The sequence below is a fragment of the Amblyomma maculatum genome, chromosome 1 (genome assembly GCF_055883805.1).
Source record: "Amblyomma maculatum isolate TAMU_Amacu chromosome 1, ASM5588380v1, whole genome shotgun sequence".
Lineage (NCBI taxonomy): Eukaryota > Metazoa > Arthropoda > Arachnida > Ixodida > Ixodidae > Amblyomma > Amblyomma maculatum.
Genome location: NC_139344.1, coordinates 267146941 through 267996940, shown reverse-complemented (window position 1 = coordinate 267996940; position 850000 = coordinate 267146941). Strand labels below are relative to the sequence as shown.

General features: G+C 46.8%; 13 protein-coding genes, 1 long non-coding RNA gene and 2 pseudogenes across 46 annotated transcripts; 10 read left to right on the top strand and 6 right to left on the bottom strand.

Moving 5' to 3' along the window:
- Window positions 1-3031: 3031 nt before the first annotated feature.
- On the top strand, window positions 3032-88146 carry LOC146206494 (fibroblast growth factor receptor 4-like). 6 transcript variants are annotated; one of them, XM_084591213.1, is made up of 20 exons: window positions 3034-3283; window positions 13235-13342; window positions 16744-16793; window positions 63405-63524; window positions 67553-67825; window positions 70668-70781; window positions 71254-71405; window positions 72210-72333; window positions 73639-73835; window positions 74089-74224; window positions 76089-76306; window positions 76646-76785; window positions 77603-77718; window positions 78143-78253; window positions 78858-79048; window positions 79403-79525; window positions 79623-79693; window positions 81513-81650; window positions 83301-83406; window positions 86253-88146. In XM_084591213.1, exons 4-20 carry the CDS (start codon window positions 63455-63457, stop codon window positions 86349-86351), a joined length of 2379 nt encoding a protein of 792 aa, XP_084447339.1. In that variant the 5' UTR covers window positions 3034-3283; window positions 13235-13342; window positions 16744-16793; window positions 63405-63454; the 3' UTR covers window positions 86352-88146. The 6 variants fall into 6 exon arrangements, with proteins under 6 accessions (XP_084447342.1, XP_084447340.1, XP_084447339.1 ...); XM_084591212.1 differs by having other exon boundaries at window positions 13235-13369; XM_084591216.1 differs by lacking the exon at window positions 13235-13342 and having other exon boundaries at window positions 3032-3283; window positions 70671-70781.
- A 20204-nt stretch (window positions 88147-108350) lies between these two features.
- On the bottom strand, window positions 108351-114803 carry mRpS18C (mitochondrial ribosomal protein S18C). Its single transcript, XM_084591210.1, has 5 exons — window positions 114577-114803; window positions 114010-114086; window positions 113862-113945; window positions 108583-108709; window positions 108351-108506 (listed from the first exon to the last, which is right to left on the bottom strand). Exons 1-5 carry the CDS (start codon window positions 114632-114634, stop codon window positions 108415-108417), a joined length of 438 nt encoding a protein of 145 aa, XP_084447336.1. The 5' UTR covers window positions 114635-114803; the 3' UTR covers window positions 108351-108414.
- Window positions 114804-133316: 18513 nt separating this feature from the next.
- Window positions 133317-137184, top strand: LOC146206492 (uncharacterized; annotated as a pseudogene).
- A 527-nt stretch (window positions 137185-137711) lies between these two features.
- Window positions 137712-139003, top strand: LOC146206491 (uncharacterized; annotated as a pseudogene). Its single transcript, XR_014704446.1, has 2 exons — window positions 137712-137864; window positions 138015-139003. The product of XR_014704446.1 is annotated as an uncharacterized LOC146206491 (transcript).
- An 8142-nt stretch (window positions 139004-147145) lies between these two features.
- Window positions 147146-180582, bottom strand: LOC146206489 (ELMO domain-containing protein 3-like). The gene is made up of 11 exons (XM_084609482.1): window positions 180549-180582; window positions 178387-178502; window positions 156257-156308; window positions 156120-156188; window positions 155956-156044; window positions 155754-155877; window positions 155535-155657; window positions 155339-155469; window positions 148819-148895; window positions 147979-148106; window positions 147146-147591 (listed from the first exon to the last, which is right to left on the bottom strand). The coding sequence occupies exons 1-11, from the start codon at window positions 180580-180582 to the stop codon at window positions 147464-147466; spliced, it is 1071 nt and encodes a 356-aa protein (XP_084465608.1). The 3' UTR covers window positions 147146-147463.
- On the top strand, window positions 157147-161887 carry LOC146206490 (ADP-ribosylation factor-like protein 3). The gene is made up of 4 exons (XM_084587564.1): window positions 157147-157152; window positions 157861-158004; window positions 158309-158425; window positions 161627-161887. The coding sequence occupies exons 1-4, from the start codon at window positions 157147-157149 to the stop codon at window positions 161885-161887; spliced, it is 528 nt and encodes a 175-aa protein (XP_084443690.1).
- A 2300-nt stretch (window positions 180583-182882) lies between the features above and the next one.
- On the bottom strand, window positions 182883-202536 carry LOC146206488 (isocitrate dehydrogenase [NAD] subunit beta, mitochondrial-like). The gene is made up of 9 exons (XM_084591208.1): window positions 202408-202536; window positions 201902-201958; window positions 187538-187680; window positions 187337-187477; window positions 187108-187240; window positions 186787-187023; window positions 186091-186237; window positions 183807-183962; window positions 182883-183671 (listed from the first exon to the last, which is right to left on the bottom strand). The coding sequence occupies exons 1-9, from the start codon at window positions 202456-202458 to the stop codon at window positions 183594-183596; spliced, it is 1143 nt and encodes a 380-aa protein (XP_084447334.1). The 5' UTR covers window positions 202459-202536; the 3' UTR covers window positions 182883-183593.
- Window positions 202537-202772: 236 nt separating this feature from the next.
- Window positions 202773-215348, top strand: LOC146206487 (protein TEX261). The gene is made up of 6 exons (XM_084591207.1): window positions 202773-202931; window positions 203200-203279; window positions 203356-203509; window positions 205504-205571; window positions 205640-205754; window positions 215076-215348. The coding sequence occupies exons 1-6, from the start codon at window positions 202862-202864 to the stop codon at window positions 215192-215194; spliced, it is 606 nt and encodes a 201-aa protein (XP_084447333.1). The 5' UTR covers window positions 202773-202861; the 3' UTR covers window positions 215195-215348.
- Window positions 215349-215424: 76 nt separating this feature from the next.
- On the bottom strand, window positions 215425-219771 carry LOC146206486 (uncharacterized). The gene is made up of 3 exons (XR_014704445.1): window positions 219697-219771; window positions 217252-217359; window positions 215425-215554 (listed from the first exon to the last, which is right to left on the bottom strand). It is a non-coding gene; the product is annotated as an uncharacterized LOC146206486 (long non-coding RNA).
- Window positions 219772-234885: 15114 nt separating this feature from the next.
- On the top strand, window positions 234886-299374 carry LOC146206485 (serine/threonine-protein kinase haspin homolog). Its single transcript, XM_084591203.1, has 9 exons — window positions 234886-235091; window positions 240089-240150; window positions 240210-240304; window positions 271069-271131; window positions 271229-271311; window positions 283146-283222; window positions 283405-283636; window positions 286770-286869; window positions 299151-299374. The coding sequence occupies exons 1-9, from the start codon at window positions 234890-234892 to the stop codon at window positions 299368-299370; spliced, it is 1134 nt and encodes a 377-aa protein (XP_084447329.1). The 5' UTR covers window positions 234886-234889; the 3' UTR covers window positions 299371-299374.
- A 59-nt stretch (window positions 299375-299433) lies between these two features.
- Window positions 299434-551586, bottom strand: LOC146206484 (uncharacterized). Of its 9 annotated transcripts, none has more exons than XM_084591193.1 (24): window positions 551279-551586; window positions 465645-465785; window positions 398953-399069; window positions 391474-391680; window positions 388355-388439; window positions 380158-380240; window positions 375845-375998; window positions 342531-343512; window positions 341972-342140; window positions 341607-341681; window positions 341318-341445; window positions 341105-341231; window positions 340777-341012; window positions 338696-340449; window positions 335526-335706; window positions 333468-333844; window positions 333172-333410; window positions 330719-331312; window positions 329016-329409; window positions 325115-325234; window positions 324858-324997; window positions 321673-321849; window positions 307893-308027; window positions 299434-300450 (listed from the first exon to the last, which is right to left on the bottom strand). In XM_084591193.1, exons 1-24 carry the CDS (start codon window positions 551432-551434, stop codon window positions 300367-300369), a joined length of 6855 nt encoding a protein of 2284 aa, XP_084447319.1. In that variant the 5' UTR covers window positions 551435-551586; the 3' UTR covers window positions 299434-300366. The 9 variants fall into 9 exon arrangements, with proteins under 9 accessions (XP_084447319.1, XP_084447320.1, XP_084447321.1 ...); XM_084591194.1 differs by having other exon boundaries at window positions 341318-341442; XM_084591195.1 differs by having other exon boundaries at window positions 342540-343512.
- A 128-nt stretch (window positions 551587-551714) lies between these two features.
- On the top strand, window positions 551715-591208 carry LOC146206483 (receptor expression-enhancing protein 1-like). 3 transcript variants are annotated; one of them, XM_084591206.1, is made up of 9 exons: window positions 551715-551933; window positions 553785-553857; window positions 553921-554000; window positions 556980-557100; window positions 557281-557394; window positions 585865-585949; window positions 586858-586969; window positions 588980-589085; window positions 591038-591208. In XM_084591206.1, exons 1-9 carry the CDS (start codon window positions 551902-551904, stop codon window positions 591110-591112), a joined length of 798 nt encoding a protein of 265 aa, XP_084447332.1. In that variant the 5' UTR covers window positions 551715-551901; the 3' UTR covers window positions 591113-591208. The 3 variants fall into 3 exon arrangements, with proteins under 3 accessions (XP_084447332.1, XP_084447330.1, XP_084447331.1); XM_084591204.1 differs by lacking the exon at window positions 551715-551933 and adding an exon at window positions 552497-552640; XM_084591205.1 differs by lacking the exon at window positions 551715-551933 and adding an exon at window positions 553386-553620.
- Window positions 591209-608724: 17516 nt separating this feature from the next.
- On the bottom strand, window positions 608725-610707 carry LOC146206482 (protein O-mannose kinase-like). Of its 2 annotated transcripts, none has more exons than XM_084591191.1 (3): window positions 610384-610707; window positions 609897-610120; window positions 608725-609586 (listed from the first exon to the last, which is right to left on the bottom strand). In XM_084591191.1, the coding sequence occupies exons 1-3, from the start codon at window positions 610654-610656 to the stop codon at window positions 609109-609111; spliced, it is 975 nt and encodes a 324-aa protein (XP_084447317.1). In that variant the 5' UTR covers window positions 610657-610707; the 3' UTR covers window positions 608725-609108. The 2 variants fall into 2 exon arrangements, with proteins under 2 accessions (XP_084447317.1, XP_084447318.1); XM_084591192.1 differs by having other exon boundaries at window positions 610298-610422.
- A 240-nt stretch (window positions 610708-610947) lies between these two features.
- On the top strand, window positions 610948-666974 carry FANCI (Fanconi anemia complementation group I). Its single transcript, XM_084591190.1, has 31 exons — window positions 610948-611208; window positions 611284-611359; window positions 611445-611572; window positions 612279-612364; window positions 612932-613099; window positions 615123-615246; window positions 615329-615405; window positions 615490-615610; window positions 617155-617244; window positions 617402-617538; window positions 619739-619983; window positions 622248-622449; window positions 623170-623284; window positions 626945-627067; window positions 628497-628565; window positions 634269-634370; window positions 640390-640554; window positions 640646-640764; window positions 640828-641037; window positions 641121-641285; window positions 643446-643588; window positions 647398-647465; window positions 647824-647992; window positions 649873-650000; window positions 653974-654151; window positions 656812-656987; window positions 661120-661236; window positions 662338-662397; window positions 662496-662591; window positions 662657-662764; window positions 662971-666974. The coding sequence occupies exons 1-31, from the start codon at window positions 611146-611148 to the stop codon at window positions 663076-663078; spliced, it is 3936 nt and encodes a 1311-aa protein (XP_084447316.1). The 5' UTR covers window positions 610948-611145; the 3' UTR covers window positions 663079-666974.
- Window positions 666975-672986: 6012 nt separating this feature from the next.
- Window positions 672987-745930, top strand: LOC146206480 (uncharacterized). Of its 14 annotated transcripts, none has more exons than XM_084591179.1 (8): window positions 672998-673299; window positions 718324-718730; window positions 718825-718912; window positions 720461-720635; window positions 729205-729340; window positions 737665-737768; window positions 738181-738311; window positions 743665-745930. In XM_084591179.1, the coding sequence occupies exons 1-8, from the start codon at window positions 673068-673070 to the stop codon at window positions 743742-743744; spliced, it is 1353 nt and encodes a 450-aa protein (XP_084447305.1). In that variant the 5' UTR covers window positions 672998-673067; the 3' UTR covers window positions 743745-745930. The 14 variants fall into 14 exon arrangements, with proteins under 14 accessions (XP_084447310.1, XP_084447309.1, XP_084447305.1 ...); XM_084591181.1 differs by having other exon boundaries at window positions 673000-673299; window positions 718825-718903; XM_084591176.1 differs by having other exon boundaries at window positions 673001-673299; window positions 718807-718912.
- A 1025-nt stretch (window positions 745931-746955) lies between these two features.
- Window positions 746956-812656, top strand: Vps51 (vacuolar protein sorting 51). Of its 3 annotated transcripts, none has more exons than XM_084591174.1 (19): window positions 746956-747071; window positions 754336-754481; window positions 754579-754722; window positions 754817-754972; window positions 755040-755113; window positions 755172-755304; window positions 755364-755452; window positions 755526-755649; window positions 761796-761911; window positions 763447-763546; window positions 767660-767977; window positions 769239-769358; window positions 776378-776485; window positions 776739-776831; window positions 791463-791510; window positions 795618-795965; window positions 808331-808443; window positions 810850-810928; window positions 811013-812656. In XM_084591174.1, the coding sequence occupies exons 2-19, from the start codon at window positions 754350-754352 to the stop codon at window positions 811040-811042; spliced, it is 2325 nt and encodes a 774-aa protein (XP_084447300.1). In that variant the 5' UTR covers window positions 746956-747071; window positions 754336-754349; the 3' UTR covers window positions 811043-812656. The 3 variants fall into 3 exon arrangements, with proteins under 3 accessions (XP_084447300.1, XP_084447298.1, XP_084447299.1); XM_084591172.1 differs by lacking the exon at window positions 746956-747071 and adding an exon at window positions 753950-754015; XM_084591173.1 differs by lacking the exon at window positions 746956-747071 and adding an exon at window positions 754022-754235.
- Window positions 812657-850000: the final 37344 nt, after the last annotated feature.

Sequence of the window (850000 nt, the reverse complement as noted above, 5' to 3'; positions counted from 1 at the left end):
TATTAACGTTTCCAGGCTGAAGTTAGCGGAAGGAGAAAGACGCAAGGTGCTTTTTGGAGAGACTCCTTGTAGTAAAGAAGATCGCCACTTTCTAAACCAAGGGTTTTCAATCGGCTTGTAGTTGGACACTGCATTATAACGATAGTTAAACAAATTTGAATTTCATGCGCACCAATGTTGTTTGAAAGAATCGTAGCTGCTGACTACAATTTTAGGGGATGGTTTTTTTTGTTTTTTTTTTTATTTACCTGCTGGGTGGGGAGGGGAGGGGGGGGGGGGGGGGGGGAGGGGGTGCCTCCTCCAATCGAGAAACTTTACTTTGAAAAAAAAAATAATAATGATTCAAGCGATACAACGCTTCCTGTGTGCGCAACTGCGAGCCTTTCTCTATTGACTTCGTCCATTTGTTCTTCGTTCTTCAAGGTATTGCCAAGTTAGGGTGGCTAACCAGACATCCGAACTTCATTGCTTTCTTCTTGGCGTTCTTGAGTGTCACGCATAACGATGACGACACAGTACCGTATGCGCTTGCACGTTTTGTAAGTTTTGACATTCATAATCCATTCTAAAACCGTGAGCCGCCGCTTGACAAAACAGAGGCGCAGAATTAGTGTTTCTCGGGTGATCAGAAATCGCCAATGCTGTTTTCAGTGCGATGCAGTTTGTTACTGCTTATTAATCACAACACTGCATGGTGGTCACTTCGCATATGTAATTATTTGGCGTGGTCGATAGAGAAGCTAGACATTGAAAATTTTTGTTTTGAAAATGGAGGATGCTCTCTCTCTCTCTGCAATCAACAACGACTTGGCGTCTCCAAAAAAATCTCAACTACGAATTTCGGAGGATCAAACTGCACTTTTAATTTGAACCCACATAGGTTCCAGTTATAAATATAGCTTAGTAAAAATTTTCATTTATGCTCCATTGACAACAGGAACTTACGAGAGCCAGATTAAAGTGCACTGCGGTCGTCATGTCATTCTGGCGTGTTGGTCACGCATGACGTGGCAAGTGAATGCTGTCATGCTTCATATCAGCCATTGGCATTCTGTTTCAATAAGGCATACATTTTCCGTGATGATTGCTGCAAGCACTCGACGTGAGTCACTGTTCTTCCTTTAAAATGACGCTACCTATCTCTCTGAAGCGTGCCTAACTACCTGAGGTTGATGCAGCCGCCATAACCGATGATACTATTTCCAAAAATTTGCGTGATCCCTTTTAGTGCGAGAGCACAACTCCCCGAGGTGTAAATCCGAACGAAGGTTAGCGAGCTTTTTTAAGGCGAAAACCTTTCTAGGCTAAAGGAACAAAATCCCGTGCGCGAGAGTTACGCGGGATCTGTGCGTTGATGTGTCACTTGTCAATCATCCTGATCATGTCATCAGAAAAATAAAAATCCTGTCTCCACCGGGAATCGAACCTCCATCCCTCGGATCCGCAGCCGAGCGCTTTATCGCCCGGGATCGTGGAACGTACATCATAATTCTCCTTGTATACCGTGGGGATGACAGTAGCGTTGACAACGACGAGAGTAACAATGTTAATAACGGTGTATTTAGTTGATAACGATAATGAGAGCAAACATGAACCACGGTGAGCACCAGCAACGCTCCGGTTTTCGTATTTCTGCAGCGTAGATTGCACAGTGGTCTCGGAAATTTTCTTTTTTATCCTTGAAGATACCTTGTCAGCCTGGCATACCAGCTGTCAAACGAAACAGAAACCCGTCAGAGTGGAGCGGATTCGAACCCAGGTATTTTTAGTCGGAAGCGAGTAATCGTCGATGCCGATCACCCCGCGTGTTCTACTGCAATTCTCTCTCGCGCTGTGTATATGCCTTCTTCTTCAACTCCCATCCGCGCGCAATGGATCGAAATAACACTGCTATCGCATTGCCCTTTAAAGTCGATGGTTGACTATCGGGCTTGACCCCCCATCAAATTGTGCGGCTAACCCTCAAATATGACTGCGAATTTCGAAAACTGAAATTAAATAAAAATTTGTTGGGGTTTAACACTGGTTAACCCTAGTTGAAATTGCGAAAGCAACGGCGGAAGCTTCTTTTGCCTGCTACATTATTCCCCTATCACGCCCTATCAGTGTAAGGTGCTACATTATTGGGGACACTTAAGCTCACCCTTTAAGATTATGACGCGAGAGCGTAAGTTACCAGTCTTCTTCTCTTTCTGCTCCTCCTCCTCCTCGGCTGTTCAAGGTCAAGGGTGGCCTCCGCCAGAACCACGAGACGGCTCGAAACCTGGCGCAGTATTGAATAAAAATTGAGTTGACCCACGTCCAAAACCGACTTGGCCCAAACCAGAAATTTTTGTCGGCCCACCCCCAAAATTTGGTCCGGAAAGTCCTTAAATGTGGAGGGACAGACAGCCGAGATTTAGACGGTTTCAAACGATTCAAAGTTCGTCACTGGAGTCAAGTCGTCTTTCATTTCGCGACGCTTGATCTGGACGTGGGGCTTAGAATTGAAGTGGGTTTATATTCAGTACTGCACTTTTCTTCCCGCATGCACATTCATCTGATTACGATGATGCGATAATGATGGGTGTTTAATTTCGCCTTAACGCAACATTTCTCTCAAGCGACACCGCTTTGACGAGCCACCAACAGCTTCACTGATATGACCTCCTCGGTTCGCCCTTTCGCTATGGGGTGACAAGCTTCAGACTTCCCAGACAGCAGCGCTCACTGCTGCCTTCGTTCGCATTCCCGAAAGGGCAAGAAGACGGATTCGATGTGCGTGAAGGCGGTGGATTCCTGCGAGTCACAATGTTTTCCCAGCCTACAGCACACGGCCGAACGCGCGGAGCGCTCGGAACTCCGCGGCGCGCGAACAAGAAGACCCGCGCAAGCTGCGAGCGGCGCCAGAAGATGCTGCCGGCGCTGGACTAGCTGGGTTGCCGCAGCCGGGACGGGACGCTCGAGAGGAGGAGGCTCGCATCTTCCCCCTGACGTCACCGTCTCCCTCTCTCTCGAGGGAGCCCTCCTCCTCTCCGGCGGCTCCCGCGAATGCGGCGACGCGCGCGCGCGCACCGCGTCGGCGAGCAACTCGCTGCCGTCTAGTTACGATCCTGTGCTCCGCGCGCACGGCCGCAACCCATCTGACAACGGCAAGGGCGCGCTTGCTTGCTTCGGCGCCTCCGCCGCATCCCGGAGCACGGACTCACTTGCGTTGTGTACGGGCGCGTGTGCGCGTTGCCTGTCTTTCGGCGCTTCAGCCTGGATTACGGCCCGTGACGCCAACTTCTACTTCTCAGCGTCGGTAAGTTTGGATTTTTTCGGGTCTTCTCGCAGAGAACTAGTTGCATGTCGCCAGCTGGAGTTTATCGATACGATCGAAGTACGCTCTTTCAGAGCCTGCTTCGTTCTGCAATCACGTCAGTGGCCTTTTTTTTAACCAAAGTTCACAAAATACCAGCCTTTGTTGCTGTTCAATTAGGTGGAACTATTTTTACAGTTACTGCGCTTTGCGTATTGTTATTACTGCTCATAATTATTAGTCAGTTAAGTTATCTGTGACTCATCCGGTAGACTTAAATGTAAGCCGTCCTGGGTGAACTAAGAGAAGTGCTTGTCGTTCTCAATTGATAGCGTCCTATCACATTCGTTTGCGACGTATTCCTATCAGTTTTCATCACAGACAAGGTTGGCTAGTGTGGGTCAGCGCAAAGAGAACACATCCCACACTTGTGACTTCCTAAAGCACCGACTTTTGATTTATGGACTACAAAGAGATGCGCTTACAATGATAACTATATTTTATGCTCTCCCTCAATGTCTTTCATCTGCATAGCGCATCAGTGTCTGTCTTAGAGTTGCGGCCGCTGACCTCATTGGCATGCCTTCGAAACCGTCAGCGTTGGGAGAAGTGAGTTGTCAGCATCGGGAGATTCGCTTGAACGCCAGATACCAAGCCCAGTTTTTCACTATTGAGTAACCTGCAATGAGGAAACGGCTGTGAGTATGTGCAGGGTGTATTCACGTGGAAAGTATATATACTCGCGTACCTAACAAATTATGAAGAAAGCGCAATTGTTACAACGTTGTCTGCCTTCATGCTGAGTCTCCCGTGCGGAGTGAGGAAACAGAAAGCTATAGTCTTCCATACAAATTTCCAAGGATACAGTAATCATTTGCGTGACTGCATATCGGGTCACTTCTGCTCGTTATAGCGATGATTGTTTTTACAGAAGTCACATTCAGCGACAATACGCCTGAAACACTACAAAACATACATGTTTTTTTTAGCAGCATCGTGAACACCGTAACACCTGCCTTCGTCAATGTAGTATCATTTAAAAAAAGGGGAGACCAAATTTTAATATCTAACATCTGTTCCTTGTGGCTTTCCGCCAATACACCAACCTCGTTCCTTCACATTGTCTATATAAGCGCAAGCAGCGCCACACGGACATACGCGCTAACACGGGTCGTCACATTTTATAAGGCATAAATCTTCGTAGCTCGCTATACAAACGGGACAGACGTGAGCTTCATGTGCGTGCAGAACAATGAACAAGTCATGAATGTGCTAAACTAATGAAAGAGCGGACGGAGCTCAAGCCCAACCACAAAAGCGCAAATTTGTCATAATAGTTGCCGTTTGTGAGTTGTAACTTAAGCAGGCGGCCGAGGAGCGTTTCTTCCATAGATTTACCTAGCTGGTCGCCCGTCGAGCAGTGAGACAACATTAATCAAAAGTAAACAATCCATGGCTTTACGTACTTACTCCAAAGCTGCGACATTGTTCCGAGTACGTTGCTTGAGCCACCATACCTTGTCAGAGAATAAAAACCAGCCAAGGGACGAGGACGAAGAAAGACGATGTACACACGGAAGTGTACATCGTCTTTCTTCGTCCTCGTCCCTTGGCTGGTTTTTATTCTCTGACTATGTACCACCTGACCCAGATTTCAACCCTCCTTCACCATACCTTGGTGCAGAAAAAAGCCCGGATGCGCGCTGTACCAGTACAAAGGACAGTGAGGAGGTACATGCTACAGCAAGACGGGCAGGTGTGTCAGCTTTTCAATGTGAACCCTGCGACAGGTTTAAACAAGCTGACTTGTCGACACAACGAAATCACATAGCCCGACCACGTTGTAGAAAGTGGCCAAAGAATAAATAGGTTCTTGTGGGTTAAGCGCAGTGTGCTTTAGGCACGCGGTCTATGGGTTTAACCATAATAATAAAATTTAAAAGACGCCATTTTCTTTTCGGTTCTAAGGGTAGCCTTTCAGGAAAGATTATGAGCGTTAACAGGATGCACAATTACATTCACAGAAGCAATTTCAGACAAGGTGCCTGCGTTGTGTACAAGTCAGAAATTCTCTGATAAGACATACGAACAGCGACCATGCGTGCCAGTATAGGTGTTCGGAAGTGCGGAAAGCTCAGGCCCTCGGATACAAAATGAACTGAGGCAATATCTATCTTCCGGTTTATATAAAATTGAGCTCCACGCTCCAAAGCAAAATATGACGAGCGAGGCAATATATATATATATATATATATATATATATATATATATATATATATATATATATATATATATATATAAATCGCAAACATACGTCTGCAGTGATGAAAATATTTACCATTTCTTAGAAGTGACCAGAATGCTTTCATTGAAACACTCATCTTTCATTGTCAGCTGTAATCTTTCACGCGACGAGCATTCGTTTACTGGCAGGAAGGTCACTAAACGAATGCACAACTCCACAGGGAATGTACCGGGCTTCTAGCAAAGCTCAAGCTAGCAATAATGAGGATCCGTCCTTGGCGCTCGCTGACCGTCATTGATCGGGGGTTGTACCGGCAAGCGCCGAGCTGGCCCGCAGTGCATACTAGCTCGCGTGGTATCAATTAAAGCAGATGGCGCCAAATCTCCACCATCTTCAGTTACGAGTTGCTTTATTCGTTCCGGAGAGAGCCTCTTTTCGCGATTAGAGTTAATGTGCATTTCCACCCGAGCTCTTTCTTTGCACCTCGCTCGGCCGCACTAGTCTGGTATAGGCTCGGCTATTCGGTCACTTCGCTACGTATGTAGGGCACTCAGTTGCTTGATGTAAGATGTTCGATGAACTTATCTGGAGGTTGTACTTCAACAGCGTGGTATGCAGAATATCTATATTCATAAATTGGTGTGCATCAAGGTAAATAATGTCAGTTCCTGTGAGAGCAATTCTGGCATTTGAGTCTACCATGGGAGTCGCTAAGCGATGAAGAAATACTAATTAGTTCAGATGTACAAAATTCTTACTATGACGGAGGGCAACGAAGCTTCGACAAACCGCTCACAAACCTCTCTCCCTTGTACCTATATGTTCACCCAGATGCACTTGTGTATCTTCCATTTGCGCAACTGGCTTCTGAAAGTTCCTGTGGATAGTCACCTCGATGTTGTACACCCCCGTCAAAAGCCTTCAGGCTACAGCATTCACTTGTAGGGGAGTGCGCGGAGACGCGCGAAAACACTTTTCGGAACCATGCTCGGCGGTTTAGCATGAGAGGCTGGCACAGTTTGGCACATCTAGCTTGGCCCTTGGGGAAAAGAAAGAGGCGACATCTGCCTCACTTCTCGGTGGACACTGACATTTATAATTAACGCATGCAAACGGAGGTATGTGAATATGATGTCGGTTAAAATCCATATCACAAACTAGCCTCCGACTTGACTAGCAGATCGATGCTAAATCGGCAGCGAATTATGGTATCACACCACCCAGTTCGCAGCACAAAGAACGGCTGTGTCACAGTTTTGATGCGAAATCACGTTATATATATATATATATATATATATATATATATATATATATATATATATATATATATATATATATATATATATATACTACTGGTAGAATTCTAAATTGCTTTAGAGGAAAAGAAAGGCGCAATATCTGCCATACTTCTTGGTGGACACCTGAACTGCGCACTAAGGGAAGGGAGGGAGGTGGGAGTGAAAGCGAAAATAGAGAAAGAGGTGCCATAGTGGAGGGCTACGCAGTAATTTTGACCACTTGGGGATCTTTAACGTGCACTGACATTGCGCAGCACGCGGGCGCCTTTGCGTTTCGTCCGTGTGCTGTGCGATCTCAGAGCACGTTAAAGATCTCCAGGGGGCCGACATTATTCCGCAGCCCTCCACTTCCAGTTCACACTTTCTGTGCATACTGCATGCTTTCGCCAGTCGCGAGGAAAGTTTTTGCCTTAACTCAATAAGCTTCTCTACCGCTACAACAAATCATTTAAAGGCCGCTTGGTTTATTGGTGCCATGATTGCTCTATTGTGCGGCATTTGGCCACAGGACCAGGGATGTACGTTGTTGCCGTTGTTATTCGTGTATGTTGGTTAGTAATTAGTGCTTCCTCATCTAGGTGTTTAGTATCGGCAGCTGGTTGCTTGTCTATGCTTCCATTAAGTCTTTTTTTTTTTTTTTTTTGCCCTATCAAGAAAGTGTTAGCCCAACTCGACTAGCGCAGCGAATTTTCTCGAGAACATCACTTGTCATTTGTAGCTTGCTTAGGCACATGGTCAGTTCAGTAGGGATAATGCACTGCATACTGAAAGTGGAATAAAGGCTTAATGTGTGCGTTTGCTGCGGCGAGTCGGTCTTGCATTTTTGATTATGCCACTCCCGCCGCATGGCGCGCATATGATACGTGACCTTTCGCACTTTCATCAAGAAAGGCCGTTGACCTCCGACGCCCTGTAACTGCAGAGAAGGGCACTATGGAAGACTGGAGTCTTCGGGATACCGCACTCTTTGGAAAAGAGTCGTTTCCTGGCGGCGCGGCAAGGAGGAAATTATCTCCTCTGACGACAGGCGTGCGTCAAAGATCCTGTTGATCATGATGCGGACTGCTCTAGTTTCCTCCCCACCACTGTCTGCACAAACAGCGCGTACGCGCGCAATCAACGGCGCCCGTTAACGTAGCCCTTCCGTGGTTGCGCTAATGTTTCATTATTCTTGCTGTCTCGGTGGTGATCGCGAACGCCCTAATCGGCCGAGAAACGTTGCGGTGTTTCCAAAGGCGACATTCTTCTCAGCCTGTCAGCAGCAGATATCATCGTGTTGCCCGTGTGTCCCGGCCTATTTGCAACGACTGGCTGGGCGCAGCAGCCACCTGAAGTGCGTAAAAGGAGCGCAAGCGACGAAGAACGCGCTGCGGGAAAGTTGGGTGTTGCGGCGCAGCCAATCACCACGCATCGTGCGATGAAGGTTTCCAATTCGTTACACCTGTTAGCTGAACTCCCTGGCGGCGTAGTTGCTCTTTTTTTTTTGCGTCCCATAACTGCTAACATTCGTCGAATGAGTACACTACACGTAAAACAAAACGAAGTACGAATATTGAAATCACTGTAGAGGATACGCGGTACATTGTAGCGAAGGTTTATCCGTCTGGGGATTCTCCGCATATGCCGCGATTAGGGTGCAAAAGATTTTTGCATTCCGCCTCCGTCGAAGTGCGGTCTCCGCGGATCGCATTCAACCTGGCCCCGGCTTATTCCCAGAATGCCATTGAGCGCATAGACCGTATATCGCTCATTCATGGCTAAATCGGCGCAGACACCTCATTACCCTGTTGAGACAGCTTCACTCCGAAGCATTTACGTTATGGATATGAAGTACAAAATTAGGCGACGATACAAAAGCTCAGTTGGTAGTTTGCAATGTGTTTTGATACTTGCATCTATGCCCCGATCGGGTGCCAGAAAACAACGGTAGACAGTGAGAGAGATAGAGAAAAGAGAGACAGCATAATGAAAAGGCAAGTTGGTAAACCAGGAAATTGCCCGCTTGACTGCATCGTACTCGTGGGAGACGGGGGATGAAGGGATATAGGATAGTATGAAAGCTCAGATCAGTTTCAGACTCTAGGCTCATTATGGGCGTCCTTTGATGCTCGGGATACAACACTTACCATCTGATCTGCTGACCGTCCGGGTTAGCTAAGTTGCCCTGGAAAGGCGGTGGTCCCGGTTTCGATCTCCATACCATGACTAATTTTCTGAAAAATCCAACCGCATGGCTGCGCTTGGTAGGACGTTAATGAGTAATTACTCCCTTGTTCCCAATCTACTTAGGGGCTTCCACTGAAAAAATTCGATCAAAGGCGTAAATACATTTCACACTTTAAAGGTGGGCCGACGTTAAACTAAAAAAATTCTGTGTAAAAAAGAAAGAACAAACAAGGTATATGTATTGACTGGCTTTTTAAATGAACGGTGGCTATGCGACAGACAGGTCAAATGATTAAAAGAAAAGCTGAAAGGATGTGTCGTAAAAGGGCAGAAGCACTAGCATGCAGTGATTTTAGGGAATAAATAACGCATAACCACTCTACTGAATCAAAGGCCCGCACCTGTAATACTTCGAAAAAAAAAAATGCACAAAAAATTCTGTGCGAAGAACTAGGGCATACTTAGTCGCAGTCAGACTAAAGACATCAGGCTTGAACTGGCGTTAAAAAGCAGTGCTGACAGCTTTCCCGACAGGAGGCATTTCTAGGAATTGAATGTTTTATTTACCTCTCCCTTGACTCAGCCACTGCTTTGTGCTGCCGTTAAAAAGAGCGGTGGCTGTAGCGGTAGGACAGTGGTGAATTGCCCTTTAGGTTTATTTTTTCCTTAGACGGCGTGCAAGCAAGGTGCGTCGTTTCGCTTTTATCCATCGACTGACAGCGCGAGAACACTAGAGACTATGCAAAAACAACCAGCGTCGCGACTGCATCATCGCCGCACCCTTTCCCATACTAAGACAACTCCACTTGTCGAAACGTTCGCTCGACCTGCGAACTGAGCCCCCCCTCCCTATACCCTTGTTCAGTGCTCTTTCATACCGAGTAGCCATCTTCTTCTTCCCGTTCTTTCTGATAAACGTTTTCAAAAAGCTTTTCGTCGAGGAAAAGGTCTCACAGAGACAAGGTCATGATTTCGATAATTTACGTGGTCCGACCGCGCTGGTGATGCCTCTATAGAATGGAAAGGCAAGCACAGTGTGTCCAGACTCTTTGGAGGAGTGACGGCAGCGTATACGTGACCAAACTGCGCCGCTGTAATCTGTTCTCTGCACGCGTTTCTGCATGGCAAGTAGAAATGAGCCCTACCTAGCTCGGCGCGGTGATAGGAGTAATAGCCTGGTAAATGGGGCTTCGCCGATATGCCATCCTTTGCACGTCGGTGATGCAGGTAAACAAGTCTACGGCGGACTTCCCACGTTCGACGGCCAAACAAACGCCGAAAGAAAAAAAAAACCTTCAAGAAACCAAGAAAATATGGAATCATGATGCGAAATTGATAAGTTCCAAGCACAGGGACCAGGTGCGTGGAGTGAAATTGGTACAACAAGAGTACGCCGACAGGGTATTACGAAAGAAACTAACGTATACTTGTGCCTTGGTAGATAGAAAAGACAATGAATGTTCTCCTTATTGCCTCTCGAGGGTTATAAGCAATGGAGCGGGCTATGCTGAAGGCTAGCTCATAGAGTATAGCGAAAGTGTCCAGAGCAGTGGTGTTGTATAGTCTTGACCACAAACTGTTCATTGTGTCTGTACCAAGAGCGCCTTTAAGTCAAGCTTCCGTAATGGGAAGAAAACGGTTTAAAGAATGGAGACGTTTTTGAAACCGGCAGCCTTTGCCTACGAAGTAATATGCGCAGATGTACTCGTAACAGGGGTCTCTCACACAGGTTTCAGAGCCGCGGCCGTATAGATTAATTAAGAAGTCCTCAGTCTGACATCATCCTGGTATAAAACAGCACGATTTACCATCACTGCGCGAAAATTCGCGCCCCAAATTTTCGCCAAGCGTCAAGTTCGTTTCAGGTTACCATGCATTTTTTCCGCGTTATCTACTTCGCACGCCTGTTATCATCAATGGGTTCATCGTCGGTCTGAAGAGGCTGTTTCATTAGGTTGCTTCGCAAAGTGCAAAAGGGAAAAAGTCAAACCCGGATGTGCTCGTGCATGTTTCAAGGCGATTACGAGGTTTCTTCAGCGAAGTCGAAAGACGCTTTTACGACGCACTAGCATGGTACATTTACAAAAGACGAAATAGAAAAAAAAAAAAAAAAAAAGTCTGGCTCGAGAACAGGTTTTATTTTATTTTTTTCTTTTTTATTTCTCTGGCATCCCTCTGGTTTGCAACTGACGGTCGAGAAACGAGAGCATTGCACGTGATGCCCGACGTGGACGAGTAATGAATGATAATGTATGGGGTCAGTTCACGGCAACTCGGTGACAAATCGCTGGTATCCGTGTTTCTGTCGTGATGTTTATTGTCTCTTCACAGCAGTCGGATCGTTGCCTTTTCCTTTCTCCTTTCTGACACCCCTCAAATGCAAACATGAGACCTACGCACATGGCGGTTAATCGCGATTACATGCGGCGCCGGGGTGCTGATGAGCATATTGTGGCACCATGCTCGAATAACGCACGTGTGGTGGCTGCGCCTCTCGTCACCCATGAAAATTACAAATTGCATGCTCCCCTGGTACTGGCTTAGTTCACCGCTACGATTATCTAGTTCATCTTCTTTTTGGCCTTTTGAAACATGGTACATACCCACATTGGCCAAGGTGTAAGGACATATACATGGACATTTCCACGTTCTAGAATCCTTTCTTTCTCTTCTTCTCGCCCACAATGCCGGACTTGCATCAGACATCTCAATTCTTATTGTTTCGTTCAACTGAAACCTAAGGGGGAGGGAGGGAGGGAGGGGAGTAAAAACAAAATACAAACAGCAAGGAGCAGTTTCAACATAACTACTATTCCTCTCAGTTCTTTTAGCCTGCCGCTGTTTATTGACGGTCTCGTAGCGCTCGCTCTGGGGGAGTGGTTTTCATATATAATAAAAATATGTGCTGCATGAAAAAACAAAAAACAAAAAAAAAAACTTGAGCTTCTTGGCGTTTAACGCCTTGTTACGAATATGATCAATTATTGCTTCACGCGTAGAAAAGCGCGACCAGCTTAGAGCACTGCACAGGCCTAAGGTCGAGGCTCAAATTGCAAGCCCGGGTCCTCTCTCGTACTGCGCCCAAGCCCGGCAAGCTTTACGGCGGGTGTTGCCAAGACACTTCTCGGGCTCGGTCCGCAGCAGTTTTAGAGGTAAATTGCTCACTGTGAAGCAGCAACAGCAGCGATGCTCGGGAATAGGGTCTCGTAACCCCCCCCCCCCCCCCCCCAAAAAAAAAAAAAAAAAAAATCTTGTGCAGAAAAAAAAATTATAATAAAACTCGTATAAGGACATGGGACTTTTTTTGCCAATGCTGGGGTGAGTGGACTCCTGCTACACAATTCGAGAAGTGGACGGAAAAGGCGCTCAAATCGCAATAACCCCGAAAAAAAGAAAGGATATTGTTCGGTAAACACAAAAGAGAGCATAAGGCAGATTCGGCTGCTTGGATTTTTGAACAGAATTATCCCTTTGATTAACTCTGATGCACTAATAAGCCAAATTAAAAACGTTACAAGCACGCGTAATTAATTACATTGCCTTAGCTCTATATTTTTAATCAGTCATTTTCTACAGTCCGCAACGTCTAAGTACTAAATTGTCCTGGCAGCCGTACCGAAGAGTTCTTTTTTTAACTAGTAAGATTTCGAAAATTGAATTCGCAGCTGCGCTGGCCCAGCCTGGCAGTTTTTCAATGGAGGAGACGAAAATCAAGAGCGTCGGTTTATTGTTGTCTATTATGTACCCTGTGTATTAAAGGACCGAAACGGCCTAAAACACCTTCAGCAATGCTTAAAAAGGGGCTAGTTGGTTGTGCATGGAGGAATAGGAATGTGCAAAAAAAAAAAAATACACCACCCCCCCCCTCTCCCTTTTTGGCGCACTCTTATTTAAGTAAACCATATGTTCTTTCTCAATAGGGCCCTAGAGATGACATAGTTAATATTTCTCTCATTTGAAGTCAACGAAATTACTTTCTGGAAAAGTTTGCCACAGGTTTAGCTCTATCCCCAGATGTTATGCACAACATGGCCACAACAACAACAACGGCATTCTTTGCAATTTCTATTGCTCGAGAAAAATGCATCTACACGAAATACCAGAAAGTAAGTAAATTGTTGAGTATTTTTTTCTTCTTAGCCCGCACAGTGATCCTATCTGATTTGTGCCGCTGCTAGAAAGCCCAAAGTGCTCTCAGCCCGGTAATACTGACTCATAAGCCGGGTACTGACATTCTATGTACAGGTCCGAGCCCGCAACTTCAAGCCGGGGCCCGATCCAAGCCCGGCAACAAAGCGTTTTCCGACTCGGCCCGCGGGCCGAGCCCGCGTAGAGCTCCAGACAGACTATCGAGTAAGTTTACGCGCATTCCAGCTTCAGGTAATTACTGTTTAAATTTAATATGTGGAGCAAATAAAAAAAAAAAGTTTACGTTCTCCTTTGACGGTCAGTACAGTTTGTCTAAGCAGCGTCCATACTCTGAAGGGACAAACAGCGGTTTGTCGAAGGGTGAGACCATTTAGTGTGCATTAAAAAAACAAAACAAGAAAAAGAAAACAGAAAGCAGTCTAGGAGCGGGCGGGCTGGCGGAGAAGAGAATGAACGGACATTACAACACAAGGCCCTCAAAATGAGGCGAGGAAAAAATCATTTACAGTCTCCAAAGATAAACATGCGCAAACACACGCATGTATCTGAGCACAGCGATAACCGGCGGGTCAGTGTCACAGGGAGCAGCCGGGGGTGGAATGCTCGAGTGCTCTGCGCCCGTAAGCCTCCTGTCACAGTACGGCGTGGCCAGTCTTGACAGCGGTGGCGTCCTTCTCACGTGTGCGTAACCTACGCCAGCAGCAAATGGAATCTCTCGGCAAGTCGAAAGCGCACTAGCGGGTCCCAGAAACTGTGCGCGCCCTGTGGCCAAGTGTTCTCCGCACGCATGCGGAAAATTGTGCAAACCCAGCGGCCACCCCCGCGCGCCCCGTGTCGCCGTAAAGCGCAACCATGGTCGGCGGCGCCGCTTTCTCCGAAGGCACGCCAAAAGGTGCAGCCGCCAAGGTGCCAGAGGAGTCGTCGACTGTGCCTGGCCGCCATCGTTCGGCGAACTCTAATTTTAGAGGAAGTCAGCCCGCTCCCCGAAAAACAGCCGCTCAGCGAAAGTGCAGCCGACGCGCACTTGTCTGAGCCGCCGTCGCTCTCTCCTGCTTGCGTGCGCCTGCGAGCGTGTAGTTTACACATGGCTACCGCGGCTCGGACTCCACTCAAAGCATCCAGACAGGCTTCGTTCAAACCACGGCCTCTGCTAAATGTGTACCAAAGACACCCAGAAATTTGGTGGTGGGTCTGGAGATGGGAGCCGAGGCCGGCCGAAAGCGAGCATGCGCCTCTCTTGCGTACCAGCGAATTTATAGTTCTGCGCATGACGGACCCGCGGGAGCTGCGTTTGAAAGGCAGAAAGAACAAAAGTGACAGGTACTTACAGAGAGAGCCTGCTTGAAAAGTTTGCAGTGCCGGAACGGAATGTGTAAATGCTCTCACAGTCTGAGGTTTCTGTGACCGCTTTTAAACCACATAATTTACGCGAATCCCAAGTGCTCCCTTACGGCATTCATTCTCTCGTTTGAAAAACAAGCTCTTTTGCACAAGGCGTGTGCTGCCGCAGGGGCTTACGTGGGAGTTGCGAGATGAAAAGCCGACGTTGCTCTCTCTTGTCTCTGTTCTCTTTGCGCTGAGAGTTTTACGCATATGAGGTTTGTCATAACTGCTCATATCTATGCGCTTTTCGACGCATTTGTAGTCTACTCGCGGTGCTAGTCCTGCTTTAGTTTCAGTGTTGTGAATAATAAAAAAAAAAAAAAGATGTGCGCGAAAAAACACCTTTGGCGTCTAAAGACTTCTAAGTTATCAAATGTTCCGCCACGCAGTCTGTGCTTATCTCGAAGGCAGCGGTCACGAAAAAACGCCTTGTGGCGTGCCGCCCGGCAACAGGGTGAACATATACCAGGCCGACACGGAAAGGTCCCGGTTCGTGCGTGGGCCGCTGACTCTGATCGAACGGAGCGCTCCCAAAAGAGCAGAAACTCGGAAAGGAGGAATGCGACAGCCCACACTCTTTCCGCGAAGTGCCGCTGCAGGTAGTATCCGATATAGATCCGCGGCGCTCATCCAATACCGCCACCCACGTGTGCGTACTATACCGACAGTCCAGCTGCGCTTCCCTTGTTGCTATTCGCGTGGCCGCGGTGGATGCTTTGTATTCGGAGGCGATTCTTTTCGAAGCAGTCGGGCGGGAGGATGGGCTGACACTGTCAATAAGAAGAGAGTTTGAGTAGTTCCACTCCTCTCGCGCTTGCACGATGTTCATTTCGTTGTGCGAGGGCCACTGCTCTAGGCGCGAGAAATTTGCTTGCAAATCCTGTTTCCGGGCAAGAAATGTTCTCCAACACTACTCTGCTAGCGTAATTGAGCCGTTGGTAGCCCGCACTGAAAAGCGCTAGCTAAAGGCCCTTCTCTGCTATGGCGATAGCGATCTAGTTATGACTAAATGAGTTTGTCAGCGGCGGAGGTGTCAACCGCGTCTGTGCTAAGGGAAATCAGTACATTCAGATTTGTTTGGTAGGTTTATCTTGTTGCGTCAGAGTTTGAGATCCCGAAGGGGGGAGGTGGCAAAGGAATGTCCGGTCCCGCTTCTCCCCACCTCACACACACACAGAGAACGATATCCTTCTTCAAGTGATCATGCTGTAGCAAGCATCGGCTGTTTGTCTCTTTCGGAATCCCTGCTGCCCTTTGTCGCCCTCTACGTGGGCGCAATTCGGAAAAGTCTGAAACTCTGCGTCGCCATTTTCTTTTAACTGCCCGTAAGAGCGGAACTTTTTGTGCAGGTGACTGTTCGACTTTGATATTTTCGCAGTTTCAATTTTCTCATCGAGGAAGTAAAAGCAATGCGAATAGAACTGTTCCTTTTCGATTAATGGATGGGCACATCAATGAACCGAGGTACCGTGCACCGTATAAGGAGGCTCAGGTTTCTTGTCTGGCGCATACTAACGCAAAGCACGTCGTGTCACGTCACGTATCTGGCAGTTTCAAAATGATCGTGCTGGATATTCACCTTTACAGCAAAACACCCAAAAATACTAGGTGCTTTCAGTCATTTGCGAAAGTGGTGCAAGAACGAAGTGGAAAAGAAAAACACCAAACCGATAGAGTCGTGAGCACCACGCTGCTTGTAACCGGCGAGGCCTAGGCGCCGATCAATCACGCGCTAGATAGAACCGCGCGCGCGCTCACGGGGAAGAGATAAGGGAGGGCCAGTCCAACCGACGTCACCGCGTCGTATCCGGTGCAACCGCGAAGAGGGATGAATTGGCAGCGCACGTGAAGGCATGCAGGGGACCTGGAGAGACATAATGCACGGAACATGTTATGTTGGCCCCGTATAATACATCTCACGAGATGTTGCTTCACTTCATGCATCGGTCTACTTCTACTCTCGCTAAAACCGCGCACTGTTGTGCGAGCCAGAGTTCGCGCCACTGGATCGGGGCTGGAGTTTGCAAAGCTGTCCGCGTCAAAACGAATTGCAATTAGCCCGATGTCTTTGCCACTGAAACATTCGGCATCGCTGCTGGAAACTTCACTTGCCTTGGTCACGTTTGTGAAGTTTTGAACTCTAACAGTGTTTCGTTTATAGTATAAGAAAGAGCAGGGCCACCTGGAAATGAACCCCTAACGTCCGTTTTCACCTTGTGCAGGTGTCCATGCCCCTATGACTACCATACGGTGCTCTCGACAGACATAAGGTGTAAGTATTTCCTGCGTTTTCAAATACTAGTTAATAGACCAATGAGGCGTTTTTCTGTTCGGCGTCAAACCTTCGGATCCATCTCGGGAACGGCGGCCGCCTTTTAATAGAGGCGAAATGTAGAAGCGCACGGGGTCGTGCAGTACAGTGTTTCATTTAGTCACTGATGACATGGGCTCATGACAAACTACTCGTAGTGGTCGAAACTACTCGCATCTTCCACCCCAGAATGCCTGATATGTATACTTTTTTTTTTCCAAGTAAACTTAATTAATAAAGTTTACAGCCTTTGTATCTGAAGAAGGAAGCGCTTAACGAACGTCGCTTCTTAAAGACGAGCAACTGGAGCGCGAAATGTTAGTGGTCTCCCCCTCGCTACACAGGCCCAGAAGCTCATTCGCGCACAGACCTCGCGCCCACGCATTTCGTGCCAGCGGCAGTTAAGGCTCGGTTGTCTGCGGAGTGTACACGAGCAGAAAAAGACCCGCAGAGCCGCACGCACGAGACGGCGGCGAGGCAACTGTTTGCTCAAATTCGCCGGCTCCTCGCTCCATTCTCGGCCGCGCGGGGCGTTGAGAGACGCAGAGCACGTGTGCCGCGATCGCTGAACCGCCGTTGTGCTTCGCAGTCGATGTCTCCCGCCACAATGGCTTGTCGTCGGGCCGTCATTCCGTCAGCGAAAAGTTTAATTACTCCGTCGCGGCCGGTGATTGAAGCGGGGTCAGAGCACAAGGCTCGCTGCAGCGCCACGTATTGGGCGTCGCCTTTGTTTCAGTCTGCCTCCCGCGGAGCCCCTGTACGGATGATCAATTTGTAATGCGTCTGGCCGACCGAGATGGAACGTTCTGCCAGGGCGGACGACGGGGCCGCGGTGTAACGCGGGATACTCTATTCTTCTCTTGCATATATAGGCAAACACTTGTTAGTCGACTACCGATATCAGGCTGGTTTCTACCTGTCCGTTTATCTTTAAGGAACTGCTTTTTCTAAACTGCCGTTTGCCTTTTTCCATCCGAACACATACGGGCAGTTTTCACGTGTAGGGAGGGGAGGTGACGTCTTAGCTGTATTGTCACATAAACGTTTATAAATTGCACGGCCTCACATGTAGTTTAAGACTAATATTAAATTTGCAGGAAAATAGTATACGTTATTTTGTCCTATAGCTGAGGCGAGGTAATGAGACTCGCCTTAGTGGAGAAAGGCTTTGGTTAATTTCAACTGACAAGGTTTTTTTTTCTTTTTTTTTTAAACGTGCACTGACACAGCACACCACGTGGGTGCATAGATTTTCAATTTCCCCTGCGTAGAAACGCGGCCGCCACGGCAGGTTTGCAACCTCTGCAGTAGCGAAACGCCATAGCCGCGGTTGGTCGCAAAAGAGGTCGCTTTCCCTCTGCATGTGCGCGCTACAAAGAGATCGCCAAACAGTCGGCAGCAGCCTAGAAAAGAGTCAGCAACGCAGCATCAAGATGGCAGCAACTACTGACCGGAGCTAAAATGGCTTACGCTGTCTTGAGCCATCAAGAGGAAAAGGCAGTACAAAAGTTATGCATGTCCGTCTATGCTACTGGGCGTATACGTATGTGCTCTTGTGCGTTTCCGATCAGTGACGTTTAGCTTCGCACAATTAGAGTTTCTATTTCGAAATTTGGACAAAGTTAACTTACGTAGGAAGCCTGGCGAAGAAAAAAAAAATTACAGTCGAATCAGCTAATTTGGCCAAATGCGAAGTATATGCGAAAGCATGTTAGGTTTTATTTCGGTTCGAGGCTAGGGTTACAAAGTCGGACATCAGAGAAAAATCGGCTAAATTGGTAACTGGGGACGCCATTGATAGGCTGCTATTATTTCGGGACCTCTTAACGCACCTTAAGAGGACAATGCGATGGCCGTGTGCTCTGGATCCATTGCACATGGATGGAATTTGATGACGACGACGACATGCAACGCAAAGCGCGACAGAGTGGCAGTCAAACACGCGGGGTGATCGCTTACAGATCTACTGTTAAATCATTTTAGAAGAAAGTTTTCGTACCGTGGACGACAAACTGCCCTTTGTGTAGAAACTAGAAACAGATGAACGTGCCTTCATTGATTGTTGGGAGGCCATCTTTCATTGGAATACCGTACAGAGTACCTTCAAAAAAGAACTGATCCTGGAAATTTAAATATGACTATGTGCTCTCCTGCGGCTCTGATGCATAGCGATCCGGTTTTGGTTTATGGTGTTTATGAAGTCCCAAAGCAATGCAGACTAAGAGAGACGCCGTAGTGAAGGGCTCCGAAAATTTCGACCACCTGGGGTTCTCTAACTTGCACTGACATCTGATAGTACACGGTCGCCTTGCTTTTCACCTTCATGAAAAAGCGGCCACCGTGGCCGGGATTCGATCCCGCATCCTCGGGCACAGAAGTCGAACGGCCTAACCACTGAACCACATCGACGATCATAGTGATCTGTATTATTGGGGTATTGCCTAAGCAGGCAATAAAGAATAACAAAAAAAAAAAAAAAAAGCGGCGATAGCTGTGAGGTTCATACTCGCTCCCACGAGAAATTCTTGGGTTCAAATCCCCGCCGAAAGGCTTTTTTTTTTTTTTTTTTTTCTGGGAAGGTGAAAGGTAGGGGCATCCCCAGATACCTCGCAGTTTTCCAATTTAACCCTTGCAGTAGCACTTTCGCACTGAAAGTAACCAGCAAATATAATGTATCTAACCGAAATTTAAATTTAAAAGCTATTTTATGGACTACACCCGAACGACTTTATCCGGATCATCGCGATCTTGCGTGACGCGTTTTGATAAAGTACCAAGGCCACTCTTCAGCACCTCTTTGGGCAAAGAAATAAAGCCTACGTCAACGAACACGAGCCGCTCCTATGAGCTAAAGACCTGTGGGTAGGTTTTGTTTTTCAATGGACCGGCTACCACGTGTTGGCTCATCACAATAGCCAAATACACTACAGCCACTTACAAAGAGGTCGGCCAGTCGCAATGATATTCGCGTTCGAACAAATAGGTGGCGGATGTCCCTAACGCTTTTCGGAACCCGCGTTGCTTCTCACTGCTGGAACGTGCTGGCACAGACGGAACGGTCATAAGCGACACGCTGCAGGGGGCAATTTTATTCAGGTGAAGTACCGGTTGACTTGTCCTTGTGTCACACGTCGCTCGAGAGGAGACGCTCCTCTGGTACTCTCGGCGAGCATTTAAGTGCGCTTTAAGCTCCCCCTCCCCAAGGAAGAAGCACCACGGCGCCGGCGGGACGAGGCGCGGTCCCACGGTCCGCTATGACAGATTTGACAGCGTCATTCCCGCACTGAGAGACAGAAAAAAAAAATCAAGAAATAAATCAAACACCCAGGCGTCGTCCCTCTCGAGCTTTTCGCGGTATACACCGAATCGCACTCAGCGTCCGAGCGTTAAAAGTCCCGGGGCTGGGAGCCGGGCAGCATGCCAAGAAAACACCCGCCGAGCGCGGCCCTACCCTCCCTTGCGCTCCGCGACGAGTCACGCGCGCGCCTCGCGGTCCCAGCGCCACCCCTTCACTCCAGTGGTCCACCGCTCCCGAGTCTGACAAGAGAATTGGCAATGGGCGAAACTGGAGGAACAGGTGAACGCCGAAGGCGGCAAGGCGCGCGCCTGCCTGACCAATGCACCGACGACGTCGCAAGTCGGCTTTGCCCTGGTCAGTTGTGCGCACACGCAGCCACGAACGCATACCGGCGGCCGACCGGACAATCGACCACGCCGCGTGGCAGGACCGACTTGTTTCGTCACTTAGCGTCACCGCGGCACTCGTGCGCGCCGGGCGGAGAGCGAAATCGAGAAAGAGAAGCCGCGGAGAACAGGTGCGCGACGCGCAAAATTAGATAGGCGGCCGTGAAGAGCCGCGGTCCGAGCGATCGAAGTCCCATGACAGTGGGCCGCCATTGAAAGGCACACCGCCGAGCGCGCGGCACGCCAAGGGCAACGGGTTATTGGCGTGAGCAACGCCTTCGCGATCGCGGTTCCGTGGCAACACCTTTTCGTGCAGCGGGCGGCGCTCGACGATCTCGGTCCTGTCTGGGAACCTTCCTTTCTTTTCGAGGAATGGCTCGCCGCCGTTTCATCGTTGCTGCCCGAGACGACGTGGCGCCGCGCAGAATCCATCGCCTAATCGCGTCACCTGTCAGCAAGCGCAACACCTCCTTTGCTTCGTAACCCTTCATTCTCTCCTTTCTTTTGAGTTCCCGGGTTTGTTGGCGTCTTTTTCTTTTCTCCCACCTTTCATGCTCACTTGGTTCTCCCGTACGCATGTCCGGCATGTCTGTAGATTCGTGGGAAGAGCTGCATTACAAAATTATTATCGTCTGGCAGCCCGTGATCTTACTTCATTCCCTGCGCATTGCGAACGTCAAAAATGCACGCACGCTAGTGGAGGCCTGCAAGAGGACAGTCAAGGCTGCGCTCTTGCTGCGTTTTTTATTGGACGGCGTACCTCTGTTCGCTCTGCACTCCCCCTCGCACATCAGGCCCAACGGCGTGTCTGCCCGCCACTGCTCAAGAGCGTACCTTAGGGTGCCCCGGATGCTCCGGCAGTGGTGGTGGTAACGGGCGGAAGTACACCCAGAGTTTCCGCCGCCATTCCCACAGAGTTTACGCCCCGGGCGGGGGCCTTCGTCATCTTGCACGTGCGCTGCCCGCTGCATGTTTATTATTACGAGCGTCCCCAGACGACCGTGGCTTTCGAGAAACATGTAAGCAGCGCCGAAATCGTGTAAACAAACTCCGCATGTTGCGGCACCACGTCTGGGACGGTGGTCTGCTGAGCCTACCCCCCTCTTTATTTTAAGTCAGGGCTGCGAAGTCGACTGCGTTGCCAGCAAAGTTTAAAGCTTGGGCCGTGCGCGATTTTACCTTTTTTTTTTTCTTTTCTTCTTCTTTCAAGCAGCTATTGAAAAAAAAAAAAAATATGCTGGAAGGAAGATTAAACTGCAAGTGCACCGCGAAAGAATTCTAGGTTATTCGCTCTGAGTAAACCATAGTTGTTTTCTTTTCGCTTTTACGCTATTGGCCAGCTCCGTTGCAAGGCACGCATCCAGGCTGTGATGCCACCGAACATGGAAGAGTAGAAGCTGTAACCAGTCGACACTAAAGTATGGGTGACACGTTTAGTTTTTTTTCCGTTCCAGCTAGCCTGCACTTCTTTGCTGACAGTCGAGCGATAATCACATTCTTCTGAAGAAGAAGTGGCTACGCACTGGATAACTCTTTAAATTTCGGTCGCTGTGAACCTCTCCGAAGACTCTAAATTGATCAGATCATCTCGAGCAGAACATTTGAGGCCAAGAAAGCAAAAAGCGGTCAGTTATAGGACCCCGTAACTGTGGAGCATGAGACAAAGTTGCTGCCTCCACAGCGGCAACCACTTAATTCGCTTCTTCAAGGAAAGAAATTTGCCCTCCCTCGCTCTCCTAAGCTTCAAATGCGGCAGTGCGTCACATTTTCACGGAAGACAGAACAAGCGCACTGCAATTCTCGCAGTGTGTTAAACAACCCAGACATGACCTAATCGAGTTATGATGCGCTAGTGCCCAACGCGCCGTTTCTATGAGGCTGCTGTGCGCCTGGGCCGCAAGAGAACAGACGTTGTCCAGGGCACAGTCCTCGGCAAAGGCTTCAACCGGAACAGACTCCAGGTTGCGATTTTCGCTGAGGACACCACGCGGAAGTGAGCTTGCACTGACATTAGCACCGCCGTCTGCTTTTCGGGCTGGTTGAGCAATCACTACAGTATTGTGAAGGCCGCCATTTTAGCGTCACAAAACCGGAGCAAGCTGTCGCAAAGTGAAGCGCGGAAGGCGCAATATGAGCTATTTAGCAACTCCATTTTCAATATTTAGGGCGCGCTATCATTAAGGACATTTATTTCGAAACGGGGGCTGTTGTGAGGTGAATATCTTGCTCCTCTATGATTCGGTGATGGGAACAGCGGTTTCTTAACGTTTTGTTTTCTCTTTTTTGCTTCATGTTGCTGGGAGTAACTGTTTCATCAAATGGAGTTTAAGAAGCAACGTCAGACTTCTTGCTGGTCGCGCAGGCCGATGTTCAACACGGAGAAGGTGGGGGCGTCGTGAGGGGTCACCTCGAGCAGAGGCCTCCGCGTTACGCGAGGGCGAATTAAAATTGTGACGACGACGCCCAGAGCCCTTCGGCGGGCCGTGCGCCCGTACACTTCCGCAAGCAAGGGTCGGCGCCGCGAGGCAACCCCGTTCGCCTTTGGGACGCGGCCAATTGGGCACGGAAGCCGAGCACGCCCGGTCCACGCCTGCGCTTCGACACAGGCGAAAGGAGGGGCGAAGTGCGCGGTGGCAAAGGACGCAGAATAAGTCTGTAGCCACCTCAGGTCATTTCTTTATTTTCCACCATCGTATTTGAACATAGGACATGACTAAGAAACGAAATATATGAGCAACGCAATATCTGCACTATCTCCTTCTAGATAGCAGGGTGCATGATTTCACGGTCTGATTTCGAGTTACTCCGGCAAGTTCTCAAATGTTTTCATGGACAATGCAGCCGCGTGATTCGGACTACCCTTCTACAGCTTGCTAGAGTGCTCGAAGGATAATGCCATAGCTGGTCCATTTTTCCTAGTCTATTTAATTTGTAGCTAATTTCTATTGCGCAGAAGGACTTGCTTGCGTTTTTTCAATTAATTTCTTCTTTATTAGCACTGATTCGAACACGACAGGAAAAATGAACGTGTATTGTGCTAAACCACTTAATCTCGCAGTATTCCAGACAGTTGCGCCGAGACCCGCAACAGGAGCAGAGGATGACACGTTGAGTTCCATCCGCGGCTCGGTCGCGCGCAGCTTGTGATTGCGCAAACCGTGAATCAGCGCGGGCGGCGCCAGCTTCCGTGGAATTGTTTTCGGTCTTGTTCTTCGCTCTCCTTTTAAACCTGTACGCTTCACTTTTCTGCGTCTCCGAAGCGGTCCGCGCAAGGCTCGCACCGATCGGCGAAACGGGAGTAAACGCCTCGATATGAAAAAAAAAAAAAAAAAAAAAAAAAAAAAAAAAAAAAAAAAAAACGTCCTGCGCGAGTACATGCTGCGCGACTTGGGCTGCTCTGTTCGCAGAACGACAGCGGCACTTGTGAAATTAGGCGTAGACCGCCTAATGCACGCGTCCCGACGCCAGCGAGATATGCGCGCGTACGGTCTCCAAGGGAAGCCGACTCGGGTGTCGTAATTGCTCTTGGGCGCATCTGCCGGCTGATCCGCGCCAGCGAGAGCGGAGAGCAAAAAAAAAAAAGAAAAACAACCAGAGCCTCCAAAATAATGGGCACGAGAGAGGCAATAGTCATAACAAGGGAACGGCGCTCTAATAAGGAGACATCCTCCGCGCGCGGAGCGTCAGAGCGTGTGTTCCCGGCGCAGTCGGTTAGCGAATGAAAGGGGCGACGAATGTGCTTCTTTTCAATGATCCGCGGCGCCCGTGTTTACTGATTCTGTAGCGCACGCACGCGCCGCAAGGGCCCTCGCTGCTCATTCAGAAAGTCAGCATTCATTAGGATTTCGTTTCGCGACAAGCCGAACAGACAAATTACCCCAGTTTTCGCGGCGTTGAAACCTTCAGGCGGATAAATTGTAACGCCAGGACGGCAAATATCGCGGCCACAGATGAGATTTAGTAATGGCTGGAGTCTGTAAAAGTTAAGTGTTCGCCCTGAAATTTGTAAGCTCCCCTTGCAAACTACTGACATTGGATATAAAGAAGGTGGGGTCTAAACGCCGCCGAAAAACCATTTCCTCATAAGGCACTTGAGGATTTTTCGCTGCATGTCGTACACCGGGTAACCTCGTGCGACGTATACTTTCGATCTCGTATTTTTCTCACGCTTTAAAACGTCTTAAAACGCGTTGGTGCTGACATCAGCCGCAGAGGACGCGTCCTTTTGCTTCTTATAAGAAGCTGAATTTGGACTCCAGTATCTCATTTTCTGCCTATGAATCTAGTACTAGGAGTAGACTCCTGCAGCTGTGTGTGCCTCATTCGGAGTTCCACACGAGTGGTAAGTCATCCGAGATTAAGCGTGTCCCGCCAGTGTACATCCCTCTGTTCCTGTTACTCTTTCGGCAGAGGACTGGTCGGGGCTGCTCCGAGCCGGGCAGCCACGATAGTGAATGACAATGGCCACGTGGTGCGTGCACAGCCGGCGAAGGCAGGAAGCACGGCGCATTTTGCGCTCCGCGTCGCCATAGATCACGTTTCGCTCGCGCTAGCAAACATTTCGAAGGCTGGCTTAGCGCCCAGTTTTTCCCGTCCGCTTCTTCGGCCGCAGGCAGCAGCAAAAGGGGTTAAGCACCGCATTTAACGCATCACCCGAAAGGCACTCGGTGTTACAGGGCGAGCGGTCCAGGCTTTCGTCATTGATTCCGCGTAGGCGCGCGGCCCTGAAAAACATTGACCCACTGGAAACCTCAGAGCGAGGGACCAATTGGAGCGCGGCCGGGCCACGCGCCGACGGAGAAACAAAGAAAGGGTGAAAGGTAACAGAAGAGCGAGAAAAAAGACTATAGCAGATAAACGCGCTTGGTATGCTACGCCACCGTGGTACGTAGTACGTGTCCCGGCGGTGGAGGCGAGTCAGTCGATTCACGAGCGGAAAGGTCACGCACTTCACTGGAAGCGCTCTTTCACAACCAAGGTTATAGATATAAATACCTCGCTTCTCCGCACCGCTGCTGAATTATTTCGTCCCTGAGGGCAGTAGTAGGTAAAGCTTTTGGGCTTCCGTACAAGGCATGTAAAAGTGACGAAAGATCACAGCCTCGAACGCCAGACCTCCCATATCGCGGCTAAAAAATAAATAATGTATTTGGCGCGCATCGAAATGCAATCTACGGGAGGCGCTGACAGTGCCACGAGCGCTGCTGTCTGGGAATGAAGTCGCGACCTTGACGTGACGCAAACATTCTGTGCTTTGGCGTGCGCACTGCACTAGTCATGGTGACTTCCGGCATTTCACATTCCTTTCAAAATAATCTAGAATGTAATCTGCTACATCGGCCGTAGGGAAACAGGGTTGTGAACCGATATTCGTAAGTGCCACATTTTCACCACTTTATAGTGAAACTTTACTCTTATACAAGCCCAAGGAACTCAATTTGTCCTTATACGCAGCTTTGAAAAGAAAGAACTAAGGTAAGGGTAAAAATTCCTTACAATGTAGTGTTTGAGCATAAAGGTTTTTATTTTTTTTTTCAACCCAACCTTTTTCAATCTTTCCTTTAGTTTAGAAATTGCCCCAACAAGCTTCCAGGAACGGACAACAAGTAGAAAGATGCCCACAGGCGCTATTTCATCAGTGACCGCTTTCAACTTTTCAGCCCCCGCAAAAGTCTAGCCAGATATGTGCTGGATCATTTCAGTCAGTGCTAGCGCTCACACACTCAGCGATTTCCTAACGCATGAAACCAGACGTGGACCCTTATTTCTTCACCTGGCTGTATTATTTTTTTCTTTTTTTAGGCTCCCGTTCTAAAGCTTCGAGTCTCCGTGACTAACTCTGAAAAAAAAAAAAAAAAAAATGTCCTCGCTTCTTTAATTAAAATGATTTTCTTCATTTTTTTTTTTTTTTTACGTAACTCAAGACACTGAATATTTTCGCCATTCTAGTGGCCTCATTTTTACTCTGTAGCTGATTGGAAGTCTCTGTCACAGCACTTGCACTCCGTGAAGACGTATATACGGATTGAGTTCATGTATGCGGTGTTCTGATTTTTCGAAAGTCAGCAGCCGCCTGGAGCTGGGTTCGAGCTACAGAGTCCCTGAGGCCACGTGCCTCATTTATTCGCTCCTGTAATTCTGAGGTCACAGTGCCCATTTTTCGGGTTCATGTATATGCGTCGGGTCGAGTAAAGTAGTTTTTGGAGCGGGTCGAGTTAACTCGCTTGCATGTAGACGCTGTAGACGCTGTCGAGTCAGAGTCGAGTTAGGAGGAATTCTGGGATCAAAAAGCTTCCGGCGCGGCTAAGAGCGTCAGCGAAGTTGAATGCTTTCTAGCGCTCATCAGCAATAAAAAATAATAATCCCGCCTTCGTGGGTACTGCACGTTGATCTATATATGAAGGCTTATAAATAAAACGAAACAAGAATGTCTTAAAATGAGGCTCCTGGGGATAATATCGATCTAAAAGCGGCGCGTTCGCTCCGTATTGATTTTCGAAAGCAAGAAAAAAAAAAAGAAAAAGCATGCGATGAGCCTTTATTGCTCTTTATTTATTCAATGAATGGTAGTGGACATGAATACCGACATGAATGGACATGAATGGACATGAATACCGTGTATGGATGCAACCAGCATAGCCTACCAGCATTTATTTGGCACTTGCATGTTACTTGTAAGACTGTAGCAAGGAACAGTGAGGTACGCAACCGAATTAAGCGATCGCTTCAGTGCAAGGAGCAGGTTTCGAGCAGTGAATAATAACACTCGCAGAATACTGGAGCGGAAGACGTGTGCCCCTATGGCGACCGAGAAATCTCACAGGGGCGAAGGCGGCGTGAGTCCGGACAGATTGTTGTCATAGAACCCCCCTCGAAATGGCGGGCACCAGTCCCTGCTTATTGCCAAAAGCAAACACAACGCGAAGGTGCGCCGAAACGTGCTGGCCTGCACAAAATACGCAGCGTGTAACGCCTGCTTACTTTACGTGGTGGGCGTCAAAGTTGCTTTCACTTCTGGCGTGAAAGGCCACGTTCATATGACTGTGCAAAGCACGCGAGGAATGCGACTCCGTTACTTTCTTCATATCCTGTTTATTCACCCATATTTTCTGTTTTTCCTCTTTCATAACACGTTTATTTTGCCTATTTCTTGCACATACGGAGCACGCAGGTACTCGCCCCAAAGAATGCTTCATCTTAGGAGCTCACTGTGCTCACATTTCGTCCGCCCTACAGCAAGTGCACCCTTTCTATATAGAAAAGCCTCGTGGCTGTCGCTATGGAATGAACACTGGACGCACTCTGAAGAAGATTTTATGTCGCAGGGCTTGAGCATGAGACTTTCTTGGCGGATTCATGGATTTCATGGATGGTTTGGTTTGACTTGGTTTATGGGGTTTAACGTCCCAAAGCGACTCAGGCTATGGGAGACGTTGTTGAAGGCTCCGGAAATTTCGACCACATGGGGTTCTTTAACGTGCACTGACATCGCACGGTACTCGGGCGCCTTGCTTTTCGCCTCCATCGAAAAGCGGCCGCAGAGACTGGGATTCAATACCGCATCCTCGGGCACAGTAGTCGAGTGCCTTAACCATTGCGCCACCCCGGCGGGAAGGATTTCGTGAATGGTCACCACTGCAGGAAATGATGCCTGGACAAAGGCCCCCTAAAAACTCGCGTCATGAATCCTCCCTGTGGATCCTGTAAGCTCAATGTGAAATGTTAATTAGGATCCATAGATAGAAGGAATATTTCACGCGCAATGTCAGATTCTGGGTGTCCCTGTGAGCTCTCTCATTTCATGGCCTCATCCTGGGTCCTCGGAGCGCGCTTGTTTCTTTCCCAGCATCGCACGTGAACATTAACGCCACCTGCTGCGGGTGACTACTGCATGCGGGAGGTGTGCTTGCAGGCAGGATGCGTGTTCCCGCTATAAGTCTACTAAGCAGCGCAGCAGAGATAGGGGTAGGTCACTTTTACTGGGCGCGGCGCTTGGCTGCTTGGCCCCAGCGCTGTTCAGCGGAGACACAGAGGAGGCGATAACGGCGCTATTAGTGCGACGTTTCCAGCCCAGTGGGCAAGCAAAGAATGGCCGCCTCCAACAATAACTGTGGTTTGCGTATGTAAGTGTTGCGGCCTGAAACTTGGGCCTGTGCTCTGACGGTCTCGATTCAAGATAATGTTCGAACAGTGATCAGCAAAAACGCCTCAGCCGGGCTTTATTTTTATCTTCGACCCAGAACAATGGCGGAACATAACAATGTGCGTCGTTCGTGAAGCAGCCGCTGGAAAAAAAAAAAAAAAAAAAAGGAACGGATAGCAGGAGGCTGCACATGACAGTTCCTTGTTTGCCTTTCCCAGTGACCATTCAACCCATGCTTGCTTGTGTAATGAAAAAAAAAAAAAAGAGTGGCTACACATATTATGAAAATATATTTTTGTTACAACAAGTGGGTTACACAAAGTAATAACTGAGACGAACGTATTGTCCGATTCAGTCTCAAGGATCGTCTGCCTGCCTCTTGCTTTTGGCGCCACATTTAAAATTAAAATGGGTGGGGATCCGTTAATGCAGTCTGCACTTATAAGTAGCCACTGCGAAAAAAAAAAAAGGGGGGGGGGGGGGGGATTGGATCCGCTTCGTGCCCAAGAGCGTAATACGCGGTAAGAGAAAATCTCGCTCAATTAGTTGCGCAACAGAAGGGTGCGTAGCCGCTGGTGATAATTTATCATCTTAAATTGCAGCTTATGGCCAATTAAATCTGAGTATCTGTAGGCTCCACAAGTTTGACAACGTTCGCATTCTCATCCCTTTCATAATTCCGTCGCTTTTGTTGGCGCGCGGGTCGGGAAAAGCGTTGATTTTAAGCGCTCCCACGGCTTATGGACAGCAATAAGAGGTGCAAGGAGGGGGGATTTGCTAGCCAGCAATCAAAAATAAATATGCATTAAGACGACAAAGGTGTCAAAGCGAATAAACGAAACGCAAAGAAATTCATAGGTGCTAAGCAACGCTGAAGGAACGAGGAAGGAATCAGTAGTGCCTCCGTGTGGTTATTTACAAGCAAGCCACGTTGAAAGAAGATGGACTGCGCTGGTCGAAGGCCACACTTGCTACCCCGCGCGTAATTGCTGGCCCGGTGAAGGTTTACAGTGAGCTCCGACCCATCAATTAGGCAGCGACAGCGCCAAACACAGTCATTAACCACTGCTGCGCTCGTCATCCACCGCATCCCAAAGCGTGCCGAGCCCTCGAGAGCGCTCCTGCACTGCGGCTCCAAGCTGAAGCCATGTTTGATTTGAGATTACGCGCGAGGCTCCCCGTTTGCTTTTTTCGTTGCTGTTTTTTTCGCCCCCTCCGTTGCATCTTTTCCACTCGTACGCGCTGGCGTGCCTCTCTTACGCGCTACTCTACTACGCCACTCTTGTGTGACGAATCGAGGGTCGTGGGGAGTAAGCAGCGCGAAAGGCAGGCAAACGCCGTACTAGCGTGCGCCGCCTCACCTCATGCGGTGCCTCTCTGACAGGGTCATTGTGCAACAGCACAGTACGAAACAGGCTGACAGGCCTCGATATCTTCAGTGTGCTGTTCCATATCTCGGCATGGTTCCGTGAATGTAGTGCTGCGCATTTCACTTATATGGCAGGCACCTCGAACTGCAAGCTGGAGGGAGAAAGGCGGTAATATTTGCATGGAACTCGTACAAGCTCTGGCATTGTTATACTTGCCGGGCTTGATGTTAGCTTCAGTGGGGTATCTATCGAGCCAGCTTTCTTGAACAGCACATTTAGTACTTGTGAGGACACTATCGAATATATAGTAAGGTAATGTTATGAATATTTGATGCAGATGGACTAACCAACCGATGCATAACAAAATTTTGCTTTTAAAGTTTGTGCGGCGCTCCCTCTGAAAAAAAAAAAAAAAAAGAAAAATGCACAGAAATCCAATCGGGCGTTTTTTTCTTCTTTTTGGCAAACAATAGCAGAAAAATACAATCCTTCTGCGGGTAAATCTGCTGATTGTTATGTTGTGACCTTACGATATGCGAAAGAATAACGTTCGCATTCAAATTCCAGTTAACAAACAAACAAACGAACAAACAAAAAAGGCTTGTGCAGAATTTATATATCCATTGGGGTTACGTCCAAGTACGTGAAGCTCCCAAGAAACGAAGCTTCTGTCGAAATAGTTCTGTTGTAGTTACATTGTAATGTGAACCAAGCTGCCGTGAATGGGTTACCGCGAGGAAGAGCGCGATGGAGTCTTGGCCTCCCCTGACAGTGGTACGATAATGATGGCTGAGGTAGTGCAGTCGCAGCGGTGCGCAAAATTTCGGTTAGATAATTTTGAACGCAATCGATGACCAGGAAGTCTGATCGCAGAAATGAGACCCGCGGTCGTCGGAAAGATAGCTTAATTGACCGAAAGGTCAGGACAATAGGAGATTACAGGAAGGCAGGCTGGACACTCGAAAGGCAATGACTATTATTTTCCGATTCTCCAAGGACCTTGTTTTCCTAAGCGCCTAGCACGAGAATAAACTTACGCACTGGCCTTTTGCAGCAGAATAAGCATACTTTTCAATCAGTGGAAGCTACGGGCTCATAATATTGCATTTATTTTGTCCCACGCCACGTGTTTGTTTCGCGACCGAAATTTCAGGAGGTTAAACGCGCAGCTCCGCGAATTTCTTTCTGCGCACCGCACGGATAATAACCTGTCGACTATAAGGTTCTTCCGGCCTCCGGATGGAACAGGGTGTTCTCCTTCGATAAATGAGGAAGGAGGGATACGTTGTGTAGCGCTCGGGCCGTGCCGTGGCGTGACGCGGAAGAAGGCGCGTGTGTCAGAGCATCGGCATCCCATGACACAAAGTAACTCCGAAAGTCCGGCTAAGCGGCGCACCTGCACCGACAGAGGCACGAGCGTGTGCGATAGGAGACGCGCGTGAGCGGACCGCAAATGGCATCATCAAGCCCCACTACACAGGGTATTATTCACCCTCGGGGTCAAGGAGCATCGGGGAGAGGACGGATAGGGCATGCTGTGGTAATCGAGATTGCCGCCAAACTCGGGGGGCCTCAAGCAACAACCGCATCGCCTCCTAAAAGGGCTCCCGGTCATTGGGCGCAGCCATGAGTTCGACGTTAAAACTACGAAAACAGTACTTTTTCTCTCCACGCTGCACATATCCTGATCTCACAGCTAAGTGTTTATCGGAACGGGGGCCCGCGCGATGCGGTTCCAAGTTGGACGGCACGAGACATGCGTTACCGGGAAAGACGCGACAACTTCATACCGTTTAACCTCGTTTCGCGGTGCAATGCCCCCCTCCGCCGCGATCAAAGGTGCGCGCATGCCTGGCGCAGGTTGAAAGGGATCGACGTATAAGCAAGTGCGAGGCTCATGAATTGAACGGAAGCCGAAGTGGAGCGCTTCAGGGATTCGGCACATCTAAACCTGTTAACGCAATCCTTGTAATCCGACCAAGATCCAACCACAGAGCTTTAATTCTTCTCGTCTGGTTCCTCGGGCAATTAATTTCAGGACTTTGAAAAATAATCAGTGAGGGTGAAAGGGGAAAAATGAGTATAGTACGTACATGATCCATCGCATTTGTCTAGAGAGCGGTGCTATGCGGAAGAAGTAAAGTAAAATTATAAGGTAGTTACTCACTTAAACTCACAACACTTGCGCTTTAGTTCAGTCGCTTTAGTTCACAGCACAAGCACATCGCCATTGACAAAGCCGGTGCGCTAAGATTTCCCTTTATTTGCTACGAAGCACACCGAGCGCTCTATAGACAAGTGTGATAGACTCTGCACGAAGAAAGGTTCTGACTTCCTGTTTCCGTACGCTGATGAGAGCGCCAGACTGCCAATTGAAACGCATTACCAGAGATAAATAGCCACAGTGACACACAAGATAAGCGGCTATGTTGTTTTCCAGAGAAAGTAAGACCAAGGGTATGACGACCTTCGAGCATATGCTGAAACGCATTCATGCAGGTAGCTGGATCCGGTAGGTGGAAGATTGCCTGCCGCGGTGGCTGAGCGGCTTCGGGTGCTCGACTTCGACTTCTTAGCCAGAATACATGGTTCGATTCCTGCCGGCGGCTCCGTTTCAATGCAGGCGGAGCGCGAGACGCGTGCTGTCAGTGCACGTTAAAGAGCCATAGGTGATCGAAATTATCCGAACTCTGGGTCGTCAAACTCCATAATCTAGTCGACGGGTGATATCGTGGCGGTTAGGTTTGTACTGATGACAGGGTGTCGAAAAGGCGGCCCGTGTGTCGAAGGGTCGTCTCAGCGAGACGCTGTTTTTCCCGTTCCCTCCGAGTGTCAATTTCGGCTTCGATTGGGGCGGCGCCGTGCATCAGCGTTGCCGAGCATACACGGCCTACTTGTCGCTGTTGGCCTCGATGTCATCGGCAAGGACGATCCAATCGCCACGGGGTCGCTGCCTCGGAGAGTCACGTGGTGCAGCTTGCAGAGCGATCAGCGAATCCGTTTACCGCACACGACCGCTATCTCCACGCCCGCTGGCCGGCCATCAGTACCTCGCAAGCGCACGTGTCGCCGCGCCACACGCTGTCTATAGGGTGATGAATGGGATAAAACATATCAAGCGAAAACACATGGTCGCGCAATTGCGACTTCTCAGATCACACCTAAGCTGAAGTCAATGACGGTAGAGATGGAACAATAAAAAAAAAAAATAATATATATATATATATATATATATATATATATATATATATATATATATATATATATAGCAGTAGTAGCAATAATAATAATAATAATAATAATAATAATAATAATAATAATAATAATAATAATAATAATAATAATAATATGTTATTATTATTATTCTACCTACCGTTCTTTTTTTTTTCTTTATTTCCTGGTGTGCTCAAACATTCTCTCACTGTGTATATAAGTGATGATACTCATTGTTTGCTTAATTTCCGTGATACTTTTCGTCTCAGTTTCATTTCATGTATTATTTATTTCTTTTTTTGTGTGTTCTCTGTGTGTGTGTAAACATGTTTGTGCTTTTTCATTTTTTTTTTTGTGCTGCAGCACAAAGACCACATGGTTGTTCCTGCGCACATTAAATAAAGATTGATTGATTGATTGATTGATTATTATTATTATTATTATTATTACATGGTTGTTCCTGCGCACATTAAATAAATATTGATTGATTGATTATTATAATTTATTTCTCAAAGCAGCGCATACATGAAAATTCCCGGGTATGCCAAAGCCAACATTGCCTTGTTGTTCAAAACCCGGCAACAGGCGGTGAATATCTGTGTTTTCTGATAAAAGTGCTTCAGATATGTGTATAAAAAAATCGAAGAAGAAAACAAGTTAGCTAGATGATACAAAGCAATAAATATAAACAAAAAGAAAAAGTTGGCGTTAAAGAAAGAGATCACTCAGCCAATCTGGCTGGTAATGCTAGGCGATTTTGAAATTGAGTGTTTTAGTCTTTTAGTTTTAGGCTACCAATCGATTTGGACGTCATAGTCTGGACGATTTAGAACAGTCGGGATATATGTCGCCCGAGTTCGTTTAGCAAAATGCGTAGAGTGGCGCAGTACAATATATCGCGAAGGTTTTCTTAAAGTACGACATGGGACACATCATTCCTTAAATCACTGTTTCAAAAGTAGCAAGAGATGAAAGTCTACACAAAAAGAAAACGAAAAGGGAGCATCTCAAGGAAGTCAACCAAGAATACGTCATCTGGAACCGCTGCGCAATTGTACGCTTTTTGAAGATGCACGTACGCAATTGTACGTGTTTTTGAAGACGCACAGAGCAGTTTCCAAAAAGGGTTATGGGTAACGTAAAATCTATAGGCGAGCGCAAAAGTGACCATTTTGCAGATGGAAAAGAAGCAAAAGTTGTGATATTAAACAATGGCATGATACACTACCAGGCTTATTACACACATACGTGATATGAGTGCGCGATGCCCTACTCATCGTCAAAATGCACTCCCAAGTATTTCAGTCAGTCTACATATTGCACAGGGCTACCGCAACAAGGATAACACTTATCAGTATGTAAAGTTAGTCTGTTTATGTGGCGATCGAAAGCAAGTACATGAGCTCTGCCTAGAGGCGTTTACACGAATCCGGTACCTAGGAAACCACGCACTGGCTGTGATGCTTTCTTGCGAGGTACGAATTGTTGCCCTGCATTTGATATGTTCGGTGACCAGTACAGTATCATCAGCATACTGATAAATCGTGGTGGTGGCAATTGGTCAGAAAGGTAATTAACAAACAGATTGTAAAGGAGGGAGGACAAAACGGAGCTTTCCTTGCGGCAGTCAATTCTACACTGTACAGCTTGGAGTAACCCGATAGACAATTGTCCGGCAGGTCGTAAACGGACCACGAGAACCCAGCAGGTAGAGTTTCTCAAATAGAATGGTGAAATTCGCCGAGTCGAATGCTTCAACGACGTCTACGGTGAAAAAGTAAACAGACTATCGTCAAAGCCAGTACGGAGAAGGTCAGAAAATTGTTCAAGAAGAGGCGCTGTGCCTCGACCATGCGCAAAGCCAAATTGGTGTGGCAATACGATCGAAAGCTTCTGTTGAAGAAAATATGACAAGCAATCAGCGAGTGTTTCTCGAGGATTTGGCGAATGGTTGGAAAAATAGCATTCATAGTTCTCGAGCTTCTATCTCTTCGTCTGCTCTTGAAAATAGCAATAACAGTCTTTAAGCAGGTAAAAAAAAAAAAAAAAATTTCCCCAGTTTATGAAAGCATCCAATTACAAAAATGATGCTGGAGAACGCGTCCAAGTTTTGTTTAAGCATTACTATCAAAATACCGCGGGTGCCACGAGGTTTGTTTCGCCTGAAGCCAATAATCATGCCGTAGATTATCGTTTGAGTTACTTTTGGGAGAAATGCTGAGGCTGCGACCGAAGCGTTGGGTGTCACGCATGCAGAATGCTGCGAATGAATTGGCCACATGAACAGGATCATCATTAAATGGCCTTCAAAAGTGAATAGGATTGGGCGTGTTGGTTAGACATCGTAACTTGTTAGCGCTGGTCCAGTCTCGCCGTCGTCCCCGTTTTTTTCCCCCCTGACTACGCTTTTTGAGTTACGTCATCATGAAAGACGTCAGCGAACACTATAAGTTTATTCTTCTTCTGCATGCTCTAACAGTGGACCATGTTCCGACGCGGTTATTGGAAACATTTTTGAACTGCGCAAAGTTGCGACGCTTCGAAGAACGCAGGAACGCATTCACTCTGTTTCTTGCCATTTTAAATTTGGAATATAGCGATTAATCTTCTAGTCAACGTTTATAGCGTTTCCAGAGTAGATCGTTACACAAGATATCCTTTAGCATGTCTGTATGTAATCATTAAAGTCACGCCTTATTTTCTTCAGCAAAAGTTTTCTGGTGACCGTGTGAGAAACTGAAAAATTTGACAAAAAAAAAAAAAGAAATCATAATACTGAGATTGCTTTCAGGAACTCCCAGTTAATTTCTCTCATAAGTTTGTCAAGTTCCTGATTGTTGACTACTGACATCTTCACAGGCTCATAGCCCCTATAGCAGTGCAGATGACATCACAGAGTTATTTGACAAGCATCGGCTGGCTTTTTTGTTATCACTTATGGTAAGATAGCACTATTTATTTCAAGCGTGTACATTGATATGGTGAACGCATAATGCTAGCATCACTTTTAAGAACTTATTCGTGAAATGAAGGATATAGTACACGCTTTCCATTATTAATTTAAACAGCGCGAACACGAAGACAAAGGACAAGATAAAAGAAAGCCACAGTACAAGCGCTGACTCACAACTATGCCTAAGCCCTTTACTCCAAGGCCCAGAAAAAACAAACATGAGGAAAAGGAAACAATCACGTGAAACAATCCCTGGGTTCACCTGCTGCACAAAAAAGTCACTTAAAAAAGACACCTCTTTACTTGAAAGAGCAAGAGAAGTCTTGCTGACACACTTATTGTCCGTTGAAATAAAATATGATTCCACTATCTCTCTCGTCATCTTCTCTTTGTGGCGATACAAAATCCTAACACTGTCAAACTTAGGAGTGCACTTCTTCTTCTCCTTCTTGATTATTTCACATGAATGGCAATGTGATACCAGAAACGTTTTGTCCTTTCCACTTTCCAAGTTGTTCCGGTGTTCCTGTAGTCTCTTGTCCTTTGTCTTCGTGTTCGCGCTGTTTAAATTAATAATGAATAAGTACCAACTCGCCCAACAAAGTATTTTGATAGTACACGCTAGCTGATAGGACTATGCAACCGTTAATCTGAGATAATTGACTTAGTGGATGATAGAGAACTTGAAATCTCCAGCAAGACTTAGCCACTCCTCTGAGTTCAAAGTTTTCAAGACCTTGGACACAGTGTAGGAGTCAAAAATGTACACGGCTATTCCGTCGACATGCTTGTTTTATCGTCTGCAGAATACTGGCTGATATCCGTTCGGGCCAAAATATCCTAATCTGCCTTTCGGACTGTTAATATCTTAAGACGTTTACATCGAAAAGGTCCGTCAGAGTTTCGAAAATAAAGTCATCCCAATGCTTTCGTATGCTACAGACATTGAATACACAAAAGGTATCGCCAACCGTTGCTTGAAATCTTGTGTTTAGGAGCTACCTACGACATCAGCCATCATCTAGTAACCTGAAGCCAACTCTTTTTTTTTTTTTTTTTTTTTTTTTTGGGGGGGGGGGGGGGGGGTCAAACACTTGTTTATTTTATTTTTATTTATTGGATACCTGCATCGCCCGCAGGGCGATTTTCCCCCTTTTTGACCATGAAGTATATAGCATGATTACTTTGCACTTGTACTGCCCAAAAAAGTGCCCCGTTTGTATGAATTGGGTTGCCGTTGAAAATCAACCTACGTTCACTCGGGCGAGAAACCGTGAGCAGCTTCCCACAGCCCTCGAACCACTTCAGAAGTGGTTCGAGGGCTGCTTATATATAACAGGCTTAACTGTTTAATGGAGTAATTAATATATACACCTGCTCAAAGCGCTCATTATGCTGCTTCAAAGCGACTTGTGCCGATCACTTCACTGTATAGTTGTGATACGGTTCCAAATATAATATATACAGTTCCGACGTGTACACTCCGCTCTACCGTTAACGTGCCGCCCGCAGCACTTCGTTAATGCAATCATGTTTACGTACACCGTTGTTACGATTACGCGAGAGAAACGAAAAGGGGACGATATTATTCGCGCACATTTTCGTACTATTTGACCGCACTGATGTCCTTCCAACGGCGCGTAATACACTCCGCTGGCTCAAGGTTGGATGGAGGCAAAATGAATTCGAGGGCGTGTCTTCCAAGCACAGAGCTCTCCAAGCCGAAGCATGGACCAGCGCCGATATGCGCCCGCTAGCGCGTCCTTCGGTCCAACTTGGGACGTTCGCGCTTCCTGCTGTCACCGGAATCGGCTGGCAACGCCAATGAGCATCCGGGTGACCATGTTAAGGAAAGCGGGGTCACTCCAAGGAGGAGGAGGGGGCTTCCTGGCTGGTCCTCCCAATGCCCCCCGTGCTGGGCTCGCGCGTACTAACCGGAGGCAGGCCGCTCGTGCATAGCTTCGCAGGGACGTAGTACAAGCGACCGCTCTTGTGCACAGCCGGGCGAACGGAAGCGCCGAGCGCGCCACAGGGCGCCCCATTGAGGCCGACTCATTTGGAAGCCACATGTCGCCGCCACAGACGGTGCGTGTGCTGGCGCCGCGCGCCCGGTGAAATGTTGCTGCGCTCTCCGCATTGACATTCACCTCGCTGTTCGCGCATAGCCGCCGGACGGAGCATGTTCTCTGCGCTTTGCGCACAGTGCTTCGCAAGTCCCGGAGTCGCCTTGAAACTGCAAGATACTGTAAAGTAGGTGAACAGTGGGGAAACGGGACAAGAGAGAGGTGATAGTCCGTCGCTTATCTCGTCCCCCGTAAGGCTGAGGCGGCGGTTGTTGCTAACAGTCAGTGGTGTCTCTAAATAAGTAGGAGATCAAACCATCAAACTCCCAGGCTCAGCTCCTGCGGCTGCTTCAGTTCATGACGGAAGGGACACTACTGCGAGTGCGCACTGGAACAGCAATCGATACGCGAAACACGGGAAGGCGAGATAGTGTCACGTTCCCTCTATGTGGTGACGTGACTGTAAGCGGCACTTTTGTCCGAAGAATTAGATGGCATAAGCAAAAAACAAAAAGAAAAAAAAAACCAAGGCACTGAAACACGAGAGATGCTAGAGTACGCGAATACTGAACAATCTAGATTGACGAATCGAATACCCTCCATTATTCGAACGAGTCAAAGGATGCACGTTCAAAATTATTCGAAGCGATTCGAATATGTGTTCAACTTTTTCGTGTAACTGACATGAGATTCGTATAAGGCTCGTCGCGTTTTTTTTTCTTTTTTTTTTCAACGACTGTTTCAAAACACAGGGTTTTTCTTATCGTCGCGCTAATTTGAAGTTACTGGGTGAGCAAATTTCCCTTCCATAAGCTCGTATATGACCTGCATGCTTGATGACAGGAGGCTGCATCGGGTGCGCGTGACCCTATCGAAGCCACCGATTCCTACATTATGAATTAAGATTAGTGTTAACTCCAAAAGCCCTTCGCCGTTGCACCGCCGCTAGCGCTTCGATGTATCGCGCGAATGCTCATTTAGTATGAATATCGGCTCGGTAACAAGTAGCGAATATAAGTACAATTGTTCGATTCGTATTAGTACAAATACTCTATTCGTATTGCATTCGATATCGACCTCCACTATTGGTATGCGATTCGGTTTGTCGAAAGTACCATAAGCCTCGTAAAAAGCGGCATGCGTTTTAGGAAGGCCATGCCCAAAGGCGAAGGAGATAAAAGATGGGGAAGCTCCTTCTCTTCGGTTCACCAGAGGGGCGTTGTTTGAGCTGGGCTGAAGCTGGTGCAGGGTCAGCCAGCGTAGGGAGACCGGTGCGGGGCGTCCAACCAGACGCCACCCAAGAAAGCCATAAAGCCTGCGAGGTGACCTTGGGGGGACCGTTTCCATCAGCGACAACCTGCGGTTCCCGCCAAAGTCGCCAGAGGGAAGACGTATGGCTTCGGCAGCTGCGCACAATTGGACACTTGCTCCGCCTCGGCCAGACTCCGGCAGGGGGCAGTGCGGGCGCTGAGCTCGCGCTCGAGTTTCGTGAGGGGGCCGCAGCATAGCGTGCCCCCAGGCTGTCAGCGGGGTCCAGCCGGGGCGCGGACAGTGCGGAAACTAGGGATGGCGGCCTGCGAGTCATCTTGTTTCCAGGCGCCGCTCAGCTGCGCTTGGGGGGGGCTGAGCGTCGCCAGACCGCCCTTACCCCCACTTCCCTACCCCCTCCCTGCTTGGCATCTCGAGAGCGGAGGCGACTGCTTGTGATTCTTCCCCATTCTTTTTTTTTTTTTTTTTTAGGCAGTCAAGTTTGAACTAGGAGCTTGACTTTCAATTCAGTGCATGACTTCTTTGTTCGCGTCCTCCATATGCGGTGTTTTTTTTTGCTTTCGAACGGTGGTTAGAAATTTTCGACAAGATGCTTCAGAAGTGAAACTTGAAAAGCGCTCACATGATGGCATGGATCTGTGGAGTTCTGTTGATGCTATGACAACAGAAGCCGTATAATGTGGCACGTGCGGTGTTAGATGCCTTGCTGTTTTCCTTCACTGCTCTTAACGGCGCTGGAAAGTGCACTCCATCTCAGTAGTTATTTGCAGCGTCGGCAAACCTATGGAGCGTGCAGCGGCGGCGTTCTGTTGCTGTAGAATACAGTACTAATATTTGTCGTTATAGAATCGTCTGATATGTGCAAGTGGCATTTATTTTGGCGATGTTTGGCGTTATGTGAGCAAAAGAAACGAATTTTATTGATTTACCACATTAGTTTTGCACTATATACTTTCGCCGAAGAGCGCTAAATATTAAACATTTTTATACTTTGATTCGTATATCCCCGTAAGCAACGGTACAAAAATGCACCACTTAATATATATTTCGGCATAGTTTTCAGGCATCATTAGAACATAAGTTGTATCAAGTTTAGAATGACCTACGGTAAATATTCGGACCACAGCGGATGATGGACTTGTGCCCCTGCAGTTTTTGTTCTCCGCCGCTGACTCTTGCTTAGTGTTGGTCGACGCTCTTGATGGAAAACCGCTACTGTTATCCTAATTTTGGTCTGTTTCCTTATTGCCCGTAGTTTTATTCATTTTTTGCAATGGCCACGTTTGCAGAGACGCGTCTACTTGCAGCTTTTGCAGCAACACCGCGAGCAGATAACAAACAGACATGATAGGTGAGCTCTGTATCTTCCAGAGCGCAGCAAAGAAGTGTTGAAATGCCGCGTACAGTTTGCGGGTTTCGATTTCTGGTTAATTTTTTACCGATTCTATATGGCGGGTGCCAATTGTTTCGCCACACGCTGGCTAGAGTAAACAGGACATGAGTGGACAGCCTCAACTGAAGAGGACAAATTCCCCCCCCCCCCCCCCCCCCCCCCCGCCGCCCCTTCCCCCGAAAAAGGAAAACAAGAAAACTGGGAGGTTCAAAAAGAAAGCTTTGAGATTTCGCAGCGTAGCGTGCAACTGGGGAGGGGGGGGGGGGGGGGCTCGCCGACACGCATCCTCACTCGTCGGCCCCTGCAGCGTGTCTCCCCGGGCGTGCAGAGTAAACGGACTTCGGCAGGTGGCCAACACGCGGCCAAGTCAAACAAGCTAGCGACCGACGGGGCCGTAGGTGAGGAGGATGGGTGTCCTCTTTGAAGCGGGCTGCTGGTAGCGCTTCTCCGCCACAGGGCTGAGAATTATTTTCGAAGTTTTTGTTGAGCTCTACAATTACCCTGTCCACTCTCCTCTAGCTGGCGGTAGATAAGCAAAAGGGTGAACTTCATCGAGGTGACGGCCTCTTAACAGTGCAAAAATTATCCATGGGAGAACTGCCCTTGTTTTCTTGAAAAGTAAGTTTAATAAACGCGCTGTGAAATTAAGACATCTCCCTGCCCATAAATGCACTTCGAGTGGCCGGATCAGGAAAGAAGGCGGCGAATTTTCGCTGCGCGCATCGTTTTGCGACTCGGTACGTCATGATTTTAAGTGTTAGCGCAAGGGCAGAAAACCCGGCGTCGGTGTCGAATGCGTCGTTCGTGAATAAATTGACTGAGGAACCTCAAAATACAATCAGAACAATTCAGGGAAAAGTCCAAATAGAACCGAAAATGGCAGGGCAGGTTTCTTAAAAACGACAAACAAGCACGTCGGAAAATAAATTATCAGTGGGGCCAGTACGTGTACAGGCCCTCTGGAAGCGAGACGAACACTGAGGCCACGAATTCTCGTTTTCTCGGACATGTTAGAAGGGGACCTGCTGAATGCGTTGTGGTAATTGGCTTAGTGCCGCGCCTTGAAAACATATATTATATTAACTGTAATGAAGAGTACGGTAATAATTTTAAGTTAGCAAGTGCGTACAGAGCGGCGTTGCCATTGAAAGCAAATATGGTTGCGAATACAAACATATAAAGAAGGGTTTGGTTCGGTTTATGAGGTTTGACGTCCCAAAGCGACTCGGGCTATGAGAGACGCCGTAGTGGAGGACTCCGGAAATTTATACCACCTGGGGTTCTTTAACGTGCACCGACATCGCACAGCACAAGGGCTTTTCGCTTCCATCGAGAAGCGGCCGCCGCGGCTGAGGTTCGATCCCACATCTTTGGGCACAATTAGCCGAGCGCCCTAACCACTGCACCAGTACGGCGGGTTAAATATAAAGAAAGGAACATACAGCAAACCGCTGTCTCGGTTAATCGCATCATAAGCAGGTGGGAGCGAACGACAAGACGGAAAGGCGACGACGAGGAACGCTATCGTGTTCCACTCGCAAAATGTTTTGACCAGAGCAAATGTTCTAATCCGCCACCTGCATTGAACCACAGTGAAAGCCTGCGTGTTTCAAGGCATGGCAGGGTATTTTTGCTATCCTAGGCGCATCTGGTTTTAATCGCGTGTCATATTCTTGATCGACAGCAACCACGGAATGCCTTTAAGGACGATGATTAGGTAAAATCCTTTAAAGGCCAGAAAGGTCTTGTAACTTTCACTAACAGCATCGATAGCAGGCGCTGCTTACAATAGTAAAACAGAGTTCAGTCCATCAGAATCTTGGGTGTAGCACGCTTCCCCGTGTGGCGGAAAGCTGTCTACGCCCGCACGGTCGAAAACAAACTAACCAACACTAACAAAAAGCAAAAGAGCGTAGCACGCCCGCCCTCCCCTCCCCCCTCGCCTCCCTCCTTCTCCCCCTAACTATCCCCTCCCAACCCTCTCCAATCTTCCAAGGAGTGAGGAGGGGGGCGTCGTCAGGAGGGGTTGTCAGCAGTGGGAGAAGGACAAAGGGATTCTGAAAGTGCGGGGACTCGAAGGCGGCGGAGATAACGCAACCTTGTCTTGTTTCGTGCACACCCCAGAATCTTCGCCTTACACATTTTGTATTGAGCTCTATTAAAAATGCTGCCTAAATACTTTAGTTCATTCTTATTGAAATGACCTCAAATCTTATTATGACTGTAGGTATAGTTACATATATCTTGTTGCGAAATGCTAGAGTTTTGTGTGAAGATTGTCTTTAGTCTTGTCTGTCAGCAACGGCTGAATGTGTACCAACAGCGAAGACAACTTTTGTAGATAGACTTTTGTTTTGTGACTAAGGGAAACTGCGCCCGTTTCAAAAGATTCTTGGTAGCTATGGAAACTATTCGTCTCTGCGAATAGCTTTTGAGGCTAATAAAAAACATGTTTGATGCATATCGGTGGATCTTGTTACATATATAGCCCAATGTTCTCACAGATCCTTAAAACCCTTCAATACCCTTCAATGTCGAAACACTGTTTCGAGAGTCATCACACTCCTTTAATTTCGATGACCTCCATACATTCTTTGAAAAATTTGGATCGCATTGGTTAGCCTCTAAAAAGCGAGGCCGCATGATAAATAGGTGCTCCCCTCAGGGGGAACAATGGAAGCTATAGGGAGAGGACGGACACTGTCGGGCAGTTTGTTGTTGTTGTTGTTTGGACTATGAATTTATTGACGTGGAGGGGATACAAGGACACAGGTTATGTCGGCCTAAAACTCGTGGCGACACTCGAGAACGGTACACCCTTTAGTGCACCCTCCCTCCCTCTCTCCCCCTCTCTTTTTTTCTCTCTATGACAGGCCACAAATCGGCAGTTCCTGGTCCCCTTCTCCCGCATTTCGTGGTTTTTCTGTACGTGCTTTCTAGTTTCCCTTGCCATGATGTCCATGCATGCCGGTTGTGAATAAATAGGCCCTGAAGTGGAAACTCTCCACAGCTTTAAGAGAGTTCGTCCCGTGTTCGTCCTTCTTTCTGTGTCCTGTCGTTTTGCGCTAAATAATATACTCGTGATATCTCCAAAGAAAGAAAAAGAAAGAAAGAAACTGCGTCAGGAAAGAAAGAACTCAAAATGCAATCAAATATTGCAGACAGACAGAAATGGAAGCTACTGTACTCTGTAATGTGCAGTATTATCTTCCTACTGATTCCCTATGCTCTAGGGCAGTGCTGCGTAGAATGCCAGACGTCTCGTGCGGCGGGAGCATGAGCGGGGAATGTGCTTATACATTGGGGGCACTTTCATAGTCATGAGCAAGGTAAGGACTATAAACATGAAAGGCATTTAGCCTTAATCTTAAAAAGAAAGACATGAAAGCAGAAAACGACCACCACGCGTCGGCGTTGACTTGAGGCTCCGCTCCACGCACGTCATCTCCGGCGGTCGACCACGGTGCTCTGGGAGGACATGCCGTCCTCGCCCTGACTGGCGCCTCTTCGCGCGGCGCCGCATTGTGTCTGGCCCCAATCATTAGGTGCGCCGCTGCCAGGATCCGGAAGCGGCGGGTGGCGGTGCTTGGCGAGGAAGGCCCGCCCGCGATTAGGAAGACGTTTGGGCCGAAACAATAGGCCCGATGCGCCCATGTCAGAAGCGGCTACACAGGTCCATGAATGGAAACGCTTCAGACGGCAGCACACAAACAAAATTCGAGAAAAAGATGAGCGCTGCGCGTCCAGAAGATGATGAGCGTGAAAGGTCGGCGGAACGTGCCTGTGGACGGCACGATGTCTAAGCTTCGTTTTACTCCGATGCTGTAATAAAAGTTGATTTTCAGCAGCCGCTATAAGTTGCTCATACTCCGTGTGATGCCGTTTAACACTTGCTTCGAACAAAATGCAGATTAAACGCTGTCGTTGCGTTCTCATTTCGTTTATTATTATTTTTCTTTCTTTTTTTTTCACAATTCTGCACTCTCCGTCTGTAACTGGCTTCCGTATAACTGTTGTTGTTCGATCAGTGTCTGCACAGCTAAAATCAAACAGGCCCTTCCGCCAGCTCTTTCAAGCTTGCTGCCGTTATACACGGCATTACCGTGGACACTCGGTGCTGGTATTGTCGAAGACAGTGTAAGCGGAAAATGCTAAGCGCTGTCGTCCCGCTCTTCAGTCGCTGCACAGAACTAGCCAGACAGTGAGCACCGGCTGCCAGAATCAATTTTATTTTCAGCCTTATGTCCGTGGCTGTTAGGCACTGCTGCTGTCTAGGTCACGGCTCCCGAGCATGCCCCTTTCTGACTCAATCTTGGAGCTCCCGATATCGTGGACTGTTTCCTCCTCCAACGCATAGGAAGACGGCTCGGTGTTAAGCTTGAGCGAGCAGCTTGGCGAATAAAAAAAAGTAAAGAAAACAATCAAATAAAGTAAGGTATACGCGAGAAACCTGAGTGCGAGGTGCCAATGAGGGGCAAATTGTTTCTGCGTATTTCTCCCGTGCTCTTTTATTAGCGTAATCCGTAAAGCAGGTGTTCTTACACCGAACGCACGCGGCCGCTCAAGTGTGTATTGTGCACGTGTGGAGCGGCAGCTTGGAGACGTTTGGAAAAGTATGCTTCTTCTAACAGTACATGCTCTTATGTAGGAATTCCCGCTGCTGGTGAAGGCATTTCACCCTCTGTAGCCGACTAGACAGCAGCGAGTATTACGGAGTCCTTACGAAGAATTGGTGTTCTTTTTTCTCACGCGGCAGGTACCTGTGCGCCGAACGCGCCCCTGAGAGCATTTTCTACGCCGGTAAAAATGCGAACGCGTTAAAGAAAGAGAAAGCAACGAAGCGTTTCTGAGAAATCGGTGAAGCCATGTCCGTCTCCCTTGCCGGAGTTCCAAATGCGTTTCTGATACCCATCGGCTCTCGTTCGCACACATGGTGCGCTCGCATACCGCGGAGTCCCCGCAGCCACCGGGTCCGCGTTCATCAGCCAGCGGCGACTGCCGCTCCGCCATCAGCTCGCGACAGCATGCTGAGGGTGCCGCCGACGTGGCCGCGGCGCCCGTGAATCAGCGGAATACGGCGCGCCGGTGGCTCGCGCCTCGCTCAGAGCTCGTCGTGAAATCGGATCCTTTCCTTTCGGCGCGGCCCGAGTTCTCGGAAAACGGGCGCTAGACGCGGTTCCTTGGCGGATGAGAGAGCCTCGACGCGGAACGGTCCCGGCACGAACTCCGCCGCCTGGGGTCGGCAGTCGGCGTGCTGCGAGCAGCCGCACTGCTGCGCGCGGCGTAGCGAATACTCGAGCGGGCGAGAAGGAAGTTGGACGGGAGATAACGGCATGGCAGCCGCCTGACACGCCTCCCCACCGTTTGTAACGCGGGTCGCTTTTAACGAACGAAAGCGCCGTACGCAGTGAGCCCGACTACACGGTAGAAGAGCACAATATGCTGGCTGGCGTTGCAACCGATAAACGTTTCCACCACCACCACCGCGGTTGTTGACGTTCCTCTGAACATATGAGATTGTAGGGGTGCGAAACGTCTGAATTGTAAACGCCTGTGGACGTTCAATAGACGACAATGACGCTTTAGATGTACGAACTTTAGGTATACTTTGGATTTACGATATGCGATAGTCGAAAAAAATAGAATACAAGTACATTCTTACAAACGAGGTTTTTAACCCGGGCATGCACTCCCAACTCCCTCGATTTTCTCTGAGCAAAGTGGGATAAGTCGAAGCATAACAGCCGTCGAATGTGTTACATGTGCGAGGGAGAGGTGAGGTTCACCTCCTGTTGGGAAGGCGGGATGACGCGCGGCTACGTTCTCACGTTGATGTCGGTCGCACGTCATTCGGAGAGAGTCCGAGACTCCAACAGTGCAGGTTTACGCCGGGAAGCCTCATCAGGACTACGTGGAACTGCGAGCAGCGTCTCCTCTTTCTCGCGCCGTGATGGATGAAAGAGGCGCAGACCGAGCTCTCCCGCGGTGCTCGTCTTCAGCCTCCCACCGACACTCGCGGTCGCGCTAGATGACCAAGAGTACAGACATCTGATGAGGCTACGAGTTTGCGAACCGGCGTGCGCCCGTTGCAGCCAGATTCCGACGCGAAGTTGGCGTTGCTTCACTCGTGATACGCGTGAACAGAAAGAACCAGTGGCTGGATAACGAGGGCTACGGCATGATCCGTCAGTGCGTTGCTGCAGCGGTGACGAGTGCCATTCCTCGCGGACTTAACGTGTCGATGGTGCACACGCGATCTGGACAGACAGTTCATGCGCACACGATTGTGAAAAAATAAAGAGGTTGCTTCTAAATTGTTTAACTCCATATTTCATTGCATTTTGTTTTTACCGTGTGGAAGCTGTGAGGGCAGCGTCCACATGCTGTGTGATGGTGAGGACGGTGGCCGCAGTTGGGAGGACTTGTAAGGGCTTGCAGAACATCGCCATAAGCCCGCTGCGGAAAGGTGGGCGAGAGAAAATCCGCGCAACTCAGCGGTGTTGAAATATTCCCCAGCGTGCCGTGTGCACGCTTTTGCAAGCATCATCGCCTACCCATGCATCCCATTTCCGCTACGACCAAGCGACGCTATACTATCCAAACGCAGTCTTCGGTCTGCCTGCAACCGGTACCATGCCAGTTACTCGAGACAGTATACACTGTTTCCGCTTTCGCAAGTTAAACGCGAGCCCGCCACGAAACTCATGGGCACATGGTCCTACGGTGCAATGAGACGAAGCGGCTCGCGTTGCAAATGTGATTTCGGTTTGCATACCTCTTTACTTCACATGTCAGCAAGGGAAAGGAAGAAGAAGCAACTTCAAGATGCAAGATGCAACACAAATGGTTCGTCCTCTTGCCAGCATAATGTTGCCTTAATCGCTTTGTGCTGGCCTCGGTTATTTATGAGATATAATGTGCCGTGAATGGATGGAGTTTATTTATTTATTTTATCTTTACATACTGCAGCTCCATCCGAAGCTATAGCAGGAGTTGGAGGGGAACATGATATAAATAAAATAATTATACAATACAGTCAGTAGAGCAGTAACAAGGCAGAATTTAAACAGAGCAACAACACTAATAACGACTAGAGGTTACTTAACTGTGTGAAATAGTCAGTGTGCGATGGCGTCAGTAAAATTTTGTGAAGGAAGGGAGCGAAGTGAGCCAGGAAGCTTATTCCAAGCTGCAATGGTGCGAGGGAAGAAGCTTTTCTTAAATGGATTATGTCGAGCAAAGTAGGGGACAATATTAAGCTCACGGTAGTATCTGGAAGTAGTAGGCCAGGCTGGAATAATACAACTGTTAGATGAAAGTCGATAATGAGCATGAATGATACAATACAAGAATTTAAGCGATTCCAAATGCCGGCGACGTGATAGTGTAGTAGGTTGTAACGAAAGGAGGGCAGAAGTGAACCCGGTGCGAAGAGCTGTGTTGAATCATTTTAAGTCAGGCGTGCGAAATGAACGCAAAAAAGTGGCCGCCCTCACTTTTCATGCAAGCGGCGGAGTATAGTTGCGGAACACAAGAGCATCTGGTCGCTTAGTTGTTTTCCACGCACAAGCGTAAGCCATAAAATAACATAAATTGTTTATATATTTTTTTTATTACAAAATGAGTCAAAAGAAGTGCAATTGACACCCATATATAAAACAATATATAATCATAACAGAAATTGCTTGAATAATCGTTGGGGAAGTTGCAACTTTTGTGTGTGGCATCCGTTCCTAAACAAAATTTGAATCTTTTCCTCCAACCGGATCATACTTTTGACAGAAGGGAATAAATACGGAAAAAAAGAACAACACGCATCAGAATTAATGCCAGCCAGGGTATGGATAAACAGTGAGCGGCACGAAAAAATAAACCTCCGTTGAAAAACGTAGTGTGGAGATATGACTGCTGCTTTCTGAACGCGTCGAAGTTATCACAGAATTATTATATGCTACATTTTCCCAGCAGTACAAATTACGTTTAAATAATGAAAAAGAAAAGAGAAGAGAAAAGAATTAAGCATTGACTATCTTAGGTGAATGCGCTACATTTGTTGCAAGATGTTCAAATTTCCTAGGGAATAAGGACTACCCTGCTCCTCGCCTCGACACCGAATGCAGTCGCCGTGTTACAGTGATCGATGGAAGCTGGAAAGAAAAACAGTTCGAAAAGGCTACCGCCAGGTGTGAATTTATGGGCATCTCTAGAAAAAGGGGAGCTGCAAGGACAAGTCCTATTTGCAAAATACATTTTCTGAACTTTTTGACGAAAAAAAAAAAAGATAAAAAAAGGCAAACCACTGCAGTTTTTCGATGGAAATTCTCGTTCGAAGTGGCGACGGGGAGAGGGGGGGAGGGGGCTTCAATCTGCTTTCGGCTGCGCGCCTACCTTTAGCCCATTTTGCGGCACACTGGTTGAGTCCGAAGCATTGTGTCACGCATTCACGCCGCGTCGAAACAAGGCAGCTGCACAAAGCCTTTTCTTCTTGCAGCCATTTTTCAAAGCAGTGCAGATTGCAGCGGCTAGCGATGCAGATCTATCTGGACCATATTGTGTCCTAGCACCCCTGCCCCCCGTTCCATTTTTGTTTTTCCGTTTTCGTTCTCGCCGGCCTGCCGAACAGGGAGCGCGGGCACAGCGCTATCGGTGAAAATGCGTGCCCGAAAGAATGGTGATGCAAGGTCGTCACTGCTTTCCAGACAACAAAAGCTGGGAGGTCCGGCACGCCGTCTGATAGGCGTGTACAAATCGCGCACGCGCCCTCGGAACTAAACAGTCCTCTGGACGGCTGAAAACACGCCGCGGAACAGACGCGGCCTCTCCCTGTTCTTCTGGGCCGCGCACGAGGGCAGATGAGGTGTATCATGGGGCGAAGAAGACGCACGCTGACTTTGCGTTGGGAATGAACTGACAAGACTGTCAACCAACTCAACCCTTGCACATGAAAGCAAGTCAAACATCTCCATTCCAAATGGGCTGGCAGCTCAGCGGCCTCATCATGCTTTTGTTGATTAAAAAAATACGTGGAAACACGACATTAACAAAAACTCATTAACGCCGGTGGGCCATGGTAACACGACAAATGTAGTTAAATTAGAGGCGTTACAGGCGCAATCGTGAACATGAAAAATAGGCGTAAATTTTGTCTGAACTTTGCAAGAAACACATGTGAAGCTATTTACTCTAAAAAATATAGGAACCGTCCCGAACACCGGTTGCGCTGCTTAGAGGAGGTCGGCAGGGATCCCTTGCGGCTCAGCGGCGTTCAAAGCGCTCGAGATGAGCTGGCGCTGTTTGGCCAGTACGCAGGAGGCACTCCCTCGCATATACTGTGGTTGCATTGTCAGCGTTGTGTTGTGCACATGTCCACATAATGCGATGGAATGCGAAATTACCTCATTCGTGATGAAAGCACCTCGTGGAGCACAGCATCGACACGACGTCTTTGTGATGCGCAGAATCCACAGATGAATGAAGACGTACAAATGGCTCATTTCCCGTGAAAAGAAAGTCAACGGTAAGGCTGTAAATCCAACATTCTGGGGTCGCCAATTTTCTTGTGATTTTTACAAGAGAATTAACAGGATAAGTATTCGGTGCGCGCGTTAATAATGAAAAAAAGAAAAAAAAAGAAACAAAGAAACAAACAAACTAGAAAACAAAATGGATTTGTGAACTGGTAATAGGCGCAAGCAATAAATAAATAATAAAGAAAAACCTTTCGTTTTATGAACAATAGGTGCAATTCTACAAGAAAAAAAAAAAACTGCACTTTAGAAGGTTCAAGACCGGGAGGAAGGAGCTCTCACAGATTTCTCTCTTGAAGGCTTTAGGAGGTCGGAACCGAACTCTGGGCCGGCTGGCCATGTTGGGGCTCGGTTTCGACTCCACTGTATGCAAGTAGCAAACCGAAATACGGGGCCAGTGCCCAAGGATTTCGTGACCCATGGAAACCGCTTCGCCTCACACTGCGAGCAGCGGACGATCCCGCCTGGCGGGCCTTTCCACGAGACACGGCGGCGCTATTTTTGGGAGGCCTACAGTGCGGCGCTCACGAGACCGCCCTATGGTCTACGGAGCCGGATAAGAGACCCATCTCTACAGCGGGTGCACTCGCCATCTGGACCTCTGGGCTACACCTCTCCCCTGCACCCCCCCCCCCCCCCCCTCCCCACCTTTCTACGCGACCTCGTTTGGGGCGCTGAGTTCAGCCAAGCTCCACAAACCCAGGCTGCAAAACATTTTTCGTCTGGCAACAATGATTGCCAGTGTCAGTCAAATGACATTTCACTTTGTTTCTTCCAAGAAACGCTCAATCGCTATTAGAATCCCCTCAACTCTCTGATAATTCTTCCGAGTGTAAGAAGGCCCAGATTATATTCTTCCCTCCAAGGTACCGGTCTTTCAACTCACTACTGAAGGCATTTGAATTTGACACTTCACTGGTGAAACTATATCGCTGATCTCTACTAGTGCTTGTGTGTACTGCGGGGGCAGAATTTTCGTGTACTGGAGAGGCGTTAATCGTGGCTGAGACAAGCCACAGCGTTGCGCTGCGGAGGGCCGTCGTAAAGCTACATGTGTATTCATGTCATATAATGAGAATACCTTTCGTTTTTGGAATTGTGCTGAAAAAGCATTTTTAATTCACCCATTTGAATTGGTTTTGATTCTAATAACGCCCTTTGCCGCTGCCTTCAAAACTCTGCGCCAAGAAAATGGGAATTTCGCGCAACAGCAGTCTCCGCAAAGCCACAGCACATAAGTCACCAACTGCCACCAGGACGAGGGTCTCCACGCTTGTAAAGAAGACCCCACTGAAAGAATAAAGGAATAATAGGTGACAGAGGCTTTAACCATCCCATAGTTTGAATTTGCAGTAGAAATAACGTCAAGCCATTATCTGTCACAGATTAAAACTACCTGCAGAAAAAAAAAAAAAAAAAAAGTCCCGGCTTAACTCCTGTTGCCCGTAAACAGTGCATAAGGCACAACGTGCATGTTGAATCCCGCGACACCAACTGTGCCCGTTTCGTGCCGATCAGCGACCAATTGGCTACGATCGGTCTCACGCCGTCCGTGAGACCATGACCCTAATGTGGTGGCGACGGTAGATTCTTCACTGGCGAGTGGTCCGCCCAGCGCCTACGCGGACTGCTCGCAAAAGCTGCATTTTGAGCCGACCAAACTCGGCAGACTGAAATGGAAAGTTTAGTTTTCACAGTGCTGCTATTGTTTCCAGTTTTTTGTTTATTTGTTTATTTCTCAGAAGCCCCATTAAGGGCTGTTACACGAGGGGTGAGCGTGAAGTATGGCGCTAAGGGAAATGCTATTTTCGATGGTGCTTTTGAACTGGTAATGGTATACCAACAATTCAATGTGGACAGAAAGGTCGCATCGGTAAAGGCCTATGCGTAGAAAGAAAAAAAAAAAAAAAGAACTGAGACATTGTGGTATATAGACGCTCTGAGAGCTGACTGCTTTTTGCCGGTTGGGGCGGGATGATTGAGGGGCTGGCTGGACAGATGAAGACGTTGACTGATGGCATATATATATATATATATATATATATATATATATATATATGCCATCATGCATGTTCTAGCATGATGGAATGGGAGCAGTTAGGGATAAGGGTAGATGGAGAATACCTCAGTAATCTGCGATTTGTGTGATGACATTGCCTTGCTAAGCAACTCGGGGGATGAACTGCAAATAATGATTGATGACCTAGACAGAAAAAGTAGAAAGGTAGGCTTGAAAATCAATATGCAGAAGACTAAGGTAATGTTCAACAGCCTCGGGAAGGAACAGCAGTTTACATTAGGTAGCGAAATACTGGAAGTAGTAGGCGAGTATGTCTACTTAGGACAGGTAGTAACCGCAGATCCGGACCATGAAAAGGAAACAACAAGAAGAATAAGATTGGGATGGAGCGCATTTGGCAAGCACTCGCAGATTATGACTAACAGCTTACCGGTATCGCTCAAGAGGAAAGTATACAACAGTTGCATCTTGCCTGTACTCACCTATGGGGCTGAAACGTGGAGGCTAACCAAGAGAGTTCTACTTAAGTTGAGGACAACCCAGAGGGCTATGGAACGAAAAATGGTAGGGGTAACATTAAGAGATAGAAAGCGTGCAGAGTGGGTCAGAGAAATAACTCAAGTTACCGACATTCTAGGGGAAATTAAAAAGAAGAAATGGACATGGGCAGGACATGTAGTGCGAAGAGAGGATAACCGATGGTCGCTGAGGGTAACAAACTGGATTCCAAGGGAAGGAAAGCGTAGCAGGGGGCGGCAGAAAGTTAGGTGGGCGGATGAGATTAAGAAGTTCGCAGGGGTCAAGTGGATGCAGCCAGCACAGAACCGGCTTAAGTGGAGAAATATGGGAGATGCCTTCGCCCTGCAGTGGGTATATAATCAGGCTGATGATGATGATGATGATGATGTTCTAGCATGTTCTTCCTTTGTCACATTGATATATATATATATATATATATATATATATATATATCAATGTGACAAAGGAAGATATATATATATATATATATATATATATATATATATATATATATATATATATATATATCAATGTGACAAAGGAAGAACATGCTAGTTTACGACGAAAAGGTAACGTGAAGAGATCAAAAAAGCAAAAAAAAAAGTATCTAGCACGGTGACACTACAGCAATAAGAGTATCTAGAAGGGATAAATGTAAGTGCGCGATTGTGATGGGCTCGAGCAAACTGATTAGGTAGCTTGATGAGGATCAAAAGCAGAATGTGCATACTCTAGCCTGGGTCTGAGAAATGCTACATAGATAAGTTTGACAGTGCGGGACGCTGAGGAAAGGTTATAGCATAAGTATCCGAGGGCAGGATTAGCTTAGTTAGCGCTTATGTTGACATGATTGCATTTGTTCAGTTAGGATTAGAGGGCAAAGGCGGTACATAGAAGTTCGGCAGTTACGATGGTGATGGGAAGAGGTTAATAAACTTTTATTAACATTAGTTCCATAAGCTGTATATCATCGCACTCACGTATTCGAGAAGGCAGTTCTGTAGAGCGGCGGTGTACACTACGCTATCATCTGCAAAAACTGTAAAAGAGCCTAGCTATACAGGCCAGTTGGTGGGACATCGTAAAAATAAAACCGCAGAAAGAACAGGAAGGAGGCAACACAGGGCGGTTGCCTCCGTCCTGTGTTGTCTCCTTGCTTCCGCCTTGTCGTTTCTGCGGTTTTATTTTTTCGACATCCACAAAAAGACGGATGGTAGGTGCAAATTTGAAGGGCAACTCCGGAGATTTTTCGAAATTCGAATATTTTGGTAAAATTTTTACGGTAGATTGCCCTCTCCGTCCAGACTCATTCTACAAAATTTGGGCGCCATGCCATAATTCATTCGCGCGCAACACCATTTTAAAATGTGCAGTTTTCGTGGCTTCAGTTGAGATGATTTCTTCGGGAAACACTGCGTTTGTGACGTCACAAACAGTACTCCCGCGTTACTGGCCACTTCCCGCGCGATCATGAAATTTCGATTCTTGTGTTTGGCTATCTCAGACATTTTATGCACTCCGTCATAATTTTCATACTTTATTTTCACCATCCAAATCGCGTACGACTGTTTTTCCAATACTGTACGTGACGACACCGTTTCGTCGACTGCACGTCGTTTCTGGCCATGAAAGCAGTTTCGGTAACGGTTTGCTGTTTTTCCTTTTTTTAAATTTGTCTACTTGGAATTTCGAAAAACGTTTTTTTGTGTTGGAGTCAGGGCACACCGAGGAATGTGAAGCAATCAAAAACGGTAATTAATATGGGTTATGAAGAGAAGGAGTCCTGATACGGTGCCTTGAGGAACACCAAACAGGACGTGGGAAAGGGCAGATAAGCAGGCCTTTCCAACGGCGAACTGGAGACGATTGGTTAGGAGCTCACTGATCCAGTTGAATACGCATGAGTATAAATTAAGGCGCGTCAGCTTGAGTAGTAGGCGACAATTAGGAGCTTCCTCGAAAGCTTTCTCGGTATCTAGAAAGCAAGTCAGTGGGAGTGTTTAGCTCAGGAGTTGAGTGAATGTCGTGAAGATGAAAAAGAGCTATAATTTCACAGCAATCACTTTACCGGATGGAATCCTGGTCAGCATAAAACGCTGACGGATGACAGGAAGTTAGAAGCCTAAAAATAAATAAAATTCTCGATGATTTTGGACCGAACATGTATGATAGACTTGGGACGAAAGTTATTGGGGCATGATCGGTTATCCTTGTTGGAGAGGAACCATCTTCCTTACCCTCTAATCTGCAGGAACGGAACCGGTGGTTAGCGAATGCTGAAATATTAATGACATAATAATGCTGCTGATATGTTTACTGTTTTTCAGCACTTTAGCATTCATACCGTCAATTCTTGTCGAAGACAAGTGCATCAACGAGCAACACGATGCAAGTCGGACTTGGAGTAGCGTAGGTTGTACGCAATACTTATTTGCAAACAACGAAGCAACTAGGTATTGTCAGTGGTGTGTGGGGGAGGGGTCATTGAGCATTTGGATGAGCGTACTTATGACCACGCAGCTGAGAAAAAAAGGCAGTTGCTTGAGCGATGTCTCGTCGGCGAACGTTGTGCGGCTCCTCTTTCGTGGTATTGTTGGCAACGTAATTTAAAATTTCTGCATTTTACAAACTGCGTGACACCATTATTGTCAACATGGCTCTCAAACTGTAGGATGGTTCGTTTTCTACCGCCAGAAAATGGCGAGAATCTTGCGCTGATGCACAGAAGGATCCTTACAGGGTGCAAAAGGGCAGCGCCCGGGACACATGTCAACAGCAGCGGCACGGTACGAGCACAGTTTTAGGCAGTAATTAATGCTGCGACCGACCTGAATGCTGACGAATACCGTGACCGATCTAAGCCTTCTCTTACCATCAACTGCGGCAATCGTTGGTCGCAGAAAAACGGAACCTACGTTCTCGAGGCTGGCGTATCGCTTCCACCAGCAGACACACCCACCCGTCAGATGAAACTTTAAAGCAAGCCCAGCGACTGCAACGGATCACACTGGTATCAGCAGCGGCACGGGACGAGCACTGTTTTAAGCAGTAAATTCTCTGGCATTGCAGGTTAGTTACAGATTTGTTTAATATCTATCCCCATTTTTGTTATTGCTACTGCTGCTGCCGTCAAAGTGCCTTCATGCCTCTAGAGGAGTGTGCGTCTTGTGGAATGTAAATGGAATAGCTTAATGCAAAAATAGATTGCAGTGACAGTGGATCTACGTACCATACGGGGAAGAGTGCAGGGATTTCTGATGTCACAATTAAGACAAATGTGGAGCAGTACCGCAATGCGTGGTTCTGTATAGCTTGCAGACGTGCAAAGGGCCGTGCTCCACTGCCTGATAATAATGGCAATGAACCAGATGCACAGGATATTCGAGCCATGCTTAAATGCATCAACGAAAAAACAGGAATACCTTCTACACCTCAAAGAAACAGTTGAAAGCCTTGAGGTCCAGTTCATGAATGAAGGGTACGGCGAGCTATTAACGCGAATAGAAAAGAATGAAAGTGAAGTAAAAGAACTAAAGCACAGAATAGAGAAAGTCAGGCCCAGGACAGTGGAATATGTTGCAACTGAAAAACGAAGAAGGCAATCTGGAATGGCGGAGCAGAAAGCTTAGCCTTGAATTTCACGGCATTAAACTGGTACAAAACGAAACCTTGCTCCATGAAATCAGTAAGCTCACAGCGCTGAACAACTTGCCGCAGCTTCTGGAAACTGATGTGGTGGCAACCCATCGCTGGTCATCAAAGGTAGATAAGACATAGGAATATTCTGCCGGTTTTGAGAACCAGGCAGTCAGAGATAAGTGGTGGCAAAACTGGAAAAACTTTCCAGAGAAAGCGACAGGATTTGTGTGTCTGAGAACTTGACTAGAAAGACACGTACCTTGTTGGTCGAGACAAAGCTTTGGGCCAAGGCTAACAGCTCCAAGTACGTATGGCACAGCAATAACACAGTTCTATTGCGGAAAACTGACGGAGCGAATGCGGTGGCCATTTCCGACTCCAGTGACCGCGATAAACTCAAGTAAGGCTTCAGTTGACTAGAAAGAACGAAATGGCAAGAGTACTAAATATGTCCTATGAGTTACCGCACACTTTTATACCAGTCAGTTAGGGTCAACATTTATCTGGGCTTTCAAGTGTTTTCACATGAACGCACGTTCTTTTGCTAACAAGGAAACTGGCTTGCGACTCTTCTTAGAACAAACAAACCAATCATTTGGTGTCATTATGCTGACGGAGACATGGTGTACTAATGACGTGAATATTTTCCTGCTTCCCTCTTACAATACCTTCTATGTGAATCGACCAACCGGTCGAGGCGCTGTGGTGTGCATCGATCCTAACTAGAAAACCACTTGTGCGAAGTAGTGAGTGAGTTTTCGACATTAACTCCGGACTATAACATAATGGCAGTAAAACATAACACCGTGCTTTCTTTTTGCTATCGCCCGCTTCATGGCTCTGTCACGCATTGTCTGGCATATTTAGAGTATTCCTTTTCATTTGTCATTGATAATAAGTTACACTTAATATTTGGTTCTGATAGATGAAAAGTGCTTCTCTAAAACTTAGGTTGGATATGCTATTAAAAAGTAATGCGTGCTGGAATATTAACCTTCCTACAAGAGTGACCGAGAATTCGTCATCTCTAATTGATTGATTCATAGCAAATATAATTCAGATTTGATTAAAGGCGCAGTCTTCGTGTCAAATCTAAGCGACCAACTGCCAATAGTTCTTCTTTATTCAGTCAGTAACACAACACAGTCTTTGTACCTTTCGTACTAAAGTACTTAAAACTTCCTGGGATACTGTATTTCAAATTAGAGACCATAATGATGCTTATGAAGCTTTCTGCACTTTATTCAGAAGTATATATGAGGCTGGCTTTCCGTTGAAATGCGATAAAAGAAAAAAAAAAAACGCAAGCCGTGGATTTCTGCTCAGCTATCTGCTTGAATACGAATGGTGAATTTATAAAGACCAAGGATCAACAACTTCTCCAGGATTTAAAAAAAAAAAAAAAAAGAAATCGTTCGGACAAAAATATAAAAAAGGCGAGGCGCGAATACTTTTTAAATACTTTAATTCTCCAATTTTATGTTCCGATGTAACATGGAACAACTTGATTCTCAATTAAATTACGATATTCCGTCACAAAAAAATGCATTGCTTGGAACTAAATGGCACTGAATTAAACAACAAAGTACTTGCGGGTACCTTTAACAAACATTTTGTTAATGTTGGTGGCAACAGCACACCAAATAATAATCCAGATTGCATTTATTGCAATCCTAGCTCTATATTTCTTTATCCGATGCATAAAGGAGAAATAACTAGCACATTTCTCACCCTAAAGAACAGTAATGCCAAGGATATTGATGATATTCAAATAAAACCTGTAAAATATGTTGCAGATCTTATATATCCATGTCTTACGCACGTTTTTAACCTATGTTTAAATCAAGGTACTTTTCCTCGTTGGATGCAGATAGCGCGCGTCATTGCACTTTTTAAGAAAAGTGATAAGAACGACTTGAGAAATTATCGACCGTTATCAATACTTCCTGTCCTTTCCAAGGTTTTTGAGAAAGAAATCTTGAAACGGTTAACTCAATTTGAGCAAAAACATAATCTGCCATCTGATAGTCAGTACGGTTTCTGCAATGGCCTGGGCACTCAGGCCGCCTTGCTAGCACGCACGCACGCACGCACGCACGCACACGCACACGCACACGCACACGCACACGCACACACACACACACACACACACACACACACACACACACACACACACACACACACACACACACACACACACACACACACACACACACACACACACACACACACCATTCTCCAGCATTTTGATGATGGCAAAATTGTGGTAGGCATCTTTATTGACCTGTCAAAGGCATTTGATTGCATTACCCACTGTCTTCCAACTCAAAAACTTGAATGCTGTGGCATTCGCGGTAACGCCTCGTCTCTTATACGTTCATATCTTGATAATCGCCGACGAATAGTTGTAAATGATCATAATTCTGATCCACTACCAATCTCCTCAGGCGTTCCGCAGGGAAGCTTCTCAGGACCTTTTCTATTTAATATTTACACGAACGATATCATTAATATCAATGCAGCTGCTAAATTTATCATTTTGCTGACGACACAAGCATATTACTTGGGGGTAAAACTGTTGACAACCTTGTCGATGTAGCAAATTTAATTTTAGCAAGCTTAGACGAATGGACGCGTAGAAATAGTCTTCGATTTGATGAGCATAAAACGAAAGTTGTGATATTTAGAGCTAAAAACAAATCCATATGAACCAGCAGATCTAGCTCATTAAATGGTACACCCATTGAAAACACTTCCACAGTTAAGACACTAGGCGTTATTTTCCAAGAAAATGTGTCATGTGATACCTACGTGGATAACCTCGCAATTAAGCTTTCACAAGTAATTGAGTTTATACATAGAAATCGTCGCCTACTTTCACCAGGAATTGTAATATTAATTTATGAGTGTTTGTTATCCTCCAGACTGAACTACTGCCATTTAATCTGGACTACCACAACACACGGGAACTTACAAAGGCTTCACAAGCTGCAGGAGAGGTTTTTCCAAAAACTTTTATTCTCACACACAGCACCTTGTTGACAAATACAATGTTATCCCGGTTACCAAACTGTTCGACTGTATCTATGCAAAGCATTTCAAAATCGAGAAAAAAAAAATAAGTTATTTTATTAGAACGTTTAGCCAATTTACAGGAAAATACTACCACTCGCCAAACACTTAACACTAGCCCTTGGGGTGTGAGGACTTTCAGAACAACATACGGCTTACAGACACTTCAGAACAACTTGCCCAGGTTGCACCAAGAATATTTACAGCTTAAATATACCCCGTTCAAAGAACTTCGAGAGTATAATAAAAAAAATGCAAGGTAGTGATCTTTCCTTTTCTGCCCTTCAAGTTCACCCACCTCGCTATTTCTAATAGTGTGCCTTGTTAATGAAAATTCTCCGTCTTTCTTACCTTCCTTCTTTCAAATCAAAAGTATTTCCATTATTACCTCACCATTATTGCATGTAGTTTTTATTTTTGCTGGACAAGGAATCTGATTCTTTCTTTTAATTCTTTCTTTTTGCCGAGAATCGCCGAGTATTTCTTCCTGTATGAGACTATTTTTGCCTTCTTGAATCAAGTGTTTTGTACACATTAACTTTCAGAGGCTGTTTACTTTCAATGAGTGCATTTCCGATTGTGAACATGTATCGTACTTTTTCCCCCATAAACAATGCCGTTGTGACGTTTTTCAGTGTGCGGGGACCTGAGGCTCGTCAAGCTGTATTTTATGACAGCTTTTTCTACAGGCCTCCAGTGTCTTGCATTCTTTATGGGACACAAATAAAGGCAAATAAGGGCATTATAAACTGCTCATAACGCGTTTGCGAGTAACCAAGTCGGAAGCAAGCCTATTAAGCCAGCTGCCCGTCTTGAACACGCCAGGAGTTTTTCTTGCTACATTTTTGAGTCAGATCAGTGTTGTCTGCACTGCAGTGTCTGTGAAGATGTCCTGAGTACCGCAGGTGGTCATGTAGCCTCTAATACCTGTCGTCTGGGTGCGCCTGGCTTTTCGCTTCCACGGTTTGTTAGAACCTGGCAGCGCCATCAAGAAGGCGCCGAGCAGCCTGGCTGGTCTCCTCGCGCTCTGCTAAGCGTCCTCTCCATTTCGTCCGCGCATAGACAGGACAGTGAGTGGCGAAGGGAGTCGACGGCGGCGGTGCGGGCGGCGTCCGAAGACAATTGCGGCTCACGTTAGGGCCCGAGAAGCGATTCCGTGCAGCAGTCTGAAGCACATATGGGCGGGATGCAGGTCAGCATGTGCACTCACAGGAACTGCTTGGGAACCTGGCGAGCACCACAAACACGCTCGTTTCTATGAAGTTCATCGAACGCAGGGAATGAAGCTATACCGCAGCTAGGCTCGCACGGAAGGGTCTCTCCTCTACGCAAACGCTCGAAGACCGCTGCATGAGTACTGATGTCATCACAGACAGAAGCGTCCTGGAAATATCTCGTTTGATTAAGCGGGCCATCGTGGGTCCCGTGTACCCATTTCGACAGTGCCTTCGGCGGGCTGGAGGCTTCTGACGCTTTTGGATGCACGGCTCGCGGGCTGGACGGGACCGTTCTTACTGGGCTGCATGAAACTACAGGGCTAGTGCTGCCTCGGCGTCGTCGCCATGGTCGGCCTTCGTCACTCCGTCGGCGGGGCGGCGGCGGTCGGTTGCGAAGACGGTGCCTCAGCGCTTCAAAGCACGCCACCTCTCCGCAGTATCGCGCCGTCGATGGATGCTCGCGAGCGGGCGCTGACAGCTCTCCGGGTGCCATTATGCAGCTCCAGGAGCGATGGGCAGGCGCCCAGAGCGCGGGAGATAACGTGCCACCTAGAGAGGCGCCCTGCGATCCCTATCGGCGCCCGTGTTTGTTTCCCCGCGCTTCCCGGACCATCGCGCGGTGGACGCTCGCCAGCCTCACGTAGCGCCATCGTTTTGCCGTGAGAGCAATTTATCGCGTCACCTAGGCCAGCAATCCGGTTGGAGCGTCAAGTGTGAGGGCCGCGGCACTGCGAACCTTCGTCGTGGAGAAAAACATCAGATGCTATCGGATGCCGCCGAACACGCTCGAATCGGAATTTTTCTTTTGTCATGTTCGGTCGAGTGACATGCGGCCCTTGCACTCGTTGGTCACAGTGATGAGTCCCTGCTAAACTTAAAGGCTGTGCTCGCTCACTGTCCAGTCCACGTCATTTCTCGCTAAATAATTAAAGCACGTGACAAAAACGAGGATGAGCGAAAACGTAGTACGCGCGTTCTCGTTAACGCGTTCGCGCTCTTTTCTTGCGTCAAAATGTCGTGTGCGACGATGTCTAACTATGGGGTGGCGGTTGCTTTCCAAGCTTAAACTGCCCAGGACGCATTGATTTTCGTTCATATATAGCAAATTCAAATGACCGAAAATATGCCACGTCGCAGAGTACATGGTCATGCACTCTTTTTCTGTCGCATCACGCGTGAAAACTGTGACATATGTAGTCATTCAGTGTGAAGACTCCTCGACCCAGTTGTGTGTAAGATCACTTTCCATTGAGCTGAAAATGGCTTCGTTTTCTTCTAATAACCGTAAAAAATTTTGGCAACTGCCTCAAATTTTGGGTATATCGTCTTCCAGTCCTGTGCGTATTGTTTAGAGCAACTGCTCCACTCTGACAGAGGAGAGATGTCGCATTCCCGAAAAATGGAGACGCGCCCTTCATGTGCGGCCTCTCCCCGCCAACATGTCCAGAGAGGACCATAATGGTCGGCGCCTGGCGCGGGCGGAAGGAAGCCTTGGACCGCCATTATGGAAGCAAACCAGGAGTTTTCTACGTGGACGTCTCCGGCCCGAACCCTAGGGGTTGGTACACAGCCGCGGTCATCCACAAGAGCAAAACAGTAGACGGCCTTACGTTCAAGGCCCAGTCACCAACCCGCGCAGAAGAGGTCATCGGCCTCTCAGCCTCTGACTCCTCCTCCAAATGCATAATAACCGACTCGCGAGGGGCTTGTCGGAACGTCCAACAAGGGTGGACTGCTCCCCTAGCTTACCGCATCTACCAAAATTCTAGTGGAGATTCGGATCCCGCGCACCGATCTCTCGTTTGGGCTCCAGGTCACCAAGGTCTCTAAGGGAATGAGGCAGCCGACGACGCCGCCCGCGCGCTCTCTTTCCGGGAATTTCCCACGGGACCCGACGCGGACCAGGATTGTATTTTCAGCCCAGCTTACAAATTTAAAGAAATATGTGAATATTACAGATCCACGCACCAAACTCCTCCCACCCCGTGCAAAGGGCTGGGGAAGGCTAACGAGCGGGTGCTCCTGCGCCGGCTCACCAATACAATGTTGTGCCCGGCTACTCTAAAACATTTTGACCCACAATTTGACGGGCTGTGCTCGCACTGTGGGGAGGTGTCTGACACCTACCACATGGTGTGGGCCTGCCAGAAAAACCCATCTTTGCCCCCTATCCCCAACCCCACCCGAGAGAACTGGGAGGCGACCCTGTCCGGCTGCTGCACCCTAGAGGCCCAAAAGGTCTTAACGCAGCGCGCCCGGGCTGCGGCAAACGCCAATGGAGTGCCTGTCTAGGCATCCCACCTAGTGTATATACCTCTCTGTACATATAATAACTGTTTTCACCGCCACCCGCTCAGGTCTGGTGTCAGCAATGTATTTAAGTTAAAAGTGTCCTCTGTGTGTTTCCGTCCTCTACAAAGCGTGGTACAATGTTCTCAGAATGAGTTTAGTCATTTGCTGATGTCTTTTCTCATTTTTTGCTCTTCGCAGAAACCGAGGAGATGATCAGCTAAACGAGGAGGAGCCTGTTCCAACGGACCATGTGTCACTTCTGCCTAGAAGTCCTAACTTTCTTCAGCCTGTTCTGTTTCTGTCTCACTGCGTCAGAAGGTACGTCGCCATTTCAGCAACCTGTGTGACCTGCTTTTTCTTAAGAGCAGGACCCTAAACCTCTGAACCTCTGAACAGCTTCCGCTTGCCGAAACTCGCCAGTGGGTCAAAAGCCGTATATAATGCAATCGGCTATGTATAGTCATTAACACGAAGGAAAAAAAAAAGCAATCATTCATCTGCCATTATTAGCTAAGCAGTTCTGCTAGCAATGCGATGGTGGATCAAGCGGCTGTGATTTGCATCCCGTGTGCACCGTTCGTAGTGATAGAGACGTCAAAGAGGCGCAGCTGCGAGGTCGCGCTTAGCCACGCGATATTGGCTGCCTTATATTGGCTGCCTTACACGTGGAGGGCTCCATTATACAGAGTCATACACGGGCTAGCGAAAAGCAGTCTCGATCAGCTAAACATTCTTTATTTCATGTTGCAAGTCTGAGACTTGTTCGATGCAAATTTTGACAATAGTTGTGTGCATTCGCCTGGTCAGGTATCGAAGTCCAGTTTAATTAAATGTAAAAACTCGTCGTTCCTTACACTGATACTTGACAACACGTGAGTGCAAACGTGGCCGAACACTTGGAGGAAGTTTCACGTTCCCAAAGATGCTTGCCTAAGAGTTGGTATTCTGCCCTCTGCTTACTATTTTCTGGCTTTGACGCCTCGCCCTTGCTCCATTTGCTTACTGAAGAAGCCGTCTGGGAAAAATAACTTGGTTTCCTTTCAAATGGTACGCTTCAGTAATACATATTTCGAGAGAGCGAAAACACAGCTTTTTCTTCGAAGTTTTCCTTTGACGATGATAGAAAAGTGAATAAGAAAGCAAGCCTCAGACTGAACTCTTATCTCTATTGCGCGGAAATTTAATTTCCCCGGGGCATTTCAAAGTTCCCGCAGAATGCTATTTGACTTGGCCCTCGACAGGTGTCATCGTCCCGACGTTTGCCTTTTGCTCCTGTCGATCCCTTTTCGCAATTTCATCGCTTCAGCAGCAGCGCAGCGCTAAGAGGTTATGCTTGACAGCCGAGAAGGAATCGGCTTTTTCTCATCTCGCGGGCAAGTGGGACGCCATCGAAGCGCACCTTGCTGGCAGTTGGTTGCAACCATTGGTAGCTTCGATTCCGCGGTCTCCTCGAAGCCCTGATCATCCTCGCCGTAGATAACCGCGAGAGCTGAAATTAATTATATAACGCCCGGGCCAAAATAGGCGGCGGAAGCAAGACGAGAGGCTGACGAAGCTGCGTCGTCCGCGCAAGGCGGCGCGCCGAGGCGAGACGCCTAAAGGGCGCGCCGGGTAATCCCGGAAAAGGGCTTTGTGCCGCCGCGGGCCAAATTTAACCCGCCTCTCGACTCGAGCCGAGCGCGCGCCGTCAAATGGTCGCGCCTCCACGCACTGACAACAGACCCCATTCGGTCCGCGTGCCCGCGTAAATCCCGAAACGGTGTGCATAAAGGGGACCGGCGCTTTTATGCGCTCTTCTTTCGCTATTGACGAGCGGCGAATTACAGCCGCCGGGCCAGGGCACCCGCGCCGCGAACCTGATTCATAGTCGGCGAGACACGCGCCCCGAGCAAGAGGCGGCAGAAGCAGCTTCGCGGTGTCGCACGCAGGCGCGTGCTAAACGGCGACCTCGGTGCCGTAACTCTTCCGGCGCTGTCACGGCACGCACGCTGCCTAACTTGGGCTTCTGCAGATGCCCGACGACGAAGAGGGCACCTATATGACGATGACCAATATGCGCAAAGACACGAGCGCAAGGACATGTAGGCGCATGTGCGTGAAGCCCGACTCAGCATACGTTCGAACGTTGAACCACAATTTAGAGCGAGCTTTCGATGGCCTCCCCATTCGGCGCACCAATAGCTGAACCAACTGAGCCGAGGCCGTTCTCAATTCTTCTTGAGAGAGCCTCGTAGGACGTGCATCTTTAATGAGCAAGGAAGTGTCGAGCGGTATGCGCGATAAACCTTTTGATGCGCTGTGACTTACTCCGGCATAGGGATAAGACTCGCGACCATAGATTTTTACCAGGGGCACTTAGCTCCGGATGCCTCTTCGCCTGACTTTATTACACCTCTTTTTAAAAAAAAATCGTTTCTCACACTGTTCTAGTTGCGAAAATAGCGTAAGAAATGTCGAGGTTGTCGCAGAAGTGTACCACGTCATGACAGAAAACGACGTCGCCAGCGTTTAGTGATCCCATTGGTCAGTGATCTTTGCGGTGACGATTGCATTTCGAAGCGGGAGGTGATATACTTAACAGTATAGTACTGCAAGGAATTGCTATAGGACTGCCGATCGTAGTGAAAGAAAGCAGTTTTCCTCCCACAATTGAGGAGGCTGAAAGGCCAGTATTTTCTCAAAGCTTCTACTTTCTCACCAATGAGAATAGTCATTTGCCACATATGCCCTTGCTGGTCGTGTGTGCGTCACATTATATAGTTATGTTCTGGTTGGTCACTTTGCGTGATCTGAATATAATGATGAGCAGTGTTTTTGGATGGGCGAAATTTCAAAGCCGCACATAAAAACAAAAACAAAAAAATTCGCTTGCCAGCTCGAAAAGCTGTACACCCCAACTTTTGACCTGGCATGCACACTCAAGAGTGTGATGTATCACACGCAGCATATCAGGCCCCTCTGAAGGCACCCGAACGACATGGGAGGTTGAATCCTCTTGCCTTGCGCCGACCTGTTCTTATGAGGCAACGTCTATCATCGTTCCAGTGTGTATCAATCGAACACAAGGCATATTTTTTATCTGCGACGTAGCGCACGCACAATTTTTCTTATTCGTTTCTTATCAAAGACTTTCTTGCCGAATATGTGCATTTCCCGCGAATCGTGGAAAGGATAACAGCTTCGGGGGTCGCGCGAACGACGCCATTTCAGGAACTGGTTGATCTTACCAACTCGCCTCTCTTTCCTTCCCGCTGCGCACACCTATCATTACTCTCTCCGTCAAGGCGGTGCCCATTTTTGTCCTCGGCGCCACCGCGAATTCTGCGCTCCACCCGAAAACCTTGCCGGCAGGTCGCAGCAGCGGGTCCCTGGACCGCAGGATGCAACTCGGAATACATGCATTCGGAATACATGCGCTCGGGCGCGCGCACTTCCTGCCTTGAAGCGACACGCCCCGTGTTTGGCCCCGCATTGGCGTAAGGCGAGCAGATTTACATTACGCAACCCGGGGATGGACTCGACGAATTACAACCGCGGCCGAGAACTATACGCGCGCGTGCGCTGCTGATGTGTGGATTCAGCGGGCTGGAACAAACGGTGATGGGCGAGGCATTGGGGGCTTGGGCTGTCCCAGCGAAGAAGAGAGGGGATCGTCGCAACAGTTAAAGAAAAGGCCAATTCCGCTGTTAGGGCTACGCTGGAAGTGGCAGCCGCTTGACGAAAAACCGCGATCCACGAGTCAGAAGTTAGCTAAATGTCGATACCTAAGTAAAGCGTTTTCAGCTAATCTCTGTGGGACAACGCCATGGCGAAGCCGAAGTATACGTTTCAGTGTAATTAAAATATTCAGAGAACTTACCTGGGTTAAAGAGGAATCGTCTTTCCGCCGCAGTTCCTCAGGCCGCTTGACTACTGAACCTAAGGACCGCTTTTCGACGGAGCTGAACCCCAAGGCGCCCGTGTACTATGTGATGTCAGTGCACGTTAAAGAACCCTAGATGGCCGAAATTTCTGTAGCGTTCCGCAACGGCGTCTCTCATAGCTTGCGTCGCTTTGAGACGCTAAGCCTACAAACGAACCAAATCAAATAGTAATCATGACAGCTTGGGGTCGCGTACAATATTCACTTAGCGCGCCAGACCACCGTCCTCTCAAATGCAAATGCAAATTGGAATCCACATATTGCTCGACCTTCTCACTTCCTTTCAAAAGAAGAAACCGTAGATCTAGTGACAGGGGCAGGATTAACTTTCACTAGTGCCAGAGAGGCGCCTGAAGTGAGATAATGTGTAACCTAACTAGCGGTACCTGTTGAACCGAGTTTGCCTGACTGGTTGCATCTACAGGCCCTCCGGTCTTCAAAAAGGACAATGAGAAGACATTGTACGAGGTGATGCCCGGCGATACGGTGCGGCTGCGCTGCGCTGTCTCCGGCCAGCCGCGGCCCACTCTGGCCTGGTACCACGACGAGAGCGAAGTGACGCCTGCTCGCGACAACGTCCGCCAGGGTCGACACACGCTCATCATTCAGGACACGCAGCCGCGCGATGCCGGACGCTACTTCTGCAAGGCCTCTAACGACTTCGGCGTGGCCTGGAAGAACTTTACCGTACTAGTCGGTAAGCGTGCAGTGCTGCGAGATGCACCATTTTTGCACTATACGCCCTTTGGTTTTATGATTGCGCTGTGACATCGCGGCTTTTCGCCGCTGCCACTCAGTAGTTTCCTTGTTATCGTGTAGTACGAAGTTCTGGAATACTGCGTGTGCTGTCGCTTAACATGACACAACGCTAGCACGCTATTATGAATTTATAGACGATTATGTTACTCGGTTATAAATCGAAACAGTTGGACATATAGTGCGATTTTCAGCGGTGCCCGTGGAGCAATCCTACTGGACACCACTCGCAGCCTTCTAATTGTCCAAGCTATTCGGCGAGCTACGGATCAATTTAGGCGCCGCGGCGTTTTCCGCGCACACTGAAATTTGAGAAAAGACGCGTTTTTGCGTATCGACTCGGTGGCCGATCGAAAAGTCTCGGTCTCATCCAAATAACGGCTGGCAGTCAGCGTTAAACCTTCTATAAACCAAACCAATTCCACGGACAGGCATATCCCAAGCTTCTTTCCGCGCCCCGCAGGCATTACTCGCGGCGGCGATATCTGGCCATCTATGTGGCGCAATAACGACTGTTGCGACGCCGCGTCAGTTCAAAACGTGGCCTCGGAGCCCCAAGTCAACGAGCGGGAGCACTTCGCGTCTTACTCTGTGGGAAGCAGCGCGCGGCACATGACGCACGCGTGACTCCGAGATCTGACGATGTTTGCCAGAGCACGTGTCTCGTCTTTTCCACACAGGCAAGGAAGCTTCTCCCCAAGACAGCGTTTCTGCAAGATAGCTTTTCCGCACTATTATGCGAACATGCGCAGAAGCACCCTTGTCGGGGCGCGCTTTCTTGTGTTAGCAGAAGCATTGTCATATATAGTTTTTCTTTTTTTTTTTCTTGATCAGCCGGATGCCCGGTGAGCGCCGTTGCTCAAGGTTGCCGTGGTCGCTGCGGAAGTTGTGCTCAATTGAAGTATGCGGGAAACGGTTCGTTTTAAGCAAAATACTATAGGTTTAAGCTAACGAGGGTGCTTGCCGGCAAGAATTATATAACGCTTAGCACTGACAAGTCATTGACCTCATAAACAGCGGCATTCCCTTTCTCTAGGAGAAAAAAAAAATGTGGCCAAGGTGAAAGAGAACCACGTGGAATGAGCAGCAATTATTTCAACCCGCCGTACATGCTTAGCGGCAAAAACTTGCGCTGAAATATGTGCTTGGATGTCTTCCAGCAATAGGATTACAGTTAGGTCATGGCTAAAGACTCAGCCCACGCTGCGGCTGATGCTTGCAACCCTGGCTATTCAAATTAGCGCCGACATATGTATGCAAAACATTGCCAGACGGGCGATTATCAGAATAAACAAGTCGGATCTCAGCAGGACTCGAATTGAATGCGAAATTATTTGCAGTCTATCAGCGATGCCGTTTTGTGAATTAAACAAAGAGCATGAGGGCAAGTCCGCTGCTTCCAAAGGTTATGGTGATCGCGTACAGCCATTTCTGGAGCCGTTCTGGCTTATGCTCTCTCTCTCCACTGGGCGCGTGCCTCTGCCGCCAGAACTGCGTCAGCGATGACGCGTTTGCGCTGTCGGGATGCACTTGTGCACTGCCTTTGCATCATGGCGGCTCCTCCATCGGCGTCGCTATTTTGGGGACCGACTGGTGCTGTACGTGCTCCAGCGGCCGTCGCCGGTTTAAAAACTGAATGTTGCGGCGAGCTCGAACAGAGCCCAGTTTATTTCCAGAGGTGCAGGCTTTTTCTCGACAGTGGCACAAAGGTGACGTCCCGACTTTTCTAGCCAAAGCTGCACTAGGCTAGTCAGCGGCGCATTTCGGGAAAACATCGCTAGTCACTACTTCGCCTGCGCCGTAACCATGACAACTTCGAGCCATAAAAGAAGGGAAGATAGAAGAGGGAGGAGAAGAAGAAGCCCGGTCAAATGAAGCAAGAAGACTCGGAAGACGCCAAAAAGACGCACCAATTTGCCGATCACACCATACGGTTTGCAGCCACTGCATCGATGACGAGAACGTTCGAGTCAGAGTTTGTGAACAATCCGCATTGCAGCTTTTGCTACGCATAACCAGGCTTAACCAAGTTGAGCGGCCACCAAATTTTCTTCACTAAAGGAACAGAAAATAGAGAATAAGCATCATTATTGCCTCTCACTTGCTTCCTCCACTTTGAGAAGGTACAAAACGATGGCCACAGGAAATCGATCGTAGTATGAGCTCCCCAGTTTGATGTACGTTGTCTTTCTTTTTTTTTATTTGCCCAGGGTGCATGGTTATTTCATTTCTGTTCACTGATCCCATGCACACATACCTAATTTCGAAGTTTCCGGATGCTTACGTGTGTCAATGCATGCGTTTCACGGAGATCACGACCGGTGCACGAGAGCAGACTGTGCAACTCCTTCAAAGGTGAAGCTGCTGCTTCAGTAGCCTATTTCAATTGCTGCAGCATCGGCCTGGCATTGCGAAAGCCCATTTCGGCCGCCTACGGTATGTTTGCACGTGCGCCGGAACACTCGCAGCTCACGACACTCCAGCGCAACTCGTGTGCGCTTTTTCTTTTGGCTCGGAAAGCTCGAAGTGGAAGGCGGTAAGCACTGAATGGCCAAATCAGAAGTGTCCTTCAATGAAGGGTATACGGGTGCTAGAAACGGTACATATACACGTTAGAAGGGCGCTCGCTTGTATCATTTGGTGAATACTCCGCAAAAATGGAGAGAATAGCGCTATAAAAAAATGACATGCCCTTCTCCTTTGTCTCTCGCCATGTCTTTGCTTGCCGCACTGGGCAGCGAAGCCGAAAGATCGAAATGACCTGTTTTACATTTTTTTTTTAGAAGCTGTTTCTGGAGACCAAGCGAGGGGCCCAGACAACATCCTGCACACCAGAAACGCCAGTGCGGTCACCGTGCCCTCCATCGACGAAACAGAGGAGCTCACGGAAAAGCTAGGTAAACGAGCCCTCCTTTTCTTCTCTGCGGTGCGTTGTAGATGAGGCATATGGGCGAGGCAGAACTTGTGGAAACTCAGCATTGCAGAGTATTAAATGTAGAAAACAAATGTTGTCATACAACGTTTTTAGAGTCTCAACGTGGATGGCGCGCATTTGCCACCATTGTGATATACGGCAGATGTATTTGAAGCTTTTTCCAAGTGGAGGTATGGTTATTCTAACGTCAAGCTATACAAGATCCAGTGTTGCTGGAACTCATCTTACGGTCGGTAAGAAAAGTTTGTCTAAGCAAATGTTGGCATAAAATCAGCTAAGTGTTAGTGTTCAAATCGATGCCCATATATTAATGCAAATTACTTTGCAAATTAAAGAATACAAATCAATGAAACTGGACTCGTCTGAAGAGGATGTTTTCCGAGAAGGGGATAAAATTGCAACCACGGGCGATGTGCCACTTGCCGGTGTTGCAGAGCCGCCCACACTGGCGAAGGTGAATCCCCACTTGGTGGTGCAGCCGGCTGGAAGCGCCCTGGTGCTGCCATGCATTGTCAAAAGCAATCCTCCGGCGAATATCACGTGGCTCAAGAACGATCAGCCGCCGACGCGACTGCTCGGAAAAAAGGTATGTGGCCTGTAGCAAGTAGTTGTTGCCTCCAGGCCAGCCGGAGGCTAGACTTTCAGGAAGCACAGTACTAAGAAACTAAATATTCGCGCAACTAAACTAAACTAAAACGAAACACAGGGCGATGAGCTCATATTGCTGTTGTGTAAGATGGCTGTTGTTCCGATTTCTGTGCGGTGCATTTTTGTTTTGTCTGTGTGTGTAATCAAAGACGATTTTTGATTTACTAATAATTTTCAACATGTTCTGTACTACTGATTTCGCTGTTGAAATTCGTTTTGTATTTTCCACTCCTGTTACAACCCCTTATGGTGGCTGACAGTATTAATGAATTAAATGAAAGGAATGAAGACAAATGAAAGAAGTAAGCCGCCAGAGTGGTCAGCCGCTTTTAGCATGGAGGACCGCGTTCAACGGTCATGGCTAAGGAAAAGAGAAAAATGGCAACATAAGTGAGCAGTATCTGCAGTGCAGGCATGCGACAGGCTGTTTCTATTTTTACTTTCCTTGGCTGCTATATATTTTGCCGAGATCACACTTAAGCCACTGAAACAGAATAAAGATGGAAATAAATGCAGCGTATGAAGCACAAAGCTAAAAAAATATTTCATACAGCGAGAACTCAGAGCCTAAAATGTCATCATTGGCTGTTTAAAGGCGAATTAATGAAATAAACGCATTGCTTCGTCATTGAAGCGCAATGAAGCGCCAGTACGAGAGTCCTTACAGCCTTGTTGAGCTCTGTCTAGCTTCTTTTTGCTTCGGCGTGGGAATGAGAATCTAATTGAATCGAACTCTACCCAGATTACCTACAGGAAACACAAGTTATCGATGAATGACGTCATGGTGTCGGATGCTGGCAACTACACCTGCATAGCCGTCAATTCTCTCGGCAACGTCAGCTACACTTATACAGTTGAAATAAAAGGTTAGTAAATAACTCTCCCCTCTTTTTCAGCACGCGTAAAAAAGAGAACCTTAGTTGTTGTTTTTTCTTTCCTTGAAGTGCATTCTCCTTCAGCCCAAGTACGTATCTCAGAATACCTTTTAACATTAATTGGGCAACGTTATTTCAACTATAAGCGTCACCAGTTGCGGAAAGGCACACAGTTTCTTGTGTAGCTGCTGGCCTGACACATTGACCTGCACTTTGGAAAGTGACAGGCGTTGCGTCCTTGTGCCAGTAGGAAGAGGCTTTGTCTCTGTATTTTGTCCTTGCTGTACGAAAGAATACCTCCAAGAAATGCAGATTATGCCGCTGTAGGGTGTCCAGTAACCTAGAAAGCCTGGAATCGTCGGGTAAATTTTGCGTGCTCTGAAAAATCGGAAGGTTGTCAGGGATAACGTAAAAGGAAAGTGTGGCCAAGTCGGGGAACGGGATGGACTGAAACGAACGCATGGGTCTTCCATGAATTAAATGGTACCGTAAGTGCGTAGTACATGGTGCATTCACACTGGCATAACATATTTTCGCTTATAACGCGCATAAGGCATGGAATACACTCTATTTTAGCTATTTTGTTCATGTTGTGCACTTCCTGCACAACATGAACAAGACACCCCTTAGTAGCTTGGGCTAGTGCAGATTTACAAGCGTAGCTGAGTTAAAAAGTGTGTGCGTGTGCGTGCGTGCGTGCGCGCGCGCGCGCGCGCGCGCGTGTGTGTGTGTGTGTGTGTGTGTGTGTGTGTGTGTGTGTGTGTGTGTGTGTGTGTGTGTGTGTGTGTGTGTGTGTGTGTGTGTGTGTGTGTGTGTGTGTGTGTGTGTGTGTGTGTGTGTGTGTGTGTGTGTGTGTGTGTGTGTGTGTGTAGCGCGCAGGGTGGGGGGGTGAATAGGTGGGTATGTGAACAAACAAGTAAAATCGCGCACTCTTTCCGCGTTTCATTCGAGGCACCAAGCCGCCTTAGCGTGGTCTCAAAATTGTTCTGGAAAGCTTGCCTCCCGGGTCGCGTCAATATAGTTTTCACTGCAGCGTTTCAAGTTTCAGTAATTAGTTTTCGTCTTCGTTTTTTTTTTTTTTTTTTTTTGTGCCTTTAACAGATCTTGTACATTGTCCACTATTATCTGCCACTTCATTTTCCCGCGTATTCAGTGATCAGGGAGCATTGCCTGAAATAGTCAGGGAAAACGAGGAAAAGTCGGGAAGTTTTGGAAGAGTGGTTTGCTAGAGACGCGCCGCTTATGTTTCACTGCGTGTGCAGACATTGGGCTTAGTGCAATTCTCGGCACTCGCAGAACGAATCCCTCTCCGGCCAATCTTCTATGAAAACTCCTTCGAGAACCAGACCAAGTATGTCGGACAGCAGGCGCGCTTCGAATGCCGCTTCATAAGTGACCTGCAACCGCACGTCAGTTGGCTGCGGCACTACTCCGTCAATGGCTCGTGGTTCCAAGATGAAGACGAGACAACGCCTTATGTCAGCGTCGTTCAGGTGAGCTGGATGGGCATTTTGCACTATTTGACTGGGGAGCGTATGAGGGCATGACATGACTATTTATCTTTTTTTTGCGCGCTCTCCCTTTGGAAAAAAAAAAAAAAAAGGAATCGGTGAGTACAGTAGACATAAATGCGAGCGCCTTAGGCGACTTGTGTGTGCGTGTGGGCATGGCAGTTTGAAAGCATGTGCTCTGCTTGTTTCTCTTCTGTTTCTTTTCCTCTCAAGATGTGATTTCTTGCTTTCACAGAGTGCGAATGAGAGCATAGATCCCCGAATCCTCGTGATCGAAAACGTCACCTTGGACGACGAAGGCTGGTACACTTGTCTGGTTGGCAATAGCGTTGGCATCAGCAACAAGAGCGTCTATTTGAGTGTTGAGCCATGTGAGTACCAAAAGCCTCTGTGCTCCATTTATCGCATGTTCGCTGTAGGCCCCGGTAGCATGCACTTATGGGGCCCAAGTCTGATGAGTGAGTGAATAAACTACAACACCTAATGTCCCTAAAGGGTGTGAGGTGTATCTTGTGTAATTGATACAAACTGACGAAAATGTCAGTCTGTAGCCCATGCATATCGATGGCCTCTTCAGTCTTTAGTTTAAGGTGTTGCGGTGGGCAGATCATTCGATTACCCTTGTAGAAGTTTAATATCGTACAGTTTTCGGGATCGATGTGCCTTAGGTTCTCTACCGCGGATGTGTTGGGGCCCCGATAGTTTGCGTATCCTTTATCCGCATGTATGTAGATTACCTGTAGTCCCATCGTGTCCCGTACTCAAGTTATCGTTTGGGTGAATTCTTTAGTCTTCTTCTTTGAGTTTGGTGACGATACAGTGTGCGTTCGTGCCAATATTTTCTCTTCGTAAGCGCATGCATGCTGTTTAAGAATCTATTATTGCCAGCGGCTTCCTTGATTTCCTTCCCTCTTGGCTGAAAGGATCAGTTCCAGCGCCTGCTCAGAGCCACATGGACAGAACAGACTGATTCTTTGCTTTTTTACGGCATTAGGTTTTATATTCAAAATGTGGGTAATGGTTTATAAAAAAAAGTAAAAACAAATCAAACGAAGAAAAGTAACACTACCGGCCACGGTCAATGCTATATAATGCCTCAAGCCACCAAGCTGCGGCCGGTGCATATAAAAGGGACAGGGAGAGGATAACGAGGTGGAGTACAAAGGGGAGCGATAGGAAAAAACAGGGGAACTTTGTGCACCATTTTAAAAAAACACAAACGGTAAACAAGTTCGTGTCGCTTGCGCAGACGTGACCAAGCACTGTACAAAAAAGCTATTAGCGGCCACTGCAATTATTTACACAGTATAATGAAAAAAAAAAAAAAATAGGTTGTATGTGCAACGTCTCGTGCGCGTAGCGTCCTGTCGCAGACTGATCACGCGCGCGACACACTGCACCAGCTGCCGGGGTAGGGCGCCGGCCAGCAAACGTCGGAGGTCGCACACGCGGAGTCATCATGTCAAGCGCACCCTACCTGGCGAAGAGCAAGCGGGACACCTAGACCGTCTGCTCCATGAACGAACAGAAGCTCACTATTGCTGCGTGACTGGTGCGCGCACTGCCGCGTGCCTACAGGAGCGTCTCGAGACTGCTTGGGATGATTCCCAGTGCCCTGTAGGCTTTGCGACGCGGCTCTGCGAATTCAGAATATCCGAGCTTTCTATTCGACATTTTCAGCATTACGCGGGACATGCCAAGTGTTACAAAGCTTCGAGATGCTGGGTGAGCTCTTTGCCGAGCTCAAAAGATTAGCGAGACTAAATGGCTGTCGCGTCTCCGGGTGTATGCGGGAGGAGGTGAGCTCGACTGGCTTTTTGAAGAGCGTTGGGAATGTGTGAAATGCAACATTCACCTGCTCAACCGCTCATAAATTTGACGTTATCTTGACCGTTAATTCCTGGTGCAAGATGAAGGTGGTGTGTGCATAATGGACGAAACGCAAACACCAGGAGTAATTGCTAATGCACCTTTAACGTGATGACAAGTGAGTAGCGCGTTCCCACATTCTCGGCGAAGCCTTTCCCTGCTCGCAGCTCATGCAGAGCGTACATAGACATTTGGACTAAATGTGCACTGAAAAGCTGATTTCAGTGGTTCCACTTGGTCATTTTTGGCAGCGCAAAACAAACAAAAAAAAAACCCTTTAGGTGAAAATTTCCTCCTTGGAGCAGGCAATAGGAGTAAACCTTTGCGATGACCAATGCTCACGGGGATGCCCATCGCTTAACGCAGTGCCACAGCCGGAGAAGTCCAGCTTCACGCACACGCTGCTCAAGCACCCATGGATGCTGGCGCTCGCCACCATGCTGGGCGTGAGCGCCGTGGTGGGCGTCGTCATGATACTCGTCTGCCGCTCCGCCATGCTGTCGCTGCAGCAGAAGAAGCTCGACTTGGCCCAGAAGCAGCACATGGTCGTCCGCAAGAAGGTCATCCTCGAACGCCAGGTTTCGGTGAGTTGGGTCCCAGGAACCTCGGCTGAACGAGCGCGGCGACAGCTCTATCCGACAGATTTCATGCGTTGTTTAGCTCTCGACGGCCTCGTGGTAGATTATAGCCTTCTTAATGCCTCAGAGTGTCAAGGTCGCAGAAACCCATTTCGTGTAACGAATACATATAAGGACCGCATTGTTAAATATATGCTGTATATCTCACTACATAGAAAGGGACGGCTACTCTGTGCGTTCACGTGGAACCTCTAGCGATGTAGGTCATGACGTTCTCGCTTCTAATCGCAACAGGCAGAACTCTAAGAAAAAAACAAATTCTCACCTTTGCTCCTACCTTGGCAGGATTCTGGACACTACGAAGACTCATCCGTTGCCCCGCTTGTCAAGATCGACCACCAGAGGGGTTTCCTGCCATCGGAGCTGAACACCGTATGCGAATACGAATTACCTCTGGACCCTAACTGGGAGTTTCCTAGGGAAAGGTACGTGGCAACCACTCTCCGATGCGAACATGCGCAGAAACATACAACGCTTATACTCTACGAGTGTGGAAATCTCACCCTACAAACATTGGCCTGAAGCGGGATTCTGCTGCTGTATCGCTTGCAGAGCTGCTTTGGAATCTTGATGTTCTCACACGGTGTTGTAGCTCTGCCCGATCTCTTGCGCTTCACCGCAGGCTTTTAAAATGCCTCATGATTGGCGTCCGTGCATAAAATTGTAATTGCTAGAAACATTATATTTACCTCGAAAGGATTTACTGCGACTGCAAAAAGAGGACACACGAGAAATACAGAAAACAGATTTTCCAGGAATACTTAGGCCGGGTATTTCCAAGCACAGAGAAAAAAAAAAAATATCACATATACACACGTTAAATTTTGGTTTTGACTCCCTTGTGCCGCCTACTTTTAGTTTTCACAAAGCGGTCGTGTGACGCTCCAAAAGAAAGGCACGTGGAAAACTCCTCCCTGCATGTCAGCTTCAGACCTGTTTAACGGGCTCCCTCATCGTCCGGTGCTCTGTTTAATTTGTGGTAAATAACATTTGTCGATAAGCCTGACTTGGCGATGCGTGCACACACGTTCATTGATTGCAGCGTGTGAGGCCGCGGTAGCCGATTGGAGACGAAATGCTGATGCGCAATGCGAAGGAACCCCAGTTGTTTGCAGAGTCCACCTTCAATACGGCCATTTCTCTTCATTATACATTCACTGTCCCTCACGGAGCGGCATGAGCGTCCACGCCGGATTTCTAATAATCAGTCATACTAAGTTACTTTTGGCTCTAACCCTTCAGGTTGCTGCTGGGAAAGCCTCTGGGAGAAGGAGCTTTCGGTCAAGTGGTCAAGGCGGAGGCCTATGGCCTCGGCGACAAAGAAGGACCCACAATTGTGGCCGTCAAAATGCTCAAAGGTGGGAACAATTTGTTATGAACCGAAGTCGGAGTGCGAGTTCAAGTATAGTGCACAACTGACAAAAAAAAAAAAGTGCTTTTTAACTCTTGACTGTATAATTTTTAGCCGCATGCAAAACACATGACGCTTCAAATTACAACTTCTGTTCTAGAGCGCATCGCACAGGTAAGTACTCCACGACACGCGGCGACAAAAGCGCTAACATATACTTCTGTCTGTCTGACGCCCCATGACCCCGTGTCAGCTGTGCGCAGTGCTTTTCGCCAACAATGTCGAACCGACTGGCGCAAATTGAACTGCTTTACAACTTCCCGTTTTTGTGAATAATGCAGACCGTGTAAATGAGTACGCCCAGCTAAGTAAGGGCTTGCTCTTCACCTGTTATTGCATCTCTCAAACCAAGCTTTCTGTTTCTTGTGCAGATGGACATACTGACAGCGAAATGGCTAACCTCGTTTCCGAGATGGAGGTGATGAAGACCATCGGAAAGCACATAAACATCATCAACCTGCTTGGATGCTGCACGCAAGACGGCAAGTATATGCTATACCACCAGATCTTTAAATTAAAGCTTCCTGCTGGGCGAGTTGGTAGTTCATCTTGATGTACGGTTTTCAAGCGCGGACAAAAACAAGGACAAGAGAGGCGCGCGCGCGCGCGCGTGTGTGTGTGTGTGTGTGTGTGTGTGTGTGTGTGTGTGTGTGTGTGTGTGTGTGTGTGTGTGTGTGTGTGTGTGTGTGTGTGTGTGTGTGTGTGTGTGTGTGTGTGTGTGTGTGTGTGTGTGTGTGTGTGTGTGTGTGTGTGTGTGTGTGTGTGTGTGTGTGTGTGTGTGTGTGTGTGTGTTGCCTCTCTTGTCCTTGTTTTTGTTTTCACCTAAAAACCGTACATCAAGACACCAGATCGCTGCTTCGGGCTCGTCCCTAGAACCGCTAATCGAGTGAGGGGTGGAATATTTTGCAACCATGATGATGAGCCAACCTTGTTCTGAGCGCTCTAACATCGCGCACTCGTACAACCACTAAAGATATTACGCTCAAATGGAGGTCGTGCCTGCATTTTGCATGTTACGTGCTTGGTCGTAGGTGCTACTTGAACTTGGCAGTCATTGTGGCCCGCCTGGCATCGTTTTTTCTGCAGGCCCACTTCACGTGATCGTCGAATACGCCGCCCATGGAAATCTCCGTGACTTCCTTCGCACCCACCGTCCGAGCTCTGGTTACGAGCAAGCCATTGGGGCTGACTTGAAACCAAAGACGTTGACACACAAGGACCTTGTCTCGTTCGCGTACCAGGTCGCTCGTGGGATGGAATACCTCGCCTCCAAAAAGGCAAGCCACACTGGTCGAGACACACTTCTTGACATGTAGTTGTAACCTCCCGCCCCCCCCTCCCCCTCGCACGCCCCCCCCCCCCCCCCCCCACACACACACACTCATTATTTCTGTTGGAGTCAAATGTGCCATTGTTTCACCACGGTTGGCTGCTATCATGAAATCATGTTGCCTAACTGAGTAACGGTGTCATTGATAAAAAGAGCAGATGGAGCATACCTTGTGGTATTATTTAGCTTTGATTATCAAGATTTTACGCCTACTCCACTCACCATTCACGTAAATCAACCATTGTGCATGTTGGTCTTGATTTTAACCGTCTCAATTCCTATTCTTTTCCTTCTCCTATAGTGCATTCACCGTGACCTGGCAGCAAGGAATGTGCTCGTCGTGGAGAACAATGTAATGAAAATCGCCGACTTCGGTCTGGCACGTGACCTGCACAACATTGACTACTACAAGAAAAAATCGGATGTAAGTGCCATTTTCCATGTGCTTTTGCGAGCGACTTGGAAAGCGCACCGGTCCTGGCGTCACTGATGTACCTTGTATGCCTTCTTGTTTCGCTTAGGGACGTCTGCCCGTCAAATGGATGGCTCCGGAAGCCCTTTTTGACAGGGTCTACACCACACAAAGTGATGTGTAAGTACATGTAACCTCAATTTTCACGATCGCGCGAATGTGGTGCAACTCTGTGAACAACAAACGCCTCGAAAGCGTCATCCTGGCTTATATAATGTAATATAATTTGCCTTATATAATGTTCAGATGGCGTTCTAGCACTAAGTTCCAGCACAACACATAAATAAACTCAGCAGATGCGTGATCGCAAAGTGATCCCGCCAGCCGTGCCGATAGAGCTTGCCTTGCAACTGTGAATCTATTTTTACGTAGTCATGTTTCTCCATTTTACGTACAAAAGCCAGCGGGTTACAGCACAAGAACTGCAACACAGGTGAATGTGGCTGTTCTAAAGGTACTGAAAGGTGGCAATGCATACTTTCAGTTTAGTTTAGTTTGTGGGTTTAACGTCTCAAAACGACTCAGGATATGAGAGACGCCGTAGTGGAGGGCTCCGGAAAGTTCGACCACCTGGGGTTCTTTAACGGGCACTGACATCGCACAGCACACGGACGCCTTGCTTTTAGCCTTCATCGAAACGCGGCCGCCGCGGCCGGGTTTCGATCCCGCATTCTTGGGCATAGCAGTCGAGCGCCCTAACTGGCCACTCTAGAGCTGTGCACGGACTCTGGGCTGGCCCTGAAGCCTGTACACGGCCCGGCCCGCGGGCCGGGCTCGAGCCGCAGCCCACTTCCTCGGGCTCGGACCCGATCCGGGCCAAGGTATATTTGTCTCGGGCGGGCCGGGCCGGCCACATACAACTTTTGCGAAAGCGCGAATACGCCCATAGTGCGATAAGCAGAATGCACAGCATTTTCCCGCGTCCTCCCTACGCGAAAACTTCACAATTCTTTTCCGTTGTCGACCCGCCTTTCCTCCCCGCCTCCTCTCCGAGAACTTATCTTTGGTAGCAGTAAATGACCGAGCAGAGGGGTCCAGAAGCGCCGTAAATGCCCCAATTCAATGCATAAATTATTTTTCCATAATAAGTTAATTCTATGTATGTGCTGTCTCTCTATATATTCAGCAAATTTTTCATTTCAAACGTTAGAACTCAACGTTTCAAGATTTAGGATAAAATTATCATCCTGAAATATTTCCATCTGTATCATAGGTTCAACTGTAAATATAACATAACGCGCCGGGCCGGGTCGGCCTCAGGCCCTTTCACAGTCGGACCGGGCCGGGTTCGAGTCTGCAGCATCGGGCCCGGGCCGAGCTCAAAATTTCGGCTCGTGTACACCTCTACACTGTACCACCGCGGCGGGGCCAATGCATACTTTCATTCAGGGGGTTTACATGAGACCGACAAAGTCGGGTCGGGGAGGCCTGTCGGGCTGAAAACCGGCTGTCGGGCTCATGTATACGCTAGGGGGTCGAGCTAGAAGACCGTCGGGTCGGGTCCCGCCAGCCCGACTGCAGGGGGTGGCCCGACCCTACCCGCTGGGCGAGGAGCATGTATACGCTGCCGCGTCGGGCCGGCTCCTCCTCTCTTGCCTCCTTGCTGGTCGGGGACGGGACCGTGAGCTGTTCGTCTGAGCATTCCTTCTCTTCCTCCTCTCCCGTCTACTCCTGGTTCACTTGCTCGACGCACGGCGTAGCAGCGATCTCTGCCCGACAGAAACGAGCTCATGTAAACCCGCACGGGTCGGGCTGGCTCAGCCCGACAACCGTCTCCCCACTATCCGACCCGCTTGCGTCGGGCTCATGTATACGGGGCTATTGTGAGAGGTTGAACACAAGGACGTTGATAATGGAGTCCGTCAAAATACTTTGGTATCAAATGTTTTTACGTGTCGGTCCAAACGCACTTTCTCTGCTTGCTCTTATGCATCTGCAGGTGGTCCTACGGCATCCTTCTGTGGGAGATCATGACGCTGGGCGGCACGCCTTATCCGTCTGTGCCCATTGAGAAGCTTTTCCAGTTGCTCCGAGACGGACACAGAATGGAGAAACCTCAGGGCTGCTCGCTTGAAGTGTAAGTGCCATTGGGATTGCATTGAAAGGGCACGGATGCAATGGTAAACGACCTTGCCTGCGAAGCGGTCGCAGCAGTATGATATAACACACTTTCCCCCAGTGACGGTACACGATGCAGCTTCTGCGTAGGTTGCTGAAGAGGTGACGTAATGAGCGAGCAGGGAATCAACACGACGACTGCAGGGGGAATTTTTCGTGCACACATATTGTGAAGCGTTGCAATATATTGTGCCTACAGGATTTCGCGCATTGTCCAGAACGTAGAACAACTCGGGAATAAAGGTGGCGGTTCCATCTAGGAATATTGATTCACTTTAATTTTTTACAAAATTGCCGAGCTTATTTATAATGGCGTTGTAATAAGCCACAAATAACCACTTTTGAAGATAAGTTATCTGGTCACGCGAATATGTCGTTCAAGCATATATTTATGAATGTTGTCAAGGGTGGTGTGACATAAATTACGGACAACGTCGTTGACAAAAGGGCAGGCTGACGTGGCGCTGTATATCGGGACGACCTGCGTCCGTAAAGAACTGAATTACTCGGAAGACAAGAATCACCGTTGCTCTCGGCGGTGCCAGTGCTGTACACGTTACAGAAAACAAGTAACTGACTACAGCTACTTAATTTCAAATGTAACTGATATTCAATGGTCAATACCTCTTACGTCATTTTATATCGATTTAAACAGTACAGGTATACGAGGACGAGAATGAGCTGCTGCGACTTGCTTGATCTGTACTACACTGTACGTGTATTTCACCAGCTTGCTTCTCTTCGGCATTTCTTTTTTTTTTTTCATGTTTCTTTCTGAACCAATCAGTAACGCCACTGCAGAGTGTCTCCATGCAGTACGCGGCGGAGCGAAGTGCGTTGCTTAAACGTTTACGAGGACCCTGTGCACCGGATCGAAGTTGCGCAAAGCGCAGCGCTTGCTGTTGTCCGCGCTATGAAGAAACATAACCGCAAGATGACTGAACGTGACATTCGGTTGTGCCACCGCAGTCAAATGCACGGAATACGGACTATGCCAAACGTACGCCGCTCCGGCTTGCGTGAACGGAAACCTCGCTCGAGCTCAGCCGTTGCCGCATTAACGCAAAGGAACCAGGTGCAACACCAATGTTTTGAACCGAGTTCAGGTTCTCCAAGTTATATCGCAGATTATAACTTGTTTCTGGAAAAACAAAATGTACAGGTTGCTACTATAATCGATCCTTAAAAAAAAAAAAAAATGGATTACCGACAACAGGGGTTCCATGAAGTGCAATCGAAATGTAACACTTTTTTTGCACGAACGTGAGAGCAAGCGTTATGTGATGCAATCCTAGGCGGCAACAATCAAATGTTATACGAGCCTGCCTCGAATTCGAGCTTGGACTAAATTGCGCATAAGTTTGGTTAGACTGCAGCGCCTTTCTATGCCTACAGCTCTGTGTCAGTTCTGCATCATGCGCACGGACAGATGCAGTAAAAATGTTCTCGAAACAAAGAGGAGCCCTTCAGAATTTAAATTCTCTCTCAGTCGCCCCACAACAGATTCAAAATAAATAGCGTTCGTCGGGCTTGCTCGCAAATTAACGAGGACCTCCACGGAGCGCTCCCTTCGCGGTGGTCGTTATAGGCTGACACTTTTGTTTTGCAGATATGTGAAAATGAGGGAGTGCTGGAACCAGTCGCCATACCAGCGACCTACCTTCACAGAACTCGTGGAAGACCTCGACCGGATCTTGACTTTCGCCACGGACCAGGTAAGCGACCGTTTGTGACTTAGGCCCAGAGCGGACAAGCCACAGGTCATTTCACTTGCCGTCGTTTCTTTTCAAATAGTCACGAAAGGCACGAAAGCATCAGTGTCAAAATCGGCCAAATTTCTGCAGCCGGTCATAGAGGAAAAAAAAATTAAAAGGGATGCCCAATTACGTGTTGGCAATGCCACTGCATTACAACCTCTTGAAGGCTTTTCATAGAGCTTGGTGTCATTATTTCATGGTTGTGTTTGGGGATCCCTACATGTCTGTCCCCACACAACCACTCTTCTGGTCATCAATACTTCGTCTCACAAGATATTTGCAGCACTGCGAAAGGGGAGACACCCCGGTCCAAACAGGATCGCGCGCACTACAATAGGCAATTGTGCTCCTACGCGCCTCTCGCCCCCCAAATTGGCCGGGGTGACAGTAAGAGCATCATTCTCTATTATAGTGCACAGGGGCGAGAGGCACTTAGGAGCACAATTGCAAGGGCTCCTCTGCCTTTCGCAGTGCTGCAGATATCTTGTGATATCTGCAGCGCGCACGGCGGTCCCAGTAGACGTGCATTCCATTTGTCCTGCATGCCAATTGGCACCATGCAGATAGTGCTGATGTCTATGAGTTGCCCAATTTCTTTTATTTATTTTTTTTTACGACTTGAGAAAGGCTGCTAACGCAGGTGAAGGTAGTGTGTCCTCTTGAGAAAAAATGCTTCGCGGAAAATCTGGACGCTGCAAATCCGAGTATGATTGCTAGCTCACTGCTCGTTGGACGGTAGCGATCCAAACTAAGCATAGCTTCGCTTCGTAAAGCTTATTTGGGGACGTGCAAAATATTTAATCAGGCCAGTGAAAGTGTGTGCAAACCAGCAACCCAGCGACTGCATCATAGCAATTGCTTTGTGACCATATAATGCCGCGAATCGAAAGGACGAACGACGAATGCGACCCACGCACAGCAGATCCGCCACGTCTCCGCGGCGCGGCCAGGAGCACGGGCCACTACAAAAATCTCCTTCCCGCAGCGAGGGGCGCTCGCATCGCGCTGGGAGTTACTCATGTACGGTGCCCATACGAGGTGTCCCAAACTTGAGCCAAGGGCAAACAAAAATATTGGAGGCAGGCGAGCGAAACCAGGTGCATAATGCTGGAAAGTTGAAGCAACCTTGCGCATCGCAAGCCATCTTTGTTGTTGAATTAGGCAGCAATTAAGGTTTCCTACCTAAATTATTAAATATTGACTTTAGACAATAAATTGGACTGTACCTTCAGAAATCTCCAATCTATTATTTTGACAAGGAACGCTTCAGGATAACTGGTTGAATATTTGCTTACAGTAAAGGAAAGGCGCTATGTCTGTCGCACTTGTTCCGTGGACACCTGAACCGCGTCGTATGGCACAGAGGAAAGTGGGAGTAAAAGCGAAAAGAGAGCAAGAGGTGCCGTAGTGGAGGGCTACGGAGCAATTTCGACCACCTGGGGATCTTTAACGTGCTCTTACATCACACAGCACACGAATGGCTTCATGCGTATCTTTTTTTTCTCAGCTCAAGGAATGACCGCGAAATAATATTTAAAAAAAACACGTGACTAAAACATTCGCGTTGCTAGAGCATACTGCTCTTAGCCGTGGCTTGAACGAATGAAATCAGCCGCGGCAGTGACTCGATGTTTTCGCGGCAGTGCCACTTTATAAGCCGCTGCAAAACGCGGCGGAGTTGACATTATCATCATCATCATCATCATCATCATCATCATCATCATCATCATCATCATCATCATCATTCGGACTATACCCACTGCAGGGCAAAGGCCTCTCCAATTTTCCTCTCATTAACCCTGTTCTGTGGTAGCTGCATCTGCTCGGCCTCTGCCACGGCCGCTCGATTTAAACTTGCACTGTGACAGTGTCAGGCGCCAACTGGCGAAGAAATCCCGACATATCGGCCTACTTCTGCAGCAGGGCCGTCGAGACAAGGCCGCAGCTGATACCGGCCGCCGCTCAAACTACGGCTGAGATCATGGCACGCGAATGCGCTATTGGAATACGCCTCTGAAAAGGGGTAGTAGTTTTTTTTATTATTATTATTTGATGAACTCTTTGGAGCCGGGAAAAAGACGCACGTGAGGGTTAATTAATTATCGCAGATAACAGGTCAAGGGTTTCTGGAGATAATTTTCAGCTTTGCAATTATCTGAAGTCAATATTCAGTAATTTAGGCAAATAGAATTGGTTTGGTTTTGTGATGTTTAACGTCCCAAAGCGACTCAGGCTATGAGAGACGCCGTATTGGAGGACTCCAGAAATTTCGACCACCTGGGGTTCTCTAACATGCACTGACATCGCACAGCACACGGGCACCTTGCTTTTCGCCTCCATCGAAAAGCGGCCGCCGCGGCCGGGATTCGATCCCGCAGCCTAGGGCATGGCAGTCGAGCGGCCTAACCACTGCACCACCGCGTTGTGCGCATGCGTGTGTGTGTGTGTGTGTGTATGTGTATCAGGTGTCCCATCGCTTTAAATTCCGTCAAATAAGCCATCAAACATACAGGGTAACCATGTAAAAGTTTCGGAGCGCCACGAGCAAGAGCTAATATAGGACTGTCATGGATGAATTTCCGTGAAGATTTCTGTGGATTAAATGACACAGAAATGGCCGAATCGCTCCAGAGAGGTAGCCACCGCACCGCTCTAAAGCGACTGGGTAATACACGCAAACATGCTAGAAATGTAATATCCCTGTTAAACCGCTGTGCATGTTTTCTGAAAATATCGTTCCAAAAATTTCAGTATGCTTCGCGGAATAAACGGCGGAATTGTGGATCCTTGCGATCTCTTTGCAGGAGTACCTGGACCTGTCGATTCCTGTGCTCGACACGCCGCCCAGCTCTTCCGAGAGCGAGTCGTCGCTCTCGTTCGCCGCGCCTCACGTGGTCGTGTGAAGACCGCTTCCGCGACTGCTGCCCCCTCGTCGACGAAGAGCCGCCCGTCCCACGAAGCAGCGCCTCTCCTGTTGTAAAAAGCTGTGTATAGCTGGATGTATAATGTAAAATGGATGTTATTTATTGTGTAAGTATGGCTCATTTCAGGGATGTGAACTCATGTACACTGTGGGCGACACGAAGCGAGCGAATTCACGCTAGGTCGTGTTTAGGCGGCACCGTATGCAGGACATGCGAACTGATCTTTCGTAGCTTCGATCGAGCTTATTGACGGCACAGAGCAGCTGTTTTGCGTAGCGACTGCAGTGAATGCGCAAGAGGCGAGCTCCTAAGGCGCGCAAATATTAAAGAATGTATGCTATGCTCTGCACAGCGCACGGGCTCCCGCTTTCCTGCGGGGCTCCACCAGTCACTGAAACGCAGTTATACATATTTAAGCACTGGTGCAGCGTCCCAGATGTCTTCCCCTCCTTATCAAACGCAGGCACAATGCTTCGAAAATGTATCGGAGCAGAGATGAGCCGTAATAATGAGCGGAATCACTGCCCGCTCCTGTCTTCGCAGTCGTCTAGATTCAGGCCCATCATGATGAGAGATGCAACTTTCGGAGACAGCGTTTTCTGTGTCGCGCGAATTCCAGCTGAAGTCAGTCTGGCAGCCTCCGGCGCACCCGCTTTCCCCGTGACACACGACTGCACGACGACCGGCCATAGGTTGCGCGAACACAGGGGAAGGCAGAAGGCTGGCATTCCTTGCTTTACTGTGGCTCCGATTTTCCTTGAGAGTCAGAAAAAGCTTTTGACAGCTTCCCAGTGGTCTTGACCAGAAGCGAGTGCACCTCGCGGAGTGAGGAAGGATACATGCAGCATAATGTGGCACGCCTCAGGTTTGAGTATGGATGGTTGCGGCGCTGTGATCGTTTTCTTCCTTGTATTTTTAGCGTGAGAATGAGAATCTGAAAGGCAAAGTACTGTCAAAGTGATTTTGGTCTGCAGGTGACTGGATGCTAAATAAAGTGCTAACATTTCGGGAGTGCCTACTGTAGGAGCTTAGGCGCTCATTTAATACGCGGTAAAAAAAAAATAAAAAAAAAGACCTTAAGCCCCTAAACTGACTAATTCCTGACAGCTTACTCATGCGGCCAGAGATGTGTCATGCAGTTAAGTACTGAATCACTAAATTCATGCTGTGATAAAGACAAGATGATTAGCTAACATCTACCTGGACAGCACTTCCTGTTATCAGACAAGATAACGTAAGCAAAGTTGGTTTCTAAGTCTATAAGAGAGCTAACTGCTGAGGTAGTTGGTTTTTCAGAGATAATAACGGGGTATTTAGCGCATCCTCCTTCCTTGTGTGTGTCTGTGTTGCCCTAAATACCCAGTTATTATCTCCGAGTCTATGGCGTAGTTTTTCTGCGCAGGTCGAGCCGCAATATTTTGCCGGTCTTCTTGCCTCCTGCAATGTTCTCAACAATGCTTCGGCCTGTATAAGTGCAATGCATAAATACATATTTACCCCTGTTGCAGTTTCTGCGGACCCAGCATACACTGGGTAAACATGCTCCTCGTCAGTCTGTGCGTGTCGTAAATTGTGCAAACGCTGTGACTCCGTATGAACACGCAAGCAGTTAATAGCCGAGACACTATCAGATTTTCCCAAGCTTACATCTGCTGAGAGAGAGAGAGAGTACAAACAATGTTGTCATGCTCATTATGTGTTAGCATTTATGTAAATAGTATTTCTTTGCTGTCCACACTTGTTTTGTTTTCTGTAAAATAAAATCTCCGTCACAAATTCACTTGTCGAATTAAGATTCTTCCCATCGAAGCCAAAAGGGCAGCGCGTGGAAGCTGCAGCCATGTATTTTAAGCGGTAACCGCATGAGGCGACATTCCATGGCGATGTGTCGCACGACGACGCCGCCTTCAACGACAGGAAACTTCCATAGAAGTCCCTAAATTTAAGACGCTTACGTCAATTTATTTCATAGTGGCCGGAGGAAAGACTATTGAAGCATTTTAAAGAAAACTACGTTGTCGTACGCGATTCGAACCACCATCGCCGAAACCCACCGCTGCTTCGTAGCATACGAGAACAGGGAGTCATTCCTTGATAAACATCAGTTTCTTTCAGTCGCCAGGTACACTGAAGTAGTTGAACTAGCCGGAGCTTCCTACCCCTGACGCCTTCGCCTGTTGTTTCCACTGGGTACGTTCGATTTTCAGTCCCGCGGATTGTCCCGGATTACTTGCTGAGAGGTGTCCGGCTTTCGATTTTCCTCGTACAGCCCAGAAGCTCCGCCCACCAGTACAGCTCCCAGGCGGCCATTAGCACAGTCCATTAGCATAGTCAGAAATTACCATTTTGCGTTAAAGACCACATGATATGCTACAACGCATTCATTAGGTCCCTTTCTAACATGCCTGAACCGATGAACCTTCGTGGCATATGGGAGTGGTTCGACCCTGAATACTCACCTAATTACCAATAAATTACCGTGTTGGAATGTTTCGATATTCATAATTACTGCAACCTCCTCACCAGTGTTACTTCATTTGGACTCTCCCCTGTTTCCCCCCCCCCTCTCCCCTCCCCTTTCACTCTCCCCTCACCATTTTCAAGTTCCTCAGATTACTTCCAACCACCGAACGACTGACGCAGGACGATGACGTAAGCAAATGCAGGTAGCTTCATAAAAGTAAGGGGCCCCCAGGTAGTGGGGAAACTCGTTCTTTTTTATTTTATTTTATTTATTTATTTATTTTATTACTATTATTATTATTATTTTTTTTTTTTTGCTCGATAGGATCTTGCCAACTGAGCAGGTTAAACAAACTTACATTAGGAGTTCCAATACCGTCAGTTCCATATAGTAAGCAACTTAGAATAAACGCCTCATCTCGAAGATGAGGCAACCGGCTGCAGGCTTTACTGCACTCACCTAGCTCCTCCCCTTCCCCCCCTCGACTACGCTGCTGGAATATACCATCCAACTTACGAACATTAAATTTAAAAAGAACAAAATGCAATCAGTGTGATTCAAGCTACAACAATGCTTTAGCATTATACATGATGTCCCCGCTAACTTTGGCGAAGGATTAAATAATGAAACATTTGAGGTAGGCCAGCGAAACTACTTGTATACAGCTGCCAGTCATCTGGCGCACCGCAGGCCTTTTTTTATTTAGCAATTAACTAATTAGTAATTAAGATAATTTTTCTAATTTAAGTATTGCCTTCAGACAGTAAGTGTGATTTGCAAAGTTGGAGAGCACCTTCTGAAACCCTCATTCCATTTACTTCCGATAAAGAAAACCACACGTGTGTCGTTTTTCCAAGCTCTGAAGAAAGCCCGCGAAATAAAAAAAAAAAAAAAAAAATACCACGTGACTGGCGCATTCGTGCGCTACGGTCTTGGCTCCACGACCCCGTTGCAGCAGCAGGCCGATATGTCTGCGGTGGTTTTTTCGCCCGCTTCATGCAGCCGGCGCATGTGACGGTGCAAGTCGCAGCGAGCTCAGCGCGGTGGCTGCACCCATCGCCAACATCTCAGCCTGCCGCTGGGACTGGGCTGTCAAGTCCCCAAGGTATGAGTCACGGCCGCAGCTATTTTCGTTCGCTCAGACCACGTTTGAGAGCACCACAATCGTGACGCACGAATGTGTTACGTGTTATTGTTTGTATTTCGCGGGCTTTAAGAGTGGAAAAACGACACTAGTGAGGCTTTCTTTATCAGAAATAAATGGAATGAGTATTTCAAAAGGTGCTCTTCAACTTTGCAAATCAATTTATTGTCTACAGGCAATATTTAGTAAGTTAGAAAAATTACCTCAATTAATAATTAGTTAATTGCAAAATAAAAAAAAAAGCCCGTGGTGCGTATGATGACTGGCAGCTGTATACCGCGGTTTCGCTGGTCTAACTCAAATGTTTTAATTTTTAACCCTTGGCTAAAGTTTGCACACCCGGTATAACAACACCACGCAGAACATAAACGCTAACGCTCAGACAAGATAGCAAGGAACTTGTCAGAGTGGCACCCTTCTCGGAAAGCGGCAAAAGGAGAGCAATGAAAATATTTTAGAAGTGGAATTTCACAGTGGTAGTGGCGTGGAAAAAGGAAGATTTTCCTCGCTATTTAGCATATTGCCCCCTTACATTTCTTGTACGTTGGCCCCCCTTTCGCTTTCTCGCTCGACACCATTGAATGGAGGTGTTGACGGCAAACAATAAAAAACCCTTTCCCAATTCGTAGGTAAACTGAGATCGCCTCATTAAAAGGGGGGCATAGGAGGCGGGGAATTCGTTTTTACGCAGGACAGGGTCTAAACTGTCTAAACTTCCCAGGTGGCATCGAAACATTACAGCATATATTACAATTGCGTTTCAGTCGAACGTTTTTTTTTTTATGTTTTTAACTTCCTTTTTTTCTAACGTATTATCAATGGGTTTAATGAACATTCAAACAATATAACTATAACATATATGCAACATAAATATAACATTCTTAAGAATGACAAATCAGCCCTGCACGAGCATGCAGGCCCATCACTCGTGATGATACAAAACTTGAACGCTTAGCACAACTCCTTCACCCACCTCTGAACAAAAAGCAGTGTCAGACTTATATCCCTCACTGAAGGGTGCTGTCATGAGTAATAATGACGAATGGATAATAAGCAAAGCTTCCTAACAAAATAATAGGGATATGTTGGTACTCTATGGCAGGCATCATCTCAAATATTTAGTTGCAAAGAAATGTTATTTAAAAAAAATGTTTGATAAAAGAAAAAAATTCAGAAGTGCTGGGACTCCGCGCTTGAAATATATTTGCTATGCTGTTTTATAGTTAGATTCAAACATTATTTTAACTTGTAGAAGATAATATTCAATCAACTTTTATTTATTACATACAAATAATGTTTCAAATACAACATAAAACATTATATTAACATTAAGAAGTCAACAATAGTATAACATCTGTCTTGAATGTTCTACTAATGTTTTATGTCACACTAACGTTAGGAAACAATCAGGCAACTTACATAGCTCTTTTATAAAATTAAAGATCGGTGCTGCTTGGGTTACATTAGGCGAGGCTCATCTCGTTCTGGTTTTCTCGCAGCATACGCGTCGCTCGAAGCCCCCTCCTCCTGCTCTCGGAGGCCCTGGGCCTTCGCTCTCTCCTCTTTATTCCACGCAGCAGGTATTAATACTGACCGCCCGCCACAGCAGAGCATGCGCTCTGAATATGTTCGAGCGCACGCTGACCGCCTGCAATTCACGACATTCAGTGTTTGTATTGAGCTGCAAAATTCGATATTTTTACAACACGTATCATGGCGGGCACCCATGGCGGAAAAAAGTTTAACACTAGGCTTTTCTATCGAGGTTTGGTAGAGGCCATGGTAAACGTTGCGCAGGCTAGCTCTTGTGTCGGGCGAGTCCATGGGTGGCCAGGAGCCTATGTGCCTAGTGGCTGTTCATTTGTTGAATGTTGCGGCATACGTGCGAAGCTCAGCCGCGTCCAGAAGCCAACGTTACGCGATATTGGCAAGGAGTTATTTGCACCTAACGGCCGTTCGTGGTGCAGACTTGCGCGGATCGCTTTTAGAGAGGAAGCTCTACTACCCGTGCTGCGACTTCGGAATTCATTGAGTGTCTGCGAATGACATTGAGCTCGTCACGAGGCCCCATCTGGTCTTCTTCTCCTTAAGCTCTTGAGTGGAGATAAGGATATTTTATTCATGAAGCATCACCTAGTCTTCTTAAGCCTCTGAGTGGAGAGAAACATCAGGGGGCGCGCGCAGTCGCAGGAATCATCGTCATCCTAGAGTAAGGCGTCCAAGGACGTCTCTTAGAGAAAGCCTAGCAGGGCACGGAACGCCCTTGAGGACTTGTGGTTCGGAGGGCAGTCCCAGTTGCTGGTAGGCTGTCTGAAGGCGAAGTCACTGGGCAGTGAATGTAGAGCACTGCAGGGCGCGCGCTCTAGAGAGCGTGCTCTCCCTCGAGTCCGGCCATGCCTCGACGTGGGAACAGTGGCCGCATTCCGCAGAGGGCGCCAGGCCATTTCTGTGGAGGCTGGCTCCGGCCCAGGAGCATGCCCCCTCGAATGCGGAGGAGGGATCTCTCCCGCCAGGTGAAGTCCCTGGATGGCAACAGTCGTGGGAGGTGCTCACTGTGCCCCTGTGGTCAGGATGGTCCTGCACCGTGGCGGATGCTTCCGTTCTTTGCAACCAGATTTAAGCAAGGTTAAATCTCCGCCATTTTTTTAATGTTCCGTCGGCCCATGTTCGCCCGGAACTGTCACCGGGCAATCTTCAGAGCAGATAAGATATTGCACTGAGCGACCATGTATGTTATGCAGTTATTAATTCGGCGTTTAGCAGACGCGTGTTCATGGGGTATATTCGATTATCAGTCCCGGACTGTCCGGGACTACTTGCTGACAGCTGTCCGGCGTTCGTTTTTCCTCGGGCAGCCCAGAAGCCCCGCCCACAAGCAAAGCTACTGAGTCAGCGGCCATATTGAGTTAGACTCCGAGCGCCTTCTGGGTACTTTTAGACGATATCACGCGTTAAATAATGAAACAAGCTCCAGCTTTGGATCTTCGCTTTCATGTCTTCTGACAGCTGGAAGCGTCCAGAGCCCCGAACACTGATTTTTGTTCGTGCTGTCAAGTTCTTCACAGCTGTTTCGCTATCTTTTCAACGCGCATGTCTGAAAGCGTCGCAAGCGAACCGCTGTGTACTAAAGCAGCTAATGCTTATTGTAAATGTCTTTTCAAACGCTTTTGTTAGCTTTCGAATGCAGCGAGCTGGGTCCTTGGAAGAACTTCGCTAGTAGCAACGGCAAACCAACCCTGCACAGAGTTCTGCAAAACGCTTCGCATTCAGGCATGTCACACTCCGTTTGAAAAAATCTCCGATTGACTGGCGCCTCTGTTATCTATTTTTAGTATTACACACACGCCAAAAGATAAACGCGCGTGCGGCGTTACTGCGAAAGAACCGAGTCCGGTGACATGATCGTCCGCCCGCTGAAAGCAAGCGTTGGAAGAAGCTTGCAAGGTCATGTGACCATCACGCTACTTCCTGTCAGAGCGGAAGCCGAGACCTGTCAGCAAGTAGTCCGAGACTGGAAAATCGAATGTACCCATGGATATATATATATATATATATATATATATATATATATATATATATATATATATATATATATATATATATATATATATATATATATATATATATATATATATATATAGACGGATGCAATAACCGTCAGAACTGATGGCAAGACATGGGCTACTGGCTACACGACCGTAGGCCGCCACGTTTCGACTGAATGTGGCTTTTGCTAACCACATGGACAAACAGAATCACATTTCTCAGCAATCCTAGTCAAGGTCAATGTACAACTGGTCGCGCAACTTGGAAGAAAACGCGTGCAGCTGCCTGCTGCCAGCGGCATCAACTCGATGATGAGGGCTCCTGCGAACTGTGAGGCAAATTACTAACGCACAGAAAATAAGATCAGCCAGAACTCCAAAGAACTAGAAAGTAAACATAATATTCTCACTCAGGAATGAATGCAGTTTTTGTTTCTTGCGTAAGAAAAAACGTGTCACGTATTTAATAATATTTTAACTTGTTTCTAACGGCCTCTCTCGGCCACTTATTATCCGCTGCGTAGTTGCCCAAAGCTCAGACCACGACCTACTGTAGTAGGCTTTTTTCATCCGCGGGATGGGTGCGTCATCGGCCCCGGTTCAACGTTCATCGTTGCGCGCTGCGTACAGAGTGGGTTATCTGTAACAAACAGTCAGTATTTTATTATGCTGGTTGTGGTAGAGCTTTACAGCAAGGCGAAGACTGTGTGTGCTCGATGAGAAACTGATTGCCGCTGCATGTGCGCATTTCCGGACGATGGGACAATGCTGCGTCACAGCTCGGCGGTTCGGCTCGGCCTCCCAGGCATGTCGCAAAAGAGGTGGCTTAATTGTTTTACGGATACACGTCTGCATGAGCGGCGTATCGCTGCATGTTTTAATTGAACGGTGAAGGTGAGATTTCATTGCCCCCAAGATGCGTGTCGCATTGCTCAAAGCCTTCCGTTCCGCTCCCTTTGCTGCGTGTTTTGCTTACTGCGTCGTATTACCGCACCAACGTTCGCTGAACGTGCTTTAGCTGTTATTACAGTGATGTTCCTATTGTCAATGGCATCTTTCTCATGAACATGTTAAATGCTTAAGTTGTAAATTTGTAACCTCACATTGACTCCTCTCAGTGGCAAATGAAGCGCGAGTAAAATATGGGAATCATGAACAGGGCGAGATTTATTGGAGAAAAGCTATATCGTAGATATTTTGACTTCTCAGCCGCATTAACTTCTAAATACTAGTAATCCCAATTTGAATTGCTTACCTAAGCTCTTACAGGTTGGCGTTCTAGCGCTAGCGTTAGTTATTCCGTTCGTTTGTTTTTGTTGTTCTTTGACACTGATATGTACTTTGTTTGTTAGCAAGATTTTTTACCCTTTTATAATCTCACCGCGTCTCGTTAGGAGACCTACGCTGAGGTCATTTTGTTATCACGAGGATTTCATGAAGACCGTGACGAATGAGCGGTGGTCGCTTTCCTACACTTAAAGATTTCATTGTCGTGAATCGTCCATGTAAGTAATCGTGAATTAATAAAGCCTGGCTTTCTATGCAGCACAGCTTCACTCATTTATGCCCTTAGTGAAATGCCTCAAGCCATGTGATTCTATCCATGTGCTTGCCGAAGCCCCAGAATGCGTTTACATGACGCGCGACGAAAGACTAGGCTAACGACGACGGAGGCAGAACGATGCTATGATAAGGTGGTTAAAGATGCCGTAACATTTCAGTTAACGTAAAACTTGACTGTAGAAATCCATGTCAAGTTGGCTGAACAGTTACGGTGTCCATTTTTCTGCCTTATCTGAGCATCGTTCTGCCTCCGTCGTTGTTGGCCTTGTTTTTCGTTCATAAGTAAAAAGACCATCAAATTCCCCGCCAAAAGTACGTTACTGTGACGTCACAAGCAACGTCACGTGTTTGTTGTGCCTCACAGTTCGCAGGGGGCACTGGGAAACTAAAGCCTCGCTCAGAGTCGACACGCAGGCTTCTATGGGAGTTACGCTACCATTTGTTCTTCTACCATGTCCTAGTTGTAATACTAAATTTGTTACACAGAATGGCTAATCAGGCCGCAATGCAATAATTAATTTATTTATTTTCCATACCTCAAATGCCCCTGTGAAGGGGTTTTACATGAGGGGTGGGCCTTAGGTGGTGCAGATGAGTTTTTCAATGAAGTGCTTGAAGTGGATGTGATTGCAATGACTAACAGCGGTAGCAGGAAGGTCATTCCAGTCCTTTGGTGTCTGTACAAAAAACGAGGAAAGATGGGCTGATGATCGGGCTGAATGTGGGTACGCCATCTTGTCATGGCTGAGGCGAGAGGAGTGGCGGTGTGCTGGTAGAATGGCAGAGTTTCGAGGGGATTCATAATAGAATTTATGGAAGAGGGAGAGGCGGGCGACTTTGCGACGGTGAATAAGGTTGGGGAGGTTAGCTTTTCCTTTGAGTTTGGTAGCGCTGGACATGTATGAGTAATCGAAAAAAAAATAAAACGCTCCGCACGGTTCTGAACAGATTCCAGCAAGTTAATGTGATTAGCTTGGTAGGGGTCCCAGATAGCGCATGCGTATTCAAGCTTAGGTCGAACGAAGGTGCAGCATGTTAATAATTTTACAGAGGGAGGGGCTAATCGAATGTTGCGGCGTAAGTAGCCGAGGACACGGTTAGCTTCATTTGTTAGCATAGTTATATGATATCGGTCCATGAAAGATCGGCGGATAAGTTAATTCCTAAGTATCCGTAGGTAGTTACGGAGTTGAGGTAGGAACTAAGAAGAGTGTATTTCCGGGTAGTAGGGGTCTGTCTTCGATGGAAGGTAAGAAGAGCTGATTTCTTAATGTTTAAGGACATAAGCCATTTGTCACACCAGGTTTTAAAGTCGTCGAGATCAGATTGAAGTGCATTAGCATCGTTTATGTTGTTAGGGCGATAGACCACGTAGTCATCTGCAAATAAACGGATATTTGAGGAAATATGATTAGGAAGGTCATTTATATAGATTAAGAACAGAACTGGACCTACAGAACAGTGCTGGTACTCCGGAAACAACGGGGGATGAAGCTGAGGAGCCATTATTAGTGAACAAGAACTGTTGATGGTTAGTTAAAAAGTCTCGTATCCAATTGAAAACTAGATCGTTAAGGGACAGAGATGATAATAAATCTAAATTGAGCAGTTTGACGCCCAGAAGGAACATGTGTTGCAAGGGACATCGCAGTGGAGAGCTCCAGGTTATCCAGATCAGCTGGGATTCTCTGCTATGCGTTAACAACACACAGGCGCCTTTTGCGCTCCGTCTGGATTTTACCCGCGTCCACTGGCCCAGCTTGTCAGGCCTCCTACCATGAACCAACTATGGTTCATGATTCGATGCAAGCTAGAAAGAGCTGTACTAGCGAGACGTGGACGTGTGCCTGCTGTTTCGATCTTTCTGTGCCTGCACATCTGCACTATGCCGGCGCAGCATGGCGACTTCACGAGCCCCCATCACGTGGAGTCATCTCTCTGTTTTCAAAGGAAGCATGAAGAGCAGCGAACAATCATCTGTTCGGACCGTCGGGCAGAGTGTCAGCATCTACCGTAACATCTCGAGTCATCGCCGGCGCCCATCCGCCCGCCCTCTGAAATTCATCGAAAAAGTAGGCTGGCCCATGTCTCGGGGACCAAACCAAAACAAATGCGAAAAAGCTAAAAAATATGTACTTTTTGTTTGCGCCTAGCAAGACAGACATGACAAGAGTATGCCTCGGCAAATCACGAGTTCTCACCCATGCCTCACTCTCAAAATATTGGTCAACCTGCGGACTCGCACTCAGACTCGCACACGCTTGGGCTAAACGATCTCATGAACTAAAACTCAGTTATACTCACAATTCACTCTGACTCATCCAGAGTCAACCACTCATTGCAACTCACTTCGATTAACAACTCACCTGGACTCACTCTCATTTTGACCCACGATGGACTCACTCCAACTCGACAGTCATTTAGACTGCACTCACCGAGCTCAGCAATTTATTTTGCTCAAGTGGCCTGAACTAAGATAAATATATTTAGGTAGGAGGCTTCGCTTTTTATGCATTTCTTTTGGTTGATCGTTTTTCATGTGGGTGAAGTGCTACATGTGATTTTTACTTTATCAAACACAATCCTGGCTTAATAATAAAGGCTGCAAGCAGACATGAACAACAAAAATTCTGAAGACGATTACAATACTCGCTAATGCGAAATTTGAGCACAGCTATTCAATTGTTTTTGCGATATACTGATGCAAAAGATTTGAGACATGCATGTATGTTTGTATGCTATCTCGATCGTTTTTCGTCTGCATGACCGTTCTTTGGCCTTGTGGTCACGATAATTCTGGATGATGCCCGAAAAAAGCTTTTCTGTCTCATCTTTTTCTTTTTTTTTTTTTTAGCCGCGACGTTCAGCATGCCATCAGTTGTGAAGCCCGTGCTTCGCATTTTCTAGGGGTGGGCGATGACTCGGTGATTATAACAAACGATATTTTGCCTAAAGAGGAGGGGGGGGGGGGGGGGGGGAGCGATGGCTTGGGATGTTACGGCAAATGCATTATTGCACCGTGTGCTACACGAAGAACGCCAACGGCTGCAAGGCGCCAGCGGCTGGTACCCACAGCTCTGAAGGTCTAGCCCCGTATAGAGACTCACCTGGTAGCTCGGACCTATCTGCCATTAACTGCCGCCTATGCACTTGAATACCCAGGGTCCGCTGCTCTCAACACCCCGGATTTGCGATACGTCATTATTAGGCCGTTCGCGCCCCACCACGCCACTGCTGCTTCAACCTTGCGGCGGCCACCAGTCAAGCGTGCACATGCGCCACGTGGCAGCCGCTATGATCCGTCACAGCCACACCGTTGCTTCGATTTGCTCTAGGCCCACCACAGTAGCCCTGGCTTCGGGAGAAGTTTCAGTGTAAGGCCCTCCGCAAGTTGCATTATATATCTTGTGCTAAGCGAGCTTGTGCCAAAGTCCCAGCATAGGCACGCTCAAGTAAGAGGCTACAGTCGGATCTATTGCCGCAAGAAACTCAGGCATAGACAAAGGACTGGCAATACCAACGGTGTCGTCTACTGTTGGCAGTCCGTCTATGTGTGCTGGAATCTCTACAACGTTAGAAATGGTAGTTTAAGGAGGCAACACACCATACTTTGGAAAAAAATTTCCGCGCCGCTTCTCTGGCAAAATCGTCCGGAGACAAGTTAGCTGCGAAGCATGCGGTAGTCGCTGCGTCGGGGCGACGGCGACATTGTTCCATTGCCTGGAAAGTTCCCCAGAGAGGTGCATTGAATGAATTGGTAGTAAACTGCTCACACCAAGTATGCCACTGCCGTCGTGCTAGATCCCGTTCATACTTGCGAGCCTTAGCTGTATTATGGTTCACCCTTGTATGTGCCTGAGCTGATGTAGGGTCTCATGAAGCTGCCAGCTCGGCTTGTCGACGAGCAGCCCACAAGTAGAGCAGACCGATGTCAGGAACCGGTTGATCGACATCTTGTCCATGTACTGGTTGTAGCGCATGTCTAACGGGCATTTTATGCGGTCAACAAGCAGTGGGGACGACTCCACAGGTAAATCTTGCAGAATAGTGCGGAAACCATCCCAGTTGACCACCGTGCATTTGAGGTGTAACCGGCGGGCTCATGATGGATGAACACCGATGATGATTGTGTGATGATCACTACCCCAGCAATCAAGTTCAATGCGCCACGAGGGAGCATATGTGGCATTGCGGCTGTTGAAAACAGCCCGCGTTGCTGAGCCGGGATTGTTCAGGAGAGTAAATAGCGCATCCGCGAAGGTGTCCCGTCCCGCACCCGTCTGCCACGAGGGCTTGAAGTAGGATGCCCCTGATCTTGGTGTGGAGCATTGAAATTGCCTCTGACTGAGAATCGGCCAACTGGGTTATTTCTTAGGCACAATTAACACTCAGAAAAGATTAATACGTGAGAGACAGCCGCCTGGCCTGACATAAAAAGACACTACCACAACAGTTGCCTTTGGCAATTTAACAACAACAACTGCAACAACCTCCCGGTATGAATTGCACCAGTTTTCTAGAGAGAGGCACACGTGAGGGAAACGTGTCTCAACATGCACCGCCGCCTTTCCTGGAGGGGAAGCAGTGTACACACGACGGTCAATCATCGATGGGGACCCGTAACCACAAAAGCCTGGAATTGTTGGCAAGGCGTTGATCTCCTGAAGTAACAGGGCCCACACTTTAAGCTTGTGCAATGAAGGCGGGTTTTTAGCTCCCCCACTTCAGTGGAGATGCCTCTGCAGTTCCATTGGAGCACACCAGAAAAGCTTGTAGAAGCCATCCTTCGTTAGGAGCAAGCGTTGTAAAAGAACAGATGTCAGGCTGGACAACTAGTGTCACTAGTGTTCCTGTAACGGAGCAAAGATGCTGTAGAATTATCTGGAATTGCAGAAGACACTCTGGGAGTAGCACTGAGTGAAGCAGCTGAGCGGGGCATTCAGCCTTTCCAGGTGGTGATTCAGGTGGTGATTCAGCCTTTCCATTTGCGGTGCTAGATCCCTCAGCAAGCATTCGGTGTGCAAGTAGTTCGCGATGCTGTCGAAGCTCTGCAACCTCTGGAGGCGCGCAATCTGGTTGTCCACTCCTGGTTGTCCCCCTCCATGGAGACCCCGTCAAAACCTCCGCGCAACGCGGCTGCGTCGTCTGCTCCCCGCCGCATCGAAAAGCATGCTGTCGTCTGCTCCGCACTGCTTTCCAGCACGTGTTTGCGCGCGCGCGCTCGGTTGTTTCTCTCCTCCTCCGGCCGCGTTCTGGCCGCCGTCACGCTCCAACAAAGAAAGAAAAAAAAAAAAAACGAATGAAAAAGTGACTGCGCGCTTTTTCGCAAAACGTATGTGGAAACGGTAACGGAATGGTAGTCGGCTTTTTTTTTTTGTTTGTTTTAGGTATCTCGTACCGCTCGTATCTCGCACCTCTGTTTGTAACTGGCGGTGCCGCAGCAGCCATCGCGGAACCAAGTCGGCCTCAAGAAAGATATACGTCATTAATGCCATCACTTGGCGCTTATCAAGGAAAAACACATACGTCAATGGTTCTATCTATTCTCATACGCGATCCTGCTTCGGGAGCTCAAAACTGCGCATTCGCTAGAGGAGATAACTGAACTAGGAATTGCACAGCGTAGCTGTGGAATTAAGAATACAAAGGTTTCCGTGGAGAGATGTCCCCGCCTGCATGGAAAGTCGTCAGGCATTTCCTCGCTCTTCGTCTCGTGGAGAGAGGAAACTGCCGCAAAAATGGCATGCCTCGGCTTCTCGTCAGTGACCTAAATCGTTAAGAAACTCCTCATCGTTAAAGGTAGATAGGTCATTGATTTCGGATATCAGTGCCGCAGCAGCGAACTTCCCCTGACCGCTGTCAGCAGGAACCAAAGGGTAAGGCGGCATGCTTTGTGTTTTTGTAGGGAACGCGTCCTAAACGCGCCGAAAGCAGGCACCACGGCGCCGGTAGCATCGCCTAAAACGTGTCCCCGAAGAGTTGAATAGGCCCCTTTCAAGTGAGCAGTCACAAATAGAAAGGAAGGTCCCCAACCAGCGCCCGGAGCACTCGTCACTGTGTACACGTGTATCAGTCTCAATAAGATGGCTGGACCCTTCATTCTGTGAACATGGACAAAGACATCAAGAGGCCTCAAGTCCTTCAAAATACCTCTCGCTTGCCTCTGCCTTCGAGCAGCGAATATGCGTTCATGTTTTGTTTTTTTTGAATGTCTGATCCTGCCAACAAGCGCTCTTTGAAAACAATGTCCGCGACGATCAAATAATCATAATTTCTCGCTTACGAAGGCACCGATAAAAACATGCCTCCAGCAAACCTCTATGTCAGCCGGGGCAAAGAAAAAAGCAAAAATAAGAAACCCCACTGGCAAAGAGCGCCGGCTTTGAGCGTTTGAGCGCGCAGACGCGCGACCATCCCCCCTCGTCCTCACTCTCCTTCTCCCGCTCCGCGTGCACGTGCGGCTGCCTGTAGCACGCGCTCCCGAGCGAGCGGGCTGCGCAGACAGACAGCCGCGCGCAGCGCGGGCGCGGATGCGCGTAGGCATGGCCTCCGAGATCACCTCCGCGCGTGCGCGAGGGTGATCTCGGAGGCCATGACATAGGTTTTGTAGTTCCTCTCCGCTCCGCTGGAAACCGAGCGCTGGCGTCGCGGAGCAAACTCCAGCTTTGGTTCCCTATAACTCACGCCGCAGGGCGGCCTGGTCCTCATTGATGTCAACGTTGTAGACAACGCGACGGTGACATCAATGAGGACCAGACAACGCAACGTTGTAAATCTGATCCCTTAACCAAGTACACCTGTACTGGCACCAATACCTGACTGATATTGTAATCTGATCCCTTAACCAAGTACACCTGTACTGGCACCAATATCTGACTGATATTGTAATACACCGTAGCGTTCACAGACGTTCTACAGCAGCCAAAGTCGGGAGCCACACAGCAAGGGTGTTGGATTTCTTTCTGGCCGTACAGCCGCGAATTCTGAGACATGCATCCAGATTCGCCTGTTCAATCTTGTTTGGTATATCTGCGAGGCTCTTGGCTGCCAGAGATTTGATTGTCACTTTGTAGCTCGCTGAGTTTGAGGTATACAGAGAGAACAGCGTGGTCGACCGCTAAGTAGGAACGCTTGTCTTGAGACCTGCCGCTGGCAGAGCAGGAACCCGGTGCAGCGTCTGCCGAAGGACGCTTTTGAGAATCACGAACGCCCGACGACACGGATAGCGGAGCCGATGACGGGTCCATGGGAGTGCCCGGCTCTTCGTGCAGTGCGGCTGGAGGTCGATCCAGGATTATAGGCTGAGCAGCCATAGCTGCGTTCCGCCCAGAGGGCAAATCGCTGTCTGGCGTACATGTGTGGAAGGCGGGACAAGCTCTGTAGGTGGTGAAGCGGTAGCACGAATCTGCACGTCTGACCCATGCTTAGGAACTGCAGGTAGTGCCGTTAGGCCTGCGGCGTCGACGAATCTAGCTCCGCCAGCGTGTCACCGAGGGCGCTAGGCCTATCCTCGGTGCACAGTTCAGCCGCAGGAATGACTGTGTGGCATTTGGTGTATGCCACGCAACCAGGTGGCGACTGGGCGTCTGGAACCTCCTCGGATGGCGTGAGTGCAGACCTGTTGCTTAAGCGAGCAGATCTACGCGGCTGGCGAGATTTTTTTTAAGATGATGATGATGACCTCAGACAAAAATGACACATACCCACGGCGGGGGATTGGCCAGGGTGCATTTTAGATAGTAAATATATATGGTCAAGTACTGGAGTATTCAGATAAATATGGATGTTTAATTATAATTTAGAAAAAATAAAAAGGAAAATAAAAAGTAATAAAGTCTTACCTAGCATAGGAATCTGGCTGTTGAAATTAAGTAATCATGAATAGAATTGCACACTGGTTTTAAGGCATATGCCTTGACGCTTGCCCCGAAGGAGAGAACTGGAATGGTTAGTGGAAGGCCTAATCTCGAAAGGGGAGTCGCTAAGTAAATTTTGCGGAAATGCGAACCGCCGGCAGAAGAGGAAAATATGATTTATGGATTCAATTTCTTTGCAAGACTCACAGAGGTTAGTAGCGGATAGCCCTGAACGACATAAATACAGATTTAGTTTCGGTAATCTGCAGAGCAAGAGAGTCATAGACACTTCACATTGCCTTGAACTACACATGCGTCCATGAAGGCCACCTGAGGCGTTGGTAATCCGATGCAGAAAGGAGCGGCTCGTGACTGAGGTAATGGAGACGTTGAAATTTTAAAATTGTGCTAAAGTAAACGGTATTAAGTATGCACGGAACAAGAGGTCCACCAAGGGCGGACTTTGCTAAAACATCTGCCCTTTCATGAGATGTAATACCACAGTGGCCAGGGACCCAGTGAAAACGCAAACAAGAGTGATGAGAAGCCACCTTATCAAGGACACTTCGTCTTCTCCGAAAATATATTTCGAATATATTCCGAAAGAAAATATATTCTTTCCCGGTGACTGTGAGACTTCGTCCACAGAACGCAAGGCCGCAATATGTTCTTGAAAAGAGTAATTAACGCAGTTACAGCCACCGCAATCACCTCATTCTATTGTGTTTCTCTCCTCCCGTTCCCTCGCAAAGGTTTTTCACGACTCCGCAAGCCAAATTTCCCTTCCTCCTCCGCGTTTGGCGGGAGGAGGGGCGTGGTACTCTGCATGCGCGAGAAAAAAAGAAAAAGAAAAAAAAACCGGGCAAGGGAGAGTGAGTCCGGCTGTGGTGAGGGAAAAGCGCGCAGCAAGCGGCAGACACATATTCGTGAGACTTTCGAGGTGTGCGGATGTGTCCCTGCTCGCCTCCCGCGATATCGTCGCGCCAGCTTCGCTGCCGCCGAGCACCTTCGCCTTCGCCCGCTACCGTCCGTAGCGGCAGGCGTACGTCCTCGCTCGTCGCGCGCTCCCCAGCGCCGGCGAGTTCCTTCTACTAGGAGGTCTTCCCAGCAGTCGGCCGCGTCAGCGGCCACCCGCTACCTCTCCTAGAGGCCTAGCTCGGCGGCCGCAGCGCCCTACTCCTCGAAAAAGGATTTCCTCGGGGCCGCCGTCGTTTGCTGCGCCGGCGGCGCCCCCCCCCCCCCCCCCTACTTCATGGACAGCAGCCTGCAGAACCGCCAGTGGCTTCCTGCAGCTCCTTGGATCTGGGACGCACCCTGGCTAACTCTCGCTGCACCCTCGTGGCGCGAGAACCCTGCTTCCCCCATCGCCACGGACCACGTGTTGCTGTGGATCCGGCGACCTACCCGCCGCGCTGCTGCTGCTGCAGCAGTTCCCGGCGGCCCCCCCCCCCCCCCCCCCCCAGTTGCCGCCCGACTTCGTCGTCGTGGTGACTCCCTGCTGACATCTTTGTGATGCCGCAGTCCTCGCTGCGCTCGCGCTTCCAGCCAAGCCAGCATGCTTGCCACGTGCAAGCCACCCGCCGTCCTCGCAGCACCACTTGTGTGCACCGAGGCGGCTCCACCTCGCCGCCATGGTCCACGTGTTCTCGTGAATCCTGGCACCCCCTCCTGCTGCTACCTGGATACTCCGGGACAGCTCCCCGTGGGCTCCCTGCTCGCGGGCCTCGGCGCGCTGTCTACTGACGGTCACCTCAGCGCCACCCGCCGCGCTGCTGCCTTGGCAGCAGTCTATCGCGGTCCCGTCCTGCTGCGGCGGTTGCCCCAATCGCCGTGGCGTCCTGCTGTCACCAGCAGTCCTTCCTGTGCCTCGCAGAGGCGCAGTACCAGGCTTCGTCTGGAACAACCAGAAGCGCTGCTGCACCGGAGGCTGCGCACCGGACCACCGACCTGCCGATGCTCACCGGGCTATTTGCTTGGTGCGGGCCACGACGACAAGGCGATCTCCCCCCCCCCCCCCCCCACACACACACACATCCCACTTCCCCATCCCCCGTACACCAAGAGTGCCGCCGCGACATTAGGCCGGCATAACCCGTGTCCGGTTCCCCCCCCCCCCCACCCCCCGTGAATATCCCAAAGTTCCCAACCAACCAACCATATTCGTGTACGCTCTTCCTTCCTTCACCCGTTAGTCAGCGAGACGGACCAATGGATGTCGTTTCCATTCTGACATCCGCCTAGCGGCCCGACGGGCCAGCGTAGAGAACGAGGAAGCTGGTTTCCCGTACGAGAGGATGACAGAGCTTTGATTTGTATTTTTGATACTTCGCGGCGCGCGTATCGTTGTAGCATTTTGCACAGACTATCTCGGGTACCTGATCGAAGCATTGGGCTCCTTTACCCTGGACAGTGGCCCTTTAAGCCTTGGAGGGGCAAAATCACTGCTTGAAATAAAAATAAAGGAATCGAACGCTCATGGATGTTGCTGCAGCCGTTTATGACCAAGGACTATACCGATAAACTCGGCAACGATGACGAGTTTACTCCGAAGCGAGCCATGATGGCAATTTGGTTTCAGCATACGGAAGGGTCACGAGCGCTAAACTCCTAAAATAGCGTAACTCGAATTTACTTTAACGTTCGATTTGAAACTGCGTTTCGCGAGTGCGCGCATATTATCCCATTTGCTCATATGGCTACTTTAAACTGACATCACATTCTGCAGCCCCAGAACGTAACCTCTGCATGCACCCACTATAGCTTTGGTAGTCAATAGCCTTCGCAATCGCCATGGAAGCAATGGGAGTTTTTCTCTGAGCTCTCTGCCATCGCTAGAGGCGCGACGACCCCACAGCCCTTCTTTGATAACTCAAGAGGCAGTGCCCTACTTTTTGAAGCTAGATCAGGGTGCCTTAGAACACGCAGCTACAAAAAGAAATTTAACCATGAAGATGACACATGTGCAGTATGTGGTAAATCCATAGAAACAACCATGTAATAGTACTCGAATGTGATGGTATCCATCCGGAAGTCTATACAGGCGCAGTCACTCTTCCTGAGGCCCTGGTGTTTCGAAATACCAGTGGTCGGGTGAATGAACCTGCAGTGGAAGCTAGCAAAAACGATTGGAAGACTGATGGCTTAAAAGCAGAAAAGTGACATGTTAGTAATGTAGAAACAAAAATTGAATAAATGGAATGATGGTATAGTTAGCTGATCTAAAAAAAAAATAATTAAAATAGGTATAGGAAAAGAATTAGTTATGGTTTAGTTGTGGTTGACCCTAGTTGAATTGCGAGAGACGGTGGAAGCTACTTTTGCATACTACATTATTCCCCTATCACGCCCTATCAGTGTAAGGTGCTACATTATCAGGGACACTTAAGCTCATCCTTCAAGGGTATGATGCGAGAGCGTAAGCTACCAGCCCACATATAAAGTAACGATTCAACGAAGCCGTATGGACGTGCCTGCGTGTCGTAGGGGTAAAGAGAATGCAAACAGTTCTGGCAGGATGATTCTGATATCACCCTCCCATATGAAAGGAGCTGTCTGAGTTGGCAGCTCCTGCTCGTGGCATAGGGGCAACGTGATTTCAAATGTCATGGCAGGCTGATTTGTTTTTTTTTTTATAAGGAGACCGTGGCTACGTTTCTTCACGGGGTAGCTGTGGCTACCCGAGGTCTCGCTTTGGCTGTCGTAGTATTGTTTTGCAATAAAAATGAGCATGATAGCAACTGCTACCGCCCCGTTTCAAAGGAGACGCTCCTATTATTGCGAAAGACGCATCTGATGTTCCCAAGAAAACACCTACAGATGATTTTTTTTGTTTTCCAGCACCTTTAACAGTACTGCATGTTCACATGCAACGCTTGCCCAGAAGTGCGGCACTTCATAGAGGACGTAGAAACTGGCATCCAAGATTTGTTCAAGCTGTTCGCATGGTATGACACCGCCATACTCTAGAGTGGAGAGTTTTAAGTACAGCGGCTGACGTCTTCACGAGGAAACTTGCAAAATCAGCAACAACTTTGAAAACCAACCGTTGAAAATTAACAGAAAGAATTTCAAGTAAGCCGCACTTGTCTATTGCAGTTCGATCAAGTTTGTGCTATGGCAATAAAGTTCAAAGTAACGCAAATAGTAAATAACTGCCCTGCAATTATTCAGTTACTTTTCTAGAGCAGTAACTGTCCACTGAAATCAGTTACATTGCAGACGGAGTAATTGTAAATGCAGTCGGTCACTTATTTTCTGAAACGTGTAAAAGACTGATAATAGTGTTCAATGCTTGGTCATGGTACTTGCTTCCCTCTTCTAAAATTTTGTTACTCTATCTGTTTGAGCAGAGGGGCCAGATAGTATTCGACGGCGCTGCCAACTATCGTTGTGTGCAGTATGTATGTGCGGAGAGCAGCGGGGGAAGATAGCCCGACGTCACGCCAGCCAAATGTCCGAACTTGGGTGTTATCCGACGCATTTTCAGCGTCTCAAACGTGCGGCAGTGCTGAATCACGTCAGCTACTGAGTCAAGGCTACATTTTCTGATAAGGAAATATTCTTCGGCATACCCACAGATGCCAACTTTGTCATCTTCCGTCATGCGAGGAGAGACAAGCTTGCATAGCTTCAAGACTTCCGCGATATACTTCGTGCATGTTTCACCAGGAAGCTGAGCTCTTTGAGGGTGCTGGTTCAGCTCACTTCTTCTTCGCGTCAGTCTCCAAAGCACTTTTTGATCTCTTCTACAAAGCGGTCCAAGGTGGTGAAAGTGCCCTCGTGGTTGCCGTAGCAAGTTAGGGCCATGTCATTAAGCACAAAGACCACATTGGCTAGCCGGCTGGAAGAGTAACGGCTCACCCGCTGAACTATTCATCCACGTCTTCGCTGGATGAGCCCGTGAACAAACTGTCCGGGCCCGGTGATGCTGTCGGGCATAATCTTCAGAGCATCGCCTTCAAGAGACATAGTCATAGAAGGAGGCAGGCCAGCAAGACGGCGACTTCGGCGTGGTTCAAGCTGGGGATCCATCTTCGGGGTTTCTGGCGTACGTCCACCGCGCACCTCCACCAAGATGTTACGAGCGAGGTTTTATTGGCCAGAGGACGAACATCAGAAACCAGCTGAGACCGCTTGCGAGTCCCAGCACGAGCCGCTTCTTTGTCATCCTCATCCTCCCCTTCCTCTTTCTGGGCGTCACAATACATATCTGTGAACATTTTGTTCAGATATGCATTAATACTAAAAAAAGCATACCAGTTTTTCTGCATCCCCAAATTAATATTCGACAAAAACTAGGCATGGAAGACATTCCTTCAAAGTTTCAAAACTGAACAATCTACTTTTGATTACAGCGACACTGAAGGCAGCTACAGTTAGTGTAGCTATTCAAGGCAAAAAATTAAATCGTTTCTTGCAGGTTCTATTTATTAAAAGTTCAGAATTCTCAGTTGTTACAATGCAAATCACATCAGTGTGGGTTTGGTCGAGTTGGCTTGAATGGATTGAACAGTTTTGGATCCTTCAAGAACCTGGGCATTTTCAAATAGTGTGGCATCATACCTGCAGCAATAAAATGTCACATAGCATTTATTACCAATGCCACTTTGATGCACAAGAAAGAAAACAGAACACTAACCGCATTTTTTCGCTTTCATGATTTCTCGCAGGACTTTCTTTTGTTGACTTTCACACAGTCCTGTGATGTGTTTTTCATAGAGTTTTCCAGTATAAGGTGACACAAATTGGCTGAGGAGTTTCACATTCTGGAAGAATAACAAGGTGGTCTCAATGTTGTCAATAAGCATGCTGCCCAAAAACTTTGGAGCCAATAAAAATGGCTATTTAGTAGAAGTGAGCATATAGCAAATATCTTTTATTGAATACTGAATATTTTCAAACAAGTACAGTTGCTGATGAAGCAAAAGAGAGATACGTTTGCACAAAACATAGCTATGAAAACAGATATATGCCAAACAAATGTTTTCACCTACCATTAGCCTAATTTATTACACATGTAAGGCCTATCAAGCATTAAATAAGAGTTGGAGGTGTTTAGCTTGGGTTAGTTTATAAAGTTTAACATTCCAAAGTGACTAAGGTTATGAGGGAGGCCGCAGTAAAGGGCTACATAATAATTTTGGCCACATTTGGTGTTTTAACGTGCACTGACATTGCACAGCACTCGGACGCCTTGCTCTTTGCCTTCAGTAAAAAGCTACTGCCACAAAAAGGATTTGACCCCACGTCCTTGAGATCAGCAGTTGAGTGCTTTAAACACTGAGCCACTCCAATGGGGCACAGTTGGAGGTGGGAATCATGCAGCAGTGATAGCGATAAACTTTATTTTAAGAACCTTGCACAATTCTTTGAGCAACAAAATTGCATTCAATAACAACAGTTAACATCAGTTTGACTTAATGCTCATACAACAGATCAAGCACTTACTGAATGCTGTTATGAAGCATTGTAAGGTGGCCAGATACTTCCTCACTGGAAGACACATAATCGTAGACCTTTGAATCCCATAGTCTGACCCGCTATCCCTAAGCCATGCAGACCCTTTGTACAGCTTGTTTAAAGCGAGGCTTTAATCTGTGCCTGATCGTTTTGCAGATATTGCGATAGCTTTGACTGTATGCTAAGGAGTATATGTGAGATCATAGACATATGAATTAGTGGAATATTGTATTGTATTGGGTTTAATGGCGCATAAGCGGCTCAGGCTATCATGCGCCAGACACAAGGTTATATCTTGAGCTTAGAGGAGTATATGTACTCATTCTATAGTTTCTTTAAAACATTTGCTTCCTTTAGAAAGCTAAAAACGCATGACAGATCAACAAAACCATTTTCACATAAAATCAATGCTGGATGGAATGGAATGTGCTCATTATAAAATCTAGTAAAATACTTCTTCCTCTGTGTTTCAAGTCCTGTGCATGAAAGTAAAACATGGTTTATGGTGAGTTCCTCTCTGCATTCTTCATACAATAGTTTGTTTTCTTTTCTCAATAAAAAATTATGCGTCAAGTGTGTATAGCCAATGCGGAGTCGACATAAAATCACTTCTATGAAATGTTCTTGATGATAGCATGATTTCCATTCCCCCAAAATCGGCATTACCAACTGCAGTTTGTTATTCACCTCGCTACACCATGAAGACTGCCATTTCTCCTTTAGTTTACAGCACACTAGTGCCATGTAGCCTCTGTATGGAATATTTATGTTCTTGATCTGTTTGTCATGGGCTTGTGCAGCGCAAACATCCGCTCTCTCATTGCCTCCAATGCCGATATGACTTGGGACCCAACAAAATGTTATGTCCTTGAGCGGAGGCTGCCGCTATATTATGTATGATGTCTCTAAGTAGTGGAGCAACTACGTTTTTGTGGCGAAGGGCTGTCAAGACACTTAGAGAGTCTGTGTAAATAATACTGTTTGTGATGTTCCCATTGGCTATTTTTCTTACTGCCATAGCAAGTGCGTAACACTCAGCGGTAAAAATGCTGGTAATCTTACTGTTTTTTCCCATTTTCCTTGAACTACTGCACTTCCAACATGCTTGATTGTCATGGAGCCATCTGTATAAAACTGTGTGCAATTTGAATACTTTTCTTTAAGAGCTAAGAATTCTTGCAAAATATGTTCATGTGGTGTTTTCTGTTTACAAAACCGAGTTAATGTGAAATCACAAACAATGGGGGGGCTGTACTATGGTGGTAGTGGATCGTGCTTGGATTAAATATCAAGGAGGGAATTTAGTATTCCCAGTTCTTGGCATTTATCCTCGAACCGGAGCAGTAAGGGTTTGGTTACCTGGGGCCTATTGCTGAACAATACTCTAGAGTCGCACTTTGTAACAAGAGGGTAGCATATATGTTTTGGTAATGAGCGTATTTTGAGGAGATATGAAAATGTAAGCATGGTTCTTCCGTATTCGAGGGAGGGTTAATTTGTTTCAACGTAGAAACTGTTTATGGGAGAGGTTCTATATGCATCAGATGCGAGACGCAAACCAAGGTTGTGCACAAGGTCCAGTCGTTTTAGGTATGATGCTCTTGCAGACCCGTACACTACACAACCGTAATCTAAACAAGACAGTACAATGGAGTGATAAATGCGCAAAAGGCATGTTCTATCAGACCCCCAGTGTTTTCTTGAAAGGACCTTGAGTATATTTAGGGATTTGGTAGCTTTCTTTTTAAGAGTATTGATATGAGAAGAATGTGAGTTTTCTGTCAAAAGTTATCCACAGGAAATTGTGCTCACTTTTAACTGGTAATTCAGTGTTGTTCAGGTGCAGAGTGGGGTCAGTTTGTATTCCACGCCTGAGTGAAAATATAACTGCCACCGTTTTCTGTGGAGAAAACTGAAATCCATTTTTGTGTGCCCACGTCACTAGGTTATTGATTGTTAGCTGTATTTGCCTCTTACACGTTGCTACGTTGAAGGAAGTGCAAGCTATTTGAAGATCGTCGAAGTAGACCGAGTAAATAATATATTTGGTATTACTTTGGAAATGGAAATCATTTTTACCACAAAGAGCGTTGTGCTTAGAATACATCCCTGCGGAACACCATTTTCTTGGGTAAAGGTTTTTGATAGTGTAGTACCAAGACGCACCTGAAATGTACGCTTGGATAGAAAATCATTCAGAATTTTGAGCATTCGGCCACGAATCCCCAAGTCTGATAGGTCGCGTAGGATCCCGAACCTTCAGGTTGTGTCATATGCTTTGTCTAGGTGAAAGAAAACGTTGAGGCAGTGTTGCCCGTTTATAAAAGCCTCTCTGACTGTTTTCGAGGAGAACCAGATGGTCTGTTGTTGAACATGTTTTTCTAAAACCGCATTGATTGATGTCCAAAAGGTCACGTGATTCAAGAGTAAACATTAATTTGATGTTAAGAATGCTTTCAAAAGATTTGGCTAGACAGCTGGTGAGGGCGATGGGCCTATAACTGCTTGGGGATGTCGGTGGTTTTCCTGGTTTTAAAAATGGTACAATTATCGCCTTCTTCCAAGCATCTGGGAGTATTCCGCCAATCAATATTTCGTTAAAAAATTTCAGAAGTGCTTCTTTTGAACATTCGAATAGATTGGCGAGCATTTTATAATGTATTCGGTCAGGGCCGGTAGCAGTTTGTTTACCTGCAAATAAAACACTTTTTAATTCCTGGATTGTAATTAGGCTATTGTACTCCTCGTCTTGGCTTCCACTTGCTGGAAGTCTGTTTCTTGGCTGTTGTTTTGCGTATCAAGAAAGATTGAGTGTAGTGTGAGGAACTTGAAACTGTCGAGAGCCCAGGTTGGGGCTCAATTCCTATCTCATCTTCCATGAGACTCCTGCCAACTCGGTCATGTCAGGTGATCTCATGACACCACAGAACTCCCCAACCAATCAGTGCCCGGCCATGCCATCAGCCAATTACCACATTCCACAGGCTTCAACCAGCCATCATAACGCCTTTACAGCAAGTGATGCATTTAGTACTAGAAATCTAATAAACCGTCAATTGTAAGGTTCAATGTAATTTCAATGTAATTTTAAATGTAACTGCAATTTTTTGACCTTCACATAACTCTTAAGGACTATGGCTTTTGCTGAAAGTACCAACCACGCACACCTAAAGGGCTAGTTCCATATGATTCAAAGCACTCAAAAACAGTCAAATGTGCCGTGCCATAGCTCTCATGTGCCTTGAGTCGGCGCTCAGGAAATCCTGCTGTCACCAAGCGCAAGATAACTTTGACCATCAGATCAAGAAGCTAAAACAAGCAGGCTTTCCGTCGCTCATGGTTAGCACTGTTGCCGAAGCTTTGCTAAAGAAGTTCAAACTAGAAGGAAAAAGGAATGACAAAATGGTGGCTGAACCTACTAAGAAAGTAAAACTAGTGATTATCCCATATCAGCATAAAATGGCGCATAATCTCAAGTGCGTGGCTTAAAAGCACAATGTGCCTGTGGTTTTTTCTGCCCCTCGAAAACTTTCTTCCCTGTGTCGGTTGGCGTCAAGTGACAATGACAACAATGTTGACTGCTCTATTAAGCATCGGAATCGGTTTGTGAAGTGCGAAAAAGGGGTAGTGTATAGTATTCCTGTGTGAAAGTTTACATTGGACAATCAGGCCGGTGTATTAACGAGCGGCTACAGGAACATGATTTGTCCTTACGGACCGCTACTGGGTCTCACCTACCGGTGCACATTAACGAATGTGGAAAAGAAAAATTGCTAAAATGTGATCCTTGTCTCCAAGGGACTAGCGTTTTGTGTAGAAGCTCTGACACGCTTGTGCGGGAGCTGGTTGAGGCTTGTCAAATGAAGAAGTGTGGGAGTGACTGTATCAGTATGCCATCCGTGGTAATTTATAATAGAGAGATTGCATTTCTTGACATGTAAGAAGACAAGATCAGTTACCTCTGCTTTTCTGATATTAATTCTTGCCCGTGTACGCGCTATTGATTTGATCATGTGTTCATCTTTTAGTATTTAAGCCGTCCTCGTTGTTCCGAACAAATCAGTTGCAAGTAGCACCTTGTCCTGTCTTTCTTGCTTGTTGTGTCATCTCTGTTGCGCTTATATAAGTTTACGAGCATGAACCAACTAGTCCCACAACGCATATTACTGGAAGGCCACATACAATTATTTCGTGCTGTATCAAAAAGAGGTGGAAAGACATATATATATACACGCACACACACCCCGTTACTGTACAATTCCTGAGAAAGATAATCATTTCCGTGCAAATTTTGAGAAAAAGAAATACAACAAAATTCCTTCAGGGGGCTAATCACTGATCACTGACCATATAAAAGTTGCAAAAACAGTGTGCACACAGCTTTAAATGTTGATAAAATGTGTAAACACCACACTTGAAAAATGAAAGCAGTAGTCTGGGAAAATAATGCTACTTCACCTTGTAGTCGACGTCTACTTTATGCTTGCAGAGAATGCATTCACGACGCTCCTTTTTGAAGGGGTTTTCCATGTTGAAATGTGGCTGTTCGGAGAGGAAATACGCATGGAGTCCTAAAGAATAAGCTTGAGTTAAATCTGTGACATACCATGTCTTTATCCACAGCCGCTTCTTGCTCATTTGTAGGAAGACTGGAAGATGTGCTGAAGCGGTTACTCTTCAACGCTGGTTTAGAAAGAAAGTGGGCAACGATCATAAATCAGCAGTGACCGCTTGGAACATGAAACTGCAATAATCAAACTGCGTGCAGCAATGAACCTGCTCGCACCTTTCTTAGTATCGATCAACCTGAATGTGTCAAGGACAAATTCTCATTTTGTGTCCCCCGAGCATTATAGTTCTCAGAAACTGTTCACAAGCAGCCCCAACTTGAGCAAGATTCCCTTGATACGCAGATCAATGCTTGCGGAAAACACGATGCCCATACAAATGGAGAATTCAGAGCACAAACATGCTGCAAGGCAAATGATGCAAGAGTGGCACTTCGCTGATACTTTAGCGTATATGCCAGTTGGCGTCCGACGCTGAAAAGCAAGCAATTAAAGCGCATGACAAGAAACAAAACAGAGATCTAAAAAAAAAAGCGTATTGCAGTCTCTAAAGCGCTGTTTATGCAGCTTGGAGTACTGCAGTAGAATGCCGAGCAGAAACCCACCTGAAAGAGCAGCGGTCCGGATATGAAATGTTATGGGCAAAACGCGCAACACGCTCATGGTGCCCTACGATTGCGCTGAATTAAGTACGTCTTTTGTTTTAAATAACACCCAACTGTTTTTCTTAGGCTGAAAGATAAACGCAGCTGATCAATAGTATCAAAACCTGCGCAACCGGAGTCCACATGGTTCTACAACTAACGAAAACGACTCGAACTCGGCTATAACTCGGCTTGTTTCGACATCAAACGGCAAGGTATCTGATGACGATGATGAAAAAAAAGAAAAGTTCTCATACACTTTAGTTATGTAAATGCGTTTTACACAAAAAATTTATTAGCATTGCTCAATATTTATTGTTAGTTTTTAATGCAGAATGTTGTATATTTAAAACTTTTTTTGGGGTGCCAGAGAGCGATGGACGCACGGTGGATGGACGGGTGATGCTACATTCACACCAAATCGGTCTAGGGGCGGGGCCTCCGCTTTTCACGTGATCAGTGACGTCATGGCGTCGGCAAGAAATACATACCATAAAAAAGCGCGCTCCGCGCCTTCCTTCCGGCCGTCGATCCGCGCGCGCGCTTCTCGAGCTTCTCTATCCATTCCACTGTTTCCTCGCGACCACGAGTGACGCTCCTGAACGTCAGGAACTCATTTTGCGACGCTACCTCAGCGACATACATGAGGAGGGAGGCTACTGACATTGATACCTGAAATGCGAAGAAGATTGTAAAAAGTCGGAGAGATCTCGGCTGACAACGTAAAGTATAGCTGTGCGGACTTCACGAGAGTTCGATTCGTCACCCAAAGGTAAGTTCCTTTCACAGTGACGGCGCTTCTAGCCAGTAATATATGTATGTGTATACGCATGCAAGCATTACTCGATTTTTCTTGCGCCATTTAGCTGCAGCACGACAGCATTAAGGCGAACTGTGCAATGCTGTAATGTGAACTTTATACTGTACATAAGAGCAATAATTTCGCTTTTCGATTGTAGCAAGGATTGCGCAAAATTTATTTGCGTGCGCGCGAAAGAGAGAGAGAGTGTGTGCATGTGTGTGTATGTGAGTCATTTATACGAATCTAATAAATGCGTACCTCTTTACATGTTCTCCATGATTCATCATATGACGGAAAAATTCTTATGGACGCGTGCCTTTCCGGGTAGAGAAAGAAGTTGTAAAAATCTGCATCCTCGGCGAATAATACTGGAAGAATGACAACTCGGTATGTGCAAGATTTGAAATTGATGATGGTTATACCTAGCTGATTTTCTTTTTTTTTTTTTTCATTCAACTAGCGTTAGTAATTTAGCCTTTCTGTAACCGCCTGTAACTACATATACAAATCTGCATGCACATGCATATAGATTCAAGAATGATATCAGGAGCCCTATGTGTGTGTGTGTGTGTGTGTGTGTGTGTGTGTGTGTGTGTGTGTGTGTGTGTGTGTGTGTGTGTGTGTGTGTGTGTGTGTGTGTGTGTGTGTGTGTGTGTGTGTGTGTGTGCGTGCGTGCGTGCGTGCGTGCGTGCGTGCGTGCGTGCGTGCGTGCGTGCGTGCGCGTATGCATATGCACTCGGTATTTCGCGGTATTTCGGAAGTACTCAGTATTTCTTTGTTGAAGCGCGCGGGAAGAAAATATTAAAAACGGTGTTGACGGCAGCTTAATGATGTTAATTGAATTTGCTGTTACAATATATATGTTGTAAAAGCAGTATTATGCATATATTCATCAGCGGCAAAAATTTGCAGGACATGAGATAATGTTTTTTTTTTTTTTTTCTGTAAAGTGCCGCTTATATGTCACAGCATATATGTGGGTCCAACTTTTATCTGTTTGACACCAGCTACATTGGTCTTCGATTCCATGACGCGTCCTGAAAAGTTTCAACGAACAGAGCTTGATGCGAAGGCATCGACCGCGTCAACATTCCATGACCATAAAGACTCAACAGAAACCTCTGGGGCTGCAGTGTCTGAGCCAGCAGTTCCTCCAGGGCCTTCAGAAATGCATAGAAAAATTGTGGAAGGTTGGGAAAAGTGCACTTCAATTTTTTATCATTGTCATAACGAGGAAGTTCTCTCCGAAACGAATTATTTTTTTACTGTGCTTTCAGAAGGCTGGCCAGTTCTGTGCCAGAGAGTTCTGGCTTGCATGTACAAAGTTCACCAGTAAAGGAATTGTAAAGAAGACAAAGAACAGAAAAACGCTGCGGCATCGCCATCACCATCGCTGGTCTCCGGCGCCCATCTCGCTCGCGCTGAAGCTGTGCCCTGCGGCTGGTATTCGACCCTGCTGTGCCCGAAGTACTGCCAGTGCTAGACGTTCCAGCCGACCATTAAATCCACATTTCACTTGGTGGAGGTCAATCTGAGGTTCCCTGTACCAATCTCGCCCTGGAACTTCGCAGCAGAACATTGACTACCCCAATGACGGAGCCGACTTCATTGCACCTACCTCCGCCAGTCACCTGCACAGGTGCCGTTCGTCAACGGGACCCGGCTACCTTCAGTGGAAGCAGCGATGACGACGTCGACGATTGGCTGACCACTTACGAACGGGTCAGCCGTCACAATAACTGGGACGACAACCGTAAGCTCAACAATGTCATCTTTTACTTGAGCGACGTCGCTAATCTGTGGTTTCGAAACCACGAGTCGGACTTTGGCACCTGGGCGAATTTCAAGACGAAATTTTCTGATGTCTTTGGCCGCCCCGCCGTCCGAAAACTCCGCGCGGAACAGCGTCTTCGGTCGCGACTGCAGCTGCCCGGTGAAACGTTCACCAGTTACATTGAGGACATTGTTGATATGTGTCGTCGCGTTGACCCGACCATGACCGAGGCCGCTAAAATACGTCATGTCCTCACAGGAATTGATGACGGCGCTTTTCACATGCTCATCGCGAAAGGCCCCACTACGGTCAAGGAAATCTATGACCTCTGTCAAAGCTACGACGAGCTCCGGAGGGAGCGTGCTTTGATTCGCCAGCCTCATACATCACTTGCTGGACTAGCCGCGGAGAGGGAGTCATCTAGCCTCTCTGAAGACATCAAGGCTTTTGTACGCCAGGAAGTCGCGCGACAACTGTCCCTGCAGCCCTATGTTAAGGAGTCGTCAACAACTGGCCTTGTTCCGGAGCTTCGCCATGCAATCCAACAGCATGTATCTGAAGTCCTCCCTAATCCTGTTCCTCAACCAGCTCCGGTCGCACCTTCAATGCCGTTACTCACGCCCACAGTTTCATCGTCCGGCGTTGCGCCACTGAGCTACGCTCCAGCATTCGCGCCGGCTCCTCCTCAAGTATTGCGCCGCACGTATGCCGAAGTCACTTCAAGTCCACCGCCTGAGCCAGCATATGCCTATGCTTCGCCCCCCATGCGGTCGGCACCAACAGCTTTTGCTCCCCCCTTGCTTCCGACACGATCTCCATGGCGCACATCAGACAACAGGCCTATTTGCTACCACTGCGGCATCCCTGGGCACACTACACGCTACTGCAGGCGCCGAATAAATATGGCCTTTGCTGCACGGCCTGCGCCACCTTATTTGGCCCCCCAGTTCCCAGTCCCATCGGGTCCTCCAACAGCAACCCCTGAACCTCCGGACTTCCGCCCTCGTCGTTCGCCATCACCACGTCGCCGCTCCATTTCGCCAATGCGCCGACGACCCGCTACCCAGCCGGAAAACTAACCGCCGCAGTTCGCGAGGCACGAACTGCGTATCCGACCGAATTTCAAAGTCCTCGTCTTAATCCCGCGAATGTTATTCCTGTCATCGTTGAAGGTGTTCACACTCTTGCGCTCGTCGACACCGGTGCCGCTGTATCAGTTATCAGCCAAAAACTCTGCCGCTCCATCCGAAAGGTGACTACGCCTCTCGAGGGACTATCGCTTCGTACCGCATCCGCTCACAGTATACAGCCGACAGCTATCTGCACTGCTCGCGTCGTCATTGCTGCAGCCTTGTACATCATCGAATTCGTCGTTCTCCCCACATGTTCTCATGACGTCATTCTCGGCTGGGATTTCCTGTCCCAGCATCATGCTATCATTGACTGCGCCAGTCCTCAAGTAGAGCTCATTGAATCGAGTGATGCACCGTCTGATGCCCTGCTCCACGAGCCGTGTCCTCGTTTTGCGACCAAACTCCTCGTAGAACATGACACAACCATCCCACCCGTTAGCGCTGTTCTGGTTCCCCTCACTGCCTCTTTTACCACTGCCGCGACAGTCCTCTTTGTGCCCTCTAACGTTGTCTGCCGCCGCCGCCACTTACCGCTGCCGTTTGCCGTCCTTGACATGAAAAACGGCGCTAGCACACTTCTGGTAGCCAATCCTCTTCCGTCTCCCGCTATGTTGATCGAAGGGGAGTGCCTCGGCCGCATCGAGCCCGTGGACCTTCTGTTCACCTTTGATGATGTATCATTCCCTGTTTGCCAAGTTGACGCCTTGACTCCAACTCGTGTGGCTTCAGATCCGCTACAGCGGGACCTTTTTGACCATTCCGTGGACAGCGCTCTAGAACCGCGCCACCGCGAGCAACTTCTTGACCTTCTACACCAATTCCGCGCCTCCTTCGACATTCCGCAATCTTCCTTGGGCCGCACGACGACCGTTTCCCACCTCATCGACACTGGCGCTCATCCACCTCTCCATCAGCGGCCGTATCGGGTGTCCCCGACTGAGCGCCGTGTTATTGCCCAACAAGTCGATGACATGCTGCAACGCGGAGTAATTAGAGAATCCTGTAGCCCATGGTCGTCTCCTGTGGTCCTAGTTAAAAAGAAGGATGGCTCCATACGATTTTGTGTTGATTATCGCCGCCTCAACAAAATCACTCGTCGTGATGTGTACCCCCTCCCACGAATCGACGATGCCCTAGACTGTTTGCAAGGCGCAGAATTCTTTTCCTCACTTGATTTACGCTCCGGGTATTGGCAGGTGCCCATGGCAGAGGCGGATCGTCCTAAGACCGCCTTTATTACTCCAGACGGACTATACGAATTTAATGTTATGCCATTCGGACTCTGTAACGCCCCAGCCACATTTGAAAGAATGATGGACACTGTACTGCGCGGCCTGAAATGGAACATCTGTTTATGCTACCTCGATGATATCGTCGTCTTTTCAACCGACTTCCCGACCCACCTGACTCGACTTCGCCAGGTCTTCACCTGCCTAACCCGCGCCGGTCTTCAACTGAACCTCAAAAAGTGCCGCTTTGGTGCCCGCCAGCTCACAATACTCGGACATGTTGTGTGTAAAGATGGCGTTCTGCCTGATCCTGAGAAGCTGCGCGCCGTCGCTGACTTTCCGAAACCGACCACTTTGAAACAACTGCGAAGCTTCGTGGGCCTCTGCTCGTACTTTCGTCGTTTTGTTCGGAATTTCGCAACCATCATAGCCCCCCTTACACAGCTCTTGAAAGGCACCCCTAACCTCTCCTCTTGGTCGCCAGCCTGCGATGATGCATTCGCGACACTGCGCAATGTTCTGACGTCACCACCAATCCTTCGCCATTACGACCCTACTGCACCTACAGAACTTCACACCGATGCCAGTGGTGTCGGCCTCGGCGCCGTCCTCGCCCAGCGCAAGCCTGGCTTCTCCGAATACGTTGTCGCCTACGCAAGCCGTGCTCTCACCAAAGCCGAGTCCAACTACTCCGTTACCGAAAAGGAGTGCTTAGCAATCGTGTGGGCTGTAACGAAGTTCCGCCCTTACTTATACGGCCACTCCTTCGAGGTAGTTACAGATCATCACGCTCTCTGCTGGCTCGCGTCTCTCAAGGATCCGTCTGGCCGTCTCGGGCGCTGGGCTCTCAGGCTTCAGGAATACGACATCCGTGTAGTGTACCGCTCTGGCCGCAAGCACTCTGACGCCGACGCTCTTTCTCGGTCACCGGTGCGCTCGCCTAACTCATCGTCCCCTCCTCAAGCATTCTTGCCAGCACTCACCATTGAGGATATGCCTTTCGAGCAACGACAAGATCCTTGGGTTTCTAACCTGCTGGATATCCTTGGCACTACTTCCGCGGCTACGCATCCTCGGGCACTCCGCCGACAGGCCTCCCATTTCGCCATTCGTGACGGCCTTCTCTACCGCAGGAACTACAACTCAGACGGCAGAACGTGGCTTCTTGTCATTCCGCGCCACCTCCGCTCCGAGGTTTGTGCCCACCATCACATTGACCCTCAAAGCGCTCATGCCGGCGTCCTCAAAACCTATGATCGAATTCGTCAGAGGTACTACTGGCGGGGAATGTACAATTTCGTACGGCGCTACATTCGCTCTTGTACCGCCTGTCAACAACGCAAGATTCCTCGCCACCCCGCTGGCCCTCTCCAGCCTTTACCTTGTCCAGCTCGCCCGTTTGATCGCGTGGGAATCGACCTTTATGGTCCGCTACCATGCACTGCCGCTGGTAATCGATGGGTCATCGTCGCAGTCGATCACCTGACCCGTTCCGCCGAGACTGCTGCACTTTCCGCGGCGACAGCCCGAGAGGTAGCCCATTTTCTTCTACACCACTTCATTCTTCGACACGGCGCCCCTCGCGAGCTACTGAGTGACAGAGGTCGTGTCTTTCTTTCCGAAGTAGTTCAAGAGCTCCTGTCGTCTTGCAAATCGATACATCGGGCTACAACCGCGTATCACCCGCAAACAAACGGCCTCACGGAGCGCTTCAACCGTACGCTTGGGGACATGCTCGCAATGTATGTTACATCTGAATCGGGAAGCTCCAACTGGGACCAGGTACTGCCATTCGTAACGTTCGCGTACAACACTGCCACCCAAGCAACAACTGGGTTTTCGCCCTTCTTTCTCTTATATGGCCGTGAACCATCTTGTACTCTGGACACAATTTTGCCATACCATCCAGATGCCTCTGAGTACAGTGCTTTGTCAGATATTGCACAGAAGGCCGAGGAATGCCGTCAGCTTGCTCGCACGTTTACCTCCAACACTCAAGGCTATCGCAAAGATCAGCATGATACCGATACCCCTGCTCCCACGTTCCTGGCCGACAGCTTTGTTTGGCTATGCGTTCCTGCCACCAACAAACTAGACACCAAATACTACGGACCTTATCGCGTCTTGGAACGCACATCCCCTGTGAACTACGTCATCGAGCCAGTCACCCCTTCTTCCGACCACCGCCGTCGCGGCCGCGAGGTTGTCCACGTTAGCCGCCTCAAGCCATATTACAACCCTCTGGTCGTCTCTTCTCCCTGAGTCGCCAGGATGGCGACTTCTTCACGCGGGGAAAATGTAAAGAAGACAAAGAACAGAAAAACGCTGCGGCATCGCCATCACCATCGCTGGTCTCCGGCGCCCATCTCGCTCGCGCTGAAGCTGTGCCCTGCGGCTGGTATTCGACCCTGCTGTGCCCGAAGTACTGCCAGTGCTAGACGTTCCAGCCGACCATTAAATCCACATTTCAGAATGTTCATCTCTGAAGCCTCTCCCTAAACGAAGGCAACTGCACGACAAATGACCCCATTACAATCATTGACTTAGAAAGGCACAGTTTTGCCCTATCTCTCATTTCACCAAATAATTCAGCCGTTTTTTTTTTTTTTTTTTTTTTTTTTTTTTTTTTTTTTTTTTTTTTTTTTACTGAAGGGTATAGGATGACGCCTAAGTAACCTGTGATTCATTGATGCTGGTGCCTTGCAAAGTAACTCAGGGGACGAATTTAGACAGACAAGGTAGAGCAATAGGGCTAAAATTTTATATGGAGAAAATGAAAGTAACACTTAATAGGCTAGGATAGCAAATAGGAGTTTACAATAGGTAGCAAGGACCTGGAAGTGGTTAGGAAATATGTCTTATAAGTACAGGTATAACAATCGCCTGTCTCTTCGATGGCAGTCAAATAATTAGAAAAATAAAATTGACTTGGAGTACATTTGGCAGGTACTAGCTCTCAGATCATGAATGGCAGCTGCCCAGTAGTATACCTCAAGAAGTAAATAGTATATGTGACAGCTGTATCTTTTCGGTACTGCCTATTGGGCAGCAATGAGAAGGCTAAAAAAAAGGTTTCAACAGAACTTTTAGACAATGCAGACAGTTTTGATATAGAAAACGATAGGTTTAACACTAAGAGACAGTAAGTGAGCACAGAGAGTGGTCAGGAATAAACGTGAGTTATTAATATTCTAGTTGAAACCAAGAAGAAATGGACATGGCAGGGCATTTAATATTCGGGCAAGCTAGCCGATGGTTGCTATAGGGTAACTGACTGCATTTCAAGAGAAGGCAAACGTCACAGAGGGAGGCAGAAAGGTGGGCGGATGGGATCAGGAAGTTTGTGAGGACTAGGCGGGTGCAGCTGGCACAAGAAACCGTTAATTAGCTGATGTATATGGCAGAGGTCTTTGCCCTGCACACGTGATGGCAATGGTGTGCATTGAAAAGCACTCATACCCTGCACACGTGATGGCAATGGTGTGCATTGAAAAGCACTCATAATACTTCAAAAAAAAAAAAAAGTGTTTACCATGTTATGCCATTATTGCTATTCATACACCTGAGTCACACGCAATGTATGCCATATGCGAATTATCCTTTCTTTAGCTGGTTTTTATAGACAGTGCAGACTATATATCTGGAAATTAGAGTATGTTTCTGGCACATTTTTTATTGCATGCATAGTTCATCTCTGTCTTTAATTCCTGCATATGGCTTCATTTTTTTTTGTTCTCTGTAATGAAATTGTGTTCATTTCAATGTAAATAATGTACATAATAAATAAACTTGTTTTTTTAATGACTTCAAAGTCTTCCCTGCATATCATGCCTTCTTCGAGAAAATCAATGCATCGATTGCTTTTACTTGCATAGAAAAGTTGATGCATGGTGTGAAAGCTACATGTACTGTATGTTATGCTAAATTTATGAAGGGCATGAGGTTATGCTTTCAGTTCTGGGATTTTGTTTTTAATTATATCAAGCAGAAATCTTCACCATTTAGGGTATAGTTTATGGGAAAATCCTCAGTTGGTTCCAGCTAGAGCCAGTTAGGTCCAGAATAGCCCCACGAGCTTAACTAGCTGGTCAAGATTTTTGTCCTGTTAAAAAAAATTGAATTGTTTAAATTAGAACGGTATGATCGAATGAGAGCAGGCATAATAAAAATGCTGCTGTGAGAGACATGGTAAACAGTACTGTTATAATTAGCTTATTTCTTTTTCTTAACGGTTTAATTAATATTGTTAATGAGTGGAAGCAAACCATCTTTTTTTTTGCTCCAGGATATGGTATTGAAGACTGCATGAAACACCTGAGCTGCAGCTAGAAGAAAATATGAGCACAGCATAAGAACGGACAAGGGGTATTAGGTATAGGACCATATACATATGTATAAAATGAAATAAATTAAGATCCCGAGTGTAAAATGGATATATATATATATATATATATATATATATATATATATATATATATATATATATATATATATGCCAGCTGGTGAATTCAATGACGACCTCATCATGAAGGTCCTGTGCATGATCGAGGTAAGTGCCGACGAAACGCCATGCCAGCTAAAAATGTGCCATTTTATTAGCTGCATAGAATTAAGTTGCGCAATATGCAGCTATAGATCGGTAAGCCTATAATTTTGATGATCGGCGTAGCTCCGCAAATGCGCGGTTCGAATGATCACAATTAAAGGTATCGTTCAAGAACAATATCTCTAAGCTCACATCGAGTGCACATAGTAAGTTTGTATAATCATCACTCACATTTCTATTGCAGCAGCTATATTATAGTGTGAAACTGAACGAGGTTCGCGCGATCTTTCGGCGAAGATTTGCAAAAAAAAAAAAAAGTGAATAAAAAGTGAAAGTCTGCTTATGCTAGCATAAGGAATTTTAAGTTCCCGCTGCTGGCTAGCTACAACAAGTGCAGGGTACACAAGCGGCCGTTATGGCTCTAAAGTTGAAGCAGGCGACTTACCTCGGCGACGCAGCCGCCGCGCCGGAGCAAAGCTTTTTTTTTTATGTTTTTTGCCGATTCCATGACGTTAACGGTCACGTGAAAAGCGGAAGCTCCGCCCCTAGACCGATTTGGTGTGAATGTAGCATCACCCGTGGATGGACGTAACGACGTAACTTCCTTGTAACTTCGTTAAAGTTGCAATAGTGGCGTCACCTATGAGCTGAAAAGACGACTATTTGTGCTGCATTGTTGATGGGGGTAGGGAAGATTTGCGCGGGCTCGTTCGGTTGGTCGATCAGTTTCCTTACCTAAGATTTATCTGATTCTCCGCTAGGGGGGCAACGGAGGCGCATGTGCTTCGTGTGGGCTCCGCGTTTCGAGCACCTGCTACAAGGGAAAACACCCGGATACGTCGACTGCGACACACGGACAAGAACTGTGAGTGTACAAGGCACCTTTCAAGACCTTTTTTTACGCAAATCGGAGCTCGGGAGACCGAGCTCCGACTGTCTAAATCCAGCGTCGCTCCGGAGCCCTTGCTTACCCGAACGCCACGGCGGCAGTCATGGAGTACGCCGTAGTTGGGACGAACGCTTCCCCAGCCGAATTCGAAACACCAGATTGGAAGACAATTGTTTCTTACCGTACCAAGAACCCCAAAGCTGAGTCATTAACACCTCAGAAGAAAAATGAGCAGTCCGAGAAACCGAAGGCGAAACCTCTCCCTCCGCTACATCCCAAGAAACCGCTACCCCGACTTCCGGAGAAGGACTATAAAATCATCTACAGACCAACGGGTGGCGTAGACATCACGCGCTACACCGAAAAATCTATCAGTCAAGCGAGCGGCGTCACCGCGGCCGAAAACGACCAATCTAGAACCAACTCTGCAAAAAAATGTGATCACCATATCGACGCCGGTGCAGGCAAACGCACTACGCTACGTCGCAGTCAAGCAAATCAAAATAGAAGGCAAAGACATTGTTATGACGTCGTACATCGCCCCTCCGGACAGGGCCCTGCAGGGCATTATCTATAGGGCTTACGATGGCGAAACGCACCAAGAAATGATGACCAAATTCCGAAAAAGAAACCCTGACATCGTTCAAGCACGCACCATGGGAAGAACATCAAAGTCCCCCCTGTTTCACTTCGACGCGGACGAACTCCCAGATAGCATCGTCTACTTCGGAGTCCTGTGCCCAGTTTACCCCTTCATTCCTAAAGTAGAGGCGTGCACAAACTGCAGAAGAGTCGGCCACAGAAGAGACGTATGTCCGGAGCCACCGCAACAACGGTGCCCGTACTGCGGCAACCAACACCTGAAAGAAGAAGTCTGCGACCCGGTCTGCATTATCTGCGGAGGAGAGCACCGCACAGGCGATAACAGCTGCAAGAAGCGATTTCAACGACACCAAACAAAAAAGTCGGAGCACCAATCAAGACCCAAATCACGGACATGTGACGACCCAACATCTACCGAAAGGAAGGACCGCTCGAGCTCCTTCCCGTCCTTGGACAGCGGACGCAGCAGCAGCCGTAGCGGACGGAGCAGCAGCGGCGGACGCAACGGAAGCAGCAGCAATGGAGGAGGCGCCAGCACTAGCAGCCGGACTCAGAGCCCCGGGCCGAAACAGGTGAGCTGAGCAGGAGTGGCCTCTCATGGGAAGGGGATGGAGCTGCAGACATTACAGTCTAAACTAGATCAGGCACTCCACCACATTCAAATTCTCACGGATCGAATCAAACACTTGGAGGAGGAAAATAGTAAACTAAAAGCACCCGCCATATCTGACCCACCTCCGAAACCACTCCCATTGCCGGAAGTCACAAAAATGGAAACTACTGTGACCGCCTCAGTCGAAACCCCAGTAAGCGTAGTTAGCAAGGAAGAAACACCGCAAAAAACGAGCAGTAGCAGCTGACGTAAGAAATACCTCAGTGGAGGATAGAGTCCCAAAACTCGAACAAAAAGTGGAGGAGCACAGCCAGAAATTCGATAGTCTAACCCAAAGAGTTGATAATTTAACACAAAGACTCGAACAACACATACAGGATGTAAATCACAAGTTCGGAGTAATTGACACCGTTTTACAGGAAATTTTACACCGGCTTCCCCCTTCAGCTCAAGGGGCGCCAATTGATCTATCCCAGCAAAATGGCCAATCCTAAAACCGTAACAATTTGGCAGTGGAACTGCAGGTCTATGCGCAACAAAAAAACAAATCTGCAGTTACACGTTCAATCGCAATCCGAAAAACCTGACGTTATAGCGATTCAAGAACCCAGAATGTCTCGACTAAAACTGCCAGGGTACCGGGCGGTTCTGCCATGTCACATCAAAGAACAGCCTTTAACCACTACGTTGGTACATAGAAATCTTACCGTGGTTAACCACGAGATTGAAAACGTAGAGCTCGATTGTATATTAATTGAAATTCTGCCTAGCAGAAGAAACTCCTCTTCTCTGTTCGTACTAAACGCATACAGCCACCCCAGGGCACCGGCTGGACCAGCGAAAGCCGCTATACTCAAAACCCTCCAAATCGCAGGCCAAAACCCAACCCTAATTGTGGGCGACTTCAACGCTCAACACGTGCAATGGGGACACGCAACCATATCCAGGAAAGGAGCGGCCCTAATGGATTTTATCCAGCAAAGAGGGCTCACCCAATACACAGACCCCATGCAACCTACTAGGATAGGCAACAGCGTGACCAGGGACACGTGCCCGGACCTAACGATGGGCAGAAATCTCCCAGACTTAAATCTGGGAAGTGACCATTATATCATAATGTCTAAAATCACCATTGCCAATCTCAAACCCCAACCCAGAAAAAACAAAATCACCGACTGGGACAAACTTAGGACTATCCGCGACCAAAATAACGAACCAATCATAGACTTAGAAGACTGGACACAGACCCTCCTATCGGATGTGGAAAAGGCCACTAAGGAACTAGTACATGACTTAGGCGTAAATACGGTTGACAGCCGACTTACGCACATGTGGGAGGCAAGGCAGAGCCTAGAAAAAAGATGGCTTAAGCAAAAATATAACAAAAAGCTTAGAAACAGGATCATCACACTCACGAAAGAAATTCAACACCACACCGCAGAACTAGCGAGACAGCAGTGGAACCATATCTGTGAAAATGTGAATGGCAATCTAGGCACGAGGGAGACGTGGAATCTTCTGCGGCATCTCCTTGATCCGGAATCCAACAAAGCTACCACTCAAAAGGAAATCACCAAAATTTTAAACATAGACCCAGGCACGGATCAAGATATTATAGACACGCTACAGCAGAAATACTTCTGCACAACCCGTGAGACGAAGTCCCTGCCCGATTATAAAGGAGAGCCTAACTCCATCCTGGATGCTGACATAACAATGGCGGAAATAAGAGCAGCCCTCTTTAAGGTACGTACAACATCCGCCCCAGGAGAGGACGGCATTAACAATAAGACACTCAGAAATCTAGACGACGCTTCTATCACAGCCCTCGCGGACTTTGCGAACGAGTGTTGGAGGGAGGGAAAACTCCCAGCGTCTTGGAAACATGCCATCGTTAAATTCATCCCAAAACCTGGCAAAAAGCTCGCGCTCGAAAACCTCAGACCTATTTCGCTTACTTCTTGCATAGGAAAACTGATAGAGCAGGTCATACTAGACAGACTCCAGTCCCACATGCAAAAAGAGAATTTATATCCAAACACTATGGTCGGCTTTAGACCACATTTATCAACACAAGATACGATGCTAAGACTAGCAAACGAAGTCCTATCTCATGAGCAAGAAAGGAGTACCAGGGCAATCCTAGCCCTAGATTTAACCAAAGCCTTTGATAATGTTAGACACAGCAATCCTAGAATCTCTTTCACTGCTGTGTAGGCGCAAGAACGTTTAACTACATCAAGGACTTCCTCTCCGATAGGACGGCTAAAATTCAAATTGGCACTATCAAATCCGACACCTTCACTTTAGGAGATAGAGGAACTCCGCAAGGATCGGTCCTCTCCCCCTTTTTATTCAATATAACCCTAATCAAAATGGCACACGAGCTCGCAAGAATCCAAGACCTAGAACACTCTTTGTACGCGGACGATATCACCCTTTGGACCACCAAGGGGAGTATTGGCACGATACAAGATACGCTACAACAAGCGGTAGACGTAGTCGTAGAGGAGGCGCAAGCCGCGGGACTCGCGTGTTCCCCCCAGAAATCTGAATTACTCATTCTACACCCAAAGCGTCAAAGAAAGAATAAAGCGCCCGCGATCAAAATCTACGCGGAAGGTGCAGCCATCCAAGAAGTGGAAACATTAAAAATCTTGGGAATGCTCATACAGTCAAACCAAAAAAACGACACACTAATTAAGAAACTGAAAAACACCGTCAACCAAATTTCCCTCCTCCTCAGATGAATCGCGAATAGGCGTGGAGGAGTTAAAGAAGCTGAGACCAGGAAACTAGTAAAAGCCTTCGTTCTTAGCAGAGTTATCTACTCTACACCATACGTCACCCTCACAGTTAGAGAAAGAGACGACCTGGATTCACTAATTAGGCAGTCCTATAAAATTGCGCTTAACCTCCCTCGTCATACCCCAAATGAAACACTACTAAAGTTAGGAATTCATAACACCTTAGCGGAAATGATGGAAGCACACCTCACCGCACAATACGAACGGTTATCAAGCACTGAAACGGGACGTTTCATCCTAAAAAAAGCAGGAATACAATATGAAGGGACCCGGGCCCACACTTTGCCGATTCCAAGACATGTGCGCGAGCAATTAATAGTCCGTCCTCTGCCTAAAAACATGCATCCAGAATATGATACGGACAGAAGAAGGGCTAGGGCACAAAAATTACACGAAAGATTTTCAGTACAGAAAGACACGGCGCACGTGGACGTGGCAGAACATGCGGACAGAGATGCCTTTTCCCTGGCAGTTGTCGATCATCGAGGTTCTCCCCTCGCATCGGCGACAATCAATAAAACAAAATTTCCGGAGGAGGCCGAAGAGGCTGCCATAGCTTTAGCCATTACCTCCACCACTGCCAAATACATCCTTAGCGACTCTAAAACCGCAATTCGAAATTTTGCAAAAGGAAGGGCCCACTCCGCAGCCATCAAAATCTTAAAAAATATCTCCCATGCCCGCCTTATCACATTGATCTGGGTCCCTGCCCATTCGGACCATCCTGGGAACGAGGCAGCGCACCAATTTGCCCGAGGATTCGTAGTTAACCGGGAAGTGCGCTGCCCTGAGCTCAGGTCGGCCAGGGAGCGGGTGACAACCTACAAAGAAATTACTACCCACTTCAAGAAAGAAACAAATCTTCCCAGAACCACCTCGATCTCCAAGTAAAACACAACAAGTCACCTGGCGGCAGCTTCAAACAGACTCTTTCTTTAATCCGTACATGTACTCCATATGGTTCCCAGAGCAGTTCAGCCCTGTCTGTTCTCTCTGTGGATATCAAAAGGCAGACACACCACACATCCTATACTCATGTAATCAAGACAAGCCATCACAAGCCTTGTATACATGAGCCCGACGCGAGCGGGTCGGGTAGGGGGGAGCCGGTTGCCGAGCTGAGCCAGCCCGACCCGTCCGGGTTTACATGAGCTCGTTTCTGTCGGGAAAAGATCGCTGCTACACCGTGCGTCGAGCAAGAGAACCAGGCGCAGGCAGGAGAGGAGGAAAAGGAGGAATGCTCAGACGAACAGCTCACGGTCCCGTCCCCGACCAGCAAGGAGGCAAGAGAGGAGGCGCCTGCCCGACGCGTCAGAGTATACATGCCCCTCGCCCATCGGGTAGGGTCGTGCCAACCCACTCCCTGCAGTCGGGCTGGCGGGACCCGACCCGACGGTCCTTTAGCTCTACCCCCTAGCGTATACATAGGCCCGATAGCCGGTTTTTAGCCCGATAGGCCTACCCGACCCGACTTTGTCGGTCTCATGTAAACCCCCTGACAGAGACTGCAGCTCTCTACCCAATCTCAGTGGGAGGCCGCGCTGCTCAGCTCCGACCCGGAGGCTCAACTCCGAGTCACGGAGCGGGCTGAAGAGGTCGCCGAACGACATCGTCGGTCGGCCACCTGGCGTCCGGCCTAGAAGAGGAGCCCACCGCGGGGACGGGAACGTCAACCCACCCCGCGCCTACGACCTCTTCTTTAAATAAAGTTTACCTCCTCCTACTCCTAAGATTTATCTAGTTCACTATACCTAAAGCCCCTGGCTGACGAAACGCCAACAGTGAATGTCGATAAGCAATCCTTTTATTAGCCGACAGACACTGTGCCGTACCGCGCGTGACACCACCGGCATTGGTTCGACTACTTGAGTCGGTCGCTCATCGGCCTCAAGCCGCGGATGGCATTCAACCCTTTAACTAGTCTCCGAAAGCAAATCAGGCACAAACAGTCTGTGCGTAGTTATTTTAACTGAGTTGTGAGCTGTCCAGGCTCCACTCCATCGTCTGCGAGTGCAGCAGTGTGCCAGGCGTGTGTACAAGACGTCTGCTGCAGGTATTAGCGTTGACCAGCGTCTGAAGGAGGCACTGCACTGACACAGGCTGGCATGTGTAGTGTGCTTAACCCAGAGCTAGCACGCTTAGTACGCTTTACCGTACCAAAACGAAGGCAGAACATAAACGATCAGGTAAATGCGGGCGTTATGGTTATGGTTATAGGTGGTGTCCGATCTGAACGAGCCGCAAAGCACGCTGAGTAATTTCGACTTCCGGGTCTTTCTGCGAGACGCGCGTCTGCTGCGCTTTGCTTGAAACTCGGCATCCACAAGCTTAAATTCGACTCTTCACGCGTTTTATAAGCGCGAATGAAGTGGTAGAAAAGGTCATAATGACCTGCACACATGTTCCCTATTTAACGTTTCGTATTTGAAGAAAACGGGTGAAAAATCGCTGCAAGTGCAACCATTACGACGTGTGTCATCTGTTCGCGCTGAAGTTTGCATGCATCGTTCATTCGGTCAAAGATCGTTTTTCGTTGATATTATCATGCAGTCGCGAGATATATCTCTAAAATATACTAGAGTAAGCATTTTTACAGGTATTTCGCTAGCCGAAGCCGGTTAATTGGACTGCCGGCAGCGGCAGTTTAGCGATACCAGAGTCACTTTTGAGGGACACTGGCGATACCTAGGAGCTGACTGTCGCGCAAGTTGTAGCTGCGGCGGCTAGAGCTGAAAGCATGCAAATACTACGCGAACATTGTGCACTTTTCTTGCAGCCTTTACAAAGCTTTATCGGTTTATGCTGCACTGCCCCAGATAGTCTGAGCAGATAGGGTTTCTTGTCTTGCGGTGTACTGCAGCTATCTGCAAGCACGGCCGGTACACCGCGTTTTAGTTGCTCAGCTAAAATAGTGACATGCGATTCTAACAGTGCGTTGTGCTATTCCTCCAGAAGATATAGATTTACTTACCATTGCTTCGAAACCTTAGAGGTGTGCACAATCTTCGCTATTTTAAGCTACATGCTCTTGACAGCTCAATTGATTTTGTTTACATATGTGCTTTTTTTTTTTAAAAAAACTGTAGGAGGTAGAATGCCAAAGAACTGCATCATGGTTAACATCATACTGTCAGTCAATGAAAACATCAGGAGGATCATGAAACAAATAAAAATCTCTCTCAAGCATTTGATTTTTACTTGAGTTGTATTACGAAAATGCAACTGCATGATATGTATGAGTTGAATTTTTAGCACTGCTGTATTCATGTTGCATGCATCATACCCCGAAATGTATGTAGGCAAGACTGTACGGCCAAAAACCTCTACTAACGTTTGTTGAGGGCCTGGGTCGGGTAGTTATCCCGGCAGTCAGAGAGACTTATCCACTTGCCGAGGCTGCAGTGCATGCGAGAAAACCCCACTCATAACCAAAATTAACCAAGCATAGTGTTATAAAACGTCCTGCATTATAGTTCCGCCTTTGGCGAACGCCATTTGGCAAACGCCGGCCGGAATGCTTTCTACCCTTCCCCTCGTTCCTTCTTTCCCCCCTCTCCCGGTCAGGCTATATAATCCGGTTGTTCGGCCGGAATAAACGCCTTTCCACTTCGAGCGTCCGTCTGTGGTTCATGGAAGCACGGGACGCGCAAGGCGCGTGCCGTATCAAACTGTCAGGTACCTCAACCCGTTACCCAGGCATGCTGTGAAACAGTTTGTGCTCTTGCTCGTTGAGTGCATGTATCAAGTCTGGTCTGCCAGGTGCGCCGCTGCGTTTGCGCGCAGTGTTCCGGGCCTTCATGAGGTGCACGCACGAGTCCGCAGGGAGGTCTGGTTTCACCTAAGCCATGAGCAGCGTCACCTCAGCGAGCAAGAGTTCATAGACACGTGGAGCAGGCCACCGATTATTTGCGAGGTTTCTGGGCGTACCATAACAGTGTTAATATGAAGCACTTTAAGGTAACAGTTGTCCTTCAGGACATCCGAGGTCCAAAGAAGGTCCGGTCTCCCTGTGTTCGGCCTGCTGTCACAGCGGGGACCTTAAACACAGTTGGCATAGTGTTCGGTGACTGCTGTGTGCGTGTCACCACACGACTGCCCCCTTGCCAGGGTACGGCCGTCATCCCGAAACAAAAACCTCCGCCCCCCGGACATCCGGGAGGGGGGGGGGGGGGACGTGCCGGGGATGATGTATGAATGATGACGGGCAGATAGGTTATGTGAGACCTTGAGGTGCGGCGCCTTCTGGTGCCAAACCTCCTCTCATCTGACAACGGCACTTGTGATGGAATAGTGGTGACGAGCCCAATGCGAACCCACGACGAAAACCAACCTGAAACAACGGTCAAGACTGAGACGCTGGATGCAACCAGTTCAACCATGGCACATCACCAGCTTCCCGAGTATGACGACCGCGGTGACAACTGGAGGGCATATCTGACGAAGGCTGAAGCCTATACTTCGAAGCAAGTGGAATCGAAGATACAATGAAGAAAAGGGCGTTGCTCATCTCTGCGCTAAGCACACGCACAGTCCAAGTGCTTTCAGGAAAAGTTGCACCGAAGAAGCCAAATGCGATGAAGTACGAAGAAGTAATCGAAGTCATAAGTTCGTACTTTGACCCAAAACGCCACGAAATAACGGAGAGTTTCCGCTTTTTCAACCGGCGCCAGCTGGAAAGTGAGTCTATTCATATCTTCATTGTCGAAATTCGCCAAATAGCGGATAGCTGCAACTTCGGGACCATGCTCGATAGAATGCTTCGCGACAAGATAGTATGCGGCGTCCGGTCAAGTGCCCTGCAAAAGCAGCTTTTGGCGAAAACAGACCTCACCCTGCAGGAAGCTGAAGCGATAGCGTTCAGCTCTGAGGCAGCAGAACAGGGTGCCAACGCGATTTCATCGGACTTGACAGCTGTAATGAAGATAAGCGCACGTCGACAGAGCTTCGACGAGCCGGTATTAGAGTGTGGACGGTGCGGAAGCACTAAACACAACGGAAACGCGTGTGGATGGACGAACGCTCGATGCTACCGCTGCGGCAGGTGCGGGCACCTTGCAAAAAAATTTCTTAGCGACCTCAGCAAGGAACGCCGGAAAAACTATGCTCGTAGCAGGTCAAGCCAAGCTAGGAGAGTTTGAATGACGCGGCCGACAGCATGCACATCTGGACTTTCGTTGCATCTCGGAAAGCTCAATTGGAACCTCCGATTCACCAAACATTCACGTGGTGTGACAGCGATATACAGATGATCGTCGATACTGGTTCGGCTGTGTGTGTTGTGCCTAGGCAAGTTTTTGAGCAGCACAAGAAACAGGGGCCACCATTGTCGCCGTGACACATCAAACTTTCCTGTTACCTAGGAACCTTACCAGTGCTGGGGCAGTTGGATATGCTTGTTTCGTACAACGGGACCAGCGTGGAGGACTCATTAATTGTTGTTGACTGCTCAGGACCAAGTCTCTGCGGACGCGACTTGATATCAAAGTTCAGCAACGCAGGGTCGTCAGTCCTCAACGTCGGGGCGAAGCTGGCGGAGAGCTTAGGGAAGAACTGCAAATCAACGGTGGACGATGTGCTCTCGGACTTCCAAGATGTTTTCAGCACAGAATTGGGCCTGATAGACGGACCACCAGTGCATCTGCAAACTGAAAGAAGAAGCCGCACCAAAATTCTGTAAGGCCCGTTCTCTTCCATTTGCATGGCGCGACAAGGTATCCAAAGAGATTGAAAGGCTTGAAACGATCGGAGTATTGTCCCCAGTAACGCACGCAGAGTGGGCTACACTGATTGTGCCGGTGCTCAAAAAGGATGGCAGTGTTCGAATCTGTGCAGATTTAAAAGTAACTCTGAACCCTGCACGCGAGCTGGAACAGTACCCGCTACCTGTTATTGATGACATTTTTGCGTCTTTCAATGATGGCGAACAATTCAGCACTCTTGATCTTCGTGACGCTTATAATCAGATCCCTCTCGATGACTAGTCGTGCGTTATCAATACGCACCGTGGGTTGTTCTGCTACAACCGCGTGCCGATTTCCCAACGGAAAATCGACACGATATTGCAAGGCATACCAGGTGTTCAGGCATACCTCGACGATATTCTGGTATCGGAAAAACACGGCGAGACTGATACATTAAGACTTGTGCTCCAGCGTTTCCAAGAGCACGGGGTCAAACTGAGACTGGACAAATGTAAATTTCGCCAGGCATCGGTTTCCTACTTGGGTCACCGAATTGACCGTGAGGGCTTACATCCGACAGAACAGCACATTGAAGCACTCATGCAAGCTCCTAGTCCGCAAAATGTGCAGGAGCTGCGCGTATTTTTGGGCATGATCACATTTTACGCCAAGTTCATGCCAAATTTATCATCTGTCCTTGCGCCGTTGTACAAGCTGCTAGAAAAGAACGCACGATGGTGTGGGAACCTGAACAGGAGGCGGCATTTATGCAAGCTAAACAAGGCCTTCGTCGGGCAGGGGTACTTGCCAATTTCAATCCGGCTGCAGCCCTCAAGTTAGAGAGTGACGCTTCGCAACACGGGATTGGAGCCGCGCTGTTCCACACGTATGGCAAGGTGAACAAGCCCATAGGCTTCCGTTCGCGAACCTTAACAAAGGGTGAACGAAATTACTCGCAACTCGAACGCGAAGCCCTTGCATTTGGCGTAACGAAGTTCCGGGATTTTCTTGTAGGTCGAGAGTTCACACTTGTTACTGATCACCAACCTCTCCTGGGATTGCTGAGAGCTGATCGACCGACCCCATCGCTGGCAGCCGCGCGCATACAACGTTGGTCTCTGTTCCTCGGTGATTTCCGTTACAAGCTCCAGTACTCGCCGGGTAAGCAACTTCTGCATGCCGACGCCCTGAGTCGACTGCCACAACGTACGACAGAGTTTCATATAGAAGATCCCCCTGATTACATTCTTGCTCTAGCAGGGCTCGATGGCGGAACGGTGTTCCTTGATGAACTGAAGCGATTAACTGCGAATGACCCGCAACTAAAAAGGGTTGCGCAGTTGACAAAGGATAGCTGGTCGTCGACGGCAAGATGTATAGCTGATGAGAGCGTTATCCCATTTTTTTTTTTGACAAACTACAAGGGCTGTCTTTGGCCCACGGGCTGGTGTACTGGGGGCACCGCGTAATAGTGCCAGAGGAAGCGCGAGATCGTATTCTACACCTGCTGCACGAAACACATCAGGGATCTACAGCGATGAAAGCAGTTGCCAGATCATCATTTTGGTGGCCAGGATTGGACCACGACATAAAACGACTATCAGCAACATGTCAAAACTATGTCCAAAACTTGCCCATGCCAACCGCAGCACCACCAGAAAGCTGGCCTGCTGCTCGAGAACCATGGTCCAGGATACATGTAGATTTCGCAGGGCCATTAGCGGGAAGCATGATTCTCGTTATAGTTGATGCATACAGTAAGTGGATTGAGGCAGTTCCCATGAAGCAAGCTAATGCTACTGCGACAGTGAATTCCTTGCGCGAGATATTCAGCAGGTTTGGAATCCCAAGGACTGTGGTATCTGATAACGGGACTCAGTTCACCAGTCTTGAATTTGACACTTTCATGAAAAACAATAATATAACTCATCTGCGAACGGCTCTGTTTCACCCATCGTCAAATGGGATGGCGGAAAGAGCAGTCAGAACGATTAAGGATGGCCTCAAAAAGATGGGGGCTGGAAGATTAGATATTCACATATCCAGACTGCTATTTAATTACAGAAGGACACCTAACAGCTCGGGCAAGTCTCCGTCAGAGGCGCTTCTTGGTTATCGTCTCTAGAGGGGCTTTAATCGTCTCCGCTCTCGCCTAGATACATGCTTTCCACCCATCCCTACAGGTTCAGTCTCTGAACCACATGTTTGGTCATCACCTCTTCCTGGATGCAGTGTATGCGCGCAACTTTGGCGTAGGAGAAAAATGGCGGCCTGGAACAGCCACGTCTACGAGAGGGTCACGGATGGTCACCATAGAGACACAGGCCGGACCGGTCAGGCGTCACGTCGACCAGGTGCATGTTCGACACACAACTCCTCCACGTGCGCAGGATCACAGCCCAGCGAAAGACAGCGCTGTGCAAGCTGGTATACCAACGCCTGTAGCCCACGACAAAGGAGTGGAGCGCGCTTCCTCGAGCTGATACCCCACAGCCAGCCTCAACGTCAACGACGAATTCGTCAGCGGCGCAAGACGCCGAAAGCTGTCCACATCAACAGCAAGCAGGAACCGCATCGACGCAGCCATCGTGTACGACGCCGACACTTTCGACGTTCCACGCGCCAATAGAAGCCAGTACAGCGACTTTCTTATGAAGGGAAGATAAATGTTTTCAACGTTCTGCATTATAGTCCCGCCTTTGGCGAACGCCGTTTGGCAAACGCCAGACAGAATGCCTTCCACCCTTCCCCTCGTTTCTTCTTTCCCCCCTTCCCCCTCTCCCGGTCAGGCTACATAAGCAACACCTCCTAGACAGCTTTCAAGGCCTGCGCGCTCCGACGTGACGTCACTTCCTGCCGGCCTACTCCCTGCGTCCCTGCCCCGGTGTCCCGGCGCACCAGTCAGCCGCGCGCCATATTTACTTTGTGCCGTGTGCGAGTGGGCTGCTGTTCTGCGTGTGTTTTCTTGCCCTATTTGGTTGCTGTGCGCCCATGTTTTGCGACATATGCTGGTTTTGACATGCCGAACAAGTGTTGTGTGCCGGCATGTTCAAGCAATTACCGAACAGGGGAAAAAGCCCAAGTGTTTTCCTTCCCGAAGGACGAAGTGCAACGCACGAAGTGGCTGCGGGCGATACCGAGGAAGGATTTTATTCCTACAGAGAATAACAAGGTAAGAGATTTGTTTGTTACACTGTGCTTCTAGACTACGTTTGAAGCGCAATTCGATTATTCCTTTTATCGAACGAGAACAGTATATAGCAGGTATTTCGCTCTAGCAGTCGCATATTATCAGTATGCCTTCGCTTTTGTTTGCATGCAGGTATGCGCACTGCACTTCGAGGAGTCATGTCTTGAACGGAAAACTTCGTACACGGATCCCAGGACCGGGCGAGTGCTCGAGGTTTCATTGAAAGTACCCCGGCTTCGAAAAGGATCAGTGCCTGCTCTCTTTCCGGGATGCCCATCCTACTTGTCAAAGCAAGACGCCTGCCCTTCCAGAATATCACCAGATAGCAAACGAACACGCCGAGAAGCATCAGACCTTGCTCGTGCGATTTCTGAATCCGCAACTTCCTACCACAGTGAAGAAATTAAGCGTAGTTTTTTCTCGCTTCCTGAACTGAAAGAACGATTGAAGACAGTGTGTGTACCTGACGTGTGGGCAGTCATTCATCGCCCTAACTGTGCGCTGTTTTTGAACATAGTGAACGAGAGTGCACCTGTTTTGCAGTCATCCGTGACCATCTCCGTTGATATGGAGTTAAGCGTGTGTTTCTTGGGCAAAAGTTTGAAGCGTTTTGGAAATTACTTGGTGCCAAATAAGGTCATGGATGTCAATGTTCTCCTGGAAATATTGAATCGAATGCAATGCATTGAGAGCGACGAGTGTCCTTCTGATGGCCTTCCAGATATTGTTTGTGCTCTTCTGGAAAAAATTGAGGAACACATCACAGACAGCAAAAGGGATATGGTTAGATTTTTGAAAGAACAGGTGACATTGCTTGTAAAGGAACGCATCCAATATTCATCAGAGATTATGGTGCTTGCTTGTATTTTGCACACCATATCCCCTCACGCATACAAGTTCCTTAGGTCATCTTGTGTTCTTGTCTTGCCACATCCGAGTACAATAAGAAATGTCTGCTCTTCATTTCAGTTGTCACCGCAAAATGAATCTGGGAATGGTAATTTTCTGAAGTACATCGCCCACAGATCCAAACAACTGAAGCAATATGAAAAAGATATTGTTCTGATGGTAGATGAAATCCATATCCAACCATTTTTTGATTATAAAGGTGGCAATATCAGTGGAGCAGCGGCAAACTCCAATGTGGCCGCTACATCCGCGCATGTGTTTATGTTGCAAAGCATGCTCAGCTCTTTTCGAGAAGTTGTACACATTCTTCCTGTGCGAACGCTGAATGCCGAGTCTCTGCACAAAGTGCTGAAGGAAGTCATCCTCGGGCTTGAAAAACTTGGATTCTGAGTGCTAGCTGTTGTGTCGGATAACAATTCGATCAACAGGAAAGCCCTTAGTATGTTTTCAAGTCCCCCCAAGCTGAAAATAGCTTATCCGAATCCGGCTGACGCATCACGGCCTTTATTTTATGTTGTAGATGCCGTGCATTTGCTCAAGTGCATTAGAAACAACTGGTTAAATAAAAAAAATCCTGGAACTAACCTTTATTTCCCACTGTTTGACCTTTCAAATAACACAGTGCATCATGATGCCATACAGTGGGCTTCTTTCAAGGAACTACGTGAGCTTCATAAGCTTGAAGCTTCGCAGCTCCTAAAATACAGCTACCACCTCTCCTCAAAAGCACTGAACCCCAGCAATTTAGAGAGACAGAATGTCAAGCTCGCTTTACAGGTATTTAATGAATTTGTGGCTGAAGCATTAGATGCCCACAGTGACTTGCCAGCATTTCAACATGCTAAGCAGACTGCGAATTTTGTTAGAGTAATCGTTAGATGGTGGAAAATTGTAAATGTTAAAACACCGCACAAAGGGTATCACCATCGGGATGTTTACGAGCAGCCAGCTTCATCAAGGACAGATGACCCTAAGCTGACCTTCTTGGGTGCCTTAGTGACTTGGTTGGACGTGTGGGAGTTTTATAAGCATGACAATGGTACACTCACAAGAGAAACTCTTACTGCTTGGAGGCATTCAGCCTACGCTTTGCTGGAGTTCACAAAGTACTGTACTGTTGAACTTGGTTACAAGTACGTACTTCTCGGAAAGGTGCAGACAGATGGTCTCGAACACAGGTTCGGTCAGTACAGGCAAATGGCAGGAGGCCACTATCACATTAGCATCCGACAACTTTATGAATGTGAAGGCAGGCTGCGACTGCAGAGCACCCTTCCGGCATTAAGCGATGATGATCTGCTAGACACTGCTTCTTCACAAAGTGCCCCACATAAAGCGTCTTTCGACATTACCGTAGAGTCTGAAGACTTAGACAAGTTGAGTTCACGTGTTGCTGTGTTTGGCTATGTTGCAGGCTTTTGCGCGCACTCTGTCTTGAAAGTTTTGAAGTGCGACACCTGCAAGGAAAAGCTTGTTGTTGAGAGAGATGACGAGAGAGACACGGATATGTACTCACTAACAGCGAACCTCAGTCGAGGGGGCTTAAAATTTCCCAGTGCGTGTGTTGTTACTATCGTTATGCACGCCGAAGTTGTTGTAAAAAAATTGCTGCAGCCCGAAAATGCCACGAACTTCTTGCAGATGTCTAATCACAGGGACATTGTGAAGCACCTTGTGATTAAAAGCCTGCCAGAGTTCGAAGAACTGTGCACATGTGAAAACGGCCATGAGCCAGAACTTGTAATTAACATGGCAGCAAAATGTGCTACAAATATAATCCTGAACAATTATTGTAAAGACAGGAACGATACTGCCACTGCTGCTGCAAAAGCACGCAAATTAAAGACTGTCACCAAAAAGTGATAATGAAAGCAATTGTTGGCTGTTTATTGTGTTTCATCATTTGTGCCGCAAATAAATTTTGTCCCCATTTGTAAAGCTTTTAAGCATTTTGCATTTATTTAACTGGAGCGAACGTCACGACATGCTATTTGTCAAACGTTCTCATTCTTTTCTATTTTTTTTTAACTCTTCCTACATCTCAACGATAATGTGCTACATCTACACGTCACTTGCGCACCAACCACGCGTAGCTTCATGGAAAGCCTGAGCGCGGCTACGCAGCAAGCGCCAACAAGCAGGGGAGAGTTGGAAGCGGCGCGTCGCCTGGGACGGGCAGTGGTGACGTAGCTGACGTCGAGGCACGTGACGCGCAGGCCTGGAACAAGTTTAGGAGGTGTTGACATAAGCCGGTTGTTCGGCCTGAATAAACGCCTTTCCACTTCGAGCGTCCGTCTGTGGTTCATGGAAGCATGGAACGCTCAATGCACGTACTTGTGATGTAACACATAGTGTGTGGGATATTTTACACCATTCACATACAACTGTGGAAGCTCTCCATGCTTGAAATTTGCATGCTTGATTTCCCGTTACTGATTGCTGCATTGTGTCGGCCAAAAAAGGGAAGTACTAAAACAAAACCTTCGTGTTATTGACATCTCTTGAAACCTCCTGAAACTTCAGAATCAGAATGAGAAACCATTATATCTTCCAATAAAAACTGGGAAGAGCCTGTAACTATTCTGCTGCTGTGTATATACTTTGTACTGGAATCTGACCGAAAAACTAGATTGTGTACATTCAGATGTTTCCAGCAGGCACATAGGCTGTTAACGCATATGTGAAATGTGGGAATGTATAACTTCTGCACTATATGCAATGTGTTCAAGGTAAAGGAGTCAAGTACGATAGTCTGGTTGAAAACATCAATTGAAAGCAAAGTATTAACGCTTAGCACAGCTTTGCTACGGGCACCAAGAGAAACAGTCAGGCACAAGAAAATAGCCAAAGATAAAAGTGACTAGTCTTTATTATACAGCCATGAAAGAGCAAAGATTCTTGGAAATGAGAAACTGTTATCGTACTGTATTTACACCTCGTATTACTTTCTCCAGCAGAACTTTTGCAGCACATATCTTACAGCATGTGATTAATCGACCCTCCAAGCAAGGCTAATGCAGAGTAAGGAATAGTAAATTGTGACAAAATGCCTAGTACAGGCTGTAGAAATGAGCTCCAATAGACATGTGGGCAAGTAACAGCGAGGTGTAAGAAAATGCATAGTACAGAGCACAGAAATCTTGCCTCCGCAAGATTCATACTTCTTATCCTAACAGACATAAAAGCTGCTAGCTAGACCAGCCCCTGCCTACTTTGCAGAATTTTGCACTTCTTGAGATAGCCAATGACCACCAGTGCCTTGTTTTCCATCTGAAGGCCACACAGCAAATGAAAATAACACATAAACTTCACGTAGGTATGCAGCACCTTTCATTGCATCCCAAGTAGCTTATGTAGATATTCATTTAATTTTCGCATGAACGTTTAGCAGCACATAGGCCATTACAAAACTGCTTTGCTGAACAGCAAAATTTGGTTTTATATCATGTATCTCAGGTGTCAGCTTTTCTATGTGCCATAACGAAAGATGAAAAATAGCTGGACAATATGTTAGTGCTGTCCTGAAGTGAAGATTTTCATGACTCTGACCCAGAGCATATAAAAATACTGTTAATTTTTATCCCTGAAATATTCTTCAACTGCCTTTTTTCCCACACAGGACAAGAATAAGCACCACAGCACCATGGTCTGCACAAGCGGGAAACTATCCATCTTGCTCGTATTTCTCCGCAGTTTTGTGCGTGCTCACGCTGATTGGCTAGTGAAACCATGTTTCGTTGTCTGGAGTTAAATCATTGCTTAGGTTGGTTTGTGGGGTTTAACGTCCCAAAGCGACTCAGACTATGAGAGACGCCGTAGTGGAGGACTCCGGAAATTTCGACCACCTGGGGTTCTTTAACGTGCACTGACATCGCACAGCACACGGACGCCTTGCTTTTCGCCTCCACCGAAAAGTGGCCGCCGAGGCCGGGATTCGATCCCACGTCCTTGGGCGCAGTAGTCGAGCGCCGTAACCACTGCGCCACCCCGGCGGGGTTTAAATCATTGCTTACACAACAATGTACGCACAAAAATGTATAAATCTTACAACTGCTAACGGTGACAAGCTGGCCTATATAGTCAGGCAACGTACCAACCATCGACAGCTGATTGCACTGACCGTGGTAGTAGAAACTTTCATTTAGCAGAAATGGCCGGGGAGAAAATTGCTCAGTACTTATAATATCATATCACGCTGTACTGACGGAGGCCAAACACCACAATTTGCGAACCTTTGATGATGTGGAATGACCGCTCGCTGCTACCGTCATCATGCGAAAATAGCTGTAGCGCCTAGCCGAAGTCGCCAGAGCGATAACTTGGTGCTCCTGAACGAGATAATACAACCTACTTCACAAACTTTAATAGTCTTTTACAGCGCTATCCAACACTTCGCATTTAAAAAAACTCAAAATGAAGCCTCGTGTTCCACGTGCAACTTGCCGTCGACGGTCAGCCAGCGTATCGCAACGGCCAACTGTTTTCGCCGTTCACAACTCGACGGCACTCGGAACATCTTGTGTCGCGTTCTAGTTGAGTTGCCGTAGTTGCGAGCCGAGCACAACACCACATTCCCAGCAAATTGGGCGCGCAACCGCCCGCCTGCAAGCAATGCCAGCAGAAACCAAACCACAAAAACGGGCCGGAAGTCAAATTTCACGTGACAATAAAGCCTGGCCGTGACGCAATGTCCGCCAAAACTTGGACACCACCTATTCCGGCCATTAACAGAGCCACTCAGGCATTATGTCCTACAATCAAGGGCTCTGCAATGCGAATGGCGGCAATGTTGTGGTTAGACTGGAGAACTTTGTTTCGGAATACTGGTTAACTGAAGGAATTCACAAGCAACATGTAATCTGGGCCACTGGGCCATGTTCGAACGATACGATGTTGTGCGGCAAGCCGCCATTTTAAACATCGTCCCTTGCAAGAGGTGGCACAGTGGTTAAGACGCTCGACGAGCCGGGTTCGCTCCGGGCTGCCTTTAGGTGGGGGCCAAACGCAACGGCGTCCAGATCTCACGCTTGGCAGGCGGCTTTTAATTCCGTTGCTTCCGATAATCGACGTAACAGCATCGAGTTTCATTTTTTTTTTTCGTGATTCAGCTCTGAAGAGCTAGCTACTGAAACTGATTATTCTTGAATTGACCCTGTTCAAAAGCGAAATAGGAAAATGCAGTGGTAAGCCTGTGTGCCATTTTACGCATAAAGCTTAATGCAGCAGTGGGCGCAACTTAATACCACGTACCTGCGAAGTATCGCATGTAGCTTTCCCTTTCGTCCTCGCACTGTTTGTGTATTCCCATGCGACTAGAATTATCTGAAGAATTATCCCGCAGGGTACATTCTATATAGCATTTTTTATATACTTATATGCCATCCAACGCAGTCTTTGAGCGTCGACGGCAGAGCCGGGAACACTACATAATATGCACTGATAACCTAGTTATTTTTTAGGGCGTGAAGTCGCCGGATTAAGGCAATCGTTTCTCAGTAACTTCGACATTTGGCTGCTAAAGTACAGTCGCTTGTCCCTTCGAAACAGCGATGCATTCAAAAGACGCGGTGAGGGCCGAAGAACACGCGCTGGAAAACATGACCGAGTCGATAAATAGCACGCGTGCTTTTGAAGTGTGCACTATGGGAGGTCGCACGCGAAAATTGTAGATAAAAGCAGTGCGGACACGAGGCCTTTCGCAGTGCGAAAAACTAACGATAGGCAATGCGTGGCATGGCATGGAAGATTAGCGATGAAAAAGGAGTCGCTTGCCAGCCCCGTACAATCGCGATTGGTTTGGTTTGGGGTTCAGCGTCCCAAAGCGACTCAGGCCAGAACAACCCTCAGCTGTGAGAGACGCCGTAGCGGAGGACTCCAGAAATTTAGACTACCTGGGGGTCTTTACTAGCATCGCACAGCACACGGGCGCCTAGCTTTCCGCCACCATCGAAAAGTGGCCGCCGAGGCCGGGATTCGATCCCGCGTCCCTGGGCACAGTTGTCGAGCGCCCTAACCACTACGCCACCTCGGCGGAGCGTATAATGGCGATCATTGTGGAGCATTTAAAGGTATACTGAACAAATAGAATATTGAGAAAGCACCACAATTGCATTCTTAAGACACGATTACACTAGCACAGACACATAATTCGGGTGAGTTTTGAGCGGATGGCTGTATTTTTGACGTTTTCTGAGCGGCCGCCGGGTCAGAGGCAGCGCGCTCCCGACTGTTAGCCGGCGGGTGTGACGTCACAACTTCCCTCAGCAACGTCATGGTACAGTGTACTAGAATACTTTAGTCATGGCCCCGCGATCCCGCCACCCCCGCACCTGAAGTTGAGCAAAGTAGAGTTCTGGGCTAGTTGGTAATGCATGATAAGTGGGAGGCTTAGCGCGGAACAATCAAGGACAAGAGAGGCACACAGGACGAGCGCTCGTCCTGTGTGCCTCTCTTGTCCTTGATTGTTCCGCGCTAAGCCTCCCACTTATCAACCTGAAGTTGGTTGACCGTCTACACGCAGTGTCGGTTCCCCCGCGTCGCGCCGTGAAAAATGATGCGAAGGGAGTTCGAGGGGGACGCGTACGGAGGGCGCGTATTGCGGACAATTATTTGAGCGCAGGGAGGGTACGATGAATTGTGCGCAGGAACACGATCAGCAAAAAAGAAAAAAAAAAGAGAGACCGTCCGTCTGTGTGTTTCGTGAGCGCCACGGAGGAAAGGAAAAATGAACAGGTGCAACCGGCCGCGATCAACACCTCCGCGATGGGGGTGTTGTGACGTGATATCCGGTTTTGTCAGAGCTTTCATAGAAGCCCGCTAGGTGCGGCAATTTGAGAAATATTAATTAAAATACTTACTTTCCGCTCATTTCTGTTCATAAAATGGATTGTTTTGGTCACTTCCAATGCGATAGCTACCATCTGCACTGGAAATCTCGGCGGCAATTTTTTTATTCAGTATACCTTTAAGTCAGTCCGGCCGATTCTATGCAGCCACGTTCTCCACGCCGCATCTCGATTTGCGAACAGTATCTTGAACATCTGCTTGCTTTCACCTTCACGTGCGCCAATGCCGGGCTTTGTTAGAAACAGCAAAAAAAAAAAAAAAAAAAATGCTTTACTAGAAACAGCACTAAAAAGACCTGGAACGTAGTGAAACGTGTTTTTGGTGTACGCTGCGCGCATTGCTTGGTACCGTGGGACTGGAGGTAGCAACCCAGGAAGCAAGAAAGCGCGTAAAAAATACGCGACGGCATTCGGCCAATGCGAAGGTTGAACGCCGGGGAAAAGCGGAGGGGAGGAGGAAGCCAGCAATCTTCACAAGATGACGTTACTTTTAGTTTATACTCTTACCTTTGAGTGAAATAAATGCGTAGAGACCTCTGTGGGAGGCCTCCTGCAGGCAGTGCCAGTGCTACATACAGGAATCCTGCCTTACTGCTTTCGCAGTTTGTTGCGGAACCTTGTCACCGACATTACTTCGCCTCCTGTTCCTTTTGGCCCCTTCGTCCTAACCTGTGCATAACCTTTCCACTTTCCCGTCAGGCCTCAGGCCATCCATGTCAATCATGCAGTAAGAAATATTCCTTTCTCTATGTTGCCAATAAATACTTGTCAAGAAAGAATGCAGGAATGAATGAACTTTTTTTTTTTTCTAAAGGCCGCAGTGAGCAGTTCCTTTGTAAACAGCAAGTGTCGCGATAATCTGCGAACTCCGTAATTCTGGGCCTACAAAAAGCGATTTTGATAGATGGACTTTATGAGCTTTGCAGCTGGTGCCGGGTTATTCAAAATATACGGTTACAAATACACCTATAAGACCATATCTTAGGCTTTCAGCAATCGTCTCATAACATCGCGAAAAATATTGAAATAAGGTTGACATGCACCGGAACGATGAATATTAGACCGTCCGATTTGTTCCACTGGCTTTGAACCTTAGGCTTGTTCATGCTCAGATACTCTGGCATTTTGCGGTAATTTGGCGGTTGTTTCGTCAGTTCGAAACCAGCGGATGTCATCCGTAAAGAAGAAAGTCCGGGATGCCTGCGAGTTTCTGGGGAAAACATGGGGAGCAACCAGAAGGCATGTTTAGCGGAGCGCGCGGATGTCCACAGTCCACACCTCGAGCTCCACTGCATGCCGTATTCTCAGGCGTTGTCTACACATTAACTATCAGCCATCGACTCAGTCAATCATGATAGGCTGTCACACTTTGGGGGGTTTTCGTGTCGGCGATGCAGCACGTGCTATTGGTTGTGACCACATTCGCTGGTCTCGCTGAGCACAATTGTGGGCACAGGAAATGCACCTTAAGTTAGAATACGCGCGACTTGTTTGAAATTGTGTGGTTCTATTTGTATGCAAAATCTTCATGAAATCGGCTCATTCTTTCTGAATAACTTTATACAATCAGGGAGCTCTGCTGAAACAATTGCGCGCTCAACACGGCGCGGTGTGTTCGCCCGTATTATGCAGGTAAATGGCTGGTCGGCTAGCTCTGCATGTGACTGGTGCGATATGCGAATTCCACGAACAAAAAAAAAAATCAATTTTTTTCACCAAACAATTAGGAACATCAAACCACTCAATAAGTTCGGTAATGTCGAGGTTTCACCGCTGGTGTTTCTGGCTGCAGGTGGTAGGCTTTTGCAAACGACCGGATGGTCTTTTTTAAGTGTTTTCAAGTACTGCCAGGTTCGTGAACACTTGCGAAGTCGCCAAGGGGCACTGCTCCTCATGATATTCCCTCAGGTTTCGAAGCACGTATGCGGGCTTTTTCTTTGCGAAAAACGATGTCTCTGTAAAGAAGGGGGGGGAAAAAAAAAAAAAAAAAAAAAAAAAACCTTTTATGAATGTTATAATGCAACTATTTTGTGCATGCGAGCCAGTTTCTTCACAACTTTAAAACGTAATAAAAAAAAACACAACTAAAATCGTAAAACGAATTACGAGCGCTGTAAGAGGCAAACGGAGCGCTTGTCTCTTGTCCCGTTGTTCCCGCGCTGTTCTGTCACAAATGAAAAACGTAAAGAAGCAGTTCTGATGGACGGCAGGGATGCGTCCCAAGTACCGTCTATATGCATACTGCAGTGCTGCACTGAGTTTTTCAGTAATACATTCTTACATGCCTCGCACAGCAAGGTATGTGCACATGTACAATGAATGAGTCAACAGGCGTTGAATACCTTTCAAGACGAATCCAGAATCCTTTATCGTCAGTTTTTTGTTCTTCCAGGAGAGGTACAGCAGCAAAAATGTGCCGGCGTAAAACTCGTTCACAACGTCTGTGACGTCATTCCTTTCATTACAGGGCCTGCATCACAGTTTGGTGCAAGTTAGTTATGTTGTGCGAGCGGCCTCAAGCGCAAGCGGCTCTGGGTTCACGTTCAAATGCAAAACTTAATTGCGAGGTTTATTGACTTGTGTGCAGCTAGCCCTGCATCCATCCTAACAGCATCCAAAGTGCACTGCACATCACATATACCGAAGGGATAATGATTTCTAATTAGGTGAAATTCAGGAAATTTGTACTGACCACTTCATTACTTCACTGCAGTTGATTAATGCGGCGATTAACCAGTATTTCTCCATTCATCGAGCCTAAATGTTCGGTTTTTCAGCTGAGGACCTCGCAGTTTAAGGAACACGTTTGTACTATTCTGCGCCAGAGCAACAGTATTCGCGACCTCAAGGCGGTTTTTAATGGTAGGACGGCTCACACCCCTCTCTAAGTGTGAATATCTTTCTTTTTCTAACAGAAAACCGCACTTACTGCTATCGTTACGACATCGACGTTCAAGAAATACATTGAGCAAATGCGCAAAATGGTTCACGGTTACACAGAAATGAGTCACAGGGCAGTGTCCTCGAATAACTGATTTTTTTTTTTTTTTTTTTGCGTATTGAATCTTTTATCAAGAGGTCGTCTTGTTTCCGACCTTTGCTTTGGATCTTTAGGAAAACTTCAGCCTTTCTGCCAGCTCCCCATTAGAAGCCTCGAAAGCTGCCAGCGTTCATGTACGTACCTATTTAGCACCTCCTCTCTCAGGGCCTCTACAGACACTCTCGTGATGTTGAGGCTCATCACAGCAAAAGGGAAGTTCTGAAAAGATATATGAAAGCATGAATAGTTTTTCCTGTGGACCCAACAATAAGCATGGGGCTCTGGATGCCATTATCTAGTAAATAGTCTAGCTTAGTCGCGATTCTCTGGAAGACTAGTCGGTACAGTTCAGTTGAAATCGTCGTTAGTTTAATAAACGGACAGCACCGTGCTGTGCGACAGGAGCACACTGCGGCCATATATGATCAGAGGTGCTAGATAAAACATCTGCGGGTTAAGCTCTGCCTTTCAGAATATGGCGCGACAGCCTTAACGGCTCCATCGGTGGCTCCTTGTTCACATATAGGAACATAGTACTCGCTTAATCACTAATCTCTTAATATGTAGCTATCTTATCTCACACATACTCATTAGCGCAAAGTCGCAAGCTGCCACATTATCTGCAAGAACACTCGACATAACATAAAGTGCCACCGTAAGCAAGCCGTATAGGAGTTGCGTCTTTGATCACATGGCATCCAAGGAACCCGTTGGGCTATTTTCATCCCATCCACCCATCAGAAAGGAGTTGCCAGCTCGGCTATGTCATGTTGTCCCATGATGCTACAGAATCCTCTCACCAATCAGTGCCCCTCCCAGAGGCATGCTCCAGATTTTTTACTCACAACGCCAACGCCGGATTTCCTGAAGATCAGGGCCTTTAAAGCTGTCATGCTAAAATGGTAGAGCTAAGGTTGCCGGCTTAGCGCATAAATCAGCGCAATCTGGTATGGTTTTGATTTAGCCACTTAACCCTACAATTTTCCGTGGAATCTAGCGGCGGCTACCGTGGGTGGCTACCTTCCACGGTATCTACCTGCTGGGTGGATTGATCCCGTGGCAACCGAACTCACGTCACGCATTCCTTCGCCCGCGTCAGGATCTCCCCCGACTAAATGGTATAGCCACCCTCTAGCCTCTTACCGCGACAGCCAGCTTCCGGCTTCTCCCTTCTCGCCCCTGCCTTTGTAGAGTAGAATTTGCCTTTCTCCTTCGAGCCGCCGGTCTCGTGTTATCTAGTGCCAATCCCTCTCTCCAATTCGCCCCCTGTCAACTCGGGTGGGTGGTTTATATGGAATTCAATTTCAGCTCGAGTCAACTGATTAAACAGATTGAAATTAATGAATTAATATAAATGATTATGCAATTAAGGTTTTACGGCTGACGCTGCAGATTGCAAGCTAGGATGCAGGCATATATTGCTACACCAATTCTATAGCAGCATTCCCTGAAAAAGATTACTCCGAAACACAGATGGTTAGTGACACAAAACAGCCTTCGCAAAATGTTTACATTCCAAAGGGTTTGCTTCGATTCTAAGCCGTGTATAGCGGATTTCGCCTTTAGGCCGCAGGAGTAATTTCTGGGGTAAAAACTAGTTACTCGTAAGCTTTTTTTTTTTTTTTTAGAATTGTTTGTATCGTTAGTTTTACTATTTGCGTTGTGTCCTAAGTCTTGATTACCCTTTTGCATTCGTGGAAATCTACCCGTTGGGTGAGGCAGGGCCAAAAATCTTATTTCAAGAGTTTCCAAGACTGAGGATGTATTAACAGCCACACGGCGTGACTCAGTAGCAGACCGCTGGGTCTGAAATTTTACCAAGGAATGTACGTGCTGCGATAAATGGTACATCAGCATGCAAGGCGTGAGATCTTGCGAATGAAAAGTGGCCGTGTTGACTGCTGTGACTGCTACTGACAACGGTTATGCCCCGATGGCACTGTCCGCTGTAGAGTCCTCTTTCTTCCCTGAGGCGCGGAAAAAGCAGAGCGAAAGCACGTAAACTGAAATTTGGCTTGAAATCAATCCAAGACAACAATAGTATAGCGCTACGCGAAGGAGGAAAGAACATGACCAGACCGTATGGATAACCCTCAAAGACTCCATTTGTTCTACGGGCACTGAGCTAGCATCTCACGCATTCGACCTCATGCTTCGATCTCGTGTCTCGTTCGTTGTCATCGAGCTGGCGCCCGTCCCAACAAACCGCCGCCACACCATATTTCCTTTTTTTTTTTTGTTCTTCCTTTTAATGCAGACATTCAGTATCGGGCTTGCAAGTGAGATTTTCCGACCCTCTTGCGTCTACACTTGACGGCGACACTTCCGTACCGCCAAGTCAAAGCGGATGTAAGTTCAGGTCCAAGTTTTCATTGGTGTCAGTAAAGGTCACGCTTGTCACGCCACCGCATAAGCAGGAAGGTGCGTTATTCGTGTCACCAAGGTGAGCTTGAGTGAATACGGAGGTCGGGAGAGGTAACGAAAAAAAAAAAAAAGACGAACATTATCTAATAGAACAAAGCACCGAGGAGTCCGTGGACAACAGGCGGGAATGCATTTTTGCGGCACCTGCGCCCTCGGTTTAGCACATGCACCTGCAATATTTGCGCAGTTCGGTACCTTCCCATCATCGCATAGAGTGCCTAGTACAATACCCGTCCGCACACCTCCCGCCTCCCGCCAGCCCTGTGCCCGCATCTAACAACACTCAAACAGCTGAATATCATAACTGGAGCCGAAAAAAACAATTAACTGTTGTGTGTGTGTGTGTGTGTGTGTGTGTGTGTGTGTGTGTGTGTGTGTGTGTGTGTGTGTGTGTGTGTGTGTGTGTGTGTGTGTGTGTGTGTGTGTGTGTGTGTGTGTGTGTGTGTGTGTGTGTGTGTGTGTGTGTGTGTGTGTGTGTGTGTGTGTGTGTGTGTGTGTGTGTGTGTGTGTGTGTGTGTGTGTGTGTGTGTGTGTGTGTGTGTGTGTGTGTGTTATGCCCACGTTGATGGGAATGGCCTAAGCTTCCGACGTATAGTAATAATATTTGGTTAGTTAACTGGAAAGGAAATGCGCAGTATCTGTCACACTTCTTCCGTGGAGACCTGAACCGCGTCGTAAGGGAAGGGAGGAAGGTAGGAGTGAAGGTGGAAAGAGAGAAAGAGGAGCCGTAGTGGAGGGCTACGGAGTAATTTCGACCACCTGGGGATCTTTAACGTGCGCTGACATTGCACAGCACACGGACGCCTCTGCATTTCTCCTCCATTGAAACGCAGCCACCGGCGGTCGGTATCGAACTCTGGTGCTCCGGCACAGTAGTCGGGCGCCTTACCACTGCACAACCACGGTGGGGCCCGATGTATAGCGAAAATTTTCTTTTAAAGGCTTTCCTGCGCTCGCAGTGAGCAGAAAAACTGCCATGGAAAACCGACGGGTTGTGGCTTTTGAAAATATTTGTGCGGCAAGTACGGAATATTAGAAAATAACTTTTAAAGCATATTGATATAAATGGCCGAAACTTTCAAAGCGTAGAAAAAGTTTGCTCTTGAAGTTTGTCCTGCACTCACAAGCGAGTAATTAAGACTGCGATAAAGAAAAAAAAAACAATGTGATGCGTTCTTGAAAAAAAATTAGCAAAACAAATAAGGAACAAGGCTGCCGAGGGAGTATTCACGCATATATTGATTGTGCACGAGGAAGGTGCTGCTGAGTTATTTCCGTCACCCCAATTGCTGCAGTGCAGCTATCCAGCATGTGAAAACAAATACGTTGAAAAATTTCTCCCGAATTCGTCCGAATTTTCTGGGTATGCTAAAAATAGTTGACTAAAACGAGGTGATGGACCTCAGGCAAGGGCGTCAAGTTTGTAACACATTACGAAAAGATCAAACAAAAACTGCCCTTTTCTAAGCTGTGATTGCTCGAAGTGGGCGCTTTTCCATCTTGCTTTTAAGGTAAGTATGTTGGAAAGCTTACTTCCGGATTTTCGCATGAGGACCAAGCCTAGAGACATCCGAAGGTGACCGGTCTAAAAGGTAAACGCGGACCGAAAAAAAAAAAAAAAACTTAAAGGACTCCTTTGTGTTTCTTTCGCGAGACTGAATACTCCATCTGCAAATATTTTGTCATATATTGTTGCTATTCCGCGGCATTCGGCTGCTGCCGCATATTTAGAAATTTTCGAAACAAATAACCGGCATAATCGATTCGTTTTCACCCCCCCCCCCCTCCCCCTTTTCCTCCTGAATATTTGCTCATCCCTAAAAAGAATGTTAATCATAGCGTACCTCACTTATAGTCTTCGCAAACGCGTGAAGCGGCTGAAATTCCGACAGGTGCATCAGTGTGGCCGAATCGCGCGCATGATAAATTGGTTCCACAGTTTATACAGAACCAAAATGTACTATCGCAGTCAAACCTTCTTCGCGACCCCCTCCCGCGGTATTGTTACCAGCGCGGACAGAGCATTCGCGTTCACTTATATCTAGACATATTTCAGGCCAGTGGATTAAGTGACTGCGCAGAAACATTTTTCTTGTTTCACACACTTACATCACGTAAACTTTGATAGCGATAGTACACCCGTACGCGCGTCGATCTAAAGGGAATTTCACAAACGTAATCAGAGAAAATTCACATTCAGGGCGATCATTTAGAGGAACAGAAATGCGAATTCTGGGAAACGCAGTGCTCCAGCACAAATACGAGGGAGGAAGGGACAAGACACAGGGCCGACTAACAACTAATGATTTTATTCAGAGCGCATCTGTTTAAGTACACGCGGTCACCATGATCAACCAATAAGAAAAACTCTGGAAAAACAAGACAAATAATCTGATAATAATAATAATTGGTTCACAGGAAGAGAAAGGCGCAGTATCTGTCACACTTACTCTGTGGACACCTGAACCGCGCGTTAGGGAAGAGAGGAAGGTGGGAGTCAAAGTGGAGAGAAAGGGGAGCCGTAGTGGAGGGCTACGGAGTAATTTCGACCACCTGGGGATCTTTAACGTGCGCTGACATCGCACAGCACACAGACGCCTCTTCGTTTCGCCTCCATCGAAACGCAGCCGCCGAGGTCGGGTTCGAACCCGGGAACTCCGGACAGTAGTCGAGCGTCTTACCACTGCACCACCCCGGCGGGGCACCAATAATCTGATTATTCACAAGAAAACTGATTCTAGGACGGCACAAGAAACTCTGGTTCTTTTTATGATATGACGATAGAAACTCCTTCCATCGTCGACACATGTCGCGCACGTCGGCACAGGTTCGCAATCTCCGAAGCCTCAATGATGGTTTGGTTTGGTTTGTGGGATTTAACGTCCCAAAGCGACTCAGGCTATGAGAGACGCCGTAGTGGAGGACTCCGGAAATTTCGACCACCTGGGGTTCTTTAACGTGCACTGACATCGTACAGCACACGGGCGCCTTGCTTTTCGCCTCCATCGAAAAGCGGCCGCCGAGGCCGGGATTCGATCCCGCGCCCTTGGGGCACAGTAGTCGAGCGCCGTAACAACTGAACCACCCCGGCTGGGCGAAGCCTCAATGATCTCAGTAAATGCTAGCGCCAAGCGCTGGTCGAAGGTCTTCAAGTTGTAACGCATAACAAAGGTACAAGGGAGATCATTGAGGGAGAAGCCTCAATGATCTCCCTTGTACCTTTGTTATGCGTTACAACTTGAAGACCTTCGACCAGCGCTTGGCGCTAGCATTTACTGCAATGAATCCCAATGTTCGCAATCTCTCAAGCCTCAACGATCTCTCTTGTGATAGCATCTTTCTGATACTCTACAACTTGACAATCCTCGACCAGCGGTTGGCGCGAACCGTTACTGCAATGAACCCTAATATTCTGAGCGGCATTTTAGCATTATTGCAGCGTTCCCTGAATCTGTCGTTAAGACAACGAAAAGTTTGTGCAACATGGTAGTTGCCACAGGACAAATGGAGAGTGTATAAAATATTTTCTTCGCAGGGTACAAACTTGTTTGGGTGCTTCTTTGTGCAGACGAGGACAGTATTTACATGCTTTTCCGGAGCATTTACGTGCGGACATACCCAATCGCACCGAAGCCGAAAAAACAACACCGACTCCTACGTTTCTCCTAATCATGCATTTTAAAATTATGGGACATGGCATGGATATAAAAAATTACCGCCACACGCACGCACGCACGCACGCACGCACGCACGCGCGCGCGCACACACACACACACACACACACACACACACACACACACACACACACACACACACACACACACACACACACACACACACACACACACACACACACACACACACACACACACACACACACACACACACACACACACACACACACACACACGAACAACCGAACGAATTTGTTGTGTCATCCTAGAAATCATTTTCTTGTGAATGATCAGAGTGTTTGTCATGCTTTTCCCATGTTTTTTTTTTCTTTCTGGTTTATCAGTGGTCGCCGCATGTACTTAAACAGAGGCTCTCTGAATAAAATAATTAGTAGTTAGCGCTGTGTCTTGTTCATTCCTTCCTCGTGTTTTTGCCACTGCACTGATTTCCCTCGATGTCATACCAACTTCTCTATTGAGAAATGCGAAGAGTAGAATTCATCTGTTTTCGGTAATTTAGCCCATCGTTTTTGGCAATGCATAAGCTGTGCACAGTTAACAAACCTGTTCTCGATCTCGGGACAGGCTGTAAATGTCGTTTACGAGTTCTATGTTCCCGAAGCCTGTTGTCAAGAAGAGCAGGTGCAGGATGCCAAGCAGCCCCACGCCCCTCAAGTCGGTGGCCGGATCGTTCCCTGCACAGCAAGGAAACAAGCGCAGAATTTGAACGGGCAGTGGTCGTCGTGAAAAGGCTGGCTACCTTGAAATCCGATTCTCTCCCAGTGACTGCCGTACCGCGGACAGTCGTACACCGTGTTCGTAAGCTTCCTATAAATGGTTTGCAGAATTTCCAGATGCATCGAGTTGTTGTTATCGAATGGACCTGAGGGAAAAAGAGAGCAGCAGGTGTCATGTCCATTTCGTGCGCTGTCCAAGTCGATACTTTAAAAGCAGCACTCAGTGTAAAACTTGGGCATACACTGGGCCAAGGCGAAAGTGAAGTCTCTAGCTGGAACCAGCCCCAACTTCAAGCGCGGCGGCCCGAATAGGTAGTGCAAGATCAGTTTGATACCGCTGCGCTGGATAACGGGCCTGATGGTAGACTGCGGGCGAAGGGCGGTTTTGAGTGAACTATGCCGAAAATTGCTCTCAGGAAGAGAGTTTCAGTCAACCGCGCTTACCATGTACAGACTTAAATCCTTCTCTTTGAAGTAGCAAAGCGCCTCCTCGTACGTGATAATTCGAGAACAATACGTAACGGTTCCTATGCCTTAAGCAGAAGAGAAAAACACAGCAGGTAGCGCATGCTCTCGCGCAAAACAATCTCGGAGAAGCGTGCTCTTACCGACAACATTTGTCACCTTGTCCCACTCATCTTGAGCCACGCGTTGTTCCTCTTGCGCCTTCAGGACATCTTCATGAAAAAGTAATTTGCCGATTTCTGAAAGTCTCTAGCGGCCTCAGCCACGCTAATAGGCTTACCGTCTTCTTCTACGTGCTTAAAGAATGCCGGAGTGCTGAAGTCCACAGCGTCCTGAAATGAGAGCGACCCAAGGTGAGCCGTAGACCCCTGGACTCGGGCCTTATAATTTTTTTCGAGACGGGCAATGTATCTCAGTTTTAATTAAGAAATATGTAATTAGTTTCGAGGAAATGACCGGCGCGGTGACTTCTTACAATTTCTGCTGACACCTCAGCCGCATCATGAGAGAAAAGAGGAAGGTTAAAGTGAGAGAAGAGAGAGAAAAAGAGGTGCCGTAGTAAAGGGCTGCGGAACGATTTCTACCACCTGGGCATCTGATATCGCACACGCACGGGCACCTTTTGAGTTTGGCATTCACTTAAACGCGGCGCCGTGGCTGGGCTCGAGCCCGGGCACCAAGGCTCAGTAGCCGAGCGTTCTAGCCACTGAGCCGCCGCGACGGAGAGCTTTTGTGCACCCGATCGCATTCTGCGCATTTTACTCTGTCCTCTTAGTGGTAAAGCGTCTCTTGGGTCTTTTTTTTATTATTATTTATTTTTTTTTTACCGCAGTTAAAATCGTTCCTCCGCTCATTTAGCGAACGCTGTGCAAAGCTGCGTAGCATTTCACGATCCAAAGCGCGCTGCGCTTACTTCGGAGACCCCGCACTCTGCTTTAATACTGCCTAACCTTTCCAGTCAACCGAGGACGAGATGAACAACATCCATACCGTTCCATCGCTCTCTTCCGGTTCCAGCGGCCATGTGTCCATTTTGAGCCGTCCGGACACTGTTTGGACGTTGCCTTGGTAACGCGTTCGCCGGGAGAACGGTCGTGAAGGCCATGCGTGAGCGTCAGAAAATGGTTTGCGAAGGCGCCACCTTTCGTGAGCCCAGTGATCGGATGCTCCATGCCAGTGAGTGGTGAGGGTGCATCGAATTTCCTTTTTTCCGGACGGCTTCACTGGTCTCTCTGATCTCCCGTCCGGCCGTCGAAGAAGGCCTCACGGGAGGAGCCGCGTGGAAGGCTGAGAAATGGTGAGGCCTCAACGCCAGCGCATCGATCGCTTGCTGTTCTTTGCTGTGCGCTGGATCCGACAGTGGGTCCCGATTGCTTATTGAATATCTACAGCCACCGAAGGCGAGAAATAGCTGATGCGAGAGCCTTCAGAGCCGCAAAATTCATGCTCTCTTGCCTACTTCGTCTCTTTGAGTTTTGAGAATGTCCATAGCGAGATGAGGAATGCAATGCAAGATGCATTAGCCCCATGAAATACACTAAACCGTGCACAGTATGGTCGTATGTAACATGGCTGCGCACGGATGACACGGTACAGTATGTTACGTATGTCATGATGTGGTCTTGTATTATTAAATTGCTGTCACGTAACAATGCATTAATTTCAGGTATTCCGAGTCATGGTATTGGGCGGAACGGTACAGAATCAAATACGCTGCGTGTGGTGTTCGTATACAATCTGTACATTTCTTGGAGCCGACGTATTATACGGAATGCGTAATTCACACAATGTCGTGCTCATGGCAGAGACTAACACAGAATGACTTCAAAAGCATATATTTATTCCAGTACTCGAACCTGAATGCCAATGGTCGCTCGTATGCAGGGACTGCTCGCACTGCTGAGGAAGCTCAAGTCGACGCCCGACCGCGAGCTGCGGATCCTGTTGCTCGGGCTTGACAACGCCGGCAAGACAACCATCTTGAAGAAGCTGGCTTCCGAAGACATCACTCACATCACGCCTACTCAGGTGCGCAGTTAACGACATGAACGGTGCTCCTAATGTCCATGTTTGTACGAGCAGGTTCCTGCAGCTGAAACCTCTTTGCAGTGTTGGAGAGGCGAATGATGCCACATCACCGAGCGACACCAAAATAATTTTTTTTTTTTTTCATATAAAACAAAGTCAGTTTTCACAAAGTCAGGCCGACACCTTGGCCATTTTCTCGCTGCAACAAAATATAATGTAGAATGTGAGCAAAGCTCCGCCAACGACTAACATTAAAACCTGGTCCAGCGGTGATGTAAGGCGTCGATTTGTCTCACTGCTGCAGGGGTTCAACATCAAAAGTGTACAAGCCGAAGGGTTTAAGCTGAACGTGTGGGACATCGGCGGCCAGCGCAAGATTCGTCCCTACTGGCAAAACTACTTCGAGAACACCGATGTGCTGGTCAGTGAGACTCTTTTTCTTATTGTTATTATTAGAAATCACCTCAAGCTGAACAGGGAAGCTCAGACTGTGAAGAAACGCTACTCTTGCGTCCGTAGCCATTCGTCAATACGAAATTGGCTTTGCCGTTCTGTAGTACTTTAATAAAACGTAAATCGCTGCCCATTATCATATCATACCAAACAGTGTTGACAGCCTGATCATTTCGTCTAGTTATGATAGCGGCACAAAAAAAAAAAAAAAAAAAAAAAGAAGGTAAAAACTAATTTTTCTTTAAAATGACGATGCACGCATCCTGACGTGTGCCGCATGTCCATTGGAATAGACTTTCTACGCAAATGATGGCGCGCAACTTACCTGTTCTGATTTTCGTTCACAGTATACCATTCTCTCTGCGTTTAGAGGTAAACCTGAGTAGTTGACCCGCACGCACTAACAAACGCGTGCTTATACGCTGGATCTTCCAATCTATAGGTCATTAAATTCGGAAGGAGCTTGCGGACAGCATAAGCAGAATGCACAGGAGTGAATATATAAAGAGGTCCAATATTTCGTTTTTCGAATTTCCCTTTTTTTGGCGCACAAAAAGTCGGACATGTGCTTGATGGGAGGTATTTCGACTCATTATGCAAAGTAATCAATATGTATCATCCCATTACGCACAATTTCTTCCCATTGCAGATTTACTGAAGAATCGCTCTCTGTATTGCGTGAAAGTATAAGGAGTAATAGGCATCTTTATTACAAAAACCAAGCGCTAATTTTAAGAATGCCTTCTCATAACAGCCGAATGCCGTCAGTACTTTGCATGCAAGCCTTTTCCGTCCATAACTGCTTGACACCGCTGAAACATGTAGTCCTGAAAACTGTCTAGTGTTTATGTCTCCCCATCTTTGCAGCACCTAGTCAAATTTCTGATAGGCGTTGCTGGTTTTCTTGTCCCACGGACGACGCGCGAATCTCAGCCAAAGATCTTGAAGTGAAATAATAGTTGCGCTACTGCTTTGCTGAAGGTATTTCTTTAACTCGTTAAGAATTTTTGCACAGTAGCGTATACAGGTCGTTCGGTCAAAACGACGTCGGCTTCACCGTTGCCGTAATCCATGGGTTTGAGAAAAACAGGAAAAATACGCATGTGACTTCGTATCGAAACTGTGACGCAACTTTTTTTTTGTGAAGAGTTCAGGGTGGCGTCGTAACATTTCGCTTCCTATTTAACATCCATCTGCTAGTCAAAATGGAAGCTAGTTTGCGATACGGGTTCTAACCACTGACATATATGTAGTTCCTGCAATAGTATGCCATTCACTGTAAGTGTACGTGTCCACCCAGAAAAGAGACAGATACTGCGCCTTCCTTTCTCTAAAAGCCAAGTCGACTAAACACGCTACCTGCCGTGGTGGCTGAATTGGAATTTATCCCAAGCCTTGTAAGGGCCTTACAAAGGCGGCGGAATGCACACTCCTCCGTCTTTACACCAAAACGCTGCTGTGTCCGGCTGTTTTAAAACACTTTGATAGGAAAATGACCGCACTGTGCGGAGAAGTCTTTGGACATCTTCCACATGCCAATCAGCCCCGAACCTAGCCCCAAAACCCAACCCCACCCGAGAGGACTGGGAGGCGCAGCACTGTCCACTTAGCATTGTCGCAGTGCGTGCGAGCACTGTTCAAGGAGCACTGTGCACGAATGACTGCGCGCGAGCGGCCGCTGCGATTATTTACAGTATAGTCACAACTTCACAAGTCTGTATATACATAGCTGCGCGCACGTAGTGTCCTGTCGCAGATACAATGAGCAAGCACCTTCAAATAATGACCTTTACTTAAAAAAGAAAAAAAAAACACAGTAATACGGCATCAGCCATTGCTTCTAAGTCTCTGTTGGCGCTAACCGCTAGACTTCGCTACATCTTAGTATAATAAAAATTTTGTTAACAAGCTAATAATAATTTTAGAGTCAATGACATCCACAGCGACTGACGGTTTGTTCCAGAAATATTTTATTTCTATTTTAAACTGACTATTCTTGGAATTTTTGAAAATGTTTCGCTAAAGCATCTGACCTACTATCAGGCATACTGCAACAGAGCCGTGTTAAGAAAAAGCCTCGCTTGCTTTTGATTTTTTTTTTATCGTTAAGTCGTATTACACAGATTTCTTGTGCAAGGCTGAAAAGGAAGCACAGCTCACTGAGCTTAAAGGCAAACCAATACATTGTTAGCATAGTAAGCTTATATATTCTAACAAACTTTTGAGTATACGAACAAGCTGATCATGAAGCTTGTAAGTATACTGACGAATGTACTTTAAAAAATTACGACTTCCATCCAGCGCAGTCTTCCGAAAGCTTGCGTGCACCGGTGCTGGCGTCTGCATGCAAGGTAAACCATGGGAAAAAAGCCGCGCACTCTGTACTTTTTCCTAAAAAGCCGTGAAAACATAATCACGAATATAGAACATAAGGAAGACCTGGTGCCGCAAGAACGTGATGGTTAACCGAAAAGGCTGGACTTCCAAGCGATTTGTGCATGCTTCATACAACATTGGTCCCAAGACTTACTTTCTTATCTAAGACTGGTTCTCCGAAAAAAAACTAAAATAACTGCGGGTGCGTGTCTGTAGCACCATGTTTTAGGGTTGACATATGCTATATATTTTAGTTGCGATAGCAGCCGCTAGACGGCGATATTTACCTTCACTGCCTCCTAGTGACTGTAGAGAGTGGCATCCGTTACTCAAGACCAGAAGGACAAACGGACGTCAGTGAGTGCTGACTTGCCCCCCTTTGCAGTCAAGGGTGCTGCGTTTGTTGACCGCATCATTGCTGAATAAGAAGCATGGTGTTTTGAGTCCAGCGTTTCGCTACAGCGTAGAAGAACGCTGGACAGAAAGCGTGGTGGCCGTTCAGGACTCCACGACAAAGGAGCTGACAGCCCTGTCAAAATATTGTTCTTTAACTGCTTCCAAGCCCCTCAAACGAGTGGTGCACGAACGATTTCAATTTTCAATGCCCTTTTCTTTGTGAACTGATTCTCGGAACAGTAAAGGATAAGCCCTGTCCATGCTCCATCATCGTTCTGGATACTTGTGCTAGCCGGTTGTTTGCCGAAGCGGCCAATGTTGATGCCGGCTGCTGCACTCATGGTGTCGGGTTCGCCGTGCTGGATGGTCAGTGAAATGCCAAACCTGTACGTTGCAGCTGTACGTGATCGACAGCTCGGACCGGGCGCGCTTCGAGGAGACAGGCGTGGAATTGGCCGAACTACTCGCCGAGGACAAGCTGCTGGGCGTGCCGCTGCTCGTGCTGGCCAACAAGCAGGACCTGGTGCACAGCGCACCAGCCGCCGAGCTGGCTGATGGCCTCAACCTGCCGGCCGTCCGCGACCGCGCCTGGCAGATACAGGCCTGCAGCGCGCTCTCTGGCGAAGGACTCAAGGTGCCATTCTCGGTTGTTCAGTAGGCTCAGCCGAAATGCGCTTCTTTAATAGGTTTTTACCGTATACGCAGTCACACTACGCCATTTAAGACGACGTCTGGCCGCGCTTGGACCTTTGTAAGAGCCAGCACGCTCTCGAAGCCACAACTCTGTTTCCATTAGAGTGTCTAAGCAGATAGGAGGAGGAGGAGGAGGAGGAGGAGGAGGAGGAGGAGACAACTTTATTTAACGCATTACATTAAGCGTTAAGAATGTCCTGGGCCAGGGTCACCAAGGCCAACTGATCTTGCAGCTGGTCAGAGGCTAACCAAGCCCGCCACGTTGGGGGAGGAGGGTGTGGAAAGTGAGGAGATTGGAGGGCGACAGGGAATGAAAAGATGCAATGCTCCAAGTTTGCATAGTGTTCTGGGCAATTTGGGCATGCAGGGGAATGTATGATTCTGTATAGAAAAGATCGGGCAGGAGTAAGCAGTGTATTTAGTTGTATGCGTCTAAGAATGCGGATTTGCGTGGTAGTGAGAGATTTATCAGGAAGAGGAAGTGTACGGAGAGTTTCTCTAATGTTGTCGTAGTGAACGTTGATTTCTTTTTTGTAGTGAAGAGTAGTGTCCCACGTTGGTGGATAAGGCCAGGGAATCCCAGGCGCCCGGTGTTGAAGTTCGCGGGCGAGGCGATGCACTACCTCATACAGTGTGGGGACGTAGTTTGATAAGAGCTCTGTGTAGATCATCGTGTAGTTCTTCAGGAATGCGACCCGTGTGAATGGCGCGTATAGCTTGTATTGAATCAGTGTATATGGTATATCCTGAAGGGTTAGGGGGTGCTTGTGCGAGGTCTTGAATACTGGTCACTATTGGCAGGGTCTCGAAAGTCGCTGTAGGAGAAGGATCTATGTAAGGACCGAGGGTATGCGTCACTACATCGCTACAGCTCTGAATTGAGTAAGCAGCCGCTCCGACGTTAGTTCGTGATGCATCTGTGTAGATGATCGTGGAATCTGTTGGGTGAACATGGTTGGAAACGCGAGCGGAACGTCTGCCTGTGTTAGTGTCGGGTGCAACGTTTTTTGGAATGGGGATTATTCTGAGGTTATCCGGGAGCGAAGAAGGAAGAGTAATTATAGGGAGGTCTATAGGTTTGAGTGAAACCTGCTGTAGTATCCAATGTCCTTGTTTGGTGCTAGAAAGACGTGCCATTTGCCGGTCGCGATGTTGTTGTATGAGGTCTCCCAGGGGCAAGAACAGCCCCATACAGTATAGGCGCTCCGTGGACGTATGTACAGGGACGTTAAGGGCGGCCTTGTACAATATGTGAAGCGCAACCTCAATCTGATGTCTTTGGCGACAAGTTAGTGTAAGGTAAGGAATCGTATATAAAATCTTGCTAAGTGCTAATGCATGGACAAGCTGCCTGACTTGACCCTTGCGTAGCCCGGCGTGCTTATTGACTATGCGGCGAACTAGATGCGTAAGCTGATTGCAAACTTTAACGGTTGTAGATACATTGGCCTGATTGGTTGACTCATGGATATGAAGTCCGAGGATCCGGCGGGATGATACACGAGGGATGGGGTGACCTGCCATTGTGAGATTGATCAGCTGGTTATGTTGGCGTTGATAGCGAGTTTTTGCAATCAGCAGCAATTCGGATTTTTCAGGTGCGGGAGATAGCCCTACTTTATCAAGGTAACTAACGACTGCATCGATACCTTGCTGTAGGGTCTCCTCTACTGCTCCAGGAGACCCAGAAGTGCACCAAAGAGTAAGGTCGTCTGCATAGAATGTGTGTTTTAGGTTTGGGATAGACGCTAAAGTACGAGATAGGGGAGCCATTGCAAGGTTAAAAAGGGTGGGTGACAGAATAGCGCCCTGAGGAGTACCACGTGTGAGGGGGAAAGGATCAGATATCGAATCGGGGAGACGGAACTTGGCCGTACGGTCGCGGAGAAATGCTGTGAGGTAGCCATACATCTTTGGACCACAGCCAGTAGAGGCAAGGATGTTTAATAGAGGATCGTGGGCAAGGTTATCAAAAGCTTTTCGCACATCAAGGGCCACTATGGCTTGGATCTGGGAAGTGGGCGGAGGGTCAAATTCGTGCATGAGGAGAAAAAATAGGTCCTGAGTAGACACACCTTTTCGGAAGCCAATTTGTTGAGGGGGAAAGAAATTTATGGATTCAAGATGAGTCTCGAGCCGATTGAGCACCATCCGCTCCATGGTTTTTCCCAGGCATGATGTTAAAGAAACTGGGCGGAGGTTTTGAAGCGCAGGTTTTTTGCCTGGCTTTGGAAGTAGGGTTATAAGTGATTGTTTCCAAGATGCTGGGAGTGTGCTTTCTTCCCAATGTAAGTTTATAATGCTCAGAAAATGTTCTTTGTCCTTGTCAGAGAGATTTCGAATGAGTGAGTATGTAATCTGGTCTTCACCTGGGACTGATGCTCGTGTTTGCGATGTGATTCATCCCACTTTTTTATATGACGGCTAAGACATCCGAACTTATGCATGAAGCGAATGCGACCCATTCTTGCATGATACCATAAATAACGCAGTATCAGTTAAAATGACTTTCTGGGCAGTCTAAGGGGGCACTTGGGGCAAACAAAAGTCGGCCAGTATCGATGTAGTCCACGGTGTTCTAGCGATAAAGCGACCACTTACACGGAAAATGAAGCTCGTCCTATTCGACAAAAAGAAGCGAAAAAAAAAAAACGTTGCAAGTTCGAATCCACTAGAGGAAACACATTTTTTCAATTTTTTAACCGCTAAGTGCATCTTTGCAGCCGGCCAAACGCAAGCGAGGCCAAAAAGGGTCAGCGTGCTGACTACTATAACTGAATCGAGTTGTGTTTAGTGGCCTTTTTAATTCAACCCTCACTAAGCCTCATCTGGTTGCCAGATGACAGCCTCATGAGGCAGGTGATGGATCGCGCGTTAATTGAAAGAGCCCTGCGCGTTGGACAAGGAGCACGCCTGTAATAAATAGCTAGGTTTGTTAGATGGCCTTCTTGAGCGCCACACAATATACAACTCTAGAAATTTAGCTTCCTCTAACGACTTGCGATTCCCTAAATAACTAAGCACTGCACGTTGTAAGCTCTTGTCTTGAGACTGTTTTCGAGGCTCCACTTAGATTTTGCCTCTCGTAGAATTAAGAACCGACGCCTAGTAAGGAAACTATCAGCGACGTACAGGATGGCATAAGGGCAGGTCATCACAATTCTGCTGTTTCTCTCCAGATAGGTGACTCGAAGACAGATAATGGAGCAGACGGCGACAGCGAGCCCGCCGCGTGGCTACATTGTGCACTACTTTATAAAACTTTAGTCTCCTGTAACGTTTACGTGCTCTTGCGCGTACGAACATTGTTTAGGTTTATCTCTCGAGCCTCAAACCAAGGGCAAGAATTTGTGGTACGTTAGAATAATGTCGGTTGGCAAGCTTAAATCAACGAGCCCTTTCTCGGCACTTCTTTGTGCGTCAGCTGCCTACAGTCTGGATCCTAGCTAACCTGCCGTGCGTGGCGCACTGCCGACACAGCATGACAACTTGCACAGTAGTGGCACGACCGGCAAGGCGCGCATGGCTTTCCGGCGGCCTGTTACGCTCTGGAAAGCCGCTAGAGGCGCTGCTGGTCTCTTTTATACTCGAATGTAATGGTATCCATCCGGAAGTTGGTGCAGGCGCAATCACTGTTCCTGAAGCTCTGGGGTTTAGAGATACCAGTGGCCGGGTGAATAAACCGGCGGTGGAAACTAGCAAAAAACGACTGGAAGATTGGTGGCTTAAAAGCAGAGAAGTGACATAATGTTAGTAATGTAGGAACAAAATTTAATAAATAGAATGATGGTATAGTTAACCAATCTAAAACAATAATTAAGATATATGGAGAAAAATGAGCATGATAGCTACTGCTACCACCCCGTTTGAAAGGGGGCGCTCCTATATTCCATCCATCCATCCATCCATCCATCCATCCATCCATCCATACTACTGCGGCACAGCCGGCCCCGGAGAGACAGTTGTTAGGCTACCTCTCCTGCGTTTGGTTGGGCTGTAGTTTTGTGTCCATCCCTTGACTTTGTGTCGGTATTTTTTGTGTGTGTTCTTGTGCTGGGGACCGTGTGTGCAGTGCATCTTCACCGCGTGCACTGCTTCCCGCGGCATGAAGTGGCGGACAGACTGTTTTGCCCCGGTCTGCCGTGCGGGCTACCCGAGCGGGCACAAAGCGTCGTCGTTCACGGCTCCAAAAAGACGACGACCTCCGCATTAAATGGGAACGCAATGTGCACAGAAAGGATAAGGGCTTCACTGTTTCTTCGGCGATATGTGAGCGCCATTTTAAACCGCACTTCATTCTACGTGACTATGTGCATATGAAAAACGGTGAAGTACGTATTCCGCGAGGGAAGCCGTCGCTTGCCCGTGACGCGGTGCCGACACTGCTTCCAGGCTGCCCATGCGTACCTTTCCTCATCTACGCCCTGACAGAGACAAGAAAGAAGAGTAGAGTTTTAGAAAATACGCAAGTGCCGAAAAAGAGAGCGTGCAAACAAGGCCGTTCCAGCCATGGCGAGGATAAAGCAGGGGCGCCAGAGCATGAGGCTGCGCTTAGAAGTGTGCACGGGCCAAAATTTTCAGCCCGATCCTGGCCCGGCACTCAGATTTAAAGCCCGGCCTGTCATGTCATACTTGCAGTTAAAGTGATGATACAGGAGGAAATAATTTCAGGATAATAATTTTATTCAAGATCTGAAAAATGTTGAATTCTCACGTTTGAAATGAAAAATTTGCTTAGAGACAACACGTACGTAGAATGAACTTAGTGTGCAAAAACTGCAAATTATATTTCGAATTGATGCATTTGCGGCGCTCCTAGACCCCTCTGCTCGGTCACTGACGACTACCAAAGATACATTCTCGGCGAGGAAGAAAGGCGGGTCGACGCCGGGAAAGGACTCGGAAGCTCTCGTGTCGAGAAGAAGCGGGAAAATGCTGAGCATTCTGCTTATAGCGTACTATGGCCATATTTTCGCTTTTCCGAAAGTTGCATATGCTCGTGGTCGCAGTGTCCGGCCCGCCCGAGACGAATATATCTCGGTCCTGGCACGGCCCGAATCCGAGGAAGAGGGCTTCCGAGCAGCCCGAGCCCGCGCATAGCTCTACAGCTATGCACGGGCCCCCTTTCCACACACGCAAGCACGCGGCGGAAACAAAAAGGGCACTGGCATTCGCATCATGCCGCAATTAAATATTTCCCTCTGCAGTCGAGTTTAGGATTTGCATATGGGTGCTGGCAAGGCACGTGCTCCTGAGCACAGCGTAGTTCTGTAACTGCGCTCCTGCTGTACCTCATAAATAAGAACCAAATAAATGCGCTTTGCTCGCACCTCACGTCGCTGTAACACAGGAGCAAATCTATGTGCTGCTCTTGGAAGTCCCATTTACACGACCCATTTCTCCACCCGCCCACTCCCCCTATAAGACTGCCCTACCGTTATTTTTTCTCATTTCCATTTCGTTAGCGCTGCTTCAGTCTGCTTTAGCGCTGAAAACTAGGCAAGCGCAGGCTGCTGGCGTTCACTGTAAAGGGTGCTCCGCCGTCTACTAAACCCTGATGAGGAAAAGCCAGATTTCAGGGGGACACAACTCAGCTTGGGGAAGTAGACTCCGCTCACTGTCTCTTTTAAGGAAGCGTAAAAGAAAAAAATAGGCCTGAAAAGCACTTAGAGGCAACAGATAATTTGAGGGGGGGGGGGGGGGGGGGGGCAAGAATAAGCATGCTACAACTTTGGTTTCAAGTCCGTCTAGTCATACAGTCCTTGATGATGAAAAAATTACGGCCGATTTGCATAGTTAATCAAATTCGAAGTAGGTGCGTAGCACTGCTTAACCGTTGTACTTCAGCTCGTCAGGCACTCCAGCGAACCTGCGCCGGAGTGCCTGACTGCCCGGCTTCATCCACTGCGACGCGAAGCAAACGCGCGGCGCAGCCGTGTTCTCAGCTTTCCTTACACCATCTTCAGAAATGAGCGAAAACAGGCACAATTACCCACTTTACAATGCACTGCTCTGCGGCCGAAACATTTGGGGTGGAATCATAGGGGAGAGAAAGATAATGGAAAACGCGCTCGAAGGCGAGCGCCAGTTAAGGCGCGGAGGTAAGCACAAGCAGCTTCACGACGCGGCGAGCGGCTGGGAGCCAAGGTCCAGGGAGCACCACGCGTGCACGTCTGCTGTTCGTGAAGGCTGAGGAGTGACTGATGCGACGGGAGAGATGCCGAAGTTGAGGAATGTTAAGTCGCGTGATACGGGCGTCGCCGCTTTCCCTTCCTCCTCTTCAAGTTCACGGAGAGACGGATGGACAGAGAGAGAGAGAGAGAGTGGCTACTGTGCAGCTATGCGGCCGTTCCGCCTCCTCAATGCTGAGCCGCGCGTCGCCACCTTCTCTTTCTCCACTTCAAGTTCGCGAAAAGAGAGAGTGAGCGGCTTCGGACAGACATAGGCGAAATCCGTGATTGCGGCTAGTAGTGCTACGCACTAAAATCATTTGGCTTAGATGAAAGTCAGCAGAAACAAGATATTTTACGATGCGGGTTCATCACGCACGTTTTTTATAGACTATGTAGTGAAATTAGAAACAAAATGTCCTGGGGTTCCTAAGTCCCGTACCAGTCAGATTCGCTTCTTCAATGGGCGAGGCAATAGCTAAATTTGTCTACAAAAATTAGCAAACTATCGAGTGTGAGGGGAGGAGGAAAACAACAATACAGTTGTTTTCCTCCTGCGGCTGAAAATGTGAAAAAAAAAAAAAAGCGCTTGCCCCGTGGAGGCCCGCTGCCCATCTGCCTAACCCAAGCGAAGCCAATCACTCCGGGAAGCTGGGGGAGAGTAAAAGAAATAAGGAGAGGTAGCGACCGTTCTACATGGGCAAGAAGGTGCTCTGTATCTTCCCTGACCTCCAGACATTTCTGGCAGAGAAGTGTGCCGCGTCATGCAAACTTTCGGAGCAATAATAGGGTAAAAATAATGTTAATTTGATTTTTTTTAATTCTGAGAAGGATCTGTGCTTGTTGGTGTAGTGGCTCGGAAAAACATAAGCGGGGAAAAAAGAAAAAAATGTGCTGCACACAAAGATGCATTAAACAAATTTTTTGGTGCCGAAACCCGGGAAACCCACGCCGTCATTGGTCTTAAAGAGCAAAAAATTATAGAAGAAGGGCAGGCACCAGACCGCCCCTGGCTACATTTAATACCCGACTGTTCCCTGGCTATTGATATGCCAACATGGCGCTCAGTCTCTACCGCGCGCCCTTCACTCATCTTCGTCCTCTTCGTACTGTTTGCAGATTCCCTCACGAATCTACAACAATACGGGACCTTTCAAATGTCCAACTCTGCTTGTATGCACTTAATTGGACGCCAAGGTACTTGGGCGGCGCATACGTCCTACAACACTAGCATATGCGGATGGTGCATACCACCACAGTTTAATACCATAGAGCTTTACTGATTCAACCATTCACATGGGCTCCAGAAACTGAGCCGAACTACTCTGTGAAATAACCAACTTCAACCACGCTGCCGGCAGACAAACTCTAGGTTATTGGCATGTGCCACCACTCTGAGCTCGTTACCCAGGGTGAGAAATTTTCGGATGGCACAATTATGAAGAATGCTTATACACAGCAGCTTTAAGTAAAGTGCGAATAGAAGTAGAGATAATAGACTCTTTTGCTTGGTAGAGGAAAAGATGAACACAGACTGTGAAATCGTTTACAATATACAGCAGTTATTTTATACCAAAGGCGTTCCCCACCATGGACTGTTTAACCAACATTGACGAGCTCTAAATGCGAGAAGGAGGAATGGTGACAGAGAGGATTGTTGTCAAAGTGAATTTGAAACATTGCCAGTTGCTTTTGAGAGCTTCCGCAAAACTAAATTTTTCGGACGATATGCATGCTCGTTTGAATGGAGCCACCTCTCAAGCTCTGGTGAGGTACAGTGACAACTGACATCGCTAACTGTAGTCGATTCAATACTATTCGTTTAAAAACGGTTACAGGCACCATTTCACAGCGTAATGTGCCTATAGGGAGCTTGCATGAAGCGATGCATGCTAAGTAATCCGCCATGATGTTGTCGCTGGCAGCAGACGGCGGGAAGGGCAGCCAGGCTGAATGGAGCGAGTGCCTTGTCATTTTCGACGGTCCACTGAGCAAACAAGCGGCTTTTTGTGCGCTGTCCTTACGTGCATGCAAGATCTTGCAAGATATCAGTGAGGAACGTACGCGTCGACGCTGTGCCCGAAAAATTGGGCGCGCTATGAAGAAAGGCAGTGCGGCGCGGACCTGTTCACGCTAGGCGCAGACGACTGGCTGTAGTATGCGTCTGGACCTGTGGCCGCCCATCGACATCGCCAGCATCGCCAATATTCATGACTTCTAGTTCTGGCGAGTAGTTTGATACTTTCGCGGATTGGCGTCAATCTCCGTGTGTTGGCCCGTGCGAGCCATTCGCGTCGGCGACGCTAGAGGAATCCTTTGCCTTCCCGCACTCGTACATACGTATTTTTGGAATTGTGAAGAACCCACAGTGGGCCTGTTTGATCGCGCCAGCATCGTCTGCGCGCACTACGCGACCATGCAGACGAGGCTAATGTGAGTGATGTGTTTCGTCGTCTGCTGTCAGCGACAACATCATGGCGGATTACCCGGCATGCATCGCTTCATGCAAGCTCCCTATACAGCCTTCTACACATTGATTTTTTTTTATCATTGCTTTTGAAAATTATTACAACGTAACTTTTAGTGAACTACTGCTGCAGGACTGTGATGTCTAGACTCGTCGTGAAAGTATAAAGTAGAACCGGGTGCAATAGATGTTTAAAGGGCTTATAAAACTCTAAAAGAGCCATCAGGTCCAAGGGCGTATTCCATAAGCTTACATTTCCTATCTGATTTGGTCGGGCGTCAGCCTGACGGCAGTTTGAGACGAAAACAAGCGGCCTGTCAGAAATTACAAGACGGTGGGTCGCACCCAAGGAGGTTATAAAAAAAAAAAAAAAAATAACCTCCTTGGTCGCACCGCCGGCGATAGCCATTGTTATTCGCTGCACGCAGCGGTGCGTGATTCCTTTCTCTCAACGATGGAGGGATGGATGGAATATAGGAGCCTCCCCTTTGAAACGGGGTGGTAGCAGTTGCTATCATGTTTGTTTTTTCCCTTAGATCTTAATTATTGTTTTAGATCGGTTAACTATACAATCATTCCATTATTATTTTTATTTCTACATTACTAACATTATGTCACTTTTCTGCTTTTAAGCCACCAATCTTCCAATAGGTTTTTGCTAGCTTCCACCACAGGTTAATTCACCCCGCCACTGGTACCTCTAAACCCCGGGGCCTCAGGAAGAGTGACTGTGCTTGCATCGACATCCGGATGGATACCATCACATTCAAGTATAAAATGTTCCATTGTTTTTATGGATTTACCACATACTGCACATGTGTCATCTTCTTGGTTAAATTGCTTTTTGTAGTTGCGTGTTCTAAGGCACTCTGATCTAGCTGCAAAGAGTAGGGCACTGCCTCTTTAGTTATCAAAGAAAGCTTCCTTCCTGATCTGCCTTTTCCACTTTCGGTATAGTTCTACACTTTGTTTCTTTCTACAGAATTTATCCAATTTTTACCTTCTGTGTTTCCCCTGTTGCTTAACGCTCTTTATTTCTTCGCACTTGTGACCAGCATACTTACTGGTTAGTTTCCTAGTTCTTTTCCTCCATTGTGAGTCAACGCTTTTTAGATATAGGTATTTAAATACTTTAGCTGCCCGCCTGTTACTGTTCAATTTCCTCAGACATTCCTCATATAATATTTTACTCAGAGCTTCCCATACTTAGAAAGATGCCCAGCCCATATATCTTCCTGTACCGCCTCATTTGTGGCTTTGCCGTGGGCACCCAGTGCCAATCGTCCGACGGCTGTCTGGTTTATTTATTTATTTATTTATTTATTTATTTATTTATTTATTTATTTATTTATTTATTTATTTATTTATTTATTTATTTATTTATTTATTTATTTATTTATTTATTTATTTATTTATTTATTTATTTATTTATTTATTTATTTATTTATTTATTTATTTATTTATTTATTTATTTATTTATTTATTTATTTATTTATTTATTTATTTATTTATTTATTTATTTATTTATTTATATACCCTCAGGGCCCGAAGGCATTAAAGAGGGGAGTGGGAAAGATAATGTAGACTGTACCTCTGCTTTTAGGAACAAAATCGCATTTCCGAAAGTAAGCCCGGACACCATAATCCCTTTTTAAATACACCTCAGCACCTGATACCTGTTGCATTCTCACAATGCCCTATGCTTCATTACCCCGGCATCTCTTCGCCCTTCTGCCCTAAGTGATTGCCAGCTTTTCAATGTATGTCGATCCTTCGTTTACACATACCCCGATATATTTATATTCCGCCACTCTGGGTATTTCATGGCCTTGTATTTTAAGACCCTGATCAGTTGAGCCATTGAAAATCATCAGACCCGGCCTAACGGCGCTAAAACTGAAGCCTAGAGCATCCCCTTTGTCTCCGCAATAGTTACATAGACTTTGCAAGTCTTCCTGGCTATCTGCTATCAGTACAATATCGTCTGCATACATTAAAATGGGGAGGCGCTGCTGTACCACCTTTCCGCCTAATCTATATGACAGGTTAAAACCTAGGTTACTTTCTTGTATCCTCCGTTCCATATTTATCATATAAAGCATGAAAAGCAGCGGTGATAGAGGACAACCTTGTCTTTATCCTTTGCATACCTTGACAGCTTCAGTACTTCTTATCCTTTCCCATGTAATTTCTACTTTGTTATCCCGGTATATTTCCTGTAGGAACTCTATTATCTCATAACCGATACCTTCTTTTAATATGTTCCACAGGAGTTCCCTGTTTACGTTGTCGTACGCCCCGTTTATGTCCAGGAAGGCCAAATACAAAGGTCTATTTTCCACTCTAGATATTTCGATGCATTGGGTAAGCACGAACAGGCTATCATCTAAGCGCCTACCATTTCTAAAGCCGTTCTGAAGTTCTCCGAGTATCTTGTTACTTTCTACCCATGCTTGCTACTTTAATTTCACCGCCTGCATGGCCAACCTGTACATAACAGATGCTATGGTAATTGGCCTGTAGAATTTTATGTGCATACTATCTCCTTTCCCTTTATAAATCAAATTCAGTTTACTCTGCCGCCAGCTGTCCAGAATTTTCTTATTCGTTATGACTGTTTTCAAAGATTTTAACAATGTTTCCTTACTTCTTGGAGTAAGTTCATTAATCAGCTTCATCGGAATTTCATCTATTCCTGTAGATGTGTTTTTAGGAATATTTTTTTCCGCCTTTTCCCAGTTTAGATTGCTCAGTTCAAAGCAGCTTTATATTCGGCTATCTTGTGTTGCTTTCTGATTTCTGGAGATTACCCTATTGTCGCTCTTAAATGACTCGGCTATAACTGATGTAATGTAGATAACTGCGCTGTCTCCCTTTAAACAAATATCCTCGTTATCTTAAATCCGTTCCTGCTTTCTTTCTTTTTATCTAGCCAGCTTATATGGTTCCAGAATTTCCTTGATCCGCCTTTAGTGGGATCGTGTATTTCAGCTGCGTGACATGGTCCATATAGGGTCACGAAGAGTCGGACACGACTGAACGACTGAACTGAACTGAACTGTATTTCAGCTATCCAGCGATCGGTGGACTGCTTTATTTTACTTTGGACGAGGGCCTGTACATCCAGTTTCTTTTGTCGATACGATTTCCATTTTTGGTCTATTTCCTCCCGAGACAACTGTGCTTTCTTTGCCTCTCGGTGTTCCCTTGAAGCTGCCCGTCGTCGTTCCGTTGTTCAATGGCTTCCCTGATTCCCTTATTCCACCAGCTCCGAGGCTTCCTCTTTCCATTCCAGCGCTTTGCTACTTTAATCTCCTTAATTTTTGTCCTTATGAGTAGTTCTATTTAGGGTCCTCTGAGCAGCGCCATGTGGCGACAAATAGCAGAAATATTGTCGAAACGAATAAGAGCGCATTTATAAGCTTGCTGTTTACATTGCTTCTATGGAAGTTTTTCCATACAACAAAGAAAAACAAATGCTTCTGTGGGCGCAATGGATTAATACTATGTGTCTTAGCACCCAAAACGCGTGTTCGAATCCCATGAGTGCTATTTTTATTTTTTTTTTTTAATCCCTGGGTTGTGTTCTCCTTAAGGTTGTATTGAGTGATGTTTTTGCCGCAAAACCAGCCGAGAACAGAGCCAGGAGGTGACGGTACGGCAACGGTTACACTACGAAATTACCTTCACCGTAATCATTTCCTGCCTTCAGAAGCATCTCTCAGCAATAGTCATCGCACAACCAGTGAGGAGAAAGATATGTTGCGGGATCCTATCATTGAGAGAACGGAATTACGCCGCTGCGGCTGACCCCACTGGCTGAGTCATGTGGCCTGCGCTGAGGTGTGCTCGACGAGCAAATGGCCAGTTCGATTCCTACGGACGTTTGCCAGCCGCAGCTCCATCGCCCCCCCCCCCCCCAGTCCCCCCCCCCCTTAAGAAAAAATGGATCCAAAATGGACCAAATGGAAGTTTATGAAATACGGCCTCAGGAATCTTTGAAAGTGACAGCTGACCGATGACATCCCCTGTTTCTGCTAAGGGCAAAGGGCCACTCAAGCTGGCACCTCAGACCGGCAAATCCTCCAGTGTACGAGCCAGCAGCCTCATATTCAACATCTCAGAGTTTATAAAGTCCTTTTTTTGCAACTTTATATCTTCAGCTAAGTAACACCTTATCCGAACTGTTGTTCACTATGCCTCGTGACTCTTGCTTGAGCATCTCCTAAAATGCATGTAAATGCATCCTGGAGAAGCAAGTATGAAATACATTTACGCTTATTTGGATAGCTTCGCTGCTTATCAGAAACCATTTACTTTCCAAAAAGCCCATTAAGGTTTAAATTTAGGCAAGCACACTCATCGACAGTCACAATAATCATGTTGTCATAAAAAAAAAAGAAAAAAAGAAAAACAAGTTTAACGCTTTCCGACTTGCATAAAGGAACAAGTCCAGCGGAAACATAGATCTGGTCTAGACGGACATGGGAGTAACGATCACTGGAGTCGCTCAGTACACAAGTTCCTGGTGTTTCGCTTCCATCAGCTACAGCGCCCATGTACTGTGCGATATTTGTGGACGTTAAAGGATCCAAGGCGGTCTAAATTACCGGAGCCCTCCATTACCGCGCCCTTCATAGCCAATGTCGCTTTCGGAAGTTAAACCTCATATGCCCTATATCATTCCATATACCAGTTAGACGGGTCCCCGCTGGGATGGCGCAGTGGTTACGGCGCTCGACTACTGCTCCCAAGGATGCGGGATCGAATCCTGTCCTCGGCGGCCGCTTTTCGATGGAGGCGAAAAGCAAGGCGCCCGTGTGCTGTGCGATATCAGTGCACGTTAAAGAACTCCAGGTGATCAAAATATTCGGAGTCCTCCACTACGCCGTCTCTCATAGCCTGAGTCACTTTGGGACGTTAAACCCCACAAACCAAACCAGTTATACGGGTAGAATAAATATTCCGGTCCTGATGACCCATTATCTAGGCCCCCAGTCTCAGTAGTAGAAGATAGCATTTCTGAATTTTTCTCGGTGATTTGGCTAGGTTTAGTAGCACTGCTAGGCTTAAACGCGCAGTTAAAGCCCCCCCCCCCCCCCCTTCCCCCCTGATCGCTCCAACGAGAGGTTGATAACCCAAAAGAGCACCGAAGTTTTCAAAGATAACCCCACGCCTCGCAAGACACACCAATGAATCAAACACAACTCGCCATACATCTCAAAGCGGAAACTTAGGACTCACCCCTCTGTGTTCTCTTTGCATACAAGATAAGAAAGGATAAGGTATTTGTCGAGGATAAAATGCATCCCATAGAGTGCGACTAGCAGACTTTGTATTCAGCTAGAAATGGCCAAAATACTTCCTTTTTTGTTGTTGTTGCCTCATCACTCTTTACCTCATGTATAAAAACGATATCAAACCAATTGCCCATTTTACTTATCTTACTTGTCCTCTCATGTAAATAAAAAAAGAATGTAAAAGAGATAGAGAGATTGCCTGGACCAAACTTAAACCAATGTAGGATATGTGAAAAATCGCCCATTTTCGTTTTCAAAACCCGTGTTGCAAATGTCACACGCTGCCCTAAAACCTTTTTTTTTTTTTTCTAGATTAGTGCCGTCATGGATATGTGTGCGACACCATAGTTGCACGAAGCTGTCAGCAGCCACATATTGCATCATTCACTGCGCTTTATGTAACCCTTTTGCTAGCAATTTTGTTTCACTATGTAACGGGAAGGAACATAGCGCGCGCATTTCTGGATCGAAGTTTCATCGCGCGGGATACTGCCCGAGGGTCATCAGCATTATCAGTGGTGACAAAATTTTTATAGCCTATCACACTATGATGCAGCGCAACATAGCCTTGCTTGCAAAATGTATGTATGTATGTATGTATGTATGTATGTATGTATGTATGTATGTATGTATGTATGTATGTATGTATGTATGTATGTATGTATGTATGTATGTATGTATGTATGTATGTATGTATGTATGTATGTATGTATGTATGTATGTATGTACACCCGTGTGCAAAAGTGCAGAGACCACGCGAACCGCTACGATTGCTTTTTTTTTTTCTGTAAAAAAGATGTCACACAAAACTGCTTAGGCATGATGGCAAGCGTATTTGGGAACGTATCTTATGCATATCTCAGAAATAACCGCTTCACTGTCAGAAGAAGGTTACGGGGAATTTTTTCAAATCGCTTAGTCTCTCCACTTTATCTCACGACCGTATGTATGTATACAGGATGTTTCACCGATTTTACACAATTTAAAAAAAGAAAGGGTAGATTAAAATTTCATGCCGATATTTTGGAAGTGTTGTATTGCGTGTCGAGAAAAGTCAGGAGCTCTAAAGGGTATCAATTACCTCAACAAGTAACTAAAATGAGTTAATTAATTTTTTAATTATTTGTAGGAGGTAATATAAAATTGAAGTTATGAGCTGCCGGTAAGGGAATGCCGAACATGATTTTAAACGACAAAAAAAGCACATATTTCTTAGACACTGCAGTACTTTCGCCGCGCAAAAACGAAACCTAGCAGACGAAGCGCCCCCACGAGTGACGCAGTCGTGACCAACGTTGCTCGTAACGATGCTCGTGACGTCGCCCGTGATATACTCGTGACGTCGTCGGGAGAACCGAGCCGTCCGGAAGCTGCCGTCGGGGTATTTTATTTGGCGGCATCCCGTTTTTACTTCCTTTTGGTTTTCACTGCACGAACGGCTGTTTGAGGCCGGCTGACAAGTTTGTTTGAGCACTGGTCTATGCACCAATGGTCTATATCCAATCTTTCGGACAGGATCTCAGTTCTTTATGGAAATACATTCGAGAGCAAGAAAATTTTTCCTCAAAGTTCTAAGGTGATGCAGTTACTCTTCGCGACGAAATTAGTTACTTTTTTGTTTGACAAGATTTCTAAGGTGATGCAGTTACTCTTCGCGATGAAATTAGTTACTTTTTGTGTTTGACAAGATTTAGTGTAGAACCTTTTGATCACTGCACAAATTTTCTCTTAATATGCCACCCAGTTTCGATGACAAGTGAGAATGAGTATCGGAACGGTAAACACAGATGTTTTGAAAAATAGTTTATAAGTTGTGTATCTCAAGGCCAACCACGCAGAAACAGTCATCGCGCATCAGTCCTTAAAGTACATGCTCGAAGTGACATTTTGATGCATATCAGCAAGCGATCTTTCACAGATTTGGCTGCTCGCATGATCATTTCTTGGGGGACATTTTCAAGTTACGTTTTATTTAGGTCGTCAAAGCTCGCCGGTTCTGATTCGTACACCTTGCACTTTAGTAATCCGAGCAGTAAGTTTGGCGAACGCGGTAGCCAGACAGCTGGTCGCCGCGCTAAATCCACTGTTCGGGGAAGGAGCTGTTCAGGAAATGAACAGCCCGGGTCGCCGAATGTGGAGGTGCTCCATCATGCTGAAACCACATTGATCTCAAAGCGTTCAGTGGCAACTCGGAAACAAAATTGGACACACAGTTCCTTTATTATGTCAACCAGCATAACTCTTTCCAGTGAGATTGCCCTCAATAAAATAAGGGCCAACAATGCGACCCCAGAAAATGCAGCACCATACATTTGCCGACCACCGAACCTGATTGTGGTGTGGGCGCAGCCAATTCGGGTTCGCTTGGAAACAGTAGCGTTGCGTTATATGTATGCACATTGATCACCTCGTTTCCTTTGAATTGAACCTCGCCAGTCTTCAAGATATTTTGCAAGATGTCAGGGTTCTGATCACATTAGATTAAGCAGCAATTACAAAAGTCAAACCTTTTTTGGTAGTCACTCACCGTCAATTCCCGATGCAGATAGATACGGTAAGGATGGTATCTGTGCACCGACAGCAGCCGCCAAACAGTAGGAGTACTGGCACCGGCCGCTTGGGCGATTTCACGCACGCTAGCTTCTGGTTTCGCGGCGACGTACAGTTAGAAGAAATATGAAAGGGAACACAGGAACGCGTGGTCTCCGCGCTTTGCAAAGCGCTGCCATCAACGCAAGATGAAAATTGGTAGAACCAAGGTTCAGGAAGAGCAGCCGACAAACTTACTTTGGATGCGTCTTTGCCACTGATTCTTAATCACCTGTCGGGGACAGCGCATTTGAAAGCGTGGAGGCCATGCGCTCCCGTGTTCCCTTCCATATTGTTTCTAGCCGCGTCATCACAGCTGTATCATGTGATTCGGATGCTGGTGCTTTGCGCTTACTCTTTTGCTGTTGCACAGGTCCAGCTGTACGGAATCTATTGGCGATACTCTTGAAAGTTGGTTGCGCAGGCACACGAGAAGCAGGATGCTTGGACTTGTATATAAATGTGCTACTAACCTGCTGTTTTCATTTTGCATTGATACAGGCAATAATAATATCTATCTTTTCAGCAGCCTAAAAGTACTGCACTGCCGGAGCCATTCTGGAATTAATTTTCTGGCGGCAACAGAAGGCGCATCCAAAAATATAGCGAAAGAGCAGAAGTGAAAGGTCAGAAGTGCAACTCCTTACTGAGTGAAAAAGAAAACTTGAAACATCCAGCTGCGCGATATCTACGCTTGCAGCTGCTTTTCTTTTTGTTTGCCGCTCTGGGAGAGCCAAAACCTGAAGTAAGGTGGGAGGGCTGATCCGTCAGCGCTACTCGGTCAGGGCCATGACAAACAGCGTCCGCAATGCGTTGGTGATATCTCAAGATCTATGCCAGACCATGACGCAGTGCCAGGCGTGTATTTCGCGAAGGGCAGCAACCGCGGCTCGGTTCGCCCAGTGATGTTGCGGTGCGTCACTGCGCGCTTCGACTGCTAGGTTTCGCTTTCGCGCGTCGAAAGCAGCCAGAATTGCCAGAGCTGCAGTGCTGAAAATGCATTTCTTGTCGTTTCAAATCTTATTTGGCGTTTTTTCACCGGAAGCTCACTGTTGCAATTTGAAAGTACCTCCTAGCTGGTATAAAAAAAAAAGTTAGTTACTCCTAATCATTAATTGTACCACTTCGAGCTAATTTTTCTGAACACTTGATACGACAGTTAAAAGAATCGACTAGAAAATTTAATTACCCTTTTTTTAACCATATGTAAAGTCTTATATGAAACACATATGTTTATAGTGCAATCACAAAATACTCAGAACATCCTACAGATATATCTCAGGAGATCTTGATAGTCACATAATGTGATCTGGGATAACTTCACAATTGTACTTCTTCTGCGACTGATTGCAAATTATGCGATTTCGGAATGTCGGAGTACGGGATGAGGTTTCTCAGACTTGGACACGTCTCTCAATAAGGACACTCTTTTCATCCAGGAGCATAAGTAAGGCCTCTAGTGGCATGCAGTTATCTGGTTGCGGGCAGTCGGCCAGTGCCGTTGGGTGTGGTCGCACCGAGCAGTCCAAGCAAGAACGCGTGGCCACTTGCATGATACAAGGGAAAGCTTGCACACGTCGGGCATGAAAGCTACCCGCTATCCTTCATCAAACGCAATTGATATCTAATTTCAAAGAATTAGGCAATATCCCAAATGATTTTAAATATTTGGAATCATAACAAGCAGTTCACTTCTAGTATTAAAATGCCAGCCTCTCATGCAGTGGCACTATAGTCGAATACAATTCGAAAAAAAAAAAAAAAAACAGCAGCTGCTCTAAAAAGACTCGCGTGCAGCCAATGGTGCCTACCGATTCTTGCGACAAGGCAGGATGTGGCAGAAGAGTGTTCACTGCACCCTAATCGGAAACTCGCGGGTTCACAAAAATTGCCCAATAACACTATTGGCTGAAGGACCTTCTCTGAGGGGATCCGCCGCCTTTTTCTTTTGTATATAGGGTGCTACAAACACCTGATGCTAAATCTGAATTAAAAAAGGGCATTTAAAAATATCAGGTATAAAATTTGTCGTTAAAGCTGAAGAGCTGCCTAAATCAAGAAGCATAAAAAGAAAGGGTGAGCATGGTGACTACCACCAACCTGTTTCAAAGGAGGCGCTCTTAACTTCCACCATCTATCCATCCCCCCACCCATCCACTCACCTGCCTGTCCATCCGCCCGTCCACCCACCCACGCAAGTTTGCGTGATTGCGCAGGGCGGCGCCACGAGTCATTGCACTCACGAAATCGGAGCCCACTAGCTAACACATTCCCATCCGTATTAATCACACTGATAGCCTGTGCATTTTTACAGAATCGGCTCTTACAAGCATATTCCTGTTCTGCATCGTTGTGCACAGCGCACCTGCCTTGTTTACCAGGTAGCAATGTAGAATCACGCTCTCCACATATAGGAGAGAGGGGATGGATGGTTCAGCTTGGGGAGGTAACTGGTTCGAAACTCACAGCCGGGCAAGGAAGAGTACAAGCGATGCCCGGTTATAGGTGCACAGCTTTTTAAAGGTGTACACTTGGAAGAGGCTCTGCAAACCCTGCTGTGCCCTTTTGGGGCAAACCCAGTTTTGAACACCTTGGCCTGTAAAGGTGGTTTGTGCTACTATGTTCACACGGGGGTTCAAGCTCAAGTTCGTGCACTGTAACTAGCAATCTTTCAAAAGCAGTTCACTTCAGACTATCACTGGCAGTCCTTGGCAAGTATAGGTTCACCTCTGGCTGCTTGGCTTTGTCAGAAAGAATGAAAACATCTGTGAAAAATTGCTTGCTGCCACAGCACAGCTAGCATTTATTCTAGTTACATACTTTAATCATACTACAAGTTTACGTTCACAATGCTTACAATGGTGAACTGACAAAGATTTATCGAGGACTTCCTTTTCTTTACAAATCTAACAATGTCTTATGATAATCTCAAATTCCTTAAAACTATTCGTTTGTCAAAACACAAGTGCTGTCCACTGCCTTTCATGTCTGTGAATCACAGTACTCTGCGCTGTATCCCATTCAAATGTGTAAAATTTATTTAAACCACAACCAACTTTGCAATTTTCGAACAATCATTTAAATAAATTACAATTTCAACAAATGGGTATATCAGACAATATTCAACATTCGTGGCTTATTGAAATTGGCTTTACTAGGACTACATCTGCCCCTTCCAATCGAAATTTTTATTTTCCAGTAGGTCTGCATGGCAAAACCATCAGTGGTCTACACGAGTGTGCCAGTGTCTCCCCCATTGCACATATCATAGGTCAAATCAAGTTTTCCCAATCTTTTTTTTTGGTGTCATTACGGATGCCACCAAAAAATATTTCGTATGTGCCCATGAATGGAACGTTTTTGAATGAGGCAGAAGCCACATCTGACGACCAGGTTCAGGACAACCTGTCTGTTGGCATGGTTGCTACAGCATAGGCAGCCCCAGTAAAAGCATGGTAGCGTAGAGTATAGTATGGTAAAATTTAATATGCGAAGTTCCAATTCCCCAAAGCTACACATTGGCTATAAGGACAATGGAGGCACCTGGATGAACTCTGATTATCTAGGATTCTTCAAAGTGCAGCAACATCGCACAACAGAGAAGTACTTTTGCCTTTCCCCTCCAATGAAATGCTGCCACGGCGACAAAGGTTTGATCTAGTGACTTTGGGCACAAAGCCATTCGATTCGAAAACGATTTCGCTGTTTGATTTTTTCACAGCTGTGAGTTTAAACAAAGCAGGTGCCTTTAATTCGGCCCAATTATTTTATCACCTGTGCTAAATTTTGTAGTCCATCTCTTTCAAGGTACCGCATAGTGAAGTGCAACTCAGATGCGAGCTGAAATTGATGACTTAGGACACAAAACTCTCTCTCCTGCATTTACTTCAAACCAATTTAGAACCAATTTATTCTAAAACTCAAAACTTCATCTCAAAGAAATGTAAGAAAGAGAAATGCAGATCTAGTCTAACCACAGGCTTTAGCTTGTATCTAGCATGCAACAATTAAGAAAACAGACCTGAGAGAACTTGACTGCAGTATGAAACATTTTAGTGCACAAAGTCACAAGGACAAAGAGGAAGGACAACATGGATGCCAGACCACCATCTGTGGTGTCCTCCCTCTTTGTTTTTTGCATGCAGGAATGATTTTTTATAATGCTACCCAGAACCAACTGGCTCGGCTATCCACGCTCAGAACTTGATGCTTGTTGCTGATCATTTTATTGCCATGTCAGCTTAAAAAATTTTGAACTTGTGAACGTTCTTAGTGTATGCATTCTGAGAAGTAGCAGTGTTGCCAGCAAAAGCCATAATGTCTTTTTCCGCTAGATTATTTAGTCCGCTGTTACACTGCTCACACGATACAGTAGAGTACAAACAAGATTAAAGAAAGACGACATTAAGACAACACATCAAGAGACCCCCCAGGTACATTGCCTAACTTGATATTTATTATGTTTCAGGATGGACTAGAATGGATGTGCAAGACAATTAAAAGGAAGTAGGACAATGCTGGAGTCTGCACAAGTCAATCGCTCCCTGCATCCCAGAAGCCCAGGAACTGCACAACATGGTGGCTGATGGAATATTATACAAGCCAAGAAAGGTTTATTTTGCACGGACTGCAGTCAAAAGTAACAATGGAACACTGCAGTGCTCATGTTTCTTGTGTTGTACATTCAGACTAGGCCTCTAACTTGCAAATGCGCTTCCATCATTTCTCCAAAAGGCAGACCAGCCTGGTCACTATACTAAAGACCTGCGCTCATGTGCTAAGCACAAGTGAGGCCTGGAGACATAATGAGATAGGACTAGGCTAACAACACAGCTTTACTAACAGAAAGCACTAAAGTTGTTTCCCTCTACTTGACTGCCAAATGCTCAGGAGCAAACATTTAAAATGTATTGTCATAATTTCCATACAGCATCTAAAATGAGCTGCAGAGTGCAAGAAAATCTCCTCATGGTGTTTTTCAACAATGTATAACTGACTGCACCTAAGAGCAATGTTCTGGTTTACAGCTAAATTAAAAGAATTTTTCAGCAGCCTGTGTCCACTTTTGTACCTATACAGTACAAAGAGCAATGCACTGGAAATTAGGCCTCACAAATGATAGCTGCAATAGCAACGTGCATGCCTCTAGTGTGGGAGATTCTGGATGACTGCTGCAGTGAAGTCAGTTGTGCTGGCATAGCCACCAAGATCCCGAGTACGGACCTAGAAGTAGAGAAAAATTAAGATGTCAATGTTCAATGAGAATTCAAGTGCAATATTAGTGCTCAGCAATATGCAATATCAGCATTTCTGCAGTAATTTAATCACTGGCGCGATTTTTCACATGGTGATGCCTACCTTGCCACTCTTGATGACTTTTTCCACTGCATCCTTCACAAGGGTAGCATAGTAGTGAAGGTTTACATGCCGCAGCATCTGTGCTGCACAGAGGAACATTGCTGTTGGGTTTGCAATATTCTTGCCTGTGGCCTCCCCAAAAGTATGCCGTGCTCCCTGTACAAAAGAGAAAACGGTGAAGCAGAATTTACCAGACTTCTCCTTGTACCCGGTGTGGAAAAGAGAGCCCAAGCAGTCACCTGCACCACGCAACCCACCACTAGCAGAAGGATGCTATGCTAAGCCAGTCGCATATACTCCAATGCATCAGAGCCGTGATATCGGATGGTCTCCATAACACTAGCAAGACCATTCACACATTTGCTTATTATTTCTGTTCCTAACTTCTCTAAAGGTCAACCATGCATTGGAGCGAAATGCCACATTCATTGAAGTATGCAAAAAAAACTCCTAATTTGGCTGGTTAATTTAGGCACCCCATATTTACACGTAGATGTAAGCGATATTATGCAAAAGCATGAACTATAAGTGTAAGGTATAGCTACTAAACGAACGAATGAAAATCTGCAGTGATGCTAGCACGTGGAAACAAATAAATCAATGGCACACAAGTACTAATTAAATGTCTCTGTAATAAATAACTAGTATCAAAATGACTGCACTGTTAAAGAAAAAACAGAGCAGACATTTAAATTATTAATTTAAGGGCAAGACAACAGCATCAGGGTGTATAGCAAACCACCATTTTAAAAATTCCTATTTTTCCAGGTTTTCCCTATTATTTCAGTTCAAATTCCGTGACGAGTGAAGAAGCTAAAAAATGTAGCTGCTGATGATAATGAGCATAGACAAATAATTCACAGCAAAAAGCTGATCATATTCAAATCTTGCAATTTACAATAGTGAAGAGGCTGTCATTAGTGTTAATGGTCGTTAAGAACACCAAACGTTTACTGAAAATTAAAAGCGCGCTGATATCAACCTCAGAGCATACAACCCGCCCATTCCGCAACAGCCGGGCCAATCCAATCCAATATGGCTGCACGCGCGCGTTTGGCAGCACTTTAGTTCACTATAGCAGCACAGCTCGCCAATCGCTTTCGCGCTGGCTGCTGCTGGCGCGGTTATTTCTGCGTTTTGTTGCATACTATTATCACACAGCGCTTCCGCATATTTTATTGACTACCCACTTCACATGTATATAGGGTCTTTTACTTTGCTCAGACGTGCGCTGGCGTCAAACTAATATATTGCGCCTCGCTTTGCGCCGCGGCGGCCACGGCGGCCAAGCGGTGTTGAGACAGCAAAAAAAATCTGCAAGAATAACATACTTGCTCTGCGCCAGCTTGGAATGAAAATGCACTGCAGAATATATCATGCGATTTTCCCTGATTTGGCAAAATTTTTGACGGTTTCCCTGACATTTCACTGAATTTTTCCGGTGCGTAAAATTTCCCTCACTATTCCTGGTTGTTACACACCCTGAGCATTAATGTCTTCTGTCTGCTGGCACCTCTTGCAGGTCCCCATTTGCATACATGCACTTTGCTAAGTGCTTTTAATTTGTGCATCTATTACCTCACACATACTTATTAGCATACAGTCGTAAGATACCGCAATATGTGAAAGACTACCCGACAGACATAAATCCCTGCTTTAAACAAGCCGTGAAAACAAGCTTGTGTGTCCTAGGGGCAGTATATGTAACTCGGGATCCAAGGATCCTGGGAAGGCTGGATTCAGATCTCATCCTTCCATTTCAAAGGTAAAACCTGACTTGGCACTGCCTGCCAACTTGGCCACACAATGTGGTCTCGTGACACCACACAGCCCGACGATCGGCCAGACCACAGCCACATCATCTGCTAGCTGCCACCTGCCAGAGCCATGCCTATGATTTTTCACTCACAAAGCCAACAATGCTGACTCTGGATTTCCTGGAGAATGCGGCCTTTAACACTACTGAATAAAAATGAACCTAATTACAGTGGCAACACCTGCCCTGTGCAGTTTGGGCAATGTGTGCATGCATACCTGTTTTGTCAAAAACAATATGCCTAGCAACCAAGTTGCACAGGTGAAAAAAAAAGAAAAGAGCAAACAAGCAATGCATGGAAAGGAATGATACTTGGTAAAACCAACTTGTGACGCTGCTTCTCCAATTCTCCAACGCCAGCAACTTTTACATTACACTGCTCAAAGTTTAACACAAAGCGTGAGATGAACAATTTTTTTCGTGACAGCATGTCATACAGAGTAGAAAAAAGCAGGAAAGTGAACTTACAGGCTCATAAATCACACAGTCTTGACTGTAGCTGGCCCCCGGCACCACACCTGCTCCACCAACAAGACCAGCAGCCAAGTTGTCAATGATGTTACCATACAAATTCGGCATTACCATCACGTCGAACCGATGGGGATTTGCCACCAACTGAAAAAAGGTAAACAAGCTGTACTGCAGGCTCCCTTTGACAGCACATGCTTATAAGAGAAATAGGCTAGTATGAAACAGTTTTTGTTCTGAAATAGCTAAGAAAGAGAAAATGTAAACAGAGAGACAAAATTTTGCCACTGCTTAGTAAGAATACTCACTGCGTCAAGTTTAAACAACGAATAGTATTCCTATCAATGTTTATGCACATTCCCTTTGATGAGCAAAGGCTTCCTATCTAGAATAAAATGTCAAGAACTGTGATAATCAAGCAAGGTTCTGCAAGCATCACAAGTAATGGCATCTTAGTAGTAAGGAGCAAGAACCCAGTTAGCTACAATGGAATTTCATATTGGCATGACTGCTTGCCTCCTAGAAAGTAGAGCAGTAGGGCTGCAGGAGCTTCTTTTCAAAGTAACAGTACAATACAAATTGCTACATGAGGGCAGTTATAATGACAAAATGAAAATAAGAGAGGTAAAATTAAAGAATAGAGAGCAGAAAGAAGAAAATATTTTCGAAGGCATGGGAGTGAAAAACTATAGTCACCTGCATGCAAGTATTGTCAATAATCATGGACTCAAACTCAATCTGTGGGTAAAGCTCTGAAATCTCTTGGCAGCAGCGTAAAAACAGGCCATCTCCAAGTTTCATTATGTTAGCCTTGTGCACCACTGTGACCTTCTTGCGGCCATGCTTGGTAGCATAGTCAAAAGCAAACTTGGCGATCTTGCGAGATTTAGTCTCGGTCACAATCTTGAGACACTCAATCACACCATGTACACTCTGGAAAAGATGACATACAGAACAATGTAAACAGTAAATTCTGTTCAACATAAGACAGGCACCAATAAAGTTATATCTGCTTGCCTCATGTTCAAGGGCACTGTATTCACCTTCTGTCTGCTCCCGGATTACAAAAAAGTCAAGATTATTGTGCCGAGTTTTAATTCCAGGGAGACTGCGCACATGGACAACATTGGCAAAAAGGTCAAGCTGGTTCCTGAAATGCAACAATAACACAAAATACATTAACTAGGGTAATCAATCAACCTAGAGACAAAGTCATCTTTGCAGTAGGAAAATATGGAAAATTTACCTGATTTTCATGTTCAATGTCTGCAGTTCTCCCGTATGGGAAATGTTTGGTGAAGACAAAATTCCTTTCAGCGCAATGCCATTTTTCTGCACAGACTCTATCACTGTTTCAAGGGGTGCACTAATTGTGTGGTGAATCTCACTGGAAGTAAAAATTAAAAACGTGAGCTCCCCTTCTTGCAGTTTCCACTCCTATACTTACCTCAAGAAGATCTCTTCAAACTCGATAGGAATACTGATAGCTTCAAAGACCTTTTTGACAGCATCCGCAAGCTCAGGCCCAACACCATCACCAGGAATGAGAGTACATTTGATCTTGGCTTGAGGGCGGGAAACTGGCTCTTGCTGAGAGATAGATGCCAAGAGTGAAGCGAAAATTAGGAGGACACTCAAGCTTCACTCAAGAGTAGACGTGATAGTACCTTTAGCACCACCTGCTCATTCTAACGACAGCTGTTCATTAGCATACACTCATATAGCAAAGCATACGCCAGCACACCTTTTATACTGCTTGTGCACCATGTGTGTACTGTAGCAGCGTAGTATGATCACGGGTTCTCCTGGGGGCACCGCATACTGGTATATGCTGGCATACTGCTTGTGCGCTATGTGTAGTGCGGCAGCATACTATGATCGTGGGTTTTGCTGTAGGCGCAGCATGCAGGCGCTGACTTTCGTGCTAGCACAATGGAGAACAACAACGCCGACACCAGCTTTTCTGCGACATGGGGCCCTTATGCTACCACATAAAAATGCACCCAGATATGTGCGCTAAGCAAAGATTTTAGCAGGAGAGGAAGTACAAAATACCTGACACTAACTCAATATACAACATAAAGCACAACATATGAGGCAATACGATACAGAAGTCCAAACTTCTGGCACATACGTAGGACCACACGTCTATTACCTTAAAGTCAGATTACTACTTTAACAAATGGCACTGACAGTGAATTTCACTTGCAATATCTGCACTGATCTTTCACCTCAAAGTACTATGGTCACATCAGCTTACAGGCCAGTACACTCATAACCTGTAGAAGTCACACACAAACTCAAACTAGGTGCTGGAATTTCTTCTGAACACCTTGAACTGTAATACACAAGAGGTGACCCTCACTACGCCAATGTAAAGCCCCAAACTCATCTCAGTCACAGGCAACAAATATGAAAGAAGTCAACAGATGCCACATTTATAATACACCTAGAAATGGAAAGCAGCAAAACTGATAAGGCTCACACCCCATAATTTGTTTCATTCTTTAACTACTGTGAGCTATGAATTAATTTATGCCTGGACACTGCCATTATGCATTGAAATAAATGCAGATGAAAAACATTTAACAGGAATTTTACAAAGGAGCGCGCTTCTCGTTGAGCCCTTTGCAACTGCCGTTCATAAGGCTGTGATTCATTGAACCCTATCAGGCGAGACAAAAAACTGCATTCACCTGAACAAATGGAGATGCACATGAACACGTGGTACACATCACTACAAAAGCTACAAATGATGTGGTACCCCTGAGGCCATCATATCAAAGAGTGAACTCTAGGTCAAAACTCCTCAGGCCGCCATTATGGTATCCTCATGCTATCCTAAAACTCTTCAGGCTACCATTATTTTAGGAACTGTGCCATTGTGCCACAATCACGTGACACAAAAGTGACGTAGTGTTTATGTGATTCATGTGTGCCCTGTCGGTGTTTTTTTATTTTCTATTTCTTTTTCATTCCACTAGGAGGGAGTAAGAGGGGGGCTGCAAGATGTCTCTCAAGTCCAATGCACGGGAAGGATGAAAGGAGGTGCTTGGCAGTCAAACGAGTGCGGGCTTCAAGCTACTCTCCGCGCTCGTTTAATTGTGGGGTGCGGTGGGGTGGAGTGGGGGGTTGGAGGAGGGGGCGTTTAAGCATCCTGTGAGCAAAGCACACAGCAACACGCATTCTTTCTTTATTTTGTCCTAGCAGTGTGGAAAGGATGAAAGGAGGGGGTGTGCAAGTCAACGCAGGCAGCGCGGTTTCAAACGAGTGATGGCTCGGAGTTGCCCTCGGCCAACGCGCTGCCACTGCTCGAGCCCAGCCATGCCTCGGTAAAGCACACAGCAGTATGCGCCGCGCTTGCTATCTTTTTTTTTTTCTTCATTGCAGTGAGGTATGGGCTGGTCTGGCCAGTGCGGCAGCGGAGCGAGCGCTAAAGATTTAACTGCTTCTGTGCATGCGCACAGGACTCAATAGGCTGCTCTTGTACCTTAAGTTATGCCTCTTATGTGAAACAATTATAGTGACGAAAAATTGTCCGTCCATATAACCTAAGCAACATCTGGCATAATTTCATAGCTTATTTCCAAACGAATGCTCTCATTCTTGATAGTTATTTCTTTACTGACACTACAAAACTGCATGTGTGTGGGAGCGCGTTTGTGTACAAAACGCACGTTTTCTCTCTTATACATTTTCATTAGAATGAGAAATTCGAACACACAATCCCTGCAGCGCACTGCGAAGAAGCTGACTCACGACCCAAAGTCCCTGACCACCCCGCCAAACAATCGGAAGAAAAAGAACGAAAGCAAAAAATTGCGAACGCACTAATCGGCGCCTTTTGACTGAGCAGCGCGCCTCTCTCACGCCATAATTATGTACCTCACTCAACCTCACTAGCTGAGGTTGAGGTCTCATCTCAATCTTCAGTCAGTATAGAGACCTTACTTAACCTCATTTCAAACTCATATTGTGATATGGGGTGGCGTTCATACGTAATATATGTAAATAAAACTTTTTAAAGCTTTTTTATTACTGCATAGTGCACCTGTGCTGTCGCCCTTTCGTGTGAAAAGCCTAAACAGACTGCGGCAACACGTTCAACACACACACACACACACACACACACACACACACACACACACACACACACACACACACACACACACACACACACACACACACACACACACACACACACACACACACACACACACACACACACACACACACACACACACACACACACACACACACGCGCGCACACACACACATGCTATACCGTGCGTCCAGCAAGTGAACCAGGAGCAGGTGGGAGATGAGGAAGAGGAGGAATGCTCAGACGAACAGCTCACGGTCCCGTCCCCGATCAGCAAGGAGGCAAGAGAGGAGGCGCCGGCCCGACGCGTAGATAGCTGGTAGAGTCGATCGAGCCACCCCCCCCCCCCCCCCCCCACACACACACACATCCCATCTCCCTTTCCCCTGGACGCCAAGAGTGCCGCCGCGACCCAGGCCGGCATAACCAAGAGGGTGTTGGCATAACCCGCGTCCGGTGTCCCCTCCCCAAGAATACCCCAAAGTTCTCAGTAGTAGTAGTAACCCACCCTCTGCAGTCGGGACCGACCCAAAGGTGGTCTATTTTTCATAGCTTTTTTTTTGTAGCGTTTTTTTATATATATATATATATATATATATATATATATAGCTCGACCCCCTAGCGTATACATGAGCCCGACAGGCCCACCCGACCCGACTTTGTCGGTCTCATGTAAGCCCCCACAGACACACACACGAGCGCGGGTGCCACCCCCGGTTGCCGGAACTGCACGGGACCGCGACCCATTGCAACATGCGAAAACATAACTTTCCGAACATTTTTTTTTTTCTCGCTTCGCTGTGTACCTTCGTTAGTTGGCGTGCGTTTTGAAGAACACTGCGAAAAAGTATGCAACATTTCGAAGCTGCTTTTTTAAAGCGGCACGATAAGTGCATGTAGTGAAGACGGGCATATGTTTTTCTCCGAATCGCAAAAGCTTCTCCTGGAGTACAATCGTGGAAACTAGACAGTTTAGAATACTCTACATTGAAAGCAGTTCTCAAACGGCAGGACAAGCGAAAAAAATCAAATTGCGCACTGTTGCAGGCGACGGCGCCGTCAACACACCGCGCCTTCTTCCGGCGTCCGCGCGTCAGCCTCCCGTGTTTGTAAACACAACGGGGTTTCGGCCGATCAGTGTACTGACAAGTTTCTTTCGAGGTGAAAACTTGACTAAAGACGTTACGTTTGTTTAATCCAGCCCCGTGTACGACGTAAGAGAAGTAATGGGTGAGTACTGAGTGAGCAAAGATAAGAGCGAAGCCGCGGCGCCGCCGTCTGCCACATGCAGATGACAAACGGCACGCGGCTAACGCGGCAAAGGAAACAAACAGGGTGCCATACTGACATGCTCCACTCTAAAAAGCACATGTAAAGAAGGCAGCCTTTTACAGCTGTATGAATAAATCAGGAAAAAAACATCTTTCAAGAAAATAACCGCACAGAATATAACAAAACCTAACTTCTGACGATGGTCGAGCAAGTTTCAAGTAAACGCTTCCGCATTTTGTTGGTCCCCGGCGAATTCCGATCAATGATGTTGCAGTCAGCAGCATAGCAATTAGCGCACCCTTTTTAGGACCCACATGTGTCCGAAACAAGCTCCGCGACGAATCGCCGAAATTCCGTCGTTCCGGAGTAGCCCATTGACAATTTTCACGAACCACGCAATATAACGTTTTCTCGACTGCACGATTGAATTGCTCTGCCTCATTGAAGGAGCGCATCCAAATTTGTCTTAACGCTTCGTATTCGGCGATGTAAAACAAAGAGCCGATGAAAAAACGTAGACCATTGGCATGTGTCTGCAAACGTTCAACGTGCGAGCGAAATCGCACACGATTGTCGCCCATCTCCGGGGTGCAAGTTTTTAGCGATGTTGACATAGCCAGCGTTGTTGCCTGTCAGGAAAGTGAGAAAAACACGAGCACGCCCCGGGTTTAACTTTGAATTGTTACAGGTAAGCGAGGCTTTACGAAATCATGACGCTAAAGGCTAAAATGGTTCACGATGGTTTCACTTTCGCCTGTAGTTTGCTTCGATTTCAATTCAGGCAGTGTAAAAACTATAACATTTACGCGTGGCCATCATTTGAATCGAGCAAGCAACCGTTGTAAGCATACAGTATGTGCGAGACAGTGAAATCCAATAGTCTGCTCTGCACAGGACCACTCGTGCGCTCCGAAACAAGATTGCTCAAGTCTGTAGGTACAGAGGTGAGCAAGCTTGTCTACAGCGCTCGAATGGACCGCTGCGAAGGAAAAGGCTCAAAATTTTGGGAGCAGACCGGCATTTTCAGAGTCAATGCTGGTACTCCGTCAAGGCCGTAGATTTAGGAGCAATAAAATAACGAGTAAGTCGTTTTCCTGATAGAGATGCTGTGCTAAAATTGCACTTTGTGTGCTAAACAGCGCGCTGCGTTTTGTGCATGCGCCGCGAAGGCCAACGAAGAGCAGACGATGTTGGCTGACAGACGCGAAAAACTTTACATCGATCAAGGGCCTAATTATGCAACGATCACTCCACAAAAACTGTCACAAAGCGATCAATTAGCCCCGCTCCTGTTGGTCGATTTTCGTTGGCGGACCTAGGGAAAAGAGGGGGGGGGGGGGGGGGCTGACTGACAGGTTTGTGACAGCTTTTGAGACGTGGTCGTTGTGTAATTCGGTCCTATGAACGCAGCATTAATTGTTATGCACGACTACTGTGCGCCTGGGTGTGCCGGTCGGACACGCCAAGAAATGAGCTGGGCATCACTTGGCGTTACGCACAAGTACTTTCCACACACAACAGGGACACGATGAATATTCGTCGTGCCCACGCCTTCTTCGTGGTTCTTCACCGGCATGAAAAAGTATTCTGACTTGCGCGTTATTTTTAACAGGCTCGCATCGCTGATAGGACCTGAAACATGCCAAAAGAGATTTGCGCGGACAAAACAGTCGCAGGCCTGAATAAAGAAGGCACACTAAGTGAACTAACTACAGGGTGTGTCCGGAAAGTAATGTAATTACTTTTTTTATTTCGGGCGCTGCTATCGGTCCTACCGCGCTCGGATTGCTTCGGTTAAGAATAAAAAAAAAAAAAAAAAGGAGGGGGGGGGGGGGGGGACCTTCAGCTTTTCATGACTGCTTATGCAGTCTGCTCCAAGCTCTAGGAGCGCCAGGATTGCTGTTCCTGTGTGCTTCCTGATAGTGCTGTGTCACGACGTGTCATGGCATCCACACGCGAACGGTACGCGATCAACTTCTGTACATCTTGCCGACACCAACCAAATGATTCAGCAAGCCTACGGGAATTCTGCTTCGTCATATTCTCAAGTTTAAAGCTCGTTGAAGGAGTTAGGGCCATTTCACATGCTGCGACTGCAGGGAAGATGTTCGGTGCAGTCGGTGACGCCGCAGTGCGATTTTCGCAGTGTTTTCACATATAGCGAACCCCGTGCGAATTCGGTCAGAGACACTCGAATGGTTGGTTGACGTATGCATGGGCAACCGACGCGTACATGTGACTCTAATGCATTAAAATGTTTTAATATTCCTTATTTGTGCCTATAGCTTTAGGTTCACGTAGTTATTTCATATGTATTTGATGGAATAAACGGTTATGTATTATTTATTAAGCACGCTACTGCACTGAATGAAACGACTGATGTGAAAATAGCGCTGTCACGAAGGCGTCGATGCAACTTTGCGAGCTAGGTTGAGTTCCTCGTCGCTCATCGCTCGCCATTAATGGACAGCACGCCTACGTAATGCGTGCGATTGCGACACCTCGAGTTCTGTTTGCCCGAGAAGAAGGAACCCCTCCACGCTCTTCAGCAAAGGAGCGTCACTGACGGATTGTGCAGTGACTACGATGCACTGAAACCGCCGAGCAACTGCTCTGTTTGTCCCGCATTTGCTAGCGCGCAAAAGGCTTCGCGCACCGTAAGCGAAACTCGGCCGGATGTACCCCTGCAGGGGAGCTCACTTTTCCTAGAGGCCAGCTCACAAAACGCGGATCGCATTGCGTGCACTCCCGGGTTACTCGGACGGCACGGAGCTCGCGGCTCTCTCTTTAAACCCCAGGAACACGTGCAGTGCCAGTGCCAGTCTTGTGTCGTGTTAATCTGTTAATCAGAATTTTGAAGTTATGCGGCTAACATTCTGCGCGCCTCCCTTCTAGTGTCGCCCGCTAAGTTCACACATTTTTTTTTACACCCAGGGTGTTGTTCACAAAGAATTCGTACCCTCAATGACATACAGTCAACGCTGTCTACTACGTGGATGTGTTCGACAGATTGAGAAAAAAGGTCCTCCGAGCGCGAAAGAAGGTCGCCGATACATGCCAGTTGCACCACAACCATTACTCCAGCCACACTTCTCCGCGCGTACGGGAGTTCCTGGCCAGGCGCAACTTGGCGACGCCGATCACCCCTCTCTATAATCCTGACCTGGCTCCGGCAGACTTTTTCCTGTTCTCGAGAATCAAGAGCGCCCTGAAAGGAGTCCGTTTTGGCAACATCCAAACGATCCTAACTGCCATGACGAGGTTCCTGTCGATGCCTTCCAGGATGCGTACAGTGCGTGGCAGAAGCTGGCAAATATGTGTAGATACCAAAGGATTCTAAACTTCTGTAACGATATCTTGAATAACTTTTTTTTTCGTCTACGGATAGAGGCTTCATTACTTTCCGGACAAACTCTGTACATTCAAGGCTGACCGTGACGGACCGTGACTAAGGGCTCCCCGCAAAACAGAACGGTTGCACGAAATAACAAATTTTCAACTACACATGGCCGACTAGCCATAATTCCCGATAAGCGCGATGCGGCCCCATGGCGACGCTTTGTTGTCCCAACAAATCCCATGATTCCGTGCTTTTTAAAAAACGACTTGACATCCGCCACACTTTTTGTAATGGCATGCCAGTCATGCAGAGCTTCTGCCTTTTCTTTCATTCATACTGCCAAGCGACCTCCCGTTGTCGTCATCACGGCCATACCGCGCATCGGGATATGCAAGTATGCACGTGTAATATTAAATATGTTTGGTTCGGTTCACGGGGTAGGACGTCCCAATGCCACTCAGCCTATGAGAAACGCCGTAGTGAAGGGCTCCGGAAATTTCGTCTACCGGGGGTTCTTTAACGTGCACTGACATCGCACAGCACACGGGGGACTTGCTTTTCGCCTCCACCAAAAACCGGCCGCCGTGATCGAAATTTGATCCCGGATTCTTGGCCGCAGCAGTAGAAATAGTAATACGTGTACTGATTAGTTGATTATTGTTGTTGTGAAACACCCGCCTAAACTGAAGAGTTCAAGGACACAAGATCTCATTATATGTATAAACCTTCGCCAATACCATGTGACTGGCTTGCCCATATCGAAAACTGCGCGAGCGGCAGCGGCCGAGAAGTATCGGTGTGGACAAAAGTAAAAAGAGCGCGCTACTTGCTCCTAACTTATTTCCATTCCAATATAAGGCGTGGTTGCAATTTGAATGAAAAAGCGTGCTCCGTTTTTGTACGCGTCTGTACATCATATAAAACTTTTCAGACGAAAGCAATTTACTGATCTGGTCAATGTGGCTGCCACCTGTCAAGCACTTTGTTCATCTTTTCTTCGATGCACTCATACTGACACAATTCACATGAATGATATCAAAGTAGGCAAGCTGCAGAACAGAATAAAGAAATAGTAAGAAAGAAACGCGACTATTTGTACATTCCTGCGCTGCAGCGTGCTGCTTAAGCTTCATAGATGCGCAACAATCGCTCCAGCACAGGGCAGCTTCAACCTGGCCAATGCAGTTACTCGCACAAAGCGGTCGCGTCTGTCGGCACGAACGCTACGCTACATTTTAAGGTGTTAGCTCCAACCTTTCCTTGCGCCAAGGTCACACCTAACCAACGCCGTAAGGGAAGGGAAGAAGGCGACAGAGTAAGAAAAGAAAGAGGTGATGCGTGGAAGCCCACAGAATAATTTTTGACCACCTGGGGATCTTTAACATGCATCGACATTGCACAGCACACGGACGCCTTCGCGTTTCTCCATTGAAACGCTGCCGCAGCGGTCTGGTTCGAACGCGGGCGCTGATGATGAGAGCAAGTTAAAGATACCCAGGTGGTTGAAATTATTCCGGAGTCACCCACTATGACAGCTCTTTCTCTCTTCTTTCACTCCCTCCTTCCTCCCTTTCCTTACGGCGAGGGTAGGTGTCCAACCCAGAAGTGTGATAAATACTGCCTGCGCCTTTCCTTTCCTCTAGATCATTTACAATTTTACTGATAAACACAGAAACGGCGGCAGTTTCAAACGCAAGGGTGCGTTCGTAATCATCACAGCATGAAAGAAATCAATAAAATAAACATGGAAACCAGCACTGTGTCTCATATCAACAGAGCTATCGCTACACATTCAGTTCGGCAGAGTTGAACCCCTCTAGTTTCAAGGGCACTATTTTCAAGTGACACGTGAGAAAATGGGCCCGTTTCCCTCATCTTTGCACCATGTGAGCAGCATCATGCACCAGCACAGTAACAGTGCCGCGACAGCACAGCTCACAAGTTCCTGCTGCATAAACAGCAGCCTGAAGAGTTTTGACCAATACTGTATATACTGCTGCAAGCATATAATCACTATCAAACAAAATAGCCTACTTACCTACACCTAATTATTAAAGGTAGCTGATATACTCTGTGAAGACAAATCCATTCAAATATCTACTTTTGACCTATCAGCACCAGTTCTCTACGTTTTTCTAACTTTCAAATAGTTTTCTCTTTGGCATTCAAAAGAAAGCCCCCAGAAATTAGGAGCTTGTGTTTGTAACTGTGTGCACCATATGCAACTTGATGTATTACTTCTAGATGTGCAATGCGTGAATGAGTCAATTCTTTGCCTAGCCAGGTAGCTCCAATGAGGAACTTCAGAATCAGTTATGCTCGCCATCACTAGAATGCTGTCAACCCCCTGATTATCTGCAATGATGCAAGTCAGAATTTAATGCACTAATTTGAGAAAATAAGCTAAGTGTCCAAGAACCACTACAAATCCATAAGTGGTAGTTTATTTTTTTTTTTTCTTTATGTATTGTGCTTCATTAACCTTCTTTTCTCCCAGTAGTTTTAGTAGCAGGCATTGAAAAACTTTCAAATTTCTCAGTTTTATTACTATGTAGAAAATATCATCTCATTATAATTACAAATGACTGGCCAAAAAATGTCACAATGAGTATATCCTATATAGCAAGGATGGCCCAACCATGGTTTGAGTATGTGGCTCGTTGCAGCTCGAGGTGCGGCTCGTTACTCACATATGTACCCTTTTCCAGCCCCATATAAAAGAGTTGCTCGAGACTGAATGCAACCGTGCCATTTGAGGCAAACTTCAAGGTCTCTGCTTCATGAATGGGGCAGCACAATTCAGAGGCACACTGAGCAATCACTGCATGAGGGGCATTCACTGTGAGCACATATTTTGTTGGTCGAACCAAAAAGAATTTGCTTTTTTTCTGTGGCGACTCACTAAAAAAATATTATCCTCCTATGGTCACTTGCACACGTTTGCCTGATCATCCTTAATCATCACCATCAGCAGCAGCCTGACTATACCCACTGCAGGGCGAAGGCCTCTCCCATATTTCTCCCCTTAACCCGGTTCTGTGCTAGCTGCATCCACTTGACCCCTGCGAACTTCTTAATCTCATCCGCCCACCTAACTTTCTGCCGCCCCCTGCTACGCTTTCCTTCCCTTGGAATCCAGTTTGTTACCCTAAGCGACCATCGGTTATCCTCTCTTCGCACTACATGTCCTGCCCATGTCCATTTCTTCCTCTTAATTTCCACTAGGTGGTCGGTAACTTGAGTTATTTCTCTGACCCACTCTGCACGCTTCCTATCTCTTAATGTTACCCCTACCATTTTTCATTCCATAGCCCTCTAAGTAGCCCTCGTTCCATAGCCCTGTCCTAAGTAGACATAATCGCCTACTACTTCCAGTACTTCGCTACCTAATGTAAACTGCTGTTCCTTCCCGAGGCTGTTGAACATTACCTTAGTCTTCTGCATATTGATTTTCAAGCCTATCTTTCTACTTTTCCTGTCTAGGTCATCAATCATTATTTGCAGTTTATCCCCCGAGTTGCTTAGCAAGGCAATGTCATCAGCAAATCGCAGATTACTGAGGTATTCTCCATCTACCCTTATCCCTAACTGCTCCCATTCCAAGTCTCTGAATACTTCCTCTAAGCAAGCTGTGAATAGTACTGGGGAGATTGTGTCTCCTTGCCTAACACCTTTCCTTATAGGAATTTTGTTACTTTCTTTATGCAGAACTATGGTTGCTGCGCAGCCACTATATATATATATTCCAGCACTTTCACGTACGGCTCGTCTACCCCCTGATTTCGCAATGCCTGCATCACCGCCGATGTTTCAACTGAGTCAAATGCTTTTTCGTAATCAATGAATGCTATGTATAAGGGGTTATATTCTGAGCATTTTTCTATCACCTGATTGATGGTATGGATATGATCGATAGTAGAGTACCGTTTCTGAAACCCTGCTTGATCATTTGCTTGATTGAAGTCTAAGGTTGTCCTGATTCTATTAGCGATTACCTTAGTAAATACCTTATACGTAACAGACAGTAAGCTGATTGGTCTATAATTTTTAAGGTCCTTAGAGTCCCCTTTCTTATGAATGAGGATAATGTTTGCATTCTTCCATGGTTCCGGTACCGTAGATGACACCAGGCACTGCGTATACAGGGTGGCCAGTTTTTCTAACACGATATCCCCCTTGTCCTTCAGCAAATCTGTAGTTATCTGATCCTCTCCAGCTGATTTCCCCCTTTTCATAGTTTCTAATGCTTTCTTGACCTCGTCCTTCGTCACTGGTGGAACGTCTGACTGTTTTTCCCTACCGCCAATCTCATTACGGTCCTGACTACTTTGGCTACTGTAGAGATTTGTATAGAACTCCTCGGCTACTTTGACTATCTTATCCATATTCATGATGACGTTGCCCGCCTTGTCCCTTATCGCATACATCTGGTTTTTGCCTATGCCCAATTTCTTCTTTACCGCTTTAAGGATACCCCTGTTCTTTACAGTATGCTCAATTTTCGCCATGTTATACTTCCTTATATCGGCCACCTTGCGCTTATTGATTAGCTTTGATATCTCGGCCAATTCGATCCGGTCTGTTGGATTGGAAGCTTTCATACTCTGGCATTTCTTCAAATCTTTCGTCTCCTTAGACAGCTTACCGGTATCCTCTCTAACCATCCTACCGCCTACTTCTACTGCGCACTCAGTAATGATATCTCTGAAATTATTGTTCCTTGCTTCTAGGGTAATGTCGCCATCCTCGGTTAGAGCTGAATACCTAATCTGTAGCGAGATCCTGAATTCTTCTGCCCTCCCCCTCACCGCTAATTCGTTGATAAGTTTCTTTCTTACTAATCTGTTGCGTTCCTTCTTCAGATGTAGGCTATTTTGGGACCTCACCATCCTGTGGTCACTGCATCACACTTTCCCAATTATCTCTACATCTTGCACAATGGCGGGGGTTGAACACATTATGAAGTCAATTTCATTTTTAGTCTCCCCATTAGGACTTTTCCATGTCCATTTCCATGTCCATTGGTTTTCCAGGCATACGTGGGTCCTGAACGTCTTGAGTGTGGGCTTTTCTTGGACAATGATGGCAGTTTTCTTTTGACCTGGTCTCTTCAGATGGGAGCCGAGTGTTTGCTTAGACATGTGGTTGAGTTTCAGAGACAGCTCATGCAATTTGGCCTACGACAATCAAGATAACGCAACAAGCGACAGCGAGCTTCAAGCGTTCATGTGCAGGCCATTAAGTCGTCTCTTCATGCAGCAGCTGCGACTGCTGCCCTCCGTGACTCTTCTGGCGGGGGAGGAGGCTGTTGTGATTGTACATGGTCCGCGCTTGCGCGCACTATTGTGCGCCCGTGGGCATGGTATTGATATGTGCTGTTGGTGCAAGGGCTCTAAGTGAGCGTGTTCACATGAATGTTTGTGTGTGAGCATGCTTTGCTTTGTCGTGACCCTACAACTGCCAAGTTGGCCCTGTCAAGGGAACGTCAAGAAAAATACAAAGAAACATCGCCCTGTGAGAAATAGCCAGAAGTGCTTTTGTTCAACTGTTCACCCTTCCTGTCGAGAGGCGCTATTGTCAAGTGAGGAATGCCTATTGTCCAAAGGAGATGATCGGAGTGACACGTCCGCTGACTTACAGGAGAAGAAAGAAAGGAGCATGAGGTTTACGGCCATTAGAGGATTTCCCGTGAATGCAGGAAAGAGTTGCAATTGCCGGAAAGGGACAATGCTGGGAGCAGTATTCGTGGCGCGCACATACACTTGGGTTTCTGAGAAGGAAATCCACTTGCCGGAACCACCATATCGGATCTTTGCAGAAGAATAGAAATTTACCTCCTCGCCGTTCCCAAGCTCTACCCGACAACAAGTGACCACGTTCAACGAAACAATACTGGACCAGTCAGTGCATCAGACCATCAGTGCAGTGATGTGTTCGATTGGTTGCCGATATCTGAGGGGTGTGCCCTGGAACTGATTGGTCAGCATCTTCAGAGAGGGGCTGGACATAGGGGGATTTAAGGACGCTGCAGAGCACGAAATGACGCTCTGAGCCCTGGGTAAACAACTCATCCAGACGCTTCTCGCTATGAACTCTTAACGCTTGCCATTTTGCTGATATACCCTTTTTTTTCATGCAAATAAGTTTTCTCAAAGTGCCATTAAACCTGCTTGTATATATTTTACCAATTTCGAAGATTCAATCCTTCATCAACCCGGAGTCTCTGCACGCTACCAAGTGAAGGCCAGGTCGACTTAGTGCCAGCGTTACGACAGTGGCACATGCATAAAATACAGGTGTAATGCTGTGCTTTCCTCAGTGCTTCGCTCTCATGTAGCACATACATTAAAAGGCCAATAGCATCATAACCAATTATAATGCTTTGAGGCTCAACTATGCAATGCACACTATCATACACAGCAGAGCCAGGGCTCTCACTGTAAAGTAAAAGCCTGTTTACAAAATCCCCTGATCCCTTTCATATAAAAAATTGGGGGAAACCTAAGCTCTGCATTGAGGGTATGACAACAGTGTTGATGGTGCCACTCCCAATACAGCTCTTCATTCACTGAATCCCTAATCCCTTAATTTCTGCCTCTAGTGGTAGACTCTCCTTATGCGCGCAGGAGTGGAATACAGTAAGACACCACACACATGCTAGTGTGCGAGCATGCCTGCCACCACGTTTAGTTATTAACCAGAGGCCGAATTATGCAATGACCGCATCACAAAAACTGTCACAAATCTGTCACAAATCGATCGTCTAGCCCCGCTGCTAATGGTTGATTCTGACCAGCGGACTTGTCAACCAAAATGAGCAGAAGCTGACTGGCAGGTTTGTGACAGTCTTTGTGATGTGATCGTTGCTTAATTCGGCACCAGGTTCATTCAGTGAATCAGCTCATCCCAACCTTGGTGAAGACCGGTACAACACATAGAAAACGAAGACGCCAAGTTCTTGACAGAAATACCAAGGTAACAACAAGGTCAAGAAGTATTTCAGGGCTTTGTGCCCCCCAGCAATCATGCAAAAAACGGCAACCGAAAATAAAAAATAAAAAAACGGATTTCTACGGACGCAGACAGTTCGCACTCACCACAGCTTGCAGTTGACCGGCAGTGACCGCTAGACATCTCCGAGGCGTGTGCCCGCTCTGCGAATGGGGTGCAGCGTTTACAGCATCTCAAAACGGAGTCATCAAACACCGCAACAAACTACATATACTGTTTGTAAACATGCCCTCTTATACAGATTATCAACCTGATAATGCTATACAATAGAAACGACACGCACACAAAATGAAAGCAGAAGAAAATGGACTGCTCCAACAGCTTTACCATGTTGGAAGACAAAAATTACGACCACAAAACACAGACCGTACCGTGAGCTGATACAAATGAGAAGTTCTAAGAAAACAACGGATTTTTTTTTTCTTTTTTTTTTTTTTTTGGTTTCTGCCGCGACGTTTAATACCAGCGACAAGCAAGTATGTCCCATTGCCGCTATGTACAAATCGGGAAAGCTTAGAGTAACGACCCTCAACGACCGTAATGCATTAGATGTTTAGTGAAAAACATAGTTTAGAGCCGTTTCTGAACGTACAAGGGCGCACAGCTTGCTACAGTTCTTCAAGATTGCACGAAAACTGATCATTTCGTCGAATATCACCGATGATCGCGCTGCCGCAAAACTGCAAGGTGAACCCGCCTTGGGTGAACTGCAAAATTTCACAAAAATAAATAATAAAATAAATCAGACGGAGCCGCGGAGCCATCTAGTGACCAAAATGAATACATGCACTTCGTATAACTGTAAAACACTTGAAATGTATTTAATTAGTTATGAACTCTATCTGTTAGAATTATTTAAAGCCAGGAATAAACTTTGAATAAAAACAAACACGATCATTATTTGATTTTTGGCTAAAACTGGCTCATTACGAGATCCAGCGTGGCAGGCAACTGGCAACATAACAGAATCGGTGTTTCGGCCAGTTTCGGCGTACCGCAGCCGACGAATTGCGTGGGTCTGACGGGCTCGCGTGTTTCACCGCGAAATGCTTTATTTGTACTTATTAAGTTGGGTGGCAACATTCGTCCAAGTATGCTTTTCTGTACTGGCTGTAGGTGAGTCATATCAGCTGTCCTTACCGAAAGTAAATGTCATTGAGCGTACGAGCTGACCCGTTCTTGTAAAGCGTTCGATGAGTGGTGATGTATGATCTCATAGCCAGAGGTTATCACTGCATGCCACTAGATTTAGATTTACGCATTGTATTTATAGTAACAAAAGCGCTCCGGTTGATTTAAATTTCGTCTTGATGTATGGTTTGGCGGTACCATGATTGCGCATCTTCTCCTTCAGCAGAGTAAAATTTTTTATTTGCCTTTTCAGCGGCTGGCCTCTACTACTTGGCCGAACTTGTGGAAGAATTCACCATTATGACTGGAAAGATTATTAGGATACTAATTCTGGTACCTCTTCAGTTTCTATTTATCCTCTTCTTATTTTCAAATGAATGGTGTTCCTACGTACTTCGTTGTTTTGCAGCTGACGCTCGCCGTTTACGTCGGGCTCTTCGTTTTTGAAGATCTTCCTATGGCAATGATTGGCTGCGGTATGCTCAGCCAAGTGATGCACATGCTGGTCTTGCGAACTTTCCCATTCTTCAACCTCTATTCCGTGCCTTTCCTGTCGGCTACAGGTATGCGTTTTGTACTGTATAATTTCCGTGAGTCAGTGATAGTTGGCGGTAATAGCTGTGCATACGCCAGTTTTTTGGAAGATAACACTCGGCATTCCGTGATTTTTTTATTTATTTTATCAATAAAGTTTCGTGCAGCGTGCAGTGAGCGAAACGCAGCCTTTACTCTCAATGGCGGTGTATCCACGATTTTTTTAAATATCAATGTACCACTAAACAGTGGTGAAAAAAAGTGAACTAAACGAACAGGTAATTGTGTGCCGAATACAGAAGTGTTTGTGTTGTTACGAGGCAGCTGAACTGAAGTAGAGTAATTCCATTTTTGTTTCTCATGACAAGCTTAAACTATGGTATTAACGGGTCATTTGGGACAGCTTCGTTCAGTTTTTTATTGCACTAAATATCGATTATTTGGCCCTTTGTGGCAATGTTGATGTTTGTTCAGTAGTAAAAGGGGGAGTTAATACTGAGAAAATTAGATTTGCAGCAAACATTCTGACCATTCAATTCAAGCCTGTGACTATAGGCTTTGCAACCATTGTTTTGAATAGAATGGCAGTGCAGCCTATCCTCAAATATCTGCATAAAAACAAGACTGCGTTGATATCATCACCATTTGCCAGTATCATCACCTATATTTTATATTTCAGTCTTTTGTAGTTCGGGTTTCAGGGAAAGCAGCCAGTGGGCTGTGTGATGCCAGTGCATGTCAACGAACCCCAGCTGGTTTAAATTAATCCAGAGTCTTCCACTATTGGATTCCTCATAGCCCATGAAGAGCTTTGGAGCTTAGAACCCCACATTCTGTACCATACTGTACCATGTGATACTATCTATTCCCTTGAAAAGCAGTAATTTATTGATGCACATTAGCTTTAGTTTGCAAAGCTCATTTTGAGCAGTTGGTTACTGCTCTGGAATAAAGTGCTTTACTACTACTTGTTTTCAGTGTTCCTTTGAGAACGCATCTTCCCATCACATATGTCCAAATAGCCAGCAAATTAAAAATGCCCAAGCAGTACAAATGTTCAAGGTAACGGAAATGGCATATGTTCCTGATTTTTCAAGAAGCGGAAGGCACCAAAAGAATTGCGAAATTTTACCTTTGTGTTGCTTTTTATTTAATTTGGAAGTTTTTGCTTTTAGAAATATTCGATACTCAAAAGCAGTACTGCCCAGACGAAGACAAGTACACTTGAAACATTGTCTCGGCTTGTGAACTGTGGCTCACCCACTACCCTTGTTCAGTGCTCTTTCATACTGTGTAGCCATCTTCTTTCTATCGGTATACTCTTGATCTTTAAAGGCAGTCAGAAACTCAGCATTATGTTCCATGTGAAATTTGTTCAGATAACTTTAGTTGCCAGTGTTTCCTTTGAAAGACCACTTGTGCATGAGTCTGAACGATAACACATAACTTTTATAACCTTTTCGAATTCAGAGCTCTTATTGTGTGTTACCTAATCCAGTGCATTTTTTGATCTGACAAAGGAAAAAGCTTGTGTCACAAACCACTTCTAGGCATACTTGAAAGTGTGTCTCTAGGTGGGTTATTTTTGTTGACAAAAGCTTTTATGAAGCTTCTCAGTTAAGCATATTTTCACATCTAGTCAGAGAAAGACATACTATAATGATGCTTGAGAGGTAGGGAAGAAACGGTCAGAAGAACTTTAACCCTTCAACTGTCGAATATTCAGGAAAAAAAAATTCACCCCAGTGTCGAATTTTTTTATGCGCTAGCGCTCAGCGCAGTACCCGAAAGGCAAAAACGCCACTGGACAGAATGCGGCCACAGTACCGTACAGCAAAAAGTCAAAGGTTTAAAATTACAGGCATTTAGATTTTGACCTTTATGAATGCATGCTACTGCTAGGTTAGATCTTGCTCTAGTCGGGGCTTGCATATTCAGATTGTGTGTTGTGAAGAGAGGAGGGGTGCTCTTTCATGCCATTTATTGCCTAGCCTAACCTTGATTTCTTCCTTTTATTTTTCAGCACTTGTTGTCCTGAACCACTTCCTTGCATTCAATTTCTTTGCTAGCAAGCCCTACACACTTAGCGAGGCAAGTGCTTTTGGCGTAGGTAAGGGACGGTTTTCAGATTGTTGTAGTAATGGGCGCTATTTATGCAGGTGCTTGCATACTTCACTCTATGCCTGTGGTTGGTGCCATTTGCATTTGTGGTCTCGCTTAATGCCAACGACAGTGTCCTGCCAACTCTTGCCGAGCGGAGGCCACTTCTCAGTGGTGCGTATGTTATTTATGGCATTCGTCAGGGCTATTATATGGCATATGCTGGATGATTATCATGTGCGGCCAGGGACAAAAGTTAGTGGGATGCGAGCGCAATCTCTCCAATTTGTACAGTTTTGCTCTACTGTGTCACCTGAACCTAGCCTAATCTGAACCTACTTCGAAATGTCATTTTTAGCAAAAACTATGCATCGCAAACAAAAGCACTCCCTGAGACCTAATTTCTTCCTAGTGATTCATTGCATAATTTCGGAAGCAGTTGCTGATTGTATGTATGAAAGATCATTACCCTCTCTTTCTTGGTGTCCATAGCATTAAAAAGTCCAATTAGCCACTTCAAAACTTCTAATTAACCACTTCAAACCTTCACTGCACAATGCTTTTATGGGTGGAAGTGCTGCTCCATTCTGCTCCAAACTGCTTTCCCTGCTCCATCCTGCTCCAGAACGCAAGATTGTTCCAGAATTGCTCCAAACTTGCTGGCTCAGTGGTCTGCCATCAAATTTAGCAGAACAGGGATTTTTGTCGCACAGTGGGCCATCACGTTGCGTACAAAAAATGTGATCTGATACGATTCGATTAAGCGCCCTTGAGAAGTACAGCATGGCACTGGCATGCTGTGAGTATGTGTACGCGCTATAGGGGCTGCTTTAGTCGATCCGATGGCAGCACACCAATGGCAGAGTTATAATACATCTCACGCTGGTCCTAATATATATAAAATTTTCATAAAATAAAAAAGCATAGAGATTCGTAGTAAATTTAAAACAACGCATATGAGATTGGAGGGAATTAATTGCGAAAAAAAAATGTTCTGTGCACATGACATGTCACGTTTTCCTGGCCTTTTAATTCACCGTTAGTGCAAGAAGTGAGAGCAGTGAACGAAGCTGTCACCATGGACTACTTCAACCTGCCTGACAACAAAGAATTACATGAGTTGTTGTAATGGTTCTGCTGTGAAATCAAGCAGGTAGTTCACAATCGAGCCTCTTAGTTAGTAGCAAATGTGTCAAGCCTACGTCAGACAAAAGCATACTTGAAGCATTACTAGTGGGGGACACCACAAAGGGGCCAATCAGTAGGAGTGTTCACAAGAGTGCTGGAAAGTCATACAGGACCTATCACCAGCATATTGAAAATAAGGAAGTCCCAGTGTCTCTCGAAAACATGAGAAGTAAAGAAGCTGAAGGAAGAAAAGGCCCCCTGAGTGTCGTCTGTGCTCCCCGACGACACTACTGACTAGTGCCGAGAAATTTCTCAGCACAGGCGTAGGATCAAAAAGGACATACACAAGACAGAGAGCAGAAATGTGCTGCTCACTGATGTGAACTGCAAACTAGTGGTGGTGTTTAAGCGTATCAAAGTGGTAGGCCCCACGTTTGAATCTGTCAAGTGAAAATAGTAAAAAGCTTTTAGTCTAACTTAATGTTCAGTTATGAAAGAAAACATTCTGTTTACTGTTAGTTTGTTCCAAATTGTTCCTTAGGTCAGTTGTGTTATTTTAGGCATGTATGCATGTTTTGGCTGTTTGTCTTTTCTTGTCAGATATGTTTATATAGTCGGCAAAACATTCGGCGTTAAATAAAAAGGATATTTTAATAAAAAGGAATAAAAGGTGTGGACGATTCCTAATTGCATATTTTTGTATGTCAGGAATAGAAAATTGCAATTATTAAAAGCGTTTAACTCTAGAAGTATGCTCCAAAACCTGATTTGAATGCTTGAAAATTCTTGTTTTATTGCTTCAACGTTGCTGCAAAGTGGCTTTATTGCTGCTCTCTGAGCGGCTCCAAAATGCTCTAGCCCACTTTTACTCCTGCATGTTAAAGCCGTACTGAAAAGCAGGAACATGTTTGATCATGAGCTCCTGGATTGCATCAAATAACATGGCTTTCTAGAATGAACAATTTGTGTCTCTCGTGTCTCCCGGTGATATTCATAGCCTGGCCATGCTTAGTTTCCCTGTTAGGGTGCCTTTGTTCTCTATGCATTTCAGTTGTAGCTTATGAAACATAGGTATTACAACCTACCAAGAATATGCATTAATTAAGCATTCATAAAAAGGTAAGTCATTTTTTGATGAGAAAACGATAGATTCTTGCATAGTAGTGTGACATTGTAATAGTCGGACGCTGTGATTTGCTATTTATTCTATGCCTTACATAATTAACTGTGAATGCAGCAATAAGTATGCATAAATATAACATTGTCGGACTAGTTGATGATGAGCTCTTCCCATGTAATACCTAGAATGGGCTTTATTACACAACTTTGCAATGCCTGAAAATAATATAAAGACAACTTAAATTTCCATAAGTTGTGTAGGGCCCTAGTTTATTCTCTGCACCTTAAAGACTGATTGGACACTAACAAACAAAAAACTGATACCAGGAAGCTGCAATTTATAAACATTTTACCTTCTCAACAAGTGTACCCTAAGCAATGACTGTTAACCTCCCCTGGAAGTGAGCTTAGATGTATTAGTTTCTGAAGGTGCCAAAATGCTGTACTACTTTCATTAAAAAGAGATTGTTGAAAAAGAATATTTTAGGAATTTGACAAGGGAGGCTATCATAGCAACTTACCAAGTTCTTGTAGCAGCCTCCCGCACACTTTTTTGCACTATAAATTGAGGCAATTTTGCAACGACAAAGTTTATTGGATGCCACCACTCATATACTGCTTGCTGAAAATGGCACTTGGAGAATGGTAAAGCAAGCTACTTCATGGCTTGGAGCAGTTCTAGCTTCAGGCTGTTGTATGAATGCAGAGCACTAAAATTTTACCAAAGGCTTCTTGTGGTATCAGTACGTACAACTTAACCATGTGCTTTAAAATTGCGATTCCTTTTGATTTCGTATCCATCAGATGTAAAAGCAGGTTTTCATGATGGACGAACAAGGCGATATTGCAAGGGCCCAGTTATTTGACTGCACTAAAAAATAAAATACTTAGAGTTCAGTATATGGCTTGAAAGTTTAAACTAATATTTAACTATGCCCCTCTTCTTTAACTATGTAATGCTACATATTATCGCAGTTCTGAATTTATACATTTTTAATAGTTATGCTACAAAATTTGAAAGAAGCAATAATGTTTTTTTTTTTTTAATTAGTGGCACACATTGACAAAACAGAGAATGGTTCCCAAAATATGTATGTCAACATAACAAAGTCAGTTATGGGGCTCAACAGTTCAAAAAGCGACTTATAGTCTCACCTAGGGTCCTTTAGTAGGCATCAAGCGGCCAAATTGGGAGCTGTCCACTGCTTTATCCCCCATCTGTCATTTAAACAACACAGATTGCAACTTTATTATATTGAAAATTTTATTTTGACAAACATTTGCCATTACATCAGTGCATGCTTGTAAATAAAAAAAAGTTCATTAGTCCTTTAAATTTCACTGAATAATAATTATGCATGAGTAAATTAAGCGCTGCAATAGCGTGTCTGTCATGTTATACTAGATGGCCGAGATGATTGTTTCTATCGGTTGGATTTTCCAGTTCAAGCCGGAAAACAAAAATGTTAAAGCACTGTTTTTAAAATTCGGTTTCAAATGAAATGGGCCAGTATGCTTGGCATGCGAGCCTTAGCTAGGTGGCTGTTTTGTACAAACTGAATTGGGAAGTCTGGTGGCTTGATGCAATAATAGTATTGTTGGATAGGCAGCATAGTTCTGTGATTTGAGGTAGTGCTCCACTAGAGCCCCTCCTGGCCATCTGTTGTCTAAGCACTGTTTATTCACTATCATCACCCACTTAGAGCAATTAGTTGGCTAAGTAGGTTTATCAACGGCACGTGGCTGCTGATAAAACGATGCATAGATATCATGTTCTGGCTACTGCCACTATAGTGCGGTCTTGTAGCTGCCATCAACACAGACCACATGATGCTTTCCTCTCACCCAAAACAAACAATATATGCCAACTTAGTTCTTAAAGAAGTAAACTTCCACTTGCATTCATATCTATTTAATTTAGCTTCTATTGCTTTTTGAATGGCAATTGCAATTCCTACTACAAGCGGAGCTCCGAGTATTACCATTTGCTTTTTAATTTCTTGTAGTAAATAAACTCTTCACACTGACAGAAACAGCAGATATAGACTGTGAGGTTTTACCATGTGGGATTGCCACGTTAAATCACCTTAAGAAGTTAATAATTCTTTCATCAATTATAATGTCCACAAAAAAAATGACTTGCATTCTGAAATATACACTAAAAGGTCCACCAAATTTTCAAAAAATAAAAACTGAGAAATCCAACCCCAGCTATATCTGTGTTTAAAGACATACCAAGACACAGCAAATGGACAACAAACCATGTTGTTGACCACTGTATGGACAGTTCGATACAACAATACAACTCATGTCTGCCCTATTGCAGTGGCTCAATGGTTAGTGCGGCCACTTTTTCAAGGTGAAAAGCAATGCACCATCTGCAATATCAGTGAATGTTGAAGAGCCAGTATGGTCAAAACAATCTCGAGCCCTCCACTGTAGCATCTCCGATAGCCTGAGTTGTTTTAGGATGAAAAAACTCATAAGCAACTAGCCAACAAACCGACCACTCGTCTGCAGTGACCACCATACTAAATTCCTCTGTGAAAAAAGTTGTCCACTGGTAAAGCTTTTCTTATCTGACAAGAAGGTAAGCATTGCACAGAATTACAAGTTCAAAAATTTTGGTTCCTTTGGATTGTTTGATATAGTAATCAAATATCAAAAAGTTTACTCTTGTGATTGGTGCGCAGAGTAATGCTAGATGCCGCAAACTGTGACCCATTGTCACACAACTGTTTTCATCTTTTCTGTCGTGCCCAATAATTTGCGCTGCTTGCTCTTTCTAATCATGAACCAGGTAGCCTAAATTGCCACTTTCAATCAGTTAACCTACTATAGCTGCAAGAGTATTTTTATATTTTGTTCAATTCGATAATGAAACACATGATTCAGTCATTAAATTTTTGGTTAAAACTTCAGTGTTAAATTGTGGAGCAATCCAAAAAACATCTATTTCATCACTGTGCTATATTTTAGTTTTTACGGTGTTTAAAATGGGGAAAGCTCATGAAATATAAATCCCAGGTGATCATCTTGTGTGCCAAAGCAGCAATGTTTTCAAACTTTGAATTATCTCGGCCGTGGTGGTTCAGTGGTTAGGGCGCTGGACTGCTGAACCCAAAGACGCAGGATTGAATTCCGGCCACAGCGGCAGCTTTTGATGGAGGCGAAAAGAAAGGTGCCTCTGTGCTGTGTGATGTCAGTGCGCACTAAAGAACCCCAGGTGGTCAAAATTTCTGGAGGTTTCCACTATGGCGTCTCTCTCTCAGAACCTGAGTCGCTTTGGGAGTTAAACCCCATAAACCACACCAGACCAACCAAACTTTGAATTAATCCCACCGAAGTGGCGCAGTGTTTAGGGTGCTTGACTATGTGCCCAAGGATGCGGGATTGAGTCCCTGGCCTCAGCGGCCGCTTTTCGATGGAGGCAAAAAGCTAGGTGCCCGTGTGCGATGTCAGTGCATGTTAAAGAACTCTAGGTGGTCGAAATTTCCGGAGTCCTCCACTACGGCGTCTCTCATAGCTCGAGTTGCTTTGGAACGTTAAATCCTACAAACCAAACCAAACTTTGAATTCATGAATGCAGCCGCATGCGTTGGTGTTGAAAATTTGACGAGGCAAGAATAATGAAGCGAGCACCAAAATTTATAGCAGCACCTTTGACCTGATTTCGTCGAGTCTGGAAAATAGTGAGCACATTTGTTCCAGTAGCAGTGTGCAGCCCAAAATAATCGGTAGTGTACCTAATCACTGGTCGGGCGTTGCACCTGGCGGGCCCAAGAAAACTGAAAATTTCATTAGCAAATCAATATCTGGGAACATGGAGCCCAGATGTGAGATTCCAGATGTGAAATGCTGCCCATTGACAAAAAACTGCTTAGTTTTTCGGCCTACATATCAGTGCCAAGAACCAGCACTTCCAGCGTTTTCCACACTCAGCTTGGCCAAGCCGCAGGTGTTACTTTTTTTTGCGCCAGCGCCCATTGCATTCTTCTCACCCTGCCGCATATGCAGCTCCTTCGTACATGGCTACGTTCACAAATATACCACATTTGTAAGCACTACTGTTGCAGTACACAAATGCATGGTCATGTGAGATTTTAGTATATTATGGCCTTCTCTTCAAGGAGAAAAAAACAACTAATCTTTAGCATTCGTATAAAAATAAAAATTTTATGAATGAGACATGTTTTGGTGTGCTCTTTAGTTTGCCACTACAATTATGGCTGGAAACGTAATTGGTAAAAGTCTTTCAATAATACAGTAGAATGTTGAGCTAGTCGGTCTGGACACATGACGAAAAATGCAGTTGAACAGGCGGCAATGCATCGCCTTGTCAGTGTGTGTGTGTGTGTGTGTGTGTGTGTGTGTGTGTGTGTGTGTGCGTGTGTGTGTGTGTGTGTGTGTGTGTGCGTGTGTGTGCGTGCATTGTTGCCTTTCAGCTGCATTTTTCATTATGTCTCTACTTTCAATTTATTTAATCAATAATTTGAACAAAAATGAAAATACCCATGTTTACTACGTGCAGTTGTCAGCAACATGTTTGCAGTACTCTCCACTGCAAGTATAGTATGTTTTTAAACACTGGCTAAGTTATCTAGGATAACTGGTGTCATAGTCTGAGGAGCCTATTGGAGGGAGCAGAGAATGCTGTCTCTAAAGCTGAGCGTGCTGAGCATTTTCTCTTCTGCTTTAATTATAGACAAGAATGTGAATTGTGTTGTAGAATAGAGCACTTCACAAATGGTACATACATTAGGTAGTTGTGTTTGAAAATAAAGCTTTTCTTTGAAAAAGAAGTGCTGTGTACTGGCTTTGTTTCATGGAATTTTTTTACTGTGAAGTAAGTGTTAGTTTCTTTAGTCACTTTGTGCATAAAACTTTATTCTTGAAGCAAAAAATAAAGATATAGCCAAAGGGCCAACTGTCACTGCTGTTCTCCAAACATGTCCACTATGAATGTCTCACTGAATGGTTTCAGTGGCTGTTTGCCTCCTTCATATCAAACAAGGAAAATATATTAGTACATTCCGTCAAGAAATCAGACAAAAATTATTTTTTCAATTGGCAGAAAAGTTAGTGCTTGCCAGCATCTGGTAACGGCAACTCCACTTAGTCTTTTTGTAGATGCAGATGTGGTGCTGTGAGAAAAGTCACCACCTTTAAACTAAGTTTCAGTGTGTTGTTATAGAGTGCATATTCACGTGCTTCTTTTTTGCTGGGATGCATTGAACTTCCCTGCACAATTTGCTGTGCGAATGTGTGGAGTTAGCTTTTAATGAGGATTGCAGTTTTGAAGTTTTAGAGCGCAGATCTTTGGCGCCTGTTCCTGCGTTTCGCGTCTTTTGCTGTCGGCGTTCTACCTTATAGCCAGCTCCTGCCGCCACCGTTCCACGCCGCTGCGTGTAACCCCCCCCCCCCCCTTTCTCCCTTCGCTCTTGATCCGTGGCGGCGACCACCCGTGATCACGCACTCCTGCCACATCCGTTCGCCGCTGTGTGTACCCCCCCGTCCTCCTGCGTGGCGGCGATGGCATTCTCCAGTTGCCGAAGCTCCGGCTCGGCATCAGCGGATCACGATGCGTACATCCCAAGCCGAAACGCAGAGCCACGTTGACTTGACTCGGTAGCGGCATAAGCGGCATCAGTCAGTCGCTGCTATCTCTTCGCCGCGCAACGTTCCTATGGGCCCACGCACTGCCTCCCGCGACCTTCCTTCTGATAACTTAATTTCTCTCTTGGCTCCTCCTCCAATGCCACCCCTGTGCGGTAGAGTCACTGGAAAAATCCACTGTGCGGCAGCAATCAGCGCCGGATCGGTGGCGGCGGATCTCGATATGTGCACCACCCCAGCCGAAGCACATACCTCAATCTATCGAAAAGCTGATGAGCTGCGCATAAATTTCGCATTAAGAAAGAACGTAATCATCGGCAATTTTTTTTCTTTTAGTTTCAATTTTTTCACATGAACGTCAAATCTTAAATAAGTATTTTAATACCTGTATTAGTTCAAGCAATGTTGGGGTTTAAGGAGTAGTTTACTTCTTACTGCTCTTTTCAGCACTTTAATCTTCATAAACATAAAATGTAAGTTTGTGTACTTGATCCCTAAGGCATTTCATTCTGGTTTGAAACACTATGCTGAGGTGCTGTTTTTATTCATCTCAAAGCAATTTGTAGTAAGAAATTGTACTTGCATTTGCTGTGAATATTTAAATTTTTTCTCATTACTATTTTAATTGCAGTTTGTAGATACGACACTAGTGTGATATAAATAGCATCAGCACACAGATTGCTTCAGTACAAACACAGTAATGCCAAATTTCCACGCTGCTGAGACAACGATAAGCCCTTTTGTCGAATTGTTGGAATTCAGACTGAGGCTCCCCCTCAACCTTTGTTCAGTTTTCTTGACTGCTTGTAGCCACCTTCTTCACCCTATTCTGCCCTGTCACTCAACAGTAACTTGGAAAAGAAGGTTTGTGATGTTAAACCCCATAAACCAAACCAGAAAAAAGCCCTCTAAGGTTGAGTGCAGCATGGAAAACCATCCAACTGAGAAAGGCATGTGAAGGTTTAAATAACGAGCATTTACCACGATATAGTTGTGGCAGTATGAATACCATTGTTGTACAGCTTTGCTCTTCACAAAATGTTTATTCCGAAAATGTGACTGCATCCTATGAAATAACTGAAAAGCCTTGCTGTAATGTTTAAAGCAATGTACTGCCTCTAGAACTAGCCTGAGAAACTACATTTACCATTTCACAGGCCGGGTCTAGTGTGATGCAAGGCAGTCATGTACTGAAATATGCTGTAAACAGATCATGCTATGGGAAAATATAGTAGCTCAAGGTTCAAGTCAAAATCGCTGTGGCATATTTATCAAAATAACCTTTGCTCTACAGCATACCCGTGCTGTACGCAGGTTCCATGCTGTAGTGGAAGTATGAACTTTCAGTCCATTGCGCACTGGTATGTGTGACACTCTTCTGCCTTCTCCAGAAATCTTGAGAAATGCACACGAAGAAATAAGCTTGAAAAGCATCGAAACAACCCAAGATGGCGGCGATTTATCTGCTGCTTTGCCGGCAGGATGCGCATAGAGTTCGAAGCACGCGTGTAGATTGAAATGAAATCCATTTTAACTGTGAAAGAACAACATTAGGCCTTCTTACATTTAACAAGCCTCCATTATTGTTTACAGTGCTTTGTTAAAGTCTTCTGTATTTGTATTGATTTTCAGATGACAATGATGTTGTTTCCAACTACTTTTCTCAGCGGAACAAGCGCTACAACTTGCTGTCTTTCTTTAACAAGGCCAAAGAATCTATTCTGCCTCAGCGTGTCAAGAAAGTGTTCTGAGCATCCTTAGGACAAGGCAGAGTGATCATCTGTGCCCTCAAGGGACAAGCCTGTTCTTTATGTAAATATGCACATCAAGACTGTTGACATATGTGCTCGTGTGTGTGCAGCTTTTATTTGTAAGTAGGAAAATAAACCATGCCCTTGGCAACTCTCCTGCAGCTTTTTATTCAACGATAGGAAGATGCTCCAGACAGCTAGGCATTTAGGCATTTTTTTGTTTTGTCATGTCAATGTTTCAAACCAGTGTTTATTTCTGAATATTTCAAGCACATTTGACGACCACCACAATTTACATTCACGTAATTAAGCTGGACTTTGTTTTATCAGCTCGCTCTGTTTTGCTGAATAGTCTGGCAACTGGAAGGAGAAAAAAAATTAGTGTCATTGCAGTTTTAACGTTGATATTTGCAATTGTAAACATGTGATTGGTGGTCTATGTTAATAAGAATACAGTAAAACCTCATTACAAGAGACACTCAAGGGACCCGAAAAACATGTCTCTTGTAACCAAAAATTCTATAATCACTGTGTTGATCAGTTTACTGCACATCAGTATATAAATGCATTCACATGCATTAACAGGAAATTGTTCAGGAAAGCTTAAAGAAGTTATTGCTACTAGTATGTATTTTTGCGAGTGCACAGTGTATTCCTTCCCAAATTCTGGAGGTAAAGCACTTCACTTTGCAAGCCTTCCTGTTGCTCTAATACCTTTGAGGCACTCTTACTTGCTCGTCACCATCAGATGATTCAGAAGAGAAAGACATCAGGATTCTAAGCTTTCATCTTGTGATCAAATTTTAAGTGAGGAGTTAAAAATGCTGGGTGTCATTCATGCATTTTAATTTGCTTCGTAGGTAACAGTAATGCGATGCCGTTTTGACTTTCCAATCATGGGGAAGCACTCCTCAGTTCCTGACATACACAATAAAAAGGACACTGATATGGAACAGAATTTAGCTAAGGGAATCTGAAGTGCATCATGTACGAGTTGGTACGTTCCAGATGCATTGCATGAGCACACCTGGATTGTGTCTCTTGTAAATAGAGAAGAATTTACTCCAGGGACCTGAAAAAGTTGTCCTTAGTAACCGAGTGTCTCTTGTAACCATGTCTCTTGTATGCAATATTGTTAACATGGCAGACATAGGAAAACCAACCAAACCATTTTCAAATGTCTCTTATAACCGAGTGTCTCTTGTAACAGTGTCTCTTGTAACGAGATTTAACTATGCCATTAGAGCTTTGATTTCAAAAAACAGTTTTGCTGTAACATTCTCTGATGGAGGCAAGGCATTGATTCATATCAGTACTGTTCAAGTTATTAGTGCCTTTGTTGAGGGCGAAGTCTTTGAAGCTACAGTTCCAGCACTGCCAATTTTATCTACTACAGTGCAGAAGAGCCGACTTATATCAAATGCATGTGTCGATATCATGGTTTTAGTGATCATTATTCCAACACCGTTATGAAAATCAGCACCGCTGAGCATTCAAACCAGCATCTGCTAGCAAGCATAGTTGCAGGTGCATTTTCAAGTAAAGACTCGTTGAAAACAAATTTGGGGGGAGAGGAGGGAGGGTGGAGATAGTATTGCCACAATGTTTGTTGCTCCAAGCAGCAACTAAGTTTAGAATTGCACATTTAGGGCCATATTTAAGATGTGGGTTTGTCTACCTCCAATCTACACCAAAGTAGACCCTTGGGAGAGAGATACTATCAGCTACAGCACATAGTGTATCATTCCATTAGTTGTGTTCAATCTGCAAGCGCTCTTCATGCAGGCGCGAAGATACCTAAGGGGCCATGCAACTCCCTGATGAGCTTGTAACTCGGGTGGACTGCTGAAGCGCTTTCAAGAAATGAATTCTTCTCAAATGACTCATGGTCTCCTAGGACGACTAAAACGAGATTTCCGCTTTGCCTTCACCGTACGCATGCCGCGCACGCGTGGTCGTGTAAACGAAGAACATTTAGACGTTTCATATTTAAGCCCGTCGTACTTGTTTTTTTTTTTTTTTTTTTGCTCTTACTCGCGAAATTAAGCGCCACTTACAGATCTTCCTAAGGAACGGCAGGGCGACGTAGACGAGGAAAGTCAAAGTGAGAACAATCATGCCGAGTTGTGCCGGTGGCCAGGGCGGTCGTGGCAGGAATTGGAACTCTGCAAGATCCGATGTGTGCACAAGGGCATGAAAAGCTTTGGCGTAAGAATTCACGGTCGTCGCGGGTAGCACGTTTGATGAACGTTTGGTTCTGTGGCCCTTCGCGGGAATGAGAATTTACTCAAAATAGCCATCAAATTATTCGGCTCGAATAGAAACATCTGCTAATTTCGTTGCAAAACAGTCCAGCCCACAATGTTTACATGATCATGAATTTCTTCTTCTTCGGTGCATATGGCGCATACCCACAGGGGGGGATTGGCCAGAATTCATTGTAGGTGTCAGAATAGAATTCATGATGTCGATTTAAAGGCCCACTGTCCACCCTCCGGTCGAAAATATTTTCTTCCCCGGTGACTGTGAGACTTCGTCCCTAGAACGCAAGGCCGCAAAATGTTTTTGAAAAGAGTAACTAATAACGCAGTTACAGCCACCGCAATCACCCGATTCTATCATGCCTCTCTCCTTCCGTTCCCTCGCAAAGGTTTTTCACTCTCCTGCCCGAGGCCGTCTAGCCTCCGCAATACAAATTCCCCTTCCTCCTCCGCGTTTGGCGGGAGGTGGGGCGTGGCTCTCCGCGAGCGCGAAAAAAAAAAAAAAAAACGGTCGAGGGAGCGCGCGCCGCTGGATTGTCTGGTCGTGGCGAGGGAAAAGCGCGCTGCGAGCGGTAGACACCCATCCTTCTCCCGTCAGTCAGCGAGACGGACCAATGGACATCGTTCCCGGTACGTACGTCATTGCTGTGGCCCGTCGGGCCAGCGCAGGAAACGGGGAAGCTGGCTTCCCAGAGGAGAACATGAGAGAGCTTTGAATTGTATTTTCGATGCTTTGCGGCGCGCGTGTCACTGTAGCATTTTGCACAGACTATCTCCGGTACCTGATCGAAACACTGGGCTCCTTTGCTTAAAAGGGCCTTCCCTGGACAGTGGCCCTTTAAAGGCCCACTGTCCACCCTCCGGTCGAAAATATTTTCTTCCCCGGTGACTGTGAGACTTCGCCCCTGGAACGCAAGGCCGCAAAATGTTTTTGAAAAGAGTAACTAATAACGCAGTTACAGCCACCGCAATCACCCGATTCTATCCTGCCTCTCTCCTTCCGTTCCCTCGCAAAAGTTTTTCACTCTCCTGCCCGAGGTCGTCTAGCCTCCGCAATACAAATTCCCCTTCCTCCTCCGCGTTTGGCGGGAAGTGGGGCGTGGCTCTCCGCGAGCGCGAAAAAAAAAAAAAGCGGTCGAGGGAGCGCGCGCCGCTGGATTCAGTCTGGACGTGGCGAGGGAAAAGCGCGCTGCGAGCGGTAGACACCCATTATTCTCCCGTCAGTCAGCGAGACGGACCAATGGACGTCGTTCCCGATACGTACGTAATTATCGGGGGGCCGTCGGGCCAGCGCAGGAAGCGGTGAAGCTGGCTTCTCAAAGGAGAGCATGAGAGAGCTTTGAATTGTATTTTCGATGCTTTGCGGCGCGCGTGTCGCTGTAGAATTTTGCACAGACTATCTCCGGTACCTGATTGAAACACTGGGCTCCTTTGCCTAAAAGGGCCTTCCCTGGACAGTGGCCCTTTAAGGCCCGTTCACACTTGCGACTAGCAGCGGTCGCGCGACCGGTTTGGTCGAAAAGCGACAGTCGCAAATGGTCGCATCGGTCGAAAAGCGACTGCCGCGGGCCGATCGTGCACTGCTCGAATTTTCAGTCGCGCGACTACTAGTCGCAAACCATTTCACCAATCAGCGAGGTCCCGGAGTACTCGATCGCGCACCTTCTCAATGCAATTAGAGAACCTTTTCAACAAACGGCACCCGGAATTCAAAGGTAGGGAGCAGGATATGGCCTGGGAGGAGTTTGAGAAATGGGTTTTTCACGCAGGCGCAACATTTTACATTGACACGTCGGCGTTCTCCTGGAAACACGAGAGCGCGGCATCCGCGCGGGCTCGCCTAAAAAAGTGAAGTGTCTGGCAAGCGGCTGTATACCGACGTTCGCTGTCATCGCCCAGCAGCTCTCCTACTCCCAACTCGTTCGGAACCAGAACAGAACGAGAAGGCGACAGTCGCAAGTGTGGACATCGGTAGTGGCGAGCTCCTCTCCTCTGTCGCGCAACTACCAGTCGCGCGACCTCATCTAGTCGCAAGTGTGAATAGACCTTTAGACTGTATGACAGATAACTTATTATTAGAAATTAGTGTTGCTAATATAATTTGGAATTTTGAGGCGATAGGGATAGAAATCAGTGAAAAAAGGGTTAAAATGTATTTAAAAAAAAAAAGGCAATTCAGACAGATTAGCGCTAACACACAAATCCTCCGATACCGATATTATATAGTTGTGAAGTACTTACACACCGGTTTTAGGACATGCCCTTTGACGGTTGCACCAAAGGCGAGGAGGTCAGGAACTGGATAAACGGCAATCCTAGACGAACAAGAAACGCACGACGATCACGGAGACAGAAGTTGCAGCAAACTGCCTAGGTCAGAGTGTACACATCATGACAGACACCAAAGTAGCCTTTCGACTCCTACTTGCAGGAAGAGTACCCAAGAAACTTGGCTGAGGTCTCCCACGTGGGGACGTCGAGATGTTGCCTCGTCGTCGCCCCGCGGGCCTGTTGGACGGCCCAGAGTTGGTCACCGAGGCTGGGGCTGCGCAAGGCAGCGGCCACTATTCCAATGGAAATTTAAATGTTCGAAATCCGTTGTCGCAAGGTGTGGCTCATAGCCCAAGGAGTGTAACGTTCGAAACCGTTGAAAACGGGACATTTTTGGGGAAATAATGTTTGGTACAACATCGACAACAGGCCCATTGAGAGCTGAATTTGCTAAATAATCTGCCATTATATTAGAAGTGATGCCGCAATGCCCCGGAACCCACTGAAAACGCACTGCCTGTAAATGTAAGGGAAGGAAAAACATCAGCGTTTGTTTCAAAAGACCCGTCTTCCTTGCACGCACAGCCGGGTGCAATAGCATCGTCGTCATCTGCGCCGCGGCGTGCGCTGGATGCACTTGTCAAAAGAAACCGCATCTGATACACGGTTTGCTGAAACCGCGAAAATACTTACTGGCTTTAATGAGCGGGGGCGATGAAAATGTGCAGGCGATCATAAAGCGTGATACAGCTCTTAAGTATATTACTATTGATCGTACATTTCTCTTTTACATTGATTACTTTCCATAGTGTACAACCTTGATTTCTCTGTCCTACAGTAAAATACTATACAAAAACAGTATAGTATTAGAAATAACATTGCACTATTGATGACTTTTGAATGTTAATATAATATTATAGAATACTTTGTGTTGTATTATTAACATCATTTTAATTCTACAAAGAAACATTGTTAGAACATAATCTTCTAGACATTAAAATAATGTTTGAATCATACTGTAAAACAACATAGCATATATATTTCAAGCATTGGGTCCCAGCACTTTTGGCCTTTTTCTTTCAGTAAACGTGTTTTTTTTTTTTTTTCAATAACACTTTGCAACTAAATCTGAGATGATGCCTCCCATATAATGGACGCACACCCTATTGTTTTACTAGGAAGGTTTGCTTATTATACATTCGCCACTATCACTCGTGGAACATTCCTCGATGACGGTTTAAAAACTTGTTCTGAGGTGAATGCAGGACTGAGAAGCTCGAGTGCCGCCCTCATTATTGGTCTTGTGATCGTGTTATGTACAATGGATTTCAGGTTCTTGCCTCGCTGTGCATAGCGTTCTTCGGCACCAACACCTTGTCGTGGGTGCCACACCGTCTGAGACGGTTGGCGACGATAACAGTTGGTTCCTGTGCTTGTTCCTGTGGTTTCTTCCGTTCGTCCCCGTTTGTTCATGCTGTTTTTTGGATGACGATAACCGGCAACAACAGCTTGACTCTTGAGGGGAAAATTAACTGAACTGCTTTATACAGGAATGTGCATATTTACAACAGGTGAAACAACGAGCATAATAACATAGAACTGGCTAAACTCTCCGGCATGGCTGAAGAGGCGAGGGATCAAAATCTAGCCCAGAACTAATTCTGCCGGCCGTGGGCCCGGTTTTACCTGCTTCGGAGCCCGGCCCACATTTTTTTATGGTCCAATCACACACTACTCACACATGATTGGCTTGCAAACATTTTGGCATGTCTTTCCATTTCCATAAGGTTCCTCACACTCTCCCTAAAACAAACAATGCAAAAGGGACAACAAATTCGTTTCAAAACAAACAGAATTTAGAGAATGGATTTGGAAATGACTGGCTCACTAGGACGCATGCCACGCCCCATGCTTTCGCAGTGTTACAACTACTCTCTCTCCTTGGAAAGAAAAAGAAAACACAGTAAAACACATCAAAACGCACTCCCACGTGCGCAACCGTCACCCAAAGCTTGCGCCCTTTGCGGCTTCTTTTACCAGGCAATTATTGGCGTCCGAGTCGACATCATTGCTGACCACACCAGAAGAGCCGAACCGCGTCCTCCCGCTCCACATCTTAGCCGTCACTGTTACACACGGCCTCAGACATCCGTTCAACGCCGCGGTCTCCCACCATTGTTGGTATCCAGAGCTGGAATCGTCACCGAGACCCACTCAGCGCGCCTGCACCGACTAATTGTCCCTTTATGGGCTCTCCGTCGAGGACGAGTGCTTTACACCCTACAGCCTGGCAGCGTTTGTTCTTTGAAACGATATGCCGCCCTTCCAAAAGAGGCGCTCGTTTCCAGGCAGCGCTGCCTCTGGACGATGGGTGCAGTCGGCGCACTACTGGGTCATCGCCATATACAGCTCGTAATGCTTCTCAGTTTACAAAAAGAGCCCTCCGCATGAAGCAGCGGCGAGAACAAACTGCCGGTCCCCGCGTCTTCGAGCGCGACCGCAAAGTCCTCGGAAAAAGGGACTGCTTTCCCTCTCTGCCTACGTTTTCGTTAAAGGGCCACTGTCCAGGGAAGGCCCTTTTAAGCAAAGGAGCCCAGTGTTTCGATCAGGTACCGGAGATAGTCTGTGCAAAATGCTACAGTGACACGCGCGCCGCAAAGCATCGAAAATAGAATTCAAAGCTCTCTCAAGCTCTCCTTCGGGAAGCCAGCTTCCCCGTTTCCTGCGCTGGTCCGTCGAACCACCGTAATGACGTACGTACCGCGAACGACGTCCATTGGTCCGTCTCGCTGACTGACGGGAGAAGGATGGGTGTCTACCGCCAGAGCCACCTAGAATTATTGGCTTCTACCGCTCGCTGCGCGCTTTTCCCTCGCCATGGCCAGACTGTATCCAGCGGCGCGCGCTCCCTCGGCCGGCTTTTTTTTTTCTTTTTTTTTTTTCGCGCTCGCGGAGTGCCACGCCCCACTTCCCGCCAAACGCAGAGGAGGAAAGGGAATTTGTCTTGCGGAGGCTAGACGACCTCGGGCAGGAGAGTGAAAAACCTTTGCGAGGGAACGGAAGGAGAGAACCATGACAGAATCGGGTGATTGCGGTGGCTGTAAAGGCCCACTGTACACCCTCTGGTCGAAAATATTTTCTTCCCCGGTGACTGTGAGACTTCAACCCTAGAACGCAAGGCCGCAAAATGTTTTTGAAAAGAGTAACTAATAACACAGTTACAGCCACCGCAATCACCCGATTATGTCGTGCTTCTCTCCTCCCGTTCCCTCGCAAAGGTTTTTCACTCTACTGCCCGGTCGTCTAGCCACCTCAAGACAAATTCCCCTTCCTCCTCCGCGTTTGGCGGGAGGTGGGGCGTAACACTCCGCGTGCGAAAAAAAAAAAAGAAAAAAAAAAAGAAAAGTGGGCGAGGGAGCGCGCGTTGGCGTCAATGCAATCCGGCCGTGGCGAGGCAAAAGCGCACAGCGAGCGACACCCATCCTTCACCCTCAGACAGCGAGACGGACCAATGGACGTCGTTTTCGACTAATACGTCATAGCTGTGGCTCGACGGACCAGCGCAGGGAAAGGGGAAGATGGCTTTCCGATGGAGAACATGAGCGAGCTTTGATTTGTATTTTCGTTGCTTTGCGGCGCGCGTGTCACTGTGTCATTTTGCACAACTATCTCCTGTACCTGATCGAAACACTGGGCTCCTTTGCTTAAAAGGTCCTTCCCTGGAAATGTTCGTCTGCTTCCACAGGCGCCGCAGACGTTCGTCTGCTTCTAAACGTTTCGCTTTGCTCGCGGCTTCAAAGTAGATTGTCTCGGCTCCCTACGGCTCAACCTATGCCTTGTTTCATTTCAGTGAACATTTTTCTTACCAGGCGGCGCTGGCAAGTACCTCGAATATATCCTCTATCGCTGATACCTCATGTTTGTGAACCGTTTGCTAAACGCTATACTATTTTCACAAGAGCTATGAGAAGCCACATTATCAAGGAGTCTTCGTCTTTCTTCCCCATCTCGTACTCGCAGTATTGTGTGGTCACAAATGGACTTCTGGGCAGCAATCTGAAATTGCAAACATTTTCCCTCGCCATGTACAGCTTTTGTCAAAAGTGTAGAGCCCAGAGGGTCTGCTTTAGAGCCGTGTAGTGGCGCTGATTTAGCATTAGTGGAGGTCCTTCCCGTTTGGAGACCGTTGGACAAACAAAAAATCTCCTTACCATCAAAAGATTCGGAACACTGGAAATGTATTGCAAGCTGCACGAAGTGTATCAGAAGCAGAGCCCCTGGGCGCTACATTTTTGGCAAAGACTGCAGATTGTGCTTCACGTCCTCAAGCAAGCTTTAAGAAGCAAAGCGATAGGTTATACTAAGTTCTTAGTAGCCCATTAAAAATGCACAAGTTTTTACATAGTATTGGCGACCACCAGCAATATTTATCGGGTTCCATGCTCTTGCTCTCGATCCTCCTGCCTTAGTGGCCGGTTCGGTAAAAGAAAAATCTCGGGGACAGCGGAGGAGGCGACCATCGCCATTGAAATAGCACCAAAACATTCACTATAATTAGCGACCCCAAAGTCGCTGTAAACAGTTTTGTTAAAGGTTTGATCTCCGAAAAGACGGAACCAATCTTAAGACATCAAGATTGCAGCCAAAGGGAGGTGGCCATAACATATATGGCTGCCGGCACAGGCGGGAACAGGAGCAACGTGTCTTTTCACAGAACAGCACGAGATTATGTCAGCTTAGAAGGGAGCCAGGTTGAGTCTCCCAATTTCATGAGAGATCCAATTATATCCTTTCACGAGTCAGTTAAACTGGAAAAAGGGTATATTCACCAGCGGAGAAGAAGCTCGGCAAAAGGCAGCAGGTGTCGACTCCAGATGCAAGCCTTCTTTATGGCCGCCGAAACTAGCACTCATGTACCCAACAAAATGCAATCCAAATTGCAAAGAATTCGGCGAGAAAGTCGATCACATTCTATGGAGCTGCAAAAAGACGCCGCCATGGCCAGGCCTACTACCAGCTAGTCCCTTCTGATAGGTGAGACTGGCCAGCTCAGACCCGTTGCCGCAAGTACGGTACACTGAGTGGGATCGCAAGGTTGTTTAGAGCTACGGGCTCAAGCCATCTACTATAGTTCCCACCTAGGGCTCAGTGCTAAAGGATAAGTGCTTGGCAATTCAAACCGGATCCCAATCTTTTTCTTGTCCTCTGGAAACATGGCATATATCCTCATAGGGGGATTGGACAAGGTGTAGTGGCATATACTACAAGGGAATTTCCACAGGTGATTACGACATGAATATTAGGGCCAAGCAGGAATTCTAAAAAATATAGCGACGAGACGCTGCAAAAGTGCATTTGAAGTAAAATAACAAATATAACATTAGCGAAAAACGATCTCAAAAAATTTTTTAAACAATTAGGAATTCTATCTACCAGTTGCAGTTATGCAAAAATGCAGAATCCCACGAATTGAACCCAATGCAAATGCTTTGGCGTTCGCACCGAACGATAGTAACACTGGTAGATGCACAGGGAGCCCTAACCTGGAGAGTGGGACCTCCAGGTAGATCTTTTTCTGAAGTTGCGAACTTCCGGCACGAGAGGAGAAAATGCTTTAGATGCAACTTCATGATTCACATAGGTGTTTCGGTGTTCACCCACCATCTGCATAGATATAAATTCAAACTGAGAATCCTGCACCGCGCAACAGCGCCATTGATACTACACTCTGATTATACCTGAACGACTACCCAATTATAGGCCAAGTGCATATAATCGGTAGTATTTAATAAGGGATCACGTATCCTGGTTGACATATGCTGGAACTGCAAAAATCTGTAAATCGCCAGCAGAATGAAGTTAGGGACGGGATGTGTCACTGACGCATTAAGAGCCGACCTTGCTAAGAAATCAACCACCTCGCTTGAATGAATATCTTCATGGCCCATGCAGACAAAACGAACATCTTTAAAAATGAATGGAACAAGGAATCGAAGGAAACCATATTTGGGAACACAGCGCGGAACAAGACGCAACACAAGAAAACGAAGGTAGACAGGACGGAGCGCTGAACTGACAACTTTTATTTGAAAAGAAAGAAGGTGACCCGTATTTAAGCGGTGCCTATCAAAACACATGATCAATTCAGGAGGAAAAACCCGAAGGAAACCGCTCAAAAAATATTTTTGTGAAGTTTCAAGCGAGACTAAAACTGAAAATCAGCGAGGATGATGACGTGTGACACATGACATGGAATTTTGTGCAGAGTCAATCCAACAGCCAAAAATAGCAATGTAATCTGGGATGCGGACAGAATAACTGCACGCCAGGTCTTACGAAAAGATGCCAACCGCGCCGCTTTTTCGCAGCTGACTAATGCATCTGTAGAAAGAACAGTGTGGTGGGGGTATTCCTCTATGTCATGGGAAAGAAGACCGTTTAAAATATTTGTGGGCATGTGCTTCGCATGAGAGGGGGAGATGTGATAATGGAATTCCCCTGCTGTCTGCTTCTCATCAACCCACTGCAGAAAACTGAGATCAACATCAATCGGTGTTAAAAGGTTCTGCGTTAGCGCAACTATAGTATTATTTGACAGCTTGACCAACGATAGAAAAGAATAAGGCTGGCTGAGACAAAAAAAAAAAAAAAAATGAGAGTAACTTCAGTGATCGGTTGAAAAGGCCTGAGGAAAATTCGCACCGTAATTTGAAGCAGGAATTCAGATCAGAGATACGGGCTTCAAGACAAAGCAGGGCGTCTGAAACTGATTTTGTGAGATCAAGGCAGAGAGCTCACCTTTCTAGAAAGGTTAAGAGTTGAATCTCATAGTTCGCGCTACCAGAAAACAGAATGCACCCTAATTTAAGTATAAGTCTTACATAGGTCAATTCGTGTCAGCCGGCCTAGAGTACGTTCTCTTGTAAACACATTGTTATTTATATTGTTACGGTACACAGTGAAGACGACGAAGATGTGCTGGAATAGTGAGGAACGACGACGCTGAAGCTATATAGCTCTGTTCTGCGAGTGTGTCGCTGACGGCGAACTGTTGCGACAATGTCGGAGTGTGCCTCGCAACATTTTGGTGGAGGTGCGGGGTAGAATATGAAGGCTCTAATCTAATGCTGGGTGATAAGTAATACCTAAATATTTAACCGATTCCACCTGTGGAATGTGGTTGGAGCGGTTGTTTAGTGAATTGTTGCAAAGGGCTGTCTGGAGGAAATACTAGCACGCCGCATTTGTTGACATTAAGAGATAAAGTAGTACGGTCCAACCATACTCCAAGATAAATCTTACACGCCTGCAGGATCTGGTACAGGGAATGAATATCCATGCCCGAGCCGAAAAAAAGCTATATAATTGGCGTGCACAAAAACTAATATCAGGACAAATGAGGACGTCGCTGATCAAAATATTAAAAAGTAGCAGTGAAGGCACCGATGCTTGCGACACCTCTCGATTGATAATATGGCTGCGAACCATTTAAATCTCTATTTGTTGTCCTTTTATAGCCGCCGGCATGCGGCCTTATCACTGTGATTCCAGCGCACGGATCGATTAGTATTCTTTGTTTGCTCATGCTGGTTATCGCGAGACGCGGCCGCTTTATCGTTTCCTTCGTCGCGGAAGATTCGCCGAGAGGCAACTCGAAGGATTTCATCCACGTACCTACATGTGTTTCCGCAATTTTATGCTAGTCACCTTTTGCGGTTTTATTTGGATGTTTCTTCGCCTTAAATTGAGCGCTCACGAGTGAAATCGGCATTGTCTGACGACTAGTGAGCACGTTTTGCTGCTATCGCCGAGTAACTTAGTTCTTTTGCGGGCGCAAGTCAGCCTAATGAAGAGTCCATTCCAGTGCTACACCTGTCTGTTCGTTTGTGGCTTACGGCATTATCACCACCACTCGACAGTATGTATTAAAACAGTGGGTTCTCTGTGTGCAGCAAAACTATATATCGTTAAGAAATTCACATACTTGAGGATGTAGTGGAGCAAGTCTGTTAAGTAAGATTCTACACTGTCATAGGCCTGTGCTACATCAAGTGTAACCAAGGCTGAAGCTTCCTGTCTGTGTAGCGAGAGACCCATTCTGCTCTCTACATTCACATGTGCGTTCCATATAGAGCAAACGCAACGAACGCCAATCTGCACTGAGCTGAGACCGTTAACGTCATGAACATGTTTTTAGGCGACTATTCACTATTAATTCTGGCTATTTATTTGACTAAATTTGAAGTTAATGCAATTGGTCGAATAATATCCAAGACGCATCCTTTCCTCTCTTATATCAATAAAACAAATTTTGCGCTCTTCCAACTGCTCGGAATTGAATTTGCTAACGAAATGTTCACAGTATCGCGTCGTTTGAAAAATCCTGGGCTAAAATTTTTATCATACCAATTGTGACACCACCCTGTCCTGGAGCTGCAGGATGCATCATTGCAGGGACTGATAAAAGCTCTGATCTGTCAACCTCGGTATAATCCGAACAGGGTGAGATCACAAAGGGACATTTCCGTGGGTCTGAAAACGTAACGCGAATCCATGATCAATAGGCTCGAGCGTTTCCTTAGCCTTTTGTGGCGATAAGACTGTTGATTTAGTAAATTGGGAGACTACACTGTAAAAAATGTGTGTGAAATAACAGGTATTTTTAAAGAAACTTTCTGTCCCCGTACAGAGAATACCTGTTCTACTTCATTTACCGAATACGTTCATGAAAAAAAAAATCTGTTTTGCAGCCGAAACCTCAATTGGAAGGCAAACAATTCGATATAGTTTTGTCGCCTGTTCTATTTTCTACCGCAAACTCATTTTTACTTGAATAGTAGGTGAATGCTGAATGGAAAGCGAAATATTATGACAACCCCGAAGGCACTGTCCGACGAACGGGTGCGTAACAATTTCGATTCGAAAGAATATAAATAGTGGCGCCATAGGCAACCTGCAATGGAGTTTGCTGAGACATGTGGCGCCACCTGGCGGCCGACGGGAGCTAATACTGAGGCGGCGCAGAAGCTGACGCCGTATATGTTGCGGCCGCTGTGTTCCTTCTGCGTTCGCGTTTTGTTATCCCAGTGAGTGTGATTTACTCATTTAGTGACTTCAGTGGTCTCGTGCGATGCTTCGACTACTACGGATGTGAACAAGAATAGAAATAAGCGCAAGGGCGGCGAGAAAGACTGCCACAATCACGAAGGAAACCTAAGCGTACCGCTTGCTGGGAGAACCTGGGGAGAATGATGAGAGAAGGAGATATTGGCTGCGAGAGAGTAATGTAACGGAAATTCGTTTTGTTATGGGGCCATTGGCGTACAGGCGCCAAGAAGCTAAAATAAGACGATTGCCCGTGAGCGGAGGAAACGGTATAAACTTCTGACTCGGGGAGTCGCACGCTGGTTGGGGCACACTACTCAGTACGCGCTGGAAAATTTGGCGTGTACTGGTATATGCTGTGCGTCCAAGATCGAGTGGTATACGTCCAGAAAATCAACAAAGCCGCGCAGCCGCAGCATCGTATTCCAGCCGTATTTCAACGGAGGCGAAATAAAAAAAAAAAAAATGTTCGTGGATCTGTGAACCGGATTTCTAATGCGATGTCTATTCGGAACCACAAAGCCAAACTATCTTCAAAACTTCCAATTACAGATTTCAATAAGCATATTTATCTGTAAATCAGTTCTTAAGGGGCTGAAAAAGTCGAAGTGGCGGAGTGTAGAGGCCCGTGATACTGTGTACGCTGAGAAGGGAACTTCGTTCTATCGTTCCGCGCCTAATATTTCTTTCACCGACTGCTCAAGCTACTCAAAATTCTCTTGTCCCAGACGCGATAGACTATTTCATCATTAGTAGCAACAGTAAAAAATTCTAACTCTAAACGACCTCCTTTACGAGAGCTGTGCCGTTGAGTGCCAGCATTACCCGCCGGCTTTCCCCAAGATTGAGGTACGGAGGTACAAATTCCATTCCAGTTGTTGTTGTTAAGAGCTTTATTTTTCCAACGGTGTAGGAGGCCCCCTACTCCCCGCCCCCGGCACGCACAGTTTTCGTTGATGACGCACGCTACAACCGCACAATGCTTGCAATCGCCACGATATCCGTAGCGAGTACAGCACCATGCCTCCTGTAACTTCCGCGGCACTGTCCAAAGGTGCACCACGAACAAAGGTGTTCGTCATGGTATTAAACTGTAAAGCCAAACCGCGAGGAAATTATTATGCTGCTGTAATCAAACAGCAAGAACAAAAAAAAGAAGAAGCGGCGATTAATCTCTTCTCAGGTTCTCTCTGCACTTTCAATGTTTGGGTATGAGGTGTGAACGCAATAGGTAAATGAAAAGCTACGTTTACAACATTTTTCATTCATTTAATTATTTCTTAATTCATCATCAAATATCCGACTAATGCCCTGAGAGAATAAATTTCGTTAAAAGAAATTTCCGTCTACTCACACGAAATTCAAAGCTGTGTGCGCGGGTGTTCCATCGCGAGCGGCGCGCGCTTCGCCGTGACTTCGACACCGTCCACGTTTTAAACATGAGCATTCTCGCACAGGCGGTGTCCTTTCGTCAGTATTGGTTTTCGGAAGTAGCTCTGAGGACATTCGATTGCCTTAAAACCATAGAAAATGAGAGGCGAGATGCTTCCAGCCGTACAACGCGAACGCAACTCGACCGCGCCGGCCTACTCAGATTACTCGGCGCCGCCGTTGGCGGCGCTGAACGCTGCGCTCCACTAGCGCCGCCTGGCCACTGCAGGTTGCCTATTATTAAGGTCCGTTGTTGGTTGGCTCCCTGCTACAGTGATATCTGCTAGGCATTTTTCACTTGCCTCTTTTCGGTGGTTAGGCAATGACTGTTGCGCGGCCAACTTTATGAGTGCCATCGGGTATTGCCAGCGCCACGATATATTTGTGAGACGGAGTTGGCAAGGATTTCGCCTTAGAAATGGTGTTCATTAAAGAAATTGGCGCTTAATGCAATTTTGTTGTTGTTACAGACCGAAAACCGAAAACAAAAAAAGAAACACCGTTAACAGAAAGTTTTTGCCAATGTACAAAAATTTTCTATCAGTTGTAAACAGAAAAAAACTGTAAAATGACAGCAAAAATTAAAAACAGAAAACATAGCAGAACAGAAAATTTCTGTATTTTTCAACAAAAAATTTTTACAGTATAGAACTCTTCTTAAGCTCTTCCGATTACAAGGACTTGAAATATGTGTATAAATTTTAGTTATATTCCTCCTTGGCTTTCTTCAGTTGCTGTTTTGAAAGATGCAAAGAATAATTTGTAATTTAGCCAATTAACTGGGCTCTGGTTGTGAGATAGCCTCTACCGGGCAACGTTTCTGCTACGATAGGCCTTTTTACATTCTTCTATCCGCCAAGGAGACAGATGTTGATTACGGACTGCGGCACGCATAGTGAATATTGAGTGGTGTGCAGAATTTTGCAAAAAGAAAACTTTCTTTTGAGCTCTGTCATCCCGGCTTGTAACAGCTATAGATGCTATATTAAGGCGGACACAAACGTTTTAAAATAATGTGGTTCACAAATTTACGGTTGAAATAAAGGAGTAATCACTCATTGACATTCGCCCAAACGCAGCCATACGGCTACAAAGGAAAGCTGTACAGCTTCATCATAAACTTCGTTGATAAGGAAAAACTCGTCTTGGGCCCGTATTCCGAGTTTGCATCGTTATCGAAGTGTCGCTATCTCACGTGACCTTGACAGATCTAACTAGTCGAAACGCGGAACCAGCTGTTGCCACTACGGAACCGAGGGTGGCAACATCACGTTCCGGCGTTTCCACCAATCAGATGATTCGAGGCCTCACGTGAAATAGCGACACTTCGATAACGAAGCAAACTCGGAATACGGGCCCTGGTCAGGGCATCGAACCAGGCTCATCGCCTTTCCGAGGCAGTCGTTCTACCAACTGAACTAACCAGAACGGACAGCACAACAGACGGTAGGGCGAGAGCGAATTGATCAATAACTGTGGGAATCGTGTTGGTATAGATATTTAGGGGAATCTCCCAAGGTGGAGTAGATTTGTAATAAGGGAGTTTAGAAATTTAACAAGGAAGATGACATATGTGCAGTATGATATAAATCCACAGAAACAATTAACCATATTATACTCGAATGTAATGGTATCCATCCGGAAGTCGATGCAAGTGCAGTCACTCTTCCTGAAGCTCTGGGGTTTAGAGATACCAGTGGCCGGCTGAATGAACCTGCGGTGGAAGTTAGCAGAAAACGATCGGAAGATTGGTGGCTTAAAAGCAGAAAAGTGACATAATGTTAGTAATGTAGAAAGAAAAATTCAATAAATAGAATGATGGTATAGTTAACCAATCTAAAACAATAATTAAGATATAGGGGAGGGGGGGATAAGCATGATAGCAACTGCTACCACTCCGTTTCAAAGGGGACGCTCCTATAATCCATCCATCCATCCATCCATCCATCCATCCATCCATCCATCCATCCATCCATCCATCCATCCATCCATCCATCCATCCATCCATCCATCCATCCATCCATCCATCCATCCATCCATCCATTCATCCATCCATCCATCCATCCATCCATCCATCCATCCATCCATCCATCCATCCAAGTCCGTCCGTCCGTCCGTCCGTCCGTCCGTCCGTCCGTCCGTCCGTCCATCCATCCATCCATCCATCCATCCATCCATCCATCCATCCATCCATCCATCCATCCATCCATCCATCCATCCATCCATCCGTCCGTCCATCCGTCCGTCCGTCCGTCCGTCCGTCCGTCCGTCCTGATCCGAAGTTTACGAGCAAGCTTTCTCAGAAACTTCGTAGATAAAGACAACTTTGCCCTGATCCGAAGTTTCTGAGAAAGCTGTACGGCTTTCCTTTGTAGTCGTATGGCTGCGCTTGTTGGGTGGATGTCAATAAGTGATTACTCTCTTATTTCAAATCTTCTCCACCTTGGGGGATTCCCCTAATAATCGACCAATTCATGGGTTACACTACTATTTCTAAGCGGATTGAGATAACCGAAAAGAGAAGGTTATAAAAAAAATGACACTATATGTACTCGAATCACCTGTAGACTGATCAGTTACCTCTGTAGCCTTCCCGCTGCTAGTGTTAAATCAATGGCTGAGCGAAAGAGAGAGATAGAGTAAACTTTAATAGGTTAACGGAATTGCGTGGGTAATTTCCTTAGTCCAGGATACTATTGGTTTGGGCTGCCTCCCGGGCCCTGGTGAGCAGGCTGCGCTGCTCAGAGAGACCCGTATGGGCCAGCTTTACCTCCCACTCCGCTTGGCTGAGTGCTCGAGTTTGATAGTTGTCTAATTGCTCTTTGCAGTTCCATATCATGTGCAGGATGTCTGAGACTTCACCGAATGCAGTGCATGTGTTAGTTTTAAATTTTTCGGGCCAGATTTTGTGGTACTTTGCTAGGTTTGGGAATGTCCTAGTTTTTATATTCCTCCAGGCTACTGCCTCGTGTCTGCTGAGGTCTTTGTGTGGTTCTGCGTATCGATTTCTTTATTAGCTCCCCGTATATGAGAGGGGTTGAAGGTTCAGGGGCAGCCGGCGCCGGTGCTCGGAAAGTATGCCCTCGGGCTATCCTGTCGGCTGCCTCGTTAGAAACAATAGCGACCTACTCTATCTAGACGCCAGTCTATCTGGGAAGAAAAGCGGCGGTAGCCACCACAGCTGACCACACCGGGAGAAAGGTGACCAGCTCATTGGTCACGACCAATAACTGCACAGAAGATGCAAAGGAAGTTGAAATCCACCTTGCAGTTAAACACGCCAGCAGCCAAGGTAGAAAACACATAATACTCAGTGGCTTAACGGGCAACTCCGCACATAAAGGTAATTTCTCTGGAATTGCAGCAGCGTACATCCTTTTCAGACACCCACGACCAGAGAAGCTGGCCTCAGGTATCAGTAGGACTTCCCCAGTCACTATGGTGGGAATGGAAATCTGCTTCGATGACTACACTCCATCTAAAAACGGCGCACATGAAACACGACACAACAGAAAGAACAGGACAGACAAGAGGGTTATTTTTTATTTCACGGACACATCCAGGAGACAACAGTTTTTTCAAAGACAGTAGGTGTAGGGGCCTCGCTCTGCAAGTCGCAGAAGCCAAAAGGGCAGAATACAGAGCACATTGCGCACTGAGTGGAAGGGCACATAAAAGAGAGCCCGAAGGTGGAGCTATAGATTTGAGTAAAGTATAGATTTCAGTAATAATATAGATCACAGTAACTTTTCTGATGACTACACTGCTTGCTCCAGCCACAAGGCTATGTGTCCTATGTACTGCTAAAGGAAAATAGACATTAGCTATTGTTGTATATCGGCACTTTGCGGAAATTAAATATTTGTCGCTAAACGCTCATAGGCATGGGGGAGTAGAATTTTCTTAGAGAGCTTGATGACATATATTTTTAGATCACATGTTTACCAATCCGCCTTCCCTGCCAATATTTCGATCTGCTTTGAAGACTTGAAAATTTCTCAGAAAACGATTTATATGGTGATACCCACGTTGCTCGTAAAGTACACTGTATCAAGGTTATGTTTGTTTTAGATGCCAAGAAGAAGACAGTACGGAGCGGCAATTACATTGTACCACTTTGATATCTGACTTGGTTATTTACCAATTAAAGAGGCAGAAACCGCCTTCTTGAGGATATCAGTCTGTATGTGAAACTAGCTTCTTTTTCTTTTCCTTCCAACGGCCAGTGATATATATGTGCCCCGCCACAACGAATTTCTCAACAAGCATTTTTTTTTGCGCACGCCAAGCTGTTAAGTGAAATTTCTCTTAATAATATCAGCATCCTACCCAAAGGATCACTCAGCGCTCGTTCACAGTATTGTATACAGGAGCGGCGCATGACGCAAGAGAACCGCCAAAGAGAGGAATGAAGCGTGCGCCGCCGGCCCATCGTTTTGAGAATACTCCAGTCCTTGAACATATATATTTACAACCTACAATGCACCCTGACTAATCCCCCGCCGTGGGTATGTGCCATTTTGTCTGAGGTGTCATCATCATCAAGTGCGCGATGGTGTCGCCGACTAGAAGCTGCCGCGCGTGGTCATACGTCACTACCGGGAGAAACCGGCCGGCGTAAGAGCCCATGTTCACCAGTCCGGCGGCGGTCTTCTGGCAGCGGCTGGAGGACGCGGCGCGACTCCTGTGGAGGACCGTGAGCTACAGCGGCCACAGCCGCGAGCCTACGTACACCGAAATGGTGCTGGGGCAGTTGCACACCTGGACGTCTGAGCTCGGCCTGTTCGTTTTCTTCTTGGGCGCCACTTGGCTGTGCTACGTTAAACTAGGTGCGTACTCCAACGCAACTAAGGGCATGACACGTCCACGGCCGCTCGATAGAAGCGCACTGGGTGCGGCCTGCTGCGTCGCCCCGCCGTCAATAGAGAGTTTTAGAATAGGGGGCCCCAAGCTTTGGGGCCCCCAAGGAGCTTGGGGCGTCGAAATGCGCATGCGCAGAACGTAAGCCGCGCTTGGGGTCTTGGGTTAACGCTAGGGGCGGCCCCTATTTTTCGGAAATAGCGTTCGCCCCAAGCCGCCGTTGGGTCGCTTGGGTTACGGCAACATGGCGGCGACCGGCCAAGCGGCGGCCGCTCGCCTCGGCACACATTCGTCGTCACCGCTCCATGGTGTCACGCGTCCATGGCAAACGAAAGGCCAACGAAGCTTATGCTATGTCTCATGATGCCCGCACCACCAAATTTTAGCAATAAAACGCCCTATATTTTCTGATTGCTTCTGGATTTACCGAGCTGCTAGGCCTAGCGAGTTCGCCTCGTTCGGTTGCCATGGGGACTAGACGGCGGAAAGCGCGGAAGGTTCAAATGAGTTTTCCTGGCCTCGGCCTGGATTGACAATTGGCCGATTTCGTCTTGTATGACAAAAACAGTTTGTATAACTGGTAGTTTTAATATAGTTTTGTGCAATAGTAGCACTTTTTGATTAACAAAATAGCGTTGTTGGCTCTTATATATTTAAATGCTTTTTCTTGGTTTACCGTTGCGGCGCTGCAATCGACGAACGCAAGCCCGGCTCCGCTGCGTCGGGAAAACCCCTATTCTAAAACTCGCCGCTTGGCTAGCACGTTGCGCCGCCGCACGCTATTTCCTTGGGGGCCCCAAGCCTTGGGTCCCCCTATTCTAAAACTCCCTAATGGGCAAGCGCGTCCTTGGGGAGTTTACAGTTGCGCCCGCTATTTTTGCTAAGGGCGCCACTGTTCGGGGACACGTCGCCGCCGGGGTCGCCGGCTCTGAGAGCGTGGTTTGCTTCCTTTCTGGACGCATTCGCCTCGCGTCTGCGTGGTAAACGCAAACGTTTTTGTGTGCGCGTGTGCAAGCACGTTAACGTTGAGACTGGATGCGTTTGTTTTTTAAGGCGAAAGCCGTTCTAGGCTCATGAAGCGAAAATCTATGCGCAGAAGCTGTGCCTGTTATCTGTGCGTCGCGTCTGTGCACTGGTGTGCCAGTCGCAAAAGCGGACGTGCAAGGAGGGAGATTAAGAATGAAAATGATTGATGATGATAGGTAATCAATAAAAGTTATAGACATTGATAGAGGTAATGACTAATGCTAAAGACTAATAATGGTTAATAATGACTAAAATGATTTGTAATGACCAGTATATCAAACTACGACATGTAATGACCGCAATTCATTAGAAATGAGTAAAAGTGCTTAGCGATGTGTGGTAATGACTATAATAGCTAGGCATGACTCATCATTACTGCTAATGACTACGAAATGACCAATATGTGAAACGACGACGTGTAATGACCACTGCTGATTCTAAATGAGTAACCTGCTTAGTTATGAGTGATAAGGGCTGCAATGACTACGTAGGCAGACTCATCATGACTGAGAAACGACCAATATATCAAACGACGACTTGAAATGACGAACTGTGGCAAACGATGAGAGGCAAATGATAGGAGAAGAGTGAGCTTTCGCCGTCCTCCGCTTAAGAGACATCTAAGAGACCCTCTAATTTTATCTGCTGAGCTCGCTTCAGGCAAAGACAGCAGCGAGGAGTGGAAATGCACTCGCTTCCTCTGAATTGAAAGCGGCGCTGAGGTTAAAAAGTCCAGATGCTGAAGCATAACGCCCTATCCGCTGCCATTGAATTTGCTACAAGGGACAGCAGATTGGACTTGTTGGTGATTAATTATAGGTTAACCGTGCAAACAACGTGACGGGAACACAGGAGAAGAAGACGGCACAACCGCGCTAGTTGTGGCGTCCTCTTTTCCTGTGTTCCCGTCACGTTGTTTAACCTATTTAGTTACCAGGGAGCTGGCCAGTGAACTAGGATTTTTAACGATGGGTTGTGAAGTAGATGAACAAGATGAGGTAGCACCAGAAGCTTTTCTCGCAGGTTATGTTGCAAGGACATATCAGAAAAAGCTACGAAGGTTTTTTTTTCCATAAGCATGCAATTTGTTCTAAATTTTTCCGCGCTAGTCTGAGTGGCCTTTTAAGTAAAGTAGCCTGTGCATACAACATTCGTTTATACTGTTGAGACTGTTTGAGCCGATGCGATAAAATGAAAAGCCACGTTCCACAGAAAATCCGGCGCCCGGTCTGTCGGCGGAAAGTCGGAAAAAAACCTTTCTGGTAAGAGGCACTTTAGTTGGTGATATGGCCAAACACCTTTGGCGCAATGAGAACACATGACATGTTCAATGTGGCAGGAGCTGCCAAACCAGAGAGTCAATAAGATGTAAGGGTGAAATGGGAATTATTGAAAGCGGGACCCTTAGATCCCAAGTCAGGCACACTATACTCCTATAGGGCACGTTTTACAGCTTCGGTAAAGAGGTGCTTTATATACTTATCTGTAGGGTGCTATTTCATATAATGCAATGGCTTAAGGCTGCATTCTAATGATATGCGACAGAGGCAGCAATTACGGGATACGGTGAATAAGCAGGTAGCAAAGTGCGGGCACTCTAACGAGGCTCCTCAAGGAGACTTAAGAACCCCAAGTTTTGTTTATTACTACCAGGTTGTTGCTTAATTTATGCGATATTTGGTAATGGTTTTGAGGCGACATGTCAGTCGAGCAAGAGCCTGTTGCAGGAAATATGAGTCAACTGGACCAGTTACAGGTTAATGAAAACCAAGGACAGTGGAGGCTTGATGTACCCTGCAAAGGAAGTAATCAAGCTTTGTCAGCTTACGAGCACCTTCATTAACAGGATGATGAAGTCTGAAGAGGTCCGGCGAAGTAGCAAGCTGTGTAAACTTGGTTTCATCATTGTTTCCTCAGTGTACACAGTACCTGCAGCTAATCTATAAAAACAATGATCGTGCCCATGCTAAGGCGCTATGCAAGATATCGTTAAGTTGCTGCCCCCACTGATAGCGAGCTTGGCTGGAAATGTCAACTCAACAGTGGAGGGATGTTTATGGCTATGGCATAAACCTCTCTCAAGAAAGGTTTTCCGTCTGCGATTGGCAATTTTCTTCCTTCTTTTGCGTGGCCATTAAATAAGCGTACTCGGCTGCTCGCTGAATCTCGGCTGCAGTTGCGCTCTGACGCGTGAACATTGTGATCGCAGCTAAGAGTTTCACAACAGCAACACTGGATGCGCGTTCTTTCATTGAAAATTACGAACCAGCAAAATTGTATGGGTTTGCGAGCAGCCAATAAAAATAGTAATAAAAAGTTTCGGCGCATATACGTAGCACCTTGAGGCAGACCGACTCTGTCAAGCACGCTTACTTTGTCCGGTCATACAAAATGTAGGACGCCATGACGGATAGCGTTCTGGCGTACAAAGTTTAAGGTCTCCAATTGAATCAAAGATCCCAGTTTATCATCTAGATTTAACCGAATAAACATCTTCATATTTCCACCGTAACATTTGTCACAATGAGATAGAAAGGTTGGTTACATGTCGCATTTTCACAGAGGTTGCTCATAGTAGGACATTTTTTATTGGATAGCGCTGGCAGTTTAGAACAGGTTGACATCAATTTGTGTATAAAAGCTGTATGCAGGAATGAGTAAATGGTATGAAAATGACACACGGAATTCACGACATAGTTAAGTGGTTATGCATTAGGCTACCATGGCAGCTGAACAGCTTCGAATTGTTCACAGCTTGGTCAGTGACGAACAACTGGATCCGAATGCAACATCACGGTAATACGAGCTCTCCAATCGAGTGGCCTTGAAGCACCGTCACTATAAGTTTTTCGGGGTACACTCCAGTATACATCCTTGCCGAGCAAGCGCTAAGCGCTGACATGGTCACACTAGACATGACAGTATATACTAATTCTTGTTACCAAATTGTGTGAAGCGGAGCTCTTATGTCCTTAAAATAAAAGGCTTCTGCCACGCCGACGCCTCCCTCAAAGCGCAGCCAGGCGCAGCTCTCCGCGCGCGGCTGTCCCCGAACGGTGGCGCCGCGGCGGTGGCGACTGGAAGTAGGCGCCTCCCGCCGGTTTCGGGCGACGTAGCAGTCCGCACCTAGTGCGCTTCCATCAAGCGGCCGTGCCACTTCACCCCTGATAGTCACGGGCAGTGCTGATAGTCAGGGGCAAAATATATAAGGGCGATAGCTACTGTTCCCCTTTTTCTTTCTTTTTTTTTTTCTGTATCTCTGCCTGGTGGAGTTCCTCTCCATTTTATTCCCTACATTCCTTTTGTAGGGAAAGCTACATTACACTATCCTTCGCGCATTTCGCAGTACCTGAAAAAGAGTGGCAGTGCGCATGCGCCGCTTCCATGGCAACCAGTTGCTCCGTTCCACATGTATTCCGCAGCTGCGCTCGCTACAGAGAGGAGGAAGATGATAGCGCTATCCCAGCAGATGAGCGCGCCGGCGTGAAGAGGAGAGGGGTAGTCTCCGCACTGCGCATGCGCGCGCCGCCGCGGAGAGCTGTCCGTGTGGAGCAGGAAAAAATCTACTTTCATGTCCTGCGTCGCCCATGCGCAGGACATGAAAGTAGATTCTGCCTAGAACGCCGGTGAACTTTGATGCTTTCAACAAAGCGCTGGTTGTGTTCGATGCAACGGTCGGTTGTCTGCAGCGAACACTTTCGCTCTACATTCGGTCAGCAGCGTTGAACCCCTATAATTTTTTTTCGTTATAGCCTCCCATCTGCACTATGTTATCTTTCTTTCCTGGTTGCCTACATCACTGGCCTTAGACGGACTTCATCCACGCGACGACTCAGGGTGTCCTCCGCATAATGGGTCACGCCGTAAATAGCTGAGTGGGGAGAACAGAGGTGCTCGAGGACCGCGAAAAACAAAACGGGTTTATAATTTCCCGTTGCAGGAAGCAACGGCACCCGGCCACGCCAAAGGCTCCGTTCGTCGACCAGCTCGGAGGATTCAAAGGTATACTTCGCGCAGCAATTTTCCTGACAACCCTGACTCAAAAATCTTCGGTGCGACAGAGCACTGACATCTCGGACCCGCTGTTCACGCCTGAGTTGCTGCAGCTCTGTGGCCAAAAGGAGGCGCTCAAATTCAGCGATGTCATGAACCTCAGGTAAGTGCGCCATGCTTCTCGCAGCATTTCACTAGAGTTCTTAAAAGCCATCTTGTTTAGCGCAAAATGACAGGACACACAGTAAGAAGACACTCGCTTGTGGCGTACGTGTCTTCTTACTGTGTGTCCTGTCCTTTTGCGCTAAACAAAATGAATTTTATGACTGATCACCAACTAGCCCAACAATTAACGCTTTTTCACTAGAAAATTGCAATTTCTCACAGCGACACTGTGTTCCTGTTTATGACTGAGACTCACTTCTCGGAGTTGTTCATGCTGGGCGGATCTCAAGGTGGCTGGGTGGCCAAGTTAGTACCCGTGAACAAATCTAACATCGGCTTGGCTTCGGAGGTACTCATCGCAAGGTTGGTGTGAACTCTGGCTCAAGCAGCCGCTTAGCCAGAAATTTTATTTCAGGCAGGGGTCGGAGGTGGGGGGCCAGTTTCGAGCCACTGAAGGCAGTAAAGAGAAAGGAAAAAAAATGGAGAAGCAGCCATCTCGAGAGGTTTGGCGGACTGGCTACGCAATATTTTTATAAGCACATTGTCTCTGCCTCGCAACTGCATGACTCAAAGCGGCAAAACATATAACTGCACAGTCTTGAGGAGGACAGTAACGCCATCTGCTTTCCGTCAGGCGAAAGCCGAAATTTCGAGGCTCTTGGGTGTGCGCAGAAAGTTTGGGATCCCAAAATCACACCTTCTAGATTGTATCAGAAAGCGAAGAAAAAATTATCCCAGAATCGAAGTTGATGACTGTAAAGTAATTAGTTAATTAGAGCCAAATATTTTAAATTTGCGTCAAAATAGCGCGGACGCCGATATAGCCACGGGACGTGCAAATATCGCGCACGTCAGAATAGCACAAAAAAAACTTCAACATGTGGTTAGAACCGCCGGGTTCGCATCGAGTTAGATTAGGAACGTGTAATTAGATTCGCTCATATCACGAGATCACATCGGCCGAAAGTCCTCGAAGCAGTGTGAAAATATCACGGAATGGGCGGAAAAACGCCGAATGTGTGTCAAATCACATTAAAAGCTATGTAATTAAGTGCAATACTTACGAACACCGAGGAACATATAATTTCGTCAAATTTGTCAAAGATGAGGAAACGTAGATAATGACGTCAGAACAAACGGGAGACGTCAAATCAGTGTGATTCTTCACAATAATAATTAAACAACTAAAATTATATCTAATTAGTGTCTAATTAGTAATTCAGTTCAGTTCAGTGGTATCCGACTCTTCGTGACGCTATGGACCATATTTAGTAACCAATTAAAAGACACTAAATTACTAATTACTAAAGGAATTTAATTATTACTACTAATTACTAAAATAATATATATATATATATATATATATATATATTATTTTAGTAATTAGTAGTATTATATATAGTAATATATAATATATAATATATAATTATATATTATATAATATATATATATTATATATATATATATAATATATATATTATATATATATATATATTATATATATAATATATAATATATATTATATAATTATATATAATTATATTATATAATATATAAGGTGCAGCGGTGGCGTAGTGGTAGAACATCCGCCTCGCATGCAAGAGGACCGGGGTTCAAATCCCGGTGCCGCGCAATTCTCCACCGGATAAAAAAAAAAAAAAAAAAAAAAATTCGCGTGTCGATGGAATTGCATAAACAGGTTTGGGGTGCGACCTGATGCCGGTGAAAACCTCCGGCAACGCACTTCCTCACCAGAACAGGAGTTGGCCACCCTGGTGCAGTAATTGGCCGCAACCTCCTATGATAAGCTCCATAAAACCCCGGCCCTCAGTCACCAGCGGCTGCGGAACAACTGACCACGGCGGCGGTCAGACCTGTGACGCAGCAGGGGGTGCTAAGAAAGCCTGGCTCCGCTGGACAGGCCGCCATTGGAAACTGACCCTGGCAACGTTTAATGCTAGAACCCTAGCTAGTGAAGCTAGCTTAGCAGTGCTGTTAGAGGAACTAGAGGGCATGAAATGGGATGTCATAGGGCTTAGTGAGGTTAGGAGGCCGAATGAGGCATATACTGTACTGAAGGATGGGCATGTACTGTATTATCGAGGCTTACCAGAGAGGCGACAACTAGGAGTAGGTTTCCTTGTCAATAAGTGTATAGCGGGTAATATAGATGAATTCTACAGTATTAATGAGAGGGTTGCAGGCATCGTAATTAGGCTTAATAAGCGGTATAAACTGAAGGTTGTACAGGCCTATGCACCTACATGTAGTTATGATGACCAGGCAGTTGAAAGCTTCTATGAAGATGTAGAATCGGCAATGCGAAAAGTAAAGACGCAGTATACTGTACTAATGGGCGATTTCAATGCCAAGGTAGGGAAAAAACAGGCAGGAGACAAGGCAGTAGGTGACTATGGCATTGGTTCTAGGAATAGCAGGGGGGAGTTACTAGTTGAGTTTGCAGAGCGCAATAACTTACGAATCATGAATACCTTCTTCAGCAAACGGAAGAACCGGAAATGGACATGGAAAAGTCCTAACGGAGAGACTAAAAATGAAATCGACTTCATAATGTGTTCAACCCCCGCCATTATGCAAGATGTAGAGGTAATCGGGAAAGTGCGATGCAGTGACCACAGGATGGTGAGGTCCAGAATTAGCCTAAATCTGAAGAAAGAACGCAACAGATTAGTAAGAAAGAAACCCATCAACGAATTAGCGGTGAGGGGGAGGGCGGAAGAGTTCAGGATCTCGCTACAGAATAGGTTTTCAGCTCTAACTGAGGATGGCGACGTTACCCTAGAGGCAAGGAACAATAATTTCAGAGATATCATTACTGAGTGCGCGGTAGAAGTAGGCGGTAGGATAGTTAGAGAAGATACCGGCAAGCTGTCTAAGGAGACGAAAGATTTGATTAAGAAACGCCAGAATATGAAAGCTTCCAATCCAACAGACCAGATCGAATTGGCCGAGATATCAAAGCTAATCAATAAGCGCAAGGTGGCCGATATAAGGAAGTATAACATGGAGAAAATTGAGCATGCTGTAAAGAACGGGGGAAGCCTTAAAGCGGTAAAGAAGAAATTGGGCTTAGGCAAAAACCAGATGTATGCAATAAGGGATAAGGCGGGCAACGTCATCACTAATATGGAAAAGATAGTCAAAGTAGCCGAGGAGTTCTATACAGATCTCTACAGTAGCCAAAGTAGTCAGGACCGTAATGAGATTGGCGGTAGGGAAAAACAGTCAGACGTTCCACCAGTGACGAAGGACGAGGTCAAGAAAGCACTAGAAACTATGAAAAGAGGGAAATCAGCTGGAGAGGATCAGATAACTACAGATTTGCTGAAGGACGGGGGGGATATCGTGCTAGAAAAACTGGCCGCCCTGTATACGCAGTGCCTGGTGTCATCGACGGTACCGGAACCATGGAAGAATGCAAACATTATCCTCATTCACAAGAAAGGGGACTCTAAGGACCTTAAAAATTACAGACCAATCAGCTTACTATCTGTTACGTATAAGGTATTTACTAAGGTAATCACTAATAGAATCAGGACAACCTTAGACTGCAATCAAGCAAAGGATCAAGCAGGGTTTCGGAAACGGTACTCTACTATCGATCATATCCATACCATCAATCAGGTGATAGAAAAATGCTCGGAATATAACCAACCCTTATACATAGCATTCATTGATTACGAAAAAGCATTTGACTCAGTTGAAACCTCGGCGGTGATGCAGGCATTGCGAAATCAGGGGGTAGACGAGCCGTACGTGAAAGTGCTAGAAGATATATATAGTGGCTGCACAGCTACCATAGTTCTGCATAAAGAAAGTAACAAAATTCCCATAAAGAAAGGTGTTAGGCAAGGAGACACAATCTCCCCAGTACTATTCACAGCTTGTTTAGAGGAAGTATTCAGAGGCATGGAATGGGAGCAGTTAGGGATAAGGGTAGACGGAGAATACCTCAGTAATCTGCGATTTGCTGATGACATTGCCTTGCTAAGCAACTCGGGGGATGAACTGCAAATAATGATTGATGACCTAGACAGGAAAAGTAGAAAGGTAGGCTTGAAAATCAATATGCAGAAGACTAAGGTAATGTTCAACAGCCTCGGGAAGGAACAGCAGTTTACATTAGGTAGCGAAATACTGGAAGTAGTAGGCGAATATGCCTACTTAGGACAGGTAGTAACCGCAGATCCGGACCACGAAAAGGAAATAACAAGAAGAATACGATTGGGATGGAGCGCATTTGGCAAGCACTCGCAGATTATGACTAGCAGCTTACCGGTATCGCTCAAGAGGAAAGTATACAACAGTTGCATCTTGCCTGTACTCACCTATGGGGCTGAAACGTGGAGGCTAACCAAGAGAGTTCTACTTAAGTTGAGGACAACCCAGAGGGCTATGGAACGAAAAATGGTAGGGGTAACATTGAGAGATAGAAAGCGTGCAGAGTGGGTCAGAGAAATAACTCAAGTTACCGACATTCTAGTAGAAATTAAGAAGAAGAAATGGACATGGGCAGGACATGTAGTGCGAAGAGAGGATAACCGATGGTCGCTGAGGGTAACAAACTGGATTCCAAGGGAAGGAAAGCGTAGCAGGGGGCGGCAGAAAGTTAGGTGGGCGGATGAGATTAAGAAGTTCGCAGGGGTCAAGTGGATGCAACTAGCACAGAACCGGGTTAAGTGGAGAAATATGGGAGAGGCCTTCGCCCTGCAGTGGGTATAATCAGGCTGGTGATGATGATGATGATGATGATGAATATATAATTAGTAATATATATATATATGGGACATCCGGCACACTTCCCTCTTCCACTTGGTTTGGTCGGCCTTTGTCAGCGTTCTGCTTAATCTACGCCGTCTGTGGCAAATCAATGCTAGGCGACGTGTCGCCTAGCATTGATTTGTAAGCAGAACGCTGACAAAGGCCGACCAAACCAAGTGGGAGAGGGAAGTGTGCCGGATGTCCCAACTAAAAGTAACCAAGGTTTTAAGAAAGGATAGGTGCCCTAGCCGGGTGGAGTCTACGAATGCCACTGAGAGTCGCGTGACCAACGGTGAAATTTTCGTCCATCCAAGTTCATTGAATCGAAAAGGCTAATCAGGTAACTTTTTAAATATATTGTCACGTGGTAGTGATCAGTGCCGTAGAAGACAAACAAGGGCGTTGCCATACAATAAACTGTTTAATGGGTGGCCCGCAATCGGCGGCGGCGATAGCAGCAAGCGTGCTCGGCGGTCGTCGATCTAAGAATGCCCGTCAACGCTCAATTTAAAGGCGGCGAAGAAACAATTAGATAATGCCGAAAACGGTGACTAGCATAACCTGGAACATTGTAGAAACACATGCTAGTGTCTGGAATCTTTCGAGATACATCTTGTCGCATCTTGCGCGACAAAGAAAATGAGAAAGCTGCGCAACAACGAGCATGAAGAAAAAAAGCACGCAAGCTAGATCTGTTCGCTAGAATCACAGTGCTAAGGCCGCATGCCGGCGGCTGTCGAAAAATAACAAATTAAGATTTAAATGGAACGCGGCAATATGCTCCAGAAATAACTCACCAAGCCCTACGTTGTAGATCGTTTTGAAAAACAGCTCGGAGAAATTAATTTGCAAAGACATTCGCTAGACAGCTTTTTATTTGTGCCCTAAAAAAGAAGGCCGAAAAATACAAAAGCGGCCACATTGACCAAGCTACTACGGAACATTGGTAGCTCTCAACAAGTGCACTCACAAAGCCCTATCAAGGAGAGCTCAGGAGAAAGCTGGTTTTGTTCTCCGAGACGCGTCTTCGGACGTTAAGTTGCACTGCCAGGCATTGGCTTGAGCACACGGTGTACCAAATTCAAAGACCGTGGGCTTACACGATTCTATGCCAGTGAGTCACGACTGTGAAAACAGTTACGCTCGCCCTGGCAGTCTTTGCAATTTAGGAGTGGTCAATCCACCGAACGAAGAAGCTGATCTCTAACGTCGAGCAGCAGAAACTCCTCGCCGTCCGAGATCTTCCCGTCGGCGGAGGAGCTGTTGCGTCCGGGCTGATTTATGGCTGAGAAGGAGTCGGTGTGTCTGCGTTCGCTCCACGGGCATCTCAGCAAGCTTCGTCTGCAGATGTCCACCCGGTCTGCACGCACGCCTCAACAACCGCTGCCCTCACCCATGGCAATTCCGAAGCACCGCTCTGCGTCGCCTTGTTTAGAAACGGCCTGACTTCCCAGGAACAGCCTGCCTTGTCAATAATGGCCTACAGAGGGGCGGCGGCGGAGCAAGCGACCGTCGTCGGAGCCGCGCGGTGTCGGGGACAGAAGAAGCAAAAGGAGAAGCCATCGTCGGCATCGCGCGATGTCTGGCTTGCCGGCTGGAGCATTTGCCGCTGAGGGGGAGACCCACAAGGCATCGGACCAGATGAACCAAAACACAGACAACTTGACGCTCAGCCGTGAGGAGAGAACGACGGGGTAGCCTGTGAATTGGCGATGTGTGTGCGTGATAGTGTAGTGGCGCACGTGCCTGAATGTGCGGGGCGTGGCTCGGTGATGCAATGCACGAACTTTCAACTCGCGCTTTGCGATTGGCCCGTGCCGAATATGAACCAATTTCCTGCCTAGGGACCTAGGGAGACCCAAGAGAAGAAAACCCGCCTTACATCGGCAGAGGGCTTCCTTCTGAAAACCTGAAATCTCCAAAGTGTAAAGATGTAAATAAACTACTTGTACTAATGAAAGCTCCTCGTCTCCACATTTTCTCGACATCTCGCCGGTCAACGCTACCTTTTGCTCCTGCCCTGTGCGTCCGGCGTCGCGACAACAAAAACCCAAACACCCACACATACACTCAAACATCCCCCCCCCTCCCCAACCTAGGTGTTTCTGAAGCGAGAAGCTCCTCTACGCCATGTTTCTCCAAGGTCATTGGATATAATCGGATATGATAATTTGACTTTCAGTTGGAAGGGCGCCGGGGGTGTGTCGAGACGTCATACCACGTGACGCCCCACAGCTTCTACCGCTGTGCCAAACCATGTCTCGCCAGCTGTGGTCATGAGACGAACCATGTGACTTGCAGCTCTCTTAAAAGGCCTGTCGTTGGGGGGATCTATAAACGACATTGGTTGGGTGTGCGTCTCACCATGGACGGCCGTGTAGGGCCGTCTTCGGCGGCTCCGATAGCGGTCACCTCGTCCCGTAGGCGGCAGTCATCACCCGACAGATGTGGCTCGCCGAGCTGCTTCGCTTGAAAAAAGCACTGGTATATCTCTTCAAAACGAAGTAAGACAAAGCGATAGCTCCGTTACACTTGGCTATGCTTGGTCATGTTTAGCAATATGTAGCCGAGTGTAACGGAACTTTCGCTCTGTCTTGCTTGGTTTATAAGAGGTAAACAACAGTGCTTGTTCAACTGTGAACAGATCGTTTTAAGTCCTGCGAGAGATACGCCGGTGCGGTTTTCGCAGGTGAATTGTACAGCAAGGCAGACATTATGTATGTACGCGATAGATCTCAGTGTTGAATTAATCAACTGAAATTACCTAATCAACCTTTTCGTATTTGATTTCAAGGGCGAACATTATATTGAGAAATTGAACGCTACCGACGTAGAAGTTGAGTCAAATTTTGAAATTTGCTATATCGGCCATGCATTTTTAATTATTTGACGTCAAAAATGCGCATTTTTTAGCTCGCAAAGTTGGCTCCCCGTAAGGCGTTCTGGACGTAGTTTTGACGTGGAGATCACGTGAACTGCTTCTACAGCGTAAAATAGACAAATGACTTCCGTTTCTGCATTAGAAATGTGCATTGTGCGAAGTAAACTTTACGAGCTAAAGATGGCGTATTTCGATCTGAGAAACAAAATTTAAAATCTGGACAGTTTCTATATTGACGCTCTTTCATTTCTTAATATTGTCGCGTAGTGGAGACAATGCCACTGGCAACAAATGAGGAGGCTTGAACTTCACTGGAAGGAACTCTTTATTGGGCTGACATGAACCCTCAAAAGAACTAAGCAATCGGCAGCGGCGATAGCAACAATCGTGCTCGGCAGTCGTCGATCTACGAATACCTGTCGCGCACGTCAACGCTCAATTTAAAGGCGGCGAAGAAACATCGAGATCAAAACGCGAACGATGAACCTGGAACATTTTAGAAACACAAGCACGTGGCTGCTATCCTTGGGGATACATCTTGAAGCATCATCCGCAACAATCGAAATGATAAAGCCGCGTATCGCGACAACGATTATGAACAAACAAAATATATAATCGATCTTCTGTCACGTGCAGCAGCATCGCGTCCAGCGTCGTCGTGGGCTCCCTGCCGTACACAAGCTTGAACGGGGTCGTTCTGGTTGTCTCCTGGATGGCCGTGTAATACGCGAAGACCACGTACGGCAGGATGGTGTCGCAGGTCTTGTATTCGGCGTCAACGTGCATAGTAATCATGCCCGCAATCATTTTATTTAGACGCTCCGTAAAGCCATTTGTCTGGGGATGGTACGCCGTTTTACGTCGGAGGTTTGTATGACTGTAGGTCAAGTTGGATTGCATCAGCTCAGCCGTAAAGGCTGTTCCCCTGTCCGTGAGAAGCACTTCTGGGGCACCGTGTCGGAGGAGAATTTGTTCGACTAAAAACTTGGCGACTTCCGCTGTGGAATCGCTAGGCAGGGCTTTTGCATCGGCGTAGCGGGTCATGTAGTCAGTGGCCACGATGATCCACTTGTTTCCCGACGATGAAGTTGGGAAGGGTCCGAGGAGGTCCATTTCTATTTGTTGAAAGGGCTTAGTAAGGGATCTTATCGGGTTCAGTAGACCAGCAGGTCTCGTTGGGGGTGCCTTGCATCACTGGCACTCACGGCACGTTTTGACGTAATGGCCGACGTCGGCAGCGAACCGTGGCCAACAATACGTCTCCCGGATTCGGTGTAATGTTAGTGCGAGGCCGAGAATACCTGCCGTTGGCTCATCGTGGAACCCCTGTAGAATTCCCTTTCTGAGGTTTGCAGACACAAAAAGGTGTGCGGTCCTGTCGGATGCAACATTCTTCACATGGACGTCATTTTGCAACGTGAAGGACGACAGCTGACGCTATAGCTGAACACAGCGAGAGGAGAAGCGCTCTTTCCTTCTAGGTAATCGGCTAGGTCTTTCAGCTCAGGGTCTGATCGCTGCTGTTCTGCAAAACTTCTGGCGCTTACCGATCCCAAAAAGGCGTCGTCGTCTTTCGAGGGAGCGTCGACGGGCGCTCGGGATAAGCAGTCTGCGTCAGATGCTTGCGGCCAGACTTATATACTACAGTCACTTGAAATTCTTTAAGACGTATGCTCCATCGGGCAAGGCGGCCGGAGTGGTCTTTCAAATCTGCCAGCCAGCAGGGCATGTGGTGATCGCTTACCACCTTGAATGGTCATTAAAGTTGCCCAGATTATCTCGAGGCACTTCTGTCTCAGTGGTCCAGTAATTGCTTCGGCTTTCGACAGCGACCGGCTGGCGTACGCTATAGCTCTTTCTTGTCCCTCAGTTATTTGAACGAGAACTGTGCCTAGGTCAACGCTGCTTGCGTCGGTATGTATTTCTGTCTCGGCTTTTTCAATCGAAGTGCGCGAGGACAGGAGGGGTCTGTAAGCGGCGCTTAAGTTCCTTGAAAGCTTCCGCTTGCGGCGCTTCCCATTTAAAAGGCGCATCAGTCTTTGTAAGTTGTGCCAATGATTCGGCGGTGCGAGAAAAGTTCCTGACAAATCAGCAGTAGTAAGCGCATAGCCCAGGGAATCTGCGCACGGCTTTCTTGTCAGACGGCTGCGGAAACTGAGCAATCACAGCAGTTTACTGCGGGTCTTGGCGAAAGCCATCCTTGCTCACGATGTGGCCCAGCAATAACAGCTCCTCGTAGGCGAAGTGGCACTTTTCCAATTTTAACATTAGTTCTGATGACTTTATGGCATGCAGCACTGTCTGCAGCCTTTTCAGGTGGTCTTCAAACACAAAAACGTCGTCCAAGTATACCAAACAAATCTGTCAGTTCAGGCCAGACAGGACAGTGTCCATTACTCGTTGTAACGTGGCTGGCGCGGAGCACAGGCCAAATGGCATTACCTTGAGTTCGAAAATGCCGCCTGGTGTTATGAACACCGTCTTCTCGCGGTCTCTTTCGTCGACTTCAATTTGCCAGTACCCGCTCTTCAAGTACTTGGACGAGAAATACCTAGCGTTGCAGTGACGGTCTAGAGTGTCGTCGATGCGAGGCAGCACGTATACATCCTTCTTCGTGACGTTGTTCAAGCGGCGGTAATCGACGCAGAAGCGAGTGTGCCGCCTTTCTTCTTCACTAAGACGACTGGTACCACCCAGGGGCTGTTCGATGGTAGACCACGTCCCCGCGTAGCATTTCCTCAACTTGATCACGGATGGCCTGGCGATCGCTCGGCGATACACGGTAGGGGCTTTGACGAAGAGATCGGGCGTGTTTGTGATAATGCGGTGCTTTGCCAATGGAGTCGGCCGCACCTTTGACGCTGAAGAAATGCACTCACTGTAACTTTTAAGGAGAGCACGAATCTGGTCTTGTCTGCAACGGGGTAGTGCTGGGTGGACGTCGAACGTGGGCAGATTTCCTCAGGTGGGTGCATCGTGTGCGGGCTGGTCGGGTAGGGCGAAAACATCTCGGGTGTTTGCTAGCGCATCGAGGAAAGCGATCGTCGTGCCCTTGTTTAAGGTGTCGGTATTCTTCGGTGAAGTTTGTGACCAGCACCTGAGCTTGTCTCCTCGGAAATTGGCGATGCCTCTTGCAATGCCGAGACCTCGTTCCAAGAGCAGCTGGGTGTTTCCTTCGGCGGATTTGGTGTCTGCGCTACATACGCAGACTATCAAGCTTGATCGGGACGGCGCGGTCAATTCTTCGTCGAACACGTTTAGAGCGACAGGTTGCATCAAAATCGTCGTAGTAGGCAATGCGTTGTCCGTCGAAAGCTTAATGAGCTTTGATCGAAGGTCGATGATCGCCTTATGTTCGCCGAGAAAATCCATGCGCAAAATCACGTTTAGCGAGCAGTTTTTTCAGACCATGAAGCAGGTAAGAAAGTGCGGCCATCGCCCAGACGGCGTAATAAGGTTATCACCAGCGCCGCGGTTCAGCGGGACATCCCAAGTGGTCGTCACTTTCTTGAGCTGGGCCGCGAACGTTCCACTGATGACAGAATAGTCAGCTGCGGTGTCTACTAAGGCGGTAACCGTGCGACCGTCGACAGCAACTTCGAGATCACTTGTTCGCTTTCTCGTATTACGTGTTGGCTTCAGTGTTTGATCTCTGCTTGATCTTATGCTGAGATCGCGGCCGTGGCACACCGTTGTCACTTCACTGGGCGGTGGTGTGACTTGGAGCCTGATTGTGTTGTCGTTGTCGTCGTTCTTGCGCATAGCGGCGACGTTGTTGCAGCGTCCTCTCTCGAGGATCTTAATTTTTTAGTTTGCGTTGTAGCAACTCCACCTCAAAGGATTGCTATCTTTAGTTTCCCTTATGGGAGTTAGGGGACCTTTCTCGCTGGTGGCTGCGGCTGAGAGACGCAAAACATTCTCTGAATGGTGATGGAGATCGGGATAGGCGGCCTGGCGATGCCAAGCGAGAGCTGTACGGTGATGGGGACCTGAACCAACCACTTGATGGCTCACACCTTCCGCTGCGCAGATAGTTTTCAATTTCTTACGGTCGTTCACCAGGGCGGGATCGTGAGGCGTTGATTGCAAAACTTCGGAGGCCGATTCGTCGATGCGTGCAGTGGCGAAAGATGTGTTCAGCCTCACCACAGTAAAAATAGATTCGGTGGTTGTTCGATATTGCCGCGAAACCTTCAAAACAGTATTTGTTGTTTATTAACAGCCTCCGGCATACAGGCTTATCACTCTGATTCTGGACCGCGTATCAGTTCCGTAATCTTTGTTTGTTACTGCTCGATGTCGCGAGTCACACCTTTATCAGGTTTGTTGTAGCGCAAGACGCACCGAGATCTGTCTCGAAGGTTTCAGCCACTCGGGTGTCTTTCCACAATGTTCCAGCCCGTGCTGGTAGCTGTTTGCGACGTTATCTAGATTGTTCTGCGCAGCCTTTAAATTGAGCGTTGCCGAGTGTGACGAGCATTCTTTGTTCGACGATCGACGAGCACGTTCGTTTCTGTCGCCGCCGCCGAGTTGCTTAGTTCTTTTGCGGGCGCAAGTCAGCCCAAATAAAGAGTTTCTTTAGGGCAATCATCGAGCCTTCATTTGTGTCGTCGACCTCGTCACCACTACGTGACATCTGGTGGAGGTGCTGCCTTTGATCCTTCAAGCGAAGACCCAAGCCGTGTTCCTGACGCCCTGGAAGACCAGCCTACAGGTCACCGAGCCAGCCGCCGACTTCAAGGCCTACAACCCGAACACGGTCTGCTGCCTGACCCCATTCGATCTCGGAAGGCATCGACGCTGACAATGACCCAGCCTACAGCACCGGTGGTTTTCGTCCAACCCCGTGAGCCCCCCTGCTTCCATGGACTACCGGATGAAGATGCGGGAGATTGGATGGACCTTTTCGACCGTGTGGCAGATTTCAACGGCTGGAACGACGCTGGGAAACTCAGGCAGGTCTACTTTGTTCTTCAAGGACATGCCCGAACTTGGTTTGAAAATCACGAGACTTCTTTCAAGGATTGGAAGACATTCAAAGCACAGTTCTTGACGGCCTTTACAAGTTCTGTCCGAAAAGAAAGAGCTCAGGCCCTCCTCCAATCAAGAATTCAACTACCAAACGAGCCCGTCCTGGTCTACGTAGAGGAGATGAAACGCCTGTTTCGCCGCACCGACCCTAACATGACCGAAGGTGAGAGAGTGAAATTCCTAATGCGAGGAGTTAAAGAGTCGCTTTTTGCCGGAACCCGCCGAAAACTGTGGAAGAATTTGAAAGTGAAGCATCGACCATCGAGAAGACGTTGGACACCCGGATGCGCCACTTCGAGCGACCACTTCAACCAGACTACTCATGCCACTACCCCAGCGCATCGACAAGCGGAGAGAACCTTCGGGACATAATCCGGGAGATCGTGCGAGAGGAGCTCCGCCGAATGCTGCCATCATCGCAACAACCCCAGGTGACGACGCTCGCGAACGTCGTCCGTGAAGAAGTTCAGCCGGCGCTGGGCGTTCCTCAAGCGACGGCTGCGACTGTTCCGGCTCAAGAGGCAACAGCAATGAACTACGCTGGTGCATTACGTCGCCCTGCGCCCCGACGTGATGACTTTCCGAGCCCTCGCCGCTACCGTCCTATTCCTGAAAGCCTCCCCTTGGCTCCCGCCCGCCAAGCCTACCAACGACCCCCAAGCCCCAGGAAGTGCGACGCCTGGAGGACTGCAAACAACCGGCCATTATGCTTCCACTGCGGTGATGCCGGCCACATTCTGCGACACTGCCCGTACCGACAAATCGGTCTCCGTGGATTTGCAGTCGACGCTCCACAACCACGCCCAGGTGAACGACCACAAGAAATTGACAACTATCTGCGCAGCGGTGAGATTGCGCCACCAAGCCGTCGGTTCAGATCTCCATCGCCGTACAGGGCCCGCTTTGCGTCGCCAGGCCGTACCTATGATGAGAGTATGCGCGGAAGGTCCCCAAGCCCGCGCAGGGGAAACTGAACAGAGCAACCTTTGGAGGTAAGGTTGCTCAACGGGGAAAAGACGAACATCCTCCGCCGCCGACGACCACTAACGACGACGCAGCCATTGCACCGCCGCTCCACACGACGTCATCGACGACATCACGACCATACTGCAAGCAGACCACGCCGCCCAGCGCAATAACTACGGTATGCCCCGGCCATGACCTGAAGAAACGACGGAGCCGAGATCGGACACTAAGGCCCCCGTGCAATGTGAGGACGCGAACAAGTGACCTTGAAGTTGATATCGACGGTCGCAGAGTCACCGCCCTAGTAGACACCGGAGCTGACTTTTCAGTCATTAGTGGACCGTTAGCCTCTCAGCTCAGAAAAGTTACCACTGCTTGGGATGGCCCGCTGATTCGCACCGCAGGTGGCAACCTAATTACTCCATCGGGACGATGCACTGCAAGAATAACCGTAAATGGCGTACTTACCCCACCAGCTTTGTGGTCTTTCAGCAGTGCTCCCGCGACGTGATTTTAGGCATGGACTTCCTAAATGAACATAGGGCTATCATCGACCTTCGATCCAAGCTCATCAAGCTCTCTGCAGACAAAGCCATTCCTGCTACGACGACGTCGATGCAACACATCGCTCTAAACGTCCTCGATGAAGAATTGACCGTCCCGCCCCGATCAAGCATCGCAGTCTGCGTAGGTAGCGCAAACATCGAAACCGCTGAAGGCATCGTCGAAGGAAATATCCAATTGCTCTTAGAACGAGGTGTCGGCATCGCAAGAGGCATCGCGAAATTCCGGAGAGGTCAAGCTCAGGTGCTGGTAACAAACCTCACCGAAGAATACCGGCATCTCAACAAGGGCACGACGATCGCTTTTCTCGACGAATTAGCCGACCTCAGTGATGTATTCGCCCTCCACGACCAAACGCTGGAAGACGCACCGGACCAATTCCGTCAGCCCAAATTTGACATCAACCCGGCATTGACCCACAGCAGGAAAGACCAGATTCTCAGTCTTCTTCGAAGCTACGGGGTGTCGTGACGCTGGGGCTACGTCGACCCGGCCTTCACTTGGTAGCGTGCAGAGACTCGGGGTTGATGAAGGATTGATTCTTCGAAGTTGGTAAAATATGTACAAGCAGGTTTAATGGCACTTTGAGAAATCTTATTTACATGAATATTTGCATGAAGAAGAAGGGTATAACAGCAAAATGGCAAGCGTTAAAAGTTCATAGCGAGAAGCATCTGGATGAGCCGTTTACCCAGGGCTCAGAGCGACATTTCGTGCTCTGCAACGTCCTTAAAACCCCCTATGTCCAGCCCCTCTCTGAAGATGCTGACCAACCAAATCCAGGGCACGCCCCTCAGATATCGGCATCCAATCGAACACATCACTGCACTGATGGTCTGAAGCACTGACTGGCCCGGCATTGTTTCGTTGGGCCTGGTCACTTGTTGGCGGGAAAAGCTTGGGAACGGCGAGGAGGTACATTTCTATTCTTCAGCCAAGAATCGATAGGCTGGGTCCGGCAAGTGGATTTACTTCTCAGAAACCCAAGTGCACGTGCGCGCCGCTTACTGCTCCCAGCATTGTCCCTTTCCGGCAATTGCAAATCTTTCCTGCATTCCCGGGAAATCCTCTAATGGCCGTAATCACCTTGCTCCTTTCTTGTCCTGTACGTCAGTGGACGTGTCACTCTGTCGCCTCCTTTGGACAATAGGCATTCCTTACTTGACCATAGCGCTTCTCGACGGGAAGGGTGAACAATTGAACGAAAGCACTTCCGGCTATTTCCCGCAGGGGGACATTTCTTTGTGTTTTTCTAGACGTTCTCTTGACAGGGTCAATTTGGCATTTGCAGGGTGTCCACAAAGCAAAACAGGCTTACACAAAAGGATTCCTGGAAACAGGCTCACTTAGCGCCCTTGTACCAACAGCACATATCCACAGCACTTATCCATGCCCACAGGCGAACAATAGAGCGCGCAAGTGCGGATGATGCACGGTCGTAACAGCCTCCTCCCCCGCCAGAAGAGTCTCGGAGGGCAGCAGTCGCAGCTGCTGCATGAAGAGACGACTTAATGGCCTGCACATGAACGCTTGAAGCTCGCTGTTGCTTGTCGCGTTGTCTTGATTGTCGTAGGCCAAATTGCTCGAGCTGTCTGAAACTCAACCACATGTCGAAGCAAGCACTCGGCTCCCGTCTGAAGAGACCAGGTTAAAAGAAAACTGCCATTGTTGTTCGAGAAAAGCCCACTCTCAAGACGTTCAGGACCCACGTATTCCTAGAAAACCAAACGTGCTGCTTTACATAGTCACACATATACAAGCGCACGAAAAAAAAACCCGATTATCAATTTGGATACATGGTGAGGAACATCTCGGACCGCTTAGAAAGAGCGGCTAAGCGCGTCCGCATTCCCATTTAACTTCCCCTTTTTGTATCTTATTTCAAAATTGTACTGATGTAAAATCAAGCTCCACCTAAGAAGGCGACTGTTCTTCGATGTCGCAGTTTGCAGCCAAGCCAGGGGACAATGGTCCGTCTCTACGGTGAATTTGGCCCCTCCAAGATAGCACTGCAATTTTTGAATGGCCCATACAATGCAAGCGCACTCTTTCTCTGACGCGCAATAAGCCCTCTCTCTAGAACTCAGTTTTCTGCTCAGGTAGAGCACGGGGTGCTCATTACCGTCGTCATCTCTCTGGCAGAGAACAGCGCCTAGCCCTCGATCACTTGCATCACACTGGACCGTGAATTCTCGGTTATAGTCTGGAGCTCGCAATACCGGACGGCTAATCAGCACAGCCTTCAGGTTTACGAAGGAGGCTTCCTTTTGTTCGTCCCAGACTACATTTGTCGGTTCTGTCTTGCGGAGAGCGTCGGTCAGAGGGCTAGCCAAAGCTGAATAGTTAGGGATGTAGTGATTGTAGTATCCCGTCAGACCCAGGAATGCTCGAATTTCCGTCTTCGTGCTCGGCCGCGGGTAGTCTGCTACCGCAGAAATCTTAATCTCGCTGGGTTTCCTGAAACCTTGACCTACATTGTGACCCAAGTAGTCCACGGTCGCCCTCGCCAGGCAACATTTCTCGGCCTTTACGGTTAGTCCAGCTTGACGCAAAAGGCTCAGTACAGCTCTTAGATGTACCATATGGTCCGCCCATGAGTCGGAAAAAACCGCAATGTCGTCTAAATAAGGCACCGCGAATGTTTCACACCCCTTTAAAACCCTATCCATGAGTCGGGAAAAACAAAATGGAGCATTTTTGAGCCCGAAACTCATCATTGTTGGCTGGTAGCTGCCCGTCGGAGTGACGAAAGCCGCGTATCTGCTGGCGCGTTCAGTGAGCGGTACTTGCCAGTATCCTCGAGTAAGGTCCAGCGTAGTCACATATGCCGCTCTACTGACCTGTTCTACTCTCTCCTCGATATTCGGAATAGGATACACTTGATCCCTGGTGAGAGAATTTAGCTTTCGGTAGTCTACCACAGGCCTAGGGTCTTTACCTGGAGCTTCTACTAAGATCATAGGCGAAGCATAATCGCTTTCCGAGGGTTTTATTACTCCCAATTCCAGCATGCGAGTCACTTCCCTATCCAGAATTTCTCTTTGCCTTGGAGAAAATCGGTAGCACCTTGATCGTCCTGGCACGTCTGAAGTCAGCTCAATATCGTGCTCAGTCAAATCAGTTCTGCCTGGCCTGTCCACGAAGCAGGCCTCAAACTCTGTTATTAGCTCGCCCAGATCGGACAGCTCAGATTTCTTTAGTTCTCCTATCTGCTCCGTCTTTTTGAGAAGCTCCTGTATCTTGGCATCATTGGCTTGCTCCATAGCTAAGTCCTCTCGGGTTCCACTTAAAAGTCTCGTGAGATTACTAGACACTGGCGGCAAGAGGTTACTCTCAAGAACGTCCTCATTCCGCGTCTCATCAAGCTCACTTTCAAGTTGACTTATCTGAGATGCCTCGCTCTCAAAGTTTTCTGACCCGCTATCTTCCTCATCGACCACTGTTTTAACTGCCGTTTCCTCCGCTGTGGATTTTTCTGGAATGAGCAGTGTAGCTAGTTCTCGCGCCTTTGAACGTGTTAAGGCTTGCACAACTCTGTCTCCGAAAAGGATGCCCCTCTTTCGCAGTAGCATGTCCGATTTGTTGGAGAACAAATACGGATAGCACTTAGGAAGCTTTCCTGAAACGGCAGCCTCGGTTGTCAACTTGCCGAAAGGGCCCTCGATGACCACGTTCGCGATTGGCAAGCACACACTCTGTTCCTCCACTACCTGGCGGATCCATGCACACTGTCCTGTATAGTCGGAAGGCGACACATACGCCGGATGGACAACATCCATCGTTGCGGCCGAATCGCGCAGTACCTTGCAAGGCTTCCCGTTGACTACTAGGTCATGCAGGTAGGGTTCCAAAAGTTGCATATTTTCATCGCAGTCACTGACATACGAGAAAGCAATCTTTTCTTTCCGGCAGTTGACGGCAATGTGACCCTGCTCATTACACCTAAAGCATGTGAGCGGCTTCATAGCCCCAAGCTTGTTCTTTGTGTTCTGCGCGTTGGTCACTTCCCCACTGCCGTCCTTTCTAGGGCGTTTGCCTGAAGAAGCTTTCCTTTCTTCGTTTGCAAATCTAGCAAAGTGCCTTTTCTGACGGTTATTCACACTCAACTTGGGATTGCGGGGCCTATCCACTGCTGGGTTGCTGAATTGTCTGCGCGAAGCATACTCCTGAATGAGTTCGGCAGCTTCAGTTGCCGACTTAATGTCGCCTCGGTCCTGTAACCAATTTCTTTCTTTTCCTGGGAGGCAGTTATAAAACTGCTCCAAAAGAATTCGCTCGACTACAGCGTCCCTATCACTGTAGGAATCAGTGCTCTTTAGCCACTCGCCCAAATTGACTCTTAGATTGTACAGGAATTCAGGGTAACTCTCGTCCCCGGACTTAGTAGCGTTCCGAAAACGTTGTCTGAACGCCTCGGCGCTAAGCCTATACTTTCTCAGAAGGCAAGCTTTGACCTTCTCGTAGTTGTCCGCGTCCTCCTTGCTTAGCCGCGCGACAACCTCCGCTGCCTCGCAGGGCAGAACCGTCAATAATCTCCGAGACCAAGTGTCTCGCTGGAAGGACAGTTTTTCGCAGGTTCGCTCAAAGTTAGCCAGATACAGACCGATATCCCCTGATATCACATATGGCTGCATGTACTTTGTCATCTTGAAATCTGCCTCCTTGTTGAGAAGAGGTACCGCTAGCTGGGGACAATTGCCCGACCTCTTGCTCAACTCTAGTTCTAATTTCCGGAGCTCAATTTCTAGCTCCAGCCTTTTTGCTTCTCTTTCAATTTCACGCTTCTTTTCCTCTTTTTCCCGCTCTTTCTGCTGTCTGAGCTGTTCCTTTTTTTGACCGATGAGGTTCCATGCTTCACTGAGCTCCTCATCATCGGTTCCCAGATTAGTGATTGCTTTTATAATCAAGGGTTTTCGTGCCAAACCACTTGTATCAATTCCCAATTCCTCACACAATTGCAACAGTTCCGGTTTCTGCAGCTTTTGTAGGTCCATGATCGCTCAGAGTGTCGGCTACTTCCAAAACAACAGTGCAAACTACCAAACCTAAAGGCGTTTCAACACTTTTTACCAGTTCTAAAATCTAACCCTGTTTTAGAACCTGGTCCACATCAGAAGAAAAGCCAAGCACTCACCCACACATGCGATCGATGTTCCGAGCTGCTCTCTTGTTCACCGATTGTTGCTCCTGCTTGTTGCTTGAGATGCCACCTCCGATCACCAGATGTTGTGGCTTGTAGATTCTGATCCACCTTCAATCACCAGATGTTGTAGCTTGTAGATCCAGATCCCAACGCTGGTCACCAGTTGTCGTGACGCTGGGGCTACGTCGACCCGGCCTTCACTTGGTAGCGTGCAGAGACTCGGGGTTGATGAAGGATTGATTCTTCGAAGTTGGTAAAATATGTACAAGCAGGTTTAATGGCACTTTGAGAAATCTTATTTACATGAATATTTGCATGAAGAAGAAGGGTATAACAGCAAAATGGCAAGCGTTAAAAGTTCATAGCGAGAAGCATCTGGATGAGCCGTTTACCCAGGGCTCAGAGCGACATTTCGTGCTCTGCAACGTCCTTAAAACCCCCTATGTCCAGCCCCTCTCTGAAGATGCTGACCAACCAAATCCAGGGCACGCCCCTCAGATATCGGCATCCAATCGAACACATCACTGCACTGATGGTCTGAAGCACTGACTGGCCCGGCATTGTTTCGTTGGGCCTGGTCACTTGTTGGCGGGAAAAGCTTGGGAACGGCGAGGAGGTACATTTCTATTCTTCAGCCAAGAATCGATAGGCTGGGTCCGGCAAGTGGATTTACTTCTCAGAAACCCAAGTGCACGTGCGCGCCGCTTACTGCTCCCAGCATTGTCCCTTTCCGGCAATTGCAAATCTTTCCTGCATTCCCGGGAAATCCTCTAATGGCCGTAATCACCTTGCTCCTTTCTTGTCCTGTACGTCAGTGGACGTGTCACTCTGTCGCCTCCTTTGGACAATAGGCATTCCTTACTTGACCATAGCGCTTCTCGACGGGAAGGGTGAACAATTGAACGAAAGCACTTCCGGCTATTTCCCGCAGGGGGACATTTCTTTGTGTTTTTCTAGACGTTCTCTTGACAGGGTCAATTTGGCATTTGCAGGGTGTCCACAAAGCAAAACAGGCTTACACAAAAGGATTCCTGGAAACAGGCTCACTTAGCGCCCTTGTACCAACAGCACATATCCACAGCACTTATCCATGCCCACAGGCGAACAATAGAGCGCGCAAGTGCGGATGATGCACGGTCGTAACAGGGGAGTGCTTCTCGTCATCATCGAAGGTACGACAAACACCACTGGCCAAGCACCGCATTATAACGGACGAACACGACCGACCTCTGCACCAAAGCCCTTATCGTGTATCGCCGCGAGAACGGCAGGCCATTCGTGATCAAGTTAAGGAAATGCTGCGTGGTGACGTAATCCAGCCATCAAACAGCCCCTGGGCGGCACCAGTCGTTTTTGTCAATAAGACAGCACACTTCGCTTCTGCGTTGATTACTGCCGCTTGAATAGCATAACGAAGAAGGATGTCTACCCGCTTCCCCGCATCGACGACACTCTCGACCGGCTCTGCAATGCAAGGTACTTCTCATCGATGGACCTGAAGAGCGGATATTGGCAAATTGAGGTCGACGAAAGAGATCGCGAGAAGACCGCATTCATCACACCGGACGGCCTTTATGAGTTCAAGGTGATGCCATTTGGCCTCTGCTCCGCACCAGCCACGTTTCAACGAGTAATGGACACAATCCTGGCAGGCTTGAAGTGGCAATTTTGCTTAGTATATTTGGACGACGTTGTTGTCTTCTCGTCAAACTTTGAAGACCACCTAAAACGACTACAGACAGTGCTGGAAGCCATCAAGTCATCGGGACTAACGCTAAAAGCAGAGAAGTGTCACTTCGCCTACGAAGAACTCCGGTTCCTAGGTCACATCGTTAGCAAGGACGGTATTCGCCCAGACCCGGAGAAAACAGCTGCAATCGCATAATTCCCACCGCCTGCCGACAAGAAAGCTGTGCGCCGATTCCTTGGGCTGTGCGCTTATTATCGACGATTTGTTAGAAACTTTTCGCGGATCGCCGAACCGTTGACGCAGCTTACAAAGGCTGACGTACCTTTTAAATGGGAAGCGCCGCAAGGAGAAGCCTTCGACGAACTTAAGCGCCACCTGCAATGCCCTCCTGTACTTGGCCACTTTGATGAAAACGCCGAGACCGAAATTCACACCGACGCGAGCAGTGTGGGCCTAGGAGCCGTTCTTGTCCAGAAGAGTGCCGGACAAGAGAAAGTATCGCCTATGCTAGCAGATCCCTCACAAAAGCCGAAGTCAATTACTCGACGACCGAGAAGGAGTGCCTTGCAATTATCTGGGCCACTTCTAAGTTTCGTCCATACCTATACGGCCGACCATTCAAGGTGGTAAGCGACCATCACGCGCTCTGCTGGCTGGCTAATTTGAAAGATCCTTCCGGCCGCCTTGCCAGATGGAGCCTACGACTTCAAGAATTTGACATGACTGTACTCTATAAGTCGGGCCGGAAGCATTCCGACGCAGACTGCTTATCCCGCGCTCCGGTCGATGCTCCCCCGAAGGACGATGACGACGACGCCTTTTTGGGACCGGTAAGCGCCAGCAGTTTCGCAGAACAACAGCGATCAGACCCTGAGCTGAAAGCGCTAGCCGATTACTTGGAAGGAAAGACCGCTTCCCCTCCTGGTGTGTTCAGGCGACATTTATCATCCTTCACGTTAAGCAATGGCCTCCTCGTGAAGAAGAACTTCGCACCCAGCTTCTCGTAGTGCCTAAAACCCTTCGGCAAGAAATTCTGCAGGCGTTGCACGATGAGCCCACAGCAGGCCACCTCGGATTTGCGCGCACGTTGCGTCGAATCCAGGAGAAGTATTACTGGCCACGACTGCCTGCCGAAGTTGCCCACTACGTGAAGACTGGTTGTGAGTGCCAACGACGCAAGACGCCGCCGATCAGACCAGCAGGACTACTAAACCCGATTCCGCCCCCAATCCTGCCCTTTCAACAAATTGGGATGGATCTCCTCGGCCCCTTTTCATCTTCGTCTATGGGTAACAAGTGGATCATCGTGGCCACTGACTACCTTACCCGTTACGCCGAAGCAAGAGCACTACCAAATGGTACCGCGGCAGAAGTCGACAAATTTTTTGTCGAACAAATTCTCTTGCGACACGGCGCCCCAGAAGTGCTCATCACGGACAGGGGAACGGCGTTTACGGCAGAGTTGACGCAAGCCATCCTGGAATACAGTCACGCAAGCCATCGACGAACAACTGCGTACCATCCCCAGACCAATGGCCTTACGGAGCGCCTGAACAAAACGATCGCGGGCATGATCGCTATGTACGTCGACGCTGAACACAAGACCTGGGACGCCATCTTGCCGTACGTGATCTTCGCGTATAACACGGCAGTCCAGGAGACGACCAGAGCGACCCCGTTTAAGCTTGTGTACGGCAGGGAGCCCACGACGACGCTCGACGCAATGCTGCCGCACATAACCAGCGAAGACAACCTTGACGTCGCCGCCTACCTGCAGCGTGCAGAGGAAGCCCGACGACTCGCACGGCTGCGTATTAAAAACCAACAGCGCACCGACAGCCGACGATACAATTTACGACGACGCCACGCAGAGTACAATCCAGGAGACCAAGTGTGGGTTTGGACACCAATTCGCCGTCGCGGATTAAGTGAAAAGTTGTTGCGTCGATACTTTGGGCCATACAAAATCCTTCGCCGCGTCGGACCACTGGACTATGAAGTCATTCCCGACGGAACGTCAGCATCACAACGGCGACGCGCACGCCCAGAAATTGTACATGTACGACGGAAGCCATATTACGCGTGTTAAAGAATCTGTGGTGTTTAAACTTCGCAGTGTTTATGTTTAAGTTTCTTTGTTTTGAAACATCGAGGCGATGTTTTTTTTTTTTTTTTTTTAGGGGGGAGTAATGCCGCGAAACCTTCAAAACAGTATTTGTTGTTTTAGAGCGCAGCTCTCTGGCGTCCGTTCCTGGGTTTCGCGTCGGCGTCGTCGTCGGCCTCGTAACCAGCTCCGCCCCCCTTTCATCCCCCCCAGCGCTAGCAGCGACCGACTGATACCGCTGGATGCCGCTGACGCCGCTAGAGAGTCAAGATAACGTGGCTGCATAGAACACCGTCGCCGCCATGCAGAAAGAGGAGGGTAGGGTCCCCCCCCCCCCCCGCCCTGTTCCTGTGTGGCGGATAGGGTGCTCTTCAGTTGCCGACGCGCCGGTTATTTCACGTAGGCCCCGGCACGTCGACAAATACGTGACCACCTTCCCACGGCTAGACCTGGTTCTTGGCGCTGCGGAAGCGAGGTTATCATATTGTTTGCGTCGGCATCGGCGGCGTTGTCCCTGAAACCAACTCCGCAGCTGGGGTTGACTCACTATCGGCGTCAGCAGCATCAGTCAGTCGCTGCTACCTCTTCCCTCCTCCCTTTATCGCGTTGTCCGCTTGCTGCGCGCGCTTCTGCCCCCATCGTTTGCCGCTGGGTGTACACGCCGCCCCCCTCCCCCCTCTTCCTGCGAGTCCCCTGTCAAGAACTGTTAGTGGAGTCTTTGTTAAAGGAATACTTGTGAAAAATAAAAAAAAAATTATGTGATAGCGCATACATGTGTTGCTCGATTTCTTTGCCTCAATCTATCGAAAAGGTGAAACAGCTTATTTGCTGCGCTCAAATTTCGCATTAGGAAGTAACGTAATCGTCGGTAATTTTTTTAACAGCCGCCGGCATACAGGCTTATCACTCTGATTCTGGACCGCGTATCAGTTCCGTAATCTTTGTTTGTTACTGCTCGATGTCGCGAGTCACATTTTCTTTTGCACAGGTGAACATATCGATACGGTTTACTACGAATCGGTTCCTGCGGTGTCAGCTCGATGTCGTGCTTTATGACCGTTGTTTTTCCGGGACGGTTCGAGAAAACCTCTTGAAATTCTGAAACGATACCCTTTAAATCTTCCTTTTGAGTGGCGCCTAGACGTGCATTCAGCATCAACTGATCCAACATTACCTCTAAACCACACCCTTTCATGTCGGCCGTCGTCAGGATTTCCTCCCCTTCCTCATCGGCCGCATTCATAGTCAAGTTTACAATTGCCTGACGCTGAATGTATGGTTTCATCAGGTTGCTGTGATAAATTTTGTTAGGCCGTCTTCCCAATTTCACTTCATAGTTAGTATCAGAAAGCTTCGATACAATCTTTGCGGGTGGCCCAATTCCCATTGAACTTCGAGCTTGTTTTTCTTTGATGGCCGAAGAAGCATCACTTGGCTGCCTACTTCAAAGGTGCGTTTTTTGCTGACTTGTCGTAGTACTCCTTCGACAAGATTTTCGCCGCCTTCATATAGCTTTCTACAATATCCTTTGTTTTCCCAAGCCTCTGAAGTAGGTTTAGGACGTATGAGACTACATACTCTCATGCTACATACTACATACTACATACTTTCCCAAGACTCTCGCAGCATGCGCAGCGGAGTTCTGAAGCTTCGGCCATACACAAGCTCTGCTGGGCTAAAACCTGTGGTCTCGTGGGGAGCAGATCTCAAGGCGAACATAGCGGCGGGAATGCAGACCTCCCAATCACACTTGCGCTCAAAACATTCGCTTGAGTACCGAGTGCATTCGTTCCACTGGGTTAGATTGCGGGTGATGGATCGAACTGTGCACCACTTTGATTCCGCATTTATCTAAAAAGGTGGAAGTTAGGCAGCTGGTGAATCGGCTGCCGTTGTCGCACTGAATCTCGGAAGGGAACCCTACTGCGAAAATTGAGAGCAGAGCGTCCACGACCTGGGGAGAATTTAGCTCCTTAAGTGGTACCGCCTCTGGGAACCCTGGTCACGACACACAGGGCAGTCAGAACATACTGGCAACCGTTCGTTGATCCCGGCAGAGGACCTACAATATCGATTACCAGTCGCCGAAAAGGTTCTGTTATGACTGGAACCAACTTCATTGGCGCCTTCCATATTTCAGTGGATTTGCCCACTCTCTGGCAGGTGTTGCAAGAGCGTACGAATTGTTCAACATCTTTCCAACAATACGGCCAATAAAACTCCTGAGCAATTCTAGCTTTGGTCTTTTTCAAGCCAAGATGCCCTGCCCACGTATTTTCATGCGCGAGTTCCAGTAGCTGACCGCGATACTTCCGAGGAATCAAAAGCTGCTCATATTTGAGACCCTACTTATCCCTGTAGCTGCGGTACAATAAGCCTGATCTCATAAAATTCAACTCCCTTTTTCTTCACACCCAGTTTGACGCTCTTCATTAAATCGGCGATCGAGCAGTCTTTGTATTAGCTCTATGGAGTAGTCTTCTTGCTGCTCGAGAATGAGAGTTTCCTTCTCAACTGCAGCCAGAGCTTGCCAGCCGGTGGAAATAGGAGCGAGAGTAGAGCCCGCGTCGCCTGGTGCCCTCGCGTCTACAGCGCAGGCATCATTCTCAGCCACGTCCAAACGCGGCTCGCATCATTCTCAGCCACGTCCAAACACGGCTCGCTCACACCTGCTCCCGTGCCCCGCGTTCCCTGCCGTGCTGTCTCACCACTCAAGTTACCCTGCTTGTCCAGTGTGCCGCAGCGCGGTTCGCTCACCGACGCAATTGATCAAGTTGCTTCGACAGATTGCGCGCTTTGGATCGCGTGAGGGCTATGTACGCCACATCGGCAAAGAATGATTTGCCCTGAAGCTGCTTCGAGCTTTTGAGAAGAGGTAGGGAAATTGCTCCGGGAGGGCGGCAGACACAGCGGCTTCTGTGTTTTGTTTACCAAATTCTCCTTCAATGGTGACCATCGCAATCGGTAGACAGACGCTCTGCTCCTCGGCCACTTCCTGTATCCAAGCGCATTCTCCCGTAAACTCACTCGGGGATACCAGACTGATGGACAACGTCCATAGTTGCTGCCGAGTCCCGAAGTGCTCTGCACTTTTTTTTTTTTCGTTTACCTTATCTCCTGCATATATGGCTCCAACAGTACCAAGTTTTTGTCTGTTTCCCGAATGGTTGCCAACACAACTCTGTGTTTGCAGTACGTTGCGAGGTGCCCTTCCCTTTTGCAGTTATAGCATTTCAACGGTTTGCGTTTTTCAAAAGAACGTGTCGCATCGTTGCCCTGTTTCGGAACATCATTAGCCCTCTGAGAATCATTCTGCCCCTCCCTTACAGTTTCTTTTGTAAGAGACGAGTCTTTACGAAATTCGCGATGCGTGAATGGCTTCCGTTTGTCGGGCCTCCTCGAAAAGCCATATTTCCTGTCAGTTTTCTCTACGCGCACTGCTTTGTTGTGCAAACTTCGGCGGGCGTAATATTCTTCCGCTAACTCTGTTGCCTTGTTTAGCTTAACGTCCGTTAGCTTATCTAGCAACCAGAGCCTGACATCATCATCGATACAACGGTAGAATTGCTCTAGTGCGATGCATTCCGCGACCTTATCGCGATCGTCGTAAACCTCTTCGCCCTTGAGCCACTCAACTAGGTCGGCTTTCAGAGGGAACGCGAAGTCAACATGCGACTCCTTACCCTTATGAGCATACCGGAACCTCTGCCGGAAGGCTTCGGGCGACAATTTGTACTTCCGCAGTAGTGCTTCCTTGACATCACTGTAGCTTTCGAAAGCCTCTTTCGACAGACACGTGATTACGTCAGATGCCTCCCCGGGAAGCAAAGCCAACACATTCTGTGCCCAGAGGGATGGCTCGATGTCATTCCGTTCGCACACATGCTCAAATTTCACGAGGAATTTAGCCATATCCTCGCCAATGGCAAAAGGCGGTAGTTGATCACGGATTTTGGGACTGTCAGAGGGGACTGTCGCAGAAGCTAAGCGAGGTGCTGGCGAGCTTTTGCGGAGCTCCAATTCTTTCATTTTAAGCTCCATCTGTCTAAGCGCCTCACGCTCCTGCATTTCTTCCTTGCGGCGTTCTCTTTCTCTTTCTCGCGGCGTTCCTTCTCCTCCTCCCGCTCACGACGTTCCTTCTCTTCCTCCCGTTTATGGCGCTCACTGATATCAGCCCAGGCCTCTGCGGCTTCCTCAACCGTCACGTCCTTAGTCTGCATGATCTAAAGGATCGCCGTCTTTCTTTTCGTTGAGCCCACATCGATGCCCAACTCTTCACAAATTTGGAGAAATTCTTTGACCTTGTAACTCTCCATCCTTTACACCGGCCTCTTGTTGTTTGCCTTTTAGAATAGTGTACTAGAAGCTCGCTGTCTCGCTTCTAGCAAGAGACGCGCAAGCTTTTCTTACACTGATTGCCCTCTCAGCATCCCTTGGTTTTCAAAACACTTCCTGTCGGTTTTAAACACGCAAGGTTAACACAATGCTACGCTCAGCCTTTCTCTAAGCTACCCTGTGTGTCAGAGAACGTCTGGCGTTTGAGGGAAACTTCAGGTACTCACCGCGCCGAGATGCCTGACGCCGGTCAATCCCGCAGCTGCCATCCAATGTTGTGCCGGTGGGGTTATCACACAGTAGCCCACCGTCAACAGGATCGCGCCAAGAAGGTTGCGTAGCGCTCGTCACCCGTTTCGTGAACGAGGGCTGTCAGCTCCCTGGGCGGTAGCTATGAATCCGAGTCGGCGCTGGTGAGATGAAGAAAAAGATATACACTATTTACAGGCATTTACACAACGAGATAGGCTCTGGGGCCGAAAGCTAACATAGCCATACGCGACTGTTCTCGCGCAGCGACGGCCGGGGAGATTCCACCGCGTCCGCTCTCTCAGGGGGCGAACTGCTCCCGATGGACGCTAGTGACGAACTCACACTCGGAGTCTCGAACGGAAGCACTTGTGTCTCCGTAACCGAGAAACCGTTGACGCTCAAATGGTCCAATCCGACGGCAGCACTTTCGCAGGGCCAATGGGAGAGCTTGCTGCACTCTTACTTCAAATATGTCGTGGGGCGAGAAGGGGTCCACCGCCAGGGCCACGGCGCCGAGCTGTCTGGATGCTTAGCTCATGTTCAAACACGTCGCTTCTCTCCGCTTAGCATGGCTCGCCTCCAGTGCACCGGTGCTGTGCAGAGAAGTATCCGGATTTTGTGAAGGAGGCATTCGCCGGAGAAGTTTGGCGTCCGGCTGAATTTCTGGGCGGCTTTGGCCGGGCGCAACAGGAGCGACCTTTGGACAGGCTGTGCGAGCCATGTACAGGATGACTCGAGGGAGGCATCCACCGTAGGAGTTGAGGTGAAATGGCGCTGCAAGCGGCTAACGGAATTCAGACGTGGCCGGCCCTCTATTCTAAAGCTCTCGCGAGTAGGGAGGGCACATTGCGCCCCATGAATAGGGTGCCCCTAAACTCGTTTTCACTATTCTAAGATGGTCTAATGTTGGCAAAAATTCTAATATCATGCGAAAGTGGTGTTTTTATTTTGTTTTTATTTTTACATACTGCAGCCTTGCCAAGGGTATTGCAGGAGTTGAGTGCAGTACAAAGCAAACACGGAATGTAAATATACAAAATTATGAGCAGGCTGCTAAGAATTCCTCCAATGATAATGAACGAATGCTGCATGGTGAAGAACGCCAAGCCTCAAAGCGGTACCTAAATACTTTAGTGCTCGCGAAAAAGGGGGAAATGTTTATGTCATGGTGGCTCCTTGTAGGTGAAGGTTTAGAAAGAGTGGGGGAATAATGTAGCGAAGAAAAGCGAGGGGAATCGACTAAAGTGTACAGATGCGGACATCAGTAAACGGAGCACGCTTTTCGGTTCAAATTAAAATCACGCTTTCTGCACTGGAGGTAAGAGAATTAATATTTGACCAAGTAAAAGGGCACTGGCGTCTACTACCGGTTCGCACATACAACGACTACCAGTTTCAATTATGCAACGCGTGAAAACTTGAAGCAAATCGCATGCTCCGTTTACTTTTGACCGCAGGGGTACATACATGAATCTGAGAAGTTGTGGAATGAGTTGTGGAAGAGAAGTAGACGGTGAAAAAGCCAAATCGAATGCGCTGCAAACAAAACGCGCAGCCTTCTTCTGTACAGATTCTAGTTTGTTGATGTCACATTGTTTATAAGGATTCCAAACAACGCAAGCGAATCCGAGAATGGGACGAATGAGTGTTTTATATGTTAGGAGCTTAATTTCTTGAGCAGCAGCGCCCAAGATGTGATGTGAGTATCCTAGTCTTTTAAGGGTCTTATTACAGATGACATCAATGTGTTTTGACCAAGACATGACGTGTGTTAGCAGCGGACCGAAATACCTGTATTAGTACACTCCTTGTAAGTTGACCGTATTATAGGAATATGTGAAGAAGTAAGAGCACGGACGTCGTGCAAATGACACGCATACAGTCCAATAGAAAAGTTCATGTTCCTTTGCCTTGTACTGGGCCAGTTGCAAAAATCAGCAAATGAATTAAGACTAACATGAACTACTGGAGTATAAAATGCAGTCGTCGGCATAAAGGCGTAACTTCGAAACGACTGATGAATGTTTTCACGAGATCTTCGAAGAAAGTTGTGAAAGTATTGGCATTGCTATTGGAACTTATTTGCTTAAACTCGCCAAAGGAATCGCATGGAGTGTCAGTGACTGCTACATGTCCGCGCGGTTAAAATCATGAAAAATGTACACTAGACAATACTAGTTATAGGAACGGTGCAAAGAACTGAAATTAACACAGGTTTGGAATTGGACAGCCCTTAAAATAAGTTGCACTCATTACCATCGTTAATAAAAGATGTGAGAAAGACCAAGCCTAGAAGTGTTGCACAGGTTTTACTGTTGTGGCGTCTAGCTCCGTTTTGTTTTTCCCTTGTTTAGCTTCTCTCATATTTCGTGCTCTCGGAATAAACTTTTTGCTACCAAACACACTTCTGCCCGTCGATGTACTTGCGCTGTTTGGCCGTGGGGTAATTTGGACGAGTCATCTTGCTTAGGTGTCGTACCTGTGCAGCTCTCGCGAAGATCAGCAGAAGCAAGCAGCGGCTCGCGCAGGTCGCAGAGATGCCGCTCCTGCGTGTTTTCTTGGCTTTTATACTAGTGTTTTCTGTTTTCAGTTACAATGGCATTACTCCCATAACCACGCCAAACTTGAGAAAAGAAGTGGCGTCCAACAAAAGTTATCATCGGGAGGAGAAGCGGGGCGCGAAACTCTCATGGTGCCGGCCGCTTGCATTCCCCGCTGCGATTTGTTGCCAGAAAGAAAACACGGAAAGCTACAATGTAGAGGCGGCGTGATGTTATGTAACCTTGGCATAGGCTCTATGTCATCATCGTTGTGACCAGAGCCAAGCAACGTCCCTAAAAACGAATTCCTCTTGAAGCATCAGCGCATGAGGCCTGTACGATTATCTACACTAGCAGAAGTATACTAGACTTGCGTCGTTGCGTGTTCGAGGGCGTTCCACGACTGTCATGTCTTGCTAGAACTCACGTTTCTCACTACGCCCTATATAATCGCTGCACCCCCTCTTTCCGCAGGGAACTGAACAGTTTGCGGCACCGCGAGGATTTCCGCACTGAAGTTTTCGCAAAACTGCTCGGGTAAGCAAACCGGCGTCAAACGCTTCATTCGTAGTCCTCGCGCCTTTCGTGTCCGTTCGCTTGTGACATGTCACTGAACAGCAGCACTGCGCTGCAGGGCGAAATGCATCAGGGACGCCTACCCAAATGTGCTCCTCGAGAGCAGAGAGGCAGAATACGATAACTGTGCCGAGCCCCTCGGTAAGTACGCGGAGGCCGGTCTCGAGGGCAGCGCGCGCTTCTTTTTAACTACCATCCGGCGCACCTTCATGGGGTCGGAGAACACACGCTCGCGCCCCGCTCTGCTCGCATCAGTTGCAACCGGCAAGTCCTGATATTTCTTCCCTCATGATTTATACATGAAACGCCGATAATATTCCTCGCGCGCCTCCCATTCAGTTTGAAAGTATGGCCGGGCATAAGCCTTCGGATATGCACTGGCGTCATCAATTCAAAAAAGAAAAAAAGAAAACAGGTTATGCAGTCTGCCCTTGGCATTAATTAGTCTGGGTGTAGAACTATACGCGGCCTAAAGCGTTTGCATGGCAATTGCTTATGAAGAGTGGGAACTTCAGAAACGCAAATAAAGATTCCGAAATGTCAAGCGCGCGTCGTTTTCTCTTAGCACAAAATGGCATTAACGAGAATTCATGGCGCCCCACTTGCCTGTTTGTATTCTTTTGTATTCTTACTGCTGTCACTGTTTTCTGGCGTGTGTTTGTGCTGTAAACTTGCGCTAGCTGCTTCGCGGAATACACATGTTGCTCAGAAATAAAGAACCTCGCCGACGTGTTCGTTTCGTTTACCAGGTAAGAGACAAGCCTGCTTCTAACAGCCACATTAATTTATAGCGCAAACCTGCTTATTAAAAACAAGGGATGGGCTATACCATTCAGATATCAAGTAGATGCACAGAGGCTCATGCAGTTCAAGCATGAACAACCCTATGTGGCTTCACATCTCTGTCAAGGCGAACGATTGTGTCTGAAAACAGGCTTTTTTTTGCATCAATCCTGAAGAGTGTGTACTAGCCTCATGACACTTCTGTGCCGATGAAATAGCATAGCGAATAAAAAAGGCGACATTAAAAGCTCGGCAACCTGACAAGAGTGCCAGCCAGGTTGATCAGGTTGTGCCAGCTGGGCAGAGCGTCTAAAATCGATTCTGGCCGCGGTGACCCTGGCCGCGGCGGCCGCCATTTACAGCAAGATCAGGAAGGCAATATAGGCCCGTTGTACGTTAAATAAACACAAGCAGCCGAAATTAGAAATCCTCCACTAAGGCGCCGCTTCTTTCACTTTGTTCTTCATCGCTTTCCTCACGGCGCGGTTAAGGCGTCCATCGAGAAGTGAGACACCTTTAGTGAATTAAAGGTTCTTGCCTCACTGTGAATAGCGTTCTTCCGCACCAACACCGGCGGGGACACATGTGCAAAAAACGAGTGCGATCCCCTCCGGCACGCCGCGTCCGGACGAGTCCGATCCGGCAAACCGGCGCTCGTCGCTTGCGTCCAGCCGGGCAGATGTCACCGGCAGTTCGCATGCGAGCGTGAAATCATGTGAAATTGATCAAGACAACCAGTCTTCCGTCTATGCTGCGCGGTGACAGCGGCTGTGGGCGGAGCTTGAAGGAGCTCGCTCGCCGGACGCACGGTGCTCCATGTGTCCCGGCTGGCACTGCGGCGGAGTTCGCATGCGGCGTTCGCTGCGGCATGCCGGTCAAGCTTTCGCACATGTGTCTCCTATGCTGGCACTGCGGCGGCAGCTCGCATGCGGCGTTCGCTGCGGCATGCCGGTCAAGCTGAGACACATGTGCGAAAGCTTGAGCTTCATGCCGCAGCGAACGCCGCATGCGAACTGCCGCCGCAGTGCCAGCATAGGAGACACATGTGCGAAAGCTTGACCGGCATGCCGCAGCGAACGCCGCATCAGTTCGCATGCGGCGTTCGCTGCGGCATGCCGGTCAAGCTTTCGCACATGTCTCCTATGCTAGCACTGCGGCGGCAGCTCGCATGCGGCGTTCGCTGCGGCATGCGAACTGCCGCAGAGACACATGTGCGAAAGCTTGACCGGCATGCCGCAGCGAACGCCGCATGCGAACTGCCGCCGCAGTGCAGAGACACATGTGCGAAAGCTTGACCGGCATGCCGCAGCGAACGCCGCATGCGACGTTCGCTGATCGAGTGACCACACGAAGACACAGTGTCCCGCGATAGACAAGACGTGCAACCAGTATGGGAAAAAAGGCCACTACGCCCGCGTCTGCATGTCTAAGCCGAAGGACGAGACCTCGAGTATCCGACAACGACCAAAAGATCTCGGAGAGCTATATCTAGGCGAAATCAAAGTGTGAGTGAACACGCCGTGGAGGATTACTGCTACCGTGAACAACTTGCCTTTTACCTTCAAGGTCGACACCGGCGCGGATGTGACTGCAATCGCACACGACCAGTACGACAGAACCATCATGGGACCCATCAAGTCAATGCAACAGCTGTTGATAGGCCAGGCCAGGCGGCGATAGCCACTGCTGGCTACATCGATGCAACAGTCACCTGGCGCAACACTAGTCCAAGAAGCAGTCTTCATCATCAAAGGATTAAAAGAACCGCTGCTCAGTCGACCTGCTATAGAATCATTTGGGATTCTACAGCGCCCTCTTGAGCTAGACGAAACCCTCGCACAATCAACTGATGTCCCCAACTTCTTGGCGTCATACCCAAAGCTAACGTCTGGGCTCGGAGTCATGAAGGCTGAGTACCGCATCAAAGTCAAAAAGGATGCTGAGCCATACGCAGTCAGTTATCCTAGGCGCGTGGTGAAGAAAGAACTAGAAAGGATGGAAGACTTGGGAGTCATCCAGAAGATCGAGCGAGCAACCGAGTGGTGTTTTCCAATGGTTGTCGCACGAAAAAAGAACAATGAGCTGCGCATCTGCGTGGACTATGGTCAACTCAACCAACAAATAATACGCGAACGTGTGCTCATGCCTACGGTGGACGAGTGTCTTGCAAAATTAGCAGGTGCAAGTTTTCAGCCGCCTAGATGCACGAGCAGGGTACTGGCAGGTGCCACTGTCCAAGGACTCTCGCGAATACACAACCTTCATCACACCAGTTGGCAGGTTCCAGTTCCTGAGGCTTCCCTTCGGAATCTCCACAGTGCCAGAGTTCAACGAGAAAAGCTCCGCGTGCTCGAAGGACTAGATGGTGTGAGTTGTTTACAAGATGACATCATTGTCTCAGGGAAGACAACTGAGGAACACGACACCAACCTACTGCTGGTGCTGAGGAAGCTGGAAGATGCAGGTGTTACCCTCAACATCGACAGGTGCTCCTTTCGACAAACAGAAGTAACATTCTTAGGACACGTCGTAAACTTAACAGGAGTCAGCGCCGACCCGGAAAAGGTCAGGGCCATAGTTCAGCTCGACCCACCATGTGATGTGTCAGAAGTCAGGTCTTTGTTGGGCTCTGCAAACCACCTAGCGAAATTTCTTCCAGAGCTAGCAGACTTTACGAAGCCTCTCAGAGACTTGCTCCACCAAGACGCCGACTGGCACTGGGGCCCAGCTCAGCAGCAGAGTTTTGACAAACTCAAGCAAGCTTTAAGCAGGACGCCGATTCTCACTCACTACAATGCTCAGTCGCCTCACACAGTGTCTGTGGATGCTTCCTCATACGGTCTTGGGGCTGTACTTCTACAGCAGTCACATGAAAAGCTCCTACCTGTGGCATATTCATCACGCTCCCTTACGGATACAGAACAAAGATATGCCCAAATCGAAAAGGAGGCACTGGCAATCACATGGGCTTGCGAACATTTCCGCAAATACCTGCTGGGATCAACCTTTCACGTGGAAACGGACCACAAGCCGCTAATGCCGCTGCTGACGACTAAACGACTTGACGAGCTGAGTCCTCGCCTTCAACGTTTCAGGATGCGCCTTTTGGACTATGACTACACCGTCCCACACTCCCGGCAAAAAGCTGTACACAGCTGACCTCCTGTCCCGGAAGCCATCTGAGAAACCAGCAGACAAAGAAAGAACTCTCGAGAGTGCAGTGCGCGAGTTTTAAGAATTAGCACTTGAACAGCTCCCTGCTTCAAACCAAATGCTGGACAGAATCAGGGCAAGCATCCAGTCATACGAAACACTTTCCAGGGTGGCTACCTTCTGCGCTACATCATGGCCAACTGTATGGGCTGTCACCTGACCTGAAAAGGTACGTCGAGGTAGCTAGTGAGATTTCGCTCGTTGATGGTCTGCTATTCAAAGGCGACAGCATAATCATCCCGCCAGACATCAGAGTAGAGGTTCTGGAAAAACTCCATGCAGGCCACTTGGACACAACGAGGTGCCGAGTGAGGGCAAGAGAATGCATATGGTGGCCAGGCAAGCACATGGAAGACTACGTGGAAAAGTGTCCAACTTGCAGAGAGCACAGAAAGCCAGAAACATAACCCCTGCTTCTAACCCCCTTGGGACACGGCACACCCTTGGGACACAGTCTGCATGGATCTCTTCACGCTGGAGGGGAAAGAGTATGTTGTAGTAGTAGACTACTACTCGCGATTTTTCGAGCTATAACAGCTGCCGAGGACAGCTACAAATAACATAGCCCTAGTCTTGGACCCAATGTTTGCACGGTATGGTGTTCCACGGACAATACGCACAGACAACGGGCCGCAGTTCACTTCCACAGAGTTCAAAGAACTAGTGCATCACTGGGGAGCCTCACACGCAACCTCAAGCCCTATACTACCCGCAGATCAACGGTATGGCTGAGAGGGCTGTGCAGACAGCAAAGCAGCTTTTGAGGAAGTCTTCCAACATACACGAAGCGCTGCTTGCCTACAGGACCACACCCAGCGTGGAAGGGTTTTCACCAGGAGAACTCTTAATGGGTCGTCGTCTGAACACCACAGTACCAACCACTTCGAAGCTGCTAGCCCCGAAGTGGGACGACAGCAAATTCAGACAAAATAATGAAGCCTACAGAGTTCGTGCAAAACGATCATACGACACCCGGCACAAGGTACGGAGCCGAGAGCGCTTACCACCAGGCACAGCGGTGCGCATCCTTGCTGGAGCTGCATCACACGGCGTGGTAACACAGCCAACATCAGAACCAAGGTCCTACGTTGTACAAACCGACAGAGGACAAGCAAAACGTACAGCAAGACACCTGCAACCGTTGCAGGACACGAGCACCACAAGAAGTGGGCGTGTTTGTAAGCGACCAGAACGCCTGGACCTGTGAGATCAAACCTTGGGGCGCCACTGACGACAGCGCCCCAAGCGGCAAGCTAACCAGGCGGACCGCCGGGAGACCCTGACATGGGCGACCGCGCCAGGCATATACCAGGCAGAGCGAAAACGGGCGCCATTACCTGATGTATAAATAAACAGTTTTGCTTGTTATACCGGCTACGTCTACCACAGTGCTGATTGTGAAGAATAATGTTATTGGAGTGAGCATAATTTTCTGCGGTTTAATGCATGGTTGCTATAATTATACTCATCTGCTTTGGCGCAGTACGCGTGGTGTTTGTACCGTTACCGAAGCAGAGATGAAAACGCGTTCTAGCTCCAAACTGCTGTCAGAGCACGTGAGACAGCACGCTTCTTTTGTTTTTGTTTTTTTTTTTTTCGTACAGACGCGGAGCACACGACTTCCACCGCTGCAGGGAGGGCAGCCGCCCTCTGTATATTTTTTTTTTCTTGCAGGAGCAAAAAAAAAACCGCTCTGACGTAGAGTCACGTGTGAGCGGCGAGGCCCCGCCCGAAAAAGTTTGACGGCGTCCGGCGCCCCTTTCCGTTTGAACATCGCGCCGCTCCATCCACGGTAGAGTCGACGATAACTGGCAACAACAACTTGACTTGAGGGGAAAAATGAACTGAAAACTGTATACAGGAATGTACATATTTACAACAGAGGAAACAATAAGCATGATAACATGGAACTGGCTAAACTCTCCGGCATGGCCGAACAGTCTAGGGATCAAGATCTAGCTCAGAATGAATTCTCCAGGCCGCGGGCACGGTTTCACCACCTTCGGAGCCCGGCCCACATTTTTCATCACCCAATCGCAGCAATCTCAAACATAATTGGTTCACAAACACTTTGGCATGTCTTTCCATTTCCGTGAGGTTCATCTCCCTCTCCCAAAGCCGAACAATGCAAAAGGGACACAAATTCGTTTCACAACAATCAGAATTTAGAGAATGACAATCAGAATTTAGAGAATGAACCTTGAAATGATTGGCTCACTAGGTCACATACCACGCCCCATGCTTTCGCAGTGTTGCACAAACTCTCTCCTCTTTGAAAGAAAAAGAAAACACAGTAAATCACATCCAAAACGCACTCCCACGTGCGCTACCGTCGCCCAAAGCTTGCGCACTTGGCGGCTTCTTTTACAGGGCAATTGTCGGTGGCCTAGTCGGCACCATTGCGGAACACATCAGAAGAGCCGAACCGCGTCCTCGCGTTCCGCATCCGTACTGCTACACATGTGCACAGACATCCACTCAGCGCAGCCGTATCCCACCATTGTTGACATCCAGGGTCGGAACCGCCACCGAGACACCCTCAGTGCGCCAGCGCCGAGTGTCACTTTTATGGGCTCCCCGTCAAGGACGAGTGCCTTCCACCCTCGAGCTTGGCGGCGTTTGCTCATTGAACGATACGCCGCCCTTCCAAAAGAAGCGCTCATTCCAAAGCTGCGCTGCCTCCAGGCGACGGGTGCAGTCGGCGCATGTTTACAGTTCGTAAAGCTTTGTTAACAAAAAAATTGAGCCCTCCGCGCAAAGCGGCGACGAGAACAAACTGCCTGTTCCCGTGTCTTCGAGCGCGACCGCAAAGTCCTCGGAAGAATGGACTGTTTTTTCTCTCTCCTGCACGAGGGCAAGTGGGAGATGGCCGCAGCTGGGCGTTGAACAAGTGACCCAAAAAGAGTCCTGATGGCGCCTAGCATATCGACCGATCCCTTACACCATTTCTTGCTCCAAAACCGATTTTCATATTCATTTTGCCTAGGGCATGACAGTGACGCCGACACTGCAGAGTCACGCGCTGACGAAACCACTGTATGCGCAATGTGATTACTCCTCGACTACCAGAAATCTAGCCATTTCCGGACGGAAGGCGAATTTCTGCCTGAACTGCCATTTCTATCGTGTCTGAAAGTACCTCGGCGCGGCAATATTACGCCATTTCTTGACTTTCCAGTCGCTTGTCCGGCAGCACAACTCACTTTTGTGGCTGGGATATTTTAATTCAAAGTTGAAGATATTTATTTTCCTGCCGTTGCGATTCGAACTGTTTTCCTCATCTAAGTAGTTAGGTAAAATGACGCAATTCATGACGTAACGCGAGCTTCATAATTGCTGTCTCATAGCGTGCGGTGCGCTCCAGGAGCAGCCTAAATGAGAGCTAGTGCTGGCCTCGCTCCAGGAGCAGCCTAAATTAGAGCTAGTGCTGGCCTTTGCCGTCACTTCGTTTGCACCAGCGGCGAACGCTGGCCTGCACTTGGGCGACCCCACCCTCCTCAGAGTGGGCTAGGCTTTTTAATGCTGAAGCGGCTCGACTATCAGGATATCAAGGATGTCTGAGTGCCGACGAGGCGACAGTGTCGGCAGCAAGCAAAGCTATGAGCAAACACAGAGCCGGTTTTGCAAACTTTCTTCAGTCTGTTAGAACTGATGCTTGGGCGAGTTGGTATGCCATTTTCTGAAGAACAGCGCGACTTGAACAAGGACGGAAGGAAGACAACACGGACAGGCGCTGTCCGTGTTGTCTCCTTCGTTAACGAAGGAGACAACGAAGTCTCCTTCTTAATATTGCCCAAACCAAGCTGCCCTTCGTTCAATGCTTCCTTGGGTGTTTACACCTTACAGGCGGCTTAGTCGAAGGTTGTCAGTGTCGCTGCTCCTCAGTGCGCATGGGAAGTTGACGTACTCCTTGTGCCATGGAACGGAGCTGATGTGTCGGACAGCCCTGTGTGTTTGCACTGAGACGACGGCAGAACAGCAAACATTGGCAAAATTTTGCTGAGATATACAGTCAAAGTTCCGATGCTTAATATAGACTCGGGACAACAATGACACCACCATGCACCTGAAGATTCAGCACTCTAGGGAGGTCACTTTCAATGCTTAAGAAAATATGTAAAAAAAGCGCAGTCGCGCTACACAAGAAGAAATGAAAGACGACGCTGTGACGGCCCTAATCTTGCGTCACAAAATTAGCAACTAGATAAGTTGCCGATCTTGGGCTCGTGCTAAGGCGAGGAACGAACGAATCAACATCCACAACTGGACGTTTAATTAAAAACATTCCTAACTGTGGCTTGTGGCGCTGTATGCGTGGGACCATATCTTCCGCCCCGTCGCCATTCCGCAGATGCAGCGTTCTCGCTAGCGACCCGCGGAGGGAACAAAGGGACAAGGACGGCCACGACACATCGTTAATACTCGAATGATATTTATTGCACCTGCAAATAATACAGAGCATGCCGGCTAGCTATACATCAGCAAGGTTTTCCTTGGAAGGGCAAGGCTACGTAAGAAGGACTTCTGACTCACCGGCTGGGGAAGGGGGTACGACTTCGGCGGCGGACATTTGCACGCACCGAGAATATGGCGGCCGGGATCTCCCGTGCGCGCCGCATTCTTCGGACAAAGCCATACCTTGGCGTTTGCCGCTGGAGGCGGCGAGAGCATGCGGTATTTACCGGTCGCTTCACCGTTGGGAACCTGAAGACGGGCGGTCGTGCACGACGGGTCCTCCCGTGTGCGCTGCGTACTCCGTGCCCGCTATCCCCCGGCGTTTGCCGGGAGAGGCGGCGGGAGACGACCGCTCTCGTTGCTGGCTGGATCCAGAATATCCCTCTCCTCTTCCCGCGGGAACCCGCGTAGACGTCTTGGTGGTGCACCCATCGCTGGTCTCCTTCCCCCAAGGGGAGGTATTTACCTCATCTCCCAGCCGGCGCTGCCACGAAGCTCGTTGAGGTGGTGGTGATCGGTTGCGGCGAAGGGGGAGACAACTGGTTTTCCACATCCCTCCCTCCTTAAATGTTCACCTATGGTTGTCGAGAGCTGCTCCTTGGATGGCATCCGCGAGGCACACACATGATGCTCGCAATGACGACTGCAGGGCAGCTCGCACAGGCAAGACGCCATTGCGATCTAAACGTTGGTGCTATCCGACGAGCCCTATGTCATCTTCGCGCAGGAACTCTCGTAGACGTCTTGGGGACGCACAGGGCCCATCGCTGGTCTCCTTCCCCCAAGCGGAGATGTTTACCTCCTCTCCCAGCCGGCGCTGCCACGACGCTCGCTGGGGTGGTGATCGGCCGCAGCGAAGGGGGAGTCAACTGGTGTTCCACAGGCTGCCTGAAGGGGTAGACGGTCCGCTCACCATCACAGGAGTGTCGGCGTTGTCTCGTGGCCACGGGTGTTCGCTCAGGTGCTGGGAGTCGGGGAGGCGGCTGTAGGCCGGAGAGGCGAAGTCGTTCTCATCATGGAAGTGAGCGCGGGTTCTGTGCTTGGGGGCCCGTGGTAGATCCAAGGCTATCGGTCGCAGCAGGCAGGGGGTGTCCGTCGGTTGCCGGAGCAAAGCTACATCGTCCTTCAATGGCTTCAACGAACCACTTCGCTAGCCTTCCGCTGTCCTTTTCGTTGAGACCAGAACCTTTTTGGGGTCTGCCGGATCCCTGCTCCCAGTGCTCTCCGTCCCGCAGTTTTGTTGGGAAGCCAATGCTGCTTGAAACTGCGGCCAATCATTGGGCTCTAACCCCCTCGCCCAGCCGCAACTTTGGGTCATACCTGTGACCCACGTGGGGTCCCCGCCTGAAAATCGCTGGTCCAATTGCGGGCAGTCACACCGTCTCTCCCAACCTCGCTGTCGGCCCGTCGTGGGTCACGCCTTTAAGGACCTGCACCTCGTAACGATCTGGGAAGGTGAGACGTTTCTTGGAGTTGTCATCTGTGGTGAAATTCCAGCCAGCCATGCATTGGCGTAGTGTTCGCCGTTGCTGATCACGCCATGTTACGGCTGCGACCAGGTGTCCTTCTACGAGCGCGGTCATTCATCTGTAGTTGGAATCTTCTCTTCACGCCTGTCCATTTTACTTGTGCAGTTTTAGGGGCGTGCGTGCATCGTCTCGCTTCCGTGGTTAGGATTCTTTCGGGAGTCGATGGTGGGTCCTCGCCTTGAAGGGAGAGGGCGGGAGGCAGGTGCAATAAGTCAACTGTCCGGTGCGTACGCCACAGCGCTCTAGCTATTTGCGTTTATGTTATAGTAAGCATTAAAAAATAAAGGGTGGGGCAATATGGGGCAATGGCACTCGCGTAGAGATCCGAAGGGCCCTAGTTTAAGTCCCGCTAAATTAAGATTTTTTCTTGCTTTTTTTTTCAGTTAAGTATCCGTGCCATTTAAATCTCATAGCTTTATCTCCAGTGTTTTTTTGTTTTTTTTTTATTCTCCAAGCAACCAGGGCAGACGAGTAATAAAGAGCAAGCGACAGACACCTCCACCTGGTTTTGTGCTGGTTTATCTTGCACAATAACCGATATGTACACAATCCGCATAAAATTCATGCCAGATTTTGCTATAAGGAAGCGCCTTCCGAGGCGTGAAATTCGTCCATGGAAGCCTATGCTGGCCTGCGCTTTTAAACCAAAGCACGTCAAAAACAAAGCCACGTGGACGTGCAAAGTGAACCGAAACATGCCGAAACTTCCCGCCTTTGCCACCGCCAAGCGCAGCGGTTATTTTATATATTTTTTTTTTTAGAGATTTAGGCTGTCTTTTTGGTGTCTTCATTCCGTGGTAAAAGTGCGCATGCAGTTTCGAAACAGAACTGACGTAACAATTCAGATGCACACTAGACAGCCTCCGGAATACCTTGCTCGTCATGTGCCTTGTGAGAATGGGCTGTGGTGGCGATACCTGTATTCTGTTCGTGATCCTTTCTACCTTTAAAAACTTTGTTTTCACTAAGAGTGGTGTTTCTGTGTTTAGGTGCTGGTATTCTGTAGATACAAGCCAACTTTTTTTTTTTTCTCTTTAGTGTCCCTTTAAAACCTTCAGAGAAATCCAGCATTTTCCGTTTTCATTTCGAAACAGGAGTAACATGCCGATCTCAGAGAAAGTTTGTTTGCCAAATTATTCTAAATCACTGTTTCCTCAGGAGAAAATTTTGTGTCCTCAAAAAATTAGTCAATTTTAGGAGCAACTGCCACACGCTTATTGTAGAAAATAAAATTACGATCGAGGAGCCCGGAATTTGCTGGCAGCAAACACCCTGCAGACTTTTTTACGGGGCGATATCTAGAAGCCCGAGCTTGAAACGTTTTATTCCAGGTTCGATCCCCAGCGCGTTGGCAGTGTTTCCATGGATGGTCGCGTTTTGTACTGCGCATGATATCAGGCACATTAAGGAATTCTGGGGGATACAAATTATCCTCTCCCCTGCGACATTCATAACCTAAGCCACTTTGGGACGTTAAACCTCACAAATCAGTAAATCATGCCAACCTCTCATTAGGCAATCTTACATTTGTAGCACTCGTCAGTTATGTATATAGTATGGAACATTAAAGGAATGGACCGTCTGCAGTTTTACCGCGGTATCTACCATATGATCGTCATACAGTTTGACGAAAGACATTGGTAAGGCCTTTCCATGGTTCTAATAGCCACATTTTGCTATAAATCTTCATTCATGTGTGGGCTACGCTGATAACAAGCAGATAAAGAATCGACCTTCTGTTTCTCACCACGATATCTGCGGGGCGGCATCGCAGAACTAGTCGAACATCACCCGCCGTCGTAGAAGCAGGCTGGGGTAGTAGTTAGGGACGTTTCCCCCCTAGCGGCGGTGGAGAGCGTAATTCAGGGAGAAAAACTATTTCGCGGCGATAGCGGCGATTGCAAAGACCGTAGGAAAGAGCGCGCTCTCCCCTCGAGACCGGTCGTGGTGGAGACCAGTTGCCTGGCTGTCAACTAAAGTTTCTTTTGCGCTCAGGCTCCATGATGTGCGACACTGAGCCTTTCTTGCTGATAGAGTACGCCGTTGGGGGAATGCGACTCTCCGATGTGATGGTGAGTTAATCCGGTCAAGCCGTCGGCCGAGCACTTTCGACGAAATAACGAACACGGGAAGAAACAATATACGTCTCCCTTATTTCTTCCCGTGTTCGTCATTTCAGCGCAAGTCATGTATTCAAAGATTATGTACCAAGTAGTCTTCAGAAAACACTTTCGAGACTTCTTTCTTCCACCAGTTTGAAAGCATCGATCAGGTGCACAGTATCGTGGCCCAAGTGATCCTGGGCGTGGCCATTGCCGAGGAAGCCTTGCAGTTCGAGCACCGTGATCTGCAGATGGACAACGTACTCGTTAACATGACCTCCTGTGAGACGGCAGTGTTTGTTTACAACAAGAAAAGAATCGTCGTCCACACACGCGGCGTCATTGCCTGCATTGTCGACTTCAACCTGTCACGCGCAACAATTGGTGAGTGTATAATGACGGTTTTTCAACAAAAAGCTGTGAAAGCAAAAATTGTGGGCGCTCAAGATTCGCATTAAGCATAGCACCTGTAGCATCGACTTTGCATTGCGCGAATACTTTTTTTTTTTTTTTTTTAATTTGATTTCTCGGGGAAAGGAAGGAGCAGTATGTGCCTCACTATTCGGTGAACACCTACACCTAGGTTGTACATTGGTCCGTAGGAAAGTAAATTAGCAGTACATCTGTCAAAGTTCTCCGTGGACACCTGACCCGTGCCATAAGGGACACCGCCTCAATTATAGGCCTCCATTTTTCCTGCCACGTTCCGAGCACTTCCGACAAAACCCGAGCCGAAAGTAGGGTACGGCAGAGACTTTTTGACCGAACGAGCTGTATACTCTGTCGCATAAAACTGCGTTGCGCTGACCACCGTGGCACAGCCGTTACGGTGTGTTTTTGATTCTTTTTATTTGCGTTGGAGAGCACAGTGCCATCGATTTTTCGGATGGCATTGCACTGGGGCAAAAAAAAAGTGCGCTTGCCGTAATTTTTATTTCGTTTGTTTTTATTTTCTGCACTAGGGACGGCGTGCCATAGGATTTGGGGCTTGGTTTTCTGTCAATCTTAAGAATGAATTTTAATGGCTACCAGAGGTTAAAGCTGGACTGGGCGCAGGATGAACCCTTATCGTGATAATTAGGGTGATTGGGGCATAGACACAGGAGTTACCGTACCTATTTGGAACGGCCGCTCGTACGGTCTCATCTCTTCCTTATTGCCTGCTTCACTGCTTTCCCCTTGAATCTAGCGGAACGGTGCGTGTGCAGATAATCGCGTTTTATTTCCTACGTGCGCAGTAATGTGAAAACCCAAATCAAAGAATACCATTCATATGGGCGTTGCAGGTCTTCCGTTGCTTGTTTTTACGTCGCGATCAAGATGCCATAGCGATCCTCCCACGAGCATTTCGTGCTCTAAGCGCCTCATTCGGTCTTTGCAGTACGAACACGCGAGCTTGCGGCCGCTCTCTTCGGAGCCCCACTGAGTCCGAACCGCTTCCGAATCGAAGCCCCATGCGAAGGTCAATTCTTGCCCTCACTTTGTTTCTATATACAGCCGTGTAGGAGGCAACGGCCATTCGATGAGAGTGACTATCTTTTCGCGTGTTCACCCTATAAGAGTGGACGACCCTGTACGTTGCACGCGTACCGATGAACGAAAGGTAATCCGAATGTCCTCTTCCGCGTTGCACGGAAAACGCATCCCGGCAATATTGGAGTACTTTACTGCTGACAGCGCAAATATAAGGGCTCAAAAGTGTAACATTTTTGCGGGCTAGTTGGTTCAATGCAGGTAGAAGGTAAAACTGCATGAACGACTAGGACAAGAGACAAAAGAACTAAAAAAAAAAAAAAAACGACAACACAGGCACAGTTGTCGGTTTTTGTTTTTCCTGGTCCTTCGCGAAGTGTTACCTTTTATCCCAAAAGTGTATCCCTTCCAAAACAAGGTAGAGTGATCAGATGGGCTTACATAGAATTTACACTGCATCTCGTAATTGTTTACGTATTATACCCATTTGCCAAAATATCTGAGATAATCATATTTCATTTGTTTTGACGCAGTACGCGTGGTGTTTTGTACTGTGACTGAAGCTGAGATGAAAACGCGTTCAAACTCCAAACTACTGCTAGAGCACATGAAGGCCAAATACAAAGGTCTATTTTCCACTCTGTAGATATTTCGATGCATTGGGTAAGCACGAACAGGCGATCATCTAAGCGCCTACCATTTCTAAAGCTGTTCTGAAGTTCTCCGAGTATCTTCTTACTTTCTACCCATGCTTGCATATTTAATTTCACCGCTTGCATGGTCAACTTGTATATAACAGATGTTATGGTAATGGGCCTATCGGATTTTATGTGCATCCTATCTCCTTTCCCTTTATAAATCAAATTAAGTTTAGTCTGCCGCCAGCTATCCGGAATTTGCTTATTCGTTATGACTGTTTCCAAAGATTTTATCAATGTTTTCTTACTTCTGAAGCCCTCCTCCAAGCTGCGGCCGCAGGTGGCAACTACCCCCGTTGCGCAGACCGTCTCAAATCCATGAGCCCTCGAAGTGCGCGTCCTGCGCGCTTGGATACGCATGCGCCAACCAGAGGAAGTCTGCGCATGCGCGACGCGCTGCCCACAGCCGAGCGCATTGACGACGCTCGGATCCGATATTCAGCGCACCTCTGAATTCCGGCGTGCAAGCATCGACCAATCAGTGGGCGCTCTGCGTCGTGTATATCAAAGATTCATGTGTATGTTCTTGTGTTTTCATCACAGAGGCTGTAAAAATGCTCCAGAAGAGGCGGAAGAGCCTCCGCGACAAGTTCCGCCGATTATGCAGCGCGCGACCGGGCGCGTACCACGCCATGCGCTTGGAACTGTGTACCGTTTTTTTTTTTTTCTTTTTTTTTTTCTTTTTTTTTTTTTTTTTTTGAGCGCACGGCCTTGGCGCGTAGGACGCAGAGGTAGCATTCAGCCCGGCCGTGGCCCATCACGGCTAAAAATTATGGCCGGTCTCGAGGGAGAGAGCTATCGCGTTCTCCCTCGAGACCGGCCGTGGCCCAAGGAGGTCCGTGGCCCCATTTCCCAGTTTATATTTTTCTGCCATAGATGGCACTTCCCGTCATAAGCAGCAGCGCCGCCGAGCGTTGCTTTGGGAGCCTATATGAGCTTCCGGCTAAATCACTTGATTTCGGCGGAGCAAATACCGCTGCTGCACGGAGCGATCCGGGATCCACACCCGATTCCGATCTACCATTGGAACAGACAACTCTCGCTCCCTTTCTGCCATTGGAATATGGTTGCCCCAAACGGAGCAGTAAAATTGGATCCGGATCTGCCATTGGAATTCAACATTAACGAAGCTGCGGCAGTGTTGCTTTGTCGAAGGAGAATCCAGTTTTTGTTTCAACGAAGGAGCGTTTTTTTATGCCTTTATAGAACTGTCCATCCCTATAAGCGGTTTCTAGAAGTTGGCCGAAAGACTCATATTTAATGTAAGTGTAGGGGGAGCGCTAGCCAGCACAGCTGCATACGACTGGTGCATATGGCTGCTCTCACGACTTACTCTGATTCTGCAGATGGAAAGCCAGTGTACTATAATCCGACCAGGCATTTCACTACTGACTTTCTGGAAGAACGCAGCTGCATGGCTTTCGACACAATGCGAGGAGCACTACGGTAGGTACGTACACTCCCGCCAGTTTTTAACAGTAATGACACCGCTTCCGTACAAAAATGTCGGGCCCTAGTGCATGCGTCTGTAGCAGCATGTGAAGCTGTGCACGTCTAGACGCAAGCTATTAAATGGGAGTTATATCACGCGTAAGAACTAATTCTACCTCTGCTATAGGCTTCTACCTTGAACATTATATGGGAATTTATAAAAAAAAAACTGTTTATTACTTGTGCTTAATGGAATAATCTTCGGTTAATTGTGAATCATGCGTTCTATTTCATATTGAAACTACCTTTATAAATAGCCGAAACGACAATAGGCTTGCAGGCGTATTTCCGCATGTAAAAAGTCGCACAAAATATTCAAATTCTGCTTTAAACTTACTACTGTTGATTGCATAATTAGTGTTAACTGCATTTGTGCATTAATACAGACTGATGCATATTGTCACGTGGTGGTGACAAGGTCGATGACGCAAGAGTCGCAAACTGTCACTAGCGCTAACTGGAACATCGTAGAAGCATACGCGAATGGCCGGAATCTTCGAGACAGATCTCGGCGCATCTTGCGAGAGAATGAAACTAATAAAGGTGTGTCTCAAAACAGAATTTATACGCGTTCCAGAATCACAGTGATAAGGCCGCATGCCGGCGGCTGTTAAAAACAACAAAAACAGTTTTGAAGGTTTCGCGGCATTACTCCCCCCTTAAAAAAACATCGCCTCGATGTTCCAAAAAAAAAGCAACTTCAACATAAACACTACAAAATTTAAACACCACAGATTCTTTAACGCGCGTAATATAGCTTCAGTCGTACAACATGTACGATTTCTGGGCGTGCGCGTCGCCGTTGTGATGCTGACGTTTCTTCGGGAATGATTTTGTACGGCCCAAAGTATCGACGCAACAACTTTTCACTTAGTCCGCGACGGCAAATTGGTGTCCAAACCTACACTTGGTCTCTTGGATTGTACTCTGCGTGGCGTCGTCGTAAGTTGTATCGTCAGCTGTCGGTGCGCTGTTGGTGTTTAATACGCAGCCGTGCGAGTCGTCGGGCTTCCTTTGCACGCTGCAGTATAGGCGGCGACGTCAAGGTTGTCCTCATTGGTTACATGCGGCAGCATTACGTTGAGCGTGGTCGTGGGCTCCCTGCCGTACACAAGCTTGAAAGGGGTCGCTCTGGTCGTCTCCTGGACTGCCGTGTTATACGCGAAGATCACGTATGGCAGGATGGCGCCCCAGGTCTTGTGTTCGGCGTCCACGTACATGGCGATCATGTCATGCGATCGTTTAGTTGAGGCGCTCCATAAGTCCGTTGGTCTGGGGATGGTAGGCAGTTGTCCTCCGGTGACTTGTCTGGCTGTACTTCAGGATGGCTTGAGTGAGCTCTGCCGTAAATTATGTTCCCCTGTCCGTGATTGGAACTTCTGGGGCGCCGTGGCTTAGGAGGATTTGGTCGACGAAACACTTGGCGACTTCCACAGCGGAACCGATAGGCAGGGCTTTGGCTTCGGCGTAACGGATCATGTAATCAGTAGCCACGATGATCCACTTGTTCACCGTCGATGAAGTTGGGAAGGGTCCGAGCAGGTCCATTCCTATTTGTTGAAAAGGCTTAGTTGGGGGTGATATCGGGTTCAGTAGACCAGCAGGTCTCGTCGGAGGTGTCTTGCGTCGCTGCCACTCACGGCACGTTTTGACGTAATGGGCGACATCATCATCATCAGCCTGACTATACCCACTGCAGGGCGAAGGCCTCTCCCATATTTCTCCACTTAACCCGGTTCAGTGCTAGCTGTATCCACTTGACCCCTGCGAACTTAATCTCATCCGCCCACCTAACTTTCTGCCGCCCCCTGCTACGCTTTCCTTCCCTTGGAATCCAGTTTGTTACCCTAAGCGACCATCGGTTATCCTCTCTTCGCACTACATGTCCTGCCCATGTCCATTTCTTCTTCTTAATTTCCACTAGAATGTCGGTAACTTGAGTTATTTCTCTGACCCACTCTGCACGCTTCCTATCTCTTAATGTTACCCTTACCATTTTTCGTTCCATAGCCCTCTGGGTTGTCCTCAACTTAAGTAAAACTCTCTTGGTTAGCCTCCACGTTTCAGCGCCATAGGTGAGTACAGGTAAGATGCAACTGTTATATACTTTCCTCTTTAGCGATACCGGTAAGCTGCTAGAGCCTAGACATAATCTGCGAGTGCTTGCCAAATGCGCTCCATCCCAATCTTATTCTTCTTGTTATTTCCTTTTCATGGTCCGGATCTGCGGTTACTACCTGTCCTAAGTAGACATATTCGCCTACTACTTCCAGTACTTCGCTACCTAATGTAAACTGCTGTTCCAATTCCTAAGGCTGTTGAACATTACCTTAGTCTTCTGAATATTGATTTTCAAGCCTACCGTTCTACTTTTCCTGTCTAGATCATCAATCATTATTTGCAGTTCATCTCCCGAGTTGCTTAGCAATTTGTCATCAGCAAATCGCAGATTACTGAGGTATTCTCCATCTACCCTTATCCCTAACTGCTCCCATTCCAAGTCTCTGAATACTTCCTCTAAGCAAGCTGTGAATAGTACAGGGGAGATTGTGTCTCCTTGCCTAACACCCTTCTTTATGGAAATTTTGTTACTTTCTTTATGCAGAACTATGGTTGCTGTGCAGCCACTGTATATATCTTCCAGCACTTTCACGTACGGCTCGTCTACCCCCTGATTTCGCAATGCCTGCATCACCGCCGAGGTAATGGGCGACATTGGGAGCTAATCGTGGCCAATAAGACTTCTCCCGGATTCGATGCAAGGCCGAGATGTACTGCGTTGGCTCATCGTGACACGCTTGCAGAATTTCGTCTCTGAGGTTTATAGGGACAACAAGGTGTGCGGACCTGTTGGATGCAAAGTTCTTCTTCACAAAGACGTCATTTTCTAACACGAAGGAGGATAGCTGACGCTTGAACACAGCGGGAGGGGAAGCGGTCTTTCCTTCTAAGTAATCGGCTAGCGCTTTCAGGTGAGAGTCTGATCGCTGTTGTTCTGCGAAACTGCTGGCACTTACCGGTCCCAAAAAGTCGTCTTGTTTCGGCGGCGCATCGACGGGGGCTCAGTCGACATCGGAGTGCTTGCGGCCGGACTTGTAGACGACTGTGATGTCGAATTCTTAAAGACGCAGGCTCTATCGCGCAAGTCGGCCGGAGGGATCTTTTAAGTTGGCGAGCCAGCAGAGAGCATGGTGATCGCTCACAACCATGAATGGTCGTCCGTACAAATATGGGCGAAATTTTGAGGTGGCCCAAATGATATGGCAAGACATTCTTTCTCCGTTGTAGAATAATTGGATTCAGCTTTCGACAGAGAACGGCTAGCGTAGGCGATAACTTTCGCCTGACCGGCACTCTTCCGAACGAGAATAGCGCCTTAGCCCAAACTGCTTACATCGGTGTGAATTTCGGTCTCGGCGTTTTCATCAAAGTGACCCAGGACAGGAGGGGACTGTAGGCGGCGCTTGAGCTCAGCGAAGGCTGCTTCCTACGGCGCTTCCCATTAAAAAGATACGTCACTTTTTGTAAGTTGCGTCAGCGGCTCGGCAATGTGCGAAAAGTCCCTGACAAATCGTCGATAATAAGCGCACAGCCCAAGGAACCTGCGCACGGCTTTCTTGTCGGCGGGTGGTGGAAAGTGTGCGATCGCATCCGTTTTCTCAGGGTCAGGGCGAGCACCATCTTAACGATATGACCCAGGAACCGCAGTGCCTCGTAGGCAAAGTGGCATTTCTCTGCTTTCAAAGTTAGCCCTGATGACTTGATAGCTTCTAGCACTGTCCGAAGCTTTTTTAGGTGGTCTTCAAAGCTAGAGGAGAAGACAACGACATCATCCAAGTATACCAGACAAATCTGCCACTTCAAGCCCGCCAGCACAGTGTTCATTACTCGTTGAAAAGTCGCAGAGCACAGGCCAAATGGCATTACCTTGAACTGAAAGAGGCCGCCTGCCGTAATAAATGCGGTCTTTTCGCGGTCTCTTTCGTCGACCTCAATTTGCCAGTACCCGCTCTTCAGGTCCATCGACGGGAAGTACAGTCGAGCGCGATTTGAAGGTTTTAGCGCGAGCGTCGACCGGGAACATGAACAGCGCCATGGCCCAGAATTCACTACCGAGGCGAGGGAGGTATTAGGCCAGCTTCCCTCCCTATTTTTGCTTTTCCTTCAGCAGCCGTCACTCCCTGCAGGGACGTCACTTTCTTTTTTTTTTCTTTTGGTTCTGCGAACAGGCAGTGACCGGTGTGCGCACGACGTATTCTTCGGTATTATCTGAAATTGGACTCTTTATCGCAACAAATAGAAAGCTTAGAATAGAGAGAAAGGGCGGTGAGTTTGTCGCGGGGGTGATGGTTGTTGTATGGAACAGCGAACGAGGGAGAGAAGAGTGCAAAATGATAATTTTTCTTGTTCCAAACCCGGCCGTCAGGTGCCTAGAGTGCTAGGCTGGTCGACGCTCGCGAGATAACATTCAGATCGCCCTCGACTGTACTTATTACAGAGACGTTCCAGTGTGTCGACAATGCCGGGAAGCGGGTAGACATCCTTCTTCGTTATGCTACTCAGGCAGCGGTAATCAACGCAGAAGCAAAGTGTGCCGTCTTTCTTCTTCACCAAAACGACTGGTGCCGCGCCCAGAATAGCCCAGGGGTTCATCGATGGCTGAATCATGTCATCACGCAGCATTTCCTCAACTTGATCGCAGATGGCGTGGCATTCTCGTGGCGATTAAAGCCCCTTGATACTTTGAAAGTTAAGGCGGGGACACATGTCCGAAAAGAGAGTGCTCCGACGCGCCGCGTCCGGACGTGTCCGATCCGGCAAACCGGCGCTCGCCGCCAGCGTACAACCGGGCAGATGTCTCCGGCAGTCCGCATGCGAAGCCTGGCGAAGCGACGCTCCGGCGTGTGGCTGTAGCCAATGCGAGCGCGAACAGCGGCGACGTCACGGTGACGTAGGGGTGTGCGGTGGAGCGCCTTTCGGCTCCACCGTCGAGGTAGAGTCCCTAGTCGAGGTACCTTGGAGGTACTACCGAGCAGACGACGCGGACGCGCCGGCATCTGAAAAACCCTTCAGTATTGTTTCTTGGTGTGCATAAAAAGTCACTAAATATAGGACTGTCAACTACAAGCAAATTGTGAAGATCGCCAGCCAATACTGAAGAGCTGCTATGAGTGATAACTGCGACACAGGCGAGTTTGTTCGCCCAACCACTGCTGCTGCCCGGTCGATCGCCAAACGTCTGCTCGCTCCGCTGCCGAATGCGACGCTCAAATCGAGCTTATGTTCATTCTATTATAAGATGGCCTTCTCAGTACCCTGATGATGAAATTCGAACCTTTATTACAGCGTTGGCCCGTTCCGAAGCGCGGTCCGCTGCCTCTTCGGTAGGACACCGGCTAGGCCTAGCGACGACTAGGGCAAGCACGAATCGGTGAAGTTCGTCGCTCAGCGCGTCCGCGGGTAGCATCGTTGCCGAAAGCTTCGTACGTGTGCAGGCTTGCTGTTGTTGCACGAGTACAGCAGACAATCCCTCTGATAACATCGCTGTTTTGTCATTTCTTGTACGAGCGTGAATTCATGTGAAGGTTATCAAGGCAAGCAACCTTCCGTCTCCGCTGCGCAGTGGCACCAGCTGTGGGCGGAGCTTGAGGGAGCTCGCTCGCCGGACGCGCGGTGCTCCATGTGTCCCGGGCCCCGGCTGGCACTGCGGCGGCAGTTCGCATGGTTCGCATGCGGCGTTCGCTGCGGCACGCCCGTCAAGCTTTCGCACATGTGTCTCCTGCTTTACGCCAACGATTGAACTTTGCCGCCGCCGCGCTACCTCCTCGCCTCCTCCTCGTCCCTTGTGCGCCCCTTCGCTGAAGGCCGGCTCTCCGCCCGATTTCCTGAGCGACGATTGGTCTCCCTGCCGTTGTCCTTGGAAACCAACGCGCGTCCGTCGTTTTCCTTGTGTTTTCTTTTTCCTTCACGCCATTTTTCTCCTATTCTCGGCGAGCGAATATTACGCGCTGTGCTTTTATTGCAGCGTGCAACTGCAGCAAGCGGCCTGAAGATGGTTATGCGGTATTCATGATACCTCAAGGCAAGCGTGACGGCTTGCGCAAGAGTCAATGGATTTACAAGATTAGTCGAAAGAAGTTTATTCCTACAAAGAACAGGGTTGTTTGCGACGAGATGCGCCTTTCTCACTCCCCGTAATAACGCGTCACCTGACGCTGCGTTTTCTATTCCTTCTTGCTCCTCAATATTTTAGCGGCGGCAACATGTTCATTGTATAAAAATAAGGTTGTCCTCTGCAGCATGCTGAATATTCTGCGAGGCTCCATCATTTCACACGCTGTCGACTTCTGTAGTCAGAAATACGGCACTATAATCTGCTTTTTGCTGTCAGTGATAACTAGAAAAGTACAGTCTCTCGACTGCATTTGTCGCGATTATGCTAGGATCCCTGGCCTCCTTCACTAAAAATCAAAATTGGGGCTTGTAGAGGAGCTAGTCTTTCCAGCTTGCACTTGTAGTCTGCGTCGGTTACTCAGGAGCAATGAATGCTGGCCCTGAAAAACTCTTTGGCAAGTAAACCCGAGGTATTGCGGGTAATCTGCACTAGTTAGGTCGTACGGCATTTTTTTTTTTCAATTCTTGAATGTGTCTTGCCATGCTTCGACGCACGCGTGGGTTAAAAAGCATGCGTTCCGTTTCATCAGGGATACGGTCAATGTGCAGGGGGTGTTCACATGATCACACACGCTTCACTTTGACCATGACTACTAGGTGTCGGCAGGTTACCTTCGCTTTGAAAGCTGGAGCTCTAAAACCGCGATTCCGCGTATTCATTTACTGCGAGAAACGTTTTCCCATCGATGTCAAATCAACCGGAATCATTGCATCAATTTTCTGCATTTACGAAACTTAAACAATCAATAATGATTATAGTTATGATGTAAAAATAAGGGAACATTTTGTGAGCAATAATTCTTAGCAGACTGTAACATATTACTCATTTCAATTGTATGCAAGAAGATTTTTTTTTTCACCTAGCCTGAGTGATTAACTCATCGCTCTATGTTCTAGCTACATTTCACTGAAGACCGGTTTGAGCCGCCAATATTACACGAACTCGAAAAAAAAACTGAGGCCTAACGCAGTTCCATCAATTTTCTCTCACCGACCTGTCCTGAAGCAAAGGAAGCCTCCTCGACAGAGACATGAACCTCGCGCTGATAGTAGTCAGTTATTTCTCTGGTTTGCTCTTTTCCCACCTTCATTTATGAGAAAATAAGAAAGTATAAGAATTAAAAGTCAATGTATAGTTGTCTCGTCAGATATTATGAGGTAATAGAGACATAACTGACAACGTAAATCAATGAAAATTGAAGTATATCAATGGGTCATGGGACGGCATCAGACTAAATAGTGATGGTTATGAATAGTGATAGCTAATGATGGTGACTGTTACGGATATTAATAGTAAATGATAGTAATAGGCCCGGATAGTGAGGTGATAGTGTTCGTTGCGAACAGTGACAGTTATGATAGGTCACTTGACGGCATTAGTAGATATAGTGATAGGATAGCGATAGTTAATTAATTGGCAGTTATATGCTTTCTCATTTTCGCTCGTTGAAGACTTATGTGCCCCCTGTTTTTTATTTGATTGTTGCGTTCAATGAAATTACGCTCTTTTACATAGCGCATGAGGCCACAGCATGCTTGCCCCAGAACTTCAGTGTGTTGGCAATAGGGCCCACCACTTCTCCCAGTGTACCCTGCTGTCTTTCAACCACACGCGAAGTCAGTGAGTGGCCGGGTACTCATAAAATTATTTCCTCCATCAGCATCATATCAAGACAGCCGTGGCAAACCTGTTCCTTGGCTCAAAGTTTGGTTTTATGCAAAATTAACGAATTAATGCAGATTATTGTGAATAGCTAACTAGCACAGTGCCATTACACTTGACCTAAGCTTTTCAATGGTATACGGTTCGATGTTGCAGCTAGAATTTAGATTTTAATTGCAATTTACTAAATATCAATTAATTTGGCCCAGTAATTGATCAAAATACATGTACAATTAACCAATAATCCAATCTCATGGTTGATCACGTGACATATACTATGCTTAGACAGATAGCTTGACAGTAGCGAAATAGACTAAGTCCTGCTTTGACCTTCTCTGATCTTGAAGTTCAAAGCACCAGCCTGGATCGTTTTCCGAAGTTTTATCGCGGTGACAGATTTCACACTCTAAAAAAACAAACACGAAATCAGAGGCAGTACTAGATTAGGTGCACAAAGAAACACCTTATCATTCGACTTAAAAAGTGTCTGCAGCAGAGAAATCGCCTGAAAGCTTTGTTTATCAGTATTCCCCATTCAAACAGCTCTAAGAAGAAACCAATCAATTCATGAACGTTACTTTCGGCATTCTCAATGTTTTTCTCGCAATTTTTCAAAAATTTTTAGCACTCCTGGAGCGCAGACCTGGCCCAAAAGCTCGCGCTTCACTCACTGCTGCGGCCGGCCGGCTGGCGCCAAGGAGAAAAAGCGTGTCGTGCGCAGCGCTCGCCGCCGCCGCGCGAGGAGAATCGAGGAGGAAAGCGCGGCGCGGAGGAGAGCGTCGCTACTTTCAAATATCAAGGAATTTTATCTCCTCCTCCTTTACCCTTTCTCCGTGACGCTCATGCACCTAGGGCCCTTAGAAACGCTGTTGCTAGTGGCCCGAGTTTTCATAGCAACAGCGTCGCTGTTGCTAATGGCCCGACTTGGCTAACCCTAAATTTTGACGTCATTTCCGCCACACTTTCTCCGATGCATTGAGAATCAACGTTACTAGTTGTTGGGAATGGCAAGGGCTCTCCTAAGTTGTTTCCTTCCTCCATGGTCTCCACCCTGGACGGTGGCGCTGACATCGAGGCACCCTATGCGTTCGTCTACTGCGTCTATGCGTTCGGTAACCAAGGAAAAGCTTTTTAATACATAAAAGCCAACAACGCTATCTTATTCATCAAAAAGTAATATTATTGTGCAAAAACTATTTTAAGATTACCGGTATATAAACCGTCTTCGTCAGACAAGACGAAATCGGCCAATTGTCAATCCAGGCCGAGACATCACTTTCCGCCATCTGGTTCCCATAGCAACCAAAGGAGGCGAACTTGCTAAGCCTAGCAGCTCGTTTTATCGCTAAAATTTGCTTGTGCGGGCATCATGAGACATACCATAAGCTTCGTTGGCCTTTCGTTTTCCATGACCGCGTGACACCATGGAGCGGTGATGACGAATGTGTGCCGAGGCGAGCGGCCGCCGCTTGGCCGAACGCCGCCATGGTGCCGTAACCTAAGCGACCATAGCAAGCGCGGCAAGCGACCCAACGGCGGCTAGGGGCGAACGCTATTTCCGAGAAATAGGGGCCGCCCCTAGCGTTAACCCACGACCCCAAGCGCGTCTTACGCTCTGCGCATGCGCAGCCGACTGGGGGCGAAAAATAGGGTTAGCGCCCATAGGAATACATGGAACCGAAATATTTCTAAGTAGTTTTCTTATTTCACGGGGCACCTGAGATGTCTTTATTCGATACAGAGCAACCATGAACATCCTAGAACAGATCACGAAAGTATGAAACCTCAATAATGAAGCAAAGTATTTTTAAAATAACGCGAAACGTATGCAAGTGCGAGTTTGGAGGGCGACACTCAGAAACACACGTAAGCACAACTTACCGCAACATTTTACTCGGTTCAGCAGTGTTGAACCCTTCTTTTTTGGTGAACGTCTTGTATCACGCCCCGACATCATGTTACATGGCACACTACATTCCCTTGCAAGTACTGCAAGTCTGACGATTTGCGGGACCGTTCACAGCACGATAAACTGAACGCGCACAGTTGCAGACGGCAATGCGCCACCGGCGCTGTTGCTAGCAGACGCTCCGGAGCTGGAGGCGGCCGCGGTGGGCACCGCCAGCTACGCGTCGTCTGCCGCAATGCGCGAATCTCGTTCGGTTCATATTCTCGTATGGCGTTTGACAACTGCTTTATAAATGTAATTATGTCTAGCACGTATCACTGGAGCGACAGTATTATCAAGCTTATTTACCCTAAGCGGTAGCATATCAGACTGTAAGCAAAACTGCGCGATTCGCTACACCCAGCTTGCCTTTTGGCGGTGTCTGGATTCATAACACAGGTTATTCAGGGAGTTTTAAAAGTAGACTGCCTCCTTAATGACGCACCATACTTTATCACACACTTCTTCAAAGCGCTGGTCAACGTTTAACGACCGGCCACCACTTCCGCTGCTCTGCGAAATGAGAAAAATGTTCCGGTAAATTGTGTTTACATGTTTTTCTACGGGTCGCCCTCCCAGCTCGCACCCCAACGTGTTTCGCGGTATCTTAAAAATACTTCGCCTCGGTAATGAGATTTTATATTTTCGCTATCTGTTCTAGGATGTTCATAGTTGCTTCGTACCGAATAACGACATCACAGGTGCCCCGTGAAATGAGAAAACTGCTTAGGAATACTTCGATTCCATGCATTCCTATGGACACTAGCCCTATTTTTCACCCCCAGTCGGCTGCAGCGCCGCAAGCGCCCCCTTTGTTTGTAAACATGGTGTTGGTCTATACTTGTATAACATAATGAAGCCGATTTATTCTCAAGGTCGGCCACAATCTCCTATGGTAGACTCGAAGCAAAAGGCTTCAGTTGTCCTTCAAATGAGTGAATATAGCGAAGTATCTCTAACTTATCTTTGCACCTTCTTCTGTCTAGCCGCTTCTGTCAGCATTGTGGAGCAAGAGTCTGAGAGCATATTTATTCTGCAGGTATTTTGGACTTGGCATGGTGCCTTCGAAGAGCTGGGATGTTACACAAGGCACAGATGAAACTTCATGGACAAAGCGGGAAGGATGAGCACAATACACCGAACGCAATGCTTCGAGGGATGTGCAAGTGTTGACTGCAGCACCATCAGCGGCCATCACTGGCATCCATTCCATTTGATCATTCCATTTGTACCACTAGAAAGTGTTCTAGTTCACTATAGCTTGGGTTCAGCAACAACGAAAATTCAGGCACGCGTTTCTTCCAGTGCAAAGCTCTTTCAGCAGCACAGAGTGGGGCTTGAGCACCAAGCTTGAAAAAAACTAGAGCAGATATTTAATTTAGACGGCAAGCTCGATCACTCCGCTGCCCTCTACAAAACATGCCAGCCATAGTCAAAAAGGTTGAAAACAAAACCTGGAAGCTGCCCAAGCAGAGGAAGGCAAAGGTGAAAATGAATGCTATCAATTTCACAATGTTATGCAAATGGCACACCTTCAAAAAGAACTTCACGTGTTCCTTGGCAATAGAAAATTCTGCATTTAATATGCCATCTCAATACCTACATTTTACAGCAGAATCATGCAAATACTTATATGGCAAAATGTTGTTCGAAGTCTTTTCAGAGGTTGCACCTTAAATGATAATTATGCAGCCTTTTACATATGCAGAAATATTTTTCATGTTAAGTATACAGCAGTCAAGTACATATTATTCATGTATGGAAAAGGATTTCAGTAGGTTACACCAGGGTGAGGTGTAACTATAAGAAAATTTCTTATCAAGACCGATCATAACCACCTGCTTTAAATTTTGCTGCCTGGAACATATCCTCAAAAAGCCACAGATTGGGCACACAGTATATGCAGACACATTAGCATGCCATATCATGCATAAACGCATAGTGTTGGCTTGGCGATTGGTCAGGGGCCACAGGGTAAAGTGGAGATCAGTTGCTTGTACCACGAAGTGCTGCTGTGCAGTTCTGCACTTGAGAAGTAGTATGTGGTTATTTAAAAATTACAGAAAGGAAGGAGAACATATTTGTCTGCCACAGCATCTGCCATAGAGCATGATGCGCCTTAACTGCAGCAACAGAAATAGAGGGACGAGAAGACAGAGGAAGGGGGCGACAGGGAGAACAGACAAGGTAGGGTACAATGAAATTAGAGGGTCACTTCAGCTCTGCCATAAGGGTTTGATTGCCCTCTTGGTGCCTCCGCACTGAGAAATTGACACTGCTGTGGTTTGCTTTGTGCCACCATGAGGGATTTTTCATAACATACTTTTACACTGAAAATTCAGGCCGCCACATGCACTGCCCTCCAGATTCTCTCATTACCAGCCACGTACAAAGCATGGCGAGAACTGAACATTCAGTGCACAGGCTCACAAGTAATCTTTTTCTCCACAGGAAAAACTGGTCAACATTTCTACCAGAGACAAATGTGCAGGGGGCCTTACAGTTCCTGTATGAAATGGAGGTTTTCCTTCGGAACCAGGACTACGACGAAGAGATGCTCAAGACTATTCGCAGCCTCAAGACTGAACTGAACAAGTACAGAGCACTGTCAACATTTGCAAGCCGTTCAACTGTACTGCCAAAATTGCTGCTCCTGGAGACCAAGCATTAGAGCCATGGTGCTGAAGAATTGTGTAACTGATGCCTGTCCAATAACATGCTCCACAATGCCATGAGTGCTTTCAAATGAACACTTTAATAAGAACCATTAACATCAGCCATACACTTTCAAATAAAAACAGTGAATTTTATATAGACTGGCATTACAGTCAATGACATTTTCAATATAAAAATATTGCTATGAAATATTTACAAGTACAAACTCAGTGCTACTGTGAGTTGTAAGATAATGTCAATCAATGGAATTTGAAACGGTTGACTATACCGATGAGATGGTGATTGTGAAAAACAATGAAAACAAAATAAACAAAAGGACAAAAAGGAACGAGGGCAAATTGAAGCTCACTACTCACAACTACGATGTCATATATATATATATATATATATATATATTTATAGGTAAATATATATATTTATGTATAAGTACAACACTATTATTTTACATGGCAACAGCGCAGACACATTCTGCATTGTTTATTGTCATTTCATAGCATGTAACTCCAAAATATAGGACATAATGGGAAAGAGGCAGAGGTGCGCCTACAACATAAATAACAGCTGTCGCACGCACGCACGCACACACACACACACACACGTTTGATCCAGTTCAATTTACAAAACACCAAGTACAGCTGGCCCCTGGTCAAGTAACAAGAAGGGAAGCGTACTACCAACAACTGAAATGTGGCTTATATTACAGGAGAGAACACACACATCCAAATAACTCACTGCCAGACTTTATAGGATGAGGGAGAACAAAATGTACAAAACTAGTCGAGACAAGAAACATGGTGCAAACACAGCTGGTGGCAGGCTACTAAACCTGCCGACAACAGGCTAATTGACCTGTTGCGACAAGAGGGATGGCGCAAAACCCAGTCGGTGGGCAAGCCGAGACCTGCCAGATGCGTCCAAGGCAGCAAGGCCAAAGATCACTTGGAGGGTCTCTAAAACATTTTGGGGTTCCTCTGCCTATGGCACACACTTCTCATTTCTTGTTGGTGTTTGAAGCAAAGTTGGCCTGGAGAGTGCCCAGGGCATCTTTCACAGCATGGTAGATAACATTTTTAATCTGCAAAGACAGCAAACATAACAAAACATTTTTAATCTGCAAAGACAGCAAACATAACAAAACATTTTTAATCTGCAAAGACAGCAAACATAACAAAACAACACAGCACCACTGTGAATATACGGATAGTACCGAAAATTAACTAACAACTGATCGCGATGCTCACAATGTCAAGTAGCCTAATTCACACATTTCAATGCTTCTCTTTCCTCTCAAATATTTCTAGCAAGCTAGAAGCTGTGTGTTGCTAATCATACCTCTCATGCACTTGCTTTTTCTAAAAGCATTCTTTCACATCCAAGGAAGATTCATAAAGCTGCTAATAACAGTTCACACATAGTTCATACCTTAACTCTCATGATGATGGACTGATTTTTTATGGCGCAAGGGCATCTTTGGCCAAAGAGCGCCAAAACACAAGGTGAAGTGACAACTGAAGTTAATAAAATGTCCGAGGTGAGGTGTTTAATCAAGTACTTAAATACGATGGTGTATAGGGCCTAAAAACACTGAGTTAAGGTGTTTAGTGGTCTGAGTAAAACTGAAAGGGTGAGGTGTACGTGTTAAAAGAATAAGTTGCCTCAGCAACAATTTCTTTAAAAGAAAGCCATTTAATTAAAAGAAACGGGCTGATGCCCATGTTGATAAATGACTCCATATAAAAAGCCTACTTTTAATAAATATTTAAAAAGTCTTTCTAAAGGAAACATTGGATGATCGCCAAGAAAGATGGATGGATGTGTCAGTATTTGTTTCGTGTATAATTCAGAAAAGTGACGTCTCCTATGCTGTTCAAGTCTGACATTCAATTAAAATATGGAGCACTGTGAGCCGGCAACCGCATCTCGAACAACGTGGTGCAGGAGAGTTCGTTAAAAGGTATGAATGTGTTGTGTATGTGTGACCTATTCTCATCCTGCACAGAGCTACTTCTTTGAATCTGTTTTGTTTTTCTGTAGTGTATCTGCCTATCCTTGGTTTTATTGTGTGTAGTTTATTCTCAGTTGCCGTGTCCCACTCCTCTTGCCATTGTTGTCTGATCGTGTTTTTGATGTGTGGCTGGAGATCCTGATATGATATGTTGTCAGTGTCTGTAGTGTTTCGAAGGGCAGCTGATGCAGCAAGCCTATCAGCTGCCTCGTTACCTGGTATACAGCGGTGGCCTGGCACCCAACACAGTGTAATATTAAGTTCTACTTTATGGGCAGACATAACGGAGTTATAAAGGGAATTCAGGACTGGGTTCTTATTGTGCCACTTTCGAAAGGATAGGGACATTAAAACACTGAGGGAGTCTGTGTAGATGATCGATGTCTGTATTTTCTTTTCTATAATGTGTCTCACAGCTAGCAGGATTCCATGGCATTCAGCGGTAAATATACTTGTATGTCTGTTCAGTGTTTTTGAAAGTGAAAAGAGTGGTCCATGTGCTGCACAGGACACTTGAGCAGACTTCGAAGCATCGGTGTAACATTCATCACAAGTGTACTTCGCCTGAAGTAACATGAAGTGCCGCTGTGCTTCCCCACTGCAAGAAACGACAGGTCACAACAGCATGCATTTCCCAAGGAGCAATTAAGTCTTTTGGTGAAGTTGTATGAAGGCTGTTAATCGGAACGTCCAGTTGTTCAATATGCGTGGCAACTCTGGATATGGCGGTGTTAGAGATGGTTTTCTTGAGAAGAGTGCTGTGCTAGTTTTGTCAAGCAGGAGCCGGCGACATGGATGGTTCAGTTGGCATAGTACCTTCATAGCATAAGTTACACAAGTAAATTCTCTCCTTCGTTGCAGTGACCATCGGTTCGCATCGACATAAAGGCTAGCAATTGGGCTAGTTCGAAAAGCGCCCGTAGCGAGGCGAATACCTTGACTCTCATGAGCAACAGCATAGTACACAAGTTACTGGCATTTTTTACTAAAGAGGGGGGGAGGGGGGGGGGGGGGGGGCAGTAGAAAATTAGGTGGGTGGATCAGTTTAAGAAGTTTGCAGAGCTCAAGTGAAAATGCAGCTAGTGGAGTATGGGGTTAATTGCAAGAATATGGGAGAGGCCTTTGCCCTGCAGTGGGTTTAGCCCAGCTGATGATTTCCTTGTTTTTTACGACCCAAGATACAGTGTCAATACTCCAACTGACGAAAACTAAAACCTTCACAGCAGTCTCCATGAAACTGCAGTCCCACACACGAGTTGCTATCCTGCCTTTTCAGCTATCTGCCACAAGTCCCACCTCTAATTGTAGTGATCTACAGATGACAGGATTAATGCCAGTCTAGTTTATAGCCATGTGTGGACTACATCATGGCACGACAACAATATGGCTTGTGACACTGCTGAAGGCAGGGCTTGCTAAACCTGGCTGAACCCTGCTGCCCTGCACAACCTGGAAGGCTGTAGACCTGTTTCTGCAGGGCACTACTGCACACGTACAAATTGCCTTAGGCAGTGCGCACGGGTAGAGGCAGGTCACAGTGGCTGGTCATGGATCCTGGATATACAGAATTGTCAGAATATCCCCTTGAAAACTCCATGAAAGAAAGTATAGGAATGGTGTTCTATCGAACTCCCAATCATGGGAACATTTGATATAACTATCTGCGCGTTGTGCCCCTGCAAGGGCAGTTCTCTCAATGGCGGTCACTTTTCGCAAAGCGGAGAAGTCAGCTGCGCAGCTTGGGCATCTGCTGGCAGAGCAATGCTGTAAAATTGCTTGGAGAGGTGAACATCAAGTTCGACTGAAAGTGCCCTACTGTTTTGGCAGGTTTTTTTTAACGTGACATCACTATAATGCAAAAAAGCCAAAGTTTGGTGCACCGGTTGTGCAGTGAAACCAACCTTACAAACCAAAGGCTTCCGGTGGCCTGCTTTGCTGCTGAAGATGAAATCAACTGTACTCTTATGTTCACTGTATTATAGCATCGAGAGTTTGCCATAAACTTAGAGCTCTTATAATCAGAGGCGGCTTTTTCCAAAGCACCATCAACAACACCTTTGATGTCCAATCACAAGGGCACTTGTGCACTGCGGCGCGACCAGGGTGTCTAGCAAACCTCTATTTTCAAGATCCCTGACTTTTCCAGGTTTTCCCCAATTATTTCAGTTCCATTTCCCCGATGAGTGAAGAGGCTCAAAAATGTAGCTGCTGATGATCATGAGCATAGACGAATAATTCTTCACAACAAAGAGCTATTTGTTAATCATATTCTGCAATTTACAATAGTGAGAAGGCTGCCTGTCATTTGGCCATTAGGAACGTAAAAAGTTTACTGAAAAATGAAGAGTGCACTGATGCAAGCATCTGAGCACACAAACCGCCCATCCCGCAAAAAGTCGTTAATCCAATCCAATATGGTTGCGCGCAGGGCAGCACAGCTCGCCGATCACTGTCGCACTGGCCGCTGTCGGCACGGTTATTCGTTTTTTGTCGCATACTACTATCATGCAGCACTTCCACGTATTTTATTCAGTACCAACCACACGTGTGTGTTTCTTGTATTGTGGCAGCTCAGCCATGTGTAATATATTGCGCCTCGCCTTGTGGCGCGCCCGCAAGAAATCTATCAAGAATGAGAAACGACGAACAAAGAAAAAGAAGTGCTCCTGGTCGCTGTGCCCACACAGTCTTGATCTAATTAATCATTAACTCTGCCATCATCCATCCTTTTTCTTGGACCTGCACGTCTATTCCAGAGGACAACTTTCCTTTCGGGGGGGGTTTTGTGCTTACCATATTTACTCGAATCTAACGCGCCCTCGATTGTAACGCGCACCTGTTTTTCGTGACCCCCCACCCCCGAAAAAAAAAAAAAGCTCCGATTGTAACGCGCACCCGTTCTCCGCGAAAAAGAGTACCGCGCACCTAACGCTTTCATACAGCAATACAACTTTGTCTCGTTTGGAAAAGCAAAGATTTAATCTCGGTGCACTAAAAAACACACACACAAAAGGAAACGGCTTATCTTGCCAAGATTGTCACTATGCCGGCACAAGGTTCACTCGTCGTCGCTGTCAGACAACTCCTTGTCACTGTTGACGGACCAAAGCATCTCATCCTCGGTGCCGTCCATGGCATTCAATATGCCACATTTTTTAAAGGCCTTGAAGACCATGGCAGACGGTATCGTGCACCACGCATCTTTCGCCTATCCAGTGAACTCTTGCAGCGAGGCACGCTTCATTCTGTTGCTGGGAGTGAATTCATGGCAGCCACTCACAAGCCATTCGGTGTAGAGCGCCCGAATCCTATCTTTCACTGGCTTGTTCAAGCAAACATCGAGCGGCTGGAGCTGCGATGTCATGCCACCTGGTATCACGACAAGGTCGGTGTTGCACGCAGCGAGCTTGTCCTTGATGCGTTGGTCGAGATGGCACTTGAAAGCGTCGAGCACAAGCATCGCACGCAGGTCCAAACTGCCGCCGGGTCTCTTGCGCCAGACGTGATCGATCCAGTCGGCGACCAAGTCCGTTGTCATCCAACCTTTTTCATTGGCGCGCACAATCACGCCACTCGGAAACACGATTCCTTTTGGGAGCGTCTTGCGCCTGAATATGAGATACGGGGGCAGCTTGTGCCCATCCGCGGTGCAACAAAGCATCGCGGTGACGCGTGTTTTTTCGTGGCCGGAAGACAACATGCGCACTTGCTTCGCCCCCTTCTTTTCAACGGTTGTGGTGGCAGGCATGTCAAAGTACAGCGGTGTCTGATCGGCATTTCCAATCTGGCCGAGGTGGTAGCCGTACTTGTGGCGCAAACTTAGAACGAACCGCTGAAAACTGTGCAGCTTTTCTTCGTACTCTTCACGCAACTTCTGGCATATCCCTGTCCGCCTTCGAAGAGAAAAGCCTTTTCTCTTCATAAAATTTGACAGCCAGCACCTGCTCGCTTTAAATTCGCTCCGCGTTAGCCCTGTTTGTAGGGCTAGCTGCATCGCCCGGACTTTGAGCAGGTCCGTCGTCACTGGCCGCTGCGCCGCTCGCTGCTCTAGAACATATTCTGAGAGCCGCTCTTTTATTTCGGTGAACTGGCCCTGCTTCGGTCCACTGAAACCTTTTCGTGTAGCCTTGCTGCCGAAAATCTTTTCCTTCTGCTTGCGCCAGTCCCGCACGCATGTTTCCGGAACTCCGAATGCGCGCGATGCAGCCCAATTTCCATCCGTCTCTGCACACACGATGACTTTCCTTTTAAATGCGGCATCATGATGAACTCGACGAATCTTCGGCACGTCCATACTGGTCGGTCAATCGCAGAAAACGGGTAGGCTAACCAAAGCACATGTACCAAAGCACACGAAGGACGCTACTGCGGCTAGGCATAGACAGCTAGACCAGCTAGTAGGCTCGAAGTGCATACCAGGCGGCCATTTTGAAATGCCGATGGCGATGTGATATCGGAGATTTAGGGTCGTACTCGATTCTAACGCGCACCCAATTTTTGGACACGATATATCGGAAAAAAGGTGCGCGTTAGATTCGAGTAAATACGGTACTTAAAATCACACAGTGGTAGCTTCCACCCGTCCACCATCACGCCTAGCATGACCGTGAATCTTTTTCGGCATCTGTTGTCCTCATGTGCATAGACCGCGCACCTGTCTGCTACACTGTCGTGCTGCTCGGCATATCAAAATTAAACGGTGTCTGATCCGCGTTCGCGATCTGCAAGAGCAAGATTTTTTTTCTGCCGAATCTGTATTACGAAATGATGAAGGTCCATGACTGTCTTCATAGGCTGCGGGCAGCCTCTAGCAAAGTGTTGTCCGCCTCCCAAGCGAAAGTTATCACGCCGCATGAATCCACGCGCATCCCATCAGTTATTTGCTCGGAAATCTTGCGCCAAGAAACCTTCCTTCCTTGCAATTATGCGTGGCTGGTTCCGTATCAGCTCTATTGACATGGCGCAACCATTTGCCCATAGAGCCTTGATGTACTCTAGATGTACAGTTTCAACACCAAGAAACTTGCCCTTCTTCAGACCACGGAAGGCACGGCCAGTCTTACTAGTTGCCTCGAGTTTATCGTGCTGCTGTCTCCAGTAGCAGATGCAAAACTTGTTGACGCTGAAGTGTCTGCTGGCTTTTAGCTTAAAAGCAGCGGTGTAGCTTGCGTATCGCCCTACGACGAAGTGCTACCAAGAGCACTGTGACAAAGGTAGCAAGCACGGAACGAGGCCTACGAAAGACTTCGCAAAATGGCGGAACCACGTGGGGGACTCAGGAGTACAGTAGCTCTAGGTGCAGCACAACACTCGGGACTGACAGAAGCGGAACATTGATGTTTCCTTCTTGAGGTGCTCGGAGTGGTCAGAGCTGACGATGATGTCTCCTTCCTGATACACACGCAGGTAACCGGGTCAGCTAGTTTCAGCAGCACTTGAAAGATGGCGCTTGCTGCATGCAGTAGACTCTCTCGGCAATAGCGCTGGGGGTGTGATGATTGTGCGAGGAAAAATTTCAATTTTCGATAGGCAATGTGGGGGTGCAAGCGTAATGCGACTAAATATGGTATATCAAATTATCGATACATCAAACTATTCTGCAATCTCATTCAACTGCGATATATCCAGGATCAACAACGTAACTATCTATTATAGGCTTACGAACAAAACATAGGTAGCAATGAAGTTCGCAATTTTTAAGTAGATTTTTCCCAGAGAAATTAAGTTCACAGATTTTTGCAACAGATTATTCAGACCAAGTCATTCAGCGACGGCATTTTTTTTTTTTTTTGATGAAAGCCAAATTATCCAGTTCCATTTTGGTGTATGCTGTACCAAGGTGGCTCACGGGCTTCATTTATTAACCCCATCAGTGTCACTGGCGTAAACTTGCGTTGAGAAGAAACTGCATGCCGGACATGTCGTTTCCTCTCATCGCAATGCTTCACCTCGTGGATTGCGCAATGAACAAAATTTGACAGGAGCTGCTGTGCGAAGAAGCACCACTGCTATGCGAAAAGTGTAGCGAAGGCATGGTTTTGGAGCATTTCTTAGCGCTCCTGGCAGTTGGCACAAAGTAAACAAAATACTTGTCAAACCTGCGAGAAACTGTCATTCTCACTTGGAAAAAATAGACAATCGGCAAAATTGATAATGCCTAATACAAGACTTGCCTGTTCTTTCTGCTGTCCCAGTCTCTTCCCATATGATAAAAGACATGTTTGTGGGACAAATGTTTACTGCTATAAACAAGTGCGTACGACTTTGTATTAACTCTCAAAACATACACGCTTTACAAGTCTTTCGTAGCACAGAAATGTGCAATTTGAAAAGTAGCTATAAATTTTAACATCAAAAAGCAACATTCTAGCACTCCAAAATGTTTTCATGCTCAGTGTTACCATGTACAAGAATTCTGCAACCACATACAAAATTAACCTGCATGAACATAATAAATTAAAATTTTTTCAATCTCTGCACAATCTAAAAGCAAGAAATAAACAGTATTTCACCTGGAGCTTGTCCTCATGGTTTGTGTGGGTGTTAGACAGATGACGGAATTCATTGGTCAAGCTGAAGCAGTGAGCAATGTTCTCCGGAGAGACGAAGTCTTCGGCAACCTTTATGCAACTATGCAAGTTTCGCACCTGCAACACAAAGAAACCCAAAATATTCACATAACGCCACTGGTGCCACACTCAAACTTCTCAGTACTGGTAAGCAAACATCCTCCATCCAACCTTTTGCCAACAGTAATTATATACAGTTAACATAAATTGGTGGACGCTTAAGCTTCGCCTTTAAGAGTTCAATGCCATAGTTATCGCGCTCCATTTGCTGTCCTTACAACGCCAATGAGTTGAAGACAATGAATGGATGAGAGGGTACTAGAACCAGCTTTGCTGTACATCACGGGCGGCGCCGGGGCTGCTTTCCGTCAGCAGTCGAAACAGGCTCCTGATCGATGCTGTGAAACGGCAGCAAAAGCTAGTGTGCGATAGGCGAGGGGCAACATTTTCGAGGAAAATTTTTTTGTATGAGCGTTGATTTTAATTTTTGAGTAGCTGCGACCTCGGTAGTCACGAAACGGTTAGAAACTTGCGCAAAACCTTGCAGGAGTAGAAGCAGAGTACGCGGGATGTTTGACTGGTTTTCTCATATAGGAAAGATGATATATCTTTTGGGAATTTTTTGCGCGACTGGTCCGAAAATCAAACGTTAGACGGTTGCTTTTAAGAAGCCAGCTGTGTTCACATGTTTTGAGACAAACTGTCTCAAAATGTCTATAAGTTCAAAAGCTTTATAAGCAGGCCCTGCCGCACTAGGCAATTGGAATAGCCAAGTATCTAAAGTAGCAACACAAGGAACTGCTGGTAGCGAGATTTGGCAGTTTTTGGTTATTGGAAATAAAATGAGCGTACATGCATATTGATCAATGGATAAATTTAATGCACACCATTAATTGGTTCTTACCCACCAAATACAAATGTGTGTACAGAATCTGATATTGTCATATATATAGTCTACTTTGCACTGGGCTAATTGCAGGCTTTATTTAGTTGCCGTAAGTTATTTGATTAAAAATTAAACTTCCCGCTGCAGCAGCCAAAATATATGTAGTCAAACCTCGATATAATGAACACACATATAACTTGTGTGTGTTGTGTTGTGTAGGGTTTTTTGGCACATAGGCAACTAAGGCTATCATGCGCCAAACATGAGGTTGCCGAGCTTCTTTATGAGGGAAAATGAAAAGTGTTTAGAAAATTACAGCTGAATTATTGAATATATCAAACTCTTCCGAAATATTTTTGTTAGACACATGTATTTTTAATTTCCCATAGCGAACGCGGTTCGGCATAAAACGCATACAACGAACTTCGCGACGCTAAGCACTACCTTCACTTTAATAGCAGGAGGCAGGCTTCGTTGCACTACATGTGTGTTGTGCGGCACAGTCAACGTTCAGGACTACCTCACAGGCACTCACAGTGCCACAGATGCCACGTCGGCATCGAGTTGACAGCCAAAGAAATCGTTCACAATCGCTGACAGTGCCGCTTCAGCAGCAGCGCGATCGAATGTTGCTTTTGCCCTTTTGCGTATTAGTGTTAGCAGCGGCGTGGCCATCGTAGCGTTCTGTGGAGGCTACGTCGGTGGTCGTGGCGAGTGTGGTGCGCGGGTATGCGCAGTGCTATGATGGCAGTGAAAGTAAAAAAAAAAAGAGCAGCATTCATGTTAAGACCAAGCTCGAGATAAAATCAGGGCCTTCAAGGCAGTTTACAAGAGGCGACTGATTGACACTCTTCTCGTGAAGCTTCGTATGAAGCAGGACTTGAAGATAGACTTGCTGGGAGCAATCCAAATGCTTAATGCGGCATGGGACAGCGTGAAAGGCGAAACGATTGCCAACTGCTCTCGGCACACAGGTTTTGTTCCAGCAGAGGCCCGTGCATCAAGTGACGATGGGGATGAAACCAACGAAGCAGAGCTCCGCGAGTTCGATGAGGCCTGGAACAATTTTTCGCGTCTTATTGGTGACATGCCCGCAACAATGACTGTAGAAGACTTTTTAGGTGGTGACGACATCGCAGCGAGAATGGCTGTACTGACGGACGCTGAAATCGCTACGGAAGTCTCTGAACATTCCGTAGACGAAGCTCAGGCTGACCTCGCAGATGAGAACATTCCTACTTCACAAAAAGTGCTTGCTGCATTGGATTTACTGCGCCGCCACTGCAGTGCTATTGAAGGCATTGGACTTGCCCTTGTGCAGGGTTTTGCAAATTGTGGAACAGGGCATGATATGGAACGCGATCAACACAAAAGAGCAGGCCGCAATAACGCAGTTCTTTTGCGCGTAAATAAATAGACGTGACCCAAGTAAGCACCCTCCGAATTGCTTTGCCTTCTCCGATTGAATTTTGCTGCTCTTGCAAGTATTTTCTACGAGATTTAATTACGAAATATGGATATAGCAAACTATTTTCCAATTTTTTTAACTGCTTGTTATAACGAGGTTTCACAGTAGTAGAACATAACCCAAGCTGACATGAGCAACAATTTGGAACATAGTAGCAGCAAAGTGAATGCTTGCTTCCACATTTCATAACTAGAAATCTGACAGAGTCAAAGGGGGCACCTACCACTTGGAGTTGCTCAACCGATTTGGAGTTGAGATCGATGAGCAGCGTATTTTTGCTACCTTGTGTATATTCTTTTTCTGTCCTATACCTGTGCCGATAAATTTCTGGGCTCTGGTCAGTATAGTGCCTTCAAGAAAGGTAGGCAGAGTTATTTTAAAAAGGTGCGAAGGCGTGGGGAATGAATGAATGGATGGGCTTCCCTCTACGGCAGGTATTTCTTGCTGTTTCTCCTGCCTTCGCTCGTACAGAGTGGTGTTTGTGACTACCGCCGTGTCCGTGGCTCAGCGACATATTGCGGTGCAGAGATGAGAATTTCCCTTCTCAGACTGTACACATTTACATATTTTACAACTTATTTACATCAACGTCGTCAGATGCGACATCAAAACATAAAGGGCTAATTACAGATGGGTGAACGATCGGAGGTCAGAGGCTAGCAGAATCAAGCCTTGGCCTTCTGCTACACTTTAGACCAGAGTCCCTTGAAACCTCAGTCAGCCTAGCCTCCCTCCTTGAACAACCTGTCTGCCCTCGATTCCGAACCCAACTCTCCTCAGAGCCCAATTATCTTGACGCTCCTTCCAAATTCCAGTCTAGTCCACTGACCAATCAACGACTAGTCACTCTGTGGCCAATACCATGCAGTGTTTCAAAATAGGCTGGCCAATCACTGTGCCACATATGCCCCTCACCAACGCATGTTAAGTAAAATAAACACAAAGCATGCACTAAGCGGCGAGTGGTTGCGCACACAAACACACACATCTGCGATTTACTACCTCTCCAAAATCCTCCCACGCAAGGGGTGCCCAGCAGTTACAAAGACAAACGACGTCGACGGTTACACTTCCGAAAACACACACATATAAACACACGCAAACCTCAGGCCCAAACATTCCGATCGCTGCCTTTGGTCGGTTGCACGCGGGTGGCGGATTCAAAGGGACGTCCACCCTCCACCAGCGGCTCCCTCTGCAGCGCATTCTCCCAGGCCAGTCTTTCGCCGCATTTTAGGATTTATGGCCTCCACGCCCTCTCCACTCGAACCACGAGACATAGCAGTTAGCGCCAAACCCACAACCACTGCGCTTACGCTGTGCTTTCTAACTGCACTGTATTGCCTCCCTCACGGCACGGTCGAAGCGCGACTTTTTCAGAGAATCAGAACGGACAGAATCGGCAGCGTCGCCCGCTTCCATGTGTTCTGGCATCCCTCTCGAAAAGCGGCCATCTGCGCGACAGTCATAAATCAGCCGGCGTCAAGCTGCCCCTTGACAGTGTCGCCCCTTCGGAATCTCCCCTACGACAGCGTAACCGCGATGAACACTTCGTTTCTGGGTGAAGTCGCAAACTTGACTCCTCCCCATCGAGAACGTTGCGCGTACACTTGCTGTACGCTCAACATTGTGGTGTGGCGTACACCAAACAAAACAGAAATAAGCGCAGCACGCAAAACAATAGTGCAAGACTCCGTACAAAGGCGTGTGCGCCCTGAACGACAATACTCCGTGTGCACATTCGCAAACGGTAACTAATGCATGCGCCAAAACTGTAAACAACACTGCTTGGCGTATACGACACCGCACAAAGCAATACAAGGTAACACGCGTAAACCACATCATACATAGAACATAGGAGCGCCAGATACTGATCATCATCATCAGCAGCCTGACTATACCCACTGCAGGGCGAAGGCCTCTCCCATATTTCTCCACTTAACCCGGTTCAGTGCTAGCTGCATCCACTCGACCCCTGCGAACTTCTTAATCTCATCCGCCCACCTAACCTTCTGCCGCCCCCTGCTACGCTTTCCTTCCCTTGGAATCCAGTTTGTTACCCTAAGCGACCATCGGTTATCCTCTCTTCGCACTACATGTCCTGCCCATGCCCATTTCTTCTTCTCAATTTCCACTAGAATGTCGGTAACTTGAGTTATTTCTTTGACCCACTCTGCACGCTTCTTATCTCTTAATGTTACCCCTACCATTTTTCGTTCCATAGCCCTCTGGGTTGTCCTCAACTTAAGTAGAACTCTCTTGGTTAGCCTCCAAGTTTCAGCCCCATGGGTGAGTACAGGCAAGATGCAACAGTTGTATACTTTCCTCTTGAGCGATACCGGTAAGCTGCTAGTCATAATCTGCGAGTGCTTGCCAAATGCGCTCCATCCCAATCTTATTCTTCTTGTTATTCCCTTTTCATGGTCTGGATCTGCGGTTACTACCTGTCCTAAGTAGACATAATCGCCTACTACTTCCAGTACTTCGTTACCTAATGTAAACTGCTGTTCCTTCCCGAGGCTGTTGAACATTACCTTAGTCTTCTGCATATTGATTTTCAAGCCTACCTTTCTACTTTTCCTGTCTAGGTCATCAATCATTATTTGCAGTTCATCCCCCGAGTTGCTTAGCAATTTGTCATCAGCAAATCGCAGATTACTGAGGTATTCTCCATCTACCCTTATCCCTAACTGCTCCCATTCCAAGTCTCTGAATACTTCCTCTAAGCAAGCTGTGAATAGTACTGGGGAGATTGTGTCTCCTTGCCTAACACCTTTCTTTATGGGAATTTTGTTACTTTCTTTATGCAGAACTATGGTTGCTGTGCAGCCACTGTATATACCTTCCAGCACTTTCACGTACGGCTCGTCTACCCCCTGATTTCGCAATGCCTGCATCACCGCCGAGGTTTCAACTGAGTCAAATGCTTTTTCGTAATCAATGAATGATATGTATAAGGGCTGGTTATATTCCGAGCATTTTTCTATCACCTGATTGATGGTATGGATATGATCGATAGTAGAGTACCGTTTCCGAAAACCTGCTTGATCCTTTGCTTGATTGCAGTCTAAGGTTGTCCTGATTCTATTAGAGATTACCTTAGTAAATACCTTATATGTAACAGACAGTAAGCTGATTGGTCTGTAATTTTTAAGGTCCTTAGAGTCCCCTTTCTTATGAATGAGGATAATGTTTGCATTCTTCCATGGTTCCGGTACCGTCGATGATATCAGGCACTGCGTATACAGGGTGGCCAGTTTTTCTAGCACGATATCCCCCCCGTCCTTTAGCAAATCTGTAGTTATCCAGCTCTCCAGCTGATTTCTCCCTTTTCATACATTGATGCTTTCTTGACCTCGTCCTTCGTCACTGGTGGAACGTCAGACTGTTTTTCCCTGCTGCCAATCTCGCTACGGTCCTGACTACATTGACTATCTTGTCCATATTGGTGATGACGTTGCCCGCCTTGTCCCTCATCGCATACATCTGGTTTTTGCATATGCCCAATTTCTTCTTTACCGCTTTAAGGCTTCCCCCGTTCTTTACAGCATGGTCAATTTTCTCCATGTTATACTTCCTTATATCAGCCACCTTGCGCTTATTGATTAGCTTTGATATCTCTGCCAATTCGATCTGGTCTGTTGAATTGGAAGCTTTCATACTCTGGCGTTTCTTAATCAAATCTTTCGTCTCCTTAGACAGCTTACTGGTATCCTCTCTAACTATCCTACCGCCTACTTCTCCCACACACTCAGTAATGATATCTCTGAAATTATTGTTCACTGCTTCTAGGGTAATGTCGCCATCCTCGGTTAGAGCCGAATATCTATTCTGTAGCGAGATCCTGAATTCTTCTGCCCTCCCCCTCACCGCTAATTCGTTGATAAGTTTCTTTCTTACTAATCTGTTGCGTTCCTTCTTCAGATGTAGGCTAATTCGGGACCTCACCATCCTGTGGTCGCTGCATCACACTTTCCCAATTACCTCTACATCTTGCACAATAGCAGGGGTTGAACACATTATGAAGTCAATTTCATTTTTAGTCTCCCCGTTAGGACTTTTCCATGTCCATTTCCGGTTCTTCCGTTTGCTGAAGAAGGTATTCATAATTCTTAAGTTATTGCGGTCTGCAAACTCAACTATTAACTCCCCCCTGTTATTCCTAGAACCAAAGCCATAGTCACCTACTGCCTGGTCTCCTGCCTGCTTTTTCCCTACCTTGGCATTGAAGTCTCCCATTAGTACAGTATACTGAGTCTTTACTTTTCGCATTGCCGATTCTACATCTTCGTAGAAGCTTTCAACTGCCTGATCCTCATAACTACATGTAGGTGCATAGGCCTGTACAATCTTCAGTTTATACCGCTTATTAATCCTAATTACAATAACTGCCACCCTCTCATTAATACTATAGAGATCATCTATATTACCCGCTATATACTTATTGACGAGGAAACCTACTCCTAGTTGTCGCCTCTCTGGTAAGCCTCGATAACACAGTACATGCCCATCCTTCAGTAAAGTATATGCCTCATTCGGCCTCCTAACCTCACTAGGCCCTATGACATCCCATTTCATACCTTCTAGTTCCTCTAACAGCACTGCTAAACTAGCTTCACTACCTAGGGTTCTAGCGTTAAACGTTGCCAGGGTCAGTTTCCAATGGCGGCCTGTCCAGCGAAGCCAGGTATTCTTAGCACACCCTGCTGCGTCACAGGTCTGACCGCCGCCGTGGTCAGTTGTTCCGCAGCCGCTGGTGACTGAGGGCCGGGGTTTTATGGAGCTTATCATGAGAGGTTATGGCCAATTACTGCACCAGGGTGGCCAACTCCTGTTCTGGTGAGGGAGTGCATTGCCGGAGGTGTTCACCGGCATCGGGTCACACCCCGAACCTGTTTATGCAATTCCGTCGACACGCGGATTTTTTTAAATCCGGTAGAGAATTGCGCGGCACCGGGATTTGAACCCCTGTCCTTTTGCATGTGAGGCGAATGTTCTGCCGCTACGCCACCGCTGCCTGCCAGATACTGATACACACAAATTACCAGTACTTATTCAACGCTCAAGTACAGGCAGGACCCTGCCCTGTACGTTCCTTGGTCCACCATGTTAATCACACTCACCAATATTAGGTAACTAGCACAATCACCGCGATTTTCTCCATACTCAACAAGCCAACGGGACTTGTTACAACTTCCAACACCCCGATGAGCGGCGACCTGACCCAGTCCCCTAACCCTTCAGTGCGCGCCTAACTCGCTGGATTCTAGCACTGCAAAAATATGATCTGGAGTTTTTGCACATCAAAGGATCGCTTAATCGGTGTGCCGATGCCGTCTAGACTAGAGAGTGGTATCTAGAGTGGACGGGTTAATCAGCCCCACCGATGCTATCTGCGCAAGAACCGCTTCCAGGTGCTGCATATGTAGCTCCCAAGTCTCAGAGTAGACGGCTACATCATCTATGTAGGCGCGCGAATAGCCTCGGTGCTTTCGCAGGATCTCGTTCATGATCCTCTGAAACGTCGCCGCCGAGTTACGAAGTCCGTACGGTATCACTCTCCACGCATAAAGACCACTGGTGGTCGCAAATGCAGTATGCTTTTGAGAGTCTGGTTCAATCGCAATTTGCCGGTAACTTCTCGTCATATCTAGAATGGAGATGTATCGGGCCCTGGCTACCTCCTAAAGCAGCTCACTCGTTTTTCCCATCGGGAAGCTATCCGCTTCAGTGACAGCGTTCAAGCGACGGTAGTCAATGCACATTCTTACTGTGCCATCCATTTTAGCAACACACACAACCAGATGCGCAAAGCTACTTTCTACAGGATATACGAGTCCCTATTCTTTCAGTTGCTCCACCTGCTGTTCTACCTCTCCTCTCAGTGCTATCGACACACGATAGAGGTACACCTTGGTAGCTTTTGCTCCTTGAAGCAAGATGATTTTGCGCTCACCAACCTTACGCTTTCCCGGCCTTTCAGAAAATGTACTGCTGTACCGTCTCAGCAGGTCATCTAGCTCTGTCAACTGTCGGTTTGACAAGTGCGTGTTTTCCTCTAGCAGTGCAGCCACTGTCCTCCCGTTTTCACTAAATAGCGGGGTTGTTTCAATCTCGCCAAACTCTTCATCTGATTCAAAGACTATGCCGACATTATTCGCTCAAGCGTAGTACTTCCTGAGGCGGTTCGCGTGCACTCATTTTTCTGCGTCTCCCGGGAGCTGGACGATATAGCTGTCTGGCCTCACCTGCTGTTTCACTTCGGCAGGTCCGATCCATTTGGGCTGCATTTTCGCAACCTGTCCTGTTTCTAGGATCAGTACCTGTTCGCCCACCTCAAATGATTTTGGCCTCGCCCCGAGGTTGTACCTATCAGTGTATAACTGTTGCATTTGCTCACCTTGTTCATCTGCGGCACGGGCTGCTTCAGCCATTCTCTCTCGGAGCTCGGTCAAGTACGCAGATGCAACTTTATTTAACCCTGTCGGGGGCTCCCACGCTCCGGTCCACGTCCTACTGTACATGAGCTCGAAAGGGGGGTATTCCTGTGATCTCGCGCGGCAGCTCATGGTACGACCAAAGTAGACAGGGTGTATCTATCCCAGTCGCTGGCATGGTTGTGAATCACGCGTCTCAGCACCTCTACGAGCCCACTGCTCTGCGGGTGTTCCGGCGTAGAGAAGCGTACTTGTGCTCCCAATCGCTCTGCTAACTCTTTCGTTAACCCTGCCATGAAATTAGCCCCTTGATCACTACACACCAGCTCTGGTACGCCGAAGCGTACAAAATGTCCAGCAACGCCTGATAGGTGGCTTTAGCAGTTAGTTCCGAACCCATAACCACTGCTCTTACGCTGTACTTTCTAACTGCACTGTTTTGCCTCCCTTGCGGCACGGTCGAAGCGCGCCTTTTCCGATAATCGGGACAGACAGAACCGGCAGCGTCGCCCGCTTCCATGTGTTCTGGCATCAGTTCTGAAAAGCGGCCGCCTGCGCGACAGTCATAAATCAGCCAGTGTCAAGCTGCCCCTTGACCTTGTCGCCCCTTCGGAATCTCCCCCACGACAGGGTACCCGCGATGAACACTGTTTCTGGGTGAAGCCCACAAACTTAACTGGCAGCACTTAAGGGATAGCCCTTTTTCCTCCTTCACAATCTTTACTTCACTGTCTCCTGTCAGTGCATGGCTCCTCACATTATCTTTTGAGCTATACTGGGGATTCCATAACTTCAACAAGTTTGCTATAGGCCCTCATGGGTGACCAATGATATAGAGAACATTTCTAGCGACAGGCACCTTTGTGACGTCCCCCCATAACGCATGAAGTATGCGTTTGTTGGCTTGACACCCTTGTTATTGACAAAGAGGCTCTATAATTAAGTACGTACCTGGCTGCTTATTTTCACAGCAGAACTATTAAGAGGGGACGAGGGTCTTAAAACTAAATTTTTTAATTATGTGTAGAACCTTGTGAAACTTTGCATACAGATGTGTTTTTATTTCCAGATTCCAAAAATCTAATCATAATTGAGCTGGTAGTTTTAGATCAAAAGTTATTCTACAAAGTCTAGAGTGTAATTAGGTAATTTCTTATGCACCATAAATGAACTTTCTCATTTCATTTTGTTGCTTTTAATTACATGAATTGATAGCCAGAGAGTTCCCATACCCGATGACATTCTTCGTTTTTTCTAAAGACATGTCATGCTGATATTGCTGTCGAGAGTAAAAGGTTGCAGTATATGAGCCTGAAATTTGTTAAGCTAATTGCAAATTGCTTTTTACGCATGCACTAAACAAAAAAGTAAGAATGTCATCGGGTACCTCATTCCTTTCCGAAGAAAATGGTACCAATGTTATTTTGTGAACCAAAAACAAGTTATTAAAACCCTGCGTAAGGCTGAGGAGACTGACCAAAAATATGAAACCGAGAAAACAGCATTTGAAGTTTGACCATACGTTATAAGATGAACCGCTGATACCTGAAATGTGATATTTCCCACTGAAAATCACATATTCTTTCCATTTCTGAAACTGTCTTTGGATTCTGAATATATCAACTAAAAGTGAAGATATCGTGGACAATCCAAGGCCAAGATAGCATAGGCCATTGGGAATTCAGCAAAATTTGCGGATCTCATGTGTATTCAAGACAATAGCAATATTTTAATAGCATATTGCTAATTATTGCACGAGGGCTGCAAAAGCTCTATTACTAAACAGTTCTAGTAAATGCTGATGGTGATTTGCACCTCTCCAGGGCTGTCTGGAGTGGTTCGTGCTGACGGCAATTTACAATTGTCCGGGGCAATAGTCAGGGCACCTGTCTCTCTTGTGCCTCCTAGAAAGACTTTTTTTCAGCGTTGTTGCTCAAGAAGGCTGCTGTAGATTTCTGCAGCCTCATCCTGTCCTTTTCGAGGCTCCGACGAAGAAGGTTGCAGCCTGGAGTGTAGCCAAGGCACAAAGCTACACTCATTAGTTTCTCTTCTGCCTTGGTTGAATACTGCAACAGCTTCAGCAATTGCTCTTGTTACACTGAGCAGTGATGCATGGCTCTTCTTGGACACTTGTGTCTAAATCAGAGTGCAGGCACTCAATGGAAATTTGTGTCTTGCCATCGGCACACCTCTCAAGCAAGGCATCATCACTGAGTCGAGCAAACACTGGCTCTAGTGCTGCGCAGAGGCTGGTAAACTGTCTTTGTGAGCAGGAGGCTCCTCGGTATTCGCGATAGCACGATTGTATTTACACCATGAGTTCACGCCCTCGGGGCACAAGCTGTGGTCGGGGGCACTGTCTGTCGAAGACAAGTGTCGAAGCGTGGCTTGTACTGTCTTCTTCATTTCTGGCACGTCGTGTGTGGCTGCGGAGGGCATACCCGTAGTAGTTGGTGACCTTTTCAATTTTTTCTTGAGTCAGTTTTCCTCTACCTCCGAGTGTTTTGTCCTGGGCCTTTTTTTCTATGCAGTCCTTTTTTTCTATGCGGACAAACCCATAAACGTTTTCTGCCTGCAAAGCGTGGAATGTGCGGCTTGTCTCCATCGCAAAGTATTGTAGTGCAGAGAAGCCCATTTTTGGAGAGCGAACGCTTGAACATCAGCAGGGCTGCCTCAACTTCCATTCGCCCTGAATTGCAGTCTATGTTCTTCTGGCATTCGTGCTCTGCCAGCCAGTCTTCGTAACCCTCATCTGAAGGTTTAGGACCGATGGTACATCCAAGGCAAAAGTTGGAAAGGACAACATGATCAATCACTAGACCAGTGTATATTTTAACGATGCAGCCTACTCACCCCTCTGGTCATCCAGGGGCCGTCAAAAATAACATCAATGTTATTTGGAGGCTGATAAAGGGCTCTATACACTCCCTTGACAACACTAACACTAGCAGCTTCAGAGGCTGTTGCAGTGCCCTCACAAACCTCGACCACTTTCCTTAGGAGGGCTTGAAACGTTTTGTGGTGAGACCTCTGTGTGACAGGTTCATTCCGGTGCAGAAATCAGAGAGGGCCGTAACACCTTTTCCGATGCTCTGTATACTTTTCATGGCCCTTATGTTCACCTCAAAGGGTGTGATTTTGGCAGGTCCTTTAGTCCTCGGCGACGAAAACGCGCCACACGATAGTCGCACGCCGAACAAGTCACCTCCAGTTTCACTGCTAGGCCGTACTGCTTATTGCTTGTCCGACTTGTTGAGATCGAGCACAGACAGCCTGCACTTGCCACACTTCACTCGCGCAAAAAGCTCTTTCAGCACTGCCATGTCCACCACGACAAGGTTAGTGCCCGATTCTGCCTCCTCCGTGTGCGCCAGATCCACTTCCAGGAGATCGAATTTGCACTGCGTTGCCGGCTTAGCATCCATGCCGCGCTTGACCATGACTGCGTGTTCCGTACGTGTGGCGATCTTTGCCGTGCAAAACCCCGTGTCGAGTCGACGAGACGTGCTGGGACCGGGCCTCGATTCCGGAGCAAGTTCATGAGGCGATGCGGCAGGCGACGCTAGCTGCGGCTTCGAAATTTCTTCCTCCGGCATGGTCGAACGTTGGGTAGGCAATGAAACAGGCTACGATCGTTGTGGTTGGGAATCATCATCTGGCATGGTCGAACAGCGGGCAGGCGATGCTTGTTGTAGCAGCGAGCCGTTTTCATTCGGTACGGTTGAACATACCGATGTCGAACTTCGCGTTGGGTGGCAGACGCTTCCTCCTCCCTACATACATTACGACCACGCGGCGGAGTGGTTGCTTGTTTGCCTCGCACTGCGAAGGAACCGTGTTTAATTGTTTCTTTACTTTCCTCTGATTTTCATGTTAAAACCATAACGCTGACACCGGCTTTTCTGTGACACGGGGCCCTTCACGCTATCGCGTTAAAAGCTCTTTATGCCCCCTATTTCATTTGAGATCTTTATGCAGCAATGGTCTTTTCCCATGTTATAATCTGGGTATTAAATGCTTATAGTCAAGCCCGTTTGTAATGGCTGCAGCTATAACACAAGCTTCAGTATTACAAATGGGGAAAACGTTTCCACCAAAACATGTATTAGGACAATGGTCGAAAAGAGAGGGGCAGTGGTGAGAAGAAAACTACTGCAACAATGATAGTGACTTTACATGTGAGGATGGCAGTCACTTGCCCAGATGGTCAGTGCATTCCCTCCATCTCCACCAAAGTAAGATCTCTATTCACTGCACGAACAACCATGGCACCATGTCTAATTTTATTAGACTTTCAGACATCTTTCAGCCTCAACACTACTTGAAAATTCAAGGAATACTCCGCTCAGCCATTCCCTTCCTTCAATTTATTCCACCCCATATTACAGAAAAACACTTTCACTGGGCCCCTAGCAACTGTGGCATTACACATAATGGAGGGCAGACTTTTAGGCAAAGATTGCCGGTACTAAAGTTAACTCTTACATCTGGGAACCATGCACTGATTGTACACGAAATATGAGCAGTCCATGACTGTCAGGTAAACTGATAAACTGAAAAGGGGATGTGAAGTGCTGACCTTGGCAGCCTGCCAAGATGCTGCAGGCGCTGATAACATATCTACATGTATCTTTTGACAACACCTCCTTAGAGGGTGGCAAAGTTGCCAGAGCATCATGCTTTAAGATGCTCTTCATGGCAAGGGCTTAACACTCATTTCTAACAGTTTTAGAAAAACTGGCTTTTGGACACTGTGAAACAAAAAATCCAGTGCAAAATGACAAAGAGTAGTAATAAATGGAAGTTGTGCCAAATATGTTTCATTCAGGACCTTTTGGGGCCTGTATCAACTAGATTCCATTGTAATCAGCGCAATGTGCACACATTGAGAACCTGTATATGTTGAAGCAAATGAGGTGACAAAGCACACACCTGGTGTGGAGCACCTGCAGGAATGAAGACTGCTTCACCGAGACATTGGGCAATTGCGTATCCTTCAACAGCATATTCCCGGTAGAGGCGTTCTCGTAGTTCTTGATCCAGATACCAGCTCTGATCATGAATGGGATCATGGTGGGGTTCTTGTTTCTCACCACGCTCCTCCGCAACCTGCGCCATGGTGCAGCCATTTTCATTAGAAGGCACTATTTAGTTTTTGTTCTATTTTCTGATCTGCGAATTTGAGCAAGTGTCTATCATCAGTCCTAAAACGATTAAACATTGCTGCTATGATAAGATAAGAATTTTCTTACTGATGACCTGGTACAGTTGATCCCAGATACAAAGAACTCAAAAGGAACAGCAAACCGTTCGGTGCATAGACCATGTGATGCACAAATCACGCCAGCACATGAGGCTCTTTGTAACCGAGAAGGGTGAATTTGGCCCACCCATGCTAGTGGAGCACAGACTGCAGGGACATGCTGACCATCACCACCCCAGGATTATATCGCTTGCCGTGGGTGCACCAGCCCAATGCGTGCACACCGAGCATCGAAAAGGAGAGTACGCTGGGTTAACCTTCACGTGATGCTCTGTTGGCGCGAGCACACGTGCCTACTATGTGGCCCCTGTCTAGAGTTTGTGTTGCTCACGTCTCAAGACCTGCAGCCCATGCACTGTTGGAGTTGGGGCTCACATCAAATCTGCAGTGAACAATGCTTTGAGAGAGGCCACTGAAGATCATAAGAGGTCTAAAGCCCATTAACCAAATACTATGCTATGCGAGAGCTGCCTCAAGTTTTGTTTTCAGTCAGCTATGCTGGTTTCACCGCACAAAAACCAGTGCACAGAACATAGCCTTTTGAGCACTAGAACAACGTCACAATGAGAGCTTGATACATTGAATGTCTGCTGAGTGGGAGTACTACACATGCAAACAAAGATGCCATACCTTTGCATGCGTCTTTCAAGGGGATATTCTGAGAGCTTAATATAAGCAATTCATCTACCAGAGTTTGATATATCTGGTTTGGTTTGGTTTACGGCTATGAGATTCAGGCTATGAAAGACACCGCAGTGGAGGGCTCCAGAAATTTCAACCATGGGCGCCTAGCTTTTTGCCTACATCAAAAAGCGGCCGCTGGAACTGCACCACAACCTTGAGGTCGATATATCTGGAACAGACTATAATTCCATTTGAGGAATGGGCTGAAGAAGTGCAGCACCACTCTCTAAGCATTAGAAAAAAAATATTTCTAACCAAAACAACCAAAACAAATGCGTACACTAAAATATTTGCATTCATGAGTTGGCTTTTTTCAAAAGCAGAGTTATTTGGCACAGTGTAGGCATGGATTTCTACCTAAACCCCTGCATCGCTGAAGGCTGCAGAGCTATCTGAAAATAAATGTGAAGCTTGTCTACAGGGAGTCAAGCTAAGTTTAGTCAAGGGTTAAAAAAAAAAGAAAACATTTGAGGCAGGCCAGGAAAACCACTTGCATACTGCTAACCACCTGGCACGACCAAAGGCAACTTGTTATTTTGCAACTGGCTAAATTAGTAAATAAGATAGTTTTTCTAATTTACTAATTATTACTTTTAGAAAATAAATGTAATCTGCAAATTTAAGAGCACTTTCTGAAACCCCCAATCCATTTACTTCCGATAAAGAAAGCCTCAAAAGTTCTTTTTTCCAAGCTTAAAGAAAGCCCGCTAATTACAAAAAATATCATATAACTAGCACTTTCCTACGCCACGATTTTGGTGCTCTCAATCGTGGTTTGAGGGAATGAAATTAGCTGCGGCCATGACTCGACAGCCCGGTTCCAGTGGTAGGCTGATAGATTGGCAATGGCTGCAGCGAGCACGACAAGCTTCATGGAATTTGCGCTGTCACGTGGCTGATGTGAGCGAAAAAACAAATGCAGCCGTAACGGCCTGCCGCTGCAACAAGGCCATGGAGCCACGGACGCAACTCGTTTCATTCACTAAAATTACGGTTGGGAAGAACACAATCGTCGAGTGCGAATGCGCCAGTCGTGCGTTTTTTTTTTTTCTTGTATTTTGTGAACATTCTCTGGACATTGGAAAAAAGATACAGGAGGCTTTCTTCATTGTAAATAAATGAAATGATTTCTAGAAGTGCTCTCTAACTTTGCAAATCACCTTAATTGTCAGAAATATATTTAGTAATTGAGAAAAATTTTTAATTATTGATTAATTGCAAAACAAAAAATTTGCCTGCGGTGCACAAGATGGCTGGTAGCTCTATGCAACTGGTTTCCTTGGCCTACCCCAAAATGTTTTTTTTAACCCTTGGCTAAAGTTAGCTTGGACAACCTGTATAATCCACTAGCACAATAAAGATATCTGGCCTTTGCCTCTAACTATGGCTAATTGAAGAAGTATTTGACCTTAGACTCTCTCAAATTAATCCTGCCGGAGACCAGCTGCAACCAGCCTGTAGTCAGACACCTCCAGTCTCATCTGTGCACCTGACATTTTGCCACATTCTTCCACTATGTGCTCCTTGTATTATGTGCTCTGCCCATGCCCACTTATACTTTTAGATTTCATTCATCTGAGATTATATTGATGTTTATTGCAGCTTTTCTGTTATAGTTAAACGCCACATTTACTCCCACAGCCAAGCACTGGCAAGATACAAATACAATCGCTGTAAAACTGAATTCTTACAGCACCAATCAAAAGTAAGAAGAAAAAAATAATTAAAGAAAAAAATTTAAACAGCTCCAAAACATTAGCCTCAGAAGTTGCAAACTTCACAATGTCTCGTATTCTACTTGGGCACAGTATTTTTCAATTTTTTTGCTATGCCCGCCCCACCTCATATGAAATGCTCAATTCAAGCTACTGCAGGCAATGCCGTGCAATGCACACCCAAGCTGTGTGAGCCGAGAACAGTGTTAGGCAGACAACAAAAATCACGAAGGCAGAGAGTGGGAACTCATCCCCTATGTTATAAACATTACATTGTAAGCATTCTTCCAGGCTTTTGGTATTGCCAGTTTAATAAGATAATACAAATATTAGGATATTACATATACAGCAGTCAGAGGAGCCTGAGCCGGCCAGCCTAAACGGACTCCTTCACCCCCATCTTCCTTTTTTTCAGATTTTTGCGTTGCCGAATGCAGAATGATTCGGAACCTTACCTTGTTAAGCAGATCTCTAATTTTGTCAGCATCCCGAGCATCATAGATGTGCCATAGAGCGCCAGGTTTTGCCCCTTTCTCCCGGACCCTTTTTCGTGTAAGGGGGTCGCATGCTCCTTCGTCGATCGCTTTTAACGCTTCTGCATATAGATGGGCGGCAGCACACCAGAAAGTTGTAACACCATAAAGCAGTGTGTTTCTTCAGCAATGCAGGTTTCACTGAAATGACAATTTATGCAAAGAAGACAAAATAATACCATTGATGTGCTCTTCATCCTTGCCATCTTTAGGGATTCCAACGTACACCATAACGTTCACAGCATCACTGACATCCAAATGTAGGTTGGTGGTGCCCTTATCAGGATAAAGGGCAGAGCCTGCCAAAGCAAACAAGGCCATAATCAGAGCCACTGTAGAATATTGTGGGAGGCTCAGACACTATGGGCTTTGAAATGGAAAATCATGTTTTATATGGAAGCAGTCTCGCAGAGTGACCCGAGCTGAGCTCTTAAGCTACTGCTCAGATTGGCATTGAGATTACTCTCCCGACAATTTCTTACATTCAGGAAAGGTTTCAGGAGAATGTTGAGAGAAATACTTTGTTCTAAAGTGTTTCAAGACATTGCAGTTGTCACAACATCATATTACAACCAATAACACAATACAAAGCTAAAACCAACTGGAAGACATGTTAAATAGGGCAATACTAAAGACAAAGGGGCATAGGAAATAGGATAAATAAGGTTGTCAATGCTTCGGCAGGGTAAAAGGAGGTGTAACGCTTGTTTTCTATCACTACAATCCAGAAATAAAAGTTGCAGCACAAAATCTATAAAGCGAACTTTAAAAACAAATGGTGTTGGTAAGTTAAAGAGGTCATGACAGCAAACATTTTGAGCATAAACCGATAATTGGATTTCACTCCTCACACGTTAAATGATAAATTCTCGAAATTTGAGCTCATTTGGTGTAGTAGATAGTTTAAAAATTAATTTGTAATATTAATATCAGAATAAGCTTTCTGGTCTGGCAACCATCGGCCGCTGACGTCACATCATCCCCATGTCTGATATTTGCGGTTTCGGCTGCACTCTTGCATGCGCGCCGTGGATGGTGGTCACAGAGTTGTTTTTCATTAAAAATGTTTTATTCACATAATCTCTTTTCTTTGAGAAGCCTTCACTATAATAGGTGACCGTGGTGATCCTCGAACTTGTTTTGGGTTTCGTATAGATATTGCCGAGGAGGCCAAAATCGATGGGCTCTTGCTGTATGTCACAAAAGTGGCAGCCTTTATATTTTTATAATATTGCAATTAACCATATGCAGTATTCTAGAAGAGTTTATTGAGATATTTCAGTGTATTCCGTGTGCCTCTGCCTTGTCGGCAATGTCAAGAGCACGCGTACGCACGCGTTCTCGTCGCGGGGTAGTTTCCGTGCAGTTAGACAAACCCCCTCGCAGTGCGCGAGCGGGGGCGTCCTTCCAGCTTATTTGCAAAGTGACCCCTAGCAGGACCGAAGTTGCTGGCGTACGTGCATCCTCTTTCGGTTGTTTTGGTTGTGACTTACTTTTTTCACCCGCAACATGGCGGCCATGCAGTGTAGAAGTTGCGGGGCCTACGTGCCCCTTCCTGTGTGTGCACTTGTGCGTGTTTGTTTTTATGAACCCTGACTTGGGGATGGAACTATTGCGTGGGCGTGTCTTGTGCATTGTCAACCGACGGCTAGAAAAGAAGCCGACTCTGACCCAATGGCAGTGCGCCTCTCGCAAAACCGCCGCCGCATCGCACCACGAAGACTTCGCCCCAGGGCTCCGGAAGGACCATAGCCTTCGAGAGCTCCCCATCTGCATCGTCTTTGTGAGTGGAGTGCCGCCGCGCTCGTCGGACAATATGCCCGTTTCCTAATTTCTTCTGAACTTTTTCTACACTCGTCTGATCGTTTTAAACGTCTGTGTTCAATTTGCATGTAGCTTGATAGTGAAAATTTTGACTGATTGCTAGTTTTTTTTTTATGTACGCTACCTTAACTGTGTTGTTTTAAATGTCTGTAAATGCTTGCGTCGTATAATCCTGTGTATAATACTGAGAATATATAGTTGTTTTTCCATCATTGACTTCGTGGCTCTGTTCTCATTCACAACGCTGAACATAACCGGCTAACGCTGGGTATCAAAGTTCCAACTACCTTTGCCTCGGTTCGAGAAGGTGTCTCGCACCCCTTCCGGAGCTGTGACACTGTATAATTTAGGAATACAGAAGCATATTATTCTTACGTTACGAGAGTTAGCTTGTTTTAGCAACAAGTGCTAAAAACGTTTCCTTTCACCGTGTACATGCGCAGTGAAAGTGGGGAGGGGTTAGCATTATGTTTTCGATTACTGAGCTATTGCTGTTGCTCTTTTGGTCCAAAAACAAATAGTAAATCTCAGATAAGCATACCTTGATGCGAGAGCATACCTTGCGACATTAGAGGAGCAGACAAAACTTTTGAACAAAGCGGTGCCTCTTGATTTGCCGTTATGTGCGCGTGTCAGTCAGACGTAATTATTTACGGCTGGCAAAGCATTTTTGCAAAGTTATGTTCACTATGACCGCGACCAGCGCACGAAAGCATGTGCCGGCGCCGCCGCTTCAGTTCAGTCATCGCAAAACCCAACGCGATGCAACTGTGCTTCACTGTATGCCCGTACCGAACAAGAGCCTCTACGTCACCACCGTCTCAGTCTCTGTTCCCCGCGCCGCCGTCACAGGGCCTCAGAACTTCACACTACGACGATAGGCAACCGTTGGCCTTGCTGGCGTCATCGCCTTTGTAATATGCGACAGATCAGTGCGTCGATAAGCTAAGGAACGTATAACCGTGCAGCCCATGGACTGTGACCGTGGCTTATGCTGAAGAAAACATGCCTTACTCTTCGTGCGGTAGCATAGTCATCAAACACTTGTGCATGAGGGGCAACCATTGTGTCAATCGCCAAAAAAAAAAAGAGACATGTCCTTTGCTATTGCAGCCATGCATTGCAGATGATGCTCCGCCATGTATACTCTGACACCACACGAGCATTCCAAAATGGTGGTTGCTCACTGTGGGAGGAGCTTCCCAATTCCGATTTCTATCTAGTTTTTTTTGTAACATGCGCTGTGCGCTAGGCACTAAAACTTTATACAAGTAGAACTGTAGACCTGTATATTATTCATAAAAGTATACAACAGCAATACGTTGAATGACCCTGTCCTCGCCCCTTTAATAGGAATCTCCCAAGGCGGAGCACTTTTTTTAACGAGAGAATAACTGCTCATTAGCATTCACGTGTGCACAACCATATGGCAATATAGGAACAGGATATATGGGATAACTAGGTTAAGCCTAGTTACCCCAGCGTAAGCTCTGTTAAGCACGGCTATGTATTTGTTTGGCTTTTATTATATGCAACGTTTAACCATCAAATCGCCTGTGCCTTCACTACAGTTAAACCTCGATATAAAGAACTTCAGTATAACAAAGACCACAATAAAATAAGTTTTTCATTTCAGTTCGTTTCCGTTCAAATGCACGCATTTTTCTTTCCTCCAATGTAATGTAGTTTTGCACCACAGTTTCAGCACAACTAAGCTTTTGCAAGCATAGGAAGCAAATTTCAGCAAACTCAAGCACCTGGACACCAAAAATCCTGCAATCCAATTGTTACCTTTTGCAAAAAAAAAAAAAAAACCTGCAAGCCTCTGATCGTGATGCTGGCAATTACGATGTAGCTGTAGATTCCTTAGAGCCAGTTTTGCCAAAAACCATTTTTGCATGGGCAGAGGCCACTTATCGGAAGATTTGGGGCAGTGATTTGTACACAAAAATCAGAAAGTCTTTCGGGCAAATTGGGACAGTTGGCATTGGGAGGGCTACAAGCATTACCTCAAGTTTACACCCCGCACCAAGACTAATTTTTCAACCAAGTTTTTGTACAAGCCGTTACGGCTTTACATTGTAACAGCAATCTGTGTGCCTGAAGTTAATCGGTATTCACTTCCCGCTTACAAGTTATACTCTACATTGGGGGATTTCTCTAAAAGCGATACTGAAGTCTGTTAAGCCATCCCGTCAGTACATGACAAAGTAAAGCATCCCTGCAATTAACTGAAGTCATCTGAAATGCACGTACCATAGGCATTGTACATCTTCGGCCCAAGATCTGGCCTGACAAAGCATTCTGGCAGCCGCCCTGCTAAGTTGAAGACACCATCCCTGTGGGTGTACTCTGGTAGTGGTAGCACCTTCATGAGATCATTGAACCTGCTGGGCAACATGTCACTGAAGTCATCTCCTGGGGGCCAATCCTTCAATTTGAGAAGCATGTACTCCCCGTCTTCATCTTTCATGCGTTTGCTGAAGTTTTCAAACCCTTCCCAAAATTTCCGCATTGGTTGTTTGGGAACAGTGTTTCCAGTGCGGCAGTCAACGAGGTCATTCTGGATTTCACCGAAGTCCCGGCAGAAGCCATCAGGATGCCATAACGACATATTAAGGTTCTTGCAAACATCAGTGACCAGCACAGGCTGCAAAAGAAGGCATACACCACATAATAAACAAAAACTGTGCCTCAAGGAAATTCACCACAAAATAACAGCCATGAACGGACATTCGTACATCCCTATGTTATTAGCATGCATGAGGCAGTTGAGGTTGGAGCCTTTCCAGGCAAAAGGCCATTCTTACATTTCTAGCAGTTTTGACAGACTGATGCTAACGAAAGATATACACGCAATGCATGGCCTGCTACCAGACATAATATTTACAGGGCAGCTGTTTAATAGTGACATGTAATGCATTCTGGGTGGACCAGATTTGCATGGGTGGTATGCAAGTCAGCAATCCTGCTTTGGACAGTACAACATAGTACAACATTGAACATATACACTTACATTAAGTTTGCTGCAGCATATGAGGTTCAAGATCCAAAAAGAACTCATGGGCTATGAAAGGTGCCATAATGAAGGGCTACAGACTAATTTTCTTCTAAGGACTACAGCACACTGGCAGCTTCTGCAGTTGTGCAACGCCACCCCATCATTTTGAGAGGGGCAACACATGCCTGTTTTTCGCTTGTAAGACTGTGCCGTCCGCGGACAAAGTGGAGCCAGTAATGGCGGGTCATAATGTGTTCGTCAGCTCACTTTAAAAGATGTGACAGAAACCTATGCATGGGATGAGTGTTTTCCTGCCGAAAGAAGTCTGCTAATGCTGTCCTGTGCTTATGAAGAACTCGAGTCAGTCTCTTTTGTTCCAGACATAGGCATTTACATGGCAGAAACGACAGAAAAACCAAATACTAATCACCTCTTACAGGCTTCTGAAATCCTCCAAACATTTACTTTAAATTTATTCACGACATGCATTCATTCATGAAAAAACAACTATGTTCTGTACAAAACTTTCAGCGTGTTGCACACTGAACAGCATCAACAAGTATTACAGCAGCAAATTACCATCACTGTGAAACACATGTGCTGTAAAAATACAACTGGCCATGTGGATAGTACCCCCATCACATCACATCACTTTATTACCTTAAAGAGCCCCAGTTCGGTGGTATTCCATAAATGGTGGGTACAAATATGTACAAAATAAACATATTAGTTAAATATAGCAGTTATACAATTACAATACCCCAATGTGTATACTTCCACAATTCCGTGTGCCACGGGATTTGGTAGCCTGCTTCACAAACTGGAGGTGACTGCACAGTCAATACAGTCGAGCGGCAGTGTGAGCACTAAAATATCCAAAAAGCCCAACTTTCAAACAAGCCTAGTGCCTAACCATAGCAGTGGTATTAGAAGGATCAGTTACAGCAGGAACACTCACCTGGCCCCGCTTCCACTGCTCTTGGAATACTCCCAGGTTGTTCTTGTTCCGAGGCTCATGAAGAACCAAGAGCTTGCCATTACAAAGCCAGGAGTGGGGCACCTTGGGATAAAGAAGAGAGCTCTCGGCAAGGGTGCACACACGCACAGGCAGCATCTCGCGGCCCTTCTTTGGGCTGGGGTAACGCCGGCAAAAGTGCACCAGCTGCTTCTCGTCTTTCTTTATTGTCTGTTCCACGGTGGCAGCTATTACTTCATCCATTGGAGTCTTCTTAGCACTGCCACTCGTTGGCCGAATGAGAAGCTCGCGCAGTGTAGAATAGTCTTCACCCTTCTCTTCGTCACCACCATCACTTGTCTGCTGCTGGTCACTGCCTTTATCGTCCATTTTGCTTGAAGAGTGAAGAGCAACATCTGCCAAGACCGACAGTGGAGAGCCTCCACTGTCAGAGCTATAGCTGCCGCTTACTTCATCAGAGGATGTATTGGCGACGCCATTCACAGGTTTTTTGCGTTTACCACAACGCCCTGTCTCGCCATTGACTGTGCAGCATTCCTTGTCTGAGAAGCACTTGCTGACTGCGCTCATGAGTTGCTGCAAGAAAAAAAGTCGGCCACTTCATGCTGTAGAACCACCGATACAGAACTAACTACTACAGTAAACCCTCGTTATAACAAAGCCATTTTATTCTAACAATGAAGTGCATTCGTTTTAGATCACATTATTCCCAGTGCTGAGATGGCGAATTCCGCCTAGTACGAGGGGCGTTCAATAAGCTTTGAGTAAAAAAAAATGCAAAAGCAAGAACTATAGGACCAAGAGCACACCGGTAGTTTTATTCAAGCCAGCCCACGCAGTTACACACTCCAAATAATTATTTTCAAAATTATACTCTTGACAACAAAAATCTCTGGTTCTGCTTCTGGAGATGGTGTTCGATTGTCATTGTCCTGTTCAGCAAAAAAGCTTTTTGTCTGCCATTTCCCTTTGACAGCCTTGCACAACTGGACCAGCGCTTCAGAATAATGGACATCTTTTTGTTCCATTTTTGGTGGTCAATAATCAACTGCTGGAACACCTCTCATGCCAAAACAATTGTAGTGATGACCTTTCTCAGAGGACATCTTGAATTTTAATGGAATCCTTGAACTTCCAGGCTCTCTTGCGTGCTCTCAGGTCTTATTGGTACATTTAGGTTTCATCCCCAGTCAGCAACCACCAACGAAAGCAGCTGGGCACTGAATGCAATGAGATCTTGGACGTGTCAAAACATTTGCGAAGACTGCTCAAACAGGCCCAGTACTAAGACTGGGTTCTACAGCAACCCAAAGAAGCGCAACACAATCACTGCGCAGCAGCACTTGTTTCCTGCTAGACTATGGCACGATAGTGTCCCTGCCTTCAATTGTCATATACCAATCTTGAACACGAGGCAACAAGAGACAGAAAAGCCATGCAACATGTTGCTACAACACAAATGGATTTGCCCAGTATGCACACAAAATTACAATACCTTTCAACCAAACATGCTTTGAGCACAGGAAACACCACAACACGTAAACACAGCACACATCAAATATGCTTGGTAACAATGTTACTACCTTGTGCTGAATAGTCTTAGTTGTCTTGCTAACACTGCAAAGTGCCTAACTGCCATATGCGTGGGAGCTTATTGAATGCCCCTCGTACGCAAGGCAAATCGGTGAAACACCGACAGCCCGCAAGCAAAAACAGAATTGATCCTTTGCTCTCCCTAAACAATGCAACATAAAAGTCACATTGTTTAGTGTCTTCAGTGCCCATCTCCCGTAACACTATGATGCATCACTGTATGATGCTAAGGGAAATGAAAGGGCACAAAAATGGTCACATTGCTGCAGCTTCCTTGTGGTCACTGCCGTAATTTCGTTGCTGTCTGGCCACAAATTATATGTTCCACTTACAAATGCACATGCTGCACGTAAAAGGTATTGATAACAGAAGGAGGCAAAAATGGAAGTAGAGTAGCAGCAAATTTAGGTCGCCTAAATGAATCAGCACAACAGGGCCATAATTGTTATGAACCAGAAAAAAATTCTGCCGTAATGAAGGCAGTGAACACAAGTTCAGAATTTTAAAAGTACTCAACTGTCATGGGCATGCATTACGAGTTTAAAAAGCAGCAGTGTATCAAGCTCCACTTGCTTTGACTGCACACTGTTTATACTTCATTATAACGAGGATTTACTGTACTTCCAAAACTTTCTACACTTGACGCGATTTACTAGTCTCTATATGTTGGGTGAAATAAAAAAATATATTTCTGCATGAAATAATGACAAATAGCTGGCCCCATTCGAAATATCAAAGTAAGCAAACCAACTTTACCCCTGCACTCAGATGAAGGCAGGAAACTGCTTAAAATGAGTGCAATCAGGAATAACTGCCATTCCCATCTCTGCAATACTACTCACCTTGCAGAGCCCATTGGAAGAGTTCTTCTTGCTGTCAGTGTCGCAACCACGCATGACACAGTGGCACCTGCTGGGAATGTTCCACTCCTTGCGTATTTCGTGCATGTCTTTGCCAATGTCCCAGAGAGCTTTGCCCGCTATTATCTGGGTCATCATCAACTTCTTCTGCTCATGAGGCTGTTTGTTGGTACATAGCAGCCACTGGTACTCATCCCTGTCCTTCTGGGGCGTTTCCTCAGCTGCAAGGAAGTCCAAACATCAACATCTTGCACACCTCAAGCAAGGAACAGGCTCACCTTTCACAGTGCCCAATTTCTTGGCCTTGTAGCAGTCTATACACACCACAAAGCCACACTTGTGACACACCCAGTGAATGTTGAAGAGTGTAGTCTCGCAGACATCACACATTTCTCTCACACCCTGAACAACACGCTTCCATGACATGGTCTGTCCGTCACCCATGTGTAGAACAGACTGGGCATCCCGCTCTTGTTTCACGAGATCACAAAACTGGTCGCCCACGTGGGACAGTATGATTTTAGCAGTGGTCACATTCAAATCCCGTGGAGGATTGCCTGATGGAGGCACCCATAACTTCAAGTCTGCTTCCGAAGCATCATCCGGCTGAGAAAAACCTCTATTCAGAATTGTGCCATTTTTGTTATAACGTAGCCTGGAAAAAAAAAAAAAAAAGGAAGAAGAAGAAGAAGATGAGAGATTGTGCACTTTTACAACAAGAAGAACCAATGTACTATGGTCCCAAGAAAAACTTGCTAGTCTTCCGTTGCACGCCCGCGAAGTGGTCGCCGCAGTAATGCATGCAGTGGTAGCGCTGTACGTAGTCTGGATGCGGTCGGCCAGCGGGTGCACGGGTGAGCTGCCGGCAGTGCACGGCTGAGCAATATAGTTTAGCTGCTTTCGTTGGCCTCGGTTTTCATTTTCGCACAGGAATACTGCTTTAGATTACCAGAAAAGGATGCATTTAGACATCGCTGTTAATTACGAGTTTACCGCCTTTTCAAATTATCTTCGTGGTGCAGATCTAGTGTATGCGTGATTACGGCATATATTTGCAAACACATTTCTCCACTATTTTTTTACTATGCATCATTAGGCGAGTTGGTGCATCTTGAATTTAGGAAAACATAACAGTGCAAGGCATGCAACCACAAGATACAAGAGAACATAGCGTGACAATGCGTGTCACGTGTTCGCTTGTGTCTTGTGGTTGCATGATTTGCGCTGTTAAGTTTCCTAAATTTACTATGCATCTTTCATGTTATGCTATCTACGTGCCCTATCGGTTTTATTTCTTACGGCTGCAGATCCGTTATACGGCAGTCAGTCATACCGCACGCAGCCCGCACCTACATATATTTTACTTTTTTTTTTCTTTAGTAAAGCACCACCCCTTACCATACTACTCTTTCTGCAGTGCCCTGAACGAAATGATGACACAATAATAAGACTGAGTCTTCAAATTCTTATTCAGCGCATAAGTCAAAATTACATGTAACACTTCAGAAAGAAAAGTATACAATGGGGGCTATGCAAAGCTGAAATCGACAAACATTCATAAATGTATATGTACAAGATTATATACAACATTATTTTGCAACACACACAACTGTTGCATTTTTCTTCGCCCGACGAGATTAATTGCAATTGAACATGAAAAAAAAAACAAAAAGGTCACTTCTTTACGCTTTGTCTCATAGCTACGTTAGTTGCATCTGCGAAGCTTGAAAAGTTTGAATATTTGCTGCTTTTCTGCCCTCTCACTGTTTAGTGGCCGCCACATACACGTGCAGACCTATTCATTCTCCAAAGCGGATCTGCGGCATATCCCTCCCTTGTAATAAAGGGTTCATTCTTACTCATATATTTTCTGCCTGCTTCTAACCGCATCACTCGTCGTTCATGCCATCAGGTTTAGCATATAATTTTTCTAGGCCTCTGTTTACAGCAGACGACGCGCTGCAGTCTGTGCCGATTGCACGTGAACGAACAGGATTTTTTTCTGCTGGGCTGCCTACGAAAAGGGCTATGTATTCAACATTCACCTTGTTGTCGACGGTAACACAGCTTGAGAAAACTACGCATTGAAAGCATAATTTCAAGTGCTCCTGTCACAACAAGCAAAATAAAACATGCATGAAACCGCCAACGACATACGACCGCTCGCAGCATTGCCAGGTAGGAGCAACGCCAGCAGCAAGGAAGTCAACCGCACTCAGACTGCGTGCATTGCCACTGTCGCATGCATTACGAGAGCAGACCCCTCTCCGTAGGGATGAGCACGGAGATGGAAGACTACCAAGTTTTTCCAGGGACCATAAATGTACTCTACTCACTTTCTGAATGCAAAGAAGCGACAAAAGATGTTCATTTTCTTGTTTCTCTGGTTTGGAGTCATTCGGCACTCCCTGCACTTTGGAAGTTTAAGAGAAGTAATTTCGTAGCAGGGTACATCTTGAAGGAATTCCTCTCCCGTCCTTTTCAGCTGGGCAATCAACTCCTTGTCGGACAATCGTGCTGAAAGTAAAAAGAAAACAGATATAAAGGCAAAACATGTCAGAAGTTGATAGTCAACAATCTCAAGGAGAGAGGGGGGGGGGGGGGGGGAGAGACGCGAGAGAGAGAGAGAATGTTTGTGATTGCTTTAGCAACAATAATACTTCCTCTTAAAAAGATAATAAAAAAAAAACCCCAAAATGAATGGGAAGTTGTTAGACAGTTCTATAAAATCATTCGCAGAGGCTAGAACCTGCAGCTCTGACCCATTTTCAGGGTCCCTCTGCCCATTTTTCAAGTGCATGATGCATCAAACCCCGGTGTCTCATGCTGTTGAGCTCTAGCAAGGCAGAAGCATTACGCTTTTTCTCTCCAAGACTGGCTCTGTCACATTGTAAACTCCCCAAAAGTAATAATAAAAACAATTTTCAACCACAAACAAGATCTTTCATTGGGCTTTCACATCGTACGGTGCTATTTTGTCAACGCCATCGGCTGCCAGTGCGCCAATACAATACCATGTGTTCTGCAATGCATAAAACATCTTTCAGTTCCTTGTTCAGATGAATGCCAAGAAGAAACACTATTTTCAATCTCAAATTCGATGCAGAAAGCGTTTGGCCAAAGCATAAATGCATGCTCTTGTCACACTGGAAGATTTCATGAAGGAAAGAAGCCAACAGTCGGCGAGGCCAAGGAAAGCATTGGGGATTATGTTTTATGTCTTTTTTTTTTAATTTTTACTTGGATAATTACAGAAAATGAGTATTGTAGTCTGCTTAGGGTAAAGATAATTAAACACAAAGTAGAAGAAAAAACAACGTGCCAATGGTGGGGACCGAACCCACGACCTCCAAATATTGCGTCCGATGCTCTTCCAACTGAGCTACATCGGCCGCTGTCCCCCCTGCTACTTTCTCGGGTATTAATGTTGTCTGTATACGAACCTTGAGAGTGTTCACCAGCGCCACCCTCAACCATAGTGGCGGACGTGGAACATCCTGTGTTACCGCCAGCGTCACGTAGAACGTGATCACGAGTGAGGGCGAAAGCTGTGCTAGAACCCTCTTACGCTAGAACCCTCTTACGGGTCGGGTAAGGGGGCGCCGGTTGTCGGGCTAAGCCATCCCGACCCGTCCGGATTTACATTAACTCGTTTCTGTTGGGAATAGTCGGTAAAAGATCGCTGCTACATCGTGCGTCAAGCCAGTCAGGTGCAGGCGGGAGAGGAGGAAGAGGGAAAATGCTTAGGAACAGCTCACGGTCCCGTCCCTGACCAGCAAGGAGGAGGCGCCTGCCCGGCGCATCAGCATATGCATGACCCTCGCCCAGTGGGTAGGGTCGAGCCAACCCAACCCGCGTCCAGTATCTGCTCCCCAAGAATACCCAAAAAATCTTAGTAGTAGTAGTTACTATTAATGTGCTAAGTTGTGAAGCAGATAACAGTAGCTCTAATGCCAGGTGGCTGTGTGTCAACCAACGAATTTTGGCCCATTCAAACCACTAAATCTTTAAAAATTATCGATATCAAAAAGCTCAGATTTCTACTGCAAAGGATCACAGGCACTCCCTCTGCCAGCGATGAGCAAGCACTCCTGGCTTGAGATGCTCCATTACAGATCGAACTGCCCCGGGTCAACAATTCTAATTTATCGAAGAGAGGAATACAGAAATGTCCAGCACTTTTATTGCATTTGTTTTCATGATAAGTACTGTTATCATAAACTTTAAACGAGTTCTGAGTGACGGCAGTGTGATTTTCAATGCCTTCCAACTTGAAAGGATCGCAACTTTGGCCATGCCTGGTATCTGTAATAACCGGCGCACAGAACTGTCCTACCAAGCAATCTAACTTGTGGCAATATTCTAAACAGTGACTCAGTGTGATCAACTTGTGAACTCCTTAAACCTCACAAGCTATTGCTTTGTTTTCTAGTCAGTAATGATGCGCCTTTAAATGTGCCTTCACACACCCTATGCAATTACGGAGAGGGTCGCAAATCATGAACTATTATCAGCATACAGTGTGTTCCCATTATCTAGTACCCAGTGGTTACATTCCTAAAAATGCACTTGGTAGGAGGAATTGTAGCCTAGACTGAGTGCAAGCAGCAGTGCATGCAGCTACAAAGTAAACTTTACTCAGAATTTTCTATTAGGATCATGAAACAGGTGAAACAAGTGTAGTTGTGCCGTAGACTGGGTAATTATGCTAAATAACACTGAAAAAAATTTCAACACTACAATGTCCTTTATATTTTTAAATATTAAATATTCAGGCTCATTTTTGACTAGCACCCACTATCTTCTGTTTGTGAATCTGCACAGATTCACAAACAGCCTACAGGGAATTTCCCCTTGGCATCATCCCACGCAAGGCCACACACGTACTAGAACACATACCCACTCCACAACACTTCATAACTGTCACGTGGGGGCCTGGGCACGAGGATCTTCTCGGTAATCGGCGCATTCATGTGTACGCTCCAGAAATCTTTCAGAGTGGCAGTGGCGACAATGACATACCCGATTACGAGGTCATGATGTACTGCATTGAGAGTACGCGCGTTTACCAACCACCACACCGCTCCCTCGACTAAAAAGAGAGGCAGTCCAGAGGCAGCTTCAGACATGTTTTGCCAGTGACAATGGCCTGCATGCACCCGGCCTTATACTCCACTCACTGTTCAACCTGTCAGGCTTGCCCGCAACTACAGTCTTTCGTGCTCATCCTGGACCCACCTCGCGCTCTTCTTGGGAGAACACTCTGCTTGCCGCCAGCCTGATAAACTAGTGAAGATTGGTCACCCGGGTGAGGCGGAGGACAGAGGGCTCCTGGACATTCAGGAGCCCTCCCAAAGAGCTTTTATTATATATATAAATAAAGTCCATTCCTCCTCCTCCTTGCTATCTTGAGAAAAGTACTTCATAGGATGGTATGAAAAACGGTATGAAGTTATGAAAAACATTCTAGCTGTTCTAAATAGCAATTGTGTTAAAGGCTCATTACCTTGCTTCTTTCGAGGTACGGCGGCTACTTCATCTGCAGGTTCGTGCCTGATGCCTTTGGGCCTCCTCCCTCGCCTTCGTGAAATCATCTCCTGTTTTTCTTCTTTCTTTGGGGAGCTCTCCTCAGGAGCTGCGTCGCTATTGCTCTCACTGTTTCCTCTTTGCCTTTTGCTACTCAACTTCTCTCTGCCTGTAGAAGCACGCTTCCTGGAAACTCTCGTCTTGCGACTCACTGCTGCTTTCTCAGCCTCTGATGCAGAACTCGAGCTGCAGTCATCCCTTACAGAGCTGCTCGCTTCAGCGTCATGGCCATTGATGGTCGTCTTGATCACTGCTGGCTCCTGCTTGATATTTACAGGTGAGGCACAGGCGCTACTAGCTTCCAGTCGCATTTCTCCATCCAGAGGCTTCTTATCCTCAATTTCAGAATGCCGCTGCAACCATGCCTTTTTCAGTTTCGTGTGGTTGCTGCTGCTATTGCTGATTGTCGTGCTGGCACTCGGTGCAGGGCTTGGAGTGACCCGTGTGTCAGAGTCAGACTCGTGCACAATAGATGAACCACCGCCCAGGCTGCCAGGTTTGCTATCCTCCCCAGAGGCAGGTGAAGGGGCATTTGGAGGCCGAACCTTTGTTCTTGCCTTCTTGTAGAATGCCTGGTAGCTGTCCTGGCCAGTGGAAGCCTGCTGCTGAACAAAAGGTTGTGATGGTGTCATTTGCTGAGAAGAGGATGGTTGTGGCACCTGCTGCTGTACAGGTGGTGGTGCCTGCTGCTGTGGAATGGCAGCAGAGAAGGGCCTAAAGGTGTCTTGCTGAGAAGTTGCAACTGCTGGTAACTGCACAGGTGTTGTAGTAGCTGACGTAACCAGAGGGGAAAGACCTTCTGGTGCCATGGCACCTGCTGGTGGAGTGGCCACTGATGCAGGTACTGAGCACTGAATTGGTGATGGGCTCTCCTCGCGATTTGGCAACTTTAACTGCTCTGGCTCACGTGTTGCCTTGCGTCGACCTGGAGATTGGGCACCCTGCTGCAAGTTCAGTGGCTGAGGCAATGGTGGCGTCAACCGGGGAGGGGTGGAACTGGTTGGTGGTAGGTGCACTGATGATGACCGGGACTGAGAAAGGGGACGCCCATGCACTGGGCCATATGAGAGCTTAGGCTCTTGATGCTGGCCCGGGCGACAGACTGGGGTACCTGTTGTGATGCCGGGCACGGAACGCAGGTACTGTGTCGAACTTTGCGCAGAAACTTGACCTCCGGGGGAAGACTGCAGCACACCTGGGGGTAGCAACTTGGAGCCTTGTGTAGTTGGAGTAGCTGGTGTGTAGAGGGGGTTAGGCACCAGGCCTTGTTGGATCAAACTGTACGAATATGGCTGTGATGCCTTAGCAGGCTGGCTGCTATTACTGCTGCTACTGCTGCTGTAGCTTCCTGGACCAGGTGACGGTGTACTCAGAGGAGAGTCTTGACGAGAGCGCGAACACTTGACAAGGTTCTGAGCTTCTTCCTGAGGAAAACTTGCAGAACACCTTGAAAGGGAACCTTGGTGTGCTGGCGCAGGGCCAGCAGAGTTGTACTCATATGGTCGGAAGGTTCCTGGTGTGGACATTGCTGGACTAACACGGTCTTTAACGGGAGGCTTCGGACTTCCCCTCTGGCCACCAGGTGTTGTTGAGCGATCAAAGCGTAGGTCCTTTTCTATCCGGGGTAAGTGGGAAGGCGAAGAAACGAGGGGCTGGCGATTCACAATGGTTTGACTGAAAAAAAAAAAAAGTGTGTGTGGGGGGGGGGGGGAGATTGCATGTAGTTATATGAAGTTTTGTGCCATGCCAAATAAAGCTAATATGGTTATCATGGGCTAAACATAAGGTTAACGAGCCTGTTGTGTTAAGTGATAATGTTTTGATGCCTATAGCTGGCTTAAAATGTTGGCTTTCTTGAGAAATTTAAAAGCATGAAAAATTGACAAGTGCTTGTTTACCTAAAAACAACATTGGATAAAGTTACATGTGCTGACTGCAAATGAGCAAAATGCAGCAATCATGTAGACACCAGCTTTCAAATGAAAATCCTCTTTACCATACCTATGATGAGACTTGGATTCCTCTCTGGCTTTGAGCTGGGCTTGAGTTATGTACATCTGAGGAAATGGCTGGTAACCATAGAGGTTGAAGCTGGGCTCTCCTTTTGAGGTGGCCACTGTGACTGATGAAGTTGATGGAACAGCAGGGCTGGACACCTTTTGTGACAGGTTAGAACCAGGAAGCATTTGATTTGTCTTTGGTGATGACCGGGCAGGGATCTCCAGCTTCGGCTTTGACTGTTCGCAACATAAAGTGATGCATGTAAGTTAAGGCACTAATACACCCCCCCCCCCCCCCCCACCCCCCCCAGCTCACAAAACAATCATACTTCAGAATAAGGGATCCGGTGATGTGCAGAAGCCTGCCCCTGGCGTTCCAACCTCTGTTGCTGCTGGACTATTGACAACCAATGCTCATTGTCTCCAGCTGCCCGCATGGGAGCTTCCATAGAATACCTGGAGAAAACAATGCAAATTATTATAAAGGTCTCTGAAACGCATGACAGCAGAGAAGATAATGAAAATAAGCATGATAAGATTACTTTTCATGCTGATCGAGCTCCTGCTTTTCTCGCTGCTTGTCAGACTGTGCAATTACAGAGCTGCTTGATGTGTTGACAGCCTTTGAGTAGGGCAAACTGGCAATGTGGCTCCAGCCTGGCCTTGGCTGCTAACAGTCAGAAAAAAAAAAAAGAGTGCAAATTTCCACAAATTTCATACAACATCCAAGGCCTCTAGCAGGCTGGCCAATACATCTCAAGCTACAGAACTGCTTTGTTAGTAAATTTATCGGTGAGTGGGCCAAGAGGAAAGACATGCAATGCCACGTACGATGCAACCTGTCTTGGGAGAATCTAGATGATTTTGATGTGGATTTTGAGCCACAGACATCATTCTGCCATATGTCTGGAAGGTATAAAATAACGACACTGAGTCACTCGAGCATAACACTATTAATACGCTTGTTTCACTGTACACTGAGGATAACTCTGATGTGAGAGGATGAGCTAACTTGTCGAGTGAGTAAGGACAGGGTAAAGGTACAATGGTACGAAGTGCCACAACTAAATGGCAAGCTTCTTAATGTAGCGCTGTCTGCCTGCATATAAAAGCTACTACTGCAGCACAAGGGGCACCAAACGTACCCCCCCCCCCCCCCTCCCCCTTCTCACTCCCTCCCTTGCTTCAACACTCACCTTTTGACTAGCCAAACGAAGAGACTCTTCAAAATGCTGCTGCACAGCATCACGCTGGGCACGCTCCTGCTCCTCCTTGTGACGCTCCTGCCGCTCTTTCTCTGCCTTTTCACGTTCAAGCATTTCAGACTTCTCACGCTCCCGTTTCTCCTCCTCTTCTCTCCGCTCCCTGGAAGAGCCGCATTTAGCCAGTTCCATAAGGCAATTACCACAGCCCACTATCACCCTACATGCAGAGCACTGAATTATTTTCACAGCAACTTATTTTGGCAGCCTATAAGAGAAAATCTGATAAAAATCGAGTGCAGTAGTTGTTATGCAAGGTTATTTGTGTACGTGTGTGCATACATGGTGGGTTGTGAAGGGAAACTTTTAACCTTTACGGCTGACATAAAAAGCAGCTCAGGCCTGCTAGAAAAATTAATAGGAATAGCTGTTGTACATTTACAGCCCGCATTAGAAAGTCAACACAGCAAACAGCAATACTGCCCCTACTCACACAGCAACCAGAAAAGAAAGGGTGGGAAAAGAAAGTATATGCAGAGTCAGAGCGTGATACCTTGCACACCTTTCAAGCATGTTCTGCCTCTCCTGGGATGCTCGTGCTTCTTGCAGTTGGGCCATATTCCAGGCAGTCTGGGCAGGTGGAAGGCTAGGCATTTTCGGGGTCCAAAGCATGTCGACATATGGGCCTGGGGCATTGGCCATAAGCAGCTGCTGGTACGCAAGTGGGCTGCTCAGTGGGTCCACATGGCCCAGCACACCCGAGCCCGACTGCAGCCCATAGACAAGTGGACGTGCACCAGGCTGCTGTACCCCAGGTCGCGGCTGGTATAGGCCTGCCGGTCCCTGCTGTGGCTGTGGCTGTTGCTGCTGCTGCATGAGCCGGGCGTGCTGCTGCTGTTGTTGCAGTGCGTCCAGATGCACAGCAGCAACACCTGGCGAGTCACGGTATGTGCGGCTGTCAGGGGGGCCCGGTCTTGCGCTGGGCTCGCTCTTCACGGGTCCTGCACTACTGCGCATGGTAGCCGACGGCGAGCCCTCTTCAGGGACGCCGTCTTCATGGGGGCGCTCTGCAGGAGCCGCCTTGGGCACCCTCACACACGCCGCATCATTGGCGGCACACTGCTGCAGCACACAGAGATTCTCGTCTGCACCGCCACGATTCTGGTCGGCCCCAGCAGGCCCCTCTGGAGATAAGCTGCCTTCCTCGATGGGAGGTGCCTCAACGCTCCCACTTGCAGGGGCAGCACTGCTTGCTACACGCTGCTCTGGTGGAGGATTCTCTTCCTTTATGGGAGGAGCCTCCTCAACAGCTGCTGTGACTGAGGCAGATGAGCTGCTGGTGCTAGGGACAGCTGCAGTGCTTACCACAGCCTGCTCTGGCGGAAAACTCTCTTCTTCGACAGCACTGCGCGGCTCAACATCAGCTTCTGCAACCCTGCTGGCGCTACTTGCAGAGGAAGCAGGAGGTGGGCTTTTCTTGTGGAACTCTTCCTCACGAACACACTTCCTCACAGCGGCTTTACGCCGTCGATCACCTGCATAGCAAGATTATTGCAACCTGCAGATCAACAAATGTCCCAATGGTGGTCTCAAATCAACGCGGACTTGTAAACGATAATGTACACCCTTACAATTTTTATTACACCACGCAAGCGTCAGCCATTGCGTGAAGCAGCACACGAAGTACAGGCCAGGACAACAGTTGTCTTCTAGGCTGCCCCCATAGGCAGCACGAGACGCACATTAAAAAACAGCGATTGAAATGATTTCCCAGAGCCGCGGCTGGTTTGATTAATAAGGTTCGGCATCCAAAGCCACATCACAGTAGAAGGCTACGGATAACTTCGACCACCCGCACAGACACCACACCTTGCATTTTGTTCATATGTTCCCGGAATTGTGCTGCCTTCACGGAACTAACCTGCATCCACCAGAATCTGCAGTGGAGAGCCCGAATTACTGAGCCACCACAGCTGAGCCTGCACACTTGGGATCCCCTAACTACCAAGCCACCGCACCAGGTAGCGCAACAAAGCTGCTCGATTATTTGTTCAAAAGGTTTGAAATATAGCAAAATCTCCACGCAATTGGAAGATGGGACAAGCATATACACTCTTTATAAGCATATATACGCATATAACCAACGAAAGCCTTGGTTTGGTTTACTTTGGGGGCTTTAAAGTGCCAAAGCAACTCGGGCTATGAGAGACGCCATAGTGGAAGGCTCTGGAAATTTCTACCACTTTAGGACGTGCACTGACATGACACAGCACATGGGTTTCTTGCTTTTAGTCTCTATCGAAAAGCGGCTGACGCAGCCGAGATTCGATTCCTTATCCTTCGAGCGCCCTAACCACTGCACCGCTACGGCGGGGCATTCAATTAAAGATAATTATGTATGAGTGTGATAATCACCACAGAAAGAAGGAAGTGGAAGTGAAGCATTAAAACATGATCAAAGAAAACAGAAGAGCAAGCCAGTTCCAGATCCCCTAAATTTTAGGATGAATTTGTTGCATGAATGCATTATTTTTACCTTTCTACAAAACAAACAAGCTGTCTGCTTAATAACTAATAAAAATAACTTCAAATTTAGACCACATGGAGAAACGTTCAGTAATGTAAAAAAATATGGTGCCCCTGAGCTGTGAAGCTGTATAAAGTGAAATTTTAAGAATGGATGGCAGCAAGTTTTGTGCAGCTGCTTCCCAATGTACAGTGTGCCAATCGCCTAGGAGAGGCACATGACCTAGGAGAGGCACATGACGGGAGCGCATTTAAGGAAAGTCGGCTTGGTGGGCAAGAGTCCTTTTCAGCCGGGTCTCCCAGCTGCAGGGCGAGGCGGGAAGCTACCCACTGCTATGCACTTTTTGCTTCAAATCGTTTTGGCCATATTCAGATTCGGCACAATATGCAGCACTCCTTAGCACACGTACCCATTAGCAATTTTTACCTTGAAAAAGGCAACAGTTTCGACAAGCATGCACACAATTATTTTTGTTCCATGAACTGGCACGGCCGGTTGCGGACGACCTGAAGTCCTACCAAACGCTTGAAACTGATAGGACTTTAAGCATGCTGGAAAACTGGCCAAGGCAGGCATTATACAGGCATCATTTTCTTTTATTTTTTTTCTGAAAATTTTCACAAAAGAGTGCTGAGCCCCACGAAGCATGGGCAGTTGTGAATGAAAAGCTTCGTGCTTCGCTGGATGATTTCCTTACTAAGTACAGGCATTTTTATTGCGTGTTATGTTTGGCCTGACACAGAAAAAAAAATTTCTGTCTAGTCGTGTAATTAGTCACCTGAACAGTGTTGTAAGGAAGCTAGCAATACCACGCGAATGAGTTCCGCAGTAAGGGAAGTAACAAAGCGCGATTTGTACCGCATAATATTTATGCAAGGCGTACAAATATTCATAAGTGCACTTACATGATTTCAATAAAACCACTTTTCGCTTGAGGCCTTTAAATGCGCTATATAATGATTCTGTCTAGGGATACAACTGTAGTCCTGTGATCATACTGCTGGCATGACCTTGGGAGCTGTCCTGTGAAAGAGCTAGCTCCTTCAACATGGCCTACTGAACTGGAATAAATTCAATGCTGCCAATGATCGCAAGCCGTCCAGGCCTTTTAGAGCGCGATCGATCAGCATTCAGCAAGATTCGTTCGGAAGGGCAATAAAGCAAACTAATACATGCTTGTTCGTTGCTCTTTGCACAGCTGAAAAACACATTTGGGCCACTTCTAGAATGGAAGAAGCACACGCTGCTGGTCATCTTCGATCCAACATCACATCACACTATGTGAGAGCATGACTATTGAGAAAAACACAGCTGTCCCCAGACGAGACCAAATCCTCCGCACCACGCCACCAGCAGCCGAAAGTTTTGCCCACCAGGTCAAGCCACCAGATACGTCATTCGTGACGTAGGCCAGGAAAGGTCTATTAGTGAAGCACCTTTATTCAACATGCTTAGCTGTTACACTTTGGTTGCACCATATCACATACAGCGCACAATTATTTTGTCTCTCGTACAGTACGGCAGCAACCTATGAAAAAGCAGCTTGTATCCTGCCATTCACTCAGGCTTTCACAAGCTGCAACAAACCAAAACAGAATTTATTTACAATTTTGCAGTCCATTTACTACTTTTTACATGCATTCTGGTTGATACAGTTCCCACCCAAAACATGCTGGCGAGGTTACTCGTACGCGATAAAAGCTGTCGGTTGATAATGAATCACTGCTGCATCTTACAGAACGCATTGCCTAGCACAATATTTTTCATCATTTGTGCCTTGTTAATAACCAATATATCCAACTAAATAAGACTATTCACTACAGATAGCCCTCACAATAAGTTTGCCTTAACTAAATCACAGCCAAGGTGAAACTGCTCAGAATTGCTGAGAAAATTGCGGCGATTGGATGCCGCTAAGACCAGCTAGTAAATGCCAAAATAAAAGAGAAGGAAGCTTGTTTATTAAGTATAGCACAACTCAGGAATATAAGATGTGTGTAACTGTCCCACCAGAAGAGGTGCGCAATATTTTTTCGTACTCCAGTTTAACTGTGTGCACTAGCTGCCAACAAGAAACAATACCTACACTGAAACTTTGTGGCATGTTTCATTTCTTTTCATTTTATTACCTTAAAGGCCCCTAAAAAGGAGTGTTACATAAGGGGTGGCAAGAGTAAAAATACATAACCACAATAACAGGAAAGTTTTGCCATTTTCGATGAACTGTGGTGTGCAAGTGATGAGAGCAATGTTGTCCGGAAGGCCGTTCCAGTCTGCAGCTGTTCGAGGAAAAAAGGAATTTGAAAACATGACGGTACGTGAGCGTGGACAGGCAACTTGTAGCTGATGGCTGGTGCGATGAGATATGCGTGCGGGGGGAACAATATAAGGTGCGATGCTCATAGGGCTGTGAAAAAGTTTGTGAAATAAAGATAGGCTGGCAATGCAACGACGGAGCGATAAGGGGGATAATCCGGATGCTGTTTTTAAGGAGGAAACTCTGATCTCATAAAATGAATAAAAGAGCGGCATGATTTTGAATAGATTCGAGGGCACTAATGAGGTAAGCTTGATGAGGATTCCAAATGGGCGATGCAAATTCTAGTTTGGACCTGACCAATGATTTGTAGGCTAATAACTTTATGTATTCGAGAGCATGATGAAGATAGAGCTTTAAGAAACCTAACGTCCTGTTTGCTGACTATATTATGTTAATAACATGCATACTCCAAGAAAGATCGCTACAAATTGTTATGCCTAAATACTTATATGATGGAGCTAGTTGTACGGGAACTTAAGAGATTATGTAAGGAAAAACCAGAGGGTTACGGCGACGGTTAATGGACAAAAGATTACACTTACGAGGGTTAAGTTCCATTAGCCACTCGTTACACCAGTCTTGAACAGCATTAAGATCGTTTTGAAGAGAAGATTGGTCAGCGGTGGTGAGAATAGCACGATACAGTACACAGTCGTCAGCAAACATACGTATGTTAGATGTTACTTTTGAGGGCAAATCATTAATGTATATGAGAAAGAGTAGCGGGCCAAGCACAGACCCCTGGGGGACGCCTGACGTTACTAAGAGTGAGTTAGAGTTCACATTGTTAACGGAGGCAATCTGAGAGCGATTAGTCAAGAACTCTTCAATCCACTTCAATATATCGGGGTGTAAATTTAATAGAGAAAGTTTTATCAGTAGGCGTTTATGAGGTACTTTATCAAAAACTTCAGCGAAATCTAAAAATATGACTTTAGTCTGTAGGTTAGAATCAAGGTTAGCATGCAGGTCATGAACGAATGTAGAAAGTTTGGTCTCGCAGGAGTAACCTCGGCGAAACCCGTGCTGAGCAGGATGGAAAAAATTGTTGGAATCAAGAAATGTCATGATGTGGGTATAGATGACATGTTCTATGATTTTGCAGGGGATACTAGTTAGCGAGATGGGACAGTAATTTAGTGGTGAGTTCTTGTTACCCGATTTGTAGACTGGAACAACCTTCCCATATTTCAATTCTTTGGGGAGTTGACTTGTAAGGACTGACTGAGTGAATAACAAGCACAACAGGGATGAACATATATCTTTGGTGTTAATCAGTATTTTGGCACTAATATTGTCAATTCCAGCCGAGGATGAAAGTTCAATGTTTTCTATTAGGGACAAAACTCCTGTTGAAGAAAATGTAAGAACAGGCATGGTATCCTGGATAATAGCCGGGCTTGGAGGAAATGTCGGATCTGTTTCATTGGTAAATACGGATGAAAAGGCTGTGCTGAACATGTTGGCGCATTAAGTTTCACAGATGGTAGCACCCGATGCGTCGGTGAGGGAAATAGTGAGTGTGTGCTGGGGGTTAATGACTTGCCAGAACCTGCGGTGGTTAGTAGTCAACATTTTAGGCAGATCGGTATGGAAAAAGGTGCATTTGGCTTCTCGAATATATAGTAAACCTTTGTTTCAGCTGCGTAATATTTGTTCCAAGCACTGACTAGGGCGTAACTTGGCCAAGCGGAAAAGATGCTTCTTTTTATTGTCAAGACGTTTGAGTGTGTTTGTGAACCAAGGGTTTTGAGGGTTAGTTCGTATATTTATGTTGGGAATAAACCTGTCAGCCAAATCTTCAATTTTCCTCTTAAACATGAACCAATTTTCGTGGACGGACCTTTGAAGAAAGTTAGGTAGAAATGCACGAAGTTCATTATTTATAGCAATATAGTTCCCTTTATGGTAAAGTCGGATTATTCGCTTACATGTTGCGCGTGAAGATGGTTTAATCGTGGAGCCGGCATGTATGACTTGGTGATCGCTGATACCTGGTAGATAGGTGATAGAATGAATGTATTCAGGGCTATCCGTTATTATTAGGTCGAGAATGTTAACGCAGTCATCCGTTACACGGGTTGGTTCGGATATTAATTGAACGAGATTAAAATAAGGCAAACGTCAAGAAAATCATTAGCAACCCTGTTACCTGTAGCGGTTAGATTATGCCAGTCGATAAAGGGAAAATTAAAATCACCGAATAGGACAGTGCACGTGTTAGGGTGCTTGGTTTTAATTTCATTTAATGCAAGTTTTTGGGGAAAATCTGGGCTGCTAGGAGGCCTGTAGCAAATGCCTATCACAACAAACTTTGGTGAAGCATGACACAAGACCCATAATATTTCAATATCCGATGAAAGGTGAATGGCCGTGCATGATAGCTCCTGTGCAGTTGCAATAAGTACCCCCCCTCCCCTTCTATCTGGACGATCTTTACGGAAAGCACGGAATTTAGGCAGGTCGGCAAGGACTTCACCATCGGAAACGTCACTACTTAGCCACGTTTCTGTCAAGATTAGTAGGTTGCTGGAGGATGATGCGACGATATTAATGTCGTGCTTTGAAGTCAAACTGCGGATGTTAGTAAAGATCGCTGACAATGGAAGTGCTTGTGCATGTTTAGAACAGCCTGTCGATTTGTGATGAGTTGGTTGCTATTTCACCTCTTTTACGGTTTGTGAGGATTCATCGAATGTGTATTGTTTGGGACCAATGTGTTAAGTTTTGAAGCGTAAGGAGAACTTATCGGTTACTGATCTGGCAAAGGCTAGAAGATGTTTAAGAGCGTTACATACAGGAAGGAAAAAATCTTTGCCGATACTGTAGTTAATGCCTTTTAGTTTGATGCCTAAGGAAAGGATGCTTTCTTTGGTTTTGGATGAGGTGAATTTCACGATAATCAGCCTTTTACGATCAGTTGAGTGGCCTCCAAGGCTGTGAGCACGCTCGATTAGATTAGGTTCGAGGCAAAATCTAGTTGGGTGGAGCAGTGGCGAATGACTGTTTCTTCCGAGTCTGCATACGTTTCAGCAGGGTTAGCGTCGGGAATATTGTAAAATATGAGGTTGTTGCGACGAGAGCGATTCTCAGCATCGTCCACACGTGCTTCCAGCTTGTCAACCTTGCAGGCAAGTTCAGAGTTTTCAGGGCGTCTATTTCGGAATGGAGAGTGGAAAGTGAAGCGTAGTGTGATTCCAGAGCGTCCATGCATTTGTTTAAGTCTATTAAGGTTGTTTCAGTAGTCTGCAGTTGTATTGTGATGTCCTGTAGAACGGAGATTACTGTAGCTTGGCCGGTAGTTAGTTTCTGGAGCTCGAAAAGTACGCTGTCGGTATGGTCGGGGCTGGGGTTAGTTTCAACATCCCCGACAATAGCAAGAGAAGACTGATAACATGCAAACATTCGGCAACAATACCACAGCAGCACTGAGGGCTTGGCAGCTGCATTGAGAAGTAGTTACAGGTTTTTTTAGCAAATAAGGAAAACTTATTACTAACCTGCATTGTGAAAAGCAGAGGATTGGTAGACTGCGCTGCCGCACAGCTATCGAGCCCACCATTGCTGATGTGACATTGCTGATGTGTACATTTGCAGACAACTTCACTAGAGCGCTATACCTTAGCTGCATGAAGATTGCACAGCACATATGGCAACACACTTGTCAATCTAATAACCTGCCCTTGGATTTGAGCATATAGACTTTTCTTCCATGACACCAGTGTTTGACCTAATCATCTTAACCAGCATCAGAAGCCTGACTATACCCACTGTAGGACAAAGGCCTTTCCAATATTCCTCCAATTAACCCTGTAAAGGGACAAAACACCAGCCAAATATATATCATCAAATTATGGTGGAAATGGGAAGGTTTTCCCTTACATAGTACATATAATATGGTGAGGCAACCATAAAAGAGAATAAAATAATTGCCTCTGATCGAACACTACAATATCAAAGAAACGAGCCTTTAAAATTTTAATTTCATGTTGAAAATCACATAGAAACAGAGACGACCTCTTGCCGACAAACGCTGTTACCATCACTTCTGTACCCTAGCTTAGTACATGTGCATGTACAGAGTGTAAAAAAAGAAGAAAAAAAAAATGTTTTGAAAATTAGAATCTACAGCATTTCTAAAAAAAACTATGAATCGAACACTTTAGACAGGAATCCTTCCATTGCACCAAAAACAGCAAACTCCCAAGGAACACACCAAATGCCCAATTACACTTTTAGGTGGACAATTTTTTTGTGCAATTCTGACTCTGGAAATATAACAGATCATTGGTTTCTGGTTAAAATTTGCTGAAAATGTATGAAGAAAAACTACCAGTGAGGGCAGCTTTCCCTTAATGCACACCATAGTAATGGGTCCCAATGTACTGATATTTGAAGTATTCATTTGATGCAACAAACCGTGACAGACTGAAACGCGTATAAAGGTTACTGCGTCATAGCACAAGCAAATTTTCATCATTAGTAGTCAAATGCTGCATGAAGGATCTCAAAGCAGTGCTGCATGATATGCTCAAGTTGGCACCACACTGGTGCTATAGTTAGTCATCTGTATTTCCGCAAAGTCAGAGTCAAAGTAGAACTGCTCCAAAAGCACCATTTCCTCGGAACATAGCCACCTCAGGCATTCTTCATATGTACAGCCATTATAAAATGCCTGCTGCCAGGCTCAAAAAGATACCCGAAAGGCACAAAACACAAGGTTAGATGATCTATCAGGTGTCAAGGGTTATGATACTTATATTTGATTTAAAACATTGGCTTTCTTCAGAAATGCGCAAAACAATAGAAAAATTGAAGAGTGCTTGTTCTCCCAAAAGCATCTAGATCAGATTATTCTACCCATCTAACTGCCCCCTGCTTTTGCCTTAAGTCTTATTATCGTTCCTTCACATTACATGCCCTGCCGATGCCCATTTCTTCCCAATTTCAACTGTCACTAACACGTGTTTGTTTTCCAACCTCTTTGCACCCTTCCCATCTTTTGAGTTACAGCTGACCACTTTCTGTTCCATAGCCATCTGCACTGTCCTCAATTTAAGCTGAACCCTTTTCGTTAACCTCTCAAGTTTCTGCCCCATAGGTGACTACCATTAAGATACAACCGTTACAGGAATACGGATGAACTACCATTCATGGTCTGACAGTAATTGAAAATGACCTCCATCCAAATCTTATTTCTTTGGTTATTTCACTTTCAGGGGATCAGATCTGTGGTCAACACCTGTCCTAAGTACACATATTCCCTTACAACTACCAGTGACTCACTACCTATTGCAAACTGCCTGTTCCTCTCCGATGCTTTTAAACATTACTTCAGCCTTCTGCTTATCAATTTTAAAGTCACCATTCTGCTTTGCTTATCAAATTCAATCATCATTTGTAATTCATCACCTAAGCTACTCTACAAGGTAATGCCATAATTGTTTTCAATTTAGGACTCTGAATAGGTCCTGTAAGCAAGTCAACAGCACTGAAAAGTTTAAGTCAACAGCAACGGAAAGTTTGTCTTCTTATCCAACATATACTCTAATGAGGATTTTATTACTTTCTATATGGACGACTATGGCTGCTATGCAGCCACCAGATATCTTCAAATATTGCCAGTGGCCTCACATATTGCTCACATACATCATGATACAGACACCTTATTCTTACGCTTACCGATTTGCTTTAATAGCTCTGCAAATTTTATCCTACCTACTGGATCCAAAGCTTTCATGCTTTGGCATTTCTTCAGCACATCTTTCCATCTCCTTAGCTAATCGCAATGCCCCGTGCAACTATCCTGTAGCCTGCTTCTGCCACGCACTCCGTAATGATCCGGCAAGTTAAAAGTTTTTTGCTCCTATACCCTAAGGCCACCTTTCTTCATTTAAGCAGTTTGTTCTGCAGCAAGATCTTTATTTCCTCTACTTTACCTCTCACCACTAAATTATTGATGGCCTTTCTCGCCAGTTCCTTACTCGACAAAGCTTCAAAAAAAAAATAGCAATCCAAACATCTCAGAAGAAATGCAAGAAATGCTGTTGATCAGGCAGAAAGGAACTTGTTAGGTAGTTCAAAGAATCGCATGTAGCGTGCACACCCCAGTCGTACAATCTATTATTGATGCGAGCACACGACAGCACGGCCATCCAAAAGCAACAATGACAATGGTGCAGAAGCAGGACTATGGGAGTTCTTTGGAATGCCCGCAGTCACAAGACACAGCTAACTGCCCTCCAGCAACCTGCCACTAGAGATGCATGCAATTTCAGAAGATGCCGGAAAACACCACCTCTAGTTTGAAAGCCACCCACAGGCTGATAGTAGGTAACCGGCCCTACCGCTGCACCTATTAAAAGCTATGGCCATCACTGCTGCGGCATCTCCGATAGGTAAAGGCCGAACCACATGGCAACGTTTCTTCGGCACCGTGTCAGAGTCTCTGCTACCGGCGTCTCCGAAGGCGCAATTCTGGCCCTTGAAGTGAGGCGACACTGAGACGCGGGTATCTGGCAGTGCCAGATCTCAGCGTTGACGCCAGGAAAATGTTCGCAGGTGGGGATCAATAAAAAGCCATGCATGGGCAACTGCAGCACCCACCGCCACAGGCGCAACTCGTTTCCGCGGGGGCAAGAGCTCCTCTTTTGGCCTCTTGTCCCCTTGCCTCCACCCCCCTCCCCAGTAAGTTCCCGTCATCGCTGAATAGGAAGAATTTAGCTACGCACGGGGGACAATTGTTCGAACCTCCAGGCTTCCCCCATGATTTGGCTTGCAGACGGTAGATCGTACGCAGTCGTGTTTGGTCACCCTCTCCGGCGTTGACGAGATGCCCAAGAAACGCTGCCATGTGGTCGGGCCTTAAAAAATGAAGGACTCAAAAGGAAAAGGTCCCACGTTTGCCATAGCAGGCAGGAGCATTTCTGATGCTAGGCGGTGGACTACACCTAAAAAAGAAGGGACAGAAATCCTAGGCACCTGAAAAACAAGGATGTCTGCGCCTTACGAAGAGGACTGACAACCCAACTGGTGCAAGCAAGTGCATGTCTGCACCCCTTAGAGGTAAGATTGCCAAAACTTGGAGCAAACAACTGCGTGAAGACTCTGAAGGCACTGATGATGATACAATATGCAGAGTCCCCTCATGGCATACTGTATGCTGTCCTGCTAGGATGTACCATGATATCAGTCTTTTTGCTTTCCTCAAAGTGTGGTTGTCTTTTTGCTATTTTTAAACAAATGAATAGTTCAGCATTATTCCACAGGAGAACGCAAAGCGGGGTTCTCTAGTACAAGGCTGTTTGCCGATGTGTGCCTTGAGCTGTTGTCCAGCGAGTACCAGCTGAGCGACTATGACATCGACGACTCCATCTAACGACATCCCCATTGTGAAATCACCCCACCAACCTGGTCAGGGTTATGAGTTGAGACGCCTGAGACAGTGTATCAACAACATAGAAAAGGCATTTGGTGTCCCACCATACCACACCACATCATCAGGCTTTTCCACAAAGTCAACTAAACAAGAAAATGAAAAGCAGGAGATCATTAATTTGAACCATATACCAGCAAAAATAATACATGTTTGAAAGCTGCTATAATGTGCAGGGCCTCCATGGTCATTTAAAGAACATCATAGGATAGAAGGAAGTGCAATAACTACTACTTGCTGCTAGTTACAATACTTACCAGGTACCAAGAGTCTTTCGGTTCAAACGAGTGCCAGGCACAGCTCCCGGGCCACACCATGTACTACAGCAGGTTGTTGCCCAAGCTCATGTCTGGCATATTACCAACCCATATTACCAACCAATTATAGTAAATAAAACCTTTCACTTGATCAGATCCCATTATACGCAAGGAACATTTCCATGCACGCAGCGGGCAGCAGGCAAGTGAAAACGTTGAACTAATGCCACCTTGCAAACACACACAAGGTTGAATTTCATGATGAAGCTTTTCATCCATGATTAACACTAACTGCCAATGTGAAGTATGAAGAAGTGGTCACTTGGCCCCACGCGACGCTATAGCCTTGAAACAGAGTCTGATCCACCAACCGAAACACAGATGACAAATACATACAACAAAAGCTATGCTCGTAGTACGCTTCTGCACTTTTTTTTTATTCACACGCTGACATACATTGCTGCGACCAGATCGGACAAAGCAAGCAGGAGTTGGGGGTAAGCGATGCACACAATTAGATTCAATTATGCCCAATGAAAGAAACAAACATTAGCATAGCACACGTGAACTTCTGAAGAAGCATTAATGGCTGGCAAGTTTGGTTTATAGGGTTGAATGTCCCAAAGCTTCTCACAAACAAACAAAACAAAGTATGGTTGTAGCCTTCACTATGACCGTTGTGTACAGTTTTAGGAAGTTGCAGTGGGCAAAAGAAAACAAGCGAATAAGAGATAGCGACGTCATTTTCAGACTCCAAACTTGATACAGGAAGAGCCGGAGAAAACCAGAAATCTAGGGCACTCTTTTATAGCAAACAAGAAAGAAAATGCAACCTTCAAAAAAAAAAAAAAAGCCTGTGTTAAAGCATTACAGTACCATTCAACATTAACGTTAATTTTATTTTCATTACCATTTTTATTCTCGATACATTAAATTATGATGCAGACGAGGCGCGATCAGGTGTCTCAGCCTTGGCTGCTTTGACTGCTTTGTATGAAACTGAGTATAGGCCTCAACAACACAATTGATGAAATGACCGGGGCAAGCCTCCATTCCTGAATACGTGGATTGCCACCTCCTCCACCGACAGATGCGTCTTTCATGAATAGGAACCATGACTTCCATGTGGAATGGCGGCAAGCAAGATGCCAACAGCTGTACCACCGCACGCCATATATACGGGTGCATGGGCAATCCCAATCCAGCCTGGCGGCACTTCGTCAACTAAGACCAAGACTGTCCTTGCTGGGAAACACAACTCGCACCCATCCCTTTTCTGATCTTCAATAGGTTTTCCTTTATTCATTACATCTATATTTCCATAGTTTGGCTTTTTTTTTTCTTACCCATCCTAGAAAGTTTTACCTGTCCTGAATTGCTTGGAGTGAATTGTTGAATTGCTTACTTGAATGAAACCCCAACAGCTTCCCCATATTACTTGTTCATTTTGATGGCCAATCTTTCTCCACTGTTTGCAAGATAGGTACCTACCCATTTCCTTTCTACAATGACTTTCCACATGTACAGTCTTTGCCAAAAGTAACCAGGCTGCGTGTTCAGCTTCTCAGTCGGGTAGTGGAGAGTTCATAGCACTTCTCAAACTGTAACTCTGTGCAAAGTAAAGGCAAGCTCCTGTCCTCACTTATGTTGGGATCCCCTTAGGATCAATGTTAGCTTTAGAATACAAGCAAGAAACAAAACATGCAGCCTGGTTACTTTTAGCAAAGACTGTACAACCTCTACCCCAAAAATTGTTCCTTTCTGACCATTTCCACTTTCTCATGTGAAAGCCTTGGCGGTCGCACACTAAATGTTTACCAAAGCAGTTTCCCAATTTCACAGTGTGCTCATATTGTCCCTTGGTGTAGAGTAACCATGTACATCCTAGAACAATGTGTGAAACATGAAATCTCTTTCCAAAGACCGAGTATTTGTAAACCGCTGTGAAAGATGGGGGTGCAAGTTGAGAGCGCGACGGCCAAGAAACGCATACAAGGAAAACTTGACAAAATACTGTTTCCGGTTTAGGAAAGTATCAATAAAGGTGGCAGGTAGTTAGCAAGCGATCTGAAGAAAAATGACAACATATGCTACATCATCTAAACTGCCCCCCCAAATGTGTGTTGGGAAGCCAGACATGCCACTGAAAGGGCCATTATCTGCTTTGTGGTTATTCAAGACAGTATTAGTAAGCAAACAGTGCAAGTGGCAATACAGTTGACATCACCCTTGTGTAGAGCGCTCGAGCAAGAAATATCGGGCTACAAAAGCCGAAAATAGGCTCCAGCTCCAGACTTCTGGGCTAGGTGCTGGTGTCTACCTTGGCTGCGGCTACCTGTGGCACCATTTTCACTCGAGTGCAGCCGCAAGAACCTACCAGCTGCGGCGGTATCTGGCCTTATTTACAGAGACGTGTGTCGCCCGAGCGCTCTACACAAGGGTGATGACTGTACATTAGGCTACACTGCAACTTTACGCGATTCCAAGAAAAACCAAGTAGATAGCAAGCCTTTTGGCGGTATGACTGGCTTGACAACACACTTATAGAGGCACTTTCTTAATGTGCAGTCTTTGGGATGCCGCACCATTCTTGTCACACATTTCTTCAATGTGCACTAACCAATGTTAAGTTAATGACTGGATGCCTCCCCGCTCGTGCTCTGAAACAAAATTACAGCAAGTTGTGCTTACATGCATTTCTATGGGTAGGGCTCTTGACTCGTACCTTCATACGTTTCCCAGTCTCCGGTGTTAAAAATGACGTTTAATACTTTTGCCACCTGTTTTAGGATGTTTATGGTTGCTCTGCACTAAAGGGCAACATCAGGGGTACCCTGTGAAATCAGAAAACTGCTTTGAAAACATTCGCTTCCATGCAGGCACTGCACCTACCTTTCACCCAACAACTGCCAACGGCATCCCCTTTGTAAACATATTTTTGGTATACACAAAGGGTGATGGGCATTGCCGTATCAGGCGCTGAGCTGCTCTCATAGCACGAGTGCCCATCTTAACAGCCTAAACTGGTTTCTCTGAGAGATGTGAAAAAGTCTACACTAGGGCCATTTTTTTTAAACCTACATGAGCATAGCAAAACTCCGAACCTCCACTGGTTTGCTGCACTAGTTGATGCGGTGTAGGTTAAAAAAAATTGCCCCACTGTTCACTCCATGTTTTTATTTAATGCAGATAAAAACACCTCCTCCTCGTGCACCTTTACGATTGTTTTGGTATATGATTAAAATCCAGCACGTCTAGACTCACTATCTGCAACGTCGTGTGTGAGCCACGTTTCATTAGTATGTTGCGATTAGTATGTTGCTGCCATAAGACGCGAGAATGCTTCACAAGGCTTCGTGCCTAGGAAGAAAGCTGCGCGCATTTGCGTGGATTATCAAGAATGAAAGGTTGTTTCGAGTGTTTGTTCTTGACTGATTGCGTGCTTTCGGACGGCAAAACAATTTCTATAAGACTTCTTTAAAGGCCCACTCCACTGTCCACCCTCCGGTCGAAAATATTTTCTTCCCCGGTGACTGTGAGACTTCGCCCCCAGAACGCAAGACGCAAAATGTTTCTGAAAAGAGTAGCTAATACTGCAGTTCCAGCCACCCCAATCACCCGATTCTGTCCTGTTTCTCTCCTTCCGTTCCCTCGCAAAGGTTTTTCACTCTCCTACCACGTCGTCTAGCCTCCGCAAGACAAATTCCCCTTCCTCCTCTGTGTTTGGCGGGAGGTAGGGCGTGGCACTCCGCCTGCACGAAAAAAAAAAAAACGGGCGAGGGAGCGCACGCCTCTGGATTCAATCGGGCCGTGGCAAGGGAAAAGTGCGCAGCGAGCGGTAGACACCCATCCTTCACCCTCCGACAGCGAGACGGACCAATGGACGTCGTTTGCGGGAAGTACGTCATTACTGTGGCTTGACAGGCCAGCGCAGGAAACGGGGAAGCTGGCTTTCCGAAGGAGAGCATAAGAGAGCTTTGATTTGCATTTTCGTTGCTTTGCGGCGCGAGTCACTGTAGCATCTTGCACAGACTATCTCCGGTACCTGATCGAAACACTCGTCTAAAAGGTCCTTCCCTGGACAGTGGCCCTTTCTTTAACAGCTTGAGATTGTTCATCAAAAATGTGGCGCTTTGGTCCCATGTGCAATATTTTGTATTGTAGAGAAAAAAGGTATGTTTTTCGTGAATTGCGTACATTTCGAACAGGTAGAGAGAAATTTTCGCCTGTACTAAAATCAGCAATTTTGAGCATTGGGCCTTTTTACAGAATTATTCTCTTGGTTTTGATAGAAGCCAGTTTCACTTATACTGACTGACCTTTGGCAGTCCAATTCCAAGCTCAGATTTTGAAGGCAGTCAAATATAATAATGTTTTCGAATTGTTTGTACATTTCGGATGTAGTCAAATCTCAATTAACGAATCACAGGGGACCGCCAAAATCATTATTTTTAAATGTCGTAATGAAAAACTTGCAGTTTTGGCTAGATATAAAAATGACGTACCACGGCAGTAGACACGTATGCAGACAAGCAAAAGTTCAAATGAAAATGTTGCACGAATATAGTGATGATGATAGCTTTACCCCGTGGCACACATGTAGAAATGGGGGTTTCTGTTTCACGCGAGAATTCTGGCACTGATAATTTTAGGCAAATTCACTAAATAACATACGTTATTCTGAAAAGTGCCATATTGAATTTGTATTTCTGAAATATTTTTACATTAAAAATCAGTTGGGGATCTTCAACAAGTTCGTTATTTAGAAAAATTCATTAATGTGGTGTTCGCAGTTACGAGATTTGACTATATTTGGATCGGGGAGGCCATAAAGTATAAGGTTATTCCTTCTTGACTGGTGCTCGAGGTCATCTAGATGGGAGTCAAAACTGAAATGAAAGCTGGCAGGTGCTGTCTGTAGCTTTGAACTGAAGGCTTTCAAGTTCTGTTTGGATGTTGGCAAGGCATTGGCATTTGATTTCCAGGTCTGCAATATGGTCACTTAGGGCTGATAATGTTTCATCAGTTGATACTAGTTGGTTTTTGAGACCTTGTACTTCAATAATGAGTTAAATTGACCGGCAGTTAACTTCTGTAGTTCCAATAAAATAGTGTCAGTATCTGATGGTTTCGGTTTCTTTTGCACATCGCCACAAAGTAGTAATAATGCGTAGATGGCATTTACACATTCGAGTAGCAAGACAAAAGCAAATTGAGGGCTCAGCAGCTGCACCGGACCAGGCAAATATTGCATTTTTTTTAGAAAACTGGATACTTGTTACTAACCTGCATTACGAAGGTAAGCTTGTGAGTGATGTATGCAGTGGCACAGAGCCCACCTCATTTTTATTATGTTCATGTTTGGCCAGTTTGTAGTTGAAGACAAATTCCTCCTGGTCCGGGAGCAATTTGTCTTCAACTATGAAGGTTTTGTGAAAGATGTGCAGCTTTCTTATGCGCGTACGGCTGACCTTGAACTGATGCTAATTACAGACTACTAACTCATTTCAATCACCTTCAGGGCAATATTTTGAACAGCATAAAATTACTGCCTAAAATGTTAACATACACAAAATAAGAATGGGTACCCTTGAGATGACATCCTGTTTTTACCATAAAAGCAGAGATAGAAGACTGGCCCAGTATGCCCCAGCACATTGTTCAGCCTAATCTGCACAACTGAAATTTCAAACCTAGTCACCGAAAAAAAATTTAAAAAACAGCTGGGACACGGGGCCTGAAAAGAACATATTGCGCAATAACTGTCATATTGTGCTGCTCTAATGATCGAATTAGGGCATTGCAGGTTTCTACAGACCCATAGAAAAAAAAAAAAAGGGGGGGGGGGGGGGAATATCCAATGACTTTCAAAGCCATATTGCAGTATATACTATTGATAAGTGTGACGAATTTATGGGTTGTTCACTTGTGCTATTCCCGCAGGTATTCCTGCATCGAACCCGCTGCAGCTCTTTTCATACAGAAGTGAGAAAAAGCCTATTTTCAACTGCTGTTCTTTGCACTGCGCAAGTGTCCTCAGTGTCAACTTGCCCAAGCCTATATTCAACTGCTGTTCTTTGCACTTTGAAAGTGTCTTCAGTGTCAACTTGCCCAAACGACCCCATAAAGCATTTGTCCTTCAGCCTGCCTACCAGTCGATTAGGATTTATAACATCAGGTGCCACATAGGTCCTCTTAGTGTTGACAATCCAACAACTCTGAAATCTACCTTCTGGGCATACACACAGTGGGTTTGTTGAATCTACATGCTAAGAGATACCCAGACACCTTTCAGTGCACTCTTTCAGTTAAGTTAAACATGGTCTGGCTTACACAGCGTAATATCCCAAAGCGACAAAACATATCTCGCCTCGAGAACTCAAATACCCTCAAAAACTTCTACGACACCTTTTTCCAATTTTCGCACCTTGCATGCTCCCGGCTTTTCCAACTATGGTATGTCGCTGAAAAGTTGGTGAAATTTTAGAACATACCAATTTATTTTACAGAAAAAAAAAAAGGCAGCCACAAAACTCCACAGCAAGCATATTATTGATGCCACTATGTACTGAAAAATGGACAACTTCTCGTACAGCTAATTCAAACGAGTGAAATTTCCTACAAGGATGTGTAACACTACTGCAACAAATAAATCTAGCTTTCAACCTTTTGAGATTGGACCTGCAGGCTGACACTGCCTGCATCGCTGTGAAAGTATTGGTGATGGCCGCAATGTCACAAAAGCTTTTTATCACAGTATTGTAGAATGCAGTTTCGTCCAGCATAAGCCTTGACCTAGCATGAATTCCGAATAATAGAAGGTAAACCACCCATCACCTCTTGGAATTACTCATTTGTTGCAGCATGCATACACCCAAAACAGGAAATGCCAAATATCAAGCCCACGACGACATAGACCGACTTCAGTTTGTCCTCAGTATCCTTTAAAATTTTTGATTTAGGATTACGCTATTGTATGCAATCAACAGCACTGAACCGAAATGGTTATTCGGACGTGACAAATAATCACGCTAAAAGCTGAGCTGCATCAAAAGCTGCAAAACCCAAAAAGGTTGCAGCTGCATCTCTTAAACCATTTTTTTTTTTCTATTTCTGTCCTCATCACCTCATGAGGGCTGAGACCTAAGCCTCGCAACCCTTAAGTGCAAACAGTTCTTTCAACTAAACCACAATGCTGTATGCACTTAACTTTCGCACAAAAATTTAGTGATTACATTTGTTCAATGTCCCGTTTGCCAACACTAACACCTGCTGCAACGGCCCCTAGAAGAGGGCAATTTTCCAATGGAAGCAACTGTGGCAACAAGATGCTCGGTTACCATAAAAATGGCAGACCTACCTTAGTATATCAGAACATGGCAATTTGATCCATTTTGTAGTAGACAAACAAAAGATGCCACCGAAATGTGGCAACAAGACCTACAACCCATTCTGTTTGACTTGGGTGTATGAAAACAAAACCACATCCAGTAGTAGGAAAGGCTCCGGAGCACTCTGCAGGAATCATGAAGAGCTCTAAGTCCTAGTTTCACTGTTCTGCTCCACAACAACCCCCACGAGACTACCCTACAGGCAAAGTACCATCAATTTCACCAGACTGTGCAACAGATTGACCATTATGCGAGTGCAGAAAACCTGACTACATTGCAGCTGACAAGCTAATCACACTTACTCCCATATTCACAAATGTGCCTAGATGCAATGGATGAGCGGAGAGAACAGCTGATTTTGCCCGAGGGCCAATTCTAATTTATGAATACCAACAACGCCTCCTGGAGAAATTCTCCACGTGAAGCAGTGCAAATGGCGCATGGGGACAAGATTAAGGCTAGAATAGCCGTAATCTGAAGCAAAATTTTAAACAACCTTTGCAAGCAACGTCGACTCAATGTTCACAGTCTAGTCCATAGCCAAGTAAAACATTTTGTGGGCTGCACAAACAAGGCAGCTGTGAAACATTGGCCGGAAATGTTTTCGTGTGTGGCAACAGTTGCTGCCGGTGATGCAGAGTTCACATAGAACATGATGTAGATGTTAAGAAAAATGTTATGAATACTTGTGTTTAGTCAGTTTTGTTGTGAAATCTGTTACGTTCGTACTTTCCTCTCTGAGAGCTCTTGGGCGAGCAGGAACGCATTGCAAAGGATGCACATGAACCAACGAATTCGACTGCCCAGCAGCAAATGGCTGGCAGGTTGTATTATGCACTGATGAGCGGAGTTCAGTTTTAGTTTGTTTCAAATGACCTCTGCTGTCATAAGGCATGCAAGCATTACATCCACATGTTGCCCAAAATGCAAAACCTTTTCCTTTTCTCAATATCACGAAGCATGGAAATTCAGAAGTGTAAGATCTGAAAGTTTTGCAAATGGGCTTTTGATAGCACTATGCCTTCAAACATACAGGCAGCCTAGCTGGCATCGGCAACCGCAAACACCCAAGGCAACCAGCCCCAGCTACTTTTCCTTGATTTGGCTTTGATTGGCTTCACAGCCGATGTTGATAGTGCAGCCGTTATTCCAAATGCAACTAGCTCCATCTATTTTTGCTTGATTTGGCTTTGACTGGCTTCATGGCCAATGGTGCTAGTGCAGCCATTAACAGTGATGCTGGCGATTACAATGCAGCTGCCGGTTCTCAAGGGCTGGTTTTGCAAAAGCCATTCTTGCGCAAGCAGAAGTAACTTATCAGGAAATATAAGGCTCATCAGTGCATAACACAACTTGGCAGCCATTTGCTGCTGGTTAAAGGGCAACAGTTTGGACCATGCTTTGAGTAAAACTGTTAGTGAAAAACTCCGAACCTGCCAAGAGAATTGGGAAGTTTGGAAGGTATGCACCCATGGAAAAAGGGTTCAACTTAAATTGAGGGAGCTATGGGACAAAAAATGATAAGCAACAAAAAGGAACTGCACAGAAGAGGAACTCACGGAAGAGATAAGAGTCACTGATTTCTAGTTTAAATCCAGAAATGATCATGGGCAAAATATCTAATGAGAAGGCAAGTTAACCGATTGTTGTTAAAAGTGACTGGGTCCTAAAAGAAGGCAAACCATAGCAGGGGGTAATAGAGAGCTGTAAGGATGAGGTTAGAAGGTTTGTAGGGATTCTGCAAGTGCAGCTGGCACAGGACTGGGTTAATTGGGGGAATACGGGAGAGACCTTTGCCTTGCAGTGGGTGTAGTCGGGTTGAGGATGAAATCGCAAAACAACAAAACAGCTGCGAATAAATATGGAATTTGAAGCACAGCTCAGTCATTTCAATGCTCCCAATTTCGTAATTATGAACTGTAGCAAGGCACATGGCAATTTCAGTTTTTTTTTTCTACATTGCAGACTAAGCACAGGTTCCCTATATAAGTCTAAAGTCTAAAATAAAGCCCATGATGTTTAAAATAGTCATGTGAATGCAATCTCCCATACCAAAATTCTAGCCCCCTCACTCCGAATTAAGGAGTTCGTATTGAAAGCCACTGGTCACATCAATGGTTTGGGATAAGTGCAGGCACATCCGATGAAGCCAATAACATATATTGATGCACACGATCCTACATGCATCAATGCTTCAAATTTACAAAGAAAGTTTGTATGAAATGCTCGCATCGAGACCATATTAAAGTGAAGGCCTTTCTAAGGCTTGTGGGGGGCTGCAGATATGATTGCAGCGAATGTTCGCACGAACTGAGGGTGAAGAAAAAAAAAATGTTTCCATTGGGAATCGAACCCACTCCCACCTAGCTGAGCACGAACCACAAGGTCACACACAGTAATGAGAAAGCTATCATAATTTCTTTCTAGCGTGAGAATAATTAATAATAGCGATGACAACAATGATGCTGTGAATGACAATGATGATAGTAGCAACAATAATGACGACAGTAGAGACTGTGATGGTAGCAGGGATGGCAATGACAATGCAGTTAGTGAAAGCAGCTCTGTAAAGCGGCTTTTGCCATTTCCGCTCCTAAGCAGACTTAAATGCAGCCCTGCAATTTTTCAAACTTGCATGGCAGAAGACGCCATGCAAGGGCCCATGTTAAATATTTCAGTCGCTCAATTTAGAACTTCGACTTATACTGCATCTCAAAACCTGGATGCTGCGTCTCGAGATCTCGGCTGCTGGGACAGTAATTTGGCACAGAACTGGCACATGTGAAGAAGAAAACACTAATCTGTAGCAGCATTTTACTTGTTCTACACTTGTCACATTAACATTAGGCAGAGATTTCGGGCTCCGAATTTCTAGTGAAATGCTCGGTACCATTGTGAGTGGCTGCACACTCCACACCCCCTTACAAATAGAGCAAATCTAGGAATGCTTTGTGCACAAACCCATAAATGATGCCTGAACATGTTTGAATAAAAAGCAATGAGAGAGTTCTCTGGGAGTAATACCGAAGAATAAAAAAATATATATTAGCACCCCATGCAAACCAGGGAGAAAAACATGCATATATGCATATGAAATGCACATATTTACAACCAAATATTCATCAATCATTCATTGGCTTTCAACTTTACTTGCCGCCGCACGTGCATTTGTTGCTTTTCTGCATGATCCCACGGATACCTTGATGCACTATATTTTACTTTTCCTGCCTTTTAAAATTTGTAGTGTTTGTGTTAACTGTGCCTGCATTCATCAAGATTGTATTTACCCCAACTGTAGCCCCTCCTTATGTAATGCCCTCGGGCCCTTAAGGATGAAATAAATGAAATGAAATATGTTCCAGACCTGTATATATTACTTTCAATGAGCTATTCTGACACTGTCACAGAGCGGGACACCATAATAGAGAGATCAAGACAATTTCGATCACCTGGGGCTATTAACGTGCACCGACATCGCACAGCACATGGACGCCTCCGCTAAAAAGCAAGAATTTGATCCCACATCATTGGTTTTAGCAGTCGAGCGTCATAACCAGAGCCACCGCGACGGGGACGGTGCAAAGGCATGCATGTTTTTGCTTACCAGTGGCTCAAAGCCATGCAAACTGACAGAGCATATTGAAAAGTTAATACAAGTCAGGTAGATAAGTAGCTGTAATATTGGAGAATTTCATGAACTATGAAATAACAATGCTCGAAAAAAAAAAAAAACTCTAGACACTCTTTTGAACACACTTATCTATTCAATCACATGGATCGTTATCAGTACAAAAAAAAAAAAAAACGCTACTTTGCGAAGCCACAAACTAATGCGGCCACCATGTAGCACACGATACCAACTCCCAGAGCACACACACTGTTCCGAATGCCAGTGGCGCAAGCACATGCACTACAACCCGCCAAGGAGTCCATTAATCGGTCAGAAGACGCCCGCAATGGGTTCCACGGCGTGCAAAGACCGAAGGCGGACAGAAGTACCATTGCATAACGTGGACTGTGGCATTCCTCCAGTGCACAAGGGAACTGTTAGTGCGCGACGTCAGGAAAGGCGACATATGTTCGCAAGGCTATGACCTCTAACGCATGCCGCTGTAGAAAAAAACGCGAACAATGGCCTAGAAGTACAGCAGGTCTGAAGAAACAAGCGCCGTCGGCCACGACCACTGCGAACGCGCGATCGCAACAAAAGAGGGCATCGTCACGGTCTGACTGTTGCTGCGCGCTGACGTCAGCGCGCGTTCCAGGAAATGAGCGCCTCGTAAACAATGCGTGAATGAGCACGCTGGCAACGGTGGTCGGATCATTCCGCAGCCGCGGATTCCTGTTCTCCGAAGAAACATGACTCGTTGACTTTCCAATGCGAGCAAACGCAGCGCGTTCTTCGCAAGGGAGACCTACAATGGTAGAGAGTGCCACTTTCACGCAGGTCGCCCAGGCGCCGCGAACTCGAAATATCACGTTACTTGCCAAGCCAACAACTCCATACACGTCCGAAGGACAACGTAGGGTAGGGCGCGACGATGACTTTCTCGCGCAACCAATGAAACGCCCCAAACATGGCAATGCCTATCTGCAAACACGCGACGATAACGCTGATAACGCTACGTAACGGCAACGAAGCGCAGTGACGAGAATGTTCCTTGGCTTGCAACTCGAAGGTCAACTGCCGCAGCTGGGTGGGACCTTTGAATTACGCCACATCTCGTTCACTGCGTCAACTCACACAAGTTGGTCAGAATCCAGAAAGCTTAATGAGAAAACGGTGTCACTAAATGCTCGTCACAACGGAAAACTGGGACGCTTCAGCGCGCTGTCCAAACACCGTCAAAATATCAGTCGACCTTTTCCACCCACCGACGTTCCAAGCACTCGAAAGCAAGCTCGTCAGGCTTCAATCGCCGAATAAGCACGACGGGAGGGTTCGTCGCTAATATGCCTCGGATATCTTAAGCTGGGAAGACTACTACTTGCACAACGCTCTAAGCAACATATGTGGTGCTCACAACGCGCATCAGGGAGGAGAGAAAAGGCAACGGGAAATCTCAAAATCTCGAGATGCGCGTGACAAGCGGCTTCTCGCTCATAACGCATGATGAGTGTCTGCGCACGTGACCGAGAGTCCGGCCAGGTGGCCCCGCAAGCAAGTCGGGAGAAATTCCAAGACAAGGGGAAGATGGACTGCAGAAATGTCTCGGCAAGACAACCGGTTTCCAGCGTCGGAAGACAGCGGCTCCGATGGGATGCACCCTGAACTAGGATCACTACACAGGGTAAGAAGCACTCGCGCACAGCCGCACACACGTCGTATTCGCAGCACTAGACCTGCACGTGCGCCAGCACTCACCTGCAGCTCGAGCGAAGTCGACGTATCCAAAAGGCAACCGATCTCGCCGCAAGCAGCGCGCGCGCGGCGGGACTCCAGCAGGAATGCGGCGAGCGGTGACGTCACAACCCGTCTGACGACTGGCGTAGCCGCCGCGCGGGGATCGGCGGCGCGAGGGCTTTCCGGCCACTGTCACTGCTCGCACCAAGGACGCACCGGGGGCACGCCAGGACGTCCGCGAGCGAAAACGCCCGGGCCTCAGACCCCTGGCAACAGGCCCAGTGCTGCGCTCCCCACTGCCCCGGCTGACCGTCGGTCGGCGAGACCCGATGGAGGCGCAACCGTATTTCCGCCTCATTTTCCTCGTTTCCCGCACAAGTGCCCTCTCCATTTGCCGCATTCCGCAGCAGTGATTTCCTGCCGCAGTAGTCGTGAGACACGCGCATTCACGGGATATGACGCAAGGACGCGGTGTTGCTGCGAACTGAGCGCTCAGGCGAAGTACCTACCTGCACGATGCTACAGAGCTCGGAACAGCCGTACAGACAGCCTCGGCAGCACGGGGCGAATACAGAGTGATACAGCACACCAAACGACGGCATGCGAAATAACGAGCAATGGTAGGCGGAAATACAAAACGTTCATTAAGGGCCGGCGGGAGATTGAACGGAGGACAAGTTACCACCCTGTGTACAAGCGAATTCTCCGCACGCATGGCGTGCCTGCGACTGCAAAGAGATGGAAAGTAATCAACAGGGTGAGAACATGGGCTTTGTGCGGGCTGTGCTCACGGTACACCTGCAGCCCTGACACGGCGCGCATTCACAATGCACCCAGGGGAAATGTGCTCCAAGTTGTTTCCCAGCGTAATGCCAGAAACAGGAACTCAATCCCACTCCGCACATGACATTCTTGACGGCAAATCATTTGTAACACGATTTTCTAACTTTCAATGTTTAGTTTAGATTGGCTTATGGTGTTTAACGTCTCAAAGCGAACCAGGCTATCGAAAACGCCGTAATGGAAGACTCCGGAAATATCCACCGACTGGGGGTTCTTAACATACACTAGCATCGCACAGCACACGAACTCCTTCCAGTTCACCTCCATATAAAAGCGGAATATGGGAGAGGTCTTCGCCCTGCAGTGAGCAGTTTCGCTTATGACGACGATGAGAAAAGCGGTCGGGATTCGATCCAACAACCTTGGATATAGCAGCCGAGCGCCCTTGCCACTGCGGAACGCGCCGGGGCTTTTACTTTCAAGGACAGCACATTGTAAGCACTGCGCAACCTCAAATTTATTAGTGACATCACGCGAGTGTGAAACGAAGGCTAATTTCACGTGCAAAGCTAACCGACCTTACGGCACGAGCCCACCCTGGCGATGGCAGCGAGGCGGCAGCTGCCACCCATCGGTTTCCGGATTAATGACGCCACCAAGATTTTAATTCATTCCAAGGGAAAAGTTCCTTCACTCATTCATATGCTCACTTCGCCACTCTTTCTCCTCATAGGGCTGGTTTTCAAGGACCCAATTTTTTCGGTGCAATGGAAAGTTTGGCGTTAATCAGGGGGTCCTTTCCTGAATGGTTATCAATGCAGTACACGATTATGTTTCAATCAGTAACGGGCAGGCGTGAATGGTGGGCCAACTCATCAAGTAATCAAAGTGGAAATCCCCCCTTAAGATATATTTATGTACCTAATGGACATTGGAAGATTCCCCTAAACATTTGACTAACAACACTAGTTGTAAATCGATTCGCACTCACCCCACCACTTTTGGCCCTCGGAGATAATTGGTACAATCGAAACACCTATTGCTAAGCTTCTGTAAAACCTGTTATACTTTCCTTTGCAGGCGTACGGTTTCGCGTGAGTGGATACTAAGGAGTAACCAAGCATTGGAGAGTGATGCAAGCCCCGTTGATGATCTCCAGACCCACATTTGAGACAAAAGGGGAGATTCCTACCCTTGACAGCCGCCTCGCTCACCTCTGGGAAGCTCACCATAGCCTCTTAGAGTGATGGAAAAGCCAAAAACTGAACAGAACGCTAAAGAAGCGTCTCTCAACACTTCAAGCACAAATCCAACAGCACTCGAAAGACCTCTGCCGCTCCAATTGGAACCAGATCTGTGACAGCATGTCTGGCAAACTATCCTCTAAAAAAGCCTGGCAACTCCTTCGCCACCTCATAGATCCAACACGAACAAAATCTGCCACGCAACACCATGTTACTCGCCTCATTCATAAAAACAGATGACACAGATACCCTAATCGACACCCTCAAAATCACATACACGTCTCCGGGCACTTCTACCGCTCTCCCATGTTACAACGGATGCCCGAACACATTAGACGAAGAAATCACGAAGGCAGAAGTCCAAGCGGCACTTCTTGCGCTACGAACAACAAATTCTGCTCCAGGCGCAGATCAAATCACAAATTCCCTTCTCCGTAACTTGGACGATAATTCTATCGTGCAGATTGCGGATTACTTCAACAAATGCTGCAATGAAGGCACTCTGCCCCAATCATGGCAGCATGCCAAACTCATCTTCATTCCCAAGCCAAACAAACCACTCACGCTACAGAACCTTCGCCCCATTTCCCTGACATCATGCCTCTGAAAGCTCTTCGAGCATGTTATTCAAAACAGACTTGCCCGCCATATGGCTGACAATGACTTGTATCCGCACAGCATGGTCGGCTTTCGTCCGCACCTGTCGGCTCAGGACGCCATTCTGCAGTTAACGAACGACATTTCCAACCCCCTCACACCAGGACACACCAAAGCAGTCCTCGTTTTGGATCTCTCCGAAGCCTTCGATCGCATCCACCACTTAGCGATCGTTAGTGCACTCTCCTCCTTCAATGTTGGCGAACGCATGTACTCATATATTAAGGCCTTCTTATCAGATCGAACAGCTGAAATCCATTTTGGCCCCCTAACCTCAGAGAAATTCACCCTCAAAAGTGTAGGCACCCCGCAGGGCTCTGTACTATCGCCTCTCTTCTTCAATATCACCCTCATACCCCTTGCTAGCAAATTGAACACCATCCCACACCTACGCCACAAACTATATGCTGACGACATAACCATATGGACCACACATGGCAACAACGGAGAAATAGAGGAAGCCTTACAAACAGCAGCTACCACCACCCAAACTCACGCAAGCAGCATAGGGCTATCATGCTCTGCGGAGGAGTCAGAGCTCAGGATACTAGGACTCCGCATCCAATCCAATGGGAAAAACACCATCACACTCAAGAAACTCCAGCAGATTGCCGGTACCATATCGCACCTCATTAGGAGAGTAACAGTAAGGCACAGGGGAATAAAAGTATGCGACTTATGTCGCCTCGTTCAAGCCTTTGTCCTTAGTCGGGTGCTCTACACAACTCCCTACCTCCCACTTGCAAAACACGACATCAACGCTCTAAATATACTCATTCGCAAAGCCTATAAGACCGCACTCAAACTACACTGCAACACGCCTAACGAACGCCTTGCAGCCCTATATTCCGTTTCATACATCAAGTGCAACACTGCCAAAGCTACAACTCTTGTTTGCGCTCGCCGCATCCGCGATGAAAAATAGTGCCTGCTCTTGAAGAGAGCAAATAATAGTTATTTTGTCTGCAAGCTTACATTTGCCATCAACTTCATAAAGAGCATCTCTTTTAGGGAGTAAGGATCGGATTCGGTGAATTTGTATGTTTTTATGTCGTTTTCGTTCGTGTCGCGTTTTCGCTGCCCCGCAACATTGCCAGCTGTGCCACTAGATGGCGCTGGCTGTGCCCTCCGCGCAGCGCATTTCTTTTTGAGAAAATGGTTCTTCGTTGCGCATTTTTTCTATAAAATCCGCACTGCGAAGATGTCCAGGCACGTGAAGCAAGTTATTGCAAACGTGTATGCTCGGAATAGAGTCCGTTTCCGCAAGAACCACTCGGCCACAAAACGAGCGTGTAGCGATACCCCTCCATTTCTTTCTTGCGGACTACTTGCGTAGCTTTCGCTGCGTTGCACCTGATGTATGAAACGGAGTATAGGCATACACAATAGCATTGAGGAGCTCATTGAAGCCCACAAACATGCCCAATACATACGACTCACACGCACATCAACGGGTCGCCACATACTCTCTCATCTCGGAGTCAGAATACCCACAAATGACCCAGACCTCTTCCCTATAGGCTTCCAAAGCACCGTCGAGCGGCGCTGCTGCTCCTGACAGGGAGCGCCATCTCTGACAGAAAAATACAAACTGGGGATAGACGCGGCGGCCCCACCTAGGCATCCCGTGCAAGTTTTCTCCTTTCGCTCGCTCGCTTCCGCGCACGTGCAGGCGTCTCGCGCTGCTTTGTCGTGCGGGCACACACTGGACGCCGCCGGCTCAGCTCGCAGCCTTCATGGCGTGCGCCGTGCGCTTTCTCTCGCACGAGCACGCGCCTTGACGCGCCCCCGCAGGCGCACCGCGACATGCCACCTGCATTCCGTCTTGATTGGGCAACCTGACGCGTACTTCCATGAAGGATACTTAATTATAGGCGGGAAACTTTTTATTCACGTCTGCACTGTAGAGCAGACAACAGGCGGGGATGAGTAAATATTGATTGCGAATGCGTCCCACGTTAGCAAAAACGTAGGAGGTGCATCTCGAGGTAAGTCTGCTATGTAATTATATTGTCGTATATAATATGTTTAAAAACTGCTAAAGTATCATCAGTACTGTGAAATAAAGTGGCCCGCTTGTTGACCATCGTTTTGACCTGTAGCATATGCGATCCATATACGGATTTGTTTTTATTATTATTACGCCGTTGCTAAAGGAAATCTTGCAGTAGAAGAATAAGTATGTAGTCCGAAGGAGATGTTTCTTTTAAGACAAGAACGCTAGCATTAATCTCATAAGCGCATGCGTGCTCCGTGCGCTGCACGCATAACCGGCTCGCTGGCTCGGAAGACTGGGGAAATCCAAGCTCGTACTACATATTGTTTTATTTAGGTTCTTATTAAACGGTTGTACTTCATTTATGATATTTGGTTTGCCCTCACGAACCCTGTGACGCGAATGGGGTGCTACGTGCGAGTAGTGTCAGTCGAGCCATTGCTAGGATCACTTTTCTACTGCACTTCCAACATATCTCTGTTATTATTAATAATAATAATAATTGGTTCAATTATTGGCCAAATTGCGAAAATCTGTAAAAGCGTCCAGCATGGCATGTTTTCCAACGCCGCCCCTACCCCCGAAAAAAAAAAAAAGGCCTCGTTCCTAGATATTTTCTTGGTCAATCTAAAAATGAAAAGACAGCTGTGGACACATTAGGGCACATTCACACATCAGTCTCGATCGCGGTTGTCGCATCTGTTAATTTGGTTGCTTTCATAGCACTCACAAAGCAGGGAGTGAGCCTAGAAAATCAGCAAAACTAGACACGCGGGGAGCCAAGAGTAGGATAATCTTCCATCCTCTTCACTTTTTATGCATGGTGTTAAACCACTGTATTTTTTTTTTATTCCTCTCCAAGCCATCTTTGTCAACTGTCAACATTTCTGAGTTTACGAAGAAAGGGGAAATTGGCTCTTTTCGTTTCCACAAAGAACGAGAGACTTCTCAGAACGCTGTCATGAGTAGGAAAACAGGTCTTGCGGACACGCTTCCAAAGGAATCTGCAAAGTTTCACACGTGAGCCTCGTCTTTTGGTGCTTCGCCTACTATAGTGGCTTCCCATGACACAATGCTACTTAGTACATCCGTTTTGCATCAGCGGAAGCGTTTTTGTATCGCCAAGTAACCTCCAGGCGCAATGCGATCGCCGTGCGTGCACAGGAAGCTAGCGGAGCGTCTGCTCCGGCGAAGCCCCATCGTTTCACATTTCGCCACCACGCCAAGGATGCGGCGCTGCCGTCGCGCGGCGAAACTTGAGCTTGGGCTCCCTATACCCAAGCATATCCACAAGGAGCTTATTATTAAGCCCCTTCCCCGAAATATGCATCCCCATCTCCACGAACAGCGCCGTATAGCCCGTGCTAAGGCACTCCACCGACAGTATGGCTCCGACTCCGAAACCGCATAGGTGGATGCAGCATGCACAGGCATAAGCGCCGCGGCTGCCGCAGTAAACTCCTCTCTCTCCCCACTTTTTAAGCTGCCACTTCTACCAAACCTCACCTCCGAAGAAGCCGAGGAAGCTGCAATAGCTGCCGCCATAACGTATACGAAAGCAAATTACATTCTCAGCGACTCCAAAACTGCCATTCAAAATTTTGCTCGAGGCAGAGTCCATAGTCCAGCCTTTGACATTCTAAGCTCGTCTGCTGCGCAAAACCCGTCCCGCCAAGCGGCAACGAGGCTGCCAACTTTTTAGCACGAGGTACCATACACCGGGCGCAGGAAGCCTCCGACCTGGGATTCACGAGGGGGCGCATGCACACTTTCAGCGAGCTGACCGAGGCCTACAGAGCCACTCGGCAGCTATACCCTCCGCCTCACTCATCCCTAGACGATAGACGTCTCTAAACGCACACCTTCCTATCCCCTCAATCTCTTACTATCATCCCATTTATCCTACACCCGCATGCACCCTCTGTCCCGAATCACACGTTAACGCCCTTCACATCACTCTCTGCCCGGCGGACCCTCCCCCGCGGGGCCTGGAGCACCTTATCACCTGGGAGGCCTTGCTGGGCACTACGGACCCGGCTGACCAGGAAACTGTCACAAGCCGGGCTACCAGCGTAATGGACCTTCGGGGCATGAACGCTTGAGTGCAGTGGGGCCGTGCGGGGGCCCAGGGATCTGCGAGTCCCAAACTCCTTTGCTTCATCCATCCCCGTTGACGTAAATATGAACGGCGGGAACAGCTTGAACGATAAAATGCGAAAGACTATGGCGCCATCTCCCAACAATGAAAAACCTCATGGAAAGTTTTAGTCAGCTGTGAATTTCTTTAAAGAAGCATTAAAGAGCAAGCTAACCACGCCAGGCTGGGATCGCCACCAAGGAAAATTCACAGCCACTGTTTCTACATACACATGGTGTTTGTCTTTAGCAAGCTTCTAGAAATCCAGTCGATAGCCCCTCACGTCAGACGGAAGCCGCCTGACAAGCGTGCTTGCTTGCCTTTTAAAACGCCTTATAATTCGGCAAGAGGACCTGAAAGGCAGAGAGGGAAGTCGCCCAAAACAACCTCAACAGCTCCCAGCAAGTAGGACCCGAAGATCCTGAGGCACAATTGCAATTCCTCGTGAGTGACAGCATAGCTGGCGGCGATATTTTCGGAAGGTGGGTCATCACGTTGAACTTTCCACGCTAGACCTCAAGAAAGAATTGTCTGCTGAAGACGTGCCGAGTCACAGTAAGCAAACCACGAGTCGGTCGGCACATTCTACAAAAAGCAAGAACAGGCCCAGCGCTTCTCCCGTGACTTCCCAAAAGCAGATTAAGGCATGAATGCAGTCCCATAGCTGCACCTAAGTGCTTCCATGATGACTGCTGCAACTGGGGTGTACTCGATGCGGAAGGACCACAGCGCAGTCTCATACATTGTAAATGCCATCCCAAGAACTGCTACGCAAGCGGGTCATTCACCGTAATGCGCGGCGGGTGCTTCCCGGCCAAAGGTCACGTCAAGGTCGGCCGAAGAAGCACTTGGGAAAAGACAAGCCCAGAATAAAGGGCGACAGCGCATCGGGGAAGCGCGCCACATAAAACACTACAGCAACAATAACACATCCCCTCCACGGCAAACACGATTACTCACACCAGCTTTCTGAGTGAGCGACACTTATCAAACTGTGCCGGGGATGGCTACCACGTGCCGTCCCGGTGTATTGCGTGATAAGGTCGGCACAATGAAATGGCCCCTCCGAGAAGAGGCGAGGCGCTCCGCTGCCAGTCCGAGAATCGCGCGTAGGCATTTCTCGTGACTCGCGGCAGCCGCCACTTCCGGAAGACGGCCGTTATCACTCGGGGTGACGAGCTTAAACGCCGGTGTGAAATGATGCTTTCTTTTTTTGAGGTCCCGGCACGCATAACTATGCCCGCTATCATCTACAAAAAATGCAGCGTCACGAAAATAAGACCTCACTGGCGAGAGGGAATTTTTCGATTTATTGCCGCAGTTGCAATGCATCCCACCAGAGGTGTAGCATCACAAGGAGCGCCGATCATTTCTGCCACTATTTTTTATCCCATGACGAGTTCCACTGTAGCCTGCCACATTGCCACATGAGGGTGGCGAAGATAATCTGAGAAAACCCAAGGACGCCACGCCGGCCGTTCCTCCCGCCACCCCATGACGCAACCACCGGCTGTTCAAGGACACCCCCCCCCCCTAGGATAGGCCGGACAGTTAGCTCGTGGACAGCGAACCAGCGTCACGATGCCGAGGTCAGGCGGCTGCATTGACGCCGACCCTCTGCTCACAAGGACTGTGCAGACACTGCCAGCACAACTCAGCCCAGCATTGAGAAATGTGGCGCGCCGGAAAACAAACTTTCGGTGAGCCTCGGCCGAGTCACGGTTGGGACGGGACTCAGCCGAGGCTCGCCTCACTCGATGAAGAAAGGCACGAGACCTTTGGAGTCCTCCGGGGTCTCCGGCGAAGGCTCGGCTTTGACGCGCACACGACGGAGGCTGCTGCTGCTGCTGGCCGATGCAGACACGGGGAGGCAAGAATTCTGGCTCGTCGCCTGACTGACGAAGCACCGGTTTCGGGCAACTGAGTGGTTCTGAAAGAAAAAAGGCAATTGAATGAATAAAGGGGCAAGCAGCGTAGTCCAATCAAGGAAGGGTACATAAACAGACCCACGGAACGGTACGATTCATGTTTTTTCTGGTGCATGGTGAGCCGAGGAATGTTTGCGCTATTTGTTCAGGCCAATACACATCCCTATCTGACCACAGTTACGAACTCTTAACGCAGGGAAATTACTCTGTCAAGGTTAACTGCACTGTAAACGACAGTCTCCTACATTAGTAATTTATGCGCACAGAAGGTTTTTCTGTACTTATTTCGTCACCACGAACTGCCCCTTCCACCCAATTAAAGATGTACAGGTGCGGACCTAAGTAAACGGCGCCCGCTTTTCCGTTGAAATTAAAATCACGCCTTCTGCACTTCACATATCCCGACTGCCAGTTGCGACTATTCAAAGCAGGAAAATGTTTATAGTAAAATAGCGTCTACAGTTACTTTTGTCCCTACAGGTGCGTGTAGGCCGTATCACAAATTTGAGACAGTGGCCTATGAGCTTTTAGAACAAGTTATAAAAGGCCAGAAGAATAACATTCCGATAACAGCAAAATAAAACGTCCAATTCAACAGCTGATAAGCAGATCTACACCCCACTTGCAATTCGAGACCGCCGGAATGAAGTTGATCACCCTTACGCGAACGATCACTCCGACTGAGGTATAACATCAAACAAAGCACACGCGTGTGGAGCAGAACGGCTTTCTCGCCCCGGTAGCGTTTATACAAATATTACTGCATCACTGGTTATCTGACATCTGTTTTCGCGGTTCTTGTGGTGCGCACAGAAACAATTACCTCGCGGAACTATGCAACCGGATTAAGTGGCAATACAACAAAAAGTTACTTCACAGGCTACACAGCCGCAAAAAAGTTCACGAGTAAGCACAAAATGAACGAACAAATCGTACGACTAAGTAGAAGGCATGCAGCCACGCCGCCACGGAAAGCGAAATAACGAAGGCGTACCGCAAAGCCCGAGCAGACAATTAATGCGCGAGCAGTCCGTACCAACACCGCCAGTAATTTATTTAGCCCCAAAAGTGGTGGACTGACGCGCGGTCGCTAGCAGAGCCGCCGCCACGTTTAGCTCGCTTCTCTTGCACGGAAGCCCGCAACGAGCCCCGTGCGGGTAAAACAACAAACGAGCTCGGGCACAGAGGCCCAGCGCTGAAAGGAGACGGCGGGCGAGTTACGAAAGAGGATCCAAGATGGATGCGTCAAGGAGGGCGGCCATTACTGCGAACCTGCAAGCGGGAAGGCCAGCAAGAAAATCGCCGCGCGCACCGAACGTGACCCCGTTTCTCGAAAAGCGAGCTGCGCCGAATATGGAGTGTGGGAGCGGCGCAAAACCAGTTTGGCGCAGGGACGATCCTTTGTTCGTCGGCCCCTGCTGCCACACGGGAAAGGCGCCCCTTGTGCCAGCACTTCCGAGCAGTTTTTTTTTTTACCCTCCCTGCTGGCCAACCGAAACAACCCTTTCTCGCTCGGAGACGTACCTCTACTTCCATCAAAGATGCCTCTCCATCATAGTAGTGTACACCCTTCTGAGACCATGCACTGTACGTTGTCACCGTCTGGTTATTGCGACCTACAGTCATTTTTTAACACACGGTCAACGCCTGACTAAAGAGTCGGGTAGCCTTAATCAAGAAAAAGACAAAATCCTGGACACACTTGCGTTAGAATACGCAGAACACGATATAATGACACTGAAGCATGTAAGCGTCGGCCCCGAAGGAATGCAATCCAAGGCCACAATAAACTGTCGTTTAGGCACCGGCAATGCATACACTGTTTAATAATGCCAGAGGTGGGTGAACCGTGCTGTCGCAATTACTGTTCGCCAACAGTAGTTACAACAACGCGGGGCATGACGCGCACCAGGCCGTTTGTTGAGAAGGCACAAGTGCAAAATAAAAAGTGGCGCAGCAGCAGCAAGGTTAGCAGAAGAAACTTCGTGCCCACGGTGGTCGGCTAAGGGTCGGGACGCACGAGACATGCTCCCGGAGGCTGGACGCAGAACCAGTTTGAGGCAACCAGTTTCGGCGCCTTCCGGCTGGGAAGTCAACGACCCGCGCCTCCCCCGGGTGCCAGTCAGCCTTCGCGGAGAAATCGGGCCGAATACGCGAGACGACACAGACGCCATTCAGCAAGGCGCGCACCGTGTCAGAAATATCTGGGCATCTTGGCCCGGAACCAGGAGGAGCGCACAGGGGACGTCAAGGCCGGGTCGTCAACCCCAGTCGGACAACGCTTTTGAAAAGCGAGACCTATCACCACCACGCCGGCCACCACGAGCGCTGACCTTCACAACAAATGGCCGCCGCCGAGCCCGCTGGCCAACGCTTTTAGCCACGGCCCAGGAGAGCGGGTCGAAAATAACCAGGACTGCGCCGTCAGCAGACGTGAGCCAGGCTCGCTTCCCACGTCAGCGGCGAATGCTAAACAAGCGCTTGCGAAAGCACGCACGCCCTGCGCAGCCACTTTGGACGTGCTCCCACTTCCGATCCCGCTGACTTGAACCAAACAAAAGCGAGCCCCAAGGGCAAACCAAGGTCAACGCAGTCAGCAAATCCCTTAGGCCGGTGGCGCTGGATTATCTGACCTCTTCAGTCAACCTGAGGTGTCAACTACGGGGAAATCCACAAATATAAAGTCACTTCGCCTCGCCACTTCTACAGTCTCGGCGTTAGCCTGGAACAACAGGGCAAGCAGTTTGATACGAGAGATTGTAAGCTACCCGAAGAAGACAACGTACACTAAAGTCGACAAATAAGACCAGACGGGGCCGCCAGCTAGCTAGGAGGAAAACAGTCCATCAGCGACAAGGCAGATTAACAGAGATCGAGACACAAACGAGAAGAAAAAAAAAAATGTATGACAGGAGCCTGCACAAGCGCGGCCTGACTGTGAGACGACTTAAGAGCTAAGCAGATTATCCTTTCCGCAGCAAGAGGTCAAACATACCCGCTTGTGACACTCCGGGAAAGCAGCATCAATCTACCTGCATCACCACTTAAAATGGAACAGGCGTGAAAAAAAGGAAAAAATAAAATATAGCCACGTTTATAAATTACATGCTCGAACGTAATAACGGATCGGTAAATATAAACACCTATTGTGATCAAACTGACAAAGAAACAGGATCACATGAATCACACAGCAAAACAGCGAGATAAAATAAGTTGCAGACATGTTGCAAGGCTACTTAAAATGCAAAAAACATTTCATAGGAGCCTCGCGAATAGGAGATAAGGCTAAAAAAAAGAAGCAAAGCGCCTGAAGAACGATCCCAAGGCGAGACCAAGGTCGCAGTCCTACGCTGTATCCTGCTTAATAGGCAAAAAACAGGAAAGGGAGCACAGCGAAAAGCACGAGCCAAGAAATGGTGCAATACCTCGCCCCTCGAATCACTGGCGGTTCCAACTTTTTCTAGGGCAACTATTCCTGCTTTGTCACAGCTTCTCGGAAGTCGCCCGAAAGCGGACGGGCCCTCTACAAGCTCTGATCAATGAAAAGGCGAAATAAGTGCAAACGCCAGACAAAGATCTCTTTGTGAACGATCGTCAGTGGTCCCCGAGCGCAATCAAAGGCGGTGGCGTGAGGCGTTCACTGCTGGTAGCCGAATACTTATATTCCAAACGCGAAGCATCGAAACCGCAAATACGAAGCGATCGGTGACATGTTCGAGCACACACACATGGATACACAGACTTGGAGACACGATTGAGAAATAGAACGACAGCGGTGAAGCAGGGCACCTCGTGTTCGAAGTACACAAAGAGGCTGCGTGCAGTCCAGGTGGACACGGCCGCTCACGTTCGTAGCCAGAAGCAGGTATTATTCGACGCTGTGCCCAGCCTTGCTTAACAAGTCCGATCGCAGGTATGGCTCGAACTGCCCAGCCTTGCTTAATAAGTCCGATCGCAGGTATGGCTCGAACAAGGTGGTGAGAGCAGACCGGGCTGCAGTGACCCTCGGTGCGCGCACAAAGGAAGCCAGCTCACAACAAGGGTCCAGACGGCGGGCGGCGTTTTTCACAACATCCAGCAGCACACACACATCGTACAATCCACACGGACCACAGCGCACAGGATCGACGCGAAAATAAAGACAAGATTGCTTTCACTTACGACTTTGAGCGGGCTGTTGAGCGTGCACGTTCTGCGACGAGGCGTAATCCCGACGTTCTCTCCCTTCAGAATGGACTCGACTACTGCAAAGAAGAGCAGAGCGGGGGTCACGGGCGAACTGCGCAGGCGCAGGGGCCGTCTCCTCAACGGCGAGAGAGACACGCGCCCCACGTGACGCCGCGCGCCGCCGTGCGCGCGCCGCTCGACCTGGCGGTGGCGCTCCCAGGCGCCGCCGTCATGCTTTGCCACATGTTCTCGATCGCCTCGCCAGCCGCTGACACATCGCGTCCGCCGTCCTTCCGCCTTGTGCGCCGAACGCACCAGAATAACTGCGCAGCGAAATGTTAATACGTGTCGCAACGACGCTGCCTAACCAGCTGGACAGCGGCGACGTGAAAGAAGTGCACGTCACTCGCAGAGTAAAAGAGCACCTCTCCGGCGTTGAAGACAAGAACCGTAATCGTCTAGCAACGGAGGGCTGCTTTTTTGTTTTATTATTCGTGATTTACAGCTGCTCTCGCATGGAGAGAGGATAACACATACACGATTTATCGACTACATCTTGTCCATGGCCGATCGCACCGATTCGGCTACATAATACAAGAGCTAAGTGCCTGCGGGAAAATCCGATAACGCGTTTCAAACTATGGGTAACCATGATTACTCGTCAGCCGTCCTAGTAAACCGTAGACAACACGGCGACTGCCACAGTGTGATGGCAGTACCAAGGTTCAACATCCGATTGCGTCGAATTTTTCAGCCGTAGGGGTGCGTTTAGGAGACTTGAGTTGTCTCCCGTTAACGGTTTTCAGGGCTTCCGTGAATCATTTTATTCTCAATGTAGTCATAAATCAATCACACGGAAATAAAAAATACACCCACTCCCTTTGCTTTTGCGAGAATCGACCTACTACTGTGCGGTGGGTGGGCTTTTTTTTTTTTTTTACACGATACAAATATTTTGATAGAACCGCTACATATCTGCGATCTAGAATGCATGTCACCGAAATAATATCGCTCCGCCAGAGCGGCAAGCCACCACGCCCTGAAACGCGCTACCCCCTGCGGCGAGGCAAAAAATAGAATGCTTCATCCGATTTTATATGCGGGCTACGCAACACGGGGCAATAATTAGAAGTTCATAAGAATGCTGTAAGCGTTTCCGCAATTGAAAGACGCGTTCAAAATAATGCGTCAAGCTCATCATAAAAAAAAAAAAAAAAAAAAAACGAAAAGAATGCTCTGCATTACAGCTGCCCCTGGGCGAATTTCTCCGGACAACACTCCAAACGGGGCAGCAAACATAGGCTAGAAATTCGCGACGTTATTTGCAGTTCAATAACGGAGTTAGCGCTTATTGATATTAAAGGGAGCTCCCGAAATATTTAAGCCTCAGGCCGCACGCAACTTGCAGAGTTGTACGTTCATGCGCGTCTGGCTGGCAACACATTTTCGTACAGTGCTTAGAAAGGAACACCGACAAACTTTTCGGGGTATATGCAGACCGAAATCTGCCTTTGCAAGCGCTCCGGCATTCCCATGGTGCACTACTTGAAACTATTTTCCTTCGAGGCCACTATTCGCACAGGCTGCCCAAAAAAAAGCCACGTACACGCACTGCAATCGCTTCCAGACGGGATAGTTTGCAGCCACTTCCCCACATCCATGAGCAGTCATGTAACAGGCCGCATTTGGCGCAACAAAGCGTTCCGCCGATGCACACGACCGGAAAAACAGCGCACGAAGGCAATCAGCCGCAACGCTCGTGACCCGGCTGAAGGAACGGGAAGTCGGGGCAGTAACGGGAGACAAATACGAGGAAAGTCATCGCTTTGGCCGGCTTTGTGCTCTACAGGAGTGCCTGGGAATGTGCCAATATTACGCGCATAAAGAGCATTTCGGCAGAAGCCTGGCCCCTGTGTGCAGCAAACCACAACAAAAACTTACGTGGCACGGTTTTCGGGCGATGTAGTACACTTGGCGACGCCGCACTGCTTCTATACAGCTGCGTCACTTTGCTAGCAGGGCAACTCGCAGCAGCACTTAAGCAAAACACAGAGCCTGTCCATCGCATCTTTGCCATCCCCTCTAAATCAAGAGGGGTTCTTTTTGCTAGGGGAGGCGGAAGGCTTTCCTGCCAACATTTTATGCACCCCTGAATACATGCAGAACCAGGCTAAGCTAGACACGCGTCAACATTCGGCACGTTTCTGCCAACACAGGAGAGGGGAAAGAAAAAGAAAAAAAAAAAACGGGCAACTAGGCACCTTCGAAATACGGGAGCTCCAAACGACAGCTGCTGATCACCGGCCGCCCTGACCGGCGAACGGCGGGGCGCGTTGCCCCCGGCACCGACGTCACACCGTGCATGCCACGAGAGCCCCGCTACGCCTGTCCGCAATGCGGCACCCCCGGTGGGCCACAGCCCGAAACGGAACGCGGGAAAGAATTTTAATGCATTACAAGAAGCGGACGACTGTCAAGCCTAAGAGCAAGCAATCAGAAAACATATAAACCAAGCGGTATAAATGTGTCTGCGTGTACTATATTATAGTAGTAACGTGAATACCCTGACTGGCTGTTCAGCTGCCACTTGCCACGCTCGTGATTTTTCGCTCACAACGCCTAGGCCGGATTATAATGTGCCGTCTATCGCGTTAAGAACTCAGGCCGCGGCAAAGCTGGCCACTACCTTAGACCAATAAGCCATCTCGCAGTTTCTTCGCATGCTGATCGAGATGGCCAGCCTTCCACGCTGCGTGTCGGGCGTCGTCGTATTTACGTCCTACAAGTTGCACTACCGACCTTATTCCTAAAGCAGCTTTGGCTTCTTCGCGAGGCTATCCAGCGGAAAGCCGTACGCTTTATGTTTTCAATGTACCGCACATCTGACTCTCCCTCCATTTTAATGAATGAGAACTCCATCCCACAATTGCAAATACGAAGAAAAATTCAGAGACTAAAGTATCTATTTTTGCTAAAAAAAACAACAAACTTGCTATGAGCCCTGAACCTTACCTTACGCCCCTTACAACACGTCCAACAAGACATCATGCACAATCTGTAACTCCGTATCAAGCCAAAATCAATGCATTTAAGTATTCTTTTTTCCCTCGTACTGTTGAAGAATGGAACAAGCTGCCTTCTGATGTAATAATGTCCATTGAATCTATTGATAAATTGCTGGCGTTTTGACCATAGTCGTGTTTCATATTGGTGTATATTTTCTTGTTAGTGTTGAACATGTCGTATCGTAATTTGCTTGTCACTTGTGTTTAGTATGTTACTTTTGATGAATTCATATTTTATTGCATTGTATTCTTTTCGCCCCTCCTGCTAGGGCCCAGTTAGGGCCTGCAGTATTTGGTACATAAAAATGAAAAAAAAAGGTGCCTATCCACAGGGAGGACTCGAGAGCCGCACTTAGAGAGTGAGAGACAGCGGAGAGGGCTTAAAACTTCAGCCCAGATCCATACACATGGAGACAAACTCACACGCAGGACTGCTGACAACTATATGGCAGTGCTACGAGTGCTTCCTGATTACGTTGCTTACGGCTCTCCTGGGAAACAATTGCATACCAGATCACGTCAACTACGATTGGAGATCCTCTAAGGTGGGAATCGTTATGTGCACTCTGACAACGCTCTCTTCAATAACCAGCTAAGTGCACATAATGGACTAGCAGAGTGATCTTCTAATCATGAAGGGATTTGAGTTCGCTTTCGAACACCAATAAAAAACTAACGTGAGACTTTGCGATGGTTACGCTGCTGTTCGCCAAAAACTGCGTACATAAGCATAATGTAGGTGACGAAACTGGTTTTCGGAAAACAGCTACTTCGCGTCGTGGGGGCATAACACAAGCAATTTCCTGCGCGCGGAAAATAAAGGCGTCACAAGCTCTGGACGACACGTTAAGCTGTGCCCAACCACGGTTATTCGACCGGCTACGAGGACGTCCTGCCCAAGCTGTGTCGGGTGCCCGACTGTTTGTTTACCCCTTGGGGCGAACAAGACTTGACGGATCGCCTCTCGGCGGACGTGGTCCAGATTTAGCGGCCAGTTGGCTGCAGCCGACCCACCCAGCCGACTGCGTGGGTAGCGGAAAAGGCACGGGGCTAATCGCTGCTCGCCGCGCACGCCCTGCAATCGAGCGAGACCTTGTCAGCCGGCTGCTTCCTCGAAGCCCGCGCACATCTGGCGGGCGTTGCCCGGCTGACCCGAACTCCGGCCCCAGCGGCCAAGTGGACAAAGAGCAGATAAGCGAGATAAGTGCAACCCGCAAGGGGGCAAATGAGATAGCGTTGGCACGCTTCATTTATGCTTCATGCGTGCGCGCATAACGCACTGGCCCTCCATGTCAGGGCTACTCGACTTGGCAATGAACCTGAGGATGCTACGGCGAACACGCATAACTGAAGTGTTCGCAAAAGTTGTGTGGCAGAAAAAAAAAAAAAGTCATTTTTAACGCATCCCCCGCAACGAGTTAGCACATGCAGGCAACGCCTTTTCACCACTGTCACACGGCACATGCCCCTCAGTAGCCGCAACCCTTTCCCACGATGCGATCACACAGACAAACCTGAAACTCGTTTTCTTTTCGGCCGCCAAGCAAGCAGGTGAGCCGGAAGAACGCGCCGAGACGCACCGCGGCGTTAGCCCACGAAAAAAAAACAGAGCGGAAAAGAAGAACCACGAACTCGCCATATATATATATATATATATATATATATATATATATATATATATATATATATATATATATATATATATCGAAAAGAATGCTCTCCATTACAGCCGCCCCTGCGCCGAATTTCTCCCGACAACACTCCAAGCGGGGCAGCCACGGGGACAAAGAATGCATGAAAAGAGGCAAAAGAAAAGAAAAAGAAAAGAAAAGGAAAAGAAAAAGCGAACAGCACCGTCGCCAAGAAGCTTCAACGAGAAAAACCTGCTCAGTATGGAACAGTCAACCGAGAAGTGCCGAGAGCGCCGGCAGTTGGAGACGCGACGGGCGAACGAGGGAGAGGAGAAGCCCCGCTTACCATGCAGCTCGCCAGGCACCTTACTTATCTGTAGATTTATCACGCAGTTTTGTTCGTTGCTGCATGCGCCACTGCCACCGTGGCGCCCGGTCATGTCCCCCCCCCCCCCCCTTCATTCCTCGCTCTTTTTTTTTTTTTTTCTGTGTAGACTCGCACCCCCTCCTCCCCCCCCCCCCCCTCTCTTCTTATCCCTCGTCCACATTTCTTTCTTCTTTTCACGACCAGGTCGCTTCCCCTCCGTTCCATTTCGTCTTTCACGTCGTCATCATTCGCGTTGCAGGCTTTTGCTTGTTTTCAATGGCCGCCGCTCCCCGCTCGCCGGAGCTCCAGCGCAGGAAATAGCTGAAGGCGCTCGCCCTTTGCGCCTCCGTCACCACCACTCCTCCCTTGTCGGTTCTTTCCCGGCTCTTAGGAATGCACAGAAAAATGAAGAAACGATGTCCCTCTTTCACTTTTACGTCCGCTCGCCCCCTCTATCCGAAGGATTAAAGGATACACCCTCTATTCTACCAACTTCCCCTCCACCGTCGACTAAGCTCGGTGGTAGGAAGCAAAACCAAATTTCGAATCCACGGCCAGGTCTGTGTACGTGGCCTGAAGGAAGGAAATGAAAGGAAAACCGAAGGGTTCAAACCTGTCCTTGCCCTCCACTATTCCCCATGACAGCAGGGCTGCTGCTAGCGAAAACCAACTGGCGACTTTGTTTTATTGCACAAGCGACACCAAATAAAAATGCAGGTTGGGTGGGGTTTGAAGTTGGAGCTTCCTAACAAGCACCTTGTCTACTATTTACATTCTTTCCCCGACCCCCACACCATGCATGTTTTTTTTTTTTTTTTCTTCGACCGGCCTTTGTCTGCGCGCTGCGGACGTACAGCGTCCTCCCCGTGCTGATCCGTGCGGTGGGCGAAATCGCCCCCTATCCAAAGTGAAAGAGAGCAGGAGGGCGGGAGGGAAGACGGCAGCCCCAGGGAGAAGTGGCAGCAGCGGAACCACTTCTGAACAGCTCGCTGGAGACGTCAAAGGTCACTTCAAGGTCATCACAGTGGCTGACAAGCAGCTCTTTCCTGGGCACCTCGAGGATCACACAGGGCTACGCGCATTCGTGTTTCGGATCTAGCGGTGCCAACCGAATAAAAAAAAATAGAGGGAGGGACCGAAAGACCAGCGATGACAAATGGAATCAAGGATCTGTAATAGTTGTATCTCCACGAGTAAAGTGGTTGATTCCCCTTCCCAAGCCGCTTAAAACCCGACCGAAAGTGATAAAGATGTGACTGTTTTGCTAGGGATTTAATATAGTACCTAAATTAGACCCTACATAATAATAAAAAAAAAATCTGTCAAGCGAGCCCACCACTATAGTACAAGACGATCTCACGGGGAATACGCTATCTGCTTGATATGATTTGATTGATTTTTACTTGTCTTGATGCGGTACATATTAAGCATCTGAATGAATTTCTACAGAAGGAGGCCCTAAGGTTCGGTTTACAGTTTAACAACCCAAAGCGACTCAGGCTATGAGAGATTCCAAAGAAGCAGGAGAAAGTCACTGCTTGCAATGCAAGTCGGCATCGCAGTGTAGTAGCGCACCGCCGCGCTGTGACGCTTTAAAATTCGACGCGTTACAAGATATTTCATCAGCGTTTTATCGTACTTCATGCTGTTTAGTGTTAGAAACGGGATATAGCGTGATTGCACTCCCGCTGACCGAACGACGAGGCGGCGGTAACAGAGCAACGCTGAAAACGCGTCTCTCTGTCGCTGAGCCCCGTCGCTCCGTGCGACAACGACAGGCGTTGGCGTCGCGCGACGGATCGCTAGGGGCTGTCGCCTCGTGCGGTTACCGCTTTACCGTGCGCTGGCATCGCACAGCACACAGCTTTTCACCTTCATCGAAAAGCGGCCGCGTCTCAGCAGCAGAGCGGCCTAACCACTGGGCCACAGCGGCGGAGCATACGCAACCTGCTTTTATAGCGCTGCCTGGCGAACTCGGGAGAAACACAATGGTTCTGTAATATGAGGATCCTTGTTCCGCAGATTTCTCAACAATGTCTCTAGAGTCACCTCTTTGTGCTGACGCTACACCGATTTGTAATTCACCACGCTGTTATGACGAGAAAGTATTACCGAAGTGATCCCTACTGTCTCCATTTCACGCTCGTCTCTCTAGTTTAACCAGTAGCGATTTTGCAGTACACGGTTAGCCCGATATTTTGGCCAAAGTAGCACTAACAAAAAAGGTTAGACCAATTGCAACTATACTAACCCAATAACTAAGCGGCGAATTTCTCAAAGGAGACTCTCCGCAATTATTGGCATCGGTCTAAGCAAGGTGGTTGACTGCGGCGTCATGATAATAGGCCAAACCTTGAAGGCCTCCCAGATATGAAATTGAACGCATCTCCCTCCTCTCGCAAGCAAAACACGACACGAATTGTCCGGCTGTACCCGGCAGTCTCCCCCACACACACACACACAGTGAGAAGCCACTGGCACTCTCTTTGTACGACCAACTAACTTGATGTGGCATCACGGGAGGGAACCATGCTGAACCAAACAGAGAAGAGGCTCCGATCCCCGTCCTAGATGGGGTGCCAGTAATTAAGATGGCTCGCGCGCGGCTGCAGGCGGGGCTCGTGTTTCATTACCGAAATTGCGCGTCGCACCCGCAGTGCGCACGCCCGAATGCGCCGCCACGCAACGCCAGCTGCTGCTCTGGGGGCACAGCAGCCCATCTCTACCGGAGACGCCTCTCCTCAAGATAACAACGCTCGCTTCCCCCTCAACCGCGTAGCAGGAGGCACGAGGTACGCCAGTTGTGGCACTGCGTTCCGAGGCTGCGAAATGTCGCGTGTTTTTGTGATGCAGCTTGGGGAAATGACTGATATCAGTTTCCGTGAAAGGTCGATTGTCTTTCGGCTGCCAGAACAAGAAACATATCCTGCCAAAGCAGTAATTACATGCCTGTCCCCATGGCGCCGAGAAAGGCCTCAGGTGCGGGCCGACCGTTCCCTGCCAGGATTCAGAATAGGCTGATAAAACACTGCTGCAATTGAATGGTTCGTATGAGTAGCTCGCATTCAGATAACATCATTAGCTAGAAACAAAGGAGCTTTTCAACCCAGATAAGTGAGCACTCTTACCTCCGTCGCCAATCAGCCTCATCTGCACCAGGCAGGGGTCCTCATTGTGCTCCTCGAGCACCGTGTCATCGGTGACAGTCAGCTCCTGCACAAAAAGCCCAGAGCAGACAACAATTACCCCACGGACTGATGTTATCATTCAAAAAAGGAATATAAGCTAAGAATACCCGGTTTGTTACATAGAGGCAAATACGAAAAAAAAAATGTTCACTGTTGAGTGGTCAATGGAGTAACACTGAACGCCGCGGACAAAAACCCACAGGCCCCAACTGCTGCTTTTAAGTTGCATCCACGATCACCGAAAGATTTGTGCAGAAATCTTAGTGTTCGGGTGATTCGGCACTGTCGCATTTGTTATCCGTCAATTTGTTCTCGCAGCGTTAATATTATATTGGCGCCCGAGATCATTTGGTTTTCCCGTTATGAAATCACACCGCAGCGCTCATAATGGGGAAGTAAAGCGCGCATACTAACACCGACAGTTGTTTCGCAACACAGGGTGGCCCGCGTAACGAGAACCTGCGCCTCTCCTGACTCCAGCAGTTTCCTGCACGTGCATGTTACGAGTGCGTAGTGAGGGCCGGTGTCCTCGCCCCGCGCAAAGGCGGCTCTCGGCGTCCGTCCTGCATCATGGCCCCCTAAATCATCAAAAATCGCATCTGCTAGCACTTCTCCGTTCGCCACCGATTCTGGAGCCCATGCACAACACGAGCTGATGTCAGCCAAACAACTCCATGGTGGACCAGGCAGTTCTCTCCGAAGGTTCCAAGTGCTTATGTTTGAACGCCCTGTTGGACTGAGAATACCGGTGGAGGGCCTTCATTTAAACCATTTGCGAGGGGTTTAGCACACCGCCCGGTGCTAGCCGGGAACATGCTAGCACCGGGCATGTGCATGTACAGTCTTTGTCAAAAATATACAGCACAAGGAATTTGCTTGCTCGTTACGCATCTCCAGCGTTCGCAATCTCGTCCTCGAACTTTCAGGAGCTCCATTACGACCCACTGGATCTTTACTTCGGATAAAGATCACGCCTTTGTAACGGTGCGCAATACGGCGACGCTACAGCTCCGGAAGTGGCCGCATGCACAGTGATCAGCCGTAGAACACTGGTGCAGCACTTCGGAGACGATGAGAAGAGAGGCGGCACCAAAGCGGCCTCGTGCCGTTCTTGGCATTGAAGGCTAAAGCTACTCAGAAGGCACAAAAACAGAACTCTGGGCTAGGTCAGCAGCGTAAAAGAGTGCTCAAACGCTTGGCTACAAGTTTGTCGTCAAATGCAAACAAGCAGAATGGAAGCCTTTACCCACATCATTAACACGGCATGCTGCCATAGGCCACCAACGCGGCGCCCTATGGAGAGAAACATCAGCGCGCACACGGAATTCTGGTTTTCCCTCGGCAGGGGTTGCAGCTGTGACCCCGCTAACAACAGCATCGCGCCACTCATTGTACCGGCCGGCCTGATGAAATAACGGACGGCAGCAGTATCCTCCGATGAAATCAAGACGAAGGGCGGTCTCGTGCCAAGTGGGGCGCAGACTGCACGAAATCCGGGCAACCACCTCCACTGGGAGGTCGTTCACCCGGCTGCTGCTTTCGCCGCAGCTTTCCCGACCGTCGGGCGAACACAAAGCGGTCACAGGTGCACCGTTGTGCAGGGAATGCAATGCACCACGAAGCGCTTACAGCACGGGTTCCGCCTCTTGGACACTTGGAATCTGCGGCTTTTATGAGTTCGCGATTCACCGCGGCACACTAGACGGGCGAACTGAGACATCGCGAGGCGCGTGGGTGTGTCAGGCGACGGAAGCCAGTCGCCTCGACGGGCGGAAACGCGCATCCAAGACCCTGCAGTCGTTTTATTTATTCCCCTATCGCCGGCGGCGCGTTCTACAACGCTCGACTTATCGTCGTGCAGCCCAGGGGAGAACTGGAAATTCGAGAAAGTCAGAGAAAGCACGCTCGAAGCGTCGGTGGTTCTGCCTCGACCATTTGCCGTTCTTCCCACGACTAGCGGCACACTCAGACCGGCGGGCATTTTGCAATTGCTGCAACTCGGAACGCAGCCAAGCAGGCACAGACCGTCGTAAGCTTCTACGAGACCAGTCACGCGCGAGATGAAAGAGTGCCTTCGCGCCTGCTTTGGCGCAAACCCACTCGTGGTGTAAAGGCAAACAACCGTGGGTCCAACAACTGGGCCGACCGGAGCTCAGGCCGGACAAGCTTCGTTATGCACGTCTGCTAGTGCAACACATCAGTCCGCTGTGCAGAGGGAGCTGCACAAAAATGGACGCGTTGATGTCGACCGTTTTTTCCTGTCAACATGAACAGTTTTGGCTTGTCTACTGGCATGCTGATTTTGGAAATGTTTGTGCAAAATAACTAAAAATCGCAAGCTGAATACTTCACGTACCACACAGATGAATGCCTGCATAATTAGATTACCCACCGAGCAAGGAGTGAGAGAGAGTGGAAAACAGAGCAATGAGGCAACATCTCAGGGGCCACCCATCGCACTTTGCTCCTTGCTGATAGGTTTGCACTGAAAGTGACCTGGCGGCTGCAATGATATGTCCTACTCTACGGGGACACCTGCCAATACTCCCGTAAAACACACTTTCTGCCCGGAGCGAACACCTGCGCGGCGACCTAAAATGGAGTCTTTCACATGACGGCTGCTGTTGCTTTGCTGCTCAAATCTGAGAGGATATTCCCCGAAGGCCACGCTCCAGAAGCCGCCTAGAAATGATTCGTGAGATCTTGCGCCAGGACGGTGTATAAGCGCACCATATTCCTCCGCTGGGCCAACACTATGTCGTAGTGTGTTCAAAATACAGGCTGCTACGTTAAACGGGTGCGCAGGACCTTGTCAAAAGGGCTCTCCTACAGCACGACACCGCAAAGTGATCAAGGACGCCTCGTTAGAAGAGAGCGTGTCCTCAGTGAAACAGCACAACTTTCGCCTCCGCGTTGCGCAACGCGCGTATTGGCGCCGCGATGCCGATCGGTCGCCAGAGAGAGCGACGCGGCCCAGATGTCGGCCCTGGAGCGCTGCCAAGCCTTATCGCCATGCGACACAATCGGCGTACGTGCTAAGACTGTTCCCGCGTCCTCACCCGTGTGTTGTCGTTGTAGGAGATGATGACTGCGGTGTACCACTGGGTGGTGCCCTCGGCGCGGTAGACCTTGACGCGGTACCCGACCAACACCGACGGAGTGGTGACCAATATGCGCTGGCTGTCTTGGAATTCCACCCAGTGCTTCACCAGCCACCGGATGTCGCTGTGCTGGAGGCAGCAAGCCTCGATGTCCACGTCGTGCTCCTGCATACACAGTCGAGAGTAGGCAAAAATACAATTACGACGACAACGTGGCTTAATTCTGACTAGAGACAGCACAGTATACCGGACATGAGCCTGACCTCCGGCAAAGATACTGAGAGAGGTAAATAACAAACACTGGTCTCTTGCTAACGTATACAAACGAAGTCTGTCGGCGAACGACACGTCAGAAATAGTATAATACTAGAGGTGCTGCTTCAAAAAGAAAAAAAAAAAAAGAAAGAAAAAGCTCGTCGCGAACCTGAATGCTACACCAAACATTATGAAGCGCTTGAGAAAACAACAATGGCGAGCTTAGAGCGTTCACCTCCGTCGGCACAGCTGGCCACATCACTAGTGCAGAATTAAGAAACACGCACAAAGCCCAACCTCACTGGTAATAACGAACAGGGGCAGATAAACTGGCCTCTCGGTGTGCACGAAGGTTCCTGTCGTCCCGGCGCTACTCAAAATGCGGCGCCTGACACGGATTTAAAAGGAACCCTGGGTCCAGCTCAAGAAAATGGTGCCGCTCTGGAATTGACGGCAAGAGGGCCAAAAGGCGAACGAGCGCAAAAGTTGCACTGATCGGCAGCAATTAAACTCACACGAGGGAGTGAACGGTCAATGATGCATTCAATGGAACCAATGGTGCGCGTAATCTAGACGCAAAGCAAGTGCAAGGCGGATGCAAATGGTACCTGCAAACAGCGCCATATCAACCTCCAATCGAAGACTACTAAATAACGAGGGTGAATCGAGGGAACCCATAACTACCTCGTCTTTGAGTATGTCTACTCAAAGGAAAGGCACAATAATTAAGCAGAGTTAAAAGAGGCTGCAAGCTCCGGATTACGGGCGTACATCGAAACGAATGCCATCCCAACTCAATGAGCGCTAAACCACTGCGGCGCGTGCAGGTCTCAACAGCACATTTTTCGCCGCGGTCGCAATTAGTTTCCGCATATCTGTGTAGCCACCTGATAGCAACATGCGGGCCAAACAACAACCGTTCCCTCAAAACAGCATTGAAAACCTCCGCAGCAGCTCTCGCCGAAACCAAATCCCCCTTCGCGTGCCCAAATATCCACCAGACACAGGAATTATGCTCAACAATGGAGATAAACAACGACCGCGCTTTTCGTAACGAGTGGCCTGCCTCCTATGGCCAGGTACGTCAGAGCTGCCGGCATTGCGCGCCCCTCATCCAGCCGCTGACGCGAGTTTCGCAAGAACCGCAACGATAACACAATTCTCGGTGTTAACAGTTGGCAAGTAGAAAAGTGATATACTGCGCCATTGGCAAATACGGCATTCCTTCCGGTTCCTGAACGGGCAAGGGTCGCGCGCAAGGAAACAAAAACGGCAAAGGGAATTTCTGCTCGGCCACCCCGCGGATTCCAGACCACGGCGTTATCAAACTGGGGAATCTTCCTCCGTCAAAGACTTCTGGCGTGAAGGTTAACCACAGCTACAGTGGCTACACAACGGTGCAGTCCCCCCCTCATGTAGCTGTCGCTCTTGCCAATTGAAGACAGGCGTCCGAACGCAGGCTCGACGCACGAGGAAGCGGCGGAGAAAGAGCGAAATATCCCGCGTCGAGAAGTTAGATGCGGTAAGGGCCATGTGACCTGCCCTTGAAACGACCTCGGAGTGTTTACGAAAGCGCGGAGGCTTAAGGAGGGGGGGGGGGGGGGAGCAATCCAGATAGTGGGCAGGCGATAATCCGGCTCAAACCCTCCCGGGCCGTTAGGTTTCGGCAGACGTGAGCTGGACTTCATTAAGGAGGCCGACATCTACATCGCACCAAGAAAGATGGGGGGCCCCGATTCCATCCGTTCAGAATTATAGCACAAGAACGCAGATTCAGCTTTCGCAGCTGCGGCCAACCTTCGGGAAACCCGCGACTACTGCTATGGGCTCTGCGCAAAGGGTGGTGAGCGCCCGTCGTCGATGGTGTAGTACGCTATTAGTAGAGAGAAAGAGAGCAGGGCGTCTAGCAACCAACTATTTTCTGAACAAAAATCATCTGATAGTGCAAAAGGCGGGAAAGCATAACGGCCGATAGTTAATGACAACATACATGAATTAAAACAATTTTAATGGTGTCCGAGAGTAATTTTTGACTCCATGTTAGGGCAGTGTGGTGTCTCTGATGAAACGCTGAACACTTCACGAACAAGAAAAAGGCGGCTAAAACGGACAGGGTGCCACGCCGATTTCACGTTGGAAGCGAAACGATGCCAGATAATATTGCGAATGGACCGTTTACAGTAAACGTCCACGGTGGACCAGTGCGTCAATTTGACGCCCCGTCTTTTCCCCTGAACAGGACACATTTCTGTAGCTATCGATAATTCCGCGATTCTTCCAAGCATAGAAGATTACCCTGGCAATTCCTGGTCACTAGAAACCCCGCAGAATACACCAAGGCACATGAACTGCGCGACCCCCAGACTACGGCAGCACGGCTGAATACAGGCGTACAACACGGTTTCCACCACTTTTACTGACCAGCGGTGGCTGCAAAATGACTTACTACCGCCACATTTCGGACACCACCCTCCAGTCCGGCCAAGCCGACTTCCTGCCTCAGTAGAGGCCTCTTTGCATTACTTCTATCGTGGAAGCTGTCTGCAAAAGATACCTTAATCGTATACAAGCAAAGGTGAAAACTGTGATACTCCAGGTTGCGATAAAATTTCTGCGTGCCCTGCAAACGTTTGCAGTGAAGTCGCTGTTGCATGAGGACACGCAGCCCGCGGACGGATTACACAACATCGCACGCTGCTGTCGCCGTTGCCTCATCGCGCATTTCCGAGACGATTTTGCGGATTAAGATGCGAAGAAATTGTGCACGCTACAAGCAGAGTCTGTACGCGCATTAAGGTGACAAGGTGATCGGCGCGTTGTTTTTCCTTCCGCTTTGCATTTAATGCTCTTTATTCCGATAATCAACACACGACAACATTCCCGTAAATGTCAACAGTATGAATAATACAAAAAAAAAAGTTTGCCTTGCACTCTGAGTATGTTCGCTCTTATATATATATATATATATATATATATATATATATACACACACACACACACACACACACACACACACACACACACACACAAGAATCCGCAGGTACACAGCGTTGACGCAAGGCCTTCGATACACCACGTCTTCCGTTCGAGTAAGTCCACCAGACAAGCGGTGCAACGTCACACGGGCGAGCCTTGTTTACCTCGTTCAACGTGGCATTTCCGTCAATTTGGCGCCTAACGGAGCAGCCCAATAGCCAGGCAATAACAGGCTAGACTCAAGCAAAATGTGAGGGCGGGAAAATAAGAGTTCGAACACCCACAAGGAAACATCTGCAAGCAAACGCCACGACGCACTTGCCCAATACACTGAGCGACGGGTTATGGTCTCATGACAAAGAAAAAAAAAAAAAAACACGGCTAACAACGCTAGTCATATGCCCTTGTTCTTCTCCTGCACAACCAGCCGATCACCCACCCACTCACTCAGTATCCATGCTTCCGAAGGGCGTACCCCTTGAGCAGACGTAGTGATAAGGCCGCCGATCCCTACTCATCGGGCTATTTTTGCCAGCGGAGTTTACGCTCGTCTACGACCTGGATACGAGTCTCGGTCGCGAACGCTGGAAACGAAGCAGGCGCGATGGCAGTACGAAACCGGAGTGTTTTCATTAGGCGCCAGAAATTTCCACGGTTTCCCGAGAACGCATTCATCGGGCTGTATCTCGTCGCCGACTGAACAAGCGAAAAGGAGATAGCAAAACAGGACCGGCTCCTTCTCCCCTCTTCTGTCCTGACACTGATCGATCGCCTCCGTCTGGTGCGTTCCACATCAAAGAAAGCTCGAGCGGCCGACCGGACAGCCGCCTGGCGGCGAGGTGCACTCAGTGCAGTGTTCGGCGTGTAGACGAAACATAGCCCACAGCATCGACTTATGTTGCCCGCCAGTCGTCAGCAAGCGGGCTTGCGATGGAATTCGGCGGTTGTTTAAAACGGACTGAGGAGCCTATACGTCGTCCAACACACGCCAAGTCGCTCAGAAGCCGACAACTGCAGCTTCTGACAAGGGCCTCATCGAGCATGCCGGGCAGTCGGCCGTCACCGCCGCACGGAAAATTAAAAGGTGACGCTAAAGAAATTCTGGGAGTGTTTGCACGTTCGCGAGGAAGCGGAGAGCACGAGGCGCATCTCGGCGACCGCCCAGAAACGTGCTACCGGCGTCGAATGCCACCGCAGAAGTATTCGTTTTCTTCCCTGGAATGCGAGCGGCAAGACCAGCGCGGGAATGCGTCAGTGGCCTTGGAGGGCCCCCCTCGCACCGGACGCTGAGGTCTCCGCTGGACACGCACGCATACACCGGGGAGCATCCGGCCTCTCGAAGGCCGCATAACGAAGGCTAGCAGTGCAGTGGACCGCCCCTCTTCGCAACGCGCACGAACCGCTGGGAAATTTGAACGGATCAGCTCGACTGCTGGACCCAAGGTTCAATACTACCAGCTGTGGCGTTTCGATGGAGGCAAGAAGCCCGTGTGCTGTGCGATGCCAGTGCACGCCAAAGAACCGGTCGAAATTTCCGGAAACCTCCACTACCGCATCCCTCATAGCCTGAGTCTATTTGAGACCTTGAACCCGCGGCTATAACCGGTGAACAATGCTAACACTGCGTGTGAACCCGACACTGGCGCTAAAGGTCAACTGAAAAGAAAGACTGTCTACAGAACAAGTCCCAACAACACAAGTTCTCGCTTCGCCAAGTTTTGCTCTACGAAGCCGCAACTTGCAAGTTGTCACAGAGAACTGACCGATATCGCCTGCCACAAGCACGACATGTTTCGAGAACAAAGGGAGCAGCAAAACGCAGTCGCTAGAATATTCATGAGATCGCCTCTCATGGGACACGTGCTCAGAGAGAGGGCAGGGGCAGTCGTCCTAAGTGACCCATATCGCGGTGCCGTCATCTCCAGTAAGGGAGCACTGAGCGGATCACGCGCGCCTGGCCAGCAGGACTGTTTTCAGGAAAGGGTCTCTAAGAAGGAGTTGCTGCAACGCCAACATCGTATCCACAACGGCACCCCGTTAGCCACCGACGGCGCCGCGATTTGGAAACGCAGCCAGAAGGTCCGTCGGCCAGCGGCTGAGAGAAGGCTGTTGACGTCAAAGAAAACCTTTCCGGAAAAGTCCACAGCGGTGCTCGATCGAATCCCGGCCTCGGCGGCAGCTTTTCGGTGGAGGCGAAAAGCAAGGCGTCCGTGTGCTGTGCGATGTCAGTGCACGTTAAAGATCCCCAGGTGGTCGAAATTTCCGGAGTCCTCCACAACGGCGTCTCTCATAGCCTGAGTTGCTTTGGGACGTTAAACCCCACAAACCAACCAACCAACCAAGCAAGAGAGGTCAGAGGGAAAAAGCCACCAACCTTTTTCTACAACCTATTAAAGCGGCGGTAGCGTAAGCCTTATGTACGGATGCCTAGTGCTATCGGTACACACCGGTCTCCCAATCAGCAAAAGCGTTTTTCCCTTGATGCTACACTTGTTTGGGGGTGAATGGCTCAAGGTCATTAACCTCATATCCGGAAGAATGAACATGCAGCGCTCTTTGACGAAACCTGCTCTGGGGCACTAAAGTCAAACCAGGTGGACAAGCTTGCTGGTGCAAACAAACAAGGGATAGAAACCGAAGGGTATAAACCTCACACCTCAATCAGGATAAAGCGTCGCCGTGACCTCGCACAGGCCAGGACGAGAACACAGGAGCCCGACACCCAGGGTAACCCTGTCGACAACCGGCTGTTAATAACAGGCTGCAAACCGACTGAAATCCCATGCTCCGGTTTTAAAAACAACGAGCGGCTCAACTCGGCACTTCTGGCATCGCTTGCCAACGAACACGCACTTGAGACGACAGCCAACAACTACAGAAACAAGAGATGGTCTTCACTCTTCACCTGTCGCAGTTAGAAAATCCTTATGAGGCCTAGTCTGGACAGCCTGTGTAGTACTACACAGCAGTTACGCTGAAGGATGGATCAGTCCGGCAACCGTCGTGAAACGTATCACTGAGAGCAGTGTTGACTGCAGCGGCGAAAGTTCATTCGGGCAGCAAACAGCAGACGAGGGAAGGAGGATGCAGTTGCGCCTATACGATTAACGAGCAGCAAAAAGAATTAGGTTGTGCATCGGTGGCAATACAGGCCACAAGGAGTGCTTTGCCTCTCCAAGATCACTCATTCTGGCAAATGGCTCAGCGCCACACGTAGCCCCTACCAAGGTGACCTCGTTCAGTCGCCTCAGCCGCTCAGCCACGCGGCTGAGCGAGGTCGCCCGGACGTCACCATCGGCGGCGACAAGGGGAGCACTTGTTCAAATCATGAGCACAAGAACGGCGACTATGCAGACGCCGTTGTGGAGGGCCCCCTAGATAATGGACCGCCCGGGGGTCGACATCGCAGACCAATAGATGGACGTCTTTGTCCTTGACCTCCCGCGCTTTCATTCCACTGTGATAACGACCTTGACACTGAGGACAGAATCATGTAAATGCTGCAACACAGCAGAAATGCGTTTTAAGAACGAACGAAAGTCGGAATGGTTTAGCGAATGTGCCGCCACATCCATGACGGTGGACTCATTGGCGCCGTCTTTAGGCAAACATTTCAAGCGGAAGCGATGCTCTCGTAGTTAACATATATTGGCGATTTCGTGACAGAACGTCGTAACGAAACCGTGTCGACAACCGGCTGTTAATAACAGGCTGCAAGTAAGCTGTGCCCGACTCGGTTTTAAAAACAAGGAGCCTTCGAGTCGCGCTTTCGCAGTCCTCTTACTGCATGCGGCCTAGCAACCGCAATGCCTCTTGCGAGCAAATAAAATTAAATAGGGCGACACGCCTACCCAGCGAACGCACTTTCCACCTGCTGCAGGCTACATTCATTCACAATTACTGCGACGGGGGAGGACAGAGGGATGCCTTGATTACTACGGTGAGGGAGCATATTTTCTGCATGTTCCATCTAATGCTTATAGATGGTTTCCATATGCTTCGAGCGGAAAAGGCGAGAAACCGTGTCGAAGTAACACTAGTAACCTCAGTCAGCGAAAAACGCCGCCTGTACTCTCAGCCGAAAATGACGCTTACCGAAACAGTTACACTTTCGGCATGCTCTGGTAATCGCAGTAGACGAGCAACATTTACACACTACGCTCGACACACTGGAATAGAGCGAAAAGAAGTAAAAAGTTCACCCACCTTGTAGAACCTGAGTTCGGAGTAGTTGACGAACTTCAGGAACCGATCTGTCAGGTACTCGATGGGCTTCAACGCCTGTTGCCACACTCCAACTCGATCAATATAGCTGTTGAAGTTCTGCAGAAAGAAAAAAAAAATGAAAATAACTGAGATCAGTGGACGCAAAAAGTAAACTGTGACCAGTTTTTACGCCAAGCAATCACCGCGTCATCATCATGAAGTAGTATGTTTACGCAAGCCAGGATGACTTCCTAAGAGCAATGTCTCAAAACGAGGCAGGAAGCACCTGGCTTCCGCAAAAACATCACGTGCCACCCACTATTCGAGACTGCTGAGAGCGTCACCACCACCAGTGGAAGCAGAGAGCTCTGTATACTGCCTTGACCGGTGAAGAAAAAAAAAGAAAGAAAAGCTATTGTGATGTCGGCCATTTATGATGTATACCAGATTAAACAGAACTGCAAATTGACGAAATGAGGCGTGGTCGGCCTGCAGATGGGGAGGGGACCTCACCGGCGCGTTTCGACGCACGAGTCACGGCTGATCCATACCGCGCGTCGAAAAATGTCCAAGCAGCGCGCGCCGCTCCCGCAGACAGCGTCCGGCGGGACAGCGCCTGCAGTGGTGCCATGGCGCCCACGGCGCTGATCAATGAAAGGGTGGGGGGAGTGCCGGTCGATACTCTCCCGCAGCCAAGGAAGAGGCGAGCCAGAAACGTTGCCATGGCAGCACGCGCGGCGACCTTGAGAAACTGCTCCCGAGAGACCCAGATTAATTCCTCGTGACGCTTAGGGCCCACTCGGGGAAGAGAGCGTTGCGCACTCTCGCAGACGGAAGTGGTGCTGGTACGGGCGCGCTCCGGACACGTGGGCGCCCCCGCCTCGAAACCATTTCCGTATTCTGCAGGTATCTCCCAGCAGCGGGCAAGAACTGAGTCGGCGCCGCGAGGCAGCATTCGCCAGACGCGAATCGGCGCGGTCCCACGTCCCAAGGAAATGCAATGGGCACGAGCTGCGCTCTATTTCATACACTGGAATATCGGCACACGATCGCGTGCGCTCTAGGCGACAACAGATTGCTACTACCACACGCTCGGGACGAAAGTAGCCGCGTGGTAATGAACGCCGTCGAATGGCACGCATGTCAATTGTGGTCTTAGTTCAGTTTATACCGACTAAGGCTATGACAAATGCGGTAGTGAAGCACTCCCGAACTTTCGACCAGCTGCAGTGACATCGCTGCCACGTAACGCAGCCGCTATGGCGGGGATCGAACCCGGGTGCTGGGGACCAGCAGTCGAGCCGCCTAACTATTGAGCAACCAATCGGCGTCGACAGTAGGACTAGTGGCTAAGCGTCGTGGTCGAGAGGATGCGAATAGTGGTACCGACCGGGAGGCCGTCGCAGTAACCGTAATTTTATAGAAGAATCGTCCAATGGTCACGGCCTGCGCCATAAAACGTAAAACGGACGATTCGCCTATATTTGGTGAGTGTTTCTTCCGTATCTTGAATACAAAGCCTCCAACACTATGATGCGAGTGGTGCAACTGAAGCATCAACGACGTGAAAGCTTCACTGACCTGACCTGCTTGAATGTAGGTGTCCACCACGAAAATATACACCGCTTTCCTTTCCCCGAAACCAAAGTTCCGCTTTCACTCCTACCTGCCTTTCCTTTGCTGTAAACAAATTATAATTACAAAAATACAATCGCGGATTGAAAGGGCGGTATTACAGGGCCTATTGCAGCGCTACTACTCTCAAGCGATGCTAATATTTGAATACTGAAAACAATGCAGAACTAATGTGATTTCTATAATAACAACCGTCAACAGCATGGAATCATGGCCTCCCGAATGGGGTAAGAATGGCAGCCGTGCTTTCCGATCCTCAAACATATCAAGCGTCCGAGGAGGGGCGCCTAATGCAAGGCAGGCACTTCTAGGGGCGGAGGACAGACCAGAGCATTTGCAGCGCAAGTGCTTCCAGGAAATCGCGAAGACCAAAACCCGCCAGTTTCTTGCCACGTGACACTTATCAGAGACAAGCCGATAGAAGCGCATTAGCTTTTTAAGTGATTTGGTGTATCCAAAAATTTTATCGTAATGAATAATATTTCAGTTACTCCTTTTTCTTAACGTGTGAATTTGTTTTACATATGCGCTTTGTCATAAAGCTCATTTTTATCACAACAGCCTTTTCTTCCAGAAGCTTAGCTGTATATATGACCAACTGTACATTAAATAAAAGTGCATAAAAAACAACATGCAAGAAAAAATATCTAAAATGTACGCTACGTCACTTTTAACTGTACACGCATGCCTTTTATCTCACCGGAAAAAAAAAAAAAAACGATATTTCTTCAGCAGAAAATATTATTAACCGGAAAAAAAAAAAAAAAACACCGGAAGTTATGTTTGCAAATAAACACCGAAAAAAGTCAGCCGAATTCTTTGAAAATAAAAACCGAAAACTCCAACCCCTAAGCATAACCTACTAATTATATTCATCAGGTGCGTATTTCTTTTTATTATTTATTTATATTTTACCCACAGCGCCATTTCGCATTACAGTGGGAGGGGGGGGGAAGGTGATACATATAACATATAAATGCAGGTAAAAAAAAGAAAAATAGCAGCACAGTCATGCTCAAACTAATAAAACCAAAAGAATGACAACATTGATGCAGTACGCATGCATATAACGAATTTAGGGTATAACAAAAACTACAACTGCAGTAGCCTATCCAATAAAAATGTATTAAAAAACAAACAAAACACTAACGCAGTCCACACGCATATAGAAAAGTGTAGATCATAAAAACTTTAAATGCATATTTTACGCAAGTATACTGCGCAAGGATGGCGACATACTGGAATACACAATGACACACACGCACACATAAAAAAAACGAGGCCGCAGCGAACAGATAACGATACAGTATCTAACAATGAAATGACGTGACTTGGCTCAAAGCAGAATAAAAAGATTCCTTTGATGAGATAGTCGTAACAGCTGCCGGCAAACGGTTCCATTGACGACTGGCATTCGCAAGAAAACAGTCGCTGTATGCTGCCGTCCTGCACTCATACTCACGTACCTTTTGATTGCGAATACGTAATATGGTTCGAATATGTATGCTTCGAGTGGAATTCCAATGTGGGAGTAGTAAATGTTGTGGAAGAGTTTGAGCCTCAGTTTAGTTCTCCGCTGTTTTAACGATTCCCAGACGAGCACGTTCAAATTGACTTGCCAAGTACGTATCGAGCCGCCAAGGACTGAACTTTCTCAAGTTTCTCTTTATCACCTATGGTAGGAGGATCCCACACCGTGCTAGCATACTCCAACACTGACCGTACGTAAGTTTTGTAAACGAGTTCTTTGGTAGCTTGCGGGTAGGAACGAGTGTTTCGACGGAGAAATCCCAAAGATTTGCAGGCCTTTCCAACTACATAATCAACGTGACGATGCCAACAAAGCGAGAGACACTGCGATCTAAATGAAATAAATCGGGCAAGTGCCCCTGTCCCCAGCATGAGTGTCCCGGAAATGGAGATAAGTGGCAGCAACCCCTTATCAACAACATACTGCCATTGCAGTAATTGTGAAATACTGATCAAGCTGTTACTCCATGCCTGTGTCTCAACGTAAGTTGCACCATGACGCCTGGTCTACAGGTTATCTGAAGTACTAAACTACACGTAGCTTCCGTAGTAGTCCAGGCTTGCTGCGGTTGTAAAGTGCAATGCTTGCCGTGTCACCGTCGCAATTGAAGCGGGACGAATTGAACTTATGGGGCCGCAGACTGACTATCTTAACCGGCGAGTCGCGATACTGCTGAAACTGTCAACACCACGGTGCTGTTTTTACTCAGAGGAATTTACGTAAGCACACGTGCAAGAAGTTGTGACCCTAAAAATAAATCATTGCTGAGCAGCTGCTTGGGAGCACTGTCGATATGATTTCTATATATACACATGCCGACGCAGGACATAAGAATTGGGAGACACACTCGCTTACGCCACGTTTGCGTACAGCACTACAGTTCAAAAAACGATGTTTAGTGCGTGCTCAGGAAGCCAAAACCGATGCTTCGTACAATCTTCGTCACAAGGAAGTTGTATGCCAGCCCGGCGACTAAGCCTGGGAGTGGCGGCAAACGAGACTGCAAGTTTATATACATGAGCCCATACAAGTAACTGCGCTAACTATGCGACGCAAACGGCCAAGTCTCGAAGCAGTGTTGCCAGAGTGATGAAACCTTACCACGCCCGTAGGGGTTTCACGGGCCCGGCACGAAAGAAACTCGCGGAGTTCATGCAGTATCCTGCAGCATCGAGACGACGCCAAATTTCGTCGAGGAGGGGCAAGCTGGCCCAAACATGCAGACCCGATAATGGCCTTCGCCCGAGCTCCTGTTCTGCTAGCCAGTAAGGCTTTATCAAGCTTGCGGCATGTACACTGCTTAAAGGCATACCCCGTCACCTCAAGACGGAGGAGGTGCGGCCTCAAGGCGGACAGCCCGAAAAACAGCCACACAGCAAAGCTGTAGCAAATATGAACCATATAACACTGCATGTTCACGGGAACAAAACATACGTGGAACGCGTTCAACCAGGTCGGTTGGTTTGTGGAGTTTAACGTCCCAAAGCGACTCGGGCTATGAGAGACGCCGTAGTGGAGGACTGCGGAAATTTCGACCACCTGGGGTTCTTTAACGTGCACTGACATCGCACACCGCACGGACGCCTTGCTTTTCGCCTCCATCGAAAAGCGGCCGCCGAGGGCGGGATTCGATCCCGCGTCCTTGGGAACAGTAGTCGACCGCCGTAACCACTGCGCCACCCCGGCGGGGTGGAACGCGTTCAACCAGACGTGGGTGAAATGTACGCATCCCGAACGGGCGCGCGCATGGAAGTTGGCATCAAAAGCACAGTGCATGGCACTGTGACAATTTAACAGGCGAAGTGTTAGGCTGCAGCGCAACGGTAAAACACGCTTAATTGGTTTGGTTTCGTTTATGAAGTTAACGTCCCAAAGCTACTCAGGCTATGAGAGGCGCCGTAGTGGAGGGCTCCGAAAATGTCGACCGGCTGGGGTTCTTTAAAGTGCACTGACATCACACAGCACACGGGCGTCTTGCTTTGCTCGGGACGAACAATGGGTTGAAAAAGATGCGGAAGGCATCTTGGTAGACAAGGTAGAAAGGCGATCTAAACCTCGCTTTGCCCTACAGAGGAGGGTTTTACTAAACAGCCAATGATCTCAAGCGATGATCTCAGTGAAGGGAGGTCGGACTTCGTTTTAAGCTAGAGGGCATTTCGATCCGTGGTCGATGGAGACTCGATGAAACGCGCAAGAAAGAGACGTAGTAGCCCTTTCTCCCAAGAAGCTTGCGACATAGCCAGGGGTGAAGCAACTGTGCGCTCTTTGCACACATCTCTTCGTGGAAAGGCAGGCACCTTGAGCCCAAAACGCCTACGACCTGGGTCGCTTCCAAGCTAGTCTGGAAAGGCCTGCTACTCACTGCCTCTGCCCTCAGTAGTGCAAGGGCGCTGGTAAAGGGCAGTTGCGGCCCAATTCTGAAGAGAGCGCGAAGATATTTCGGCATACGCCAAAGAAGCCCGCGTGCCTAACAACTCCCACAGCAGGAAGCCTCTTGCAAATGTGGCCCCTGACCAAAACCACGCCCTCCTCCTACATCTCACGCTCGAAAGCAAAGAATGGCCGGCCCCGATTAATCACGGCCGTCTGCGACGACTATTTTCTGTCGGCGTCACGCAACGGCCGCTCGAGCGTGAGACCCCCTGTGCATCAGGGGAATCATTTTGAGATGCCTTTGTGCGAGGAGGCGAACGCTTTATGGAGACATGCCTCGCGGAGCGTGCATCCTGTGCCGGGTCGGCACCGCTCGCACCTGGCTTCGTGTCATGAAAGCGCCATCAAGGCGGGAACAGGTGCGCACTGACGACGATGTCACTGGCGACCAGCCTCAACTACGGGCCTCGGTAACGCACTCGCGTACGTGAGCTGCCGACGTTCGCGTAAGCCAAACATCTCAAGGCAACAACACAGTGCTCGCGCGTTACGTTTTCCGCCAAGTTCAACGAACACCAAAGGTTTTGTTTACGCGCTACACATCATCGCCGGGGAGGACAATACGTGATTCGGATCGTTCATGCGACGTCGCGTTTTCCTGTTACATGAAAACGATTTCGAAATGAATTCTACACCGTGAGACAAGGCTGTAAAGACACGTAGGAACCAACGCCTCACTGTGGCGCGAAGTGTTTAGTGCGCAATATACTGGCACGACCACAAGAGTCAATGGAAGTCGAAGGACCTTCCGAGGCAAATCATCATGCAATGAAAGAAGCTCAACAGTGCGAACCGCTGCAACTGCCGCTTCTATTTCACTTGTCTGTGGATTTTATTCCAGGTTACGATGCAGCAACGAAAACGGAACGAAAACAGCGAACCAACAAGCAGCTGCGAAAAAATACCAGCTGAAAGCACAAACAGGCTAGTAAAAACATCAGCGAAAGAACTCCAGAAGCAAAAGTGAACGGAAACTTGTGAAAAACCAAAAGGGAAACCGTGTTTTCTATGAGAGCGTGCAGCCCAACGAAGGAGGGCGGCCCTTCTTTGTGGATTATGTCTCAGTTGTGCGCAGTGAAGAAACGAATACCATGAGCTGCGACGGTGGCAATCCAGGCTCCGTCAAGGGGACACCGAATTTGCTGCACTGCCCTACACTGTGGACGAATAATTTACAGCATTGAGAGCGCACAGGACTGATGTTATACAATATATACATTTTTTTCGTTGCTCTCAAAATAAAAAATGCCCCCTTTGTAGCGGACTTTGCTCGCCGGGCGCGGATAACACGTTGAAAGAGTAGGGCCGATGACACGCCGATGAGTCACGCAGCAAAAGTGTTTGCACAGACAGATGCGACGGCCCCAAAACAAAGTGACGGCGCAGGCACCGGCTCCGCTCGAGCAGGCCAGTGGGCACAGAGGGTGGCGGCGCCGAAGTGGGTCAGGCCCGGCGGCCAAACCGGTTGACGGCGGGCGTCACTGGGCAATTCAAAGGCCATCAGGACACGCCGCGCGCAGTGCACACAAAGACGGCGAAGGCCGCCTGGCTGTGGAGGCCAGGGACCTCCCGACGGCGCCACCGGCCCTTCACGCGCCGCTGCAGACGCAGCATAAAAATATGGCGGCCGACGGACGCCAGGTGCGCGTTGCTTCAAAGAGAGCGTGCGGCCGAGAGGCGAACCGCCGAAAGTGCACTCCACCTGGGAGAAAGCCTCGCGTCGGAGCTACGAAGAGCAGTGTCTTGCCCACAGCAATGCCACGGCAACGAGAAGCTGGCATGCACATGAACAGAGCGGTATTCTACCTAGTAAGTGCGAAAAATGAACCTTCCACCGCTCTGGGCTTCGCGTACACAAAATGAGGGCAAGAAAAGGACAGCACGTAGGTCGGGTTTTATTTGGCACGCAATTTGATCTCGAGGAGTTCACCGCAGACAGGCCAGCGCCCGTATATAATGGCGCAATGCATATACCTATCCAAAATAATTTTGCATTCAAAAGCAGCGCCGCGTATTGATTCTGACCACTGGGAGCAACTCGCACCAGATAAACGCCAAGTCCGCACAACTATAATTTCCTCTGAAGATGCTACTGAGGCAGCTCGAGAACCAAGGCGAAAGGAACCTCCCAAGCAAGCCACCGCGGCAGAGGTACGCGCATTGACCGCTTTCAGGGGCAACGCCGCGGGGGCCGCGAGTTGTGCGCCCATCCTCCCCCTGGCAGGGCTCCAAGCGCGCAATCGCCGCTGATCCCCTGGGAACCTGCCAAGGGAGGGGAGAGAGGGAGGGGGGAGAGGCGTGTAACGCAGGCCACGCACCTCTGACGTCCGCCGTGACGCCGCCAAGCAACCTCTCTCACTGGGAGAAGACGCAAGGATGCCCCGTCATTCCGTGATCTCTCGAAGAGAGCTCCTTGGCCCATGCGCAGTAGCAGCAGCGAGGAATTGCGTCCTCCACCGCACAAAGTTCCCAAGCGTGCAATGTTCGAATTCAGCTACGGGATACTTGAAACCTCTCTTGGGTACACGCATTCCGCACCATGTAAAAAATAGCCATCGTGCAGGTGTTTTCGAGCAGACGACGGCGTCAATGCAACTGCCCTAACGTCGCGGCTTGCACGGGGCAGGGCGACGGTGGAGCCACTCAGAAACAGCCTAGAACGACGCAGACACGGCCGACAGCTTGCTTGCAAACAGCATAGATCTTGGAATCACTGTCTTGTAGTTTCAGCTCAAACTTTAATGCATTCCTTTGCAGCGATGGGTGGTAGGTAGTGTTGGGTTGTTGGCTGCACGAGTTACTTAACGAAAAACAACGCACTGATTTACCGTGGAAAAAAAAAAAAAAAAAAAAGAAAGAAAGAAAGCTTCGTGACAAATTGAATCCTAGCATCCGGCGCCCCCTCTACACCTGAGAACGCTTGCATGCTCGGAATATTTCACGCGGGCTTGCTACCAACACAGGATGGTTCTGATAAAAGAGTTTGGCCTCGAGAGTACTAGGCGATGATTGAAATCGGATGCTGTGTTGACGATCTTTCCGCACACGACATAAGATAAACCGCCTGCCGCTGTGCGCCGGTGCCAGCATGGCACCGACACCGCCGCTGAGCTTCGTAATGGATAGTCGTGATCAGCAGGCATGGTTACATATGGCATGTAAGACGTCAACGGGAATTTGAAAACTGTTTTCGCTCAGAGCGCAATCATTTTCGTATCATATCGAAGGCCTATAAAATTTTGTGTAAGCTCAGTTTTTATCCATGCCATTATATGCAAAATGCATTAGTTTTGGCCTCGTAGCACCGCGTAGAAAAAAAATTATAATAAATTGAACAAATTACATTCTGTGGGAATGATATTAAATTTCCATGTGGCAGGGGTATTGCAGCGTAGACAATAGCCTCACTCGCAGCGAGGCGGATTTAGGGTCGGTATAGAGAGAGAAAGAGAAAAAAAAAAAAAGGAATTTGTAGTAACGATCAGTCACGCTCATATATGCCGGCCACTTGCATCGGATTTGTGAGTGCATAAATAGCTTAATAATTTTAGGAAAGTGATGCTTCATACGGCAATAATTTATCCGCATTTAAAATAATTCGCTCGTTCTGCCTTCATTTGGTTAAGCCTGCCAAATTTTGCTTGCTTTTTTTTTTTTTAATTGCATTTAAATGACTATAATCCTAGCTGTCCCTGCTCGACGACATCGAGGGTGACTCACTGACATCCCGTATGTTTCGCATGGTGCCCTACGTGGCAGCGATTGAAGTTCGCACACTTCGGCAGAACGGCGCACGCCTGCGTCGTCATCATGTGACGTCACGCAAGGCAGTGCTCTCCGGGCGCGGGAGTTTCAATTTTGATTCAAGATTTTGGTTATCTGTAATTATTGCTTGCGTATTGTCAAAAATATAATCGCGTACTGTGATGAAAAAGCCTTCAGCAATAAAAATCAATCATTAACTCAGTACGGTGAAAAAATCGCCGGAGTTGCCCTTCAGGCCAGTGCTGTGTACAGCCGAAGTCCTTGTAACGGTATGCTTGGGCAGACGCTAATGAGTAGTTGCTTCCTCATTATAAGTAACTCTTTCTTCTGGACATCAATCGAACCAATCGATGAACTGAAAAAGATTAACTCCTACGACTACCGCCTCTTGTCTTTCCCCGCATTCCAGGTCCGCTCCCGTGGCCATGCAGTCTACTATCGGTAGTAAAAATTTGTGCGACGCGAGTGTGCGGAAAAATGCTTAAGTGTAGTCACATGACTTAATCATCTGAACTGTCTCAAAGCATAAGGGGGCCCGTTCTATCCGCGGGCAACAATAAATGTGACTGGAGAGGATTTTTTTTTTTTTTTCCCTCGAGAAGGCGTATCCCGTAAACATTTTTATGCCAATAGTGCGCTTTGAACACAAGGATGATTCAGAAACCTGGAGCCGCGATTACTACTGCATAATCCTACATTACTGGACCGATATCAAACGTAGCGTAAAAAAAGTTGCAAAACGTACAAATTAAAAGTAGCGCTGTGCAGTCTCCCTTCTGTCGCGCCTCGCTTTTATTTTAGCACTGCCTGTCTAAAAATGAACATTGTACAGTATTACCTAAAAGTCAAATATGGAGAAATATCTTCCCGAAAGAGCGCCGCTTTTAGGATCCTTGAGGAAGCTTTGACGGGTGTGAATAGAGGTCGTCGCGAGACTCGCCGGCAAGCGGCTCCGTGAGCGCAACAAAGCGACCCGAAGCGGAAGCTGCTCCAGCGGCGACCATTTGCATCGGCCGATGACGGCGAGACCATTAAAAGACGCGAGTAATGGCGGCAGCAAACTTCGCCTGTCAGTGAGGGAAATGTTTCACTGCTCTCCATGCAGCGCACAAAGGGGTACCCACCAAGCCTAAATGAGTATAGGGATAACACCTTTAACGAATTTGTTCTTTTTAATGATGCGTAACGCATTACTGTAGACGGGACACCGCTTGCTGTTCGCCTATGCCCGCTAAATAATTTATAATTGAGTTCCTTCTCATCTTCCTTGGTTGCCAACATCCGAGTGATGATGGCGACGTCTAAGTTCTGTATACCTCGTATGAGGGATGCAAAAAAACTGCGAGGTTATCACCCCTTCGTCGTCGCGATCCACTACAACGCTAAAGACAGCATACTGGAAGATAGGGAACCCTCCCAAGCGCCTACGTCACTGCCACCGGTGCGGGCTAGGTAGGGCGCCTACAGCGCGGGACTGAGATGCCTAACTTCAGCGGCGTGCGGTGGAATTCTAAGTCGAGGTGGTGTCGTGCTGTCCGCAGGAATAAGCACATCCCTCCTCGTTCCAGCAATCGGCCAATTAGCCAGAAGACGAACGGGCACAACAGAGGCCCGAGAATGTAGACGTCAAATGCGCTCCTGCATTTACCCATAGCATTTCCTTTTGAAGCATGGCTTCGTTAGAACACGCAGGGAGAAAACGCAGGCGTACTGCTCATCCGAGACGACGAGCGCGCACTGGCCGGCGACTAAGCGGCCAAAGCTCTTCTGGGAGTGGGGGACTCGCATTGCAGAACAAAGCTGGCCCTGTGACGAGGCCTCGCAGACATGCGGCTGAAGACAGGCAGGTCGCTCTGAAGCCTCACGTCTCGGCAGTTGCACTTCGCCCGCAGTTTCAAGCTACAGCTCGAACGGGCAACGAAGCCCGCGGGCCCATGGAATGCGGGATTGAAAACGAAATCGGTGAGTACGCAGTAGGAATATCACCACCTCCACTCACTAAATGCGTACGCGAGGTATTAAAAGGCAGAAATGGTGACCTCTTAGTACAGCATGCAATTACATGGTTAGTAGCATGTCACGTGGTAGGGAGTACACAAAAAGAAGGCTGCGAAAAAATAAAACAATTTCCTCAATAAAAGCGGCCAGCAATCACTTCACTGTGCGACTCATCCCGGCTGAAAAATTTAAACGTGCAAAATAATTTTCACTTTTCGTGGCCGGAATAGTGGCACAGAGATGCGGTTTGCACCAAATGACAAAGGGAGAAAACCATACAGCACTAAAGCAAGCTGCGGCTCCTTACACATCGACCCATATTACATCTCTTAGCTACCAGATCCTCTGAAGGAAATCATCTGCCATCGGCGCTGACGACCGAAGTCCCGCACCAACGCACGATAGAAGCAGCTTCAAGATTAGATTCGGCATCCGTTTCTGTTACGCGCCTTACTTTCCCGAAGAGCAAAAAGTCCGTAGGCACTTAAGTGCGAGTAGGACTTACACTAACCTTACTTACGCGTTACAGCAGGCTAGGGGCTGCAACGAAGGTAAACGATGGTGGCCGCACAACACCGTCTGCCCCACCCGAGGATTTGCCCGTTGGGCAGACACTGAGAAGAAACGTAGGTAGCGCGTCTCGGGGGCCCACAGTGGCGGAAAGTAAAACGAGAGCGTGCGATGGAAGAAGGCAACGAGAGACGGTGCCGCCACAGAGCCGGCGGCGTCTGTGTTCTCCCGACACCACAGCGCGGCAGCCATTGTCTCTGCGCCAAACAATGGGCGGCAGTAGGACGGTGGCAGCCGAGTCCGAAATTGGATCGCACACGCGGGATGTCGGCTTCCGATATGGGCGTCTGTCAGGTACACGACACGACGGCAAATGTCGAGGTAATCCGGCCTGCCCACCGAGAGGAAAGGGAGCGACACGATTGCCGACCGGAAAATCCGCCTGCTGCTGGTGTACAGATCGGTGTGCGGAAAACCCCCCACGAGGGCTTCTCCGAAATCTGCGCTAGAGGGGAAGTAGCTACACACGTGGCCACTCAAGCCCGCCATAATTGTAAGCGCACTGAATGGGCCGAAGAGAAGGTGCCGGTCAAAAGGGCCGAATGCCAGTAGCTTACAAACGCCGGCGAAAATTTCACCCGAAGAAGCTTCCTTGTGTCTTGTAGCAGAAGCTCAGCAGAGCAGAGAACATTCGAATACACGGGTGGGTGTTTCAACTAACTTGTGGCAAGGTTTGGAAAACGACAAAAGCGCTGCATGCAGACCTGGATAGGGCAGGGTTGCAGAAAGCCCAATACTAGAAAACAACAAAGAACACAACAGGGCTGACGTCATCGCATGGCGCCAAGTTGAGACCCTCACGTACCTTACCCTTTATCACAAGCAGATCTCGCAATACACCGAATACTCTACGCGATGCAACGGTCGCAACCCAAACTATCACTCTGCCTGGGAGTGCGGGAACACGCGAGGGAACCAAGCACCCCCCCCCTCCCACCTTTCGGAGGCCGAGCAGAACCTTGCGCTCCAGGTTGGCCTTTGCCACTTGCAATAGGGTGGCAACCCCGGGGAACCCTGTTCCGGGTGCACTACAGTAAATATGTAGGCCGCAATAATGTTAAGGGGTACGTCAAGTCCCCAAAATTGTCATTCGCCATACTGTCCGATACATCTGGGGTGGAATAATATAACGATTCTATTCCATCCGAAAACTATTCCATTCCATCGCCTTCTCTACTACACGCCGGTTAAAATTTGAATCTGCGCATAATAAGGTTGCGTTGCCGGACGTCACAGGACGTCAGAAGTAACTTCACGTATTCGTCACCTCATACGCAATTCTGACTTCATCGCCGAGGGAATGGAATAGATTTTGGAATCCCTATATTATTCCACCCCTGTATTGTGGCGGGTAGCGGGCGGCTAAGCAGAACATTGCGCCCCGAGGTTAGCCAGTGCCGACATACACCACCGCTTATGCCTTCGGCAACACCGCTCAAGCAATAATAATAATAATAATAATAATAATAATAATAATAATAATAATAATAATAATAATAATAATAATAATAATAATAATAATAATAATAGTGATGATGGCAATGTACGCGGTTGTCTTCAGTGTTTCCTGCGAACAGAGACGGTCGTGCGATTCTCTTGCACTGTGTTGTCTAAAAAAGTAGTCTGTCGCTTAGGGTTACAGTTTAGTTGCGACCACGTTCGGTTCAATGTGTGGTGTGCGCTGACACTGTGCAGCATACGGGTGCCTTAATTTTGCATTCTGTGTCCACTGAAATGCGGCCGGGATTGAGAAACCGCGCCCTCCGGCTGGAGACAAACGGGTGCACAATGCGGCCACCTCGTCACTGTGCGTGGTTCACTCTTGTTGCACTCACGAAATTCGCGCACATTTGTCAAGGCAGCATAAGCCGTGGAATGTGCCAGGAAAGCCCTCTGTTTACGACAGAGGAGCCTTGCGGTGCACTCCGCCCCAGGGGTGACGGAAGAGAGAGAAAATTTCCTCGGCGAAGAGAGAGAGAGAAAACTTTTATTTGCAAAGCAGCAACTGGGAGTTTGCAGAAAACACCTCCGCGCCTGACCAATGACGCCGCGCGTCTCGGTGGGAGAGAGATGACGTTTGAGCTGTGAACGTCACGCGTGCGTGCGTGCCTGCCTTGGCACGATGCAACTAAAGAAGGTCGCGTAGTTGACTGACATCGAAGTTCTCTTGTACGCCTTCCAAGGTGGGCAGCCCGCTGACCGACCAGCCACGGAGGGAGCGGCGCCAATCTTGGGGACGGCCCCGTTACTGTCCAGGCGTCGACATGTGTCATTGCACCTTTCTGTACCCTTGTAGCTAAGCCTCGCTATTAGTATTAGAGACTCGACCAAGTTGAGCTTTGTATGCTTATTACTGTTATTACTATTATAATTATTACAGTGTAATTAACCTATCTACGTTCTCCGGTTCTTATTGCGTAATTCCGCTGGCATGAAGTTTTATTTGCTTGTGAACATTTGGCGTCGACCCATTCTTTGGCTTGCAACCAGCGAAAGCTGGGCCACTTTGTCACTTGCAAGCTGGATTCCAGCGAGCTCACCAAGCAGGTCGAGGGCATCTCTACAGAGGCCGAGACCGGAACAGCTACCCCCATACGCCCCAAGGGTGTCTGGTAGCGCGGATACTATGACTATGTCATTTACGATGACACTTGCAAGTTACAACTCCTGTCTGTAGGAACCAGATATAAACTATCGAGTTCAAATTAACATGGTTCTAAGGTACAAACAAAACGGAAACTCTTAGAGCAAACGCGAATGAGCTCCGTGACATCGATATATCAGCTGTATCGCATGCGAAACTGCACTCGCGGTGCTGGGACCGGCTTCCCCAGCGTGGTGTCGTGTCCGAGAAAGGAAGGAACTCAGTTTCGTCACAAGGAAGAGCTTCACATACAAAACGCTACAGATATTGCGGGCTTTTACGAAAGATCGTGCTCTCAGTATACGGGGCCCACCAACCATGTAATTGCTCCCTACGTCCACACACACACACACACACACACACACACACACACACACACACACACACACACACACACACACACACACACACACACACACACACACACACACACACACACACACACACACACACACACACACACACACACACACACACACACACACACACACACACACACACACACACACACACACACACACACACACACACACACACACACACACACACACACACACACACACACACACACACACACACACACACACACACACACACACACACACACACACACACACACACACACACACACACACACACACACACACACACACACACACACACACACACACACACACACACACACACACACACACACACACACACACACACACACACACACACACACACACACACACACACACACACACACACACACACACACACACACACACACACACACACACACACACACACACACACACACACACACACACACACACACTGTTCTTGTGCTCGAACGTCACATGATGTAGTCGCGGGAGAGGGCCAGGAGGACTGCTCAGGGTCAAAAGGCAGCTTGGCGGGGGTTTGTTTACAACAGCCGCGCAAGAGGCCGATCTTCGGAGGTGGTATCTAGAGTGCCTCCATTCCTTCGCCTCTGCTCCGCAGGCCATGGAGGCACCCTAGTAGTATCCGAACTCATGAGAAGAGGCGCCAGTCCCTTAACTTCCTTCAGTGGCAGGGAAAATGGCCCCGTGGCCGTGGCCACGTCTTAGCCGTGGAGCGAACCAAACAAAACGGAGCAGTTCAAGTGCAGGAAGCTCAATGCTCCGTCTCTTGTACGGTGAGGGAGGCGCAGAGAGCCATAAACACAGGCCGAAGAGAAACCACTGCACTGGAGGTTAGGTTACATATATGGGTTTGCGGAAAAGAGTTGGCCGAACGTCTGTTGAAAGTGCTGGTCGGCAGCAGCAGTCGTGTATAGGAACACCTGGAAAAGCTTGATAAATCTAACCGGATTAAAATTCAACTCCACATAAGCAAGAGCCCCTCTTGCACTTGGATTCGTGGTGTGCATTTCGAGCAATGCAAGCAGCGTCGTCGAGGAGACAGTCGACAGCAATGGAACATTATCAGCGGCATCCAGTGTTACTCTGCCGTCTACGTTGGCACACGAAGTCAGCTTTTTGCTGTTTGGCCATATCAAAAGCGGTTAGCGCTTTGTTTAGGCAACAGGAAAAGCGGTGACAGCGGACTGCTTTATGTCCGGGAGAAACCCTTTGTAGCGGTCACTGCACTTTAGTTGTATCCGACAAGACGGAAAATGACTAGATAGTGAAATTGGGCGGGTTTGAATCCGCAGGTGACCTTTATCGTCGCACACCGAGAGAAGCGTTGTATGTGCATTTTAAGCCGTACACCTGCGTAACATGAGATACTCCAGGGCTCTTAGAAACCGAAGTGGCATTTTGGCGGAGCACTGCCACAATTTTATCAAAAACCCACTGATGTGTAGATAAAAATATCTTAGAAGCCGCACGCAGTGGCGCTGTCCGGGCAGCAACGAAACGCGCGTGCACCCCAACCCAACTGCATTACGTTTCAACAGCAGACGTATCCTGACCAACTGAACAGCCTGAGATTTTGGAATAATGGGGTCAATAAGTGTACCCACAAAAATAAAGTATTTCAGATCTGAGGTGGAGAAACAATGTTGACTTCACGAAACATGAGCACCGAAACAATGTCCTCACAACTTTTAATAATATGAAAATAAAATGGGTCCCACGTGCGTAAAGGCTCTTACGAAAGCTGTTCTATAGAAACCCCCTTTCAATAACGCGAGGCCAAGATTACACCGGGTAGATTTTTCAAGCAGAGAAAAACTGCATACATTATGTACGAAAGAAGGAATAATCTAGACCAGCAGGGTTGGCTTGATGCGGCAGGAAGTAGCACGCATATCATTACCGAGCTGTCGCACTGGCAATCTGTATCCCGAGTAAAGAGGAAAGCCAGCGCAGTACAGTGCCACCGTCTTCCCAAAGATAGAAGCAAAGGAAAACATCACTGCGCAAACTTTGCACCGAGCAATAGGCCAATGCGCCCTTGAATGGCGCCTGCTTCTCCAGTGTGTTCTTTCCCGTAGCGGTTTTCTTTCGACGGCACCGAAAATGGCGTCTACCAACAACCTCGCCGGGGGCACGGGCGAAGCGGCTCTTTTCGATAGGTTGCACGCGATCCGAACGTCGATCTCTGCGCGGCCTTGCATAATTCACCGGCTGCAAATTACCCTCACAAGACGCATGAAAAGGAAACAAAACGATGAGCTGGCTTCCTCGAAGGGCCATCCTTCTTTTGCGCCACCGACGCTAGCGGTCCAGCCGAGCACGGAAGAAATAGAAGCGGAACGAGTCAGACGAAAATGGCGCCCAGTTTCGACGCTGCTGTCGCGGCGAGACCGATGATGGATGACGCCATCCACAGTTGTTGCCGCGGCGTTCGTGGTGACCCCAAGAAGAAGCCCGTAAGGTACTACACTCCCCGTCGCTTCCGGCACTGCGGATAAGCGCAGCTGCCGCTCGAATCAGTCACGCCGTGACGCAGCAACCCAGACGTGTTTGGGGCAGAAATATTCGCAATGTCACCCGCAGGCTTCGCTTTTGCAGTCAAGTGGAAGGCGTCACATTGACCCTAGGAATATTCCCCGACACTGCATTCTAGGCAAATTCTAGGAGTTCTGCCCTAGAAGCAATTACAGCTGTATCGTGGATCAAAAAAAAAAAAAAAAGTTCAACTTAAGGCAGCCTCTTAAGCTCAACAAAGCATGCGCAGCATCCTTCCAAGCCCTCCGCGAAGCTCCTCTCTGTTCGAACATTCCATTTGTAGCTCCAGCAGAGCAGCGCTCCCTGGACACTTGAGCGTCCCCGTCACGCTCCCTTCGGCGGAGATAAGCGCCTTCCTCCGCAGGAAGACGCAGGCTGACAGCCGTGGGGGCGCTTCCGACGGCACGCCGAGGGAGGCCGTCACGCGACCGGGGTCCCAGGGTCGTTGCGCGCGCGCAGCTGCGTCTCCCGCGACCAAAATAGACGACGGACCCCGCGCCCAGTCACGTGCGTAGACAGAACACGCGCCCACCAAAACAGCTAGCCCAGGAGATGATCACATCAACAGGTACGCACTCCCCGCGCAGGCATTCTTGCCACGCACTCGGACACACACACACACACACACACACACACACACACACACACACACACACACACACACACACACACACACACACACACACACACACACACACACACACACACACACACGCACGCACACACACACACACACGCGCACACACACACACACACACACACACACACACACACACACACACACACACACACACACACACACACACACACACACACACACACACACACACACACACACACACACAAAGGCGGTTCATCTCAAACCGTAGGAAGGAATTCCGGCGGACATATGCTGGGCCGGTGGTTGCAGCATGTCCCACACAGCTCGAATCGACAGAAAAAGAAAAAAAGGCGACGGGGAGCATTTGCACACCAAGTGAAGCCCCTTGACGTCAGGTCGTTTGCAAACATAAGAGGTTTGAATTAGTTCGGTTCATAGGGCCGTTGAGCGAGCGGACTCTCCCTCGAATGCACCAGCCAGCCTTTGGCCAGCGAACGCAGACAGCCTCTAGGCCACTCGATGCCATTGGCTCCCAGCTCTGTCTGGGTTCAGCGGTGTGAAAAATCATATGGCTGATAAGGTTTGACTTCTCCTTTCCGCTTGATTCACGCTCGTGACGTCTCTCCTGAAAAGAACGGCTTGCCACCGGTGAATGCCACACTCAGCGTCGACGAACGCATTTTACTCGCGGAACAGGGGCGACACACCTATAGTTCGGATATTTTCTAGGCTCTCCGTTTTCGATGCCTGCCTTCAGAAGCGTACGCAATTTTCAAGCTTGAGAACGGCGTCCTTCCCACAAAATTTAAACGCCAGCAAACGGAGCAAGGCTGGTGAACAGGCGGCCACATTCGCCAATTGTTGTTCAGCCATGATGGCCAAGACTTTCTCAGGTATTACTCACGGGGCCCTGTGTTACACATCCAAGTCGAGCTACACACACACTATATTGGTGTATTCGTCTTCACATACTAGACAGTGCGAAGCAACCACGCCACGAACGCGGAAATGCTGCGACAGCAAAACAGCCAGGTCTTGCGAACCGCGTTCTTCAAAGGGACGCTAGAAGGCCACGAACAACCACACAAACAGACCGCTGCGCGACAGCCCGCTGCGGCTGGCGCACAGAGGAACGCGGCACCACCAATCCGAGGCAGGGCCCCAGCCGGCCTTGAACCCTGCGAGGCGCCCAGAGGGCAAAGCGCGCACCGCCACCTGCCGCTCTTGCCTCCGCGCTGTGTGCGCGCCAGGTCTCCTCCTCCGTACAAAGTTCAAAAGCCCCGCGGAGAGTGGGGCGACCCTGCTCACCACTTTGCCGAAAGCACGCTTTTCGCCTCTCTGCCACTCAAAAGAGCTGCTCCCCCTGCGCTGCCATGGGGGAACATTCTTCCGTGTGTCGCTGCTCACCGAACAAACTACACTGACCAAGAAGGAAAATTAAGGGCTCGATCCTCTTTCGCGGACGTGCAATCCTGCCTTCATCCGTGCCTCTATTATCTCACACACTTCAGTAAGACTACCCGACATGCCCCGCTTCTTCAACCAAGCCGTACGAAGGTGCCAGTGGGACTGTCTCCCCATTGGCTTCCGTGGTATCCCTCCAAAGCCCGAGGTGCCAGCGCCGTCGGTCCTGTCATGTGGTCTTGTGATGTCGCACAACCTGCCGACCAATCAGGCCATGCATACAGGCACGTTGCTCTCACAACGCCGACGACGGATTTTCTGGAGAACGCGGCTCTTAACGTTATCGTGTTAAGAAAGAACAAGGCGCGCTCGGGTTAGAAAACAGCGAATTGCACATGCAATTTACGCGTAGCTGGCTCGAGTCCAAAACGACCGCCGAGAGTAAAGTATCGATGTATGGGCGAGGAGTGAAAGCGCGCACAAGAAAAGAAAAAGAAGGAAAGAAGCATTCAAACCTGCAAGGCATCGCGTGACTTCCGAGCAGCGATCGAGTGCAACGGGACCACGTCGTGGGGCAAACCCGACCTGTCGCGTGCGCCGGAATGTGGCGGGGCTGTCTCCCACCGGAAAAGGGAACCTGCACCTCTCCTCCCTGAGTAAAAGCGTGACGCCCCGCGAGCAAAACAAGCGACGACGTCGAGCCAAAACAGGCCCGCTATTGTTGGCCGACCGCAAAGGGAAGCCCAATGGAGCAGACGGGCCCTGCGCGCTCAGACGTGCAAGCAGCATGCGGAGCATGTTCACGGCTCGCGTCGAAGGCGCCCTTCCACGCGAGTGCGAGCGTGCAATGCGGCGATGCAGGTACGCCACCAAGGCCGACATTGTCTTCTCGCCGGGCGACACGCGTTTAAACGGGCTCCAACGACTCCTTTTGTCATCTCGGAACGCCGGAGCAGAGCACTCTCCGCGGGAGGCTTATCGGACGTCACACGGTTCCAACTTGCAGGGGCGACGCTGCGCTGCGCCAGATAGCGACGTGCGCTCGACAAGGCCGCCTCCACATCAATAGCCGGGTGGGCCGACAGCAAGCGCTACTGCTTTTAAAAAACAGAAGGGAGACACGAAACCGGCCATCTTCGAGTAAACAGGTTACGCAGCGCGTTATCAACGTGCCGGAACCCTCGCGAAAGGCCGAACCTGATCGAAACAGTGCAGTGCGCTGCTCAGTTGTTCCAATAGTAACCGCAGCCCATCCCAATTGGCAGATGGTGCATGTGAACTTGTTCGCTTTCTCAGAACCCAAGAGCGCGACGGCGGGGTTAACCAGGGGACTTTTTCTGAAGTAAGGTATCAATCGAGCAAGCAGTGTACGTTCATTCATGCCGTTGGAGAAACTCGGGCGTGCAATGCCGAGCAAAGGCTGTTGTTGCACATGCTAGCGAAGACGATCGAGATTTCCGCCGCAGCGAGGCAAAAAAAAAACCTGTTCTGAGCTGTCGCGGCGGCTCGAGCGATGCAGTCCCAACAAGTTGGACATTTTTCGCTCTGTCGCTTGCATGTGAATCGGCCAAGCGACGCAACCCGTTGACTGCTCCTGCACTCTTGGTTCTTCTTCGAAATTATGAAACGTTAAGGGGGGGGGGGGGGGGGGGGCTAATTAAAACCGCAATTTTACGGGAACAAATGGCCTGCAGCTGCTCAGTGCCAGCCACTGTGCGCGACCATACAATGCGAGCTTAGACCGACAGTCTCTGCGGGCCGCAGCCAAACACATGCTCGCACACTGCTGGACGCGGCAGAGCGTGAAATTCGTCCACCTCAAAGCTCAGTGATCCAGCTGCGCGCTCAGGAAACGGAGTGCTATCGCAGAGCTCCAATGAGCGAACGACGCTTATTTTTTGGACAAAGAAGTGCACGCCGTTTCGACTCCGGCTACGGAAAGGGAGGAAAAAATTAGGGGGGGGGGGGGGGGGTGCACTTAAGTGTCGCCTTAAGAGTAGACGCGATAGCGCCTTCATCGTGCTACGACCGAAACGTCGAAATAAATGTTTAAACTTTTTCAATGTGACTCTCTGAACATGCTCGACGTAAACCTACACTTACAATTAACGGCGTACAGTCGGAGGTGCATATGTCATCGGTTGGACTCCCAATCGGAAACTAGCCTCCAGTGTGGATGCTAAATGGCATGACGCTAACCTGAAAAAACACAGAAGGGTTGCATCACAATTTTGGTACGAAATCACGTGCGTGTAAAGACTGCTGTGTCTGCAAGACTTTATTTTCTTTCGGTTGATGTTCGCGTTAAAACCACGACGCCGACGCGAGTGGAGAGTCTCTTGCCGATTATTCGATTGAGGAACGCGAAACATTTCTTCAAACGCATTCAATACACATTTGAACAGCGAAGCGCACATACAATCTTCGTGGCACCGGCTCCCCTTCCTGCCAGGGCTGCGATGACATTTGGCGCGTTTGATTTGCGACTATCCAGCTTATGACGCCCTCACACGCGTACTAGGAAAGGTCTCCCGCATCTCTATACAAGACATGCCTTTTTCCCAAATGGTCCGCGCGACAAAACGCGCCCTTAAGCTCGTTCTTATGTTTATTTAAAAAAAAAAAAATGTGCACATCCGCACGCGATACTAGCACAGCAGCCTTTCGCTTCCGAGAGCACCTTCCCCATTTAGTTTTCATCCCACATTCACTTTAGCGCGGTCACCACTTTCCAATGAGCCAGTTGTATGCGCAGCATCCCCCATCAAGAACATCGCCTCTTCTCACAGTCTCGCGTAGAGGCGGAAAATTGAAGGAAGCAAGGTATTTCTTTCTCGATACCGCTCTTGGACATTCCCCGGAAGAAGCGCGAGGGAGCGAGTGTTTTTAATTAGGGTCGGTTGGATCGACGACGCGTGTCGCTCCGTCGTCGCCGGTGAGACCCTGGCGCGGCAGCACGGGGTCAGGCTGCGCGGGAAGGCCATTCGTCGTCCCGTTGCCGATCGATGGACCAGCGCCCGAAGACGACTACCAGCTCAGGCGTGATGCCGCCGCCGCCGCGGGAAGCCTTCCCGAGAGAGCAAACACAAGGACAGAAGCCGCAGTGCTCCAGCTGGAGAGGAAAACTGCCGGCCGGAACGCGAGAAGAGACTGGAGGCGGGTGGCGAAACCTGAGAGGTCAGCGAAAAAGCGAGCCCAATAACGCTGATCGCATGCCTTGTATGCAGCGATGACGCCACTAACTAATAATCGGTCCCGGCATAAAGAGAAGTGACGCGGTAGCAGCAAAATCCGAGGCGAAGAAAATAAATGTAGCCACCGAAAGACGCCAGCAAAAACAAAAAAAAAAAAAAAAAAAAAAAAAATGGGAGACAGCGCTAAGAAAGCCTCCCGCCATATACGCCCCATCTAATTTTGTCGCGGACGTGAAAGCAGCGCCGTCCAACCCTTTCACGTCGCTTTAAAGGCTCTAATGGCAAAAAGGAAACCTTGCGCCATTTGACTCGGTTAACGTAGTGTTAGCCCCTAGCAACACAAAATGGTTCAGTACAAAAGAAGCCGCCAACCATCACTGTACAGAAATGCCCAAACCATGCAGGGTACCTTCAATGAAAAAGCGACAAAAAGGACTTGGATTTTCCTTTAAGGATTCCTTTGAGAAGGAACCATGTAAGGATTCTGTTTATGATCACAGCATGCGACGTGGGCGCCGGCTTAGAGGTTTTGTTTGCTCTTTCCCGGCCGAAAGAACGTTACAAGCGTCGAGGCATGGCACTTCTTGTATGACGAGCTTTCAACGATGATTCCTGTACACTTCGAAGCCATTCAAAACAAGACCCGCCGCAGAAATTTTTTACATCAACGAAAATCTACAATGTGCACACTACTCGGGGAAGGCACGTATAAAAAAAAAAAAATAAAGAAAAGCGCACATGGCGCTATCTCCATAAACCGCAAAATGTATTTCATTACGTCATGAAAAAAAAAAAAAAAGCATTTTGGATGCTTCGGGCCATCGCATAGTGTCAAAGGAGCCACGCGAAAAAAGCCCTGCCACTGCAACAGCAGCTACTCGGAGGGCAACTGCCGTTCGAGCAACCGTTCTCCTCGTCAAGATGAGCAGTGACAACTCTCACCATAGCCTGAGCATAAAGGAGGTTATGCTCTCACATTCAAGTGCACCCACGAATCAGTCTTTGCGACTCAATTCCCCCTGTAGGACAGCTGGTGCAGGTGCCCGGAAATTTAGTATGCCCTCGGGCTATCCTGTCGGCCACCATGTGGCCGTGGATTCCCGCGACTAGTGTCTTGCAAGTTGCATGTCTGATTTTTTTTGCTCCTTAGTATTTGGTGTGCCTGTTTGAATACCCGTCCCAGGTGGTATGCTCGACCGGCCTTTTTCCGTCAACCCCTCCCACATATGGAATACTTCAAATCAGGAAGGAAACGACGCGCAGAACCACACAAAGACCTCAACAGACATGAGGCAGTTGCCTGGGGGAACGCATACAGGCTAGGACGTCGCCAAACCTAGCAAGGTTCCGCAAAACCTGACCCGAAAAATTCAAAAACAACACATGCATCGCATGCGGAGAAGTCTCTGACATCATTCAAATCGAGTAGCATCATTCACTACAGAATCTACATAGACTACGCTTCGGATAGTCTAGGAGCAAAAACTGATGCTATTCGTAAACTGCAATTCTGAGCAATTTTTGAAGATAAAATTTCCAGTACAGCAATTTTCACTAATGGAACGTCGATTTAGGAGTTCTAAAAAAAAATTTCCTCTGCCAGCATCGCAATGACAAAATGGAAGTCAGTTTAGTTTCCAAACCTCTTTGTTGGAAAACACCGGGAAATTTCACTTGCTACACCGTTATCTCGCTTGCTAATGGCAGAACGGACTCAAGTCAAGATCGGTCATGTGCAATTATGAGCTATGCTGTGTAATTTAAGGTGAAGCGCACGACACGAAATGGGATAGCTTGTGAAGTTTAATAGCGCATAAGGAACTACGCCTACCATGCGCAAAACACAAGGTTCGGTCTGTTCTGTAAAATGACTAAAGGTTTTGACGCAAACAGTTGACTTTAAACAATGTCCTTCCTGAGATACATGAGAACATGAAAAATCGACAAATGCTTGCTCACCTAAAATGATGCATCCTATTTAGTGTTTGGCAGCATTTCCAGACTTTAATGCACTCAAGACACTCACGGATTCTGCACGGATGATGTTTGACATACTCAGTAATTGTTTACTTTATAGCAACAAACAACATAACATTCAGCAGTAAGAACTGATGCACACTGGAGTAGCTGTATTGCTTTGTTTTGCCTTGTACTAAGGTGTTTGAGTCTTCCTATAAAACGCAGAGTAATTCCCATACTGTCACGAAACCACATTTCTCTTTCAGTGCCAGGTATTATTTTATTTTAATAATAAATGCTCAGGAGGTGTGTGCATTTTCTGCATGTATGTTAATGTGAGGTCACAATGTGCAGGGAGACTGTACTACGTCGGTGGCAGCATGTTCACGTCTTGGGGCAATACTTGGTGACTATTCGTAATGCATGTAGCGCAACAGGAAACACATAGGACAACGGATTAATGGTACGGGCACTACATCAACTGATCTCATTCAAGTATGAACAGACATTTATAGCTGAGAGTTCAGCTTGCCTCATTCATCTATTGCGCTTCGTCTTTTCTGTTGCACTACATGCATTCCCAATAGCAACATGAATCAACTCGCCCAGCAGAAAGTATTATTGCGCAATGCTTGGCATTTTAATTCAAAACGCAAAAACAATGTCATAACTGCCCGCGGCTTGTTGCTGAAGAGTATTCTGGATGGGCATTTTGTGCCGATCGTAGCGATGTTCTACCTGGGAATGTACAGCCCCGTCAAAAGTATGCAGTCCAGAAGGCTTTGCGAGATTATGGCTGCCTAGCATGGAAAACGAGGTGCGTTGCATGATTCAAAACAAACCACATGGGCCATATACTTTTGACAGGAGCTGTAATGCAGTCATTTGATCTTCTAAAGCAGGCTCATTTGTTCCTGTATATAGACTGGCTACTGAGGATGTTCTGTAAGCACCGGATTATAACCATAGACCATGATGATGTCCGAGCATTTTATAGAAATTTATTGCTTAATCATTTAAAATATTTCCATAATCTAACGTGAAGCATACCAGAGGACAACAGATATTTAGTAGGCAAGCCTTACGAGAGGCTCAACGTTTTCGTGATAGTAGCTCATGGGCAACGCCGCCTTTCTTTAAATCAAAAGTGATATCTAAAAATACCTGAAAATATATGTACAGTCTTTGTCAAAAGTGTAGAGCCCAGGGAGTCTGCTTCTGAGCCACACCGTGCGGCTTGTAATGTATTTATAATGTTCCAAATCTCTTGATGGTAAGAAGGTTTTTTTTTTTTTTTTTTTTCCTACGCTCCTCCAATGGAAAGGACCTGCACTAATGCTAAATCAGCGCCGCTACACGGCTGAGAAGCTCTACGACAGCACCACACGGCTCAGTACATCTACGACAGCACCAAAGAGATAAGCAAACATAGCGTAATGTACATACGTTACCTGGGCTTTTTTTTTTTTTTTAATTACTGTAATGCAATAATACGCTGACTGTAGTCCTCATGCATGCATGCGAGAGTCCATAGCGGAGGATTCCTGAAATTTCGACTACCTTCGCACAGCACATGGGCACCTTGCTTGTCGCCACCATCGAAAAGCGGCTGCCGCGGCCAGGATTCGATTCCACAGGCCAGGATTCGATTCCACATCCTTTAGTATACAGCAGTCGAGAATCCTAACCACTGTGCCACCGCAGCGGAGTGTATCCCTCTAGCATTTGCTCTAGTAGTGTGCTTGCATTCATTTCTTTTTCTTTCCAATTTCTTTGTCTCTCTTTCTTTTTCTTTTTTTTTTTTACATTTCTCTTTTCAGCACTGTGGAGGAATTCTGAGATTATACATCAAACATTAAGGACCTAAGCGCTCAGAGACGTCCCCAACTGACTAAATGCTTGCGAACTTTATCACCGATTTAAGTAGTATAGGTCTCCACTGGCTATTTTGCTAACTTTTTCCCCCAGGAATCTGGATACCGGGAATAAAGGCAAGATTCAGGCTGGTTTTTCTTCAACTTAAAAGTGTATCGCATGGTATTTTACAAACGTTTTCTTCGTTGTTTTTTTTTTTTTTTTGTGCACTAATTCTTTCACTCCTGTGGTCACCTTCGCTTGTCTGGGCAACCAGTTTTTGGGAAAAGGGAAGCCATCGGATGTGTATACGTTGTTCAGCAACAGTGCCACCTCAGGGTAGCTATTCTACACAAGATTAACCCGTTAATCCCAGCCGTCAGGAGGAGGAACAAAAAAAAACAACGACGAGAAGAATGGAAAGCAAACGATGGAAGAGAGGAAAATACAACTGCCTATTTTTCTGGTCGGGTCAGACCGGAGGTACCATCTGCGGAAGCGAGGGCCAAAGTTGTGTGTCAAGGGGCCTTAAAGGTCCAAAAACTGCCCTCTTGGAATCTGTTCAACCACCAGGATCCCCCCTTTCTCCGGATACGGAGACGCACCGCACGGCTAAAAGCATGGGTGCTCTTGATATGCGTGATGCCGCACAGTGAAAACAAACACTTGCTTTAACAGAAATTTGATAATGCAAATGATCCGCGCAAGGTAGCCGACAACGGCGCTAGCACATTTATTTTTTAACAAATGGCAAAGTCTCCGGGGACTTGCTTTCCTCAAGCCGGAAAAGAAAAAAAAAATCTTCAACGAGAACTCAACATTGGCGTGGCACGAACATACTAAGAAGAACGGAAATCTGAGCTAGTTGGTGCATTGCAAGATCAAAAAACAGCGCGGATACTTGGGACAAACAGAGAGGAGAATAACGGACAAGCGCTGACTATCAACTGAAGTTTATTCGAAAAAAGCACAGGTAATATACACTTTTTTTTTTCCTCAAGAACCAGGACGCATGCGCTCCCAAACAAGCATCAGTCTAATCATGGGAATCCAAATATACAATCTCAGTATCATGCAGAAGCACCGATGGCGTGCTCACGCAACTATCCCCTTTTCCAAGGAGTTATCGGAAGCCTATCACATCCATAGAAAAGGGGATAGTTGCGTGAGCACGCCATCGGTGCTTCTGCATGATACTGAGATTGTATATTTGGATTCCCATGATTAGACTGATGCTTGTTTGGGAGCGCATGCGTCCTGGTTCTTGAGAAAAAAAAGTGTATATTACCTGTGCTTTTTTCGAATAAACTTCAGTTGATAGTCAGCGCTTGTCCGTTATTCTCCTCTCTGTTTGTCCCAAGTAGCCGCGCTGTTTTTTGATCTTGGAACATACTAAGCTCGCGGAAGGACAAGCCCAGCTGCATACACATCATTATTGTCGAACGGTCGCGTATACATATAGTGCACGTAATGCATTGTTAGCGTCAAGACTGACGGCACAGAAAATGCACCACAAATGGCGTGTAAAGTTCATACTCAGCGAAATTGGGTTTCCACGGACCATTTTAAGGCGCCGGTAGCAACAGTCCGGCTGGACAACCGGCGCACGACTCTGCCAAGTAGTCAGTGTGCGTGGGCGATTTTCCCAAGCCTTACCAGGGTGCAGGAATCACTGTTCGGAAACAAGTGGCCAAGCTGGAGAGCGAAGAGAGATTTCATGGGGCTCATTGAGAGCTGCACGTGACTTCATGCAACCCATGCCATCGAAACGATAGGGACAGCATGCCGCCAGGGGACGCCTTCCAACGTTCTAGATGAACACTTGAAAACGGTACTGAGGGCGGCATCGGTCTTTCGAAGCCTGTCAGGTTACACGGTTTAGGCCAGCGGCATTTGCATGGGGAGGTTTCGTTTCCACGTCCAAATGCCAAGGCGCCAGAAACGCACGAAACGCTCGAGTAGAAGTCGCGTGCTCCGAAGGGAGTCGACAGAGGCTAAAATGCATGACGTCTGGAAGGTTGACGCGCATCGCGCTCTTTTGAGAGACTAGGGTAAACATGTAGGCTCCCTGCGAGAGAGAGATATGCTACGGGGGTCACATTTGCGAAGGCGACCGAAACAGGCAGCTGCGCACACGGCAGGCCGGCGGCGGCTGGTCGGTCATCCGGGAAGCACGCGGGGCCGGCCGACGAGGTCCCTCGGCGTCACGCACCCGGTCATCCACCGCGCGCCGCCGCCAAGCAGGCCCCGCGCGAGAGGACGCTGCCCGCCTTTCTGGCCGGTTTTGCATTCGTCGCTTCTTAGACGCTACATGTGAGCTGGGCTCTTCCATTTTATGCGGATGCGACGAGACTGGAGCTGGTGGGCAACGGCGAGGAGGCGCTCTGGGTCATCGGACGCTGCCGCCTTTCGCACACTCGTCGAGCGGCGCGAAAGACCGTCAACGCAGGTGTCGTGACATCCACGGATGAATGAGTCACAGGTGTGTGTGTGCTTGAGTATTTAAGACGCCTATATGAGTCACTGGTGTGAAGGAAGCAGAACCGACGCGGTCTAGCTAAGGAAACGGTCCACCAACTAGCGTCTGATCAAGAGGGTGGAGCTTCCTGGAATGGCGAGAAACGGCCACAGCGCACAGCAGCCACCCACGCGGTGACAGAAGAGGTTCTACAGGGAGTAGCCGCCATCTACGACAGAGACCAGATTGTTTAGCACGCGTCGTGGGCGAGCGGCAGCGTTGTTTGGATGCCCACGCGCGCAGAAAATGAACGATAAGGCGGACAGCGGGGAGTTTTACAACGTATCGGTCCATCCGGTGCGAGGCCGCCAGTCAGCTGATAGCGAAGGGAGTACAAGCAGCTGCCGCGTGTTTTCATGCGCGCATGCGTGGGAAGTGCTACAGGTGATACTTTGCGCTACGTCACAAAGTCAGTTGAGCACGCGAGAAAGATTTTTTTCCGCCTGCCGGTACACGGATGGCGCTTCGACCTCGAGCAGTTCGGGACCGGGAGTGCGGTCTCCATACGCGACGCGCAGCCTTGGCGTCGGCGAAACCTTTACAATCTCGAGAGCCACCCCTCGCTTCCTGCATGACGCGCTGCCGCTTGCGTCATGCCCGCTAACCTTGGCCCGAAAAAGACGCTGCTGCATGGCGAAGCGAGCGCAATCGGGCAGCCGCTTAAAGCGAAAACTGCGCGGATCCCAACGCTTATTCGAAGCGGCGACACCGGCGGCCCATTGGCTGTCTGACCCACGGTAAGCGCCGGATGAGGATCTCGGTGACGCAGAAAAGTACGCACGAATACACAATAGTTGCCAGCGGCACTAATGCACGCACAGAAAGGAGAAACTGTTCCAGAATTCCATTTCCTGTTACTTAGATTCCAAATGCGAGCAACAGCTGCAGACGTCAGCCAAAAATAAATTCAGACACAAAAGCAAGAATAACGCTGCGACGCAGATATAACAGCAGCTGCAGCGTACACTACAAAACGCTGCTGCAAAGGCGGCTGTTACTGTGGGCAAACTGCATGGCATGTATGTAGACGCACGTACTACGCATTCCCGTCAGTCGATGAGGTGCGCCCTTGGTTAAAGAAGAAAAAAATAGAAAAGCTGCGTAGTGAGCAAGCAGCTCACATGCGAGCTGCTGCTGCCCCCAAGAATTCCGCGGCTACGAAAGCGCCCGTATCGATGAATCATTGCCTTCGGCGAAATGGCTAGCTCGCCTCGCACCGGCTTACGTGTCCACAATCGAAACCGGACCGTTGTGCTTGTTCCTTTTTCCCCGATCACGCGTGACTTCTGAGCTATGCACCTCCAGTCGCGCTCAGATATCAGCGATTTCTCGAGCCATCACAGAGAGAATAACAGTCATTTGGCGAGGAGCTCAATTGCCAACTGCAAAGTCGCATAACATTTATGCGTACTTGCTTTACCAATTTATAGCAATGCATTTTTGTTAATAGGCGCGAATTCTGGACACCAGACGCGTGCGAGCGGCTGTCGTGCCTCCCACCCATGGAGCGGCTGGCTATGAGAACGATTCGAAATTTAGATGGCGCCCTTCAGCGCTCCTGACTTAAGGAAGCGCTCTTCATTTGGCCTTGAGCGTGCGCTTAGGGCGCTCAGTACACCTCGCTGGCACAGCCAAATCAGGACACACCGCGGATAGTTTCTTCCTTATCACTGGGGCCGACATAGCTATTCCGTAAGCCTGTGCCCCGTATAAACTGCACCCTGTAACCGCAAAGGCGCGCAAGTGAGAGAGGGAGAGAAATAAAAACACGACAGCAAGTCAACTTTCAAAGCTAGCGACCCTGACACGGGCACCGACCACAACTCCACGCAGTTGCACGAATGCCGGGGAGATACGGAGCGCGTTTTCCAGCTTGGCCCACGCCGCCTTGCTCGGCTACGCGCGATCCAGCAGCAACCGCGATAGCGCCAACAGGCTGAAAAAGAACAAAGAAACAGACCATGCGGCGTCCTTGGAACGCGCACCCAGCAGCGCACACGACCGCCTTTGCATATTTCGCCTTCTCGCGCCTTCACGGATGACCGGCGCAGTCACGAAGGACGCCCTTGGCCGCCTTGGCCCCCAGCAGCGTGGCTGGCACGGACATCGATAGGGCTGCTTATCGGTGGAGAGCACTGCAGTCGAGACGACGAGGAAGTGGCCGGGGTAAAAGTGGACAGAACTCGTCCAGCAGCAAGTTTCGGCGAATGGGCACACATACGAGGCAGCAAAGGAAACACAAACCGGTGGCTTAATTACATGCTTACTTTGGTCACACGGAAGCAGCGTCGGCGGACCGTAAACAGTGCGGTGCGCGCAAAGAAAACACTGACGCGCGCATCGCCAATCGTGCCGTCGTGCGCCGAGAACGCCAAGAGTGGCCTCAACCCCGCGAGTTCGTCGGGGCAGCGCCTGGTCGGGGCCGCCGAAGACGGCCGGTGATTACGCACTTGGGCGACTTTCTTGTTAACCAGCAATTTAATGAATAAAGCAAGACGTGTGCAAATGGACGCTAGCTTCATTTTGCACCATTTAGCACAAACTATTACGCGACCAGGCACATTTTGAACGAGGAATCATCCTCGCGATAGAAATATTACTAGCCCGCACCTCCCGAGGCACGCAGTGTGTGTGAGAGAAACAACAGGCAGCCACAAAGAACGTATTCTAGGCAGCCTCCAGCACCAAGACATAGGTTGTCAACATGAAGCCGCCGGTCGAGTCGGCACGCTGGGCTGAAAATGCCATGTGTTATCGGGGTCACACATGTCGAGCTGAGTTAGCCCGACAGGGGGGAGAGATTGATTCTGCATGACACGCTGTGCAAGAAGCATGTTACGCTGCTTTGCCGGCCTAGACATCCGCTCTGGTTAAACTGGAGCTCCAGGAGATGGGAAGCAAAACCTCGCTCCTTCTCTTGAATCGGAGCTCGACCGGCTTGTTATGTGTACGCTGCTAGGTCCAACTAACTCAGCCCGACACCTGGCGCGTCCCGTTTCGACCCGCAAAGCGTCGGGTTCGTGTAAACGACTACTGGTTGCGATTCATGTTCAACGCAATTGTGCCCAGACCAGTGCTTCCACCTTTCCTGACTGCGAATGGTTACACCTTCTGCGGTCGGCTAACCTACGTTCAGTAACTATCTCCCTTCCCCAGTGATGCAGCCACGCTCGACAGCAGCTATCAACCGGAGACAAGGCACCAAGCAGCCGGCGAGAGTGTCAAGGTCAAACAGAGGTCGTAGCCGTAGCTAAGGGCGCTAGGGTAAGTGGCCAGTGTTGCTCGCTCCAAAGTAAGCATATATGAGTGGAAGACCTCTGCAAAGTAAAGAGCGCGGAAGAAAACAAAAGAGAAAAGTACACAGCGCGGGAGAACCAAGAGAAAATAGAGCGAGGAAAGCATTCCTCTCTCGTGTTGTCACCCTTATGTTTCATCTCCAATTAGCCCACACTGCCAGCATTAGGAAAAGCACGCTGTTTACATCAAAGACGACGACTCGCGATGTTTGAAAGATCGATAGACAGACAAAGAGTGCCGTTTGATGAGCCTTTAATATGCCGCCATTTGATCTCTTAAGCCGCGGAGCACAGCAGCCAACAGCTTCCGCCGACGGTGCGGATTATTTTGTCTCTGAGGCTCTCGCTTTCGATGGTGACATTTCATTTCAAAGTGATGCTGCCACGGAGGACGGCGAGATGGATAGGATCCTTGTGCAGCAGGAATTATTCATGGCGCCGGTGGCACCAGAAAAACCAAGGACCATGAACCAGACATGTCGGGCAAAGATAGCGCTCCTAAGGTCCGTTGAAATTCCGTGAGGCCAGTATGCTCGAAAAACAAACAAACAAAAATCAAATCCCAGAAGGGTCTCAAAAATGTTCTCATCTTGCAGGCATTGTACTCCTAGTAAGGCCATTAGTCAACACACAAAATGACACGCAGACAGACTACGAAATAAATACGCCGCGAACACGCGGTCACACACTATCTCTTGCTCCTCGCTTTGTAGGCTCATTATGAGCAATAAAACTTGTTGCTGGGCTAGTTGGCGATACATTCTTAGAATAAAAAGGTAGCGCAAAAGAACGTGCTACCTTTTTTATTCTAAGTATGAGCAATCTTTATTCAGAACTCCGTCAGAAGGTACAGGCGATCGCTGACGCTGAAATCCCATTATAGAGCGGCCAGATCACACGGAGCACAAACAGATGCTCCTTGCTCAGCACAGCACTCGCATAGTGCGCTGATTTACAAGGTGACTTGCCAGATGTGCAGCAGCAACACTCAACGCAACGACACTGAGCGCCCGTTCTGAAATGCCAGATACGAAGCCAACTACAGGTGGAAACTGTGCTCAGGAAAAGGCGAAGCCGAGCAAGAGCGTGTGTGAGCGTGTAAGCACCCCGAGCGGTTTCGCCCGAAACAAGAAATAGGGGGCATTTCGCTGGCCGCAGCTAATCCAAGTGGCCGGCGCCCACAGCGCTTTCTCAGACCTTATCAGTTGGAGGGAGGAGTGTTCCAGGAACGGCGGAGGCGAAAGGGAGACGCTATCCAGCCAGGCGAAAGCGGAGACCGCTATCTCGCTCCCCACGGACAGGCAGCAGCGAGCTTTTGTAATGCCCATTACGGAGTGCGCGAATCATCGAATACCTAGGTCGCAAGGCAACGCGCCCCGTAAGCGGAGACAGGGCGGTGTTGCGTCGACAACAGCTGCACAGAGGCTGAGGTAGCGCGCCTTACTTTGCCGGGCAGAAAAACAGCAAACCCGAGGAAAAAGCGCACAGCCCCGTGTCAAAGCAATGAGGCCAGAGACGGCATTCTGCCCGTCAAAGATGACCCCAACCGCCTCCCGGGTTAGATAAAGGAGGCTTCCAAAGGAGTTCTGGGTGACTATTTCTTGAACCAATGAGAGAGGACAATCACCTGGAACGGAACTAACCAAAGGCACAAGGGCGCCCGCAAGTATTGTGCGCATTCCACGAAGCACAAAGACTTGCCGAAAAGAAAAAAAAGGCAGTAACGAAAGAAACGAGAAGATTGCGCAGCCGGGACTGCTCGCCTCTCTTTCCAGTCAGTCTCCAGGACATCTGGCTTCCTTCAAGCGGGGTGCTGCCCAAGTGCCCTCCCAGCATCGTCATCTGGCCACACTGCACTGCAGTTTGGCAATTTTGTTTTAGCAACGGGACACGTTTGTAAAGTGCCGGATAAGTTTTGCCGAAACGCCTCACCAAGGAATTACACTAAGGCATTAAGCGACAGCGCATCCGTTCCTAATGGGCTAAAAAACGACGGTATACGTTCATGATTCCGCCCACCCCGCAAGACAAGTTCCGCGCGGCCTTGAACGAAGTGCGGTAAAAGGCAACGCAGACATCACAGCAGGCTATTTCAAGCGCAGAAAGTGCGTAGCAGGCTGCAGAGCAGCTGTTTCCAAATATCGCTTGTTCGAGAACTCCGCGTCACCCTCTTAACCTTAAAAATCCTGTGTTATACGCTTGCAAACACTCCACTCGCATCACAAGTGTAAGGAAAAGCGCGCTTGTTTTCCTGGCACAAAATAACAGCGAACATGAGCGCGTCATTATACTTCCCTCTTGTGCCGCGATACGAGCGGAGCTCGCTGACCTTTCAAAGCTCTCGGCATCTGTCACTAATAGCCACGGAGTGCTCGCAGCAACAACAGGCGGTAAAAGCGCTAAGTCGTCCACTGCATTCACCTACTGGCACCACGGCAAACGAGCGTCATTTAATCTCCATGTTGCTTCATAGCAAAATGTATCCTTATTTTAGTCCTTTTTTCGTGGCCACGTCGAGCGTTATCAGACACTCCTCAGTACGTTTCTTTGGTGGTGGTGGTAGTGAGTTATTTCACTGAATAATCGAACAAAAGGGAAGGAGAGTGTTGCCGGCCTCGGCAACTGCGATCTAAAATCTGACGCACCCGAACTCAAAACAGCTTTTTTTGGTCGTGTACGTAGTTGATTTTTTCCCACAAACTACAGGATGCAGGCGGACGAAATTTTCGAGAGATGCCAAGCGATGTCTTTGACATGATTGGCACCAGAATAATAAAGTGTATTTGTATTTTTGCGACCAAGAAAACATTCCGAGGGGGAAGGGGGGGGGGGGGGGCTTTTTATACAATGATATAAGGGGAAAAAAACCCAATTTGGTACCAGTTGTGTAGAATAAGTTATCTCGTACCAAAATTTCGACACTCCGCCATTAGTAGACTGAGACAAAGTTACATCAGTATAAAAAAATGACAACAAACTAAACGCGTTAGGTGAGATCTTTTTTTTTTTTCAGCTTTAACGCAAGCTGTCACGTGTTTAGAACATCGCTGGAAAATTTAAAGGCACAGCTCTTCCTGCAGCTGCTCTACAGTCAACTTTCGGAAAGGATTTTCAAAGTCACACCTTAATAACGCTACAGTCAAGCCGCTGCAGACGTTCAGCGCTTTCATTGCCCAAAAGCCTTTCGCCAGTCAACAAAGGCCAGTGTCGCTTACCGTCACGCATGACAGGCCCCCTCGTTTCAGCTAAGGATATTAAAAAGGCCCGGAGATCTGGGGACGCAGTCACAGGCCGCGATCCGAAAGCCAAATAAGTCGCCCAGGAATTTCAATAGTCCGCCGAAGAGATATATTTAAACCATGCAGCACCTGATTTGATAACATAACGCATTAATCTCTTCATGCGTAACACAATGCACAAAGCGGTACACCTTCATTTTTAAACCGCGGTCCTTGACTTGCAGAGAACGCGTGCGGCCAAAGCAAACCAGCCCAAACGTTCTGGATTACACGCGTCAAAAATAGCGCGCTGACGGGAAAGCATCGGGCACGATTCGATTACTGGAAGCACAGTTATGCGCAAAGGCAAAGGAGCCAGCACAGCAGATACACTTCTGCACGCCCGACGTAGGATTGGCAGACGTTCACGTACGTACGGGGCGCAATAAATGCAACTTCGGGGAAAGGCAATTTCTTATTACTGCCGTTACTATCATTGTGCCGCTTGACGTGGAAACGCTCAGTGTCGAGATGTCAGCATGCGCAATCCCATAAAACAAACTGGTCCTCAGCGGAGGCATCGAGAAGGGAAGCGAAACACGTAACAGAAGTCAGGGGTCTGTTTAGCTCAGCGTGTCCCCCTCCTTCGCCGCTCAGCCGATTCACGCGAGACAAAGAACGCCCACAGCAGAAACAAAAAAAGCACCGCCAAGAAGGGGGGGGGGGGGGGGGGGGGTCTTGCAAGGCGCAAGATGATTCAACGGTGTCCCATAAAAATATCCCCGCCGCAGCGGAGAAGAGCATCTAAAGCACGAGGCACCAAAGCAGAAACGAGAACAGAAAGACAGCAAGAATGCTTCGGCAACACGCATACAATGGGCGCGCCGGTCGACAGCCACGGGAGAGCAGGGAGGGGAAGGGTCGTATTGTTTCCGGGATGGATGGAGGGTTGGACGAGTAAGAGGGAGCGAACAAAAAGAATGAAACTCCCCCTCTCCTTTCACTCTTCTCCCCCCGTCTGCTGGGCCAGCAGGAGGAGCGGCGGGCGCCCCGCAATGCAGCACGGAGCGAAGGCCGCCACGGCGGGTGCTGCGGCAGGACTTGGCTGCTCCCCGCCTCAGCCAAACTGGTCGTAACTCTGGCGAAATTTTCAATTTCAGTCTCTTGGTGGGTTGCCAGCTTCCCTTCCTTTCTCGTTCTCTCGGGCAAGCATTTACTTCCCTCTCATCCTTACTGTCTAGCGCAGTTTCAAAAAGGAGTGGCGGAAGCTCCAAGAAAAAAAAAAAAAAAAAAAAATCCAACCGGGGAAAAATTGTAGGCGAGAGGATTGAACTCGCAGCAGGCAGAGAGGAATGAGCCGGAAAGGAGCGTTACCAAGAAAAAAGGGCGAGCACGTTTTCGCATACACTGACACGAAATTGGTGCCGGTCGGAGCCCGTCTTTAATGAAAACGGCCCTGCAGGATTGCAGCACGGCGCAATAACGTCGCAGCAATGATAGGTGTCTTAATACGTGGCACGGATGCGGCTTAGTCTCGCTCGGCGAATCGGGCAAGGCCGTCGGCGAAACTACCATATTTATTCAAAACACGAGTACGGTCTGTCGAGGAACCATAAAAGACCGGCACAGCAGGCGAAGAAATGAAAGGCCACAGCCAACCTCGACCATCGGTGTCGAGCATTCAGATGAACATACGACAGCTCTAGAAGCGGCTCGTTTCAGATGACTCTCGATTCTGCCGCTGAAAAAGGGGAGGGGGGGGGGGTTGCAACTTGTGTCGCGGTGGCCAGGACATTTCAATGCCGCAGATAACGAAACCTGAACAAAAAGTACGCTCCTGCGTTTCTTTTTTTTTTTTTTTACGACAGGCTTTGATAGCGTCCGGCCGAGGACCTAGCAGCGGTGACGCATAAGCGGGGACTTCGAGACGCATAAACTCAGAACAATTCGTCATTCGGAGTATGTGCCACCGCCCAGAAAAACTGGAACACGATTAGACACGATTCTTCGAGTAAGCTGCAAACATCACCTTTCACTTTTTCTCGGCACACGCAAATAACCTCATTGCCACTGCACTGCATTGTCCGCCACCTTTTCAGGCATTTTTTTGCCACATCGACGGGCGGCTCTGGTAATTTCGAATGTGCACGGGCGCCTTATGTTTGGCCTCCAACGAAGCTCGGCCAGAATCGAATCCTTGCCCTATGAGCCACCGCGGAGGGCCTCCGTGGTTAGGCACGTAGCTACAATTCACTGTACAAAGCCCCGGCAGGTCGAAATGAACCTCTTGATCCGGAATGTCTGAGGTACAGACCGTAACGAACACCGCACAGCGTTGACGCTTCAGAACCTCTTCACTTCAAAGAAACCGCAAATATGCCGACCATCCCGCCTTTATTCACTGAGGTCCTACAATATTTCTGGAAGAAGTCCGAAGAATTGGCACAGATGTGAACACGCCCTGTAATGCCATCGAAATGAGAGAGACAAACATGGCTGGAGTTGCATCCACAGCAAAGTGAAAGGAACCCTCTGAAATTCCCAAGCTCTTGCTAATGCTCCACAGTGCCGCTCTCTGATGAGGGCAGGAGTACTTGTGCGTTCCGGGAACGACGTTATGAACAGAACACGTATTCTGAGCGGCTGGACAGCACTTCATTTGGGTGACCAGACTGAGGTTGATAGTGTCCTTTCACCAGAATTCTTGGCAGAAACAAGATAATTAAATTGAACTGTTCGGCTGTAGCATAAAAGAACCTGTTGCGAGTGTAAGGAACGACACAGCTACAAACATATATTAAATTCTGTGATTTGATGACAAAAACGTTAACAACTTGTTGCCACGGTTTTAATAGTTACATTTCAGTACGAATGCACTGATGGCGCAATTTCGAGTACCTAAGTAAAAAATTTATTTCATTCGTCAATAAATTATTCATGGACTATATGAACTGAGCATCGCTGATAGTTATCGCAAATGTTTTAGCTAAATCGCTGGCCAAAAACTGCACAATCATTCGCAGCAGTATCGATAGTATTACCGGTAGTAGTACTGTCAATACAATAGATAGTAATGCAATCATTGAAACATCTGTAAACTACTATCGTTTATACTGTCAGTAGTGGCATCCGAAATATTATCGATAGTCTATAACAGTAGTACTATTGTCGATAGTTTCAAAATACTATCGATACCGTCGATAATCTATTTACCGATCGTTTTGCAACGCTACTACAACTCGTCATATTGTTAGAGCCCAAACGGTGATCCGGTGTCCTCTATCCAGCTTTGTCCATCTCTGGACGCAGATAAAAGAGAGGGGGGTCTAGGACGACATACATGAAATCAGAGAAACTCCTATCTCTGAACGAACACAGACACAATGATGCGTGTAGCAGCCGCACTGAAATTTGATGAAACAGCAGAGGCAGCTCGAGAAACAGGTGGAAGCGAGTTGGGACAGCCGTGAATGCGAGCAGCGGGCGGCCGACGCAGCAAGGCCCCGGCGACAAGCGCCAGAGTCCCCCAGAGACGCGTTTCGCAAGAGCTGCCTAGTTTCCCCACCTGTGCAAGCCGCAGAGCTGGTGCGGGGAGCCCCCGAAAATGGGATGGATCGGCGGCCGAAAGTCGATGGGTCTCCATGGAAACGGTACCCATTCGACTGGCCGGATGGGGGAGGAGGGAAGAACGAGTCCAGCACGGCCCCGTGAAGAGGGAACCCGTCTGCTACCCCGGCGAAACCTGCTCCTCCGGGCCTGGGGCGACCGGGTCGAAGCGACGACCGACAGGCGTGCCGCCGCCCACGCGCCGCACGAGGTGCCTGAGGGGAGGCCTTGAGAGGGGCTGTCAAGGCCGAAATCTTCAGCGAAAGCGAACACTCTGGTGACGTCGCTTGAGAGCTCCGGGACCTTACCAAAATCAGGCCAACAACGTCGAAGGATAAAATAGTCTTCTAGCCGACAGGCAGATAATCGCGGATGATGAGCCAAAGGGCGAAATCATTGAATGCAATCACCGCGCGCATGTACGGGCCAGGGAAGCCGAAGCACTAATGAGCCAGGGAAAATGCAGACGCACGACGTGAAGGCAAGTTGCCTGCATCCAGGAAGAGATTACACGCCTGGGTCTCGCAGCGAACGCCGGCCAACTCTAGCGCCGAACCCGACGCAGCGCAGCGTTACTTCACGGCATCAGCTCAAGATCATCACAAATCAGTGACACAAAACATTTAGCTAACTGCTGCCAAACCAAAGTTGACCTCCGCGCATGCCGAAACAACGTAGAAACAACGAGCGGCAAAAGAAAGAAAGCAGCGCCAACACGCCTGTGAAACTATATGCGGCAAAGTTCTATGACCAAACAACGCACTACCGATTCTTTCTGGAGAACATGCGACTAAGGTTTCACGGCTGCAAAACAACAACGTGGACCGAATGTGCCGAGACTAAAACCAGAAAAACACAGGCGTAGCATGAGCTGCCCCCCCCCCCCCCCCCCCCCCCCCCCCCCCCCCACACACACACACAAAAAAAAAAAAAAAATAATAATAATAATAATTAGTTGAAAACAGGGAGCTTCATGAAGTCGAAGGCCGGAATAGAACGCGCTGTTACGCGTGTGCACTAAAGCCCCTGTGTGCACAGCGGCAGCCCATTGTTCAACGCCCCTTGGCAGCTGTGGCCCCCAACGCAGCTACTTGGAAACGCTTCGAATAAAAAGCTCTACCCTGTCTACAATAGCCCCGCAGTGCGCCCAACGAATGAAATCTAGAGAGGCGTGACGTGAACTCATCGACGTCCTTGAGATGAATGGAGGCGCGCGTTGACATACAACTGAGGATACTCGCCTCTCTGGCCAACGGCGATCATGCCGGCACCGGCTCACTGGGGGATCAAAGGTGCCGATGTTCGGTTTCGGAAGTTCAGACGAAGCGCCTCATCACTCAAGACCGTCGACCTCGTGCAGGTACACAGCGGCGTAATCGACGCCGACGGCCAGCATGATCAAGGTGACACGTGCATTATACAATAAGTTGGGCGAAAACAAACAGGGAAGGGTGAACAGGCGGCTCGTTGCACCACGATTCAACCAGGGATTTCGGAGCGAGAGCCCCAAGATAGTCCCAACTCGTCGACCTGGAGAGGACACATTTACGGCGCGAGCCAGTACTAGTGACAAAAACGCGGGAAGAGACCTAGGGACAAGCCTCCGAATGTGAGGAGCACAGAGCTGCCCTGAAAGAATAGCCGGCGAACGGCGGAGTGTCTCTAGAAGCCATCAGGGCCGATGTACTTTTGTCAGGGTTGCCGCCGAGAATCTGTTGATCGAGACTCCGGGCTTGGGGCCTTCTCCTACCCTTGCTTGCCTAGTTATCCTTGGCTTCCACAGTGAAGACTACACCGTCCTTCCTGTCTCCAAGCTCCGTGAAGTGCACGAGGCGACTTCCCGCGTCACGAGATAGCCGCAACGCTCCAAAGATGATGAGCAGACAGCACTTCCTTCAGGCAGCCGCAACTCCGGAACAAATGCCTTCATTTAAACAGTCGGCTGCGGTATTGATTCGTTCGTTCCTCGTCTGAACACGAACCTTCTTTCAGCAACTTTCAGATTGCAAAACTTGTGACGGCTTGGTTTGGTTTTATGGTGTTTAACCTCCCAAAGCGACTCAAGCTATGGAGACGCCGTAGTGGAGGGCTCCGGAAATTTAGACCACCTAGCATTTTTTAACGTGCATTCCCATGGCACAGCACACGGGCGCCTATAGCTTTCCGCCTCCACCGAAAAGCGGCAGCCGCGGCTGGGATTCGATCCCGCATTCTTGGGCACAGCAGTCGAGCGCCCTAACTACTGCACCACCGCGGCGGGGCAAACTTGGGACGGTCACTGGTTGCAAACTGTGAATTCGCGCAAGGGTCGTCGCAGCGCAAGCGGTGTAAATGGCCGAAGTGCGCAGACTACCGCAGCCATGATTGGAAAGCGAAGCGTAAATAAACTGTCAGCATTCCATCACCCATGCATGAGCAGACACTGACCTCAGACACGAAATGGACAAACAAGCCTGTTGCTCGTCTGCCTGTACTTCCAGTTGTTCAATACACATGAGCACAGCGGCACTTCTATACATCACAAAGCAGCATCCAAAACAGGGAAGTTTGTGAACACCGCCTACGGGGATTACTCTCGAAAATGCGTGAAAATTCCTTGATTGCAATGAATCAATCCGGTGAGCGGCTGGATTCCCGAGGAATTTTCACGAAATGCCGGGAGTATTTACGTGATATTCTTGGGAGAAAGCAATGTAAGCGTCTTTTTCACAACTCTACTCGACCCCTTGCACTGCCAGCGATGCACGAGTGAGCAGCATCTCGAAACACGAGCGCTGCAGCCAGAAGAAAACAGCGCCACGATCCGATGAATCCCCTTTTTAAAACACCGCTGCATTACCCGCACCCATAGACTGAACTGCAGAGGTCACCGTTGTGTGCACACAACGGCTTGCACGAAAGCAAAAAAATATATGTGCAGTGGATACATAATTTTACGCGTTCATGCGAGCTGGCATGTAACGTAACCTCAGTATTCGGGTAACAGCGCAAAAAACATGGACGGGACACAAGAGCAAGAACACACAACATGAGCACAATGAGTGAGTGCTCAATGCAGCTGCTGTTCTGTAACCTCAGTGATGAACAGCCGAGAGAATAACAAAGGTCGACAGAACCAAGACGACGATGCAGGGCACTGATGATGCAACGAGTTAACGTTACACAAGAAGGCTTTGAAACGCATGACAAAGTTATAACGGCGCTGGCTAATATCGTACAAGGACCTGCTTATTATCATTTTCTGTGGCAATATGGTGCGTTTTCTTTTTTTTACTTTAACCATGCCTATGAAAACGAAATGATACAATAAGAAAATGTACAGGCCACGATTTTTTTTTACAAAAGCAGCGAAGATGGTATCCTCAACGAACAGTAAGGGTGCTCATCATCAACGGCAAGGGTGTTCCTTAACACGGTTTCTGGTGGCACCTCGCCAATAATCATTTTGTGGCTACAAGAGTGCCCATAATAACTTCATTAGCTACCATTTCACAAAGTCCTTCTTAAAAAATAAAAAACCGCACTACACAATGCCGTGCGATAGCTTATTTTATAGGTCATTTGTGTCCACTCTCTGGGCTTCCATATCGTGCGCAGCAAATATTTTCCAAGAGTGATATTATACGCACGACGTCGTCTCCGCCAAACAGAGGCTTGTACGCACAACGCAGCCTACAAGAGCGACAAAAAATGCGTCGGCTCGCGCAAGTTGAGCAGATCTGACCAATCCGACTCCTTATCGTCGCTCCTGATCAGCGGACGCGGTACCTACGCAAGCTTTGGCTTGTTTCGCTAGCATTTTCTTCATTTGATCAGTACAGGCGCCAAGTAATATTCTGCAGCGCGTCCATCTGTCTAAAACGTGCCCTACAATATAGTCGAAAGTTTGCTGCAATCCAAGTAGCAGCCCCATGCTCGCATACGTGCTTGCATACAACTAGCATGCAAGTTGTGAACTCAAATTTCGCATCAAGCCTGGTCATAGCAGCAAAATTACTCATTCGCCGCTACGCGCTATTGCACGTTCTGACGTGAAAAGGGAAAAAAATTAGAGCGAGTATTCGAATTCGGCGAAGCAGCCAAATTTCGCCCGGAAGGAAAACATCAATGCAGAATTCCCCAACAGAAAAACAGGGTCTAATTATTTTGGAAATGACGCAACTGAAGATCAACCTAGCGCCGAACCCAACAACAGCAGTCGCGACAGCTGGCAACGGAACAGACGCGACATGTGCTCCGAGCGAGCGCCGACGTCTCGGCCGCTGGGATCGACGGCGAAATGCACGCCACGAAGCCGATTCCAAGGTCGGCATAATTCAACGCACACTCATCGTTCCCAAACGTAAACAACCGAGCAGAGTAGTGGGGAAGAGAAAGTGCGAGGGGAAGAGTCGCGCCTCCCATTGAAGGGCGCCGGTAGAAACAGTAAGTTGCCAAAGATACATAAAAAAGAGAGGAATGTTTGAAAAAAAATCAAGAGGGGGGGGGGGGGGGGGGGGGGCAGAAAAGAAAAGAAACAAAAGCTGTGGGGGAGGGCGATGAGGTCGCGGAGCGAGGAGCGGATATTTCGAAATCTCAGCAAAGCGAGGCAGCAGAAACGGAGTGATACGGCGTTGCCGGGGCAACTAAAGGCACCCGAGATCGAGCCAGGCCAAACGAGGAGCCGAGAATAACGGACGGGCTCTCGGACAACAATAACAACAACAACAAAGTGGCGGAGAGAGAGGGCAGAGTGCACGCGGGTGCCCGGAAAGTGGTGCCTGAGGGAAGCAGGAAAATGCTTGTGAATAGCGAAGCGCGCCGACCGCAACAAAAGCCCGACGGGGGCAGGAAGGTGAAAGGAATGGCAGCTCACGTGGCGGTGCCGACGGTCGCCGTTATAAATACACGCACGACCGCGCGCCGCCATGCTCTGCTCAGCGCGCGGGTGGGAGCGCCGCGTCGCCGGCACCAGGAGGAGGCTCGGCATTTCCCCTAACACCGAATGACGCACGCGGTTCGGCGAATTTGAGCAAAACGTGAGCGTTGGCGGCCCGAAGTGGGGGCCACCTTCACGGCGGCCAGGGAGACCGGGCTTGAAAACGCTCCCGGATCCATGATTCCTCAGCGTCACAGCATCAGAAGCAATCGTGTCTCCGTTTCCGATTCAACTGTGAAAAAGTGCCCAAAACCGACGACAGAAGCCGACAAAACCCGGAATTAGAAGTTTTTTTTTTTTTTTTTTTTTTTTTTTTTTTTTTCATTTCTTAGGACGCGAGACTTCACAGTGGACTGCGCAACTCGTGCTTGAAGGGAGATACTTCAGAACTCAAGGATACCTCATCCAGACTATGTCTAATCTTGTGCTCACAGAAGATGTGGTGGATGAGTAGGGATGTTCCATTAACAATAAGCTCACAGGCTGCCAGAATCCATGTCATCTATGAAAATAAGATAGAGCTTTCTATATACTTTTTCCCTTTCAATTAGTCCATTTTTCCACTCCCTATGATTTTGCCCCGCTGCAGCTTCGGAGGGCCGGCACGTATAAAGCATGCGACAAATAACCTGTCAATATATTTACGGTGCGGTACACCGCTTCCGCTATCCGGAAACGTTCCCCCACTGTTATTTGTAATAGCACACATCCACCGACCTGTAAAACGATTGTATTATTTTTCTCACTGCTGTCGCCTCAGCCGAGATTAAAGCGGACCTCCATGCAAGCACAAAAAGGCCAAATTTCGCTGGCCATTCGCAAAAAAAGCTGTTCGTCGACGTATTTTCAACAGGCATCCAGAGAACACGCAGCGGCCAGCTGTCGGCCAGGTGTTGGTGGGTGCAGCATAATCGAATATCGATGGACGTAGTATTAGATACAGGTCACTTCAAAACAGCTAGCTACACTTCAACCAGGACTCAGATACTGACGCCGTTGAATGAAATATACAGATGCTTCGTTCATTCAAAACTATTTGGTTACCGCGATGCGGAGACCTGGCAGCGAGCAATATGCTCCGGCATGCTGAAAAATACCTTAACCGCTGCAAGACGGTCCAAATGTAAGGCTGAGAGGCATTCGTCGAGGCCTGAAGTTGGGCACGAAGAGTCAACAATGAAACAGCAAGGAAGACACCTCGCACTATGGAAAGCCAGACGTTTCTGTCACCTAAAGCCACAACAATCCGCCTCAAGGCAAAAATGCTGGCTGCTCAGCTAAATGGTCAAGGGTTGTGCATGTAATGCAGAGTGGCAACAAAAATGTTACGCGATTTCGTATAAAAAATGTGACGCAATCATTCCTTGTGCAATATACCATTTCACTTCCCATTTAGCATCCCTCTGCTAGTCAAGTTGGAGACTAGTCAGAGATAGGGATTCCAACCGACGACATATGTATAATTCCCACGCCACAGGGTCTGCTTTTAGGTTTTATAATCAGGCACTCAACACTACCCAAGGTCTGTACAAGTGATAACGGTCTTTCTCCTACCCCCCTACAAAGATGAGAGTTTCGGGGGGGGGGGGGGGGGGGGGGGGGTCGGAAATGGCCTGCAGCATGGCTCAAAAGCAGCTAGTGTGGCCTGGGAACTTTTGAACGACCCTGTACCTCCAACTGTAGGCAGTTGCTAATGTGTCCATCGAAAAGTGAGACAGATACTGCGCCTTTCCTTTTCTCCAAAACCAAAACAATTTAACACTTTGCCAAACTCTGTGCCAGTCTTTAAACGCTAAACCGCCATGCCAAGCAAAGCCAAACAGTGATTTCTCACGCCTCAATCGGTTTAAGCGGAGCTAAGCCCCTGCTAATTCTTGCTTTATTTTCCGCTTTTCAGGTGCAATCCTCCGCCGTCCTTCCAGCCACAAGTGCTGCCCCTAGAGAAAGAAAACAGACTAGAGAGCACAGGCAGCGCGACATAAGTTAACGTCGCAACTGTGACCTCCAAGAAAGTGAGTCCCGTACCGAAAGGTGTCTATAACTTCAAGAACGTAAATACGCGTACCCATGAAATCTGGCCTTATTTTTGCACAATCGGCCTCTCCAGCCATTGTGATTTAGCAGACCACAATGAACTGGCTCAGGAGAGAAACCCAGACAGCTGCTGCCAAATTTGGTCAAATAAATGCCAAATAAATCAGCTAAATCGAAAAATAACCTTATAAAACATGATCAGACAACCTTATATGAAGGTATAGATAAAAAAAAAAAAGGAAAGTCAAGCAAGGTTTTTCAAATCTGTTCTTTTTTTTTTTTTTACTTCCTCATTTGTGAACATGACTAGCGCCTTGCATACGAGGCTTTGATAATGCACAAGTCGCGTAGACGTTGTGCATAAGGGGATGAAGATAGGAAACTTGATGTTCCATGTCTTATTGACGCTCATTTTCTAAAAGTTGGAACGTCTTGATGAGTGCGAAGGCTTGAAAAACCAGCCATCATTTTAAACACACAAATACTTGCCTCTTAAAAGAGCCCCAGCAGGAAAGGAACCTTAGCAACAAAGCCAAAAGAGCGGACCATTAAACTTCCTGGCCGGGCCTGCGCTTAGCCGTTGTGTGCGAAAGTCGCCCAGTTATCCACTCGCCTTTTACTGCCCGCAATAATTGCAGACACAGTTTGGCAACGACTTTTAGGGTTCACATTCTTGTCACAGCCGAAGAAAGCTCGTCGCCAAAGCCAAGAAAAGAAGAAACTCGACTTTTCAGACTTGTGACTTTACGTTTCACCGCAGCTGAACACAATAGCCCAGCATGCAAGCACCATAACGACATCGCCAGCGACGCAGCAGCAGCCTGAAACCGCTTGGATAACGTTGCCGGGACCAGGCGCACATTCGTTTCACGACGACGTTTGCGAGCGGCCACACGGCGACCGAGAACCGACTGAACAAGGAACCACCCGAACGCAAATCTGCAGCCCGGTTCGGCATGCATGCAGAAGGAAAGCGCGGCCGCCATCTCGCTTCCCGTCTCCATTCAGCCCGCGGGAGTATCGATCGCCGGGGACCCACGTGAGCCCGATGATGCGGGCTGCGCAGCGAATGCGCCTATATGCCGCAGTTAATATTTAAGGCTCCTCTCTCGGCGTCCGAAAAAACGATCGCGCCGAAACATTCATGCTGCGAAATACTACCCTTAGCTATCTCCGCAATGCAGCTGACGTCGATACATGCGAAGCGGGACCACTAAGAAAAAAAAAAAAAAAAAAAAAAAAAAAAAAAAAAAAAAAAAAGAGAGAGAGAGAGAGAGAGAGAGAGAGAGAGAGAGAGAGAGAGAGAGAGAGAGAGAGAGAGAGAGAGAGAGAAACGTTTGACCTCAGGCGCGACATGCGACAGTGAGTCTACATGTGGGTTGTCATGCTCGATGGGGAGCGTAACAGGTTACTGGAAAAACATACAGTGGACTGTCGACCTTCAGCGCGGTGCAAGCCTCGAGATTCCGGCTCAGTGCGATCGCGTACCCTTCTGCGAACTTTTTGGTACCGTAAAAATGACCCCGAAAAAGCATTTGACTCAGTTGAAACCTCGGCGGTGATGCAGGCATTGCGAAATCAGGGGGTAGACGAGCCGTACGTGAAAGTGCTGGAATATATATATAACGGCTGCACAGCAACCATAGTTCTGCATAAAGAAAGTAACAAAATTCCCATAAAGAAAGGCGTTAGGCAAGGAGACACAATCTCCCCAGTACTATTCACAGCTTGTTTAGAGGAAGTATTCAGAGACTTGGAATGGGAGCAGTTAGGGATAAGGGTAGATGGAGAATACCTCAGTAATCTGCGATTTGCTGATGACATTGCCTTGCTAAGCAACTCGGGGGATGAACTGAAAATAATGATTGATGACCTAGACAGGAAAAGTAGAAAGGTAGGCTTGAAAATCAATATGCAGAAGACTAAGGTAATGTTAACAGCCTCGGGAAGGAACAGCAGTTTACATTAGGTAGCGAAATACTGGAAGTAGTAGGCGAATATGTCTACTTAGGACAGGTAGTAACCGCAGATCCGGACCACGAAAAGGAAATAACAAGAAGAATACGATTGGGATGGAGCGCATTTGGCAAGCACTCGCAGATTATGACTAGCAGCTTACCGGTATCGCTCAAGAGGAAAGTATACAACAGTTGCATCTTGCCTGTACTCACCTATGGGGCTGAAACGTGGAGGCTAACCAAGAGAGTTCTACTTAAGTTGAGGACAACCCAGAGGGCTATGGAACGAAAAATGGTAGGGGTAACATTAAGAGATAGAAAGCGTGCAGAGTGGGTCAGAGAAATAACTCAAGTTACCGACATTCTAATAGAAATTAAGAAGAAGAAATGGACATGGGCAGGAGATGTAGTGCGAAGAGAGGATAACCGATGGTCGCTGAGGGTAACAAACTGGATTCCAAGGGAAGGAAAGCGTAGCAGGGGGCGGCAGAAAGTTAGGTGGGCGGATGAGATTAAGAAGTTCGCAGGGGTCAAGTGGATGCAGCTAGCACAGAACCGGGTTAAGTGGAGAAATATGGGAGAGGCCTTCGCCCTGCAGTGGGTATAATCAGGCTGATGATGATGATGATGATGATGATGATGATGAAAAATGACCCCCACCTGCTGTAGATGTTGCGATGAGAAAAACCTCGATTTTGCGAACCAACTAACCCTAGCGCGTCTTCCAATATTAAAGTCACGCACATGCCGCTCTCTACAAAGACCTGACATATCGCGCTAAAGAATAACGAAAGAGAAGTCAGCAAATGGCAGGGAACGAAAGTCGCCAACACTTTCGCGGCGCTAACTGCCGCCGTGAGCAACGCTCTCCCTGTCTGCTGCCGGAGGGCGTCGCTCCAGTTTCCTCTCCTAGGCAGCCCCCCACCAAGACCCTCATCCCGAACCTCCGCGTCACGCACGGGCAACTCGGCACGCTGACGGCGGAGGGGGAAAGCCTGTTTTTCGCTGGCGCAGACCGCCCCGGGCGTCTGGCAACCTCCCCCTCCCCCCCCCCCTTTCTTTTTTCATTCCCCCTTTTTTTTTTCGCCCGCGCAGCGAGCCGAGGCATGAGAGATGCATCCTCCCGCAGGCACGCCATGCTTTCCTCTCAAAAGATGACTGCCAGCACCCCCTCCCAGAGCCACAATGAGCTCGGCGCGGCGGCAGAATCGACCCTTTTCGCAGAGCGGGCTGCTGGGCTGTGCCGGCGGTGCATGAGGTTAACCATACCGTCCGTGAAGAACCCAGGGCCGAACCGCGTCCCCCATTGGAATCTCCCCTTTTGCCACACAAAGCGGTGATACCTGAATGAGCACATCGTTCCAAGTAATCAGCAAAGTCCATCACCTCCGAGGACGAAACGTTCTTTAAGAGTTATTACAGCAGGCACGACTGAAAGGCGCTTTCACCGCCACCACTAGCTGCGCAAGTGTCGTATCTTGCCAGACAGAAAACGACAGCCGCACATCAATGAAAACCCGAAGAGCGTAGGTCATTCGCTACTGCGTTGTAGCAATGACGAAATGGTTTGGTTTGTGGGGTTTAACGTCCCAAAGCGATTCAGGCTATGAGAGACGCCGTAGTGGAGGACTGCGGAAATTTCGACCACCTGGGGTTCTTTAACGTGCACTGACATCGCACAGCGCACGGGCGCCTTGCTTTTCGCCTCCAGCGAAAACCAGCCGCCGAGGCCGGGATTCGATCCCGCGTCCTTAGGAACCGTAGTCGAGCGCCGTAACCACTGCGCCACCCCGGCGGGGCGAATGACGAAATGGTTCTATGAACCGTAACATGGACGATTTATTGCGAAGGAAGGAAGGTGTCTAAGTGCACAGCGAGTTTACCCAGTCGGACGAGAAACCAACAGCCGGATTCGTGCACACGCAGTCGGCCCGAGTAGAGTAAGCGGCGAAGCGGATCGAGTTAGCCTACCTGCAGGTGGTATGCTAACTCGCTTGACTCTCCGCTAGAATGGAGTTCGTGCAACCACCGGGCCGATTCAAGATGACCTCACTCACATTGACTCGGCCGATCCCTTTTGGTTAATAATTTTCGGCATCTCAGTGACCGCAAGTACTAGCCCATCCCCAAAATCTGCATATAAATCCGTTGTTTAGGCACTTCTCGCGATTTGAAGCCGAGGCCACATCTTTATGGCCACATTCATTCTCTCTTTTCCTCTCCCCCACCTCACAACACGAGACAGAACCGACTCGCCTGCTAGCACACAGACGTTTTCGCTCTGCCCGCCTGTTCAAGGACGACGTCAGGCGAGCTACGATACTCCACTACGCAGAGCACGTGCCGGTAAAAGGAGCACGGCTTCCGTCCTGGCCGGTTGTGCTGCGTGCTGGCATAGTTTCAAATGTGTATTGCAACAGGATGCGTGATACACGCTCTGAGATACATATATGTACAGTAAATAATTCATTATTGGATTGGGCGACTTTGGTTTCCTTGAGCCGGCGGTGCTGTGACATCGCAACCAGGGTCACAGGTCCCAAAAGTCGTGTCGATTGCAGCGTCGTCTGACTTATACACAGAAATGCCGGCAAAGTGGGTCGGCGCAATGATGAGCTCTGAAAGGCCACGCGAGCGAGGGACGGTACCGTGTTCTGAACCCAAGTGGTTTGTTTAGAACCATCTCATATAGCTCTGTCACGCAACGCCCACGCTGGTTCTTGGCGCCGAGAGCTTATCATCAATAGACCGATCATCTGCCTAGATTTCAACAGACCCCACGATGGACCGTCCACGCTTTCACTTCGCCGGTCAAGCGCATATGAATGCGAGCGCCAGCCATGCTTCAACGTCGGGTTGTTGACAGAACATATGTATATGCTAGAGCTTAGCGCACACTATACCTGCTTTTTCCTACTTTATCGGCATACTACAATGTGCTGCGCCAATTTGCAATTATTGAAACGATCTAATTTGCTGTCCACGAACAGCGCCGAGTCGAGGGCTGCTGCCGGGTGCCTGCAGTACCGGTCGGCAGACAAGCACCAGTAACGCTTCCTGCTAACTTTATGGGCGTCCTAAGGAGTAAGGGATCGCCAACTTCCGGCCACTGTTGTCAAAACTATACTCAATAACAATTTGCTAAACTTAATTCACTGCGTGCCATCGCCGATATTCGAACAAAATTCAGTGTCTACGGTTCAGTGTCGAATTGTGAACACGTAGTCGCTTGTTTATACTACGGATAGGGACACGAGAATCTCGCCGGGTCGTATATAGTTCTACAAGTGTGAAGCTTACGCACGTGCGCCGGAGCAGGTATATACATATCAGCGACGGCGTCTGCCGAAGCAGCGCCTGGCCGATTGCACGCCCCATCTCTGTGCTGTAACGTCACCTGTATTCACTAACATCGTTCCAAGCTCATACGTCCGTATTGATCACGAGAAATAGAGTTTAAGGACTCTTTGTAGCTGAATTAAAATGTGTTTCAAGCATTTGTTGTGTCTAATACTCGGCCGTGGGTGATATTACAAATAGAGGAAGTCCATAACATGCTTTTTATAGCCTCCGCGTTTAGTGTCTCAACCTCTTTAATGAGCGCGAGCACTATAAGCTTCTACGTACCTTAAGCATAAGAAATGGAAGACGAAGGGATCAACTAATTACCTAAATGACTAGCAATTGAAGACATGCACGCCAACTAAGTGCGAAAAGAAAACGGAAATTTCCTAAAAATAAATTTAGTCTGGAAACCAAACTGCTTTCCAAGCACGTTCACCTGTGTTCCACATTGTAATAAAAAAAAAAAAATGCCCCCTTTTTTTTTTAATCTTGGAAGCAGTACAGAAACTCGGCACAACCTATAGGAATAGCACCCTACTCAAAAAGACAAGCACCCATAACCTAAGGAATATCCATAAATGGCAGCAGCATATAAATCTGGTCTTGCGAGAAGGTTAAGCATATATATCGTTCCTGGATGCACAAAAACGGTTGCAGAAGGAGAGATTTCGGTGTGTTTCGAGGATGTGAGCCGAAATCGGCCACACTGAGTGCTTTTGTATTCACGTAAGTCACTATTTGTCACTTGGTGATGCGCTGCACGTGATCAAAGAATAGATTCGATTATTAAGAACCGCGGCATTACACCTGTCCTAGGTTACGGCATGTCAGGAGCTCTCCACCTTATTCCAACGACACCTTAACTGGGTATGCTAGATATAATAATAAATGAAACTGTCCATCAAATGTATATGCGCGTAAGTATATAGGAGTGACGTTCACCTAATCTGAATTGGCATAAGAAAGCAAACAATTTGCGCGAAACCGCAGAGGAAACTTCGGTTTCTGAAGCGTACTTTGAAACTTGCTCTAAGAGTGTGCAAGCCTAAAGCTTACAAATCTTTCGCAATACGACTTCTTGAATACGCGCCTGCTGTTTGGTCACCCTGTGTTTTAAGCGATATAAAGTAAGTTGACCCTGTTAAAAAAAAAAGTCATATTTAATGGCGTTAAACAGTAATTTCTCGCCTTCGACCCATGCCACCATCGCATCACTTCCATCCCTTGCTGACAGCCGCATGCATGACCGCACAATTTTTTTGACAAGATCGTAAACGGAGCTTTATCTGTACAAGCACCAAATCAGTTCCCCAGTCCGTCGACACCACGCATCACGTAGTAGATCGCAACTTAGTTCCACTATGGGAATTAGGAGATTCTTATACTGTGTTTTTCCCGCACACCACAGAAAGCTGGAATTCACAGGATGGTTCTCTTCGTGCACTGGCGCATGGTGAATTTGCCAATTTATTTATTTATTCATTTATTTATTTATTTATTTATTTATCTGAATACCTTCAAAGCCCGCTGGGCATTAAAGAAGGAAGTGGAATGCATGAGAAAAAATTATATATATATATATATATATATATATATAGCAATTCGCGAAGAACACGAAACCTAGATCCTTGCTAAAATCAAAAGTAATTTACAATTAATTTGCACAATTAGTAATTTGCACAGGGTTGGTCACAGAGTTTCCAGGTCACAAGATCTGCTTTTGAGCCTGGCAGCGGTACATTTAGCTCACTCTCGAAAACAAAAATCTGTGGAGGGATCGGAAGAAACACCACCATGATCCTCGATGACCTTGTTATATAGCTTCGAAAGCAGGCAATGTGGCCTGGGAACTTTAGGGTAACCCTGTAGGCTAAAATGCCATGGCTGTGTAAGTAGTTTCAGGAACCCCGTCGTAGATAATCGATGTAATTAAATGTTAGTGCACACTCCGAGAAGGCCATGATTGCGTACTGGGTAAAACTGCACAACATAAGCTCTCACGACAGGGCAGCCCCGCCCCAAGATTAAGAAAGGAAAAAGGAATGCATTTCACAATGAGGTCATTCTTGAACAACATAGGCGCACCCGTATCCAACTAATTGTAGAGATGTCCTTTCAGTTTCACATATCTTCAGCCCCTCCCCATTTTATTGGAGATATGCATTTGGTTTCATCCAGCGTTTTCAATACACTTATTGTATATGCAAACAACGTATATAGGCTGTTGATTTCGTACCACCAATTCGTACCACCTTGCCTTTGGCGCCTATCATCCGAAGGAGTGCCCAGGAAAATCAGCCCGCTTAAAAGCCACGCATACTTTGATCATATACTTCACGAATGACACACATCTACCGAATAGTGTTGCCCTAAAAGGTTTCAACTGAATCCAGAGTATTGGTATTCGAGTCAAAATTACAGATCGCGTTTCGGGGTGTAAGGCTGCGAGTGTGGACTTTACATTTCATAGTCATGATGCAAACAATCTTGCACTGTAATACATCACTTACATAGCACAGTCGCATTCATTTCTTTGTTATGTTGTCAGTACGGCGTTAAAAAAATAAGAAGAAATAAAATTTGTGATACGTGTACACAAATCAAACAATCAGCGCCGCTGGCGAAGTCACTCAACGAGCGGCAAGACAGCCAGCTCGCGATGAGATGCAAGAGTGACAGATCGAGTTTCTTGGCAATTCAGAGGAAAGTTCGAACGAAATAGAAAAACAGCACAAGACAGCGCGGTAGTGTTTTCCACGTTTCTATCTTGTTGCGCTCCGTTTTGTTTTTCTTTTTTTGTTTTTCACTCGAACGCTACACATGTGCCTGCTGCGCAGGGTTTTCTTCCACCTACTTTTGAGAAGGGCTGCCTTCAGCTCGCGGCGTAGCGTTCAGTGTGTCAGTCTTTGTGCCGCGCCCAACAACTGATTGCGCCAACGCAAGGCCGGAACGACTTGGCCGCGTCCTTTTAACCTTGCCGAGGACGGAGGGCACCCAGAGGAGCAGACGCGACGAGCGTGGGCCGCTGCGATCGATGTCTACTGGACTCACACCGGGGCATCCCTGGGCCTACGACGGCCGTTTTGCGCAACGCGGGCACGCCGCTTCCGGGCGCCGCCGCCGCTCAGACGGGAATCGAACAGAGACGCGAGGGCTTGCGCAATTAGTGCGCCACTGCCGGCGCCAGCCGCCTGCGACGGGCCTCATTCGCTCGCCCACTTGGGAGACCCGCACCTCTCAGCACGACGGCCGCATGGAACATCACGCGCAACACAACATGTTCTTTTCAAAGGCGCCTCTAACGGGTGTCACGGCAGAGCCACAATTTCTCTCACCCGGGATCGTTCACGTGATCTGACACTGCAGCACTCCGCATCCCTCTAAATGCGGCTGCCGTGAACGGGATTCGATCCAACGATCTTGGACTCCGTAGCCGAACACCGCGAACAAACAATTCGCCAATACGCAGGAGATATGCGGAATACCACAACCTTCAACAGCCCTTGAGGCAGTTGTAGCAAATTTTTGAAGGCTTCTGGGTTCTAACGAAGCATTCAGTAGGGTAACCCACTCTGCTCAGATCATTTCCTCAAATTACGAAGACTTCTACACTCGCGCGAAAATCGGAGCACAGGCTGGCGGTTTCTGTCACCCAACGCAAAAATAGTGCGTTACAATACTGCGTTATTCGCGCCTTGACTTGCCGAATATAAATTTACAGCCTCTCCATAAACGGATCACTGCTTGTCGAGAGTTCTGGCAATAATATAAAATCATCGCCACGTGCCACGGGTCAGCAAAATTATAAAAACAAAAAACAGACCATGACATTTGCTTTGATTAATGCAGTTTCAAGCGATCTTCTTTCAGGCTGTTTACGGCAACTCCCGCCCGTGATCATTCTTGGCTAGTTGATTCATGAACAAAAAAAATCATTATGCTTGACGATGAACCCATAGGTTCATCGAACCCATAGATGCTCCAAAATAAAACTATAACCTCCAGTGATGCCGAAGAGAAGGCCGCATTTATGCAAGCGTCCGAGAGGACTCGTCACCATAAAGCGCAAACTAACCACACGGATTCTCTGCACGGTTCACGTCTACAGCAGCTGAACAAGCGCTCATGCGTGAAATATTGCGCGCCCGAAAGATTACACGAGTAAATTAGGAACTGCTGATGAAGTGGACGCATGAAATACACTTCATTCCATTAAGAAACGCCCAAAAGATGCAGAAAACTGTGCTTCGCACAGACGCAAAGGGCCCAATTAGAAAGCGAGAGGAAGAAAAAAAGAGAGAAGCAAAAGAAACGCTACGGGACCTTACAAATCCGCAGGCCAATCACCGCGTCCCAGTTTCCCGGCTTAAGATAACGTGGAGAGTCTGCACGTAAGTCGATGGAGCAATTAAACCAGTCGGCACACGCTAATGATTTCGAAACCTGTAATGATCCACGTGCGCAAAAGGAACGGAAAACAAACAAAAGGGCAGAAAACATGGGCTGCAAGAGTTGCCCGACCCGAGCAGCGCTGATCAGAAAGACGAAGAACGCGGCCATAAGACGCGATTAGGACTCGGATTAAGGCGCCGGCTTATTCCCCAGAGAAAAAAGTAAAAGAAATGGAAAACAGCCATAATCGCAGCACGCCTTCTCTTATGCTTGTCGCTGCAACAGCGAGCGAAAAAGCCCGCCGGACGTGGCTGAGCAGTGACCACTGCAGACGCGCTATTTCTTCGCACTGTGGCAAGCAGCGCGAGCCAATCAGCGAAGCCTGCCCTGCAACGTTTCAACCTAAAGTTTCACTTAAAAGGGGTAAACAGTTGTCTTCTGTCGGCCCCAGCAGCGGAGCAGGCGAGCAAAGGAAGATGGCGGACGCAGCAAAATAACGCGGCCATAACAGCAAAATTACCGGCTCCAAGAAGAGCGCGCCCCGCACCGCGCGGGCATGACAGCAGCGAAAGATACATTCGGTCGTCCCCGGTCTCTCCGGTGGGACGAGGGCCAGATGGAAGGCTGGAAAAGGAAGCTCCATCGCCGGCTGGGAGAAACGCAGCCCCCTTCTTTTCAAAGCTCCCCCTACACTGCTGCGGCGCTCGTCTAAAGAGCAGTAAAAAGAAAACGCGACGGGAGGAAGCTGCCGGCAGCCCCCGCAGGGTTCCGGTGCAGAACCAGCAATCAAACAGGCGAGGGCGAAACGAAGGCGGCTCGCAGGGCAGCCGGGGTAGCGAGGGAGAAAGTACACGCCAGGAAATAATGGCAGCGTGGGCTGACAGCTTTTGCCCCCCCTCGAATTCCAAGCAAGGGAGCTTCCCTAGAAAAGCGCACCACCGAGCGGTGGAAGCCTCCAGGCGGCTCGATCGAAGAGCAGCATCCAGGTCGTCGCCATGGAAACGCCACCGGCGAGCGACGAGAGGGAGAGAGGAAAGTAAAACAAAGCATCAGTAACGGCCACGGCGGGAACGCCCTCCCTCCAGCACCAGCCGCTTTCAGCGAGCTGTGGCAAAAGTGAGCCAAGTAAATCGTGAAAGCAGGACGACAAGGAAGCAGCGGACGGAGTAGGGCTGCTGCTTGCGCCGTGTTTTTTCCCCGGCGCGCGCCTCCTCCTGTCGCCCACATTGTCTCGCAAGGGTCTGCGCTGGCACAAGGATGCGGCGTAATAAAGCAGTGGTGGCGGCACGACTTCCCCTCTTCCTGCTCTCGGCATTCGCGGTCAGAGCGAGGCGCGCCTCTTTCGCGCATGGAGAGGAAAAGGTGGGCCATTTTGATAAATTCTGGGGGAGAGGCTATTATTTCACCTCACTCTTTATAATATCAACAGCGCAGCAAGAGCGTGACGTAAAAAGAATGTAAAAAGGCGTTCCGGAACCAGAAGAAACAGCCAAACCCGAAATCATTTCAGGGCCACGTTTACAGATTCCGACTGCGCTTAACCGGAGATTCGGACACGCGTCCGCAGAGCGGGTGAGGCCAAGCACGCTTTTGCTTATTTTTTTCCGTCACACGGCTCAATGTTGCGGTTGTCACGATGGAAACACGGGGAGGTACACAGACAGCGAACACTTTTTGTTCTCATGTGCTCAGTGAGAGAGTTCCAGAACCGCTTCTGAGCGGCTAGCAAAGAAAAATGGTCGCGAAAGTTTTCGCATGCGAGCACAGTTCAAGAAAATTATGTAATCAATCAAGGCACTGCACACAATTCGCACTAAAGTTGCATTAACGCAGCTGGCTGCCGGCATTTGGCCACACGCATAAACACGGACGGTACGTATGTTTATTAGATATGCTTGCGGCTGTTCCGTTATAAATGCCCCAAATGTCAAGTGTGTGTGAAACTGTCAACACTTCTGGCGATACTGAAACATGCTGACCTTTCGGCCTGACAGCCGCTGGTTCACGCCAGATACAATTTATGACTACATCGACGTAACCAGGGACGTTCCAAGGAATGCAAGCTCCGGCCATTATCGAGCAGCGCAAGCATGAGTACATATATCACAGATTTCCCTCATCTGCGAGCACAACAGGCAGAAAACAAAAGCTGAGGAACACGGGCAGTTAGAAGACATTGATAGCCACCCCCACGCACAGGCTATTCATGGGATGCCGTTCCGCGCTCCCCGCAATTGCCAGCCAGCAGATTTTTACAGCACGCCGCTATAGTGCGCTCACGGTTCGGCGAGCCTTTTATCAACGGGCGGAAGGAACGGGCGCTCTGTTTCCGCCGAGGGAAAACTGAAGGGGAAAGAGGGCAAAGTTGAATGCAGTGCTATCAAAGCGCGCAGTCGCCGGTGCAGCCAGGGGATGGGGCTTAAAAGCAGGATGAGTCGGACATTCAACACGGCCAGCGACCGCGTATCGCTCTGGCTTCAGAATGTGCGAAGGCCTGGAAAGCGCATGCAAACAGCAGTCGAAACAGAGAATGCGGGAGACACGTGCGCTACAAAGTGCATGCCACTCAAGCAGAGTCAACCATGCACGGAGCAAACGAGGAGAAATGCCAGAAAGGGTAAAAAAAAAAAAAAAAAGAAAAAAAAAAGGAAAGGATGCTCCGACTCGCGAAAGAGAAAACACGCCAACCACAAGGAAAGGAAAAAGCACTGGGCTCCTATCGACCTCGTTTCGAGCTTTTGTTGCGGCGAACGTTGCTACGCGGCAAACGCTCAATGCTCGGAGTAGAATGACCACTGAAAAGGGAGTTAAGCAACACGAATCGGGTAAAACACAAAAGAGCCTTCTCGGAACTGCCGCAGAGACGTAGCTTTCTCCAGGCGCCCGCGACGAAAAAACCATTTGCGGAGCGATTATGGCAGACGAGACGTGAGTGAAGGAATGCCTGGACTTGTCCCGAAACGCGCTGCGGCGCTTGACCGCCCAGACGACGAACGAGGCGGCGTCGGAGGAAGAAACAAGTGCGCTCGGGGACACGAGTGAATGGACGATCCCACTGAACGCCGCTTATTTATTCAGCAGCACCTTCTCGTGAGGAGGACTTCGGCGCGTTCGACGCGACCTCGTCCTCTGGGCAGGCATGCATGATTGAGGAGGACATAGCAGGGAATATTAACCCGCTCGACGAACTCTGCAACACGACGTTGGATAGGGCCCAACGTGTCAGCCCATTCGCCTTTACGAGGCTCAATAAAATGCTTACGCAACAGCCTCGTTTAAGCTCATTAATTTTGCTTCTCGAACAATGTAATGTCCACAATAAAACGCCGTCAGTTTTACGGTGAGAGTAGCACGCCATCAAACTCTCACTTTCTTTTCCCACCAAAAAACACGATCGGTCTGCACCTACGTGCGATCCCTGCAAGTTACTCACCCAGAAAACTATTTCAACGAGGCATCCTTCAAGCATGGGCTAGCTGGTTCGTCATCAATGAAACCCTATGTCTTCCCGCCTTTTTCACCTTCACGCTGATACACTGTGGTGGGTAAGACCACGGCGTTCTTAAAAAAAGTATAAGCCTTCATGTGACCTTGGTATCACTCCAAAGGCCGAGTTTTATTTACGCATGGACTAAGAGATCGGCATGGCCTGAAACAAAAACCTTCCAGAACCGGTGATACCACAGTGGGACGGCCCGGTACCTCGAATGAGAAAAATAAGGAAGCACAAACTCAGCGCGCTACCGGTGAATGCTTTTTGAACGGAATTACGTTTACTGGCAGCTACGAGCACAGAACAAACGAGCATACGTCGCAGCGCTCACTCGTCGACAGCTAAGGTGGATAGGGTGTTATGCCTGGTGTGCGTTCGAAGAAAGATGTCATGCCAACATGACTATTTTACGTGATAGGCGCTTGCAGTTCTACTCCGATTCATGACAGGTCATCGCGTTAATATCAGTGTCATTTTTCGATGGTGTTCCCTCACAAGGCGATGTCAGTGCTCACGCACCAGTCATCAAGAATGGCAGACACACCATTCACCTCCGCACTGCACACTGCGCTGCATAAGTACGCCCTGTCAAGGGCTGCCGCTGATGGGGCCTTCGTACGAGCGAGCACGGGCGATAAGGCGGTTCCCAAAATGGCATAGGCGAGCAGCACGGAAAGGCCTAGTGGCCAGGGTGCGGCTGGGAACAAATATATATACACACACGCAACACTGCGGTCTACGTCCGACAGTGAGCGCCCTTGATCGCTCTCCTGATCCCGAGCCATTAGCAGCATGACCCTTGGCTCGCAGATGTGAATAGGCCAGTATCTGCACGTAACAAGAGGGGCAGCAGCGCAACGAACAAGACCGACAAAAGAGGGTAACTCTTTCAGTAACGTGGCAAAAAATGGCCATTCCGGCAGGTATCGAACCTATCTTGCAATACAATATACTAAAATGCAGCTATTTAAACGTCCTTCCACAGACAGCACGCGTATAGAGGTAAGATACAATATGCTCACTGGACGCCCAGAAAAGCTTCGCTTAAACACTATAAACAACATGAAAAAAAAAAAAAAAAAATCCGCATAGGAAGCAGATGAATCGAGCGATTGAAGCCAGATGCAACTAAACCACCCCATTCGGTAGTATAGTAAGCCTGCCGTCCTCGCCCGTCTCTTGTTAATGAAAGACGAGCCAGCTTAGCTACTGCTACTCCATATTATAGCCATTATTAGACGCATTATAGCCATTAAAATTCCAAGAATCGGCACCTTCTCACGCGCACAGAATGAAACAGGGTCGAAGGCGACACCCAATTCACATTCAATGCCGCCACCAATACCAACGACAATATGCTTGCCGTGAATTCTAGAAATCCACTATCGAAAATGCCGTTCACCCGCGCATTTCGCAGACGCCATGAGGGAGTGTGGAAAGGCCATAAGTTACGGTGAAATAGTTTCTTCCCGCTCTCCGCAACAGACCCCCTCAATCGCAACTTGCTTTTTGTACTGGGACAACAAGGGTGATAAAGGCAGAGACCTACGTAGCCCCCCGGTCACACCGGGTCATGATCAAACAAAAGGAAGGCTTCCACACCACCAGTCCTATCGATCGATGGGCAGGGCTCAGTCCCGGAGAGGCTCACGCTATCTGGCCTCTCGTCAGCGAAACCCGGCGAGCCTGCGGGGCTCTATCTTATCGAGGAGAGAGGCACCATTCCGTAAATGCGACAGGGGAGGCCGCAGCACCGTTACAGCCTTCGCGCAGTTTCTACGCTTGTGTTTACACAACGGAGCTGCCGCTAATATCAGTAAAAGAACCAGGCGGCCGATACATTTCAGGTACACACCTTTGTGACGCATGAAGCGCGCAACGAGCAGGTAGTCGTGGATGTTAAGAGCAATCGTGCCGTAAGCCAACAAATGATGAGTAAAGACTGCACCGTCCGAAGGAAATTTTGCACTGTGGGAATGGGCATCTCCACGGGAACTACACTGGACACCTAGAGCGGCACTAGAGCGTCGCCGTGCAAGTCATAAACCGTCAGTTCGCCTAAGTCATGCGGAACCCATTAAATAACTTCTCTAGCATTCTGAAGACCATTTGGCGATGAGCTTCCAGCAACTGATAGGAGGCGTTTCTAGAAAACCGAACTTAATGGCACGTCAGCGCTCGCGAGGTTGTTTACTCGCCAGTGATGTCGTTAACACCCCCCCTTGTCACAAAAACCACTGCGATGGCATACGGAAGGCGAACAAGCCCCGCATCCTTCACTGCCCGTCTAAAGTAATCATTTGTGCCCACAAAAAAAGTTTTGCGTGCGACTTCGCGGCCTGAATGCGACTCTGCAAGGCATCGACTTTTCGAACCCCTGACGCATCAATGTATGCTCAGCCCAGAAAGGAGTCAAAGAAACGACACAGCTAAACGCGTTGTGGTGCGAGCGTTAATGAGCCGCCCAATGATAGCGCGTTTTAAAACGCCAACCTGTTCGGAGTCCTATGGCCGAGAACAGGCGTCCACGGTATTTATTATCCGAGGAGAACCGGTGCCCAACCTAGCGAAAAGTTAATAGGGCGCAACGTGATTTGTGCTCGCAGACAGTGCTTGCTTAAGGTGAGTTTATTCACAAAGGCACACATACTTTTGCGAAAGGGCACCCATTCCATACCTCGAAATGCCTAGCAAAGTAGAAAGAGCACCACAGTCTATCAATTTCAACAGCGAAAAAAAAAAAGAAATAATAATAATAAAAAAAAAAGACTAGTGGAGCGATAAGACTAACCTGCGATGCTGCACACGCAAGGTTGCTGTGACGCTTCGAAGCACGCAACAACACCATCCTGTCTCGGAACGACCAAATAATCACATCGGCAAGGGACAAGAGAGCAAAAGGCGCGAAATAAAAAGTGCACACTGTAATAGTAGGAGCGATTGCCCCGTCCGCCACATGTATCCACAGCTCAACGAGGCGATGTTTACCGCTTGAATAACTTGGTACCAGCAGCTTGCTGGATTTATACTCTCCTAAGCTGTCCTCGAAAACCTCTGAATACAGCTAGGTTGTACACGAAGCATTTGTATCACAAAATCTACGGAACGTTACGCGCAGGACTAAAACTATGGAATTAGCGGATGCTTCTGGAACAGGCCACCATTATATGTGGTCCGTACCTTAGGAGTTTGACGATCTTTGAGAGGCTAGTCTATGCGCGCTTGGTGCAACCCCATAGCACACAAAAGGGGGTCACAAAGGCGAGACGATCGCCTTCCAAAATCCGGTCGGGAATAACGAATGACCGAACTAAATTAGGTCACAGATAGAAGGGGCTCGATATACCGCCACGTCCGAGAGCAGGAGTGGCAAAATCTCGGTACAGCACACGAAAGCGGCGGGCGCGCGCCTCCACGTGTCGTCCGACAGAACGCGTGGGTGGCAAAGACGAAGAACGCGAATGCAAGGTGAAAACGTATGTCCTGGCGTTCTCTCAAATCTCGCAGGCGGCAGCGAAGCGGTCGACCCCCATGGAATCGGCCCCACCCTGCGAACCTCGGGCACCTTGCAACGCGGCGCAGCAGCACTGCACCGCCTGGGACGCAGCACCTGGCACGGGATGACTCACCCCGGCACACAGCAGCAGGCCCGGCCACTGACCTCGGCGTGCGGAGGAGGCGGAGGCAGCGCGCCCAGGGGCCCTCTCTCACGACGGAGAAGCGGCGCTCTTCTTCCTTTCAGACGGCCGCTCTACCGCCAGAGAGTGCCGGGAAACGACCGCCATCTTTTACATAAACTCGTCAAACGGGAATCTTAAGGTTCCGCGCACGGTGGGACCGCAAAAAATAAACACTTACCACAGACTACATGCTCGCGTAGCCACGTGCACAGAGCGATTTGCATGATAAGGCTCGCAGGTTTAATAAATGAATATGTACTGTGAGCGCTTGCAATTGGCACACAGCGACACCTTCAGCTGGCTACCTGAAACGCTCCATACGGTAACTGCACGACCCGCGAGAAAAAGTTACAAGCCTCGACTACCTCGGCTCGCTGCTGCTACAAATATACCACGGCACTTGTTGAGGCGCGGCTAGCGGGCCCTTGTTTCGGGCGACGGAGCGTGCGAAAACAAAAACAAAGTAGCACGACACTGTCACTAACGCTTCCGGGAAACAGACTGCGCATGAGCAGCCACGCACCACAAGAAGCGCGGCGGAGCATTGGCGGCGTAACGTTTGCACATACAGCTATACCACGTAAGTTGGAGGCCCTTGGGAAATGGAAGACAACGTCCCGGAAGTGACATACAAGAGCAAGAAGTGCTCTTTTGTGTGCCCGATATTTAGGGCTACGAGCAAGGTGCTGCCGTGACAGCGCCACAAGAACCAGTACTCAGATGGCTGGCATTGATGGAGGTCTTGCTGGCGTGCTCCCATGTATCGGATGCACCCCGCGCAGATGCATCCGTTCAACTGCTTGCCATGTGTGCGCCGTGACCCACAGAGATTTCGCGCACCACCGAGAGACACGAAACGAATGACATGTTAGGAGGGAGCCAGTTGCGTTAACTGACGACCATTGCACAGTGCATGCGGATGAGTACACCACAGATGACGCATTGCGTTCCGTGATCAACCCCTAAAACGCTTGAAAAAAGCAGTCGATGTCCTCCAACTCTCGGACGCATTTTTCAGCCGAAGCCTCACAATGCCTGAGAAGCTTGCGATGCGGCACATTATGCGGCAAGACTAAAACTATCACATGCGGCTTTTGAGCATCCCATACAGAAAAACCATTTTCTGCCAAGATAGTTCGTTATGCACGTCTCACACGGTCTGTCCCGTGTATTGAACTTTTTGCGGCAGTGGTCTTCGAAGGCGAGAGAGGGCCAGATATACCAAAAAAACCTGAAGTTTCAACCCTGATTACTGATTGCAACCGAAACTGGGCCATCTGAATGTAGCCCTTTTAATGGCCTGAACAACTGCTGTTGGTTCAGTATCAACGGGAACAAATCCCATGAAAACGCTGCAAACGGACGACCGTTAACCTTATGTTCAGATATCGCCAGAAGCTCGTTATTTATCTCCTCTTCGTTATTTAGATACAGCATGAGGGTATTGCACAAATTTTGAAAACGGCCCCAACATCCTGTCTGGAGCTCGATGACGGAGTCTTTCCTACGCGACATCCTGACGTCCTCAGCCAATCCGCGGAGTTGCACACGAAATGAGAGGAAATTCAAGCTATGGCGAGCAGCAGCCGCCCATCGCGAGCTCGATCTAAGCGTGTTCATAAAAGCATGAGCCGTTCTTTGTGACTTGGTATCACCTTCATGGAATCTTCCGAACAGCACTGTCAAATATCCTCCAAGCAGCCCCTCATTTCATGGACGGAAGACACAATGAGTATAAAGAGAGTGTTCAACATCCCAAACTGGCAAGGCCTAGGAGCGAAGCCACAGTGGGGCGCCTTTACGGGATTTCGACTCCATGAAAGGATGCAACCGATGCCAGGATTAAACCGGGGTTCTCACCCCAGCTCAAAATTGTGGGGGTTATAGAGCGAAAGCTGCGAGTGTTGCAGCGATATAGCCTCTATAACACCGCCTTTTCAATTCTCGGTCTTTTCATAATTTTTCTTGTAATTGGTTCACAGGAAAGAAAAGGCGCAGTATCTGTCAAACTTATTCTGTGGACACCTTCACAGTGCCGTAAGAGATGGGAGTGAAAGTGGAAAGAGAGAAAGAGGTGCCGTAGTGGAGGGCTGCGCAGTAATTTCGACCACCTGGGGATCTTTAACGTGCACTGACATCGCACAGCGCAAGGACGCCCATTTTCGCCTCACCCAAAACGCAGCCGCCGGCGGTCGGGACCGAGCACGAGTACTTCAGTGCTTTAGGTTTAGGGGGAAGGAAGGCGTAGTATACTTCGGGTGGACACTTGATTAGGTCAGGGTCACTTGAAGGTCAAATTTAGTGCCACGCGAGGACTGCCTCTACTTAGCGTAGTGAACATTTAGCTTCAACTGTAAATTAGTTTATAGGAAAGGAAAGGCGCAGTATCTGTCAAGGGCACTTGAAGGTGAAAACCGTGACGCCGACGGCTTGAAAGCTGGCGCCGTGAAGCTTTCGCTTCAAAAGCCGCTGAGCCACCCTGGCAAGGCAAATAAAGCCAGACCTTGTTGCGATTGGGTTTAACTGAGTGGGCGTCGTTCGGTGACAAATCACTATCCTTGTCCTCTTCATTATGTGCGGCTGTAGAGTTGAAACATGCGTGAAGCGCACGTCATGGAAGCCATAACGCGCCATGGGCGTGCTCCGCTAAGGAGGGAGATGGCTGGTTAGGCAGCCTACTTGGGATGACAACAGCTCCGTACGCCTTTGCCCGTCCTTCGCTTTCAAGAGCCCCAGGTAGCAACAAATCCGCCCTCATGTAAAGCGAGCAAGACACGTCGAATATTAACATTGCCAAACATTGTGACTTTCTTTTTTTGCGACAGAAAAAAAATAAATGAAAGGACACTGTCGCTATGCGCTGCGGCCCGCATAGAAATATAAATGGCAAAGAAAAAAAAAAATCGCATGTCGAGAGATCGTGGTAAACATATGCGGGCAGCTATATATAGTAGGGGAAAGAATTGGAGAAGGCCGGAAGAGGGAGAAACAGTGGCGACAAATATTTAAAAGGCAAGGACGATGTACTAAGGCACAGCTGTGATGATGATGGAAGCGTTTTCCACTAGGGACGCTGTAAAGGCAGAGTTCCTGCCGAACCGCTTCCGTCTCCAATGTCGAGAGGCGTAACACTTAGAATAAATATGGCCGCGAAAGTCGGTGCATTTGTAATAAATGTTGTTACTGAGCGGTATTCGCTGGTCGTGCTGTGGTGCAGACCGCAAGCGGCTCAGCAAGCGGCTGTTGTTCTCGCCATCGGCCCCGCCTGGAGAACTTCACAAGGCAACCATGCGTCAAGCATTACGGGTCCAGCAAACAAACACGGGAGAGCATGAGGAGAGGTACAATGCCGCGTTTACTCCGTTCCGTTTCTTCTCTAATGAGCAACATTTTAGTGCTCGCCGAACACTGCCCTGTGTGTGCTACCATGTTTGTTCGCCGATCCCATTAGGTTTCTCGCAGAGATAGCATTAACCTAGCTGCCTACTATATCTTCGGTAGTGCGATGTGTGACGTTCATTTTGGGTGACGTGTGGCTTCCGCCGCTTGCGTCGAGGTCGGCGAAGTGGTATTCGTTTCTGCGAAACGACCGAGCGCCGTGGTGACGGCCATGCAGAGCCAAACGCGCAACCGTCGCGGCCGTGATGAGGCGGGTACGGGCACCAGCGTCATCGCGACGAGCACGGGCTGCTCCCGAGAGGAAGCAAAGGGCCACTCACCAAAGCAGGGCTCGGAGTCTCGTCGGGGTTCCGCACATGCCACGTCAGGGTCTCCTCGACGAGAAACGCCGCGAAGGGGTCCTCGTAGACGCGGATCCACTCGCGTCGCTTCCAGTCGGCATTGTCAAACTCCACAAGGACCTGCGAGGAAAGAGGCAAAACGGTTGGTGAAAAGAACACGGAGGTTACCAATGGAGACACCGAGGAGGTAGGCACGAAACAGGCGATCGGTTATAATAATGCCACGCGGTGCCAATAAAGGACATTATAGTGTCAGTGCCGACATGCCTGGCCATTGTTTTCGACTGCGTCCCGTGGCAGTCCAATGTATGCTGACGCAACCATGCAGCATAGGGTTTCCCACGTCAATGCCCCTTTGAACTTACGGAAGCCCAGAGTCCCATCACATATCGATGGCTCAAGCACCGCCAGCAGTGAAAAGTACTGCGTGAAGGCGGCCCGGATCTGCTCCTGTCCGATACAAGTTGTCTTCCGTAGTCCGCAGCACATATATAGCAGAGATCAAAAACGCTGGGAATTAGACATCATGCGAAGAAACACGCGCCCTTTTAGTTTGACCTCAGACGGCCTACATCGCAAAAATTAGACTGCATACACCAAGGGTGTTAATGGTCGGCGAATGCTGCACCCAGCTATGAGAACTGCTACGAATTCTCTAAGTTATTACAGGATCTACCTCTCCTATGTATGGCAGCTTCCAGCCGTGGTTTCAGCATCAGAGAAGAAGAAAACCGGACACACGACGCCAAGAAAATGTAAATTAGCGGCACGAGTCGATTACGCCGTATAACCTCGCTACTTAGCACAGGAAATCATGTGCGCCAAGAAGCCAAATGTTGATTCGCTGCCCTGAAACCAGCCGCTGCAAGAGTCGAGACCACACATGGGCGAGAGCAGCGGAGTCGGAGGTGAAATCATGCATTTTCATGCGACGCCGTCAGCGGGCTTCCGGTCGAAGAAAGCCGAGCGCGATCCTTGATGTCCGGCACACACTGTCCTTGAAGGGCGACCAGGAGAATCAATCAGGCCCTTTCATCCCGAAGGCTGCGTCCATTAGCGGCACCCGAGAGAACGCCGCCCGCTGACCGATGCATACAGGAAAGACCGCGGCTGCCATGGCAACAAAAGCGGCTGCTCGCGACAGCCGAGGCCTGGGTGCGCGCATGCCGGGGACAAAACGCGAGGGAACGGAGCACTGGAGCCGTGCAGTGCTCTAGTTTTGTGAAATACGCCCGCAGAGACCGGTGAACTGAAACGTATCCCACGAGATCTGCTTCGCGCAGCGAGAACGAAGCTCTGGCGGAGATGAGCACAGATTGTCAAGACGAGCAGCGCTCCAGGCAAATAACACCGCAATCACGGCGAAAGCGCAGTGCCGCGGTCGGTCGTCTCGATACTAAGAAAGAAAAGGCGTGTGTGTGGGGGGGGGGGGAGGGGAGGGTAGTGACGTTATGGACTCATCAACGCAGGTGTCCCTATTTACCGAGGGTGAGCGCAAATGGATTCGGGAGAAGCGCGCAACGTCGCTAAGGAAGAGGCCCCGAGGGAAGAATAGCGGAGACTGCAGACCGGTCGGTACACAAGACTCATCGGCGCTAGTCGAAGGGAATAACGCAACATTACACACCAAAACGTTGCAAAAGACATTCCATTTATCGGAACTACAAAAAACTACGTATGTCGTTGATCAAACCACTACAGCGTCCGCAATACGGAAAAGCAAGCACGCGTCCTGAAGTGATGAACCCAGACTGATGGAGAACCTGCGCAGTTCCAGAGAAAACTTTTGATGCACTCCGCTCTGCCAGAGATATTCTGCCCATGTCATTTAACACTGCTGGCAGCCACTGCAAGCCGCCACCACTGAAAGCGAGGCGGTGCAGCATCGGGCTGCGGAGAGGAGAAAACACCGCAGGCTGTTTTATGTTCCTGAAATGAAAAGTGCGTTGAACCATCTCGTTTCTGTAGGGAATGCGTATGCTGCTATTCTCAACGAATGCCGCCATATGCAATGCCGTTCCGGCGCTGACATAAGTGGAAGTGAAAAATGTGCAAAAATTACTGCTCTAACAGCGGACGTGGACCACGTCCGCCGGCGCCCACCACATGTTTCAATTCCTTTAATGTTAAGCGTGCTGGCGGCTGTTCATAACGAAACCGTACAGAAGAGCAGATGGAACGACACTGATATTATTAAAATAAGAAAATTAAACAACATGGCACATATTATCAGTGGGCGATATAGCGCTGTTAAGACAAATGGGTCGTAACAGGCAAACAGAAGGAAAACGGAGGCTCAACAAAGGCTTCAGTGAAACGTGTGATGAGTTGGCGATGGAATGAATTAGACAACAAAGAGATGCTATCTTGCAGGTTATTACATAATCGGATGGCTCGTGGAAGTGCTTATGAGTTCAAAGATAATGCTTCCCCATATATTCTTGCAAAACTGAGGTGATTGTGCAATCTCTAGGACGTGCGGGATGGAACATCGAAGTGAAAAGACCTTGATCGATTGAAGGGTACAATGGTGTTAGAGGAGCGATATGTCACGGCGTGTAGTTGTAACGAATGATCACTTTTTATCTGAGTGATGCTTGAATAGTATAGTTTCGTGACATGAATCGTGCTGCCCTATTTTGAAGGGATTCTAACGCGATGACCTTGCTGTTGTGACGGAGACGAAATGAGTGAAGCAAAGCTTAACTTGCGGACGACCACAAGTTAGATAAGCCAGTTTGCGAATATTAGCAGGATAATTTGTGCGATTAAGGCGTAGGTATCCTAATGACTTTTGAGGTAACTGCGCAAATGGATGTAATATGGAAGGACCATTTGAGGAAAGATCAACACCGAGGTATTTGCAATTGCTATGTATAGCTGGATCAACCATGCCCCGACAGGAACGGCGTCGCGCGCTTGAGACCAAGTCGGCGCTAGAGGTGTGGATGTGCACTTGATTACAGTCCCTGAGCGTCGTCCCCCGGGCACGCCACAACAGCGCGCCAACCTTGGGAGGGAGACCCCCGCGTTCAAGGCTGGGCCGCGCGCTCCCCGAGCCGCTTCCTCCTCCCGCCGGGTGAAAATAGAACGAGGAAGGCCCCGAAGGAAGAAGACATCCGCCCCGGAAGCTGACATAACACGGTTACCGCCAGCGAAAGTGGGTCCCCCTCGGCCACCGCGCCGCCGTCGATTTCGGGGTCGTCAAGCCACGCTCGAGCGCCCCCCGTGCACAGGCGAAGCCCGCCGCCCAGGAAGGGACGCCGCCATCGACCGGCGGGGGCAACGACCCCGCGCACTCTTTCATCAACGCGTGCCAATCAATAACTATGCGCATTTCGGGTGCGCTGTCGACAATCCACCTAGGCAACGGCAGGACCCTACCGCCCGGACTCCGGGTTAATGACCCAGAAATGCCTGCTCGGTCACTGCGCAACCCACCCGCTTGGAAAGCCACGGCTGGGCAGAAGCTACGCGGGGCTCATCTCAAAGCGATGACCTACATCGCCCATGTCCCCAGGCGCAGGCCAACATGCGCTACACCCAGCTGATCACAGCACCAGGAAGCGGCCACGGTGAAAGAAGACCTCATGTCGCACAGCAGCTATGTTTGAAGTTGGAATGGACCGATTCCGTCCGCCGCATTTATGGCATATTTAGAGCCATCTTTGTGGAGGCCACTTCCTCGTCCCGCACTGTCCAAGCTCGAGGAGCAACGTATTTGCCTATTAATTAGCGAATTAACCATCACGATACGGATCACGTCTTGCCAACTGGTACATTATACGGGGTTTGTTCGAACGACCTAAGTGACGTTAAATAGGTTATAACGCCACGGACGACTTCAACTGAACGTCATACGCGGCAAGAAGTAACAATGAGCAGTTAAATTCAGTCATTGAAAGAGCCAACTCCAGCGACGTTTTCAAATGCCTTCACACTTCTGTTTACAAAGCGAGATCAAGATGGCATGAAACTCCTGCTGCGTGCACAGATGAATTTACGTTGCAAGCAGCCGACTGAAATGTTAAGAACTCAAAGCATGCAGTCGCAGCCTATAATGTCAAAGAGGAGGTGTGCGACGTAGGACGCATGCATAACAATGCATACGACCCCGATGATGGGAGCAAGCATAGGATGGGAGGGAGAGAGGAGAAGCCTGCTGCGTGCGCTCCTCGAGCAATGGTAGCTGAAGTGTGTCAATCGTACTGAAAGGTCACGCAGTACAAAAGCATAACGCGTGACGACAGAGACGGAAGGAGAAAAGCGGCGACGCCAGGCAATGCACGCAGACAATGCTTTGTTTTCGCCTTTTTTCCGTCTAAGCTTCTTTCGTCGAACGTGTTGCGCGCAGCGTTTGGCTACGGTTGCTTACTTCTTTACGAACAACGGACACGAGGGCTCGGTACGTGCAGAACCCGCAACGTCGCCGGAAGCGCGCACGTGCAGAGACGCGAGCCAACTGCACGGCGGCCTTCGCTCGCGCAGAAAACAAGCGACGTTAATGCGGCGAACGGGGGCCTTGCCGGAGAAAGAGCGAGCAGGCATTTTTTTTTTCTTTTTTTTTTTTCCCTCCGCGCCCTTTGTCCTTGCGGGAAGCGCGCACCGAGACGGCGTCATGGCGGGGGCCCACAACCACACACCGCCGAGGCCTCGCACCGGGAACTCGGCAGCATCTCGCGGACGGACACGTAGCAGGAAAGAGGCGTCCGCCAACAGGCTATCAGCCAAAACACCACGGAGTATGACGACGTCGATGACGCCACGTCACACACTCCGCGTTGTGTGCGCCCAGGATGCACAAAATGCGCCTTTCCTCAAGTTCCTATGGTTTCAGTGCTCAACGCGGCACCAGATTAACGAAAAACCAGCTTGCCGAAACACGCTTGAACGCACAACATGCAAGAGCCACGTGTTATGCAATGGTAACCGTAATGCCGCTCAGTGCAGTCTGCTTGTCCTACACTCGCTAACCGTTCCAGCGACCGTCCCAGACTGCGCATATATCAAACGAAGCGCGTGCGCTCTCAGTATGATGAATCGCAAGGAGCCTTTCAACTAAACGTGTGACGGATGAGGGCGCAGGCCTCGCCATACGAAAAAAGAAACGCCCGGAATAAACAGCGCGTGATAGAGACGGATCGGACAAGCACGCCGTGATGCACATCAGAGGCTGCGAAATGTCACCACGCGCAATGAAAACATCGCCCGTTCCTTCGGGCCCAACAAATCGCGGATGATGTCACGAAGACAACTGCACTGCAAACGGGTTATGTGAGAAAGGCCCAAGCACACTGTGACGCGAAGCAACTTTAGGCGTCTGCAGCGCAAGTGACGGGGCGCGGTACACCCAGCGGACATGTGAGCCGATGCCAAAGCTCGCTTCGCACCTTCACCGAGGTAGCGACAGTACCGCGTGCTCCTGAAAACGCAAAGCTGCGGCGCCGGATGCGTTTCCAGTAAGCTCAAGTTGGCGTCATCTCGAAACGGCCAAGGACAGCGCGCCGCAAGCGAAGCCTGCCAGCGGCATACGTGACTACCCGATACATCCGGCCGTCGGCGAAAGACGGCGCGTGGACCATCGTCTCATAGAGAGCCGACAAACAGGTTTACCGTCTCGTCCCCGATTTCATCGGAAAGAAGACCCGACGGCCGGCATCACGAGACCGCGCGACGGTCTAGTGTTCATGGACGCCCTCCGAACGGATGCCAGCCCCTTTTCCTTTCCATTGTTCGCCGCCCGATCACGTGCCGAGCGCGCGCGAGGCGGCGGTAAACTGATTCTGGCGGAGCTCGACTCGCCTACATCCCCTGAGGAATGCCGAGCGAAACCAACACCACCTAGAAGACTTAAGGCCCCCGCGCCGCCTCCTCGCCCAAGCGCCTACGTCACCACACTCAGATCGCCGCTCGGACGGACGGCGACAACCTCTCCGAACGTCCGCGTGGCGAGGGTAGGGGGTGAGGGGGCAACATGGACAAGCCGAACAAGAACAGTTATGAATGGCTCGCAATGGCTTCAGCGATGACTTTTACTACAACCAAAACAAGTCATTTTTTTAGTTTTTAGTATAATTAGAGCCCAAATAATACCAAAGGCCGCAGTACTGAGCTATTCGGTTTTCATTCGACAGCTATATTCTTAAAGAATGGCACACAGCATCGTTTGGCGTAGTTAGGCAGCCACATTTTCATGCGCCTCTAGCGGATTTTGTTTCACTTGTGCTGGCCACAGTGATCGGAGCTGCTTGCAGTCGTTTGTATCGGATGCCGCCTGTCCGTACAACAGGCATGATTGTGCGTCGTTTTTACGTCTGCAAGCTGCATATTTTCGATTTTGTGCTGTGGTTGTGCTCGTAAACAAATTGCTAGAATGCCGGGCTGCTGTTGCGCTCCCAATTGCAAGTCCAACTATGCTGGAGAGTCGCGTGTGCGCGTGCACGTGTTTCCTTGTGACCCTGTGCGGCGAGCGGCATGGACAAGAGCGGTTCCCCGGAAGGATTTTACTCCTACGAAAAACACAGTGGTAAGCTATGGCTTATGAGTCGATTCGCGGCTTTTTTATTAAAGCAATGTGCGTTTTTCCGGCTAAATGTATTCAGCAGCAGCCGAATCGGGTTGCTTGCGTTGTCGGAGCCTGAAACGTGCTCATTCTTTTTGTAGTATCGAAAGCCGAACCGAGCCGTTTATATTTCTGGTAGTATAAAACATATTTGTACAGAATGTCTTTTTTTTTTTTCATTTCAGCTTTGCGAGAAACATTTTGTGGCAAGCGATTACGTCAAAACATCTAAGTACACAGATGTGAAGACGGGAAACGTTATTGAAGTGCCGCTGAAAGTCTCCAGGCTGAAGCCGGATGCGGTACCAAGTGTGTTCCCGAATTGTCCCCAGTACCTTTCACGGCAACATGCGTGCACTCGGGAGGCTCCGGAGGATAAAAGAAAACGTGTTGAGGACGAATCACTCCGCATTGCCATGGAAAAATCTCTAGAAGAAAAACATCAAGAAGACAAGCATAACGAAGTAACAAGCTTTTCTGAATTTCTTCATGCTCTGCCAAGCTTTAACACCTCGCCGTTTTGGTCTGTGATCACAATGGAGTCCAAAGTTCTATTCCTGGATTTGACTGTTGATCAGGGCGCCTCTGTACGTTCATCAGTGGTAGTTTGTGACAACATGTGTGTAGAAGTGTATTACGGGGAAACACGCATCATGGACCTTCATGGTGTCAGTGTGCCTGCAGTGTTGCAGGACTTAAGACAACTGAGTGACATCCTTCAACATGTTGAGTCTCTGCGTAGTGCTCATTCTCCCTACAATGACCTGCGGGCTCGCCATCTGCTTGAAACTGTGGAGGAGCTGTTAGAAGAGTTGATATGCAATCATCAGCCCCACTTACACGAATGGCACCTCGAAGTCGTGAAGTTTATAAAATCCCAAGTAGACCTAATCCTCAACAACGCTGCACGCTACTCGTCGGACCTTCTCGTATTTGCAAGCCTCCTTTACACCATTTCACCACATGCATACAAATTCCTCAGAGGTTCACTGAAGGTAAAGTTGCCTCATCCAGAGACAATAAGACGTCTCTGCTCTGCTCAGCAAGTAAGCCCGGCCATAGAACAGCAAGGCTCCTGTTTCCTGTCATATGCTAAGAAAGTTGCTACCACATTGAAAGAGCATGAAAAGACAGTAACTTTAATGATGGATGAAATCCACATTCAGTCATACTTTGATTTTAAAGCTGGGTCAGTTGCCGGTGCAGCAGTCAACACTGCAAGCCCGGCAAAAACAGCGTTTGTCTTTATGATTCAGAGTCTGCTTTCAAATAACAAAGATGTTGTGCATATATTGCCAGTGGCTACAATCGATGCAAAATGTTTGCATGATTTTCTGCGAATGCTAGTCATGAAGCTTGAAGATACAGGATTTAAAGTAATTGCCATCATCTCTGACAATAATTCCATCAACAGAAAGACAATGTCATTGTTTTCAGACCCTCCGAGACTAAAGATAGTTTATCAGCATCCAGCTGACAAATCACGACCTTTGTTTTTTGTCATAGACCCTGTCCACGTGTTGAAATGTGTCAGAAATAACTGGTTAAATCAACGCAATGCAGGAAGGTGCATGTACTTCCCAGATCCAAAAAGTACAGACCCCAAACCCAAAATCTTGGCAGCATCATTTAACACTTTATGTGAGCTGCATGAATCCGAACAAAATGAGCTTTTGAAGATTGCTCCGACATTGTCATTGAAGGCACTGGATCCTTCAAACATGGAGAGGCAAAATGTAAAGTTAGCACTGAGAATATTCAATTTATCAACTGTGGCAGCACTTAATAATAGCAACATTCAGCATGCTGACGGTACTGCTCAGTATATCAGCATGGTGCTAACGTGGTGGAATGTTGTTAACGTTAAAACTCCCCGAAAGGGCCAGCGGCTTTTAGATGACTTGCAAAAACCCATAACCTCGACATCTTGTCCCCAGTTAGAGTTTCTGGGGAAAATGATGCAGTGGCTCGACTACTGGGAAAGTTTGAGGCACGATGCAGGACATTTAACAAAAGAAACTCACTCAGCTTTATGTCACACAACTCATGCGCTCCATGAGGTCGCTATCTACTGCCTTGAAGAACTTGGTATGCAGTATGTTTTGCTAGGCAAATTTCAAACAGATTCCCTTGAGGATCGCTTTGGTCGGTACCGTCAGTTGTCTGGTGCCAACTATCATGTGTCGATTAGGCAGATTTACGAGTCTGAGACAAAGTTGCGGCTACAGAAAGTGCTCGAGTTACCAGACATTGATGTGGTGTGCGATGTTCCTGTCATTAGCTCCAACTCATTGCTGAGCCAGTTTGATGTCGCAGTTTGGGACAGCGATATTGAGAAGAAAGTGGCAAGGCTACCAGCTGTGACATATGTTGCCGGTTACTGTGCTCATGCAGCTGTAAAGAAACTGTTGTGCCAGTCATGTAAAGAAAATCTGATAATGGATGATACAGAGATAGACATTGCTAGAAATGTCCTTATTTCCAGCATGACAAGAGGTGGCCTGAAGTTCCCACGCGAACTTGTTGTGAATGCTGTCCTTGCCACAGAAATAGTGCTGGACAAGCTTAGGAGTCCACGCTTTGCAAAACAGTTCTTTGCACTTCCTAAGCAGAAAGAAGTGCTAGTGGCCCTTGTGCATGGCATCATCAATGATAATGATGACCTGGATGTTTGTGTGAATGGCCATACTCCTCAACAAGTCATACATTACATTTTGAGTGCAGCAGCAAACACCCTTTTGAACAACTTGTGCAAAGCAGCAAATAACAAGTTAGCAAGCGACAAGTTGTCTGCCACAAAGGCAAAGCGAAAACTTGCAACTGTTATAAGTTGAGGTGTCATTTGTGCAGTTTTGCTTCCACAGTATTGTTTGTAAAAAGAAAATAACTTTTTCTTTCATCAATGTCAAATAAAATGTCCTTCATCCTACCTTCATTCTCAAGAAGGCTTCTGATGTTGTAATCTCTGTCTGTTCCGTGTCACGGAAACTCGTGCACGCCTGAATTTCTTTACTTGAAGCAGTCCTGTGTGCCAAAGCAGTAAAGTGTATTTGCAGAAAATTTACTCTACCAACTTTTTTTCCTGACACTGACATGCATCGCATTTATGTGCACTTTTACGAAGAATGTGTTCTTGTACAAAGAAGAGACTGTCAAGCATTGTATTTTTATTTATTTTCGACGAATTGTATAATAAATGATCCTGTATTGCTGCTGAGCAAAACTGAGTTTGTGCATTTTATGAGTTGATTTATTCCAATTTGAACTATTGACATTTTACTTTCATGTAATGCCAATTTCTTGCCATTTTTGTAACTTGCCTGATAGGGCTTTTGAAAGTAAAAAAAAAGCCCCGAAGTGTTAAATATATGTAATATAATCATGGCGGTAGCTTGCAACGTGAATAGCTTATTACTAGATCAAATAGAGTTTATGCACCACAGTGATGACAAAATTTTACATCAATCGCTTCCAATCAGTCAGAAAACGGTTCTTATATGTGTAAGCATGCAAACCGACTCCTTAAGGCACGAAGCTACAAACTGGGGTGAGAATTCCCGGCCAAGCTTCGTAAATAACTGTAGACGCAGTATATTAGTTCCTACTGGTAACACGAGCGAGCGAATCTAATTTATTTCACGCCAACATGCAGCTTATAAGGAGAGAGCGAGGTGGTGAAGTCCACTTCCAGGACGATCTGACTTGCGTGACGTCACGCCGCCGTGCGGGGGCCTTCAGTCTTCTAGGTGGTGTTGGCGAAACGCGAGCTGGCCGCGAGTCGGCAAGCGGAGCCGGTGCGAACCGACGGCACCACTGCACTTGCCGAGCTGTGCGCACGTACTGTCATCCTCGGCGAAGGGCGTGGCCCATCGCTAGCAGTTTCCAATGGCCAAATCAGCGCTGAGCATCAGGTCTGGAGACAACCACAGGATTTGGTTTGGTTTATGGGGTTCAACGTTTCAAAGCGACTGAGGCTATGAGAGCCACCGCAGTGGAGGACTCCGGAAATTCTGAAAACCTGGGGTTTAACGTGCGCTGACATCGCACAGCACACAGGCGCCTTGTTTTCGCCTTCATCTGAAAATGGCCGCAGCGGCCGTGATTCGATCCCGCAACCTTCGATACAGCAGTCAAGCGCTCTATACCCCACATCATCACGGCGGGGCGGAAGGAAACAATAGGATAACGCATCACAGCGTTTTTGCTTCTAGTGGGCTAAACTACTGATCACGACTGAGCATTTTGGAGAAATGCAACGTGCCCGAAAGTGCAAACGTAGCATTCACACGAAAAATAATAATAATAATAATAATTAGTTCACAGGAAAGGAAAGGTGCAGTGTCTGTCACACTTGTTTTGTGGAAGAGGAAGGTGGGTGTGAAAGTGGAAAGAGAGAAAGAGGAGCCGCAGTAGAGGGCTACGGGGTAATTTCGACCACCTCGGGATTTTTAACGTGCACTGAGTCACTGACATCGCACAGCCCACGGACGCCTCTTTGTTTCGCAACGCAGCCGCTGAAGTCGGGATCGAATCCGGGAACTACGGCACAGTAGTTGGGCGTCTTACCACTGTCACAAAATTAAGGGAATATCAGAAAGCGACTTCAGATATGGCAGTTGCACAAGAAAAAAAAAAAAAAAAAAAAAGAAAGAAAACACAAGAAAGGGTGCAGGATAGCGCGATTACCGACGACTGATTTCACTAACAAACAGTACACATTTGGAAAAAGGAGAAAGAGGACCGCTTCGAGCATGCGCAGCCAAAAGGTTACGCCCGTGACAATCACCTGACATCAAGCCCGAATCTTAGAATATCTTACCAGATCGACTATTGTACCACTACAGAAGAAAATACGCTTCCCTTACTTCACGTGCGATTGAATTGCGGCTCTTGCCTAGAATTATAATACCACTCCGCCAAGGCCAAAAACCTTTGCACAGGCCAAGCAATGCTTAGCCAAATGAGAACACGCCTATGCTGGTAAAGATAAGTCATGTTTACGCGTGTGCGATCGTACACGCAGCGTCCGGTCTGGCATGCCAGCACGTTCCCTCAAGGCAGTGGTATTTCGTAGACGGCGCATTTGGCACAGGACCTAGCGTGCTTCTTGCCGCAACCGCTTTTCTTTGCTCTTTGCTTTGAGATACGGGGGCATCGCAAGGTATCGCTCAACCTGGAGAAAGTGGCGGGAAAGTACAAAGTGTCAATGGTGGCACAGTACACGAGCGCCTGTGGCTTTCCGCCTCCATAGGAAAGGGGCCGGAATTCGATATCGCATCCTTGGAATCATTCAACAGTCGAGCGCCGCAAGCACTGAGCCACCGCGACGGGTCGACAGTAAAAGGAAGATGGGAAAAGTGCAGGGCCCGCTTGCACAAAACAATCTTAAGACTGTCTTAGCTAAGTCCAGACTTAACTGGAGTCTAAAGAATAGGCCACTAGCGTGGCCGCTTAAGACTGGAGTCAAGGCTGGGCTTCAGTCCTGACTTGAATAAGTCGCTTGTATGATTGCGACTCTAGTGCTGTCTTGGTTAAGACACAAGGACGCCAGGTATCTAAGTAGAGAAATTAGGAAAATACAGGGATGCGTTGGCACTGTCCCTGCTGTAAGATGTACACATTCCGTCAATTTTGCGTTGTGTAAAATCCGTGCCATTGCTTTTTGCGGCTTAAGGTTGTGTTACGAGGAAAAATGCCCCAAGTGGTTGCTGAGGCCGTTCTGGGAAGCCACTCTGGTGAACATGAACCCGAAGCGTTCGACGTTCGGAACACGAGCCGTCTTAAATAAGCTTAGTCTTTCTAAAGACACCATTTAAGTCTGGACTTAGCTCGGACTTTATCGTGCAAGCTGGCCCAGGTGTCCTGTACGACTTCATTTGCACGATCGCTTTCGCGTTTAGCACACTTCCGATGACCACAGGAAACAATATACGCCGGTTAAACATGGCCACTTCTGTGGCTTTAACGTTCCAAGTTTCCTAGCCCTACCTTGAAGGCTGTGTATTTAGTCACAGTTTCTGCAGGCAATGCGCTACAAAGTCCATGGCGCAAAATAAGTTCTTTCACCCGACACTCAACGAGGCCGCAGAAAACGACGCTTACTGAGAGAAATGGAGAATGCCAACTGCGTTTCGCGGGCAGCGGTAGGAAGAGCGTGCTATATCTAAAAGAACTCTCCAACCGATAGCATTGTGAACATAACTGGCGAACCCCCAGATTACAGCCACGTGACGCAAGCCTTCTTTAATGCCGCAAGAGAGAAAGAGGTTACGAAAGAGCACGAAACTTTTTACACACGGGCGCGCACAGACCTCACAGCCGAAGCCTCGACCCCTCCACACACATTTTCGAGCGCAATTACCTCGCCCCCCTTTCAGCGGAGCCATTTTTCCGGCGTTGCTTTTTATAGCGCACGCGGGGCGCGGCCGGAGTTGAAGTGCACTGCAGCTCCCGCTTGCACTGCACACCGTCGCACTCCGAGGCCGCCTGCCGGGCTGCGAAGCGGCGAGCGACGTGGCCCCGTTTCGCCCACACCGGAACAGGCCGCCGTACAGTGACGCGCGCCTTTTCTGCCCGCGTTTCTCCGGCCACGCGTACAACGAGGCCAGCGAGCAACAACCTGCCGAAGGCCTTTCCCCGGCGCGCGTGACCAACGCGGTGTCGAGACCGGTCAGCCACGTGCGTGCACCTCCGATGACGAGCGCCCAGACGTCAGTCACGCCTTTGAAGCCATGGGCTCTGTTGCGGAAGCCGAAACCGGCCGCTTGGGTGCCACTGTCGCCAAAATAAACGGGGCTTCGGTGCACCCTACGCACGAGCGTCCGTGCCTCGGATCATGACTCGCCACAAAAGGTGAACACCCTTCAGCACTCAAAACTGCACGAAAAGATAGCGGAGGAGACACGGCGTGAAACAAGAACGTACAAAAATATCGACAAAAACAACTGCACATTGCGCGGACAATCACTGAATCGCAGGGGACATCTCGTCTCCACATAAATGGCCCGATGCAAGCTTGTGAGCCGAGTTTCACCGATATAAACGGAAGACGCGTGGAGAAAACAACGGCGCAGGTAAGGAGGCGCCAGAAAAGCAAAAACAACAAACCAGAAAAATAAAAGGTGCGGCAAACCGCCGACGGCAATGCCTTCGATGGAAAGCTCGGACGAATGAGGTCACACAGATTACGCGCACGAGACAGTAGGCCCGCGCTCGCGTATCAAAGGTGTGCGCTCCGAATCACGAAACACTTTGCTGGCATTACCAGCGAGGCCAGATAGGCGCGTCGATTTATTCACGCGCCCCGGCCTTCAATCTTTAGACCAAGGCCACACCCTCAAGATGGCCAAAGGGGCCGTCGTGCATACTTGCGCTGACATCCAGTTTATCGCACAGAAAAGAGAAAACTCGGTCGATTTCGCCGCCGAGAATACTGTAACGAGGCATGTCTCGTGACGAAGCGTACTGTCCAGCTTGCAGGGTTGTAGCTCTGTAGCAGGCTTGAGGGGTAACATTAATTTAACTTGGTTTATTGGAGACAGAGATTTAAACTGAGCAATTAATCCAATACAAAATAGCAAATAGTTATACATACAAAGCGACATTTTCGGAGCCGAGCTCAGAGGAGCGACCAACAAGGCAATAAACATACAAACCACCATTTCCACCGGCTGAGGCAAATAAATTTCAATGACCGTCTCCGATAAACGCGGAAACTTCCACGTGTGCTCGGCACCGGAGTACTCCACCTACTTACTCCACTGGTTTCAATTAGAGACCCGTAACAACGAGTATAAAGACGCGCGAAGCGCGGGCTCTGTTCGGAAAAAGGGGTCCCGTCGACGGCTGTGCCCACTGCGCTTTTTACTTTATGGCCAATAACAAGTGTCATTTGCTGTCCCTGAATGACCGGGATGAGCCATCCCCGGTGCCTCGAGCCATTCACAAAAAGTGTTTGAATTGAATTGTGGTCGGAGAATACCTGATAAGACTAATGAAAAAACTCCCCAGTCTACAGCATCAAGGTGCGTGCTTTCCAGCGTCTTGCAGGGCGCCAAGACGGCGTAAAAGCAACTCTTGGGGGGAACAACAAAAGGCACAGAGCGGACACGAAACCTGAGACGGAACCTATCCGCGCACCTGGTGCTGGTTAGAAAAGCGGCTACGCGACAATACAGTAAGAAACTAAAGGACGCTGCACTGCGCGGGATGGGCTGCCGCAAGCGAAGACGCCAAAACGAACCTAATCACGAGACTGCCACACCCTGCGTTGATAAGATATCAGGTCTAAGGACATGACGCCAGGAGAGCCGGTAGACGCCAGCTTTCTCCTTCAGCTGGAGCCGACTACAGACGGACACCTTTGGAAATGCTGCTACATCTGGCAGCAAGTTCAATCGGATTATCGATATGCATGCGGGAGGACGAACATTTACAATAAAACTCAGGTGCGAATCGAACTGAACAGCAAGCGCTGTTCGAAAACTATTCAAAATTTCAGACATTCTCAAACACTCCTTCGAGACCGTAAGTCGTAGTATGATGAGAAAGAAATTGGGCTCGCCTTGCCTTTGGCGCCGTTGAGCGCAATATCGGTCAACACAACGCTTTTGAAACAGCGTGGGTGATAAAATATCGTTTGTATCAATACTACCCCACGCGATACTGTGGAATGACGTGATGCCAGGTAAAAGAGCGAAACGCAGCGGTTTGGGCCGCTGTACGACTTCAACCTGCCGACGCAAGAAAGAACAACTCTGTTCGCAGAGGGCGCATGTTGTGGAAAATGACTGCGATTCTATACGAATCCAAAGTGACCTTATGCTCTCTACCCGGACGAGACCAAATGGAAAGAATTTAAAAATACTGCGACAGTGCCGGAACTAGTCTCCGTATGCGTGCGATGCTAAGCGGAAGGTTGACAAGTAAATGAATCCTGCACAGCAGGACGAGGGTCGCAGACGGACGGCAAGTGCGATGTTTCGCTCCCTTTTGATTTTTGGTTCACCGACTGAGTGGAAAAGAAGCAGCGCATTTGACAGCTGTTTTCTCGTCAGGCAGACCTGACGGCTGGGCAGTTGGGCTGACCTGAATGACGTGAAGTTTCACGTCGTTCCGCGTCTGCGCAACCGCAGTTCGCCGTCCCTCACCGCTGCGGGTGAGGAGCCGGAAATGCGCGACGTCGGCCGGCCAGCGCTGGCCCGCGACCCCCTTGGAGGAGGAAGGGCTGGCCCGAAATCGAGTCTTGCCGGGGGACACCCACCGCAGTCCGAAGAAAAGCAAACAAGCACACTGCCGGCGTTCCAGTTCCTGCTGTCCGTGGCTACACGCAGCGTTGGCCTCGTTCTGGCCGACGGCGCAGCAGTTCGCAGGATGACTCCGGCCGAGAAAGATAGCCCCGCCCACGGTGAGACTCTTGACCCACTTTGCGCCGAGAGCTGCGAGCCGTGGCATTATGTAAAAAAGCAGCGGGCCCCGCGAGGAAGCCTCCGACCTGTCCGCCTCGCCCGGAAACCTTGAGATGTCGCCGGCGGTGCAAGCTCCATTAGCAGGGCCTCCTGGTCCGCGCAGAGTATCAACATCGCTACATCGACGGAACTCCATGCAAATAGGTGACCGTGCTCTCAACAGTGCAATGGATGAGTTCAAATGAAGAGACAGCCAGCGGCGGCGCCCGTAGCAACTGCGCCCAGGCAGTGCTTCCATTTCTCAACGGGGCACAGAGCCAAGGCATTCCTCCCGGAAGGGCAGCACACCGCAGCAGATCCTCTCGCTGCGCATAACCAGCGCGCTTAACGGCCACGAGAGGCGCATAGTTGCGCGCTGACCGGAATGGCGTCGTGAGAGAGACGCGCTTAATAGTACAGTGCCAACGGGTTGCGGTGTTTCGCAATGAACGCATATCGGCGCAGACACGGCAGGCGTTTTCCTCCCTGGGCAGCCTGGAAGTGGGACGCACGTGCTCGGGCGCTTTCTCTCTGCCGACGGGCTTGGAAAACGGCGAGGGGTGAACGCATCTGTCGCATCCCGTCCTGCAGCGAGGGCTAAAACCGGACCCGTAATATTAACACGCCAACCGCTGTGACACACGGGCATCCGCGCGGAGATTTAAATCTCGTTCTAAGTAAACAGGACGCACGCCATAAATCCACACGTAGGAGCTATGTCTGAGGGCTCCGACTGAGCGCAGAGAACCAGCACCAAACGACAGCGCGTGCACGAATATAAATATGCGTAACAATCGAAGGCAGGCGAATGCGACTCCAATCTTTCAAGAGGAAGCAAGGTCGTTCTCAGGCTCTTCTCCTGCGCCGCCACTGGAGCGCAGCGGTTCAGCGCCACTGGCAGCCAGGTTGCTCTCGAAGCAGCTTCGGGCACTTGAAGAAAGGCTCTTCTTCAAGGCCATTGATGGAAACTTCGAACGTTTTTAACCACACATATATTAAATCAAGGAGGACAACAGTTTTTAAACGCGGCCACGTGCAAGAAGTGAGCGGCGCGAATCTCACGGCAAAGCGCCTACAGCAACGAAACAAGCATGAGTGAGACGTCGAACCTGAACGAACCTTGCATTCATACGCTGGCAGGTGTGCACTCTTTATGCCTGCCTTGCGTAGCCAGTCGACAACAGTCGTTTCCAAGAAAAACAAATAAAGATGAAATGTTTATTTTCCTGTTTTGCTACCGAAAATACTGCTTGAAAAACGGCACCGCGGGCCACGAAGGCCACACGTACGTGATAACATGCGGACCACCTCCATAGACAAAACGTGTTTTCTCTAGAAAACAGCGAAAGCTAGAACGTAGAAGAAATTGTACTAATTGCGTCTTGTTGTCTTAAATACGCCGTAAACCATGTTTTAAATCTGTGTTTCCACTCGCAGCTCGCGACAACGCTACATAGGTCAGAGGTATAGCTAGCCAAGTGGAGCACGACTTCCTTGATTGTTATGACTGCCTGGAAGTAGCCGGGGCTTAAGCAAGTACTCAGCGAAAAAGAGGGAGCTCGTTCAGATACGACCAACTTGCTCGAACGCACCGAAACGCTATACCGCATCCCTTCGCTACTATTTCATTCTTGCATCACACATCGCCGCTTGTGCCATGGTCATGTTTGTCGTATCGTAATAACAGCACGCAGCAATCGACTGCTCTACAGCCGTTCTGTATTCTTTTTCCTCCTCGTTCTCTCCGCGTGCAATAACACTTGGTCGTTATCACAATGTTCTCTGACCGCACACCTGATTGCACTTCGTCTCGGCGTGTGCCTGTGTACGAAACCACGCGCAGCTAAGAATCACTATGATGTAGCATGATGAGCGCCACATACAGCAGCAAGTCAACGTATTAATTACCGCTTAAATCCACTTATTTCACTTATAGAGAAGAACAGTGAATTTCGGCAATAACAGAAAACTTGATGAATTATAAGCCCGAGGATTCCGATCCCTCTGGCTTGCCTGGTACAATTAAATAGCAAAGAATTGATTTCGCATAGCAAATTGTTTTTTTTTTTTTTCATTTGTATACTGTATCCTACCAATTTCCAAGCGCCGATGCCTGGCTCCAAGCACCGCAATTTCGCCTCCGGCGACGCCGATAGTTGAGACGCCGAACAAGCGCTGTGTTCGAATACGCGCGAGAAGTAGCCCACCAGGAACGCTACGCATAGGGTAGTCATGCAGTGCCCGCACACTCGCACTTCTTTCGCCGTGCGGTCACGAGGTTCACTTGTAAGATTCCCTTCTTCACAGTCCGGATATTATGCGAGAGGGTTAGTGAAATGGACGTCAACTAGTGCATATCGATAAACGTCGTGTAACCCGCTCGTCGTTATTTATTTGCGAAGCGCACGCAAAAGCAGTACAGCCACTAAAGCATGTCGATGCGAAAGCCACCTACAGCTTAAGTGAGGACTTCAGGAAGGAACTAACATTGCCGTTCCAGACGCATCACGTGGCCGCCGCTGTTATGAAACGAGCCGTTTTGAATCGGGCGCATTGAGACTCATCATCAACCTGTCTACACCCCCTGCAGGGCAATGGCGTCACCCATATCCCCTACTCTTAACTCGGCCCTGTGCCAGATTCATTCATATGATTGATCCCTGCAAACTTCCAAATCTCATCAGTTCAACTAATTTTCTGCCACCCCCTGCTATGCTTGCCTACCCGTGGAATCCAGCATGTCACCCCCGAGACAAGAATGCTAGAATGGGGACAGCTGACCATCATCCAGACTCATCGGCCTGAGCTGCCCGACTCAGTCGCAGCTGTGCTCGGACCTTCTGTGGATTGCAGCTGTGGTGACGTGGCCACCACCCGGGTGACCGAACGCAGGCTGCCCGCGTCTCCACCAGACGCTGCTCCGGCCATCTGAGGTACAGTCTTTGTCAAAAGTCTAGATCCCAGGAGGTCTTTCTCTGAACCGTGTAGTGGCGCTGATTTAGCATTAGTGGAAGTCCTTCCCATTAGAGAGGGTAGGACAAAAAACCTTCTTACCATCAAGAGATTCGGAACACTGGAAATGCATTACAAGAATCACGAAGTGGCTCAGAAGCAGACGCCTCTACACTTTTGGCAAAGTCTGTACGTGAAAAAGACGCGTAACTGACGGGTCCAGGTTGCAGCGCAGACACTACCGCTCACTTGGCACCTCGATTCGGGACGAAGCCTGAACCACCGACTCCCAGCCACACTTCGCTGGTCGCACCATCATCCAGAAGGTCATCTATATTGTTCGTTGTTCCGTGTTTTTTTTTTCTTACTTCATCGTATGTGCGTGTGTGTGTGTGCGTGTGCGTGTGTGTGTTTTCAGTGTTAAATTAGAGTGCCTTTTTTTTTATTTTTTTTTCAAGTGCCGTCGCCTCGTGGGGTAATTTCTTACCTGCAGTCCCTCGCACTTCACAGCGATTCAAAATACGCAGCCATTTTTTCTTGTAGGCTTCATACGTTAACAATAAACATTTTTGCAGCGCAGAGCCACAAAACAGCGCACTTCTGGAAGTATATCGTTACTGTCGGGAGCAGTGGTGGGAAATGTGTCCGGAGTCGGGCTTTCAGCAACCGTAAGAGCGACAAGCGAACCCGTTAACTATATGATGACTGTAGCGGGAGGCGCAACGAAGGCAGCCGCAACGGGAACGTTGCTGGACGTGCGCCCCATCGATCGGAGTGTCCAGATGCGCACTGCGTCGCGCTGAATCACCTCCGCGCAACACTCAGTGGCGACACAGCCCGCACGGAAAAACCCGGAAGCGCGGTGGTACAACCTCATGCGACAGTTCCGCCCCACCCCAATACTCCGCCGTCCACTGCGAAGGCAGTCACAGAGTCGTGTCCACAACTGGCACGGAGCGATGAGAAGGACTGAGAAAGAACAGAAAGCGCAACGTGGAAACTGCATTGGCCATTTTTTTTAACCGTTTTATTTCTGCTCAAACAATGAAAACAACAAAAAAAAAAACAAAAAAACAAAAAAACGCAGCCTGGAAGACAGAAGAGAGAAAAAAAGAAAATAAGCAAAAGCTGCAAATAAAAATAAGTAAGCTATTTTGAAGAAAAAAATAAAGCGAGATAACGAAGCCCGATTCTCCAAAGAGAGCCCTAACAGACAGTCCCAAAGAGGTGAACCACGGCTTCCGGGAGCTTGTCGACATCAGTCAATTACCGAGCCAAACAAAGGTATGGAAACGGCTCCTACCAAACGACGCCGTGCTGTTCACATCATGTTTGTTTATGTTGCCGTGTGTGAATAACTGAAGCACAAAGTTCAAAACGGCAGTAACATAGGCTCGAGTCAAAAGGCACTGCCGCAGACCCATCACAAAAGCGTCACCCGAGCAACGACCAACTGCGCGCCCTAGACCCAAACCCGGATGGAGAAAGGCACCGTGGCAGACATCAGAAACGAGCAACAGTCCGAGTGGGGACGAAGCCGAGCGAGCGACCTTCATTTGCCCTTGAGGATGAGGCACGCGCAGCTTCCGCAATGCGCGCGCTTCGCACCGCTCCGTCCCGCCCTCGCGCGGCGACGAGTTACCCACCTCCCTTCCTAACCCCACCAAGCATGCTTTCTTTATTTCTGTTGTCCCTTCCTTCCACCTCTATTTCTTTTCAGTAGGGAGGGAGCAGAACACCCATTCACAGCGGAGTAACGCATAATGAACTCGATGCGCCCTGCTGAAAGGAAGCGTATATCACGTTACAGCCACGCTTTGTGTGTTCGTTCTCGAACACACTGCGCCATCATGGAGTTTTGTGCCCTTATCTCCTCCACCCCAATTCCTCGCTCTTTCTGCGCCTTTAGAGCTTTTCGGTAGCGCTCTCTCCTTTGTTCTATTTTTACTTCTTTTTTTCTTACTTCGCAGCCTGGTTCTGGTTCCAACGTTACGTGAGGAAATGTCGGCGCGGAGCGAAAAAAAAAAAAAAAAAAACAAACGACAAAACTAACGGAGAAAGTTCGAAGTATCGTGGAAAGAACGAAAAAAAATAGTAATCCGATTTTACGTTAGAAATAAACGACTAAGCGCCTTGAGGCACGCATGCGGACATTTTCCAGAGAAAAAGAAGCGCTGTGGAAATAGTTCGCTGATCTAATTAAGCACCGTGGCGCGCGCGCCAAGGCGAATTTCGAAATCGCCAGGCGACTGCGAAATACTACGGCGCTAGAAACGAGCACACCGTTTTCGTGTTTCTTTTTTTTCGTTTTTGGCGGCCGCAACGATATGCTTTCTCGCCACTGTTCGGTCGATTATGCGCGCCAGTCAGCGCAGTCGAAGACACACGCACGCAAGGAATGGAGCCGGTCGACTGTGCAGCAGCAGGTCATCAGCATGTCACTGAACGCTGCGAAACACGCGTGCAAACCAGACACGGAAATAATAATAATAATAATAAAAAAAACAAACAAGGTAAACAGGCCTTGCAATTCCGCTGGCATCATGAGCGCGTTAATGCTCCTTATTTATCGAAGTCCTCCCAGCGCCAAAGAGTTCAGTGAAGCTAAGTTCAGTGGGAATTACCGATACGACAAAACTGCGCGGAGCAAGCGACTAGAGCAGCGTTCCTTTTTTCAGCGAACCTCAATGAAAAGAGGCAGTAACGATCCCTTTACCCCAACAGAGACGCGTAATTTGTCCGCACAAGTTTTAGTGCCGGTGTCACTTCCGTACTCAAACTTTTTTTTTTTTTTTTTTTTTTGAAGCAAGGGAGAGACGCTGCAAAGCCCGAGAGCGGAGCTCAGGCCCGGAGGAGCGAACGAGCCTCCCAATTATCGGAAGAAGACATCAATAATGAAACGCGGCGAACACGAGCCGGCAGCACAAAGCGTCGCCCCGCAAGTAGATCCGTGGAATAATTTATATTATATATATATATATATATATAAAGCCGAACAAGGGAGAAGGTCGCTTGCGTAACCTGTTCATTCCGGGCCGCAGCAGCGCCAGCGCGCGGGCGCAATAAATTCTGCCCGGCGAAGCGATAAGCCGACGTCGGGAAAAGTCGCTGCAGCGGCGGCCGAGCAGCCCCGTTATCGTGCATGCCCGAGCGAGGCCGCCGCCGGAGCGGCTATTTCGGAGGTTCCCCGCATTCCTCTGGAGGCAAGAAAGTGATCGCGTGCAAGCCCGCTCGGAGGAAACCAAGCGAACAGGCAGCCAACAAGGCAAACGTCATAGAAGACTTGTTTTAAGCAGTGTGCAGCGTGGAAGACCGATGCCCGTCGTCACAGTGCGGTTTCTAGCCAGATAGAGGACCAAAGGGCGCGCACGGCCAACTGCACCGCCAGCCACGAAAAAGGCCGTCGTAGCCGCGGATTTGGCAGCGAATAACCTTCCTCGGAGAAAGCCGACAGCGCTGTTGGTGGATGGACAGGCGCGAAGGACCCCTCGGAAGAGGCCCTTGGTACCTGTCCACTAAAGTTGAGGTAGCTTCTGCCCGCCGGGACTGTCCTTCGGCATATATGCACACGCGCGTCAGCTTCCGTCTGGGCACCTGCCAAACACTCACTCCGAAGGCTGGATAAAAACGCAACCCTCGGTGGCGAATAAGGAAGAACATCGGGGTGCGTTCTTCGATGGTCTTTTCTAAAATTGAGCCTTTGTGCAGTTCGCTTCTCCTTCCAAAATAAGCAAGTGATGACAGGAGGGATGTCAGTTTATAAGGACGAAGCAAACGCAGCCATCACACGCTTCAAGGAAGCCACCCAGCAATATTCGAGGGCTGTAGCGCTGCTGTGTCGAACAGCGTCCCTGCCAGATAATACCGCCCCCGCGGGGCTCCTATTCAGAAAACGACAGCGGCTTCGGTGGGTTAGCGTGCTTCCAATACTTTAATTTTCTCTGAAACTGGGCGTCCATTACGTAGGCAACAGTATGCGATTGCTACCACGGGGTTTACCATGGAGTACCGGCGAAGGTGGAGAAAAAAACAAGAAAAAAAAAAAGGTGGATGACGTTACAACTGCTTCGCAGCGAACCTTGGCTGAAACTTCCTAATGGGATCAAGCAGTGACCCAACTAAAAGCCGCGCTCCGTGTGACAGTAAGCACAGCAGAGCGCGCTGGCTCTCTTTTCATTAGCGCTCAGACGGATTTTACAGTGACATGATAAATCTTCATGCGAGGCAGGCTTGCGTCGCCCCGCAGCCGCTGCCTCTCGGTAGGGCGCAATAGACGGCAGCCTCTGGCAATCTCCGCGCAAGGGGCTGCCAATTTGGCGCGGCGCGAAGAAATCTTGGCCGGAACAAAAGCCGCCATACGCAGTCAAACGAACGCGCTCCTCCGCTTCCGAAATGAGCAGCACATTGAAAGAGCTCCGGTTGCAAATAGGGCGCCGAACAGAAATGAAGGCTCTGGATTGAGCGCGTGGGAGTAGGGGGTCAGATATCCGCGAGGAGTTAAGCCGGATAAGAAGCGCCAGGACTCTCCTTGCATAACGAAACGGGGCACCGGTCAGGAGTGCACGAGCGACCGCTGTTCAGAATCAGCGAATTACGTCTGGCGCAAGAGACGTGATTACCGCTCTCTATCAACTGCACGAAAAGCCCTATAAAGAAGGAAACACGCATATTTGTATCTATCATACAGTATGATTTTCGAAGCAGATGAGCCTCCCCAAGGACATGCACAGGACTGGTTGCATATAAGGCCAGGACTTCTCATCGTCGCAGCTGACAGCTAACAAAGGCACTGAAAAGCAGGCCACCCGAAAGTAGTAAACTTGATCGAATTGAGTAGCGACTCTTGTGATCTACACGGAGACAGCCACGGAAAGATGGGTCGCCCCAGTGAAAGAAATGGTATTCAATCAGAATAATTGTTTACGTCAGGCAAACAACGTCGCGGATCGCTGTCAGCGTAAACACACCCTCGCAGTGATTGCAACCGCGCCGTTTAAATAAAATCTCCGCGGCAAGGCCGTTTCAACGCTCGGGGGCAAGGCCGGCACGAACGGAAAACAAAATGAGAGAAACGGCCCTCATCCCGGGGAATGCTACATTTTCAAGCAAGAACTCAAAACAACAGGCCTCGACAACGCAACTAACAGACGCGGTTAACTCACATTCTCGGGAACGGAAGAAAAAAAAAAAAGACACGAAGAGCGCGCGGTCAGAGGGGCGGAGAAGAGAAACGGAGCGCAAACGCGACAGCGCCCAGCGTTGCCCAAGGAGGCATCGATTGCCGTCGCCTCGGCAGGCGGACGACGACACCGAAGCACAAGTAAAAAAGAGACAGAAAACAAAAAGTCAGTGCAGCACTAGACAACCCAAGTTACGCCCTCACCAAGAATAACACCATACTCGCAAGCAACCATCGCTTTTAAAAGAAGAAACCATGTCGCGCGCAATGGTCTCGTACTCTTACTCCTCAACTATTTCCCTTCCCTACTTCCGTAGCTGCTTATTTTTCCCAAAGAAGCTACACCCCACGCCCTCTACTTCCGAATGCAGCGAACGCACCTACTTATTCTGAGAAAAACCGAACACCGCCCTAAAAACGCTTATTATGCAGAAAACCGGGCAAGCAGGAGGGGCTATTCAAATTTCTGCACCTCTCCGACCAACGGCGGCAGAGAGCAATGAGTGACGTCAGCGGCTCCACAGAGGCCGGCCCCTAGCGGCTTTTATGGCTCACGTGCACTTCTAAACCAGAACCGGCGACGGTGGCGCCAGCTCTCGGCGGCTACAGCAAACATGGCACTGAAGAAAGAAGGAAGCAAAGAGGAGGAGGAGGCAGCCACCGCGCACGCACGCCCTCGCATGGAACGTTTTAGTTTTTATGACCACGTGCAATTTATTTTTCGTAACAACGTTCATGCTCAAGAATGCAGCGGCGTAACCTTGGCCGCAGGTTGTTTTCCTTCCTCCGTAACAAAAAAAAGGAGGCGGCCTTTCCCGGCAGCGAAAGCGCGTAAGAGAGAAAACTGCTTAAGAAAATGCGCGCGAAAGTGAGAAATAGGTTGTTGCTAGTGGTGTCAAGCCAAGCATTCAAGCGCGTCTTTTCGTAGCTGGGCAGGGCGGGGGATCGAAAAAATATCGATCTGGTCCTCTCCACAACATCGGGGTCGTAGGAGACGAGTTACCAGTCGAGGCGCGGCAGAGAATGAAGACTGCCCCGACGATAAACTCCGCGTAAAGAACATGCAGGTGTTAAGTTCGGCACGCGAAGGTCCCTGCTAATTGCATCGTCATCAGCTGTTCATACTTGCTTTGCACTATGCACATGTAGTGTCCACGGCTAAACACAGCGGAATGAGCACAGGCAGCGTTTTATCTGCACTGCTCAGAATTCGGTCAGCAAAGAAAAAATGCGTGGATCGCAGGCTTCATATGCAAAATGAGCGACCAAAGCTAACGCACAATGCGCTGAGGCAACATCGCAGCTTCCAGAGAACAGCCAATGACAACTTTTTCTTCTTGATTCTTCTAACGACTGCCCATCAGCCGCAGATACCAGGAAAGCAGCGCATTGAGCGCACAGAAAGAAATGGTTTGGTTTATGGGGTTTAACGTCCCTCACAGAGGTGCCGTAGTCGAAGGCTCCGTAAATTTCGACCGCCTGGGGTTCTTCAACGTGCACTGACATCGCACAGCACACGGGCGCCTTGCTTTTCGCCGCCATCGAAAAGCGCGGGATTTGATCCCGCATCTTTGGGCACAGAAGTCGAGCGCACTAACCACTGCATCACCGCGGAGGGGCGCACAGAAAATAATAAAAAAGAAATAAAAACGCCGGAAAACAACAAAGCAAAGACTGATGGACACTTAACGAATATCTGCAGAAAAACCGGAATATGCAAAGAATAAATTCGATGCGTGGCTTGCCCGTGTTACCAAGGTATCCAAAACCTTCCAAATCGCATGAGGGTCGAGAACATGTTCTGATGAATCAAATTAGGATCTATTCTTCAGATTTTTATTCGTACGCGTAAAGCTCAGCAACTCACTAAGGGTACAGTGACAAATTTCACCAATGCTTCCCCGTAGATATTGCGCAGGGATAAAGAACTGAAGGCCATTTGACGCCAGCCAGTGACCTGCTCTTCTCGTTAGCATGTGAAAACACACGCACAGAGATTTCGCGCATTCCACGCATATTAACGGTCGCCTCGCTCGTAAACGTTGTGGCCTCGCGTCTCAACAACGGGATAAAGAGAAAACTGTGTGAGCGCAGACATGTGCCCCTCGAGCCCAACGGACGCTTGTCAAGAATGCGACCAAATCAGATACTATCGATTACTTAGTAGGCCCACCCGTACCCCGGAATACGCGAAATATCAACGCCCATTAAGGTCCAGCAATGATACGTCACTGCCACAACGCTAATTTCAATTTTCAATCGTCGAGTAGTGAGCATGCGTTCCGACAGATGACGCTAGGCGCAACACGCTGGAGCTCCAGAAACAAAGCAGGACGAGCATCGTATTGACGAAAATGGGGACAAAGATGGCATAAGAAGACACTGTCCCATAACAGTAACGTCGGCGGTTTGCAAAGCGGTGATGCAGATCAAAGGGTACAAATCGTAGGCCTCACTGGAGAACGAGGGGAGCCCCCGGAATGCGACAAAATGGATTTCGGTATTAAAGGAGGCCAGAGGACAATCTGTTTTCATTGACGTATTATATCAAAAAAGCAAAAAAGCAATGCAGCCCTGTATGGCTAGCTTTTCCAGATATCAGAGGAGCTTAGGAAGTGTAGTGCAAGAGGTCTATTGGGACATTCTAGACGCATTAGGTGCGGAAAATGGGAAAACAAATCGTTTAGAAAATACCTGGTTTGGATTGGTTTGTGGGGTTTAACGTCCCAAACTGACTCAGACTCTGAGAGACGCCGTAATGAAGGACTGGATTTTTCGGCCAGCTGGGGTTCTTTAACGTGCACTGACATCGCACAGCACACGGGCGCCTTTAGCTCTAAGAGTGACCTTGGAACTCGAATCTTCAATCTGTTTTTCCCTGGCAATACATCTTCACCTCACCGGCTTGTCACCTGCGATGGTGTTCCAGTGCCGCCTCCTTTTATGGGTGATTTACGAAGACCGTCTGGACCTCTAGCAAGTAGGCTAAAACTGGGGGCCGCGAAACTGTACAAAACAAAACTTCCCGCCGCGGTGGTGTAGTGGTTAAGATGCTCGACTTCTATGCCGGAATAGAGGGTTTACAAAAGTACATCTGGCAACCATGAGCGGCACGCTGATTCCGCGCTGGCCGCCATATTTTGTTCGCTCCATCCGTTCGCTTCGTGTCTGTCCGTCAGCGCTCGCCGTTCTGTTCGCGCTTTTTACGTTTTAACCTAGTGTGCTGTGCTTTGACCTCTGTTCGGTCCCTGGCGGTTTCTGTTAGCGACGCCTAGAAGCGTATTTTGACCGCCGAGACGTGGCGGGGCCCACCGGCCGCGCTGCCGAGCGCAGTTACAAATTGCTCTACGAGTCGTGCATGGCCCCATCGGCAATCCGCAGCGTCATCCCTATCCAGGTATATAGAGTATCCAGAGTTCTGTAATGTAGATTTTTTTGTCTGTGCGCCTTTGCTGTTTACTTAAACGCTTATGAGAGGTCATCGCGAGTTTGTTTGCTTGGTTTGCGCAATCACCGTCGCTTATCCCACTGGAAGATACTTGGTTGGTGAAATGAACGAGGATGCATTTTATTTTATGATAAAAGGATCGCGCGTAATTTGACCCAAGTTGGACTGGCGCTTAGTACTTTCCTTCCCATGCCATCGACGCAGTAGTTGGCATTTGTCTCGGAAATAATCGGGGGCAGCGTAAAAAAAAAGTGCCATGGTAATTTGTGCTTCCAGTGATTGAACATTGATTAGTGTGCGATAGGCGATGACGAGTTAATAAAATCTTTGTAAATAATCGATCAATTGATGAAATAAAGAAACGAAAAAAAAGGAAAAATTGCAAAGTAAGGGTTTAAATGTGTCAGAATGAAAAACCAGTGCTTGGTGATGCTAAGAAAGATAATTTAGAATGTGTAATTGATTAATTGAAATAATTGAAGAATGTGTTCAAAAGTGTCAAATTGCTCAGAATGGAAAGCCGATTGTTGCTGACGCATGCGTATTGTTGTATAAAAATATAGAACGTCAAATAAAATAAATAAAGAAATGATAGAAATATAACATAACATACATAACAACATATAACATACTACACTTGTGTGTAGTATGTTACTTTTGATAATTCATATTTCATTGCATTGTATTCTTTTCGCCCCTCCTGCTAAGGCTCAGTTAGGGCTTGCAGTATTTGGTAAATAAAAGAAATAAATAAATAAGCTAAAATATAACAGGCGAAGAAAGAAAACATCGTGCGTGTGTGTGTATGAGAAAGAGACACTATCGCGTTATACCTTTAACGGCGGAGCTTAAGTGACCTCCTAATCTTTCTATAACGATATGATATAATATAAATCTGATTTTATGAACACAGCCAGTTGCACAAAGCACAAACACTTCGCAGTAATGTGAGTTGACTTTTCAAATTTCTTTTCGTTTCAGCCGAGTTCCTCCTCCTCCGAGTTCCTCGAAGCTTCCAATGTCAGCGCTTTCATATAAGATTACGGCTTCAAATGTTTACTTTCTGACAGAAGAAATAAACAAGAAATCGACGTATTTAAAAATTCCAGTGAATTTCAGGTAGCTGTGCATTAGCGAACCATCGGGTGACTCGAAAAAACACACAAAAGTGAAGCGCACGCTTCGTTATTTTATCGGCCGCGCTGGCAGGTATAAAACCCGAGCTGCGCGGTCTGGACGTGGACCGGTCGAAACGGGCTGTACGTGAGCATGTTACAACCCACTAGTGGGATGTTTTTTCCTGCTTTTCTAGACGCCGCGGGTTTGGCAGCCGCTTGCTTTTGCAGCGTGAAACACGTACCTCGGGCGCACTAGACAACCGTATTGCTCTCTGCACCAAGCACTACCATTTGGTACGACTGTAAAAAGTAGTTTCGGTAATCATGCCCGCGTCTTAAATCAAATACACAATGGTAAACGGAACCTACGTACAAAATGTTTCAAAGAACGTATTTGCACAATAGCGTTCGTTATACATGCATTGCTCCTTCTGCCGTGTCCTCCATCGCAGCATAAGTTTATCCTTCAAGTTCATAAAACTCCATAGCGCGCAAAACAACCTTGCTTTTTCAGGTGATAGCACATTCTGTGAGCTAGCTCCTAGTCAGAGGGACGTGCAGTAATGCTTTACATGATGCAAGTGACCCTTGTAAAGCCGATTAGGACTTCAAATGAACGGTTGCATACACGCGTATACCCCGATTCCGTGCGCGTCTAAGACGGTGCGCTGGCTGCAGAACGCACGCAACAACATGCTGGCATCATTCCGAATAGAGCTTGGAGCTAACAGCGACTGCTGTGATGTTAAACATTGAAACAATCGCTTGTGAGCATTCCAATGCACCTTTCGGTGCATGCACGGGTTCTACGAAGGCGCACGTTGACAGCGTACCCGATGGGAGGCGCGGGCGGACTGAACAAAACATGGCCGCCGCGCACTGTTTCTGTTTCGTTCACTAGATGGCGCTAACTTTTGTAAAGCCTCTATACCCGGATTCGATCTCGACTAACGGCGGCTGTGTTTCGATGGAGGCGAAACAGACTGGCGTCCGTGTGCTATGCGATGTCAGTGCACGTAAATGATCCGTAGCCCTCCATACTGTGGCACCCTTTTCTCTCTCTCTCCACTTGCACTCCCACCTTCCTCCCCTCCCTTACGGCGCGGTTCCAGTGTCCACAGAGCAAGTGCGACAAATACCGCGCATTTTCATTCCTGTGAACCAATTATATATAAAGCAAGGCGGGCTGGATGGTTTTGTATGCCACCTCTTACACCTGCAAATATGCAAAATCAACCTCCAGCTTTCTCCACTCGAGCGAGAAGCCAAATCGATCGGGGACCTGCGGATCTACACGAGCAGGCACCCCATGGGCCCACATCTCCAACAGCCCCCACCCGTTAGGCGGCTGCCGCGCGGCACGGTTTGACCCCGGGTCTAGCTCCGGTTCAGTGAGCGAATTCACAAGCTGCTGTCACGGCACGGCGAAAATAAGTTTGCCTAGTCAGGTTTATATTGCGAATAGAAAAGAATAAAAAAAAAACGTAAAAACTAAGGTGCACTACGCTAGCTTTCGTGACTTCAGCGCCCGGGTGGGATTTTCATATACGACCTGTAAGCACATACGGTGTGCTTGCTTATCTAGGCAGCACTGAACAATTGCAGACAAAATGAAAATCCATTAAGCTTCGACTTTTATCTTTTTCTCACTCAAGACTTCATACATGGTACAATTTATTTACTTCCCCGGAATTAGTTTACAGAACATGATCTTTTCAACGAGACCCACTGCGATTATGCAAAAACGAGTTAGAAGACAGTTGAAGTAGAAGGCTTCTTTACTGTACTATAGAGGAAGTTAGCGCGAATACTTTGACAAAGACAAGGAAAAGACACGACAATCGACAGGCGTATGTGTCTCTTCTATGTTCTTCCAATCCGCAGCAAAAGTTTGCTTGTGAAGGTTGTCCTACGCTCACGAGTAACTAAAACTGTCACAAAAAACCAATGGAGTGTTTTTAAAGAATCGTGAGGCAGCTGTTTAATGTTTTACGAACACAGTGATAGAAATGGTCTAAGTTTCGAAAGCATAGCAAAAATTTGCTTCTGTAGTTCACAACTGCGCTCACAACGAGCAATTAATACTGCCATGGAAAACCGAATGGCGCGCGTTTTGAAAATAAATTGGAAGAAATTACGAGCCTGCCAAGGGAGGACCTGCGCACATATTGTGGTGCAGTCATACAATATGTGAAAACACTCTTTCCCAGAATTTATCTAAAATTTTTCGGCATGTAGGTTAGAAGAAGTAGGCCGCGGGAGCCTGCTCCGGCGTAGGTGCCGACCGTCTCCGATAAGCGAAGCACGCAGATGACTACACAGATATCGGCCGACTAAACAGCGGACTGAGAGAAGGAGACTACGTAGTCACTGGATGCTGCTCGGGAAAAGAAAAATAAAGAGGGAAAAGTTTTGAGCGTACATCCAGGGAACGCGGTGGAAACTTCACACGACACGACCTCGGAAGAGCGCGAAAGTGCGCTTGCAAACACACACAAAAACAAGTCTCCGCAAGGGAGAGCTCGCAGCGCATTCTGCGAGAAACCGGTTGTGACATCCGCAGCTGGAAAGAGCGAAAAAAAAAAAAAAAAAAGACAATAGGGGCCACGATCATAGTAAGAGGCGCGCGCCTTACGCAAAGACCGCCGCCGTGATTCAGAGCCACGTGCGGCGGTCCCCTTGTAGCGGCCACGCGAGCGCAGTTTCCGCCAAGCGACTGCGAAGTACATTTGTGCGCGCTAATAGCCGGGAGAGGGGGCAAAAACTGCGCCTGTGGCAACCGCGCGCGGACACGGCTGAGTGCCGAGCCACGCCGCGCACGAACACTTGATGGAGGGACACCTGCATGGAGACACGCCCCACTCACGGGGGTAAAAACGAGAAACGCTACTGTGACCATGAGGTACGAAGGCCGCCGCGACCGCATAACGGACCCCGACAGAGCGGAAACAGTCGAAGGCGCCTACAGTTTCTCGACGCCAAACATTCCACCAAACGTCACATGCCATAAATGTGATTCGGTATTTTGAACGAACCGAAACTGTGTCATCATGTTCTCTGCAGGCACACACGCTCAACACACAGGAAAGGCACTACGTCAAATATGCCCACACGAAATACAGAAAACATGTCTGCTGTTCGCGCCCAACGGCACATCGAATATTAAATACCCAAGGCCGAGAGCATACAACCCGAATTCGTCAAAGCATCAGTGAATACCTCATAACTCGAATGGTCATAAGCGTTGTTTGAAGGATGATTTACTTTTATATTTAGAGCAATTAATAAGAGCGCAATTGCAATGGGCATTTGTGTTTCAGCATAGACACAAAGGAGGAAACGAGGTCTTAAATTCCAGCGAAAGTAGCACAATATACGCTTGCTCCGTAAATGACGCAAGAAAAAAATAGTTTAGTGGGGTTTAACGTCCCAAAGCAACTCAGGCTATGAGAGACGCCGTAGTGGAGGACTCCGGAAATTTCGACCACCTGGGGTTCTTTAACGTGCACTGACATCGCACAGCACACGGGCGCCTTGCTTTTTGCCTCCATCGAAAAGCTGCCGCCGAGGCCGGGATTCGATCCCGAGTGCAAGAAAAAAATACACGGAAAAATAAAAAAACGCTATCTACCGCGACATATTAAACACGATAACATCATAAACGTAACGAAGCACGTAAAATATTGCAGAGGCACTCAAGGGCTGTCAAGGCCAAAGCAGTCCTTTAATCCAACGAAATCCGCATAATCCACCGTGACACGACTGAATTCAATGTCAATAACTTAATCCACAAATAGTTGCCCTTAATCCGCGAAACTTCACCCGTATTGAAAAGCCAGCCTCACCCTTACATTTAGGGCTCATCACCTAAATAGCTCTCATCACCTTTAGCGGTTCCCTTCAACACATGGCTCGGTTTATAGTGTTTTAACCAGAGCTCTTTAATATTACCTGTTGCGAAACTTCCCATAGGGCCCATGTTTAAAAAAATTGCCGTTTTGATAGGCCAAAATTCTGGTGTTTACAAATATCCCGCGGCCATTAAAGGAAACTGTCTAAATTGCAAACTTTCAGATTTTTGATAAATGCATGACCACCGACAAAATAAAATGTGTTGAAAAGTTGCAGTAGCAAAACATTATTGGACATAACAGCCTAGTGATATTTAAAGTGAGAAATAAGAAAGGAAAATAATTATTTCCGGAAACCAATGACGGCAATTACAAAAAACTTCTATTGACCGCTTCTAGATGGCGCTACAGTTCATAGATGCCCAAAAAATGCTTACTTTTCCGGTCACTTTTTGAAACGGAGTTTCCCAACTGGTATGATCCAAAAGCCCTGGTTTTAACGTCCCAAAGCGACTGAGGCTAGAGGGACGCCACAGTGGACTCAGGAAATTTCGACCACCTGGTGCCCTTGGTTTGGTTTGTTGGGTTTAACGTCCCAAAGCGACTCGGGCTATGAGAGACGCCATGGTGGAGGACTGAGAAATTAGGCCATCTGGGGTTCTTTAACGTGCACTGACATCGCACAGCACACGGGCGCCTTGCTTTTTGCCTTCATCGAAAAGCTGCCGCTGAGGCCAGGATTCGAACCGGCGTCCTTGGGAACAGTAGTCGAGCGCTGTAACCACTGCGCCACCACGGACGTCTTGCTTCTCGCCTCCAACGAAAAGCGGCCGCCATGGCCCAGATACAATTTGACATTACGTAACACTAGGGCAGCTTCAGCGTTCAACTATGTCCACCATGCAGATGTCAGGAATGACGAATCGTGCAGTTTTGCGCGAACGTTGCAGTGGAACGTTGGGATCCTAATAATCCGAAGATTGTAGCACAGCCTTGACAAGATAGGAGTACATGAAAAGGAAACTTTAGAACCGTTTAGAGTTATCCGTGCGCCTGTAATGTCGCCCCTTGATAAATAACAACCATGATCAGCCGAGAAACAGACCACGAAAGCATGAAAAGTAATTTTTAAGGCTGAGTATTTTCAATATACTGCGGATTGTATCAATCGTTCGTACTGCGCCACGAAAGTTACAATCTCACCTGTTGGTGGACACCTGAACAGCCCAGAGTGAGATAAGAGGAAGATGCACCGAAGAAGAGGGGACGGCGGTGGCATGCGCTGCCACGGCCGGTCTCGAGGGAGAGCGCGCTTCCCCTCGAAAGCGGCCATGGCGCTACTTGGCGACGGTCCTGAGTACGGTACATCATCATCATCATCAGCCTGACTGTACCCACTGCAGGGCAAAGGCCTCTCCCATATTTCTCCACTTAACCCGGTTCTGTGCTAGCTGCATCCACTTGACCCCTGCGAACTTCTTAATCTCATCCGCCCACCTAACTTTCTGCCGCCCCCCTGCTACGCTTTCCTTCCCTTGGAATCCAGTTTGTTACCCTCAGCGACCATCGGTTATCCTCTCTTCGCCCTACATGTCCTGCCCATGTCCATTTCTTCTTCTTAATTTCCACTAGAATGTCGGTAACTTGAGTTATTTCTCTGACCCACTCTGCACGCTTCCTGCACTCTGCACGAGTACGGTACACAGCGCACCAAATGGGAGCGGAAGAGGCCCAACTAAGACAATTGGCTGATGACTGTTCAAAACTCAAGTGCAGCGATCATCGTCTCTGGAGCATGGTACATGTCATGCTCACCCTGCGACAACGAGACGGACTATCGGTTCTCTCAGATACATATTTTCTACACCGGGGAGGAAATAAAAAAAAAAAGAAGGGGGGGGGGGGGGGGGGTTTGCTGACGCACTTGCTGCCCACAAGGTTGGCTACGATGAAAAGTTTCTGGCCTCCAGATTGCAGTAGTAGTAGCAGCAGCAACCATCCAGCATCTGCAGGGTTATCTCGACTACTCTTACGCAGCCACGTGGTTACTATACGATGTCGCACCCTGACCACTCCGAAGCACAGCCAGTGCCCCGGGCGAACTTCATCGTCACCGAGTGGCGTGCGGGGTCCAAAGCAATGCTTTGGTTTGTAGGGTTTAACGTCCCAAAGCGAATCAGGCTATGAGAGACGCTGCAGCGGAGGACTTGGGAAATCTCAACCACTTGGGGTTTTTAGCGTGTAGTACTGACATATCGCACAGCACGCGGACGCCACTTCGTTTCGCCTCCATCGAAACGTAGCCGCCGGCGGTCGGGTTCGAGCTTGGGTACTCCGGTACACTAGTCGGGCATCTTAACCACTGCACCACCGAGGCGGGGCGGATCAAAGCAGTGACATCCTGTACGCCATCGCAGCAGAAGCTGCCGTAGTTGCCAGCGGCGACGTGGCACGTCCGTCGTATTGAGGCATGGCCATGGATGCGGCCGAAGCGGAGCGTCGTGCTCGGTGAAAACTGCGCGCATGCGCGAGGCCAGAGCCGCAAACGTGCAGTGAGTCGACTGGAGCCAAGGAGGATATAAAAAACTTTTTATACAACTTTTTATAGAAGTTTTTTTTATAACCTCCTTGGCTGGAGCACGAACGCTGCACGCAAATACGCGCCATGACACGATGCTGAAACCCTCCGGCGACACATTTCCCACACGGCAAAACACTCGTTTACAACCCGCTTAGAACTTAGAGCATTTATTGATAATTATCAATATTTAGCCCTATATTCTGGCCCCTTCCAATAAGTTGCTGGCATTGAAACTTTTTCTCGGTATTACGCAGACCTTGTATTTTATTGCTGCAAAATGTAGCTCTGGAGCCGTCTGTTCATTTCCCATATTACTTCAAAATTGGCAAAAATGAAAAAAACATATATAAAAAATGGACATCTTTTATTCGAATTTAAAAAATCATTACCATCTTCGATTTTTATTTAAACAACCTAAATACATCACTCAGTTGATCATAAATATCAGACAGTAAAAAGTATTGCATTATGCAGAATAAAATATAAAAACAAATATACAACTGAGCACATCTTTCATTCTATAGAATTGCTTAGGCCTTCCCCTTAAAGGGGTCGTGAAACGTTTTCCGGAAATTTTGCACGGCTTAGTTAAATGGAATCCTTGTCCTGCATCATATAATATACCTCGATTCGTTTCATCGCCCGCGTTGATTTAATAGCGACAAAAACAGAATTTCGGTTTCCTAGCGCGCGTCCTCCTCAACTCAACAGAGTACGTCATAGCGCTAAGCCAATGAGAAGCTCCCGTTGCCGGAGCCTGCTGAGCCAAAGTTGACCAAGCTCGGTGTATTTTAGAGGTTCTAATTGTGCCCTACTCTACGCTCACACAGGGTTTTTTAATATGGCCGACGCCTAGGTTCCTTCCTGGGTTCCAGCGTCGCTGTGCTGCTATAGTGAACTAGAATATAGTCGCTACTGTTAAAACATGGTTACATCGTGGGCTTTGAGCCTTACGCCGACGCAACTTTTCGGGTGCCAGGTCGGCGAAGATGGACCCTGCGAGCGACCGGTACAGTAACACTTGTGTCGAGAGGCCGCGGTAACCGCGGCACAACTCCGGCTTGCAGAAGCCCCGACCGTCAGCCTCCCGATCCCAGCCGTTTCGGAACTACACATTGGTATGTATGTCCGAGTCTTGCAGCCTAGCCTACGTTTGACCGTTGCGAGAGTGCGCAATCGCTAACCGAAGCTTTCGAACAGGTGCAGCTGCGGGCGGTGCGTGCCGATGCCGACTGCTCTTGAGAGCATCTGGCGAGATCCCGGCGGCGACTACGTAGTTGAAGCAGCCGCCGTCTGGGTGTTACAGATCATCCGCATTTACTCCAAATGCTTCTTGATCATGGACTGCTAGTCGAGAACACAAGGTAAGAACCTTGAGCGAAAGGCGACATAACTTGAACAAGCGGCACCTGTTTTTCATTTTCTCGAGCAAGAAATGCTGTAATGAAATCTATTGCGGAAGGCAGTGTTAATAAAATAAAGCTTCCCCTTTAACGTTACTTACCTGCGATCATCTACACTGTCTACAGTGTTGATATTGCGCCACGTTAGCGCGAACACAACATCGCTGGTTTTCATATTTTTCTTGTTTTCGTAGAAGCGCATGAGCATGACGTTTCACCATGCAAATTACTGGTTTGCTTAATTCCATGCACGAGTAAATGAGAAAACACGCATCATCTGATAGTGTGAACTTGCTAAATGGAAAGGGCATGCACATTGATGTGAAGTAACGAGGGGGGGGGGGGGGGGGGACGCTGTCCGGACAAATTTGCTTGTTTTATTAGCCAGTTATGACCTTCAGCAAGTGCAGCACTTCAAAACATAAATACATAAGGAATGCCACAAGAAATGCAGTAAATAAGTACAAAAGCAATCTCATTTCGGAGGACTCTGTGCTAAGTGAAATTGCATGCAGTGAAGTAGCCTGTCTCCTGCAGAAGCCGTGGGAAAATGCACTAAAAAACGACACAGAAAAGAAAAACACACAGAGCAGGACTGGCTTCTGCAGACGATCACTAACTAGCCCGACAACTCTTGTTATAGCCTGTCCCCACTTGCTGCCAGAACAACCACCATACCAGCACTCAAAGTTTTATTTGCTAGTTTTTTTTTTACCCACTTGCATTAGGTGAGTGTTGTATAGTGTGCAAATATAATTAAAAAAATTGACTTCACTGATACCATCATCAACACCTGCACACAGTAAACCTCTCCAAAATGCTTTGACACTGACATTTTACATGTGCTGAAATGTAACAACCAAAAAAAAAAAAAAAAAAAAAAGAAAGACGTTCTCCCAAAGGCCAGTACACCGAAACTTCCACAGTTTGAGTAAGTGTTGGAAATTTTACAGTTAGCAAATGAAGTTATAGAGTAGTTTTGCGGCACTTGCAGAAAGTTTGGCACGTGCCGTGTTGTGGGAAAACAACGGAGAGCTGTTGACAGAAGTGCACTTGTAGTTTATGGCTCCTTCGAATAGAATGACTCCATGAACAGAGGTGCTTAATGCATAAGTCGCATACTTAACATCTTCGTGCTATGCGGATGATATCAGCGTGGACATTGACATCGGCCACAACACTAGTATAGAGGGTGTAAGACGACTACCAGGTTTTTTCAGTCAAAAGCTGCATTGCCTTCAGGCATTATTTTGCTGCAGTAGCAAATTGTGAATGCACTGGAGTTCTAATAATGGGTGGGTCTCATTCTCTCTCAATCACCTGCAATAGAATTCAAAGTTTGCCATACTTCCAGGGAGAATAAATTGACAGTGAAAGTTACACTGTACAGCTTCTGTTAGATGGGAATTAATTGTACAGATGCATGAATAACTTTCAAATTTGTAAAAGACCTAAATCATATTTTCATTTTGCTATGCTGAAAAGTGAATATTGCTTTTTCTCTTGTCAACAGGAGGCACCACTACATCTGCTACAGCCAGCTTGCGCACTGGCTTTGGGGATGCCTCGGCAGACATCACAGTAAAGTCCTCCCTATTTGTAATGCAAGCCAAATAAGGGAAAGGTTTCCATCTGACAGTTACACTGGTTTCCAGTTTGTGCAAGGTTTGTAGAGTCATCACCTTATTCATTCTGAAACAAGCCAGAAAATATGAGAAGAGAGAATTGCAGGACAGCTGGACTAATAACTGGAATTTTATTAAAGGATAGAGGCAAAAGAAGACTTGCACAGAGATGCACATGTAAAAAAGGCCCCAAAAGACTGTTGACCGATTTCTTAGCCACACACACGTCCTTAGCCTTTGCAGTATAGTGTGCCTTTGGACTTGGATCTGTGGCTTCCCTTTTGTAACGAGTGGTTCTTGACCATAAGGAATTTGCTTTTTTTTAGATTTTGATTTTTTAGACCCTTTCTGCTTTCCACGCTTTCACTGCTTTGGGGGTTTTTCGTGCACGTGCATTTCTGTGCGAATCTTCTCTTGCCTCTTTCCTTCAGTAACATTTCAGTTGTTAGTCAAACTTTGTCTTGTGCTCCTCTCACGTGTTTCGTCTTCTGGCTGGTTTTAAGATGAATCAGTACCAACTCATCCAGTTGTTAGTCTTGTTGATATCACTAGCCTGACTGCACCCACTGCTGGGCAAATGCTTCTCCCATATCCATCCGAATAACCCGATCCTGTGCCAGGTGCATGATTCTCGCAAACTTCCTAATTTCATCTGCTTGCCCGAGTTTCTGCCGCCCCCTGCTAAACTTGCCTTCCCTTGGAATCTAAAAGACATATATAGGCTCACTTAGAATGAATTTTGTGTACTCACTCCCTTCCTTTACCTTTGATGCGTAGAATTTTTCTTCTTTTGGAACTGACCGCAGATACATCAGCTGCATCCATATGATCCCCGCAGACTTCCTAATCTCATCTGTCTGCCCGAATTTCTGCCGCCCCCTGCTACGCTTGCCTTCCCCTGGAATCTACAAGACATATATAGGCTCACTTAGAATGAATTTTGTGTGCTCACTCCCCACCTATCCTTTGATGGGTGGAATTTTTTTTAGCACTGACCGCAAATGCATCATAATTGTGCAGTTGTGTATATACTACCTGCTTGTATAGATGTCTCTCCCATATCTATCCAAATAACCCGATCCTCTGTCAGCTGCATCCATCTGATCCCCGCAAACTTTTTATCTGCCTGCCTGAGTTTCTGCTGCCCCCTGCTATACTTGCCTTCCCTTGGAATCTACAAGACATATATAGGCTCACTTAGAATGAATTTTGTGTACTCAATCTCTAACTATACCTTTGTCGGATGCATTTTTTTTTTATTTAGCACTGACCTCAACACATCATGATTGTGAAGCTGTATATACACATTTGTATATTTAGGAGAGAGGAAGACAGCAAAGAAGCGTGAATAAAAGATGTCTTGCTCTAGGTCAACTTCCTTCTAGCCTAAAATATTTGTATGCACTGATGAACCTGCGGCTAACCAATAAATTATTTTGAAAGCAACATGTCTCTAACACTCATTTGGTAACATTAGATAATGCCCAAATGCACTACAAAGTGGTGGTCCTTGTGGCACTGACAAACCTAGATTTTCTAGTTGCCGCGTTCACCTTTACACGGCCTCGAAAAATAGTGGCTCATGGGGAATAGAAAAATCAAACCATTTTCTGCAAAAGCTGCTTTGAAAGGTGGCCACTATTTTCAGCATTTTGCAGTCTCATTCAGAAGCAAGCCAGCATAATCTGCAATCTGTAGACATGCATACAATAATATGTGCCTTATACTTTGAAATGTACCAGACTTTAACCAGTCATAAAACAGCGTGCTGAAAAGGTATGTATAGTAAAGCCTCCTTCGTTGATGATACCCGTAGTTTGCATGAAAACATCTGCTCTAGAACCTGCATGACGTTGAGTTAATTGGCCTGCTGGTTGAATATGCCACCAAAATGCTGGTAATACAATGAACTTTGTCGGTGCTGGGGTCAAGTCTAGAAATATAAAGTTGGGATGATTTAATTGTGAAACCTTGCTGCTGAATTCACTGCAGGCTAGAATGTAACAGGATTAAAGGGCAGCTGTAAACGTAAGGGCTGTCCACATTGTCACGGCATCTTATGCGTCCTAGTACACATATCTACGTACCGTGCATGTTTTGCTAGTAAACAATGTATCCACAGATTTGCGAAGCTCCAAGAATGCTACACTGATGCTGTCTGAGTAGCTGCTTGTGTCGCTGAATATTGTGAAAGCCTTTTAAAAGAACGAAAACTGCTTGGGAATACTTATGCAGAGTGAGGTTGGTCAGGAGCGCAGGTGATATGTACACCCTCGCAATTTAACCATACAAGCACAGACTGTATGATACTCACACAAATTGAAAAATATAAGGGAAGGAATTGAACTGAAGACTTCGCGGTTCGACAGTCCAAACTTCTACTACATGTGCTTTGGGCTGTGTGTGCTAGCCCGCCTGCAATCTGATTGCCCGAGCCAGGAAAATGGTACACACCCATATGAGCACCACTCCCAGTACTCTTTAACATGTACATAGAAGTGCAGGTGCTTGGGATAAACCTTGGCTGCCGCAATACACCTCAAACAATGGCATGTTAGCCAGAATAGCAGGTTGGGCTTGTTGGTTTTCCATCCTGAGGTAACAGCGCAAAATGTGGACGGGAGCACAAGACGAGAAGACGATGAGACATTGTGTCGTCTTCTCGTCTTGTGCTCCCATCCACGTTGTGTGCTGTTACTTCAGAATGTCACGTGCCTGCCCAATATCTACATAATTGTCACACGAACCACTTTGTGTGTATTTACGACTACTTGCACAACACCATTGCCACCCACTGATGATGAGCAGCTGAACAGCAGTTTTTCACGTACACTCCGCTGCCATTAATTACAAATGCTATCACGCTACGACTTCCCATACCACCCCACCCAACCTCTGTGTGTAATGACTCAACCTTTGGTGCGTTTGCATGTTCTCGGGATACTGGAGAAATCCAAGATATCAATTAGTAGATTCAAGCAACTTAATCTGACATACATCTGGTGTGAATATTACAACTCTATCCATGTATACACAGATCTGTATCACCGCAAGCGTCGCCTACAATTGTGGTGATGCCGCTCAGAACATGACTCATCTTTTTTTTAAGGGCATAATTCTCCACAAACCGCTGCTGAGCTTGTGGCCCCTTGGTAAGAGGCTTTCTACATCTGTGGGAAACCACTTTAGAAGTGGTGTGAATTCACAGTTTCAAAGCCTGCATTACAAATTTTTGGAAGTTTTCAACACCACACCCTTACCAGCCTTTGGCACTACACATCACTGAGTTCCTTATATCTACTTGTCCTCAAGGCCACAAGGTAGTGCTTTAGTGGATCCATACCCACTTGCCAATTATATGCCATTATGCATGCTTTCTCCATAAACCATCTAAATGTGGTTTCACACACAAATATTTATACTTAATTGGACAGGCGGACTGCCCAGAATGTTCCACATGTGACATTACGGAGACTCTGGAGCGTGTACTAGTGGTGTGTCCCAGTATATGCGTGCAAAACAATAACTCGAGTTACTTCTTTGAAGTGTTTTGGCAACAGGCCTCTCTCAGAGGACTTATTGGCCGGTTGGCCAGAAATGGAAAGCTCTACAGGCAGTGCAGGCTTTCTGCTGCTTCTTGCATGACACAGGACTTGACTCGTGACTGTGGTGCAAGTTACTATTCTTGTATATATTTTAATCAAGTCATGACCCTCTTTGTTCTTCTCTTTCTGTAGCAGGTCAGATATTAAACTTTTAAGCCAATCTATCCGCCTTTCCAATCAATAACACTTGCGTGAATGCATTTCTCCTGGATGGTTGATCTGGTAATCACACCATCGTAATGCAAGGACATGGGGCGTATGAGCTTTTGAGGTGAACAATTTTTACCCTAGAAATGTCTTTTAAATGATGTGAAGGATTCTGAGCTCTGGTCAACATGATCCTCCTCTTTGGAGTCTTCATCAGGTTCTATGGGACTAGATGAGTGCTGTGGAAAGAACGTGATCGAAGTGGAACCAAGGGGCCTGTTCTGGGTGGTACGATATGCTGGTAGGGGCACCTGTTGTGCTGGCCTCACGGTACCGCTCAAAATAAAAAAAAAAAAAATCCAAAATGCGCATATTACTGCTATGAGGGCAATCTGGCAGGAAACAATCAAATAGAACTGGTGGCTTCTGCGAGTCGAGTAGTTCTCAAATAAGCATATCTGTAAGGCTACAAATCGCAACTACGTTTACTGCCTTTATCACGCGACCTACACTTTTTTTTGCCAATGCACTGGGCCAGCGGTTTTGAGTCGGTACGACGCATCGTTTGAGGTGAGCTTTCTTCGTTTCCGGTCCATGCCGAGGCTTCGAATGACGCCAAGGTTCATTTAGGACTTCCAGTAGAAAGTAGTACGAACACATGAACCCAATCGGTGTGCCAAAACTTGTGAAAGCGAACGTTACTTCCACTCGGAGAAGCCGTGCTGCAATCGATCGCGACGTACACGGTTGGCATAGCGAGCACTCAAACACGCACAACACGCCTAAACCCAGAACCTAACGGTGACAGGAAAAATAGGCGAAGTCTGAGCACTGTAGACGTTGTAGGAAGTATGCTTCCTCTTTTTTTTTTTTGAGAAAGGTTACGAGAGAGGCGTCGGGAAGGTGGGGGAGCAAAGCTGCGACAACGCGTAGGGTGAAAGGGCCACCCAAGTACATTGTAGCAACCTTTTTTTTTTTTTTTCGGTTTCCGGCTTTCCGTGTAGTGCCATAGTTCAGGTCATCCGGCCGAAATAAAGGAAGCGAAGCTCGACACGCTATTCTCAGTGATGCAGCGCGGAGGCGAGCAACTAATATACGAGTACGCGCCGCGGCGCCCGCTCCTGAAACACTCCACCCACCACTCGGATTGAACACACTTGTCGATTTCTTTGACCTGGAACCGTATTTAGATCGTATCTTTAATGACGCCGAGAATAATAATAATTAAAAAAATTACAGCAGCGGCCGCACAACCAAGTTGTACCGGTGGTATGAGACTGCTCAAGACGTTGTGCTCCATCACGAATGTTCACAAAAAGAAAAAGAAAATAACAACAACAAATTAGATTGGAACCATTGTCATTTGGAGTACCCGGCGGAGCGAGGTATAGCCGTCGTTACCGAAAATCTGAACTTGAGCGTCACCTCTCGCTCTGTTCCAGAGCGCAGCGAGAAGCAGACACCACCCGTAAAGTGAGCTTTACCACCCGTCCTGCTCCGCCGCCGCCGCCGACCGCGCGTCACGTGACAGTATTGTTGAAGAAATGCGTTTGCGTGAGCGAATAATTGATATAATGTATTTTTATTTGCTAACTTTAACAGCAACCTACTATTGTATGGGAAATAATGATTATATCCGCGTTTCCAAAAGGCTAAACATGACGTAGGCGAGTACTTCTAATTCCGGCCTACAGGGTCGCATGGTCGCTTCAGGAACGCAAAAATGCTTTGATTTCAGAATGGTATTATTAAATGCAGAAGCAATATTTCGACGAGATATTTTGGAATAGGCATGCCTAATGTTTACTGAAGCAAGGAAAATTGCAACTGGGCTGCTACATTTTCGTTTCACGACCCCTTTAAGGAGTAGGCGCAAGAAATTAGATTCATTAGTTGCTGAATTTTATCTCGTGCAACATTCAAAACCTTCTCAGTGCTTATAAAGTCATTTTCTGCTTGTTTGCTACTTTGATGATAGCTTAAAAAGGGGTAAACTCGCCATTTCTTGCCATTTCATGGGCAAACGGAAGTGACAGTTTAGCCTTTACTCTGTCCTGTAATCTATTTTTTTTTTTATATTGTGCGGTGCAGTGGTATTCAATCCAGCTCTTAATTTTATTATTTCATATGTCGGTTATGATGTTGTTGAAGACTATTTTCCTCAAGTGCGCTAACGTAGTATATGATCTTTTTCTTAGTGATATAATTATTTCTATGTCGTTTCATGTGCTATTCTGTACTATTTTGTTTGTTGAGATATTAATTACCATGCTTTGTATTTTTGAATGTTTCCTTACATCTTATATATATATATATATATATATATATATATATATATATATATATATATATATATATATATATATATATATATATATATATATATATTTATTTATTTATTTATTTATTTATTTGAAGTGTATTTCATTTTTTACACTTCAGGAAGGAGGCCAAAAGGCACAACGCCTGACGTGGGCCTTCCTCCCTGGGGGAAGCAAATTGCATTTGGCACATGTATACAAAACAAGCAAATACAATATGTGTAGCGGTCATCATGACATCAGTTTCCACAAGCACATGAAACAAAATCCATTACAAAAATAACAATACCTGAACCTAAGGTGTTCTGAATAAATATGAAAAAAAAAAAAAAAAAAAAAAAAAACATGAAACCATCACAAGCCACGACTGCTGGTACAGCAATCTACGATGAACATACAAGAACGAAAAACTGTACAGAGCATGTTACAGTAATTTCAGATTTCTTGAAAAGAAGCAATGACGAAATACAGGAAGTTATGAAAGGAAAGAAAGAAAAAGAATCATGTTCACTGATATGAATACACAGTATATCGCAAGATGTACCGAAACGTCATGCAGTCAGCAGTGCAATCACCTTTCTCTTGTAAATTGTTTTACTTTTACATTGGTACAAGAGGTCATGGATATTTCTGTTTTCATTTAAAAGGGCAGTCATTTGATATTTAATCGTTTTAAACCCGTAATTCGTTCTTGCTTTTGGTGTTCTTATTTCCATATGCCGAAGGTGATACGGATTTTGAGGTAGTTCTGGCGTTACAAAAAACTGAGGTTCAGAATGAATTGTAGTATACGTTTCAAGCGCTAGCCGAAGAGTTTTTAACTGAAAAATGGTTAATAGCACTAAGCTGTTAGGGCTATTAACCTGTATAGATGTTTTCGTCACCATATCACAATGCCTAATGGGCCTGTAAAGTATTTCAAATAAATAAATAAATAAATAAGCAGAATGCTTTGCTGTACGACAGCTTTGGTGAAATTATATGTCTATATGCCTGCGGCACGAATGTGCCGCGGTGGCGACTGCTCTTGACAGAGCTTTCTCGGCTAAGCTAGTCGAGGCACGAACCACAAAGCGAACGCGGCCACCCATCCTAACCTGCAAAGTCTCCAGTTAAATGCGAGACCCTAGGCTCGGGGCCATGAGCTTTGGGCGATTCCGCAATGTAGTCCAAGGCCGACGTCTAGCCACCTTGCAGAAAGCTGTGTCCGCTGCAATGCGCCAGGCATAGAATCCTTCAGAACGTGGCCAGTACCTTTGGAGAAGGTCAGGAAAGCAGTGCATCTCCACGGCATACAGCGAAGCAATCATTTCTTTCGAAAATAAAATAAAACCAATATTGACTTAGGTACCGCGAACGCGAGAACACATTCGTTGCTGTGCGCGTTCAGTGCCAGACGGCCTGAACCTTCGACGTACTGAGTGGCGTTACCTGGCCACAAGCGACTAGGATTGCTCGAACTAAGGAATTTCGCGCCATTGCTCAAACTGAACGATTTAAATAGGCGCGGCAAGCAAATAATTAAACATCGTCCAGAATACCAAGGTTTTGTAACCAAACCACCTCAATTGCGCAGCCCCCCCCCCCCCCTTCCATCAGAAAAAAAAAAAAAAAAAAAAAAAAAAAAAAAAAAACTTAACTTGCTTCCTACAAGGGTGATGAGCACCACAATTTAATCCCATCAGTACCTTTACGCAATTATCTCAACGCCTAACAAGCGGATGGATTCATGGCTTCTTTTAGCAGTATACTGCTTTTGTCGCCTAGCAGCCAGTTCAGTTTGGTAGAAATAACCGTATCTTGTTATCAGCGGCTAGTTAACCGCTCCAACGATAAGTTTTGCATCTGCAGGTGAGTAAAATAACAAGAGGAGCCAGAAGGAGCCCCGGGGAGAGGGGGCTGACGTTTCGGTTTCAGTTTATGTGCCGTATTTGCCAAGAACAACCAGGCTGGATATCGGCAGCGACAGACGACTCTGGGCCCAATTAGATTGGAAGAGAAGATACCATCATCCTATACGCTTTTTCACCCAGGGGCGACAAAGCGCGGAACCAAAGGACAAAAGAAAAAGGCGTTTAAGCCGACAGTTATTTTTAAACGGCTCGGCGGGCGACTCGGAGAAGAGTTTCGCCATTTGCAACCGCTTTCCACGAACGCTGCTTGGCTCTCCAAAACCAGAGTGCATGCGACGCGGCACTGGTCGTAAAAAGCGTCAGCTGCAAAACAGACTGACCTCTGTCGAGCAGCGCGGCGCTTACTGCTTCTTGCACAGTCATGCAGTGCGTGCGATTGGTCCAGGTACATTTCGTAGTGCTGCACACAGCCAGGTGCTGTGCTTTCGGAGCGCCACATTATGCGCACGCACGTGATGTGCGCACGTGCCTGTAGCGAGCAGCCGTCCAAAATGCACGCAGGTGAAAGCTGGATATGCCAGGTGGCTTCCATTTGTCCACAGAGGGCTACAAAGCGTTCACGCCTGAAGATTGTATTCGACTAGCATGAGCCGGATGTTCCAAACACAACAATGGGAGATATGCCAGGCTGGGAGCCAGACGCGGCAGTGCACTAACCAGGCAATGGAGAGAGCATGGCAGAAAATACACAGATCACTACACGTACTGTGCGCTGCAGAGGATCGCCCGAGTCCCCATAGAAACCCGTGCGCTTGATGAGGCGAAAATGGGGGAATGTGTAAAACTGGAAACGGCCGGCCGAGCATTCATTTGGCTGATCGCGGATGGACTTCCGGGAAGACACAAGAGGCGCCGCCCGTGCACAGGCTTCCACGCTTCGGTCATCCCAACTTTGAAACCGGGCGCCCTGCTTCGGGGTCTACCACGCCCGCCGTAAGTCCCAACCCCCCAAGGGCAGGGATGATTCTCACGGGACGGAAATCAGGATCGTGGCCCGATCCCTCACGTGACGTCTGCCGCGCGGTGTTTACGAACTCCTGCGTCTTTTTTTTTTTTTTTTTTTTTTTATGCGACTGTGGTAATTAATAGACATGGAGCTGCGCGTAACACAAACATCGTGCTAAGATTACTCGTCTGTGCGCGCTTCGCGGCCGTGCAAGGCCCTAAGGCTGCTTCTCGCCTTCCTCCGGCGTTTTAGTGCGATGTGTTACTTTGTGCAGGCTTGAGCAAGGACAGTATGGCTCGAAAACTTTCTGCGAGAGAAATTAAAAACAAATAAAAAATAAGGAAGATCTGAAATGTGAAAAAGCCTCTCCTGACCATACTGCGCGCTGCTACTCGCGGACTGAAGTGGAGCAGCAGGAATAACTGAAGTAGGGTCACGTCATGCTTGTCCGCGAGGGCGCATCGCAATCTAGTCCGTCGTGTGAATCCACCTACCTCTACAACCTTCCCCGCGCCATCCCTACCGCAGTACAACGCAGGGTACCAACAATACGTGATATCTCTATATATTATCTCGTCAGATTTACCTTCACACCTTGGACGTAAGGCACACCTTTTTCGCCTCTCCAGATTCGGCGTCCACTACTAAGTATATGTGAAAAATATTTCGCACTCCGCTCCATGAAGGTATAATCGTGAGTGTCAGCACACAACTACAGCTTGCAGTTGTGTATACCGCAATCAGGAAGTTTTTTTTTTCTTTTTTTTTTTTGAAAGCGAGCGTACTATGCTGATAACGGCATATAGGAAAACTCCCAGGAACATGAACGGTGTAGAATGTGAATTTTAACCCGACGATGCTTTTATATATCCAAGCCGATATTTAAAACATGTTACACTGAATTGAAAACAATATTCGTGACTTAGGCGTCCGTGTGCTGTGCGATATCAGTGCACGTTAAAAAACCCCAGGTGGTCGAAATTTTAGGAAACCCTCCACTACGGCGTCTCTCAACCTGAGTCGCTGTGGGATCGTTAAACCCCATAAGAAATTTTTTTTTTCTTTTCTTGGGGGAAGAGGGTCGGGGGAAGGAGTAGATACAACTGATTATTATTTCGTAAAAGGACTTTCATACGCCATATGTTGTTTCGGTTCGAAGGCGCAGCACACAGCCAACCTAAATACTAAGCCCTTGCATTTTCCGCCTGTAACTACATCTGTTCAGGCATTTCATTTGTGTATACTTAGTTTTTAATTAGTCATTCAATGGCTTTGTTTGCTATAGTTGCGAAGGCCGACACAAAAAAAAAAAAAAAAAAAAGAAAAAAAAAAAACGCGTTAACCAGAAAACCACGTCGACAGTGCCTGCGTGGCCGTAATAGCAAACTTTGTCGAAACACGTCAGCAACAAAATAGACTGATATATCGTGCCACTGTACAGCTATCAGGGAAAAAGCTTGACAGCAGTACGTTATCGCAGAAAACAAGGCATCTATGCTGGTCTGATATTGGCTGCACAGACTGCTTTATTTTTCAGCGGTCAGATGTCCTTCATGGACGAAAACCTATGGCGAAGAGATGCAGCAGCACGTGATCTAAACATCTGCATCGGAAGACTCGTGAACACGGCTGCATTGCGAAGCACAATAGCTGGTTTTACACGGAAAACAATGAACGCAATACGAGAAAAAAAAAAAAAAAACACAGCAGTGACAGCGATGGACGTGCACGACGCACATGGTTTCCTGGACAGCTTTAGCAACCCTGAGACGCACTAGCTGGCCGTTTAGGCACTAAACTCAACTGCGATACCGAATTCTTGCTACATCTCACTTCCTTCCACTATAGTCAGCAGCTGAGTGGCAGCGTTGCCCTCTTTCTGCGGAGATGCTTTCGCTCTGTGAGGAGAGAACTGACCGAAAAGCTCCGCACCAAAGTGCCAATCATGCGAAATGTTTTACGGCACTTCTCCAACCCGCGACCAAAACTCACCTCGTGTCGTTACGACAGAAAACTGCCGGGAAACATTTCATACGATTACGGATTCCTAAATGTTCTGTCCTCCCGAGAAGAGCAAGCACATCCCGTGACTATGTGCCGCCGTTAAATCTGCACTCGAGAGGCTGTGCCAGCGAGAGGAGTACGAGCAGCCAACGGTTCCTGCCCTTCTCTCGCGGCATAAACGAGCCGAGAGTCGAACCGGCGCCCGAGCCTCAACGCTGGCCAGCCTTCGGGCAAGCGTGCCCCGAAGACAAGCTGAAGGCGTGACGCGCGCCAGCTGCGAACACGTGCGCCGCCGCAGAATGCGGGTCACTAAACCGCGGTCATTAACTTGCGCAGCCCGGCCGGAATCGAGAGCGGGGGCTGATCGCACAACGACTTCCGCTGTTGTGCGCCGGCTTCGCTCTCCGCATGCGGGCGCGGCGCCGCCGTTGCGGGGGCAACCGCAGAGAGAGAGAGAGAGAGAGAGATGAATGTGCAAAGGAATGCACATATCAATTCCTGCACGCTATACTGACGAGCACTAACGCCGCACAGAGCCCAGCAAAAGATACAATTAGAAATCGAGCCAATTCTCCCCCAATAAGGAGTGGTCTTTATCTTCTTAATTGTACGGAGTTGTTGTACGCGCTCGGTTGTTTCCTCCTCCGGCCGCATTGTGGCCACCGTCGCGCTCTAACAATGAGGGGGGGAAGAAGAAAGAAAGAAAAGAACTAGAAGGAAAATAATGACGGCGCACTTTCTTCGCGAAGCTTGTGTGGAAACGGTAATGGGATGGTTGTGGGCCTTTCTTTTTTTCTTTTTCTTTTTTTTTCTTTTTTTTTTTTTGGGGGGGGGGGGATATCTCGTACCGTTCGTGTGTCGTACTTCTCTAACTGGCGGTGCTGAAGCAGCCATCGTGGAACCGGGTCGGCCTCAAGAAACAGATATTCGTCATTAATGCGATCACTTTACGTCAATCATCCTATCCTCATACGCGATCCTGCTTCGGGAGCTCAAAACTGCGCGTTCGCTATAGGAGATAACTGAACTAGGAATTGCGCAGCGTAACAGTGGAATTAAGAAGACAAAGATTTCCGTGGAGAGATGTCCCCGTCTGCATGGAAAGTCATCAGACATTTCCTCGCTGTTCGTCTCGTGGAGAGGAAACTGCCGCAAAAATGGCATGCCTCGGCTTCTGGGGAATGACCCAGGTCGTTAAGAAACCCCTCATCGTTAACGGTAGCTAGGTCATTGATTTCGGATGGCAGCGCCGCAGCAGTGAACTTCCCCTGGCCGGTGTCGGCAGGAACCAAAGGGTAAGGCGGCATGCTTTGTGCCTTTGTAGGGAACGCATCCTAAACGCGCCGAAAACAGGCCCCACGGCGCCGGCAGCACTGCCTAAAACGTTTGTCCCCAAAGAGCTGAATAGGCCCCTTTCAAGTGACCAGTCACAAAGGGAAAGGAAGGAGCACTCGCAGGCTGGACCCTTCATTCTGTGAACATGGACAGAGGCATCAAGAGGTGCCGCCTCAAGTCCTTCAAGATACCTGTCGTTTGCCTCCCGCCTTCAAGCAGCGAATTCGCGTTCATTTTTTTTTTTTATGTATGTCTGAGCCTGCCAACAAGCGCTCTTTGAAAACAATGTCTGGCGATAAATTAATCATAATTTCTTGTTTTCAAAAGCACCGATAAAAAATATGCCTCCAGCCAGCCTCTATGTCAGCCGGGGCACAGAAAAAAGCAAAATTAAGAAATCCCACTGGCAAAGAGCGCCGGCTTTGCGCGCGAGAACACGCCACCAACCCCCCTCGTCCTCACTCTCCTTCTCCCGCTCCGCGTGCACGCGCGGCTGAACGTAGCACGCGCTCCCGAGCGAGCGGGCTGCGCAGACTCCGCAGACAGCCACGCGCAGCGCGGGCGCGGATGCGCGTAGGTTTTGTAGTTCCTCTCCGCTCCGCTGGAAACCGAGCGCTGGCGTCGCGGAGCAAACTCCAGCTTTGGTTCCCTATATACCAGACCGCATATCTCACCGGCCGCCCCGTGAACACACTCCACGGCTACTCGAGAGCACGATCCGCGTGCCCGGCTCCCTCGACCGCTACAGTGGAACCACAGTGGAGCCACTGTAGCAGAGCAGCGCGCGCCCCGCGCTCTCACCCCGCGAAAAAAAATAAAAAATACAGTTTAATTGTTCCCAAGCCGCGAGCAGGAGGAGTCTCGTCAAACCAAGCAGGTTCACAACATGTGTTTTTGCTGAGTCTCTCCCCAAAAAGCCCCGGCCTCGGCGCCGTACACAGCTTGTAAACGCGGCGACGAACGCCCACCCGCAACAGGGACCGCGACACCCCCTCGAGGCAGGCTATAAGTTTCCAGATGTGGCTAGCAAATGGGCGCGCAGACACCGGGCATTGTCCGTACCGCGCAGCGGGGCCCCGGCCCTGTCCCAAGAAGGGATGCCTTCGGTAACTGTAAGCGCGCCCTCCACAAAGCCGCGAAGCGTGAACGTTGCTTTCCCTTCTCCCCGCCACGAACGTGTGGGCGATCCGCACTCGGCCACGGAGGATGCTGTCTTCCCGCAATCTGCGACCGGCCGGAAAACGAGACCCGTCAACTGATAAGGGAGACTTCTCGTTCACTTTGGTTGAAAAAAAAAAAAAGAAAAAAAAAAGAAAAGAACACAGAAACGAGCTTTTAGCGAAACAAGGAGCGCCGTCCGGACAAAAGACCCCGACGCCCTCGCCGCGCAGCTCTACGAGCGGCTGTTTCGGTGGCTAGTACGATGCCGGTTAAAAGCGGAAGAGGCAAGTGAATGGCACCGAACCTTACACCCCTTCCCCCCCACCAATTCTCCCAGCTTCCACAAAAGCTTAACCGACAGAACGCGGCGCTTTTCTTTTTTTTTAATTATAGACCGCGCTATGTACGCTCGTGCCTTGTTTCTGAATGCGCGTCATTTGTATTTAAGTAGACTGTGAAAGGTTCAGGAGCGAAAAAGGACACGGACGGACGAAGCACTTGTCCCGTCCTCTTCGCCCTTTTGCACTCCGTAACCTTTTCGTGATATGCACCAACAAACTCCGCTACAAATTTCTCAGGCTGTGGAAGGTCAATGCGACGACAATTAATGCCGCCATACTCACGTGCTGCTGGCTGGCGCATTTCCGCAATCAGAGCCGATATGCATTACAGTCAGGGCACAGGAAAATGCACTGAAAGTTGGCTTTACACGAGGGACGCGAAGCCGAGCAACGGCGTAGAGACAAGAGGGAACCGTTGAAACGGGCACAAAGGAGTGCTTAACCAACGGGCATTCACTAGGCGCGCTGCGCTTATAAATACATGTAAGGCAACCAAAAACAAAGAAAGAATGAAAACAACCGCACTCAGCACAGTCATGCACCATGTACCCCGCGAGAAAACAAGCGCCGAGTCATACAGCTTAGGAAACGGAATTATTTTGGCGTCGACGGGCCACATGCACAGCTATCACCCTGCCCTACTCTTCCCTCCTCTTAAGACCGTGTGAATAGCGCTGCTTCATGTATATATATATATATATATATATATATATATATATATATATATATATATATATATATATATATATATATATATATATATGGCACATTTAATGACATAGTAATCACTGAAAGTATATTTCAATCTGAATTCAAATGGACTTCAAAATGAACGCAAAGAAAAAATGGGTGATCTGGGTCTAGGTAGAAGTAGAGAGGAGAAAGCGGGAGAAAGCGGAAGATGCTAAAAATAAACATGACTAAAAACGACTCAAGGAAGAGCAAATCAAAGTTCTTTAGCAGTTTTCTGGGCAAATTTGAGCAAAAAATCTATATGAGCAATGAAATGCAGGATGTTCAGATAAGAACAACGGAGAGTGAGTCTTCCAGGGCGGGCACAGCACCACCGACACACCTGCCCCATTAACCGCGAGAGAGAGAGAGAGAGAGAGAGAGAGAGAGAGAGAGAGAGAGAGAGAGAGAGAGAGAGAGAGAGAGAGAGAGAGAGAGAGAAAAAGGCTGGACCAAATACAAATAAGCAACGAGTACGCAGCCGTCAGAGAGAAGGGTGATTTTATAAGGCGCCCAGAAAGGGCAAGAACTACTCTACGTAGCCATGACCTAGGGCCCACGTCGTCGCTGTTGTCACGTGACCAGAAGCAAGCGTAAGTACAAAAAGCAAGTCCCCATCAAAGCGGTTATAAATCTTCCTCGTAACCTCATTGGTTTCGATAGCAGAATACTAGAGTATTAGGCACACTGTAATCCCAATCCCCTCAAAGGCAGCCATGCTTGGTTACCAGCAGTGTCCTCTACAGCCCGTGAAGGCTGAGCGGCCAGTATGACATCACTATTGCACCTTCTTCGGCCACTACGATCTAACCGAACCGGCGACCTATTCAAATTTTCAAATCAATTGCTATGCTAATTAACCGGGACAAGATGCCCGCCCACTCTATCTGCTGACACAGCTGCCAACGGCCCTGTTGTGAATAGAGATGCAAAATTTCCGGACATTTTGAGCAATCGAAAAAAAAATGTTTTTTTTTTCATGTTTTTTTTTTTCCCGGAATTTCGGAAAAGAACCAATTTTCTTTAGCATACGGCAACTTTTTGTTGCCAAATGCCAAAAGCCATTACTCTCATATGTAAATAACAGAAGTGAAATGCTTTCTGCCTTTTCACAAACGAATGCAGGGTTTAATAGATCGAAGGGAAACCAGAAGCATCCCCGCGAATGCATTCAGTTCTGAATGGGTGCGGCTTCCTAGAATTGGCAGTTAGAACAAAGAACACTGAAATGTCTCTTCTGCTTCTTCGTTACTTCGACTATGGAAACATTAATCAAGGTGGTAAAAAGATGAAGTTCTACTTCTTATTCAGCGTCAGTACGCAGCCTGTTCCTATGCAGAGTGTGAATTTTGGCGAAGTCCGACCAGTTCCGCTCACAAGCAGCTGACGATGGTGGAATCTTAAATTTTTCGAGCCTGATGATTCACTGTTTTACTCGTGCAGATTCCTTCCCATCATGTTGAAGGAGGCATGTGGTTAGCAAAAGCCCATGTTCCGGACCTTGACCATATGCCAGCATTGGTCCTGTATTCTACCACATCGGAGTATACTTTTCCGACTTGGATGTTTATGTGCTTACTGTGTTGCGAGATCCAGTCAACGCAGACAAGACTTCTTCGTCAATCAGATTTTTCCCCTTGTATCCCGCTCTCCTTCCTAACCAGCGACGAGCGCGCCAGAGTCACGAGATGACGCGCGCTCGTCAGGAGAGGGTGGGATGAGAAGCCACTTAGCGCTTCCCTCGCTCCCCATACAATGCTGCGACGTCACAGCATCGCACTGGTCACTAAGGGAAGGGTGCATTCTAAACGCGAGTACCAACTACTTGCTTCTCGTTGCCCAGCATTGCGAAGCAATGTCTCAAACAGGGGTAAAATAGTAAACTATTGTGCGTGGCGGTTACTGCAAACTTCAGTTAATACAAATGAACAATGAGTGCGCAGCCGTCGCGTACGCCGGCCGCCTTTATAGTATCTGACTATAGTGCCAAGCCTTGCCCTTTTGATACAATTGCGGCCGGGTGTTATGCGTCTGTACATAATACGTTTTTTTTTTTTTTTTTTTTCTGATACCCTAACCTAGCCGCCACTTCTCCCTGTCTCTCCCATCGTTTCCTTCACCTTAGTGTCCGTTCTCTGTACCTTTGACAAACACTGCTGCCGCAGCTAAGGTGCCTCCATGCTCGATGACAGGCAAACTCTTTTCCTTCCTGTTTGAGGTATTACAGCGGAAGCTCCGGTTCTCCTGTGCCGAACCTAAACGTCATCCGAACGTTTGACCTTGAACTCTCGCGCTGTGCAGCTAAAATCGTCTGCTGCATTCTCTAAGGTCGTTCATCTGCGCAAGCTTGCGCATTCATCTGTGCTTCGCGTCGTTTGAACTGCAACGGCTTCGAGGAGGTTCAGTTGTTCAGTTCGCTGGCTTATGAAGCTGGCTTCAGGGAAGAAACCTTCGAGAAGCGTGACAGAGCTCAACGAACCAGAGAAGGCACGCGCAGCAAGGGACACCCGTACATTAGGAAGAGTGCCAGTTTCAATGGCGACCACAGTGAGCCGGCGTCGAGGCACACGATGTCGAAATGTACGCCGATCTAGACTTACAACAAGAACGAGGGAACATTTCTAAAACGAGCGGAAGAACGACTAGCAACAGGGGGTCGAATATCGATGCCATGCATTGTTCTTATTTGCAAATCAATGGCCAGTTCCAAAGATGGCAACACAGTACCAGCAGCTGCCTGCTAGGCGTCTATCGGCTCCAGCAAGAGGAATCCGTCACCAGACAATCTTTACACGACAAAAGGTGGCTACGTAGCGCGGGACGAGACAGGCCGGCAAAGCAAGCTCATTTCCTTCGCGCCGCCGGAAGGATGCGGCATCTGATGGCAGACGGGTGCAGTGGTCGCCTGCTGCCGCTGTGCCACGACGCCCGCTCGGAACAACAGTCGTTGGGAAAAATGGCAGGTGGACTCGGAAAGTGGACCAGCGAAAACGCACGACCCCGAGACGACCGCTGCAGCTATTCTCCCTGCACATGCTTTCTTGCCACCCCGTTGCGATATGCGACTTATCACGGAGCGCCTGCAGCGAGAAACGGTTTTATCTACGAAGGTCGGTGACCCACGCAGTGCGCATTTGTGATTCCAACTCACCGTCGCAGTAACCCTTACCGCACTGCGGCTTATCTGTAGGCGCTGTTGGCCGTGTCCGAGAAAAAAGTAATCGAGAATGGACGCATGCTCTGCGTCAATGTTTGACTTCGAACGGTAAGCAACGTTCGCATCCGAGGCGTGTAAAACTGACCGAGAACAAAACGCGCGAGAGAGGTGCCTTGGCTTGAGTAGAAGCTAGCTCCACGGCGGCCGATCTCGCTTCTAGCACTTACACCTCGGTTAATATTCAACCCCTGCACAGAACTGCAAACTCTCAGCTTTGCCAGGATATAGAGGCGCTGTGGAAGAGTGCGCCACAATGCGCGGCGAGGCCTGGGCACGTGAATACGTCATTTATCTTTGGCAGTAAACTTGTACATTAGAAGGACAACAATTGCGAGGTATGACACTCAAAGACCAAGGCCACGAGGGTAACATTGCAGCCCGAGCTAAAAAACCTCCATCATGCACCGGGGTACATTCGGGGAAGAGCCGCCCTTAAAATGCGCACGGAACAAGGAACGCAGTGAGTGTACGTTGTAAACGACAGTTCTTACAACAGACGAGGGCGGTAACGATTCCGACATCAAGGAGCTTCGAAGGACACCCAGCCATGCGGACAAGGAAGCGGATATCCATGTTCAGCAGAATGTTGGCGTCGTTGACAGGAAAGCGCTGGAGCGTGTCCGAGCGCGGTTCGTGAGCCTCGCGCCTTCCTCCAAAGCAGTCAACAGGTCTCCGGCATCTCGAACTTCGCGCAAGCAACAGCTCCGCCCTGCGCCAATAGTTTATACGCGAAACGACTAAACGGCCTCACAATGCAGAAAAAAGCTCTCCGTTCACTGTGTGAAGCTTGGCTTAGATTGGTTTGTAGGGTTTAACGTCCCAAAGCGACTCAGTGAGGGACGCTGCAGTGGAGGGCTCCGGAAATTACGACCCCCTGGGGTGCACTGACATGGCACAATACATGAGCGCCCTGCTTTTCGTCGACAACAGACTGCGGCCAGGATCTGAACCCGCATCCTTGGGACCAGCATCGAGTGCCCTAACCACTGAGGCAGCGCGGCAGATATGAGTGAAAATGCGAGAACCATACGTGTCATGGCGTGTCATGACAGCGACACAGGAGGCCGCCTCGGCTAGGCTGCGCCGCCGACGAGAGAACAGAAAGAAGTGGGACACCTGTAGAGAACCCCCTTCCCCCAAGGAGGGAAATGTGTAGTGAATATTGCGCAACACCGGAGAACACACGGAGAAAAGAAGTAGGCCGGGCCGGCACGTGGGAAGAGCCGCCCGGCGGTGGCCGGGGCTTCCGGAGAAACGGGCCAGAAACGAGTGACCCGCGGGTGGGGGCCCCTAGGAGGAAACTTTCCCCCTTCGAAAACTTCCTCGTTCGGAGCGTGGCCCAGAAATGAGTGCAACGCTCCACGCAGCGCACGCCAGTAATCCGCCGGAGGGAGCCACAACGCTCTCCAGGGACGGCGAAAGTGGTCGAAACTCCCCGCTGCGAAGACTGCAGACCGCGGAAGCTGGGCCTTGTTTGCGAGGGGAGATGAGGACACTCAATTTGCATAATCCGCATGTGCACAATAGCTTGTGTTTCTGTTTTCACGGAGACCACATCTGACATGCTGAATACCATATTAATTAAATCAAATCAATTTTTTTTTCCAACAAGTGGATGGTCGGCTGGGCTAAACGCTGTACAAACAGCTTGATAAAGGCCCAGAAAACCCGTACACAACGTAGCAGGAGCAAACAGCAAATTTCAGAAGTTCATTAACAATACGACCATGACATCTGAAAGTGTTACACAATGCATACGTCACTGCAGCACGGTATGAAAACAAAACAAAAAAGTTTATCAATAATCATCAATATCAAGTGTATCAATAAAACCAAGGCGAGTATAATGTTTAAAGTAAGAACACATATATGGATAGTTTATATTTGCACGAAGTAGGTTCTCAACTGCTTAGTACTAAAACCAGCAGTGTCGTCATATTTGTTGAGAAACACGGGAACATTATGAGCCAAGGATTGTAATTTGTAATCTTTTCTAAAATGTGGCAGAGACCATGTGTCAGTGCATCTAATGTTTACTATTGCAATGTGCTGCGTTCAAGAGATGCAAGTTTTGCTAAGAAATTACCCATACCTGTCGAACTGAAATAAGTTAATTGTAACAAGCGATATTCATAAATATTATCCACACAGATCATATTAAGTGATGTTAGTATGGGTTGAATATTTGACGTTGATTCTAAGTTTACGATGAGACGAATAGTTTTTCTTTGCAAGACAAGAAGCTTGTTCATATTTGTTTTAGTTGTTGCCTACACTAGAGTACAGTAGTTAACGTGAGAAAGGAACAGAGCATAGTAAATTTGCAGTTTAGCACTTATGGGGAGCATTGTGCGACAGCGTGAGATTACACCAGTAATAGTAGAGAGCTTTTTAAAAATATGGTTTATATGAGCGTCCCATTTAAGATGCGAAGAAAAGTCTACACCTAGAAACTTATGCTCATGAACTGTCCCTATGTTCTGGTCTTGGAAAATGAGTGGATATAGGGGAGGAACTTCTTTTTTATAAGCTCGAAATATAATGGCTTTGGATTTAGTTGAGTTTACCTTGATTTTATTTGCTTTGGTCCAGGCTGAGAGTTTAGTAAGGTCATCATTAGATCTTAATACTAGTTGGCCGATATTATTTGCAGAAATAAGTAGGGTACTATACATAGATTACTATGCATAGATTACAAATCGAACTGAGGTGTCAATGTTGACAATATCATTTATATGTGTTAAATAAAAGGGGGCCCAAAACACTTCCTTGTGGTAGGCCACATACTATTGGTAAGAGAGGAGCTTTTGTTACTGATGCATACACACTGGTGCCTATTTTCCAGGCAAGACTGCAGTAGAGCTAAAGCAGTTCCACGAATTCCATAAGATGAAAGTTTATTAATGAGAATACTGTGATCAATGGAGTGCAACACTTTGCTGAAATCAATAAATATTCCGGCTGTCAGTAAATTATTATAATTATTTTCCAAAATTATTTCCTTCAGGCTTAGCAAAGTAGCCTCAATCGAGCGACCCTTCCTAAAACCATACTGTGAGTCTGTTGAAATTGTTTTCTTGTGAAAAAGTTTCGAATACAAGAAAAAATTAGCTTTTCTAATCCCTTGGAAAACACTGGGAGTACGGAAATTGGCCTGTAATTGGATAGAACATTGTGATCACCTCATTTACATAATACAGACACCCTTGCACATTTCATAGCAGTAGGAAATATACCTGACTCAAGTACCAGATAGAGAACATGAGCTAAAGGAGATGTTAGGAATTCTAATATGTTGGTTGGTTGGTTGGTTTGTGGGGTTTAACGTCCCAAAGCAACTCAGGCTATGAGAGACGCCGTAGTGGAGGACTCCGGAGATTTCGACCACCTGGGGTCCTTTAACGTGCACTGACATCGCACAGCACACGGGTGCCTTGCTTTTCGCCTCCATCGAAAAGTGGCCGCCGAGGCCGGGATTCGATCCCGCGTCCTTGGGAACAGTAGTCGAGCGCCGTAACCACTGCGCCACCCCGGCGGGGTAATTCTAATATGTATTTAACGGGTTTAATTTGAATACCATCAGCATCTAATGACCTACTGTTATTTAGACCCATGAATGTGCAGTATATTTCGTTTTCATTAGTAGGATCAAGAAATATGTTTTCAACACTGTTGTAAGCTGATGGAGCACAAATTGGTGTTGCAGTGTTTACGAAGTAGTGGTTGAAGCGGTTCTGCCAAGTCACGATTTTTCAGATCACACCCATTTATGATAATTGTTCTTGGAATTGAACGAGAGCCATCATGTCCAAGGACATTATTTATGAAATGTTTTGCATATGTATTCACAATGAGTTTAATAAATTCACTGTATGCCTCATTCGCATCTGTTTTGCTGAAGACCGTAAACCAATCACAAGCCATTATTTCTTGCTTGAACGATTCCAGATTATCATCGGTGGTAGACTGAACTATTAGCGACTCCTTGCGTTCCTTTGGAATTAGTCTGATAGGTCATAAATACAGGGCAATGGTCACTTATGTCAGAGAGTACCAGAGCTGTAAACTACAGTATTATTGTTTGTCAAAATAAAGTCGAGCAACGATTGAGTACTGACAGTTATTCGTGTAGATGTTAATAAAGAAAACCAGAAGAATGCAATATACTGTTAAAGTCCCGAGTAGCTTTAGTATCACCAAGCAAATTTATGTTAAAATCGCCACTGCAGACAAGGCGGAAGTTGTTGCTGCACACGTGTTCAAGCAAGAGCCCAAAAAAACTGCATGAAAGAATTCATGTTAACTCCTGGTGGACGATATACAACTGAGATGGTTTCAGTTTTGCTCTGTAAGGTTATCTCATAGTCGGACGTTACTTTACTAAATTCAGGTACAATTTCACAGTTCTTACGCATTGTAACATAAACCACGACACCACCGCGTCTGCCTGTAAGATTTAGAAAGAAATTATTATAATCTTTTAATTTTAACATTTTGCATCCATCATAGTACCATGTTTCCGATAGCTAAATTTAAAACTAAAATTATCGAGAAATGAAGTAAGAATGTCCTCTTTTCCAGTCACAGACCGTGCATTGATATGCAGAACTGATTCAAAAGAGGTTTCTGGAGTTTCAACATTTCTAGAAAAAATGAATTTTGGTAATTCATTGCAGAACACATGATATGATTGTCAATTATGCATTGTTATCAGCATAAATGGCCTTACTTCGGTTGAAAAAATATCTTTTCTAGACTACTTTAGCGTGGTATCAACACGGCTGAGCTGCCTTCTGCTTGCTTTGCATAGATTTTGCTGTTGTATGACCAGACAGATTTCCATTTATGCTTGTGTTTCTTTTTGACAGCCATCGCAAGCAATTTTTCATTTGCGTAAACAGGTGCTGTATCATCAAGGCCGAGGTCATCATTTGTCAGGCATGCTTTCTTTAAAACAGCATCCCGTTTCGCGCCTGTCTTAAACTGCACGACAATGCTTCATGCATATAGCAGTCTTTCGGGTGGGCACTCGATGACAGACTTCAATGTCGCTTTCCGTAATTGTTTTTTTCACAGCACAACTGATCTTAGAAAGCAAATCTGGCAAGCTTTCATTTTCTTTTTGAATAACACCCTAAAATTCGATGTTTGCTTTCCGGGAATACTGTTCCGAAGAGACCATCCGGTCTTCAAGATTTTGAATTTTATTTTCTGCTGCAAAGCATTTTTGCGAAGGGTTTGATTGCGTTGCCAGATCTGCTCTCTTAAAGATTTCTGCCTCCAGTTTTTGCTTTAGTTCCTCGATCGTTCCGTCTGCAACTTCAAGGCTCTGTACAAGATTTATTTGTTCAGTTTTCAATTCCCGTATTTCATTGCACAAATCCCATTCAATGAACTCGCGAAACACTTTCAGCACTTGCCTTATTTCCTGTTTGAACTTGTGAAGGTTGGCCTCTTTAACTGACATTGCATGCGATAGGCAGAGCAAAAGGGAAAGACAGCACTGAAATGGCACACTCCATCTGTTTCATTAGTTAGGCCCAGGAGGGCATTGTCAACACCAATGAACAACCAGAGCAGCAACAGCAGAATAATGAAAAAAAAAAAAAGGTACTGTAGTGACAGGACTAACCTGCACAAGAATAAGGGGCAACTTAGATGCTGCACACTTTGTCGTCGCCGCTGCTGTTGTGATGATCTGTTGATGGCGGCTTGAATTTATAAGCAGGGGCTCCCGGAAGGCCAGCAGGACTGCTTCTGGAAGGTTGGGCGTGCGCAGTTGCAGAAAACCTTGCAGGTGTCGTCAGTTCCCAAGATGATGCCGCTGGTAGGTGATGATAGCAGGCAAAAATGGGATGTGAACAAAGCTGTGTCGGGAATCGGCCTACACAAGAATAAGGGGCAACTTAGATGCTGCACACTTTGCTGTCGCCGCTGCTGTTGTGGTGATCTGTTGATGGCGGCTTGAATTTATAAGCAGGGGCTCCTGGAAGGCCAGCAGGACTGCTTCCGGAAGGTTGGGAGTGCGCAGTTGCAGAAAACCTTGCACATGTCGTCGGTTCCTAAGATGATGCAGCTGGTATGTGATGGTAGCAGGCAAGAATGGGATGTAAACTCAGCTGTGTCGGGAATCGGCCTGCACAAGAATAAGGGGCATTAGATGCTGCACACTTTGCTGTCGCAGCTGCTGTTACATTAACTGTAAGCTGTAATGCTGTACCTTAAGCGGGCCGTGATGCAGCACTCTCTTCGTGTACGAAAAGCGCTTCGGCATCGCAGAACACCACGGTGGATCCCGCCCTTCTTTTGCAGGTGCAATTTTACTACTTTTACCTTTGCATTTTGGGCTCCCTGGGCGCTGCCATATTGTTCACTGGACAGTCGTGCTCACTGCGCGCAAGCACCGTGGAAGCTGCAGCGAAACCGGTTTCCGACTGTCCAGAGAGGAGGAATTTCGACAACCCCCTCGCCCGATGCAAAGTGCTCTAGCCGCTCAGCAGGAAGGTTGTAACGCCCAAAAGGTCGCTCACAGCCCCATCAGCAGAACATTTTGACCCCTAAATAAGTGTCCACGAAGACGACAGCTGAATACAGCAGCCCTCACAAGCTTTCTTGCGCGCCGGAAACAAGAGGCATGCATTGGGAAGCCTGCCATGAGCAAGAAATGGAAAGTATCGATAGTGCGGGTTGTCTCTCCATGTTCTTCCTCTTTCCGCATCCAGCACGCAACAACGGATTCAAGAAAGAACTTTCCCGCCTTTGCACCTGCTTTTGAAGATGAATATATATATATATATACTGCGCGCGATGAGAATAGCGCCAACGAAGACTACCATGCAGTAACTGCAAGACGCGCCCTGCTTCCCTACCTGAAAAGCATGCGCAACGAGCGCACAGTAGCCACCAAAGCCTTCCTGTATAAGGAACGAATGCACTATCAGCACCAAATGAAGCGCGAACAAGCTGACTGAAATTTCAACATAAGAACAAATATATTAGCTACCGGGGAGGATATAGAAGCGAGGCTGAACAGCATTTCTGAAGGACTGGCGCCAACCGGCTAAGATCACTTAATTGTGCTGTGCATGCTGTAGTTGTCGTATTCGCGTTTCATCCGTTGCGCACTGTCTCGAGTTGTCTCGAGTAGCTGAAAACCTCTGTGGTAGAAATTATCCACTGCACTCTTCCAAATGCATTTCTTTTTCTCCTTGCACACGGAGATATCAGCAAGATAACAAAAGGACGCCTAAGCTGGTACCCTGCTAAGAAAGCTTAGTATTGGGCCAGGAAGCGTCATGCTTTGTGCGTTTCCGGACCATCGGAGGCGCCCAGTAACACAAGCAACGCAGCCAACAGCAACGAACGCCTCAAAAACGTGCTCTGTGGCCTCTCCAAGGAAGAGCGCGGCGGCCGTGCTCCCGAAAAGCAGCGCGAGCGGCGGCAGCCCCGTATCGAGGTCAGTGCGGGGTGACTCTTCGCCAGGCGTTCCGCGCCGCCGGCGAACAATGCCAGCCGCCCACCCTGCGTCCCCGGTAAGGGCCCCTTTGGCGTCCGCCAAACGGTGTATAGCTAGCTCACTTGTTCAGGACCCAGGAACAGGGCGACATATATCCGCTTCAATCGCCGGCCGTGGTGGATGATTCTAATGCACTTGAAGCACAAATTAATCACTACTGCCTAAAGCTCTCACGATGGCAGTCAGGTACGCAGGAATGCCAGGCTGCTTTTCTTTTGTCACCATACATTAGTCCCTGTAAATTTTGCGCGCGCCAAAGCTCACCCCTGACCATTAGGATGCTAATCCAGATAACGGTCACGCGGTACGTACCATGACGCCTAAGTACGCTGTGAATCAACTTAACCCGGGATTAGCTGCTTCCTAGCTCGCATATATCGGCACATATTCAACGGAATACGCTTAGCGACAACCAGCCGGCAGTGGGATGACAAAGAACAATGAGAGCAACGGAAGTCGCCATGGGGTAGCATCCCAGCGGCGAGAAAAAGCATCCCGGCTCGGCTGGCAACGCCACACCGCCGAGGAATCGACCGGCCGGGCACTAGGACGGCCCCCAGCGCCAATTGCCAAGATGGCGCCGCGCGTAAAAAACAGGCCCTGACCCCAAAAGAGCAGAAAGAAAGGACGCAGCTCACGCGCGACCTTTCATCCGGGGGGAGAGGGCGCCCGCAGCTGACCCAGGAGCCTGTAACGGTGCCCAGTGCACGCTTCCTGCAATCACGGCAACAGCCACACCCAGCCAGCGGAGCGTGATTAATACGCGGGGAAGCTGCTCCATGGGGCACTCATTATACAGCTGTGCTTCTCTCGGGGATCCCGACAGCAGAGCCGCGCGGCAACCGCCGGCAAAGGTTTCCCTGATTTGGGCTTCCCATAGATAGCGGCGCTGAATCGCGTCAGGCTCGTAAACAGGTACATATAGAATGAGCAAAAAAAAAAAAAAAAGGCAAAACAAAACGAGGTTGATACGTGCACTTTACCGAGAACGCAAGGGCAAAAAATGGTTCGCAAATCGAAAGCACGCACAGCGACCGAAACCGCGTCAGTGCTCAATCAAAATGACTAAGGCCAGCCGCAATATCGGTCGGGGCCGCGGTTAAATAACACAGGAGACACTCGCGGTCCAAGATCCGAAACCTCCAGCCGAAGAACGTGCGAATATTTATTAAGTGCTTAGACGTGCAGCAAATGGTGCTGAGCACTGCACCCGGAAAAAAAAAAGAAAGAAAAGAAAAAAAGAGGGCTACCACGAGCTTTAAAATAACGGTAAAAGAGAAACCCAGACAGGGTAGTCACCGCACTGACTAAATCGCGGTTTTAGAGCCTCGTTTATCAGCAGTGCTTCACTTTGCTCTAATCTGGAGCAAGAATAGTACGAAGTGGCAGTGCATAAAGGCTCGGCCGCTAAGAGAGACGTGCGGTGCTTGCAAGCATATTATATATATATATATATATATATATATATATATATATATATAAATATAAAGCGGAATGATCCATCACCCTGGCAAGCAGCGAAGAGATCGAATACGCTTCGTCGTATCCTTGATTCCACCATTAAGAGAGCGCAGGAGGCTCGAAGATTGAGCAAGCTTCTTCCTCGGGGATGCCTGGAGAGCTCACGTAACGGCCTCAGTCTCCTGAACTGCGACGGGTTACATCTGTTCTCGTTGGAAAACGTGGTAATAACCACTAACCGCAAACATTCGTTAAAGAAACATAACATTCCGCGTGATTACAAAGCGAGGCTCGCTCCATTGAAAGAGAAAAAAGCGTGATAGGAAGGCTACAGCGGAGGCCAGTTTTTTCTCGCCGAGATCTGCCTGGCAAACTCATTGGCGAGGAAGGACGATATAAAGCGGGAAACTGGAGCCGCGTACAGGCACAGTCGCTGAAAGAGCACGACGCTCAGCCGGCTATTAGCGGGCGAGAGCACTAGCTCCTTGCAAAAGACGGTGGGAGTCTGGAAGCGCGAGTGCAAACACAGGCATCTCCAACATGCGGACGGGGCCCGCTAACTTCGCCGAAAGGGACGGCGAACCGGTAGGTCCGGTTCGAAGCTCGCCCGCTGCGAGAGACAGACGAGGGACCTTCTATCGGTGCCCGTGCCAAGAAGAGGGAAAAGACCGGGTGATGCTCAGCTAGCGAAAAAGTAAATTACCTGCGCTACCTGACTGACAGAAGCGCATAGAACAAAAGTGTACAGCTATCAAAAGCCACGCTCATCTTACCCATCCTGCAAGCGGAATTAAAAAACACGTGCCGAAAGTGTAGGGTCGGAAACTTCAAAACGTGTGGACAGCGGCATCAGTGGCGTTTATAAATGCGATAACGCTGGCTACGGTCCGACAAGTTACCTATATTTAGCGTGCCTCGGTGAAATGGGTTTTCACAGTGGTCAGGGTAGACCATTCGCACTTATTCAGACAACGTTCTGGGTTCTGATGAATGTGGTGTGAAAGATTTTGAATCAGGTTGTTTAGAAAATTCTCGTGAAACGCCAGCGAGTCAGAGAGCACAATTCTAAACGACAAAACATCACCGACAAAATCGGTCGGCATGTTCAGAGGATTTACCGACGGGTGTCCCGACACCCGCCGCATCACGAACGCACAAGACAAGCACACACAAATGCAGCGTCTCAGTCCCGCACCTTTCAGATTGTACAGTTTCAAAATTTAACGGGAAAGCTCGCGCTACTTGTAAGGCTGCAACTTGAATTATTCGTGCATGCGAATAATTTCACGGACGGTCCAACCTCGGCGAGGCGGCAGTGGCAGCTTTTTACCCACCGCGAACAATCAACGCCATCTGCAGTGCAAATGTCAAGCAGCGGGCAAGGCTACGCAGATTTGATGCCGGGGTAGCCGACACGACAAAACGGGCTACGAGACGGCACCGCGTCTGGAATCCGCTGATAAATCCTCCCCTGTGGGACATGTCGCTCAGTAAAGAAAAAAAAAAAAAAAAAAAAAGACGACAACGTAACCACACCCCAATGACTAAAGTTTACACCATAACGACAATGACTCTTGCGCTATCACAAAATTGAATATACCATACCCCTGTGTCATTTTTAGGACTACCATCCGCATGCAGACAAGTAAAATGAAACGAGTTTTAAGGAACGTGATCGCTGCAGTTAATATTAGCAGGGCGACCTAAAGCGGTTCCACCCTCAGGATGAAAGCTTTCTCTGCTAGAAAGCTCAGTTCGAAACATACGTCGCCTTTAAATCAGTCTAGTGAACAGCATTTGTTGCTAGCATTTTTTCTTTCTTAGGGCGGAAGCCGTGGCCTAACGCTGTCTTGCATTATGCGGAGAAGGATCATCAGACGAATAGGATGGGAGAGGACAAGGCAACGTGCACCACCCGTTCTCGAAATGCACAAGGTCACAGGACCCGATAAAAGACAAAGAAGAAGAAAAAAAAAAAACATGAGTGGAATTTATGTTGTTCGTTCCTTTTCGGAAGGTTCTTTAAACCATCCTTTGATATGGTCCATAGGGTCACGAAGAGTCGGACACGACTGAACGACTGAACTGACATGTAGTTCGGCGTTGAGAAGACCAAGAGGCGTACTTGAAGATGATGGTAGAGCATATATTTACAGGAGAACATATAGACCAACACCGTGTTTACAAACAAAGCTCGCGGCGTCGCAGCCGACTAAGGGTTAAAAAAAAAAAAAAAATAGCGCCCATAGGAATACATGGAAGCGAAATATTTCTAAGCAGTTTTTTAATTTCACAAGACACCTATGATGTCCTTATTCGGTGCAGAGTAACCATGAACATACTAGAACAGATCGTGAAAGTATGAAATCTCATTACGGAGGCGAAGTATTTTTAAAACACGGCGAAACGTATGGCGGTGCAAGTTAGGAGGGCGACCCATAAAAACACAAGTAAACACAACTTACCGCAACATTTTTCTCGTTTCGCAGAGCACCAGAAGTGGCGGCCGGTCGTTAAACGTTGGCCATCACTTTGAAGAAATATGCTGCATCATTGCGGAGGCGGTTTACTTTTAAAACTCCCCGAATAATCTATGTTGTGAATCCGGACACCCCCAAAATGCTCATGTAGCGAAACACGTAGTTTTGTGTACAGTCTGATATGCTGCCGCATGGAGTAAATTAGCTGGATAATACTGTCTTTCAAGTGATACATCCTAGCCAGAATTGAATTTAAAAGGTAGTTGTCAAACGCCGTACAGTACGGACCGAACGAGAGTCGCGCATTGCGATACCCACCGCGGCCGCCTCAAGCTCCGGAGCGGAGCGTCTGCTAGCGACAGCGCCGGTGGTGCACATTGCCGTCTGCAACTGTGCGTGGTCAGTTTATCGTGCTGTGATCGGTCCCACAAGTCGTTAGACTTGCAGTATTTGCAATGGAATGTAGTGTGCCATGCAACATGATGTCGGGGCGTGATACAGAAATTGCTGAACCGACTAAAATGTTGCGGTAAGTTGTGTTTACGTGTGTTTCTATGGGTTGCCCTCCCAACTCGCACCCGCATACGTTTCGCGTTAAAAATACTTCGCCTTGTTAATGAGATTTCATAATTTCGTGATCTGGATGTTCATGGTTGCTCTGTACTGAATAACGAGATCATAGGTGCGCCGTGAAATTAGAAAATTGCTTCGAAATTTTTCTGGTTCATGTATTCCCATGGGCGCTAAGCCTAGTTTTCACCCCCAACTGGCCCATGGATGGATGGATGGAATATAGGAGCGTCCCCTTTGAAACGGGGTGGTAGCAGTAGCTATCATGCTCATTTTTCTCCCTATATCTTAATTATTGATTTAGATTGGTTAACTGAACCATCATTCTATTTATTAAATTTTTGTTTCTACATTACTAACATTATGTCCCAGCCTGGCGACAGAAGCGCCCCCGCATCCCGCTTACGTCACAGATCGGTGTTGGTCCATATACAGAGAGTAAAACTGAAGCAGAAAAATAAATTTACAAAGAGAACAACTTGCGGCATACTTTACTCATCGACCTAACTGGTTAGAGCCTAAGCAGACCTGCGTTACACATGCCTACGCATGGAGCCCCAGCTCAGACTGGACTAAACTCTCTTCGCTCACATCCCATTTTACACACTCACGAAACAAAGAAATAGGGGCGGTCATTTTCAGCGTCGGCCCCACACATCAATTGTCCAATGAAGAAATATGCTAGATGGACACAGCCCGTGGATAAGCCTCAGCCTCTAACCCAGGACCCCGCTAGCAATACAAATTACAACAAAGAGCACGGCGAAACTCTTTCTCCGGTGAGGATGTCGAACCCTCTCCTGTCGGGAGACTCTTCACACTTGTCTCCCGCACACCGCCGCCCTATCCACGCTGCCGCTGCTGGTTCAATCCTTTCCACAGTGCATTGCCACGCGCCACACGTGTTTACTCCTACGAGCAACGACATGGAAAGGGAAAGACCACCCAGCCGCTATGCTGAAGGCCCGGTGTCGGAGGAAAGGGAAGCCTCTGACTTGCCCGCTCTGAGAACAAAGTCAGAGTCCAATCCTGAGTGCTTCTCCGGGCGCTCTTCGTCGCATCAGCAGACAAGATAAGCGAGACTGCCTTTCGCACTGCACAAAGTCGCAGTGTAAAAAGTGTCATTTAGGTGCTCGTTACCCGCCAGAACGAAGGGTGCCATACATGCGATCACCCGGCAGCACGTTCCGCTGCGCCTCTCCCCATGAATGACCTTCGGGCTAAAAGGGTCCCTCAAAGCCGGCGCCGACGGTCCGGTCGGCCTTCCCAACACGCGGCACGCGTGCAGATGGGGGACCACAATGCAAGAAGCAAACAGGCGGGTGGCGGCAGCATGCAGAGACGCGCGCCCGGAAGTGATCAGCCTCGAGCGCGGCCCTACAACATGAATGACGCAGAAAGATATCGGCAAACAACTTGGAGCATCCCGCGTAACTTGGTGGAAAGTCCACAGGACCAAACACACAAAGGTCGGCATCGAGTTGGTCCACGCAGGACGACCTGCAGCGGCTCCCACTCGAATTTTGGCGAGTGGCACGGAAGAAAGCCCGCAAGGCGTCTGGGTTTATCAGCATTCACATCCACCAGTACCGCTGCTCGCATGCATGCACTACAGTTGAGCTCCACTCGCCAATGACCGGCTGTCGGGGCTTCAGTCAACGTTCCAGCCAACATCCGCGTAAATTCGACTCGATGCCAGATGAACCAGATGATCACAATTACAGTCGCGGAAGATGCACGAGCACCTGCGCATCACGAAACGCTGGTGCGACAGTGAACGGGTGGTGGCGGCTCCCGCGGCTGCTCTGAATAGCCTACGAGGAGTCAACGACCCGAGACTCCCGACAGCTCCAAGCTCGTGCGATGGGCTGAATCCGCTGGAGCGCCCGGCCACTTGTTTGCAAACAGAAGTGCAGCCTCCACCTCACTATTTGTTTACTGAGCGCACTATTTCTGAACGGCCTCCCGCGATCTTTACGGCCACTTCCCCCGCGGCTGCTGTTACGCAAGACGGAGGAAGCGGAGGCTGCCGTGGCAAAACGGGGCACGCGGTAACGGCGGCACGCAGAGACAGTGCGCAAACGGCAGTCCCATGCCGCCCGCATGGAGTGCCTCAGCACGCCGCAATAGGGAGTTTTAGAATAGGGGGACCCTATCGGTTAGGGGGATAGGGTAATAGCGGGGCGCGAGTGCGCATGCGCAGAACCCAAGCGGGCCTTGGGTTTTTGGGTTAGCGGACGACGGCGACCCTATCTCGGCGAAATAGCGTGGACCCTATTGCCGGATAGGGTCGGGCAATATGGCGGCGTCCGGTCAAGCGGCCGCCGCTCGCCTCGGCACACATTCGTCGTTACCGCTGCATGGTGTCACGCGTTCACGGCAAACGAAAGGCCAACGAAGCTTGTGCTATGTCTCATGATGCCCGCACCACCAAATTTAAGCGATAAAACGCCCCATATTGCCTGATTGCTTCCGGATTTACCGAGCTGCTAGGCTTAGCGAGCTCGCATCGTGTGGTTGCCATGGGGACCAGGCGTCGGAAAGCGCGGAAGGTTCAAATGAGGTTTCCTGGCTCAGCCTGGATTGATTAAGATTGGTCGATTTCGTCTTGTGTGAAGAAAACAGATTATATAACTGGTATTTTTAGGATATTTTTGTACAATGACAGCATTTTCTGTTTAATAAGATGGCGTTGTTTTGGCTTTTATATATTTAAATGTTTTCACGGTTTACCGTCAGGGCGCTGCGATCGACGAACGCAAGCCCCGCTCCGCTGCGTCGGCAAACCCCTATTCTAAAACTCTCCGGTCGGCTCGAACGTTACGCCACGGCACGGTATTTTCTTGGGGGCCCCAATCCTTGGGTTCCCCTATTCTAAAACTCCCTAGTCTTGCCCATTTTTGTGCAGCGACGCTCTTCTTTCAGAAAGGCAGAGATGGAAGACTAAGTCCTGCGGTCCACCAACATTCGTCACGTAACCCTACGCAGCTGCCGGCCGGAGAAAACGCAGAAACGAGGCCTGGCTGGAATCAAAGGCTGATACAAGAGCAAAAAATAAGGCAGCATTAGGTTCAGGGGTGTCATCGCAAACTTCGTTTCGTAACGTATAGGGTTGGTTGAAGTTCATGGGCCCCACCGTCTGCTTCTCGGCGGGACAACCATGCACACAGGCTCTCAGAGTTGCGAATGGCTCCGCAAAGGTTTTGAGCTTCGGGCGTGTCGCAACTGCCCGGTCATTCTGCTCAGAAGCAGGACTGGGAACTGCTGACGAAACTCTACGTATCCGGACCAAGAATGTGTGCTCATTACTCCCATCTCTTCCCCGCACACAAGTACAACACTAACTGCAGTACACACCAAACAGTTTGTTTTGCCTTGCTGCTGCTTCGATGCAGAAATGAATGCGGGACATAAAGGAAGTAGACGGCTATACCATACGCGCCACACATGACCACACCCAAGAGTTAAAAGTGAAGAACTGGTGCTTTTTCGCGCGAATGAAGCTTTAAAAGCGTTGCCTGCGCCAGTCTTGTCTCACGTTATAGTAACTATTCAGTGAGGGTAAATTAACGCTTAAACGGCTTAGATCAGCGGAAAAAAGCTGTATAGTGAAACTGAGCGCCTAAAAAAAAAAACGAAAAAAAAAACGGAAAAAAAAAACGAAAAAAAGAAAAAAAAAAAAAACAGGCGGCAAATATGCTCCTAGCGGTCCTTTAGCGCTCCGAAAAACCGCGTATTATCCGGATAACCAGAACGTAGTCGCGCGACATATTAACGCTCAGAACGCGCGCCCTTGCCATGAACATTTCGCGCAGAAATAACTTACGCAAGAAAGCGATCGTGACAAAAATTACGCCATCTGTGGCCTTTTTTTTTTTTTTTTTTTTCATTTTGTCCTTCGGCGATTTGCAGCTGATTCGAGCAGCGGGCTGCTACGACCATGCAGACGCACGCCGCCAAGCTGGCTCGTCTCCCTTTCGCAACTGCACTCTCCCAAAAGAATACGCGCGCGCACGCCGATACTAGTCGGAGAGATGCCGGCATGCGCAGCTGGCGGAAAGCAGGGATCTGTGCCTGTACGTGAAGAGGGCCGAAAACATGCTGGCTACTGCAATTTTGGGACCACTTGGCTGCGGGGTTTACGGGAAACACGGGATCTAATAATAATAAAAAAAAGGAGCTGATTAAAAAAACAAACATGATTTCGCGGAACAGGTGTCGAGCATGAAATTCAAAGGCGGAACCTTTTCCATGCTGGTGCAGCAAATAAAGCTCGTCAGAGAGGAAAATGTCCGGAAAATAAGTGCACAGCACCGCGTTGCTGCAAAGGCCCAGAGTTTAATAAGACCCCAACACTCATACTGACCGACTCCATTTTAAGCAGTTAATGGGTTCTTTCGTCTGTATCGCAAAAACATCGCAGCAGTACAGCATGCGTCGCTGTTTGGCGGAAAGCACAGGACAGCGAGAGGACAGAAGTCCCTGGCCAGAAATCTCAAAGACGACCTCCCGTTCTGCGAACCTCAATGCTGCCGGGCTCTGCCTCGGGCGAGGTGGCATATGCCAGCTGAGCAGGAACAGCCGCGAGGGCGTCCGTTTTCGTGGTGCGCGCACCGTTGTTGCTAACTGCCGCGCCGTTTTCCTCTACCTGGCGTTGCGCCAGACGCTCGGCTCCGTCCAGCATGTCACGAAGGCAGCAGGACGAGCCGCGCTCCTAGGCAAGGCGGCCTCAAGCATGTACCTCGAGGAGGCGCTATAACGACCGATAACGCTTCAAGTGCAATCTTTATTGTTTAGTGTTTTTTTTTTTTTTTTAACGACTGAGCCGCCAACAGCGTGTCCACCCGATACAAAGATATAATTAACAAAACAACATGATAACGCGCGTACAGCAAAATTCTGTGGAGCGCAACAACCACTCGAGCAACCCCAATTCAAACAATATCAAAAACCAAACAGCATTCTACCGTTGCCCGCGCATGGCGGCTGCAAGTGAATGGCGCCGCGCCGTGAGCACTGCTCAGTGCAAACTAACGCTTCGCAGGTGCAAACTGCTCGCACGGCCCCCAGAGATTGCAGGTTTTCCGTCGCTAATTTCTTTAAACTTTCCAAACGATTCATGAACCTTATTAGTGCAACAAATACAATGAACTACATTCCAACCGGTGAGTCCGAAAGCAATTGGAATCAATAATGCTAAGAGCCACATTTCCACGGAGGCCTACGAAGCGACACAGCCAACTCTTGGCCGCATCGGAGCGCGAGATTCGGAGACCGGCCAGCGCGGTCCCGTTGAGAGCGAGCGGAGACAGCAATGACCTTGCCTGCACATGCCACAGCTACAACGCAGCACACACGTTCAGCGATTAGTTCACAACTAAGGATGTTACACAGCTTTATATAACGTCCGCGTTGCAACGCGTGCAGTCCCCTCGTGGCCAAAAGAGAAACCACACGAAGCACAGCTACTACTCCGCTTTGCTCGCCCACAGCAAACTTCCGGATTACGGCAACCCGCCTCGCAAGCCTTCGTTCGGCCATGAAGGGACAAGCAAGGGGAAAAGAGCAGAACGCGTGTTCCGAGTGGCGAAGAAGCGGCGGAAGCAACGGCATGCCCGGAGGCGGCAGCCTGTGCTAGCCAAGAAAGGCCCGCAAGCGTCCGAGTGCCGGGCTTTGAAAGCCCTCCAAGTAGGTCACAGCGAAAGGACGCGCTAAGGAGGTCAAGCCAACGCGACCACACCGAAGGCCCCAGGGTAGCTTCTCCGCGCACTCCCCCGAAGTTACCTTGGCCGGTTGGTGGCCACGCATGATGCGAAAAAATCAGCGAGAAAGACTAAGCGAAGCATGAACGAGACATTGAGTGCGGCGCGGAAGAGGCTGCTTTCTATACTGCACCTTTATACTGAACTCCTGCAAGGGAAGGATTATTGATAATAGATTTGACAATGACCTGTACAGTGCAATTTGTGTTAGAAATTTCAGATACTGAAGAACAAAAACTGCGCTTGGAGCAAAAAAAATGAAAACAATAAGGAGGGGGGGGGGGGGGGGAACAAAACTTCGGCTGCTGGAGATGAAGTTTAGACTGTCACCATGAATGCAATAAAATGATGTATAATTAAACCTACATACATGTTCTTAACACTTTCAAGGTGAAAATAAACAAAAACAAATAAAACCCACCACAAAAAGTATGAATCATACACTTGACAATAAGCCCTATGGAAGTCCTCGTATTACTTTAAATCTTCAGAAAAGGTATGAAATGCAGCATCGGCGGCGAAACTGAGAGAAAGAGAGAGAACTCGGGAACGAGAAGCGGCAGCTCGGGCATAAACGCCGCTTACACGTCCCTTCGCAACGCTAGGAAAACAGCGCTGGCGGAGGAATTCCGCCGAAATGCAACTCAAAAGGCGAGCAGTGGCGTGTTTTTTGCTCGCGTGACGGTTGCGCCGTACTCAGCCCTGCGATGTAGTCACACATGCCGGAAATGGAAAAAAAAAAAAAAAAAACCCGAGCGATTTTGGCAGCAATACTTTCTTCTCAAGCACATTAAACAAACGACTGATCTGAGCCATTAGTGTTGTCAGCTCGTTAAAGCTGCACACACGAAACTATAAATTTACTTTTTTTTTTTCTTGCGACGAGGAAGAGCCCTGGCCTCTTATAAAGAAGCATCTGAGAATGCAGCGGAGTCCAAGCGGTTGCTGTCATGCATCTGCGAGCGTAGTCCCCACCGATTGCACACGGCTGAGTATGCAACAGCGCAGCAGTGCATGCGGCCAGGCGACCTTGCGGACAAATGGTTGGTTGGTTTGTGGGATTTAACGTCCCAAAGCGACTCAGGCTATGAGAGACGCCGTACTGGAGGACTCCGGAAATTTAGACCACCTGGGGTGCTTTAACGTGCACTGACATCGCACAGCACACGGGCGCCTTGCTTTTCGCCGCCATCGAAAAGCGGCCGCCGAGGCCAGGATTCTATCCCGCGTCCTTGGGAACAGTAGTCGATCGCCGTAACCACTGCACCACCCTGGCGGGGCCCTTGCGGACAAATCACGGAGCGGTTCTGAGCAGACACCACCGCGGGAAGACGACCCCTGTGCGGAACTTGAAGGAATGGCAAAACGTGCGTCTCGGGGCTCTCCGCTGCTCCCCCAAACCGAGCTCGCACAATGGGCAGCGGGCGTTTCGACGCCGCCAGTGGGCCATTGTACGAGATCGCATCCCCACGCAAGATTTGTGTTGACTGTCGCGGGGTACCCGGAGTGCGGACCTTACTTTGGTTTACGACGCGACCTGAGGACGACTGTGAGAGAGGAAGCCATGGTTTCTCTAAACAACGGCGTAAGAATGCTACGTTCTAAACGATACGTTTAACTATGGCCGGATTCGAGCGGCGGCGGCGCGCACGGGCCGCCGGAGTCCGGCTATAGTTTAACCCGACCGATGTTACAGTGCTCTAGAACGATGCGACCACTTTTCGCGTATGTCCATACCCGTCGTAAGCCTTCCATGAATAATAAACCTTGCATAAAGCTTGATTCGTGTCCTCCTTGAGCGACGAAGCCTCCTTGAGCGGTGGTCGGCGAGAAATCGCGCTCGGAACAGACGCTTAACATAAGCAATGACGTCTTTTTGATATGCTGACATCTAATGCGCACCCCCGGCTGGCACGAACGATAGCGGCTATGTATGTACGCGGTCAGAGTAAAGACAGAAAAGAAAAAAAAAAGAAAGACAGCTGCCACGAATTCTAGCCAGGAGTGCATAGCTACGGCTAGAGGACATCCTTCGGAGAAGGCTTTCCCGTATGGCCGGGACGAAATCCCACGTGAGGTCAGTAAGATGTAGAACGGGCATGCTCAGAGAAGTGGAATCTTAGCAGTGTGTCCTAGGTCACAGTCGCACAGATCACCACCAGAACTAAGCCGACGATGAATTGCAGACAAGAAGTCATACAAACCACTTGCCTACCAGCTCTGCTGTGCACCATAACGCATCGACGTGGAAAGGCCTTTCCAGTAGTAGAGGGAAAGACTTTCCCAAAGCCGTCGGTTCTGCGGCGAGTGGCAAGACTCGGAAATAGAGCCACAAACCTTTTAAAGCCTCTCAATGCATTCGCGGAATACGTTCCATTTACAGCACGTGACGCGCCCGCCATTGTTCAGGCGGAGAAAAGCGGGACCCAGCATATCCTTCACCGACAACTTTTCCGAGCCCGCATCAGACGCCGCGGGGCCCCCCGTCCGAAAACAGACCGAGCGAGTCGGGACCTCCGGACTGTCTCACGCGAGTCGCCGGACGTATGACGCAGTCTCCGCGACCGTTGACCCGCGCCGAGCGCATGGGCGACCACGTGCCGCCCGCGCACAAAGCGAACACCGGAGGCCGTCCTTGCGCGCCTATCGCACCCCCCCACCCCTGTGACCACACGGCCTGCTCCTATCGCGCCGACAGAGCACCTTCCGCGAGCCAGCCTCGGTGACCGCGGTGAAGGCGTGCGCGCAAGGGGGGGGGGGGGGGGGGGGGGCACTCACCACTACGGGTTTGTGAGAAGAAACTAATTCTTCACACCGCAGTTAAAAACGCAGCGTTACAAGCGGTGCATGTAATGGGTCAGATTGAAATTGCAGCACCGCGACGACAGATCTGGCACATAATGGGACAAGTTAAATGCCACTGAGATATAGGCTGGAAATGAATGCGATAAAAAAAAAAAAAGTAATCGCCGATGAACGGCACTGCCGCAACTTATGCCCATTCACAAGCACGCTAGCGCTTGCATGCCAAGCGGCAACCTGGGAAACCACAGTGAGTGGTGAAATTCAGTGCCTTCACCGACGATAATAGAGAAATGAACAATGTCGGAGCATTGCACTGTGTGCACAGGACATGCGAAGGGTAGTAATGAGAAAGCGCACCATCAACGCAAAAACACCTCTACCCCTCTCTCACATACAACGTACAGGAAAAACGCATCAAGCTCCATAAAAGCAAAACACAAAAATGCGAAGCAACATTACGGGTCCAACAAGACGCATATATTTATGAGAAACGAAAAAAAAAAAAAAAAATGGTCCCGGTAACTGCACTGCACATCTAACTTGGGACCCCCTTTTAAGTTGTGGAGTCGAGATATCGCTGTGACGTCACAATCAAGTCTAAAAACAGCGATATAAACGCTGACTCTTCCCTTGTTGCGATTCCTGTACTTGAGGCAATGCTCCTTTTTTACCCCTCATGTGACCTAGACTGACTAACGTCACAGCCATCGCTCACTGTTGAAACAGAAAAACAGGCCAGAAAAAAAATCGATTATAAATTATTAAGCGGTCGCACGAGAATATCACGTGGTAATCCGTGTACAGTAAATTTCACATCATTACGAAGGATAAAACCTGAACAAAAAAATTAGGTGTCTACACTCCTTAAAAAAAAAAACTAAAAAAAACTACTGCGGGACGACTTGTGTGGTTATAGGCAGTCGTCTAGGCCAGATCTGCGTTAACATTTAGCGGCAATTTTTCTGCGCAAAAGTAGCAGAGTGAGTTTGGTTTTATTATGATTATTATTTTTTTTTTTTAAGTATTTCAACCAGACCAGATCTAAATATACCGCGGGGTAGTGTTAGCAGTCTTTTTTAACCGATTACAAACGCGGTATGAAGAGGCCAGTATCAATGAACAGGCCACCATTCACAGCGATTGATGGAAGAGGCGTGCAGCCACTTGGGCGAATTAGCGGGTCGATTCTGGACCCGTTGCACAATTTTGGACGAAAAAAAAAAAAAAAAAAAAAAAAAGGTTACATGATGGGCGTAGGACACGGGCACGAAACCATGCATAACCAAAAAGTGTGTTGCTGTGCCGGGCATGTGGAAATATTGCGTTGACGGGGAAGGACGCCTCGTCGTTCCGGTGCGCAATGAAGTCGCGGTAAATTAGTGGCAGCGGCGGACGTGGCCTTGGAAAAGCGACGGGTTAGCGTCGTCTGCTCAGGGGCATCCCCCCGTTCCTTTCTCTCCCTCTTCGGTCCGCGGGTGCAGGAGGAAGGCCAACCTCGGCGAGCGGAAAAGAAGGACGCGGTGCACTGTTCTGGTCTGCTACAGTTGCTTAAACTGCCTCCCACACAGCTGCGGCTGGCTTCAAAGAAGCGGTTCTTGGAACTTGCGAACTTATCAAGCTTGTCTGCTAAACCCTTGACCCTGTCTCCACGTTCCGGCTCAACCCAGCTTGGCAACCCGACCGTAGCATGCCAACTAGCGTTTGTCCATGCTTTCAGGGGTATCCCCATTCCTTTCCCCCCGCTTTGTGTCTGCCGGTTCAGGCAACACCCTCTATTCTCTAGAGGGTTCAGGAGGAAGAGCATCTACTCGTGTTTTCGCCCTCAGGCTAGCAACGCGTTATTTCCTTCGTGGTGACAAAAATTCATTTGACAAGCTCAATTCCAAGCACTGCCATCGGCCCGTTAATTGATGGTAAATAAACTGGTCATGCAGACAAAAAAGCAGACATAAACAAAGTGACTCTTGACCCCACGAGCATCAGTAAAAAGAAAAACAATGCTTCCGTCGAAAACAATTAATCGGAGAAAAAAAGAAACGAAACTTGCCTTCTTAAATGAGCAAGTCAGCCGAATTTTCGAAAATAAAAAGGCATCAATGGCATAGGTATCGTCATGTTTAAGACCACAAGAAAGGAGAAAAACCACTTAACTCTGCCTTCTCCAATCCTGTGACGATACGCGCAACCTAGAATTTATTTTTAGAAGTTTATTTATGGTACATAAATATTTATAGAACTGACATGTATATATTCACATGCACTTCTAGCTTTGCTCCCTGGCTTGCGTCTCGCTGAAACATTTGAAACGGTACTTCAACGACTGACACACGAAAGGCTACATGTACAAGAACTGCGTAATTTTAGTCTTTTTTTTTTCTTATTTTCAAGGGCGAAACAGTGCACAACCCATTAATGCAGCTTAATGGAAAACTAGAGTAGACTAGGTCCCCAGCAGTTGTCGAAACGAAATAAACTGCAATTGATTACGCATCGTGACCTAAACAAAGCATTGGGGCTAGCCTGGCGTGTTTAGCATGATTTCCCTTGCTCTATGTGTTCACTGCGCGCGTGCATGGGAATCGGAAATTGTCAACTAATGCAGCAGTCTGGAAAGCAATCTAAAGAACATTATCGCACCGGTTGCAGACATTCCTCGCGTAGCATTTCAAATTCCGTGCATTCATTTCGTGTCAATCCCCCCCCCCCCCCTTAAAAAAAAAAAAAAAAAAAAAAACAAACGCAGGCGCTGCCACCCGTTGCGCTAAATCACGTAGCTTATTGTTGTTTTCTTCTTTCTTTACTCTTTCTCAGCCTGAGCAAGGCAGCCGGCGTCCGAGGCGCTATTTCATGCAAACAGGCGACCTCAGAGTTGACCGAGACTGAGTGAACGCCGCGAAATCCTGCACAGAGTTGGTTTTCGGAAGGAGTGGACGGGCGCCATTGCGGACTCTGCTCGAAAGCAAAAGCGGCGGATCTTGCGACCGCTGGAGTACAGTTCGCTAATTAACGGGGCCAGCAAGAAAGAGAGTGGAAACGGGCATCGCAGAGAAACCAGGGCTCGTTACGAGGCCAGCTGTGCCTGGGTCGTCGCCGAGGAACGAGCGCACTGGCGGAGCTCGGATCGATAGCCGAGCCCAAGGTTCAATGCCCCCGGCCGCCCCAGCAGAACGCGCGGCAAAGTGCTCTCCCGTGCGCTGCCAGCCCACGGGGGTAACGCTGTCCACGGACATTCCAGCGTTGGCGGCACCGGAAACTGGCACCAGCCGAGCAGCACTGCGAGGGGGCCCGCTCCCTCGCCGGTGCTAACGGGGCCGCCCCCTCGCCCATCAGCGATTGCTGCTGCAACAAGGCCACAGCAACAAGGCCGTGCAGGCCTGGCAGACGAAGCACTCCGCAACACAGATGCCGCCAGAAGAGGAGTGAACCTCGCGCACAGGTGGTCCCCCCCCCCGCAGTAGCGGCATTCAAGCTGCGAGCACGATGGAGCCTTTTGCGCTCTGCTGGCAACGCGCATATTTGGAGAGCAAGCGGCGAAAAAGGTCTCGAAAAGAGAAGGAACTGGTAAATGGCACCCTTGCCACGCTTGAAGGTCGGATTTCGACTTTTTCCCCTTTTCATAAATAAAAATCAAAATGAAAAACGCACCACAAGCTTAAGGGAGAAGACACAATTAAAGAACAGTATGCAATTTTCGACATTTTGAACCCACAGAACTTTTTATATGAGCATTTCAATATGTACCATGACAGCACAGCAGTAGGCGAGAAATATATCTCAACTGCCTGACCACACACACACAGAATACAAGCAGGAGTAATGTCACAGGCCAGTCGCACATCTCAGCAAACTTTCCATCTCCCGCTTGCAGGATATGCAATTCTGTGTGTGGTGTCTTGGCAGATCACAGATGGGCAAGAATGGTAAAAAGCTCTCAAATTAAGGCAGGAGTGTGTGTGTGTGTATATATAGGCAGACGAGGACTGCAGCAGCTCTAAACATGGCAAACCAAATTTACTACGGCATGCTGATAATGCTCGTCCATGAAAAAACATCATATTGCTTTCTTGAAGCTTATTAATAATGATGAAAATGAAACACCATTCCTCCCCAGAGCATGCTGCACCAATTTGCACAAAAATGTACACACCTCAACGAAAATAAGCAGGGGCCACTGACTTGCCACAGCCTATGCATTGTTGTCTTTCACCTACCACTATCCATAGTGTGCATTAGATATTTTTCAAGATGGAAAACATCAAATAAGACCTCATTAAGAATACCTATGCTTTAATTTTCTGGGACATAAAATGTGTTTTTACTTTATCAAACATTCACTTCCTCTAGAACACCGTCTGAGCCCCATAATAAATTGAGTTGAATTGAAAGTCATCTATTAGATAAGAAGGCTCATGGCCATGGAGGAGGTAATGGGGAGTCTCCAGTGTTTACAAGGTCACCAGTCATTTCACACTGCTCTGATCAGGACACTAAGGGAGCCATATATGGCCTATAAACATCTCCATCTAGACCCATTCAGTTACATGACAAGGCTCCGGGATTGGTGCCCAAACCATTGTACTTGGATAGGGCTGTGCCCCAGGGCTCCATTCTTGGACTCGTGCTGTTTAACTTGGCCATCCATGACATGCATCGCCGAGAATCTCGAATGTGACACACGTGCATGATTCATTATATAATCCAATATTACTGTTAGGCAGCTCTTTTTTGTATTGAAGATACTCTAACCCATAATAATAAAAATGGATTTGCTGTACCAAGGTAACCTCTGAATATTCAAGTGTCCAGACAAACGAACTGAAGAACATCAAGATAGTACAATCGAACAAGTTCCTATGGCCCAGTAGTTCATAAAACAGACATAGTGAATAGGGTGACAATGCAATAAGAGAACTGTGGAAGACATGTGTTGACAGTGAAGGAAAATGGCATCAGAAGGCGATGGGCTGATCAACAGGGCTGGGCAAGATACTTCAAAAAAGTATCTTCGATACCGAACCGAAATCGATTTCCGATACAAATACTCGATACATCTCCAAAATCCCAATGTGATAAAGGCGGTAATATTATTAGCGAAGCTGGAAAATTTTACCATGCTTTCAAGAACTTTCAGGGGTACATATATAGCAGTTTTTGTTTCTCTGAAAGGGCTTAAATAAATTCGACAGCTCAGATTTATGAAGCTCCACTGTCCGGGCAGCTGTCCTTTTCAGAACTTCACATTGAATTGAAGCCATGGCTACAAAACTTCCACAAGCAGCCTAGCAAACAATTTCTTTAAGGTAGTGTACTTCATACGAACCACCCTGTGAGCACTAGTCACTAACTAGACCTAATTAGCAATTAGTCATAACTAAATATTCATGAGTAATGATCTGGAACTTCTTTTGTCTTTTCATTTCATATACTACACGTTAATTACCCGATGGCTCCCTCCGTTTTCTCTTTGCTATAAGGCTCAGTGCTGCGTGCGCTTGGGGAACAGAGCAGGTATTTTGATATCAGTGCGATAGCAGACTTTTGAAGCTCGCATTCTGTGTTAAAAGCTAGAGGATAACAAAAATAAAATGGCTGAACGTTTTCTGAAATAGCCGCGCCACGCGAGCGTACTGTAAACGAGGCAAATAAGAAAAGCATCTCTATATAATTAGTCGAGCACGCCGCACTGTTACATTTGAAGAAGGGGCCCTTTACCAGAAGATAAGAGTTAAGTATAGTCGCGTCGACTCGAGGGTCTTGAAGGTAGTTAACAGTCTAGATTCACTAGCGTCTGGTTTAGACAAAAAAAAAAAATTATTCTTTTCAGGAGAGAGTGGCTAATATGACGTCAATCAATTCGCATATTTCAAAAACATTTTAACAGTTTATTGCTTGATGAAACAAGGGTATCTTCACAAGTTTTACTGACGTTTCGCTGAAATGTTTTTGGCAAAAAAATTCTTTCACCATGTATTTGTTATTCAAATTTATGTGCTGGAAAAGTGCAGTTACATAGCTTTTACGTCATGTATTTCTAATATTCTAGACGTAATAGCTTTTACAGAAAAAAGCCTAGTGAAAGAAAGACGTTTGTGTCGAACCAAACGCCGTAAACGACAAGAGTAAGGACAGCATCGTGCCCAACTGAGGCCTTAGACGCTCATGTTCTTGCCGCCAAGCAAAGCCGACATGGGAAGCTGAAGGGTCTGAAGAGCTATATAGTGCATAAGTTACAGAGTTCGTCAGTATACTGAGCATGCTGCTTGACAAGAATCGCATGCCCCAGAGACGGAGGCGGATTTCAAAGGGTGGGAGAGCAGCTAGGGATGAAGTGCGCATTGGTCCCTACACCCTGTTTGTCTTCTTTGCTGTTTATTTGTTGATTTCGTTCTTTGTTTCTGCATGTCTGTTAACGGCTTAGGGGCTTCGTGGTACACACTCGGTGCTCACAAGTAAACAACCTCATGAGCGCCTACTTGCAATTGGCTCCTTCAGTTTTAAAGAAAGGAAATATGGACAGATGGAGGCTAAGGAGACTGGGCGTTTGAAGAAAACTTCTAGCAAGAGGGAAATCAGGATGCACTGCAGGCAAAGATGCCTCCCGACTAGTACTAGCGCCTGAGTGAGCGCCAAATGTCTGGCAGGCTTCAATATTTTGCGGAGTATCGAGTATCATTAAAATACACGATACACCACAAATGTATTTTCGATACCGATACTTTCATTTTCAGCACTCGATACCTGATACCGATACACAAAATGTATCTAAAGATAGTATCGACATGTATCTTCGATACTGCCCATGACTGCTGATCAACATGTTGGCAGATGCACTAGTGCAAGGGCAATCAAAGAATGCATGCTGGACACCCTGTGGTAAATACAAAAGACTAAACGAGAGCTTTAACAAAAACTTGGATGGGACTCTCAAGCAATCAAAAATATAAGCAGTCCCCTGGGTCAGTAGTGTGTTGAGCCTATTTTACCCGTCCCACATATACAAAAAAAAAAGCCAACAGCACAAGTAGATTCAATGACAGGTATTACTGAGCAGTTCTGCAAAAATCTACACACGTGAAGCCAAATGCATGATAGTAAGTTTCATCATGATGAATTATGCAACTATCACGCATTAGTAGTTAGTACTGTCGCTAATGGTTAATAAAAATCAATGTGACGAATTTGACAGGAGTGTAAGGTGGCCAACTGCAACCACACAAAGAACTAGTTATGACATAATATCTAACACTCTCCGCTGTGAAATTCTAGCCCATATGAATGGCACTACCCGGATCAGCATGTGTAGAACGAATCAGAGGCTGTATGGCAATGGCTCGTTTTGCTGGTTCTGCGCGGATAAGCAAAGTGTAAATTAAAGCAAGTGTTGCACCAAATGTTGAGATAGACATAAAGCAGAGGTCCCAAATTGCATTACAGCAGGTGGAAGCCTGCCAATCATTCCTATAGAGCACAGAGCGTGTCAAGGCTCGATGCATGGCAGAGATCTGGTGCTGAGATGAAACCTTGACATTCCAGTTGCATCTAACACCTAAAGCATGCACCTGATACGGCTATGAAGCATTATTATATGCAGCACTGCAGAGCCATGAATGTAGTCATGGTTTGTAAGAATTGTGGAACTTTAAGGAATCACTCCTAAATGTAATACTCAGCGATGCTTTTAACAGCCCGAACATAAACGGACATAAAGTAGAGATAAAAGCAGAATGCCATAGGAAAGGACAAGCTCATGTCGATAGCGCGAACAAAGGGTCGTCCTACAGGACGCTAGTCCGTGACTAAATAGCTTGGAAAATGTACGTCCTGTTTCCCACTGAATGCATTTATACCACACGCATCCGTGCAGGAGAGCAGCTGCGGTACGGCACACATGAGATTCCGATACGAACCGCTTCGCGCCCAACAACAGACTCGCAACGGAGCAATTGACCCCATTCCAGAAGTTTCCACATGCACGCCCACAGAGTCCTTCTCGATCGGCAGCAAAGCGAGGACGCAAAATGATCACTAAACGCAAAAAAAAAAAAAAAAAAAAAAAAAGCGCTACCTTCAAAATTACCCCCTCCACGTAATATTTCGGACGCGTTACCAAGCGTACTGGGGGCAAGTATGAGAAGCAAAACGCGCGCAGTGACCCGTTAGTTGCAAGAAGGTTCAACACAGATGAACACAGTTCGCAATGTATCACGCGACCCCTGAGCATGTTTTCCACTGGCAGTATGCACCTGCCACAAGACGGGGAAACTAGAGAATCGCCACTCGACAACACAAGTTTCAACCTGCTACCGCTAATCTGCTTTCGGGCAGCGGTGCTCAGCAAAGCCTCAGTAAAAACCACCCTGTAAGCAGGCAAAAAAAAAAAAAAAAAAAAAAAAGAAAAAAAAAAAACTTCAATCAATGCTGGCTGCAGTATCGATAGAACAAACATTGCTCAGATCAGAAAAGGAAACTGCGCTGCACTGAGGTCTCGGAGCGTTTTGCCGCCATTTCTGAAAAGGTAAACATATCGCGGACGCTCACCGCTAACGCTGCTGCAGTCCACCTTCGCGCTGTGCGACTGCAGCAACGCTAACAGTGCAACACATCATAATAAAATAAATAAGATGTAATCGACAGTTTTGAACATGCGTCTTGCAGGAACGCAGCCCGAGACAGACGCCAGAATAAGCATGCGCGTTCTGCTCAAGTTTTTTGTTCTAACATCTCCATCAAGAGAAAAAAAAAAAATAACCTGCACAGACGGCAAAGCGATAACAATAACGCTCGTTTAACAGCAAAGCTAGCAATGAAGCACACCATAATAAAATAAAGTGTATTCGACAATTTAGAACATACTTGGGAAGCCCGCGACAGACTCGCGGATTAAGCATGCACGTCGAACTCAAAATTTTTCGTGCTAATACTTCCATCAAGAGAAACATAATGCACAGACGGTGTAAGCGATGCAAAAGAACGATTGTTTTCGTTTGCACCGAGTTCTCACAAGATGAAAAAAAAAAAAAAAAAAATGGCTGCAGCGCGCGGGCTTTCGGCAAGACATTCCATTGCCATCCCACACAACATGTAGCCCGAACTGTGACCACAAAACGCGGGAGGAAAAGTCATGCTACTTACAGAAAGCTCAGGATGCTTAGGATCCTTATGCGATGCTGCACGGATTATTCCAGCCCTCCAATCCAAATCTGGTGCCTTGGAAAGTTTGGCTTTGCCCGCACTGTTCACACACAGAAATCGTTTGCCCACAATCTCCTCGCGATGTTTGTAGGCCATTGCACATATTAAGTATCCAACCACTGGCTGCTAGAGCCCCGACTGCACATTAAGAAACTGCGTGGACTGGACGAAAACACTACCACGTCTCCAAACGCGAACGAATAATACGGGAGTTGAAAGGTCGCCACGTAAGTCTCAGTACGCCTGCGCGACCTCAGAGAGAGGAAAAAAAAGTAAAATAGCTGGTGGCCACGTGACTGAAAGCAGCCCCGCTACTGGAGCGCGAACCTGCCGGGCGCCCAATAGAAAGGCGCAAGGCTCCCGGCTGCACCAATAGCGACGACCTCGCTTGAAAGTGGCGCGTCGCCTCCGGCGCGTTGTCTGGGGGCCAGCGGATCATGTTCTGACGTAGCCTATTCCACGCTGTGTTCAAAGATTGTGGATACTGTTTTTTGAAATATTGAAACAGTCGTCGATACCTTCATATTCTCAAAAGCGTTCAGAACCTCGTGGATAAGTGCGAAATGATCTCCACCGTCATATCCCGTCTTATCATGTGAGTACTGCGAGCGATCCTTTCTTCATGCAGTTCGGTGTATTCTAAGACAAAGACTCATACTTCGTTGATAAATATGTTATAATCAGTGGTTGCGTCTTTAAATATCAGTAGAGTTGTTGTCATGTGTTCAGTCTGTTTTGCATTAAACGCCTCCTTGCTAACATCTGCGCGGTACTTTCTTGTTTTGTTGAACCATCTAAGCAGCGATACATATCGCTTATTTGGGTTAGTTGTGTTTGTTCCCGCCATGAATATACCCCAGTAGTGCGGTTATTAGGCTGTAAGTTCATGAAAATCCTCTATTAAAAAGTGAACGTGTCACCTTTGTTCTCGGTTGTGGGACTGACGTCATTTTCAGCAGGCAAGAACCGATCGCTCCTTGTTACCTGCATTCGTGTGCGGCATCCGCGTTCATTGTCCCTGTCATCCCTGAGGTTAGATCTGCTTCCGTGAAATTCACGCGCGCGTTTATCGAGTTATGGCTGACTAGTTGATATCCCAGTGCCTACTGCGCCGCAAAAACCGTCCACGATGTGTCATTGTCGTTGTCAGGCAGCAGATGTTTGCGAGAGGAGGACCGTCGTTTGTTCCTATTGTGTGACTGCATTGTGGTCCAGTTTTTGTCGTATGGCCTTGTCTCTATTATGCGAACTGCGCCTGCTATGTGAAGAAATAATGGGCCTAGGTTACGCTCACTTGAACAGGTTCCCTGTTTGGCGATCGTTTTTTATTGCTGTTTTCTGCACCACGTAACATCACAGGTTACGACCGCTCAGCTGTTGATCTATGCAGTTGTGCTTTACCATTACGAATACCCTGGATACGTTTTTTGCAGTGCTACCCCATAATTGGAGAATGGTACATTACATTTTGAATAGCTACGTAGAATTCTCTTTTTCGCATATATTTGCAATCACGCCCATGTGGGAACGACTCCGCCCCTCATGTTTAATAGGGGAACTTGGAGTGCAAGCATTATGTTGCGATTTTACCCCACTGCGCTTTGTGCGTGTGTGTGTTTGTGCGTGCGTGCGCGCGTGAGTTTAGATGTTCAATGATTTGAGAAGTGCGCTGCCGAGGTGACTTTAAATCCTTCAGAGATTTGCCGAATGATCTTTCAGATATATATATATATATATATTTTTATCTCCCTCTTCTGCGTGCGTGCGTGTACTAGTACTGCGTACAACTGCCGTCGTAATGAGAGGCATACATGCTGTTTTGCCGGCGTCCAGGTGATCCTTTTACACAGCTGAGTGGATGAGTTGAGCTCTGTCGTCGACACGTTGGCAGTCGCCCCACATTTAGTCGAACGGTGCCATTTGACAGGCGGGCATTGTTTCAGCCAGAGCTGTTTGATGGAGTGAACTGCATGGCGGAGAGAGCGTTTGTCAGCAGGAGGGGTCAGACAGACTCCCCCCCGTTGGAGTGCTCTTGTGCTGCGCATGTGCCTGAGGGAGGGAATCTCGCTTCCTGCTGCGAGAGGAGTCCGTTTATTTTGGTTGGAGCAGACGATTATTTTGGGGCCTTGGGAGCAGGAGCTCGCTTCTGTGTAGAGATGCACTCTTCCCTGCTTGGGAATGTGCAGCTCTGATTTCGCGCTCGGGCACATGCCGCATCCATTTGTAACTTTTTCGGTTGCTTCAGCTCCATGCCCCACCATGTTCTGCTACAGTGTCATTCTGTGAGTGACTTTGGGCCCACCTGATCACAAACGCAGAGCTCATCGGTTGCTGCACTTATGGCTGGTGCATCTTTGCAGCTGACTCGCGGCCGTTTGTGTCTTCTAATGCTGTTCTGCTGTTGTTGTGTCCCAGTACTGGCTCATTGTTTCTATCGTCTCTTCAGCTTGCTCTTCGGTGTCCTGTACCCAGCTTATGCATCCTACAAGGCAGTCAAGAACAAAGACGTCCGTTCCCATGTAAGTGAGAGCTTTTGCCTGTGTGATTTTTGGGTCTTTATGAATGTTTCTTATACTTTTCAGCTTCAGTGGATGATGTACTGGATAGTCTTTGCCCTGTTTACTTGTATTGAGACATTTTCTGACATCTTTATCTCATTCTGGTAAGTGTACGCATTGTGTTCCTTCTTCTTCTGGTTTGAAGTAAAGCGCAGTACTAAGGTGCAGCAGTTTTCACTTGTCAGAACAGAAATGACATAAGGCTAACAGTGCACTATATTTCATTAGTGAGTTAGTGCAGTGATGTTTTATGTGATGCAGGAATAGATAACGGATGGTCATCTGGAGTGCCAGAGTGAGTACCAAGGAATCGGCAATATAGCTGATTGCAGCTAAGAATCCTGTAGCCTTTTCAGTGGATATGATGCAGCTGATGGTTGCGAGTTCCCCTCAAAAATGTTCATTGCAGTCATCTGTTATCTTCACGTTGGGACCTTTGATAGTTGATGTAAAGAGTGCAGTAGTAAATTCCTGGCATCTCATAAACCTGACCTTGAATTAGATTAAAAGTATTGCGCCACATTACATATTTTTATAGCAAAAGTGGACATAGCAACTTCTGCAATCATTTTTAACTCGTTCTTCACTGTCTAGCTTTCACCCGGGCAGACAGTTACGAGAATGGCTGTTTTTGGCAATGCTTCATAGGTGACAGCTCATAAACCTTTGCGTAAAGCAAAATTTCACTTGAAGTGCGCCTCTGCCTTTTGGCCAACACCTGCTGGGCAGGCTAAGTGTCCCTCTATATGCATTGTAAGGGCATCAGGACACAAGGGAGTGCATGTGCCGGCTGCGAGGCAAGTTTGATGTCCTTGCATTATGCACCGAAGTGGACAACGAACTGACTGAGCGCAAGAGTGGCTGCGTAGTGCGGGCCCATGTGCAGGTGGTAGAGGCCATCCAGTGATGAGCTGCCATGCAAGTCAAGTCAATGCTACAGCTCTACCTTGGCCACAAGCTGTCAGTTACACAAGAGTTACCATATGACAAACGACGGGGGAAGTGTAGTGCTCTTTCAGGCATGTGCTGGCACACTTGTGTACTGGCGTTGCTTCAATTCCTCCTCAGAAGTGCAAGCCGCTATGTGCAGAACCTGCGTAACGAAAGAAGCATTTCCAGAACACTTCAAGCTCCAGTGCAACAGTTTGTCCCCTCCAAGCCCAGCTGGCACCACCTACCTACGCGCACTGGGTTTTCGAATTCTCGAAGATGAGAACAGACGCGTTCAAGCAACCGAGACTGTCTTTGCCATGGAGGTTCAGCTGCAACAGTTGTAGCGGGTAACGCATCAGTAAACCCTCACAGTAATGGGACGAACTGACTGCCTCACAGAGTGGTTACAGTGTGCCACTATATATGGCTCTGATCTTTTTTTTTTTTGCGTAGGTTTGATAGTGGAGCGAATTCTTGGACTTATGTGCGACAGTGATGCCAAGATGGTGTCTGGGTTATAGATGCTTCTTTTGATGATTGGAATATTAAAATGCGGACAGTGACAGCGATAACAAAGAGAGCTGGGGTTCGGTGAAATATAGGATGTTCTCTTTACACTTTGCATGTCTGTAGTTTCAAAGCATTTTATATTCACAAATGTTTTTTAATATCTTGATGGAGTATGCAATTATGAACAAAATAAAGTGAGGTTTGTTTTTCTGTGACTTTTTTACCGGAATTTGGGGAGGTTTTTATACAAGGCAGCACGTGGTGAACGACTGAATAATTGTGATGTGGAAGCTAGGAGGTTTAGAAGGGGATGCGGCTTTGAACACAAAGTTTCTTTACTTTTTTTTGCATATTAGCAATGCTTTCAAACTTTTGTGCACAAAATTTTAGCGCTTTTTCTCAGGAACGTTTTTTCTGGAAATTTTTTCCCATCTACATCATGTGGAAAGCCTGCAGACTGCAAAATTGGTAGAGTACTACAATAGGACTTCTTGTGCTAGTTTGTTCATGATTCGAAGTTAAGTGGCTAGTCTGTGTTTATGTGTGTTTTGCCACTTCTTGGTCCTAGTCTCGGTAGCACAGCATTTCTTTGTTTCGATTTGTGATAGAAGAAGTTTGTGTTGGGTTTATAGGTATGTAAGCAACTAAGGCTAGCATGCGCAAATACAAACCAAAAATGTGAAGTACGTGCGTACTACTGCTTAGGCGCGGAGGTAAGCACAAGCCGCTTCACGACGCGGCGAGCGGCTCGGAGCCGAGGTTCAGGGAGCACCGCGCGTGCACGTCTGCTTTCCGTAAAGGCTGAGGAGTGACTGATGCGAGGGGAGCGGTGCCAAAGTTGACGCGCGAGCGACACACGACTGCTCACTCCAGAGTAACACACGCTTGTGCAACGCCGCCCAGTGACGGCCGCCACATCTGCAGCTGACACGCCCCTCTCTCACTGGGTGCATCTATGCGGCCGCTTCGCCCCCTCAGTGTTAAGTCGCGTGATGCGGGCGTTGCCACTTCCCCTTCCTCCTCTTCAAGTTCAAGCAGAGACAGATGGACAGAGAGAGAGAGAGCAGCTTGTGCTGCAGCTATGTGGCCCCTCCACCTCCTCAACGCTGAGCCACGCAATGTGCGCGTCGCCACCTTCTCTTTCTCCACTTCAAGTTCACAAAGAGAGAGAGTGAGCGGCTTCGGACAGACATCGGCAAAATCTGTGATTGCGGCTAGTAGTGCTGCGCACTAAAACAAAGCTTGCAGCATTTGGAGACATCTTGCTCATTTAATTCCCGAGATTCAAACTGGATGCCCAACTAAATGGAAAGGAATTATGCTAATACAATGTGTAGATATGAATTTGCTGCTTATGTGGTACATGTTTACAGTCATGCAGTCCATGCTGCGCTAGGCAGATGTGTTCGTATAGGGAGAAGGCTTGTACAAGTAGTACATGATCATGTTTTAGAAGTGATGTTTGTGCATGCATATGTTCTTGTGGAGTTTTTCTATTTATGTAGTCATACAAGCCAGTAGCATTGCTTTGTAAAAGTTTGTTGTATTTAGTCACGCTAAGGCATTGTTCAGCAGGAGCATTGATTTGGTGATATTTTACTTTTGGTGGGTGTGAATATTTTTTCTTCTCATATTTCCAGGATGCCATTCTATTATGAGCTGAAGATATTATTTGTCCTCTGGCTGCTATCACCAGCAACAAAAGGGTCAAGCCTCTTATACCGCCGCTTTGTTCATCCACAGCTGGTTCAACGCGAGCAGGTAACTCTCATTAGCAGTCACAGAGTATGGCCACTAAGCAGTCATATATGGCTGTTTATGGTTGGGTGTTAACCATAGCTATGTAAAGTAACAGTTCAAGTTTATAGTATAGTGATAATATAAAACCAATACGCTTGTGGCTGAGGCCATTCCGGACGTTAAGATGTTTTTAATTTGCAGGAAATCGATGAGCTGATTGAGAAGGCCAAAGAACAAGGCTATTCTACCATGTTACTTTTGGGCAGCCGTGGTCTAAGCTATGCCACCAGTGTAGTCCTCCAAACGGCCATCAAAGTAAGTAGCTGCTTATGCAACATGTATGCAGTACAAGGAGGCAAGAATCGGTATTGTTGGCTTCCTGTTACCCTAACATCGACCCAGTTCAACAGGCTAAGTCTCTTCTCTGGCATAGACTACAGCTGTGGCTTCTTTGTTAGTTAAGATGCATCGTATGGATTTTTATGGCTGAGTGCATGAGTGGGTTGCCTGAATTGCTTGCTGTTGTGGAATATATTATCAGCAGATGAATTTGAGCTTATGGTCAGCTGAGCCTATCCAATTTGGGATGTAAATGAGCTTATTGGACAAAATAAAGACTGAATGTGAGTGATAAAAAAAACAAAATTCATCAAAAGCGCCTATGTTATGATCTTGTAATTTTTTGGCAGTTCGTGTTCCAACAGAACACTGCTGCAGACACTGAATGCAACAAACCTGAGGTCCAGATTATGGTGACAGCTGGGGTTCTCGAACGTCTGAGCCTCTGAGAACTCTATTGCTTTCCCTTGCCTTTTCTTCCAGGCATGCATAAAAAAGTGTATCGATGCATTATGTCTAGCCCTTTAGTAAATGCCTATGTCCAATCATTTGCAATTTTCTGTAGCAGTGAAGCTGTCTGTTGATGAAAGTGGGTCATACACAAGGGGAGGAGTTGGGATGTCATGCATCGATCCAGATAGCAGAGGAACCTAAAAAAGAAAACTAGTATTGTCCCAGAGTTGTACAAGGCCTGTCACAAGCATTGCTGTGTTGTTGTTGCTGCTTTCTTTGTTGTCTGAAATAGCCAGGTCTTCCTCAGCCCTTCACCTTGTGCTTACATAATCACAAAATGTTGCTGTTTTCTTGCAAGCCATTCCTGACATGTCTGGCAGGGCAAGAAAATGGATTTTTATTGTTGTTGCTTTGATGACTTTGTGCTTGATTCCTTTGTTACTTACTGAAATTATCAGCATGTAAACATGTAAAATGAAACTCCACTGTTTTCTTGAATGGGTAGTGTGTGTTTTAAAATAAATGAGGGGGGTGTATTTTTTTACAATTTTTGATTGAACAGCCTTGCTGATTACATGTGCACACCAAATTTGGGAAACGTTTTGCAAACGTAGGTGTATAACAGGGGTGGATATGCTGCTCCATTCTGCTCCATCCTGCTTCAAAACACAATATTGCTCCAAAACTGCTCCAAGCGGGTGCCTCAATGTTTTACCAATGAATTAACTGAAAAACAGTTTCGCCGCTCAATAGGTCATTAGTGGCATAGCCTACGAAAAAATGCGATTTGATGCAATTTTATTAGCGAGTGTTAGAAGTGCAGCAGGGCGATGGCATATTGTGAGTTGTGGGAGTTGCGTAAACATAGATAGGGGCCACCTTGAGAAAAATGATGGCAGCACACCGGTGGCAGTGGTATCTCTCATTGAGCTTTATACTTCTTTCATAAACTATAATCATCATGAAGTTTAATAAATATTTGTTCATGAGTAAATTTCAAATCAAGTGATTGGAGGGAATTGGTTGCAAAATAAATGCTCTGTGCATGTGACATAGCACTTTCTCTCAGCTACCATGAGCCTTACGAAACTTGTCTGGCTGCAAAGAACTACACGAAGTTGTTCCAATGGTTCTGCTATGGAAACAAGCAGCTGCTCACCAATGAGGCATTCATTCCTATGCCAGGCAAAAGCATACTTGAACTGCTATGGAGGTGACTCCGCTTAGGTGCCAATTACTAAAAGTGTTCTCAGGAGTGTGTGGAAGCCATGGAGAGCCTATTGCCAGCGTGTTGAAAATAAGGAAGCCTCAGCGTAGCTCAAGTGATAATGTGAGCAGCTACTGTCAGAAGGCCATTAAAGAATCTGAAGGGGGAAGAGGCTATCCTTCAATGCTGACTACCCTTCCTGAAGGCACTACTGACCAGTGCTCAGAAACTTATCAGTACAGGCTTAGCATCAAAAAGCATATGCACAAGATAGGGAGTGGAAATTTGCTGCTTATCGATGTGAACCCCAAACTAGTGGCAGTGATTGAGTGCATCAAAGTGGGCTTCCCCTCTTATCTATCAAGTCAAAATGGCGAAAAACTTTTAGTTAAACTTAATGTTCAGTTAGGAAGTGTAAAATCAAGCATTCCATTTGTTGCTAGTCTGTTCCAAAGTTTTGCTCTGGTTGTGTTAATTTAAGGATCTGTACATGTTTTGGCTGTTTGTCTTATCTTGTCAGAGATAGATGCATGCGTAGTCAGCAAAGCAGTGAACGTTCAATAAAATGTAATCAGATTGGATTTTTTATGTCGGGAAGTGAAAATTGTTATTATTAAAAGCACTTGAGCCTAGAAACATGCCCCAAAATATAATTTGAGTGCTCCAAAACTCTCGTTTTATTTCTCCAAAGCTGCTCCAAAATGGCTTTATTACTGCTGTCTGTGCTGCTCCGAAATGCTTGAGCCTCCTTCCACACCTACGTATAGCTTCCCAAGGCATTCCTTTGATTGTTTGGTCTGGCAAGTTGTGACTTTGCATTCCTACCAGAGAGGATTATCACTGTGAATGTTTATTAGCAACCTCTTTGAGCATCAAACAAAAGAGGACATGACAGAAGCACATTAATACTGTGATTTGAACATTTGTAGATTGCCACATAACAATGGTCTAATGGGCCTTCTACCTCTCCCCTGTGGCTCCTCCTCCTCCCCCTGCCGTTTTTCTCCTTGGTGTGGATGACAGTTTTCTACCCAACATTTGGTGCCTTTTCTTATAGATTTTCCAATACTGCAGCACAGGTTCAACCATGTAGAAGCCGCATGAACTTTTAGAGCTGATTTATGACAGCGTTTCTTTAAAAATTTTACCTGCATCTACTCAGGGTTTGGTGCAGCGTAATTAATAAGTGGCAGAAGAAGTTGCGTGCTATTGGTAGTCTAGTTGCACATTCCTCTTGTGCTAATGCAAACTAGTGTGCTAAAAATTAAAATTTGAAGGTTGATCTTGCAGCAGTGAAACTCGTTTAGTATTGGCAGTGGCTCAGACCACTTTCCATTTGAAACTACTTGCATATTTTTATTTGTTAAAGATTCAGCAGGCAATATTTGCTGATAATTTAATAGAAACAAAGAGAATGTGTAGATGGGTAGCAGTAATACTAAGTCAATTTTCATCCTTCATATAGCCTGAGTCACTTCGGGACGTTACACCCTGTTAACCAAAGCAACTCAGTTTTGTTCTCATATAGTGCATATCCTTCGTTGCATGATAAAAGATTGCGCGTGGAAACTGCGATTTTTTCTGATTTTCGGTCTTTGTGCATCCAGAAAACCCCAAGAAAAAAATTTTGCTGCTTTCAAGGTGTTTATTCCTTAAAATATAGAATCTCCACTACAGTGGACATCATGCAGCCGATCTCAGGGAGCAGAAGTTCAGATGGCTGCGTTTGGGATAGTTGGTTAGCCATGTTGATCCTGAATAGTGCATAAAAACACACGGACAGCAGCAAAAGACAAGCATAGTGTTGTTTGCTGTTGTCCGTATGTTTTTTATGCTCATTTCAGGATCAACATGGAAGTTCAGAGTTGTGTTTTTTATTCAGCAGTCAAGGTTTGCTGCTGAACACATGGCGGTTTGAATACAAAAGGCTTGATGCGGTGTTACTCTGCATTATAAAAGAGAAACAGACACCTTTGCCATCAGCGCTCAAGTTGCTCTTTCCGCAGAGATGCGTGGCCTTGCTCTTACTGTCACTCATCTCACATCATTGAGCAGTATATGCCTGTTGACAGTGAAAATGACAGAAAGAACATGCAAATTGTTGCAAACAGTGCTTGATTTCATAGGTGCCCTTAGTTTCACTGCGGCAGAAGTTGCTTATAGGTCCACGGAACGATCGGTTTTGTCAGCTGTGGCCTTTGGCCTTTGATTCGGCTTTTATCAGTCCTGTTGCCATCGATAGCTTGAACTAACTAGGTTGGATCGTGCACTCTGCTGTGAGACGGTAGTAAAGGACCTAGAAAAGAACGCAAATCATTTCGTCGATTTCTGTATCGGATAGCGATTTCTTCTTTGCAGCCCACTGCATTGTATTCAGAACCGAGTAGTGGTTCATAAAAAATTTTAAAAAATCAGAAACTATGCGTTTGATGTTATACGGAGAGAAAGTGATAGACCATGGAAGATGCTTACATGGGGGGCCTATATTCCGAGTTTGTGTCATTATCTAAAGATTCGCTATCCCTTTTGGCTTCGAGACATCTGATTAGTGAAAATGCCGGAACATGACGTTGACAATACTTCCGGTTCTGTGGTGGCGACATCTGGTTCCGGCGTTTCAGCCAATCAAATGACTAGAAGCCACAGAAGTAACGACACTTTCGATAAGGATGCAAACTCGGAATACGGGCCATGTTCTTTATACGGCGGTTTATCCCTGCAATGTATGGCGTTTTACAAAAGTTGTTACGAAAAATTATCTCTGCTTTACTCAGCCACAGTATTTATAGCACTGGTCTCCGAGTGCCTCTTGTATCATTTCTATGTAATTATATGCTTATAGGTAAAGGCGAGTTATAAGAAAGATATTGGAGATTGACGTCACTTATCCGCTCGAGCAGGAGACACCCATTATTGAAATTAAGTTTTCAAAAATCGGTGGTATCGCGTGGCCATCTAGAGCGGTACGAACAAAGCTTTTTTATCCACTGTTGTTAACAGTATGCACATGGGTATCTGTAATGCGCTGAACTTGCTAAAAAAATTGTAGAAATTTCTCAACTGTAGTGGACAGCATGCAACAAAGGGTGCATATTGTGTCTTGCTTCATAAAACATCATTGGGATACTGAGTACAAGCTGAAATTCTGAAATTGGCGTACCCTTTTCAGTGATCATTTACTGTTTTGATTAAAAACTAGAAGATGTTAGCTCAATGACATGTCCTGGCCTCAGCAAAGTCGATTGGTTGATTTTCTAAAAAAAAACACCTATGGTTTTTTGTTGGCACTTGTTACTAACAGTCAGACTAGCTTGAAACTAATATTAACACATCATGACCTATAATAACAAAGCAGTTGTAAAATCATTTCATGTTTCAGAGAGAGCACTGCACAAGACATCCAGAAAAAAGTAGACGTTGGTACAGGTGGAAAAATCTGTTAGTAACAAAATGGCAGAAGACAGGCCACCAAGCTCACAGTTTTGTGATCTATCTTTAGCTGCATTCACTGGTAGGTAATAAAGAAGAGCTCTGTAATTGCATGTTGAAGGAAGCTAAATTCACCTGAAAAGAAGAATATAGCACTAGTGAGATCATAAAAACCAGCGAGATTGCTCTGTACACTGTTTGCGTAAATGTGCCTGAAAAGTCTTTGTTGGTTTATTTAATTTTCTTATTCCTTAAAAATTTCAACATTATAGGGTGAGGTGCACTTTTATTATGTAGGTAAAATAATCAGAAACAATTTGAAATAAAAAAATGGGGCAAAAGGTGACTGATGGAAAAACTTATCCGGTATGGTTCACCTTCGAAATAAAGCCAAACACACCTTTCAGCACAATTTGGTCGACAGTGTAGTAAAAAACTTCTATCTTAAAAGAGCACTAAGGTGTGTTGTGGGAAATTTCATTTTTACTTTTGTGCAGATTTTTTGGCATTTCCTTGAATAAATTGTTTTAGTCACAGCTGACATAGCCACAAATTAATACCTGCGGAAAGAAAAATATGTGTATACTGTTTGCTTTTGTGAAACTCAACCTCGTTACTCTGCGACGGCCAATGAAAACGCCATAATTTGTGAGGGCACCCAAAGCAACCTTTGTTAAAAGCTTTTGGACGTGATATAAATAACATGTTGTAACACTTGTATATATTTATGGTTCAGAGAATATATCACTGAAACAACAAGCTCAAAGCAAGTGCACAATATTTTCAACCAGCCGGCATATTACTTTGCCGATGGCACAGAGCTGCCATACGACTACCTGAAAAAGGCCTTTGGCTGAGTCCTCCTACTTTCTGCTGCCAGCTAAAAAAGAAAAAAGCTGGGATATAAATCCAATGTTAATGCTCTATTTTCACGATTCTAAGCGCCCCTCCCCCCTAACCTTAAAAAGAAATTTTAGAAAAAGAGTTTGCATTCTAATCTAAGCACTCTCTTTTTGCGAGGAAGAGGGCATAAACAAGGCTGCCAGCGTACTTGCTTACTCAATCTCAGTCGGGCTGGAGACATTGGAGACCCGAGGTGCAGTGCGATCACCAGCTTCTTTTGTTCCTGCATTCCAAATTTCCGAGACTACACGACAGCTGGTGGCACAGAATGGCAAAAGTCGCTGAAAGCAACCTCAGTTACTCTATCAATGTGTTATCACGTGGACCTGGAATCGGCCAGTCAGCAGATCTCTGCAGGTTTCGTAGGCCCGCATTGCTTTGTTTGCTGTCAGCTGTTTGGCATCTATAACGAAGCTCAAAACGAGTTTCAAGAGGGTTGCCACAGGTTCAAGCTGAACTTCAAGTGCACTGCAGTCTTGTTTGCAGAGCCTTGCCAGATAAATTATTTCTCGTGACCATCTTGTAAAAATATCGGCGCTAAAGTGTGTGTGCGTGGGGAGGGGTATTTTAGATTTTTCGCATTTAAGCACTCCCCCTCATTTTCGGCATTACGATCATGAATAAAGGGGGTGCTTAGAATCGGGTAAATACGATGATTAAATCACCTGCACAGGGAAATAATTTGGGGTTGATAAGAATGCTCGGAGCGTGTAGATTAAGTTCTTGCAATAAAAAGACGTGCTGGAAATTTTCTTTGATGCACCTTTGAACCCTTGTGTACAAGTCACATAGCTGCCCACAGTGCTGTCCAATGAGAGCACCATTCGACATGACTCTAGCATAACACATAATATTCACCGTTAGGCCCAACAATGAGTTGCTACAGTCCTCAATAAGGCAGACAGGAGGAACTCTTCGTGACCAGGTGTAATTATTATTGGTTCTTGGATTCCTTGTGAAATGGCGGTTCTTGGACTCATTGGGCACGGTGGCACCAACACGAACATGTTGCCCCCGAATCCCTTCATCTTTTTCATACAGGCCCTCCGTACCTGTTGGATGGCCTTACAACACGTCCCACAAGACTTCCGCTCCTTGGACCATAACCAGTTTGCCACCAACACCGATCAGCGTATTGACTGCTGTGAGGCTTCATGGAATTTCTACACATCAGCATCGAATCTGGCCAACTGGGCCTGCCTACATTCGGATACCTCGATGTTACCCCGGCAACAACATGAACAGCACTCCCTTTTAAAGCGAACTTCTAGATATGCTCCCACATTGGGCACGGTGGCACCAACACCAACATGTTGCTCATGAATCCTTTCTTCTTTTTGATACAGGCTCTCCGTACCTGTTTGCTGGCCTTACAACGCATCCCACAAGACACTCGCTCCTTGGGCCATAACCAGTTTCCAACTGGCATTTATCAGCGTATTGACTGCTGTGATGCTTCATGGAATTTCTACATATCAGCATCGAATCTGGCCAACTGGACCTGCCTACATTCGGATACCTCGATGTTACCCCGGCAACAACATGAACAGCACTCTCTCTTAAAGCGAGGTTCGAGCTAGCCCCCGCATTTAGCACGGTGGCGCTTACATGAACATGTTGCTCACAAATCTCTTCATCTTTTCGATACAGGTGAGCAGAGGCCTTGGAAAATGTTATCGCAGCGATGACCTGTACCTTCTGGTGCTGCTGTGCCCCTGGCAGAAATATGTTGCTCTGAGTGACTACATCATCTTATTGAAGCATCTACTACTGCTTGCCGGCGATATTGAAAGCAACCCCAGCCCCACCTTAGATAATGGGGCCAAAATGTCCGAAATTCGTAACATGGCTTCCGGCGTCAGTGGCATGAAGGCTGAAAATAAGGTGATCAACGAGTCACTCACAGGTATTCATGTTAAACTTGACACATTGGCATGACAAGAGAATAGAATTACTTGTATGGAAGAACGCGTCAGACAACTTGAAAGCGGAATTATTGGTCTATTGCTTAAGGAGTCCGCGGTCGAATCTTATTGTGTATGGGATCGAAGAAGATGAAAATGAAACTCTGGAAATTCTAGAACAATAACCTTGAAAGTCGTGAAGGATACCCTAGAAGTATCAATTTCAGTGATAGAAAGAATACATCGAATTAGTGCTAGAACCAAAAACAAATCGCGGCCTGTTATTCTGAAGCTGGCCAATTATAGCGACAAGCAGCTATCCTTAACAATTGCCGTAAATTTAATGGCTTGAAAGTTTCGGTAAGTTAGGATTTTTCATTAAGATTACATACATAACATACAAAATAAACTCCGGGACAGCTGTAAGCCAAATCGAGATAGAGGAGATCAAGTAACTCTTGTGTACGATAAAACAATGGTAAATGACAACCCTTTTTCATGGGATGACAAGACGGTCGAGAAAGTAGATAACAGAAAATGCGGCAGTGCAGTGCAACAATGTCCCCATGATTCGAAGCCAAAAGGATTAAGCATCATCAGTATAGATGCGAGAAGCATTGAAAACAAAACTGCCAAACTTGAGGCGTTTATTCTTGAACACGATCTTGACATCGTCACTTTAACAGATACTTGGTTATCACCGCACATTATCCTCTCATGTTTTCCCCCAAGATTATGCAGTTTTGCGCAGTGACAGACCGTCATGCGGCGGCGGCTTTGCGATTTTGATAAAAGATTGCATTAGTTTTGTTGCTTTGCCTGAACTGTGTGGTAACTGACCAGATCACCATTTATCTCTGAACAATGTACCGGCCACTAATGCTAGCTCTGATGGTCTGCACCTGCTGAATGATTACTACTTCCGTGATTCGAAAACAATTATTCTTTCAATTTTCCCAAAATGTGTTGGGACTCATCTTACTGTGACCATGGCAATAAAGCAAATAGTGATGCACTACTAGACATGACATTCAATTTTGGGTTTGAGACAGGTTTGTGAACCCACGCATGCAACTTCCTCAAGTGGTAATATCCTTAATTTGATTTTTTTAAGTGATGTTATTCCTGACAGTAATATGCATGTCACCAGGCCACTAAATTTTTTATTTCACATCTCGCACCTCGAGGCTCTGGGAGACATGTATCTCGGGTACTACACTGGGCAAACGCTGATAATGTCTGTACACTGGACTTTTTATAGTGGTCATACCCTGAGTTTTCACGGCGATTTAGTGACCCCACAGTGTCTAACAATGATATTTTGCTAACTTTCAAGGCTCACATACATCACTGTTTATCCTTTTATGTTCCAACAAAGTCCAAGACAGTCATGAAGAGAAGCCGATGGATATTTCACGACATCATTCATCTAAAGTGCCGTATTAAGAAAAACTAAAAAAAGCACCAATCGCCCCATACTACTGACCGCATTCAGGAGCTCTCGCTCACACTGAAAGCAGCAATAAAAAAGGCAAAACACATTCATTTAAACGTTACCCTAAATAACTTTATTAGGACAGCACCACATAAATTCTGGAAATATTTAAACAGAAACAGGTGAACAATTTCAGCGAGCACTTCAGTCTTCACGCTCGACAATGGTGATATGCCAGCCTCAGGAATGCTTCTGTCTGATGAGGAAAGAAAACTAGATGACATTGTTCTTTCCGAATTGGGGATATATTTTCATTGCTAACTATTGTCATCACTATACGACACTAAAAAGTCCTGTGGCCCTAACGACATACCAAACACTTTTCTGAAACAATATGCCAAATGGGCATCAAAGTATTTACTGCTTGTGTGCACAAAGTCTTTAGAAGCAGGTTAGATACTTGTTGATTGGAAAATTGCAAAAGTTGTACCTGTCTTCAAATTGGGCAATCCCTCCAACCCATCCAGCTTTCGCCCAATATCCCCGACTTGCACTGCATCTAAAATACTTGAGCACATTTTCACCTATGCCGAAGAACGTAATACAGTAGAATATCGTTACAAGAGACACTTGAAAATGGTTTGGTTGGTTTTCCTATGTTTGCCATGTTAACAACATCGCATACAAGAGACATGGTTACTAGAGACACTCTGTTACTAAGGGCAACTTTTGCAGGTCCCTAAAGTAACTTCTTCACTGTTTATAAGCGACACAACCCAGGTACGCTCATGCAACGCAACTGACTGGCACCAACTGGTATGTGTGGCAGTTTAGATTTCCTTATCTAAATTCTGTTCCATATCAGTGTCCCTTTTTTGTTGCAATGAGAAGGAGTGCTTCCTCAACTGGTAAGTCAAAAAGTCTTTATTGTTTCAGTCACACGTCAAAATGTCCCTATTGTTTCACTCACACAGGAATGTGATGACAGTGGCTGAATAAGAACATTCTGACTTTCCAGTCAAGAGGAGGCACTCCTCCTTGATTCCTGGTGCAACAAAACAGGACACTGATATGGAACAGAATTAAGTTAAGGGAATCTAAAATGCTGCACATACGAGTTGGTAGGAATTTTTTGCTTACAAGAGACATCTTTTTCGGGTCCCTTGAGTGTCTCTTGTAACGAGGTTTTACTGTATATTAAATCCTAAGCAACGTGGCTTTAGGAAGATTTTGTCTAGTACTATGCAATTAATAGAAATTATTTATGATCTATCGTCAACTATTGACCAGTACGGACATGTTGCTATAATCATTCTCGATCTATCTAAGGCTTTCAACCGCGTATCTCGCCTGAAATTGCAATATAAACTTCATAACATTCTAGGAACTAATAGTATGACTAAGTGGATAAAGTCATATCTTTCTCACTGGTGCTAATTGGTCCAGCATGAAAGGCGGTCCTATAGCTATATCGAAGTTTCCTCCAGGGTAGGCCAGGGTACTGTACTCGTACTTTTTTTTTTCCTCTTGTAGATAAATGATATATGACATGACATAGATGCCGGAGTTCATATGTTGGCAAATGACTGCGTTATTTATAAAGAAATTGGGGGCTATAACTGCTATATTCTCCTAAACAACGCATTGGCTAATGTAGCAGACTGGTGTCAAAATTGGCAGATGGTCACTAACTTACTAACACTAACAGTATGTACGTCAGTCACGAGGAAGAAAAATCTTTTTAATTCGCTTATAGAATTAATAAGACAGACCTAAAGTGGAGCAAGCAGGTTTCCTCATAACAAAGCACTCACCACACTTTTCTCCCTTAAACGGTCAATTCCGTCTGCTTCCCCTGCTGCCAAGTTACTGGCTTACACGACTTTGTTTCGCTCGATACTTGAATGTAACATTATATGCTGGCTCCCATATACGAAAAAACAAATCGGAAAGTATCCAGAGGAGGGCAGCTCGATTTATTTATAACAAGTACCAAAGACACGACTCGACTCTCCTACAGACCTCCTCAATAAAGCCGGTCTTCCCACCTTAAGTTCCTGAACCCGTTTCTTACGCCAGAAGTTCATCTTTCAACTTTTGAGTGGAGCCCTGAAGTTAGGTGTTCATCAGTACCTGTCCCCTTCATCAACAAGAAACACACATTCAAAGCACTCTAAACATTCAGATTTCACTGTGACGCGTTCATGTACTCTTTCTTCCGACAGTCAGTTCGGAAGTGAAACGCATTGCCTAATGATACAGTTAGTAGCCTGTCACTTGATATTTTTTTTTTCTAAACTAAAAGCTATTTCTAAGTTTTTATTGTTATCTTGAAATGTCTCCCTTACTTTCCTTTTTCAATGAATTCTTTACTTTTCAAAGCCTTTGCTGTGTGTAGTTGGGACACTGCACCTTTTTAATTTTCATTTTATACAGTAACAATTCCTCACATATATTATTATACTGACACTCTAAATGCTGTCCTGTTTTATGGCGGAAGTGTCTTTCATTTAGTGTGAAGTTCCTTTCCCTTTTTCTTGTTTCTCTGTATTGCTTTGTGTTCAGCCTTTCCCATTCCTGTAACAGTGTCTAAAAGAGGCTAACAGTATGAATAAATAAAATAATAAATAAAGGAACGTTGTTATTGGCTGTGGTTATCCCGTATGGTGACTTTTATGTTGTTTTAAATTTGCTTTATATTGTGTTGCAGTCTTACTGTTCATAGAAGGGTACCTGCTAGCATTTACTATCATCATTAGTAAATTCAGGGGCAAACAGTGGCATGTGTGTATTATTACATGTGGGTTTGTTTATTATTTTCTTTTTCCTTTCAAAGTAAAAGCAGGGGAGGCAATTCATTATGTGGGTACATATGGGGCTTTTACTAAAGGTAAATGAAATGTAATAGATGAAATGAAAATAAAATGCTGGTATTGCTGCCAGTGCCCGGTTTTCATAAGCAGACTGTGACGATGTCAATGCTTTTACTTTTTTCTTATGCACATTTTCCGAGGGCTAGACTGCGATTTATGTAGTAGTCATGGAAACCATGATTGTCTCATTGTCATTACTTGGTATCAAGTGACAGGAAAATATACTCCATTTTCAACTTCAAATTTTTCAGCGATTAATATTGCTGCCAAATAAATGTCTGCAGTGGCACCATATAGCGAACAGCCTACATTTACTAAGAACAAAAATTTGGCGAAGTTGCTTTTACTGTCCCTAGTGCCTGTGCAATGACATCTTAATATCTGGGCCATCAGCACAGCTATCTTGTAATTTGTTTTTGGAAATTAGATATACTACTCCTCAACTTTCGTACAGTGATAGGCAGCGTGGGCATTTCCGTAAGTGGTAAGTTAGTAAGATGTAAGGCAAGCACATGGAAGACATGAATAACAATATGCTTCATTGTACTCGTCTTATATTGCATAATGTTTTCACTCAGAAATATGCATCATCTTGTTTGGCAACAGATTTTACTTACCTCATAAGGAATTCCTAAGCTCTGTGAGCACTTTGCTAACAATTTTTCTTTGCATACTAATTGTCTTGGGTACATGGAGAAGTGTAATAACTTTGGTTGCTGTAGCCTGTGATGATCTCCTGCTATAACACATATCAAAAGTTGCTCTGAATCCTCTTCCTGAGCTGGTTGCTATAGGACAGGGTTGGCTGTGCTCACTGAAAAATTTCTTTGCAATAAAAGAAGCTGAGGTAAAAATAAAGAGTAGGCTGCATAAACTGTAAAACTTTTTCGATTACAATAATGGCACATCCTGGAGAAAGCTGGTAAACTGTGCACGCCTTATTTGCTTCACTCTTCATCATTTTGTGCCTTTCTTTCTATGATGCCAAAGTTAAAGGTGTGATCTGTCTGGCACCTGTGTGCTTGTGCATGCTTGCAGGCTGTAACCTGCCTTTTTGCACTGCAAATGTGGGTTCTATTGGTATGGGCTGTTAAGTAGTAGGGTTTAATTGGTGCTTCCAAAGGCATGTGTTTGGTTTATTTGTCAAAAATACTACTTCCAGCCTTCCTTTTTGGGTCTGTACCCTCTTTGGACTGTCTGGAAGCTCCAACATTAATAAAGCAGCTGGGGGATTAAAGAGGAAATGCTTTTTTATTATTTATTTCTTTCCTGTGATCTCGATTCAGGGCGTGGAGGCACTTCCCCAGGCAGAGCCAAGCGAGCCTTTGCCAGCTTCTTCTGCTAACGAATCTAACCGCAGTCGGGAAAAGCGTCACTGATTTTCGAGCTTTCATTTGTGTTTGTGCCAAGCTAGTTTTTACATTTTTGCACTCAGTTTTTTACTTTTTCAATAAATGTGGATTTTACCGGTTGTCATAACTGTTTTTGTTGCCTTCATTTACTTCTTTTGCTGCTTTATTCTAACCATTAACTCAGCAGCCATTGCGTGTGCGCTTTCTCACGTGCTGTCTTATAGGTTGCAGCTTTTGGCACTGGCTTCATGTGCGCTGATTGCAGAGCCCTGAGCTAATAGGCCTATTAGAAATGTTGTAATTATTGTCCCTGTTTGTTGTAGCCAATCAGCATATTGTATTGGCTGCCTTATTTTTTTGTCCATAAGTAGAGCAAGATAAATAGAGGCCGGATTTATAGGCACTAAAAATACATGCCTCGGGTGCTAAAAATAGACAGTTAAAGCTACACTTTAGGCACTGAATGAAGAAACATAGGCACGATTAACTTCATTAAATGCGCACATTATATAAGATCTGAACATCGGCAATGCAGTATCATTTTTAATCTGGTGCTGCTTGCCATTGAAGGGTTAGGCGACCCAAAATACCTGATGGGAGAAAATGTAGCCATGCATAAAATAAATTGTGTGGCAAAGGGGGGGCAGCACCCCCAAGAAGGGGGCGGCGGCCCTCTCGAACCCGCGGAAGTAGCGAGGGACGTAACAAGACCTCAAGGAGCACAACGCACGAGACTGACGTAGTGGCCGCGTCGCGGTAAAAGCTTGTCCTCTCTGCTTGGAGGGAGCCTAACCGATTCTGCAGGCATTTTAAATAAAAGTTGTTCTCTCTCTCTCTCTCAAAGGTCTACGCACATCCACTGAGGGCTCATGATAAATAAATGCAGTCTGTCTAGAAATCGCTGTTATATCTAAAAAAAACAGTGGCATACAGATACACTCCCCCAAGTTAATGGGCTCCACGTTTTGCCCCTGCTCCCTCAGAACAAGGTTGCAAGCTGAAAAATATGCTTGACAGCAACGGTTGACAAGAGCATAATTGTAGTTTGAAAAATCTGATGACTTTAAACTCTTATGTGTCGTAGAATATTTGCCGTCAAATATTCTTGAAAATTGCTTTAGCAGTGAAAGCTCCTTGATTTTTTGCTTTTTTTTTTCCCAAGACAGACTGCAACCTGGCATGGATTTTTTCAGCAATGTCTCCATGAGAAAGAGCAGCAATTCATTACTGTACATTCATAGTTCAATATTGGTAGTAAGGATCACACCCTCCACATTGCACATCGTAGACAAAAGCAGTAGTATGTTAACTTCTTTGAAGCGTTTTCAGAGTTACGGTGAAGCGCATGCTTGGCAGATGTCATAGACCATCAGATAACGCCTTCAGCCGATGTGTGGCCTTGCCCATATAGGTTGCTGCATCCATGTAAAAGAAGAAAAGCTTCCAGTCTTCCGCGCCATTCAGGTAGAATGCTTCCAATGATTGTTTAACAGGGTAGGCTATAGTTTCCACATTGGTCCTCTCTGAATACTTGGAGCATACAAGAAAGGCTTTCTCTTCGCATAAGCTTCAAGCTTTCCTGCTAGGAAGCGACCAACAAACTGTTCCTTCGTATCTGTTATATCATCTGCGGAGATCCAGATGCAGGAGTTCATCTCGTGTCTTTCTAAGGCTTTTTCATACAGAGACTGGAGGAAGTTTTTTACAGTGTAGATTTGGGTGGCACGTTCTGTCGCAATACTTCTTTCTGTAGGGGCTGTTGAAATAGCACATTTTAATTTTTTGTTCATGGAACGTTCGCAGCAACTAAGGCATCACATAAATTAGCATACAAAGCATTCTTTCTACTGTTCTTAAAGGCTTCTGTCAAGAACGATTGCCTTGAGGTTGAGGGATAAATGTTTGCCTTATGTCCTGCAGTTTTTTCCGCGCTGGTCCAGATGATCCTTCTTTTCCCAAGAAACTTGCAAAAGTAACATAGCAATCTATTGCATAGTATACAGAAAAATAAATGTTATAACAGGCAAAATTAGTCTCGTGCGTGAAGAGCTGAGCATTTGGGACATAACACACGAATTTTAAAAAAACATCGACAGTTTCCTTGGATTAGCAGAGCACAAAAAAAAAAAAAGATAATAATTTGTGCTAAGGGCTGAAGTTCAATGCTCTGCAATTTTTCGGTAACGGCAATGATTCCAATAAAAGACTCTTGTTATATTGACGCATAGAAGACGAGGCCAAAGATGACATCTCGGACAACAAGCGCGAGCCTGGAAGAGAAAGAAGCTTGAACGCAAGACTCGTTCTGGTCGACCATTAAAGCCATCTACCTTTAAGCCCTCCTTGGCATTCTATCGAGACATAACATTGGTGGAGCTCGCTGGGGTATGCATAAGACTCCTTCCGGCAGTCCACAGCGGATCCCAGACATCAACATGCCTGTCCATCGCGCTAGCCGCCGCCATCTAGGCTTAGCACCGGAGTACAGCCATCTGCCGAACGACTCTTCAAACGGCCAAGCTCCTCAGATCTCCCAAGCCATGGCACATCCCAACCCTAGACCGATGATCTCGATCAGGACGCCGAGAAATTCGCTCAGCGTGCAGAGGAAGCTCAACAACTAGCGCGTGTGCGGATCAAAAATCGGCAAGAGCATGATGCACGACGCTACAATCATAGACACCGACATGTCATGTACGAACCTGGCGACAAAGTGTGGGTCTGGACGCCTATTTGCTGCCATGGACTCTCCAAAAAACTATTGCGGCGATACTTCGGGCCCTATGTTGTTCAGCGACGTTTAACCGACGTCACTTATGAGGTGGTGCCAGACGAGGTGTCGACATCAAAGCGATGCCATCAACAAGCAGGTGTCGTCCACGTTGTGCATATGAAGCCGTACAACACGGACTGACCTTGACCTCCTACTTCCTTTTATACTCATCGGGACGATGCTTCCTGAGGAGGAGGGTAAATGACGTTTAGAAGACGACGCCAAAGATGACATCTGGGACGACAAGCACGAGCCTGGAAGAGAAAGAAGCTTGAACGCAAGACTCGTTCTGGTCGACCATTAAAACCGTCTACCTTTAGGCCCTCCTTGGCGTTCTATCGAGACGTGACAATATGCTCACCTTTCTACCAGATGTTTATTTTGCCACCTGCGGTATAGCATGTAGTCCAGTTGTCCATATCCAAATCAGTGAACTCTTGGAGGTATTTTGACATGACTGGCAAGTCCAATTTGAAAATAAAAGGGTGTGATGCCTTAGCGCCGCTTCTTGGGCTTTTATTAGTGATGCTCTTACGGGGACATTACACAATTTGGCAAAGAGCGAGGTAACCAGTCGGGTGGAAGGATTGAGGGAACATGGCATGGAAGTCTAACCAGGGGTTGGCGGGAAGTAGTTCGTTTTCCAGGTAGGGGCCCGTTGCACCAGCGGTGCTCCTTCGTCAGGAATGGATGTCTTCAACGGTTGAACGTAATTATGAACTTTATGTACAGCTATTTACAATGCACATTTGTACAAGATTGCAAGAGTCGTAGCAAACAACTGGAACTGGTTGGCTGGTTTTCCTGGGAGAGACTCCCAAATTCAGCAAAACCGATGGTGCAGGGCACCGACCTAAGACATGGCCAAGCCAGAACAACCAACAAACTTTCGGCAAGTTCCATTTACATCTTGGGTTCACACCCCTTGGCCTGAACTATCCAATCACTGGCCATAAGCGGCGTGATTTGGCCAAAAAAATTCACTCTCGCCCCGTGCTCGGTTACCGCTGCCCGCAGCGCTGCTCCCGCACTGAAACAATACAAGCAGGCGGCCCATGGAGCTTCTTTTCTTTTTTTTATTTTTTAGTTTAGTGGAAACTGACCCTGTGAGAACTCGCGAAGATGTTTGCTCTCTCCTAACCCGTCTGACCATCCTCTGATGATGCCTGTCTCTTTCGCTGACTGATACCAGTTCCTAACACGGGAGTGATTAAGGGACGGTGCCGTCGCTTCGCGGTGCCTTTCTTCGAACGTGATGCGGAGGGGCGCCCACTTCCCATTCAGGGACTCGAGGGGGATTAACCAAACAATGCCCCGCTGCCTGGGCGCTAGGCACCGGATTACACCCTGAGCCGCTTCTTGTCGGCTTCTATCGTCGAGGAAATGGACATCCCCGCTCGCATATATACGATCCCTTACAGGCCCTCCCTAAGATTTTACAAGGGGCCTAAATGGCAAATTAAGAGATTGTTCTATGTAACGACACCGCCACGATAGCGGGGTGCATAGTAGCAGCACACAAAAAATTGGCATAACCCTTTCGTGCAAAACATCAACAAGGCCTCGCTGGGCGAGAAGCAAAAGCGATTGCATACACAGCAAACAAACAAAGTCACATGCGAACTGACAATACCAAAACGGTGCAGTCACTTTGTGATGCCTCGCAATCCTGTTCATTGATCATACAAAGTTTGTTCTGGTCCACACTGCACATTTTCCATTCACTTCACTGTCACCTGTAGTCGCCCCTGTCTAAGCCTCTGCCCATGTGTGCGCCTCAGCATATGCCAAATATTGGCTTACATCATACCGTAAGGGCGTCTTGAGGTCGGGTGGCAGTGGTAAGTGTGGATACTAGCAGCCTCTAGGGTCATGCGCAACCCTAGCCGCCATCATGCACCATTTCTCGTTCGAGAATGCCCTTGGCGATTCGCTCTCCCTTTTCACAGACACAACTGATGCTTTTGCGAAGCATAGGACCTCATCCCTGTCACGCCTACCAGCCGGTTTGGTTATGGTTTTCATTGCCTGGCCTCGTGGGAGGCAAACTGCACTGTTACATTGCGTTTCCCGGGTAGGATTCCGCAGCAGCGGCCATCTCACCTTGCTCTAAGCCCCTTTCACAGTCTGTATTCGTGACGATGAAGATCGTTCACCGCCTGGAATTATCCAGCTCTAGCAATGAATAAGCTCGCCTCTCGCTATCCGGCGGCGTGCCGTCTGGCAATGGATCATACCAAGCTCGCTCCTTTGGTGACCAGACCGGATTTTGACAAGACTGCTCCGATGATTTTGCCTGGTCACCTTCAGGAATCGCAGCACTGAGGGCATTCACAATATCTGCCTCTGGTGCAGGATTGCACCCTTCACTGAGCGTTTCGCACGCCTGGTATACCAAGCTTAACTTCAATATTTGCAACTCCTGACCTGTGCTGCCCTTGCGATTTGGCTAACAAATTTTGTCTTTGCGATCCCTCCAAATCTATGCCTTCAGCTGCCTCATCCAACTTTGATGCCTCGCCTGACCTGTAGGTCTCCGCAGAAGCTCCTTTCAGTGCGTCACACCTTGATCGGATCTGACACCCGTACAAATTTTTCGCGGGCGTTCCAAGCTCAACCTCATTGCTTTCCTTTAAACGCAGGCACTCGCTTTCACTGCCGGTCGCCTGCGGTAGTTATTGCATGGGAATAATCCTGCTAGCTACGGAGCATTCGCCCTTATATTCCTCCCGATTTTCAACTGAAACGAACACCCTAGGCAGCAACTCAGCGCACGCGACCACATTATCTCTGCCATCGCAATATGCCATTAGAATACTACTTTCACTACCCTTAGTGCAAGTCTTTACACTGCCGCTGTGGAAGTTTTCTTTCTTCATGCTCGCTTCGCACACTGAGCCAGTCTCCAGCAAAGGCCGCGTAACCGTTGGCTGCAAGATGGGTGTTTCGGCACCGACTGGCCCACTCAGCTGTTTTGCCTTAGCTAGCTTCCGCTCCAGTTCCTGGCGCTCCGCTGTAGCTCACTCCGCCAAGTGGTACAAATCGAGCAAGCTACCACTGAAGCTTGGCGCCTTTTTGCCGTTTATAGCTTCTAATTCGGCCTCTAGCACTTTCAATCGCGCCTGTTTCGCTGCCAAAAGCTCCTCGGGAGTTTTCCCGTTGCCTCTGCCACCCATAGCGTTAATCTCAAAATGGAGTTCTGCATTCTTTAAATGCTCATACGCTCAACACATGGTGAAGGCAGAAGCCAAGACTGGAGACTCAGTTTTGAGATGCGGGACACCATATCGACTCGTCGGTCACTGTTGGTTTCATTCGTTGCTGACCACTTGCGAAGTGCCGTTGCCTGCCGTTCGGTGTCCTTGATTGTCGCTACTTTGTAGAAGCCAACGCCCGCTGACACCCTTCCGATGACTGGACCTTGCTTGACGTCACCTTTCTTCTTCTTTGCTGCCTGCCTTGTCTTCTACTCGAACCGTAGAGACATGCTGTCCGACTGCGCCAGTAAATTTCTAACCGCCGTTCAGCCCAACCAGGGGTTGGCGCGAACTGGTCCCTTTTCCAGGCAGGGGCCCGTTGGACCAGCGGTGCTCCTCCATCAGGGACGGATATCTTGGGCAAGACAGAAGGGTCTTGGCTGATGAAGTTGTGACTTTTATGCACAAACGTACAGTAAATTTCTAACCGCCGTTCTGCCCAACCAGGGGTTGGCGGGAACTGGTTCGTTTTCCAGGCAGGGGCCCGTTGCACCAGCAGTGCTCCTTCGTCAGGGACGGATGTCTTGGGCGAGGCAGAATGGTCTTGAACGGTTGATCTTAATTATGAACTTTACGTAGAGCTATTTACAATGTACATTTTTACAAGATTGCAAGAGTTGTAGCAAACAACTGGAACTGGTTGGCCAGTCTTCCCTGGAGAGACTCCCAAATTCGGCCGTGCCGATGGTGCAGGGCCCCGACCTAAGACACGACCCAAGCCAGAACAACCAACAAACCTTCAGCAACTTCCGTTTACACCTCGAGTTCACACCCCTTGGCCTGAACTATCCAATCACTGGCCATAAGCAGTGTGATTAGGCCAAGAAAATTCACCTTCACCCCGTGCCCGGTCACCGCTGCCCGCAGTGCTGATCCCGCACTGAAACAATACAGGCAGGCGACCCATGGAGCTTCTTTTCTTTTTTTCTTTTTTAATTTAGTGCAAACTGACCCTGTGAGAACTCGCGAAGATGTTCGCTCCCACGCATCTTCGCTCCTAACCTGTCTGGCCATCTGCCAATGACGCCTGTCTCCTTCGCTGGCCGATACCAGTTCCCGACACGGGAGTGATTAAGGCACGGTGCCATTGCTTCGCGGTGCCTTTCTTCGAACGCGATGCGGAGGGGCACCCACTTCCCATTCAGGGACTCGAGGGGGATTAACCAAACAATGCCCCGCTGCCTGGGTGCTTGGCGCTGGCTTACCCCTCAGCCGCTCCTTCTCGGCTTCTGTCGTCGGGGCAATGGACGTCCCCGCGCGCATCTTGATGATCCCTTACAGAAGGATTAAACCAAAACATCAATAAACATTGGTTATGTGAGGGCACGGATGTGTCACAGTATGCACGCACAGCTGACAGCTTTCCAATGTGGCATGGTCATACCCTATTGTTGCCAAATATCATTTGATCTGAAGAACATGCTGGGACAGCTGATTAGATGGATTGCCTGGATAAAAATAGTAACTGGTTCCAGCTAAAACCAAATGGTTCAGACGAAACTGTAACTCGGTATATTTTCCGAATAGCGACACAAGCTGGTTGATTGCCGCTTTACTAGCCAAATTCTGCAAGCTGCAATGATAAATTTCAGAAAACAGGAAAATTATTATTTCAGTATTTTATGCTGGCGAGATTGGTATTGTATTTCATTGCCAGCTTCAGTGAAATAGGGTATTTTTAGGCACCAGCGTCAGAAATGGGTAGCTATAGGCGCTAACATCCAAAATAGGCTCCTATGGGCACTATAAAACGAGTATTAAACATATTGTCATTGCCTGTTTCGTGCTCATATTAAAAATAACGGGCCTACAATGTGCTAAAAGAAATATGGGATTTGCTTAAAAGCCGGTCTCTAATGATAAGTTAGCTGCTTATAACCTTTCATTGGGCTTTTGACGCATTACTTAGACTGCTTGTGGAGTACAAGTCCTTGGTTCTTTTTAATGTTTGGCCTTATTCAGATGGTACAGTAAAGACTCGTTATTTTGACCTCTATTAATTCGGAAATCTGCATAATTTGAACTGCCGGCTTGGTTCCGCCCTATTCCTACTGGTAATTCATACAGGCTCCCGAACTGAGGCCACATCCAGGTATGGCTGGCATGCTAAGAGTTTGTCAAAAAATTGTAAGCTGCCTCAACATATCTACAGTGTATGCTGTTCTTTTGCAGTTATGCAAAATTTGGCCATTTTTTCTAATCTCGTCAAATTTAAATTAGCCAGCTTCCCTGTGTACCTAATGCAAAATCTCTCTGGCCGTTGCCAAGAGAAAAATGCACTCTCACTTTTCATTTATTTTTAAGGGTTTAGGGATGAAGCTCTTTTCACTTAGAAGTATAAGTGTGCGGTAAGATTGAAGGTTTATTTATTATTTTTTTTTATTTCTTACACTTAGTATGTGCTCTAAAATATCATTTTGAATGTTTTCATTGTTACTTATTGTTTGTAAATATCAAAGGTGGCTTCATAGTGAAGTGCACTTTATATTAGTAGATAGCATAATTCTAACCAATTTTAGATTTTACTATGTGCAGTTTTGCATGAACATTTCTGGAGAAACAATTTGGATGCAAAGCAAAACAAAAATCTGTACAGCTTTGACAGAAACTTCACGTCAGAAGAATTTTTCTTGTTCTGGGGATTAGCGCTGTTGCCACTGCTTGTTCAAGCAGTCGCTGTATGCACGAAGTTAAATCAAAGAGCTTGCTGGCAGGTGGCATAGCCAGAGAAAAATAATGAACGTCTTTGAAATGGTAACAGCGTTACCCTTTTTGTTTAGGGGAGTTAGCAACAGGTAAGTAAATAAAAAATAAGGGGATAATTACTCATTACTATCACCCAAACATAACTATAGGTGACGAATAAAAAATTAGTTGTGGTTTAACTCTGGTTAACCCTAGTAGAATTGCAATAGCAATGGCAGAAGCTTCTTTTGCCTGCTACATTATTCCCCTATCATGCCCTATCAGTGTAAGGTGCTACATTATTGGGGACACTATAGACAGACACACGAGCACTTATGTGTCTGTTTTTTATTGTCGTTTTTTTTTTGTGCTTTCACGATCAACACGGTTTGGTTTGTGGAGTTTAATGTTCCAAAGTGACTCAGGCTATGAGAGACACCATAGTTGGAGGGCTCCAGAAATTTGGAACACCTGGTGTTCTTTAACGGGCGCTGACATCGCACATCACATGGGCGCCAAGCTTTCCGCCTCCATCGAAAAGCGGCCGCGGTGGCCAGGATTCGATCCTGCATCCTTGGACATGGTAGTCGAGCACCCTAACCACTGCGCCACCACGTTTAAGCGCAGACGAAAAAGATAAAATCCATTTTTATGTGGAGGTGTTTTGTCCTGACCCACTTGCATCTACTTTCCCTTGCAAAGGATGTAAGAATTTGACTAGATCTGTGGATTCAAATAAACTAAAATAAACTGGCCATGGTTTAACTCCGTTTAAATCAATTGAGAGGTGCAAAAGTATGGATTTGCTTGTCGTTTTACCTTTGCGAGACTGGCACATAGTTTGGCAAAGTGTTAACTGTCTTTACTTGGCTTAGTTTTGGGTAAAAGAAATGGCGCAGCATCCGTCTTATCTTAGGGCATAAAGGTACATAGTATGTCATTGATTTGAATCCCTATGGCTCCCGTCTGTAGCTCCCCCTGTTAATCATTGTGTGCCTACATGCACTTTCTGCTGGTTAAATCACCGATTCTTTAATTTCTGCCTCCGTTATCTCACGCATGCACAATAGCATACATTTATAACCTAAAGCCACATGGTGTGAAAGAGCACCCATCATAGATATAAAGCCCCGTTTTAACCAAGCTGAACGAATGTTCCTGCATGGCTTAGGGGTAGCATGTCTGACTTCGGATCGAAGTGTTAAATTCTAATCTCTTCCTTCCATCTTGGACAAGCTGCCCAAGTACTTAATTGCTGCCTACATCTTATCACCCACACCGTAATTGCCAGTTGTACGATACACATTGCATGCAGTCTGGAACAACGCACAGCCTGCAGATCTCCGAAATCGCAGTCGTCAGTCATGCGGTGCACATCTAGCTGTAAGCAGTATCGTGTGGCCCGTACAGTGCCAAACGTCAGAACCACCAGTCACACGCTGCACGCTATGAGCAGTGAGTGCTGGTTATACTATTAAATAAAAAAAATCCCTGCCAGCCTTGAACAGATCTGCGTAAATGCATTTTCAGTGCTTTCGTAGATGCATGTTATTTATTTTGGATGATGCACATATTGGATTGCATAAATATTTTTTGCAACTCCATCAGATTTGTATGTTTGAAGTTTTCTGAAATATTGGTATATCATTCTGCATGTGAAGACATGGGCCCGTCAAATGAAACTAGAATTGACTGCAGCACGATGCATGTGAAAAACAGAAATGCTTGAAAGGGATATTTCTTTGGAATCAAAACCGTTTAAGATCTGTGTTGCAGGAATTTTGCGGTCACTGTTTGCTGATCATTACAGTGGTGACATTCTCATGGCAATATACATATAGGAATATTAGTAGGAGGCATTACAAGCACAAATGCCATACAGACCTAGTACAACGTTCATTTGGGCAAGACGAGTATAGGTTCATGGTTGGAAAAGAAACAGCACACAAAAGGCTAAGGACCAGAAAAAAGACAAGGCACATGACCGTGGTGCCTACTTAGTTTTCTGTACGCTATTATTTTTCCAACCGTGAGCCGTATAGGCCCTCAAGCCCACAAGATGCAAACTTTGTTTCAATCCATGTCCTTTGTAATTAAAAACTGGCTATGGTTTTCATAGGTGCAAACAAGGAATGAATGAAACACTTCCATAGTTAAACATCTTAGAGTTCGAAGTCTGGGGCTCTGCAACAATGCAGGCCCAGTCAGTCGGTCAGTCTGCATTGATCTCCCAAGTGCTTGCTCGACATGAAGCATCTGCTCCGTTGTACAGCATTGTTGTGAAAATTCAATGTGCAAAACCACTTGATACTACAGTGTTATCCGTTGGACTGAGAATTCTGTAGACAGTTTGCCATTGGTCAACTGTCCACGCCATGAGTTTGGCACATCGACCTAATAGCTTTCGCTATGGCATCCTCATAGCTCAAATGCCGCTTTAGTAAGAAAAACGTTGTTTAGTGGCACTCTTCATGATTGCACAAAAGGCTTCTTCAAATATGATTTTTTTGGCATTGGAAGGACCTGGTTAAACAACAACAATAAAAGAACAAGGGGTATGTGGGGCCCCAATTCGGGGAGCTTCAGGAAAGAAGAAAAATGAATTACCATATTATATATATATCAATTTTACAATTTGTTATCTCAATTTGTTGCATGCTTTACAAGTACTCAGACTAAAGTAACGAAACTGGGTGCACAAGGCAGTGGCTCTCTTCTCTTTTTTTTTCTTTTTTTTCTGTGTGCACACCATTGGAGATAAATACTTGAGGGGCACGCCTGGTAAATTAAATTTCTGGCCATGAGCAAGCAGTATAACACATTATATACAACCTTAAAAAAATAAGGTTCAATTGCCCATGACTGCTTCATTTCTTTAGTTCATTTCAAATATAGAAAGAATGGCATTCACTTCTTTATCTTATTAATCTTTTATCTTTAAGATTACAACACAAAAAATGTGATTTATTTCTCTCCTGTAGAATCATAACTGGTGCGTCATATATTTAAATAGTGTTGCAAAACCAACCTTTTCTTTCTTCTGCTATTTATGTCTTTGAGAAAATAAGATTGTTTGATTCACACGAGGCAGTCACCATTGTAAAACAGTGCTAATCAAGCATGCAGTTTAACGGGATCCGGTAAAAACGTCCTTGAAGCAAATGTCCCCTGAAAAAATGTCCCCGGAACAAACGTCCTCGGAAAAAATCTCTATTTGCGAAGTAAGAAAAAATGTCCCCCAACGGGGACTGAAGTCTTGCTCTATAGGAAGTAGACTGCGTTTCCCCATGGCGAGCTGCAATGATGAATGATACATGTTAACTTTATTGCAGCGGTTTCACCGGTCGGCTTGGAATTGATCGTGAACATTGAACTGATGCGGGTATTCATAACAAAAAAAAAATTATGGCAGCGGTAATGCAGTGACAGCGCCTCGTCTTCGCTTTGTTTGCGGGGAAAAGGCGAGCTGACCACTGGATTTACTGGAGAAGGTTGTAGCAATGCTTTAGTATGGCAAAGATGCACGACTGGTTAAACCTCATCCTGCTTATACCATCATCACCCTTATCACCATTCTACACCATCATCAGAAGAACGGTTGAACCTCGTCACCAGAAGGTCTGGAAAGTAATTTAGTGACGTCTTCTGCTTTATGCGGTTCCCCGAGACAACCATACGCCGATCCACTTGTGCCTTTCTCAGTAGACAGTATTACCAAGTTTGTTAGACCTGCCATATGAATGCTTAACGAGCGCGGAGCTCGGAACCTCGCAACAAATAAAGAGCCAGATGGCTCTTTCACCATGCTTTTATGCAGTTCTTGTAAACATTTAGGGCACCCAGCAGACACAGGTTCTAAATGATGATTACATTTTATTTAACTCGAAGCCAAGAAAGAATGGCATAAAATGTGTTTTTTCTTTTTCCACGTGAGTTCTGGAAGAAATCATTTTTAGGGCCGGTTTTTGCCTTGGGGACGTTTTCTCCTAGTTGCCGCTTCTTTAGGGGCCGTTTCTTCCGGGGACGTATTTTGAGGGGCCGTATCTTCTGGGGACCTTTTTTCTGGGGACGTTTTTACCTACACCCGAAGTTTAACAGCAAGCACAATTCTGCTTTGGCTGATCACAGAAACAGCCCTTTCTGCTACAATCTGGTCGGCATAGAAGCACTCTATCGGTAATGCAAGTTGCTAATATGAGAAGTCAAACTTTTGGGGCAGAACTTGAGATTATTGGCCTTAATTTTAATACACCATTTTCCTGAAAACAGGGTGCTATGCATATTGTGTTCGCATGTTGCTTGAAATTTATTGGCTATCCAAGAAAAGGGTGAGTAACCTAATAACCTATTTTGTGCAGTTCTTGGCTGTTGCGTTGTCCTGCTAGGACCCTGCAAATTATTTGTGCTTTTCGTATAATAAAATGTGAGTGGTCTGCCTATTAATAGATAATTCCAAATCTTTGTATTCGTCATTGCATTGAATAAATTCTGATTCTGAAATTACAATCGAATAGTAGTTTTGTAACACTGCCTCTCAACAACTTTGTGCGCACAACCCAAAGTTGGTCAGCAAATGCGTGCAGAATGTTAATGTAGTGATGCAGGTGCTTAAGCAGTTGTATCAGACTGTACCAAGAAGGAAAGCCTTCTACATCATTTCGATAAATTTGGCAAATCTGCACTAGAGCAACTTTTCGAAAGGGAATTGCATTTTTAAAGCAAGCAAAATAGGCATCATGAGTGGTGTTGCACTATCAGGCCTGAATTAAAAGTGAATGCACCAGTTAGTAGTGCACAATCGTTCTACAATATTGTTCAGCTGTAGTTGGTGATTAGCTGGATTCTTGTTTCTATGTCATGGAATCAGTCAATTGGATAGTCACCGTATGGTCTTGCCATATACTTGCTGTTTAATGCAATGGAATGCATGGCAGTATTTGCATTTTCTTCCAGCCCAGCAGTGAATAAAATCTACAAAAGCCTGGTCGCTGCAGTTAGTTTCCTGTAAAGCTTAAAATTTCAGCTTAGGCTGCTTTAGTTTCTCTTTGGAGTCTGGAGGATTTAGTATGTATTTCTGCAGTGTAGCCAGTGTTGGTTTTGCTAATTAACCTGCTGCAGCACAATGTCTGGCATTGTGCACACAGCTCTCTACTTTTTGAAATCATCAAGGGATGTTTTTATGAAGTCAATGATGCCTGATGTTTGAATTTGCTGATGTATAAACTTTTTCGATTCAGTTTTTTTTTCTCTTTCAACTTTTTTTAAACTTTGAATTGTGATATTTCTTTTAATTTTTTTAATATTTTATGCAGTTTTTGTCATTTTTGCTGCATTTAAAATTGTCACGTGTTGTTATTAACTTATTCACATTGTGCTCTGTGTGCTACTGGCTAGAACTAACATTGAATTTGAGCAGGTTTCTTTTTGCTTTGTTGCTTCTGTTAAGTTGGCTGTGGTGCATATTGTTTTTCAGCCTTTCTGCTCTGCCTCGACCTACCAAGTGTGACTTTCATGTAGTGGTCCAGTACATAGTGAACCAGGCAGCTGTCGTTCAGGAAGGTTTTCAGCATTTGAGGCAGTTCTCATCAGAACGGTGGCAAAATAGTCTTTAAGGGCTAATTTTCTCAGTTGGCATTTTTTCTGCAGTTGCTATCATTTCGTAATGAACCGAAGTAGAATGGTTCTATTTGTTACATATAAGCCTTGGGACATTGAGTGTAGTAAAGCCCTCAGTTCTTCTATATGTACGTGCAACAGCTTTTAAAAATTTTTTTGGTAAGAAATCTTTTCATGTATTGTGCATGCTAAAATTGGACCTTTGTTTTGGGGGTACTAGGCTTCCAAAAGAAATATTAAATGGTTTAGCTGCACAGAACAGGGGCTTTGTGAGCATGCTAATATAAAGCATTTTTGCACTTTCTCCTTAACTATTATAATCTGGGGATGAGTTAATGAAGGAGTTAAGTACTAGTAGATATTTGCCATTTGTAATAGCTAGCTCAACGTTAAATGCTGTTCTGAAACCTACACAAGAAGTTTTCATTTCATGCTTAACTAATGAAAATAGTTTTGATTGCCACATTCCTTCTTACTTTTTTGTAGCCCTGCTTCTATACATGGAGTTCCTGTTCATATAGATTTTTCCTTACCTGTTAATGTGTTTTTGTGGTTTTAGGCACAAGAGGCAATCGCAGCGCACAGGAGCCGGGATCTACCAGCACTTCAGGGCAGACAGGACCAGTCAGACGGGAAAGCTATTGGTGGGTATAGTTCACAAGAGTTGCTGATGAACAGGGCTCTATAATTTTTAAGGACCCACTCTACAGAACAGGGCTCTATAATTTCTAGAGACCCACTCTATAGCGTGTGCCGAAATATCCTCTTAATGAAAAGTTTGCTTCAAAATTCACTCAATAGCATAGGGAAAAAGGAATATCTGAAATGCACAATCTGATGCTGTCCACCATTATCCCTGTGTTCTCAGTGTGTGTGTGGGTGCATTTTCTAAAGGCAGGTTGTGAGCCTACATGCCTCACATTAGGATAATTTAGCGACACAATACCGTTAACATAAGTTTTTGCAGGTGAATGGAGTTAGGACTTCTATTTGTCATCACTGCATGCCTTTATGTCATAAGAAAATTTTGTTATTGTTGACTCATTTTTTATTAACTCCTCTGCGAGCCTTTTTTCCTTCTCTCTCTCATTTTTTGCTTTATACTCTTGAGAAATGAAAGGTTGCTTGGGCATTAAGAGCCATTCATTATCAGCAAGCAAGCAAGACTCATTCAAGCATTTTAAAAACAAACATGATTCTGAATATGCTTTGTTTCACACGTATCATGCAACATGTTGAAGGCTACTCAAGTAGTGCACCTTCAAGCACCAATGCTCTAAGTTAAAAGCTTTAGCAGCATTACATGCCTTATATGAAATGAAGTGCTCCACATATGCTGTCTCCATAACCCATTTCCTGCTTCATGCAGTGTGCGTGATGGGGCTTTCAGTACCACAATTAGAACTCCAGTGAAGGAAAGCACAAAAAGATGTGCAAAATTTCAACAACACTATGAAATGCCTATTACTATTAGCACTATTAGCAATACATGCAAACAATGCCTTGCCTAGTGATGGCAGTATAGTAAGCAATGCTTTCTCTATTTTTTTAGCTTGGATGGATGTGGACCGTGACCCAGAACCTTTACCACTGCTGTCAGCACCTGATGAACGACCTACACCACTCATGGGCACTGGCGATGACCTGGACATAGACAACAATCTGTAAGCCCTTAAAGAAAGCCCCTACTTTGCTAACGCTTGCAACATCTGCTATATCGTGGATTGCATATAATGGCACTGTGCATGTTTTTATGCTGCACTTGGAATGCGCTACATTATCATAACCAGATTTACCCTTTTCTGCCACTACGTTCAGCTTAAAAAAAAGAAAAAAAATGAAATTTCAGTATGGTGAGTTTTACTGGACAGCCTTGGTTTATTAATTTTATTGAAATATTGCAGTAATGAGATTTGGATTGATGCTAGGAACTAAACTGGATAGTGTAAATTTCGTACTTTTCCAGGTTTTGAATTTGTGGTACTGGGAAAAAAAAGAAAACAAAACAAATGCGGATGTATAGGAAGAGGGGGTAAGAGGGGTGAACTGCAAACTAACAGCTAAAATTTTGAGTCCAGAGAGACCTGCCAGGGACATGAACGCTGCTCAAGAAAGCAAATAGCAGTGGCGGGGAAAATGTCAATAGATATAAATGCTTATACATGAATAATCCGAGTTGAACAAGGTGCTCATGTTTTACAATAGAATTGTCCAGGAGAACAAGGTGCTCGTGTTTGACAATAAAATTGTCCAGGAGGCAAATAATGGTGCTTACGATTGAGAAACAATGATCAGCTCCCTGATATCTGTACTTGAGTACTTTTTTATATGAATACTTTGTGCTCATATTGTTCCTTTCATCATTTTTCACTTATAATCATTTGTTCCCTTCTATTCACTCTGCCTTTTCGAGCAGTGCCTCATGCCACTAGCAGGTCTCTTTTGAATCAAAATATCAGTTGTTTGTGTTTTGCCTTACTATTCCTAACTTCCTCTGCATTCACATTTGGCCTTTTTCTCAGCATGCAACTTTGAAATGTGCAGTATGCACAAACTAACCAGTCCAGAGTCTTGAACTAAATTTTCATACCTGTACAGCCGATCTGCATGGGCAAACAAATACGAGAACACTAAAGCTATTTATTTGCTTTCTTATTTATTTGTTACACAGCCCTCCGAAGTCTTCATAGTAGTGTCTGTTTTGCGGTTCTGCGCTCTTCAACCAGATATGTAGAAGCTAGACATGGTGTGCCGAGACTTTTTATGATTTGCCAGATGAGGTATTCTCGGTTACATCCAAAATTGCATTAAAAAACATGCACGGAAAAATGTATCTGGCATCGTTTCTGTAATATGTATACATTAGTTGTCTGATGTAGATTCTTATTTTGTGATTTGCTTTTTGTTGGTATTACTCTTCGTAACTGTTACATAACCTTTCTGTGTGTCAATTTTGAGTATTGCACACTCGTTCGCTGACTTTTGCCGAGCCTAGCCTCTAAGCCATTATCGGCTTTGACAGGCCCACTTCTGGAACTTTTTTTTGTCCAGTGAAACATTATTATTATTATTATTATTATTATTATTATTATTATTATTATTATTATTATTATTATTATTATTATTATTATTATTATTATTACTATTATTAAAAAATAATGTTCCCTACCTGCTAGGTCATTTAAGGAATTGCATTCTTATCAAATTATTATGAGGGTAGCTGCGACATGCTTTCTTTTTTTTTTATGCTTTGCATTGTTTATTTTTAAGGGGTCACGAGGCAACTGTGTTACAAAGACCTGGGCCCGTTTTCCGAGTTTGCGTCGTTATCGAAGTGTCGCTATCTCACGTGACCTCGAGTCATCTGATTGGTCGAAAAGCCGGTACCACTATGGAACCGGAAGAGGTGGCAACATCATGTTCCGGCGTTTTGACCAGTCAGATGATTCGAGGTCGGGGAGATAGCAACACTTTCGATAACAACGCAAACTTGGAATATGGGCCCTGAAGTTGTATTGTTTACTTATGTTTAAAAAGTCTGTTAGCAGTTGTGTACAAAAACCATTTGTCATTTTTTAAATAAAGAAAGTGCTTTCATTTCCTTCCAACATTTACTTTTCCCCTCTTCAAATACTGACTGATGGCTGAAAGAGAAACATTTCGAACTATTTCAGGTGTACTCCAAACCCAGGTGCACATGGTGAAGAAATTTGCTCAAAATCCCATCCGACTTCAATGAAGGTGCCACGTTCGTCCGTCAAGAATCGTGTCCGCACTGCAGTAAGAAACTTCAAAAACTTTTTGAGTTATTTGTTTTATAGTTTAAGGATGACAAGCTTGCACTGTGCAGGTACACTTAGGAACAGATGTGCCAAAATCATGTTGCCTGCAGCTAGAGTTAACATGACAATGTTAAAGGTCCCCTTTCCTGGAAAATCCAGCCACTATTTTCTCTTGAACTGCATTTCGTTGCACATATATAGAAACCCGAAATTTCAGTGCAGTGGATACTAGGTCAGCACAATGTAGCTAGTAGTCGGCTGCTGATTGACTTGCTGTGTGAGCTGCCCTCAGGGTTTGGTTGATATTGACAAAAGACCATTCCAGGGCCTCAGATTCCTCATTAGGAGCACAGTATGTATACAATGGCAAGAGAAATGGAACAGAGACACAGGGAAAAAGGCACCATACAGTAAAACCAGAAACAGGTGTGCTACTGGAAGAAGAGACAAAATCATAGTAAAAGCCCCATGCAGGCGTCGGATAGAACACATACACTGCAAGCTCACGCCGTGCCAGCACTGCTTTGCCCAATGTATGGTTGCAGGTCTGTTGTTATCCATATCATAATTTTGTGTCTTGAAATCAGATGCAAAAAAAAAAAAAAAAAAAAAAGTTCATTCACACCCCTTTTTTTTGCAAATGACTGAAAGTTTCCAATGGATGAAGTTCTTAAATTTTTTAGCAGATATGGTTCCTGTCATAGGATTTCTTTCACTAACCCACTGTGGTGGCTAAGTGGTTAGAGCACTTGGTTGCTGAGCCCAGCCATGTGGGTTCGATCTCAGCTGCAGTGATCACATTTCAGTGGAGACAAAATGCAAGACACCCATCTACTGTGCAATTTCAGTGCACATTAGAGAACCCAAGGTGGTCAAAATTAATCCGGAGCTCTCCACACGGAATCCCTTATTGTCCATGTCTCTTAGGGACATTAAACGCTATACCAGGTGTTCCAGCTAACTTGAACTAAGCGTTACAAAATAATATATTTGAGGTAGGTCAGTAAAACCAGCCTCCTTGTGCACTGCAGGCAATTTGTTGCTCTTCAATTCCTTAATTGGCTAATCACATTAATTTTTCTAATTTATTAAATATATCAACTTTAGGCCAAAAACGTGAATGGAAATGTTGGAGAGCGCCTTCAAAAACCCCCATCAGGCAGCAGTGGCTGAGGCTGCCTGTCTGAATTTTTAAATTGCACTTTTAATGATTACTACCATTTTCGAAGCCCTATATATACATATTGCTCTTCAATAATTTTGTCTGCTAGCCATCATCAGTATATACCGTGAATCGTATTTATAGTCATAATTGTTAGGCCTTGTAGTATGGCATCTTTGCTTTTACTATACGCCTTTAGGAAACTGCACTCACAACACATATAGTACGCCTGAGTTGACCAGATACCCACGTGTTTGGCATTCTTTGACCACAGTTGCCCTTGTACCATAAAAATCTATCATCCTAAATGCACTAGTATGACTTTTAGGGAAATGCTAGAAGTATTCATCACATCCTGAAATGCACTGAAGACTAGCATTTTTTCTTTTTTTTTAATTCCATAACAGAAAGCTCTTTTTCCGGGCACTCGATTTCTAAAATACATGGTACATTCACTAGCTTTTCCTGCATTAGTCTGAAGCTGTGTCAAATGGTTTTGTGGAAGAACTAGTGGTAGTACTAGTATGATAAAGGTTTAAAATTGTGTAATGTATGAAACAACCTCTTAGAACATGTACTGGCAGCACTTAAATTTTCACTGCAAATTTGGAGACTACTTTCAATAATTGTTGGTATTTTGCAGCTTGTTCACTGCTCTGAGATCTACACATAGATTGGTTTTTTTCATTGGTTTGTGCACTTGTGTGTTTTAAAAAGAGTAGTAATAAGGAAAAATATCTGCTCACTCATGCAAATAGTACAAAAGGCACTTTGGGTACTCATTTCAGGGCAGGACATCCGACTTAAGTGGATCAGTGCGTCGGTCAACACGGGCAACCAAAAGTCGCACTCACAAGGATTGAAAATTACCTTCAGCCATCAGGCGGCACCTGCTAGCCGTCATGTGATCGTTTTAGTCGAGTGTCACTGACGTGTGCCTTCTTTTTGTACAGTGGCTGGGGGGGGGGGGGGGGGGGAGGGATATTTTCTGAAGAAAAGTGTGTGCTACAGCAAGCTCTTGCATGTTTTTGTGTGTGTTTTTTAGTCTGGTTTGACTTAACATGCCGCTGCTGTGTAACACTAATCATGTGCATTCCCAGCTTCATGCATTCTAAGTGAGCGGTCAGCATGCACAGGCTTTGTCAAAGAAAGAAAGTTGTGTTATGTTCCTGACGTTCTTGGTGGCAAACGGTATAAGTAAAGGTTTTCATTGGAGACGTGAGGAGTAGCAGCATTGGCTGGCCTTAAGTTAAACTCAAAGTGCACTTGCTTCTAGTTGCTCCATATTTTTTTTTCTATTAGTGCCATAAGTGCTAACTACCTTGTGCAGCTTTTAGTTTTGCCCTTGCAGTTTTTTGTCTGGGGAATGCATATATAGGGGAGACAACCTCGGCCAGGGGGCACTGCGCCGCTTTTTACACTAGCGCCTTCCGTGGAGACCTTGACAAAACCTGCGCGCACCGTGGCCGCATCATCTGCTCCATGCTGCATTTGAGCGCATGTTTACGTGCGCGCACGGTTGTTGCTCTCCTCCTCCTGCCGCGTTCTGGCCACCGTCGCGTTCGAAGGAAGGGAAAAAAAAAACTACAATGATTAAATTACGCTGCGCTTTTTCGTACAACTTGTGTAATAAACGGTGGGCCGTTTTGTATTAAAATATCTTCTACCATTCGTATCTCGTACTGCTGTTTGTCCCTGGCGGTGCCGCAGCGGCCATCGCACAACCGAGTCGGCCTCAAACAAGAAATATGCCACTCGTTCTATCCTCAAACGCGACCCTGCTTCGGGAGCTCAAAACTGCGCACTCTCTCGAGAAAATAACTGAACTAGGAATTGCACGGAGTAACTGTAGAACTAAGAAAGCAAAGATATACGTAGAGAGATGGCCCCATCTGCATCAAAAATCGTCAGGCATTTTCTCGCTGTTCGTCTCATGGAGGGAGAGAAAACTGCCGCAAGAATGGCATCCCTTGGTTTCTGGTCAATGACACAGGTCGTTAGGAACCAGTGATTGTTAAAGGTAGAAAGGTCATTGATTTCGGACGGCAGCGCCACAGCAGCGAACTAACTTCCCCTGGTCGCTGTCGGTATGAACCGAAGGGTAAGGTGGTATACTTTATACCTTTTTAGGAAGCACGTCTAAAACGTGCTGAAAACAGGCACCACGGCACCGACAGCATCCTGTGTAGTCGTCATTATCCTGAAGCGAATGGGTCATTGTGGATGGCAACATTTACTTTCGTTGATGTTGTTGGGGGTTACCTAAAATGTCTGTCCCCAAAGAGTTGAATGGGCACCTTTCGAGTGAGCGGTCACAAAGGGAAGTTTCCCAAACAGTGCCCGGACCACTTGTAGGTGTGTACACGCATATCAATGATTCACCACGAGAAGGCTGCTCCCTTTATTCTCTGAACAGCAGGGACAGAGACATCAAGGCTTCCTGTCTTTACTCTCCCACACATTAACAACACAAGAGGTGCCACCTCGAGTCCCTCAAACTACCTGTCGCTTGCGTCTCGCCTTCGAGTAGTGAATCCGTGTTCATGTTTTTTAAGGCAAAAGCTTTTCTAGGCTCATGGAACAAAATCCAATGTGCGAGATCTGTCATACTCCACGAGACGTATTCTTGTCTAGCTTTCTTGCCATCTGCAATCCCACACTTGTACGCACGCCAAGAAATGCCACGCAACAGGAGCGATGGTCTACCTTCCAAACTCACACTTGCCGGAGAAAGTGTGACAGATACTACGCTTTTCCTTTCCTGTAAACCAATTATAATTATATGTAGCACTGTTGTAACGAATGCCGATAAGAGGTAAACGATGAGAAGCAAATGATAGGAGAGGAAGGGTAGGCTCTTGCCATTCTCCTAAGAGACATTTAAAAGACCCTTTAATTTTTTTTGTCTCGGAGCCTGCAAAAGGGGCTCTTTGAAAACAATGTTTGCGGCAATCGTGTTTCAGGACCTGAAGTGGCACGCAGTGATGAGTCTATCAGTCAATCATAATTTCTTGCTCTCGAAATTACCTCTAAAAACATGTTTCCACTAGCCTGTGTCAGCCGAGGGATAAAAAAAAAAAAGCAAAAATGAGAAACCGCATTGGCGAAGAGCACCAGCTTCGCGTGCGTCTCTATGTTGCTGTTCCCACTCCTCACCATTCTCCTTCTCCTGCTTCGTGTGCACATGCGGCCGCGCCTGGCATGCACTCTCGCGCGGCCGGGCTGCGCGTAGGTTTTGTCGCTTTTCTCCGCTCTGTCAGAAACCGAGCGCTGACGTAGAGGAGCAAACTACAGCATGGGTTCCCTACAATTAACAATAAACTTGCTGTGATATATTTTTCTATAGGAACAGGCACATTTGCTGCTGCAGTGTGAGTTTCTGGCATCAACTTTGCAGGTTTTTTAAAATGCCTCTGTAATCTCAAGTCATGTGCACTGCTTCATATGCATACATACTATTATAGTTCTATTGTCATATGAGCTGTACTAAATAATGCACATCAGTGATATTAACATGGTTGAGTTCACTTGTTACTAATCAAGTCATTGCTGTTGTTCCCATGTTTTCATGGTAGTCGTCCAACTCCTGTTTGGAATGCTCCTAGACCTGAATTGCTTCGTTTTTGGTTACACTGAAGTGCGGTATTTGTAACAATGACACTGTAGTCTGTTAGCAGTGAGAGTGTCTACTGTTGCTGGTAGTCTGTGAAACAAGCTCAGCAACAAAAGTTATTGCTTTGGCTCTTTGCACTTTTGGGTGCATTGTTTATACCCACCGTCTTAATTATGTGTTCATCAGTGCCACACCTGTGTGTTCCTGAACACTGTAGTCCGAGCCATTTGTTTGCATGTATATGTGCCTATGAAATGGAGCAGCAGTAAGAGGCTGCAGGCACCTGTAACTTCTGTTTTTATTATTCCCATCGTGCTCGCTTACAGCTTGAATATATATAGGCAAAGTGGTGTTGAACTAAAGGATAGATAGGGTGCTTAGTAAAATAGAAAATGTAGCTGTGCATGTCATTTTGGCATGTTGGGAACTCTTTGTCATTCCTGTTAGGTTTGCTAGCCCAGCATGCTGCAGCATTTGTTGGATTTTTGCTCAGGATCCAAAAGGTGCAGCTTTCCTTTTTAGGCTGGGGCAAAATACCAAGGTCCCATTACTCATCTGTAGAAACTCTTGGTTGTGCAGTCGAGCCTGGTTATATTGAAATATTGTGCATATGAAACAATGAGAACATCCCCTTGGAAACTTCATGCAAAATTAAAAAATCGTTGGCATTCATCAAACTTGTGTTGAGCGGAATATTCTATATATCTATTAGCACACTCTATAGACTTTTTTCTCTTGGAGACGGGTCAGCTAAGTGGCCTTGTGCTTATATGGCTGCTAGCAATGCTAGCACTGTGAAACCATATGAAGATGTGAACATTGGATGTGCTTGATGGTGGCCTTTGGCCAATCACTCATTTTTCAAGCTACATCACTGTCATGTGGAAAAAGCGTACCTAACTAAGCCTGCCAAATCCTAATGGTGGCTCATGTCTGGTATGCTTCGCTGCCAAAGGTGTCATTGAAACTAGCTGTACCATAATTTTAATGTGGTGATTCCATTTAATATGTATTGCCCACAGGTGTTTCAATATGAAGCAGGTTGGGCCTAGCCAGTACTACGCTGCCAACATGTTGACGGGGCACCTTGCCGCAGGAACCATGTCACTAGTATGGGTGGAATGCATTCTTGCCTCTAGGTTACAGATATGCTTGTCTATTGCCATTTTTATGCTAGGTGTCCCAGCTAACATTAGCCAAGGGCTAAAATATTGAACATTTGAGGCAGGCAAGGGGAACCAGTGACATACAGCTGCCACCTGTCTTGCACACCACAAACAATTTTTTTTTTTTTCAGTTAATTACGTAAATTTTTATATTACAATATATTGACTTTACACAAGGAATGTGATTTTGCGAAGTTATAGGGCACCCTCAGAAACCCTCCTTCCATTATTTGCACAACGAAAGCCTGTGATATATATTTTTCTAAACTCCAAAGAAAGCCTGCTAAAAGAAGAAAAAGTTGCCCAATCTCACACATTCTCTGATTGTGGTACTCTCAATCCCTGTTTGAGTGAATGAAATAGGCTGCAGTTGTGACCCACCAGCCCCATTGCAGTGGTAGGCTGATATGTTACATAACTATGGTTGCAGCAAGCTCGCTTGCTGCAAGTTGTATCTTCACCTGTGCAAACTGGCTGATATACAAGCGAAGAAACCATCACAGACATGTCGACCTGATGCTTGTAGCAAACCATCATGCCAAGGTCGCAGCCGATTTCTTTCTTTCAAACTACGGTTGAGAGCAGCACCATTATGGCGTGTGTCCACTAGCCGTGTGATTTTTTTTGTATTTCATCGGCTATAAGTGAGATACAAGTGAGGCTTTTCTTATCATGAATAATGGAATAGGGGTTTCTGAGGGTGCTCTACAAGTTTGCAAATTACATCTATTGCGTAAAGTCAGTATATAGTCATTTAGAAAAATTAATTGCAAAACAAAAAATTGCCAACGATTACATTACTTCCTAATGCGAAATTTGAGTGCAGCTCATCAGCTTTTCGATAGATTGAGGCAAAGAATTTGAGCATGACATGTATGTACAATTACAGACAACTTTTTATTTTTCATACATATTCCTTCTTCAAGAAACACTCCACTAACAGTTCTTAATGTAAACGCATATGTGACCTGCACTACAACAGGAAAGGCAGCAGTGACACTATGCGGAGTAACTGCGCACGCAGCGGCAGATGAAGGACTTCCACCGGTTGCCTCGCTCATAGCTTAAAAAAGAAGGAAAAGAAAATGCACGTGCCTGCTACTGGCTCTGTAGCTGAGGCACCTCTGCTGCCTCGTGCAGACAGAATAAAAAATAGAGAAGGAAAGAAAAAGAGGGAGAGAGAAAGACTCGCTTCGGTGGTGGGTGCGGTGACTGCCTACAACAGGTACAACCGCCGGCGAAAGGCGAGCCCCCGTCGCAAACGGCGGGGGCCTACCATTCTAGCCCCGTAGGGCCAGGATTAGCCACCCTCCTCACCACCCTCAGAGAATAAACTATGTGTATAGGCAGGCGGCTCGCAATGGCGTATAGGGGTGGCTTTGCATTTCGGTTCGGGTAATGTGGGCTACCGAGCGTTGCATCGAACACAATCAGCGTTTCGTTGAACGCAACGAAGTTCACCAGCGTTCTAGGCAGAATCCACTGTTATGACGGGAGCATGTGATGCCGGCAGATGCTTTCCTGCTCCACTCCGTCAGCCCTTCGCAGCCACGTGTGCATGCGCAGTGCAGAAACGTTGTGAGGGACAACGCCGATGGCGATGCCACGAAATGCAGGAATGGGCGCCAAAAGATGTGGTCTAAAAACTATTTGTAGTGTGCAAGACAGCTGGCAGTTGTATGCAACTGGTTTCCCTAGCCTGTGTCAAATATTTCATTTTTTAGGCCTTGGCTAAAGTTAGCTGGGACACCTGGTATATCAAATTATTGATATGTCAAACTATTTCGTAAGCTTCTTGGAGTTTATTATACCCAGGCTCGACTGTAAGGTTTTAAAGAAATGCAACAGTGCAGACTGGCTGTGAACTTAGTTTACTGAAGGATAGTAAACTCTAGTCAGTAAAAATTACAATATGGGTATTATATCACGTGAAGATGTTTTTTTTTTTTTTTTTTTGCACAGCCAAAGAGCAGTAGAAAAACACAAGCATCAGTTACTCGTTTCTAGGACCATATCTTTTTTTCTACTTGCATTTTGCTATTTGTGCCTAGTTTTTCTCATGAGAGGGCTGTAATTTGATGTTATCGTGTGCAATATACCCAACTGTTTTCGTAAATAAAAAGTGTTACTTCTCAGATGTGTGACTGTGTTATTAGTATGGCCCTTGTTCTTGCCATGTTTGCAACAATTCAGTATTGGATAGCGTGCTTTTTATTCAGTGTTGGTACACATGTCAACTTTTTGCCTTTGGAGGAGAGGAAGTAGAGCGAGACCTGTAGGATACCGCAGCTTCGCAGGAAGGCCCCGCAGGCGCCACTGAAAAGCACCCTCTAGCTGACTCCGTAATTGTCCGTGCAGCCCAGTCAACTCTCCCATTGAATAGCTGTGTCAGTAGCGAGTAGTGCGCTTGCTCTTGAAAGAGATCAGTTCTGCCCATACTTTGCACATGTTGGCCTGCTGCGAATCTGTGCTTCCCCGTGCTTTTCGCTTCGCGCATGAATGTTAGGAGAATGTAGACTCTAAGATGTGCTTCAAAGATTGTGCACAATGACATTCTTTATTTTTTGGCACCGCAAACTTGAAAAATAAACTAGTGGATCAAGTCCATTCCATAGGAACAGTTCAAAAAAACATCATTACTCTAACGATGAAATTTGTGTTTCAATTAAATGCCAAGATGATGAAATTTGTGTTTCAATTAAATGCCAAGATCATTTACGATGTAGAATTCAAGGTAAACTTTTTTGATACTGACTTTTACAAAATACTTGTGTTCGATGAGTGAGCAGTTCAGCACATGCAAATTTTCAAACCAAATAGCTCGAATTTTGATACGTCTTTCACAAAATAACGAAAACAATCCGTTTGAACACTAGTGTCTGAAGGCAATATTCGAGGCTGAGGAGAAATATGGAAACATTCACAGAATATGCCTAGCAGCTGCTCATTTACGCAGAAAAAGTTCATTAGTTTGGCGACACTACCATTGAGGCAGGCGGTATATTTATTTTAAGGCCTTCACAGCACACATGCATCCCCAAAACAATTTATTAGTGCTCATTGATGTGCAAGCAAACATTTTACTTTTAACTTTTTTTTTAGAAATTGCATTGCTGCCACATGAACATTCATCCATGAATAACTGTAACAGAGTCTTGGCATAGCCCGCTAAATGTTGATTCCCTGAAAATTTTTGGTAAATAAATGTGCTTGTATAAATGATGCCATATTTTTTCAGTAGGATAGAGCAGTGGTTCTCAGCCATAGATATGTTGGGGGCACCTTGTCGACCAGTCGAAGTGGTAGGACCACTTGAGACTGTGGTGAGGAGGAGGGGCGGTCTTTTGCGGCAATCTCGAGCTTACTACTGCCGCAGTTCTGCGAGCAGGTCATGCAATTGGGATTCAGCCAACGCTAAACTGGTCTCTAAAAAATTAGGCGGACACTTAAGCTTTTAAGGGAATGAGGCGATAGCGTACCACACACATAGACAATGTTTTTCACTTTTTTAATTTTTTTACTTTTCTTTTTCTTATTCAAACACCGACACATTGGCTTTCCATTCTGAGCTCTTTGAAACCTTGAATGTGTTTTCATTTTATAATTATTTCAGTTATATCATTGATCAACCACATACTCTAGCATCATCAAGCATTGGCTTTTCATTCTGAACATTTTGTCATTGCTGAACTCCTTTTTTCCAATTTTTCATTTATGCATTAATTACACATTCTAAATCTTAACATCAAGCATTGGATTTTCATTTTAAGCATTTTGACACCTTTGAACCCGCATTTCAATTTCAAATAATTGATAAATACTACACTAAATTTTTTTAATCAGTATCATCAAACATTGCCTCTTCATTCTGAGCATTTTGACACCTTTAAACTCCTTCCAATTTTTCAATTATTTTGAATTGATGAATGAACACTTAACATTTTCTTTTCATTGTGACACCTTTGAACCCTTGTTTTCCATTTCTTTTAATTCTTTAATTCATTAATCTGCTTTTTTGTTATATTTGTATAGGATGGCAAGCCTTAGGTGTTCTTAAAGCCCTTTGCCTGCTCATCCTTGGTTTGCGTATGACAAAACAGAACTGCGCGAAGGCAACGGGACAAGGAAGGCACAAATACACATACACAAAGCGCAGACTTCCAACTGACTTTATTTAGCAAAAGCAGAATAAGCATTCTGCTTTTGCTAAATAAAGGCAGTTGGAAGTCTGCGCTTTGTGTGTGTATTCGTGCCTTCCTTGTCCCGTTGCCTTCGCGCAGTTCTGTTTTGTTATAACTATGAACCGACTAGCCCAACATCACGTCTTACTTGTTTGCGTATGCGTTGTTAACCAAAACTCAAAATAAAAAAGCTCGTCTTTTCCTATCACGCACCAATTAATCATCAATTACTGGAACCACAAATTACCATGAGAATGATTTTTTTGTATGCAGCCCCCGATTATCTCTGACACGTGGTGTCGACGACTACTACTACGACACAGGGCATCTTTTCAGCTGAACAGCTGTATAAGCTATTGCTTAGAAATGCGCACTTGACAAGCCAGCATGCTACGGCCTGCAGAGGACGTGGGAAATAAGAGGTGAAGCGTAGTCATGCACGCCACTAGAACACCCGAGATGCTTTACATTGCAGCCATGTCCAGCTGTGCAACCAGAGGCCCAGAGCTTGAGCTTCACAGATGCCAGCATCAACAAAAGCCATAGATCTCTCTCTCACTCGTGCCTACTTTCCGTTTCCGCACTCCTCTCGCCTCTCTTTTGCTTTGAGAAACTAATTGGCTTCGAACATCCGTGCTTTTAACCCTGCAAAACTAGGTCTAGCCAGCAGGCCAGAGCTGTCGCGCAACCTTTCTTTCTGACGCGCGTCTCAATTAGAAGAGTTAGAATCAAACATATAATTGTGATCTATAGAGAACGATGTGATAACGCTGCTTAGTAAGATTTATGTCAATAGGGCGATTAGTTAATTACAGCAAAAAATGTAAAAGTAAAATCAATCGGATGTCAAAATAGCCATACGACTACTGCCAACGTCCAAGGGGTCTGATGTCACGTCAACTGGAAGTGGGTGTGTTTCCAACTTAACGAGACAATTATAAATGTATGATAGTGATCAGAATGAAGTGTGTAATCGTGTGCGAAAATCTCACGTTTGCAAGATTTGTCCACGAGTGACAGATATTGCGCCTTTCCTTTCCTGTAACCCAATTATATAGAATGCCGTTGAAATTTGATGGGTTTAAAGAATGCTAGTTGTGTTCGACAAGGGGTGCGCGATGTACCGTGTGCAGCAGCAATGCTCACTCTTTCGCATTTCTCCACTGCAGATTCTGCAGTGCTCTCGGAACTTTTTGGTCATAGATCGGCTGACCTAGTAGCCTCACATTGGCCATATGTAGGCCCAACGTAAACAAGCAACCTGAACGACCCAGCCCAAGTGAGGTCACCATTGTTGGGCCAAGGTCGGATGCCAGCTTTGCAGAAAATGTATGTCCACCTTATAGTCGGATACAGGTCAAGAAAAAGTTGCAAAGAGCCCTCAAAGGAACCTCCTCTAGCCAGTGGCATCGCTCGAAATATGTGACGTCGTGGCACACACGGGGGAAGAAAAAAACAGAAAAATGTGTTCACCCGCACTCACAATCTCGCGGACTTTTACCAAAATGTCCGCCTTCGGTTGTCACGTCAGTGCAGGTGCTGTTCGGCGCTGCCAGCGGTGTCACCTCGTAGGGCTCCATGGCGTAAAAGAAATGCAGTGAAGCGCAGAACAACAAAGCGGTTTTGTGAAAACTGCAGTGTTGAAATTCACCAGAATTCGTCGTTTTACCTGTTGTACGCTGATGAGCAAACGAATGTCGATCGAATTGACTAAAGGTATGTATTTTTGCTGGAACTCGCAAAGCATTTAGGAACTATTTGCCAGCACGGACTCAGTCGAAGAAACCACATTCCAAGCGCTACTCATAGGTTCAAGGCGGTCAGCCGTGACATCATGGTATGGCTTGGCAGCTATTGGTTGGAGGGGGGGTCCTTTGATAGCTGGATGCCGTTTATTTCTTGACCTGTATCTGACTATAGCAACACAAAACGTTGCCTGGATAGTTTCAAATGGCAGTCCATAACGTAGCCTAAACACGCAAGTACTTTGTGAAATAAATTTGTAACCCTCAGAATATTCTGCAAAGCTGGAACAAATAAGTCATTTTGTCAGACAACAACAGACTGCAAGGAGCAGATGGCTGGTAGTGAACATAATTAACACAAGCACTTCCATGGCGACCAGGTCCATCATGTCAATCATACAAGAAACACTGCACCGAGATGACACCATCGCGCTGTGCTCACGCCTAACAGTAACTTTCAGCAAGCTTATATCCCCAATGTGAGGCTCTCATTTCAAAGCCAGTGACCTCGGAAGTTGAAAGGTTATTTAAATCATTTTTAAGTTTGCGACAGCAGAAAATCAAAAATGTGAGGGCATGCTCATGTGGCCTATACTTATTTAAAACATTGCTTTGTTGTCTTTGTGTGAACATTATGCAATACATTCGCTAAAAGCATACATTGCTACTTGGCCAACCTCATCGTGGGCTGCCAACCATGGCCCTACTTTGGGTGATGTTTGGCTGCCGACAGTAATTCCCTATCATTTGCCGATATGTGGCTGGCTCCAAGTATTTGATCAACCTCGTGGGCAGCCAACCATGGCTCTACTTTGGGCCATGTTTGACTACCATGCATTGGGTGCCAAATTATTCTACATCATGAGACGCCAGGCAACCGGATCCAACCAGAACGCCAGTCACATGGAGGCGGGTAAAGAGCAAGGAAAGGAGAACCTCATCAAGATCACCGGGGCGCAGAAGAAGACGTCCTCGAGTCAGCTTTCAGATTCGAAGGTGAGCTTTGCAGAGTGGCCTCCCCTTTCCTCGTCTTCCCCTCAGCTCTCAAAAAAGAGATAGTCTAAAAAGACAGGCCACCGCATTAACAATCCAAAACCAAGAGCTCAAGCGAGCCACTGGTAATGCAATAAGGCTGATAACTCATCAGAATTCCCAAAACCAAACACAGCAGGTAGTTCCTAGTTCCAAGTCTGCCTTAGGCGAGGTCTACCAACAGATTATCCAAGAGCTCAGATCCTTCAAGGAGGAGTTTCGAGCCTTTCCAACCTATGTAAACACCCAATTTCAAGAAATTCGAGGCCAGATTGCAAACGACAGACGCCACACGTAGACAGCAATTTCTGCACTTCGGAAGGAACGTGTGGATAAAAGACATAAGTCCAAATTCGATCATACAAGGCCAGTGGATGAGCCGTCTGATATGGATACAACATGCCAGTCAAACCAAGAGTAAAGATTTGGAAGTAGAACTGAATCTCACCCACCGGCAGCTACCCTGATTCAAGAACCCCACCTAATGCCTATTAAACTCTAAAACGAACTTATCAGCAAAACAAGTTAACCGCTATGTTAGTGCACAAATTATACACTGCCATACTACAAGACCCTCTCGAGCCAGATATTGCGCACTGCTATATCACCATTCTCCCTCTCCAAAGAGGAGCGCCAAGCACGCACGTATTGCATGTCTACAGCTCTCCTAAAGACAGGCACGCAAGGCTAGGTTCCCTCATAAATTTCTGAACGTAGTTGGTCATGACCCCTGCGTGATTGGGGACGAGTTCAACGCACCAGACCCTTCATGGGGCTAGCCGGTGCTGACACCAAAAGGCAGAAAACTGGAACAAGTAGTGACGCATGAAGGCTTAACAATCCTCACTGATCTCACCCTACAAGGCTGGGAAATGGTGTTAGTAGGGACCTGACGTTCACCAAGAGCATAAGCAGCACCACTTGAAAAAATTAGAAGGGTTCAACGCTGCTGAACCAAATATGGAGCGAAAGCATTAGCTGCGAGTGACCGAGCGTTCTTCTTTTGTTAGGCTCGGGGACCACGGACACGGCACACAGTGACAAGTGGTTAGACCTAGCATAATATTGCTTTCACAATAATAATACTTAACAGCACCTGGGAAGTGATCACTTCATCCTCTCTCTGGAGATAAGGACAAACGCGTGCAAGCGCAAAATAAGTATTGCAAGAATAACAAACTGGGACAGGTGGAGAAAGGCCCAAGCATCTACTGCAAACCCTATTGAAGACCTGGAATGGGTTAAGGATGAGGTGCAAACTTTGAAAGCCTTTACAAGAGAGGTCTGCATGACAGAGAGTTGCCCAGCAGTCAATCCACACCTTTTACATTTATGGGAAGTACGACACGACATTCATTGACGAAGAGATGGAAAAGACAATGGCTTAATCGCAAACTAAAAAGGCAGAAGCCTACGCCATGTCCTTGGCCAGACAGAACTAGAATTCACTCTGTGATGGTATTCAGGGGAAGCTAGGTATGTCAAAGACTTGGAAACTTCTGTGTGTCCTAATCGACCCCACCAACAGCAAGACAGCCGCTAAAGACAGGCTCACAAAGATCGTACACACGTACCCCGGGTACAAACACAGAGCTGATGGAAAAGCTCAAGACCAGATGCCTGTACACGGACCTAGTCGCGGAACAGCCGGAGTATTCCGGGCTTCCGGATCCTAACCTGGACATCCCACTTAAGAAAGAAGAAATCAAAGCAGAGATCGTGGCTATGAAAAAGATTGCAGCCCCAGGTCCAGATCAAGTAACAGCAAAGCACTTATTTAACTTCAGCAATGACACCATCACCTCATTAGTGGAATGCTTCAACGAGCAGCATTGGGCTACAGGAACATTACAGATATCCTAGAAAACGGCTGGAGGTTCGGTTCATTCCGAAGCCAAACAAACCTCTTAAACTGGATAATCTAAGACTGATATCACTCACCTCTTTTTTGGGGAAGCTCATTAAGAGGCTGATCAATACAAGGCTGAGTAGATACTCAGAAGACAAAAATCTCTTGCCTAACACTCAATTTGGCTTCCACTCTCACCTGCCGACGCAAGACATCCTCTTGTACCCGTACAAAGGCCTCCTTGAGACACCTTCTAAGTCACAGACAAGGGCCATCCTGGCACTTGATTTGAAAGGAGCATTCGACAACGTTCTGCATAAGAACGTCCTGCAAAGCCTGGCCAATATCAACTATGGTGCAAGAACCTGCAACTACATCAAGAAGTTCTTATCAGCCAGGGAAGCCACTATAAACTTCGCTGAAATAAAATCGGATACCATCACTTTAGGCCAGAGAGGAACTCTGCAAGGGGCTGTACTGTCACTCTTGAACAATTTGGGTATGAAAGACCTACCAGGCCTCTCCAAAATTTCAGGCATCAAACACAGATTGTATGCGGATGATATAATTGTCTAGTGCAACTCGGGGAACGATGCCGAGATCGAGGAGCGTCTTAAAGCAGCAGCTGACACGGTGGACCGGTACGCTAGGGAGAGAGGCCTCCAGTGCGCGCCAGAAAAGTCCAAGAGCAGACATCACGGCATATATAGACAATCACCCAGTCCAAAAATCCACAGCAAAATAGCACCACTCTGAAGAAGCTTACTACATCCACCAAGCAAATCGTCCGGATGATAAATCATATAAAAAAAAATTAGAGGGTTTCAACTCTGCTGAACCGAATGTGAAGCAAACACTTAAGGTGCGGGCAACTTCCTGTTGTCGTTAGTCTCTACTAGGGTGGCACATAACCGAGTTGTTGTTATCACCAGCGGTTTCTTCTTTTAGGCTCAAGGTCATTCGTGGAGTCGGCGCCAAGGCGGAGGTGCGACCACGCTGAAGAGGCAAAGTGGCTGGCATAGTGTTGCTTTCACAACAATAAGCACCATAGTATGAAAGAAAGGTACATCATCTGCTTACAGCAAGCTTTCGCGACCTCGAGGATAATGTATGGGACGGCATTCCTTAAACTATCTAGGTCGAAAATTGAAAAGTTGGAGACACTGATCAATAAATCCTACAAGACGGCGCTGAGGCTACCAAACTCCATGTCAACGGCAAAGCTCATGGCTCTAGAGTACATAATACCCTCAAAGAGATGTGGGAAGCCACAATGGCTCTCAACTCACAGGCTCACCGTCACAAAACTGGGCAGAGAACTGCTCAAAAAGATACATATCAAACTCCTCTATACGATCGACCAAGAAGAGGTACCACGCTATGTGAGGAGATGCATCAATGTGTACCCGATTCCACAGAATATGCATCTCACATATAACATCGAAAGGAGAAAAGCAAGAGGGGAAGCCCTGCAGACGAAATGAGACGAGCAACCCAACACTCTTTACGTGAAAGCAGCAGGACCAAATAATGGAGTGATGGCTATTGTAGTCTCAATGCCTGCAAGATCGCCGGTGAACTGCGCCTCAATGAAAACGTCCAACCTCACTCACGTAGAGGAATTAGCTATCGTATTAGTTGCAGCATCTAATCCCAACGTCGTTGTTCTCACGGATTCCCAGAACGCCTGTCGCAACTTAAACAATGGGTTGATTCACAGGTTAGGGAGGTCATTGCTGACTAAGCATCCACCCAGCCAAGCCCCAGTCATCTGGTTTCCTGGTCACCTGGAAACACCAGGCGGAAATGAGACTGCCGACAGGTATGCCCGAGCTCTATACTGGGCGTTTCCCCCAGATGACCATGGAGGGTGCTGCGACCCAATAGCTTCAGCAGTGTATGCTGACAATCTCAAGCCATACAGAACAGCCAGGCAAGTGTGCCCAACACCACATAAATCTCTTAAGTTAGAAGAGAACACCCTTAGGAGGCTACAAACACACATACCCAACGCCAGCTATAGGTTACACCAGTGGTACCCCACACTATACTCTCCGCAATGCCCACACTGGAGAGGTAGCTAACCTCTACCTCATGGTGTGGGCATGCCAATTCAATCCCATAGTTGACCCCGTTCCAAACCCATCAGAAGTGCAGTGGGAGGCTATTCTGCTCAGCGATGATTCTGACCGTCAGCATTGGCTGTTGGGGAGGGTCAGCGCGGCAGCAATATCCAGTGGACTACCAGACTAGGCGGCCCACCCACATGGTCTACAAGACTCTGTAAATAAAAATGTTTTCAATCAATTGCCGATAATTGGCTGGAAGTCTTTGGCCAACTATTAACCAGTGTAATTGGCAGCCAACTAAGGCCCACCATGGCTCACCGAGAATACCGGCTGTGGAGCTCTGCCCAACCTTTTACCGATGTTGGGCTATCAACCAATTTCATTTGGAGAGCATGTCTGTGTGTAGGGAGAATGATTTTGCAGACCTCCATTTCAGAAGCATTAGGATAGAAAGCTCGTCTAGTTGGAGACTATGCGTGATGAAAATTTGTGGATGCATGCCCTCTATTTCTGTGCTTGTGAAGTTTGTGCTAAAAATTGTCCCCATGAATATTTTTTTAGCATCCATGGCCACGCCCTCAAAAGCAACAGCTAATAAGCGTTGGAAAATGCAGTTGCAAGGCTGGCATTCAGTGACATGGCAATCATACTGCTGTTGAGCGCTATTAATATAAACAACTACAAGGAGGCATGCGACATCAGAGGACATAATAATTTGAGCCTTAGGTTCCTTTGAATGCTATTATAACTTGAATCAGCAAGCAACACCTCTTTTCTGCACCTGCAAGCAGGACAGTGAAGGAGAGGATGCCAGCGGTGTGAACAGGACACACACTAGTTGGGACGTGGCGGACTGAATGTACCCCGCCACCAACGTGCCCAAACACAGGGTCCGAAATGACTGCCAGGAGAGAGAGAGGCGGTGCTGGTGCAGTGAGAGAAAACTTGAGATGCTACACATTTATCAGTTCAGTTCAGTTCAGTTGTGTCCGACTCTTCGTGACCCTATAGACCATGTCACGCCACGCTTTCCGGTCTCTCACTATCTTCCTAACATCACATAACTTCATCTGCAGCGCCTCGAGGATGCCATCTAACCATCGCGTTCACTGCCTACCCCTTCTCCGGCGACCCTCAACCTTTCCCAACATCAAATCTTTCTCCAGCGACTCCTCTCTTCTCATCAGATGACCAAAGTATCTGAGCTTTAACTTTAGAATTTGACCCTCCAATGAGCAGTCGGGGTTTATGGTCGACAGTATCGACTGATTTGATCTTCTGGCAGTCCAAGGAACTCTCAAGAGTCTCCGCCAGCACCACAATTCAAACGCGTCAATTCTTCGACGGTCAGCCTTCTTCACAGTCCAACTCTCGCATCCATACATCACAACTGGAAATACCATAGCATGAGTTATACGGATCTTGGTTGACAGACTGTCTCTGCTCTTTACAAGGCGGTCAAGGCTAACCATGGCTCTCCATCCCAGAAGCAGGCATCTCCTAATTTCATGGCTGCAGTCTCCTTCCGGGGTAATCTTGGAGCCCAAGAAGAGAAAATCTGTCACAGCTTCCACTTCTTGTCCCTTGATGCTCCAGGACTTGATAGGGCAAGACGCCATGATCTTTGTCTTTTTAATGTTCAGTTTAAGCCCAAACTTCTCACTCTCTTCTTGTACGCGCATCTGAAGTCTCTTGAGTTCCACTTCACTTTCTGCCATTAAAGTGGTATCATCCGCATACCTAAGGTTGTTGATACGTTTTCCAGCAATCTTCACTCCAGCTGAAGACTCGTCCAGACCGGCCTTCCTCATGATGCACTCTGCATATAGGTTAAATAGGCAGGGCGACAGTATGCAGCCTTGCCTCACTCCTTTCTCAATCGGAAACCAATCAGTAAGACCATGCCCAATTCTGGCTGTGGCCTCTTGCCTTTCATATAGGTTCCTGAGGAGACAGATGAGGTGAATTGGAACTCCCATCTCTTGGAGAGCTTGCCACAATCTGCTGTGATCTACACAGTCAAATGCTTTCGCATAATCAATTTCGCATAATTTATAGAAACATTGTCACTTTACAGCTTTTTCTCGAAAACCACCTGCAGGTAAGCAAATTCACTGTTGTCCAGCAACAAGGTTTCCTCATGCATTCAGATCCATATCGAGCCTTATGCAATTGGCTTCAACCAGCTCTCTTAGTCTGATTCATATGCTTGCAAATGACAATTTAAATTTCCAGTAGTGGCAAAGTAAATATGAAGCAGCCTCATTCTTTTTAGAAATTTTTACACAAAGCATACAGCTTGTTCAGTCAAAAAGACGTCGCTGTAACCCAGAATTTATAAAAACGGTGCCAGAGGAAATACACGCGATCCAGTATCAAAATTGTGACGCAACTGTTTCTTGTGCAGTGTTCAGTGTGGTGTCGTACCATTTTGCATCCATCTGGTAGTCACGCTGAAGGCTAGTCCGCGATAGAGATTTGAACAGATGACAAATGTACCTCGGTTAACTGTAGGTGTCCACCATGGTGCGAGGCAGATACTGTACTTCCTTCCTCCAAAAACCAACTTAGTCTAAAAATATATGAGTATTTGTGCAATGCAAACGTGTTGTTAAAGGTGCTATTGCGCCTATATTTAAGGCGAAGCTTATGCGGCCCCCTAATTTTTAAGCTCCCTTAAGCAGTCATTTTAAACAATTTAACCTGCATGACCAGCATAAAACGTGCCACAAGGAAAATTCTGTAGCATCATCATTTGTTAGCAGAAACCCTTTTATCGCAAGCTACACCCCTTCGCCTTTTCATGTTACTGTGGCACAATTTTGAAGCAAATGTAAACTTTTATTCCATACATCAGTAGTGTCACATACAGCATGGAATGATTGTGCTATAATATAAAACTGGTATCATGACGTTGCATAGACTGAAATGTATGTGTGTAGACGTTGTGTATAGTTAATCGCATACAGTGTACAGAGGTGTGTACATCTTGAACAGAAAGAGTCCAATGCACGATGCATGTTTTCCTGCAGTAAATGCAACTTGCCTTACGATTTATTTAGCAGGAAATTGCAATCTGGAATTTGCTACAACAGTTTTGCACAATATAACACTACTGTATTGAACAAGGCTTGTTATGGATTGAGCATACAAAAGGCCTCATCTCTGCAGACACACGTGCGACAGCAACCGAAAGTAGTCTGATCAAAGACCTCGTGCCCACTCTAGCCAAATCCTCTGGTAGTCTCTTGCAACCTCTGCTGCACTAGGTCGTTGATCTGGCTGACGCAGCTTGCACCGGCGATGCACCGAGAAAAGGTGAAACTTGAAGCTTTCAGCTTCTCGTGTTAGCCCCAGGAACCAGAGACAGACATCTGGGATTTTCCAAATGTCACATGCAGTGCTGCACAATGACTCATGTCGCATACTTCCGCGCTGTTCTGGTGCCAACAGATCTCCGTGTAGTGGTGGCGAACCACAACCGGCCATCTCGCTGCGAGTGGCATACGGTAGGGCATCAAGGTCATTGACACGCAAGGTCAAGTCTGGATGGACTAAGTATTGCGACAGTGTTTTGAGTAATGTGTTGGAATCGCACATGACACGATTGTGGCTGTGTAGATACTCCAGAATGGTAACATAGCTGAGGCAGAGGGAAAATCGCCGAAACAAGGTGTTGTACCTGGAGAGAAATATAAAAAAATAAATAAGTAAATAAATAAATAAAGGCTGAGAAAGCATCAACAATGTAACTGCACTATGGCAGTGACAGTAGCAAACTTCATAAAAACGCCGGTTACGTGTTAATTGAAATTGTACTCTGTACAATGTTTTGGAGCAATGCAGAAAAATTACGAAGGTGAACTCTGAGCATTCAGGCCTGTGTAGTACTGAGGGTGCACGAGAAAATCTTTTTAGTCCCAGTTACAGTGGTCATGTAAATGTTATCTGGCAAGTTAACAGATAGAAAGGGGCTTGTGCATAGAACTTACCTAAGAAGTTTTGTGGTGAAGAGAGTCTGCAGATCAGCAGCAGCCCCAAGTGAGAAATACTCGGTGACAAGAGTATTGCCACATGACCCCATGTACTGAACTGTGTAATCAGCATGGCCTAAAAGCTGGTGCATATACAAGTTGTGCTGAAAGTCTGGCTGGAGACGTGGGTCCGTCAAATTTGACAAAACGACCGTGTATTGTTTCCACTTCGCGAGGTATATCTGTAAAGCGCGAGAACAGCAGAATCCGTATGAATACATGTTGACCGCTGCACGCCTTCAAATTACAGCAAAATATAGCGGCTGCACGCACTGCAGCAATGCCATATGCACTTTTTATCTAGAACAAACGCATAATGAATCTGCAATGCCAAGAAAGGAATTTCAATTTCAACGTACAAAAAATCGCGCGGTACATCACTCTGACATTTCAAACGGTGCATGAGAGTGACAGCAGCACAAAATGAGAATAAAACCAGACACACGTTTTTGACAGTGCCCGATGCTAGGAGATCTAGCACGCGAATATCGTTTTTTATATCCTCGCAGGACAACGAAGGGTGACAAACAGGCATCCCGGGAAGCCCGAAACTGCCGTTAGGACACACTGGCCTGCACGATAAACTAGCCTGCTCCGTAACGTCTTCCCAACATTTCAGATTCCGTTCGCTACGTTTTCTTGGATATCGCCATATAAGTGAACAAACGACTATACAGAATACGGATATCTTCAAACACAAACTGCTGCACCAGATCATGCACGGTACCACACGCGGTACTATGCCAAGGCGCGCAGCGCATGCTTCCCTGCGTAGCACAGAATGCAAGACGCAAGCACGCAGGCGCTTGACATGCTTGACAGCTTAGCGGCTTGGCTAGCCAAAGATAACATTAAAGGATTAAAGTAATTTGATTAAAGTAGCTGTGTTGACACGCATTTATTAAAACAGTTTTTTTAGTACAGATTCAGTTATGGCACTTGTGGAACGTATGCTGTAAAAAAAACGCTTTTTTGTGGAATGTTCGCATCGCGTTTTTAAAGATCGCTTTGCGAGCATGTTTTGGCGCGCACTTCGCCTGCCGGATTCTATGTTGAGCAGTTGCTGTCCTCGGTGTCACTACTTCACCATTTGGCACGAACGAAAACTTTAGTTTCGGGCCTTCTAAGCACTTCTGAGGATTTTGACTTCTGCGTTATTCGATCTCTGATGTGTTAAACTAGCGAAAGCTGCGGCGGGCCAGCACTCATGGATAACGAAGCGATTCTCGGAAAAATAAGAAGATATATTTCAACCAAGAATTTAAAACCTGTAAGTTTTTACAGTTCGCCGTCTTCCTGCGGTTTAATTTCATCTATCCAATGCCGCCTTCGTTCCACTTTTAAGGTGCAGAACTACTTGCTTAACGATGCGGTGAAAGGTGGATCAAACATATCTGCAATCGTGAAAAATGTGATCCAAGGTAAATTTTGCTCCTGTTTTAAGCGAAAACTCGGTTAAAACAAGCAAACTTGCAATTTATTGGTGCGGTGCTGCTCATTCTACAGAACTCCCCGACGATGACTTCGGAAGGGAACAGCATAAGGAGATATTCGAAACCGTCCTTTCGATACTCAAGAAGTACGACCTTTCACCTGCGATATGCTCGTCGCTTGTCGGGGTACTCAATTCGGAGGTGAGTAACTTATGAGTCCTGGTTTGGCCAGGCATTGACATCTAATGTGTTCAACTAGAATTGCGTAATTGTTTGTGCGAGGTTCACTTTTTGAAAAGATCGAACTTGATACAGTACAGGAAGAAAGCACTGCCATGAATGATCATGCTTTTGAAGTATTTTTGCATCGACTCGCTTGCCCTACACCTGTCTCACAACTTGTTCTCAGCGGAGTAGAAGTGCTACGAACAAGGCAACGGCTCTGGGGACGGCGTGATTTAGCGCTACAATTTCGGTTGCCGTCACTTCGCGCTTGCGCGGAGCTTTCACTCCATCGCGAACAAATTATTAAATGGTTCAGATCACTGTATTTTTCTTCAGTCAAGCCTCCCTAGCGCAGGTAAAATGCCAGTAAGGTGTGAAATGAGATCATGCATCTTCATCTTAGCAACTTAGCATAGTTGGCGACCCCTTTGTTTAAGTGCGCTGTTACGTCCTATCGAACTCACCTTTAGCTTGTGAGTATGCAAGCACAGTTGTTTTTAAAAAGTAACAATTGACCTGATTGATCGTGAAATAGTGAGGAATTTAAGCAGTGAAACTTGCATGAAATTTAACGTGTAGGGACAAAATTTTCAGTCATTAAAAGTTGCCACAAAAGGGCCTTTAATTACTATTGTGGCTCTCAAAAATGGGACCAGCGTGTGCCTTTAAATTCTTTGTGCAGGTGAACAACCTGTCCATCAACACGCGCGCAGCTTTTGTTTATGATCTTTTGGATTCCCTGAAGGATGGAACCTCATTAGAAAGAAGGTGAGTGAAGACAGTGCAATTTGTTCTTTTTTGTTAGTGCCAAAAGATTTAATTGTTTTTATTTTTATTATTAATTATTATTATAATTATATTTTAACTTTAAACTTTATTTTCGAATCTTACTGTCCCACGTTCAATTCTATTTCTTTATTGTATTTCGCTGTATTTCTAGCCTGTGTTTTAAGTACCACGCACTTGTTGCGCCTGGAATGGTTGTTTATTTTATGTATATTTCTATTACTATAATCAATGTCAGTTATTTGTTTTTTTCTCTCTATCTATCTATTGTTTTTTTTTTTTTCGTGATGTGCTTTACAATTCTCTTACTGTGTACATAAGACGTGCTACTCATTGATTTCTTTCTTTTCATGACACTTTTCGTCTCTGTTTCATTTCATGTGTTATTTGTTTCTTTTTATGTGTTCTATCTGTGTGTGTAAAACTTGTGCGTGCATTTTCATTTTTTTTTTTTTTTTTGTGCTGCAGCACGAAGACCACATGGTTGTTCCTGCGCACATTAAATAAAGATTGATTATTATTATTATTTCTATTTGCTGTGCATTTCAGATGGCTTGAGGTCCTTCCAGATCTGCTGACAAGCATTTCTCAGTGCGACACCGTTGCTGTGAGGGGAGACAAGCTGTCTGGAGGGCAGTTCAAAAAGCTGGTCGTAGATAACCTCTGCTCTTGTTCATGGGAACCAAAATGGGCCACACCACTAGCACGCATTCTGAGGTGGGGCAGGGCTATAACCTTTCTGTCTTAGAATGTTTTCTTCTCTTCAGTAGCCTTTTATACATTAGACACCTAAACAAAGGCAATGTAGGGCCCGGTGTTGTGTGTTCACCCACGCTTTTCTCCTTGTCAAGATAGTGGTCTTAACAGTAAGCTGTACCAGTTGTTATGCATTTCAGGCAGCATGTTTTTAGGTGTGCTGCTGCCTTTTTTCCACAAAGATTGAATTTTGCAGTCTGTGTTATATAGCAATGCATTTAGTAGCATTGGTATTAGCGAGGCTCATCTAGTAGAAATGGAAATATGCCATTGTTTGTAAGTGAGCCGCTAAGAATAATAGAGGAATTAGCCCACTGAACTAGCATTGCTATTTGCTCGGAAGGAACAGGATGGGCAACCCTGCCTTTGACCCTTGATCTCTTCTTTCATTTCTCTTTCTGGCTTGTTGTGATCCTGGCTGTATCATCTGGCTAAAATCATGTTGGTGTGGGCTAAGTTTAAAGCAGAATGAGCAGGGATAAATGTTTTTCTGTGTTTTCACATCTTTAACCTTTGCTTTCAGTATGTAACTATAATATTCAGCGCCTCTTTTTGCTGCTTATTTTTAGCATAGTTTTCAAAAAGTAATAATTTGGAGAATGCTAGCAGGAGTCTCTTTGTTGGATGTGATAGGCATTAAATTACTCAGAAGCTCCACATGTTAAGATGTTTTGACACCATGCATGTTAATATTGCATAGCCGTAGTTTGGGGTAGACTGGAATCTCATTTATATTATTCTCATGAGACTCGAAAATTACAATTTATTGTCCACAAATCATATTATCTAAACAGGCCCCAAAAGGTCACAAATGAAACGTACCTGGCACATAACTTACCTTTATTACAGTGCTTTGAATAGCCTGTCATTTGTGCTGGATTTCTTGTTTCTTAATGTCCAGAATTAAGCTTTTCTGAAACTCATAGAAACCAGTTGCAGCTTCATTGCTTAGCTCCGCAACCGCAACAAAGCCGCGGACAGCAACTGAAACTTGTCGCTCTGCTAACTTCACAGAGAGCCCCTTGCCTGTAGGAGATCTGTCGAAGAATAAACATATGGAAATATTATCGCTGCGCAGGGTATTGGCAGGTTGCCAAGGTCGGTGCTGTGGATAGCCAGCCGCAGCAGGACTCAAGGACTCAAAACTGAAAGGCCTGCTACGAAAAATTGAAAACAAAAAATTAAAAAGAGAATTCTCAACGACAAAAGTTGAAGGGGGTGGGGGGTTCATTACGCGAGGAAATAGCACTGAGACATCCGCCATGTGCATTACCGCTACTGTGGCTACTTGCCCCCCGCCCCCTCTCTTTCAAGCACTTTTTTGCCGCATTTTGGAAGGAAATTTGGACCCACACTAGTTTTTTATATATTTTTGCAATCATGTTATCCAAACTAGCGTGAAAATATCACGTTAGCCGTACAAAATTGCATTGCCTCTACAGGGCGAGCCAGCAATGAAAAAGAAAAAAAAAGTATTACGTTAATAACACAAACATATCAATGAGATTTCACTATATTGGGAATTCCATAGCAGAGTGGGCAGAATCAGTTCTGCCCACCTGCCATTCTTTAGCATATGCCGTCAGATTAAAGCAGTGGCTGCATAGGGGACCGTTTGTTTTGGATTAAATGGCATCAGTCATACAGTGGTGCAAATGAATTTGCCTGACTTGACGTGCTGCCCAACTTTGGAGTGAGTTCTCTGATGAAGTAAAAAGCAGGAGAGGCATAGTTGTTGCTGCTGCTCCTTTATTTTAAAAGAAAGTAGGAATTTTGTTTTCTTTTATTTCATTTGCCTTATTTTAAATTTCATACAGTCTTTAACAAACCTGTGACCCTGTGCTCATCACAAGAGTGCCATAGCCTCTGAATCACTGCATTTCATGCTAAAATATTATGAATTGATGATTGCTTGATCATTCTGGGCAGATAAGAGATGCGCAGCTTTAAAGTCGTGCATTTACTTTTGTCAAATAACTTTCAGTGAGATACCTCTTGATGCATCGGAGCTTGAATTAGCAGTTCCCAAGATGATGAGGATCCTTCCAAGCCTGGAGCTAGCTGAAGTGCCTCCCCTCGTCTATCAACTTTTGCTTTTCTCTAACCAGGTGAGTTAAGGTCATTTATTCTGCCCTCATTATGGCTTGTGACTTGTGATGTGTTGTACTAAATGTGAATACTTTCTTGCAGGAATGCACTGAGTTCCTAATAGAGTCTGTTATAAAATTCTTCAGAGAAAAGGATTTGGAGATGGAAGAAGAGTTTGGGTTTGTAAAAATTAAGTTTTTTCATTTATTGGTGTTGCATGAAGCCTCACGTGCACCTTTTATGCCGATTGTTATTTGTTGTAGGGCATCCGATGAGAGGAGGAAGGAGAACCTTGAACAGATAGAGGCCACTGTTGTTCTTCACATTGTGTTTGCTGCACGTCAGAACCCAACCATCATCAATTTCTTTATCAAAATGCTGAAGGTGAGTTCAGTACTTGAGCCTGGCAATGCAGCACTTGCACTGAAAAAGAAATAAATTCAAGGAAAGTCAAATCTCACTATTATGAATATCAGGGTAACAATATTGATCTTTTTCCGAAATATTTTGAACAAATACATGCAATATTTATTTTATATATTGAAAGCAGTTGGCCGTAAAATAGGTATTTCAAACTCCCGAGTGCCTGGTATGATGCCCGTTTGGATGGCCAGTGTTCGTGCAGAGATTTGCACTTTTATCTCTCACTAGTATCCTTATCTCGTACTCACCAACGGCACCAAGGTAGGTATCGCTGTGCAGACAGTTTGTAGCCAGGTGTTCAACACGCGTTCACCAGCCGTTGTAGGCGGGGGGTAAAAACTGCAGTAACTTTCCACTCTGACTAACCATTTTCTACGCGACATGGCAGAAATGCAGGCAAGCCACCCTAGCTTGTGCTTGGCCTGCTGTCGTAGCTTACTGGCGGTGCTACTATGTCGGGAAGCAAACATAACTGGCGGCCATTTTATTGTGAAAGCAATACTACGCCAGGTCTAACCGCTCGTCGCTGTGTGCCGTGTCCGTGTTCGTGGTCCCCGAGCTGGCGCTGCGCCTGACAGAAGAATGCTCGGTCACCCGCAGCTCATGCTTTCACTCCATATTCGGTTCAGCAGCGTAGAATCCTTCCAAGTTTTTTGCAGTCTCAGTAATTGCTGCAAGCAACTTTGAAATGGCGCTAAAGCTTCAGAGGAAGTCTCCCTGGTTCTCTGTCCCTGAGCTGCCGTTTTTATACTGGCTAAATTGTGCGGCTTCTGCTCATGTTTGTGATGATATTATATTATGAATTTCAGCTACATCAAACTATTTTAGGATTTTTGCTGTTTGCTCATAACAAAACTGTCTAGTTCAGAACAAAGGTATTAACTCTGCCCAGAGCATGGTACTATCGTGCTCAGTGTGAGCTACACTGCGCGAGTGCTTTGGAAAGCCCTATCGCAGTGTAACACACACTGAGCATGATAATACATCTGTAGTGTGTATGCTTCAACTTGCGGGCCTTGCAGCTAGTTAATAGGTACTTAGAAACAGCTCCGCGAAAGCGGCAAGAACAGCAAAAGGAATGCTGACACACAAATGCAATTTATCAGTTTTTCATAGTATGTGTGGGTTGTTCGTTTATTTCACTGTCCTTGTTCTTTTTGCACACCTGTTTCCAAGCATCTGATTTAGTTTATCTAGCCAAACAAGTTTTATTGTAGATAATAAAAACTAATTTAGTCAGATGTCTTACTATTGGGGTTATTGTGCAGTTTACTTCGTTAAATTGTGGAAACCTAATGTGGCAGACATATTTATGGTGCACCCATCAAAGTACTATACCAAATTTATGCACACCCAAACCTGAAATGACTTGGCAGTGAAGGTAGTTTCGCCATATCAAGTTTGTTGTGCCTATAAGGTATGCGAATGTACCATTTATCAATATGTGCTATATATCGTTTATCATAGCATAAAGTGCTGGTCTTTCTTTTGCTTTTCTTGAACAGGCTAGGCAGGTGAAGGCTGAGTTTGTCTTTGGCCAGTTTACACTGACACTTGCTTTGGCACTTGCCAAGACACGTCATTTCACTGAGCAGGTAAGGGAAGTGCATGTGCGTGTGTGCACATGCTGGCGCGCGCGCGCGCGCGTGTGTGTGTGTGTGTGTGTGCGCGCGCGCGTGCTTGCGTATATATATGTGCACACATGTGCTCATGTACATGGGCATCTTGTCACTTATGCTTCTTATTTGCCAGGTACTTGATGTTCTGAAATCATCAGCATCATTCCATATTCAGAGGCAAGCTAAGTATAGAGAGTATATGTGGATTCGAGAAATGATTCCTGTGCCAAAAGACATCAAGCAACTAATTGTGAATATGATTCAGCACAGGTATGTATGTTTATCTTAATTTTTTGCAGCTTTGTGTGTGACGTTTTTGTAATAGATAAAGTTGAGCTCTTGGTTTTCACTTTGTTCAGGGAATAAAATGACCAGCCTTACTGCTAAGCAATAACTTAATTAATTTTCAACAAAAGTGTGCTGGTCAGTGCTCAGCTTGTGCCAACATGATCATGTTTTGTAGGTTGCGTTTCAAGTACTATTATTCTTTGACATCAGCGAAGAGAAACTTTGGAGGAAGTCAGCTGCTTTCTTAAATATTTGTGGTGTTGCTTCATAGCTAAATATTTTCTTTTTTACTGTTGCATCTGTCAGAAGTTAGCGTGCTTGGTGATAGCTGTTGTTGTATGGACAGAATTGCAGGGACAGCTTATTTTTGCTATTAGTGCAAAAGCACTCCTATACTCATCACTACCAACCAAGAATCTTGTTGCTCTGATTGGCTAAGCTGTTTCGTGAGGTCAAAGCTATGTGGTCACGTGCGGGTAATTCAAACTAAGTCAGGTGTAGTGGCTTCAATGTGCGAGTCTCCCTGATGGATCTTTCGAGTTTGCCAGCCAACAGAGCCCATGACTGACCAGTGACTGATCCTGACCTCTTGTACTTTCACACTAAAAAAGAACATCATAGCAAATTTGAACCTGTTGGGTTTGAACCCAGGTATTCGGGTTCAGTAGCCAGGTGTCTTAACCACTGAGCCACTGCTCTAGGTGCTTTTCGTCATTATAACCAGCTTTAGGTAGGATTAAACCTCCACCATTCGATGCGACGGCTACCAGATAGCATCACAATAGGGTTAAAACCCGTGGCCTCTGTGATCAAGCGCACTGGTGCACTGGAGCTGATTGCGGAGGCCACAGTTAAACCCGCCATTTGATGCGACAGCTCCCAGATGGCACCACATGCAAGCCTGAAACTAGCGTACGAGGCCCCTAGTCTCAGAAAGTTTGTATAAATTAGTATGTTGTAAAAAACGGCAGTTACACTGTGTTAAAATAAGTAAGACAAAAAAAGCCCGTGCTTTCGCACTGTTCATCGGTTTAACAGAGATAGCTCCTGCCAATTTTAAAAAAATACTTTGTCGATACTAGTTTATTAATAAACTAGTATCGACAAAGTATTTTTTAATATTGGGATCATTAGGGCTCAGTGGGAAAATTGCTGAAAAATAACTTTGGTGGGCCCCAGTCATTATTTATTGATACCATGGCATGAAAAATATGGGGTAATTATTAGTTCTATACTTGTTGGCTAGTCACAGGTCAATTTAAATGGGTACACTTAAATGTTTTGTGGTTTGTACTTTTGGCACCAAAATTGCAGCTAATTAAAAGCTATTTTAAGCTTTTCATTACCTGAAATTTTGGTCCAGATTCAGAGGCAGTGATTCAGAGGCAGTGTTGTGTTACATCGTAAGCTCACGCCCAGCGTGCGCTCTGATGTACAAACCACATGACTGAAGCGTGGGCATCGGAAGAGCGTTTATTGCGATGCAAGCAAAGCTTTTAAAGCCAAAAAAAGCTGGAGAAGGGGGGCGAAGGAAATGCGCTTTCATGGCACTTAATGGGTGCCTGCGTGCAACCGCGAAACGATAAGCCGCAATAGGGCGGCTTTCTGCAATTACATGTTGCCAAGAAAGAATTAAGAAATGAACTAAGTTTTTAGGTTAGAGAGAGTGCACACTGATAATATCCGAGGGGGAAAAAAAAAATAGACATGGGCTGGGAGGAAATATCTTGCATGCAGAACAGGTAACTTGCTGTTTTTTAAGAGCTGTGAAATGGATTAGGGGAGAAAGGAAATATAGCAGTAATACGGAAAGTTGAGCTAGTTGGTACATGAGTTGGTACATGGTACATGAGCTCATAATTTGCAAAGGAAATATAGTGGAGGGTGGCACAAGCTGATCTGGCCGATAAAGGTGGCGAATCTATTGGAATAGGATTGTCATGGCTGGTCAAGACAGGTTTGTTTCAAGACCACCAGTGAGGCTTTTGTTTTTCTGTGGACATTACTGATGATGGTGATAATATGATTGTTTAAAAGTATCTAGATGGTGCATGAAATGTAATGTGTACCTTCATACCTGCTTTTGCTTTCCCATTGTTTTAAATATTTTTTCTCTTTATGCGTATTATTTTGAGGGCAAAGGCCTAGTGCTGATCATTAATTTATTTTCCTCTCCCTCTAGCAAGTGTGGCTGGGAGGAATCATCCCAAAGCCTTGTTGAATTTGGTTTTCTGCTCATCGACATGTACAATCCACGTGCTGGATTTGGGAGAACTGGCAATAGCACTGCTTTCAGCTGCTGCCAGCTGGGACAGGCGATTATCTTTGAGACCTTCAAAGTTAACAAAGACTCGTGTGGCAACATAATGGACCTGGTTGTCGATCGCTTTCTCTCCAAGACATCTGCACCAACAGAGCACTATTTTGGTATGTCCTGGCTGAATCAGCCATCAGTCTAGCACCACTTGAATTCACCTTTTATTTCATGTTGTGGAATGAAAGCAACTCAATGCTAAACTGGTAAAGTTAAGGGTGGTCATACTGTTCTAACTTCCAAGGCAGAAATTAACGTTTGGGGAGACTGAAAATAGCATTCAAAGATTGGGTGTATCGTCATAATTAATAAAAGCTATGGCTGTGAAATTTGCTAGAAATCGTCTAAATAGATACAGCTTGTGCTGTAGCTTAAAACTAGGTTAAAACTTTATCTGGTCTTTATATTATTATTTTTTCCGCTTATGTACTTTTCTTTTTAATCTACTTGGTGCAGAGTATAGAATTTTTTTGTGGAAGTAGAAAAGGGTATGCTACACTACTACAGTTAAAATTGCTTGCCGCTTGCAGGCGTCTATATTTAGGACATCATATAGATTGTGAAAACAGCGTGCTTTTTGGCTCACTGTGCTAAGCAGTTACAGGAACAGCTTTGTCACCTTTTTCATGCATGGCACCGTGCAGGGAGTTAGCTTGTACATCCGCTGTGGTACTTCTGTAGCCAGATGTATTTTAAGCATCAAAATATCCTAATAGTTAGGTTGTAAAAACAGCATGTTTTTTGGCTCACTGTGCTAAGCAGTTGCAGGAACAGCTTTGTCACCTTTGTCATGCACGGCACCGTGCAGGGAGCTGGCACGTACATCCGCTGTGGTACTTCTGTAGCCAGATGTATTTTAAGCATCAAAATATCCCAAATAGTTGTGTGGTTTTATGGCATCACTCAGCAAATAAGAAACTGCCTAGAGGAGAACCCAGTATGATAGGTTGGAAGGTCGTAAGGATAGGCTGTGTGATGCTTTGTCGTCACAGAGCTTTTGATTACTAACATAGATGTCACCACTGTTACCCTAAAAAATGGTCTTGCACAGCCCTCAGAAGGCTTGTATGAAAACTTGACTCAAGTAGGTTCATGGAACAAGTTTTTCATTGTTAGTCAGCTGCCATTCATTGAAGCGGCCTCTAGATGGTGTAATGATTGCATTGCATCATAAATCTTCACCTCCTTTCCCTTGGTGTGTCTACTGTTTCAAATACTTGCCTGCAGTGACTGCCTTTGTGCCACTTTCATGTTGCATATTCAGTTCTTATTCGAAATTTTGTATATTCACACACCCATAATAAGGAATTTTTGCTTAGGACGGGATAATTAGCGGGCCTTAGAATAGATATCCCTTTGTCGTGCAGTTGAAGTAACCTTTCTGATGATGGCTGTAATGACAGTTATGTTATTGTAAATACTTATGTAGTTTGAGCATTTAATAATGTTACCAATTTTTACCATTATGTGGGCATCATGCTGTTCGCTTTTTTTGGTAGGCGATTTTTTTGTCAGCCTCAATGCACCATGCAATACCATATCAATTGGTTCTTTATGCAGCACTAGGTTAGGAGTATCTGCTTGATATATCATACCACTGGCTTCTTTGACACTCTACATCTTTTCCAGCTTACACGCCATGAAAAATAACTTCTGCATGGTTGAAACTTAATTAAAAGCACTTGTCATAAACGGCCCACTGTTGCAGCTTGCTTTTCCTTTCTTGTTGTAAAAAGTAACCTCACGGATATGTATATGAAATGATTTAAGCTAACAATTCAAGCAAGCGGAAATAATGGTCTTCATATGAATCGTTTGCAGCTCATAAGAGCTCATTGCTTGTGTGAAAACCCCTTTAAAGAAAGTCGAGGCCCATTTTCAAGTAAATTTCAAAGTTCTCACGATTAAAGCTGGTGCAGCTTGCCAGACATCCTGAATGGAAGCCAGCATAGTCGGGAAGCATAACACAGAAGGCATTTGTCGTCACTGCTCTTTTAAGTCCTTGCAGGGTAGTCTTAGAAAGCAATGTCAGGTTTTGTCTTTTGCAGTTACTGTCAACTCTTAGGCAGCTCACCAAGCCCTGCACTCACGCTCGGCCGCAATAAGTATCTCCAAATCCAAACTACCAACATTTTTTTTTTTGATGCTTTACGTCTACCCTGAAAAGCTGTAGCATTGTGTTGGTGAAGTACAGTTTTTTTATACTGAAATTTGTTGTATTATGTTGCTGCAGAAAAGATGTGGAAATGTCAGTTTAGGTATTACATACAAGCTGTAGCTGTCGCATTGACTTCATCATAGACAATTCTGGTGACAGCGTCTGAACAGTTAGACCTACTTTCTTTTTAACAAAGAGGATATATTTGCCTTCTTTCAGATCTTCTAGCCCAAATGATTCAAGCCTCACCTCAGCTTCTCGTTCAGTGCCAGGGGCAGATTCAAAAGCTGCTCGGCCACTTACCCAACATGCCTTGTCACAGCACAGTGAAACTGCTCCGTGCGGCAACACCGCTTATCAAGGCATCATCGACACTTCGTGACTGGCTCATGATTATGCTGCGCAAACTGCTTTTTTACCGGTGATTTACAATTTCGTTCCTGTTTCTGTGATTGAACTGGATGGTAAGCTAGGTACTTTCAGCAAGAGAGCCTTGCATAAAACAGTTTAGTGAAGCTACGCTTTTGCAAAAAACATGTAAGCGTAAGCTCTAGGTTCTTCCAAATAAAACATGATTTCAGTGGCACAGTGCATGAACCGTCATTTAGCCTTGTAGCTAAGGGAGATACAGACTGCATGAAAGTTGGTAGATTTTTTAAAATCTGCAGCAGATCATATAAAACTATCACTGTTTTACACAAACTACATTACTTCAGATGGCCAAACTCTGCAAAAGAAGAATAATAATTTTCTTAATAAATCTGCCATTTTTCTGAAATTTGGTAGTTGAAAGGTCAATAGAATGGAAGTCTGAAAATTGAAAACTGTTTAGACAACCTGCTTACATGCATGTAAGCATGTAAGCAGGTGGTAGTTCTTTAACATGGTTGTTTTCTGACATTGTGATTGACACTAACAAGTTCAGTTCAAATTAAGGTTGGTAAGTAACTTGTCAATCTGTTGTCTCATAAGCTTGCTTAACTTGGCAAGCAAAGGTAAGCAATTGACTTCAGCTTCTTTTCTCAGTGTGAACTCTGCTAAGTTCTATCTTTCCTTTAGTTTGTGCACCATAGAACACAATATTGAACTGTCATGTTTACTGTCTGTCTTCAGTGACATTTTACACCTTTTGCTCATCCAGAGAGTTGGAGTGCCGCAAAGTGGCAGTGTCTGGCATCCTTGTCCTGCTTCGTAACCTGAAGCCTCCTGGACCCGTTGGGCGCCTTGGTCGAGAGGCCGACTTCACCTTAAGCCAGGTGAGGACCATTGTTGATGGCACATATATAAGGTTATAGTGAGCCATTAACCATAATTGTCGCTCTTACTCTCTCCATGGATTGATCTAAACTTTACATATTATCAAATAGACAGCATTAATATGTGGCCAATGAGCTTGAATGGCTTGCAAATTGTGGAAAAAAATTTTTTTATGAAACATTGAGCCACCTTGCACATTCCAAAAATAAAAAGAATGGACAGCCTATTGATACAAATGAAGTGACATCATTGCATCCTGCAGTTTGTTTGCTGTTGTTTGTTCACGCCTACTATATAGTCTAGCATGTCTGTGCTTTTGCTGCAACCGCATCTCATTTCTGTCTGCCATGATTGGCTTGACACCTTCTGACTATTGTACACTGAGCCTTATGTGAGAGGGCAAAATACACTGGCAGGAATTATTAACTGTCTGTCTTATGTGATGCCACAGTATCATTTTGTCTTATTTTTTTCTCATAAAAGTGGCAAAATCGTATTCGGTGCAATGTTGAGCTGTGGAAAACACTACATTATTTTTCATTTGCTTGAGCCAGGAAACTGCAGCCTGCCACGGTGGAATTGCAAAATCCATGTATATATGGTTTGATGGTAACCAATTTTTCGTCAGACTAGTAAAATACAAGCATTTCAAATGTAGACGCTGTGAAGTTGTTTTACTTATGTAGTAATGCTGTCACACTTTGCTTTTTTGTATATATAAAAAATTGGAATATACTTTTACATTATTTTTCATATAAGGGCTTTTGTAAGGTTGACAGTAAACATTTATATATGGGCGTGTTCTGAGAAGAACAGTAATCGACATACCATGGTCATTTTTTGTTTCCAATTAAATTTTTATATATGGTCGGCAAATGTCTTCAAACAAAAGAATGAACGGTAGTTTTGCAAGATACGGCGTAGTTTTCTTAAAAAAAAAAACGTATATCACTAAAGGTGGAAAAAGCTGTTTCTCCCATTTTCTAAAAGTTACAAGTTTGAAAACCTGCTTGTTGCGCACTAAAATTTTGTCATTCATTATTATTTACTCACTAAATTTATGGAACTTTTACTTCTATAAGAGCTATTAGGAAAATGTTTTGTTATTGCAGCTGATTTAGTAAAAAATCACATTGTTCGAGGAGCAACACACTGTAAAAAAGTCAATTTTCAACCTTAAATACTGGCATGATGCATTAAGTTATCTACACTAAAACATAATTTGTTTATTATGCAGGTTATGTTCTTAATTTCGGGCAAAATTGGGAGCTCTTGACCGCGTGGTGTTTTCTCTACAACTCATCAGAATTGCTCAAAATTCAAGCGGCTGCATTTCGGTGGAGGCGAAACGAAGAGGTGTCCGTGTGTTGTGCGATGTCAGCGCACGTTAAAGATCCCCAGGTGGTCGAAATTACTCCATAACTACGGCTCCCCTTTCTCTCTTTCCACTTTCACTCCCACCCTCATCCCTTCCCTTACGGCGCGGTTCAGGTGTCCACAGAGCAAGTGTGACAGATACTGCGCCTTTCCCTTCCTGTGAACCAACCAAAAAAGGAGCAACACTGATTCCAGTTAAAAAAAAAGTCACCTTCGATTTTTATTTAAATCTCTCAGAAGAATCCTCAGTACCTCAGAAATATTATGAACTAAAAAGTGTTTCATTATATTGTTTAAAATTATAAAAATAAATATGAAACTGAGCGCTTGTCCTGATAATTGTCAATACAGTGAAACTTCACTTGAACTAACTTCCAGGGACCTTAGGAAAATGTTTGTTAAAGTGAAAGTTCACTGAACTGAAATTTTGCAGCACTTTTCAGCTTAGGACTGCAGTGGTGTTGGCCTCAGTCACTGTGTGCAAGCTCCCGTGAACCTCGTCCGGCACAGCGGTCTGCTGGGCAACAGAGGCATTCATTTCCTCCAACCAGATCATTCCTTCCGCAGATCACAATTAACCAGCATGCATACGTGCGCCTTTCTTGGAGCTAAAAAGCTTTGTGGGGCTGATGTTGTGGCTATCGGTGGCTATGACTGTGGATCCAATTAAGCATGCAAAGCTGGCTGTGATTCCGCTGGATACAAGCTTGTTTAGATAGCCAGTTAAGCTTAGAGCTAAATGACGGCCAGCTTTCGTCACGCGCTAATAAAATATGTTTCTCAAAATATTCAGTAAAAAGTGCACATTGTTTTGGTTTCAATAAGTATGACGTGGGAAACACAGGATAAAGTTATAGAAAATGTTCGTAGAACTGAAATGAGCAGCAATTGAATTTCGTTAAAATGAAGGGCGTTTGCAAGCGTTTAATGGAACTTCGGCGGGGAAATTTAATAAAGTTCGTACAACTGAATACTTCGTTTAAGTGACGTTCGTTCAAGTGGTATTTTACTGTATTTAGCCTTACATTCTGGCATGACCGAAGAGAGTATTATTGCCGCTGAAACTTTTTCTTTATATTATCCAGGTCTTGTTCTTTATTGTGAAAAAATTCGAAGCTCTAGAATTGTCCGTTCTTTCTTCATATTATTTTGAAATTGGCCAAAATTTTAAAATATACAAAAATGGACAACTTTGATTTGAATAAAATAAAACCGCATCATTGCTTTTTATCAAAACTTCCTAAAAAACAAACCTAAGTACTTTGTAAAAAGTACTTAGGTTTGTTTATTACATTGTTTATTAAAAAGTATTACATTAATAAACTATAAATATAAAAACAAATACAAAGCTGAATGCACGTTTTTATGCTTTGGAAGTGCTCAGGACTTTCCCTTGAGGAGTAGGCATCAAAATGTTTACTTAGTATTTGCTGAACTTAGTAACTTTTGATCTTGTGCAATATTGAAAGCCTTCTCAATGCTTATAAAGTCGTTTTCTGCTTGTTGACAGGGTTCATGATAGCATAACATTGAATAAATTTGTTATTGCTGGCAATTTCATGGGAGAATGCAGTTGACGGTTGAACTTTTTCTCTAATCTGTAATTTTTTATTTTATTGCGAGGTGCAGTGGTATTCAGTCCAGCTCTTCACTATATTATTTAATTTCTCGAATATGGCAAAAATTAACCATACTGTATTCTTGAAGATGGTTTTTCTAATGCGCACTTAAGTACTATCATAAGCAAAACACTTTGCAGCATGATGGTTTTGGTGGACATGTTTCATTACGGCGGCAGCATCAATGAGCTGAGATGACAAGTATTCTTGTCGACCAAGCTATCTAGCCCAGAGAAAATGCGAGCCAACGCGGAGCGAAAGCTCCATGCACCTAAACTGCATGTTAGGCTTTGCAGGTTAGGTGGACATTCGGATGAGCTTTATGGTTTGCGAGAGCGATGAATTGGAGCTTTGTGATTGTGAGTGGTCACATGATTGACATCGCGCCACGCCATTGAGCCATGATGTTAGCTGCAGCTGGGGCATACGAGCACGAAGCAGCTCTTCACCAGAATGAAAGTCCAAGCCAAGACCAAGGAGAACCACAAGGTGAAATCATGTCTGAATAAAGAGTTCTACCAAGCGTAACCATGTTGTGATGCTTTCGTTGAATACTATGTTTAGCTATGCTAAACCTCTGCTGATTTTTTTTTTTTTTTTTGGTGGGGTGTGCTTACATCGGACTCTTTTGTGACCAGAAATAACTCTGTGTTTTTTATGTAGTTGTCTGTGCAAGTATCCCAGCCAAGTGATCCCAACTCCCACCACTCGGTCTGCATGGAATTACTTGGTCTACTCAACAAGAGCCTCACACAGCAGAGCTCTTTGCGCCAATTGCTGTACCAGGTATGTGCACTACATGAACCCTGAATCATCATAAGACATTTGGGAAGAGAGGGTAATTAGAAGGTTAGTGCCATAATTTTTAAGAGATGCTGCAGGTTGCATTTTTTTGGGAGGAAAATAGGCAATGCAGCTGAGAAGAAACTACAACATTTTGACTGTGTCAAGTGCACAGTATTTTCACCCCTGTGAGTTTGGTGAATTCGCAGGCACAGGAGCATGTTTTGTGTTTTTGAGCATCATCGTTGCATTTGTATTTCTGAAATTTGTACGTAAAGTATGTGCAGGATTTTTGCAGAAAAATATATTGTCTGGAACATGGAATTTTCGTTTAGGGTTGAAAGCAAGAGTAAGACTGTGGCAGAAATTGTCGAAGTGCACCTTATTAATTGCCTGATTGCACTTAGCCTGATGGAAAGATGCTAGTAATGGGACATGTATTCTTTCAGCCCTGCTTACCTGGTTTTGAGAAATAATGTGCCACATCGATGTTTTTTTTTTTCTTAGCATGCATCACAAGCAACACAGCTGAACATACAGTACCATAGACTACTCCTTTTGGTGTATTGAAATGGTTTCTCATGTACAGTCACGAAGAGGCTGAACAGCAAAATCAAAGCATCAGCTTGTGCCTATTTTGTCAGGCAGTCACCTGTCAGGCAGCAGAAAATGAGCTAGCCACCTAACAAAAATGCACTGTTTACAGGTGTGGCCATGATGTTTTGGAGTATGCTTTGTCATTTCAAAATCTCTCGTACATTCAGTAGAGAAGGACTGGACTCATAGGCAAGCACACCAGCGGCAGGTGCTAACAAATGTGCCTATGAAGTACTTTCCTAATTACAGTTGGTGAGGCGTGAGAAGGGTTTAGTCACTGCAGCGTGCTTTGTAAAGTATAGATTTTTTTTCCTGGACAGTGTCATTGCACGTGGCCACCGTGGTCTTAACCGAAGTACACACTGAACCGTTTGTCTTGAGAGAATTTTTTTTACATTGAGTACTATGGGAAACCAACCAGTGACCTTGCATTGTACATTATCCGAGGATTCGTTTTAACCAAATTCATCCTAATAGGAGGGCACCATATTATGACAGTGACTGGACATTGCACATGTCTTGATACCAGATGCCATGCTGCAGACTTTCCTTTAATAGTGCTGCATTTGAAAAGGACCACTTTAAAGTTAGCTTACAGCACTGTACATGGTATATGCTGTAAATGGTTCTCTGTGTTGGTTGGATGTTTGAGGAATGGTGTGCTTATATAACCTGTGTTTGAATAGACAAAGGGGGAATAGGACATTTGGGACTTGTGCATTCTTTTTTTGTGCTGGTGCAATATTTCACAATTTAAATTGATCACGTTTATTTAATTCAATCTGCTTGCTTTTTTTTATGTATGTAACGCACATTTAGTGCCTTCTGTTTTTAGGGATTTCCTGAAGTCATTGATCAGAACAGCAACCTGACTGAAGTTGTGCTTGAGTTGTTCCTCTTACAGGTGAGATGAGCTCTGTAATGCTTACATTAATAAGGAGCCTTAGCTATTTCTTTTGTGGAAAACAATAAATATAATAATCGTATCTCTCCATTTAACCTAGTACTGCACCGGCTAAAGCCTTTTTATCCACACAAGCTTCCTAATCTCATCCACCCACCTAACCTTCTGTCGCCCTTGTTACGCTTGCCTTCTCTTGGAGTCCAGTTGATTGCCGTTAATGGCCCTTAGTTATCCTGCCTTCACATTGCATGACCTGCCCATACCCATTTTTTCTTCTTTATTTTGGGTAGGATATCATTAAGTCACATTTGTTCTCTGATCTTCTCTGCTCTCTTCCCGTCTTTTAACATTACACCTACCGTTTTCTGTTCCATATCTCGTTGTGTAATTCTCACCTTAAGTTCAACCCTTTTCATTAACTTCCATTTTTCTGCCTCGTAGATGAGTAGTGAGTGCCAGTATGGTACAGCTACTATATACATACAGGTTCATCCATTTTTAGCTATAACATGGACACTGTTTCCAAAGCAACGTTGCTGCCCGATGCAGGTGAATATCGAAGCAAAGCGATGCAAGTACAGATGGACCAAGTGGTGCTGCCACTTAGCTTTATTGTATGGCCCGACCGGATGTAATGGCGCTTGAAAGCAGTGACTGTGTTATAGCTAGAAATGGACGACCATGTACTTTCTTATTGAGCGATACTGGTAAAGGAAAATAATATTAAAAGCAAATGTAATGGCTCACACAAGAAATTCTATTATTTGGCTGCAAAGTGGTGATAAGCCTGTAGAAATGGCTGTAATTCTGTTGACTAGTCGTACATGCCCTGGTCAAAAACAAGGCCTGATTTTTCAGTGAAGCTTCAGAGGGGTATGCGGCTCGTAAATCACAAAAATTATATTAACCCTTTTGCTGTCGGGTGTTTCTGGCCGTGACGCACCCCCAGTGTCGACTTGGGTTCAGGGAACGAGCATAGCGATTTATTTTTTATTATGATTGCTATACAAATAACATAGTCAACGGAAAATACACATTTCAGTGTTCTGCAGGTGTTGTTAATTACCATCATTATCATCATTATTAGCCTGATTATAAATTAGATAAATGAGGATAATATAAGAAAAAAACTGCTCGATGCTTCTTGAGAGTTTGAATCCAAGCTCGGCTTGCATTTATAATCAAAAGAGCCATCGCTCCAGTATGCAGTCGAAGGTCCCGCGTGGTCAGCCATCCGAAAGTAACCGGGCGCACGGATGGTGCACTTTCGGTGGCCCGAACAATGGAGAGAGATGGCACATTGTGAAATAGAGATGACAGAGGGAGGTGAAAAGAAGCTAAAACAACCCCCTTTGTTGCTGCTAGCTACAAGCAATGGCGCAGCAAGAGAGAGCGAAAGCAGTGATTGAGTCATGTGTCGACCTATTGGAGAGGCAACGGCGCGGGCCCCTGAACGTGACGCGTCGTAGCAGACACTCTAACATAATAAAAATAAAAACCTGCAAATCTGCGACAGATAGCAGAACAACCTTTGAGCCCGTAACCGCACGCACACGCTGCGAAACGCGCGCACCGCATGATCGCTTAGCACAATAGAGTAGAGCGCGCAGAGCGACTGCGCCCCCAGAAAATGGCGGGGGTGGGTGCGGTCACTCTATACTCTTCAGTTTATACGTATCAACACAACGCGGGGTGAAAATACGAACTTGTGGAAAGATGCTACAGATGGCGCAGCCAGTCCAAACGTGCTAGCTTCGTGCTCAGGCGTGAAGTTTTGAACGCACAATAGAGAACATATCAGTACGTCGGTGACACTATGGGGGAGGAAGTGCGAAAACGTACCGGTACGTTCGTGACAGCGAAAGGGTTAAGGAATTGCTTTTTGAAAGTCATTGTATCTCCTTGTATAACTAGTTTTCTGTGCTTCCCTGAAGTTTCGTTGCTGAAATTCACTAGAGTATAGTGTATAGGCCAACCCCCCTCCCCTTTCTTCCTGTCATTAAATTACGCGCTCTCTCTCTTTCTTTGCATGAAAAAAACAGAAAACTGTCAAGTCAAGCTTCTACTTCAGTTGTACACAGTAAGTTTGGTAATAGGTAATTTGTGGGAAGATTGTACAAAACGGCTGCAACATTTCATGATAATTGTGAGTTGCGGTGGCACAGCTTGGCAAGACAGAAATTAGATGGGAACACAACACAACATAGGGAAAGATATGAAGTTCTTAATGCAATTACAGTGGAAGAATATTTGCAACCTTCAAAACGACTGTGGTCTTTCATGACAGCAGGCAGGTAGAAAGGTGGCAGGCTGGTGACATGAATGCAGGCTTGGTATAGGTTAGTAATCATTTTAGCAACGGTTTCTTCTTCTCTTCCAGCACATCTTTCCCACTGTTCGTTCATATATTCCACCCTGTTGCCCCCGAATGTGAGAATTTTTATTAGACGGAATTAAGTGTACCGCTCGCACTACAAATCAGCTGCATGGATCTCCAGATATTATCATTGCGGAGTCAAGAAGGAGGTTAAAGGGAAGTCAGGCTTGGATCTCGGGAGAGGGATGAAAAAGGTACCTCTGAACACATGTGCTGGCAGGGATGAGTACTGGAATTTCATGCCTGACGGCAAGGTCGTTTAGCAAGCATTGTCTTACAACAGCCCAGGTAGACTGCATTCAGTTAGCTCAAATTCTTTTTCAACTACATGCATGTTTTGTGGCCAGAATGATGACCTTTGCCATATGTTATGGACTTGCTATTGAAAACCAAGTCATACCCCGTAATGAAAACCCAACATAGGTGGATCCGAAAGTTGTCCTGTCCAGCTCCAACCTGGTGGCACAAAGGTCTGTGGTTGCAAGATCTAATGCAGTGGCTTCAGCCAGCTGAGTTCCGGACTGTGGACCTAACTAGCCCCGCCACTAGCCCATAAATTATTATTTTTTTTTAAATAAACGTTTTATAGTCGAACCTTGATATATCGAACTTGAAGGGGGTCGCGAAATAGTTCGACATATCGATAATTCGGTGTACAGTAATCGGCTTGAGATGCCACTTGCGATCATCAAAAATGATATTGTATTTGTTGCGTAATCAATCCACTCACATAATGAACCCACCCCCAACTTTCACCGCCGAGAATTGGGGAAAAAAAAAAAAAATGTTAGTCGGTGGCGCGCCCCTTCGTTTTGGCCGTCGCGTCCACGGCTCATTTATTGGCAGCGCGCCAAGATGCTGCCTAGCGATAACGTCACCCCATGTTTATATTTTGACTATACTTTTGATAGCCTCTGTGAACTTAGCATTGTGCCCATGATGGCTTGATTGCACAAGCCTGGTTCGATTTACCACGCCGCGCTTGGGGCGGGCGGAGTCCACTGCTACAAAATCATTGAAAAGCGTGATAGCAGCAAATGCCATTTGAAGCAAACAATGCTAAAAGCCAGTGTCATGATTGCAGCTGACTGTGTGCTTTGATTGATTCGTAGATGCAAGGACGGACGACTCTTGCAAAAAAAAAAAAAAAAAAAAAAGAATCTTGGTCTGCCCCATAATATAGTGCCATCTTGATTGACACACTACATTCTGTGCCGTCTGTGGCTAACAGCCCTGCTTGTGAAAGCCTGTGGTTGCGGAAAGGCAAGCGATCATCTCCTGTGGTAGTGCCCTGTTTTGAGAGTGAAAGACATACGCTGCATTGTGCTCTGGACCATCTCAATCCTCGCTCTTTAACAGAGGATACAATTCTTGGACCATGGCAAAAGCATTTGACTGCCTTCGAGGCCTAGTAGGCACTGATTTGTTACTTGAGAACGACTGGCTTGAGTGACAAGTTCTGACTATGTTTTCATCTCTTCTCTCTTTCTCTTTTTAATCTTCTCATTTGCTCTTCCTGAGTGCAGGGCAGCCAACCAGAACACCTTTCTGGTTATCATCCCTGCCTTTCCTCCTTCCCTTTATCTATCTATCTTTAACAAAACTTACAGGACAGTTAACACTCTGGAACACGAGATTCAACGACAGCTGTTAAGATATTTTTATTTCACATCACATTGAAATAAAGGATTCGAGAGCGACATATATGCATAGTTCTATAACGCTCTTTAATTTTCCACACATACTTTGACCAGCTCTCCTTTCCATTCCGCTGTTCCAGGCGTGCGACGCCACCACTGTTGAGTCTCTCCTTGGATGGTGCATTTTGTGGCAGCTGCTGCAGAGCTGCAGATAGCCTGCACTCTACATCCTCTGCTCTAGCCGTGCTCTCCCTCCTTTCGTGGTAGCCACTTTTCAGGTTGTTCCTGTGGAAGCCGTTCTCCTTGTAGCACATTTCTCACTCTCACCCCACCTCACGCCATACCATGAGAATCACTCTTTGGTTGCGCATCGTTATGCTGTTGTCACACCCTCCTCTTTGTTACCATCCTGCGGTTATGCCTTCCTCTGCTTTCTCTCTTCATATTGATCCTTCTTCCATAATTATCACACAGAAGGTGGTTCCCATGACAGCCACCTTCCGGTTACGCATTCATTGCGTTCACCGTACCCTCCTCCTTCCACTGTGACCACCTTTGGTTGTGCACTTTTACGCTGTAGCCATACCCTCTTCTTTCCATGCAGCTGCTGTAGCAACCCTTCAAGTGCTTCCTGCAGTATATACACTTTCTGGTTGCTAAATCTTGTTTTTGATAGACTCTCCTACTTTCACAGTAACAACCTTCTGGCTGGTGCATATGCTGACCACCCTTCAGTTACACATTCCTGCACTCTCACCTCAACCTCCTCTTTCCATAGTAACCACCTTCTGATTGGCTCTTATGGTAACCACCCTTAGGTTACACAGCTCACTACTACACTGATATGAACTGCAGGGAATGGGTGCTTAACATCTGCACTGTAAAACTTGTCATGACATTCATGCTCGCGGACAAACTCTTATTGGGCTTAGAGGTTTTAGACTACACTTTGCATGCAAAGTTAACTGGATTTTGCCATTGCTGTCAAGGTCAGAGAATTGAGCTTTCCCATGTTCGTGTTTAATGAGGTCTACTGCAGTTTAGGGAAGTTGCAGCTTACAGCCCTGTATACTACATGGACTCAACGAGGTTGGGTCGAGTTTGCATGTTAGTCAGGTCGAGTAAAGTAAACAGCGGAGCAAGTTGAGTTAACTCACCAGCAGGGTGTAGGTTAACTCACTTGACCTCCTTGTCGAGTAATAAGGAACTCTGGGATCAAAAGCTTCTCATGTGGCTAGCAACAACAGTAAGATTGAATGCTTTTTATCTTTCGTTAACAAAAAAAAAAAATTGTTAAATGAAGCTCAAAATAGTGAAAGGCAACGGAATCAAACATGAACAGGGAGCTTGCATAATAAGTGCAAATCTTGAGGCTAGGCATCGCTGCTATACTTACTCGCTAGAAACGAGTTCATGTAGACATCAGCCGGGTTAAGTAAGTGTGACCTTGCTTACTTGGCGCTGACTCAACCCTGTGCTGTGGAGTCCGTGTATACGCGGCTTATGATGCATTAGTTGCATAAACAAACCGTGCTACTGGCACTAAAATTACTGCAATGACATGCTAACCTGACCTGAATATGCTCTGCATTTGTATTGATAGACCCTCATGAAATGCTGCAGTTGAGTTTCATCAATGCAATGTGGTTTATTCATTTTTCTTTATGCATTCTGCCTTTCTTGCAGCTGCAGAAGTACTATGATGGAAATGACAATGCATATCCACCACTGAAATTGTCAGGAATTGTCCAGATCAACATGGACAAAGCGGTTTTGCAAGAACCTCTGGTGTGTCCCTTTTCTACAAAATCCTGTTCCTCTCGCAAGTTAAAATTAGCGGGTTGTCATCATTTCCTACTGTTGAAAAAATTGAATGTCTGATTAACTTGCTTCAGAGCGTAAAACCATGGTAACCTTATACAGAACATGCATAAATGGAGATACGTTATTCATGGGTGTATAGTGTCCTGCACTTGTCACCTACAGTACTGCTAGGGTGCACAAGGGGCATTTTATAGTTTTTCTGTAGTGTGCATTCTTCAGCCTTTAATTATAAGTGTTGCTCCTTTACAAGTCTTACTGGAATGAGGCAGGCCTGCAAATTTCATAAATTTTCATGGACTGAGTAGCATGCATCTTTCACTTGCAAATAAAGTACAAAGGACGAGGGCTAAACATGCCTAAACACTCTTGTTCTGCAAGTCTTCTCCTTAGCTGTTCATTTTAGCTTGAGGGCATAAACCAGCTCACTCAGCAGCATGCAAATTGTGCCTCTAATGCAGTGATGCCACCCTTGTGTCAAATGCACCAAACTGCTCTGAACTCATAGCTTCCGATACGGTCGGTGCTGTGCGCCGGCAGTTGAGGTGACGGGATCTTGGGTCATGGTTGTTGCTGTGGTTTTAAAATGTTAGCATCTGCTGAGGCCCACTTATGTGAACATGACTGTCTCATCACAACGTAGACTTGTAGAGTGAGTTTTTTGGCCATAAACGCAAGCTGCTATCAGTCTGGTGAAGTTGCGGTGCACATTTTGAGCCGCTGCTCTTTTCTCTCACTGAAAAAACACAAGCAGCACACGTATCTAGATGGAACCCGACTAGCGTCCTCATATTTGAGCGTGTTTAGAATTTAACTGTGGTCAATGAAATTTTGACTTAGTCAACAAGTCGAAGGTAGCATTAAATTATGACACAAGAGCAATTTTGTAGTGTAATTCACATGCAGATATGGCGATTTTTGCGTATATGGCACATTACATTGGCCAGAATAATGCCTTTGCTGTGGACTGATGAGCGACAGCTTGTGGGGAGAGCCCAAGCTGTGCTATGCATGGGTACGGCTGTGACACATGTGCAGCTTTCCATGCTATGCAATCAAATTTTCAGACCGAATAAATGGCTGTCACTCCTATACAGTCTGTGAAAAGCTCAGGTATTGCGGCCAACGGCGGAAATGGCTGCTAAGTGTGATCTGCTGGGATGCAACTTCGGATGAAGCCTTTGCGCTTCAACCTTAATTTTGGTTGTGAAGTGCGGTGAGCCTGGCATTGTACTCTTTGTTTAAAAATTGAATATTGGGGAGAGTGAATGCAGAGTTTGTGCGCCTCCAGGCAGAATTGCTACAGTCAGCACAAGGGGGACCTTTTTCAGGCTGTCATCCAGGCTCACAAGGATGCAGAGGGGGCTGAGTCTGAATAATTGCTTCTGTGTGAGGGAAGGACAAGTTTGCATAAAATGTAACAGAACAAGCTGGCATAAGCGAAGAAGCGAAGAGACATTGATGTGGAGGACATTTAATAAAGCGTTAATGCTCCAAAGGAAAATGGAGAACCAAACATCACCGTTGAGCTAGTCTGCTTGCAACCATATGTAAAGTATGTGTTGTTCAAGTAAACATTGTTCAGCATATTTTTTGAAGGGTTCTCCTTTCTGGCATAAAATGTATGATTGAAGATCTGCTAATGCTGACTAATGCAATGATGGAGCACGTTATGCAGCACACAAAACATTTCCAACATTTTTTGCAGGCCTGAAAGATTTGCAGACTAAAATATTATGCTTCGGATATTCTACATCAATTTCTTATTGCTCCAAGGTGCTCTAGATAAGAAACTTAAGTGCCCCAGATTACTCCTAAATTGGTGTTCCTCTGCTTCAAAGTCCACCAGATTGGAAATTTTAGTGGTCCAAAAATTACTCCAAATCACGTTTTGTCAGGAGCAACACTGCAAATGACTTGTGATGCAGTTTTTTTTTTTCTTCCTTGCACTGATAATGATTATTCCATTCACATTACCCATGCCAATGAATGATGATGGATTACATAAATATGAAAAAGGAGTCAGCTGTTGCTAAAAGAGTAAGGCAGCAACTGTAGCTTTTTACTGAAATATGCTACCAAGTTCATTTTACGGCACATGATAGGATTAAAAGTTTAGCTCATTTGCCCATTTTATTTACATATAAGAAGCATGCATGATGCTTTAAAAAATAAAAATTGAGTACAAAGTTGTTCGAAAATTTCTGACTCTTGCTTAGCAAGATTATGTGAAAGCACAGTAAGATATTGTTAAGGCATAGCCACTTAAGTGGTAGTTTCGCTTAAAGGCCCACTGTCCACCCTCCGTTCCAATTTTTTTTTTTTTCCACGGTGGCTGTGAGGCTTCGTCCCCACAGCGCAAGGCCGCAAGAAGTTTTTGAAAAGAGTAATTAATAACGGAGTTACAGCCACCGCAATCAACCGATTTTGCGCTTCCTTCTCCTTCCGTCCCCTCAGAGGTTTTTCACTCTCCTGCTCGGTCGTCTAGCCTCCATAAGCCAAATTCCCCTTCCTCATCCGTGTTTGGTGGGAGGTGGGGCGTCTTGTGGAGAACGTCATTCGCATACGTCATGGCTCCACCTTTGAGACTTTTCTTTTTCTTCGCTTTTGCTGTCTCGTTGACATTGGGCCGAGTTGTTGAGCCTCTCTCCTAAAAGGGAGAAAAAATGAGAGGTCACGTCAGAGTGAAAGCTTCAGGTTACGCGAAAGAAGGGAAGGCTGTAGAAACGGCACAGCACACAGAATGGACTCGGAGCAGGGGTGTGGTGATGGTGGTACTCTCTGCATGCGCGAAAACGAAACAGGCGAGGGAAAAGCGTGCAGCAGCGGTACGCTCATCCTAGCTTCTCCCGTCAGTCAGCGAGACGGACCAATAGATGTCGTTCTCGGAAAGTACGTCATAACTGTGGCTCGACGGGCCAGCGCAGGAATCGGGGAAGCTGGCTTCCCGAAGGAGAGCATGAGAGAGCTTTGATTTGTATTTTCGTTGCTTTGCGGCGCGTGTGTCACTGTAGCATTTTGCACAGACTATCTCCGGTACCTGATCGAAACACTGGGCTCCTTTGCTTAAAAGGTCCTTCCCTGGGCAGTGGCCCTTTAACACTTGGTCGCATGAAATCCTTATCTCGGCTTCCTTCAACCTTGTGCATTTGTTGCACAATTATGGCATGCTGGCTTACTGCAAACATCTTGATCATCACGTATGATTAGGTGCTGGACTTTTGGGTTAGTAATATTTGAAAATTTGGTGAACTTTTCTGTTTATATCAGAACATAGGTTTTTTCCCCTAGTAAATATTACGTACATTTAAGAGTGAATTGCCCCCCCCCCCCCCCCCCCCCCCTCTTTTCTTTCTTTTTTTTTTCTTTTTTTTTGTGATATAACTTGGCATTCCTGTGCAGTCAAAAGTCACTTCGAATATGTATTAACCATCTTCTGAGCTCCAGCAGTATAGTATTTACCAGTAATTAACACACATATGGTTATAGTTGCAGCTTTACGTGCTGAAGGAAATGACATTGCCATTTTAAAAACTAGTAGAAATGATGAAACTATTGGACACGAATTCAAATTGAAGATTAGTTTTAAAAACTTAGTTGTCATGTTATCGTTGGGCTGTTAATCTAGCTGAGAAATGCCTGAAAACACACAGCTGCACTATAAAATAAACGGTAACACTGTCTCATCACACCCCTGGCTTCCTTATGGTTAAATAGCAGATTCTGATTTTGTCTTCCAATTCAGCCAGATTGCAACGAAAATCGCCTATTAGCACAATTTATTTACATCGACATGCATTTGTGGTACAACTTCCTCTCAGTCAGGGTGCAGACTGTTGACATGGTACCAGTGTCCATTATCTCTTGTCTCCCTGGTTCCACTTCATCTCCTAAAAACCTATTTCTCACGACGTCTTTCTTGCATAGCAGTTATTTTATTTTCACCGCTCCAGCAATCTGCAATGTTTGCCCATTAATTCCTTGGAAAGCCATGGCCATTATACGGACTTCCCTCACTTTGCAAACAGGCTGTCTTCATTGGGGATTGCTGTGGAACGATCAGGTGTTCGTTTTGAGTGCAGGGCACTTTTTCGCAGCCATCTATCCTCTCCTGCTTGCCGAGTGTGTCATCAGTTTAAAGGGTTCTGGAGCATGTAGGAACCGCAGCATGCGGCCTGCATTCACATGCAAATGCGCAGCGCTTCTGCCCGCTCTCAAGGGTGATGCAGCCCTGCGCGTGACATATACCTTGTTATTTTCTTCTTTGAAGTAGTTAGTGTAACTCCTAGCGAGTAGCCAGCAAGCCGTAACCTGTGTGTCATAAATACTGACTTTTCTTAGTTAAAACCGAATTTTGGAAATTGTATTCAAGGTATTGTTATCACTTTTTTTTCTGCTTTGGTTTCAACAAGTCCAACTTCTACGTGTGAGGCTGAAGGAGTACCTTGTAAAGCATCTGTGAACCATGCCACACATCACAGGGAAGCTTCACCAATGCTCCTAATGTGAAAGTCTCAGCGTATGGGGATACTGACACAATGCAGCACTTGCTGAAACACACTTGAAGCTGCTGACACGCCTAGAAGGAGAGAGCACCCTTGCGGCCTAGTAGAATGCATTCTCCCTTCGCATTCAAAGTGGCCAGGGGCAAGAATAAAAGTGGGAGGCAGAGCGGTCATTACATGAATAGCTATTGAAATTTCAGCCTCGGCGTTACTGTAACTCTAGCTTCTATCGCCTCCCAATGGGAGTTTTTTGCCTCCTCTTGAAGTGGAATTCGAAACTATCCATGTTTTTTTATATGTTCTTGCTGTCGTATTATTCAAACCCACTTGGAAATACGATTCCATTGATAACCTTACGAAACTGTATTACCCCGATAGTGTGTCGGCCTGGAAAGAAAAAAATAATATTGTTACCGGGAAACGCGAGACCAAAGTGATGTGCTCACTGACAAAGACGACGATCAAGGAACGCAGGCACGACGAAGCGCTGAAAAAGAGAACGACGCTGAGAGAGCGGATTCTGCACGGCTACCGAAGTCTTGCGTCCAGTTCAGCCCATCGCAGTGCCGTCACATTAAGTACATCCCCGTAACATCTTGGTGGAGGTCGCGGGTTCAACACAATCTGACGCTGGATCTCCGCAGTGGCCGTCACATCGGAACCGTTACGATGACAACCGACGCGGCTCCATCAACCTCCGCAACTCCAACTGTCGTCGTAGCCCACCCCCGTGACCCTGGCACATTCTGCGGTACAGATGAGGTAGACGTCGAGGACTGGCTTTCGCTTTATGAGCGTGTTAGCCAGCACAACAGGTGGGACGCCACGCTGATGCTGGCCAATGTCATCTTCTACCTTACCGGAACGGCACGCGTGTGGTTCGAAACACACGAAGCAGATATACCCTCTTGGGATGTTTGCAAACAAAAACTCCGTGACCTGTTCGGAAAACCGGTTGGCCGTCAACTCGCCGCCAAGAGGGACCTCGCCACACGTGCCCAGACATCTACCGAGCCTTATATTACGTATATACAAGACGTTCTGGCCCTCTGCAGAAAAGTCGACAAAGACATGACAGAACCTGATAAGGTGGGGCACATCCTCAAAGGCATAGCCGACGATGCCTTCAATCTTCTACTCTGTCGGGACTGCTCTACGGTTGATATATATATATATATATATATATTTAATTAATTGGTTAATTGGAGGAATATGGGAGAGACCTTCGCCCTGCAGTGGGTATAGGGGTATAGTCAGGCTGATGATGATGATATATACATACTTTAAGTGGGATTGTATTAAAAGGTTTCACTGTAATTGAGCATTCTTGCATAGGAGCCACGTCTTTGCACCCATGTCAGGCAGAAAAGGGTGAAGCCAAGTAACATGGGGCTTCTGAGCAAAATAATTTCAAGCTGGTTTGGGTAAGAAATGAGTGTCCCTTTTTCTGCTCCATTTCACCCCTTGTTATCTGTCTGCAGGGCCACCTTGTTTTGGGTGCCCATCGCTGCCTCATGGTTGCCAGGAAGCATTGCCAGGACTCCATTGATGATGAAGGAGAGAAAAGTGCACAGGGTGCACTGCAAAAGTTCTTGGGGAATTTGACGAAAGCTATGGTGGATGCTGAACTGGAAGCCTTCTCTCTGGTAGAATACTTCAGGAAGTGCTCATGCAAAAAATCTTTATCTTCGTGCCAGTTTCGAGTTAAATGGTGCCACTTCTATATTTTTGTTTCAGGACAAGATGTCTGATTTTACCATGAGCAGTGTTGGTCAGAAGAACAAGCTCATTGCAATGGAGCTCCGAAATATTTGCGAAGCTCTCATTGAGCACACCTTGTCATATGGAGATTGGAGGTAGGGACACAGGGTAAAGGGATTGTAGGGTGTTTTACTTTAATAACTGTACTTTGTTTCCAGTGCCAGTAGTGTTCAAGTCTCGCTCAAGCTTTTTGCTCTGCTGTGTAGCATTGAGCAGCTGTTGCAGAACACTTCCAACAAGAAGAAAGACAATAAGGCTCTCCCTCCCAGCAAGAGAAAGGACGCAAGAGCAAAACCAGCCCCACGGAAGAATTTGCCTTCTCTTCTGAGTGCCGGATTTTTAGGAAACCTCTTGCAGAACCTCTTCTGGTGCGTGGCAAGGTTTTCATACTTCTTTTAAGCTTTCTTCAGAAATGCTTTTAGTTTCCTTTTCTTTTTTTAAACTGCTGCAGTTCTCCATCTGAGTACAGCGGCCTCTCAGAGTTGTTGGAAAATTCAAGCTTTATGCAGCATATTGTCAGTGCGGCACGTCATGAACTTAACAAAGTTCAGGAGCCAGGGACATTTGAAGATCTTTATAGTGACCGCCTGCTGCAGGGCCACTTCAGAATCGCTAGGTGAGTCACTACAACCATCAGTAGAAAGGAGGCCTAAGGTAATTAATTTATCTAAGCTTCCAAGTATATTTAGACGTTATAAAGGTGTTTGCAGCTGACCAAAATGGTAGGAGAAATTGGTGAAAATAAAAATGTTTTGCGTTACAGTGATAGAGTTGGTTATGATATATAATTTTTTTGTGAATGACAATGGGACACCTAATTTTTGGTTGTATATTTTATTCTTTGTAATGATGCGCAAGGCATTAGTGTAAATAAATCGCTACATGCTTTTTGTTACGACTTCTTACATGTTTTGGTTTCAACAGCCACATGGTGGCTGTGACATCAGAGTTAAATCTAGGTCCCATGAGGTTTGAAGAAACAGAAAATAAAAGAGTCTAAAAGTGCAGCAAGAAATAGGGAAGGGAAGAAGGAAGAAATGGCCGACATTCGCAGCACTGTGCAGCACGAGCAGCGGTGGCAAGAAGTGGAAGCGTGGCGTGTGCGGTTTTGCAGCGCTTGACTGCCGCGGGCATTTCTCATCTATTGCCTTTTAAAAGACAAGCAGCGGAAGACGCTGTGTTCATGCAAGGCTTTGCTTTTCCTATGAAATCAAACTTCGTTATGTTGCCTTCATGCTTAAGAGGAGGTACTTCCACAAGATGTAAACAAATAGTATTAAAACTGAAAAAGAAAATGGCATGAAGATATGATAAGAGAGAGGTGGAAGGCATTTTAGTGTGTGTGTGTGTGTGTGTGTGTGTGTGTGTGTGTGTGTGTGTGTGTGTGTGTGTGTGTGTGCGCGCGCGCGCGCGTGCGTGCGTGCGTGCGTGTGTTTTCATTAAGCAATGGGACGTATTTCGTAAATAGGCAATTAAGTAGCAGACAGCATCTTCAGGGCCATGTCATCACCAACAACTGATATAGTAAAGATTTCCACCGGTCCCAGTGACATTACTATAAAGGGGTTCTACTATTGAACAAAGCTATGAAATTAGGAGACGCCTGCTTCTGGGAAAGAGAGCAATGGTTAGCCTTGACCGCCTAGTAAAGAGCAGAGACATTAGTCTGCCAACCAAGATCTGTATAACTCGTGCTATGGTCTTTCCAGTTGTGATGTATGGATGCGAGAGTTGGACTGTGAAAAAGGCTGACCGCCGAAGAATTGACGCGTTTGAATTGTGGTGCTGGCGAAAACTCTTGAGAGTTCCTTGGACTGCCAGAAGATCAAATCAGTCGATATTGTCGACCATAAACCCTGACTGCTCATTGAAGGGTCAAATTCTAAAGTTAAAGCTCAGCTACTTTGGTCATCTGATGAGAAGAGAGGAGTCGCTGGAGAAAGATTTGGTGTTGGGAAAGGTTGACGGTTGCCGGAGAAGGGGTAGGCAGCGAACGCAATGGTTAGATGGCATCCTCGAGGCACTGCAGGTGAAGTTATGTGATGTTAGGAAGATAGTGAGAGACCGGAAAGCGTGGCGTGAAATGGGCCATAGGGTCACGAAGAGTCGGACACGACTGAACGACTGAACTGAACTATTGAACTCGAAAAAGATCACGAAATAGCTCTGTATATAGAAAATTCGATAAATAAAAATTCCCAATAAATAATCTTACCTGTAACTTAGAAGCTGGAATACGTGCATAGTGGCAGCACACCACTTAATAGTTCTCAAAGCTAAGCTACTTTGCTTCAAAGCCACCGTGCACAGTGATTTGAAACTAACTACTGTCAGTTATTAGATGGGTAACCATGTTGCCTGTGCACTACAAATGGAATAATTAGTAGTTGGTTTCTGCAATGCCTTCGCCAGCAAAGCATGCTGCACAAGAGCTTTTCTTTGTACCCCGTGTACTCATTTGTTGTGCCTGAAGGCTTGTTTTCTATCGCATTATTGGTGTGCATCTACCTTTTCAGTTTGCTAAAATCTACTACCATCATCGTTTTTGGCATATTGAGGTCCAGGAATACCATGCTAAAGAACTTGTCCCTAATTAGCAAAACATAAGCTTCCAGATGATGGCTTTAGTCTACTCTCGTAATGTAGTATCCGGTCACTGTGTTGTTTTTTCTTTCAGTGTGTAACTGAATCAACATTTAAGCCATGCATTTGGTGTGTTTTCACATTGTGTCAGTATTGTGAAGAATACTTCAATGGCAGTCTTTCCTAATTTCAGAGTGTTCCTTGAAGTGTGCAAGCAGAAGTCCAAAGAATCTGATTCTGATGTTGCTGCCATCTGCATTGAAAGTCTTGGCAATGTGGTTTCTAGTGTGACAAAGCATAATGTTGATCACCTGCCACTTTTGCTGGCAACATTGGGTATGTAGATGGATATGTTTAGGCATTTGCTAGAAAAGCCAGAATGGCCTTAGTCAACTTCCAATTCCAAGCACCAAGTATGTTCTTTGCTTTCCCATAGTGCAGGCTATCATGCTTCATAGATTGTTGTCATGCTTGGAGGATAGCAGTACTTTCACACATATAGAGGGGCCCTGAAATGCTTCCCACTGTTCTGCTGTCCTTTAATGCACTTGAGCCCCCATTCATCGATTTCTTTGATGCTTGTCTGAAGCTGTCCGTGGTAGGAGCTGCCAAATTGAATAGCACTTTTGTGATGGGAATCGAACCCACTGGATCCTGAGTCAGGCACGCTACGTCAAGGCCATGCAGGCACGTTTCTACAGCTTACTTAAAGCGGGCCTTTATATCCAGCGATTGTTATGCAATTACATGCGTGCCTTAGAATGTTTCTACAAGCTAATGCACTGAATCCTCACAGCTCAAATTTCACTTGCAAATGGAGTTTGGTCGTCAGTGTTTCTTTTATACCAAATTTGTTTGGGCTACTTGCCTGCTTTGATCAGAAGAAGTCGGATGTTCTCATCGTGTGTGGCAGCGGCAAATTAAAACAAGCTGCTCTCCTGTTGATGGCGCTATGGCCATCTTGTTTTGTTTGCAGCAACACTGCCACAGAGATTCGGCAAGGGAAGGCGGCTGGCCAGAGTTGTTTTGTGAAAGGTTTGAAGAGCTTTACCGGCTGCTTTATCAATATATTAATCGAGTGAAACTTAGTTTTGCAAGAACTGCACTAAATTTAAAGTTTTGTTTGCGCATCGTAATCAGTCTTTTTGAGCTCAGAACGCAGTGAGGTGGCGCCACCAGTGCCATCGCTGGGCCAGCGGCTGTTTTGTTTCACTGCCACCACAAACGATGTGATCTAACTTCTGATCGAATGAGGCAACTACCCCAAGCAGTTTGATATAAAAAAATATTGACAACTAAATGTCATTTCTGTGCAGAGCTTGAGCTCTGAGGATTTAGCAGTTTAGCTGGGAGAAGCATTCTACGGCATGCATGCAATCATGCAATGCTCTGTTTGTCGTTTGGTTGCTCGAATGGTAGACTATAACTCGGTGCTGATAAGTATATGTGACCTGGAAGTCTATTTTTCTAAAGCCGTCCTTGAAGTCCTTAACTGTAGTGGCCAACCTGGGCACCACTTTTGATATGGCAGTCAAACCTATTGGAACCCAAGCTAGATATGCTGCTTCTAGACCATGCAGGCACAACAATCGTAGGGCTTGTTTAGAGCAGGGCTTTATATCTATGTTGAGGGGTCTTTGACATAATGTTTTAGATAACGACTATATTAATGAGTATCTGGAACCTGAATACCAAAGTGTTTTTTTTTTATTATTATTTTAAAACTTCTTTTTTTTTTCCCCCACGTTTCTAAGTTGTTAAAAGGTAGTGAGCGAACATGCTCTCACGGTTACATGGTCTGTACCCTGGATGCTTAGCCAGTCATACAAGATTATTGTATAGCAAAAAAGAAGCCATTTTGACAAAACAAAATGCATGAAATCTATAGATTGATGAAAGGGATGCTTGAAAGATTTGATGGCGGTGTTTTCGGAGCCTTTTTTAATGCTCTGATGATGCAATCAGCAAACTGGGTGAGCGTGGCAATGTATGCCACCTCTAGAAGCTTTTATTTCTTACTCAAAGTTTGTGGAATATTACAGTAGGCTTTTTACAGGATAATTATGCCACCCATTCCATAACAAACAGTGATGTATGAAATTATGGTGCATCGTCAATAATGGGTGCTACTTTTGTTCATTTCATAGGTTTTAGCATTTCAGTACCGAGCATGTTTGTTCTCGTCTCCGCATTTTGTTCTGTGTATTTGTGATATGTAACCAAAATTTTAATGGTTGTGTAAGATTTGCAGTAGCTTATGGGTGGGCAAGTATTGAAATTTTCCTCAGCCATAAATCCGTAATGCTAGCGATAGTGGCTGACCATGTCTTAAGCTATGTGCAGGTATGTCCATTTTGAAAGGACAAACTCAATGAAAAAAATTGCAGAAGTGCACCTAAGATCTCTTACGCATGGGATTGTGAAAGTATTGCAAGTTCTGTCACATCGCCTGGTGGATTTGCCCGACGCTGCGCTCGCAAACTTCGCCCGCACTTGCCCATATGGCGTACGTGTGTGGAGTATTTACCTAGGTTAAATGAAGGAGCTGCGTAGAGGGAACTTCATGAAGACAACGATGTTTACTGCACAGCGCGAGCGTGTGTTGCAGTTTTAAACGAGTTGCGATCACCTGTGGTGATAGTATAGTGCCCTTGTGCATGGGCCAGGGAAGCTGACATGTTTGTTATGGTGCTGGTTCAATACCCAATTGTGGTAGTGTTTTTTTTTTTCTTATGCTCTGCCAACATGCGCTGTCAACGCGCTCTGTCCACAATTCTTGTACGCACCACTCATGAGACAAGACATGAAAATGTACTTATCTTGCCTATACTTAATTGAAGTTGCTCATATTACAGAGCACCTTTGCATACAAGAAGTGCAACAGAAATGTGTTTTCTAATATTATGCAACTTTATAAATAAAATATGTTTAAACATTATGAACACTTCATAATATCACTTGATGGTAGTGGCTTGGTAATGGGGATAGTTGGTTTACTTGATTTCACTGAGTCGCTTTGGGATGTTAAACCCCACAAACACACATTTCACAGGACGTAAATGATGCCAAAAAAAATAAAGAATTTCAGTAGAGTGGGTTATCTGTACAGTGTCACCCATTAACATTGCTGGTTTTGATGTGCCACATGTTAGCACCAGCAACAACATTAATAACCTGGTAGTGCTTGTAAAGTAGTGTCGGTGTGGAAGCAGTACCTGAAGTTTAAAAATATCTTATTGACCAATCTTTTCCATACTGTGAGGAAATCTGCAATTGCTCAGGTAATTTTATGTTACTATATAGAATTATACTTTATTTCGGTGGTGTCATATTGTAGACCAGTTAAAGAAAAAGAAAATACCACAGAAGTCAAAGAAAGTACAATTAAGCCTAAAATAGCATATGAGAGTGACACCATAATTCTCAGAAAGAATATCTTTTAATTATCACATAATGTTTCATATTTTAAGAGGTAAGTGGCTGCACAATGTCATTGGATTTTGAAAGGGATGGAATAAGAAAATGGAATGAATTAATGAGAAGGCCGTGAACTCTTTGTTGCAGCAGCTCGGTTGTTTTTAATTGTTAGGGTTATTAATTTTTGCATTCATGTTTCCTATGACTTGACGGTAAGACATTGTTCTCGAGTGGGATAGTCTTGTACTATGTGTTCACTGCATCACCAGCTCCTGCAGATTGTTCACAGCATCAGCACATTTGAAACAGGAACGCATCACCTAAGACATTTGGGGTGTGCATTGTTTTCTCTCTTTGTACATAGGAATTTCTTCTTCACAGTGCATAGAACAGACCAAGATTTTTCTTTGACTCAATCATGCTGTTTTTTTTTTTAAGTGTGCCAACCAAGAAACATTGCTTAAATAAGCAGTGTTTTGAGTATCAGTTTTACTTGTATGGTGACACCCAGCGAGAAGTGTCCTGCAAACAATTACATTTGGCGTAATTGGTAAAGTGCATCAGAAACACACTTTTTCATTGTTGATGCAGTGTATGTTCTTGGCTGTTGCTGTATTTTAGTTGAGTATTAATCACCACTCTGACTGCTTTGAATTTCAGCCTTATATGCTGTGCAGAATGCTGCATAAAAATTGTTCATAACAATTTTTTTTTTTTTTTCTTTTCAGAGGGTATAGATTATGCTGAAGATTCAGATCTGACTGAGCTGATTAAATCTCAGTACAGTGTGTACAAGGTAAATGTGTCTACTCATGTTCATTGGCTTTTGTTTCAAGCTTTAGTTTAGTTCACTAGGGTACTCAAGGACTTATCATAAAGATATTTCATGTTGCACAGATACCTCTATTTGGAATTTTGGCATCAGTAGTTTTTCAGAGTTTTGACATATGCAAAGCTGGATGTCTTACACCTCTCTGTAGTACTCCAGGTGTGGCCTTGCAGGTTTTGTGCTTCTATTTCTGTACCAGTGTGCCACCATGTTTCATTTTGTGCCTCAGCAGCAAATAGTATGGCGGATAGCATCAACGCTGTCTTGCTGTTGATATGTGTCTCTGTATAGTGTAAAAATAAAATTCATCATTGTGATACTGCAGGCCTTGGTAAATGACATCCTGTGTCAACCCGGAGACAGCGTACGACTCAAGGAGCTGATACCAATAATGCTCATCTGCTGCTGCCTATGCCGATTCATAGAGCCAGGCTCTTTGCTGTTTGGGGAGCTTCAAGACTGGATGAAAGAAATCTGCAAGCAACAGTGCATAAGTAGGCAACTTTTTATCTTATGGTGGTTTTCAAGGCTTTTAAATTCTTCATAAGGAATCTGTGGGCCCAGAATGTTGTGTTCAGCATACAGGGGATGCAGTGGGTCACATTTCCTGAAATTTTTTAAAATTTGAGCTCCTAAAAAGCATTTGAGGAAACCTTTTGAACCTAATACTTTGCTATATACCAATGCATCAGTCTCTTTTTAGCATCGCAGTTTTTTGTGAACATCAGTGTGCGAGTTACAAGCCATAGAATAGACTTTCATTGCAAATGTTATTTATATGGTTATTTTTGTCTTTGTAACAAACAGCATGCACCTGTATTTGGTCAGATATTTTAATGAAAACTTGCTCTAAAGTTTTTACTTCCTCACCCTGCCGGGGTGATGCAGTGGTTAGGACGCTCGACTGCTGTGCCCAAGGATGTGGGATGGGATCCCGGCCGCAGTGGCCGCTTTTTGACGGAGGCGGAAAGCAAGGTGCCCGTGTTCTGTGTGATGTCAGTACACGTTAAAGAATTTCAGGTGGTTGAAATTTCCAGAGCCCTCCACTATGGCATCTCTCATAGCCTGAGTCACTTTGGGACATTAAACCCCTTAAACTAAACCAAACAAGCTTCTACTTCCCATCTTGTAAAGTCTTGGCAAAAGTCCCCGTTTTCACGATGCCCAAATATAGGCCCAGTCTGGAGATACAAGTATGATATATCATTGTTTGGAATCAAAAACAACAGTGGACCCAGCAGTGCCCAGTTAAAAAAAAACAGTTGGTTCCAGCTGGAAAATTTCCACTTGGTACGATTTGAATTCTCCAGTTGTGTTTTGTCCCCAGTTGGACCGGTTGGCACCAACTAGCTAGAATTTGGACAAAATGGGATCAATATGTCCCAGGCAAATGGACTGCATACAGGATAGGATACATGCCTTCTGTGCAAAATTAAAAAAGAAATATGCTTGCGCCACTTTACATTTTTGTAATATTCCAGTGAAGTGGCATTTGGGGTGTACATGGGATGTGCTAGCTGATAGCTTACGATACAAGTGAAACGAAAGTTCTGAAACAAATAAAAACAAACCAGGCACATATATATATATATATATATATATATATATATATATATATATCACACATAAGTCGCAGACACATTGCATAGACAGGCACATTCAGAAACATACTTTCTACACATCTAGTAGACTTTTGAATTTATATATATACTCCAGTTATTAGATCTCAGTGGTGGAACTAGTGGCATTTGCCCATTAAGCGTGGATATCTAATTGATTTCTATCGCGGCGGGTGGTGTAAGTGGCAAGTACAGTTCATCAGGTTAAGCTACTGACATCTTCTATTACAAAATCGACCCTTGTTCTATGACCAACGGTGAAGCAGGATGCAGCCAATGCTACAAATGCTAATGCTACAACGGAGGCTATTTGGTTGTACATATTTTTCTGCACAGTAATGTAACTTGACACTTAACACAGAAGAGCAAACACAAGGGGAGGACTGCTAATCTTGTGCTGGTATTTACAACACAACTGCCAAATGAGTGAGTGAGTGAGTGAACTTATTAACTGCCAAACAGAAGCGTCTGATTTGCAAGGACAGAGGAAATCTGTCAGTGACAAAAAGGCAGCCTGGTTATTGGAAACAGCCACGCTCATTCAGTGGTACACTGGAAAATGCTCATACTCCACGAAAGGGAGTTTTTACATAAACTGGAAGGTTTTATTGCAACTTTACAGTAGTAGTAGTAGTGATTCTTGAATAAGCTTGGTCACTGCTGCCAAGTATTTATGTTTCTGTTTCATTTGTCTTTGTACTTGTGTTTTAATGGCTGCATGCACAATATCTCTTTGTTCTCTTCTACTCTTTTAGCTGATCCGGCTGTTGCACGTAGCCTGCTGTCTTTTTACCTGACTGTGAACCACCAGACACATGACTGTCTCAAAAACTTCGGCAACATTGCTGTCAGCTGTCATTACAACCTTGGAGATGTGGATGAAGTAAGTTCTTTTTTAATAAAAGCAGGCTAATATATTTATAATTTTGGATGCTAATAGAATGTGTTTGTTATTCAGTCACATTCATTTGGAAAACAGATATTTGAAAATTTCAAAATAATGTACTTGTCGAATACCTCTGACTTTCATAAATCCTACCATGGTGAAATCACAGTATCTAGGCAAATTATCCGAAGATTGAGTTTAACTGTCAGGAAAACTGCCAAAGTGTCCTCCTTTCCTTCTTCCCCATTGCTAATTAATTGCATTAACCAGTCAGATTCTGCAACTTATGTTGTCGGATGCTACTAAACTTGGACAAGATGCGAAATTCCTCAAGTGGGCTGGAGGAATTTTTTACGCATTGCATTTGTGGTGTGTGCGAACCGGTAGTAGATGACAGTGCCCTTTCACTTGGACTAATATTGTTTTCATATCTCCAGTGCAAGATGCGTGATTTTAATTTGAAGGGAAAAGCGTGCTTCGTTCACTTATGTCCGCACTTGTACAACACCCCATGAAAGCAAGCTGGTCAACCATGAGCTCTTAACAGTCACAGTGCTAAAGTGCATGATTTTTTGTTTGATCCTAGCATAATATGGTATGTAATTAATGCCCATATTTATAGCCTTCATCCTTTCACCTACAAGACTCTTCTAGCGTGAGCTCTGTCATCTCGTTGTGTGATGTGTGGGAAAGCCCATGTGGAGAATTTTACCTGGTGCTGCTGAAGGGGGCCTGGCACCAGGTGGTGGCACCAAGTCTAGGTGTCACCAGCTAGGCGAGTGATCATGCAAATATCCTGCCTTTTGCATGGTGCATTGTAGCCTGTGCACCTCCGGCATATGTGTAACGGCAGGTGTGGCAATGACAGGAAGGCTGCTGTTGCTAAGTAAAAAAAAAAGTTACAGTTGATTTGCACAGTGCATCGAATGTGAAGTAGGTGCGCTAGCACTGCATACCCCTTCTATACATATCTAGGTAATTGAACCGCACGGAAATGCACTTGAAGCCAAGCGCCCGTTAGGAGGGAAGGGGAGGGGGCCAAGCTCAAGCTGCTTCACAATGCAAAGCAAATTCTTGGGCGAGTTGATCCATATTTAAAGTGCGAAAGACAGGACAAGAGAGAACAGCATACAGCGATGTGTTCTGTCCTTCTTTCTTGCCCTGTCATTCACGCTCTAACTGTGGATGCTTAACAATGTGATGAACCTGAGAGCACCACACGTACAGGTTCGCTGTCAGCGAAGGCTGAGGGGTGATTGATGCAAAGGGATAGAATCCGAAATTTAGGGCAGTCAAGTGACTTGCAACTGCTCAGTTCAGAGTAATGCGCTCTTGTACAACACTGTCCGGTGACAGCTGCAACGGCCACAACTGCGATAAGCACCATTCATTGCCTGCAGCTGTATGTCCACTCCGCCTCCTTTTTGGCTGAGCTGTGTTACGCGCTTATCACCTCCTTCTCTTTTGTTCCTCGCATTTATGCAGAGAGAGAGAGCAACTACGAACAGACATCGGCAAAAACGGTGATCGCACCTAGCAGTGCTACGCACCAAAAATAGCCTGGCTTTGCTTTTTGCTTTCTGAAATTTACCACTAGCCATTGCCAATGATAACTATCAGGTGTACATGGGCTAGCCTACAGAATTTTAGCTGTCTCGCCATTCCGATGCTAACGTCTGCTCCTTTGGGTTACGTCTGCGTCGTTCTGATGGTACAGTGAAACTTCATGCTCATCACAGATTGTTCGTCGTTTGGGCAATAGAGCCTCTTCACAGCATTTCACTGCATTTGCAAGTCTCTCTCTCTCTTTTTCAGAAGGGCCGGAGGGCATTTGAAAACTCAAAATTGAGGTAAATTACCGGAAGGTTGAGTCAACAATGAACCAGAAGAAATGCCTATTTATGCATTTCTTCTGGTCCATTGTTGTCGCAATTAATAATGTTTTACTACCCATCATTTTATTTGATTTTAGTTGCCATACAATTATGTGTTAATTTATGGATTTAATTTAAGTCTTAATGACCACGTAACAGGTTGCACACTGTAGGCATTTTGTTTAATCTAGCAAGAAACATTCGTTTGTTTGATTATTTTTGTATGCTGCTGAGGCGATCTAGTTTTGTTTAACTCTTTCAGGACCATGGAAAAAGCAGGTGATTCTGCCAGTCATTGGAAACAAATTTGCATTAAATGAAATATTTGCACCACTTCGCTATAACACACTGAAATGTAGTTAGTTTTTAGGTGTTCTTTTCCAGAGATTAATAATATTGCTATGGGAATGTTTCATTTCAACATTTTATATAACATGAAGAAAAAATCTTTCAGTGTGGACTTACTGGCAAAAGATTGAAGTGTTGAGAAAGGCATGGATAGGATGTAAAAATAAAGAGCTCTGATGAAAATAATTAAGACTGTGCAAAATATGCTGCATTGCCTCTTCCCCCAGTTTTGAAATATTTCTTGTGCCTGTCCATAGTTCTCTTTTTTTTGGTGTTAGCTCTCGCATCTGTAAGAAAAAGAACGGGGAACTCCGTGGGGTCTTGGGAAAAAAATTTTAATAAATGACATATTTACATGATCCTGGTCGAAAGCTTACTGAAATGTAGCTATTTAGACAGCCTTTTATGTTCATATAAAATATTTTGTTTAACTAGTACATATACATGACATGAAATAATCTCTGCGAACGCGCTGACAAAAAAAAAAGGAGCATAAAAAGTTGAAATGGGATTAAACAACTGCAATAGAAATAATTCAAAATCTATACAATGTGCTACACTTCCTCTTTTTTTTTTTATTGTGAAAAAATGTGTGCGCCTGTTTGAACTTTTTTCTTTATGATAAAAAGCAGTGGGCACCATCCAGTTCCCATGTTGGTTGTTGGAAGTCTGATGTACCCATTTTTCTAACTGCAGTATTAAAATACACTGAAGCCAAATTACCTAGGAACTAATATGCTATATGGTGTAGTCCATCTTGGAGGCATGGAGTTCTATGACATTACTAAATGCTAAACATTTTTTTTTTTTTTGTTCATAGCTTAGCTTGCAGTTGTTGCGTTGTAACTTTTTCGTTTATGGTCGGCACATTTAGTGGAAGGGGATGGAGCGCAAGCTGATTTTCTATCAAGGTTGAAAATCTGTTCAAGGAGGCCTCCTGTGAGAGCTAGGTGTTCAAACCTTGCTCGGTGTGGCTTTGCACTTGATTGATTGTCTGGAGGAGCGACCACACGTTCTTGAGATAAAACCCTAGTATAGGTTGTTAAAACAGTTGCGAATAGGGATAAAACAGCGGGGACACTTACTGAGCATGTGTAGCTACTTCAGAGCAAGCTGAAATTGACAGCGTGCTTACTTTAGACTGCTAGTTGAAGTTCCAGACTGATCATCGCCTGAATTGTCACTGGAGCTTAAGAAGAGCTCATGAAATCGTCTTCAGACTCTTTGCTGCTATTCTCATGAAAAAATCTGCAATAGGAGCATCGAAGTCACATGACTGACACCTACTTCTTTGTATGTCCTGATGTGAGCTCTGTGCCAATTTTGTGGACATTTGAAACCACTACATTCTAAACAATTCTGTTAAGTTGCTGCCTGCTGAAAAAAAAAAAAAAGTGACCCTCATGGAAGCGAAACTGCCTATGTAAACTGCCTCCTAGAAGAGGCTACATACTCCAACATGCAGAATTCAGCACCACATACAAAATAATGGATCATACGTAATCAGTGGCCTATGTGGTGGTCCCGAGAGCATTTTGGTTAAAAATACCATTGCTATATTTAAGAAAAAGATGAAGGCACCAATGTTGCCCTATCTTTTAATGGAATACTGAACATATATCTGAAGGCATTCTTTCTTCTTATTCATAATAAAATCTTCAGTACTTGCACACTCTTATTTCTTGGTGCCTGGTTTCTTAAATTGATTATTTTAATTTTCTTCATTTCTCTGTTCTCGCTTCCCACAGGATGTGGAGCTTTCCACAAAGCAGATGTTTTCTCTTATCAATGCCAAAACAGTGGCATCACTTGTGCCTGTACTTTTGGAGCACGTGCACAGAATACAGGAACGTGTCGACTGGTTGTTGGCACTTGTCAGGTCTTATACAACCCTGGAGGCACACACAAGGGGAAGTGAGAGTGAAGGTAAGCTCTTTGTGCTTTCTTCCACCTGTTGATGTAAAGAAGCTTAAGTTTACTAGCTGATTTACTGGAATTGCTGCACAATGTCATCCTTCGTGACACTTTCTGCCTGTGCCACTGAACTTGAATGTAGTGTTGCCCTGCAGTGTATGTCTGAACTGTAAACAGTGCAGTGCAGGAGGCTAACTGCACCACAAAGCAAAGGAAGGATCATCAAAAATGGGTAAAACATACTAATCAGGAGCCTTGGTCCTAATTAGTCCTAATTAATAAGGGTCCTTGGTAATCAGGAGTCATTGGTCTGGTTAAGCAATCGGCGAGTGCTCTGTTTTTGAACGTTTATGACAGTTATTCTTACTTCCATTCGCACTTCTTAACTCATTTTTTTCTTTAATTTACACCTCACGAGTCTTTCGTAGTTTTTACTCTAGAGAGTGTTGCTGTTGTGTATCTTAAGGTAGCATTCTGAGGTGTCTTAGAGTCCAAGTCGTCATTTAAAGCACCTTCAGATGGCCAGGAAACTGGTGCACTGTACCGCCTAAGGGTTCAAAAATGTGCCTAGCATGTAGTTTGCAATGATCCCTGGGTGTATCTCACTTCTTTAGCAGCATTTTGAGATTCTTCAGAGTCAAATTTGAGGTTTAAAATGCATTTCAATGATCCGGGACGTTGGTACATTGGGCAGTTCATAGTTCAGAAATAGCATGCCGTCATGGGGCTGAGGCTTCGGTGTTCTGCCATCAAACATCTGTGCTTCTGTTAATGTTTGAAGGAATGAGCTTGAAGGGCGCATTGTTTAATTTGTCATGAGATATTTTCATGCATTTTGATATCTTCATTCAGATTCTTATGACTGAAGTACACATGAGCAAGAAATAAGCATAGGATAGGATAGACCATTCCAGCTCATGCTTTTGATCTGAATAGTGCACAGATCTGCAGTTAGATGCTCCTGTCATATGCGAACTTGAGGTCACTATTTTTCATTTTAGTTATTTGAAATTTCAGCATTTTTAAAATAATTTAGACAGGTTGTGCATAATTTTTATTTATAAATTTCTTACTTGCATACAGGGTCCATCTTTGAAGGTGTGCTTATTATTATTAAGTGCAACTTAATTATTGACATTCATGAAATGTATTTGAATAACTTGCGACAAAACTTATTGTATACAATCTTAGAGTCTTAGAGGTAGTCAAATCTTTCAGAAACATTTCCAGTTCTTTTTATGCATGAATGTCTAAAGCATGTGTATTCAACCACAGAGTGGATTTTTGAGAATGTGTGCTTAGTAGTTTATGGCTGATCAAGCAGCTTTTTTTTTATTTGAAAGCATTGATTAAGAAATCAAGGGCATTGAAATACAAGTAAGAACTACGGTTTTCCATAATTTTAGCATTTTGCATAGCCACAGTCTCTTTATTTCGGGATATGTATGTGGACTTCAGTGGAAATGATAGGATGATGGGGGTGATTAATCTAATTGTCTAACTTCGGTAGAAACAATACGATGACGGGGACATGGTTAATTTAATTGTGTAACTGTTGAAAGGCAGAATTTGAAAACAAAGGAAGCTCTGTTGATGACTTGACATGCTTGCTCCCCTTCCATTCTAGCAGGCTAGCACATCAAGCACTGCAGCTCTGTCAGCTTAGCACACTAACACATTTGTATTTGAACAGTCTCTGCAACGATGCTTCTGTAACCATAATTCCACAAATATAGCATTTTTTTTTTTTTTTTTTTTTTTTTTCAGAAAGCACAACTCAAATTATATTTGAAACCATGTTACGAATACAGCACCATTGTTTTTTCTTCCTGTTTGAGACACACAAGAAGGCTAGGAAATGAAAAATAACGATGCCCTGCTTGCTTTGCCTGTTGGCACATTAAACTTGAGACGCCCACAGTGAGCTAGCTCATCAGGCGGACGAGCTGCAGTTGAAAAAACCAACCTCTGTATGACCTTGGGTTATCAGCGTGAAATGAATAATGTGCACTGGCGGGAAACATTTGCTACAAACGTGGCAAGAGGAGGGTGCAAAACTATCTTCGCTGAATATGAGAAGGCAGTGGAAGCACTGAAGAAAAGGCAAACAGACGCAGAACTGTGCTCCTCAAAATACGAAACTGCGACACAAGACGTGGCGGCACAGCAGCTGCTGCTGCTGCCCGAAGGCTGCATGTTTCCTGCACAATATTGCAGTTTCTGCACAATATTGCAGGTTCTTTGTTCCTAATTTTCAGGATTTAAAATTTTTGCTTCACAACTTTGGAGTAACAATTATGTGAACACACAGTTCAAGTCGGGCACATTTGAAGTATATTGATAGCATAGTCCAACCAAATGCCAGTTTAATTTGAATTAATCAAATGCACAAAATGCCTGTGTGAATCCCTGTCACAATACATTAGCATTTGCTGGAGTCACATCAGCTTGTTCCCCCTTTGCAAATGAAATGAAATTTCCAAATCAAGTGCTTTTCTGTCCGTCTTTCTCTCAATGGAAATAAAATTTTACAGATACTAAATGACTAAATATGCAGTAACCTTTCATTTCTTTTTTTTTTTTTTTTCTTCTTTATTGCAAATCGTTATTCTGGTTTTGCTCAGTGTCCTGGATACGCCATTTTAACTGTGTCTTCCTACTTGTCCTCATAGACTCCTCAGCATCGTCGAGACAAGTACAGGAAGTCGGCCTATGCAGGCAGCTTGGTTACCTGGTAGCAACTTTTGTCGAGCTGACCCAATCTCAGCTGCCAGCTGGCCAGTGCACAGAGACTGTCATGAAGCAGCTTACCCGACTCTATAACTCACTTGCTGGCCTCAGCAAGCTGGTATGTACAAACATGTTCACCTGAAAAGGAAGTGCAAAGCAAGAATGTAAAAGGAGCGCGGTTTATTTCCTTATTTCAGCATGAAATCATTCCGATTGTTAAAATGTTGTTTTGTTTAATGCGGTGTTTAATATGGCGTTGAAGCTGATCACTGGAAGAGTGCCAGACATACGAAAATCAGCTGATTTATGTTGAGCGAAGTATAAAAGTATTCATTCACTTATACACCGGCCTCCTGTGACCAGCATTGTATGCATAAAGTCCTTTGTTTTGTGCTAAAAGTTTTACCCAATACTTGTATCCTGAACAGATCTTTTAAAAGCCTGATTACACCTGAAAATGTGCATTCGAGAGAACTTAGTTTTAAGTGCAGAAGCCTGAAACAGCACACGAAAACTTGTGACTATCTTGCTCTGATTCCTTATACCAGAGTGATGATTGTAAATCTTGTTTAGTGCATCTTATTCATGATACGGCTTAATTCAGGAAGCTGTCATGGTGCATTTTTCTATCAAGAAACCAAAGCATGGGATGACCAGACATCTTATTCTCATCTTTGTACTGCACTTTACACAGGGTAATGACATCGTGATCTATGGCTCCCGTGCCTTTAAAATGGACGCTGTAATAGTGAATTTTCCCGCATTTTGCAGGCAAAAACAGGCTGGCCTTGCACGAACACGGAAGCGAAATGGTATCACACACAGCTGAATTCAGAAAAAAGAAGCGTCCAATGTGGCAAAGGTTTTATTTTGTGTATGAAATTAAATGAACAAAAGTACAGAACATTAGATTGCACACAATAGCAAGTATTTTGGTAAATTGTCTTTTGCTGCAAAAAACTGTCCTGGGAAACTGAAAGTTGAGGAAGAATTTGCTGAATAACCAAAAATGTATCCAAATTTGAGCTCTGAAATTAACACTTGATTTTGCAGTGAGGCATGTATGAAATGGAGCCAATAGCAATAATAGAAAAATAAAAGAGCTCCTCACTGACCAAAACAGCGTTGCAGGCGGGAAGTCTATTGCTTTCGTTTCGCCAGAGAACGCTCCGTATTCTCCTACGCTCCACACCATGGGTCGGAAGGCAGCAGAGAAAAACGTGGGGCCCTCGCCCACTCCACGAGTGAATCTCTTCTCCCGAAACTACAGTCACAAAGAAGGGGAGGGGGCAGTGGGAGCGTGAATCACAGTAGTGTTCAAGCTGCCTGCTCTCCTTTCCTTTCCGATCATCCACTGACAACTTGATGACCACATGCCAGTGGCTGCACAGCCGCCGCTACCACTTTGTGTACACTTACTTACATTGTGGCTAGCGTTCAAATGGCACTTATGGCTTTGTGGAGGGCGTTGCATTGGTTCTGTGAGAAAAAGCAGGCTACTACAGGCCGGCTGAGCTGCAGCCATCTAAGAATCCAGACGGACTCTTTCAGCAGCAGGTACAATCCAGATCATGCTGCCTGATGCACTAAGCCACGAAGCTTAGCTTCACCTACATTTTTTACTACCCAAATTCTGGAAAATAAAAAAATAAAAAAAATGACTCTTCATGCGCAGGGTAGAGTTAGCACCACAAAGGGTTTCATTCGTGTAGCAGCTTCTGAGATCAGACAATGCGTTAGGGCTCAGGCAGGTTCTATGGACCCTACCCTGGTCCCCAGTTTTTGAGGCAATGATTCATTAGCAGCTTTGACCTGTCGCGTGCACTGAGACGTGACGCTAGATTACTTTCTTTCACTGTCAGAGCTAAACGTAATTTCCTACACGTGTAACTTGTTGGTCATTGAGTTAATATACTGACTTAGTGTTGAGACAGCTGGTGATGAAGGGGATAAGGGCGGGAACAAAGTTGTGTCTATGAACAGTTATAGCTATAGCTCTGTTATTTGCAACAGTAGCAAATATTTGTAGATTCATATTCAGTTCAGTTTTATCACTATACGATTTGTGCTCAATTCAGTAACAAAGCTACATTATTTGAATTCAATTTGGTCATGTCGGGACTTGATCTGCAGTGAGGCGGCGCGCTCTTTACGGCCTGCGCACAGAGGGTATTTCCTGCCTGCCGCCGCTGCGAAATTGTGGCGCTGTGACCCTACTTGTCTTCCATGGGTAGAACGGCCGCTTGCATGGGAAGCACGTTGGCGCATTTGCTCTGGGAATCATGTTTTTGGAGCTTAACAAAGTGGGGGGGGGAAAGGAGGCTGGCCAAGCCTGTGGCCGCAAGCCTACAAATCCTTTATGCACTCACTCAGTGGAGGTATATTTGCATTTATTCTCACTAACGAGGTCGTAAACTTGTGGAGTGCTCAGAGCACCCTATGGTGGTTCTTGATGCAACACTGAGGGTCATAGGAGATCATAGGCACCTGCCATGGGCCATCCTTGCAGGCTCTGGCTGTGTATCAGCATCTTGCTGAAGAGCCAAAAATGGGGTAAAAACTGTTAAGTAAGACACAGATAAATTGTTTGGAACAGAGTTCTCCATCACTTGGAATTGCTGAAAGGAAACACTGGAAACATGGCAGAAGGAGGAGTTGTACACCAGGCAGTCACTTATTCCAGGTGCAGAGGCATCACTCACGCAAGTGTGTGCACATCGTTCAGTGAAAGTAAACTTGAAATGTGCAGTAGAAAACATGTGTCCAGACCGTAGGAAATGCCACAAATGCACTGCGGCCGAGAAGGTCGACCGTTGTCACGAAGTCGGCTTCTTCGTTACAAACTAGCTGCAGTGTTTAGCAACGTAGGTGGCAGGCAAAGACGTACCAGGAAGCTCTCCGGCTATCCGTATATGAGGACGAAAATGAACGCCGTCTGTTACCTCAAGGCGATGCTTACGCCTCAAAACAGGAAGGAGGGTTGTAGTGAACGCATTGTTCAGAGTACACAAAAAGTGTGATAAGAGTAGATTTTTTCAACTTGCGCAAACAGAATTTACAACGGGTCAACAGGTCAAACAAAAATTTAAAAAAAAGCTCGTTTTACTTTTTCATCTCACATCATTGTTTGAGCGTGGAGCCTTGTATACCCCTGTTTTTAGATTTTTGCTTGGTTTTCTAACCTTTTTCCAGTACTTCGTTTTTCCGTTTTTTTTTTCTTGTTTTCTTTCCTTTTCCGATTTTATCTTCTGTTTGCTTCTTTTTTTGTTCTTGTTCTTTTTACTTTTTGAATTAATTTTATTTGGTGTTTTATTCTTTCTTTAAATTGCTTAATTTTTATATATTTTTAATGTTTTATTTTTGTTTTTTCACTTGGTGTAAGCTTATATACCTCTTGTTTTTATGACTTCTAGCTCTCATTGCCTTTGCCTTGTCTTACTTTTTTTTGTATAGTTCGCCCTCCATTTTGTCATCTTTTGTCTCTTCACCTCATTTTCTTTTAGCATGGAGCCTTGTACACTCCCTTTTTATTTTATTTTATTTCTTGCCTTTTTTCCTACTTTTGCTCGGTATAGTTTAGGTCTTATGATTGTTTTTAGCAAAGAGCCTTGCACACTCCTTTCATATAGTCTTTTCCCTTCATCCTCATTCTGTTTGTTTTCATCATTTCATCCGCTTTAATGTTGGGTTTTGTTATTTTGTGGACAACTTTTAGGACCAAGGGCTTTAAAAAGTTATTCGTGTAACAAGGCGTGTCTCCTTTTTGTTTTTGTTTGTGAACCCCGGCACTGTGCATTCATATTCTTTTCCTTTTTCTTTCTCTTTTTTTTTTCTTTTTTTTGTTCCACCAAGTGTTATTTTGATTGTGCTCTGCTGTGCGCATGCTCACCGACTGATAATGGCAACGGCTCCTATATATTCGATGTGATGGTTTTTCTAAAATAAAGTTGCAAGTTAGCGCCTGTCCTGTCTACATCTGTGTCGTCCTTGTCTTCATTTGCGCTATGTTTTCAAGAAATTGCTACCAACTAGCCCAAACCAAACACCTGTAACATTCTCATGATGATTTTTTTTCCTGTGCCCAATTTTTTTGTTATGTTTGGTTCATTCGAACTCTTTTCACGGTACCAATGATTTCAAATTAATGGAATTTTACTGTTTGAGTGGTTTGCATTTTGCACCGTCATAGGCTCATAGCTTTTTTTGTACCAATTATCTGTATTGCTCTACTCTTATGACTCTTCTTGCAGTACTTGTCACTGTACAGCTCTAAGTTTGGGAGTTTCTGCAGCAAGTACGAAAAGCTTATAAAGTTGGCGGCTACACAGCTGACTCCAAATGTGTACTCAATGATCACCTTCCTGCAAGTGAGTACCGTATTTGTGAATACATATTCTTTGCAGATCTTAGCATAAATTGCTTTATGCTTTCGGTTGTTATAATGTCTTGTCCATAGTCACTCTCAAATCTATTGATTATATATATATATATATATATATATATATATATATATATTGTGTGCTGTCAGCATGAGAAGTCCACGAACCACTAAGTAATGGGCCTGAGTTAATTGGGCTGCTCATTACATCACACAGTCACCTTTGGGATGTCCTTGGTACTTTAATGCTACACAAAGTGGGGAAGACTGCTCCTTCGCATCAAGTGCCTTGAAAGCTCTCGGTGACATGCTGGAGCTTTGATGTGCAAAATACTGCCTTTGTTTGTATGGTAACCTGTAATCTCCTGGCATTAGCCTCTTCATGCATCACTTATAATATCCATTGGAAAAATTCTACGTATATATTGCATTAGTCAGCTTAAGGATGTGATTGAGTGGACAAATTTCTCCTCCTCTCGGTTTTTTTATTTCATTAATTTTTGGGGGGTATTGCTTTCTGTGTGTGTGTGTGTGTGCGTGTGTTGCACTTCGAGCAGTTTTGGTCATATGCTAACTGCCAGAAAACTAAATGGACATGTTATTGCAGAAAGCATGATAGCAATGTTGGGTTTGCAGAGAGGAAAAGCAGGTCACATTTCCTGTATGTCCGGTGTTCAGCTTTCCAGCTCTCAACTCTCTGCAGAGACCTGCATTGTGTGTAGTAGCAAAAAGGTTGGTCGTATAGTTGAGTGCATTGACTGCCTGTAATATTGAGCATGTTCACTGCTTAGTATAGAATTCCAGCTAATCAGTTGTGCTTTGTTTCAGTTGGGAGCGTTCTTGATGTTTGCTCATTACGCAGTATTTGACATCAAGCTGGCCATGCAAGCTTGTGCGCAGTGTTCATTTCTTCTGCAGAGCTTGTATGTTGTTGTTAGCCAGGCATGTGTTCTTGACTATTGGAACTGATGGAAAAAACCGTGTTCTGTAGCTATTTTGTTCAGTGGCCATATTTGGATAAAGTGCTTCTTGGTGGTACTGAGGTTATTCTGATTTTTGTCCATGTGTCTTCTTTTTCATTCTTTTGCAGAATGTTGAGTCTGAAAGGGGACCAGCAAAAAAGAAACCACGAAGAGACGAGGTCCAGAAGGTAGGGCTGATAACATCTTACATGTGCTACTGCTTCGAGTGCATATTTTTCTTGCATTCCTCAGCTCATGCTCTTTTTTATTTGTTTTTGTTATTAAGGCTGTTGTTGCAAGAGAGCTGAGTACCATACCATCTCTGATTTATTCCATTGAGCAACATGAGAAACTTCTCATCCAACTGGTGAAGAAGACAAAGGTGAACTGGCTTGAATTATATAAAGCAGACAATTATAAGTGAGCTAGTGAATGCTGCCCATGCAGGTTAACCTTATGGAGTTTGTGAAGATGAGCACAGCTCGAGACTTTCGTATCAACTCGGCTACAGTTCAAGCTCGGCTGGAAGAGTCTGCAGAAGCTAATGCGAGTCCGGTGAGAAGCACCTTTTCATGCTGTTGTATGTCATAACATGTCAGTAACTTTGTGACAGAATCCATCTGTCGTTATGATGAAGTATACACAAAGGCCCATTTTCATTAAGCTATCTTAGCACACACAGCTACCTTAGCAAAAGACTATTCAGCACCTTATAGGTGGTACTAAGAATGCTTGTATGAACCTGGTGATTTCTGTTTCAGGATGAGGACAACAGTCTGACATCTACAGCCAGCTGTTCGATGCCACCACCTAGCACAGCGAAGCCGAAAAGCAAGCGCCTTCGAAAAGCCCCTGGTAGCAAGAAGTGATCAAGGTGAACTGAGGTGTAGCACCATGTAAACTGTTGCATGTGCTGGGAAGTGTTTGTATAGATGCTTGAATGGAGCATCATGTGTTCATACAAAGATGCTTATGAGCCATTGGTTCATGAATACATAACTACAGTCATTTTGTATTGAACGTTGGCATGGCATGCCTTGAAGGCCTGCCACTGCCACTTCTTACAAATGTGTTGTTACAAAGGTTAAATTTGTGACCAATAAATTTTTAGTTACTGTGCAGGGGTACCCAATTGAGCTGCTTAATCTCATAATGGGCCCTTGTCTGTGTGGCAGCATTCAGCACTCTAGCAGTTATGCCTAACAGACACTGTGCATTGTCTTCGCAACACCAGTAAGTACAGAGGCAAGTGCCTAATCTTTTTTGAAGTGACGGCTCCTGCTTCCTTTGTGGTCGTTTTGAATTTATCAAAGTTACTTGCTTTATCCTGTTTTTTAAACATCGCAGAAAAGTCAAAATGTGGTCTTTTCTTTATAATTTCTCTAAATATTTTTCTTGTCCATTTCGTAGGAAATGTTTTACTAATGTACATTTTTCACAACCTGATACTACTACACTTTTTAAATATTTCATATTCTCTCCTTATCCAGTAGAGTTAAAGCAAGAACTGCTCTGCACTTCAAGGAGTGGTTTCTAATGTTTCTCTTGCTGATTTGAGGCAATGCAGGTTGCATAATATCATTGAAACAGGTTGAACATCCAGTTCAAAATTTGGCTACAATTCACCTGTTGTTTTTGTTGTCTGAATGTAGCACGGGAATGCCCAAGGATTTCAGGCTCCTGAGTAGTGCAACTGCTTTCAGCTGTCGCAGTGGCTGGGCATCTTCTGCTGGGGTGAAGTACCTAATTGCAGGTGTATTCTTTTCTCCCAATCTTTGATTTATTTTAATTCTGAATCTTAAGATTGCATAGTATTTGTCAGTGTTTCTTATCTCATGTGCGCATTCCCAGTAACAAGGCCAGTGACAAAACTGCAGTGCGTTTTTCGATTTCGAATCATTTGAAGACAGGTTTCCCTTATCTCAAGGCTGTGGAGCATTTTCATTGCCTGCTTATCTCAATATGTGTAATGAGTGGCTTCAGCAGGAAAGGCTTCAATCCGTCTGTGTGGTCAATGCCTATCCTGTGCAAATGGCAATGGTTGCTATGTTGTGTTCTGTCTGTCTACTGTTAGGCAGTGTGCGTCAATTCCTATGCACCTTCGTTGCATAAATTGTACAATAGCAACAGTTATTGCTTTAGCTAAAGCTTTCAAGTGTGTTTTAGTTCTGTATTTTGCGTGGCCTTCAATATGTTCTCCTTGCAGAGATTCTGTAGAACACCAGAGCGCCAACACTGAACCAGAGCAACATATGCCTACAAGCTACATGGATAAACCACTCGCTGATATTGTAGGAAAAGTTAGCTGTTAAATGAAATGTGCAGAGCATACTTGTTTTTTTCTCTGCTGAGTTGTATTAAAGCTGAGACTTCACTGTTTTAATGACATTTGATATTGCTTTACATAAAGCTAATTTGTAGACAATGTTTCCAGATGCACTGGCTTGTTTTGTGTTAGGATTCAAATGAACAAGCAAAAATGGGGGCTAGATAGAGTAAAACAATATTGTCATGAAGCTACTATAGAGTGTGAAATTGGGCTGGTTCAAATTATTCAATCCAAATTTTTTTTTTCCAAAGCTGCAAAAGATCCACCAATGCAGGGTATTCAGATGGATTGTACAGTGAGGCAGGTATCATGTATGTTGTAGAGATCAATAGTTAGATGATTGATTAACTTAAATTACCAATCAACTTCTTATTCTAAGGGAAATATAATGCAAAATTGAAGGCTATCAACATCAAAGGTGTGTCCCTTTTTAAATTTTCTTCGGCAATGTGGCCCGAAATATTTAATGTCAAAAATATGTATCTGAGAGCTCGTTCAGTTTGCTTGTACGTTTACAGAAAGACATTGCTGCACATAGGATTTTCATCAAAATTATGTCAACTTCTGTCAACTTCTCTACAGATACCATATACACAAAAATATGAAATATGCCATAGGCAATCAGTATTTGGTGCATAAAAAATGCGAACAATGACCTTTTTATGAATATGCAATGCATGAAAGCCAACTCTATGATCTTTCAGGGGCAAATTTTCCAATAAAATTTTAAAATAGGGCTCACCTTTGATGTTGACAGCTTTCCATCTCACAATTTGCCTCTTGCCATCGAAAGTGAAAAACTGATTAGATAATTGTTTTGTAGTTACAAATTATAATGTAGGTAATGACTGCCTTGCTGTACAATGCACTTTCACACACTGCACAGAAGTATCTTGCTTGCTTTCAAAAACACAGATCTGTGCCGAATAATTTGAAACATCTAGTATAAATAGCTCTCATATTATATATACCTGCCAACCCTCTCGATTTGCTTGGGAGAATTCTGTATTTGACTGCGCATTCCAATTGTATGGACACTGCCTCATATTTCTTGAATAATTGTCTCTACGCATGAGAAAATAGTTTTTGTGGAAAACGCCCCGCGGAACCCGCAGTCGCATCTCAATCGTCAGCATGCCAAAAAGACTGTTTGGACTCTCCATGAAATTTCATATTTTGGCACATATAGCCACTACACCCCATTCCAGCCATTGTGATGAATAGAGCCTCGAGATATTTGATGCCGCCAGTTTTGCAGGTGTGATATAAAATCATGTATGTTCGGGGCATGGGAGTGTCGTGAGCGAGGAACTTCTGAACTCAGTTGCTGGGTAGAGACTGCTGGTTTATTGTACTTTTGGAAGAGAGGCAAAGAGAAAAGCACGAGCACTTGTGATGTGGTACCTTGGCCGCGCACACGGTCCCAGGAAGGTCAGCTTCCAAGGAACCGTACGGTTTGGGTTTCCAAGGAGGCATTGCAGCTGGAGCGGCCATGCGTACGTTAGCCAGGAGGTGGGGTAACTGTGCGTCGGTTCGCATGCATAACAACATTCATATTGGCCGCTTCTGTTATATTCTTAGGGATAATGACATGATGAGAAGCAATGTAAATGGGCCGCGGTGTCCACAAAAAAAGTGGCACCATAAAATCAGTATGGCATATAAAACTGACTGCTACTAATCCACCTTAATTTACTTCTTATTCTCAGGCTTTTGCATTCACAACACATGGTAGTCTTAATTGCCCTCCATAACTTCTGGAATACAGACATGGCTGTCAATGGACCTTTTTCAAGTAGCGCTACTGCGCATGTGCGTAGCCTCGTTGACCACCATCTTCACCAGGATGCAAAGCGAAAATAGGGGGAGGACTTCGCTGCATGCGCTTTTTCAGGAAACGATGCCCCTCGCTTCATCGACGCGACGAACTGGTGCATAATAATTTCGTGCAGGGCTAGCATCTTCTAAACCATTTGGAATGGTCGCATTATGGGCACCGTGCAGGATTAACTCGCGCCGCGATGTGAGTGCCCCTCGCGGCGGGAAGGAGATTTTTGTAGTGGCCAGTGCGCCCAGCCGCGCAGCAGAGACGCGGCGGATCTGCTGTGCATGGGTCGTATTTGCCGTTCTTTCTTTCTGTTCGCGGCAGTCAGTGGTCACAAATGAATTGCTAAGTTGCAGGCACTGGGTTGCACACATTTTCACTGGCCTGATAAATTACCTTTCACGTCCCCAAATAAGCTTTACGAAGCGAAGCTACGCTAAGTTTGGATTGCTGCCGTCCAACGAGCAGTGAGTTGGCAGTGAGCGGTGAGCCTGGATTTGCCGCGTCCAGATTTTCCGCAAAGCGTTTTTCCCAAAAGAGGACACACTTGTGTTGGCTATCTTTCTCAACTCTTCAAAAAAAAAAAAAAGAAGAAGAAAAAGAAGAAGAAATTGGTAAACTCATAGCCATCTGCACTATCCGCATGGTGCCAATTGGCATTCCCTTTGTACACATAGTATTCTTTTTCTTGGAGTAATGTAATATTACGTCCTGTCTAATCTGTTTCCCAGCGATATGCTGTCATATAACTTGTCTTCTATTGTATAATTCCGTGTATATATTTTGCGTTGCATGTTTTCATGCGATTTTTTTAGGTTAATTTCTGTAAACAGTCTTCTTACAGGGTGGGTGGCCCTTAATTTGTCAGGTGTTGATACACCTTTTGCCTGCTCTCCCCCGGGTTTTATTGCTTTTGTAATAGAAACCAAACGAAAATGTGTAAAAAAAAAATTCCTTATCTGACGTGGAAGTATCAGCTGTACGCTTCGCTTTCTTCTGTTGATGTGATTCATGAACCCCTGTCTGCCATTCCATACACTTTATTCATTTAGTTGTGTTAATGCCATTTCGATGTCTACTGAGCTGTTAAACCTCGAATGATGAACTGTTTCTTATGCCATAGTGCTGAATCGAGACTAGTAACTTTGGTAAACATTACTCTTTTTTTTTTTTACTTATTCGTGGACGCTTTGAATAGATCTTGCATATATTACACGCCATCCTGCTCCGAACAAGTGGTCAAGCAGCTGGCTGCCACCTATTACCTTCCCCTGTCCTAACTTAATTTTGTGGCAGAGGACTTGAAAGTATGATTAAAGAGGCAATAAGTATCGTTACAAAAAAAAGCTATCATTCAAGTCTGGATTAAAGGCAAGTCGTTCTTTCAACGAAAGCGAAAAGTACAGCATGCTACAATTCCTACATATGCCTGACAGAGAGGAAAATATGCATGTGTATTAGAAACCGTAGATCGCTCTGTAATGGAGTTTTCCATTCTCATAGCGGTGTCGCTGTATCAGCGACCGCGTGCGCGAGCACCGCGGGCACAGAGCGATCAGTGTGAATCTGCCATCCTTTTCTTCATCGCCCAGAAAAGTGGCAACCACCTCACCAGAAAGATCAGCTAAAGCTTTTCAAAAGTCTTCTTCGGCATTGCATTGTCAAGCCCCGGCAGTCGTTCTCGAGTTTTCAGGCTTTTCGCGATGGTTATATTCTTTTCCCCAGGTTCCTTTTTCTAGTTTTCCGCTTCAGCTCCATTCATTCCTATTCTTCTCCCATACTCCATCCATCCTTCTCCGCCGCTCAATTCCCCCGCAGCTATCAGCCAGTCCTGCTTGGAGCATTCGAGGCTGTGTGAAGCTGTGCCACGCGTGAGAGGAGGGGTGTTCGCCACAAATGTTTTTGTATTTTTCTAAATTTTTACTGTTTTTGTATCTCTCCCCCCCCCCCCCCCCCCCCCCCACACACACACACACACACGCACACGCCCTTTCTCCTTTGTTTTTTGCTCGGCCTTTTCCAAATGCGCGCGCTTCTACTTCTGTCGTCTTCCGTTTCTCGTGTTTCCAGCCTAGAAGTAAACGCCCAGCTGGCAGCCAGGGCTCGTCCGTGTCCCTCCGTCTTAAGTCGTGTGGAGCTAGCATTGTTTATGCTTCGCTACGCCACTCCAGCTGGCCGAAACTGCCACCATTTTGCTGCGCATGACCCCGATTACATTCCCATGGCCTCCCCTTTCAAGCACGCGCCCTGCCGAGGCGGCCGCGCCGCCCACTGCAAAAATCCTCCGGCGCCCACTCGAGGCGTTGCCTGTTCGCCGTGAGTTGTGCCAGTTCTGCCCCCTGGGTTTCTGCCCTTATTGTCCCCGCTTAGCCCAGCTTGCCTCAACAGACAGATTCCTGTACGCACTTCTGAAATGCTTATGGATTTTAGCGCCCTTTAGAAGCGGCCAGTAAAACCACGACCTTGAGTTAAAGTGGTAAAACCTATCATTGTCGCTTACCTTCTGAGAAAACGTTTTTTTTTTTTTTTTTTTCTTTTACATCTTACCTGTTGTGCGGTTACATCTATGAATTTTTGATGCTGGATCTTTTCAACTGATATTGTTGCCACGTGGTTGTGCAGCTATCAAAAATCTCAAAATTTTGCAACTTGGGCATGGGTTAATTTTAACGACAGCATGCGTCGCCACTATCCATATACACTTGAATTTCGACCAGCTTCTACAGCGGTCTTTTTTTTTTAATGTATGCATGGACCTTGACGTGAGAAGTTTTACAACTGGCAATATTGAAGAGTTCCGGTTTTTTGCGCACTGATATAGTATTTTGTAACCTTGTCTTAGCAGTTTTGTAATAATCTCCAGCCTCAATCGGAGGCTTATCTGGGGTAAAACCGCGCACAGAGCGATCATTAGTGACGCGATCTGGCATCACTAGAGTGAAGCGTGCGCTCCTCTCGGCGCTTTTCGAGTCGAGCCGTAAAACTTCGCGATGGCCAAAGCTCAGTTTCTTGTGAAAAAGCATTTTTTTTTTCTTGACACGAAGTAGTCGCTATTCTATCAAGCAGGGATTTCAAACGTAACTCACTGACTTGAATGCTAAAGGCCATGCTGTCGCTCCGTGTGCCCGGGATAAAAACACAAAGCGAGAGTTTTATTTTGTTTTATTGGTACCCCCCCCCCCCCTTTTTTTCTTTTTTTTTTTAAGCAAAGCGCGCGCGTTGCGACGGTAGTGCTGGCCCGTGACGCCCCCGGGGTAAGCACCAAGGCTGCAGGAGTAGCCCAAAATCCCACTCCTACGGCGCTAGTACTTAGCCCGGGGTGTCACACGTCCGTCGGGTGCCGACCGGGTTGTGGGTGTGGCCTCGCTGCTGCTCCGGCTGCACCTGTTCAAACAAACGTGCATTTGTCAGCATGTTTTTCGGCAGGGCTGATTGGTGCACATCTGACGATGGAACGCCGCAACAAAGCAGAAGGGGTCAAACCACACGCGGTCTGACTCGGCGTCGTCCCGTTCGTCCCCTTCTGTTCTGCCGCCCATTCTTGCGCTGCAGCTTTGTCCCGTCGTCTGCTGCCGCACCACAGATCCATACGGAAACAAAGCTATATTGCTCTCTTTATTGCGCAGTACGCGGTACTTCAGGCTTGATGTGCTCTTTCCATCAAAGCACTGATGTTTATAGAACGTAAAAGTAACTGAATGACTGAAATAATTGCTCTCTCTGGCCGTGAAAATGGCACTTCACAATAACACTCGTGATCATCATATGTGTCTACAAGAGATAAAAATGCCAACACACTTGAAACCACAAAATGTTACGGGCTATATGCTGCTCGGAGGCGCCTTTGCAGCTCATGTATTTATTGCCTTACGAGAAGATGAAAATAACCGTACAAGGCCGCACAACACACCTGTACTCCGATTTGTTTCTGCTTCCGGGGTGAGAGGGTTGCTCTGAAAAACAAAAAATAATAATAATAATGCGAGCCTTTTACCTCGTTTTATTGGCACTGCTGAAATATGTGAACAGATGCTTTGCTGGGCTGGCATGTAGACCCGAGAGCCGCGCAATGATATTCTTGGCCAACCGCTTGACCATTATTTTGAGAGCGACGAAGTGAGGCGAAATGCATGTCATGGTATATAGCAGCAGGTAAAAAGAATTTGTCGCCGTAGCCATTGCAAAACGTTTGCACCGGGCTTCCTGCGCGCCTCATACGCTCAGCTTCGCCTTCGTACGGAAATAATATCGCCGGATTTGTCCGCGTTCCCTGGTTTATAACCACTTTTTTTAAGAACTCATACGGCACCGTCTTGTGCATGGGGAGGAGGACGAGGAAAAAATCTTCAGTTAGGTTTGCTTTTAGTTTAACTTATTAGAGGAGGAATTAGAGGAGAACAACAACTTCCCAAAGCGACTTAGGCTATGGAGACACCATAGTGGAGGGCTCCGGATAATTTCGACCACCTGAGGTTCTTTACGTGCTCTGACATCTCGCAGCACATAGGCGCCTTGCTTTCGCCTCCGTCGAAACGCCACAGCCGGTATTAAAACCCCGTCCTCGGTATCTGCATTCCAGCGCCCTAACCACTGACCCACCGCGGCACAGGGCAAGAGAAACTTTGCCCTCGAATCGGGGGCTTCGAATTCCTCATTGGCACTGTAACCACAGTCTGCGAATTAAATGTTAATTAGTGATTTTTGTTCTGTCGCTACCAAACTAGAATCGTTTTTCTTGCAACTGACGTCCAGGACGACTAATTGTTCCGAAGTATTTCGTTTTTCTAAGATGGGTCTGAAGCGGAAATGAGAGGCTGGTGTGGCCTTCTGGACCTGGAGGTCGAGAAATACGTCCAGTAAGGCAAGGAATCGCCGAAGCCGAAATGGACTGCTAGTTGGAAACCTCTGAGAAGCACTGTGTTCAGGGTTTGGCTGACACCGCAGTGCCTCAACTTCTGTTAATCCTGCTCCAGTTAATCGTTTAGTTTAGTCACGTTGAAAGACCCATGCCTCCTTGAGGGTTTCTCGCCCTCATTTTGCGAAGTTTTGCGTACTCAACGAAAGTTGATTGGCTTTTAGGAATAGAATAAAGTTATTTTCAAGGTTCTCTTAACTGCCGAATTTTTTCCGCTTCGGTGCAGTAGGGTAGGGATAGATGTCTCCGGACATATATTTTGGATGTGCTGGGGGATTAGAGGGGGGGGGGGGGGGGGGGGCAGTTGATTACATTCTAAAAAAAGCTTCGTAGAGCTGCGTCCTCAAACCGTTCATTTGAGCTTTTTCTTCTTTTTTTTTTCAAACAATTTTGTTCAGAAAGCCGCATGTATCGAATCAAAATATACCCAGGTTACTTTTAAAAACGCTCACATATCCATGTCTCGTGTGTGTGTGTGTGTGTGTGTGTGTGTGTGTGTGTGTGTGTGTGTGTGTGTGTGTGTGTGTGTGTGTGTGTGTGTGTGTGTGTGTGTGTGTGTGTGTGTGTGTGTGCGCGCGTGCGTGTGCGTGCGTGTGTGTGTGTGTGTGTGTGTGTGTGTGTGTGTGTGTGTGTGTGTGTGTGTGTGTGTGTGTGTGTGTGTGTGTGTGTGTGTGTGTGTTTCGTTTTATGGGCGTCAACGAACTAGAACTGGAGAGTGTACGACGGCCGCTTTGGATGTAATTGGTTACAAAGTAGAAGAAAAAAAAAAGCTTATCACCTCATATCAACACACGCACACACACACACACCCAAGTGCTCCATGGGCCCCGCCGAGGTAGGACAGGGGTTAGGGCGCTCGACTACTGTGCCCAAGGATGCGGGATTGAATCCCAGCCTCGGCGGCAGCTTTCGATGGCGGCGAAAAGCAAGGCGCCCGTGTGCTGTACGATGTCAGTGCACGTTAAAGAACCCCAGGTGGTCGAAATTTCTGGAGTCCTCCACTGCGGCGTCTCTCGTAGCCTGAGTCACCTTGGAACGTCAAACCCCATAAAACAAACCAAACCTCAATGTTTTTCTTTCTTTGTTTCAGTGGCTTTTGGCTCCTTTCTGCAATGTTATGGCTGGCCACAGCTACCCTTGGGTCATAAAAAATCCGTCACCACCTCCGATGTAAAACTTCTCCATTTGCACAGGGCGGTCGCTGCCCTTCAAGTCATCAGAGATGGTTCGTTGGCCTAGTTTTGAAGTGAAAAGCTTTACTACGAGGGTCGGAGCCGAGCTTCGCTTATGACGTATGCCGCGACCGAGTGACCGGCGTTGCCTAGCAACGCTTAAGAGGTGTGCGACTCCTCATTAAAAGAAAAAAAAATTAGTCTCCATACCGCTGTGTCACGCCCGGGTCGGGAAACGCTCTTCATAATTCCGCTTGCCTATCGTGAGGATGATAGCGGGATTCCGCGAGTGACAGATACTGCGATTGGCGCGCAATTTGAAAGCACTAAAGACTGAAATAGTTAAGTCACTCAATTAGCGTGACGTCAAGGATGTGACGTCACCCATCTGCCGTCAGCTATGAGCCTATGAGGGAACGAGTGCGCTTCAAAGCCGCCGGGCAACGCTTCTTGCCTTCCGCGAGTGACAGATTCTGCGCCTTTCCTTTCCTGTGCTCGACTTAGAAGCCAAGGAGAGTTTAGCTGCTGGCGAACGGCGCAGAAGACTGGATCACTGCTTTTCGCTATGTATATCCAGGCATAGCAGAGCTAAGCCATCTCTCATTTTTTTAAAGATCATGTCTCGAAAGGAACAGCGAAGACATTGTGTATTAGAGTGTGCCCGGGAGACGCGGTACTATCGAAGCAACCTATTCGCGCCCTCTACTTGTCGGAAACACGCCGACCAACCTTGGCTGTGCACTTGGTGCTCAGTATTTGTTGCTCGTCATGATAGAGTGCCTCAAGGACAGGGACCACGTCTGAACATCGGGTCATGCTCTGGAATGCGTTTGAAAACAGGTGATGAAAGTAAGTATACTTTGTTTACGCATATTTAACTCTAATTTTGCTGCGAAACCAGTGTCACTCTCAATGCTTTTGAAATGTGGTGCCTGCTGAAGTCAGAGAAGCTGCCCACCTATTCATCGCCACGTGCCATCCACCGCCCGCCTTAACCATCCGGCACCCACCCACCTCTGCAAGGCTTTCATCAACGCCCACGCCTCGGCAGAAAACGCAATAGCGCCGGTAACGCCGCTTTTTCATTCCGCGAATTCTTGGCATTGAGTGACTGACAGAGACCTTGAGCAAGGTATTAAACGTCGTGTTTTTTTTTTCCTTTTTTTTTTTTGAGAAAAGTCGAGTCCACTTTGCAATTGTTATTAGATGTGGTCACCTACAATTACAATGGATGGCATACAATTGGAGGCACGTCGTCGGTTCGAATCCCTATCTAAACTATAAGCCTCGAAACTTGACTAGCAGGTGGATTCAAAGTGGGAGTGAAGTGGTCTATGACACCACCCTGAACGTTACAGAAAGAACGATCGCGTCACAATTTCGATGCTAAATTTTGGGTAACGCCTTCTCTACCGAACGAGAACGAGTTCTATACGCTATCGCGTAGGTGTCGGCGAAAACGAATTCAAAGCACCACATTTCCGCTCTCCTACACTCTAACAGGAATAAGCTCATAAGGGAGTAAAAAGGCGTAGCATGTGCCCCAGCGAACTCTTTTGTAGGGCAACGTCATTCCCTTCAAGCTCTGGGGTACATTTTCATCGCTATCAATACAGAATACCTATTGTCAGCAATGTAAGTTGATTTTCACTTAAAGCATGCGAATTACGAATATTTTAACCCAAGCTTTAATAGATTGTAAGCACTGTGAGTGAATATCATCTGAGCGTAACCATCGTTGGTTATGGTGTCGTGGGAAGAAGTGTTGATGAGCTGTGGCCAGTCGGTAGCTGATGCTTCGGCCTATCTGAACTAGAAAGGTGAATTTGCTGGTGCGTCCTTCTGCCTCACAGTATAATAATTGCTAACATCTGGTGAAGTCTTTAAATGTCTCCCCCCATTGCAAATTGCACGAGATAAATATGATTTGAGGTGGCAATGTCCTTATGTTGCCAAAAGTACGGCATTCCGTAAAAGCTACCCCATGGCTTGAACGGAATACTGTGCCCCTACGAGGAAGTGCACTAGAGGGCATACTACTCAGTTTTTACTCCCTTCCAGGGTAATTTGCGTTCATAGTGTAGCATGGGGACTAGCCACCTTCAACAAATTCTCCATCATTTGTTAAGCCGGTCTTCATCGGCGTAAATCCAACTGCTTTCGCAGAAGTGCCGCGTCAGATAGCTGATTGGTCGGCCTCTCAGTACGCATTCCCCTGTTATATTCGGAGCCTAAGTACGGATAACGGTAATTTTTTCAGTGCGAAAGCAGTAACCGGAGGGAGCCTAGCAAAATCGTTTCAGTCCGCTTTAACTGCTCGTCACGCACTAAAAGAGAAAAAAAAAAATGCTTTAATTTTCTAATCCGTGTTGACGTGCAAGAGCTTTTGCGCACAGATGGCAGTTGATGGTGATAACATCCAATGCACAGAGATTGTGTTGCGGTCTGTGCGCGAGGTGATCGTCTGCGGCGATAGCTGTATGAATTTCATAGTCGCTCCCCACAAGGAATTTCTGGGTTCTAATCCGCTGCGTTCCGGCGTCGCGTTTTTGTGTGTGCGCAAGCACTGCAAGTAGGCATGCAAGTATTAGAAGATTTTGTTACGATCTGTCCGGGGTTTACCGCTATTAGGCCGATGATACAGGACGGGCCAATCGGGAGAGTCGCATTTCAGCAGCGCGAAAGACAAAGCGGGAGAATGAGGTCGATACAAGGGCTGATTAACAACTGATTTTTTTTTTTGAGAAAGGTTATTTAATAGCTACCAAAAACATCCCCCCCCCCCAAAAAAAAAAAAAAAAAAAACGCGCGTGCAGAGAGAGGATTGTCACATCGTCTTTAAAAAGCACGCGCATCCTTTTCTACTAAAATGATAGAGGGCGAAACGACAGGCCTGTCTGCCTCCTGTTCAATCAAAAACACCTCCACCAACTCCGTAAATTCGATCAGGGTGATTGAGCAAGATACTTGTACAGCGCGATAAATGTGACAAGTAAAAACAAACAGCGCTGATTGAGAACTCTACACCGCGCACCTATTTTTGGTGTGGTCATCGGTATACAAGAGTTGCGCCGACTCCCTCGCCATATTCTCCGATATCTGAACAAAAGCCCCGTCTGGAAAACCAGCGTCCCTTAGCCTTTGTTATTGCCCAAAGAAACTGGTCTCAGCTCAGTGGGAGCATGATTTTGACAAAGATGCCTTGAGACAAGAAGTCGCTATGTCTGCCTTGACCAATTTTGAGTGCCCTGAATTGTTTGTAATTGAGAGACGGCTTAGCCGTCATTGGATGATACTCTCAACACACTTCTCGCTCACAGCAAATAACTTTCAAATCCAAGAACTGGACAGAACCAGAGTCTGCTATTTCAGAAGTGAAACTAAGACCTTGAACCCTCTCTTTGAGTACCTTGCTGACATCGGTAACAGTATACGTCCTGGGGGAGCCTTGGTTCAAACTAAAAATTCGTCGACGTATCGAAACACTTCGATAGCTAAATCCGTAAGATCCTTGTCCAGTCCTGCATCAATTCTGCTAAAGAAAATGTCACTGAAAACCTGAGCGCCCCGAGAGCCAATACAGACCGTTGGAAGTGAACTTCCTCGCCCCATCCAACGAAGGTCGAACGGTAGTAAAAGGACAAAAGTTCTAAGAAACTCCTCGAAAATACCACAATCGACAATGAAAACACATGGCGTGATCCTTGATGTTTTACAATAGCCGAATATGGGATAGGGAGTCGCGCACAAGATCGCTGCTCGGCAGTGACGGTTGTATTAGTTTTTGCACTAAAATCGTCGGAGCGGATTCGAACCCAGTAATTTATCGCGGGAAGTGAGTACTGAACTTCGTAGCCATCGCTCCGCGCGCACCCTGCCACTTTCGCGCTGTGCAACCGTTATCTGTGCAGCGTTCAGGGTGGTGTCGGTATACCTTGCATCTCCAGAGTATATGGTGTAGGGTAGCTCTCTCACCAAAAAGAACATGGGAACATATAGGAGAGAACTACTGGGTTAGGGAGGGAGTTTGGAGCCTCCTCCAGGTTATTTCGTGCTCTTTACAAGCCTCTTGTTTGAGGGCGACAACTTCCTTTTGAAATGAGATCCTTGGGTGTCCCAGAGCGGAGGTTGTCACCGCCCGACCAACTAAACCTCGGGCTGTTTAGTGAGGCGCCTCGTTTCTATGGTTGCCAGAATGTGCCGACACCGAGACAATTGAGTGGAAAAGGGAAAGCAAAGAACGAACGGGTGCAGGACTGAACAGCACGGAACGTGTAGCGGCGGCGCATGATGCTGGTGCAATATCTGGCATTGGATCCTGACTGCTATGTCATCGATGGTGTCATCCAAGTGGTTTCAAGTAGGGCGACGAAATATTTTCTTTTTTTTTTTTAAGCGTTAGCCCTGCTGCTCATACTCAGCGAGTTTAAGGTGATGCCGCAATCGACCCTTGACATTACCATTACAATAAATGGGTGTTCGTCTCAGCCTTGAGACAGTGTGCCAACCATGCACGTGACCTCATGCATACCACTTGATCACATCATAAAAGTAAAAAAAAAAAATAAAGACTAAATTTACGCATTAATGCTACTACCATCGAGGTGTGCCCTAGTTCAGCGGTGGTGTTTCATAACCTAACGCTCGATGTCCATGTTTGGCAGCGTCGAACGGCTTGAATTTCAATGACTAAGTGGCTCCGTAAGACTAGACAGCCCCCAGTACCGACGCTAAACGCAAGATTTGCCCTGCTAGACTTCATTTCGAAGTCTGACGCCCTCATCTAACCTATACCTACTTCCTTTTAACGTTAAAACCCATAAACCAAACCTCAGGTCACCCTTGTGAATAAAAGTTTATGAATGAATGAATGAACTGTCGAACAGATATTGATGTGGTTTTCAGCCTTTTCCATCTGTCACTTAACCGCCGCCGTCCACTTTGCGGCAGTACAGGCGTGATGGTCAGGTTCGAACCCCTGACCGCGGCGGCCGCGTTTCGATGGAGGTGAACCGCAAAGTCGTCCATGTGCTGTGTTAAGCCATTGCACGTTCAAGATCCCCAGGTGGTCTAAATTTTTTCGCAGTGCTCCACTATGGAACTTCTTTCACTCCAACCTTCCGCCCTTTTCTTATGATGCAGTGTAGGTGTCCACTGCGCATCAGCACATCATCAGCACCCGTGTTCGAACCTTACCGCTCCGGCCGCGTTCGATGGAGAAATGCAAATGTGCTGTGCGATGTCAGTATAATGTTAAAGATTCCCAGATTGACGAAATTTTTGCACGGCCTCCAATACGGCACCTCTTTCTCTTACACTCCCGCCTTCCTCCCTTACCTTACGGCGCGGTTCAGGTGTCCACCCAGAAGTGCGATAGATACTGCTCCTTTATTTCACGTCGTACGCGCTGTTGCTATGCGACGGGTTCATGTCCTGTTCATGGCGACCGCCGTTACGATTCGCGGATCACTCGACCTTGAAGAATGCCGCTCTAAAACCGAAGGCACACCAAGAAAAAAAGAACATGACGTGCATAGTCTTAGTACAGTGCCTAAAATATACCGCTATAGTGTGTCGGTCGAAGTGGCACCGAATGCAATGACTACCAGTGGCTGCCACAAGGGGGCTGCTGACTAAGTGCGCGGAAGGTTTTTACAGCGATTTAGGAGTGTGTCTGCCAGGAAGTCGCTGAGGCGCTCTCAATCGGATCTCGAGAGACTCCTTTGTTATTTGTGCGTCTTGCAGCGCCACGGGGCAGTGAGCTAGGACACATTTCTGCTGCTTGAAAGAGATCCACTCCGGCAAATTGATTTTAAACATGCCCGTTTTTGTAGCGAAAGCTACACTGCGCTACCCTTCGTGCGTTTCGCTGTGGCTGAAAAAGAGCGACAGTGCGCATGCGCCGTAGCACAGGTGTTCCGCTGCTGCGCTACAGTGCGCTCGCTACAGAGAGGAGGATGGTCGCGGCATCCCAAGCAGACGCGCGCGCCGGCGTGGAAAGAAGGGTGGTTTGCGCATGCGCACACCGCCGCGGAAAAGGGACTGAGTGGAGCAGGAAAGCGTCTGCCGGCATCGCATGCGCAGGGCATGAAAGTGGATTCTGCCTAGAACGCCGGTGAACTGCGTTCAACAAAACACTGGTTGTGTTCGTTGCAACGCTCGGTCGACCGCAGCAAAAGTTTTCGCTCCACATTCGGTTCAGCAGCGTTGAACCCCTCTATTTTTTTTTTTCAAGGCCGCTTTACCTGGACATCCTTGCGATGCGGCATTTTGATGAGTAATCACTGTCACAAATGAGCCCACGTTACATAAGGCACGCTCCAGAGAAATGCACTTATGCACACGGAAACGCCAGCTGCACAAGCGATATCGTCTTAAGAGTCTGCTGAGGCTGATATGGTCATTCCCTTTTTATAGCGAGAAATCATTGATAATTTTTAAGCGCGGAAAAAATATAAAAATGAATTATAAAACCCTTTATAACAAATATGTGTTGATATATAATGATGATGCTTCAGCACACCTACTATGTGCAGCGCCCTCAATTGGCGACTGGTGGCAGTCATTGCAAACGGCTTCACCCCTTTCTATGGAGAACTGCCCCCGCACGCGGCACGCTATCCAGTATTTTCTAGGCTCTACTTCTATCGCAGTAACATTCTGGTTATGATCTAACCTGCCCAACTTGCTTTTTTACTATTGTTGGGTAGCTTTGGGAATTCGTAGGTCGGACACGGTCGCGATGCCCGCTTCGACGCTTGAGGACTGGCGGCGCGCATGCGCAGAACGTCATTCGTTCGGCACGCCGCCTGCCATGTAAGAGAATCGGATTTCAAAAATCTTCCTGCCACTAGATCCAAGCTCGTGATGTCACTGCCGAAAAGGACTCCGGGATCGCCATTTGGAAGGTAACTGCGGTTTAGGACCATACCCTCGCGAATCCGCAAACAAAAACTCGCCGCAGCTGAAGTGCCTTTCCAAAGTCAGCCTAAAGGATCGTGAGCGAAACGTCTGCTATCGCTACTTCCGGTTGCTAGCAGACCATTTTCCCGTGATTGCGCTGACTTCGGAACGACTCACCCACTGCGATATCTGTATTATATTTTTCTTTGTGGTTTCTAGATTAGAACCTAATCTTCAGCGAAAGTAGCCTCTTCATCATTAGAACAGGGTAATCAGCTGTAGCGAAGCCCACTGCACTTTGTTCCGCTGACCTCCACTTTGTCCTCGATGCGTGAAGAGGGCGTGGTAGTGGGTACAGGCCGCACCACTAGAAAGACACATCTACACTCGGTATAAAACCTTGATTCACCCACAGATTACTTCATGTGCGAACGAAAAGCACACTTGCTTTTGTTTCGAATACCTTTCTTAGTTAATTCCCATGGGACACTTTCAGCTTCGTCAGAAGTATCAACAAAACTCGTGCGTGAAGTATTAACAAAACTGTCTGTTCCATTTCGTGTTGGGGCTACGTGTAATGTACTACGTATGTCTCGATCCGCCGCAGTAGCTCAAGAGTCGCTTTGGAACGTCAAACCCCAAAAACCAAAACCAGGAGCTCAATGGTTGGGGCGCTCGACTGTATAGATTCCTAGGACGCGGGTACGGTCCCTACCGCGGCAGCCTAGTTTCGATGGAGGCGAAAAGCAACTACTATGCGGCGTCAGTGCATGTTAAGGAACCCAACTTGGCCCATGTGATGTGGTATCGTGACGTCACACAACCCGTGGACCAATGAGTGGCCGACCGTGCCACCTGCCAGTGACATGGTCGGAATTTTTCGCTCACGATGCCGGGTTTTCCGGAGAACGGGTCCTTTAAAGCTATCGCGGTAAAAGAAGGGCCGATACATTTTGCAGCAGTGGAAACTGACACTGCTTAGAGGTCATTGGAACTCGATAGAGTTGAAGGTCCCGTTCTCATGACCATGTCACTGGCCAGCGACAGTTGGTGGCTGGTACTGCCGCCCCACTGATTGGTTGTAGGGCTGACATCAACGCGACCACATGACATGTCCAAGTTGGCAGACGCTGCCAACTCGAGCTTCGCCTTTAAATGGAAGGGTGATATCAGAATCCAGACTTCCAGGGCCCTTGCATTGTGAGTCGCTGCTCCTCGGCCAAGCAGGCACGTTCGTATACGGCTTGGTTAAAGTTTATATCGATGTCTGGCCCCCTTTCATATACGAATGTATTATAAATATTATGTGTGAGATTTTAGAAACAAGTTAAGGACTTAGTAATAAGACGAGTAGAAACGTCCGTGTACACGCGAATAAGTATCCGCAAGGAGGGTCGGGCATACATTTAACGCCGGGGCTTAAGTGTGTCGCCGTTCTTTTTTCTTCTTTTTTTTTTCTGCGGCAGCGCTAATCCAGAGGCTCGGAGCCAGCAAAATCGTCTAACGCTTGTATGAACGGTAAAAAATATCACGTGATTTAGTGTGAAAATTGTGACGCAGCCGTTCCGTTTGCGGCATTAAGGAGGATGTCTATACCATTTTGCTCTCCATTTAGAATCCATCTGCTAGTCAAGTTGGAGGCTAGTTTTCAATAGGGAATCGAATCGACGACATATGTACTTTCGATTGTATGCCATTATTTGAAAGTAAAGGTGTCCGCAAGAAGTGGGACAGATACAGAGTCTTTCCTTTCTCCCAAAACGAAACCAATGCCTTACGCTGAACCACCAAGCAAAATCACGCCAAACAGTGCTCTGTCGCACGTCTGAATCGGTTTAGGCGGATTTTATATATATAGCGCAGATGTTTAACACTCCATTTATTCTTCGTCGAAACACAGTCTTGAGAAAGACTGGACCCCGCTCGAAACGTCGACGAAGAAAAATGAAGTGTTAAGCATCTTCGCTATTTATTTAGATGGTCATATTATAAAAGAAATGTTCAAGATGAATTCTTGAATGCTTAACGTACGAAAGATACTGGAAATAATAAAATAGTTTGTAACAAAGAGAAAGTTCGAGTACCTGCTATTGCGATCTTTTGTATGCGCATCCAGAAAGATAACTGACCGGGCTTGTTGGTGCATACACCTCTCAAGAAACAAGAGCTTTAGGGCAACCTGAAGGCAGGGACTAGGAGAAGGACCCGTTGAAAGTTACTTTATGTCATGTCTTTCGTTTTGGGCTATTGCCCTGAGTTTTCAACATCGCTGCAATTCCTTCTATTGGAGGCTCGAAATTTATAGCGTGGCGCAGATGTGGAGGGCCCCATGCTGCGACCCAGTCTCAGAAACCGCGGATATATAAGTGCCCCCTTCTGAGTTCTCTGCGCTTGGCGGCTCCTGCTTCTAAAGCACGCTGCACTTAACCGCAGTCAGTCATTGTACAGGGTCATCCACTTCCAGCTATAACACGGTGACTCATTTCAAAGCAACATTGCGTCGCACGCAGACGCATATTGATGCAAAACGATGCAAGCACAAAGGAAGCCGGAATTGCTGCTTCTCATCGCCTGCCACTTAGCTTTATTGCGCGGCAGGGTCGGACGTAATGATGATTTGAAAGCAGGACTCTTGTTATAGCTAGAAATGGACAGGGCTGTACATGAGAGCGTCCGATATTTTGAGTGGTAACGAATGAAGAAGCAAAAAGTGGCCTTTTTTTTTTAAACCTTAAACCTTGGATCGTTCTTATTCCCCACTGTACAAACCGAAGCCAACTTTGTCGTCCAGCCATTCCGATGCTTAATTAATTTTAGGTAATTGATTCATTGTTTGATAAGTAATCTGCCTAAACGGTGAGATCCGTACAGCTCTCCGCCACATTACTTCCCACCGCAGTCTCCATTTTCGGGACGTTACATCCGCTTAGTGGGTGCTTTTCGAATGGCACCCTTTTTAACGGGAAGTGACGTCATTTCCCGCGGTCGGCAGGCGGAAAGGTACCGGCGCCATGAGGGCGGAGCAGCCAGACTCTATACTCCAGACTTTACAGAACGTCTTGCGTTCGCTTGCGTTGCCTTCTTTAAAACGGCCATATTCACTTGGCCGAGGCTCGCGTTGAGATAATGTGCGCTGTACTTTTGCCAATTCTTTTGACCGTTAACACTGTCGGCGCTTTGATAAGCGAGGTCCTTCACCACGAAGCTGCATCTTACGTGTTCAAAAATAAAGCCCATCAGAAGGATTCACGCACATGGATGACAATATGCGGCAATGAACTGAAAGAAATATGCCCGACGTTACAACGCTGGAGGAAATGGCTATCGAAGTCACGTTTCGAACATGCTGCGGCCATCTCAAGCACAAGGCTCGAAAGTTTCTCTCGAGACTTGAGCGTCTTTCTGTACTTCCCATCGACTCAGAAGAGGCCAGCGCACGATTCGTTCGCCCGGGCTGTGCGTGGTCACGTTACTTGCGCAGTTGCTTGCAAGTTCGCATCCATACCTCTGAAGCGGGGGACACGCGGCTTGCTGCGCCGTGCACCCGCAGCATGGTCCGCTGCACTGTTGCACTCGTCAGGCTGCTCGCTTTCAAAGTTTAAATCAGATAGACCGAGGCACAAGGACCACCAAACACACGAACCGTCCAGGTCTTCACGGCTGAAGGTTTGGGGCGTCGTCCACTTACCGTGGCGTGGACGCCGTCAGCACATCCCCCATGGACAAAGGATGGAGCACAAACGCGCAGCGTATCCGCCCAGGAACAAAGCCCTCGAGTACAGAGCGGCAAGAGCGAGCGTGTCGGCCGCCAAGCAGCGCCTCTTATACTCTCATTACCCAATTGAGCGCTCTACGAGGGCCGATTCAATCAGGGCGCCCATTGGTCGGGCGGCGCTCAATTGAGCCGGCACGTCATGGCTCTCGATGGGCGCTTCCCCGTCAACAGCGCTGGGAGGGGGAGTGCTGTAATGAGGATATCTGAACGCCTCTCTCTCCCCGCGTGGACATGGTATCTCACCAGCGCGGGCTTCAGCCGTTGCACGCCGCCTCCACGCGGCCCCACCGGTGTTTACAGACGCCCGGGACAACTGGTGCTCTTGTCGGGTGCCGCCGCTGAACAGTGCCGGCGAGCTTAACCTCCCGATCAAGGTGTCATCTGGCTGGCATCTCCCGCCGCTGGAGCGTCCACTGTTTGCGCCTGGTTTGCGCGGAACGTCTTTTCACCGTATCCGCGGTCTGTGGAAAGCTGGCGTCATCATGAACTCATTCCTGACCGCCGTTCGCCGGCGACATGGCGACCCCCTAATTTCAGCGCTAGCTCCCTGCGGCTTTACAGATGAATAGGGCCGGGTACAGCTGCCGCTATACTTCTCAATATCTTTGAAGGTATGTTGCTGGTCGAGCAATTGAATTTGATCGGATTGGCGTTGTACCGACGCCCGAGCGGCACCTTCGGGGTCCCTATCTTGCATCTGGCGGCTCCAGCAGTGAGGGCACGCACTTCCTGATCTTGGAGTCGTTCTATCAGCTCTTACGCATCCAGATGTCGCTCATCAATATTCTAACCATTGAGATTTTCGTCCCGTTTCACGGGCGTGCAGCTCCGGACAGTTCTTTCGAGTACTGCGTTGATCCATCAGTTTTCTTTGCCAGAGTGCCGAGCACGAGCTACGCACTGTATCGTTGTGCTGATGGCACAAAAGCACACGCCTTCATTCCGACGACACAATACTAGCCAGCGCTGTAGAAATTCCCAAGTCGGTCGCACTTCCTGGTCAATTTTTCTTAACGACCTGCGTTGATGCACCGGCTAGGATTTTCTCGACGTCAGGGGTCGAAGGTCCACGTGCATTCTTGGCGCTGTTTTGTGGATTTCATAGGCTCCAAGATGTGCCAAAAAAAAAAAAAAGTTGAGACCTACGGTTACAAACTAATGACATATACACTCGAGTTTGAGAGTGAGCTAGCTCGTGCTCAGGGCCTGCCACCTGCATGCACCGTCGCGTTCATGGGAAAGCATCAGGAAAGACTAGCTCATCAGTATGGGCTCAGTCGACATGCAGTTGTTCACACTGCTTGAGGAACTGCGTTCCTGAGGTGCCACCGAAACGTCTGGTATGCGCTCGTAACGCGAACACCATATATATTATACGTATCTTTTCTTTAACATAAATAGTTTCAAAAAGCCAGTTTCCGCGGGTTGTCTTGGTATATCATCGGCCGATGCTCTACGCAATCAAGACAGTTTTTGTTCTCTACCTCTACTGCAGCGTTATGTTAGTTTATAATGAAGTTACGCGTATAGTGCTGCAGATTTTCACCAGCCGAGCTATAACCCACTGCAGGGCGAAGGCCTCTCCTATATCACTCAAATTAACCTGGTCCTGAGCAAGCTGGTTGGCTTATGGGGTATAATTTCCCAAAGTGACTAAGATTATGAGAGACGCCGTAGTGGAGGATTCCGCAAATTTCGACCACCTGGGGTTCTTTAACGTGCACTGACAGCACACGGGCGCCTTGCTTTTCGCCTCCATCGAAAAGCGACCGCCGCAGCCGGGATTCGATCCCGCTTCCTTGGGCACAGTAGTCGAGTACCCTAACCACTGCACCACCACGGCCGGAGTCTGTGCTGGGTGCATCCGTTTGACCCCTGTTAACTTCTTAATCTCATCCGCCCACCTAATTTTCTGCACATAAATAAAATTATGTGAGCAGTATACGGTCATAAGCCGGATGTGATGGCTTCAGATACCAATAACGATTTATCTTGACTATACACACTGGGTGGAAAAATGACCGTGCCTTCCGAATAAGAGCATATATCAAGCAAGTGACCTGGAAGGTGTAATGTAGAGAGAGCTCTGTACGCGGCCGAAGCTGTACTATTTCGTGCATTTCTCTCGCTGACCGGTTATTGTGGAAAAGAGCGCTGTCGCTGTCGCGTACAAGGCAGGTCTGTCTCTCTCTCTCTGTGTGTGTGTGTGTGTGTTCTGAAGCTCCGCTCGAGCGAAGGAGTCGCATCTGTCGCCACAGAAAGCGAATGACCTTGAGAATGAACACAGCTTTTATTGGGTGCGCAAGGTGATTGAGCGTTTCCAAATCCAAAGGAGAGCCTATATAGACTGCTAACTGTTGGAAAAGATACCTGCGAGAGCTGTATTTTCTTCTCTTCGGCCCTCCATGTACTTATACGATAGCATCGAAACATGCACTATTCTTGCACATTTTGCCGCAAACACTGTAGGAGTGTGCGAATAATCGAAAATGCATGCTAGTAGTTAATTACTTTGCGGGGTGTTTATACTGCCACGAACCCCTGTAACCTTTATTTGATGCCGCTGGCGGAAGGCCTTATCACTTTTCGTGGACCGCGCAGAAAGGTCTTGCGATTCTTTGCTCGTTTACGCTCATTGTCGCCTAGGTGCGGCTTCTATCATTTTCTTTGTCGCGAAAAATGCGTCGAGGTGTATCGCGAATGGCTCCAGCCACGTGCATCTGTTTCCACAATGTTCCAAGTTGTGCTACTCACGCGGCTTTGTCTAGGTGTTTCTGTGATGACTTTAAATTGAGTGCTGACGAATGGAACGAGCATTCATAGTTCGACGAGCACGACTGCTGCTATCGACGCCGCGGAATCGCTTAATTCTCTTGCGGGCGCAAGTCAGCCCAATAAAAAGTTACTTCCAGTGCAACTCTAGTCACTTGATCTGTACGCCATTGTCACCACCACGTGACAATACGCCTTTGAATTAGTGGAAGGCGCAGTCTCATGTTGCATCTACTGCCAGTTCTGAAAAATATGCATTGCTGTCGTCTAATGCATGTTTCATCGCGTAGGTAACCGGAAAAAATAGTGTTTTTGCAGCGAGAGCTACATTGGCCACAGTCTCACCATTTATCCGTGCCTGTCCGTGAGAAAAAGACAGATAACTCGGTAGGTGGTAGAGACGAACGACAACAGCGAGTTGTTAGGACAGAAGGTTCATTTGAACGTGTGCGCCGGAGTTCGATGTTGAGACGATGTCATAGTCAAAAAGGTTTAAAAAAAAAAACACTGCTGGCGAGGAGGTCGCCTATACCTATCAATGGGCGGAGGTGAAGCCGCGCGGCCATGTTGCCACGAGCAAGAAACGGGCGCCGCATCTCGCCCGCCGCGCTTGATGCCTTGCCCCACTGTGGTTTTTAATTGTTATGGTGATCGTTGGTGGTAGTTAATGATTAATAGAGGTTATAATAGACATTGTAGAGGTAATGAATACAAATAATAACCATTATGAGTCATCATGACTGCTAATGGCGACGAAACGACCAATATGTCAAACGACGACTTTGAGTGACCGCGACTGATTGGAAACGAATAAAAATATTTAACGATGAGTGGTAATGACTACAATGATTGACTAAAATGACCGGTCGTAGCAATCCGCCGTGATGTGCGTCGAACATAAGTGGTCCCCGTCTTCTGGCTGCCAGCCTTCTCGCCGAGCAGCCCGCTTCCACATACTTCGCACATTTGGGTCCTTGGGAAACCTGTTTAGAAAAAAGTTGTGACCGTCAGATGTGAATGCTGAGGCAGACTACGAGCTGCCAGCATGCGCCGCGACAGACAGATACGTCTTCAATATGCTCAAAAATTGGTACTCACAAGTGAAACGTAATCCCAGCTTGAGTCCTTTTTCGCTCGATTTGTACAGCCGTACGCAACGCACGAAGCAACCATTTTTCATTGCAGCATACAGAAGCCACCGCGTCAACTACGCACCACGGCGGACGGCGCGTTATTTTCCTATGGCAAGATGGCGGCGCGTGGCTTCAGCTCAGGGGCGTCCCCTCCGCTCCAGCAGTTTCTTTTTTTTTTTTTAACCTTCTTGGTCATATACCACTGGAAGTCGTCTACATCCGATTGAGAATGGTCAACGACGAGGGACAAGGGGTGCTTATACGTTAAGTGATTCCCCTATGGCATAAATAAAACTGAAACCATAGAGTAGACTATATTCGTAAGCTTGTATAAGCGCAACAGAGGCGACACAGCAAGCAAGACAGACAGGACAGGGCGCTCTTGCAACTCTGTCTTTCTTACTTGCTGTGTCGTCTCTGTTGTGCTTATGCAAGTTTACGAGAATGAACCAACTAGCCCCGCAACGCATATTGCCAGTAAACTATACTAAGTGCAAAAGCCGTGTCTTTCCTTTCAAGCCGAATCTAAGCGTAGCCATGCAAATTGCTCTCGCGTAACTCCAGGTTTAACCACAAGCTAAACCACAGCTAATTTTCTTCTTCGCTCTTCAGACAGGCAAGGACAGGCGCGGCGAAATGGTGAGAATGCGGCCAATGTAGATCTCTCTACAAAAGAAGAAAAAGATGAAAAAAAGTTAAAGAAGAAGGAGAAGACAGATAACTCGGTAGTTGGTAGAGGCGAACGACAACAGCCAGTTGCTAGGACAGAAGGTTCGTTCGAACTTTGTGACGGCGGTGTGCCCCGCAGTTCGACGTAGAGACGATGCCATATCGCTAGAAGTCTTCTACACCCGAATGAGAATAGTCAACGACGAGAGGCAAGGGGTGCTAATATGTGAAATGATTCTCCTATGGCATTAACAAAGCTGAAACCACAGAGTAAACTACTATGTGCAAAAACCATGTCTTTATGTTCAAGCCGAACCTAAGCGGCTCTCGCGTAACTCCAGGTTTAACCACAAGATAAACCACGGCTAATATTTTTCTTAGGAACTAGTGAAATACGCCTCACTATTTCTAGCTATTTTTGTTCTTGTGCGGAAAAGCCGTGGGTATGTCTTGTGGGTTCTCGGCTAGCAACCATGTTTCGCTATATTGTTACACTGAAGAGCTTCAAATCGATTTCATTCAATGCCGAAAAACAAAAGTAGCAACGGCCGAAAGGTTTAACGCTGCAGGAGGTACAAGTATGCACACACATTAGTGCGCATTAACTGCGGAAATTCAGCTTGAAGTAGCGACTCACTAAATGTACAGCGTAGCGCTTTTGATCGGCATATATTTTGGAGCGCATGACCACTTTCATTCGTAAGAAAACTGAAGACATACTGAGATGAGGTTTTGTTGAAAAGGGATAGTGATCTATATGATCACCGATGAAGGGGCGTATTGCGCCAAGCATCTCGCGCCTGGTGTCTGCTGCCAGAGTTGCGGGTGAAGGAGTAATTTAATTGGATGAAGCAATTGTTATTGCCCGAAGGGAACGCCTCCCACTGTGCCACTATAACAGTTGTTGTTTCCCGCTGCAGCATTTCAAGCATCATTGGCAAGGAAAGCCGGAGTACGTGGGTGGGTTGAAGGGGAGGCGGAGGGTATCTGTGACCGAGAAGTATGTAAGCAGACATGAGGAATGATGAAGCAAAGTGTGGTTACATTACAGACACATGATCGATGTGGGTGCGATATTGCGCTTGGTGGTGTCAGCGCTAGTTAGGAGTTCTAGTAGGTATAGAATACCATACATAAGTTGGTACTAGTTAGCGGCTAGTACTAGTAATAGAGGTTGTACAAATTAGGAGCGTCGATCTGTAGAGTGACTGCAAATCGGGATGCTCTGTGGAGTCACTGGGCCAAGGTGGCTACAATGAAATTTCATAGCATGCAGATGCAAAAGCGACAGTAATAAAAAACAGACGCAAAATAGCGATAATGCTAGCTAATTATCTTCGTAGAAAGGGACAGCGCAAGAGAAACGGGGACGCAAGAGAAGGCACAGCTGAAATCAGCGCTTGTCCTGTCGTGTATGTGTCTTCTTTTGCGTCCCTGTTTCTTTGGCGTTGCCCCTTTCTACGATGAAGCGCAGACTAGCCTCCGGCAACTTACGAATGGATTGCACGCCCCAAATAGTTTTCTTTTTTACATAACGTGTGGCATATATTTTTATGTTCTGTCTCTTAGAGCCAGCTAAAATTCTTATCGCGAACATAATAGTGTACTTGATTAACGTGTTAAATTGGGCGTGTTGGTACATGTCTTGGACAAATATATGGCTGCGCAAAGAGACAAGACGAGACGACAAGGACGGCGCTGAACTTTGCGGGTAACTTTGCATTCCAAGATGCGGGCAAAAGCTGCCCGCATCTCATCACAGAAGCGCTCAGCCATCAAGCCGAACTGAGGCTGAGAAGTGCCGGCTATCCGCAGAACTTTCTCATTTCGGTTGCTGAAGGCCTCCTCAAAAAGATGCGCACTGATGTGAATAAGTGTGACGCCCGCGCACAGCGTAGGCAGAAGGTAGCTGTGATACCTTACATTCACAAACTGTCACACTACCTGAAAAAGGTAGCGCGCAGCGGTACGACGTCAAAGTCGTTTTGTCTGCTCCTCACAAACTGTCAAAACTGTGCAAGATAACTAATCCAGATATAACGAAGCAAATGAACTGCGGAAGAAGCATCGGCGGCCCTTCGTTGAATGCGCAGAAAGCGTAGTCTACGGAATTCCCTTAAACTGTGGAAAAAAACTTATGTAGGCCAAACTGAGAGGTGCTTGAACGAAATGTTGAGAGAACACGCCAACAATGTAAAAAATGCCGCGACGGAAAAGATTTTGAAGGTTTTATGGCCAACCACTGCCTTACTTGTAAGGGCTGTTCCCCGGATCTTGCTGTAGCACTGTTATTAGAAGAAAAAAAAAAAGCAAACAACGTGTAACGCAAGAAATCGTGGAATCGGAGCCGACATGCAATCGGGGGAAGCAGGTGTTAGTTCCGCGCTTATCACTCTGTCTAAAAAAGAGCGCACTTATTTGCGTATGTATACTGACGACGATGACGCCGGATTGTTCAGAGTATACCATGTTCAAGCGATTTTTTCGCAATAAAAGTTGGAAGTTCAGCGCCTTCCTTGTCGTCTCGTCTTGTCCTTGTCTCTTTGCGCTTCCATATATTTGTTCAAGACATAACAGTGTATACCGGCCTGGAATGTAGATTTTGGAAACATGAGTTACGTTTGAGCTTGCGATCTTAGCCCAGCGACATGTCTTTAGCTTTAAGCCTTACCACTGCATTCTTCCACAAAGTACAGTGTTTCAACATGTGAAAATAGATCTGATAACACGATGAAATGCACTGCGCCTTATTTGATATTAAGCTTGGTGTTCGAAATTCAGTATTCGTATGTGATTCATATTCGAGGGATGTAGTATTCGCACGCTTCTACCTAATGCACTTTTTCCGTGCTAAAGTGGTCCAACAAACGGTGGGAAAAACTAGTTTGCTTTGCATGGGACATTCGGCGCGGCAATCACGGTACTCGCCGCCGGATTCGAACGCCGCAGTGTTTTTGTACGGTAGCTTTTTCGCTGTAGCACCGAACGCGCAATGTTTGCTTCCATGTTTCCGTTAGAAGATGAGTTTCCCACGGTGCCACGCGAGCGAGTGCCATTGCTCAGAGCAGCAGCGATTAAAGTTTCGTGCATAGCGGCAGCGCCTGTCGACCGACGCCGCGGAATGGCGTACACACGTCGGCGGAGGGACCTTTCCGGAGGGCGCGCCATGTCGTCTAGCCGTGTATCCGACGGGGCGGCTGCGATAGTACACTCGAGCTGCGAGGCGCGCAATCTTGGCCCCAGCGTGGCTCGTTGTTGCCAATCAGGGCCTGAATACGCCCTCAATTGGGCGCGACAAGCCCCGATTTCCAGCCCGCACCGTCACTGGCCGCGAGGCCTGGACGCTGTCCGCTGCGAGCATTCCGGGAATATAGGAGGCAGTCTATCTGGCGCAATGAAAACAATCTCCCGGCGCTTGATGTCGTTGCTTGCGTTAAAGAAGAAAAAAAGAAGAAAACATGGTTCTGCTCGCAGACTAGTTGGAAAAAAAACGAGTGACCATTATAACGACATTCAGTGTTCGTCCGGATTTCGCATGCGTTCAATAGAGATTTGTGTCAAGCTGGCACATCATTTGGAATGCTAGTGAAGTTGCCGCAGCAGAGTGGATCGATCGGCAGGTTGTGGTACGCAAGGGCCTTGCCGTGTGGCCGACTAGCCGCACGTATTTCATCCACGGTCCTGGACGAATGTTTCCTCTTTTTCTGCTGTCCTTTGGTAATTATATATATATATATATATATATATATATATATATATATATATATATATATATATATATATATATATATATATATATATATATATAAACCGCAGATGCCATTACTTGGTAAAGCCTAAAAAAAAAAAAGTAATCTCGAAGTTCATTGCTGTCCTTGGCTGTGCTTTATGCGCAGGTACTCTCGAGCGAGTATTCCCACAAAAGCTTTCGAAATACGAATAGAACAAAGCCGAATTGCTGCGCTAAGCACTGAAGGGTGTGCCCTTGTATGTATGCTCATTGCACGACCTGCACAACGTACCGCTGGGTATCTTGCTGGAAATTCATGTGTTCCGCAAACGTTTGTACTCTTTATGGGAGAATAAATTAGGGCTGTGCGAAGTGGCAGTCATTCACCGTCTCCCTCTACATACCACTTTTATTTTCTGCCACGTCTACTAGCCTCAAGTGCTTCCGCTAGTCGCGGATGTCGATCGATACGCTTCCTGTTTGTAGCGACCGGCGCGTCTAATCTGCGCAGACGTACGAGGCCAATGTTTCACGAAGTCGTCAAAGGTCGTGAAATGTATGAGCCTTAAAGAGGAATTCCGGCGATTTTCTATCTCCTCAGATTTTACTGAAACCTTTCAGATATCTCAAAATAACAGCTTGAGGGGCAAGTTGGTGCTGCATAGTGTGTGTTCAGATCCATATCATAGCACGGCCGGTCGGGAGAGAGCGCTTCTCTTCTCTTACGGCCTCTCCAATGGGGTCTGTTTCCACCGCCCGCCGCGCCTCGGTGGGGTCGCCACCGCCCCACTGCTGCTCCTCCGCTACAGCCGTTCACGCGCAAGGGAAACGCGCGCTCGCTTTTAGCTTCGCCCGCGTCAGTTGCAACCGGCAGGTCCTGACATTTCGCCCCTTATGGTTTATGCAAAGTCCGTAATCAACATCGTACATTTATCGTGTACGAGGAATAAAATACAGTCAACATGCCGCTCACGCGTGCGCTCCTTCGTCAGTGCGGCCGTGCACGGTCGAATGGAGCTTCGGATACACTTCAACATTTTATACCCCTAAGTTTTGTACAAAAATAAATTTACCAGGCTATGCAATGTGCCTTTGAATGTTTTAAGCAGGTGTAGCGCGACCTGACGTGAGTGCATGGTGAACTGTTGGGTGGCGATTATGTCAACCGCTACCGTTTTCGTTTAGATCAAAAGAGGCACCGGCGAAAATTCATGACGCGTCTCAGATTCAGAGTAAAGAACAAAAATTTACTCATATAGTAAAAATGTCACTTGTCTAGTGGAGTGGGCTGTTCTAGCTTCGTTCAAAACATATCAGTCGGTTGAAAGACTGAAGATGTATATGTAGTCTCGCGACTACTTTTAATCATGGAAACGGGCATAAACAGTTAAGCAGAATCGAAAAGAGCGGCAAACAATAAAAACATTGTCCTTCAAAGTTACACATTGCACTATAAATTCATCAATTCATCAAAATGCGACCTGCGTCTAGAAAATTCAGTCTCAAAATCTTCCTGCACGGCTTGTGCACATAAGGAGTTGGCCTCTCGGTCTTCTCTGTCACTTTCCTGGTATAATTAATTGAGAAAAAGAATTCTGAGAAATTTTTCAAATATCAAAGAAGCTGACCTAATAGCATAGCCGTTGTCAATTCCTTTCGGGCAACTCAGTGTTGAATTCTGAAATGCTGACTGAATCAGGATCTTAAGTACTTCGAGAACATTTGTGTGTAGCAGGTGCACGCCAGCTTTTTCAAAAAAAAAACCCTGTCCAATAGGGCAACAAGCTCTGGTTTCGGATAATGCAGTCCGCTATGATATTGTCCTCGTAGAAGAGCGTATACATGGGGCTGCTTCTTTCGCTAGTTTCAAGAATAGCGCAAGCGTCACACCCGAAGTTGATTAACTAAACGATATATCCAGCGACGTAAGGTAACCCGGAATATGTGACAGTGAGAAATAGAATGGTAGGAGATGCCATCACTTCTCTCAGTGCCTTAATTTTGCTCTCAGATGAAACGTCCGTCTTGGCAATGTAGTCATGTGCCGCTAGCTGTTACGGCCCTCGCATCTAGCATATGTCATTCCCTTCCGCACATTAACCTTACTTTCCCGAAGAGAGCCCCAATGGGTCGCTATATAAGGCTTGAAATGAGTCTTCAGTGAGAGTGGCCTTCTTTAACGCTTTAGAAGTTTCTTGCATACTTTCGATATAGCAGGTGAACTCATTTGTAAGCCACTGCATCGAGTATCACCTGCGTCATTTATTGGCCTCTCTTTACCACTTCCAGCACAAGTGGCGTCATGAATATCAAACCATTTTTTATTGTTTTCATAAGCTTAATATCACGTAAAAATTTCATTAAAGCAATGTTTTTTTGCAAAATTAAAGTAATCTTTACAATACAACACATTTGCTAATATATCAATTATAACAACATTTAAAACTCAACCCTACAACGTTTACTTTGACTGTTATACTAATACTTTACATCATGCAAGCATTTTGCAGCTTACATTACATTTTTATGAAATTATTTTCATCTTCGGTGCTACATGGATGGGTTCGCATCTAGCGCTGAAAGAGGGTTTTGCTGTTGCCGACGAGTTGCTGTCATGTTAGCCTTGAAGAAGCTTCGATGTGATCACTGCTCATTCAGTTTTTTTTTTTTTTTTGTTCCTATTCTTGTACATGCTTGGGAAAAATTCGGATTATAATGGACAAAAGTAGCTACCATGCCGCAATGTATGCCATGCTTGTCGAACGTTTCCTGAACGGACAGTGTTTTTTATATCCGTTCACGTGTGTAGTACGTTGACGACATGCCGCTGCAGCATCTACCTTCTGTGTTCTTTAATTTCGGGGCTGCACTCTCCACGAAACTCGCGAGCGACAGCACGAAACCAGGGAAAAGCCACCCGCCGCCGCTGAAGCAGACGCGGAGCGAACAGTGAGCAGGTCGCGCCCCTTGCGGCGGCGGAGAGCGCAACTCAAGGAGAAACGTTCCCATTGTTCCCGCGGCGATTGATAAGGCCGTAAGAAAGAGCGCGCGCTCTCCCTCGAGACCGGCCGTGGCCGAAAGCTGTCCCCGTGGCCCACCACGGGAAGAAAGGAAAGAATGCACGCCCGCTCTCCGTAGCGATGCTCGACACTTCAAGGGACACAGAGGCAGTCGTCTCTCAGAACTCAGCGGGAGCGGGTGTGTGCGGCGCTCGCTCCGGCGAGCTCGTGCGCTCCCGCTCTCGCTCCCTTGGGGGTACAGTCCTTCCTGCTCCAGTCTCCTAGTGTGCAGTCTCCGGGCCATCGGCCCCATCTCGCTTGACTTCTGCCAGCACTCCTACCGCTACGGTGCCCGGTCCCGTGCCTTCCTTCACGCCCCTCATAGCTGCAGCGTGCGAGGCGTGCCCCAGTACTGCAACGGATTCCAGGATCGCCGGACCCTCACAGTACGCCCCTTCCGCCTTCGAGGCGTCGACCCAGTGCTGTGCCGGTGACCTGGTTTTCCCCGCGGCACACCCCCGTCGCCTCCACGTTTGCGGCGCGCCCCAGTGTTGGACCAGGCTCGTGGTTACTTCGGCAGCCGACTGCAGCTCCTTCGTGGGCGCAGTCCTACTGGCCACTACCAGCCTCCCGCGGACTTCATTCTTTGTGGGCCCTGACGCACCCGTGTCCCCTGCCGCTCCTGCGGTCCCCCCCGCTGCTTCGCCATCATTCCCGTGGGCCTCGTGCTCGCGGTCCTCGGCGCGCAGCCTTACCGGCGGCTTCTCCAGCGTCACCCGCCGCCCCTCTGCCACGGCAGAGTTATCTCAGCGGTCCCTCCTGCTGCCGCCCGGATTCTCCGAGACAGCTTCCCATGGGCTTCCTGCTCGCGGGCCTCCGCGCGCCGTCCACTGACGGTCCCCTCAGCGCCACCCGCCGCGCTGCTGCCTTGGCAGCAGTCAGTTGCGGTCCTCCCCTGCTGCTGCGGTTGTCTCAACCGTCGTGGTGTCCTGCTGAGAACATCAGCAGTCCTCGCTGCACCTCGCTGCACCTCGCAGAGGCGCAGTACCAGGCTTCGCATGGACATACCCTGGAGCGCTGCTGCGCCGGAGCCTCCACGCCGGACCGCCGCCCTGCCGATGATGTTCTCCGAGCTGTTTGCTTGGTGCTGGCCTTACGAACTACCCCCCCCCCCCCCACACACACACACACACATTCCATCTCACCATCCCCCGGACGCCAAGAGTGCCGCCACCACATTAGGCCAGCATAACCCGCGTCCAGTATCCCCTCCCCAAGAATACCCCACAGGACTTAGAAGACCGGAATTTGGTCGTTTCCCCTCCTTTGTTCCGGCCGTCGCTTTGTTGGCGGGACCCCTGATAACTGCCGCCGCGTGACGAACTGTTCCGCCGGCCGGTACCAGGTGCAATGGCGTCTCACCGGCGCCGATGTTGGGCGCTCATAGCCAAAAGATCCCCCCTCCCCGCTCTGGCTTGGGGGAGGTCAGTGGCACCTGCCTCCATTCTCAATTGTTGTCGACGGTCTCCGCAGCTCGTCCGAGGCGCGCTACATCGATGCACCCTAGGGTGCCTGGATGCGAGCATCCAGTCACCCTAATGCACCCAATACCCCGTCCCATCTCAGCAGCATCATTTGCGCTGCTCGATCGTTGTCAGTACCAAGTCTGGCCTTAGCCGCATAATGAAAGCAGAAGATATAAGGCACCGTGCCTGCGGTAAGCACGTGTACGTGCGGTAAGTTTGCGGCACCGTGTGCCGCATGCTTACTGCTATGGTGCCACTCGCGAGCTCGGCAGGCGGCGGCGCTCTGGACGTCTGCTTCTCCCCAACAAGGAGGTTATAAAAAAAAAAAAAGCTGCTGTTTTTTTTATAACCTCCTTGCTCCCTAATCGTCGCTAGGCCTAATTGCTTCGCATCGAAGCCACAGAGGTCGGCACTTTGTAATTGATCAGCGACGCGTTATAGTAACTAGGCTACTCAATCATGAAACTTTCTTACTCTCAACGTAAGAACTATTTTCGGCGTCGCCTTAGCACAGACGCTAGTGTTAAAAGAACATGGGCACTGCACCGGCGGAAGGTGCTATGCGGCTGTGTGCAGAAGTTCCCAAAGTATGTATCAGCATTGCTCGAAAAGCATTCATTTTTAAATCCTTTTCCCAGCGCCTATTATTATTATTACGAGAAAAACAAATCTAGCATATTTTTTTCAAAACCAGCGCGAGGATCCGCCGTGCCGCTGTATCGCAAACGCCGCAAAGCCCGGCCGATGCGGCCATCGCGGCGGTGTTTACGGCGCTGCATGGGGGCCCTCAGTGCTTTCTGCCATCGGACAGTTAACAGCTAGCGCTCGTGCCGAAAGTGTGTCTGTGGGTAAGAACTAAATCGCGCCTCACTACAGTCTGTGATCTGTTTTCAGAAACATGCTCAGTAGTGTCATTGCGAGTAATAGTGATCTTTGAGCAAGAGCGAACACAGTACAGCGTATAACGGCAGCTTATCGAAGCCGGCACAGCAGCAGACGACATGGGGGGGGGGGGCGGTGTCTGTGACGTCACTAAGCATTTCAAAATGGCGATCGGTGTCGGTTGAGGAGCTTCGCTGTCTCAACTTCAGGCACCTATTTCGAAATAAAGAATGCGTCTAGCGAGCCCAAATTTCGGAAATAAACTAATAAGGTCCAGTTTTTTCTGCCAGACAACAAAACTATATTTTGTTGGATGACCATGGCATAAATGCTTTAAAAAAGGCAGCTGACACCCAAACCATCAGGTCCAGGTGATTTCTCTGAGCCTAAATCTTCAATGGCTACCTCTATTTCACGCTCACTTATCGATGCTTCAAGGCGTGTTTTGACCTCTCCCTCAGGTAGCACAGATTGCGGGGCCCCGGTGGATCCCATTTAGACAACTACAGGGCTGGGGCAGTCATCATAATACCGGCATCGGTCCCCGATAGGGCAAAAGTGGGCAAGCCCCATTTAGGCCTACTCTTGCATGTGTTACATGGGTCCCATATCGGCGTTGCTCGGGCGAACGCAAAGCACGTTCCTGCATCCAGAACACAATGATATTGTCGGATATTTGAGGGCAGATCCAACCTAAATCTGTGCCCTTTGTGGGAAAGCGCTCGTAGATCAGAAATGGGGCTGCCCACATTACATTGCTGTGGTACCTACATCGGCCGTATATAGTGAACCTAAATCTGTGCCCTTTGTGGGAAAGCGCTCGTAGATCAGAAATGGGGCCGCCCACATTACATTGCTGTGGCACCTACATCGGCCGTATATAGTGGGGCATGCTCGCATGCGGCCCCACTCGGTCCCTTGTAGGTTACTTTAGGTCAGATAGAATATGAATGAGCTCAATTTGGGCAAATTTCTTCGCGACGCCGAAATGGGGCCGCTTTAGCTAAATCGCTTTAGGTCCCACAACTGCCGTAATTGAGCTGGAAGGTGGGCGTGCCCGCATATGCTATACCGAAATCGGTCCCTTGTAGGGAATTTGAAGGCACGTGGAACAGCAAGTGGGCTCTAGGTGCAAAGCAAACACCCAGCCTTATTGGGGCTTCCTACACAAAACCGCTTAGGTCCCACATTGGCCTTGGCGTTAGGGATGTGAAATTTCCAGGAATTTTGAAGACTGGAAAAAAGCAAGGATAAACAACAGTTTTCTTCCGGAAATATCGGGAAATTTTGAAAAACATCCATTATTTTTATTAATCAAGAAACTGCATTGAAGCAGCAAACAGCCTTTTTTTCTTGCTGTTTGCTGCTCGCGCATACGTTTGGCCACTTTAACATAAATGACACCTTTCATTGTTCTAGAAGGGTGCTGCATATGTGTTGCAGCCTCCACAACTGCATGTGAAAGGAAGTGGTCCAAGTTCGACTGCTTGCACTTCAAGTACATGATTATGCTCAAGAGATATACAGTACATAAGCTGTGTTCATTCGTTCCAATATGCAGCTTAAAGCCTTTAGTTTGATTAGCAGCGCCAGAAATGACAGCAGCAGCGATTCGGTGTATATAGCGCGAGTTGACAAAGTTCTGGCCTTGTTTTCATGCCTCCTTTTCTCAAGCGCGTTTCTTTTCCGGCTGATATATTCCATTGTAATTTCTTTATTCTAGTTATGTGCAGTAAAATCTATCTTTTTTTTTTTTTTTTCAATCAGTCATGTTGGAATAATGTCTGCCCACGTTCCTGTGTTTTCTTCTTCCTGGTACTTTCTAGTCGTTCTATTATACTTACGTTCAAATGTGATTTTCATATTCCAGTGAGTTCTCTTGTAGTGAGGTTTATCTTATTTTACCTTTCATCAAACACGTTACAAAATGTACTGGCCACATTCCTATATGTTCTCCGTGTTTTTATCTATGCTTCCTCTTGCTAATGCCGTTTGTTTTTTTCGTGTGAATTTTAATGCGCTGTTCAAAGTTTACCACATTTCCGTCCAAATCAACCATGTGGAAACAAGTATTAGGAACCCATTTTAAAGCTATATTCTAGTCATTTGATGTTAACGGCTCCTTTTTCCCTTTGTGAAATCTGCTCCAAGTTTACCACTTTTTTTCTCTAGTTGATAAGTCATGCGACAAAAAAAAAAAATGCTGACGTTTATTGCGTGTGTTCTTCTCAGTTTCTTCTGGTCAATACACATACGTGAGCTGTCAGTTCTCTTCATTTTCATATAATAGGCGTTGGTGTGCTGTGCTATGTCAATGCAAGCTTATTATTTCCAGGTGGTCGATATTATTACGGATCCCTCCACTGCCGCACCTCTTTCTCTTCTTTCAATCCCACCTTCCTTCCCCTATACGGTATCCGCCGAAGAGTGGCAGATATGGGACTTTCTAGAGTCACTCGATAATTGTCTTTCCTGTAAAACCAAAAAATCTTTTAATCTGCGCGTGCCTCGTGCGCAGCCGAGTGATCCAATGAACGCGCCTGTTCTGTCTTCATTTCCGCCGAACACTGGATCCGACGCATACACCGCGTCTCGTGCGTGGTCTTACATTCGACTTTCATCGTTTCTGTGCAGTGAATTAAACGAAATGTGTGAGAATAAGCCTTACCTTCAGGGAAGAAAGTGCCTCCGCGCTTTGTACTTTGCCGCCGCCGCGTCATTCCTCGCCACCCACTCGGATTCCGAGCTCCGCGCGTTTGGGCTCTGGTTGCAGAGGCGCGCCGGGGGGTGGCTGTTCCTGGCCCTACGGGGCTGGGACGGTAGGTCAACGTGGCTTGCGGCGGGGGCTAGCCAGCCACCGAATTTTTATCGGTTGTGAACCGTCATTGCACCCGCCACTGCTTGGGTGGTGGACGACGGCTGTTGTCGCGGCGCGCGTCTTTCTCTCCCTCTTCTTTTTCTTTCTCTATTTTCTCTTCTCTCCGCACGAGGCAGCGGAAGTGGCTCAGCTACAGCGCCAGTACTAGGCCCGTGCATTTTCTTTTCCTTCTTCCTACAGCCACAACAACAAGAGGCGCGCCGGGCTTCACTTCACGCTGATTGGTCTCTCTGGCTGTCCCCGGGGTCGCCTATGGTTACTCCCGCGCTTTTGGTTGCTTTTGTCAAGTTTTAGTTTTTCTCGCGTCATTTTTCAGCGTCTCAAGCCAGGGAGACCTTGCGCACGTTGTTTCTCGCTGCGGCGCGTTCGCCGAATGCTACAGTGTTGTGCATTTAACTGTTCTCACCGGTCTGAAGATGGCTATGCAGCTTTCTTGATACCGCAAGGAAAGCGGGATCGCTTGCAGATGAAGCAATGGATATCGGGCGAAAAAACTTCGTGCCGACAAGGCGGTGGTGGAGCAGCGTTGTGTACGAGGTAAGGCGCCTTTCTCATTTTTTCCGCTGTAGAGCATCATTTCTGATGTTTCATTTTGCTCGTGTTTCTCCTTATCCTTTCTGTTTAATTAAACACGGCTGACGCTCTATGTTGAATATTTTTCCCGTTATTACTTGCCTCGCATTTGGGCTACTGGTCAGCACTGCAGATTCTGCTTTCTAGTGTGGAAGCCATGTGCGTATAGACGCACGTGCTTAATCGCACTAGTTGTAATTGGCAGCCTAAGACTGCTACTTAATACGCACTTGCATTTATAGGATTATGATGGAAAAGGTGTACGCAGAAAGGTACGTGTGCCCAAAATGTGTCAGCATATCTCATCCGAATTCGACCGAAATCGGTGTCTAACCTAATTTGAGTGCGGCCAACTCAGCAGTGACCCCCAAATTTAGGTGGGCCACCCCTGAAATTTGCCCCATCGGACCTCCGCAATTCGGCTCCTACATTTTACCGAAATTGGCCTCATATACGTAATTTGAACATGTAAATAAGGCAAGCGGCTGAAAGATCCTCTAATGAGAGTTCCAAATGTGCTGTAAAAACAGTGGCATGCGCGTCGCTGTTTCAAACATTAAATGTGGTGTTGACGTCTCATTACTTACAAAGCAAATTACCTTTATATGACCCTTTTAAAACATATCGTTCATATAAGCAGCAAGTCATAGTGTGGGATAGATTGTAAAATTTCTAACGTGAGGATTTAGCTTTTCATTTCGAAATAAGTTTTGTTTACAACAGAAATTTGACTTTTTTTATTTTAACGCTCGCTTTCAATTTCCTATAACATAAAACCGAAGACGCTCAATAGGTATGCGCTTTAAAAAAAAAAGCACGAAGCTTCGGAGCGTCCATACACGTTGAGAGAGAGAGAATGAACTTTAAGAAAAGGGCGTTTCGTACGTTGAACTTACTTTTAACTCAGAGCTTCGGCTCAAAAGAATGTGATAGCCCTTGCACTATACAGCATCGGCTTCATTACATCAATCTCCACTTGGAAATCGTAAGCAGCCCATGCTTGAGACCATTTTGGCCAACTTTGCGCCATACTAAAGCTGAGTTATTTACGCATGGCGTGATATTTCTTTTGTACGCTTGTGTTTGTTTTGATCTGCCACTTTTAAAGTTTTTGTAAGTCCATCACTTCTGCACTGCGCATCTCACTGCAGTGCACTTACGTTCACATCACAGAACTAAACGCGTCTTTCACTGCACTTACAACTAATTTATTGTACGCCGCGATAAACGTTAGCAACACACGTTAGATTGTTGCACTGATAAGCTTAAGCACATCAACATATGGCTGTAACGGCGCTTATTCGATTACGCACCGCAAAACATCCCATGGCCTTTGACAGGCAGTTTTCGTACACTGAAACCAGTGCCTCCTGGAGAACAGTGCCTGCAGGAGGAGGAGGAAACTTTATTGAGGAGAATTGGGAAAGTTCTTTCTTCGTGGGAGTTCGCTTCTCCTCAAGCCGTCCCAGGGGTGGTCATCGCTCGATGGCGCTCGACGGCCTCCTTGGCCCAAGCCGTGATGGCGTGTTGCCGGTTTGGATCAGAGCTAAGCAATGCGGCCTCCCACTGTTCCGAATTGGTAATCTGCAGGCCCTCCGGCGGATGCATGCTTTCACATTTAAACATGATGTGTTCGAGATCTGCCCTCTGGTCACCGCAAAGTGAACATGAGGGGCTGCATTCGCCTGGATACCATTGTGCTAGCTTATACGGATTAAAGCACATATTTGTTTGAAGTTTTCTAAGTAGTGTTTGTTGTGATTTGCTGAGTGTATAGTGGGGCTCCGGGTATTTCAGTCTGTTGTTTTTATACCAATTCGTAATTCCTCTGCACGTAGGGTCTCTCTCGCGAGCCGATCTTAGTTCGGGGTAACGCACCTCCCGGCTGTTACGTTTCGCCACCGACAAGTGTGTCAGCTGACGCGGCCACTGCATAGCAACAGGCAGAACAGCGAGCGGATAGGCCATTTCTTCCTCCCGCGGGCAAGTCTCGACGTGATCCTGCCACGCGCCAAATGTGTGTGCGTGCGTGTGTGTGCAAACGCCGGCCAAGCCCGGAGCTCGAGAGAGTGCGTCGCCCTCGCCCGTTTGCAGGAGGTGGAGGAGATGTGGTCGCGCCACCTGCGATTGAGTCATCGCCGTGTCTGAACATGCAATGCTCTCTCCATTTCCTGTGAGGGCTTTCCCTGTGAACTGGCATGCCTATAAAAAGCAGCGGCCGACTCCGCTGAGACAGAGACTACTTTGACGCGCTGTGGAGACGACGCTAGACACCAGCTGTGTGAACGTGTCTGTATTCTCTCCGGGTCAGCTTCTCTGCCCGTTTCTTCATGATGTTGTAGTAAAGGTTGTTTCGTTAGAAGACGCCTCGTCTTTGCTGGGACCGTTGATGCCGTCCGCCGTCCACGGAGCCGCCAGGCCAACGCTACCGAGGGGCCTCGAGCCGCGTGTAACAACTGGCGTCAGCGGTGGGCTGGGCACGCGAGCCGCACGTAATAACTGGTGGCAGCGGTACGATACCACTCATGCGCACGCGACCCATACACGGCCTACGATGAATCCTCGGGCATACTGGTGCGCCGCCTCGTTTCCAGGATGGCCCGCGTGTGCGGGGACCCACAAAATTTTGATCGAACGTGCGTTTTTAGAGTAATCAAAAAATTTCAAAATTTTGGCTGCTGGTTGATGAATTCTACCTTTTGCGAAATTTCTAATGGCTGTTTTTGAGTCGCTAAAAATGTATTTGGAGTCCGTCGTGACAATCGCCAGAGCTACAGCCGCCTCTTCTGCCTCCTCTGGCGTTCGTACTTCGTTTATCGTCGCTGAATTTTGTAAACGATACTTGTGATCGACTAGTGCCAGGGCATAGGCTCTCTCATTCCCGTATTCTGCTGCGTCCACATATGTCGTATTTGGTAGACTGGAATAGTATTTCTCTAATGATTGGGCTCTTGCTACCCGACGCTGCAGGTGAAACTCCGGGTGCATGTTCTTAGGTAGTGGAGGGACTACCAGTATTTTGTGTGTTGGACGGGGAACCGACGTTACCGGTGAGTGTCTGCCCTTTTGTTGCGGTCAACCGCTCGTACTGCGCCGTGAGGTGTGCTTCGATCATTTCTTCTAGTGTGTTATGTATCCCCAGTTGCATGAGTTTCTCGGTAGCCGTGCAAATGGGAAGACCGAGCACAAAGACAAAATGATGGCGTGACGTAGCCTAACAGGTGCCGGAAATAGGAGAGTGCCCCTCAGGGGTTATAGGAAGAGAGGGGGCAGATTGGAATACAAGTTTCACGTGACATACCGTCCGATCCGCACATAGACTCTAAAGCACAAAGACAAAATGATGGCGTGACGTAGCCTAACTGGTGCCGGAAATAGGAGAGTGCCCCTCAGGGGTGACAGGAAGAGAGGGGGCAGATTGGAATACAAGTTTCACGTGACATACCGTCCGATCCGCACATAGACTCTAAAGCACAAAGACAAAATGATGGCGTGACGTAGCCTAACTGGTGCCGGAAATAGGAGAGTGCCCCTCAGGGGTTATAGGAAGAGAGGGGGCAGATTGGAATACAAGTTTCACGTGACATACCGTCCGATCCGCACATAGACTCTAAGGCACAAAGACAAAATGATGGCGTGACGTAGCCTAACTGGTGCCGGAAATAGGAGAGTGCCCCTCAGGGGTTATAGGAAGAGAGGGGGCAGATTGGAATACAAGTTTCACGTGACATACCGTCCGATCCGCACATGGACTCTAAAGCACAAAGACAAAATGATGGCGTGACGTAGCCTAACTGGTGCCGGAAATAGGAGAGTGCCCCTCAGGGGTGACAGGAAAAGAGGGGGCAGATTGGAATACAAGTTTCACGTGACATACCGTCCGATCCGCACATAGACTCTAAAGCACAAATACAAAATGATGGCGTGACGTAGCCTAACTGGTGCCGGAAATAGGAGAGTGCCCCTCAGGGGTTATAGGAAGAGAGGGGGCAGATTGGAATACAAGTTTCACGTGACATACCGTCCGATCCGCACATAGACTCTAAGGCACAAAGACAAAATGATGGCGTGACGTAGCCTAACTGGTGCCGGAAATAGGAGAGTGCCCCTCAGGGGTGACAGGAAAAGAGGGGGCAGATTGGAATACAAGTTTCACGTGACATACCGTCCGATCCGCACATAGACTCTAAAGCACAAAGACAAAATGATGGCGTGACGTAGCCTAACTGGTGCCGGAAATAGGAGAGTGCCCCTCAGGGGTGACAGGAAAAGAGGGGGCAGATTGGAATACAAGTTTCACGTGACATACCGTCCGATCCGCACATAGACTCTAAAGCACAAAGACAAAATGATGGCGTGACGTAGACTAACTGGTGCCGGAAATAGGAGAGTGCCCCTCAGGGGTGACAGGAAAAGAGGGGGCAGATTGGAATACAAGTTTCACGTGACATACCGTCCGATCCGCACATAGACTCTAAAGCACAAAGACAAAATGATGGCGTGACGTAGCCTAACTGGTGCCGGAATTAGGAGAGTGCCCCTCAGGGGTGACAGGAAAAGAGGGGGCAGATTGGAATACAAGTTTCACGTGACATACCGTCCGATCCGCACGTAGACTCTAAGGCACAAAGACAAAATGATGGCGTGACGTAGCCTAACTGGTGCCGGAAATAGGAGAGTGCCCCTCAGGGGTGACAGGAAAAGAGGGGGCAGATTGGAATACAAGTTTCACGTGACATACCGTCCGATCCGCACATAGACTCTAAAGCACAAAGACAAAATGATAGCGTGACGTAGCCTAACTGGTGCCGGAAATAGGAGAGTGCCCCTCAGGGGTGACAGGAAAAGAGAGGGCAGATTGGAATACAAGTTTCACGTGACATACCGTCCGATCCGCACATAGACTCTAAAGCACAAAGACAAAATGATGGCGTGACGTAGCCTAACTGGTACCGGAAATAGGAGAGTGCCCCTCAGGGGTTATAGGAAGAGAGGGGGCAGATTGGAATACAAGTTTCACGTGACATACCGTCCGATCCGCACATAGACTCTAAAGCACAAAGACAAAATGATGGCGTGACGTAGCCTAACTGGTGCCGGAAATAGGAGAGTGCCCCTCAGGGGTGACAGGAAAAGAGGGGGCAGATTGGAATACAAGTTTCACGTGACATACCGTCCGATCCGCACATAGACTCTAAAGCACAAAGACAAAATCATGGCGTGACGTAGCCTAACTGGTGCCGGAAATAGGAGAGTGCCCCTCAGGGGTGACAGGAAAAGAGGGGGCAGATTGGAATACAAGTTTCACGTGACATACCGTCCGATCCGCACATAGACTCTAAGGCACAAAGACAAAATGATGGCGTGACGTAGCCTAACTGGTGCCGGAAATAGGAGAGTGCCCCTCAGGGGTGACAGGAAAAGAGGGGGCAGATTGGAATACAAGTTTCACGTGACATACCGTCCGATCCGCACATAGACTCTAAGGCACAAAGACAAAATGATGGCGTGACGTAGCCTAACTGGTGCCGGAAATAGAGTGCCCCTCAGGGGTTATAGGAAGAGAGGGGGCAGATTGGAATACAAGTTTCACGTGACATACCGTCCGATCCGCACATAGACTCTAAAGCACAAAGACAAAATGATGGCGTGACGTAGCATAACTGGTGCCGGAAATAGGAGAGTGCCCCTCAGGGGTGACAGGAAAAGAGGGGGCAGATTGGAATACAAGTTTCACGTGACATACCGTCCGATCCGCACATAGACTCTAAAGCACAAAGACAAAATGATGGCGTGACGTAGCCTAACTGGTGCCGGAAATAGGAGAGTGCCCCTCAGGGGTGACAGGAAAAGAGGGGGCAGATTGGAATACAAGTTTCACGTGACATACCGTCCGATCCGCACATAGACTCTAAGGCACAAAGACAAAATGATGGCGTGACGTAGCCTAACTGGTGCCGGAAATAGGAGAGTGCCCCTCAGGGGTGACAGGAAAAGAGGGGGCAGATTGGAATACAAGTTTCACGTGACATACCGTCCGATCCGCACATAGACTCTAAGGCACAAAGACAAAATGATGGCGTGACGTAGCCTAACTGGTGCCGGAAATAGGAGAGTGCCCCTCAGGGGTGACAGGAAGAGAGGGGGCAGATTGGAATACAAGTTTCACGTGACATACCGTCCGATCCGCACATACTCTAAAGCACAAAGACAAAATGATGGCGTGACGTAGCCTAACTGGTGCCGGAAATAGGAGAGTGCCCCTCAGGGGTGACAGGAAAAGAGGGGGCAGATTGGAATACAAGTTTCACGTGACATACCGTCCGATCCGCACATAGACTTTAAGGCACAAAGACAAAATGATGGCGTGACGTAGCCTAACTGGTGCCGGAAATAGGAGAGTGCCCCTCAGGGGTTATAGGATGAGAGGGGGCAGATTGGAATACAAGTTTCACGTGACATACCGTCCGATCCGCACATAGATTCTAAAGCACAAAGACAAAATGATGGCGTGACGTAGCCTAACTGGTGCCGGAAATAGGAGAGTGCCCCTCAGGGGTTATAGGAAGAGAGGGGGCAGATTGGAATACAAGTTTCACGTGACATACCGTCCGATCCGCACATAGACTAAAGCACAAAGACAAAATGATGGCGTGACGTAGCCTAACTGGTGCCGGAAATAGAGTGCCCCTCAGGGGTGACAGGAAAAGAGGGGGCAGATTGGAATACAAGTTTCACGTGACATACCGTCCGATCCGCACATAGACTCTAAGGCACAAAGACAAAATGATGGCGTGACGTAGCCTAACTGGTGCCGGAAATAGGAGAGTGCCCCTCAGGGGTTATAGGAAGAGAGGGGGCAGATTGGAATACAAGTTTCACGTGACATACCGTCCGATCCGCACATAGACTCTAAAGCACAAAGACAAAATGATGGCGTGACGTAGCCTAACTGGTGCCGGAAATAGGAGAGTGCCCCTCAGGGGTGACAGGAAGAGAGGGGGCAGATTGGAATACAAGTTTCACGTGACATACCGTCCGATCCGCACATAGACTCTAAAGCACAAAGACAAAATGATGGCGTGACGTAGCCTAACTGGTGCCGGAAATAGGAGAGTGCCCCTCAGGGGTTATAGGAAGAGAGGGGGCAGATTGGAATACAAGTTTCACGTGACATACCGTCCGATCCGCACATAGACTCTAAGGCACAAAGACAAAATGATGGCGTGACGTAGCCTAACTGGTGCCGGAAATAGGAGAGTGCCCCTCAGGGGTTATAGGAAGAGAGGGGGCAGATTGGAATACAAGTTTCACGTGACATACCGTCCGATCCGCACATGGACTCTAAAGCACAAAGACAAAATGATGGCGTGACGTAGCCTAACTGGTGCCGGAAATAGGAGAGTGCCCCTCAGGGGTGACAGGAAAAGAGGGGGCAGATTGGAATACAAGTTTCACGTGACATACCGTCCGATCCGCACATAGACTCTAAAGCACAAAGACAAAATGATGGCGTGACGTAGCCTAACTGGTGCCGGAAATAGGAGAGTGCCCCTCAGGGGTTATAGGAAGAGAGGGGGCAGATTGGAATACAAGTTTCACGTGACATACCGTCCGATCCGCACATAGACTCTAAGGCACAAAGACAAAATGATGGCGTGACGTAGCCTAACTGGTGCCGGAAATAGGAGTGCCCCTCAGGGGTGACAGGAAAAGAGGGGGCAGATTGGAATACAAGTTTCACGTGACATACCGTCCGATCCGCACATAGACTCTAAAGCACAAAGACAAAATGATGGCGTGACGTAGCCTAACTGGTGCCGGAAATAGGAGAGTGCCCCTCAGGGGTTATAGGAAGAGAGGGGGCAGATTGGAATACAAGTTTCATGTGACATACCGTCCGATCCGCACATAGACTCTAAGGCACAAAGACAAAATGATGGCGTGACGTAGCCTAACTGGTGCCGGAAATAGGAGAGTGCCCCTCAGGGGTTATAGGAAGAGAGGGGGCAGATTGGAATACAAGTTTCACGTGACATACCGTCCGATCCGCACATAGACTCTAAAGCACAAAGACAAAATGATGGCGTGACGTAGCCTAACTGGTGCCGGAAATAGGAGAGTGCCCCTCAGGGGTGATAGGAAGAGAGGGGGCAGATTGGAATACAAGTTTCACGTGACATACCGTCCGATCCGCACATAGACTCTAAAGCAAAAGACAAAATGATGGCGTGACGTAGCCTAACTGGTGCCGGAAATAGGAGAGTGCCCCTCAGGGTTTATAGGAAGAGAGGGGGCAGATTGGAATACAAGTTTCACGTGACATACCGTCCGATCCGCACATAGACTCTAAAGCACAAAGACAAAATGATGGCGTGACGTAGCCTAACTGGTGCCGGAAATAGGAGAGTGCCCCTCAGGGGTGACAGGAAAAGAGGGGGCAGATTGGAATACAAGTTTCACGTGACATACCGTCCGATCCGCACATAGACTCTAAGGCACAAAGACAAAATGATGGCGTGACGTAGCCTAACTGGTGCCGGAAATAGGAGAGTGCCCCTCAGGGTTTATAGGAAGAGAGGGGGCAGATTGGAATACAAGTTTCACGTGACATACCGTCCGATCCGCACATAGACTCTAAGGCACAAAGACAAAATGATGGCGTGACGTAGCCTAACTGGTGCCGGAAATAGGAGAGTGCCCCTCAGGGGTTATAGGAAGAGAGGGGGCAGATTGGAATACAAGTTTCACGTGACATACCGTCCGATCCGCACATAGACTCTAAAGCACAAAGACAAAATGATGGCGTGACGTAGCCTAACTGGTGCCGGAAATAGGAGAGTGCCCCTCAGGGGTGACAGGAAAAGAGGGGGCAGATTGGAATACAAGTTTCACGTGACATACCGTCCGATCCGCACATAGACTCTAAAGCACAAAGACAAAATGATGGCGTGACGTAGCCTAACTGGTGCCGGAAATAGGAGAGTGCCCCTCAGGGGTGACAGGAAAAGAGGGGGCAGATTGGAATACAAGTTTCACGTGACATACCGTCCGATCCGCACATAGACTCTAAGGCACAAAGACAAAATGATGGCGTGACGTAGCCTAACTGGTGCCGGAAATAGGAGAGTGCCCCTCAGGGGTTATAGGAAGAGAGGGGGCAGATTGGAATACAAGTTTCACGTGACATACCGTCCGATCCGCACATAGACTCTAAAGCACAAAGACAAAATGATGGCGTGACGTAGCCTAACTGGTGCCGGAAATAGGAGAGTGCCCCTCAGGGGTGATAGGAAGAGAGGGGGCAGATTGGAATACAAGTTTCACGTGACATACCGTCCGATCCGCACATAGACTCTAAAGCAAAAGACAAAATGATGGCGTGACGTAGCCTAACTGGTGCCGGAAATAGGAGAGTGCCCCTCAGGGGTGATAGGAAGAGAGTGGGCAGATAGGAATACAAGTTTTTCGAAACATTCTCAAGGAAGATGCACTCGGACGGGTTCCGCTTCGAGGCCTATTTATTCACACTAGTTGCTTATATAAAAGTAAGGGAGGGGAGATACAAGGGAAACAAGAAAACACTCTGTGAAGGAAAAAAAAACACCTGCAAAAAAAAAATAAAAAGAGGAAAAAAGGGAGCGCACCTTTTAAGAGAGAAAGGAAAAGCGGAGCCACCCATGAACCTGGTCTTGCCGGGGACCTCGTTGCTCCTAGTTTTTCTGATCCTGTCCCAGTCCCAGTTTTTCACTACTTCCTTTGAGGGGCACTGTTAGTCGCCATGTAGCCTCGATTTTTTTAAACCAGCTCAGTCCTAACTTTTCAGTGAATTTGAAGGAACGCATCAAAATTTAATTAGTATGAAAGACCCTTGAAACAGTTTTTTTTTTCAATCGAAGGTATTCAACGATTTCAGTGGCTTGTGCGAATTCTGGATAGGCCAAATTGGTGGAGTACGACTGGAGCAATGTAGAAAACTCTTTTTCAGCTTTACGAAAATGTCTTCCCGGTAGATCTACTTGACTCATCCCGACAACAGGCGAGTATAGTTTCAATGGGTCGTATTCATAAGCCTCCATTTTCCATTTCAGCACCATTTGATCATATGGCAGGTTCATAGTTACTTAATTAGAAGAAATTGTTGAGTAAAATACGTCTGCCGCAGTTGAGAGTTTGTGAATATATATATATATATATATATATATATATATATATATATATATATATATATATATATTCTATTTTGAACTCCATGTTTTACGAACTTTTGAAAGTGTTCGCTGAAACATAAGGAATATTCCGGCATTTGTACGGTAATTGCAGTGGCATGTAATACTTCCAACAAAGTCCGATGAATTCCACTCGTCAATCGTGGCGATAGTGCTTTTAAGCGCAGCATCATCACATAACGGCCGAACAATCGTGTGCTCGCTCTCTATAGTGATAGGAAAAAAACTGATTTCTTCGAGATAAATAGCAGCATCAGTGACACAGATTAAAGGTTTAATACAAAAATAGTCTGTTTAACATACAATTCCCTAATGCAGAGTATGTGTAATGTTACTAAAATAGTTTTTTTTTCGGATTTAAATTTATTAACGTTAACCGGCCGCCAAACCTATTACGCAGAGTTGATAGGGGAATAAAATCATTCAGGGCATCCGTCTGCTTTATCATGTAATCGTATTTACCCCTACCCGTTGAGTGCATCTCTTTTAGCAACTTTATTGGGCGCTTGTCCATATCGCATTATCTGGAAGACAGACGTGTTTAAAGCACACGTAACCTGACATATATATGCGTTTATACTGTTAGGTACGTGCGGTAGATTTAAATTTTCACTACCCGATGACTTTTCACTCGAGCTATTATAACTATTATTTTCATTCAAACGAGTTGGTTCATATTTAAATGTGCGTATACTTGCGTAAGACGGCACAAACACATGTTGGCGCCCTCTACAGTCATCTCGGTCACATTATTGCGGTGCATTCTTTTGCGAACAAACGCTACGCGCATCTTAGCGAAAATTATAACAGCTTTACACGTATGTAAAACACTTAGCATACGTGTAGGAAGCTAAGTGACCATCGCATCTTTGCGGACTGCGAGAGAAAATTGTAACACGGAATCGTGCTCCGCAATCTTATGGCCGCTCCTGTACGTAAAGTCTTGGTCATAAGTCCTAAGGCCAAAATATTTTCGTCTAGGCCGCGAAATGGAGCAGTCATGTTATCATTAAAGGTCAAATGGCATTTAAAATGCTGCGAAATTATTCCTTGTCCCAGCGAGAAACTGCCTCATAGAATTTCGCGGTCCTTTAGTCTTTAATGGCGCCATAACGGCTTCATTTTGTGGCTGGCTGAGACAAAAATCCTTTGGTGTCAGGATTTTGGCCAAGGCTGTATGTGTCGTATGCTTTTCTCATAGGTCCGTCTCTTCTCCGCGCAGGTACGCACTTTCAAGGTCGAGTCCATGGCCCTTCCGCGGCAAATTATTGCAAGTGAAGTTGGAATGACAGTGCGTTTTTTTTTTTTTTTCATTTGGTGCTTCTACAAGCAAAAGAATGACGTGTACATGAATGAGCACGATTTCACTAAACACTTCGTGAAATCATGATTCAGCGGGAAGACCAATGACCCAAATAAATCTGCAGCTTACCGGAGGCTGAAGTAGTAGTATTGTAATAAACTTGCGAGCCTAAGGATTCGAACGAATGCCCATTTCGGGCTTCTCATAAAATAAAAGCATTTCGAATTATTCAGGATGCCTACCTTATGCCTTTCCGGTATAGTGTCTCAAGCCAACCAAATGCGTTACCTTTCAAGTTAATTACTTTACCCACTCAGTCCACTGCAATGCTGTAAATGCTTTCGGTACATATTTATGCCGCTGTTGGAGGCTCCGTGTCAGTGACGTATATTCCCTCTGTATAACTAACGCCCTCTTTACTCATTTTCCCTTGCCTCCATTTGCGCGTTGTTGGCAAAACTATATACTTCGTGCAGCGTACTTCGCTTTAGCCTGTCCCGGTCTATACGCAGTTCTGACTGTCAGCCAAAAAGGCAAGTTCCGCCTATTCTATATGCTTTGCCTGATCGCCTGAACATCCCCAGAATTACGATAGTGCCGACAGGCAATCCGTCGGGGCGAAATTCCGGGCTTCAATTTCGGTCCCGTTGGGCTCCACGTCGGAACTGCGAAGCCTGGCATGCCCTAACATTCCTTTGCGGTACCTAGATTCCCCGTAAGCATGCTCCAGGGTTCACAGCAGATTTTAATAGCAATCGGTTGTCTTGCCAAAATTGTCTTGTGCATAGCGAAAAACCGATGCACTTTGAACTGTCGCGAGTTGGCCCTCGACGTCAAGTAGTACTGGTAGTACCGCATAAAGCAGCGGAGAGTCTGTCCAAAGGCCTACAGAATTTGCGTCTCGTCATGCACCTGTGCCCAAGTTTTCTAATTGCCACAGCGATGAGTGGTACAAATGAATCTCTTTGGTCGTTTTTTGTGCCGGCCCTATTCTTATTACGTTATCAAAATCGCAACGTTTGCGCTAACCGCATATCACGAATCATTATATCTACATACCATTACACTTGTGGCACGAGCACTCTTAGCTGAGCATGAAGGTTCAGCTGTAGTTAGTCAAAAACACGACTTAGAACAAGAAGCAATTCTAGAAACAGCTTTTTTGATAATGCAGTCAATGGCAGTTGGTGGTAGATAGTGACAAGCTCTCTATTTTCTGGAGTTTTTCTCACCTTTAGGACAAATGGAATTCCGCTCATGGTTATATCTGAAATTGCTAGTGGTGACCTTGCATAAAAAAAAAAAAAAAAAGAAACACAAAACAATCACAGGCTTTTCACAAAATTTTCACGTTTCCATTGACAAGGTGAAAAGTAGGTGAGAATCGTAAATCTCCCATTTATGTCGTTAAGAAGTACTCACTCATCATTTGAGCTGCAGTAATTTCCGTAGGTATAGCACTCAACCACAGCATCGCTATTCGACCCATAGCAACGAGTGGAGATAAGGGGGAAAAAAAGCAAAGCGTTCCATGCCGCTGGAGGTTAGTCGCTGTGTAGTCGTCGCTTGTCCTGCAGGGCATATTAAGAAAATCGATTCATTCATAGACAACCAAGTTGAGCGCATTTCCTCCCTAGTTGACTGAGATACATTTCAACTGCGTCTGATTTCACTTCCTTTCTCACTGAACAAAGCGTAACGGTATACGATAGGAAAACAAGCCGCCTGAAACGACATGTTAAAGCTCTGTACCGCGAACACTGAAGCATAAAAGGATTTACATCACTAATACCGCAGTAAAAAGCAACGTTTCCTCCATTTGTTGGGTTTCATTACTTAGATCGCGGCTCAAGGAACCGCGCCGAGCGACAGATTTTGCTGTCACTGAGAAATTAGTCTAAGGCTTATTATTTCGAAACTACAGTGCATAAAGTCCACCAGCAAGAAAATTACAAACAGCACGCAGTACGTGTAACAGGCGCCTGTAATCACCGTAGACGAGATGGCACGCGTTCAAGAGAAAGCGGAAAAATGACAACTCCGACCATGTCGGCATACTAGGTCGCACTTGAAGCACATCAAAGTCGCTCTGATCCACAGTTGCTTTGAATAGCAGTATGAAATGCGACCTAGTGTGAAAAAATAAACACGAGCAATTGAAACAGTTGACCTTCTGAAACGTAAGTAGGGCTACACCACGAGGGCTTCACTTCCAACCGTTGCGTCCCCGCCCGCCCTGAACCGGTTTGCATATATAGAAATGGCGGTTCCCTCGGACACACGGGGCTTCCTAGGGCTATCCAAGCGTCTGCGATGGTTAAGGTACAACTAAGAAACGACCATTTCGAAGAGCTGCGTTCGCCCAAATCTTCTCACAGTCACCACCGCAAACGATAAGCGCCGAATATTTGTGTTATTCTAAAATGTCCCTAAGCGACTTGTGAACGGGTCTGGAATCTACCGATCAGGGACAGGGATCTTCGTGCGTAATCCCTTCCGCGTGAAGACGACGTCTTTCTGAACAAAAGTATTAGCTTTGCATTCACAAACTTCACTAAGTAAGGTCATTTCGTCATTGTTGTGACCACTTTAACTACCATTTTCTTGTGACATATGATACACGTTGCTAGGTTGGCAAGAAAAGCTGAACTGCGCAATGCCCCCTATACCGCCATATTGGATGACCGTCTGGGGAACATCCGTTTCCCTAACTTTGTTCGTCCGCCGCTTTGTTCACGTGTAGAGCTCGTCTCGGTTGGAATGGTGCACATTTTGTCGCTAAAAGGATACAATCTCGTTTACACTGCAAAAGGCGCAGTGCTCAAACAGCTGTAGCCGCCAGTCCGGTACAACTTAACAGCGAAACAGGTTGTGCCGACGCATGATCGGGTGTGTCCGAGTAACCACATAATTTTTGGCCCTCTTATTTGAAATGTGCTTCTTCGGCGATGGTGTGGTCGTGTTCTAAAGTTTATGGTGCGCTGGTGCTACTTGTTGCTTAATTGTATTTGAAGTGTGCGTAACCTCATTACGTATTCTCTATACCGTCCTAAACGTCCACTTGGAACAAATGAGAGCTCAGAGTGGACGTTGTCGGTTCGAGAATCTCGTTGCGACTGCAAGACTGCCGTAGCTGGTCGTTACTGCGGGCGCGCTTCTATCAGCATGGCTAATATATATGCAGCTTGGCCTTATTTGTTATGTTTGCTTTGTTTTAAACTGTGCTCGAACATGTAAAATATCTTCTCGTTCTTTCTTTTTAGTGAAATCCCTCTTTGTTTTCGGTTGCCTGATTTGCATCGCTATTATCGGCGCAGACATATAGCTAAGGTAGGTGAGAAAGGTGGCTCACTTGGAGCGATACTTAGTGCGCATCTCCCTATCAGTATTGGTTTCCATCCATCATACGATAAAAACGACACTGACTTTTGTTCTTGCAATGTCGTCGCCGTTATAAGGGAGTCTTCGAAGAAGGAGAGTGCAGCTCATATTTTGGCTAGGTACGATTAGTAAGGCACACCCTGTTACCAACAATTTCGTGTTATTGCGGATCATCATAGGCGCATTGCACTTCCTAAGGCTAACTATGCTGGGATAAAAAGCGGCAGTGTAGCTATTTTGTAATCCTGCGATTTTTCAAGAGCCTCTTTGCAGTGTCGTCCTACTTGCCACGGCGCTGATGAATTGTTTCCTGCAGTGGTCTGTAAAGATTATCTTTGCAGTTGGTGACTGCATTTGCGTGGTGGCAAAACAAACGAAAAATTCGGTATTTATATATCCATTGTGTTGTCGACCTTATGTGTGCAGAGGAGAAAAATATGTCGCGAAAAGCACTGGTTAGTGTCTTTAGACTTTTTTTTTTTTTTCCACGCTGAGTTGTAATTCATGTGGCTATTGGCAGTGCAGCAGAATTCTGTGTCCCAATGTGCATATATAGTCGTACTTGAAGATAGTCCTTTAACGTGCCACATTTCATCGTACGTCCACAAGCTTGCGCTCTTTGCCATTTGTGTGAACTCGAGCATTGCCCTGCTAGCTCTGGCTTACCGAAACCACGTGTGCGCACGCAATGCTATGATCTCAAATATACCAACAGTGTAACTGCGCGACAGTTAGCGCAGTGGAGGTTGTCATAGCTGGCCCCGCACTAAAACCCATGCATGTGTGTTTCTGTTTCGTTTAATTATGCCAGTTTGTGCCGAAAATATCGTGATATGAACCGCTAGTAGAGATGAACGGTATAGTCCGCGAAGTACACATCAGTGCATGGTTTCTAAGATGTGTTGCGCGCGTCGCGCATGTGCGGCTGCGTTGGAAAAATGCAGCGTAGCATTCCTTAAATGTGTAATCGGGTTGCAGTGCTGTAACAGCGTGAAGGAAAAAACCAATCTGTGTACGGTGAAGTGCAATGTATTTGAGTACTCCGGGAACGGTGCATGTTGAGGATGATGCACATTTAAGTCATGTTTATGGACTTTATAGAATTTTTTTGGAAGTAACTCAACAGTGATTGTAAAATGGCCTACAACGGTTTTAAGGATTCTGTTGTCAAATGTTTCATATTTCGCATGCGTTGACGCAGTATTGTGCATCTTCATTGTGAAGACTTTTTCGTTTGCGGTGAAATTTCGCACGAAACTTGCGCTTCGTGGCGATTTTTGTCTGGTAGCAAGTTTGACTATGGTGCTTATCTGTTTTGGCCACACGTGATGCGAACGCATTATCGTTTGTACCGAGATCGAACATCGAAAAGTTACCAGCTCCAAGTTGCCTCTTAAAGCAGCGGTGAAGCCATCTGTTGTTCGCAAAGAAAAGCACCAGGATGAAAAAATGGCGTCGAGGCTTTCACTGCCCCGCTGCGGTGGTGCAGTCGGCTAGTGGTAAGACGCCCGACCACTGTGCCTGAGTACCCGGGTTCGATCCCGACCGCCGGCGGCAGCGTTTCGATGGAGGCGAAACGAAGTGGCGCCCATGTGTTTTGCGATGTCAGTGCTCGTTAAAGATCCCCAGGTGATCGAAATTACTCCGGGGCCTTCCACTACCGGCACCCCTTTCTCTCTGCTTTCACTCCCACCTTCCTTAATGCTTCCTTCCATTACGGCGCGGTTTAGATGTCCACAGAACAAGTGTGACAACTGCGCCTTTCCCGTGAACCAATTATTATTATTATTATTATTATTATTATTATTATTATTATTATTATTCATGCGTAAATTTTTATTCACAACTCGCAAGGATGACCTGAGGCGTAGATGGGAAGTGGGTGGGTTAGGTAAGGGTGATGTCACCAGACTCCGAAATGAAATATAGAAGGGTGCAAGCTGGCGCTTGGCGCCGGCACTGGGACGATCATATTATGGTGGCTTAAGCATAGCATTAATTGTGAGTTCCCTGCAGACGACAGATGACGCATCACCGCCCTTTGGCGGCGACCCGTTTGCAGTCTTTGGTTCCTTGATCTCGAACTGACGATTACGTGTTTGCATGATGCGCGGCCAAACTACAGTGCCTAGAGTATATTCTAGGCACTATAGCCAAACTACAGTTGTCAAACTTTCTGCAAGACAAAGTTACCGCAATGAGAAAGTTCCATGCTCAGTATCAATGCAAACGATTCAGGTTTAGTCTCAAGGATAAAAATTTTACAATACTGTGCTAAAATATAACTTGATGCAGTATATAAATTTTGGTTTTAAAAGACTTGAAAGTTGGCCGCAAAACTCGGCCATCTAATTGAAGCGCACCCCGCACCCTAATGGCGGCGCTGGCATCGAGGCACCATACCCACGGACGGTAGCTGAAATTCGGTCTAGCCACAGTGGAGTTTGTTGTAGTTTTTTTATTTCTTTTGTGATAACCATTTACTTTTGCTTAAATGGCCGCCGTTCGTGCTGAGAACGGTCTAGGGAGTTATGGAAACACTTCCCTTCTAAGAATTGAGTGTGATGATAATTGCACTCACAAATGAGCCAGATATGTTCTGCAATGACACGACAAGTCGTAAAAGCCATCACCGGTCATGTAAGTCGAGCGCAGTTTACCCCTTCGCAGGCATTCTAGCGACGGAATGCTGTATTTCCATCTCCAGTGTGCTAGGGAAAAACTCGCTTTACTGGCACTTTGTAGGGAATCGCTAGCGAATTCAGCTGGAGCTGGACGCATGTTTTATATTGTCGTGCGTTCCGGTACACGTGCTTTCTGCATCGTGCGATGCGGTTATGTTCTGTTCGGGGAGCCTGGGTCAGATGCTAGCTTACTCGGTTCGTAGCGTTGCACTAAATATGGCGACTGTGCGTTCCAAGTGTTTTATTCGTGCTCCAAGCGTTTAAACGATGTAATTCCGAGCTCGATGCAAAACAATGGCCCCTTCGAATTTGCGCAATTCCCATTTGCTGATGTGTACATTTCTCCGTGAATTAAACGAATTTGTGTTTTCACATATTTTGCATTTTGTTCCTCCTACGTTCGTTGAACTGATCAGAAGCACCCAATATATTCCAGAGCAAATGGAGGAGCAAGTGACCGCACTCGTGCCGCTGCACAGCAACCAAGTTACCGAGATCACTGCCGAAACGAGGTCCGCCAAGCGCAAAGCGGGGGAGACCTCGAACGCCTCCGGAGGCATCTGCAAGTGGTACAAACAGAAGTTTCGCGACTCGTGGCTGCAGGACGAGCGCTTCAAAAACTGGTTGGTTAACGTGCCGGAAGACCCTTACCGCGCAAAGTGCAAGTTGTGCAACGCCGAACTTAGAGCTGGGAAGAGCGAACTGGAGAAGCACGCACGCACCAAACACCATCGAGACACAGTTAAAGCAGTCGAGGACGTGAAGGCCTTGCTGGGGTTCGCAAATCAAGTTGAGGCCCAGTCACGGCCTGAAATGGTGACTGATATGCAGTCCAATGATCAGGTGTGTCCACAGAGCCATGGTGCTTTGCTTCACTGTTAGCTTACTGTGGTGTAGGCAGACTAACGCACTGTTCCAGTCTAACAATTCATTTCAGGTGCAGGATGACGAGCTATCACGTCCGGTCCCGGCGGCTTCAGTCGGGATGCAGAGGAGGAGGACCTCTCCGTTGCCCAGTGAGCCCTGTTCGTTTCGTTTTGTGGTGGACCATGCAGCTTTATGTGGCATGAAGCCAAGGCTACGGTCCTACGGTGGCGGGGCTTTCCTAAAAGTGTTACTACACCTTACTGCGACTGAACTGAACTGACACCTATTAGTTCATGCGTAATTTGCCCCAGTTGCAGTTTCGGTTTGAATTATGCCTTTATGCAGAATTTCTAGTTTTTGGCCGCCAACTACACACAAATGTGTTCATTTACGCCAGTGATGGCCTATGGGAATGTAAATTCCTGATTAATCTGTAGTCCATACATCGTACATTGTCAAAACAAGTTCATTTCAAAAGTGTACAAAAACCGGCGGGGAGTCGTAGCTGGCTACGTACGCTTGTGATTTCCGATGGGCAGCACAATCGGCATGCCTACGGTGTATTGTAATGTTGTTTATATGTGCTATACGAACGCTTCATCAATATTGTAGGCTAATTTTGATTTAGTAATAACGACCACAATTTCTTAGCAATGTCAATCAGCTCCTGATTGACAGTTCCAGCGGTCAGAATCGACTAATAGGAGCTGGGCTAGCCGATCGGTTTGTGACAAATTTGTGACAGTTTTTTTGTGTGTGATCGGAGTGTAATTTGGCCTCTGAGCACAGTCAGCGAAATTCGGGAGGGAGCATATTCTGCTGCTGCGCAGCTATCTGGTGCGTGTTGGTTCTTTAGCCACGAAGTTACGCACGTCATGGGTTGGTGCTCCCTGCTTAACCGCTAAATACTTGCAGCACAAGTTTCATGCAGAAATGTCATTTGGTTGTAGAAGTCAGGCGTTCGCATAGTCTGTAGCGGCGGCAGAACAAAACAAACGAGTATTACAGCTATGGCACTAGTGGCACCATCTTGCTTTGTTTGCAGCGACACTGAAATAGTGATTCGGCAAAGGAAGGTAGGCGGGTGGAGTTGACTGCGCAAGGTTTGAAGCACAACCTTATGATATGAGCTTTAACAATAATAATCAGCAAACTTAATTTTGCGAAATTTTACTAAATTTGAAAAGTATCGCAATAAATCTTTTCAAGCTCGAATGCAACGAGGTGGCTCTACCAGTGTCATTATTTATGACAGCGGCTTGTTTCGCTTCGCCATTGCTGCAACCGAATCGAACATCCGACTTTTCATTGAATCCGGCAAGTATTACAAAAATAATGGATATAAAATAAAAATACTGCTGACCAAATGCCATTTCTGCATTCTACGGCACGTGTATAGCTGCGCAACGCGATGTAGTTGCCTGTAATTGTGCGTAACAAAAACATTTTTTTTTTTTTTTTTGTCAAGTGTTGTGCTTCGATTCGACAATTTGTGCGATTCAGACCCTCATTCTTAAATATTGTTAGTTATTTGGCTCATTGTCATGTTTTAAAGTGCAGTTACATGTAGGAGCAAAAGTCCTGTGTATCGTCAGCCCAGAAGTGTGGTTGAAAAATATTTTGAGCCTTATTGAATTTGTGTTGCGTGCGTGCGGCAGGTGCAGTTGCAGTTGCAATTGACCACTGATGCATTTTGATTTCAGCAGTGCAGTCAGTGCCTACCACCCAGTGTCAAGTACCACCAATGGGCTTATTGCCTCGGGTACAGTGTCACGCACCAGACTTCAAAGGTATTGCTGTGGTGGACAGCCAGATCCGCGAGGTCCAACTCAGTGACTACGAGGGGAAATTCCTTCTGTTGTTCTTCTACCCTCAGGACTTGTGAGTACATTATGTTGCTCTTATGGCAAACAGTTAAATCACACGGGCCCTTTGTAGTAACCATTTCTTGCACATTACAGCTCTTTAAACTCAGTCACAACTGAGCCCTGCTGCATTGAGAGAAAACAGGGTTGGCATTCTTGTGTGAAAAAATCCACTGGGGGATGAAAGGAATGAGAAAAAAAAATTGATTGAAGCAAGGTTTGATAGATTGCAGTGCACTACCCTTGCACCAAACCAGGTAAACTGTGCCATTCTGATAATGGAGATGTTGCACCAGAGTGTTTCAACATCTCTGCTTTCAAATTGGTTGATGGCATGCACTGGCTATACAAGTGGACATATCTGTGCATGTGAATTATATAATATCATTAAATGATATTCACATCATATTTAAACACACCTGCTGGAATGCTACTTTGCTTAGTGCTGACGAGCGGCAGCTTATGGTAAGAGCCCATGTCAACACTACATGTGGATGCGGCAGTAATGCATAGGCAGCGCTGTGTGCTATGCAGTCATATGTTTGGGTCAAATAGATTATGGTTGCTCTTGCAAAGCTTGTTCGTTAGAATCTCACGGGCAGTGTGGCCAGCAGCAAAAATGGCTACGAAATGTGGTCGATCCATCCGCTTTAGGCTAAGAGCCATATAAAGTCGACAGCGTTAAAGGCCGTGTTCTCTAGAAAATCCTACATTGGCGTTGCCGGCCCCGGCGTTGTGAGGAAAAAGTCGTGGGAATGCCTCTGGCAGGTTGCATTTGGCAGGTGGAATGGCTTTGTACTGACTGATTGTTGGGGGTGTGATGTTGCGAGACCACATGACATGGCCAAGCTGGCAGGCAGGTGCTGCCAACTCAGATTTTACCTTTCAGATGGGAGGGGGTGGAATGGGAGATCAGTATCCAGCCTTCCAAGACCCTTGGATCCAAAGTTAGACACGACCCTAGGCCACTCTGGCGTGTTCGTATGGCTTGCACAAAGTGGGGCTCTATACCTATGTTAGGTGGTATTTCTAATATTATATCTCATGTTGGTACACTAAAGATCCGTTCACACTAGGCCGATGTGACGCTGACGTCTGTGATCGGCGGGCCAGTCGGCCTATCCCGTCGCTGCTGCACTGATCTTTCCCACTGGTCCGACGACGATGTCAGCACTACCAACGACTGCTTGTCTTCGTAATGTGACAGGTTTTCAGGCCAGCGACGCCGATTATACGCATAGGCAGGTGGCCGCCCGATCGGTCCTCGACAGATCGGCGAGCAAGTGAAAATGTAATGGCCGGCAAACGACATATGGCGTGTATCTGCTCTTCTCTTTGCTGTATACATGCCAAATTAAGCAGGGAACAGTGGTGTTTGATATCTTTGCACTTCGACACTTGTGGGTGGTGCTTTTTTTATTGAATATGAGCTGACGCCGGCCCCTTCTAAGGTAAGTAGGCCTAGCAAGTATGTAGCATATGTGTGTGTGTGATTTCGACGTTAGTGGAAAGCATGTTTTGGCATGTGCAAATGGTCATCCAGGGTAGTTTTAGCTATAGTGACCTGATATCAACGTTTGCTTTTATCACAGGATGCCTGTATTGAAAGCGTTAAGCGCCTGTGTGGCCCAGTCTGCCGAGCAGTGTTGAAGGCTACTAGCAGCAGTCGGTGGCGGCACTCGTGGGACACAAATTACATTGTTCTTTCTCATGCAAATGGTTGCCGAACATACTTCCGGATAAAGCGAATCAGAATCAAGTACTATTGATGGCACCGAAGAAAGCAAATACAATTAGCAGGAAGTGCCGGTCTCGTACAGTATCAACAACCAAAGCCCAAACATTTCCCATGAGGTATGTCGCATCATCGGTGCTTTCTGCGGAGTTATTGCATTGCATAAATGCATAATGTTGCAACTGGAACGCGAGAAGAGAAAGTACCCAAGTAACATAGAGCCCGGCATTCACATTTTTGCCATGCAAACGAGCAGTGTATGTATGCACACAGATGTAAACTGCAGCAGCAATGTGCACACGTCGTCATCGGTGCATTCTTCAAAGGATTTCTTGCTCACACGGGAAATGGCAAAGCGTTTTCTATTATCTTGATGGATTGTTTTAGCGAATGCACAAGCCATTTGGTGAACGAGAAGCAAATGTCGAAATCAGTAGCCCCGGGGTCTGCAGCAGACGCACGGCGTGGCTTTGGGTGCGGCGAGGTGAAGGAGGCAATGGCCATTGGTCGGCGCAAACAGTGAAGCATCATGTCATGGTAGTGTGGCTAGGAAATAGGCCGACGGCAGCCCGACTGCTTCACTAACGGTATCGGACGACTGACAACTTCGTCGGCTGACCATCGGCATGCTGTCAGCGTTGGCGCAGTGTGACAAGCACGACGACCACACAAAAAACGTGTCTTGGGATGGTCTGTTGACCTAGATTGGCCTAGTGTGAACGCACCTTAATATATGTGGATCAATAAAGGTACAGCTTAAAAGAATTAGCTAGTATTGAAGTGCATGTACACGAGTGAGGGAGCCATCAACGCTATGGCACTATAGCCCTAAAGTGCCTCCAATATTTTATAGGTTTCAGGTTTGACAGCAAACTTTTCAATGGTGCATACATTTAACCGCACTTTTGAAAAAATTCCTGATCAGTGTGTTACACTCAGCTAATAACTGGTGGTACTGACGAATGTGCTCCAATGATTCATGCCATTCGGTTCTGGCACAGTATTTTTGCTTACATCCAGGTTTTTGTTTTATGCAGTTTTTGCGTGGACTCTAAAAGACAATGCAAAAGGGAAACTGATATAAGAAATAACTGCAGGAGAAATCATTGAAAACGATGCAGTAAATTCCCTAATTACTCGAAGCTATAAAAGCAGTGGAATGTTTCGCGATCACACTGACAGCACGATTGTGGCAGCAGCTACTACTAAACCTCCGCTGTGGGTTGCACGATGTGCTGCGAGTGGGGGGGTGTCAGAGGAGCCGGATAGTTTCAGAGGTACCACGGTCAAGCTAGATAAGAACATGCAGGGTCTTGCCACTGCCCACCGCAGATGTGCCTGCTTCTTGACATATGCTCCCACTCTCTGCACTGTGAATTGGATTCCACCTCGTGTCACCGGCTTTCTCCACTGCACCCGGTACCGATGCACAAGAGTTATCAGCACCAGAATCTTACAAGAACGGCAGCAATTGGTGGACACTGTTTGTCGCTTTTGTCTTTTTTTTTTTCATCCTAATATTTTTCGCTGCTTTTTAGGATCAGCTATCATACTGCCACGCTCCAAAAATGAAACCAGTGGAAACTGCTGCGTTTGCTGCATAGATATGCTGTTGGTGCCGGAGTATGGTGCATTTTGTCAAATGCAGCCATTGATTGCGATCATAAACATTCTTCTCTGGTCAGTTTATGTTTTATTCTCGTGAAACATTTGCATAGTTCTGCCAAATGTTTAGTAACACTGCATTAGCTATTAAGTAGTCGGCATAGCAAATTTGTTAAAGGTCAGTGCTGTAACGTGTTATATTTAGATGGAGTTTTCAAATGTATGTGCTTCATTGTAGGCAACAGGGGAATTGAGAAACATGGTAATATCGAGGAATTTGCGCAAAACATGGAGGCTCGCTACATAGAGCATACCTGCCAAGTTTTACGACTTTATCGTAAAGTGCCCAATTTTCAGTGCTTTCTTACGAGTATCGGAGTGCTCACTCTCATTTTACGGTTTTTCTTGATTTGTGTGTTGACAAAAAAAAAGTAGCAGGCTTAGACCGAATAGACTAGCGAAAATGCGAACCCAGCTGGTTTCGTGCCGCGTTCGCCGTCTCATCGCGGGCTGCGTACTCCGCAGCGCATCTTATTTGTTCGCCACATCCCTTGTCGGCGTCTCTACTTCAGTCAGATCATGCTAGTACGGCTACATCGTCATCACAGTCGTTGACTTTTCGGCTAGACGAGGCTGTCAAGCTGTTAGTTAGGCTTACTGTGTTGGCAGCGTAGTTGCTGTGGGAGCGATCGTGAGATGTCTACAAGAAGTACTTTCAAGTGTTCATGCCCAAATATTCAACGGATTTTTTGTGCATACAAAAATAAAGCAAAGGCGAAAGGTACATTTTCTGCACCTGCTGCCACTTGATGTGAATATTGCGCATGCCAGTCGTCGGAAAATTCTGCTCCATCTTGGTACAAAGAAGAATAAGGATTCAGTGAGTATCGCTGACACCAACGAGAAGAATAGTGGGTATTTTAATTGTGAAGTGGACCAAGCCACTATTCAAGCGGAGTGTCTCTTCACGGCTTTTCTGATCGATTAGAAGTGACCATTCAGGATGCATAGATGAGCAGGGCACTCTGTTGCCAGTCTTCAGGACATTGATTGTACTTTCAAGTATGATAAGCTCTCAAAAGTTATGTTAGGCATTCTGACTCTGCTACGCAGTAACGCAGAGTGTGAAATCAGAGTGTTTAGCAAAGTCAAGAAGACGTGCACCAGGTTTTGCTCCTCCATGTTAAAAAAGGGCCTAGAACAGCTGTTAATTGTCAAATGGAAGGAGTCAGGAGTTTGTCACAATCAGGTGTTTGACAAGGACTTCCTGCGGAAGGAACCTCCTCAGTGCTGTTCCTACCTTTCATTTTAAATTTGTCTTTTTTAAGTTTTGTTTGCGTGGCTTTTCGAAACCCTAGATTTGACTGCTCTGTTTCCATCATTCAAAAGAGATTTTGAGTAATAAAAACATTTTAGTATTTTCACCGAATCTTAGTATTTTTTGGCATCCTCTATAAATATATTTAGCACTGTGGGGTTGGCAGGTCTGATAGAGGTTTAACTGTACCAGAATGTGCATTCTCTGTTTTAGGGGCTCAGGAGGTAAAGTGAAGGACTGCAAGTGTTGACCTGTCCTGTGAAGTTCTAAACACAGGATTTACTGAAGGGAGAATCTCGAGCAGGGAGTTACGCACACATCAAAATGCTACCTGTTTGTGCATCGACATGGGTCTAAAGTGTGGGAACTCTAGCCTTCTCATTGCGTGTGCAAACCTTTGCTTAGCCAGCACATTGTAGCCATACTCCTTGTCATCAGGGAGACTTGGCTAATGTTTTACTTGCTGGCAATGTCATAGAACCCCCTCTCCGCACCAAACCTCCCTTGTGATTCATGATAGAGCATGACAGTGACACTGTCAGAGAAAGAATGCTAGCAGACGACAGACCAGGAGGAGGAGGACACACACATATGCGCTCCTTCTCTGTGTGTCCTCCTCTTCCTGATCTGCTAGCATTCTTTTTTTGACAATGAATAACCAACTCGTCCAGCAACATACCCTGATCACAGTGAGTTCAAGTGTGTGAAAGACAGGTCATTGCTGGGCTCGAGCAGAGGTTTTTTTTTTTCCTGACATGCATATTGTATGCATTGGTTTCACATTGTGTGTGAAAGATTTGTGACACTCTCGTTCCGATCAAAACTGCACAGCATTTTCCTGCATGTGAATTTCTTGCACTTTGGTGTTCATTGAAATCGAGTATTGCATCCAGAAATGCTCTTCTGAGACTTACTGCCATAACCATATTATGCATTGTAACTGCTGTGGCGACCTCATTTGTGCCAGGCTAGTGCTTATTACAGATGCGCACAACTGCAAAAGTTTCTGCTTTCTCACTGATCGCCATTCATTTCACTAGCGCATGGTGACTCTGGCGCTCTGCCATAAGAGTAGAACTCCGCTATAGTAAACTCTGATATAGTAAAGTGAAACTGAAGTCTCACTTCATCTTCCTTAGACGAACTGTACATATTTTTTTCCGTATAGTGAAGACATTTTTGATAAAGAAACTGTTATAGGTTATAGTAAAATGTGTCTGGCCGCGGCGGCGTACTTCCTGCGGAATGACCTCACGGCATGCTCATAACTTGGATCACAAAGCCAAAATCCAGAGCGAAATGTATGCCAAAGACAATTAAACAGTGCTTGTATTGTCTTAAGAATGTGGGACACTTAAGCTACAGCTTTATAGATATGACGTGATAGCATTAATGGCTCCTATCTGCAGCTCCCTTCGCAGTTTCTTATTCACATATGCATAATTTTGCTCACTTAATTACCAGTGCTTTAAACTTTGCTTCTAATATCTTGCACATTCTTTACTGGTTATAAGCAACCACCTGACAAAGGTATTTGCATGGCCTGGCATACACATTTGTGTAGATATTTTTAGGAGTAGCATGCCTGACTTGGCATCGAAGAGTCCTGGAAGGTTGCTTCGTATCCCACCTGCCTACCTGCCCACTTTAAATGAGAAATACGAGTTGGCAGCTACACCTAAGTTTGTGAAAGCATGTGTTATTATGTGACACAGCCCATTGACGAATCTTCTGCAGAGGGCAGATGTTTGGTGTGCTATGTGACACCACTGAAGTAGGGGTCGCATTTTTTCTTGTAGCTGAGGTAAAGAAATTATAAAATAGCGTTTTTCTTTCACAATATTTATAGCTAAGCAATAACTTGTAACTGTATAGGCAAAAGACTGGGAGGATATTATATTTCTCGAATAGAGGCACCGAGGGATACCGAAAGGGTGCATTTGCAATATGTAGGACAACTTTTTTCTGAAGTAAGTGTAGTTTTGTCAATTCCGTCGTACCTGTCATGCTCCAGACAGTTTTACAATACTGAAGAAGAGCAATCACTAGGGAATTGTAAAGAAGAGTGTTTTAACTTTGGTTGGCAAAATTTCTCTTAGTCTCACAATCACGCCAATCGCTGTAGGCACCTTCGACTGCAGGTACTCTGCATGGTTGAACCACATATTTGATGCCATAAGCTGTTTTCCTTTGGGTAAATATAAAACCACTTGTTTTATTGGAGTTTATTATTAGGCAATTTGCTTTCACCCATTGGTGCAAAGCAATAAGTACTTTATTTGATCACTATTCTATCTCAGTCTTTGCTGATACAAAAAAGGTTCGTATCATCTGCGTATGAGACTAATTTTACGCAGTCGGTGCAGTGGATAATGTCATTGGTGTAAATTATAAATAAATTATAAATTGTAAATTATAATTTATTGCTACAAAGTGCTCCAATATAGAAAACGTTAGTGCTCCAAATTGCATTTCACAAATAACATTGCAGTATTTATAAGACATTTGTTACTCTTGTTGTTCTGTGATTTAGTATAATGTCTAAGAGGGGAAAAAAAAGAAATTTTATAATATGCCCAGGGTCTGACCACTGACCAGCGTCGTTTTATTCCTGTGACTGTCCGAGAGCTGAAACATGTTCTTCATCTTTGGCCATACCATGGAAAGCATTGTTTCTAGACTGGTACCTCGTAAAGGCTACAAAAGGCATCTATATTCGCTAGTCAGCTTCAAATATCCAAAAATGTTTTCACTGTTTTCAGCTGGCCCTACAGCTTTGTTTTACTGTGATGTCTGGTTGCGTAGAGGCTCAAGAGCACCAAAGAGAATTGAGTGCCTTCAGGCAATCAAAGAGATTCATGTGCCATATAGTATATGCAAGCATTACTTCTCAACAGCTTGCTACATGATTGTGTCATTGTCTGTGTAAGGAAGCGCATATGTGGGTGCACCAAGCTGGTATTGCATTTGTGCATTAATGCGGCCACCATGCTCTTTGTGCCCTCTTCTTCCCTTTGTTTGGCTGCCATGCCAGCCATTGTGCCTGGCTAGCCTAGTATCCGCTCCATGGTTTGCCAGGAATTACTAAAGCAGCATGTGCAGCGCAGACCAAGTGTGTGTGTGCACTGAGCAAAGACTGCATCTGTGCGTCAACATGGATCAGTGCTCTGTGCCTCCTACCACACTATGTGAAAGGCCCCTTCTAATCAAGGTGTATGAAGTGTGCTTGCGTGGTCTAGGAGTAGAGTGACTGACTGGAGGTTCAAGGGTCCCCGTGGGTTCAATTCCAAGCTCACCCTGCATATGAAAGGAGCTAGCAGAGTTGGCAGCTTTTTCCAACTCAGTCATGGCATGTGGTGTCGTGACGTCACACAACTTGATGACCAATCAGTGCACGGCCATGTCACCTGCCAGCTACCACCTACCAGAGGCATGCTCATGATTTTTTGAGCCTGCGAGGCTTCATATGGCCGACAGCATCGTCACACAATTTTTTTCTGACAAGGGAGCACAGTACTGACATGTAAAAATTGGCTACATGTACTAGTTTGTTGCCAGGATGACTGCAACTTTAATGCAGCAGAAACCGTCATATGCTAGTGGTGGGAGCACTGTTGCAGACATCAACATTAACATCTTGGTAGTCATGGCCATTCACAGATGGCAGCCAGAGAAAATGTGTGGGGTTGGGCAGCAGTCTTACAGCTGTTTATAAATAAAGTTCTTTGGGTGCATTTTTGCTTAGCTTATGCAGGATCTTAGTATTCAGGAACAAAAAAAAACCACTTCATAATATAACTTCTATTAATTTTCTTGAAAAAGTGCACTCAGCTTCTCTTTATGTGAAATGTCTGTGTTTTGCAACCAGTGTTTATTTGACGTGATCTTTAAGGTTCTGCTATATCTGCTGTTTCCTATTCCTTGCAGTTCCCTTGCTTGCCCCAGTGAACTTGTCGAATACAGTGAGCGTGCAGCTGAGTTTCGGAACCTCAACACTGAAATTTTGGCAGTATCCACAGACTCGTACTGCACGCACCTTGCATGGACTAACACACCAAGAAAGGTATGCATTGATGCTTCAGCAGTGCTGAAGATGCTTGTGCAATGCGATAATAAGTGGAAGCTACTTTAAAGACTCCCTTGTTAAAGAGACCCTGAAAGGCTATTCACTAAAAATAGATAATGCACACTAATAATCAGTATTCTATCGATCCATGCCACAATGTATCTATATTTTTACTAACACCAAAGAAATCTGTGATTAAAAATTATGCTACAATTATGCTGCTCCTGTTCTCAATTGTGTACACGCTAGTGAGTAAGGAAAAAAAAAATAATGAAAACAGGTAGCGACAGCACCCCACCACACACCATCCCACTCGCATCACTTGGATGCCCTCATTGACAGAGCGCACTGAGAAAGCCCACTTGACGTTAACAGGAAAAGAAATGTGAGGTGAGATGTCGCCCTAATCAGTTGCAAGCGTTTGCCAGAGTGCTTTTTGAAAGTTATTTGTAAATTATTATACGGCCCACACAGATTTTTTTAAATTTTGACTCAAATTCTTACATAGAAAACCTCTACAGATTTGTTGCATTAGTTATTGCCAAAAATATCTTTTCGGGGTCTCTTTAATAGCTACTAATATTTTGTTATTTCAGTGAGTCTCGGTACTGATGCATCTCAGGTTGTTTCAGTAAATAGGATTGTACTTGTTTACTGGGGTTAACTGTGTGCATCAGAGTTTTGTAAATGGCCGCAAGTTATTTCATAAATGTGCTCAGCATGCCATTGTCACCTTCCATGTTGTTAAAGTTTAATTTAAGAGCGCAGCTTATATGCGCCTATTCGGTAGTTGGGCAGCGTCAGTGATGGTGCTAGTTTAATCTATTAAAAAAAGAAACAGCACTTAGAAGGACCAGAAGAACCTATACCATGAACTTATACCTACTCGGCCAACTGAATGTTCTACTAAAAGTAACCGAGTGAAAGATAGTCACGAGTCACGAGAGAGTCATGAGCCAAAGAGAATTTCGCAGAAGAGACAGAAGGGATCGAGGCTTTCATCAACAAATGCTCCAGACGTTCTCTCTCTCTTTCTGGCTCCTTGCTGCTGTGCTCTTCAACCGCATTCTCTTTCGCTTTGTGAAAATTGTTGAAGAGCTGCACTCACATTTTGCATTAGGAAATTTTGTAACCATCCTCAGAATTACATGCCATGCAGAAATAACCTAAAGAAAAGTTATTTGTATCATAGTAAGTATTGGTTGTAGAAGATTGGTGCAACAGCTATTTTAATCGCTTGATGATGTTTTGTCTTGATGTCTTGAGAGCATTGAGAGCTACATTATGATAGTTGTTGCCGGCAAGGTAACCAGTTCTTGAGGAAGTAGTTTAAATACAGGGCATGCCTTGCATAGAATATGCAAAGACCTTGTCAATTTATGACAGCTCTCAATTTTGAGATCTAATCATGTGTGAAGTGCTGGTTTCCATTACCATCATTGTTGTTGGTGAAGCTTTGCATACTTTTTCTCCAGAAGCTGGATGGTGGCATTTAGCTGTACTTGGGCACATATCGCACGTGCCTAGTTGGTGACAGTCCTCATGGGGCAGATCTGGCATTGTGCTCAGAGATGTTCACTTGCTTGGCACCAAAGTTTCCTGCCTAGCAGTTATGCATGCAGTTAAGGGGGGACGCGGGTCTTAAACTGGTCAAAAATGGGCGAAAAATTGATTTTGAGAAAAATGCATTTTCGGAATGTCTGTACCTTTGAGCACTAGCCTTCAAAATATCAACACTGAATTCGATCGGGAAATGCGGTAAAATCGACTTTTAAAACGCCACGGGAGCCTCGAAGTGGCCAAAAAAGGGGTGAAAATTGTTCGAACTTCCCGCGCGCGCCGCGGGTGAAGCAGCCGGCTGGCCGCCGCCATCTTGGACTTGTTTTGAAGCTTGTTTCTTTGTGCGCATTTTGCGACATCTCCAAATGACGTCGCTCAAACAGAACGACCACCGTCGCGGGTTTTCCGAAAGCCGTTTCCGGTCCGTTGATTGGCTGGAGCGCGCGCTAGCGAAGCGAGCCCCTCGTCTCGCGCTTCCCATTGGCCAGCGCGACTGACGCCATTTTTTTTGTTTGTTTGTTTTTAACGTTCTTCGTCGCGGCTGCTGCTTCGCTCGTTTATGATGCGTTTTCGCGATCGTTATCAGTCGTTCCCGCAGCCGGTGCTGGTCTTTAGACGTAGCTCGGTAGACGTAGCCGTATCAGGAGTGTATTGAAAACGGAAGCGCCTAGCGAGTGCGCGTCGAAGAACGAGTGCGGCGGCGCGCTGCCAGGGTCGCGCGGCGTGTGCTCGACCTAGCTGCAGCACGTCCGGCGGCATATAATCGTTTGCGAGCGGTTCAGAGGCATCAAAGATAGCATCGATATATTTAACTGTTCAGCTGATACTCATGGTCCTCACCGACGCTACCACTTCGTTGCTTTTTTATCGCGTCGACGACGGGCGAGCCTGTCATCGCGCCGTTGCCCGCGTTCATTTTCCACGGACGGCTTCGTTTTTTTTTTTTTTGTTTTTTTTTTTTTCACATTGTCTAAGTAATCGCGTCGCTGCGCTCAAGGGGTGTGAAAGTTCGAACTTTAGCTCCAGCAAGGGACTCGGCGTGCGGCCCTGCATGCGCTGTACAGCAAAGTAGCAAAGTAGCAAAGTTTCATTCTGCAACATTAGCCAATTTATTAGGTCATTTCAGTATGCCGCTGTGCTTCAGCCTTAAACTTTGTGCAGGTTTATTAATAGTGCAAGACCGTTTTATCGCAATTTTGAGTATCTGTTTGCCTTGAAGGGCACTACCACAGGCATATGAAGTTGTAAATAAAGCTTCTCCCGCTGGTTCTAGTGGCGGTATATTTAGACTTTGTGGCAAGCTTTTACCAGTATTTGGGGAGGGTACTGTTATATGTTTAGTATATAGCCTTCCTCATAAAGAACAAAGCCTCAACGATTCCATTTATATTACCATAGCTGCAGTGTAGCAAAAGTTAAAGGTTGTCTCAAAATGCAAATACGTTTTTCTCAGTGCTGTTTCTGGACACTGCATTCAGCCTTACTGTGCTTTTTCTCTACATTGTCGCCGAGTGACAATGACAAATTTAGCACCACTGCAGTCATATTGAAAAGATCAGGGGGTGATCCAACACTTACATCACTCTATCGAGATTTTTTCAAATTGCCAATAAAATAATATTGCATGTCAAAAAATTTTGCTGATTTCCTAATGGCATACACTACCTTGGCCATGGGGTAATGGTGATAGTTTCAGTTTTAGTTGACATATTCAAAATCCAAAGACAGTTTTGGAAATGGGAAGAGCATGCCATTTTTGGTGAGAAATATCACAGTGAGGCTACTGATTGTTCAAGTTATAATATGTGGTCAAACTTCAAATGCCGTTTTCTCAGTTTCATATTTTTGGTCGATCTCTACAGTCTTACGCAGGGTTTTGATAACTTCTTTTTAGTTCACACAAATAACTTTGGTACCATTTTCTTCAGAGAGAAATGAAGTACCCGATGACATTTTTAGTTTTTTAGTTTAGGCAATGGATAAATGTCAATTTGAGATTAGCTTAATGAGTTCGTTTCAAATAATGCAGCCTTTTACTCTCACCATAATATGTGAGAATGACATGTCTTTTTGAGGAAAACGAAGGATGTCATCGGGTATGGGAAGACTTTGGCTATCAATCTATGTAATTAAAAGCAACGAAATGCAATGAGAAAGTTCATTAAAGCTGCGTAAGAAATTCACTAATTATGCTCTTGACTTTGTTAGATAACTTTTGATCTAATACCACCAGCTCAATTGTAATTACATTTTTGAAATCAGGAGAGAAAACCACATCTGTGTGCAAAGTTTCGTGAGATTCTAGCCATAACTAAAAAAGTTAGTTTTAAGACCCTCGTCCCCCCTTAATAAGGAAGGAGCTGAGTGGTCATTAGATGGCTTTAGGAAGGTAGCAGCTCTTGCCCTGTGTTAACAAGTTGATGGATAGAACAGCTCATCTCTGATGTTTTAGCTCCTTGAGGGCGAAGAAGTATCGGGAAAAGGGGTAGTGTCATGTGAATATTGCTTATATGGTAGTGTCCCAATGAAAATCGGGTGCATAGTCAGCACTGTATTTTTAAACTGGGGCCCAGCTTTGCGGAGCACTTTTTTTTTTTTTTTTAACATTATGTTTCAAAAGAAGCCACTGGCATGTTCAGGGATCTATAATTATAAAGTATGAATGAAAACTGGTGTCATTAATACCATGATTATTCTAATACTTTAAAGGTGTAGGTCTGCTTATAATTTGCATTTTTGATGTGAGCTCCCAGCTGCACTTCAATATTAAATCATGGTTTTCTGGCAGATTGTGGCATGTTGTTTTAGAGATGTTCCAAAGTGTTACTTAGGCAGTTCGTAAAGTCTGTTGGCCAGTGAATAAATTATATTTATGGCTCATCTTTCCTACAGTTCCTTTAACTGTCCTTTCTTTTTCTGTCCTTCTAGAGCTACATGCTTGGGTGCCAAATTGATCAGTTCGGCTTAATTGCTGGTAGCTTCTTTTGCAACTTTACTTTCAGGGGTTTCAGTGGGACATAAGAGTAATTTTCATCTAGGTGCATTTGCTTTTGAATGTTTCTGGCGGTGACACACCCCCAGTGTCGGCTTAGTTTCGAGAATATCAGGGAATGAACTTAGCGATTTATTATTGGTTATGAATATGATACAGATACAAAGGGAAAATGCACATTTTAATTCTCTCAAAATCAGAATATGACAAGAGCATACCTGGGGGGTTGTCAACCCCTCCCCATTCACCCCAAATATTCTTAGTGCTGCATCCCCCAACACCTTTTTCTTTGCCATTTTATTAGACCGGTAGCGTATGATGGTGATAGAAACTTAAAATATTTCTGGCAACGCCACTGGAATCTGAGCTCGGCTTGTGTTCGGAATTGAAAGAGTGGTTGCTCCAGTCCGTAGTCGAAGGTCCCACAGGAAGGAGCACTTTAAAGGTATACTGAATAAAACAATTGCCGCCGAGATTTCCAGCGCAGATGGTAGCTATTGCATTGGGAGTTACCAAAACAGTCCACTTTATGAACCGAAATGAGCGGAAGTAAGTATTTTAATGAATATTACTGAAATTGCCGCACCTAGCGGGCTCCTGAGAAAGCTCTGACAAAACAACCAGATATCAAGTCACAACTACCCCCCTCGTGGCCGGTCGCATCTGTTCATTTTTTCTTTTCCCCGTGGCACTCACAAAGCGCAGAGACGGACATGTTTTTTTTTTCTGCTCTGTTCCTGCGCACATTTCATCGTTCCCTCCCAGCGTGCAAACAGTTGTCCGTAATACGCGCCATCTGTACACGTCCCCCTCAACCTCCCCCTTGTGTGCAGCATTCCACACTTCGCAGCATTGTGCACGGCGCAACGCGGGTGAACTGACACTGCGTGTAGCCGGTCAACTAACTTCAGGTGCGAGGGCGACGGCAGCGGGATCGCAGTGCCATGACGTTGCTGAGGGTAGTTGTGACGTCACACCCGCCGGCTCATAGTCAGGAGCGCGTTGCCTCTGACCCAGTGGCCGCTCAGAAAACGTCAAAAATACAGCCATCCACTCAAAACTAACATGAATTATGTGTCTGTGCTAGTGTAATCGTGTCTTAAGAATGCAATTCTGGTGCTTTCACAATATTCTTGGATATTTGTTCAGTATACCTTTAAGCAAAAGATTGAATAACAGAGATGGAAAGAGAATGCAGCAAGCGAGGCCGCGGCGAGCAAGCAAAAGCAGCAACCGAGTCATATTTCAGGAGGCAGCGATGCACGCCCCTGAACTTAACACGGTGTAGAAGACATGGCGGCATAATAAAAAAAATCTGCAAAGCTGCAGCAGATGCACGCGGAGTGACCATGCCCCTCTCAAAAGAAAGGCGGGCGCAGTCACTCCGCACTCTTCAGTATATGTATCTCAGCAGCATAGGTCGATGGTATGAGCTTCTAAAACAATTCGACAGATGTCATAACATGTCCAAGCACATCAGCTTTGCACTCCGGCACGAATTTTTGGACACACCGGAAGAGAATGTATGTGTGCATCAATGACACGTTGAGGAGGGGGGGGGTTACTAAACCTTACTGGTCGGTCAGTGACACTGAAAAGGTTACTAAAACTGTTGTTTGTCATTTAATTAGCTTTAAGTGGTACTGCTTCATAGAGACAGTAATTGATAGACAAAATAGCAATAATACATCAATCCATGCATGTACACTAGTGCTTTATTAATGTCTGTAATGACAATAGTTTGTGGTTTCATCGAGTGCCTTGCTTTGCACACGCTGTCAGGAATGTTTAAAACTTGCTCTAAAGTCGTAAGTGCCTCTGCGGCATTTACCGCTGTGTGATGCTGTAGGAGTGGGGCTTTTTCACGAACTGTTCCGTCGCATTTTGAAGTTGCTTCACCTCGCATATTTTGCAGTGAAGCAACCTCAAAATGCCGCACTTTCGCCCACTTGAAGAGTAGAGAAAAGTATGTGAATGCAAGAGAGATCAGGAATTAAAAACCACAGAGACAAGGGACAAAGGGAGGTGACAGCACAGGGCGGTTGCCTCCCTCTGTCCCATGTATGCTGTGCTTTTTGACTCTTGATTGGTGCCAGTGTCTTGTATGCATTCATTTGGGGGTTTCCTCACGCATGCAGTACGCTGGTGTACTTTTATCGCCAGTGTGCTTTTGCTGAAAGTTTGCTTTTAATATTTTGGCATCCAGGCTTTTGTCATCTTTATTTTTTCTTATGTAGATACATCTATTCCATCAAAGATGCACTTTGGCTTTTCATGCGCTGAAATTTTTAGGTGCTTGCCAACTGGCACATTTCCATTTTTCAGTGTATGAAATCAGGTCTCAGTGTAGAAATTAAAGAAAAATTATGTTGTACTAGCAATTACACAATCATACATGATTTTTTCAAACAACTTAGTAGTGAGCCTACGATTCATTGTCATCAGCCGGACTATACCCATTGCAGGGAAAAAACCTCTCCCATTTTCCTCCAATTAACCCGGTCCTGTGCTAGCTGCATCCACTTGACCCCTGTGAACTTCTTAACCTCATCCACCCCCTGCTATGCTTTCCTTCCCTTGGAATTCGATTAGTTATTCTTGGAGAATAGCTTAGCGGGCCGAGTTGGTAATACATTTTCCAAAAAACAGCTAGAACGAACGTGAAAGAAAGGAAGAAACCACAGGAACAAGCGCTGACTCTCAACTAAAGTTTAAGCACAGGAAACACTTATATAAGGAAACAGAAAACAATAACACCAAAACCAAAACGCACGTGTTACTATGTGATATCCAGATATGCAACCTCACAGTCATGCAGGAGCAGGGATGGTTTGCTGACACACAATCTTTCTTTGCCATATTATACGCCTCAATGATTTCCCTGGTCAACTGGTCGGGGTGTTTGTACAAAATGTCAGTAAAATGCAAGGACGGAAAACAGGATTGACACTCTCAGCAATGATCAACTAGATTAATGGAGCGATTAGATTCTAATGAGTTGAGATGTTCTCTGAGTTGTGTGGTAATACATCGTCCCGTTTGCCAATGTATATCTGACCACAGGATGTATCGTCCAGCCCAACATGCCCTATAGGAGGCTGAGGCCTTCATGAAAAAAGTTGTTTCAACCACGTGTCTTCCCCTTCCTGATAATGACCTTATCTGCCCTGCCTAGGATGCTTTCCTTTGGCTGAACTTAGTCCCAAAGGTAGGAGTTTTCAAGGCATGTGTGGAAATTCACTGTTATAAGGCAAGGGAGCTGAGCAGCATCCCAAAAGATAAAATGTGAATTTCAGAGCTTCCTGGGCTGGTAAAGAGGATCCCAGTAGCATTATAGCTTCATGTAGGATCAATCCGGAACTCTGTAATACATGTTCATGAGATGTTCACCATTTTATCTAGCGATCGTACTGACTGGTTTGTCAGAGGTGACAAACTTTGACACTAGGAAGGTGACAATCTGAGTGTGGGCATGAAAAATGTACATTGAACTTGACTGCAGCTTCATTTAGCTGGTAATTTCTCTGCACAATTTCCCAGGTACAGGAGGAAGAAACCCCAGAAAAAAAATTTGTGCCGTCAAATCCTGGGAAATTTTTGGGCCTTGTCGGTATCCTTTGGAAAAAAGGTGGCAATGGAATCATGGGTTATGAGCCAACTTGGCTTCATTCTGCAGGTCCCTGACTCTTGCTAAGGTGGGGTATCATGGGAAGGCATTGGATATGGTAACTTTTTGTGTGGTTTGAAATGGAGGCTTGGCATTTTTCAGCTTGGAGGCCTTGGGAAGATCAACGTCCCCTTGCTGTCTGACTTCACGAAGAAGATCTCGAAGGACTACAATGTCCTTCTTGAAGATTTTGGTATTGCACTGAGGTGGGTCAGCTATTTTCATACAAATTTTACATATTTTTCTTGTGCTGATCATAAGTGGCCATAACAGCATCCTATTTAAACATAGTTGGTTTGCTGTGACTCCTGAAATAGAGGACCGGCCGTGGTAATGAGCATCAGATACTGGCCTGCAGGGTGTGAAATGGACATCTAGCCCACCTGGCCATGAAGGAGAGTACCAGTAACTGCTGTGATAAAGTTGTTAGGTGCGGCTATGCCTTTCTGTAGAGAGCCCCTGTTTTACAGATTGATTGCTTGTGGTGCTGTTGAGTGGATCGTGGCATGCCTATGGAGAAGGCCATTCTGGGCCTCCACTATTGCGCAAAACCTTTGCATTGATGTGTTCTGATATCTCATGAAAAATTACTTTTTTGTGTGTTTTCGTTTTTCGCAGGGCGTCTTTTATTATTGACCCCAAGGGCATGGTTCGTCAGGTCACAGTCAATGATGTGAACTTGTACAGATCTGCGGACGAGACACTGCGATTATTGAAAGCCCTTCAGTATGTCGAAAAGCACGGTGCAGGTTAGACATTCTTTCTTGAGCTGATGGGTGTCAAGTGGCAGCTGCTGAGTTTATACTGAGCATGATTGAATGCTTCCTTTCAACACTGTTGGTGCTTTTGAGAGCATTGTGTTGTGCATGGCACGATAGCATTAAAAACTCTGGCACTTGGGAGCAGGGCTCAATGACAAGGTGTAGTAGTGCGGTCTTGTCCCTAATGTGAATTTTCAACTCACAGGATTGGTGCTTATAACATTAAACAGGGTGCGATTCTTCCTGCATGGCTTGGGGTTCCTCGGGTGGCACTGAAAAGAAACTCGCATAGTTAAAAATATTTTCTTTCGCATTTATATAGTATCTTAATGTTGTGTTTGCTGATATTGTATAGGGACGCCTTCTTACTATGGTCATGAATTTTGCTAAATAAGTGAAGCTCACTGGCTGATAAATGAAAATGAATGTCACCACAAATATTTTGCTCAGCTAGTATTCATTAGCACAGTTCAGCCTTATTACCTTTCAAATAGGGGTGCACAATTATTCATAATTTCAAATAGTTTTAATAGTAGTATTTGCTATTCGATTCAATTTGTACAGTGCTTTCACTGTTTGAACTATGCGCAGAAGTGTGGTTCGCATACTTACTAAACATTCCGCAGTTATGAATTCCTAGTTGGTCTAAGCGGCAGCAAAACATTGCAATATTTCCAAATGGTAGTATCTTGCACTTGTCACACACCTTGGCTTGCTCTTTCCTCAAAGACGTGGCTGCGAGCACATGGCTGAAGCTCAGAAAGTGGTGCGCTGGTAGTCATCGAGAACCGCTGCCGCACAGCCACTCTGCGCTGGCGGGCTGCAGAACAAATTACAGCACCATACGGAATGTCAGTGTGTGTAGCCAGCATGCTGTCAACAACTGGGTGTGATCCTGACTGGCCCCACTCATTTTGTTTTAATTAATCATACGCACGGAAGCAACCTGGTTTGTGAAGGACACCATAAGGAGGTGTGGTAGGCCTTGCAGGTTTAACAATTATGCTGATGAGGGGAAACAAAATTTTCCATGATTTTCCATTCCTTGAACAGAAAAATTTTTGGTGCAGTTGTGAAGGCACTGGAAATTACACTTGCCCTAAAGCAGTGTTAATTCAAAGCCATTTAGACCACGAAAAGGGTTCACAGCAACTGGATCTTACTCTGCATATGTGTAACAATATTGGGGTTTTACTGTATTGGTATAGCAAGTTGGGGAGAGCTGCATAATGCTTTTGTCACTAAGTAGTTTAGAAAGCTTTTTTCTTTTTCCTTTAAAGAAATGCTTATTTCTATGTTAGAGGTAGTTATTTGAAATTTTAACTCAGTAAAGACCATAAAGTGTTAAGTCTTGTGCATCACAACATAGTAGTTCTGATAATTTTCAGATTTTTCACACACATATATATATATATATACATATACATACACACATACACAGGGTGTTACAGGGAAGACTAAGTAATTAAAAAATAGTCGGTACACAATACAAATGAAATATTTTCGGGAACACACTCCCTCTCCTGGCCCACATAATATTCTGCAGAACTCCTCTAATTATTCATGTAATTAACAAAACCAACTAATTAACTTTCTTATTATTGTGTTTGGGCAGTTAGTTCCAATGAAAAATTGATGACATTAACAATACGAAGCCATATCACTTTTTGAAACGTAGAAAAACTCATTTTCTAGGGCCCTGCAGTGCGAGGAAATCGGACGTTTTTTTCCGCCCGCAACCGAAACTGAGCGCACGAGGATCGGCTAAAGTGTGACGCAAGCGCAACTTACGCTGGTGATGTGTCGTAATGAATGCAGCGCCCGATTCGAAACGCATGTCCTAACTTCCTTGGCTAGGGAGCCTCGCCGCTAAGCTTAGACCGCGGCCGGCGTTATCGTCTGCTTCGTTGCTCGACGTAACAGAAAGGATAGTCATGTCAGCTATGGGAATGCCGATTTTGAGAGCCTTGATAACCGCTGGCCTGGCACTCTGCCAGTTGGATCACTTCCGGAGGGAGCTTTTTTTATCTCTTTAATTGCGTCGCTAGCTTTGTGAAAGGAACGCACCACGCTTCAGTGACAGCGTGCAGATTGCTGTTGAGCGCTAAACAGTGCTGGTATATTGGCATTATTTTTATTGGTGTTATTTCTGTAAAGTTGAAAATTTTGTTCTTAACATATCCGCTGAGGAAGGTATTCAGTGATGAGAAATTGAGTGACGACCTAGAAGGTCAGGTTGTTTTTCTCCCACGCTCAATATTTTAGTTGGGAAAGGTTCTATCCTGGAATTACAAGGCCGAAGGAAAAAAATGCGGTGGGGCTTTTTCATGCCAAAGCTTAAACAATAATTTTTTTTTTCATGACCAGTGATAGCTCGGCTGCAAATTCAGAGATGGCGCCGTTTAGAACGCAGTATGTGTACTTTTCCCATAAGACTTCCGTCGATGAAGGACCGACAATACAGCCGTCATAAATGCCTCACTGAACATTTTCTCACAGTCATACTTCATGCTTGTGCTGACATATAGCCAATGTGGGCTCTTGTCACGCCAATAATGGGCATTGTGTAAATTGACATTCGAGCTCCTGCTTAGGCCTCGTCTATCCCAAGCATTTGTGCAGAAATTCAGTCTTCATTAAATTTAATTAGGTGCCATTCGCAAAAATAAATCCATTTCTCAAAGTCATCATTCATTTGACTTGTCAGATTCATTTGAAGACACACATAGGCTTTGCAGCTGTGTCTTGAAAATGACCAAAGTGGAGCCGGGCTGGCTCCGTACGTGTTGACAACTTACCTAACATTTGCTCCCGGCCTGAGAGCAACGTTGCGAGGACATCAATGTCATCAATTCCACTCATTGGTCTTTTTTCTGAACATGAACTGAAAGTAGTCTTAATTCGATTAAATATCGATATCAATGAGGGAAGGGTCGGCACACAGCGACCAGGGCCCGTATTCCGAGTTTGCGTCGTTATCGTGAGTGTCGCTATCTCCCCGACCTTGAGCCACCTGATTGGTGGAAATGCTGGAAAATGATTTTGTCACCTCTTCCGGTTCCGCAGTGGCAACACCCAGTTCCGGCGTTTCGACCAATCAGATGACTCGAGGTCACGTGAGATAACAATACTTAGATAGCGATGCAAACTCGGAATACGGGCCCAGGTTGTTGGACAGTATAAAGTATGGATACCAGCTCCCATGTCCATTACTGCGCTGAAATAAGTGATCACAATGTCCACCTTCTCGACAGTGGAGTACCGGAGTTGCGCTGGCGTGGCCATCCCCACAATTAACACAATGCGACGTGACGCTTTAATCTCGGGCGGCATTTCCACACATTGAAGTGATTTGAAACACTTGCTCAGCAATGGCCTTGTCAAATGCGCACTTCAAAAAAAAAGCATCTCAAATGCAAATGTGTGGGCCTTCTGAGAAACAGGAGCTAATTCATGCTTAGAACAACCGCAAGAACAACAGCCTGATAGCATACAGCCACTGTCGCTCAAACCCCCCTTGCTACGTGGAGATACCTTTTTTTGTGACACCGTTCACCCCATATGCAGGGATTATGGGAAACTGGAAGCTCAACCTAATGAGTAAATGAATGCATGATGACGACTCAAATTGAGCATGCCGGGCAGTCATAACAGAAGTGGCAAATATACAAAAATAAAACTGCGGCTCTCAGAACCGATATCCTCGCGGCTAACGATGACTATCCTTTTCTTATGCCGAGTGACCAAGTAGGCGATACCGCCGCACGCAGTCTAAGCTCAAGTGCCTAGGCTCCCTAGTCAGGGAAATTAGCACACGCGTTTCGAATTAGGCGCTGCACCCATTACAACACGTCACCAGCTGACGTTGCACTTGCGCCATACTTCCGGCGCTCCTCGTGCGCTCAGTTTCGGTTGCGTGCAGAAACAAACGTCGAATTTCATCGAGCTGCATGACTCTAGAAAATGATTTTTTCATCGTTTCAATAACTGATTTGGCATCGCCTCGTCTACGGCATCAAACTGCCCATTGGAATTAAGCGTCCAACTACGATAGATAAAAAGGTAATTTATGAAATTTTGTTAATGACACTCATAACTAGAGACGTTTTGCAGCAAGTTATGTCCACTTGGGCAGAGAGTGTGTTCCTGCAAATATTGTTTGTATGTTTCGAGCCTACTATTTTTTAAATTACTTAGTCTTTTTTGTAACACCCTGTATATAAACCTCAGAAAAGAGTATCTGAACTTGCCTGAGTAGAACCCTAATTACCAGATAGTGTTACTAACTTATTTGGAACACTTCTTGTTTTGAGTGCAGTCTGTAGCATTGTTTGTTGATGCCAGAAAAGAAGCATTTTCACAGGGAGCACTGTTTTGTCTAGTCACTGTATGTGATGTTGATTTCAGATTAATGTAAGTGGCATTCCTGCTATGTACTAACTTTTTTTTTCCCCAGTGCACGCTTCTTTCATTTGAATGACTTATTTCAATTTTATTCTTAGTTGTAGCAATTAATAGGCAAAAGATTTATATACCTAGGTGCTTCCTTGTATACTTTTGGGATGGCCAAAGGTACAATATTTTTTTCTTTGGTATGGTAGTTATTTTTTTAAGGTGCACGTTTTCGTTCCCAAGGAATTTTGGTTCAATAGAGTCTGTGCATGTTCACCCTGTCTCTTATCCAGACAATGAGTTTGCATATTCAGAAGGCCTGAGGTGCTTGCTGTTTGCACTATTTTCTGCCCCTTAGTAAAGCCCTCTTCTTGATAAAATTTGCATATTTGACATCTGTGAACTGTAATCTGTTAACCTTTGTTCACTTTTTGGCCTGTTACAGTCTCTCTAGACTTTAAAGCATTAACATGAGCTCCCTCTATAATATTCACTTGGACACACACCTTGGCTTCCATACATAAGGTAGAAAATGTACGGCCAGTGTGAAATAACGTAAGGTCATGTTCATTGAATGAATTGGTGTTCAGCACAGTTTTTTGAGGCAGCATACTGTGAGCCTGTGTGTGCATCTTTGGGTATTGCTTTGACTGCTTATCTTCTGGTCCATACATAATGAGCATCTTCTTTGCATTTATTTTCTTAGTCCAAAGCATGTGAAGGAGGCAGAAATAAAATGTGCATGTTCTCAACCTTTTTTTTTTTCTTTCCATTTTCTTCAGTCCACTTCTACACTAGTGCCGGTGCAGTGTGCTTTCATGCATGTGCACAACTTACTGTTGGAGGCGCTATTTATATGAAATTTTCTGTTCAAAATCCTTGCAGAGCTTGGGCCCAGAATTTGCATTGCATTGCTACAGCCCACAAAAGAAATATCTCTTTTTTTCAGCAATCTGTGCTTCATGGGATCCAGAACCTGCTGGTGGACGTGGAAGTGAACGTAGCACACGTAGCAGGCTAGAAAAGTGACGCCTGCGGTGAAGAGCTGCAGCAAGCACATATCTTCATGGGTCACCAACCATCCTGTTACCTGCTTCTTATTCTGTTTGTGTGATGTGTGTATGGCAGGTTTGACTATTGACACCTGGGACAAGAGGCCTGGTCATCAGCCGCTTGCTGGAGTGAATGAGATCTTCATGTTTGTGTGATCACATTGGTTCTGTTTACGCATCTGTATATTTCTCCATGTGGACTGTAAATACGTCTAGAAGATTTAAACTGTTGTTGTATTTTCAGTTTGCCTCTTGCTGTTTGACAAGGGATTGTAACATTTCATATGAACTCTGTTACATCTTTGGGTTGGCAGATCTCTTGCTGTAAGCAGAGATGCCAGTGAAAGAAGCAAAGAGTGCTGTCCACCATTGAATTGGATTTGCTATTGGCTCTTTGATTGATGCATGCTATTTCAATGCTCTTATTTTTGGTCTGTTTAAATTATAACTGTAAGCAATCCGTAACTTTTTCGAGTGTACAGATTTTTTTTGGCTAAAGGCGCATAGCGCACATGCCTAATGCATGATGTACAGTAATGAATTGTGTTGTTACAGGTTACTCTTGAAGCGATACTTGTACTTCTTATTCTTGTACTGCATTTAAACTGTCTTATTGGCAGTTTAAATGCAGTTCTAAACCATAATGGTTTGCATGCTGATAAAAAAATATTTCTAGTAAGCTGCTACTCTGCAGTTGACATAGATGATGGAAGCACTCTGATGCAGCTTTGCTTGTTCGTAAAATTGTACTGTCACCTTTTCTAGAGATGCCAGTTGAAGAAGTGAAGTATGTTGTTCACCAGTGCATTGGAATTTCTATATACTTTTTGATCGATCCAATCAAATTGATGCATGCTATTTAAGTGCTCTCATTTTTGGTTTGCTGTAAATTATAAGTGTCAGCAATCCGTAATTTTTTCGGGTGTATATTTTTTTTGGCTAAAGGCACATAGTGCACATGTCAATGCATGATGTACAGTAATGAATTGTGTTGTTACAGGTTACTCTTGAAGCGATACTTGTACTTCTTGTTCTTGTACTGCATTTAAACTATCTTATTGGCAGTTTAAATTCAGTTCTAAACCATAATGGTTTGCATATTGATAAAAAAATATTTCTAGTAAGCTGCTACTCTGCAGTTGACATAGATGATGGAAGCACTCTGATGCAGCTTTGCTTGTTCGTAAAATTGTACTGTCAGCTTTTCTAGAGATGCCAGTTAAAGAACTGAAGTATGTTGTTCACCAGTGCATTGGAATTTCTATATACTTTTTGATCGATGCAATCAAATTGATGCATGCTATTTAAGTGCTCTTATTTTTGGTCTGCTGTAAATTATAACTGTAAGCAATCCGTAATTTTTTCGAGTGTACAGATTTTTTTGGCTAAAGGCACATGGTGCACATGCCTAATGCATGATGTACAGTAATGAATTTTGTTGTTACAGGTTACTCTTGAAGCGATACTTGTACTTCTTGTTCTTGTACTGCATTTAAACTGTCTTATTGGCAGTTTAAATTCAGTTCTAAACCATAATGGTTTGCATATTGATAAAAAAATATTTCTAGTAAGCTGCTACTCTGCAGTTGACATAGATGATGGAAGCACTTTGATGCAGCCTTGCTTGTTCGTAAAATTGTACTGTCACCTTTGCTAGAGATGCCAGTTGAAGAAGTGAAGTATGTTGTTCACCAGTGCATTGGATTTGCTATTGACTCTTTGATTGATGCATGCTATTTAAGTGCTTTTATTTTTGGTCTGTTTTAAATTATAACTAAGCAACCCGTAACTTTTTTGAGTGTACAGATTTTCTCTGGCTAAAGGCACATAGTGCATGTGCCTAATGCATGACGTATCATTAATGAATCGTGCTGTTACAGGTTACCTTTAAAGCGATGCTTGTACTTCTTGTTCTTGTACCAGTGGCGTTGCTAGGGTCACCCGCACCCGGTGCGGAGGCGCGGCACCCCCCATCCCTCGCGACGCCACTGTCTTGTACTGCATTTCTGCAGTACACTCCATGTCTTATTGGCAGTTTAAGTGCAGTTGTTTTAAACCATGATGGCTTGCATGCTGATGAAAAAAGTGTTTCAAGTAAGCTGCTACTCTGCTGTTAACATGGGTGATGGAAGAACTCTAATACAGCTTTGCTCATTCGTAAAATTGTATTGTCCTTTTTCTAGAGATGCCAGTTGAAAAAGTGAAGTGTGTTGTTTATTCGATTACCGTATTTACTCGAATCTAACGCGCCCTCGATTGTAACGCGCACCCGTTTTTCGTGACCCCCACCCCCGAAAAAAAAAAAAAGCTCCGATTGTAACGCGCACCCGTTCTCCGCGAAAAAGAGTACCGCGCACCTAACGCTTTCATACAGCAATACAACTTCGTCTCGTTTGGAAAAGCAAAGATTTAATCTCGGTGCACTAAAAAACACACACACAAAAGGAAACGGCTTATCTTGCCAAGATTGTCACTATGCCGGCACAAGGTTCACTCGTCGCTGTCAGACAACTCCTTGTCACTGCTGACGGACCAAAGCATCTCATCCTCGGTGCCGTCCATGGCATTCGATATGCCACATTTTTTAAAGGCCTTGATGACCATGGCAGACGGTATCGTGCACCACGCATCTTTCGCCCATCCAGTGAACTCTTGCAGCGAGGCACGCTTCATTCTGTTGCTGGGAGTGAATTCATGGCAGCCACTCACAAGCCATTCAGTGTACAGCGCCCGAATCCTATCTTTCACTGGCTTGTTCAAGCAAACATCGAGCGGCTGGAGCTGCGATGTCATGCCACCTGGTATCACGACAAGGTCGGTGTTGCACGCAGCGAGCTTGTCCTTGATGCGTTGGTCGAGATGGCACTTGAAAGCGTCGAGCACAAGCATCGCACGCAGGCCCAAACTGCCGCCGGGTCTCTTGCGCCAGACGTTATCGATCCAGTCGGCGACCAAGTCCGTTGTCATCCAACCTTTTTCATTGCCGCTCATTGCCGCGCACAATCACGCCACTCGGAAACACGATTCCTTTCGGGAGCGTCTTGCGCCTGAATATGAGATACGGGGGCAGCTTGTGTCCATCCGCGGTGCAACAAAGCATTGCGGTGACGCGTGTTTTTTCGTGGCCGGGAGACAACACGCGCACTTGCTTCGCCCCCTTCTTTTCAACGGTTGTGGTGGCAGGCATGTCGAAGTACAGCGGTGTCTGATCGGCATTTCCAATCTGGCCGAGGTGGTAGCCGTACTTGCGGCGCAAACTTAGAACGAACCGCTGAAAACTGCAGCTTTTCTTCGTACTCTTCAGGTAACTTCTGGCATATCCCTGTCCGCCTTCGAAGAGAAAAGCCTTTTCTCTTCATAAAATTAGACAGCCAGCACCTGCTCGCTTTAAAGTCGCTCCGCGTTAGCCCTGTTTGTAGGGCTAGCTGCATCGCCCGGACTTTGAGCAGGTCCGTCGTCACTGGCCGCTGCGCCGCTCGCTGCTCTAGAACATATTCTGCGAGCCGCTCTTCTATTTCGGTGAACCGGCCCTGCTTCGGTCCACTGAAACCTTTTCGTGTAGCCTTGCTGCCGAAAATCTTTTCCTTCTGCTTGCGTCAGTCCCGCACGCATGTCTCCGGAACTCCGAATGCGCGTGATGCGGCCCGATTTCCGTCCGTCTCTGCACACACGATGACTTTCCTTTTAAATGCGGCATCATGATGAACTCGACGAATCTCTGGTCGGTCAATCGCAGAAAACGGGTAGGCTAACCAAAGCACATGTACCAAAGCACACGAAGGACGCTACTGCAGCTAGGCATAGACAGCTAGACCAGCTAGTAGTGCTAGTAGGCTCGAAGTGCATACCAGGCGGCCATTTTGAAATGCCGATGGCGATATGATGTCGGAGATTTAGGGTCGTACTCAATTCTAACGCGCACCCAATTTTTGGACACGATATATCGGAAAAAAGGTGCGCGTTAGATTCGAGTAAATACGGTAGCTATCGGCTCTTTGATTGATGCAGTGAAACTGCTTATGCTATTAAAGTGCTTTTATTTTTGGTGCCCTTTAAATTATTAACTGTGACCATCCCTGAACTTGTTTAAAATACAAGTATCCAGATTTTCTCTGGCTGATTGTGTATGGTGCCTAATGCATGACTTATCCAGAATGAATTATGTTGTTAGAGTGCTTTTTATTGTCAACACATTCATTGGTATCTTAGCTTAGAAGTGATTATGTGTTTCTCATTGGGCAGAATAAATGCGGTTGTTCTAAGCCATGATGGTTTGTGTGCTGATGAAAAAGCTTCAATTAGCAGCTACTATGCAGTTGACATGGATGATGGATGGGTGGGAAAGTTGCGCCAATTGCGCCATCTTGATAAAAATAATTATCTGCTTTATGCTGCGCCGAAAGCAAACTGGCCGAAATTGCGTCAACACGTTTGACTCTGCTCTTTTTTTGCCCTGCATGTTGCAGCTTCCAGAGGTGTCTGAGCATTTGAAATGGTTTGTGATAGTGATTGCTACTCCATTCGCTCCGCACTTATTGTATATTTTCGATCAATGTGAATGTTTGGTAATTATTGGATTTTTGAGTCTGAACTTGTGGCCAGTCATCACAGATTCCACACAATTGGCGTTAAGCGTTGCAGCATTTCATTACTGTCACAGTAATGAACTGACTCATCATTCGTGGAATCGACGTGTGTGGTAATGCTAGCTATAGACCTTTTCAAAATTGGCCAAAGGGCGCTGCCATATTGGAGACTGGGCTGTGCTCATAACACACGAAAAAGCTGCCGATTCTCCCCCCCACACCTGGTTCTCGGCCCAGTCAAACCGGTTTCTCCAAGGGTCGTGAAAAAGTCTATAGGCAGGGAAGCAATGTTTTGACGACATCGAAAGCCAGTGCTGCAGCACCAGCGGATGAGATGTGGTGCAGCGCGGAACGTCATTGCGTCGGGCTACGACGCAATCGGCGAGTGTCGATGAATGTTGAAGGCGAACGGGTGCCATGCTGCAATCTTTTTCTATCACTGTACCATGATGCTGTACCTATCTTGGGAACATTATGGTATGGACAAAGCATGTACGCATGTTCTGCGGTTGCTTCGTGACTGTTTTAACCCCAAACAAGTTCTGTGAAATTTTGTCAATTGAACTCTCATATCAATTCGAACTAGCAGCGCGGTCCAGACTGGGGAAGGAGCACTCAGGACTCTATTAAATTTAATAGTTTAATAGTTCTACCAGACGTTGTCTGGTAGAATAGCTATAGTGTATTTTACTTAATTGTGCTTAAAACGCGGGAACGTAAAAGCTTGAGGTTGTCTGGTAGAATAGCTATAACATCTTTTACTTAATTGTGCTTAAAACGCGGGAATGTGCCAGCGCGACGGGCGCGCAGAGCAGACGATGCCCCGCACGTGTCGTCTGCAGTGGCATACGTGCCATCCCATAAAATTCATGAGGCCCTTTTTTCTGAAGACTTTGCTGGTATTCTCGAGCAAGTGACTGCGCAACAGATACTGTTGTGTAGAAGACGATCGAATGGACGAGCTGCTAAGTGTAACCGGAAGCTGCAGCCGAAAAACTAAGCAAGTTAAGGCGTCCGTGGGGGAGTAGGGGAACCTCCTGTAACGGCGGCAATAAAGTTTCAAATAATAATAATAAGGCGTCCGTGTGCTGTGCGACGTCAGTGCACATTAAACGTATTCAAGTAATCAAAATTATTTCGCAGCCCTCCACTACAAAAGCCCCTCAATCTTTAGTGCGAAGTTTATTTACAATTACCGTTTGATTACCAATTTACTAATTACTATTTGATTACCAATTGACAGTTTTACCGAAAAACTGTGCTGATGGCATATTTGTTTCATGCATTGTCAAAAGGTGACTGTGCTGACTTTCGGGACAAGGCCGCTTACTTCCTGTGGTTTCGCTTTTGGGCGTCGCATGGAGCAGTGTTTGATGCATGTATAACTCCGTTTCATACATCAAGTGCAACACTGCTAAAGTGAGCTAGAATGGGGTAGTGGGCTCACGGGGGCTCCTTCCCTGACGCAGTGTATGTTACATGCACTAGGTGGCGCCACCGAAGACTTCAATGTAGCGCTCTGCTGGTTGAGGGGTTGCGTTCATGCGACCGCGGCCTTCTCGCTTTAGAAAGACGCACAGTCTTCGTCCACACTTTTTAGATTTGCATGTGGCAGCTGTGCAGAGGTTGGATATATTAGCAAGTTGTGCTACTACTGGTGCTATACGATCAGTTAAGAGCTTTCTAACTGCAAACGTGTGTCCGATTTCTCTCCGGCGTCCTTGGCGAAAAGTGAATTAAGGTGCTTGTATGAAAATGACTGCGGCGCTCGATAGCCCCATTTTCTGAGGTTTGTGATTCACGGCCATGATAATAAAGAGTACAGAGACACATTGGTTTGCGCGGGTAACGTGTAAAGCTGTATTCGTATTCGGACCTGGCAGGAGCTCTAGGAGTGTGAAAACAAGCATTTAATAGGCATCTCGGGTTGATGAACGGCGGCTCCCCTGCTTCCTTGACAAAAAGTGCACCCGTGTTAGTCTTAACTGAGAGAGGCGAGGCGTATATATGGTTTAAGCATCCGATTTCTTGCTGGAGCGTGTCTTTTATTACTCCGATTGCATCAGTTGATTTGCTGCTCGAATACAGTTCATGGCACGAAAGAAAAAAAAAAAAAACAACATTTATTTTCGAGAACCACACAAGAAAGAAAAGGACAGCACATGCTCACATGGTATATCCTTTTATTTCTTGTGTTGTCTTTTTGCGCCGTATACAGTGTTTCTCGAAAATATGTTCACGTAGTGTTTTTCTTTCGTGCCATGAACTGCATTACGAAAACAAAAAGAAAGGACACAACATATGTCGTGTTCGTTTTTTGTTTTCTTGTGTTGTCATCTTTGCGCCGTGTACAGTGGTTTTCAAGTCATGAATGATCGCCCCACAGGCCGTCATATTTTCGAGCTTGCTCAAGAAGCAGTAAAGCTGAACTGACGATAGCTGAGTCCCCATTGTTGCGGAAGTTTGTGCCGAGTAAGCTGTTTCCGGCGACGCCGTATTAGGGTATTAGCAGGCTTGTACAAGCTTCGCAGTTCAATTTCATTAGACTCTATTTAGCAACATACCCAGTACTGTGAAATATTAGCCTATGATCACTTCAGCTATAATATGCTGGCTTTGGTTAGCAAATATACCAGCACATTCTTGACACTTAGTAATGTGTTGAATAAAGTTATTTCCCAACTACTGGCCCTCCTTTTTGTTCACATTCGTATTTGGCTTTGTGCTTCTTTGATGCAACCTGTCGACAATCCGGCTAGCTGGCCCTGCTTGCACGAATTCTCCTGGCTTATTGTTTCCACAAGGCCATAGAATAAAATACAACTGAAAAACTAGGCTGGTATACGTGTAATTGATGTGATCAGGTCATCGTGTATTTATATTCATTAGGGAGGATTTATTTTGCTCCCATTATTTTCCAAGAGCCGCATATCTCTATTCGTGCGTGGCGCCTTTCCCGTAAGCGTGTCCGGCAGCCTAGCACAATGGTTTTGTCATCACGGTGGCATCTTCGTATCAGAATTACGTCACAATTCGTTGGGTCACATTGCCCACTGCAAAACAAAACCTCCGCAATAGCGAGAATACAGCAGCGAATGGGAAGGCAGGCAAAGGCATTTTGGATTGGAAAACATTCGTCAAAATGCAGATGCAGACGGTCTGTTCTAGATGGCCTCCAGTCCATGGCTGGCGGTGACTTTAGTGGCCCACTCGGTGGCCAAGGCTTGAATGCCCGGGTCCGAGCTGACCAGAACGGCCTCCCATCGCTCAAGAGAAGGAGTTTGTACTAGATCTTCCGGTGGAGGTTCTTTACATTGCCGTATGTGATCATACGTGGCTGTTTCGCCACAGAACCTGCACGCGGGGTTAAAGTCATCCGGGTACATTTTTGCTAATAGGTGAGGGCTAAGGAAGGATATCTTATATCTGGAGTCTCCTCCAAGCGGTCCCTGGCCTTATTCGTTTTGTCAGGTGGTGGAAATTTGTGCCGTTCCAATCCGTAATGACTGGTGAAATCGTGAAAAGATGCCAGCCCCTCCTTGGAGTAACCCATGGATACGAAGGACCCACAGACTCGGTTGACGCAACCTCGAGCCTTGTTGTGGGCCGCCTCGTTTCCCGGATTCCCCGAGTGAGCCGGCACCCATATCACCTCAATTTCTCTGTATGGTTGCCTGGTCAGTTTCAGTATTTTCTGCGCTGCAGTTGAGATTCTGCCCCCCGCAAAGCTACGGACAGCAAATTTAGAATCGGAGAATATTGTATCCGCGTCGGTGCTAGCTATGGCTAGTGCCACAGCTGCCTCTTCCGCGGTTTCCGAAGATTTTGTCACTACCGACCCTGATGCCTGCAGCCTCCCGTGCACGTCCAACACCGCCAGTGCGAACGCTCCTCTTGTTGCGTATTCTGCCGCGTCAACATAGAAAGCTGCTTCGCTCGTTGCATATTTTTCGTGTAGAGCTATTGCCCTAGCTTTCCTCCTTCCTTCGTGGTAAGAAGGGTGCATATTCTTTGGTAGTGGTTTGATCATCAGTCGCTTGCGAAGAAGTTTGGGTAGCTGTGTTTTCGTGTCCTCGGGTGGAAGTTCCACGCCTATACCTAGGCGCTCCAGTATGGCTCTGCCTGCCTTAGTGTGCTTAAGCCGTTCTTTTTGCATTGTGAGGTGAGCCTCCTTGAGCTCCTCTAGTGTATTATGTATTCCCAGTCCCATATGAGTCTGTCGATGTGTAGTTTGGCAACCCCAGGGCTACTTTTTATGCTTGCCTAATTATTGTCTCGGCTTTGCCTTTCTCCGCAGCATCTAGTTTTAGGTATGGTAGCGCATACACCATCCTGTTCAGGACAAATGCCTGCACTATCCTACAGAGGTCTTTTTCTTTGACTCTTTCCTACGGTTGGCAATTCTTCTGATTAGCCTAATTGACATATTAACCGATGTTTTCAGCTTTTGCAGGGTTTCTTTGTTTTTCCTGTTAGCTTGTAGATACAGCCCTGTGCCGCCATGTGCCGCGCGCTGCTACATTGAAGTGAAGGCGGCGGTGGCGGCCCCCTGCGGAGGCGCGCAGAACTAGAATATGCTGACATAGGCGGCGTCATCGCAATGTATGGCACGGCCGGTCTCGAGCTCTCCCTCGAGACCGGCCGTGTGTATGGCGCCGGCTGAGGAGTGAGCCCACTACCCAATTCTAGCTCACTCTAACACTGCCAAAGCCACAGCTCTTGTTTGCGCTCTCCGCATCCGCGAAGAAAAATAGTGCCTGCTCTTGACGAGAGGAAATAAGAGTTATTTTGTCTGCAAGCTTAATACATGTTACATTTCCCATCAACTTCATAAAGAGCACCTTCTTTAGTGAGAAAGGATTGGATTCGGTGAATTTGTATGTTTTTTGTCATTTTCGTTCGTGTCGCGTTTTCGCTGCCCCGTAACCTTGCCATCTGTGCCACTAGATGGCGCTGGTAGTGCCCTTCGCTTACCTTCGCTCTGCGCATCTCTTTTTGAGAAAATGGTTCTTCGGTGCGCATTTTTTCCATAAGATCCGCACTGCGAAGATGTCTAGGCATGCGAAGCAAGTTATTGCAAATGTGTATCCTTGGAATAGAGCCCGTTTCCGCAGGAACCACTCGGCCACAAAACGAGCGCGTAGGGATACGCCTCCTTTTTTTTCTTGCGGACTACGTGCGTAGCTTTCGCTGCGTTGCACCTGCCTGATGTTTGAAACGGAGTATAGTTACGTACCTTTTATAATTCTTGCTCACTTTTGCATTGGTAAAGTCAATGAGTAGTGTGTCTCCTGAGGTCTTCTCTAGCAGCATCTAGCCTCTAGTTAGAGTGAACTAGAAAACACTACCATAGTGGAGATTATGGTGTGGAGATCAATCCTAAACCAAAACCATAATTCACCAGAACTGAATCTTAGCAGACTGTTGCGCCACTTGTGGCTTTAAAGTAAACTGCATAATTTTAAATTATTATAAAAAGACAATTGTTTATTCAGTACCTAGGTAGCAGGACAATTGGTTGGTATAAAAAACGTAGCTTCAAGTCTAGTCAAAATTTTGGTTCAGAACTTTGTTAGGTTTCCAACTGCTTAAGTTAAAAAGCTGATGCCATGATGATGATGATGGGGCCATGTGATCACAACAATGGCGAAGGAACTGTCAGGTATGGTTTCGGGTGCAATTGCGAATGTATCTGTTAGTGTGAAATGCTTTTGCACATGCCATTCAATTCAGTCTGAAACTCTGAGCAACCTCTGAGTTTGTGGTCTAAATACGGAATGATAACAGCGTAGGCTAATATAGTTTGTAGGTGTCAAAAGTTGTAGGCTTGAACACGATTGGCCTTTGGTTGTGCCGTTTAATTTCGGTTGTCTTCAACTAAGGTACAGGAACGAAAGCCAATGCGATCGCTTTTTCACTGCTAGTTTGCTTGGTGTAATTGGTTATCAGTAATACAGATTTCGATTATGAATGTCGTTTCAGGGGACGAAAAGGAAATGTTGCGGAAGAAAAATCAGAGGAAATTGTTGAAGCAGTTTTACCACGGCTCAGCAGAATCTGCGGATGCTGGGTTTAACCCGTACGACATAAATGGATCAGATTTCAACCCTGATTTGTACTTGAACAAGGTGACACCGTGTTTGTGATTTATCTCCTACCACCGGTGGTAATTTCCTAGGCGTCCGTCGCGGCATGCACTAACTCCGCATTTCTCTCATTTGATAGCTGCTCAAGGAATGCACGCTAACAGATTTGATGGATAAAGAGCAGGAGATATACAAACAGATTCAAGCACTGGACGGTGAAATGCAGACACTGGTTTATGAAAACTACAACAAATTCATTAGTGCTACAGACACCATTCGTAAGGTAACAGCACGGTTGGCAAATCGTTGTACTTAGTAACATGTGCATGCTTTGCAGAGCGATTAGCCATTCTTTTTTTTTTTTTTTTTGCTGCTAGATGAAAAATGATTTTAAAAGGATGGAGGAAGAAATGGACCACCTGTCATCAAACATGGCAACAATTGCCAAGTTCAGCAGTAGTATTGCTGGCACATTGCAAGGAAGAAGGGAGCAAATGATCAAGCTGTCGAGTACCCATTCTCTACTGAAAAAGGTAGCTTTTGAGGATGATATTCTTTACAAATTTAAAACTGGTATGCTTTGTTAAATTTTTATTTCAGCTTCAACTCCTGTTTGAACTACCACCACGACTGAAAGCCTGCATTGAAAATGAATCCTATGAAGAGGCAGTAATGTATGTTTGAGTAAATGTTATTTGATAGCATATATAACATGTGGGCGGTACTTTGCAGGTACTATACGAAAGCTCAGAAAGTGCTTAAGCAGTACAAGCACATGCCATCGTTTTCTGGAATACATGATGACTGTGCTGCTATTGTTGAAGTACTCCGGGAGCGTCTTCGGAAGAAGTTCCACCAGCCAGAGGTAATGACAGTAAATCAATATACTGAAGTGAAAAGTTTAACCAAACTCTTCTCTTATAGGTGACCAGCAGAGAATTGTCTGCTGTTGTGGAACTTTTGTTTCAGCTTCGTGAGCCAACAAGCACATTGTGCACCGACTACCTTTTGAAGTATGCCTTCATTTTGCAAAATTTATTGCACTGCTGTCAAGTTTGGTACATTGTAATATTGTAACATTCTCAGCGCACGGCGCCCATTGGACCGGGACTTAAAAGAATTGCAACATCAAGTACAGATGCTGATGGATCCTGCGAGCCAAGGTGCTACAGAAAGAAATGGAAAAGATGCAGTGCTTGACTTGCCTATGGTAAGAAATGTTATGTTTTGTAGAAAAATGTAAAAACCAAAATTTCACTTTTTTTTTATCATTGATGTGTTGCCAACAACCTGCATAAGAGGGGAAATATTTTGTATATGTAAACTGGGCCTTCTAGGATTTAGCGGCATGGAATTGTAGCATCTACAGAGGCACCGCAGAAGGGACATTAGCGTGATTTATGGTGCTTTGTTACATAATGCTTAGTTTACCGACGAAAGCAACATTTTAGCCTGGAGCATAAGGTCACCTTAAGTAGTTTGATTTGGTTTGGTTTATGGGGTTTAACATGTCGCTGTGAGAGGCACCGTAGTAGAGGTTCCGGAAATTTCGACCACCTGGGGTCCTTTAACGTGCACTGACATCGCACAGCACACCAGGGTGCCTAGCTTTTCACCTCCATCGAAAAGCAGCCACCGTGGCCGGGATTCGATCCCGCATCCTTGACAGGGGTGGAAGCGCTGCTCCATTCTGCTACAAACTGCTTTCCCTGCTCCATCCTGCTCTAAAATGCAATATTGCTCCAAAACTGCTCCAAAGCTTAATGTTTTGCCATCAAATTTAGCAGAACCTGGTTTTACGACTCAGTGCACCTAGGAAACTGTTCTGTCTGCAATGAACTACACGAGTTTTTCTAATGATTCTGCTGTGAAAACAAGCACTTCACTATCAAGCCTCTTTGCTAATAACAAATGTGTTAAGCTTATGGCAGACAAAAGCACGCTTGAAGCGTTATAGGGCAATGCCACGAAGGTTCAAATTACTATAAATGATCTCAGGAGCATTGGAAAGACATACAGGGCATATCTTTAACGCGTCGAACTGAAGGTAGCCTCAGCGTCACTAAAGCAAAAACATGAGGAGCCACTGGCAGAAGATTACGAAGTAAATAATCTAAAGAGGAGAAAAGGCTATCCGAGTGCTGTCAATTCTTACAGGTAGCACTGACTAATGCTCAGGAATTTATCAACACAAGCATAAGAAAGCATAGGATTGAAAAGGATGTGTATAAGATAGCATAAATGTGCTGCTCATTGATGTGAATTCCAATCTAGTGGTGGTGCTTGAGTTCACCAAAGTACTTTGGTAAACTCCACGTTTGAATCTATCAAGTGGCCAAAAGCTTTTAATCAGACTTGATTTTCAGATGTGAAGCGTAGAAAAAAGCATTCCATTTGCTAGTATTGTTCCAAACTGTTGCTCAGGTCAGCTGCAATATTTTAAGCATCTGTACATGTTTTGGCTGTTTGTCTTGCCTTGTCAGAGATGCATGCACAGTCAAGCCGAGTATTGAAATTTGAAAGAAAAACAAAAAGAGGGGGGGGGGGGGGGGGGAGAGAATCAAAGTGGACTTTTTGTATGTCAGAAATAGAAAATTGCAATTATTGAAAGTGTTTGATTCTAAAAACATGCTCCAAAACTCTTGTTTTACTGCTCCAAAGCTGCTCCAAAACGGCATTATTACTGCTTCCTGAGCAGGTGCAAAATAGCCAAGCCTGCTTCCACCCCTGCCTTGGGCACAGTAGTCGAACACACTAACCACTGCGCTACCCCTGCGGGCTCCCTCAAGTAGTGCAAGACGATATGTACTGTGGGAATAACAACATTCTGCAGTATACAGTAGTTCCCCTTGAGACGAACTTGAATGGATCAGGTGATTAGTTGATCTTAACCTGAGTGCTTCTAAAAAAGATATGCGAGTATGCTAGGTGTGTCCATGTATATGCTATGTATATGAAAACAATAAAATAGCATTTCAAAAAGAGCATAATTGCAAATAGCATATTTATTGCTCCATGCATGAAGTGAGCTGGCGTGGTCACTGGTCAAGTTGGTTTATGGAACAATTACTAGTTGGTTCCAGCTGTCAAATGTTCCTAGCAGTGTAGCTGTGTGCCTCTCTCTTATCTCACTCCATCTGCAGTATAGCTATTACACATTTCTTGAGTGGGCACACCACGTGCCTGAAAGTATGCCGCAGACAATCTGCCAGCACTTGTATTAGGCCATTCCTGCACCACGATAATGCGGGGTATAATGCTGTGTCATTTTAAAATGTCGCCTTGGAGGTTTTAAACCTCATGTTAACAAGCAAGTGCACTTTGCATATACACACCTTTTAGTCTGTGGGAGGCAGTCTGTGGTGCATAACACTTGAGTGATACTGAGATACTGCCAGTACAGGCACGATAGTGCCTTGCCTCTTCTGCACTGTGAAGAAAGCTTCCTACACCCCTCCCCTAGAAAGCATGCTCCCGAAAGACAGCTTCTTTGCAGTTCTCTGCCATGGTGTGTGGGAGCCATCTGGTGGGGGTGTGCTTTTTTGTTTTTTTACTTGACAGTGTAAAGCGAATGCCCTATGAGTGTCGTTGCGCATAGTCACTGTGATTCACGGTCACTGCTGAAGTTCTTCTTAGCGGAAGGACTGACAAAACAGTTCATCTTAAGGGGCCACTGTCCAGGGAAGGCCTTTTTAAGCAAAGGAGCCCAGTGTTTTGATCAGGTACCGGAGATAGTCTGTGCAAAATGCTACAGTGACACGAGCGCCGCAAAGCATCGAAAATACAATTCAAAGCTCTCTCATGCTCTCCTTGGGGAAGCCAGCTTCCCCGTTTCCGGCGCTGGCCCCACGGGCCACAGTAATGACGTACATACCGCGAACGACGTCCATTGGTCCGTCTCGCTGACTGATGGGAGAAGGATGGGTGTCTACCGCTCGCTGCGCGCTTTTTCCTCGCCACGGCCAGACTGAATCCAGCAAAGCGTGCTCCCTCGGCCGGTTTTTTTTTTTTTTTTTTTTTTCGCTCGCAGAGTGCCACGCCCCACCTCCCGCCAAACGCGGAGGAGGGAGGGGAATTTGTCTTGCGGAGGCTAGACGACCTCGGGCAGGAGAGTGAAAAACCTGTGCGAGGGAACGGAAGGAGGGAAGCATGACAGAATCGGGTGATTGCGGTGGCTGTAACTGCGTTATTAGTTACTCTTTTCAAAAACATTTTGCGGCCTTGCGTTCTATGGGCGAAGTCTCACAGTCACCGGGGAAGAAAATATTTTCGACCGAAGGGTGGACAGTGGGCCTTTAAGTGAATTGTTTTGCATCGAGCCCTATGAAAGACCAACCAATGGCTTCACATTGTCCGTTGTATTCAAGAATTAACCTTAACAGAGCTCATCGGAACAGGAGGCTACTGTATTCCAGTTTTGCCCCCCAGTCTTCTTGCTGTGTTTGAATGTAGTGAATATTCTAAAACCATATAGCGATATGCATGTTCTTGATTCATGGTTTGTATGGCATATGTAGATTTCAACTGACTGGTACCGATTGACTTCATTCATACACTATGGGCTTCATAGTAATCTGTCATTTTGGGAATGTTAGTGTTAGTCACAATTTCTCTAAATGCTGGCATTTTTATAAATAGTTAACAGTATCTACAGGTGGCTGCTAATACTGCCTAATATGCAGGATTGCAGTGTGTGCTGCAAGGTAGCAGTAGCAAAAGGTGGGGGCATAAGAGTCAAAAGTTGGTCCTTGCTTTTTCTTTTAACGCGATAGCATATACAGCTCATTCAGTTGAAATCGTGTCGCTATAACCCAGAATTGAGAAAAACTTGTGGAAAAAAATATGCACGTGATTTCATGTTAAAACTGTGACGCAATCGATCTTCGTGTAGCATTCAAGGTGGTGTCATATTATTTCACTTTCCTTTTGGCATCCATCTGTTGGTCAAATTGGAATGTGGTTTGCAATAGGTATTCAAACTGATCACATATGTTGCTCCAATTGTATGCGGTTCATTGTAAGGGTAGGTGTCCACTGAGAAGTGAGACAGAGGGTGCCATTCCTTCTCCCCCCCCCAAAAAAAATAACTAAAGACTTGACCAACTGTGCCAGTCTCTCGATGACAAAAATTTGTGGAATGAAAGGCAGTGTTAGAGGCATTATCATGCAAAAATGCAAACTCTCAAAAATGGCATGCATATGAGAATTAGAAATCTCAAAAAATAATTCAGAACATACAAAATGTGCCACACTGCCGCTTTTCTTAGTTGTGAAAATTTGGCATGCTCATCTTTTCTTTTTTGTGGAGGTGTTCGGTATTAGTGTCCAGCACCCAGTTCTCACAGTGGTTGTTGACATTCCGATGTGCTCGTTATCCTAACTGCACCAATAAAATACAGTGAAGCCAGAGTACCAGGGACCTAATAAATTATGTGGTGAAGTCCACTGTGAAGGTGTGTCATTCTCATAGCAACATTGGTAAATTCCTCACTCTTCTTCTGCTCATAGCACAGCTTAGTATTTTGTGTTCTTTGAAATTTTTGTGGCTTATTATCAGCATGTTTAGCTGGGGGCGGCGGGGTTCAAGCTTATTTACCACTAGGGTTGAAAATCTGCTCAAGAAGCTCTGCTCTCAGATCTAAATGCTTAAACCCAGCTCAGTGTGACCGAAAGAGTTTTACACTTAGTTGATCTTTTGAAGAAGCAGCCATACATGCGGCAGCTTTCCTCGTGACAGCTGACCTGCATCATCTAACTTGCGGCCTGTAAGAGCACCCGTACTGCAGTGAAGCGTTTTTTTTTTTTTTTTTTTTTTTCGGCGTTATCTATAGTGGAAGCTGGTTACTGTAGATGTTTTTCTCGTTCCAACACAGCCTCAGCCAGAAAATCTTCACATTGCCCATGTAGATCACAAAGGTCATGAACTTGAGCATTTCACTTGAAGTCACATCTTTCCGAAACCCAATTGCATGAGCGTGCATTGGTTTCTGTGAAGTGTGAGTTCAAGCATATTTATTTTCACAAATACCTTGTCTCGTGGCCATGCCCACATCTTTACTCAGGTATACACCAGATGTCTATCTACCATATTTTCCTGTGTGTAATATGCACCCTTTTATAACACACACTCCTCATATTTAGAGGCTTTTAACGAAAAAGTTGGTAGATAACATGCATCCTTGTGTAAGACGCACCTTGATTTACCTGGTTAGGGCAATGAGACACGACTATACTTGCTTGCGTGACCATCGAGAAATGCTCCATGCCTCTGAGAACACTTCTAATGCAGCACAAAATGAGAAAAATACAAAAAAAGGCAACACTCACACCCAAGAGAATTCTCGCCAGGCAGAGCAGAAAAACGATTTTTAGTCGAAGCCTTCATCTTTTGACGCGCAATTGAAATGTTGGCTGATTTCACGCAGCAGACAATTATAAGACATTCTTTTTGCTCTCAGAATCTCTGTTCTGATCATCACCATGCTCAGACGCGAGACGCAGTACACACAGGAAATGGAAAACACGCGTGCTGTAGCTACCAAACAAACTTGTAAATGGTGACATGAAAAGCGAATTGTTTTGTCCTGGCTAGTTTTGCCAGTGTGGGTGGGTAAGGAACACGTATGTCGCCATCTTGTCACATTTCATATTACTAATGCTTTGGGGCCTGTGAGATGACCATAGGTTTTGTAATCGTAGAAGTCATTACCGTTGCCATTTCAAGTAAGTTCACCTAGGAACATGGAGCAAAACAAAGAAAAAAAGAAAGCTAATGTAGACACACCAATTTATAGGACACACTAGCAAGATATTTGCAAAAAGAACTTTGCCTATGGATATGGCAGGCAAAATATCAATGTTTTCGCATCGACGGCAGCAGGTTTGATGTAAGCTTGGGCTGAATTTTTTCTATGTTGTGGTCCAAATAAAAATCTCTTATGCATCGAAACATACTGAGAGAAAAGTGAGCGATGCTAAAACTGAAAATTTAGTTCTCAAACTACCTTTTAGATGGCGAGACATGTTCTAGCTCATGCAAAAGCTTGGTAGCACACGCGAAAGAATTGTTCATATATGAATGATGGCCTATGGGGTGCCTCTGAAAGAGTTATGTCTATTATTAGCTGGAACGTTACAGCAAATACCACATGTTCGTAGCGACTAAATATCGGGCTCTGTGTGTTGCTTTGTGCTAACTGTATGCGTGGAGGGGGGGGGGGGGGGGGAAGAGCCACCCCTCTGTTTTCATCCTGGAATGTATGTGTGTTAAACAGCCATTGGTTGTGCACAGTAGGTCTTTATGAGCACATTATGTAATTGATATCATATCAGTGAAATTCATTTTTTCTTTTGCAGCATATACTGGAATTCACCAATATGGCATGCAATTGCATTATCACAGGGTTGTGCAACATCATTGTGTCCTACACTGATTTATTTATCAACCGGTTGCCTGTTGAATATTATGAGAGGTGAGCAAAGGAAGATGTTCAGATGTACTGCTAGATCCATGAAATGGAAATTTATTCTGTGTGTTGATGCTGATCAGGTAACTAAAGCTTTGAGAAAGTAACCTGAAGAAACTGTGGTGAAAACATGATGCATGTCCGCTGTAATACCGTCAACATGTGCTTAATGATCCCAAAGTTAAGAGTTTCACCAAATATAATTTTAAAAGCAGGCATACATGGAGGCCCACTATGTGTTCAAAACACCTCTATGCTTAGCATTCACTTTCACTTGGTTACTTAAGCAGAATTCTGCATGGGGCTTTGATTTTGATGTGACTAATATGTGTGGTATATGTCTCCTGTCTCTGTTTCCTGCCTTTAGTGCATAGTTTTAACCCTTTGAGTGCGAAACATTCTGTAAAACATTTCCCCAGTGTCAAATTTTTTTATTGCTGATTTTAAACAAACAAAAGGCGGAAAATATATAGGGGGAGTATTATAGTCATAGCATCAGTGAAACTAACTAAGCAGGAGAGCAATGGCACCATGCGAGTGTCGATAAGCTGAGAGAGCACCAACAAAGATAAAAATCACCCTTCATGGGCCTCCGCGAGCGTCATAAGAACGATAGAGGTCAACTTTCGCGCTTCCGTTGCGATCACGCGGAGGAAACGAAACCACGAAGGCAATTCGCTGCAAGCCATTCGTAGCAGCGAAGGCCATAATAAGCTGCTGCTTCTTTCTTTTTTTTTTTTTTTTTTTTTGGCTGAAAGATAGTAGGGTAAACAATTTTTCAACTCCTCTTGTAAGTCCTAGATGGTCTCCACAGGCCTCCGCTAGCATCCCAACAAAAATAGAGATCAAATTTTGCACGTCTATTGCAATTGCGCACAGAAACCAAAACTGCCCAGGCGCGACACCGCAAACAATCTGCAACACAACGATCATGGTCAAATTTCTTTTCCTCCACAAGATGGTAGCATAGACAGTTTTTAATACCTCTTGTGCGTCCTAGAAGAGGCCAGCACGTCCCAGTAAGCGCGTCTCTTCAGAAGGGTGCGAAATTTCAAACGTACAATCAGCAGAGTGCGCTTATGGTAAGAACCCTGTGGGACAGGCTTTGACCACGGCAGAAACACTCAAAGGATTAAGCTTGTTTGATTTTGTGGTTGGAAATTTGCAGCATCATGGAATAGGTGTAAGTTGTTAGAGAATATCCTCTGTAACACGGAAAGTTGAGCTAGTTGGTACATTTTTTAAGGTACATATTTTTAAGGAAGGAAGAGGTGGTGTAAGCACCCCTTCTGTATCTGTTCATGACTGTGAACTAATCTATCTTGATTCAAAAGACTGAAGTATCTGTTTGGCGATTGGTGTCGCACATGCGTTATTGGTTGTGAAAAGAGTATATTTTGCGTGTTTCTTTCTAATAAACTGCAGTTGATAGTCAGCGCAGGTGTTGTCTTCTTCCTTGTCCTTCGTCTCCGCGCTGTTATTCCTTAAAAATATCCTCCGTGCTGCTGAATTGTGTACTGTGTCCTTTTTCCCCATTTCAGTGGTGAGACGGATGCTGTCGTGGTGCAGAAGTTAAAGGCATTTTTGGATGAGATCATGTTGCTGCTGCTTGATGTAGTAGAACAGAGAGTAGCTGCTGAGGTGAGCAGTTTTCGTGACAGGAATGGGTGTGTTTATTGTGCTGCCCTCTTTTATGCTTATGCATGCAGTGAACATTTTCTCGCTTGTCTCTTCCCTTCTAGTTTAAAATCAAGGTAGGTATTGCGGACTGAAATTTTATCTGCTTTTCTATGCTGCAAGACACCTTGGTGTCTGCTGTGGAACTTTTGATGCATTGCATGCATGCTTCTACACAACGTGTAGATGTGCTTTGTCTCAGGTTTAGATGGTATTTGTGCCACACAGTACAAACGGAATGTGGCATCATGGTTCTGGTCCATTTAGTTTTGCTTGTGTGTATGTAGCGATGGCCACCTTTCTCTAGTGTCCGCATGTCATCTGTACAGGGGTTCTTCGACTATGTTTTATTATCAGCCATGTCAGATCAGTGAGGAGTTCTGCCTGGAAGTTATGATCACTCACCAGTTGTTCTATTAATGCATTGAAAAAGATGTTGGTTAACCAGCGATTACTAAGCGGGCTTCATTTACTGTTACACTGCCAGTTAAAATGTTTTGCCTTCTAAATAATCTAATATAGAGTGCAATTCCTCAGTAGTAAAGCCACTCTAATTGGCAAAAATCTTTTCTGTATCAGTGTCTGAACTATATCAGTTGTTGGGGATGGTGTGGTCCTGAAGATGCTGTTTGGTGATTTTATTGTCTACTTACTAAACATATCTTGTTGGTTTATAAAACAAACACTCAGTAATACATTCTGCCTTTCCCTTTTCTCGGTTATCATATTTTATGTCATGATTTTGATTTCGTTTATATCTTGTGGAAGTACCACTTTAGCGTGTATACTATGCAAGTTGAATTCCATGGGGAAACCAAAGCTTTGTGGGGACAAGGTCTCATTTTCTGTGGTCTCAGTATTGTTCAAGAGGCAGTAGTGGAGGAAGCACAACTGCAGCAAAACTGCACTCGCTCTTCTTGCTGCCATTGCTTCATGCTGTCAAGTGCTGCAAACATTTTTCCCTCCCCTTCCTTACTACACTTTTACTGATTTTTCTTTATTTCAATTGTCGCAGCCAGCTTTAATTTTCGTTTTCTCGTGCATGCCGCATGCTTTTCCTCACTGCTGTAAAGCCCTTGCAAGGTAGAATTTTTCTTGAAACTCAAGGGCCTGGCGGTTAAGTCATCTCTAAAGGCCCCAATATAGTCCGACGTTTTCGTCGCGACTAGCACAGCCGGCGACGTCGGCCACGGTACGTCGGCTACGACGGGCACGTCAAAAAACTGCCGCCTCTACAGTCTGGCACGGCTGGCGTGCACGGTGCCGTGGCTCGCATGCGCACAAGATGCCCTCAAGGGCTGGTACGTTTCTGGTGTGCATTTTCGAGCAGACGACAGGGCACCTCTGCAGGGAGGAACGCCATGGCTGCCTATCTAGGCAATAATTACTGTTGTGATCAAGGCAATGATGCGATGTGTTTACTGCGAATGTTCAAAATGTTGCGAATTATCAAATGGCACAAAGCATTTACAGCCAGTCGTGGAGACGTCCAGCCCAGCAACGGCCTGACGGCTACAGATAACGATTGTGTTTGTGCGTGTTTTACTGAAAACTAATTATCATTTCAGTATCTGCACGATTACAGAAGAGTTAGAGATTACACAGTAATGAGGATCACTTTCATGGACGGCCGCAGTTCCTGTAGAATTCCATCAATTTCGCGAATTTCCTGTTGTTGAGCCACTGACGTTCTGTGTGGCCAAATTGAGTATGGCCTTCGATTCCGGCGTGTACCGGTCGCAACTCTATGCGAAGCCGCTTCCATAGTTTCTGGCATTCTTCCACTGAATACACTGCAGATAAGTCCTAGCACTGCATTAAAACGGGTATGGCACACGCACTGCAGCGAAGAACTTGTGCCCAGCCGCACTGCTGACAGATTGAATCCCAGGCATTTTTTTTCCTCTGAACGTCTCTGTAGTCAATCCGCTTGGTATCATAGACGCACGGCTGCCCTCGAATGCCTTCAAGCAGCTTTTTCGCAACAGTGTCTGAAAGGCGCGCGCGGTCACTGTCTATATAGCAGGCCGCCATCTTCAGTGCGCGTAAGGAATGCTGGGATGCATGGCCGACGCGGCGGACGTGGTTGGCGAGAAATAGGCGAGATTCTATTTTCGCGTCGGCGACATTGGGCCGCATTGGCTCGCACTCGCTACGTCCATCACGGCGTGTTTTTCGCCGATGTAACGTCATGAAAGCCGACGTGCGCGCGTGCGTGTGTTACGTCAGACTATATTGGGGCCTTGAAAGTTCTGTTTTGTCATTATTTGTTTGCCTCAAAAAAAAATTGGCCTCACGACCCTAGGTTGCACGCGTGCCATGATGTCATCCCAAGGGAAGCATGTCATCGCAGCTGGTCACGCTTTACTATACCCATTTCTTTATTAGTATGTTTTTATTTAAAAAAAAAATTGATTCATTTGTCAAAGGCAAACAGGGACTGCAGTTTCACTCTAGTACATCTGAGTTTACTATAGTTTAGTGCTACTGTATGTTTATGGAAAGCATATTGCAATGAAATATCTTTGTTTTGTTTATCACTGGTGGAGAGTCGCCTTATCACTTTGTTGTGCAAGGAGGGACCGGACTTATTTGGAATTGTGGCCACGCGAAGGTCTTTCTACCACATTCTTGGTTTTGGTAGGTGTTTTACATGCCCTATTTTGAAAAATTATTTGAGTGTGGCCAAAAGCGACCATTAAGGTCTATTCACACTTGTGACTTGGTAGTCGCGCGACCAGAGGAGAGGAGCTCGGCACTACCAATGTTCACACTTGCGACTGTCGCCTTCTTTGTTCTGTTCTGGTTCCGAACGAGTTGGGAGTAGGAGAGCTGCTGGGCGATGACAGCGAACGTCGGTAGAAGCCGCTTGCCAGACACTTCAGCTTTTTCAGGCGGGCCCGTGCGCATGCCGCGCTCTCCTGTTTCCAGGAGAACGCCGACGGCGAATAGACGGTGTCAATCACCGTGGTGTCAATATAAAATGTTGCGCCTGCATGAAAAACCCATTTTTCAATAGTTCACGGCACTTACCGGATAGTCCGAATATCTTTTCAGTCTCCTCCCAGGCCATATCCTCCTCCCTGCCTATGAATTCCGGGTGCCGTTTGTTGAAAAGGTAGGGGTATTCTTTAATGGCATTGAGAAGGTGCTCGATCGAGTGCTCCGGGACCTCGCTGATTGGTGAAATGGTTTGCGACTAGTAGTCGTGCGACTGGAAATTCGAGCAGTGCCCAATCAGCTCGCGGCAGTCGCTTTTCGACCGATGCGACCATTTGCGACTGTCGCTTTTCGACTGCTGCTAGTTGCAAGTGTGAACAGGCCTTTACTCTGTTCTTTGACAACTGGCAAGCACACTGGTTGTGATTGTTGCAACCGAGTTGTTTTTGTTTTGTGGCCGCTTGTTAGGACTTTAAACAGTTTTTGTTTCATCGTAGTCTTGTCTGCCATCAATGAGTACCTGTGTTTGTGCTGTCATTTCAGACGCATGACAGCATTGTTGTTTATCCTATAAGATCTTACTCGGGGTTATCGTCATGAAGACGGGTAGACTTTCCCTATAGGAAGTTAGTTTGCATCAGCACATAAGCCATATATAGATTTCTCATCAGCATGGTGTATCGTAATGGGTGTTGGAATTTGAACAATTCATCAGGTGTGTGTGTGTGTTGTCAGGAGGCGAAATAGAAAGAAAGGAACTTTGCAAAGAAAATAGTGTTCTGGATTTTTTTTGATAATAGAATAGAAAGAATAAAAAGGAGGGTAGGGCATAGCATACTGTGGATGTGAACCTCTTTCACATTGTAGAAACCACACCTTAGCATCATTGTTAATGCAGCAGCAGCTTTTAGCATGCACTCTTGGCTTCATGATAAAGGAGTGTGTGTACGCTTGCTTTTATTTCTAACGTTGGTGCAGTTACTTAGCCTTTTATGAGCATAGCAAAAGCTCGTATGCAGTGCAATAAATTGCAAAATGCATGGCACTTTTGCTGAGCCATGTGCCTCTCTGTGTGAACTTGTTTAGGCAGTGCTGCAAGTTCACAAACCCATCCTGCCATGCGGTCGCATTATGCAGACTCGACGGGTGGACAGCAGTGTGCTGGTGAAAGCACTGGACCGGTTCTGCCAGAAGCTGCAAACTTTGACCAAGATGATGCCTGCTGCTGATTACAGTCAACAGGCGGCCCACATTGTAGAGCAAGCAGCTCGAGACCAGTGCACATTTGCATTGCAGTCCCTGGGTCAGTTTTTTGCAGAGCGGCTTACTGATGTTCGGCATAACCTGGCTCTGCCACGGACTGTAGGTCAAGACAGCCTCAGCTTGGCTGACCTCCATGCAAGCCTCCATAGCCTCATCCTGGACCAAGTGCAGTCACTGCTGAGGGGCCTACGGGTGAGCCAAATTGCAGGGCTCACTTGGTTTTTGAGGTGGCGCCTTGTTCTCGTTAGTGAACTGGCAGTGAGAAATAGTTTGCAGTTTTCATCTTGTTGTTTAGGTTTTCTTATGAGTGTGGAAGAGCCTCTCAAGTAGTGTACAGAAAGAAGGTTTAGTAGTCTTGGATGTTAATGGATGTAATTGGGGTAATTGGGTGTAATGTCTCTAAAAGCATTTCATAATTTTTGTTTAAAATTATATATTTATATGCATAGTTGGAGCACTTCTTGTGCTGTTCCACAGCAAGATAAATAAGGGACTGACTCAGTATTTAAAATTCATTGAACAGTGCTGGTTGTGCACCTGTACATCATCTTGGTGTTATAAAACACTGATTTATATTTTGTGTCTACAGTAGAATATCAGGGATACGAACCTTATGAGACTATGGAAAATATTTGCATCATCTAAAACAAAACAAAATTTGTGTGCAGAAGGTCATGAAACGCAATCATATATACTGTAAAATTCCAAGCGAGCACCCCCATCTGTGGTGCAAGCTCTCCCTCTGTGCAAGCCCCCCCCCCCCCCCCCCCCCCCCTCCCTTCCCTATTTCAAAAGCTGACTAAAACAAACAAATATTGGGATTGAAAAAAAAAAAAAAAAAGGTGAACAAAACACACAAAAATCTAAATATGGGGAACTATGAGCAGACTGTAAATGATTCCTCTCGGCGTTCTGAGAAGACGCATAGTGTTTCGATGATTGCGGTCTATGAATTCCATAAAGAGGATAATAGCAATATAATTAGCATTGATTTTGATACAAGCAGATTATTTGATCTAGAAAATCTTGTAGTACAGTTAGACCTGGCTATAACAAAATTTATTGAAGTCTGCAGTTTTTCGTTAATTCAGATTTCATTATATGTAGTTTGAAGGCTTGAAGACGCAGGGCAGAACAGAAACCAAAATAGAAAATAAATGCCAGGGAAACCACCTTGAAAATGCTTGCCGTAAACCCCTCATTACTGAGGGTGTTGTTAAGTGGCGTAGTTGTGCGTTATCACGCCTCTGCAGAGTGGGAGGCCCACCTCAGTGCCAGTTGTCTGTTAATGTAGAGCTGTTTGCTATCATCATCTCAGAAATCGATTTGAAACTCTGAATCAGGGGGGTCTCAACTGATCAGAAATGCTTTGTAGCCCCTCTAGAACTGTCTGTGTTTGCAAATGCCATTTTTATCAAGGATGGTAAGGCTTCACAAAACTTTTTAATTCCAGGCTTTTGTTCAGCCAGAGGTTGAGTTTGCGAAACGGGCAAACTTTCAAGACATGTTTTGCTTGGAGGTGCACGAAGGCATTGTTGTGGCTTTTATACGTGCCATCAACAAAATGGCTTTGGTGAGTAACTGCACCTATTTAGCTGTATTGCCATTCTTTTTTCTTTCATCTATCTAGACTGGTTTTTAGCAATAATGTTTTGCAGATTTTTATTTTAAAAACTAAAATACTATGGAAGGGTTTATGCAAGTAGTTTGTACAGCAAGGCAGACATTATGTACAAGATCCATCAAAAGTTCCCATGCCACAGGACTTGCTTTTCATCAGTATATTCTTGCACTTAAAATTCTTATAAAGCTGCCTGGTTTCCCAGGCAAGAATTGTACTTCTACTTAGCGCAGAAATTTTTATCTTTGGGGCAGTTGTAAATCATGCCCCACTGCACAGATTAAAGGTGCACCCTCTGCCATGGGAGCTTTAGACATGGAGTGTGTATAATATGGCTCAGTAATTAGTCTGTCAATCAACTAAAATTAGCTCATAAACATTTTAAATTTTGAATTTAAAAATCAACTTTATATCACAAAATTGAAGGCCGTTCAAAACATAAAATGTCAAAAGTATGCCTTTGCAAGCTTGTTGAGTTGGCTTTCCCATGTTGTGCATTTGTAAAATGGTGTCACTGTGTCATAGTATTATCAGAGAAACCACATGAACTGTTGCTACATCATAAAATATGCAAACTAGTATGTTTGCATTTGCCTTGTAAAAAATGAGCAACATCATTTATAAGTGTGTAGTGCAGAAACATCAACTCAGCAACCTTTTAAAATGCAATTTTTAATGCTTGATATTTTGAAAAGCATTTTTTTATCACCTGATTGATGGTATGGATATGATCGATAGTAGAGTACCGTTTCCGAAACCCTGCTTGATCCTTTGCTTGATTGCAGTCTAAGGTTGTCCTGATTCTATTAGCGATTACCTTAGTAAATACCTTATAGGTAACAGACAGTAAACTGATTGGTCTGTAATTTTTAAGGTCCTTAGAGTCCCCTTTCTTGTGAATGAGGATAATGTTTGCATTCTTCCATGCTTCCGGTACCGTCGATGACACCAGGCACTGCGTATACAGGGTGGCCAGTTTTTCTAGCACGATATCCCCCCCGTCCTTCAGCAAATCTGTAGTTATCTGATCCTCTCCAGCTGATTTCCCCCTTTTCATAGTTTCTAGTGCTTTCTTGACCTCGTCCTTCGTCACTGGTGGAACGTCTGACTGTTTTTCCCTACCGCCAATGCTCGGAATATAACCAGCCCTTATACATAGCATTCATTGATTACGAAAAAGCATTTGACTCAGTTGAAACCTCGGCGGTGATGCAGGCATTGCGAAATCAGGGGGTAGACGAGCCGTACGTGAAAGTGCTGGAAGATATATATAGTGGCTGCACAGCAACCATAGTTCTACATAAAGAAAGCAACAAAATTCCCATAAAGAAAGGTGTTAGGCAAGGAGACACAATCTCCCCAGTACTATTCACAGCTTGTTTAGAGGAAGTATTCAGAGACTTGGAATGGGAGCAGTTAGGGATAAGGGTAGATGGAGAATACCTCAGTAATCTGCGATTTGCTGATGACATTGCCTTGCTAAGCAACTCGGGGGATGAACTGCAAATAATGATTGATGACCTAGACAGAAAAAGTAGAAAGGTAGGCTTGAAAATCAATATGCAGAAGACTAAGGTAATGTTCAACAGCCTCGGGAAGGAACAGCAGTTTACATTAGGTGGCGAAATACTGGAAATAGTAGGCGAATATGTCTACTTAGGACAGATAGTAACCGCAGATCCGGACCATGAAAAGGAAATATCAAGAAGAATAAGATTGGGATGGAGCGCATTTGGCAAGCACTCGCAGATTATGACTAGCAGCTTTCCGGTATCGCTCAAGAGGAAAGTATACAACAGTTGCATCTTGCCTGTACTCACCTATGGGGCTGAAACGTGGAGGCTAACCAAGAGAGTTCTACTTCAGTTGAGGACAACCCAGAGGGCTATGGAACGAAAAATGGTAGGGGTAACATTAAGAGATAGAAAGCGTGCAGAGTGGGTCAGAGAAATAACTCAAGTTACCGACATTCTAGTGGAAATTAAGAAGAAGAAATGGACATGGGCAGGACATGTAGTGCGAAGAGCGGATAACCGATGGTCGCTTAGGGTAACAAACTGGATTCCAAGGGAAGGAAAGCGTAGCAGGGGGAGGCAGAAAGTTAGGTGGGCGGATGAGATTAAGAAGTTCGCACGGGTCAAGTGGATGCAGCTAGCACAGAACCGGGTTAAGTGGAGAATAATGGGAGAGGCCTTCGCCCTGCAGTGGGTATAATCAGGCTGATGATGATGATGATGATGATTTTGAAAAGCAGTGCCAAGTAAAAAAATTTAGAAACTCTGCTTAAATTTGATGCAGCCTTCGAAATTCCACAATATGGCCTTGTCCTTTAAAATCATAAATAAGAAATTGATTAATTGACTGTAGTTAATTGCTAATTGTCTAATTACTGAGGCTATCATATACATATGTGTGTCTGCCTTGTGCAATCTACCTGTGCATACAGCACCAGCATACCTCTCGTAGTTTTTATCTCTTTCCCCATCGTGCCTGTTGAGCATCTTCAGCCCGCTAATGATTAGCCTTCAGTGTTGCATAAAGACACAGTGCGTCATTTAGCTTGTAATCAGACCGCAGAAGCTAACTTTTTAATGTAGTTTTCTTTATTTTCTTGTGGCGCCATTCTTTCAGCGTGCTCCGAAGACAGTGGTACATTAGTCTACTAGCAATAACTTCCACACCGACTTCGGAGTCTTCCTCGTTCCTTACACATATGCTGCGCCATTTGGCGTGAAGTTTCGTTTTCAACATTGTTTCATTTTTTTCTCTCAAGGTGCTATTTTCTCAATAATTATAAAGGCTCAGTAGCATCCAAGTTGAAAACAAGAATGGTTAGCTCGAAAACTTTTCAAACCTCGGTGACTTCACCAAGCCTGCATTTGATTTTACCGGCATCCTTAGAAGCAGCAAATCTGAAAATGCTGCCTTTACCATCAAAATTCAGTTTTGACAGTGACAATGGAAAATCGGCTGGAACATTTTCGTCTTTCGCCTCGTTTTTGTGTCGATTCATTATTTTCTACCAAGAATACTATTCACCTTAAAACTTCCATTTATTTTTTCTTTATTTTTTTTTTTTTTTTTTTACAGATAGTGGCGAGTAACAAGCTAAACATTTTGTATATTCCGGATAATTTTAACACTTTTTTTTTTCAGGTACAAGTGTACATTTACAAGTTTGTTCAATATCTTTTCATTTGTAAAATCTTGTTTTTGGCAATGAAAATTTTATGTTGAAATGCATATTTTATGGAGCCTTATGTGCCGAATAACCACGTTTATTTAGCTTTTATTTCATATACATAGTATAACATAAAATGTTAAATATAATAGCTCTCAAATGAAAATGGTCTGCTGAAAACTATAAAGAATAGCAATTTTCTCTATATAGGGAAAGAGTTAAAATCTGTAAACCTTTAGTTCCTCTTTAGAATTAATGATAGATATGACTTGTAAGTACAAGCAAAAAATTTCAATGCTTAGTAGGGGTGTGCGAATAGTGAAAATTTCGAATACGAATATTGGGAAAAAATGCTTTCGAGTGTCTGATCAGTGAAAAAGAAAAAAGAAAATGAGAAAAAAGCACATTATTACATCATAGTTCACTTGCTATTTGCTAATAACAAACTAGAATTGGACAGAAGTGTACACCCTATTGAAAAACCCAGTATAAATTTTATACAGGATTCTGTATACCATTGATTTGTACAGGAAGGACCTGCATGAAACTTAGTAGTGCAGTCATATTGCTGCCAAGTACAGTGAACTCTCGTTAATTTGGCCTTCAAGGGACCAGGAAGTATGTTCAAGTTAACCGAAAGTTTGAAGTGGACCTCAAAGAACTGTTGAAAACTGTTCACATCAAAGTAATTGTATCTGATGAACACATGCAGGATGGCTGTCTGCATCTGAGATGAAACCGAAATAACAACAAAGTTTTTTTGCTGGTTTCGTCATGTGTTTCGCTTTGCGCACACTGTCGGGAATGCGTAGTTCACAAAAAGGCCTTGTCATGTTTTGAGGATGCTTCATTGCATAGTTCATCCGCCCGATCATTGTGGTGAAGCATGCAGTGCGGTGCGCAAACTGTCGAGAAGGTTTCTCTTCAAAAAACGGTCCCGTCGTGGTTTAAAGATGCTTCACTGCACTGTCAGTATGATCATGCATTGTGGTGAAGTGCCAAATCTGCGGTGAATTTGAAAATGTTTGGTGTATTCAATAATTTTCGAATATTTGAAAATTTCGAATATCAGATTTTAAAATATGAATCAATTACAAACACATTTGATTCATATTCGAAATTTAGAATATTTGCATACCCCTAATGCTCAGGCATCTCTTATCTTTGACCTGTGATAGAATAGTCATGTTAATTACTTTAGAAATAAGAAAACATAAGTTCTTAGTATTTTACTCTGAAGTTTAGTCATTTTCCGGGTAATTCTATAACACATTTGTGTTTTAGTCACTTCCATTTGATACTTGAATATGGATCTGTTTGTTGGGACCCACACACTCTAGGGCTTATTAGTAGATTATAAAATATTCAAAAAAGGGCAGTCTCACTCGTACCAGGAAATTATATGTTGGAGCTTTGCATGACAGAGAGCTAACACTAAGTCAAATGGCAAGAACTGAGTGACCACAGAAGAAAAATTTTTTCTGCAACATATGTTACTATAAAACCAGCATAAACTATGAAAAATGTATTCAACTGCCCGTTTGCATATAAAAGCGACTGGACCACCGTATGAAGGTCAAGGAACTTTCTTTTTGAGCGTGACATTTTTAAAATGTTAATCTTTTTCTTTTTGAGGTTGATGCAGTTTGTTGTCAGTAGCGCATTATCCTGTCTCCTCTCTTGTGTTTGTCTTTTTTTGCGCTTACTTTCCCCGTACGATCATGAGCCAACTAGCCCAGCAACAAGTTCTACTTCATTGTCAAGCATTACAGTCGTGCCTCGTTAATATGGACACTTTGGTTTCCGACCAAAACTGTTCATAAAGCGAGTCGTCCATAATAACGTGTCATGAATAAAAACAAAAATGATTTTATTGAGAAAAAAAGAATTGTAATTAATAACTGCTTTTGTAGATAACGGTGTCCACTGGACTCAAAATTTGACAGAACACCGGCAATTTTGAGTGCATTATCCTTATCATTGTTGTCTTCGAAAAATTTTAGTGCAGTCTGAAGCGACTCGCGTACCATGACACGCGTGATGGTGGGCTTTGTGTTGGTCGAACTTTCGAGCTTGAACTCCTCATTGGCCGATGAATCAGCGTCCGACTTTCTACTCACCACCACTTCCAAAATGGCGTCGTCACAGCAAATTAGCCGCTAAGTAGCTGCTTGAGATTCTTCTGAGGCGAGGAAACAGCCGAGCTGTCGGTACTAGTTCCTCACGGCTTGGATTTACTGAGATGCTTTTTTGCCGCTTGTATTCACAGATTGCTTGTTTCGCGCCTACGTTCAGCTCTGTTCTTTTGCGTTCAACTCCCGCCATGCCAAAATCCAGACTCAAGTTGAAGGTTACAGGCTCCTGATGCTTTGCACATTCTTGCCTAGTTAACTTTTCTGCCTTTCCGTTCTTCTGATTCTCTCTTTTTTGCCTTGTACCGTTTCCGTAAGGAAGCGAGGGAGTCTTAAAGTTGGCAAGCTGCTCTGCTGAAGGCTATCGAACATCCCATCTTCTTGGCGCCGTTTCTATGTGTTCCTATAAAACAAACATTGCAAGCTGAAGTACAGTCTTGAACGACGGCTAGCCGACTACGAAGAGCTCAGACCTTGTCAAGGCTGCATTGTTGACTTAAAGCGAATCCGACATCCTGAGGGGCAAAATGTGGCAGTTCGGCAGCGCAACAGGGACGAAAACTAGGAACATGAGAGGGAAACGCATCCAGGATGGGACGCTTGGTCTCTGTTGCATGTTCGTACATTGCCTTTCTTTTGTCGCCCTACTTTGTGAGTGTGTCTTAACTCTCGCCGAAAAGCGTTAACGGCTTCATGGAACACATACTAGGCTTTGGGAAAGAAAACTAGAGTTCCCGCTGCCACTGTAGGCGTTTGCCTTTCTTCCTGTCATTTCTTTTTTATGCTTTTACCGGCCTCTCTGTTCACGTTCAGCAGAAGTTATTGCAACCACATGTTGCTCTTTTCTCGACTGCGGCGGCACTTTCGTTGCACCCAGAAATCTCCTGGTTCCTCACCACTTTCGGGATCTTTCTTACGCCGACCCTCTGTTTGCTGTGTACGTTCCTCTCTGCTCTTGCGCTCCCCCCCCCACGCTAAAACGGCGACACGCCCGCTTTGGTTCTTTCCAACTCCACAGAACTCATTCAGGCATCTGGCTGTATCGGCTGTCGCGTAGGTTCGCGGGCGGCGTGCCCTTCTTTAACTTGCGTTCAGACTCCTCTGTCCATATTACCGAGCACTGTTCATATTAACGAGACAAAAATACATGGGCCCAAGTGGGCCGTGTGCATACTTCCCCTGTCCATTGTCCAGACAGCGAGTTTCCATATTAACGAGGCATAAATACACTGAAAAAGTTTCGTCCCCAGAAAAACTGTCCATAAATCGGGTCGTCCTTATTAACGGGGGTCATATTAACGGGGCACGACTGTATTTATACTTCCTCCAGGTGTAGTATTTTTTGTGTTTTATGTGACGAATTCGTTCTTGTATAGATACTAGCATTAGTAACGTCGCCTGCTGTAATGATGTGTTCGATGATGCAGGCAACTAATAGAAATGTTTGCCATTGTGTTTGACATTGTGGACCAGCCAGTTTGGATCTTATGTTTGTAGTAAATAAATAGGTATACTTCTTAATTGGTAAGCTGTCAAGAATCTCGTCAAGAAATTTTGGAAGCATCTCCTGTTGTTTATAAAAGGACGCAATTGTCTAAGAAAGATTTTTGTTGTAGTGGGCATACTTTCAGTCGGCCTTTGCTTTTGTGTATTTACAGGAGTTTTGTGAAACTGCAGGAGAAAAAAGTGGCGGTGCCCCTCCAAGTCTGTTGCTGCTGTTGTCTCGTTTTAGTGTGGAGATGAAGAACGCACTTGTGAGCCAGCTGGTGAGCATGCCATTTCTGTCCTGTGCCTTTTGCTAGTGGAGTTGTCAGCACACCTGTCTGCTGAGTTAACAGTGAAAATAGTGTGCCTATGCTCATTCGGTCTAGAGCCATTATTATTCTTACAGCCAAGTAGGTTCTCTAAACTTTTAATTTCTTTGTGCAATGGGGCAGTATTCAAGCGCTGTAAACAGGCAGGCTGATGACTGTACTTGCCTTCTGCAGCAGCGCCTTGATATGCTCTCTGTGGTTGCAGCTTGGAATGGCTGACGAGCACTTTGGGATTCCTGATGCTAAGAGTTTGACACCTGCGTCGCAGCTGATACAAGAAACCAGTGATGTGGCTCAGGTTTGTCACATTCCTTATTTCTTTTTTTACATTGAAGGGGCACTGAGGACAGCTTTACGCAGTTGTTGTTTTCAGTAAACATTTTTTCTTTGGCTCTTCATTGGCATGTTCGTGTTTGTCCAGCACCAAAAGACTAATTCATCGTCAATAAAAGTGGGTTCAGAGATCTTCCCGCCATCAATGCACTTATGACATCCTTACTGAAAAGGAGGGGTTGCCACTATTTCAAAATGAATGCTGGTTGTGCATAGCCTCTGTGATCTGTGGAAAAAATGTAGCGTGAATGCGGGCAGTTTACTTGCAAAACTACCTGGTGATGACCGCACCTATGCTAAATTTTTAGTGCAAAAGCACTACTTCATGATCCCCGTCATGGTGGATCAGTGGTTAGGGTGCTTTACTGGTGAACCAAGGACGCAGGCTCAAATCCCGGCGGCCGCTTTTCGATCAAGGTGCTCGTGTACTGTGCGATGTCAGTGTACGCTAAAGAACCCCAGGTGGTGGAAATTCCCAGAGCCCTCTACTTTGGCATCCTGAACTGCTTTTGGACTGAAAACGCTGTAAACCAAACCAACTACTTCATGGGGTAAATCGGTAAATGAGGCTGCCTCTGGCAGGTGGCAGGTGACATGGCCGGGCACTGGTCAGTCATCTGTTTCTGCGACATAATGAGACCACATGTCATGGCCAAATGAGCAGGCACTGCCAACTTGATCTTTGCCATTGAGATGGGAGGGGCAAGATCGAAATCTAGTCTTCCAGGATCTTTCGATCCAAAGTTGGACACACTGCCCCTAGGCCATACAGGAACGTTTGTAGGGCTTGGTTATAGCGGGGCTTTATATCTGTCACTTCTGGCAATTAGTTCCGCATTCATCAAGCTTGCCTCTGGCAGATGGTATTTGGCAGCTGACATGGCCAGGCATTAATTGGTCAGATGTTTCAGCAACATTATGTGTCTTAAAGTTACTTGTCTTTGTGTTTGCTTACGTTAAACATGTGTAAGCAGCGTGTGTAAGCGCTTGTAAGCACAGTGACGTGTGTGTCGTGGGGTGTACCATATAAACTCGAATGATGAGCCGAGTGATTTCAATCTCCTTTGAAATGAATAGCCAGCCTGATCCTTTGCAGCATCAGTTGTCGGAGGCTGAGATACGCTGCACCAAGCAGCACAAACAACAGCGGACGAGAATACAGCGATAACGTCATCTACATCTACCATTTGCCCTGATGAACTGTGCCAAACTAGTGCTTTCGCACCATTATACCGAGTTTAGTGACATTGCTTTGTTTTTTTTTTTTGTTATTAGTTTCGTTTTTTTATGATAGTGGTATCTTTGTGATTAGAATGCACTACCCTATCAACACACAGTCACTTCAGTTTGCCTTCAGAAATCTTCAGGCGAGGTGAGACATTGAAAATGGTTTTCAGAAATTGGCTCCAGAATAGGCGCAATAAAAGCCACAGCTACAAAATTTGCTTAGGACTGTCTAAATGGCTGCAGCTTGCATTAAAGCTCAAACCTAGATAAAAAAATTTTCTTTTCACTTACATACATTTTTTTTTTAATTTGCTGGATGCAGAGCCCTGAAATTTTTTGTGAGAGTAAGTTACATGACATGACTAAACCTAGAATTATGCACTTAAAGAAACTTAATTTGATGTTTTTTATTCTTGTTGCTCTAAGAACTACCACCAATAACTTCTGCATTTTAATGTTTTATAAATATACAATGAACTTAGGCTCTTATTCTGGTCCTGCTCTTGCAAGATATCACTTGACATCTGTGGAAAATTTCGTTTTCTTAATATAAACCTTCACAAGAGCCGTTTAAAAAAAATTCAATTAAATCCTCTAAAAACTCAGTTGAAACCATAAATACCAAACTATAATTTATGTTCCGAAAGGCTCAGATATGCTCTATCTGAAGGTAGCAAAATATAAAAGTAAAAGAAAATTTTTTTGGCAAAACGAATGCTCACCACATCTTAATGTATAGCATTTAAGTACTCTTTTCAGTGTTTTTGTTTCAAGTAAGATTCAATCCATTTATGAACCAAAACTGCAGCTTCTTGACCACGTAATCTTGTCACGAGTATTGACCAAATAAAACTCTGAGACTATGTAATTTTCAGTTTTCACCAAAAGTGTCTGGTTATTTTGCAGATTGTTGAAATGCAATTTCGCAGCTAATTTTGAATTCACTAAATGCTGCTTGAGGAAAGCTGCTGCTGGAATCAAGTCTGGTGTCGTTCATCAAAAAAGAAAAAGTGCAGAAATATTTTTCTGGAATAACAGCTTCATATTTATCACTCTGGTGCTCAGGAATTGTTGGTCATTGGTATGCTCCACAGTGCAATGATGGCTTGCACAGTCGAACCCGGTTATATCGAACCCGGATATATCGAATTTGGTTATATCGAACTCACGGAATATCCCTTGAAAATCCCATGTAAAAGTATAGGAAAGCCGCATCATATATCGAACTTAATTTCACCGGCCGTTCGATATATCAAACTCCACACCACGCACTGGAAAGTGTGCCTTCCCCAAAGACAATCGCATCATCCTTGGCCGTTTGCCGCGTGCCGTTTTCAAGCTACGTGCGGAAGGAATGAGAGGGGACAGTTCGGTGACGGCTGGTCTGGGCAGCGCCGCGCCCATTCCCCAAAGGCGCGCGCATCTGCAGTTATCGTTTTCCGCGCACCAACACATGACGTTTGCAAGTCATGTGCGTGGGTGTGCCCATCCTTTTGCCAAGCTATCTCTCTCTTTCAGCACGCGCTACGCATGGCCAAGCCAGCTCCACGACCTACTGTATAGGTCGTGGCCAGCTCAGCCCGTTTTCAAACAGGTGTCGACGCTTTCTCCAGTGTGTGTTGCGAACCCTCTGCGCGCAGCGGCTGAGGTAGCTATGGTGCCTGCGGACGTTAAAAAGCGGCAGCTCTCTCTCTCTCTTTTCTTTTTTTGCGAGTCACCCTTTCTTATCGTTGTGCTGTTCGGACGTTAAGAAGCGGCAGGTTTTTCTTTTTTTTTTTTTTTGCGGGTGTCGTTTATCCTTGCATGTATGTATCAACGAAAGCACGCGGTCAGTTCTGCGACGCCCGCCCCAAGCGCGGCGTGATAAATCGAACCAGGCTTGTGCAATCAAGCCATCACGGGCACTCTGCCAAGTTCGCTCCTCGCCACCGCAGGAGCTATCAAAAGATAAACGCCCCTGACCTTATACGTTATCACCGCGCAGCATCTTGGCACGCTGCCAAGAAATGAGCTGTGGATGAGACGACGGAAACGGAGTGACGCGCGCCATCGACATGCAAGCGAAAACGCTCGATTTCTGCCGCGGCAACACAGAAACCTTGTTTAGAGCTGCCGCGGTGGCTCGAGCAGCGAGAGGGAGTTAAATTTTCGCTCTGTCGCTGCCGCTCGTCCCTGAGATCACTCAATCTCAATCGCTTGCATGTGAGCGAGCTGGCCTTAACGCTTTTTTTTTTTTTTTCAAATTCTCCGTGCAAAAGTGCAGGTAGGGTTCATTATGCGAGTGGGTTGCTTACGCGACAAATATGGTATCGTTTTTGGCATTGTAAGTGCCTTTACAAGCCGAATTTTGTATATCGAATTATTGATATATCGAACTATTTCGCGATCCCCTTCGAGTTCGATATATCCAGGTTCGACTGTATATGCATGTTTGTGGCTTTCTCTGGACAGTGTATCACTTTTTGTGTCCCGAATAATAGTCTTAAGCCCAGCATGCTTCAGAAAAAGCAATTGCCATTGTGCTTAAGACAGGAGTAGCGAGGTCTACATGAACAAAACATACCAGACAATTACAACAAAGTCTTAGTACAGTCAAACCCGGTTATAACGAACTGCGTAATTCAACGCAATTTGTTCGCTATATAAAGTATTTCGCTATAACCAAACCCGTTTATAACGAACTTCAGTACCAAATTCGTTATACACGATGTCCAGACAGCACAGCGAAAACGCACTAACTAAAGAAAAACCGTGCCGCTCACCATGAATCTACAAAAGAAATTTATTGCAAATAAATGCTCACTTATTTGCAGTAGGCAGTGATCTTCGCCTGAACACTGCATTTAACTCCATCAGCGAGAATCGCACTTTCCACACGCGACATCATTTCCACAAACTCCAGTCCGCTTCCCTGTATTCCGGAGCAGTATCGGCGCAGCAGATCGGTAGCAGCGAGGGCTTCGTGCAACGTTGGGCGAGTGCGATCGTCCTCCGGCGGCGGCTCCTCGGTCTCCTCGTTCGCACCAGATGCCAGCATGTCGGCAACAATTTCCGAGTCCAACGGGCTCGCTGTCACGGCTACGTTGTCGTCAACAGTGAGAAAATCCTCCAGGGCAACTTCTTCGGGCACAGCGTCCGGAACATCAGCGAGTTCTTCCCACAGCGTGGCAACATCGCTGTCATCTTGCACAGTACGCGCTTCACTAGCAGCTTCTGCATCCTCTCGACATAGTCCAGCATGGTGGAAGCAGTTGCGGATTGTGGATTGCGTCACGTCTTGCCAGGCACGGTTAATCATTTCTATTGCGGCCAGCAAATTAATCTTGAGCTCGTCGCTAACCCGCAATTTCACCAACAGCCGCTCAACGACGCGTTTCCTGTAGCCCAGCTTGAAAGCGCGGATGATCCCCTGATCGAGGGGCTGCAAAACCGCTGTTGCGTTCGGTGGCAGGAAACAAAGCTCGATGTTCTTGAGCGTGACGCCGCAGTGGTGCGCAGAACGGTTATCGAGGAGGAGGCAAATCTTTCGCCCGCTCGTTGCAAGTTCCTCGTCCCAGCCACGCAGCCACGCTTCGAATAACGTTCTGGTCATCCAGGCCTTAGAATTTGAGTTGTATGTGACTGGGAGTGAAGTGCATCCTCGCACGCAGGCACATAGGAGACTTGAACTTGCCTATGACAAGCGGCCGCAGCTTTGATGAACCGTCCATGTTTGTCGTGAGAAGAACGGTGACTCGGGCCTTATTCAATTTGCCGCCATGGCACTTCTCATTCTTTAGCGCCAAGGTTCTGCTCGGCAGCAGTTGCCAAAACAAGGCAGTCTCGTCTGTTTTAAAAATATTGCACGGTTCGTATCTCTCCGTGACAGCACGCCACACGTCTTGCACCCACTTTTCGGCACTCTCAGCGTCCACTGCTTGGCTTTCACCTGCAACCACCTTCCCGGTGATGGAGTAGCGGTCTTTAAATCGTTGGAGCCAACCACTGCCCGCTGTAAACCCCTCGACGTCCAGGACGAAGGCAAAATCTTTTGCCTTCTGTTGTAGCATGGGGCCAGAGACCGGCAGATTTCGCGCGCGAACGTCCAAGAACCATTGGTACAGCGCTTTCTCTACTTGCTCGTAAGCCGGCTTGCGGTGGCAAAAGCCATCACCATTTGGTCGTTCCTGTGCATTGCCTCTGATGGCCGACTGGTTTTTCAAAATGGTGCTTAACGTGCTCCGCGGAATCTTGAAATGCGCGGCAACGTCAGACTTTTTTTCGCCGCGGCCAACGCGGCGAATTATCTCCAGCTTGTCGGAAAGCGGTAGGGCACGCCGCTGCTTCGTCGTCATCTTGCAGGATGTAGCGCCGGAATGCAAGCCAGCAGCAACGTAGGCACGTCCGGAATCGTGAGGATAGCAGCAGCACGACTTGCAAACGCGAACAAAGAAAGCTCCGAGGATGCGGGAAAGTTCGCCACTGACGCGTTCGTTGTTCAGAGGCTGCCTTCCCTTCGCCCAAACTTGAAACCAGTTCTGGCCGGTGTTGCTTCTTTCTCGAAGCGCAATAGGTCCGGAGCTGCTCGAACATCTTTGATCACATGGTAGGCAGCTGCCGAATAGGAGCGCTGCAAAGAGAGGCTGGCCGATGGCGCGGATTTTAAAGGCTACTCACGCTACTCCGGGCGACGGCCGCGCATGCGTACAGGAGAGTCCCTCGTGGAAGCTGCTGTAGAGAGCCCCTCCTGCGTTTTACGGAAGCGTGGCATCGGCGCAGAAGCAGCAGAAGCACCCTAGCGGGCGCGTGATGACGTATGCGCTGTATGAGACCTTGGGGAACGGAGCCGTCGCCAATCCCCCTCCCATCTGACAACGGCATGCGCTAGAAGTATTGCGGCCCGGCAGCGTGGGCTGCCCGGAGAGAACTTGGAGCCGGCACAAAGGCCCGCCCGTTGGTGGGTGTTTGGCGACCGATCGCGCGCGCTGAGTTTGCTATATCCGATATGTAGTTCGTTATAAAAAATACATTTTATATGCATAATGCTAGCGGAAATTCGAGTGTTCGATATAAAACATAATTCGCTCTATCCGAGTTCGTTATATTCGGGTTTGACTGTATATAGTAAAATCTGGATGTAACGAATCTCTATGCAGCAAATCCCTCAATGCTACGAAGTTTCTCAATTCTCCAATTCTGCCCCTTTGCAGCACGTACTGGGTGTTAAAAATAAAACAGGTGAGGTAGGTCAGAGAAACTACTTGTATACAGCTGCCAGCCATCTGGTGCACTACAGGCAATTTTTTTTTTGCAATAATGAATTAATTATTAAGATCATGTTTCTGATTTACTAACTATTGCCTTTAGACAACAAATGTGATTTGAAAAGTTGGAGAGCACCTTGTGAAACCCCATTTCATTTATTTCCGATAAAGAAAGCATCACGTGTTTTTTTTTTCTAAGCTTTAAGGACAACCCGCGAAATACAAAAAAAAAAATATCACATGACTGGTGCATTCGCGTGCCACAATTGTGGGGCTCTCAATCGTGGTTTCAGTGAACGAAATCAGCTGTGGCCGTGACTCGACAGCCCAGTTCTAGTGGTAGGCTGATATGTTGGCGATGGTTGCAGTGAGCGTGGTGAGCTCGCACAACTTGCACCGTCACATGCGCCGGCTGCCTGAAGCTGACGAAGAAGCCACCGCAGACATATCGGCCTGCCACTGCAATGGCTCCCGTGGAGTCACGGCCAAGCTGGTTTCATTCACTCAAACCACGGTTGAAAGCACCACAATCATGGCGTGTGAATACAGCAGTCATGTGATATTTTTTGTATTTCGCGGGCTTTCTTTAGAGCTTCGAAAAAAGATGCACGCGAGGCTTTCTTTATTGGAAATGAATTGAATGGTGGTTTCAGAAGGTGCTCTCCAACTCTGTAAATCACATTTATTGTCTAAATGCAATACAGTCGACTCCACTTATAACAATATTCAAGTGCCACGAAAATTCCATTGTTATAGCCGATAATTGTTATAAACGGTTTGCACGAAAAAAGCATAACAGCTGCAAAGAGGGGTCACGGACGGCAAGTGACATGCGAGCTTCACCGAGGCATCATTTTGGTGGCCCCGAAAGGGGCTTTGTAAAAAATACGAGAAGGTTGCCACGGCTGCCTCTCAGTTTGAGAAATCCCGAAGTAACGCTGGGGTGAAGAGAGAGAGACAGACAAATCATTTATTTAAAAGCAGAGGAGATTGGGGCACGCAGGCCCCTAGGGTGAAATCGCCACAAGCATCTCACCACATACATCTCACTGGCTCGCACGAGAAAACCCCATGTTCGTCAGCCTTGCTTGCCTCGCGCGAAGCTTGCTGCCATCCTTCTCCATGGCATCCAGGTACCCCACGTAGTGCAACAGAAGGTCCCTTGCGAAAATAAAGCCCCGGAGGGACTGAATCAATTGCAGGGCCTCCTGCGAGGACAACGTTGAGGCAGCCTGCCCTACCACGTCATCGCTGCCATCGTCGCCGTCAGTGTCGTCATTAGGCACCTTGTCGAACACGTTTGCGCCCCGCCCCCTGTCAAGCGAGGACTTTTTTTTGTAGAACTTCTCAGTGGAGCTGATGATCGTCGACACCGTCAGTTGCGATAGTGGATACTTCTTAACCAAGTCACACACTTTCTTACTCTCTTTGTAGTCCTTCACGATACTGCACTTCGTCTCCAAATTGATAGCCGTGCGCTTTCTTTTCACCGACAATGTTGTCCGATAATCAGTGGTCTTATCAGCCATCTTCTGTTTTGGCGGCGATTCAAACGAGACGGAGAAACCATGTGGCCAGGAACGACTTCAACGCAATCACCTTACACAAACAACCATATCCGTTGGCTGAACAACACTGCAGCTGAACTGCGCAGAATGAGGGGCGAGCGAGCAGATCAGCGCCATCAGCGCTGTTGGCGCGTTGGCAAAGTTGTGTTGCGTAGGGTGGTGCATCGTAGAGCTATGGGCACAGCCCATTTGTGTCCCGAGGGGTGGAAGGGCAGCGAGAGAAAGGCGCGCGAGGCTGGCAATGCGGAGAAGGCCAGAAAACGGGTTCTATTGTATGAGCGCGTGGCGGGGAGAGTGCAGCAGCTGGAATTTTTTTTTTCTTCTTTTCAAGGATTTCACATTCCACTACCTTTTGGCACGAGCACTCAGGAGCCAGACTTCATTGATATAACCGATAATGCGGCATGGGGGCATTGTAGTAAGCGGGTTATTTTACCATAGAAAACATACAAAAGTGGATGGTGAAGCAGGTTTTCATTGTTGTAACCGACATATTGTTAAAACCGGTATCGTTATAAGTGGACTTGACTGTAGTTACTAAATTAGAAAAATTATCTTAAGCACTAATTACTTAATTGCATAATAAGAAATTGCCTGTGGTGTGCCATGTGGCTGGCATCTGTATACAAGTGGTTTCCCATGGCCTAACTCAAATGTCCTATTTTTAACCCTTGGCTAAAGTTAGCTTGGACACCCTGTATATTTGAGAGATCCATGTAATAAAGGTGTAAAGGCGGTTTATGACCTTGACATAATCAACTTCCTCTTAGCTAGTGCTGAGTTACTGGAAATTAGGGAGAATGACACTGTTTCATCACAGTAAAGCATAGACTGACATTAGACTACCATCTGAACAAGAGGCCATAGTTAAAAACACACTGTGCTTTGACGCAATCGACAAACGGACGGACGGACGGACGGACGGACGGACGGACGGACGGACGGACGGACGGACGGACGGACGGACGGACGGACGGACGGACGGACGGACGGACGGACGGACGGACGGACGGACGGACGGACGGACGGACGGACGGACGGACGGACGGACGGACGGACGGACGGACGGACGGACGGACGGACGGACGGACGGACGGACGGACGGACGGACGGACGGACGGACGGACGGACGGACGGACGGACGGACGGACGGACGGACGGACGGACGGACGGACGGACGGACGGACGGACGGACGGACGGACGGACGGACGGACGGACGGACGGACGGACGGACGGACGGACGGACGGACGGACGGACGGACGGACGGACGGACGGACGGACGGACGGACGGACGGACGGACGGACGGACGGACGGACGGACGGACGGACGGACGGACGGACGGACGGACGGACGGACGGACGGACGGACGGACGGACGGACGGACGGACGGACGGACGGACGGACGGACGGACGGACGGACGGACGGACGGACGGACGGACGGACGGACGGACGGACGGACGGACGGACGGACGGACGGACGGACGGACGGACGGACGGACGGACGGACGGACGGACGGACGGACGGACGGACGGACGGACGGACGGACGGACGGACGGACGGACGGACGGACGGACGGACGGACGGACGGACGGACGGACGGACGGACGGACGGACGGACGGACGGACGGACGGACGGACGGACGGACGGACGGACGGACGGACGGACGGACGGACGGACGGACGGACGGACGGACGGACGGACGGACGGACGGACGGACGGACGGACGGACGGACGGACGGACGGACGGACGGACGGACGGACGGACGGACGGACGGACGGACGGACGGACGGACGGACGGACGGACGGACGGACGGACGGACGGACGGACGGACGGACGGACGGACGGACGGACGGACGGACGGACGGACGGACGGACGGACGGACGGACGGACGGACGGACGGACGGACGGACGGACGGACGGACGGACGGACGGACGGACGGACGGACGGACGGACGGACGGACGGACGGACGGACGGACGGACGGACGGACGGACGGACGGACGGACGGACGGACGGACGGACGGACGGACGGACGGACGGACGGACGGACGGACGGACGGACGGACGGACGGACGGACGGACGGACGGACGGACGGACGGACGGACGGACGGACGGACGGACGGACGGACGGACGGACGGACGGACGGACGGACGGACGGACGGACGGACGGACGGACGGACGGACGGACGGACGGACGGACGGACGGACGGACGGACGGACGGACGGACGGACGGACGGACGGACGGACGGACGGACGGACGGACGGACGGACGGACGGACGGACGGACGGACGGACGGACGGACGGACGGACGGACGGACGGACGGACGGACGGACGGACGGACGGACGGACGGACGGACGGACGGACGGACGGACGGACGGACGGACGGACGGACGGACGGACGGACGGACGGACGGACGGACGGACGGACGGACGGACGGACGGACGGACGGACGGACGGACGGACGGACGGCGTTACAAAATGAGACAGTGCTTTGAAACAGAAGAAAAATTATACAATGACAAGGAAAAAGTAAAAATATGAATTGTCGATAGACTAATTCCTTATCAATACAACCTAATCAGTGTACATTTCTCGGAGGAAAGAAACGTCATTTTGTTCATGTTGCTGTAAAGAAAAGTGCTGTAAAGAAAAGAATATCAGTAGAGGAGCAGAATAAGCTGGTGTCGTCAGTGTAAATAATAAATTTTATCTTGTTGCTTACATTAACAATATCATTAATATATACGTTAAAGAGTATAGGACCCAGAAGACTGCCCTGTGGCGCGCCATTCGAAATTTGTAGCACATCGGAACGACAGTTATTGATAACAACATATTGGGATCGCGAGCACATATATGACTTGAGAAGGTTGAGGGCCTGGCCACGTATACCACAATGTTCAAGTTTAGCAAAGAGGGTATTATGATTTAGTGTATCAAACGCCTTACTGAAATCTACAAAAATTCCAAAAGTAAGCTTCTGAGATTCTATGTTGCCTAATATATATTCTTTTTGGTCAAGTAATGCATGCTCCGTGGACCTATGTTTGGTAAACCCATATTGGCAGTCATTTATAATAGAGTATTTTAGAAGGAAATTATGCGTTCGAGAATGAATTATGCATTCTAGTCCCTTGGAGAAGAAAGGTAAGACAGATATTGGCCTGTGATTACTGAAACTATTTCTGTCTCCCTTTTCGAAGATTACTGCCACCCTAGCAAGTTTCATATCAGCAGGAAAATTTGCTGTAATTAGTACTGTGTTATATATGTGCGTTAAACATGGAACTATTAAAGGCAAGACATATTTTATTGGGCGACTTTGGAGATCGCAAGAGTCCAAGATTGTCGTATTTTTGAGGCTTTTTAAAATAAAGTACACCTCATTTTCATCTGTCGGCTCAAAAAAGAGAGACTGCAAAACTCTATCGCCCAGAAATTTAGAGAAGTCAGGGCAGTGAGATCGACTCCCGACTGCAGTAAAAAATTCGTTAAAAGCATTGGCCAAAGGACGCCCATTTAGGTCAATACCATCTACTGTTAAGCTTTTTATGCTATTGGGATGAGTGATTCTATTTAAAAGTTGATTAAGGCGCCTTCATTTTTCTTTAGGATTATTAGATAGTTCCTTATCAAAGAGGTTATTGTGGTAAGTCGTCCTAGCTGTCCTGATCTCTTTGTTCAAAAAGTTCCGAAATGCTTTAAAGCAGGCTAGTAGTGCTGTATCCTTCGTGCTAATAAATTTAGCTAACATTCTGTGCTTCTTCTTCGCAAGTCGCGGAAGTCGTGGGGACATCCACGGCTTGCGAGCGTTTTTCGACACTTTTGCTTCAGTAGTAGGAAAACAGTCATGATAGATTGGTAAAAATATCCGCAAGAAAGCTCTATAGGCAATATCCGAGTCAGTGCTTAAAAAAACAGGTTCCCAGTTTGTTTGCTCTATACGGCACCTAAATGTTTCAAGGTTTTTCTGTGAAATAAGCTGCCGACAGGGATTAAAGCTATGTGTTAAGCGGGATTTTGTATCAATGCTTAGGAAAATAGGTAGATAGTCTCTGATGTCTACTGTGAAACGCCCGGCAGTAAGAGGCACATTATAATTCGTGATAAAAAGGTCGATAACGCTAGAAGATGTAACCGTTATGCGCGTTGGCCTATTTATGACGTTCTGGAAGCCAGCAGCTTGAAGCAATATCGTGAGTTCTTGTTGCGCAGAACTCTTGGCACCCATGTCTATATTAATATCACCTCCTATACAAGATAAATTATCTAACAAGAAATTGATTTCTTTTTCAAAAACCCGAAGAAACTTGTTTATACTGCTTTGCGGTGGATGGTAAACAACAGTAAAGAATTGACGCCCAGAATGAACCATAAGCATCTCAATGTTATGGTCGCTCAGACAGTGTTCTGATAAGATCTGGCACGAGTAGCTTTCTTTGATCAGAAGGGTAATGCCCCCACCACGTTTCGAGCTTCGGTTATAAACGAAAGTCTGGTATCCCGGAATTCGAATAATGTCACTGTCAAAGCGATACCATGTTTCAGACATCATGATTACATCAAAGGTGCATTTAAGACTCGACAAAAATGTTGTCAGTTGATCCGTTTTATTTAATGCGCACTGCATGTTTAAGTGTAGCATATGTAAATGTTTACCGCGCTCTTTGTTTCTTAGAAAACGGTTGAGCTCACATGGTGTAAAAAGTGCTGTCTCTTCCATATTAGTCTAAGGATCGGGATCAGATGTGTCTGTTGAGCATAAGCACTTACATGCCATTTTTGACAGATCATTCTGCAGATACAGACGAACGACATTGGATTCATCAGTTTTGCGTGCGTAAATAGGCCCATTTTTCGTCCCCACGTATTTCCAGTCAAGTTCCTTTTTCTTTGCTACTGCAGCTCCAAGAAGTTTTAGTTTTTTGTTTTCTGGCGTTAGGTGTTCATTGACATAGATTGAAATCTTGCCATCCAGTCCAACATCCTCCGTAGTCAGCCGCATCTTATTTAATTTCTGCTGCATACCATCACGCTTGGCTTTGGACTTGAATCGAACAACAATGTTAGATTTTCCGGAGTTTCGAGTAGGAACTCGGTGGCAAGCCTCAACATCAGCGTCTGTAATCGGCTCTTTAACTGCATCACCACTTGGTGATGAAAATGTCAGTGAGATTCTGTCAAAACTTTTTGACAGAATCTCACTGACATTTTCATCCTCATGTTCTGGGACACCTTGAATGTCGAGGTTGTGGTTTCGGGAATATTGTTCACATTGAACAAGTCGTAACTCAAGTTGTCGAGACTTCCTTTCTAACGAAACGCATCGGGAGTTAAGCTCCTGATTTTCGATCGTTAGCTTCGAGTTTTTTTCTATTTCCTGCTGCAACTTTTTCTCCAATTCAGCAATGTCCTTCTGGGCGTACTCAATGCTACTAGTTAGTTCCATCTGCTCCTTTTTCACCTCGCGTACTTCGTTCCGCAGGCCACGTTCTGCAGATTCAACTAATGTTTTCACTTCTTTCTGAAATTCCTCTCTAAGCTTCGCGAGCTCGTTACGGAATTCCTCTTTTAGTTTTGCAATATCTTTAGCCATTCTAGCAAATACAAAATATTAGCACACTTGCACTTGGCAGCAGCGATGACAAAGGAAAGATTCAGAAAACTTTACGAGCACCAACACTAACCTGCAGAAGGAAGCAGGGGAACGCGTTAGGTGTGTCTCGCAAGCTGTCGTCGCTGCTGCCAAGTGACCAGGCCGCGCAGTGAATGCTTCTTATATAGGCAACGGCGCTTCCGCAAAAACCAGGACTGAAGATCACGTGGGCCACTGACTAATTGTCTCCTGGCGCCGGTTTACGTTGTTCCGTCGATGATCTTGCTGGACGAAACCCAGTGTTACGCCGGCGTATGTCGGGCGGGTCGTGCAGCTCAGCAAAAGTGATCTGCAGAATTAAGCAGGGGAGCGCGTTAGGCGTGTCTCGCAAGCTGTCGTTGCTGCTGCCAAGTCTGTGTGGCAAATACAGCACTCTCGACTGCTTTCATTTCTGGAATGTTACACCATGTGGCACTACTGGTACAGTAACTGCAGAATTGTTGAACTGGCTGAATTTAAGGTTAGATTTTGGAAATCTGTTTATCTGAGCATTATACCACCTCAGCAGACATTTTTGGTGCATATTTATAGCTTCTAGGTGATTTGGGCCAAAATGCACACAGTAACATGCTTTTATTATAAGCACCCCTCATATATTTCTGTAAGTTAATGACTTTGGTGTGTAAAAACAAGCATTCACTTGTATGATATATTCATATGGGGAATATTTGAGAAGCTGGAATTGTAAAATTTGTGCAAGGAACAGAAACTATGCCATAAATTAGCGTAAGGATTGCATTTAAACACTTGACTTGTAAAGCTGTCATCAAGTAGCTTCGTTATTAGATGCTTTGCTACATTTAAATGTTAAGTAAAACATGTACTTTGGACAAGGTGTCATCATGCTAACATATTATCTGTTTCCATATCCTTGCTTATTTTCCAGACACTAATCGACCAGTTTGTTCGAGTTCAAGGACTGCTTATTTCACAGGTGAGTGATGTCATTCGCAAATGAAAGAAGCCATTATAGACCAGTAGGTTATCTCATGGTTGCTAGATGCACAGATTTTGACAAGAACAGAGTTTCGTTGAAAAGGAAGCTAATGTAAAGGTTGAGCATTCATGGCAGCTCACCGCGCACTGCGGGTGACAGTGATTTTGCAGCTGGGACATCTGAGCCAGGTAAAATGTAGAGGCGTGTAAATACAGTGGAGCCTAGTTATAGTGAAACTGAAAAAAAAGTAGGTGATATTTTGTTACATCCAGGTTTCCGTTACATGCTGTTTTTGTATGAAGACTCGAAAGGACAGTGTAGAATGGAAGGCGGAATAATCCCCATACCTTAAAATCGTAAATGTGCAAAAACATGTTTTGATTGTGCTGATATTGTGACTGCTGCCATAGTAGCAGCCACCACCTCTGCGCAGGCTTGTGCATCGTGTCTGCAAATGGGGCGGGGAGAGTGGGGGAGGTGGAAGCACCGAAGCCAGGCTAGACAGAAGCACACGCAGTCGTGCCATTGTCATTAGAGCTAGTTGGACCATAGAGGCACTTGCTTCTTGTTACATGTTCTCATTCTTAGTCTACCTACCACCATTATTCCTGGAAACGCACTCCTCGCCTTGTATCGCCAGCGCTGTCAGGTGTCCTTGCTCCTTAATAAGCGTCAGAGCTATCGGTGCTGGAATTTCGGAAGCAAGTGCGCTGCAGCGACGAGAGTGCACTGCTCGGCGGTGTCTTTCTTTCTTTTGTCCTATTACTAAATTTTGCTGCTTTTAAGCATGAGCTGTTGTAGTGCCATGTGGTGCAATGTTTAAAAAATGAAAGCTGCAGGAACAGCTGCGTTTGTTGCTTGCAACATAGATGGGTCGATAGCACTGGAACACAGCGCATTGTCAACTGTGGCCCCTTGTTGAGTTTTAGGCGTTCCTGTAATGTCAGTTCGTGTTTTATCATGATGACACTTTAGCATGGTTCTGCCTAATTTTTAGCAACCCAGCACTAGGTAACAGCGACATTATATCAAGGTCAACTCTGTAGCATTTTTATCCAGGGCATACCGGTCACTGTAAGATGGTACGTGGTGTCAGTGCGGGTTGTTTTTTGAACAGTCTTCGAAGGAAAATACTATGGAACACCTTATTTGAACGTTGTGCCAGTTATTTAAGAAGCATTTAAGAATTTCGTAACATATTCATTACAGTTCGAATAGCTTCCAGTTAGATCTGTTCCAATATTCGAATACAAGGATATTGATTAGCTATTCAAAATTTTCAAATATTAGCACTCCCATCATAATTTGTTATGAGCTGAGAACAGGGTGCACAGGAGAGAAAACAATGTGCCTAATGGCTTGGAGTACTTTAGTTAGTATCTGTTTGTGATAATAAAATGAAATGTACAAAAAGTATGAAAGCAAGAACAAAGCCCTCCCCCTGCCCCCAACTCTGACCACCCCCGCTACCTCATGTGGCACAGGCGGTCAGCTGGCTTTGGTTCCCATCGTAGTCATGGGGATCGCATGGTCTGTGTTGTCTTCTCTTATCTCAATGTTCTGCTTAATCTTCCCAAAGATATGCACCAACTGGCCTAGGTAACTATCACCTTGCAATATATGAGCCCACATTATGGCGCACCTGTGCCTTTGAGTCAGGATGCTTTGTGAAAGCATTTCTCTCGTTTGTCTCGTCTCGGTCCTTGCCTCCGTCCACAGTGCTATGTACTAGACAGCAAAGATGATTGCATTCCAGCAGCAAGACTTCTGTGGAAGAACACCTTTAGTCATGTTGCTGTAGTAAACAGTTATATGACCCTTTGGAAAATGACTTACCAGAAAAGCTAGATTTGCATGAAAAAGCATCAGTAAGAGCATCAATTGGAGAAAACTTACATTTCAATGTGCAGGAGCCATGGAATTTTCAGAGCACTGTGGAAAACACAAGAAAGTTCCTATGCAGCATTTCACTGCTGGGAAGTGCTTGTGAATTTGTAAAGTCTGCTCAGCTGTGTGTGGTTGTTGCTCATGTGGCCCAGTTGGAATATGCAAACTCTAAATCGGCCTTCAAAAGACCAGGAAAAGTGTTTGAATTATCAAATGAGCCTGAAAACACTGCTGAAAGTGTTTGACTAATTTTATCTGTTGAACACCTGTATGATGCTTGTCTGCATTTGAGATGAAACCCAAGTAAGATTGACATTTTTTACCTGATTTCTTCAAGTGCTTTGCTTTGTGCACACTGTCTGGAATGTTGAAGAAGTGCTCAAAAATCATAAAGGCTTCTGCTACCGTTTTCACAGTGCTACGCAATAGCAGTGGTGCCTCCACAGAACAGCCCTGTCGCATTTTGAGGATGCTTCACTGCACAGGTCACCTGGTAGAGAATCGCAGTGAAGCGCATAATGCGGTGATACTGCGTGTGACCAACACTCGGTTTCAGTGTACCAGAAGCAGCATGTGAGGGATATATGCATAGGCGTTATAACAGTGTTATGCCATTCCAAAATAGAAAAAGAACCACGACTCACCAAGTAGCATCTGAAACGTTGCGACTTTGCCGTGAATGGCTGACGCGCATGCCCGATTGCAGCTGAGGGATGGCGTGAGGTTATAGCGAAATCGAAACTTTGTGACTGAGCTACGTTTCGGCGATGGGAGAACTTCTGGTTGTCATTGCCCTTGCCTTGGCGTGCATGAAGTATGCAGGCACCACTTTTTGTGCACCTCGGTTTGGGCAGGTATATTTTCATAATTCCTGGCTGCGCAGGTCATATTGTGACGTGATCACTCCGAATTAACTGGAGCAAACCTGTCCATTGTTCGAATTAACGAGCGTCCAGCACCATAGACTTACATGGGTGCCTACTGGGAGAGCACCTCTAGTTCAAATTATCCAAATGTCCAAGTTAACAAGGGTCAAATTAATGAGATTTTACTGTGGGTTTTATCCAGATGTGTTTTCCAAATTTTTTGTGTGCATTATAGAGAAGCTTTCAAAGTGTAGCTTTGACAATTGGTAAAAGCATTCAGCAAGCTCAATGCCTACAAGGTGAAAGAGAAGAAATGCAGTGCTGGTATTGGTTGCTTTCATTGCTTTGGTCTCTGCTGGCTTACAGTGAAGCTGCACCTTCTGTTTTTACACAGTGGTTATTTACTCTTTAATTTGTTTCATTATGCAGTAACTGCACAGAAGAGGAACACAAAATTTCATGTTTTATCTTACTCACTTTGAAGCATATGCTTGGTGGAAAACCTTTGTTTAAAATAGCCTTCATACAAGACTGCTTACGAGTTTTGTTTTGGGAAATAAAAATTCTGCTGGCCATCTTCACTGCCAACTCTGGAATACACCATCCGCATGTTTTCTGAATTAATAGTTTTTGTTCAGTGCTGCATCGGACTGTCATGCAGTGGTCGTGTCACTTCAAGTTCGCTCTTACATGTAAAGAATATGATAGTTGAATCTGCTGCTCCACAAAAAGCTTTTCGAAAAGTATGGAGGAGGAGATGTCAGTGCGGTGCATAGCAGTGGCCAACCTAACTAGATGGTGAAAGTGAGGGGTTAACTCGTAAATAGACCTGCGTGAAGAATTTTGCTAAATAATTTATTACTTTCTTTAAGGTATTGTTAAAGTTGTGTTCTTGTAGTTGGACAAAATGAAGCCAACTTGGTGCTTACATTACCTACATCACTATGCTTTGGTATTGATACATTGTTATGGTGCAGCGTAGGGCAGGGACAGAGAATAAGAGGACTGTTCCTGTCTGTCCCTCTCCTGTGTCACGCTACAACAGTGTTTTAATGTCAGAATCAACATGGCCAAGAGAGAGAGACTCTAATGAAACAGAGATTTTAGCTGGCGTTTTCCCAAGTTTCCACCCTATGCCCTGATAGTGTAGTATCAAAGTGTCGAAATCACAAACGTGCACTAATGTTTCTTGCCATATTTGTGCAGCCATTCAAGGCATAGTTTCTATTTGTACATTTTCACAGCTGTTTGTGTGACTGGGAACTTGTCTTTAGTGTGTTTTACTTTGAGGTGAAACACAGTCTCCGAGCAGTGCGTTTCCTTGTAATGCCATGGTTTGGTGCTCTTTTAGATGCTGCGGAAGAGTGTTGAAGCACGGGACTGGATGAATGCCCTTGAGCCTCGCAATGTGCGGGCAGTGATGAAGCGTGTCGTAGAGGATGTGACAGCAGTGGATGTGCGTGTGGGCCAACTGTATGAGGAAGGTGCCCGCAACGAGCGAAGCAGTGATTCAAGCCGTCGCACCTATCCATACAGCGCCTCAGGTCGGGCTCACTGGAGTGCCAGGTGGCCGTCAAGTGTTGACCACAACTTGCTGAGCAACATTCAGAAGCTCTTCTCAGAAAAGATAGACATCTTTACCACAGTGGAGTTTTCTCGTGTGTCAGTCATGACAGGCATCATCAAGATTGGCTTAAAGGTATGAACCACTAATTTGTGTGCTTTGATGTCGGATAGACAAATTCATAAAATTAATTTTAAGAGAATTTTCACCCATGTGAAACAATCTCCATGTCTACTTACGCTTGTTACCACCGTCTTTCATATAATGTACCAAGCTTTCATATTTCAATATAGTCGAACCCGGTTATATCGAACCCGGATATATCGAATTTTGGTTATATTGAACTCGCGGAATATCCCCTTGAAAATCCCATGTAAAAGTATAGGAAAGCCGCGTCATATATTGAACTCAATTTCACCAGTCGTTCAATATATTGAACTCCGCACCACGCACTGGAAAGTGGGCCTTCTCCAAAGACGATCGCATCACCCTTGGCTGTTAGCCGTGTGACGTTTTCAAGCCACGCGCGGAAGGAATGAGGGGACAGTTCGGCGACGGCTGCTCTGGGCAGCGCCGCGCCCATTCCCCAAAGGCGCGCGCATCTGCAGTATCGTTTCCCGCGCGCCAGCACATGACGTTTGCAAGCCATGTGCGTGGGTGTGCCCATTCTTTTGCCGAGCTATCTCTTTCCTTCAGCACGCGCCACGCATACGTCAAGCCAGCTCAGCCCGTTTTCAGACAGGCGTCGACGCTTTCTCCAGCGTGTGTTGCGAACCCTCTGCGCGCGGCGGCTGAAGTGGCTATGGTGCCTGCGGACGTTAAATAGTGGCTGCTCTCTTTTTTTCTTTTTCTTTTGCGAGTCACCCTTTATTATCGTTGCGCTGTTCGGATGTTAAAAAGCGGCAGGATTTTTTTTTTTTTTTTTCGGGAGTCGTTTATTCTTGCATGTATGAATCAACGAAAGCACGCGGTCAGCTGCTGCGATCATGAAGCCCGCCCCATGCGCGGCGGCGTGATAAATCGAACCAGGCTTGTACGTGCAATCAAGCCATCACTGGCACTCTGCCAAGTTCGCTCCCCGCCACCGCAGGAGCTATCAAAAGATAAACGCGCCCCGACGTTATCGCTGCGCAGCATCTTGGCACGCTGCCAAGAAATGAGCTGTGGATGAGACGACCGAAACGGAGTGTCGCGCGCCATCGACATGCAAGCGAAAGCGCTCGCGATTTCTGCCGCGGCAACACAGAAACCTTGTTTAGAGTTGCCGCGGTGGCCCGAGCAGCGAGAGGGACGCAGTTCCAACAAGTTCGAAATTTTTCGCTCTGTCGCTGCCGCTCGTCGCATCGCTCAATCGCTTGCATGTGAGCGAGCTGCCCTTAACGCTTTTTTTCTTTTTCAAATTCTCTGTGCAAAAGTGCAGTGTGGGTTCATTATGCGAGTGGGTTGATTACGCGACAAATACGGTATCGTGTTTTGGCATCGTAAGTGCCGTCACAAGCTGATTTTTGTATATTGAATTATCGATATATCGAACTATTTCGCGATCCCCTTCGAGTTCGATATATCCGGGTTTGACTGTATACTTAATCACTTGTGAAATGTTGGCTTTAGCAGACTTTTTGATAATTAGCTAAAGTACCACACAGATGTTTTTTCTACGCTGCAGGGGAATGAAACTGGCATTTGGAGGTGGATGTGTTCGTTAAGTCGTTTTCTTGAAGCTGTGAGCTTTGTTATGTTGCTTTGAGATCACGTTATTTAGTTTACATAGAAAACACTATTAGTAGCAAGATCAGCATGTCTCTGTTTTTGTATCGGAGAATAGAAAAGAATTAGAGCTGTGCAAAAGAAAACACTATCAGTAGCAAGATTAGCATGTCTCTGTTTTTGTATCGGAGAATAGAAAAAAAAATTGAAGCTGTGCGAATTGTGTTTTTTTTTTTTCCTTTATTTGTTCCTCAGACAGTGTCTAAGAGGAGGCCAAGGCTAAAGGCTAAAAGCCTGACGAGGCCTTGGCCCCTTTTACAAGTTTTTGCATCAAGAACAGAACTAAAGACAACACTTCGGTCAGTAGCGGGAATACAACCTAACAAGCTCATTAAAAGGGAAAATTGTACCTTCTTGTAGATAGACTAAATGACGCAGATTGTGGATGCACGAAAGAAAATGTGGCTTCTTGTAACACGTGTAGGCTCTCAAGTTACAGACAACTTTAAGTGCAAAGCCTGCACGACAAACATCGAAATCAATACACGAGAAGAAATACTAGAATACAGAAACAATTTTGTATCTAACTACAAGCATTACATACAATTTCCATGTGTAATCTGAAAAACTCAGATTGGCGACTCAACTATTTTATTGACACCATAGTTATAAATACACATCATTGAGTCGTGTATGAAATTGTAGAAGTAACTAAAAAGCATCTGCATTCACATTTAAAAACGGTAAACGATTTGTTCAAATCGATGCGCATTCTAGAATTGTTCAATAGTTTGGTAGACTGAAAAGTTAGTGTTTGGCGACCATAATTAGTTCGTGTCATAGGCACTTTTCTTTTAGGATCGCGGATCGGATATACACTGCTATGTTCGCCTAGGGTGATAAGCGGTTTGTTTTGGTGGATCCACTGTAGTAATTTAAAGTACTAGTCCTGGTTTGCTACATGCAAAGTAGACCTGGTACTTTGCGTGTTGTATTTAATGAAAAGTGGCGCGGTTCGTAAGTTGCGTCTATCGCCTCTGTAGTTCTCGCAGAAGCGTAGAACCTTTTTTTTGTGCGACAATTAATTTATTATAATTATAGGCTGTCGTCGTTCTCCAAACTAATATTCCATAGCTTAGTCTAGAGTAAAAAAGAGAATAATATAATACCTGTTTTAAAAAAGTGGGTATAAGGTTTCTAATTTTATAGATGCTCCCGGTTACTAGTGCCAAGTCAGCTTTTAGTTTATTAACATGCGTAGTCCATGACAACTCTTCGCTGAACCATACACCCAAAAATTTTTGTTCTTTTACCTGTTCTATCAGAGCTCCATCATAAGTTATATTATAGTTGTGTAGTCTCGCCTAATTAAGGGCTTGAATATTATATACTTTGTTTTACTTGTATTTAGATTGTTTATTATTTGAAAGCCACCGTGGCAATTTAAGCAGATATTCATTTGCAGCTTTTTCCAAGCTTGCTTTGCTTGGTCCAGTGAAGAAGACATTGGTGTCATCCGCATATAAAACTATATCAGTAAAGCCAGTGATTGAGGTAATGTCATTGATATATACCAGAAATAAAAACGGCCCTAAAATGGATCCCTGGGGCACACCATAAAGAATTCGCATTTTGCTGGATGATATGCCATTAATGTCAACATACTGATAGCGCTCACAGAGGTTTAATTTTGATTGCAAAGTGAATTCAAAGCTCAGTGTGAATCTAATATCTTTAGAGCACTGCCAGGGCAACTTACATATGAAATAATCTGCGAGTCGTGGCCAGAAAAAAAAGCAATTTATTAGAGGTAGGTTCAGAGGGAATATGAAAATTGAAGGTTGGTTGTGAATAGAATATTTCTGAGTAATTTAAAAAATTAGTACATATAATTGAAAACAAAAGGCAATGTTTTCCCAGAAAACTCAGCTATGAAAACAAGTTGACATATTGCCAAAAAGAAGATTCATTTTTACCCATGATCGGCATATTTTGTTATACCTGTAAGGCCTACCAATCATTAAATAAGAAAGCGCCAATCATGCAGCAATACCTTGTTTACAATTATTTCATAATGATTGCTGTCCGTAGAAAAAGAAAAAGAAAAATTTGAGATCGCAGTTTGACGTATTGCTCGCTTGGAAATGGGAGCTTAATGAATACTGTTGTGAAGCATTGTAAGGTGGATACATCCTTACTGGTGGAGTGATGTCATTAGTCGATTAATAGCCAGGCAAGGCACTGGCAAACTCAACAAGACTGCTCATAAAATGGACAGAAGAGCAGCAGTCTGAGCAACTATATTAAGAGGGACCATCCATTCCATGCTCCCTCACAGTGCTGCAAGACAGTTGGGGTCTGCCCTTTGAAACACAATGTTCACAATGACACGTAGCCAGCTTAGCCCTCATGTATTGGTTTTGCCGGACTGTAAGCTCCATGATAGGCTTCAACCACATTACTGCTGCTGCAAATCAGAAGGGGCGAAAATGCAACCACGCTGTTCATATCCTTGTACGCATGCTTCAGTGTATGCAGTGCACTTGTATTGGCCTGCTTTAGGCCCGACGCTTCTGTTGTGCATTTTTATTTTATTCTTTTAGTGCTCTGTGGCCCGAGATGTGTAGTTTTTAGGTTCTTACGAAAATTGAGAATGATCGCAACAACAGCAGCAGCACAGGCAGGCCATAACTTTACCCCCTTATGCTGTCCTCCATGAGTTAGGTCACTTACGTGTGCACGTTTGTGTGGTTGACTAAAAGAGATAGTCAGCGACAGTCAGGCTCACAGCGAGTTGCTGACTGCATTGTGGCAACACACACTGATGTTCTGGGTGCTGTTGTAAATCGGTTTCCGAGTCTGCAGCGGCCACGTGATGACAGAACTGCACTGCATTACCACACGGGTCTTTTGCCACGTGCTGGCAGTCGCTTCTCTGAGGTAAAAGTAAGCTAAGTTGTGCAATTAATACCTAATGTGCTCATCGTGCAAATAATGCCTAAAAATGGTCATACTGTGAATAAAGCAGGAGAACAATTGGAATAGTTTTTTGTGTAGTTCGGAGCACTGCTGTGCTTTGAATCGAGCAATTAAGCGCTAATAGAAGGCTTGCTCTTCAAGTACTGATGCGAGATTCTTCTTTCCTATTGGTTACACTCGGCAGCAGAAAATAAACTAGATAAAATGTATTCAGTCAAGAATTATTTTATTAGGTGGTTGTGAAATGTTAGACGTGTACAGGGTACAAAGCAACAATCCAACAGCTAGTTTTTTCGTTTCTTGCCTGCTTCAGCTGTTTTGCTTGTGTCATGGAATTGAGAACACTTGAAACAGTCCGACCTTTGCTATCAAAGCTGAGAAAAAAGGTTGTAAAGAGTGAATTTGGCTCATTTTGATCCGCGCATGAGCAGGATCTGGCTCATTTTCGGTTTGACAGAGGATTTGCACGCAGTTTTTGGTCTTTATCTTGGTATCGGACCTTTTGCAAAAGTAAGGTCTGTGGATGATATATCAATCATAAAATAAATTTGACTTAATTTCATTTCAGATCATTTAAAAAAAACCATTCTATATATATTGACATTATACATTACATGGGCATTTCACGCATCACACGCATTGAAACGCGGTTGCAGGCATGAAAGTCAGACCCGATTATCTCAGCAGGGCAAGATTGCAGAAAATTGTAGTGCCATAGTGCATGTTACCATCTATGCGCATTCATTTATCTTAATAAGCTGCATTTGAGTAGTGTTCATGCCAGGTGCAACTGGTTGAAGAATACTTATCACAGAAATTGTGGCTGTGGCAGACGTGACCTTGAGATCATTTGCTCGATTATTGTACATGACAAAACTGTAAGCTTTGTTTGGGATTATCAATACAACGCATACGACGAGGACGAGAGGCGACGTAGATCAGTTCTGTGTCCGTCTCTCCTCTCACCCTCATCATATGCACTGCACCGATAATGTCTAAACAACATGCCCAAGTGTTAATTTTGTTTGGGCATTGTCCAGTTGGAATGGCAATGGTAATTGCAATGTGCGGAGAGTTTGAAAGCTTGAGAAACCAAAACAGCATTGTTGCAAAAATCCTTTCTTTGTTCATTGTTATGCTACTACTGACCCATAATATTTTCAGTAGGGCCATGCAAATATTCAAAATGTCGAATACAAATTGGACATGTTTGTTATTTGATTCGTATTGGAAAAACTGATACACAGTGAAAATTTTCAAGTTCACCACAGTTCCACTGCACAGCACTGTTCACCACAATGCTTGATTGCGCCTCATAATGCTTTGGGGCTGTTTTGGGAAGAGGGCTCTCCCGATAGTGTGCATGAGCTGAAGCACTTGATGAAATCGGGGAAGAACAGCATTCTCATTTTGGTTTAATCTAAAAGCAGACAGCCATTGTGCAGATCTTTATCAGATAAAATTACTGTGATGCAAATGGTTTTCAGCAGTTTCTTTCAGGCTCGTTTGATAATTCAAGCTTTTGGTTAATTTGCAAATTTTTTTTCTGCTTCCTTGAAGGCCGAATCAACGAGCGTTTACTGTATTCAGAAGCAATATCAGAGCTCCACCCACTTTCATGCTAGTTCCCATCCTATACAAAAAATAATAAACAGTATACGAAATCCTGTATAAATGTATACTGTATTTTTCAGTAGGCCATATGTTTCTGTGCAATTCTAGCTTAATTTTATTTGCAGTACCATGTGAATTTTATAATAGACAAGGTGAACAATGGTCGTTGTTTTTAATTTTTTGTTCCCTTTTCAACAATCAGATATTCAGTATTCGATTTGATACTCGAAGGCATTTTTTTTCACATATTCGTATTTGAAAATTTCAACATTCACACACTGCTTATTATCAGAGATTATGATTATGAATGGCACCATCAAATATAAGATGCACTGAATATTCTGAACTATCTACTGCTTTAAGAGCACTGAAATCTTGGATTATGCTATGAGTACAGTTTGTCTTACCTTTGTGTAGAATACTTGAGCAGTGTGTATCAATGAATCAATCAGAATCTCTTGTTATTGTGTAAAAATAAATTGTCAAAGATTAGGTACAGGAGGAGGTTCTCAAGTCTTCCTGTATACAAGGTAAGAAAATTAAAAGCAGTTGCACACTAATCTATATAAAACAAACTGATCGTCACAGTCTGAAAATACATTTAGTTTGACTAATTACTAATGGGAAAATGTATAAATATCTGCAAAATAAAAAAAAATTATTCCTATTGCATGATAGAATGCAAAGCTAAGTGAAGAACAAAATTGCACTACAAATTTAGGGAAGAAGATGAATACACCGCAAACAACAGTGTGTGTTGTAAGGATTACACTGCAGTTAAGAGTGCCGGCATAATGCAGTGGTTCTGCACAGAACACAAAGCAACACAAAGCATAAAGTAATCGCTTACGGGCATTTATGGTGACATTATTATTTGCCTTGTTTTTCTAAATTCATGAAATGACTTCTTAAAATTAAGTGCCTTGGTGTTATATAATGAAATGAATGATGTGCTTACCATAAATATTACATACTTTCAGAAAGGTAAAATTATTTTTGAGCACGAACATAGCAGAATTAGCATCCATAAGAGATGACTCTCAGTTATAACTCATTTGCAAAATGTGTTATTGACATGTTTCAGCAAGAAAACTGGCATGTTGTATTTGACTAGTTGTGATACAGATAGAATACCACAGCTTGCATAATATTATCATACCTGCCAACTCTCCCATTTCACCCGTGAGATTCCCCATTTCTTTTTATTGAACTTTCCGGTTGTATGACTGCTGCCCTTTATCTCCTGATAAGTTGCCTCTGCTCTTGCAAGAAAGTTTTTTGCAAAACTTGCATCACGGAATCTGCATGAGCATTCTAATTGTGAGCATTGCCATCAGCGGCTGCACTGGCACCATTGGCATCATCGTTTAAGCAGTCGATCAAAGCCAAATCAAGCCGAAACAACTGGGGCTGGTTGCATTTTATGTTTGCTGTTGCAGCTGCTTGTGTGTGTTTTTTGGTTAGCAAGGCCTCCTGTGTGCGGTGCTCAAGTCTTGGTGCTGTCGAAGCCCCAAAATCAATATTTGCTGTGGAAGTTTTTGTGATTCTGTTTTTCTGAACAATCGTGCTTCATGACATTGAGAAAAGGCAAAGATTTTGCATTTCACATAATGTGTGGATGAGACATCAGTATTGTGGGTCGCTCTCATAGTAAACAGAAGAATGGGCAAAGCAGTGCTAGGGTACAACCCCAAAAACGACCGAATGATTTCACTTCAGATCCAAGGTCACCCTTTCAACATAACAGTTATCCAAGTCTATGCACCGACCACTACTGCTGAAGAAGCTGACGTTGAGAGATTTTATGCGGACCTACAATGCCTTTTATACCGCACCCCATCATCAGACATCGTTTTTCTCATAGGAGACTGGAATGCTAAGGTCGGGAGTGAAGAAATATCCGGAATTATAGGCAAGTTCGGTCTTGGCGAGCCAAATGAAGCTGGGCAGAGGCTAGTAGAGTTTTGTCAAGAAAACAACCTGACCATAGCGAATACTCATTTTCAACAGCACAAGAGGCGCCTGTACACATGGACTTCACCGGACGGTTTGTACAGGAATCAGATCGATTATATTCTTTGCCGGCAGAGATGGAGAAGCGCTATACAAGCAGTAAAAACAAGGCCTGGGGCCGATTGTGGCACCGATCATCAGCTTCTTGTTGCCAAAATTAAGCTCCGATTGAGGAAAACGCAGAAAACTAGAAGGCCTTTCAGGTATGATCTGGATCAAATTCCATTAGAATATGCTGTGAAAGTGAGGAATCGATTTCAAGAATTAGATCTAGAAGACAGAGAGCCCGAAGAGATATGGACTGATGTTCGTGATATAATACAAGAAGTTGCTACTAAGGTAGTTCCAAAGCAAAAGAAATGCAAGAAAGCAAACTGGTTATCTGAAGAGGCTTTGCAAATAGCTGAGGAAAGGAGGATGGCAAAAGTTATGGGGGAAGAGAAAGATACAAGGTTCTCAATGCAGATTTTCAGAAAATAGGAAGGAGAGATAAGAATGCCTTCCTGAACATACAGTGCCAAGCAGTTGAGGACAACAGCCAATTAAGGAACACAAGAGCTCTGTATAAGACAATCAAAGATACCAAAGGAAGCTTCTGTGCTAAGCTGGGCATGATAAAGGACAAACGAGGCAAGGACCTCACTGAAGCCTCAGAGATAAAGAAGAGGTGGCAGGAATACACAGAACTGTACAAGAAGGACCCGGATGTGCAAACCCAACATAAGACGGTTGTGATTACTGATCTCGAACCGGGCATCCTGAAGAGTGAAGTTGAATGGGCCTTAACCAGCCTTGCTAAGAACAAAGCTGGCGGAATTGATGGCATTCCAGCTGAGTTGCTTCAAAACCTCAACCATGACAACGCTGTTAACAATCTGCATACATTATGTCAGAAGATTTGGACAACCCTGCAGTGGCCACAGGATTGGAGGAGGTCAGTTTACATCCCTATTCCAAAGAAAGGCAGTGCCAAAGATTGTTCCAACTACCGCACGATCGCGCTTATTTCGCATGCTAGCAAGGTGATGTTGAAAATCCTCCAAGGTAGGCTGCAGCAGTATGTGGATCGGGAGCTTCCGGACGTGCAAGCTGGGTTTCGCAAGGGCAGAGGAACTAGAGACCAAATTGCCGACCTTCGCTGGATCATGGAAAAAGCAAGAGAGTTCCAGAAACCCATCTACTTCTGCTTTATTGATTATGCGAAAGCGTTTGACTGCGTAGATCACAGCAGATTGTGGCAAGCTCTCCAAGAGATGGGAGTTCCAATTCACCTCATCTGTCTCCTCAGGAACCTGTATGAAGGACAAGAGGCCACAGTCAGAACTGGGCATGGTCTTACTGATTGGTTTCCAATTGGGAAAGGAGTGAGGCAAGGCTGCATACTGTCGCCCTGCCTATTTAACCTATATGCAGAGTGCATCATGAGGAAGGCCGGTCTGGACGAGTCTTCAGCTGGAGTGAAGATTGCGAAGATTGCTGGAAAACGTATCAACAACCTTAGATATGCGGATGATACCACTTTAATGGCAGAAAGTGAAGTGGAACTCAAGAGACTTCTGATGCGCGTACTAGAAGAGAGTGAGAAGTTTGGGCTTAAACTGAACATTAAAAAGACAAAGATCATGGCGTCTTGCCCTATCAAGTCCTGGAGCATCAATGGACAAGAAGTGGAAGCTGTGACAGATTTTCTCTTCTTGGGCTCCAAGATTACCTCGGAAGGAGACTGCAGCCATGAAATTAGGAGACGCCTGCTTCTGGGAAAGAGAGCAATGGTTAGCCTTGACCGCCTAGTAAAGAGCAGAGACATTAGTCTGCCAACCAAGATCTGTATAACTCGTGCTATGGTCTTTCCAGTTGTGATGTATGGATGCGAGAGTTGGACTGTGAAAAAGGCTGACCGCCGAAGAATTGACGCGTTTGAATTGTGGTGCTGGCGAAGACTCTTGAGAGTTCCTTGGACTGCCAGAAGATCAAATCAGTCGATACTGTCGACCATAAACCCTGACTGCTCTTTGGAGGGTCAAATTCTAAAGTTAAAGCTCAGCTACTTTGGTCATCTGATGAGAAGAGAGGAGTCGCTGGAGAAAGATTTGATGTTGGGAAAGGTTGAGGGTCGCCGGAGAAGGGGTAGGCAGCGAACGCAATGGTTAGATGGCATCCTCGAGGCACTGCAGACTAAGTTATGTGATGTTAGGAAGATAGTGAGAGACTGGAAAGCGTGGCGTGACATGGTCCATAGGGTCACGAAGAGTCGGACACGACTGAACGACTGAACTGAACTGAGACATCAGTACCTTTCATGATTTGAAACAAACTAGAACTGACAATCAGTTTGCTCCACGCTTTGAGCAAAGCTGCTCCGACAGATTTTTAAAGCTAGCAGTCTGCTACTACTGCAAGGTCAGTGCAAAAGGACTCATTGGACACTGCCGTAAAATTTGGGTGAACCCCCCTTCCTTCCCGTTGGCACGAATAAAAATTCCCTCAATTTTTGTGTTGTTCATAGTGATCTAATAAGTGGAGAAAATGAATATTTGCAATCGACTTTTCCTATCCTCTTTCTGGTAACCTTCCTTTGTTGTAATTTTCAGAAATCAGTGTGTACAGAAAGCAAATTAAACTGAATGAGTGACAAAGGCACTGTTCACAAATAAAACCATTGCAGCAGCTTTAGCAGTAGATTGTTTTCTACAATAAGACAAAAAAATTAAACCATCCTGCAGATGCATGGCACAACTGCTGTCAGAATGGGAAGTTGAGATCTTGGTGGCTCCTTTTAAGATTTTTTTTTTGTCTGGCGGACACAGAAAGGCTTCAGAAAGAAGGGGTTCTGGTGCATGACACATGTACTAGCTGTGGTGCTTGTGTAGGTAGATAGTGCATGTTGATCATCAGCCATGAAGACAGCTGACAGCAATGATAGCCTGCAGACTGAAAGGCCAGCTGTGTTAGCATATAGGCATGCTGCTCCAACCGCTGGTTTCTAGGTGAAGTGCCTATGTCCATCTATGCTTGGGGACAACTTTCTATAGCTATGCAGTGAAAGCTGCACAGCTGAAATGAATCAGCTCACTCCTCCGGGAAATTTGCAGATCTTACACTGGAACATTATACCATTACACAATTATTAACCATTATCCTTAGATCAAGATTACACTAGAATACTAGCCAGTACAATGGAAATGGTGCACATGACGTGTTATACTACAGCTATACTGGTTAGTATTGACTGGCTTGTTTTGACTATATAAATTTTGTGGACTCTAACAGAAGCCAGATATTCGTAAACTACTTATCGTAGTAATACCTCAAAGGGCCCATGAAAATCTATTTACTAGAATTATAAAACATGCACGAGCAATAGGTGTCGAATCAATCATCAACACAAAAGCTTTTAAGCAGGCTTTATTAGCACTGAAAGTATGAGGGATCGAAAATGATGCTCCTCCTTTCCTCAACTCAGCCAATGCCAGCACGCAAGAAAAATAGAAACGTCGCGACGTTGCCCCATCACGCCCCGTTCCGGCCGTGTAAATTGGGAGCGTCCAACGAGCAGCTGCACCCAGCAAGCCCCCACAATGGGGCAGTTTCCACGTGGTGCGCATGGGGATGTGTTGCCCCAGTTGGTCGCGAGCGGTTGCCAGAAGCACTGGGAATACTCATAAGGACCACCTCAATAGATTTCGTGCATTTGAATATTACCACAACTAGCATTTCAGGGGCTGTTTAAGAAAGCTCCAACCTCATAGCCTTGGCTGTATGGGCACAGAAAGCTGTTCCCGAGTATAGCTTGTATGTCCATGGACACCCCTTCCATGCAAGTGTCGCTTTGTTTGAATCTCAGTGCGCTAGCACTGTGCATAAAGGTGTCACAGGCTTATACATGATGAGTAGACTACTTTTGTACTGTGCCGGGTTATGCTCAAACAAAAATAATGTTACTTTGTGTTTAAAATGTGTTGTAACCTTTAAGTAGTCAGGAACTGTAAATACATATTCTTTTTCATATTATGGACGGCAACATGTCTTTGGTTTGTTTACTAATCTCTTAGATATTTGAGCAGAAAATTCAGCAAGGCTAATTTGAAGTGCTGTGGGCTTGTTTTGTTGCCTTCTCTGCAAAACAAAGTCACAAGTGCATTAAACATTTATTCTACAAGTTATTTTTTTTGTGTGTGTTTGTGCAGACGTTTCTGGAATGTGTACGCTTGAAGACTTTTAGTCGGTACGGGCTGCAGCAAGTTCAAGTTGACACCCACTACCTGCAGCTGTACCTGTGGCGGTTTGTCAGCGATGAAAAGTAAGCTGGTCTTGGTCTTTAGTCAGGCTTTTGATTTTCTGGCATTCATCTTTTAAGGGGAATGTAGGTCATCGTGGAGGGGGAAAGAACTTTATTGACTCGCAAGAACTCGGTTCAGATGGTGCAAATGGGGGTTATGGGAAGATGATGATGGGCCCTCAGGCTGCTGTAGGTGGCTGAAAGTTCTTAGGCTTCGGCAAACGCCTTGGCCCAGTGCACGATCTGGAGTTGGAAAAGGATCCAATAGAAAATCAATAGCCTGTCAGATTGTTGACATTAGTTTTATGGGTCTACTGGTCTTGCAGGCTTGCTGAAGTATTGGTTTTATAGGTCTTGTAGCTTGCTGGTTTTGTAGGTGATGGTTTAATAGGTCCTATGGTATCTGATAAAATAGGTAGCCTTGTAATACCAGTACGCCCGTAGGTGTCAGTAATCTGATAAACTTGCAAAACCAGCAGGCTTCTTTATGGTTTTGTAGGCCCTATGGAATATTGGTCTCATCGAGTACCTGCATATGTTTACCGCTCCAGATACCTGAAGGGAGAGGGCAGCTATGTTCTATTTTCCAGAGATGAGTTAAGCAGCAGGTGCATGTACGTCGAGTCCATTTATAACAATTTTTGAAGTGCCACGAAAATTCCATTGTTATAACCGATAATTGTTATAAACGGGATGCATTCCTTTGTACATACAATATTCTATCATATTCTGTCGTCATAGAGACTTTCTGGATTTTCACTCGATATTGAAGACGTGTACTATTCTATCCCACAAAAAGGCTTGTTGAAAGAACTACGAGATACGATTGAGAAGCAGGCTATAGTTTTCCAGAATTCAGCCGGGGTGTTTGTGGATACATTCTTGCAGTTGATTGCAGCCTATCTCAAATCAATTCAACTGTTGCATCCCATGATGGAATATTGTATGTACAAAGGAGTGGTGTATGCATAGGTTCGAGAGTCTGAGCGATGTGTACCTAGCCGCATGTGACAGAAGGATTCTGACGGCTATGAAAGATAAAGGCATTGTAAAGATTGTTTGTTACGTTGACGACTTTTTGGTACTGTGTGATGTAGAGAAAGGAAAGGCGACTGATCAACTAAAAGACATAGCCCTGGGTGTGTTTGAAGAAAGTTTCCTTGATCTAAGATTCACCTGAGAATTTCGAAGGTGTTTTGCGCTTCCTGGATTTGAGTCTCGAATTCTTACCAGAACACTTATGTTGGACTTACCAGCCAAGAGCGAACAAGCAGTTTTTTCCGTATACATCCCAACATTCAAAAACAGTGAAAAGAGGTGTTGCGAAGGCTGCATTGACGTCGGCTCTTGACAAATCATGCCACCACCGTGTCAAAAAAAGGTTTTCTAAGCCAGACTGAGAGGCTTCTGGAGGCAGGGTATCCTGAGTATTTGCTGTGTAGCATAATAGGAAGCATTGTCCTGCCAATCAAGCGGAGGATTTGAAAAGAAGACCTTACTCAAAGAAATAAGTGGTCAGTGGTACCATATATGCATGGCTTCACCCATAATTTAATGAAGATTGGTCAAAGACACGGCACCCGGGTTATTCCAACGGCACCAAACAGAGCTAAAAGGATGTGTGTGCGGGTTGACAACCAGGACTTCAACTCTGGATGCAAAACTTCGCACCGGACTAGGTACTCTAAGTGTATTCAGGGGGTTGTTTATGAGATTCCCTTGCATTGTGGAAAGAAATATATTGGACAGACAGGAAGATGTTTCAATGACAGGATTAAAGAGCACGCTATGGCAATATCGGACAAATCTGGCACTAATCTCGCGGTGCGCTGCAAAGACTGCATTGGTTGTAGATACCAAAAATGTCCAGCTGACCTTCACAATGTTAAGGTTATGAAAAGGATGAAGGATAAGTTAGCAAGGGAAATTTATGAAGCATATGCAATCTGTGACTCGGGAGACCAATGTGTCAGTATGCCTTCAGTGGTTTTGTTGAAGAAGGAATTAGAATTTCTGCACAAACTGGCAGTATGTTAAAGACAAGAAAGAAGTTGGCTGCAGAAGTAAAGTGGAGGAAGAAGATGTGCGGGTTCTTGTCAATATAGTTGTCAGTGCAGCGTTGTCCTTGTGTTTGTGTGTGCTTCTTATGTTTTGTGTTGTACCTGCTCTGCTGCCTTCTTCCAAGAGATGTGTGACCGACTAGCTCAATGTTCGACTCTATTATTGTGCAATGTGAACCAGAGTTTCAGAACATATAGTATGCACTTTTTGTGTGGGAGAAGCAGTGAAAAATACTCACTACATTGAATAACAACAGGCAACTTTTGAAAGCAAGCTTGCAAGTGATCTGTGTTGCTGCAAAAGAAAAGTGCAAATGTTCTCGGCTCAGTACAGTTATTTGGTTGAGTGAATCTTGTTTCTCTCCAGCCTTGTGCACGTGCTTCTGGACGAACTAATGGGCAGTGCCATTCATCGATGCTTTGATCCAATGCTGATGGAGCCTAGTGTAAGTGGAACTTTCTTAAAGAGATTTAAAATTGAGCCTTTGTGTCAACTGGACTTATTATTATATTATTTTTTTTTTTTGCAGGTTGTTGAGGTGATCTGCGAAAGAGGTTGAACGAATATGTAAATCTAGTCTCACCAGGCGGGGCCTTTACTAAAGTTGGCAGACTAAAAATTCTTTTCCATCTTGTTCTGTACTCCCTACACTTATTCATTTTCATTTGGTGCCCTATGCTCGTCAGTTCTTCCTGTCTACTGTTTGTTCCTCTCTCTTTCTCTCTTTTTTCTTTGGCTTCTATATGGGCTTTTACCGCACAAGGCGGATTTAAGGTTGTCTAACGATGGAACTAATCACTGGCCCGTCAGTGCAACATTTTTGCCCAAGACCCTTTTCTGAAGTATTTTACCCCAGAAGAGCCAAGCACCGGGCCGGTTGAAATCTTGTACCTGTTGAAAAACCAATGTGTGCCCAGCGGCACCAGGAATTGAACCTGAGACCTCCTGAAATGCGAGGGGGATTCTCTTAGCACAAGGCGATCACTTCAGTACGCAACGTTTTGGTCCAAGACTCTTTTTTCCAAGTATTTCACCCCGGAAGTGACAAGGGAAGAGCACAGAGTGAATGCATTCCATAACAAAAATGCTCATTGTAAAATACAACCACTGATGTTTCAAGACGACTGCATAGAATAGTATTTTGATAAAAGTAGAGCATTCCAGTGATCCAGTGATCCAGTGAAAAGTGGCCTAATTTATGTGATGATTACATTATGGTGATTACAGCCACTCCAAACATTGGAGGTAATTTTCTTACCTAGTTGTCAGTGTGACAGTGCCTTTTTCAAGGGGTAAATAGATGCGAGCAGTGCTAGGCAGACATTTCAGTGAGGCTCTGGTATGATGCCTGCTTCAGCATATTGACATTTTCCATTGGGCACTGTGTTCACTGCACTTTGCTATTCTGAATATTACTGGAAAGAGCATGTGCATGAGCAAAAGCAAGGTTGCATAGAAAAAAAAAAAAAATAAAAGGACTGTCCTCCCTTTTCTGCGTAGCAAACTCTCATTGGCAATCTTTTATTTGCCATTCTCCCAGGTTTAGCCAGCAAAATGTATTCTTACCACTTTGGTAACTGGTATCATGAGCAGGTGGCATAGGAACATGTTTTTCTGTCCTGAATGTCCTTTGTCAGAACCAATTAGTCAATCATTCTGTCAGTGAAGCTGCTTCTCTTCGTAATATAAAAGAGAAAGAGGTAGGCTGGAAAAGAAAATTGACTGCGATTATGCAATTCTATGTAACCAACTTTGTTATTTATTAGGACGGTTCACTGTATTTTCTTAGATCAAGGCTGGTTGGGCCAGCACTGAAACATGAAATGAAGCAGAAAGCTCTTGTAGAAAAGAATAAAAATCAACACTATTTAAAACGTCTTGCAAAGATAATGCTCCTTTGATCGGCTCATTGTGATGTGTGCTGCACTGGGGGTGTGTGGTGCAGTGCTGGCGGTGCATGGAGTGGGACCTAGATTGAGGTCAGAAATGCAACCGCCATTGCTCGCAGCTAATGCCAGTGCATGCACTTAAGCTTTGCGACAAATAGCTAAGCCATTGTTGAACCGGAGACACTCGTCTGGTTCTTTAGATTAATGAACTTGTGTGTTCTGAAGCTGTATTGATTGGCTTTGAGGCGCACTGTAATGCAGAAATATATCTCAGTACACAACTATTTTTGCATTTTGTCATCTTATCAAGCTTTTCGAGAAGTGCTCAAGGTTAGGGATTAGAGAGATTGGAAGGTATAAAAGGATCTCTGCCCTTTGCCAGAATTTTTTGGCACTGAGTTGGAAGCTACAGTTATGTCAGCATATCAGCTGCTGAGTTGCCATAGCTGTTTGTATTTAAGTCGGTCAATGGCCACCATGTCATGGCTGTCAAATGGTCACTAGTGGATTCACAAGAAAAGCCATTCATGAACCAGTGATCTGCTGGTGCCAGCTGTATATTTCACTTCAGTGCCAGCACTGTGATTTGGAGTGCCTTAGATGCATCTGGAATTTGTTTATCAAATCTCCTTTGCATAGGAATTGGAATTACAGAGCAGTTTATATTGTCATCGTTCTACAGTTTAATAAGGTCGCTTTGCTGCATGTATGAACTACTACAATAGTAGCTATTCCTGCAACTGTGCATTGTTAGTCCTTTTGCTGAACTGTTGACCAGTATCCTTTACAGTGCACAAGTGTTCATGCTGCAATAGTTATCATGTTTTACTAAAATATGTGGTCAGCCTTCCAGTGATAGTTTTCCATATTCAAAAAGGCCCTTTTAAGTGTGTAAAACTGAACACCTTGCTCAGTTTTTGGATTTTTTCCTGTGCATTGTGTGGGATTTCTACTTCACTGTGGACCTATATTGAGGAAGCATGATAGGGATAAGGAGTGCCTGTTTTTGCCGACTCACCATGCCACAGTGCCTGTCTTCTGCCGACCCCCAAAATGCGTGCCAGGATTGCATCTAGCACTCAGCCAATTTTCCAGGGCTCTAATATCACACCAGTTGTGAAACTCCCAACAGGGATCGTGTGTTGAAGTTCACTGCTTTGGTTGTCTTGTGTTTAGAGTTGAGGGGAGTTCGAATGGCTAGAACAACATATGGGGCCTATTTGCCACAAGACAAACTGTATACCAATGGGTGTTCCAGCAGACATATTAAAAAAATTGTCCTAAATATACAGAGATCAAAATGGACATGAAATTGATCTGGGAAAAAGTTGTCAGCTGCAGTGGACATTAGGGAGATCTCATATTATCTAGCTTGTTAACTAAATTAGAATTCTTAATTAGCATTGTTTGGTGGGTAGTGTCAAGGCCAAGTTTGTGGCCACAGACAAGGTGATGCTGTATTCAGTTTTGAAATGGAGCAAAAGTCATTCTCTGAAGCCCTGCAGCGTGAGGGAAATGTGATGCATGCAAAGATGAAACTCTGAGGCGCGTAAGAAAATCAGTGCAGATGCAACAAGAGCTGTCAACATGTTGCACTGCTTGAAGCACCTAACTCAAATCTGCAGTATTGTACTACAGCATGTGCTTTCTTTTGCTTTGTCATTTAGTGCAGGGAAAAGGGTAATTGTAGTCTACCAAAGTTCGTCCTGGACATATTGAACTCTAAGAGAGTCATAAAACCTCAATATATCAGTAATCCAATATATGAAACATGTCATCAGATTAACTTCTTTGTAATACAGAAGCATGAATATAGTGAACCCACACTACTGGCACACTATCTTGCAAAGAAATGCTGCCCACCGGCTGCCTGCAGCGCACCACTCACCGTGGGTGCGACGACCATGGTAGTGGCCCATGAAGCGTATGCACTTGCTTCCTCGCATCGAGCGCCACCTCACTCCAGGCGTCTGAAAATGGGGGAGAGGAAGGGGGACTACACGTGCCGCTGCTTGCGCTGCTCGCATGCCTCAGGGCAAGTGCCATTGGAGTTGGAGCTTAAAGCTGCAGTGAACAGTGCTTCAGAATAGCTGGGGCCATCATGAGAGGTCTAATTCAGTTTCCAGTGCACAATAAACCTAATAATATCACACTTGTAATTTAGGTACAGTTAATTTCTTCGTTGCCTTCATAGTGAAGCAGGCCACACGAGAGTCTTCACTGTATGATAACTGGAGCACTGAATGTCGGCTTTCCCACATATGAGATGAGTGTCATGTTGAAAAAAAGCACACCATACTGAAGGGCACCTTCAAGCAGGCTCGGCATCCACTTTTTTACCTGGTTTCATCTTGTTACTGCTGCCAACAAATGCTCAGAGCTGCACAGGAGAACTTGCAGCTCCATGCACAAAAAGCGATCAAGCAAGCACCATTAAAAGAGGCGGGCATATTCCGATTCCGTGGCACGCGTTTGGGGTGCGGCCACTCCTCAGATAGATGACGGGTCACAAAAACGCAAGGTAAATAAATTTTATCCATGCATTCTACAACTCGTAAAAATGCGGTGCTGCCACAGTCGTGCAGCGCGGTTAGAAAAAGAAAGTTTCTCACGTGGGTTGAAACTCTGAGAGGGAGGTTTGCAACAGAGAAAGCGCGCGGGCGAAAGAGAAGGCACGTGGGGAGAAGGAAGAGAAAGCGCGTGGGGAGGAGGAGTCCAGTGTTTCCAGATGAAGGTTGTGCGCGGAGGGAAAATTGAACAGCATTCACGTAACAGCACACTCCCTGTCTGGTTATATACCACTATATGGTGTTTCAGTCCTCGCGCGGAATAAGCAGGACCGTTTCAGTCACAGGATGGAGAAATGTCTTTATCACTCCCTGGGTTGCCGTCTTGATCTCGACCTTTCGCATCTTGCCGTCCACACTTGTGATAGCGTTCACAATGAGTCCCATGGGCCACTTGTTGCAATGAACCTGGCTGTCCCTCAGGAGTATGATGTCGCCCGCCTTGAGGTTACGAGTTGGGTACGGCCCCTTGCGATGACACTGTAGCGTAGTAAGGAACTCTCGTTGCCAATGGCACCAAAATGAGTCGGCCAACCACCGAACTTGCTGTGCCACCAGTCTTTAATGACAAGGATATATACCGATGACAGTGGCGCCACTGTCGGTATATATCCTTGTCATTGATGACTGGTGGCACTGTGCTGCCGCCAACCTTTTGGGTCAGAAGCATTGCAGGACAGAGCACTTCCCAGCTCTTTGGATCTGTTGAAACAGGAACGAGTGCTCTCGCATTTATTATTCATGATACTTCTGCCAAGAAGGTGACCAAGACCTCGTAAGGCAACCAGGGGTGTTTTAAAGAAGCATGGAATCCAAAATTCGACGTGAGACTCCATCCTTTCCTATGCTCCTCCCATGTGCGAAGCGTGAGGGGAGTTGAATACCCATGTGCACCCATGGTCCGACAAGAATGTTCCCAGCTTCTCATGATCTGGACTACTGGCCTTCAGTTTTAGTTCGGAGCATGCTCCTACAAACTTTGTCCCGCAATGGGCCTCTTATGGCAAAGAATCTCCAGAGAGCATTAATAAAACAAAGTATCCATGGTCTCGATTACTTCAATATGAACAGCACGAATGCTCATGCAAGTGAAGAGCACAGCCCAACGTTTGCTGTTGGCCTCGCCACCTCTGGTCCGACGAGACGTGATTTGCCACGGGCCAAATACATCCAGTCCGACATAAGTGAATGGTGGCTCGGTGCTTAGTCTTTCTGGTGGCAGGTATGCCATCTTCTGCTGTAGCTGTCTCCCTCAAAGTTTGCAACGTGTAACACAATTGTGTATGTAGGAAGCAATGTTACGCTTAGCTCTGACGATCCAGAACCCAGCTGCTCTGACTGTTTTCTCAGTGAAGTGGTGTCCTTGATGGCCTGACCGGCTCGTGGCAATGCTGCACAATCAGGGTGGTGACGTGGTGTCACCCCGATACGATGATGGGCTTCTGCTGGTCGAAGTGGTTGGCCCTGTCGAGGTGGCCACCAATTCTCAAAAGGCCGTCGGAATCAATCCATGGATCCAGTCTCCACAGAGAGCCTGACTTCGGAAGTCGCTTTTCTTGCTGCAAGCTCTTCAACTCTCCTGAATAGACTTCTTTCTGCACAGACAGAATAATGACTGCTTTCGCTTGAGTCAGGTGTTCTGTGGAAGGTCGTACTTGGTGTGATGAGCTGTTACGCGGACAGGCCGTCGACACATCGTGAGAAGTGCACCGAAAACTGCTCGCCAGACGTATGAGCACTGCGATTGCACAAGTCAGCCTAATCCAGCTTGAAAAGCGCTCAAACCGAAAACTGCCGAGTTCTTTCGCATTTATGCAGGTTGCGAGAACATTTGCCTGGGGCTGCACCTCCGTGTCAGAATCAGCATCAACCAGGTCGAACTTGCTCTTCAGTACCTGCGAACAGTGTTCTTGATGATACAAGAACTCCGGGCCTGTCAGCCAGGTTGATCCTGCCATTTGGGCTGCAGGCATAAACCTTGTTCCGAGATCCGCAGGATTCATGTCAAGCTTCTGATGCGTTTCACCCTGTTACTGACATACACGTAAAACCTTCGAGTCTCATTATGTATGTAGCCTAGGACCGCCTTGCTGTCTCGGTATAGAAGTTTGCAGCATCAAGTCCCATGTCCATTTCACGATTGATGAGCTCTGTTAGCTTTACTGCCAACACTGCACCACAAAGCTCCAGCCTTAGGATGGTGTGTTCTGGATGCGGTGCTAGCTTAGCCTTTCCGATGAAGAACCTGACGTAGCATGCGCCATGTGGATATATCACTCTGAGATAAGCCACTGCAGCCACAGCCTTGGTTGATGCATCTGAGATGTACTTACAGTTCCTTGCACTGTGCGGCGGTGAGTGAGATAGGAGCATAAGTGCGAGGTATGGTCAGCTGCTCGAGTACTTGTAAGGAGGCTTTCCACATCTCCCATGTGGCTCTTGTTATCAGGAAGTGAACAGTCCCAGTCTCATGTCTCAGCGACTAGCTCTCGGAGGAGGGACTTTCCTTGAATGGTGACTGGAGCAACTAACCCAGGTGGGTCATACAGACTCTTGAACACTGACAAAACACCGCACTGAGTGAATGGGTTTTCTGGGATTGGAGTCGTGAAGGTGAAGACGTCCTTCGTCAAGTTCCAAGAAATTCCCAGACTGCGTTGCATCGTTGGTGCACCATTATACAGATCAAGATCCATCAAATCCTTCGTGCGGTCTTCCTCAGGAAATGCTTCTAACACGGTTGGGCAGTTGGAGGCTATTTTGTGGAGCCTAAGGTTTGATGCTGCCAGCATTTGTATGCGGCGTATCAGGCTGATGGCTTCAGACAAAACCATCGTCGACATAGAAATCTCTCTTGATGAACTGCCTGTTGTCGCTGCCAAACTCTTCCTTTCCTTCTCGTGCTGTTCTTCAAAACTCATAGGTTGCAACTGCTGGTGAAGGGCTATTTCCAAACACGTGTACCTTCATTCGGTACTCCACTGCGTGATCTTGGATGTTGTTGTTGCCGAAACACAGAAATCCTGGATAATTCCGATGGTCGTCTCGCACTAGGAAGCAGTAGAACATGTGCTGAATATCCACGGTTACGGCCACGGGTTCTTTTCAGAATCGGATGAGCACTCCAAGCAGGCTGTTCATCAGGTCTGGTCCAGTAAGCAGCACACTATTCAGTGACACGCCCTTAAACTGTGCACTGGAATCGAACACGACTTTCGTTTCCCTGGGTTTTTGCGGGTGGCAAACACCAAAGATGGGGAGGTACCAGCATTCTCCATCTCGAAGCGGTGGGGCTTCCTCGGCATGGCTGTTCTTAATCATCTTGTCCATGATGTTTAAGAATTGTTCCCTGACAGTTCTGGTTTCTTCTTCAATGTCCGTTGGAGAGAAGCAAGACGTGTCTGGGCCAGGTTCTTGTTATTTGGAAGCCTAGGTCTTGGGGAACGGAAGGGAAGAGGCGCTACCCAACTGTTTGATTCGTCCCGTGAGAACTCTAAGTTCATTATCTTCCTGTCCTCGATGGAAAGGGAAGTTCTGTTGTCATCCTTCGCGGTCTGGAACAGCGTTTCTGCGATTCCATTACCATAGCTGTCGCTCCTAGCAGCGTGCTGATCAGGTTGGAAGCAGTGTGTCAACTCTGGAGTGCTTGCAAGTGTCTCCTTGATCAGAAAGTGATTCAGGCATGGCTCAAAAAGGGAGGGACGTACATTTTCGAGGACATTTGTCTTGAAGTTGTTGACACAATCTTGTGTGCGGCTTCGACTTATGTAGACATTCCCTACGATAACCCATCCCTGGTCCAGTCTCTGAGCAAATGGTGCATCAGCTGGTCCATTGCGCTGTTGTCGAACCTTGTGTACTCTGAGGACCTCTCTCTCGAGGAGAAATAAAATTTTGGCTTCAGAGTCCAAACAAACGGGAATGAATCCAGCTACAGCTCTGAGGTGAGGATGATGCAATGCTGCTTCCGGTGTAGGAATCTTGCTCCTGTTGTTAGGCATCTCTTTGCACTCAATGGGTGTTGGTAAGGGCAGCTTCAAGGAGCCGTAAATGTCTTCAATGAGAAATCCAGATGCCCTCCTTCCAATTGCTTCCGTAATTCCAGCACACTCCGTTCTTGCAAGGGACGTGTTGCTCTGGTCGTCTAGGATGGCATACATTTTTGCAGTCTTGTGAGGCTGGCTCTTTGAGCACGACTTGTCATCGTAGCCTTGGCCGCATACTTTTGTACACTTGGGCGATACTTCAAGTGAGGAATTCTGGTCTCCTCTGGTGTCTTCAGTACTGTGAGTCTTCAGTGTCTGCGTACCATGGCGTCTTCAGTAAGGACAGAAGGTCCATGAGTGACGTTTCCTGCGTGGAGTGGTGTGGCATGCCTATCGCTACCGTAATCGTCACACTTGAGAACTATTTTGCAGTCTCTTGCAAAGCAGATCCCGTGTTCTTTCAGCAGGGACTTCTGTTCATCCAGAGGCTTTTCTCTGAAAGCGGTACACTTCCGGAGAGGGTGAGGTTTCTTGTGCAAGACAATGCTTGGTTGCATCGTGCACCTTTGGCGTGTTTGGGGGTGGATGCTCAGTGCCTGCCTCCACGTCAGTCAGTTGGACTGAGATGGGTGTTCTTTTCATGCCCTCATTTGTTGCCCATCTGTTTGCTTTTGAGAGACTTGAAGGGGTACTACTTGCTGAGCTCAATTTGAAGCTGGGGTCGTTTGTCATTTTCGCCAGGTACTACTTGCTGAGCCCAATTTGAAGCTGGGGTCGTTTGTCATTTTCGCCATTTTCGACAAAGCTGGAGAAGATCAAGAATGGGGGAAAGGCGACCTGATGTTCTTGCTTGCACTTGGAGCCTTTTGCGATCCACATCTCCTACAATCGGAGTGGCAGCTTTTCTACGATGGGATTTACTCCTCTTGTGGTGTCCAGATAAGCTAACCCAGTCAAATGAGGGTCGTCTTTTGCAGCGCCTCAACCTCAAGAAGCAGATCTCCCAGCTCTCTCAATTTATGGGTGTCCTATTTCGGATAGTCTGGGGAAGCTTGAAATTCTTCTGAAGATGGTCTCTTCTATAATTTACTGGCGGCCATAACATTCCTCGAGTCTTTCCCAGACTATCGTTAGCCCGGCCTCTGGGTTGTCCACGTGCACTGAACGTAGCCTCTTTTCATAGCTTGACGACTCTGTCCCAAGCCACTTCACGAGAAGGTCAAGTTCCTCGCTTGCCGTGACTTCAGGAGTCCGTGTCATTCTCTTGAACATAGATTTCCACAACCGGTAGTTTTCAGGGCAGTCGTCGAACATCGTAAGCGCGGTACTCACAAGATTGCGTCGAATCGGATACTTTGCCATGGCGGTCAGCTCCGGAGCATTAGATCTGCCTGCTGATTTGCAAAGTTCGGCGTGTCCTTGATTGCGAGCGCTTGCTGTGTATGGAGCGTGGCCCTAATGTACCTTTGTAGCATTCTGAAAGACTTGGTGCTCCCCGCCGTAATGCTGCTGCGATTGCGGACGCCGGCTGTTACGCACGTGAGCCTCGTCAAGCATGTAGTCCAAAGTGCGTTGAGCGCGGTCTTCGGATGCCACGGAGACAGTCTGACAGATGTGATGCTCCCCGCTGTGCGGATCTACGGCAGCTTCCAGAACCTCCGCTTGTGCTTCCACAGCGGCCGCTTGCCTTTCCAACTGCATGACTTCTGTGTCCAGCTCGGCTTTTTTCCGCTCGATTGCTTCAGCAGCGCTTTTTTTCTGCTCTGCGACTCTTGCTCTTTCCAGCTTCACAGCAGCTTCTTTCTTAGTCAGTGATGCTTGCACTCGCGCCGCGGCGGCCTCCGCCCTTGCTCTGGTGGGGAGCATGCTCGGCGTGGTCGAGATGGACGAACGCTCCGAACAAGCTGACCGCGACGAATGCCGTGACTGCAGATAGCTTTCCGTTTTCTCAGCGGAATAAGAGGCATTGGTCTGGACTCACGTGAGCAGGGGCGACATTGACGAACCTCTTCAAGAGCTGAGCTATGGCCTCGAGATCGAGCAGAGTCGCCACCTTGCGGCTCAGCGGCGAAACCTACTTAGTGTGGATGCGTTTTCGCGTCGCGTGCCAGCCCGCAGTGATTTACGCGCGCGCATGCGGCGTGTATAGGAGTGTTTTTGTTTCGAAGTTCCTGTGAGCTTTTGCTTACCTATATGCCTCTTGCAAAATAAATATGAACAGTCTATAACCCCACGCTTCATAAAAAAAAAATGTATACTTGTCCGTATCGAGCTTGGATAAGGACATCATCCATCGCGGTCTTTGGCGCTTGAGATCCTTTGACATGCAATGTCTCAAACGAAGTGGTACTGTCGTTACCGCCGTGTCAAAGCAATACAGGTCGTTGCCGTCATAAAAGTTCAAACGCTCAGAAATTGCATATTCCCATTTCTGTTTGGAATACCGCAGCTACTAAAGCATATGCCACCGCAGACTGCTGCATATAGCAGAATGCAGTTTGAACAGTATGCCTGCTATGCCGTCTGTATGCACGATAGAGCCGTGAGAGTACTTTTTTTTTCTTTTTTTCTTTTCTTTTAAACCTCTGTCGCGGTGTCTCACTGGTAAGGGCACTCGACTGCTGATTTCGAGAACGGGGGATTCATTCACAACCGTTTCGAAAGGCGTTCCTCTGCTGTGGGATTTGACTGCACAATAAACAATCCCACGTGGTAAATGTGTTAATAATGGGGAAAAATGACACCAAAAGCAGCCTCTGCAATCATCCGTCATAGCCGATGCCGCTTTCATGCGTTAAACCCGGGCGAATATGCGTTTCTTTTCCTTCGGTGTTGAAGGCTTCTGTGTATCCGTAAAAGTTTGAGCACATTTTGCTTTAGAGAAATGCTCGAATGTTTGGGAAACATATTCCCTGCACCTAATTGTTGCCCTAAATATTACATAATACACCTAGATCAATGTACTTTACTGGTAGCCTATTATAATCATTATAATCCCTTTTCGTCCAAGTGCTGTCTTCCGACAAAACTCGTCAGTTCTGTCAGGGGGAGTAAAACAGCTTCACGCGCGCTTAAGTATCAGTGTTTAGTTCGGGAATAAATACATTTTTATAGTTGCATGATAAGATGACCTCCATTTCTTTCGGAAAAGTTTTATATCCGGCATCTGTTTTGGAAGAAACCCTAATATTTTACTTCGCATAGCATTTAGTCACTGCTAAATAATTAGTGATAAATTTTCAGCCTGTAAAACTGCTTCACGGAACACGACAGCACCCATGCGCAGTTTATAACGATGTCTTCGCAGCGAGTAATTCGTAGCTTGCACTATTAATCGCTGATTATTGTAAATTTTGTCAAGTGTGTAAAAGTTCTCTCACGGTGAAATTTATTCGCATTGCAGAACAAATAACACTACTAATTTACCGTTATATATTAACATCACAAACATCAGAAATCCCTTATACTTTCCTCGGTTTCAGGAAATCATTTACAGTTAGTGGCGCATTCATTAATACACTATCACATTCTATGACAGTGGCCGCAAAAAGCATCTCGGCAAATTCAATCCACTCAGCGCTGTACACGTGAACAATCGGCTTTCCTGTGCGGTGAGGTTTCCTGTACAGTGCCGACGTGATCTCATATTTGGGGAATACTTGTGCGTGGTTGTCTGGGGGCCAGAGTTGATGTGCACTCAGTCTAAAGCAACTCGCCATGCAATGCGCTACCAATGCTACATTTAACCTGCTTAATCATCGAGTCAAGATATAATGAACCAGGCTTTCTCGATTCATTCTAAATTACTGCAAGTCAAAGCACGAACCTTGTATCTGCGTGGGCTTGACACTAAATTCGCCGGTCTCACTCGCATGAGACACGCGCAAACTGTTTAAAAGTCGATAAGAAAAAAGCTGTCATCAGGCAGGCCCAAGCATTAGGCGCTTGAGCGCGGTACAGCGCAAGAAACGTGCAAAATAAATCTAGAAGACTGGTGGTTGCGCGCTTTGTTTTCCTAAAATCCGCTCTTCTTCTGCTGCATTGGCGAAATATTTTTTTCTGCAATATTGCAGAAATACTGCAGGAGACACGTTTTCGTCGCCAACAAACCCGCCGTAAACTCGGAAGCAGACCTACGCAGCGTGCGTTTCTGCGAGCGCCGCCGGCTGCCGATCCACACTGGATGGATGGATGGATGGACGGACGGACGGACGGACGGGCGGGCGGGCGGGTGGATGGATGGATGGATGGATGGAATATAGGAGCGTCCCCTTTGAAACGGGGTGGTAGCAGTATTCCTACATTACTAACATTATGTCACTTCTCTGCTTTTAAGACACCAATCTTCCAGTCGTTTTTTGCTAGTTTCCACCGCCGGTTTATTCACCCGGTCACTGTTATCTCTACACCCCAGAGCTTCAGGAACAGTGATTGCGCCTGCACCAACTTCCGGATGGATACCATTACATTCGAGTATAATATGGTCAATTGTTTCACTGGAGTTTCCACATACAGCACATGCGTCATCTCCATTGTTAAATTTCTTTTTGTAGCTGCGTGTTCTAAGGCACCCTGATCTAGCTTCACAAAGTAGGGCACTGCCTCTTGAGTTATCAAAGGAATCTTCCTTCCTGATCTGCATTTTCCACTTTCGGTATAATTCCACACTCTGTTTGTTTTCCATCGAATTTATCCAATTTTTACCTCCTGTGTTTTTCACCTGTTGCTTAATGCTCTTTATTTCTCCGTCCTTGTTACTAGCATACTTACTAGTTAGTTTCCTAGTTCTTTTCCTCCATTGTGAGTCAATGCTTTTTAGGTACAGGTATTCTTTAGCTGCCCACCTGTTACTGTCCAATTTCCTCAGGCGTTCCTCATATAATATTTTACTCTGAGCTTCCCGTACTTCGAAAGATGCCCAGCCCATATATCTCCCTGTACCGCCTCATTTGTAGTTTTGCCGTGGGCACCTAGTGCTAATCGTCCAACGGATCTCTGATTTGTTTCTAATGTCGACTGTACCTCTGGTTTTAGGCACAAAACCGCGTTTCCGAAAGTAAGTCCGGGCACCATAATTCCTTTCCAAATATCCCTCAAAACCTCATACATATTGTATCCCCACAATGCCTTATGCTTCATTATCCCGGCATTCCTTCGCCCTTTGGCCTTAAGTGATTGCTCATGCTTTCCAATGTATGCCTATCCTTCGTTTACCCATACCCCCAGATATTTATATTCAGCTACTCTAGGTATTTCATGGCCTTGTATTTTAAGACCCTGATCAGTTGAGCCGTTGAAAATCATCAGACCCGACTTAACTGCGCTGAAACTGAAGCCTAGAGCGCCCCCTTCGTCTCCGCAATACTTAACTAGAGTTTGCAATTCTTCCAGACTCTCAGCTAGCAGCACAATATCGTCTGCATACATCAAACCGGGGAGGCGCTGCTCTACCGCCTTTCCACCTAATCTATATGACAGTTTAAAACCTAGGTTATTGTTTTGTATCCTCCGTTCCAGGTTTATCATATAAAGCATGAACAGCACCGGTGATAGAGGACAACCTTGTCTTAATCCTTTGCATACTTTGACATCCTCCGTACTTCTTATCCTTTCCCACGTAATTTCTACTTTGTTATCCCGGTATATTTCCTGTAGGAACAATTATCTCATAACCGATACCTCCTTCTTTTAATATGTTCCACATGAGTTCCCTGCTTACGTTGTCGTACGCCCCATTTATGTCCAGGAAGGCCAAATACAAAGGTCTATTTTCCACTCTAGATATTTCGATGCATTGGGTAAGCACGAACAGGCTATCATTACAGTGGTACTTAGTGGTACTATCATCTAAGCGCCTACCATTTCTACCGACACTACCGGATACTACCGGAGTGACGGTGGCGCCACCGCTAGGTCGATCTCTTCGAAGAGCGAACGAGACGGCGAACCGGCACCCTACCGACGATCATCGCGTTTTTACTATGCTGATTGCGTGGCACGTGTTTGGGGTGCGGCCACTCCTCAGATAGATGACGGGTCGCAAAAACAGAAGGTAAATAAATTTTATCCGTGTATTCTGCAACTCGAAAAAACGTGGTGCTACCGCAGTCGTGCAGCGTGGTTACCATAGAGTTAATACAAAGACTCTAGAGGGAAAGCTGCCCGTTCACCCAATGCATTCGAGGGGTGACCGCGTGATTGCCGCCATTATCCCACTGTTCATTGGTTGCCAGATGAATTTTACTTGCTAAATCTGGCACATGAAGATGGTTTGAAGCTGGCAACTTGGATCGTGGGAAGATGGCGGCGTGCAGCTAACCGACGGCGGGCGGCTACTGTTCAGTAGGTGCTGTAAACAACGGCAGAATCGTCGCGTGTGGAGCATTTCTAGTGATATGTTGCGTCGCGTACCTACTGTAACATCACACAGGTGTCCTGATTCTTCTGAGTTGTTATCGCAAGGCCGGCTATCCCTGCGATTGTTTCGCGCTTCGCATGCATTTCGTCCGTCGAGCGCACATGCATCTCTTCTGTGCCCGATCACCTGAAAATATGTCAGAAATTTGCTTTGGCGCAAGACGACGACCACAGTATATTAAAAAAGACGGTGACGAATTCCACAGCAACGGCCCTTGGCCTATCCGGGATGGCTAGTTCTGCATACAGTAAATGTCAAAGGGTGGTCGTGTGTGTTTACTGTTGATCTGCTACGTCTGCTCGCAAACATGGTTTCCAATTGTTCTACATCATTCCTTTATGGCCAGGAAGGTGCCTGAAAGATTATATAATATGCTTGAAACTTGAAAACAATGTATAGAAATTTCCTACAGTTGTGTTATCGGCAGCGGTTTTTAAAACTTTTGTTCAAACCTTTGTTCATTTTTGACGCAGTGAGCAGAAACTGTGCTGGCCACAATGATAAATTTGATGATGGCGGCGAACCAGTGAGAAGCTCGTTTCCCTGCCCAGCTTTCCCTCTAGAGTCTTTGTATTAACTCTATGGTGGTTACAAAACGAAAGTTTCTCCATTCTCGTCCTCAGCGTGCGGGCGAGAGAGAAGGCACGTGGGAAGAAGGAAGAGAAAGGGCGTGGGGAGGAGAAGTCCAGTGTTTCCAGGTTAAGGTTGTGCGCGGCGGGAAACACAGGCACGACACGCAGCTGTGTATCGAAGGTTGTGCTGAAGTGTCCGATAAATGCGAACAACAATACTGACAATTTTGTGTGAGATTTTTCAAGGAGATATACTGAGTTCAATATAGCAATCATTTGATATACCCGGGATCGGCTGTACAATGAGATTTTTTAATGAAGTGAAAAATAAAAATGCATGTCACAGTAAAGTGAGCGTGCAGTTCAAATCTGACACCGCGTAGTCTTTGCAGCAGGCCACCAGTGGACGTCGCGATTGCCCCGAGCTTCTTGCACACTTCATGGGCTTTTCGTTTTGTGTGAAAAAAGGATGTTAGATCTCTGTGCACGTATACTCAAAGGCTCTAGAGTTTTTCTTCTTTTCAAAAGCGAATATGGCATATTTTCATGGCCTTCTCTATGATCTTGTTACTGGCAGTAATAACCAGACTGTTAATATGATTCACTAGATATGAGTTCATTGCTGGCTATAGTGTGTGTTGGGGCTGACAATATTTTCCTGAAAAGTTGTTTCTATTTCAACTACTTTCTGTATAAAATTGCTTGCTGCAGAAGTTGATGTGAGATAAAACTGAAGAATTCAGTGGCAGATGCCCATCAAAGGAAGCTCTCTAGACATCACTGATTCGTAATGACGCAGTTAATCTTCAACCTGCTGGCGTGGTACTGATGTAGGTGGCAGGAGCAAGAGATTTGGTGATGCCGCAAGAATTCATGACAATGTCATTGGCTTAAGGGTCTGCTTAGAGGGCCATTTGATATAAGATCATATCGATGGCTAGACAATATATATTGGATTTACCTTGTATTTTTTTTGTCATTGTTTTATGGCTGGGAAGATGGGACTTAGTTATTTTTCCTGTGGAAAAAAGTATTTAAAAACACTAACAATATTTTTAACACAGCTAAGCCCTGCTGTTTTTGTCACCTTTGGTTACACATGACCGAAAATATATACTTCAAAGATATGGTTGAAATTTTGAGGAAATATGGTTGCCATAGTCTGTACAATCTTTATGCTTTCAGTCTTCCTTCAAAAATGTTAAGAACTTGGCTCATGCGAATTTGCTAACCATGGATGTTTGTATCAAAAAGGTGCAGTAAGCTATAACCGCAAATGTTTATGTGAAGATGCAGGTGAAAAAAAAAAAAAAAAACGCGATATTTTTTTTTCGAAAAAGATTTTGTGCACTGTGTTTCGTTTCATTTCCTGTTCCTTATCAATGCTTTTTTTTTTCTTCAAAATAGTGACCAATTGTATTTTCTTGCGTTTTGTATCCCCTCTCTTCTTTCATGTATAAAGAAACCAAACCTGAGAATCAACGGGTGGTGGCTCTTGAGAGTGCGAATATAACCGAATTCGGGCACGCGACATATTTCGCATGACGGCGTTACCCGCTTTTGAATTATCGCGGGTAAGGTCACTGAGGTCACTTTGGCAGCGTCGAATTCTTGCTAAAAATACGGGAAAAATTATGTTTTCCGCCGATGTGGAGCATCGCGCCATTGACTGTGCCCCACCCGGACGCGCACGCTCTTCATATTGTCACAGAAGCCAGTGAAACTGGTTCAGCAGGTTTACTAGGACTAAGTAAAAGCACCGGCAATGTCAGGCACGGAACCGACTGGCGGGGCGAGCACCGAGAGCGAAGAAGACGAGCGCGTGCCAGTCTCCCGAGCTCGCCACATGGCGGCGCCAGTACGATAACATTGCGGCATTGCCCCTCCCGGTGGAAAAGGCATCGTCCCGATGCCGAGTGGCGAGGTCGAGGATAACAGTAATCGGCGAGGATGCGCGTTCACATCAAGTAGTTAAAGGAAGCAAAGAAAAGAAAAAAAAAAACATGTAGCTTGACCTAGCGGGAGTAGAAGGGCTTCATCCTGGCGACATGTACGACTTCGGATTGTGCTTGCCGTCGGGATGAACGAACAGTTCCTTGCGGGGTCACTTCGTAGGTGACGTCGCTGATTTTGCGTTGTACTTCGTACGGGCCGAAGTAGCGGCGCAGAAGCTTTTCAGAGCGACCCCGCTGGCGAACAGGTGTCCACACCCAAACCTGATCGCCAGGGTTGTAAATTACCTCCCTGTGACGGAGGTTATACCGTCGAGCATCTTTAATTTGCTGTGTCCGGACTCTCAGTCTAGCCAGCTGGCGAGCGGCCTCGGCATGCTGGACGAATTGGTCGGCACCGGCAATCGATGGGTGGGCAACATCTGGCAGTAGCATTGCATCCAGCATGGTGACAGCTTCGCGACCGTACACCAAACGAAACGGTGTAAAGCGGGTCGTTTCCTGGACTGCGGTGTTATACGCAAATGTTGCATACGGTAGTATCTGGTCCCAGTTCTTATGATCTTCGTCGACGTACATAGAAAGCATATCGGCGATCGTCTTATTGAGTCGCTCAGTAAGGCCATTCGTCTGAGGGTGGTAAGCTGTTGTTCTGCGATGACAAGTGCCACTGAGCCGCATCACTTCCTGGGTTAGAGCTGAAGTAAATGCCGTGCCTCTGTCAGTTAAAACGATCGCAGGGGCACCGTGACGAAGGACCAGATTAAAGATGAAAAAGTTCGCAATATCGGTAGACGTGCCGGTGGGAAGAGCTTTCGTCTCACAATAGCGGGTCAGATAATCTGTGGCAACTATAATGTACCTGTTGCCCAATGATGAAGTAGGAAATGGCCCGAGCAGGTCCATACCGACTTGGTGAAAAGGTACTCGCGGAGGAACAATAGGCTGCAGCAGGCCGGCCGGCTTGACAGGTGGTATCTTCCGACGTTGGCAATCACGGCACGTCCTAACATAGCGCTGAACCATAGCGGCAAGCTTGGGCCAGTAGTACTTTTGTCGTACTCGTGCCAAGGTGCGCGAAAAACCGAGATGTCCGGCAGAAAGCTCGTCGTGGCATGCCTGCAAAACGTCGGTACGGAGCGGCGTTGGGACAACCAGCAGATACTGAATGTCTGTGGAAGCGTAGTTTTTCTTGTAGAGGACGCCGTCACGCAAGCAGAACGACGACAGGCCACGCGTGAAAAGGCGAGGCGGCGATGAGGCGGTTCCTTCGAGGTAATCGATGAGGGGCCGCAGTTCGGTGTCGTCTCGCTGCTGTTGAGCAAGATCTGGCGTCGAGAGAGCGCCGAGAAAGACGGAGTCATCTGTTTCACTTGAAGAACACGGGATAGGGTCTCGGGATAGGCAGTCAGCGTCACTGTGTTTCTTGCCGGACTTGTACACAATAGTGACGTCGAACTCCTGTAAGCGGTGACTCCAGCGGGCTAACCTGCCTGAAGGATCTTTAAGGTTCGCTAACCAACAGAGTGAGTGGTGGTCGCTGACCACTCTATACGGCCGACCATACAAATACGGCCGAAATTTTGTTACCGCCCACACAACTGCAAGGCACTCCTTTTCGGTCGTAGAATAATTCGCTTCGGAACGAGACAGGGTGCGGCTGGCGTAAGCAATCACCCGCTCAACGCCTTCTTGCCACTGAACGAGAACTGCACCGAGACCAACGTTACTGGCGTCGGTATGCAATTCTGTGTCGGCCTCCTCGTCGAAGTGGCCAAGTACGGGCGTTGTTTGAAGGCGCTTGCGAAGCTCCTCGAAGGCCCTTTGCTGCTCGTCGGCCCAGATGAAAGGCTGGTCGTCCTTTGTTAGACGAGTCAATGGTTCCGCTATTCGGGAGAAGTCGTGCACAAATCTCCTGTAATATGCACAGAGGCCCAAAAACCGACGCACGGAACTTTTATCACTGGGGGTCGGGAAAGCAGCTACGGCAGCCGTCTTCTCTGGATCAGGGCTAATTCCCTCAGCACTCACGACGTGACCCAGGAACTTGAGCTGTTGGAATGCAAAGTGGCATTTTTCTGGTTTTAGTGAGAGTCCGGCCCTGCGGATGGCATTTAGCACGGCCGTCAATCGTTTGAGGTGCTCTTCGTAGGTCGCAGAGAAAATGACAACGTCGTCAAGGTAGACGAGGCACGTCTGCCATTTCAGGCCGGCTAGGACAGTGTCCATCATTCTTTGAAAGGTTGCGGGAGCGGAACACAAACCGAAGGGAAGCACCTTAAATTCGTACAGTCCGTCAGGAGTAATGAATGCGGTTTTCTCTCGATCACGTTCATCGACTTCGATCTGCCAGTACCCACTGCGTAGATCGAGCGATGAAAAGTATCGGGCGTGGCGAAGTCGGTCGAACGAGTCATCGATTCGAGGCAATGGATAGACGTCCTTTTTCGTAATTTTGTTAAGCCTCCTATAGTCGACACAGAATCTGAGTGCTCCGTCCTTTTTAGCGACCAGCACAACTGGTGAGGCCCATGGACTTGTGGACGGCTGGATCACATCATCGCGGAGCATTTCATCAACTTGCGTCCGAATAGCCTCTCGTTCTTTCGGCGATACTCGGTAGGGGTGTTGGCGGATAGGGCGCTCGGTGGGATCAACTATAATTCGATGTTTGGTCACTGACGTCTGTTTCACTTTGGAAGTGACGGCAAAGCAGTCACGGTAAGTGTCTAGAATTGCTTGAAGGCGGCGTTTCTGGGTAAGAGACAAAGCTGGGTTCACGTCAGTTTGAACAGTATGTCCAGTGCTCTCGGGAGGGTTCTCGTTGGCCAGTGAAAGGGCACAATGGGCGGATGGCGCACTGACTTCGTCAAAATAAGCGATAGCTGTACCTTGTGGTAAATGGCGGTATTCGGCACTAAAGTTCGTTAAAAGTAGTTCAGTTCGTTTATTTCTCAAGGCAAAGATCCCCCGAGCGACGCAGACTTGTAGGCTCAACAATAAATTCACGTTCGTTTCCGCGAGGCCTTGCAAGGCGGGGGGGTTGTCGCACTGCACTGTAACAAACAAGCTGGTGCGTGGAGGTAGAGTGACATGGTCGTCGCACACTCGGAAAATTGGCCTGTCTGTGTAGTCGTCGCTGTGCTGTCTGTACTCGTCGGAAATTGCGCGGTGAGTGGAGAAAGTCACCATGAAGTCACGGAGGTCGATGACTGCGTCGTTTTCTCTAAGAAAATCAAGGCCGAGAATCAGGTCCTTGGAGCACTCTGCTAGCACAACAAAGCAACACGAGAAAGTTACGTGGTGAATCTCGACGCGAGCGGTGCACACTCCGAGCGGCGTTACCACATGCCCTCCGGCTGTCCTTATTGGGGCTCCGTGCCAAGGAGTCAGGACTTTTCGCAGAATGGTAGCAAGGCCATTACTCATAACGCAAAAATCAGCGCCGGTATCTACAAGGGCAGTCGTGTTGTGGTTATCAACGACGATCGGTATCTCGGCGGAATGCAGCTCACCGTCGACAAAGTGCGGCGTGTCAGGGATCGTCGAGCTGACGGGTCGTTCGTTGCGTCGAATTACGGCGTCGAAGGTAAGCTTCTGTGATCGTCGGGAGGTCGTCGGACTCGTTGGTGGTGCGGTGCGTCGATTGGGGGCGTCGGAGGAAAGCTTCGGCGATCGTCGAAAAGTGGTCGGATTGTTCGTCGGAGCGAAGGGTCGGAGGTCGGTCTATGTGATCGAATCGGTGAGCGGAGGATGTTGGTCGTAGTGTCCATCGACGGCGGCCCTACCCCCGAGGGTCGCCGTCTTCAGTTTTCCCGGTGCGGACTTGGGGACTGCCTGAGGAAAGAACGGCGGCTGGTGGAGAACTGTCTCGGCGGTGGTGACCTGGACTGGCGTCGCTGGAGGGACGCAGGTGGGACGTGGTCGCTGAGGTATTGGTCGATGTTCCGAGGTCGTTCGCCATAGCGCGGCCGAGGGGCATCCGGGGAAAATCCGCGCAAGCCCATCCGACGGTACGGGCAGTGGCGCAGAACGTGACCGGTTTCGCCGCAGTGAAAGCACAAAGGCAGATTGTTCGGCGTGCGCCACGCGTGTGCTTTGCGAACGGGTGGTCGCGCTTCAGGCACCCCAGTCGAAACTGGATATTGGGGTGGAGGACGAGCGGGAGGAGCAGGGTTGCAGGGTGCCAATGGTTCAGGCGCAGGGGTACGCAACACGTCGCTGTACGTCATGATCTGTGGCGCAGGCGGCTGGGGCGACGGTACTGATGGTACTGCTTGGCGGAGCTCTTCGCGCACAATATCCGAGATGCCCCCAACACGTGGATGTTGTTCGAGAGAGGGCAGTTTTTGCAGCTCTTCGCGCACGATGCTTCGGATAAGTTCGCGAAGGGCTTCCCTGTCGTTTCCGACCATTGGCAAGCGGAAGTCTAGGGCAACGATGTTCGCAGAGCGATCAAAATGTACGAATCGCTGATTCAAGGCACGCTCGATGCTTGTTGCTTCTTTCGTAAAATCAGCAACAGTACGTGGAGGGTCACGTACAAGGCCAACGAACAGCTGCTCCTTGACGCCTTGCATAAGGTAGCGCACCTTCTTTGCCTCCGACATGGACGGATCCGCCCGGTTGAAAAGGCGAGTCATTTCTTCCACGAACATGGCGACGCTTTCATTAGGCCGCTGTGCTCGGGACTGTAGAGCGAGTTCGGCCATCTCTTTTCTTGTATCGTTGCCGAATGTTGCGAGCAGCTGCCGCCGGAAATCCTGCCAGGTGGAAATGGTAGCCTCGTGGTTTTCGAACCACATCTTGGCGGCGTCTTCTAGTGCGAAATAAACATTGTGCAATTTTCGCTCCTCGTCCCACGCATTAAACACAGCGACCCGGTCGTAGCTGGTCAGCCAGTCCTCAACGTCTTCGAACTTGTCGCCATAAAACGGCGTGGGCATACGTGGAGTATGGCAGATCAGCTGCTGGGCACTCACGGGAAGCTGAGTGGTGGTCTGAATTGCCGCTGTAGTCATCGTGGTTCGCGGTGGGGAAACAAGAGGACCACACTCGGGTGCTAAGCCTCTCAAGCGACGGCTCGCCTTGTGCACAGGTGTCGTGTCCACGGTGTGTAGATGGGCGTAGGGGGCAGCCAGAGGCTCTTCGTACATGGGATCTACCCCGCACCTCCACCAAAAATGTCACAGAAGCCAGTGAAACTGGTTCAGCAGGTTTACTAGGACTAAGTAAAAGCACCGGCAATGTCAGGCACGGAACCGACTGGCGGGGCGAGCACCGAGAGCGAAGAAGACGAGCGCGTGCCAGTCTCCCGAGCTCGCCACATGGCGGCGCCAGTACGATAACATTGCGGCAATATTATGCTGTGTAGCTGTGACCGAGACCAGAACCAACACTTCTGCCCAGGTTTTTGTGCTTTCTCCGCCATGCATGTCAGCCAGAAACGCGATTTTCGAGCACAGAAGTTCTCGAACAAGACGTCTAAAACAATCGGAAAGCTCCGGCGATGCGGCGACGGGAGTTTCGGACCTATGCGTGGTTCAAGCTTTAATTGTCCAGAACGTCGACAACTTCGGTCAGTGCGTCAGAACGGGAGATAAATTTGTTCGATAGCGACCACAAGCCTGAAAACGCACGCGCAAGCTTAGTTATCCGCGAGATCAGCGCGACGTCGATCATCATCGGCGCGGCGCGTCATGCTCAACCAACGGGCGATGCGATATGTTTGTCGGGAAAATCGGAAAACGAAACGGACTCGCATCGTTTTTGCAACTATGTTGCCGAAATGACGCATGTCATTCAATCATCATTTCGTCCACATACACTTCGTCATGCTGTGGCAGCGTTAAGACACCCGCCCGCGGTAGCGAGCTCGCGCGTTCACCGCCGGGCACGAGCATCTTGCATGGATCCAACACCATCGCAAGGCTTTCACTGCCGTCACCAGAAAAGTGGATGCTGCCGTCTCCAATGCCGCGCTGCTGGAAGCCTTGAAGACCTGCTGACGACATATACGAGGAATGCAGGGTCCTATGTTCGATGGAAGTGTCAGAAAAGGGGCATGTAGAGCGCATTCGAGAACCCAGTTGGTTGAAATTTCCGGAGTCCTCCACTACGGCGTCTCTCATAGCCTGAGTTGCTTAGGGACGTTAAACCCCGCAAACTAAACCATAGCGCATTCGATATTGTGCGCCCTTTCGAGACAGATTCCCGGAATTCTAAATGGCATCAACATTGAATTCCCGGGATAGCAGCCGGATAGCTGTTATGGCCTGACTGTGCACGCGAACATGCATTGTTTTTGCTAATGGACATGCATATGGCATGCAGAAATTCAACCGTACGAAAACAAGAAAAATTAAGCGGATGAAAGGAGCAGCTCACTCCTTAAATGGACGCCACAGACTCCGAGGAGGTTTGCATCGTTCTGGCGATCTCCGAAGCCGAGCACATCGCACTGTGCTCATGCGATTCGAGGAACGCCGTACGTAACTTTGCGAATGGGCGAGTGTGCGCGCCGGCGGCCGCCATCATCGACGAGCTCCAAGACCGTTGCAGCACCATCCGCATCAAGTGGTTCCCGGCGCACGCTGGCGAGTGTGCATCCTCACCGAATCGCAACGAGACGGCCCATTCGGCGGCGCGAGCGCGTACCTTGCGCGCCACCGAGAGTGACAGTTCCGAGTGGTGGTTCGGAACCAAGGGCCGAGTGACCAATTATGAGGAAATTACTAAGTGTTACCACTTAGGTCGGCAGGCAATGCCGCCTCCTCACCCGGCACTCAGTCGGGTGAGGACGTCATTCCAAGGCAAATATAAACCGGGTCACTCCTCGCTCCAACACGTACTTCACCCAGACATCTAACAACTCGCCCAATCAGCCGTTCATCTACACGAGTGATGTGCGCAGTGTATGTGAGTGGGTCCGGCGGAGGCACATCATGTGGAACAGTGCCAGGTTCCCGACCGAAGCTACTTCCAGGACACGCCCGCCAGAACTTCAAAGCGTTGTGCAAACAAAGTACAGACTAAGGACAGTCAACTATGGGCCGTCCAGCAGGCCCGGGGTGCGCTCGAAAAGCACGAGCCTAACGACCCACCAAAACGGGCCGAAATGGGGTAAGGCAGAGTAGGGCATGCATAACCCTGCGTCGAAGTTTGGCCAGCGTTACGGCGCATTAAATCGTCGGTTGCCGGTATTTCAATAAAGCTATGCCTGCCTGCCTGCCTGCCTGCCTGCCTGCCTGCCTGCCTGCCTGCCTGCCTGCCTGCCTGCCTGCCTGCCTGCCTGCCTGCCTGCCTGCCTGCCAGCCTGCCTGCCTGCCTGCCTGCCTGCCTGCCTGCCTGCCTGCCTGCCAGCCAGCCAGCCAGCCAGCCAGCCAGCCAGCCAGCCAGCCAGCCAGCCAGCCAGCCAGCCAGCCAGCCGGGTCACTCCTCCGGGTCACTCCTCGCTCCAACACGTACTTCACCCAGACATCTAACAACTCGCCCAATCAGCCGTTCATCTACACGAGTGATGTGCGCAGTGTATGTGAGTGGGTCCGGCGGAGGCACATCATGTGGAACAGTGCCAGGTTCCCGACCGAAGCTACTTCCAGGACACGCCCGCCAGAACTTCAAAGCGTTGTGCAAACAAAGTACAGACTAAGGACAGTCAACTATGGGCCGTCCAGCAGGCCCGGTGTGCGCTCGAAAAGCACGAGCCTAACGACCCACCAAAACGGGCCGAAATGGGGTAAGGCAGAGTAGGGCATGCATAACCCTGCGTCGAAGTTTGGCCAGCGTTACGGCGCATTAAATCGTCGGTTGCCGGTATTTCAATAAAGCTATGCCTGCCTGCCTGCCTGCCTGCCTGCCTGCCTGCCTGCCTGCCTGCCTGCCTGCCTGCCTGCCTGCCTGCCTGCCTGCCAGCCTGCCTGCCTGCCTGCCTGCCTGCCAGCCAGCCAGCCAGCCAGCCAGCCAGCCAGCCAGCCAGCCAGCCAGCCAGCCAGCCAGCCAGCCGGGTCACTCCTCCGGGTCACTCCTCGCTCCAACACGTACTTCACCCAGACATCTAACAACTCGCCCAATCAGCCGTTCATCTACACGAGTGATGTGCGCAGTGTATGTGAGTGGGTCCGGCGGAGGCACATCATGTGGAACAGTGCCAGGTTCCCGACCGAAGCTACTTCCAGGACACGCCCGCCAGAACTTCAAAGCGTTGTGCAAACAAAGTACAGACTAAGGACAGTCAACTATGGGCCGTCCAGCAGGCCCGGTGTGCGCTCGAAAAGCACGAGCCTAACGACCCACCAAAACGGGCCGAAATGGGGTAAGGCAGAGTAGGGCATGCATAACCCTGCGTCGAAGTTTGGCCAGCGTTACGGCGCATTAAATCGTCGGTTGCCGGTATTTCAATAAAGCTATGCCTGCCTGCCTGCCTGCCTGCCTGCCTGCCTGCCTGCCTGCCTGCCTGCCTGCCTGCCTGCCTGCCTGCCTGCCTGCCTGCCTGCCTGCCTGCCTGCCTGCCTGCCTGCCTGCCTGCCTGCCTGCCTGCCTGCCTGCCTGCCTGCCTGCCTGCCTGCCTGCCTGCCTGCCTGCCTGCCTGCCTGCCTGCCTGCCTGCCTGCCTGCCTGCCTGCCTGCCTGCCTGCCTGCCTGCCTGCCTGCCTGCCTGCCTGCCTGCCTGCCTGCCTGCCTGCCTGCCTGCCTGCCTGCCTGCCTGCCTGCCTGCCTGCCTGCCTGCCTGCCTGCCTGCCTGCCTGCCTGCCTGCCTGCCTGCCTGCCTGCCTGCCTGCCTGCCTGCCTGCCTGCCTGCCTGCCTGCCTGCCTGCCTGCCTGCCTGCCTGCCTGCCTGCCTGCCTGCCTGCCTGCCTGCCTGCCTGCCTGCCTGCCTGCCTGCCTGCCTGCCTGCCTGCCTGCCTGCCTGCCTGCCTGCCTGCCTGCCTGCCTGCCTGCCTGCCTGCCTGCCTGCCTGCCTGCCTGCCTGCCTGCCTGCCTGCCTGCCTGCCTGCCTGCCTGCCTGCCTGCCTGCCTGCCTGCCTGCCTGCCTGCCTGCCTGCCTGCCTGCCTGCCTGCCTGCCTGCCTGCCAGCCAGCCAGCCAGCCAGCCAGCCAGCCAGCCAGCCAGCCAGCCAGCCAGCCAGCCAGCCAGCCAGCCAGCCAGCCAGCCAGCCAGCCAGCCAGCCAGCCAGCCAGCCAGCCAGCCAGCCAGCCAGCCAGCCAGCCAGCCAGCCAGCCAGCCAGCCAGCCAGCCAGCCAGCCAGCCAGCCAGCCAGCCAGCCAGCCAGCCAGCCAGCCAGCCAGCCAGCCAGCCAGCCAGCCAGCCAGCCAGCCAGCCAGCCAGCCAGCCAGCCAGCCAGCCAGCCAGCCAGCCAGCCAGCCAGCCAGCCAGCCAGCCAGCCAGCCAGCCAGCCAGCCAGCCAGCCAGCCAGCCAGCCAGCCAGCCAGCCAGCCAGCCAGCCAGCCAGCCAGCCAGCCAGCCAGCCAGCCAGCCAGCCAGCCAGCCAGCCAGCCAGCCAGCCAGCCAGCCAGCCAGCCAGCCAGCCAGCCAGCCAGCCAGCCAGCCAGCCAGCCAGCCAGCCAGCCAGCCAGCCAGCCAGCCAGCCAGCCAGCCAGCCAGCCAGCCAGCCAGCCAGCCAGCCAGCCAGCCAGCCAGCCAGCCAGCCAGCCAGCCAGCCAGCCAGCCAGCCAGCCAGCCAGCCAGCCAGCCAGCCAGCCAGCCAGCCAGCCAGCCAGCCAGCCAGCCAGCCAGCCAGCCAGCCAGCCAGCCAGCCAGCCAGCCAGCCAGCCAGCCAGCCAGCCAGCCAGCCAGCCAGCCAGCCAGCCAGCCAGCCAGCCAGCCAGCCAGCCAGCCAGCCAGCCAGCCAGCCAGCCAGCCAGCCAGCCAGCCAGCCAGCCAGCCAGCCAGCCAGCCAGCCAGCCAGCCAGCCAGCCAGCCAGCCAGCCAGCCAGCCAGCCAGCCAGCCAGCCAGCCAGCCAGCCAGCCAGCCAGCCAGCCAGCCAGCCAGCCAGCCAGCCAGCCAGCCAGCCAGCCAGCCAGCCAGCCAGCCAGCCAGCCAGCCAGCCAGCCAGCCAGCCAGCCAGCCAGCCAGCCAGCCAGCCAGCCAGCCAGCCAGCCAGCCAGCCAGCCAGCCAGCCAGCCAGCCAGCCAGCCAGCCAGCCAGCCAGCCAGCCAGCCAGCCAGCCAGCCAGCCAGCCAGCCAGCCAGCCAGCCAGCCAGCCAGCCAGCCAGCCAGCCAGCCAGCCAGCCAGCCAGCCAGCCAGCCAGCCAGCCAGCCAGCCAGCCAGCCAGCCAGCCAGCCAGCCAGCCAGCCAGCCAGCCAGCCAGCCAGCCAGCCAGCCAGCCAGCCAGCCAGCCAGCCAGCCAGCCAGCCAGCCAGCCAGCCAGCCAGCCAGCCAGCCAGCCAGCCAGCCAGCCAGCCAGCCAGCCAGCCAGCCAGCCAGCCAGCCAGCCAGCCAGCCAGCCAGCCAGCCAGCCAGCCAGCCAGCCAGCCAGCCAGCCAGCCAGCCAGCCAGCCAGCCAGCCAGCCAGCCAGCCAGCCAGCCAGCCAGCCAGCCAGCCAGCCAGCCAGCCAGCCAGCCAGCCAGCCAGCCAGCCAGCCAGCCAGCCAGCCAGCCAGCCAGCCAGCCAGCCAGCCAGCCAGCCAGCCAGCCAGCCAGCCAGCCAGCCAGCCAGCCAGCCAGCCAGCCAGCCAGCCAGCCAGCCAGCCAGCCAGCCAGCCAGCCAGCCAGCCAGCCAGCCAGCCAGCCAGCCAGCCAGCCAGCCAGCCAGCCAGCCAGCCAGCCAGCCAGCCAGCCAGCCAGCCAGCCAGCCAGCCAGCCAGCCAGCCAGCCAGCCAGCCAGCCAGCCAGCCAGCCAGCCAGCCAGCCAGCCAGCCAGCCAGCCAGCCAGCCAGCCAGCCAGCCAGCCAGCCAGCCAGCCAGCCAGCCAGCCAGCCAGCCAGCCAGCCAGCCAGCCAGCCAGCCAGCCAGCCAGCCAGCCAGCCAGCCAGCCAGCCAGCCAGCCAGCCAGCCAGCCAGCCAGCCAGCCAGCCAGCCAGCCAGCCAGCCAGCCAGCCAGCCAGCCAGCCAGCCAGCCAGCCAGCCAGCCAGCCAGCCAGCCAGCCAGCCAGCCAGCCAGCCAGCCAGCCAGCCAGCCAGCCAGCCAGCCAGCCAGCCAGCCAGCCAGCCAGCCAGCCAGCCAGCCAGCCAGCCAGCCAGCCAGCCAGCCAGCCAGCCAGCCAGCCAGCCAGCCAGCCAGCCAGCCAGCCAGCCAGCCAGCCAGCCAGCCAGCCAGCCAGCCAGCCAGCCAGCCAGCCAGCCAGCCAGCCAGCCAGCCAGCCAGCCAGCCAGCCAGCCAGCCAGCCAGCCAGCCAGCCAGCCAGCCAGCCAGCCAGCCAGCCAGCCAGCCAGCCAGCCAGCCAGCCAGCCAGCCAGCCAGCCAGCCAGCCAGCCAGCCAGCCAGCCAGCCAGCCAGCCAGCCAGCCAGCCAGCCAGCCAGCCAGCCAGCCAGCCAGCCAGCCAGCCAGCCAGCCAGCCAGCCAGCCAGCCAGCCAGCCAGCCAGCCAGCCAGCCAGCCAGCCAGCCAGCCAGCCAGCCAGCCAGCCAGCCAGCCAGCCAGCCAGCCAGCCAGCCAGCCAGCCAGCCAGCCAGCCAGCCAGCCAGCCAGCCAGCCAGCCAGCCAGCCAGCCAGCCAGCCAGCCAGCCAGCCAGCCAGCCAGCCAGCCAGCCAGCCAGCCAGCCAGCCAGCTGGTGAAAATGTCAATAGCATGTCGCAAACCACGGAAGGACGGAAGTCCGGCCTCAGGAAAGCTTATTGGGCTGAATTGCACCCAGAAATAACTTAAAACAGCTCGGCGGCGGCGATAGCAGGAAACATCCGCGGTAGTTGTCGCAGGATAGAATGTCGGTTGCTCTCGCTTGCGCTGAATTTAAGGCCAGTAAGAAAACATCGAGATAAAGCAAGGCGGCAAATTCATCTGGAACAATGGAAGCTGATGCACGTGGCTGCTATCGTTCGAGGTAATTTCGGCATTTTGCGCTGCAAAAAGAAAGTGATGAACCACGACCGGTGGTTGAGCGTGAACAAAGCTTTGCTAGCCCTCCTCAAAGCAGAATCTTCAAGAAAAGTGGGCAGAAGTAAGCATTTTATAGCGAAAATAAACAAAGTTCTAAGAAATTGCGTCAGCGCTCGTAGTGACGGCGCACATCACAATCTCCGGTCGCCGTTGGTTTAGTTTACTGGGATTAACGTCCCAGTCGAAAGATGCCGTGTTGTAGGGCTTCGAATCATTTCGACCACATGGATTTTTTTGAACTTGCACCAACATCGCACAGTAAACAGCGTTACTTTTCGCCTCCACTGATAAGCGACCGCCGCAGCCGAGATTCGATCCCGCGTCCTTAGGTTGAACAGTCAAGAGCCGTGACCATAGGCGTGCGTAGGGTTCTGTATTAGGGGGAGCGAAGTAGCAGTGCCCCCCCCCCCCTCCCACACACACTCACACTTCAAGGCCCTATCTACAGCTACAACAGCGCAAAGAGGAGGAATGGTTATAAAAAAATTATTTTGATGTGATGAAATAGCAACACATACAAAATACTCAAAGCAAGCTTCGCCCCCGAATGCAGAATACAAAATTACTCGACGACACGCTTCTCACAACGGTTCCTAAAGCCCCCAGCTTTCCGGAGGTAAAGGTAGCTTTGAACGCAACAGCACGAGCCCTCGGCTGCCAGTATAGTAAAAAAATCTGCACGGCCATAACCCTGAAATTTTTAAAACTACACTACAGGTCCAACAGAGTGAAGGTATGGGGACGAACTTGGCGCCCCCCCTATGAGGATTATAGGAGGGGCGGTAATTCTTGACGTAGTTTGCGATGTCGGCGGTGAGTTGAGGTCAGTGGTATTTTTCCTGGATACGATGATGAGTTCCAAGTAGAACTGAGGTGGCCAGCTGTGAGATCATGATAAACATGTAAGGTTTCCTCACGAAGGTCCGCAGGGACGACAACAGGGTAGGCGGTCTTGATTTTTTTACCGGGAAGGTCATTTTACAGAGAAAAAGAGGCCAATCCATGTTCGAAAACATTTGTCTCCCAGGTGGTCGATGAGGTGCTGTTAGTGGGGATGTACGTGACGTTGCGCGAAGTCGCTGGTGCTTTCATGCCCCATAAAGGTGTTCCGGTGGCTTGTCGGCAGGTACTCGCGCTAGTACACATCTGTGTACTTTCGTATGGGCCTGTAGATTTCAGTGACGTCACTCTTGGAGGTGTAGGCTCCATCGAGCGAGGCGGCCAGAGGGGCCATTCAAGCTAGCAAGGCAGCACGAGCGGGGTGTTGGTCACTCACTGCCTTGTATATGGCAGTCCATACAGCCGCTCTTGAGGCCCATCTATGAGAAGTACTTTGTTGTCGCAGAGCCGATCCAGTGTGTCATCAATGCTGGGGAGGCGGCGGGTGTTTTTCTACGTTATTTTCTTCAAACGATGATTATCAACGATCGGTGCGGTCTAGGAGCTCTTCGATGGCTGTACGAAGTCGCGCAGCATTTCTTTCACTTAATCGAGGAAAGCTTGGCATTCTCGCCGTGAAGTATGGTATAGAGGCTTTGGCGAAGTGGTTGGGCGTGTCCGTCAGTAACAATGCAATGTTTAGAAATTGACTTTCGTAGCACCCTCGATGATGAAAAGCACTCGCTGTATATAGCTGAAGAGGGCTGGATATGGTCTTGTCTGCTCCGTGGTAATGATGGGTTCATATCGAAGATGGGCTGATGGCCTTGGTTAGGTGAATCTTTTCGAGTTAGTCGGGTACGGTGAAGATGCCTCCGACGTCTGCTAGCTCGTTGAGGGAAGCATGTTGTCATGTGAGATGATGGTATTCGGCGAAATTCCTCACGAGTACTTGCCCGTTTCATTAACGGACGACGCCGAATCCTCTGTCCAAAAGCAGCTTCGTCAGTTTCGATGTGCCCTGTACCCATGGGGACGATGTCGTTCGATCGGAGCGGTACGCTCACTAGGTCGCGGGGGTCGCGAATATCTGCAAGATGGGCGGTATGGCACTGTAACCAAAACATTATTTTTTCAAGTCGAAACACGACAGATGGGCAGCTTCCCTTTCAAAAACGCGTTATTGAATCGGTGAACAAAAAGCAGCCCGCTAAATCCGCTGCACGCATTGCGCTCGCAGTGAGCAATCACGAAAATTACCGCGATCGCCGCCGCGGAGCCCCACGACCTTGGAACTCCAGCTTGTTATCAGCGCATGGCCAGTGTCGCGAAGGCCCGCTAACCTCCGCAGTCACGCTGCACGCGGTATTCTAAAGGATCACTTGGATCCTTTCATTCCCTCAAACTATGCAGGCATCTCGGAACGAGACGTTTTGGTTAGAAAACATGGCTTGCGGTGAGTGCGCAGTCTACGACATCGTATCCTCCGTTTTGTTTCGGCGGCGCATGTCAGAGGAAGCTGTAGGCGTGCCTGTTCCAGCGGCGTACCGACGTTTCACAGTTTGTCGCCTCGTGAGAAATGCGGTGACGCGTACGAACTTGGACGAAGACACAACCGCAACAGCGTTCGCGCTCTTTCGTTTACGAAAACAGCGATGTGCGAGTGAAGGCATGGCGAGATATGTGGTGCGATCCAGATGCCCGGAAAAGAGAAAAGCGCGCGGAGCATGCACTTGTGTTGCGCCTAAACACGTGGAGCGATGTGCTGAGCCACGCGGGGAAGCCCAGTGCCCAGCAGGGCTATGTGCGCTTTGCTGTTCCGCGCTGTCATCGAGCGAATTTCAAAACCGCACTAGAACTGGTACTTCGCTTCGCGCGACTGTATAAGCGGCATGAGTTTGCATTAAGTCCTGTGGTAGGCAAAAACTGCACACCCATATACGTATATCCAGTAGAAGTTTCAATGGGCAGTTTATTGTAGAAAGTAGAACGTTACGACAAACGCTGTTCTATGCAGTAGTGGGCAAATGTCTCGACACGCAAAGGAATGATCCTTAGTTTTGCAAGATACGCCGTAGTTATTTCGCAAAAAAAAAAAAAAAAAAAACGTATATCACGAGGTCGAAAAGGCCGTTTTTGCCATTTCAAAACGTTGCAAGTTTGCAGACTTGCTGCATGCGTACTAAAAATTGTCGTCTATTATTTTTTTTTTCTTACGAAATCTACGCAACTCTTACTTCTATAACAACTATAAGAAACTTGTTTTCTTGCTGCACTTGACTTAGTAAAAAATTGCAAACTTTTCTTCAGGAGCGACGCGCTGCAAAAACATTTTCACCCTTACATACTGGCATGACGCCTTGAGTTGTTTTGACTAGAATTTTTTTTCTTTATTATCCAGGTTATGTTCTTTGTTTCCGACAAAATTTGGAGCTCTAGACTGCTAGGTGTGTTCTCCATAACGAATCAAAATCGGCCGAAATTTGAAAACAGATAAAAAAAGGATACCTTTGATTACAGTTAAAAAACCATCTTCGATGCTTATTAAAATCCCTCTGAAGAATCCTCAGTACTAAGAAGTATTATGCGCTAAAAAAAATATGTGTCGGAAGTGAGACCACGCCCGAGTTACAGCCGGTGCGAGGGCAACCCCGACCCGGATTCTCCTAAGCGCAACTTCCTCTGCACGGGTGAGACCGCGAGAAAGGGATATCACGTGCGCGGCACCGGAGGTGTTCCTTTCTTGATAAAAGGAAGGTAGCGTCGTCCACATCAAGGAGCCGTGGTAATGATGAGTTTTGGGTCACAAGGTGGGTCGCTTAATCTGCTTGACTTGGGAAGGCAGAAGGTCCCATGGGACCCACTCAATACATACTGACTGCGGGATGCGCGCCGCAAGCTGGTGAATGTCTTGACATATTTTTGACAGCTGACACATCGGAGCAAACGTATCGTTTGAAGTGCGTCAGTGCGGATGACAGCGTGGGCCGTAGGGAGCATAGTAATGGTGGCCACAGAACAGAGTGCCCCCTGAATTGCCACGAGCTCAGTGCACAACGATGTAGGTTGTTCCGAAAGTTTAAACATAGACTGTATCTGATTCAGGCTAGGTCTCCACGGACAGTAGATTGCTGTTTTTGCTTCACAGCCTTGTATGCTTCATCCACGTACACTACAATGGATCCTTCAGGCAGGTGAGCATCTTGCTCTTCAAATCTCTGGCGAAGGGACGATGCCGAGTTGCCAGACGTTGGTGTGCGGTTATCAGTTGGCTTTTTGTCGCCTAACTGTACAAACTTCCAGGGAGGGAGAACTGGCGCAGGTGGCTGAAGTATATGTGAAGTTGCATACGCCCTCAGTGCTTGAGTGGAATGTGATAAAGTGGCCTTAATTCTGCGATCATCACGGCGCAGCTGCACCAGCTCATCGATAGTGTTGAGCTGCGTATTCTCTTGTAATGCTATGACTGGAGTGATTCGTGGAAGGCATGTCATGGCTCTCATAGCTTCTCAGTTCACGGCTTCAAGGCGATCCCATTGTGCTCTTGTAATAATGTGGAACTGGGCTTGATAAACAATGCGTGGCTGCAAAACCGCCCTTGTCAACTGGCGTCCAATTCTTCTAATCAAACCCATAGTCTGAATAGCTTTTTTTTTTTTTTTTTTTTCCTAAGAAAGCCAAGCAGTCGCTGATCCTGATTGGTGAATCAAGCCCAGAATTTTTACGCTCGGACTTTCTTGTAGTGGGGTGCCTAATAGACAGAGACGAATTGGATTTGCAGACGTGTATGTAGTTTTACACACGGAAAGCTGAAGGCCAATGGAGGAAGCGTAGACAGAGGTAATGTCTAAAGCTGATTGAAGGGCAGCCTCTGAGTGAGCAGATCTTGGTGAGTGCTCCATACCGTGATATCATCAGCGTATTGCAAAAACTTGATTTCGGGGATGTCATGTGCGCCATGCCATAACGATGAAAGCAATATTAAACAACATCGGTGGCAATACTGATCCCTGGGGCACGCCACGTAGCGAAACGAATGAACCAACTGCGTCACCACTGAGGCGCAAGAGGAGCTGGGCTATGTTATCGTAGCATGAGTGGACGCAGGTGGTGCACAGACAGGAGGGCGCCGCGAGGCGCGGTGTGCGTTACTATAGCTGAATGACAGACAGTGAGTCTCCGAAGAGGGAGGCATAGACAGCACTGTGCACACCAGCTTGAGCGCGCCGTCTCAACCCCGCAGGCACAGGTGAGACGTAGAGTGCATATTTTGTCAGCGTAAAATTAAAGACAGGACTAAAGGAGAAAATCAAGGGACAAACGCTGAATTTAAACTGATAGTTTAGTGGACGTAACATCAATATATACAAAATTGTACAACGCCATCTCTTGAGCGCATGTTCCCAAACCTTCGCCTCTGCATTATCGTACAGATTAGAGCCTCATCACCTATGGCCACGTGTCATTCTCCTCTTTAAAAATTCCAGCTCTTTGGGTGACAGCACAACCGAGCTACTGCTAACACAATTATCACCTTGATTGTGAATCTCAAGGGCCTCAAATATATCTCCCTGCTCAACTGTTGCTTGAAGCTGCGCAGCACACGTGTGTCGCTCAACGCAGGGGTGCATGATGGACTGGTAAGGCTAGGGCAGCGGCTCCAGTGCAAGGCTAAATGACTACTCTTTACAAGGGATCCTACTGCTCTTCGGTGCTCTCGCAATCTGTCGTTTATGCACCTGCCCGTCTGTCCGACGTAGGCTTTCCCACATGACAGAGGAATCTTGTATACTACCCCCGTTCTACAGGGGAAGAAGCAGGTGTCATGCTTCTTCGAGCATGCATCAATGCCACTCTTTTGCCCATTCACCTTAGGGCAACAACGATCCCTCTTTTTACCAAAGAGAGGGATCGTTATTAACTCTCTACGTGCTGCTCTCGCAAAGTCGTGTGCACACTTTATGACCATCAGCGTGCAGGGCCAGATCGAACGCCTGAAAGCCGCCGGCTACCCGAATGAACTCCTGGCTTCGGTAGCGAACAAGCTGTTGCGGGAAGTGGAGAGTGAGGAACGAGGGCGATCACAACGATCCAGACGCCAGGAAGCAAGGCCTGTTGCCGTTCCTTACATTCATGGTTTCTCCCACCGTCTGAAGAAGGTTGCATGCAGGGAAGTGCGGCGTCCCTGTCGTCTTCTCTGCTCCTGAAAAGTTGTCGCGGCATTGCCCTAAGGTGAATGGGCAAAAGAGTGGCATTGATGCATGCTCGAAGAAGCATGACACCTTCTTCTTCCCCTGTAGAACGGGGGTAGTATACAAGATTCCTCTGTCATGTGGGAAAACCTACGTCGGACAGACGGGCAGGTGCATAAACGACAGATTGCGAGAGCACCGAAGAGCAGTAGGATCCCTTGTAAAGAGTAGTCATTTAGCCTTGCACTGGAGCCGCTGCCCTAGCCCTACCAGTCCATCATGCACCCCTGCGTTGAGCGACACACGTGTGTTGCGTAGCTTCAAGCAGCAGTTGAGCAGGGAGATATATATGAGGCCCTTGAGATTCACAATCAAGGTGATAATTGTGTTAGCAGTAGCTCGGTTGTGCTGTCACCCAAAGAGCTGGAATTTTAAATGACACGTGGCCATAGGTGATGAGGCTCTAATCTGTACGATAATGCAGCGGCGAAGGTTTGGGAACATGCGCTCAAGAGATGGCGTTGTACAATTTTGTGTATATTGATGTTACGTCCATTAAACTATCCGTTTAAATACAGCGTTTGTCCCTTGTCTTTCTCCTTTAGTACTGTCTTTAACTTTACGCTGACAAAATATGCACTCTACTTATCAAGACCAACTAGCCCGTCTTTCTACGTTAACAGGTGAGACGCACATTCACGCTGGCACCCGATGGAATGCGATGGCGAGCGCCAAACAAAAGCGCTGCACTCGTGACGACAGGTGAGCCGTGGCAGGACCGCTGACCTCTCTTTTCTATTTCTTTTTTTTTTTTGTAGCAATGGTACTCATTGACTCTAATGTTGCAACGGCCAGGTGTACCGCGGAATGTAGGAAGGACATGGTCCTAGGAGTTTTCCTTTTTTTTTTTTAGTGAGTACGTCACAACGAACCAATCAGGTTGATGTTTGTTGTGATTGGACGTTGTGTAAATTAGGGATGGACCTCAGGGGGTTAAAACCGAGCCGGAGGGCCCAGTCCGGCGTTCTGGGCTAGATTTAGATGCTCTGCATATTCGGCTATGCCGAGGTGGGAATATTTCCCTGATAGCCAGTTCCACCTTGCACCTCTGTTGCAAATGTTGTAAATACTGTGTATATAAATATTCAGTTATTCTTCTCGTCAACTCCTGTACTCGAGTCTTCGCTACATACAGTCTCCGACGGGACTCCTCTGGCGCAAGGAACCTCCGCTGCAACACGTATACCGTCTCTGACGGCGCACCCCTGGTGCAAATGAACTTCACTCCAAGCATTCCTTTTCAGTCACGGAGTAATTCCGCTCCGCCGATGTGAGTGTGCGGCTAGCGAACGCGACAGTGCGCAGCTTGCCCGTGTGTTGCTGCAACAAAACAGCTCCAACACCGGCATCACTAGTATCTCTCTGCAAGACAAACTGCTAGTTCAAGTCGGGGAGGCGCAAACTAGCGGTATACGCTGTCGCGCGAGCCAAGGCAACAAATGCGTCGTTCTGTTCCTTGCCCCAGACCCACTTCGAGCCTTTACGCAACAGCTGGTCCACTTTGTCCCAGAAGGTGAAGCCAACAACCTTCAATGCGCACCTTGAAGGACTGGCTGCTTAGCACATGAAAAAAAAAAAAGAAGAAGAAAACTTGGTTACTAATATTTCCAGCGCAACCACGACGGCACACAGATAAAGAAACGACGAAATATTAGAGAGATTTAGCTTACCGTGATCCGCGATCCGCCACCGTGGCTCTCTACCGCGTGTGGGCGGGGCGGTCAAGCTGATTGGTCCCGACGCGGCAGGTCTGTGTGCCGGCATCAAGTATGTGGCGCCATTTATCGGCATCAAAGTGATCTGGGCATGCGCAATGGAACGCGCAGTGACGGTCCACGGTAGCGGATCGCGGATCACGGTGTGCTAAATCTCTCTATTAGTAGCTATGCACCAACATGCCCCACAAAGTGTTTTAGTGAAGAAAACTTGGTCTAGCGCTATGGCTAGGACATCTAACTTTTTTACTTCGGCCCGTGTCCGCAACTTACTGGCGGCAAATGTTTCTTGGAGTGATTGCTCGAAGGAGGTTTCAAAGCCACCCAGGTGAAATCCCGCAATGCGGGTTGTAATTCTTCCGCTCAAAAAAAAAAAAAAAGACCATTGTAAAGAATTATAAATTTACACCGGAATGACTTAGATATTTGGCTAATACTAAATAAGAATGCTGTGTAAAAGTAGAAGTCGTAGTAAGAGCAGAAAACATGCATCGGGTCTTCAAGGGGTTCTCAAACGCGGGCGGTCCCACTCCAGCGGTGAAGAAGCGACATTTTTGGGGATATTCATACGTCTACTGTGCCTCACTCGTTTAGTTTATAAACGTGGTTTTAATATCTTTGCAAAGCTTATTTCCACTGCTTTCTAATGATGCATTTGGTTTATAAATAGCTGCAACAATGTTTAAGTGTAAAGAAAAACGCAAAGGTAAGAAACGGTTTGTCAGCTGTACTTGTCTCAGGAAATGCAAAATTGTGCAAAACCTTTTGCACCTAGAAAAAAACTGTTCGAGATGTTTAGAGATTAGATGTTAATGAACAAATTTAAGCATTCTTATTTGTGTGTATCGCTTAGTTCATTAGCCACGCGCCTTTGAAAAGTGTATACAACAGGTAATTGTATATACAATAACTTTCAAGATATGCATTCTGCTGCGGAGATTTTTTGCGCAGTTGGAGGTCTTGCAGGGTTTGCTTTTTCCTCAAAATATCAGCTATCTGCTTCATTTAGTGTAAAAGCTATTTGTGATCAAAGCGTTTTTTGTAAAATGGCTATAAGAAAATTCTAAACTGTTCAAGTAACAAGCTTTTAGCGGTGCTGAGGTTTCGCGTGGAAAAACTTTACACTTCGCTGTCAGAGGACAAGCATCGGATTTGATCTACGACTCTCGAGAAATGTGCACGGTCAGGGTGAATTCAGCTAATTTTTTCGTGGTTCGCTTGAAGCGCGCGAGCTCTTCATGAAATTTTTTAGGAACGATTTGAATGCTCCGTGGCTTGTTTTTTTTCTGCTAAAGTTTCGGGCTTTTCTTCCTTTATTCAAATGGTAACAATTATCAACTAAAAAGTGTACAAAAAACAAATAATAGTGGAATAGCAGAGCCACGTGCGATAAATGTAGTAGGTAGCGCCATCTATGAAATGTACGTACAATAACAATGTCGCAATTCAGAAAAGTACGAGGCTGGCGCTACAAACACCCTGAATCTAGGACCTCTCCCTCTAGTAAACAACGTGACGTCACGGAACGCACGTGCGGCGACAGCAGCGCTCTTCGATGCAGCGGCGATGGGCAAAATCCGTCGTTCTTCTCGGCCGCGGCCGTACTGAATGCAGCGGCGCGCGCTTGTGTCTCGATTATTTCTTACGCCGTGGTCTCGACCAAGGCCATTCCTTGTCTCGACTAGCCTCCAATGCGTTGCTGTGTATTCCAAACCAATGAAGCTGCCTGAGTACGCGACGTTATTGCCTGAAATCGCTCGCCGGCGGTATGTTGAAAAGTTAGTAGTTGACGGGGACCAATACCCCGACCCCTTCGTTTTGAAGGACTGGAGAAATGACCCCAAATTGTGGCCGAATGTTCGTTTTGGTGACATATGCGTGTATCTTGTTCAGACGCCCGGCCCTAGCTACGCCACGGATTGCTTGAAGTCCTATCGCTCGTTGAAGGCTTACGTTCTTGCAGCGGACGGGCATGTGCGCCAAGTTTTCATTGCCGACGCTGGCTTAAAGTGCCGCTTTTTAAAAGCTAAAGTGGCGCCGTCGCAGAGGACCACCGGCGAGCTATATGAAGCCTGGACGCTTTTGCACAAGGACGTAATCGTACAGACAGCTCACTGCACATGCATGGCCGGGTAAGCTGTGTTCGGTGTGACGTCGAGCAATAGCGTTTTAACAGGTTACTTTGATAGGCAGGAATATGAATGCATGCGGCAGATTGGAAGTGCAGTACACGCAAATCGTCCCGCCA

Excerpts from the sequence above, each read along its gene's own strand:
- LOC146206494 (XM_084591214.1), top strand. The coding sequence starts at position 63,455 with ATGTGTCACTTCTGCCTAGAAGTCCTAACTTTCTTCAGCCTGTTCTGT. Across the intron at positions 72,334-73,638 it reads TTATACAGTTGAAATAAAAG|AACGAATCCCTCTCCGGCCA; the intron begins GTTAGTAAATAA and ends CGGCACTCGCAG. Across the intron at positions 78,254-78,857 it reads TGGATGCTGCACGCAAGACG|GCCCACTTCACGTGATCGTC; the intron begins GCAAGTATATGC and ends TTTTTTCTGCAG.
- mRpS18C (XM_084591210.1), bottom strand. The coding sequence starts at position 114,634 with ATGAGCGTGTTGCGCGTTTTGCCCATAACATTTCATATCCGGACCGCT. Across the intron at positions 114,087-114,576 it reads CCGGACCGCTGCTCTTTCAG|CGTTGAAGAGTAACCGCTTC; the intron begins GTGGGTTTCTGC and ends TTTCTAAACCAG. Across the intron at positions 108,710-113,861 it reads AAGTAGACGTCGACTACAAG|AATGTGAAACTCCTCAGCCA; the intron begins GTGAAGTAGCAT and ends TTATTCTTCCAG.
- LOC146206490 (XM_084587564.1), top strand. Across the intron at positions 158,005-158,308 it reads CTCACATCACGCCTACTCAG|GGGTTCAACATCAAAAGTGT; the intron begins GTGCGCAGTTAA and ends TCACTGCTGCAG. Across the intron at positions 158,426-161,626 it reads TCGAGAACACCGATGTGCTG|CTGTACGTGATCGACAGCTC; the intron begins GTCAGTGAGACT and ends TGTACGTTGCAG.
- LOC146206489 (XM_084609482.1), bottom strand. The coding sequence starts at position 180,582 with ATGGTGGAAGTTAAGAGCGCCTCCTTTGAAACAG. Across the intron at positions 148,107-148,818 it reads AGAGAGGAGGTGCTAAATAG|GCCCTGTAATGAAAGGAATG; the intron begins GTACGTACATGA and ends ACTGTGATGCAG. Across the intron at positions 147,592-147,978 it reads TTCTGGATTCGTCTTGAAAG|AGACATCGTTTTTCGCAAAG; the intron begins GTATTCAACGCC and ends CCTTCTTTACAG.
- LOC146206488 (XM_084591208.1), bottom strand. The coding sequence starts at position 202,458 with ATGATCAGTTTTCGTGCAATCTTGAAGAACTGTAGCAAGCTGTGCGCC. Across the intron at positions 187,241-187,336 it reads ACATTGAACATGAAAATCAG|GAACCAGCTTGACCTTTTTG; the intron begins GTAAATTTTCCA and ends GTTGCATTTCAG. Across the intron at positions 183,963-186,090 it reads ACTGTGTGATTTATGAGCCT|GGAGCACGGCATACTTTTGG; the intron begins GTAAGTTCACTT and ends TCTTTTGTACAG.
- LOC146206487 (XM_084591207.1), top strand. The coding sequence starts at position 202,862 with ATGCTTTATTTGTACTTATTAAGTTGGGTGGCAACATTCGTCCAAGTA. Across the intron at positions 205,572-205,639 it reads AGCCCTACACACTTAGCGAG|GTGCTTGCATACTTCACTCT; the intron begins GCAAGTGCTTTT and ends CTATTTATGCAG. Across the intron at positions 205,755-215,075 it reads GCGGAGGCCACTTCTCAGTG|ATGACAATGATGTTGTTTCC; the intron begins GTGCGTATGTTA and ends ATTGATTTTCAG.
- LOC146206485 (XM_084591203.1), top strand. The coding sequence starts at position 234,890 with ATGTTCACCAGTCCGGCGGCGGTCTTCTGGCAGCGGCTGGAGGACGCG. Across the intron at positions 240,305-271,068 it reads AGCGATGTCATGAACCTCAG|GGAACTGAACAGTTTGCGGC; the intron begins GTAAGTGCGCCA and ends CTCTTTCCGCAG. Across the intron at positions 271,312-283,145 it reads TAACTGTGCCGAGCCCCTCG|GCTCCATGATGTGCGACACT; the intron begins GTAAGTACGCGG and ends TTTTGCGCTCAG.
- LOC146206484 (XM_084591193.1), bottom strand. The coding sequence starts at position 551,434 with ATGGCCTACAAACATCGCGAGGAGATTGTGGGCAAACGATTTCTGTGT. Across the intron at positions 342,141-342,530 it reads ATGCTTGAAAGGTGTGCAAG|GGAGCGGAGAGAAGAGGAGG; the intron begins GTATCACGCTCT and ends CGGCTCTTCCAG. Across the intron at positions 325,235-329,015 it reads GAAGATGTACAATGCCTATG|GCTCTGCCCTTTATCCTGAT; the intron begins GTACGTGCATTT and ends TTGCTTTGGCAG.
- LOC146206483 (XM_084591205.1), top strand. The coding sequence starts at position 553,517 with ATGTGCAGCTCTGATTTCGCGCTCGGGCACATGCCGCATCCATTTGTA. Across the intron at positions 554,001-556,979 it reads GACATCTTTATCTCATTCTG|GATGCCATTCTATTATGAGC; the intron begins GTAAGTGTACGC and ends TCATATTTCCAG. Across the intron at positions 589,086-591,037 it reads AGAATCGTGTCCGCACTGCA|GGCAGGACATCCGACTTAAG; the intron begins GTAAGAAACTTC and ends TACTCATTTCAG.
- LOC146206482 (XM_084591191.1), bottom strand. The coding sequence starts at position 610,656 with ATGATCTGGTGCAGCAGTTTGTGTTTGAAGATATCCGTATTCTGTATA. Across the intron at positions 610,121-610,383 it reads CATCGGGCACTGTCAAAAAC|ATATACCTCGCGAAGTGGAA; the intron begins GTGTGTCTGGTT and ends CGCGCTTTACAG. Across the intron at positions 609,587-609,896 it reads TTCACCACAAAACTTCTTAG|GTACAACACCTTGTTTCGGC; the intron begins GTAAGTTCTATG and ends ATTTCTCTCCAG.
- FANCI (XM_084591190.1), top strand. The coding sequence starts at position 611,146 with ATGGATAACGAAGCGATTCTCGGAAAAATAAGAAGATATATTTCAACC. Across the intron at positions 611,573-612,278 it reads TCGGGGTACTCAATTCGGAG|GTGAACAACCTGTCCATCAA; the intron begins GTGAGTAACTTA and ends TTCTTTGTGCAG. Across the intron at positions 656,988-661,119 it reads TTGCTGGCCTCAGCAAGCTG|TACTTGTCACTGTACAGCTC; the intron begins GTATGTACAAAC and ends CTCTTCTTGCAG.
- LOC146206480 (XM_084591176.1), top strand. The coding sequence starts at position 673,068 with ATGTCTCGAAAGGAACAGCGAAGACATTGTGTATTAGAGTGTGCCCGG. Across the intron at positions 673,300-718,323 it reads TTTGAAAACAGGTGATGAAA|AGCAAATGGAGGAGCAAGTG; the intron begins GTAAGTATACTT and ends AATATATTCCAG. Across the intron at positions 737,769-738,180 it reads GATTTTGGTATTGCACTGAG|GGCGTCTTTTATTATTGACC; the intron begins GTGGGTCAGCTA and ends CGTTTTTCGCAG.
- Vps51 (XM_084591172.1), top strand. Across the intron at positions 754,973-755,039 it reads CCCATTCTCTACTGAAAAAG|CTTCAACTCCTGTTTGAACT; the intron begins GTAGCTTTTGAG and ends TTTTTATTTCAG. Across the intron at positions 761,912-763,446 it reads CCTGTTGAATATTATGAGAG|TGGTGAGACGGATGCTGTCG; the intron begins GTGAGCAAAGGA and ends TCCCCATTTCAG.